This window comes from Erythrolamprus reginae, chromosome 6 (assembly GCF_031021105.1).
Source record: "Erythrolamprus reginae isolate rEryReg1 chromosome 6, rEryReg1.hap1, whole genome shotgun sequence".
NCBI lineage: Eukaryota > Metazoa > Chordata > Lepidosauria > Squamata > Dipsadidae > Erythrolamprus > Erythrolamprus reginae.
This window is the reverse complement of record NC_091955.1, coordinates 40,898,453-42,051,885: the sequence shown is the minus strand read 5'-3', so window position 1 is coordinate 42,051,885 and position 1,153,433 is coordinate 40,898,453. Positions and strand designations below refer to the sequence as shown.

At 42.9% G+C, this 1,153,433-nt stretch overlaps 4 protein-coding genes and 3 long non-coding RNA genes across 32 annotated transcripts; 3 read left to right on the top strand and 4 right to left on the bottom strand.

Annotated features, from left to right (window-relative positions):
* The first annotated feature begins 141,415 nt into the window (after window positions 1-141,415).
* Window positions 141,416-150,169, top strand: AVPR1A (arginine vasopressin receptor 1A). The gene is made up of 2 exons (XM_070755618.1): window positions 141,416-142,523; window positions 149,893-150,169. The coding sequence occupies exons 1-2, from the start codon at window positions 141,533-141,535 to the stop codon at window positions 150,144-150,146; spliced, it is 1,245 nt and encodes a 414-aa protein (XP_070611719.1). The 5' UTR covers window positions 141,416-141,532; the 3' UTR covers window positions 150,147-150,169.
* Window positions 150,170-212,879: 62,710 nt separating this feature from the next.
* On the bottom strand, window positions 212,880-226,698 carry LOC139169450 (uncharacterized). The gene is made up of 3 exons (XR_011559480.1): window positions 226,497-226,698; window positions 222,535-222,727; window positions 212,880-213,387 (listed from the first exon to the last, which is right to left on the bottom strand). It is a non-coding gene; the product is annotated as an uncharacterized lncRNA (long non-coding RNA).
* Window positions 226,699-253,253: 26,555 nt separating this feature from the next.
* PPM1H (protein phosphatase, Mg2+/Mn2+ dependent 1H) lies at window positions 253,254-459,726 on the top strand. 2 transcript variants are annotated; one of them, XM_070755616.1, is made up of 10 exons: window positions 253,254-253,948; window positions 293,771-293,939; window positions 298,306-298,650; window positions 316,051-316,163; window positions 337,874-337,958; window positions 344,909-345,027; window positions 362,260-362,323; window positions 364,080-364,187; window positions 376,432-376,583; window positions 457,179-459,726. In XM_070755616.1, the coding sequence occupies exons 1-10, from the start codon at window positions 253,713-253,715 to the stop codon at window positions 457,324-457,326; spliced, it is 1,539 nt and encodes a 512-aa protein (XP_070611717.1). In that variant the 5' UTR covers window positions 253,254-253,712; the 3' UTR covers window positions 457,327-459,726. The 2 variants fall into 2 exon arrangements, with proteins under 2 accessions (XP_070611717.1, XP_070611718.1); XM_070755617.1 differs by lacking the exon at window positions 298,306-298,650 and having other exon boundaries at window positions 253,256-253,948.
* Window positions 417,506-471,299, bottom strand: LOC139169451 (uncharacterized). Its single transcript, XR_011559481.1, has 3 exons — window positions 471,124-471,299; window positions 470,181-470,233; window positions 417,506-417,879 (listed from the first exon to the last, which is right to left on the bottom strand). It is a non-coding gene; the product is annotated as an uncharacterized lncRNA (long non-coding RNA).
* Window positions 471,300-550,093: 78,794 nt separating this feature from the next.
* Window positions 550,094-881,495, bottom strand: MON2 (MON2 homolog, regulator of endosome-to-Golgi trafficking). Of its 6 annotated transcripts, XM_070755592.1 has the most exons (37): window positions 869,782-869,807; window positions 869,473-869,587; window positions 865,028-865,091; window positions 844,851-844,978; window positions 831,663-831,794; window positions 821,042-821,171; window positions 819,729-819,826; window positions 809,079-809,204; window positions 808,146-808,340; window positions 803,039-803,163; window positions 802,610-802,749; window positions 800,527-800,677; window positions 764,191-764,426; window positions 756,502-756,583; window positions 748,413-748,594; window positions 747,460-747,572; window positions 714,839-714,943; window positions 714,211-714,291; window positions 714,041-714,114; window positions 713,764-713,854; window positions 680,828-680,998; window positions 679,478-679,579; window positions 660,520-660,630; window positions 643,516-643,691; window positions 641,296-641,458; window positions 634,861-635,154; window positions 626,862-627,060; window positions 614,987-615,615; window positions 593,198-593,341; window positions 592,758-592,775; window positions 587,397-587,525; window positions 579,811-580,001; window positions 575,700-575,760; window positions 575,140-575,263; window positions 573,103-573,310; window positions 553,095-553,177; window positions 550,094-550,736 (listed from the first exon to the last, which is right to left on the bottom strand). In XM_070755592.1, the coding sequence occupies exons 2-37, from the start codon at window positions 869,581-869,583 to the stop codon at window positions 550,573-550,575; spliced, it is 5,331 nt and encodes a 1,776-aa protein (XP_070611693.1). In that variant the 5' UTR covers window positions 869,584-869,587; window positions 869,782-869,807; the 3' UTR covers window positions 550,094-550,572. The 6 variants fall into 6 exon arrangements, with proteins under 6 accessions (XP_070611693.1, XP_070611697.1, XP_070611694.1 ...); XM_070755596.1 differs by lacking the exons at window positions 869,473-869,587; window positions 869,782-869,807 and adding an exon at window positions 881,447-881,495; XM_070755593.1 differs by lacking the exon at window positions 592,758-592,775 and having other exon boundaries at window positions 869,473-869,901.
* LOC139169446 (uncharacterized) lies at window positions 869,913-881,006 on the top strand. Its single transcript, XR_011559479.1, has 3 exons — window positions 869,913-870,089; window positions 874,412-874,677; window positions 879,492-881,006. It is a non-coding gene; the product is annotated as an uncharacterized lncRNA (long non-coding RNA).
* Window positions 880,443-1,111,041, bottom strand: USP15 (ubiquitin specific peptidase 15). 20 transcript variants are annotated; one of them, XM_070755598.1, is made up of 22 exons: window positions 1,110,774-1,111,041; window positions 1,100,051-1,100,178; window positions 1,099,328-1,099,458; window positions 1,095,472-1,095,598; window positions 1,074,609-1,074,754; window positions 1,070,878-1,070,939; window positions 1,022,430-1,022,513; window positions 1,010,560-1,010,704; window positions 1,007,593-1,007,766; window positions 1,006,596-1,006,754; window positions 967,380-967,604; window positions 965,975-966,058; window positions 965,792-965,886; window positions 965,466-965,657; window positions 941,578-941,693; window positions 932,065-932,337; window positions 903,007-903,077; window positions 902,211-902,326; window positions 889,016-889,165; window positions 884,904-885,007; window positions 884,730-884,818; window positions 880,443-882,277 (listed from the first exon to the last, which is right to left on the bottom strand). In XM_070755598.1, the coding sequence occupies exons 1-22, from the start codon at window positions 1,110,860-1,110,862 to the stop codon at window positions 882,092-882,094; spliced, it is 2,946 nt and encodes a 981-aa protein (XP_070611699.1). In that variant the 5' UTR covers window positions 1,110,863-1,111,041; the 3' UTR covers window positions 880,443-882,091. The 20 variants fall into 20 exon arrangements, 16 of the variants coding, with proteins under 16 accessions (XP_070611699.1, XP_070611702.1, XP_070611701.1 ...); XM_070755601.1 differs by lacking the exon at window positions 1,110,774-1,111,041 and adding an exon at window positions 1,110,482-1,110,605; XM_070755600.1 differs by lacking the exon at window positions 1,022,430-1,022,513 and having other exon boundaries at window positions 1,110,774-1,110,959.
* Between the last annotated feature and the right edge of the window lie 42,392 nt (window positions 1,111,042-1,153,433).

The window sequence follows — 1,153,433 nt, the reverse complement described above, 5'->3', positions numbered from 1 at the left end:
TAGATCTATAGTAATCTCCCTTTTTGTTTTCGGCAAAATATGTTACCCTTATAGATTATAGTTGTCGGCTATAAAAAGCTTATCTGCCTTGGAATATGGCCCCTGGTGGGGCTGTGAGGCAAAAAGGAAGCTGTGATGCTCATTCAATATACACTAGGGTGACTCAACAAAAAAATCACACACACACACACACACACACACACATATGTGGAAGGTTGCAATAGAAGACCTCCAAGGTCCCTTCCAACTTCCAATATTATTCTGTATTCTATTACTATTGTTATCATATAATTGCAGAAAATCAGGAATTAAATCTCCACAGAGAATACTTGCTACACAGGAAGTAACAAAGCAAGTGCATATTTCCAAGTTCTGGCCTGATCCCATCCTAGAGATTTCAGGAATTTTAATTCCCAAGTGGGCTCTCCTTAAAAATATAGCAGAATGCAAAATATTTCTGAGATTATCTGTATCTAGGCATAACATTTCCTGAATAGTAGTGAAATAGCAGTTTGGTGAAGTTTGATTAATGTTATCTTTTTTCATTGAATAAAGTTTTCACTAGCTGGCTTGAAAAGAAAGCCTATTCCTTCTCTTAGCTGTATTCAGAAACAGGTTACACACTCTATTTTTTGCTCATAGCCATTTCATAAACTGGGTAAACTGAATCCAAATAACACTTATTATTGAGGAATTGGGTATTTCATCTATTTTTATAATAGAAAGATTAAATAAACCGTTGTCAAATTTGATTTAATTTGCTTAAGCTGGTCCCCAAGGTCCAAAAGATATAAGCCAATTTCTTGTTTTAAAAATTAATTAATGATCTCATGGAGGCATTTATGAACTTCTACAGAAACATGATTATAATATGCCTTGGAGTTGTGGCTCAGTCAAGGTTAAGGTTGTATAAAACAGTGATGTGATAGGGTGTTTATTTTTATGTGACCGTCACTGTACATAAAAAGTGGCCAAGTATTTAAAAAGTTGCTGGATTTATGCAACTTCTGAAACAGGACACAATCATGCCTAAAAGTACATATTATTGACCATTTGGATTACTTATGGATCAACTTGGGCCTAGCACAGAAAAGTAGGAAAAAGTATTTTTTTTTCTATATGGGATACTCTATATATGAAGAAAATAAAATATATTACCTGTTTTCCCTCACTTTTTTTCTTCCAGGGAAATTGTATTTCCCTTTGTTTGCTGATGAAAATAACTGAACCAGTTTGGTCTAGTGCAGGGACCTGCAACCTTAAACATTCAAAGAGCCATTTGGACGCATTTCCCACAGAAAAGAAAAACCCAGGTGCCACAACACTTGGGTGGGCATGGCCAACTTGACATCACTCACTTCCGCCAGTCACATGACACACACCCCAACCATGCCTACCCAGGTTTTGTGGCTCCCGGTGTTTTCTGGGGGGGAATAGAGGTCTCTCTCTATCTCCATCTTACTTTTTTTAAAGTTTATTAAATTTAAATCAAAAAGGGGTGGGGAAGGGTCATTGGAAAAAGGGAAGGGGGAAGAAAAGCATTAGTAATAAAACAGATCTTAAACTATACATAAGGTAATCTATATCACTATATTATAACCAGAATTACATTACATAACAAGAGATATAAAATGTGTGTACGTAATATAAAATAAAGTAGTGAATCTATGAGGTACAAAAAGAAATAGAGTAGAAGGGAAAATAAGAGAAGAAAAAAGAAAAGAGATGTTGGTGGAGGGAGATAGGGGATAGAGCGAAGGGTGGGGGGAGTCTGCAAGGTAGCAGACGTTTTCAGGATATGTGACATTGTAATATGATAAGATAGTGGGTGTATGTTAGATTTTCATTTTGGCTATTGAAACGCTACTGATAACATAAGAAACAATAATCAAATTCAAGGGTTAAAATCAAAAGAGAACAATTTAAACTACAAGAGTTTGCAGAGGACATTGTTTTTATTGTACAGGATTTTAGTGATATACACCTTTTGTTATTTGTATTTTCTCAGTACTATCATTGTTAAAAAGAATTTTAGCAGATTGTTGGGAGTAGATAGCTTTGATTAAATTGAGAAAATTATCCCCAAACTTCATATGATCAATTTGACTTATAAAGTATTGCCAGTGCAAACTATTGAAGGCTTTCCTTAAATCCCTAAATATTACGGTTACTGGTTTATCGCTATGTTTATCATAGTATTCAAGAGTGTTTAGTATTATTCTTGTGTTAGTGGCTAAATTTCTTGAAGGTAAAAATCCATTTTGGTCTGGGACTCTGCGGTGATTATGTGTGTGATTAAATGTAATGTATGTCTTGGGTATTTTTTGTTCCAAATTCCAAGTAGGAAGACTTCAGGGATGAATTCTATTTCTGTTTCTGTGATTTCTGTCAACCACCTGTGTACAGTCTTCCACATCAGTTTGGAACACGTCCATCACATGTGGTAATAAGATACGATCTCTTTATTACATTTCCAGCATAATGGTGTGGATCGTGGGAAATTTTTTGCAATTCTTGATGGAGAGAGATGCCATCTATAAAATAGTTTATAAAATTTTTCCTTATAGACTGCAGATACTGTAATTTAACTGATTATATTCCATTTTTTTCTCCCATTCTATTAAATGAATGTTACGACCTACATTTTTAGCCCATGCAAGCATGGGTCCTTTTACTACTTCTTCTGGGTAATCATTTTCCAGGAGATAATATATCATCGTTATATTTTTCCTGTCTGGTCCTATAAAAATTTTATCTAGTCAATGAAAGAATTTTTCTATGCCTACCCCACTTATATGCTTGTTGTATCTGGATCGAATTTGGGTATAGGTCCACCAGTCCATTTTATTACATTGAATTTCTAGTTCTTCTCTGGATTTTAAACGTCCATCTGGGTGTAGTATATTCCGATATGTCAACGATTTTGTCAGGTCAATTAAGTTGGGGTAGATAATGGCCTCCATTGTAGAAAGCCAGAGGGGAATTTTGATATAGTATTTCCTTTTAATTTCTTGCCATATTCTTAATAGGGATTCTCCGTACTGAAGGAGCGGGTCCAGCAGTCACATGGGTTGCTCATGTCCAATCCGGTGGAACTGAGCCTAGTGTTAAAAAAGCTTGCTGGATCCGCCCCTTCCCCAGAATTCGCTCAGTTCGCATATCCTGCGGTTGTATTGTGATAGCTCGTTCAACATTCTAACACCTTCCCTTCGATCTTTCCTTCAAAAGTAGTAAGAATTGTTTATCCTTATTTGTTTACTTGCACTAATAGCGCCAGCCGTTTGTGGCTCGGCTTTTTTCCTTTGGGAGAAGTTGCGGTTTCGTTTTCCCCCGGCTGTTTTGCCGTTTACGATCCCCGCTGCCGCTTGTGGATTCCTTTAATCCTTTGGCCTGGAGGTCTTGGTGCAAGTATTGCTTCATTGATTTATTATAGTATTATTGTTAAAGGGCTTAAGAAATACCTCCTGCGGAGTGAGACGCTTGTTTTAGTCTCCTGGACTTAGTCGATCGCTTCCCCTTTAAGAATTCTATTACGGAGCGATTTTTCGGCGCGAAGGCCTTCGCGCCCTTTTTAAATTTAGGCCTCTCGTGTTGGCCTTCTGCCAGCCGCGTAGGCCTCAGTCCACCGCTTGGATCCCGGAGTGGGCTTTGGGACGCTCAGGCTTAATTCTCCACCGGCTAAGCCTCCAACCAGAGTGCCTTGGTTACTTTAATTAAAGTTTAGGGAGGCTGGCCACGCTGTATTTGGGGACACGAACTCTGGGTTTGCCCAGATTGCCCTCAAGTCTCAGCAGCTCCGAGGCCTCGGAGCAGGATCCATTCCTCTTGGGAAGTCTTTGAAACTCTTCTCCCTAATTATTCAGTTATTGGCTCAGCCTTGTCTTCTGTTAATTGTCAGACTATGGCTACTTTTCCCAAGAGAGGCACCACTCAAGGTCCCAGAGAGGCCAGGCCTACAGGCGATGAGATTACCAGTATCCCCCAGGCCTCAACCTCCTCTTCTTCAGGGGCCCGCCCCTCGACCAAAGTCACCAGGGCCGAGAAGAGAAGGGACCTAGCCCTACAAAAAATCCATGACAAATCAGCAAAGCATTTGAAAGTACAGGCCCAAGTACTCAGTAGTCATGACCCCCCAGAGGCTTCTAATCTGCCTTCTTCTGGGGTCACTGTGTTATCTCTGGATGAGCCAAACCTAGACAGACCCCAACCTAACCTATGGGGAGTAGGTCCAGAGGAACCAGATATTATTGAAGATTCCTCCCAGCCAGGATCCTCCCAGGCCTTCAGGGATTCTTCTGCCATTCCTGCTGATATTTCCAGTTTACCTCCTGAATTCCAATCTATTTTTTCTGTGTTATCCAAGGCCATTGATGCTAAACTCTCTACCATCAATGCGCTTCCCTTACCTCCTCCTCCTCCTCGTCCCTCCCGCCCCTTGGGTTCTTCCCCAACGGTTAGAGCTCCTATTCAGGATGAATCAGATTCCTCTCAGGACGAATATGAGGATATGGAGGAGGATGAGGATCCCTTTCAAGGCCTCTCAGATGATGAGGAATCCCAAATAAAGGTTCCTTCTCCAATTACTATTTTTCCCTCTCAATTGTTCAAATCTCTCCTCCTCAAAGCTAGAATTTCTACGCGATTGGCGGCCCAGGAGAAACAGGCCTCCACATCCACTGATCCCCCGGAGGAGAATTTACCTTACTTCACAGAGGAACAGGAGGATAATGAGGTAATTCCTATGCCTAAATTGTTTAAAGATGCCTTACTTAAGCAGTGGGATTTCCCAGCCTCTGGGCTCAATCCCACATCCAAGGACAAAAAGTTGTACAAACTCTCCTCTTCCTATGAGGAGCTCCTTTCCTTTCCTAAACCGGATGAACCTGTCAAGATCCTTCACTCGGCGGCTGCTGTGCCAGGCGAAGCAGAGGAAGTCCTCCGCCCAGAGGACAAGCGGATTGAACAGATGCTCAAAAGAGGATTCACCGCAGATTCCTGGGCCATTAAAAGTTCTGCAGCGGCTTCCTTTTTCTCCAGAGCCATGCTTCTGTGGCTTCGCCAACTTCAACAGCATATTCCTCCCGATGACTTGAGAGGTCAACAAGACTTCAACAAGGTCTTTGCAGCTGCTCAGTACGTGGCTGATGCCACTTTACAATCTACTAGATTTTCTGCTAAGTCTATTGCAGCTTCTACAACGGCAAGAAGACTCCTATGGCTTCGCCCTTGGCAAGCAGGAGTACGTCAGAAGTGGCAGTTATCTCTGGGACCCTTAAAGCGCGACCTTCTTTTCGGGGATCTTCTGGATCCACTCCTCACGGAAACCACGGACAAGAAGAAAGTATTGGGTCCAACCACCAAAAAGGCTACCAAAATGCAGTCCTTTCGTCGCCCAGGGCGTCAGCAAGATCAAGCGGCTTCCTATCAGAGATCTCCAGGTCAGTATTCCCCCCGCTTTCGTTCCCAAGGTAGGAACTCCAGGGGCAGAGGTTTTCGCTTCCAAAGGGGAGCGTCCTCTAACAGGGCTTCAAAAAAACCTAGATGGTAGTTTTTCCTCGATTCCCATAGGTGGCCGTCTAGCCCATTTCGCCTCTAATTGGCGTCTCACCTCCAAGGACCCCTGGGTCATTGACACTGTTCAAACAGGCCTTCTTTTAGAATTTACTTCTTCCCCCCCGAAACGTTTTATTTCCTGCCCTTCTCCCAGGTCCTCCTCAGATTGTAACCGTATGGAGGAGGCCATTTCCCACTTATTGTCCATCAGAGCCATTCAACCGGTTCCCCCCGGTCAGAAGGGTCTAGGTTTTTATTCCATCCTATTTATGGTTCCAAAATCCTCCGGAGGTTGGAGAGCTATTTTGGATTTAAAGAAGCTGAACCTATTCATCAAATATAGGAAGTTTAAGATGCACTCCTTATCATCCATTTTGGCCGCCATCCACCCGGGAGATTTCATGGTCTCTTTAGACCTCACTGAGGCCTACCTCCATATTCCTATAGCCAAATGCCACAGAAAATTTCTACGTTTCTCCTTTCAGGGCAGGCATTTCCAGTATAGGGCGATGCCATTTGGCCTTTCCTCGGCCCCTCGGGTCTTTACAAAGCTCTTGGGGTCTCTGGCGGCCTATATCCGGGCGTCTCCCATCCACATTTTATGTTACCTTGATGATATTTTGATTCATGGGAACTCCCTAGAGAAAGTGAAAACAGACCTTTCTGTCACCATGTCAGTTCTACAGGACCATGGATTTTCCATCAACTTTGACAAAAGTCATCTCCAACCTTCCACATCCATTTTACACCTGGGATCCGTTATTAATTCAGAATCCTCCCAGGTCTTTCTCTCTCCTGAGAGAAAAATCAGTATAGGGGAGTTAATTTCATGCATTTTATCTCAACCTTCAGTTTCCATAGTATCCCTGTCTTCCCTTTTGGGGAAGATGGTGTCATGCATAGGCATCATTCCCTGGGCTCGTCTTCATGCTAGGGAACTACAGTGGCTCCTATTACCCTTTCAGAGATCGGGGCACAGCAACTCAAGTCGTCGCATTGTCATCCCACCAATTGTTCGCAGATCCTTCAGGTGGTGGAAGTCTCCGGCCATGGACAAAGGATCCCCGTTCAGGTGCCCGGATCAATTTGTCATCACCACAGATGCCAGTCTATCGGGATGGGGCGCCCACGCCCAGGGGATGATAGCCCAGGGCACGTGGTCCCCGGAGGAAGCTTCCAAGCCAATCAATTGGCTAGAGTTAAGAGCCGTATCCCTGGCTCTGAAGCATTTCTCTCCTCGCATTCCCAACCGGCACGTTCTCATTCTCACCGACAACATTGCCACAAAAAGCCATATCTGCAGACAGGGGGGCACGAGATCCAAGGCCCTCATGAGGGAGGCCCTCAAGTTAGGCCTTTGGGCGGAAAAACATCTTCGGTCGCTCCTAGCCGATCACATCTCGGGGAGCCTCAACGTCCAGGCGGATTGGCTATCTCGAGCAACGATAGACCCAGGAGAGTGGAATCTCCATCAAGACCTGTTCCATCAAATCAGCCTCAGATTCGGCCTACCAGTTCTGGATCTCTTCGCGACCAATGCGAACGCCCAACTCCCTCGCTTCTTTTCCAGATTTCCATCCCCGGGAGCGGAAGCAATCAATGCCCTCCGGAGCCCATGGCCTCCAGGCCTACTTTACGCATTCCCTCCAATTCCAATTCTCCCAGACGTGATTCACAAGGTCCTCACCGAGAGGGCCCGAGTAATCCTAATCGCCCCTCATTGGCCCCGCCGGCCCTGGTTCGCGGATCTCCAACAGTTGTCCGTCCAGGACCCCTGGCGACTCCCCGTTTCGGGGGATATGCTGCGGCAGGGGGCCTCATTCCATCCAGACCCGGAGTGGTTCCACCTCACCGCCTGGCTGTTATCAGGAGAGACTTAGAACTGCGTGGCCACGACCCCGATACAGTGGAGGTCATTTTAAAGGCCAGAAGGGGTTCGACCAATCGAATCTACGACCATACGTGGTCCAAGTTTCACCAGTGGTGTCTACAGGAAGGCCTTTCTCCCCTGTGCATCCCCATACACAGGATCATTTCCTTCCTTATGCAAGGTTTCCATCAAGGACTTTCCACCAGCACCCTCCGGCGTCATCTGGCGGCCATTTCCTCTGTCCTAGCGGGGCCCCGCAGACAGCCTCTCCGTTCCTTTCCAGAAGTTCAGGAATTCCTCAAGGGTATAGCCAACCTCAGACCTTCCAAGGTCCACAGGTATCCATCCTGGGATTTGCCACGGGTTCTCCATTCCCTCACGCAGGCACCATACGAACCCCTAAAATCGGCGTCCCTCAGGTACCTATCCTTTAAAGTAGCATTCCTGGTGGCTATTACCTCTGCCCGACGCATTTCGGAGCTGGCTGCCCTCTCAATCAGACAGGACCTCTGCCAATTCCATCAGGACAAGGTAGTCTTGCGACTGGACCCCACCTTCTTACCCAAGGTCAGTTCCATGTTCCACAGAACACAGGATATTGTCTTGCCTTCCTTCTGTCTCCAACGGGACCATCCCTTGGCAATTAGATGGCACACCCTGGATCTCATCAGAGCGCTGAGGATCTATATCCAACGCACAGGACCCTTTCGGAGGTCAGAAGCACTTTTTATAGCCTATCACCCCAGAGTCATGGGTACCAAAGTGTCTTCAACAGTGATTGGCCGTTGGATCAGAGGGACTATATCTAAGGCCTACGAGTCGGCCTCCCTTTCAGTTCCAAAGAACATTACAGCGCATTCCACCAGGAGCGCAGCCACCTCGGCCGCTTGGGCGACTCAAGCCCCGTTGGAGGAGGTCTGCAAAGCAGCCACTTGGGCCTCGCCAAATTCCTTCATCAGGCACTACAAAATTGACTCTTACGCTTCAGCGGACGCTGCCTTCGGCAGAAGGGTACTCCAATCCGTTATCTCTCACGATAGCAATCTAATCCCACCCTAGGGACCATCTATTGGGTATGTCCCATGTGACTGCTGGACCCGCTCCTTCAGTACGGAGAATAGGCGTTGATTGCTTACCTGAACGCCTCTTCTCGTACGGTGAGCGGGTACAGCAGTCACTTCCCGCCCTTGTATGTGTCTTCTTTACTTTCCTATAACCTTTCTTCCTCTAACAATGAGAGTTGAACACTACAGAGCTTCACAGCTGAGCCTAGTCTATGGATTCGCGAATTCTGGGGAAGGGGCGGATCCAGCAAGCTTTTTTAACACTAGGCTCAGTTCCACCGGATTGGACATGAGCAACCCATGTGACTGCTGTACCCGCTCACCGTACGAGAAGAGGCGTTCAGGTAAGCAATCAACGCCTATTTCCTAATTAAATGTTTGTTGAATATATTTTGTGTTTTATTTTCATCCTTCCACAAGTGGGCATGCCATCCTGTTTGCAAGTTGTGGCCTTCAAGTGTTAATAATCTTTTGTTCCGAAGTTTGATCCAATCTTTCATCCATATAAAAGAGGCGGCAACATAGTAACATTTGAAATCAGGAAGACCTAGTCCCCCCTTTCATTTGCTATCTTCAACATATTTAGTTTAATTCTCAGTTTGGTCTTTTGCCATACAAATTTTGAGATGATATTATTCAATTCATTAAAATATTTTGAGTCTAAATATATGGGGGCTATTTGAAACAGGTACAAATATTTTGGGAGAATATTCATTTTTATTGTGGCAATTCTTCCAAGAAAGGATAATTGTAAATTCCCCCATTTCTCTAAGTTTTTCTTTCTTTCTTGAGCTAATTTATCATAGTTATCTCTTTTAATAGATGACACCTTATTGCCAAATATTTTATCTTTTTTTGTTATTTGCAAATCCAAAATATTTTCCAATTGTTTTTCATTTTTTGAATCATATTTTTGGTCATAATTTTAGTTTTTTGTTTATTAATTTTTAGCCCAGAAAACTCCCTAAATTTCTCTATTTCCCTAAGTAACTTTGCATCTGTTTCTAATGGATCTTCAAAAAAATAAACCATGTCATGCGCATATGCCTGAACTTTATATTCTAGATCTTTGATTTTGATTTTGAGTTTGAGTTTAATCAGATTTGTATGCCGCCCCTCTCCGCAGACTCGGGGCGGCTCACAGCAATAGCAATACAATGTAAGACAAATCCAATATTTAAATTAATTTAAAAACACCACAAATTAAAACCAATCATACACACTAGCGTACCATGCATAAATTTTATAAGCCTAGGGGGAGGGAACATGTCAATTCCCCCATGCCTGACGACAGAGGTGGGTTTTAAGGAGCTTACGAAAGGCTAGGAGGGTGGGGGCAACTCTGATATCTGGGGGAGTTGGTTCCAAAGGGTTGGGGCCGCCACAGAGAAGGCTCTTCCCCTGGGTCCTGCCAAATGACATTGTTTAGTTGCCGGGATCTGGAGAAGGCCCACTCTGTGGGACCTAATCGGTCGCTGGGATTCGTGCGGCAGAAGGCGGTCCCGGAGATATTCTGGTCCAGTGCCATGAAGGGCTTTATAGGTCATAACCAACACTTTGAATTGTGACCGGAAACTGATCGGCAACCAATGCAGACTGCGGAGTGTTGGTGTGACATGGGCATATTTAGGAAAGCCCATGATAGCTCTCGCAGCTGCATTCTGCATGATCTGAAGTTTCCGAACACTTTTCAAAGATAGCCCCATGTAGAGAGCATTAGAGTAGTCGAGCCTCGAGGTGATGAGGGCATGAGTGACTGTGAGCAGTGACTCCCGGTCCAAATAGGGCCGCAACTGGTGCACCAGGCGAACCTGGGCAAACACCCCCCTCACCACAGCTGAAAGATGTTTTTCTAATGTGAGCTGTGGATCGAGGAGGATGCCCAAGTTGCGAACCCTCTCTGAGGGGGTTAGTGACTCCCCCCCCCATGGTGATGGACGGACAGATGGAATTGTCCTGGGGAGGCAAAACCCACAGCCACTCCGTCTTATCCGGGTTGAGCTTGAGTCTGTTGACACCCATCCAGACCCCAACAGCCTCCAGGCACCGGCACATCACTTCCACTGCTTCGCCGACTGGACAAGGGGTGGAGATGTAAAGCTGGGTATCATCTGCATACTGATGATACCTCACCCCATGCCCTTGGATGATCTCACCCAGTGGTTTCATGTAGATATTAAATAGTAAGGACCGCTGGAGCTGGAGCGCCACCACCTTCTCAACAACCTTCCCCATAAAAGGAAGGTTGGAGACTGGTCGATAGTTATTGAGAATGGCTGGGTCCAGGGAAGGCTTCTTGAGGAGGGGGCGCACAAGTGCCTCCTTGTAGGGATCCGGGAAGGACCCCCTCCCCAAAGAAGCGTTGACAATCTCCTGGACCCAGCTCCGTGTCACCTCCCTGCTGGCCGAAACCAGCCAGGAGGGACACGGATCCAGTAAACAGGTGGCGGAACTCACAGGTCCAATGGCCTTGTCCACTTCATCAGATGTCACCAGATCAAACTCTTCCCAGACAGGTGGACAAGTACGTGCCCCAGTCACCTCAACTGACTCGTTGTCAGTCGACTCTGTATTCCAATTAGAGTCGAGGTCCGCTCGGATCCGAGTGATTTTAATACCCTTTATCTCATCGTTATTCCTTATTTTATTGAACGGTATTTCTTGCGCTGTTATAAAGAGTAGGGGGGATTACCCGCATCCTTGGCGGACCCCTTTGTTAATAGAAAATTTGTCTGTCAAATCGCTGTTTATCATCACCCTGGCTGTTTGCAATGAGTATATATTTTGCATGATGTTTTTAAAGCTGTTCCCAAAATCTAATTTTTGAATCAGTTCTAGAAGATATTGCCAGTTGACGTTATTGAAAGTCTTTTGTGTGTCCAAAAAGGCCAATACTACTTGTCTTCCAGGATGTGTGTCGCAATATTCAAGGATGTCTAAAACAGTTCTGGTCCAATTTTTAATTTGGTGATATCGGAGAAAGCCATTTTGATCTTGATTTATAATTTTGTTCAAAACTTTCTTTAATCTATCCACAAAAATTGTCATTAGAATTTTATAATCTGCTTTTAATAATGATATGGGCCTATAATTTTGAATTTTATCTCTTTCTGTCTCATTCTTTGGAATAATTGTGTTATAAGATTCTCTCCAGGTGTCAGATATTTTTGCTTTTGGGTCTGTAGTTTTCAAGGTATTCTCTATTTTGGTTATTTTTTGGAATTAATGTTATATAAGGTTCCGACCAGGAGTTAGGAAGTTTACCATGTAATAGAGCATCATTGCTGATATCAAGCATTATAGGTTCCAGTATGTCTTGGTGGTGTTTATAGAATTCAATGAGAATTCCATCCGGGGCGGGGGTTTTATTGTTTTTTTGCTTTGCAATTGCAGTTTTCAATTCTGTTGTAGTAATTGTATTAATTAACTTGTATCTCTCTTCATCATTTATTAATGTTTTTTCATTTTGATCTAAGTATGTTAGTATCAATTCCTCATTCATTGTTTCTATATTGTATAATTCTTGATAAAAATCTTGAATTATTTGTTTCTTGTCATTGGTATTTGATTTTAAATGTCCAAAGTTATCATATAAGACCTCAATATTTTTATCTAATTTTTGATGAGCCAATTTAAGGGCCAGCCATCGACCCGGTTTATTGGCGGATTCAAAGTGTGATTGTTTTGCCATTTTCAATTTGTGTAAAAGTTGTTGTTGGGTTAATAAAATTTATTTCATGGTTAATGGATTTTATTTCAGCTAAAGTCGAAGTATTATTAGGGTCGGTCTGTAGAGGTTTTTTTTGCATCCTATAGGGATGTATTTAATTTATGTAATTTCTCTTGTTTTTCTTTTCTATTTTTGGCAGAGTAGGATATGTAAATTCCTCGGATGTAGGCTTTAGTGGTATCCCAAACAATTTGTTGGGATATACTACCATTACAATGAAGTTCAAGAAAGATAGATAAATAACGTTGTATTACATCCTGAAATTGTTGTTCGTTGATAATATGCCTTCTAGTAAGATCCAATTCAGGGGGAGATGCCAAGCTCAGACTACAAATGGGATACTTTCTGTTGCTTTCTATACCAAATACCAAAATCACTCACAATCTTTCAAAGTGCTCCATCACTACTGCAGCTTCCATGAATGAATCAGGAACGCCGCGCTTCCGGGTCTGTCTGAAGACAGTGCTCTTTGAGTGATGGTCAAGAGGATGTCCCCACTTCCTGAGGGGCCTGCCGGTCACTCTCTGGTGCGCTGGAGTTTCCTCTTCAAAACTGTGGGCTCTATGGGTCCGCGGTCACCCAATGCAGCAATCGAAACACTCAAAAGGCCGAAACAATCCCAGAGCAACCGGGAAACGCCCGACAACAGCGCGACGTCACAACCGGAAGTCCTCTCCATCTTATTTTTATTTATTTATTTATCAAGTATGTATTGGTAGTTTACATAGATATAACATTGTTTATATACAAAATATGGGTACTGATAAGAGGGAGCATTAAGACAGGAATGGTAGGCATGCTGGTGTGCTTATACACGCTCCTTACTAACGTCTTAGGAATTGGGAGAGGTCAGTCGTAGACAGTCTAAGGGTAAAGTTTTGGGGTTAGGTGATGAAACCACAGAGTCAGGTAGTGTGTTCCAGGCATTAACCACTCTTGCTAAAGTCATGTTTCCTATAGTATATAGACCTTTATTACAGTAAAAGACCATCAATATAATATGAATAATAATTTAAAAAAAACCAGAAAAAACCAGAAAAACAGAACATCCAAGAACCGTTTCAGATTCTTAGAATCTAGACATTTTAGTATCTCTTTGATCATAGTAGCAGATTCTTGGGTGATAAATGTAGTCCTTGACTTACAACAGTTCGTTGACCATCCAAAGTTGATCGTCACCCAAGTCAACATAGACATGCTAAGTGTTGAGGTTCTTGGACATCTGGAGACAAATGACTTACACAATTCATGACTTTTGACTGAGCAACCAAATTGACCCATTGTAAATATACAACAGATGTACATATCTCGCTATGAAGGCACACATTTGCGACGAATCCCCACTGCTGCTGCACAGAATCTGGCCACCTGTGCTGTAATTATGGCCTGTTCATCTTTAAGCAGCCACTGGAGATAGGTAATGTCTGAGTGGCCAGGATACCTTGCAATTAGTGGTAAAATATGTTTTTTCCTAATGTCTGTATAAAAGGAGCATCTCAGGAGCATGTGTCCCTCAGTCTCCACCTCTCCTGAGCCACAAGGGCAAAATCTTTCAGTGGATGATATTCTTTTGTACTTGCCGTACAAAATGACGGATGGAAGCGCACGGCCTTTCGGTGGCTTGCTGATTCCAGCTGTCTAACGTATCTGGCAGGAGCCACAACATATCTAGTGGCATCTGGGGCCAGAAACAGCGGGGCTTTATTTAAGTCCTCCTGCCTCTCAATGTCCTCCACCCTTTGTCGCAAGGTTTGTCTTGCTAGATCATAGTTCATCTCGAGTATTGAAGCTGGGGAGAAGCCTAATTTGTGAAGATTGAACTCGATGGCCTTAATCCATGAGGAGGAAAATTTGTCATGAAGGTTTAAGGGTGGAAGACCTTGCGGAAAATATTAAGGTTTAACCACATATTTAGAGACGCTATACAGATTCTTGCTTCAACTTTTATCAGTCCAGTCTCCAGGCGCAGAAGTGCGTTTGAAACGCAACGTGGTATCTGGAGAATTGCTCTAATAAATTTGGATTGAACTAATTCTAGTGGTGTAAAGTGTAAAGCTGAAACTGGCGGTCCAAGCAAGGATCCGTAAAGAAGATGAGCTAGCAACTTGGCCTTAAAAAGCTTAATAGCAGCAATAATAACCTCCATTGATGCAGAAAAAATTGAGAATGGAGCTCACTGATCTTTGACCCAAGGCAGCTGCATATTCTCCATGTGCTTTCCTTGAGCCATTGGCCTGAAAGACCACCCCCCAGGTATTTAAAGGTGGTTACCTGCTCTATTTTGTGCCCATCAAGATACCATGAGTAAGTTTTTGGCCTTTTTGCAAAGGCCATGATTTTTGTTTTTTCATAATTTATACTCAGGTTATTGTTATTACAGTACTGAAGAAGGGGTTGCAAGGCTCTTTTAAGGCCTACTGGCATCCTGGAGAGGATCACGGTGTCATCTGCATAGAGCAAAAGGGCGATGTTTTGGTCGCCTATTTTGGGGTGTGTGTGATTTGGTTTGATATCATTTATATAAAAGTTGAAAAGTAGGGGGGGCAAGATGTACCGCTGATTAACCCCTCTTTCAGTTTTAACTGGCTTTGAGAGGGACCCTTCCGTATTACACCTCACCTTGAGGGACATTTTGGTATGTAGGGCACGTAGTAAATGAAGAAGCCTTTGGTCAATGGAGGCAGCTTCCAGCTTCCTCCATAATTTAGTCCTAGTAACTGAATGAAAGGCTGCCTTGAGATCTTATATCGTGATATAGGACTATTTGAGATGTATTTTTCAATAAGGTGGCGGAGAACTAAGCACTGATCAATAGTGCCCCTTCCCTCCCTAAGGCTGGCTTGTTCTTCAGTGATCAGATTCTCAGAATCCAGCCACTCCTTTAGCTTGCCTTGTAGGTGTTTGGCGTAAAGTTTACTAATTATATTTAATAGACTTATTGGTCTATAATTGGCAGGGTCACCTCTTTTCCCCCTCTTAAAAATTGGGATCACAATTGCCAAGCCCCAATCCTCTGGGACATTGTCAGTGGAATCAATATACGTGAATAGCACTGCCAAAACTGGTGCCAACCACTCCAAGTTATTCTTCAATATTTCTGAGGTAACCGAGTCAGCTCCTGGGGCTTTGCCAGACCTGAGTTGGCCGATGAGCAATTTGATTTCAGACTCTGAGACTGGGGGCCAATTTGGCAAGTTCTTCATTGTAGATCTTGCACTCTCATTAGATGGGTCTTCGTACATGCTCTGAAAGTGAAGTTCCCAGGTGTTAGGAGGTATAGGAACGTCTAATGGAGTATGTATTTTATCTGACTGTCTGGCTATTAAATGCCAGAATAGAGAGGAGTTCTTTTGCTTTGCGGCCCCAATAAGCTGTTTGCAGGAGGACCTTTCATCTTGTCTTTTCTTAAGGGCAATTAGTTGCTTATACTGTTTTTTGAGGGTGACAAGATGGTTTAGGCTTGTTTTGTTGCCATTCCCAGTCTCACCTTTGTACAGCTTATAAGACAAGGTGAGAGCTTTCTTGGCTTCCACACAGTCCTTGTCAAACCATTGTTTCGAGGTAGTATAGGACCTCTTTGCTGAAAAGTTTCAATCATATACTTTAATTGGTTGAAGCTTATGGATTATACTTGTATATGATTCTAGTAAGTTTTGAGAAGGGTTGGCTGTGATAAAGGCTGAGTGAAGTTTTTGAAGATTATTCTCTGATAGAGCTTTTTTCACCTTTTGGTCAAGTTGTTGGGACCATTTGACTCTACATCTTGTTGGGCCTGCTGGAGAAATTGCAGGGATAAATTGTTCTGCGAAGGGCATCTGCCTGATGAGAGACTTCATGTATATACATAAAGGTAGATGATCACTTTCCAAGTAAGGAACGACTTCAAAATTTTTTGCATAATGTAATAAATCCATAGAGATTAGAATATAATCAATGGTGCTGGTTTTGGACCCTGCCATAAAAGTGATCTCGCCAGGATAATCTCCAGCCCAGGATCCATTGGCTATATAAAGATTAAGTTTATTCGCCATCTTTGCAAGACAGAGGCCAGCAAAATTTGCTTTCTTGTCTTTGGAGAGTCGTGTGAGGGAGGAGTTTGTCCTTATGGGAGCTTCCGCTGCTGGATAATGATGATATTTTGTATATAATGTGTAATCATCTGGTCCCAACCTAGCATTGAAATCTCCCCCCAGTAAGACTGTAGCTTTTGGATGGTCCATGTGTATTTATTAATATAATGTTCCAACTCCATCCATACTGCAGTGATTTCAGCTTTTCTTACCAATGGCAAAAGATAAACGTTAATTATTAAAAGCAGGACTGAGTCTATCCTGAGGAGAAGGGCCATGGCCATGTGTTTTAGTGGGGCAATAAGAGTAGGCTCTGCTCTCAAATTGGTAGAAATGAAAATACCCAGCCCTCCCTTCAGTCTTCCTGGGCCTCTACCTGCCCTTGCTTCTAGCTTATACGAGTGATATCCATTTAACAGAAGGTCATCCCTGGTCCAGGTCTCTTGCACCAAAATGATACCCTTATCTATCAAAAGATCAGGGTGATTTAAACTTCTAAAATGATACCACCCAACTACATTCCATGACATAGTACTTAAGGTGATTTTCTTACATTGGGTCTCTTCTTTTATGGCTCATCAGGATATTTGATTTATATAGAGGGAATTTGTGGGGCTGTTGCAATGGATTGAGGTGTCATCACACTCAAAGTTGGCCTTCTCTAAAAGAGGGGCGGTCCCATCTAACTCCTGTATAGACTCTTGGGGAAATTGTCCAGGGTAAGAGTTTTTAACACCAGCTAACAGGGCTTGCCATTCAGTAAAGTTTGGAGTGGTCCACTTTGAGTTTATATCTGTTGTGTGCTAGTGTATTGACATTGAAAAAGACATTGACAGGAAGGACTTAGTAGCAGATAATTTTTTGAGCTATACTTAGGTCATGCCAAAGGCGAGGTAGTTCTAAGCTTTCTAAGCCCAGGCTTTCAAATCTGGTTGCATAAGGTATACTGTTGCGGGTAGAGGAGTGGAGGGCTCTTCCCATAAAGTATTTCTGGACACTTTCTAATGTATTTATGTCCAATATGTGGTGTGGGTTTCAGACAAATTAGTTGTATTTAAGAATTGATCTGGCGAATGTTTTGTATGCTCTGGTTAGTAGCGTGATATTATTGGAGAAGAAGCTATATAAGATTAGGTTAACAACTCTTGAAGCCTTTTTGGCAAAGTTGTTGCAGTGGGCTTTGGCATAAATAGGGAGGGAAGGAAGGAGAAATGAGGAAGGAAGGAAGGAAGGAAGGAAGGAAGGAAGGAAGGACTTTTTCCCCCTCTCAACATACATTCAAACAATACAGTGTGCCATCTAATTTTCCATGAATAAAATGCAGTATTTTGTTAGTAACTAATATCAATCATCAAAAAAGTTGCAAAAGATTTTTTTCTAATTTTCTCATTAAGTCATTTTCTAATTACTTTACTCCTCCAGACTTCAATTACTATGTTTAGAAAATTTACAGCTACGCCGCCTCCGAACTGATTTAACTGTTGTTCATAAAAGCATATATCACAATGTACTCCCGGTTAGCGATTACTTCACCTTTAACAACAACAACACAAGAGCATGCAATAGATACAAACTAAATGTAAATCACTCCAAACTAGACTGCAGGAAATACGATTTCAGCAATAGAGTGGTCAATGCCTGAAATTCACTACTGGACTCTGTTGTTTCTTCCCCAATCCCAAAATCTTCAACCTTACATTATCCACAATAGACCTCTCCCTTTTTCTAAGAGGTCTGTAAGGGGTGTACATAAGTGCACCTTTGTGCCTACCGTTCCTGTCCTAATATCTTTTTATCTTTTCTATCTCTATTTTATACTTATATTATGTTAAACATACTACAATACAATACTATATTTGTATGACAAATAAAATAAATAAATAAATAAATATTCTCTATTTTCAATCAATTAAAAATCATTAACATCATTAATCTCCCCAACAATTCTAAATTCAATTCCATTTATGCATTAATCCAAATCAGTATCACCTACTACATATCTTATTATAATCAATACTTCTAACTTTATTAAAACAGATCAGCAATTCCTAAATTCATATATCTAAATAGAAAAAATAATTAAAGTTAAAAAAGAGCAAACAAAACAATACTCCAGGCTTAATCAATCCTTCTCAAACTCCAATTTCTTTAATCTGAGCAGAATTTTGAACCAAACCATAAAACTTAGAGGACAAAAGGACAATGCCGCCGGCGACTTACCAGCCGGCGCGGGGTTGCGGCGTGGGTCGGGGAAGGAGGCCGCCATTGTGGGAGGCGGAGCCTGCGGCCCCTCGTCATGCCCAGGGGCCGCAGTGACGTGTATGGTGGCGCTGGCCACCCATTGGCTGGGCGAGGGTGAGGCAGCCCTATAAAAGGGGCTGCCTCGTGGCGCAGTTTCCCTCGCCCGGCAGTTGGAGACACGGCCCTGCTGCAGTCTGGAAAGCGCGGCTAGGCCCGAAGGCCGAAGAGGACGCGTGGGCGGCGCTTTGAGCATCGGGCCGGCGGCGCGCGCTGTGGGAGAGCGCGACTAGGCCCGGAGGCCGAAGAGGACGCGTCGACGGCAGCGGGAGGCCCCGGGCCGGCGGCACACGCGGCGCTGAAGGCGCGGCCAGGCCCGGAGGCCGACAAGGAAGCGTGGGCGTTTAGAGGCTCAGGCCGGCAGCGCCGGCGGCACCGGCGGTCTTTCGGGCCGTCTTCGGGTTGTTAGGAGGGGGTATCAATGGCTAGAGGCAGCAGGGCTAAGCCGGGGACCCGGCGGAGGGCAGCGGGGGGGGCAGGCCGGCGATCAGGGCACCCCCCCCCCATTGAGCCCCGCCGTACGGGTAGGAGGAGGGCCCCCAAGCGGACATGGGGGGAGGCCCCTGGAGCTGGACAGGCCGGTAGGCCTGGCAGGGAGGGCAGCTCCAGGGGGGAGGTAAGCCACAGGGGGCGGGCCGCAAGGCGCCGGGGGCTGACCCCCAGGGCAGCAGGCCGCCGCCAGGGGAGGGCCCCATCCCGGGGGCCACGTTGCAGAAGGAGGGAGGCCTCTGATCCCGGGGAGGGGGACCCCAGCCCAGGGGAAATGAGTGGGTTTGATGAGGGGTCCCCCACGGCACGGGCAGTTGGGGATGTGGATGCTGGGGAGGAGTCAGTGTCTGTATCCTCACACCTTCTTTCTGCCTTGCTCGAGAAATTGGATGAGGGGCCAAGGAAGAGGGGCAGGTCCCGGCACGAGGACGCCAGGGGTGCCACGAGTGCAGAGGGGACCCGGAGCTCCTCGGAATCGGAGGAAAGGTCCCAGAGGGTGAGATCCGACCAGCGCGCTAAGAAGAGGCGCAGGAGGAGACGGGGAAGCAGGGCTGCTTCCGGCTCAGAGGAGGCTGATGATGACTCTTCACATTGGGGTGAGTGCCCTGTGCCTGGGCATCGCTGGTCCCGGCCACGGGGGCCACGAGGCAGGCTACAGGCGGTTAAACGCAAGTCACATAGGTCACATAAAACATGGCGTTCGCGCACGGCAACCCAGGTGTGGGGGAGGGGCCGAAAACGTGGGGTGACAAAGCGGGGCAGGAAGAAGAGGGACTCCTCGAGGGATAGCTCAGAGTCCACAACCACGGAGTCCACTGATACTTCCACGGTCGATAGTGACAACCCCTTTGCCCCGGGCCTCCCTGACACTCCTTTGAGCATGCATATGTCACAGGCCCTTAAGCGTAAAATTTGGCGCGGGGCCTATGTGGATATATTCAAGATTTTATTGCCGGAGAAATCCAAGAAGGACAAGGACAAGGACGGTAAGAAGGGATCTGAGGAGTCGAAGGACACCAAGATGGATAAGGGGATATTATCTTGGGCATACGCCTTTCTGGCGTATCACTCAGTGGTGGTTGAGGATGACGTACACAAGACTCACGAGCTCATCCTGTATATGAATATGATACTACGGGCGTATCAGGAGTTTGGAGGGGAGGCTTGGAAGCAATACGATGAAAACTTTAGGAGGTTTGCCGCACACAATAGGCACTGGCCGTGGGACATGCAGCACAACGATCTGTGGCTTCAAGCCACGCAGCAACCAGCCACCCCGGCTAGCGGGCGGACGCCTACTGGCCACCTGCTGCTGACCCAGGGAAAGGAGGCTACCCTCCCCCGCCCAGGGGCGGGCTCGGGGACCCAGGGCTCTGCGCAGCGTAGTGCGACGAGTTCGCCCTTTCGGATCCCGCCGTACTGTTACGAGTACGGCGCCAGGGGAGCCTGTTCCAGGCCAGTTTGCCGCTTTCGCCATGCCTGCGCGTTGTGCAATGGCAGGCACCCCACCTCAGCCTGTTATAGGGGCAGGGGGGGAGGCGGTAACAAGTCAGCTTTGGGCTCTGCCAAGCCCCAGGCGGCTGGAGCTCAGAACAAGGGGACCAACCCCCATTAAAGTGGACAGGTTGAGGGACTGGCTCACGGGCTATCGCCCTAGGAAAGGTGCCGAGTTCTTGGTTTCAGGTTTTTCGGAGGGCTTTAGAATTCCATACAGGGGGCCTAGGATTGCTTGCTTGGCAAGCAACCTGAGGTCAGTGTCCGGGAGGGAACATGTAGTACGGGAGAAACTTATGAAGGAGGTGCGGGAGGGCCGGGTGCTGGGCCCCTTTAGGGAGCCGCCCCTGCCCTCTCTGCAAGTATCCCCCCTGGGAGTGGTGCCCAAGCGAGCGGCCGGGGAGTTCAGGCTCTTTTCCTCCGGGTGACTCGGTAAATGATCACATCCCTGACGACCTGTGCTCAGTGCGCTACACCCCTTTTGAGACGGCTGTCTCGGTGGTACGAGAGTGCGGACCGGGGGCCCTGATGGGCAAATGTGATATCAAGTCGGCCTTCCGGCTTTTGCCGATTCACCCCGAGGATTTCGACCTTTTGGGTTTTCAGTTCGAGGGGGGGTTCTTTGTTGATCGGGCCCTGCCGATGGGTTGTTCAGTTTCATGTTCATTGTTCGAGAAGTTTAGTTCCTTCTTAGAATGGGCCCACGTGAAGAGCTCAGGGATTCGGTCAGTTGTCCATTATTTAGATGACTTTCTTTTCGCAGGGCCGGCGGGCTCTGACGAATGCCAACGGGGAATGGCTGGGTTTCAGGGGTTGTGCGGGGACCTCGGCGTGCCTCTGGCACATGAAAAGACCAAGGGGCCCACCACTAGGCTTACATTCCTGGGCATTGAAGTGGACTCGGTTGCCCAGACCTGTAGGCTTCTGGAGGACAAACTAACTAGGCTGCGGGACACGGTGAGGGTCGTTAGGGCCACCAGAAGGGTGACTCTTCGGCAGGTGCAGGAGCTGGCGGGTTTGTTGAACTTTGCTTGTAGAGTGATAGCGCCGGGGAGGGCGTTCATGTTTAGGCTCTACCAGGCGACGGTCGGTCTCAGCAAGCCACACCACAGAATTCGCTTGACGGCTAGTGTTAGGAAGGACCTGGGGGTGTGGCAGGAATTTTTGGACGCGTACAACGGAGTCTCCTTTTGGAGACAAGACATGCTGTTGAAGGGCGACTTCCAGGTGAAATCTGACGCAGCCGGGACGGCTGGTTTTGGTGTGGTCTGGAAGGATAGTTGGTTTAGGGCGGACTGGCCTCAGGAGTGGCAGGGTACCGCAGTGTGCAGGGACTTGACATTCTTGGAACTGTTCCCAATTGTCGTGGCCAACGAGCTGTGGTTCCCTAGCTTCACCGGGAAGACGGTACATTTCTGGTGCGACAACATGGCGGTGGTACATGTGGTCAACACGCTTTCTTCCAAGAACGAGAGGGTGATGGGTTTGGTGCGTCACATGGTGGTTAGGTGCCTGGCCAGGAACATGCTTTTTCGGGCACACCATGTCCCGGGGATTAGGAATGGGGTAGCTGACGCGTTATCAAGGGGGCAGTTGGCTAGGTTCTGGCTGCTTGCCCCACAGGCCGCGGAACACCCGGAGGCACCCCCCCCCCCGCACCTGTGGCAGATTGGAGGGTCGACGTGAACAGGGCAATGGACCTGTCCATAGCAGCAAGCACCAGGAGGTCATACCAGCGGGCAGGTAGGGAATTTTGGGCTTTTCGTCAACTTAGGAGATACGATCAGCTTTGGCCCGCCCCGGTGGAGCACCTGCTTGAGTTTTGTTCTCTTAGTAAACGCCGGGGGTTGTCAGCCCGCACAATTCGGGGCAAGCTGGCTGGCCTGGCTTTTATAGCCAAGTCCAGGGGTTTCTCGGACAACACGGGGGACTTTAGGGTTAGAAAAACACTGGAGGGGTGGATTAGGGAGAAGGGCCCGCCCCGGGGAGATTGGAGGCGCCCCCTTAAGTTAGCTCACCTACGGGGTTTGGGCGACTTGTGGAACAGGTTGTGCCGCTCTCAGTACGAGGCGGCCCTTTATCGCGCGGTTGCGGTTACGTTGTTTTTTGGTGCGTTCCGTATAAGCGAGGTTTTGGCGGCATCCAAGTTCGATAACTCTGGCCGCGCCTTTACGGCTAGGGACATTCGATTCCGGCGGGGCTCAGTTTTCCTCCGGCTGCGCTGCTCCAAAACGGACCAGAGGGGCCGGGGCATGACAGTCCAACTTTCCAGGACCAGCCATAAGAAGGTGTGCCCTGTTAGGGCAATCTCAGCGTATTGGAGCATTCGGGGAGGTTACCCCGGCCCGCTTTTCTGTCACGCCTCGGGGGAACCTCTCACCAGGTACCAGTTTTGGGCTGTGACGACTAAGGCCCTGGCCCGGATGGGCCTGGACCCCAAGCGTTACGGGACTCACTCTTTCAGGATTGGTGCAGCTTCCTTTGCAGCCGAAGTGGGTTTCAGCACTCCAGACATACGTGCGGTGGGCCGTTGGCGATCTAAGGCCTTTCGGGCCTACATCCGTCCTTAGGTGAGTGGGGCGGGACCGGGCGCGGCCCAGGTGGCCGATTCTGATGCTGCTTTGTTTCTTCCCTTCCTTTTAGATGATGTGCAGGGGGCTCGGAGAATCCTGATCTGTGGCCACAGCATGGTGTACTGGGCCGAGGGGCGGGCCCAGGAGACAACGCCAGGCACGCAGTTGCAGCTGGACCGGCATGTTAGGGTGCAATGGCTGGCTCGTAGAGGCCTACGTTGGTTAGAGTTGCTTCCCTTGCTGTTCAACAGCGGGAAGGTGCAGGGGGTGCCGGGATGGTTGGTCTTACACGTGGGTGGTAACGACCTGGGAGCAATAACGGGCGTTGACTTGCTGTGGCACATTTGGGATGGCTTGCAGGTGATTTGGAAGCGGTGGCCGGACACCTGCATCTTGTGGTCCAACATCTTGCCACGTAGGGTTTGGAGGCATGCTAGAAACCCCAGGGCGGTTGATGGGGCCAGAAAGAGGGTCAACAGAGCAGTTCGGAAATGGTTACTCCAGGTGGGGGGTGGAGTGATAGACCACCCTGACATCAGGGCATCCCTTATAGAATTATATAGGCAGGACGGCGTACATTTGTCAGATAAAGGGAATGACAAATTTTTAGCGGACCTGCAGAGGTGCCTGCACATTCATGTGCGGGGGGGGGGAGCAGGGGGAATAAATTAAAATTTCACCCCCTGCTGTGGCCGATAGGGGGCGGAATTGGGCGTAAGCAGCAACGTGTGATCTCCTTTAGGGGCACCTCTACTGAGGTGAGGGGTGATCTCCCTCTCGGATTACAGGGCTCGACCGGCCTGGGTTCGGTGAGGGGGGTTGCTCCTGTGGCTCGCTGCATGGAGATTATCAGAGACCAGTGGCGAGCCATCCCACACGCCGTGGGGGCGTGGCATGGGGCAGGGCGCAGGTGTAATTTTACCATGACCCTGCACCCAGGCAAGGAGCTTTCGCCCAGAAGTTGCTCAGTTGAGTTTGGTTGGAAAGTTAACTCCGCCCCCATTTTATTTATGCACCACTGCAGGTCACGTGGGCTTATTTGGTTAAATAGTTAATCCAAGTTGAGTTAATAAAAGTGACCCTATTTATACCCATACCTTGTGTCCGACTGTTACTCCGCCTGCGCCGCAACAGAGTGATCAATGTCTGGAATGCACTATCTGTGATTTCCTCTCCAAAGCCCTAAAACTTCAACCTTAGACTGTCTACTGTTGACCTCACTCCTTTCCTAAGTGTCTGTAAGGGGCGTACTAGCATGCCTACTGTCTGTAATAAGTGTACTAGCATGCCTACTGCCCCTGTCCTACTGTCCTATTGTCCTCATTTATCTGTATTTACTTTGTTTATATTTATGTTTATACCTTTACCTGCTATCTTGCATGTTTGACAAAAAAACAAAATAAAATAAAATAAAATGGTATCTCTAGAAGAATTGTTCCTGCTATGGAAGAACTGTTTGTTTTGTAATAGCATTCAAAGCCTCTCAAAGACCCTTTCTCTGCTGTTCCTTGTCTAGACAAGCATGCTGATGAATAATATATCGTTAGGTCAAAGGGCAGCCCTATCAAATTGACCAAAAAAGGATCTCTGAAACTCTGTGTGGCAGTGTAATACAGTACTATGAGTCAGTTTTCCCTTACCTAATACTTTGAAAGGACTTCGATTCCCATCATACTTCACAGTTAAGTGTTGAACTCCAGTACATATGGAAAGTAGCAGATTGGAAAACCTGAATGCCTCCTCTATTTTGGTTTTTATTTTTAAACTTACCATTTAAGTTTTTACACGTATGCTTATGTCTTCACTTATGAAAACTCTAAAATATAAATCATTTGGCAGAAACTATAAAAGAGCTATGTAACTATAGCAGGCTCTTTAAATGTTTAAAGAGCCATTTGGCTGATAGCTATGGTTTACAATTAAAATAACATAGTCACTTACTACAGCACTGATTTTTATATCCTTTAAAAGGGTGTTGTGTTAAAAGGGTGGTTGTGTTTTAAATTGTGCACTTTAATTTTTTAAGGAGTATTGTCCTGAAAGAAACCAGGATGTTCAAGTTGTCTGCAATTAATATAAAGCATGGAATGCATGAGAGAGAGGAGACACTAAACAGAGGAAGTTTTCTTTTCCAGACCAAGGCAAAATAACCATTAATCTTTCATTTGCTATCCTTGCCTAGTTTCAAGCCGAGACCATATTGTTCAAAAAGAATATAATATACTGAAGTGAAGACTAGTCTGTGTTGTCTGTATTATATCTGTGGATACTTGAAAACAATTTGGAAGACATACTTCAAACATGTACAGGATCTTTGGAAGCAACCAGATTCTGAAAGAAGATATAGGTAATCTTTAAATTATGATGGCTTATTCAGAGACTATTCAAAGTTATGACAATATTGAACAAGAAGTCTTTGGACTGCTGACCATCTTGACATCCCTGTGGTCATGTGATTATGATCTGGGTCTCAGTGCCGTGCTCACAGTTAAAATGTTACAGTGAGCAATGTTCCCTGCTGGCTTCTCACAAGCAAAATCAACAGGGAAACTGGTAGGAGTTCAAAAGTAGCTACTGCCACATATTTGCCACTTCAGCACTAACATCTACTTGTGAAACCGGTCCATCTGCCTGCAGCACCTGTTTCTTTGCTTGCACTCCTTAGCACCTGCCTGTGGCTCCTGTCCACTACCCAACAGCCCCTATCCAGAATCCCTGCCTACAGCGTCCTCCCATCCCCTGCAGCATCTCCTTACCATTCTGTCAATAGTTCTCATCTGCAGCGATAAGCTTATCTACTTACTTCCCGGGAACTCTCACCTCTTCCTACTTAATGACCATACAGTTATGAAGTTAAGACTAGAAATATGAAAGTGCCATCACTAAGTAATGCAGTTATATGATGTTGTCCTTTATGACTGTGTCACTTATTGATGGAAATTTTGATCCCAATTTCCATTGTAACCTGTGGACTATTTGTATGGCTTCTCTAAAAAGGTTCCTACATATTCTGAAACATCTACTTGAAACAATGTTTGAAATATTCATATGTAAACTTGCTATAAGAAACTAGAGCTGTCGAGCAAAAAAAAAAATTACTGTCCACTGTTCTTCTTAGGTGAATCAGCATAAGAAATCTCCAAGCAACAACTTACGTAATGTGCTTTTCCCTTTTCTTATTTCACATTGGGAGTAAGGACAGGGGAATTCTGAAGTAAGTTAACTCCTTTGCAGGTGGAATGCCAAAATCAAATTCAGAAAAAGGAAGGAAGGAAGGAAGGAAGGAAGGAAGGAAGGAAGGCACTGATAGCACTAGTACTAAAAGAGTTCATCATTTTATAAAACACATAAAATCAGACCAGGAGAATGTGCATACCATGAATCCATGTTGAAATAGATAATAGTAGTTAACATCTCATTCTGGGCCCTTGTCCAGGTCTTCTATGCAGTATGAATTATGATCAGGCCCAAACACTTATCAGTAGGTATCAGATATAGAGCACTGAGCTAGCCAGGGCCACATACTTTCTTGAATCATCAGATAATCTGTCTCCCCCATGACATATCTAACTATACTGGAAATCCCGAAACATTATGTCATGTTCTGTCTTCAGTTGTCGCTGGAGGCTGATGCAGGAAGATTCCCTACTTGGAATCTACTGTAAAATGCCTTCCCTCCTGCATCTTCATAATTTAATTTAATTTAATTTATTTGATTTCTATGCTGCCCAATCCCGTGGGATTCAGGGCAGTTTACAACAATAAAAAACAGTACAATACAATAACACAATAATAAAAGAAGTCAAATATAACAATAGTTTATAGTTTACCCAATTATAATCCAACTGGATGCTTTAAGGCAGTGATTCTCAACCTTTCTAATGCCGCGACCCCTTAATACAGTTCCTCATGTTGTGGTGACCACTGTTCCCTCTAAGGCCTGCCATGCAGCATTTTCCAACGCTGCGCAGGAGCTGGGCACTATTTCTCCCTGCCCAACAGCTGCTTCCTCTCCTTGACTAGTTAGCAAGGATGCCACACCTTCTGGAGCTGCAGCCCCCACATGACCCAGGAAGGAAAAGGGAGCCCCTGCCCACCATCCCTGCAGTCTCCCTGGGAGAAAGCTGAGACAGAGAGAGGTATAGGAGGAGATGAGGAAGGCAGGGAGGAAGGAAGTCAGGCACAGGGCTGCGGGGACCTGTCGGTCATCCGATCCCAGCCCAAATCCATGTCCAGCAGGATCTGAGAGAGGGAGGAAGGGAGGAAGGTCAAGAGCCTTCCACCACCACCTGCCACCTGCAGGTGACCTGCCCATTGTCAACCAGGGCTTTAAGGGTGGGGGAAATCTCCGACCATCCGAAGCATGATGCTGGTTCTCAGCACTCCCATGCTTTAGTTCGCTCTAGGAGCTGCTCAGTGAGAGCTGGAGCAGCGGAAGCACTGGGGCCCGTAAGAGAGAGAAAGAAAGAAAGAGGGAGAGAAAGAGAGAAAGGGAGGAGGAGAGGGAAAGAAAGAAAGCAAGAGGGAGGGAAGGAGGGAGAGAAAGAAAGAGGGAGAAAGGAAGGGAGAGAGAAAGAAAGAAAGAGAGAGAAAAAGAGAGAGGAAGGAAGAGGGAGAGAAAGAGGGGGAGAGAGAGAGAGAGGAAGAGAGAGAGAGCAAAATCTAGTTTGAAATAGCTCAACTATTTAAGTGACATTTTGATACTTAGCAGAGTTGTCTTCTGATTATTTGCTATGCAGGCTTTTTGTGGAGGATTTATAAGGCCATGTATGTAACCAAAAGCAAATTGGTCATGTTTAATCTTGCTATGAGGATAATGACAAATTCCCTTCCAATTTTGTTGTAAATACATTTTATTGTAAATAATTTTATTGTACATCACTCTACTAAACAAATATTTCCCTCAACACTGTCAAACTTTTTACTAAGTCTGCATTTTTATTTCTACTAGTTTTTTCTCATCATTCCTATCACCCATTTCCTCCCACTTAGGACTGTATGACTGTAACTTGTTGCTTGTATCCTAAGATTTTTATTAATATTGATTGTTTCTTCATTGCTTATTTGACCCCTATGACAATCATTAAGTTTTGTACCTAATTGATTCTTCACAAATCTATATTTTCTTTTATGTACACTGAGGGCATATGCACCAAGACAAATTCCTTAGGTGTCCAATCACACTTGTTGTCGGTGAACCAAATAGCATCTGAGAAATAAATCACATTCCACTCCAGTGCTCTAATACAAAGTTTGATTTATTAGCAGAGCCATGTTGTATTCGTAATGGCCATACCAACACTAAATTCTACCGAGTTCCCCACCCAGGGGAACTCACATCTCACATCCCCACACCCACAAGTGTAATCACGTGGACCAATTCAGTGCAGGGATTCATTGATTTCCTCATTTATTCAGTAAATCTTGGACTCTGTGTAAAGGAATTTGTTGTGGTTATTAGCTTCTCTCGCTCTCTCTCTCACCCCTCCTGTTTCCCTATTGCTGTGCTACTGTGGCAGGACAAAGCCTCTAACTCCACATGATGGCTTTCAGCCTGATACTTGACCAATAAAGAATCCAATCCAATCCAATAAAGGTATTGTACAGATCAGGGCCACCATCAGGAATTTTGGGGCCCCATACAGCCTAAGTGTCTGCCCCCCCCCCCCACCATTTTAAAACTATTTTAAGTCGCCAAGCCACTCCATCCCCCGGGGATCATTTCCCGCTTCACGCCAAGCGAGGCGGTCCCATAGGCCAGTGTTTCCCAACCTTGGCAACTTGAAGATATCTGGACTTCAACTCCCAGAATTCCCCAGCCAGCAAACGCTGGCTGGGGAATTCTGGGAGTTGAAGTCCAGATATCTTCAAGTTGTCAAGGTTGGGAAGCACTGCCATAGGCTATTTCAGGAACTGGGTTAAGCCGATTGTGTGGACTCGTCCAGGAGAGAGAAAGAAGCGGGAGCGACGAGGGAAAGAAAGATCCTCCTGGCATCGGTCAGGCGGAGCGAGGCTTATTTATGGCTCCTTGGCACTTCTCCCTTATTGGAAGAGGCCTTGTTGACAAAACCATGTGCTTTCTAGCGAGGGGAGGGGGGAGGGGGATCCCACACCCGGCAGCCACCGGCGAGGAGCTGGAAAGGACGAGGGGAGAGAAAAAGCAGGGTACCAGCAGTCAGGCGGGTGTCTTGAGGGGTCACTCCCATCTGGAAGGAAGGGAAGAAAGGCGAGGGCGAGCTATGAAGGAAGGAGGGAGGGAGGAAGGAAAGAAGGAATGGTAAAAGGGGCGATCAAGAGAGGAATGGGTGAATGAATGGATGGAGGGTGGGAAGGAAGGAAAGAGGGAAGGGACAGGAACAGAGGAAGGGTGCAAAGGAAGCAAGGAAAGGTGTGAAAGGGGAGAGTAAGAGAGGAAGGAGTGAAAGAAGGGAATGAGGGAGGAAGGAGAAGGAAAGCAAGAAATGGAGGGAGGGAGGGAAGGAAAGAAAGAAAGAAAGGGGGAAGGGACAGGAACAGAGGAAGGAAGCAAGGAAACTTATGAAAGGGGAGAGTAAGAGAGTAAGGACTGAAGGGAGGGAGGGAAGAAGGTAGGAAGGAGAAAGAAAAGAAATAGAGGAATGGAAGGTAAAAGAGAGAAAGAAAAAGAGCAAGAAAGAAAGCAAGAAAGAGAGAGAGAGAGAAAGAAAGAAAGAAAGAGAATGAAAGAGAAATAAAAATAGAGAGGGGGAATGAAAGAAATGGAAGGAGGGAAGGAAGGAGAGAAAGAAAGAGAAAGAAAGAAAGAGAAAGAAAGAAAGAAAGAAAAAAGAATGAAAGAGAAAGAGAGAAAGAGAGAAAGAAAGAAAGGCAACTTCAAAGAAAGGCTCACTGAGCATCTCTCACTCTCTCTCTCTTTCTATCCCTCTTTCTTTCTCTCTCTTCCTTTCTATCTCTCCTCTTCCTTTCTCTCCTCTCTCTCTCTCCCTGTCTTTCTACCCTCCTTTCTCTTCCTTCCTTCTCTCCCTCCCTCCCCTCCCTCCTTCCTTCCTCTCCATTTCTCTTTCCCTTCTTCTTTTTCCCCTTTCTTTCTTTTGGTCCACTTCTCTCTCTCTCTGCTTCTCCACTTGCCTCCCCCTCGCGCCTCGCCCTTCCCACCCGGCCACCTGTGCGCGCTTACCTGCTCCCAGCGCCAGCAGCAGGAATTCGAGTTAGCCCAAAAGAAGCCATTGGCTCCGGGCGGCGGGCGGTGTTCATGGCCCCCCCAAGCCCCCGGCCCAGCACTTCCGGAGGCCAAAAGGCGCGGCTCTCTTGCCCTTGCAATCCTTGGGGGGACACAAGGCCGGCGGAGAAGCCGGCCGGGCTCAGCCCTCTCCCGGCTTCCCCAATTCCGCTTCCCCAGCAGTGCGGCTTGGCTTCCGGAGGGCCGAGCCAACCCCGCGGTCATTCCTCCTTCCGCGGCTGCCATCGGGGCTCCCTGCCTGTCTGCCGGCCTCCCTGCCTTCTTTCCTCACGGGGGTGGGAAGAAGGTGCGGGCCGCGGTCGGAGAAGCTCCGCAGAGGCAGAGTTTGTCTCAATCGGGGTTGGAGAGTTTTTGGCGGGCGCCGCCCTCCCCCATTTTCAAATTTGGCCGGGCCCGTGACGCCACTCCCAGTAATACCGGTCTATCGGCGGCCCTGGTACAGATGTCATATTTTCATTTTAAAAAAAAAATTCAGGAACTTATTTCTGTACAAATGTTTAAAAGTATGGCCTTTTCAAATTGGATATTGTATTTTTTTTTAAGTCTCATTGAAGGCGCTTTTAATTGCTGCTAAATGATGTTGCTTTTGGTTTTGCAAAAAACAAAAACAAAATCAAAACAACCTCCTTAAGGTGCAAGTCAGCTGAATGTCCTAGAGAGACTGAAAGTAGATAATTCATTAACAATTAAGGCATGTCAAACCACTGGCAAAATGATTTACAAATAGATGAAAGGGAAATGAAAGAAATAGTAGAAAATATACATAAGATTAAGAACACAAGAGTTAAAGAGATGAGAAGAAAATTTTCATGCATATGTTCTGGGAGTGTGTAGAAATTCAGAAATTTTGGAAGGAAGTGCAGAACGAAATAAATAAAAGGTTAAATATTAATTGGACAATTATAAAAGAAGTAGTGATATTAATTAAACAAAGAGAACTAAGAGATTTTAAAGAAATTAAAACTGCAGCACTGGAAAGTGCTCAAGCGGTAGTGGTATTGGGTTGGAAAGAGTCTATAAAATGGACACTACAGAACTAGTACTGGTACATGGTAGATCACATACATTTTGAAATCATGGAAATAAGATTAAACGACTTTGATGAAAATAAACTGGAGGAGCTGATGGCACGATGGAATAAGGTGAAAGGTTATATGCTGAGTAAAATCTGTGACGCAAATGTGAAAAATAAACTCTAATCACTCTTTCAATAATAACAAATGCAAAGTAGAGCCAAGGAAATATATATATATAAATTAGCAAATATTTGAACCCCCCGCAATTGGTGGTGGTGGTGATGGTTATTGTCGGTCGGGTGATGGGCACACGCACTGTGCACTGTTTTATGTTTGTTTTATGTAACCATATTTACAAAATCAATAAAAATATATTTTTTTTAAAAAAAAGCATGTCAAAACGATCTGTGTTGGAACTATACAGTATAGTTGTTTAGGTTTATTCTTGGTTTCTGGAAGTACTGTCTACAAGGTGGGAAGATGTTCCTCTAAAGAGATGTCTCTTGTGGCTTGTACAGATATTTTAAAATGTGAAACATTTTCTAACTGCCTTGTATAATAATAACAGAGTTGGAAGGGACCTTGGAGGTCTTCTAGTCCAACCCCCTGCTTGGGCAGGAAACCCTACACTACTTCAGACAAATGGGTATCCAACATCTTTAAAACTTCCAGTGTTGGAGCATTCACAACTTCTGGTGGCAGGTTGTTCCATTGATTCATTCATTGTTCTAACTGTCAGGAATGTTCTCCTTAGTTCTAAGTTGCTTCTCTCCTTGTTTAGTTTCTACACATTGTTTCTTGTCCTACCTTCAGGTGCTATGGAGAATAGGTCAACTCCTTTTTCTTTGTGGCAACCCCTGAGATATTGGAACACTGCTATCATGTCTCCTCTGGTCCTTCTTTTCATTAAACTAGCCATGCCCAGTTCCTGCAACCATTCTTCATATGTTTTAGCTTCTAGTCCCCTAATAATCTTTGTTGCTCTTCTCTGCACTTTTTCTACAGTCTCAACATCCTTTTTGCATCATGGCAATCAAAACTGAATGCAGTATTCCAAGTGTGGCCTTACACTTGAAATATTGCATTGTATCATAGTGAGATGCCACAGATTTCACTTCCAGGCTGAAAACAGTAGGAAATTCCCCCCCCCCCCCATCAACTATGGTTGCAAAATGATGGAAACTGTCACAAAAAGATATATCGAGATACCTGCTTTTGTAACAAATGTTGGGCTTAGTCAGATTTACTGATATTGCTTTTGGGCAGTAAAGATAGTTTCCTGAACAAAATTGTAGATAAGCTGTCTCAGATAGTTCTCTTAAAACAGAGCTCTTGTAAAATTGAACATTAGGTAATATGGTAATTTACATTTCCAAACTTTGAACTGGAGGAATCAGCAGATGTATGATACTTTAGTGACTAGACCGATATTTAGCAAGATATTTAGTATATTCCACTGCTAGTTGGCATTTTTGTGCGTATAAATTTTTTTATTGTTTTTCACACCTTACAGAGATTCCAATTTACATACCTCATATTAAAATATAATACAATACACTATCAAATGCCAATTTCTTAGTCAAATTAATCAAATTTTTCTAATTATTTATCCAATTATTTCTGTTATATATCATTTATCCTGTGCTACCTCCTTTCCAAATGCTATCATCTGGATTTTAGATAATGTTCTTCGCTTTCATTTATATTTAAAGTGATATAGCTATCTAGATTTCTCTTGGCTATTTGCTGTTTTTCCTAACTATGCCATCATGCTTCAGTCCCTTTCTAGCATTCTTAGAAAACACATTCCTATTTTCATTTAAAAAGAAACCCCCTCATTTTATCATAACTGCCCTTAACAATAGAAAATATCCAAATTTACATCTCTTTAAAAGCCCAGGAAGGAAAGGAAACAAAAATAAAGAAAGAATAAAAGAGAAAAGAAAAGAAAAAAAGAGTGGAAAAGAATAAGAAAAGAAAAAACACGATTCATATCGTATCTTAATCTATACATAGGAGGAAGGGTTGTTATTAGAAATTTTAAAATACGGACTTCCGGATGGCAGCTGCGCCGCGCCGGGAGGCTGGGGACAGAGCTCCATCCCCAGACCTTCGTTTTGCCCTGGCGGTCGCACCCACAGCGATTCGATCGGACCCAAAGAGTCCGATCCAGAAAAGGGGTCTCCGAGCATCCGGGGGTACCCGCCGATACCCTGAAGGTGTAGGATTGCCCCGCAGCGCCAGGGACAAAGATCCAGGCCCCGAATGTCCAGCACCCCGCCATAGCGGCAACTCCACCAAAGAGGAAGGAAAGAAAAGACAAAGAAGTCTGACAGAGCATTTAGACCAACGGAGAAGAAAGAAGGTAACGAGATTGTTATATGTACAAAACTAATTAAAATAGAACATTTTCAATCATCTATAATTAATTAAGGCGAAGAAGAAAGTTAAAACAACTTGCCGGTTTGAGTTGATTAAAAAAAAAACCCCAGAACAGCATTTGCTCATATAATTACTGTGATTACATCAGAGCCTAAGATCAAATGGATTTTAAACTTTTCCTGTGATTTTATTCCTGTAAAGTTCAATCAAAGTTATTAGAACTGACGGAATAAGGATTGGATAGAACTCTATTTTGGAAATTAAGGATTAAAACTACTGGTTTCCTCCCTCTTGTGTGGATCTATGTATCGACAATAACAACAGTAACAACAGGAAAATTACTATACAAGATGGAGACTTAACATTCTATGAAGACAAAGGATTAAGGGAAGACAAAGGATTAGACACATTTCAGCATACAGTACTTGGATTTATACCTTGAATTACTAAGGATTTCTTTGGATTTATCTGGATTTAATATAAGACTTTTCTCTCTTTTTTCTTTTTCTATTTTTGGATTTATTAAACTACAGGGAATAAAATATCTTAAGTTATTTTAAGCCATTTGCAGTTTGAATTGAAGAAACTTCTTCTTTTTTTTTCTTTTTACCTTTTACTAGCTTGAACTTGATTAGAATTTAACCTGGACACTACTTAACCTACATTTTTGGTTTACAATTTGGATTACATTTTACAATTTGACTATAATTGGATTATAAAGGGATAAATAAGGACTGCCTAATACTTTAAAATCAGCTTTCTACAAATCATATAGACTTTAGATATTGACATATTTTTACATAACAGCAAGATCAAGTTGCCTTATTTTAACGAACAGAAGAAGAAGCTTGGATTATTAGAATATAATTGAAGATTGGTACTAAGTATTTCTTTTCTCTTTTTTTACAACTACAGTGGTGAAAAATTTTCCTATATAAACATATTCAAAGTAGAAATGAACTGCTAATTTGTTTGCTCCTCCCATTTCCTTGGCAAACCCCTGTCCCCCCCCCCCCCAGATATAGGTTGATATTATTTTTTTATACTTTTTTACAGTATAATAAGTGATTGGCTAAAACAGACCTATAAATAACTGTATGAATTTAATCAGTTTCTTAAATGAATTGAATTAGTGTTTAAATGTTGATTTCTTTTATTTCTATATTGTCTAACCAACTGATATATTTGGAAATTTTCTGGGGTTTTTTTTCTTATTAATAATAATTGTATTAACTGATTTAATGTTCAGACATTATGTTTTTGCATTTTTATATTGAAAAATAAATTGCATATATTTGGGAAATATCTTTTTACTTATATAAGTTACTTTAAGGACTATTGATATACTTTTCTAATCTTTCTTAATTCCTTTGTTTCTTTTTTTCTTTTAGATATATAATATAACATCTTTTTATATTTTCTCTTAATTTTGAGTAATTGAATAATTGATACTTTTTAACTTAATTTTTCTTCTTCTAATTTTGAATTATATTTTGACATTTAAATATATTAAGTACTTTTGCTCTATTTACTAATACATATATTAAGTTAAACAGTTAAGATTATAATAATTGACTATATAATATTATAAAATATTAAGTAATTTAGAAATAGAGTTTTTTCTTCTTTCTTTTTGACTTTGTAAGTTTGTTAAGTTGATGCCATTTTGGAAGCAGATAAATTTTATAGGTTTTAGAAGATCCAGAAAATTACCCAAGATGTCTACTACATCCACTATCATAAAAACTTCTAAAAAACAGACTACAACTCCATCCGTTACTCCACAAGGGTCCCCTTCTCCATCGCCATCTCCATTACCACAAAGAACAATAACAAGTATGTTGGGCAAGGAGAAAGAAAAGGTAAAGGAAAAGATCCAGACGCAGCCAACTCTACAGATCATTCAGGATTCTTTGACTCTCCTTCAAATCTCAATTGATGCTAACAGAGATGATGCCCGTGAAGAAGCCAAAAAACATTATGAAGACATAAAAGCAGAAATGGGTGATCTGAAGGTTGAACTAGAAGATCTGAAATTTGAACTAGGGAATATGAAGGGAAGTGTGCAAGCAATGGATGGGAAAATTGAAGTGATACAACAAACTTTAAAAGAAAATGAACAAAGGATGAAAATGGTCAAAGATAAAATGGAGAAAGCAGAACAGAGAATGGACAAATTTGAGGATCATAGTAATGTGATAAATCGAGGCTTCAATGAAGCCATTACTCATTTAGAATTACGACAAGCCTCACACGGGTTGAGGTTCCAAAATGTAATTGAAGAAAAAGATGAACATCTGGGTTCAAAAATGGCGGAGATAATAGGTGAGATTTTACAGATGGACCCACAAGAAGTAATAAAAGAAATTGATGAAATTTACAGAGTCCAAACTAGTTACGCCAGAAAACATAACCTATCGAGAGAGGTGCATTTCAAATTCATCAGGAAGACCATAAGAGACGATATTTTAAAATGGTCAAGAAATGAAAATTTAAATTACAAAGAAAAAGACATAATATTAAAACAAGTGCCAAGAAGAGTACAGGAAAGCCAGAGGGAATTTTACTTTCTAACAAGAATTTTAATTAAAGAAAATATAACCTTCTGTTGGCTTATTCCAGAAGGTGTTTCTTTTTATTGGCAAGGATCCAGAATAAAATTAGAGACTGTCGATGAAGCTAGAGCTTTTTATGAACAATCTGGCCTGTTTAGGCATGATCAACCTTATAAAGAAATTAGAGAAAGAGAAGAGGAGCAGGGGGCAACCTCCAAGAATAGGGAGGAGGATCAAAGTGCAAAGAAAAAACAACCACAAATACAACAAGAATTGGTGTTAAGTAACAGACTTCGAGAATCCAAGGAAACAAAAAAATACTACAAATAGATATGTACTCGGATGTCAAAAATTTTTGTGTAAACGTAAATGGATTAAATAATCCAAGAAAAAGGAAAGAGATATTTTCTAAACTGAAAAAGCAAAGAGCGCAAATTATAATCCTACAAGAAGTCCATATTAAAAACTCAAATAGAACTTTACTATACAACTCAAAACTAGGTAATATGTTTACTAGTTTAGCCAGGGGGGGGGGGGAAAGAGGCATAGCAGTCTATATTGATGAAATGATTGAGGTTAAACAACTTTATAGCGAGCAAGAGGGTAGAATTCTAATTTTGCAAGTAAACTTAGAAACAGGACCTCTCGTTATTATATCGATCTATGCGCCAAATGAAAACCAAAAAATATTTTACAAAAAAATACATGAAAAAATAATAGAGTTATCTATTGAAAATATGATTATAGTTGGAGATTTTAATGCAGTAGCTAATAGTCAAATGGATTATTCAGGTAAAAAGAAAGATAAGAAAAAGAAAACAATTTTATCAACAACATTTTGGAAAATGACTTCAGAATTATTATTGCAAGATACCTGGCGTGATCGCCACACAACAAATAAACAATACACTTTTTATTCAAATCCTCACAAAATTTGGACTAGAATAGATATCGCATGGATTTCAACTCATATTTCTGAATATATTTCTTGTATTGAAATTGAAACAAATAATTGAGCAGACCACAATCCATTAACATTTATTTATTTGTTTGTTTGTTTGTTTGTTTGTTTATAGATTTGTATGCTGCCCCTCTCTGCCTCTCCGCAGACTCGGGATGGCTTACAACAGTGATAAAACAGTATACAACGGCAAATCTAATATTAAGTCTAAAATGACAATGTCACATTAAAACCTAAAAAACCCCTTATATAAAAACATACACACAAACATTCCATACATAAAACTACATAGGCAAGGGGAGATGTCTCAGTTCCCCCATGCCTGATGGCAGAGGTGGGTTTTAAGAAGTTTACGAAAGGCAAGGAGGGTGGGGGCAGTCCTAATCTCCGGGGGGAGCTGGTTCGGGGCCGCCACAGAGAAGGCTCTTCCCCTGGGTCCCACCAGCCGACATTGTTTAGTCAATGGGACCCAGAAAAAGCCAACTCTGTGGGACCTAACCGGCCGCTGAGATTCGTGTGGCAGAAGGCGGTCTCACAGGTATTCTGGTCCGGTGCCATGAAGGGCTTTATAGATCATAACCAACACTTTGAATTGTGACTGGAAACCAATCGGCAACCAATGCAGACTGCGGAGTGTTGGTGTAACATGGGTATATTTAGGGAAGCCCATGATTGCTCTCGCAGTTGCATTCTGCACGATCTGAAGTTTCCGAACACTCTTCAAAGGTAGCCCCATGTAGACAGCATTACAGTAGTCGAGCCTCGAGGTAATGAGGGTATGAGTGACTGTGAGCAGTGACTCCCGATCCAAGTAGGGCCGCAACTGGTGCACCAGACGAACCTGGGCAAACGCCCCCCTCGCCATAGCTGAAATATGTTTCTCTAATGTGAGCTGTGGATCGAGGAGGACACCCAAGTTGCGGATCCTTTCTGAGGGCGTCAGTAATTCCCCCCCCCCGGATGATGGACGGACAGATAGAATTGTCCTTGGGAGGCAAAACCCACAGCCACTCCGTCTTATCAGGGTTGAGTTTGAGTCTGTTGACACCCATCCAGACACCAACAGCCTCCAGGCACCGGCACATTACTTCCACTGCTTCGTTGACTGGACATGGGGTGGAGATGTACAGCTGGGTATCATCAGCATACTGATACCCCATGCCCTTGGATGATCTCACCCAGCGGTTTCATGTAGATGTTAAATAGCGGGGGGGAGAGGACCTACCCCTGAGGCACCCCACAAGGGAGAGACCTAGAGGTTGACCTCTGACCCCCCACTAACACCAACTGTGACCGACCAGAGAGGTTGGAGGAGAACCACTGAAGAACAGTGCCTCTCACTCCCAAGCCCTCCAGCCGGCACAGAAGGATACCATGGTTGATGGTATCGAAAGCCGCTGAGAGGTCAAGAAGCACCAGGACAGAGGATAAACCCCTGTCCTGGGGCGCCAGAGATCATCCATCAACGCGACCAAAGCAGTTACCATGTTGTAACCGGGCCTGAAACCTGACTGTTGAGGGCCTAGATAATCGGGTTCTTCCAAGGACCTTTGGAGCTGGAGCACCACCACCTTCTCAACAACCTTCCCCATAAAGGGAAGGTTGGAGACTGGACAATAGTTATTAAGTATGGCTGGGTCCAGGGAAGGCTTCTTGAGGAGTGGGTGCACAAGTGCCTCCCTGTACAGAGCCGGAAAGGACCGCCTCCCCAAAGAAGCATTGAAAATCTCCTGGACCCAGCTCTGTGTCACCTCCCTGCTGGCCGAAACCAGCCACGAGGGACACGGATCCAGTAAGCAGGAGGCGGAACTCACAGCTCCAATGGCCTTGTCCACTTCGTCAGGTGTCACCAGATCAAACTCTTCCCAGACAGGTGGACAAGTACGTGCCCCAGTCACCTTGACTGACTCATTGTCAGTCGATTCTGATATCCAATCGGAGATGAGATCCACCTGGATCCGAGCGACTTTATCAGCGAAAAATGTGTTAAAATCCTCGGCACTACTCTGCAAGGGCTCCCCAACTCCCCCCTGGTTGAGAAGGGACCGGGTCACCCTAATCAGAGCGGCCAGGCGAGATTCCGCTGATGTAATCAAGGCGGCATGATATGCGCATCTTGCCGCATTGAGCACCACTTTGTAAGTCTTAATATGAGCACTTACAAATGTTCGATCGGATTCGGACTTACTCTTCCTCCATCGCTTCTCTAGACGTGTCTTCTGGCATTTCAACTCTCGGAGCTCCTCATTGAACCATGGAGCTCTACGGGGTCTAGTGCCGCGGAGAGGTCGCAACGGCACAATCCAGTCAAGAGCCTCCGCTGCAGTCTTGTTCCAGGCCTCAGCAAGAGACTCTGCCGAGCTGTGGACGAGTGTACCTGGAATAACCCCAAGCACCCTCTGAAAGCCCTCTGGGTCCATCAGGCATCTGGGGCGGAACCTCCTAGTTGGTTCCGCCTCCCTGCGGGGAAGGATTGGAGCCAGGAAGTTGAGCCGCAGTAGAAAATGATCTGATCATGACAAAGGCAAGCCCCTTAGTCTCAGACCATTACTCAGTTGCTCAAAGAGGAATACCATGTTTGGGTGCGTGCCCCCCCTCATGAGTTGGACCCTGTACTATTTGAGTCAGGTCCATGGCTGTCATGGTGGCCATGAACTCCTGCGCTAGCCCAGAGGTTTCACCGAGCGACGGTAGGTTAAAGTCCCCCAAGACAATGAGTCTGGGAAACCCCACCGCCAGACTGGCTACCTCCTCAAGCAGCACAGGCAGGGCTGGTGACACGCAGCTGGGAGGCAGGTACGTGAGTAACAAGCCCACCTGAACCCCTAAGTCCAAGTTCACCAGGAGGGACTCGCAACCCGCAATCTCTGGAGCAACGAGTCTACGCAGGTAAAGGCTCTCCCTGGCTATAATAGCCACTCCTCCCCCCTTCCCTGGGGTCGGGACTGATGCCATATCTGAAACCCGGCTGGGCAAATTTCAGAGAGATGAACTCCTCCCTCTGGGCCCAGCCAGGTTTCGGTCACACATGCCAGGTCGGCCTCCTCATCCAGGATCAAATCCAAGATGAGGAGAGCTTTATTTACCACCGACCTGGCATTGAGTAAGAGCAGCCTGAGCCCAGGGCCAGAGTTACACTCGTCACCAGTGCCTTGAGTTGAGCTCATGGAGCCAGAAGAAGGAATCGCTACTAAGCAGCGATCCCTCCTTTCCTTGGAATGGCTAGCTCCATGGCTCCCGCCATATCTGCCTCTCCCCAGCAAGACCGGAATATTCTGACCATCTGTCATCCCAGAGATAGGTTCCCCCTCCTCTCCTGCCTCTTCAGCGTCAGGTGTGTCAAAAATTTCATCCATGCCATATCCATTCACTTCATACATACTATAATCCCACCCACCCACTCCATCCCATCCACCCCCATTCACTCCACTACATTCATTCCAGTGGTTATAAACATCCATCACTAAAAAACCCAATAATTAATTTAAAAATATTACACCTGCCCAGATATCCATCAATTAAATCCCCCCCAATAATTTAATTAAGATATAGAATTAAAATATGGCATTAAAATACAAATTAATACTAATTAATTATCAATTACTCTAAAACTAGTACTAGATGCCAAATTATTAAATATTAAAAAAACAAAATACAGGGAGAAAATCAGTTAAAAATCAATTAGTTAGCAGTTCTTAGGTCATCAACAGCTAAGTGGCGCCAGACTCTGAATCAATTAAGTTCTGGAAAAGTCCAGCATAAATGTCCAAGTCTTTAAATAATGAGTCCCTGGGAAAAAAGATCTCTTTAGTGCTGGCCGCTGCCACTGCCTGGCACTCCCAGTTCGTAAATTGTGTCTCGAATTATTATTAACTCGGACTCCTGTGTCTCTACAGCTCCCCTGGCTCTCGTCGTTCACTCCAGTCGCCTTGTGATAGTTACCGTTCTTACTGGGCGACATCTCCAATTCTCCACACTCCCCTCTCACCGCGATCCCGCACAGTCTCTCAGGAATGCCGAACAGCCTCAGAACAGCTCTTCGCCCCCTCCTCAGCGTCGGCCTTCCCTCTCTCTCTGCCGTAACCTCCTTTCCCTCGATAATGACAGCCCCTTTGGTAATGACAGCACCAGCATGGTCCTTCGCTCCAATGGCTCCAACGGTCCCTCTGATGCCGGGCACCCCCACCATTTGGCGCCACAGCCTCCCAGGTCCGTCTGTCTATCTGCCTGTCTTGGTCTTAAAACCCAGCTCTCGCTCTCTGCTCCTCGCTTGCTTGAGACGGCTGCACGATTAAATGGCGGCCGCCATTTTCCGAATCCCAGCGAAAAGATTATCAAGAATGCCACAGGGAGATAAAGCACACAGCATACAGCTCTTCCAAGGCATACAGGTCTTCTCTCTGGCTTGATCTTGCAGCCCAGCTCTCAGTCTCTGTCCCTTGATCGCTAGTGGCAGCTTGTGGCAGCTGCAGAATTAGATGGCAGCCACCATTTTCCGAGTTACAGCTGATCGAGTTCCGATGGTAAAAAATGATTGAAAACGCTACAGAGAGATACGGGATACAGCTCTTCTGAAGCAGAAGCTTCTCACCTCACTGTAGTTGCAACAGGCTGCTAACCTAAACAGATTTTTTTCATGTATTTAATGGTGTTTTGCCATAGTCCGGCGGGGCAGCAGTCTCCCACTCCTTCCTGCTACCCCACCGGAACGTGAAAATTACTTGGAAAGGAAATAAAAAACAGAGTTATTGGCGAATGAATAGAAATATTTTACGAGATCCTCAATATAAAGATTCGATAGAAAAAGAATTGGAATTTTTTTTAACCTAAATAAAAATACAGATACCTCACCACAAAATTTATGGGATACAACGAAAGCCTATATACGCGGCCTGACAATATCTCTCATACCGTAAAAATGAATAAAGAGAAAAAATACCAACTTCAACAATTAGAAACAGAATTAAAAATCTTAGAAATAGCATCACAAAATAATCAGGGAGACAATATGAACAAAAAGAAAAGGGAGTTAGTTAAACATAAAATAAACTTAATAGAACAAGAACAGCTAGCAGAAAAAATTAAATGGGCCAAACAGGAATATTTTGAACATGCTAATAAACTGGGCCGCTGTTTAGCATTTAAATTAAGGAATCAAAGAGAGGCTAGAATAATTAAAAAAAATAGAAGACAGTAAAGGTACACTTAAATATAGAACTGATTAAAAGAAAGAAATAGTGTTAGAATTTAATAAAAAAACTATATCAAAAAGAAGATATAAATGAAGAGAAGACCTTTGAATTTTTAAGCTCAATAGACTTACCTTCTTTAACAGAAACTCAATGCTCCTTTTACAATGGTTGAATTACAACAAGTACTTAAGAGTCAAAAAAATAATAAGGCTACTGACTCTGATGCCTTACCTGTGGAATTCTATAAGTTAAATAGTTAAATAGTTAAAGTTAAATAGTTCTGTTCCATGTTTGGCCCGTGTCTGGCTCATGTCGGAGTTCGCAAATACTTATAACAAATATGATAGAGATCTTTAATATATGACGCCGACACCTGACACTAACACCTCATCGCCCGGAGGCTGATAAGAGGGACCATTGCCAATGCCTGGCTTTCTGGACGCAGAGGTAGACAAGAGGGATTGACATCAATGCACACTACCTAACCCGAATTGGGGAGGGAGAATGCATCTAAGTATTGAATAAGCCGAGGCAGGTTGGGACTGGCAGTCTGGCAGAGAAAATGAACCAACAGATGGATTGAGGAAGAAATTGGGTGTTTTGGGGCCAGAATTATGTCATTGATATTTCTCTTTCTTATATTTCTTCCCTTAACTTTAAGAGGAGGAGGAGACAAGGCTCCAACGATGAATATTTATGGACATATTAAGATATGCGACTTTTACCCCACTAAGACTGAGACACCCCCCCCCGCCTAAAACTAAGACTGAGGTTCTGTTTAGCTTTCAAATATATTTTTTATATATTTATACATATTAGTACATTTCGATACAGTTATAATATTTTAGTAGCACTTATGAAATTTTTAATATCTTTATATCTTTTATTTTTTTATTTATTTTATATCGACAAACATACAAACAACATTAAACATTTATACTTATCTATATACATAATAATTAATATTTTACAATTCTGTTTTTTTACATTATATTTCCTTAATACTAATTCCTTTTCTTATTTTTTTTTCTATCCAGTTATACAGTTTCTCCCACACTCTGTAGTAGTTCTTATTTTGTTTATCCTGTAATTAATACGTTAATTTACTTAATTTAGCGCAGTCTAACATTTTCTTGATCACCATCTCTTCATTTGGTGTCTTTTCTTGTTTCCAATTTTGTGCGAATGCCAATCTTGCTGATGTTAGTATGTGCGTTATTAAATAATAGTCTTCTTTGCTGTGTTGACCTCTGATTATTCCTAATAAATACATTTCTGGTTTTGTTTCTAATTTATATTCCAATATTTCTTCCAGCCAGCTCTGAGCAATGTTCCCTCTAATTTTTTTCCGGTGTGGGCGGAAAGGTATAGTGTCTGAGTGGCAGTCCCCTTGGGACTGAGCGGCATAGAAATAAATAAATAAATAAATAAATAAATAAATAAATAAATAAATAAATAAATAAATAAGAAAAATAATCCCTTCTTTTTTATTAAAAGAAATTAATAATTTAAAAAAACCAAAATCCATTACTATTAAAACTAAAACAACCAGCAAAACCAAAAACATAACTATTAATAAAAACAGGTGAGGGCTGGGGTTTTTTTCTCTGTTATTATTTAAGTGCTTTTACCATATGCTTTAAATCAAGAGTCACTTCTCTCTCTGTTTCTCTCTCTTTCCTGTCATTTTCTGCCTCAACCATTTTCTCATTTCTCTTTTTTTCTCCCCTTTTTTCTATCATTTCTCTCTTCCTTCCACTCTTCTCTCTCTCTCTTGCTTTCTTCCTCTCTCTCACTCTTCCTTCCCCTCTCATCTCTCTCTCTCTTGCTTTCTCTCTCTCTCCCCCTCTGGCTCTCTCTCTTTTTTTCTCACTTCCTCTCTCGTTTTCTTTCTCTCTCTCTCTTGCTTTCTCTCTCACTCTTTCTATCTCTCATTCTCTCTCTCTTGCTATCTCTTTCTCTCCCCCCTCTTTCTCTCTCTCTCTCTTTCTCACTTTCTCTCTATCTTGCTCTGTCGCTCTCACTCTCTTTCGTTCTCCGGAGGCCAGCGAAGGTTTTTCTTACTTTGAATGTTCCGGGCGGGCTGGCAGGGGGATGGGGAGAGCACGCACCGGCCCGCGTGCCCAACATTGAAAATCATCTTCACCGGCCCCCGCTGTGAGAATGCCTGCCCCGCCCCTCCGGCACCCCCTTACTGAGAGCCCGGGATGAAAGCGCTCTCGGTGAAGGAACTGTGAGAGCGGCGGGGCGGGCGTTCCTGCTGCAGGAGGAGCTGCGCCCCAAGGCGGGAAGCAGAGGAGGAGAAAGAGAGGCAGATCGGGCGGGCGGGGGCAGCGGTGAGTAGCCAGGGGCGCGAGGGGGCTAGAGGCGCGGGGGGCAGCCGCGGCTCTGTGCGCGCCCTTGGAAAAGGGTGCATGGGGGGCATTTTGGGGTGCGCTGGTGCAGGCGTGCGCAGCCTACAGGGAACGGTGGCTCTGAGTTCTAGTCCAAAATTTTCTTGCTTCCGGGCATAACCACCAGATGTGATAATATGTTCCTATGGCTTTTTTGCACTTCCAGCATTTATTACTTATACTCGGGTGTATTTTAGCTAAGCGTGATGGGGCATAATGCCATCGGTAAAACATTTTGTATAGGTTTTCTTTATATGGTATAGATAATGTCATCTTATAATTTACTTTCCATAATTTTTCCCAATCATCTAATTGAATTGAGTAACCAAAATTTGTCATCCATGCTATCATATTATGTTTGACTATTTCTTCTATATTTTCATAATTTAATAAATAATTATACATTTTAATAATAAAGTTTTTATCTGGACCTGTTAGAATTTTACCTATTTCATTAGGTTTTTTGCATATTCCATATTCTATTAAAAAAAAATTGTATCTACTTTGTATTTGATAGTATGGTAACCAATCTATTTCTATACCTCCATTTTTTAGTTTTTCTCTTGTTTTTATGCTTCCCTTGGAATCTAAAAGATCTTCATATGTTATTATTTGATTTTGGGTTATTATGTTCGGATGTATTTGGGCTTCCAGTGTAGATAGCCATCTAGGCACTTCTGTATAATGTGTTTTCCTTACTTTCCGCCAGTGTTCCAGTAAGGTGTTCCGAATCTGGTGCTGTCTGAAATGTGAATGTTTTATGTGTTCCCTTTCCCACAAATGTGCATGCCTACCTTCGTTGATATTGTAACCTTCTATTGTTAGAATTCTAGTATTTTCTAAATTGATCCATTCTTTGATCCATAATAATTTGGCTGCCTGATAGTATAATTCTAAGTTTGGGAAGCCAAAACCTCCTCTCACTCTTAAGTCCTGCAATGCTTTAATGTTTATCCTTGGTTTTTTGTTATGCCAAATGAATTTTGAAATTATTCTGTTTATATTTGAAAAAAAATTCTTATCTAATTGTATTGGTGCTGTTTGAAAAAGATAAAGCCATCTTGGAAGTATATTGGATTTTATGGTGTTGATCCTTCCCATTAAAGATAAATTCAAATTGGACCATTTTTCTAAGTCTTCTTTAGTTTTATTTAATAGTTTCGTGTAATTTAATTCTTTTAAAGATGAATATATCGATGTGAACCAAATTCCTAAGTACTTAATTTTTTTTTCTATTTGAAATCCAGTTTTACTATTAATATCGTAGTTTGATCTTGTTTGCAGTTTTTAATTAGTATTTTGGTTTTATTCCTATTTATTTTAAGACCAGCTACATTACCGTATGTTTCCAATTCTTTTAATAGATGTAACATTGAATTGTTTGGCTCTTCTAGAAAATAAACTAAGTCATCTGCGAATGCCTGCATTTTGTAAATTTGTTGTTTAATCTTGGTGCCTTGTATTTGTGGATTCGCTCTAATTTGATTCAATAAAATTTCAATCGACATTATAAAAATTAAAGGGGATAGTGGACACCCTTGTCTCACTCCCTTCATGATGTCGAATGTGTCTGTCAAATCTCCATTAATTTAGATCCTTGCCTTTTGTTTGGAGTATATTTTATTTATCATATTTTCAAAATTTGGTCAAATTCCACAATTTTTATCAATTTTTTTAAAAGTCCCAATTTAAATTATCGAAAGCTTTTTCGGCATCCAAAAATAGCATTGCAAATTCTTTGTCACTATGGGTTTCATTGTATTCTAACATATTTAAGGTTATTCTGGTATCGTTTCTTATTTGTCTATTCAGCAGAAAACCATTCTGGTCTGGATCTATTGTTTTGTTTAATATTTTTTTTCAGTCTTTCTGCTATAATTGACATGTACAATTTGTAGTCTACATTCAGCAAAGATATTGGTCTGTAATTTTTAATATGATCTGCATCTGTTCCTTCTTTGGGTATCAATGTTATATTGGCTTCTTGCCATGATGGAGGGTATGTAGCATTTTTTAACATATTATTGTAAATTTCTAATAATAGTTCTCCTGTTATATGTAGTGTTGCTTTGTAGAATTCAATTGGGAGCCCATCTGGTTCAGGGGTTTTGTTATTGTTCTGTTTCATTATTGCCTTTTCTAACTCTTCTTTGGTTATTTCTTTATTTAGCATTTCTTTATCTTCTTTGCTTATAGGTTTGAATTTCTCTAAGTACTTTAGTATATCTTCTTCGCTAATGTTGTCATTGTAATATAGTTCTTTATAGTATTCTAATGCTATTTCTTTCTTTTTTTCTAACTGATAGTGTGTTATTTTATTCTTATCTTTTAACTGTTGGATTTTTTTTTCTTTTTCTTTCCTCAATTTATAAGATAACCATCTACCTGGTTTGTTCGCATCTTTGAATTGATTTTGTTTTACTGCTCTTAATTTCCTTAATACCTCTTCTTGATCTAGTAATTCAAATTTGTGTTTAGTTAACGCAACTTGTTGTCTTATATTTTGGGATTCCTTTTCTAGGTACCCCAATTTACATATCCATTCGTTTTTACTTTGTCTTTTTTCTTTGTTTTTTCTGGATGCATAGGCTATTGTTAATCCTCTCTGGTAAGCTTTAGCTGTGTCCCATAAATTCTGCAAAGAAGTATCTGAATTATTATTTTCTTTAAGAAGTAACTCCATTTCTTTTTTGATCCAGTCTATATATTCTTGATCCTTTAGTAATTGCAAGTTTAACATCCATCTCTTATTTTTCCTACCTTCACCTTTCCATAGAATTTTTATTGGATTGTGGTCTGCCCAATCATTCCTGTCAATTTGAATCTGGTTAATTAGATTTCCTATTTTATTGTTGGCCCAGGCCATTTCTATTCTGGACCAGCTTTGATGGGCATTAGAATAGAATGTATATTCTTTTTTATTTTAGAAACATAGAAGACTGACAGCAGAAAAAGACCTCATGGTCCATCTAGCTTGCCCTTATACTATTTCCTGTATTTTATTTTGCAATGGATATATGTTTATCCCAGGCATGCTTAAATTCAGTTACTGTGGATTTACCAACCACGTCTGCTGGAAGTTTGTTCCAAGGATCTACTACTCTTTCAGTAAAATAATATTTTCTCATGTTGCTTTTGATCTTTCCCCCAACTAACTTCAGATTGTGTCCCCTTGTTCCTATGTTCACTTTCCTATTAAAAACACTTCCCTCCTGAACCTTATTTAACCCTTTAACATATTTAAACGTTTCGATCATGTCCCCCCTTTTCCTTCTGTCCTTCAGACTATACAGATTGAGTTCATTAAGCCTTTCCTGATATGTTTTATGCTTAAGACCTTCCACCATTCTTGTAGCCCGTCTTTGGACCCGTTCAATTTTGTCAATATCTTTTTGTAGGTGAGGTCTCCAGAACTGAACACAGTATTCCAAATGTGGTCTCACCAGCGCTCTATATAAGGGGATCACAATCTCCCTCTTCCTGCTTGTTATACCTCTAGCTATGCAGCCAAGCATCCTACTTGCTTTCCCTACCGCCCGACCACACTGCTCACCCATTTTGAGACTGTCAGAAATCACTACCCCTAAATCCTTTTCTACTGAAGTTTTTGCTAACACAGAACTGCCAATGCAATACTCAGATTGAGGATTCCTTTTCCCCAAGCGCATTATTTTACATTTGGAAACATTAAACTGCAGTTTCCATTGCTTTGACCATTTATCTAGTAAAGCTAACCCATTTACCATATTACAGACCCCTCCAGGAATATCAACCCTATTGCATACTTTAGAGTCATCGGCAAATAGACTTCCGGTCTGGTCCGGGACCGCTGCAGAGGCTCCGGGGCAGGACTCTGTCCCCGAGACTCCTTTCACCCCTCCAGAGGTCGCGGTTTGCTGTTGGATCAGGTCCGGATGGCCCGATCCTAGAACAGGGGGCTCCCCTCTGTCCGAGGAGCTATCGCCAAAGCTCCAGAGGCAAGGGTCTGCCCCGCAGCTCTGGATGAGGGAGAACCGATCCTCGGCATTCCAGAGGATTCGGCCATTGCGATCCGTCCACACCAGTGGGAAGCAGAAAAGCGAGGAGAAGAAATTTGAGATTTTGAAGTTTAATAGAGTAGAAAGAGAATACAAAGGAAAAGAAGAATCAAGGTAAAATTTTGTTGTTTCCTAAGAAATTCAGAAGATCGGAGTAAAGTGAAAGTTTTGTTAACAAGGCAAAAGAGAAAGTTTGTAGAAAAATTCATATCCTGGGGCCAAAGAACAGACGGCCGGATCTATTTTCTTTTTTTTCCTCTTTCGTTTCCTATATTGAAATTGAACTTTTAGACTTGTGAACTTTGATTAAAGTTGGATATAAAATTCAAATACACATGAGAATATTAAGAGATATGATTTGGTAAAGCTGCAATAAGGATTGGAATTTCGAAATCTACAGAACAACATCGAATCCCAGGCACTACTTTTGTTTGCGGAGGGATTACCTTTGCTTTGTTTCAAGCCTTAACTTTTAAATGGAATAAACCTGCAAGTTAATTAACAATTTAATAACCGACTGAATTTGTGACTGATGGATTAAACAAGAGGATTTTTACTGTCGGTGTGATTGTGATTGGAGTTGCTATTGTTGGATTATCGACCTGTTCCCTTGGATTTGTTGCAAAGAAGAAACTTTCTTTTTTCCTGTTTCCCTTTGGTTGCTTTTGAGGAATTATTTCAAGAACAAAAGTCTGGAACTGAATTAAATTTAATATTTCGGATTTGGACAAAAATACTGGACATTGGATTTTGGCACAGTGATTGAATAAGACTCAAATAAGACTTGGACTCACAATTGGAATACTAAACTGTACGAATTTGGCTTAATTTCTTAGTCTGGCATTAATTGGCTTTTTGGGACTTGGAGAACATTCACAAAAAGATTGGAAAAATTAAATAGAACTTCAATCAACAAGGATTTTTACATTTGAAAGAAGATCATAAGTATATTATTGGTGTATTTTTAATATCTTGTCTTTCCTTTTTTTTCTTTTTTCTTCTCTTTTATTATTCCTTTTTTTGTTTTGTTTTAGGCATTAAGTGTATTAATAGATATCAATATAAATTTTAAAATAGAATTATTTGAGATAATGAATTGTTAAATTTTCCCCGATTCCCCTCTCTCCCCCTGTGGTGGTGGTGTTTGTTTTTTCTCCTTTTGGTGTTCTTCTTTTTTTTTTTCTTCTCTTCCTTCTTATACTTTTTAAGAGGTCATTATAGATAATTAAGACTAATAAATTAGTTAATTGAAATAGATTTGCATTTATATATTATATATTGTTTTTTTTTAATATAGAAAGAAAATTTTAAAAGTTTTAAAAATAAAAATAAGGATTATTAAGAACTCCTTTTTAAAGTATTGACAAAGTATATACAAAGTATTGACATCTATAAATTTTAAAGTAATAAGATAATTGATATTTTTGCTGTATTATTGTATTGTGGTATTTAGAAATTTTCAAATATCAATAGAAAAAATAATTAGTAAAGCTTGATAGGATTGGAGTTTGTTGGAGTTTTCTTCTCCTTCTTTAATAAAATATACACAGATTCAAAAATATAAATTAATATAAACTCAATAATAAGAAACAAGAAGAAAGCCATAAAAGATTAGGATGTCGAGCACATCTACGTATACCAAGACTATTAAAAAACAAACATTAACATCTGCTTCATCCCCTCAAGTATCACCTCAGCCATCTCCAGTACATCAAAGTGCTACTGCAACCATGCTTGCCAAAGAGAAGGAGAAGGAGAAAATACAATTGCAGCCTACCCTTGTAACGATACAAGAGACTTTAAATGCAATAAAAGACTTTATGTTAAAATCTCAAGAAGATGCAAACCAACAACGTGAAGGTTTAAAAGCAGAAATAGGTGAATTGAAAGCAGATACAGGAGAGATGAAGGTGCAAATGAAAGAAATACAACAGACCTTGAAAGAAAAGGAAGAAAGAGTGAAGGCAGTAGAGGAAAGAAACGCAAAAATAGAAAAAATAATGGACTACTTTGGAGACAGATCTGACTCTGTCAACAAAAAATACGATGAATCAATTACGCATCCTGAAATACAACGAGCATCATACGGTTTAAGATTCCAGAACATAATAGAAGAAAAAGATGAAGATCTACAAGCAAAAATGGCAGAAATAATTGGAGGAATCTTCCAGATGGATCCTACAGAACTAACAAAAGAAATCGATGAAGTTTTCCGAGTACAAACTAGCTATGTGCGTAGGCATAACCTACCAAGAGAAGTCCACATCAAATTTGTTAGGAGAACTTTAAGAGATGACATTTTGAAATGGACAAGGAATGAAAAATTACAAGATAAAGGAAAAGAAATTACAATATTGAAACAAGTTCCAAGAAGAGTAAGAGAAAGTAGAAGAGATTACTACTTTCTAACTAAAATTCTGATTAAAGAAAACATCACTTTTCGTTGGCTTATTCCAGAAGGGCTTTCACTCTATTGGCAAACAAAAAGATATAAAATAGAAAATCTGGAAGAAGCAAGATATTTCTATGAAACTAGTGGAATACGCTAATTTGAACAACCAATGAAAGAACTACCAGAAAGAAGGGAGGAGGAAACGGTCAGTGCCGCTCAGGGGGGAGAGGAGGATCTAGGAGTGAGAAGAAAACAACCTCAGCGCGAATCTAAAGACACCAAGAAATACTACAAATAATCATGTCAAAAGATTTGAAAATCTTTTCAGTAAATGTAAGTGGTTTAAATGAACCAAGAAAAAGGAAACAAATATTTACTAAGATTAAACATCAAAAAGCACAGATAGTAATATTACAAGAAGTTCATATCAAAAAGACAAATCGAAAATTATTATTAAATTGAAAAATTGGAAATATGTATGCTGCATTGGCGGATCAAAGAAAAAGAGGGATAGCTGTATATGTCGAAAACTCCATAAACTCCAAACAATTGTATGCTGATCAAGAGGGTAGTTCAGATAAATATAGAACCCAAACCTCTTGTCATCGTTTCTATTTATGCCCCTAATGGAAATCAAATAACATTCTATAACCAATTGCATCAGAAAATAAATGAATTAAACATTGAAAATATGATTATAATTGCTGATTTTAATGCAATTTCAAATAGATTATTAGACCATTCAGGGGGGAGGAAAAATAATAAGAAAAAGAAAAATATATTACCAACTACTTTCCTAAAAATGAAATCTGAGTTATTATTAAATGATATTTGGAGGGAAAGACATCCTCAAACTAGACAGTATACTTTTTATTCAAACCCCCACAAAATATGGACAAGAATAGACATGGTATGGGCTTCAAAAATAACCTCAGAACAAATAAAAGAGGTAGAAACATTCCGGTTTTGGCGTCAAGGCTGACACCAGGCAGCCTTCCATTTCTCCGGGGTTGTCCTGGCATTTCGTGTGTTTTTTGGTGGCTTAACGGCGATCACTGACCTGGAGAGATGGTGATTTAATAGAGGAACTCCTTGTGTACCTGAGGGGGGTCGGCGGACCCACCGGGAAGCAGGGAAACCCTTTTTGCCAGCGCACGAAGAACCGATCTGCAGATCGGCCTGAAGCTGTGACGCTCCGACTCCATTAAGGAAGCTGTGAGAGGACGGCGGTGAAAGCTTTTGGAGTGAAATAAGTGAAGAGATTCCATTTGATCGATCATTGTTTGTGGATAATAGCAGATGAAGTCTTTAATCTTCACACCCTGTTGTGTGCTTTGTATTGTTAAGGAAGAGTGCCAAAACCCTTGAGAAAAGCGGCGACTGCAATTCTGTTTAATTGGCTGATGGCGGCAGAGAACAAACAAGATTAGGCAGACCGAGCAGATGTGTGAGTGAAAACCATATACCAACTGAACCCTTCTGCTGGATTCTGTTTGTGATTTTGCAGTGACAGATTGGAAACAATGTGTGATACACAACAGTTGGGGGAGAGAAAGTTTTTGGATGTCTTGATGGTAAGAGGAAATTTTGGACAGATTTAAGTGGATTAGAACGAACTGAGTCGGTGACAAGCTACAAAATCGGAGGTTTTTATATACTTAATCTTTTTTTCCTTTTTACCTTCCCTCTCATCTCCTCCCCTTTGTTTAATCCCTTTATTCCACCTCACTTTTGATTGCGTATTGACTTTGCATTGTTGTTCCAGTTGTTAGAAAACAAACAAAAAACTACAAACTTTGAACTTTGATTTCCTATTAAACCTACAACGCAGTTCCCTTATTGAATAGAGACTGTCAGAGATTGTCAGAGACTTCTGTACTGATAGAGACTGCCAGAGACTGAACTGTGAACCGTGACTCAGCACTATTGTATCAGCCCAAGGAGAGAGAAAAAGAAAAGGGAAGAAAACTTTCCTCGAAATTATCTGCTCCTTATTGTTTTCCTTCCCACTCCTGAATATTCCTGTCTCTTGTTGCTCTCCCTTTTCTAATTTCAATTATCTTTCTTTTTTTGAATACTGTATATGTGATTTGTTGCAATGTTGAGAATAACCCTTTGATTGATTGATTTTTGATAATATTCTATACTGATATATTGCCATTACATTGTCATACTGCCATTGATAATACTTTATACTGTTATATTATCACCACTATTAGAGACCTATTGAACCTATGAATTAATTGAATTACTGAGCTAGATTTACTTACTGATTTATATCTAAACTAATAATTTATTTATTGACCTATATACATATATGCTTGATGTGTTAATTTATCTATCTATTATCTACCTATTTACCTATCTATTAATACAAATACTATAACTTGCTAAACAACTGTATTTAACTATTATAACTATTAACTATTATATATTAATTGAAAGTTATTTTCCATTACTTATTACTTACTCAATTATTCTAACTTATTCTAACTTATTTGAATACCCATATCTAGAACATTAATAATACTTATGAGATATTAATATAGAACTGTATATTGACATTTTTGAGTCTTAAGAATTGGATTATAGAGCCTATTATAAGTTTATTATAAATTATCTCTATAAGTTTATTATAAGTTATCTTACTAAGATTAATATAAATTAACAATATCAAACATTTTGAGTACAAGCTAAAACTAATATTTCTGTATCCTTTATTATACTCTATTTGACTTTCCCATAAAATATTCAAAATGTCATCTACTAATACAAACACAATTACTAAAGCTTGGAAGATGGCAACACCTCAATCCTCAACCCCGACCAACCAGCGTAACTTAGAAAACTCTTCTACTGACAAAACATCAGCTGTACAATCAGACCAAGCTGCACCCATCACCTTAGCCTCCCTACAAGAGATAATGATTAATATGCAGAAATCAATGGATCGGAATTATGAATTAATAATGGGAAATATGGGTGCAATGAAAGAAGATATCAAGGAAGATATTAAGAAAATTGACGATCGTGTTGGACAGCTTGATGAGAAGATAGCGATGATGCATGGAACCCTCACACAGAATGATGAAAAAATTAAAAAAATTGAGGAACTAAATGATAGAATGGAAACCAGACTACAATACGCAGAAAGTAGAACAGAATATATTAATAAAAATCTGGAAGAGGCCATTTTAAATCTTGAGCTTAAAAAATCAGCATTCTTCTTGAGGTTTCAGAATATTAGCGAATCAAGTGAAGAGAACCTGCCTCAGATCATGTCAGAAATTCTTGCATCCATCACAAACAAAACTCCACAGGAAATGTATCAACAAATGGATGAAATTTACAGACTATCCACAAGCTATGCAAAAAGAAATCGCCTACCCAGGGAAGTACATATTAGACTCACAAAGCGTACTACAAGAGATGAAATCTACAATATGTCAAAGGAAAATCCTCCATCTTATAAAGGAAAAGAGATCATAGTCCTTCGTCAAGTTCCCAGACGAGTACGCGAAAAGCGGAAACCCTATCAAACACTAGCTAATAAACTTAACAGAAACAAGATACCGTTTAGATGGCTGACACCTGAGGGCATGCATATCTCCTTAATTGATAAAAAATACAAAATAACTTCTATAGAAGATGCAAGGGACTTTTACGATCAAGTTATCAAAAAGGTGGATGAGGAATGTATTAGGGAACATGAATCAAAAGATAAACCTAGCATGGATGAAATTAGCTCTGAAGACATTCTCGCAGATAAGGAAACTGGACTCAAATTAATGGAAGAATATGGCAGAGACAGCCTAACAACAAGATCTCAAGCGGAGGTGAGAAAGGAGAAAAGAAGAGAACCAGCAAACTAACCTACATCTCAAAAAAACCTTATCAAACAATGGAATAAGACTATTCTCTATTAATATCAATGGCCTCAATTCTCCTAGTAAAAGGAAAAAAACATTCCACAAAATTGAACAACAAAAAGCAGATATAATCTATCTCCAAGAAACACATGTAAGAAAACAAGACCAATTAATTTTAAACCATCCCAAGCTTGGAGAAATCTTCTCATCCCTTGCCCAAGTTAAGAAAAGAGGAGTAGTACTATATATTAAACCTAAACTCAACCCCCAACTAATTTATACAGATGACAACGGACAGATATTAATAGTACAAATTACATCAGGAACAAAGAAAGTACATATAATCGCAATCTATGCTCCCAAAATAAATCAATCCACTTTTTATGCAAAACTACATCAAAAAATTACGGAATTAAACTTGACAAATATAATAATAGTAGGCCACTTCAATGCAATATTAGATAGGAAAAAGGACCATAAAAGCACTAAACAAATGAAAAAGAGAAAACAACTACCAACAACTTTTGAACAACTTACAACTGAATTAGCTCTAAAAGACATATGGTGTCACTTTAATCCAAACAATAGACAATATACTTTTTTCTCTTTTCCTCACAAGTCATGGTCCTGCATTGATATGGCCTGGGCTGATTTAGAATTTATCAATGAAGTAACAGACATACAAATACTTCCAAACTCCTGGGCAGATCATAACCCCATATTGTTGAAATGGAGAGATTCAACTAATAACTATTCAAGACGATGGACTATGAACCAAACAATATTTAAAGAAGAAAACTTTCAAAAAATGTTAAAACAAGAATTATTTGAATTTCTCCAAATTAACAATGATGGTAACACTTCCACACAAAACCTATGGGACACAATGAAAGCCTATGTGCGAGGAATCTATATTGCATACCAAAGTAAAAAGAAAAAACAGAAACAAAACAGCCTATCCACACTAAAAATAAAACTTCAGAACCTTGAAAAAACCCTACAAACGAAACCAGATAACACCAAAATTTTAGGAGAACTGAATATTACAAAACACTACATAACCCTACAAACTCAAGAAGAACTCTCACATAAATTAAGGATTGCCAAACAAAAGCACTTTGAATTTGCAAACAAACCCGGGCGACGGTTAGCCTCAAAACTCGCTCATCAAAAAGCAGATAAAATTATAGAGGCATTATATGATCATACAGGTGTTTTAAAAACAACACTTAGCAATAAAAAACAAATAATTAAATCCTTCTTTGAGGAATTGTATAAAAAAGATGACGTAAATGAACAACTAATAAATAAACTATTCGAGAGCTTAGAAAACACAGAAAAAATAAATAAGGAAGATCAGGATATGCTAAATGACAAAATAACATCAATAGAACTAATCAATGCAATTATGAAACAAAATAATAATAAAACCCCGGGCACAGACGGTATACATGCTGAATTCTACAAACAATTTCAAGAAATCCTGGAGCCTATAATGTTACCTCTTTTTAGTGAAATCCTCGAAGGTTCAAAACTTTTGGAATGAGGCTTATATAACTTTAATACCTAAAGATACACAAAATAGAGCTTACATTCAAAATTATCACCCAATATCCGTGCTTAATTCAGACTATAAAATCTTTGCATCCATCATAGCTGAAAGATTTAAACGAATACTAACTGTTAGAATACATACAGACCAAAATGGCTTCCTTCCAGCAAGAAATATAGCAACAAACACAAGGATTATTTTGGACTCTTTAGAGTATTACGATAAAAACATAGATAAACCAGTAGCATTCCTATTCGTAGATTTACAGAAAGCCTTTGATAGTTTATACTGGAAATTCTTCACAACACAAATGGCGTCAATGCAACTTGGTAATAAATTTACAGAACTCATTAAAACTATATACTCAATACAAACAGCCAAAATACTGATAAACAATGATATGACAGAAACAATAAACATAAAAAAGGAGTGAGGCAGGGCTGTCCCTTAGCCCCCCTGATCTTTATCTTCGCACTAGAAGTTCTACTAAATAAAATAAGACACAACAAGGAAATCCAAGGACTAAAAATTAAAAGTGAACACTATAAACTTCAAGCATTTGCTGATGACATGGTGTTCATTGTACAAGACCCCTTAAAATCTGCACCTATTCTAATTAATGAAATAAATAATTTGGAGAGATTGCTGGACTAAAAATCAATAGGGAAAAAACAAAAATGATAACAAAAAATATGACAAAACAGCAGATATTGAAACTAGAGGAATCTACCAAAATCAAAACCGCCAAAAAAGTTAAATACCTAGGACTATGGATTACCGCTAATTACAGCACTATCAAGAAAGACAATTACGATAAACTAATCAATGAAATGGACAAAGATTTTTGCAGATGGTCGAAGCTCCCACTTTCTATAATGGGGAAAATTGCTGTAATTAAAAGCAATATACTCCCTAGATTTTTATACCTTTTTCAAACTGCACCCATTAAATTAAACAGGACCTTTTTCAAAAACTTACACAAAAAAATTTGCAAATTTATATGAACAAAAAAAAGGCCAGAATAAAACTTAAAGACCTACAAGACCATAGGTCAAGAGGTGGATTCCGGTTACCAAACATGGAACTATATTACCATGCCTCAATTGCAAATTTACTGAAAGAATGGATAACACTTAAAAATTCTAGAATATTAACACTTGAAGGCTATGACCTTCAATCCAGGTGGCACAAGTTTCTGATGGAAGACATAGGTAAAATACCAACATACTTCAGATCACACTACATACGAAAAACCTTAATTAACACCTGGCACTTCATTAAAAAATCCCACTACCTCTGTATCCCAAAATGGATATCCCCAACGGAAGCAATTATATACCCAAATGCATTAACCCCTGACAAAATTATAACATACGACCAACTGTTAAACAAAAATAATGATCTAATCCCTAAACAAAAACTCATGGAAAAAGGTATTAAAGTGGATTGGTTACACTACCTACAAATTAAATCAAAATATAATGAAGATAAGAACAAATTAGGCTTTCAAAAAAACAATCTCCTTGATAAGATAATTTTTGGTCCACAAAAAAAACAAATATCAAACATATACAATATCCTCCTTCAACATGATACAGTAGAAGAAATAGTTAAAGGAACTATGATAGCGTGGTCGCAAAATTTTGGGTACACAATTTATTTAAACAAATGGGGAAAAATTTGGACTGTTAACTACAAACTAACGATGGCAACTTCATATAAGGAATATCATTACAAAATGTTCTACAGATGGCACTTGCCACCTGCTAGACTTGCAAAAATGTATCCAAACCTATCACCACTATGTTGGAAGTGCAGGGAAAAACCAGGTACATACTACCACATCTGGTGGACATGTGAAACCTCCCAAAAATATTGGTATAAAATCAAAACTATGCTAGAACAAATTACTTCCCAGATCATCCATGCAAAACCTGAACTATTTTTATTAGGAATCATAAGACAAAACTTTAGTAAAGAAAACAGATATATTATAATTCACATTATTACAGCCGCAAGGATTCTATATGCACAATATTGGAAGCAGGGAAAAAACCCAACCGTTTTATCCCTTTTGATTAAAATAATGGAATGTGCAGAAATGTCCAAACTAACAATGGAATTGCAAAACAAGGATGAGACAGATTTCTATAAAGCATGGGACAAATGGTACCATTGGTTAAAAAAAAGAAATTATTTTAAAAAATTTCATCAAGAAAAATATCCAACAAAAACAACTTGTAAAACTAGCAATCTACGTCACAAATCATAATATCAAACTGAAATGACAAATTGTAAACATCGATTGACACGAACTTTAAATTACAAAGAAACTGAATGAACAAACCCTTAAACTACTGATACGTGTTGGCACTAACAATTACATCAAAAACATATAGATAAAAACTTTAGGGAAATCTACACCACCTATGTGCTTAAAACAAAGGCCGCAAAGCATGAAAGCCCCAGCTCTAACGCTGGCCCTATACACCCTTCTTACTACTACTCTTCTGTTCCAATTTCCTATCCCCCTTCCCTTTACATCTTTTTCCCTTCTTCCCCAACCCCTCCCTTTTCTTTTTTCTCCTTCCCCACCTACGTATACTATATAAGAAAATTATAAAAGTTCGAATGTACATTATATATATTCCCTTTGCCTTTCTGTATCCTGTTTTTAATGTATATATTCAATAAAAACATTTTTTTAAAAAAGAGGTAGAAATAGATATAAATAATTGGGCTGACCATAATCCTTTAGTAGTATATTTGAAAAGTAGTAAGAAACATTCAAATTGGCAGATGAATAGGAATATGTCACACCAACACTCCGCAATCTGCATTGGTTGCCGATCAGTTTCCGGTCACAATTCAAAGTGTTGGTTATGATCTATAAAGCCCTTCATGGCACCGGACCAGAATATCTCCGGGACCGCCTTCTGCCGCACGAATCCCAGTGACCAGTTAGGTCCCACAGAGTTGGCCTTCTCCGGGTCCCGTCAACTAAACAATGTCGTTTGGCGGGACCCAGGCGAAGAGCCTTCTCTGTGGCGGCACCGACCCTTTGGAACCAACTCCCCCCAGATATCAGAGTTGCCCCCACCCTCCTAGCCTTTCGTAAGCTCCTTAAAACCCACCTCTGTCGTCAGGCATGGGGGAATTGACACTTTCCCTCCCCTCTAGGCTTATAAAATTTATGCATGGTATGCTAGTATGTATGATTGGTTTCTAAATTGGGGTTTTAAATTAATTTAAATATTAGATTTGTTTACATTGTATTATTATTGCTGTGAGCCGCCCCGAGTCTGTGGAGAGGGGCGGCATAAAAATCTGATTAATAAATAAAATAAATAAATAAATAAATATTATAAGAGATTTAAAATACAAGGAATGGATAGAAAACGAATTGAAGATATTTTTTGAAATAAATAAAAACTCAGAAACTTCCCCTCAAAATTTATGGGATACCGCCAAGGCATACATTAGGGCAGTGTTTCCCAACCTTTTTTGAGTCGCGGCACATTATTCACATTTACAAAACCATGGGGCACATTGAGTGGGGAGGGGGGGCGGCTAAAAAAAGTTTGGACAAAAAGAATTCTCTCTCTTTTCTCTCTCCCTCCCTCTTTCTCTCCCTTCCTCTTTTTTCTCTCTCTCCATCCCTTTCTTTCTCTTTCTTCCTTCCTCTTTTTTGCTCTCTTTCTCTCTCCCTCCCTACCTCTGTCTTTCTCTCTCCCACCTTCCCTCCCTCTTTCTCTCTTTCTTTCTCTCTCTTGCTCTCTCTCTTGCTTGCTTTCTCTCTTGTTCCCTTTCTCTCTCTTTCTTTCTCTCTCTCTCTTGCTTTCTTTCTCTCTCTTACTTGCTTGCTTTCTCTCTTGTTCCCTTTCTCTCTCTCTCTCTCTTTCTCTCTCTCTCGTTCTCTTTCTTTTTCTCTCCCTTTCTTTCTCTCTCTCTCTCTCTTGCTTTCTTTCTCTCTCTTACTTGCTTGCTTTCTCTCTTGTTCCCTCTCTCTCTCTTTCTTTCTCTCTCTCTCATTCTCTTTCTTTTTCTCTCCCTTTCTTTCTCTCTCTCTTGCTTTCTTTCTCTCTCTTACTTGCTTGCTTTCTCTCTCTCTTGCTTTCTTTCTCTTTTTTCTCTCTTTCTTTCTTTCTCTCTCATTTTTCTCTCTCTCTCTGAGCTTTGCGGCACACCTGACCATGTCTCACAGCACACTAGTGTGCCCCGGCACACTGGTTGAAAAACAGTGCATTAGAGGATTACCGATCTCTTATACAGCAAAGATAAATAAGGAAAAAAAAGATACAATATAGAGTCATCGGCAAATAGGCAAACCTTCCCTACCAAACTCTCTGATGTCTACGCTTCAGCCAGCTTGAAATCCACTGAACTATCCAGGGATTAAGTCCAATCTTCACTAATTTATCTATCAGCTCTTTATGTGGAACGGTATCAAAGGCTTTGCTGAAGTCCAGATAGGCAATATCCACGGCACCACCTTGATCCAACACCTTTGTGACATAGTCAAAGAAATCAATGAGATTAGTCTGACATGATTTGCCTTCAGTAAAGCCATGCTGATTTGGGTCCAATAAGTTTTTTAGGTGCTGATTTATCTTCTTTTTGAGTAGAGTCTCCATCATTTTAACTATAACTGATGTCAAGCTAACTGATGTCAAGCTACCAGCTTCTTCTCTACTGCCCTTCTTGTGGATAGGCACAGCACTGGCCATTCTCCAATCCTCAGGAACATCTCCTGTTAACAGTGATTGGTTAAACAAATCAGTCAGGGGAGTAGAAACATAGAAACATAGAAGTCTGACGGCAGAAAAAGACCTCATGGTCCATCTAGTCTGCCCTTATACTATTTTCTGTATTTTATCTTAGGATGGATATATGTTTATCCCAGGCATGTTTAAATTCAGTTACTGTGGATTTATCTACCACATCTGCTGGAAGTTTGTTCCAAGGATCTACTACTCTTTCAGTAAAATAATATTTTCTCATGTTGCTTTTGATCTTTCCCCCAACTAACTTCAGATTGTGTCCCCATGTTCTTGTGTTCACTTTCCTATTAAAAACACTTCCCTCCTGGACCTTATTTAACCCTTTAATATATTTAAATGTTTCGATCATGTCCCCCCTTTTCCTTCTGTCCTCTGTAGCAATGACAGATCTGAATTCTTTAAGAACTCTGGGGTGGGTGCCATCTGGACCCATTGCCTTATTTATCTTTATTTGTTCAAGTTCTTCTAAGACATCGGCTTCTAAGATCACTGGAGCTGAATCCGTACAGCTGGAAGCAATGCTATATCCATCTATAGTATTATTTTGTAAGGTGTCTTTTGAGAAAACTGAACAGAAGTAGCTATTGAAATGGTCAGTGATCTCCTTATTCCCATCAATGCATGTATTATTCCCAGTACTAAGCTTCGTGATGCTGCAGTTTTTCTTCTTCCTATCACTAATATATCTGAAGAAGGTTTTATCCCCCTTCTTTACAGATTTGGCAATTTCTTCCTGTTTTGAGGCTTTAGCAGCATATATTATCTGTTTCGCCTCCTTCTGTCTCATTTTATACACCTCTCTATCAGCTATACTTCCAGACTCTTTATACCTCCTATAGGCAGCCTTTTTTTAATTGACTATAGCCCTTACATCATTGCTAAACCATAGCGGTTTCTTCTTCCTTTTACCTTTAGTTATTTGCCTTACATACAGTCCTGTGGCTTTTAAGATGGCCTTTTTAAATACAATCCACTGGGTGCTCGCTCCTGCCATTTTATCCCTCCCCTTTAATTCATTATTTAAATATTCCCCCATTGCATTAAAATTTGTTTTTCTGAAAACCAAAACTTTGGTTGCAGTATAGGATTGCTCACAATCAGTTTTTACATCAAACCACAAACATAGATGGTCACTGCAACCTAAATTTTCTCCTACCTTGACCTCTGAAACCCAATTCCCATTAGTAAAGACTAAATCTAGAATATTCTCCCCTCTAGTTGGTGTCTTAACCAGCTGTGCCAGAGCTGCTCCTGTAAAGGCCTCTACTATATTCTTACTTTTGCATGTAAGGGCACTGGGGATATTCCAGTCAACATCAGGCATGTTGAAATCACCCATAACCACAATATCTCCCTTTACTGCCATTTGGGTAATTTCATCCACCATCTTGTTGTCATATTCCTCAGATTGCCCTGGAGGCCTATAGATCACCCCAATTCTAATGACAGAACCGTCTTTATTTTGCATGCAAATCCAGAGAGTCTCCAGATCTTTACATGTATTTTGAATTAGTGTTGTTTTTAGACTTTCTTTAACATAAATGGCTACTCCGCCTCCCCTTCTCTCTATTCTATCCTTCCTATACAGTGTATATCCTGGTATGGATATTTCCCATTCATTAGAATCCTTAAACCATGTCTCAGTTATGGCAATCAGATCCAAATTATCTCTAGATATTATGGCCATTAACTCACAGAGCTTGTTGCTCAAGCTTCGAGCATTCTTGCACATTACCCGAAGAACATTATTTTCATTATTAGTTTGCCCCTTATCATCAACAACTTTTTGTTTCTTATTCTCCAACAGTCTCTCAAATTTAATTCTTCACACATTTGGTGGAATGTTTTCGGAAGCACTTTCCTTTTCTTATATAAATTTTTATTTGCACTTTTATAATCTTTAGTAGCATCAATTATACCATTAAAATCCCCAATCACACAAATATCTTCAACTTCCAATTCTGCTAATTTCTGATGTAAATTATAAAAAAAGGTTTTAAGATTTTTATTTGGTGCATATATAACCACTAGAGTTACTTGTACATTGAAAATTGAAATTAAAATTATTAAGATTCTTCCTTTTTTATCAGCATATATTTTTTGGGGGGTCTAATTCTTTTTTATATATATACCGCAATCCCTCTTTTTTTATTGTGGGATAGTGCTGTAAATACTCTTCCTGATTTCTCATTTTCTAATTGTTTTTCATTTTCTTGTGGAATGTGCACTTCTTGTAAACAAATTATATTCAAATTTTGTTCTTGTAATTTACTAAATATATGTTTTCTTTTAACATATTAATTTAAACCATTTACATTGATTGAGAGTAGCTTAACCTCTGTTTCCATACCACTTAGTTTCATATTTGCCTTCTATTTTCTTTCTGTGCTCTTGTGAGCATTCTTTCTTCTTCCTGTTCTTTACTTTTGGATGTTCCTTCTTTCCCACTATCTAGGTCTATTAAGGGTTGTTCTTCCTGGCTTTGACTTTCTATTTCTGATTTTTCTTCTATTATAAATTCCTCAAAAAATTCCTGTGCCATTAATTCATTATCTATTTTAATTTTTCTCCCTTTCCATGTAATAAGCATTCCTTCTGGAACTAACCATCTGAAGAGGATTTTCCTTTTATTTAATTGTTCTGCCAATGGGCGATATCCTCTTTGGTTGTCTCTTAACTTTTTTGGTATTTGCTTAAGGATTCTAATTTCTTTCCCTTTATGTACTACTGTTTCATCTCTTGTAATTCTGAATATTTTCTTTCTAATTTCTTTTTTGGCACACCTCACATGGACTTCTCCAGGAAGCTTATGTTTCCGGGCATAGTTGGTATGCACCCCGTAAATTTCGTCTATTCCATTTGCAGTTTCTTGCTTATCTTTTTGTAGGATATTGGCTATCATTTCTGTCATTGTCTCTACTAAGTTTTCGTTTTTATCTTCTATATTTTGAAATCTAATATAAAATTCTGCTCTATCCATCTCTAAATTAATTATTGATTCTTCTAACTCTTTGTTCATCAGCATAAGCTTTTGATCTATTGTCTCTACTTTTTTCCATTTTGTTCCGCTCTTTTTTCAATTTGTTCTATCCTTTTTTTGTTTTTCTCTAAGATTTGATGAATTATTTAAATTTTGTTATCCATTCTTTGCATATCTTCCCTCATTGTCTCATGATTTCTATCTATTTTTTCCTGAAGTTTTAACATTGTTTCTTGAATTGCCAATAATGTTTCCTGTGTTGATTTGTGAGGTATTGCTTGTTTTTTCTGTTACTAACATGCTAGTTATTGATTTTTGAGTTGAGGGTGAGCCTGTTGTTAGTGTTGGGTTAGATGGAGTCTTTTTAACATATTTCTGAAATGTTGACATCTTAATTGCATTAACTACTTCACCTCACTGTACCATACAATTACCCTCAGAAATCCCTTTCAATAGACAAAAATAAATAATAATTCTATATAATATATAATAGTATTGTTGATTATTGTTAATTATTGATTTTAAAGTTAATTGTTGAACCTAATATTTATTGTACTATAAATAATAAATAAATTTAATTCTAATTCAATCTAAATCAATCTTGAATCTTGAATCTTGAATCTTAATTCTAAATCAATTTAAATCAATCTTAAACTTAAACTTAATCTATATCTTAATGTATATTAATTAATCTATATTGTTGATAATATTTAAATCTTTTGTAAATAGTTCACAAAGAGAGAAAAGAAAGAAACGAACTAACAAATGAATAGCTAATTATAGAGATAACTAATAACTAATTATAGAAACAACTTTCTTAAATACTTCATTAAGTCTTAAGCTCTTAATAGTACTTATAGTATAGTAAATAAATTATATAGTATATAAGATTCTTTTCCCCCTTTCAATCAGTAGTAATAACAATAGTAGCGATAACAATAGTAGTAACAATAATTAATAGTTAATCGTGTTCAGTCAATAGAGTTCAATTCATCAAAGTACAATTCATCAAAGATTTAAACTAATTTAGATTACTTTTAATTAATTTAATTAATAGAAGCTTTTGGATGAATCTGTATGAATGGGATAGATTGACTGGATAGGTTTTTAGTGATGAAATGTGTATTTTAATACATTTGAATATATATTTTATTACTGTATTTAAGTATTAACTCTTTTTAAGGAAGGCTGTTTGTTATATTGTTTGAATGGATATGATTGAAAGACTAAACTGTAAATGAACGGGTTGAATGGAAGGGTCAGTTTGCCTGGCGGCCTGGAGGCAGGAGGAGTGGGGGAGCCTATCTCTGGGGTGGAAGAGGGCCAAAATATTCCGGTTGTGCTGGGGAGAGGCAGATATGGCGGAAGACATGGGGTAGGCCGCTCGTGGGGAAGAAGGGACTACTGCTTGAAAGTAGTTCCTTGTTCCGACCCCATGGACTCAACCCGGAGAACTGGTGACAAGTGAAATCCGGACCCTGGGCTCAGGCTGTTGCTGCTCAATGCCAGGTCTGCTTTAAATAAAGCTCCCCTCATCCAGGATTTACTCCTGGATGAGGAGGCAGACCTGGTTGGGCCCAGAGGGAGGAGTTCAGCTGCATTTCAGGTGTGGCACCAGCCGAGACCCCAGGGAAGTGGGGGGGAAAGTGGCAATTATAGCCAAGAAGACCATCAAACTGCATAGGCTTGCTGCCCCTGAGATTGCGGGTTGTGAATCCCTTCTTATGAGGTTGGACCTAGGGGTAGAGGTGGACTTGTTACTCACATACCTGCCTCCCAACTGCGTGTCAACAGCCCTACCTGCACTACTCAAGGGGATGGCCGGGTTGGTGGTGGAGTCCCCCAGACTTATTGTCTTGGGGGATTTTAATCTTCCATTGCTTGGCGGATCCTCTGGGTTGGCGCAAGAATTCATGGCCACCATGGCAACCATGTATCTGACCCAAGTAGTTCAGGGCCCGACCCCTGAGAGGGGGCACACTCTCGACATGGTTTTCCTCTCGGGACAGTTGAGTAATGATCTGATATTAAGTGGCTTAGAGACATTGCCTTTGTCATGGTCAGATCATTTTTTATTGCGGCTTGATTTTAAGGCTCCAATCCTCCCCCGCAGGGAAGTAGAACCAATTAGGAGGTTCCGCCCCAGATGCCTGATGGATCCAGAAGGCTTTCAAAGGGTGCTTGGGGTTTTGCCAGATTCACTTGTCCACAGCTCAGTGGAGTTCCTTGCTGCAGCCTGGAATAGGGCTGCGACAGAAGCTCTTGACCGAATTGCACCTTTGCGACCTCTCTCTGGCAACAGACCCTGGAGGTCTCCTTGGTTCACCGAGGAGCTCCGGGGAATGAAATGCCAGAAAAGAACTCTAAAGAAGCGTTGGAGAAAGACCAGATCCGAATCTGACCGAACACTTGTAAAAGCTCATATTGAGATTTACAAAGTGGCGATCAGGTCGACAAGGCATGCATACAATGTCGGCCTGATTGCGTCTGCGGAATCCCACCTGGACGCCCTGTTCAGAGTGACTCACTCCCTTCTTAACCAGGAGGGAGATGGGGAGCCCTTGCAGGGTAGTGCCGAGGCTTTTAATTAGTTTTTCGCAGACAAAATCGCTCAGATCTGGATAGATCTTGACTCCAATTGGAGTGCAGAGTCATCTGACAACGAGTCAGTTGATGTGACAGGGGCCTGTCTTAGTCCATCTGAAGTGGACAAGTCCATTGGAGCTGTGAGTTCCGCCACCTGTTTGCTGAACCCGTGTCCCTCCTGGCTGGTTTTGGCCAGCAGGGAGGTGACCCAGAGCTGGGTCCAGGTGATTACCAATGCTTCTCTGAGGGAGGGGTCCTTTCCAGCTCCATACAAAGAGGCACTTGTGCACCTCGTCCTCAAGAAACCTTCCCTGGACCCAGCCATATTCAACAACTACTGTCCTGTCTCCAATCTTTCCTTTATGGGGAAGGTTGTTGAGAGGGTGGTGGCGCTCCAACTCCAGTGGTCCTTGGAAGAAGCCGATTATCTAGGCCCTCGGCAGTCAGGATTCAGACCCGACTACAGTATGGAAACTGCTTTGGTTGCGCTGATGGATGATCTCTGGTGGGCCCTGGACAGGGGTTTATCCTCTGTCCTGGTGCTTCTTGACCTCTCAGCAACTTTCGATACCCTTCTGCACCGACTGGAGGCGTTGGGAGTGGGAGGCACCATTTTATGGTGGTTCGCCTCCTACCTCTCTGGTTGGTTGCAGTCGGTGTTAGCAGGGGGTCAGAGGTCGACTCCTAGGTCCCTACCTTGTGGGGTTCCTCAGGGGTCGGTCCTCTCTCCTCTGCTGTTCAATATCTACATGAAACCGTTGGGTGAGATCATCCAAGGGCATGATGTGAGTTACCATCAGTACGCTGATGATACTCAGCTGTACATCTCCACCCCATGTCCACTCAGCGAAGCTGTGGAAGTGATGTGCCAGTGACTGGAGGCTGTCAGGGTCTGGATGGGTGCTAACAGGCTCAGACTCAATCCAGACAAGATGGAGTGGCTGTGGGTACTGCCTCCCAAAGACACTTCCATCTGTCCATCCATCACCCTTGGGGGGGAAATTGACCCCCTCAGAGAGAGTCTGCAACTTGGGCGTCCTCCTCAATCCACAGCTGACATTAGAACATCATCTTTCGGCTGTGGCGAGGGGGACGTTTGCCCGGGTCCGCCTGGTGCACCAGTTGCGACCCTATCTGGACCGGGAGTCACTGCTCACAGCCACTCATGCCCTTATCACCTTGAAGTTTGACTACTGCAATGCTCTCTACTTGGGGCTACCCTTGAAGAGTGTTCGGAAACTTCAGCTAATCCAAAATGCAGCTGCGCGAGCAGTCTTGGGCCTTCCAAGAAATACCCATATCTCACCATCACTCCGCGGACTGCATTGGCTACCAATTTGTTTCTGGACACAATACAAAGTGTTGGTTATGACCTTTAAAACCCTACATGGCATAGGACCAGATTATCTCCGAGACCGCCTCCTGCCACACGAATCCCAGCAACCGGTGAGGTCCCACAGAGTTGGTCTCCTTAGGGTCCCGTCGAGCAAACAATGTCGGCTGACGGGACCTAGGGGAAGAGCCTTCTCTGTGGGGGCTCTGGCCCTCTGGAATCAGCCTCCCCCCAGAGATTCATACTGCCCCCACCCTCCTTGCCTTCCAAAAAAGTTTAAAAACTCATCTTTGCCGCCAGGCCTGGGGTTCCTTAGACCTTCCCCCTTGACCGATGAATGCTTAGTTTGACTGCTGAATGAATGATTTTGATAGTATTATAATTTTAAGATTGTTTTTTAAGGTATAATTGGATTATTATTGTTTCCTATTTTTCTGTACATGCTGTGAGCCGCCCCGAGTCCTCGGAGAGGGGCGGCATATAAATCCAAACAAACAAACAAATAAATAAAAAAAAAAAATTAAAAATAGATGATAAAATCCCTAAAACTTGGTCAGAAGCTTTAATATCTTTAATACATAAACCAGATACTGAGAAAGAAAAAATTCAAAACTATAGACCAATTTCATTATTAAATGTAGACTACAAAATTTTCGTCTCAATATATGCTTACAGACTAAAAAACATTATGACTGGAATAATACATGAAGATCAAAATGGTTTTTTACCAGACAGGCAGATTAAAAATAACTTGAGGACAATTATAAATACATTAGAATTGTTCTGCCGGGCTCTATGGTATGAGTCTCCCGAAAATTCAAGGGTAAAAATTTCAGACACACACACACTTGAAAGTTCAAACACAATGTTCTTTATCACAAAATTCAAAAGAAACAAAGACCCCTTTTTGTATTGCAAAGAGCACTCGTTCCAAAACAACCTTGTAGGCTGTACAATCCCCTTAATCAGTCCTTAAGCAATTAGCTAGCAGCTGTGAAAAAACGTCACAGTCCTCCTTCTTCCATGAAGTGAGACACATACACTTTGCTCTGCTTTGGTTTCAAAGTCGTGAAAAATCAAAAAACCAAGTCCGGGAACAGCGAGGCATGATCCTGAAGAACTGCGATCAGATAATCTTCCCCAACGGCCAAACTAGCACGCTGCTATTTATAGCAGCTGCTCTAATTACTGGAGCCCCACCCAAACACAGGTGGCCTCTTTTATCTCCTGTAATATTTCCTCAGTTGGTCTCTTCAATGCATAATTCTGCGCATGTGTGGGTCTAACACTTCCTCATCCGAATCGACTGAAGATAATGGAGATTGGCTTCCTGGGCTGTGTGCCAAGCCCCCCTCTTCCAAGTCATCCTCACCTTTTTCTTTGTCCAAGGAAACTGCACTACCTGCCTCTATCGGCAGCAAACAAGGCCTATGACATGTTGATGTTTTCCCTGCATTCACCTCCACATTCCCTGGGGCAGGAGCTGGGCCAGAGCCAACCACAACACCATCCTCCCCGGGCTCCAACGCAAGGGACGAGGCTTCTGTGGAAAGTGTTCATGGAATGCCCGGACAAGGACGGGAGTATCAACCAGGACAGCCTCCACCCACAAACCATAGTCAGGCTCACCCTCCACCCATTGCACAAGATATTGAAAACAATGATCCACCCAATGAGAGTCTTGGATGACATGGATCATGACCTCAGGCAGATGATCCCGAACACAGGGGCAGGTAACAAAGGGACACTGGGACGAAGTGGGCACTCGGGAGAAACAGGTTTTTGGTACGGTGGGAACGGTGGAAAACAGGGTGAACATGCAGGTTGGCAGGCAACGTAAGCCGATAGGTCACCCGATTGATGACCTTCTCAATCGGGAAAGGGCCCATGAAGCAGGGATCCAGTTTATGTTGAGGTAATTCTGAAGCGATGTGTTTGGTGGATAACCACACCTGGTCACCAACAGCCAACGGGGGGGCGTCTCACCAGGACCAGCCCGCCACCCATTTGTAGTCCTCTTTGGCCTTAATCAAATACTGCTTCACCATCTCATGAACTGCTTGCAGTTCCGATAAGAAGTCCTCTGCTGCGGGGACCATGGAATCTAACAGGGTTAATGGGGAAAACCAGGAATGGAAGCCATAGTTCGCATAAAATGGCGTGAGTCTTATGGATTTATGCCAGGAGTTATTAAACGCAAACTCCGCTACCGGGAGAAAATGTGACCAATCAGCCTGCCGGTCTACACAAAGCATTGCAGGTATTGTTCCAAAATTCCAATGGTATTTTCTGTTCCCCTATCAGTCTGAGGGTGCTGGGTCAAAGCAAGACAAACTTGGACCTGTAAAGCAGACATAAGCTCTTTTCAGAACCGTGCCATGAACTGAGTTCCTCGGTACGACACAACTCGATCTGGAAGTCCATGGATCCGGAATACATGTTACAAAAATAATTTAGCGGAGTCATGGGATGTGGGTACCTGGTGACAGGGAATGAAATGGACCATTTTTGTCAACATGTCCATCACCACCATGACTGTGGTGAACCGCGACAAGGGGGGCAAGTGTGTGACAAAGTCCATGGACACAGATCCCCATGGCCTCGTGGGTGTGTGCAATGGCTGTAATAATCCTGGCGGGGCCCCTGTGGCCGACTTGACTGCACGACACCGTTCACATGTGGCAACATACGAGTGAACGTCATCTTGGATTTGCGGCCACCAAAATGTTCGAGTCACTAAGTCCAAGGTTTTAAACAAGCCAAAATGACCTGCCGCAGGATTGTCATGGCACTGGGACAAAATCAATCCACGAAGCGGCCCTGCTGGGATGTACAATTGCCCCCGATACTGGAGCAGTCCCTCAGCAAATGTCCAGGGAGAATTGGGCACCATCTCCCTCACCCACTGTGCCACAAACCCATCCCTCCGCTGCATCTCACGGATATGCCTCCACAAGTTGATGGGGTCCTAGGTAGCAGCCAGTGCTTCTTCAGGCAAGATTGTCTGTAACAGGGCCAACTCTTTCGGATGCAGAAACTCTGGTTTCTGAGACAATGCATCCGCTCTGGGATTCTGGAAGCTGGGTGTTTACCGGATCCAAAAGTTGAACCTTGCGGAAAAGAATGACCAATGTATCTGTCATTGGTTCAACGTTTGGGCCGTTTGCAGATACTCCAAATTTTTATGGTCAGTCCTGACCTCTACCTGATGCCGGGTGCCCTCGAGATGATGTCTCCACGTCTCGAACGCCAACTTGACTGCCAAATGTCCCTTTTCCCAGATCGTGTAGTTTCTTTCCGAGGGGGTGAATTTTCTGGAGTGGTAAGCTCATGGAAACAAGGTGCCACCTTCAGGACGGGCATGTAGAAGGACAGCTCTGACGGCAACATCAGAGGCGTTGGTTTCAATGACAAACGGCCGACACGGATCTGGATGCTGCAACAAGGGCTCTTTCATGAAAGCGTCCTTAGGAGCTACAAAAGCCTGCTGCTCCTCCTCACCCCAATGGAACGAGACCTGTTTTTGCAACAACCGGGTGAGAGGCACGGTCAACTGGGCAAACTCTGGTATGAATGTGCAATAGTAGTTTGCAAACCCCAACAACCTCTGCACATCTTTGACTCTCTTTGGGGGTTGCCAGGCTTTTAATGCTGACACCTTGCCCGGGTCCATGGCTATGCCCCCAGGAGAAATGACATGACCTAAAAATTCTATGTTGGTCTGCAGAAACTGACACTTCTCCAGCTTAGCATATAAACGATGCTCTCTCAACAGGAGTAGAACCCGGCACAAATGTCCCAAAACACTAGACTTGGAGGGGGAGTACACTAACATGTCATCCAGATATATGACCACAAAATGGTCTAACATGTCCCTGAATACATCGTTCATCAAATGCTGGAAAATAGCCGGGGCATTTGTGAGGCCGAAAGGCATCACTGTGTACTCAAAATGCCCGTATCGGGTGCCAAACGTTGTTTTCCACTCATCCCCTGGCCTTATACGAACCAAATTGTAAGCACTGCATAGGTCTATGTTGGAAAAAACAGTGGCAGCTTGTAAACGTTCCATTAATTCCGGAATCAGGGGCAAGGGATAGCGATTGCACACCGTAATGGCATTCAGGCGCTGGTAATCACAATACAGACGTAAGTCCCCAGTCTTTTTTTTAACAAACAAGACGGGCACTGACAATGGAGAGGTCGATGGCCTGATGAACCCTTTGTTCAGATTTTTATCTATGAACTCCTTGAGGGCCACTAATTCAGGTTCCGACATAAAATACAAACGACCAGCCGGCAACTTGGCATCAGGTAACAGTTCAATGGCACGATCATAAGGGCGATGGGGCAGCATGTGGTCCGCCTCTTTTTCATTAAAGACATCTGCAAACTCAGCAAGGCCCTCTGGTAACACTGCTGCGGGGATAACAGGCCCTTGCGAGGCACAAACATGACGATGGTGGTCTACACATTGTAAACTGGGAAACGTGACTATGTTCCGCGACCACACCACTTGAGGATCATGCGCCCTCAACCATTACAACCCCAAGACAAGAGGGAAATGGAGGCCCCACGTGACATAAAATTGTAAAACCTCCTCATGAGTCCAGATGCTGATCCGCATCGGCAAGGTCTGAAAACGGGTGGGCTCAGACAACAACACCCGCCCATCAATGGTTTCTACAGTCAACGGAGGGTTCACAGGACACAAGGGCAACGAATGTCTCTGTGCAAACTCCTCATCCAGGAAATTCGTGGTGGCTCCCGAATCCACGAGGGCAAGAGCAGAAATTGATTGAGTACACCGATCCACCAGGAGCTTGATATTAATCATGAGGTGACGGTACATTCCAGGGTCATTATCCCAAGAATCCTTAGCTGATGAAATGCCAGCCCGACCTAGCGCTCCCATCAAGCCAGGCCGCCCTCGTTTCTCGACTGCACATCCAGCAGGGAAACCAGGGGCATGGGGACAGCCATCAAGGAATATAATTAATAATAATAATTTATTAGATTTGTATGCCGCCCCTCTCCGAAGACTCGGGGCGGCTCACAACAACAACAAATACAGTAATGATGATACAAATCCAATTAATAAAAAGTAGAATTAAAATTCCTTAATATTAAAAACAATCAATACAACACAATCATACCATTCTCAAGTGCTATAGTCAGAAGAGAGGGAGGCATTGATGTCATTTGATATCTTGAGATTCAGCTGTTTTGGTTGCTTCCTTGCCTTCCTGTTTCCTAACCCTCATGTTTCCTCCAGAGAGGAAAATTGACAGCAGTGGGAGCACAATAGGGGTGGGTTTATTTATTTATTTATTTATTATTTAGATTTGTATGCCGCCCCTCTCCGCAGACTCAGGACGGTTCACAGCAAAATAAAACAATTCATGACAAATCTGAATTTTAATTTAAAATATTTTTAAAAACCCCATTTACTAAAACAAACATACATACAAACATACCATGCATAAATTGTATATGCCCGGGGGAGATGTCTCAGTTTCCCCATGCCTGACGACAAAGATGGGTTTTAAGGAGCTTACGAAAGGCAAGGAGAGTAGGGGCAGTTCTAATCTCTGGGGGGAGCTGATTCCAGAGAGTCGGGGCCGCCACAGAGAAGGCTCTTCCCCTGGGGCCCGCCAACCGACATTGTTTAGTTGACGGGATCCGGAGAACGCCCACTCTGTGGGACCTAATCGGTCGCTGGGATTCGTGCGGCAGAAGGCGGTCTCGGAGATATTCTGGGATATGGTGGGAACAGGAGTTGACAACTCTGACAGCTGTCCTGCAAGAGTCAGCGTCGCAACAGGAGGACTGGGTGGATTTGAAACCGCGGCAGCAACCATGCTCCTTCGTTTGCAGGGACAGGCATTCCGAAATGACCTGCTCCCCTACAATAGAAGCACCGGCTTGTCGTACGTCCCTGCGCTCTTTCCTCCGGGGACAAATGGGGTCGCATGAAGTTCACCTCCATGGGCATGATCCTCTAGATGAGGAGGCAGGGCAGGCAGGAAAATGGGGCAGTTGTGCATTAATAAACAACTGCATTTGACTGAGGAAAGCTGCAAACATGCGTCTGTCACCCCAGAAGTTTTCAGGCAGAGCCACAAAGCATTTCCTCCTTGGTGGTGTTGTGGGGCAGGAGCTGCTGGCTGCATCTGTGGAATGACAGGCTGCTGAGATAATCTATCCACCTGGCTTTGTAATTACAGCACTATCTGCGTTAACCCTTGGATGTCCAAACTCAAAGCATCGAAGAATGCATGCATTTCTGCCATACCAGTAGCCATTATCAGATAAATGCCAGAAAAAAGAGAAGCAAACAAGCCAAAACACTTCATTCTGGAGTGGTGTATGTCTGGGGGGGGCGGGGGGTGGAAGATTATTCTGTTCTGCCGGGCTCTATGGTATGAGTCTCCCAAAAATTCAAGGGTAAAAATTTCAGACATACACACACTTGAAAGTTCAAACACAATGTTCTTTATCACAAAATCCAAAAGAAACAAAGCACCCTTTTTGTATTGCAAAGAGCACTCATCCCAAAACAACCTTATAGGCTGTACAATACCCTTAATCAGTCCTTAAGCACTTAGCTAGCAGCTGTGAAGAAACATCCCAGCCCTCCTTCTTCCACGAAGTGAGACACACACACTTTGCTCTGCTTTGGTTTCAAAGTCGTGAAAAATCAACAAACAAAGTCCGGAAGCAGCAAGGCACAGTCCTGAAGAAACAACGATCAGATAATCTTTCACAATGGCCAAGCCAGCACACTGCTATTTATATCAGCAGCTCTAATTGCTGGAGCCCCACCCAAACTCAGGTGGCCTCTCTTATGTCCTGTAATATTTCTTCAATTGGTCTCTTCAATACATAATTCTGCGCATGCGTGGGTCTAACATTTCCTCATCCGAATTGACCGAAGATAATGGAGATTGGCTCCCTGGGCTGTGTGCCAAGCCCCCCTCTTCCAAGTCACCCTCACCTTCTTCTTCGTCCAAGGAAACTGCACTACCTGACTCTGTTGGCAATAAAACAGGCCTATGACATGTTGATGTTTCCCCTGCATCCACCTCCATGTTCCTTGGGGCAGGAGCTGGGCCAGAGCCAACCACAATAGACTGAAATGATTAAAAGTTATAAAGATATAGGTTCTCCTAGTTATCAAGCTGCAGCCATGGGACAAAGTAATAAACCCCAAGAAAATTGTTGCAACACTGGTAGACAGGAACATTGTAAGGAAGAATTCAGAGCTCTTGGCAGAGATAATAATTCTCAGCAAAGATTATTTTATTTATTTGTTAGATTTGTATGCCGCCCCTCTCCGAAGACTTGGAGTGGCTCACAACAGCAAAACAGTACAAATCGAATGATTAAAACAATTTAAAACAAAGTTGCATGTCTGGAGTCATCTAAATTTGATTCCAAATGATTAACAATTAATGCTAGATGATTTGAAAGATTGACTTTTTACCATACCTTTATGTGTCAAAGATAAAGAGAAATGTGCTTTTCCAGTACCAGTAGTTTTAAATAATTCTCACACAGATATCAATGGAAAGTTTTGCCACAAGGCATGCTTATTAAGTCTTACTCTGTGTAAATTCTATGTAGCTCAAGCTCTAACTGATTTTTACATTTCTCATCCTCAAGAGCTTGTATGTAATTATATGAATGATATCCTAATAGCTGCTTCTAGTATTTTACCTAATTGGAAGTTTTATTTGATATAGTCTTCTCCCCTATGGATTAAATGTCACACCCAAGGAAAAAAAATCAGCCCAAGCTAAATTTACTTGTACCTAGGACATAAAATGCACCAGTTATCCCACAATTACAAATCAAATCTCCCATTGCTTTAGTTCAGTTAAAACAATTGCTAGGAACTATTAATTGAGTATGTTCTCCACTGCATCTGGAAGGAGAGTCCAACATGGGTAATTCTCTAGTCCTATCAGTAGAGACTGAGTTTAAATTAATATATTTAGTAGGCACCGCCCTTTGCCTGCCCCCATGAGCTCAGTTTTAAAAAACTCAGTCCAAAACATAGAGACTCATGAGTTTACTCTAAGAAAATAAATTGTCTAAAATAATGTCTAACCTTTTTCTTTCTTCTTTTCTATGTTTTTCAGATGCTGTGGAAGACCAGGATGGGGTCTCTGCCTCCGTGGGCAGTACCCCCCTCGTTACCCCCCTATAGGGCCTTTTCCCTCAGAGAGTACTGCCCTGGCAGGGGTGGAAGTCAGCCTGAGGTCACTTGCCTTTGTGGCCAAACCCAGCTGGGAGCCGAAGGTGGGTGGGGGTCTGCCCCCCCCCCACTGGGAGGCTTGGAGATTCCCTTGAATCTCCCAAAGATCAAAATGGCGCCGTTCGAATGGTATGGAGGTTGGGGGAAGCAGGAAGCATGAATGCGGCTGTCAGCACGTCACAGCTGATGAGCCACCACCGCCGATCTCAAAGAGCCGATAAAGGCTCCGAACACTGGGAAACGTCTCTAGAGGATCAGGGAAGCGGTGGATACTGCTCCCCATAGGCTGGCAGTATTATTCTCCTCAACAGCATCAGGCGGCCGCTTCAAAGATGGCTGCCATTTTAAAGGGCCCCGAGTACCACGACTGACATTTTAGAGTGGTTAGGAATGCGGTTGGTGGGAAACCCTCCCCCCCCTCGCCCAGCTGACTGGCGCGAGATAAGGGGCTGGAAGTGACAGCGTGCATGTGCTGTCTGCAGAGAGGCCCGGGCGCCATTTTGTGGAGAATTGTGAGAGAGTGTCAAAACAAGAATAACAGCGTGGTGTGTCCGGCTGCTATTACAAATAATAATAGCTTCTTTGAACCTGTACAGTAACAGTGAGTATGATGGAACAGCCTACTGCTGTTGGGGAGCAGGCAGCTCCATCTGCATCAGGCTCTAAGCCCAAAGATAAAGGGAAATCAAAGGCCAAAACCCAGCCCTCATCTTCCTCAGCCCTCAAAGAATCAGAGAGACGCATAAAGGCGCTTGAACAGAAGCTGGATGCAGCCATTCATGCTACCCCCTTGGGTACATTACCACCCCTTCATCCAGTTCAAGCTTCGGGGTCAACAACCCCATAGCCAATGGGGCCAGTTGGTATGGCAGAACGACATTGGTACCCAGAATGCCAGGTCCTATCTCAGCCTCCAGCATTGAGCAGGCCAAGTTCAGCAGGCCATGCCAGACCTTCCTTGGGATTTTCCCCCCAGGCCAATGTGACTCCTTCAGCTTCTTTCACCCCCACGGCTGCTGGATTTAGGGCCCATCCTGACACTTGGCAAAGTATGTCACCGGCCCTACAGGACATTATCACCAATGCCTACTCACAGGGCATGGCAGCAGGGGTGCAACAGTATGCACAGCAACCACGCCAAACCCAAGCCCGGGATCTCTGGTCTGCACCGTCCCTTTCAGGTCTGGGGTCTTTGGCAGAGGAACCAGGCTTCTTGAGGATAGTGATAAAGAGTATGACCTGTCAGATGATGAGACATCTCCGGAACAGTCTTTGGCTGCAGGGCTATTCAAGCTTTCCTTATTTAGGATCCTGCTTCATAAGGCGAAGCAGGCAGTGGATTTGTCAGGTCCCACTAAATCCTCGCAGACCACTGAGGCACCTAGATCCACCACTCTATTTAAGGAACCTCAGCCTGAAACAGACCACATCCCGGCATTAGAGATTTTCGTGGAGAGCGTCAAAAGACCATGGCAACATCCAGCGGTGGACCAAGGCCCATCGGCCATAAATTCTACACCTTCGACAATGAAGTCAAGGCATTGCTTCAATTCCCCCCGATCAACCAGCCAGTGGTGACTCTGGTGTCTAACGCCCTAGTTCCCGTCGAGTCGGGTGACAATCTGAAGCCAGAGGACCAAAAAGCAGAAGTCCTCCTGCGAAAGACACACCTAATGTCCAGCTGGGGGTTCTGAGCAGTGGCCGCTGCCTCCTTCTTTAACAGAGCTTCCATAGTGTGGATTGAAGACAGGATGGGAGGCTGAGACAAGATCTGAGCAAGTTGTTAGCTGCAGCAGAGTTCTCAGCTGATGCCACTTTACAATCCTGCCTCTTGTAGGACTTGGGGAGTATTTTGCGCTTGTCCTTATCCCCTATGAGGACTGGGTCCAGTGCCTCTCCAAAGAGCTTGGCGCCTTGGAAGGGTGATGAGGCCAGGTGCCACTTCGATTTTGTGTCCACCTGCCAATTTCTCAGCCACAACAGATGGCGCGATGAAAGGGTCCGTCTGTTGGTATCGACCCTGGTATCCTTCTGCGCCGACTGGAGGGGTTGGGAGTGAGAGGCACTGTTCTTCAGTGGTTCTCCTCCTACCTCTCTGGTCGGTCGCAGTCTGTGTTAGTGGGGGTCAGAGGTCGACCTCTAGGTCTCTCCCTTGCGGGGTGCCTCAGGGGTCGGTCCTCTCCCTCCTGCTATTTAATATCTACATGAAACCACTGGGTGAGATCATCCAAGGGCATGGGGTGAGGTATCATCAGTATGCGGATGATACCCAGTTGTACATCTCCACCCCATGTCCAGTCAACGAAGCAGTGGAAGTGATGTGCCAGTGCCTGGAGGCTGTTGGGGCTTGGATGGGTGCCAACAAACTCAAACTCAACCCAGACAAGACGGAGTGGCTGTGGGTCTTGCCTCCCAAGGACAATTCCATCCGTCCGTCCATCACCCTGAGGGGGGAATTATTGACCCCCTCAGAGAGGGTGCGCAACTTGGGCATCCTCCTCGATCCACAGCTGACATTGGAACATCATCTTTCGGCTGTGGCGAGGAGGGCATTTACCCAGGTGCGCCTGGTGCACCAGTTGCGGCCCTATTTGGACAGGGAGTCATTGCTCACAGTCACTCATGCCCTCATCACCTCGAGGTTCGATTACTGTAACGCTCTCTACATTGGGCTACCTTTGAAAAGTGTTCGGAAACTCCAGATCATGCAGAACGCGGCCGCAAGAGCCATTGTGGGGCTTCCCAGATTCGCCCACGTATCTTCAATAATCCGTGGCCTGCATTGGCTGCCGATCAGTTTCTGGTCACAATTCAAAGTGTTGGTCATGACCTTTAAAGCCCTACATGGCATTGGACCAGAGTACCTACGGAACCGCCTGCTACCGCATGAATCCCAGCGCCCGATAAGGTCCCACAGAGTTGGCCTTCTCCGGGTCCCGTCGACTAAACAATGTCGTCTGGTGGGCCCCAGGGGAAGAGCCTTCTCTGTGGCGGCCCCAGCCCTCTGGAACCAACTTCCCCCGGAGATTAGAATTGCCCCCACCCTCCTTGCCTTTCGTAAACTACTTAAGACCCATCTATACCACCAGGCATGGGAGATTTGAAACATCTTCCCCCAAGCTCATTATAATTTGTTTGGTATGTATGTGCTGTTTGGTTTTTTAATTATGATAGGGTTTTTAGTTATTTTTAATATTAGATTTGTGCCATTATAATATTGTTTTTAGCGTTGTTGTGAGCCGCCCCGAGTCTCACAACCACATAAACAACCAAAATAAATATTTGGATCTAAAAGAAAAGAGGATTGGTTAAAAGTCTAACAAGAGAGATACAGAAGTAAGACCTATGTACAATGTAATGTATAAAATAATAGCAACAATGGTAATATAGATAGATCAGAAACAGACTGCCATACATTGTCCAATGTTTTTAAATGTTTGTTTGTCTATGTCAAAATAAAAAAAAAAGTTAATTAAAAAAATATTATGCTTGTGATAGATAAATACCACCAGGTTGAGCCAGATGCTTAGTATTTTGGAAAAAAATGATGGCTTTAGTAATCAGGATCAGCATACCGTGACTACAAGATAAAGCAAAATCAATATAATAAATACCTTCTGATAGAATTCTTAGTAAGGTAGAATGACTTCCTGAGAAATTGTTTAAGAGTGAGGAAAAGAGTGATAAGATTAACATCAATCCTACATGTTAAGTAAACTCCAGGGAGATTATTAACTAGTTTACAGACATAATGAGAATGAGAAATAATGTTAACATCACTAAAAGTAAATTGCTGAAAAGCTAATAAAACTTCATTTAGTTTTTGTCACCATGATGTAAAAAAATATTGAGACTCTAGAAAGAGTGCAGAGAAGAGCAACAAAGATAATTAGACTAGAGGCTAAAACATACAAAGAATGGTTGCAGGAACTGGGTATATCTAGTTTAATGAAAAGAAGGACTAGGGGAGATATGATAGTGTTGCAATATATCAGGGGTTGCCACAAAGAAGAAAGAGTCAAACTATTCTCCAAAGCACATGAAAGTAGAACAAGAGGCAATGGGTGGAAACTAATCAAGGACAGAAGCAACTTAGAACTAAGGAGAAATTTCCTGACAGAACAAGTAGAACAGCTTGCTTCCAGAAGTTGTGAGTACCCTAATACTGGAAGTTTTTTTAAAAGATGTTGGATAACCATTTGTCTGAAGAAGTGTAGGGTTTGCTACCTAAGCAGAGGGTTGGACTAAATGACCACCAAGACTCCTTCCAACTCTATTATTACTATTATTATTATTATTATTATTATTATTATTATTATTATTATTATTATTATTATTATTATTATTATTGTATGACAGCTGCTAAGTTCTCCATTCCAAAGAAGAATCATCCTGAAAAATCTTTCCCGAAAGCAACTTTCCTCCATCTGTGAAAATGGTGGGAGTATTTTTCAAAGTTATAAATGATTTAATCAATTCTGAAGGTGCAGAAATAGTTCTTTGGGAAGTTGAAAAGTAATCTATCCTACAAAATCTTCCAAGGCTATTTGAAAAAGAGAAAACTGTCTGAAATTCAAGTTCAAATTTGTATTTAAAAATAGGAAAAATTTTTTTTAAAGAAAACCAACCAAGAGGGACACGGATCCAGTAAACAGGTGGCCAAACTCACAGCTCCAATGGCCTTGTCCACTCAATCTCAAATGTAAACTAATCAATGCAAGAAGTATAATTAACAAGTTGTCTGAATTCCTCCTCCTTCTCGACACCAACTTATTTGATTTGATCTTTGTCTGTGAAACATGGCTAAATATATTGTATCCTGACTCTATCATCACATCAAGTAAATACCTTGTCCTTCGGTCTGACCGAGAATCCCGCAGAGGAGGCGGTGTAGCTATATTCTATAAAAAATCACTCAATCTAAAAAACATCCAAGTTGCACATGATCTTATCCTCCCGGAAACCATCATATGTGATCTTTCCCTCAATATCACACTTCGCTTCCTACTATGCTACAGAGCTCCTGACTCCGACATCACTCATGCAACCAAATTAACCTCACTGCTAACATGGGCAACCTCCTGCCCTTACCCCATTATCTTCCTGGGTGATCTCAACCTACCTTACACCAACTGGACCTTAAATGAATGCAGCACAGAAACAATCCACACTACCTTATACAATGCCGTTATCAGCCTGGGACTTAACCAATTAGTATCAAATAATACTAGACTCAACAGCTGTCTTGACCTCATATTCTGTAATAGCAAATGCGCAATCTATGGTCTGCATATAAAAGAACCCTTTTCCATCAGTGAACATAGTATGTGTTGTGATTCAGCCTGAGGCTCCTCAGGGAACGGCTGGAACTCTGCCGGCTCCATGCTCAGAGGGGGAGGACGAGGAACAGGAGGAGGAGGAGGACCAGGCAGACGGGGAAGAGGAATGTCAGGATGAGGAGGAGGGAGAACAGCCTGAGACCCCCGGGGGGGAGCTCTCCCCAGCGAGTAGCCTGGAGTCATTAGATGAGAACGCACAAGCCATCATAGATATGAGGCAGAGAAGGGCAACACAACGAAGGGGACAATTAGCCAGGTATTTCCATCCCTAATAGGCAACAGCTGGGTTTGGGTGTGGTTCTCCTCAGAAAGGTTGAAAAGGCAGGCCCGCCCTTCCTGTATTGTGGAGAGTTATCTTTTGGGAGTCCTGTGACCTTGCTTCGATCCTTGGCGTCTCTGATTCTGGCTTTTGGCCTCGAAGGCTGAAAACTTGGGGGAGGCGTGGGTTTTATTATCTACAGTGGTGTGTGTGCCAGCAAGAAGCCTGTTGTATTGTCTGGCCGTCGTGACTCTTCTGTGAAGCTTCATAGCACTCCAGTTTGTAAGAACAGTTTTTGTTATCTGTGTTTGTTTTCAAAGATATAAAATGACTTTGCTTTTTACCAGCGTGTCTGGATACTCTTTTTAGTTGGTGTTGACGTCTGGGGGAACCCAGACAGAACAGTATGATTAACTTCAATCTCAATCTACACCAGGATAACATTCTCCTGTATAACGTGTCACCTAAGTACAATTTTAGGAAAGCCAATTATAAACTCATAGATGCCAATCTCTCAATTCTTCTTTTTTTTAAAAAATATATTTTTATTGGTTTTGCACATAAGAATTACATAAACAAACATAAAGCAGTGCACAGTGCATGTGCCCATCACCCGACTGACAATACCACCACCACCACCAATAGCGGGGGGTTCAAATATTTACTAATTTATATTCTTTTAATTCCTTAGCTCTACTTTGCATTTGTGATTATTAAAAGAGTGATTGGGGTTTATTTTTCACCTTTTTGTCACAAATTCTACTCAACATATAATATTTCACCTTATTCCATCGTACCATCAGCTTCTCCAATTTATTTTCGTCAAAGTTGTTTAATCTTATTTCCATAATTTCAAAATGAATGTGATACACCATGTACCAGTACCAATTATGTAATGTCCATTTTATAGACTGTTTCCAACCCTATACCACTACCGCTTGAGCCCTTTCCAATGCTGCAATTTTTATTTCTTTGAAGTCTCTTAATTATCTTTGTTTAATTAATATCGCTATTTCTTTTGTAATTATCCATTTAATGTTTAACATTTTATTTATTTCATTCTGCACTTCCTTCCAAAATTTCTGAACTTCAATATACTCCCAGAACATATATGTATAGAATGAATGATTGTTATGGATGGGATGGGTGGGATTTTGGTACGGATGAAATAAATGAAACTGGTATGAATGATCTAATTAGCCTACCTGACACTGGAGAGGCAGGAGGGGAGGGGGCACCGATGTTTGGGGTGGCAGAGGGTCAGAATATTCCGGTCTTGCTGGGGAGAGGGAGATATGGTGGGGGCCACAGAGCTAACCGTTCCAGGGGAACGAGGGATCGCTGCTTAATAACGATCCCTTGTTCTGGCTCTGTGAACCCAAACCTGGGCACTGGTGATGAGTGTAATTCTGGCCCTGGGCTCAAGCTGCTGCTACTCAATGCCAGGTCAGTGGTAAATAAAGCTCTCCTCATCTGGGATCTGATCCTGGATGAGGAGGCCGACCTGGCATGTGTGACTGAAACCTGGCTGACCCCGGAGGGAGGAGTTCCTCTCTCTGAAATTTGCCCAGATGGATTTCAGATATGGCATCAACCTCGACCCCAGGGAAGGGGGGAGGAGTGGCTATTATAGCCAGGGAGAGCCTTGGCCTACGTAGACTCATTGCTCCAGAGATTGCGGGTTGCGAGTCCCTCCTGGTGAACTTGGACTTAGGGGTTCAGGTGGGCTTGTTTCTCACGTACCTGCCTCCCGGCTGCGTGTCACAAGCCCTGCCTGTGCTACTCAAAGAGGTAGCCGGGTTGGCGGTGGGATTCCCCAAACTTATCATCTTGGGGGACTTCAACCTGCCATCACTCGGTGAAGCCTCTGGACTGGCACAGGAGTTCATGGCCACCATGACAGCCATGGACCTGACCCAAGTAGTACAGGGTCCAACTCACGAGGGAGGGCATGCACCCGACATGGCATTCCTCTCTGAGCAGCTGAGTAATGGTCTGAGACTAAGGGGCTTAGAAGTGTTGTTTTTGTCATGGTTGGACCATTTTCTACTGCGGCTTGACTTCCTGGCGCCAATCCTTCCCCGCAGGGAGGCGAAACCGATTAGGTTGTTCCGCCCCAGATGCCTGATGGATCCAGAAGGTTTTCAGAAGGCGCTTGGAGTTATTCCAGATACACTTGTCCACAGCTCGGTGGAGTCTCTGGCTGAGGCCTGGAACAAGGCTGCAGCAGAGGCTCTGGACCGAATTGTGCCATTTCGACCACTCCATGGCACTAGACCCTGTAGAGCTCCATGGTTCAATGAGGAGCTCCAAGAGATGAAACTCCAGACGAGACGTCTAGAGAAGCGATGGAGGAAGAGTAAATCTGAATCCGATCGAACATTTGTAAGAGCTTTTATTAAGACTTACAAAGTGGCGCTCAAGGCGGCAAGATGAGCGTATCATGCCGCCTTGATTGCATCAGTGGAATCCCGCCCGGCTGCTCTGTTTAGGGTGATCCACTCCCTTCTTAACCAGGGGGGAGTTGGGGAGCCCTTGCAGAGTAGTGTCGAGGATTTTAACACATTTTTCGCGAACCTTGACTCCAATTGGATAACAGAGTCGACTGACGAGTCAGTCAAGGTGACTGGAGCACGTACTTGTCCACCTGTCTGGGAAGAGTTTGATCTGGTGACACCTGATGAAGTGGACAAGGCCATTGGAGCTGTGAGTTCCGCCACCTGCTTACTGGATCCGTGTCTCCCCTGGCTGGTTTTGGCCAGCAGGGAGGCTATGCGGAGCTGGGTCCAGGAGATTGTCAACGCCTCCTTGGGGAGGGGGTCCTTTCCAGCTCCTTATAAGGAGGCACTTGTGTGCCCCCTCCTCAAGAAGCCTTCCCTGGACCCAGCCGTGCTCAATAACTACCGTCCAGTCTCCAACCTTCCCTTTATGGGGAAGGTTGTCGAGAAGGTGGTGGTGCTCCAACTCCAATGGTCCTTGGAAGAAGCTGATTATCTAGGTCCCCAGCAGTCTGGATTCAGGTCCAGCTACAGCACGGAAACTGCTCTGGTCGCGTTGATAGATGATCTCTGGCGGGCCCGGGACAGGTGCTTGTCCTCTGTCCTGGTGCTTCTTGACCTCTCAGCAGCTTTCGGTACCATCGACCATGGTATCCTCCTGCGCCGGCTGGAGGGGTTGGTAGTGTGAGGCACTGTTCTCCAGTGGTTCTCCTCCTACCTCTCTGGTCAGTCGCAGTCGGTGTTAGTGGGGGGGGTCAGAGGTCGACCTCGAGGTTACTCCCTTGTGGGGTGCGTCAGATCTCGGTGCTCTCCCCCCTGCTGTTCAATATCTACATGAAACCGCTGGGTGAGATCATCTAGTGGCATGGGGTGAGGTATCATCAGTATGCAGATGATACCCAGTTATACATCTCCACCCCATGTCCAGTCAACGAAGCAGTGGAAGTGATGTGCCAGTGCCTGGAGGCTGTTGGGGTCTGGATGGGTGTCAACAGATTCAAACTCAACCCGGATAAGACGGAGTGGCTGTGGGTTCTGCCTCCTAAGGACAGTTCCATCTGTCCGTCCATAACCCTGGGGAGGGAATTATTGACCCCCTCAGAGAGGGTCCGCAACTTGGGCGTCCTTGATCCACAGCTCACATTAGAGAAACATCTTTCAGCTTTGGCGAGGGGGGCGTTTGCCCAGGTTCGCCTGGTGCACCAGTTGTGGCCCTATCTGGACTTTGATTCACTGCTCACAGTCACTCATGCCCTCATCACCTCGTGGTTCGACTACTGTAATGCTCTCTACATGGGGCTGCCTTTGAAAAGTGTTCGGAAACTTCAGATCGTGTAGAATGCAGCTGCGAGAGCAATCATGGGCTTCCCAAGGTATGCCCATGTTACACCTACACTCCGCAGTCTGCATTGGTTGCCGATCAATTTCTGGTCACAATTCAAAGTGTTGGTTATGACCTATAAAGCCCTTCATGGCATCGGACCAGAATATCTCTGGGACCGCCTTCTGCCGCATGAATCCCAGCAACCGGATAGGTCCCACAGAGTTGGCCTTCTCTGGGTCCCGTCGACTAAGCAATGTCGTTTGGTGGGACCCAGGAGAAGAGCCTTCTCTGTGGCGGCCCCGACCCTCTGGAACCAGCTCCCCCCAGATATCAGAGATGCCCCCACCCTCCTTGCCTTTCGCAAGCTCCTTAAAATCCACCTCTGTCGTCAGGCATGGGGGAATTGAAATTTCTCTTCCCCCTAGGCTTATAGAATTTATACATGGTATGCTTGTATGTATGAGTGGTTTTTTAAATTGGGGTTTTTTAGATTGTTTTTAATATTAGATTTGTTTACATTGTCTTTTTATATTGTTGTTAGCCACCCCGAGTCTTCGGAGACGGGCGGCATACAAATCTAATAAATAAACAAACAAACAAATAAATATGCATGAAGATTCCTTTCTTTTGGCAACCATGCCAACAATTACCTTTCCCTTTCCTCTGGAAGTGTGAAAGTTGTGCTGGTGTATAATACCATTTATGTAAAATTTTCCTTCTCATCTCTTTAACTTTTGTATTCTTAGTCTTATATATATTTTCTACTATTTCTTTCATTTCTTTTTCATCTATTTGTAAATCATTTTGCCAGCATCTTGTCAAGCCTTTTATTACTCCCTCTTCCACTTGTGATAACATTCTGTATATATTACTTGCCTGTGCTTTGGTATCACTAATCTTTTCTTTTAATATTTTCTCTAAGCAATTTTCTTCTCTCAAGAAAGCTTCTTTATTCTCTTTTATTTAAATATTTACATATTGCATTAATCCGCAGCCATTTCTGTTGACCCAGCTACCATTCCAGCCGAGTTCTGCTAACTCTTCCATCCTTCTCATATAATTGTTCAATTCTCATTATCCCTTTACTATATAATTCTTTTATAATTCTGCTTAAGTTAACGTCATTACTTGTATTCAGTACATGTAACGTTGATAATTTTGAGTTTCTAATTCCCAATTTCCCCTGCCATTTTAACCATATTTCTAAAATTGCTTTCAAAGGGTCTGTTAAATTATTAATTTCTATTTTACTCCATTTTTTAAAATAATAACTCCTTATTATTTATATTATTGATTTCCTTTTCCAATTTCACCCATTTCTTCCCCCCCAATAACTGTAGTTCCATTAATCTTTCTATTTGAAATGCTTCCCTATATAGCTCTAAGCTCGGGCTCCCCCCTCTCTTTCTCATGGGCAAACAGCGATCTTTTCCTTATTCTAGGTCTTTTGTTTCCTTTGATCCAAAAATTTAGTTTACTATCCCATTCCCTCAATTTTTCCCCTGGAAAGGTACCTGGTAAAACGTGAAATAAATACATCATTTTTGGAATAATCATCATTTTAAGGGCTCTAATCTTTGCCATTCTTCTCAACGTTTTTCTTCCAGTTTTTTATCTGCTTTTGAATTCTCTTCCATATTGAGTTATAGTTAACCATCGTAATTTTATTAGGATTTTTTAATAGCCAAACTCCTAAATATTTCATTTTTTTACATCCTAATTTCAATCCTGAAGCTTTTCGTATCTCAATTTGCTCTTTAGGACCTGTATTTAAACAAATTATCTTTGATTTCTCTATATTAACTGAAAGACCCGATTGATCTTTAAATTCCTGAAGTAAAATCATTATTCTTTTAATCATTTCAATTGGGGTTTCAGTCAATACTATAGCATCATCTGCAAAAAGATTTAGTTTTAATTCAAGTTTTCCTATTTGGTAGCCTCTGCACTCCTTATCATTTCTAATTTTATTTGCTAAGACCTCAATTGCCAATGCAAATAGCATTGGGGATAGTGGACAGCCCTGCTTAGTTCCATTTTGAATTTTAACCTTCTCTGTTCTATTTCCGTTTACCCTTATATAAGCTGTATTATCCTTATAAATTGCTCTTATAATTTGACAAAAATTATCTCCCATATTTAAATCCTTACACAACTGAAACAAGTAATCATGGTTAACTTTATCAAAAGCTTTGTACACGTCTAACTTTAAAATACCTAATTTCCTTTTGGTAGTGGTAGCATGGTGCAACATTAACAAGTTTCTAATTGGTTCATAAATCTTTCTTCCTTTAACAAATCCATATTGATCTTGTCCAAATATCTTTGGTAAGATATTCTCTATTCTGTTTGCCAATATTTTCATAAATATTTTATAATCCTGATTAAGTAAACTGATAGGACGATAGGAACCTGGGTCCATTAAATCACGATCCGGCTTTGGGATAGTTATAATCTCTGAGGTCTTCCATGACTGTGGAATATCAAAAGTTTGGAAAACATTATTAAACAATTTCTCCAAATGCGGTAATAATTCATTCATATAAGTCTTGTAGTATTCACCAGTGAAACCATCTGGGCCTGGAGCCTTAGCAGGTTTTAGCCCTTTGATAACTCTAGATATTTCATCATTTGTTATTTTTGCATTTAAGATTTGTCTATCTTCTTCCGTTAATTTCTCCTTAATTTCTATAGTTTGCATTGTAATTTGTTCTTTTTAAAATAAATTTTCATAAAAGTCTTTCATTATTTCTTCCAGTTCAATATTACTGCGTTTTATTACACCATCTTTATCTTTTAAAGCAGGGATACATGATTTCTCCTTTCTTTCTTTCAAATAATGTACTATTTGTTTCATTGATTTGTTCCCCCATCCCATAATTCTCTGTTTTACAATCATCTTCATTTTATTCCATTTTTCCTCCTCAAGAGAGTGTAATTTCTTTTTCTTAAGTTGTAATAATTTATTCCAGTCCCTATTTCTTGTAATTCTCAGACTCTCTTGGATTAAGTCTATTTCTTTAATTATTCTTTCTCTTTCTACTTCCCATATTTTTTAAATATAAGTTTCAATACTAATACAATTGCCTCTCATAAAAGCCTTGTGTGTATCTCAAATTATTGTTTGCTTAATTTCTCCTGTTTCGTTTATATTAAAAAATTCACACAATTCCTTTTGTAATTTGAGTCTATTTGTTTCACTAACCAAAACGATAGGGTTATATCTCCAAATCCTTTGTTGTCTGTTTGAGTCCATTTCTATCACTGCTAACAATGGAGCGTGATCTGATAACCAGATTCTTTTAACTTCAGCTCTCTTGAGATGTATATTCCCAGTTTTATTCATTAATTAATATATAATCAATACAACTAAATTTATTATGTCTTGCTGAATAAAGCGTATCCCTATTTGCCATGTTTGCATGGAGGTCCAACATATTAATTTTATTTAAGTGTAACTTTTTCTTTTCCCCCTTTCCTGCTGTTAATTCCAAATTAAAATCTCCTGCAAGGATCACTATGCCTTCTGCAAAGTTATCTAACTTACGTTTTACATTTATTATGAATTGCTTTGTATTTACATTTGGAGCATAAATTACTGCTAAGGTTATTACCTTATTATTTATTTTCCCCTTAATGAATAACATTCTACCATCTTTATCACTTTTAATATGGGTTAATTCAAAAGGAACTCTTTGATGAATGAGAATTGCAACTCCTCTACTTTTTGTACTCCCTTTAGATTCATAAATCCATTTCCACTCACTATTATTAACTAATTCATCTGATCTTTTCCTTCCTTTATGAGTTTCTGATAAAAACAAAAAATCAACTCTACTATCCCTGGCTAATTTCATAATTCTATAACATTTTTTCTGTGATGCCATTTCATAATGGCATTAATGACATTAAAATCCTTTCACCCATTATACATACTTTTAACTGTATTTCCCCCTCCTGCAAAACAGAGCCTAATGGAAAAGTCTGTGTTAATTATCTTGAACCCCCACCCTAGTGCCCCTTCCCCTGCACACACACCCCCGAGGCGGGACAACGAAAAAGGATCTGTTGATCCAAAGAGGCACCATTGGATTTGCTGTTCCACTGAGGAAGTTTCCAACCCTTCCCCTTTAAGAACAGTAAAGAACCCCCCCCCCCCTCCTTCCCTCTTTATCCCTTATTAATTAGAAGAGAATACACAACGAAGCAAATTAACTGAGAACAATAATACCATTTTAACAATTCAGTTCTTATTTCTTCTTTTGACGTGTGGTTCTGGGTTCTTCTTTCTTCTCTTTCTCCTGGAGTAATGCCAACTCCTTTTGTAAAGCCTCAATCTTTTCACCTTTTTCTCGGTCTACGGTGCGAATTGGCTCAGCTGTAAACAGGTCCCGAATCGAATCTTCAGTTTCTCTCCCTCCTTCCACTGCAATTATCTCCTTCGCTGATGATGCCTGCTGGTTTAAATCCAAATCAAACCCCAGTTGCTGAAGCATTTTCTTCCCCTCCTCTAAAGATCTTGCTTGAAGGACTTTTGAATCTTTAAAAAGCATTATTGTTGCTGGGTATTTCCAAGTAAAGCGAACTGCATTTTGAAATAAATGATTCGCAATAGGTCTCATTTGGTTTCTTGCCTGCAGTGTCTCAGCAGATAGATCTTTTAAAATGCATATTGGAGTACCTTTATAATGTAAATTTAAAGCTTGCTTTAATTCTCTGTAGATCTCAGCAGCCTTCCTCTCCGAGATAAATCTCACAATGATATCTCTCTGGTTGCCTGGATTCCGAGGGCCAAAATCCCAATGAGCTCTCTCAAATTCATTTAAGTCAGTTTTGATCTTATTTTCGTGGAGTCACTGATGGATCGCTTGGATAAGGCGTTTACTCTCAGCAAAATCTTGTTTGAAACCTCTTAATCGCAAGTTGGATCTTCTTTGTCTGTCTTCTAGATTATTTATGCATGACTCATGGCGGGTTTTCCCCTCCTCCAGTTTCAATTCTTGACTGGCAAACTTTATTTTCTAACTGCAACACTATTGATGATTTCTACAACACATTCTTACTCCAAGTTAAAAGACTTATCAGACTACATGTACCACTAACTTCAACCAGAAGTAAAACAAAAAATAAATTACCTGTCTCAATAAGGAAACTACAAACCAAAACAAAATCTCTCTGGTGTAAAAATAAAAAAGGCCAAGTAACCAACTTCAAAAGCTGCTACAAAAGCATATGCCAGCAAATAAAAGCAGAATGTCTCAACTTTCACAGCAAACAAGAGGAAAATCTCCTTCACACCAAATCTAACCAAGCCTTCTACAACTTTGTCAACAACAAACTCAAAGACTCTAGACCTATTCCACCTCTCATTGGACCCAACAACAAAAAATACCATGATGATCCATCCAAAGCTAACTCTTCAACTCTTCCTTTGGCTCTGTCTTCGTTAACAGTAATGGCTCATCCCCCATCTTCACAAATCGCACCTCAAACTCTCTCAATGACCTAACCCAAGTAGACTTCACTGTAGACCATGTTGAAAAAGTAATCCGAGACCTCAAACCTTCTCTATCATTCAGACCAGATGGTCTTTGTGCATACTTCTTAAAAAAACTTTCTTCTGCTATAGCCGAACCACTAAGCATTATCTTTCAAAATTCCTTCAGAACCAGCACACTCCGCAAGCTATGGTCAAAAGAACAGTAGTCATCCCCATCTTCAAAAAATAAGACCCTTCTCTCGTTGACAACTACAGACCAATTTTGCTATGCTGCGTCTCATGTAAAGTCATGGAATCAATTATAAATCAATCAATCACCCTTAACTTAGAATCTAATAACCTACTCTCTAACAAACAATTTGGATTCAGAAAGAAATTATCCTGCAACCTACAACTACTTCACTGCAAAAAGATATGGACTACCCACCTAGATCAAGGAAAATCCATTGATGCAATTTATATTGACTTTTGCAAAGCCTTCGATTCAGTGGTCCACGACAAACTACTCCTAAAACTCAAATCCTATGGAATCTCAGGATTCCTCCACAGCTGGATTACTGCATTCCTGTGAAACAAGCAACAAGTTGTCAAAATTGGAAGCTCCATTTCCACCCCCGTCCCTGTTAAAAGTGGCGTTCCCCAAGGCAGCGTACTAGGACCTACTCTATTCATTCTCTACATCAATGACCTCTGTGATCATATCACAAGCAACTGTGTTCTTTTTGCCGATGATGTAAAACTTTTCAACACCACGAACAACACATCTACTCTCTAAAAAGACTTCGATTGTGTCTCAGATTGGTCTAACACCTGGCAACTTCAAATATCAACCAGCAAATGCTCTACCCTCCACATCAGCAAAAAGAATCTGAACCTCATATATAAATTGAATAAACAAAATCTCACAGCCAACCCCCACTCAGTTAAAGACCTTGGAATACTAATATCAAATGACCTAAGTACCAAAGCTCACTGTAACAATATCGCCAAAAAGGCTTCTAGAGTTGTTAACCTGATCCTATGCAGCTTCTGCTCCGGCAATCTCACACTACTCACCAGAGCCTACAAAATTTTTGCCAGACCCATCCTTGAATACAGTTCATCTGTCTGGAACCCATACCACATCTCGGACATCAGCACCCTCGAAAATGTCCAAAGATACTTTACCAGAAGAGCCCTTCACTCCTCCACTCGAAACAGAATACCCTACGAAACTAGACTCACTATCCTGGGTCTAGAAAGCTTAGAACTTTGATGCCTAAAACACGATCTAAGTATTGCCCACAAGATCATATGCTGCAACGTTCTACCTGTCAATGACTACTTCAGCTTCAATCGCAACAACACAAGAGCACGCAACAGATTCAAACTTAATATTAACTGCTCCAAACTTGACTGTAAAAAATATGACTTCAGCAATCGAGTTGTCGAAGTGTGGAACTCATTACCTCACTCAGTAGTGTCAACCCCTAACCCCCAACATTTTTCCCTTAGACTATCCACGATTGACCTCTCCAGGTTCCTAAGAGGTTAGTAAGAGGTGTGCATAAGTGCACTAGTGTGCCTTCCGTCCCCGGTCCAATTGTCTGTCCTTTATCTCCTTTATCTTTTCTTCCTTTCATATATCTTCTCCTTGTTTTTATATCTTTTCTCCTATCCTTTTCTTTATATATATTACTACTTGTCTATTCTCTTCAATGTGTATTGTGTATTGGACAAAATAAATAAATAAAAATGAATAAAAATATATAAGCTCGGATCTTATTTTCAGGGAAACATGGTAGTAGCTGTGAATTGAACATATATCCTTGTTCCTTATAATGTGAATGTCAGCATTCCAAGTAATGAGCCCATAGAAAGAAGAACTCTGTGGCAGGCAAGTTCCTCAAAGAACAGTTTATTGGAAACATCATATTGGTGAAATATGATGAAACTGGTGAAAACTGTCTCTAAAGTTCCCACAGCTTTCACCTAATTAAAAAGTAAAAAAATTCCCCTTTCCCCAAGTAGCTGGTCATGCTGACCAATCCAGTTGCTGGCCAGTTGCTTGGTTACTTCACTCCTCCTCTGGCCAGCCACCTATGAGAACATTCTTGGTTCCCACATGAAAACTTTATTGTTTTGGCTATAAAACCCAGTCTAACTATTTCCCTGCTCCCTTTGTTGTGTGGCAATCTTAAAGTCTCCAAGATGGCCTCAGCAGGTTCATTTCAGGGATGATAGTGAGATTACCAATGAGTTGGGATCTTGTCTGGCCATTTGTGTTCTTGCAATATAGTGGTTAACTTCCACCATGTCTGTCTTACATAGTCACAGAGGCAATTATATTAGAAGTAACTCCCGTGTCTAAGTAATCTACAGTATGCAATGCATGATTTGTCCTTATATGATAAACTCTGGGCAGTGTGCAATGTCCATTTGCAGATCTTGGAAACTGTTCTATTGCCTCCGAAATGTTTTGGATGTTTGGCAGGGTGTGTCATATAGTGGGTCTTGTGCCTTCTTCCTTCTTTCCTTCCTTTCTTCTGTATGTTGTGGAGGCATCTTGTAATAAATAAGTGTGGGTACCTATTCTGCCTGATTGTTCACATAGGTATCTGCTCTCCAGTTATATAGATTGCTGGATGCTGCAGTGGTTCCTCACCCTGCCACATAATGTTCTGATGCAACTTTTTGTGTGGCAGTGGTTGATTGCTGTTGAAACTCGAAATGTGTGGAGTATTGGTGGCCTTACAATAAACCATGATTTGTAAGCTTCTTTCTTCCTGTCTGTTGAGAAACATACAAACAAATGGTAATGGTTGGGCCATTTATTCCTTCACTGTGAATTGTATGTCTGGGGAGATGGAGTTCACAAGAGTATAAAAGTCTTTCAGTGCATTTCTTTTGATGACAACAAATGTCTCATCCATTTAGCAACACCAAAATGTAGGTGTGGTTTTGAAATGCATGGTGCTCTAATATGTCCAGGACTGTTTCTGCAATGACTCCTGATATTGGGGATTCCCTGGACATCCTTTTTATTTCCTCATACTTTTACCTTTTGAATGTGAAGAATATTAATATCAATATCAATATTAATATTGAAGTAGCTTCATGATTTGTATCTGCTTTGTTTGTTCTGATCTGCACTCTTCTTCCTAGTTTTCTATCAATTACTTTTTATGCTAAGTGAAGAGAGATGGATGCAGGGGTGGGTTCCATATTGTGTTACTGCTGGTTTGCTCAGAGATGCGCTGCGTGTGTGCATGCACATGTTGCATTGTGTGCATGCATGCATGCACGGGTTGTGCATCACATATGCACACATGTGCAGTACTAAAACAGGCTTCTGCGCATGCACAGAAGCAAAAAACAAGTTGTTGGTGCCTATGGCACTGTCAAGATAAAGGCTTGGACATATGGTAGACCTGGGTCATTGCTGATTCCAGTTATCCAGGCCGCCAAGTTACTACCTATTCTATAGAACTGGTCTGAACCCACCTCTAGGTGTATGTAAACACATTACCTCAATGGACACCATTTTCTTTTCAGGAGCCACATTTAAACCTTCTAATTGTGTCAAAAATTGTTGTGACTGTACTGATGTGATGATGTGACTGTTGTGAGGATAGGGCCAGGAAGCTTAAGCATTGTACTAGCCATTTAGTGAAGTTGTAGATTGGGGTATTCCATAGCAGTACAATAATTCTAAGTGGGGCTTCTATTTTGTGTATCTTGGGGAATCCATAAAATTTTGCTGGGGTGGCATCTGGTTCTCTCATTTTCCACAATTCCTTTTCTGTTAAACAGTTATTGTCAAAGTTCCAGATAACATCAGAACTAAATCAGAATCAGAATCAAAGCATTCTTCAAAGTTCCAATTCATTTCCATAACCATGCTGCCACCTATACAGGGAAACCTGGTTCTGAGTTTCTCACTCAGTTGAAATTTCACATCCCTTGTCCCCCATTCACAAACTTGTCACGTTGTCCATTCAGATAGAATAGAATAGAATAGAATAGAATAGAATAGAATTTTATTGGCCAAGTGTGATTGGACACACAAGGAATTTGTCTTGGTGCATATGCTCTCAACGTACATAAAATAAAATATACATTTGTCAAGAATCATGTGGTACAACACTTAATGATTGTCATAGGGGTCAAATAAGCAATGAAGAAGCAATATTAATAAAAATCTTAGGATATACGCAACAAGTTATAGTCATACAGTCAACATGGGAGGAAATGGGTGATAGGAATGATGAGAAAAACTAGTAGAATAGAAGTGCAGATTTAGTAGAAAGTCTGACAGTGTTGAGGGAATTATTTGTTTAGTAGAGTAATGGCGTTCGGGGAAAAACTGTTCTTGTGTCTAGTTGTCTTGGTGTGCAGTGCTCTGTAGCGACGTTTTGAGGGTAGGAGTTGAAACAATTTGTGTCCAGGATGTGAGGGGTCAGTAAATATTTTACCCGCCCTCTTTTTGACTCGTGCAGTATACAGGTCCTCAATGGAGGGCAGATTGGCAGCAATTGTTTTTTCTGCAATTCTGATTATCCTCTGAAGTCTGTGTCGGTCCTGTTGGGTTGCAGCACCAAACCAGACAGTTATAGAGGTGCAGATGACAGACTCAATGATTCCTCTATAGAACTGAATCAGCAGCTCCTTGGGCAGTTTGAGCTTCCTGAGCTGGCGCAGAAAGAACATTCTTTGTTGTGCTTTTTTGATGATGTTTTTGATGTTAGGTGACCATTTTAGGTCTTGAGATATGATAGAACCTAGAAATTTGAAGGTCTCTACTGTTGATACTGTGTTGTCTAGTATTGTGAGAGGTGGAAGGGTGGAAGGGTTTCTCTTAAAGTCTACCACCATTTCTACGGTTTTGAGTGTGTTCAGTTCTAGATTGTTCTGGTCACACCACAAGGATAGTTGTTCAACTTCCCGTCTGTATGCAGATTCATCATTGTCTCGAATGAGTCCGATCACTGTTGTATCATCTGCAAACTTCAGTAGTTTAACAGATGGATCGTATGAGATGCAGTCATTAGTGCAACATGTGCCAACATGGCCAGTCTTTTCTTCACTTCTGCCCTGTGGGCAGGCATGCCCTTGAACCACTCAAAATAATGTTTTGTAGTTGCATCTGTTCCTTCCTAACATTCACCCCTCCCAAGTTTCCACAAAGATCAGGTCTTCTATAGATAGTGTGGCAAGCTGTTAATTTATCACCAACTTCTGCAGTGGCTTGGCGGTTATTTTGTTTGAGTTGCCTGAGGTAAGCATTCAACTGTGTGACTGTCATTCTCTGATATATTTGCTGATCTGTACACCCTAATCAACAATTAAAAAGCCACACACAACCAGGCACCACACAAATGCTACACATAAAATACCTCAAAGCACACATTCTGGTTAGAGAAAAGTTCCTGAGAATGAGCTCTAGCATGAGTTGCAAATCTTGGATGACTAAACTTCTGGTCCCAATGACTGACCTAAATTGCATCCTGCAACATTATCCTGGGATTTGTATATTTGCCTTCATTCATAATTTAAAACTTATTTAATGGAGAATAGGGAACAAATATTACAGAGATTAGTCAGACAATATTCCTATGTACTATACTACTCTTACCTCAAAATGAATATGGCCAGTGCACATGATTAACAATCACATAATCTCGATTCTTTTCTTGGAACTTCAGTTTACATTACTTATTTTATTTGTTTTATTTACATAGCAGAGATAACTTATTTATCTGTTATTTCTCATTTAAATGATGGACCTATGGCATCTTGTACATTTTTCCAAGCTCCTAATTCAATAAACACACAATTTTCCTTTTTTATTTCAGTAAGTACAAAGGTAGAAAATGTAACTAAGAAGAAATACAGCAGAAAACAAATTACCATGTTGTTTTTTTCTGTTACAGAAAGATACAATCTCTAGGTTGTGTCTTAACAACCTTATCCACATGTCTAATGTATTATTTATATCATATGACACAGTTTTTAAGATACACATCTCTGAATACTAAGCAATCCAAGTTTGATAAATTAAAGTCAAGAATTAAGCCGGCCAAAAAATTTACATTACCCTTTATTTTCAGAACTGTTTCTTATTTCATCTTTAAGGGATGTCTGGAAAATGGAGACCTTTTTAAAATGTCTAGTTTGACTTTTATTGAAGAATGGCAATTTTTTTACAAAACATTGCTTTCATTGCCTAATGCCTAAAGGGTTTCAAAAATCAACTGATGCTTAAATGTGATGTTTTTATTAGACTTATGTCAAGCTTCTGAAAAATCAGTGATTGTGTGAAATATTTATCCAAAATACTAAATGTGTTTAATGTTCCACCTGTATATTCTCCGATCTGAGCTTTTCATCAGTTTATTTATCCCGCTGAGAATTTATTGAAAAAATCTGTATGCAGTGTCTTGAGTTCACTTTAGATTCTTAAAAATGTAACTGGATATTGGGTATACAGTGGTACCTCTACTTAAGAACTTAATTCGTTCTGTGACCAGGTAGAAGCGATTTTTCCCATAGGAATCAATGTAAAAGCAAATAATGCATGCAAACCCATTAGGAAAGAAATAAAAGCTTGGAATTTGGGTGGGAGGAGGAGGAAGAAGAGGAGGATGGCAGTCACTGTCGAAGAAAGAAGGTGAGGTGTGGGGAATCCAAAAAATCCAAAACTTTAAGGCTTTAAAAAAAAAAGGAACTCTGAGGCGGCAAGGAGAAGCATGCACCTCTCATACACCCAGCACAAAGCTGCCTCCCATACACTGCGCCAGAAAGAGAAACCCAGCCAGACGAGAGGGCGAATAAATTAAAATAAACAAAAATATAGGCTAAATAGTTCCTTTGACTGAAAGGCGGCTGCTGCTGCTGCTGCTACCTGCTTCCTCTTCCTTCCTATGCTGAAGGGCTCTCCTCTCCGCTTGCTTGCTCCCTTTGTAGCCAGCGCCTTTCCTTCACTGTGGTGACTCCTTGGTTTGGCTGAAGTCAAGTTGATCTGGCCAGGGTGAAGCGCCCTCTTTTGCCTTTCTGTGCCCAGATGCTCTGGGAGGCAACCTTGCGCCGGGTGTATGGGAGGCAGCGCGAGGGAGTCACCAGAGCAAGTGGTTTATTCCCTCTCCAAAACCCAGAGAAAAGAAAATGCTTCCTTGACTCTGGACTGCCAAAGCGTCCTTAAGCGCCACCGAAAGGCTCCTCTGGCAGCCCAGAAAAGCCCGAGATGGCTGGGATTCAAGGGGGAATGGCAGGAAACTGGCCGGGTCTTCATGCCACTTCAAATTTCCTACGAAATTTTTTTAGGCTCGAGTTTCTAAGTAGAAAATGGTTCTTAAGAAGAGGCAAAAAAATCTTTTTTTTTTTTGTAAATATTTTTTATTGATTTTTAACAATTTTTACATCACACAACATAAAACAGTGCGTAGTGAATTGTGCCCACCACCCCGACACACACACATTCCCCACCACCAAATTGGGGGTGTTTCTTGTATAGTCCACTTAACCCAAGAGCAATATATCAATTTATTTCTTGTAGCTTGGTCTCAGATTCTGCTCGTCATATATCATCTTACCTTGTCCCACCGTCCCATCAGCTGTCCCAACTCAGTTTCATTATCCAAATTTATCCTTTTTTCCATAATTTCAAATTGAATATGGTCCACCATGTACCTATACCAATTTTGCATTGTCCATTTTGTCGCATCCTTCCAACCCAGAACTATTACTGCCTGAGCGCTTTCTATTGCTGCTTTTTTTATTTCTCTAAATTCTCCCATCGCATTACTTTTTACTAGTACTGCCATTTCCTTAGTGATTGTCCATTGTATATTTAGCATTCTATTGATATCCTCTTTCACTTTTTGCCAAAATTCCTGCACTATCGGGCATTACCAAAACATATGCATAAACACTCCTTTGTCTTGACATCCATGCCAACAATTCCCCCTGACATTCTGCTGAAAATGTGTGAATTGAACGGGAGTAAAATACCACTTATGTAATATTTTCCTTCTCATTTCCCTGATTCTTGTATTTTTAATTTTCCTTATATCTTCTACTATATTTTCCATTTCTTGTACCTCTACTGATATCTCATTTTGCCACCATTTAGTCAATCCATCAATCGTATCCCCTTCTGACTGCACTAGCAATTTGTATATATTACTTGCTTGCGCCTTTATCCCCTCACTTTTTTCTCTTATTATTTTCTCTAACCCTGTCTCCTCCCTCCATAATACTTCTTTATTCTCCCTTTCATTAAGATATTTACATATTGCATTTATTTGTAGCCACCTTCCCTTACCTAACCACCATTCTATACGATTTCTACTTGGCCTGCCATCCTTCTCATATAACTGTTCTATCTTAGTTATCCCTCTTCCCTTCAACTCTCCTATAACCCTATTGAAGTTAGTTTCATTTTCTCTATTTATTACATAAAGCGATGACAGTTTAGATTTATATAATCCTATTTTCCCCTGCCATTTTTTCCAAATTTCCATAATCCCTTTCATTGGGCCTATTAATTTACCTATGTCACTCCTATTCCACGTTCTAAACATTAATTCTCTATTCTTCATCCCATTTATCTGTTTTTCCAATTTCACCCATTTATTTTCACCTAATTGCAACTCCATTAACCTTTCCATTTGAAAAGCTTCCCTATACAGCTCCAAGCATGGAACTCCCCATCCCCCCTCTTTTTCATTCGCAATTAACCACTTTTTTCTTATTCTTGGTCTCTTGTCTTCTTCCATAGTTCCCTCTAAGCTGAGCAGTGAGCAATCGCTCACTTATAAATCATCATCAACTCAGAGTTTTCCAAACCTGCCCAGAAGCCGAGAGGGAAAGAGTGAGAGGGAAGGGGAGAGAGTGGAAGAGAGAGAAACAGATAGAAAAAATAGAGGAAGGAAAAGAGAAAGAAAAAGAATGGGAGTAAGAAAGAGAGAAAGAAAATCAAAATCTAGTTTGAAACTAGCTCAACTATTTAAGTGGCATTTTGATATTGATAGAGTTGCCCTATTATGAGCTCACTGTTATAGACACACAGTACAGTATTTTATTTTGAAATTCTCTGAGGCAAAACAGGGTGGGTTTTTTGTTTGTTTGTTTGTTTGTTTGTTTGTTTATTTATTTATTATATCTGTGCCACCCAGTCCCGAAGGGACTGCCGCTCAGACACTATACTTTTTCGCCCCCCCCCAAAAAAAAAATTAGAGGGAACACTGTCTTCTTCAATCTAATAATTTAGTTTTTTGTCCCACTCTTTAACCTTACATACCGATACCCCCCCCCCCCCCGACAGCACCTGAAATAGGTACATCATCTTGGGTACAAAAAAATCTTGAACACCCGGTTCTTATCTAGAAAAGTTCTTAAGTATAGGTGTTCTTAGGTAGAGGTACCACTGATTATACCATATCTGTTCTTGTTTTTGACAGAAAATGGAATCTTGCCAAACTGAATTGAGTTCTGTTACAAAATAAATATTGTTGGGCAGTTGGAAGTTGCTGTCAGAATTGAAACAATTGTCTGAATTTGTAGCCTATCAAACTGTTGTGGAGCAACACTAATCAATTTCTTTATTATTTATATATTCACTTTTTATATATTGCTTTCCTCTTCCTACTGTGACTCTCAGTGGAATACAATCTCTTTGTTTTTTTCTGTGTGGTTTTAGCTCTGCAATAATGTCACGTTCCTTGCATTATATTATTAAGTTAAAATATTTTTGTATAACAGTGAAGGAACTTACAGTACTCCTATGATTTCCCCATTCCTCTCTGAGTTAATAAGGATAGTAATTTATCTTATGTTCTGTCTGGGTGCCCCCAGACTTCAACACCAACTGGAAAAAGCAGCCAGACACACTGGTAAAATCAAAAGCACTTTATAGTTTGAAAAATAAACACAGAGAAAAACCTGTTCTTCCCAACAGGCAGGCTATGAGACTTCACAGCAGAGTCCTGATGGCCAGACAATACAGCAGACTTCTTGCTGGCATACCCACCACTGTAGAGAATAAGACCCACACCTTTTCCCCCCAAGGTTTCAGTATTCAAAGTCACAAACCAGAATTCCAAGACGCCAAAGATCACAGCCAGGTCCCAGGACTCCCAAAGATAATACTCCACAAGCCAGGAAGGGTGGGTCTGCCTTTTCAGCCTTTCCAGAGAGCACCACACCCAAACCCAGCTGTTGCCTCTTTAGTGCTGAAAGTACCTGGCTAATTGTCCCCTTCGTTGTGTTGCTCTTCTCTGCCGGAGATCGATTATTGCTTGTGCATTTTCATCTAAGGAATCCAGGCTGCTTGCTGGGGAGAGCTCCCTCTCGGGGGACTCTGGCTGTCCTCCCTCTCCCTCAGCCTGAGATTCTTCCTCCCCATCTGCCTGAACCTCCTGTTCCTCATCCTCCCCCTCTGAGCAGGAAGCCGGCAGAGGATCAGCCATTCCCTGAGGGGCCTCAGATGGAATCACAACATCTTAGCTTATGAAAATCATAAGCCATGAGCCACTTGCGAGTATATGATGTTGAATAACATGAAACCAATTTCTGGCTAGCAACACATATGAAAGGGTTGCAGATTATTCACTATTTTACTTTCTAAATTCATGTCTTTTCTGAAATAATTGCTATTACCAACTAATTTGCTTAATGTATTGGGTATATCATGGGTGTCAAGCTCATGGCCTAGGGGGCCAGATGTGTGATGCACTGGTCATGTCCATCCCATTTTAGCAAAGGGGGGAAAAGTCAACATACATCACGTGACAACGTGATGATACAAAATTGACACCCATAGACTACATAATTCAAAGCAAATTAAAATAGTTTTCTCAATACATGCTTCCAAGAAAAATGAAAATGATAAAGCAGCATTTAAATTGATGTACTCAAATGTCATATTGAATATGATAGGACATCATTAAAAAAAATGTAATTTAATGAAATGTCAGGTGTGTGTATGTGTGTGTGAGAGAGGAGAGAGTGAGAGAGAAATATTCCAAACTTGTAAAGAACTGATAAAAAATAAAAGGAGACTAGTATAGATCTATTTATAGCTGATCTATCTATAGATCAGGATTCGAATCTGGGCTGCACTTCCTTGCTAGGCAGTGCTTTTACCCTCTAAACCACAGGTTTTTGTCCTGGTTTGGAGGTTAGGCTGTTTCCGGGTTTCACTTACCTAAAACATGAGTAAAGGCTTATACTAATAATGATCATTATTAAGTCAAAATATTACAGGAATTGATGGAATATTTAAATAAATATGGCAAAAAGGAGAGTCTAGAAAATTTAACAATTTATAGAAACTAACACAATACCCTTAATTTTACATATTAGGAAAATAATGATTAAAATAATCCAATATAGATTATAATTGATTTTTGATAGTACCAAAAACAAAAAACATGGTTGGTGCATGCTGAACTGATAAATCTGAAGAATATCAGAAGGAAGTTAGTATGTAATTTATAGATTATATACTTTGTTAACCCTGTCAAGAATTGAAAAGTTCTTGGGAAAACTGAAATTTTAGAACACTTAATTTTCTTCATATGAAAACTGTGCATAAAGTACAATCTAGAACAGAGGTAGGGAACTACAGACCTTTTATGACTTGTGGACTTCAACTCCCAGAATTCATGAGCCAGGATCCCAGAATTCTGGGAGCTGAAGTCCACAAATCATAAAGTTCCCCACCCCTGATCTAGCAACAAGAATCTAGGTAGCAAAACAGACTGCCTTCAAATCAACAATGAAGAGCTAATGTGTATATTCTCCTCTTATTTGTCCATTCATCATTAATGTATTTTTCATTCATTCATTTATTCAATTTCTATGCCGCCCAACTTCCTAGGGACTCTAGGAGGCTCACAACAGGAATATAAAACAATGGTAATACAAAACGTCTAAAAACTGTTTAAAAACAATTTACAGTTAAAACAAACCCCTGCATACTATTCATGTTCAGATCTCACTGGTTACTCCCTTAAAATTAACAGCTGCAGTCGGAAAACCCAGGTCTTTACACCTGCCCAGAAGGCCAATAGAGTGGGTATGGTCTGAATTTCAGGAGATAGCTGGTTCCAGAGAGCTGGGGCAGCCACAGAGAAGGCCCTCCCCCCACCCACCCACCCGCCAACACTGTATAGTTGATGGGACCCAGATAAGACAACTCTGTGGGCCCTTACTGGTCGCTGGGAACTATGTGGTAGAAGGCAGCCTTGAAGATTGTCTGGCCCGAAGCCATGTAGGGTTTTAAAGATAATGACCAACACCTTGAATTGTGTCCAGAGACCAATCGGGAGTCAGTGCAGTTCGTGGAGGATTGGTGTAATGTGGGTGCACCTAGGCCCACCCACAATCCACCAATCCACAACAACTCATGCAGCTGCATTCTGGACCAACTGTAGTCTCCGAATACTCTTCAGGGGTGGCCCTGTATGGAGTGCATTGCAATAATGAGGTGACAAGGACATGAGTGACTGTGAGAAGTTTTAAGTCATGAGAGAACACGCAGGGGTCTGGCCAGATTCATTTATTAGGAATCTGCAGCTTGCAACAAAGTAAACATTTTATAACAACATGTAACAACCACGCAGCTTGGGTTTCCCATTTTTAAAGGGCTCCGGTCTAGGAGGCACAGCTTTGACAGCCGTTTGTACTTTCCCGCGTGTGGCGTAACCAATCACTTTAAACTATGTACAGTAGGTAATTTGAATAATGATTGACACAACTATATACATGGATACAGAACAAGAGCTTCCTGATCCAAATAGCATCGTAATTGGTGCACTAGGCAAACTTGTGCAAAGGTCCCCCTAGCTACAGCTGTCAGTTATTGGTCTAATCTTAGCTGTGACTCTAGGAGGACACCCAAATTGTAAACCCATTCAGAAGGTGGTAATTTCTCCCACTCCAAGAATGAAGGATGGACAGTCAATATAGTCTTTTGGGGGGAATTCCCACAGCCACTTCGTCTTGTCAGGGTTAAGTCTAAGCTTGTTAACTCCCATCCAGACCCTCACAGCCTCCAGGCACTGGCACATCATATCCCCTGCTTCACTGAACTGACATGGGGTGGTGATATATAACTGGGAATCAACAGCATATTGCTTATAGTTCACCTGGGTTGCTGAATGATCTCACCCACTGGTTTCATGTAGATATTAAATAGGAGAGTACTGAACTCTAAGGTATACAGCAAACAATTTGTATGCCGCCCTGAGTCTACGGAGAGGGTTGGCATACAAATCAAATCAAATCAAACAAACAAACAAACAAAGGGTGTGGGGGTCAGCCTCTGTTCTCCTACCAACACCGACTGTGACCGTCCAGAGAGATAGGAGAACCACCGTAACATAGTGGCTCCTACTCCCAACTCCCTTAGTTCTCACAGAAGGTACCATGGTCAATTGTATTGAAAGCAGCTGAGAGGTCAAGTAGCACCAAGATAGAGGAATAACCCCCATCTTGGGCTCATCAGAGATCATCCATCAGAGTGACCAAAGCTTCCTTTAATGGTTGTGGGAAAAATCCTCAAGGAGCCATTAACCAAAGCCTGGAGCCAACTTTGTGTCATCTCTCTGCTGGCCAAAATTAACCAAGATGGACACGGGTCCAACAAACAAGTGAACACTAGATCAAGTTGTATCCCCCACACACACAAGTTGGACCCTGAACACATTGGGACAGATCAATGGTTGTCATGGAAGCCATGAAATCCTGAGCCACATCCAAGGATTCGTCAAGCGATGGTAAGTTGAAGTCTCCCAATACCATAAGCCTGGGGAACTCCACCACCAATCCGGCTACTGCCTCTAGCAGCACAGGCAGGGTTGTTGTAACGCAGCTGGGAGACAGGTACATCAACAACCTCTCAGAGCCCGTTTGGAGTGAGCCGCATATGCAATAAATAAATAAACAACGAATCCAACTGAACCCCTGAGTCCAACCTCGAGATGAGAGATTCACACCCAACAAACTCTGGGGCAGGGATTGCACAAGGACAAAGACTCTCCCGGACAGTAATTGCCATTCCTCCACCCTTTTCCCAGAGTTGTGGCTGATGCAATATCTGAAAACTGTCTGAGCACATCTCCAAGAGGGGAATACTCCTTCCTCCTATCCCAGCCAGGTCTCAGTTATATATGCCAAGTCAGCCCCCTCCTCCAGGAGTAAATTTTGAACAAGGGGGGACTTGTTGACAACAGACCTGCAATTAAACAGCAGAGCCTGAGGCCAGGGTCCTGACATTCCATGTTATCAGATATACAAGACAAGCCCAATGAACCAGAATCAGAGGAGGCGAAACATGTAATTGCTCTAAGACAGCGAGTCCTGATTCCCTGAAAGCAGCCTACCTCCCAGCTCCTCTCTACCTTTCCCAGTCATAACCGTAATACTCCGGCTCTTCAACATCCTAGAGATCCCCTCCCACACCCCAATGACCTCCCTCCTCTTCTGCATGCAAAAACCTCCTACTCATTTCAAGCCAGGGAGCATAACTGAACCCCTATCTGCTTCTGTTTACACACTCAGCAGAGGAGGCTCCATTTCTTGTCCCCGGCTCTCTCATTCCCCCAAATTCAGTCACTCCAACCAATTCACTATTTTCCATCCATCCAACCACATCCCGCATATACACCTACACATAAACACCCCCAAGATAAAATTTATATATTTATATATTTTTATTTAATATATTTACTTATCTATTATTTCTTTATATTTAAAATGCTTAAAGTCCTGATAGTTGGCTGTTTAGCATACACTAATAACAACTATGTCAATTAAAGCTCATACAATAGTATCAAATAAAGTACAAAAGGAAAACGCCAAATAAATTAAGAAAAATAAGCAGATTATTCAAAACATATGATGACTATATATTGAGAGAAATTGTATTGTAGAAAGAAATATCCATAATCTTCTCTATGCCAATGCTGCCACTCTGATATCTAAAAATAAAAATGATCTGTAAAGGAGCACAGTAGAAAAATGATATCTATAAATATCCATTTATGAATATTATTTTATCAATATACTTTTGTTTTACATTTAAAAAAATAATTAAAAAGAGAGAATGCCATGAATAATGAAAAAACCAAATGCATTATTAGAATAAAGGAATCCAGATTTTCACTCAAGTCACTAATGATCAGGTTCAAATTATCATATTATGGAGACATCATACAAACATTCAGCTTAAGAACTTCATATTGCTGGAAAAGATGGAAGGAAAGTGAAGACAAAGGTAACTGGCACAAGGTGAATGGATTGATTCACGGGTGAAATTCAAAAATTTTCCCTACCGGTTCTGTGGACATGGCTTGGTAAGTATGATTTGGTATGATTTGGGATGGATGGGTCGTCATGTGGTTGGGTGGGCATGGATAGGTGGTCATGTGACTGGGTGGCCGTGTCCAAATCAATGTCACTCATGTCGCTGGGCCCTTCCATTTCAGCCAATCCTTGTCACACCCAGCCTCAATGTATCTACAGTTTTATAAAACTCAACTTCTAGCCTCAACATATTTATAGTTCAATTTTATTATCTACATACTATAGATGTACTTTCATGGACCACTGAAAGGAAGAAATGGCTGACATGCTTTGCTCAAGAGTATGATAGCCAACAGGCTTTAAGGAGCTGCCACAAAGAAGGGAGGGCAATGTATTTTCCAAAGAAACAGAAGGCAAAACAAGGCAAAACAAGAAGAAATGGATGGAAACTGAACAAAGAGAGAAGCAACCTAAAACTGAGGAGAAACTTCCTGACAGTGAGAACAATTAGCCAGTGGAACTGCTTACCTCCGAAGTTCATAGTGCTGGATCAGTGCCCCTTACAGACCTCTTAGGAATGGGGTGAGGTTTACTGTAGATAAGTCTAAGGTTAAAGTTTTGGGGGTTTGGGGAGGAAACCACAGAGTCAGGTACTGCATTCCAGGCATTGATCACTCTGTTGCTGAAGTCGTATTTTCTTTAGTCAAGTTTGGAGCAGTTTACATTAATTTTCAATTGCGTGCTTGTGTATTGTTGCAGTTGAAGCTGAAGAAATCATTGACAGGTAGGACATTGTAGTAGATGATTTTATGAACTACATTTAGGTCAGATTCTGAGGCCTTTCCCAGGCCCTCCACTCAGATTAAAAATGTGGCTGTGATAGTTGATCAGAGCTCCTCTATTTTTTATGTGCAACAGCTTTAATATTTAGGATCAGAACTAATTTAGTTGCTTTTCTATCAATACATAATCCTTAAAAGGGATCTCCTGTAGGGACCATGCATGATGTAATTCAGAGGTCCCCAATCTTCCCCTGTCCCACCAGGAACTGGTTTCATGGAAGACAATTTTACCATGGACGTACTTGTATGTGTGTGTGCGAGAGAGAGATAGAGAGAGGGGGGAGGGGGAGACAAATATACAATTTAGGAAAGAGGCACAGACAGAAGTGGTAAATTAAATTGTGGGGAGTCCATGCATAGAGTAAAGTACGTGTGGGATTGTTACTTAAGATCTGCTACCAAATTATTTTGCTCCTGTCCAGAGAAAAATCAGAACAAACACACAGGGAAGACTTCACTATAAAAGGCTTTATTTTGCTCCAGGGGAAAAACAGAATAAAGAACTGGAAAAGCCTTCCCAGGAAGAAGCTTTTTTAATTCTGCTCTGGAAGAAAATTAGAAGACACAGAGAAATCTTCATAGAAAAGGCTCTCTGCTTTTCCCCCAGAGGAAACCCCCAATCAAAGACCTGGAGAAGCAGAAAGAATTTTACAGGAGATACAGTTTTTTTTAAGGGTCATGTGAACATTTTGATTTAAAGTACACCAATGGAGATGCTGATGAATGTCTAAGCCTTTTTCTGAACCATTTCTTTTTTCTTTCTTTTTTCAGGAAATTTTTGTTTATTTTTCTCCATACCAATGACATGTGCAATATAATCAATCTTAAATCTTAAAATACAATACAATAATACAGTTTTTAAATTTGGTATTCATAATCCGTCCAGTGCTACCTCCTGTACTTTTAACATCTGGATAAAAGATAATTATTCAAATTTCTTATATGCATTTAAAAAGCTATTAACTAATACAGTTTCTTTTAGCTGCTTCTTGCTACATCTGATCATTTAGGCCAGGGGTAGGCAATTAATTTTGCCATGCGGCCGCATGAGAAATTGGGATGGTTTTAGAGGGCTGGACTAACTCTTTATCAGGGAGGGGGCCCACGGTGCGCCTGCGCAGAGGAGGCCTCCCAGGTGGCCGCTCCCTTCAGAAGCTGGCTCTTCCTGGCCTGCGGCTACTGCTACCCCCCCTCTGCTGCAGCCGCTGCTGCTTCTCCTGCTTTCTCTTCTTCCTACGCCGCCGCCGCTTCCTCCGCCCACCTGCACCCCAATCGTCACCGCTGCTGCTTCTCTCTTTTGGTTGCTTGCTCAGCTCTGCCAAAGCATCTCTCTCGGGCTCCTGACGTCACCCACAGTGACCTCATCGCCTAGCAGTCACCTTATTGTCAATGTCCTGAGCCTCCCTCAGGCAGAGGGGCTGCGCGGCTGCCTCCGGGCCGCCGTTTCCAGGCTCCCGGTGCAGCCTGGGCGAGCAGAACTTTTTTAAAAAGCAGGACATTTTTCATAGATAGCGGAAGGGCCAGTCACAGGCAGCAGGCAGGCCGGATGCAGCCCGCAGGCCACCCCTTGCCCAGGTCTGATTTAGGCCATCATGCTTTAATCTCCTCAATATATCCTTAATATCAATTTCATATATATTTCTTACCATTACTTTTATTGTAATCACCTTTTTAAAAAGACAAGAAAGAAACCAGAATTCCCAATCATAACAATTAAGTCTTAAATTTTATCTAACTGTTACATGGATCTAACATATATCAATTCAAAAGGGGAGAAAAATACAAATAATTTATCCTAAATGTCCCAATTAGCCCAATTCATAATAATTCATTTTAGTAAGTAAATAAAAAATAAAAATTATTAACAATAACAATAGCAATAGCAATAGCAATAACAATAACAATTAGACTTGTATACCGCCCCTCTCCAAAGGCTCAGGGCAGCTCACAATGAGAAGAAGAGAAGAAGAAAAGAAAAGGGAAATAAAAAAGAGGAAAATGAAAGATAAACAAACCCCCTTTTTCCCTCTTCTTCCATGTATCTCTTTTACTCTGAAATCAATTAAATTATCACACCCCATTTATCACTGTACGCCCAGTGGAATCCTCATGCCCTACTCTAAAAAAAATCACTGTAAACCCAGTGGAATCATCTTGCCCTACTCTATTATGTCACTGTAAACCCAGTGGAATCATTGTGTCCTATTCTAATAAATCACTGTAAACCCAGTGGAATCTTCTTGCCCTACTCTAATTTATATCACTGTATACCCAGTGGAATCATCATGCCCTATTCTAAATAAAACAAAACACTATGAGCCCAATAAGATCCTCATACACTACACTAATTTTATCACTGTAAACCCAGTGGAATCATTGTGCCCTAATCTATGAAATTATCTGAAAACTTATTGGAATCATCAGTAAAACCTACTCGATTTTACAGGACTATAAATCAAATAAAAATCTCATAGCCTATTATAATATAAATCACTGTAGCCCCAGTAGAGACAGCATGTCCTCCTTATTTTTATCAATTTAGTTTATAACTTTCCATAAACTCATAAAAAGTTAAAAAGTATAAATTATAATCCACCTATCATACTTAAATTTTATAGTTCAATAACTTCAATAATCAATATTTCCCACTATCATTAATAACTTTCCTTAAAATTGAAAATCATCTAATATGTCATTATTATTTTCTATCTTCTTAATTCTATATTTCAGTAAAACATAATTCATCCACATATAAAATTCTCCTAATCTTTGCTTATCTTATAATTAAACCTTCATACCTTTTCCCCTCAGCTCTCTCCCATTAATATCAGAAGTAATAAAAATATTAATATCCTAAATAATCATAACCATTTTCAATTTTCATTGTTCTATTTTAATTGTTCTATTATTATTCTATTGTTCTATTATTCATTTTTTATTATTTATCCCAAAAATATATCATAACATATCTTAGATATAAAGTTCAATTAATACTCCTGTATCTTACTCATTAATTCCCCTTCTAAATTTCATTCATACCCCCCAGTCTATGTTCAATATCTTCTCAGTATAATTTCCCTATATTAAATTCCAAATAACTTTATAATTCATCATTTAATTCCCATACATCCCACTTATCATTTTACAAAAATTAATTCTTCTAATTTATAATTTTAGAATAATCTCAATCTTCTTCCTCTTCAGTAATTTGGCTGCCATCCATATTTTCTTATTTGCAGATTTATTCCAAATTACAAAGACTCTTTCTGGTAATAATATCCATTGTATGATTGTCCTCAAATTCTTCTTTTTATGTTTAATTTATTCTAATATTTTTTGCCAACTCTGGCCATATCTCTATCAGCCAGTTCAAATACTTCCTCCATTCTCAAAGGAAAACAGAAAACAAATACATTCCAATCTCATGATCAAGACAGATAAAATCCACGACCAAGGCTAGCATCTGCTGAGCATATGAAATGAAATTCTCCTTGCAATGACTCCCCAAGCCAGTAGATGGCAGTAGATGGCAAGCTCTCATCTCTCCATGGCAAGCTCTCATCTCTCCGTGGTTCTAGCATTTTTAGTTCCAGATTTAATTTCATATTTTATTCTCTTCATTGCCAATTTGATGCTCTTCATCAAACCAACTTCTTAAACAGGAGTGGGAGAGAGAGAAAGGTATAATGCTTAAATAGTCCAAATTCAGAATCTTTGAATCTGCTTTCTTTTAAATAGTCCAAACTTGGGCAATATGCAAAAACATACAGAATATGCAAAAGCAGAAGCCTTTGCTATTCACCGCAGCGCTAAATAGCCACTTCCTCTCCCGTTTCTGGCAGTTAGCTCCGTTGTGAAAATTTTAAAAAAAACATTCCCAATCCTTTTTTGGCCGAAATCACCAGCACACCGCTTAATTTTTCCTTCACTTCGCCATCGCTTAAAAAGTACTCTTCCTAGGTGTTATCGCTCAGCTCCAATCCCTGTGCGTTGTCTCTGCGGCTGGTGCCGACTTAGGCATGGTTGCCTGGCCGGCTTCGCACCACCACTGGCACAAGACTAGGCCTGTACATCTGGTGGGATATGCTGACCCCTAACCAGACCCGTGGTAGCATTCCCTGCGTCACCTCCCCTTCAGGGAGGATCGGGTCTTGTTCAAAAGAACCAGAACCCCCAGATGGTGGGGATTCCAGCACCCCCAAAGAGAGAGGGGGGCCTCCGTGCTGCCACTTCTGAAGCAAATAAATATATATATATATATATATATATATATATATATATATATATATATGTATATATATTTCAAATTCAGCAAAAAAACATGTGACATATATGTGGTCCCACTCATCATCTTCAGGCTGGTGTTTCTGTCCTTGTTCTAGGGCGAACACAGTGAGACCTGAGCTGCCTTCCTTCTATAAATACTGGTGGCTGGGTGTGGTTTGATGGCTCAGCAATTGCCTGCTTTGTAGAAACTTCCTGGTGAGTCGACTTCCGGTCTGGCTCGGGACCGCAGCGGAGTCTCTCGGGCAGGGCTCTGCCCCGAGACTCCTTTCACCCCCCCAGAGGTCACTGATTGCGATCGGATCGAGTCCGGATGGCTCGATCCTAGAACAGGGGGCTTCCCTCCATCCGAGGAGCCGCCGCCGAAGCTCTGGAGATGGCGGTCTGCTTTCCAGCTCTGGATCAGGGAGAACCGTTCCTCTGTTTCCAAGAGGATACGGCCATTGCGATCCCCCAAACCAACGGGAAGCAAGAAAAGCACAACGAAAGTAAAGATTTTTAAACTGCTCCAAAGTGAAAAAAGAATACAAAGCAGAAGAAGAAACCAAGGTAAAAAATTTTCTTTTTTGTTCCATGTTAAAATAAGAAGATCGGAATACAAAGAAAGTTGAAAGTAAAAGTATTTTCAAATAAGGCGAAGGAGAAAGTTATTTTTTTTTTAATTGTATCCAAGCGCGAATCAACAGCCGGATCTTTTTTTCTTCACTTTCACTTCCTGTATTGAATTTGAACTTGAACTTTTGAACACTTAAAATTAGAGAAAATTAATTACGAAATACTCGAAATGAGACTATGAAAGACTTAATATATACAAAGTGAAATAAAATTTGATAAATTCTGGAATTCCTTAACCCTTGGTAAACATCGAATATTGAATCCTGGGCTCTAATTTTGACAGCGGAGGGATCAAGACTGCCTTCGATTTAACTCTTAACTTTCAAGAATAGAATGAAATAAACCAGCAATTTTAAATAAAATGGAAAGTAAAATGAAATGACAGATTAAAGCGAGGAAGACCTTCTTTCTTTCTGGACTGTTTGTGTTTGGATCGCTACGTTTGGATTATTTGCTGTTTCGTTGGATTTATAGCGGAGAGACTGTTTGCATTGTCTTGGGCTGTGAAATATAAACTGACTCCATTTTAAAAAAAATAACTCAAATTGGATCGTACAAACTACAATAAAATCTGAACTCTTTTGACATTATTGGATTAACGAGACTTTGTTAAATCTTCACTAAAATTCTTTGAAACCGATTAGATCTTCAATCAACAAGGATTGTTTTTACTTAAAGAATAATATAAGTATATAATACTGTATTTGTATTTTGTTCTCTATTCTCCACAGCGTTAAATTCTTTTTATCTTTTTTTTTCCTTTTTGTAAAAGAAAAACAGTTTAAACATATGCATTGCTAACAACCTTTGGTTTCCTGCTCTTTCCTAGTGATATTAAAAATCCCCCTTTCCTCCTGAGATTGTTTTCCCTTCTTTACTTCCTTTTTCTCCTTTTCTCTCTTTTTTATTTTTTTATTCACAAAACCATTTCAATGTCTCCTTTTCCTTTTTATTTCATATCTCTTTTTTTCCCTAAACTCCCCTTTTCAAATTGTTTTATTTCTTCTTTCCTCTCTTTTCACTCTGAAAAATATTTGAAATAATAATTTTCCTGAACTAGCATCAAAATAGTATATTACATATTAAATTTAGGGTATTAAGATAAAGATATTCTGATATTTCTGATATTTCCTAACAATTTTATTGATAATTTTGTTATAATAACAGTGATATTTTATTGTGGTATTTTAAGGAAAACTTGGTGAAAATTAATTGAACAGGTTTGGAATTTATAGTTATTCTCTCCCTTTCACTGACATAAAACATAAGTAAATAATAATAATTGTGAAGCCAAAAATGTCGAGTACTTCAACTCATACCAAAACAATCAAAAAACAAACGGCAACCTCTGCTTCATCACCACAAGGATCACCCCACCCTTCCCCTGCACAACAAACTCTTACTGTAACTATGTTCACCAAGGAGAAGGAGAAAGAGAAACCACAACAGCCTACTCTTACAACAATACAAGAGACTTTGAATAAAATGAAAGACTTTATGCTTAAATCACAAGAAGATGCAAATCAACAAAGAGAAGCCATAAAATCATAAATGGCTGAATTAAAAGCAGACACAGGAGAGATGAAGGAGCAGATGAAAGAAATCCAGCAAACCTTGAAAGAAAATGAAGACAGAGTGAAAGCAGTAGAGGAAAAGACTGATAAAATGGAGAAGAGAATGGACTATTTTGAAAATAGATCTGACACACGATACAGAAGATATGATGAATCAATCACACATCTCGAAATGCAACGTGCTTCGTATGGGCTACGATTTCAAAATGTAATAGAAGAAAAAGATGAAGATTTACAGACAACTATGGCTGAAACCATTGGAGGAATTCTCCAGGTGGATCCCACAGAAATAAAGAAAGAAATCGATGAAGTTTTCAGAATTTCGACTAGCTACATACGTCGCCACAACCTTCCAAGAGAAATCCACATCAAATTTGTAAGAAGAGCCTTGAGAGATGACATACTACATTGGGCAAGAACCGGAAAATTACAACACAAAGGAAAAGAAGTGAAAATACTAAAACAAGTTCCAAGAAGTGTCAGAGAAAACAGAAGAGACTACCACTTTCTGACTAGAATTCTGATTAAAGAAAATATAACTTTCCGTTGGCTTATCCCACAAGGACTATCATTAACTTGGCAATCTAAGAGATACAAACTAGAAAACTTGGATGACGCAAGAGACTTTTTTTTAAACAGTGGAATACGCCAACTGGAACAACCAACAAAGGAACTGACAGAAAGGCAGGAGGAAACCACTGGGGCAGCTGCTCAAGAAGAGGAGCAGGACCAAGGTGCCAGAAGAAAGCAACCTCAGCGCGAAACTAAAGAAACCAAAAAATACTACAAATGACTACATTGAAAGATTTGAAAATCTTTTCAGTAAATGTAAATGGCTTAAATGAACCGAGGAAAAGAAAACAAATGTTCTCAAAAATTAAAAACCAAAAAGCTCAAATTGTAATACTACAAGAAGTACACATAAAAAAGAATAATTGGAAATTATTATTAAATTCCAAAATTGGAAATATGTATGCTGCATTAGCAGACCAAAAAAAAAGAGGAGTAGTGATGTATGTTGAGAATTCTATAAATTCCAAACAGTTATTTGCAGATGGGGAAGGTAGACTTTTGATAGTACAGGTTAATATTGACTTCAAACCTATTACTATTGTTTCCATCTATGCCCCCAATGAAAACCAAATGATATTTTATAAAGAAACTTCCTGGTGAGTCAGTGGGGTATCACCTGGGGTCGTTGATGTGACTGAGGTATGCTGATTAGTTAATGGTTGTGGATTAGGCGTGATATCCTGAGTAGTTGGAGCTTGCAGGCTACTTAATTGTTTTGCAATGTGTGTTCTGAGTCTGGTTTCAGTTTCTATGGCTGGGATACGTTTGAGGGCTGGTTTCCAGATGTCTGGTAGGCGGGAGGTATCATCCCGCTTGTTCATATTTTGGGGATGTTTTTCTATCTCGATGACTTCCATGATTATTCTTTTGCTATAGTGTTCTGTTTTGGAAATTAATTTAGTACTGTCAAAACTAATTTCATGTCCTGTAGTTTTGAAGTGTTGGAAAAGGGAGAAGGTTTTTTCTTTTTTCCTTAATGCATTCTTATGTTCTGCAACACGTGCATTTACTCTCCTGTTAGTTTGTCCAATATATGTGGCTGGGCAGATTTTACACAGTATTTGATAAACTCCCTGGTTTTCTAGCTGGATATTGTCTTTCGGGTTTCTTAGGATGTTGGCTATTTTTTTATCTGTACCAAAGGCTCTCTTGATGTTGTGTTTGCGGAGAATTTTACTGATTTTATCTGTGGTGCCTTTGATGTAAGGGAGGAGGGCGATGCCATTGTCCTGTTCTGTGTCTTGGTTCTTGGGGAGTGTCTCTTTTTGGATTAAGTTGTTGATTGCCTCTCTTTGGAATCCATTGGAAATTAATACATTTGTGAGACTGTGTAATTCAGGTTCCAGGTGGTCTTTGTCGGCTAGGCGTTTGGTTCTGGAAATGAGGGTCTTGGCTACGGAATTGATCTGTGCAGGGTGGTGGTGGGATTTTGCGTTCAAGTAGCGGTTGGTGTGTGTCTTCTTCTGGTAGACGGTATGTCCTAGGGAGCCATTGGTTTTTTTGTAGATTAGGACATCCAGGAAGGGAAGTTTGTTGTTGGTTTCTATTTCCATGGTGAATTGTATTTTGGGGTGTAGGCTGTTGAGATGTGTGAGAAAGCTGTCCAGTTTTTCTTTCCCATGTGGCCAAATTACGAAGGCATTATCTACATATCTAAGCCAGAGTTTGGGATTGTGTTCAGATTTGTCCAAGGTGTTGGTTTCAAAATATTCCATGTATCAGTTTGTGATGATGGGTGACAGGGGTGATCCCATGGGGGCTCCTTCTATCTGTTTGTATCTTTGTCCATTGTGGATGAAGTATGTATTCATCAGGCAGTGGTTGGTCAGATCTAAAATGTGCTTCGGGGGGTTGTATTTGTTTTGGATGGCTGCCAGGGCTTCTTTGATAGGCATTTGGAAAGGCACACCTAATCCACAACCTTTAACTAATTAGCATACCTCAGTCATATCAACGACCCCAGGTGTTACCCCACTGACTCACCAGGAAGTTTCTACACAGCAGGCAATTGCTGAGCCATCAAACCACACCCAGCCACCAGTATTTATAGAAGGAAGGCAGCTCAGGTCTCACTGTGTTCCCCCCTAGAACAAGGACAGAAAGACCAGCCTGAAGATGATGAGTGGAACCTCGTCAAAACGTCGCCAGAAATTTCCAAATCCTACACGGGAAGAAACCCGAATATACCAAGACCGTCATATACAGTAATACCTCATGATATGAACTTAATTGGTGCAAGGAGGTTCGTAAGACGAAAGGTTCGTAAGACGAAACATTGTTTCCCATAGGAAACAATGTAAAGTCAATTAATCCGTGCAACCAAAAAACCCCCGCAAAAAAACGGCTTTCGGCGACTGCTGGGAAGCCGCGCGGCTGTTTTAAAAGGTGACAGCCGGCCTGGGGGGCTTCCCAGCACCCCCCCGAACCCCGAACCCGGGTTCGGGGGGTGCTGGGAAGCCCCCCAGGCCGGCTGTCACCTTTTAAAACAGCCGCGCGGCTTCCCAGCTGTCTCCCGAACCCGAACGCCAAAGCTGAACTTCCGTGTTCGGCTTCGGGAGACAGCTGGGAAGCCGCGCAGCTGTTTTAAAAGGTCACAGCTGGGCTGGGGGGCTTCCCAGCAACCTCCCGAACCGAACCCGGGGTTCAGCAAAATTTTGCCTCTTCTTACGAACTTTGTTCGAGTTACGAACTGGCGTTCGGGAGGCTTCTGGGAAGCCCCGCCGCCCGGCTGTCACCTTTTAAAACAGCCGCGCGGCTTCCCAGCGGTCTCCGAACGCTGGTTCGTAACTTGAAAAAAGTTCGTAAGAAGAGGCAAAATTTTGCTGAACCCCGGGTTCGTATCACGAGTTGTTCGTAAGACGAGGGGTTCGTATCTTGAGGTACCACTGTATATATATATATATATATATATATGTAGATTGTTCTGAGTTCGGGTTTTGCCCCGTGTAATATTTTGAGTGTCTATGTGACGTTTCGGTGAAATCACATTCACCATCATCAGGCTGAAGTTTTAAGCAGCACGAATTACCATGGAAGCTATAGAGATAGAGAAACACCCCTTCAGCATGAACAAACGGGATGACACATCCCGCCTACCAGAGATTTGGAAACCAGCCTTAAACAAAAAAACATATCATAATCATCACCATGTCAATCCTTCAAGTAATTGTGATTCCACCAACCAATCAAATCACTAAAACATAGTCACCCAATCTATTTGCTACATTCAAACCAAATCTCCACCCCCAACACTATATATAAGGAACAAATGGCAGTTGCAAACATTCCATATTTACAGCAGCACGAAGCTTAAAACTTCAGTCTGATGATGGTGAATGTGATTTCACCGAAACGTCGCATAGACACTCAAAATATTACACGGGGCAAAACCCAAACTCAGAACCATCTACATACATATACCCGTGAAAATCTACGAAAACACACACAGACAGACAGATAGACAGACAGACAGACAGACAGACAGACAGACAGACAGACAGATAGATATAGATATAGATATAGATATAGATATAGATATAGATATAGATATAGATATAGATATAGATATAGATATAGATATAGATATAGATATGTAGATATATATGATTCGACACAAAAATATGTAACCCTTCCCTGGTGCAGAGCTGAAGGGATTGGATACTGTAGACTAGAGGGTAATTCTCTGCCTTACAAGGCAAAGGTTGCAGGTTCAAGTCCCAGTGGGTATGGCTAGCTGATGAGTCCAAAATAAGGCCGAAATAGATCTATCTAGTCTTCCTTAATTTTCAAATTCAGCAAAAAAACATGTGACATATATATATATATATATATATATATATATATATATATATATATATATACACACACACACACACACACACACACACACATTGTTCTGAGTTCGGGTTTTGCCCCGTGTAATATTTTGAGTGTCTATGCGATGTTTCGGTGAAATCACATTCACCATCGTTTCACCGAAACGTCGCATAGACACTCAAAATATTACACGGGGCAAAACCCGAACTCAGAACAATCTACATACATATACCCGTGAAAATCTACGAAAACAAATATATATATATTTGTTTTCATAGATTTTCACGGGTACAGGTATGATGGTCTTGGCATATTACGGTTTCCTACACGGGAAGTAACCCGAATATGCCAAGACCATCATATATATGTGTGTGTGTGTGTGTGTGTGTGTGAATTAACACTTGAAAAAAAAGAACATTGTTAATCACCTTAGATTAGTCACAGTTCTGATAATAATGATAAAACTGAGAAAGTAGAATAGGAAGATCCTACACTTCCATTCAAAATACTTTTCCATCAGTGAAAAATAAGAAACTGCAGCTTTGAAGTTTCAATCACACTACTGTTGTTGTTGTTATTATGAGAGGAAAATAAAATTTTCAAGTAACCCAAGGTTTATGGAAGAACAAAAATAAAAATTGAAACAACCAATTTTTCAAATCATCAGTTTTAAATTTGCCTAAGAAAGAGGATTACTTGCAAAACTTTATTCAACTTAAGTATAGATGATTTTTAAAAAAACCATTAGATGGGGCATTGATGTCTGAATGAGAGCATGTTGAATGCATATAAGTGGCTATGATGTAACCCTACAGATATGCACATATTGCTGTATTGTAAATCAAATGGAAACTAGGAATATAATATGGAATAACAAAATGAAACATCACACAAGGCACAAGAAAGCTGTTAGGTGCTGCAAACATGGCAATAGAAGGGATACCTATTCTGTTTACTAACTACAGAAAACATGTTAGCTATTCCATTAAACTGTCATTACATAAGTCCTTCACGTAAGTGCAACCATATGATTTACCTGACTGTTTGCTTTTTTCTTACAGCAAACATTCTTGGCAATATTGCAAAGATGCATTAGCATAAAGCACCACTGCCATTTTTGGTGATTTTAACAGCCATAATATTTTCAAAGCTTGAATAAACAAAGAGTTTTCAAAGAAATAATGGAAAGACCAGCAGCTAAAACCATTAGAATGATAGTTCTTTGAATAACAGAGATAAGAAAACATATTATTGAAAGTTAAGCTAAAACTGCAAAATTGTATTAAATTAAAAAAATAAAGGAGGAGCTACCAATAATCTTTTGGGAATGTTTTTTTAATTGACATTTCTTACTTTGATGATGCTAATCATTATTATTAAGTATTATTATTTTATGCAGAAAAAGCAGTAACTGAGGAAATGCTACAAAAACAATCAAAGAAGTTCAAAAATTGGAATGCTCCTAAGGTTAGAGTTAGGTTTAGGCAAGAGAGGAGCTCTATTGAGCCTTGCTAAAATCACTGATAAATATACACTTGAGACTGGCAGACTAGAGGAATAGGGCTTTGGAAGCATCAGAAAACAAAAGATGGCTAAAAGTTGGAAGAATATTTCTAATTCAGAGGATATAAACAAGTGAAAACTTCAGACCTATAATCTATATGCTAAAATATATAGATGTACGGACATAATTACAAATTAAATTTACAGCTACTTGGAAATAAACTATTTACTCCTTATAGAACTAAAAGTGGACTGCAAAAGTTTGAAAGGAATGAAGGACCAGTTATTGACTGGCAAATCTATTTTAAATATATATAATTTTTAAAAGAACAAATTTGTTTATGGTTTGGATATATTAAAATATATATTTGATTCTGTTTCACATAGCTGAAGTGAGAAATGTCTTGATGCTGTTGGAATCAGAGAAATTTTAAGCAATTTCTGAATACTTCAAGGAAGATGGCTAATAAGGAAAAATTAGAAGTGAAAACCAAAATGGAATTTTCCAAGGTGATTCATTATTACCTTTACTCTTCATGCAATTAAGGGCGCCACTGACAACAATTTTTAACAAGACAAACTGTGAATATGAAATTGCCAAAAAGAAGTAAATTTTTCACATTTACTTTATATGGATTATTTAAAATTACTTGGAAAAACAAAGGCTGAATTAGATTATTTATTAAAAAGGACAAAATAATTCAGTAAAGATATTGGAATGTGATTTGACATTGACAAATGGGCAACCATAGCCATATAGGCAGGCAAAATTGCTGAAGACAATGGAATATAGGTTAACAATGAAGATTTAATGATTTGAATTGAATTGAGTATTTTATTTGGCCAAGTGTGATTAGATCTACAAGGAATTTGTCACCAGAAGTTCTTGGTGTACATGCAAAGCAACAGAATAATGATACGTGTAATAATAATAATACCAATAAGAAGGAAAGAGTAAGAAAGATAATACAGGTAGCCCCTGAGTTATGAATGTAATGAAGCCTGCCATTTGTAACCCAAGGATTTGTGGGAGTGAATCTTGTACCATAAACGGTATCACAACCTGCCATGCCCAGTTACTTACCTTGTGAAGATCTAGCAAGTTGTCCCCTCTCCAGTCTCTCAGCTGCTTACTGAAAAGTCAGGACTCCGGTGGTTTAAACAGAACTGGTTTATTCATTACGAGATAGAATACAAGCACTGGAAAAGCAGTTTTCCGAATGAGGGCAACGGCTAATCCGTTGCCCTATTTATACTCTCTTAAAACGGCGGGCTTTCTTTAACTGACAACGATTTAACCTTCGCGGCTATTTTCTAAATAGCCGCGTCTTAACCAATCACAGAATTTCTGTGAATATTTTTAAACGAACACAACACCCCTCCCTCTTTAGACGAGACCATGATTACATGTTAATCCACGTCACATAGTCCTGTAAGCGGATTGGCGGCTTTACAGATCTCTGGGACCTGCGCAGTTCATTTTGCTGGGAGCTGCTTGCCTGGACGGACGGCTCCGTTGCTCCGCTAAGGCTAGTCTCTGACGGGCCTGGTTGCGATGATGCATTTTGATCTCCGCCGGCCGCCAGGGGCAACAGGCAGCCATCGCTGGAGTCTCGAAGTGGTTCTGGTTTTTCTATAGTAGGCAAAATGTCTGAGTTAGTTTTAATTCTTTTGCGTAGTTGATCGACATGCCGATGCCAACTACGCCCATCTGTTAATATTATGATATATGTTTTTAACCCCGTTTTTTCTAGTACCGTTCCTTCTTTCCATTTATCATTTGAATCATAGTCTTTAGCGTAAATTAAATCCCCAATGTTAAACTGTCTCTCGCTTTGTAATTTAACTTCTTTTTGGTCATTTTGGTAATTTGGGTGAATTCTGTCTAATTTAGAGCGGAGATTTCTGCCCATTAAAAGTTCTGCCGGGCTTTTGTTCGTGGACGCTGATGGCGTTATGTGCTGAATGGTTAGTAATTCATCGATTTGTTGTTGCCAATCTCCTAATGGTGCTTTGTTTAATGCTTCCTTTGTGGTTCTAACCATTCGTTCTGCTTGCCCATTCGCTTGGGGAAAATGAGGTGGAGTGAGCACATGTTTTATGCCCTGATCTGCCAGAAATAGTTCCATTTGACGGGCTGTTAACTGGGGCCCGTTGTCAGAGACCAAAATGTCTGGGATGCCATGTGTGGCAAACATTTTCCTTAGTGCCTTTATGGTTGCGCTAGTAGTTGTAGATGCCATGAGTTCAATTTCCAGCCATTTGGAGTATGCATCTACAACTAGTAAAAAGGATTGGCCCCTGATTGGTTCCGCAAAGTCAATATGTATTCTGGACCAGGGCCGTCTTGGTGTTGGCCACTCTGATGGTGTGGCTTTTGGTGGGTTGGGTCTTGTTCTCTGGCAGGGTGCACAACCACCAACCCATGATTCTATGTCCCTGTCCAACCCAGGCCACCATAAATGACTTCTGGCAATAGTTTTCATTTTGACTATTCCTGGGTGACCTATATGCAATAACTGCAATGCTTGCTTCTGTAAGGATTTTGGAATAACAACCCTGTCTCCCCATAATATACAATCTTTTAACACATTTAATTCAAGCTGTCTGTTCTTAAAGGGTTGAAATTGATTTGATTGCTGTTCATTTGGCCATCCTTTTAATATCCATTGTTTAATATGTTTTAAAATTGGGTCTACTTGTGTCTGATTGGCTATTTCTGTCGCTGTTAATAAATTTTGTTTACTAGTTTCAATTAATAAAATGCTTGAGGCAGGGGCAGGATCACTGACCAATTCTGTTTGGGGGCACCTGCTTAATGCATCGGCATTCCCTATATCTTTCCCCCCCCTGTGGATTAAAGTATAATTGTAAGCGGCAAGGAAAATAGCCCATCGAGTCATGCGAGGGGAGAGAAAGGCGGGAGTTTGTTTGTTTCCCGCCAAAATGCCTAAAAGAGGTTTATGGTCTGTAATTAAAGTAAAGGAGCGACCACAGAGGTAGTAATGAAATCGTTTAACTCCAGCCACAAGGGCTAACGCCTCTTTGTCGAGTTGGGAATAATTTCTTTCAGCTGAAGAGAGAGTTTTAGAGTAATAGGCTATTGGGGCTTCTGTGCCGTCTGGAAAATTATGGCTGAGGACAGCTCCTATGCCGAACGGTGAAGCATCGCAAGTTAAGGATAAAGGCATAGCTACATTATATTGTACTAAAACACTGTTGGATGAAAGTAAATTTTTTACTGCGGTAAAAGCGGCTTGTTCTTTTGGTCCCCACGTCCAGGCAGAGTCTTTCTTTAGAAGGTTATGGAGCGGTTCTGCCACCATCGCTTTCTGTTTAAGAAAGACGGAATAAAAGTTAAGGAGTCCTAGGAATGCTTGCAAATCTGTCTTATTTGATGGGGTGGGAGCATTTCTTATAGCATCAACTTTGTCATTTGTGGGGTGAATTCCAAATCTATCTATTGTAAAGCCTAAGAATTCTACATTGGGAACTGCCCAGGAACATTTGTCTGCTTTTAAATGGAGTCCTGTTTCTTTAAATTTAGTTAAAACGCGCCTGATTCTATCCCACAATTCTGATTTAGAGGTGGCTGATATCAATACGTTGTCGAAATATGGGACGACCCCTGGGATATTATTTAAAATCCGTTCCATGAGACCTTGAAAGATGCCAGGGGCGGTAGAGACTCCAAACTGGAGCCGGGTGCATTTAAAGGCACCTCTGTGCGTTACAATCGTCTGGGCCTCAGAGGTGTTTTGATCAACTGGAAGCTGATGATATGCCTGGGCCAGGTCCAACTTCGCAAAGATGGACCCATTTCCTAATGTGTGCAAGAGTTGTTGCACGACTGGGATTGGGTAGGCATTATGCTGTAAGGCTTTATTTATTGTGGCTTTATAATCTGCGCAAATTCTAATAGATCCGTCCGGTTTAACGGGGGTTACGATAGGAGTTTCCCATTTAGCATGATCAGTGGGAATCAAGATGCCCTGAGCTATTAATTTGTCCAATTGTTCATCCACTTTAGGCAAAAGTGGGATGGGAATTCTGCGGGGCTTGAGACGGATGGGAGAAATGTTTGGGTCCAAATTAAATGAAATGGGGCTGCCTGTATATTTACCCAGTGAGCTAGAGAAAACTTCGGGAAATTCTTTCAGTAAGTCATTTGAGTCAAAAGAGTCACATACATTGTTAACCCCTGAAATTTCAATGCCTAGGGGTTGCAACCATCTAAGTCCCAATAATGTGTGTTTAGGACCGTCAACCACTATGAGAGGTAGAAACCCTATAAACTTTTTAAAAGCAATTGGCACATTTAAACATCCTAATACTGGAATCTTATGTCCCTGAAAATCACTCAAACCCGGTTCCCAAGGTTCTAAGTCAGTCTCTTTTACACGAGGTAAATATAATTTAAGTTTTCCCCAAGGCATTATGGAATGTCTGGAGCCGGTGTCCAATTCCATTTCGCAGGGACGGCCGTTGAGGAAAAGAGAAACAAATAGCTTGTTTTCCGCAGTGGGGAATTTGAAGTTTACAGAAGAAGGGCAGTTACCTCGTTGGTTTGAAGAGTGAGAGTTGTCAGCCGGGCGGGAAACGTTGCGTGAAAACGGCAGTCGTCGATTCCTTGGTGAGAAGTACGGTCGTTGGTTTTGCGGATTTGCCGGAGTTGGGTTGGCGGCGCGGCAGACTTCATCGATGTGGCCGCGGCGCTGGCAATGGCGACAATAGGCGTCCTTGAAATGGCAGCGAAAACGTGGGTGATTTCCGTTGCAGCCGGCGCATCTGTCTGAACGGGGTGTCTCTTTGGCGTCGTGGTCGGAAGCTCTTCGGATTTGGAGGCAGGAGTCGTCTGGAGTGGTGGTTTCCAGGTGTTTCTCATCGGGAGAGCAGGCGTGCCAAGTCGATTCATCGGGGATGTGATGAACGGTTGATGTTGCGCGTTTAATCTCGTCAACAGATGTTTCAGATACCTCGGAGGCTTTTGCTGCCTTAAGAATGTCTTGGAGGGAGGCATCCTCATCTACTAGATATTTCTTCTGTAGCGTGATGTTGGTTAGTCCGAAAATGAGGCGGTCAATCAACTGTTCCTCCGGATCCTTGTATTTGCATTTTGGAAGGAGTGCGCGGAGGCGAGTAATGAAATCATTGGTAGATTCTCTGTCCGCTTGCCGCATTTGTGCGAATTGGTGGCGGTATACGCGGACAGGAGTTGTCGGCTGGTAATGTGCGGCGAGTTTTGCTTGTAGAGCTGACCATGCGATGGTTTCCAGAGTGTCTGGGTCAACGAGTGTAGAGGCTAAGCTGTAGACTTCTGTGCCGCAATAAGCGAGGAATATAGCTTTCTTTCTCTCATCATCGGCGTCATGTAGATTGCTCGCTTTGAGGAAAAATGTGAATTTGGACATGTACAAGGTCCAAGCTTCCGTTTCGGAGTTGAATACTGGCGGTGGTGGAGCCATGGCCGAGTTCATGGCTGCGTTCGCGGGAGTTCGACCTCCTCGTCGCCACTGAAAAGTCAGGACTCCGGTGGTTTAAACAGAACTGGTTTATTCATTACAAGATAGAATACAAGCACTGGAACAGCAGTTTTCCGAATGAGGGCAACGGCTAATCCGTTGCCCTATTTATACTCTCTTAAAACGGCGGGCTTTCTTTAACTGACAACGATTTAACCTTCGCGGCTATTTTCTAAATAGCCGCGTCTTAACCAATCACAGAATTTCTGTGAATATTTTTAAACGAACACAACACTTACGTCCATCTGCCATTCCATTCAGGCCCTCACAAGCCTCATCTAGCAGGTTGCCAGCTGAAATAGAGCTTCTGAGGGGCGACTCCAACTCTGTCCAGGCCTGTTTGCAGGCCCTTAGAAGCTCCGTTTCAGCCAGCAACATGCAGTATGAATGTTGCAGAACCTCTGCAGTTATTCATAAGGGTGAACAACTGCTGTACTGTTGCAAGATTCATAGTTTTGGGACTCGTTCACAAACGTTAGGGGGTGCTTATTGCGTAACTTCCAACATTTGCAAAGGGAACACTCGTAACGCATGGATTACTGTAAAAACATTAAATAATTGTGCTATAGCCATACTACTTGGGTAAATACATAGGGACATTAGACAGAACTGTGAGAATTAGGTGTTAAGAAGAATGAGGGCCTGAGGGGGAAAACTGTCCCTGTATCCAGTTGTTTTGACCTGTAATGTTCTGGAGCATCATCATGAAGGGAGGAATTGAAACAGTTTATGCCCAGGATATAAGGGGTCTGCAGATATCGTCTCATCCCTTGACCCATGTAATATATAGGACTTCTATGGAAGGCAGCTGTTTGCAATTGTTTATTCTGCAGTGCTAACTATTCATTGGGGTCTATAGCTGTACCAAACCAGACCATTATACAAGTACATATCACATACTCAATAATTTGTCTGTAAAACTTTATCAACAGCTCCTGGAGCAGTCTAAACTTCCTGAGTTGCTGAAGGAAGAACATTCACTGTTGTAGCTTTTTCATGATAGTTTTTATGTTAAGTGTCTACTTCGAATCCTAGGAGATGAGAGAACCTCAAAATGTGAAGGGCTCTATTGCTGATACTGTGCTGCTGAATATAGTAAGAAGCAGTGAAATAGAAAGGGTTTTCCTAAAAGTCACTGTCATTTCTACAATTTTAAGTGTATTCAGCTCCAGATTGTTCTGGCTATACCACAGGACCAATTGTTCAACCTCCCATCTAAATGCAGACTCATTACCATCTTGAATAAGGCCAATGATCATTGTATCATATGCAAATTTCAGAATTTAACAGAGGGTTCCCTTGAGGTGCAATCATTGGTATAAAAAGAAAAGAGTAATGGATAAAGCATACAGCACTGAGGAGCACTTGTGTCATTGCCCAGGTACTAGATGTAATGTTCCCTGGCTTCATCTGTTGTTTCCTATCTGTCAAAAAATTGATTATGCCCCTACAAGTATGAGCAGGTACAGTAAGATGGATCAATTTAGAGTAGGTAATTTCTGGAATGATGGATTGAATACTGTGCTGAAGTCCACAAAAAGGGCCCATGATTAACTCCCCGGAGATTCAAGAGTTTGCAGAATATAATGTAAGGACTTATTGACAGCATCATCTGCTGACCTATTTGTTCAGTATGCAAACTACAAGGAGTTTTTCAGCAGATCTGTAATGACTTTCAGATAGGCCAGCACCAAATTCTCAAAGGTCTCTATAACTACAAATGTCGGAGCAACTGGTCTGTAGCAATGTTCCCTCTAATTTTTCTTTGGTGTGGGCGGAAAAGTATAGTGTCTGAGCGACAGTCCCTTTGGGACTGGGTGGCATAGAAAAATAAATAAATAAATAAATAAGAAAAAAATTCCCTTTTTTTATTAAAAGAAATTAATAATAAAACAAAACCAAAATCTATTACTATTATTATCTTCTCTTTTTCCATCCCTGTCTCCTCCCCCCTTGTGTGTGTGTGTGTGAACTCTTGAACCATTTCCAATTAGAGATGAGCTATTGGAAATGGTTCAAGAGTTCACATACACACACACACACACAAAAACGGCTGGGTTTTTTTTTCTCTGTTATTATTTGGGTGCTTTTTACCGTATGCTTTAAATCAATGGTCATTTCTATCTCTTTCTCTCTCCCCCTCTTGCTCTCTCTCTCTCTTTCTCTCTCTCTACTGCTTTCTTTCTTTCTCTCACTCTTTCTTTCTTTCTATCTCTCTTTCTTTCTTTCTCTTCTCTCTCTTGCTAGCTCTCTCTCCCCCCTTTCATCTCTCTCTCTTTCTCTCTCTTTCTCTCTGTTTTCTTTCTCTCTCTATTGCTTTCTTTCTCTTCTCTCTCTTGCTATCGCCCTCCCCCCCTTTCTCTCTCTCTCTTAGGAGTGGCATTGGGCAGTAGCCGGCAGCAGGGTGATCAGCTGTGAGGCGGAGCTCCAGAACAGAGGCACCGACGGCGAGGGAGCTGCGAGAGCGCTTTCTCCGAGCGCTTCGGGAACGCCTGCCCTGCCTCTACTGCAGCCCCCTTGCTGGAAGTCTGGGATGAAAGTGCTCCCAGCGAAGGGGCTGCGAGAGGGGCGGGGCGGGCATTCCCGAAGCCCGCGGAGAAAGCCCTCTCTCGCAGCCCCCTGACTGGCAGCGCTTTCATCCTGCAGCCGCCACCGCCACGAGAGAAGTCGCGCCCCAAGGCAGGAGGCAGCGGAGGAGGAGAGGGGGTGGATCAGGCAGGCGGGGGGCAGGGCTGAGAAGCCAGGGGCACGTTTGGCCGGAGGCACCATGGGGAGGCAGGGGTGTCCGCGGCTCCCTTTCCTCCTACTGCCGCACCTCCTCACCCCCCCCCCCGCAAGCTGGCAGGGGGATGGGGAGCGTGCGCCCATGGAAAAGGGCGCGCTTGGGGTATTTTGGGGCGCGTGCGCGCGCGTGCATGCAGCTTACAGGAAACAGTGGTCTGTAGTCTTTCCGCTCCCTGAAATGAATCCCGGGAACCAGGATAATGGTAAAACAAGAAGGCACATATCTGCAGTAATTTATTAAAAATCTGAGTGATGATGGGGGCACAAGCTTTGGAGTAAGAAGGCATCATTTCATCAGCCTGGAGCTTTTCTGATCTTTTGCCTATGAAATAGAATTCACACATATTTTCTAGGATTACCTGAGGTGCTGCAACACGTGGTGAAATATCTGCAGGTCTCTGACATGTATGCTTTGGCCTACATGTTGGCGTACATGGCCAACTGATACATCACCATGTACCATCCACTCAAAAAGGATGAAACAACTGACCATTTGATCAGTGGCTAAAGCAACATTTCATAAACTGACTACAAGCAGCATCATGATTGAGTTGCCATAACTATTTATTGGAATCTTTGCCAGAGGTTTGGATTTGAATTCAGTAAAACTACTAGGACCACAATATTAGGGGGAGTTGGGAAAATGAGTGGATTAAGATCTTATGGAATTTTAAGATCCAACTGACAGACATCTTGTTCCTAACAAGTCTGATGTGACACTTATTAAAAAGAAAAAAGTCTGGTTCACCAATGTTGCTATTCCAGAGACTGAGGAAAAACAATTGGAAAAAAATACACAATACTTGAGGATAAAAGATGAGCAATTATGGTTAAAGAAATTCATTGTAATATCAATTGTGAGTGGAGCCATTCGATCTATATCTAAAGAACTTCCTCAATAACTAGAAATATTGAATTTATCAATCTGAACACCTGTCCTATATTTCGGAGTATAAGACACATCTTTTTACCACCAAAAAGAGGGTGAAAACTTGGGTGCGTCTTATACACCAAATGTAGCCCCACCCTCCCAGCCACACTGACCTTTTGGCCTCTTTCTCCCAGAAATTTACCTCCTTGCAGCAAGCAGCACAGAGCCTGTTATGCCAAGCAATTAATTATCAGTTTTCCGCCCCTCAGCTGATTTGAGGCTGCAGGCAAGCCACTGCTAAAATGAAAGTGAAACTAAAGCAAGGAGGTAGAGGCAGAAGCAGAATTTTATTTTCTTGTGCTAATCAGTTGCTGAATCTGGATGCAAGGAGCTAAGTCAATAACTATAAATGTCTGTAGAATGTTCAAATTGTTAGACTTATTTTTTATAGACTGCTTTATTGTTATAGACCACTTAACAAAATGAAGAACCTTTTTAAAATAAATGCTTGCTCTGAAGAGGCCCAGTGCCATTGTATTCTTTTAAAAATCAGAGAATAATGTATACTTCAAGAAAACCATATCAATTTTAACAGCTTTGTATAAGTATAATCTGAAATGTAAGTGTTCTTTATAGTATTAAGATAAAGCAGCTGAGTTAAATCCTGACTTAGTCAAGTCTGGAGTATTTAAATAATTGGGAGGAGTTATAATATTTGATAACATGTGATAACATATAAGAAAACTTTCTGGCATTAATATACTGCCATAATTAAAGTGAACATATTTTAAGATTGGGAGAGGGACACCATTGGAGGGGGGGGGGTAAAAAAAATTTGCAAATTTTTTTTTGCAAAAAAATCTTTTTCTCTCTCTCTCTCCCTCCCTCTTTCTTACTCTCTTCATCCCTTTCTCTTTTTTCTCTTTCTCTCCTTTCCTCCTTGTCTCTTTCTTTCTTTCTCTCTCCCTCCTTCCCTCCCTCTCGGTCTCTTTATCTCTCTTCCTCCCTTCCTTCCTTTCTCTCTTTCTCTCTCCACCCCTCTCTTTCTCTCTCTCTCTCTCTTGTGTTGTGGTTGGCTCTGGCCCAGCTCCTGCCCCAGCGAATGTGGAGGTGGAGGCAGGGGAAACATCAACATGTCCTACGCCTGTTTTGTTGCTGGCAGAGTCAGGGAGTGCAGTTTCCTTGGATGAAGAAGAAGGTGGGGGTGACTTGGAAGAGGGGGGCTTCGCACGCAGCCCAGGAAGCCAATCACCATTATCTTTGGTCAATTCGGATGACGAAGTGTTAGACCCATGCAGGTGCAGACTTATGCATCGAAGAGACCAATTGAGGAAATATTACAGGAAATAAGAGAGGCCACCTGTGTTTGGGTGGGGCTCCAGTAATTAGAGCTGCTGCTATAAATAGCAGCGTGCTAGCTTGGCCATTGTTGAAGATTATCTGATCGCAGTTCTTCAGGATCGTGCCTCGCTGTGTCTGAACTTTGTTTGTGGATTTTTCACACCTTTGACACCAAAGCAGAGTAAAGTGTGTGTGTGTTTCACTTTGTGGGAAGAAGGAGGGTTGTGACATTTCTTCACAGCTACTAGCTAAGTACTTAAGGACTGATTAAGGGACTTGTACAGCCGACAAGGTTGTTTTGGAGAAAAGTGCTCTTTGCAATACAAAAAGGGTGCTTTGTTTCTTTTGAATTTTGTGATAAAGGACATAGTTTTGAATTTTCAAACATGTGTGTTTCTGAAATTTGTATCCATGAATTTTCGGGAGGCTTCTATCAGAGAGCCCGGCAGAACAGTACAATCTTCCACCACCCCAGACACACACCGTTCCAGAGTGAGGTCTTTTGGATTGTTTGCTTCTTTTCTTTCTGGCATTTATCTGCTCATGGCTGTGGATATGGCAGAAATCCAAACTGACTTCGATGCTTTGAGGTTGGAAATCAAAGGGTTAAAACAGATAGTGCTGCAATTACAGAACCAGGTGGAAATTTTATCTCAGCAGCCTGTCATTCCACCAGTGCAGCCAGCAGCTCCTGCCCCACAGCCCCTACCAAGGAGGAAATGCATTGTGGCTCTGCCTGAAAAATTCTGGGGTGACAGACGCCTGTTTGCAGCTTTTCTCAGTCAAGTGCAGTTGTTTATTAATGCACAACTGCCCCATTTCCCAAGAGATGCAGAGAAGGTGGTGTTCCTCTGCAGTTTGTTGGCCAGCCCAGCAGCTTCCTGGGTGTCTCCATTTCTGGATAGAGATGATCCGATACTGCAGGATTATACCACCTTTTGCGCCCAGTTGCGACGGCAGTTTTCGGATCCGATGTGGGAGCAGACGGCCATGAGGGCATTGAAACAGCTGAAACAAGGTTCGCGCCCATTGGTGGAATATTTAAGTGACTTTCGTAGCCTCAGTGGACAGGTGCAGTGGAATGAGACCACCCTGATGGAGGCGTTTCAGGATGGCTTGTCAGAGACTATGCTTGATGAGCTGGTGCACGAGGCCCTGCCGGGCACCCTGGATGAGCTGGCGCAGCATTGTTTGGCCATTGAGGCTCGGCTGCTGGCTCGAGAGGTGCACCGGGCTGGTTGGTCTTCCCCTTGCATTGTGGGCATCACGCCAGTGCCTGCTCCACGGCAAGGGGTGTCTGCTATGCCTGTGCTGACCCCGGTTTCTGTACCCAGTCGCTTCCTGCCTGCCCTGCCTCCTCACCTAGCGGATCATGCCCCTGCCGGGGAGCCCATGGAGGTGAACTTCGTGCAACCCCATTTGTCCCCGGAGGAGAAAGCACAGCGACGTGCGACAGGCCGGTGCTTCTATTTCGGGGGGTAGGTCATTTCGCAAATGCCTTTCCCTGCAAACAAAGGAGCACGGTTGCTGCCATGGTTTCGAATCCTCCCGGTCCTCCTGTTGCCACGCCAACTCTTGCAGGACACCTCCCAGAGTCGTCAACTCCTGTTCCCACCATAGGTCCAGATTCCTCGATTGCTGTCCCCATGCCCCTGGTTTCCCCGCCGGATGTACAGGCGGGAAACGAGGGCGGACCGGCTTGGTGGCAATGGTAGATCAGGCTGGCATTTCATTGGTTAAGGATTCATTGGATAACGACCCCGGAACGTATCGTCACTTCACGATTAACATCAAGCTCCTGGTGGATCGGCCTACTCAATCGATTTCTGCTCTTGCCCTCGTGGATTCGGGGGCCACCACGAATTTCCTGGATGAGGAGTTTGCACAGAGACATTCGTTGCCCTTGTGTCCTGTGAACCCTCCGTTGACTGTAGAAACCATTGATGGGCAGGTGTTGTTGTCTGGGCCCATCCGTTTTCAGACCTTGCCAGTGTGGATCAGCATCGGGACTCATAAGGAGGCATTACAATTTTATGTCACACGGGGTCTCCATTTCCCTCTTGTCTTGGTGTTGTCATGGTCAAGGACGCATGATCCTCAGGTGGTGTGGTTGCAGAACACTGTCACATTTCCCAGTTTACAATGTGTATACCACCATTGTCATGTTTGTGCCTCGCAAGGACCCGTTATCCCCGCAGCGGTGTTACTAGAACACCTCGCTGGGTTTGCGGATGTCTTTAATGAAAAAGAGGTGGACCGCATGCCGCCGCATCACCCTTATGATTGTATCATTGAACTGTTACCCGATGCCAAGTTGCCAGCTGGTCGTTTGTACTCTATGTCGGAACCTGAATTAGCGGCCCTTAAGAAGTTCATAGATAAAAATCTGGCCAAAAGGTTCATCAGGCCATCGACCTCTCCGTTATCAGCGCCCGTCTTATTTGTTAAAAAAAAAGACAAGGGACTTACGTCTGTGTTGTGACTACCAGTTCCTGAACGCCATTATGGTGTGTAATCGCTATCCCTTGCCACTGATTTACGTACTGCCACTGTTTTTTCCAAAATAGACCTACGCAGCACTTACAATTTGGTTCATGTAAGGCCAGGGGATGAGTGGAAAACAGCGTTTGGCACCCGATACGGGCATTTTGAGTATACAGTGATGCCCTTTGGACTCACCAATGCCCCTGTTGTTTTCCAGCATTTGATGAATGATGTACAGTGATACCTCATCTTACGAAAATAATTGGTTTCAGGAGGAGGTTCGTAAGGTGAAAAGTTCGTAAGATGAAACAATGTTTTCCATAGGAATCAATGGAAAAGCGATTAATGTGTGCAAGCCCAAAATTCACCCCTTTTGCCTCATTGCTGCTGGCATTCGGATCCTTGTTGGGGGAGGCTGGTGAAGTGGGGGAGAGACAGCACAGGCTGCCTGGAGGGAGCCTTGTGGGTGCATTGACATGTGAGGGAAGCTGCCTTGCGGCTTGTCAACCGGCCGCATTGGGATAGGCAAGGCAGCCCGCCCTGGGAATCCGAAGCCTCGCTAGCCTGGGTTGAATGAGCAGAGACTCCAGTGCCTTGAGCTTGGCTGTTTTCATTAGAAGGGGAACTGTCAAAAAAAAAATCCTGCTCATTTTAGATTCAAAATAAGGAAATTAGCATTTATTTTTTTCTAAAGGGGGGATTCCGGAGTTGGAAGCTTGTAGAAGAGGAATCTGACATTGCCAAGGCACCAAAAAAAAATCTAATCAAATTGTCACCCTGAATCGTGGTGTTAATTCAAAAGCAACTCCAAATGGCTCTCCAGCTTCAGAGAAAAAAGTGGGGAGGTCTCATAATCAACCACAACTGTAAAGAACCTTTGCAAATTGGTGTTTTTGTTTTAATCACTCACGTTGGCCAGGCGCACGTAACGCCACCCAACGAGCTACTGATTCCCCCTTTCGTTTCTTCTTTTGTTGCCAGACCATAAATTGCTAGCGTTTTCACTGAGGGAAAAGGAGAAAGTGAAAGGGAGGGGGGTTAGCTTCCGTAATTGTGCTTCGCTCAACTATCCACTTACTTACGCACCCATTTAACTGCTATTCCGGACTGCTCCGGGAAAACAGAGAGGGTGGGGGCTGGGAAGGGAGTTCCCCCGAATGACAATCAAGGACATCAAATCAGTCTTTGCAACTGATAAAGTGGCTGTGTGTTTCCCCCCCCCCTCTATCTCCATGCAAAGCTCTGCAATGCAAAGTCAGTAGCCCGGGTGACCCGATTCTCTCTCCACTTTTGCCTTCTCCTTTCCCTCGTGGTCTGGCATTTTCTTTCTGTCTCTTTCCTTCCTTAATTCTTTCTTCCTGCTCTGCCCACTGTCTTTCTCTGTCTGCCTTCCTTCCTTCCTACCATCTTTCTGCCTTCCTTCCTTCCTTCCTTCCTAACTTCTTTCTTTCTTTCTTTCCTTCCTTTCCTTCTTTTATTTCCTCCTGTCTCTCTTTCTATCTTTCTTTTTCTCTCCCTCCCTCCTCTTCTCTCGACGTTTATCGATCCATTGCCTCTCTTTCCTCCCCACCCTTTTTAATTTTGTGAGGGAGCCGAGGTGACAGAGGGAGGAAGGGTAGGAGAGGGCGGTTTCTGTCTCTTTCCCCTCCCGTTCACTCGGGACTGGCGGATGAGAGTCACACACCAGCGCCTGTGTCCCTGCACTCTCCCTTCCTCCCTCTCTCCACCAGTGGAAGTCAATGGCGAAGGGTGGGGAGTGTCGAGAAGGAGGGGAGTTCTGCCTGCCCAATGTACACGTAAACCAGGCAAGAGAGAGCAAAATAGGCAGCATCGAAAGTTGGGCTCCCATTTTTTCCCCCCTCCTCAGCTCCGGAACTTTGGCTGTTTCTTTTACCCAGCTTTCCGCCTTTGCTTCGGCCTGAGTCACTTTCGCAGCTGCAGTCACCATTTGCCTCGGGCCGAGGCGGTCCACCTAAGGGGGAAAAGCTGCCTCCCGAGCCCTCTTGCCTGGTGGGAGGTGAAGTGCTGGGGTGGTGGGTGTCAGGACAACCCCCCCACCCCAGCTCTTCATCTCCCGCCGGGCAAGAGCGCTCAGGAGGAAGTTCTGCCGGCGAGGGGCGGGGAGGATCAGGAGGCTAAGTCTGCAGCGGCTGCTGCGGTGGGGACCTTTGGGTTTTTGGCTGGGGGGGAAGGTGAAGCACTGGGGTGGGGGTGTTAGGATGGACCTCCTGCCTTCCTCTCCCAGCCAAAAACCCAAATGTCTCCGCCACAGCAGCTGCTGAAGGAGGCTTCCTCGCCCCTCACCCGCAGAGCGCAGAAGAGCGCAGAGGAGTGCAGAAGAGCGCTCTTGCCCGGCGAGAGGCAAAACGCTGGGGTAGTGGGTGTCAGGACAACCCCCCCCCACCCCAGCTCTTCATCTCTTGCCAGGCAAGACTGCTCGGGAGGAAGTTCTGCCGGCGAGGGGCGGGGAGGATCGGGAGGCTAAGTCTGCAGCGGCTGCTGCGATGGGGACCTTTGGGTTTTTGGCTGGGGGGGAAGGTGAAGCACTGGGGTGGGGGTGTTAGGACGGACCTCCTGCCTTCCCCCCCCCCAGCCAAAAACCCAAATGTCTCCGCCGCAGCAGCTGCTGCAGGAGGCTTCCTCGCCCCTCGCCCGCAGAGCGCAGAAGAGCGCTCTTGCCCGGCGGGAGGCAAAGCGCTGGGGTGGTGGGTGTCAGGACAACCACCCCACCCCAGCTCTTCATCTCCCACCGGGCAAGAGCGCTCGGGAGGAAGTTCTGCCGGCCACGGGCGAGGGGCGGGGAGGATCTGGAGGCTTAAGTCTCCTGCAGCAGCTGCTGTGGTGGGGACCTTTGGGCTTTTGGCTCTGGGGGGGAGGCAGGAGGGTCGGCCTTGCACCCCCCACCCCAGCGCTTCACCTCCCACCAGGCAAGAGCACTCGGGAAGCAGTGCTGCTGGCCACGGGCAAGGCAGGGAAGATCTGGAGGCTTAAGTCTCCTGTAGCGGCGGCTGCGACAGCGAAGCTTTGGGTTTTTGGCTGGGGGGGGAGGCAGGAGGGCCAGCCTGACACACACACCCTCCAGCACTTCACCTCCTGTGTGCAGATGGATGAGGAAGGGGGGCATCTGGACTGGGTGCTTCGGCGGGGAATCCTGGCGGGTGGGGAAAGGAATGGAAAATCCCATTGGGGCAGTCACAAGGCAGGGAATCCCTCTGTCAGTAAGAGCGCACGCGCAGTAAGAGAGCCCACAAACCTGGGCTCAGGTTTGTAAGACGGAAAGTGTTTTTAAGACGAGGCAAAGAAATCTTAAACCCCGGGTTCGTATCTCAAAAAGTTTGTATCACAAGGGGTTCGTATCATGAGGTACCACTGTATTCAGGGACATGTTAGACCATTTTGTGGCCATATATCTGGATGACATTTTAGTGTACTCCCCCTCCAAGTCTAGTCATTTGGGTCATTTGCGCCAGGTTCTGCTTCAGTTGAGAAAGCATAGTTTATATGCTAAGCTGGAGAAGTGTCAGTTTCTGCAGACCACCATAGAATTTTTAGATCATGTCATTTCTCCAGGGAACATAGCCATGGACCCGGGCAAGGTGTCAGCACTAAAAACCTGGCAACCCCCAAGGAGAGTCAAGGATGTGCAGAGGTTGTTGGGGTTTGCAAACTACTATCGCACATTCATACCAGGGTTTGCCCAGTTGACCACGCCTCTCATCCGGTTATTGCAAAAACGGATCTCATTTCAGTGGGGTGAGGAGGAACAGCGGGCCTTTGTAGCTCTTTCATGAAAGAGCCCTTGTTGCAGCATCCAGATCCATGTCGGCCGTTTGTCATTGAGACCAACGCCTCTGATGTCGCCATTGGCGCTGTACTTTTACAGGCCCGTCCTGAAGGTGGCACCTTGTTTCCGTGTGCCTACCACTCCAGAAAACTCATGCCCTCGGAAAGAAACTACACGATCTGGGAAAAGGAACTTTTGGCAGTCAAGTCGGCATTCAAGACATCGAGACATCATCTCGAGGGCACCCGGCATCAGGTAGAGGTCAGGACCGACCATAAAAATTTGGAGTATCGTGTCAATTCTGGACCAAGACTTATGCGGATTGGAAAATTTCTATCATCAACACTCTTCCTTCCTCATCTCTGTATATTATTTGGGGATTTAACCAATCTTTTACAAAAACCGCAACCCCTTTCTTCTTTTTCCATTAATGAAGTGAACAATTTCCCTAAGTTTGGTTTTTCTAATATTGTTTATCTTTTCTTTTTATATGTACTTCTTGGAGACAAATAATATCAACATTTTCCTTCTTTAATTTACTATATATTTGTCCTCTCTTTTTTTGAGAATTCAACCCATTAATATTTATCGAGAACAATTTTATTTGTTTATACATTCTCTTCTGGATTATTTCATTCTTTTGCTACTTCTTAGTTCATATTTGGATTCTATTCTTTCTTCCCTTCCTTTTCCAGGTTTATCAGTTTTTTTCTTCTCCTGATTCTCTCTTTTCCTGACTTCCTGATTCTAATTCTGTGCTACTTTCCCTTCCCTTATTTAAGTGTTCAGAGATAAATTGCTCAGCCTGATCCAGTGTCTCGATTGTAATATTTTTTCCTTTCCAGGTGATCATCACCCACCTGAATTGTACTTCTTTCTTTATCAATTTTGATGTAAAATAATGTACATCCTTTCTCTTTTCTCTAACCTTCCTTGGAATTTGTTTCAACAAAGTTATATCCTTCTCTCTGTAAGACAATAATCCCCTTGTATTTCTGTAAATCTCATCCCTTAATGTTTTTTTAGTAAATATATGTACCTAGGGAGTTGGTGGCGCCTCGCGTAGTTAGTCTGTATGCGGTACACTTCATCTATATTCCTGACCAGGTCGTCTTCATCAATTTTTAATTCCTCCGCAAAAATTTCAACCACTATTCCAAAAAGATTTTCTCCCTTTCCCTCTGGTACATTTTGTAGTCTTAAATAAAAGGAGGTCTTTTCAAATTCTAACTGGGCTATTGTTACTTCTAACTCTTTATTTGCTTTTCTAAGTTCGCCTTCACTCTTTTTAGATCTATTGTCCTCTGCTGTCTCCTCAATTTTCTTTATTTTTATCTCATGCTTATCTACTGTCTTTTGTATTCCCTCAATTGTTGCATTGGATTTAATAAACATTTTCCCTAACCTCTTCAAATTTTTCTTTAGTCTCCTGATAATTCTGTAATATCGTTTCCTGTGTCTTATTTGTGGCCTCTTGTTGTATTAACATAAACTCCTGAATTTTATTTAATGAGTAATGAGTCTTGTAATGTTTGTAGGGAGGGAGTTTGCCCTTACTTCCTGTTGTGGTTAAATCCGAAGCAGGGGAAGATTTCTGTACTGTTGGAGATGCCAAGATTAGAATTCCCTTTCTGATTGACTTGGTTATTGTTTGTTGAGTTGCCATCCCTTCTCACTAACTTCAACAAACCAATTTTTATACTAAATTTATAAATTCTTCCTTCTTAACTAATTACTGATTTATAACTCTATTATTATATACAAATACCAATTAAATATCAAGATATCTTATTAACCTCCTCCAAAAAAGAATAAAAATCAGTAATCCTTGTCTTCTTCTTCAAAATAATATATCAATCTATTATTTTACTACTCCTATGTTCTTATCAGAAACACCACAATTTTTATATAACAATTTTATCAAATCTTAATTTTCTAATCAATACCAATATTTCTCAATTACCTTGTACTGCTAATCAATTTTATCAATATGTCTATAAATATCCTTTAAATCTAATAAATACATACAAAAAAGAGAATATATATAATAATCAACTAATCAACACTTCCTAATCAAACTAAAATTTATTCATTTAACAGTCTATCTAATAATCCTAATCACCTTTATGGATAATTTAATATATCACCATCTATATTAATCATAGCTTCTTTAACTTTTTATGCAAGTTCAACCAATTTCAACACCATTTGGCAATATTCAGTAAAGTCCAATATTTCCAAATTAAATTTAATTAAATTTTATCAAAAATTTAGTCCCATCGTTTTATTGTTCAGTTGCTGCAATCAAAGGAAAAATATTTTAATCCACTCCAAGTTCTAAATTTATTCATTTTAAGGTATCTTTATATCTTCGTCTCCCTCTCGCAATTTCTGTCTGTTTCCAATCGACTCAGATTTCAACCCTTTACTCTGAAGCAAGTTCCCATCTGCCAATTACATTGAATTTTAAAAACCAAATCTCAGTCACTACTCAAATCAATCACCTTTAGTCCATACTAATAAATCTTGCTCCCCGTCGGTCTCACCAATTAATCCTGAAAAAAAAGAAAATAAAACAGCCAAACTGGATAGGTTTTCTTCAGTCTTCTATTGTCTATCGCAATATACGCAAAAGAAGTAAATGCGGAAGTAAAATGGCAACGGATCTCGTTCCTGTTTCTCCTTAGCAACGAAAGACCATATATAGAAAGAAAGGTATCCTTTTTAATCCTTTTAATTCTTCTCTCGTTGATTATTTTATTTAGTTTCTCTCTGTATCATAACTTATAAGCACAGGAAGTAAAAAATATAAGCTTGTGTCTCTTAGAAGTCTAAATATTCCTGGCAGTTTTTCTCAAAATTTAACTCTTTCCAGTCCTTTTGTCTCACCCATGAAGTCTACCCGTCACTCTTCTTTTGCTGACTCACCCTCCTTGCTTTATAATGTGGCTCCATCCCTCTTAGTCGCCGCTTATGTCCTCATTGGAGCTTCTATCTTTCAAATCTCTCAACTTGCTGAAAAGGTTCCAAGAAGACTCCAAAATAGTAGAGTTATCAAGGCAACACCAATATCTGCCGGTCTTATTTCTTTTCCTCCTCTTCCGACTAACTAACACTAGCCTCTTTTCTGCCTGATTTTGGGGTTTAAATGCCTAAAACCGACAGGGGTTTGCAGTCCATCTGTCAGGTACAGCCTTACCCCACCTATAGTGCTCACCCCTCCAAGGTTTGCACTTGGTCTTACTAATTCAGAACAGAAAAACTCGTGCTGAGAGCAGCGGCTCACTCTCCAGCTCCGCTTCAACAGCGCCGCCCCGGAAATCAGAGTGGACATTTTCAATGGGAGAATAAGTGAAAGAGAAATTCAGTAAGACTGCTTTCCACCTTTTTGGGGGGGGGGGGAAGCAGTCAATCAGTTTAGTTTTTGTTCTTTCTTTAAAAAGAAATTCAATAAGACTGCTTTCCACCTTTTGGGGGGGAGGGGGGAAGCAGTCAATCAGTTTAGTCAAGAAATTAGTATATGGAGGATTACTCAGTGACAGTGATGCTGCTACCAGTAGTTCATTTGGATGGTTTTACAGCTGAGAGACTTTAGATTAGCACAACCTTTGATCACATCCAACTCTTCTATTTTGTTCTTCAGCTTGCTTGCATATTTCGATATGTCAGAAAGATCCCTCCATTCAACCTACCCGATTTTAAAAAGATGCAGCTTTACTTTTGAATGTATTTCAGTTCTAAAAATAATGATTACTGTAGAGAAGACTTTCTTTTTGTTGCCATTCACTTTCTACGTTATATGAAAAGATTATACTTATTTAATCATTTATAGAAGACAAAATGAAATTAGGATCTCATAAATTGTTTTAGAAGAAAGGACAAACCCCCACTGCAACCAGCATGATCAGGTGTCACCTCTAGAGATTTTTTTAAATTACTTGAAGGGTACCCCAAGATACTAAATTTGCTTGCAAAATGATCCCTAATTGCAAGTGTTGTATTAACTTACACATTAGTTATGAGATCTAGTTGACAAGAACATTGCCTTTTGCCATCTTTTTGGGAGAAAATTCCAGGCACAAACTGTGGAATCTCTGAATAGAAATAGTGAGGTGCATGAACCAAGGAACTATCAGTGGAAAAACTCCCGGTGTTCCTCTGTTCAGACTTCGTATACCAAACCCACCGATTAGTGGTTTTAGATGTAGGCATCCAGGTAGAGTGCTAAGCGACCAGGACGCGTAGATCGCTTTTGGTGAAGACTCCCGACGGCACAGTGAGGAGAGCTTTGTTTGAGAGAACCGGAGAGGGGGCTCCAATGTGGAAAGACTGGAACGAGAGGAAGCCACTAGGCTAAGGAGAGAAGGAGGAGGGGTTAGATCGCATTCCAAGGGAGCTTGGAAGAAAAACGGAATCAAAGAGTCGGAAAGCGGAAGAGTGCCCGGGCGCAGTTTAGGCGCAGGATTGAAGACGGGAGCGAGTGGGATTCAGGGGACAGGAAGGAAACGAGGCGTGGAGATCATTCCAGGCGTAGAAGACTCCGTCTATTATTTTCTATTCCTCCGCCTACCTTTCACTGGTTCAATAGCAGCACTATAGCCCAGCAAGGAAGAGAGGCGAATTGATTGTCGAGAGTAAAGGCGGGAAAGCGCACCGAGAAATCTGAAAAGCAAAGCGGCACCATGCCATCCAGTAACCGTCCCGGGGGCTCCGCTTGGACGACGCCCGCGTGGAACTGGAGCCGTGGCTCGCTCGGGAAGGTAGACGGCTCCGGGGCCAGTGGGGATGCGGCGTGGTCAGGGAGCAAAGCCAACGGAAGCAGAGACCCCTACGGGCGGGACGAAGAGCTGGCCAAGTTGGAGATCGCCGTGCTGGCTCTGACCTTCGCCTTAGCTGTGCTGGGCAACTTTTTCGTGCTGCTAGCGCTGCACCACACGCCGCGCAAAAAGACATCCCGCATGCATCTTTTCATCCGGCATCTGAGCCTGGCAGACCTGACGGTAGCTTTCTTCCAGATCTTGCCCCAACTTTGCTGGGAAGTCACGTACCGCTTCCATGGGCCCGACGGGCTTTGCCGCCTGGTGAAACACCTGCAGGTCTTCGGAATGTTCGCCTCGGCGTATATGTTGGTGGCGATGACGGTTGACCGGTACATCGCCGTGTGCCACCCGCTCAAGACGTTGCAGCAGCCGACCAAGCGCTCGCGCTGCATGATCGCTTCCGCCTGGGCCCTCAGCTTCTTGCTCAGCCTGCCCCAGTACTTCATCTTCTCCCTCAGCGAGGTGGAGAGCGGCTCACAGGTCTATGACTGCTGGGCGCACTTCATCAAGCCGTGGGGGGCTCGCGCCTACATCACTTGGATGACCGGCAGTATCTTCGTGGCGCCGGTCCTCATCCTGGCCACCTGCTATGGCTTCATCTGTTACCACATCTGGAGCAACGTCCGGGACAAGACACGGCGGCAGAAGCGAGCGAGAACTCCGCCACACGAGGGCGCCCTGCGCAAGGGGCTGCTCTTCGCGCCTCAGGTCAGCAGCGTCAAAAGTATCTCCCGAGCTAAGATCCGCACCGTCAAGATGACCTTTGTGATCGTTTCGGCTTATATTGTGTGTTGGGCCCCTTACTTCTCTGTACAGATGCGTTCTGTCTGGGACGACCACGCCTCCTGGCATGGTAGGTGCTGTAATCAGATCTTGCCTAGTATCTGGCTCCTTGGCATATGATTTCCAGCCGTAAGTCCTTCGCTTGGGCACCTGCAAGATGCTTAAACTTAGCTGCACTGCACTTTTAAGTTGTTCTTCACGTGTTATGATTCCAGCTGGATTTTAATCCAAATTTTTAAAAAATCTGCCGAATTCGGGACCCTTTGAAAGCAGCCAAGTACCATTCTTGCTCCCGCTTTGTCATCTGTCTCTCTCCCCTCCTAAACAGTCTCTTGGACTTCCCACTTTCTGTGCCAGGAAAGCAATCAAAGCTGCTTGCTTTTCTGTAGACATACTGTATATACTTGCATATCTATATCGTATATAAAATCATATGTAAATTAAATCCAGATATAAAATTAAAGCATCAAAAAAGGAGGCAGAACAAGCAGTTTTAAAATGAAAATTTTCTTTCTTGCACTTTTCAGTTTAGCAGTCTGTTGCAGCTATTGTTACACAACTCTCTCAGCAATATTTGTATTAAGAATATCTTGATTTTTAATATAGCAGGAAAATGTATACATACAGTATGTTATATAAGTTTATATATGTCCCTTACTATTCAAATGTTTTTTGAACCAGTTAACCTATGTACAGTTTCATGATATTTTCCCTGTTCCTTGAAGAATTTTATCCTAGGAGGATTTCATCTCTGTCCTCAGCCCAACTGAATATTATTGCAAAAAGTCACCTTGCAGTATTTATTCACTAGGTTCATTTGGGAGCTGGATAGAAAAGTAAAGAAAAATGTTTTAGCATTTAACTGGTAGGCTTCTCTTTTAAGAAAAATCTGTTCAACTAAAAAGTAAGTATCTCAGCAAAAGAGAAATAGTAATTTTAAAAGCCAGGTTTTGAGCCATTAATCTTCAGCATTTCAGGCAAATATTATAGCCCTGCATACTAGTGGGATACCAGGCAAAAGCAGTCTAGATCAGAGATCAACAGGGGAGCAAACATTTACTCAGTTGAGGGGATGTTGCTGTTTCTTTGCTCAACAGCTAATCAAGCTGCCTAGAAAAATAAAGTGAATCAGGCAAACCAGACAGCAGCAGTTAAGCCAGAAAACAAACAAAATACAGGGCTCTGGGTGAGTAGAGGATAGCATCATCTGTTGGTTGGTGACCCTTTCTAAATAGAGCTGCCCTCTAGTGTACATTCCACTTCTACCATTTTTTTAAAAAGCAAAATGCTATTGTCCTGAATGTGTGTGTAATTTTTATGCCTCTTGTTTATTACTTTCATTTCAGTGATTGGAAACAGCATTCAGTCTTACTATATTTGCATTTCAAGAGGACTTACTAAACCTATGGCTTTTTACATTGTTTGTATATTTTGAGACTTTCTTTGAAAACTTGTTCTGAAAGTCATATAAATCTAAAGAGACTCATTTAATATGTCATCTTAATGGTCATTCAGTTGTAATCCTGACTAAATGGGAATGCACTATAAATTTAAATGCACCATAACTTCCAAGTCTTACATTTATGCAGTTCACATAGAAATAAATAGATTGGCTCAAGGAACCCAATATTACCAAATTAAAACTCAGTACCAGATTAAAAGTGACAGAACTTTCAGGATTCTCTTGTACTATGATTTTGCATAAACTATTTCCCTCCTATTAAATTTAGGATAGGATTTAGCTAACTCTTTTTAATATAGATTTTATATTAATTCTATTTTATATTAATGTTATATATTATATATATATAATTTCAGGTGGTCTTTATGAATAAATGTGTGAGGGTTGCAGCCTAAAATTTAAATGCTGCGCATCAGTACATAGGGTTTTTTGAAGATACTGGAAATTACGCATGTCAACAAGCTTAAATATCAGTGTCATAGGATTTTATATTAGAGTGTTTCAAAATAAGAGAATATGTGTAGCTCAGGTTTGAACTATGTTGTTTTTGGTGCTCTCTGATCTTGGTTGTTTGCTTGCAGACATTTTAATTATCTAACTTGGTAACATTTGCATGGGAGTTATTTGCTTAAGGGTGTTTCATTACCCAGATAATAACTTCATTCAGCAAAAAATAATACCCTAATCAAGGAATTACCAAGGAGAAAAATATACATAAACTCTGGCAGAGCAAAATACTGTATATAAACAGAGAGCAACCCCCCCCCCTTACTTGCACTGAGTTTAAACTCATTTACTTTGAGTTTAAATAACAAAGTTTAAACATTCAAAATTACTGTTTTATATATTTCTTTGCTATGTACTTTTGAGGAAGACATAAGTTACTTGTGTAAATTTTAAAGCAGGAACATATATTGATATTTTTCATTGTCATATATCAATGCATAGAATTGCCATTGTATTTAAAAAAAACGTTTCTTCCTGGAAATATACATCCAATAAAATGGATGTATAAATTTTACCAGATAGTATGACACCCTGCACAAATTAATAGAGACTAAACTCTGTTGAATTCACTGGTGTCTATTTTTGGCTACATAGATTCAACTTATAAAAGGCTGAAAATTTAACAACTGATCCCAATCAGCTAACTGAATGCAACTTTTGTATTTAATAAGAAATACGTGCTGTCCTTTGAGTTGATGAGATAAAATAGTTTCTTCATCAAAATTAATGAAAAAATATCAAGTACATGTGTGATCATTTTACTCTTCATTGTTTGGTTCTAATCTCCCATAAAAAATAGCAAAACTAGAAAGTACATTATCATCTTATTGGTTTACCAGAATAAGGGGAATTCAACCAATTCAACCAGTAGACCAGCGCAACATAATGGACCTCATATACTTAGACTTCAGCAAAGCTTTCGATAAAGTTGACCACAATCTCCTAATCAACAAATTAGAAAAAAGCGGGGTAGATTACAACACATGCAGATGCATTAACAGTTGGCTGACTGACCGCACCCAACGAGTTGTCCTCAACGGTTCCAAATCCACATGGAAGAAAGTAGGCAGCGGGGTACCACAGGGTTCTGTCCTGGGCCCTGTGCTCTTCAACATTTTCATCAATGACCTGGACAAGGGAATAGAAGGGCAACTAATCAAATTCGCAGATGACACCAAGCTGGCGGGGGTAGCCAACACCCTTGAAGACAGGCTCAAATTACAGAAAGACCTGGACAGACTAACACAGTGGGCCCACACCAACAAAATGATGTTCAACATCGACAAGAGCAAAGTCCTTCACCTAGGTAAAAAAAAACCTGGACACACATACAGCCTGGGAGAAACCCCTCTCAGCAGTAGTGACGGCAAAAGAGATCTCGGAGTCTTGGTGGATAATCAACTAAACATGAGCAAACAATGTGCAGAGCAGCCAAAAAGCCAATACAATCCTAAGCTGCATCAACAGGGGAATACACTCCAAGACCAGGGAAGTCTTAATACCACTCTACTACGCCCTGGTCAAACCACACCTGGAGTACTGTGTTCAGTTCTGGTCACCATACTTCAAAAAAGACATTGAAACTCTGGAGAAGGTGCAAAAAAGAGCAACCAAAATGATCAGGGGTCTAAAAACCAAGACTTACGAAGAGAGACTGCGGGAACTGGGCATGGATAGCCTAGAGAAAAGGAGAGCCAGAGTGGACATGATAGCAGTCTACAGGTATACGAGGGGTTGCCACAGAGAGGAGGGGATCACTTTATTCTCCAAGGCACCGGAGGGCCGGACGAGGAACAACGGCTGGAAGCTGACCAAGGAGAGATTCAACCTGGAAATAAGGAAGAACTTCCTGACAGTCAGAACGATCAACCAGTGGAACAACCTATCAGCAGACGTTGTGAACTCCAATACTCTGGACATTTTTAAGAGGAAATTGGACTGCCATTTGGCTAGGATGCTATAGGGTTCCTGCCTAAGCAACTAAACATGAGCAAACAATGTGCAGAGCACATTGGACTTGATGACCCGCGTGGTCCCTTCCAACTCTAACAATCAATCAATCAATCAATCAATCAATATTCCATTCTCACAGTTTCTGCTCTGAAAAAAGATCTCAATTTCTGTATCTTATATTTCCATTTGAATTTACAGTAAAAAATGCCACAAGGAATATTTGCTTTCTAAATGACTACATACCAATACTGACTTGATTATTGTAAGCAGAATAAATAGTACACCAATTTTACAGTCTGAATTATTCTGTTCTAACAATAAATTTAAATGATTCTTTGATTTCAAGGTTATGGATAGCCATTTGTTATTTATGGTAATATACAATATCATGTCTTTTTAGCTAGTTGATCCCAAATTTGCCCATGGTTAGCTGACTTGCACATTATTTACTGAATAATGAAGAATCTTTTTTTTTTCTTATTTTAAAACAATTGCACTCTTAGAGGAAATTCCTATCTTCTAAGCAAACTTGGCAGCAGAAGCTTTAATATTAGCAATAGGACGGTTCTCTGGAGGCCATCTGAGTTGCATGGAAGATAGAAATTATGGCTGCTTCCTTCTTCTCTCTCTTTTTTTTAAAAATATATTTTATTGGTTTTGCACATAAGGTTACATAAAACAAACATAAAACAGTGCACAGTGCATGTGCCCATCACCCGACTGACAATAACCATCACTACCACCACCAATTGCGGGGGGTTCAAATATTTACTAGATTATATTATTTTTCCCCCCTTAACTCTAATTTGCATTCGTTTACTATTCAAAGAGTGATTGGAGTTTATTTTTCACATTTTCGTCACAAATTCTACTCAACATATAATCTTTCACCTTATTCCATCGTACCATCAGCTTCTCCAATTTATTTTCATCAAATTTGTTTAATCTTATTTCCATGATTTCAAAATGAGTGTGATCAACCATGTACCAATACCAGTTCTGTAATGTCCATTTTATAGACTCTTTCCAACCCAATACCACTACCGCTTGAGCGCTTTCCAATGCTGCAGTTTTTATTTCTTTAAAATCTCTTAGTTCTTTTTGTTTAATTAATATCGCTATTTCTTTTGTAATTATCCAATTAATGTTTAACATTTTATTTATTTCGTTCTGCACTTCCTTCCAAAATTTCTGAACTTCAACGCACTCCCAGAACATATGCATGAAAATTCCTTTCCTTTGGCAACCATGCCAACAATTACCTTTCCCTTTCCCCTGGAAGTGTGCAAGTTGTGCCGGTGTATAATACCATTTATGTAAAAAAATTCTTCTCATCTCTTTAACTCTTGTATTCTTAATCTTATATATATTTTCTACTATTTCTTTCATTTCACTTTCGTCTATTTGGAAATCATTTTGCCAGCATCTTGTCAAGCCTTTTATTACTCCCTCTTCCGCTGGTGATAACATTCTGTATATATTACTAGCTTGTGCTTTGGTATCGTTAATCTTTTCTTTTAATATTTTCTCTAAGCTATTTTCTTCTCTCAAGAAAGCTTCTTTATTCTCACTTTTATTTAAATATTTACATATTGCATTGATCTGCAGCCATTTCTGTTGACCCAACCACCATTCCAGCCGAGTTCTGCTAACTCTTCCGTCCTTCTCATATAATTGTTCAATTCTCATTATCCCTTTACTATCTAATTCTTTTAAGATTCTGTTAAAGTTCACATCATTACCTGTATTCAATACATGTAACGTTGATAATTTTGAGTTTCTATTTCCCAATTTCCCCTGCCATTTAAACCATATTTCTAAAACTGCTTTCAGAGGGTCAGTTAAATTCTTAATTTCAATTTTACTCCATTTTTTAAATAACAACTTATTATTTATATTATTGATTTCCTTTTTCAGTTTTACCCACTTCTTTTCCCCCCATAACTGTAATTCCATAAATCTTTCTATTTGAAATGCTTCTCTATATAACTCTAAGCTCGGGCTTCCCCACCCTCCCTCTTTCTCGTGGGCAAACAGCCATCTTTTCCTTATTCTAGGTCTTTTGTTTCCTTCGATCCAAAAGTTTAGTTTACTGTCCCATTCCCTCAATTTTGCCCCTGGAAAGATACCTGGTAAAACCTGAAATAAATACATCATTTTTTGGATAATCATCATTTTAAGGGCTCTAATCTTTGCCATTCTTTTCAACCTTTTTTTCTTCCATATTGAGTTATAATTAACCATCACAATTTTATTAGGATTTTTTAACAACCAAACTCCTAAATATTTCATTTTTTTACATCCTAATTTCAATCCTGATACTTTTCGTATCTCAATTTGCTCTTTAGGGCCTGTATTTAAACAAATTATCTCTGATTTCTTGGCTGCTTCCTTCTTCTCAGCAGTATATCATTTTGGTAGTTACTTTAGCCATCTTCATAATAGGCCTGATATTTTCTGTAAATTTGTTTTACGATGATCTGGATGTGTTATAAATGTAAAATGTACTATATCTATGAACAAGCCACAAAGAATAGAATATAATAGAATAGAATAGAATTCTTAATTAGTTTCCATCCATTGCTTTTGTCCTGCTTTCAGGTGCTTTGGAGAATAGCTTGACTCCATCTTCTTGGTGGCAGCTGCTGAGATATTGGAACACTACTATCATGTCGCCTCAAGTCATTTTCATTAAACTAGATATACACAATTCCAGCAATGGTAACCTCTGTTGCTCTTCTCTGCACTCTTTCTAGAGTCTCAACATCTTTTCTATATCATGGCGACCAAAACTGGATGCAGTATTCTAAGTGTAGCTAGATATAATAAATAACAGTTTAGAACTTTTTTCAAGTCGAGTTATAATTGCAAATCAAAGTAGCTACTCCTAAAACATAACTAGAATAAAAATATAGTGAAAGGAACAAAAACAATGCTTTTGTAAGACAAGAACAATGTGTGAATCTGTTGTGATGGACAACACGTTCAATATGGTCCAGTAGCTTGTTTTATTTATTTGTTTTGTTTATTGAATTTATATGGCCACTTATCTAAGAATTTATATGGCCACCCATCTAAGAAAGGAACACTGGGCAGGCAACAGAACAAGAGCCCTCTTTCTGGGAGGAAAAAAAGGAGAACTAACACCGATAGCCCCAGTCTGATTTTGGGTGGAATAGTGACCAAATGCTGCAACAAAGAAGCCATGCTTGATCCTTCCAAATGACTGTCTTGATTCAGCAAGACCCAGATCTGATGGGGCAAGTAGCTTCAGAGACACAGTTCCTTTAATATTCCAGTTTAATACCACAATTTGCAGCCAGAAGCCTAACATGGATATATTGTGGTATTAAGTGCAACTTTACTGAAGGAGTATTTTGAATACCTTAGAAAATGAAATGCAGAATTATAATCTTACAAAACTTAATGCAGATTTTTTTACAGCTTGCTTTTAAAGACATTTTAGTATACTAAATTGTAGGCCTTTGCTAAATAATGCTCTACTTTTTCTCAACAGATTCAGAGGATGTTGCAGTTACAGTGACTGCCCTTTTGGCCTGCTTGAACAGTTGTTGCAATCCATGGATCTATATGTTTTTCAGTGGGCACCTCCTACAATACTTCTTTCAGAGTTTCTTGTGTTGCCGAAAAATTAAACAAAGATTGAATAAAGATACTGAGAGCATTAGCAAAAGACAGACGTCTTTCACTGATAATATAAGTCCCACAAACAGTTTGGATACATGGAGAGAATCATCAAATTTATCATAATTTATTAGCCATTTCAATTTCTTTTCAGACCATTGATGAAATTCTGATATCTCTTTGAGTGCCAAAACAGTACTTTAGCTATCTTGTGATCAATAAAGGTATCATATGGCCAAAAGTTACCATTTTATGTTAATGAAAGCTACAAATTAAAATGTAAAAAGATATGTGAACATGTAGTCAATGATATTGATGGAAAATCAGATAACATGCAATATTTTTCCGGACAGACAATTATAAACCTTGGCATTAATCCTTAGTGAGGTACAGCATTCTACTAATAATGGCTACCACTCTCTAAAAATATTTGCTCAATCCCCTCAAAGTCTTAAATTTTTTTTGACTAAATACAGTAATCTCCATGATCAACCATATATAGGTAGTCCTTGACTTACGAATGCAATTGAGCCCAAAATTTCTGTTGCTATATGAGACAGTTGTTAAATGAATTTTATCCCATTTTACAACCTTTGAATCACCGCAATTGTTAAATTAGTAACAGGGTTATTAAGTGAATATGGCTTCCCCATTGACTTTACTTTCAGAAAGTTGAAAAAGGTAATCACATGGTCCTGGGACATTGTCATTACCATCATAAATATGAGTCAGTTGTCAAGCATCTGAATTTTGATCACATGACTATGGGGATGATGCAACAATTGTGTGGAAAAACAGTCATAAGTCACTTTTTTCAGTGCTATTGTAACAGTTACTAAATGAACTATTGAAAGTCCAGTACTACCTGTATCAAAATCCTATTGGAAACATAATGAATTGGCTTGATCTAGAGCTATGCAGATGACAAATAACTGTGGAACACCCAACCAATATTGATTTTTCAACTGAATGAAATATTATGGAAAGTCTTAAGCTATTCTGAGAAACAGAAAAAAACAATATAAAGTACTGGATTATTTAAGGGAACCCATTGAATGTTTATATGATTTGTAATATATTATGTAAGAAATTGCTTGCTGGTGACTATTTTTATATTTAAGTAGGTGCATGCACATTTATAATAGGACTTTATCAAAAGTGTCAGAAAAAAATCATTTTTACTCTGAAAGCAAAAGAATAACAGTTTCCTTTAGAAATCTGAATTTAGAATTCAGTGATATATTTAGAAGTTTACTTTCTCTATTACAAATGAGGTCCATACACTGATCAGCTGGTGGTAAAATTCTTTGTGCTCGAGAATGGACTGGAAGGCATGTGGCAGTTTGGAGGACCAAATGAAAAAAGAATGTGTTTGCTTAAGAGGTCTCTAAAAGCAGGAACAGTGGTACCTCTACTTACAAACTTAATTTGTTCCGTGACCAGGTTCTTAAGTAGAAAAGTTTGTAAGAAGAAGCTATTTTTCCCATAGGAATCAATGTAAAAGCAAATAATGTGCGTAATTGGGGAAACCACAGGGAGGGTGGAGGCCCTGTTTCCTCCCAGGAGATTCCTAGAGAGGCCTCACAGAGGCTTCTCGCCTTTTCCAGCCCTGTTTCCTCCTAGGAGATTACTAGAGAGACCCCACAGAGGCTTCTCCCTGCCTTTTCCGGTTACAGTTTCAGAGGCTCGGGTTTGTAAGTAGAAAATTGTTCTTGAGAAGAGGCAAAAAAGTCTTGAACACCCGGTTCTTATCTACAAAAGTTCTTAAGTAGAGGCATTCTTAGGTAAAGGTTCCACTGTATTTCTTTCATATTTCTTTGTATGTTTTTTAGAATAGAGCACACTTTTTCATTAGTGGTTCATTTGAAACTTGGATTATTAGCATTATATGATTTGAAAATAAATATACTGTATTTATTTTACCATAGGTAATCTTTAAAATCACAGGTTGTGACTTTATTTTTTAATTGGTTCTCATTATATTTCTGTGGCACATATACCGTAAGTGGAAAAGCAGCACAATTTGCTTTTGCAACAACATTGTGGTGACTTTTATTTAGATAGTAGAATGCAAACAATATTGCTAGGCCAAGTAACTAAAGTGACACAAAGGGAAGAAACAAAGAGGTCTCCCAGATAGTTTTAATGCAAAATTAAATATGTAACACTGACATTTATGACATTTTTCCTACATTACTAGTTACTTTGCAATGTATATATTTATCCCAGCTTTGTCATTTTCTAGTTAAAGGTGTTTAAAGGGCATATTAAGTTTTCTTGTACCATTATATGCCCAATAGACTTTCATATAAACTTAGATGCAACAACTGGCAATACTGGTTATCTCTTCGGCCTCTTTTAACCTGTTCTTGTTAATTTTTCTTGACCTTAATGAATTCCATTATAATTTGGACTCTTTTTTTAAAACAATGAGTTAATAAGCCTTAATCTCAAAGGTGCTTTTTCAAGAGGCAACTAGACTTTGTGTTTTTTCTTTAAAGAAGCTTCTTGGATTAGAAGCAAAACGTCTTCAAAGAAAAACCAAATAGTCCAATTGAGTCTTGAAAAAAGCAGTCTTGGGATAACCATGACCTGGATGACTGAGAATAAGTCATCAGATAAAAGACAATAAGCCTTAATGTTGTATTCATTCAACACATTCTACATTTTGTGATATCAGTTTTTCAACATAAGTTAAAGTTAAACTAAAAATGTATCCTGAAGAAAATTGTTCATATAGAACATATTTTAAAACTATAATGTATGTTTGTATGCATATACAATATGTTTTTTTTCTTCCATTCAGTTTTATTTTATTTTTGGTGTTATGTCCTGAGAGGCTGAGAAGTTTTCACTCCAGTCTGACAAGCAGGTAGAGCAGGGAAATTCTGATTGGCTCCTTCCCAAAAGGCAGGGGCTGGTGTTCGCTCATTATAACCAATGAAGAGCTCGCTGCCAATCTCCTGCCTCTTCAGTATCTGAACTTAAAATTGGTAACAAAGGTGGGATACTGAAGAGGCTTTTTTAAAAAGGCAATCCAGTCGGGCTGGGAAAAAGCATCGGACCATGAAGCACCAGATTCAAACCGATCAAAGAAAAAGCAGCCAACTAGACCACCGTGATGTCATCCTATCATCCGCTGACTCCATTTGATGGAAAAAATGAATCATGGGACAACTATATGGCAAGGAAGAGGGACATGTTCCTGAGCCATTATGGGCCCAAGGTTTTTGATAGAGCTACAGCATTAACAGCCAGAAATTATAGAAACAGTTATGTGAAAAGGCGAAAGATTTATACAAACTGAAGAGAAACCAGAGTACAGTGGTACCTCGTCTTATGAACTTAATTCGTTCCATGACGAGGTTTGTAAGTAGAAAAGTTCATAAGATGAAACAATGTTTCCCATAGGAATCAATGTAAAAGCGAATAATGCGTGCAAATCCATTAGGAAAATCCCAAACTTTAGAAGGAAGGCGAACGGAGGGCGGGGAGGAACAGCAAAAGGGGGCTGGTGGAGGAAATAATTCTAACGGGGTGTTTGGAGAGGCAATGAAAGGGTGCATGGGAAGGAAGAAAGGCGAGGGCGGCCACCCCTCCCTTTTCTTTCTTCAAACACACCCTTTCAGTGCCTCTCCAAGCACTCAGTTCACCTTGCTTCCTTTACACAAACTCTTTCGCTGTCTCTTCAAGCCGCCCATCCCTTTTCTTTCTTCAGACACACTGTTTCAGTGCCTCTCCAAGCACTCAGTTTGCCTTGTTTCCTTTACACAAACTCTTTCGCTGTCTCTCCAAGCCACTCATCCCTTTTCTTTCTTCAAACACACCCTTTCAGTGCCTCTCTAAGCACTCCATTTGCACAAACCCTGGCAACAGAATTCCTGAGGTGGGGTTTCCCAGCGAGGGGAGCCTCAAGGGAATTCCAGCAGCACAAGAAAGGGTGTTTCGGCTGGCAACGGAAGTCGGGAGGTGGGGCATCCCAGCGGCGATGGCTTGGGTTCGTAAGGTGAAAATAGTTCGGAAGAAGAGGCAAAAAAATCTTAAACATCGGGTTCATATCTCTTAAAAGTTAATTAGAAGAGGCGTTCATAAGACAAGGTACCACTGTATATGCAAATTAAAATGTTGTGAGCCACTCTGAGTCTCCGGAGAGGGGCGGCATACAAATTGAATAAATAATAATAATAATAATAATAATAATAATAATAATAATAATAATAATAATAAATCTAGGTACAACAAAGATAGAGAAGGGGCAGGCATACCTATAACTACTAACCCATTAGATAAAATCCTGATGGGAACGGATGATAAAACAATTCAAAGATATACCAACACCTCTTAGAATCTGATAAGATGGAAGAAGTAGTAAAAGGCCCTATGATCGCATGGGCCAAAAATGTCGGATCCAGCATTCACCTAGCTGATTGGGAAAAGTCCTGAAATACCAGCTGTAAAATAACAACATCTGCAGCATATAAAGAAAACTACTACAAATTATTTTACAGATGGTATCATCCCCACTCAAGATTAGCTAAAATGTACCCCAAATTAACTTCATATTGCTGGAAATGTAATAGATTGGCACATTTTTTCATATGTGGTGATCTTGCCCCAAAGTTAAAGGTTTTTGGAATATAATACATAGGTGGCTATCAGAAATTACAAACAAGGAAATCGAATTCACTCCAGCAGGCATGCTTTTAGGAATCTAGAATAAAAAATATTCTAAGCAAACCCACAATCTAATGACACATATAATAACTGCGGCCATTTCCACATATGCCCAAATGTGGAAAAGGGAAAAGATCCCATTGGAAAATAACATCATTGATAAAATAGATAAGTGTATAGAAATGGACAAAATGACCATGGAAATTAAGGGAACTAATGACAAAGAATTTGAGAAGATATAGAAAAATTGGTATAATTGGATCCAAGATAGAAATAAGATAGAATAATATAATGTATTAGTGTATATAAAAATAGATATACACATAATATTGATTTAGACAATAGTTACAGATGAAATTAATATTTATATGCGTACCTATCTTATTTACCTGCTAGGTTTATTGACATTTTCATATATTTTGTAGATTTTCACGGTTACAGGTATGAAGGTCTTGGCATATTTGGGTTTCTTCCCATGTAGGATTAAGAGATTTCTGGGGACGTTTTGTTGAGGTCCCACTCATCATCTTCAGACTGGTGCTTTAGTCCTTGTGCTAGGGTGAACACATCGAGACCTAAGCTGCCTTCCCTCTATAAATACTGTGGGTGGGTGTGGTGTGCTGGCTCAGCAGATGTCTGGTAGGCAGGAGGTATCATCACGCTTGTTCCTATTGTGGGGATGTTTTTTTATCTCAATGGCTTCCGTGATTATTCTTTTGTTGTAGTGTTCTGTTTTGGAAATTAATTTAGTTCTGTCAAAATCAATTTCATGTCCTGTAGTTTTGAAGTGTTGGAAAAGGGAGGAAGTTTTTTCTTCTTTTCTTAATGCATTCTTATGTTCTGCAACTTGTGCATTTACTCTCCTATTAGTTTGTCCAATATATGTGGCTGGGCAGATTTTACATGGTATTTGATAAGCTCCTTGGTTTTCTAGCTGGATCTTGTCTTTGGGGTTTCTTAGGATGTTGGCTATTTTTTGATCTGTGCCAAAGGCTGTCTTGATGTCACATTTGCGGAGAATTTTGCTGATTTTATCTGTGGATCCTTTGATGCTACTTCTTTTGAAGTAGGGAAAAGACATCTCCAAATGAAAAAGCAATGAAAAACAATGAAAAAATACTAAAACAACTACTGAAGAAGTGCCTATGGACTCCTACCTTGAAGGACTTCTAGCAGAAAGCCTCCACAAAGCTCAGTTGGAAGAAAACTGAAAGACTTCTAGTGGGAAGCATCCACAAAGCTCAGCTAAGAGGAAAACCTTCGGATCCTTCAGCTATCCTGATCAAAGGGTAAGCAGGGACTATTGAGATGTTCATGCAGGACGGCTAGAGACCATTTGTGCTAATAAAACAAGCTTAAACTACCTGTTACAACTTTGCCTTCAGCCTCAAGAGTGACTTTTCCAGTTACTGCCTTGTAAAAGTATTGTTCTAATCTGCTTAAAATTTCAAAATGCTAATTGTAAAGGAAGGGGGGGCACTTTACATTTGAAAGCCATTGTTCTTGCCTGTTCCAGTATTTGCCTCTCTCAAAAAAGTATCACCATGACAACCAGGTTGTAAAGAGGCCCGTAGAGCAGGAAGCCATAAACCAAGTCAGGGTATTATTTAAAAGCCAAGATTTTTCCTTCGCTAAGTGCAAGCTATGCCTAAAGTTGATGCTGCTTAGAACTTCAAATAACTTAATAACTGGGATTCCCACAGTAATCCCCAAAGCCAGCAAGCCCATTCTCAGTCAAACCCAGAAATAAGGAAATAGCCTTAATTAACCTACTCCATTCCATCGCTTCTCCCTTCATACACTGAATCTCAAAGCAGACATGCCAATAAAAAAGAATATACAGCAACAAGCAACAATTGATAACCACAACTATCAATGCTTTAAATGCAATGACATTATCAATGATCATGATGGTTTCATAAAATGCCAAACCTGCAGCCAGTCTGCGCACCACAACTGCCTCAATATTTCTAAACATATTGCCACATTTCTAAAAGCTAACTCTTCATTTCTTTATATGTGCTCATCCTGCACCCCCAAGCTAAATATACTCAGCAGTTTGTCTGATGAGATTAACACCTTAAAAGAAGCCATCAAACCCAACAAGCATTCATAGAAAGTATTGAACCAAGACTTCTCAAAACCCAATAAGCATTCTGATTAATCCAAATCCACCCAACAAAATACCACTCACCACTTCACCACTACCTGTTTACACTCCATCAGGGCCACCCCAACCTCAACCACTTCCAATACTCCAAAAACCCACTAAATCTACCACTGATATCTCTACCCTAGTCAAGGATGCCATGGAAGGTGAACAAAAATGCCAGAATGCTATCCTCTTTGGTCTTGAAGAAAGCCATGAATCAGATATAACAAAAATAAGAAACATCATCCATCTCCATCACTCACATGCACAAACAATAGCTCCAGAAGACATTTTGGAAGTTACTAGAAATGGACCTGAGTACAGGTATAATGATGGCTCAATAGCCCCCCCCGCTTCTGCAGAGTGATATGCAAAAATGAACAAATAAAACAGCAATTCATCAAGACCATTAACCACATTGCTAGAAATAACAAGTCTTTCAACAAACTCAGATCTAGACCAGATCTTTCCTTCCTCCAACGTATTCGCTCTCACGAACTATGGGCAGAACTCAAGAGGCCCTATGAACTTGGTGAAACAAACCTTTACATAGATTACCGCATGGAATGCTTCAAACCCAAAACTCATAATCCTCCCTACATCTTCCAGTCTAACTTCTTCCAACCTACCATCTCATAACATCAAACTGACACCTGACAAACCACCATCCCACAACAACAAATGGACATCCCTACCACCTCAAACAAAGAATAGGAAAGTGTGTCCCTTACTTCCTCTAACCATCCCAAAACCAATCCCCAACACAAGACCAATCACAAATGTAAACTATTAAATGCTAGAAGTTTAGTCAAGAAGATGTCTGAATTCCTTCTTCTACTCGACACCTCCAACTTCGATATAATTTTTAAATGTGAAACATGGCTAAATGCTTCCTACCCAGACTCCATTATCACATCAAAAAACTACCATGTTTTCCACTCAGACCGTGAATCCCGCAGAGGAGGTGGAGTAGCTATATTCTACAAAAAATCGCTGAACCTAAAAATCCTCAAAGTTGCACAGGATTTATTGGTACCTGAAACTATTGTCTGTGATTTATCCCTAAATACCACAATTCGCTTCTTACTCTGCTATAGAGCCCCAGACTACGACATCGAACATGCTAACAAATTATCCACATTACTAACGTGGGCAACCAACTGCCCATACCCCATTATCTTCCTCGAAGACCTCAACCTACCACACATTAACTGATCCTTAAATGAATGCAGCACAGAACCCATCCATTCTACTATATATAATACCGTCACTTATCTGGGACTTGACCAACTAGTAACTAACAATACCAGACTTGATAACTGTCTGGATCTCATCTTCTGCAACAGCAAAAGTGCAATATATGGCTTACAAATAACAGAACCATTTTCCAACAGCAACCACAGCATGATAAACTTCAGTCTCAACCTAAGCCACACTATGATCCACCAAATAATACACCAAAATTCAATTTCAAAAAAGTGAACTACGAACTCATTGAAGCTCACCTCTCAACATTAAACTGGAAAAATCTATTCTCCGAATGCTACACCACTGATGACCTCTACAACACATTCCCACTCAAAATGAAAATTATTATCAGACTTCATGTACCTCTAACATGTACCATAAACAAAAAAAATAGCCTCCCCATCTCAATAAGAAAATTACAAACAAGAAAAAAATCTCTCTGGAGCAAAAACAAAAAAGGACAAGTTTCCAACTTCACAAGCCAATATAAAAGCATTTACAATCAAATAAAAGCAGAATGTCTTAACTACTAAAGCAAACAAGAGGAAAACCTCCTATGCACCAAATCTAATAGAGCTTTCTACAACTTTGTCAACAATAAACTCAAAGACTCTAGACTTATACCACCTCTCTAAGGACCCAACAACAAATAATACCACGATGATTGATCCAAAGCCAACCTCCACAACTCTTTCTTTGGCTCTGTCTTTGTTAACAGCAATGGCTCATCCCCCAATTTCATCAATCGCACCTCAAACTCCCTCAACGACCTAACCCAAGTAGACTTCACTGAAGACCGAGTTGAAAAAGCATTATGTGACCTTAAAGCAGGGGTCCCCAAACTTTTTACACAGGGGGCCAGTTCACTGTCCCTCAGACTGTTGGAGGGCCGGACTATAAAAAAAAACTATGAACAAATCCCTATGCACACTGCACATACCTTATTTAAAGTAAAAAACAAAATGGGAACAAATACAATATTTAAAATAAAGAAGAAGTAATAAAGTAATTTATTTTATTTATTTATTCATTTAATTGGATTTGTATGCCACCCCTCTCCAAGGACTCGGGGCAGCTCACAGCATATATAAAACAGAACAATAATATGATCCAATTAATACTACAATTTAAAAACAATTAAAAGAGAAGATTAACCAAAAAAATAACTAATTAACCAAACATTCAGCAGTCATACTTAAGGCATTCAGTGGTCAGGGGAAGATCTAAAATTCCCAAGCCTGGTGGCAAAGATGAGTTTTTAAGCTCTTTCGGAAGGCAAGGAGGGAGGGGGCAGTGCGAATCTCTGGGGGGAGTTGATTCCAGAGGGCCAGGGCTCCCACAGAGAAGGCTCTACCCCTAGGTCCCGCCAACCAACATTGTTTTGTCGATGGGACCCTAAGTAGGCCAACTCTGTGGGACTTCACTGGTCGCTGGGATTCATGCGGCAGAAGGCGGTCTCGGAGATAATCTGGTCCTGTGCCATGTAGGGCTTTATAGGTCATAACCAACACTTTGAATTGTGCCCAGAAACTGATCAGTAGCCAATGCAGTCTGCGGAGTGATGGTGAGATGTGGGCATTTCTTGGAAGGCCCAAGACTGCTCGCATGGCTGCATTTTGGACAAGTTGAAATTTCCGAACACTCTTCAAAGGTAGCCCCATGTAGAGAGCATTGCAGTAGTCGAACCTCGAGGTGATAAGGGCATGAGTGACCATGAGCAAAGACTTCCTGTCCAAATAGGGCCGCAACTGGTGCATCAGGTGAACCCGGGCAAACGCCCCCCTCGCCACAGCTGAAAGATGGTGTTCGAAAGTTAGCTGTGGATCGAGGAGGATGCCCAAGTTGCGAAGTCAATAATTCCCCCCCAGGGTGATGGATGGACAGATGGATGTGTCCTTGGGAAGCAGTACCCACAGCCACTCTGTCTTGTCTGGATTGAGTCTGAGCCTGTTGGCACCCATCCAGATCCTGGCAGCCTCCAGACACCGGCACATCACTTCCAATTAAGTAATTAAGTAATAAAGTAATTTATCTTTATTAAAAAGTAAATTTAAACTTAAATCAACAAACTCCCTCCATTTCTCCTTCCTTCCTTCCCTCCTTCCTCTCCACTTCCCTCTTCCGTTTCCCTTTTTACCTTCTCTCTTATTTGTTTCATTTTCCTCTCCCTCGTTCTTTCCATCCATCATTTTCTCATTTTCCTCTTCCTCTTTTTTCTCTCTCTCTCACTCTCTTTCCATCTCTCCCCCTTTCTCTCTCCCTCTTTCTCTCTCTCTCTTTCTTTCTCTCTGTCCCTCTCTCTCTCTTTCTCTCTCTTTCTCTCTCTCTTCTCTCTCTCTTTCTTTCTCTTCCTCTTCTCTCTTTCTCTTTCTTTCTTCCTCTCACTCACTCTCTTTCCATTTCTCCCTTTGTATCTCTCCCTCTTCCTTTCTCTCTCCCTCTTTCTCTCTCTCTCCCTTTCTATCTCTCTTCCTCTCTCACTCACTTTCTCTCTCTCTTGCTTTCTTTCTCACACTCCCTTTCTCTCCCCTCCTTTCTCTCTCTCTCTCTCTTGTACACCATGCTGGCAACAGAGAGAGAAAGAGAGAAAGTGGAGGGCAGCTTGCTGGTCCACGGCCCCCTGGATTAACGGCCCTGCATGGCCCCAGTGCCAGACTCCGCTGTCGCCTCCGCCTCCGTCCGGCTCTCCAGATAAGAGGCAGCAGCCACGTCTATCCCTTCACCCTCCCCGGCATCCCCGATGCCCAGTGCCTGGCCCTGCACCACCTCTGCCTCCTGGTAGCACCCCCGACCTCTACCTGCAGAAACGGGTGGTGGGGTGCCATGAAGGGCTGCGCTTGAAGGCCGCCATGGCGCAGTTGTTGTCGTTGTTGTGTTGCAAAGCCATGCAAAGCCGGCTGTCCGGGAAAGCAGCGCACTTTTCAAATGCACACTTTTCAAATGCGCTGCTTTCCTGGACAGCCGGCTTTGCTGGCCAGAGAAGCGAGCAATTCGGGACTACGTGGCTTTGCACCACTTCAAGTTTCTCCATGGGGGGTTGCTAATGGCTGCGCGGGTGTGCCCCCGCGCAGCTTAGAGGTAACAGTGCCCGGGGACAGCAGCGGGGATCGGAGGCTGCAGCAACGCAGCGCAGAGAAGGACTGGCTGTTGGTCCCTTGAAACTGCCACCTCCATTTGGGCAAAGGGATCTCCGCGCTGGGCGGCGGCGGCGGCTTCAAGGGACCAACAGCCGGTCCTTCTCAGCGCTGTGTTGTTGCAGCCTCCGAGGCCGCCCACCAAGGAGATCCCTTCGCCTGAACAGAGGTGGTGGCGGCAGCGGCGGCAGTGGCCTCGGAGGCTGCAGCAACACAGCGCTGAGAAGGACCAGCTGTTGGTCCCTTGAAGCCGCTCCACCGCCTCCATTTGGGCAAATTTGGGGGGTTCCTGAATCTCTCATCCACTCACCGCGAAGGAGGTGGTGGGGAGGAGGTGGTGGAGAGCCAAGAAGCAGGGAGGAAAGTGGGCCTGCAATTGGCCCCTTTCTTTCTCACCTTTAGGGAGAGGAACTGTTGCTGCTCTGCCATAGGGCAGCAACAGTTTCTCTCTCTACAGGCGGCAAAGAAAGGGGCCAATTGCAGGCCCACTTTCCTCCCCGCTCCTTGCCTGTTTACCTCCTCCTCGCTCAGCAGCAAACCACGGTGAGTGGACAGGAGATTCGAGAGCTTATTATATCTATTGATAAAATTTTGTGCGCTGCCGCAGACCAGATAAATAGCCTCAGCGGGCTGCATCTGTCCCCATGGGGTGTAGTTTGGGGACCGCTGCCTTAAACCTTCTCTATCAGTCAGACCAGACGGTCTATGTGCTTACTTCCTAAAAAAGCTCTCTTCTGCCATAGCTGAACCACTAAGCATAATTTTCGAAAAATCCTTCAGAACCAGCACTTCCTAAGCTATGGTCGAAAGCAATGGTCATCCCCATCTTCAAAAAAGGAGACCCCTCTCTTGTTGATAACTACAGACCAATATCATTATGCTGCATCGCATGCAAAGTCATGGAATCAATTATAAACAAATCAATTACTCTCCATCTAAAAACTAATAATTTGCTCTCTAACAAAGAATTTGGATTCAGAAAAAACCTATCCTGCAACCTGCAGCTCCTCTACTGCAAAAATATATGGACAACTCATCTAGAGATTATTTGTCTCTAGACGGTGCCAGATCTGTTTCTTGATTATTTTTTCTAGTATTTTCCCGGGTATTGACGTAAGACTGATCAGTCTGTAATTTGTGTCTGTTTTTATATACATTGGGATTGTTTTATGAATTTATTAATTTTAAACTGTAATTAGATTGGTGGGCATTGGATTTGTTATTATGTACTGTTTTTTATTATTGTTGTGAGCCGCCCCGAGTTTGCGGAGAGGGGCGGCATATAAATCCAATAAATCTAATCTAATCTTTACTGAGTCTGCCCTTTTAATAGATGGGAACCATGTCGGCTCATTTTCAATCATCTGGTTGTTCGCCTGTGAGCAATGATTTTTGGCAGATGTGATAAAGTGGTTCGATGATGACCTCTACTAGTTTCTTTAGGACTCTGGGGAGTAGTCCATCTAGTCCTAGTGATTTGTACATGTTGAATTCTAACAGGTGGTCTCTTACTGTTTTTGGTGATGTGGAGTTGAGTTTCAATTCTATATCCTGCAGCTGTGTTATAGGTTTGTTGGTTTACAGCTTCTTTTTGAGTGAAAACAGATGTGAAGAATGTGCTGAGTAGTTATGCTTTGTCCCTATTGTCTGTTATTTCTTTGCCATCTTCTCCTTTTAGTGGACCGACTGTTTCTTTGGGTTTTTTTTTAATGTTTATGTGTTGGAAGGAACTTTTTTATTGTCTTTGACTTTTGTTGCTAGGCTTAGTTCATACTGGGCCTTTGCTGTCTTGATTTTTTGTTTGCAGTATTTGGCTTTGGTTATGTGTCTTTCTTTCCATTTTTTGTATTTGTTTTTTTTTCATTCAGTTTCTCTGTGAGGTTTTTGTGTAACCATGCTGGTTTCTTTTTGGATTTCATGTACAGTATTTTTTTTTTGTCGGGATGGTGTTGTGCTGCGTGTGAATAATCTTGGTTTTTAAAGTCTCTCAAGCTCTTTCTGTGGTTTTGCCTTTTAGGGCTTCTGTCCAAGGGACTGCTCTCAGGTTTTCTCTAAGTTTGTTAAAATACGCTTTTCTAAAATGTGGGACTTTATTGTTGTTGGGTCCTCTTATTTGTGTTAGCCTTATGTTGAACTTTATAATGGTGTGGTCGGTCTCACCCAGTGCCCCTTTGGTTTCGATTCCTATTGTTTCTTCTCTGTTTGTGAGTATTAGATCTAATGTGGCTGCCCCTCTGTTTCCTTCCTCCACTTTTGGGACAGTGAAGTTGTCCCTAAGGCTGGTTAGGAATTTGTTTGATTTTTCACTTGGTACAGAGTTGGTTTTCCAATTGATGACTGGGTAATTGAAGTCTCCCATTATTATTACTATATTATGTTTCTTACATATATGTGTTAACTGGTTATTAAAGACCACCAGCTGGTTAGCTGGTGGTCTGTAGTATACTCCTATTGTTGTGTAACTTTTTTTCCCCTTTATGCTGACCCATATGATTTCAGGATTTTTTTCATCTCTTGTTACTTGTACCTCTGTGGCATTGTAGTGGTCCTTTACATACAGTGCTACTCCACCTCCTTTTTTGCATGATCTCGGGTTTTTTTTTTAAGTGTTTGTATCCTTTTATCTGTGTGTTCCAATTGTATGTTTCATCCCACCAAGTTTCAGTTATTCCATCTATGTCATGGCTGCCTTCAAGTGTTAAGTATTTCTAGTTCTTCTTGTTTGTTCCCCAGGCTTTGTGCATTTGTGTACAGGCATTTGAGTTCTTTGTGCCTGATTCTGGGTGAGCCCTTGGTGTCTTCTGATTGGTGCTTGGGTTTGTCTCCCTTCCCTTCCCTCATTGATTCGTTGTTTGTCATGTTGGCTGGGGTTCCTTGTTTGGAGCTGTGTCCTGGAGGTCCTAGATTTTGCTCACTTGGTTTTCGTTTTATGTCCTCCTAACGAGTTGGCCCAGTTGGTTTCCAAGGACATTCTTCACAGTTTTGGTGATGAAGTGCAGCCCATCCCTTGCTAAAAGCCCGTCCTGGAGAAAGTACAGTCCATGATTGAAGAATCCAAAGTTCCTTTGGTGACACCATCTTTTTAGCCAGTGGTTCAGTTGTGGAATTTTTTGTTCTCGTGCTGGGTGCCTAACTCTAGTAGGTAGCATAGACAAAAATACTATCTGTACGCCTATGTCCTTGATTTTGTTGGCCAGTTGGTTGTAATCCCTCATTATTGATTTCAAATCATTTCTTGTATCATTTGTACCCACATGGAACACTAATAGAGGATAGTAGTCAGTTGGTTTAATTAGTTTGGTTATTTTATCTGTTAAATCAGAGATTTTGGCTCCGGGGAGGCAGCATACCTTCCTGGATTGGATGTCAAGTCTGCAGATGGCTGGTTCTGTTCCTTTGAGGATTGAGTCCCCAATTACAAGTACTCTCCTTTTTTTTTAGGCTGGGGTTGTTTGGGCAGTTCTTTTTTTGTCATGGTGTCTGGTGGTGCTATTTTTTTTAGAGTTATTGCTGGTGGTTCTTTATCAGTTGCCTATTTTTTTCCTGTTGGGAGTCCTTGGTATCTGTTGCTTGTAGCCAATGGAGTTGGATGTGGGTGAGCTGGTTTTGGCATAGGTTTTGTATTTGGTTAAGTTTTTTTCTGTGAGTGACATGCTTCCAATTGTTTCCTTCTTCTGGGGGGTTGGTTCATTTAGGGGTTGCTTGGTTGTTGTTATGTTCTATTTGTGCTTGTTCTTTTAGTGGGCTTTGGGGACTCTCATTTTCGTTGTTTAGTTTAGGGGTGTTTGGTTTTTTTTCTTCCAATAGTTTGATCAGTTTACATTTAGTACATATAAAATTTTGGAGGTCTATGGGCAGAAGAGTATACATTGAGCATAGTTTGCAAATCACAACAGTGTTTGCTACTTGTTCATCCATGTGTGTTATTGGCTTAGTGTAGTTTCTGTATTTGAAGTAAATTGTGTGTGAGGGTGTGGGGTTTAGGGTGATGTGTCCAAAGTCTGTATGTGGAAGATGGTTTGTTGCAAGTTGTGTGTGTTTGGCTCCTGGGGGTTCGCTCTACTGGTGTTTGGGGCTTAGGGATGAATCAACTGGATGTTGGGGATTATTCAGCCGGCTTTTGAAGCTCCAGGTGGGATCAGGTGATCTGCTGATGAAGTACTACTCTGGGGTGCATAATATGGGGTTACAAAAAAGACTTCTAGCAAAGGGTGATGAGATAACCCTGAAGGCAGCAATAGAGGAAGCCAGGACAGTTGAGACATCTAATAAGGCTCCTGGCAACTCTGCCGGCCAGTGACAGACATTCAAATCTGCTGCTGCTATTAGCCAATCAATGGCATCTATGCAAATTTGGTATGTACCTCCATATGTAACACTCTTCCCTCTTAGTTCTTGGCACCTCCAATCCAATGTTGATGTGGGCTAAGTAGTCATGCAAATACACAGGCTTCCTGATAGTCCTACTGGGCCTGTGCAGGTCAGTTGGTGGGTTGTCTTTGACCGGTGCATGTTGCTTCTCCAGTGCCACCTTGAGGAAAGATATGGAACTGGCCTTCAGGCTTGGGGGATGAAGATTGCTCGTCCCTGAAATCTCTGTAGAACCCCTGTGGGCCATTGGTGGATGCTGGTAGGTTGTTGTGTCTTTTTTCAGGCCTCTAATTCTGTCAGTCTGGTAGTGAGGGCCTGTTTGTCAGTGGCTACGGAGGTGCTTTCTAAACTGTAGTCCCTGTGGGGCAAAGACCTGGGCCCCAGGATTGTCTTGTCGCAGGCAGGACTCGCCAACTCTTCCTCTAAGTTGGTCAATGTGCCTTCCCCAGAATCTCCTGTTCCTCCAGCTGTACTCTGTATGACTTGGGTCCAGTAACTTTGCTTATGTGTCCGAGAAGCCATTTGGGTTCACGTGCAAAGTTTTCTGCAAATACCAAATTGCCTTCTGCTATGTTCCTCTCAATTCTTTTTGATTCCAAGGGAGTTTCTGGACTATAGTTTGGGTTCAGCTTGTCTTAATTTCCTCATTCTAAAATAGTCATATCATCCAATTAAACCATACATAAAATGAAACAGCTAAGGGTCAGTTATATCCCCCAAGCCTGGCAGCATAGGTGGGTTTTCAATCATTTGCGAAAGGCAAGTAGGGTGGGGGCAGTCCTGATCTCTGGGGAGAGTTGATTCCACAGAGAAGGCTCTTGGAGGATTATATAGTTAAAAATAATATTCAAAGTTGGAATACAAATTTTGGTTATAGTGTAAATTTAGATAAGTGGAATATGATACAGGGAAAACTTATACAAAATGTACTATAGATGGCACCTCCCCCGGCGTGATTAGCTCAGATGTATACTGGAATAAAACCACAGTGCTGGAGATGCAAGGAATACATGGGGACTTACTATCATATCTGGTGGACCTGCTCAAAGATAAAGGAATTTTGGATTAAAATACCAAAATGGATAATGGATATACTAAAAATTAAAATAAATAGAAGACCTGAAGCGTTCCTCTTAGGAATTATAGATCAGAAAATAGATAAAGATAAATATTATTTAATTATACATATATTGACGGCTACTAGAATAGTGATAGCCCAATGCTGGAAGCAACCTACCTTGCCAGACGACTCGCTGATCCTTAAAACAATTATGGATTGCGCAGAAGCAGACGCACTAACTCTTAAATTAAATAATAAAGAAGACTCCGTTTACTATAAAATTCAGAACTCTTTTTGTGATTGGTTCAAGAGAAGGAAAGAAAGTTTAAATTAAACTACAACAATAACAATTCATTTGCTTATTTTTTTATTGGTATAATAATATTGGTATGATATAGGTGTAATAGGTATATATATATATATATATATACCAGAATAGGAAATATTTAATTACATTTTCCCTCCTCACATGATGATGTAAAGTATACATTGATTGTTATTTGTTATGGTGATGTTGTTGTTTTTGTTTCATCTTTTTTCTTTTTGTATTTTGTAAATGTATTTGTTTATTTTTTGTTATGTTTTTAAAGAATTTAAATAAAAACTATTTTTTTGTAAAAAAAAAAAAGAGAGAGAGAGAGAGGGAAGGCTCTTCTCCTGGGGCCCACCAGATGACATTGTTTTGTCGACGGGATCCAGAGAAGGCCAACTCTGTGGGACCTGATTGGTTGCTGGGATTCATGTGGCAGCAGGCATTCCCGAAGTGTCTGTATGACTGTCTTCCTCAACTGGAATGGAATGACAACTTGTTCCCTCCACAGCAGACACCCTTTAAATACACTTTAAATACTGACAGTTCCATTTGCTTATTCCTGAATGTTTTGAATTCCTCCCCTTTGTCCACCTGTGACCATCCTCTCAATACCCAGTTTAAAACTTTACTCAGTACCTTGTCCTTGCTGGTCTGCTCTGCAATTTCTCTGGAGGTGATTGTGCTGGTTCACTCTATGCTGATAAGTAGAATTTCAGCCACAGGTGTGAGGTTTTCTATGAGGTCTAGTATTGGACATTTGCTTAAGGCATCTGCATGACCAATGCTTCATCCAGTTCTATTTATTATTTGATATGAGTAACTGGAGAGGAAGACAAACCATCTTGTAAGGCAGGGTGTCATGTATTGAGCAGTTTGTCTGTTTCCTGCTAGGGAAGTAAAGGCTTGTGGTCTGTTATTAGTTCAAATTTCCTGCCATTCAAGTATTCATAGAAGAGCTTGATTCCAACCATTGTTGCAAGCATAGTTCCCTCTAAGCTGAGCAGTGAGCAATCGCTCACATAAAAATCATCATCAACTCAGTTTTCCAAACCTGCCCAGAAGCCGAGAGGGAAATTTTATTATTATTTCTTTGCCGCCCAGTCCCAAAGAGACTGCCGCTCAGACACTATACTTTTCTGCCCACCCCAAAAAAAATTTAGAGAGAACACTGGTTGCAAGTGCTTCCTTATCTAGCTGCCTGTAATTCCTTTCGGCCAGGGACATTGTTTTAGAGTAGAATGCAATAGGGCAGTGATGGCGATCCTATGGCATGGGTGCCACTGGTAGCACATGGAGTCATATCTGTTGGCACACGAGCCATTGCCCTAGATCAGCTCTAATGTACATGTGTGTGCCAGCCAGCTCATTTTTGGCACACACAGAGGCTCTGGGAGTCTGTGGAGAGAGGCGGCATACAAATCCAATAAATAATAATAAATAATAATAATTTTTGGCTTCCAGATAGCCTCCAGGGGGGTGGGAAGGGTGTTTTTACCCTCCCCCAGCTCCAGGGAAGCCTTTAGAGCCTGGGGAGGGCAAAACATGAGCCTATTGGGCCCACCAGGACTTGGGAAACAGACCATTTCCGGTCTCCAGAAGGCCTCTGGAGGGGTGGGGGAAGCTGTTTTTGCCCTCCCCAGGCATTGAATTATGGGTGTGGGCACTCAAGCTTGCACGTTAGGACATGTACATGCTCTTTTGGCACCAGAGGAATAAAAGGTTCAATATCACTGCAATAGGGGCTTCTGTGCCATCAGGTAGTCGGCGACTTAGTAATGCCCCCACTCCAAAGGGGGAAGTGTCACAGATTAGCAAAAGGGGAGTGTCTCACTATATTATATTAACCCGTTTTTAGAAGACAATAGTCCTTTTAAAAAAAATATTTGTATGCATTTATACATTATATACATTTTTTAAAAAGACAAACACAACATATAAACATACATTTACGCACATATGAATTAAATATTTTTTTAAAAAAAATATTTTCAAGTTGATCAACATCCATGTTTTAATGTTCTTATCTATATATTATACGATTATATATCTGTACATACAGTCTTGTATAGGGAGCCAATTTTCATTGTGAGTTTTCTTTCCTCTTTTGAATCCATTTATACCACATTGTCCAAGTAGAATAATAGTCTGAATCTTTTTTGTCATTCAACTCCATGGTTAATTGGTCCATTTCCACACAGTCAAAAAAAATTTTATTGCCTCTTTATCTCTAGGTACTTTTGAGTCCTTTCATTTTTGTGCATAGGTGATTCTAGCCACCATCACAATATGTAACAATAAATATTTAATTTTGGAGGGTATATTTTCCTAATAATATCTAGTAAGAATACTGTAGTTCCTTTTTTTAAAAAAAACATTTTTTTATTGATTTTTAACAATTTTTACATCACACAACATAAAACAGTGCGTAGTGAATTGTGCCCACCACCCCGACAAATTGGGGGTGTTTCATTTATAGTCCACTTAACCCAAGAGCAATATATCTGTTTACATATTATAGAGTGATTCCAATTTATTTCTTGTAGCTTGGTCTCAGATTCTGCTCGTCATATATCGTCTTACCTTGTCCCACCGTCCCATCAGCTGTCCCAACTCAGTTTCATTATCCAAATTTATCCTTTTTTCCATAATTTCAAATTGAATATGGTCCACCATGTACCTATACCAATTTTGCATTGTCCATTTTGTCGCATCCTTCCAACCCAGAACTATTACTGCCTGAGCGCTTTCTATTGCTGCTTTTTTTATTTCTCTAAATTCTCCCATCGCATTACTTTGTACTAGTATTGCCATTTCTTTAGTGATTGTCCATTGTATATTTAGCATTCTATTGATATCCTCTTTCACTTTTTGCCAAAATTCCTGCACTATCGGGCATTCCCAAAACATATGCATAAACACTCCTTTGTCTTCACACCCATGCCAACAGTTCCCCCTGACATTCTGTTGAAAATGTGCGAATTGAACGGGAGTAAAATACCACTTATGTAATATTTTCCTTCTCATTTCCCTGATTCTTGTATTTTTAATTTTTCTTATATCTTCTACTATATTTTCCATTTCTTGTACCTCTACTGATATCTCATTTTGCCACCATTTAGTCAATCCATCAATCGTATCCCCTTCTGACTGCACTAGCAATTTGTATATATTAGTTGCTTGCACCTTTATCCCCTCACTTTTTTCTCTTATTATTTTCTCTAACTCTGTCTCCTCCCTCCATAACACTTCTTTATTTTCCCTTTCATTAAGATATTTACATATTGCATTTATTTGTAACCACCTTCCCTTACCTAACCACCATTCTATACGATTTCTACTTGGCCTGCCATCCTTCTCATATAACTGTTCTATCTTAGTTATCCCTCTTCCCTTCAACTCTCCTATAACCCTATTTAAGTTAGTTTCATTTTCTGTATTTATTACATAAAGCGATGACAGTTTAGATTTATATAATCCTATTTTCCCCTGCCATTTTTTCCAAATTTCCATAGTCCCTTTCATTGGGCCTATTAATTTACCTATGTCACTCCTATTCCACTTTCTAAAAATTAATTCTCTATTCTTCATCCCGTTTATCTGTTTTTCCAATTTCACCCATTTGTTTTCACCTAATTGCAACTCCATTAACCTTTCAATTTGAAAAGCTTCCCTATACAGCTCCAAACATGGAACTCCCCATCCCCCCTCTTTTTCATTCGCAATTAACCACTTTTTTCTTATTCTTGGTCTCTTGTCTTCTTCAATCCAATAATTTAGTTTTTTGTCCCACTCTTTAACCTTACATACCAATAGCCCCCCCCCCCCCCGTGACAGCACCTGAAATAGGTACATCATCTTGGGAGCCATCATCATTTTTAAAGCTCTTATTTTTGAGAGTCTCCTTAGCTTTTTATCTTTCCAGCTCCTCATCTGTTTCAACATTTTCCTCCATATTAATCTATAATTAATCTCTTCAATTTTCACTGGGTTTTTCAATAACCAAATTCCCAAATATTTTATTTTTTTGAGTCCTAATTTTAACCCTGATTCTTTCCTGATTTCTATCTGTTCTCTCGGATCTATATTTAAGCACATAATCTCTGATTTTTCCATATTAACCGACAGTCCCGATTCCTGCTTAAACTCTTGTAAAATATTTATTATACCTTTAATCATCTCCATCGGGGTCTGGGTCAATATAATTGCGTCGTCTGCAAATAAATTTATTTTCATTTCTAATTCCCCTATTCTATATCCTGCCCAAGTGTTATCTTGTCTTATCTTATTAGCTAAGATCTCTATTGCTATTACAAATAATTTTGGAGATAAAGGGCATCCCTGCTTGGTGCCGTTTAATATTTTAATACTCTGCATTCTTTGTCCATTCACTGTTATATACGCTTCATTTCCTTTATAAATCTCTTTTATAGTTTCACAAAATTTCCCCCCCATATTTAGTTCATTACATACTTTATATAAATAGCTATGGTTAACTTTATCAAATGCTTTATAAACATCTAATTTCAAAATTCCCAATTTCCTTTTAGTAGCGGTAGCATGGTGCATCACATTCATTACATTTCTAATTGGTTCACTTATTTTCCTTCCCTTCACGAATCCATATTGATCCTCTTCAATTATTTTTGGTAAAATATTTTCTAATCTATTTGCCAGTATTTTCATAAATATTTTATAATCCTGATTTGCCAAACTGATTGGACGGTAAGACCCAGGCTCTCTTAAATCTCGACCCATCTTCGGAATGGTAACAATTTCTGAAAGCTTCCATGTCTGCGGGATATCACGATTTAACAATATATTATTGAACAATTTCCCCAAATGTGGCAACAACACATTCACATAAGTTTTATAGAATTCCCCTGTAAACCCATCTGGGCCCGGTGCTTTGGCTTGTTTTAACCCTTTAATTACTCTAGCAATTTCATCTTGTGTAATTTCTGCATTCAAAATTTGTTTATCTTCTTCACTTACTATTTTCCCAACCTTGAGGACTCCTATCTTCACTTGCTCCTCTTTATACAAATCTTCATAATATTTCCTCATTATCTCCTCTAACTGGTCATTACCATATCTAACCACTCCACTAGTGTCCCTCAATGCTAAAATACATGATTTTTCTTTCCTCTTCTTCAGATATCTCGCCATTTGCTGCATTGATCTTGTCCCCCAGCTCTGTATTTTTTGTCGCATCATCATTCTCATCTTGTTCCATTTGATCTCATCATACACCATCAATTGTTTCTTTTTCAATTTCAATAAACTATTCCAATCTCTACTTTTAGTTAATCTTAACTGCTCTTGTATCAAATCTATTTCCCTTATCTTCCTTTCCCTCTCTCTACCCCACCTCTTCCTAATATCTACTTCCATACATATACATTGTCCCCTCATGAAGGCCTTACATGCATCCCACACAATTGATTGTTTAATACCACCCACATCATTAATTCTAAAATATTCAGATAACTCTGTTTGCAATTTCTCTTTATCTTGTTCCCTAGCAGTTACAACTGCATTATATCTCCAAATTCTTTGATTACGTTCCTGACCTATTTCCAATTCTGCCAATAATGGGGCATGATCTGATATCCATATACTTTTAATGTCTGCTTTTTTAACTTGTATATTGCCTCCCCTATTCATTAATATGTAATCAATGCAGCTAAATGTATGATATCTTGCTGAATAATATGTAGCTCTGTTTAAAATATCTGCATGAAGATCCACCATATTAAGTCTGTTTAAATGTAACATCCTGCTATTTGCAGTCCCATTTGTTAATTGCATATTAAAAATCTCCTGCCAAAAAAGTTGAGCCCCCCATAAAGTTGTCTAACTTCCTCTTAGTATTTATTATAAATTGTTTTGTTTTCACATTTGGGGCATAAATTGCTGCTAATGTCAGCTTCTTTTGATTTATTTTCCCTTTAACAAATATCCACCTTCCTTCTCTGTCTTTCTGAATTCCAACCTCTTCAAAATTAACCCTCTGATGAATCAGAATCGCTGTGCCTCGGCTACTCTGCGTTCCTCTAGATTCAAACACCCATTTCCAATTTCTATCATTAATCAATTTATCCCTTCCTCCCCGTCTTTTATGCGTTTCTGTCAAAATCATAATATCCACCATATATTTCTTAGCCATCCTTAATATCCTAAAACGTTTCAAATCCGATCCCAAACCATTCACATTTAAAACCATTATCTTACACTCAATCATAATATACCAAAATCACCCTTTTCCCCTCTTGTTTTGCCCTTGGTTTATTTTTTTCCCCTTTCTTTACCCCTATTACCCCCCCCCCCAACGTGCCTCCCCCCGTGCTCTCCCCACCAAGTGGGGAGAAATCAAGAAAAAAACTTGCCCATTCATGAGGCACATTATCTGGATTGCGTTCTCACTCAACTAGCTCCTCTTTCAACCCTTTTTAATTGTAATAAAGAGAAATCTTCTTCCCCCCTCCTTTCTCCTCTAAATAATTCCTTCTTTAATTTTAAATTCTTAAACCACCTTTTTCTCCCCCTTAGACTTCCCCCACTGAATGACAGAGATACAGGAATCCCAAGGCATCTCCAATAAAAAATAAATAAATAATAGTAATAGTAATAATTTTTTTTTTCCCCACAACAAGACAAGGAAGCCAAAACACCATCACTTTCTGGCTCTCTTCTCACGCAGAGCCCGTGTTTTTCTCTGCTCCTTTCTGATGGCCTCCACCTGCCCGGTTAACTCCTTCAGCTGCTCTTCCCTTCGTCTTTCCTCCTCGTCTGGGGTACTCTGACCATCAAAAGCCTGTTCTCCTTCATGTGCTACTGCTCCAGTTTCATCAAATTTAATCCCCAGTTGATCCAATAAAGCCTTTCCCTCCTCCAATGAACGTGCTCTGTACATTTTATTTTCCTGGAACACCAAGATGGCCACTGGGTAGCCCCAGCTAAATCTGGTTCCACTTTGATATAACCGGCTTGCAATTGGTTTCAAAACAGCTCTCGCTCTCAGAGTTTCCCAGGAAAGATCCCTCAGAACCCTTATCTCATTTCCGTCTTGTTTAAGGCTCATAGAAGTCTTCAAAGATTTATAAATCATCTCTGCTTTTTTTTCACTGAGGAAAGCTACGATTATGTCTCTCTGCCTCCTGTCTCTTCTGGGGGGCCCCCAGTGAACTCGCAATAAATCATCCAAGCTGACTTGTACTCCTGCCTGTTTATTTAACCAAGCGCAGACTGCTTCTGTTAACTTTGAATCAAAAGCAAAATCCATTCTGAACCCACGCAGATGCAAATTCTTTCTTCTCTGACGGTCCTCCAGATTTGCAATTCTATCATTCATTTGTTTTATTATTCCATCGTGATCCTTCACTTGTTTTTCAACTTTCTGTATCTTTCCAGCAGAGGATTCCTCCTCCTTTTTTAATTTGCTTTACTTCTGAACCCAGCTGTTCCATTGTAGTTTCTACTTTATTAAATCTCTGCTCAAATCCAGAACAAATGTCCAGCAATTTATCCAGTTTTTTTTCAATGTTCGCTAAGCTGGAAATGTCTTCTTTTTTCCCTCCCTCCGTCATTTTAAGATTTATTGTACTCATTTATCACTTCCTTGTTACAGCGAAAGCACCTCCGTCTTTGCTTGAAATCGTAAATCTTCAAATTCTCTTTGATGCCCGTAGATTCCTGTACCTCATATTTTTTTTCCTAAGAAGGATTTATAGTATTTTTAAGGGAGAGAAAACTCTTTACATTATATATTAATTCGGAGCCAGAGGTGAAATGCCTAGAAACCAATTCGGCACATGCACAATCCCCTAGTAAGAATAGTTCCGAGGTAAATTCAAGCATGGTTCCTGTTATTTCTTGTAATCATCTATGAAGGTTTTTCCAATATTTTTGAGCTTCAGATAATGTCCACCATGCATGAAAGAATGTGCCTCTTTCCTTTTTACACTTCCATCAAATCTGATTACAATTTGGATATATTTTAGCCAATCTATTTGGGGCCAGGTGTCACCGATAAAACATTTTATATTTATTTATTTGTTTGTTTGTTTGTTTATTGTTAGAGTTGAAAGGAACCTTGCAGATCATCAAGTCCAACCCCCTGCCTAGGCAGGAAATCATACAGCACCCCAGCCAAATGACAGTCCAATCTCCTCTTGAAAGTGTCCAGGTTTGGGGCATTCACAACTTCTGCTGGTAGTCCATTCCACTGGTTGATCGTTCTGATTGTCAGGAAGTTCTTCCTTATTTCCAGGTTGAATCTCTCCTTGGTTAGCTTCCAACCATTGTTTCTCATCTGGCCCACTTGTGCCCTGGAGAATAGTGTGGCCTCCTCCTCTCTGTGGCAACCCCTCAAGTACCTTTACACTGTTATCATGTCCCCCATGACCCTCCTTTTCTCAAGGCTATCCGTACCCAGTTCGAGCAGTCTCTCTTCATAAGTCTTGGTTTCTAGTCCCCTAATAATTTTCGTTGCTCTTTTTTGCACCTTCTCCAGGGTTTCAATGTCCCTTTTGAAGTGTGGTGACAAGAACTGAATGCGGTATTCCAGGTGAGGCCTGACCAGAGCGTAATAGAGTGGTATTAATACCTCCCTGGTCTTGGAGTGTATCCCCCTGTTGACGCAGATTAAAATTGTGTTGGCCTTTTTAGCCGCTGCTGCACATTGCTGGCTCATGTTTAGTTGATTATCCACCAAGACACTGAGCTCTCTTTTACAGTTGCTACTGCTAAGTGGGATTTCTCCCAGACTGTATGCCTGTCTAGGATTTTTTTTACATATGTGTAGGACCTTGCTCTTCTCAACGTTGAAAATCATTTTGTTGGTTTGGGCCCACAGCGTTAGTTTGTCAAAGTCTTTCTGTATTTTGAGCCTGTCTCCTAGGGTGTTGGCTATCCCCACCAGCTTGGTGTCGTCTGCAAATTTGATTAGTTCCCCTTCAATTCCCTCATCTAGGTCATTGATAAAAATGTTGAAGAGTACAGGGGCCAGGACAGAACCCTGTGGTATCCCACTGCCTACCTTCTTCCATGTGGATTTGGAGCCATTGAGGACAACAGGTTGGTTGCGGTTGGTCAGCTAACTGTTTATCCATCTGCATGTGTTGAAGTCTACCCCATATTTTTCTAATTTGTGGATTAGGAGATTGTGATCTACTTTATCAAAAGCTTTGCTGAAATCCAAGTATATGCTGTCTACTTCGTTGCGTTGGTCTACTGATTTGGTTATGATGTTGAAAAATGATATGAGATTGGTTTGACATGATTTGTTTCTGACAAACCCATGTTGGCTGTTGGATATTATCTTGTTTGTTTCTAGGTAGTGGCAAAGCTGTTTTTATTATTTTCTCCAGTATATTTCCAGGTATAGAAGTCAGACTGATAGGCCTGTAGTTGCCTGGGTCAGTCTTTTTACCTTTTTTCTGGATGGGGCCTACGTCAGCTCATTTCCAGTCTTCCGGTAGATCTCCAGTGGTCCAGGATTTTTGGTAGATGAGGAGAAGTGGTTCTGTGATGAGACGCGATCCCCGCTGGTCGGGGGTCTCGACAACCCTGTGGTGGTTCACTTTACAAGGCCCGATCCTGAAACCATTACTAGTGCTTACCAATGAAACACGGAGTCAATGGTCTGGGTAAAGTGACAAAGCTTTATTGCTACAGGTATGCTTCTTTTATGCCCTTCATATGCAAATGAGGGGTTTCAACTGGTAATTTTCTATTGGCTATATGCAAGTTTAATTTTTCCTAATATGTGTTTCTTATAGGCTACAAATATAAGGTTTTCAAATATATAAGTTTCTATAGGCTAAAAATAAGGCTTCTGAATACACAAGTTTTTATAGGCTATTTCTATATGCAAAAATAAGGCTTCTGAATACACAAGTTTTCATAGGCTATTTCTTTTAAGCTTCTAATTGGTTACAAAAAGTTTCCTGAGGCTGATGGGACCATTTGGCTTCTGGGGTGTCTCGGGCGTCCTTGATCCCACAGTGGCTTCTACATTCTCTAGCCCAGTGACCAATTTTCCCACAAACTGGGCACGGACTATTAGGACGTTGTCCACCTCTCACGGGACCTGCCCCTCCCCCCGGGGCCCTACATTGGCTCTTGTAATGACCAGGGCACCCGCAATTATAACAGGTGCCCATTCGTGGGCCCCTTACACGGTTATTCTGATAGTTATCCCCTGATTTTACTATTGCTATTGCCTGTGCCATTTGTTTGGCTTGATATATTACCGAGCCAACTGTAGCAGCAGCCTTCACATAATCAATCAATTTTTTAGAGGGGTCTGTATGCAGAGGACCCAATACACGTTGACAATCCGCATTGGCATTTTCAAAGGCTAGTTTAAGCGTGAGTTGTTTTCTTGCTTCCTCATTAGTAATTTCCCTGTTGATAGATTGTTGCAATCTCTCAACAAAATCCCCAAAACTTTCACCATTATTTTGCACAACTTTTAAAAATGAGGAGGAGGTTTGATCTCCAAAGTTGCCTATTTTTGAAAATGCAGTCAAGGCGGCTTGGGCAGTATAATCTAGGGTGGCTCGGGGAATAGCCATTTGTTGCTGCTGGGTTTGAAAATTCCCCCCGCCCTTCACATGGGCCTCGGGAACCCCATGTGTATTAGCTTTTTTTTCAGCTTCTTCTTTAAAAACTGCTTTCCACATCATAAATTGGGTCAGATTTAACAGTGATTTTGCCAGGATGACCCATTCCACCGGCAAGAGCGAATAACTTGTTCTTAAATTTCCCAATAAACCACATACATAGGGGGATCACAGCCCATAATTTTGTACAGCATATTTTAGGTCCTTAATTAGAGAAAATGGTAGCGGGGAATATGCCGGGGCTGCCCCAGCAAAGTCCACAGGAAACGCTGACATGGTTTCTAAATCATCAATTGAAGCTGAGGGATCTTTTCTGGCCAGTTCTATTCCCGTCATTAACGCTCCCTTCTCTGCTTTTAGTGTGGTTACAGGGTATATGGTTTCTACAACCTCATTAGATCTATTCATCTTCTTAACTTCTACTTCCTCATATTCAGGAGGTGCGCTAGCTTCTTTAACGGCTTCTTTATGGCTATCATTTGTTATAGTCTCCTCATCGTAATGAAGCCTTAGGGCTGTTAAAACAATTTTCCGTGTTAATAAAATAGGTGGAGGCGCCCTTGGTTCTTTATGTAAATATTCACCTATTTTTGTCCATGTCTCAGTTTGTAATGTTCCTTTATAAGGATAGCTTGGACATTCTTGCCAGATATATAATAATAATTTGGCCAATCCCTTCTTTGTGGGATATTGCCCTTTCTTTTTTAAATTAGTTTTATTAGCTTCAACTATCTGTCCTAATTCCCGAACATGAGCTTCCTGCTCAAAAGACAGCCTTGCCCCCATACTTACGTATTTGTGCACTGGGTAAGCGATGGGAGGTTGAGTGCGCTGAGATGCGTGATCCAAGCGTTGCTCCCTCAGCGATGTCCTTAAGGTCAATCGGTCATCGTCGGGGTTCACCACTTGATGAGACGCGATCCCCGCTGGACGGGGGTCTCGACAACCCTGTGATGGTTCACTTTACGAGGCCCGATCCTGAAACCATTACTAGTGCTTACCAATGAAACACGGAGTCAATGGTCTGGGTAAAGTGACAAAGCTTTATTGTTACAGGTATGCTTCTTTTATGCCCTTCATATGCAAATGAGGGGTTTCAACTGGTAATTTTCTATTGGCTATATGCAAGTTTAATTTTTCCTAATATGCATTTCTTATAGGCTACAAATATAAGGTTTTCAAATCTATAAGTTTCTATAGGCTAAAAATAAGGCTTCTGAATACACAAGTTTTTATAGGCTATTTCTATATGCAAAAATAAGGCTTCTCAATACACAAGTTTTCATAGGCTATTTCTTTTAAGCTTCTAATTGGTTACAAAAAGTATCATCTAAGGCTTATAATAGGTTACTAACTTTTCACTTAAAGCACCTATCGGAGGCTGAGTTGCTAGCCAATCACACTGTTTGTGTCTTATCTCTTGCCATGAGCGTGCTAAGGAATTTTCTTAGTCTGTCCAAAGTTCATGGCTATCTTATGAGTCACTGTCTCCAGGCAAATTTTCACTACGCTTGTCCAGATAACTGTTTCTGTATATCCTAAGCATAGCTAATATTTGGCTTACACAATCCCTACAGTTCCGCTGTGGTTCTGCCAGTTCTTTTAGGACTCTGGGGTGAAGTCCATCTGGTCCTGGTGATTTGTACTCGTTGAGTTCCCACAGATAGTCCCTTATTGTGTTTTTGTCTGTGTTGAGTTCGATTCCAGGGCTGTTTATTGTAGTTGAGTTGCAGGTTGGTTGGTTGGTGGTTCCTTTTTGTGTGAAGACTGATGTAAAGTAGGTGTTGAGCAGCTGTGCTTTATCTCTGTTGTCTGTGATTTCATTATCGTCTTTGTTTTTTAGTATAGTGACTGTTTCCTTGATTTTCTTCTTGTTTCTTTATGGGATGGAAGAAGCTTTGTTATTGTCATTGACTTTCATTTTCCTTGTATGTGGTTGATTTGGTTAATTTAATGTTTCTATTCTAAATTTTCTCCCAGTCTGCCAGGGGTATAGAAGACAATAGTCCTTTTACTGCTGTGAATGCATCCTCTTCCCTTTGTCCCCAAGACTACATGGCGACTTCCCCAACAGTCTATGGAGTAGTTCTGCAACCATTGCCTTCTATTGTAAAAAAAACAGCATAGAAGTTTAATAGATCCAGAAATGGTGTAAGGGCCTCTTTAATTGCTTTAACGTTTTCTTCTGTGAAATGTATGCCAGAGCCATCTATGCAAAACCCCAGGAACTCGACACTAGGTTTTTGGCATTTGTCCCTTTTCACTTTAAGCCCTTTTTCTTGAAGCCTCTGCAGAACCTTTCCAATCACTCTATGTTTTTTAAAATAATTTTATTAAATTGCTTTAAAAATAACATATAAGAAAATAAATACATAAAAAACAAAACAAAAACAATAAACAATAACAACAATAAATAAGTAATGGAAAATATAGCATCCAAAATTTCTGCTCCAGCTATAAATATTGTTCTTTACTATATACTCTTCCATTTTGTAATTTAATAAATATTTATATAGTTTCGAAATCATCTTTTTTTCTTGACCTAAAATTATTTTATCAAGTTCTACTTCTTCTTTTTGTATCTCACTTATTCTTTTATTCTCTTGATGATTTTATTTGGATATATGGCCACCAATCCATTATTATCCCATTTTTTTCTAATTGCTCTCTAATCTTCAATTCTCCTCTTCCGTCTAATAATTTATAATAATTAATCATTTTATTTAAATCTTTTCTATTGGGATGCATTATGGCCTCCATGCTGGAGAACCATTTCGGGATTTGTGAATAATGTGCTCTTTTAATTCTGGTCCATACTTCATATATTGACCTAATTGTCCTTTAAAAACGGTTTGGAATTTCTCCAGCAGCTTGCTCAGATCTTCCTCTTTCATGTAGTTGATACCATTAAAGGGGATTTCCAGGGGCTTGAGCCATTCCACACTGAGCAGGGTTGGACAGTGGCCATCTACAACCATGAAGTGTAGCTTCTTATGTATTTTGTTGAAGCTTATTGGGATCTCTGCTCTTCCTAGATGTGCACCTGGGTCCCATGGAAGTCTGTTAGGTGAGTTCTCTGCAGCTTTAGGTCCTGTCTTTGTATTTCTGGCGTGAGCTTGATGAGAGTGTTCCAGTCTATTATTGTGAATGCAGAGCCTGTGTCCATTTCCATTTTGCATGGCAGCCCATTTATTTGTACTGATATGAAGATTTGTTTGCTCTGTTCCTCATCTGAGTGGGCTACTGTGTGATACAATCCCCTGGATTCGTACTTTGGGTACTCTTTCCCCCTTCTGCCTCTTTGTACCCTGGGCTGGTTTTGACCCTGCTTGTTATAGCTCATCAGTTGTCTATAGTTCGGGGGGGGAGCTTGCAACTGGGCTGGCTTAGGAGCTCTGCGTGTCTCTGTGATATGGCCCCTTCTCTGGCAGTACCTGCAAATTGGATCCCAGATTTGCACACTAGCTTTCTGATGCTATTGCCTTGATTCTGGTTCTCTGGGACTCACCCTTCTGCCATGCTGGTCTTCCTCTTCTTCACTGCCATCTTTCTCATCCAGCCCCAGGGTCTCCATTCTTCCTGGTGTTGGTCAGATGGACTCCAGATGACTTCCAAATTGCAGCAGTGGAGTGGTCAGACGGTTCTGCAGGTTTGCCTTCATCCACCACTTCTTTAAATGTTATTCCTCTGTAAGTGAGGAGCTTCTTCTGAGTCTCTCGTGCCCAGGATTAGCTGGTCTCATCATATCTTCTTGGCTGAAGAAATTGCATTTGACTGCTAGCTCTCTCAGTTTAGCAACAAAATCATTTATTGATTTTCCTTCTTTCTGGTTGCCTGTAAAATTTGTATAGATAGACTAGTGGGGGATCGACTGGTGCATAGTCCAAGTCCTTGGAGAGAGACGGCATATAAATCCAATTAATAAAATAAATAAATAAAATAAACAGTGCTCTTTTAGTGCTGTTTGTAGAGTAGTACAGGATATGGACTCGATGTCTGCTGGGATTGTCTGAGCCATCTCATAGATCTTTGGTCCACAAAGCCCTCTTCCTGTTGTCTGACAAGTCCTGGAAGTTGTTTGCTTCCAGGAACATGCAGAATCATGACATGTAGGACTGCCATTTCTCTGGTTTTGGGTCGAAAAAGACTGGTGCTGGCAATTGCTGTTGTGCCCTCTCTGTTTGCATTTTGGAGCAACTCAGTTGCACTTGAAAAATTCTGTAGAAAATGGCCATGGATGCCACAAGGTTCTTTTGTTCTTGTCTTCTTCCCCTACCTTGTCGCCAGTGTTAGATGGGCATGTGGAGCAAGGACAGGCAAGCCTTGAGTGATTTCAGCACTGTTTCGGCCAGCCAGGAAGAACGTCTCCGTGATGTCAAAGCTCCACCCATAGAATTCCCTATTGGGCTTCCCCACCTCCATTTGAGCCTCCCGAGCGGCTGACAGCTCCACGGCTCTTCTGCAAAGGTGACAACCAGGTGGCAGTGCTTCTCGGCCTCCCGAATCTGAACGCCAAACCCGAACTTTTGCCAAACTTCCAGGTTCGGTGTTCAGGAGAATGCCGAGAAGCCCCCCAACTGTTTCAAAAGGTGACAGCCAGGCAACAGCGCTTCTCGGCTGAACCCGAACGCCAAACCCGAACTTTAGCCAAACTTCCGGGTTTGGCATTTGCAGCGGCGGGTTCATAAGGCGAAAAAAGTTTGTAAGAAGAGGCACAAAAATCCCAAACCCCAGGTTTGTATCTCGAAAAGTTCGTAAGACGAGGGGTTCGTATCACGAGGTACTACTGTACTGTGTTCAGTTTTGGAGACCTCACCTACAAAAAGATATTGACAAAATTGAACAGGTCCAAAGATGGGCTACAAGAATGGTGGTAGGTCTTAAGCATAAAACTTATCAGGAAAGACTTAATGAACTCAATTTGTATAGTCTTGGAGGACAGAAGGAAAAGGGGGGACATGATCGAAACATTTAAATATGTTAAAGGGTTAAATAAGGTTCAGGAGGGAAGTGTTTTAATAGGAAAGTGAACACAAGAACAAGGGGACACAATCTGAGGTTAGTTCTGGGAAAGATCAAAAGCAACATGAGAAAATATTATTTTACTGAAAGAGTAGTAGATCCTTGGAACAAACTTCCAGAAGACGTGGTTGGTAAATCCACAGTAATTTAAACATGCCTGGGATAAACATATATCCATCCTAAGATAAAATACAGGAAATAGTATAAGGGCAGACTAGATGGACCATGAGGTCTTTTTCTGCCGTCAATCTTCTATGTTTCTATGCTCCCTTGTAAATATGTATTAATAACTACACAAATGGTCAAGGTTCTCAGTGTGACGCTGGGTGAACCATCTTATCTATCTCAATTGTCTATCACGGATGCTGCTGGGCACTGCTGGTAGTAGATATGATTATCCACACTACACTGTTTTTATTTTTTTATTTATTTTTATTTTTTTAGTTATTCACATTTTTTATGCTACCCTTAGACTCAGAGTGGTTTACAACATGCTAGCAATAGCACTTTTAAACAGAGCCATCATATTGTCATTTTACACACCTTGGAAGGATGGAAGGCTGAGTCAACCTTGAGCCGGTGATGAGATTTGAACTGCAGATCTAGCAGTCAGCTTTTGTGGCCTGCAATACTGCACTGTACGCACTGTGCCACCTCCGCTCAGTTATCCATAGCATACAAAGATTATTTTAGAGTGACTAAAGTAAAAAAGGAAACAAAATTATTTTTTAATTCTTCCTTTTTGGCTATCATTTCTATTCCTCTTAAAAACTATTTTCCTTTCACTTAATAATGGGAAGAATATAGTATAATGCTATGCTATCGTGCTGTAGGCATAAGTTGATGCCAATTAATTAGAAAATATTTGGAGAGAAAAGAGATTTAAATGTTGTGATCCCATCATGGCAACTTTGCTTTGCTACTTTCTGTCGTACATACTCCTGATCAGTTGGAGGATGATGAAGATATTGAGGACTCGGATTCAGATAGTGTTTACGAATTAATGGGGGGCCCGGGGTTACAGGTAGTAGAACAGATGGGAGGCCAGCCACAGGATGGGGCTATGAGTTCAGGATCTTTTGAGGGAGAATCAGGTGCTCGCTGGGTTAACCCTAAATTCAGAAGGGCCCAAAAACATAGAGAGCAGAGGTCTGGAAGAAGATATTAAGGAGAGGAATGGGTTAAATATTGTAGTGATGTATTTGGCACGTCAGGGGGTCAGTGGAGAAGAAGGGTGGAGTTTGCCGAAAGGAAAAATTGATGTGTTTTTGCCACGCTAAAGTAAGCCAAAGTATTTTATATTGTTATCAGTCAGTGCTACTGTTTTTCAAAGTTATGCTGTCAGGAAAATAAATCTTGTTTAAGTGAAGCAGAAGGAGGAATGTGAGAAATGCAGCTAAGAGAGAGATAACGGACCGAGCGCTGTCTGGAATGTGTTTGAATAAAAGGAGAGCAGAGAAATAAATGGAGTTTCTTTATTCATGAAATGATGCATTTAATAAGAGTTATTTGTAATTGCTAAATTTCTACCAGAAACCAGAACACTTTCTGGCTTCAGAATTCCAACTCTGTAAAGAACCAACCTAAGAGGCCTCAGCACAACTTTGACCTGGTTTGATTACATTCTCTGCTTTGGCTATAAAGTCAAAGGGCCTATAAATTCCTTGAATGTCTGCCATTATCTCATAGGAATTCATTCTTAAAAAGATCTCCACTACAGTTGATTGCTAGATGTGTTGCGCCCAATGGTAGCAACTCCGGGAAATGGCTACTGCCTATAAAGACCATGGCTACTGCCTATAAAGAGAATATGTACAAAATGTTCTATAGGTAGCATATATTGCCAGAAAGAATAGCAAAAATGTTTTTAAAGATAAATTCATGGAATGCTGGAAATGTAAGCAAATTCCAGGTTCTTTTTAATCATATGTGGTGGACTTGTATTGAAGCTAAAAAATATTGGACAATGATTAAAACATGGTTAGAGGAAATGTTGAACCAAAATTTAGAGTTTAAGCCAGAGATATTCTTATTGGGTATATTGCCAGAGAAATTCAAGAAAGAAGACCTTTACCTGAGTGTACATGTGATGACAGCTGCCTGGTTAGCATACACTCAAGAATGGAAATTAAATGTAATTCTGACAGAAGGAGAAGTTTTTTAAAAAATACTAGACTGTGCAGAAATGTTTGTTTGTTTGTTTGTTTGTTTGTTTGTTTGTTTATTTATGTATTGGATTTGTATGCCGCCCCTCTCTGAGGAATATCTTGATAATGAAAATTAAGGACAAAGAAGACTCTGAATACAAAAAAATATGGGTGAAACTTTATGATTGGTTAGATAAGAAAGTTAGTTAGAAAAGGGAATGAGTAAGTATTAAAGAAAAAAAGGGGGGGTATTAGAAAAAACACTGACAACCCAGATGATAAAAATAGGCTAGGAGGTAGCACTAGACAAAGGATGTACACCTAAGATAAATTTAAATACAATATTGAAACATAATAATATAATGGGTTTGGCAAAATTAAAAGAAAGAAAGAAAGAAAGAAAGAAAGAAAGAAAGAAAGAAAGAAGTCTGTCTTAATAAATAGTTATTAAGAACAGAGATACTTCACTCAGGGAACGGTTAAGAAGGAGGAAGGGGAAGTAGGAAGAGGAGGAGGAGATAGATTGTGGAGAGGGGAAAGAAGGAAAGGGGAGAGAAAGTTAAAGAAAGTAGATAGAAGAGGAGACAAGGGGTGAGTGAAAAAACAATGGAAGTTCATATTGGCAGATACTGATAATAATAGTATAGATTGTATTTGTGATATTCTATTATCTAGGGTGATGTAAATATTTGATGTGTGGAGGGGGGAAAAACTTTAAAAATAATAATAGATGTGTTGCGCCCAGTGTGTGACAGTGGAATTTTTTTTTAAAGTCCATCACTAATTATTTTTATTAATTTGTTTGGGTTTTTTGTCTTTTTCCTATTTTTTTAAAATTATTTTTATTTCAAATGTATACATTTAAAAAGACATTTTTTTCAATTATAGCATCTTTACATTCATCAAAAAAAAATGTAAGTAAAAAAGAAAAACATGGACAGGACAAAAACAGACTCTACATAACCCACCCCACCCCCGCTGTCTCATTGACAGCTTAGTTTAAACTCATCATACGGTGAATACTACCACGGTTCTTATTCAGTCATAAGTATAACCAAATTCCAAGTATTTTGCATTTCTTCAATCCTTTTTTCCCTATCTACTCTCACATATAGTCAATTGTTACCAAAATCTTAAGTAAATCTAGTATTTTTTAAACCCTTTTCAACATTCATAAATCTTTTATACAGCTTCCTTTATTCCCCTTTTGTCAAGTCATACATAAAATTCTCTCCATATTTCTTGGTCCTTGAGCTTCATTGTCATCTTGTCTGTTTCTGCACAATCAAGAATTTTTGTGATCAAACTTCTTTCATTTGGTACTGTTTCCTGTTTCCAATATTGTGCTACATTTATCCTTATTGCTGTTATTATCTGCTGGATTAAATAGTAGTGTTCTTTCTTCATTGTTTTTTCCAGGATGCTGAGTAAAAATATTTCTGGTTTCAGTTCTAACTTTTTCTGTATCATTTCTTCTATCAAAATTTGTGTTTTACAGCAAATTGTTTTGATTTGGGGACACGTCCACCACATGTGGAAATAAGTTCCATCTTTATGGCCACATCTCCAACAATTTGGTATGAGGTTTGTGTACATTTTTGCTAGCCTTGCAAGTGGTAAATGCCATCTATAAAACATTTTGATTATGTTTTCTTTATATGTTGTAGCTTTAGTCATTTTGTAGTTTCCCTGCCAAATTCTTTCCCATTGATCTAATTGTATGCTGTGGCCAATATTCCGTGCCCAACTGATCATGTTTCCTTTAACTATTTCTTCTACCATTTCCTATTCTAATAATTCGTTGTATATACTGAATTCGTAATTGCTTTTTTCCCTTGAATTTTATCAAGTACAGTGGTACCTCGGTTTTCGACCGCTTCTCAGGTGAAAAAATTGGTATTTGACCAGGAAATTCAAGAAACCTTTGCCCTGAAATCTGAACATTTGGCACTCGAACACTCAAGAGATCTGAAGACAGAAGACGGCAAGCTACAGAGAGAGAGAGAGAGAGAGCCAGGGACAGAAGTGGGCAAGCGAGAGAGCTGAAGATGGAAGCCGGCAAGCTACAGAGAGAGAGAGAGAGACAGGGACAGAAGCAGGCAAGCTAGAGGGAGAGACAACTGAGGAGGGGAATTTATCTTAAATTGTTTTGGTTCTTAACCAAATTGGTTCTCGACCACACTTCCAGAACGAATTGTGGTCGAGAACATTTTGATTACCACTGTATTGAATTTTGATTTTGAATTCTATAATTCCTCTTATTGTAATATAACCTTGATTTCATTTGTGTATATGGCCACCAGTCTATTTTTATTCCTTCTTTCTCTAATTGTAATATTGTTTTCAATTTCCCTTGTTTATGTAATATCTGTGAATATGTGACCATTTTATCTAAGCCTATGGTGTTTGGATGTGTTACAGCCTCCATTCCTGAGCACCAAGCTGGGACTTTTGTGTAATGTTGTCTTTTAATTTTGTTCCAGGTTTCTAACAATTCTCTAATTTTATTTATTTGATTTTTATAGCTGTCTGTCTGAACAATTTAGTCTGGGCAGAATTCTTCCACTTCTTTTCCACCTGTTGATATTGAGTTGACATTGCCTTTTGCCATATTCTTCATTTTTAAAATATTGAACTGCAGATTAAAGTGAATTCCTTCACTTTAATTAAGCTTTTTAAAATAATTTTTATTGATTTTTATAATAATAATAAAAAATTCACACAACACATAACAATGTGCTCAATGCTCAAAGTGCCCATCACCAAATAACATTCATACCCCTCCCTCCACCAAAACGGGGGCATATTTTCTATATACCATAAAAGCAAGATTTCTATTTACATATTATAAAGTAATTCTAATTTATTCTTTATACCTTGGTCTTGAATTCTACTAACCACATATCCTCTTACCTTGTCCCATCGTCCTATCAGTTCCTGCAGATCAGTTTCATTGGCCGAATTCATCCTCTTATCCATAATTTCAAACTGAATATGATCCACCATGTACCAATACCAATTTTGTATTGTTCATTTTGTCACATCTTTCCATCCTAGGACTATTACTGCCTGAGCGCTTTCTATTGCTTCTTTTTATTTCTCTAAATTCTCCCACCTCATTCCTTTACACTAATACCACCATTTCCTTTGTAATGGTCCATCATATATTTAACATCCTATTACTGTATTTACTTGAGTATAAGTCAAGTTTTTCAGCACCAAAAATGTGCTGAAAAATACAACCTCGACTTATACTCAAGTCACTGATGGTGCTCAGGCGCTGCAATGGCCCGAATGCCGGCAGCAGGGGTAGGCTGGACCCACCGGGGCATGGAACCCTTCTGCCAATGGAAATGAAGCTATGTGCAACTTCAACTGACCGGCGGCAATTACTTCTAGGATTACCAGTTTTGGCTCTCCTTTTCCCCCCTGCTGCTGCTGTGTCTGCACTCCTCACTTTTCCCCTGTTTCCTCATTCCTGGCCTCAGGGAGCTTCCCTCTCTCCTGCCCAGCTCCCCTGCAGCCTCATGTGGCCACTTCCCAAGGCCAGGAAGGAGGAGAGGAAAAAAAGCAAGGAGCATGCAGATAGCTGCAGCAACGGCGGCAGCAGGGGGAAAAAGGAGAGCCCAGCCACGCCACGCCAAAGCGGTCTATTTCCCCCTTGCGAAGCCTTCACTCTGCCTGCAGCTCGGATGGAAAGGCTTTGGCACAATGCAACTCTCTTTTTTTGCTACGCTCCCCCATCGCCGGGGGGGCTGGGTGTGAGTGAAGCTAGGTGGTGCATGTGACCATGAAGCCCCCACCACCAGCTCCAGTAATTTTCTTTTGGAAGGATTACCGGACCTGGCAGCGATTGGGGGCTCCAAGCAGGCAGCGATCGCAAAGAAAGGTGACTGTGTCCGTGGAGGCACCTCTCCCACCCGCTCTGGGATTCCTTGCTGCAATCCCAGCTGGAGTGGGCGGTGGGGGGGTCCTCTGAAACTGCCGGAGCAAGGGGTGGATGAGAGTGCATGGTCCTCGCCAGCCACCCATCTGTCGGGACTTCTGCCGGGAGAAAGAAAGATGCTAGGATTGAAGAAAGAAGAAAGACAGACAGAAAAGAAAGAAAGAAAGACAGACAGGGAAAGAAGGAAGGAAGGAAAAGTTTCCTTCAGGTGGACCGTCTCAGCCCCGAGACAAATGGCAGCTGTGGCTGTGAAGGTGACTCAGGCAGATGCGAAGGCGGAGAGCCGGGTGAAAGAAACAGCCTAAGTCCTGGAGCCGGGGGGGGGAAATGGGAGCCCAACTCTCGACGCCACCTTTTTCGCTCTTTCACGCCAGGTTTACGCGCATGCTAGGTAAGCAGGACTCCTCTGCTTCTCGCCGCTGCTGAAGTGAGCTAATGCCCCCCGTCACCGCTAACTTCCACTGGCGGAGAGGTGGAGGGTGGGAGAGCACAGGGAGAAGTTTTTATCTCTCAAAATGAAAATCGGATGGTATAAAAGAATTTGCGGTTGTAGTCTGATTCTGAAAATAGTATTGTACATGGTTTTGAACAATTTCATGTTTTGAAGAACTTCATGTCTAAGAACTTCTAAAAATGGTATTAGCTGTTTTTAACCATTTTGGGTTTTGACAAATTTCATGTCTAAGAACGTTTTTGGTGCATGGGGGAAATACCAGAATTTTGCCCAGAATCAAAAAACCAATTTGCTTAGATTGGAAAAACTTTTTCTCTCTCAAAATGAAAATCGGATGGTATAAAAGAATTTGCGGTTGTAGTCTGATTCTGAAAATAGTATTGTACATGGTTTTGAACAATTTCATGTTTTGAAGAACTTTATGTGTAACAACTTTTTTGGTGCCCAGGGAAAGTATCAGAATTTTGTTCAGAATCGAAAACCTTTTTCTCTGTTAAAATAAAATTTGGGGTGGTAGTTTGATGTTTTGGGTTTTGACGAATTTCATATCTATGAACGTCTTTAGTGCCAAAGGAAAAAACCTTTTCAGTTCCAAAATCAAAATTGAGGCTAGAACATGATTAGAGATGGAATTGAGAGTAAGAAAATCGTATTGCTTCGTGTTTTGAACAATTCATGTTTTGACGAATTTCATGTCTATGAATGTTTTTGGTGCATGGGGGAAATACCGGAATTTTGGCCAAGAACCAAAAACCCTTTTCTCTCAAAATGAAAATCGGATGGTAGAAAAGAATTTGCAGTTGTAGTCTGATTCTGAAAATAGTATTGTACATGGTTTTGAACAATTTCATGTTTTGAAGAACTTCATGTCTAAGAACTTCTAAAAATGGTATTAGCTGTTTTTAACAATTTTGGGTTTTGACAAATTTCATGTCTAAGAACGTTTTTGGTGCATGGGGGAAATACTAGAATTTTGCCCAGAATCAAAAAAACAATTTGCCTAGATTGGAAAAACTTTTTCTCTCTCAAAATGAAAATCGGATGGTATAAAAGAATTTGCGGTTGTAGAATTTTGCCCAGAATCAAAAAACCAATTTGCCTAGATTGGAAAAACTTTTTCTCTCTCAAAATGAAAATCACGGCCTCTCAGCGGGTGGCCTTGGATAGGGGGGGTGCAGCCTAGTGGGCCCGTCACAGCCTTCGGCCTTGGGGGGAAGTTAGGCATCAGGAGGGATCCTCGTGGGCTTTAATTAGTGGATTAATTGTTTCCCATGGCCCCAAAAAGGCAGAAGGCCCCGGCACCGTAGGTGGAGCCGGTGGCCCGGCCTAGGAGGGCAGTGAGACCCTCGGCCAGGGCTCACGCTGGGCAGGAGGACCCCCAAGTGAGGGTCGGGAGGTGGGGCAGATGGTCTGGTCCCCCTACTTGTGATACTAACATGTATTCTCAATCCTGGTCTAGGATCATCGAGAGACTGGATGACCTGGATGCCAGTTGGAGGTCGGTGTATGGGCCAAGTTGAATCAGCGGCCCAGTCCGGGCAGATGGCCCAGTCTGGGCAGATGGCATCATCGCCTGGCTCAGTAGGAGCTGGGTCCTCCTGGATGGCTTCCACCCCTTTGGGGGCAGGTGAGATCGCACCACACCCTACATCTACACCGCTCCTCCCTCTGCCCGGACAGGCCATTGTTCCCCCGGGTTTTGGGAGTGGGATCAACTTTCTGGATTCACCAGCGGTCACTTGTAGCCAGGTTTGGGCCCCTCCAGCTACTGTTCCATTGGCGCAGACCCCTGCCATGGCTTTGCCGTCAGGCTCAGCAGAGACAGGGGCGGGAGTCACCACGGCCTGGGACTTTCTGGCCAGCATTAGGTCAGGGGCCATCCCGTGGGGGCTGCCATCCACGCCTCTCGGGTTTCATTTACATCCCTCAGTTAGGGAAACCATTTGGAAGGGGGAATATGTTGATCTTTTCTCCCTCCTTAACAGGGAGGTTCCCAAGAAGGACAACGAAGGGGAGGTACAGGGGGATAAGCCTAAGAAGGTGAAAGTCAGTAGATGCTTCAGCTCTTGGCTGTATGCTTATCTGACTTACGCCTCCATAGTGATTCAGAGGCAGCCCGCTAGGGCTGCTTCGATGTTCAAATACATTGATTTGATAGCCCGTGCTCATTTTGAGTACAAGGGCTCAATTTGGCGTCACTATGACAAGGCTTTCAGAATGCGCGTGGCATTCGATCCCACACTCCCTTGGGACATGGTCGTTCCCGACCTGTGGTTTGCAGCAACCCACATGTCTGGGAACGAGGGTTGTGACCGCACAGATAGCATTCACTTCATGGAGGAGGAGCCTCCAGTGTCCACCCTGGCTAAGGCAACCACGGGGGGTGTGGCGAAAGCCACCCCTCCCCCATGTCATGAATTTTCTGCTAAGGGGGCTTGTTTTCACCCCTTTTGCAAATTCAGACATGCTTGTGGGAACTGTGGGGGTTCCCATGCCACTACAGTGTGTACTAGACCCAAAAAGGGGAAGGATAAAAAGGGAGGGGGTCAGGCTAAGCAACCCCCACCCGCTGGGGGAAAAGGGTCCCAGCCCAATTAGGCTCAAAGTTTTGAGGGAATGGCTAGCGGATTATCACCCTCGTGGGAGAGCGGCTGCTCTCCTGCAGGGCTTTTCAGAGGGTTTTAGGATCCCGTATGTGGGGATACGGAAGGCTTTCATGTCTGACAACCTCAGGTCGGTTGTGGGACATGAAGACATTGTTAGGGCAAAAATAGAGAAGGAGGTGACCGAGGGCAGGGTCCTGGGGCCTTTCCCAGAGCCGCCCTCTCCAACTCTGCGGGTGTCCCCTTTAGGCGTGGTCCCCAAGAAGGCAAGTGGTGAATTTAGGTTAATCCACTCCCTGTCTTTTCCAAAAGGGGAATCAGTGAATGACTTCATTCCTGATGAACTTTGCTCGGTCCGCTACGCATCTTTTGATGTGGCTGTGGCCATGGTTAGGAAGTGTGGGGTTGGAGCCCTTATAGGTAAGTCAGCATTCCGGCTCCTCCCCATACACCCAGACAACTTTGAGCTCCTGGGCTTCCACTTCGAATGTGGTTTTTATGTGGACTGAGCATTGCCAATGGGATGCTCTGTCTCGTGCTCTCTTTTTGAGAGCTTTAGCATCTTCTTGGAGTGGGCGCTCAGGAGGCGCAGTGGTCTGCGTTCGGTCGTTCACTACCTTGACGATTTCTTGTTAGCGGGGCCTGCGCGTTCGGAGCAATGCTTTGCTCTAATGCGGGACTTCAAAGCCCTTTGTGCTCAATTGGGGGTACCTTTAGCCCCCGAGAAGACCGAGGGCCCCGCTACCAGGATTACCTTCCTGGGTATTGAATTGGACTCAGAGGAGCAATCTTCCAGATTGCCCCTAGACAAATTAGTCAAGATACGGAATAAGCTCGACTTCCTGTTAGGCAGCCGGAAGGTTACCCTTCTGCAACTACAGGAACTCGCGGGGCTCCTTAACTTTGCCTGCCGGGTAATTGTTCCCGGCTGTGCCTTTTCCCAGAGGTTATACAATGCAATGAAGGGGCTGCGGTTGCCCCATCATCATACCCGCCTATGCGCAGGGGTCAGAGACGACCTACGTGTGTGGCGGGAGTTTTTAGATCACTTTAATGGGCTGTCCTTTTGGAGGCACGAGCTTCCCGTGGGTTCAGGGTTATACTAGGCGACCAGTGGTGTCATTCCGCTTGGCCTCCAGAATGGATGGCCTCTGCCCTGGTCAAGGACTTGACCTTTTTAGAGCTCTTTCCCTTGGTAGTAGCTTTAGAGCTTTGGGGAGAGCAGTTTAGGGACAAAACTGTGCACTTTTGGTGTGACAACCTGACGGTGGTCCATGTTGTGAATGCCCTGTCCTCCAAAAGCAACAGGGTCATGCGGCTTGTCCGCCATTTCGTGCACAGATCGTTGTCCCTAAACACCCTGTTTTTGGCCCGACACGTCCCTGGTTTAGATAACGGGATCGCTGATGCCTTGTCCCGTGGTCAGTTGTCCAGGTTTCGGACCCTGGCTCTGTGGGCCCGCGCGTCACCAGAAGCCTTTCCCGACCACCTTTGGAGCCTGGGTGGGCTCCCGAGCAGTGGAGAGCAGAAACCTGCAGGGCCATGGCCCTCTCAGTGGCACCAAGCACCCTGAGGGCTTATCAACATGCAGGCAAGGAGTTTGGGGATTTCAGGCAGGATAGGGGTTACACCCATAGTTGGCCTGCCCCAGGGGAACACCTGATGGAGTTTTGTGTCCAGCTTAGGCAGCGTGGCCTTTCAGTTAGGACTATTAGGTCCAAGTTAGCAGGTCTCACCTTTTTGTCCAAGGCGGGTGGGTTTGTGCACCTTTCTGGTGACTTCTGTATTCGGAAGATGCTGGAAGGCTGGGTTAGGGAGCGATCAGGGACCCCTCCAGATAGCCGAAAGGCATTGATGGTGCAACAGCTGTCGCTTATTAACCAAGCTTTGGACAGTCTGTGTGCATCCTTGTATGAGGCCCGCCTCTTTCGGGCGACGGCATGCGTCATGTTTTTTGGGGCCCTGAGGGTCAGTGAGGCTTTGGCCTCCTCTCAGGCTGACAGGTCGCTCCGCGCCTTCCAGTTTTCTGATTTAGAGTTTAGCGTCAGGGGTGTCTCCCTTCTGGTGAGACAATCCAAGACAGATCAGTTACATAGAGGGGTTAAGATAGAACTAACGGCTGCCACCGATCAGTCTGTGTGCCCGGTGGCTGCCCTTTCTCAATTCTGTAGTGTGAAGGGAATGGGCCAGAGGTACCTTTTTAAGCATCAGGACGGTACCCCTTTGACCCGCTATCAATTCTGGGTTCTAGTGTCCAGGGCTCTGGTCAGGCTAGGCATTGATCCCGCCGGCTATGGAACACATTTGTTCCGTATCGGCGCTGCCACTAGTGCGGCAATTATGGGTTTCCCGATACAGAGGATTCGGGAGATCGGCCACTGGCGGTCAGCCGCCTATTTGGGTTATGTACGGCCTGCTGAGGGTCCAGGTCAAGGTCTTAGGATAGGTAACCTCTCTTTGCCCTCTTCCAGATAGCCCCGCCAGTACGAGACCGACAACGTTGCTTTGCGGTCACAGCATGATATTTTGGGCCGGCCGCTCAGCAGCAAGAACCGCCGTGGGGACCCAGCTCTCATTGGGCCAATGGGTCAACATCGTCTGGATGGGGAGAAGAGGCATGCGGTGGGAAGGGCTTCTACCGCTACTACTCGGAGGGCGGCATCCCATTGCTGCGCCCAGGTGGTTGGTCTTGCACTTCGGTGGCAATGACCTGTGTGTGCTTGGAGGTCTACCTTTGATCTGCCAGGCTCGCGAAGACCTGTGGAGGCTTCGCACTGTGTGGCCCACCACGTAAGTGGTGTGGTCTGAGATCTTCCCGAGGATCACCTGGAGGGACGCCATTTCCCTTAGGGCCATTCACCGGGTTAGAAGGAGAGTGAATAAGGCCCTGGGTAAGGTAGTCAGAGAGTTAGGTGGGGTTGTAGTGGCCCATCCCCACATCACCATAGATCAGCCATGGCTTTACCGGGCTGACGGTGTTCACCTGTCAGAACAAGGGAGCACCATCTTCTTACAGGACCTGCAGCGGTCACTGCGCGAGCTGGTGCAGTTAGAGGGGGGAGTCGGGGGGCCAAGATAGAGATCTGACCCCCACTGCGTGGCAGGTTAGGGGCAGAAAACTGGGTGGTGGTTTAGCAACTGCGTGTTCTCCATTGGGCATCTTTGGGGATGATTGACAGGTTCTCTCCAAAGGCTTGTGGTGCGAGCGACCTGAGCAATTGGGGGGAACCTGTCTTTGGGTCCCGCCCATTTAATTCCCCTTGTAGGGGTTAGCCGGCAGGACCTCCCACATGCAAGTGCATGACAATGTCTCAGGTGACGGAGGGGTCCCTCACCTGGATTAGCATGGAGCTACGCCCATAAGTTGCCCCGGAGGTTTTTCTGATGTCATTTTCCGTCCCAGAAGCAATTGTTTGACCCTGCGGGTCCATTTTAGGGTTATAGTTAATTATGCTAATTATGCTAATTTATTTAAATAAATTATGCAAATTTAATAAATAAAAATGACCCAGTTTTAAATCCAGCTTTTGTCTCCGTGTCGTTACTCCGCCTCTTTTTCTCTCTCAAAATGAAAATCAGATGGTATAAAAGAATTTGCGGTTGTAGTCTGATTCTGAAAATAGTATTGTACATGGTTTTGAACAATTTCATGTTTTGAAGAACTTCATGTCTTAGAACTTCTAAAACTGGTATTAGCTGTTTTTAACCATTTTGGGTTTTGACGAATTTCATGTCTAAGAACGTTTTTGGTGCATGAGAGAAATACCAGAATTTTGTCCAAAATCAAAAAACCAATTTGCCTAGATTGGAAAACCTTTTTCTCTCTCAAAATGGAAATCGGATGCTATAAAAGAATTTGTGGTTGTAGTCTGATTCTGAAAATAGTATTGTACATGGTTTTGAACAATTTCATGTTTTGAAGAAGTGAGGAAGGAAGGAAGACAGAAAGATGGTAGGAAGGCAGGCAGACAGACAGGAAAAGAAAGGGGGAGGGAAGAAGGAAAGAAAAAGGAAGGAAGGAGAGAGAAAGAAAGAAAGAAAGAAAGAAAGAAAGAAAGAAAGAAAGAAAGAAAGAAAGAAAGACCCATGACCACAATTGAGCCCAAAATTTTGGTTGTTAAGCAAAAACATTGTTAAGTGAGAATCGCCACATTTTACTCAATCCATGACATTTCCTAGCTCTAAGAGTGATGTGCAAGCTAGGGAAGTACATCTGAAGGCATGTGCAATGTTGTAGTTATGGTTAAGTATGTGGCAGAAAGTGGATTCTGGGTTTGTCTTTCCTATCACAGTAAGTGAGGTTGAATGTATATAATTTTACAAGAGCTCTCTCTCTGTCTTTGTGTGTATATACACATACAGTTTATATAGTAGATAATGTATATTTTTGTGTGCCTGTGTGTAATATGTATGCACACATATGGCATATATACATAGAATTAAATAGTATATTTTGGATGTTCAGTAATAGTAAATAGATAGGGAAATTGTATCTCTTTGAAGCAAGGAGAGGCCAGGTACCCTAACCTTAACCCAAACCAGCAGGAGCAACAGGGGATTGAGGTAAGTATTTGCATTTTTTTTTGTCTATACCTGCTTTGGGGGGACATATACCTGTTTACACTCTTTTAAACTTACAGAGCTAGTTTACTGGTTTTCTTTGAAATAAATATTCTAAAACATTTAATCTACTGATGCCTCAACTGATGTAATTTTATTGGTTTCCATTTTTATAAGTTACCAGTAGTCTGATATTTTTCCACCCTCAATTACAATTAGCACAGGTGCCCCCCAAGGCTGTGTACTCTCACCACTCTCTTCTCTCTATACACTAATGACTGCATCTCAAACGATCCTTCTGTTAAACTACTGAAGTTTGCAGATGATACTGATCGGACTCTTTCGAGACAATGATGATTCCACATACAGACAGGAAGTTGAATAACTATCCTTGTGGTGTGACCAGAACAATCTAATACTGAACACACGCAAAACCATAGAAATGCTGGTAGACTTTAGGAGAAACCCTTCCACCTCTCGCAATACTAGACAACACAGTATCAACAGTAGAGACTTTCAAATTTCTAGGTTCTATCATATCTCAAGACCTAAAATGGTCACCTAACATCAAAAACATCATCAAAAAAGAATGTTCTTTCTGCGCCAGCTCAGGAAGCTCAAACTGCCCAAGAAGCTGCTGATACAGTTCTACAGAGGAATCATTGAGTCTGTCATCTGCACCTCTATAACTGTCTGGTTTGGTGCTGCAACCCAAGAGGATTGACACAGACTTCAGAGGATAATCAGAACTGCAGAAAAAACAATTGCTGCCAACCTGCCTTCCATTGAGGACCTGTATACTGCACAAGTCAAAAAGAGGGCAGGGAAAATATTTACTGACCCCTCACAACCTGGACACAAACTGTTTCAACTCCTACCCTCAAAACATCACTACAGAGCACTGCACACGAAAACAGCTAGACACAAGAACAGTTTTTTTCGCAAACACCATCACTCTACTAAACAAATAATTCCTTCAACACTGTCAGACTTTTTACTAAATCCGCACTTCTATTTCCACTAGTTTTTCTCATCATTCCTATCATCTTTTTCCTCCCACTTAGGACTGTACGACTGTAACTTGTTACTTGTATCCTAAGATTTTTATTAATATTGATTGTTTCTTCATTGCTTATTTAACTCCTATGGCAATCATTAAGTGTTGTACCACATGATTCTTGACAAATGTATATTTTTCTTTTATGTACGCTGAGAGCATATGCACCAAGAAAAATTCCTTGTGTGTCCAATCACACTTGGCCGATAAAAATTCTATTCTATTCTATTCTATTCTAAATACTCGAGACAATAAATTTTCCCATGTTTTGTGGCAAAGGTAGGTGCCTCGGCTTATAACTGGGTCGACTTATACTCAAGTATATACGGTAATGTCCTCTTGCACTTCTTTCCAGAATTTCTGCACTACCGGGCATTCCCAAATCATATGCATGGACACCTCCTTATCTTAACATCTTTGCCAAGAAGTATTAACATTCTGCTGAAAATATGCAAGTTAAACAGGTGTGTGATATCACTTATGTAGTATTTCCTTCTTATTTCTCTAACCCTTATACAGTATTCTTGATTTTCCTTATAGTCTCCACTGTATTCTTCATCTCTTGCACATCTACTTGTAATTCACTTTGCCACCATTTAGTCAATCCTTGGATCACATACCCATCTGCCTGCAATAACATTTTATATATATTACTTGCTTGTATTTTGGTGCCATCACTTTTTTCTCTTATTATTTTCTCTAACTCTATCTCCTCCCTTACTAGTGCTTCTTTATTCTCCCTTTCATTCAAATATTTACATATTGCATTTATTTGTAGCCATCTTCCTTGGCCCAGCCACCATTCTATACAATTTCTACATCCTTCTCGTATAACTGTTCTATCCTAGTTTTCCCTTTTCCCTTCAACTCTCCTATTACCCTATCTAATTTTGTTTCATAATTTCTGTTTATTACATATAACAATGACAATTTTGATTTGTATAATCCTAGTTTCCCCTGTCATTTTTTCCAAATTTCCATCGTCCCTTTCAAGAGACCTATTAGTTTATCTAGATTGCTCTTATTCCATCTTATAAATATTATTTCTCTATTCTTTATCCTATTCATCTCTTTTTCCAACTTCACCCATTTATTTTTGAATAGTTGCAACTCCATTAATCTTTCAATTTGAAATGCATCTCTATACAGCTCCAAACTAGGTTTTCTCTATCCATCATCTTTTTCATTAGCTATTAACAACTTTTTCCTTAATCTTGGTCTTTTATCTTCTTCAACCCAACAATTAAGTCTGGGAACTTTTTCCTGGGAACTACCATCATTTTTAATGCTCTTATTTTGGCCATTCTCCTTAACCTTTTCTCTTTCCAACTCCTCATCTGTTTTAACATTTTCCTCCATATCTGTCTATAGTTCACCTCCACAATTTTCCCTGGATTGCTCAATAACCAAACTTCCAAATATGTCATTTTCTTTAGTCCCAACTTCAATCCTGATTTCTTCCTGATTTCTATCTGATCTCTTGGACCTATGTTTAAACACATAATCTCTGATTTTTCCATATTGACCGATAATTCCAATTGTTGTTTAAACTCTTGCAAAATAGTTTTTATACCTTTAATCATCTCCATCAGGGTCTGGGTCAATATGATTGCATCACTGCAAATAGGTTTAATTTCATTTCTAATTCTCCTACTTTATATCCTCCCCAAGTATTATCTTGTCTTATCTTATTAGCTAATGTCTGTATTGCCATTGCAAATAACATTGGGGATAATGGGCAGCACCGCTTAGTGCCATTTTGAATTTTAATTCTCTTTGTGCTTTGTCCATTCACTCTTACATATGCTTCATTTCTTTTATATATCACTTTTATAGTCTTGAATGCAGAAATCACACAGGATGAAATTGCTAGAGTAATTAAAGGGTTAAGACAAGCCACAGCACTAGGCCCTGATGAGTTTAGAGGAGAATTTTATAAAACGTATATGAATGAATTGTTGTTGCATTTGGGGAAATTGTTTAATGATATATTGTAAACTCATGATATTCCACAGACATGGAAGATTTCTGAAATTGTTACCATCCTGAAGATGGATCATGATCTAAGAGATCCGGGGTCCTACCATCCTATCAGTTTGGCAAATCAAGATTATAAAATATTTATGAAGATACTGGCAAATAAATTTGAAAATATCTTACGGAAAATAATTGAAGAAGATAAATATGGGTTTGTAAAGGGTAGGAAGATAAGTGAACCATTAAGAAATGTAATAAATGTGATGCACCATGCTACTGTTCCTAAAAGGAAACTGGGAATTTTGAAATTAGATCTTAGTAGCCGATGTCTTAGAAGAACTTGAACGATTAAAGATAAATAAGGCAATGGGTCCAGATGGCATCCATCCCAGAGTTCTTAAAGAACTCAGATTTGTCATTGCTACCCCCCTGACTGATTTGTTTAACCAATCACTGTTAACAGAAGATGTTCCTGAGGATTGGAGAATGGCCAGTGTTGTGCCTATCCACAAGAAGGGCAGTAGAGAAGAAGCTGGTAACTACAGGCCAGTTAGCTTGACATCAGTTGTAGTTAAAATGATGGAGACTCTACTCAAAAAGAAGATAAATCAGCACCTAAAAACAATAACTTATTGGACCCAAATCAGCATGGCTTTACTGAAGGCAAATCATGTCAAACTAATCTCATTGATTTCTTTGACTATGTCACAAAGGTGTTGGATGAAGGTGGTGCCATGGATATTGCCTATCTGGACTTCAGCAAAGCCTTTGATACGGTTCTACATAAAGAGCTGATAGATAAATTAGTGAAGATTGGACTTAATCCCTGGATAGTTCAGTGGATTTGCAGCTGGCTGAAGCATAGACATCAGAGATTTGTTGTAAATGTTGAGTATTCTGAGCAGAGACAGGTTACAAGCAGTGTGCCAGAAGGGTCTGTTCTGGGTCCTATTCTTTTTAATATGTTTGTGAGTGACATAGGGGAAGCTTTGGTAGGGAAGGTTTGCCTATTTGCCAATGACTCTAAAGTGTGCAATAGGGTTGATATTCCTGGAGGCGTCTGTAACATGGTAAATGATTTAGCTTTTCTAGATAAATGGTCAAAGCAATAGAAACTGCAGTTTAATGTTTCTAAATGTAAAATAATGCACTTGGGGAAAAGGAATCCTCAATCTGAGTATTGCATTGGCTGTTCGGTGTTAGCAAAAACTTCAGAAGAGAAGGATTTAGGGGTAGTGATTTCTGACAGTCTCAAAATGGGTGAGCAGTGTGGTCGGGTGGTAGGAAGAGCAAGTAGGATGCTTGGCTGCATAACTAGAGCTATAACAAGCAGGAAAAGGGAGATTGTGATCCCGCTATATAGAGCGCTGGTGAGACCACATTTGGAATACAATGGTCCCTCGATTTTCGCGGGTTCGAACTTCGCGAAACAGCTATACCACGGTTTTTCAAAAATCTTAATTAAAAAATACTTTGTTGTTTTTTCCCTATACCACGGTTTTTCCCGCCCGATGATGTCATACATCATCGTCAAACTTTCATCTGCCTTTAATAAATATTTTTTTAAATAAACTTTAATAAATAAACATGGTGAGTAATAATCTAAATGGTTGCTAAGGGAATGGGAAATTGCAGTTTAGGGGTTTAAAGTGTTAAGGGAAGGCTTGTGATACTGTTCATAGCCAAAAATAGTGTATTTAATTCTGCATCTCTACTTCGTGGAAATTTGACTTTCACGGGCGGTCTCGGAATGCATCCCCCGCAAAAATCGAGGGAACACTGTACTGTGTTCAGTTCTGGAGACCTCACCTACAAAAAGATATTGACAAAATTGAACAGGTCCAAAGATGGGCTACAAGAATGGTGGAAGGTCTTAAGCATAAAATGTATCAGGAAAGACTTAATGAACTCAATCTGTATAGTCTGGAGGACAGAAGGAAAAGGGGGGGACATGATTGAAACATTTAAATATGTTAAAGGCTTAAATAAGGTTCAGGAAGGAAGTGTTTTTAATACATAAGAACAAGGGGACACAATATGAAGTTAGTTGGGGGAAAGATCAAAAGCAACATGAGAAAATATTATTTTACTGAAAAAGTGGTAGATCCTTGGAACAAACCTCCAGTGGACGTGGTTAGTAAATCCACAGTAACTGAATTTAAAGATGCCTGGGATAAACATATATCCATCCTAAGATAAAAATACAGGAAATAGTATAAGGGCAGGCTAGATGGACCATGAGGTCTTTTTCTGCCATCAGTCTTCTATGTTTCTATGTTTCTAGATGTGTATAAAGCCTTTGATAAAGTTAATCATAGTTATTTATATAAATTATTCAAGGAATTAAATATGGGGGATAAATTTTGTGAGACCATTTTAATTAAGCTTTGATCAAATCACACCATCGAAACAGACTGGCAAATTGAATGACTTTGAAATATAAATCAAATGAAAACTGTAGCTGTTTGAAGTGCATCACAGGTTTAGAGTTTTTTCTATTGCTTCTGAGATTACAGATCATAAATGATTTCACAGCTTCTGTTTCTTACAGGAAGATAGCTACAGTTCAAAATAACCAGATCAGGTCCCTTTGTTTCATGGATGAGACATAATCACATGACATAATACATTCCTTATGACTACAATTTATATACAGTCCATATTTATTTTTTTACTTACTTACTTACCAGCACATCACTTCCACTGCTTCACCGACTGGACATGGGGTGGAGATGTATAACTGGGTATCATCAGCATATTGATGATACCTCACCCCATGCTCCTGAATGATCTCACCCAGCAGTTTCATGTAGATATTAAACAGCAGGGGGGAGAGGACCGACCCCTGAGCCACCCCACAAGGGAGAAACCTAGAGGTTGACTTCTGACCCCCCACTAACACTGACTGCGACCGACTGGAGAGGTAGGAGAAGAACCACTGTAAACAGGGCCCCCCACTTCCAACCCCTCCAGACGGCACAGAAGGATACCATGGTTAATGGTATTGAAAGCCGCTGAGAGGTCAAGGAGCACCAGGACAGAGGACAAGCCCCTGTCCCAGGCCCGCCAGAGATCATCCATCAACGCTACCAAAGCAGTTTCCATGCTCTATCCGGGCCTGAATCCAGACTGTTGAGGGCCTAGATAATTGGCTTCTTCCAAGGATTGCTGGAGCTGGAGCACTGCCACCTTCTCAACAACCTTCCCCATAAAGGGAAGGTTGGAGACTGGATGATAGTTGTTGAGTATAGCTGGGTCCAAGGAAGGCTTCTTGAGGAGGGGGCACACAAGTGCCTCCTAGGGAGCCGGGAAGGACCCCCTTCCCAAAGAAGTGTTCACAATCTCCTGGACCCAGCTCCGTGTTACTTCCCTGCTGGCCAAAATCAGCCAGGAGGGACACGGATCCAGCAAACAGGTGACGGAACTCACAGCTCCAATGGCCTTGTCCACTTCATCAGGTGTCACCAGGTTAAACTCCTCCTAGACAGGTGGACAAAGATGGGCCCCAATCACCTCAACTGACTCGTTGTCAGTCGGCACTGCTGTCCAATTGGCGTCAAGGTCCGTCCGAATCTGAGCAATTTTATCAGCGAAAAACCTGTTAAACTCCTCGGCACTACCCTTCAAGGGCTCCCCAACTTCCCGCTGATTAAGAAGGGAGCGGATTACCCTAAACAGGGTGGCCGGCCGGGATTCCTCTGATGCAATCAAGGCGGCATGATACGCGCATCTTGCCACCGTGAGCTTTGTAAGTCTTAATATGAATGCTTACAAGTGTTCGATCAGATTCAGATTTATTTTTCCTCCACCGCTTCTCCAGACATCTCTTCTGGCATTTCAATACCCAGAGTTCCTCGGTAAATCAAGGAGATCTCCGGGGTCTAGTGCCAGAGAGAGGTCACAATGGTGCAATCTGGTCAGGGGTATCTGCTACAGCCTTATTCCAGGCCACAGCAAGAGACTCTGACGGACTGTGGATGAGTGAATCTGGTAAAACCCCAAGTCCCCTCTGAAAGCCCTCTGGGTCCATCAGACACCTGGGGCAGAACCACCTAGTCGGTTCCGCCTCCCTGTGGGGGAGGTTTGGAGCCTTGAAGTCAATCCGCAGCAGAAAATGGTCTGACCATGACAAAGGCAGAACATCTAAGCCCCTTAGTCTCAGATCATCACTCAGCTGCTCCAAGAGAAATATCATGTCGGGCGCGTGCCCCCCTTCATGAGTCAGACCCTCAACTACTTGGGTCAGGTCCATGGTTGTCATGGCCCAGAGGATTCACCCAGAAGATTCGCCGAGTGATGGTAAGTTCAAGTCCTCCAAAAAAATGAGTCTGGGGAACTCCTCCGCCAGCCTGGCTACCTCCTCGAACAGCTCAGGCAGGGCTGTTGACATGCAGCTGGGAGGCAGGTACATGAGCAATAAGCCCACCTGGACGCCTAGGTCTAGTTTACAAACAGGGACTCACAACCTGCAATCTCAGGAGCAGCAGTCTGCATATACAGGACCGCCTCCTGTCGCATGAGTCCCAGTGACCGGGCAGGTCCCATAGAGTTGGCCTTCTCCAGGTCCTGTCAACTAGACAATGTCTCTTGGTGGGACCTAGGGGAAGAGCCATCTCTGTGGGGGGCCCAGCCCTCTGGAACCAGCTCCCCCTGGAGATTCATAATGCCCCCACCCTTCTCACCTGAAGAGTCTGAAGACTCATTTGTGCCATCAGGTTTTGGCTATTAATTACTTGCCCCCTGGCCGATGAATGAAATGTATTGTTGCTGTGTGAATGGCAGTGATTGATTGGAAACAAATTTAGGTTTTTAGACTAGTTAATTTTAAGTTGAATTGGGTTTAACATGTTTTTTCATTGTCTTTTTATAAGTTGTAAGCCACCCCAAGTCCTCGTAGAGGGATGGAATATAAATCCAATTAAATAACCGATGCATAACTGGGGTGAAGTTGGACAGGGGTTCAGGTGGGCTTGCTTCTCACGTACCTGCCTCCCAGCTGCATGGCACAAGCCCTGCCTGTGCTACTCGGAGGTAACCGGGTTGGCGGTGGAGTTCCCCGGACTTATTGTCCTGGGGGACTTCAACCTGCCGTCACTTGGCGAAACCTCTGGGTTGGCACAGGAGTTCATGGCCACCATGACAGCCATGGACCTGACTCAAGTAGTACAGGGTCCGACTCACGAGGGAGGGCACGCTCCTGACATGGTATTCCTTTCTGGGCAATTGAGTAATGGTCTGAGACTAAGGGGCTTAGAAGCTTTGCCTTTGTCATGGTCAGACCATTTCCTACTACAGTTTGACTTCCTGGCTCCAATCCTTCCCCGCAGGGAGGCGGAACCAATTAAGATGTTCTGCCCCAGACGCCTGATGGACCCAGAGGGCTTTCAGACGGCGCTTGGGGTTATTCCAGAGGCACTCGTCCACAGTTCGGCGGAGTCTCTTGCGGAGGCCTGGAACAAGGCCGCAGCGGAGGCTCTTGACCGGATTGCGCCTTTGCGACCTCTCCGTGGCGCTAGACCCCGTAGAGCTCCATGGTTCAACAAGGAGCTCCAGGAGTTGAAACGCCAGAAGAGACGTCTAGAGAAGCGATGGAGGAAGAGTAGGTCTGAATCTGATGGAACACTTGTAAGAGCTTTTATTAAGACTTACAAAGTGGCGCTCAAGGCGGCAAGATGCGCATAACATGCCGCCTTGATTACATCAGCGGAATCCCGCCCGGCCACTCTGTTTAGGGTGACCCGCTCCCTTCTTAACCAGGGGGGAGTTGGGGAGCCCTTGCAGAGCAGTGCCGAGGATTTTAACACGTTTTTTGCTGATAAAATCACTCAGATCCGGGCCGACCTCGACTCCAATTGGAAAACAGAGTCGACTGACAACGAGTCAGTCGAGGTGACTGGGGCACGTACTTGTCCACCTGTCTGGGAAGAGTTTGATCTGGTGACACCTGATGAAGTGGACAAGGCCATTGGAGCTGTGAGTTCCGCCACCTGTTTACTGGATCCGTGTCCCTCCTGGCTTGTCTCGGCCAGCAGGGAGGTGACACGGAGCTGGGTCCAGAAGATTACCAATGCTTCCTTGGGGAGGGGAGTCTTTCCAATACTCTATAAAGAGGCGCTCTTACGCCCCCTCCTCAAGAAGCCTTCCCTGGACCCAGCCGTACTTAATAACTATCGCCCAGTCTCCAACCTTCCCTTTATGGGGAAGGTTGTTCAGAAGGTGGTGGCACTCCAGCTCCAACGGTCCTTGGAAGAAGCCGATTATCTAGGTCCCCAGCAGTCGGGTTTCAGGCCCGGTTACAGCACGGAAACTGCTTTGGTCGCGTTGATGGATGATCTCTGGCGGGCCCGGGACACAGGTTTATCCTCTGTCCTGGTGCTTCTTGACCTCTCAGCGGCTTTCGATACCATCGACCATGGTATCCTTCTGCACCGGCTGGAGGGGTTGGGAGTGGGAGGCACTGTTCTCCAGTGGTTCTGCTCCTACCTCTCCGGTCGGTCGCAGTCGGTGTTAGTGGGGGGTCAGAGGTCGACTCCGAGGTCTCTCCCTTGTGGGGTGCCTCAGTCCTCTCCCCCCTGCTATTTAATATCTACATGAAACCGCTGGGTGAGATCATCCAAGGGCATGGGGTGAGGTATCATCAGTACGCTGATGATACCCAGCTTTACATCTCCACTCCATGTCCAGTCAATGAAGCAGTGGAAGTGATGTGCCGGTGTCTGGAGGCTGTTGGGGCCTGGATGGGTGTCAACAGACTCAAGCTCAACCCGGATAAGACGGAGTGGCTGTGGGTTTTGCCTCCCAAGGACAATCCCATCTGTCCGTCCATTACCCTGGGGGGGGAATCATTGACCCCCTCGGAGAGGGTCCGCAACTTGGGCGTCCTCCTCGATCCACAGCTCACATTAGAGAACCATCTTTCAGCTGTGGCGAGGGGGGCGTTTGCCCAGGTTCGCCTGGTGCACCAGTTGCGGCCCTATCTGGACCGGGACTCATTGCTCACAGTCACTCATGCCCTCATCACCTCGAGGTTCGACTACTGTAATGCTCTCTACATGGGGCTACCTTTGAAAAGTGTTCGGAAACTTCAGATCGTGCAGAATGCAGCTGCGAGAGTGGTCATGGGCTTACCTAGGTATGCCCATGTTTCACCATCACTCTGCAGTCTGCATTGGCTGCCGATCAATTTCCGGTCACAATTCAAAGTGTTGGTTATGACCTTTAAAGCCCTTCATGGCACTGGACCAGAATATCTCTGAGACCGCCTTCTGCCGCACGAATCCCAGCGACCGATTAGGTCCCACAGAGTGGGCCTTCTCCGGGTCCCGTCAACTAAACAATGTCGGTTGGCGGGCCCCAGGGGAAGAGCCTTCTCTGTGCCGGCCCCAACTCTCTGGAACCAACTCCCCCCGGAGATTAGAACTGCCCCTACTCTCCCTGCCTTCCGTAAACTCCTTAAAACCCACCTTTGCCGTCAGGCATGGGGGAACTAAAACACCTCCCCCGGGCATGTACAATTTATGCATGGTATGTTTGTGTGTGTGTGTGTTAGTATATTGGGGTTCTTTTTAAATTTTTTAAATATTTAAATTTATTTGGATTTGTTACGATTTGTTGTGTCTTGTTGTGAGCCGCCCCGAGTCTGCGGAGAGGGGCGGCATACAAATCTAAATAATTAATAAATAAATAAATAAATGAATAAATAAATAAATAAATAAATATAGTCCTATATGACTATATACGTTTCACACAATAGGCACATGTTCAGTAGTCATTCTGTGTAGTCAGCATGATTTTCCCCTTAAGTTGAATAAGGCTGTTAAGTTATGAGAGAAAAAGTACTAAAAAATAAAACATCACTACCCCCTTGTGGATATTAATTTTATTGCAAAGATATTTGCAGAAAATCAATTAATTAATGTGATTCCGCTCGAGTTGTAAAAGTGTGGGTTAGTACTATGGACTTTCCACAACCCTTCAAGTCTTTTGACTCCCAGGGCGAATCATGGGATTCTTATGTGGCACGTTTTGAAAACTTTCTTATTGCTCACAAATACACGGAGCTTTCTGGTGCCTCCAAATGAGCCCATTTTCTAGGGTTTTGTGGCCCTGAGATGTTTGAAATGGCCCACGCGCTTTTTGCCCCAAAGTCTATAAATGAGGTATCTTGGGATGAATTGTTAACTATGTCCCTCTGCCATTGTGATTTGCCCGGAGTTATGCTTTTAATCAGCGTAACCAAGCCTATGGAGAGAGTACCAATATGTCGTAGCTTTACGACGCCTTGCCCTCTATTGTGAATTTGTCAACCTAGAGGATTATTTGCTTGATAGACTGGTTTTCGGCGTTAAAGATTCCAGATTAAAGAGACGCTTACTTGCTCTCCCTGCCCTCATGTTTAAGACTGCTCTTGCGGAAACCAGGGCCTTCAAATTAGCTTCAAACCAATTGGCAGAAATGAATGCTTCAGCCCACGCTACAGTTACAATGCCTGTTTCATCCTCTACCCCTCCTCCTCCTCTCCATCCAGACATTGAATTACTTATTTCTCAGGAGGAGGAAGTGTGCCGCTTAAGTGAAGGATGAAATCGCCCCTGCCAATTGATTGGCTGGGGTTCTCCACCATCCCATTGTAGAGGGTGTGGAGGGTTGCATTTTCATGCTTCCTGCCCTTTTGTTGATGCTGACTGCCATCATTGCAGCTGTAAAGGACACAGTCCCAGAGTCTGTCAGTCTCGTAACCAGCATCCATCAGCTGCGAACTTGTTCTGGGAGACAACTTCTATTAGCCAGTATTGGTTTCAAGGGAGAGCTTATTCCAGGCAGCCTCGATGTAATTCCATCTATGGTGAGAATACGCCCTCTTCTTCTGATGTTCACAATACTTCCTTATCTCCTCCTAACAAGATAATTGTAACCATGACTCTTGGTTCCTCACTGTGCAGTATAGAAGTGGACACCGGGTCGGTGTTCTCCCTCATTTCCTTTGCCACTTTGTTGCATTTCTTTCCTCGTTTGCGGAGAAGCATTTTGCAACATCCTGCTATAACTTTAAATGATTATCAAGGCAAGATTATTCCTATGATCGGACGGGGGAGAATTTCCTGTTAGTTACAAAAAAATTGTGGAAAATTGCCCCTTATGGTGGTGGACAGTCCCTTATCTACACTTCTAGGACTTGATTGGTTCATGGCATTCGGGTTGTTAATAACCAGCATTCACTCCACACAAAAAGCCGATATAGCAACAATTTTGGCAAGGGAATTTCCTGATGTTTTTAATGGTGAACTGGGAAAATATAAGGGGTCCCCTGTGTTGTTTAACCTAAATCCTGCAGTGCAGCCTGTTCGCCTCAAATCAAGGCATGTCCCACTTCCTCTCCGCCTAAACGTTGACGCAGAAATTGATAGGCACAGGGCATATTGGAGCCAGTGGAACAATCAACATGGGAAATCCCAATTGTTACTGCCATCAAACCAGATGGCAGTGTTCAGATTTGTGCAGACTATAAAAGTTAAGTCAATTTGGCATTATCCTCACAAGCATACCCGGTGCCAGTTGTACAACACATATTGCACTTGTTGGGGGAGAGTTCTATATTTGCTAAACTTGACCTCTCCCAGGCTTATCAGCAATTGCTGGTTGATAGCCAAACCGCTGAGGCACAAACCATCATTACACATCGGGGTGCTTTTAGGTGCATTCACCTTCAATTTGGCATAAGTATAGCCCCTGCAATATTTCAAGGACTCATGGAGCACCTATTGTATGGCACTGCAGGAACAATCCCATATTTTGATGATGTAATTGTTACTACTTCATTGAAGATTGAACTACTAAACAGGGTTAGGCAAGTACTTACAAAGTTTCAGGAAGTGGGTCTTAGTTTGAAGGCACATAACTGTATTTTTGCGGTACCTTAATTAGAATTTTTACAATTTCTTATCGACACCTCAGGAATTCATCCAATCCCAGCAAAGACTAGAGCCATAACAGAAGTACCAATTCCTCAGTCTAAGGAAGAATTACAGCCCTTTTTTAGGACTTTTAAATTTTTATTCCGTGTTTATTCTACATAAAGCCTCTCTTGCTGAGCCTCTTCATTGGTTGTTGGATAGGGGGGCAGTTTGTAAGTAGGGTCCAATCCAAGCAGCAGTGTTTATGGCTGTTAAACAGGTGCTCACTTCTAATTCTGTGTTAGCACAATATTCCCCGTTTACCACTTGTTCTTACGTGTGACGCTTCTCCGTACAGTGTTGGGGCTGTTTTGAGTCATTGTTTGCCAAATGGCACTGAAGCTCCTATTTCTTTTTTCTCACGAACACTTACTAGGCAGTAAAGGAACTATAGTCAGATAGATAGGGAGGCTTTGGCGTTGGTTGCAGGAGTACAATGTTTTCACCATTATTTGTATGGCCAATCATTTCAATTGGTTACAGATCATCAGCCATTGTTAGGTCTTTTGGCTGGTGACTAGCAGAGTCCACAACTACTATCTCCTCGTATGACAAGGTGGGCAGTTTTCTTGGCCAACTATCCATATTCATTAATTTATCAGCCAGGGAAGAATATAGGCCACACCAACACCTTAAGTCATTGTCCCCTGCCCATTACTTTAGAAGACCCAGCTCCAACATCTTTGGTGTTAGCTATTCAGGATTCCCTGGTGCTTTTAACTGCTGCAGACTTTGCCAATGCTCTCTATCAAGATATTATATTGTCCACTGTATATGGCTGGGTACTCAGAGGGTGGCCAAAGAATCATGGGCAAGTGGAGTTCTCTCCCTTTCTTAATCAACTCTGAATTATCAATAATGATGGGGTGCTTATTGTGGGGAAATCGTGTAGTCATTCCACTTGCACTGAGGTGCCCTGTGCTTGACATGTGGCCATTTGGCAATTGTCAGGATGAAGGCCCTTGCGAGGGGCTGTGTGTGGTGTCCTAACATTAATTCCAATATTGAACATAGAGTTGCCAGTTGCCTTCCATGTCAACAAAATAGAGCCGCTCCACCTAAAGCTCAACCTCGGGAATGGGAAATGACGGATCGACCTTGGTCCTGCATATTGATTTGGCCGGACCTATGGACAATCAGATGTTTCTTATCATGGGCAATGCCTTTTCAAAATGGTTAGAGGTTAGCCTCTTACCATCTATGACATCTTCTGCTGTCATAACCTGCCTTGAAGCCTTATTTGCTACGCATGGACATTCTGATCTCATCATATTGGACAATGGTCCTCAATTCACCTCAGCCACTTTTGAGGTTTTTTTTGGCAGGGTTGGGAATTCGCCATGGCCTCATAGCACCTTGGCATCCATCCAGTAATGGTATGGTAGAACAAATGGTCTATTCGACCAAGGAATCATTAAGCAGGCTTACCTAGGGCACATGGAAACAAAGAGTATCAGAACTGTTGTTAGCTCAACATACAACACCCAGCACAGTAACTCATAAAACGCCAGCTGAGTTACTAATGAAGTGTAAATTACGAACAATGCTTGATCGCCTGCATCCATTTTATGTCTCATCTCCAGTGCTTCCAGGAAAACCTATTTGGGTGTTTCAAGTGCCAGGAAAGATCTCTAGCTTGAAGAGGCCTCGATCTTATATGGTAATTTTTGAGGATGGTCATGAATGGCATCACCACATTGACCAATTGCATAAAAGCGTCCCCCAGACTAGAGCAGAAGATAATTGTCCTGGCGTTTGTCCAAACGTGGAGTTATCTGATGATGATATGGACAATTTTTATTTATCTACCCCTGATGGACTTGATGGACAAGCTGCTGGGACTAAGGAGTTGCCCCCTCGATCACCACTAGTAGAAGTGAATCATGAGGTGGTTGAGCCACTCTCTCCGCACTATTCTGGGCGAACTCGGAAGTGGATGGCACATTTAGATTTTGTATGTGCCAGCTAAAAGGGGAAGGGATGTAATGTATTAAGGCTATTACTAGGACGTGTAAGGGCAGAGGTCATAATAACTTAAGTAATTAGTCATTAGTGAGGCTTTTTATATGTGCCACTGTGTGGCATCTTCTGTTCTTGTTTTAGAGTTGTTGCTTCAATAAACATTGTTTGCTTATTCCTCGGCTCATGATTTAATATATAACATTCGTCCTTTTACACAAGAACCAGATGATTATGAAAGTTTCCAATGAATAATGAATTGCTTCCATTTGTTATGCTACGGACCTCATATCTTTGACAATAGTTTTTATAAGGTTTTTAAGCTTTACTTGCTCAAAGTAAACAACTGCATATCAACAGATATAATACAAAATTGAATCTCATTATTTGTAGCACACATTTAATTTTTTAAATGCAGACCATAAATTACTTTGATGTTATTTTTGTAACATTTGCAGCATAAAGGTAGGAAAATAATGGATGCTCTGGTGAAAAGGCAAGTCACTATTTTTAACATACCCTCATCTGTATAACAAGAATAAATTGGAATTATTACATCCTATCAGCCCTTTAATTATGCCTGCTTGATTGAACACTTGAATGTTAACATTGTTACTATATAGGAAGCCATCACAAATTCCATCATGTATTTTGCTTTTGGGGCTGCATTTAATTGAATTTCATTTGGCACAGAGGTGAGAAAAATCTGTAACTATGAAGATTACAGATGTTGGGGACTCATTTTAGCAACATCTAGAGAGCTACAGAGGATACTGTCTAGATACCTCAAGTAGTTAAGCTACATTGTTAACAGAAAAATTCTTATCATTGTTCAGGTTGTTGGTTAGGAACTAGCTTTCTGTTATGTGTTAATTTAAGAAACATGGAACATTTGTTGAGTAGGCCACACTTGTTTGGTAAGATATTGGTAAATATTGCTGTACTTGCATTTCATGCCATATCATATCATACACAACAATGCTATATGAGTACTCTTTTCAGAAGCCTCCAAAATAAAAGTTTGTCATCCAATTTTTAAATTTCATTTATGACAGAGCAGGGAGTAAACAGATTTTAAGAAATTAAAACTTCTGCATGCGCAGAAGCAAAAAACCTTGCTGAAACACGCGTGCACGTGCATCCTCTTGTAGGAAACAAAATTTTGCTGAAATGCACGCTTGCATGCCAGAGCCACAAAACTGCAGCAATTAGCTGTACCAGTAGGAACCTTCTACTGATTTTAATGCATTTTATGCATTGATGAAAATAACAAAGAGCCATGATGGTGCAGTGGTTAGAGCACATAACTGCAGGTTACTTCTGCTGATCACCAGCTTGCAGCAGTTTTGCAGATCAAATCTCACCAGGCTCAAGGTTGACTCAGCCTTCCATCCTTCCAAGGTGGATAAAATGAGGACCCAGATTGTTTGGGGCAATATATGCTAAATCTGTAAACCGCTTAGAGAGGGCTGTAAAGCACTATGAATATAACTCTAAATGTTATTGCGATACCATCAAGTAGTATAATTAGTTTTACTACTTTTATGCATTATGAAATACATGATGTTAGACTTGTAAATAAGAAATGCACACCATGGTAAAGATCTGATCACGATTTATTGAGAAAAGAAGCAAACATATCCTTCATTTGTACTGTAACAATAACAATACCTTTAATTGGAAGAATATGTATGTGTATAAGTAGTTATTTGATAATGGCAATCCCATCATGTATGTTATTAGAATTTGGCACCTACTGGCCTTTCAAAATTCTCTACCTAACTAATGGCAGAGAATTTGGACAGCTTTGAATAGCTTTCCCCAAAGGTCTCTTGGGATAAGGAAAGTTCTCAAGAAAGGTTCTCAAGAAAGAGCTGGACTTCCCCTTACTGGCCACAAAACGTGGCTATTGCAAAAGCCAAGTGGATGAAGTTCCATGTAGTCTTCCCTTTGAATGAAGTTGGACTATAGGCAGCTGGTGGAGGTAAGGGGTGCAAGTAGTTGGAAGAAGAATTGCATGACAAGGGACAAGCAGTTTCATGTTCTTTTCCCAGGACTGTTCTCCATACTGTATTTTTCAGAATATAAGATGTCCCGGTATATAAGACGCACCTAGATTTTAGAGGAGGAAAACAAGGAAAAAAGTATTCTGAACCAAATGGTGTAGTATTATATTGTTTAACAAAATACAGTGATACCTTGTCTTATGAACTCCCCTTCAAATGAGCTTTTTGTGATACAAACCCAGAATTTACTATTTGTTTGCCTTGTCTTAAGAACCATTTTCGTTTTACGAACCCAAGCCCAGGTGCATGGGCTATCTTACTGTGTGTCTGCTCTCATGCTGCGTGTGTGCTCTCTGACTGCTGCAGGGATTCCCCTGCCTTGTGAGTGTCATCGCAGGGATTTCCCATTTGATTACAGCCCCTGCTGGGATTCCAAAGTTTGGGGGGAGAGCCGTGCCTGAACCTGGAGCCCACTTAGGAGCTGCCGCCTGCTCAGAGGAGGAGAAGCCGCAGCCGCTACTGCCGCTGCAGCCACCACTGCGGGAGGAGACGCACCAGGCTCCGAAGTTTGCAAAAGTTTCTGCACCACCTCTGTGGCCAGGAGGCTCGGCGGGGAAGGAGGCCATGTTCAGGCGTGGGAGTTTGGGCCCCCTCACCCGCTTCCAGCCCCCTCGCACCCCTGGCCACCCGCCACTGCCACCCACCCACCTGATCCGCCCCTCTCTTTGGCTTTCTTCTCCTCTGCCTCCTGCCTTGGAGTGCGGCTCCTCCAGCAGTGGTGGCTGCAGTGGCAGTGGCGGCTGCAGTATCTCCTCTTCCTCCGGTTGCTAGTGAGGATCCTGGCAGGCATCTTCAAGCAGCCCTCTCACAACCCCTTCACTGACAGCGTTCCCAGAGAAGAGGCTGTGAGAGGGCTGGGGCAGGCATTCCCGAAGCACTCGGATAAAGCACTCTCACAGCTGCTTTGCTGGGAGTGCTTTCACCGAGAACTTCTGAAATGCCCGCCCTTCCCCTCTCGCAGCCCCTTCGCCGGGAGCACTTTTGTCCAGGGCTGCCAGCAAAGGGGCTGCAGGAGAGGCAGGGCAGGCATTTCCGAAGTGCTCGGAGAAAACGCTCTTGCAGCCCCTTCACTGGGAGCGCTTTCACCAAGTGCTTCTGGAACACCCTCCCTGCCCCTCTCACAGCCCCTTCACTGGGAGCGGAGACAGGCAGGACAGCCAGAAGTCGCTGTATTCCCACCCAGCTGGCTTGCCCATCTCCCCCTCCCACCCTTGGCCAATGGCGCCTGCTTCGCCCGCTCCTCCTTCTTCCTCTTCCCTCTTCCTCCCTTCCCTTCTTCCTTCTCCATCTCCATGCGAGAATGTCCTCCCTCAATCCCCGCTGGCTGAGGGAGGTTCTGCTGCCAGGGTGGAAGCTGTGTGCAGAAGGGATTATTTATTTGTTTGTTGGTTGGTTGGTTGTTTTGTTTGTTTGTTTATTTGTATGCCGCCCCTCTCCGGAGACCTGGGGTGGCTAATAACAATAATTAAACAACATATAACAAAACTAATATTTAAAATAATTAAAAGACCCTTATTAAAAACCGAACATACACACAAACATACCATGCATAAATTGTATAGGCCTAGGGGGAAGGAATACCTCAATTCCCCCATGCCTGATGACAGAGGTGGGTTTTAAGGAGCTTACAAAAAGCGAGGAGGGTGGGGGCAATTCTGTTCTCTGGGGGGAGCCGGTGCCAGAGGTCCGGGGCCACCACAGAGAAGGCTCTTCCCCTGGGTCCCACCAAATGACATTGTTTAGTTAACGGGACCCAGAAAAGGCCATCTCTGTGGGACCTAACTGGTCACTGGGATTCGTGCGGCAGAAGGCAGTCCCGGAGATATTCTGGTCCGATGCCATGAAGGGCTTTATAGGTCAGAGCGAACACTTTGAATTGTGACCGGAAACTGATCGGCAACCAATGCAGACTGGGGAGTGTTGGTGTAACATAGGCATACTTAGGGAAGCCCATGATTGCTCTCGCAGCTGCATTCTTCACGATCTGAAGTTTCCGAACACTTTTCAAAGGTAGCCCGATGTAGAGAGCATTACAGTAGTCGAGCCTCGAGGTGATGAGGGCATGAGTGACTGTGAGCAGTGACTCCCTGTCGAAATAGGGTTGCAACTGGTGCACCAGGCGAACCTGGAAAAACGCCCCCCTCGCCACAGCTGAAAGATGTTTCTCTAATGTGAGCTGTGGATCGAGGAGGACGCCCAAATTGCGGACCCTCTCCGAGGGGGTCAATGATTCCCCCCTCAGGGTGATGGATGGACATATGGAATTGTCCCTGGGAGGGAAAACCCACAGCCACTCTGTCTTATCAGGGTTGAGTTTAAGTCTGTTGACCCCTATCCAGACCCCAACAGCCTCCAGGCACCAGCACATCACATCCACTGCTTCGTTGACTGGACATGGGGTGGAGATGTACAACTGAGTATCATCCGCGCACTGATGATACCTCACCCCATGCCCTTGGATTATCTCGCCCAGCGGTTTCATGTAGATATTAAATAGCAGGGGGGGAGAGGACCTACCCCTGAGGCACCCCGTAAGGGAGAAAACTAGAGGTCGACCTCTGACTCCCCACTAACACCGACTGCGACCTACTGGAGATGTAGGAGGAGAACCACTGAAGAACAGTGCCTCCCACTCCCAGCCCCTCCAACCAGCACAGAAGGATACCATGGTCGATGATATTGAAAGCCGCTGAGAGGTTGAGAAGCACCAGGACAGAGGATAAACCCCTGACCTGGGCCTGCCAGAGATCATCCATCAACGCAACCAAAGCAGTTTCCGTGCTGTAGACGGGCCTGAATCCTGACTGCTGAGGGCCTAGATAATCGGCTTCTTCCAAGGACCACTGGAGCTGGAGCGCCACCACCTTCTCAATAACCTTCCCCATAAAGGGAAGGTTGGAGACTGGATGATAGTTGTTGAGAATGGCTGGGTCCAGGAAAGGCTTCTTGAGGAGGAGGCGCACAAGTGCCTCTTTGTAGGCATCCGGAAAGGACCCCCTCTCCAAAGAAGCATTGACAATCTCCTTGTCAAGCTCCGTGTCACCTCCCTGCTGGCCGAGACAAGCCAGGAGGGACACGGATCCAGTAAACAGGTGGCGAAACTCACAGCTCTAATGGCCTTGTCCACTTCATCAGGTGTCACCAGATCAAACTCTTCCCAGACAGATGGACAAGTATGGGGCCCAGTCAAATCCAAGTGATTTTATCAGTGAAAAACGTGTTAAAGTTCTCGGCACTCCTCTGCAAGGGCTCCCCAACTTCCCCCTGGTTAAGAAGGGAGTGGGTCACCCTAAACAGAGTGGCTGGGCGGGATTCCACTGATGCAATCAAGGCAGCATGATACACGCATCTTGCCACCTTGAGCACCACTTTGTAAGTCTTAATATGAGCTCTTACATGTGTTCGATCGGATTTGGACTTACTCTTCCTCCATTGCTTCTCCAGACATCTCTTCTGGCATTTCAACTCCCGGAGCTCCTCGTTGAACCATGAAGCTCTATGGGGTCTAGTGCTGCGGAGAGATCGCAATGGCACAATCCGGTCGAGAGCCTCCGCTGCAGCCTTGTTCCAGGCCTCAGCAAGAGACTCTGCCGAACTGTGGATGAGTGTATCTGGAATAACCCCAAGCGCTTTCTGAAAGCCCTTTGGGTCCATCAGGCATCTGGGATGGAACCACCTAGTCGATTCTGCCACCCTGGGGGGAAGGAGTGGAGTCAGGAAGTCAAGCCGCAATAGAAAATGGTCCGACCATGACAAAGGCAACGCTTCTAAGCCCCTTAGTCTCAAACCATTACTCAATTGCTCAGAGAGGAATATCATGTCGGGTGCGTGCTCCCCCTTGTGAGTCGGACCCTGTACTACTTGAGTCAGGTCCATGGCTGTCATGGTGGCCATGAACTCCTATGCCAGTCCAGAGGTTTCGCCAAGTTACGGCAGGTTAAAGTCCCACAAGACAATAAGTCTGGGGAACCCCACCGCCAGCCCAGCTACCTCCTTGAGTAGCACAGGCAGGGCTTTTGACACATAGCTGGGAGGCAGGTACATGAGGAACAAGCCCACCTGAACCCCTAAGTCCAACTTCACCAAGAGGGACTCACAACCCGCAATCTCTGGAGCAACAAGTCTTCACAGGCAAATGCTCTCCCTGGCTATAATAGCCACTCCTCTCCCCCCTTCCCTGGGGTCGAGGCTGATGCCATATCTGAAACCCAGCTGGGCAGATTTCAGAGAGAGGAACTCCTCCCTCTGGGCCCAGCCCGGTTTCAGTCACACATGCCAGGTCGGCCTCCTCATCCAGGATCAAATCCTGGATGAGGAGAGCTTTATTTACCATTGACCTGGCATTGAGTAGCAGCAACCTGAGCCCAGGGCCAGAATTACACTCATCACCAGTGCCCAGGGTTAAGCTCACGGAGCCGGAAGAAGGGATCGTTATTAAGCAGCGATCTCTCATTCCCCTAGAATGGCTAGCTCTCTGGCTCCCGCCATATCTGCCTCTCCCCAGCAACACTGGAATATTCTGACCCTCTGCCACCCCAGAGATCGGTGTCCCCTCCCCTCCCGCCTCTCCAGTGTCAGGTAGGCCAATTAGATCATTCATACCATTTCCATTCATTTCATCCATACCAAAATCCCACCCAGCCCACCCATAGCAATCATTCATTTCATACATATTATCCCATCCACTCCAATTGTCCATCAAATTTCCCCCCCCCCAATTTACTCTAAAATTTACTCTAAAATTGATATTAATTAATAATCAATATTAAAATATATAAATTAATTATTAAAAAATTAAAATTAGAAATATTTTTAAAATGTTAAGAATATAGGAGATAGTCCAGTTCATTAGTCTATCAGTCAAGTAGCACCTAAGTTCTAAAAAAAAGGTCAGTTCTGGAGTTATTCAAGTTCAGTGGGAAATGTCTGAGTCCTGGGTTTACTAGTTCTATTTCCCAGGCTGTTTTGTGTCGACCGCTGCCCACCCAATCTTTTCCTCTGTCTTCAGCTCCTCCATTTCTACGGAACCCTCCAATTTCCGCTGGTCCCCTTGGTCGCCATCCAATGCCTCTGTAGTTGTAGGGGGAAACTTCCAGTACATGAGCCCCTCCATGATGTCACGCAATCTGCATACGTACTCCATGAGGCTTTAGCAGAGTCCTTCAACTTCATTGGCATTTTTCGCAATCTCCGCCTTCCTCTCTCAGCCCTCTCCCTCACAGCAGCAGCTGGTCTGGGTAGGCCCTCCACCCGATAGACTTTCCGACGCCGAGCCCTCCCACCATATAGCTCTCAGTGTCTTAGGTCTATTTGAGGGCCAGGATTGTCATGGTAGTGGTGTTAGTTTATTTCCTCTCTCACCTCTCCCTCACCCCTCTTGGTCTCTTTATTTCTCGGACTCCGCGCAGCAGACAGCATCCTGGATCTGTTCACGGGGGACAGGGCTGCTGTGGTGCAATTCCTCCGATTCCTCTCTCGCCCCTCTCTCTTGCTCTCTCACTTCTCAGGGTTGGGTTTTGGCCAGATTCTTAGTCCTTCGGTCTCTCCTCATAGTATGACTCTGCCGCAAACGTCAGTTCGCAGATGCCATTTTCGCAGCTCCGCAGCTCCACGTCTCAGCTGATCAAACCCCAATGCGTCCACGGCCAAAAATGAATCTCCCCCACTGTGGAGTATAGCTGAGACGGGGGTCTTTGGAGGCAGGGGCAATTTACCTCACTGAACAGCCAGAGCAAAATTTGAAACTTGACTGAAAAATATTCTATATTCATGATGTTCCACTTTAGTCCGGCAGAGCTGCGGCTTCCACCCATCTCCTCGCAACCCCACCAGAACCGGATCATGGGCCCTGTGGTCCCTTTCCCCCCTCCCGCCCCCTTTGATACCCAGGCAGGAGTTATGTGTATGTGCGTGAGAGAGAAAAGGTTTTTCTCATAGAAGAGAGTACAGTGGTACCTCATGATATGACCCCCTCGCCATACGAACAACCTGAGATACAAACCTGGGGTTCAGAAATTTTTTGCCTCTTCTTACAAACTTTTTCCTTCTTACAAACCCGCCACCACCGCTGCCGAGAAGCCCCGCTGCCCGGCTGTCGCTTTTTGAAACAGCTGGGGGGCTTCTCAGCATCCTCCTGAACCTGAACGCCAAACCCGAGCTTCCGGGTTCAGCGTTCCGGAGGCTGCCGAGAAGCCCCCCGGCTCTTTCAAAAGATGACAGCCGGGCGGCGGGGCTTCTCGGCGGCCTCCCAAATGCCGAACCCGGAAGTTCGGCAAAAGTTCAGGTTCGGGAGGCTGTTGAGAAGCCCCGCCGCCTGGCTGTCACCTTTTGAAACAGCCGGGGGGCTTCTCAGCGGCCTCCTGAACCCGAACGCCAACCCGAACTTCCGGGTTCGGCGTTCGGGAGGCTGCCAAGAAGCCCCCCGGCTGTTTCAAAAGGTGACAGCCCAGCAGCGGGGCTTCTCAGCGGCCACCCGAACCCGAACTTTTGCCGAACTTCTGGGTTTGGCATTGGGAGAACGCTGAGAAGCGCCCAGCTGTTTCAAAAGGTGACAGCTGGGCGGCGGCGTTTTTCTGCGGGTTTTTTTTTGGTTGCACAGATTAAATCATTATACATTTTGTAATTAAGTTCGTAAGTAAAGGTACCACTGTAGTTATATTTTCATAACCTTTAGTAGTTGTTCTTCTGTATGTGGCACTATGTTCTGAAATGTGTCTTCTTATAACATATTCTAAACATTACAATGTGAATACAGTTAATATTAACCTCTTGCTATGATATAAAATGCATTTTGTATAAATAAAATGCACCCATAATTTTGATAAAATAAGGATAGATTTTGTAATACATCTATAGTAAGACAATACATTCAAATGTCACATCAGTTAAGTTCAGCTTAAATATTTGAAAATGCTAATGAAGGTTTTATAAAGGAGCTATTTCCATTTTTAATGGCTTAAAAAACTTTTACATTTATTTAGGACTTTCTATAAATAAGCATCTGCAGCAGATAAACCATGTAAAACACAGTAAGACAATTGTCTAATGTTGCTAAGCCACATAATATGTACAAATAATAGCTTTCTTAACAGCAAAACCTGATTAGACTTTCATATTTGTCAGAGTATTCAGAAATATACTTATCCAAAAGTCAATTGTATCTATATTTAAAGCACACATTTTAATATTAAGGTGCAACTCAGCACCTACCTTACTATATCTGATTTTGCTACACCCGAACTTAATATTCTTTCCCAGACAGTTATTTCTTTTCTGCTGTCTTTGCAGAATCTGATTCAACAGTTATTCATACTTACTCTTTCTGTATATCTATTCTTACCTCAAATATGTTCCCTATTGGTAGTGAAGGATAGGCGGCCCATATGAGGATCCATGCTTTGTAGCGATACTTTTCAAATTTGCAACAGACGGGCTGGGGAATTCTTGAAGTCCACACAACTTAAAGTTGTCAAGCTTGAAAACCACTGCTCTAATTGATACATCTTTGTATTCTATATGCTATACTCTCAATTATTTGATCAGGAAAGCCACAAATAATTAATGGAGATTCAATGGCACAGTACAATAGTACAATTGATATCTTAATTGTGAGTAGACCTGTCTCTATCACTGCCCCCAAAGACAATTTTATAATTAATAAAGTAGATGTATATTATTAATCATAAATGACATGGGTTTGTTTTGCCACATACGAAAGAAGTTGGAATTAATTCATTCCAGAAAGTTGTTTCATTCTAGATAGTTAGAGCATTATCTTAACATATTGAATCAAATTCAATGCAGGTCTTTACCCCAGACTAATAAGTACAGTGGTACCTCTACTTATTGTTCTGTCGGGCTCTCTGGTAGACTCCTCCCAAAAATTCACAGGTACAAATTTCAGACACACACACGTTTGAAAATTCAAAACAATGTTCTTTATAATGAAAATTCACTTAAACTAAGCCCTCTTTTGGTATAGCAAAGAGCACTCGTCTCCAAACAAACTGGTAATTTGTGCAAGTTCCTTATCAGTTCTGTGATACTTAGCTTGCAGCTGTGAGGCAATTCACAGTCCTTCTTTCACAAAGTGAAACACCCTTTGCTCTGGTTTAGTTTCAAAGCAGGGAAAAATCAGCACACAAAAAGTCAAAGTCAGTAAAGCAGTCACAAAACACAACGATCAGATAATCCTCTACAATGGCCAAACCCACAGCCCCACCCAACCACAGGTGCCCTCATTTTCTTTGATAATAATCTTTCAGTTGTTGTTGTCTATGCATCGCTCTCCACATGTGTGGCTGTATCATTAACTCTTGTTCTGAATCCAAGGAGGAGCTAGATAATTGATCTCCTTCTGCGCTGTCTGCCACACTCTCCTCCTCCCTGTCACTTATGTCTTCTTGGTCAGAGGAGCCTTCATCAACAGATTCCACCGGGGGCAAAACAGGCCTGCAGCATGTGGATGTCTCCCCCACATCCACAGTCCTTGGGGCAGGAGCTGGGCCAGTGCTAACCACAACACTTATGAACTTAATTTGTTCCATGACTAGGTTCTTAAGTAGAAAAATTTGTAAGAAGAAGCATTTTATCCCATAGGAATCAATGTAAAAGCAAATAATGCATGAGATTGGGGAAACCACAGGGAGAGTGAAGGCCCTGTTTCCTCCCAGGAGATTCCTAGAGAGGCCTCACGTTGGTTTCTCCCTGCCTTTTCCGGTTACGGTTTCAGAGCTCGGGTGTGTTAGTGGAAAATGGTTCTTGAGAAGAGGCAAAAAAATCTCGAACACTTGGTTCTTATCTAGAAAAGTTTGTAAGTAGAGGCGTTTGTAGGTAGAGGTACCGCTGTACTGTAGATTTCAACCACAATTCAACAACTTGTAAAACAGCATAGTATTTCAAGCATAATTGCTAAAGCACACTTTATTTTAAAAAGTACAATTATCTTGTTTTTGCTTTTATACACATAAAAATATGTTTAAAGTGTTCAACTGTCAACATAGTGCATTCACATTTAAACAGAATTTCCTTTGTCATTGTTAACATCAGCAGACATATTCTATTCTTTCCCATTCTGAATGTTTTTCTATGAAGTTTTTATTGCTCCATTTTTCTCTAGGAAGGCATTGTTGTAATAAATGAACAGAAAGGGCTCTTGATGGAAAAGACGGGTTCGGGCAAAAATTGGTCTTACCTGATATGGCTCTTCTCATCGGATGGATCCAGCATTCAGGATGGGTTGTCCTCATTTATTCAGAATGAGGATCAAGTCTGTTATTTTTGCTGGATCTTCCCTCCTAGGAGGGTTTTGATGAGACCAAGGAAGCAGACTCGATGTGGCTACCAACAGGATACAGTCAAATATATGGAGGCTTCCCTTCTTGAGACTGCCAAAAGAAGGGTGGATGCCTGTAGCTGCCATAGCATGTTAGGATAGGATTACACTATACAGTGGAACCCCGACATACAAGCTGCTCTACTTACAAGCTACTCGAGATAAGAGCTGGGAGGGGAGAGACATTTTTGTTTGTCTCCTGAGCTCAAATCCGCGAACTTCCGCGTTTGGCTTCAGGACTCAGCTGGGAAGCCGCGCGGCTGTTTTAAAAGGTCGCTGCCGGCATGGGGGGCTTCCTAGCACCCCCCCAAAGCCGGGTTGGGGGTTCGGGGGGGTGCTGGCAAGCCCCCCAGGCCGGCGGCGACCTTTTAAAACAGCCGCGCGGCTTCCCAACTGAGTCCTGAAGCCAAACGCCAAAGGCGAACTTCCGCGTTTGGCTTCAGGACTCAGCTGGGAAGCCGCGCGGCTGTTTTAAAAGGTCGCCGCCGGCATGGGGGGCTTCCTAGCACCCCCCCAAACCTGGGTTGGGGGTTCGGGGGGGTGCTGGCAAGCCCCCCAGGCCGGCAGCGTCCTTTTAAAACAGCCGCACCGCTTCTGAAGCCAAACGCCAAAGGCGAACTTCCGCGCCTCAGGAGTTAGCTCGCAAACGGCACGGCTGTTTTAAAATGTCGCTGCCGGCCTGGGGGGCTTTGCAGAACCCCCCCAACCCCCAACCCGGGTTCGGTGGGGGGCTAGGAGGCCCCCCAGGCTGGCAGCGACGTTTTAAAACAGCTGCGCCGTTTGCGAGCTAACTCCTGAGGCGCGGAAGTTCGCCTTTGGCGTTTGGCTTCAGAAGCGGCGCGGCTGTTTTAAAATGTCGCTGCCGGCCTGGGGGGCCTCCTAGCCCCCCACCGAACCCGGGTTGGGGGTTGGGGGGGTTCTGCAAAGCCCCCCAGGCCGGCAGCGACGTTTTAAAACAGCCGCGCCGCTTCTGAAGCCAAACGCCAAAGGCGAACTTCCGCCCCTCAGGAGTTAGCGGCGAAGTAACGTGAAGGATTGGAAAGCTGAAACCGCCCGGTTTCAGCTCCCCAATCGTCCACGTTACTTCGCTCCTGTCCTGGCTAAATCGTGTGGCAGCAAACATGCTTTGGGAGTTTGGCTGGGGGGGAGGGAGTTAGGAAGGTGCAAAGCAAGTTTGCTCCCACGGGGAAGGGAAAAGGCGGTGGCTTAAGCCCTTCCCTGTGCTTCGGAAGCCGCTGACGCGCCCCTCTGATGGCGTTCGGCGGCTTCCGAAGCACAGGGAAGGGCAGTGAAAAGGCGCGATGCTTTTCCGGGCAGCCGGCTTGCTGGCCGGAGAAGCGAGCGATCCGGGAGTCCAGGAGGGGGAGAGAAAGAGAAAGAGAGAGGGGGAGAGAGAGAAAGAGAAAGAGAGGGATAGAAAGAGAGAGAGAGAGAGATGCTCAGTGAGCCTTTCTTTTAAGTTGCCTTTCTTTCTTGCTCTTTTTCTTTCTCTCTTTTACCTTCCCTTCCTCTATTTCTTCTTTTCTTTCTCCTTTCCACCTTCTTCCCTCCCTCCCTCCCTTCACTCATTCCTCTCTTACTCTCCCCTTTCATAAGTTTCCTTGCTTCCTTCCTCTGTTCCTGTCCCTTCCCCCTTTCTTTCTTTCTTTCTTGCTTGCTTGCTCTTTTTCTTTCTCTCTTTTACCTTCCCTTCCTCTATTTCTTCTTTTCTTTCTCCTTCCCACCTTCTTCCCTCCCTCCCTCCCTTCACTCATTCCTCTCTTACTCTCCCCTTTCATAAGTTTCCTTGCTTCCTTCCTCTGTTCCTGTCCCTTCCCCCTTTCTTTCTTTCTTTCTTTCTTTCTTGCTCTTTTTCTTTCTCTCTTTTACCTTCCCTTCCTCTATTTCTTCTTTTCTTTCTCCTTCCCACCTTCTTCCCTCCCTCCCTCCCTTCACTCATTCCTCTCTTACTCTCCCCTTTCATAAGTTTCCTTGCTTCCTTCCTCTGTTCCTGTCCCTTCCCCCTTTCTTTCTTTCTTTCTTTCTTGCTCTTTTTCTTTCTCTTTTACCTTCCCTTCCTCTATTTCTTCTTTTCTTTCTCCTTCCCACCTTCTTCCCTCCCTCCCTCCCTTCACTCATTCCTCTCTTACTCTCCCCTTTCATAAGTTTCCTTGCTTCCTTCCTCTGTTCCTGTCCCTTCCCCCTTTCTTTCTTTCTTGCTCTTTTTCTTTCTCTCTTTTACCTTCCCTTCCTCTATTTCTTCTCTTTCTCCTTCCCACCTTCTTCCCTCCCTCCCTTCACTCATTCCTCTCTTACTCTCCCCTTTCATAAGTTTCCTTGCTTCCTTCCTCTGTTCCTGTCCCTTCCCCCTTTCTTTCTTTCTTTCTTTCTTTCTTTCTTTTTTTCTTTCTTTCTTTCTTGCTCTTTTTCTTTCTCTCTTTTACCTTCCCTTCCTCTATTTCTTCTTTTCTTTCTCCTTCCCACCTTCTTCCCTCCCTCCCTCCCTCCCTTCACTCATTCCTCTCTTACTCTCCCCTTTCATAAGTTTCCTTGCTTCCTTCCTCTGTTCCTGTCCCTTCCCTCTTTCCTTCCTTCCTTCCCACCCTCCGTCCATTCATTCACCCATTCCTCTCTTGATCGCTTAAATCCGGTCCCTGGTGCAAAAAGGGTTGGGGACCTCTGTCCTACAGGATTGGGTGGCAGAGAAGTTGAACATATGTAAATTTAAAAGTTTAAGAAAGTTTTCAAGTTAAGTGAAAGAAACTTAATTATTCATTTATATGTACATGTACATTTCTTCATTAAAAACATGTCTTTCTGCATAATTTAGACTAACTTTGTGAGTTTTTTGAGGGCTGGAACCAATTAAAATTATTTACATTAATTCCTATGGGGAAAAGTCGTTCGAGATAAGAGCTGCTCGACTTAAGAGCCCAGGTCCGGAACGAATTAAACTCGTATCTCGAGGTACCACTGTATCTGGACTTCTAACAACAAATGCCTTATATACTCCGATTCCATTCGCCAGGACAGGACTGCACGTAGGTCACATAAGTGAAGTCTGCATTTCTGGTGAAATCTGCTTAAGGAAGTGACTGGCCATAAAACGGTTCAAGCAATTCTCCTCGAATAACAAGAATGTGTCAGCAGGCAAAGAACTGTGTGATCAAAGGATGTAATTTACATTGCCTGGGGTAAACAGGACGAAGGCTGTGATAAAAGACCTTGCTTTGTGATAAACAGGAGATAGCTGTTTTAAACAACAAAAGGTCCCAGGAAATTGGCCATGAGAGACATTTGCTCAGTAGAAACTAGTTACGTGCCATATGGAGATAGGAATGACTCGGAAGTTGTGTCATTTCTTTTAGAGTTATGTTATTGGATGTTTGTATATCACTTGACATGTATGTGTAATCATTCCCATTTGCATATTCCCCCAATAAAAGGAGGTGCACAGCTCAATACTGTGTCATTTCACCCAGAGAGAGATGTGTCCAAGTCTTCTTTCTAGGATTCGCGTTCGTGAGTGACCCACCATGGCTGGGGTTGCTCTAAGTCCCTCTGAAGACATCATTCCCCTCAGGGATTTTGCAGCACCCTCAGATGCCTCCAAGCAAAAAGTAAGTCCAAAGAAAATGCAAACAATCACAGGAGCAACAACACCAATAATGCCAGTCCGATAAATGAGAGTACATAGGAACGGACCCCTCAAGGGTGGGTCTAAATGCTGGCTCCACCTGATGAGAAAAGGCATATCAGGTAAGACCAATGTTCCTTCTCCATCATGAATGGAGCCAGCATACAAATCTAAATAATAAATAAATAAAATAAATTGGACCTACCAAAGCTCAAAGTCCCTCAGGTGGGCACAGTTCAAGTCCGATTAAGTGAGACTCATTGTGAACCCTTTGCAGGACCCCACAGGCTGTGTCCACTGATGTAAACTTGTCGATCTTGTAGTGGCGGATGAACTGAAAAGAAGTCCAAGTTTGAGTCCTTCAGGATTGGGCGGCATAGAAGTCAAACAAACAAACAAACAAACAAACAAACAAACAAACAAACAAACGGATGGATGAACAAATAAATAAATAAAAGAAGTCATTGCTCAACAAACCTCCAAGAGGTTGCTTGTTACTGCACTGCGCATGGAGTGGGTCATGATCCCCAGTGGCTGCGGCAGTGACTCTTGATATGGTAAAAAGCACCCAAATAATAACAGAGAAAAAACCCTAAGGCCTCACCTGTTTTGGGGAATGGTTCAAGAGTTCGCACACACACAGGGGGGCAGGAGACAGGGATGGAAAAAGAGAGAAGTGAGAGGGGGAAGGAATGAGAAAAAAAGGAAGGAAGAGGGAGAAATGAGAAACAAATGATAGAGAAAAGGGGGAGAGACAGGAGGGAGACCCAGAAATGAGACAGTGGTAGAAATTTGAGGAGGGATGATTGATTAATAAATATGGATTGACCATGGAATGATGGTAAAAGATATATTTAGGTGTTGTTTAATATTAGGATGCATTAATTCATAAAATTGGATTAGAATTTTAAAACTATGTAGAATTACAAAGGTAAAATTAATGGAAGATACATATGATAAATAAGGGATTTATGATATGTACTGTATGATTTTATAACTTTGCATTATGAATTTAAAATATACAGTACTTGGAAATGTAGAAGATTGATGAAAGTTAATGCTAACTGAGCTTGGAAATATAGAATGAATTTATAGAAAAGTATAATTTATGGAAATATATTAATTGATGCATTGGTGTTCAGGTAGATTTTCATAGTATTACTAGATTGCTATAATACTATGATAAATATTTAAGAAATGAAGGCATTTTTTTGCATCCAAAAAGATCAGTGTCATTTGCTTTTCAAGGTGGTATTCGTAGTATTCTAAAGTATTGATGATCGTCCTAAGATTGTTTTCCTCTGCCTGCCTGGGAGAAAACCATTTTGATTGTCATGAATTATATCATTTAATTTTTTAAAAAGTCTGGTTGCATATATAGACACAAATAGAGAGATACTTCGTCTTATGAACTTAATTGGTTCCGGGAGGAGGTTCGTAAGGTGAAAAGTTCATAAGATGAAACAATGTTTCCCATAGGAAACAATGTAAAACCAATTAATGTGTGCAAGCAAAAAAAAAATCACAAAAACGGCGCTCCGCTGGGTGGCGGCGCCAGGCAGCGCTGCCAGGCTGTCACGTTTTGAAACACCTGGGCGCTTCTCGGCGTTCTCCGAACCTGGAACTTTGGCAAAAGTTTGGGTTTAGGTTCGGGAGAACGCCGAGAAGCCCCGCCGACCGGCTGTCACCTTTGCAGAAGAGCCATGGAGCTGTCGGCTGGTTGGGAGGCTCAAACGGAGGTGGGGAATCCCAATAGGGAATTCCAGGGGCAGAGCTTTGACATCACGGAGACATCCTTCCTGGATTGACTTAATTAATTAAGTCAATGGGAGAGCCAGAATTACTTAATTCCCATGTTAATAACTTAATGACTGCAGTGATTCACTTAACAAGAAGAGTAGTGAATAACGTAGCAAGAAGAGTTGTAAAATGAGACAAAATTCATTTAACATCTGTCTTGCTTAGCAACAGAAAATTTGGATTCAATTGTGGTAATAGGTAGGGGAGTACCTATACTTTAGAAAGTTATTCAAACTTTCATTAAAAATGAGTTGTATAGTTTGTGATATTTTAAAATTTTAGTTCAATTCAAAATACCAGTCATAAAAAGTGGCATAATATAAAATTTCAAGACAGCAAATTAAGTTTTTAAATCTAGATAACAGCACTATGTATTTTGCCTATAGTTAATGACTCTAACCATAGAGGTTCTCAAATTCTGAAACGAATTCCTAAAAAGATAAACAAATTTATGCAACCCACTTTATGAATAAATTAATGCTTTCATTGACATAACGACTAGGCAAGGAAATACTTTTAAATTTCATGTTATAATACTGGTATATGTTAAATAAAACAATTACAGAATTGTATAATTTAATTTTCAAATATTTATTTTATTTAATATGTTTTGATGGGATGAATGAACTTGCTTACTTTTGTTGACATCTGAATTTTATTTCTTGTTCTGAACAATTTCTGATAATTGCAAAAAAAACCCAACCCTGAGTCACCGAAGTAGAAATGCCACAAACCTTTATCAGCACTGTCATTGAATTGATTATTAGGATTGGGTAAGAAGCTTTCTAAAAATACCTAAAAATGTTTCCATGCTAAAAAGCCAAAAAAGTAAAAAATGATTTGGAATAGTAAATTTCACTATTAAAAAGTCACTCAAAAGATTATGGAATTACCAGTATGCTAGTGGAGATACATGACACAAACATTTCCAGCAGAAGCAATGCACAGTAACATTTGTTATCATAATTTAAACGATTTAGTTGGCAGCTCATACACTTCTTGCTGCTACTGAAAAAAGAAGCTAAAAATGCCAAAACTTCCAAATTTGATTATCATGTCTGAAACAAATCTTTTAAAAAATTCCTACATACCACTTCCAAACCAATGTTGAACTTCTTACTTAATAGAGAAGAAAACAATTGCTAGCTTTGTTTTCCAAAACCCATAAATATTGAAAGAATTGCTCTCTCCTCTTATACATTCTGTGCAGTATTTAGGTTAACAGTATCTAACATATATGGGAACATAACATCAAAAGAATAACCCAAGATGGCGATGGAAGCAGTTGTCTTGTCCCATCGCGGAAGATCTTAGCAAACAAAGTAGGGAAAATACTTTTTAAAAGTACATAAATAACGAAAATTACTAAAATAACTACTGAAGGAGCGCCCACGGACTCCTACCCTGAAGGACTTCTAGCGAAAAGCCTCTGCAAAGCTCAGCTAAGAAGAAATCAAGAACAAAAACCTTCTGATCCTTGCAAGCACGCACGGGCTCAAAGTTCAGCTATCCTGGACAGAGGGTAAGCAGGGACTATAGAAGAGATTGTGCAGGATGGAAGAGAACTTTCAAGTTAATTAAGCCAGCCGAAACTACCGTGGGGAGGGAGAGGATTTTTGTGCTGCGAAAGGAAGCCACTAGCCGGGAAAGGAAGCAAGGAGTCACTAGCGTTGATCTCCTCCCCGACACCCAGCTGATGCCTCCTAGCAGCCACCGACAACCAGGAAATAGCCTCCACCAACCTGGGATTTCCCCCCGGTACTCCCCAAAGCCAACGCTACCAGCCTGAGCCCCTTTCGCCCATCTGATTCCCGCCCCCTCACGGAGCCTTCAAAAATAAAAACCTTTGTGAGACACGCCCAGCTGATTTCCTCCCCCAGAGCCTTCGTTAGCTTGGAATTTCCACCCCCCCTCTCCTTAAGCTGCCTGCCTGAGCCCCTGCCGCCCAGCTCTTTCCTCCCCGCTCACCTTTACAGAGCCATCAGGTAATCTTCAGGAGGATTCCACCTCTAAACTCCAGAAGCCCAGAGATCTCTCCTCAAAGCTCTGACTCCCGAAGACCCATCCTGCAAATCTAGCTTCTGTTGAAAGTTGTATCCAGCATTAAAGAAACTTTAACCTCATGGCTTCCAACAAAGCCACTCTTCTAACAAAGAATCCCATAGGTGAAAGGGACCAAATATCCAAATAATTTAAATAAATAAATCAAGTGGCTGCGAGGGGTATTGGAGCTTAGCAGAATCATCTCAGTTTCCAGAGATACCATAAACTCCAATAGCCCTGCCTAATCATCCCTGATTGCTCCTAGCTTCAGAAACACAATAGACCCATCAGAAAGCCCCAAGATACTTAACCTCACTGACCTTAACAAAGAAACAATGTTTACTACCTACTGTCTAACAGCATTCTACTTCAACCCTACCTACTGGCAAGCACTATTTTATTAACAAGAATGCCAACCAAAAAAATCAAAAAATGACACAACCCCCCAAAATGGATGGTGATTGCACCAACACTGATGATTTATGCTACAAATGCATCAAATCCACCATACATAAAGAAGAATGCACTAATCCGGTCTTGCTAGGGAGAGGCAGGTATGGCGGGAAGTCATGGAGCTAGTCGTTCCAGGGGAAGGAGGGATCGCTGCTTAGCCGCCCCGAGTCTTCGGAGAGGGGCGGCATACAAGTCCAACTAATAAATAAATAATAAATAAATAAAGTAGCAATCTCTTCTTCCGGCTCCATGAGTTTAACTCAAGGCACTGGTGATGAGTGTAATTCTGGCCCTGGGCTCAAGCTGTTGCTACTCAATGCCAGGTCGGTGATAAATAAAGCTCTCCTCATCCGGGATTTGATCCTGGATGAGGAGGCCGGCCTGGTTTGTGTGACCGAAACCTGGCTGGGCCCGGAGGGAGGAGTCCCTCTCTCTGAAATTTTCCCAGCCGGGTTTTGGATATGGCACCAGCCTCGACCCCAGGGAAGGGGGGGGGAGGAGTGGCTATTATAGCCAGGGAGAGCCTTTGCCTGCGTAGACTCATTGCTCCAGAGATTGCGGGTTGCGAGTCCCTCTTGGTGAAGTTGGACTTAGGGGTTCAGGTGGGCTTGTTACTCACGTACCTGCCTCCCAGCTGCGTGCCAACAGCCCTGCCTGTGCTGCTGGAGGAGGTAGCCGGGCTGACGGTGGGGTTCCACAGACTTATGGTCTTGGGGGACCTTAACCTGTCGTCGCTCGGCGAAACCTCGGGGCTAGCACAGGAGTTCATGGCCACCATGACAGCCATGGACCTGACTCAAGTAATGCAGGGTCCGACTCATGAGGGGGGGGAACGCACCCGACATGGTATTCCTCTCTGAGCAATTGAGTAATGATCTCAGACTAAGGGGCTTAGAAGTGCTGCCTTTGTCATGGTCAGATCATTTTCTACTGTGGCTTAACTTCCTGGCTCCAATCCTTCCCCGCAGGGAGGCGGAACCGATTAAGATGTTCTGCCCCAGACGCCTGATGGACCCAGAGGGCCTTCAGAGGGCGCTTGGGGTTATTCCAGATACACTCATCCACAGTTCGGCAGAGTCTCTTGCTCAGGCCTGGAACAAGGCTGCAGCGGAGGCTCTCGACTGGATTGCGCCGTTGCGACCTCTCCGCGGCACTAGACCCCGTAGAGCAGTGATTTTCAACCTTTTTTGAGCCGCGGCACATTTTTTACATTTACAAAATCCTGGGGCACACCACCAACCAAAATGACACAAATCTAATAAATAAATAAATAAATACATACATACATACATACATACATAAATAAATAACCCCCTCATATATACAATCCCATGTAACATCCCCTTATAAATACAGTCAATCATCAATCATCCCTCCTCAAATTTATACCGCTCTCTCATTTCTGGGTACTTCTCCTGTCTTTCCCCCTTTTCTCTCTCATGTTTCTCATTTCTCTCTCTTCCTCCCTTTTTCCCTCATTCCTTCTCCCTCTCACTTCTCCTCTTTTTCCATCCCTGTCTCTCTCCCCCCTTTATGCGTGTGTGTGTGTATACACACTCGAACCATTTCCAAAACCAGTTGAGGGCTGGGTTTTTCAAAAACAGGTGTGGGCTGGGTTTTTTTTTTTATTATTTGGGTGCTTTTTACCATATGCTTCAAGAAGCCCCCCTCTCTCTCTCGGTTGCTCTCTCTCGTTCTCTCTCTTATTTTCTTTCTCTCTCATGCTTTCTCTCTCTTGTTCTCTGGCGGGATTAGTCATCTGTTGTCCTCTTGATGCTGCTGATGTGGTGCCAGGGACAAAACGCCCACCCACTCCTGAGGGAAAAGACGGACTGTTTGGGATGGGAATTAGCATCTCTCCCGCCGCGTTAAGTAGGCAAGGCAAGGCAGAAACTCGCCGGACGCGGAGCCCAAAAAAAGCGCCTCAGGAAGGCAGAAGCGAAGCGCCCCCACCGCCCGCTCGCTTTCCAACGCTACGCTCATTGCGCCGGGCTCTTTGCCTGAATCCGCCTCCTTTCTGAGGCTCGAGCGAGCCTCCTTCGCCGGCAGCCGGGGGGTCAGCTTCACCCCCTGCCCAGCCGAAAGTGTGCGTGTGATGGGGGAGAGCTTGCTTCTGCAACCGCATGGCCAGAGAGAAGCGGGATAGCAAGGCGGCGGCATTCTTCTGCCTGGCCTGGGCGCTCTGCTTGGCTCTCCCGGGCTTCCCGCAGCATGTAGGTGGCCGAGAAGACCGAGCGGGAAGTGCTTGGAGCGGCTACCGGCCGGATCGCCAGCGCCGCTGCAGCCACAGCTGTGAGAGGAGCCGCGCCCCAAGAAAGCCGGAGAGAAGGATGGATCGGGCGGGGACAGCCACAAGTGGAAGCCTCAGCCCTGGAGCTCCCACTTGCAGAAACCGCCCCTCCCCGGCTATTGCCCGCCGCTATTAGCGAGGAGAAGCCATGCGCGCGAGGGGGCCGACTTTCAAAAGAACCTTTGCTGGCCTCCGCCTCGCGGCACACCTGACCATGTCTCGCGGCACACCAGTGTGCCGTGGCACACCGGTTGGGAAACACTGCCGTAGAGCACCATGGTTCAATGAGGAGCTCCAGGAATTGAAACGCCAGAAGAGACATCTGGAAAAGCGATGCAGGAAGAGTACATCTGAATCCAATCGAACACTTGTAAGAGCTCATATTAAGACTTACAAAGTGGCGCTCAAGGCGGCAAGATGCGCTTACCATGCTGCCTTGATTGCATCAGCGGAATCTCGCCCAGCCGCTCTGTTTAGGGTGACCCGCTCCCTTCTTAACCAGGGGGGAGTTGGGAGCCCTTGCAGAGTAGGACTTTAACACATTTTTCGCTGATAAAATTGCTTGGATCCAGGCGGACCTCGACTTCGATTGGATAGCAGAGTCGACTGACAATGAGTCAGTCGAGGTGACTGGGGCACGTACTTGTCCACCTGTCTGGGAAGAGTTTGATCTGGTGACACCTGATGAAGTGGACAAGGCCATTGGAGCTGTGAGTTCCGCCACCTGTTTACTGGACCCATGTCCCTCCCGTGTCCCTCCCCAGCAGGGAGGTGACATGGAACTGGGTCCAGGAGATTATCAACACTTCCTTGGGGAGGGGGTCCTTTCCAACACCCTATAAGGAGGCACTTGTGCGCCCCCTCCTCAAGAAGCCTTCCCTGGACCCAGCTGTACTTAATAACTATCGTCCAGTCTCCAACCTTCCCTTTATGGGGAAGGTTGTTCAGAAGGTGGTGGCGCTCCAGCTCCAGCGGTCCTTGGAAGAAGCCAATTATCTAGGTCCCCAGCAGTCGGGTTTCAGGCCCGGTTACAGCACAGGAACTGCTTTGGTTGTGTTGATCGATGATCTCTGGCGGGCCCAGGACAGGGGTTTATCCTCTGTCCTGGTGCTTCTTGACCTCTCAGCAGCTTTCGATACCATCGACCATGGTATCCTTCTGCGCCGGCTGGAGGGGTTGGGAGTGGGAGGCACTGTTCTTCAGTGGTTCTCCTCCTACCTCTCCGGTTGGTCGCAGTTGGTGTTAGTGGGGGGTCAGAGGTCGAGCCCGAAGTCTCTCCCTTGTGGGGTGCCTCAGGGATCAGTCCTCTCCCCCCTGCTTTTTAATATCTACATGAAACTGCTGGGTGAGATCATCCAAGGGCATGGGGTGAGGTATCATCAGTACGCTGATGATACCCAGCTTTACATCTCCACCCCATGTCCAGTCAACGAAGCAGTGGAAGTGATGTGCCGGTGTCTGGAGGCTGTTGGGGCCTGGATGGGTGTCAACAGACTCAAACTCAACCCTGATAAGACGGAGTGGCTGTGGGTTTTGCCTCCCAAGGATAATTTCACCTGGCCGTCCATCACCTTGGGGGGGAATTATTGACCCCCTCAGAGAGGGTTCGCAACTTGGGCATCTTCCTCGATCCACAGCTCACATTAGAGAAACATCTTTCAGCTGTGTCGAGGGGGGTGCTTGCCCAGGTTCGCCTGGTGCACCAGTTGCGGTCCTATTTGGACCGAGGGTCACTGCTCACAGTCACTCATGCCCTCATCACCTCGAGGCTCGACTACTGTAACGCTCTCTACATGGGGCTACCTTTGAAAAGTGTTCGGAAACTTCAGATCGTGCAGAATGCAGCTGCGAGAGCAATAATGGGCTTTCCCAAATATGCCCATGTTACACCAACACTCCGCAGTCTGCATTGGTTGCCGATCAGTTTCTGGTTACAATTCAAACTGTTGGTTATGACCTATAAAGCCCTTCATGGCACCAGACCAGATTATCTCAGGGACCGCTTCCTGCTGCACGAATCCCAGCGACTAGTTAGGACCCACAAAGTGGGCCTTCTCTGGGTCCCGTCAACTAAACAATGCCATTTGGTGGGACCCAGGGGAAGAGCCTTCTCTGTGGCAGCCCCGGCCCTCTGGAATCAACTCCCCCCGGAGATTAGAATTGCCCCCACCCTCCTCGCCTTTCGTAAGCTCCTTAAAACCCACCTCTGCCGTCAGGCATGGGGGAACTGAGATATTCTTTCCCCCTAGGCCTTTACAATTTATGCATGGTATGTTTGTTTGTATGTATGTTTGGTTTTACAAATAAGGGTTTTTTAATAGTTTTAGTATTAGTTTTAGTATTGGATTTACATGATGTTTTATATTATTGTTGTTAGCCGCCCCGAGTTTACGGAGAGGGGCGGCATACAAATCCAATAAATAAATAAATGAATGAATGAATGAATGAATGAATGAATAAATGAATGAATGAATAAATAAATGCCAAATGTGCCATAATTACATCCACAAAAAAACTTCCTCATTTCTACATTTCTGCCCTTCAAGTTTACCTAAAATGAATGACCTAATCACCATGTCAATAAAATTTCAAAACCTCGAAACAACCATAGCCTCACAAAAAGTCCTCATAGATTCCATCAAATCACACATTGAAGAACGCTTGCAAGCCCACATTGAAGAACGCTTGCAAGCATGCTTCACATCTTTGGATAACAAAGTCACAGCACAATCAAAAGGAAACCTAGTTCATCTTAACCATACTCCAACTCAGCAACAACAATCATCACCTCAACCATATGCCCATCAACTCCCACCTCCACCATATGTTCAGTCACAACATCCAATACCTCAACTATCCTCAAACCATCCTAATGACATTTCCCTACTCATCAGAGACACCCTGAAACATGAACAAAAACGGAATAATGCCATTGTATTTGAGCTCAAAGTCACTAACAAATCTGACATAGACCAAATTCGAAAAATCATCGCATCCAATTTTCCAGCTGATGAAATCATTGAAGTGACCAGAGATGGCCTGGAATACAAATATAGAGATGGTGCAGTAGCCCCCAAATTCTGCAGAGTGGTTCTCACAAATGAACTCAGCAAACGCAAATTCATTAAGACCATAAACTCATTAACCAGAGATGACTCAAACCCTAAAAAACTTCACTCTAGACCGGACTTATCAATTTTACAACATATCCAATCCCGTGAATTACAACCAGATCTAAAAAAACGTCAAGACCAAGGCCAAACTGATCTTTATATCGACTACTGTGCCGGCTGCATCAAAACCAAGTTAGGCAATCAACCAACCAACCAACCCCCAAACCACCATCAACCAAAACCACCCCAACCTCCAATCTACCCTCAACCAAGATCAACTCCTCATTTACCACTATCTACAAACCACCATCGCCAACAACCATCCTAACTTCCAATCCATCACTACTCAAAACCAACTCTCAATAAACCAAGACTAGGTATGCACGCCCCTTATTTCCTGAACAACAGCCACTGCTAATCTCAAATGTAAACTGATGAACTCAAGAAGCATCGTTAATAAAATACCTGAACTCCTTCTCTTACTACAAACTGCTAAATTCAACATAATATTTATCTGTGACATTGATTGATTGATTGATTGATTTGATTTGTATGCCGCCCCTCTCCGGAGACTCAGAGCGGCTAACAGCAACAATAAAACAGTGTAGAATAGTAATGTAATACTAAAAACGATTAAAAACCCATTAACATAAAAACCAGACATACATACATACATACCATGCATAGAATTATAAAGGCCTAGGGGGAAAGAGGATCTCAATTCCCCCATGCCTGACGGCAGAGGTGGGTTTTAAGTAGCTCACGAAAGGCAAGGAGGGTGGGGGCAATTCTAATCTCTGGGGGAAGATGGTTCCAGAGGGCCGGGGCCGCCACAGAGAAGGCTCTTCCTCTGGGTCCCACCAAGCGACATTGTTTAGTTGACGGGACCTGGAGAAGATCCACTCTGTGGGACCTAACTGGTCGCTGGAATTCGTGCAGCAGAAGGCGGTCCCTGAGATAATCTGGTCCGGTGCCATGAAGGGCTTTATAGGTCATAACCAACAGTTTGAATGGTGACCAGAAACTGATCGGCAACCAATGCAGACGGCGGAGTGTTGGTGTAACATGGGCATATTTGGGAAAGCCCATGATTGCTCTTGCAGCTGCTTTTTGCACGATCTGAAGTTTCCGAACATTTTTCAAAGGTAGCCCCATGCAGAGAGCATTACAGTAGTCGAGCCTCGAGGTGATGAGGACATGAGTGACTGTGAGCAGTGACTCCCGGTCCAAGTAGGGTCGCAACTGGTGCACAAGGCGAACTTGGGCGAACGCCCCCCTCACCACAGTTGAAAGATGTTTCTCTAATGTGAGCTGTGGATCGAGGAGGACGCCCAATTTGCAAACCTTCTCTGAAGGGGGCAGTGATTCTCCCCCCCAAGGTAATGGACGGACAGATGGAATTGTCCTTGGGAGGCAAGACCCACAGCCACTCCGTCTTGTCTGGGTTGAGTTTGAGTTTGCTGACACTCATGGTTAAGTGAATCCCTCCCCAACTCCGTTATCACAGTAAGTGACTATCAAGTTTACCATTCTGACTGCAAATCCCGCAGAGGAGGTGCTGTTGCAATCTTCTACAAGAAATCACTCAACCTTAAAAAAGTGCAAGTTAAACAAGAACTTTATCTTCCTGAAACCATCATCTGTGAACTGACTTTAGATACCACACTTCGCTTCTTTCTATGTTATAGAGCTCCAGATTATGATATCACACACGCGAACAAACTAACCGCACTACTAACGTGGGCAAGCTCCCACCCTCATCCTCTTATATTTTTTGGAGACTTAAACCTTCCACATATAAACTGAATCCTAAACGAATGTTCCACTGAACCCATACATTCAACCCATTACAATGCCATTACTAGCCTAGGACTAGATCAACTAGTTACTAACAACACTAGACTTAACAATTGTCTTGACCTCATCTTCTGCAACAGTCTACACTCAATTTACGGACTACAAATAAAAGAACCCTTTTCTAACAGTGACCATAGCATGATTGACTTTTACCTAGACATACACCCTCACAAAAACCATCTTAACGAAAGGACAACCAACTATAACTTCAAAAAGGACAATTACAACCTCACCGAAGCCTACCACTCACCTGGCACACAATTTTCTCTGAATTCATCACTACTGAAGACCACTACAATATGTTTTTACTTGAAATCCAAAGAGTCATCAAATTATACGTACCACTAATATTCACCAAAACTAAGAAAAACAAATTACCCATAAAAATAAGAAAGCTGCAAACCAAAAAAAGAACTCTTTGGCGCAAAAATAAAGCAGACCATGTTTCAAACTTTAAAAGCCGCTATAAAAAATTGTGTCACCAAATAAAGACTGAATTATCACATCATCCAAGAAGAAAACCTTCTACGGACAAAGTCTACAACTTTGTTAACAATAAACTCAAAAACTCTAGACCCATCCCACCCCTTAAAGGACCAAACAACATAGACCATAATGATGAATCAGTCAAAGCCAACCTCTTTAACACCTTCTTCAGCTCAGTCTTTGTTAACAACAATGGCTCATGCCCAACATTTCCTAATCGCACCACAAATAACCTCAATGATCTTACACAAATTGATTTTACAGAAGATAACGTTAGACAGGCATTACACAACCTAAAACCATCTTTATCTATTGGACCAGATGGACTATGTGCATACTTCTTAAAAAAGCTCTCCTCCACCTTGGCTGAACCTCTGAGCATAATTTTTAATAAACCTTTCAGTACTAGCTCCCTACCCACACTATGGTCACTTGCCACAGTCATCCCTATCTTCAAAAAAGGAGATCCAAGCAACGTTGAAAATTACAGACCTATCTCCTTGTGTTGTGTCACCTGCAAAGTTATGGAATCAATCATAAACCAATCCATTACACTCCACCTTGAAGCTAATAACCTATTTTCCAATAAACAATTTGGTTTCAGAAAAAAAATATCCTGTAATCTACAACTCCTACACTGTAAAAGCATTTGGACCACTCAACTTGACCAAGGTAATCCAATTGATGCGATCTATATTGACTTTTGCAAAGCCTTTGACTCAATTGTCCACGACAAACTTTTTCTGAAACTCAAATCCTATGGCATCTCTGGACTACTACACAATTGGTTAACAGCATTCCTATCTAACAGACAACAAGTGGTCAAAATAGGAAGTGCCACTTCTCTTCCTGCTCCTGTTAACTGTGGTGCCCCTCAAGGTACTGTTTTAGGACCCACACTATTCATACTATACAAAAACGATCTTTGAGATTGCATCACTAGCAATTGCGTTCTCTTTGCAGATGATGTCAAACTATTTAATACCACCGACAATGCTGCTACCCTTCAAAAAGGTCTAAAACCTGGTAACTTCATATCTCCACCACTAAATGCTCTGTCTTACACATTGGTAAAAAGAATCAGAATACTAAATATAAACTTGGAGGAATTGAACTTATTGATAACCCTCAATAGACCTTGGAGTACTCATATCCTAGAGGCCACTGCAACAACATTGCCAAAAAAGCTTTAAGAGTTATTAACCTAATCCTTGGCAGCTTCTTCTCTGATAATTTTGAACTGCTAACAAGAGCTTACAAAACATTTGTCAGACCAATCCTGGAATACAGCTTCCTGTATGGAGCCCACATTGCATATCTGACATCAACAAAATTGAGAGAGTCCAGAAATGTTTCACAAGAAGAGTCCTTCATTCCTCTTCTCACAACAAAATACCTTACTCTGCCAGACTTGAAATTCTTAGTTTAAACAACTTACAACTCTGTTGTCTCCGTTCTGACTTAATTATAGTTCATAAAATCATATACCAAAATGTCCTACCTGTTAACAACTACTTCACCTTCAACCGCAACAACACACGAGCAGGAAATCGATTTAAACTAAATGTCAACCGCTCCAAACTTGACTGCAAAAAATACAACTTCAGCAACAATCAACGCCTGGAATGCACTACCTGATTCTGTGGTTTCTACTCCTAACCCAAAACCTTTAACCTTAGACTATCTACAATTGACCTCTCCCCCTTTCTAAGAGGTCTGTAAGGGGAGTGTAAGAGGTCTGTAAGGGGCCTGTCCTATTGTCTTCTTTTGTTATTTTTTTATCATTACTTATCTAATGTTTAATTTGTACAAATTATCACCCTATAATTGTTTGACAAAATAAATACATCAAATTAAAAAAAATATTGTTAAACTTTACTGAGAAGTCAGTCCCTTGTTCAAGACAGCCTATCCATGTGAGCTGAGCATAGGTTTACAAATACTGTCTTTCTAAATAAAACCATTAATAATAATAATAATAATAATATTAATTATTATTATTATTATTATTATTATTATTATTTATTAAACTTGTATGTCGTCCCTCTCCGAAGACTCAGAGCAACTTTAACATCTTTCCATTAAGTTATACTAACTACATTCATAGTATACTACTACAAAAAGATATGTTTTGAAGAAGCTGAATATACCACTACAAATTTTCTTAAAGTAAAATACTTATAATGCTATTGGCCAGGAGTTCACTTCAATTAATTTACTGTAGAGTAAAATTTATACTGAAATGTTCCCTAACTAACAAATCCCACTATCAATTGTCACATTTATTTATGGAGAGATATGGAACAAGCACTATACAAGTACTACCTTGACAATAAATATGTACACACATTTATCACATGAATACAAATGCAAAACTTGACTACTTCCCAATTAGATCATTTTGGTTGAAAAAATAAAGCCACCAGAGTCTATATGCCTCTGTCTTCTATTTTACGCAAAGATTGCCACAAGCAAACTACAAAAAAACAGATACGAGGCAACAAAACACCCAATCAGTACTCAGAGAAACATTCTTGGAAGTATTTAAAACTGGGCCACATATGCCAGCTGTATATAATAAACGTATAAATATACCCCAGAGGGTATTTGCTTTAAATAGCTTGTTCCTTTCATCAGTTAGACCTCGCTACAATATTTCAGCAATGAAAAGTCCAGCACAATAATTTACTAGTACAGTAATATCTCATCTTACAAACTTAATTGGTTCCGGGATGAGGTTCGCAAGGTGAAAAGTTCGTAAGATGAAACAATGTTTCCCATAGGAATCAATAGAAAAGCAAATAATTGACATTCCCGGCACTGCGGCTGCTTCTCAAAGAGAAACCGCCACCACCGCCACTATCCACTTGTCCTGGCCAGAGGGATGGAATCTGCCCGGACGTGGCAGCCCCACCCTTTGAGAGGGCAGGACTGGAGCAGACGGGGGACTGCGGGAGGCCCCCTGCATCATTTGGGGGCTCAGTGCCAGGGCTGTCAGCGCAGGGGCTAACTCAGCGAAAGCGCTCACAGTGAAGGGGCTGTGGGAGGGTTTTCTCTGAGCGCTTCAGGAATGCCTGTCCCATGCCTCTCGCAGCCCCTTTGCTGGGAGCACTCTCGTCCAGGGCTTCAAGTGAAGGGGCTGCAGGAGAGGCGGGGCAGGCATTCCCCAAGTGCTCCCAGCGAAGGGGCTGTAGGGGGGGAGGTTCTCCGAGCGCTTCGGGAATGCCTGCCCCGCCCCTCTCGCGGCCCCTTCGCTGGGAGCACTTTCGTCCAGGGCTGTCAGCGAAGGGGCTGCAGGAGAGGCGGGGCAGGCATTCCCGAAGCGCTCCCAGCGAAGGGGCTGTGGGTTTTCTCCGAGCGCTTCAGGAACGCCTGCCCCGCCTCTCCTGCAGCCCCTTCGCTGACAGCCCTGGACGAAAATGCTCCCAGCAAGGGGCTGTGAGAGGAGCGGGGCAGGTGGTCCCGAAGCGCTCAGAGAAAGCACTCCCAGCAAAGCAAGAGCGATATTGTCTCCCTGACAAGGTGCTCTCTTTCCTGGAGGATATCTTCATTGACTAGGGCACCTTTGCCGCCGCTGCTAAAGAAATCCTCCAGGAAACAGCAGTTCTCCTTCCTGGCAAGCGGAGAAAGCAGGAGCGATATTGTCTCCCTGACAAGGTGCTCTTTCCTGGAGGATTTCTTTAGCAGCAATGGCAAAGGCACCCCAGTCAATGAAGAAATCCTCCAGGAAAGAGAGCAGGGAGACAATATCACTCCCGCTTTGCCTGATTGCCAGTGAGGAAAGCTGCTCTCCTTCCTGGAAGATTTCTCCCCCGCCTCCCTCCCCTCAGTTGCTTACAGGGCGGCGGCATCACGTGGGCGGTGTACGCTCATACGCACCGAACGTATGAGCGTACAGAGCCTCCCTGAGCTTCCTGAAGTCAGGGAAGCCCTGGGAAACCTCCCAATGCTCATATGATAGGCGAGGAATCCCCGCTGCCCACGCCGAAGCCTCAGCTCTTCCTTTTTTTTAATAATAAACTTTATTAATTTTTCGTAAAAAAGACAAAACTGACAAACATATATTTAACATAAAATTGGGGTTGCAATTTCCCCACTTATTCTAGAAATCAAATTTCCATACAGAAAAAAAATACCTTATTAATACTTTAAATCAACTTATTACTTTAAATGAAAAGAAGAAATTTTGTTTAACCTTATATAAAAACCCCTTCATATATAAACTAAATAGAACACAAAATTTAAGTCATAACCATACTTCTACATTTCTCACATACATTTTACTTTTACTTCTTCTTATTTATCCATATATACACTTTATTCCAAATCACATAAAATTCTGATTCTTCTTGGTCTTTTAACCGTCTTGTCATCATATCCATTTCAGCGCAATCTAATATTTTCTTAATAACCTCTTCCTCTTTGGGAATATTTTCCCCTTTCCAATTTTGCGCATATACTATCCTGGCCGCTGTCAAAATATGAATAACTAAATGTAAAATTTCTTTCTTATATTTCTGTTTAGTTATACTCAATAAGTAAAATTCCGGGGGTTTTTCTATCTCTTGCATTACTATTTCTTTTATTATTCTTTCTATCATTTTCCAATAAAGCTTAACTTTACTGCACATCCACCATTGGTGATAATAGGAACCTATTTCTTTCTTACATTTCCAACATAATGGGGATATATTAGGGAACATTTTTGCTATTCTACTCGGTGGGAGATGCCACCTGTAGAACATCTTGATTTGATTTTCTTTTAATGAAACTGACTTTGTCATTTTCCAATTTGAGATCCAGACATTTTCCCATGTATCTATATCAATTTCTCTACCTATGTTTTTACACCAGCTTATCATATTGTCCTTTATTTTTATGTCCAATCATATATTTATATGCTTTCCCTATTAATTTAGCCTGGTTTGTGATTAATAAGTTGCCTAATTTTTTTTTACTCTTATTAAAGACGTATATCTTACTATCTCTTTGGAATCTAGACTGGATCTGAATATATTGCCACCAATCAATTTTAATCCCTTCTTCCTGTAATTTATTTCTTGATTTTAATTTCATTTGATCGTCTAATAATTCTTTGTATCTTATTATTTTCATCTCCTGTATAGAATTGGGATGAGTTATTGCTTCTAAAGAGGAAATCCAATCGGAGATAGTTAAAAAATGATTTTTTTTACATCTTTCCAAACTTCCAATAAATACTTTCTTATTGTATGTCTTTTAAAATATGTATGTATTTTATCCTTATCATACCATATGAAGGCATGCCAACCAAGCATAAGGTCGGGGCCTTCCAATTTTAATGTTCTTTTGTCTTCTAGTGCTATCCAGTCTCTAATCCATGTTAGAGTGGCTGCCTGATAATATAATTTCCAATTTGGTAAAGCAAATCCTCCTCGTTCCTTAATATCTTCTAAAATATTTATCTTTATTCTTGCTTTTTTCCCTTGCCATAGAAATTTTCTAACTATCGTTGTTAAATTTTTTTAAAATTTCCCCCCTGGATTTATTGGTATAACCTGAAACAAAAATAAAATCTTTGGTAAAATATTCCTCTTAATTGTGGCGATTCTCCCCATAAAAGATATGTTTAAATTGTTCCATATTTCTAAGTCTTTTTTAATTTCTCCAATTAATTTCATATAATTATCATTTTTTAAATATATGGTTTTTGATGTTATCCATATTCCCAAATACTAAACTTTCTTTACTATTTTCATGCCTATAATGTTTTCAAGTTTTCTTTCTTAAAATTCTGTCATGTTTTTAACTATAAATTGTGTCTTACTCTTATTTATTTTTAACCCTGCGACTTTTCCATACTGTTCTATAGTCTGTATCAACTTTGGAACTGCTGTTATCGGATCCTCTGTAATAAAAGTCAAATCATCTGCAAATGCTTGAACTTTATATATTTCCTTCCCAATGGTCAAACCCTTTATTTTTTGATCTGCTCTTATTTTTATCAATAAAACTTCCAAAGATAAAATAAATAATAAAGGCGAAATTGGACAGCCTTGTCGAACTCCTTTGAATAAATAAATAAATAAAATCTCATTTTATTTAGTTGCATTTTTATAAAAATCCAATTTACATTGTCAAAGGCTTTTTTTTGGCATCGAGGAACATTAACGATACTGGCTTTCCAAAATGATGTTCATAATATTCTAATGTATTAATAGTCGTTCTAAGGTTATTTTTAATTTGTCTACCTGGTAAGAAACCGTTTTGATCTTGATGTATTTTTTCATTCAAAACCTTGTAAAGTCTATCTGCATAAATAGAAGTAAATATTTTGTAATCTACATTTAATAATGATATAGGTCTATAATTCTTTATCTTTTCCTTAGTGATTCCTAATTTATGGATTAAAGTTATAAAAGATTCTGACCACGATTTGGGAATTTTGCCATCCATTCTACTTTCATTAAAAATTTCCAGCATGCCTCAGCTCTTCCACATACCACCGACTCCCCCAGCCTCTGTGCCGCTGTCATATTGTAAAGAAGCGAGAAGAGGAGGAAAAGCCGAGTGCCAGTGGCGGCGGAGGAAGGTGAACGCCGGGGAGGTGTCGGCCAGTCGGGTGGCTATGAGGGAGGCGGGGGACAGGAGGAGCAGGAGAAGGGAGGGAGGTTGGAAAGAGGCGCGGCCGGCCCAGCCATGGGGGAAGAGAAAGGTGTGCAGGACCCAATGCCGGAGATGCACCTCCTCTTCCTCCGCTGCCTCCCAGTTGAAGAGCCTTCCCAAGCTCAGAAAGGGTACAAGGCGCAGCCTCCAGCGCCGGGCTGCCTGTCACCCTAAACCTTCGTCGCTTGCAAAGAAGCCACAGAACAGAGCAAACAATTCAACAAGGGCCGCTCCCTGCAGAGAGGGAGAGCTTTGCCCTCCGCTCTCCTGAAGGCGTTGGCTCTGTTCTGCGGCTTCTTCACAGGTGACGAAAGCTTATGCTGACAGGTAGCTGCCGGCCAACTTGGTGTCCCTTGGCAGAGCACTGGCTTCCTCCGCTGGTGCATGGAAAAGGCTTAACTGCCCTGCTCTTGGCTTTGTGCAGGCCTCTGGGAAGGGCCATTTTACCCTTCCGCTCCTGGCTTGGTTTAGCCGCAGCCGCCCTCGCCGGTGGGCTGGCAGCGTCTCCAGCAGCTTAGCTCCTCTCGATGGAGCTCAGCTGAACAAAACCTCCCAGAAGAGAATCCCGGCGGGGGCGGCAAGCAAATAGGAAATTCCTGGAGGTGACAGTCACAAGGCAGGGGAATCCCTGCGGCAATAAGCGAGCGTATGCGCAGTAAGAGAGCACACACACACGGGCTTGGGTTCGTAAGGTGAAAGTGGTTCTTAAGATGAGGCAAACAAATCTTAAACTCTGGGTTCGTATCACGAAAAGTTCGTATGAAGAGGCATTCGTAAGACGAGGTATCACTGTAATACTTTACGTTGATATATTACATGACACAATGCACTACGCACCAGAACCAACTACAGTGATACCTTGTCTTACGAACTTAATTGGTTCCAGGACAAGGTTTGTAAGGTGAAAAGTTCATAAAACAAAACAATGTTTCCCATAGGAATCAATGTAAAAGCGAATAATGCATGCAAATCCTTCAGGAAAATCCCAAACTTAAGAAGGGAGGTGAACGGAGGGCAGGGAGGAGCAACAAAAGGGGGCGGGGGGAAGAAGCAAGGCTAGGGGAAAGGGTGAGTGGGAAGGAAGAAGGGCAAGGGGGCACCCCTCCCTTTTCTTTCTTCAAAAGACACCCTTTCAGTGCCTCTGCAAGCACTCCTTCTCCTTGCTTTGTTAATGCAAACTCTTTTGCTCTCTCCAAGCTGCCCCTGCCTTTTCTTTCTTCAAAAGACACCCTTTCAGTGCCTCTGCAAGCACTCCGTTCTCCTTGCTTTATTAATACAAACTCTTTTGCTCTCTCCAAGCTGCCCCTCCCTTTTCTTTCTTCAAAAGACACCCTTTCAGTGCCTCTGCAAGCACTCCAGTTCTTGCTTTGTTAATGCAAACTCTTTTGCTGTCTCCAAGTCGCCCCTTCCTTTTCTTTCTTCAAAAAAGAAAAAAAAAGAAACCCCTTCATCCCAGCAGCAACGGCTTGTGTTCGTAAGGTGAAAATAGTTCGGAAGAAGAGGCAAAAAAATATTAAACACCGGGTTCGTATCTCGAAAAGTTCGTTAGAAGAGGCGTTCATAAGACGAGGTACCAATGTACATCTAATATTTTACATTGATTATTTATACCACTTTCAGTACTGTTAAATAACACCATAAAGCCTATGTACAGAACTCAGCTGCCCAACCAAATTCATTGTAATTACACACTAAGTGGGAAGGAGTCAGATCAGACGGGTGCGGAGGCATGACTGTGAGGTACGCAGGGGCGGAGCGGGGATGAGCCAGACTGCAGCAGACGGGAAAGTATAACTACACAACACTTGGAAAGTGGTGTGCTAAGATTTCCTGTTGCTTGTGCGGCCGCGTGCTCACAGCTTACAGTGAACAGTGATATTCACCCCTGGGAGCTGGGAGTTCTCCGGGGTCATGAACAAGTCAACCTGTGGAAGGCTGAAGCAGTTTGTGATGCTGTGGAAGAGGGACGGATGCAGGTAGCACTCTACATGGTCCACCTCTATCCAACTAAGCCAGTCCACCTGGGTATTGGAAATTCCAGAGATATGGTCTGCCGAAAGGGAGAGCAGGTGTCTCTCAGCCCACAGTCCCAGTATGAGTGCCTCTTGTGAGTCTGTGAGTGGGTGCCACCCTGCTGATTGACATGGGTTTTGGTGGTAGTATTGTCCATTTTGACTAAGACATAACAGCCAGGTAAGAAAGGTGCAAAGTATTTGAGGGCCAAAAACACTGCGTGAAGTTCCAACCACTTGATCGAGTCTATGACCCGCAGCAGCGACCACAAGTCCTGAGTTATCTCTCTTTCTGAGTGGGCCACCCAGCCGGTCAGGCTTGTGTCTGTGGTGACAACCATCCTGTTCGGCTCCTGGAAAAGGAAACGCCTGGAGAGTGCCACCAGGAGGGAGTGGTGAATGTCTGGAGGAACCAGGACTCTGGATTATGTGCTGCGACCTGCTTTCTAGAACGGTAAAAGGAACCATTGAAATCCCTAGGGTGTAGGCATGGCCAAGGGGTGATGGAAATACAGAAAATCATCTTCCTCAAGAGAGTGGACAAGAGTGCCAGGGAAGAGGGAAATCTTACACTCCAAGGTATCTATATTGGCTCCCATGTGAAGGAGGGAAGTAGATGGAGAGAGATGGTTCTTCTCACCTGGGGAACCCACATTGCCTGAGTGTTAAAATGGTTATTTATTTATTTATTTATTTATTATTTAGATTTGTATGCCGCCCCTCTCCAAAGACTCAGGGCGGTTATATGAAAATGATCCCTTGCCCGAACCAAAATGCAATCCAAATTACATTGGACATGCATGGGTAAGGACCTGAGATGTGCTGCCATCACCGCTAGGCCCTTTGTGAAAACCCTTGGGGCAGAGGTAAGGCCAAAGAGGAGAGCCCTGTACTGGAAAGGCCTACCTGCATAGCAGAACCAAGGTACTGAACCAAGCACATGGTTCTGGGCAGCTGACCACGAGTTGAGAGTGGGTGGCTTTTATAACTTGTCTTGGGTTTTGAACTTGAGCTTCCTGTTCCTGTGCAAGAACATGCTTTCTATTAGCTGTTATGACCCATGGTGCCATGTACAAATCCTAAGAGTTTGTCTGAGCCAAGCTTGGTTAAAGTTTGGCTGATGCAATGTCCTTAGGTGGTTGTGCTATGTAGTGAGCTCTATTGCTAGCGGGTTTATCCTATAATGTCCTGGAGGGTCATGTGTTAATTTTATCATCCTGGAGTTGAAGGTCATTTGTTGTGTAGATAGGAGGGCCCAATCTTTCTCAATGGGCATAAAAATCTGCTGGAGGGAGAGAGATTGAGTCTGCTTTCTGTCTTTTAAGAAAAACATATTTCTCCACTTCTCATTTAGGGAAATACAATATGCCTTTTAAATGTTCCTCAAAATATTTTATTTTTCTAGGAGCGTGTGTGTGTTAGCTTTCTACATTCTTCTGAATATAGAATGCACTGTGGAATAAAGCATTTATTTTGGTGCATAAAAGTTTTTTAAAAGATATTTGAAACAAAATTTAATTATAAGATATAGTTTTTAAAATGTAGTTCTAGCACTAAAAGATCTCCAGTTTAAACTTTCTAACTCATAATTACAATGGAATATATATGGGAGGCTATTATAAATCCATCAATTTAATGCTTTGTTGTTGCACACATAAGAATGTTAAGAAGAGTCATGCTGAATTGGGCCAAAGCCCATCAAGTCCAGCATTCTGTGTCACACAGTGGCCCACCAGTTGCACATGGGGATCTTGAGAAGAAAGAGAAGGCAAAACCCTCCCTTTCCCTTGACCCTCAACAAATGGTAGCCAAGGGAATTCTGCCTGCCTCAACCAACATTGAGGCGGCACTTGGACATCCGTTTCAATAACCACCGATACACTTGGCATCCATGAATCTGTTTAATCCTGCCTTGACAGTTGTAATGATCTCTTCACACAAGATAGTTAGATTTAGCTTGCATATTTTTCTATCTTGTTACCATTTTGAAATGCAATGGGTTCTTTTATACATCAAGGGTTCTTTTATATATACTTAACTCAGTGGACTCCAAAACCCAAGAGAACCAACATAACTAGGCATCACACATATATAAATACTCAAAGGTTAGTACAGCTCACGACTGCAGTCTTTCCCACTTCTACTATATCTCCTACTGCTCCTCCAATTACTTCTTCTGAATCCTACTGCTGGCTCCTTTACAAATACACATCACCACCACCACCAAAACCAGGCTGAGTCTGCTCAGTTTTTAAAACCAACAACTGCTGTGCTGACTAGGACAAGATCTTAGAGACAGGAAAACAGCAGCTCCTTAAACTAAATTTGCTGTCCCAGATCCAAAGCACAATTTCCCGCTTTCCTTGTACAATCCTAAAATAAACACTTGTGAGCCCAAACTTGGAGATGGAACTTTTATGGGTGAGCCGGGTGCTTTATGCATCTGTTGTACTTCATTTTGACTCTTTTTATATGCAAACTAACTTGGAATTCATATGTGATGAAAAGTCAACAACAGGTCAATAAATATAATAAAAAGGACAGCACAGGGTTTAATATCAGAGAGACGAGCAGATCAGATGTTCTGTATGCATCCCTTCCCCATCTTGAAGCACTTTGTATTAAATGGTTCAGATCCCAGTAGGTGCAACTCGGAAGATCGACACCGCCTGTAAAAAAACTGCAAAACTGAACTCTATTAATAAAGAGCTCCTTCCCTCTTCCCAAAGATTTGTCTTATGTGCAGAGACATCAAGGGGGCAGCTCCCATCCCCCGATGCCAATCAAAAGGGCATGTCAAGGTCTAACAACCAGAGTTCATACCAGTGATGGGCTCCTACAGGTGTGGCCAGGTACACAGAACCGGTAGAAAAATTATGGTCAGATCAGAATCTCCAGAAAAAACCTGGCAGTCAGGTTGAAAAGGACTGAGAAACTGTGTCCATGTCTGAGCTCCGTGGCTATGTTGAGGCTGTATTAAGGCTACCGCTGTAACATCATATTGGGATCGTAGGAGTTGAGGTGATCTGGCAGCCAAGTTGGTGGAAGTCCGGCTGAGTGGAAGCGAAGCGAGCATAGGTGTGTGTATGCGGAGCCAAGCGACAACAAAACGGATGGAAACCAAACTGAAGACCAAAGGCTGCTGGACAAGATTGAAGGCGGCTTGATGACCCAATGTCTTTGGGATCTGGCTGATGAGAGCCAGGAGACCTGGGGCATTGGCCAGTGGGAGTGACCAGCACTGGAAGATCTGCGGAATGGAGCAGCCTCTGGAAAAGGAGTTGGCGAGGACAGTGGCCGGTTACATCGCAGCCATCTTAAGACTCTATGGACCACTTAGACTCTATGGACCATCATGTGGAATAACTGCAAGCCTGAGCCAGAAACTGAGGTGAAACCCCCCTCCTCCCTGGACCCATTACTATTGGAAGACAGTCCTTTTTCCCCATTCCTGGAGAAAACTTACCGTACTCTCCCCCTCCCCAGTGGGTAGAACTGTGTCTCAGCTGTTCCTCTGAAGGATAGCCACTGATCCAAACTAATGTGTTATATTTAAATGTACTTTTTAGATTAACTTAATTAATTTTAATTAACAAATTTAATTATTTTTTAATCTAAATTCTTTTAATATATATTTTAATATATTTTATTGCTAGTATATGTGGTGGGTGGGTGTGTAAGGATGAATGACTGGGATTGGCAAGGTGATATGTATGATATGAACAAGTGGGTTTCTATGAATGAGGAGGCCAACTTGCCTGGTGACCTGGAGGTGGGAGGGCTGGGGGAACCTATCTCTGGGGTGGCAGAAGGCCAGAAAATTCCGGTACTGCTGGGGAGAGGCAGATATGGCGGGAACCTTGGGGCACACCATTCCCGGGAAGCACGAGAACGCTGCCTCAAAGTGAACCCTTGCTCCGGCCCCATGAGTTCTGCTCGGGGTCCTGGTGATGAGTGTAATCCGGACCCTGGACTCAGGCTGCTGCTGCTCAATGCCAGGTTGGTATTTAACAAGGCTCACCTCATCCGGGACCAGATTCTGGAGGAGGAGGCCGACCAGGTATGTGTGACTGAAACCTGGCTGGACCCAGAGGGGGGAGTTCTCCTCTCTGAAATATGCCCAGCCAGGTTTCAGATACAGCATCAGCCACGACTCCAGGGAAGAGGGGGAGGAGTGGCTATTATAGCCAAGGAGTCTATTAGCCTGCACAGACTCTCTGCTCCTGAGATTGCAGGTTGTGAGTGCCTCCTTGTGAAGTTGGATTGGATAGCAGTGTCGATTGATAACGAGTCAGTTGAGATGACTGAGGCCCATCCTTGTCCATATGTCTGGGTGGAGTTTGACCTGGTGACACCTGATGAAGTGGACAAGGCCATTGGAGCTGTGAGTCCCTTTATGGGGAAGGTTGTCGAGAAGGTGGTGTCACTCCAGCTCCAGCGGTCCTTGGAAGAAGCCGATTATCTAGGCAGCAATTCGGGATTCAGGCCCGGCTAAGCACGGAAACTGCTTTGGTCGCGCTGATGAATGATCTCTGGTGGACCCGGGACAGGGGTTTATCCTCTGTCCTGGTGCTTCTTGACCTCTCAGCGGCTTTCGATACCATCGACCATGGTATCCTTCTGCACCGGCTGGAGGGGTTGGGAGTGGGAGGCACTGTTCTGCAGTGGTTCTCCTCCTACCTCTCTGGTCGGTCTCAGTCGGTGTTAGTGGGGGTCAGAGGTCGACCTCTAGGTTGCTCCCTTGTGGGGTGCCTCAGGGGTCGGTTCTCTCCCCCCTGCTATTTAATATCTACATGAAACTGCTGGGTGAGATCATCCAAGGGCATGGGGTGAGGTAGCATCAGTATGCAGATGATACCCAGTTATACATCTCCACCCCATGTCCAGTCAATGAAGCAGTGGAAATGATGTGCTGGTGCCTGGAGGCTGTGAGGGTCTGGAGGGGTGTCAACAGGCTGAAACTCAACCCTGACAAGACGGAGTGGCTGTGGGTTTTGCCTCCCAAGGACAATTCCATCTGTCCGTCCATTATCCTGGGGGGAGGGATAATTGACCCCCTCGGAGAGGGTCCGCAACTTGGGCGTCCTCCTCGATCCACAGCTAACATTAGAACACCATCTTTCGGCTGTGGTGAGGAGGGTGTTTGCCCAGGTCCGCCTGGTGCACCAGTTGCGGCCCTATTTGGACCGGGAGTCACTGCTCACAGTCACTCATGCCCTCATCACCTTGAGGTTCGACTACTGCAACTCTCTCTACATGGGGCTTCCTTTGAAAAGTGTTCGGAAACTTCAGATCGTGCAGAACGCGGCCGCGAGAGCCATCGTGGGGCTTCCAAGATCTGCCCACATTTCACCAACACTCCACGGCCTGCACTGGCTGCCAATCAGTTTCTGGTCACAATTCAAAGTGTTGGTTATGATCTACATGGCATTGGACCAGAATATCTCCAAGACCGCCTTCTGCCGCATGAACCCCAGCGGCCAATTAGGTCCCACAGAGTTGGCCTTCTCCGGGTCCCGCCGACCAAACAATGTCGGCTGGCAGGACCCAGGGGAAGAGCCTTCTCTGTGGTGGCCCCAGCCCTCTGGAATCAACTCCCTCCAGAGATTCGAACAGCCCCCACCCTCCTCGCCTTCCATAAAATGCTAAAGACCCATATTTGTCGCCAGGCATGGGGATAATTATCACCTTCTCCCCCCCTTTTTATTATGCTTTTGGCCTTACTGTATGATGGATTAGGCTGAATGTGTATGATTATATAATTAGGGATTTTACTATGTTATTAATGTTTTTTAAATTGATTTAATTTCTCTACTATTGGATTTGTAATGTATTGTATTACCGTTATGGTGTGAGCAGCCCCAAGTCTTAGGAGAAGGGCGGCATACAAATCTAATAAACTATAACTAACTACAGTATAACTATAAAGCCCGTTTAACGAAACACCCTTACCGAATTCACCAAGGGACAGACGATACACAGAATAAAAAGAGCACTGGTTACAAAACAGGGTTTTAAAAAAAAATACTCCCAACTTAAAAATTGCCCTGCTTCTTAAAACATTTAAGCCTGAGGCTGCAACTCTAGGGCTAGAGATTCAATTTAAGCGGGGCTACTTCCAAGCTGAAATAGAAATGCGCGGCAACTTTCTAGTCGGTGAAGATTAACATGGAGACGCCGTTTGCCCTTAAAACTAATGCCCTTCGCGTTTTTTCCCCCCTCCCCGCCCCCTCAGCTTTCACTACTCCGCTTGCATCACCGACGCGAGGCAACGCTCGCTACCCGGAATCAGGCCAGTCACCTCCGCAAGATCTCCGGGGCTGCAGCGCACTGGCGACGAGCGCGCTGCCGCAGCCCAAGCACTAGGAAGTTCCCGTGGCCCACCGAGCACGGGCAGGCTGTCGTCACGTGACGCAGCGCGTGGAGCCGCGCAAGCCGTTTCGCTCGGGTCGACCTCGGCCATCGGCGGCCACCGCGGAAGAGGCAAGCGGGAGGGGGGGGGCGCTGGTGTTATGCCCACGCCACGGTGGATGCTCTCCTTTCCGGTTCCCGCCAGTTACTTCTTCACCATCCGTTCCATGCAGCCCTTCCACGGCGGAAGCATTTCTGCTCCAGGGACAACGGTAGCAGCGTGAGATTTGCCTTGCCGTCACCTTGCGCGACTGCCCGCTTTGGATGGTGCTTCTCTTGGCCCCGTGGGTGCCGCGGGCGGCGGGACTAATATGCTCACTCGGATGAGGTCTGCCATGGCCAATTTGGTGGGAGGCATCATGTCTGGCAGTTCGGCCTCGGAGCCCGGCGCGGGCTTGGATTTGCCTTCCCGCTTTCCCTACGGCAGACCCGAGTTCCTGGGGCTCTCTCAGGACGAAGTCGAGTGCTCTGCGGATCACATCGCCCGACCCATACTCATTCTCAACAAGGAGACCAAGCGCTTGCCCTGGACTACGGGATACGCTGAGTGAGTAGCCGCTGGGAATGGGCTGGGCCTGGTAGGGCTGTCTGAAGACAGAGACGCTCCCCTGGGCCTTCGGTGTGCCACGGTAGGACTTAAGGGAAGGGAGGATGCTGCAGCAGCAGAAGGGAGTAAAGGCGACGGCCCGGTCACCGGTTGGTAGGAAGAGAGCTGGCAGAAAGGGGCGGGGCGGAGCACTATTTTTCTGAACTAAAGGCAGTACAGTACTTAACTTTTCAAATGAGAAGCGCTCAGACCGACTTGGAAAAATAATCTTTCAAAAGATCTAGGAAAACCTGCTTCATATATCAAGCCCATTTATTAAATACTAGGTTCAGTTGAAATTTCCTCCCTCAACAAGTCATGGAGTAGCTATTGTATCTTTGTTTTTCTTTCATTTCTCCTCCACTGAGTGTTAAGCATAGCAGGTACATCAATCACTGCAGTTTTCATCCTTAGTTTGAAGCAAACCCCTTTACATAGAAACATAGAAGACTGACGGCAGAAAAAGACCCCATGGTCCATCTAGTCTGCCCTTTTACTATTTCCTGTATTTTATCTTACAATGGATATATGTTTATCCCAGGCATGTTTAAATTCGGTTACTGTGGATTTACCAACCACGTCTGCTGGAAGTTTGTTCCAAGGATCTACTACTCTTTCAGTAAAATAATACTTTCTCATGTTGCCTTTGATCTTTCCCCCAACTAACTTCAGATTGTGTCCCCTTGTTCTTGTGTTCACTTTCCTGTTAAAAACACTTCCCTCCTGAACCCTATTTAACCCTTTAACATATTTAAATGTTTCGATCATGTCCCCCCTTTTCCTTCTGTCTTCCAGACTATACAGATTGAGTTCATTAAGTCTTTCCTGATACGTTTTATACTTCAGACCTTCCACCATTCTTGTAGCCCGTCTTTGGACCCGTTCAATTTTGTCAATATCTTTTTGTAGGTGAGGTCTCCAGAACTGAACACAGTACTCCAAATGTGGTCTCACCAGCGCTCTATATAAGGGGATCACAATCTCCCTCTTCCTGCTTGTTATACCTCTAGCTATGCAGCCAAGCATCCTACTTGCCTTTCCTCCCGCCGACCACACTGCTCACCCATTTTGAGATTGTCAGGAATCACTACCCCTAAATCCTTCTCTTCTGAAGTTTTTGCTAACACAGAACTGCCAATGCAATACTCAGATTTAGGATTCCTTTTCCCCAAGTGCATTATTTTACATTTGGAAACATTAAACTGCAGTTTCCATTGCTTTGACCATTTATCTAGTAACGCTAAATCATTTACCATATTACAGACCCCTCCAGGAATATCAACCCTATTGCACACTTTAGAGTCATCGGCAAATAGGCAAACCTTCCCTACCAAACCTTCCCCTATGTCACTCACAAACATATTAAAAAGAATAGGACCCAGAACAGACCCTTGTGGCACACCGCTTGTAACCTGTCTCTGCTCAGAATACTCGCCATTAACAATAACTCTCTGATGTCTATGCTTCAGCCAGCTTGAAATCCACTGAACTATCCAGGGATTAAGTCCAATCTTCACTAATTTATCTATGAGCTCTTTATGTGGAACCGTATCAAAGGCTTTGCTGAAGTCCAGATAGGCAATATCCACGGCACCACCTTTACCTGTGTGAATAGTTTTGCAACCTTGATATCCAGTTCTGTATCTATACCTGCAGGGAAGCAAGCATCATTCTTAAATTCTTGAAACATATGCAATACATTAAAATGCTTACTTTTGGCATGGGGGTAGTTGTTTTGCACATATGTGACAATATGCCCTGAGAGTATTGTGTATTTGTAGGATGATTTAACATAGCTTTGTTTTCTTTCTGTTTTGATAATAGCAAAATGGTATTTAGCTAAAACAATCCCCTTTTCAGGCCTGTGCTGCAATGATGATGTCAAGAGTGTTTGCCATTTTTTCCAGAGTAATTTTTTTTATTTTTTCTTCCACATCATATCATACAAAAAATCATATACTTTCTCTTTTGTTATAATAAAATAGTTTTTGACTAGTACATCTTGTATAATCAATTTATACATTCTTAAATCCCATCTATTTGATTTCGGTTATCATCACACACACCTTTATACCTTTCTTTCTAATTTCATCATCCAGATAAATCTCAATTAATGTCTAATTAAGTCCATCATTAATATTCCTTAAACTATATGTAAAATCTAAATCCTTCGGATTTTATAATCTTAATGTCAAAGCGGTAGCACCTTCTTCCCTCTGGTAAAAATCTCAAAACAAACTAAAAACCCTTTTATCTAAACTTATCTATATAAAAATTATATACTTTATCAATTTAAAAAACAAATAAATACAAATATTTAAATTCATTACTTATTATTATGCCATTACTATATTTCATCAAGCCCCTCTTGATAAGCTGAAATTAAGCAATAAAAACAAATACTTTGATTTACAAATCTATAAACCCTATTTAACACACTAGTCCAAATTAAACAAACCTTAGAAGTCGAAATTAAGCCTACCAGGTCACCTTAATATATTTCAATTACTTATTTAGTTATAAATCCAAATTCATAAATTACTACTGCTAAATGGATCAAGAAGTAACTACTAAGATTTAAAAAAGGCTATTATAAAATAATATAAATTATAAAATATTCAAAATACAATCAGCCAATTATCAAAGAGCCCTTTTCCTTGTCTATATTTAATATCTTGTCTATATAGTTTCTTTTTATTTTTCATTTTCATATTACTCTTCTTCCTCACCCATCTCTCCTTTACATAAAAAGTCCCCCTTAATATCCTTTCTTTGCAAATTCCCACTCTTTAATTCACATTCCTTTTAAAAATGACAAAATCTATTAACCTTGTTTATATCTTCCCTTAGTGCTTAACTTAATATAGTAAAAACCTCAAAAACAAACTAAAAATCCTTATATTTAATTTTATCAATATGAAAATTATATACTTTATCAGTTTAAGAAACAAACAAATACAAACATTTAAATTCATTACCTATTATTATGCCATTATTGTTTTTCATCAAACCCCTCGTAATAAACTAAAATTAAGCAATAAAAACAGCTACTTTAATTTTCAAATGCATAAACCCCATTAAGCACATTTATCCAAATTAAACAATCCTTAAAAATCTAAAATAAGCCTACTTAAATCACCTTAATATATTTAATTTTATTTACTTGTAAATTTTGTCCAAATTCATACTACTGCTAAATGAATCTAAAAGTAATTACAGTACTAGAATTTTAAAAACTATTATAAACTATTATAAAATATTCTGAATACAATCAGCCATTTTCAAAGAGCCTTTTTCCTTGTCTATATTTAATATCTGTCTCTCCCATCTTTTTATATAGCTTCTTTTTATTTTTCATTTTAATTTTACTCTTCTTCTTCCTCACCTATCTCTTTTTACATAGAAAGTCCCCTTTAAAAGACCACTCTGCAGATTCCCAATCTTTAATTCCCATTCCTTTTGAAAATGACAAAATCTGATAGCCCTGCTTATAACTTCCCTTGCCAGTGCTTAACTTAATATACTCATCATTTAAGATGTGGGCATTGATATCGTTTATCCCCAGGTTTCTTTTGTTCCACCTCAGCATGTAGCCATACACCATCCAAAAGATATGTAGTATATCCCCCAATTATTCCATCCTTAATCCCAACATTGTTATTATTTTCACATTCAGTGATTGTCTCTTTAAATATTTCAAGTCCATCTTGTTCAGGTATTTCCACTTCATGTTCTTCTGTCATGTCCATTGTAACTATTATCAGTGTCCTCTTTGCCATCTCCAATTTGTAATCCTATTCCAGATCCAATTCCAATGTCAATTATTGATCTCATTTCATGGTGGAAACCTTTAATATCCTCAGAAATCTCCAAGTGAAGCTCATCCAACAGGTCTCTTAATTCTCTTAATTCCTCCAACTTCTCCTTTACGTAAGTAATGACTAATTTTGTCCAGCTGCTTAAACCAACAGCCTACAAAAAAAGCCAACCAGGTGCTTCCCCCCCCCCCCTTATGCAGAAACAACAACAGGTTTAATCAATCCAGATAGCAGGTTTCATGAAGGTGGGGTCTAAATAAACAAAAAATTCCAACTGCAAGATTTAAAAGTTGAAAAGCTAAAAAAAATAATAATAAGAGATTTAAGACGGTATGGTTGCCATCTATTGGTAGAGACTGTACTTGTGAGACAGTCTATACCAATAGATGGCAACCATACCATCTTAAATCTCTTACTATTGCTTTTTTTTCCAGCTTTTTAACTTTTAAATCCAAATAGTATATATATATATATATATATATATATATATATATATATATATATATATATATATATAAGAAAATTAGTAGTGCATTTTTACAAATTCACCACTATTCTTCCAAGATGATTTTTAGATGTTAACTTCTTTTTTTTTAAAAAAAAAAATATCTTTATTAATTATTTACATTAAAAAAAACAACACGACATTGACAGAAAAAAAAGAATAAAAATAAAAAAGAAAGGAAACATACATACATACAATCAAGACGAAATAAAGCATTATGCTTTATACATAGAGTATTTTGGTATCAGAACTTAATAAGCATACCTGCTGCATTGCAGGATAATTGGTTTCTGCAGCTTATTCATTTATAACAATTTTTGTTCTTATTTACTAATACACATAGATCTCCTTTATTTATTAATATCCATTTCTCTACCATTCCTTTAATTTCCTTTATATTTATTCTATAGTATAATGGTGCCTTAAAACAGCAATACAGTCATACCTCGTCTTACGAACCTAATTGGTTCCAGGGGGAGGTTCGTAAAACGAAAGGTTCGTAAGATGAAACATTGTTTCCCATAGGAAACAATGTAAAGTCAATTAATCCGTGCAACCAAAAAAACCCCCCCACAAAAAAACGCTGCCGCCCGGCTGTCACCTTTTAAAACAGGCTGGGGGCTTCTCAGCGACCTCCCGAACGCCTAACGCCAAACCCAAACTTCCGGGTTCAGCGTTTGGGAGGCCGCCGAGAAGCCCCCAGGCTGTTTTAAAAGGTGACAGCCGGGCGGCGGGGCTTCCCAGCAGCCTCCGAACGCGGAAGTTCGGGTTTGGCATTCGGCTTCGGGAGGCTGCTGGGAAGCCGCCCGGCTGTTTTAAAAGGTGACAGCCGGGCTGGGGGGCTTCCCAGCAGCCTCCTGAACCCCGAACTTTTGCCGAACTTCCAGGTTCGGGGTTCGGGAGGCTGCTGGGAAGCGCCCCAGCCCGGCTGTCACCTTTTAAAACAGCCGGGGGACTTCCCAGCAGCCGCCGAACGCCGAATGCGGAAGTTCGGGTTTAGCGTTCGGCTTCGGGAGGCTGCTGGGAAGCCGCCCAGCTGTTTTAAAAGGTCACAGCCGGGCTGAGGGGCTTCCCAGCAGCCTCCCAAACCCCGAACTTTTGCCAAACTTCCGGGTTCGGGGTATGTCATTGCCTCGAGTGGTGAAATCCATTTTGGAATTGCCTGGTAATGATGTTTCATAATATAAATCCAGTTTTCTATTATACACTGCTCAAAAAAATAAAGGGAACACTTAAATAACACAATATAACTCCAAGTAACTTCTGTGAAATCAAATTGTCCATTTAGGAAGCAACACTGATTAACAATCAATTTCACATGCTCTTTTGCATGTTCAACTTTGTACACAACAAAGTATTCAATGACAATATTTCATTCCTTCAGATCTAGGATGTGTTATTTGTTTGTTTGCTTTATTTTTTTGAACAGTATATTTCTTACATAGTGCTGTTTAATATAAGAATGTTTTTTATGTTTATCACTCCCCAGGAAGGCGTGCTAACCTACCTAGAAATCAAAACCCTTCAGGGTCAGTATCCTCGGATTCCCGGGGAGCACCTATTCCTTTGTCCAGTGATGGTGAACATTTTTCCCCTTGGGTGCCAAAAGAGTGTGGGCACTTGCTATTGTGCATGCCTGAATGCCCACACCTATAATTCAATGCCTGGGGAGGGCAAAAACTGCCTCCCATGCCCCTTGGAGGCTCTCTGGAGGCCGGAAAGGGTCTGTTTCCCAACTTCTGGTGGGCTCAGTAGGCTCGTGTTTCGCTCTACCTGTTCTGTGAATGGCCCTCGGAGAGAACCCCAACTCAGAAATCACTTCTTTTATGATAAAATCCAACTCTTTATTTGAACACAAGCACACATAATGAAACACAGATTTAAAAACTGCACAGAAAGGATTATATTTCTCTTTGAGCTAAATGTAATCTATGTCTGGGAAAAGCAAAGGCCTTATCTGCATTCCTTAGATAAATTCCATTCATTACTTAACCATATGCATTTGCTCACTGAAAGCTTCCCAGCACAGTATCCAGTTGAGAATGTCTTTTATTGGGACTTCCAGTTTTGGCATCATGCTGACACCAGGCAGCCTTCGGTTTCTCCGAGGCCGTTCTGGCTTTCGTGTGTTTTTATGGCTGCTTTTCAGTGATCACCAACCTGTAGAGACGGTGATTAAACAGAAGAATCCCCAGCGCACCCGAGGGAGGTTGGCAGGTCCACCGGGAAATGAGGGAACCCCTCTATCCAGTGCACGAAGAAACCAGTCCTCCGACCAGCCTGAAGCTGTGACGCTCTAACTCCATTAAGGAAGCTGCGAACAGACGACAAAGATTGCTTTTGGAATGTGAGGATCGAAGGACTCTTGTTTCTGTTTGATCGTTGTTTGTAGATGGTAACGGACGGTAAACCCCCTATTGTGTGCTTCATATTGGACAAAAGACATTGCCTAAACACTTAAAAGAAGCGGCAACTGCGATCTTTTCGAGTGGCTACTGGCGGCAGAGAACAAACGGTATTAGGCGGATCGAGTGGACCTGTGTGAGTGAATTCTTGTATCATCCTTAGTTCTCCGCTGGATTCTGTTGGTGATTAATGCAGTGATAGATTGGAAACAACGTGTAATACGCAACAGATGTGGGAGAAAGTTTTTTTCTTTTGGATGTCTTGATGGTGAGAGGAAGTATTGCAGTTTAGAGTGGACTAAAGTGGATCGAGTTGGTGACAAGTTACAAAATCGGAAGTTCTAATATTTACAATTTTTTTATTTTTCTCTTTTCTCCTTTTTTCCTATTCTCTGATTTTTTAATTGACTCTGGGTTATTATTGGCAAAAAGGATTTGAACCTTGTTCCCCTATTGAATGTGCAGCACTGACTCCTGTTGACTGAGACTGAACTGTGACTCAACATTATTGCATAAGCCAAGGGGAAAAAAGAAAAAGGAGAGAAAAGTTGCTGATTAAGTCTCTCATTGGACTAAATTTTTATTCTGACTTCCAGAAGGTTTTGCCTTTTCCTTTCTCTTTTGATGAAATGAAATGATATAAATTTAAGAATATTTATAGAATAACTGATTAATTAATAATTAATTTTTCTCTCTTTACATTAACTGCTCTTTTTATATTTCCCTTTCCTTCATCTCCTTGCCCTTCATTGTCCCTTCAAATTACTTATACGGTGCTAGATGTAACATTTAAAATAATTTTCTATTGATATTATTTTATTATATATTACTATATTGTCATTACTGTTAAAGACTTATTGAATTTACTGAATTATTGAACCAGATTTATTCTGTTGACCTATATTCAAATTTATAACATATAATAAATTGCTGGATGATAATAATGACTTAATCTTCAAACAAAAACTTTTAGATAAAGGCATTAAATTCGACTGGTTAACCTATTTACAAATTAAATCAATATAATGAAGATATGAACAAATTTGGCTTCCAAAAAATAACCCCCTCGATAAGATTATTCTTGGCCCAGAAAAACAAAATATCAAAAATATACAACTTCCTTTTGCAACATGATACAGCAGAAGAGATAGTTAAAGGGTTTATGATAGCATGGGCCAAAATTTTGGATATTCAATTAATTTAAATGAACGGGGAAAAATTTGGACTGTGAACTACAAATTAAGAATGGCGATCTCGTACAAGGAAAACCATTACGAAATATTTTATAGATAGCACTTACCAACGACTAGACTCGCTAAGATGTACCCAAATTTGTCACCCCTGTGTTGGAAGTGTGGAAAAAAACCTGGTACTTATTATCATATCTGGTGGACGTATGAGACCACAAAAAAAATAGAATAGAATAGAATAGAATTTTTATTGGCCAAGTGTGATTGGACACACAAGGAATTTGTCTTGGTGCATATGCTCTCAACGTACATAAAATAAAATATACATTTGTCAAGAATCATGTGGTACAACACTTAATGATTGTCAATAGGGGTCAAATAAGCAATGAAGAAGCAATATTAATAAAAATCTTAGGATATACGCAACAAATTACAGTCATACAGTCAACATGGGAGAAAATGGGTGATAGGAATGATGAGAAAAACTAGTAGAATAGAAGTGCAGATTTAGTAGAAAGTCTGACAGTGTTGAGGGAATTATTTGTTTAGTAGAGTGATGGCGTTTGGGAAAAAAACTGTTCTTGTGTCTAGTTGTCTTGGTGTGCAGTGCTCTGTAGCGACGTTTTGAGGGTAGGAGTTGAAACAATTTGTGTCCAGGATGTGAGGGGTCAGTAAATATTTTACCCGCCCTCTTTTTGACTCGTGCAGTATACAAGTCCTCAATGGAAGGCAGATTGGCAGCAATTGTTTTTTCTGCAATTCTGATTATCCTCTGAAGTCTGTGTCGGTCCTGTTGGGTTGCAGCACCAAACCAGACAGTTATAGAGGTGCAGATGACAGACTCAATGATTCCTCTGTAGAACTGAATCAGCAGCTCCTTGGGCAGTTTGAGCTTCTTGAGCTGGCGCAGAAAGAACATTCTTTGTTGTGCTTTTTTGATGATGTTTTTGATGTTAGGTGACCATTTTAGGTCTTGAGATATGATAGAACCTAGAAATTTGAAGGTCTCTACTGTTGATACTGTGTTGTCTAGTATTGTGAGAGGTGGAAGGGTGGAAGGGTTTCTCTTAAAGTCTACCACCATTTCTACGGTTTTGAGTATGTTCAGTTCTAGATTGTTCTGGTCACACCACAAGGATAGTTGTTCAACTTCCCGTCTGTATGCGGATTCATCATTGTCTCGAATGAGTCCGATCACTGTTGTATCATCTGCAAACTTCAGTAGTTTAACAGATGGATCGTATGAGATGCAGTCATTAGTGTATAGAGAGAAGAGAAGTGGTGAGAGTACACAGCCTTGGGGGGGCACCTGTGCTAATTGTACATATATCTGATGTGATTTTTCCTAGCTTCACTTGCTGTTTCCTGTCTGTTAGGAAGCTTGTGATCCACTTACAAGTGTGTTCAGGTACCGCTAGCTGATTTAGTTTGGTTAAGAGAATGTCCGGTACGATGGTATTGAATGCTGAACTGAAGTCCACAAAGAGGACCCTGGCGTAGGTCATTGGAGATTCAAGATGTTGAAGGATGTAGTGTAGAGCCATATTAACAGCATCATCTGTTGATCTATTTGCTCGGTATGCAAATTGCAGGGGGTCTAACAGTGGATCCGTGATGGCTTTCAAATGGAACATCACTAGCCTTTCAAAGGTTTTCATAACTACAGATGTTAGAGCAACTGGTCTGTAGTCATTCAGTTCCTTGATGGAGGGCTTCTTTGGCACTGGGATGATAGTCGAGCGTTTGAAGCAGGAAGGAACATAGCACAACTCTAGTGATTTGTTGAAGATTTGGGTGAAGATGGGGGCCAATTGGTCAGCACAGACTTTTAAGCAAGAAGGAGTTATCTTGTCTGGGCCTGGTGCTTTTCCAGGCTTCTGTCTGAGAAATAGATCTTTCACTTCCTTTTCTGTGATCACTAGGGGTTGTAAACACAATGGGAGGGGTTCAGTTGTAGAAGATTTAGCTGTTGTTGGTGTGTCTGGAATGGAGGTTGTGCACATAAGTGGTTGGGGTTTCTTTTCAAACCTGCAGTAGAACACATTCAGGTCATATTGGCACAAAATTAAAATTATATTAGATCAGATTACTACTCAGATCATTCAAATTAAACCCGAGCTATTTTTACTAGGAATCATAAGACAAAATATTAATAAAGAGAATCGATACATTATAATCCACATCATCACGGCCGTGAGAATCTTATATGCGCAATACTGGAAACAGGAAAAGAACCCAACCATCTTATGATTAAAATAACGGAATGTGCTGAAATGTCAAAATTAACAATGGAATTGCAAAATAGGGATGAGACAGATTTCTCTTTGTAGTTTTTTAATTGTTTGTTTCCTTTTGATTATAGAATTTAGTCCATTAATGTTAATCGAAAATATTTTTACCGGTTTCGCCATGCTCCTGTTTCTTCATCAGGTGACTATTTTCTTTCTTTCTTCCTTTGGGTCTTGACTATTTATTTTTTCTTCTGTTTCTTTGTCTTCCTGACTTCAGGCTTCAATTTCTGGGCTGCTCTCTCTATTTCTCTCCAAATTTTTTTCAATAAATTTATCCTCTTTTTCGTAAGAATCAAATTTGATTTTCCTATCTTTCCACGTAATTAATAATCCTTCTGGGATTAACCATCTAAATGGGATCCCTTGTCTGATTAATTTGTTAAATATTGAAAGTCTTGTCTTCTTTCTCTTATCCTTTTTGGGATCTGGTTTAGTATTATTATCTCTTTTCCTGCATACATTAAAGATTCACCCCTGGTGCTTTTATAGATTTCATCTCGCACCACTTTCTTTGTAAACCTTATGTGGACTTCTCTCGCTAATTTGAAGCGCCTAGCATAGTTAGTTTGTACCCTGTAAACTTCGTCTATGTGGTTTCTGAGTCCTTCTTCGTCAATTTCTAAAAGTGTTGTAAGTATCTCAATCATTTTTTTAAAAAGGTCTTCATCATTGGACTCTGGGATGTTCTGAAAGCGGAGGTAGAAATTGGATTTCTCCTTCTCTAGCATTGCCACTGCTCCTTCGAGCTCTCTGTTGGTTGCTCTTAAGCGCCCTTTGGTTCCTTCAATCTTTGAATCTGTCCTCACTATGGCATCTTCCATTATTTTTATTTTATGATCGTGGTTGTCTATTACCGGTACTTCCTGCATGTTTTTCATTTGTACTTTTATCTCTTCCATATTTCCATTCATCTTCTCAAAGTTCCTGTTCGTTTGGTCTTGGTTTTGCATCATAGTTTCCTGTGTTTTTGGACATCGTCTCCTGCGTCTGCAACATGAATTCCTGAATTAGGTCTAGTGAGGTTTGGATAGATTGTAGTGATGGACCTTGCCCCTGTTTTTCGGTTGATGTCATTTCTATTTATTGCTTGGGTCCTGTTGCGAGTGGCATTGTTGGCACTTGTTTTTTAAGAGTCTTTGTGTAAGTTTGTGACATGTTAACTACTCTGAAGAAATTGTTGCACACCTTCATCCAATCTCTCAGTTGTCAGGTTAGAGATTACTAATTTCTAATTATATTAATAATATTAATAATTATAAACATAACAGTATAAAGCTATTACAATGTAACTATTATAAACAATTATACAATTATTTGCGTTATACCTTGGGGTAACAGTTTAACTATTAAACCTGGTCAGATAATTTGGCAAATTCTATTCAAACCAATTCATTTACTAATAAAGAGTACAGTACTTAACACTCTGATCCTTAAAATCTTTTACTCTCTAAAACCTTATTAATCACTTTTATATTGTAGTATTATTTCATTCACTATAGAATCAATCACTATCCGTTAATCCAATATTAGCCGCCCTGAGTCTGTGGAGTGGGGCGGCATACAAATCTAATAAATAAACAAATAAATAAATTATACATAAATATTAAACTACAATTATCGATTATTATTCTTATATATTTGTCTCTATTAATTATTGTACTTATATACTTATATACTATATACTTTGTCAATTAACATCCTTAAATCAACTAATATATTAATGTACTTTATGTAGTTCAATCAGTTAATATATTTAAATCACTTCATCAATTAATTGCAAGTATTTACCCAGGGGGGTAGTTAGCAAATAAAAATGTATCTATTATAGCAAAGTGTAGTAACCAAATAGTATTCAATAATGTCCAAGTATATTCAAATGATAGACACACACACACACACACACAAAAGTTATACAATCTAAGAGTTGGTAAATAAAAGATTTAGAGTAGAGTAAGCAAGCTGGTATATTTAGTTCAAAGGGGGGGAAAAGTATCACAAACAATAGAGAGGAAAGAAAAAAAGTGTGTAAATCGAGCAACTCCAATGACAAACATAAATTGTCCCTTTGCCAGAAAATTGTTTAGTCTCTTACACCGACATTCTCAGTTACAGTCACTTAAGTTGTCGCTCCAGATCACAGTCAGTTCATAATGTCTGTTTGTAATCAGTTCCAAGTCTTGTTAAATCAAATCAAATCATAGTTATTTGGTATTATTCAAAGTTATTCAAAATTATTATTATTCTTCCCAGGTTAAACAAAGTTAATCTGTAGATTTCATCAAGGTCTGAGCTTAAAGGGAAAGTTCCATTCTAGAGAAAACCACTCACTTCGTCCACTCAGTCCCCCCTCGTCTGGTTATGGCGTAGTTAGAAAAGACAAAGTCGAGTTTGATGTTAAACAATTCCAAATCAATCAACACGGTTTCTTCAGGTTAATTCAATAGGTGTTGTAGCACAGGTTGGGGAATTACCTGTCTCCCTTTCGTTTTTCCACAAAGAATCTGGATTTGGAGGCTTAAAACAGCAGAAGAAATTCCCTGGGATTTTGGATCGCCTCTTTCTCCGACAGATGAGACAGCACTTTTCGCGTAGGTTTGCTGTTTCTGCTTTCCATGCTCCGTCTCTCCCTCTCTCCGCGCCGCCGTTTTTTCTCACTTTCGGAGCTACCCTCATTGCTGCCTGCTTGGGAGCCCTTTAAAGGATCTGTTGTTGTTAACGTCTCCGTTGTTGGCTGCTCCCTTCGATTCCACAGATATCACACCATTTCCCTCTCGCTGTCTTCCCTTGCTCATCTAATGGGCCACCATGGCTTAGGGACGTAATGTCAAACACTGGCTTCTTTTCCGTCCGGTCGTGGGGAATCTACCTAGAAACAGCAGGGTCTGCGCTTACCCACGCTGTCCTACGGTACTCCCTTTCCTATCACTCCCCCCTTCAAATAGGCACCCAAGACGAAAAACCTCGGGCTAAGTGTAGCGGTTAGCTCCACTCCGCCATGGCCCCACCCCAGATCAATGTTCCCTCTAAGGTGCATGGCCGCGTGCCCAAAAACTACCACCCGCGCGGGCTTTTCTAAGGCCGCGCAACTTGAGTTGGGGCGGAAAGCGACGAAAATGCGGAGGCCGACGAAGGTTTTTTCTTATTTTGAATGTCGGGTGTACCCGCGCGCTCCCCATCTCCCTGCCAGCCCGCCAGGGAGGGGGGGTGCGGGGAGGCCAAAACTGAGAGGCTCGGCACCGGCCCATCTGTGGGGGGCGGGGGCGGCTCCCTTTCCTTCTCCCACCACGTATGTCTACCTCCGGCAGCCGTCACCAGACATAGGCAGTGGGAGAAGGAAAGGGAGCTGCAGCCGCCCCCGGCCCCCTTACACCCCTGGCCTCTTGCTGCCGCCCCCAACCCCCGGGCGCCTCCGGCCCCCTTGCACTCCTGGCCTCTCACTGCTGCCCCCACCCGCCCAATCCGCCCCTCTTTCCGGCTTTCTCCTCCAACGCCTGGGGCGTGGTTCCTCCCACAAGGGCTGCAGTGGCGGTGGTGGCTGCAGTTTCTTCTCATCCATACGCTAGCGAAGGGGCTGCGAGAGGGGCAGGGCAGGCACTCGGCGGAAGCACTCCCAACAAGAGGGTTTTCTCCAAGCGCTTCGGGAACGCCCCACTGCCCCCGCAGCCCCTTCGCTGGGAGCGCTTTTGTCCCAGGCTGTCAGCGAAGGGGCTGCAGGAGAGGCTCTTGCAGTCGCCCGGAACATTCAAAATAAGACCTTCACTGGCCTCCGCAGAGAAGAAAGGAATACAGAGAAAGATAGAGAGAAAGAGAGAGAGAGAGCAACAGACAGAGCGAGATAGAAAGAAAGGGAGAGGGAGAGAAAGAGAGATAGCAAGAGAGAGAAAGAAAACAGACAGAGAAAGAAAGCAAGAGAAAGAAAACGAGAGAGAGAACAAGAGAGAGAGAGCAACAGACAGAGCGAGATAGAAAGAGGGAGAGAGAAAGTGAGAAAGCGAGAGAGAGCAAGAGGGGAGAGAGAAAGAGAGACAGAAAGAGAGGAAAAAAAGAAAGAGAGAGAAGAGAGGAAGGGAGAGAGAGAGAGGAAGAAAGCAAGAGAGAGAGGAGAGGAAGGAAGAGATATAAAAAAGGGGAGAAAAAAGAGAAATGAGAAAATGATTGAGGCAGAGAATGAGAGGAAAGAGAGAAACAGAGAGAGAAGAGAGAAGTGACTCTTGATTTAAAACATATGGTAAGAAGCACCCAAATAATAAGAGAAAAAAACCCAGCCCTTTCCCCCCTATTTATTTATTTATACATACATACATACATACATACATACATACATACATACATACATACTTCTATGCCGCCCAGTCCCAAAGGGACTGCCGCTCAGACACTATACTTTTCCACACACACCGAAAAAAAATTAGAGGGAACATTGCCCCAGTCATAATTTGTTTACAAGAAACACACATCAAAAAATCTGAAAATAAAATACTAGAATATCCAAAACTTGGCAAACTATTTGTAGCCTCAGCTGAAACCAAAAAAAGAAGTATTGCAGTGTAAGTAAAGAAATGGCTTGTCCCCAAACATATATATTTAGACCAGGGGTCCCCAAACTTTTTACACAGGGGGCCAGATCACTGTCCCTCAGACTGTTGGAGGTCTGGACTATAAAAAAAACCTATGAAAAAGTAAAATACAATTAGAAAAATAATGCATCAATTAATATATTTCCATAAATTATACTTTTCTATAATTTCATTCAATATTTCCAAGCTCAATTAATTTTCAGGCACTTAGCATTTACTATTATTAACTTTCATCAATCTTCTACATTTCCAAGTATATTTTAAATGCATAATGCAAACTCATAAAATCATACAGTACAAATCATAAACCTTCCATTAATTTTACCTATGTAATTCTATAGTTCTAAAATTCTAATCCAATTTTATGAATTAATACATCCTAATATTAAACAATATTAAACGTCCCCTCCCCCCGCTGGCTTGTTTTGTTTTATTTAAACAGAGGGACCAGCCTAGAAGCGGACCCAACGGAACGTGTCGCCCTACCTGGGCTTGCAAGCACCCGCCCCCACGGCACAAGGTGAGCATGGTGGTCAGGGGGTTGCTGTCGTGGCAGCAGGGGCCTGCTGATGTCAAGCCCGGCAGCACCAAGCAAAGCTGGCTGCCTGTGGAAGCAGCGCGTTTGAAAAGCGTGCGTTTGGAAAGCGCGCTGCTTCCCTGGGCTGCCGACTTTGCTGGCAGGCACAGGGCTTGATGTCAGCGGACCACTGCTGCTCCGACAGCAATCTCCCGACTGCCGTGGACCCTGCCTCCCAGCAATGGACTGTTAACGGCGTTGGAAGTCACCCGCAGGCTGGATAAATGGCCTCAATGGGCTGCATCCATCTCACGGGCTGTAGTTTTGGGACCGCTGACTTAGACGATGAAGGTAGAATTCTAATCCTAGAAATCTCAATAAACCACAAAAAAATTCTTTAATTGTAATATGTGCACCTAATATTAACCAAAAAGAATTTTATAAAAAGCTTTATGAACAAATTAATATGATACAAAACCCAAATATATGCCTTATAGGTGATTTCAATATTTATTTATTTATTTATTTATTTATTTATTTATTTATTTATTTATTATTTAGATTTGTATGCCGCCCCTCTCCACAGACTCGGGGCGGCTCACAACAAAGTGAAAAAACAATGTACAACAAATCTAAATTACTGTTTAAAAATATTTAAAAGACCCCATTTTCTAAACATACATACATACAAACATACCATTCATAAATTGTATATGCCCAGGGGAAAATGTCTCAGTTCCCCCATGCCTGACGACAGAGGTGGGTCTTAAGGAGCTTACGAAAGGCAAGGAGAGTAGGGGCAGTTCTAATCTCCGGGGGGGAGTTGATTCCAGAGGGCCGGGGCCGCCACAGAGAAGGCTCTTCCCCTGGGGCCCGCCAACCGACATTGTTTAGTTGACGGGACCCGGAGAAAGCCCACTCTGTGGGACCTAATCGGTTGCTGGGATTCATGCGGCAGCAGGCGGTCTCGGAGATATTCTGGTCCAGTGCCATGAAGGGCTTTAAAGGTCATAACCAACACTTTGAATTGTGACCGGAAGTTGATCGGCAACCAATGCAGACTGCGGAGTGTTGGTGAAACCTGGGCATACCTAGGTAAGCCCATGACTGCTCTCGCAGCTGCATTCTGCACGATCTGAAGTTTCCGAACACTTTTCAAAGGTAGCCCCATGTAGAGAGCATTACAGTAGTCGAACCTCGAGGTGATGAGGGCATGAGTGACTGTGAGTAATGAGTCCCGGTCCAGATAGGGTCGCAACTGGTGCACCAGGCGAACCTGGGCAAACGCCCCCCTCGCCACAGCTGAAAGATGGTTCTCTAATGTGAGCTGTGGATCGAGGAGGACGCCCAAGTTGCGGACCCTCTCCGAGGGGGTCAATAATTCCCCCCCCCCCAGGGTAATGGAAGGACAGATGGAATTGTCCTTGGGAGGCAAAACCCACAGCCACTCCGTCTTATCCGGGTTGAGTTTGAGTCTGTTGACACCCATCCAGGCCCCAACAGCCTCCAGACACCAGCACATCACTTCCACCGCTTTGTTGACTAGACATGGGGTGGAGACGTAAAGCTGGGTATCATCAGCGTACTGATGATACCTCACCCCATGCCCTTGGATGATCTCACCCAGCGGTTTCATGTAGATATTAAATAGCAGGGGGGAGAGGACCGACCCCTGAGGCACCCCACAAGGGAGATACCTTGGAGTCGACCTCTGGCCCCCCACTAACACCGACTGTGACCGACCGGAGAGGTAGGAGGAGAACCACTGGAGAACAGTGCCTCCCACCCCCAACCCCTCCAGCCGGTGCAGAAGGATATCATGGTCGATGGTATCGAAAGCCGCTGAGAGGTCAAGAAGCACCAGGACAGAGGATAAACCCCTGTCCCGGGCCCGCCAGAGATCATCCATCAACGCGACCAAAGCAGTTTACGTGCTGTAACCGGGCCTGAAACCCGACTGCTGGGGACTTAGATAATTGGCTTCTTCCAAGGACCGTTGGAGCTGGAGTGCCGCCACCTTCTCGACAACCTTCCCCATAAAGGGAAGGTTGGAGACTGGCCGGTAGTTATTAAGTACGGCTGGGTCCAGGGAAGGCTTCTTGAGGAGGGGGCGCACAAGCGCCTCTTTATAGGATGATGGAAAGGATCCCCTCCCCAAGGAAGCGTTGACAATCTCCTGGACCCAGCTCCGTGTCACCTCCCTGCTGGCCGAGACCAGCCAGGAGGGACACGGATCCAGTAAATAGGTGGCGGAACTCACAGCTCCAATGGCCTTGTCCACTTCATCAGGTGTCACCAGATCAAACTCTTCCCAGACAGGTGGACAAGTACGGGCCCTAGTCACCTCAACTGAGTCATTGTCAGCCAACTCTGTTTTCCAATTGGAGTCGAGGTCTGCCCGGATCCGAGCGACGAAAAACGTGTTAAAATCCTCGGCACTACTCTGTAAGGGCTCCCCAACTCCCCCCTGGTTAAGAAGGGAGCGGGTCACCCTAAACAGAGCGGCCGGGCGGGATTCCGCTGATGCAATCAAGGCGGCATATCATTGTAGATCTGAATGTTGACTATAAAATAGGAAATAAAAGAAAAAAAATGTAACAATAGAAGTCGACTACCTTCTGTATTCTTTGACATGATGGAAGAATTTAAACTCAAGGATGTATGGAGGGAAAGGAATAAACGTAAAAAACAATACACCTACTTTTCACCACGCCACAAATCATGGTCTAGATTAGACATGCTATGGACTGATAATGAGATAGAAAACAAAATAGAAAAACTTAGCATTGGAACCAACATTTGGACAGATCACCAGCCAATAATATTAACACTAAAAGGAACTGAAAAGGGAAGTAAGAAATGGACATTATGTGCTAATATAATGAAGGATAAAGAATATATTAAAATGATGGAAAAAGAGCTAACCTTTTTCTTAAAAGAAAACTGGAACAATGACACCACATTACAGAATATTTGGGACACCGCTAAAGCCTATATCAGGGGTTTATCATTCTCATACATAAGTAGGAAAAATAGAAATAAAAACCAAAAACTAGAAGAAATACAAGACCAAATTAAAAAGTTAGAAACTCAATTACAAAGTGACCCACAAAATGACACCCTTGGTGAAGAAAAAGATAAATTAAAACACAGAATTAATTTGATCGTCCAAGAGGATATAGTATCCCAAATGAAAAAAGTAAAACAAAATCATTTCGAACACGCAAATAAATCAAAAAAGGAAAAGGAAAATAAATATATTCAACAATTAGAGGACGAGAAAGAAGTAGTACAATTTACATTAACCGGGGAAAAAAAGATAGCAATGGAATTCTACCAATCATTATATCAGAAAAGAAATAAAAGAAAATGACATACAAAACTATCTAAACGAATGTAACTCAGAAGAGATATCAGACCTTAATAGAGAATTACTAGATAAAACGATAACTAAAGAAGAATTGGAAATAGCCATTCAAAGCCAAGGGAATAATAAAAACCCCGGACCAGATGGCATCCCTGCCGAGTTCTATAAAGAACTAGGAAACATATTGAACAATTTGATGTTAAAAACCTATAAGGAAGTATTAAAGCTAGGTAAAATACTAATTCTTGGATAGATTCATTAATAACTCTAATCCCCAAAGATAAAAAGGAAAAAGAAAAAATAACTACTTGCCCTGTTAAATATGGATTATAAAATTTTCACTACTATTATATTGAACAGACTCAAACCGGTTTTGAACAAATGGATACACACAGACCAGAATGGCTTCCTCCCAGATAGGCATATTCAAAATAACAGCAGAATAATTTTAGACATCCTAGAATACTATGAAGAACACCCTGAAAAAGCTATGGCACTAATATTCGTAGACGCACAAAAGGCATTTGATAACTTAAATTGGGAATTTTTACTCGAATTATTAAAGAAGATGACATTCGGACCAAATTTCACCAGGGTAATTGAAACTCTACTCTAAACAAACAGCCAAAATAATAATCAATGGGGATCAATGTTCCCTCTAATTTTTTTTCGGTGTGGGCAGAAAAGTATAGTGTCTGAGCAGCAGTCCCTTTGTGACTGGGTGGCATAGAAGTATAAATAAACAAACAAATAAATAAATAAATAAATAAATAAATTCCCTTCTTTTTTATTAAAAGAAATTAATAATAAAACAAAACCAAAATCTATTACTATTATTACTATCTTCTCTTTTTCCATCCCTGTCTCCTCTCCCCTTGTGTGTGTGTGTTTGTGTGAACTCTTGAACCATTTCCAATAACAGGTGAGCTACTGGAAATTGTTCAAGAGTTCACACACACACACACACACACAAACGGCTGTTTTTTTCCCCCTCTGTTATTATTTGGGTGCTTTTTACCATATGCTTTAAATCAAGAGTCATTTCTCTCTCTTTCTCTCTCCCCCTCTTGCTCTCTCTCTTTTTCTCACTTTCTCTCTCCCTCTCTTTCTATCTCTCCCCCCCTCTTTCTCTCTCTCTCTCTTTCTCTATTGCTTTCTTTCTCACTCTTTCTTTCTCTATCTCTTGCTTTCTTTCTCGTCTGTCTCTTGCTATCTCTCTCTCCCCTCTTTCTCTCTCTCTTTCTCACTTACTTTCTCCCTCTCTCTCTCTCTCTGTCAGCGAGGGGGCTGCGAGAGCGCTTTCTCCGAGTGCTTCGGGAATGCCTGCCCTGCCTCTACTGCAGCCCCCTTGCTGAAAGCTCTGGACGAAAGCGATCCCAGCGAGGGGGGCTGCGAGAGGGGCATGGCGGGCATTCCTGAAGTGCACGGAGAAAACCCTCTCTCACAGCTCCCTGTCTGGGAGCACGGAAGAGAAGGAGAAGAATCCGCAGCCACCGCCACACAAGAAGTTGCGCCCCAAGGCAGGAGGCGGCGGAGGAGGAGAGGGGGCGGATCGGGTGGGCGGGGGGCAGCGCCGGGAGGCCAGGGGCGCGAGGGGGCCGGAGGCACTGTGGGGAGGCAGCAGCGGCCGCAGCTCCCTTTCCTTTAACTGCCAGCGCCTCCCTGACCCCGCACCCCCCCGCCGGCTGGCAGGGGGATGGGGTGCGCACGTGCGCATGCACGCAACTTACAGGGAACGCTGATGGGGATACTACTGATAGCTTTCAAATCTTCAAAGGAGTGCATCAGGGATGTCCTTTATCACCCTTACTTTTTATCATATGCATCGAAATCTTATTAAGACAAATTCACAATAACAAAGAAATAACAGGACTTAAATCTAAGGGACAAGAATTTAAACTGCAAGCTTTTGTCGATGATATTGTCTTTATTGTTGAAAATCCTTTAGAGGTAGGAACAAAACTGATGGAGGAACTAAATAGATATGGAGTTCTAGCAGGATTCAGAATTAACAAAACCAAAACTAAAATCATCACTAAGAATATGACAATGAATTACAAAGAACAGTTAGTTAGTAAACTAGACCTGGAAATTGTAGACAGAATTAAACAGTTAGGAATAACTTTATCTGCTAAATGCATTAACATAAAAGAAGATAACTATGATACACTAATGAACAAAATAAAGCTACAATTAGAAAGCTGGACTAAACTTCCAATCTCACTATTAGGAAGAATAGCTACAGTCAAAATGTCCATATTACCAAAGCTATACTACTTTCAAACAATACCAATTAGATTAGATGAAAGCTTTTAAAAAAAAATTAGAAAAATTAATATCCAAATTTGTTTGAGAAGGTAAAAAACCAAGAATTAGATTAAAATGGATGCAAGACAGTAAAAAGCAAGGTGGACTGGGCTTACCGGATTTTAGAACATACTACCAAGCTGTAGTCCTAGTGTGGTTTAAAGAATGGGTGCAACTCAAGAATAGCCCTAGAAGGACACGACCTACAGATAGGATGGCATAGTTTTATCTGGGATAATAAGTCTTCCATACTTTAAAAACCACAAAATTAGACCATCGCTTCTAGAAACCTGGATTAAAATTAAGAAACAACACTATGCAAAAATACCGTTATGGTTTTCAAGTATGGAGGCCACAACCTACCCAAACATAATAAGTTTAGAAAAATCGGTTATACTTGCAGGTGCTAGACAAAGAAATGAACCTGAAACCATTAACCCAATTAAGAGAAGAAGGAATTAAAATAGATTGGTGGCCCTACATCCAAATAAAATCTAGATTACGGATAGATAGGAAAAGTATGGAATTCAGAAACAGGATACACCACTAGATAACATTTTATTAGGCCCGAATAAAAAAGCAGTTACAAAAATATATCAATTACTATTGGAACATAAAAATTTAGAGGAAATTGTTAAAGGAAATATGATAGCCTGGGCAAAGAATATTGGGCACACTATCCATCTGGACCAATGGGAAAAAAATTGGCTAACAAACTACAAAATGACTAGATCTACTTCCTATAAAGAAAACATAATAAAAATGTTCTACAGGTGGCACATACCTCCAGCCAGGTTAGCTAAGATGTACCCCAATCTTAAGCCAAATTGCTGGAAATGTGGAGAAAAAAACGGCTCGTACTTCCACATGTGGTGGACGTGCCCAATAATTAAGAAAATTTGGCACAAATTACAAAATTGGATAAAAGAAATAATTGAAATCAAATTGGAAATGAAACCCGAAATATTTTTACTCAGTATCATAGACAAAGCTATGAAAAAAGAACAATACTATTTGATTCAACATCTGACAACTGCAACAAGAATATGTATACCACAGTTTTGGAAAAATGAAGCACTACCAAATGATAGAAATCTGATTTTAAAAATGCTAGATTGTGCAGGAGCCAATAAATTGACATTGGAGCTGAAAGATCAGGAAGATACAAAATATCACCAGGTGTGGAAAGATTTTTATACATACAGTGGTACCTCATCATACGAACTTAATTGGTTCCAAGAGGAGGTTCGTAAGGTGAAAAGTTCGTAAGATGAAACAATGTTTCCCATAGGAATCAATGTAAAAGCAAATAATGCATGCAAATCCTTCAGGAAAATCCCAAACTTTAGAAGGGAGGCGAACAGAGGGCAGGGAGGAGCAGCTAAAGGGGGCGGGTGGAAGAAGCAAGGCTAGGCTAAAGGGTGAGTGGGAAGGAAGAAAGGCAATGGGGGCGCCCCTCCCTTTTCTTTCTTCAAAAGACACCCTTTCAGTGCCTTTGCAAGCACACGTTGTTCTCTGCAAAATCTTTCCTCCAAGCTGCCCCTCCCTTTTCTTTCTTAAAAAGACACCCTTTCAGTGCCTTTGCAAGCACGTTCTCTGCAAAATCTTTCCTACTCCAAGCAGCCCCTCCCTTTTCTTTCTTCAAAAGACAACATTTCAGTGCCTTTGCAAGCACATTGTTCTCTGCAAAATCTTTCCTCCCCCAAGCTGCCCCTCCCTTTTCTTTCTTAAAAAGACACCCTTTCAGTGCCTTTGCAAGCACGTTGTTCTCTGCAAAAGCTTTCCTACTCCAAGCAGCCCCTCCCTTTTCTTTCTTCAAAAAAGGGAAAAAAAAGAAACCCCTTCATCCCAGCAGCAGCTGCTTCGGTTCGTAAGGTGAAAATAGTTTGGAAGAAGAGGCAAAAAAATCTTAAACACCGGGTTCGTATCTTGAAAAGTTCATTAGAAGAGGCGTTCGTAAGATGAGGTTCCACTGTTGTTAAATCAAAGAATGAACACAAAGATTGCTGCATGATAAGGGAACAAACAAAGTTAAAAATTTCATTTAAGTTAAAGAATATTAGTTTAAATGTGAATTTTATTACTATTTGATTAGATACACAATCACAAATCAAAAGTCTGTAATTAAATAAATTGGTTATACTTTAAACCGAATAATATACCACAGGTACACAACCGTACAATAGAACCGAATGAGGCTGTTGGGGAGACAGCCGAGGGGGGGTATGTAAATGTGCGTTGTTTTGTGTGTTGCTGTGTATATGTCATTTACACGTAAATATATATACAGTGGTACCTCAAGATACGAACCCCTCGTCTTACGAACAACTCATGATACGAACCCGGGGTTCAGAAAAAAATTGCCTCTTCTTACGAACTTTTTTCGAGTTACGAACGGTTCAGGAGGCTGAAGTGAAGTCTGCCCGGAGACCGATGACGCTGCAGATGGGAGAATTTCCATTGGCCCATGGAAATTCTCCCATCTGCAGCGTCATCGGTCTCCGGGCAGATTTTCCTTTGACCTCAGCCTTGAAGCAACGTCAGCTTCCTGAACAGCGAACCCGGAAATTCAGCAAAAGTTCGGGGTTCAGGAGGTTGCTGGGAAGCCCCCCAGCCCGGTGGTCACCTTTTAAAACAGCCGGGCGGCTTCCCAGGAGCCTCCAAACGCCGAACTTTTGCCAAACTTCCGGGTTCTGAAGTGAATTCAAACCGAGGGAGAATCTGCCCGGAGACCGATGACGCTGCAGATGGGAGAATTTCCATTGGCCTTCCTGGATGTTGCCAATTTTTTTGCGGTTTTTTTTTTTGGTTGCACGAATTAATTGACGTTACATTGTTTCCTATGGGAAACAATGTTTCGTCTTACGAACCTTTCGTGTTACGAACCTCCTCCTTGCACCAATTAAGTTCGTATCTTGAGGTATTACTGTATATATATATTTTAAAAGGGATGAGACAGATTTCTACAAGGCCTGGGATAAATGGTATTGTTGGCTAAAACAAAGAAAATATCTAAAACTACCTATAAAGAAGACTATCCAATAAAAACATCTTGTAAAATTAACAACTCGTGAGATGAATTATATTACTACACTTGATATGACCTACAGAAGACACCGATCGCATAACCTTTAGATTTAAATAAACTGAGCGAATAAACCCTTAAACTACCAATATCTACTAAAATTAACTACTACCCTATCATGAATGACCAAAATCGTAGGGAAATTTACACTAACTACGTATTTGAATTATAGGTCGTATAATATTGAAGTTCCAGTGTAATTGCTGTTTTTTCCCTCTCCCTTCCCTCCCTTTTCCTTCCCCTTCCTTTACTATCTTCTCCTTTATTCTCTTCTATCCACTTTCTATCCATTTGCTTTTCCCCTATATTTCCTTAGATATGCTAATTACGATTGTGATAATAAGCATTATATGTACTGCTTTTTGTTCTCTTTTTTAATGTTATATACTCAATGAACATTATTTTTTTTAAAAAGAATATCTTTTATTGAAGCAGAAATCATGTTTTTTAAGCCTTGTTCAGTCATACCTCCCAGCCTCATGTCTCTTTCATTGGACAATGTTGAATCTCCACACCCAATTTCCCATAATCCTTTGCCTTTTTACTGCCTGGAAGTGACATCACACCTCAAAGAGGCTAAGGCTGTAAGCTAATACCTTTTACTATGTAACTCCTCTCGCCTTCTGAGCAATTTATAACGAGGGTCTTTCCACTCTCATGTCTTCCTCATCCTCTGACTGGGACCACTCCCCCATTGTCACATCAGCCCCCTCTAGTGGATCCTCAGGCTCACTCAAGTCACTACCTCCCTGGAGCCGGGGGAGGGTAAAAACGCCCTCCCCCATCCCCCCAGAGGCTCTCTGGAAGTCAAAAACACCCTCCCAAAGCCTCTGTGTGGGCCAAAAATCAGCTGGCCGGCATACACATGCACACTGGAACTGAGCTAAGGCAACAGCTCACATGCCAGCAGATATGGATCTGGGTGCCACCTGTAGCACCCGTGCCATCGGTTCGCCATCACTGTCTTTGTCCATTTTAAAATTGGCTTGGTAATATAGTTCAAAATTTTGGAGGCCGAATCTAAATCTCTTCCTATGAGTTTGTAAATGTTTCAGTTTAATTCTCACCTATTTTTTTTTTACCAAATAAACTTACAAATTTTCCTGTTTAGGTTTTTAAAAAACTTTTTTTGAAGCTTTATTGGTGCAATTTAAAATAGATATAGTAATCTTGGTAAGATATTACTTTTAATCAAGGCAATTTTACCTAATATTGATAATTGTAGGTTTGACCACCTGTCTTTTTTGTATATCTTCTATTAGATTATCATAATTACCTTTTTTAAGGTACTACAATTTCTGAATTATTTCTTATTTTCTTTAATAATGTTTCTAAGGCTAAAATGAATATTATAGGGGCTAAAGGGCATCCTTGACGTACTCCTTTCCTGATGTCAATTTTTGCTGTAGTGTCATTTATTATTATTCTCGCTATTTGATTGGAGAATATCACGTTTATTAATCTTGTAAATTTGTTGCCAAATTGCATCTTTTCCGATTGTCTTGTAAAAAATTGCCAATAGAGATTGTAGAATGCTTTTTGTATGTCAACAAATATTAATGCTAATTGCTTATCAATTTTTTTGTCATAAATCTCCAATGTGGAAGCCATTCTGGTCGGGGTGTATAATTAAATTCAAAATTTCCTTCAATCTGTTTGCCATAATTATTGCTAGTAGTTTGTAGTCAGTATTCAGTAGGGATATTGGCCTATAATTTTGTATGTGTTGTTTGTTGGTGTTTTCTTTTGGTATTAATATACCGTATGTACTCGAGTATAAGCTGAGTTTTTCAGCCCCAAAAATGGGCTGAAAAACCCGACCTCGGCTTATACTCGAGTCACCACAAGAGGGCGCCGAATCACCACAAGAGGGCGCCCAGCCAGCAAGCTAAACGGGGAGAAGCAGATTTGTTAAAGAGATCCACTTGCTATGGAAGGAGGAGGAGGAGGAGGGCAGCTCTTTCCTTTCCTCCTCCTCCCACGCAGCTGTGGGCTATTCTGGCTCTCCTCCGCCTCATTTCCCTGTTGCGTCCCAAGTGGATCTCTTTAGCAAATCTGCTTCCCTGCACAACACATGGGGCAATAAAGGGAGATGGAGGAGAGAGCCAGCAAGCTAAAGGGTGGGAGGGACCGGGACGGCATGAACTCTCTCCAGGCTTTAGAAGCCTCCAGCCGGAGAGAGAAGCAGATTTGTTAAAGAGATCCACTTGGTAGGGAAGGAGGAGGGCAGCTCTTTCCTTTCCTCCTCCTCCCACGCAGCTGTGGGCTATTCTGGCTCTCCACCTCCTTTCCCTGTTGCGGTCCCAAGTGGATCTCTTTAGTAAATCTGCTTCCCTGCACAACACATGGGGCAATAAAGGGAGACGAGGAGGAGGGAGGATCAGGGGTGGGAGATCAAGCCAACGAGCCAGCCAGCAAGCTAAAGAGTGGGGGGAAACAGCATGAACTCTCTCCAGGCTTCTAAAAACTCAAGAGCCCTGGGTTAGGGTTAGAAATGCAAGAGTCTTCAAACCTGGAAAAATTAGGGCTTGTGGACTTCAACTCCTACTCCTGAAGTAGCATGGCTGGTGCAGGAACTCTGGGAGTTGAAGTCCACTAGTCTTAAAACTGTCAAGTTTAAAGACCCCTGGGTTAGGGTTAGAAATGCAAGTCTTCAAACCTGGAAAGATTAAGGCTTGTGGACTTCAACTCCCACTCCTGAGGTAGCATGGCTGGTGCAGGAATTCTGGGAGTTGAAGTCCACTAGTCTTAAAACTGTCAAGTTTAAAGACCCCTGGGTTAGGTTTAGAAATAGGTTTTAGCTTGGTTGCTGATTGAGCTACTTTTTTTACTTTTTAATTTATTGTTATTACCAGATTGCTTTCATTTACCCTCTTTTAAATTTACAGAGCTAATTTTGGTTTTCTTTAAAATAAATATTCTAAAACATTTAATCTACTGATGTCTCAATTAATGTAATTTTATTGGTTTCCATTTTTATAAGTTACCAGTAGCCACTGCATTTTCTAACCTCGGCTTATACTCGGGTCAATAAGTTTTCCCAGGTTTTTGTGTCAAAAACTGGTGCCTCGGCTTATACTCGGATCGGCTTATACTCGAGTATATACGGTAGGTTTCCTTCCAGTAATTAGGTAGTATTCCTGTTTCCAAGATTTCATTAAATAAATCCAACATTGTGAGTTCAAATGTATCTTGCAATTGTTTATAAATCTCAGAGGGGATACTCTGGGTCTAGGGGATTTATTGTTTTTTTTTTAATTGGCTATGGCGTTCCTTAGTTCTGTTAAAGTTATTTTATCATTGAGCATTGTTCTATCTTCTTATGAAATAATTGGCAAGTCTAAATTTTCTTAGAATCCTGTAATTATTTTTGTATTAGTAATAAAACAAAAGATTATAAAAGTATCAATAAAAATAGGCCCAGAAAACAATTACCAACCTTATAGAATTTGAATTAAAAGATGTTTGGCGATATCACAACCCAAACAATAGGCAATACACATTTTGCTCCCTCCCACAAAAGTCATGGTCACACATAGATATGGCCCGGGCAAATGTAGGATTTGTAAATGATTTGATAGACATTGAAATACTTTCAAATGCCTGGCCAATCACAATCCTTTAAGCTTAAAATGGTGTGACCTGAGTGAAAAAACAAAACAAAGATGGACTCTAAACCCCACAATAACCAAAAAAAAAGAATATATTGAAATAATGGTGAGGGAAGTAGACTTTTCCCCCCAAAATAAATAATGAAGGAAATATACCGTATTTTTCGGAGTATAAAACGCGCTGGAAAATAAGACATATCTTAGTTTTTGAGGAGGAAAATAGGGAAAATAATCTGCTTACCAGGTATTCATCTAGCTAGCTTCCTTAGTCTGGTCAGCTTCAGCACATTATTTTATCCCCTGATTAAGGGCTTAAAAAAATTATTATGAGAGAGTAACAATGAAAGCCAGTAAGAGCTGGGAACATCATTAGCACCTGGAAAGAAACAGTCTTAGCAAGTAGAGCAATGGAAAAAACCCTGGAAAGACTAAGGGCTTAGAAAACATTCTTCTGTGCAGAGTAACAGTGAAAGAGCTTGCAAGCCGGTAAAACCTGGGAACATTGTTAGCACCTGGTTAGGGCAAATTTGAGTAGTGAAACAAACCCTGAAAAGACTTAGGGCTTTGAAAACATTCTTCACAGAGAGAAACAATGAAAGAGCTTGAGTACATTAATAGCACCTGGTGAGGGCTGGAAAGAAATATCTGGAGCAAGTAAAGCAATGAAAAACACCCCCCACAAAGATAGGGTTTGGAATACAGTGGTACCTCTACTTAAGAACGCCTCTACTTAAGAACTTTTCTAGATAAGTGTGTTCAAGATTTTTTTTGCCTCTTCTTAAGAAACATTTTCTACTTAGGAACCCGAGCCTGGAAAAATTTCCCAGGAAATTTGAGAGCAGCACCAAGGCCCGGCCAGTTTCCTGCCATTCCCCCTTTAATCCCGGCCATCTCGGGCCTTTCTGGACAGCCAGAGGAGCCTTTTGGTGGCGCTTAAGGAGGCTTTGGCAGTCCAGAGCGAACAAAGCATTTTGTTGTCTCCCGGAGCGTCTGGGCGCGGAAAAGCAAAAGGGGGTGCTTCACCCTGGCCGAATCAATTTCGGCTTCAGTCAAACCAAGGAGTCACCACAGTGAAGGAAAGGCACCGGCTACAAAGCGAGCGAGTGAGAGAAGAGGGGAGCCCTTCAGCATGGGAAGGAAGAGGAAGCAAGTAGCAGCAGCAACTGCCGCCTTTCAGTCAAAGGAGCAGGAGGTTCCCCCCTCTTGCCCGCCTGGGTTTCTCTCTCTGGCGCAGTGTATGGGAGGCAGCCTCGCACTGGGTGTATGGGAGGTACGTGCTCCTTCTCGCCATCTCAGAGACCCTCTTTTTTTTTAAGCCTTAAAGTTTTGCATTTTTTTTATTCCCCTCACCTCACCTTCTTCCTTCAGCAGTGACTGTCCTCCTCCTCTTCTTCCCTTCTCCTCCTCCCACCCAAATTCCAAGCTTTTATTTCTTTCCTAATGGGTTTGCATGCATTATTTGCCTTTACATTGATTCTTATGGGAAAAATTGCTTCTACTTACAAACTTTTCTACTTAAGAACCTGGTCATGGAACGAATTAAGTTCTTAAGTAGAGGTACCACTGTACATTCTTGGCAGAGAGTAACAATGAAAGAGCTTGCAAGGTAAGAGCTGGGAAGATCGTTAGTAGAGTATAAGATGCACCCTAATTATCAGCTTCTTTTAGGGAGGAAAAAGGTGCATCTTATACACCGAAAAGTACAGTAATACTGCAGGTCAGCGGTTCAAATCTCATTACCGGCTCAAGGTTGATTCAGCCTTCCATCCTTCCAAGGTGGGTAAAATGAGGACCTGGATTGTGGGGGCAATATGCTGGCTCCGTTAAAAAGTGTTGTTGCTAACATGTTGTAAGCTGTCCTAGGTCAAGGAGAAGGGTGGCATTTAAAAAAAGAAATCAAATCAAATCAATCAATACATACATACATACATACATACATACATACATACATACATACATACATACATACATACATACAAAATTTAAACCGTATGGGATACAATGAAAGCCTATCTAAGGGGCTTATCTATAGCTTACATAAGTAGAAAGAAAAACAAAACAAAATAAGATTAAGCTAGACTCTTTAAATGCTAAACTACAAAAACTAGAGAGAATTACAAGACAATCCAAAATACAATAGAGTATTAGGAGACTTACATTTAACTAAGCACAATATAAATTTGATAACTCAAGAAGAAACTGCACGGAAACTAAAAATTGCAAAACAAAACCAGTTTGAATTCACAAATAAACCAGGTAGATGGTTAGCCCATAGATTAGCCCATAGATTAACAATTGATGCATTATATGATGAAAATGATGAAATAAAGACTAGTAATATGGATAAAAAACTAATTGTTAAAAATTACTATGAAAAACTCTACAACCTAAGGAACCCAAATATAGAATTAATAACAGGATTCTTGGAGGGGAATACTTATGTATTGTGGTGTGAAAATGTTAATTGGGAGCTAACATTTGTCTTCAGAGCAAATGACTTCTAAATATTTTTTCATATTCACATTGTCCTGGAACCTTTGGGAAATAAATGGCTTAATTGTGACAACTGTTGTGTAGTCTGAACAATTGGTGCATAAGTATAGAAGAAATTAGTTCTAGTTGGTGCTTTTACATGAGGCATACAAAGAAATTTGTGGCTAGAAGAAAAAAAAGGAAATTACTGTATTTCTAGTTTGATATGCTAAAAATATCAAAGAAGAAATGGTTGCTGCTATTTGGAACCATTCCTATGAAGTTATATAGTAACTATTGGTTTTAAAACAACAATCAAAGTACCACATAACAGTAAACCAGAAAATGGCTGAAGTGTCTTGGGAAGCTTTGCCTATTGTTGTCTGTGGTATATGATGTGGTAAGTTAAATATGGTGACAAATGAAATAACAAGTTCTGTTAATATTTATTTTTTATTATGCTTAAGCTACTTATGAGCAATGGACAACGAGTAAAAAAAGTACTGTACAAATAGATATACTCATACCAATTAATATACAACTAACAAATTTGGATTTTTAAAGAAATGTTGCCAAAAGTGTAATCCATATTAACATAGCGAAGATAGTGAAAAGTTAATAGCACCGTGTGACATCTAATTATAATTTGAAAAGGGACCATGGATGGTTCCAGGGGTGGAGTTCTCTTACCTTCTGTTATTGGTGTGCTGCGTGCGCAGCGTGAGAATTCTCGTGTGCTGTCTCTGGCTTGATTTTGCTTCCCACATGCGCAGGAAGCAAAAATGTGCCAAAATCTTATTTATTTTTATTTATTTTATTCATTTGTCCAATACATAGGAAGAAAAATAGACATGTGATAATATATATAAGGATAAAAGTGAACTTAGAGGAGAGGATATATGAAAGGAAGAGAATATATATGATAGGTGAAAGAAAGGAAAGACAATTGGACAGGGGACAAAAGGCACACCAGTGCACTTATGTACGCCCCTTACTGGCCTCTTAGGAACCTGGAGAGGTCGATCGTGGAGAGTCTAAGGGAGAAATGTTAGGGGTTAGGGGTTGACACAATTGAGTCCGGTAATGAGTTCCACGCTTCGATAACTCGATTGTTGAAATCATATTTTTTACAGTCAAGTTTGGAGCGGTTCGCATTAAGTTTGAATCTGTTGTGTGCTCTTACGTTGTTGTGGTTGAAGCTGAAGTAGTCATTGACCGATAGGATGTTGCAGCATATGATCTTGTGGGCAATACTCAAATCGTGTTTTAGGCTTTCTAGGCCCAGGATTGTTAGTCTATTTTCATAGGATATTCTGTTTCGAGTGGAGGAGTGAAGGGCTCTTCTGGTGAAATATCTTTGGACATTTTAAAGGGTGTTGATGTCTGAGATGTGATATGGGTTCCAGACAGATGAGCAGTAGTCTAGGATGGGTCTGGCAAAAGTTTTGTAGGCTCTTGTGAGTAGTGTGAGATTGCCTGAGCAGAAGCTGTGTAGGATCAGGTTAACAACTCTAGAAGTTTTTTTGGCGATATTGTTGCAGTGGGCTTTAGCACTTAGGTCATTCGATATTAGTATTCCAAGGTCTTTTACTGAGTGTGGGTTAGCAGTGAGAGATTGTTTATTCAGTTCGTATGTGCGGTTTGGATTCTTTTTCCCGATATGGAGGGTAGAGTATTTGTTGGTTGATATTTGAAGTTGCCAGGTGTTAGACCAGTCTGAGACAAAGTCCAGGTCTTTTTGGAGAGTGAGTGTGTTATCAGTGGTGTTGAAAAGTTTCACATCGTCGGCAAAAAGAACACAGTTGCTTTTGATATGGTCACAGAGGTCATTGACGTAGAGAATGAAGAGAGTAGTACGACCTAGTACGCTTCTCTGGGGATCGCCGCTTATGGCAGGGGTGGAGATGGCGCTACCAATTTTGACAATTTGTTGCCTGTTTGACAGGAATGCAGTAATCCAGTTGTGGAGGAGTCCTGAGATGCCATAGGATTTGAGTTTTAGGAGTAGTTGGTCGTGGACTTTGCAAAAGTCTATATAAATTGCATCAATGGATTTTCCTTGGTCAAGGTGGGTAGTCCAAATGTTTTTGCAGTGAAGTAGTTATAGGTTGCAGGATAATTTCTTTCTGAATCCAAATTGTTTGTTTGAGAGTAGGTTATTAGATTCTAAGTAGAGGGTGATTGATCGATTTATAATTGATTCCATGATTTTACAAGGGACACAACAGAGAGATATTGGTCTGTAGTTGTCCACTAGTGAAGGGTCTCCTTTTTTGAAAATGGGGATGACTACTGCTTTTGACCACAGCTTGGGGAGCGTGCTGGTCCTGAAGGATTTTTGGAAGATAATACTTAGGGGTTCAGCAAGAGCAGAAGAAAGTTTCCTTAGGAAGTATTCCGGTTCCGGTGGGAGGAGGAGGGTGGAATATAGCTCCACCGGATTACGGCTAAACATCAAAGAAAAAAATATAGGAATCCCCCGTTGAGTCAGCAAACCTGCTTTGAAGTTCTGGGGAGGCGAAGTGTCCCCGTTTCCTGAAATCCTAGATTCGGCGGTGTTCGTGGTGGTGGCGAGCTGTTTGGCCACGAACACGCCTGGAGTCGGGTTGGCGGAGACACGGAGGAATGGCGGCTGCTATTTACAACTGAGCCGCGCTGCCGGGAGTGAGTCGGGTGAGTCGGAGAAGGGAAGAGTGGAGGACCGTGACGGCCAGGGAGAGGGAGAGAGAGCCAACCAAGAAACAACTGGCTTGGACGACCCAGACTCCGGGTGTAAGAAAAATTCCCCAGACCATGAGAATAAAAGCTAAAAATCTTTTATTAACCACATGATATATATATCATAGAAACATTTATCAAACATAACACATATCAAACATAACATACAGATCCCAAACATACCAGTGTGATAATATCACACTGGGACCAATTTGAAGTCACAGGTATTTTTACCCGTCTACCTCAAAAGGTAGAGTACCTAACTTCAAGTATCATCTTTTATAGTAGTTTCATGTCTAATTAACACCCCCTTCCTCCTGTCCATATATGGGGTTGTCTTGCATCCAATTTCATCATAGTTCCTTGGAACTCTTTAGATTAATCCATCAAGTTATTATCCTGTTTATGAATGTTTCTTGGCCTAAAAAATAGGATTTCTTCATCTTGATACAGGATGTAAACATGTTATTGTACTGTTTGTTTTTCTGGCAAGGACTACTGTCCAAAAGGTCGAAAGTTTAGTACTCCAATAAGAGTGTTCCGTATCTATCTAGGCCTTAGATGCCTAGATTCTATAGATAATTCTCTCACCGGGGGAAGCCTTTTTTGGAGGAGGTCTCCTGAAGCTGATGGTCCCCTGGAGGGGTCTCGAGTGTACAAGGAAGGACAGCTGACGGGAGGAGAGAGCGTGCACCGAGAGGAAAGGAGAGAGGGGAGAAAGAGGGGCGACGTCTGAAATTGCCCTCCCCCCACTGCATAGACCCGAGATGCCAAGGAGCTGTATGGTGGGAGCACCCGCCGCCGGAGGGACTATGGAGGAATGAACTAGTGGGAGGAAGGAGAGGAATGAAAGAGGAAGGAGGAAAGAGGAACTGAGACTGAGACAGTGCCTGAAGCTCGCCCTACTGGGACCACATGGAGTTTCTATTAAGACCTTATAAGACTGCAGAGGGTCTGGAGACCTGGAAGCATTGTAAGAGCAGAGGAGTGGAAGTGACTGAGAACCCAGAGAAAGACCTGAGAGTGCCAGCCAGTGGCAGTGGCTGGCACCAAAAACTTGGGACAAACCTGAAGAACAACAACATGCCAGGACTTCTCCCTCAACAACATCTTTCCCCTGATCAATTCTTTTCCCCCCAGAACTCACCTTTAAGAACTGGTGTCAGTATTGCTGACTTGATGGATAGTTGATTTTTAATTATTTCCTATATTTTTTAGCACTTTAGAACTTTGCACTTTACCAACTTCAATTAATAACTAAGCTCTGATTTTATATTATTAACTATTAATCTATGAACTTTTTTATTCTCTATTTTATATTGTGATATATATTATTAGTATTTTAATTATTATTAATTTAATTCATTTTAATATTACTAGGGGGTTTCGTAATTAATGGATGATTGGGGTAGATATGGGATGAATGATTGGTATGAATGTAATGGTTGGGGCGGGTGGGATTATGGTATGAATGAGATAAATGGAAACAGTATGAATGATAGATTTGGCCCACCTGACGCCAGAGAGGCAGGAGGGGAAGGGGCACTAATCTCTGGGGTGACAGAGGGTCAGAATATTCCGGTGTTGCTGGGGAGAGGCAGATATGGCGGGAGCCACAGAGTTAGCCGTTCCAGGGGAACGAGGGACCGTTGCTTAATAACGGTCCCTTGTTCTGGCTCTGTGAGCTCAATCTTGGGTACTGGTGATGAGTGTAATTCTGGCCCTGGGCTCAGGTTGCTGCTGCTTAATGCCAGGTCGGTGGTAAATAAATCTCTCCTCATCCGGGATCTGATCCTGGATGAGGAGGCCGACCTGGCATGTATTACTGAAACCTGGCTGGGCCCAGAGGGAGGAGTTCCTCTCTCTGAAATTTGCCCAGCTGGGTTTCAGATATGGCATCAACCTCGACCCCAGGGAAGGGGGGGAGGAGTGGCTATTATAGCCAGGGAGAGCCTTTGCCTACGTAGACTCATTGCTCCAGAGATTGCGGGTTGTGAGTCTCTCTTGATGAAGTTGGACTTAGGGGTTCAGGTGGGCTTGTTTCTCACGTACCTGCCTCCCAGCTGCGTATCAAAAGCCCTGCCTGTGCTACTCGAGGAGGTAGCCGGGTTGGCGGTGGAGTTCCCCAGACTTATTGTCTTGGGGGACTTCAATCTGCCGTCACTCGGCGAAGCCTCTGGACTGGCACAGGAGTTCATGGCCACCATGACAGCCATGGACCTGACTCAAGTAATACAGGGTCCAACTCACAAGGGAGGACACACACCCGACATTGTATTCCTCTCTGAGCAATTGAGCAATGGTCTGAGACTAAGGGGCTTAGAAGCATTGCCTTTGTCATGGTCAGACCACTTTCTACTACGGCTTGACTTCCTGGCTCCAATCCTTCCCCGCAGGGAGGCGGAACCAATTAAGATGTTCCGCCCCAGACGCCTGATGGACCCAGAGGGCTTTCAGACGGCGCTTGGGGTTATTCCAGATGCACTCGTCCACAGTTCGGCGGAGTCTCTTGCAGAAGCCTGGAACAAGGCTGCAGCGGAGGCTCTTGATCGGATTGCGCCTTTGCGACCTCTCCGTGGCGCTAGACCCCGTAGAGCTCCATGGTTCAACGAGGAGCTCCGGGAGTTGAAACGCCAGAAGAGACGTCTAGAGAAGCAATGGAGGAAGAGTAAGTCTGAATCTGATCGAACACTTGTAAGAGCTTTTATTAAGACTTACAAAGTGGTGCTCAAGGCGGCAAGATGCGCGTATCATGCCGCCTTGATTGCATCAGCGGAATCCCGGCCGGCTGCTCTGTTTAGGGTGACCCGCTCCTTAATCAGAGGGGAGTTGGGGAGCCCTTACAGAGTAGTACCGAGGATTTTAACACGTTTTTCGCTGATAAAATCGCTCAGATCCGGGCGGACCTCGACTCCAATTGGAAAACAGAGTCGGCTGACAACGAGTCAGTTGAGGTGACTGGGGCACGTACTTGTCCATCTGTCTGCGAAGAGTTTGATCTAGTGACACCTGATGAAGTGGACAAGGCCATTGGAGCTGTGAGTTCCGCCACCTGTTTACTGGATCCGTGTCCCTCCTGGCTGGTTTCGGCCAGCAGAGAGGTGACACGGAGCTGGGTCCAGGAGATTATCAACGCTTCCTTGGGGAGGGGATCCTTCCCATCATCCTATAAAGAGGCGCTCGTGCGCCCCCTCCTCAAGAAGCCTTCCCTGGACCCAGCCGTACTTAATAACTACCGGCCAGTCTCCAACCTTCCCTTTATGGGGAAGGTTGTCGAGAAGGTGGTGGCACTCCAGCTCCAGCGATCCTTGGAAGAAGCCAATTATCTAGGTCCCCAGCAGTCGGGTTTCAGGCCCGGTTACAGCATGGAAACTGCTTTGGTCGCGTTGATGGATGATCTCTGGCGGGCCTGGGACAGGGGTTTATCCTCTGTCCTGGCGCTTCTTGACCTCTCAGCGGCTTTCGATACCATCGACCATGGTATCCTTCTGCACCGGCTGGAGGGGTTGGGGGTGGGAGGCACTGTTCTCCAGTGGTTCTCCTCCTACCTCTCCGGTCGGTCACAGTCGGTGTTAGTGGGGGGTCAGAGGTCGACCTCAGGGGTCGGTCCTCTCCCCCCTGCTATTTAATATCTACATGAAACCGCTGGGTGAGATCATCCAAGGGCATGGGGTGAGGTATCATCAGTACGCTGATGATACCCAGCTTTACATCTCCACCCCATGTCCAGTCAACGAAGCAGTGGAAGTGATGTGCCAGTGTCTGGAGGCTGTTGGGGCCTGGATGGGTGTCAACAGACTCAAACTCAACCCGGATAAGAGGGAGTGGCTGTGGGTTTTGCCTCCCAAGGACAATTCCATCTGTCCTTCCATCACCCTGGGGGGGGAATTATTGACCCCCTCGGAGAGGGTGCGCAACTTGGGCGTCCTCCTCGATCCACAGCTCACATTAGAGAACCATCTTTCAACTGTGGCGAGGGGGGCGTTTGCCCAGGTTCGCCTGGTGCACCAGTTGCTCACAGTCACTCATCCCCTCATCACCTCGAGGTTCGACTACTGTAATGCTCTCTACGTGGGGCTACCTTTGAAAAGTGTTCGGAAACTTCAGATCGTGCAAAATGCAGCTGCGAGAGCAGTCATGGGCCTACCTAGGTATGCCCATGTTTTACCAACACTCCACAGTCTGCATTGGTTGCCGATCAATTTCCAGTCACAATTCAAAGTGTTGGTTATGACCTTTAAAGCCCTTCATGGCACTGGACCAGAATATCTCCGAGACCGCCTGCTGCCGCACGAATCCCAGCGACCGATTAGGTCCCACAGAGTGGGCCTTCTCCGGGTCCCGTCAACTAAACAATGTCGGTTGGCGGGCCCCAGGGGAAGAGCCTTCTCTGTGGCGGCCCCGACCCTCTGGAACCAACTCCCCCCGCAGATTAGAACTGCCCCTACTCTCCTTGCCTTTCGTAAGCTCCTTAAGACCCACCAGTGTCGTCAGGCATGGGGGAACTGAGACATCTTCCCCGGGCATATACAATTTATGAATGGTATGTGTGTATGTACGTGTGTTTAGAAAATGGGGTTTTAAAATATTTTTAGTAGAAATTTAGATTTGTTGTAAATTGTTTTTTTTTTTTTCCACTTTGTTGTGAGCCGCCCCGAGTCTGCGGAGAGGGGCGGCATACAAATCTAAATAAATACAAATACAAATACAAATACAGAGACCGTCTGGTCTGGCAGATAGGGAAGGTTTGAGGTCACGGATTGCTTTTTCTACATGGTCTACAGTGAAGATGATTTGGGTTAGGTTTTTTAGTGGGTTTGAGATGCGATTTGCGAAGATGAGGGAAGAGCCATTGCTGTTAACAAAAACAGAGCCAAAAAAAGAGTTGAAGAGGTTGGCTTTGGATGGGTCATCATGGTATTCTTTGTTATTGGGTCCTACGAGTGGTGGAATAGGTCTGGAGTCATTGATTTTGTTGTTGACGAAGTTATAGAAAGCTCGGTTAGACTTGGTGCGAAGGAGGCTTTCCTCTTGTTTGCTGTGATAGTTGAGGCATTCTGCTTTTATTCGTTGGCATATGCTTTTGTAGCGGACTTTAAAGTTGGTTACTGGGCTTTTTTTGTTTCTACGCCAGAGGGATTTTTTTTGGTTTGTAGTTTTTTTATCGAGACAGGTATGTTATTTTTTCGTTATTTTATTTTGCAAGGGGATGGACGTGTGTTTGAGATATCAGCAATTTTTTGCTTCCACACATGTGCGGAAGCAAAACATTGCTGAAATCTCATGTGTCCTCTCACGAGATTTTGCTTCTGCGCAGGTGCAGCAAGCAAAAAAGACCAAAAATTGAGGAAAAAAGATGGTAGCACACAAAGGACTGGCACTGGAGCAATTGCATGCAAATAGAACAATCTGTCAGCCCCTACCAGAATGGAGTCACCTACTTCACCGGTAGCAACCCATCACTGGATGGTACTATTGCAATATATAAAGATAGGACTCAGAATACTTCCTGGACTGTTAAGAGAGTACAGATCTAGAAAGGGTAGCAGTGGACAATATCACAAGTTTGTCTTCTAATAGAGTATTTATGAATTGTTATGACTAAATGATGAATAAAAAACAAACAAGAAAACATTTGAATGTATATCTTAAAGTAAGTAAGTTAGTTAGTTTGATTATTTATTCATTCATTCATTCATTCATTCATTCAATTTTTATGCAGCCCTTCTCCTTAGACTCAGCGCAGCTTACAACATGTTAGCAATAGCACTTTTTAAGAAAGCCAGCATATTGCCCCCACAATCTGGGTCCTCATTTTACCCACCTTGGAAGGATGGAAGGCTGAGTCAACCTTCAGCCGGTGATTAGATTTGAACCGCTGACCTACAGATCTAGTCAGCTTCAGTGGCCTGCAGTACAGCACCCTACCTGCCACACCACCCCGGCTCTAGTTAAGACATTTATTTAAGACATTAACATTTACTAAGAAAGTTTGTGGACTATCAAGCTTCATGTGTCAGGTTTTAGTAAAAAAATACCTGAGTCATAATCATTAGAAAAAGTAATTTTTTGGACTGTGAGCATATTTAATCTCACATAATACGTGAGAAAATATTATTTTACTGAAGGAGTAGTAGATCCTTGGAACAAACTTCCAGAAGACGTGGTTGGTAAATCCACATTAACTGAATTTAAACATGCCTGGGATAAACATATATCAATCCTAAGATAAAATACAGGAAATAGTATAATGGCAGACTAGATGGACCATGGGGTCTTTTTCTGCCGTCAATCTTCTATGTTTCTTAAAATGTGAAAAAATTAGTTGGGCCTAATGTGGTGGGTCTAAACATTTGTCTATGTGAGCATTATAATGCAATTAAATTAATTATCAAACATCACTAGAATTTGGCAGAAATTCTCTGCCAAAATCTTGTGAGAGAGGAATCCTAATTGTGTATAAACCTTGGCAATTTTAAGAGTTTCTAGTATTTAAATTTTTATTATAGTGTTCATATCTGCATCTACAGGTATAATTTATGGTTGTAAAACGGTATCTCAATTTTTTCATACGTTTTGGATGCATTTTCATTCCGTTCTTTAGAATTTTTGAATGGCTTGTTAATGTTTGAGGGAGTCACTAAAGTAATTTTGCATATCTGATCTCTCAAGCATTGGATGAAATTTTTGTTTTAAAAAGAGCTCCTTATGAATGCCAAACAGCATAAGGTGGATCTCTCTCAAATCTGAGTTTCCTTGTCCAGGAATTACTGTAATTCTTAAAATGTTATTTATTTCATGTGTTACAACTTCTGTAAATAGCATTTTGTTCAATGGGGCAACTCCAATGAGTTAAATTCATACAAACAACAAATTAATTTTTGAAAAATATTCTTTTGATTGTTCTTCTTTCTTCATAGAGTGATCAATGCAGGGAAAAGTACACATAATGAGGACCAAGCAAGTTGTGAAGTACTTACGGTGAAGAAGAAAATTGGGACAATTAATTCAACACCAAACAGGAATTCCTCTATTAAGCGGAGGTCGTCATTGCCCAATGGGGAAGGATTTCAGTTGAAAGAGAATTCAGTAAGTCTCTGTATCTTCTCAGTGATTCAGCAAGACAATTGGTTCACCTATAAATATTTCGGTACAAGAACATACACACAATGCACCTATCCACACACATACATTCAACTAATGTTTTCTTAACAGGTTTCCTAAAATGTGAGCAATACTGCTGTGAAACATATTTTAGAGGGCACTGTTACTCTGCAAATTGAATCAATTGGGGGTTTTTTAGTCCATACTACAAGTCTGGAAACTGAATAAAGTAATCACTGCATAATTATTATTACACTAAAAGTGTAATAATGCACAATTATTTAAGAGCCGGGGTGGCGCAGCAGGTAGAGTGCTGTACTGCAGGCCACCGAAGCTGACTGTAGATCTGAAGGTCAGCGGTTCAAATCTCATCACTGGCTCAAGGTTGACTCAGCCTTCCATCCTTCCAAGGTGGGTAAAATGAGGACCCGGATTGTGGGGGCAATATGCTGGCTCTGTTAAAAAGTGCTATTGCTAACATATTGTAAGTCGCCCTGAGTCTAAGGAGAAGGGCGGCATAAAAATTGAATGAATGAATGAATGAATAAATAAATAAATAAATAAATAAATAAATAACATGCTGCTGGAGGTGAGAGTTCCTCAATCCTAGTCCACCCAATCTTTTTGTTGCTAAGTGGCAAACATTTGTTTGTTTGTTTGTTTGTTTGTTTGTTTATTTGTTTATTTATTTATTTATTTAATTAGATTTGTATGGGCCCCCCTCTCCGAATCCTCGGAGCAGCTCACAACAGGAATACAAAATACAAATCCATTGATTAAAAAGCAAAACAGTTAAAAACGTTGATTAACAACACTCCTACAACCCAAACAAACTACTGTATACATAAAACGGAGCGGCTAAGGGGAATCAATTTCCTCATGCCTGGCGACAAAGGTGGGTTTTTAGGAGTTTGCAAAAGGCAAGGAGGGTGGGGGCAGTCTTAATCTCCGGGGGGAGTTGATTCCAGAGGGTCGGGGCCGCCACAGAGAAGGCTCTTCCCCTAGGTCTCGCCAGACAACATTGTTTTGTTGACGGGACCCAGAGAAGGCCAACTCTGTGGGACCTAATCGGTCGCTGGGATTCGTGCGGCAAAAGGCGGTCCCGATGGTATTCTGGTCCGATGCCATGAAGGGCTTTATAGGTCATAACCAACACTTTGAATTGTGACCGGAAACTAATCGGCAAGCAATGCAGACTGCGGAGTGTTGATGTGACACGGGCATATCTTGGAAAGCCCATGATTGCTATCGCAGCTCCATTATGCACGATCTGAAGTTTCCGAACACTCTTCAAAGGTAGCCCCATGTAGAGAGCATTACAGTAGTCGAACCTCGAGGTGATGAGGGCATGAGTGACTGTGAGCAGTGACTCCCGGTCCAGGTAGGGCTGCAACTGGTGCACCAGGCGAACCTGGGCAAACGCCCCCCTCGCCACATCCGAAAGATGTTTCTCTAATGTTAGCTGTAGATTGAGGAGGACGCCCAATGGCAGTCCATGCACGCTATTGCGCATGCGTGTGCCAGTACCCATAACGTAACATGCCTCCTCACATGCTCATGTAACCCTCTCACACATGCATCACACTTCACATGCACCCCATTCAGAGTTTGGTAAAAATTGTGGAGGTGCAAAGTCAACTGCAGCCAGCCCGACACTCCCACATGACCCCCACCATGCCTTTTTCCAGCTGATCCAAGCCAGGGAAGGAGCAGAGGGTAGGGCAGGTGGCTCCCAGCCAGAAAATGCTCTCTCTCCAGTCTGGCAAGAGGCCAGATTTGCTGAGTCAGAGATTCCCTGAGACTTTCCTGGAAATGGACAACCCTGCGACACTCAGGAGCCCTGTTGTGCTAGGCAGAGGGGCTGCCCTCCAACAGAGCCCTTTGGTTGGGGCTGTGCCAGCATCTTTTTTTTAGCAGTCCTGGAGGCGGCAGTCTGGAGAGTGCTGCCTCCCACGCCACAGCTATGGCTGAGGCAGCTGCTGATTCTCAGCACTTTCTGCTGGGGAGGAGCTAACCAGCTGGCCAAGCCTCTGCCCACGAGCGAGAATGGAAGGTCAGCCATCTTTTTTGTGCCTGGCTGGCTCCAGGCGCTCATTGGAGCCTTTCGGATTTTGCTCTCATCTTCCCACACTCCAGGAAGGAAGTATCAGTGGCAAGCCTCTTTACGGCTGCAGCGGCAGGCAATGGGCCCAACCACAGGCTGCATGGCGCCCCCATCCCATCCAACTCCCTGCCATGCCTACTGCCAGTTGAGCTGGGGGAGGAGCAGAGAGCGGGGCAGGTGGCCGCCCAGCCAGCAAATGCTGTCACGTGTGCCTGAGCCATTTCCCTGCATTTCTCATACACAGCCATGCCATGCCTCCTAAGAAAAGCACCAGCAACTGGAAGGGTGGAAGAGCAAGAGCTACTCACCCTCCTCCCAGGATTCCCTCATGCGCCCTATCTTCTCCTCTGTTTTTGCTGCTGCTTCCACAAGTGCACATATGACTGGCCACTGGGCGGGTCACTTGCCTGCCTGCCTGCCTGCCTGCCTGCCTGCCTGCCTGCCTGCCTGCCTGCCTGCCTGCCTGCCTGTACTGTGGTTGTCACAAGGAGAGCAAAATTCGAAAAGCTCCAGTGAACACCTGGTGGCGATGGAGGAAGAGAAGGCGACAGCCAGGCCCACCTGCTTTTTGGATCTCATTCTCCTTGCTGGGAGACTTGACTTGGGCTCCTTTTCTCCCTTTTCCTGCTTGGGTTTTGGGACACCTTCATGGAAATCCCAACCCTGGTAAGGGTGAAGTGACCAGGAAGAAGCAGGAGGCGAGAGGAAGCACAGGTGGTGCTTGGAAGCCCAGATTCCTCTCTTTGTCTTCTCATGGTTTGGAAGTCTGGAGGGGAGGGGAGGAGAGGAGAGGAGAGGGGAAGGGAGGTAGCAGCTGACGTAAAAATGGAGCCAGAGCTGTGCTGCCACTACTGCCTCCCTCCTCCCTCCAGGTCCAGCACCACTGCCACCCAGTAGGAGAGAGCTTAAAAGCTGAGTCACTAGTCAGCTCCCTCCCGAGGTGGAAAGACGCGCTGTCAAAGCCCACCATGGTCACTAAGGTGAGGAGACCATTCCAGCTGGCTTCCCATCTCTTCTCCTTCTCCAGCTTGGCTCGGCTGGCAGCAGGCCTGGCAGGGGCTCGGCGGGTGTGTCGTACGCCTGCCGTTGGGCCCATCCCCCTGCTGCTGTGGCTGCAAAGAGAGTTGCCACTGATGCTTCCTTCTTGGGGTAGCGGGGCTGTGCACAAGGAACACTGGGAGCTGACTCAGGCACGGGGGCAGCATTTGCTGGCTGGGCAGCCGCCTGCCCCATCCTCTGCTCCTTCCCCAGCTCAGCTCTTTGTACCTCCACCATTTTTATTGAGCTTCCCCCTCAAAAAACCCAGACCCAACAAACATCCATTGTTTCAGCCAAAATGGAATTTGCCTGTCACTCCTTCGCAGAACAACTCCAGCCCTGATGCATTCTAGGACCCTACCTTTGGCGTGCCTTCACAGCTGCTTTGCTGGCCCATTTTGGCTCTGGCAGCAGGAAACGGTGGGGTGGGGCAGCCCGGCTCTGGCACTCCGCAGCTCTGCATACACGAACAGGTTTTGGGAGAGCCTTTCCTGAAGTCTAGGGAGGGCACAAGTGGCCTCCCCCCTCCTGAAGGCCAAAAATCAGCAGTCCAGCTTGTGCCTGCACGCTGGAGCTGATATAGGACAATGCATCATGTGTCCTCAGCTATGGCTCCGTGTGCCACTTGTGGCATGCGTGCCATAGGTTCACCATCACAGCCCTAGAGCATTTGTTTTAACTGTATGGTGAAGATCTTCCTGTGTGCTGTATGTAGCAATACAAGTGAGACATTCTAGTTGAGGTGTTTAGACTTATTAGTGAAAGTTCCTTAAAAGCTTAATGAGTTTTTAAGGAAAAGATTGACCTGGATTCTTGACAAATCAGCACGAATTGGATGTGAGCCAAATGCAATTGCTGATTCAACTTGAACAGATGAGTTGAGCTGATTTGACAGTTTAAGATTAAATCTCCATGTTATATGTAGACATATTCATACCTACGCAAAATAAACTTCCCTAGTGGATAAGAATAATGTTTTTGTCTGAATGTTTTTCAGAGTTGGTTCACAAAACGTTCTTGCACAAGCAGAAAAAGAAGTAGGATATAGAGCTAGATCAAAAGTTACGTTATGCTTAGATTCTCCTCATATATTTTCCTCACTGAAAACTATCTCAGTCATTTGGGGAAATCTATGAACATGCATTTATTCTACTAATGGGAGAGTCATAGTGAAATATTTCCTTAAAAAATACTTTTTTCCTTAAACAGGAATTGGATAGCATCTCTTTTCATTATTGGTCATTATTTGACGGCCATGCTGGATCTGGAGCAGCTGTGGTAGCCTCCAAGTTGCTGCAGCATCATATTGTAGAACAGTTGCAGGAGATTGTGGATATCCTAAAAAACTCTGCTGTTCCACCTCCAACCTGCCTGGGGGAAGAGCCAGAAAACATGAATGCCAACAGCAGAACTCTAACTCGGGCAGCCTCACTGAGAGGAAATGTTGGAGCTCCAGGTTCACCTGGCACTCCACCTACTCGCTTCTTTACAGAAAAGAAGATCTCACAGGAATGCCTTGTCATAGGAGCTATTGAAACTGCATTCAGGGAAATGGTAAGTATAGTATAGTTTGATACTTTAGACACTTCAGGTACTTGCGCTAAAAATCCATTTTTAGTGTTTCAAATGGAAAAAGTTTCAAAACTCTTTGCACCTTCCTGTTCTGTTCCATTACTATCACTAATCTTCATCAACATCATCTTCACCCATTATGTGCACTCATGGTGAAGTCTCTGGATTGGCACTGCTATGGTTAGAATATTTCAGGAAATGGTTCAATAATTTTAAGGTTAAAATGTATCTTTTCTTTAAATTTGATATATCTGTTGCTGGTTTCCTTTCCTTCTACCCTTCATAACAAGTTCCAATAAGATATACAGTGATACCTCGTCTTACGAATGCCTCTTCATATGAACTTTTCGTGATGCGAACCCGGAGTTTAAGATTTGTTTAAGAACCATATTCACCTTACGAACCCGAGCCCAGGTGCGTGGGCTCTCTTACTGCGTGTGCGCTTTCTTACTGCCGCAGGGATTCCCCTGCCTTGTGACTCACCGCCGGGATTTCCTATTTGTTTGCCGCCCCTGCCAGGATTCCCCGCCTCCTTTTGCTTGCACTGGCAGTCCTGAGGCGGGGAATCCCTGTCACGGAATGTAAAAGTCCGTTTGAACTTTTAAACCGAGGAGGCAATGGAATTCAGAGTTCCAAGCATGTTATTCAAAAACAAGCTTTCTTTTATTATGAAAGTAAAAATAAACATTGGGTAGACAAAAGAAACAAAACTTACATCATGGAGTCTTAATGCAGATAGCAAGAACAAAAGAACAACGGAGCAAGAAGGCAGAAATGACAAGGCAGGATATTACATGAAATATGGGAGGAGATTAATGACAAGGCACACATGTTAACTCTTTAATTACTGAATGTCTCTGAGGCTGCCAATATTCAGCGTGACAATCCCGGCCGTGGCAAGGACCCACGCTTTGCCTCAGACCAAGTCCCTGGGTCACCCCATCGCCCTGTCGCCCTAAAGCAGCGAAGCCCCCCGCTGCCACTTTTGCCTGATCCTCTGCGGGGGGAGGAGCTGCGCCTGAACCTGGAGCCTGCTTAGGAGTCGCTGCCTGCTTGCTTCCTCTCGCTTGTTCTACCGCAGCTCTTTCCCCCCCCCCACGGAGGACAGGGCAAAAGCGGCAGCAGGGGGCTTTGCTGCTTTAAGGCGACGGAACGATCCAGGGAGAGCCAGGGAGCCTTGTCTTAGGCCGGAGCACGGCTCCTTGCCACAGCGGGGATTCCCCACCTTAGGACTGCCGGTGCAAGCAAAGGAGGCGGACAATCTTATTTCCCATTTGCTTGCCACCCCTGCCGGGATTCCCTTCTGGGAGGTTTTGTTCGGCTGAGCTCCATTGAGCTCATATCTCTCTCTCTCTCTCTCTCTCTCTCTCTCTCTCTCTCTCTCTCTCTCCTTCCTCCCTCCCTCTCCCTCCCTCCCTCCTCTCCCTTCCTCCCTGCCCCACCTCTTAATAGACCCTCCGTAGGGGATTTGGAGTCTCCCCGGGCTGTTTGATGCTCCTGCTCCCAGGAAAGCTGGGTTCTGTCCTGCGATGCCTTCCGGGGGCACCAGCCACTATCCTCCCCTGCCCCGGAGATGATGCTTATGGGCCCTGTGCAGGATCTGCGCATGGCGCCCTTTTTGAGCTTGGGAAGGCAGAGGAAGAGGAGGAGGAAGAAGAGGTGCGGCTCCGGCTTTGGGTCCTGCCCGCCTTTCTCCTCCCTCGTGGCTGGGCCGGCCATGCCTCTTCCCAACCTCCCTCCCTCCTCCTTTTCCTCCTCCTCCTCCCGTCTCCTGCTCCCGACCGGCTGACAGCTCCCCAGCGTTTGCTTTCCTCTGCCGCCACCAGCGCCCGGCTCCTCCTCCTCTTCTCGCTTCTTTAGAAGATGACAGTCAGGCGGAGGCTGGTGGAGTCGGGTGTGTGTTGAAGAGGTCTGCGGCAGAACCGGGGGGAGCCGTGGCCACCACCCTGTGGAAGAGACCTGGCTGGGAAGCTCCCGGAGGTGGCCTTTGCGCCCCCGGGAGAGCAAGCAGCAGACGTGGGCTAGGGTCTTTCCCCTTGGGGCAAAGGTGGTGGTCGCGGGGTGGCTTTGCTGCAGACATGTGCCTAGCCACCGCAGCTCCCCCCGGTTCTCTCGTGGACCTCTTCCACACACCCCGACTCCCCGCGGGGCCCGAGCGTGCCATCCCTGGGGCAGGGCAGGAGGGCAGCTGATGCCCCTGGAGGGCATTGCAGGACAGAACCCACCTTTTCGCTTCTGCATGACAAGGCCTTTGGGTGCCTGGAAGAGAAAGTGCGCTGCCACCACGGTGTCCTGAGCAACACAGAGCCTTCCCAGAAGCCTCAGGGACTTCGGTGGAGCCCAGGGGTTTTCCGGCAGCTACCTGTCAGCCTAAGTTTTTGTCACTTGCGAAGAAGCCGCGGAACAGAGCAAACAATTCAACAAGGGCTGCTCCCTGCAGGGAGGGAGAGCTTCACCCTCTGCTCTCCTGAAGGCGTTTGCTCTGTTCCGCGGCTTCTTCGCAGGCAATGAAAGCTTAGGCTGACAGGTAGCTGCCGGCTGACTGGGCGTCCCTGGGTGGAGCACTGGCTTCCTCCACTGGTGCTGGGGAAAGGCTGAACTGCCCCGCTCCTGGCTTTGTGCAGGTCTTCGGGGAGGGCCGTTTTACCCTTCTGCTCCTGGCTTGGTTCAGCGTCGGCCACCCTTGCCAGAGGGCTGGCAGCGTATCCAGCCACTTAGCTAATTGGGTGGCTTGCAGCCACAAATCCTGGACCTTATCGTCCCACAGAATGCTTTTTCCCATGGCTGCCCTCATTCTAAAAGCCTCATCAGATTGAAGCCATGCTGTTCACTCAAACTCAAAATATGCCCTCAAAATGATATCCATATATTTCACTAATGAGGCCCCCCTTGACAAATCCTTCTCTAGAACCACAGAATGAGAAATGAGTAAGGCCATGTGTCTAAACATTTTTCCACCCTGTGTTTTTTAGGGCGCTCCTCGTTCTTATCCTTATCTTTGTTCTTTTTAGGGAGTTCCCTATTCATAAAGGAAAAAATATCAACATACTTATCACTCCAGATTTTTTCCTTTGTTGAGGATTACAAATGAAATCCTAACGGAGTAGCTGTTCCACCCCATGGAATTGCCCCCAGCTGGACTACTTCCAAATTATCTTTTGTTCCCTGAGTGTGGGCTTGCACTTGCATTCCCACTGCTTGCCCTGAATTAGTTCCTCCTGTTAGCACTGTGACTGGGCCAGTACTACTCTCGCCCCTGCGAGCCACCTGGTTAACTGCAACCTGGCCAGATGTGTTGTTAGGTTGTGTTCCCCACACTTGTGAACAAACCGTGCCCGGCCCTAGACTCTGTCCCACCAATATGTTGTAAACTGTGGCCCTGAGCTAGCTAGCTCTGGCACGTGTATGCCCCTTGTGTTGAGCCTGCTGCTCCCTTTACTGCACCCCTATGGTACTCACCACTGTCAAGAGCTGGTCCAGCACCGTGTTGAATTGGGGGTGATGTGATTGCCTGCTGTGCTATTTCCACCATTGAAGAAGGCACTGCTTGGGAAGAGGGGCGGGGTCTGATGGCTGTGGCAGCAGGAGCCTTTCCTCTCCCTTGGACCGGATCCTTCCTGAAGGGAAGATGACACATGGGGCACTTCCATGGGTCTGGTAGGGATCTGCATGCCCCCCTAGACGAACTGGTCTGGTTTCGCACTGACTATAGTGTGAAGCCGGCCAGGCAGCCATGCCTGAGCTGACGTAGCCGCGGAAACAACGCAACGCCGGGATGGATAGATGATTGATAACATCTGGAATGAGCTGGAGGTGTTACTTACAGAGAAAAGAGGGATCTAAAGCTGTGCTGGTGAGTTAAAGCTGCCGAAAGGGATTTTGGATTTTTTTTTCTGCACGATAGAAACATAGAAACATAGAAGTCTGACGGCAGAAAAAGACCTCCTGGTCCATCTAGTCTGCCCTTATACTATTTTCTGTATTTTATCTTAGGATGGATATGTGTTTATCCCAGGCATGTTTAAATTCAGTTACTGTGGATTTATCTACCATGTCTGCTGGAAGTTTGTTCCAAGGATCTACTACTCTTTCAGTAAAATAATATTTTCTCATGTTGCTTTTGATCTTTCCCCCAACTAACTTCAGATTGTGTCCCCTTGTTCTTGTGTTCACTTTCCTATTAAAAACACTTCCCTCCTGGACCTTATTTAACCCTTTAATATATTTAAATGTTTTGATCATATCCCCCCTTTTCCTTCTGTCCTCCAGACTATACAGATTGAGTTCCTTAAGTCTTTCTTGAGACGTTCTATGCTTAAGACCTTCCACCATTCTTGTAGCCCGTCTTTGGACCCGTTCAATTTTGTCAATATCTTTTTGTAGGTGAGGTCTCCAGAACTGAACACAGTATTCCAAATGTGGTCTCACCAGCATTCTATATAGCGGGATCATAATCTCCCTCTTCCTGCTTGTTATACCTCTAGCTATGCAGCCAAGCATCCTACTTGCTTTCCCTACCGTCTGACTGCACTGTTCACCCATTTTGAGACTGTCAGAAATCACTACCCCTAAATCCTTTTCTTCTGAAGTATTTGCTAACACAGAACTGCCAATACAATACTCAGATTGAGGATTCCTTTTCCCCAAGTGCATTATTTTATATTTGGAAACATTAAACTGCAGTTTCCATTGCTTTGACCATTTATCTAGTAAAGCTAAAACATTTACCATATTATAGACGCCTCCAGGAATATCATCCCTATTGCACACTTTAGAGTCATCGGCAAATAGGCAAACCTTCCCTACCAAACCTTCCCCTATGTCACTCACAAACATATTAAAAAGAATAGGACCCAGAACAGACCCTTGTGGCACACCGCCAGCTGCAAATCCATTGAACTATCCAGGGATTAAGTCCAATCTTCACTAATTTATCTATCAGCTCTTTATGTGGAACCGTATCAAAGGCTTTGCTGAAGTCCAGGTAGGCAATATCCATGGCACCACCTTCATCCAACACCTTTGTGACATAGTCAAAGAAATCAATGAGATTAGTCTGACATGATTTGCCTTCAGTAAAGCCATGCTGATTTGGGTCCGCTCCCCAGCTCCGCTCCCCAGCTGGGAAGCGGCCCCAGCAACAGCGTGGGCGGGCGGGCGGTGCCCGCGCGCTTGGGGACATCCCAGCTCCGCTCCCCAGCTAGGAAGCGGATCTAGGGAGTCCCCACCGCGCGCGCGTTGCTGGGGAAAGCACGCGCGCTTGGGGACATCCCAGCTCCGCTCCCCAGCTGGGAAGCGGATCTAGGGAGTCCCCACCGCGCGCGCGTTGCTGGGGAAAGCGCGCGCGCTTGGGGACATCCCAGCTCCGCTCCCCAGCTGGGAAGCGGAGCTAGGGAGTCCCCAAGCGCGCGCGCACCCCAGGCGCGAGCAACGGGGTGGGCGGGCGAAGGGCGGGCGGCAGTGGAAGCAAAAACACCATCTGCGCACGCGCAGATGGTGTTTTTACTTCCGCACCGCTACTTCGCTAAAAATCAATCATCGCGTGGGGTCCTGGAACGGAACCCTCACGATGATCGAGGGTTCACTGTATATATATTGAGGATATATATATAGATATATAGAAAATAGCAACATCCTGTGACTGGCCTCCCACCTGTTCTACTACCTGTAACCCCGGGCCTACCACTAATTCATAAACACTATCTGTATCAGAGTCCTCAAGTTCTTCATCATCCTCCAACTGACCAGGAGTATGTACAACAGATTAGGGAAAAATGTTACTATTTTGGGGGGGGTTCGATGGAAGATACTTTTCTTGATAACATGATATATAATGATTATGATTTGTTAAAGTAGAAATGATATATTGGTATAGTGGAAAAAAATGAAAGGAATGAAGCGAATGGGAAATACTTTTTGAAAAATATTTAAAATAATACCCTTCTTTGTATGTATACTGATATTGTTAAAATTAGATTAAGATTAGGATATGAATCTTTTCTTTCCTTCCTGGGATATAAAGAGAAGTAAACTTGGAATTTTCCTTTTTTAAGGGCAACTTGGACAAAATGAGGGTCTTAAAAGAAAAGTAAGAATGAGCTTAAGAATATAAGAAATGGATTGTAGCATACCGGGATAGTTTTTGGTAGATAAACAGCAAATAGCCACAAGAAATTGAGATAGCTAATAGCACTTTGAGATCAGGGCAAAGGAGAATATCTGAAATCCAGATGATAAGATTTGAAAAGGAGGTAGCACAGGATGAATGATATGTACCAGAATAAAATTGGATAAATAATTAGGAAATTTGGATTAAGAATTTGGCATTTGTTATTATATTGTATTGTATTTTAATTTGAGGTATGTGAATTTGAATCTCTGTAAGGTGTGGAAAAACAATAAAAAATTTATAACACACACACACACCCAAAAAAGAAGAAGGCACTGCTTGTGCCCCAGGTGGTCCAGGCTGGCTGGATCCTATTGCCATTCCTGTAAATTGGCTAGCCTCGGAATATGATGCCTCCGTGGCTCTGGCAAGATTCTGGCCTGCTCCTAAGGCTTGCAGTTGCATTAAAATGGCTGACAAATGTTGCATGGTTAAACCCATATTGTTGTTCCCAGACCACTCACCGGCCGCTCCTGCTTGAATCCCCTCATTAGCGAGCCTAGCCCTGAGGGAAGGAACCGGAATTCTCTTAGAGCGCCTTGAAACCCCGGTCCTTTTGTTTCCCCTGGCTGTAGCCATCCGGGCATCCATATATACCTTCCCGGCCTCTTCTCTGGTACTTTTGTGTGGGGCTGCTTTTGTTTTATTATTTACTTATTTATTTATTTATTGGATTTGTATGCTGCCCCTCTCCGAGGACTCGGGGCAGCTCACAACATATCAGAACATCATAACAATACATTTAAAATCCAATTAATATAGCTAAAAAGACTTAAAAACTCTAATATAATTTTAAAATTATATTAGAGTTTTATTCACCATTCACTCAAGGAAACATACTAAACATTCGTTGATCAAGGGGCTAAGATCTAATGGCTCCTGCCTGTCCTTTTTTTAGGCACCATATTAGTAAACTAATCAAAGGCCTGTTTATGAATGTCCTATAAAACAAGAAACTTTATGCAATGCCTACGCTTTTCCCAAAATGCTTAGATCTGCTGACAAGAACCCCATAGTAGCTCTAACTATCTATCCAATGCAAGGAAAAAGTAAGAGGCCTTTTCACTAAAACCCCCAAAGGTCCGGATCAGAATACAGTATCTAACTCTAATATTCTGATTCAAAGGCTTACAGTCCTACAAAATCCTCCCACAGCCCCCAAATAAAACCAATAAAACCAAAAACTTCCCCAATTAAGAGTAAAATACAGCAATGAAACTTAAATTCTGTATAAATGCCTGTATACCTGTGAGAGGAAAGGGATTTGAAAATATCCCCTTCAAATCCCTTTAAAAGGAGAGTTCTTCCTCCACTAAATTAGACCTGGCTACCCAATATAACTACTTTTAAAAATCAGAAGGTTGTAATCCTATAAAACCCTCTCAGATTAAGCCAGGAAGAGTAGAAGGGGAAGGTAGCAGCCCCTCAAAGGAAAAGGCAAGCCCTCGTAGCTCAAATAACTCTCCCTCTTCATACTTGCTGTACTTCCTGTTTTGCACAGAACAATTAAATGTAGTGGTTTGTAGTCCCCAACAAATGGTCCCCAGCCTACAAACTCAAATCAATCCAACTTTGTAAAGCCCACAGTTCTCCAAGTAAAAGCAAAATCTCAGCAATCTTAACTCTTTTTGTTGCAAACCACAGCTATGTGGTCGTCGTTCTTGCTGGCCGCTCCTCCCACGCCCAAGAAACAATCTTTTTCCAAGGCTTCAGTGAAGGCTTTGATTAGAAGTCTCAGGCAGGCTCAGGCAGGTTGTTTTCAGCAACGATCCAAAAAGAGGCTTCCAACGAAGATCACAAGAGGAAGCTACCAGGGTCGGGGGGTGGGGGGATTTAATTGCCTTGCCATTCCACCCTGCTCCCTGGATAGGCTAGCGCATGCCTGCGTCAAGCCTATCAACTGTTTGGGGGCGAGCTCATGCTTCCGTCCGAGCTTGCCCCTACCACGTGATGGAGCCCGTGCTTTCCATCTCCTTTGGCAAACTGGGCAGTCAGGTAAGACTGCTCACCCTCAACAGTTGCCATCCAACCTGACTAAATTTGACAGGATTTGCGAGAAAGAATGATAGAAAATCCCCCAATCCATGTGTGCAAAGCATCATACCACAAAAAACTCGAGACTGTAATTGCTGTCAAAGGTGCTACAACAAAGTACTGAGCGAATGGTCTGAATACTTATCTCAATGTGATATTTCAGTTTTTTCTTTTCAATAAATTTCTAAAATTCTGTTTCACTTTGTCAATATGGAACAATATGTCTGTGAAACTTTTGGTCCTTGATATTTTGGCTTCAGCAAAAAGTACAGTTCACACATGAGTCAAAAAGTGGCCTCATTGGGTAGTGTAGCATTTGCTGTCATAAAGCTGAATTGTTGTTGTTGAAGGTGAAGTAGTCACTAATAGGAAGGGTGTTATGGTATATGATCTTATGAACAACAGTTAAATCAGTTCAGAGGTGACGTAGTTGTAGATTGTCTAACCGTAGTATTTGAAGTCTGGAGGAATAAGGAAGTTTGTTTTGAGAGGAAGAGTGAAGGTCTCTTTTTGTGAAGTATTTCTGGACTCTGTCAATTGTGTCAATGTCAATTATGTAATGTGGGTTCCATACAGGTGAGCTGTATTCGAGTATTGGACTGACAAATGTTTTGTATGCTCTGGTTAGCAGTTCAGTGTTTCTGGAGAAGAAGCTACGTAAGATTAGGTTTGAAACTCTTAGTGCTTTTTTAGCAATGTTGTTTCAGTGAGCTCTGGCATTTAGGTCGTTGGATATGAGTACTCCAAGGTCTTTGACAGAGTGAAGGTCAGCTACGAGTTCATTACTTCCAAGTATGTATTTAGTATTCTGATTCTCTTCACCAATGTGTAAGACAGAGTATTTGTTGGTTGAAATTTGAAATTGCCAGTTGTTAGACCATTCAGCTAAATGATCAAGGTCCTTTTGAAGGGTAGCAGTGTTGTTGGTAGTAGTTAAATAGTTTAATATCATCAGCAAAGAGAACATAATTGCTTGAAATGTGGTCACAAAGATAGTTTGTGTAGAGTATGAAGAAACTTCATCCTAAAACACTGCCTTGAGGGACTCAGCTGTTGACAGAAGTGGGATTAGGTATGGCACTTCCTATTTTGACCACTTGTTGTCTTTTATACAAGAATGCTGTTAATCAATCACTCAGTGGTCCAGAGATGCCATAGGATTTTAATTTATGAAGCAGTTTGTCATGAACTACAGAATCAAAGGCTTTACAAAAGTCAATGTAGATTGCGTCTATTGATTTACCCTGATCAAGTTGAGTAGTCCATATATTTTTGCAGTGTAAGAGTTGTAGATTACAGGATAGTTTTTTCCTGAAGCCAAATTGTTTGTTGGTGGGTTATTAGTTTCAAGATGAAATGTTTATGATTGATTCCATGACTTTGCAAGTGACACAACTGAATGATATTGGTCAGTAATTTTCAACGTTACTTGGATCTCCTTTTTTTGAAGATAAGAATGACTGTGGTTAGTGACCATAGTTTGGGTAAGGAGCTGGTTCTGAAGGATTTGTTAAAAATTATGCTTAGAGGTTCAGCTGAGGTAGAGGAGAGCTTTTTTAAGAAGTAAGCACATCGGGTCCAATTGATAGAGATGGTTTTAAGTTGCGTAATGACTTTTTAATGTTTTCTTCTGTAAAATCGATTTGTGTTAGATCACTGAAGTTGATTGAGGTACAACTAGGAAATGATGGACAGGATCCATTCCTTTTAACAAAGACTGAGCTAAAGAATGTGTTAAAGAGGTTTGCTTTAAAAGTTTCATCCTTTTAGTCTTTATCATTTGGTCCTTTAAGAGGAAGAATGGATCTGGAGTCTTTGAGTTTATTGTTTACAAAATTATAGAATTCATAGGTGGACTTAGTACGTAGAATGTTTTCTTTTTGAATGATATGATAATTAGTACATTCAGTTTTAATTTGGTGACATAAATTTCTATAATGGCTTTTAAAGTTTGAAATGTAGCCTGTTTTGTTTTTACATCAAAGAAGTCTTTTTTTGGATTGAAGCTTTCTTATTTTTATGGGTAGTTTATTTTTCTTGGATTTGGTGGAAATTAGAGATACATATAATTTACCGTATCTACTCGAGTATAAGCCGACCCGAGTATAAGCCGAGGCACCAGTTTTGCCACAAAAAACTGGGAAAACTTATTGACCCGAGTATAAGCCGAGGTTAGAAAATGCAGTGGCTACTGGTAACTTATAAAAATGGAAACCAATAAAATTACATTAATTGAAACATCAGAAGATTACATGTTTTAGAATATTTATTTTAAAGAAAACCAGTAAACTAGCTCTGTAAATTTAAAACAGGATTCCTTCTCATCATCTCATCATTAATTGGATTTACATTATTGTTCTGTTTTTATATATGCTGTGAGCCACCCTGAGTCCTTGGAGAGGGGCGGCATACAGATCCAATTAATTAAATAAATAAATAAATAAATAAATCTATCTATCTATATATCCAAACAGAGCTTCAGCATTAGCTGCTGTGAGGTTATCAGCATAGAAAACCAGGTAGGTAGGTAGGTAGGTAGGTAGGTAGGTAGATGATAGACAGACAGACAGACAGACAGACAGACAGACAGACAGACAGACTAGTGAGACAAGCAAAACTTGCAAAACACAGACAGCTCTTTTGGTTTTGTATCCTAAATATGCAGGTCCTATTAAGAATCAAACTCATTTTTAAAATATGTAAAATGCTTCCCCTCATACTTGTTAATTGAAACTTGCTCTCAAACCCACTTTATAAAAGGCAACTTTTAAAGATCCACAAACACACTTTAGGAATTCCTGTCTAGCTCTTGCCTTATTAGTCCCTATCCAAGCAAGGACACCAACTACCACAAAATACCATTTTTTAAACAGTTTAAATCCTTTCAAAGGAGGGGGAGGAGAATCTGACAGCAGGGGGGCTTTTTAATCCAACTAAGGGCAATGCAGAGAGAGCAAGGAATAGTTACGGTAAACCTGTTGACAAATACACACAGGGAGTAAAAAAAAAAAAGCATCCCGGTTTCAGCAAGAGAAAAAAGGAGGCACTTTGGCCACACACCCACTCCTTCAAAGAGGTAGCTGGCTTTTTTCACGGTGGGGGGGAGAGGGGGCATACACACACACACACACACACACTCTAAAATTCATCCTCCCCCTTTTTCTTTGTTGCCTTGGCTTCCCTTTCATTCACACCCCCACCCCCACGCTGCTTTAGGGCTTCCTTCCTCCTGCCGACTCAGATAGGGTTTATTTGTTGACAAATACACACAGGGAGGGAGCAAGGAGTAAAAAAAAAAAGCCTCCCAGTTTCAGCAAGGGGAAAAAAGGAGGCACTTTGGCTACACACCCACTCCTTCAAAGAGGTAGCTGGCTTTTTTCACTGTGGGGGGGAGAGGGGGCATGCACACACACACACACACGACCTCACCGGCTTCCCATTGCTTTTTTCCCCTCTTGGTTGGAGCACTTGGCTGGCTCCTTTGCTTGAGCCAGGGAGAGGAGGCACCAGCCCCACCCCTCCCACAGCTCCTACGGCGTGCGAGAGGGGGGAAAAGCTGGTGCTTCCTTGCTCTGGCTCAAGCAATGGCGCCCTCTTGTGGTGATTTTGTCAATGACCCGAGTATAAGCCGAGGTTGTGTTTTTCAGCCCATTTTTTGGGCTGAAAAACTCGGCTTATACTCGAGTATATACGGTAATGTTTTTTTGTATTTCAAGTAAAAATGTATTGTAATAGTCTTTAGTTGAGGAGAATATAGCATGCCAATCAAGAAATGAAAGGTATGGTTCAATGATATCATAGTTGGCCTTTTTAAAGTTGTAATTAGTTGCAGCTTTGTTGAGGTGGTTTCTGAAAGGACGCAAGTTGAGATAGAATTCTATTGTGTTATGGTCGCTGTTAGAAAAAGGCTCTTTTGTTTGTAGTCCATAAATTGATTGTAAACTGTTGTAGAAGATGAGGTCTAGGCAACTGTTGAGTCTTGTATTATCAGTAACAAGTTGATCTAGTCCTAGACTAGTAATAGCATTATAAAGGGTTGAATGTATGGGTTCAGCTGTACATTCGTTTAGGGTCCAATTTATATGTGGTAGGTTTAGGTTGCCAAGAAATATAAGAGGATGTGCGTAGGAGGCTGCCCAAGTTAGTAATGAGATTAGGTTGTGAGATGTCATAATCAGGGGCACTATAACATAGAAGGAAGCAAACTGCAGTTTCTAAGGTCAATTCATGGATGATAGTTTCAGGAAGTTGAAGTTCATGTTCAACTTGCACTTTTTTTAGGTTCAGTGATTTTTTATAGAAGATTGCAACTTTACCTCCTGTATGGGTAGACGTGATAGACTCTGGTTGAAATAATGGAGCCAGGAAGGGATGCGTTTAGCCATATTTCACAGACAGATATGATGTTGAGGTTAGCAGTTTTCAGTAGGAAAAGTAGTTCAGGTATTTTGTTGGTGATACTTCTTAAATTAATGAGTTTGCGTATAAGATTATTAGTGGTTGATATAGGGCCGTACATACTTAGTCATGGTTTATTGGGAGTTAGTCTAGGTTTGAGGAGGATTGAATGTTAGGATAGATTTGGGTGATGTTGGTTTGGAGGATGTGGTTTAAGGTTGGTTGATCTTGGTCGGTGGAGGGTTGGAGGTTTGAATGGATTTGGTTGGTTGGTGGAATACAGGACTTTGTTTTGATGCAACCAGCATGGTAATTGATGTAAAGGTCGGTTTGCCCTTGGTTTTAGAAACATAGAAACACAGAAGATTGACAGCAGAAAAGGACCTCCTGGTCCATCTAGTCTGCCTTTATACTATTTCCTGTATTTTATCTTAGGATGGATATATGTTTATCCCAGGCATGTTTAAATTCAGTTACTGTGGATTTACCAACCCCGTCTGCTGGAAGTTTTTTCCCAAGCATCTACTACTCTTAAAGTAAAATAATATTTTCTCATGTTGCTTCTAATCTTTCCCCCAACTAACCTCAGATTGTGTCCCCTTGTCCTTGTGTTCATTTTCCTATTAAAAACACTTCCCTCCTGGACCTTATTTAACCCTTTAACATATTTACATGTTTCGATCATGTCCCCTCTTTTCCTTCTATCCTCCAGACTATACTGTTTGAGTTCATTAAGTCTTTACTGATAAGTGTTATGCTTAAGACTTCCCACCATTTTGTAGCCCATCTTTGAACCTGTTCAATTTTATCAATATCTTTTTGTAGGTGAGATCTCCAGAACTCACCAGCGCTCTATACAGTAGGATCACAATCTCCCTCTTCTTGCTTGTTATACCTCTAGCTATGCAGCCAAGCATTCTACTTGCTTTCCCTACCACCTGACTGCACTGTTCACCCATTTTGAGACTGTCAGAAATCACTACCCCTAAATCTGTCTCTTCTGAAGTTTTTGCTAACACAGAACTGCCAATATAATAGATTGAGGATTCCTTTTCCCCAAGCTGAGGAATTCTGGGAGTTGAAATCCACAAGCCTTAAAAGTTGCCAAGGTTGGACTAAATAAATAAGGAAGTTAAGGCCACGACACCGCCTTGCTCGTCCTGCAACCCAGAGCAATACTGATTGGCTGCCAAGCAGGAAACAAAACCAAAGTCTGCACCAATCGCCTGTTGTGCCCATTGCCCAGGGCAGCCTTAGCTCATCCTGGCGCTTTTTGGAAAGGGGATGGGTTCTGTGCTGACGTAGGCCCCGCCCTCCTGCAGCCCCCGGCCGCCCATCAGACAAAACCTTCGTGCAGCGCAGGCCGGGAAGCCTCGTGCGTGCCGATCTCCTTGTATTTCTTATGGAAAAGGTTTGGATGCCGCAGTTGCGGCTCCTCCTTTAATTGCTTTTGCCACCGCGCGCACGATCATGTCAGTGAAAAAGCAGATGGAGTCGGCGTTGGAGCAGCTCAAGCAACAGACCACCAAGGTGGCCGATGACTGTAGTGGCTGAATCAGAGCCTTCCCCGCTTCCCCATCCCGCCCACCCACCGCCCGCTTGAAGCTGCCGGCTGGGATCCTGAATAGCTGGCTGGAAGAACCTGCCTCTGAAGCCCTCTTGCCCGGCGGAAGGCGAAGCGCTGGAGGGGGGGGTGTCAGGCTCCATCAAACAGGCGATGGCCGGGAACCGCCAAAATGAGAGAGTAGGGGCAGGGATTTTCGGTGGCTCCTGGCCATCGCCCGTTTGATGGAGCCTGAAACACCCCCCCTCCAGCGCTTCGCCTCCTGCCGGACGCCTCTACGGGATGGGCAAGCAAGGACCCTGCCGCCTCCACATCACTTCAGCACTGGGCCTTCGCTTCAACCACCTCCATCCCATCCTGCACCTCCGGTTCCCCAGCCCCGCAGATTGAGAGCTTCTCCCCGTGGGCCGTTCCCGCGGGGCCGACTACATGGGCGACAGCTCCTTTCTGGCAGCGGCAGATGGAAAGGTGACTGACGGGCTGGGCGTGCCCACTCTCGCCTCCCCGGCAAGCAACGCCGGCCTCAGTCCAGCCAAGCTGGCCTCTGGAGGCAGCCCACACAGCGACCTCAAGGAAGAAAAAGAGGAGCAGCCGCAGCAGCAGCTTGGTTCAAGTAACCCAGCCACGAACTGGATCCATGCTCACTCCGCCATGGAAAAGCGTTGCCCTTACACCAAATTCCAGACTCTGGAACTGGAAAAGGAATTCCTCTTTAACATGTACCTCACCTGAGAAAGGCACTGCGAAGTGGTGGGGATTTTAAACCTCATGGAGAGGCAGGTCAAGATCTGGTTTCTTGTTTTAAGAAAGCACACAAACACATGCATATGCGCAACACTGCGGCAATTTATTCATCGGTCCCCACCTCCCCCTCCTGCACACCCCTCGCTTGAAGCTGCCGGCCAGGATCCTGAAAAGCCAGCCGGCAGAACCTGCCTCCCGAGCCCTCTTGCCTGGTGGGAAGCAAAGCGCTGGAGGGGGGGTGTCAGGCTCCCGGCCATCGCCTGTTTGATGGCGCCTGACACCCCCCCTCCTGCACATACATGTGTATTTGCGTGCTTCCTTAAAACAAGAAAACAAAAGCCCCACGCTACAATATTTTCACCAAGACCTCCCCCCCCCAGAAGCCTTAAATCTCCTTTATTGTCCCTTTTCCCTTTATTCATTTTTTTCATTTTCATCCTTCAGTTCTGAAACCAGATCTTAACCTGTCTCTCCGTGAGATTTAAAATCCCCGCCACCTCGCAGAACCTTTTTCGGGTGAGGTACATGTTAAAGAGGAATTCCTTTTCCAGTTCCAGAGCCTGGAATTTGGTGTAAGGGCAATGCTTTTCCCTGGCAGAGTGAGTTTGGATCCAGTTCGTGGCTGGGTTATTTGAGCCAAGCTGCTGCTGCAACTGCTCCTCTTTTTCTTCCTTGAGGGGCTGTCTCCAGAGGCCGGCTTGGCCAGGCGGAGGACGGCGTTGCCGGCTGGGGAGGCGAGAGCGGGCGCGCCTAGCCTGTTAGGCACCTTTCCATCCACCACTGCCAGAAAAGAGCTATTGCCCGTGTAGTCGGCCCTGCAGGAATGGCCCGCGGGGGAAGAGAACTCTCAATCCATGGGGCCAGGGAACCGGAGGCGCAGGATGGGACGGAGGCTGTCGAAGCGAAGGCCAGGTGCTCAAGCGACGTGGAGGCGGCAGGCTCCAGCTTGCCCATGCCATAGAGGCGTCCGGCGGCAGGCAAAACGCTGGAGGCAGAGGGTGTCAGGCTCCATCAAACGGGTGATGGCCGGGAGCCGCCAAAAATCCCTGCCCCTAGTTCTCTCTCATTTCGGCGGCTCCCGGCCATCGCCCATTTGATGAAGCTGACACCCCCCCTCCAGCGCTTCGCCTCCCGCCGGGTAAGAGGGCTCAGGAGGCAGGTTCTGCCGCAAGAACTTATGAGCCGCAGCGGTAAGCACAATTTAGCGTTCCAGCTCGTAGCCCATCGCTGCCTCCCCCCAGCGCTTCACTTCCCGCCGGGCCAGAGGTGTTGGCGTTCGGGTTCAGCAAACCTACTCGAACTCCGATGTCAAGTTCATCCGAACCTGCCAAACCTGAACTTCAAAAGGTTTGCCCAACACTAGTGCTGATTTATCCTCTTTTTGAGTAGAGTCTCCATCGTTTTAACTATAACTGATGTCAAGCTAACTGGCCTGTAGTTACCAGCTTGTTCTCTACTGCCCTTCTTGTGGATGGCACAACACTGACCATTCTCTGATCTTGATGTTTTTTAAGATCAGCTCTGAGTTCACGGGATTTGATATGTTGTAATATTAAGAAATCACGCCTTGAGCGCATTTCTTTGGATTGGAGTCATTTCTGTTACTAGAGTTTATAGCAGTGATGGCGAACCTATTGCACGTGTGCCACAGGGGGCACACAGAGCCATATCTGCTAGCATACGAGCCGTTGACATAGCTCAGCTCCAAAGTGCATGTGTGTTCTGGCCAACTGATTTTTGGCTCACACAGAGGCTTTGGGAGCGTTTTTGGCTTCCTGAGAACCTACAGGGAGGATGTGGGAGGGCGTTTTTACCCTCCCTTAGCTCCAGAGAAACCTTTGGAGCCTGAGGAGGGCAAAACACGAGCCTACTGGGCCCACCAGAAGTTGGGAAACAGGCTATTTCTGGCCTCCAGAGGGCTTCCGGGGGGGAGGGGAAAATGTTTTTGCCCTTCCCAGGCACTGAATTATGGGTATGGGCATTCACACATGCGCAACAGTGCGTGCCCACACTCTTTCGGCACCCAAGGACAAAAAGGTTCGCCATCACTGGTTTATAATGTTGATTAATATTTGTTTTCTGAGTTCAGTTTTGAAGACGACTCTACAGAATTTAGGTGCTATCAAGTCACCTCTGTATTTAAATTCAGGGCCATCTCTAGATACTTCACTGATTTCCTCAGTTGGTAATTTTGGTGCAATAATCTTATGAATCTTGTCTATATCTGGTTCATTTGTGACATCATGATCAAATAGAATGGCATTATTGCATTTCTACTCTCATTCGAGGGTGTCTTTAATAAGTAAGGATATATTGTTTGGATTGTTTGTGTATTCATGAAGTGATTGTTGAGGTTGAGTGTATGGTGGTTGTAGAGGTGGTTATTGATGAGTTTTCAGTTCAAGCATCACTCAGATTTATTGTACACATTGAAATTACTTTCTTAATTATGATGTAATTTTCCCCCTCTCAGGATTTGCAGATAGAACGTGAAAGAACTGTCTTCAATATATCTGGTGGTTGTACAGCTCTTGTGGTGGTGTATTTACTGGGGAAACTCTATGTGGCAAATGCAGGTGATAGCAGGTGAGCTAAATTTGTCATTTGGCTGGAAAATTGTAAGTAAATTTTTTAATATTTACATTTGTGGGTGTTCAGTTAAAACAAGAAATGTATTTCTGTCCTCTTTCATGAATTTCAATTTCACAAAAATTAATTCTAAATGAAGTTATGTTCTTTGCCACTTTCTGATGTTAAATCTTTCCTTCTGCCAACGTCTTACCTGACTTGAAGTTTCTGGGACAATCTCTGAATTTTTTCTTCCCTTTCCTTTTAATTCTCTACCATTTCTTCTTGCTACAGCACAAGTTAAACATGTTTTAGTGTACATTTGGGGTTTCTTTTTGTTCAGTCAAAACAAATAGACCAGCAATCCAGAATGAATACATCAATCTGAAGTACTGAAATAACTTGTAGTGTAATTATATTTTATGTGCTTAATTTTTTTGCTTTGAAAATAAAACTTTAATACATTTGGCAAATTCATATGTTAAAGTGTCCTTAAAATGGGATCAAGTCCTTGTGTGAAGCCCAGGTCAATTCCCCCATCCCCACTTGAACAATACTTCTATACAGTGTCTACTTATGAGCGCCTCTCCTGACGAACTTTTCAAGATACGAACTGGGTGTTCAAGATTTTTTTTGCCTCTTCTCACAAACCATTTTCCACTTACGAACCATCGTAGCGGTCGAGAAGGGATTTTCAGTGAGATCGGGGGACAAAAGCAAGCGGAGTAGAGGAAGCAGCGGGCGAGGAGGGATTTTTATCCAGATTGCAGGACAAAAGCGAGCGGAACAGAGGAAGCATTGGCGAGAAGGAATTTTCAGCGAGATCAGGAGCAAAAGTGAACGGAGCGGAGGAAGCAGCGGGTGAGAGGGATTTTCAGTGATATCGGGGGACAAAAGCAAGCGGAGCAGAGGAAACAGCAGGCGAGGAGGGATTTTCATCAAGATCGGGGGCAAAAGCGAATGGAGCGGAGGAGGCAGCAGACGAGAAGGGATTTTCATCCAGATCCGGGGAGAAAAGCGAGGGGAGCAGAGAAAGCAGCGGGCGAGAAGGGATTTTCAGTAAGATCGGGGGCAAAAGAGAACAGAGTGGAGGAAGCAGCGGGTTAGATGAGATTTTCATCCAGATCAGGAGCAAAAGTGAGTGGAGCGGAGGAAGCAGAAGGCAAGAAGGGATTTTCAGCGAGATTGGCACGTCCAAGGAGCTCTCCGGAGCCGCCCCATCATGCTGCCACTTTCCTCTCTTGCCCACTGTTTCCTCTGCTCATCTTGCTTTTGCCCCCCCCCCCAGATCTCGCTGAAAATCCCTCCTCGCCCGCTGCTTCCTCCGCTCCACTTGCTTTTGTGTCCTGATCTGGATTAAAATCCCTTCTTGCCCGCTGCTTCCTTTGCTTTGCTCGCTTTTGCCCCCTGATCTTGATGAAAATCCCCTCTTGCCCGTTGCTTCCTCCACTCCGCTCGCCACTTTTTTTTTAAAGTTTTAAAGTTTTGGATTTTCCTAATGGGTTTGCATGTATTATTCGCTTTTACATTGATTCCTTTGGGAAAAATTGTTTCTACTTACGAACGTTTCTATTTCAGAACCTGGTCACGGAACGAATTAAGTTCATAAGTAGAGGTACCACTGTACTTCTCTCTCTGTTGTAGTTTGTAACTTATAATGATTCTTTTTATTCCCGTCACCCTTTTTTAAAAAAAAAAAATTAGAATTGTTTGCACAAAGTTACATTGCTGTTGTCCAATAGCATTTTTTATTAGTTCTAATATTTTAGCAGTACTGTACATTACAATATACCATAAATACAATGCATTAAATATAATGCTTGTCAAGTGAACTGGCTGCCAATCTCTAAAGCTATTCTGATAATGCAAAATTTGCAGCAAAATTCCCAGCCAAAGATTTGTATGGATGAATACATAAAATTTACTTTTTACTCCATACTCAATTGTTTCTCTTATAAGAATTACACTTCTTTCATTGATTTCTTCATCTGAGCATAATATACTAGACAAGTGATGGCTAATCCTTTTGGTGGCAAGTGCCCAAGCCCAAACCCCCAAAATGCAATGTGAGTCTCTCCCCCACATGCGCCCCACCCCCTCACCTATTTTTGGCTTCCAGATTGGTGTAGAAGGCCTTCCAGGCTCAAAATGGGGTGGGGGGGGGGCTCCATGTGCATGTGTGCAACCCTCCCAAATGCAATGTGAACGCCCTCATGTATGCATGCCCCACACATGCATGGCAGAGCCTCAGAGACCAGTTAGTGGGTGGGAGGCGCTTGCGCATGCACATGCATGGTGGAGCTGTGCGTACTCCCCCTGCTCCTAGCGGGTCGCTCGGGATTCTCCAAATCATTTCATTCAGAAGGCACAGACAAGAATTTGTTCAGGTGAGACGACCCGGACCGAGGTCAGGGGAGCTCTTTTTATTGTAAACAGACAATTAGAGGGTGGGATACATGTGACAAACCAGGTCTAATACAAAATGATTGCACAATACTGCAGCAAAGTTCATCCAATGGGAAAGGTATAACACAACAGGTAAGGGAGGTAGTAATGTGAGGAATTTCCTGAGTCATGCCTTTTGTGGAATGTGCTAGGTAAGGGATGGAAAAGCACCGTTTGCACTCAGCACAGGTTAGCCCTGTGTATGGCCCTGTGGCACGCGTTCCATACTTTGGTCATCACAATACACAGACATAAACAATATGTCTCTGTAAGAAAATTCTTTCAGTAATTGCAGTATTAGAGCAATCCAGGTGGCAATAGGGAAGTGGCGTGGCAGAGCAGCGATAGTCAGTAAATTCAAATAAAATAACTTTTTTAAAGAAATCCAGCACAGAATTTCTCTAGCTGTTGTTCTGTCTGGGTCACTCCGGAAGCTATGACCAACCCAAAAAGATAAGCCAGACACACCGGTAGAATCCAAACACAGTTTTATAATGGTAAAGAGAAAAGAAGCCAACAGAAAATGTCCTTACAAATCAGGAAAACACTGGAACTCCAAATAGATACATGAAGGCAATTGTTCATACAGAAACACAGGATCCTTAATGCCAAGACGAGGCTGTTGAGATAACAGACATACACCTCCCACGGGTCTTCAAGACTGCTGGGCCACGAGCCAGGAACAGAAACGCTGAGGCAATGCAGATAACAGCAACTCCACTCTGATAACACTCCACACTGCCGAAAGAGTTTTCCTGCCTTATAAACCCTTCCCTGCTAATGAGGAAAACACCCAACCCCCTGGTGTTCCTCATTCAACACTGATAATATTTCTTCAATTGATTCCTCCTTTGATCTATGCATCTCTGTCGCATACTAATGACAGCTTGTGCCTCGTCATCCAATGACTCCAGAGACTCTAGAGAATCCAAGCTACTGGCTTGAGAGAGCCCCTCCCCAGGGCTCCCAGGCCTTTCTTCCTCGTCACTTTCCTCTCTACTCTCATCCTCCCCCGGGCATGCAGCCAGCAGAGACGCAGCTGGTCTTTCATCTGACTCAGGCTGAACCACAACAGCTGTACATATGTCTAGTAGTAGAAATGTACATATTCTATTATCATCTTTAATCAGATATATACATATTCATTAATCTATAAACTCTTATAGTTAACAGACAAGCAATTCAAACCCCTAACTTCATACCAACATCAATGCTACTCTTACACCTATATCTTTTCCCTCGTACATATTTATATACATATATATTTATATTCTTCTAGATATATCTGCTTCTATTCTAATGCTGCCTCCTTACCTCCTATTTTTGTCGCTTGGGTCTACCACCTTTAATTTTCAGTTTTCTTCCACATCAATTGCTATAGCTTATCTTCCAGACATATTCATTATTTCTTGTACCTCTTAATTTTAGGCCATACTCCTCCCTTATCTCAATGTATATCTTTACTCATCATTTTTTTGTTGTGTCATTTCTAAATGCCCTAAATTTTTTATCTCTTTTCCCGTATCATATCTTCCTTTCAACTTTATTACTCAATTTTTTTATTTTAACTCTTCCTCCATATTTAAACAAATTCTAATCTCATCACTAAACTTCCAGTCGTTGTTTGATAACATTACTAACTTCCCAATATACAATATACAATAATAAAGAAAAAGAAAAGAACCCCTAATTATCTAAAATCTCTACAGCAAAAAATCCAATTTCTAAATTATAGAATTTAGAATATTTATAAGATATATATTATATATAAGATATATATTATCATTTAAAATAATAATTATACAGTTCTTATAACATCCCAACAAATTAAGTAATTATTTAACTCCTTTTCAACATTAAATCAATTTTATAAATTATACATATCTTATATAAAAATCAATCTTATTAAAAAATTAGTAATTATTCAAATTTTATAACCTTCCAACAATTTACCTACTACAGTTTAATTTTCCCCTACTTTTCTTTATTCTTTTTTCCTTTTCACTATCAAAATTCAATTCAAACCATCTAATTTAAAATTAACATAGCAAAAACACTTTACGTTTTAAAATTAATTATGCTAATTAATTGTACACACTTATATACAACTAACAATGTTAACACGACTAAAAGTTAAATAATTCTATTTTTTCCCCTTTCTATTCACCTTCCCCTTTTCATACATTTTCTTTTGGTCTCTCAGCATTCCATTTTTATAGGTTTTCTCCTTCCAACACCTTCTCTTAAACTTTTCTTTTTCTTTCATTTATTTTTATGCCAATGACTTCTTTTTTTCCAAATTCCTTTCCTTCCTTTTAAGTCTATTTTTTGTGTAAATCTACTGTCAATTCTTCCTAGTCTCTTCTCCCTATTACCCCCTTTATTTTTACTTGCTTCTTCTGTTACTAATTATCCCCTCTTATTCTTTCCTTATTACTGTAAATCCCAGTGTAATCATTAATCTGATTTTTATTCTCGGTCCCTTTTTCATCTGTTTAATCTCCCTTTTCTTCATTTTCCTTTTCCACCATTGTAAATTCTAAGTGTTCTTTATGATCCAGCTCCATTTCTGTTTTCTTTCCACACCTGATTTGCAAAAGGTAAGTTTTTATGTCTTCATGAATGGATTTTAATGGGAAGGGGCGTGGCCAACAGCATGGCACTATGGAGTTCTCTGCGCTCTGTTGGGGAACCCAAATATCCATGCCACCAGGAGACCTAGTTTGGCCAGAATTGGGTCAGAACCACCCGGTAGGGGTAGAGAAAAATAGAGGCATCTGTTGGTAAGCTGGGGAGGGGCAGCAAACCCCCCAGGGACCCAGTTCTGTCCTCTTGGCTTGCAGCGAACAGAAGACGATGTTAAGTGTGGTCCTAGCTGCGGCGGCCACAAATGACAGGATTAAAATGGAAAGATTGGAGTCAACTGCCACTAAACTATACCACTAAACCCTAAAGCGAAGTATTAGAGAGTGTAAAGAAAGCAGAAGCTGGTGAGTGATTTTGCCTAGAGAAAACATTAGAAAAGTATTTTAACAGTTAAAAGGGGAAAAAGAAAGAGACCGGAAATTAAGGAACAGCTACTTAGCAAATGGAGACCATGGAGTAAAAAACCTTAAAAAGAACTGTAATTATTGCCTAAGGACTGAGGGGTTTTGCTTTAAATGACCTGGTGGAGATACAAGAAATAGAGAAGATAATAAGTTGAGAATATTTTGGAAAGTAGAATTTGATTCAAACAATGGAAAAGAGTCAGACGATTGAACCCAGAATGCCATCTGTTGGGTGGAGAATCAGGAAGGCTGTGGAATACACTTGTGTTTAGCAGCTGGACGACTTTTAAAATGGACGGATTTGTGATCTTAAGAATTGGAGGTATGTGATTCTTTAGGACTGATGGTGTACACAGAAAAGCTTTTTGACTTGGCGGAGGTAGGATTTCTGTTATAACTGAAGTTTGTTGAACTTTTGGATTGGAGAATTGTGATCTCATAGACATGGAGGAAATTAATTATGCTGAACTGGTTGGATTTTTTAAAGATCTACTTGATGACTGGTGAAGAAGCTGGGGAATCAAAGCAAATCAAAGCTGGGGAGAGGTTAAGAATGAACTACAATACGGACAAAAGGTAGAGGAAGAGACAGTAGAGGAGGAGATGATTAATAAAAACACTGATGAAGCGGAAAAGAATACTGGAAATGAAGATTAATGACTATGGTGATTAATATATTGAAAATTGCCATGAATATTATTACAATTGTTACTTTTATAATTATGATTACACTGATAGCTATAACAAGAAAAGAGAAAAAGACATAAAAATGAATGGGTTGATAATTACACAGAGATTAATAATGACCAAATAACACACATAAGAAGGAGAAAAAAAGTTGGGGGAAAGAGTAGATATAGATATGAAAGTAAAAGGGGAAAAAAAGAACCTAAAGAAATGGGGATTGTGAGAAAAGAAAAATAATTCCACAGGACGCAAATGAACAGATACAACTTTCACTCGTTGATCAAGGGGGGCCAACTCAGGTCAAAAATCCAAACCTGAGGAAGGCAATTTGCAACTTCAGATATCCATTTTTATACAACACAAAATCAGGTTTCTTTCTCTGTGTTCTGGAACCATCCGCTCCATCATGACACTAGCCATGACATATATCTTTAATGTGTATTTTCCTCTTAAAGGAATTTCTGCAGGAAGAAATCCCCTAGCCCTGGTTCTATATCCTGTTTTTCCCAAAGTGTAATTAAATTAGAATGGCATATTTTGGATACAAGTTTTGCATGAATGCTTATATAATTATACTGAGAAGGTCATTTGGGTGTAAAATATATTTTTGATTATGAAACTAAATATGGTTGTACTCATGTTCCTTTTACAAAAATAAATTACCAAACTTTTCTATTTTCTCTCAGGGATGGAGAAAATACATATAGAATAGAATAGAATAGAATTTTATTGGCCAAGTGTGATTGGACACACAAGGAATTTGTCTTGGTGCATATGCTCTCAGTGTACATAAAAGAAAAAGATACATTTGTCAAGAATCGTGTGGTACAACACTTAAGCAATGAAGAAACAATTAATATTAATAAAAGTCTTAGGATACAAGCAAGAAGTTACAGTCATACAGTCCTAAGTGGGAGGAAAAGGATGATAGGAATGATGAGAAAAACTAGTAGAAATAGAAGTGCAGATTTAGTAAAAAGTCTGACAGTGTTGAAGGAATTATTTGTTTAGTAGAGTGATGGCGTTCGGGAAAAAACTGTTCTTGTGTCTAGTTGTCTTGGTGTGCAGTGCTCTGTAGTGACGTTTTGAGGGTAGGAGTTGAAACTGTGTCCAGGATGCGAGGGGTCAGTAAATATTTTCCCCGCCCTCTTTTTGACTCGTGCAGTGTACAGGTCCTTAGTGGAAGGCAGATTGGCAGCAATTGTTTTTTCTGCAGTTCTGATTATCCTCTGAAGTCTGTGTCAGTCCTGTTGGGTTGCACCACTAAACCAGACACTTATAGAGGTGCAGATGACAGACTCAATGATTCCTCTGTAGAACTGTATCAGCAGCTCCTTGGGCAGTTTCAGCTTCCTGAGCTGGCGCAGAAAGAACATTCTTTGTTGTGCTTTTTTGATGTTTTTGATATTAGGTGATCATTTTAGGTCTTGAGATATGATAGAACCTAGAAATTTGAAGGTCTCTACTGTTGATACTGTGTTGTCTCGTATTGCTTAGTTTAGTTTAGTTTTATTAGATTTGTATGCCGTCCCCCTCCGAAGACTCGGGGCGGCTCACAACAACAGCAATACAATATACAAAGTACAAATGCAATATAAGTTAAAAGCAATTTAAAACCCCTAAATATTAAAAAACGATCATTACTACACAATCATACCATTCTCATATATTACAGTCAGAAAAAGGTGGTGCTGGGGGGACAAAATAGTTATTTCCCCCATGCCTGATGACATAGATAGGTCTTCAACATCTTGCGGAAGGCGGGAAGAGTAGGGGCAGTTCGAATCTCCAGGGGGAGTTGATTCCAGAGGGCCGGGGCCACCACAGAGAAGGCTCTTCCCCTGGGTCCTGCCAAACAGCACTGTTTAGTCGACGGGACCCGGAGAAGGCCAACTCTGTGGGACCTGATTGGCTGCTGGGATTCGTGCGGCAGAAGGCGATCCCAGAGGTATTCTGGGCCGATGCCATGTAGGGCTTTATAGGTCATTACCAGCACTTTGAATTCTGACAGGAAACTGATCTGCAGCCAGTGCAGGCCGCGGAGTGTTGGCGAAACGTGGGCAGATCTTGGAAGCCCCATGATAGCTCTCGCGGCTGCATTCTGCACGATCTGAAGTTTCAGAACACTTTTCAAAGGTAGCCCCATGTAGAGAGCGTTACAGTAGTCGAGCCTTGAGGTGATGAGGGCATGATTGACTGTGAGCAGTGACTCCTGGTCGAAATAAGGCCACAACTGGTGCACCAGGCAGACCTGGGCAAATGCCCCCCTCGCCACAGCTGAAAGATGGTGCTCTAATGTTAGCTGTGGATCGAGGAGGACGCCCAAGTTGCGGACCCTCTCTGAGGGGGTTAATAATCCCCCCACGGGTAAGGGACGGACAGATGGAATTGTCCTTGGGAGGCAAGACCCACAGCCACTCCGTCTTGTCAGGTGGAAGGGTTTCTCCTGAAGTCTACCACCATTTCTACGGTTTTGAGGGTGTTCAGTTCTAGATTGTTCTGGTCACACCACAAGGATAGTTGTTCAACCTCCTGTCTGTATGCGGATTCATCATTGTCTCGAATGAGTCCAATCACTGTTGTATCGTCTGCAAACTTCAGTAGTTTAACAGATGGATCATTTAAGATGCAGTCATTAGTGTATAGAGAGAATAGAAGTGGTAAGAGTACACAGCCTTGGGGGGCACCTGTGCTAATTGTACATGTATCTGATGTGATTTTTCCTAGCTTCACCTGCTGCTTCCTGTTTGTTAGAAAGCTTGTGATCCACTTACAAGTATGTTCAGGTACCGCTAGCTGATTTAGTTTGGTTAAGAGATTGTCCGGTATGATGGTATTGAATGCTGAACGGAAGTGTACAAAGAGGACCCTAGCGTAGATCATTGGAGGTTCAAGATGTTGAAGGATGTAGTGTAGAGCCATATTAACAGCATTATCTGTCAATCTATTTGCTTGGTATTTATTTATTTATTTTATTTATTTTATTTATTTTATTTATTTTAATTTTATCTATCTATCTATCTATCTATCTATCTATCTATCTATCTATCTATCTATCTATCTATCTATTTATTAGATTTGCATGCCGCCCCTCTCCGTAGACTCGGGGCGGCTCACAACACAATAAAACAGTTCATAACAAATCTAATAATTTACAATTTAAAATATTTTTAAAAACCCATTATTAAGCAGACATACGTACAAACATACCATACATAAATTGTAAAGGCACGTGGGAGGTATGCAGGAATGAAGGACTTTTTTGGGGGGAGTAAATTTTTTTAAATTTTTCTCCTGACATACATTCAAATAATACAGTGTATCATCTAATTTTCCATGAATAAAATGCGGTATTTTGTTAGTAACTAATATCAATCATCAAAAAAGTTGCAAAAGTTTTTTTTTCTAATTTTGTCATCCAGTTACATACATTTTCTTTTAATTAAATTCCCTCCTTAATGTTCCTTCAAAAAGTACAACACCAATTATATTTCTAACTTATTAACCATTATGCTAAAGTGGTTCCTTCTTTCTTTATACATTTGTCTATAAACCAAGAAAACCTTGTATAGCCAATCAGATGTTAACAAAAGGAAAATTAAAAACGAAACATAAACATACAAATTTCAGACTTCTCCCCCCTCTAAATAGTACATTTACCTAATCCAAAATTTAAAAATTATTTCAGCCCATCTAACATTTAGCCAATTAATACTTATCTACATTTCTTACTTAATTATTAATCTTAAATTTCAATTTGAGAAAAGAAAAAAAAGGAAAAAAATTCTAAATATTCTCTATTTTCAATCAAGTAAAAATCATTAATATCATTAATCTCCCCAGCAATTCTAAATTCAATTCCATTTATGCATTAATCCAAATCAGTATCACCTACTACATATCTTATTATAATCAATACTTCTAAATTTATTAAAACAGATCAGCAATTCCTAAATTCATATATTTAAACAGAAAAAATAATTTTAAAAGAGCAAACAAAACAATACTCCAAGCTTAATCAACCCTTCTCAAACTCCAATTTCTTTAATCTGAGCAGAACTTTGAACTGAACCTTTTTCTTTTTTCTTTTTTTGTATCCCCTTTTAATCCCCTTTTCCATTTTATTCTTTCTATTCTTTCTTCTAGGAAGGAAGGACTTTGTTAGTCCTTTGTCACATGACCCCCTTTTGTTTCTAACCGATCCACGGCCAGGCGTGAAAATGTGCCACTCAGACATTATACTTTTCCGCCCACACTGAAAAAAAATGATAGAGAACATTCACTGGGATGATAGTAGAGCGTTTGAAGCAGGAAGGAACATAGCACAACTCTAGTGATTTGTTGAAGATTTGGGTGAAGATGGGGACCAATTGGTCAGCACAGACTTTTTAGCAAGCAGGAGTTATCTTGTCTGGGCCTGGTGCTTTTCCAGGCTTCTGTCTGTGAAATAGATCTTTCACTTCCTTTTCTGTGATCACTAGGTGTTGTAAACCCAATGGGATGGGTTCAGTTGTAGAAGATTTGGCTGTTGTTGGTGTGTCTGGGATGGAGGTTTTTGTAGATAAGTGGTTGTGGTTTCTTTTGAAACCTGCAGTAGAACACATTCAGGTCATCTGCTAATTGCTGATCTCCTTCAGCTTGGGAAGGTGGTTTGCTGTAGCCGGTGATGTTTTTGAGAGTTTTCCACATGTTTGCTGGTTCATTTGTTGAGAACTGATTCTTTAGCTTTTCAGAGTAGTTCCTTTTTGCTGCTCTGATCTCCCTTGTATATTTCTGGCCTGATTGTACAGCATTCTATCACCTTTTCTGTAGGCTTCCTCTTTGGAATAACGTAACTGCTTGAGTTTGGCTGTGAACCAAGGTTTATTGTTACTATATATTTGCAAGTTCCTGGTTGGTACTCATAGGTCTTCACAGAAGCTGACATATGATGTTACAGTATCTGTGAGTTCATCTAGGTCTGCAGAGGTGTCTTTAAAAATATTCCAGTCTGTGCAGTCAAAGGGTGGCTGGAGGAATAGGTTCCAGCATCCCCTGTCATAACCTCACTCCTTACGTTCCAGGATCCCCTGCTATTATTCCTCCAGCCACCCTCACTCCTTACGTTCCAGGATCCCCTGTCATTTATTCCTCCAGCCACCTCATTCCTTACGTTCCAGGATCCCCCGTCATTTATTCCTCCAGCCACCCTCACTCCTTACCTTCCAGGATCCCCTATCATTTATTCCTCCAGCCACCCTCACTCCTTACCTTCCAGGATCCCCTGCTATTTAATCCTCCAGCCACCCTCACTCCTTACCTTCCAGGATCCCCTGCATTGAAGATACTGCGCCCTTAGTGGATTACTTTATAACACAGCAGTCTTAAAGAAGGATTTACTAAAGACATTATTATCACCCTGACCTGGATTGACTGATTGACTGATGAATTTTGAACTATTTATTCATTCAAGAACTGATTTTATATTAATTGATTCTAATTTATATTATTGTCTCAGATTAATTTATAACTGACCGGTTAACCTTTTTAAAATTAATTAATTAATTAATTAATTTTTTAATTTTTATGTATCTTTTAACTAATCTATTGGGGGGTAATTTTAATGATGGATATTTGGGATCAGATGGAAGGTATATATGAAGTGAATGGAATGAATGATGGGATTAACTTGTGGGATGGGTGGGGTATGGATGGGGTAAATGGTAATTGTAATTTTTATAATATGAATGAGTGGGGTGAGTGGGATGGTATGTATGGGAATAATAGGGTCAGTATGAATGCAGAATTTAGCCTACCTGGCGGTAGAGGGACAGGAGGGGTGGGGATACCTTTCTCTGGGGTGACAGAGGGCCAGAATATTTCGGTCTTGCTGGGGAGAGGTAGATATGGCGGGAGCCACGGGGCTAGCCATTCTGGAGGAAAAAGAGATCGCTGCTTAAGAGCGATCCCTTGTTCCGGTCCCGTGAGCTCAAACCGGAGCCCTGGTGACGAGTGCAATCTGGGCCCTAGGCTCAAGCTGCTGCTGCTCAATGCCAGATTGGTAGTTAACAAAGCTCTCCTCATCCGGGATCTGATTCTGGATGAGGAGGCCGACTTGGCTTGTGTGATCGAAACCTGGCTGGGCCCGAAGGGAGGATTTCTCTCTCTGAAATTTGCCCAGCCAGGTTTCGGATATGGCATCAGCCCCGACCCCAGGGAAGGCGGGGAGGAGTGCCTACCGTGTTTCCCCAAAAGTAAGACAGTGTCTTACTTTCTTTTTACCCCCAAAAGCCCCACTACGTCTTACTTTCGGGGTATGTCTTACATTGGAAAAAAATTGAAAGGGTCGCGTTCCCGAAGGCATCTCCCCAGAGTCCAGAAGGGCAGCCGCGGGACAGGAGCCTCGTGAGCCCTTTTCCAAGTTCAACCTCAGGGCTCCAAGCGGCATGCACGCGTGGAGCCGCAGACGCGTGTCGTGGAAGCGTGTGTCTGGAGGGGAGGAGCCGCTCTGCGCAGTTGGGCAGCCCCACCTGCCTGCCGGAAAGGAGGTGGGCGAAGGAGGGCGCAGCTCCGGCCGCTCGCCTCGGAGCCGATCAGCCTCGCTGGCCGCTTGCAGCCGAGCCTCGGCAGGACTCGGTTGCTGGGACGAGCGCCTTCGCTGCAAGCCGCCGCCCGCTCGGCTCGCTTCGGACCAGCGCCGTCCTTTGCTTTGCCAAGCCGGGGAAGAGGCGGTGGCGCCGCGGCGAGGTGAAGGCGAGGGGCGCGGGGGGAGCTTGGAAGCGACATCATCGGGCTCCCCCCCGGCAATACCCCCATGTTTCCTCGAAAGTAAGACATATGTCTTACTTTCAGGGTACGGCTTATATTAGCCGACCCCCCTGAAACCCCCGATACGTCTTACAATCGGGGGTGTCTTACTATCGGGGAAACAGGGTATTATAGCCAGGGAGAGCCTTTGCCTGCGTAGACTCGTTGCTCCGGAGATTGCGGGATGCGAGTCCCTCCTCATGAAGTTGGACTTAGGGGTTTAGGTGGGCTTGTTATTCATGTACCTGCCTCCCAGCTGTGGGTCAACAGCCCTGCCTGTGCTGCTCGAGGAGGTAGCCGGGCTGGCGGTGGGGTTTCCCGGACATTGTCTTGGGGGACCTCAACCTGCCGTCGCTCGGTGAAACATCTGGAGTAGCACAGGAGTTCATGGCCACCATGGCAGCCATGGACCTGACTCAAGTAGTACAGGGTCCGACTCACGAGGGAGGGCACGCACCCGACATGGTATTCCTCTCTGGGCAATTGAGTAATGATCTGAGACTAAGGGGCTTAGAAGTGTTGCCTTTGTCATGGTCAGACCATTTTCTACTGCGGCTTAACTTCCTGGCTCCAATCCTTCCCCACAGGGAGGCGGAACCAATTAGGATGTTCTGCCCCAGACACCTGATGGACCCAGAGGGCTTTCAGAGGGCGCTTGGGGTTATTCCAGATACACTCGTCCACAGTTCGGCTGAGTCTCTTGCTGAGGCCTGGAACAAGGCTGCAGCAGAGGTTCTTGACCGGATTACGCCGTTGCAACCTCTCTGCGGCACTAGACCCGGTAGAGCTCCATGGTTCAACGAGGAGCTCCGGGACTTGAAACGCCAGAAGAGACGTCTAGAGAAGCGATGGAGGAAGAGTAAGTCTGAATCCAATCGAACACTTGTAAGAGCTTATATTAAGACTTAGAAAGTGGCGCTCAAGGCGGCAAGATGTGCGTACCATGCCGCCTTGATTGCATCAGCGGAATCTCGCCCGGCCGCTCTGTTTAGGGTGACCCGCTCCCTTCTTAATCAGGGGGGAGTTGGGGAGCTCTTACAGAGTAATGCCGAGGACTTTAACACATTTTTCGCTGATAAAATCGCTCGGATCCGGGCGGACCTCGACTCCGATTTGATTGCAGAGTCGACTGACAATGAGTCAGTTGAGGTGAGTGGGGCCCGTACTTGTCCATCTGTCTGGGAAGAGTTTGATCTGGTGACACCTGATGAAGTGGACAAGGCCATTGGAGATGTGAGTTCCGCCACCTGTTTACTGGATCCGTGTCCCTCCTGGCTGGTTTCGGCCAGCAGGGAGGTGACATGGAGCTGGATCCAGGAGATTGTCAACACCTCCTTGGGGAGGGGGTCCTTTCCGGCTCCTTATAAGGAGGCACTTGTGCGCCCCCTCCTCAAGAAGCCTTCTCTGGACCCAGCCATAATTAATAACTATTGTCCAGTCTCCAACCTTCCCTTTATGGGGAAGGTTGTCGAGAAGGTGGTGGCGCTCCAGCGGTCCTTGGAAGAAGCCGATTATCTAGGTCCTCAGCAGTCGGGTTTCAGACCTGGTTACAGCACGGAAACTGCTTTGGTCACGTTGATGGATGATCTCTGGTGGGCCCTCCAATACCTGGAGGGGTTGGAAGTGGGAGGCACTGTTCTCCAGTGGTTCTCCTCCTACCTCTCCGGTCGGTTGCAGTCGGTGTTAGTGGGGGGTCAGAGGTCGACCCTGATGTCTCTCCCTTGTGGGGTGCCTCAGGGGTCGGTCCTCTCCCCCCTGCTATTTAATATCTACATGAAACCACTGGGTGAGATCATCCAAGGGCATGGGGTGAGGTATCATCAGTACGCTGATGATACCCAGCTTTACATCTCCACCCCATGTCCAGTCAACGAAGCAGTGGAAGTGATGTGCCGGTGTCTGGAGGCTGTTGGGGCCTGGATGGGTGTCAACAGACTCAAACTCATCCCTGATAAGACGGAGTGGCTGTGGGTTTTGCCTCCCAAGTACAATTCCATCTGTCCGTCCATCACCCGGGGGGGGGATTATTGGCCCCCCCAGAGAGGGTCCGTAACTTGGGCGGCCTCCTCGATCCACAGCTCACATTAGAGAAACATCTTTCAGCTGTGGCGAGGGGGGCGTTTGCCCAGGTTCACCTGGTGCACCAGTTGTGGCCCTATCTGGACCAGGAGTCGTTGCTCACAGTCACTCATGCCCTCATCACCTCGAGGCTCGACTACTGTAACGCTCTCTACATGGGGCTACCTTTGAAGAATGTTCGGAAACTTCAGATCATGCAGGACGCAGCTGCGAGAGCAATCATGGGCTTTTCCAAATATGCCCATGTTACTCCAACACTCCGCAGTCTGCACTGGTTGCCGATCAGTTTCCGGTCACAATTCAAAGTGTTGGTTATGACCTATAAAGCCCTTCATGGCACCGTACCAGGATACCTGCGAGACCGCCTTCTACCGCACAAATCCCAGCGACCGGTCAGGTCCCACAGAGTTGGCCTTCTCCGGGTCCCGTCGACTAAACAATAACCCAAGGGAAGAGCCTTCTCTGTGGCGGCTCCGACCTTCTGGAATCAGCTCCCTCCAAAGATTAGAACTGCCCCTACCCTCCTTGCCTTTCGTAAACTCCTCAAAACCCACCTCTGTTGTCAAGCGTGGGGGAACTGAGACATCTCCCCCGCCTATGTAGTTTTAGTGCATGATATAACTATGTATGTTTTTTATATTGGGGTTCCTTGTTTTTAGATTTTTTTAAATGTACAATTGCTATTTTAGATTTTAAATTATTAGATTTGTCAATACATATTGTTCTTTATCACTGTTGTGAGCCGCCCCGAGTCTACGGAGAGGGGAGGCATACAAATCTAATAAATAAATAAAAATAATAAATAAATTAAGGAGGGGAAGGAAGCAATAGGCCTAAAATTAAGAGACACAAGAAATAATTATTATTTTGGAAAGTTAAGCCAACAATGGTTAAAAGTTGGAGTTAAAATCTAGATTCAATTGAAGGAGAACCCAAAAGACAAAATTAGGCTTTCTTTTTGGAGGTAGCTTTTTTATTTCAGAGACATATGAGTTTTTCTTTTTTATATATATATTTATTGATTTTTTTCCCTTTGGATATTTACAGTTTAATGCTTACAGGTGGGTCAACATCTATATATTTATGTCAATATTTTCTATAATTATACCTTTGTACATATGATTCTTTATAATATCCCATCTCTTATTGTGGATTTGCATTCTTTTTTGTGTCCATGTGTACCACTTTGTCCAGATTGAATAATAATCAGTCTTTTTGATCATTTAACTCCATAGTTAGTCTGTCCATTTCTGCGCATTAATATATTTTTTGATTATTTCCTTATTATCAGGTATCTGTGGGTTCTTCCATTTTTGCGTGTATGCAATTCTTGCAGATGTTACAATGTTTAGTATTAGATATTTTACATTTTTAACATAAGATCCTCTAATAATGCCTAATAAAAAAAATTCTGGCGTGTTATATACCTGTTATTTCTTGTAACCATTTTCTCAATTTCCTCCAGTACCTTTTCGCTTTGGGACATAGCCACCATAGGTGGAAGAAGGTGCCCTGCTTTTCTTTACACTTCCAACATGCCGAATTACTATTTTGATATATTTTAGGCAATCTTTTTGGTGGTAAATGCCATCGATATAGTATTTTATATGGGTTTTCTTTATAAGTTGTTAATATTCAGTTTCATATTTCTCGTCCAATTTGTTCCCACTTTGCCAGGTATATATTACAGTCAAAGTTTTTCTCCCAAGCAATCATTGAACCTTTGACTATCCATGTTTTTCATACTCTATCAAATATTTATTTATTATTTATTTATTTATTTGTTTGTTTATTTATTTATTTGATTTCTATGCCGCCTCTCCGAGGACTCGGGGCAGCTCACAACATATAAATATACAATACATAATGTAATCCAATTAACTAATTAAAAATCTAGAAACCCCCCCCCCCAAACCATTAAAAAAACCAAAAAGCAATCATTCCATTCACTCCACATTCTCTCAACACATTCATTGGGCAGGGGGCAAAAATCTAATGGCACCAGGCCTGGCGACATAAGTGAGTCCTCAAACTCTTATGAAAGGCAAGGAGGGTGGGGGCAGTATGAATCTCTGGGGGAGCTGATTTCAGAAGGCCGGGCCCCCCACAGACAAGGCTCTCCCCCTAGATGCCTCCAAATGGCATTGTCTGGTTGATGGAACCTGGAGGAGGCCAACTCTGTGGGACCTGACCAGTCACTGGGATTCATGCGGCAGAAAGCGTTCTCAGAGGTATTCTGGTCCCATGCTATGTAGGACTTTATAGGTTATAACCAACACTTTGAATTGGGTCCAGAAACCAATTGGCAACCAATGCAGACCATGGCGTGTTGGAAAAATATGCGAATATCTGGGCAAGTGACTACTCGCATGGCTGCATTTTGCACAATTTGTAGTTTCCGAATGCTTTTCAAAGGTAGCCCCATGTAGAGAGCATTGCAGTAGTCGAACCTCGAGGTGATAAGGGCATGAGTGACTGTGAGCAGAGGCTCCCTATCTAGGTAGGGCTGCAACTGGTGCACCAGGTGAACCAGGGCAAATTCCCCCCTCGCCACAGCCAAGAGATGATCTTCTAATGTCAGCTGTGGGTCGAGGAGGATGACCAAGTTGCAGACGCTCTCTGAGGGGTCAAAAATTTCCTCCCCCCCAGGGTGATGGATGGGCAGATGGACGTGTCCTTGAGAGGTACCCATCCAGACCCTGAGAGCCTCCAGACACCGGCACATTACTTCCACTGCTTCACTGAGTGGAGACGGGGTGGAGATGTATAGCTGAGTATCATCAGCATACTGGTGGTAACTCGCCCCGTGCACTTGGATGATTTCACCCAGTGGTTTCATGTAGATATTAAACAGCAGGGGGCAGAGGCCTGACCCCTTATGATATTATTTTCTCCTCTGGGCCTATTAATAATTTGTCTAACGGTTGGGTTTGGCTGTCAATATCATTCTCTTCTGAGTCCTTTTTATATCGCTTGAATATGTAAATAAATGCACCAATCTGTATTTATATTTTGTGTTGCCAATTCTTCTCTGCTTTTTCATTTACCAGATGGGTCTAGAATCTCTTTATACTTAACTGTTTTAGTTATTTCAATTGCCACGGTTTTGGCTATGTGAGTCATGATGTCAGTAGGTGGTCTAACAGGGAGTTGTTTAAGGGGGATGGTTTGCATCCATCATACAGAGGTACCCAGGTGCTCGGTGAGGAATTCAGAACTTTTTTGGACAGACATTTAAACTAGGTAAAGGGGACAGAGATGTAACTGAGGTGGATGATTTCTGTCCCGGACCAATGAGGATAAATCAGTTTCTGGAAGCTTATGAAAAGGGAGCTGCAAATAAAATAGATGTAGTTGTTGATGATAAGGGGTAAACTAATAATGAAAATAATGTTCTTTGGGTAATGTGCACGAATGCTTGAAGCTTGAGCAACAAGCTCTGTGAGTTAATGGCCATAATATCTAGAGATAATTTGGATCTGGTTGCCATAACCGAGACATGGTTTAAGGATTCTAATGAATGGGAAATATCTATACCAGGATATACACTGTATAGGAAGGATAGAATAGAGAGAAGGGGAGGTGGAATAGCCATTTATGTTAAAGAAAGTCTAAAAACAACACTAATTCAAAATACATGTAAAGATCTGGAGACTCTCTGGATTTGCATGCAAAATAAAGAATGTTTTGCCATTAGAATTGGGGTGATCTATATGCCTCCAGGGCAATCTGAGGAATATGACAACAAGATGGTGGATGAAATTACCCAAATGGCAGTGAAGGGAGATATTGTAGTTATGAGTGATTTCAACATGCCTGATGTTGACTGGAATATCCTCAGTGCTCTTACATGCAAAAGTAAGAATATAGTAGAGGCCTTTACAAGAACAGCTCTGGCACATCTGGTTAAGACACCAACTAGAGGGGAGAATATTCTAGATTTAGTTTTTACGAATGGGAATTGGGTTTCAGAGGTCATGGTGGGAGAAAATTTAGGTTGCAGTGACCATCTATGTTTGTGGTTTGATGTAAAAACTGATTGTGAGCAATCCTATACTGCAACCAAAGTATTGGATTTCAGAAAAACAAATTTTAATGCAATGGGGGAATATTTAAATAATGAATTAAAGGGGAGGGATAAAATGGCAGGAGCTAGCACCCAGTGGACTGTATTTAAAAAGGCCATCTTAAAAGCCACTGGACTATATGTAAGACAAATAACTAAAGGTAAAAGGAAGAAGAAACCGCTATGGTTTAGCAATGATGTAAGGGCTATACTATAGTCAATGAAAAAAAGGCTGCCTATAGGAGGTATAAAGAGTCTGGAAGTATAGCTGATAGAGAGGTGTATAAAATGAGACAGAAGGAGGCGAAACAGATAATATATGCTGCTAAAGCCTCAAAAGAGGAAGAAATTGCCAAATCTGTAAAGAAAGGGGATAAAACCTTCTTCAGATATATTAGTGATAGGAAGAAGAAAAACTGCGGCATCACGAAGCTTAGTACCAGGAATAATACATACATTAATGGGAATAAGGAGATCGCTGACCATTTCAATAGCTACTTCTGTTCAGTTTTCTCAAAAGACACCTTACAAAATAAGGATTGGAGGATTGGAGAATGGCCAGTGTTGTGCCCATCCACAAAAGGGCAGTAGAGAAGAAGCTGGTAACTACAGGCTAGTTAGCTTGACATCAGTTGTAGTTAAAATGATGGAGACTCTACTCAAAAAGAGGATAAATCAGCACCTAAAAAACAATAACTTATTGGACCCAAATCAGCATGGCTTTACTGAAGGCAAATCATGTCAGACTAATCTCATTGATTTATTTGACTATGTCACAAAGGTGTTGGAACAAGGTGGTGCCGTGGATATTGCCTACCTGGACTTCAGCAAAGACTTTGATACGGTTCCACATAAAGAGCTGATAGATAAATTAGTGAAGATTGGACTTAATCCCTGGATAGTTCAATGGATTTGCAGCTGGCTGAAGCGTAGACATCAGAGAGTTATTGTTAATGGCGAGTATTCTGAGCAGAGACAGGTTACAAAAGGTGTGCCACAAGGGTCTGTTCTGGGTCCTATTCTTTTTAATATGTTTGTGAGTGACATAGGGGAAGGTTTGGTAGGGAAGGTTTGCCTATTTGCCGATGACTCTAAAGTGTGCAATAGGGTTGATATTTCTGGAGGGGTCTGTAATATGGTAAATGATTTAGCTTTACTAGATAAATGGTCAAAGCAATGGAAACTGCAGTTTAATGTTTCCAAATGTAAAATAATGCACTTGGGGAAAAGGAATCCTCAATCTGAGTATTGTATTGGCAGTTCTGTGTTAGCAAAACCTTCAGAAGAAAAGGATTTAGGGGTAGTGATTTCTGACAGTCTCAAAATGGGTGAACAGTGCAGTCAGGCAGTAGGGAAAGCAAGTAGGATGCTTGGCTGCATAGCTAGAGGTATAACAAGCAGGAAGAGGGAGATTATGATCCCGCTATATAGAGTGCTGGTGAGACCACATTTGGAGTACTGTGTTCAGTTCTGGAGACCTTCACCTACAAAAAGATATTGACAAAATTGAACGGGTCCAAAGACGGGCTACAAGAATGGTGGAAGGTCTTAAGCATAAAACGTATCAAGAAAGACTTAATGAACTCAACCTGTATAGTCTGGAGGACAGAAGGAAAAGGGGGGACATGATCAAAACATTTAAATATGTTAAAGGGTTAAATAAGGTCCAGGAGGGAAGTGTTTTTAATAGGAAAGTGAACACAAGAACAAGGGGACACAATCTGAAGTTAGTTGGGGGAAAGATCAAAAGCAATGTGAGAAAATATTATTTTACTGTATGTAAGAGTAGTAGATCCTTGGAACAAACTTCCAGCAGACGTGGTAGATAAATCCACAGTAACTGAATTTAAACATGCCTGGGATAAACATATATCCATCCTAAGATAAAATACAGAAAATAGTATAAGGGCAGACTAGATGGACCATGAGGTCTTTTTCTGCCGTCAGAGTTCTATGTTTCTATGTATGTGGATAAATTAAAGACTCCATAGTTGACAGCCAATTTGGAATTTTTAAATAATGTTTTAATCTAATTTCTTTCCATGTTTTATTAAAGAGTTTCTAATTAAATGTCTGTTCAAGAATTTCTGTATTTTATTACCAATGTCCCAGAGGTAAGTGTGCCAGCCTTTCTCCAAATCATGTCCCTCCAATTGCTCTACTGATGATATTTCAATTACTGTAGTTAAAACAATTGAAGGCAGATTTAACATTACTTATTAAGTAATACACACTCATTATTTCTCTTAGCAGATACCTAGTTAGATATTTTTTTTGTCTGAAGATCATTTTGTTTCTCCTAAACCTGCATTAATTTTTGGTAAAATGTTTTTTTTTCCCTGAAATGACATGTGCTTGCTGAATAAGTAATCTTTTTGCATAAGTCATGTGGAGCCAGAAATTGAAGATCCTCAATCATCATATGAGTTCCTAGCCTGCAGAGAGCTGTTCAGCAGTGTGAGTTGTGCTATACGTTTACTGTGGCATAGGAAAATATGCATCTTTTATTTTTTGATTTGATATATAGAACAAATCGACACTTTGATTTCTTAAAGAAAGCCATCCTTTTTTAGAAACTGCTCTCCACGCTCTTACTATGTGTTTGGATTTTTCAGAGCCATAATAATTAGAAATGGAGATGTCATTCTAATGTCTTCAGAATTCACACCAGAAACAGAGCGTCAGCGGCTTCAGTATCTGGTAAGAGGCCTAAATCCTTATATAGTAGGTGGTTAAAATGGATTTTTAAAACCAAGATAAACAACTTCAAATTCCAGAACTGCAAACTCTTCAAAACCAAATTATTGCTTTTTTGTTGCCAAATTATTACTTTTTAATACAGTAGAGTCTTGATTATCTGACATAAATGGGCGGGCTGATAGTCTGATGGCCGAAAATGTCAGATAATTGAGACTCTACTATATGCGGCCTTGACCTGACTCAAAATCAAGGCAGAAGAAAAATAAAGAGGTCTTCAGAGGTCCTGGGATAAAGCAGTGCTCTTTCCCTCCCAAACATTTCACTCCTCCCATCTCACTTGCTCGCCCAACCGCCCACCTAGGCACCACAACACTAACAATATTTGAGAGGCCCTTCCTACCCACTGCAATAACACGCAGCATCCCACATATCCTCAAGCTATCCCATACAGAAGGAGAGAGAGAACAACGCAATGACAACCGGTTGAAAGATGAACATTGATCTCACAGTTTTAAGAGGAACTGGCCAATAGATCCAGCGCGATCTCCAATTCGGGAACTAGTTTTAATCCAAGTGGGGGGGAAAGGGCAAGGGCATCAAAATGAATCGGGAGGTAACTTCCAATGCTGGTGGGTAAGAGAGGAACTGTACTAGAAAAAAACGCCAATACTTTCCTATGGCAGGGAGACGATCTCCAGGAGGAGGATGGGACCTACTAGAGTAGGCGAAGCAGATCCTTGGTGATCACATTCAAAAGGGCTCGGAATGGGAGAGCTGCAGCTCCACCGCAGGGTAATATGTTAACCCCTATCCCCAGGCAAGTCAAAAAAGTGCCTGTGCTTCCACCCCTTCCCCATTCATCCGGCAACCTCACCCCTTAAACAAAGAGACACATGCTCTTAGCGCTGTTAACCCGGCCACAGGACCCTCAGCCCCTCCCCCACCCCATGTATGAGGATAAGACCACGTTTAGGAGGCGCAAGGAGACCACAGCAGCAGCAATGCCAAAATGACCCCTCCCGCCCAGGCAAAGGAGGAGCTGCTCCTTTCACACACTGCTTTATTTAAGGGCAAAGGGCGAGTTGGAGCACTAACTGGAGGAGGGGGGTGGTGCAGGTGGAGGACACTCCAGTCCAGCCCAACTCGAGGCCCTGCGGCCTTCCTTCTTTGCTGGTTAGATAATGCATTCGTCCTGGCTTGGCAGCCAGTGCCTGCAGGAGAGTTATGTATGGAGGAGAGGCTCTCCCTTCTCCCCACCATCTCCAACTCCACCCCTCTTTTCTTCCAATTGAGGCTTTGCAGAGAGAAGTCAGTCCTTGGGGACTGCTTCCCCATTGTGGCTGCCATGTTTGGGGGCGTGTCTGGGGGCACGGAAATGCCTACAGCCACACCTCCAAGCAGCCACGATATCAGATAATCCAGAATGTCAGATTATCGAAGGGCGGATAACCAAGACTCTACTGTATATCTGGAGATGATTAAATACGTGAAGACTATGCATACTAACTGCTGAAACATTACTTTAGAAAGATGTCCAGTTCCTGAACAATATAACAATCCAGTGCAGTGCATTCAGCGCGTTCAGTGCAGTGAAGAGCTATGGCACAACACTACTTGATTTTTGTGCCATCAAATTGGTGTCCTATCTTAGTGATCATATAGATAGATTTTCTCTATGACAATCTGTTCTAACCTGGTCTTTCAGGTCGTCTAACAATACCCCTCATGCAACTGTAACTAAGTCTATCCATGTTACTGTTCTTCTTCCCCTGCCTTCCATCTTTCCCAGTATTAGAAATAGTTCTTTTCCTAACATATCTGAAGTAGGATAATTTTAGCTTAATCCTTTGTGCTTTGAATGTAAACTCTGGGTTGATTTGTTTGATAATACATTTGTTTATTTTCTTGGATGTTTATGGTATTCTCAGGACTCTTCTCAAATATAGCAAAACGTACAAAGCAATCAACACCACTCATACTTATTGCAGTAAAGATCTATGGTATAACATACTGCAAAGCAATATATAATCTGTGATATAATCTGTGAGACCAGTATAATAAAGCATTCATGTACCATCCCTGCATTACAGTAAATACTACTATATTTTTATTTGTCAAATTCAGAGTGGGCAGAGTCTGATATATTATTCCCTCTGTGTCTTTGCAGTTATGAGAATATTGATGGTGATTTCTGTCCTTCCTATATCCATTTCTTAGAGCAAGAAAAGCTCTGATGTCAGGTTGTGAAATCAGCCAAGTGTGAACTTTATATAAATTTCCTGAAGAAGTAGCTAACACTTCAAGCAAATGCTACACACAGATCTGTTTTCCCTCCCTTCTGCCCCCTGCTTTCTCCTGTAGTATCTAGTGCATCATCATTTTAGTTGTCTTTCCTCCCACTGAGGCTGATTGGTGTAGTTTGAACGATCAGATGGCTTTTCCTTTTTAGGAGTGCTTGCTGTTTAGAACAGCAAAGCTAGCTGAGGAATTCTGGGAGTTGAAGTCTACAAGTCTTAAAGTGAGGATGAAGGACATATAGAGAGCAGATTGTTGTCTTTCACAAGTGTCTTAAATGTTTTGGAAGAACTACTTTAAGAGTATGCAGATTTACAACAACCAGTGCAAAGCAAATTAATAAATATTCATGCCTCTGTCATTTAAATAATTGGTGTACAGTGATACCTCAAGATACGAACCCCTCGTCTTACGAACATTTCAAGATACGAACCCGGTGTTTAAGATTTTTTTGCCTCTTCTTCCGAACTATTTTCACCTTACGAACCCAAGCCGCTGCTGCTAAGATGAAGGGGTTTCTTTTTTTCCACTTTTTTGAAGAAAGAAAAGGGAGGGGTGGCTTAGAGGGAGGAAAAGACTCGGCGTTTTTGCAAGCACTGAGGGGGGTGTCTTTTTAAGAAAGAAAAGGGAGGGGTGGCTTGAAGGGAGGAAAAGACTCGGCGTTTTTGCAAGCACTGAGGGGGGTGTCTTTTTAAGAAAGAAAAGGGAGGGGTGGCTTGAAGGGAGGAAAAGACTCGGCGTTTTTGCAAGCACTGAGGGGAGTGTCTTTTTAAGAAAGAAAAGGGAGGGGTGGCTTGAAGGGAGGAAAAGACTCGGCGTTTTTGCAAGCACTGAGGGGGGTGTCTTTTTAAGAAAGAAAAGGGAGGGGTGGCTTGAAGGGAGGAAAAGACTCGGCGTTTTTGCAAGCACTGAGGGGAGTGTCTTTTTAAGAAAGAAAAGGGAGGGGTGGCTTGAAGGGAGGAAAAGACTCGGCGTTTTTGCAAGCACTGAGGGGAGTGTCTTTTTAAGAAAGAAAAGGGAGGGGTGCCCCCCTTGCCTTTCTTCCTTCCCACTCACCCTTTAGCCTAGCCTTGCTTCTTCCACCCGCCCCCTTTAGCTGCTCCTCCCTGCCCTCTGTTCGCCTCCCTTCTAAAGTTTGGGATTTTCCTGAAGGATTTGCACGCATTATTGGCTTTTACATTGATTCCTATGGGAAACATTGTTTCATCTTACGAACTTTTCACCTTACGAACCTCCTCCTGGAACCAATTAAGTTCGTATCATGAGGTACCACTGTACCTTTAAAATCAAGGAAGTTCTTTGGCATTTTTAGAATATGATCTTATCTGTAGGAATCAGAAACAGAATATTACCTATGAGGGTCTCTTCCTTCTTTTCTGGTTGGATTTAAAAATGTTTCTATTACTGTATTTCCCTAAAACTTATGTATTTAGTTCTTTTCCATATCTAGCAAATAAAGGTGAAATTGCATTAGAGAGAGTTTCAAAAGCAATGGAAGTTATACTGTACAGTAGATAATGAAAAGAAATGTTATGTTATACAGTAATCTTTTGAGGTATTTTTGTTTCCCAGTCTTAGTGCTGCTTACCACAAGATGTTGGGATGAGACACGTGCAGTCCCCCCCCCCCAGCAGTTTTGTTTTCATTTTAGGGACTTTATCTACATGCTACTAAATTTATAATGAACATCCCCTGAAACTATGTCAGATTTCAGCATCAGTAGAACATATATATTTACAAAATACGTCTTCTACTTTGCTCTTTTGTAATAGAAACAATTTTGAAGACCAGAAAAATTGTAACTGCCCTACCAGATTTGTGAGAATAAAAACAGCAGCACTCAGAAAGCAGAGGAAGATGAAAGCTTTGATACAGCAGCTTATGAACAGCTCTCTCATTAATTTCTTTAAGAATTTGTTTTAGGTAGAAATCTCTTGTCTGTTAAGTTTATGAATTTTCCACTAATTAAGCAAATGATTTGTATGCTTTTAAAATTGTTCATTTATTTTTATTAAAGAAAGTTGGTATATTTGGGTTTGGCTGATACAGATTATTTTGGCAATGACATACTTCTGTTTGAGTAGTCAAGTGTGACTGAGTCTAGATATCACTTTTCCCAATACTGTGGTACCTCGACCTAAGAATGCCTCTACTTAAGAACTTTTCTAGATAAAAAACGGGTGTTCAAGATTTTTTTGCCTCTTCTTAATAATTATTTCCTACTTCAGAACCCAAGGCCGGAAAAATTTCCCAGGAAATTTGAGAGTAGCACGAAGACTCGGCCAGTTTCCTGCCATTCTCCCTTTAAATCCCGGCCATCTCGGGTTTTTCTGGGCTGCCAGAGGAGCCTTTCAGTGGTGCTTAAGGAGGCTTTGGCAGTCCAAAGTGAACGGAGTGGTTTCCTTTCTCTGGGTCTTTAGAGAGGGAATAAACCATTTCGCTGTGGTGACTCCCTTGCGCTGCCTCCCATACACCCGACGTGAGGTTGCCTCCCAGAGTGTCTGGGCACGGAAAGGCAAAAGGGGGCGCTTCGCCCCCCCAGATCAACTTGGCTTCAGCCAAACCAAGGAATCACCAAAGTGAAGGAAAGGCGCAGGCTACAAAGCAAGCGAGAGGAGAGGGGAGCCCTTCAGCATGGGAAGGAAGAGGAAGCAGGTAGCAGCAGCAGCAGCAGCCTCCTTTCAGTCAAAGGAGTGGGAGGTTCTCCCCTCTCGCCCGCCTGGGATTCTCTCTAGTGCGTGCTCCTCCTCACCACCTCAGAGTCCCTCTTTTTTTTTTGCTAAGCCTTAAAGTTTTGGATTTTTTTTATTCCCCTCACCTCATCTTCTTCCTTCGGCAGCGACTGTACTCCTCCTCTTCTTCCTCCTCCTCCCATCCAAATTCCGAGCTTTTATTTCTTTCCTAATGGGTTTGCACGCATTATTTGCTTTTACATTGATTCCTATGGGAAAAATTGCTTCTATTTACAAACTTTTCTATTTAAGAACCTGGTCATGGAACAAATTAAGTTCTTAGGTAGAGGTACCACTGTAGTTTCATCTTCCAAGAAAAGCTGATGGCATTGGCAATCTATTAGTTTAGCACAGTGTTTTTCAACCAGTGTGGAGACATGGTCAGGTGTGCCGCGAAGCTCAGCTTCCGAGACTGGAAGCTGAGCTTCATTCTTCACGCCTCCTTTTCCCCGCCTTCCTTCTTTGGGACCCAGCAGGAGAGTGCCGGCAACAGCGACATCGGGCAGTAGCCGGGGGGCAGCTGCGAGTGGGAGCTCCAGGTCGGAGGCACCGGCAGCGCCCCGCCCAGCTAGAGCTTCCTTGGCGTCGGCGGCAAGTGTCCTTTGGGGCCCGGTGGGAGGGCAGCGGGAGCAGGAGGGCGCCATCAGCAGCGGCACCAGGTAGTAGCCAGGGGATGGCGGCGGCGAGCAAGAGCTCCAGGGCGGAGGCACCGGCAGCGCCCCGCCCAGCTGGAGCTTCCCTGGCAGGGGCAGCAACCAGTATCCTTTGGAGCCCGGCGGGAGGGCACTGGCAGTGGGAGCGGGAGGGTGCCAGCTGCAGCGGCCCCAGGCAGTCGCCGGGTGATGGCGGCAGTGAGAGGGAGCTCAAGGGTGGAGGCACCGACAGTGGTGGTTGGACATGTTGCTGGATGCCATACATGCTGGCGCTGCGGGGATGGCACTGGCCCGCTGGCTGGGCCGGAGGTGCCAGCCTCACGCCCATGACCAGCGCAGCACCAGCATATATGGCGTCCAGCAGCATGTCCACCTGCCGTCGTCAGGGCTCCCGCTCACAGTCAACCGCTCTGCCGCCACCCCTCACTACTGGCCGATGCCGCTGTTGTCGGCGTGGTGTAACGAGAGGGAGAGAGAGAAAGAGAAAGAGAGAAAGAAAGAAAGAGAGAGAGAAAGAGATAGCAAGAGAGATAGAGAAAGAGAGATAGCAAGAGAGAAAGAGAGAGAAAGAGAGAGAGAAAGAGAGAGATAGCAAGAGAGACAGAAAGAGAGAAAGAAAGAGAAAGAGAGAGATAGCAAGAGAGGCAGAGAGAGAGAGAAAGAAAGAGAGAGAAAGAGAGACAGAAAAAGAGAGAGAGCGAAAGAAAGCAAGAGAGAGAGAGCAAGAGAGGGGGGAAGGAGGGAGAGAGAAAGACAGGGAGGGAAGGAGGGAGAGAGAAAGAGAGCAAAAAAGAGAGGAAGGAAGAGAGAAAGAAAGAGGGGAGAGAGAGAAAGAAGGGAAGGAAGGAAGAGAAAGAGGGAGGGAGAGAGAGAGAAATAGAGCGAAAGGGAGGAAGAGAGAGATTTTTTTGTCCAAACTTTTTTTAGCCCCTCCCCCCACCCCCTCGCTCAATGTTCCCCAGGATTTTGAAAATATGAATAATGTGCTGCGGCTCAAAAAAGATTGGGAAACACTGGTCTAGCAGACTGCAGCAGCTCTTATGCAAGATGAGAAAATTGTGACTGTGCTCTAGCTCAGTATAGGATCAAATGTATAAGCAGCTTCTCCCAATTATAAATGTTAGAAGAAAGTGCAGCAAATGTGCAAGCTCAGCAATGAAAAGGTGTGAACAGGGTTTTGGGATAGTTTGATGAGACAACGGAGAAGCGTCAGTTGTAATTATGGATTTCTGGGATGATTGCCCAGTCAACATCCTCTTTTAATTTACAGGCATATATGCAACCTAATTTGCTGGGAAATGAATTTACACATCTGGAGTTTCCAAGGAGAGTTCAGCGAAAGGAAGTTGGAAAAAGAATGCTTTATCGAGATTTCAGCATGATTGGCTGGTAGGTGCATACCCCTTTTTGGAAAAACAGAAAATATGCTTTAAAAACCTCCCTGAAGATGTGGTTCTACATATACAATGTTTAGAAATATATGGGTAGATAATAATGTACATTTCAATTACAAAACTAAAGAGAATATATTGGAACCCGGATGTGGAAAACTGTGTCAAAATGTGGGCTTTCATAATTCCACAGAATGTTGTGTCTGGCTCACAAAGAGATAAGAGGAATGGTAGATGAAGGCAAAGCCAATCTTGTTCTTTCCAGTCCTCTTATATAGCTTTATAGAGTCAAATATTAAAGTCCTGTTAGGCTTCATCTTCTCGAGAGTCATCTAATAAAAGTTCTGAATTCCTCACCGAGCACCTGGGTACCTCTGTATGATGGATGCAAACCATCCCTCTTAAACAACTCCCTGTTAGACCACCTACTGACATCATGACTTACATAGCCAAAACCTTCAGCTTTACACCACTGCCTTAACCACACATTAAACTCCCTGATACAAGTTGTTTTATCCTCCTGGCCACAAACCGGTAATACCTCTGAGAAAGTCACTGAATCAGTTATTTTACCCAGCTCCACACTTAGACATTGAAAATCTCTTTTTACTACATTAACATTTCTCTGGGACAAATCATTTGTGCCCAGATGCACCACCACATCAATGTTATTAACTTTACTCACAGCCTTGACAATGTTTGTAATCCGCCTCCTGTCCCTGCTGGCAGTGGCCCCTGGGAGACACCTCATCACCTTCACCACATCCTTACTCTGTCCCAAATCAACACCTCTAACAGTCGAGTCACCCACAAGAAAATGTGTCCTCTTTTTATTTCTACTAACTGCATTTGATGGTTTGGTGACACTATGCACCTCACTTACAACAACTTCCCCTTTGAACATCCCCTCATTCTCTGCCTGAGGGGCCTTGCTAATATCTACAACAAAATTGCTATGTTTTTGCTCGACTGCTCGTAATCTTCCTGAACCGACAGTTGTCCACACAGTCCTCCTCCTCGGGGGGCGCTGTGCAAGTGGAGGCTGCACACATAGCTGCATTACAGCACGTGGCTGGGACAATCTTTCCACTTCTGACTGCAAGCTACAAACTAAGGACTGCAATCTAGAGATCTCGCCATATAAACTAGATGTCCTTATGCAATGAGGGCAGCACCCCAAGTTCTACAAGGTACTATGGAACACAACAGCCAAAGAAGTGTTACTCTGCACCAAGCCAGTCATCTTAGCAATGTATTGAAATACAAGTACTTAACAAGAAAATCAACAACCTCTATTGCTACCAAACTTTGCTGATTTTGGTTTATAGTTATATGATTCGCGCGCCTTTCCTCCTTCTCTGTGATCTGAAAGTGCAATTTAAAATGGCTTTTCCCTCCTTTTTATACTTCCCAGTCTAGTTCCACTCCAGCCTAATCTGTGAGTGGTCTGTGCTTGAACACAAACTGCCAATAAAATTGTCCCTTACAGCTTGAACACAAATTGCCAATAAAATTGTCCCTTACAGCCAGTAATATCTGCCCCACCTCCTTGAATTCAAAAAATACAAAATGTAACAAGCACTACCTTCCTCTCTCCTTCTCTGTGATCTGAAAGTGCAATTTAAAATGGCTTTCCACTCGTTTTTATCCTCCCCAGTCTAGTCCTGCCCCAGCCTAATCTGTGAGTGGTCTGTGCTTGAACACAAACTGACAATAAAATTGTCCCTTACAGCCAGTAATATCTGCCTCACCTCCTTGAATTCAAAAAATACAAAATGTAACAAGCACTACCGTCCTCTCTTTTAAGTGGGAGAACTTGCACAATTGGTGTCTGACTAAATACTTTCCCCCCCACTGTAAGTAAAAGCAAATATTTTGTGTGAGAGAGAGAGGTGTGTGTGGGAGGGTTACTACTCACATGTACACATGTGCCTTTATGTGATAAACATATAATAATAAAATCTAATAAAACACATTTATGCTTACAGCCAAATTGGCAAGTCTACTGCTAAGTGAAGCAATCCTTATGGGGAAAACTATATCTGTTTCCTCCCCCCTTTTCTTGCCATTTCCTTTAGAATGTTCAAGTGCTTGTCCACTGTTTTATTTATTTATTTATTTATTTATTTATTTATTTATTCAATTTTTATGCCGCCCTTCTCCTTAGACTCAGGGCGGCTTACAACATGTTAGCAATATATACATCAAAAGCAATGAGATTGCTTAGGCAACCTGGAGTTGGTAGCAATGTTTCCTCTAATTTTTTTTTTGGTGTGGGTAGAAAAGTATAGTGTCTGAGCGGCAGTCCCTTTGGGTCTGGGCGGCATAGAAGTATAAATAAATAATAAATAAATAAATACCGTGTTTCCCCGATAGTAAGACAGTGTCTTACTTTCTTTTTACCCCCAAAAGCCCCACTAGGTCTTACTTTCGGGGTATGTCTCACATACCCCCCCCCCCGCCGTTTCCCGCCTCCACTCACCAAATTGACAGGGTGAAGTCGGGAAGACCCAGGGAAGGTTTCTTCGGCCGCCCAGCAGCTGATCTGCTCGGCAGCGCGGCAGCAGCCCTGGCGGCGGTTCCCTCCGCTTTGACGGCGCTGGTCCGCTCGCTCGTCCCCGCAACCGACCCGCTTCCCCGACACGCGTCTGGAGGGGAGGAGCCGCTCTGCGCAGTTGGGCAGCCCTGCCTGCCGAAAAGGAGGCGGGCGAAGGAGGGCGCAGCTCCGGCCGCCCGCTCGGCTCGCTTCTACAACTTCGGACCAGCACCGTCCTTCGCCTCGCATTTCTGGGTTGGCGAGCCTGGATTGTTTTTCCTGCGAGCGCTGGTCCCCGCTAAGCCTTCTGCGCCTGACTCGGCGAGGCGAGAGGGAAGAAGGAGAAGCGCAAGTGGATGCGGAGCGCCCGGGAGGCATTTATCCGTCCTTCGCTCCGCATCCACTTGCGCTTCTCCTTCTTCCCTCTCGCCTCACCGAGTCAGGCGCAGAAGGCTTAGCGGGGACCAGCGCTCGCAGGAAAAACAATCCAGGCTTTTCCTTATTAATTTTCAAACCTGCTACTTTCCCATAATCTTCTATTAAATCTATTAATTTTGAGATTGACGTCAAAGGGTCTTCTATTATGAAAACCACGTCATCGGTGAAGGCTTGAACTTTATATGTTTCTTTTTAAATCTTCAAGCCTTTTATTTCATTTTCTGTTCTTATTTTTATTAGTAAAATTTCCAATGTTAAAATAAATAGTAATGGTGATATAGGGCAGTCTTGTCTAACTCCTCTTTGTATTTCTAATCTTCCTGTTTGTTCTTTGTTTATTATGATTTTTGCTGATTGATTAGCATAAATGGCATCAATTATGTTAAAAAAATTAGTTCCCACATTCATCTTATTTAATTGTATTTTCATGAAGGTCCAATCTACATTATCAAATGCTTTTTTAGCATCAAGGAATATAAGTGACATTTGTTATTCGGGGTGTTGTTCATAATATTCTAGGGTATTTATAATTGTTCTCAAGTTATTTTTAATTTGTCTACCTGGTAGGAATCCATTCTTTTCTTCATGTATTATTTCATTTATAATGTTTTTAAACCTAAAGGCAAATATTGATATAAAAATTTAATAATCTACATTCAATAGTGAAATCGGTCTATAGTTTTCAATTTTTTCCCTTTCAGTTCTCGCTTTATGTATTAGTGTTATTAAAGTTTCTGCCCATGTTGTAGGTAATTTACCATGTGCTATTATCTTATTAAATATCTCTAACATATTTAAAAAGAATATTTCACTATCTAACTTATAAAATTCTGCTGGTATTGCTTTCTAGATCTAATTTTTTAAATTCATCTTCTAGTTTTTGATATTGCATCTTTTTCTCTTTATTCTTTTTTGCCATATAAGAAATTGTTAACCCCCATATATATGCCTTTGTTGTATCCCAAAGGTTTTGTGTGGTTGTATCGTTGTTTTTATTTATTTTTAAAAAGATTCTAATTCTTTCCCTATCCACTCTTTATATTCAGGGTCTCGTAATATATTTCTATACATGTATCAAGTTTTAAATTTTTCCTTACCTTTCCAATATATAGCTAATGGGTTATGATCTGCCCAACTATTAGTTTCTATCTCAATATCTCTAATCTTTTCCATTATGTGTGCTGGTGCCCAGGCCATATCTACCCTAGTCCAAATTTTATGGGGATTTGAGTAAAAAGTGTATTGTTTATTTTGTGGGTGGCATTCGCACCATATATCTTTTAATAATAATTCTGTACTCATTTTCCAGAATGATGTTGGTAGGATTACTTTTTTTTCCTTTTCCTTCTTCTTCCCTGTATAGTCCATTTAACTATCTGAGATTGCATTAAAATCACCTATTATTATCATATTTTCTATTGACAGTTCAATTATTTTATCGTGTAGTTTCTTATAAAATTGTTTTTGATTGTCATTTGGTGCATATATTGATATAATAATAAAGTTTCGATTCTAAATCCAATTGTATAATTAAGATTCCACCTTCGTTATCACTATATATCTGTTTTGACTCTATTGTTTCATCAATGTACATTGCAACTCCTCTTTTTTTTATTTGCTAAACTGATATAAAGTTTCCCTAATTTTGGTTTATTAAGTAATCTTCTATTTGATTTCTTAATATGAACTTCCTGTAGGATATTTATTTGTGCACTTTGTTTCTTAAGTTTGGTCAGTATTTGATTTCTTTTCCTAGGGTTGTTCAGTCCATTTACGTTAACAGAGAAGATTTTCAGGTCATGTGACATTTCTATTTATAGTATTTTTTAATTTCTTTTGGTTCTCGCAATCTGCTGTCTAACACCAGTTCTTGTTGAGTTTGTGGTTGTTTCTTTTTAACATCTTGTATTTCCTCCCTCTTTTTCAGTAGCCCCCTTTTCTTCTTCTTTATCTTTGGATTCTTTCAGTTGTTGGTCTGTTCTATTCAATCCGCTTTGTGCAAAGAAAGCTCTTGCTTCTTCCACACTCTGTATCTTGATTTTCGTTCCTTGCCAAGTCAAAGAAAGTCCTTCTGGTACCAAACATCAGAAAATTATATATTTTTTAATTAATACACTTGTAAGAAAATAATACTCTCTTCTACTTTCTCTTACCCACTTTGGAACTTGTTTCAAGATTTTGATGTCTTTCCCTTTGTACTTCCAAGTCTGATTTCTTGCCTGCTTTAAAATGTCATCTCTGATTATTTTTCTAGAAAACTTGATGTGAACTTCTCTTCCTAGGTTATGTCTCCGGGCATAACCAGTTTGGACTCTGTAAATTTCATCTATCTCTCTTACAAGTTCTTGTGGGTCCATTTGTAAAATTTCTCCTATTATCTCTGCCATCTTTGCTGTTAGGTCTTCACCTTTCTCCTCACTTATGTTTTGACATCTCAAGCCATGTGAGGCAGATTATAGTTCGAGATTGGTTATTGCTTCGTCAAAGCCTTGATTGTATGCGTAACTATGTTCTTCATATTCTTCCATCTCTTGTCCTATATCTTGAACTTTATCTTCCATTGCTTTCATTCTTTTTTCATTTTCATGTACATTCTGTTGTATAACTTTCATATTTCCATCCATCTCCTTCATGCTCCCTTTTACTTCACCAATTTCAGTTTTGAGATCTCCAATCTCCATCTTAAGATCAGCTTTCAGGTCTCCCATTTCGTTTTTCATTTCTTTCATTTCTTCTAAAAAAAAATTCACTTCTTTATTTGTATCCATTTGTGTTTGTGTTTTCTGCATGAAGTCTTGAATACTAGCTAAAGTATCTTGAATGATCTGGAAATTTGATTCTATCGGAGTTTTCTCCTTTTCTTTTTCTTTAGCAAGCATTGCTGTTATTGATCTTTGTTGTAATGGTGATGATGTAGGGGATACCTTTGGAGTAGGAGTTGAAGTTAGAGTGGATGTTTCTTTTCGGGTTGTTGTTGTAACAGAAGTAGCACTTTGAGCCTTAAAAGAACCTTTCATGTCTCAGGCTTACAATCTATTATGTAATACCTTGATTTACTTTCTTTTTCAATTGATAAAAGGATTAAAAACCTCTATAAGATTAAAATAATCAAACTATGTAATTGTACAATAAAAAGGGACAGCAATCAAAGAGGCAATACAATCAAACAAGGGATCTCAATATTATTAATGAACAATGTAACTGTGGAGGGGTAAGGGGAATAAAGTAAAAGAAGTAAAGATAAGAGCAAAAAAAAATTAGTAATGGGGGTTGTAATACTAGTTTTTTTAAAATCAAGAATCAAACAAGACACTGCAATAAGATTATGTATATTAAAGGAATATGGGAAAGAAAAAAAGAAAGAAAAGAGAGAGTGGATATAAAATATAATCTAGAGTGTATTATAAATTTGTGAGGTATACCAAATCAAGAGGGAGAAAAGTAATATTTTAGCACATTTTTAATATTAAAACTAAAAAAAGAGAAATAGAAAAGCCAAGATAGGATATGACAATAGAAGGAAAAAGAAAATTAAGAACCCTATATGAGATATAAAATATGTAAATATGTAAATATAAAGAGGGGAGTTATAGCCAAAAGAAAGAAAAATGTAAATATGCAATATAGAAATGTAAAATGTAAAAAGCGTAAAATATATAAAATTTGAAAAAAGTAGATAAAAACTTAAAAGAGAAAAAGTTCAAAGGTTTTTTTTAAAGTCTTGTATCTTTAATTACTATTTTTGAATTCTATTTTCAGAAAAAAATTATTTTAAAAATTTATTTAAACTTTTACTAAAATCTTCTGTGCAAATTCCTCAATCTTCTACAAAAACAAGAAAGCCAAACTCCACAATCCACAAGAGAATAAAGGAAAAACGTGAAAACTGCAATATTGCAGGTAAAAAAAATAAAGAACGAGCAAAAAGGAAAAATTTAGTCCATTTCGTCCTGTTTATCCTTGCGCTATTGCCGTTTGTAAAATAGTCCCTCTGTAAAAACCTCCAAGTCGTCAAAGTCCCCTTTATACAAAAAAATCAAGTACAATCAAATTAAAAATTAAACATTGGGAAGTTAAGATTCAATTCATTGATGTATAAGTTCATAAAAAAGATTTAATCCATGTACCGGAATTTCTTCTAAAATAATCCAAATGAGAATTTATCAGGATCTCAGACAAGTTTGTAAAAGCTCATTTTATAAAATCTAGGTAATTTATATTGGAAGAGTTCAGTCAATAATTATCAAAATCAGAGTCCAAAATGTAATATATAATGAATAAAATATAGGATTGTCTTTTTTCCAAAAGAAAAAACTAGGCAGTTAAACAAAGAAAGGTCGATCTGGCTGTATCTTACTTTTTGCAGAAGGATTTAACTCTGGAAAATAATTTTTTGTCTGTTCGCCTTTTCGGCTCAAGTTCTTTGCTTTTTAAATATTTGGTTCCAAAATTTTACCTCGTTTGGTGCTTAAATCTTTCTCTTCTTTCTGTTAATCTTCTTATTGTTGACTTCTGTTTTCACTTCTTTTTCTTCCTCTGTGAAACGGATCGCTATGGCCACATTCCTGCAAGTGCTGGGGTGCAGTTCTTCATGCTGCAGCAGCGGGGTTTTCCTTACCCTTCGAGGCAATGGTGTTCTGTCCCTAGGGATCCAGGAGACCCCCTGTTCAATGCTGAGCCCTCCAGGCTCGAACAAAACACAAATCGTGCCCTGCAACGATGAAAGGAGAAGAACGGAGATGGAGCGATGTCTCTGTCTACCCAGCGCGATTCAAGCCGCACCCGGAACTCTAGTAGTATTCACTCTTAACATGCCCTATTTCAAAATTGAGTCAGAGAACAAGTTTAGAGAATATGCAGAAACTGTTGGAGCAAAGAGTGAGGAAAAATTCCATTGCAAAAGTAGAAAAATTATGCAGTGGAATCCATTCTTCATTTCTGATCTTATTAATATATTTTGTTAGTTGTATTTTATGTAATATTTTTAAATATTTAATATTTTACATCAGTTTGCATAGTGTTTCCCTAAAAAAATCTAATGAGAAAAGACTAGTTTCTAGTTTATTTTTATTTATTATTTGTATTCATATGCCGCTCACTCTAAAAAGGACTCAGAGCGGCTAATCCTGTCTTAGAACATGAATTTCATAGATCTTGAATAATACCAGGCTTGAGTTCCCTATAAGTAAAAGAATTATCTTCATGCTAATGAAGAATAATAATGTATTTTTCATTAAGCTGAACACCTTGGGCTAGTTTGCCAAGTTTGCAACTTGGGTGTCTTCCTCGATCCACAGCTCACATTAGAGAAACATCTTTCGGCTGTGGCGAGGGGGGCGTTTGCCCAGGTTCGCCTGGTCCACCAGTTGCAGCCCTATTTGGACCGGGAGTCACTGCTCACAGTCACTCATGCCCTCATCACCTCGAGGCTCGATTACTGTAATGCTCTCTACATGGGTCGTGCAGAATGCAGCTACGAGAGCAATCATGGGCTTTCCCAAATATGCCCACGTTACACCAACACTCCGCAGTCTGCATTGGTTGCCGATCAGTTTCCGGTCACAATTCAAAGTGTTGGTTATGACCTATAAAGCCCTTCATGGCACCGGACCAGAATATCTCAGGGACCGCCTTCTGCTGCACGAATCCCAACGACCAGTTAGGTCCCACAGAGTGGGTCTTCTCCGGGTCCTGTCAACTAAACAATGTCACTTGGCAGGACCCAGGGGAAGAGCCTTCTCTGTGGCGGCCCCGGCCCTCTGGAACCAACTCCCCCCAGAGATTAGAATTGTTCCCACCCTCCTTGCCAATGGATTCCAAAGAGAGGCAATCAACAACTTAATCCAAAAAGAGACACCCCCCAAGAACCAAGACACAGAACAGGACAATGGCATCGCCCTCCTCCCTTACATCAAAGGCACCACAGATAAAATCAGTAAAATTCTCCGCAAACACAACATCAAGACAGCCTTTGGTACAGATAAAAAAAATAGCCAACATCCTAAGAAACCCGAAAGACAATATCCAGCTAGAAAACCAGGGAGTTTATCAAATACTGTGTCAAATCTGCCCAGCCACATATATTGGACAAACTAACAGGAGAGTAAATGCACGTGTTGCAGAACATAAGAATGCATTAAGGAAAAAAGAAAAAACCTTCTCCCTTTTCCAACACTTCAAAACTACAGGACATGACATTGATTTTGACAGTACCAAATTAATTTCCAAAACAGAACACTACAGCAAAAGAATAATCATGGAAGCCATCGAGATAGAAAAACATCCCCAAAATATGAACAAGCGGGATGATACCTCCCGCCTACCAGACATCTGGAAACCAGCCCTCAAATGTATCCCAGCCATAGAAACTGAAACCAGACTCAGAACACACATTGCAAAACAATCAAGTAGCCTGCAAGCTCCAACTACTCAGTATATCACGCCTAATCCACAACCATTAACTAATCAGCATACCTCAGTCACATCAACATCAAACCACACCCAGCCACCAGTATTTATAGAAGGAAGGCAGCTCAGATCTTGCTGTGTTCACCCTAGAACAAGGACAGAAACACCAGCCTGAAGATGACGAGTGGGACCTCGTCAAAACGTTGCCAGGAATTTCCAAATCCTACACGGGAAGAAACCCGAATATACCAAGACCATCATACGAATATACCTAGACCGTCTACGAATATATATGTGTGTGTGTGTGTGTGTGTGTGTGTGTGTGTGTGTGTGTGTGTGTGTAGATTGTTCTGAGTTCAGGTTTTGCCCCGTGTAATATTTTGAGTGTCTATGTGACGTTTCGGTGAAATCACATTAATCATCATCAGGCTGAAGTTGTAAGCTTCGTGCTGCTGTAAATATAGTTTGTTTGCAACTGCTGTTTGTTCCTTATAAATAGTGGTGGGGGTGGAGATTTAGTTTGAATGTAGCAAATAGATTGGGTGGCTATGTTTTAATGATTTGATTGGTTGGTGGAATCACATTTAGTTGAAGGATTGACATGGTGATGGTTATGATATGTTTTTTTGTTTAAGGCTGGTTTCCAAATCTCTGGTAGGTGGGATGTGTCATCTCGTTTGTTCATGCCGAGGGGGTGTTTTTCTATCTCTATGGCCTCCATGATTATTCTTTTATATACGTGTTCTATTTTGGAAAGTAATTTAGTTTTTTCAAAGTCAATTTCATGCCCTGTTTTTTTAATGTGCTGGACAAGGGAGGAAGTTTTTTCTTCTTTTTTGACTGCATTCTTATGTTCTGCAATGCGTGCGTTTATTCTTCGATTAGTTTGTCCAATGTATGTGGCTGCACATGTTTTGCAAGGGATTTCATAGATTCCTTGGTTTTCGAGTTGGATTTTATCTTTTGGGTTTCTTAGGATGTTTGATATTTTTTGGTTAGTGACAAATGAAGTTTTGATATTATGTTTGTGGAGAATTTTACTAATTTTGTCTGTGGTGCCTTTGATGTAAGGGAGGAGGGTGGTGCCATTATCCTGTTCTTGGTCTTGATTTTGGGGGGATGTCTTTTTTGATTAGGTTTGTAATTGTTTTTCTTTCGAATCCATTAGAAATTAATACATCTTTGAGTTTGTTCAATTCAGTTTTTAAGTGCTCCTGGTCAGCTAGCCGTTTGGTTCTGGTGATGAGAGTTTTGGCCAGGGCCACCATCAGGAATTTTGGGGCCCCATACAGCCTAAGTGTCTGCCCCCCTCCGGCCATTTTAAAACTACTGCCCCCCAAATCCCGTGCCATGCCCACCATGGCCACACACCCTGGGCAAGCCCTCCCCCGGCCCTCTGAGGTCAAACACAGCCCTGATGTGGCCCTCAATGAAATTGAGTTTGACACCCCTGGCCTAGAGGCTAAATCCTATGAACAAGGGCTAAGAGAATGAGTATGTTTAGCTCAATAAATAGAAAACTGAGGGGGAATATAATAGTAGTTTCCCAATCCTTAAAGGGCTGCCACAGAGCAGATGGCATCTATTTATTCTCCATGCCACCTGAAGGTAGTAAAAGAAGCAGTGGGCGGAACCTCACCAAGAAGAAATGCAATCTGGAAATAAGGGAAAACTTGGGACAGGGCGGCATAGAAATAAATTAAAAATAAATAAATAAATAAATACCTTTTTTTAATTAAAAGAAATTAATAGAAACATAGAAACATAGAAGAGTGATGGCAGAAAAAGACCTCATGGTCCATCTAGTCTGCCCTTATACTATTTCCTGTATTTTATCTTAGGATGGATATATGTTTATCCCAGGCATGTTTAAATTCAGTTACTGTGGATTTACCAACCACTTCTGCTGGAAGTTTGTTCCAAGCATCTACTACTCTTTCAGTGAAATAATGTTTTCTCACGTTGCTTTTGATCTTTCCCCCAACTAACTTCAGATTGTGTCCCCTTGTCCTTGTGTTCACTTTCCTATTAAAAACACTTCCCTCCTGGACCTTATTTAACCCTTTAACATATTTAAATGTTTCGATCATGTCCCCCCTTTTCCTTCTGTCCTCCAGACTATACAGATTGAGTTCATGAAGTCTTTCCTGATACGTTTTATGCTTAACACCTTCCACCATTCTTGTAGCCCGTCTTTGGACCCGTTCAATTTTGTCAATAATAATTTAAAAAAACCAAAATCCATTACTATTAAAACTAAAACAACCAGCAAAACTATTAATAAAAACAGGTGAGGGCTGGGTTTTTTTCTCTGTTATTATTTAAGTGCTTTTACCATATGCTTTAAATCAAGAATCACTTCTCTCTCTGTTTCTCTCTTTTCTGTCATTCTCTGCCTCAATCATTTTCTCATTTCTCTTTTTTTCTCCCCTTTTTTCTATCATTTCTCTCTCTTCCTTCCACTCTTCTCTCTCTCTTTCTTCCTCTCTTTCACTCTGTTCCTTCCTCTCTCATCTCTTTCTTTCTTTCTCTTTCTCTCTCTTGCTTTCTTTCTCTTTCTCTCACTCTCTTCCTTCCTCTCTCATCTCTTTCTTTCTTTCTTTCCTTCTCTCTTTCTCTATCTTGCTTTCTTCCTCTCTCTCACTCTCTTCCTTCCTCTCTCATCTCTCTCTCTCTCTCTCTCTTTCTTTCTTTCTCTCTTTCTCCATCTTGCTTTCTTCCTCTCTCTCACTCTCTTCTCTCTCATCTCTCTCTCTTTTCTTTCTCTCTCTTTCTCTATCTCTCCCCCTCTTTCTCTCTCTCTCTTTTTCTCACTTTCCCTCTCTTGTTTTCTCTCTCTCTTGCTTTCTCACTCACACTCTTTCTCTCTCTCGTTCTCTTTCTCTTGCTATCTCTTTCTCTCCCCCTATTTCTCTCTCTCTCTCACTTTCTTTCTTGTTCTGTCATCGCTCTCACTCTCTCTTGTTCTCCGGAGGCTGGCGAAAGTAATTTTCAATGTCGGGCGCGCGGGCTGACGCGCGCTCTCCCCATCCCCCTGCTGCCAGCCCGCCCGGGAAATTCAAAGTAAGAAAAACCTTCGCTCTTACTTTGAATGTTCCGGGCAGGCTGGCAGGGAGATGGATTTTTTTACACAGAAGGCTGCTTAGGAAAGAAACAAAATTTAACACAAGCGCAACTAACACAAGTGCAACCGCCACCCCGAAGGGGCTCCTACCTTCGCCGCATGCTTTATTTCGGGACTGGAGGACCGCGCTGCCAAAGGCTCCATCGGGGCTTCGAGTCCTGCCTTGCGAGGGCCAGAGGGCCCGCCTTTTTCGTTGGTGAGGCAGGCGGCCGGCAAGAGAGGGCCAGTACTGCGCATGTGCGAGGAGTTGCTCACCGGGCACAAATTACTGCAGGCGCCAGGAGGCCGGCGGGCAAAACCGGCCCCCCCTCATTGTTCAATTTGGCCGGGCCCGTGACGCCACTCCCAGTAGTACCGTCCTATCGGCGGCCCTGGTTTTGGCTACTGAGGTGATCTGTGCAGGGTGGTATATATACTAAATTCTGGAATTATTAGAATATTCTATGTCCCAAAGGGTGGGGGGGGGGGGAATGTTCCAGTTCTGGGTAAAGGTCTCTTCTTGATATTACCCTTTTTTCTTTTCCTGGCTCTTTGGCGCCGACCGCTGCCACCGGTCGACACTCTCAGGTCTTTTCTTTCTGTCCCAGTTTCTGTCCTGCTTCTGCTTCCAGCTCCTTGGCTCCACCCGGACCCCCGGCTCTCACTGGTCGCTCCCCAATGGTCTCCGATGGCGTCGCTGATTTCTGAGCGACAGCCCTGGATCTTTATTTGCCAAATGAAGCTGCAGAGTCTCCAGGGTCTCCAAACATTAACCGCGCAGCCTCGGGGTATCCTTCTGCGCCAGCTGGAGGGGTTGGGGGTGGAAGGCACTGTTCTTCAGTGGTTCTCCTCCTACCTCTCCGGTCGGTCGTAGTCGGTGTTAGTGGGGGGGGGTCAGAGGTCGACCTCTAGCTCTCTCCCTTGTGGGGTGCCTCAGGGGTCGGTCCTCTCCCCCCTACAATATAATATCTACATGAAACCGCTGGGTGAGATCATCCAAGGGCATGGGGTGAGGTACCATGAGTACGCTGATAATACCCATTTGTACATTTCCACCCCATGTCCACTATACGAAGCAGTGGAAGTGATGTGCCGGTGCCTTGAGGCTGTTGGGGTCTGGATGGGTGTCAACAGACACAAACTCAACCCTGATAAGATGGAGTGGCTGTGGGTTTTGCCTCCCAAGGACAATTCCATCTCTCCGTCCATTACCCTGGGGGGGGAATTACTGACCTCCTCAGAGAGGGTCTGCAACTTGGGCGTCCTCCTCGATCCACAGCTTACATTAGAGAACCATCTTAAAGCTGTGGCGAGGGAGCCGTTCGCCCAGGTTCACCTGCTGCACCAGTTGCAGCCCTACCTGGACCGGGAGTCACTGCTCACAGTCACTCATGCCCTCATCACCTCGAGGTATGACTACTGTAACGCTCTCTACATGGGGCTACCTTTGAAGAGTGTTCAGAAACTTCAGATCATGCAGAATGCAACTGCAAGAGCAATCATGGGCTTCTCTAGGTATGCCCATGTCACACCAACACTCTGCAGTCTGCATTGGCTGCCGATTAGTTTCCGGTCACAATTCAAAGTGTTGGTTATGACCTATAAAGCCCTTCATGGCATCAGACAAGAATATCTCCGGGACCACCTTCTGCCGCACAAATCCCAGCGACCAGTTAGGTCCACCGTTCCCTGTAGGCTGCGCGCATGAGCGTGCGCGCACCCCAAAATACCATCCCACGCACCATTTTCCATGGGCGCGCAGTCCCCATCCCCCTGCCAGCCCGTGGGGGGGCAGGGGCGGGGAGACGCCGGCAGTAGAAGGAGCTGCCCCCGCCCGCCCAATCCGCTCCCTCTCCTCCTCTTCCGCCGAAAGAAATGCGCAGAAGCTGCCTACTTGAACCTCGCGTTGCTCCACCCCGCTTCGTCCTGCTTGTCATCCTCCGTTGTGTTTTTGGGGGAAAGCGGCAGGAAAGCCCTGTGCCGGCAGGAAAGCCGGGTTTGCTTTCCGTGAAAGCAGCGCGCCTTTTAAACACGCTGCTTTCCTGTACCTCTTTCCTGGGGAGGGTGGCCTCCTCCCCCCCACCCAGGAAAGAGTTGCAAGAAAGCAGCGTGTTTAAAAGGCGCGCTTGCTTTCACGGAAAGCAAACCCGGCTTTCCTGCCAGCACAGGGCTTTCCTGCCGCTCTCCCCCGAAAACACAATGGAGGTCCAGGATGACAGGCGAAGCGGGGTGGAGCAACGCGAGGCTCATGCTGGTGGCAGAAGACCTCCGTTGTGTTTTCGGCTGGGGGGGGGCAGGAGGACCTTCCTGGCTTTCCCGGGCAGCTGGCTTGAGCCTTGTGCCGGTCAGCAAAGCCGGAGACGTGAAGAGAAAGGAAAGAGAGGGAGGGAAAGAGGAGAGGACAGAAGAAGGGAGGGAGGGAAGGAAGGGAGAGAAAAGTGAACGAGAGGGAGAGAGAAAGGGAGGAAGAGAGGAAGGAAGGGGGAGATAAATATAAAGGGAGAGAGGGAGAAAGAGAGGGAGGGGAAGAGGGGAAGGAAGGAAAAGAGAGAGACAAAGAAAAAAAGTGGAAGGAAGAGCGAAGAAAAGTAAGGAAGGGAGAGAGAGAAGATAGGAAGGAAGAGAGAGTGAGAGAGCAAGAAAGAAAGAGGGAAAGAGGGAGAAACGCAGCGTGTGTGGGGTGTGTGTGTGTGTGTGCCGCCGATGGTCCGGGAGCTGCAGTGTGTGCATGGAGAGATGAAGGGAAAGAGGGAGAAATGCGGGGAGAAACGCAGCGTGTGTGGGGGGTGTGCGCGTGCGTGTGTGCCACCGATGGTCCGGAAGCTGCAGCGTGTGTGTGTGTATTGGGGGGGGGCGCCGATGCTAAGGCAGTCCGTCCGTGGTGGGGCTGCAGGGCAGGCACAGCAGCACAGGGAGAAAAAGGGAATTGAGATAAATTGAGAGGGAGAGATGAAGGGAAAGAGGGAGAAAGGAAGGGACAGAAAGATAGAAAGGAAAGAGGGAGAAAGGAAAGAGGGAGAGAAAGGGAGAAGGGAAAGAGGGAGGATGAGATAGACAGGAGGGAGAGGGGGGAAATAGGATAGAGAGAGGGAAAAGGAAGGGAGAGAAAGAGGGAGAAAGGCAGGGAAAGAAAGATAGATAGAAAGTCTGGATGTACCAATAGGTATGGTTAATTTATTATATTTGATTTGTTCTAGCACCCACTTAAGCACTGCAAACTACCTAAGATTAGCCTCTTACAACAGCTATTGCAAATTATAAATCTTTCCATCTAGAAATACCAAGATGTATTTGAGAATGGACAAAGACAAAGATGGAATGGTCATCATCAATGTGAGAGACAGATGTGAGAAACTGTAATGCGAGCCAGACTTTTTTGACTTATTAAATACATTTATGAATATATTGGATATTGATAATGTTTTTAATCTGAGACTGACAGACTAAAACTAAAGTTCTCAAATACATCTTGGTATTTCTAGAGGGAAAGATTTATAATTTGCAATGGCTGTTGTGAGAGGCTAATCTTAGTTTGGAGTGTTGAATGATTACTGTGTATTTGAAAATAAACTATTAAAAATATAGAATTATGGCTGCAAGAACTCGCTCATGTGTGATAGCGCACGCCCACACTTACTTTATTTATTTATTTATTTATACTTTTATGCCGCCCAGTCCCAAAGAGACTGCCGCTCAGACACTATACTTTTCCGCCCACCCCGAAAAAAAATTAGAGGGAACACTGGTTAGGTCCCACAGCGTTGGCATTCTCCGGGTCCCGTCGACTAAACAATGTCGTCTGGTGGGACCCAGGGGAAGAGCCTTCTCTGTGGCGGCCCCGATCCTCTGGAACCAACTCCCCCCAGAGATTAGGATTACCCCCACCCTCCTTGCCTTTCGTAAACTCCTCAAAACCCACCTCTTCCGTCAGGCATAGGTGAATTGAGACATCTCCCCTTGGCCTATGTAGTTTATGCATGGTATGTTTGTGTGTATGATTTGCTTTTTAAATAAGGGTTTTTTAGAGATTTTTAAAAATTAGATTTGTTGTACATTGTTTTTATTATTGTTGTGAGCCGCCCGGAGTCTACGGAGAAGGGCGGCATACAAATCAATCAATCAAACAAACAAACAAACAAACAAACAAACAAATAGTAATTAGGAAGAAAATGTGACATCCTAAAATGGCTGCAAGGAATTTGTCAGTAATAAATCATTTCACCTATTTAGAAAGTCAGACTGCATTGGTAAAAATAGACTCTACTTGGATGAGGAAGTTGGTCAAAAAAAGGGGGTAACAGCTCTCCAAATACAAACTCCAGGATTATTTCTTGTTCTTTTTCTTAATCATATTAAGAAGGATTACTGATTGACTACATATTTGTGGCCATTTAACCAGTTTAACACTAATATATTTCTAGGCCTCTTGAACTCTCTCTTGCTTTTTCTTTACCTTCATCCTCTCCTGTTTCTGCTGTTACTTCAGTCTCCTGCTAACTTGTTTAATTGCCCTCTTTGATCTTCATCCTTTACTGATTGAGGGATGCCGGTCCTGTAGTTGGGATAATTATGCTCCTTATAATTTATATAGTAGTATGAACTGCAGGGGGAAGGGTGTCTCAAGACAGGAGAGAAAAACATGGGAATATGTTGCAAAGATGAAGCAAATAAATACGCAGAAAAAGAGAACGGATTGTTAAAGGACTGAATCTAAGTTTTATAAAGTAACTTTATTCCTTCCTCAGGGCATATAAAACCATTGAAGAGGATGACTTGAAGTTTCCCCTTATATATGGAGAAGGAAAGAAGGTGGGTGAAAGGAACTTGAGTCCTGCATCATATTTACTACTCAATTTTGCCCTAAATTGTTTGCGGTTTATTTTATTTTTCTGACAAATTAAAAGAACATTTTGTTTCTCAAAATTCAATTCCTAGGTTCCATGACAAACAAGAATCCCATTTCAGATAAAAACAGTTTTATTACTTTTATTGCTAATCTGTTTTATTTTGAGTTTTGCTTCATATTTGAATGCAGTTATTTTGTTTGCTTTATATTTGAAGGCACTTATTTTGAATTTTGTTTGCTTTATATTTGAAAGCAGTTAGACCAGAGAGATTTTGAGAATAAAAATGTTTGGATAGGTAATTCTGCAGTTTGATTGTACAGTTATACTTGACTTTTTAAACTGAGAAAAAATAAAAAGCTTTTTTTGAATTTGTGCAGTTTTGAACAGTTGTGGAGATCAAATAAGTTTAGAGCAGAGTTTCTCAACTTAAGATGCTTTAAGATGGGTGGACTTCAACTCCCAGAATTCCCCATCCAGTTTAACTGTGGTTAGGGAATGCTGGGAGTTGAAGTACACCCATTTTAAAACTGGCCAGGTTGAGAAACATTGGTTTAGAGCAATAAGGGTGTCTGCTGAATTTCTACTTACTAGAGTTGTGTTTTTTTAGCTGCTTTCACAGTTCATTTAGGGATGTGGATCAGAGATTGAGAAATAATTTTGTCAAAATAGCAACCGATTGCCAAACACAGAATTAGAAAATAAATTATTAGTATTGACCCCTACAGTACTGAAGATGAGGATCTATGAGGAGTGTGTGAGGATTCTGTGTTGTCAATATTGCTTTTGTTTGCTCATCTCATTTATAAGCCCTTCTCTAGTAGCTTGATGGCTCATTTCAATTAATCATATGGACTTGTGTATTTGTCTGGTTGTTCTGATCAGCTCTGCTGTAGCTTATCTGTATGTTTTGGTGAGAATTTTGTTTTTTCAACAGTATTTCTGCACTTTTCCCCCCTTTGTGTATGTGAATTTTTCTCTGTAATAGTTCTTCTTCCCATTTGCTACATATTTTAGAAGAATTTAATATCACTGAAAAATAACCTGAAAAACTCCACACTACTGTATATAGGGGCACTGGAGATTACAGTACCACAACAATGATGCTAAAAAAAATGTCAATTTTGGGGAAAGAAGACCCACATTTGGTTTTCTCTTTAGATTGCAAAAAAAGAATATTGGTTTATATCAGTGGTTCTCAAAATATGGTTGGAGGACCTCTGGGGAGCAGCAAAGTCAACTATTTTAAAACTCATTTTTAATTTCTAATACAGTAAATATTGATAGCTATAACCCTCATCAACCAAAGCACTTTGGGTCCTTAATCATTTTTTAAGGAGGTAAAGGAGGTAAGGAGGTAAAATGTTTGAGAACCATTGGTTTATAGTAGGAATTTCAGAGAGCTGATTTTTGTCTCCTCCTAGTGGTAGCAAACACCCTACTGCAAGGTGTGTATGAGGAAAACCACATGGCCAAAGACATGCTTATATTCTGTAAGTCAGATAGGAAGACAGCTTTTTTCAATTGTCGATATTTAAGGAATGCTACTTTAGTGTTAAATGATAGCATACAACACTTAAGACAAATAGCTCCTTTGGAATCATTTGAAGTGGTAGCCATTCAACTGTGTATTCTTAAGGGAGTTTTCCCCCCTTGCTCAGGAATCTTTCTCTAGTCTTCTCCAGTATTCCCATGCTTTTATGGTTTTTATCTCTTCCTAGGCTCGTGTCATGGCAACTATTGGGGTTACAAGAGGACTTGGAGATCATGACCTGAAAGTGCATGACTCAAACATCTACATCAAACCTTTTTTATCCTCCTCACCAGAGGTAGAACATTCATATATCTGTTATAGGAGAACATGAATTAAACCAATATTTTCTTTAAAAACCAATGAAACATATATAAGCTTCCTTTGTATATAAAAGATTTAAAGTGAGTCCACACGAAAAACACTTGAGTTAAGAAATATTATTACCGGTAGTTAAGAAACAGATGATGATTTAGTATTTAGTGGGACTCATATAGGGTAGGTTTTCTAACCTAAAACTATTAAGAGCAAGTAAGCTAATCACATCTTTTTATTGTATATCTGCAGGCATAATCTCTCTCTTTTTTAAAAAAATGAATTGTTTTCTGCCAAGAATGACCTAGAAACCATGAAATATTAAAGAAACGCATTATAGCTTTTTGCTTCTAAAATACAATACTCCCAATTGCCTACTAGGTTATCAAAAGCAGGCCATCAGTGTAAGTGGTTTCTTCTTTCTCTTCTCTACATGGAGTCAATTTAAGGCAGCTTTGTGTATGACCCTGTGATTATATGCAATATGATGTTTAGCTTTTAGTTAAGGAAGCAAGTGAAGCAAATATTGCCAGTCACTTGATTTAATAAATCTATAATTATAACTTGGTTGATGTTTTCACATGCCACAAATTTAGGAGTTTATTTAAAGGAGTTGAATATCTAATATTTTGGACCTCTTAATTCATTCATATTGACCCAAGAGATTAAATGACCAAATTTTGCCTTACAGATTAGCATTTAGATATTGCATATATACTATTTATGCCAGGGTTAATTAGAAAGCTAAAATCTATAACACAATTCTTCAAGATTACATTATTAGATGCTTTCACTTTCCTGGTTTGTGTTTGTTTTTGTTTTCCTGTGTTCAAACTTCATACATCCTTTAAATAAAAATCTTGAATTGAAATGAGGGTTCTTGACAAATTCTGAATTAGTCAGCATGTTAGCACTGACTAATGCAGAATATAGCATTAGTCTACGGAGAGGGGCAGCATACAAATCCAATAAATAAATAGCACTGTTATAAAAAGGCTAAATCAAATATGCCTTCAGTATGGTGTCTCTCGGGATTCTAGGAAGCTAAGTAGATTCTTGAAGTGGAGAAAAGATACATGTGTGTTAGTCCTGAGCTTTCCAACTTCTGGATTATAGTTCTACCATTTTGATATTTATAATGAGGATTGAATAATTATATGCACGTAGAGTAGATTAATAGGTACTACTTTGGTGGATGATAATGGTATTCCATGCACATTTTGGCATGGAGCATGTAGTCATGTTGGTCACATTATTGTTTTTTTTCCAGGTATAAATTTTTTATTTTTTCCAAAAGAAACTTTTTCAATACATTACAAGAAACCTTATTTGTGTTACAATAAAAACAGTATCTCATTAGTTAGACATGTATAATCCCCAAAATAAATTTCCAATTCCAAATTATTTACTTTTGGTACATATTAAACTCCCAAATCTCAACCTCTAGTTTTGTCATCTAGACAAAATCTGAGCTTCAGGGGGTAATTTGCATACTCCTGGTGCATGCTGGGAAGAAGCTAAAAGCTCACTGCGAGGCAAAAGAACACCGGGTTTGCTGACCAGGGAAGCAGAGGAACTCACCACCCAGGAATCTGAGCTTCAGGGGGTAATTTGCATACTCCTGGTGCATGCTGGAAAGAAGCTAAAAGCTCACCGCGAGGCAAAAGAACACCGGGTTTGCTGACCAGGGAAGCAGAGGAACTCACCACCCAGGAATCTGAGCTTCAGGGGGTAATTTGCATACTCCTGGTGCATGCTGGGAAGAAGCTAAAAGCTCACCGCGAGGCAAAAGAACACCGGGTTTGCTGACCAGGGAAGCAGAGGAAATCACCAACCCAGCAACAAGAGCAGACATGTCACCTCTGCACTCTCCCGCACCCACCCTGCAACCTACCACACACATAAAGAACAACACAGAGAGAGAGAGAGAAGATACACCAACCATGCACACAGAAGTCACTCCCCGAACAAGCATAGATGAAGACGGAACTGAATCCATGGTGTGCTGCAGTTTGTGCTCCATGTACTCACTCCTCCCCTCAAACCTCCAAAACTTTACCTGCAACAAATGCAAACTCATCCAGCTACTTGAGGGAAAAATCAAAAACCTAGAGAAAAACCTAACAACCCTGAAGCACCAACATCACAATGAGAAAATCCATCAGACTCCCAACAAAACCAACACCCCAGAGGAACTAAGCCGAATCCACGCCCCAGAAGCAGTAAATAGCTGGACACACATCACCCTAAGACGAAAAAACAAGCCTCCACCAACTCCAACCCTCCTCCTCCCAACCCCACTGCCTACAAGCAACAAATATTCAGTACTCTCGGAACAAAAAAAACTGCAAACATCTGACAAAGAACCACCAAGAACCAAGCACAACACAACTCCACCAAAAGCCTCAACAACAGAAGCTAACCTCCCTCACCCCAAGCCAGCCAAAAAGAAAAGGAGAGTACTGGTAATTGGAGACTCAATCCTCAGGGGAACTGAGCCTCCCATCTGCAGACCAGACAACCAATCTAGAGAGGTGTGCTGCCTCCCTGGAGCTAAAATCTCTGACATAACTGAAAACCTCACCAAAATACTCAAACCCACGGACTACTACCCACTATTGGTGATTCATGCGGGAATCAACGACACAGTGAAAGACATGAACCAAATTATGAAAGACTATGACCACTTGGGCAACACAATCAGAAAAACTGGTGCTCAGGTTGTTTTTTCTTCCATCCTCCCCACTAGAGGACGACACCCCGCCAGAGAACGCAAAATCCCGCAGATAAATCACTGGCTTAAAGGATGGTGTCGCCATAAGAACTTTGGCTTCCTCGACCATGGCCTGCACTATCTCCAAGAAGGGCTTCTAGCAAGCGATGGGCTACACCTCACTAGAGCAGGGAAGAACCTCCTAGGCAACCAACTAGCCCAACTCATCAGGAGGGCTTTAAACTAGCTCTGAGAGGGGAGGGTGACCAAACTATACGACAAAACACTGAACAAAACAAGGAAGGGGAACGGGACAAGCCTACAAACAAACCTGAGAATAAAAAATTTCTACCTGCAAACAAACACAAACATCTAAAATGCCTGTACACAAACGCACAAAGCTTGGGAAACAAACAGGATGAACTGGAATTATCAATACACGAGGGCCAATATGATCTAATTGGAATCACAGAAACCTGGTGGGACGAAACGCACGCCTGGAACACACAGATAATGGGTTACAACCTCTTCAAGAAGAACAGGTCAAACAAGAAAGGAGGAGGTGTTGCACTATACATCAAAGACCACTACACTGCCACAGAACTACATCCAACCAAAGATGATAACCCCCTAGAAATCATATGGGTCAACATAAAAGAAAAAAAGAGCAACACCACAATTGGCGTATACTACAGACCACCCAATCAAACAGACACAATGGACGACCTCTTCACATGCCAACTAACAGACATATGCAACAAACACAGCACGACAATAATGGGGGACTTCAACTACCCAGACATCAACTGGAAAACTAACTCAGCACCAAGCAGAAAGTCTGCCAAATTTCTTTCCAGTCTAGCTGACAACTTTCTAACCCAAAAAGTTGAAACAGGAACCAGAGGGAATGCTATATTAGACCTAATACTAACAAACAGGGAAGAAACAATAGAGGGAACAGAAGAAGAAGGGAAACTGGGAGAGAGCGACCACGTCATTCTCAAATTCAACATAGTGCAATCACTAGCTACTATACCCAACACCACCACAGTCCCAGACTTCAGAAAAGCGGACTTTAACAAGCTCAGAGCGAACCTTGAACAATGCCCCTGGAACGAACTCTTAGAAAGAAAAACCACTCAGGAAGCCTGGGCGATCCTAAAAAACAGCATCATAGACGCCCAAAACAACGCAATCCCCATGAAAAGGAAAAACAGGAAAACCAAAACTAAACCTGCATGGCTAAACAAAGCCCTCGCAGATGACATAAAAGGAAAAAAAGCTAAGTACAAACAATGGAAAGAAGGACTCATAACCAAAGCGGAATATCAGCAAACAGCCAGTTCCTGCAAACAAAAAATAAAAACAGCAAAGGCACAATATGAACAACACCTTGCAGCGGAAGTCAAAGACAACAAAAAAAGATTCTTCCAACACATCAACAATAAGAAGAAAATCAAAGAAACAATCGTCACACTAAAAAACAAAGAGGGTAGAGAAATCACAGACAGCAATGACCAAGCACAGCTACTCAACGCCTACTTTGCATCAGTCTTCACACAAAAGGGAACCTCCCTCCAACCAATCTGCAATTTAACTGCAACAAACTGCCCCAGAACCGAACTCAACATAGACAAAAGCACAGTGAGGGACTACCTGAGGGAACTCAATGAATACAAATCACCAGGGCCAGACGGACTTCACCCCAAAGTCCTAAAAGAATTGGCAGACACCATAGCGGAACCACTCCTCCTCATCTACCAAATATCCTGGATCACTGGAGACCTACCGGAGGACTGGAAGCGAGCTGACGTAGTCCCCATCCACAAAAAAGGCAAAAAGACCGACCCAGGTAACTACAGACCAATCAGTCTGACCTCTATACCTGGAAAAATACTGGAGAAAATAATCAAAAAACAACTTACCCACTTCCTAGAAACAAACAAGATCATATCCAATAGCCAGCACGGATTCATCAGAAACAAATCATGCCAAACCAATCTCATATCATTTTTCAACACCATAACCAAGTCAGTTGACCAACGCACCTCAGTGGACCTCATATACTTGGACTTCAGTAAGGCTTTCGATAAAGTCGACCACAATCTCCTAATCCACAAACTAGAAAAAAATGGAGTAGATTACTACACATGTAGATGGATAAACAGTTGGCTGACCAACTGTACCCAACGAGTTGTCCTCAACGGCACCAAATCCACATGGAAAAAAGTAGACAGTGGAGTACCACAGGGCTCTGTCCTGGGTCCTGTACTCTTTAACATCTTCATCAACGACCTGGACGAGGGAATAAAAGGGGAACTAATAAAATTTGCAGATGACACCAAGCTGGCGGGGGTAGCCAACACCCTTGAGGACAGGCTCAGAGTACAAGAAGACCTAGACAGACTATCACAGTGGGCCCATACCAACAAAATGAGGTTCAACACCGACAAATGCAGAGTCCTCCACCTCGGCAAAAAGAACCCTAGACATACATACAGCCTGGGAGATACCCCACTCAGCAGTAGTGACTGCGAAAGAGATCTTGGAGTCTTGGTGGACAATCAACTAAACATGAGTCAGCAATGTGCAGCAGCAGCCAAAAAAGCCAACTCAATCCTAAGCTGCATCAACAGAGGAATACGCTCCAAGACCAGGGAAGTACTAATACCACTCTACTATGCCCTGGTCAGACCCCACCTGGAGTACTGCATCCAATTTTGGTCACCTCACTACAAAAAAGACATCGAAACTCTGGAGAAGGTGCAAAAAAGAGCAACCAAAATGATTAGGGGACTTGAAACCAAGACTTACGAAGAGAGATTGAGAGAACTGGGCATGGACAGCCTAGAAAAAAGAAGGTCTAGAGGGGACATGATAGCAGTTTACAGATACTTGAGGGGTTGCCACGGTGAGGAGGGGGTCTCTTTATTCTCCAGGGCACCAGAGGGCCGGACGAGGAACAATGGTTGGAAGCTGACCAAGGAGAGATTCAACCTGGAAATAAGGAAGAACTTCCTGACGGTCAGAGCGATCAACCAATGGAACTGCCTGCCAGGGGAGGTGGTGAACTCCCCAACTCTGGACACCTTCAAGAGGAGATTGGACTTCCATTTGGCTGGGGTGCTGTAGGGTTTCCTGCTCAGGCAGGGGGTTGGACTCGATGACCTAACGGTCCCTTTCAACTCTATTAATAAAAAAATAAAAAAATTAAAAAATAACCAATTTTCTTCTAATTAAATTCAACATTAACTTCCTTTTGACAATGTTAACTCATTATGCTTATCATCTTGCAAATCTATATAAGCCGTCGTGCCTTCTTCCATTTTTTATACATTTTTCTTTAAAAACAAAAACCATATATAACCTCCTAATTAATAAAAATAAAGAAATATAAAAAAGACAAATCCACATACCTACCATTAAATTTTAAAAAACCCAACTGTTACTAATCCAAGTTTTCAAACCTTACTTTCATATTTACTGTATTTTTCGCTCTATAAGACGCACCTGCTGATAAGACGCACCTAGATTTTAGAGGAGGAAAATAGAAAAAAAATATTTTGAGCCAAAAAGGGGAGAGGAAGAGAGGAAGGAGTGAAAGAAGGGAGTGAGGGAGGGAAGAAGGGAGGAAGGAAAAGGAAAGCAAGAAATGGAGGGAGGAAAGGAAGGAAGGAAGGAAAGAAAGAAAGAAAGGGGGAAGGGACAGGAACAGAGGAAAGAAGCAAGGAAACTTATGAAAGGGGAGAGTAAGAGAGGAAGGACTGAAGGGAGGGAGGGAAGAAGGTAGGAAGGAGAAAGAAAAGAAGAAATAGAGGAAGGGAAGGTAAAAGAGAGAAAGAAAAAGAGCAAGAAAGAGCAAGAAAGAGAGAAAGAAAGAAAATGAAAGAGAAATAAAAATAGAGAGGGGGAATGAAAGAAATGGAATGAGGGAAGGAAGGAGAGAAAGAAAGCAAGAGAAAGAAAAAAGAATGAAAGAGCAAGAGAGCAAGAGAGAAAAAGAAAGAAAGAAAGAAAGAAAGAAAGAAAGAAAGGCAACTTCAAAGAAAGGCTCACTGAGCATCTCTCACTCACTCTCTCTCTCTTTCTATCCCTCTTTCTTTCTCTTCCTTTCTCTCTCTCCTCTTTCTTTATCTCCTCTCTCTCCCTCCCTCTCTCTTTCTCTCCCCCCTCTCTCCCCCTTTCCCTCTCTCTTTCTCTCTCTCTCTTGCTATCTCTCCCCCCTCTCCCTCTCTCTCCCCCCTCTCCCTCTCTCTTTCTCTCTCTCCCTCTCTTGCTATCTCTCCCCCCTCTCCCACTCTCTTTCTCCCTCTCTTTCTCTTTCTCCCCCTCTCTCTTTCTCTCTCTCTCCCCCTCTTTCTCTCTCTTCTTCTCACTTTCTCTCTCTTGTTTCCTTTCTGTCTGGGCAGATGGCTGCCTTCTGCCTTGGGGCGCGATTCGCCCCCTCTCCTCCTCCGCCGCCGCCTTCTGCCTTGGGGCGCGATCCGCCCCCTCTCCTCCTCCGCCGCTTCCTGCCTTGGGCGAGCAATCCCGGAGTCCGGGACTGTGTGGCTTTGCGCCATGAAGAGGAAACGGCTCCAGCAGCAGGGAAAAGTCGGCCGTTTTCTCTTCATGGCGTAAAGCCACCCTGTCCCGGACTCCTGGATTGCTCGCCCAAGGCAGGGGGCGGCGGAGGAGGAGAGGGGGCGGATCGCGCCCCAAGGCAGAAGGCGGCGACGGAGGAGAGGGGGCGGATCGCGCCCCAAGGCAGATGGCAGCAACGTTGGAGAGGGGGCAGATTGCGCCCCAAGGCAGGAGGAGGCAGCGGAGGAGAGGAGGCAGATCGCGCCCCAACGCAGGAGGTGGCAGAGGGGGAGAGGAGGCGGATCGGGCGGGCAATAGGGCAGCGTGGAGAAGCCAGGGGCGCATTTGGCCGGAGGCACCGTGGGGAGGCAGGGGCAGCCGCGGCTCCCTTTACTCCTACTGCCACACCTCCCCGCCCCCGCCCACCTCCCCGCGGGCTGGCAGGGGGATGGGGAGCGCGCGCCCGTGGAAAAGGGCGCTCGGGTGTATTTGGGGGTGCACGCCTGCTCACGGGCGCAGCTTACGGGGAACGGTGGGCCAGGCAGCAGCTAGCCAGCCAGCCGGCGGGATGGCGCTTCCGAATTCGCAGCCTCCCCCCCCCCCCTGCCTGCATCTTCGCTCCATAAGACGAGGCTGATTTTTCATCCTACTTTGGGAGGAAAAAACCTGCGTCTTATGGAGCGAAAAATACGGTATATGTTAAAAAAGAACTTATTACATTAAATCCAATTTCTATTATAAATTCATATTAACTCTTCTATATTCTCTGTTAATATTCCCCAATCAATTGATATTCAACCAATTAGCAATTACTATTAACTTTTAAGGACCTTTTACATTTTCCAAATGCGTTTCAAATTCATCTTACATAATCATTGAGTCATCACTTCCATACTTCTAATTCATATCAGGATCAGCTTATTTTTTATGTATATATTCCATTAAGTTTCTCTATATGCATATTTCTAATACAATCTTATAAGTTAATGCATCTACTACTACTTCAAAACAACCCAAATTATATTCATAAAAATAAAAGAAAAAAATCCATTTTAACTTATTTGAATGATCAATCACCCCTTTTCAAATTTGCAGCAATCTTGCCAAATCTCAGAAATTTTCTTTCTTGTCTTTTTGTACCCCTCTAACTTCTTCTTTTCTCTTTTCCTCCCAGGTTGTGCAGTCTTTCCCAATTTTTTTATTTCCATTTTAATTTATTTTTTACTCTGCCCACTAGAATGTATCAGATCATCTCTATTCTATTTTCTATTGGTGCTTATCTTAATGTAATCATCATTAAACATGTGACCATCAACTCCCTCATTAATCAAGCCATTTTCTAATTGCTTTAAACCATCTAAATTATCAATCACATGCCTTTAATCTGTCCATTTTGAAATTGTCCAATGTATATCACTTTAATATTTCCATCGCTTCCTGTGTGCTGATCAATCTGATAATCATTCTTCTTTTCATCTCCACTGTTTCTTGTATTTCGCTCTATGCTGTCATAATCATCTTGTTTTGAAATACTTTGAAGATTTTTTTAAACTTTCAATTAAAGAGTTAGCGTTGTTTCTCATTTCCTCTCTCCATTCTTTAATGCTTGTGCATATGTGACTACATAAATCTCTTATTTCTCAAAGCTCCATCTTTGTCCAGCTGCCCAGTAGCAAATCTTTATATAGCCTCAAAGCATAAAAGCTTCAGAAGAAAAAAGTCAAAAATCAAACTCTTCTTTTCTTTTCCCCCTTTCAGGTTCACATAAAGTTCAGCAGAAAAATTTTCTTTCTCAGTTCTCAGCTCGTTTTATCAGTTATTATATAAACCGTTCAGCCAGCTCCATTGAATCAAGGTCACATACATTCCAGCCAAATGTTGCCACAGCTTCATGAACAAATTTTTCACCATGCAAGCTCACAGTTGCCTTCCTTTCTTTTAAATTCCAACACAATCAGAACAATAAGTTTTAAATCAATTCTATTTCCAGCTTTCAAAGTTTATGAAATTCCTGGGTTTTGGTTTTAGCTTTGATTAGCTTTTCATTTCCATTTAAGCTTAGTTAAACAATTCTGATGCTAATTAGCCACTTTACACTTCTGCTGTAGCTTGTCTCCAGATCACAAACAAAAGCAGTCTTAGAAAGTATTTTCCCCTCCGGCAAAGTGCTCACCTTCTCTTTCAAAGCTTTCTTCTTTTCCACCTCCAGGACAAAAACTTACATTCCCTCACTTTCCAAATGACATCCTTCGCTCTTTCTCTATCCTTCTGATTGTAGTCACATCTGTTAAGAATGGCAAGCCGCTTCTACTCTGCTGCTGGAAGAGGCTCTCGGATGACACCTGTGGAGTATGCCAACCCCAAAACAGGCACGAAACCAGGTCCCCTTCTTCCCCCTCCCCTTCAGGGTGATTCTGGGCTGATTGAGCAGAATCGGCACTCCCAAACAGCAGAGGTTCAGCAATACTTCCACAGGAGCGAAAAGAAATGCAGTGGCACTGAGGTGGATAATAGTGCCCTCCCCTTGTTGGTCACATTGTTAATGTATGACCACAGTAATCCTTGTTTACCAAGGTTGTGCATACACAGAAATGTTTAGATTGAGATTAGTTGTGAATAACTTATTCAGCCATATACAGATATACTAACTTGAATTAAAGTTTACTTTGAGAAATAACATATTCAGATAAGCAGTCTAAAGTCATACACATAATAAATCAGAATAACAATCCAAATATTACAAAGTACGTAGTCTTTCTTACCAGTTGTTTTTGTCATAATCAGTAAACAAAAATATCAAGCCTAAACACATTTTAGCTATAATACATGACTACAATACAGGGCGATTACAGAGACATTGCAGAGCATACCTTACAGTATGTAGCCATTAACAGTGAGTAGCCACACAAAGAGAAACGGGATGACTCAGAGAAGTAAGCTATGAACTCTAGCTCCCTCTTGTGGCAAACTGCAACACCTCAGCTAAACAGACATAGTTCAGTTATAATACAGTGATCCCTCGATTATCGCGGGGGTTACGTTCCAAGATCTCCCGCGATAATCGATTTTCCGCGGTATAGTGGTGCGGAAGTAAAAACACCATCTGCGCATGCGCGCCCTTTTTCCATGGCGGCGCATGCGCAGCTTTGAATGTCGGCTGCCCCCAGCACCCGCCCGCCCGCCGTTCACCTGCCCGGCCGCTCGCTCGCCGCTCGCCCGTTCACCTGCCCGGTCGCTCGCTCGCCGCTTGCCCGTTCACACGCCCGGCCGCTCGCTCGCCGCTCACCCGTTCACACGCCCGGCCGCTCGCTCGCCGCTCACCCGTTCACACGCCCGCCTGGTCGCTCGCTCGCTGCTTGCCCGTTCGCCCGGCCGCTTGCTCGCCGCTCGCCCGCCGTTCGAGAGCAAAAGGGGGAGAGATAGAGAAAGAGAGAGAAGGAAAGAAAGAGATGAGAGAGGGAGGAAGAGAGTGAGAGAGGAAGAAGCAAGATAGAGAAAGAGAGAGAGAAAGAAAGATGAGAAAGGAAGGAAGAGAGTGATAGAGAGGAAGAAAGAGAGAGAGAGAAGAGTGGAAGGAAGAGAGAGAGAAATGATAGAAAAAAGGGGAGAAAAAAAGAGAAATGAGAAAATGATTGAAGCAGAGAATGACAGGAAAGAAAGAGAAAGAGACAGAGAAATGACTCTTGGTGATGACGGATGACGTCATCGGGTGGGAAAAACTGTGGTATAGCAAAAAAACCGTGGAGTATTTTTTAATTAATATTTTTTGAAAAACCGTGGTATAGCGTTTCGTGAAAATCGAGGGATCACTGTACATATTGTTGGTTTATATATTGCCAACCCAATCGTTATGGACAGAGCCCTAACACAGATGACCATGGAAATGCTGACTCCTCCAGCCAAGAATGCTGACTCCCTCAGCCAAGAAACAGAGATGAGCACTGTGCCCTAGAATTGGATACGACTGACAGGGAAATTTTTACCTTTAGTTCATCAGCATTTAAATCCTTCATTGATTTTCCCATTTCTGCAAATCAAATTAAAATTACAATTCTTTTAAACTCTACTTGGGGTTATTTAACAGGAAAACAAAAAGTAAGTATTGAAACCAAACTTCTTAAAATGTTGAAGTTCTGATTTTCGGTCCTAGATTTCAAATATGAACAAAACACAAAATATGATGAATGGCTCTTTTCTTGCATTGTCAAAATATATCTCAAGCCACCAGCTGTCAACTACAAGATTAAAATAATATTACAGACCAGGTGCATATTTTTCTGAATTCTGGTCTAAATGGTAAATTCCTATTACCTGCTTCGATAAGGTTACTTCACTTCTTTAAAAATGGTCAGTGATGAAGTTATTAAAATCCTTGATAATACAGTGATTTCTTTAAAAAAAATCAAGGAATCAGCTGGAATATGTGTACAGAATAAAAAAACCTAGTGTTTTACAAAACAGACAATTGAAAAACATAGAATATAATCTGCATGTGAAAATAATTTTAAACTAATCTATATTTTTTCAACATGTAAATATGTATAATCTAAACTTTGTACTGTTCTTCTGATAAATTTATTTTTGAGACAGAAGTTGTTTCTTTAAAAAAAACCAGATTCTGGTCCCTGAATTCTTTCAAAGAGAAGAATGCCCTTTATTTCATTTTTTCTGTAAAGAACTGTTTTTTTCTTTTTGATTTTGACTAGTCCCAGATGCACACACCTCAAATCAACTTGGTCAAAGGCTGAAATTACAAGGATTAGACTACAAAACAGCCAGAGGAAAATACATTGCAACAGACAGGGGACAGTTTAGAACTTTGGAAAAGAATTATATGCCTACATTTTCATTTATTGATAGTGGACTAAAGGACCATTTCTAGAAACAGGTAGACATAATGGTAATTCCCTAAAAGCTCTTCTCTTTTTCCTTTCCATGGGTTATTTTTCAGGTAAGAGTTTATAACCTTCTCCAGTATGAGCATGGACCGGATGATGTGCTTATCTTAGCTACTGACGGACTCTGGGATGTACTATTAAATGAAGAAGTAGCAGAAGCCATCACTAATTTCCTGCCAAACTGTGACCCTGATGATCCATACAGGCATGTAAATTTTCTTTTGTAAGCTATCTTTGAAATTGTCCTGCTTTATCTTCAGGATAACATTGAGGGTATTTTGTTATAACATTTATTGAGCCCCCCCGAGTCTACGGATCTAAATAATAATAATCAAGGCTGTGAGTAAAGGTAATAACGTTGATGTGGTGGTGCATCTTGGCACAAATGATTTGTCCCAGAGAAATGTTAATGTAGTAAAAAGAGATTTTAAATGTCTAAGTGTGGAGCTGGGTAAAATAACTGATTCAGTGACTTTCTCAGAGGTGTTACCGGTTTGTGGCCAGGAGGATAAAACAACTTGTATCAGAGAGTTTAATGTGTGGTTAAGGCAGTGGTGTAAAGCTGAAGGCTTTGGCTATGTAAGTCATAATGTCAGTAGGTGGTCTAATAGGGAGTTGTTTAAGAGGGATGGTTTGCATCCATCACACAGAGGTACCCAGGTGCTTGGTGAGGAATTCAAAACTTTTTTGGACAGGCATTTAAACTAGGTAAAGGGGACAGAGATGCACCAGATGTGGATGATTTCTGTCCCCGACCAATGAGGATGAATCAGTTTCTGGAAGCTTATGAAAAGGGAGCTGTAAATAAAATAGATGTAGTTGTTGATGATAAGGGTCAAACTAATAAGGAAAATAATGTTCTTCGGGTAATGTGCACGAATGCTCGAAGCTTGAGCAACAAGCTCTGTGAGTTAATGGCCATAATATCTAGAGATAATTTGGATCTGGTTGCCATAACTGAGACATGGTTTAAGGATTCTAATGAATGGGAAATATCCATACCAGGATATACTGTACACTGTATAGGAAGGATAGAATAGAGAGAAGGGGAGGTGGAGTAGCCATTTATGTTAAAGAAAGTCTAAAAACAATACTAATTCAAAATACATGTAAAGATCTGGAGACCCTCTGGATTTGCATGCAAAATAAAGACGGTTCTGTCATTAGAATTGGGGTGATCTATAGGCCTCCAGGGCAATCTGAGGAACATGACAACATGATGGTGGATGAAATTACCCAAATGGCAGTAAAGGGAGATATTGTAGTTATGGGTGATTTCAACATGCCTGTTGTTGACTGGAATATCCCCAGTGCCCTTACATGTAAAAGTAAGAATATAGTAGAGGCCGTTACAAGAGCAGCTCTGGCACAGCTAGTTAAGACACCAACTAGAGGGGAGAATATTCTAGATTTAGTTTTTACAAATGGGAATTGGGTTTCAGAGGTCAAGGTGGGAGAAAATTTAGGTTGCAGTGACCATCTATGTTTGTGGTTTGATGTAAAAACTGATTGTGAGCAATCCTACACTGCAACCAAAGTATTAGATTTCAGAAAAACAAATTTTAATGCAATGGGGGAATATTTAAATAATGAATTAAAGGGGAGGGATAAAATGGCAGGAGCGAGCACCCAGTGGACTGTATTAAAAAAGGCCATCTTAAAAGCCACAAGACTTTATGTAAAGCAAATAACTAAAGGTAAAAGGAAGAAGAAACCGCTATGGTTTAGCAATGATGTAAGGGCTATAGTCAATGAAAAAAAGGCTGCCTATAGGAGGTATAAAGAGTCTGGAAGTATAGCTGATAGAGAGGTGTATAAAATGAGACAGAAGGAGGCGAAACAGATAATATATGCTGCTAAAGCCTCAAAAGAGGAAGAAATTGCAAAATCTGTAAAGAAGGGGGATAAAACCTTCTTCAGATATATTAGTGATAGGAAGAAGAAAAACTGCAGCATCACGAAGCTTAGTACCGGGAATAATACATGCATTGATGGGAATAAGGAGATCGCTGACCATTTCAATAGCTACTTCTGTTCAGTTTTCTCAAAAGACACCTTACAAAATAATACTATAGGGGGATATAGCATTGCTTCCAGCTGTACTGATTCAGCTCCAGTGATCTTAGAAGCCGATGTCTTAGAAGAACTTGAACGATTAAAGATAAATAAGGCAATGGGTCCAGATGGCATCCACCCCAGAGTTCTTAAAGAACTCAGATCTGTCATTGCTACCCCCCTTACTGATTTGTTTAACCAATCCCTGTTAACAGGAGATGTTCCTGAGGATTGGAGAATGGCCAATGTTGTGCCTATCCACAAGAAGGGCAGTAGAGAAGAAGCTGGTAACTACAGACCACTTAGCTTGACATCAGTTGTAGTTAAAATGATGGAGACTCTACTCAAAAAGAGGATAAATCAGCACCTAAAAAACAATAACTTATTGGACCCAAATCAGCATGGCTTTACTGAAGGCAAATCATGTCAGACTAATCTCATTGTTTTCTTTGACTATGTCACAAAGGTGTTGGATCAAGGTGGTGCCGTGGATATTGCCTATCTGGACTTCAGCAAAGCCTTTGATACGGTTCCACATAAAGAGCTGATGGATAAATTAGTGAAGATTGGACTTAATCCCTGGATAGTTCAGTGGATTTCAAGGTGGCTGAAGCATAGACATCAGAGAGTTATTGTTAATGGCGAGTATTCTGAGCAGAGACAGGTTACAAAAGGTGTGCCACCAAGGGTCTGTTCTGGGTCCTATTCTTTTTAATATGTTTGTGAGTGACATAGGGGAAGGTCTGGTAGGGAAGGTTTGCCTATTTGCCGATGACTCTAAAGTGTGCAATAGGGTTGATATTCCTGGAGGGGTCTGTAATATGGTAAATGATTTAGCTTTACTAGATAAATGGTCAAAGCAATGGAAACTGCAGTTTAATGTTTCCAAATGTAAAATAATGCACTTGGGGGAAAGGAATCCTCAATCTGAGTATTGCATTGGCAATTCTGTGTTAGCAAAAACTTCAGAAGAGAAGGATTTAGGGGTAGTGATTTCTGACAGTCTCAAAATGGGTGAGCAGTGTGGTTAGGCGGTAGGAAAGGCAAGTAGGATGTTTGGCTGCATAGCTAGAGGTATAACAAGCAGGAAGAGGGAGATTGTGATCCCCTTATACAGAGCGCTGGTGAGACCACATTTGGAGTACTGTGTTCAGTTCTGGAGATCTCACCTACAAAAAGATATTGACAAAATTGAACGGGTCCAAAGACGGGCTACAAGAATGGTGGAAGGTCTTAAGTATAAAACGTATCAGGCAAGACTAAATGAACTCAATCTGTATAGTCTGGAAGACAGAAGGAAAAGGGGGGACATGATCGAAACATTTAAATATGTCAAAGGGTTAAATAGGGTTCAGGAGGGAAGTGTTTTTAATAGGAAAGTGAACACAAGAACAAGGGGACACAATCTGAGGTTAGTTGGGGGAAAGATCAAGGGCAACATGAGAAAATATTATTTTACTGAAAGAGTAGTAGATGCTTGGAACAAACTTCCAGCAGACGTGGTCGGTAAATCCACAGTAACCGAATTTAAACATGCCTGGGATAAACATATATCCATTGTAAGATAAAATACAGGAAATAGTATAAGGGCAGACTAGATGGACCATGAGGTCTTTTTCTGCCGTCAGTCTTCTATGTTTCTAATAATAATAATAATAATAATAATAATAATAATAATAATAATAATAATAATAATTTGCTCACCACTTAGAACAAAAAGCATTCTCCATCCTGGGTGGAGCTATCATTCAGGTTGGGATGTCCTCATCCAGTCAGAGGTAAGGGTCAAGTCTGTTCTTACTATAAAAGGTTGGATCCACCACCTGGGCTTCCAGTTTTCGTACTCTTTCGTACTCAGACAAGGACTATCGTGGCTACTTCATCCCTTCCTGAATTTTGGTTCACTCAGTAGAAGATTTTTTTCTTAGGAGTAGGGTATCTTCAGGTCCGTTTTCCTTCCAGAGTGAGTACTAAACAATATTTCCAAAGGGGAGAGGAACTGTAACTTGAGCTGTCAGTGGCAAAGCTTTGGCTCCGACCACTCAAAAAACACAGAAGTCTCCCTTGTGGGCTTGCTCCAATCTGTTCACCAACACTAGATCACAGGAGGGCAAATGTTAGAGAAAGGGAACAGCCTGGTCTGCCAGAGGAAACTTAGCCCTAGAAAGATCCCCCCATGATCTGGCATAGAACGAGTGGGCTTGCCTGATTCTGCCAGATAGAGCTTGCGTTCAGGGCTTTTGGGATGGCTAATTAACAGAAGGGGAGGCACAAAAACAGGCTGAGAGCTTTGCGCTGGCTGTGATAATCCGTGCACATGGTCCAGCCATTTCCCGCGGCAGCAACCCAGTGAAGGGGGAGGGAAGCCGCTTAGCCGCCAGAGCTCTAAGGATCATCCAAAGCTATCTTGCAGGAAGACAGGACCTCAGCAGCCCTCCTATGTGCCTAGACTCTCTGTAGCTTGCTCCTATTGGCATATAAGACACTTAAGCCATTTGGCCTCATTGCTTCTCCCCCTCCCCCCACTCTTCCAGAGGCCAGTGTTAATAGCCGAACAAAAACAACAATGCATAGATCAGAAAGAGGGAGGAACATATGGTAAGAATCAATGCAAAACTAAGCATACCGAATCAGAGGAGGAGGGGGAGGGAAGCTCCTCTCCAATGGGCCTCACACAAGGAAGCCTCCAAGAATAATAATAATAAAATAACCAGGGCACAGGATCATAACCAGGCAGTTTCACAATCAGGGATACTAATAATATATTGGTGGGGGGGAGGTGGGCTTTCCCAGGCCCAGTGCTCCTTCGAACCAGGAGGAAGACTCCAGCCAGGAAATAGATCCTCCCTCTCTCAGGGCCTCCAACCGCTCCACAGAATCCATCACCCTGGACCATGCCACATTACAGAGATTATTGCTGACTGCCGTGCAACAGGGGATCTCACCCACCAATAAAGCACGAAGTAAAGCAGCATGCAGAGAGGTGGTCAAACCTCTAGCCAGAGACAGGCCCTCACCTGAGGGGACCAGGAGCCTGATAATTCTTCAGATTCCTCAGAGGAGGAGGAGAAAGAGGAGATTGCAGAACCTATAGTGGATATGGGACAAGAGGATTATCAGCTATCCGAAGGTATATTACAGGAGGCCCAGGTCTCTAATACTCTATTCCGTCCAGGTCTTTTCAAGTCCCTCCTTTACCTGTGCTGCAGCAGGCTTGGAATCTGTCTCTGCTCCAGGTACTTCGTGCTCCCAGAACCTGGATTCCCTTCACAGAATTCAAGCCAGAGGTAGATATAGTTCCAGCTCCCCAACTGTTCCTGAATAACATCCAACGACAATAGACAACCCCAGGCTCGGGGCCTATGCTTTCATCTACAGATCGAAAACACTTTAATGTTGGACTGGAACTGGCATCCCTTCTGAAGGTTCCTCCAGTCCAGGGGTGGGCAATTAATTTTGCCATGGGGCCGTAAGAGAAATTGGGATGGTTTTAGAGGGACAGACTAATATAATTAACTCAGTTCTACCCAATACTGTATAACTGATCTCAAAAGCACTTCTGCCCTGGCCTTTTGGACGCAGGGGACACTTAGCCGCCAGATAATCAGAGGATTTGTTACTTTCCATTGCCTTCCCTGTCTGCAAGCAGCCTTTTTTGGAGAAGGAGCGGGAGTTTTATATTTTAATTTGTGCGTGCGTGTGTTTATTTATTGTCTGTCTGCCAGGAGTCTGTCTGTCTGGTGTTCCAACACTGATCGTTCCGTTGATTTTTGGGATGGTTGATGGGCAAGTTATGGGAGGAATGGTGTGCAATGTTCCCTCTAATTTTTTTTCGGTGTGGGCGGAAAAGTATAGCGTCTGAGCGGCAGTCCCTTTGGGACTGGGCGGCACAGAAGTCAAAAAAATATAAATAAATAAATATTTCTCATTTCTCTTTTTTCTCCCGTTTGCTTTCATTTCTCTCTCCCCCTTCTCTCTCTCTCTTGTTTTCGTTCTCTCTCACTCACTCTCTTTCTCTCTTTCTCTCTCTCTTGCTATCTCTCTCTCCCCCTCTTGCTCTCTTTCTTTCTCACTCTTTCTCTTTCCCTCTCTTTCTCTGTCTCTTGCTCTCTCTTGCTTTCTCTCTCTTGTTCTCTCTTTCTCTCTCCTTTCTTCTCTCTCTCTCTTCCTCTCCTTTTCTCTCTCTCTCTTGCTTTCTCTCTCACTTTCTCTCTCTTGCTTTCTTTCTCTTTCTCTGCCCTCCTTTTTCTCTCTCTTTCTCTCTCGTACACCACGCCGGCAACAGAGAGAGAAAGAGAGAGAGAGAGCAGAGGGCGGCTTGCCAGTCCACGGCCCCCTGGATGAGTGGCCCCGCATGGCCCCAGCACCAGACTCCGCCGTCACCTCTGCCCCCATTCGGCTCTCCAGCTAAGAGGCAGCAATCATGTCCACCCCTTTGCCCTCCCCGGCACCCAGCACCCGGCCCCGTGCCGCCTCCGCCTCCCGGTAGCACCCCTGACCTCTATCTGCAGGAACAGGTGGTGGGGCGCCACGAAGGGCCGCGCTTGAAGGCCGCCACAGCGCCGTTGTTGTTGTCATTGTCACGGCGCAAAGCCATGCAGTCCCGGATTGCTTGCTTCTCTGACCAGCAAAGCCGGTTGCCCGGGAAAGCGGCACGCTTTTTAAACATGCGCTTTTCAAATGCGCCACTTTCCTGGTAAGTAAGTGCTAGCTGTAGTTCAGCAGTTCAAATCTCACCACTGGCTCAAGGTTGACTCAGCCTTCCATCCTTCTGAGGTGAGTAAAATGAGGAGCCAGATTGTTGGGGACAATATGCTGATTCTGTAAACCGCTTAGGACTGTAAAAGCACTATGAAGTGGTATATAAGTCTAAATGCTATTGCTAAATGCTAGTACTGTTATTTGGACAACATCCTTGTACAGGTGTCCAACAAACAATTTGTGGGCGGAGCCTGCAGATGTCATAGACACATTGCATCAGCACCATTTCCATTAATCTAAAAAAGAGCCATCTTGCACTGCACACATCCTTGTTGCATTTGGGGACCATTATAGACACTCTAAATGGTAGAGTCTCCCTGTCCCTAGAGAGACAGGAGACTATTAGAAATCTAGTCATCCAGGTACAGCAGAATCACAAGGTCTCCCTAGCAACCCTTTCTTCCCTCTTCAGGAATATGATATCTAGTATCCCCATTACCCTTTGGGCAAGACTAGACTCTAGGGAACTACAATGGTTCCTTTTACTTTTCCATAGAATTGGGCACAGCAGTTTTAGTTCCTCCAGAGGTACGCCACTCTCTGACCTTATGGCATTTGCCAGCTATCTACAGAGGATGCCTCTTCTGAGAACCATCCAGAATAATGGTGACAATTGATGCTGATTGGATGGGGAACTCACTCACAAGGTCAGATGGCACAGGGGCAATGGTTTCTACAAAAAGCCACAACCCCGATCTACTGACTGGAGCTCCGAGCAGTGTCCTTAGCTCTCAAACAGTTCAAGGGACAGCAGGCAGGTCAATATGTCCTGATCCTCAGCAACAACATGCCAAGGCGCTTATCAAACACCAGGGTGGCACTTGCTCCAGAGCTCTCATGTGAGAGGCTCTCAAATTGGGGCTGTGTGCAGAGAGGAATTTTCTTTCCGTTACAAGGGAACACATGTCGGGTGCATCCAACACTCAGGCAGACTGGCTCAGTTGAGCAGAGGTAGATCAGACAGAATGGAGGCTGAACCCAGCCTTGTTTCATGACATAACAAGACAATTTGGCAGGCCCAAGGTTGACCTATTTGCTACCCCTCAGAACACTCAGGTTCTTCTCTTGGTTCTTCTCTCGGTTTCCATTCCAGGGGGGGGGGGCAGAGGAGTGAATGCTCTACAAGAGAGGTGGCCACCGGGTCTGCTCTATGCATTCCCACCCTTGCCAACTCTGCCTCAGATTAAAAAGAGAATCTTAGAACAACGAGCAGAGGTCATCCTAGTAGCTCCTCATTGGCCGCGGAGACCTTGGTCTGCAGATCTCAAGGCTCTGTTGGTAGACACTCTTTGCCAGATCCCAATCATGGAAGCGGCGGTCAGCCAGTGATCATTGATTCATCCGGATCCTCAGTGACTTCCACTGACCGCTTAGCGGTTGAGTGGAGCATCCTGAGACAACAGAATTATGATCCTGATGTCATTTCCACTATACAGGTGTTCAGATGCTCTTCTACCCAAAGAATATACGCAACAACCTGGAAGGCCTTCTGCTCATGTGCCTTGAAAGGCCTCTGCCCTATGCACATCCCTCTGTCCAAGGTGCTCAAGTTCCTGCAACGGGGTCTTTCCAGGGGTCTTTCACTTAACACTCTCAGTAGGCAGGTGGCCGCCCTAGCATCAGTTCTTATTAGCGATCAAGCGGAATCCCTGGTGCAATTACCAACAGTTAGACGGTTCTTATGAGGTGCTGCAAACCTATGCCTGCTGGTCATCCATTGATACCTGGGATCTCCCCAGAGTCTTAAAGTCTCTAATGCGAGTACGAACTTCTCCGGAAGGCCTGTCAGGCCGAAAGCCATCATGTGAAGTTAGAGATTTTGGCCTGCCATAGTAACACAGCAATAGGGAAACAGGAGGGGTGAGAGAGAGAAAGAAGCTAAATACCACAACAAATTCCTTTAAACAGAGTCCAAGGTCAACTGAACAAATGAAGAAGTCAATGAATCTCTGCACCAGATTGGACCACGTGATTGCACTTGTGGGTGTAGAGATGTGAGATGAACCTTAACCTGGGGGGGGACGGGACCGCATAGAATTTAGTGTTGGAATGAGAGTTACAAATCCAACATGGCTCTGCTAATAAATTGAGCCTTGTGTGAGACCACTGGAGTGGAATGTGATTTATTTCTCAGATGCTATTTGGTTCGCTGACAACAAATTCCAACACTCCTCTTTTCCTCGAAAATTTGAGCTCCCATCCATCTGCTCCAGCCATGTGCAGAGAATAAATTCAAGAGAATGGAAGAGAGGGTCAATGAAGAAACTGGAGGTGGAAGGGCTTGATGTTTTCGACCCCCCTCTCCTGGAGGTAACAAATCCAGCCAGAATTGAAGGGGGGGGGGAAGCCTCCAGTATGGGAGACAGGAGATTGGAGGGAGCACAGAGGTTAAGCAAATGCCTGAGACAATATTTTTCCTGGACATGGGATGGGTGAGGTGCCAATGGATTCCTGAATTTCCCCCTCTCAATGGGGCCCCGCAGCCGCCTCTCTACACTGCAACTATAGACAAGAATATAGCTTTTCCTTTTGGCCAAGTGCCTCACCCTCTAAGTGAACTGAGACATAGACAAAGCCCTTTTTTACAGCCAATTGTGAATGGGCCGACACCGTAAATTCCTGAGATTCATAGTTGCCCCCAAGATGTCAGAAGCAGTCATATTGGGTTTGGCTTAGTTCAACAAATGGACCCCCACCATTTGTTGGGAGGGTGGATATCGCAAGCTTATCCTCCCCCTCAGCTCTAACCCTCTTCCAGAGACTGATAGGAGGAAAACCAGGGAGTGTTCTGGATTCTGGTTAGAACTTTGGTTAAATTGGAAATAACGCTTACTGAATGCAGGGTTCTATAAACAAAAACTCCATCTTTATTTCTCCTCTCCTCCATATTCAAAATGCATTACAGGCAGTCAAATTCTTTACTCTCATATTTTAATGATGAGAGCACACAAAAGCATTCCTCCAGACCTCCTCCCTTATCTTAAGATTTATGTCTAAGCAGCGTAGTTGAAAGCAATAAAAAACAGCTGTTAAATAGCAGGTAATAAACTAGCTTACTTAGTAGCCGTATCGGCACATGTCCATGATGGATTGACAACATTGAGAACTCTGCCCTTCTTCCCCGCTGGCACCCAGATGTGACAAATAAATCACTTCAGTAATTAACCCATTCCTCCACCTTAATATCTCTTTCCTAACACTTGTTCCCTGCGTCTCTGTACCCTTCTGAAATACAGATTTAACCATCTATTATCTGTCTCTTCTTCACTGGAGTCTGGGCTCATAGCAACGTACTGTGGCTGGCCTTCCACCTGTTGTGACACCTGTAACCCAGGACCTGCCACTAATTCATAAACACTATCTGAATCAGAATCTGCAAACTCTTCAGCATTTTCCAACTGACCAGGAGTATATACAACAGGGAGGAGCCAGATGGGTTCTTAGCAGTGGCTGTGATGAGGGTCTCCAGAAGGTGCCCTTGGAATAAAGAGACTTGGAAAAAGTTTTCCAGTGAGGAAGATTGCGATGAACTGCCCCCTCACAGACTAATAGACTGCAATAGAATTTGAACCAATGTTCCCTTTAATTTTTTTTAATTTTTTTTTTGGTGTGGGTGGAAAAGTATAATGTCTGAGTGGCACATTTTCATGCCTGTGTGTGGATCGGTTAGAAACAAAAGGGAGTCCTACGTGACCTCAGGACACACAGCAATGGTCATAAATATGAAACTGCAGCAAAGTTTTGATCCTGCGATCATTGGGTTGCTGCGAAGGTCCTAAGTGTGAAAAGGGTGTATAAGTCACTTTTTTCAGGGCCGTTGTGACTTTGAACAGTCAGTAAATGAACCATTGTAAGTCAAGAACAACCTACCTTCCCCTCTAGATGTTTTCTGTGGAGCTTCAAAATGGACTCCTGATCTGCTGATCTGCTTCTAAAAGAGTGCACTGGTCAGACAGATAATCTTCGACTTCTGTTCTGACCCCAATGGAGACCAACGTTTCTATCTCCTGAGTAAAACGGTTATTGAGTTCTGCCTCACTTTACCACCTTTTTTGCCACAGTCATTAAGTGAATCCCTGCAGTTGCTTGCCAGAAGATCCCAAAAGATGTTCACATTAACCCTGGGCAATGTTCCCTCTAATTTTTTTCCCCGTGTGGGCGGAAAAGTAGTGCCTAAGCGGCAGTCCCTTTGGGACTGAGCAGCATAGAAGTATAAATAAATAAATAAATAAATAAATAGGGGGGAAAATCCCTCCTTTTTATTAAAAGAAATTAATAATAAAACAAAACCATCTCTCTCTCTTCTCTCTCTTTTTCTTTCTCTCTCTTGCTAGTGGTTGGGAGTGGGAGGCACTGTTCTTCAGTGGTTCTCCTCCTACCTCTGGTCGGTTGCAGTCAGTGTTAGTGGGGGGTCAGAGGTCAATCCTGATGTCTCTCGTGGGGTACCTCAGGGGTCGGTTCTCTCCCCCCTGCTATTTAATATCTACATGAAACCGCTGGGTGAGATCATCCAAGGGCATGGAGTGAGGTATCATCAGTATGCCGGTGATACCCAAGCTGTACATTTCCACCCCATGTCCAGTCAACGAAGCAGTGGAAGTGATGTGCTGATGTCTGGAGGCTGTTGGCGTCTGGATGGGTGTCAACAGACTCAAACTCAACCCTGATAAGATGGAGTGGCAAAACGCTCTCTACATGGGGCTACCTTTGAAAAGTGTTCGGAAACTTCAGATTGTGTAGAATGCAGCTGCGAGAACAATCATGGGCTTTCCTAAATATATGCCCATCTTAAACCAACACTCCACAGTCTGCATTGGTTGCCGATCAGTTTGCGGTCACGGTGCCCTTCATGGCACCGGACCAGGATATCTGCGAGACCGCCTTCTGCCACACAAATCCCAGCAGCCAGTTAGGTCCCACAGAGTTGGTCTTCTCCGGGTCCCGTCGACTAAACCAGTGATTTTCAACCCTTTTTGAGCCGCGGCACATTTTTTATATTTACAAAACCATGGGGCACATTGAGTGGGGGGGGGGGCGGCTAAAATAAGTTTGAACAAAAAAATTCTCTCTCTTCCTTCCTTTCGCTCTATTTCTCTCCCTCCCTCTTTCTCCCTTCCTTTTTTTCTCCATCTCTTTCTTTCTCTCTTCTTTCTTTCCTCTATTTTTCTCTCTTTCTCTCTCCCTCCCTCTATGTCTTTCTCTCTCCCACCTTCCCTCCCTCTCTTTCTCTCTCTCTCTCTTTCTTTCTCTCCCATTCTCTCTCTCTCTCTCTCTTGCTTGCTTTCTCTCTCTCTTGCTTGCTTTCTCTCCCTCCCTCTCTTTCTTTCTCTCTCGTTTTCTTTCTCTATCTCTTGCTTGCTTGCTTTCTCTCCCTCTTGCTCTTTCTTTCTCTCTCTCTTGTTTTCTTCCTCTCTCTCTTGTTTGCTTGCTTTCTCTCCCTCTTGCTCTTTCTTTCTCTCTCTCTCTTTCTCTCTCTCTCTCTCTTGTTTTCTTTCTCTCTCTGAGCTTCACGGCACACCTGACCATGTCTCACGGCACACTAGTGTGCCGTGGCACACTGGTTGAAAAACACTGGACTAAACAATGTCATCTGGCGGGACCCAGGGGAAGAGTCTTCTCTGTGGCAGCTCCGACCCTCTGGAATCAACTCCCCCCAGAGATTAGGACTGCCCCCATCCTCCTTGCCTTTAGTAAACTCCTTAACACCCACCTCTGTCATCAGGCATGGGGGAACTGAGACATCCCCCCCTTGCCTTTGTAATTTTATGCATGATATGACTGTGTGTATGTATTTTATCTATTGGTTATTTTTTTCTTTTTAGACTTTTTAATGTAAAACTGTTACTTTAGATTTTAATTATTAGATTTGTTACCATCTATTGTTTTTATCACTGTTGTGAGCCACCCCGAGTCTACGGAGAGGGGCGGCATACAAATGTAATAAATAATAATAATAATAATGAGGAGGAGGAAACTGCTGCGGGAGAAGCCGCACTGCAAGGCAGGAGGTGGAGGAGAAGAAAAGTGGAGAGAGGGGCAGAGCGGGCGGGCAGAAGCGGGAGGCCAGGGGCACAAGTGGGCCGGATGCACCTGGGGTGGGGGACGGGGTTGCTCGGCACCGGCACATCCACGGTGGGCAGGGGCAGCTGGTACTTCCCGTTGCGCAGCCTTAGAAAAGGCTGCATGGGAAGTTGTTTTGGGGCGTGCACCTTTGAGGTAACATTGACCCTGGGACATTGCCACCATCATAACTACATTGTCAAGTGTCCACAGTTGGATCCAATAACCCCTTTATTTTTCTAACAAAGTCCTTCCTTCCTAGAAAGAAGAATAGAAAGAATAAAATGGAAAAGGGGATTAAAAGGGGATACAAAAAAATTTAAAAGATAAGGGTTTGGTTCAAAGTTCTGCTCAGATTAAGGAAATTGGACTTTGAGAAGGGTAGATTAAGCTTGAGTATTGTTTTGTTTGCTCTTTTTAAATTTTAATTATTTTTTATATTTAGATATAGATATATAAATTTAGGAATTGCTGATCTGTTCTAATAAAGTTAGAAGCATTGATTATATTCAGATATGTAGTAGGTGATACTGATTTGGATTAATGCATAAATGGAATTGAATTTAGAATTGTTGGTAAGATTAATATTAATGATTTTTAATTGATTGAAAATAGAGAATATTTAGAATTTTTCCCTTTTTTTCTTTTCTCAAATTGACTGAAATTTAAGATTGATAAGTAAGAAATGTAGATAAGTATTAATTGGCTAAATGTTAGATGGGCTGAAATAATTTTTAAATTTTGGATTAGGTAAATACTATTTGGGGGGGAAGAAGTCTGAAATTCATATATATTTATGTTTTGTTTTTAATTTTCTTTTGTTAACAACTGATTGGCTATACAAGCTTTTCTTGATTTATAGAAAAATGTATAAAGAAAGGGAGGAACCGCTTTAGCATAATGGTTAATAAGTTAGAAATATAATTGGTGTACTTTTTGAAGGAATATTAAGGAGGGAATTTAATTAAAAGAAAATGTATGTAAGTAAATGACAAAATTAGAAAAAAAAACTTTTGCAACTTTTTTGATGATTGATATTAGTTACTAACAAAATACTCCATTTTATTCATGGAAAATTAGATGTTACACTGTATTGTTTGAATGTATGTTGAGAGAATTTTTTTTAAAAAATTACACCCCCCCCCAAAAAAAGTCTTTTCTTCCTCTGTCCCTCCATTCATTTCATTCTTCCTCCTTCCTTCCTTCCTTCCTTGTTCTCTCCATTTCTCCTTCCTTCCTTCCTTCCATTGAAAAATGCTGCGCCGTGTTTGGTATTTGCCTGTGTCCCAGCGGGCTGCGCACGTTAGAGGGAACAGTGATTTGAACCTCGGGCAATTCTCCCTAAGCCTAGGATGTACACAATGTCAGCAAGGGAACTGGAAGAGCTGAGAAAATAAATAGACACCAATCTGAGAAGGGGATTCATTTGCCGGCCAATTCCAGGATAGCAGCCCCAGTTCTTTTTAAGGAGAAGGATGGAGGGGTTCATTTGATGGTTGATTACTGAAATTTGAACTGTGTGTGCCTGCAGAACATGTATCCCCTCCCCCTCATGAAGGACTTACTTAATAAACTAGCCAATGGGAAAATATTTACCAAACTGGACTTAAGATAAGCTTATTACTGCATCAGAATAAAAGAAGGGGATGAGTGGAAAACCGCTTTCAACTGCCCATTGGGGGAGTTACCAATTCCGAGTTATGCCATTTGGTCTGAAGGGAGCCCCTGCTGTGTTCACGCAGTACATAAATGACGTTCTACCTGCCCACCTCTACAATAGGGTTCTCGTGAACTTAGATGACATTTTTACCTACAGCCAGAATCTCCCTGACCATGTCAAATTGGTGAGGCAAATCTTGAAAAAATTTTGGCTGCTAAGCTCTATGTAAAACATTCCAAATGCGAATTTCACAAGATGTCAGTAGACTATTTGGGATACCGCATCTCAAACGAAGGCATAGAGATGGACCCAGCCAAGGTGAAGGCTGTGTTTGATTGGCAAGCTCCCCGCACACGCAAACAATTACAGAGGTTCTTAGGATTTGCAAATTTCTACCAGTAATTCATTCCAGCTTTCCCTGAAGTTGCCTTGTCCCTAACTAAAGACCGGGTCAGCCCCTACTAAGCCCAGACCATCTCAGCCAATCAGGTGGACGATGGAATGCCAAAAAGGCTTTCAAAAGGCTCAAAAAACCTTTTGCAAAGGAGCCAATCCTGCAACATCCCAACCCCAAGTGGAAGTTTGTGATCCAGTCAGACATCAGCAATGTGGCAATAGCTGCGGTGTTGTCACAAGACAATGGAAAGGGACAGCTGTTGCTTTGTGCATACCTTTCCAAGAAGCTAACCCCCACCAAGGGCTATTTGGAAGAAGGAAGCATTTGTTGTACATGTAGTACTGGAGACCTGGTGGCATTTCCTAGAAGGCCGAGCAATTCCTTTCAAAGTGTGGACTGACCATAAAAATCTTGAAGACCCCTTGGTGGTTTTCTCCTAAGCAAGTACGATGGGCCCAATACTTCAGATGTTTCAATTTTACACTGAAACATATCCCAGCTGGGAAGAATCTCCTTGCTGATGCACTATCACGAAAACCACAGTACAATAGCAAGAGAGAGGGAAAAGTACATCTGATCACCCATGTATTTCCCCGCATCCTGAAAGTAAGGAGACAGCTGTATCTGTCCTCACCTGAGACCAGACCAGGAGACAGCTTTCACCAGGAAAGGGAGAGTGGGAAAACAAATTGAAGTCTGCTTTGCCCACTGACACGTGGTTCAACAACCATAAAGAGGTCCTAACATTGAGGGAAGGATTGGCTTGGAAGGGAACCAAAGTGTATGTGCCTTCCAGCCTGCGATTAGAGATTCTCCAACAGAGTCATGACTCCAGACTAGGGGGCTACTTTGGGGTCCTGAAAACATTGCACCTAGCGCAGAGGCAGTTCTGGTGGCCCAGAATGAGAGCGGAAGTTGAAGATTATGTGAAAAGTTGTGCCACTTGTGCCACCAGAAAGCATAGGCCCGGAACACACAAACCCTGGATTGCTGAAGCAAGCACCAGCCCTACTAGACCCTGGGAAGAAATAGCGATGGATTTCATAGTGGAACTCCCCGAGAACAAGGGCAACACTATTATTTGGACTGAAATCAGTTTATTCTCCAAAAAAGCTCATTTCATCACTTGTTCGGGACTACCCACAGCCCGACATCTGGTAAGTTATTCCTAAAACAGATTTACAGGTTGCATGGAGTCCCACGTAGAATCATATCAGATCGGGGGGTTCAATTCAACGCCAGATTCTGGAGAGAATTTGTCCGCACCATTGGTTCCACCCAAGGACTTAGTTCTGCTTTCCACCCTTCCCCAAATGGAGCAGCAAAGAAAGCTAACGCCCTAGTGGAACAATATCTCAGATGTTATGTGAGTTACCAGCAGAACGATTGGACTGAGCTACTGCCTTTCACCGAAGTAGCGTATAACAATTCCGTACACAGCAGCATGGACCTAACTCCTTTCCCATGCCGGAACTACCTACAGAACTTCCCTCATCCATCACGTTGACGGAATGTATGGAGAAGCTGAAGAAAGGATGGAAGGACACCAAGAAGGTGCTGGCAGAGGCAGCACAGGCCTACAAGAAACAAGCAGATAAACATTGATCTCCCCAACCCCCTTTTAGAGTGGGAGATAAGGTTTTCCTGTCTACCAAATACATTTGATTAAGGCTACCTAGCAAAAAGCTAGGTCCTAAATTTCTAGGGCCTTTCCCACTTGTGAAAATAATCAACCCCGTCACGGTGCAGCTTGCATTGTCCAGAATCCTAGGGAGGGTCCACCCTGCAGCCTGCTTAAGCTGGTGATCGGGTCCAACGTTAGGCCACACGCACACCGCCACCTCCCCCTGTAGTGATCCAGGGGGAACCACACTATGAAGTGAAAAAAAATTTGGACTCCTGCATTTTCTGGGGAAACTTACAGTACCTGATTCATTGGAAGGGGTACCTTCTGTCGGAGGCTACCTGGGTAAAGAGTCGGGATGTCAAGGCTGATAGGTTAATCAAGCAGTTCCATGAAAATTACCCGAACAAGCCAAAGAGGCCTGGTGGGGGAGGAAGCTTGGTGTCAAGCCCAAAGTCATTATGTGAAATCCAAGGTGGGCCTGACACAGTTTGGGAGTGAGAGAGAGAGATATGCCACCACAAATTCCTTTCTCCAGATGCCATAGTAACAAACACAGGAATGAATCAGGAATCCTGCATAGGATTGGCCCTCATGACTGCACTTGTGGGTGTGGGGGGGTGAGATGGGGTTTTTACCTGGTTGTAATCTAAGGGACTCAGAGTTGGAATGATTCCAGTCGAATCCAGACATGGCTGTTAATAAATCTTACCCAGCGAGACACACAGGCGTGGAATTGATTTATTGCTCAAGCTATTTGGTTCCCTGACATTTCAATTCCAACTCTCACCCCCAATCCGAAGAATGGAACAGAGAGAATTAACCAAGAATCTGAAGGTGGAAGGTCTTGGAATTTCCTACACCCCCTCTCTCTGCACTAGGAGCCAGACAGCGTTCAACTTTGCAAAGGTAAAGAGGGGGGGGGCAGGCTTGGGGCTGTAATGAACAAGTCAGAAACAATCTATCTTCCTGATTGGGGGTGGCTGAGATGCCCATGGGTTTCTGAAGATCCCCATGGCCTCCTGAAGTTGCCTCTCTACACGGCAAAAATGAATAATGTAGACTTCCCTCCCACCCCCATTGCTGACTCCCTAAGTGAATTGCAAGATAGAGGCCAGCCGGATGCATATCAACGGGATTCCTTTGTTGGGGAATTTCAAAACCTGCTCGGCCCCCCTTCTCCTGCTCCTCTGATTGCAAATGGCAGACTGCTTCCTAAATTGCATAATGAGAGTGCTTCTGAGCCGAATAGTGTAGCAAGACAGTTAGAAACTGAGACTAGAATTGTTCAATTGAAACAGGCAGGAAAGCCTGTGAAGAATTTTATGGAAGAATTTCAAATGCTTGCCTATAGCCTGAAAGGGTGGCCAGAGAACTGCTTGATCCATATTTTCAAAAGTTCCCTTGATCCAAAGTTGAGAGAGGTGTGTGAACTGCAGGTGGGAGACAGCTGACCATTCAAGACTGGTATGTCACAGCAGTCACTTTGATGTAATTCTTGCTGAGAAGGGACCTCCCCCGCCCCACGCAACAAAGGATTTTTCAAGAGGCTGCCTTTTCCCTTGTCAGCTGGGCTCCCCTTGTTCAGGGGTTATGAGGGGAACAAATTGCTACAGATGTGACCAGACTGGTCATAAGGGGACAGACTGTTTGACGCCCCTCTCTCCCCAAAACCTAAGCCATGCCCAGTAGCAGAAAGAGGATCTGAAGAAGCCCCTCTGCAGAGTCTCTGGGCCTTTCAAACTACAGAGCTGTGCCCTCCTGAGGATTTTGTTAAAGGTGAAAACCCTATTCCTTCAGGAATCAGGCCAATTGGAATGAGAAGCCCAGTAGAGTGAACGACCCAATTGTGAGTGAGCCCATCCATCCGTTCATCATTAAAGCAAGGATTAAAGCAATGACCACAGGGGAAGAGGAAGAAATGCGGGCTCTGATAGATACAGAGTGCTCAAGATGCCTTATTAGCAAAACCTTAGTGGAGAAGTTAAAAATCCAGACCAGGCCTTTAGCAAAACCCATCTGGTTCCAGCAGGTGGATGGCTCTCTAGTGGGTGGAGTTCCTGCTACACTCCTGACTGAGTTAGTGGAGCTGCAGATAGGCCGGCACCGTGAACTCTTGAGATTCATAGTCGCCCCCAAGATGTCGGAACCAATTATATTGGGCCTGGCCTGGATGGACGAATGAACTCCCACTTTTCATTGGGAGGGTGGGCATCGTAAGCTTTTCATCCCCTTGGGCTCTAAACCTTTTCTAGAGACTGACAGGGGAAAACCTCCTCCCCGGGAGGAGCCAGATGGGTCCTTAGCAGTGGTTGCAATGAAGGAAGGTACACTTTCAGATCTCCTGAAGGTGCCCTTGGAATACAGAAACTTGGGAAGAGTTTTCAGTGAGGAAGATTGCAATGAACTGTCCCCTCACAGACCTACTGACTGTGCGATAGAATTTGAACCGGGGCAACTCTCCCAAAACCTAGAATGTACGCAATGTCACTGAAAGAATTGGGAGAGCTGAGAAACTACGTAGGCACCAATTTAAAGAGGGGATTCATCCAGCCCGCAAATTCCAGGACAGCAGCCCCCGTTCTCTTTAAGAAGGACAGGCGTTCGCTTAGTCGTAGACTACCGGAACTTTAATGCAGTGTGTGTGCAAAACACATCCCCTCCCCCTCATGAAGGACTTACTAAATCATCTAGCCAAGGGGAAATACTTTACCAAGTTGTACTTAAGGGAGGCTTATTACCACATCAAAATAAAGGAAGGGGATGAGTGGAAAACCACTTTCAACTGCCCATTAGGGAGTTTCCAATTTTGAGTGATGTCATTTGGTCTGAAAGGGGCCGCTGCCGTGTTCATGCAGTACATAAATGAAGTTCTACACGCCCATCTCTACAATGGGGTTCTTGTGTACTTAGATGACATCCTTATCTACAACCAGAACCTCTCTGACCATGTCAAGTTGGTGAGGCAAGTCTTGAAGAAGCTTTTGTCTGCTAAGCTCTATGTGAAACTTTCCAAGTGCAAATTAAACCAGACGTCAGTAGACTATTTGGGATACCGCATATCTAGCAAAGGCATAGAGATGGACCCAACCAAGGTGAAGGCAGTGCTTGATTGGCAAGCTCCCCGCACACGCAAGCAATTACAGAGTTTCTTAGGATTTGCAAATTTATACCGGCAATTCATTCCAGCTTTCGCAGAAGTTGCCTTGCCCTTAACCGAGTTACTAAAGACTGGGTCACATTCCTTTCTCTAGATGCCATAGTAACAAACACAGGAAGGAATTAGGAATCCTACATAGGATTGGCCCTCATGACTGCACTTGTGGGTGTGGGGATGTGAGATGGGGTTTTTACCTGGATGTAATCTAAGGGACTCAGAGTTGGAATGATTCCAGTCGAATCCAGACATGGCTGTTAATAAATCTTACCCTGCGAGAAGCACAGACTTGGAATTGATTTATTGCTCAAGCTATTTGGTTCGCTGACATTTGGTTTGAAAGCGGTACTAACCCCTATGTGTTTATTCTATCATTCCAGGAAATGGGTGTTTGTGGAAGGGGGGGGTCGCCTGTCAGGCTGAAAGCCATCATTTAGAGTTGGAGGCTTTGGCCTGTCATAGTAACACAGCAATAGGGAAATGGGAGGGGCGAGAGAGAGAGAGACGCTAAATACCACAGCAAATTCCTTTACACAGAGTCCAAGGTCAACTGAACAAATGAGGACATCAGTGAATCCCTGCACCGGATTGGACCCCGTGATTGCACTTATGGGTATGGGGAGGTGAAATGAACCTTAACCTGGGGGTGGGAACCACCTAGAATTTAGTGTTGGAATGACAGTTACGAAGCCAACATGGCTCTGCTAATAAATCAAACCTTGGGTGAGAGCACTGGAGTGGAATGTGATTTATTTCTCAGATGCTATTTGGTTTGCTGACACTCACTCAGACATCTATCATACAAGGTAGCCTTCTTGTTAGGCATTACATCAGCCCACCGGCTTCCAAAACTGTATGCCCTGTCCATGCGGGATGACGTATGTGTATTTCATCCAGATCGATTTCATCCTCAGAGTCGACCCCTCTTTCATCCTAAAATCAGTTCAGCCTTCCATCCTTCTGCGCGAATCCTTCTTGTCCTACAGAACATCTCTGGCATATTTTGGACATTTACAGGGCTCTGTGAATTTACCTGAAAAGAGCAAAATGAATTCACAAAATGGAGTCTCTCCTACTGGTATTCATAGCACAGTCAATGGGTCTTCAACCATAGGATGCTGGATCCGAGGAACCATTGCAAAGGCATGTGAACTATAGGCCTTGCCAAGATCATCAGGAATCACAGCACACTCTACTCATAGTGCAGTCATCTTGGTAGCCTGGGCCGCTCAGGCCCCTTTGACATAAGTCTGTAGAGCAGCTACATGGTCGTCACCAACTCAATTTATCCACGACAAAATTGTCAAGTTTGCATTGGCTAATGCTGCATTTGGTTGCAGGGCATTGCAGCGAGTACATGAAGAACCATATTAGAACCTCCAGGACATCAGACCCACCTGAGAGACTTGGGGCTTTGGTACATCCCAACCTGAATGATGGCTCCATCCAGGATGGAGAAAGTGCGTTGGACTTACCTGATATGCCTCTTCTCATCAGGTGGAGCCATCATTGTCCCACCCTCTGGAGAGAAGGGGAGGTTTTATATCCTCAAGAAGGCTATAGAATAGTTTATTAGCATTTTTTATTGTTTTTTATTTTTTCTCCTTTTTTCTGGGAAGAGGAAATATTATTTCTTCCTTTGGCCAATAGCTGCATCAGGACGGCTTTCAGCAGGGGTCCCCAAACTTTTTACACAGGGGGCCAGTTTACTGTCTCTCAAACTGTTGGAGGGCCGGACTATTAAAAAAACCTATGAACAAATTCCTATGCACACTGCACAAACCTTATTTTAAAGTAAAAAACAAAATGGGAACAAATAAATTTAAAGTAAATTTAAATCAATAAACTTGCCAGTATTTCAATGGGAACTATGGGCCTGCTTTTGACTGATGAGATGGTCAATGTCCACTTCCATATTTGTTACTGCTAGCCGTAACAAGTGATGTAAGTGTGCATCAGTTAGTCTAGATCTTGTTGGATATTTCAGATGTTTCATTCTGGAAAGTCTGTTCACAGACGTAAGTGCTGCCAAAGATGGTTGCCATTTTGAGTGCATGGTTCCTGAGATTAGAATATGTCTCAGAGGGGAGAGATGCATAGAAATTAAGCAAGCTTAATAGAAGATACATACGGAATAACACTAGAACAATATTGAATATTTTAGAATACTACGAGGTACATTCGGAAAGACAATTAGCGTTAATATTTTTAGATGCCCAAAAAGCTTTTGATAACCTGAGATGGGAATTTATCCTGGAACTAATTAAAAAAATGGAATTTGGCTCAAAAATCATAAAAATGATACAAACTATATACCATATTCAGTCAGCCCAAATTATAATCAATGGTGAATTAACTAATTCGTTCCAAATTTTAAAAGGAGTTCGTCAAGGTTGTCTGCTATCCCTGCTTCTATATATTTTAGCCGTGGAAACATTGCTTAACCAAGTAAGAACTAATGTAAGCATTACAGGCCTGAAGGTTAGGAAACGGGAATTTAAAGTACAGGCCTATGCGGACGATTTGGTATTTAATTTGGATGACCCTATAGATGCTGGTGAATATTTAATGAAAGAATTAAAACAATATCGAGAAGTAGCAGGTTTAAAAATTAACAAACAAAAAACCAAAATCATAACCAAAAATATGGACCTTAAACAAGAGCAGGAATTAGAAAGAAACTTAGGAATTCAAATTGTTAAAAAAGTAAAATATTTGGGTATAACATTAACTAAAAGATGTAGTACGATTCAAAAAGATAACTATGACACACTCATTAAAAAAACGGAGCAACAGTTAATTAGATGGAACAAAATTCATATTTCATTATCAGGGAGGATCGCTACAATTAAAATGTCTATTTTACCTAAATTTTTATACCTATTTCAGACCATCCCAGTAAAACTGAATAAAAACTTCTTTACAAAAATAAACACAACCATTTCCAAATTTATCTGGGAGGGGGGAAAGCCAAGGGTAAGATTTAAATTCTTACAAGACAGAGTTACTCAGGGTGGATTTCGCTTACCAAATTTTGAAAGCTACTACCAATCAGGGTGGATTTGGCTTACCAAATTTTGAAAGCTACTACCAATCAGCGGTTCTGCTTTGGCTAAAAGACTGGATAAATCTTCAAAATCAAAGATTACTGGCATTAGAAGGGCACAATATTTTACAGGGATGGCACGGTTTTCTATGGAACGAAAAAGATAAGGTTCCAATATACTTCAAAAACCATATGGTTAGAGATTCCCTAATGAATACTTGGTTGAAAATTAAAAAAGAGCATTACCCTAAAATTCCAAGGTGGTACTCTACCGTGGAAGCTCTTATGCACGTTAATCTATTTCAAATCCAAAAATTGCTGACCTATAACCACATACTTGATGAGACGGGGAATATTAAAACAAGGCAACAATTAGAAAATCAAAATATTAATATTGACTGGTGGCCCTACTCTCAAATTTGGACAAAATGGAACAAAGACAAAAAGAAAGAGGGAATTCAGGAAAAAGACAGTTTAATTGATAAATTACTATCTGGACATGAAAAAAAAATTATAACTAGAATGTATAATTATATAATGGGATATAAAATGGAAACTGAGATAGTAAAAGAAAATATGATTAGTTGGGCTCAAAATATAGGATACAATATTTATCTAGATCAATGGGAGCAAATGTGGAAAAATCTTAAATTAACAAAATCAGTACCATACAAGGAAAATTTACAAAAAATGTTTTATAGATGGCACCTAGCCCCAGTTAGATTAGCTAAAATTTACCCTAATCTGAAGCCAAACTGTTGGAGGTGCAACAACAAATGCGGATCCTTTTTCCACCTATGGTGGACATGTCCACGTATAAAAAAGATCTGGGGAAAAATTCAAACTTGGATCAAGATATTACAACAATCACACTAAAATTAAAACCAGAGACGTTTCTTTTGGGCATAATAGATCTGAAATGTAAAAAGGATGATTTCTACCTGATCCACCACATAATTACAGCCACAAGAATTACAATTGCACAGAATTGGAAAAAAGAGGATACACCATCAGAAAGAGAAATTATTAAGAAAATATATGACTGTGCAGAAATGGACAGACTTACCCAAAAACTTAAAAACAAGGAGGATTATAGATACTATGAAATTTGGGGGAAATTTTATGATTGGGTAGCAAAAAGGAAAAAAAAGACAAATTTCAAATTAAAATAGGGTAGTACATAGGGAAAATATGGATAGTGACCAAACACAAAATTCTGAAAACCTTTAATCGACTGGATATCTTGTTCAATCCAAACTGACCTTAGATAAAGTGTAGATCAGGAAAAAAAATGGAAAAACCACGGCCACCATACGCCGCACAGCGTTAATTACAGGAATTTAGAACTGTTAAACAAACAGTTCAAGGGGGGGTATGGGTGAAGGAAGAGTTAGAAGGTAAAAAGCATTTAGACAGAAAGTTTAGAATTCACTTTTATAAATTGATATACAGTGATACCTTGTCTTACAAACTTAATTGGTTCTGGGACGAGGTTCTTAAGGTGAAAAGTTTGTAAGATGAAACAATGTTTCCCGTAGGAATCAATGGAACAGCAATTAATGCGTGCAAGCCCAAAATTCACCCCTTTTGCCAGCCGAAGCGCCCGTTTTTGCATTGCTGGGATTACCCTGAGGCTCCCCTCCATAGGAAACCCCACCTCCGGACTTCTGTGTTTTTGCGATGCTCCAGCAGCTTCCATTCATTACGTGACGTTCTCGGCGCTGTTGTTCCTCGAAGGGAAGCCGTTGCAGCCGACGGAAGGGAGAAAGTTTTGCAGCTGCTTACAGGTAATAAGCGGAAGCATTGAGGAAAGGAAAGGAGCAGAAAGGAGTGGGATTGCAGCAGCCCCCACCCTTCCTGCAGCTTGGAGCTCTTATAGAGCTCCTCAGCCCCTTTAAGCTGCCGGGATTGCAGCAGCCCCCACACTTCCTGCAGCTTGGAGTACCGAATTTATTTATCCCATTGGAAATAAAGAAAATAGATTTAATTGGTTCCCAGCGAATTAACAGGGGCTGGGAACCATTAAATCCATTTCCATTATTTCCTATGGGATAAATAAATTCGGTACTCGACCAAATCGGTTCTCAACCACACTTCTGGAACGAATTGTGGTCGAGTACCGAGGTACCACTGTACTTCAATATCTTTTGGTATTGTTTTTTCTTTCCATTTCTGTGCAAATACTATTCGAGCCGCAACCAATATATGTATTATTAAATAATAAGTTTCTTTTTTATACTTTGTATTTGCAATACCCAATAAAAAGAGTTCGGGAGATTTTTTGATCTTCTCCTTTGTTATTTCCTTTATCCAATTTTCTACTTTGTTCCAGAATATTTTTGTCTCAGAACATGTCCACCACGCATGATAATATGTACCAATTTGTTTTTTACATTTCCAACAAATAGGCGATACAGACGGAAACATTTTAGAAATTCTATATGGTGGAAGGTGCCATCTGTAGAACATCTTAATTTGGTTTTCTTTAAAGGAAATTGATTTTGTTATTTTCCAATTATACATCCATACTTTTTCCCATGTATCTAAATTTATCTCTTTGCCTAAATTTTTGCACCAACTGATCATATTATCTTTCAATATCCAACCTATCGTTCTATAATTTAATAAGTATTTATATACATTTCCAATTAGTTTTAGATAATTTTGGAATAATAATTTACTCAATACATTATTTTCTTTTTTAAAAATATAAATCTTTACATCTGTTTGATATCTAGAACTGATCTGCATGTATTGCCACCAGTCTAAGTCAATACCTAAGTCATGTAATTCTTGTTTAGTTCTCAATTTAAATTGATCATCTAACAAATTTAAATTGATCATCTAACAAATCCCTATGTTTCTTACCCTTTTCTTTAAAATTCGGGTGTGTAATAGCTTCAATGGGTGAAACCCATTCTGGCATTACTAAAAAATGGTTTTTCTTTATTTCATTCCATACTTCTATCAATGCTTTCCTAATAATATTATTTTTAAAATATGAATGTGTTTTTAATTTATCGTACCATATAAATGCATGCCAACCAACCATCAGATCGTGACCTTCTAGGTTGGGCATCCTTTGGTTTTCTAGGGTCAACCAATCTTTTATCCATGTCAAGGCGGTGGCATGGTAATATAATTTCCAATTTGGGAGACCTAGGCCTCCTCTTTCCTTACGATCTTCTAATGAATTTTGTTTTATTCTTGATTTTTTACCTTGCCAAATATTTTTTTTTATTATCTTATTTAATTCAGCAAAAAATTTCGGTCCTGGGTTTATTGGAATAACTTGAAAAAGAAACAAAATTTTAGGGAGAATATTCATTTTAATTGTAGAGATTCTTCCTACCAATGATAATTGTAAATTACTTCATATTTCTAAATCTTTTTTAACATGACCTAATAATTTTATTTAATTATCATTTTTCAAAAATACAGCTTTGGAGGTCATCCATATCCCTAAATATTTCACTTTTTTTGTAATTTTCATGTTTGATAAATCTCCTAAATACTTTCTTTGTGTTTCAGTCATATTTTTTGTTAATATCTGCGTCTTTTCTTTATTTATTTTCAGTCCTGCAACTTCCCCATATTCTTCAATTGAATTTATTAAGTTTAAAATAGATTCTGTTGGGTCCTCCAAAACAAAAACACCACGTCATCTGCAAATGCTTGTGTTTTATAAATTTCTTTTTTAATCTTCAATCCTTTTATTTCCTTATCTGCTCTTATTTTTATCAACAATGCCTCCAATGTTAAAATAAATAATAGTGGCGATATTGGACAACCTTGTCTTACTCCTCGTTGTATATCTACTTTTTTGGTCTGTTCACCATTTATTATAATTTTAGCTGTTTGTTCAGAATATATAGCATCTACTATATTAAAAAACTTTGTTCCTACCTCCATCTTATTTAGTTGTATTTTCATAAAGTTCCAATCTACATTGTCAAATGCCTTTTTCGCGTCCAAGAATATAAGCGCCATTTGCTTTTCTGGATGTTGCTCATAGTATTCTAATGTATTTACTATCATTCTTAAGTTATTCTTAATTTGTCTTCCTGGTAGAAAACCATTTTGATCACTGTGTATCATATTATTTATAATACTTTTAAGTCTATTAGCAAATATTGATATAAAAATTTTATAATCTACGTTTAATAATGAAATAGGTCTATAGTTTTCAATTTTTTCTTTTTCCGTATCAGCTTTATGTATTAAAGTTATTAAAGTTTCTGACCATGTTTTTTGGCAATTTACCTTCTACCAATATTTGGTTATATGTCTCAAGCATATTTGAAAAAAGTATTTCTATCTCCAATTTATAAAATTCCACTGGTATTGCGTCTGTGCCAGTTGCTTTATTATTTTTTTGATTCTTTATAGATTGTTTTAATTCCATATCTGTAATAGGTTTATTCAATCTTTGCTGTTGTGTTTCAGTTAATACTGGTAACTCTATTTTTTCTAAATATTTGAAAATTAAATCCTCACTTGTTTCTTCTTTCTTATATAATTGTTTATAAAATTCCAATGGCATTTCCTTTTTATCTTCTATTCTATGTTTTATTATACCCTTTGAATCTATCAACTGTTTTATAATTCTATTTTCTCTCTCCTTTCTTAATTTATATGCCAACCATCTTCCAGGTTTATTCGCATGTTCAAAATATTATTGTTTTGCTCTTTTTATCTTTTCTAAAATTGGTTCTTGTTCTATTAATCTCAATTTATGTCTTATTAATTCTCTCTGGTTTTTTAACTTGTCATCCTTGTCCTCTTTTTGCATTAACATTTCTAAACTTTTAAGTTCTTCTAGCAATTTTCCATAACATTTTTCCTCTCTTTTTTTTTTCCGCTACAAATGATATTGTTAACCCACGTATATAAGCTTTAGTTGTATCCCATAAGTTTTGAGGGGTAGTATCAATATTTTTATTTATTTTTAAAAAAAGACTCTAATTCTTTTTCTATCCATTTTTTATACTCTGGATCTTTTATTATTATTCTGTTCATTGACCAGTTATTTATTTTCCTTTTACCTTTCCAATATATGGATAAGGGATTATGATCTGCCCAGGTATTTGTCTCTATTTCTATTTTACTAATTTGTTCCATTATATGAGGAGGGGCCCAAGCCATATCAATTCTAGACCAAGTCTTGTGTGGGTTAGAATAAAAAGTATATTGTTTATCTTTTAAGTGTTGTTCTCACCATACATCTTTTAATGATAATTCTGTACACATTTTCCAAAACGTCCCAGGCAAGATTACCTTTTTTTCCCCCCCTTTCTTTTCCCAGTATAATCCACTTGATCATCTGAAATTGCATTGAAATCCCCTATTATTATTATCATATTTTCAATTGATAATTCATTAATTTTTTCGTGCAAGTCTTTATAAAATAGTTTTTGGTTATCATTTGGTGCATAAATTGAGACAATTACAAGAGGTTTTGTTTCTAAGTCTAATTGCACTATCAACATCCTTCCATCACTGTCGTTATATATTTCTTTAGATTCAATTAATTCGTCAATATACATTACAACACCTCTTTTCTTTTGATTGGCCAAGCTAGTATATAATTTCCCCAGTTTTGAGTTTTTAAGAAGACTTTGTTTTGATTTTTTAATATGAACTTCTTGTAAAATATTTATCTGAGCTTTTTGTTTCTTAAGTTTAGTTAATACTTGATTTCTTTTCCTCGGGTTGTTCAATCCATTTACGTTAACTGAAAATATTTTCAGATCTTGTGTCATCTTTATTTGTAGTACCTTTTAACTTCTTTTGGTTCTCGAAGCCGGGTTTCCAAAATTAATTCCGGTGAAGCCTGAGTTTGTTTCTGCTCTACTACCAGTAGTTCTCCTCCACAGCCTGTGGCCCTCATCGTATCATCACTGCTCTTTGGTTCTATCCGAATTTGTTCAATTTTATCCAATCCGCTGCATGCTAAGAAAGATCTTGCTTGTTCCACACTTTCTATTCTCACTCTCGTCGACTGCCAAGCCAAAGTCAAACCTTCTGGTACCAACCATCTAAAAACAATGTTCTTTCTGATCAAAATGCTTGTAAGAAAGTAGTATTGTCTTCTACTCTCTCGAACTCTCTTCGGTACTTGTTTCAGAATCGTGATTTCTTTCCCATTACGTTGAAAAGTCTCATTTTTTGTCAATCTCAGTATCTCGTCTTTGATAATTCTTCTTGAGAACTTGATATGAACTTTTCTAGGTAAGTTATGGTGTCTCACATATCCAGTCTGGACTCGGTAAACTTCGTCAATTTCTCTTACCAACTCTGCTGGGTCCGCTTGCATGATACCACCTATCACTTCTGCCATTTTTGCGGATAAGTCTTCATCTCTTTCTTCATCAATATTTTGGAATCTCAGACCATGTGACGCAGATTGGAGTTCTAAGTTGGTTATTGCTATATCAAAATCTCTGCGGGCTGCGTAGTTACGATCTTCGTATTCTTCCACTCTCTGTCCCATAATTTGAATTTTCCCTTCTGTCATTTTTATTCTTTTTTCACTATCTTGTAAGTTTTGTTGCATGATTTTTATGTCTCCGTCCATTTCGGCCACCTTTCCTTTCACTTCAGTTAATTCGGTTTTAAGCTCAGCAACTTCTTTTTTTATCTCATCTTTCATCTCCTTCATTTCTTGTCTCAGTTCTTGCTTCATTTCTTGTAGATACATTTTCATTTCTTCTTTGTTCGTATCAAGTTGAGTTTTTGTCTGAGTTTGTGACTCTTGTATACCAGCTAGTGCTTCTTGAATAATCTGGAAATTAGGATCCATCAGTGGCTTTTCTTTTTCTTTCTCTTTAGCTAACATTGTAGTTATAGTCCTTTGTTGTAATGGTGATGAAGTTGGGGAAACTTTTGGTGTAGAAGTTGAAGTCGAAGCAGGAGTAGTTGTTTGTTTTCGCGTTGTTATTGTAGTCACCGAAGTCACACTTTGTGCCCTATGAGAACCTTTCATATTCCAAAATTTCTACTTTGTTTAGGGGTTATTTAAAGGGTGAAGAATTTACATCCAAAATACTAGTAAACAAGAAAACAAGGAATATCAACTCGATTCAATTAATACAATAATTGGTTATTTGAGTTAATTACAAAGAAAGAAAGTAGAGAGAAAAAGGGAAGAAAAGTAATTCAGTCTTCTAAAATCCTAGAATCCTGAGGGGGGGGATCAGGTGTGGAGGGGAAGAAACAAGGCTTCTAGCTCATAATTAACTAGTTAATAATAAAGAGAAAGAAGGAATATAATTATGATTTTTAAAAAGGTTAAAGAAAATAAAGGAAAAAAGAGAAGGAGAAAGAGAAGAGAAAGAAAAAAGGGGAAGAACCTATTTAAAAATTATTTGTAAAAAATAAGAAAAATTTATTTAAAAAATAAATAATAAAGAAAAAATTATTTCTGATAGTCTAAAAATACAAAAGAGTAGAAAAAATAGATAAGATAGTAATAATCACACCATAAACTAATAAAAAGAAAAAAAAATATCAAGAAAAAAATATCAAAAATCTAAAAAAAGGAATCCAAGAAAGTTTAATAAGTCCAAATAATCCAAATATGAGTTGTACTTTGATAAAAATATCCAAAAATATTCCAGAAACAATGTCCAATATAATGTCCAAATTAAGGTGATTATAAAAATAAAGTCTATATCTTCTTGTTAAAAAAGAGAAAAGAAAAAGGTATCCTTGCGCCTCTAATGTCGTGTTAACAAAAAATAGTCCCACAAAGGTCCAAAGAGAAAAAGATAAAAAGAAAAAAGTTGTAAAAATAGAAAAATAAAATAGGCAATCCAAAATTTATTCTGAGTGATTTTAGCTTCAGTAAAATTTCATTCAAATGTTGTAATCTCAATTCAATTCATATAATCATATATTCAACTCATTAAAAATATTTCTATTTCATCCAAACGAATAAATGTCAAAACAGTCTTTAATTATTATTATTATTATTAAAAAGAAGAAAAATATAATCAGAAAAAATGAATAACAATAAGGAAAAAATAGAAACACCACACTATAATCTTAAATTTTTTTTAAAAGATTGTACTATTAGGTTTAACAAAGACAGGTAGTTCCGGCTGTTCTTCTTTCCGCGTATGGATATCACTTACAGTTTTTCCCTTGTTTATGTTCGCCTTCCGTTAAAATCTTCTTTTCACAACTTGCTCAAATACCAAAAGGTTTCCGTGTGGTGCTGTCAATCACTCTTATCTGCCGATCTGCTTCCCTGTAGACGTCTTTATCTGCTTTTTGAACTTCCGCTTTCGGAGATCGCTATGGCTGCGTCCAGGCAGCCGCCTGGTCACAGCTCTCCATCCCTGCAGCTGCGGGGCTGTCCCTAACCCCCGGGGCCGCGGCGATCCGCCCCGGGGGGTCCAGGAAACCCCCTGTCCTCGGCCGACCCCTCCGGGTGTTGGCGCAACGCGAAGGAGCGTCCTGCAGGCTGGAAAGGCAGGCTGTGGAGCGAGAGCTCGGCTTCCGCACCTCCGGCGCGATCGGGCTCCACCTGGAAGTCCGAATCCACACGTTTCTTTTGGAAATGCAATCAAGGGTTTTTCCGCTAACACATTTTGAGTTAGGGGGAAATGGCAGAAATTTTCCTCCTTCACTTGTTTGATAAGGAGGCCTAATTTTACTTCAAATGCTTTCAAATGTGATTGCATATCACAGATGAGCTTCCCTTTTCCTTGAAGTTGCACATTGAAACTGTTGAGTAGTTCTGTTACATCTGTCAGAAAGGCAAGGTGCCATTTCCATTCTGCATCATTGAGCTCTGGTACTTCTTTGTTTTTTGAAATCATAAAATCTGTAATCTGTGGAAGCAAGTCATAGAAATGTCTCAGAAATCTCCCTCGACTCAGCCAACAGACCCCTGTGTAGTACACATCATCACAGGGAACATTTAGCTCAGACAGAAATTCTTGAAATTGCCTGGTTTAGTGCATTGACTCTAATGAAGTTAACACAAGATAGCACAATTTTCATAACAGAGTCCCACTTCAGTGATTTATTACATACTAGCGCTTGTTGGTGGATGAGGCAGTGTATGGCTATTGGATGAGATTGGTTACATTTTTCCATCTGTTGGTTGATCCTAGCAATTACTCCTTTCTTAGATCCCACCATACTAGGAGCGCCATCTGTTGCTAAGCTGGCTAGTGTAACCCAGTCCAGCTCTAAATCCTTCACAGTTTGGGAAACCTTTTCATAAATATCCTCTCCTGTAGTTGTACCTTTGATGCTGCAAAGTGCAGCAAACTCTTCTGTGACTTCAAAATTGTCATTTGTCCCACAAATAAAAATAAGTAGTTGTGCAGAATCCCAAACATCATTGCTCTCATCCAGTGCCAAGGAAAAATATGACAGTTTTCTTGCAGAGTTTTGCAAATGCTGATGCAAATTGTCTCCCATTTCTTCAATCCTTTGTGAAATTGTAGATCCTGAAAGACTAACTGTACTAAATAAGTCTGCCTTTTCTGGACACATCTCTTTGGCAACAGAAAGAAGGCACTCTTTCACAAATTCTCCCTCCACAAATGGTCTGCCAGTTCGGGCTATTAGCTTAGCAACTTGAAAACCTGCTCGCAGTGATGAAATATTTAGCTGCTTTTGCTTCACAAAAGTATTTTGCTGAGTTGTCAATGTATTTTTCAATTTTATCTTTTCTCACATCTCCGACCAAACAATCATATTTATCTTTATGTTGAGTTTGATAATATCGACGCAAATTGTATTATTTGAACACAGCCACTACATTCTGGCATATCAAACACACAGCTCTTTCCTTGTACTGCATGAAAAAGTAATCATAAGTCCATTGTTCTTTGAATATCTTACACTCCAAATCAATTTTTCTCTTTCTTGACATCATTGTTTCCTAGGGAATCCAAATTGCTATCAGTAAAATACCAATAGAAAAATATATAGCCCTACAAAAACAATATATCAACAACTTCCCTTCCTTCCTTATTCCCTCTATTTCTCCTTCCCTCTTTCTTTCCTTTCTTCCTTCCTTGTTCCATCCATTTCTCCTTCCTTCCCTCCTTCCTCTCCACTTCTCTCTTCCCTCTCCCTTGTTCTTTCCCTCCATCATTTTCTCATTTTTCTCTTTCTCTTTTTCTCTCTCACATTCCCTCCCCCTCTCACTTCCCCCCTCTTCCCCTCTGTCTCTCTGCCTCCATCTCTGTCTTAGCCAATAGGGAGGGAAGGGGAGTGGTATTTCTCCCAAATTCCTGGCTTACCAAAAAAGTGGTGCTGGGGGGCGGGTCTTCCTTCCAGCGGTTTTCTTAATGCTGACCTGCGAGAGGAGGAGGAGGCGAAGTAGAGCAAGTCTCCAACTCCTTGCCAAGTTTTCCCTCTCTCTCTCTCTTCCTTCCTTTCCTTTTCTTTCTCTCTCTTGCTTTCTTTCTCTTTCTCTCTTGCTATGTCTCTCTTTCTCCCCTCTTTCACTCTCTTTCTCTCTCTTGCTTTCTTTCTCTCTCACTCTTTCTTTCTCTCTCTCTTTCTCTCTCCCTCTTTTTCTCTCCCTCCCTTTCTATCTCTCCCTCTTTCTCCCTCCCTCTCTATCTCTCCCTCTTTCTTTCTCTCTTTCTCTCCCTCCCTCTTTCTCTCTCCCTCTGTCTTTCTCTCTGTCCCTCTGTTTTTCTCTCCCTACCTTTCTATCTCTCCCTCTTTCGTTCTCTCTTCTCTCTGTTTCTCTCCCTCCTTCTTTCTCTCTCTTTCCTTTCTTTCTCTGCTGGGGCTGCCTTCCCTCCCCCCATGGACCATTAGCGGGCCCGGCCCAGCAATGGACCGTTAGCGGGCCCGGCCCAGCAATCCACGGTTCCTGCCCCTCCCAGCAACAGACCGTTAGCTCTGGAAGGCGGCGTAAAATCTCATGCGCTGTCACTCACCCGCGAGCCGGATAAATGGCCTCAGCAGGCCGCATGCGTTCTACGGGCCGTAGTTTGGGGACCGCTGGCTTTCAGGGTGGGAGAATGACATTTGATTTTTCATGACCCTTTTTCCTACGAAGTAGCCATGTTGAGTCTGTAATTTGGCCTTGCATAAAACTGGGAGCCCAAGTGGATGGATTCAGCCTTTTATAGTAAGAACAGACTCGGTCCTTACCTCTGACTGGATGAGGACATCCCAACCTGAATGATGGCTCCACCTGATGAGAAGAGTCATATCAGGTAAGTCCAATGCCACTTTTCAGCATGTTTTTCATACTATATTTTACAAGACGCTAATTTTAGTTCTAAAATTTTAAGGTGAATACAAATAAAAAATTGATTGTAAACAAAAATGTGATGAAATCAGTTCAGTTTGCTCCAAAGCAAATTTTACTAATTTCTGAATTCTGAAAAGTTAGACAACAAAATAAAATATTTATTACTGTCTACATACGTTACAATGAAGAGATGAGTCATTCCATGTCAAGTGGACCAGTGGTCCCCACCTTACCATCTCATATTTTGATGAAATTTGGCACATACCGTATTTTTCAGTGTATAAGACGCACCTTTTTACTTTAAAGAAGTGCCTCAAAAACTGGCTGCGTCTTATACATCGAATGCTGCGTGGGGGGGGGTGTTGGGCAGCGGTTGGCAGTGGCAGCGGTAGCCTTCCCATGCTTTGGCAGCTGTCCCCGAGGCTGCCCATAAGGAGACTGGCAGGCGTTGCCCAAGGAGCCCTCCCAGCAGGCAGAAAAGTGGATCGGGCGAGCAGCTGTGGCAGGAGCTGGGTAAGGGCTACCTCTCTCTGGCTGAGCCTTTTTTTGGAGCGCCCTTCGCCAACCGCTGCTGCCATCCTGCCACTGGCCACGCATACCAACCCTGGTTGCAAAGAGGGATGGCAGAACTCATTCTGTCCTTCGCTTCAGTGTCAGGGAGAAGACAAGTGGTATCTATGCTAGTTTCCAAGCTTCCTGTGTGACTGATTCTCTGTCTGGAAACTCCGTCTCCCCCTTCCCCTCCATGCACCCCTCATTTCATCCAAAAAAGATGGCTTTCAGGCATCCTCCGCCACTGCAGTGTCTTTTGCCTGGCCGAAGATTGTCGGAAGCGCCTTGCACGGAGCTTCAAGGCAGCACTTGGGGCTCCATTCTCCCCACCCCAAGAGAAGAGCGCTGCTCCTAAACAGAGAGAAAAGTGCTTTTGGAGCGCAGGATGAAACGAGGGGTGCACGGAGCGGTGGGGAAAGATGGGGCTTCCAGACAGAGAATCAGTCATGCAGGAGGCTTGGAAACTAGCACAGACGCCGCTTGTGTCTTGGTAGTTCCACCCCTCCGTCCCTCTCTCTCTCTCTTTCGCATACACACACACATGCGCACACAGGCAGACGAGGGAGCAGAGGGGAAAAGCGGGCCAAGCCAGGTGGCTATCAATCATCTTCTTTAAAGGTACTGTTGTCATCCATATTTTCTATTTCCATATTCCTTAATCCATATTTGCCAAGATGTGACTCCAATCTGTCTGTGGTAGAATTATCCAATATATCCTCAGACTTTTCAGATGGTAAATTTGTTCTTTTGCCAATTATATAATGTCTCAATCAGTCAGTTCCCATGTCTCTTCTGTCCAAAATTCCTTTGTTCCAAACCAAAGCTTGATAACATCCTTTCTTCATAAGAATAAACACATAGCAGACACATTCAATTCTTCCAGCCAAAACAAATAAGGTACCATCTGTTGCAAATATAAATCATAGGTCTCCTTGCAATGACTCCTCCAACCAAAAGATGGCAGTCAAGTAACACATTTAAAGGGAGAAGGTGTGGTCATCCACCAAGGCAACACGGTATTTTTCTGCTCCTGCAGGAAATTGCGGAACCCCCACAGTCTGGGGGGGTGCTGATTCTTTTGAATCAGCCCAGAACCTCCCTGAAGGGGAGGGGAAGAAGGGGACCTGGTCTGGTGCCTGTTTTGGGGTTTTTACACACCCCACAGGCGTCGTCCAAAAGCTTCCACCAGCAGTGGAGTGGAAGCAGTTCACTGCCTTTAGCCTTGGAAGACTGCGAACGGAAAATGGGACTGATGAATTGATGTCATCCAGAATGAAAAGGAAAGTAAATTTTGTGCTGGAGGAAGAGAAATGGAGAATTATTGACTGTGACTTGCACTTTGGCCGGAGGAGAGATTTTTTTAAAGAACTGTGTAAAGGAAATTTCTGACTAATTGGGATAAGTGGCTAAACTGAAACCAGAACTTTTAAACTTGCAAATTAAGAAGAATAAGGAAGCGATTCTAAAACCCATATGGATAAAAATTGGACTGTTTGAGGCTTTGAAATTGGATTTAAAAGATTTTTTTTTAAAAGAACTTTAAAAGAATTTTAAAAGAACTCTTAAATAGTTAACTGGAATAATTTTGGCTTAAATGATCTTTAATCGCTGTTTAACAACAAATTGGTGGAGCCATCTGTTGGTCAAAGCTTATGAGAACTTTTATTTATTTGTTAGAGAATTTGTTTTTAAGCACTGGCCTTGAGAAAGAGAATCTATCTGGATTATTGACATTTTTTCTGCAAAGGAGGGCTTGCAAAACCTTCTGACAGCCTGAAAATTGTTTGAACTGTTCTGCAAAATATAATTAGGCTGCTGAGAAGAGCTTGGAACATCTGGAGATACGAGACCTGAGAAAATGGAAATGGAAATTCAAGAGATAAGAGAATTGTGTAAACATTTCTTTGATGACCTCAAAGAATTAAGAGGAATGATGAATGGATTTTTTCAAACTATTAAGGATCTTACAATTGAAGCTAATAGAAAATTACATGATGTGGCAGAATTAAAGGAAACATTTGAAGACGGAAATATAATTATGGATTTGCAGATTGAGGAAACAACAAGCGAACTAAGCAATGATAAGAATTAAATTCTACTAGTTAGTGGACATGATATTAAATACTTTGATTATCAAATTTTGAGTGATGATATAACAAAAATTTTAAAGAATTTCCTAGATATGTAAAGGGCAGATGATCACAGATTTTACTATGAGCACATTGAGACAAGCACAAATATAAATGGGAAAAGATGTGGTCAAAAGCACTGGAATTTCCAGAATAAAAGAAGAATTAAAAATAAAATTGATTGGTTGGGATTAGTAATAAGAGAATAAAAAATGAAAGAGAAAGAAATGGGGATTTAAAATGACTAGAAATAAGTTGAAACTTGGATTTATACAAGAGATTTGGAATTATGAGAAGGGTTGCGATTATGAAATGGTTGATTAGATTTAGATTAATTTCTAATTATTAGCTTCTATTAGATGTCTTATTTAGGATTAGATGTGTGAATTTTATGGAAATTTTAGGTTTATTGACTATATTAAAATAGGTTTAACTGAATTAAATAAAATGTATTAAGTATGCTTAGAAGTTTGGGAAATATTTGATTTGTTGAATATATTAAAATAGGTTCAAACTATTTTAATGAATAGATTAAGGAAATACTGTATTAGGTTGGTTCATTATATTAAAATAAGCTTAACTAGTTTTATTGAAACATACAAATAAAGCAAATTGAATATGATGAGTAAAATTGGAATTTAAGAATAGAGATATTTTTAAAGAAGTATATTAATAAAGCAAGTTGAATTTGATAAGTAAAATTGGCATATAAGAACAGAGGTGGTTTTGAAAGAGTCATAGAAAGGCAATTAATGAACAATAGATGATTTATGGTGTATTTTTAAAAAGTATGAAATTAGTTATATTTTTTCTTTTTTTCCCTTTTTTTCCTTTTTTTAGTATTTTCAATGTTTGTGATTTGATATAGGGGTTTTTAGATTTAAGTAAAATGTGTAAAGAGAAATAGGAGGCACTGGGGCCTATCACTTAATTAGAATGTTAGAAATATAATTTGTCAGTATATATTTGAGGGAACATTAACGAAGAGAGGTAATACATGATGATTGTGATTGCTGGACGACAAGACTAGATTTTAAAAAATTTGCAATAAGGGACAAAAGATTTATAGAGAAATTAATAATTTTATATTATGATTTTAGGGGGGATTATACAAGAGTTACTAACAAAATACTGCATTTTATTGTACTGGAAACAGAAGATATTTGACATTGTACTAAAGTGTATGAAGGAAAAAATAAAAAAATTATACTGAAAAAAAAGTAACACATTTAATAATTCTCTTCATTTAATGCAAAGGAAAATAACTTCATTGAAGGGGGGAATACCTTATTAATCCAAATAAAATTCAAATTCAAAATATTTAAAGCTCTTTGAAGGAAACAAGAACCAATTTTGGACAGCTTGCTGTACTTTTGAAGCTTTCGCTATTCGCCCCATTGCTGAAAAGCTGCTTCCGTTCTGATTTCCAGCTTTTCTGCTTCCATTGGTAAAAAAAACAGAAAAAAAAAGTTTTGAATGTCTTTACAGAAATCCTCACTCACCAACACATCGCTTAATCATTCTTCACCTCGCCTACACTTAAAAACATCCTTTTCCCAGGTATTACCGCTCTTCTTCAATCCCTGCATTGCATTGTTTTCCATGGCAGCCTGCCTGACTTTGCGCCACCGCCGGCGCGAGACTAGGCTGATACATCTGGTGGGGTATGCTGACCCCTAACCAGACCTCTGGTAGCATTCGCTGGGTCCCCTTCCCTCCAGGGAGGATCAGAAGAACCAGAACCCCCAGACGGTGGAGATTCAAAGCCCCCTCATGAGAGCGAGGGAGCTTCTTTGGACTTAATTTCCATTCTTTTCCTGGCCTCATTTCGAGTCCCTGCCTTAGACTATACTCCTGTCGTGTCTTCGTGACCTCCTTATTCTCAGTGGCCTCACTACCACCAATATGGGCGGCAAGACTGATAATCCAGCAGGGAAGGAGCCATCCACATCTGCTGCCCCTAAGTAGGCCAATTCTAAGGGTCATTCTTCCTCCAAGGGGAAGGCCAAGGCGTCTGGGTTGTTCTCATCTTAAAAACTCTGAGAGGAGGCTTTGGGTCTTGGAAAAGCAATTAGAGAAGGCTCAGAAACAGGCTGCCTCCCCCATCACCACAGACTGCCAACCTGCAGGTGACTACTGGGACTGGGACTGGGATTCCCAGTCCCAGTCCCAGTAGGCAAATAAAGGCAAATAAAGGAGCAAACCACCAGTGAAGAAAATAAGAGCCTGCCTGTGGTTTATGTACCTATAGTCCTCGACTTATAACAGTTCATTTAGTGATTCTTCAATATTACAACACCAGTGGAAAAAGTGACTGTTTTTCACACAACCTTTGCAGCATCCATTCTTTTCCTGGCCTCATTTCGAGTCCCTGCTTTAGACTATACTCCTGTTGTGTCTTCGTGGCCTCCTTATTCTCAGTTGCCTCACTACCACCAATATGGGTGGCAAGACTGATCATCCAGCAGGGGAGGAGCCATCCACATCTGCTGCCCCTAAGTAGGCCAATTCTAAGAGTCATTCTTCCTCCAAGGGGAAGGCCAAGGCGTCTGGGTTGTTCTCATCTTAAAAACTGTGAGAGGAGGCTTTGGGTCTTGGAAAAGCAATTAGAGAAGGCTCAGAAACAGGCTGCCTCCCCATCACCACAGACTGCCAACCTGCAGGTGACTACAGGGACTGGGATTGAGGTGGATTGGTCTCCTGAACATCCGTAAGTGGTTCAGGTCATGGCTCTTGAGGAGTTCTCTTGCAAGGGATCCCAGCCTGTAGGGTCATTCTTCCCCAGGCTCTCATCCTATCCCCTTCAAGGGCACCTATTTTGGCAACCTTCAACCCCACAGCGGTGGGGTTCCATCCGGGGATGGATGCCTAGCAACATCTTCCGCCTGAGTTGCAGGACATGATTGCCATTGCCTTTTAACAGGGCATTGCTATCAACCTACAACAAAAGTCTCCTTGCCCAACAGTTCCTGCCTCTATGCAGGGAGATTGGTAGCAGGTTGGAGACACTTACTCCTGCCACTCTTCCAAGCTCGGTGAGGCCTCTCTACAAGTGAAGGATCAATGAAGAGTTGTGTGATGATGAAGGCCTGATTCCAGACCAGCTGGCCTTCTTCAATCCGACCTTCTTCAAGAGACTGCTGCACAAAGCCAAACTGGGCATAGCTGCCAAGTCTTCTGAACACTGTGAGTATTGTCCTTGCTGCCAGGTTGTTTTCTGAGCCAGAGAGAGAGAAAAAAACTGACTTTTACCATAATCAAAGCTCTTTATCAAGAGGAGCCATCCTTCTGCTGCTACTGGCCTGACCTCAGCAGAACGCAAGTTCTATTAGTTTGGCCCAGAGATTGAAGAACTTTTGTAGCTTCCCACAGTGAACACTCTTGTCGCCAATTTTGTGTCCTCGGCTGTTTTACCATCAAAGGTATTGGAGGGCCTTAAGCCTGATGACTGGAAGATCAAGTCTATGCTCCAAAAGTCCAAACAAGTGGCCACTTGGTCAGTGAGAGAAGCCATGGCTGCATCCTTCTTTAATTGCACTTCCTTCATGTGGATTAGAGAGATGAAGTCTAGATTGGGTACAGAGGATTGTCGACTCCACCAGGATTTAAATAGGTTGATGGCGGCGGCTGAGTTTTCCACTGATATGACACTCAATTCAGCCAAATTCACATCCCATACCACAGTAGCTCATGTCACATCTCGTTCCATGCTGTGGCTATGCAATTGGCCATGGGGGAATCACTTATTTGGCAAATCCCTTGACCCTATTCTGGTGGAGGATAGAGACAAACACAAGGTTCCTCCCAGAATACATACAGTAGATGGGCAAATAGGTGCTCAGCTCAATTTTTTAGTAGGCTGCCCTTTTAGCCCAAGTCGTCCTTTGGGGATCTCCAACTCCAGAGGCTGTACTAGCAGGGGACTGACAGACAGGAAAGATCCACTGCCAGGGACAGGGGCAGAACATTTTCCCAGACGGGTCTCAGAGGCTTAGGAGATCCAAATGACTCTGGAGAGGCACTTCCCATTGAGGGCAGGCTTCAACAATTTGTCGTCCAATGGGAGCTAATATCTTTGGACACCTCGGCCTTACAAACCATAAAATTCAGCCTCATGATAGAATTTGGTGCCCAATCCACCCAGCTGGTTTATCTGGTGTTCCATTTCGCCTGATACCTCCAAATGTGCACTGATGGAATTAGAGATCCGCCACCTTCTCAATATTGTAGCCATAGAGAGGGTGCCCCCGGGACAGGAGAGGCTAGGATTCTATTCTGTCCTCTTCCTAGTCCCCAAGAGCTCAGGGAGATGGAGGGCCATTCTCAATTTGAAACAGCTCAATATATACATCACATACAAGTGCTTCAAAATGCAATCACTCAAGTCCATCTTGGGTTGCATAGCGTCAAGGCTGCCAGTCAGAATTCAGACAAATAAAACTCAGAGTCCTTTTGTTAAGGTTCAAAGTGAATTTATCAAAACCAGAACTTGAAGCATCGAAAGCAAAGCAAAGTCTGAGGGAAAATGGTGCGTTACACACATATCAAAAAAACCCTATCCACCCCCTGTTGGGCATTTGCCCAGTCTCCAGTGTCCAGATGCATCAGGTGCCCCGACGTTGCTCCTCCTGTCACATTTCAGGAGTTCCATCTAACGGGCTCCTCCTGGCACTTGGGAAATCGAAAGTTAACTCTCTTCCTGCACACTTCCCAAACCCCCTCCTTGAAACTACCCCTCCCCGTCTCTATGATAACCAAGCGAAAGAATGCAGTAGCACAGCGAAAGTTGACATTCGGCCCCCCTGGAAAAAAGGGACTTCGGTCCTGAAAAAGAAAAGAAAACAAAGAGCACCAATATATACATTTCATCATCAAGGCTTATCAGGGTATTTCATCCTAAAATGATCAATTTCCCTCTGGGCATTCATGTTTTTTTCATCAACCCATTCAGCATGAGACACAGGGAAATGTTTCCAAGCAACCAAATATTGGGTTTTCCCTCTGGTTTTCCTAGAATCCAACACCTCTTTAATCTCAAAATGTTGCTCACCCTCAATGAGTAATGGGGCGGGGGGATCTGGTTGTGGCAGCCACAAATCACTTGTCCGTTCCAGTTTTAGTAAACTTACATGGAAAACCGGGTGTACTTTCCTTAGTTCTTTTGGCAACTCCAACTGAATTCACAACCTGTACAATTGGAAAGGTCCCACATACTTAGTTCTCAATTTCTTCGACTGTTGCGTGGTCCTCAAGAACTTAGTTGAAAGATAAACCCTATCCCCCGCCCTATAATCCACTGCGGCCATCCTTTTCTTATCAGCCTGGGCCTCATGGGTATGTTGAGCCTCATCCAGTGCCTTCCGCGCTACGGGCCAGACTGCCTTAAGTTGAATAACCCAATCCTTTAAAGATGGGTGATGAAACTCATCCTGGCGTAATTCGGGGATTGGTACAAATACCTGTCCACTTACCAATTTAAAAGGAGTGAACCCTGTACTACTATGTAGTGAATTGTTATAGGCCATCTCTGCGAACGGTAAGAGATCATTCCAGTTATCTTGTTGATAATTCAAATAACACCTAAGGTATTGCTCTAGTACGGAGTTAGCCCTCTCACACCACCCCATTGGTTTGAGGGTGATGGCTCGAACTCAGGCCCTGTTTTGTACCCAGCAATCCTAAAAACTATTTCCAAAATTTAGAGGTAAATTGTACTCCTCGGTCCGATATGATTCACTCAAGAACTCCGTGCAGACGATATACATGTATAAACAATTTTGCCAGTGACCTGGAAGTGGGGATTTTGGGGCATGCCACAAAGTGAACCTGTTTGGAAAAAATATTCCCTGGGGATTTTTCCTTCACCTGCAATTTTCTCCACTGGGGGGGGGGGGCTTCCTCCCCAGTTCTGTTAGCACAAACCCCAGTTCCTCCTTTCCTTTGTAGGTGATAATGACCACCCCGGTACGCCAGTTAATTCCGGGGTTCCATTCCTGCAACCAGGGTAGCCCCAAAATAACTGCACTATCAGGCAAAGGACCCACAATAAATTGTATAGTCTCTTGGTGGGAGCCCATTGTCATAATGAGAGCTCCTGTCTCATGGGTGGCCGGTTTACCCCCCGCCATGGATCCATCCAATTGGCCATTTTCCCTCAGACTTTGCTTAATGTGGCAATTTGTCAGCTTCCCTTTCGCTGAAAACCGTTTTCAAATCCCAATATTCCCTGGGGATTTTTCCTTCACCTGCAATTTTCTCCACAGGGGGGGGGGGCTTCCTCCCCAGTTCTGCTAGCACAAACCCCAGTTCCTCCATTCCTTTGTAGGTGATAGTGACCGCCCCAGTACGCCAGTTATCTTGTTGATAATTCAAATAACACCTAAGGTATTGCTCTAGTACGGAGTTAGCCCTCTCACACCACCCCATTGGTTTGAGGGTGATGGCTCGAACTCAGGCCCTGTTTTGTACCCAGCAATCCTAAAAACTCTTTCCAAAATTTAGAGGTAAATTGTACTCCTCGGTCCGATATGATTCACTCAGGAACTCCGTGCAGACGATATACATGTATAAACAATTTTGCCAGTGACCTGGAAGTGGGGATTTTGGGGCATGCCACAAAGTGAACCTGTTTGGAAAAAATATTCCCTGGGGATTTTTCCTTCACCTGCAATTTTCTCCACTGGGGGGGGGGGGGCTTCCTCCCCAGTTCTGTTAGCACAAACCCCAGTTCCTCCTTTCCTTTGTAGGTGATAATGACCACCCCGGTACGCCAGTTAATTCCGGGGTTCCATTCCTGCAACCAGGGTAGCCCCAAAATAACTGCACTATCAGGCAAAGGACCCACAATAAATTGTATAGTCTCTTGGTGGGATCCCATTGTCATAATGAGAGCTCCTGTCTCATGGGTGGCCGGTTTACCCCCCGCCATGGATCCATCCAATTGGCCATTTTCCCTCAGACTTTGCTTAATGTGGCAATTTGTCAGCTTCCCTTTCGCTGAAAACCGTTTTCAAATCCCAATATTCCCTGGGGATTTTTCCTTCACCTGCAATTTTCTCCACAGGGGGGGGGGGCTTCCTCCCCAGTTCTGCTAGCACAAACCCCAATTCCTCCTTTCCTTTGTAGGTGATAGTGACCGCCCCGGTACGCCAGTTCCATTCCTGCAACCAGGGTAGCCCCAAAATAACTGCACTATCAGGCAAAGGGCCCACAATAAATTATATAGTCTCTTGGTGGGAGCCCATTGTCATCATGAGAGTTCCTGTCTCATGGGTGGCCAGTTTACTCCCCGCCATGGATCCATCCAATTGGCCATTTTCCCCTCAGACTTTGCTTAATGTCAAGGCTGCCAGTCAGAATTCAGACAAATAAAACTCGGAGTCTTTTTGTCAAGGTTCAAAGTGAATTTATCAAAATCAGAACTTGAAGCATCGAAAGCAAAGCAAAGTCTGAGGGAAAATGGCGCGTTACACACATATCAACCCCCCCCCCCCTAATCCACCTCCTGTTGGGCATTTGCCCAATTTCCAGTGTCCAGATGCATCAGGTGCCCCGATGTTGCTCCTCCCATCACATTTCAGGAATTCCATCTAACGGGCTCCTCCTGGCACCTGGGAAATCGAAAGTTAACTCTCCTCCTGCACACTTCCCAAACCCCCTCCTTGAAACTACCCCTCCCCTTCTCTATGACAACCAAGCAAAAGAATGCAGTAGCACAGCGAAGGTTGACACATAGGCACTGAGATTGGCTCACTTCTCCAATGCACTTGCAAGGAGAGTCCAACGTGGGTAATACTCCAGTCTGATTGGTAGGGACTGAGTTTAATTTTAATATTAGGTAGGCACCGCCCCTAACCCTTCAGTCTTAAAAACTCAGTCGGAGTAACAGGGACTCTGAGTTTTTCTTCTCAAAAACTTCAATAGTTTAGAAGCGAATTCGTATATAATTTATTTTAACATTATCTGTTTTTTATTACAGGATGAAGATCGACCGATACAGGCCCCTCCTTAGAAGCTCAGGGTTACTACCCTCAGAGGGTACCACCCTTGGAGCTGCTGCTCCCCCCTCCACCCATCGCACAAAAAGGCCGATATTTCTCAGGCCGGAGGGAGCTACTGGGTCACTGACCTTCGCAGTCACACCCGGGAAAAAGGAGACTGTTGCCGCTGGGGGGGGGTCTGCCACCCCCAGCGAATATACCGGGCCACAGCAGGAGGATTCCTAAGACTTTAAAGTCGGTGACGAAAGGGTTGAGTTGGCTCGTGAGGGAACGTTCGGAATCCAAGCCGAGCGAGGGGGAGGTTTTTTAACTTTGGTGCCGTTACCAGGCGGGAAGCCCTCCGTTGCCTTGACAACCAGGCGGCGGCCATTTTGGAGGCTCCGAAATAGGCAGCAGCCCAGGGCTCATTTGGAAACAGCGGAGGTTGCCATAGCAACTAGAAGGCCAGCTTTGTAAAACGCACAAGCACGGAGATTAATTAGAAGGAGGCGGAGAACAGAGCCTCCTTCATATACACGTCATTTAGGCGACAGTGAAATCTGCCCTAGAGACACGCAGGCGTGAGGCACCATCCACCATTCTCCACGAGGCATGTGAATAGAGTGAGAGTTTATCGGTTCCTTTTCACACAAAAAGTCGCAGTGAGTGTTTTAAAAAGGAAAATTATGGCAGATCAAGTGGGGGAGGAAGCTGCAGTCGCAGCTAGACCTACCACCTCGAGGGAGAAGCCTAAATCAGACAAGCCCAAGGCCAAGTCTTCTCAATGCTCCTCTCTTAGAGAGGCAGAAAAAAAGAATTAAGGCACTTGAAAAGCAACTTGAGGCTACCCAAAGACAACTGCTGTCAGTAGCATCACCACCACAAGCTAGCCTCCTTTTGGGACCCATTCCACCACCGGCCTCCCCCAGGATAATTACAGGGGTCGCAGGCTCGGCAACGGATAAGGACTGGTCACCGGACCGCCCTTTCTTACCAGTACCAGAGACATAAAGTCCTCTTAGACAAACTCCCAGCTGGCCTAACATCCCGCCACCCCCACAGGCTTCCTATGTAACGCAGTATGGTCAAATGCCTGCTGCCACATTCAGTCCAACAGCGGCGGGTCTACGCACTTCGTAGGACACATGGCAGAACATTCCCCCAGCCCTGCAGGATATCATTGCCAACACTTATTTGCATGGCCTGGCAACAGGAACATAGCAACATGCAGCAGCTGCTCCACGCCCTAGAGCTAGAGACCCCTGGATTGTGCAAGCCCCTCCATCCTTACCAGAATCTATGGAGGAGGATGTGAGACCAAGACGCAGGAATAGTGATGCGGAGGAAGACCTGTCTGGTGAGGAGGATATCCCAGAACCCCCGGCCTTTACGGGACTTTTTAAACAATCACTGTTTCAGGTCTTACTGAACAAAGCCAAGCAGACCATAGACGAAGCAGGTGAGGGAAAGCAGGCCGGGGCAACACCAACAACTGCCACAACAGGTGGCCTGTTCAAGGTGCACCAGAGGGAGGCAGAACACATCCCCTCATCGGAACTGTTCATAGAGAATGTCAAAAGGCCATGGCTGTACCCAACAGCAGCCCACAGTCCTCCAATAGTGGAGAGAAAATTCTACATGTTCGACCAGGAGATGGAGGCCTTACTGGGTTCTCTGACAGTAGACAAACCGGTGGCCAGCCTCGTGTCCAATGCTTTGGTCCCCTCAGAACTGGCGGACAGCCTGAAGCCCGAGGACAGGAAGATGGAAACCTTAGTGCGGAAAACACACCAGATGGCGGCATGGGCCCTCCACGTGGCTTCCACAGTGTCATTCTTTAATCGTGCCAATACATTATGGATCCAGGAAATGCAGACTAGGGTCAACCCGGAGTATAGCCGTCTACGGCAAGATCTAAACAAAATCTTAGCAGCTGCGGAGTTTTCAGCAGACACCACACTCGATGCAGCAAAGTTCTCTTCCAGAGCCATGGCAGCAGCAGTGTCATCATGAAAAATGATATGGCTTCGAAGCTGGCAGGCAGACACAAAGTCAAAATGGCATCTAGCGGCTGCTCCCTTTCAAGGCGACAAATTATTCGGCCAGTCATTAGAGAAGGTCCTCATTGAGGATAAGGATAAGAAAAAAGTCCTTCCAAGGTCAAACAGACAACCCGACAGACGTTTCACCCCATTTGCCCGTTGACAGCCCTTTCGACCAGAGCCCACCTCGGCCTCCTCCCAGGGCCCGAGGCCCTATTTTCAGGGCTCATATAACCAGGGACAGTACCGTTCAGACAGGTATTTCACGGATTGCAGTAGGGGCTCACAACAAGGACGGCGTTCTTTTAGAGGCGCCAGCCACAGGAGATACAAACATAACAAATTACTCGGCGGACCACTATCCGCTCGGGGGCAGGCTGCAGAATTTCACAAGCTCCTGGGAAATCACATCTTCAGACGCATGGGTGATATCCACTGTCTCCCAAGGGCTGAAAATCGAATATTCTCGACTACCTCCAAACCCACTGGCTACAAACCACCTGAAAAGGGAATTATTATGTCAGGAAGTCAATCACCTACTGGAGATAGAGACAATCGAGGAGGTACCTCCACTGCAACGAGGCAAGGGATTCTATTCAATCATCTATGTGGTCCCCAAGGCTTCAGGGGGATGCAGATTAATTTTGAACCTGCGCCATCTGAACCTCTATGTTCGTTACAAGAGGTTCAAAATGCATTCCCTCCGCTTGATTCTATCCTCCATCCGTCACAGTGATTTTCTTACCTCCATCGACCTCAGGGAAGCATACCTTCATGTGCCCGTCCATCCAACACACAGACAATTCCTCAGGTTTTGCATAGAAGGGGTGCATTACCAATATAAGGCAATGCCGTTTGGCCTATCATCAGTGCCAAGGACTTTTACAAAATTGTTGGACGTTCTCACAGCCAACCTCAGACAACAGTCACTACATCTTATGGCGTAACTAGACGATATAATAGTTCTCTCAAAATCTTCAAACCAGGCCCATCGGGACCTGACTTTAACCATCCAGATGCTTCAATCCCATGGCTTCATGATAAATTTCGACAAGAGTCACTTAACTCCAACCATGCACCTAGCACACCTAGGCACGATTATAGACACAAACCTATGTACAGTTTACCTGTCTCCGGAAAGACAGAGCAATATACGAACTCTACTGGACACATTGAGAATTCACAAGAAGATTCCACTTTCCTTTCTGTCCAAGCTGTTAGGCACACTAGTGTCTTGCATAGACATAGTACCATGGGCCCGACACCATCTGCGTCCAGTTCAGTGGTTTCTTCTACCATTTCAAAAGAAAAAATCCAGTCACACTCACAAAAGGGTGACCCTCACCTCACAACTCAGACGGTCACTTCAATGGTGGACTTCGTCAGCAATTCAACAATGTCCACACTTCCGTGGACACACACCAATTACAATAACAACAGCCGCCAGCCTGACAGGCTGGGGAGCCCACTCGTCGGGACAGGTGGCCGAAGGTCTGTGGACACTTCAAGATCTGCAAGAGGTGAACATCAATTACCTAGAGCTCAAGGCAGTATCCTTAGCTCTACACAGCTTTACACATCTAGACCAAGGACGGGATGTCCTAGTGCTTACGGACAACATGGCAACACGTTCTCACATCAACCACCAGGGGGGCACGAGATCCAGAAGGTTGATGCGGGAATCGGAGGAGCTTTTCAGGTGGGCCGAGGTTCACTTAGCATCCCTCACTGCGGAACACATCTCTGGGCAAGAGAATGTACAAGCGGATTGGCTGAGCCGCTCGATCATAGATCCGGCGGAATGGCGACTAGAACCGAGAATTTTCCAGGAAATAACCCGTCGGTTCGGTCAGCCGGTGGTCGACCTATTTGCCACAACCACGAACACGCAACTTCAGCGATTCTTCTCCCGCTTCCCCTCGCTGGGTGCGAAGGGAGTAAATGCACTACGCCACCCGTGGCCCCGAGGACTGCTTTATGCCTTTCCACCAACATGCATAATTCCGAAGGTAATCAGGAAGATCCTCTCGGATCTCGCTTGAGACGTCAACGGATACCTGACACAGTCATCGCTACCATGCAGGCAGCTCGTAGGCCATCAACCAGATGCATTTATCAAACCCTCTGGTCGGCCTTTTGTAAATTTTGTCAACATCAGGGAGTTGACCCACAAACAGCTTCTCCGCTCACGGTTTTGATCTTCCTTCACACAGGCCTGGATAAAGGGCTCACCCCAAACACCCTGTGCAGACATGTAGCAGCTTTATGCACCATACTCGGTCAGGACTATTACCGCCCTCTAACGCACCATCCTTGGATTAAGGATTTTTTGAGAGGGGCCTCTAATGTTCGGCCTCCGACTATACATAGATACCCAACATGGGACCTGCCATTGGTCCTACAAGCGTTGATAGCACCTCCTTTTGAACCTATCAGGTCAATCTCTTTAAGACTTCTTTCAATAAAGACTACCTTCCTGGTAGCGATCACTTTGGCCAGGCATTTGTCGGAGATTTCGGCTTTGTCGGTAAGATCGGACATTTGCCAATTTCATCCGGACCGGGTCGTGTTATGATTAGACCTGGCCTTCGTACCGAAGGTAAACTCCTGGTTCTATAGGGCTCAGGAGGTGGTTCTTCCAGATTTTTGCTCATATGGGACTCATCCTTCTGAGCTGAGGTGGCACAAAATAGATGTGCGCCGAGCTTTGAAAATCTACATCCGAAGGACTCAATCATTTTGGATCTCAGAAGCGTTGTTTGTATCATTTTCCCAAGGTTCTAAGGGAAACAAGGTGTCCTCTCAGACGGTTAGCCGCTGGCTATGTGACTGTATTTCCGAGGCATATAGGGCAAAGGGTCACCAGATTCCCCAGGGAATAACCAGACACTCCACACGTAGCGCAGCCGCCTCGGCAGCCTGGACTGCACAGGCATCCCTCGAAGACATCTGCAGGGCAGCTACGTGGGCGGCGCCATCTACGTTTATTAAACATCGCATAGATTCCTTTGCCTCATCTGAGGCAGCCTTTGGAAGGCGTGTGTTACAAGGGGTTTGCTCTACTACGACGCCCCTGGTCCAGCCTATCCCTCCCTCTATATAAGGCTTGGGCATATCCCTCGTTGGACTCTCCTTGCAAGTGCATTGGAGAAGGACCGTTGAACTTACCTGAACGGTCTTTTCTTTTTCTTTTTTTTTTGAAAAAAAGTTTTATTAATTTTTATCAAAGTTATACAAACTGACATAATGGGAAACTTTTCAAACATTATTTCTCATATTACAAACCACGACCACTCAAGGTTATATAAGAAATATAAAATAAGTCAAAAAGATGTGTATAAAAGTTTTCCCCCATAACAATTACACTAATCTCTTTCCTCCCCCCAACCTCCCCCCCTCCTCGAACTTCCCAGAGTGAAATCAAATTATCAATTCCCTCAAAATCATACATACTTAAATTCTATATTAACTATTATCTCTCCCTAACCCTACTACTTTCACACCCAAATCCATTTAGGCTCTTTATACTAATAAAAAATCCTAAACTATTCATATATTATTTGAAGTTTTTTTGAGTGATATTTAATTTGAATATAATCAATCCATTTTTTCCAGTCCAATATATATTTTTCATTCAAGTGATCCTTCATGTAGGCCGATATCTTCGCCATCTCTGCTAGATTCATGACCTTTATTGTCCATTCTTGAATTGTGGGTAACTCTTCCTTCTTCCAATATTGGGCGATCAAGAGTCTCGCTGCTGTTATTAGATTCAATATCAATTTAGTCTCTGTACTTGTACAGTCTGTGGTAATACCTAATAAGAACAACTGTGGTATAAACTTCAATTTTTTCTTAAGAACATTTTGCATAATCCACCATATTTTTATCCAAAATGCTTTTACTTTTACACATGTCCACCACACATAAAAGTAAGTAGCGTCCATACAATCACATCGCCAGCATTTAGGCTGTATATCAGGATACATACTAGCCAACTTCTTAGGATCCAAGTGCCATCTATAAAGCATTTTATAAAAGTTTTCTCTCAAATTTTGAGCTTGTGTGAATTTAACATTTCTTACCCAAATTACTTCCCATGTATCTAATGTAATCGTTTCCTCTAAATTCTGTGACCATTTTATCATACAATCCTTAATTAATTCTGTTTCGGAGTCTTTTTCTATAAGTATATTATATATTCTTTTTATGTGCTTTGGGCCTTGGTCCTTAATTTGTTTTATTAATTGTCCTTCCTGTTGTTCCATGCCAAGTCTTTGATCCTTTTGCCATCTATCCTTCAACTGAGCATATTGAAACCATGTTTGCACTAATCCTTCTTCTTTTAAATCATTCAAAGATTTTAATTGTAATACTCCATCAGTTAATTTCAATAATTCCTTATATGTTACAACATCTTGCCTTTGTTCTATACTAGTATTCTCTATTGCGTGTCTGGGCACCACCCATATAGGTACTTTATAATCCATTATCCCTTGATATTTTCTCCAGACACGCAACAGAGCATTCCTTAGTACATGGCTCTTGAAAGTCCTGTCCTCCTTTTGATTATAAACCAAATATGCATGCCAGCCATATAACAATTCATACCCTTCTATATTCAACATCATTTCATTAGTTAAATTTACCCAGTCACTTATAGCTACCAAAACTGTTGCATCATAATACAATTTCAAATTAGGCAATTTTAGGCCACCTCTTTCTCTCATATCCTGCATTATTTTCATTTTTATTCTGGGTTTTTTTCCCTTGCCATACATATTTATTAATTCCTCTCCGCCATTCCAACAATTTTGACTCATTTTTAAGTATTGGAATCATTTGAAACAAAAACAAAAATTTAGGTAAAACATTCATTTTGATTACCGCTATCCTCCCCAACAATGATAATTGCAGTTTTTTCCATTTATCCATCTCTATCTGTATCTTGGACCATAAAGTTTCATAGTTATACTTATATAATTTTCCATTGTCTACTGAAATATAAACCCCCAGGTATTTTACTTTCTTCACAATCTCACACCCAGTTACCTTTACCAAACCTTCTTTTTGATTCCCTGTCATATTTATTGTTATCATCTTGGTTTTCCCCACTGAACGGTCTTTTCGATGCACTGCAAGGAGAGTCCAAACCCTCCCGGCTTCTGGGACCCAGGGTCTTGATATTCAGTTAAGTTATTACCGTTTGATGAGTTGACATGGTTGTTTAGTTGTACAATAAATTTCTATGGTTTACTGCTCCTTCATTTTCTTATTGACTGAAGGGTTAGGGGCGGTGCCTACCTAATATTAAAATTAAATTCAGTCCCTACCAATCAGACTGGAGTATTACCCACGTTGGACTCTCCTTGCAGTGCATCGAGAAGACCGTTCAGGTAAGTTCAACGGTCCTTCCATTGATCTAAGTGAGGCCTACCTCCATGTAAAGTATGCCTGTCACACCAGAGGTTCCTGAGGTTCTGTTTTGCTAGTGCTCATTTTCAATATTGAGCCCTACCATTTGGACTTTCATTAGCTCCCAGAACCTTCACCAAACTACTCAATGTTGCAGTGGCATATCTCAATACACATACATTATGTCTCTTGTGGCCTGTCCACATCCCACATAGCTGGTCACAGATCCCGAGGATCGAGAGGCGGTTGTGGCGCAGTACCAATCGCCCGTGCACCTGGCACCCGAGTCTGATAGCAAGGAGGTCAGAGAGGATTTGGTGTCAAAAGCTGAAAGCCAACCAGGGCTTTCTACACTTTCCAAGATGCACATGAGTGACTCAGGAGAAGAAGAGGAGCCTCTTCTTGATCCTAGGGCACTCAAAGCTGTTAGAAGGCAAGAGTGGCTATGCAAGAGGAGGTGTCTTTGTGAATAGAGTTGCAGGCTAATTGGCCACACCCTTAGACTTAGGCTTAGCCACACCACGCTTCAGTGCAGAAGACAATGCCGTTTCATTCCAGATCATTCTTGTTCAGCTTATGATTTCAAAATGGCATTCCTGTTTTGCTAATGTCCTCTGGGCTTTCTGCCAACTTTTTGTAAGTCTCAGTAAAGGAAATCTGCTTGACTAAAGTAGTTTGTTTTGTTTTGTGCTGGCACTCTAGTCAGTTGTTAAGACATTAATTAGACAGGACTAAAACCGGACCCTGTCACCTCAGTCTGTATTGTCCAATTGGAGCCCAGATCATTCTGAATCTGAGCGACTTTATCTGCAAGAAACTGAACAAATTCCTCAGCTCCACCCTGCAAAAGCTCCACCGCTCCCTCCCTGTTCAGGAGGGAATGGGTCACCCTAAACAGGACAGCTGGGAGAATCTGCAGACGCCATAAGGTCAGTAAGGTATGCAGACTTTGGTGCATCTATCACCACAAGGTAAGTCTTAATAAAAGCTCTTACTTGTGTTCAGTCTGACTCAGAATTACTGTCTATCCATAGTCCCTCCAGGGATCTCTTTTGGTGTTTCATCTCTCGCAGTTTCTCAGTAAACCAAGGAGATTTCCGAGGTCTACTGCTTTGGAGAAGCCGCAAAGATGCAATCCGGTCCAGGGCCCCAAATGCAGCCTTATTCCATAGCCCGGCCAAATCACCAGGGACTAGGCCGGGCTATGGACAAATGAGTTGCCACTTCCCCACCCCTTCTCTGGTGTCGCGGCTGATGAAGGACCAGAAACCCATCTGGGCACATTTCTGAGACAGGTACTCCTCCCTCGGATCCCAGCCATGTTTTGGTCACACAAGCCAGGTCAGCCCCCTCCTCCAAGAGTTAATCCATGCCATCCATGTCAAATTAATCCTTGACCATGAACAATTATGGATGAGAATAATATGTGTATTGGCTTTTCCCTTTATTTAATTCTCTCCAATGTCTTCCATCACTAATTGCTGAACCATTTCAGTGAATAACTCAGGCAAAATTATTATTATTATTATTATTATTATTTTGTTACATGTAATTTTTTTTTACTGTCTGGAACTACATTAAAATTTCCAATTAAACAAATATTTTCATAATCTAATTCTATTAATTTTTTGTGCATATTTGTATAGAATTCATTTAGATTATTATTTTGGGCATATATTGTGATGAGTAATAATTTTTCTCTTGGTCTTCTATCTGTTGTGGTTGGCTTCAGGCCAGCTCCTGTGGTGGCTGACTTTGATGCAGAGCAGTAGGGGCCGTCTGTTCACAGAAGACCAGTCTGGCTGCAGGACAAATCAGACAGTGAACCAGAAACAGAGACAGGGAGAGAAAGGGAGCAGGAAGTGACTGGAAAGATAGAGAAAGGAATGGATTCAGTAAGCTCTCAAGTCAAAGGTTCATCTGAATCAGAAGGGGAAGAGTATGAGTAATCCTATTCTGAATGCTTGGGTATGGAAAATGCTGGGAAGACAAAGAGCAGCTGCGCAAGCGCAGAGACAGATTCTAGCTCACAGGTGATGAGACTTAATGACGCTGCTGCAACCTTGAAAAAAGGGGAGGGTTGGAGAGATCTGTGTGGGAGGTTATCGTTCAGCTTTGGAGAGAGATGCATCATGGTTTCGTTTTGGCCTTTGAATCTTTGTGACATTCTGACATTCCAATTGTGAGTTATTGCTGGTTGCTTTAAACCTGAAAGGCTCCTGCACAGATTAGAGCAGCGTTTCCCAACCGGTGTGCCGCAGCACACTAGTGTGCCGCGAGACATGGCCAGGTGTGCTGCCAAGCTCCAGCTGGGCGGGGCGCTGCCGGTACTTCCGTCCTGGGGCTCCCGCTCGCAGCTGTCCCCCGGCTCCTGCTCGATGCCGCGGTTTTCGGCGCTCTCCTGCTGGGCCCCAAAGAAGGAAGGCAGGAAGAAGGAGAGCTCCATTCTTCGCGCCTTTTTCCTGCCTTCCTTCTTTGGGGCCCAGCAGGAGAGCGCCAAAAACCGCAGCATCGAGCAGGAGCCCGTTGACAGCTGCGAGCGGGAGCCCCAGGACGGAAGTACCGGCAGCGCCCCGCCCAGCTGGAGCTTCTCTGGCGTCGACGGCAAGTGTCCTTTGTGGCCCGGCGGGAGGGCACTGGCGATGGGAGCAGGGGGGTGGCCGCAGCGGCCGCAGGCAGTCGCGGGGAGATGGCGGCGGCGAGAGGGAGCGCTCTCTCTCTCTCTCTCAGCTGACTGCAAGCGGGAGCCCTGACGGTGGCGGTTGGACGTGCTGCTGGACGTCGTACATGCTGGCGCTGCGGGCCTGGCATATACGGTGTCCAGCAGCACGTCCAGCTGCCGCCGTCAGGGCTCCCGCTTGCAGTCAGCTGAGAGAGAGAAAGAAAGAGAAATATAAGAGAGGCAGAGAGAGAGAGAAAGAGAGACATAGCAAGAGAGGCAGAGAAAGAGAGACAGAGCAAGAAAGAGAGGCAGAGAAAGAGAGATAGAGAAAGAGAGAGAGAAAGAGAGACATAGCAAGAGAAAAAGAGAGACTTAGCAAGAGAGGCACAGAGAGAGAAAGAGAAAGAAAGAGAGACAGAGAGAGAGAAAGAGAGAGAAAGAAAGAGAGATAGCAAGAGAGGCAAAGAGAAAGAAAGAGACATATAGCAAGACAGTGAAAGAGAGAGAGAAAGCAAGAGAGAGAGAAAAAAGCAAGAAAGAGATAGCAAGAGAGACAGAGAGAGAGAGAGAGCAAGGGAGAGAGAAAGACATAGAGGAAGGGAAGGAGGGAGAGAAAAAGAGAGCAAAAAAGAGAGGAAGAAAGAAAGAAAGAGGGATGGAGAGAGAGAAAGAAGGGAAGGAAGGAAAAGAGAGAAAGAGGGAGAAATAGAGCGAAAGGGAGGAAGAGAGAGGGGTATTTTGTCCAAACTTTTCTTTCTTTCAGTGTTCCCCAGGATTTTGAAAATATGAATAATGTGCCGCCGCTCAAAAAAGGTTGGGAAACACTGGATTAGAGCAATTAACTCTGACCTATTGCCTACTTAAAGTCACATTGCTCTGAAACTTCGCGGTTTGCAGTTTCCTTAACATAAAGAACAATCCTTGTTTGATTTTTACAAATCTGAGTGGGTATGTTTGATTCATTACTTTGTTTTTGGGTGGCTTGAGGCCAGGCAGAACACTATCGCTATCATCAGAGTTCTCAGAGTTATCTTTGTATATTTGTCTTTGTTCTAATTTTAATATAAGGTACCACTCCTCTTTTTCTTTTGTTGGGATAGGGATGTAAATAGTTTGTTGAGTTTTGAGTTTATTAATAAATTTTGTTGTTGTTGTGTAATGTGTACCTCCTTATGTATATACTATATCTATTCTTAATTTTTGAAGTATTGTAAAGACCTGTCTTTGTTTGATTTGTGAATTCAGTCCATTTATATTTAGAGAACTCAGCTTAATTTCATCTTCCATTATCCTTGTAACTTATTACTCAGTCCCGGCTTCCTTGTGTTCTTCGTCTTGCTCTGTACTTTCCCTTTTGCACCTTCTCTCTTTTTTTGCTCTCTATCTTGTCTTCTTCCTTCCTCCAATAACTCTTCATTTCCCCCTATCTGTTCCTCCTCTTGACTTCTACTCTACATTTCTGCTCTTCTGTTCTCCTTCCATTGAAAAGTGGTGGTCAAAGAATTCTCCCACCTTCTCCACAGAGACGATTAAAAAAAAATCCCTGCCAGGTTATAGGTACTCCTATTGGTGCATTATTATTATTATTATTATTATTATTATTATTATTATTATTAATTAGATTTGTATGCCGCCCCTCTCCGGAGACTTGGAGTGGCTCACAACACAAAACACGGTACAAATCCAACAATAAAAAGCAATTTAAAACCCTTAGTATAAAAAAACAATCATACATCTCAGACAAACCTTGTGTAAAATGGGAAACGACCCGAGGGAATCAATTTCCCCATGCCTAACGGCAGAGGTGGCTTTTGAGGAGTTGCGAAAGGCAAGGAGGGTGGGGGCAATCCTATTCCTCAGGGGGAGCTGATTCAAGAGGGTCGGGGCCGCCACAGAGAAGGCTCTTCCCCTGGGTCCCACCAGATGACATTGTTTCGTCAACGGGACCCGGAGAAAGCCAACTTTGTGGGACCTAACCGGTCGCTGGGATTCGTGCGGCAGAAAGTGGTCTCGGAGATATTCTGGCCCGATGCCATGAAGCGCTTTATAGGTCATAACCAACACTTTGAATTGTGACCAGAAACTGATTGTCAACCAATGCAGACTGCGGAGTGTTGGTGTAACATGGGCATACCTAGGGAAGCCCATGATTGCTCTCGCAGCTGCATTCTGCACGATCTGAAGTTTCCGAACACTCTTCAAAGGTACCCCCATGTAGAGAGCATTACAGTAGTCAAACCTCGAGGTGATGAGGGCATGAGTGACTGTGAGCAGTGACTCCCGGTCCAGATAGAGCCGCAACTGGTACACTAGGTGAACCTGGGCAAACGCCCCCCTTGCCACAGCTGAAAGATGGTTCTCTAATGTCAGCTGTAGATCGAGGAGGATGCCCAAGTTGCAGACCCTCTCTGAGGGGGTCAATAATTCCCCGCCCAGGGTAATGGACGGACAGATGGAATTGTCCTTGGGAGGCAAAACCCACAGCCACTCCGTATTATCAGGGTTGAGTTTGAGTCTGTTGAAACCCATCCAGACCGCAACAGCCTCCAGGCACCAGCACATCACTTCCACTGCTTAGTTGACTGGCCATGGGGTGGAGATGTACAGCTGGGTATCATCGGCGTACTGATGATACCTCACCCCATGCCCTTAGATGATCTCATCCAGCGGTTTCATGTAGATATTAAATAGCAGGGGGGAGAGGACCGACGCATGAGGCACCCCACAAGGGAGCAACCTAGAGGTCAATCTCTGACCCCCCACTAACACCGACTGCGACCGACCGGAGAGGTAGGAGGAGAACCACTGAAGGACAGTGCCTCCCACTCCCAACCCCTCCAGTCGACGCAGGATACAATATAAACTTAACAAAGATAAAAACAAGCCAGGAATAACTAAAAATGCCCCTTTAGATAAATTATGTACAGGATCCCAGGAACAACTGATTAAAAAATTTTATTGCTATCTAACCTCTAACGAATTTGATAATACTAATACAAAAATAAACATTAAACAATGGAACCTTGTTCTTAAAACAGAAATCAAAGAAGAAGAATGGCAATTATTATGGAACAGGAATTATAAATTAATCATAGCTACATCCTACAAAGAAAATTTAATTAAAATGTTCTACAGGTGGCACATTACCCCGATAAAATTAACAAAACTAAATAACCAACTATCACCTTACTGCTGGAAATGTCATCAAGAATTAGGTACTTACTTCCACCTATGGTGGCAATGTAAAAAAGCACAGAATTACTGGAATATAATTGGACTCTGGATTGATGAAATATTAAATTTGAAAATAGAAAAAACTCCGGAATGCTTCCTTCTGGGCATCCTTAGACAAAACTTGCCTAAAATCCAAATACACCTAATCATCCATTTAACCACCGCAGCCAGATTAACATTTGGCAGTGGTGGAAAAACGAAGACATACCCCCAAAAGACGCAATAGTTAAGAAAATTAAATACTGCGCAGAGATGACTAAACTAACCATGTTAGTCAGAAATGAAACCGAGTCTTCATTTAATAACTGTTGGGATCCCTTCTACAGATGGTTAAAAAAAAAAGAGAATAATATGCTGTAATAGTGAAATGATCTGTATAAATTTGACCAGATACAAATCCGGTATATAATCTTTTTTTTTCCTTTTTAAGAGTAACAAGAGATATTAGATATATAAATATGAAATTTTTATTTTTAGTTTCAAAATCTCTATATTTCGATTAATTCAACGCTTGCTTTTACGTATCTACATGACTAATCTGACCCAAGGTAACGAGCTAATAAATTTGAAATTAGTTCATATTCTCAACACAGCTCCACCGTACACTCGCCCACCCCTTTCTTTTCCTTTTCTTTCTTCTTTCCTTTGTCTTCTTGCTTCTCCCCTCTTTCTTCCCCCTTCTCCTATCTATTTTCTATCTTCCCTCTATCCCCCTCTCTATAAGTCTATATGTTTATTAATTGTTATACTTTTATATTTAGACATATTGTATTTTACTAAGACTCAACTGTTATTTGTTTTGATTATTTTTTATGTTTTGTATATTTGTAAATAATTTTTTTTTTAAAATTATTTAAAAAAACAAAGAAGCACCAGGACAGAGGATAAACCCCTGCCCCGGGCCCACCAGAGATCATCCATCAATGCAACCAAAGTAGTTTCCGTGCTGTAACCGGGCCTGAAACCCGACTGCTGAGGGCCTAGATCAGCTTCTTCCAAGGACCGCTGAGCTGGAGTGCCACCACCTTCTCAACAACCTCCCCCCTAAAGGGAAGGTTGGAGACTGGATGATAGTTGAGTACAGCTGGGTCCAGGGAAGGCTTCTTGAGCAGGGGGCGCATAAGTGCCTCCTTGTAGGGAGCCAGGAAGGACCTCCTCCCCAAAGAAGCATTGACAATCTCTGGACCCAGCTCCGCGTCACCTCCCTGCTGGCCGAAACAAGCCAGGAGGGACATTATCATCTTGAAAGATGGCATCCCCCGCTGGAAACAGTTCTTGAACCATAGGATGAATTTGGTCGTCGAAAAGTCCTAAATAGTGATGGCTGTTAATTCTTCCATGAAGGGAAATCATTCCCTTCTCTTTCAAAAGCAGTCATTATTTTGAAACTCCAAACATTTGGGCACTTTCTGTTACACTACACCTGCCATTTGAGCACCAACAATTTGGTCTCTTTGAAAGTCTGAGAGGTCTGCCACTTCTAGAAGGATATAACCAATTTCCTTAAATTTCTGTTTTAAAAAAAGGTAGTTTAAAAAAACATATCAAATTACAGAATTTTTAAAAACCCATTAAAATATGTCAAGTTTTGATTGATTTGAACATGTTCAAGCATTATGATGCCAAAAAGTCAAGTGTTTCCATTTTTCTGTCCACCCTCTGTATATCCCTTAGTATGTCTTGTTTATCTTTTTGCATAACTTCTGCTAGGATTTCCGCCATTTTCTTTCCAAGGTCTTCATCTTTTTCGTGTTTGCTGTGGGTATCTTTGGACTTTCTGACATTTAAGCCATGGGTTTTGGATAACGTAAGCCCGATCGGCAGCCAGTGCAGGCCATCCTGGCAATGTTAGTTTAAGAGTCCAGCAGGCCTGCACTGGCTGCCGATCGGTTTCCGGTCACAATTCAAAGCGTTGGTAATGATCTTTAAAGCCCTACATGGCATTGGGCCAGAATACATCCGGAACCGCCTTCTACTGCACGAATCCCAGCGGCTGATAAGGTCCCACAGAGTTGGCCTTCTCTGGGTCCCATCGACCAAACAATGTCGTTTGGCGGGCTCAGGGGAAGAGCCCTCTCTGTGGCGGCCCCGGCCCTCTGGAATCAACTCCCCCCAGAGATTAGAACGGCCCCCACCCTCCTTGTCTTTCACAAATTACTCAAGACCCACCTTTGTCGCCAGGCATGGGGGAGTTAGGATATTCCTTCCCCATGGCCATTACAAGTTATGTATGGTATGTTTGTGTGTATGTTTGGTTTTTATAATAAGGATTTTTAGTTGTTTTATTAAATTGGATTGTTACATGTTGTTTTTTGTCATTGTTGTTGGCCTCCCCGAGTCTGCGGAGAGGGGCGGCATACAAATCCAATAAATAATATTATAATTATTATAATAATAATAATAATAATAATAATAATAATAATAACGCAGCAGGTAGAGTGCTGTACTGCAGGCCACTGAAGCTGACTGTAGATCTGTAGGTCAGCAGTTCAAATCTCATCACCGGCTCAAGGTTGATTCAGCATTCCATCCTTCCAAGTTGGATAAAATGAGGACCCAGATTGTGGGGGCAATATGCTGATCTGTTAAAAAGTGCTATTACTAACATGTTGTGTGCTGCCCTGAGTCTAAGGAGAAGGGCGGCATAAAAATCAAATAAATAAATAAATAAATAAATAGCTCTGAAACTCCATGGCTTGCAGCCTTCTGAATATAAAGAACACCTCTTTGCTTTACTTTTACAAGCCTGTGTTTGTGTGTGTGTGTGTGTGTGTGTATGTTTGATTAATTACTTCATGTCTGGGTGGCCTGGAGCCAGGCAGAACAAATTATATACCCTAAGGCAGTGGGCCCCAAACTACGGCCTGTGGGACGGATGCGGCCCGCTGAGGTCTTTTAACCGGCCTGTGGCAGCGCATGAGATTTTACCGATCGATATAATAAGCTCCTGAATCTCCTATTTTTGAATGGCAGAGCAGCAACAGTTCTTCTCCCTAAATGCGAGAAAGAAAGGGGCCAATTGCAGGCTCGCTTTCCTCCCCACCCCTTGCTGTCCCCCTTCAGGGCCTCTTTGACAGCCCTTCCCGGCAGAGGCGCCGCGTCTGCCTCCCCAACAGCTCCCGCCGCCAGTGCGCGGCTCTGCTCACCCGAAGCCTGGCGTTGACGCAACTCCAGTCTTCTCCCACCCTGGCCGGCGTGGCCACCTCTCTGCTGACACAGGTGGCGGGGACCGCCCTGTCCCCCTTCAGGGCCTCTTTGACAGCTCTCGGCATCAGCGGCTGCCACGGCGCCGTTGTTGTTGTTGCGGTGGCCATCCAGTGCTGGCCAGTAAAGCCAGCTGCCAGGGAAAGCAGTGCAGGAAAGCAGCACATTTAAAAAGTGTGGAGCAGCCGCCGCAACAACAATGGCCCCATGGTGGCCACTGATGCCGAGAGCCCGAAGCCCACTCTCCAGCGTCAACGCCAGGCTTCGCTGGCATTGTTCCTTCTAAGCTGCGTGCCGTTAAGACCACCCCGCACAGAAACTTTTGAAGTGGCACAAAGCCACGCAGTTCCAGATCGTTTGCTTCTCCAGCCAGCAAAGCCAGCTGCCCGGCTTTGCTGGCCGGTGCAGGAAAGCGTCGCGTTTGAAAAGCGCGCGTTTAAAAAGTGCACCACTTTCCCGGGCAGCCAGCTTTGCTGGCCGGAGAAACGAGCAATCTGGGACTGCAACACCGTGGTGGCCTTCAAGTGTGGCCCTTCATGGCGCCCCACCACCCGTTCCTGCAGGTAGAGGTCGGGCGCGTTACCTGGAGTTGGAGGCAGTGCGGGGCTGGACGCTGGGTGCTGGGAAGGGCGAAGGGGTGGATGTGTCTGCTGCCTCTCAGCTGCAGAGCCGGACGGGGGTGGAGGCAACGGCAGAGTCCGGCGTTGGGGCCATGTGGGGCCGCTCATCCAGGGGACTGTGGACCAGCAAGCCGCCCTCCGCTCTCTCGCTCACTCTCGCTCTCTGTTACTGGTGTGGTGTATGAGAGAGAGAGAGAGAAAAAGGGGAGAAAGAGAGAAAGAAAGCAAGAGAGAGAGAGATAAAGAGAGAGTGAGAGAAAGAAAGCAAGAGAGAGAGAGAAAAGGAGGAGAGAGAAAAGGAGGAGAGAGAGAGAAAAGGAGGAGAGAGAGAGAAGAAAGGAGGAGAGAGAAAGAGAGAACAAGAGAGAGAGAGAAAGCAAGAGAGACACAGAGCAAAAGAGAGGGAGAGAAAGAGCGAGAAAAAGAAAGAGTGAGAAAGAGAGCAAGAGGGGGGAGAGAGAGAAAGAAAGAAAGAGAGGGACAGAGAGAGAGAGAAAGAGAAAGAGGGAGAGATAGAGAGAGAAAGAAGGAAAGAGAAAAAGAGAGAAAGAAAGAGAAAAAGAGAGAGAGAAAGAGGGAGAGATAGAGAGGGATAGAGAAAGGAAGAGGAGAGATAGAAAGGGAGAGAGAAAGAGAATGAGTGAGAGAAAGAGAGAGAAGAGAGGGACAGAGAAAGAGAGAAAGGGAGAGAAAGAAAGAAAGGTATTGAGAGAAAGAGGGAGAGATAGAGAGTGAGTGAGAGAAAGAAGAGAGAAAAAGGGAGGGGGGAGAGAGAAAGGAAGAGAGGTAGGGAGAGAGAAAGAAAGGGAGAGGCAGAGAGGGAGAGAGAAAGAGGGAGAGATACAAAGAGAGTGAGTGAGAGAAAGAGAGAAGAGAGAGAAAGAAAGCAAGAGAGAGAGAGAAAGAGAGGACAGAAAGAAAGAGAGAAAGGGAGAGATAGAGGGGGAGAGAGAAAGGAAGAGGGAATGAGAAATAGAGAGAGAGAGAGAGAAATGAGAAAATGATGGAGGGAAAGAACGAGGGAGAGGAAAATGAAACAAATGAGAGAAAGAAAAAAGGGAGAGGGAAGAGAGAAGTGGAGAGGAAGGAGGGAGGGAAGGAAGGAGAAATGGAGGGAGTTTGTTGATTTAAGTTTAAATTTACTTGTTAATAAAGTATAAATTACTTAATTACTTTATTATTTCTTCTTTATTTTAAACACTGTATTTGTTCCCATTTTGTTTTTTACTTTAAATAAGGTATGTGCAGTGTGCATAGGGATTGTTCATAGGGTTTTTTTATAGTCTGGCCCTCCAACAGTCTGAGGGACAGTGAACTGGCCCCCTGTGTAAAAAGTTTGGGGACCCCTGCCCTAAGGTAAGATATTTAAGTACAGTGAACCCTCGATCATCGCGAGGGTTCCGTTCCAGGACCCCACGTGATGATCGATTTTTAGCGAAGTAGCGGTGCGGAAGTAAAAACACCATCTGCGCGTGCGCAGATGGTGTTTTTGCTTCCACTGCCGCCCGCCCTTCGCCCGCCCACCCCGTTGCTCGCGCCTGGGGTGCGCGCGCGTTTGGGGACTCCCTAGATCCGCTCCCCAGCTGGGGAGCGGATCTAGGGAGTCCCCACCGCACGCGCATTGCTGGGGAAAGCGCGCGCGTTGCTGGGGAAAGCGCACGCGTTTGGGGACTGCCTAGATCCGCTCCCCAGCTGGGGAGCGGATCTAGGGAGTCCCCACCACGCGCGCGTTGCTGGGGAAAGCACGCGCGTTTGGGGACTCCCTAGATCCGCTCCCCAGCTGGGGAAAGCGCGCGCGTTTGGGGACTCCCTAGATCCGCTCCCCAGCTGGGGAGCGGATCTAGGGAGTCCCCAAACGCGCGCGCTTTCCCCAGCTGGGGAGCGGAGCTGGGATGTCCCCAAGCGCGTGCCGCCCGCCCGCCCACGCCGTTGCTCGCGCCGCCGCTGGGGTCTTACGGGGGCAAGAGGGGGAAGACCCAGGGAAGCCTCTGCCCGGCGGGGAAACTCCACCATCTATGCATGCGTGGAAGGGCACGCATGCGCAGATGGTGGAGTTTACTTCCTGGTTGAAAACTCGCGAAATAGCCCTTTCGCGATACTTGAACACGCGAAACTCGAGGGTTCACTGTAATTCAAATAGTACTATAATAATTACACTGCATTCGTATTTCTAAATTAAATTTCTCTTTTCAAATCTCTATTTACTTGCTATTCAAAGGGAGGGAAAACTTCATTTATTGTTTAACAATTTAAATTTCTCTTTTCAAATCTCTATTTACTTGCTATTCAAAGGGAGGGAAAACTTCATTTATTGTTTAACAATTTAACATTCATAATTTTATGCTACTTATTCAGTATAAATGTTCAAATACTGTATTGTTATTTCAATTTCATCAAAATGATCTTATTTTAAGCTATTAATTACTTTAATGAAATATAAATAAATTTATTTAATACTAATTATTACTGTTCTTAATAATATATTATGATATTATAATAATGTAATCTTATATTCCACCTTTAAAGATTCAAAGTCAAGTTCTTTACTCTATTGTACAATCTCCATTTTTGGTTACCCTTGCATCATCCCCTTTAACTCAGTTTATGGTTATATCAAATTTTGACCAATAGATCTCTTCGTTTGCTATGATACTATACCCACTTCTCTTTTATTACTTTTACAATGTTTCTTTAATACCAAAGAACAGAGGAGATCGAAAGCTTCCTCTCTCTCTCTCTCTTTTTAGTATTAGGCTCTAGTACTCTTCGCCCCCTTTGTTTCAGTTCACAGAGGCTGAGCCAGGGACTCTGAGGCTGAGTGAGAGAAGGAAGGAATTGTTAAAGCCATTTTCTATTTCTGTTGCTTGAATTCAAAGGGGCTAGGAAAAAAGGGAAGTTGAAAGGACCATTTTCATTTGCAGTTTGAATTCAAACAAACTATTCACAGACCCAGGGGGAGGAACTTCTGGCTGGGAAGTAGAATAAAAGAGAGGATAGGCCATTTCCCATTCAGTTTCAGTTCACAGAGGCTGAGCCAGGGACTCTGAGGCTGAGTGAGAGAAGGAAGGTATTATTAAAGCCTGACGGTGCGCGAATCATGTAGCTGTAAAACAAAAATAGTAATAATAGATTCAGGGGCAGTGTGCTTGAGTCTGTGATTCTATTATACTTCAAAATTACTGGCTTAGTCCAGTGTTATACTTGTTTTACAGCTGTGTAAAATTTTAAAAATTTAATTACGGGGCTGTTGATTTTCTTGGTAAGTACTTGTTTTCAATAAATTGTTAAGATGTCTGGTTTGGTGCAGTGTAACACTTGTTCGGCTGATGTGTTCCGTAGTACCTTGTGGAGCTTGGGGTGCTGCCCTCTTTGCATAAGGACATCTATTTATATGGTGAGATCTCTAGATTGCAGTCCCTAGTTTGTACCCAGTAGTCAGAAGTGGAAAGATTGTCCCCGCCACGTGCTGTAATGCAGCCATGTGTACAGCCTCCACTTCCTCAGCGCCTCTCGAGGAGAAGGGCTGTGTGGACAACTGTTGGTTCAGGAAGATTGCGTGCAGTGGAGCACAGACACAGCAATTTAAATAGTGAGGTTGCTGCAGACATTAGCGAGCCCCCCCAGGTAGAGGATGAGGGTATGTTCCAAAGGGAAGTTGTAAGAAAGGTGCAGAGTGTTACCAAATAATCAGGTGGAAATAAAAAAAATATGCATTTTCTTGTGGGTGACTCGACTGTTAGAGGTGTTGATTTGGGACAAAGTAAAGATGTGGTGAGGGTAATGAAGTGTCTCCCAGGGGCCACTACCAGCAGGGACAGGAGGCGGATTACAAATATTGTGAAGGCTGTAAGTAAAGATAATAACGTTGATGTGGTGGTGCATCTTGGCACAAATGATTTGTCCCAGAGAAATGTTAATCGAGTAAAAAGAGATTTCCAATGTCTTACTGTGGAGCTGGGCAGAATAACTGATTCAGTGACGTTCCAGGGGAAGGAGGGATCGCTGCTTAGTAGCGAATTCCTTCTTCCGGCTCCATGACCCCAACTCAAGGCATTGGTGACGAGTGTAACTCTGGCCCTGGGCTCAGGCTGCTGCTACTCAATGTCAGGTCGGTGGTAAATAAAGCTCTCCTCATCCGGGATTTGATCCTGGATGAGGAGGCCAACCTGGCATGTCTGACCGAAACCTGGCTGGGCCCAGAGGGAAGAGTTCCTCTCTCTGAAATTTGCCCAGCTGGGTTTCGGATATGGCATCAGCCCCGACCCCAGGGAAGGGGGGGAGGAGTGGCTATTATAGCCAGGGAGAGCCTTTGCCTGCGTAGACTTGTTGCTCCAAAATTGCGGGTTGCAAGTCCCTCCTGGTGAAGTTGGACTTAGGGGTTCATGTGGGCTTGTTACTCACGTACCTGCCTCCCAGCTGCATGTCAACAGCCTTGCCTGTGCTGCTCAAGGAGGTAGCCGGGCTGGCGGTGGGGCTCCCCAGACTTATTGTCTTGGGGGACTTTAACCTACCGTCGCTCGGTGAAACCTTTGGGCTAGCGCAGGAGCTTATGGGCACCATGACAGCCATGGATCTGACTCAAGTAGTACAGGGTCTGACTCATGAGGGGAAGCACGCACCCGACATGGTATTCCTCTCTGAGCAACTGAGTAATGGTCTGAGACTAAGGGTCTTAGAAGTGTTGCCTTTGTCATGGTCAGATCATTTTCTACTGCGACTCAACTTCCTGACTCCAATCCTTCCCCGCAGGGAGGCGGAACCAACTAGGAGGTTCCGCCCCAGACGCCTGATGGAGCGAGAGGGCTTTCAGAGGACGTTTGGGGTTATTCCAGATACACTCACCCACAGTTCGGCAGAGTCTCTTGCTGAGGCCTGGAACAAGGCTGCAGCAGGGGCTCTTGACCGGATTGCGCCGTTGCGACCTCTGCACAGCACTAGACCCTGTAGAGCTCCATGGTTCAACAAGGAGCTCCGGAAGTTGAAATGCCAGAAGAGACGTTTAGAGAAGCGGTGGAGGAAGAGTAAGTCTGAGTCAAACACTTGTATGAGCTCATATTAAGACTTACAAAGTGGCGCTCATGGCGGCAAGATGCGTGTATCATGCCGCCTTGATTGCATCAGCGGAATCTTGGAATCTCACCCCACCGCTCTGTTTAGGGTGACCCACTTCTCAACCAGGGGGGAGTTGGGGAGCCCGTGCAGAGTAGTGCCGAAGATTTTAACACATTTTTCGCTGGTAAAGTCGCTCGGACCCAGGCGCACCTTGACTCCGATTGCATATCAGAGTCGACTGACAATGAGTCAGTCAAGGTGACTGGGGCCCGTACTTGTCCACCTGTCTGGGAAGAGTTTGATTTGGTGACACCTGATGAAGTGGACAAAGCCATTGGAGCTGTGAGTTCCGCCACCTGCTTACTGGATCCGTGTCCCTCCTGCCTGGTTTCGGCCAGCAGGGAAGTGACACGGAGCTGGGTCCAAGAGATTGTCAATGCTTCTTTGAGGAGGGGGTCCTTTCTGGCTCTGTACAAGGAGGCACTTGTGCGACCCCTCCTCAAGAAGCCTTCCCTGAACCCAGCCGTACTTAATAACTATCGTCCAGTCTCCAACCTTCCCTTTATGGGGAAGGTTGTTGAGAAGGTGGTGGCTCTCCAGCTCCGGCGGTCCTTGGAAGAAGCCGATTATCTTGGCCCTCAACAGTTGGGTTTCTGGCCCGGTTACAGCATGGAAACTGCTTTGGTCGCGTTGATGGATGATCTCTGGTGGGCCCGGGACAGGGGTTTATCCTCTGTCCTGGTGCTTCTTGACCTCTCAGCGGCTTTCGATACCATCGACCATGGTATCCTTCTGCGCCGGCTGGAGATGTTGGGAGTGGGAGGCACTGTTCCTCAGTGGTTCTCCTCCTACCTCTCCGGTCGGTCGCAGTTGGTGTTAATGGGGGGTCAGAGGTCGACCCTGAGGTTTCTCCCTTGTGGGGTGCCTCAGGGGTCGGTCCTCTCCCCCCTGCTATTTAATAACTACATGAAACTGCTGGGTGAGATCATCCAAGGGCATGGGGTGAGGTATCATCAGTATGCCGATGATACCCAAGCTGTACATTTCCACCCCATGTCCAGTCAACGAAGCAGTAGAAGTGATGTGCCGGTGTCTGGAGGTTGTTGGAGTCTGGATGGGTGTCAACAGACTCAAACACAACCCTGATAAGATGGAATGGCTGTGGGTTTTGCCTCCCAAGGACAATTCTATCAGTCCGTCCATCACCCTGGGGGGGAATTATTGACCCCCTCAGAGAGGGTCCGCAACTTGGGCGTCCTCCTCGATCCACAGCTCACATTAGAGAAACATCTTTCAACTGTGGCAAGGGGAGCGTTTGCCCAGATTCGCCTGGTGCACCAGTTGCGGCCCTACTTGGACCGAGAGTCACTGCTCACAGTTACTCATGCCCCCATCACCTTGAGGCTCGACTACTGTAACGTTCTCTACATGGGGCTACCTTTGAAGAGTGTTCAGAAACTTCAGATATGCCCATGTTACACCAACACTCCGTAGTCTGCATTGGTTGCCGATCGGTTTCCAGTTACAATTCAAAGTGTTGATTATGACCTATAAAGCCCTTCATGGCACCAGACCAAAATATCTGCGAGACCGCCTTCTGCCGCATGAATCCCAGCAGCCAGTTAGGTCCCACAGAGTTGGCCTTCTCCGGTTCCCGTCGACTAAACAATGTCGGCTGGCGGGACCCAGGGAAAGAGCCTTCTCTGTGGCGGCCCTGACCCGCTGGAACCAGCTCCCCCCGGAAATTAGGACTGCCCCCACTGTCCTTGCCTTTTGTAAACTTCTTAAAACCCACCTCTGCCATCAGGTATGGGGGAACTGAGACATCTCCCCTTGCCTATGTAGTTTTATGTATGGAATGTTTGTTGGTATGTTTTTATATAAAGGTTTTTTTAGGTTTTTAATGTAAAATTGTTATTTTAGACTTAATATTAGATTTGCCATTGTATACTGTTTTATCACTGCTGTGAGCCACCTCGAGTCTGCGGAGAGGGGTGGCATACAAATCTAATAAATAATAAGATGTTTATTATGTTTAATATGTTTGTGAGTGACATAGGGGAAGGTTTGGTAGGGATGGTTTGCCTATTTGCCGATGACTCTAAAGTGTGCAATAGGGTTGATATTCCTGGAAGCGTCCATAATATGGTAAATGATTTAGCTTTACTAGATAAATGGTCAAAGCAATGGAAACTGCAGTTTAATGTTTCCAAATGTGAAATAATGCACTTGGGGAAAAGGAATCCTCAATCTGAGTATTGTATTGGCAGTTCTGTGTTAGCAAAAACTTCAGAAGAGAAGGATTTAGGGGTAGTGATTTCTGACAGTCTCAAAATGGGGTAGTGATTTCTGACAGTCTCAAAATGGGTGAACAGTGCAGTCAGGCGGTAGGGAAAACAAGTAGAATGCTAGGCTGCATAGCTAGAGGTATAACAAGCAGGAAGAGGAAGATTATGAGACCACATTTGGAATACTGTGTTCAGTTCTGGAGACCTCATCTACAAAAAGATATTGACAAAATTGAACGGGTCCAAAGACGGGCTACAAGAATGGTGGAAGGTCTTAAGCATAAAACGTATCAGGAAAGATTTCATGAACTCAATCTGTATAGTCTAGAGGACAGAAGGAAAAGGAGGGACGTGATCGAAACATTTAAATATGTTAAAGGGTTAAATAAGGTCCAGTAGGGAAGTGTTTTTAATAGGAAAGTGAACACAAGAACAAGGAGACACAATCTGAAGTTAGTTGGGAGAAAGATCAAAAGCAACGTGAGAAAATATTATTTTACTGAAAAAGTAGTAGGTCCTTGGAACAAACTTCCAGCAGACGTGGTTGGTAAATCCACAGTAACTGAATTTAAACATGCCTGGGATAAACATATATCCATCCTAAGATAAAATACAGAAAATAGTATAAGGGCAGACTAGATGGATCATGAGGTCTTTTTCTGCCGTCAGTCTTCTATGTTTCTTTTTTTTTTTCCCCAATTTTTTATTAATTTTCATAAAACAAACAGGTACATACAAACAATAAACATAAAGTGGGGGTGTATTTCCCCCGCTTCTTTTGAAAGTATACATTCAAATATAGAAAAAGAATACATAGTTAAATATATGTTAACTATTAAAAAAAAAAATTTAGTAAATTTGAGTTAAAGTTTTACAAATCTTGAATACAATATAAATGTTAGATAAGATTAGTATAGCATAATCGTGAAAAAATACCTTTAAAGTAATCCTAATTACTATGATAAAATAATATCAAACCATCAAACCAAACATTTAAACTAATTTCAACTATTATACATCACAAATCTTAATATGTTACTTATACTTATGCATGCACTACTATGTCATAACCGTCAAAAAATACATTTGAACTAGTATTAATATTGTTATCACCTAGGTAAAAGCAAATGCAGAAAATTAACTAGAAATAAATATATATGTCTTATTTTTTCTTATCTATCCATTTATAAACATTGTTCCATGTTTCATAAAATTTAGTATCTTCTTGATCGTTTAATCTTCTTGTCATCATGTCCATTTCAGCGCAATCTAATATTTTAGCTATAACCTCTTCTTCCTTGGGGATTTCCTCCCCTTTCCAATTTTGCGCATATATTATTCTAGCCGCGGTTAATATATGTATAATTAAATAAAGAATTTCTTTCTTGTAGGTCTGATTTGTAACACCTAGTAAGTAAAATTCCGGGGTATTATCTATATCTTGCTTTATTATTTCTTTTAATATTTTCTCAATCATCTTCCAATATATTTTAGCTTTACCACATGTCCACCATTGATGGTAATAGGTTCCTATATCCTTCTTACATTTCCAGCATATTGGAGATGTTTTGGGAAACATTTTTGCTATCCTATTTGGTGGGAGGTGCCATCTATAGAACATTTTAATTTGATTTTCTTTTAATGAAACTGATTTAGTCATTTTCCAGTTATTAATCCACACTTTCTCCCATGTATCTATGTCTATTTCCTTGCCGATATTTCTACACCATCTTATCATAGTATCTTTTAAAGTCAGCTCTATATTTTTATGAGCAATGAGTAGTTTATACATTTTCCCTATCATTTTTATTGAATTGGTGGTAATTAAAGTACTTAAAGGATTCTTACTTTTATTAAAAATGTAGAGAGTTTTATCCTTCTGGTATCTAGATCGGATCTGGGCATAGTGCCACCAGTCTATTATTATCCCTTCTTCTTGTAGTTCAATTCTAGATTTAAGCCTCATCTGATCATTTAGTAATTCTTTATATCTATACGTTATTTTCTTGTCCTTTATGGACTTTGGATGCGTTATTGCTTCTAAAGGAGCTAGCCATTCTGGGATATTTAAAAAGTGATTTTTCTTTATGTCTTTCCAGACTTCTAGTAGATATTTCCTTAATGTGTGCCTTTTAAAATTTGAATGGTTTTTATCTTTATCATACCATAAAAATGCGTGCCATCCAAGCATTAAATCGTGTCCTTCTAAGTTAAGTATTCTTTTGTTATCTAGGATTATCCACTCTCTAAGCCATGTTAATGCGGCAGCCTGATAATATAGTTTCCAATTTGGAAGGCCAAATCCTCCTCTTTCTTTAATATCTTCTAAGCAATTGATTTTTATCCTTGCTTTTTTCCCTTGCCATATGAATTTTTTAACTAGGTTTGTTAAAGTTTTTAAAAAGATTCCCCCTGGATTTATTGGTATTACCTGGAAAAGAGATAAAACCTTGGGTAGAATATTCATCTTAATTGTTGCAATTCTTCCTAAAAAAGATATTTTCAGATTATTCCACATTGCTAAGTCTTTTTTAATTTCTGCTAATAATTTTATATAATTGTCATTTTTTAATGTTATTGTTTTCGCTGTTAAGTTTATTCCTAAGTATTTTACTTTTTTTACAGTCTTTATTCCAGAGATACTTTCTAATTTAGTTTCTTGTGTTTTATTCATATTTTTAGTCAAAAAATGTGTTTTACTTTTATTTATCTTTAAACCTGCTACCTTTCAATAGCTTGCAATAAAGTAGGAACTGTTGTTGTCGGTTCTTCGATTATGAACATTAAATCATCTGCAAAGGCCTGGACTTTATAAGTTTCTTCTCCTACGGTTAAACCTTTTATTTTAGGGTCAGCTCTTATTTTAATTAATAAGGTTTCAAGAGTCATGATAAATAACAATGGTGATATAGGGCAACCTTGACGAACACCCTTATTTATATCAAGTGTTGGTAATTGATTATTGTTCAATATTATGTTCGTTGTTTGTTTTGAGTATATAGTATCTATTAGGTTAACAAATTTTGGGCCAAATCTCATTTTATTTAATTGCATTTTTATGAATATCCAATTAACGTTGTCAAAGGCCTTTTGGGCATCTAGAAACATTAAAGATGCCATCTTGTCTGAGTGTTGTTCATAATACTCTAGTGTATTTATTACGGTTCTAAGATTATTTTTAATTTGTCTCCCTGGTAGAAACCCATTTTGGTCTTGGTGTATTATTCCATTTATAACTCTTTTGAGTCTCTCTGCATAAATGGCAATAAATATCTTATAGTCTACATTTAATAATGATATAGGCCTATAGTTTTTAATTTTTTCTGGATCTGTGCCCTGTTTATGTATTAAAGTTGTCAGTGATTCTGACCAAGATTTGGGAATTTTACCCTCAAGTCTACATAAATTGAAGGTTTCTAACATGTGGTTTCTTATTGTTTCATTTTCTATCTTATACCATTCTGCGGGTATGGCATCTGGGCCTGTGGCCTTGTTGCTTTTTTGTTTTTTAATTGTTGTTAGGAGTTCTTCCATTGTTATTGGTCCATCCATGGTGGCCTGTTGGTCTTCTGTTATTTGTGGTAATTTTGAAGCTTTTAAATAGTCAAAAACTTCATCTTCGGTAACATGATCTTTAGCGTATAGTTCTTTATAAAAATTATACACAATGTCTGCCTTACCTTCTGTATCATATTTTATTATACCATCCTTATCTTCTAGTTTTTGGATTAATTTTGATTGGCTCTGTTTTCTAAGTTTATATGCTAGCCATCTGCCAGGTTTATTTGCGTATTCAAAATATTGTTGCTTTGCTCTTTTGATCTTTTCAGTTAATTGGTTTTGTTCTATAACTCTAATTTTATGTTTAATTACATTTATTTCTGTCTTTAAATCTCTGTTCTTAGTGTGTTGCTGCAATAAGGATACTAATTGTTTTAATTCATTTATTAATTGTAGATATTCTAATTTCTTTTCCTTGTTATATTTTGCTGTATAAGATATTGTTAAGCCTCTTATATACGCTTTAACTGTGTCCCATAAATTCTGTGGAGTAGTGTCTGAGGTTTTATTAATTTCAAAAAATATTTTTAGTTCCTTTTCAATCCAATCCTTGTATTTCTTATCATTTAATATATATCTATTCATCCGCCAGTTGTTCTGTTTATTATTCATCGTCATAGAGACCACTATTGGGTTGTGATCAGCCCATGTATTTACATCTATCTCAATCTCTCTTATTTGTTCTGCAACCGTTTTTGGTGCCCATAACATGTCAATTCTCGTCCAAATTTTATGAGGGTTGGAGTAGAAGGTATATTGTCTTTTATAAGGGTGTCTTTCCCTCCAAATGTCACTTAGTAATAATTCCGCTTTCAGTTTTTGGAAAGTACTAGGTAGCAAATTCCTTCTTGTTTTTTTACCTTTTTCCCTTTTTTTATTACCTCCCCCTCCTGAATGGTCTAATTGTCTATTCGCAATAGCATTGAAGTCACCTATTATCAGTACATTATCAATAGCTAGATCTATTATTATTTGATGTAAATTTTTATAAAATGTCATTTGGTCTTCATTGGGGGCATAGATAGAAACAACCACTAGAGGTCTAGGTTCAATATCAACTTGTACAATCAATATCCTACCCTCTTTATCCTTATATATTTGTTTGGAATTTATAGAATTCTTAACATACATCACTACACCTCTTTTTTTTTGGTCTGCTAATGCAGCGTACATTTTTCCAATTTTGGGATTCAACAGTAATTTTTGGTTATTTTTTTTAATATGAACTTCTTGTAATATTGCAATCTGAGCATTTTGATTTCTAATTTTAGAAAAGATTTGTTTCCTTTTTCTTGGTTCATTAAGTCCATTGACATTTACGGAAAAGATTTTTAAATCTTTATTTGTTGTCATTTAGTGGGTTTTTTGGTTTCTCGCTGAGGTTGAACTCTTCTAGCACCTTGGTCCTGCTCTATTACTTGAGCAGTAGCCCCCAGATCTTCTTCTTGCTGAGTTGGTAATTCTTCCCCTGGTTGCTGTTGAGCTGGTTGTAATTGGACCACTTGTTGCTTACTTGTGTGATCAAAGTGGCTGATGCCACGCTTTTCAAAAAAGTACATAGCTTGTTCTACGTTTTCCAGTTTGTACCTTGTAGAACGCCATGTCAGAGAAAGTCCTTGTGGAATAAGCCAACGGTAAGTGATGTTTTCTTTGATCAAAATTTTAGTTAAAAAGTGATAGTCTCTTCTGCTTTCTCTGACGCTTCTTGGAACTTGTTTTAATATCTTTATGTCTACTCCGTGATGTTGAGGCTGGGAGTTTCTTGAATAGTGGAGTATCTCATCTCGCAACGCTTTTCTTGTAAACTTAATGTGTATCTCTCTTGGGAGGTTGTGTCGACGGATATAGCTATTCGAGATTCTGTATACTTCATCGATTTCTTTCAGTAAAGCTGTGGGGTCCTCTTGGAGTATACCTCCAATAGTTTCCGCCATAGTCATTTTTAAATCTTCATCTTTTTCCTCTTTTATATTCTGAAATCGAAGTCCGTACGAAGCTCGTTGCATCTCCAGCTGAATGATTGATTCATCATATCTTCTGTATCTTTCATCAGCTCTCCCTTCGAGGTAGTCCATTCTTTTCTCATTTTTGTCAGATTGCTCTTCAACTTTTTTGACTCGTTCATCACTTTCTTGAAGTGTTTGTTGAATCTGCTTTATCTGGTCTTTCATCTCACCCATGTCGGCTTTCAATTGGGCCATCTCCACTTTGAATTCTGCCAAGTCGGCTTTTATGGCTTCTCTTTGTTGTGTTGCATCCTCTTTTATGGCCTCTCTTTGTTGAGTGGCGTCTTCTTGTGATTTAAACATAAAGTCCTTCAAGGTATTTAAAGTCTCATGTAAAGTTGCAAAATTAGACTGCATTATTTTGTCTTTGTCTTTATCTTTGGTGGACATGGTTAACACCTGGTGCGAGGGAGAAGAATGCGGTGACACTTGTGGAGAAAGAGTAGTTGGTGTCGTTTGTTTTTTTCCTGTTTTAACAATGGTTGAGGTACTGGACATTGTCAAATTAGAATCCACTATTTCAAATTTAGATTAGTTTCAATTTATATGTAGTAAAAAAGAAAAGAATTGCTATAAATTCCAAATCTGTTCAATGTATTTTGTTTTAAAAAAAATTCCCTTATAATATAACTATACCAATTCAGTACCAATTCAATTAATAACAGAATTCAAAAAATATTATTATTATTATTATTATTTTTTAAATTAAAATATTCAATGCCACAGAAAGAAAAAACAAGTGTTAAGTTTTGCGAATAAGAAAGAAGTAAAAGTTAAAAATAAGTAGTGTGATGGGAAGGCCAAAAATAAAAGAAGGAAAAAAAATATCAGCTATATATAGAAAACAGAAAGAAAAACATAGGAGGGAAAAGTTTGAGAAGAGGGAAAGAGAGGGAGAGAGGAAAAAAGTAAAAGTTATTAAGAAAAGGTAAAAGGAATTATTCAAAGGGGAAAGGGAAGAAAAGGAAAAAAAAAAAAAGGAGGTACTGTTTTAATTCAACTAATTAGAATAGAGCAGGAACCCAAGGCTTGTTAACAATGCATATAGTTCAAGCTAAACTTCTTTTAATAATAACAATGCACAAGGAATAGAGAAAAAAAGAAAGTCAAAGGAAAGTCAGGAAAAGAAAAATGGTTATTCAAAAGACACAATAACAGTATTATATACTTATATTCTTCTTATAGATCCTGTAATTTTGCTAGAGAGTAAAGATGGAAATCCAAGTCTCAGAGGATAGAGTTGTATTTGATTTCAGTTCCAAGTTCAAAGGAAAAGACAAATCAAAAGCTTTCTTATATTCAAAATGAAGGCAGTTTATTTTCCAAGTTCAAGGCAGGAACAAAGAGACAAATCCCAAGATGGAGTCAAGTTAAGTTCCGTGCAGCAGGGCAGATGTTAAAGAAAAATTCTCAACAAATAATCCAAAAGGAGTCATCAGATAATCCAAAAAGGCTCAGCAAGTAATCCAAATAGGTTAATCCAATAGTAGGTAATCCAAGAAAAAAAAGATTTCAATCTCTTCTAAATTCCATTTATTTCATAGTTATTGAATTATTTCATGTTGTAAAAAAGAGCAACAAGAAAGGAAAAAAGGCAGCAAGACTGTGTTCCTCCGCTTTCAAAATTTAAACCCAGAACATTATGATTTTAACAGTCTATCAAAACCAAATTCTAATCATCACTAGTAATTTCCTTTAGGAGTTAGAATTTTCTAAATAGTCATGTCAAATTTAAGCTATTTTATTAAACCATAAAGTCAAGAAATTATTTTGTAGGTTCCAAAGTTCACGTTCAAAATGAAAAAGTAAAAGTGAAAAAATTAGATCCGGCTGTTGTTTGCGGATGAGTTCAAACAGGGAAAAGCTTTCACTTTCGCCCTGAAGAAAAAAAGACTTTTACTTAAAGCTTTCACGATCTTCTGCTTTTAAACACGAAACACAATGGAAATTTTTTACCTTAGGTCCTTTCTCTGCTGTATTCTTTTTCAATCAAAATATTTTGTACTTTCACTTCTTGGATTTTTTCTTCTTCCCGCTGGGTGAGGGGAGAAAGCGCTGGCCGGTCCTCTTAAGCAAAGAGGAGCGGTTCTCCCGTCTCCGAAGCTGCGGGGCGAACCGCTGCCTCCGGAGTCCTGGCGATGGGTCCTCGGGCAGAGGAGAGCCCCCTGTTCATGGATCGGGCCATCCGGGCCCGATCCGATCGCAAATGCGACCTTCAGAGGGGGTAGAAGGGATCGCCTGGCAGAGCCCTGCCAGAAACGTCCCGCCGCGATCTCCTCCAAACCGGAAGTCATGAGTCTTCTATGTTTCTAAGGTAATAATAATAATAATAATAATAATAATAATAATAATAACAACAACAACAACAACAACAACAACAACAACAATTCTTAGAGGTGTTACTGGTTTGTAATCAGGAGGATAAAACAACTTGTATTGCAGAGGATAAGGGGCAAACAAATAATGATAATAATGTTCTTCAAGCACAAATGCTCAAAGCTTGAGCAACAAGCTCTGTGGGTTAATGGCCATAATATCTAGAGATAATTAGGATCTGGTTGCTATAACTGAGACACGATTTAAGGCCTTCAATGAATGGGAAATATCCATACCAGGATATACATTGTATAGGAAGGAGGTGGAGTAGCTATTTATGTTAAGGAATGTCTAAAAGCAATACTAATTCAAAATATATGTAAAGAGCTAGAGACTCTCTGGGTTTGCATGCAAACTAAAGAGGGTTCTGTCATTAGATTTGGGGTGATCTATAGGCCTCCAGGGCAATCTGAGGATTATGACAACAAGATGGTGGATGAAATTACCCAAATGGCAGTAAAGGGAGATATTGTGATTATGGGTGATTTCAACATGCCTGATATTAACGGGAATGTCCCTAGTGCCCTTACATGCAAAAATAAGAATATAGTAGAGGCCCTTACAGGAGCAGCTCTGGCACCGCTGGTTAAGACACCAATTAGAGGGCAGAATATTCTAGATTTAGTTTTTATGAATGGGAACTGGGTTTCAGTGGTTAAGGTGTGAGAAAACTTAGGTTGCAGTGACCAACTATGTTTGTGGTTTCATGTAAAAACTGATTGTGAGTAATCCTACAACCAAAGTACAGTAATACCTCATCTTACGAACTTAATTGATTCCGGGACAAGGTTCGTAAGATGAAAATTCGTAAGATGAAACAATGTTTCTCATAGAAATCAATGGAAAAGCGAATAATGCGTGCAAGCCCAAAACTCATCCCTTTTCCCCATTACTCCTGGCATTCCTATCTTTGTTTGGAGGCGGCAGGGGGTGGTGGATGTGACATTCCTGGCGGTGCAGCTGCTTCTGAAAGGGAAACCGCCGCCGCCACTATCCTCTTGTCCTGGCAAGAGGGATGGAATCCGCCGGGACGTGATAGCCCCACCCTTTGGAGCAGAGGGGCAGCTGCGAAAGGGCTGGCTTGGCAAAAGCGCTCCCAACGAAGGGGCTGTGAGAGGGTTTTGTCCGAGCGCTTTGGGAACACCCGCCCCACCCCTGTCGCAGCCCCTTCACTGGGAGCGCTTTTGTCCAGGGCTGTCAGCGAAGGGGCTGCAGGAGAGGCAGGGGAGGCATTCCGAAAGTGCTCGGAGAAAGCGTTCTCACAGCCCCTTCGCTGACAGCCCAGGACAAAAACGCTCCCAGTGAAGGGGCTGCAAGAAGGGCGGGGCGGGCATTCCCAAAGCGCTCCCAGCAAAGAGGCAGGCTCTCTTCCAGTAGGGGGTCCGCCTTCCCAGCAGGCAAAGAGTCATTTTTTCGGGGAGGGGCCATGTGCCTCGAGGGGGAGGCTGAGCGTGAGCTTTAAAGAGAAAGGCGGAGGGAGGGCGAGACAAGAGCTCCAGTTTGGGCAGCGCCGTCACCCAGTTTGGGCAGCGCCATCACCCAAGCAACGGGAACGACTGCCCCTTTTTCCTCACAGGATACAACACATACACACACACACTTCTGTGGTGCTGCCCAAACCAGAGCTCTTGCCTCGCCCTCCCTCCGCCTTTCTCTTTAAAGCTCACGGCAGAGCGCTCAGTATCCCCCCCAGGCACATGGCGGTGCGCAGAAGTTCGCCCTGAGGCAGCCCTTAGGGAAGAGGTGGGGATTGCTCCTGTCTTGCTTAGGGCCACCCTTCCCCTATCTGGTGTCCACCAGGTGTGTGGGGTGGGCAGGGTGGTCCCCAGACATCCAGAGAAGTTGGACGGGGCTCAGAGCCCACAGGGGTTTCTCCCCGGCCGACAGCTTGGGAGGGGCAGACCAGCTGTTGACCAGGGAGAAAAGGTGCTGGCTCCACCACGCAGAGGTTGAAAACCCTGTGTGGCATTTGGTTTTTGCGAGCGCACCCACGTGCCTGCTAGAGGGAACAGTGACCTTGGTCTTAGCCAGCATGTGTGTGTCCCGTCTGTGGGGCTCCCCCTGTCATACCATGGGCTTGGTCCTTCCTCCAGAGAATCTGTCATGCCTGCTGCTGTGAGGTGGGTACCATGGTTCTGTTGAAGCTCCACACCTGTTCTCTATGGAGCAGAGATGTGAGATGTGTCTTTTTCTCCACTGAGATGTGTCTCTTTCTCCACTGAGTGAAGTGGCTCCTGGAGGGTCACTTTTCTGGAGGTTGTGAATGTTGGTGGATCACGTGGGGGTGCCTCATAACCCCCTACTACGGAGACCTCAGCCACCACTCACACACAGCCCCTGACCTCGGGAGCATGACCTGGTCAGTTTCCACCATAGCCTGGTCCAAACATAGTGGAAGCAGTGGGGCTCCACTCTCCTTAGGCCTAACATCCAGCCACAAACTCTGAACAGGGAAGTCCTCCGGAGTAGCCAGCTGAGCTGCTCCACTAACTCCACTAGATCCATGGTCTCCAATCTTGGCTGAATCCCCTCTACCATGCCTGTTATGTAGATATATAATGAGCGTTGATAATTTATCAGGTTCCAAAATGGCACAGAACCCTACCATGGGGGGCCTAGTGATGGAACAGGCCACTTGCCTAAGACCACCCAAGGCCTCCCTAATCTACTGAAATACCTCATGCTCCCCACAATTGTTTCCCTCCCCAGCCTGCCACTCTGGGAACCTACCTTGTGAAGATCTAGCAAGCAGTTCCCTCAGCCATGTGCATCCCTTCAACGCTCTGTTTGGGCCTCCAAGCCGAAATGGAGCTTCCAATCTGCCCCCCAGAAGCTCCATTGTGCAGGACAAATGTTGCAGAGCCTCTGTGGTTGTTCATAAGGACGAACAACTGCTGTGGTACTACAAGATTTGTAGTTTCAGTTGCATAACTTCTAACAGCCACTAAGGGAAATATTTCTCAAAATGGAAAATGTAGCATTTAACCCCTACTTTAGTTTGGAGTTTTCTAACATACCGCTAGCAGGAAACGTAATAACAGTTATCTCAGTATCTTCTCTAGTTTAATCTTGGAACTTCTGGTTTGCAGTTTTGCCTCATGTAATCATAATTAAGTTTCCTAGTGCCTAATCAGACTTATCCTACCTTGCTCAAGATCCCAAGTGTAATAGCTTTGCAATGTTTTATATGGGAACACTTTTTCCTTCCACATTGGAAATAGCATGCAAACTATGATCTGATCTGTTAAAAGTTAACTTATAACTTTTTTGAAAATAGTCAGAACATTTGGTCCTGGCTGAAGACTATGAGTAAGGTAGCGAAATCTGAATGTTGATAAAGCAAATTTATTTATTTATTTGATTTTTATGCCGCCCTTCTCAGACTCAGGGCGGCTTACAACATGTTAGCAATAGCATTTTTTAACAGAGCCAGCATATTGCCCCCACAATCCGGTTCCTCATTTTACCCACTTCAGAAGGATGGAAGTCTGAGTCAACCTTTAGCAGGTGGTGCGATTTGAACCGCTGACCTACAGATCTACAGTCAGCTTCAATGGCCTGCAGTACAGGCCACTGAAGGTCTAATTAATTAATTTATGGTGATTAATATGGTCCATCTAGCAAACAATACAGATCCCTTTTAACAGCAGCTTTCAATATTGGATTTTCCTTCTTTGCCTACAGGTACACACTAGCAGCTCAGGATTTGGTAATGCGAGCTAGGGGAGTGCTGAAGGACAGAGGCTGGAGGATATCCAATGACCGGCTGGGCTCGGGAGATGACATTTCGGTCTACATCATCCCTTTACTACATGGAAATAAACTCTTGTAAAAGCAGCATAAGTGCTAGTAGAAGGAAATGTTTGATTATTAATAAGGTCCTTTTGAAAAGACTTCTGATAAATGAAAGTAGTAGTTCAAACACTCTCTTAAGCTTGAGTAACCTGATCTCTTGGTACTTGAAAGCTGGTACTGATTTGCACATAATGTCTTAGAGGTTGCAACTTCCCTAAGCTTATGTTATTGGTACATATCAGGACCAGAACAGTGCTGCATGTATATTTCATGCTTTCTTTTTAATGTCCCTCCTGGTGAGGACACTGTTGTGATCTAATTGAATTTATTTTTTCCAGTTTAATGTAGCCTAAAATGCTAAATGAGATGTGAATTGGAAAGATCATAATTGAAACTGGATAGGCAGCCTTTATTTTCCCAATTTCTGTGCTAGCTGACTTTAATTTAGAAGACATTTATAATTACTAAAGTTAGAAAAGCTGGTATCTATTGTTTGCTAAAGGTAGTGATGTTTCAGTGGAGAGGTTCTAGAGCCGTGATGGTGAACCTATGCCACGTGTACCACAAGTGGCATTCGGAACCATATTGGTGAGCACGCAAGCTCAGGTCCAGCACGCATGCACGTGCTGATTTTTGGACCTTCTGGGTCCACTAGGAGTTATGAAACAGCCTCTGGAGGGGGCTGCTCTCCCAAAGTTTCAGAGCCTTTCTAGGAGCCCGTGGATGGTGAAAATGGCCTTCTCTCCACCAGAGGCCCTCTGGAGGCCAGAAATGGCCCATTTCTCAATTTGGCAAATGGCCCATTTCTGGCCTCTGGGGTGAGGTGGGAATGAGGAAGGCCATTTTTGCCCTCCTCAGCTCCTAGAAAGGCTCTAAAGCTTGGGGGAGCAAAAAACAGGTATAGCATCATGTGCTGGGACTGGGGGGAGGTGTCATGCACAGATGCATGTGGATCTCAGCAGGGAATGCAGCCTCCCTGTTCTGCATTTTGGTTTGGTTTGTGTGCCAAAAGGGGTGGCATGGGGGCATGCTCATGCCCCCACCCACACGTCCCCCTTTTGGCACACAAACAAAAAAAGGTTCACCATCACTTTTTTCTAGAGTTTTGCTTATGCATATTAATTCAAGATTTCCCCCCTCTTCGCTGTAATGAAAATGTATAGATTTTGTGCTTGGATGGTGAAATTAGCTTTTTTATGGTTTCAATCTAGCAGCTGTCAATAAAATTGCCTAAAAGAATAGAGAAACGTTGGGTGGTAAATCTATTTTTGTGTTACCTTTTTGTCAAGTGTATAGTTATGATGTAGCAGACTGGGAGATTATTTTAATTAATATTTATTTGTTATCAGATTTTTCATGCATTAGATTCTTTGGTTTCCTCTTTCAATAGAATATGGCATTCCTTTTGAAAGAATTTCCCTATAAATACTGTTGATGTGGATGTACTGGATAAATGTTTGTCTTGTTTTTTTCTTTAGCTATTTAATGCTAGTATTAAAACATTTATTTAGAATAATAAGCTTCTCCCATTTTCCTACTGTACTCTTTGAGCATTAATTTTTTTTACTGCTTCTATTGTATTCCACTGCCAGGATGTAGTAGGTAAAATGTTAATTTTAAATCCATGTAATATAGCAAGAATTTCTGAAGAACAGGTTTCATTATTTCGTTTGTAATTGTCAATATTAATAAAATATTGAAATAGATAGATTAAAGATTTCAGTAAGAAACTTACTCAAGCAAAGTATTCATAATTATATATACATAATGTAAGCCCCTCTTCTTGAATTAGATGCTTGAGTTAGATTCCTCAGGTATTATCTTCTCCATCAAGAAATCTTGTAGCATATTCTATGTCATTTAAAAAGTAAATGATGTTGCTTGAAAATAAGAGATAAACTTTTGAGAAATCTGAAATATTTTCCAAGAAAGAAGCTTTCAGCATAACAAGAAAATGGTTCTATTTGTTTCCATGTCTTTTTTCTTTAACATCTTCCCATCTTCATAGTATTAAGTTGATTTTTTTTTGTGGAGCAGGTATTTCATATACTGTCTTTGCATCAATACAAATGTTTCCCTCAGTAGGATAGTGCTACTGTAAATAAGTTTGAATCTATAACTGAACAATTAAAAAGATAATCTATGACATCTCCAAATATGTATGCAATAATGTATTTTATAGTAGGCTTCATGAAACTGTTATAAACGTTTCATAGTGCATGGTCTTTTCAACTGTGTAAAGAAATATGAAAGTGGATATTACACAGAATGTATTTCTGCATTCACAGTATGTACTTTCAGTTCAAGTAATTCTTAATGTGGATCACTACTGATGTTCAATTTCATTTCATTCACATGTTTGAAATCAGTGTTTTCTGGATAAAATACTGTCACTGGTTCATCAACACTTTGTAATGTAGCATGTGTATGCAAAAATGTGCTCTTGTGTGTGTCTTTATTTTGCTTTAACATATTCCTCACTTCCACCTTTAAACCCTCTTTAGATGGAAATTGTCTCACTAGGTAATTAAAAGTACAAGTTTAATTTTTATGTTCCTCTTTCACAGGGGTCCCCAATCCCCGGGCTGTAGACTAGTATTGGTCTATGGCCCATTGGGAACTGGGCTACACAAACAGTGGGCAAACATTGAAAGTTTTATATGGGCATGCACAGGAACTAGGTTATGGATGTGAAACATACCCTCTTCACCTGCCACCACTGCTACTGCTGGTCCGTGAAGCTGGAAAGGTTGGAACCACTGCTCTGCCACATGGGCATATTATATTTTATTATAGCCTTATACAGGCATAAAAGTCAGAATAATAAATAGCAGGAATTGTATATATTCACCACTAAAATATTATCTGTGCAATTGCCCTTTTTTACTCTATTTCTATAATTGCTAGTTTTATAGTAATCTAATACTAGACAACACAGATTCAATTCCAATGTTGTGTTTTTACATTAGTTCTTTGCAAATGCTACTTACCGTATTTTTGGAGTATAAGATGCTCCAGAGTATAAGACACATATTGTTCTGCCGGCGTGTCCCAACCTCCCATAATTACAGGGTAATTAGTCCAGAAAGACACACACCACATGATAGAAAGAAAACCAAAAGTCTTTATCAACAGAAAAGCAGAAAAAACTCCCTTTTTAAATGTCAAAGGAATTTTCTGGTACACACAAGGCACAGGTTAAATGCAATCCAATTTCTCACCCAGTAACTGGGAAATAGAGTCCAAATTCCAAAGTCCAGAAAGTCCATACACAGTCTTGAACAGGGAAACAGCAAAACCACGATCTTGACAAAATATGAATCAGATAAACTTCCACAAGGCTAAACCAGCACGCTGTTCTTTTTATTTGTAGCACTAATTACAGCAGCCCCACCCAACCACAGGTGGCCTCACTTATCTCCTGTAATAATCCTTCAGTTGTTCTCTGCTATGCATCATTCTACGCATGCGTGGATCTGTCATAAGTTCTTTTTCAGATTGATCTCCTCCTGGGATGTCTGCCAAACTCCCCCCTTCCCTGTTACTCATGCTTTCTTCATCAGAGGAGCCTTCGTCGGGAGATTCGGGAGCAAAACAGACCTGTGGCATGTGGATGTTTCCCCCACATCCACCTCCACATTCCTTGGGGCAGGAGCTGGGCCAGAGCCAACCACAACACACATTAGTTTTTGTGGAGGAAAACAAGAAAAAAAATCTGCCTCTGCATACCAGCATCCATCGGTATTCATCTGGCCAGCATCCTTGCAGCAAACAGCCTGGTCAGTTTCAGCATGTTATCGCAGCCTGATTCAGCATGAGCAACTGATTGGCGGTTGCATTGGCCTCTCAGAATATTGCCAATCAGCTGTTCCAGGCTTCGGGGATTGCCACAACACATCGCCGCTGATTGCCGCCTCTGCATGTCACATTTATGGCCTCCATGGGTTTCATTTTCAGCTGGTTCCAGGCGGCAAGAATCGCTACATCCCACATGTTTTGTAGTGAAGTGTCTTTTTTTCTATTCTCTTTAAAAATAAGTCTGATTCTCTTTCCATGAATTGAATACATTCTTTTTCTTTTAATATTGATTGATTCAACGTCCATCTTAATTTCCTTTTTTGTCTCTTCCCTATAACTTTTATTGATGATCTGCCCAATTGCTTATTTCTATATTTGTTTCTTGTACATTAGATTTTAGCTCTGCTGACATCCATATCATATCTATTCTTAACCAACACATATGTCTATTTGAATAAAATTAATATTGATTTTCTTTAGGATGCATCTCTCGCCATACATCTTGGATAAGTGTGTCTTATACTCCAAAAAAGTACGGTAATTTGCACGAAGAAAAACATGGGTATCTGGAGAAGCTTCCTGTTTTTCATCAGTTATAAAAGCAACAACATGCAATTGTGCCATAAAATCCACCTCTTTTGTATATAGATATGATCTTAGGCCAAATGTATAAAAGGGTAGGGTTTGCATCATGAGAATGCAATATTGCTTTTGTCAGTCTATCCTTTGACACCCTCCCCACAATAATATATCTGTTACCAATATCTTCACTACCTTTTGTTTTTCCAAGAGCAGTGACATCCTTATTTCGAAATAACACATGGAAGCCAATTATAAATATCTTTGTAATCTGTCTTAACACTGTAACGAATACCAAATACCGTATATACTCGAGTATAAGTCAACTCGATTATAAGCCGCGGCACCTACTTTTGCCACAAAAACTGGGAAAACTTATTGACTTGAGTATAAGCCTAGGGTGGAAAATGGCTACTGGCAATGTTCCCTCTAATTTTTTTTCGGTGTGGGCGGAAAAGTATAGTGTCTGAGCGACAGTCCCTTTGGGACTGGGCGGCATAGAAAAATAAATAAATAAATAAGAAAAAAATTCCCTTCTTTTTTTATTAAAACAAATTAATAATAAAACAAAACCAAAAGCTATTACTATTACTATCTTCTCTTTTTCCATCCCTGTCTCCTCCCCCCTTGTGTGTGTGTGTGTGTGAACTCTTGAACCATTTCCAATTAGAGGTGAGCTATTGGAAATGGTTCAAGAGTTCACACACATACACACACACAAACGGCTGGGGGTTTTGTTCTCTGTTATTATTTGGGTGCTTTTTACTATATGCTTTAAATCAAGAGTCATTTCTATCTCTCTCCCCCTCTTGCTCTCTCTCTCTCTCTTTCTCTCTTGCTTTCTTTCTCTCTCACTCTTTCTTGCTTTCTTTCTCTTCTCTCTCTTGCTATCTCTCTCTTTCTCTCTTGTTTTCTTTCTCTCTATTGCTTTCTTTCTCTTCTCTCTTTTGCTATCTCTCTCTCCCCCCCTTCCTCTCTTTCTCACAGCAGCGGCATTGGGCAGTAGCCGTGGGCGGCAGCAGGGTGATCAGCTGTGAGGCGGAGTTCTGGAACGGAGGCACCGACGGCGAGGGGGCTGCGAGAGCGCTTTCTCCGAGCGCTTCGGGAACGCCTGCCCTGCCTCTACTGCTGCCCCCTTGCTGGAAGTCTGGGACGAAAGCGCTCCCAGCGAAGGGGCTGCTAGAGGGGCGTGGTGGGCATTCCTGAAGCCCACGGAGAAAGCCCTCTCTCGCAGCCCCCTGGCTGGCAGTGCTTTCGTCCCGCAGCCGCCACCGCCGCGGAAGAAGTCGCACCGTAAGGCAGGAGGCAGCGGAGGAAGAGAGGGGGCGGATTGGGCAGGCGGGGGGCATGGCCGAGAAGCCAGGGGCACGTTTGGCCGGAGGCACCATGGGGAGGCAGGGGCGGCCACGGCTCCCTTTCCTCCTACTGCTGCACCTCCCCCCCGCCCCCCCCCCCGCAGGCTGGCAGGGGGATGGGGAGCGCGCACCCATGGAAAAGGGTGCGCAGGGGGGTATTTTGGGGCACACGCACAGCTTACAGGGAATGGTGGCTACTGGTAATTTATAAAAATGGAATATTCTTCTACTGTAGCTTCTTTAAATTGTATTTGTAGGAGAATTTTAAAAAAAACATAAGAATGGTTGCAGAAACTAGGTATATTTAATGAAAAAAAGGACCATGGGAGATATGATAGCATTCTTCCAATATCTCAGGGTTTGCCACAAAGAAGAGAGTCAACCTATTCTCCAAAGCACCTGAGGGCAGAACAAGAAGCAAGGGGTGGAAAATAAACAAGGAGAGAAGCAACTTAGTACTAAGGAGAAAATTCTTGACAGTTAGAACAATGAATCTGTGGAACAACCTGCCACCAGAAGTTGTGAATGCTCCAACACTGGAAATTTTTGTCTCTCCTTATCTCATTTATCTTTTCTTCCTTTCAAATTTGTTCACCTATACTTTTATATCTTTTCTTCTATTCGTTTCTTTAGTTATATTACTACATATCTATTCTCTTCAATGTGTATTATGTATTGGACTAAATAAATAAATAAATAAATAAATAAATAAATAAATAAATAGTGTAGGGTTTCTGCCTAAGCAGGGGGTTGGACTAGAAGATCTCCAAGGTCCATTCCAACTCTTGTTGTTGTTGTTGTTGTTGTTATTATTATTATTATTATTATTATTATTATTATTATTATTATGTAACTTTTCCTTCCAAAATGTTTTTTACTTCTTGCACCTTTCTTCCTCCCCTTCCTAAATCTCTCTCTTTTTTAATTCCTTCTTTTATCATAACCAAAAACCTCTTAAAATATCTTTAGGAATGTAATCAAACCTGTTATCTTAATCTTCATTACAATATCATTATGATTTTCTTAATAATTGGGATTTCATATATTATTTCAAAACAATTGCTTAAATCAAACTTCCATATGATAAATATTCAGATTTTCCATTTAAAACATATTTCATAAGTTAAAATCATTACTATCTCAGTAGATCAGTAAATAACAATTGGGGTTTACTCAATCATTAATTGTAAAATCTTTCTTCTACATGATATTTATCTTGCACAAGGAGACACCATACTCTTAAAAAAGGTAAATCTTTTCATATTAATTATGTAGAACAAATTATTAATGCCAAAATTCATACTATTATCCTAACTTTTGTATTGTTTTAAACAAGTCAGCATTAACAATCCTCTTAGGTATGATAAGTATAGTTGGAAGAAAGTTTAATTACACAGAGTTATCACCACTTGAAGCAACATTTTCTTACAAAATAACCTCTTCTGTTACTAGAAATTAATCAAATTTCAATGGGTAACTTACATTTTACTTGTAAAACATGTTGCTGGCTTGCTGACTTCTAAACAGGACTTCTATAGTCCCTTTTCATCCACCTTTCCTTTCTTCTGAAAGTCCCTTCAATCCTTTCTACATAGAGGAGCTGTGATTGGTTCAGACTGCTGCCAATCAGGCAGCTCCCTTTGTGCCTCCTTCCTGTGTAGAGGAGGAACTGTGATTAGTTCAGCCTGCTGCCAATTAGGCAGCTAAGGGGTGTTGCCGGCTGGACTGTAGCAAGAGCCGAAGCAGCGGTGCAAACAAAAAAGCCTCGTGTTGCCAGAGCCAACAGGTTTCCTTCCTCCCTGCCTTTCACATCCGAACTGTGCAGCTTTGGAAAATGCTGCACAGGAGTTTTCAGATCAGTGAAGGTCAGTGACTCGAATATAAGCCAAGGTTGGATTTTTCAGCACATTTTTTGTGCTGAAAATCTCGACTTATACTTGAGTATATACGGTACTTCCTGAAAATACTAAAAGTCCTAGTCAGGGCGATTTTAAAAAATGTCATATCAATATAATGCAAACCAAGCAACATTGACTCACTTAACTAAATTCAGAAATTTAAGCTGATACTTGTTTCCTTCTATCTCTATTGCTGCAGAGCTTCTTCAAAGTTTTGATCTCAAAGATTGCTTTAACAATGGTTCTCCCTCCCTACAAAAAAGTGTATTTTATATATGTCTTTAAGTAATATCCAGATAAACTTAAACTTTATAAACCTTTGCAAAGAATTTGGTATTTGGAACAATATATTATTGAAGGAACAGTATCAATTCCTGTAATTTCTGCATATGATAGAGTTGAAGTGGATTTCATGCCTTGTGTTATTAAATTGCAAATGAAGTCTTGCCAATCTCAACAATGTTATGCCAGGTTTCACGTTACGAGCCCCAGTGAAGTCAGGAATGTAAATTCAAACACACATACGCCAATGCATAGTAAACAGAAGCCGTTTATCCAAAAATAATACGGTGCACAGACACTTTAAACTGAGCAAATGAGTTCATACACATATAGCAGTCCTTGCAAGCTGTGGAAGCGTCACAACCAGACCTCTTCCAGTCAGTCCACAAGTTTTTACTTAGCTGTGAAATATCCCCAAGAGTCTGTGAAAAGCCAGGAACAAAATGCAAACACGACATCTCCTTCTCCAAACAGATAATCTCCCACACACGCTCTATCGTCTAGTTGTTCATTTCTTGTCATAAACCTGTGCCTATGAGTATCTATTAACCTATCTTCCTCTGAGTCTGATGACTCACTAATGGGCAATGTTCCCTCTAAGCTGCGCGGGCAAGCACCCGTGCAGTCATCAGCAGCCTCCCATGCACTAACTTTTGAAATGGTGCAAAGCCGCGCCCTCCCAGATCGCTCCTTGCTCGCCTCTAAGATCTGCCTCTAAGATCTGCCGAAGAGGAAGAAGATCCAGATTGAGCATGAGGGGGGAAGTGACGGAGGGGAGAGGGGGTGGGGATCCCAGGCTAGGGATGGTGCATGCGGGGAGGGTTGTTTGGGTTTAAAAGACTGAAAAAAAGCGGCACCCGCTTTTTTAACTGCTTGGTTAAAAACATGAGCTCCCCCCCACGTGGCTGGGAGTCCCACAGGGGCGGATCTCAGCCAGAGAGAGATTTCGCAGAAGGAAAAACCTCTCTGGCCAGGCTCCGCCCCTTTGGGACTCACAAGATGTGCTGAGGGGACGCCTTGCCCCCAGGATCCCTGGTCGCAACCCCAAGTGCCTTGGACTCCCTTTCCAAGCCAGCCCTCAGCAAAGCCCAGGCTGTGTGGGGGTGAGGTGGGGGAGGGGAGCTCATCCCCAGCCAGGCAACGGCAAGGTCCTCCCGCTGCGGGGCTCATGCGACCCAACTCTGGTTGGTCTCCTCCCCCTCCCTCCCCTGCATGGCAGTGTTATGGCCTTTTTTTTCTTAGTATTTCCTGTTTATTGGTTACAGTTAATGATTGACTTGCACTTAAAGCAGGTTTAAAAACCCCTACATTGCCTTCAAACCCCCTCCACCACTTGCCAGGCCAGGACAAAACAGTCGGGCCTCATCCTAGGGCAGCTTCCAGCTCTGCTTGGGGACGCTCTCCCCAGGGCCTGGTGAGGGCCGGGCTATTCACTCCATTCTTTGGGCTCCAAATATGGTCACTGGATGTAGTCAAAGATGTCCTTCTCGCTGTCCACAGGGAGGGGCTCTCCCGCAATGCCGGTGACACTGAGGCCGGATCGTGTACTCGTTGAAGGTGAAGCCCATCTCCGAGGCATGGGTCCGCATGTTCTTATTGAAAAGATCGCTTCCGGTGAAGTAGAAGACCCCACAATAAATTGATAGAAGAGCTTGTGTAATCTTGTCGAATCTTTTCTTTCTTGCGTAATTTTCCATTAGATAAAAATTCATTGATGTTTTCAACAATTTTAGTTCCTATGCCTTCCAATTTCTTTGCTTCAGACCCACTTTTAATCTTGCTAGGGTACTTGGATATTACAGATGCTGCTTTCCTGTAAGCATTGTATTTATGAATAGCTCTGTTCACGTTCTTTTCATAATTGGCCAATTCGCTGAGGAGGTCGGTGATGGCCTGGTTGGGGTTCTCCTGCAGCGCCTTTCACTTGCTCATCACGGTGGGCCCCTCTTGACGTTCCTAGCTCAAGGGGGAGGGGGGAGAGAGAGCGGTGTTATGGCCTCTTGGAGGTCCATTGCTTGGAGGTCAGCGCAGACAATGGGAGCAGTCATGAAACTTTGGAAGGAAGATGTCTCGGCCAAAGGGGGAAAAGGTAAAAGGGGCTGGAGCCGAGTGCCTGGCAGCACATCTCTTCCCCACCCCGTTTTCTTCCAACACGCCCAGGATCCAGACCCCTCAGCACAGCCCCTGCCCCCATTTCGGAGCCAATAGAAACTGCTACAGGATGATCCCTCCTTAATTTCTTTATTGGCCAAGTGTGATTAGACACACAAGGTAGGAGAGAGAAACAAATGAGAGAGTGAAGGGGGAGAGAGAGGGAGAGGACACATAAATGAGAGAGACCTGGAAGGAGAGAATGAAGGAAAAGTGGGAAAAGAGATAAAGAAGTGGAGAGAAAGAAAGAAAAGGGAAAGGGAGGGAAGGAGAGAAGTGGAGAGGAAGGAAGGAGAAATGGAGGGAACAAAGAAGGAAGGAAGGAGGAAGAATGAAATGAATGGAAGGAAGGGGGAAGGAATTACTTTTTGCGGGGGATAATTTTTTTTAATTTATTTTTTTCCCAACATACATTGAAACAATACAGTGTACCATCTAATTTTGCATGAATAAAATGCGGTATTTTGTTAGTAACTAATATCAATCATCAAAAAAGTTGCAAAACTTTTTTTTCTAATTTTGTCATCCAGTTACATTTTCTTTTAATTAAATTCCCTCCTTAATGTCCCTTCAAAAAGTACACCACCAATTATATTTCTAACTTATTAACCATTATGCCAAAGTGCTTCCTTCTTTCTTTATACATTTTTCTGTAAACCAAGCAAACCTTGTATAGCCAATCAGATGTTAACAAAAGAAAATTAAAAACAAAACATAAACATATACGAATTTCAGACTTCTTCCCCCCTCTAAATAGTACATTTACTTAATCCCAAATTTAAAAATTATTTCAGTCCATCTAACATGTTCTGCTGGGCTCTCTAGTAGGAGCCTCCCAAAAATTCAAGGGTACAAATTTCAGACACACACACATTTGAAAATTCAAAACAATGTTCTTTATCACAAAATTCAAAAGCACTCTAAGCACTCTTTTTGTATTGCAAAGAGCACTCGTCCCAAAACAACTGGGTAGTCTACAATTTCCCTTAAGCAGTCATTAAGTACTTAGCTAGAAGCTGTGAAGAAACTTCACACCCTTTCTTCTTTCAATGAGACACACACACACGTTGCTCTGCTTTGGTTTCAAAGACGTGAAAAATCAACATACAAAGTCCAAAAAACAGCAACACAGGATTCCTGGATAACTGCGATCAGATACTCTTCCACAATGACCAAACCCACACGCTGCTATTTATAGCAGCAGCCCTAATTACTAATTACCCAAACACAGGTGGCCTCTCTTATCTCCTGTAATATGTCCTTACTTGGTCTCTTCTACGCATAATTCTGCGCTTGCATGGGTCCAAGATGTCTTCATCCGAATCAATGGAAGATAATGCCTGGGCTGTGTGCCAAGCCCCCCTCTTCCAAGTCACTCCCACCTTCTTCGTCTGAGGAAACTAAACTCTGAACTGACTCTGTCGGCAATAACAGGCCTATGACATGTTGAAGTTTCCCCTGCATCCACCTCCCCATTCCCTGGGGCAGGAGCTAGGCCAGAGCCAACCATAACACTAACATTTAGGCAATTAATACTTATCTACATTTCTTACTTAGTTATTAATCTTAAATTTCAGTCAATTTGAGAAAAGAAAAAAAAGGTAAGAATTCTTAATATTCTCTATTTTCAATCAATTAAAAATCATTAATATTAATCTCCCCAACAATTCTAAATTCAATCCCATTTATGCATTAATCCAAATAGTATCACCTACTACATATCTTATTATAATCAATACTTCTAACTTTATTAAAACAGATCACCCGGATCACCTTCTGCCGCACTAATCCCAGTGACTGGTTAGGTCCTACAGAGTTGGCCTTCTCCGGTCCCATCGATGAAACAATGTTGTCTGGCAGGACCCAGGGGAAGAGCCTTCTCTGTGGTGGCCCCGACCCTCTGGAATCAACTCCTCCTGGAGATTGGGATTGCCCCCACCCTCCTTGCCTTTCGCAAACTTCTTAAAACCCACCTCTGCCGTCAGGTATGGGGAAATTGATTCCCCAATTATGGGCTGTTTCCATTTTATGTATGGTTTGTGTTGTGGTTGGCTCTGGCCCAGCTCCTGCCCCAGGGAATGGGGAGGTGGATACAGGGGAAAATTCAACATGTCACAGGCCTGTGTTATTGCCGATAGAATCAGTTCAGAGTTTAGTTTCCTCGGACGAAGAAGAAGGTGGGAGTGACTCGGCAGAGGAGGGCTTGGCACATAGCCAAGGCAGTCAATCTTCCTTATCTTCTATTGCTTCAGATGATGACATTTTGGACCCACGCAAGCACAGAATTATGCGTAGAAGAGACCAAGTAAGAACATATTACAAGAAATAAGGGAGGCCACCTGTGTTTGGGTGGGGCTACAGTAATTAGGACTGCTGCTATAAATAGTATCATGTGGGTTTAGCCATTGTGGAAGAATATCTGTTCACAGTTGTCAGGAATCTTGTGTTCTGGACTTTGTTGCTTTTTCACGCCTTTGAAACCAAAGCAAAGCAACGTGTGTATGTCTCATTTCATTGGAAGAAGAAGGGGTGTGAAGTTTCTCCATAGCTGCTGGCTAAGTACTTAATGACTGCTTAAGGGAAATTGTACAGACTACCTGGTTGTTTTGGGAAGAGTGCTCTTTGCAATACAAAAAGAGTGCTTAGTATATTTTTACTTTTGTGATAAAGAACATTGTTTTGAATTTTCAAACGTGTGTGTGTCTGAAATTTGTACCCTTGAATTTTCGGGAGGCTCCTATCAGCCCGGTAGAACAGGTTTGTCTGAGATGTATGACTGTTTTTTACATTAAGGGTTTTAAATTGTCTTTTAATCATTGGATTTGTACCGTTTTGTTGTTGTGAGCCACTCCGAGTCTTTGGAGAGGGGCAGCATACAAATCTAATAAATAAATAAATAAATAAATTTATATATCTAAATAGAAAAAATAATTAAAATTAAAAAAAGAGCAAAAAAACAATATTCCAAGCTTAATCAACCCTTCTCAAACTCTAATTTCTTCAATCTACGCAGAACTTTGAATCGAACCCTTTTCTTTTTTATTTTTTTGTATCCCCTTTTAATCCCCTTTTCCATTTTATTCTTTATATTGTTCCTTCTAGGAAGGAAAGACTTTGTTAGAAAAATTAAGGGGTTATTGGATCAAACTGTGGACACTTGTCAACGTTGTTATGATGGTGGCAATGTCCCAGGGTTATGTGAACATCTTTTGGGATCTTCTGACAAGCAACTGCAGGGATTCACTTAACAGCTGTGGCAAGAAAGGTGGTGAGGCAGAACTCACTTAATAACCATCTTATTTAAGAGATAGAAACGTTAGCCTCCATTGGGGTCAGAACAGAAGTCGAGGATTATCTGTCTGACCAGTGCACTCTTTTAGAAGCAGATCACAGATCAGGAGTTCATTTTGAAGCACCACAGAAAACATCTAGGGGGGAAGGCAGGTTGTCCTCGACTTACAATGGTTCGTTTACTGACCGTTCAAAGTCGCATCGGCTCTGAAAAAAGTGACTTATGCACCCTTTTCACACTTAGGACCTTCACAGCAGCCCAATGATCACAGGATCAAAACTTTGCTGCTATTTCATATTTATGACCGTTGCTGTGTGTCCTGAGGTCATGTGACTCCCTTTTGTTTCTAACCGATCCACGCCCAGGCATGAAAATGTGCCGCTCAGACATTATACTTTTCTGCCCACACCAAAAAAAAAAATTAGTGGGAACATTGCTAATGGGGTCATTAGTTAACGGGATGCCTGCATCTACCTCACCTTCCAATTCTGCTTCACTTCCATTGTCTGCCCTTGACAAAGAATCTTCACTGTCTGAAGCTGTTGGCAGTAAGACATGTCTCTGGGAACCTGAGTATTCTCCCAAACCAACGTCCACAGTCCTCGTTGCAGGAGCTGGCCCAGAGTCCTCGTTGCAGGAGCTGGCCCAGAGCCAACTACAACAAACAGAAGCATCAAATGGTATCTCTTTTTTACTTGGGAAAGTTTCACTGTGTTAGCAAAATCTATCTAAAACTTACAATAACATCCCTTCTAGATGAATGCATATATATACTCTAATGTATATATATGAATGCAATAATACTCTAATAATTAATTCAATTATAGAATTTATTATTATTTAGAGCAGTTTTCTCCATATATACTAGTCTAAATTTTCCAAATTAGTATTTGGGTTACTTTGAGCTTTGGTCATTTGGGTCATTGGAAGAATTGTCCAGCACATTTGGAACAAAACAAACTGAGGAAGACTACCTTAAAAGTAATGATGCTTATACATCTAAATGTTGAAAATTAACCAAATTGTAACTTTGTTATTATATATTAAAGATCTTCAAGGAATGTTGTTAAATAAAACTGAATATCCAACCTCACTCCTTCACTCATCCCCAACTGAGGAAACTTGTTCTTTTTTTAAAAAGACAGTTAAAATCTAACTGAAAATATTTCTAGGAAAATACGAATCCAGGTAAAACTCAGAAAAAATGTGTTGCTAATACAGCGATTTAAATTATCCATGATATTTGCCTGGTACTAAGTCAACAACGTGGATCTTTCAAAATTCCAAGCGATGTATTAATTGCATCATTAGGTTTAAGTTTAACAACTGTGTAGTTTAAAATTTCCTTTACCAAATTAAGCATTTGGGGGTGATTTTTCTAACAACTTATTTCTGATTATAGCTAACAATTATATTTTAAAAGAAATATTCCAATTCAAATTATCTAAGTTGTTGTTTCATTATTTACTAATGCCAAATGCCAAATGGAAAAGGGTTCATCTTAGTTACAATTTAAAATCAGCAGCACATGAAAAGTGATCTTGGACTCCAAGTTGTTGTGAGCCGGCCCAAATCTTCGGAAAGGGGCGGCATACAAATCTAATAAATTATTATTATTATTATTATTATTATTATTATTATTATTATTAAATAGTTTTGTAGGAAGAACTGTCAAATTGCTGAAAATAGTCATTGTATGTATTTTCTCTGAGATTTGATTTTTATTTTTGATAAATAAAAATTACAACCCTACCAAGTCCATTTTGGTACTTTTGCCAAACATTTGCATTCTCAATTTATTTATTTTCTTTTAGAAATGTTGTAGGCAATGGCCAATACCTCTACAATCATTCTGCCAAACTATAGTTGGAAAAAAACCCTTTTCGTTCCAATCTCTGCTTTAGTTTTTCCCCATTGTATTTGATTTTAATTCAACGACTGTCCATTATTTTAGTGGTATAGTGATTATATTTATGGAATATATTATTTTCTAGGCTCAGCATTCTACATGATAAAAAGAATTTGATGGATAAAAATAATTTAGATTAATGTACTTAACATTGTGACTGTGAAATGTAAAATTTTTGTAATTTAAGAACAAAAATGTTGAGCAAAGGGATATATTTTATGTGTTTTGAAAAATTTTCAGTGCAATTAAGAAGAAAACTGGAAAAAAAATGTATGCACCATAAAGTTTTAAAATGGAATTGTAAAAAAAAAAAAATAGAAAAACCTCATTTTGGCTGTTTATATTGGATGGGTGTTTCTGTGGAATTTACAGCTGATATGTAAAAGCATAGGAATTTGCCAGTGATGACATGAAATCTAGTGAAGAAAGTCTAATTAAGAATCTAAATACAGTATCAAACTTTATTGTGAAATGTTATTATTAAACTATTATTTTTCTACTTGTATATTTTAGGATATATAGTATATAAGTTCAGTGTACAAGTCTGCTTGGTGAAAAAGGTGCTAAAGGAAACCAACGGGAAGGATGCATTACTTATTGCACGCAAAATTGTATTCATTTCATTAAGCTGGCCTTCAGATTTTTATTGAGAACTATTAGAAGTCAGTGAAATCAGCTTTCTCCTTGTTAATTTATTTCAATTAATTGAATGCAAAATTTATTAATGGGTTTTGGTATAGAAAATACATGACTAATCAACAAAGAATTTGATTACAATAATGGTGGGGGGGGGGAAATTCTCCCAAAATCTTTTTTTGAACTAATTAAAGAATTTAAACTTAAAGATTGCTGGAGAGAAAGGAATCTACTAACCAAAAAATTCACCTATTATTCCAATAGACACTAATCATGGTCAAGATTAGACGTGTTCTGGTCAACAACTGAACTTAATACAGAAATAGAGACGATTGAGACCCAACCCTCTCTCTGATCATAGTTCCATAAAGGTAATTTGGAAAGGACAAAAACAGTGCTATAGATGGACACTTCAAAAATCGATTCTAAAACAAGAAGATTTTAAACAAAAACTTCAAAAATAAATTAAATTCTTTTTCTAAGAAAATGTTAAAGATCATACTAATTTACAAAACCTTTGAGATACAGCTAAAGCAGTGATAAGGGGAATCACAATTTCATGTATGGCCAAAGATCACACACACAAAAAAAGAATAAAAATTGATAATCTGGAAGAGGAATATAAAATACTAGAAGAAAGATTGCAAGAACAACCACAGAACAAAGATTTAAAACAAAAGATCTCTTGGATCAAACATCAAATAAACTTGTTAGATAAAGAGAAACTAGCTCAACAAATTAAAAGTACTAAACAATATAACTTTGAAAACGTGAACAAACCCAGCAAATGGCTAGCTAATAAACTCAAAAAACAAAAAGAAAAGAAACTAATTAATTGCCTTAAAACAGATGATGGGGAACTATGCCATGGCCTGGGAAAAAGAAACAAATAGCCAGAGACTTCTATAGTAAACTTTATGATAATCAAGGAAATATAACCAAGGAAATACAAGATCACAAAATACAAGATTTTTTAGATCAGGCCTATCTCCCCAAAATTCCAAATGAAATATTAAATAAGAAAATTTCAATCACAGAATTAAAAGAGACAATCAAAAAACAAAAAATAAATAAAGCCCCTGGACCAGATGGCCTCCCAAGTGAATTCTACAAAGATTTACCACAAAAAGCAGAAGAGATCCTTCTAGAAGCCTTCAATTAAGTTTTAGAGAAAGGCAAAATTCCTTTGTCCTAGACAGAGGCAAATCTGGCCCTGATAGCAAAAAAAGATACAGACCCAACGGAAATAGAAAATTATAGGCCCATCACCCTTCTAAATGTGGATTACAAAATTTTTAGTTCTATATTAGCAAATAAAATCAAAGGCTATTTAAACTACTTTAAAGATCCTGACCAAAATTAATTTCTCCCAGGGAGACAATTAAGAAATAATTTAAGGATGATATTAGACATCCTCGAATACTATGAAATTCATAGTGATAAACAAGTAACTCTAATTTTTTTAGATGACCAGAAGGCCTTTGACAACGTTTCTTGGAACTTCATGATTAAACAATTAGAACACATGGATTTTGGTCAAAATTTTATAAACGCGATTAAAGCTATATATATCCACCAATCCACATATATTATTCTCAATGGAGATGTAACAACTAAAATAAACATCCAAAAAGGTACAAGACAAGGTTGTCCACTTTCACCTTTTTATCTTGACATTAGAAGTTCTCACTAGAATCATTAGGAAAAATGACAAGATAAAAGGGCTAAAGTGTAAAAAAGAGTTATACAAACTACAGGCGTTTGCTGACAACCTTGTATTTATTCTAGAAGACCCACTAGACTCTGTTCCAAAACTGTTTGCTATTCTAGAGGATTATGGCAAGGCGGCAGGATTAAAAATTAATAAACTCAAAACTCAAATTTTAACCTAAAATATGAAAGAACCGCAAAAAATTAACTTAGCATCAAAACTGGATATTCAAATAACTAAAAAATTTAAATACCTAGGTATCAACTTAACAGCAAAGGTTTCAAGCTTAAAAGAAGATAACTACATCAAGTTAAGTGATAAAATTCAAAAAGAGATAGAGAAATGGAAGAAATTACAACTCTCTCTTTTCGGAAGAATAGTGGCCATTAAACAAAATGTATTACCCAAAATTATATTCCTATTACAAACAATTCCAATCCATCTTAAGCAAGACTTTTTTTATAAAATTGAATAAATTAACTAGTTATTTTAGCTGGCAAAACAAACATCCAGAATCTGGTTTCATAACTAAAATGTCCAAAATTAACTGTTGTCTCCTTACCTGAACGATAATTCTTGTAGGTGCAGAGATAGCAGCCAGCATGGATTGACCTCATCCGTCAACCAATGAGGACTGAGTATAAAAGATTCTGGAGTGTCACTTATCCCACTTTTGGTGAAACACCGGCTCACAGTGTGGTCAATAGCCATGGAGAGATTAACAAGAAAGAGAGAAGGGAAAACAGAAACAGAAGCGAAGAAGCAGGCAGGGAAGACTCACCCCTATAAGAATAGTTATGAAAGAAACAACCAGGCAGAAGAACCAGTAAATTAATAAGGAACGGGGAGGGTCTGGCTGCTATCTCCTCACCTAAGACAATTACCGTTCAGGTAAGGAGACAACAGTAAATTCTCTGTTGTAGGTGAAGATAGCAGCCAGCGTGGGACCTGCCAAAGCCTATATCCCACGGGGAGCAAACACCTAGGTAGCTGTTGCCACTGAGGGCAGCACTGAAGGCAGCACTTGCTGTAGGACTCTCCAACCGAAGGCTGCATCGGCTGAAGCAAAGGCATCGATCTTATAATGCCGTATAAAAGTGGTTGGAGAGGACCGGGTAGCGGCTTTGCATACTTCCTCCAAGGAAGCTTGAGTGGACCATGCTACCAATATCGCAGCACTCCTAGTGGAGTGGGCCATTATGCCATGTGGACGAGGGGAAGAGGACAAATCATAAACTTTGGATATTACTGCTCTGATCCACTTGCTCACAGTGGCCGAGGAGATTTTCCTACCCATTGAAGTGGGGAAATATGAAATGAACTGGGCCTCTGATTTTCTCCACCCTTCTGAATGCTTCAGATAGATGCAGAGCACACACTCACATCTAAGATGTGCCACTTTTGTTCCAGGGATGAGGCAAGCAGAGGGCATCCATCCCCTCTGCCCCCCAGCTAGGAAAGTGAGAAAAAATGTGGTAGTTGTTTGTTCTGTTTGGTAGCAAATAGGTCCACTTGGAGATAGCCAAGTTGATCACAGATCTGGTGAAAGATGTCTGGATGTAGCATCCATTCTGTCTGGTCAATGGTAGATCAACTCAGCCAGTCCGCTTTGACATTGAACTCTCCCACAATACAGAGATTGAGATTGAGAAAAGGTGATACTCTGCCCAGGTGCAGAGGGCTTTGGCTTCCTCCATGAGCACAGGGGAGTGGATGCCACCCTGCCTGTTGATATGAGCCTTGGCTGTGGTGTTGTCGGTGAGGACTAAGATGTGTTTTCCCACCATCAGCCGGCTCAGCTCTTGGTGTGCTTTGCAGACTGCACTTAGCTCCAGGCTATTTATAGGGAGGGAAGCCTCCTGTTCCGACCACAGTCTTGAGCAACCATTGAAAGAATGTGCACTCCACATCCCGAGAGGCTGGCATCCATTGTTAGGACCAGGTGGGATGGCTCAAGGAAACAGAAGCCCTGACTCAGGATCACCGGAGACCACCAGAACAGTGAGTTGCGGACCACCTGGGGAAGAAAAACCCTTCTCAATGGAGGGAGCACCTTGCACTTATCCTTGTCTTCCATAAGGAGGGAGTCCAAAGATCCCCCGAAGAGATGTTGACCATTGAACAGGGAGTGAGCTTCCATTTGTTTGGCATTTGCCCAACAGGAACGCAGCCAATGAAGCCTATGAGCTACCACTGAAGAAGTCATAGTCTGAGAAGCAAATTTGGCCACTTGCAAAGTGGCATCTGCTGTAAAGCGGGCAAAAGCAAGTATCTTGGCAATGTCCTGTTGGGACCTAGTGTCTGCAGCTGGACTCCATTCCTGCAAATCTCTAAGCCAGGTCGGGTTAGCTCTGATGAAGAAGAGGCTGCTTTTACGACCCAAGCTGTAGCCTGGTGATTTTTGAACAAGATATGCTCCATTTTCTTATCTTGATTTTGTTATTTTCCAGTTATACACCTATATCTTTTCCCATGTTTCTAAATTTATCTCTTTGCCAAAATTTTTGCACCAACTGATCATGTTATCTTTCAATATCCAACCTATTGTTCTATGATGTATTAAATATTTATATACATTTCCAATTAACTTCACTTGATTTTGGAATAATAATTTACCTAATATATTATTTTCTTTTCTGAAAATATACGTTTTTATATCCATTTGATATCTAGAACTAATCTGTGTATATTGCCACCAATCTAAGTCGATACCTAATTCTTGTAGTTCTTGTTTTGTTCTTAATTTTAATTGATTATCCAATAAGTCTCTATATCTCCAAATCTTTCCTTCTTTTTTAAAATTTGGATATGTGATAGCTTCAATAGGTGAGATCCATTCTGGCATTACTAAGAAATGGTTTTTCTTTATTTCAATCCATACATCTATCAATGCTTTTCTAATAATATTATTTTTAAAATATGAATGTGTTTTTAACTTTTCATACCATATGAAAGCATGCCAACCTGCCATTAAGTCATAACTTAAGTTAAGTAACCTTTGATTTTCTAAGGTCAACCACTCTTTTATCTATGTTAGGGTGGTGGCATGGTAATATAATTTCCCATTTGTGAGGGCGAGGCCTCCTCTTTCTTTGCTATCTTCTAATGAATTTTGTTTAATTCTTGGTTTCTTACCTTGCCATATAATTTTTTTTATTATCTTATTTAATTCTACAAAAAATTTCGATCCAGGATTTATTGGGATAACTTGAAAAAGGAACAAAATTTTGGGGAGAATATTCATTTTAATTGTAGAAATCCTTCCCACTAGTGATAATTGCAAGTTACTCCAAACTTCTAAATCTTTTTTAATCTGACCTAATAATTTTAAATAATTATCATTTTTTAAGGATATGGCTTTGGAAGTCATCCATAATACTAAATATTTCACCTTTTTTGTGATTTTCATATTTGATAAATCTTCTAAATATTTTCTCTGTGTCTCTGTCATATTTTTTGTTAGTATCTGTGTCTTTTCTTTATATATTTTCAATCCTGCGACATTCCCATATTCTTCAATTAAATTTATTAACCTTGAAATAGATTTTGTAGGGTCTTCTAAAATAAAGACCACATCGTCAGCAAATGCTTGCACTTTATAAGTCTCTTTTTTAATCTTCAGTCCTTTTATTTCCCTATCTGCTCTTATTTTTATCAACAATACTTCCAGAGTTAAAATAAATAATAATGGTGATATTGGGCAACCTTGTCTTACTCCTCATTGTATTGCTCCTTTTTCGGTCTGCTCACTGTTTATTATGATTTTGGCTGATTGTTCAGAATATGTGGCATCTATTATATTAAAAAACTTTGTTCCAACCTCCATCTTATTTAATTGTATTTTCATAAAATTCCAGTCTACATTGTCAAATGCTTTTTTCGCATCTAAAAATATAAGTGACATTTGTTTTTCTGGATACTGTTCATAATATTCTAATGTGTTTATTATTGTTCTTAAATTATTTTTAATTTGTCTTCCTGGTAAAAATCCATTTTGATCACTATGTGTCATATCGTTTATAATACTTTTAAACCTATTTGCAAAAATTGATATAAAAATTTTATAATCTACGTTTAACAATGAGATTGGTCTATAATTTTCATTTTTTTCTTTTTCTGTTCCCACTTTATGTATTAAGGTTATTAAAGTTTCTGACCATGTTTTGGGTAATTTACCTTCTGTCATTATTTGGTTATATATCTCAAACATATTTGAAGAAAGTATTTTTATATCTAACTTATAAAATTCTACTGGTATCGCATCTGGGCCCGTCACTTTGTTGTTTTCCTGGTTTTTTATAGATTGCTTTAATTCCATTTCTGTGATAGGTTTATTTAATCTTTGTTGTTGTGTTTCGGTTAATACTGGTAGATCTATATTTTTCAAATATTCAAAAATTAAGTCCTCATTTATTTCTTCTCTCTTATATAATTGTCTATAAAATTCTAGTACTATTTCCTTTTTTTCTTCTGTTCTATGTTTTATTTTACCTTTAGAATCTATCAAGTTTTTTATGATTTTATTTTCTCTCTCTTTTCTTAGTTTATATGACAACCATCTTCCTGGTTTGTTCACATGTTCAAAGTATTCTTGTTTTGCTCTCTTTATCTTTTCTACTATTGGTTCTTGTTCTATTAATCTCAATCTATGTCTTATTAGCTCTCTCTGATTTTTAACTTTGTCGTCATTATCCTCTTTTTGCATTAATAATTCTAATTTTTTGAGTTCTTCTACCAATTTTTCATAGCGTATTTTCTTTTCTTTATTTATTTTTTTGCTATGAAAGATATTGTTAGCCCACGTATATATGCCTTTGCTGTGTCCCATAAATTCTGAGGGGCAGTATCGCTATTTTTGTTTATTTTGAAAAAGATCTCTAGTTCTTTCTCTATCCATTTTTTATAATCTGGATCTTTTATTATATTTCTATTTATTGACCAATTATTTATTTTCCTTTTACCTTTCCAGTATATAGATAATAGATTATGATCTGCCCAGATGTTTGTTTCTATTTCTATTTTACTGATTTGTTCCATTATGTGGGCTGGTGCCCAAGCCATGTCAATCCTGGACCAGATCTTATGTGGGTTAGAATAAAAAGTATATTGTTTATCTTTTAAATGGCGTTCTCGCCATATATCTTCAATGATAGTTCTGTACTCATTTTCCAAAATGTCACAGGTAGTATCACCATTTTTTTTCTTTTCTTTTCCCAGTGTAGTCCATTTGATAATCTGGGATTGCATTGAAATCTCCTATTATTATCATATTTTCAATTGATAATTCGCTTATTTTTTCGTGTAAATCTTTATAAAATTGTTTTGGGTTATCATTTGGTGCATAAATTGAGACAATTACAAGAGGTTTTGTTTCTAATTCTAATTGTACCATCAAAATCCTTCCATCATAATCATTATATATTTCTTTAGATTCAATTAATTCATCTATATACATTGCCACTCCTCTTTTCTTTTGATTTGCCAGGCTAGTATATAATTTCCCCAATTTTGAATTGTTGAGAAGACTTCGTTTTGATTTTTTAATATGAACTTCTTGTAAAATATTTATCTGCGCTTTTTGTTTCTTGAGTTTGATTAATATTTGATTTCTTTTCTTTGGATTATTCAATCCGTTTACATTGATTGAAAAAATGTTCAGGTCATGTGTCATCTTTCTTTGTAGTATTTTTTAGCTTCTTTTGGTTCTCAGAGTCTCATTTCTAGAACTAATTCTTGTGAAATCTGTGATTGTTTCTTCTTCACTTCCTGTATTTCTTCCCCTCCTCCACCTGTGGCCCCCATCATGTCTTCACTACTCTTTGGTTCTATCCGGAGTTGGTCAATCCTGTCCAATCCGCTGCATGCTAGAAAAGATCTTGCTTGCTCCACACTCTCAATTTTCACTTTCATTGATTGCCAAGTTAGAGTCAGGCCTTCTGGTACCAACCATCTAAAAACAATATTCTTTTTAATTAAGATACTTGTAAGAAAATAATATTATCTTCTGCTTTCTCTCACCCTTTTCGGAACTTGTTTCAAGATCGTGATTTCTTTTCCATTGCATTTGAAAGTTTCATTTCTTGTCAGTCTCAGTATCTCATCTTTGATTATTCTTCTTGAAAACTTAATGTGTACTTCTCTTGGTAGGTTATGGTGTCTTACATATCCAGTTTGGACTCTGTAAACTTCGTCAATTTCTCTTATGAGTTCTGCTGGATCCGCTTGCATAATTCCTCCTATTACTTCCGCCATTTTTGCAGATAGATCTTCGTCTCTTTCTTCTTCAATGTTTTGAAATCTCAGACCATGTGATGCGGATTGGAGTTCAAGGTTGGTTATTGCTATGCCAAAGCCTCTACGGGCATCATAATTGTGATCTTCATATTCTTCCACTTTTTGTCCCGTAGCTTGAATCTTTTCTTCTGTTACTTTTATTCTTTTTTCACTTTCTTGTAAATTTTGTTGTATGACTTTTATGTTCCCATCCATTTCAGCCACATTTACTTTTACTTCTGTTATTTCAGTTTTGAGTTCACCGATTTCTTTTTTGATCTTGTTTTTCACCTCTTTCATCTCTTGCCTCATTTCTTGCTTCATTTCTTCCAGGTACATTTTCATTTCCTCTTTGTTGGTTTCAAGTTGAGTTTTTGTCTGAGTTTGTGTCTTCTGCATAAAATCTTGGATACCTGCTAATGCATCTTGGATGGACTGGAAATTTGAGTCTGTAGGCAACTTTTCTTTCTCTTTTTCTTTCTCCTTGGCCAACATTGTAGTTATTGTTCTTTGTTGTAATGGAGATGATGTTGGAGAAACTTTAGGTGTAGGAGTTGGAGTTGAAGTAGCTGTTTGTTTTTGAGTTGTTGTTGTCACGGAAGTCACGCTTTGTGCCCTGTATGAACCTTTCATATCTCAAAATTCTTAAAACTTGTTATTCAATTCTTAAAACAATCACTTATTGTTTATAGTTAGTAATTAAATTTTAATATAATGGCTATTACAAAATACATAAAATTGAAAAAAGAATGTAAAAAGTACCAATTTAACTTTGTTAACAATACAGGAGAGAAAGGGGAAAGATGAAGAAAGTAAGGGAAAAGCAAAAAATACAAAGAAAAAACAGAAAGAAAAAAATTATATTAATTAAGAAATAAGAGAAAGGTTAATAATACAGTGGTACCTCGAGATACGAGTTTAATTCGTTCCGGACCTGGGCTCTTAAGTCGAGCAGCTCTTATCTCGAACGACTTTTCCCCATAGGAATTAATGTAAATAATTTTAATTGGTTCCAGCCCTCAAAAAACTCACAAAGTTAGTCTAAATTATGCAGAAAGACATGTTTTCAATGAAGAAATGTACATGTACATATAAATGAATAATGAAGTTTCTTTCACTTAACTTGTAAACTTTCTTAAACTTTTAAATTTACATATGTTCAACTTCTCTGCCACCCAATCCTGTAGGACAGAGGTCCCCAACCATTTTTGCACCAGGGACCGGCTTTAAGCGATCAAGAGAGGAATGGGTGAATGAATGGACGGAGGGTGGGAAGGAAGGAAAGAGGGAAGGGACAGGAACAGAGGAAGGAAGCAAGGAAACTTATGAAAGGGGAGAGTAAGAGAGGAATGAGTGAAGGGAGGGAGGGAGGGAAGAAGGTGGGAAGGAGAAAGAAAAGAAGAAATAGAGGAAGGGAAGGTAAAAGAGAGAAAGAAAAAGAGCAAGAAAGAAAGAAAGAAAGAAAGAAAGGGGGAAGGGACAGGAACAGAGGAAGGAAGCAAGGAAACTTATGAAAGGGGAGAGTAAGAGAGGAATGAGTGAAGGGAGGGAGGGAGGGAAGAAGGTGGGAAGGAGAAAGAAAAGAAGAAATAGAGGAAGGGAAGGTAAAAGAGAGAAAGAAAAAGAGCAAGAAAGAAAGCTGCAAGCACCCCCCCGAGCCCCCCAGGCCGGCTGCAACATTTTAAAACACGCGCGCCGCTTCGCAGCTGTCTCCTGAAGCCGAACGCGGAAGTTAGCGTTTGGCTTCAGGAGACAGCTCCTTGGCGCTTGTATCTCGAATTTGGGCTTGTAAGTAGAACAAAAATATCTCTCCCCTCCCAGCTCTTATCTCGAGTTGCTCTTAAGTAGAGCAGCTCTTATGTTGGGGTTCCACTGTAGTATGATTTTATTAATACCAAAACAGAAGGAACACACACACACACACACACACACACATATATATTTGTTTTCATAGATTTTCACGAGTACAGGTATGACGGTCTTGGTATATTCGGGTTTCTTCCCGTGTAGGATTTGGACATTTCTGGCGACGTTTCGACGAGGTCTCACTCGTCATCTTCAGGCTGGTGTTTCTGCCCTTGTTCTAAGGCGAACACTGCGAGACCTGAGCTGCCTTCCTTCTATAAATACTGGTGGCTGGGTGTGGTTTGATGGCTCAGCAATAGCCTGCTGTGTAGAAACTTCCTGGTGAATCAGTGGGGTAACAATTGGGGTCGTTGATGTAGCTGAGGTATGCTGATTAGTTAATGGTTGTAGATTAGGCGTGATATCCTGAGTAGTTGGAACTTGCAGGCTACTTGATTGTTTTACAATGTGTGTTCTGAGTCTGGTTTCTATGGCTGGGATACGTTTGAGGGCTGGTTTCCAGATGTCTGGTAAGCGGGAGGTATCATCCCGCTTGTTCATATTTTGGGGATGTTTTTCTATCTCGATGGCTTCCATGATTATTCTTTTGCTGTAGTGTTCTGTTTTGGAAATTAATTTGGTACTGTCAAAATCAATTTCATGTCCTGTAGTTTTGAAGTGTTGGAAAAGGGAGGAGGTTTTTTCTTTTTTCTTTAATGCATTCTTATGTTCTGCAACACGTGCATTTACTCTCCTGTTAGTTTGTCCAATATATGTGGCTGGGCAGATTTTACACGGTATTTGATAAACTCCCTGGTTTTCTAGTTGGATATTGTCTTTCGGGTTTCTTAGGATGTTGGCTATTTTTTTATCTGTACCAAAGGCTGTCTTGATGTTGTGTTTGCGGAGAATTTTACTGATTTTATCTGTGGTGCCTTTGATGTAAGGGAGGAGGGCGATGCCATTGTCCTGTTCTGTGTCTTGGTTCTTGGGGGGTGTCTCTTTTTGGATTAAGTTGTTGATTGCCTCTCTTTGGAATCCATTGGAAATTAATACATTTGTGAGACTGTGTAATTCAGGTTCCAGGTGGTCTTTGTCGGCTAGGCGTTTGGTTCTGGAAATGAGAGTCTTGGCTACGGAATTTATCTGTGCGGGGGGGGGATTTTGCATTCAAGTAGCGGTTGGTGTGTGTCTTCTTCTGGTAGACGGTATGTCTTAGGGAGCCATTGGGTTTTTTGTAGATTAGGACATCCAGGAAGGGAAGTTTGTTGTTGGTTTCTATTTCCATGGTGAATTGTATTTTGGGGTGTAGGCTGTTGAGATGTGTGAGAAAGCTGTCCAGTTTTTCTTTCCCATGCGGCCAAATTACGAAGGTGTCATCTACATATCTAAGCCAGAGTTTGGGTTTGTATTCAGATTTGTCCAAGGCATTGGTTTCAAAATATTCCATGTATAAGTTTGCAATGACGGGTGACAGGGGTGATCCCATGGGGGCTCCTTCTATCTGTTTGTATCTTTGTCCATTGTGGATGAAGTATGTATTCATCAGGCAGTGGTTGGTCAGATCTAAGATGTGCTTCGGGGGGTTGTATTTGTTTTGGATGGCTGTCAGGGCTTCTTTGATAGGCACTTGGGTGAAGAGAGATATGACATCGAAGTTTACGAGAAGGTCACTGGGTTGTAGGTTTTGTTCCTTTATGATTTCTATGAAGTGGAATGAGTTTTGTACATGAGACATGATGGATTCTGCATAGGGCTGGAGTTGTTTGGCGAGAAATTTGGCAAGATTCTGTAGGGGTGAGCCTATGGAGCTGACTATGGGTCTGAGTGGTGTTCCTTCTTTGTCTATCTTGGGGAGGCCATAGAGCTTGGGGCATCTGGATGATTTTTCTCTGGGGATGATTCTTTGCTGGATTTCTTCACTGATGGGAGAAGCTGTTATTTTGGATTTGGTGGTTTTTTCCAGGTAGGTGGTAGGATCTGTGCTTAGAGGTTTGTAAGCGGGGTCTTGGAGTAGGTTGGATAGCTTGTCTTGGTAGTCAGATGTGTTCATCACCACAGTGGCATTGCCTTTGTCTGCTGGGAGGATGATTATGTTATTGTCTTTCCTCAAGTTGGTGAGTGCTTTTTGTTCATCTTTATGTAAGTTGCTTCTGGGTGGAATGCTGGAGCAGAGGACATTGGTGACTTCGAGTCTGATTTTGTTGGCTTCATCTTGGTTGATTTTGGTTAGGATGGCTTCAACTCCACATATGTTTTCAGTGGGGATGCGTTTGGGGGCGACTGCAAAGTTGAATCCTTTGGAGAGGACGTTGGTTTCTGCTGTGGTGAGGGTCCTGTCCGATATATTATGTACTGTATGCTTCATGAGTTGCTGTGGAAAAGGTTTGGGCTTCTGGTGTTTTTCCAAATTGTGGAGTTTCCTGGTGTGTATGTCTGTATTGAGGGAGGTTTCTGTTTCAGCTCTCCAGAGGGCTAGTTGTTTGGATTTGTCCCAGAGTATTGGGTGGATTCTGTTGCTGAGTTTGAGGTGAAGACTGAGTAGGTCTTTGTTGGTTTGTTCTAGTAGGAATCTTTTTCTGTGGAGTTCATTTCTGATTAGGGCTAATTCAGTTCTTTTCAGGATCCGTTCAGTGGATGGGGTTTTAGAATGGAATTTTAGTTGGCAGCATTTGGGGATCAAGTTTCTGTCTCGGCAGTTGCGTAGAAATTTGAGGTCACATAGGATGGTAGCTCTTTGGACCTCGAGTTTCTTGTAGGTCCTGGTCAGCAGGAAGGTATCCTCCCCGAAGAGGTAAGATATTTGTTTTTGTAGATTTTCACGGGTACAGGTATGACGGTCTTGGTATATTTGGGTTTCTTCCTGTGTAGGATTTGGAAATTTCTGGCGACGTTTCGACGAGGTCTCACTTGTCATCTTCAGGCTGGTGTTTCTGTCCTTGTTCTAATGCGAACACTGCGAGACCTGAGCTGCCTTCCTTCTATAAATACTGGTGGCTGAGTGTGGTTTGATGGCTCAGCAATTGCCTGCTGTGTAGGAAGTTTCTACAAACATCGCCAGAAATTTCCAAATCCTACACGGGAAGAAACCGTCTACCAGAAGAAGACACACACCAACCGCTACTTGAACGCAAAATCCCCCCCCCCCGCATAGATCAATTCCGTAGCCAAGACCCTCATTTCCAGAACCAAACGCCTAGCTGACAAAGACCACCTGGAACCAAAGACCACAATAGAAAATTTTTTCCGGTTCCGGTGCGAGCGGTGAGGAGATGGTGGGTCCGCTGCTCCTCTGAAACGACGGTAGAATCATCGGAGAATGAATTAGTCCAGGCTGGAAATGGTCCAGAGTCCACTTGCTGCTGTGTCCCCCTATTTTGAGAGCTTGAGGGCTGGAAATAAAATGCTTCTGCCTGTTGTAGGGGCGCCAAGAGAGAGCATGGCATTGAGAAGCGACCAGCTGAGGTGCAAAAGATGGCGGCGGTGCCTGACGGAAAGTGCAAACACCGGAGGGGAGGAGGGGAGAGGACTCGAGAGAACACCGAGCCGCTGCCAAGCCGAGCCTCCCAGCTCGGCCCCGGTGAGTGTGAGAGACTGGTGCCGAGGCAGTGGAGACCAGGGGGTGACGGAGACGACGGAGAGACAATGGAGAGGAGACCAGTGGCGGAGAATAGCTGAAGACGCCGACAGAGATGCGGCGAGTGAGGAACATCCAGGGGCAACAACTCAGTCCCCTCCACATGGCACCAGTGGATGAGAGTTGCTGGTGCCGAGGGGAGGTTAAAGTGAGATTGAGGGATTGAGGAGACAGATGGAGTTGGCAGATATTGGAGCAACCTGCCTCCTTGGAATAACAATGACTAGAATGATCAGGGGGGTGAGAATGATGGATTTTTGTTGCTCGGGAGCACTGTGGCCAATTTGGACTGGGGATATTGCCAATGTCTGTCATCGTTTGTCGTCTCTCCCACCCCCTTCCCCTCCGTCCTCCTAATTATTATGTACCATCATAGAACAACTATGCCCCTAGTGGATTGACTGTAAAAGACAGCAGATTTAAGACTTTAAGATCTTATGGAAGACCTATAGGAGACATCATACCTGGACTGATTGATTGACTGATGATTAATAATGACTAAGATCTGATTTTATATTATCAAAATTAACTTAATATAATTTCTATTTTCTATTTTCTATTTATATACTGTGATATATTTTATTAGTGCTTTTAATTGCTATTCATTTAATCTATTTTTAATATTATTGGGGGGGCTTCTTAATTAATGGATGATTGGGATGGATGTAATATTGTGCATGGGATGAATGATTGGTATGAGTGGCATGGGTGGGGTGGGAGGGGTTATGGTATGGATGAGATGAATGGAAATAGTATGAATGATAGATTTGGCCCACCTGATGCTGGAGAGGAGGGAGGGGAGGGGGCACTGATCTCTGGGGTGGCGGTGTTGCTGGGGAGAGGCAGATATGGCGGGGGCCACGGAGTTAGCCGTTCCAGGGGAATGAGGGATCGTTGCTTAATAATGATCCCTTGCTCTGGCTCTGTGAGCCCAACCTTGGGCACTGGTGATGAGTGTAATTCTGGCCCTGGGCTCAGGTTACTGCTGCTCAATGCCAGGTCGGTGGTAAATAAAGCTCTCCTCATCCGGGACTTGATCCCGGATGAGGAGGCCGACCTGGCATGTATTACTGAAACCTGGCTGGGCCCAGTGGGAGGAGTTCCTCTCTCTGAAATATGCCCAGCCGGGTTTCAGATATGGCATCAAACTCGACCCCAGGGAAGGGGGGGAGGAGTGGCTATTATAGCCAGGGAGAACCTTTGCCTACGTAGACTCATTGCTCCGGAAATTGCGGGTTGCGAGTCTCTCTTGATGAAGTTGGACTTAGGGGTTCAGGTGGGCTTATTTCTCATGTACCTGCCTCCCAGCTGCGTATCAAAAGCCCTGCCTGTGCTACTCGAGGAGGTAGCCGGGTTGGCGGTGGAGTTCCCCGGACTTATTGTCTTGGGGGACTTCAAGCTGCCATCACTCGGCGAAGCCTCTGGACTGGTACAGGAGTTCATGGCCACCATGACAGCCATGGACCTGACTCAAGTAGTACAGGGTCCAACTCACGAGGGAGGACATGCACCTGACATGGTATTCCTCTCCGAGCAATTGAGTAATGGTCTGAGACTAAGGGGCTTAGAAACGTTGCCTTTGTCATGGTCGGACCATTTTCTACTACGGCTTGACTTCCTGGCTCCAATCCTCCCCCGCAGGGAGACGGAACCGATTAAGATGTTCCGCCCCAGACGCCTGACTGACCCTGAGGGCTTTCAGACGGTGCTTGGGGTTATTCCAGATGCACTCATCCACAGTTCGGCTGAGTCTCTTGCGGAGACCTGGAACAAGGCTGCAGTGGAGGCTCTTGATCAGATTGCGCCTTTGCGACCTCTCCATGGCGCTAGACCCCGTAGAGCTCCATGGTTCAACAAGGAGCTCCGGGAGTTGAAACGCCAGAAGAGACGTCTAGAGAAGCGATAAAGGAAGAGTAAGTCTGAATCCGATCGAACACTTGTAAGAGCTTTTATTAAGACTTACAAAGCTCAAGGCAGCAAGATGCGCGTATCATGCCGCCTTGATTGCATCAGCGGAATCCCGCCTGGCCGCTCTATTTAGGGTGACCTGCTCCCTTCTTAACCAGGGGAGAGTTGGGGAGCCCTCACAGAGTAGTGCCGAGGATTTTAACACGTTTTTCGTTGATAAAATCGCTCGGATCCGGGCGGACTTCGACTCCAATTGTAAAACAGAGTCGACTGACAACGAGTCAGTCGAGGTGACTGGGGCCCGTACTTGTCCACCTGTCTGGGAAGAGTTTGATCTGGTGACACCTGATGAAGTGGACAAGGCCATTGGAGCTGTGACTTCCGCCACCTGCTTAATGGATCCGTGTCCCTCCTGCCTGGTTTCGGCCAGCAGGGAGGTGACACGGAGCTGGGTCCAGGAGATTGTCAACGCTTCCTGGGGGAGGGGATCCTTTCCAACACCCTATAAAGAGGCGCTCGTGTGCCCCCTCCTCAAGAAGCCTTCCCTGGACCCAGCTGTACTTAATAACTATCGTCCAGTCTCCAACCTTCCCTTTATGGGGAAGGTTGTTGAGAATGTGGTAGCACTCCAGCTCCAGCGGTCCTTGGAAGAAGCCGATTATCTAGGTCCCCAGCAGTCGGGTTTCAGGCCTGGTTACAGCACGGAAACTGCTTTGGTCGCGTTGATGGATGATCTCTGTCGGGCCCGGGAAAGGGGTTTATCCTCTGTCCTGGTGCTTCTTGACCTCTCCGTGGCTTTCGATACCATCGACCATGGTATCCTTCTGCGCCAGCTGGAGGGCTTGGGAGTGGGAGGCACTGTTCTTCAGTGGTTCTCCTCCTACCTCTCCGGTCGGTCGCAGTCGGTGTTAGTGGGAGGCCAGAGGTTGACCCCGAGGTTTCTCCCTTGTGGGGTGCCTCCGGGGTCAGTCCTCTCCACCCTGCTATTCAATATCTACATGAAACCACTGGGTGAGATCATCAAAGGGCATGGGGTGAGGTATCATCAGTACGCTGATGATACCCAGCTTTACATCTCCACCTCATGTCCAATCTACAAAGCAGTGGAAGTGACATGCCGGTGTCTGGAGGCTGTTGGGGCCTGGATGTGTGCCAACAGACTCAAACTCAACCCTGATAAGATGGAGTGGCTGTGGGTTTTGCCTCAATCCCACCTGTCCGTCCATTACCCTGGGGGGGGAATTATTGACCCCCTCGGAGAGGGTCCACAATTTGGGCATCCTCCTCGATCCACAGCTCACATTATAGAACCATCTTTCAGCTGTGGCAAGGGGGGTGTTTGACCAGGTTCGTCTGGTGCACCAGTTGCGGCCCTATCTGGACTGGGACTCACTGCTCACAGTCACTCATGCCCTCATCACTTCGAGGTTCAACTACTGTAATGCTCTCTACATGGGGCTACCTTTGAAAAGTGTTCGGAAACTTCATATCGTGCAGAATGCAGCTGCGAGAGCAGTCATGGGCTTCCCTAGGTATGCCCATGTTACTCCAACACAACGCAGTCTGCATTGGTTGCCGATCAATTTCCGGTCACAATTCAAAGTGTTGGTTATGACCTTTAAAGCCCTTCATGGCATTGGACCAGAATATCTCCGAGACCGCCTCCTGCCGCACGAATCCCAGCGACCGATTAGGTCCCACAGAGTGGGCCTTCTCCGGGTCCCGTCAACTAAACAATGTCGGTTGGCGGGCCCCAGGGGAAGAGCCTTCTCTGTGGCGGCCCCGACTCTCTGGAACCAGCTCCCCCCAGAGATTAGAACTGCCCCTACCCTCCTTGCCTTTCGTAAACTCCTTAAAACCCACCTTTGTCGTCAGGCATGGGGAAACTGAAATATCTCCCCTGGGCCTATACAATTTATATATGGTATGTTTGTGTGTATGTCTGTTTAATAATGGGTTTTTAAAAATATTTTAAATTGTAAATTTATTAGATTTGTTATAAACTGTTTTTTATTGTGTTGTGAGCTGCCCCGAGTCTACGGAGAGGGTGGCATACAAATCTAATAAACACAAACATAATAAACACAAAATGGTCTGACCATGACAAAGGCAATACTTCTAAGCCCTTTAGTCTCAGATCATTGCTCAGTTGCTCAGAGAGGAATACCATGTTGGGTGCGTGCCGGCCCTCGTTGAGTCGGACCCTGTACTACTTGGGTCAGGTCCATGGCTGTCATGGTGGCCATGAACTCCTGCGCTAGCATAGAGGTTTCGCCAAGCAATGGTAGGTTAAAGTCCCCCAAAACAATAAGTCTGGGGAACCCCACCGCCAGCCCAGCTACCTCCTCGAGCAGCACAGGCAGGGCTGTTGACACACAGCTGGGAGGCAGGTACGTGAGTAACAAGCCCACCTGAACCGTTAAGTCCAACTTCACCAAGAGGGACTCACAACCTGCAATCTCTTGAGCAACGAGTCTACACAGCCAAAGGCTCTCCCTGGTTATAATAGCCACTCCTCCCCCCCTTCCCTGGGGTCGAGGCTGGTGCCATATCTGAATCCCAGCTGGGCAAATTTCAGAGAGAGGAAGTCCTCCCTCCGAGTCCAGCCAGGTTTCAGTCACATATGCCAGGTCGGCCTCCTCATCCAGAATCAAATCCCGGATGAAGAGACCTTTCTTTACCACTGACCTGGCATTGAGTAGCAGCAGCCTGAGCCCAGGGCCAGAATTACACTCATCACCAGTGCCCTGGGTTGAGTTCATGGAGCTGGAACAAGGGATTGTTATTAAACAGCGATCTCTCATTCCCCTGGAATGGCTAGCTCCGTGGCTTCCGCCATATCTGCCTCTCCCCAGCAACACCGGAATATTCCGACCCTCTGCCACCCCAGAGATCGGTGCCCCCTTCCCTCCCGCTTCTCCAGTGTCAGGTAGGCCAATTAAATCATTCATACCATTTCCATTCATTTCATCCATACCAAAATCCCACGCACCCCACCCATAGCAATCACTCTTTTCATACATATTATCACACCCACCCCAATTATCCATCAATTTTTTTTAAAAAAGAGCAAACCCCAATTTACTCTAAAAATTTACTCTAAAATTAATATTAATTAATATAATCAATATTAAAATATAACTAAAATTATAAACTAAATTATATAGGAATATAGACAGAGTAGTTATGCTAAAATCCAATCCCGCTAAAATCAACTAATTAATATAGCAATAATTAATTCATGTAGCAACAAAGTGCAATAAAGAGGCAGGTGTAGTCAGTTAGCAGCACAGTGGTTCTTCACAATTAAGAAGTCCTAATAGTCTTTACAGAGGGAAATGGGGGAACATGACTGTCCTTCCGTTGGTGACAGTCCATGGGGGGGGGTATTTCCTCAGCCTCCACTCTCAGTCTCTTCTCCCCCCACACCATGCCAACTCTGTCTCCTGTTGCCAGATTTGTCCACCTTTCTGTCCACTGATGCCATGGGGAAGAAGGGGGGGTCGGTCGTCGCTGGCTGGATCTTGATTTCCCAGGGCCCTCTCCAATGCCGACCGCACATGCCAGCCGGCCTCCTGGTGCCCCTCGGGTCTGTAACAAGTCCGACCATCAGCTCCTCAATAACTCTCCTTCTGGTAGCCGGTTTGGGGCTCGTCAGCCAGCAGATCTTCCGGCTTTGGCTGCTCTTTCTCACCAACGCCCCAGGTCTGTCTTCTCTCACCGGCAGATTCCTAGGCTCACCCAATCAATTTCCACCCGCAGCTTCTGATGTCGTTCTGCTCGATTTTCACCGCCCTTGCTTCTGCTCAGTCAGCTTTCTCTCTCCTGGCTTTGCTCGGCCCAGCTTCCATGGGCTTGGCTGCCAATCGCTCTCTTCGCCTTCCTCAGGTAGATTAAAATTGCAGGACTCACAATTTCGGCTCAGTGGTCTCTGGTCACTCAGTCCAATTCCTCCACTCCCCTGTACTCAGGATTCCCAGTGCATTAGAAGCAAGTGCGGAGGCGGGGGGGGAGGGGCGCTCCAAAAGGCAGAACAGCAGGTTAGAGAAGACTCAGTAAAAGTAGAGGGAGTAGAAGCCCCTATGTTGGCTGCATTTTGTGCCTTAAATAATGAGTGAACTAGGGATGGATGGAAGAGACCTACAGTAGCTGGCGGTTCTGGGGTAATTCCTTTGTCCTCAGAGAGATCTAGATCCGGACCTCCATCCTCCTCCTCCGTAGGCCCCCTAAATTCTGGCCAATATGCAGGTTGGAGTTGATTTAGTTAAATCTGGGCTTGTAGCTGGCCCCGTAGGGTAGCTGGTGCATTTGTTTCAGGGGGAATGGCCACTGAGACTGTGGATCCTCTCATCATATGCATGCACTCTGCTACACTGTTTAATGGTGGCAGAAATTATGGCTTGCACACTGTTGGGATCCTGCAAATAGGGACTGGGCCGGAGGACTTGGGGAGCGAGCATGGCAGCTGAAGGGGTCTGAGAAGACAAGATAGGAGGAGCAAGTAGAGGAAGAGGGTGAGGGAGAGGTGGTTGGATCACCATGTTAGGAAGGGAGCCCCAGATATCAGTGTCAGATAAAATTAAGTTGCAAGCCTCCATGAGGGTATTATCCGCCTGGTCAGTGCCTGAAGAGGGGAGGACCCCTCATTATGGGCCATCTAAGACTTGGAAGCTTTGTCACACAGTTTTGATAATGGTTTGTGCCATCTTGACTCATCTTTTTTAGATGCTTTGGTTGTCTTGGGCCTGGTTTTCTTATGGCTCTGGAATATCAGATCCCTCCTGGCTGTGCCTTTACTGCCTTGCTGCGATCTGAGGCTCCCTCTATGGTTTTTTTTTTAAGTGGCCAGCCAGCCAGGGGCTGGAGCGAGCTCCAAAAAAGCCCTGCACTTCTCTCTGATGCCTTTCCCTGGCAAATGACACAAATGAGGAGAAAGAAAGTATTTTTTTAAATAAAAAAAAACTACAAGAGACAAACTTACATTCTGGGAGGAAGGAAGAAGGAAGGTGAATTAGAAGGTAAATTGTCTGAAGACAGCGAAAAAGTTGACCATACATCCTAACCATTTTGGGGACTGAGCCAAAAACAGGATGAGTGACACTCCAGAATCTTTTATATCATGGGCTCAGTCTTCATTGGTTGACAGAGAAGGTCAACCCATGCTGGTTGCTATCTCTGTCTATTACGGAGAATATGTTATACTTTAGCATTTAACTATAATTGGATATCACTTTTTAGAAAGTCTTGAGGGGAGCTGGGTGGACGGCAGGGAGCAGAGCTCCAGAGAAACGTGATGCCTGCAGTCATTCGATAAGCTTCATTGAAGACGTAGACCCTCTGGAGGGGGATCAGAAGATTGAGAGAATCCTGGCAGTTGCTTTCAGATGGCGATCCAGACGGCGAACTAGAGAAACCCTGGGGAAGATCGATTGTAATGGTGACCGGGTGAGCTCCTGGTTGGTGGAGGAAGTCTGCATTGGTTGCCGATCAGTTTCCGGTCACAATTCAAAGTGTTGGTTATGAGCTATAAAGCCCTTCTTGGCATCGGAACAGAATATCTCCGGGACCGCCTTCTGCCACACGAATCCCAGTGACCGGTTAGGTCCCACAGATTTGGCCTTGTCCAGGTCCCGTCGACTAAACAATGTCATTTTGCAGGACCCAGGGGAAGAGCCTTCTCTGTGGTGGCCCCGACCCTCTGGAACCAGCTCCCCCCAGAGATTAGAACTGTCCCCACCCTCCTTGCCTTTCGTAAGCTCCTTAAAACCCACCTCTGCTGCCAGGCATGGGGGAATTGAGACATCTCCCCCGGGCCTAAATAGTTTATGCATGGTATGTTTGTGTGTATGTTTGCTTTTAATAATGGGGTTTTTAGTGTTTTTTAAATTATTAGATTTGCTGTACATTGTTTTATTGTTGCTGTGAGCTGCCCCGAGTCTACGGAGAGGGGCAGCATACAAATCTAATAAATAAAATAAATAAATAAAATAAAAAGTAGCGATTTACTAGTGGGACTGTTTTGAGACGTGACCTGTTCAAAAGTGAGCCATTGAAGTGTGTGATTGTATAGAAGGAGGCCAGTGTGAGAAGGAGGGAGGAAGCTGTCACCCTTCCCCCTCTTAGAAGCGGCGAGTAGAAACAAAGCTGAAAAAGGGGGAAAAACTGTGCTGGCAAGAGGCTTACATTTAAAAGGAAATCAGGCAATTTCCAGAGATCTGTGAATAGAGGACTCAAAGACTAGATTTAGCAAAAACTTTCCTTTTATATTGTGATCGAAAAAACCCTCAAAAGAAGACAAGAAGGGAAAAAAAGCAGAACATTGGGCGACATTTTAAAGGGTGTCAGCAAGCAGAACTGGAAGTTAGGAGAATGTGGTTTCAGTAACTGACTAAACATAATGGAATATGAAAAAAAGAATGAATTGAAGGAGCTGATTTGATTGATTAGACATGGATTGGAATGAATTGAACTGAACTGTATCAATTTATGTTAACTAACTGGAACTGAGCTAATTTGAACTAAATGAATTGATCTCTGCCATCCTGAATGGTAAACAATTACTCTTTATTTTCCCTTTTCATACTATTATAATCTTTGCAAATAAGTTGGATTTGAATTTAGGTTTGGACCATACAATTTGGACTAAACAACTTAGATTTCTTTATGTTGGATTTGAATTTATTTTGACTGAAAAAATAAGGTTTTTGATCCTACTTATATTTATAGCTCTTTTGTGATTGATAGGATTTTTTATGATTGGTATTTTTTACAATTTGTTTGTTAGAGATATATTATATTGCTCTGTAATAACAATGATAAGGTATTATTAAGCTCTAAAAATTAATTGTGCTTCATATATATAATTTTTTTAAAATAATCATATAATTAATTATATTCTTGGTAGGCTTTGTTAGAATATTGGTGTGATTGAAGGTAAGGTAAAAAAGAACTAGTGATTCAAATATAACTAAAGATTTTATATTATATATAGAAATTGTGGAGGGCGGTGAAGATAAAGTGGCTAAGTGGGAAGAGTGGTGGAAAAAGTTTAAATGACAAGCATATCGAACTTATCTAGAATAGGGTCACAAAGAAGACCTTTCAATCAATCAACATGGTTTTTGTTGTCCTGCAGTTGCAGAAGCATGGCTTGTAAGTCTTTAAAGGAGCTACATCATTGTGTTAAAGGGCGATCTCTAGCCCTTTAACACAATGTTCCCTAGAGGAAATGATACCAAGAGAACGATCCAGCTCCTTTAAAAGAAAAAATGCATGGATGCAAAATATGAACTATTTCAACAACAAATGCTTAAGAATGAGCAAAGATTACAGGAAATAGAAGAAAAAATGGACCAGATAAATGAGAGGCTGACCCAAGCAAACAAGGAGCTGGAAAATACTGTGATCCTTTCAGCCTCACTATGCTTCATCTCTCTACACACTTCGGCTGTCATGAGTAATGGGGGAAGGGGTATAGGATATTTGGGAGGGGGAAGATTCTGGAGGGCCCTGTTAAGTTTTGCTTTCCTGGCAAAGGCCAGGATAACTTTCGATTTCCTGGAGACAAGGTGAGACGAAAGTCTGTTAGAAGATTAATTCCGTAAGTATGATGTGGGGTTGAAGATATATCCACCTGATAAAGATGGACAATGGGGATTGGCTATTTCCCAAAGGGGGGCAAGTGGGATTTTTTGATATGAGCAACTGTCGTGCCTTTTCTTCATTCTATGCTTTGCTCTTGATGTTTTATTTTTCTTAAATTCTGATTGAAGCTAACCTCAAAGATCCTTCTGGACAGAAAAAGCTAATTATTATCTAAGATTTCAAAATTTAAAAGAGGAAAAGGGCGAAGATCTTCTAGATGCAATAGCGGACATTTTAGCTAAGGCATTCAGTACTGAGAAAGAGGAAATGTTAACAGAAATTGATGAGGTCTATTGAATACACACAAACTATGCGAGGTGACATAATCTGCTCTGGTTTCTCCTTCTACAAGATAAATATCATCTTGTAGAAGAAAGATTTTATAATTAATGCTTGAATAACCCCGAATTGTTATTTAGTGATCTATTGAGATAGTAATGATTTTAACTTATGGAATATGTTTTAAATGGAAAATCTGAATATTTATCATATGGAGGTTTGAGTTAAGCAATTGTTTTGAAATAATATATGAAATCCCAATTATTAAGAAAATTATAATGATATTGTAATAAAGATGAAGATAACAGGTTTGATTACATACCTAATGATATTTTTAGAGGATTTTGGTTACAATAAAAAAAGGAATTTTAAAAAAGATACTGAGGAAGAGATTTAGGAAGGGGAGGAAGTAGTAAGCCCAAAAATGGAATGGTTCAAGAAATAAAAGCCATTCTGTGAACATAATATACTAGTTGGGAGCAAATATATCTTATAAATGTATTATTTCCACTCATAATTTAGTTTGGTTAACAAATAAGATATAAACAAGCTTAATATGGTTTCTTCCCTTGCAAATTGGCTGATCTAAGTTTGCCTATTTATTTAGGCAAGCTTCTGTGCCCTCTGTTCTTTAAATTATTGATTATGCTAATTTCGGTTGGAATCTTTGTATGCTAGTGATGTCAATAATCAGGCAACCAGAATAACAGAATAACATAGTGGGAAGGGACCTTATTCTGCCCTAACACCAAGCCACAAATAATTATGCAACAAGTTGTCTTGGGTTAAAAAAATCAGGTGCTCAGGCATGAAAATGTGCCGCTCAGACACTATATTTTTCCGCTCACACTGAAAAAAAATTAGAGGGAGCATTGGTCTTGAGACAACATTTTATGATTTAACTCTTTTAGAATAAATTTAAGATGAGAGAGGGACATGATCAGTGCCGTGGCGGTATGGCGTTGCTTTCGCTGTTGTGGGGGAATGCCGAATCCCTGCTGTTTGGGATGCCGATTTTGTTGAATCGGCACAGAACCTTCCTGGAAGGAAGGGGAAGAAGGGAACTTGGTCTTGTCCCATTTTGGTGTTGGCATACCCCACAGATGACTGGACCTGGAGCCTCCACCAACAGTGGTGTGAAGGCGGCTGGACATCATTAACTGCTGCATCTACATGTCAGAAAATGTGGACTGATCAGATGGAAGTCATCCGGAATGAAAAGGGAATGTAAATTTTGTGCTGGTGGAAGAGGAGATGGAGGATTGAATGGTATGCTGAGCACTTTTGCCAGAAGAAAAATCTGTTTGAACTGTTTAATTTTGGATTACTGGAAAATATATAGAGAAGATGGGAGGAGTAGCTAAATGGATATTGAATCTGCTTAAGTTGCAGGGAAAGGAAGTAATAAGCTTTTGATTAAAACCCTTTTTGAAAGAGGACACTGCTTGGACTATAAGGCAGTGGTAAAGAACTTTAAACCTTGAAAAAAAATTAACTTTCATCTCTTAATTTCATTTGGATTTAAAAGGAAAATACTTGGAGGAAAAAAGTAACAAGGATCTTAAGGACTCTTGGTGCTGCCATCTATTGGTAGATGCTTTGGGCATGAGAAAGTCTTCAAGCTGGAATTTTATGTTTACTTAGTGTTGTAGGCATGACTCCAGTATTTTTCAAGACTCTCAAAAATCCACTCCTTTGAATAATAGTCTCTTTTATTTAAGTTCACACCAGATTTGATACATGAAACTTTAGCAAGTTAAATTGCAAAGCATAAAGACTGAAGCATACTCTCTCGGCTTGAAATACTTTAACTGCTCTCAGCTGACTCAGAGATAAGAGCACATCAATCACTAGTTTTAGTTCATCAGCTAACCGGCTTCACAATAAACTCAGCATTGCAGTTTCTGTCTCATTTTAGAAAGCACAGCAGAGGTTTTTCACATTTTGATTTCAGGAACGCCACAAATCTTCGCCATTCTCTTTCATCAACGTTGTCAGACTCCGCCTTCATTTCCTGCTGTAACCTGGAAATGACATCTTACAATCCACAGAGCTATTCATATGGATTAATACTTTTCACCTTGGATCTCTTCTCTTCTTTTTGCCATTCTGCGATATCTAGGATCTAACCACTCATCTCCTGATAAATTTCCCTCACTCTGTTACTCCCACATCACTATCTTCCTCACTCTCAGCTTCCAATCCCTCTGACAGCCTCCCTAACACAGGATAACCCGAGGGACCTGGCTCATCGTACTCAGAATCAGGCATAGAAACATAGAAGTCTGACGGCAGAAAAAGACCTCCTGGTCCATCTAGTCTGCCCTTATACTATTTTCTGTATTTTATCTTAGGATGGATATATGTTTATCCCAGGCATGTTTAAATTCAGTTACTGTGGATTTATCTACCATGTCTGCTGGAAGTTTGTTCCAAGGATCTACTACTCTTTCAGTAAAATAATATTTTCTCATGTTGCTTTTGATCTTTCCCCCAACTAACTTCAGATTGTGTCCCCTTGTTCTTGTGTTCACTTTCCTATTAAAAACACTTCCCTCCTGGACCTTATTTAACCCTTTAATATATTTAAATGTTTCGATCATGTCCCCCCTTTTCCTTCTGTCCTCCAGACTATACAGATTGAGTTCATTAAGTCTTTCCTGATACGTTTTATGCTTAAGACCTTCCACCATTCTTGTAGCCCGTCTTTAGACCTGTTCAATTTTGTCAATATCTTTTTGTAGGTGAGGTCTCCAGAACTGAACACAGTATTCCAAATGTGGTCTCACCAGCATTCTATATAGCGGGATCATAATCTCCCTCTTCCTGCTTGTTATACCTCTAGCTATGCAGCCAAGCATCCTACTTGTTTTCCCTACCGCCTGACTGCACTGTTCACCCACTTTGAGACTGTCAGAAATCACTACCCCTAAATCCTTTTCTTCTGAAGTATTTGCTAACACAGAACTGCCAATACAATACTCAGATTGAGGATTAAGTGCATTATTTTACATTTGGAAACATTAAACTGCAGTTTCCATTGCTTTGACCATTTATCTAGTAAAGCTAAATCATTTACCATATTACAGACGCCTCCAGGAATATCAACCCTATTGCACACTTTAGAGTCATCGGCAAATAGGCAAACCTTCCCTACCAAACCTTCCCCTATGTCACTCACAAACATATTAAAAAGAATAGGACCCAGAACAGACCCTTGTGGCACACCGCTTGTAACCTGACTCTGCTCAGAATACTCGCCGTTAACAATAACCCTGAGGTTAATAACCCTCAAGGCATGCCCTGAGACTGACAAGGCTCACTTACAACACTTGGAAGTGACCTTCACACAATAATATATTTGGATTAAAGAAACTGCCTGCTGTTTTATGTATAAGAAAAGAAAAAGGAATATCTGGAAACAGATTATTTTAGGTTGTTTGTTTTAAACAGCTGGACAAGAAAAGCCTTGTCATATTTAGAAGAGATGGAGGAAATAAGAGATTTACTTAAGGAGATTTGCAAAGAAATAAGACTTTCAACTGAAATTAGAAATGGAAAAGAACTACAGGAACTTTTGGAATGTGATGTGAACATTAATAATCATGATAATAAGATTGATGAACACCAGGCTGGAGTAGAAGAGGTAGGAGAACAAGAAGATCAAGAAATACAGAAAGAGGAAAATTTTCAACTTGGAAATAAAAGAAATTCTGAGATTAAAGATGAATTAATTGATTCACAGACTGCTTGCAAGAAACTGTAAAAGCCAGTTTCTATTTCTGTTGCTTGAATTCAAAGGGGCTGGTGAGAAACTAGTGAGAAACCTGACGGTGTGCAAGTCATATAGCTGTAAAGCAAAAATAGTAATAATACATTCAGGGGTAGTGCACTTGAGACTGTGATTCTATTTTACTTCAAAATTATTGGCTTAGTTCAGTGTTATACTTGTTTTATAGCTGTGTAAAATTTTAAAGTTTTAATTACAGGGGTTGTTGATTTTCTTGGCAAGTACTTGTCTTTCAATAAATTTTTAAGATGTCTGGCTTGGTGCAGTGTTGTTTGGCTGTTGTATTCCGTAGTACCTTGTGGAACTTGGGGTGCTGCCCTCTTTGCATAAGGATGTCTAGTTTATATAGTGAGATCTCTAGGTTGCAGTCCTTAGTTTGTACCCTGCAGTCAGAAGTGGAAAGGTTGTCCCAGCCATGTGCTGTAATGCAGCCATGTGTGCAGCCTCCACTTCCTCAGTGCCCCTCGAGGAGAAGGGCTGTGTGGACAACTGTTGGTTCAGGAAGATTATGTGCAGTGGAGCATAGACACAGCAATTTTGGTCTCTCTTTATCTAATTCCTACAATGTTCTTGCAGATTTAAATAGTGAGGTTGCTGCAGACATTAGCGAGCCCCCCCCAGGTAGAGGATGAGGGAATGTTCCAAAGGGAAGTTGTTGTAAGAGAGGTGCATATTGTTACCAAACCATCAGGTGCAGTTAGTGGAAATAAAAAGAGGATGCATTTTCTTGTGGGTGACTCAACTGTTAGAGGTGTTGATTTGGGACAAAGTAAGGATGTAGTGAGGCTGATGATGTATCTCCCAGGGGCCATTGCCAGCAGAGACAGGAGGCGGATTACTAATATTGTGAAGGCTGTAAGTAAAGATAATAACGTTGATGTGATGGTGCATCTTGGCCCAAATGATTTGTCCCAGAGAAATGTTAATCAAATAAAAAGAGATTTTCAATGTCTTAGTGTGGAGCTGGGCAGAATAACTGATTCAGTGACTTTCTCAGAGGTGTTACTGCTTTGCGGTCAGGAGGATAAAACAACTTGTATTGCAGAGTTTAATGAATGGTTAAGGCAGTGGTGTAAAGCTGAAGGTTTTGGATATGTTAGTCATAATGTTAGTAGGTAGTCTAATAGGGAGTTGTTTAAGAGGGATGGTTTGCATCCATCATACAGAGGTACCCAGGTGATATGTGAGTTCAGAACTTTTTTGAACAGGCATTTAAACTAGGTAAAGGGGACAGAGATGTAACCGATTTGGATGATTTCTGTCATCTGCCAACGAGGATAAATCAGGTTGTTGAAGTTTATGAAAAGGGAGCTATAAACGAAATAGATGTAGTTGTTGAGAATAAGGGACAAACAAATAATGATAATGTTCTTCGGGTATAATGTGCACCACTGCTCGAAGTTTGAGCAACAAGCTCTGTGAGTCAATGGCGATAATATCTAGAGATAATTTGGATCTGGTTGCCATAACTGAGACATGGTTTAAGGACTTCAATGAATGGGAAATAGCCATACCAGGATATACATTGCATAGGAAGGATAGAGTAGAGAGAAGGGGAGGTGGAGTAGCCATTTATGTTAAGGAAAGTCTAAAAGCAACACTAATTCAAAATACGTGTAAAGAGCTGGAGACTCTCTGGGTTTGCATGCAAACTAAAGAGGGTTCTATCATTAGATTTAGGGTGATCTATAGGTCTCCGGGGCAATCTGAGGATTATGACAAGATGGTGGATGAAATTACCCAAATGGCAGTAAAGGAAGATATTGTGATTATGGGTGGTTTCAACATGCCTGATGTTAACTGGAATATCCCTAGTGTCCTTACATGCAAAAGTAAGAATATAGTAGAGGCCCTTACAGGAGCAGCTCTGGCACAGCTGGTTAAGACACCAACTAGAGAGGAGAATATTCTAGATTAATTTTTACGAATGGGAACTGGGTTTCATTGATTAAGGTGTGAGAAAACGTAGATTGCAGTGACCACTCATGTTTGTGGTTTGATGTAAAAACTGATTGTGAGCAATCCTCTACTACAACCAAAGTATTGGATTTCAGAAAAACAAATGTCAATAAAATGGGGGAATATTTAAATAATGAATTAAAGGGCAGCGATAAAATGGCAGGCGCAAGTGCCCAGTGGACTGTATTTTAAAAGGCCATCTTAAAAGCCACGAGACTGTATGTAAGGCAAATAACTAAAGGTAAAAGGAAGAAGAAACCACTAAGGTTTAGTAATGATGTAAGAACTGTAGTCAATGAAAAAAAGTCTGCCTATAGGAGGTATAAAGAGTCTGGAAGTAGAGCTGACAGAGAGGTGTATAAAATGAGACAGAGGGAGGCAAAACAGATAATATATGCTGCTAAAGCTTCAAAAGAGGAAGAAATTGCCAAATCTGTGTGGAAGGGGGATAAAACCATTTTCAGATATACAATGGTACCTTGTCTTACGATCTTAATTCGTTCCGTGACGAGGCTCGTATGTAGAAAAGTTCGTAAGATGAAACAATGTTTCCCATACGAATCAATGTAAAAGTGAATAATGCATACAATCCTAAAACTCACCCCTTTTATTTTTATTTTTATTTATTTTATTACTTGGATTTGTATGCCGCCCCTCTCCGAAGACTCGGGGCGGCTCACAACATGTAGAAACAAATCATAAGTAATCAAACAGTTTAAAATTTTAAAGATTTAAAAAACCCCATATACTAACAGACACACACACAAGCATACCATATATAAATTAAACGTGCCCAGGGGGAGATGTTTCAATTCCCCCATGCCTGACGGCAAAGGTGGGTTTTAAGAAGTTTACGGAAGGCAGGGAGAGTAGGGGCAGTTCTAATCTCCGGGGGGAGTTGGTTCCAGAGGGCCGGTGCCGCCACAGAGAAGGCTCTTCCCCTGGGGCCCGCCAACCGACATTGCTTAGTTGACGGGACCCGGAGAAGGCCCACTCTGTGGGACCTAATTGGTCGCTGGGATTCGTGCGGCAGGAGGCGGTCTCGGAGATATTCTGGTCCAGTGCCATGAAGGGCTTTAAAGGTCATAACCAACACTTTGAATTGTGACCGGAAACTGATCGGCAGCCAATGCAGACTGCGGAGTGATGGAGAAACATGGGCATACTTAGGTAAGCCCATGACTGCTCTCGCAGCTGCATTTTGCACGATCTGAAGTTTCCGAACACTTTTCAAAGGTAGCCCCATGTAGAGAGCATTACAGTAGTCGAACCTCGAGGTGATGAGGGCATGAGTGACTGTGAGCAATGAGTCCCGGTCCAGATAGGGCCGCAACTGGTGCACCAGGCGAACCTGGGCAAACGCCCCCCTCGCCACAGCTGAGAGATGTTGTTCTAATGTGAGCTGTGGATCGAGGAGGACGCCCAAGTTGCGGACCCTCTCTGAGGGGGTCAATAATTCCCCCCCCAGGGTAATGGACGGACAGATGGAGTTGTCCTTGGGAGGCAAAACCCACAGCCACTCCGTCTTATCCGGGTTGAGCTTGAGTCTGTTGACACCCATCCAGGCCCCAACAGCCTCCAGGCACCGGCACATCACTTCCACCGCTTCGTTGACTGGGCATGGGGTGGAGATGTAAAGCTGGGTATCATCCGCATATTGATGATACCTCACCCCATGTCCTTGGATGATCTCGCCCAGCGGTTTCATGTAGATGTTAAATAGCAGGGGGGAGAGCACCGACCCCTGAGGCACCCCACAAGGGAGAGACCTAGGAGTCGACCTCTGTCCCCCCACTAACACCGACTGCGACCGACCAGAGAGGTAGGAGGAGAACCACTGAAGAACAGTGCCTCCCACTCCCAACCCCTCCAGCCGGTGCAGAAGGATACCATGGTCGATGGTATCGAAAGCCGCTGAGAGGTCAAGGAGCACCAGGACAGAGGATAAACCCCTGTCCCGGGCCCGCCAGAGATCATCCTTCATTTTGCCTTGCGCCGCTGGGAATCCCCGCCTCTGGACTTCCATTGCCAGCCGAAGCGCCCGTTCTTGCATTGCTGGGATTCTCCTGAGGCTCCCCTCACGGGGATTCAAAGCAGTGCCGGCAAAAAATGAAGGGAATCCCAGCGAGGGGAGCCTCAGGGAAATCCCAGCAGTGCAAGAACGGGCACTTTGGCTGGCAACGGAAGTCCGGAGTTGGGGTTTCCCAGCGAGGGGAGCCTCAGGGAAATCCCAGCAGTGCAAGAATGGGCGCTTTGGCTGGCAACGGAGGTCCGGAGGTGGGGCATCCCAGCAGCAGCAGCTTGGGTTCGTAAGGTGAAAATAGTTCAAAGGAAGAGGCAAAAAAAATCTTAAACACTGGGTTTGTATCTCGAAAAGTTTGTTATATGTGGCGTTCGTAAGACGAGGTATCACTGTATTAGTGATAGGAAGAAGAAAAACTGCAGCATCATAAAGCTTAGTACTGGAGATAATACATACATTGATGGGAATAAGGAGGTTGCTGACCATTTGAATAGCTACTTCTGTTCAGTTTTCTCAGAAGGCAGCTTACAATATAATACTATGGGTGGATATAGCATTGCTTCCAGCTGTAGGGATTCAGCTCCAGTGATCTCGGAGGCCGATGTCTTAGAAGAACTTGTACGATTAAAGACAAATAAGGCAATGGGTCCAGATGGCATCCACCCCAGAATTCTTAAAGAACTCAGATTTGTCATTGCTACCCCCCTGACTGATTTGGTTAACCAATCCCTTTTAACAGGAGATGTTCCTGATGATTGGAGAATGGCCAGTGTTGTGCCTATCCACAAGAAAGGCAGTAGAGAAGAAGCTAGTAACTACAGGCCAGTTAGCTTGACATCAGTTATAGTTAAAATGATGGAGACTCTACTGAAAAAGAGAATAAATCAGCACCTAAAAAACAAAAGCCCTACAAGTTCCGGTGAAGCAACAGGGAGGAGAGTTCTGTTGCTCCGCTGGACTACGGGGAGAACATCGAAATATGGAGGCTTTCTAACAAACACAGCAACTTATCTTCTACAACATCGGAGAGGGGAGAAGTGCCCGTGCTGGAGGATCCTGACTGGGGAAATGTTGGAGGCGCTGGAGAGGCGTTCGAGAGACAACTTGCTGATCCACTGGGGACCAGCTGTGATGCCGAAAATGGCGGCCGCCATTACAATTTGAGCCGCCGCCCCCCCTGGCCGCTTGCCGTCTGAGCCATCCTCCTCTGTAACTGCTTGACATCTGTTTGCCATTTAACTGCCTGTCGTCGGTGGGAGAACTGTGAAAAGAACCGACAGAAGAAAAAACGGCAGAGACATCAAAGACACCGAGAATCAGCTGGGATCGGCTGGGACTCAGGAAATGACAGCTACGAGGAGAGATTGAGAGATTGAGAAATCAAGCTGCTCATTGCCTCCTGCCTGCCGTGCCGATCTGCAGCTGACCCGGATCGGATTAGACAGCCCTGCTAGCCCTGGCTTACCAGATAAGGCAGATCTCAGATGCCAGGATGCCAAATGGTGGGGGCGCCTGGCGTCGAAGGGGTTGCTGCCTGGCAGTGGAGCCTGAATTACCAACCAATTACCATCTCTGTCGGGGCCATGTGGAGGCTGCTCAGAAGAGGTTTGAGAGCCGTACGGAGCCGCGGAGGGTGTGGGGATTCGGAGATGTCGCCCAACAGAACTAATAACTCTTGGGGGGAGACTGGGGCGACCAGCGATTATTGGGACTGCTACAGGGAGAGAACTTGGAATAATCCCAAATAAGGCAAGAGACAGATCCTGGAGTGCCGGTTAATGGCAGTTGCCAACACTGAGAAGTCCACTCTTTTATTGCACTTTAAGACTAAGACATTGGCTTTAAGACACTTTAAGACACTTTGAGACCAAGAGATCAGCTAGCCTGGAGTTTGGTTCCCTCTTGCTGCTGTTCTTTGCCTTCATTTCTATTTAATAATTAACTTATATTCTCTATTTGATGTTATATTAATGTTTTTATATTTACTGTTTTTTAACTAATTGATTTTAAGGGTAGTGTTTTTTAAATAATTTGTTTTTTAAAAATTAATTATTAGGGTTTATAGCAATGGATTTTTATGGGAATGAAATTAATGAGGGTGGGTGGGAGGGGGATAGTGAATGGAACGGGTTTGGTGGGTGGGATTACAGTATGTATGAATTGAATGATTATTTTATTTATTTATTTATTCAATTTTTATGCCACCCTTCTCCTTAGACTCAGGGCGGCTTACAACATGGTAGCAATAGCACTTCTTAACAGAACTAGGCTATTGCCCCCACAATCTGGGTCCTCATTTTACCCACCTCGGAAGGATGGAAGGCTGAGTCAACCTTGAGCCGGTGATGAGATTTGAACCGCTGACCTTCAGATCTAGCAGTCAGCTTCAGTGGCCTGCAGTACAGCACTCTACCTGCTGCGCCACCCCGGCTCTTATGATTTAAATAATACCCTTGGCATACCTGATGCTGGAGAGGCAGGAGGGGAGGGGGCACCTATCTCTGGGGTGGCGGAGGGTCAAAATATTCCGGTCTTGCTGGGGAGAGGCAGATATAGTGGGAGCCTTGGAGCTAACCGTTCCAGGGGAAGGAGAGATCGCTGCTTAGTAGCGATCCCTTCTTCTGGCTCCTTGAGCTCAACCCAAGATACTGGTGACAAGTGTAATTCTGGCCCTGGGCTCAAGCTGCTGCTGCTCAATGCCAGGTCGGTGGTAAATAAAGCTCTCCTCATCCGGGATTTGATCCTGGATGAGGAGGCCGACCTGGCTTGTGTGACCGAAACCTGGCTGGGCCCGGAGGGAGGAGTTCCTCTCTCGGAGATCTGTCCAGCCGGGTTTCGGGTGTGGCACCAACCTCGACCCCAGGGAAGGGGAGGAGGAGTGGCTATTATAGCCAGGGAGAGTCTTTGCCTGCGTAGGCTCATTGCTCCAGAGGTTGCGGGTTGCGAGTCCCTTCTGGTGAAGTTGGACTTAGGGGTTCAGGTGGGCTTGTTACTCACGTACCTGCCTCCCAGCTGTGTGTCAACAGCCCTGCCTGTGCTGCTCGAGGAGGTGGCTGGGTTGGCGGTGGAGTTCCCCAGACTTACTGTCTTGGGGGACTTCAACCTGCCGTCACTCGGCGGTTCCTCTGGACTGGCACAGGAGTTCATGGCCACCATGACAGCCATGGACCTGACTCAAGTAGTTCAGTGTCCGACTCACGAGGGTGGGCATGCACCCGATATGATATTCCTCTCTGAGCAATTGAGTAATGGTCTGAGACTAAGGGGCTTAGAAGTGTTGCCTTTGTCATGGTCAGACCATTTCCTACTGCGGCTTAACTTCCTGGCTCCAATCCTTCCCCGCAGGGAGGCGGAACCGATTAAGTTGTTCCGCCCCAGACGCCTGATGGATCCAGAAGGTTTTCAGAGGGCGCTTGGGGTTATTCCAGATACACTCGTTCACAGTTTGGCAGAGTTTCTTGCTGAGGCCTGGAACAAGGCTGCAGTAGGGGCTCTTGACCGGATTGCGCCATTGCAACCTCTCCGCGGCACTAGACCCCGTAGAGCCCCATGGTACAACGAGGAGCTCCGGGAGTTGAAGCGCCAGAAGAGACGTCTGGAGAAGCGATGGAGGAAGAGTAAGTCTGAATCCGACCGAACACTTGTAAGAGCTCATATTAAGACTTACAAAGTGGCGCTCAAGGCGGCAAGATGCGCGTATCATGCCGCTTTGATTGCATCAGCGGAATCCCGCCCAGCCGCTCTGTTCAGGGTAACCCGCTCCCTTCTTAATCAGGGGAGAGTTGGGGAGCCCTTGCAGAGCAGTGCTGAGGATTTTAACACGTTTTTCGCTGATAAAATCGCTCGGATCCGGGCGGACCTCGACTCCAATTGTAAAACAGAGTCGACTGACAACGAGTCAGTCGAGGTGACTGGGGCTAAACGTCTTTGTCCACCTGTTTGGGCGGAGTTTGACTTGGTGTCACCTGATGAAGTGGACAAGGCCATTGGAGCTGTGAGTTCCGCCACCTGTTTACTGGATCCGTGTCCCTCTTGGCTGGTTTCGGCCAGTCGGGAGGTGACACGGAGCTGGGTCCAGGAGATTGTCAACGCCTCCTTGGGGAGGGGGTCCTTTCCGGCCCTTTATAAGGAGGCACTTTTGCGCCCCCTGCTCAAGAAGCCTTCCCTGGACCCAGCCGTGCTTAATAACTACCGTCCAGTCTCCAACCTTCCCTTTATGGGGAAGGTTGTTGAGAAGGTGGTGGCACAGTTCAACTCCAGCGTTCCTTGGAAGAAGCCGATTATCTAGGTCCTCAACAGTCTGGATTCAGGCCCGGCGACAGCACGGAAACTGCTTTGGTCACGTTGATGGATGATCTCTGGCGGGCCCAGGACAGGGGCTTGTCCTCTGTCCTGGTGCTCCTTGACCTCTCAGCGGCTTTCAATACCATCGACCATGGTATCTTTCTGCGCTGGCTGGAGGGGTTGGGAGTGGGAGGCACTGTTCTTCAGTGGTTCTCCTCCTACCTCTCCGGTCGGTCGCAGTCGGTGTTAGTGGGGGGTCAGAGGTCGACCTCTAGGTCTCTCCCTTGTGGTGTGCCTCAGGGGTCGGTCCTCTCCCCCCTGCTATTTAATATCTACATGAAACTGCTGGGCGAGATCATCCAAGGATATGGGGTGAGGAATCATCAATACGCCGATGATACCCAGTTATACATCTCCACCCCATGCCCAGTCAACGAAGCAGTGGAAGTGATGTGCCGGTGCCTGGAGGCTGTTGGGGCCTGGATGGGTGTCAACAAACTCAAACTCAATCCAGACAAGACAGAGTGGCTGTGGGTCTTGCCTCCCAAGGACAATTCGATCTGTCCGTCCATTACCCTGGGGGGGGGAATTATTGACCCCCTCAGAGAGGGTCCGCAACTTGGGCATCCTCCTCGATCCACAGCTCACATTAGAGAAACACCTTTCAGCTGTGTCGAGGGGGGTGTTTGCCCAGGTTCGCCTGGTGCGCCAGTTGCGGCCCTACTTGGACCGGGGGTCATTGCTCACAGTCACTCATGCCCTCATCACCTCGAGGCTCGACTACTGTAACGCTCTCTACATGGGGCTACCTTTGAAAAGTGTTCGGAAACTTCATATCGTGCAGAATGCAGCTGCGAGAGCAATTATAGGCTTCTCTAAGTATGCCCCTATCACACCAACACTCCGCAGTCTGCATTGGTTGCCGATCAGTTTCCGGTCACAATTCAAAGTGTTGGTTATGACCTATAAAGCCCTTCATGGCACCGGACCAGAATATCTCCGAGACCGCCTTCTGCCGCACGAATTCCAGCGACCGGTTCGGTCCCACAGAGTTGGCCTTCTCCGGGTCCCGTCGACTAAACAATGTCGTCTGGCGGAACCCAGGGGAAGAGCCTTCTCTGTGGCGGCTCCGACTCTCTGGAACCAGCTCCCCCCTGAGATTAGGATTGCCCCCACCCTCCTTGCCTTTCGCAAACTCCTTAAAACCCACCTCTGCCGTCAGGCATGGGGGAACTGAAACATCTCCCCCTTGCCTATGTTGTTTTGGTATTAGATTGATTGTATGCGTGTTTTAATATTCTGTGGTTGTTTTTATGAATTTTTAGCTTAAAATTGTAATTGGATTGGTGGGTATTGGATTTGTTATTATGTATTGTTTTTATCTTGTTGTGAGCCGCCCCGAGTTTTTGGAGAGGGGCGGCATATAAATCCAATAAATCTAATCTAATCTAATAACGTATTGGACCAAAACCAGCATGGCTTTACTAAGGCAAATCATGTCAGACTAATCTCATTGATTTCTTTGACTATGTCACAAAGGTGTTGGATGAAGGTGATGCCATGGATATTGCCTATCTGGACTTCAGCAAAGCCTTTGATACGGTTCCACATAAAGAGCTGATAGATGTTAGTGAAGATTGGACTTAATCCATGGATAGTTCAGTGGATTGCAGCTGGCTGAAGCATAGATATCAGAGGGTTGTTGTTAATGGTGAGTATTCTGAGCAGAGCCTGGTTACAAGCGGTGTAAAAAGAAAGTACAGTAAGAAATTAAAGAAAAACAAAGAAAAAAGAAAGAAAAGAAAGAAAAAGGATCTCTCTTCTTTTTCTTAAAAACATCCCATGTAAATCCAAGTAAAACTATCGTAGCTTGCAGAACTTTATGGTTCGCAAATGAACCAATGTCTTCCAACCCACTCTAGACTATATCACTATAAATCCAGTGACATAATAGACTCATCATAACCTTCTCCATTATCTATACCCCATGAAATCATTATATCCTACTCTAATTATATCGCTGTATACCCAGCGGAATGCTCATACCCTATTCTAATTATACCACTGCAAACCCAGAAGAATCATACCTTACTCTAATTGTATCACTGTAAACCCAGTAGAATCATCATGCCCTATTCTAAAAAGGAAAGAGAGGAAAAAGAAAAAAATCACAAATAACCCATTGGAATCAACTTCTAAGTATATCACTGCATGCCCAGCTGAATCTTCATACCCTACTCTAATTATATCGCTGCATACCCAGTGGAATCATCATGCCCTACTCTAAATATATTTTATTTTAATTTTTTAAAAAATTTTTATTTTATTAATAGAGTTGAAAGGGACCGTTAGGTCATCGAGTCCAACCCCCTGCCTGAGCAGGAAACCCTACAGCACCCCAGCCAAATGGAAGTCCAATCTCCTCTTGAAGGTGTCCAGAGTTGGGGAGTTCACCACCTCCCCTGGCAGGCAGTTCCATTGGTTGATCGCTCTGACCGTCAGGAAGTTCTTCCTTATTTCCAGGTTGAATCTCTCCTTGGTCAGCTTCCAACCATTGTTCCTCGTCCGGCCCTCTGGTGCCCTGGGAAATAAAGAGACCCCCTCCTCACCGTGGCAACCCCTCAAGTATCTGTAAACTGCTATCATGTCCCCTCTAGACCTTCTTTTTTCTAGGCTGTCCATGCCCAGTTCTCTCAATCTCTCTTCGCAAGTCTTGGTTTCGAGTCCCCTAATCATTTTGGTTGCTCTTTTTTGCACCTTCTCCAGAGTTTCGATGTCTTTTTTGTAGTGAGGTGACCAAAATTGGATGCAGTACTCCAGGTGGGGTCTGACCAGGGCATAGTAGAGTGGTATTAGTACTTCCCTGGTCTTGGAGCGTATTCCTCTGTTGATGCAGCTTAGGATTGAGTTGGCTTTTTTGGCTGCTGCTGCACATTGCTGACTCATGTTTAGTTGATTGTCCACCAAGACTCCAAGATCTCTTTCGCAGTCACTACTGCTGAGTGGGGTATCTCCCAGGCTGTATGTATGTCTAGGGTTCTTTATTGAATTGATCCCAATAGATTATTTTAAAAAGTTCCCTTTCTTTTGTTATGCCGGGCTTCACGTTACGAGTCCCAATTAAGTCAGGAATGTAAATTCAAACACACACGCTGTTGTAAAATAAACAGAAAAGCAGTTTATCCAAAATAAAGCTGTGCATTTTATACTGAGCAAATTAGCTCACACGCAGATAACAGTCCTTGAAAGCTGTGAGAGACAAAAATAAACAGAGCAGATAAGAGCAGCTGTGAGAGCGTCATAGCCAAACCTCTTCAAGTGTGTCCGCAAGATTTACTTAGCTGTGAAATATCCCCAAGTCTGTGAAAGTCGAGGAACAATGCAAATATGACGTATCCTTCTCCAAATGCATAAACTCCCACATGCGCTCTCTGCAACGCTGGTAATTTATCAGCAACCTCCATTAGCCTAATTGCCTCAGCCACAGGTGTTCTCCCTTATCTTTGATGATACCTGCGCAGTTGGTCCCTTCTAGCCATGAGCCTGCGCATTCTGGTATCTATCCACCGATTCTCCTCCGAATTTGATGACCCACTAATGGGGTCATTAACTAATGGGCTGGCTGCATCCATTTCTCTATCTGATTCTTCTTCTCCCCCAGTGTCTGACCTTGGCAATGAATCCTCACTGTCAGAAGCTGATGGCAGTAAGACAAGTCTCTAGGAACCTGAGGACTCTCCTAAACCAGCATCCAAATTCCCCATTGCAGGAGCTGGCCAAGAGCCAACCACAATATCTTTAAAACAAATTAAATTATAACCTTTCATAAGTTTACCAAAAAATTTTTTTTTAAAAAACATAGTCCACCTTTTAAAATTATAATCTGTGTTTCTGTAATTCCATAAATTCTATAATCAATGATTACCAGTAACATTATTTCCTTTTGTTTTAAAAATAAAAATAATCAAACATAATCCTCCTTATTTTCTATTTCCATAATTCTTATAATTCTATTTCTGTAATTTATATATCATAATTCAATTCATTAATCGGTCATCTATATAAAATTCATAATCTTTAGTTATTGCTCATAATTATTCATAATAAAATCCTGTTAACTGTAATATTCATTCTAGTCATTATTTTTCTTTTCACTATCTCTGCACCACCCCTCTCCTCCCAATAATTAAACTAGTCATTAATATTAATCATCCCTAAAAAACCATGACCATTTTCCATTTTCCATATTCCCCTATTTCCAAGTTTTACCCAGAAAGTAATTTTATAAATCCAAGAATATCTTAATTAAACGTTATCATATATGCAACTTAAATAACTTCTTTCACTTTAATTAATTTTCCCTCCATCAGACCATTCTATCTCCTAGCCAATATTCATGCCCTTTGTCATTATAATTTCCTTATAATATAAACCAATTAAAATTGATTTTTTAAATTAACTTCTTTACATCATTACATTTTTTTGCATAATTTTAATTCTTATAGATATAAAGCTGTATCATAGTTTCAGTCTTTTTTCTTAAAACTGCTGTTATTATCAATCATTGCTAATTATGTAACCATGCCTCTGCAAAGTTCCTTTGTTTCAAAACAATGCTGATATCATCCTTTCTTCATAAAAATACAGTGGTACGTCTACTTACAAACTTTTTGAGACATGAACCCGGTATTTAAGATTTGTTTGCCTCTTCTTAAGAACCATTTTCACCTTACAAACCCAAGCCTGTGTGTGTGTGCTCTTACTGTGTGTGCGCTCTCTTACTGCCGCCAGGATTCCCCTGCCTTGTGACTGCCACCGCAGGGATTTCCCATTTGCCCCCCCGCCGGGATTCCCTGCCTCCCAACTGCCAACATCAACTGTTGCCAGCCGAAGCGCCTGGGATTTTCCCTTTGTTTTCCAGTGGCTGGGCGAGATGCCCCCCTTCCTCCTCCTCCGCCTGCGGGGACAGCCATGCACTCCCCTTTGTCTCCCTGGCCAAAGAAGCAGCGGCAAGTTGAAGTTGTGGCCCAGAGTCCTATTCCGACCACCGCTTCGCCTCCTCCCGCCTGATTCTCGGCAGCCCCAACAAGCCTCCTCGCCCCTCCTGCCCATTGGCTGGTTGAATTGCAACTGCTGCCCGCCAGGACCCTCCAAAGCCGGCCTGGGCGCACTTGCCTCCCCCTTCTTGCCCGGCAGGTGACTAAGCGTTGGGGGGATGTCTGGCTCGGGATCCAGAGTCCCCTCCCCTCGGCGCCCCCAAGCCGTGTCAGTGGCTCCCTGCTTCTCTGAGCCTCCCCTCAGAAGCCCAGTATCAAAATAGGTGAACAGTGCAGTCAGGCGGTAGGGAAAGCAAGTAGAATGCTTGGCTGTATAGTGAGAGGTATAACAAGCAGGAAGAGGGAGATTGTGATCCCGTTATATAGAGCGCTGGTGAGACCACATTTGGAATACTGTGTTCAGTTCTGGAGACCTCACCTACAAAAAGATATTGATAAAATTGAACGGGTCCAAAGATGAGGAAGAAAAAGGTTAAAATTTAAAAAATGGTACAAAAACAAGAAAGATATTGAGTGTAGATAAGAAAAAGAGGGTTTTAAATAAGATTGATTGAATCTGAAATATTTTAAAATTTCTTTTTTTTAATGAATGTTGTTTATGGATTTTTATTTAGTAGTAGTAGTAGAGCTACTTTATAGGTTAAAATGAAATATATTAAGGTGATTTGAGTTGGTTTGACTAAGTAATTTGAGGGTTTAAGGTTTTACTATTCTGTTTTAGTGTGGAGTTTAATATGATTTACAGTAAGTAATGAGATCAGCTGTTCGAAAAAGGGTGATAAGTTGATTATCATTTGATAACTTTTAGACATAATTTTAAATGTGTGTTTAGTATTACTAATCTGTATGAAGCTTTTTTTTTCTTTTTTATAGACTGAGAAGTGAGCACTATAAAATGGGAATTAGCTGCTTCTGCTTGGTGGAGATGGTTGAGGCGCTGTAGGTGTTGCTGTTGCCCTCGCTGCTGCCACCTACGGAGCAATGACAGGTTCGTTTCCATACCGGTATGCTGCATGCACATCGTGACATTTTGTGCATGTGTCTTCTGACACAATTTTGCTTCCACGCATATGCAGAAGCAAAAAAACGCCAAAAATCATATGCACACAAGCATGCACAGAAACAAAAAAGCACTGAAAAACATGCATGTACAAAATCTTCCTGCACAATTTCACTTCTGTGCATGTGCGCGCAGAAGCAAAAAAAGCACCAAAAATAGTAAAAAAAGGCGTCAAACTAGGAAAGACAGCACTGGAGCTGTCACATACAAACTGTACAATCAGTGGGCTACTACCAGACAGGGGCACATCGGTAGGAACTCACCTCTGCTATGGAGGCCTCAACCAGTCCACAGCAGGGCAAGTTGGCTGTGGCCAAGCCAGCGGAGCTGGGTCTGTCAGGCCTACCAAATGTCTCACTGCTGGGCACCTGTGAAGAGTAAGCGGAGCCTGTGGGAGTGCAGGCAAGAGTCCTGCAAGGCTCACCTCCCCAAGAAGATTCCGGCTCAATCTCCGTCCCGTCTGGTGACTCCCAAGGTGGAGGGGCTTCCCGGTCATGCCAGGGGGCACTCTGGTCAATCAGTGCTCTGGTAACACTGTGGGGAGATTGGAGCAGAGAAGCAGGGGGGAAGGGCAGTCCTCCAATGACCATCACCATACAGTGGGAAGCGGACTCGCAGAGCAGACACTGCCCTGGCTGGAGTTTGGAAACTGCAGACCTGGAGTTTGGGGGAGAGAAAGGAGGCTTCTGCTGCTTTCTTTGCATACAGCCAAAAGCAGAAACAAGTGTTTTTCTTTCTCCCCCAAACTCCGGCTCTGCACCTTCCAAACCCAGCCAGGGCAGTGGACGCTCTGCGAGTCCGCTTCCCACTCTATGGTGATGGCTGGAGCTGGAATTAATTAGGCTCCAGTAAGCTCTGCTCTTGATGGCATTTTGAAACACATTCCTGCCTGTGAGGAGGCAGCAGTGAGGCAGGATCGATGCTCACCTCCTTTTCCTTGCAGGCAGGACCAAGTTTCAAATTGCCATAGGCAGAGCTCAGAGGAACCAAGCCACTTCCGCACATCCCCCTCTCGCTTGCTCTCTCCAAGGAACGCAATGGAATTACAAGTTCCAGGTAGAACACACTTCTTATGGCCCAACCCGCCTCACTGCCACCCCTAAATTGTGCACCGTGAGATGCACATTCTGACCCTTGTAGCTCTGTCACGTTCCTCAGCATTGTATTCAGCAAAGCCCATTGTAAAAGAAAACTTCTTGCAAGTTCAATCAAATTTCTCGAACTCGTGAGTTTTCTTTCACAATAGGCTTCTCTGGACACAACCCCAAGGAACATGACAGAGCTACAAGTGTCAGGTAGGACGTGCATCTTGCAGCCCAACACATCCCACCTGCCAGAAATCAATTTCTGAGACTTGTCATGCCACTGCCACTGCTTTGTAGAGCAGGACTTTGCAAGGCTTGTGCTGTTGCATGCACAAATGGCAGCAGGACCCCAACTGTGATGCATAATGAAGCTCATGGCAGTCCTGCAGTTCATGCATGAAACGACACAAGCCTTACAGAATTCTGCTCCACAAGGCACTGGCAGTGGGCCAGCTTTTTGGCTTGTGCCAAGAACAGGGAGGGGAAGTAGTGGCGATGGGACATCTAGCCCCACACCCGCTGCCTATTGCACCCCCAAAATAATAAACCCAAACCCAATAAGGCCAAGGCCATTTTGGGGGGATCAAAAATATTAGGCCTTGTCTTATTTTCGGAGAAACACAATATTTTTCATATTGCAATTAAATAACCTAGATTGGATTGTCTTTATTGCCCATTGTAGATCTGTACAATCAAATGATGAATATAACATCTAGAGAAGTCAAAGAAATATATTCAAGCCAAATATCTAAGCTGAAGAAGTAGAATTATGGGTAACAATTTGGAAAAGTTGATAATGGAAGTATTACTTTAAAACACATACCAACATATACAATTCAATTTTTCAGAATGGTGATATTAAGGTAAGTAAGTTACACCAAACCCCAAACTTTCTTATATAGGAATATACATAATCATGTACATACATATACAGAAGGTACCCTATGGATGAGGCTCCCCCCTCCATTTGAAATTTTCTCCAATGGTATCTCAAAAGACTCTGAAATGTGGCTCTTCACCCAGGTTTTTGGTGAGACTAATCAATACCCTTTTCTTCTTTTTCATTGTTTTTATCCAGGTTTCCCCCCCTTCTGCCATCTCTCTTCTGTTGGGTTGTTGTATTTTTGTACTGTTCCTTGTTTTTAAGTATTTTTCACTACTTGTAACATCCGGAGCCTCTGAGAGTCAGGTAGCATAATAATGATTATTATTAATTAATATAATTTATTCTTAAATCTATGATTTAAAAATTGTTACCTAATGAGACTTTTGCATTTAAACAGTTGAGTCTTTGTTCCTTTTGACTTTAACAATACTCCTGAATAAAAGAGGTAAGGATAATTGAAAAAAATTCTGAATACATGTTTAACAATAGATACTAAAATTGCATTGCATATTGTCTGCTTCATCCATAAAAAACTGATTACTAAGCCCAATGTCTCAATAGATATATAAGTCCTCCAAATTAATTTTAAAAACAAGTAAACATTTAAGGTAGCTATAATAAACATGTCTAAGACAATTATCTTATCAGTTTTATAAAAATCGAGCTGAGCATTTAGTGCACAACTTTTCAAAGTATTTTACTACTGTTTTTAGCAATATAGAGAAGCTAAAAGTAGTTTTTAACAGAATTTAAAGTTTTTCATAAAGCTACTTAAAGCAGGTATACAGTGATCTCTCGGTTAGCGCGGGGGTTACGTTCCAAGACCTCCCGCGCTAACCGATTTCCGCGTTATACTGGATGCGGAAGTAAAAACCACCATCTGCGCATGTGCGCCATTTTTTTCATGGCCGCACATGCGCAGATGGTGGAGTTTGCGTGTGGGCGGCGGGGAAGACCAAGGGAAGATTCCTTCAGCCGCCCAACAGCTGATCTGCTCCGCAGCGCGGAAGCAGCGAGGAGCCGAAGATGGGGTAAAGGCAAAGGGGAAACCCCATCTTCGGCTCCTCGCTGCTGCCGCGCTGCGGAGCGGATCAGGTGTTGGGCGGCTGAAGGAACCTTCCCTTGGTCTTCCCGCCGCCCAGGCAAAGGGGAAACTCCAAGATCGCTTGCCGCTTTGCAGCTTGGAGCCTTGCTTCGCCTCCTTCGCTGCAATAGGCAAGCGGCAAGCGATCTTGAGAAAGAGAGAGAAAGGAGGGCGACTTGCCAGTCCACGCCCCCCTGGATGAACAGCCTCGCATGGCCCCAGCGCCGGGCTCCGCTGTTGCCTCCGCCCCCATTCGGCTCTGCAGCTGAGAGGCCTTCCCGGCAGAGCCCTCCCCAACAGCTCCCGCCGCCAGCGCAAAAAAGAAAAGAAAAAAAAATCCCCAAAAGAGGCAGGCACAAAGCGGGGGCACAAGGGGAGCTGCCCGGCAGAGGTTGCTTTTTTTCTTCTCGTGGGCAAGTGGAGGGGGGGAGAGAGAAGGGAGGAAGAGAGTGTGAGAGAGGAAGAGAGAGAGAAATGATAGAAAAAAGGGGAGAAAAAAGAGAAATGAGAAAATGATTGAAGCATAGTGACAGGAAAGAAAGAGAAGTGACTCTTGGTGATGACGTATGACGTCATCGGGTGGGAAAAACCGTGGTATAGCAAAAAAACCGCGGACTTATTTTTTAATTAATATTTTTTGAAAAACCGCGTTGCAGCGTTTCGCGCTAATCGAGAACGCGCAAATCAAGGGATCACTGTAGTTTACTTTAAGGCAGGATTTTGTACATATACATATATACAATTTTCTTAAAACTTCACTTCAAAAACTTTGAAAAAATATTGCTATTGTTTAGATCTTTCTCTACTATTGTTTTACTGGAATCCTCATACTTCAATTACATCTTTAAACAGGCATACATTTTTAATGAACACGTGATTATATCAAAACAAATACACTATAATGCACAACGTTTCAGATTTATTTTATAATTTACATATTTTACACATTTAAAATATAAAACTAAAAAATATTATTAGCCATGACCATTATGGTTTGGATAGTGAAATCTTCACAAAGATATAACATAATGTACGAACCCTTTACAAAAGCAAGTTGTGGAATTTTTTTTAATATCATAGGTTAAGTATTTCAGTCAAATTTTCATATAGTAAATTTCAAAATGATTTAGAAAATGTTTACATAGGTTTTTTTCATTTACCAAAGGGGAAAATATAGAGATCTTCAAATATATGGACTCTGATAATATGTATGATTTATTTCACATCTTAATATAGTTTTAATTATCTTAATGCAATTGTAACTTTTCTATTATAGCCTAAATTTTAAAATATAATGCATGATTTCATGCAATTTTGATGCTTTTACACTTGAAAAAAATGCAATATAAAATAAAATCAGAATACCAGTTTATAATCTCTTATTAGGAAGGCATTCAATACTAAAATATATTAATAAAAAATAACTAGATCTGTCTAGATTAGAAGCAAAGTACATAGTTTATACAGTACACATAATATCAATCATTTAATGTCTTTTTATTAAACTACTTTCAATGTTCAGACTTCAGATGGTTTTATCATTCAACTATCTTAGTCAGAATTGCAACATTATTTGAATTCATTTGCTTTATCGTGATTAAACGTTTTAAGATGTGAGAAGCTATGATGCTATCTTGTATGTATTCCCAAAGTACAAATATATGAACTATTTTACATTGCTTCTTTCAATTTAGTCCTAATAGCAATATTTCTCAACATGTCATATTTATTTATTTATTAGATTAGTATTCCGCCCTTCTCCGAGGACTCAGGGCGGCTCACAACCATATAACAATATAGTATAACGGCAAATCTAATTAAATTTAAAATTACAATCTAAAAATCAATATTTAAAAACAATCATACCAGTTCAATCATACAACATGTCTCATTTCGTTGGCCAGGGGGCTGAGACCTAATTGCCCCAAGCCTGAGTGAGTCTTAAGACTCTTACAGAAGACAAGCGTGGGGGCAGTGAAAATCTCCAGGGGCAGCTGATTCCAGAGGGCCAAGGCCCCCAGAGAAGGCTCTACCCCTAGGCTTTGCCAAGCGACATTGTCTGGTTGATGGTACCTGGAGAAGGCCAACTCTGTGGGACATAATCCATCGCTGGAACTCATATGGCAGAAGGCAGTCCCGCAAGTAATCTGGTGTAGGGCTTTATAGGTCATTACCAATACTTTGATATCAATGCAGTCCACAGAGTGTTGGAGAAATATGGGCATGTCTAGGGAGGCCCATGACTGCTCTTGCAGCTGCATTTTGCACGATTTGAAGTTTCCAAATATATTCCATGTATCTCAAAGATAATAAAAGCAAGAAGAGACTAGAAGCACCTACTCAGATTAACAGATTTTATAAAAAGGTTATAAGCCTTTGTAACTATGAATGTGTGCTTTTTAATAGTATTTAATAATCTTAAAAGTACTACCATTTAATACTACTCGACCATTTATTTAATAAAAGGTTAACATAATTCTCCTGAATATTTCTGAAAGAAATTTCTTAAATATTTGTAATTTCATTAAAGTTCCAGCAAATCCACGCATTCATAAGATTATTAAGGAGTTAAAAGAAAGCCAAGTTCTATTTCCGTCTGTCCCGAATCCCTGGAAAAACAAAGGGGATTCCTGTCGTTATTGTCTTCATCTGCAGTTGATCGTCACCAGCACTAGCAAGGCAGTAGCTTGCGCAGTTATCTCCACAGCGGGCAGTATCACAACCCGACCAACAGCACAAACTACTACCTCAGCCAGGGTCATGGTGCACCCGACCCATCTTGAATGGGGAAGGGAAGGCGGAGGCGACGAGGGGTAAAAGAAAAAAAAAAAAAGAGAGAGAGAGAGAGAGAGATGAAAAACATGCTCAACTTTCAACGAAGCGAAATCTCCAAAGAGAGCTGCAGAAAGATTTTCGCCCTTTTATCTGCCGCAAACATCAACCAAGGTCTTGTCCTCGGCGGGCTACGAAAACCCCGCCCCGATCGCTGCTCTCTCCATCAGCGTTGCCATTTTCCTCGCCTGACCTGAAACATCTCGTTCATTAGGCACATTACGGACCTCAGTTGTGACCGACGTGGACTGCGGCCGTCGTCCGCAGCGCCAGAGAGGAAAAGTCCCTGAGATAATCCACGGCGCTGCATCCGCTTTTTCTTCCCTCAGCGGTCACTCGCCTTTGTCCGAGCAACAAAGGTACCTTCTGCAGGCATGCATCGCCTCATTTTAGGAGGAAAAAGCAGTTTACAAAGAGCCGCCCAGCGAGGCGCCATTCCGAGCGACCCACGACCGCAGATACACGACGGCGATTGCCTCCTGCCCCGGCTCAGAGAATGAAAGACAGAAATGAATGGCGGAGAGACGCCAGATACTCTGAATTCTTTTTTGTGAACAGCTACTGCCCCTCTTTTTTTCTCCCGGGCAGAGGTAAACCCTTTCGACGGCAGAGGTCCCGCCGCTTTCGGCTCCCCTTCCTCGCCTCCGCCGGTTGCCTCTCGCGCGCCCAAGTGACTCAACCATAGAGAACACAGAAGGTGAAAGGCTCGTAAATTATCACGTGATTAGATTTGTGTCGTGCAGGCTGTTCCCGCCGCCATTTTGAGCAAGGAATCGGGGTGGGGGAATAAAGTCAGGCAAATTATAGTTCTTTTTCTTCCTTATCTTGTCAGCAAGCAATGTGAAGAACGAACCTTTACAAATCGAAAGTTGGAATTTTTATGGATTTCCACTGCAATCCACTTTTCTGTCCAGTCGAAACGTTAGGGGCCGTTCAGCAGAAAACAAAAATCAGCGCGAAACCTGAAAGGCTACCCTTTTCGCGCTCTTATTGAATGCACTAATTCGAACCAGCGGCAACACTTCATGCGGAAGATTTGCTCATACAATAAACGCCTTTTGAATAGCAGTTTCTCTGTTATTTGTTGCGGCCTTTGCATTAAGAGGAAATGTATTATACTGAAAACGCATAAAGGATGTGCATTGTTTTATATGCGTGGAATGCAGAAATAATGTCTTTCACTTAATAGAACCAACCCAAGATTCTGTTCACCTATTCAGGCACTTTTGTTTCTTCTGCCCTTAAACATCCTGTTGAAAATATTATTTTACTGAAAGAGTGGTAGATCCTTGGAACAAATTTCCAGCAGACGTTGGTAAATCCACAGTAACTGAATTTAAACATGCCTAGGATAAACATCCATCCTAAGATACAATGCAAAAAATAGTATAAGGGCAGGCTAGATGGATCGTGAGGTCTTTTTCTGTCTTCAGTCTTCTATGTTTCTAAAGTACAGTACTGAAATTAGGACCAATCAAATTTTTAGTGTTGGGAAACCATCTTGGAATGGTCATTATAACCTACAAAACTTGGAACATATCAGTGCTGCTATTTTTATTGACTTAAGCTTTTTAACTCATTAGTCAGACAAGTGTACTAGATATCATATACATATAACAATAAAAAGAAAAAAGTCAAGGAGACAGTGGTCCACTAAAGAGAAGATGGTAAGGAAGTAATAGGCGGCAGAAAGAGCTGCTTAACTTATTTTTTGCATCTTTCTTCACAAAAAATGAAATGAATCCAACTTACCAAAACATAACTGTAAAAGGCAGACTAGAAATAAAAATAAAAATAAGCAAAAAAAGTAAGAGAATACTTTGATGAATATAAAATACCCAGACCAAGCTGATTACATCCCAGTGTTCTGAAGAAGCTGGCAGATGTTATCTCAGAACCACTGTGCCATATGTTTTTAAAATCCTGGAACACTGGGGAACTACCAGCAAATTTCAAAAGAGCTGATGTGGTTCCCATCTTCAAAAGGGAGAAACTAGATACAGGAAACTACAAACTAATCAGCTTAACATCAATACATGAGAAAAATAATCAGAAAACAGATCTGGGAACACATAGAAACAAAGTTGTAACTAGTAGCCAGCATAGTTTTGTTAAAAATAGATTATGCCAAACCAATCTTATTTCATTCTTTGACGTGACTAAATTAGTAACTAGCAAAATGCTGTGGACATAATATATATAGACTTCAGCAAGGCATTTGATAAAATAGACCACAACCTACTTCTTGGTAAGCTAGAAAAATGTGGGATAGAGAGCATCACCACCAGATGGATTTCTAACTGGCTGGCAAACTATTCAACAAGTAGTCCTTAATGTTACTATATCCAGCCTAAGTGTCTGCCCCCCCCCCGCCATTTTAAAACTACTGCCCCCCAAATCCCGTGCCATGGCCACACACCCTGGGCAAGCCCTCCCCCGGCCCTCTGAGGTCAAACACAGCCCTGATGTGGCCCTCAATGAAATTGAGTTTGACACCCCTGGCCTAGAGGCTAAATCCTATGAACAAGGGCTAAGAGAACAAGTATGTTTAGCTCAACAAAAGAAAACTGAGGGGGAATATAATAGTAGTTTCCCAATCCTTAAAGGGCTGCCACAGAGCAGATGGCATCTATTTATTCTCCATGCCACCTGAAGGTAGTACAAGAAGCAGTGGGCGGAACCTCACCAAGAAGAAATGCAATCTGGAAATAAGGAAAAACTTGGGACTGGGCGGCATAGAAATAAATAAATAAATAAATCCCTTCTTTTTTATTAAAAGAAATTAATAATTAAAAAAAACCCCAAAATCCATTACTATTAAAACTAAAATAACCAGCAAAACTATTAATAAAAACAGGTGGGGGCTGGGTTTTTTCCTGTTATTATTTAAGTGCTTTTACCGTATGCTTTAAATCACTTCTCTCTCTGTTTCTCTCTCTTTCCTGTCATTCTCTGCCTCAATCATTTTCTCATTTCTCTTTTTTTTCTCCCCTTTTTTCTATCATTTTTCTCTCTTCCTTACACTCTTCTCTCTCTCTTTCTTCCTCTCATTCTCTTCATTCCTCTCTCATCTTTCTCTCTCTTTCTTCCTCTCTCTCACTCTCTTCCTTCCTCTCTCATCTTTCTTTCTTTCTCTCTCTTTCTCTATCTTGCTTTCTTCCTCTCTCTCACTCTCTTCCTTCCTCTCTCATCTCTCTTTCTTTCTCTTGCTTTCTTCCTCTCACTCTCTTCCTTCCTCTCATCTTTCTCTTTCTCTATCTCTCCCCCTGTTGCTCTCTCTCTTTCCCTCTCTTGTTTTCTTTCTTTCTCTTTCTTTCTCTCTCTCACTTTCTCTCTTGTTTTCTTTCTCACTCTTTCTCTCTCTTGTTCTCTCTCTCTTGCTTATCTCTTTCTCTCCTCCCTCTTTTTCTCTCTCTCTCTTTCTCACTTTCTCTCTATCTTGCTCTGTCGCTCTCACTCTCGTTCTCCGGAGGCTGGCGAAAGTGATTTTCAATGTCGGGCGCGTGAAGGTTTTTCTTACTTTGAATATTCTGGGCAGGCTGGCAGGGGGATAGGGAGAACGCGCGCCGGCCCGCGTGCCCGAACGTCTGCCCCACCTCTCCTGCAGCCCCCTCGCTGAGAGCCCGGGGCAAAAGCACTCTCAGCGAACGGACTACGAGGTGAGCGTTCCTGCTGCAGGAGGAGCCGCACTCCAAGGTGGGAAGCGGAGGAAAAAGAGAGGCGGATTGGGCGGGGGGCAGCAGCGAGTAGCCAGGGGCGCGAGGGCTAGAGGTGCGGGGGGGCGCGGCTCCGTGCGCGCCCTTGGAAAAGGGTGCACGGGGGGCGTTTTGGGGTGCGCTGGCGCAGTCATGCGCAGCCTACAGGGAATGGTACTGGGCACAATGACTGCTGCGGGCGCCAGGGGGGGCCGGCACCCCCCATTTTTCAATTTGGCCAGGCCCCTGACGCCAGTAGCAGTAATACTGGCCTATCGGTAAGCAGTACTAGGCCAAATACTCTTCAATATCTTCATAAATGACTTAGATGAGGAAATACAAGGGGAACTCATCAAATTTACAGATGACATTAAGAGGGCAGGAATAGCCAACACCTCAGAAGACAAGCTCACGATTCCAAAAGGTCTTGATAGACTTGAACATGCCCCATCCAATAACATAAAATCTAATGTGGCAATTTTACACCTAGGTAGAAAAAATCAGAGGCACAAGTACAAAGTAGGCGAAAGCAGTCTCAAGAACAGTAACTGTGAGAGGGACCTTGGAGTCCTAGTGGATGATCACTTAAACATGAGCCAACAGTGTGCAGCAGCAGCCAAAAAAGCTAATACAATCCATGGTTGCATAAATGGAGGCATAGAATCAAATTCACATGAAGTATTAGTACAACTTTATAAATAAGACCACACATAGGGTAAGACCATACCTAGACTCCTGCATCAAGTTTTGGTTACCACATTATAAAAAAGATATTGAGAATTTGGAAAAAGTCCAAAGAGGACCAACTAAAATAGAGTCAAAAACATAAACAGTTGCAAGGATTAGGTATGACCAGTCTAGAGAAAAGAAAGATTAGGGTAACATGATAGTAGTATTCCAGTATTTGAAGGGCTGCCACAAAGAAGAGATCAACTTATTTTCCAAAGCACCAGAAGGCAAGACAAAAAACACTGGATGGAAACTAATCAAGGAGAGAAGCAATCTGGAATTTAAGGAAAACCTTCCTAATAGTGAGGACAATAAGCCAGTGGAACAGCTTGCCTTCAGAAGTTGTAGGTGCTTTATCACTGGAGGTTTTTATGAAAGACTAGACAGTCAATTTTCTGAAGTAGCATAATTAGTGTCTTCTCATTGAGCAGGGGTTTCAAGATCTCTTCCAGCTCAATTTCCAGCTCAATTTTGGTTGAAATCATAACATCTTTCAACATTCCTAAATTATGGAATGTTTCTAAAAGAAAAGTTAAATGTTGACAAGGAAATTGTTTACTGTTTTTGTGGGTATAATATTTTTTATTATTTTTCCACACCTTACAGAGATTCAAATTCACATACCTCAAATTAAAATACCATACAATATAATATCAAGCGCCAAATTCAAAGTTCCCTAATTATTTATCCATTTTATTCTTGTATACATCATTCATCCTGTGCTACCTCCTATTCAAATCCTATCATCCGGATTTCAGATATTATTTTTCGCCTTCATTTGAATTCAAAATGCTGTTAGCTATCTAAATTTCTCTTGGCTATTTGCTGTTTCTCTACCAAAACTATGACGTCGTGCTTCAGTCCATTTCTTATATTCTTACTTAACTCATTCCTGCTTTTTAAACCCTCATTTTATCTTAGCTGCCCTTAACAAAAGAAAGAACCGTTGTACCTACCTGAACGGTCTTCTCAATGCACTGGAAGGAGAGTCCAACATGGGTATTATTCCAATCTTATTGGTAGAGACTGAGTTAAATATTAACATATTAATTGAGCACCGCCCCCTCTGCTCTTCCCATGAGCCAGTTTTAAAAACGAAGACCATATAAGAGGATAACCAGATTTATTATAACAATCAACAACTGACTAACTGCCCACTCCGACGTCCCTGCACCCTTAAACATACTGGGTGGGTTTGGACTCTCCTTCCAGTGCATTGAGAAGACCGTTCAGGTAGTTACAACGGTTCTTCTCCACTGCATCTGGAAGGAGAGTCCAACATGGGATATGCCAGAGATTTACGGCCCATGGGAGGGAGAAGGTCTTGTCAGGGACGTTGGGGAAACACAAACTCGTTGTAACACACGTCTCCCAAAAGCCGCTTCAGCAGCTGCAAAGGAGTCCAACTTGTAATGCCGTATGAAGGTTGATGGAGCTGCCCACGTCGCGGCCCTGCAGATGTCATCTATGGACGCCTGTGTAACCCAGGCTGCCGAAGTGGCCGCACTCCTTGTAGAGTGAGCTGTCACTCCCTCTGGTACAGGTAGCCCTCGAGCTCTGTATGCCTCCGCGATACAGTCTCTGATCCAACGGCTAATTGAGGTAGATGAAATTCCAAGTCCCTTCTTCCCTAGTGAGAACGCGACGAACAGCCTCTCTGTTCGCCGAAAGGATTCTGTCCGCCTCACATAAATCTTGACCGCACGGCGTACGTCTATCTTGTGCCATCTTAACTCGGATGGATGGTTACCGTGGGTGCAAAAATCAGGAAGGATCAGTTCCTGTTTCCTGTGAAAGTCTGAATTTACTTTTGGTATAAAGGAAGGATCCAATCTCAGTACCACTCTGTCCGGATGGAAAATGCAGAGGTCCGGCCTTACCGACAAGGCCGATATTTCCGACACCCTTCTTGCCGACGTGATGGCAACTAGAAAGGCCGTTTTAATAGACAATAATCGTAGTGATATGGATCTCAAAGGTTCAAACGGTGGCTTAGTCAAGGCCCTAAGTACTAGTGTGAGGTCCCATGATGGGAATCTCCGAACCGGCGGGGCATGCTGGTTCGACGCTCCCCGCAGAAAGTCCTTCACCCAAGGGTGGTAAGCCAAGGACCTCACCTCCTCCACTTGTATCATGGTGGAAAGGGCCGCCACATGTCATTTCAGCGTATTAGGTGCTAGCCCACGCTCAAGGCCCGCTTGCAAAAATTCAAGCACCGTTATCACCGACGCCGTCCTAGGATTTACTTGTTGCTTTTCGCAAAATCCGCAAAAGGCTGCCCATGTCGTTTGGTAAATGCGAGACGTTGAAGGGCGCCTTGCGGCCTGCATAGTATCAATAACCTTGTCTGGTAGTTTCAATTGTCATAGTCTGAGCCGTTCAAGTGCCAGACGGTTAGTTGAAGCCACTGGGGATCTGGATGTTGCAGGCTCCCCTGGCTCAGTGATATCATCCGGTCCGGAATCCTCCATGGGGGTGACACCGACAGTGCTACCAGGTCGGAGAACCACGGTCGACGGGGCCAGTGAGGAGCTATCAGCAGCACCTCTGCTTTCTCCCTCAGGATCTTGTCCACCACTCTCTGAATCAGGTTCGTTGGTGGAAATGCGTACAGCAATCCCGGTGGCCAAGGTGTTAACAGGGCATTGACCCTCTCCGCTCCGGGCTCTGGAAACCGTGTGTAGAATCTCGGCAGTTGAGCGTTCCGAGAGCTTGCGAACAGGTCTATTGATGGGGTCCCAAACCTGGTGACCATCCGTTGAAAAATGCTCGGCTCTAGCATCCATTCCGACGGATCTAGGGTAGACCGGCTTAGCCAATCCGCCTGTGTGTTGCTGACTCCCGCAATGTGTTCTGCCGCCAGGGACCGTAGGTGACTTTCGGCCCACTTGAAGAGATTGTCCGTCTCTTCCATGAGGCGGTGCGACCATGTGCCCCCTTGGTGGTTCAGGTGGGCCCTGGTCGCGACATTGTCCGTGAGCACCAACACGTGCCTTCCCTGGACCAAAGGTGTAAAAGTCTGTAGAGCTAGGAACACTGCTCTTAGTTCTAAGAAGTTTATGTTGACGGGCGATGGATCCTCCGCCCTCCACAGGCCTTGCGCCATCTGGGTCCCGATGTGGGCGCCCCATCCTGTAAGGCTGGCATCTGTAGTCAGGATAACCTGGTTCCGCCTTTGGAAAGGGGATCCGACGGCTATGGCGGTAGATGTCCACCATCGTAAGGAATCCATGACCTGCTGAGGTAGGTGCACTAGCCTGTGGGAATGGCTCACCTTGGTTCTCTGAGCCGGGAGGAGGAACCATTGTAGTGTCCTTATGTGATATCTGGCCCAAGGCACGATGCCAATCGCTGACACCATGGTACCCAGTACTTTTGACAGGAGAGATAAGGGAACTGGTCCCCGTTGGATGCTGGACACTAAGCGTCGCATGTTGTTCTGCCGTTCTGCCGATAGTGCTACCGTGCCCGCCTGAGTGTCTATAACCGCACCAAGGTGTAACAAACTGGTGGTGGGTGTAAGTTGGCTCTTTTCCACATTGATGGTGAAGCCGTGTCGTTGCAGTGTGTGGATGGTCTCGGCTAGGTCTCTCTTGGCTGCTATCTGGGACCTGGACAATATGATAATGTCGTCCAGGTAGGCCATCAATCTGATGGATCGTGCCCGTAAGCTGGCGGTCAGCACGTCCAGAAGCTTGGTGAAGGTGCGTGGGGCCGATGAAAGGCCGAATGGCATCGCCCTGTATTGGTAATGCCTCCCTTCTGTGCAGAAACGGAGAAACCTGCAATGCTCCGGATGTATTGGAACGTGTAGGTATGCTTCCTTGAGATCGATGGATGTTAAAAGATCCAGTGCTCGTACGGAAGCCAGAATGGTGTGTAAAGAGTGCATCCTGAACCTCCGGTATCTTATGAAGAGGTTCAGTTGTTTCAGGTTTAGTATCAACCTGCAGCCCCCGGAGGCCTTGGGAACGATGAATATCATTGAATAGAACCCCTGGCCTTCCTCCTGCTGGGGGACCTGTTCTATGGCTTGGATGTCCAACAGGTGTGTGATCTCTTTGCGCAACTGTAACTTTTTTTGAGAGTCCTTTATCGTGGGACAACGTAGGAAGCGACTGGGAGGTGACTGAACGAACTCTAACTTGAGTCCGTGTGTCACGGTGGCCATAGCCCATTTGTCTGAGGAGGTCTTCTGCCAGGTGGTGCTGAATCCCTGGAGCCTGCCTCCTAAGGGCTGTGAGATGGCTGAGTCACTTCGTGTTACGTTTGAACCCTCGTTGGTTGTTGCCACGGAATGGCCTTCTGGACTGTTGGTAGCCCCTTGGCCTGTTTTGAAAGGAACCGCGGTCACTCCTGTAGGACTGCGTGTTGTATTGGCCCTGAGTAAAGGAGCGCTGGTTCTGACCAGAGTTGGCAGATGCATCCCAACGAAAGGATTGACGTCTCGAGTATGGCGTGGATCTACGGTCCTGTCGACGGTTAGACCTGGGGAGGACCTTCCTCTTGTCCTTGTCCTCCATGAGGACTTTCTCCAGCAGGTCACCGAACAGGGTTGAGCCTTGGAAGGGACCGGATGCCAGCCGCCATTTCGACTTGAGGTCCGCCTGCCAGTTTCGTAGCCACAGGAGACGGCGGGAAGACAGCGTGGCGGCCATGCTCCTAGTGGAAAACTTGGCCGCATGCAAAGTGGCGTCTGCGGAGAATTCCGTCGCCGCCCGCAGCTTACTCAGATCCTGGCGAAGACGTCCGTCCTCTGGACCAAGGCGGGACTGCATCTCCTGGATCCACCACATCGATGCCCGGTTGATGAATGATGCTGCTGCAGCCGCTCTGAAGCTCCAGCCGGACATCTGATGTGTCTTGCGCAGTAACGTTTCCGTCTTTCTCTCTTCAGGTCTCAGGCTGTCGCCTGTCTCTGAAGGTACTAAGGCGCTTGAGACCAGCGTCACCACAGGCTGGTCGATCGGAGGGAATTCCAGTAGTTTCTCCACCTCCTCATCGAAGGTGTAGAATTTCCTCTCCAGGTTGGTAGGACCCTGGGCTGCTGCAGGATACTGCCAGGGCCTCTTGATCCCTTTTACAAAAATGTCCGAGGCAGGAAAGTGGTCAGACTCGGGCTGAGGCTCTTGTAGAAGTGTGGTTGAGGTGTTGCCAGTCTCAGTGGCCTCTGTTGCCTTCTCTGAACCAGGAAGGTTCATCACGTGCTTGGCTTTATATAACAAAGTCTTAAAAAGCGTAGGTTTGAACAGACCCACCGTGGGCGTCTGTTCTGGAGCTGTCTCATCTTCTGAGAAGCCATATTCCGGTTCACTGTCTTCGAATGGAGCTGGCTCTTCCAACAAGGACCCCAAATCCGAGGGGGGCGGTGCTGACCACAATTCCCTTGCTTGATGAGGCTGCCTGCCATACTGCTGCGCTCCCATAGCCCTGTTCTGCGAATACGCACTGGCTATAATGTCCTGCAGATCTGGGGGCAAGTTCTGCCACGCACCCGGCTGTGATCTCAGTCCAGCTGCTGTGGGGGTGAAGGTGGCAGATGGCCCTTGGGAGCTCCCCTCCATGGGCCCCGCTGACCCTGGTCTGGCCCAGGAAGTGCTAGGGGATGGCATGACTTGAGGCATGGCCAGGAACTGTCTGTCTGGGGACCAATCCCCCTCAGGGTGGACCCCCATAGGCCCAAAGGTGGCTGGGGGCGACATTGGGTCTGATCCCTGTCTGTGGCCTGGAGGAAGTCCTGCTGGAGAAGAGTGTAATGCAGCTTCCAGCTTCTTTTCGAGCGCCTTTATGCGCTTTTCAGCCTCTTTGATGGAAGAGGTAGAGGCAGGGGAATGGGAGGGCTTGGCTTTCTCCTTCCCCTTTCCCTTGTCCTTGTCCTTTGGTGGCCTAGGGGAGTCAGGCTTACCACTGCTCTGACGGTCTTCCATAGTACTCACAGTAATAAATTAGCCTCCAAAAGCCTTCGGTTTGTGCTCCGGTAGCTGTAGCCTCACTGCGTCATGCAAAAATGGCGACTGTGACCCTGCCGGGCTCGCGCCTGCGCATTGGGCTTCAGGCCCCTTCGCGCTCTTTTTCCGCCTGGGGGGGGGAAAGGCTCCTTCGCGCCTAATGACGCGATGCCCCATCCGCGCGCCCCAAAATGGCGGCGCCCGCGCCTCCCGGCGTCCGGGCTAGTCCCCAGGGTCCTCCGACCTCTGGGACTCCGCTCTCCTCTCACTCTTCGCCTCCGCGGCTGCAGGAGAGGAGCAGAAGCCTTTCTAGCCGCTCCGACGGCCGTGGCTCTCGGCGGCGATTCCGGTGGCTTCGGCGGCAGCTGCAGCGTCCTCCGCGCTGATCAGCTGTGAGGCGCTTCCATGCCTGGCGATCCGGCCGCCTCCGAGCCTCCCAGTGGAGGGGCATTCCCCTCCACTTTCGGCTCGCAGCCCTGGTGTGACCTCGGAGGTCAGGGACCCCAGGCTGGCTGCTCCTCTGCGGGGTGTTCCCTCGGGGGAAATACAAGACCCCTGAGGAGGATCGATGGGGGCTCTGCCCTCGGAGGGCAGGAACCCCTTCCTCCTGTTCCACTTCTGTCTTCATATCTGAAAAAGAAAGAAACAGGTTAAAACAGGTTAAACATTTTTATTTATTTATATTCTTCATTTAATCTAATTAAAAGGTCTCAGACCAAACTCAGTATGTCTCTACTCTTAGACTGAGTTTTTAAAACTGGCTCATGGGAAGAGCAGAGGGGGCGGTGCTCAATTAATATGTTAATATTTAACTCAGTCTCTACCAATAAGGTTGGAATAATACCCATGTTGGACTCTCCTTCCAGATGCAGTGGAGAATTTCCAAATTTACTTCTCTTTATATCTCAGGAAGGAAAGAAAAAATAACCTTTCACATTATACCTTAATCTGATTATAACAATATCAATATACATAGGAGGAAGGGTTGTTATTAAAAATTTAGGATGTATTTCCTACTCGCTTCATTCCTTTCATTTCTTTCATTATACCAGTATATCATTTCTAATTTAACAAGTGAAAGTCATTATATATCATATTATTCTATTATTTTTCCAGAAAAGTATCTTCCATTAAAAATCCCAATACAGTAATATTTTCTCCTAATCTATATATCTTCCACTGCGGTTCTTAGTGTAATAGTTTTCCCTAATCTATAAATTCACTGCCAAACCCAGTGTAATAATCTTCCCTAATCTATACATCACTGTCATACCCAATGTAATAATCTTCCCTATTCTAATTGTTTTCATTGCCAATTGCAGTGTGATAATCTCCCCTAATCTATGTATTTTCCCTTTTCTATATATCTTCCACTATCAAACTCAGTGTGATAATCTTCCCTAATCTATTTATTTTAGCTTTTCTTTACTCCATCTATCTTTCACTATCATACCCAATGTAATCAATACTAGTTATCCCATATTAATCCTCCTTTAATAATCATAGTTTATATTATATTATATAGTATTATATCCCTTTTCCCTTTCCTCCTATTTTATTTATCACTATAAATCACATAAGAAATTTGTAATTCAAATAGTCAATAAAAATATCAAAAATAATAATCATCCAAAATAATCATAGCCATTTTCAATTTTCTCATCCATAATAATCATAACCACTTTCAATTTTCTCATTCATAACCATTTCAATTTTCTATCCCTATTCAATCATTCCATTTTAATATTTTTATCTCTTATTTTCTTTTCAATAATAAACTCCAATAAAATTAAATCATTAATAATTCCAATTCATTTAATTATATAGTCATTTCTTTGTATAATTTCTAGCTTTGTGGGAAAACTCAGTCCTCTTCCTCTTCTCTATTGTGCTGCTATCTTCTGCTGTCTTCTGTATTTTCCATGTCTATGTTCTTAAAGTATCTCAAGCCTCTTTTCAAATTGTATTATCCAATGTGTTTTCAGTCAGTTTAGTCAGTTCTATTGTTAAATATTTTCTTCCTTCTATGTCATAGCTGATATCCTCCTTTCTCATAGAAAACATATGTGAAGGTCAAGCAGATGAGATATGCTTCCAACAATGTCAACATTTAACAAACATCTTTACACAAACTGATTGCAATATTTCCTCCGACCACAAGATGGCGATATATGACATTTTTTCAAATCTTCCGGTATATAGTATTCCTCTGAATATAAAGGGAAAAAACATAGCCTCCACAATGAGAAGAACCGTTGTACCTACCTGAACGGTCTTCTCAGTGCACTGGAAGGAGAGTCCAATATGGGTTATTCTCAATCCTATTGGTCGAGACTGAGTTTAAAATTAACATATTAGGCACCGCCCCTTGCCTGTCCCCAGTGAGCTCAGTTTTAAAAACGAAAGGTAATATAATCCAACACAATTTTATTGAACCAATATATTTTATTTATTTATTTATTTATTTATTACTTAGATTTGTATGCCGCCCCTCTCCGAAGACTCGGGGCGGCTCACAACATGTAGAAACAAATCATAAGCAATCAGACAATTTTAAAATATTTAAATATTTAAAAACCCCATATGCTAACAGACACACACACAGACATACCATGCATAAATTAAATGTGCCCAGGGGGAGATGTTTCAGTTCCCCCATGCCTGACGGCAAAGGTGGGTTTTAAGGAGTTTACAGAAGGCAGGAAGAGTAGGGGCAGTTCTAATCTCCGGGGGGAGTTGGTTCCAGAGGGCCGGTGCCGCCACAGAGAAGGCTCTTCCCCTGGGGCTCGCCAACCGACATTGTTTAGTTGACGGGACCCGGAGAAGGCCCACTCTGTGGGACCTAATCGATCGCTGGGATTCGTGCGGCAGGAGGCGGTCTCGGAGATATTCTGGTCCGATGCCATGAAGGGCTTTAAAGGTCATAACCAACACTTTGAATTGTGACCGGAAATTGATCGGCAGCCAATGCAGACTGCGGAGTGATGGTGAAACATGGGCATACCTAGGTAGGCCCATGACTGCTCTCGCAGCTGCATTTTGCACGATCTGAAGTTTCCGAACACTTTTCAAAGGTAGCCCCATGTAGAGAGCATTACAGTAGTCGAACCTCGAGGTGATGAGGGCATGAGTGACTGTGAGCAATGAGTCCCGGTCCAGATAGGGCCGCAACTGGTGCACCAGGCGAACCTGGGCAAACGCCCCCCTCGCCACAGCTGAAATATGTTGTTCTAATGTGAGCTGTGGATCGAGGAGGACGCCCAAGCTGCGGACCCTCTCTGAGGGGGTCAATAATTCCCCCCCCAGGGTAATGGACGGACAGATGGAATTGTCCTTGGGAGGCAAAACCCACAGCCACTCCGTCTTATCCGGGTTGAGCTTGAGTCTGTTGACACCCATCCAGGCCCCAACAGCCTCCAGGCACCGGCACATCACTTCCACTGCTTCATTGACTGGGCATGGGGTGGAGATGTAAAGCTGGGTATCATCCGCATATTGATGATACCTCACCCCATGTCCTTGGATGATCTCGCCCAGCGGTTTCATGTAGATGTTAAATAGCAGGGGGGAGAGGACCGACCCCTGAGGCACCCCACAAGGGAGAGACCTAGGAGTCGACCTCTGTCCCCCCACTAACACCGACTGCGACCGGCCAGAGAGGTAGGAGGAGAACCACTGAAGAACAGTGCCTCCCACCCCCAGCCCCTCCAGCCGGTGCAGAAGGATACCATGGTCGATGGTATCGAAAGCCGCTGAGAGGTCAAGGAGCACCAGGACAGAGGATAAACCCCTGTCCCGGGCCCGCCAGAAATCATCCATCAATGCGACCAAAGCGGTTTCCGTGCTGTAACCGGGCCTGAAACCCGACTGCCGGGGACCTAGATAATCGGCTTCTTCCAAGGACCGCTGGAGCTGGAGTGCCACCACCTTCTCAACAACCTTCCCCATAAAGGGAAGGTTGGAGACTGGACGATAGTTATTAAGCACAGCTGGGTCCAGGGATGGCTTCTTGAGGAGGGGGCGCACAAGCGCTTCTTTATAGAGTGATGGAAAAACTCCCCTCCCCAAGGAAGCGTTGGTAATCTCCTGGGCCCAGCTCCGTGTCACCTCCCTGCTGGCCGAAACCAACCAGGAGGGACACGGATCCAGTAAACAGGTGGCGGAACTCACAGCTCCAATGGCCTTGTCCACTTCATCAGGTGCCACCAGATCAAACTCTTCCCAGACAGGTGGACAAGTACGTGCCCCAGTCACCTCGACTGACTCGTTGTCAGTCGACTCTGTTTTACAATTGGAGTCGAGGTCGGCCCGAATCCGAGCGACTTTATCAGCGAAAAACGTGTTAAAATCCTCGGCATTACTCTGCAAGGGCTCCCCAACTCCCCTCTGATTAAGAAGGGAGCGGGTCACCCTAAACAGAGCGGCCGGGCGGGATTCCGCTGATGCAATCAAGGTGGCATGGTACGCGCATCTTGCCGCCTTGAGCGCCACTTTGTAAGTCTTAATAAAAGCTCTTACAAGTGTTCGATCGGATTCAGACCTACTCTTCCTCCATCGCTTCTCTAGACGTCTCTTTTGGCGTTTCAACTCCCGGAGCTCCTCGTTGAACCATGGGGCTCTACGGGGTCTAACGCCTCGGAGAGGTCGCAAAGGCGCAATCCGGTCGAGAGCCTCCGCAGCAGCCGTGTTCCAGGCCTCCGCAAGAGACTCCGCCGAACTGTGGACGAGTGCCTCTGGGATAACCCCAAGCGCCGTCTGAAAGCCCTCTGGGTCCATCAGGCGTCTGGGGCGGAACATCTTCATTGGTTCTGCCTCCCTGCGGGGGAGGATTGGAGCCAGGAAGTCAAGCCGTAGTAGAAAATGGTCTGACCATGACAAAGGCAATGCTTCTAAGCCCCTTAGTCTCAGACCATTACTCAGTTGCTCGGAAAGGAATACCATGTCAGGTGCGTGCCCTCCCTCGTGAGTCGGACCCTGTACTACTTGAGTCAGGTCCACGGCTGTCATGGTGGCCATGAACTCCTGTGCCAACCCAGAGGTTTCGCCGAGTGACGGCAGGTTGAAGTCCCCCAAGACAATGAGTCCAGGGAACTCCACCGCCAACCCGGCTACCTCCTCGAGTAGCACAGGCAGGGCTTTTGACACGCAGCTGGGAGGCAGGTACGTGAGAAATAAGCCCACCTGAACCCCTAAGTTCAACTTCATCAAGAGAGATTCGCAACCCGCAATTTCCGGAGCAATGAGTCTACGCAGGCAAAGGCTCTCCCTGGCTACAATGGCCACTCCTCCCCCCCTTCCCTGGGGTCGAGGTTGATGCCATATCTGAAACCCGGCTGGGCAAATTTCAGAGAGAGGAACACCTCCCTCTGGGCCCAGCCAGGTTTCAGTAATGCATGCCAGGTCGGCCTCCTCATCCAGGATCAAATCCCGGATGAGGAGAGCTTTATTTACCACCGACCTGGCATTCAGCAGCAGCAACCTGAGCCCAGGGCCAGAGTTACACTCACCACCAGTACCCAAGATTGGGCTCACAGAGCCAGAACAAGGGACCGTTATTAAGCAACGATCCCTCGTTCCCCTGGAACGGCTAACTCTGTGGCCCCCGCCATATCTGCCTCTCCCCAGCAATACAGGGATATTCCGACCCCCTGTCCCCCCAGAGATCGGTGCCCCTTCCTCTCCCGCCTCCCGAGCGTCAGGTGGGCCAAACCTATCATTCACACTACTATCAATGAATTCATCCATACCATAACCCCCCCACCCCCACCCATCCAATCATACCAATCATTCCATTCATAACCCCAATTTTGATTATCCCAGTCATCCATTACTTTAGACCCCAATTACGTTAAAAAATCAATTAAATTAATAACAATATAAAATAGTAGTTAATAACAGTCTAAAAACACTAAAACATTAAAATATAAATATATAAAATATAGGCTAAAATTATATAGGCTAAAATTATAAATTGATATAAATTGATTTTGTTGATGGAATAGACAAAATGGAATAGATCAGATCTTAAAATATTCTTCAATCATCAGTAATCAGTCAATCCGGGAATAATGTTCTTCTGGTCTTCAGAGGTCTTAGATCTTAGTCTAATTTAAAAAGTCTTGATCTTAATTTCTGTCTTCTAAGTGTCTTTTTAAATCAGTCCACAAGGGGGCATAGCTCTTCAATTCATCGACAGCCCGCAAGGGGCACAGTCCTTCAGCGATGATACATACAGATCACAGATTAAGGTTAAGAGGGAAAGGAGGGGAAGGGAAGGAAGGGGGGGAGGGGGGAAGGGAGTTGATAATAATGCTCAGTTTTTGTTTTTTGACTCCCCTTGGCCCCCAGTAGCTCTCACCCACTGGTGCCATACGGGAGGGGGCTAAATAAATTGCCCCTACATGCACTCGTTCCTCTGTTGGTGTTACGGCTGACTTCCACCATCTCGACACCGGACCTCTCACCTCCGGAGTCGGGTTGGGGATCCATCTCAACGAGGACTCGACTCCCTGTGCTCCCCACGATTCCTCACATCACCTCATCACCTCCCCGCCGGCGCCGCGAGCCTCCGACCTCTGTTTGGTCCCGCCGCCATTCTCCGCGCCGGCCAGATGTTCCTCCGGTGCCGCACTCTCTGTCAGCTCTTCCTCGGCACCTCAACACCCCTCCAGTAGTGACTCGGTGTTCCTCCGTCCTCTCCTCTCTCGAGCATATAACATTATATATATAACATTAACCAAAGCCAACCGAACCCAGCTTCCCTGAAACAATCCAATGCTGGGTGGGTTTGGACTCTTCTTCCAGTGCACTGAGAAGACCGTTCAGGTAGGTACAACAGTTCTTCTCCATTGCATCTGGAAGGAGAGTCCAATATGGGATATACCCAACTTCCAATTAAAATGGGAGGGAGATTGTTAAGTCAGGGCAGCTGGAGAGGAGCCGCCCCGAGTTTTCGGAGAGGGGCGGCATACAAATCCAAATAATAAATAAATAAACACCCTCTGTAATACCCTTCTCCCAAAAGATGCCTCAGCTGAAACATAGGCATCCAGTCTATAATGTCTAGTGAACGTAGAAGGTGCCGTCCAAGTTGCAGCCCGGCATATGTCCTCGATCGAGGCTTGAGTTCTCCAAGCTGCTGACGTGGCTGCACTGCGAGTAGAGTGCGCCGTGACCCCTTGGGGGGGATTCTGAGCTCTAGCCTTATACGCCTCCCCAATGCAGTCCCGGATCCATCGACTGATTGAACTGGGAGAAACGCCCAGGCTCATTTTCGGCTCTGCAAAAGAGATAAACAACGACTCAGACTTCCTAAAGGACTCGGTTCTTCTAATGTAGATTTTAACCGCTCACCTAACATCTAGTTTGTGCCACCTAAGTTCTGTAGGGTGGCTTCCGTGCGAGCAAAAGTCCGGCAAGATCAGTTCTTGCTTCCTGTGGAACAACGAGTTGACCTTAGGAAGAAATGTTGGGTCCAAACGTAGGACTACCCGGTCCGGATAAAAGATGCAAAGGTCTGGTCTGGTGGATAACGCCGACAAATCCGATACACGTCTGGCTGATATGATGGCCACTAGAAAGGCCGTCTTGATCGAGAGAAATTTAAGCTGAATGGATCTCAAAGGCTCAAAGGGTGGACCAGTCAGAGCCTTCAACACTAGAGATAAATCCCACGTTGGGAATCTATGCAGTGGTGGGGGGTGAGTGTTCATAGCACCCCTAAGAAAGTCACATATCCAAGGGTGAATAGCCAAAGATCGGTATTCTGGCAACCGAATAACAGTTGCCAATGCGGCCACCTGCCTCCTAAGGGTGTTTGGAGTCAGTCCTTTTTGGAGGCCCAATTGCAAAAATTCTAGTACAGTAATTATTTGAGCCCCTTCCGGTTCTATACCCTTCTCGTTGCAGAACTTACAAAAGGCCGACCACGTTGCCTGGTAAATCCTGGACGTGGATGGCCGGCAATGATATCGTCCAGTAAGCATTGCTCCCTCAGCTTGTTCCTCTCAAATGCCACACGGCTAATTGAAACCATTGCGGGTCTGGGTGGAAGACTGACCCTTGGCTGAGTGAGATTATCTTGTCCGGAATCCTCCAAGGTGGGGAGATCGACAGAGCTACTAAGTCCGAGAACCACGGGCGCCGTGGCCAATGTGGTGCGACAAGCAACACTTCCGCTTCCTCCAGTAGAATTTTGTCTATCACTTTCTGAATCAAATTTGTTGGAGGGAAGGCGTATAAGAGGCCGCGTGGCCAGCTCGACCTCAGGGCATTGGTTTTCTCCGCCGTGGGTGAATGGAACCGAGTATAGAACCTGGGGAGCTGTGCATTGGTGTGAGAGGCGAACAAGTCCACCAGCAGTGTCCCGAATCGAAGAGTGATCTTGCGGAACAACTGCGGATCCAGTCTCCACTCTGTGGGGTCCAAGGTGGTTCGGCTTAGCCAGTCGGCCTGGACATTGTTGACACCTGCTATGTGCTCTGCATATAGAGGCCAAGTTGTATTCGGCCCAATTGAAGAGAGCCATGGTCTCCCTCATGAGGCGTGGTGATCTCGTGCCTCCTTGGTGGTTGAGGTAGGCCTTTGTTGACACATTGTCCGTTAAGACTAGCACGTGTTTCCCTTGAACCAAAGCCACAAAGTGTTGGAGCGCTAAGAACACAGCTCTGAGCTCCAGGAGGTTGATGTTCACAGGGCTGAGGTCCTCCTTGGTCCAATTGGTCTTTGGGCCTATGTGCGCGCCCCAACCCGACAAACTGGCGTCCGTGGTCATGACGACTGGATCGTGAGTCTGGAACGAACTCCCCTGAAACAGGGCCGGGGAAGTCCACCAGGCCAAGGACATCCTGACCCTCTGTGGTAGCCTGATTTGTTTGTACGACTGACCCAGTTTTGCCCTCTGGGCTGGAAGCAGAAATCCCTGTAACGGGCGGATGTGATGCCTGGCCCACGGCACAATCCCTATACACGAGGCCATAGTCCCCAGCAGCCTGGACAATAAGGCTAGGGAGACTTTCCGTTGTCTCTGGACGGAGGTTATCAAGGCTATGATGTTGTTCTGCCTCTCCGGTGAAAGTGACACCATGCTCGTGGTTGTGTCTATTACCGACCCCAGATGCAGGAGTATTGTAGTTGGTTCCAGTTGGCTCTTGGGAACATTGATTGTAAAGCCGTGTTCTTCCAGAACCTTCATAGTAAGGTGGAGGTCTTGGTGCGCCCCTGCCTGGGACTTGGACAAAATTATTATATCGTCCAAGTATGCTATCAGGCGGATGGAGTGCGCACGCAGGTGTGCTGTTAACACATCCAGTAATTTGGTGAAAGTCCGAGGGGCCGATGAGAGGCCGAATGGCATGGCCCTGTACTGATAATGTGTCCCCTCTACACAGAATCGTAGATACTTGCGATGTGGTGGAAATATCGGCACATGCAGATAAGCCTCCTTCAGGTCTAAGGAGGTAAGGAAGTCCTGAGGGTGCACTGCCGCTAGGATAGTATGCAGGGAGTGCATTCTGAATCTCCGGTAAAGAATGTATTGATTCAATTGTTTCAGATTCAGAATTAAGCGACACCCCCCTGATGCCTTGGGGATTATGAACACCATAGAGTAAAATCCCGTGCCCTCTGCGTGTTTCGGCACGGACTCTATGGCCTGGATCTCCATGAGGTGACTTACTTCTTGGAGTAGCTCCTTCCGTTTGGTAGGGTTCCGGGGTCTTGGACAGTGCAGGAATCGGTTGGGTGGGGGCTGAACGAACTCCAACCGCAGTCCCTGTGTTACTGTAGAGAGTGCCCATTTGTCTGAGGATGTGGCATGCCAAGAGGTACTGTAAAGGTGGAGTTTCCCTCCTACTGGCTGTGGCATGGTAAAGTCACTTGGAGCGTTTAAAGCCCCTCTGGCTGGAACCACGAAATGGGCGTCTAGATGGTTGATATCCTCTTGTCCTGTCTTGAAACGGCGCTCGGTCGTTCCTGTAGGTATTTTGGTTGAAATTGCCCTGAGAGAAGGGCCGAAATGATTGGCTTGACCGTGAAGTGTCCCAGCGAAAGGACTGGCGCCGGTTGTAGGGATTCTGGGGGCGATCTTGTCCCCTTTTGGACCTCGGAAGTATCTTCCGTTTGTCCTTGTCCTCTATGAGGACTTTTTCCAATATGTCTCCAAAAAGTTGAGAGCCCTGGAAAGGCGATGAGGCCAGGCGCCATTTTGATTTAGTGTCTGCTTGCCAGCTGCGCAGCCACAGCAGTCTACGCGATGCTAGGGTGGATGACATCCCTCTTCCCGCGAATTTGGCAGCATGTAAGGTGGCATCGGCTGAAAACTCTGCAGCCGCCAACAACTTACTAAGATCCTGACGCATTCTCCCATCCTCTGGCCCCAGGCGAGACAGCATATCCTCAATCCATACTATGGAGGCTCTATTAAAAAAGGATGCAGCTGCTGCTGCGCGGAATCCCCAACCGGACATCAGATGTGTCTTCCTCAGAAGAACCTCGGCCTTCTTGTCCTCTGGCTTCAAATTGTCTCCCATCTCAGCAGGAACCAGAGCGTTGGAAACCAGAGTTACTACCGGCTGGTCTATAGGAGGGAACTGAAGCAGGGCCTCTATTTCATCGTCAAAAGTGTAGAATTTCCTTTCTACCACTGATGGTCCCTGGGCCGCCGCCGGATACTGCCATGGTCTTTTTATACTTTGTACAAATATCTCCGATGCCGGGACATGGTCTGTTTCAGGCTTGGGCTCCTTCAACAGAGCAGTGGATCTTGGCAAGATTTGTGAAGGCTGAGCAGGATCCTTCAGCTCCATTGTCTGCTTAGCTTTATGCAGTAGTGTTCTGAACAAGGCCTGTTTAAATAGGCCAGCCGCTAACGGCTGTTCTGGAGGTGTCTCATCCTCTGACATGTCATAGTCCTTGTCACTATCCTCCATTAACGCTGGTTCTTCAGTCACGGATCCCAGACCTGAAAGGGGCGGTGCAGACCAAAGATCCCGGTTTGTGGCTTGTCTTGGCTGTTGAGTCCCTTGCTGTGCCCCAACTGCTATGCCCTGGGTGTAGGCATTAGTAATCAACTCCTGAAGGGCTGGTGACATATCACGCCACGCATCTGACTGAGCCCTGAGTCCCGCAGCTGTAGGGGTGAAGGTAGCAGTTGGAGCAGCCTTGGGCTGGGGGGAACATCCCCACACTGGTCTCTCTTGGGCTGCTGAACCTGGTCTACTTCTGGGAGTATGTAACAAAGGCAGCAGATGTTCAGGAGACCAAACTTTCTCAGCTCTTGTCTCCCCAGGAATCTCAAGAGCTACAGGCCCAGCAGGACGGTCTAGACCAGTTCCCAAATGGGGTGAAGGGACCGCATAAATGACTGCCTCTAGCTTTTGCTCTAGGGCTTGAATTCGCCTCTCGGCCTCCTTGAGGGCTGAGGAAGACGAGCCTTGTGATGACTTGGCTTTCGTCTTCCCCTTATCTTTGGGCTTTACAACGGGGGTAGAAGGAGCCGCCTGCTCTCCACTGACATTTGCTTCCATGCTACTCACAGTTGAGAAATCAACGAGAACAGAGAGAATCACCTACTACCGTCTCCAGCAACGCTCAGCCATGCACAAAATGGCTCCCGTGGCTGTCAAGGGCAGTGTTCGCGCTGCCCCGCCCTTCTGCTTCCCTTCGCGCCCTTTTCCAATGCCGATAAGCCATAGGGGGGGGAGGGCTTCCCGCCAACCGCCAAAATGGCGGGCGCGGGGCATAACGGTCTCTAACATGCAAGCCTCTTATTGCGAGGCGGCCGCTGCCCATATGGGAGACGCAGGCGGCGGTGATCTCCGGCGGTTTCGCAATCCTCCGCCAATCACCAAGGGGGGTTGATAACTTTCCCCTTGTTATTTCACCGCGGCGCTCCAATCCCGGCGTAGCCGACCGCTAAACATGCGAGGGGCTTCTCTTCAAAGCCAAGCGGCTGCGGCGGCTCTTAGCGGCTCGTAGCCGGCCCCGACCATATGGGAGGTTTTCTCACTCTCCCTTATTCCGCGCGGCTGCGGCGCGTCTCCCCAGCGGCTCGCAGACGGCCGCCGACCATATGGGAGGCTTCTTACTCTCCCTGCAGTCTGACGCGCCGCGGCGTCTCCCCCGCGGCTCGTAGCCGACCACCTCACATATGGGGGAGAAGGAATGCAGTCTCCGCTGCCGTTCACGCTGCCGGCTGGAAGGAAATCCGACTTCGGGGGATTCCGAATCCCCAAGCCTCCCAGTGGGGGGGGCAGACCCCCCCCACCTTCGGCTTATAGCCGGGTCTGACCGCAGAGGTCAGTGACCCCAGGCTGGCCCCCTTGAAGAGATGGTACCCTCTGAGGGAAGAGGTCCCGTGGGGGAAAACTCGTTGGGGGTGCTGCCCGCTGAGGGCAGAAACCCCTCCAGGTCTTCTATCTTCTGCAGCATCTGAAAGACAGTAAGAAGAAAGGAAAAAAACAGATTAGACAATTTATTAAAAACTAATTTATATTTCACTACTCAAACTCATACGTCTCTTTCCATTGACTAAGTTTTTAAAACTGAGCTCACTGGGGGCAGGCAAGGGGCGGTGCCTAATATTATGTTAATTTTAAACTCAGTCTCGACCAATAGGATTGAGAATAACCCATATTGGACTCTCCTTCCAGATGCAATGGATAATTTAAGGTTCTCAATTTAAAAAGACAAATTTATAAATAATTAAGTATCTTAAAAATCCAATCTTGGGCAATTTGCTACTTTCTGAAGCTTTTGCTATTTGCCCCATCGCCAAATAGTCGCTTCTGGTTCCATTTCCAGCAGTTTTAGCTTCGTTGAAGATCAAATCAAAAAATAAAAATCCAAAATCCCTTTCGACCAATCTCACTCACCAGCACCAGCTTTAAATCTTTTCTTCTCTTTGTAAGTACTCCTCCAGCTCTTTCCAAATGTTATCGCTCATCTGTCCGTCCCAGCATTGCGTTATCTCCACGGCTGTGTCAGCTCAGGCATGGCTGCTTGGCTGGCTTCACACCACCGCCGGTGCGAGACTGAGACAGTTCGTCTGGTGGGGCATGCTGGCTCCTACCAGACCAGTGGTAGTGTCCCCTGCATCACCTTCCATTCAGGAAGGATCCGGTCTGGTCCAAAAGGACCAGAACCCCCCGGCAACAGGGATTTGGAGCCTCTCCAAGACAGCGGAAAAGCTCCTTGCTGCGGTGGCCATCAGACCCCGCCTCTCTTCCCCGGAAATTGTTTACTGTTTAATACTACTGAACTATGTCTACCAAAAGCTTGCTATGGTTATGGAAATAATTCAAAAAATTGAATCTATGGGACTATATAATTTCACCAAGAAAAAAAATGAAAAGACCTATTTGGTGTAATGATGACACTTAGAAACAAGGAGACTGAGTTCTAGTTTTAGGCATGAAAAATGAGTGAGTGACCTTGACCAATCACACTAAACCCAATCCACATCACAGGATTGTTCTATGAAAAAAAGCAAACCTTTCAGTTCCTATGTTCACCTCTGTTTGACATTGGGTTGATTGGAAAATATGACTTTAGAACACCTTGATCCATTGATCATTTGATTTTAAAACAAATCTTGGCATTGTTCATTTTGCTTGTTCCCCATACCAAAGATTTTTGTTTCCCCATGCTTTGCCCGCCTCTAGCCTGCTGTTTCATCCACCATGAGCTTGCAACCAGAAGGCAGGAAAGCAGATCACAAGAGGCGAGAGAAATGTATCACAGATTAATTTTTGCCTCCCAAAAGCCATCTGACCTCCAGTTTGCTCGTGAAAGGCGGTGTCATGTTGATCTGTCCTCTTCCTCCAGATTGCCTAGAAATCTCAATCTGAAGTATGGGCCTTTTTTTTTTTTTGTGAAGGGATCTTTAGGTAAGCCGGACTCCTGTAGTTTTTTGAAAAAGATGTTTTGGCATGCTGCTTAAAGACTGTTTTGGCTTGTTTCTTCCTGTAACAGAAACTAAGCCTGGGCCACTGGCAGCAGACCTGTGGTATCAGCAGTGGAAGAAAATAGCAAAGGTGAGCTGGAATAGTAGAGTGAGGTTAGCAAGGATCCCTGTTGTAACTTTCTGGAGCATGGCAAGCAGCCAGATATTGTTATTCTGGAGCTCCTTGTCACTCTGCAAGGGGGAAGGTGGTCAAAGGGCTGAGATGGGGTGGGAGAAAGGGGGGAGTTGGAGCATACCTGTGTCCTGTAAGTAGGCTGTCAAGCACCCAAATTTTAATCACATTTAGCTAAGGGTTGTAAATCCATTTTTTCAGCGTTGTTATAACTGAATAGTTGCTGAACAAATAGTTGTAAGCTCAAGAATACCTGTAGAGACTGTCCCAATTGTGAGGTCTAGTCCAGTTTAAGATTTAATCTAATTTGATTATTTATTTATTTATTTATTTATTAGATTTGTATGCCACACCTCTCCGTAGACTCGGGGCAGCTAACAACAATAATAAAAAACAGCATATAACAAATCTAATATTTAAATAACTAAAAACCCTTATTAAAAACCAAACATACACAAAAACATACCATGCATAAATTGTTCAGGCCTAGGGGGAAGGAATATCTCAATTCCCCCATGCCTGATGACAGAGGTGGGGTTTAAGGAGCTTACAAAAGGCGAGGAGGGTGGGGGCAATTCTGATCTTTAGGGGGAGCTGGTTCCAGAGGGCCGGGGCTGCCACAGAGAAGGCTCTTCCCCTGGGTCCCGCCAAACAACATTGTTTAGTTGACGGGACCCAGAGAAGGCCCACTCTTGAGGACCTAACCGGTCGCTGGGATTCATGCGGCAGAAGGCAGCCCCGGAAATATTCTGGTCCAGTGCCACGAAGGGCTTTATAGGTCATAACCAACACTTTGAATTGTGACCGGAAACTGATCGGCAACCAATGCAGACTGCGGAGTGTTGGTGTAACATGGGCATATTTAGAGAAGTCCATGATTGCTCTCGCAGCTGCATTCTGCACGATCTGAAGTTTCCGAACACTTTTCAAAGGTAGCCACATGTAGAGAGCGTTACAGTAGTTGAATCTCGAGGTGATGAGGGCATGAGTGACTGTGAGCAGTGAGTCCCGGTCCAGATAGGGCCGCAACTGGTGCACCAGGCAAACCTGGGCAAATGCCCCCCTCGCCACAGCTGAAAGATGTTTCTCTAATGTGAGCTGTGAATCTAGGAGGATGCCCAAGTTGCGGACCCTCTCTGAGGGGGTCAATCATTCCCCCCCCCAGAATGATGGGCGGACAGATGGAATTGTCCCTGGGAGGCAAAACCCATAGCCACTCGGTCTTATCAGGGTTGAGTTTGAGTCTGTTGACACCCATACAGACCCTAAAGCCTCCAGGCACCGGCACATCACATCCATTGGGGTAGAGATGTACAACTGGGTATCATCCACGTATTGATGATACCTCACCCCATGCCCCTGGATGATCTCGCCCAGCGGTTTCATGTAGATATTAAATAGCAGGGGGGAGAGGACCAACCCCTGAGGCACTCCACAAGAGAGAAGGCTAGAGGTCGATCTCTGACCCCCCACTAACACCGACTGCGACTGACCGGAGAGGTAGGAGGAGAACCACCGAAGGACAGTGCCTCCCACTCCCAACGCCTCCAGCCAGCGCAGAAGGATACCATGGTCGATGGTATTGAAAGCCACTGAGAGGTTGAGAAGCACCAGGACAGAGGATAAGCCCTGCCCCGGGCCCGCCAGAGATCATCCATCAACGTGACCAAAGCAGTTTCCGTGATGTAGCCGGGCCTGAATCCTGACTGCTGAGTGCCTAGATAATCGGCTTCTTCCAAGGACCGCTGGAGTTGGAGCGCCACCACCTTCTCAACAACCTTCCCCATAAAGGGAAGATTGGAAACTGGCCGGTAGTTGTTAAGAATGGCTGGGTCCAGGGAAGGCTTCTTAAGGAGGGGACGCACAAGTGCCTCCTTGTAGGGATCCGGAAAGGACCCCCTCCCCAAAGAAGTGTTGACAATCTCCTGGACCCAGCTCCATGTCACCTCCCTGCTGGCCGAAACCAGCCAGGAGGGACACGGATCCAGTAAGCAGGTGGCGGAACTTACAGCTCCAGTGGGCTTGTCCACTTCATCAGGTGTCACCAGATCAAACTCTTCCCAGACAGATGGACAAGTACGGGCCCCAGTCACCTCGACTGACTGATTGTCAGTCGACTCTGTTATCCAATTGGAGTCAAGGTCCACCTGGATCCGAGTGATTTTATCAGTGAAAAACGTGTTAAAATCCTCGGCACTACTCTCTAAGGGCTCCCCAACTCCCCCCTGGTTAAGAAGGGAGCAGGTCACCCTAAACAGAGTGTCCGGGCGGGATTCCGCTGATGCAATCAAGGTGGCATGATACGCGCATCTTGCCGCCTTGAACGCCACTTTGTAAGTCTTAATATGAGCTCTTACAAGTGTTCGATCACATTTGGACTTACTCTTCCTCCATCGCTTCTCTAGAAGTCTCTTCTGGCGTTTCAACTCCCGGAGTTCCTTGTTGAACCATGGAGCTCGACGGGGTCTAGTGCCGCAGAGAGGTCGCAATGGCACAATCTGGTCAAGAGCCTCCGCTGCAGCTTTGTTCCAGGCCTCAGCAAGAGACTCTGCCGAACTGTGGACGAGTGCATCTGGAATAACCCCAAGCACCCTCTGAAAGCCCTCTGGGTCCATCAAGCATCTGGGGCGGAACCACCTAGTTGATTCCGCCTCCCTGCAGGGAAGGATTGGAGCCAGGAAGTGAAGACGCAATAGGAAATGGTGTGACCATGACAAAGGCAACACTTCTAAGCCCCTTAGTCTCAGACCATTACTCAATTGCTCAGAGAGGAAAATCATGTCGGGTGCGTGCCCCCCCTCATGAGTCGGACCCTGTACTACTTGAGTCAGGTCCATGGCTGCCATGGTGGCTATGAACTCCGGTGCTAGCCCAGAGGTTTCACCGAGCGATGGTAGGTTAAAGTCCCCCAAGACAATAAGTTTGGGGAACCCCACCGCCAACCCGGCTACCTCCTTGAACAGCACAAGCAGGGCTGTTGACACGCAGCTGGGAGGCAGGTACGTAACAAGCCCACCTGAACCCCTAAGTCCAACTTCACCAGAAGGGACTCGCAACCCGCAATCTCTGGAGCAATGAGTCTATGCAGGCAAAGGATTTCCCTGGCTATAATAACCACTCCTCCTCCCCTTCCCTGGGGTCGAGGCTGATGCCAAATCTGAAATTCGGCTGGGCAAATTTCAGAGAAAGGAACTCCTTTCTCTGGGCCCAGCCAGGTTTCAGTCACACATGCCAGGTCGGCCTCCTCATCCATGATCAAATCCCGAATGAGGAGAGCTTTATATACCACCGACCTGGCATTGAGTAGCAGCAGCCTGAGCCCAGGGCCAGAATTACACTCGTCACCAGTGCCCTGGGTTGAGTTCATGGAGCCGGAACAAGGGATCGTTATTAAGCATGCTAACAGAATATATACTAGAGTTGTCAATCCTGTAACTTCAAATCCCTTTCCTTGAAAGCACCGGTTTTATTGATGTTTTCAATTAACCAGACTGAGGGGAAGGATGGTGGCTTATTCCTCCACAAAATAATGGGCAAAATTGATTAAATCATGCCCCTGAAAGATTTCAGCCTATTTGTTCATCCAGAGACCTGGATTTTATTTTCATGGAAAGTAGTTTACTATTACATAAAAAAGAAAGCATACCAAATTTGTTACATTTGATCAAAGAATTTGCTTAGTTTTATGCTTCACTATATTAATTTATTTGAAAATGTGATTTAATCAGGACAATCTGAAGAGCTGACTAGCACAGAACTTGTTCTAGCCTTATTTTTGAATAGAAATATTGCTGATAATTCTGGAGGCTTTTTTCTATATCATATATAAGAAAGGGATCAATTAGCTGAGGGAGACTTTTATGATGGCCCTTACAGAGATTGGCACTTGAAGTAAATTGGGAGAAAACAGGCTAATTAGTTGGTTATCAGGAGATGCTGACTTCTCATGAAGCAATATAATTAGAACAGGGTGTGGAATCTGTGTCTTCAGAGTCTTCTGTCAAAGTTGTTTGACGAGCCACATGTTTGCTACCCAGCATTATTTACCATATTTTCTTGTTCTAAATTCAGGGCACTTCAACATATTGTAGGTAATTTAATTATCTTCAAAGTTATATTGCTATAAAATTATTTTTATTCATCCATCTTTGCCTACTTCACTAAAATTCTTAAGAGAAAATAGAACATAACTTAGTCTTACAAATTGTACCTACTTATGTAGTATTTGTGACAATATCCACAGTACTCTGTTACAAAAGTGAGTGACTTGAAATATCTGCCTGATTTGAAAGTTACTGTTTTACACAGGCCAAACAACTGAAGTGATATGATTAGGGTCTCAAACAATTTCAAGTAAAATATAACGGTATATACCAAACTCATATGTAAAAAATAACCCTGTGATTGTTGTTCAGTTGCCAAGCCGTGTTGCTACGTCTTTGCAACCCCATGGACAGACCCCCCCTGGACTCTAAGTAAAGGGAAACAACAATTGTATTTTGACAATTTACTGAATCTCTAAGCTATCTTCAAAAATACAGTTCTTTCTTGTATCACACACACATTATACCCCAAAAGATCAGGTTTTTTTAGTTTGAAAAGATATTACAAAACTTAAGACAGCTGAAATCATGACAATGACATACAGGAAAATATTGCTGATACTTGAAAATATCTTGCTTTAGCTATAATTAATGGTGTTCAAAGCTATTTAGGACCAAAACAAAGAAAACACATACATTTCAAAATTTTAATTATTTTTAAAAGTGTAGCATGAAAGGGCTAAACGTAAAATAATTAGACTATGAAATGAGATCTGAGTTTTGAGTTTAGCAATGTTTTGACTATGCAGATTAATTTAACATAGCAGTTCATGCGCTGTTTGCCAGTATCTTTATTCACATGACTTATTAGTAAAATTATTATTCAATGGCCATAGATAATATACATTTAAATATATTTTAAAAAGAAAGAAAAACCCCGTATGCTCAGAGATGAATGCATTTAAGTAAAAATACATATAACGTAATGTTCATAATAAATATATTTCTAACCTTTAAACATTATCAAATTTAAAAATAATTTAAATAATAAATGCAGTTTTTTTTACAGAACTGTATGATTTATTATACACAGAAATACACATTCCCTTTGTTTACAAAGGCTGGTTACAGATAATATGGAATGTTACAGTACCATCTTGCATAAAAGTTTAGTACAGTTTATACTTGAAAAAAGAGTGTAAAACTGCCTAATAAATTCAACAAATCAGTTTCTTAATTACATCATTAAGTCATCCACAACAACCTATACATAAGTCCACTTTTCAATCACCACTTCAAGTTACTGTAGCAAGTACTGTACTTTAAAATGGATTCTTCTCAGTCAAGTTTGTACTTTTTACCTTCACTCACTAGATTCAGATGTGAGCTTGATATGCATCACTGAGTTCTGGTTGTAAAATTTAGAGGCTGTCAATGCTGCTTACCAAGTACAAGCCATATGAGATTTATTAGAAATGTGTCAGGTCATAATAAACATTTTATTAGAATTTTTCTTTAAAAAGTATTAAAACTTGGTCATGACTCTCCATTCTGTACCTTAGATACTGGTGGATGCATGAAGTCCTTAAATGGCACTAATGCTTCTTTCAGAGCAGAGCAGACTTCTGAAGATGAACAGGTGATACATTCTACTAACGTTGGGTACAGAGCAATAACCTGTGCCCATGTGTTATCATCAACTGTAATAATAAGTATATTTATAACATTTTAGAACCTTTTTTTCACTGCTGCAAAAGTATTAATATTGTTTAAATTTGGAGGAACATTGGGAGATCTTTTTAAAATAGTGCTTTTTATTTCTTAACTGTAAGATTGGTCAAATTAATGAAGCAAGTAAGAACTACTGGGGATTATCTTGACAGAAGAAGCTTTTGTTGTTCAAACGACCATGCTCCCATACCTATTGGGAACCAGATAACATTTGGGTATTTGCAGCTTGAATATATGTGTGAATGCATCTTACACCATAGAACTCCTGTGATTAAAATCAACAGAAACCTGGTTTTGATGCCACTCATGGCTGTGTCTTTAGCCATGAAAGGAAATGAGTCATTCTGTCTAGATTATTATTTTCCTCTATTAAGAAATGAATAGAGGAATTACTTTCAAGGAATAACAAAGTTCAGAATGAAAAAATAGTCTTTTTCAACTAATACTCAATAGTCTTTCTCCTCGGAGAGGGATGGCATACAAATGCAATAGCCAAATAAATAAATAAGTAGACTAAGATGAGATGGATGGACAAGCTATGTAAGGCCGTGAAGGAGTCACGGGGAGTCACTCCTTAGCAGCAGATTGCTTGCTCAGGAACACAAATCTCCAAATAATGCTGATCAGTCTTCTGTTCCTAGCACTATGTCTAAGCTAAAAAGACTCAGGTACCTGATCATAATTCTGTTCAAGACACATCTCCAGTGAATTGCTTATGACCTGCCTTCATAAGTGAATGGTTGTTAATTTTTTGTTGTATGGAAAATAACTAAAATAGAATATGTACAGTTTTATGAACAGATGAAACAGTCAATCTGTTTCTAGCATTTTCGGTAAAACCGTAGTGACACTGGGAAAAAAAGTTTTTAAATTATTTGGTATTGGTTAATGCTATCAGAAATACAAGACTGTACAGAATTAGAAGTTATAAATAGATACCGTAATTAAATAAAATGGGGGACAATTTCAAAATGTGAATTGGTTTTATGGGAAAATGATTCAAAGGGCTACCAGGACTGAAATATAAAGTACTTTGTGCTAAATTTATTTCAGGACACATAAAACTGACATTTATAACATTCATACATAGAACAAGCAGTTCAAAGCACATTAAGTACAGGTACTTCTCAAGGCACAATAGTAATATTGTGAATTTCCATTGCTAAACAATGTAGCCATAAATCGAATGTCACTATTGTGGTTCAAGGGCTTTTGGGCATGCCATGGCTTTGGAGCTACAAGAAGCCCCTGAGCCACAGTGTAGTATGAAGCCTCAGCAGCTTCTGGAAGCTGCAGCTGCACTATCAACATGGCGCAAAGCTGCAGCACCTTGAGAAACCCCGGATGTCCCATTGCAATCCCTGCCACAGTTCCCAACCCGAACTCTGTCTCCTCAGTTGCCTTCATCATCTTCTTGCTCCTGCTGTGACAAGCATGTCTGTCTTGGCAGCTGCTGATTATGAAGCCATCTTCTCAAGTCTCATGAAAAAACTGCCATATGTTACTCTGGGAAGACAGTCTTGTGCGGCCAGCAGCTGCTTCATGAAGGGCCAGGCCAGGTATGCTTGGTCAGCATCAGGAGCAAAAAGATAGCAAAGGTGAGCTAGGGTGGCAGGGAACACAGCACAGAGGGTCAAAATGACATAAATGTGGGGACAGGGATGGATGGGGGGAGTTGAAGCATCCCTTCAGTGAGTGCAGGCAGCCTACCCAGTGCCCAATTTTGATCATATGTCTGCAAGGGTGCTGAAATGGCCTAATGCTTCAAAATTTGGCTGTAAGTGCCTACATTATGCAATGCTCTAACTTCGAATGCCCACTGAATGAATGATTATAACTTAAGGACTACCTGTAGAATATCTGCATTTAGTCTCATGTAATCTATTCATGTGCAAAATTTGTATGATTGATTATCCTTCCATGATAATCCAACCCATTATATATCTAAGTAATCTTAAAAAATCAAAATGTATCTCATTTGCTAAATCCAAACACTTCATTTGCTTTTAAAAAAGTTTTTAAAAAAGAATATATTTCAAAATTCCACCTTAAAAACATTTAAATAATATTCAACTCTTTCTCAAATTATTTAGAACAAATACTTTAATCTTCCAAAATTCACAGTAGATACATACAAAAAATTGCTAACTTATATAACTTTATTTTAAAGCATTTACATCTTAGTAACTGCAAATTATGACTCAACGTGAAAATCTTTAAATGTCAGATCCACACTACCAGAGTCAAATTTAACAGCCTCTTTTTATCTAACAAGACTATAATTAATAAAAGGAAAAGTTGATCCCCTATAAGAAAATATTACTTACCGTTTTCTGGCTGAGCTTTTTTAAGAGAGTCTATGAGAGTACTGACAGCTTTTAAAACAAATATTATTTCTGTAACTTGTTGCCTAGAGTAGGAATAAAAAATAATACTTGATATTAAAATTGTAGAAAGTTATAATCAAGATGTGATTACACTTATTTTGTAAAAGACACTTTTTCTCTATATCCCTTACTGTACTTTAATTGAAAGAGAAACTTTTTAAAAATCTAAACATTTCTCATATTATTACTTGAATTATTTCCAGAATATTACTTGATTTATTTCCAGAATATTGGTCATTTCCGAGAATCTAATTAAAGTATCTTCAATAAAGCATGGAAAATAAGATTAGCTAAGTATAGTTCTTCCCCTTCATGGATTACTGCGAAGAGATGTGTATAGATTAATGAAGCTATGAGCTATGCTGTGCAGGGCCACCCAAGATGGACAGGTCATAGCAGAGAGCTTTGACAAAACATGATCCACTGCAGGAGGAAATGGCAAACCATTCCAGTATCTTTGCCATGAAAACCCCATGGGCTGTATCAAAAGGCAAAAAGATATGACACTGGAAGATGAGCCCCTCAGGTTGGAAGGTGTCCAATATGCTACTGGGGAAGAACAGAGGGCTAGTATCAGTAGCACCAGAAACAGTGAAGCAACTGAATCAAAGCTGAAAGTTGTGAATGTATCTGGTGGTGAAAGGAAAGTCCGATGCTGTAAAAATCTTTTCTCCATAGGAACCTGGAATGTAAGAGTCATGAATCAAGGCAAGTTGGACATGGTCGAACAAGAGATAAGAAGACATCGACATCTTAGGAATCAGTGAACTAAAATGGACAGGAATGGGTGAATTTAAATTCACATGACCATCAGGTATACTAATTGCGGGCAAGAATCATTCAGAAGAAATGGAGTAGCCCTCATAGTCAATAAAAGTGTAGGAAAAGCAATAGTGAGATACAATCCCCAAAATGACAGAATGATCTGAGTTCAAATCCAAGGCAAACCATTCAATATCACAGTAGACCCAAGTCTATGCCCCAACCACTGGAGCTGAAGAGGATGAAATTAAGCACCTTATAGAATTAACACTAAAAATGATATCCTTATTGTCATGGGGGATTGGAATGCTAAAGTAGGAAACCAAAAGATAAGTTTGGTATTAGAGTACAAAATGAAGTAGGGCACAGGCTGATAGAATTTTGTCAAGAGAATACGATAGTCATAGCAAGCTGTCTTTTCCAACAATCCAAAACATGACTCTACACATGGACATCACCAGCCGGTCAACACAGAAATCAGAACTGAATATGTGCTCTGCAGCCAAAGATGGAGAAGCCTTATAGTACAGTCAGTAAAAATAAGACCAGGAGCCAACTGATCCATATCATGAGCTTCTTGTTGCAAAATTTAGGCTTAAATTGAAGAAAGTAGGGGAAATCACTAGGCCATTTAGGTATGAACTAAATTATATCCCTGATGAGTATACAATAGAAATAGATTTAAAGAATTAGATCTGATAGACAGAGTGCCCGAAGAACTATGGACAGATGTTTGCAACATTATACAAGAGATAACAACTAAAACCATCCCAAAGAAAAGAAAGAAAGCAAAATGGTTGTCTGAGGAAGCTTTGCAAATAGCTGAGGAAAGAAGGGACTCGAAAGGCAAGGCAGAAAGAGAAAGATAAACCCAATGCAAAATTCCAGAGAACAGCTAGAAGAGATAAGAATGCCTTCTTAAATGAACAGTGCAAAGACATAAAAGAAAAGAATAGACTAGGGAGGACCAGAGATCTCTTAAGAAAATTGGAGATACTAAAGGAATGTTTCATGCAAATATGGGCATGATAAAGGATCAAAATGGCAGGGACCTAACAGAGGCAGAAGAGATTAAGAGGTAACAAATTTACACAGAAGAACTATAAAAGAACAAACTTAACCTTCCTGATAACCACAATGGAATGGTCACTGACCTTGAAGTAGACATCCTAGAAGTAAAATGGGCCTTAGGAAATATGAGCAACAACAAAGCTAATGGAAGTGACAGTATCCCAGTTGAGCTATTCAAAATCTTAAAGGATGATGCAGTAAAAGTGCTACACTAAATTTGCCAGCAAATTTGGAAAACTCAACAGTGGTCACAGGATTGGAAAAGATCAATTTAAATTCTAATTACAAAGAAAGGTAACACCAAAGATTATTCAAACTATCGCACCACTGCACTCATTTCACATGTTAATAAAGTTATGCTTAAAGTCCTACAAGCTAGGCTCCAGCAATGTGGATCAAAAATTACCAGAAGTACAGGCGGGATTTCGAAGAGGCAGAGGAACTAGAGATCAAATTGCCAACATACGTTGGATCATCAAGAAAGCTAGGGAGTTGCAGAAAAACATCTACCGTATTTTTCAGTGTATAAGACACACCTAGGTTTTAGAGGAGGAAAACAAGGAAAAAAGTATTCTGAACCAAATGGTATTATATTGTTTAATAAAATACCAGTGTAGCAGAATACATTTTACAACCATGTATACTTTTTAAAACCATGAACACTTTTTACAAACTTCAAACTTGACAACTTTAACACTAGTGGACTTCAACTCCCAGAATTCCTCCATCAGTCATGCTAGTTCAGAAATGGGAGTTGAAGTCTACAAGCCTTAAACTTGTCAGGATTGAAGACCCTTGCACCCCTAACTCAGGGATCAGCTTCTGGGTGAGCTTGTCCGTGTCGGGTGTGCGAAGGCATTGCTCCATCTTTGCAGCACCTTTTTCCTTGTCACAGGACGCCCAGACGGTTCAACACAGGACAGGGGGTCTCCCGGATCCCTCGGGGCAGATCGCCACTGCCCCGGAGGGTAGGGATAGCCCCGCAGCTGTGACAATGAAGAACTGCGTCCCAGCGGCTGCTGGAGCGCGGCCATAGCGGTCGTCTCACGAAGGGAGTCAAAAGAAGCACTAAGAAGTCTACAAAGAGCTGGATCAACAGAGAAAAAGAAGATAAAGCACCTCAAGGTAATCTTTTGGTATTTTGGTACTCACAAGTGAAAAGAGAAGATCTTAAAGTCAAAGGCGATTTATAAGCAAGTTTACAACCTGAAGTGATATCCATCCACATGGAAAGAAAACGGCCGGATCTACTTGCCTTTGTTAAGTTGCTTGGTTTTTTTTTTTTTTTTTAAGGAACGACGATTTTACACTTGGTATTTTATTGCATATAAAACAGATATTACACAGTGTTTTTTCCATTTTTAGGACTATTCTTATTTTTATTCTCAAATTGCTAAATTATTTTTTCTTATCTTTATTCTCAAATTGCTATAAATATTTGGACTGATACATAAATAATTGGAAGAATATTTTGCTTGAACTATTTTAGAAATGAATTGAATAAATGATTTATAAATTGCTTTTAATGAATTTTTATCGTGTTGGACTAAATTTTTGAACTTTATTTTTACTCTTGTTTGAATCTGGAGTCCAAGGAATAAAGAGACAAGGACTGTAAATCTTTGGAGGCCTGTATCAGAGGACTATTTTTTTTTTATACCAGAAGTGTAGGGATTCTTAAAGAATAGACTTTTGGAATAAATTTTGGACTTTATAAACATTATATTTGATATCGACTTTAGAATTTTTATTCTTGGACTTTCATACAGTAGTCCCTCGCTATATCGCGCTTCACCTGCCGCGGCTTCACTTCATCGCGGGTTTTGAAGTCAGCTTCATTTGAATGATTTTGCCATACAAACAAGCACTAGAATCCCCCAGCGGGACTCCCAAATGATGAGCGGGGCAGGGACTGAGCTCCGGCGGAGGCCCGTCCCCTCGTTCAATCCCCCTCGCCAGTGCCGAAAGGAAAAAAAAGAAAGGAACGCGACGCGGCGGGGATTTCCAGACTGGGCTCGAGGGCGGAAGAGGAAGTGCTCGAGGGCGGAAGAGAGAGAGAGAAAAAAAGAAACAGCCGGGGCAGCTCACCAGGGACTTTACAGCCGGGGCAAGGCAAAAAACACAACATTTGGCCGAACTGCTGCAAAGAACAGAGTAAGTAGTAGTGGGGGGGAAAGGTTAGCCGGCCGTTGCTCGCCTCCAGGCATCCGGAGCTGGTGGGAAGGAGGATAAATTCCCCATCGCGGATTTCACCTATCGCGGCAAGGTCTGGAACGTAACTCCCGCGATAGGTGAGGGATTACTGTATTACAACACAATTGTTTTAAACAAATTTTATTATTTGGATTTTTAATAGTTTTTTTCCCTTTTTTTTGTAATATTACCAAGGAAATATTTCTACATTTTATACATTTTTACTCTTTTTGATATTCTTATTTTTCTCTTTTTTAATATAATCAATTTTTAAATTTTTTAAATTTTAAATTTTCCTTTATCCTGATAATTTTGTCTTTTCTTTTTTTCTTATTCCTTTTCTGGATTAAATAATTTTAATATACTTTTTATTATTTTCTTTCCCTACTTTTTCTTTTTTTATTAATTAAATTAGAAATATAAAATGTGCTAGAAACTCCCCCCCTTACTCAATATTTAAGAGACAGATCTCTCTTTTCTTTCTTTTCCCAGTATTATTAAAACTTTGCTTTTATTGACTTCTTTTTCTTCTTTTTCTTCTAATTTTCCTTTTCCTTTCCATATTGTTATTAAATTTAAAATATATTTTCCACACCTCTTCTTTCTCTTTCTTATTTTATATTTTTTCTATTGGTATTATAATTGCCAATTTTTTCTTTAACTGTGGAAAAGAAGAGATTGTTTTAAAAAAATGTATAACAAGGTTTAAACTTTTGAAATATGAAAGGTTCTTACAGGGCACAAAGTGTAACTTCGGTGACAACAACAACAACTCGAAAGCAAACATCTACTCCAACTCCAACTCCCACACCTAAGTATCTCCAACATCATCTCCACTACAACAAAGGACAATAACAACAATGTTAGCCAAGGAAAAAGAAAAAGAAAAGCCACCTGCAGAGCTAAATCTTCAATCCATCCAAGACACATTAGCAGGTATCCAAGATTTTATGCAGGAGGTATCCAAGATTTTATGCAGAAGACACAAACTCAGAAAACCCCCCAACTAGAAACAAATAAAGAGGAAGTGAAAAATATTTTGAAGAAATGAAGCAAGAGATGAAAAATGAGATGGGCACACTGAAAACAGAGATTAAAAAAGATATTGAAATACTTTTAAAAAATATCTTAGAAATATATAATCAAATAATAGCAGAAGGCAAAATACCCATTGTTAAATGTGGATTACAAAATTTTTATATCAATTTTTGCCAATAGGTTTAAAAACATTATAAATGGTATGATACATGGAGATCAAAATGGATTTTAGAAAGGGACTTCCGGGTGGAGCTCCGGCACCGCTGTCCTCCTTTCCAGCTTGTAGGACGCGGTTTCGCGAGGTGCCGACCCCGGAGGGATCGGCACAGGCAGGGGGTCTCCCGGACACCCTGGGACGGATCGCCATGGTCCCGGGGGCTAGGGACAGCCCCGCAGCTGCAAGCATGGAGAGCTGTGCCCAGGCGGCTGCCTGGACACAGCCGTAGCGGTCGCCGAAAGCGGAAGGTCAAAAAAAATAGAAGAAGTCTACAAAAAATTGATCAGCAGAAAGAGGAGACTCACAGCACCACACGGAATTCCTTTGGTATCTTCACAAGTTTGGGGAAAAGAAGATATTTAACTCTAAGGCGAATATAACAAAAGAAGAAAACTGTAAGTGATATCCATCCGCAGAAGAGAAGATTAGCCGGAACTACTTTCCTTTGTTACAATTGAGTATAACTTTCACTTTTTTCCGCCCTTTTTTACTACTTTAAGATTACAGTGTGGTGTGTCTACTTTCCCTTTTCTTCATATATTTTTTCTTGTTGCAATTTTGACATATACATTTTTCTCTTTTAAAACTAAAGTTTGATTTGGAATTATGGAGTGAATGAAGTAAAATATATTAATTAATTGAGCACTGTAGAACCAATGAACTGAACTAATCCAATTTACGTTTTTTCAATGGAATTTTACTGAAGATATAAATATTTGAAATGAATTTTGGACTATTCATCTTATTTCTCTATTTTTAAATTTTTTGATATCATTTTTATACCATTATTAATCCCTTTCTAGGACTTGCTGGGACTATTTTTTGTGTGATTTTAGAGGCGTAAGGATATTTTTTGTGTTTTTACTCTTCTACTCCTCCTTGTTCTTTCTTTTTTTAAAATATACAATATAGAAACCTGGACTATTTTATTAGTATTTGAATTCAGGAATTACTTTGGACATTGATTTTGGACCTATCTTTCTTTTTTCTCCTTTTTTTTTTTTGGGATAATTTTATTAGAGCATAAGTTAGGCCCACTGTTTTTGGACTCAGTAGAAATTTCTGGACCCCTTTTTCTTTAAGAGCTTTTGATATATCTTTCTTTTTTTAACAAAAAGTTTGTTCATTTCAACTACTCTTGGATTAATTTTTATTTTTTCATTTTATTTTATTTTTCCATTCCTACACATACAAGTATTTTTTTTTGAATATTAGAAATAATTTCAAATATTTTTTTTTGTAATTTTTTAATATATAAAAGATTTTTTTTCTGCTCTCTTTTCTGTCCTCTTAAAAGAAATTTTCTTTAGCTATTGTTTTTTTTTCTTTACATTTGCCCTTCTTAGAAGAAACTTCTCTGTATCTTTCTTTCTTTTTACTTTTCTTCCTTTTTCTTTCCCTCTTCCCTTATTACTAAATAGTTATGTGCTAGAATATTGGTTTCTTCCTTTCCCCTACCTGATCCCCATTTAAGGAACTTAGGAGCTCACCAAAATACTTTTTCTTTCTCTACTTTTACCCCATTACTCTCTTTCCTTTCTACTTTCCTTTTAATTAAACTCAACAATTAATCACAGTATTAATTGAATTAAATCAATATATTCAATTTCTTTCTTCACCTTTTGCTGCCCCATTTTTGTATAAAGATACATAAGATCCTGATTAAAATATTTTTCTGTTTTAGCATTAAATAAATAATAGTAAATTTTGGATTATGAAAGGTTCCCGCAGGGCACAGAGTGTGACTTCAGTGACTACAATAACAACGCGAAAACAACCAACTACTCCTGCCCCAACCTCTACACCTAGGACCTCCCCAACTTCATCACTGCTACAACAAAGGACTATACCCACAATGCTAGCTAAAGAGAAAGAAAAAGACAAGCCTACGATGGACCCTGGTCTTCAGGCTATCCAAGAAGCACTAGCAGACATCAAGGCATTACAAACCCAGGCAAAAACCCAAAGTAACACAGACAAAGAAGAAATGAAAATCTACCTACAAGAACTGAGGCAAGAGATGAAGGAGATGAAAGATGAAATTAAAAAAGAAATTGCAGAACTTCGAACTGAATTAACTGAAGTAAAAGGGAACGTTGCCGAAATGGACGGAAATATAAAAGTTATTCAACAAAAAATACAAGACAGCGAAAAGAGAATACAAGTGACAGAAGGGAAAATCCAAGATGTGGGACAGAGAGTAGAAGAATACGAAGATCGTAACTACGCCGCCCGCAGAGACTTTGACATAGCAATAACCAATTTAGAACTTCACTCTGCACAACATGGACTGAGGTTTCAAAACATCGAAGAAGAAAAAGACAAAGATCTTCCCGCAAAAATGGCAGAAGTTATGGGAGCCATTTTGCAGTTGGACCCAACAGACCTGGCAAAAGAGATCGACGAAGTCTACCGAGTTCAGACTGGATACGTTAGGCGCCACAATTTACCCAGAGAAGTCCACATCAAGTTCACAAGAAGAATTGTCAAAGATACGATATTGAGATACACAAAAAACGAGTCTTTCCAACGTAATGGAAAAGAAATTGCGATTCTGAAACAAATTCCGAGGAGAGTCCGAGAGGCTAGAAGACAATATTATTTTCTTACAAGTATTTTAATCAGAAAGAGCATTCCTTTCAGATGGCTGATACCAGAAGGTTTGACCCTAACATGGCAATCAACGAGAGTGAAAATAGAAAGTGTAGAACAAGCACGATCTTTCCTTGCACAAAGTGGACTGGACAGTACTGCGCAAATTCAGATTCAATCAAAGCCTGACGACGAAGTGATGGGGGCCACAGGTGGTGGAGGGGAAGAAGCGTTGGTGGTAAGGCAGGAACAACTACAGATCTCACAAGACTTAATTTTAGATACCCGACTTCGAGAACCAAAAGAACCCAAAAGGTACTATAAATAAAAATGATACATGATCTGAAAATATTTTCAGTCAATGTAAATGGATTAAATAACCCAAGGAAGAGAAACCAAGTATTAACTAAACTTATGAAACAAAAAGCCCAGATAAGCATCCTACAAGAAGTTCATATCAAAAAATCAAAAAGAAGTCTCCTTAAGAACCCCAAATTGGGAAAATTATACACAAGTTTGGCAAATCAAAAGAAAAGAGGTGTAGCAATGTATATTGATGATTTAATTGAATCCAAAGAAATATATAATGATGGTGATGGAAGGATCTTGATAGTACAATTAGATTTAGAAATAAAACCTTTAACAATTGTCTCAATTTATGCACCAAATGATAATCAAAAACAATTCTATAAAGACCTACATGAAAAAATCAATGAGTTATCAATTGAAAATATGATAATAATAGGAGACTTTAATGCAATATCAGATGACCAAATGGATTATAATGGGAAAAGAAAAGAAAAGAAAAAAAAGGTAATACTACCGGCATCATTTTGGAAAATGAGAACAGAATTGGCATTAAAAGACGTATGGCGAGAACAGCCTTTAAAAGATAAACAGTATACTTTTTATTCCAATCCACATAAGACTTGGTCTAGAATTGATATGGCATGGGCTCCTACTCACATAATGGAACAAATAAGTGAAATAGAAATAGAAACAAATACTTGGGCTGATCATAACCCTCTATCCATATATTGGAAAGGTAAAAGGATAATAAAGAATTGGTCAATGAATAGAACTACAGTGATCCCCCGGTTATTGCGTCCCCGACCATTGCGAACAGGGTAATTTGCGATTTTTGAACCCGGAAGTCAGAACACCATCTGCGCATGCGTGCCCTTTTTTTCTATGGGCACGCATGCGTAGATGCCGCCGGGCAGATCAGCTGCTGGGCGGCTTCCCTAGGTCTTCCCCCTCTTGGCCGGCATCAGCGAGGAGTTTCCCCACCACCGCCCACGCAAACTCCTCGCTGCTGCCGCTTCGCTTGGGCCGCTTCCCAGCTGAGTACTCAGCTGGGAAGCGGCCCGAGCAAATGGCTTGTCCGCAGCCTGCCTGCCCGCGCGCCCGCGGCTCGCGCGCCCTTCTCCCGCCCACGCCGTTCGCTCGGGCCGCTTCCCAACTGAGCCCTCAAGCCAAGCGCAGAAGTTCTTGGCTTGAGGGCTCAGTTGGGAAGGTGCGCGGGTGTTTTAAAACGTCCCCGCCGACATGGGGGGCTCGCTAGCACACCCCCGAACCCCCAACCCGGGTTTGGGGGTGTGCTAGCGAGCCCCCCATGTCGGCGGGGACGTTTTAAAACACCCGCACGACTTTCCAATGAGTCCCGAAGACAAACATCAAACTTCCGCGTTTGTCTTCGGGACTCATTGGAAAGTCGCACGGGTGTTTTAAAACGTCCCCGCCGACATGGGGGGCTCGCTAGCACCCCCCCGAACCCACAACCCGGGTTAGGGGGGTGCTAGCGAGCCCCCCATGTCGGCGGCGACGTTTTAAAACAGCCGCGCCGCCCCAATCTTCGGCTCCTCGCTAGCGCTGCGGAAGTAAAAACACCATCTGCACATGCGCAGATGGTGTTTTTACTTCCGCAGCGCTACTTCGCGAAAACCCGCTCGTTGCGGGGGGTCCTGGAACGGAACCCTCGCAACGAGCGGGGGATCACTGTATAATAAAAGATCCTGAATATAAGAAATGGATAGAGAAGGAGTTAAAGATTTTCTTAAAAATAAATAAAAATGCAGATACTACCCCTCAAAATTTATGGGACACAACCAAAGCATATATACGTAGATTAACAATAGCATTCACAGCAAAAAAGAATAAAGAAAAGAAAGAATACCAAGAAACATTAGTAGAAGAATTAAGAAAATTAGAAATTTTAATGCAAAAAGAGGATAAGGACGACAAATTAAAAAATCAGAGAGAATTAATAAGACATAAATTGAGATTAATAGAACAAGAATCAATTGCAGAAAAGATAAAAAGAACAAAACAAGATTATTTTGAATATGCAAATAAACCTGGAAGATGGCTGGCATACAAACTTAGAAAAGAGAGAGAAAATAAAATTATAAAAAATCTGATGGATTCAAAAGGTACTATAAAACATAGAATAGAAGACAAAAAGGAAATAGCTTCGGAATTCTATAAACAATTATATAAGAAAGAAGAGATAAGCGAGGATTTAATTTTTAAATATTTGGAACAAATAAAACTTCCAGTTTTAACGGAAGCCCAACAGCAAAGATTAAATAGACCCGTTACAGATATAGAATTAAAACAATCTATAAAGAATCAAAAAAATAATAAAGCGACCGGTCCAGACGCAATACCAGCTGAATTTTACAAACTAGATTTAGAAATATTCTTTTCCAACATGCTTGAGATATATAATCAAATATTGACAACAGGTAAACTACCAAAAACCTGGTCAGAAACTTTAATAACCTTAATACATAAGGCGGATACCAAGAAAGAAAAAATTGAAAATTATAGACCTATCTCATTGTTGAACGTAGACTATAAAATTTTTATATCAATATTTGCCAATAGACTTAAAAGTATTATAAACAACATGATACATAGTGACCAAAATGGATTTTTACCAGGAAGACAAATTAAAAATAATTTAAGAATAATTGTTAATACTTTGGAATACTACGAACAACACCCTGAAAAGCAAATGGCACTTGTATTTCTAGATGCTCAAAAAGCATTTGACAACGTGGACTGGAATTTTATGAAAATACAATTAAATAAGATGGAAGTAGGAACAAAGTTTTTTAACATAATAGACGCTATATATTCTGAACAAACAGCTAGAATCATAATAAATAGTGAGCAAACTGAAAAATTAGCAATACAAAGAGGAGCGAGAAAGGTTGTCCAATATCCCCATTATTATTTATCTTAACATTAGAAGTTTTGTTGATAAAAATAAGAGCAGAAAAGGAAATAAAAGGATTGAAGATTAAAAAAGAAATTTATAAAGTTCAAGCTTTTGCCGATGATGTAGTTTTTATTATAGAAGATGCTATAACATCAATTCTAAGGTTAATAAACTTAATAGAAGAATATGGGCACGTCGCAGGTTTGAAAATAAATAAGGAAAAGACACAGTTACTAACAAAAAATATGACAGAGACACAGAGAAAATGTTTAGAAAATTTAACAAATATGAAAGTTACAAAAAAGGTGAAATACTTAGGTATATGGATGACCTCCAAAGCCATATCTTTAAAAAATGACAATTATTTAAAACTGCTACCGTGTTTCCCCGATAGTAAGGCAGTGTCTTACTTTCTTTTTACCCCCAAAAGCCCCCCTATGTCTTTCTTTCGGGGTATGTCTTATATTAGAAAAAAATTGAAAGGGTCACGTTCCCGAAGGCTGAAAGTTGACTCAGCCTTCCATCCTTAACGAGGGTAAGTCAGAAAAGCACAGGGTCTGCAATGTTTGGGGTCCATCATCTGATGAAAGGCACCGAAAAAAAGGAGGAAAGGAGCTAAAAAGAAGCAGCAGGATTGAAAGACCCGCATAATTTCCGAGCCGAGATAAATGAATGATGAAACCTGGACTGCCGGGCGGCCCGCCTGGAACGCCAGCAATGCCGCCGGGCTGATTGCCGAGCGGGGACGGGGCGCGGGAGGAGGCAGCGCTGCACCGGACCCCTCAGGCCGCTCCGCCCGGGATGGGGCTCCGCCCGGGATGGGGCTCCTCCGGAGGGGCGCACGGGGGCTCAGGAGGAGCCCCATCCCGGGCGGAGCAGCCTGAGGGGTCCGGTGCAGCGCTGCCTCCTCCTGCGCCCCATCCCCGCTCGGCAATGGGCCCGGCGGCATTGCTGGCGTTCCAGGCAGGCCGCCCGGCATAAGCAGCGGTTTCGTGCCTCTCTTGCCGAGCGAGGACGGGGCGCGGGAGGAGGCAGCGCTGCACCGGACCCCTCAGGCTGCTCCGCCCGGGATGGGGCTCCTCCCGAGCCCTCGTGCGCCCCTCCGGAGGAGCCCCATCCCGGGCGGAGCGGCCTGAGGGGTCTGGTGCAGCGCTGCCTCCTCCCGCGCCCCGTCCCCGCTCGGCAATCGGCCCGGCGGCAATACCCCGTGTTTCCCCGAAAGTAAGACATATGTCTTACTTTCGGGGTATGGCTTATATTAGCCGACCCCCCTGAAACCCCCCATATGTCTTACAATCGGGGGGGTCTTACTATCGGGGAAACACGGTAGGACAGATTAAAAGGATTTGGAAATTTGGAATAACTTGCAATTATCACTAGTTGGAAGAATTTCTACAATTAAAATGAATATCCTTCCAAAAATTTTATTCCTTTTTCAAGTTATCCCTATTGATCCCGGACCAAAATTTTTTGCTGAGTTAAATAGTATAACAAAAAAAATTATATGGCAAGGTAAGAAACCAAGAATAAAACAAAATTCATTAGAAGACCATAAAGAAAGAGGAGGCCTAGGCCTCCCAAACTGGAAACCATATTACCAAGCCACTGCCCTAACATGGATAAAAGAATGGTTAACTTTGGAAAACCAAAGATTGCTTAATCTAGAAGGTCACAATTTAATGCTGGCCTGGCATGCCTTTATATGGTATGGAAAGTTGAAAACCCATTCATAATTTAAAAGTAATATCATTAGAAAAGCATTGATTGATGTTTGGAATGAAATAAAGAAAAAATATTTCTTTGTAATGCCAGAATGGATCTCACCAATTGAGGCCATTTCACAACCGAATTTTTTAAAAGGTGGGAAGATATGGAAATACAGTGGTACCTCAAGATACGAACCCCTCGTCTTACGAACAACTCGTGATACGAACCCGGGGTTCAGAAAAATTTTGCCTCTTCTTACGAACTTTTTTCGAGTTACGAACCGGCATTCGGAGACTGCTGGGAAGCCACGCGGCTGTTTTAAAAGGTGACAGCCGGGCGGCGGGGCTTCCCAGAAGCCTCCCGAACGCCGGTTCGTAACTCGAACAAAGTTCGTAAGAAGAGGCAAAATTTTGCTGAACCCCGGGTTCGGTTCGGGAGGTTGCTGGTAAGCCCCCCAGGCCGGCTGCGACCTTTTAAAACACCCGCGCCGCTTCGCAGCTGTCTCCCGAAGCCGAACGCGGAAGTTCGGCTTTAGCGTTCGGCTTCAGGAGAGAGCTGCGAAGCGGCACGGGTGTTTTAAAAGGTCGCAGCCGGCCTGGGGGGCTTGCCGACTGGAGAGGTAGGAGGAGAAGCACTGGAGGACAGTGCCTCCCACTCCCAACCCCTCCAGCCGGCGCAGAAAGATACCATGGTCGATGGTATCGAAAGCCACTGAGAAGTCGAGAAGCACCAGGACAGAGGACAACCCCTTGTCCCGGACCCGCCAGAGATCATCCATCAGCGCAACCAAAGCAGTTTCTGTGCTGTAGCCAGGCCTGAATCCTGACTGTTGAGGACCTAGATAATAGGCTTCTTCCAAGGACCGCTGGAGTTGGAGTGCCACCACCCTCTCAACAACGGCTGGGTCCAGGGAAGGCTTCTTGAGGAGGGGGTGCACAAGTGCCTCCTTATAACGATCCGGGAAGGACCCCGTACCCAAGGAAGCGTTGACAATCTCCTGGACCCAGCTCCGTGTCACCTCTTGGCTGGCCGAAACCAACCAAGAGGGACACGGATCCAGTAAACAGGTGGCGGAACTCACAGCTCCAATGGCCTTGTACACTTCATCAGGTGTCACCAAGTCAAACTCCTCCCAGACAGGTGGACAAAGACGAGCCCCAGTCACCTTAACTGACTCATTGTCAGCCGACACTGCTATCCAATTGGAGTCAAGGTCCGCCTGGATCCGAGTGACATTATCAGCAAAAAATGAGTTAAATTCCTTGGCACTGCCCTGCAAGGGCTCCCCAACTCCCCCCTGATTCAGAAGGAGCGGGTCACCCTAAACAGAGTGGCCGGGCGGGATCCCACTAATGCAATCAAGGCAGCATGGTACGCGCATCTTGCCGCCTTAAGCGCCACTTTGTAAGTCTTAATATGAGCTCTTACAAGTGTTTGATTGGATTCGGATTTACTCTTCGTCCATCGCTTCTCTAAACGTCTCTTCTGGCGTTTCAACTCCCGGAGTTCCTCGTTGAACCATGGAGCTCTACGGGGTCTAATGCCACAGAGAGGTCGCAACAGTGCAATTCGGTCAAGAGCCTCCACTGCAGTCCTTTTCCAGGCCTCAGCAAGAGACTCTGCCGAGCTGTGGACAAATGAATCTGTTAAAATCCCAAGCACCCTCTGAAAGCTCTCTGGGTCCATCAGACGTCTGGGGCGGAACCACCTAGTCAGTTCCGCCTCCCGACGTGCCTGTGTTGTAGATTTTGATAACACTATTATATCGTTGAGATACACCATCAGGTGCAACGACCGGTGTCTGAGGCTTGCCGTGAGAATATCCAGCAACTTTGTAAACGTTCTTGGTGCCAAAGTTAGGCCAAACGGCATTGCCCTGAATTGGAAATGTGCTCCGTCTAGGCAGAACTATAGAAACTGTCTGTGACAAGGATTGACAGGCACATGAAGATAAGCTTCTTTTAGGTCTATTGATGTAAGCAAGTCTGTAACATATGGCTGAGAGAATAGTACTAAGTGAATGCATTTTGAACCTCCTGTATAATACGTAGAGGTTCAATTGATGCAGATTCAAAATTAGGCGACATCCCCTGGAAGCCTTGGGGACCACAAATATAACAATAAAAACCCTTGCCTTATTGGTAATGAGGAACCTCCTCGATCGCTTCTATTTGTAGGAGGTGAGTAACCTCCTGGTACAGCAGTGCCTTCTTTTGCGGATCGGTCACTGCAGGGCAAGGCAGGAAACTGTTCGGGGAAGATGATCGAATTCGATGCGCAATCCCTGGGACACCATAGCATTTGCCCAGGTGTCTGAGGACGTGGTTTCCCAGACACTTGCGAAATTCCGCAGCCTGCCCCCAAGAGGGTAGAGGTGTGCTGAGTCATTTGTTACGCTTGAACCCCTTAGGATTGGATCCTCTAAAGGGCCGACATCCTTGTTGGAAAGATCTGTTGCGATCCCCGAAGTAAGCTCTGTCTGAATGGTAATTTCCATGATTGAAAGAGCCCTGGAAGTATGGCATTGAACCTTGGGTGACTGCCGAGGAGGGCTCGGACCGAAAGGGCTGCCGTCTATTAAAAGGGTTGAGACGTCTTTCAGGTCTGTTCGTTCTCGGCATTACTTTCTTTTTATCTTTATCTTCTATAAGTACTCCCTCTAAAGACTCCCCAAATAGTTTTTCACCATGGAAGGGAGAAGCTGCCAAGCGCCACTTGGATTTTACATCCGCCTGCCAGCTGCGCAGCCATATCAATCTGCGCGAAGACACTGAAGAAGCCATTGCCCTGGAAGCAAACTTTGTGGCATCTGCAGAGAATTCAGTGGCGGCCAAGAATTTGTTAAGATCCTGGAGAAGCAGACCATCCTCCGGATTCAGCCTGGATTGTATTTCTTGAATCCACAAAATAGTGGCTCAATTGAAGAATGAGGCTGTGGAGGCCACTCGCAGGGCCCAGGCTGCCATTTGATGTGTTTTAAGCACCATGTTCTCCACCCGTTTATCTTCGGCTTTGAGTTCATCCGATATGTCTGAAGGGACCAGCGCATTAGACACCAGGCTTGCCACTGGTTTGTCTATGGTTGGGGGAACTAGCAATTTCTCCATGTCCTCCTCGAATGTATAAAATTTACGCTCTACTAACAATGGGCCTTGGGCAGCTGTTGGGCTCTACTATGGCTGCTTTATGTTTTCAAGGAAGAACTGGGATGACGGGATATGCTCTGTCAGCAAAGCCAGCTGCCTGCCAGAGATGTGGAGAGAAAGAAGGGAAAGAGAGGGAGGGAAAGAGAAGTGGAGAGGAAAGAAGGAGGGATGGAGGGAAGGAAGGGAGAGAAAAGTGAACGAGAGGGAGAGAGAAAGGGAGGAAGAGAGGAAGGAAAGAAGGAAGAGATAAATATAAAGGGAGAGAGGGAGAAAGAGAGGGAGGGGAAGAGGGGAAGGAAGGAAAAGAGAAAAAAGTGGAAGGAAGAGAGAAGGAAAGAAAGGAAGGGAGAGAGAGAGAGAGAAGATAGGAAGGAAGAGAGAGTGAGAGATAGCAAGAAAGAAAGAGTGAGAGAGGAAGGAAGAGAGTGAGAGTAAGAGAGAGGAAGAAAGCAAGAGAGAGAGAGGAGTGGAAGGAAGAGAGAGAAATGATAGAATAAAGGGGAGAAAAAAAGAGAAATGAGAAAATGATTGAGGCAGAGAATGACAGGAAAGAGAGAAACAGAGAGTAGTGATTCTTGATTTAAAGCATATGGTAAAAGCACTTAAATAATAATAGAGAGAAAACCCCCCAGCCCTCACCTGTTATTATTAATAGTTATGTTTTTGGATTTGCTGGTTGTTTTAGTTTTAATAGTAATAGAGTTTTGTTTTGTTTTATTATTAATTTCTTTTAATAAAAAAGAAGGGATTTATTATTTATTCATTTATTTATTTATTTATTTATACTTCTATGCCGCCCAGTCCCAAGGGGACTGCTGCTCAGACACTATACTTTTCCACCCACCCCGAAAAAAAATTAGAGGGAACATTGGCCGTAGGTAGTAGTTGCCTTTGGATTGCCTCTAATTGTTTTTCCAGTGCCCTTATCGTCTTCTCAGCTTCTCTGAGTGAAGAAGTCTGAGACGATTTGTACCTTCCCTTATCTGACTGGGCCTTCTCCTTTGGAGTACTGGGTTTAGGAGTCGAAGACCTATCTACCACGAGAGCTGCTGGATCGATCATAATTATTTAACCTTTTTCACCACTCACGCTTGAAGAATCAAAGGTAAACTTTGCCTCACAGCTGCTCTCCTTTACCAAGTGCGGCAAAATGACAGGCAAGGCTCCTTAAGCACATGCGTGTTGCCGAGGCAGATGGTAACTCAGTGCAATTTGTTAGTTAAGTATGACGTTTCTGCTGCCACAAAATGGTGCCCGCTGTGGTCGCCACAGCAACCATTGGATCGTAGGAAAGGTCTTGGTTATACCTGCCTTATTACTCAAAATGGTGAATCCTGTTGTCATGGCAACCCTCGGGAAGCTGAGGCGCTGCTTGAGCTTTTTGCCTGATTGGAGGCACAGTGAAAAGTTACGGGAGAATGGCCCGTCCCTTAGGCAAAAAACAACGGCTCTTTCAAAGGCACCTGCCAAATGCGGTCATAACTTCCGACTCAGAATCCTCGCTCAGGAAAACGCCCCCGGTATGTTCATCGGAGGGGGCGGACCCCTCCGACGTCAACAGCTTTTAACTATCCGGGTGTGACCGCGGAGGTCAGCTACCCGGTCGCTCGCTTCCACATTCAAGCTTTTATTCCTTCAGGTGAGATTAGGGCCTAGTAGGGGAGGAGAGGCAGCCGAGAGTGATACCCGTGGAGGGTGTCAACCCTATGCTGCCCTGAGAGTATATCTTGCTGTGAAGATCTCTTACCTGTTAATAAAAAGAAGAAAAAACTTTATTTATGAAATTAAAAAACCACTTACAAGTCATTTTAAACAATAGATTAGTCTTGTAAGTGGTTTTTTAATTTCATAAGAAACTCAAAGTCCCTTTACTGCGACTGAGTTTTTTTGACTGGAGGGCCAGGAGGCGGTACATTCCTAATATTTAAATTAAACTCAGTCCCTTCCAATGAGACTAGAGAATTAGCCACATTGGACTCCCCTTGAGAGTGCATTGGAGAAGATGCCATTTGATGCAAAATACCTGGAAAGGACTTTTGTGAGTGGAATGCATCAGACAAAATTCTCACGGTTCGCTGACCTCCTCAGCATTAAAAGGAGTTTGAGGCCATACTGAAAATAGGCTCGGGGGGGTGCTTCCCCCCCATCAGGCCGCTCGCTCCCTTTGGACGCGCTCCTCCTGGGAATCCCCAAGCAGCCTCCGTCTTGCGAGGCTTCTTTGAAACTTTTTCCCCAACTCCCCCTTTGCTCCTTCTTCCTGGCACGAAGCTTCCTCTCCTCACAGCCATCTCACTCCTGTGTCGCTGCAGGGGGAGGAAAAAGTTTCACTTTGGAATTGCTTCAGCCAGGGAGAGATGGCTCCTGCTCAACCCGCCACAGCCACTTGCCCGAGCTGAGCCCACCACTTAATAACATGGTGCCGGTGCGGACAACAGCTCTGCCCATTCAGGGCCTGTTTGCAGACTTCCTCAGCCTTGTGATTTGGCCTGGGGCATGAATATGACATTCTTGGTGCTGCTGCTCCTCAAATGAAAGCCACCAGAGCCACCTCAGCAGTTCCCGCCGCTGCCTCTGCCGGGACTGCTTACTCAGGAAGGGCCCCCGCCTTGTCCGTGCCTGTTGGGGGCCCTGGGCAGCCGCCTGGAAAGAGACTTTGCTGATGATGCTATGCCCGGCATATGATGGCAGCCTGGCAATCCCTGGGCCCAAGATACCTGCCTCCTGCTTAGGGCTGCCGGGCGGCCTAGTCAGCATTCGATATATAAGACGCACCCAGTTTTTAAAGCACTTTTTTGCAGTAAATAGTTGCATCTTATACACCGAAAAATATGGTACTTCTGCTTCATTGACTACGCTAAAGCCTTTGTATGGATCACAACAAATTGTGGCAAGTTCTTAAAGAGATGGGAGTACCAGATCTTTTATTTGTCTCTTGAGAAACCTGTATGTTGGTCAAGAAGTAACAGTGAGAACTAGTCACAGAACCACTGATTGGCGCTTGTGCATGTGTGATAGAGTGCGCCCATGCTCTTTTGGCACCCAAGGAAAAAAAGGTTCACCATCACTGCTATATACTATCTCCCTTCCTATTTAATTTATAAGCAGAGCACATCATAAGAAAGGTGGAGTTATATGAATCAAAAATTGGAACTAAGATTGCCGGGAGAAATATCAACCACCTCGGATATGCATTGCATATGATGAATGCATTGCACTCGATTCGTTACTGAAGAACCCTCAAAAGAAGCTCTGCCAGATAAAACTTAATCTGGATGCTAACTTTTTGCCTTCCCACGCTCCTGTGCGTCATGTTTTTGCCACTCTGCAGGCCAAAAATGGACCCGTTTTTGGTGAAAACTGGCCTATTTTTGACAAGAACCGGATGTTTGGAGAACTGCAAAGTGCTTCTGGGGCCTGGGAGGGCAAAAATGTAACACGCGGGGAGCTTGGGAGGCCAAAAATGGGAATGTTTTTGCTGAAAACAGGTGGTGCAAAGCATTGTAGAATGCTTCTGGAAGCCTAGGAGGGTGAAAACACAATGTCCGGAGGGCTTGGGAGGCCCAAAATGCCCATATTTGGTCTATGACGCACCTACATATTCCCCATTTTTTGGGGGGGGGGGGTGTCTTATACTCTGAAAAATATGGTACATCCAGAGTGTCTGGGAAGATATCTGCAAAGCTACAGATGTTCTTTTTCAGTTAGTTTATTTTAAAAGTATGAAATTCTTTGTGGGACTATTATTGTCAAATAAATTTATTTAGCAGTGGAAACAAAGTCTGCTCTTATATTCATGATGGTATATTCTGAAAATATTTATTTCTTTAAAACCATAGTTAACAAATCATTTTGTTATTGGGTAATATATGTTTGCACAAAACAATCTTAGATGAACATTAGGTTTAGAATCTAAAATTAATTAGCTGATCACTATTGGGTGGCAGTAAGTAAATGGCCTTATTGAGAAAAGGAATATAAACAAAACAATTATCATACCTTGGAAGTGGACACTTGCCACTTAATCTTTCATCTTCTATGTAACGATAAAGCACATCTTGAGATCGTTTTAATAGAACAGAAAGTGCCATTCGTGAAATATAGCCTTCTTGAGGAGTTGTTACTTTGTTACTGAATGAAAACTGAAGCAGAGTTTCAAAACACATTTTGGAAAATTCCTCTCTCATACGAATATCGATTTCTGCCTCTGTCAAAATCAAAAACAACCTTTGTTTTAATAATTTATTTTAATGGGTGAAATTTTATGAATGTTTGAAAAAGAATAAAGATAAAGATTTTACTATTTATCTTAATATGAATGGGATGAAAAGAAATTAGAAATATGATTGGTGTAACCCAGATGACAAAAATAGACAAAGGAGGCACCATTAGACAGATAGCATGTACCCAGGCCACCATTCCGGGCGCTACCGGAATGGGCGAGGAGCGTGCATGCGTGCATGGTGCAAGATTCAGCTTTTGCAGGTGGAATAGCCCCTAAGATAGAAAGAGGTAAATGGGGAAAGTAAATATTGGGAAAGACAGAATTATAGAAAATAAAATTTGGAATGCAATTTAGATTATTTTATTATTGTTTATAAGAGATAATATATGCCTATGGATTGGGATTGAAGATATATGTATTGTTATGCATGTTTTTTTTTAATATGGAGAAAAATAAAAAACTTTAAAAAAGAATTTATTACATAATATGACATATAAAGAAAGACAAAATATCCATAGTGAAAATTAATCAGAGCAAATTATAACAGGGATAATACAAACATGCATATGAAATGATTAAAACAAAACTGATTAATCAAATTGGCCATATTTTCATTTTTAATGGTTTAAATTGTCAACTAGTCTAGAGAATCATTTTCTTGTTCTATGAACAGGTAGCATTCCAAAGAAACTAGTGGGGTATCAAGAGCTTTTGAAATCAATAGTTTAAATGAGATGTAAATAATTTATGTAATAATGCCTTAAACATGATTTATTCTATCAGTTTCCTTTCTATCTTCTCCTTTGGGAAATGAAGATTATTCAACATAGAAGTAGAAATCACATGTTTAATCAAACTTATATCACTATATATTTGTTGACTTAAGCATTTAATCAGAATACTGTATTTACTAACTGCATTGTCAAGACATGGGATCAGATTACTTAAGGGACCGTCTTCTGCCTCATATGTCTGACCGGTCAGTTAGGGCCCACAGAGTCAGCCTTCTCCAGGTCCCGTCAGCTAGACCAGTGTTTCTCAACCAGTGTTTCCCAACCTTGGCAACTTGAAGATATCTGGACCAAATATCTTCAAGTTTCCAAGGTTGGGAAACACTGAGCTAGACAATGTCGGCAGGGCCTAGAGGAAAAGCCTTCTCTGTGGCTGCCACAGCCCTTTGGAACGAGCTTCTCCAAGAGATTTCTACTGCCCCCACTCTCCCTGCCTTCCGAAAAGCTTTGAAGACCCACCAATGGCTTGGGGCCATTGAAACCTTGACATCTTGCCCTTCCCAATGAATGAATGTTGGATGTGGGATGTGTGAACCTGTTTGCTTAGTTTTAACTGTGGATTTTTAGAATATTGTTTTATGTAGATTTCTAATATGCTGTAAGCCACCCTCAGTCTTAGGAGAAGGGCGACATAGAAATAGAATGAATGAATGGATGAATGAATGAATGAATGAATGAATGAATGAATAAATGTTACTGCATGGAGAAATGATTTTTCAATTTGTTAAGTTTTACCTACAAGTAGAAATATATATTTCTAAAACTTAATTTTTAAGAACAGTCACTAAAACTATTGGGACTGTGAATATATTTTTAAAAACATGGCTGCTATGTGAGCATAGGAAAAGGCATATTTTAAAGAAGTTATGTGACTACATATGAGCTACTCTAATGCCTCCTTCATTCAAACATATTTTTTCTGGATCTGGATAGTACATACTACTGTTGAACATATTAAATCTTTTGTACTGAATTTTTATTGTGCCTGAATATCTCTTTATATTCTTTTGATTGACATACCTGTAAATGAAGAGGACTGAGAATGTATTGAACCTTTATTAAGCATAGTCATAATCTGACCAACAAATTCCTTGGGAATAAAATTAGCATATGGCAGTATCTCTGTGCTGATGAGCTGCACCACCTATAACAAATGAAAGACAAATGTTTTTGAAATGGTAATTTAGCAAACACTCATAACAAGACTGAAGCACAAACTGCAAAATTAAATGAAATTATGAGTGATGTCAGCAAACTGGAGTATGCTGGCCAATCTTTTGCAAATAGGTATCACAACTAATAGCAAAATCTATACTTTATATAAATTTAGCAACTATTATGATAAAATATTTTAGTATGTAAATATGAACTCTATTTTCGGATGTTAAGAAATATATACAAATCTATAAATATATAGAAATATATAAATGAGGACCCGGATTGTGGGGGCAATATGCTGCCTCTGTTTAAAAAAAATGTTATTGCTAACATGTTGTAAATCGCCCTGAGTCTAAGGAGAAAAGTGGCATAAAAATCGAATAAATAAATAAATAAACAAACAGACAAACAAACAAACTTACTTCAACATCAATATTTTCATTTCTTTGAAACTCTTGAATAGAAAGATTATCTGGAGGTAAACTGAAAGGCAAATAAAAATAGCCTTAATTAAGGGGTTGGAGAACCCTTTTGAAAAAATGCCAAGGAAATATTATCCTCGCTATAGTAAATATTTCTATGGGAAGATGATTTTTAATTAAAACTCAGAAGATATCAAAGATTTATAATTAGTTCATTATTTTCTTGTTTAACTAATGGAGACATTTGTTAATATATATTATAAATATATACTACTGTATATACTCGAGTATAAGCCGACCCGAGTATAAGCCGAGGCACCAGTTTTGCCACAAAAATTGGGAAAACTTATTGACCCGAGTATAAGCTGAGGTTAGAAAATGCGGTGGCTACTGGTAACTTATAAAAATGGAAACCAATAAAATTACATTAATTGAGAAATCAGTAGATTAAATGTTTTAGAATATTTATTTTAAAGAAAACCAGTAAACTAGCTCTGTAAATTTAAAAGAGGGTAAACAAAAGCAATCTGGTAATAACAATAAATTAAAAAGTAAAAAAAGTAACTCACTTAGCAACCAAGCTAAAACCTATTTCTAAACCTAACCCAGGGCTCTTTAAACTTGACAGTTTTAAGACTAGTGGATTTCAACTCCCAGAATTCCTGCACCAGCCATGCTACCACAGGAGTGGGAGTTGAAGTCCACAAGCCTTAATCTTTTCAGGTTTGAAGACTCTTGCATTTCTAACCCTAACCCAGGGCTCTTTAAACTTGATAGTTTTAAGACTAGTGGACTTCAACTCCCAGAATTCCTGCACCAGCCATGCTACTTCAGGAGTAGGAGTTGAAGTCCACAAGCCTTAATCTTTTCAGGTTTGAAGACTCTTGCATTTTTAACCCTAACCCAGGGCTCTTTAAACTTGACAGTTTTAAGACTAGTGGACTTCAACTCCCAGAATTCCTGCACCAGCCATGCTACTTCAGGAGTAGGAGTTGAAGTCCACAAGCCTTAATCTTTTCAGGTTTGAAGACTCTTGCATTTTTAACCCTAACCCAGGGCTCTTTAAACTTGACAGTTTTAAGACTAGTGGACTTCAATTCCCAGAATTCCTGCCCCAGCCATGCTACTTCAGGAGGAGGAGTTGAAGTCCACAAGCCTTAATCTTTTCAGGTTTGAAGACTCTTGCATTTTTAACTCTAATCCAGGGATCTTTAAACTTGACAAGTTTTTAGAAGCCTGGAGAGAGTTCATGCCACCACCCCCCTTTTAGCTTGCTGGCTGGCTCGCTGGATCTCCCTCCCACCTTGATCCTCCCTCCTCCTCTGTCTCCCTTTATTGCCCCATGTGTTGTTCGGGGGAAGCCGATTTGCTAAAGAGATCCACTTGGGACGGCAGCAGGGGGAGGAGGAGGAGAGCCAGAATAGCCCACAGCTCTGAGGGAGGAGGAGGAAAGAGGCTGACCTCCTCCTCCTTCTTTCCCTGCTACCGCGCTAAGTGGATATCTTTAGCAAATCTGCTTCTCTCTCCGGCTGGGGGCTTCTAAAGCCTGGAGAGAGTTCATGCTGCCCCCCCCTTAGCTTGCTAGCTGGCTCACTGGCTGGATCTCCCTCCCACCCCTGATCCTCCCTCCTCCTCCGTCTCCCTTTATTGCCCCATGTGTTGTTCGGGGAAGCAGATTTGCTAAAGAGATCCACTTGGGACGGCAGTTGCAACTGCGAAGGAAACGGAGGAAGAGGAAAGAAAAAAGTAGCCTCGCCTCTTTCCTTTCCTCCTTTTCCTCCACCACCGCAACTGACAGGAGAAAACAAAAGAGAAGAGGAAGCAGCCGACAGAATATTTATTTATCGGTATTTAAATATTTTAAAAAGAAAGAAAGAAAGTGAGGAAGTGAGAGAGACGAGCTGCAGGACCCCGCCCCGTCGCCATTTCTATCAATGTCTCACCCAGCTCCAGTTCTTCAGGCGGTTCCGTTTTTGAAGCAGCTGTGGATTCCTGCTTCTGTCTTCTCGCCCTCCCCCACCTCACCAGCTTCCCATCGCCTTCCCCCTCCTTTTCTGAACTCTTGAATTTGCCTTAAAGGTGCCTCCTCGGCGCCGGCATCATTCCTCCGCACCACCCTTCTCTCCTAATTAAAAGTTGGAGCTGCGGAGGGTGGAAAAGCGCGAACTCTGCAGCCCAGTCCCTGTGTCCGGCTGTCAGAGATGGCACTACGTATTTACACAGACAGCAATGCCCTCCCTGCCCTAGCTCCCTCACCCGCCCAAGCCACCAATGCCTGCCGGGCTCCAGCAGGGCGCCCTCTTGTGGTGACTCCTCAGTGACCCGAGTATAAGTCGAGGTCAGGTTTTTCAGCCCATTTTTTGGTCTGAAAAACTCGGCTTATACTCGAGTATATACGGTACTTTCATAAAGCAAAAAACAAAATAAAACACTGAAACTGGGCTTTCATATCAAGATTTTGAACATTTCACCTCTGTTATGGTATCAAATATTTGCAGCACCAAAAACCACAATGTAAATTACAGGAGACAGAAGAACTACAGCTCCTTCCAAACTCTCCTGCAGAAAGCATTTGGTGCTATCTTAACTGTTTTTGTGTGAAGGAAACATTGGATAACATGATATTGCATAGAAATGTGTGGGACAACTCCCCAGAGGTGTCAAACCCAATGAGGAAGAAAGAGAGGGAAAAGGAGGAGGACAAATGAAGATAGGAATGGGAGGGAGGGAGGGAGGGAGGAAGGGAGAGATTTTGAGAGTGATGGAGGGTCTGAGGAAACTCCTGCTTTAGCACTTGGCCACAGCAGCCCTGCTGCCCTATCATCATTGCTTTGCCCATTCTTCTCCTGGTGGTCTCCCATCCTATAGTTGATGTTTGCTTTGGTAACAAAACTGGGCCTCCCTCTCACCCACCCTTTGCCCTCCTGCACACACCATGAGCAACCTAGCCAAGGAGAGCAAGCACAGCAGCAGCAGCCTTGAGGAGCAGTTAAGCGCAGCTGGGCGCCCCCTCAGGAAAGCAGGACTATACTGTGGCATCCTGGAAGCTCAAGGGCTGGGCTGGATGCTTGCCCTCTATTGTCTAGGGCAGGGGTCAGCAACCTTAAACACTAAAAGAGCCACAAACGTCCTAACTGGAAGCCCTCCTGTTCAATTCTGGAGCCAACCGGATGTCTGATTACCCCACCATAATCTCCTCGTAGCACAGCATCCTTTACCCTCTGCCGACCAGAATTCTGGTTCCCCCACCACATGTGTGGTGTTCTTTTTCTTCTACCTGTCCTAACCAAAAGCCTTATCAATTGTGGAGCCGACTAGTGACAGGGAGCCGCAGGAGAGGGATGAAAAACCACATGTCGCTCCAGAGCCGTGGGTTGCTGACCCCTGATCTAGGGCTCTAGGCAGCCCATGCCACTGTTTGGTAGTCCTCCGCATGGCCTGACAGGGGCGGTGAGGGTCCTGTGATGGACAAAGTTTTGACGCTCACCCTGGTCTTGCCTTTCTCTGCTGGAAACAATAGATTCTTCCAGCCCTGTCCAGGCCACTACAGATGCCTGACATAAACGATGTTGAGCTGGCCATGCTTACTATCTGTATAATACTTAAGAGAGGGCTTAAAGCACCGCGAAGCAGTATATAAGTCTAAATGCTATTGCTATTGCTAGTGTCCCAGATCCATAATAGGTTACTGAGCAATATAGTCTCTTTTAAATTCTTTTTGTGGAGAAAGACCGTATTATAGGTCTTTATAAGTCTATATTTTGCAAATACGGGAACTCATCTAGTAACACAGTTTTCTGACAGCATTGAGATGGTAAAGGCCTTCAGATAATCAGACAGGTTTTAGCTACAGTACTGCAATAAGAAGCTTGTTATAGATTGGCAGAAATGGTGTTTACTTTCTTAGGGATTTTAATATAATACAATTGGATGGGGGGGAAAACCCAGCTACAACTGACCAAAAGCAAACTAAAAACAACTTCTCCAAATATCACTGTCATTATTTAATACAAAGGCACAATGTGGAAAAAAAAATCCAAATTATTTTATTTCAAAACACTTGAACTCCATCCTTCTTACATTGCCCCATAACTATATAATTATATTTTACCTTTTAGTAAACAAAAAGTTTTCAAAAGTAGTGGCTAACTCTGGCCACATACTGTCAAATTTTCCAGAGGAAGCATGCTGTCTAGCAACTGGTAACCCAATTGAGAGAACTTTAAGGAGTGATGAGACCGCGAGTTTCCATGTACTTTCTGAAGGGCAAGCATATTTCAGACTAAGAGGCATCCTTAATGTCTGTCAAAATAAAATATTTACATTGGTTTCAGTAAGATATATGCATATGAAACATATATGAAACTCAGTACAGCTAGTCCTTGATTTACAGTTTCTTTAGTACAGTAATTGCTCAGTTACAATGGGACCGAAAAAAGTAACTTATGACCAACCTCCACACTTATGACTGTTACAATATCCCCGTGGTAATATGATCAAAATTCAGGTGCTTGGCAATTGACTCATTTATGACCATTGCAATGTCCTCGGGTCACATGATCCCCCTTTTGTGACCTTCTGACAAGCGAAGTCAATGATGACGTCAGATTCACTTAACAACAGTTTGACTAATTTAGAAACTACAATGATTCACCTAACAACTGTGGCAAGAAAGATCGTAAAATGGGGCAAACTCACTTAAACAAATGTTTCATTTGGGAACAGAAATTTTGGCCTCAATTGTGCTTGTAAGTCGAGGAATACCTGTACTTGCATTTAAATCCCACTTACAGGCAAGGGAAAAAAACAACCTATAACTTTAGATGGACTTAAATGCATAGGAAGGGTATAAAGGAAAAGAAGTCACAACATGTAGCATTTAGGAATAAATGAAATCTGAGGAATTTTTTAAAAGGTATTTTATGTTGGTTCAGCAAATGAGCCGGGGTGGCGCAGCAGGTAGAGTGCTGTACTGCAGGCCATTGAAGGTGACTGTAGATCTATTGGATTATTGTGTATACTGTTCTATTATTGTTGTTAGCCGCCCCGAGTCTCCGGAGAGGGGCGGCATACAAATCCAATAAATCAAATCAAATCAAATCTGTAGGTCAGCAGTTCAAATCTCATCACTGGCTCAAGGTTGACTCAGCCTTCCATCCTTCCGATGTGGGTAAAATGGGGACCCGGATTGTGAGGGCAATAGGCTGGCTCTGTTAAAAAGTGCTATTGCTAACATGTTGTAAGCCGCTTGAGTCTAAGGAGAAGGGTGGCACAAAAATTGAATGAATGAATAAAAAATAAATTGATAGGAAACCATCTTATATGAATGGACACATGTGGATATTACAAATATTATTTTTCAGGTATTCTCTCTCTCTCTTTTTTTTAATAAACTTTGTTGATTTTTTTCATAAAAAACACACAGACATACAAACATTTAAACATGTAGTAGGGGTTACAATTACCCCTCTCTATTTAGAAGTTAATTTTAAATACAGAAAAAGAATATATTCTTAGTTCATTAACATATTAATCTAGATGAAAAGAAGAATTTTGTTTATATATTCTAATAAACATAAAATTGAATTAATCAAAAGAAAAAATTCTAAAGTCATTTCAATATATTCATACATTTCTCATAACATTTAATTTTAATTTTTTTCTATCCACTTATAAACTATATTACAAATAATATAAAAATCAGATTCTTCTTGGTCATTCAGCCTTCTTGTCATCATATCCATCTCTGCACAATCCAATTTTTTTTAAACTATGTCTTCTTTTTGGGGGATACTTTCCCCCTTCCAATTTTGTGCGTAGACTATCCTGGCCGCTGTTAAAATATGTACAACTAAATAAAAAATACATTTTTTATATTTCTGCTTAGTTATGCCTAACAAATAAAATTCTGGGGTACTTTTCTATCTCTTGTAATGTAATCTCTTTTAATATTTTTTCTATCATTTTCCAATATGTCTTGACTTTATTGCAGGTCCACCATTGATGATAGTAGGAACCTATTTCCTTTTTGCATTTACAGCATTTGGGGGATGTGTTTGGAAACATTTTGGCAATTCTATTTGGTGGGAGATGCCACCTATAAAACATCTTAATTTGGTTTTCTTTTAAAGATACTGATTTCGTCATTTTCCAATTTGTAATCCATACTTTCTCCCATGTCTCTACATCAAATTCTTTACCAATATTTTGGCACCATTTTATCACATTATCTTTTAGCGTCAAATCTATATTTTTATATTCAATCATATATTTATATGCTTTCCCTATTAATTTCTTTTGGTTTGTAATTAATAGACTACCTAAATTTTTTTAACTCTTATTAAATATATATGTTTTACTGTCTCTTTGAAATTTCGACTGTATCTGTATATATTGCCACTAATCTAGTTTGAGCCCTTCTTCTTGCAAATTATATCTTGTTTTAAGTTTCATTTGTTCATCTAAGAATTCTTTATACTTTGGTATCCTTCTATCCTGCATCAAATTAGGGTGGCAAATCGCCTCTAGTGGAGATATCCACTCTGGCACTGTTAAAAAGTGATCTTTCTTGATATCTTTCCAAACTTCTAATAAATACTTTCTTATTGTATACCTTTTAAAATAAGAGTGTGTTCTATCTTTATCATACCAAAGGAAGGCATGACATCCAAGCATCAAGTCGTGCCCTTCCAAATTTAATATTCTTCTATTTTCTAATGTCACCCATTCCTTTATCCAAGCTAATGCGGCTGCCTTACAATATAATTTTTTATTTTATTTATTTTATTTATAGAGTTGAAAGGGACCGTTAGGTCATCGAGTCCAACCCCCTGCCTGAGCAGGAAACCCTACAGCACCCCAGCCAAATGGAAGTCCAATCTCCTCTTGAAGGTGTCCAGAGTTGGGGAGTTCACCACCTCCCCTGGCAGGCAGTTCCATTGGTTGATCGCTCTGACCGTCAGGAAGTTCTTCCTTATTTCCAGGTTGAATCTCTCCTTGGTCAGCTTCCAACCATTGTTCCTCGTCCGGCCCTCTGGTGCCCTGGGGAATAAAGAGACCCCCTCCTCACCGTGGCAACCCCTCAAGTATCTGTAAACTGCTATCATGTCCCCTCTAGACCTTCTTTTTTCTAGGCTGTCCATGCCCAGTTCTCTCAATCTCTCTTCGTAAGTCTTGGTTTCGAGTCCCCTAATCATTTTGGTTGCTCTTTTTTGCACCTTCTCCAGAGTTTCGATGTCTTTCCTGTAGTGAGGTGACCAAAATTGGACGCAGTACTCCAGGTGGGGTCTGACCAGGGCATAGTAGAGTGGTATTAGTACTTCCCTGGTCTTGGAGCGTATTCCTCTGTTGATGCAGCTTAGGATTGAGTTGGCTTTTTTGGCTGCTGCTGCACATTGCTGACTCATGTTTAGTTGATTGTCCACCAAGACTCCAAGATCTCTTTCGCAGTCACTACTGCTGAGTGGGGTATCTCTCAGGCTATATGTATGTCTAGGGTTCTTTTTGCCGAGGTGGAGAACTCTGCATTTGTCGGTGTTGAACCTCATTTTGTTGGTATGGGCCCACTGTGATGGTCTGTCTAAGTCTTCTTGTACTCTGAGCCTGTCCTCAAGGGTGTTGGCTACCCCCGCCAGCTTGGTGTCATCTGCAAATTTTATTAGTTCCCCTTTTATTCCCTCGTCCAGGTCGTTGATGAAGATGTTAAAGAGTACAGGACCCAGGACAGAGCCCTGTGGTACTCCACTGTCTACTTTTTTCCATGTGGATTTGGTGCCGTTGAGGACAACTCGTTGGGTGCGGTTGGTCAGCCAACTGTTTATCCATCTACATGTGTAGTAATCTACTCCATTTTTTTCTAGTTTGTGGATTAGGAGATTGTGGTCGACTTTATCGAAAGCCTTACTGAAGTCCAAGTATATGAGGTCCACTGAGTTGCGTTGGTCAACTGACTTGGTTATGGTGTTGAAAAATGATATGAGATTGGTTTGGCATGATTTGTTTCTGATGAATCCATGCTGGCTATTGGATATGATCTTGTTTGTTTCTAGGAAGTGGGTAAGTTGTTTTTTGATTATTTTCTCCAGTATTTTTCCAGGTATAGAGGTCAGACTGATTGGTCTGTAGTTACCTGGGTCGGTCTTTTTGCCTTTTTTGTGGATGGGGACTACGTCAGCTCGCTTCCAGTCTTCCGGTAGGTCTCCAGTGATCCAGGATATTTGGTAGATGAGGAGGAGTGGTTCCGCTATGGTGTCCGCCAATTCTTTTAGGACTTTGGGGTGAAGTCCGTCTGGCCCTGGTGATTTGTATTCGTTGAGTTCCCTCAGGTAGTCCCTCACTGTGCTTTTGTCTATGTTGAGTTCGGTTCTGGGGCAGTTTGTTGCAGTTAAATTGCAGATTGGTTGGAGGGAGGTTCCCTTTTGTGTGAAGACTGAAGCAAAGTAGGCGTTGAGTAGCTGTGCTTGGTCATTGCTGTCTGTGATTTCTCTACCCTCTTCGTTTTTTAGTGTGACGATTGTTTCTTTGATTTTCTTCTTATTGTTGATGTGTTGGAAGAATCTTTTTTTGTTGTCTTTGACTTCCGCTGCAAGGTGTTGTTCATATTGTGCCTTTGCTGTTTTTATTTTTTGTTTGCAGGAACTGGCTGTTTGCTGATATTCCGCTTTGGTTATGAGTCCTTCTTTCCATTGTTTGTACTTAGCTTTTTTTCCTTTTATGTCATCTGCGAGGGCTTTGTTTAGCCATGCAGGTTTAGTTTTGGTTTTCCTGTTTTTCCTTTTCATGGGGATTGCGTTGTTTTGGGCGTCTATGATGCTGTTTTTTAGGATCACCCAGGCTTCCTGAGTGGTTTTTCCTTCTAAGAGTTCGTTCCAGGGGCATTGTTCAAGGTTCGTTCTGAGCTTGTTAAAGTCCGCTTTTCTGAAATCCAATTGAGCAAGGCAAAACCACCTCTTTCCTTTATACCTTCTAATATGCTTAACTTTATTCTTGCCTTCTTACTCTGCCATATAAATTTTTTAACAATTGTTGTTAAATCTTTAAAAAATTTCCCCCCTGGATTTATAGGTAATACTTGAAATAGGAACAATATCTTAGGTAATGCATTCATTTTGATGGTTGCTATTCTTCCCATGAAAGATAATTTTAAACTATTCCAAATTTCTAAGTCTTTTTTAATTTCTTCAATTATTTTTATATAATTATCATTTTTTAACTATATAGTTTTGGATGTAATCCAGATTCCCAGATATTTTACTTTCTTTACTATCTTCATATCTGTAATAATTTCTAATCTTCTTTCCTGCATATCTGTCATATTTTTAACTATAAGTTGAGTCTTATTTTTATTAATTTTTAATCCTGCTACCTGGATTTTCTATTATAAAAGTCATGTCATCAGCGTATGCTTGAATTTTATATGATTCTTTCCCAACAGTTAATCCTTGTATTTTGCGATTTGCCCTAATCTTAATTAATAATGCTTCAAGGGATAAAATAAACAGTAAAGGTGATATCGGACATCCTTGTCTCACTCCTTTAAAAATTTCAAATTTTTCCAGTTGTTCATTGTTTAATATAATTTTAGTTGTTTGTTTGGAATATATAGCATCTATTAAATTCAAAAATTTTGTACCAAATCTCATTTTATTTAATTGCATCTTAATAAATGTCCAATCTACATTGTCGAATGCTTTTTTGGCGTCTAAAAACATTAGTGACATTTGTTTTTCTGGATATTGTTCATAATATTCCAACGAATTAATAATCATTCTAAGATTGTTTTTTATTTGCCTGCCCGGTAAAAATCCATTTTGATCTTGGTGTATTATCTCTCCTAAAATCTTTTAAAGTCTTTCTGCATAGATTGAGGTAAATATTTTATAGTCAACATTTAATAATGATATAGGTCTATAATTTTGTATTTTATCTTTATCTGTCCCAGACTTGTGAATTAATGTTATTAACGATTCTGACCATGATTTTGGAATTTTACCATCCATTAAGCTTTCATTAAAAATTTCCAGCATGTTGTTTATTATTACTTCGCTTTCTATTTTGTACCATTCCACCGGTATAGCATCCAGCCCAGTTGCTTTGTTATTCTTTTGTTTTTTAATGGCTGTCTGAATTTTTGTATTGTAATTAGGCTATTTAGTCTTGCTTGTTGTTCTTCCGTTAATTGTAGTAAATCTACTGAATTCAAATATTTAAAAATCTCATCTTCTTTAATTTCCTCTTTTTTATATAATTCTTTATAAAAGTCTTGTACTATTCTTGCTTTTTCATCAGTTCTATATTTTTTCATACCTTTATTGTCTACTAATTCCTTAATTATTTTTGATTGTCTATACTTCCTTAATTTATATGCAAGCCATCTTCCTGGTTTATTAGCATGTTCAAAGTATTGCTGTTTGGCCTTTTAAATTTTTTCTGCTATTTGTTTTTGTTCAATAAGCTTAATTTTATGCTTAATTAATTCCATTTTTGTTTTAATCTCATACTCTTTAGAATTATGTTGTGATACTAGTTCTAGTTGTTTTAATTCACTGATCAATTGTTCATATTGTATCTTCTGTTCTTTATTTTTCTTTGCTGTATAGGAAATCATTAATCCTCTAATATATGCTTTAGCTGTATCCTATAAGTTTTGAAAAGAGGTCTCTGAGTTTTTATTAATTTAAAAAAATTCTAATTCTTTTTCTATCCATTCCTTATATTGCTTATCTCTTATAACGTTCCTATTCATCTGCCAATTCACCTGTCTCTTATTATTTTTCCAGTATATCACTATACGGTTATGGTCGGCCCATATATTTGTGTCAATCTCAATTTCTCTAATTTGTTCTGCAGTTATTTTAGAAGCCCAGGCCATATCTATTCTTGTCCAAATTTTATGGGGATTGGAATAAAATGTATATTGCCTAGTTAAAGGATGTCTTTCCCTCCAAATATCATTTAATAATAACTCTGATCTCATTTTCTGAAAGGTAGTTGGCAAAATGTTTTTCTTTTTTTATCTTTTTTCTTCCCGGAATTCTCTAAATATAGTAGAAAAACTGCTAGTTCTCCACTGTATAGCCCTGCAAAATTTGAAGGGAGTTTGTGAATAATTAACAGTCACATACCAAGAAATAAAGCATCTATGGCTTTTCTTTCATAAACATTAAAGAATGCTAAGATAAAGGATAAAGTTCATATTATGTGGAGGTAGGCTTTTATGGTACCTCAATTCAGGTTTACAAAGCAGTAGAAAGACTTAAAATATTTGAACATTTTGGTCGGCCTCTTTTCTTTATTATACATGGTAGGTACTACAGATGAAATAAAAACTTGAATTAATTCTGAATTGTAATGTTTTTTAGAATCTTACATGACTGCAGATTTTACTTCATACCCCATGAAAGATAATTAAATTAATTAAAGCAAGATAATGTTTTGTTTTTGATTACTATATCTTCATACCAGAAAGGGTTACAAAGAAATAATTAAATGTGATCCACACTGATAATTGACAAAATAAACAATTCTCAAAGAATAAAAATATAGGAGAGTGTAATTCTTGAAATAATAATTGCAAAAACAATAGTTATAAGCCGCTCTTAGGCCTTCATGCAAGTTCTGCAATCCAAACACAGACTTGGGAAACAACAATTCAGCTCATTTTAAAGAGTAATCTTAAAATCTATATAAAATATTTACCTTGATAATATTTTCAAGAACTCTTTCATTTACCACAGCTTTGTGACAAGCAGTCTTTTGGTACAGATCTACCACAACTTCTAAAGATCTTTCTGCAAATGGTACATAATTAAGAGCTACCCATTCTGCCTAAAACAAACAAACAAACAAACAAACAAACAACAATTGTATAAAAGAAAATAAATAGGCCTAGTTTGGTTGCATGCACATTTTTTTTGTAGATTACAAAAAGAAAAATATCTGATCCATGAATTTTTTAACCCTGCTGCTCTGTTCAAAACTTGTACTTTTTATGAGTCTGTGTAACGTGCACTAAAATTCTTTATTTTAAGTGCTTATATTTGGTCAATTTGAAAACTTCTTTCCCTTGGAAACTAGGTTGAACATTTCTGCACACAATGAAATGAAAATTGAAATTAAAAAAATGCTTATTGGTTTATTTTGCTCATAAAAGCCCGCCCACCCTTTTTGTGATTTCCCCCCCCCCCCCCCAATTTATAGATAAGTTTTGCCTGCAAACAACATACAATTTTACTAAATTTGGTGTGGAATTACTAGTTTGAACATTTCTGAACATAATAATATGAAAATTGAACTGAAAGAAATGATGCTTATTTTTTTATTTTGCTCATAAAAGCCCCCCCCCCATTTTCCAAGCATGTCAGTTTATAAATTTTTCTAGGCCCCTAATTCCAAATATTTTCAATAACTTTGGCATTGAATTACCAGTTTGAACATTTCTGAACATAATGAAAAGAAAATTGAACTGAAAACATTGATGTTTCTTGTTTATTTTGTACATAAAAGCCCCCCCGCTGTGTTCAATTATTTCAATTTATATAAAAATCATGCTATTAATTTCAAAATTACATACTTATTTTTAGTAAAATGGATTTCTTTCATAAAATTAGTTGTCTGGCTATCACGTGCTTGCTTTTCAAAAGGATTTTCCCAATATTTCTAGCCAAATCTATATAAAAAGTACAAGGCCCTGGGCTCAGGCTGCTGCTACTCAATGCCAGGTCGGTGGCAAATAAAGCTCTCCTCATCTGGGACTTAATCCTGGATGAGGAGGCCGACCTGGCATGTGTAACTGAAACCTGGCTGGGCCCGGAGGGAGGAGTTCCTCTCTCTGAAATTTGCCCAGCTGGGTTTCAGATATGGCATCAGCCTCAACCCCAAGGAAGTGGGGGGGAGGAGTGGCTATTATAGCCAGGTAGAGTCTTCGCCTGCGTAGACTCGTTGCTCCAGAGATTGCAGGTTGTGAGTCCCTCCTGGTGAAGTTGGATTTAGGGGTTCAGGTGGGCTTGTTTCTCACGTAATTGCCTCCCAGCTGCATGTCACAAGCCCTGCCTGTGCTACTCGAGGAGGTAGCCAGGTTGGCGGTGGGATTCCCCAGACTTATTGTCTTGGGGGACTTTAACCTGCCGTCGCTCGGTGAAACCTCTGGACTGGCACAGTAGTTCATGGCCACCATGGCAACCATGGACCTGACCCAAATAGTACAGGGTCCGACTCACGAGGGGGGAAACGCACCTGACATGGTATTCCTCTCTGAGCAACTGAATAATGGTCTGAGACTAAGGGGCTTAGAAGTGTTGCCTTTGTCATGGTCGGACCATTTTCTACTGCGGCTTGACTTCCTGGCTCCAATCCTCCCCCGCAGGGAGGCAGAACCGATTAAGCTGTTCCGCCCCAGACGCCTGATGGATCCAGAAGGTTTTCAGAAGGTGCTTGGGGTTATTCCAGATACACTCGTCCACAGTTCGGGCAGAGTCTCTGGCTGAGGCCTGGAATAAGGCTGCAGCAGAGGCCCTAGACCGAATTGTGCCGTTGTGACCTCTCTGCGGCACTAGACCCCGTAGAGCTCCATGGTTCAACGAAGAGCTCCGGGAGTTGAAACCCCAGAAGAGACGTCTAGAAAAGCGATGGAATAAGTCTGAATCCAATCGAACACTTGTAAGAGCTCATATTAAGACTTACAAAGTGGTGCTCAAGGCGGCAAGATGTCCGTATCATTCCACCTTGATTTCATCAGCGGAATCCCGCCCGGCTGCTCTGTTTAGGGTGACCTGCTCCCTTCTTAACCAGGGGGCAGTTGGGGAGCCCTTGCAGAGTAGTGACGAGGGTTTCAACACGTTTTTCGCTGATAAAATCGCTCGGATCCGAGCGGACCTCGACTCCAATTGGAAAACGAGTCAGTCGAGGTGACTGGGGTCCGTACTTGTCCACCTGTCTGGGAAGAGTTTGATCTGGTGACATCTGATGAAGTGGACAAGGACATTGGAAGTGTGAGTTCCGCCACCTGCTTACTGGATCCGTGTCCCTCCTGGCTGGTTTCGGCCAGCAGGGAGGTGACACGGAGCTGGTTCCAGGAGATTGTCAATGCTTCCTTGGGGAGGGGGTCCTTTCCGGCTCCCTATAAGGAGGCACTTGTACGCCCCCTCCTCAAGAAACCTTCCTTGGACCTAGCCGTACTTAATAACTGTCACGCTGAATATTGACAGCCCCAGAGACATTCAGAGACATTCAGAGTTATTAAGTAATTAAATAGTTAACAGTGTGTGTTTTTATTAACTCCTCCTATTATGATGTAAAATCCTGCCACATGATTAATGCATCATATTCGCCCTCTCCAGATTCTCCATTTTTATATTGTTAGTCCTTTGTTAGCTGCCATGATGTAAAGACGCATTTTATATGCCTCCTATGGCATACTTTATTTTTCTACTTTTATAATAAAAAGAAACCTTGTTTGAAAGCAAATTCTTTCTTAATCCATTGACCACCACAAATGATTTATTACAGTCCATGCAGGCTGTAATTTATCGCCTATTTCTGACAATAACTATCGTCCAGTCTCCAACTTTCCCTTTATGGGGAAGGTTGTTGAGGAGGTGGAGCCGATTATCTAGGTCCTCAACAGTCGGGTTTCAGGCCCGGTTACAGCACGGAAACTGCTTTGGTCGTGTTGATGGATGATCTCTGGTGGGCCTGGGACAGGGGTTTATCCTCTGTCCTGGTGCTCCTTGACCTCTCAGCGGCTTTCGATACCATCGACCATGGTATCCTTCTGCGCCAGATGGAGGGGTTGGGAGTGGGAGGCACTGATCTTCAGTGGTTCTCCTCCTACCTTCTGGTCGGTCGCAGTCGGTGTTAGCGAGGGGGCCAGAGGTCAACCCCGAGGTTTCTCCCTTGTGGGGTGCCTCAGGGGTCAGTCCTCTCCCCCCTGCTATTTAATATCTACATGAAACTGCTGGGTGAGATCATCCAAGGGCATGGGGTGAGGTATCATCAGTACGCTGATGATACCCAGCTTTACATCTCCACCCCATGTCCAGTCAACGAAGCAGTGGAAGTGATGTGCCGGTGTCTGGAGGCTGTTGGGGCCTGGATGGGTGTCAACAGACTCAAACTCAACCCTGATAAGACGGAGTGGTTGTGGGTTTTGCCTCCCAAGGACAATTCCATCCGTCCGTCCATCACCCTAGGAGGGGAATTATTGACCCCCTCAGAGAGGATCCACAACTTGGGCGTCCTCCTCTATCCACAGCTCACATTAGAGAAACATCTTTCGGCTGTGGCGAGGGGGGCGTTTGCCCAGGTTCGCCTGATGCACCAGTTGCGGCCCTATTTGGACCAGGAGTCACTGCTCACAGTCACTCATGCCCTCATCACCTTGAGGCTCGACTACTGTAATGCTCTCTACATGGGGCTACCTTTGAAAAGTGTTCGGAAACTTCAGGTCATGCAGAATGCAGCTGGGAGAGCAATCATGGGCTTTCCCAAATATGCCCATGTTACACCAACACTCCGCAGTCTGCATTGGTTGTGGATCAGTTTCCGGTCACAATTCAAAGTGTTGGTCTTCTCCGCGTCCCGTCAACTAAACAATGTCGCTTGGCGGGACCCAGGGGAAGAACCTTCTCTGTGGCAGCCCCGGCCCTCTGGAACCAACTCGCCCCAGAGATTAGAATTGCCCCCACCCTCCTTGCCTTTCGTAAGCTTCTTAAAATCCACCTCTGCCGCCAGGTATGGGGGAACTGAGATACTCTTTCCCCCTAGGCCTTTACAATTTTATGCATGGTACGTCTGTATGTATGTTTGGTTTTATAATAAGGGTTTTTAACTGTTTTAATATTGGATTGTTATATGCTGTTTTTATTACTGTTGTTAGCCGCCCCGAGTCTACAGATAGGGTCGGCATACAAATCTAATAAATAAATAAATAAATAAATAAATAAAGGCCGAGGGAGGTGGTCCTTTTGTGACCAAAATAAACAAATAAGCATCATTTTTTCAGTTCATTTCTATTTTTCTTATGATCAGGAATGTTCAATTTAGTATATCAAAACTTTTGGTGGGAAGTTCCTTAGAGATTTGTAGCCTAAAAAATATAAACTGACATAAAATGCTCAAAAAATGGGAGGGGGGGCGGCCTTTTTGGTCAAAATAAAAATATAAGCATCAATTACTTTCAGTTCAATTTTCATGTTCAGAAATGTTCAAATAAGTTTCCCAGTGAAAAACGTTTTCAAAAAGACCAAATTTAAGTACCTAAAAAAATCTTTTTGGTCCAGGTCATATGCGACCAGAGACAAACTCAACGTGAGTTTTTTTGCCCAGAAAAAAGTTATTTTTATGATGATCAGCAATGTTAAATTGAGTAAATGAATGCCTAAGATATTAAAAATATCTTAAAGATATTTTTTTAAAAATCATTTTTTTCAGTTCATTTATCTTTTTCTTATGATCAGGAATGTTCAAACTAGTAATCCCACACTTTTAGTAAAATTGTACACATTTTGCAGGCTAAACTATCTATAAATTGAAAAAAAAATTCCCACCAAAAGGGTTCGGACAGGCTTTTATGAACAAAATAAACCAATAAGCATTATTTTTTTATTTCAATTTTCATTCATAGTTTGCAGAAATGTTCAACCTAGTTTCCAAGGGAAGAAAGTTTTCAAATTGACCAAATAAAGAATTTTCGGTGCGAGTCACATACTCGTAAACAGTACAAGTGTGATTTTTTTTGCCCAGAAAAAACTAAGCCCCCCCACCCCCCAAAAAAAATTATCATAGAGAGAACTCCTGAAATTATGAAAAGTCATGAAATTTCAAGTTTCAGAAATGCAGGGGAAAATTTTTACAGGGTCTCAAACTTCGATTTCGTGTTGCACAGACTCGAACAGAACAACAGGGTTAAAAGACATTCCCAGTCTCCCCCCGCCCCCACCACATATATAGAATTTTGAACTGGCAATTACATTTTGAATCAAAGACACTTTTAAGCACATGCAATATTGCAATTTATGAAGGAAGAATGTTAAGCATGATCTTTAAAGAATTTTAACTCACCGGTGCAAACAGTTGTATCTATAGTGATTCCATTGTGTTGCATAATAAACAGAATAAGGAAAAATTAATATATTTTTATACATTTTACCTATATCATTCTTCTGGTTGTATAGTATTATTAGTGAAAATGCAGTCAAATCAGTTACATTATGTTTGAATTTCATAAAATATTAAAAGCGAAATATATGATTTAATATTCAAAGGAAAATGCAAAGTTAAAACATCTTTGCTAACTAGGACATTTATTTTGGTTTTATAATTTCTTTCAAGTAGGAAATTGACAAGAAAAAAAAAGAAATGAAGAACTTTACATATTTATTTAATTAGTTGATAACATAAATATTGACCAAACTCAGTTGATTGATAATTATAAATGCATGCAAAACTATATGTATTTTTCAATCTAAGCTTTTAAAAGTAAAACAGTTAAAACATCTCACCTGATTGAATTTTGCATTGGCAATGTGTTTTGTTTCTAGCTGTCCGTATTGTGGTGGTTTACAGGAAAATTCAACAAAAACTAACAACTGATCAAAGATAGCAGGATACATTACTTGCATGTTTTCTGAACCTATACATATAGCCTATAAAAAACAATTAAAAATTAATTTTCCAGAAAATATTTAATTCATTGCAAACATATGGCATGTGTATATAGTTTTCTGATGTATAGTTTAGGAATGTAAAATGCTGTAGGTATTAGATTTTTCTAGTATGAGAAAGCTTCATGAAATCTGTCACTGCTATAAAATACATTGAACTGATAAAGCAGTCCACTCTGCTGAACTAATACAAAGGTAATTACCGTATTTTTGAAGTATAAGACACACCATTTTCCTCCCTAAAAGAGGCTGAAAATTCAGGTGCATCTTATACTCTCAATGCAGCTTTTTTTTAAAAAAAAAAAATTCCCAGCCCTAATTAAGTGAAAAACAATCTTTCTAGCTCTTATCTTGCAGGTTCTTTTAATTGTTACTGTCTGCAAAGAATGTTTTCCAAGCTCTAAGTCTTTGCAGAATTTATTTATTTATTTATTATTAGAGTTGAAAGGGACCTTGCAGATCATCAGGTCCAACCCCCTGCTCAAGCAGGAACCCTACACCACTCCAACCAGATGGCAATCCAATTTTCTTTTGAATGTGTCAAGTGATGGGGTGTTCACAACCTCTGCTGGCAGGCTGTTCCACTGGTTGATCGCTCTCACCATCAGAAAGTTCTTCCTTATTTCCAGGTTGAATCTCTCCTTGGTCAGTTTCTATCCGTTGCTCCTGGTCTGGTTTTTTCATTACTCTAACTTGCTCAAAGTAAGTTTCTTTCCAGCCCTAACCAGGTGTTAATGATGTTCCCAGCTCTTACACTTGCAAGCTCTCATTGGTACTCTCTCCTAAGAATGTTTTTCAAGCCCTGTCTTTGCAGGGGTTTTTTCATTGCTCTAACTTACTCCAAATGTTTCTTTCCAGCCTTAAACAGGTGCTAATGATGTACCCAGCTCTTACCTGCTTGCGAGCTCTTTCACTGTTATTCTCTGTAAATTATGTTTTCCAAACCCTGTCTTTGTAGGTTTTTTTTATTGTTCTACTTGCTCCGAATGTTTCTTTCCAGTCCTAGCCAGGTGCTAACAATGTTCCCAGCTCTTACAGGCTTGCAAGATATTTCATTGTTACTCTCTGCAAAGAATGTTTTCCAAGCCTTAAGTTTTTGCAGTTTTTTTAATTGCTCTATTAGCTCAGAATTTTTTTTCCAGCCCTAACCAGGTTCTAACAATGTTCCCAGCTCTTACTGGCTTACATGCTCTTTCATTGTTACTCCCTCCAAATAAGGTTTTTTTAAAGCCCTAACCAGGGGATAAAATAATGTGCTGAAGCTGACCAGACTAAGGATGCTAGCCAGATGAGTATCTGTTAAGCAGATTCTTTTCGCTGTTTTCCTCCCCAAAAACTAAGGTGCATCTTATACTCCGAAAAATACGATACTTAACCTCTATACCAGTGGTTCTCAACCTTTTTTTGGCCATGACCCACCTAAGCATCCCTAAAATCCTGAGACCTCCCCTCCCCATGATATATAATTCTTATTAATCAAAAGTGAGCTATTCACATGGAGAAAGCCTAAAAGGGCATTAACTAGGTTTATACAAAGTTCCAATTTCTCCCATTAAAAATGAAATTGCCCCCATTAAAATTGAAATATTTATATTTTACATTAAATACATTAATTAATACATTGGTTAAAAGTGGTAACAATTCAGAAATCAATGAAACTCTCAGATTAGCTAACTTTTGGTTTACTTAGATACTGTACATACAATAGTAACAGTGGAAAATGCAGATCAGACAGAAAAATAATAGTATTTTTGTCAAATTGCAAAAAATAAAAATTGGTAATTCAGGGCAATTGATTTATGAATTATCTACAGATTATGGAAAGAATACAACCAAAATTCTATATTAATGGGGTGCATAATTCCAAAATAATTGATAAAGAAAATATTTCAAAGGAAGAGTATAGTGATGATAACGATAGTAGAAGGTCAAAACAGTCTGAATGATATGTTTGTTCAAATGATCTGTCCCATTTTATGCAATATTATGTCAGCAAAAATATTCTGACATAATGGAAAGCGTCAGATAGCTATCATTTCATTTTTATAACTATTTGAAGAAACAAATACAAATAGTTTCTGAAGAAAATGATTTTAAAAGTAATAACTAGGTTAATACTAAATAATCTATATACTACAGGTAGTCCCGAGCCCCAAATTTGTGCTGTTAAGTGAGAAATTTAAGTGAGTTTTGCCTCATTTTACAACCACATTTTTAAGTGAACCACTGCAGTTCTTAAATTAGTAACACAGTTATCAAGTGAATCTAGTTTATCCATTGACTTTGCTTGCCAGAAAGTCGCAAAAGGGAATCACATGACCCCAGGGCATTCATTTTTTATTTTTTTAAAAATAAATTTTTATTGATTTTTATAAAATAGTTACATAAAACAAACATATAACAGTGCACAGTGCGTGTGCCCATCACCTAACAAACAAGACACCCCCCTTCACCACCACCACCCATACAAGAGGATTCAAAGGTTTTGATTGGTTTATCTATAATTCCTTGGCTCTATCTTGCATTGAATATTACTAAAAGAGTGATTGCAGTTTATTTTTCACATTTACATCACAGATTCTACTCAACATATAATCTTTCACCTTATTCCATCGTACCATCAGCTTCTCCAATTTGTTCTCGTCAAAATTATTTAATCTTATTTCCATAATTTCAAAGTGTATGTGGTCCACCATGTACCAGTACCAATTTTGCAATGTCCATTTTGTGGAATCTTTCCAACCCAATACCACCACCGCTTGAGCACTTTCCAATGCTGCAGATTTTATTTCCTTGAATTCTCCTAGTTTTCTTTGTTTAATTAAAATCGCTATTTCTTTTGTAATTGTCCAGTTAATATTTAACATTTTGTTAATTTCATTCTCTACTTCATTCCAGAATGTCTGAATTTCTGCACACTCCCAGAACATATGCATAAAGATTCCCTTTTTTTGACAGCCATGCCAACAATTACCCTTCTCTTTCCCCTGGAAGTGTGCAAGTTGTGTTGGTGTATAGTACCATTTATGTAAAATTTTCCTTCTCATCTCTTTAACTCTCGTATGTTTGATCTTATATATATATTCTACTATTTCTTTCATTTCACTTTCATCTATTTGTAAATCATTGTGCCAGCATCTTGTCAAACTTTTTGTTACTTCCTCTTCCACCTGCAGTAACATTCTATATATATTACCGGCTTGTGCTTTACTCTCATTAATCTTTACTCTTATTATTTTTTCTAAACAATTTTCTTCTCGTAAAAGAGCTTCTTTATTCTCACTTTTATTTAAATATGTGCTTATTGCATTAATCTGCAGCCATTTCTGTTGACCAATCCACCATTCCAATCGAGTTCTGCTAACTCTTCCATCCTTCTCATATAATTGTTCAATTCTCGTTATCCCTTTGCTATTTAATACTGTAATAATTCTGCTTAAGTTAACATCATCCCCTGTATTCAATACATATAACGTTGATAGCTTGGAATTCCTAGTTCCACATTTTCTCTGCCATTTAGACCATATTTCTAAGCATGCTTTGAGAGGGTCGATTAAATTACTAATTTCTGTTCTACTCCAATTTTTAAATAATAACTCTTTATTATTTGTATTATTGATTTCTTTTTCTAAATTTACCCATTTCTTTTCCCCCCATAACTGTAATTCCATTAATCTTTCTATTTGAAATGCTTCTCTATATAGTACTAAGCACGGGCTCCCCCACCCCCTTTCTCTTGTGCAAACTGCCAATGTTTTCTTATTCTAGGCTTTTTGTTTCCTTCAATCCAAAAGTTTAATTTACTATCCCATTCTCTCAGTTTTGCCCCAGGGAAGATACCCGGTAGAACCTGAAATAAATACAGTGGAACCCCGACATAAGAGCTGCTCTACTTAAGAGCAACTCGAGATAAGAGCTGGGAGGGGAGAGATATTTTTGTTCTACTTACAAGCCCAAATTCGAGATACAAGCGCCAAGGAGCTGTCTCCTGAAGCCAAACGCTAACTTCCGAGTTCGGCTTCAGGAGACAGCTGCGAAGCGGCGCGCGTGTTTTAAAAGGTTGCAGCCGGCCTGGGGGGCTCGGGGGGGTGCTTGCAGCTTTCTTTCTTGCTCTTTTTCCTTCTCTCTTTTACCTTCCCTTCCTCTATTTCTTCTTTTCTTTCTCCTTCCCACCTTCTTCCCTCCCTCCCTCCCTTCACTCATTCCTCTCTTACTCTCCCCTTTCATAAGTTTCCTTGCTTCCTTCCTCTGTTCCTGTCCCTTCCCCCTTTCTTTATTTCTTGCTCTTTTTCTTTCTCTCTTTTACCTTCCCTTCCTCTATTTCTTCTTTTCTTTCTCGTTCCCACCTTCTTCCCTCCCTCCCTCCCTTCACTCATTCCTCTCTTACTCTCCCCTTTCATAAGTTTCCTTGCTTCCTTCCTCTGTTCCTGTCCCTTCCCTCTTTCCTTCCTTCCTTCCCACCCTCCGTCCATTCATTCACCCATTCCTCTCTTGATCGCTTAAAGCCGGTCCCTGGTGCAAAAAGGGTTGGGGACCTCTGTTCTATAGGATTGGGTGGCAGAGAAGTTGAACATATGTAAATTTAAAAGTTTAAGAAAGTTTACAAGTTAAGTGAAAGAAACTTCATTATTCATTTATATGTACATGTACATTTCTTCATTAAAAACATGTCTTTCTGCATAATTTAGACTAACTTTGTGAGTTTTTTGAGGGCTGGAACCAATTAAAATTATTTACATTAATTCCTATGGGGAAAAGTCGTTCGAGATAAGAGCTGCTCGACTTAAGAGCCCAGGTCCGGAACGAATTAAACTCGTATCTCGAGGTACCACTGTACATCATTTTTGGTATTATCATCATTTTAAGGGCCCTAATCTTGGCAATTCTTCCCAACTTTTTCCCCTTCCAATTTTTTATCTGCTTCTGAATTTTTTTCCATATTATAGTTGGCCGTCACAATTTTTATCGGATTCTTAAACAACCAAATTCCTAGATATTTCATTTTTTTACAACCTAATTTCAATCCTGATATTTTTTGTATCTCAATTTGCTCTTTGGGGCCAGTGTTTAAACAAATTATCTCAGATTTCTCTATATTAACCATAAGTCCCGATTGGTCTTTAAATTCCTGGAGCAATATCATTATTCTTTTCATCATTTCGATTGGGGTTTCAGACATCACTATAGCATCATCTGCAAACAAATTTAATTTCAATTCAAATTTCCCTATTTGGTAACCTCTCCATTCCTTATCATTTCTAATTTTATTTGCTAAAGTCTCAATTGCCAGTGCAAATAACATTGGGGATAGTGGACAACCCTGCTTAGTTCCATTCTGAATTTTAATCGTTTCTGTTCTGTTACCATTTACTCTGATATGAGCTATATTATGCTTATAAATTGTTTCTATAGTTCTACAGAATGAATCTCCCATATTTAAATCTTTACATAGTTGAAATAGGTAATCATGATTAACTTTATCAAAGGCTTTGTACACGTCTAACTTTAATATACTTAGTTTTCTTTTGGTATTGGTAGCATGGTGTATAACATTGACTACGTTTCTAATTGGTTCATAAATCTTTCTTCCTTTAACAAATCCATATTGGTCTTCTCCAATTACTTTTGGTAAAATATTCTCCACCCTGTTTGCCAATATTTTCATAAATATTTTATAGTCCTGATTTAATAAGCTGATAGGGCGATAAGAACTTGGATCCATTAAATCATGATCCGGCTTTGGGATAGTTATAATTTCTGAGATTTTCCACGTCTGTGGAGTTTCAGAAGTCTTAATTACATTGTTAAACAATTTTTCCATATGCGGTAATAATTCATTCATATAAGTCTTATAATATTCAGCAGTAAAACCATCTGGACCTGGGGCTTTAGCAGGTTTCAACCCTTTAATAACTCTAGATATCTCATCATTTGTAATTTTTGCATTTAGCATTTGTCTATCTTCTTCCGTTAATTTCTCATTAACCTCTATGGTTTGCAATGTAATATGTTCTTTTTTATATAAATTCCCATAAAAGTCACTCATTATTTTTTCCATTTCTGCATTACTACGTTTAATTACACCTTCCTTATCCTTTAAAGCAGAGACGTGGGATTTCTCTTTTCTTTTTTTCAAATAATGTACCATTTGTTTCATTGATTTGTTCCCCCATCCCCTAATTCTCTGTTTTATAATCATCTTCATTTTATTCCATCTTTCTTCATCAAGTGATTGTAATTTCTTTTTCTTAAATAATAATAGTGTATTCCAAGCTCTATTTCTTGTAATTTTTAAAGTTTCTTGGATTAAATCTATTTCTTTTAATAGGTTTCCTCTTTCAACTTCCCAGGATTTCCTAATAAAAGCTTCAGTACTAATACAATTACCCCTCATGACAGCCTTATGTGTATCCCAAACTACTGTTTGCTTAATTTCGCCTGTTGCGTTAATACAAAAAAATCCACTCAGTTCCTTTTGTAATTTAATTCTATTTACCTCATTAGCTGAAACCACAGGGTTATATCTCCAAATCCTTTGTTGCCTGCCAGCCTCTAACTGAATCACTGCTAATAATGGAGCATGGTCTGATAACCAAATGCTTTTCACTTCCACTTTCTTGAGCTGTGCCTCTGCTGTTTTATTAATTAACATATAATCAATGCAACTAAATTTATTGTGTCTTGCTGAATAAAATTTGTCCCTGTTTACTATATTTTCATGTAAATCCATCATATTAATTTTATTTAAATGTAATTTTTTCTTTTCACCCCTCCCTGCTGTTAATTCCAAGTTGAAATCGCCTGCTAAAATCACTGTGCCTTCCACAAAATTATCTAGTTTACACTTTACATTCATTATGAATTGTTTTGCATTTACATTGGGGGCATAAATTACTGCTAAGGTTACTAGCTTATTATTTATTTTCCCCTTAATAAATAGCATTCTACCGTCTTTGTCTCTTTTAATATTATTTAATTGAAATAAAAATCTTCGGTTAATCAAGATGGCGACTCCTCTGGATTTTGCTGTCCCTCTCGACTCATAAACCTGTTGCCACTCGCCATTTGTAACTAATTTATCTGTTTTTTCCCTTCCTTTATGAGTTTCTGATAAAAATAAGATATCCCTAGCTAGCTTTACTATCCCTAGCTTTACTATCCCTAGCTAGCTTCATGATTCTATAACGTTTTTTCTGTGATGAAAGACCATGTACATTCAACGACAATAACACTGTCTCACCCATTTACATAATTTTAAATACATTTCCCCCTCCTGCAAAACAGAGCCTGCTGGAAAAATGCTTATTAATTACCATGAATCCCCACCCTAGTGCCTCTTCCCTAGCACCCCCCCCAAGGGGAGGCAACGAAAAAACCTTTCGTTATCCAAGAGGCACTCCTGGATTTGCGTTCCAGGGCATTCAAACACCATAAATGTGAACTACTTGTCAAGCACTCAGACATAAATCATGTGACCATGGAGATGCTGCAAAAGTCATGTGTGAAAATGGCCATGGCACTTTTCTCTGTGCTGTTGTAACTTCAAATGGTCACTAAATGAACTATTGTAAGACGAGGACTACCTGTATATTGAGCATTTGTCAATACATTAATCTTCTAGTTGGCAAGAAATTAGTCCATTCAGAAATCCAAGAATGAATAAACATTATGATTGTTGAGTATCTGCTTAGAAAGAGCATCTATCCGTACTATCATGTGTTATCTGGCAGTGCATAATTTATTAGAACAATACAGTATCCCCAAGTTGTAGGGAGAAAAAATGTTCTATGAGCCAATGGCTATTCCATTTCTGTATGCAGCAGATAGGGGGTTTTAATGGGATGATGTGGAGGATATTAATGAGTTGTATTTTGAAGCATGAGATTTTATCTGCATTTCTTTTACAACCTGTTAAAGCATTCAAACTGAGGTTGTTTTTAGTATTTTACATCTTGAACCCAGAATCAAAACATTAATAAACATTCTGCATTTTTATTTGATTGCTAACTTCATGTAACTCTTGACTTTTTCTGTATGTTCTAGATCAGTGATAGTGAATCTATGGCACGGGTGCCACATGTGGCACTCGGAGCCGTATCTGTTGGCACGTGAGCCGTTGTCTAGCTCAGCTCCAATGTGCATGTGTGTGCCGGCCAGCTGATTTTTGGCTCGCACACAGACACTGGAAGGGCATTTTTGGCTTCCAGGAATCCTCCAGGGGGATGGGAGAGGGCAGCTCCAGGGAAGCCTTTAAAATCTGGGGAGGGCAAAACATAATCCTACTGGGCTCACCGGAAGTTGGGAAACAGGCCATTTCTGGCCTCCAGAAAGCTGTTTTTGCCCTCCCTTGGCATTGAATTATGGGTGTGGGCACTCACGCATGTGCAATAGTGCACACCCATTCTCTTTTGGCACCCGAGGGGAAAAAGGTTCACCATCATTATTCTAGATAATGGGAAGCTTTGAATTTTAAGTCAGATTCTTCTTTTAGTTGGGATTGTTTTCAATCAAATTAATTTAAATGAGCATTCTCCTTCTACTTCTTAAGTGATACTGCACATCTTACTGCTAAAGCAGGGATCCCCCAACATCCGTGCTAGGAACTGGGCCACATAACTGGAGGTGAGTGATGGGTAAGTGAAACTGAAACCACTCCACCCTCCTCCCAGGTCTGTGGAAAAATTGTCTTCCACAAAACCGGTCCTTGGTAATCCAAAATATTGGAGACCACTGCATTAATTTTTTTCAGTTAATTGGTGTATTTTTATACTGTTTTATATGTAGAACTTCATTTACTTACACCCTAAACCCGTTATTCATGTAGAGACCATGTCTTAAAAGTATTCCTATATCTTAAAAAGTCATAATCCATGATATTTTTGAAATTAAACATTGAAATATAAAATTATGAATTGGATATATACTGCTCAAAAAAATAAAGGGAACACTTAGACAACGGAATATAACTCCAAGTAAATCAAACTTCTGTGAAATCAAACTATCCACTTAGGAAGTGACACTGATTGACAATCAATTTCATTTTGTTGTCAGCACATTCAACTTTGTACAGAATAAAGTATTCAATGAGAATATTTCATTCATTCAGATCTAGGATGTGTTATTTGAGTGTTCCCTTTATTTTTTTGAGCAGTATATAAATAAGAAATAAAAACAAGACAAAGTGGTAAACAAAAATAAAACCCCTAGACCAGTGGTGGCGACCCTTTTTTTCCTCGGGTGCCAAAAGAGCATGTGCGTGTGCTATTGCGCATGTTCGAGTGCCCACACCTATAATTCAATGCCTAGGGAGGGCTAAAACAGCTTCTCCCGACCCCGGAGGCCAGAAAGAACTGTTGATCCTTACCTGAACAGTCTTCTCGATGCACTGCAAGGAGAGTCCAATGTGGGTGATTTTTCAGCCTCATTGGAAGGGATTGAGTTAAAAATTAACATAACTAAGCAGGCCCCACCCCTAGCTGCCCCCAGCCGGTCAGTCAATAAAAATGAAGGAATAGTGCAAATAACTCAATTTTATTAACCATATGTCAACTATAATTAAACTCAAAAAACCCCTTAACCCAAACTTTAAATGTCACCCAGGCATCCTTGGGCTCAACTTTAGGTGGTTTTGGACTCTCCTTGCAGTGCACCGAGAAGATCATTCAGGTAAGTTTCAATGGTTCTTCTCCACTGCACTGCTATGGAGAGTCCAATGTGGGATATGTCTGGGGGGGGATTGCAACCTGGCCTAGGGTCGCCGATGCTTCACATACTCTTTTTAACACTCTACGCCCAAAGGCGGCTTCTGCTGAGGCATAAGAGTCTAAGCGGTAGTGTAGGTGTGGACCAGGTTGCTGCATGGCAAGTGTCCTCTACAGATGCTTGAGTCGCCCAAGCCGCTGAGGTGGCTGCGCTCCTGGTAGAGTGGGCCATGATGCCAGCGGGGAGCAGTGTGGAACTTGAGTTGTATGCTGTTATTATACAGGCTTGTATACACCTGCTAAGTGTCTCAAGCGATACCTTTGTTCCTCTGGAAGTTGGGAAATAAAATACAAAAAGAGATTCTGTCTTTCTAAAAGCTTGCGCCGGACGTAGATTTTAAGTGCTCTGTGCATGTCTAACTTGTGCCACTGCAACTCCGATGGGTGGTTGCCGTGCGTGCAGAAGTCTGGTAGAATGAGTTCTTGTGAGCGGTGAAAGGTCGTGTTAATCTTGGTTAGGAAGGCAGGATCAAGACAGAGTATTACTCTGTCAGGATGGAAAATGCACAAGTCTGGTCTCACTGATAGTGCTGACAATTCTGATACTCGTCTGGCCGAGGTAATTGCTACCAAAAAGATGGTCTTGAGAGGCAAAAGTCTTAGTGGAACCTCACGTAGTGGTTCAAACGATGGGCTTGTAAGCGCCTGTAGTACTAGTGGTAGCTCCCAGGAAGGAAAGCGGTGTATCGTGGGAGGGTGCAGGTTAGATGCCCCTCTTAGAAAATCCCTGATCCAAGAATGGTGAGAAATGGATTGAAAACAGTCCATCTTTAGGATAGTGGCTATGGCCGCCACATGCCTGCAAAGAGTGTTTGGAGCAAGTCCTTTGTCTAAACCTGATTGTAGAAAGGATAGAACGTTAACGACCTTGGGTGACTAAGGATCTAGGTTTTGTGCCTTGCAGAAATTGCAGTAGGCCACCCAGATGGCTTGGTAGATCCTTGTTGAGGGTCTGCGAGATGCCTGAATGGTGTTGATGATTCTGTTTGGTAGCTGCGCCCTCCTCATGCGCTCCCTTTCAAGTGCCACACGGCAAGTTTCCACCACTGTGGATCTGAGTGTGACACTGACTCCCGCCACAGAGAGACTCGATGTTATTGTATGCAATAACAATCAAAGAGGACGCGTCCATAGGTCTGCTGTTAATATGTCCAGTAACTTTGTAAATGTCCTTGGTGCAGATGACAGGCCAAAGGGCATTGCTCTGTACTGGAAGTGCAGATCTTCTAGGCAAAACCTCAGAAATTGCTGGTGGGCCAGGTGGACTGGGACATGAAGGTAAGCCTCTTTCAGATCTATTGATGTCATCCAGTCTCCATGACGTATTGAGGCAAGGATGGTCCGCAGCAAGTGCATTTTGAAGTGATTCAGCTGCTTGAGATTCAGAATTAGGCGACAGCGCCTGACATCTTGGGTACGGTGAAAACAATGGAGTAGTAGCCTAGGCCCTCCTGGCCTGGTGGTATCCTCTTGATGGCTCCTATGTCTAATATATGTTGGACCTCTTGTGTCAAGAGTAGACTCTTTGGCCTGTTAGTGATGACTGGGCAGGTTATGAATCTGTTTGGAGGCAATTGGATAAAGTCTATCGTCAAACCCTGGGCTATTGTGTTTAAAACCCAGGCATCTGAAGTGGTAGCTTCCCAGGAGTCTATGAAGGTCTGTAGACGTCCTCCAATGGGAATATCCTGTTGGGCGTCACTTGTTTTTGCGGTAACTCCCGTGGCTGAAGCCTCTGAAAGATCTCCTGGCCTGTTGGAACTGTCTGTTCCTGTCTCCATATCCTCCTCTATCAGATCTATAAGAGAGTTGGATATAATTTCCCTGCATATACTGTCTTGTAGTGTGTGAGGCCGTCGCAGAGGCATCCGCTCGAAAGGGCTGCCTCCTGAAATATGGGGTTGACAATCTGTCCTGTCTTCTGTATGTCTTTGGTAAGATCTTTTTGTCTTTGTCCTCAATGAGGACCTTGTCTAGGGATTCTCCGAACAGTTTTGATCCATTAAACGGAGCTGAGGCTAAGCGCCACTTGGACTTGGCATCTGCCTGCCAAGAACGGATTCAAACTAAGTGGCGAGATGAAAGGTTCGCTGCTAGGCCTCTGGAAGAAAATCTGGCTGCAGACAAGGTAGCGTCAGCTGAGAATTCTGCTTCTGCTAGCAGTTTGTTGATGTCTTGTCTGAGAGGGCGCTCATTAGGGCCTAACTTTATGAGTATCTCCTGCATCCACAGAATCGATACTCTATCAAAGAATGATGCGGCTGAGGCGGCCCTAAGAGACCAAGCTGCCATTTGGTGAGATTTTTTAATCAACGACTCATCCCTCCTATCATCTGGCTTTAATCCATCTGCTAATTCGGCTTGCAATAAGGCGTTTGACACAAGACTTGCAACTGGTACATCAATAGCCGGGAACTGAAGTGCTGCCTCTATCTCTGGATCGAAGGTGTAAAACCTTCATTCAGATGCAGTTGGGCCCATTGCCACTGTTGGGTGTTCCCATGGGCATTTGACATTGTCCAGAAACAGTGGCGAAGACGGAATGTGGTCTGAGTCTTTTTGAGGCACAGTGAACAAGCGGGTAGCTGCTTGAATGCCAGTTGTTGGGTCTGATAGTGTATCAGCTGTCCCCAAGGCTACGGTCTGCTTAGCTTTATTAAGCAGGATGCGATAAAGTGATGGCCTAAATAGACCTGTGAAGGTTGGAGGCTCTGGAGGGGGGGTCTCATCCTCTGATAGTTCCTCCTCCGGTTCTATGGCCAGGTCATGCAGTTCAAGATCCTCATGGAATGAGTCTTGTCTTGGGGACGGTGGAGCTGGTGATGACCAAATGTCCCTGCGTGGTTGTAGAGGAGGAGGTGGTGCTGGGTTTTGCTGTGCACCAACCACTATGCCTTGAGAATATGCTGAGGCGATCATGTCCTGTATTGATGGTGACAGGCGATGCCATGTATCAGGTGATGAATGAAGACCTGCAGCCGTTGGCGTGAATGTGACCGATGGTGCTTGTGACCAGGCTTGTAAGGCTAGAAAGGTGAATTCTGGCCTTTGAGATCCCTCAGCTTGTGTGGCCACCCCAATCCTTCTGGCAGAGGTTGTGGCAAGGGGGAGGCCTTCAAGCCCAGTACCTGACTTGCTGGTATAGCTGAAGTAATCTGGAAAGAAGAGGTCTGGGTGTTCTGCCTCCAAGCTGCTTCCAACTGTCCTTCCAGAGCTTAAATTCTCTTTTCTGCCTCTTTCAGGGCATTACATGACTGTGAGCTCTTGTATTTACGTTTTGAAGACTGAGACTTTTCCTTGGTCTTAGAGTTGGAAACTGTAGAGATGGCTGACTCTGAAGGCACAGATTGAGGCAGATCAGCCATGTTGAGGAGGTATTAGTGCTGAAAAGGTAGCCCAAATTGCAATGCTAATGGGATAAAGGGATAGTCTAATTGAATACCTCCTTCTTTCCAGCAAATGCTGACTCACAGTGGGCTTGCTTAGTTTCATTTTCAGCTATTACCCACAAGACACTTGGATGGGGTTGCCCAGATTAGTAAAGTTTGTCCTCATTGGCAGGATATGTAACTGAGCAGTAGTGAGGGTTTTGATTGGCCCCAGGATGTGTGAGTCTCAAAAGAGGGGGCGGGGGCGGAGCCTTCAGCAATGGAATGGGCGGCCCTTGCGATGGCGGGAACATTCCCAAAACAAAATGACGGACGGAACTCTCGCCCGCCTGGGAAAACGCCCTCCTAGCGTTTGCCGGCTTTTGGCTCTCCCTCGCCGTTGCTGCTCTCTCAATCAGCTGAGAAGCGGCTTACCGACGTTCGCTCCGGCAGTCTTGTCCTCTGGGAGACGGCACCTTCTGACGCTGTGCCTCGCCAAGTTCCTTCGAGGCCAGCGACCTTGCGCCCGTCAGCTGGGGAGCGGAGAACTCTGGCGCTGCCTGGGGCGCGCTCCCTTGTTGCTCGTCGTTGTCAGGGCAGCATTTGGTGAGTTTTTATTTAAGAGCGTTGGTCGCAGGGTATTGGGATCTGGCCACACAGGTCAGGGATCCCACCCTTAGGTGACTCTCTGTCTTGGGGGCGAGTTTACTCTCGCAGAGTAGAGGCCCCTGACTGGGAAAACCCCGCAGGGCAGGGACCTAAATCTTTTCTGGAATAATGTATATAAGTGTGTAATTTTCTTCCTGAAAGAGGAAAAGACAAAAAAATTAGTTAGAAAAATCCAACAGAGAGGAGAATACACTTTAAGTCCCTCCACTGTGACTGAGTTTTTAAGACTGGCTCGAGGCAGCGGGGGCGGGGCCTGCTTAATTATGTTAATTTTTAACTCAGTCCCTTCCAATGAGGCTGAAGAATCACCCACATTGGACTCTCCGTAGCAGTGCAGTGGAGAATGGCCTGTTTCCCAACTTCTGGTGGGTCCAGTAGGCTCGTGTTTTGCCCTCCCCAGGCTCCAAAGGCTTCCCTGGAGCCGGGGGAGGATAAAAATGGAGGCTCTCTGGAAGCCAAAAATGCCCTCCTGGAGCGTCTGTGCGAGCCAAAAATCACCTGGCTGGCACACACATGCATGTTGGAGCTGAGCTAGGTCAACTGCTCGTGTGCCAGCAGATATGGCTCCGCGTGCCACCTGTGGCACCCGTGCCATAGGTTCACCATCACTGTCCTAGACTACTATAAAGAAATAAAGTTAAATAGCTATTAGGTAAGGTTAGTATAGTTACTTTTATCAGTGAAAGTAAAATGCCTAGTTAAATAATTTAGTTCTGGAATATGACTTAATTTTCTCATTTACTGTATATACTAAAAATAAAAAATGATAAATGCTTAAGTTCAGTTGTATACAATGTTCCCTCTAATTTTTTTTCGGTGTGGGCGGAAAAGTATAGTGTCTGAGTGGCAGTCCCCTTGGGACTGGGCGGCATAGAAAAATAAATAAATAAATAAGGAAAAAAATCCCTTCTTTTCTATTAAAAGAAATTAATAATTTAAAAAACCCAAAATCCATTACTATTAAAACTAAAATAACCAGCAAAACCAAAAACATAACTACCGTATATACTCGAGTATAAGCCGAGTTTTTCAGCCCCAAAAATGGGCTGAAAAGCCGACCTCGGCTTATATTCGAGTCACCACAAGAGGGCGCCGAATCACCACAAGAGGGCGCCCCACCAGCAAGCTAAAGGGGGGGGGGACGGCATGAACTATCTCCAGGCTTTAGAAGCCTCCAGCCGGAGAGAGAAGCAGATTTGTTACAGAGATCCACTTGGTACGGCAGCAGGGGAAGGAGGATGAGGACAGCTCTTTCCTTTCCTCCTCCTCCCCCGCGGCTGTGGGCTATTTTGGCTCTCCTCCTCCTCCTTTCCCTGCTGCCGCCCCAAGTGGATCTCTTTAGCAAAACACATGGGGCAAAAAAGGGAGACGAGGAGAGGGAGGATCAGGGTTGAGAGATCCAGTCAACGAGCCAGCCAGCAAGCTAAAGGCGGGGGGGGGGGAATGGCATGAACTCTCTCCCGGCTTCTAAAAACTCAAGTTTAAAGACCCATGGATTAGGGTTAAAAATGCAAGAGTCTTCAAACCTGGAAAGATTAAGGCTTGTGGACTTCAACTCCTACTCCTGAAGTAGCAAGGCTGGTGAAGGAATTCTGGGAGTTGAAGTCCACTAGTCTTAAAACTGTCAAGTTTAAAGAGCCCTTGGTTAGGGTTAGAAATGCAAGAGACTTTAAACCTGGAAAGATTAAGGCTTGTGGACTTCAACTCCTACTCCTGAAGTAGCATAGCTGGTGCAGGAATTCTGGGAGTTGAAGTCCACTAGTCTTAAAACTGTCAAGTTTAAAGAGCCCTGGGTTAGGGTTAGAAATGCAAGTCTTCAAACCTGGAAAGATTAAGGCTTGTAGACTTCAACTCCCACTCCTGAGGTAGCATGGCTGGTGCAGGAATTCTGTGAGATGAAGTCCACTAGTCTTAAAACTGTTAAGTTTAAAGACCCCTGGGTTAGGTTTAGAAATAGGTTTTAGCTTGGTTGGTGATTGAGCTACTTTTTTTACTTTTTAATTTATTGTTATTACCAGATTGCTTTTGTTTACCCTCTTTTAAATTTACAGAGCTAATTTACTGGTTTTCTTTAAAATAAATATTCTAAAACATTTAATCTACTGATGTCTCAATTAATGTAATTTTATTGGTTTCCATTTTTATAAGTTACCAGTAGCCACTGCATTTTCTAACCTCGGCTTATACTCGGGTCAATAAGTTTTCCCAGTTTTTCTGGCAAAAACTGGTGCCTCGGCTTATACTCGGGTCGGCTTATACTTGAGTATATACGGTATTAATAAAAACAGGTGAGGGCTGGGTTTTTTCCCCCTCTGTTATTATTTAAGTGCTTTTACCATATGCTTTAAATCAAGAGTCACTTCTCTCTCTGTTTCTCTCTCTTTCCTGTCATTCCCTGCCTCAATCATTTTCTCATTGCTCTTTTTTTCTCCCTTTTCCTATCATTTCTCTCTCTTCCTTCCACTCTTCTCTCTCTCATGCATTCTCTCTCTCTTTTGACTTCTTCCTGTCTCTCTCTCATTCTCTTCCTTCCTCTCTCATCTCTCTTTTTCTTTCTTGCTCTCTCTCACTCTCTCTCACTCTCTCATTTTCAATGTCAGGCGTGCGGGTGCACGCGCTCCCCATCCCCCTGCCAGCCCACCCAGAACATTCAAAATAAGAAAAACCTTCGCTGGCGAAGGTTTTTCTTATTTTGAATGTTCCAGGCAGGCTGGCAGGGGATGGGGAGCGCGAAGGCGAAGGTTTTTCTTATTTTGAATGTTCCGGGAGGGCTGACAGGGGGATGGGGAGTGTGCGCGCCTGCGCGCCCGACATTGAAAATCACCTTCACCGGCCTCCGCTGTGAGAATGCCTGCCCTGCCTCTCCTGCAGCCCCCTCGCAGACAGCCCGGGACGAAAGTGCTCTCGGCGAAAGGACTGCGAGAAGGGCGTTTCCAAAGCGCTCGGAGTAGCTAGCGGCCGGATAAGGAGGACGAGAAGCCGCAGCCGCCGCTGCCGCTGCGGGAGGAGCTGCGCCCCAAGGTGGGAAGCGGAGGAGAAAGAGAGGAGGATCGGGTGGGTGGGGGGTAGTGGCGAGAAGCCAGGGGTGCAAGGGAGCCGGAGGGGGGTGGGGGCAGCCGCAACTCCTTGCACACCCTTGGAAAAGGGTGCGCAAGGGGGTGTTTTGGGGTGCGCGCGCGTGCTGCACGCCACAGCTTAGAGGGTACAGTGGTTGTATACAGTATTTACATCTGTATTACAGGTGATGGCTAACCTTTCTGTCACATGGTAAAAGCACACCTGCACACAATATCACGCACCTGCCACTACCCATAATACAATGTGTGCACAACACACCTCCCTGACATGCCCTGCACATGCGCATGCAACTACTTGCTCTCCCCTCCCCCTCTGAAGCCCGGGGGAGACTGTTTTCACCCAAAGGTTCGAGGGAAACCTCCGGAGCTTGTGGAGGGCGAAAAACAGTCATCTCGGAAGTTTTGGAAATGTGGAAAGGCTGATTTTTGATCTCCAGAGGACCTCTGCAGCCCAGAGGCGGCTGTTTTCTACCTTCCAAAGGCTCAAGGAAAGCCTCCAGAGCCTGGGGATGCACCCTGCTGTCCACGCATGCATGACAGATGTTCAAAAAATCAACTGGCTGCCAAGAGGTGCATGCACATGCGTGGTGGATGTGAGCTGGATGATAGCTCACTTGCCCACAGAAAGGTCTCTGCGTGCCACCTGTGCCACAGGTTTGTCATCAAGGATATATACCTACCATGCTTTTTATTTGGGATTAAGAACTATTATGTATAATGATAAAAAGAGTAAGCAATAAGCTACAGAAATTAAGAGATAAGGATCAGAAACATAGCTCAAATAGTTTACACTAAACCCATTTATTCTACCTCTTTAAACCTTTCTGTTCTTCAAACCTTGTTTACTCCAATTATATTCATACAATACCTTTCATACAAAACATTTTTTAAATGTTCCATTTTTCTCTTTTTTAGAATTTCAATAATTCCAATTTACTCACGTTTGCCTTTTCTTTTAACACATTATTTTGTGCTTCTATAGTGATGGTGAACCTATGGCACGGGTGCCACAGGTGGCACACAGAGACATATCTGTTGATACGTGAGCTGTTGCCCAAGCTCAGCTCCGACGTGCATGTGTATGCTGGCCAGTTGATTTTTGGCTTGCACAGAGGCTCTAAGACGGCATTTTTGGCTTCCAGAGAGCCTCTGGGGGATGGGGAAGGGCGTTTTTACCCTGCACTGGCTTCAAGAAAGCCTTTGGAGCCTGGGAAGGGCAAAATACGAGCCTATTGGGCCCACCAGAAGTTAGGAAACAGTCCGTTTCTGAGCTCCAGGGAGTGGGGGAAGCTGTTTTCACCCTCCTCAGGCATTGAATTATGGGTGTGGGCCACTCGCGCATGTGCAATAGTGCACGCCCACGTTCTTTCGGCACCTAAGGGAAAAAAGGTTCTCCATCATTGTTCTATAGTAATGTATTCTTTCTATATATGTAAATTACTTAAATTTACTTTTTTATATTGTCAGTTATTTTTATATTTAATTACTTTTAACACCTCACAAATTTGTTGATAATTTCTCTTCTAGTTGTCAGTTTTATACATTTTTATTACATTCAAGTTATTTTTAATGTTTCTCTTGAGTTACCGTGTTTTTCAAAAAGGTTGGATATTATTTTCTTTTGATCCCTGAAAAAACGGCTAGACCTTCTTTTGGGAGGGTTCTAATTATTGACTCACCTTACGGCAGTGGCCCAAACAACAGGAGCCTGCTTCTGGCCCATGTATTCTGTGCCACTTGCACGTATTGCTCCGTTCTCCATTTTGACTTCAGATGCCTTTCGGAAAGCCCTCTGCAGCTGATAATAGAGCTCCAGATTGATCTGGAACTCTGTTATCGGGCACTGATACCTTTTGGCAGGCATCTGAAGGCAAAGCAGAGGCCAAGTCAATGCATGCGAATGATGGCAAGCAGCCGCAGAAAAAGCAGCCGCAGAAAGCGAAGTAGGTGCTGGGGCGTGCAAGGCCTGGTAAGTTGGACAGCCCCCCCCCATCCCTACCCTAGCTTGTTTTTTACCTGTGTGTCTCGTCCCATCCTCTGCACTCCAGGGTGGGTGAGTCTTAATTAGGGCTAATTTTATGGGTGGGGCTTAATATGATTTCATGCACCCCAAAACAAGATAGGGCTTCTTTTCAAGGTAGATCATCTTTTTGGAAAAACACAGAACTAAACTTTAGTACCTCCAATTTAGAGTTTTCCAAGCCAGTATTATTGTTATTTACAGCTGATTAATTGCCACATGTATACTTGAGAGACACTCACAATATTTAGAAGTTGGATGAACTCTGTCTATAAGAAGAAATTAGGGACAAAATATTGTGATCATGAGTCCAACTGCGTTCTGAATCAGGAATTAGCCAGACCTGTTCCTATTTTCTGTCTCATCATCCTGACTTGCATTTCTTTTTCTGATTGTTTTAGTGGACAAGTAAACACACCCTGAACAGAGCTACCCATAAATGTTAATTATGTCTGCAGACAGAAGTAGGAACAAATTGAAAAACTCTGGTGTCCTTGACATAGGAATGAAATCTCATAGGTTTATTCAGTATACAATTATAGATGTTTTCCAAACAATATTAAGTACATTCAGCGTAGGGCCTATAAGCTGTCATATTTACTCCTCAACCAAGTAAGTTTTCAATGTCCTTATAAAAACTTAAGGGAAGCATAGTTCCCGTGCTTAATGAATATACAGCATTTCACATATCATAATCACACACAAGCATATACATGAAAATATGCTAGACTCATTAGCAGTACAGTGGTACCCCTACTTAAGAACACCTCTACTTAAGAATTTTTCTAGATAAGAACCGGATGTTCAAGATTTTTTTGCCTCTTCTTAAGAACCATTTTCTACTTAACAACCTGAGCCTGGAAAAATTTCCCAGGAAATTTTGGCACAAAGGTCCGGCCAGTTTCCTGCCATTCCCCTTTTAATCCCGGCCATCTTGAGCGAACGAAGCATTAAACCTCTGCCAGCGCCCAGAGAAAAGAGACGCTCCCTTCGCTCTGGGCAGCCCAGAGCGAACAGAGCGTTTTCCTTTCTCTGGACGCTTGGAGAGGGAATAAACCACTTTGCTGTGGTGACTCCCTCATGCTGCCTCCCATACACCCGGTGCGAAGTTGCCTCCCGGAGCATCTGGGCGTGGAAGGCAAAAGGAGGTGCTTTTCCCTGGCCGGATCAACTCGGCTTCAGCCAAACTGAGGAGTCACCACAGTGAATAAAAGGCGCCGGCCACAAAGTGAGCAAGTGAGAGGAGAGGAGAGGGGAGCCCTTCAGCATGGAAAGGAAGAGGAAGCAGGTAGCAGCAGCCACCTTTCGGTCAAAAGAGCGGGAGGTTTCCCCCTCTCGCCTGCCTGGGTTTCTCTCTCTCTGGTTCAGTGTATGGGAGGCAGCCTCGCACCGGGTGTATGGGAGGTGCATGCTCCTCCTCGCTGCCTCAGAGTCTCTCTTTTTTTTTAAGCCTTAAACTTTTGGATTTTTTTTATTCCCCTCACCTCACCTTCTTCCTTTGGCAGTAACTGTCCTCCTCCTCTTCTTCCTCCTCCTTCTCCCACCCAAATTCCGAGCCTTTATTTCTTTGCTAATGGATCTACATGCATTATTTGCTTTTACATTGATTCCTATGGGAAAAATTGCTTCTACTAACAAACTTTTCTACTTTAGAACCTTGTCATGGAACAAATTATGTTCTTAAGTAGAGGTACCACTATATTGGAAAAATTATTCAGAACGTCTTCTTCCCTGGGGGAAAAAAAACCTGTTTCAGGACTAAAATCCTTTCCCCAAAATAAAAATCTCTGAGTATGAGAATTACCTTATCCAATAGAGGAATTGTTTTCTATCATCATTGAGGTTAACAGAATACTTGTTTAATACAGACAAGCTATGAGCACCCATTCTTACATATATAAATATATATATATTAGAAAACAAAAAGGAATTATGAAGGAATTATGTAAGCAACTGGTAACAATAATTGGTAGGATAAATACTTTTAAAAAAGAAATAATATGAATCCCACTGAAATCAGTAAGATTTCAGCAATGGCAATTTTCATTAATTAATCATTAATTTCACTGAAACTTTATTGGATGAGAATTATATTGATCATGATCTATTAATTTAATTTATATTTTACATGTACATTATATTTTAAATGCACCTGCAAATTAATTTCAAATTTGCATTTTTAAAAAAAGGTTTCTTGATTCTGAAAATATGTACCAAATATAAGGGTAAAGAACCCTAAACCTTCTCTGCTGTTGGAATCTTCTTCCCCCGGAAGTGAAGCAAAATTCCCACCATTCTAATTTTCTGAAAAGCAGTTAAAACATGGCACTTGGCCTTGCATAAAAAGCTCAGAGAAGCACACAGCTGTGGGGCTGGTTAGTCTCTGAATCAACTTTTAACTAATTTTAATCTGGCACCTCTTAATTTTTTAACTATTAAATATACTGTTTTATATTTTAACATTTTATTGTATATTGCCCAGAGTCCCTATCTGAGGGATAAATATGAAAAAATAAATACATAAATAATAAATTAAAATGTAACATTAATCTATGTTGTGACAGATCTTTTGAATAAAGAATACTGAGCAGACATTTGAAACAGTATTTCTTGCAAGATGTAGGAAAATTATTTTAAGTAATTAGTTAATTATGATAATTAATATATAAGGCCATGATGACAGCATAAAATAAATTGAGTGCTTTTCATAAAGTATTTAAAAATTGTGTTACCTTTTGTAAGACATCTAAAGCCGTAAGTACAGCTTCTTGCAAACTTGTTAGAACTGCCTCAGTATATGATGGTAAGATGAAAGGAGATGCATCAGAACTGATTGGAACAGAGACTGCACCATGCAGAATGACACCTAGTTTTTGGAGATCATCCATACTGAAACCTGTTTTAATGTGTTGATACAGGGCTGGAAATATCTGTATTAAAGCTGTAAGAAAAGGCTGGCTGGGAATAAAAGTCATTTTATCAAAAGAAAGTGGGGGCTTTGTACTTTCTGAACCAATTCTAAACCAACTGTTCCATGCAGCCCACCAAAGATCCAAGTCTTCAATTTCATCAGTTATCACAGGGGGCTCAGTTGCATTATATTTTCCAATCCTTTCTCCTATAGAATCAGTTCTCATAAATGATCTTTCAAGGCCAGTAGCAGTCACTGATCCTATCAGGACAGGCACAGGAACATTAATAGCAGGTGGTGTATCAGGTTTTTCAGTTTCTCTAGCAGGAGATACAATTTGTAAGATTTCCTGAAAGCTTTTCAAAGCAGCCAAAGAAACCTCATTGTTTTTGCTGAGTGCAGCTGACTGAATGTGATCAAGAAGAACATCCCAAGCTTCAGAAAAATCTCCTATTAGGGAAAAAGAAAGGTCAGTAAGATATGCTTCATTATTATTATGATATATATTAAAAATAGCTCACTGGTTAGAGAAAAATTGGTTTGTTATAAAGTATACAAAATAAGATACATTACTCTCCAAGGATGTGTGAGATTTCACTAGCTACTCTACCTCCATGGACACCATCACAAATCTACTGCCCAATCCACTATTAAACAATATTATGCATATTCAAGATAGGAAACCATTTCAGGAGAAGTCCTCGGTTAAAGAAGAATGTCATTAAAGCTTAATTTTCATTATTTGTATCATTTAACCACATTTGTATCCTTACACAACTATGTATGTGATATAAACTTACAGACATTTCTTGCTTAATGACTACTTTTCAACAACCATACATGCTGGTGCTGAATGAGTGGTTCTTTATTAATCCTCATGATTATGATCATGATCCAGAGGTGGTTTCCTCCTGGTTCGCACCAGTACTATAGAATCAGTAGCAAAACGCTACTGACATCCTAGAACTGGTTCTGTTGGTGCCGGTCTGTGGACACCACCAACATTTTTTTGATGTTTTTTTTTAATGGGGGAGGGGAATTTTTGATGCTTTTTTTTCTTCTGTGCCTGCACAGAAGCCGAGTTTCTGGCACTGCATGTGCGCTGCCATTTTGTTTTCAGGAAGGATTTTTTTGAAATGTTTGCAAATTTTTGGCACTATGCATGTGCACGCATACCCATGCAGCATGCAATGCGCGCACAGCCACAAGGTGCAGGAGGAAGTGAACCGGCGACGAGGTAAGTTAGAACCCACCCATCATGATCCAGGTGCTTGCTGACTAGCTTACAATACTGCATCATCTTGCAATCACATGATTGACATTTACTGTTGTGGCCCACCAGAGGCCTGGGCAGCTCTTAATTGATTCAGATAGCAAGGAGGCTGGTATGGTAATTCGCCATTGGCCTGTGCAGTTGGTACTAGAGTCTGACAATGAGGAGGCTAGAGAAGACTTGGTGCCAGAGGAGAGATTCATCCAGGGCCTTCAGAACCTCCAGATGCTGCCATGAGGGCAGAAGACAAAGACAAAGAAGAGGAGAAACGTGTCCTCAATGAGCATCTGTGCAGAGCTGCCAAAAGGCAGGAGTGATTCCTAAGGTCTACTTGGGAGTAAGGCTTCGGGTCAATTGGCCACTTTCTTATATTATTTAAATGAGGAAAAAGACTGACCAATTTGCAAGAAATAACTTTGTTCATTCCAGCAAAGGGCTTCCCGTCGCCGGTGGTGTACACTTTGGCTTCCTGCGCATGCACAAAAGCCGAATCTCATGCATGTGGCAATTTTCTTTTTGCTTCCGCGCATGTGCAGAAGCAAACAAATCGCCCGAAATTTCCATGAGCTACGCCAGGCTTTCAGGAGCATAGTGCTGGGAGGAGGACGTCCAGGTCCAGCAACAGCAGTGGCACCGAACTCCAGCCGCCCGGCCTGCTCTCCTGCACCACATACCATCTTTTTGGCACAGCTATGGTGCCCTGAGCGAGTCAGAAGCTGGTTCGGAGCCTTGTGGCTTTTGGGAACACAATGCTGGAAGCTTAGCTTGGCAGTGTGCTGCACTCCACTGAGCTTGAGCTATGCTGATAATGAATGGCTGCTGCAAGTGCTGCTCAGAGGGCGAGGAGAGCAGAGCCCCTCCATTGAGTGAGATCTTCCCTCCTCCTCACCTACTTTTGCACAGCTGACACCTCTGGCCACCCCACCTCCCTCGTTCTGAAAGATTCCCCCGGGTCCCTACCACTGTTCCCTCTAATCTGCACAGCGCGCTGTGGCACAGGGAAATTCCAAAGATGGCACAGTCTTTTCCAAGCCCGTGCAGAGGAGCTGGTGCCGTTTCTCACCGCCCAACAGTTGATCTGCCCCTCCCAAGCTTCTCTGGCTCTGTGTGGGGCTGCCATCGCGCATGCCCGCCTCCCCTGCAACCTCATAAGAAGGCAGAAGATTGGGGTGGGGGGCATGATGAAGGCCAGCCCCCTCACGCCGATCAAGGCAGACAAAGTGGAGGTGAACAGGCTGGACTCCATAGCCTTTCCTGGCTGCTTGAGGAGGAGCCCCGCTCCAAGGCAGGAGGCGGAGGAGGAGAAAGCTGCAGAAAGGGGTGAATCGGGCGGGCGGGGGGCAGCAGTGGGAGGCCAGGGGTGTGAGGGGGCCAGGCTGGAGGCGGGCGCAGGGAGGCGGACTCCCGCGCCCGAACATGGCCTCCTTCCCACCGAGCCTCCCAGCTGCAGAGAAGATGCAGAAACTTTTGCAAACTTTGGAACCTGGTGCGGCTCCTCCCGCGGCGGTGGCTGCAGCAGTGGCAGAGGCTGTGGCTTCTCTTCCTCCTCCTCCTCCTCCTCCTCCTCCTCCGGACGCCATCCTGCCATGCTTCTCGGACGAGCAGGTCTCGTGCGTGTGGGAGGCACTGCTATAGGTGTGCGACCCAGGCCAGCTAGGCCGCTTCCTAGGCTCGCTGCTGGCCAAGGATGCGTTAAGGCTGGTGGCGTCGGGCTTGGGTGAGAGCCTGGCCAAGGTGCGGGCGGTTGGCCTTCAAGTGCGGCAACTTCAGCGAGCTCTACCGGCTGGTGCAGAGCTGGCCCTTCGCGGCGGCCCACCACCCGTTCCTGCAGGACATCTACCTGCAGGCGTGCTACCGGGAGGCGGAGGTGGCGCGGGGCTGGGCGCTGTGGACAAGTACCACCTGCGTAAGAAGTTCCCACTTCCGGCCACCATCTGGGACAGCGAGGAGACCATCTACCGCTTCAAGCGCCACTCATGGGTTCGTCTACTAGCGGTTACTGTTAAAATTGGGACATTTTCTACTCCAGATTATTCGGTGGTATTTTAACTTGATAGGTTTAAGGGAAGGAAGGGGGGAGGAAGAGAGAGAGAAGGAGAGAAGGAGGGAGAGAGAGAAGAACCGTTGCACTTACCTGAACGGTCTTCTCGCTGCACTGCAAGGAGAGTCCAACATGGGTTAATCTTCAGCCTAGCTGGAAGGGACTGAGTTAAAAATTAGCATAATTTACTGGTCCAACCCCCATGCTGCCCTTCCCGGGTCAGTCTTACAATAAAACGAAGTCATAGTGATAGTAAACCAAAGAACTTTATTAATCAACTAACTTGAAAGTAACTCAAACTATGACAACCCTGAGACCCTGGGCCCAAACAGCCGGGTGGGTTTGGACTCTCCTTGCAGTGCAGCGAGAAGACCGTTCAGGTAAGTGCAACGGTTCTTCTCCACTTGCACTGCTTCGGAGAGTCCAACATGGGATATACCCAAGCTTAACTTATTAGGGGGGGAAAGGCTGGACCAGGGGCGCAGTATCGGTGCGAACTCTCTGCAGTACTCTGCGTCCAAAGGCTGCTTCAGCAGAAGCGAAAGTGTCTAATCTGTAATGTTTAACGAATGTATTAGGTGTGGCCCAAGTTGCCGCACGGCAAATATCGTCAATCGGGGCCTGTGTCGTCCATGCCGCTGAAGTGGCCGCACTCCTTGTTGAGTGTGCTGTGATGCCTCTTGGTATCGGTGTAGACCTTGATTTGTATGCCGTGATGATGCAGGAACGAATCCAGCAACTAATTGTCTTGGGCGAGACTTTACTCCCCATAGATGCTGGAAAGTATGAGACAAATAGGGCTTCCGTTTTTCTAAAGGTATTAGTCCGTCTAATATAAAGTTTGATGGCCCGTCGAACATCCAACTTGTGCCATCTTAGTTCCAGTGGATGAGACCCCTGGGCACAAAAGTCCGGTAGCACAATGTCCTGAGATCTGTGAAAAACCGTGTTCACCTTAGGTAGGAAGGCAGGATCTGGTCGGAGGACCACTCTGTTGGTGTGGAAGATGCATAAGTCCGGTCGTACTGATAAGGCTGAGAGCTCGGAGACCCTCCTTGCCGATGTGATTGCAGTGAGGAAGGCCGTCTTTAGTGATAACAGACGCAGCGGTATCTCCCTCAAGGGTTCAAAGGGAGGCTCCGTGAGGGCCTGTAACACTAGTGGCAGATCCCATGTGGGGAAACGGTGTATAGTAGGAGGTCTGATGTTTGCTGCTCCTTTAATGAAATCCCGAATCCATGGGTGCTGGGAGATTGGGGTAGCAAAGTCCATCTTAAGTATTGTGGCAATAGCTGCCGTTTGTCTGCGAAGTGTATTTGGAGCCAATCCTTTATCCAGACCGGCTTGTAGGAACTCCAGAATCTGGATCACTGATGGTGACTGAGGATCCTGATTACGACCTCTGCAGAAGGAGCAGTAAGCCTTCCAGGTAGCTTGGTAAATTCGTGTCGTGGAAGGACGGCGTGCTGCCTGTATGGTGGATATCATTTTATCCGGAACCCGTTCCTTCCTTAACCTCTCCCCCTCAAATGCCACACGGCAAGACTCCACCACTGGGGGTCTGGGTGGCAAATTGACCCCTGCATCAGTACCACCTTGTGATGTGGAATGCGCCAAGGGGGAGAAATTGAAAGGTCCATGAGGTCCGCAAACCAAGGGCGTCTGGGCCAGTGAGGAGCTACCAGGAGGATTTCTGCTTGTTCTTGTAATAGTTTGTGTATTACCCTCGGTATTAGGCAGACGGGAGGGAATGCATACAGCAGACCCCTCGGCCACGGGCAGGCTAAAGCATTGATCTGTTCTGCTCCTGGTGATGGGAACCTTGAGAAGAACCTCGGTAAGTGGCTGTTGTGGCAGGTGGCGAATAAGTCCACTTCCGGAGTCCCAAATCTGCGCACAATGTCCCGAAAAAGATCTGAGCTCAGGCTCCATTCTGTCGGGTCGATAGTGGTCCGACTGAGCCAATCTGCCTGTATGTTGGAGGTGCCGGATATGTGCTCTGCTCGTAGAGATGCGAGATGTTGCTCTGCCCACCTGAACAGGGACTGAGATTCCCTCATCAGGCGACCTGATTTCGTGCCGCCTTGATGGTTGATGTGTGCCCTGGTCGCCACATTGTCTGTAAGTATCAGTACATTTTGGCCCCTCACCAGGCCCGTGAAGTGTCGTAGAGCCAGGTGGACCGCTCTGAGTTCCAAGTAATTGATGTTGGGACATGCGAGGTCCTCTGGACTCCATAATCCTTGGGCCATCCCTACCTCGGAGTGAGCTCCCCAACCTGAGAGACTCGCGTCCGTAGTTATCGTCACCTCTTGTTGTAGTAGAAAAGGCGACCCCTGATGTAGGGCTGACGACTTCCACCATGGGAGCGATCGGCGCACCTCTGGTGAAATTGTCACCAATCTGGAAGAGTGACTGGTCCGGTTCTGTTGAAAAGGAATGAGAAACCACTGCAGTGGTCTGGCATGTAGCCTGGCCCAGGGAACAATGTCTATGCAGGATATGAGAACTCCCAACAGTTGGGACAGAAACGCCAGTGTTACTGTACGGCTGCGTTGCAATTCTGTGATCAACGCCCTGACCTTGACCTGGCGGTCTGACGATAGGAAGACCTTGCCCTCCATGGTGTCTATGTTGGTACCTAGGTGAGGTAAGTACCTGGTCGGTATGAGATGACTCTTTTGGTAATTGATTGAGAACCCCGCCTCTGCCAAGGTCTCTATAGTCTCTGACAGGTCTCGTCGTGCCCGACTGGAGCTGCTGGACAGTATGATGATATCGTCCAGATACGCCATCAGGCGTAGAGGACATGTCCGTAGCTCTGCGGTGAGGATGTCCAATAACTTTGTAAAAGTCCTGGGAGCTGACGATAGGCCAAAGGGCATGGCCTTGTATTGAAAATGGTGGTTTTCGAAACAAAACCGGAGGTATTTCCTGGAATCTGGATGCACTGGGACATGGAGGTATGCCTCTTTGAGGTCTATTGACGTCAGCCAGTCCTGTTGACGTATTGCAGCTAGTATAGTCCTTAGAGAGTGCATTTTGAACCTGCGGTATTTTATGTATAGGTTCAACTGTTTCAGGTTGAGGATGAGGCGGCAACCCCCTGAGGCCTTGGGTACTATAAACACTATGGAATAGTACCCCTGCTTCTCCTGGTGTGGTGGAACCTTCTCGATGGCCCTGATTTGAAATAGATGATGAATTTCTTGGTAAAGGAGGTTGCGCTTATGATTGTTGGAAAGTACCGGACACTCCAGAAATCTGTTTGGAGGATTCAGGGCAAACTCCAGGGTGAGTCCCTGAGTTATAGTATTTATGGCCCAAGTGTCGGTGGACATAGATGCCCAGGAGGCGGTGAAGTGCTGTAGCCGCCCTCCTATGGGAACTGTCGTGGTAAAGTCATTTGTTCCTTCTAAAGCCTCCCCTGTTGGAACCTCTATAGGCCTTCCTTGATTGTTGGAACTGCCTGTTCCTATCTCCAAAGCTACCCCTGTCCCCTCTGTAGGACAGTTGGGAGTAGGACCCCTGGGTATATGATCTTCCAGCCTGGGGTGCAGAGGAGGAAGATTCGGCCCGAAAGGGCTGGCGCCTAAAATATGGAGCAGTGCGTCTTTCCTGCCTTCTGTAAGATCTAGGCATGACTTTCTTCTTGTCCTTGTCCTCCACAAGGACCTTGTCAAGAGATTCCCCAAACAATCTTGACCCATCAAATGGGGCCGAGGCTAGACGCCCTTTGGACTTGGCGTCAGCTTGCCAAGTCCGGAGCCAGAGTAAGCGTCGGGATGATTGGTTTGCTGCTAGGGCTCGTGAGGAGAAACGAGATGCAGACAGAGTGGCATCCGCCGAAAATTCCGCCGCAGCTAGCAACTTGTTAAGGTCCTGCCTTAAGCGACCCTCTTCGGGTCCCAGCTTCGAGAGCATTTCCTGGAGCCAAAGGATCGAAGCTCTGTTAAAAAATGAGGCTGCCGAAGCTGCTTTGAGGGCCCATGCCGACATCTGGTGAGCTTTTTTATTTATTCCCTCTGCCCTCCGGTCTTCCGGTTTTAGGCCATCTGCCACATCGGAAGGGACTAATGCATTAGATACTAGGGCTGCAATTGGAGCATCTACTGATGGAAATTCAAGTAACTTTTCCAATTCTGGCTCAAATGCGTAAAACTTACGCTCAGAAGCTGTTGGGCCTAGAGCAGCTGCTGGATATTGCCAAGGCCTCTGTACATTGTCCAAAAAAAGTTTAGGGGCTGGTATAAGGTCAGCATCCCTTTGGAGCTCCGTGAGCACCCTCGAGGCCGGAGGAGGGGCTGATGTTGGATCTGTGGGCTTTTCAGGGGTGCCCAAAGCCACAGTTATCTTTGCCTTATTGAGCAGTACGCGAAAGATAGCGGGCCTAAAGAGGCCTGTATACACTGGCGGTTCCGGGGGTGCCCCTTCATCCTCAGACAGGCCATCATCTGGCTCTGATCCCTGTCCTCTGAACGCAGGGTCTTCAAGGAATGAATCATGCGCAGGTGACGAGGGGGCTGGAGCTGCCCAGATATTCCTTTGGGAAGGAGGAGGAAGAGGGTGTGGAGAGGCAGGGGGTGCACTTGCCGTGTATTGTTGTACCCCAGCTGCTATGCCATGCGAATATGCTGAAGCGATCATATCCTGCAAGGCTGGTGGTAGGCGTTGCCAGGTATCTGGAGATGATCTGAGCCCCGCAGCTGTTGGGGTAAATGTGGCAGTAGGCAATGGTTGAGGTGCCAAGTGCCATGCAGGAGAAACAGAGGGTGGCCTGGCAACCTCAGGTCTCATGGGTTCTGCCACCTGGGATGGGCCCCCGAACCTATCTGGAGACCAGTCCTTGTCTGTGGCCAAACCACTTCCTTCTGGGAGTCTTGGGGGGGTCCCAGTTATCATGCCCCCACTCTGACCTGGCACTGATGAGACAGCGGCAGTGCATTGCTTCTGAGCCTCTAGTTGCTCCTCCAATGCCTTAATTCGACGCTCGGCCTCTCTTAATCCAGATGATGATTGAGAGGTTTTTGACTTTGCCTTTGAGGAGTGAGTCTTCTCCTTGGCTTTTGCGGCTGAGGGCTCTGCTGTCCCCTGCTGTGGAAGATCAGCCATTGGGGAATTAATTCCAAGCCTCCGCAACGTAAGAATAGAGAAAAGAACTTTTTCTTTTGTTATAACAAGTATTACCGAGCGAAAAATGGCCACCGCTGTTCTTTTCCTGTGTAACAGGAAGTCCGGTGTCTTCCTGCCTCTCTAGGCATTAAGCCGGAAGTCGGCTGCTCCAAAATGGCGGCCTCCTGTGTGCCGCGCCATCTTCCAATGGCCGTTCCCTTATGTAGCCGTCTCAGGCGGCAAAAGGGAATCGTCGGATTAGTTCCGATCCCGGGGGGAGTTTTTGGGCGGGAAATTCAAATTCCTGCTCGCCCTGGCCCAACTTGGTAGAAAAAAACACCTTGCCCTGAGGTATGGCCGCGCAGGCCGGGGACCTCTGCCGATGGCGGTCTGTGGCGGGAGATTTGAATCTCCTCCTGCTGTGTCCAAAAAAACCGCTCCAAAGGACGGTATGGCCGCGCAGGCCAGGGACCTCCATCATCGGTAACACCTAGTCTTGGGAGCTGTACCCACGCAGGGAAGAGGCTCCGACTTGGGGAAGACGATTTAGGGGCAATACTCCACAGAGCAGGGGCCCAATCACAACGAGGTGAGCTGCTCCATGATTCTGGAATAGAAACAGAAAGGAGAAAAATCATTAAGCACATTTAGCATATTTATTAATCAAACAGTTAAATTCAGATAAATATACAATTAAAAACAATTAAAAAACAATTAAAACTACCCCTAGACTCTAAGAGTCCTAGGAGGAAAAACTCATATGTCCCTACACTATGACTGAGTTTTTTAGACTGACCCGGGAAGGGCAGCATGGGGGTTGGACCAGTAAATTTTGCTAATTTTTAACTCAGTCCCTTCCAGCTAGGCTGAAGATTAACCCATGTTGGACTCTCCGAAGCAGTGCAAGTGGAGAAAGAAAGGAGGAAGGGAGGGGAGGGAGAGAGAGAGAAAGAAAGCAAGAGAGAGAGAGAAAGGAGAGGAAGGAAAAGAGAGAGAAAAATGAGAGAGAAAAAGGGGGGGAAAGAGAAATGAGAAAATGATTGAGGCAGAGAATGAGAGGAAAGAGAGAGAAACAAAAGAGAGAGAAGTGACTCTTGATTTAAAGCATATGGTAAAAAGCACCCAAATAATAACAGAGGAAAAAACCCCCAGCCCTCATCTGTTTTTGGAAATGGTTCAAGAGTTCACACACACACACACAAGGGGGAGAAGAGACAGGGATGGAAAAAGAGAGGAGACGTGAGAGGGGGAAGGAATGAGAGAAAAAAGAAGGAAGAGGGAGAAATGAGAAACAAATGAGAGAGAAAAGGGGGAGAGACAGGAGAGGTACCCAGAAATGGTAGAAATTTGAGGAGGGATGATTATTAAATATGGATTGACTGTGGAATATTGGTAAAATATATATTTAGGTGTTCTTTAATATTAGCATGCATTAATTAATAAAATTGGATTACAATTTTAGAACTATATAGAATTACATAGGTAAAATTAATGGAAGATACATAAGGTAAATAAGGGGTTTATGATATGTACTGTATGGTTTTATGAGTTTGCATTATGAATTTAAAATATACTTGGAAATATAGAAGATTGATGAAAGTTAATAATAGTAAATGCTAAGTGCCTGAAAATTAATTGAGCTTGGAAATATTGAATGAAATTATAGAAAAGTATAATTTATGGAAATATATTAATTGATGCATTGGTGTTCAGATAGATTTTCATAGTATTACTAGATTACTACAATACTATGATAAAATATTTAAGAAATGAAGATTTTAAAGCATGGATTTATTAATAGTTGTGTTTTTGGTTTTGCTGGTTGTTTAGTTTTAATATTCTGAAAGGATCCCCCTACTACTAACTCCGTGTCGGGAAGTTTCACCAGTGCAACAATAGGCGAGGAGGAGGGAAGATCTCGCTCAACGGAGGGGCTCTGCTCCCCCTGCCCTCTGAGCAGCACTAGTAGCAGCCATTCACTGTCAATGTAGCCTAGGCAAGCTCTGTGGCGAGCAGCGCACCACCAAGCCAAAACTCCAGCGCTGTGCTCCTGAAAGCCATGAGGCTCCAAACCAGCTGCTGATTCGCTCGCAGTGGCATCGCCACATCAAAAGGATAGCATGTGGCGCGAGAGAGCATGCCAGGCGACTGGAGCTTAGCAATGTCTCTGTTGCTGGATCTGGACCTCCCAAAAATCTCATAGTTGCGTGCATCAAGCGAGATTTTGCTTCCTGCGGATGTGCAGGAAGTAAATTTTGTGCAGGGTGCATGCGCCCAACCGCTGGTCAGCTGGAGCTGCATGCTCAGCATCATTTCCACTACCAGAACGGCGTCCCCCTCCCATCCGGCCAGGAGCCCCTCACTGATTTATTCCCGTTGCGTCTTTTGACTCCTGTTTGGAAGGTGTCCAGTTTCCTGCATATTGCTCCTGGGCATTCTGCCATCAATAATAAGATAGTGTGTTGTTATCAGACAACCTCTTTGTTGGACTTTTGACTCTTCTTGCTTGGACTATTGCCAGCTGTTAAGAAGGTTAATTATTAGCTGTTGCTCCAGAAAGACTACTTTGTTATTTCATTGACTTTACAAACAACTGCCAAGACAGATAAATAGTAGTTTGTGAATATTAAAACAAGGTTTGTTTGGAAGCTGTTTGAGCTGTGTTCTTTGGTCCGGTAGCTGGGTCAAAACATTGACTACTTTTATTGCTGTCTTCCTACAAGCAATGTTAATGGGGAAACTGGCAAGAGGTCACAAATGATAATCACATGACACTGCACTTAATGCAATGGGATTGTTTGACAGGAGCCAGAACTTTCTTCATTAAGTGGTTGATTACATGAAATTGCAATTACATCACTTAGCATCAGACATTTAGTCCTAATTACCTTTGTTAAGTGAAGACTACCTGTACATAAATGATGAAAATTTAAAGGAATCATATGAACTAATTCAAAAACAGTGGATTCTGCTTTGTATTTGAAATTGCATTTGAAGTTGCACTTAAAATTCATTAAATTCCAATCTAATTAACAAAGAGGAAACAGACGTTTCTTGTCATAAAAGGAAAAAAATGCTTTTCAATTAATGCAGAATCAGCAAGAAAATCTTATGACATAATGAAGTATATAAATTAACCAAATTTGCATTAAAAATAAGAATTATAAATATAATCAAGATGGAAAATTAAATTTCTTATTCGTGCAAAATACATCTGCAGAACTAAAAAGTCTATATAAAAACCCTGTCTTAAATAAGATTCCACTGTACCTAAGGACTGCAACAAATAGCGCCTTGTGTTGAATATTCTAGCTATTCCAGCCAATGTTAGTACCCATGTCTCAGCCCACTGTTTCTCTGCTGTATCTCGCGAATGGTGAATGAGAATGTTACCACCACCAGATTCAATCTTCTCTTTATCAGCAGTTGTAGAAGATTCCCGCACTCTATCCAGCAAATGAAAGAGAACCTATAAAACATTTAAGATCTTTAAACTAATATCTAATTAATAAATAAACACATTGGCAAATATCTTTTCTTTGCTGAAGAATTTGTAACTGGTATTTTATTTCATTTTATTTCAAATCAGTTTAGACTCCTGGCAAGTACTTGGACTAGTCCCTTCAATTTTCTTGGCAAGATTTGGAGAAGTGATTTTTCATTTTTCTTCCTAGGGTTGAGAAAGAGGGACTGGCCCATGAACATCCAGTTAGCTTCATGCCTAAGACACACTCATGGTCTCATGGTTTCTAGCCTGATGTATTAACCACTATACTAAACTGATTCTCATTTCAATTTTACTAGAATATAATTGTTACAACAGAGATAGCTTCTTTAAGTGTTTTTCCTTTGAAATGAGTAGAATTTTAAAAATTAATTATAATTTTTGCTTATACTGTACTGTAATAAAGAATTAAAATCATATTAGGCCACTTTCTAATTTCACTGAAGTCTAAAAACATGTTCAAGTGAGAATATTGATTCTATTCACTCGGGATTCAAAATGCAAAATTAATTTAGATAAAAAAGAAAAAAAGAAAAAAGTGAAGAAGACATTGTATAAAAGAACATTATCTGAATGAGAGGACATAAATCAGTGATTTTGTCATTTCTCTAGCTTAGTCACATGGTTTGCTTAGTTGCTTTGTTTTTCAACAAGTTTTGCTGAAATCAAATGCAGTCACTAAATGATGTATGTTGTTGGTTTCTATAAGCAGTATTTAATTGCAATCTAATACAGTATGACAATGCGCAAGAAGCAGTCCACATAGTTTTCTTTGACTTTTTCAAGCAAAAACTTCAATTTTCAACTAAGTACAGTAATACCTCATGATACGAACTAAATTGGTGCAAGGAGGAGGTTCGTAAGACGAAAGGTTCGTAAGACGAAACATTGTTTCCCATAGGAAACAATGTAAAGTCTATTAATCCGTGCAACAACAAACCCCCCCCCCCCCGCAAAAAGCGCTGTCGCCCGGCTGTCACCTTTTAAAACAGCCGGGGGGGGGGGGCAGCAGCTGCCACAGCCGCCGGCTTCCCCGCCGCTCGCCCACCCAGGATGCTGACCTGCTGCCTCGCGGGGAAGCCGGGCAAGAGCGATCTTCTGCCAGCCATGGGCGAGCGGCGGGGAGTCGCCCATGGCCGGCAGAAGATCACTCTTGCCCGGCTTCACCGCGAGGCATCAGGTCAGCAAGAGCGATCTTCTGCCGGCCATTGGCGACTCCCTGCCGCTCGCCCATGGCCGGCAGAAAATCGCTCTTGCCCGGCTTCCCCGCGAGGCTTCCCCCCCCCACCGCCGCCACCCGCGAGCGCTCTGCCAGGCGGCCAAGAAGCATTCAGGGCGAAGTGACGTGGAGGAATGGGGAGCTGAAACCGGGTGGTTCAGCTTTCCATCCCTTCACGTCACTTCGCCGCTAAATCGTGTGGCAGCAAACATGCTTTGGGGTTTTGGCTGGGGTACAGAAGTAGGACCTTCCTAACTCACTCCCCCCCAGCCAAAACCGCAAAGCCTGTTTGCTGCCACACGATTTAGCCAGGACAGGAGCGAAGTGACGTGGAGGAATGGGGAGCTGAAACCGGGCGGTTTCAGCTTTCCATCCCTTCACGTCACTTCGCCGCTAAATCGTGTGGCAGCAAACATGCTTTGGGGTTTTGGCTGGGGGGGAGGGAGTTAGGAAGGTCCTACTTCTCCCCCCAGCCAAAACCCCAAAGCCTGTTTACTGCCACACGATTTAGCCAGGACAGGAGCAAAGTTTGGGTTTGGCATTTGGCTTCGGGAGATGGCTGAGAAGCCGCGCGGCTCTTTTAAAAGGTCACAGCCGGGCTGGGGGGCTTCCCAGCAACCCCCCCAGCCCGGCTGTGACCTTTTAAAACGGCCGCGCGGCTTCCCAGCCATCTCCCGAAGCCAAACGCCAAACCCAAACTTCCGCGTTTGGCGTTTGGAGGCTGCTGGAAAGCCCCCCAGCCCGGCTGTCACCTTTTAAAACAGCCGCGCGGCTTTCCAGCAGCCTTCAAACGCATTGCTCTCCGGACCCCGCCCGCTCAGCCCGGCTGCTGGATTCAAAGTGCTGGGGTGGGGGGGCTGTCGGGACAAGGAGCGAGGGGGCTGCGAAGGGGTGCGCGCGGCAGAGCTCCGGCGGAGGAGCCGCGCACAAAGGCCGAGGCGAGGCTGAGCAGGAGGCGAAGCCAACCAGCGAGGCGGTGGGCTGGGAGCCGCAGGCGAAAGGAGCTCGGGCATTGTTCTCCGGACCCCGCCCACAGCCTGGAGAAGGAAAGGGCCGCCGCGGGGCTGAGCGGGCGGGGTCCGGAGAACAATGCCTGGCGCCGCGCTCCGATGCCCGAGCTCCTTTCGCCTGCGGCTCCCAGCCCACCGCCTCGCTGGTTGGCTTCTCCTCCTGCTCAGCCTCGCCTCGGCCTTTGTGCGCGGCTTGTCCCGACAGCCCCCCCACCCCAGCACTTTGAATCCAGCAGCTTCTGCTGGATACGGGCGGTGGGTGGGACGAGTGGAGCGTATCCAGCAGAAGTGGCGGGATTCAAAGTGCTGGGGTGGGGGGGGTGTCCCGACAGCCCCCCCACCCCAGCACTTTGAATCCAGCAGCTTCTTCTGGATACGGGCGGTGGGTGGGACGAGCGGCGCGTATCCAGCAGAAGCGGCGGGATTCAAAGTGCTGGGGTGGGGGGTGTCCCGACAGCCCCCCCACCCCAGCACTTTGAATCCAGCAGCTTCTGCTGGATACGGGCGGTGGGTGGGACGAGCGGCACGGAAGCCAGGGGCTGTGACAGCTCGCCCCGCCCACCGCCCGTATCCAGCAGAAGCGGCGGGATTCAAAGTGCTGGGGTGGGGGTGTCCCGACAGCCCCCCCACCCCAGCACTTTGAATCCAGCAGCTTCTGCTGGATACGGGCGGTGGGTGGGACGAGCGGCGCGGAAGCCAGGGGCTGTGACAGCTCGCCCCGCCCATTGCCCGTATCCAGCAGAAGCGGCGGGATTCAAAGTGCTGGGGTGGGGGGTGTCCCAGACCTGCTGCCTTTTCCCGCGCTCACCGCCGGCCCGATCCTACGCCTCCTGCTCCCCCCCCAGCCAAAAATACAAAGGGGTCTCCAGCGGCAGACCCGTCTTTGTGTTTTTCACTGGGAGGGGGGAGCAGGAGGACCTTCCTGACTCCCTCCCCCAGCGCTGGACCTCCTGCCCTCCCTCCCAGCCAAAAACCCAAAGCGGCCTCCCGAACGTTTTCCATCTTACGAACCTGCCGCCGCGAAGCCCCGCCGCCCGGCTGTCACCTTTAAAACAGCCGGGGGGCTTCCCAGCAGCTTCCCGAAGCCGAACGCCAAACCCGAACTTCCGGCTTTGGCTTCCGGGAGGCTGCTGGGAAGCCCCCCGGCTGTTTTAAAAGGTGACAGCTGGGCTGCGGGGCTTCCCAGCAGCCTCCCGAACGTCGAACCCGGAAGTTCGGGTTTGGCATTCGTAAGACGAAAAAAGTTCGTAAGAAGAGGCAAAAATTTTCTGAACCCCGGGTTCGTATCTCGGGTTGTTCGTAAGACGAGGGGTTCGTATCTTGAGGTACCACTGTAGTTGCCTTTTCAACAGTATGACACAACCTTCTAATTCTATAAACTATATTTGATCTTTTTACTAGATAGAAATAACTAATCTCACTTTTTAGCAAATTATACCTATATCTATTTTTCATATATGTAAGAGAAACTTTCTGAAGTGTCAGAGTACTCCTCTCAGAATTTAGTTTCCAACTTAAGTGGTAAGCAAAAGAGAACATAATAAATACAGCGGGGAAAAAAGTGAAGTCATACACTCAGGATCTTTACTTATATGTAATATACAGTGCATTCAGAAAGTACAGTGATGCCTTGTCTTACGAACCCCTCGTCATACGAACTTTTCGAGATACGAACCCCGGGGGTTAAGATTTCTTTGCCTCATCTTAAAAACACTTTCCATCTTACGAACATGAGCCGAGGTCTCTGGGCTCTCTTACTGCGTGTGCGCTCATTTAGTGATGCAGGGATTCCCCTGCCTTGCCACTACCCCGATGGGATTTCTCATTTGTTTCCTGCCCCTGCCGAGATTCCCCGCCTCCCGACTGCCAGCTGAAGCGTCTGGGATTTTCCCTTGGCTTTCCAGCGGCTGGCCAAGATGCCCCCCTTCCTCCTCCTTCTGGATGGCAGAAGGCGAAGAGCTGGGGGGCGGGGTGTCAGGCCGGCCCTCCTCCCCCCCCAACCGAATACACAAAGGCGGTCCGCCTCCCATTGCTCCACGCTGCTTCGCCCTGCCTGTCATCCTGGCTCAAGTGGGCAGCGGCGGACCTCTGTTGTGTTTTCGGGATGGTGGTGGACCTCCGTTGTGTTTTCGGGTGGGGTGGCAGACCTCCGTTGTATTTTCGGCTGGGGGGGCAGGAGGACCTTCCTGACTCCCTCCCCCAGCGCTTTGCCCAGGATGACAGGCAGGGCGAAGTGGCATGGAGCAACGATTAGATTAGATTAGATTTATTGGATTTATATGCTGCCCCTCTCCACAAACTCGGGGCGGCTCACAACAATAATAAAAAACAGTACATAATAACAAATCCAATGCCCACCAATCTAATTACAATTTAAAATTAATAAATTCATTAAAAAGTCCCAATATATATAAAAAACAGGCACACAGTCAATCAAACAAATGGCAAAACAACATGGGCAAGGGGGAGATGTTTTAGTTCCCCCATGCCTGACGGCAGAGGTGGGTCTTAAGGAGTTTACGAAAGGCAGGGAGGGTGGGGACAATCCTAATCTCAGGGGGGAGCTGGTTCCAGAGGGTCGGGCCCCCCACAGAGAAGGCTCTTCCCCTGGGTCCCGCCAGACGGCATTGTTTAGTCGACGGGACCTGAAGAAGGCCGACTCTGTGGGACCTAACTGGTCGCTGGGATTCGTGCGGCAGGAGGCGGTCCCGAAGATATTCTGGTCCGGTGCCATGAAGGGCTTTATACGTCATAACCAACACTTTGAATTGTGACCGGAAACTGATCGGCAACCAATGCAGACTGCGGAGTGTTGGAGTAATATGGGCATACTTAGAGAAGCCCATAATTGCTCTCGCAGCTGCATTCTGCACGATCTGAAGTTTCCGAACACTTTTCAAAGGTAGCCCCATGTAGAGAGCGTTACAGCAGTCGAGCCTCGAGGTGATGAGGGCATGAGTGACTGGGAGACTGGGAGGCTCAGGGGTGGCGGCGCAGCGCGAATCTGGCAAGAGCTTCCCCAACCTTTCCCCAACCGCTGCCGGTCTCCCACAAGACAATCCTAGAACCTCAGTGGGGCTTCCCAGACACAAAAAATCGGAGAAGACATACGTACAAACGGCCCGTGCGTTTCCCTCCCTTCCAGCCATTGCAGCCGGACAGTAACTGTCCACCCAATCCACCCATGAGGCTCCTTCCGGGCAGCCTGCGATGTCTCCCCCCCTCCTCCACCCACCGCCGAAGGATCCGAATGCCGGTGGTAATGAGGCAAAAGGGGTGAGTTTTCGGCTTTCACACATTATTGGCTTTTCCATTGATTCCTATGGGAAGCATTGTTTCGTCTTACAAACTTTTCACCTTACGAACCTCGTCCTGGAACCAATTAAGTTCGTAAGACAAGGTATCACTGTAATTCAGACTTCCTTCATTTTTGTCAATTTTGGCATACAGTCTGATTCTACAGTTGTTGAAATTCATTTTCTTCTCATAAATCTGCACTCAGTACCCCATAATGACAAAGTGAAAGGACAGTTTTAAAAATGTCTGTACATTTATTAAAAAGAAAAAAAATGAAAAAACACATAATCATAAGTGTTCAGTTCTTTTACTCAGTACTTTGCTGAAGCATCTTTGGAAGCAGTTAGAGCCTCGAGTCTTCTTGGGTATGATGTGACAAGCTTTGCACACCTGGATTGGGGGATTTTCTGTCATTCTTCCTTGCAAATCCTCTCCAGTTTAATCTGGTTGAATGGCAATCATCGGTGGGCAACCCAGTTCAGTTCTCTCCAGAGATATTCAATATAGTTCAAATCAGAGCTCTTCCTGGGTCACTCTAGAACATTTACAGGTTGTCCCTAAATTACTCCTGTGTTATCTTGACTGTGTGCTTAGGATCGTTGTCATATTGGCAAGTGAACCTTTGGCCCAGTCTGAGGTCCTGAGTGCTATCAAATAGGTTTTCATTGAGCATATCCCTGTACTTTACTCTATTCAGTTTTCCCTCAATCCTGGTCAGTATCCCAGTCCCTGCTGCTGAAAAACATTCCCTGAGCATGATGCTGCCACCACCATGTTGGGATAGGATAGCCAGGTGATAAGCGATGCATGGTTTCATCCAGACATAACGCTTAGAATTGAGGCCAAATAATTCAGCCTTGGTTTCATCAGACCAGAGAATTTTGTTCCTCACAGTCTGTGAGTCCTTCATGAGCTTTTTTGCAAACTCCAAACAGGCTTTCATTTGTTTGGCACTGAAGAGAGGCTTCCGTCTATCCCAGAGCTGTGGAGGGCTGCAGTGATGGTTGTCCTTCTGGAACTCTGCCCCATCTCCACCCAAGATCTCTGGAACTCAGTCAGCATGACCATTAGGTTCTTGATCACTTCTCTTGCTAAGACCCTTCTCCTCCAATTGCTCAGTTTGACTAGACCAGTGTTTTTCAACCAGTGTGCCGTGGCACACTAGTGTGCCGCGAGACATGGTCAGGTGTGCCGCGAAGCTCAGAGAGAGAAAGAAAGAAAGAGAGAGAGAAAGAAAGAAAGAGAAAGAAAGAAAGCAAGAGAGAAAGAAAGCAAGAGAGAAAGAGAGAGAAAGAAAGCAAGAGAGAGAGAAAGAGAGGGAGGGAAGGAGAGAGAGAGAAAGATATAGAGGGAGGTAAGGAGGAAGAGAAAGAGAGCAAAAAAGAGAGGAGGGATGGAGAGAGAGAATTTTTTTGTCCAAACTTTTTTTAGCCCCCCCCCCGCCCCGCTCAATGTGCCCCAGGGTTTCGTAAATGTACAAAATGTGCCGCGGCTCAAAAAAGGTTGAAAATCACTGGACTAGACAATCATCTCTTGAAAGAGTCCTGATTGTGCCAAATGTCTTCCATTTGAGAATTATGGAGGTCATTGTATTCTTAGAAATCTTCAGTGCAGTAAAAACTTTACTGTATTGTTTACCAGATCTGTACCTGGCAATAATCCTGTCTCTGAGCTCTGCAGACAGTTCCTTTGACTTCATGGCTTTTGGTCTGCTACATTGCTACAATGCTCTGCATTGTCAGCTGTGAAGCCTTCTATAGAGAGATATGTGCCTTTCAAATCATTTGCCACAAGTCAACTCCAATCAAGGTGTAAAAACATGTTAGCAACGATCAAGAGAAATGGAAGGCACCAAAACTAAACCACAAGTTTAATAAATTTATAGACATTTCTATTTTTTTTTTCATTTTGACATTATGGAGTATTAACTGTAGATTAATGAGAAAAAATGAATTGAAACAACTATAGAAATCAGGCTGCCGCATACCAAAATTGACACAAGTGAGAGGGTCTGAATAGTTTATGAATGCATTTATATGATAAATCACTACAAAACACATGTTGCAAATACAAATGTAATTTACCAGCCTGGAAAGATTGGTGACAAAAAAAAGGTACATGTCCAAATTTACACTTTAAAATCTAATAAAAAGGATAATTTTGTCTTATATTTATATAGAAAAGAACTGGGATCAAACATGTTGTAAAAACGATATTATTACATATAAACATCAGTACCTTCCATATAACTGTATGCCATGTTGAATGCTGAAGTAAAGTTCCATGAGCACCAATTGTAGAGAATAGAGTTTGCCCGGCACTCTTTCTAACTGCAGGGCGTGGATCTACACAGAGTTCACCGAGCTTGGCATATAGGCAAAGCCAGAGGCAATCGAATGGTGGTGCTGGATGGAAAGGACGGTTCAATGATATCCCGTTTTCTTCTGCCTGCTTCTGTAACACTGATTCTTCCTTGTTTAATTCCTTTTCAATAATTTCACCTCTTTGAAAGAAATAGTCTGAAATATTCCACTAGAAAACAAAAAATACTTCTTTGTAAATGACTTCTGAACACAAAGAAGAATGGCAATCCTATATTGGAAATGTAAAAAAAAAAACCACAACACCGTGAAAATACATAAGATATAGTTTATTCATTATAAATGAATTATTTTAATGTTTAGCTATGCTTTAGCTTTGTATTATTTTTAGGTACCAGTTATGATGGATTGATTGATGCATGTAAGCATTTTAAGGAGCCACTGTTAGGTATCTTCCTTCTTAAATACCGTATATACTCTAGTATAAGCCGAGTTTTTCAGCCCCAAAAATGGGCTGAAAAACCCGACCTCGGCTTATACTCGGGTCACCACAAGAGGGCGCCGGGTGACCACAAGAGGGCGCACCGCGGGAGCCCGGCAGCTGCCCTACCCTTCCCACAGCCGCGTCACTCGGAGCCCCCTTTTACTTCCTGCTTGGAGCTCCTGTCGGCGCCTTGCAGCTACCTTCCCTTCTCCGGTCCAGCAAAGTTGCCAGCCAACTGCTCCGACGGCGTGCGAGAGAGGAACAGACGATGGGAAGTCAGGGGGGAGGGGATTCCTGCTTCATGAGTCCCCCCCCCACCTTCGCATCGTCTGTTCCTCTCTTGCACGCCGTCGGAGCAGTTGGCTGGCAACTTTGCTGGACCGGAGAAGGGAAGGTAGCTGCAAGGCGCCGACAGGAGCTCCAAGCAGGAAGTAAAAGGGGGCTCCGAGTGACGCGGCTGTGGGAAGGGTAGGGCAGCTGCCTTCCCTTCTCCGGTCCAGCAAAGTTGCCAGCCAACTGCTCCGACGGCGTGTGAGAGAGGAGCAGACGATACGAAGGTCGGGGGGGGACTCATGAAGCAGGAATCCCCTCCCCCCTGACTTCGCATCGTCTGTTCCTCTCTCCCACGCCGTCGGAGCAGTTGGCTGGCAACTTTGCTGGACTGGAGAAGGGAAGGCAGCTGCCCTACCCTTCCCACAGCCGCGTCACTCGGAGCCCCCTTTTACTTCCTGCTTGGAGCTCCTGTCGGCGCCTTGCAGCTACCTTCCCTTCTCCGGTCCAGCAAAGTTGCCAGCCAACTGCTCCGACGGCGTGCAAGAGAGGAACAGACGATGCGAAGTCAGGGGGGAGGGGATTCCTGCTTCATGAGTCCCCCCCCCCACCTTTGCATCGTCTGTTCCTCTCTCGCACGCCGTCGGAGCAGTTAGCTGGCAACTTTGCTGGACCGGAGAAGGGAAGGTAGCTGCAAGGCGCCGACAGGAGCTCCAAGAGAGAAGTAAAACGGGGCTCCGAGTGACGCAGCAAAGTTGCCAGCCAACTGCTCCGACGGCGTGCGAGAGAGGAACAGACGATGCGAAGTCAGGGGGGAGGGGATTCCTGCTTCATGAGTCCCCCCCCGACCTTCGCATCGTCTGTTCCTCTCTCACACGCCGTCGGAGCAGTTGGCTGGCAACTTTGCTGGACCGGAGAAGGGAAGGCAGCTGCCCTACCCTTCCCACAGCCGCGTCACTCGGAGCCCCCTTTTACTTCCCTCTTGGAGCTCCTGTCGGCATCTTGCAGCTGCCTTCCCTTCCCCGGGTCCAGCAAAGTTTCCAGCTTGTACAATTACTGCACTAATTCCCTGATTAGATTTTGAGGTAAGTTCTCTCTCTGCTTTTTTTCAAAGTCTCCTTTCTATAGAACTTTGATAAAGTTCCCCCCTCCCTCCCCCTCTCTCTCAAGAGACACAGAGAGCGAGACAGAGAGAGAGAGAGAGAGAAGGAAGAAGGGTAGAAGAAAAAGGAATTGAGTACTTTTTAAGGGCTTTGTTGGATTCATTCTGTAGATTTGTTATGGTACAAGCAATATGCAATCGTACTAATTTTAGCCTGCCAGTAGATTGTAAAAATAAGATACATTATGCTGCTTTCTTCTACCCCATAGAGATTCATGAATACTTAAGATGTTTAGCATTTCTGTACTCACTTAGCATTAAGTTTTAGTGTTAAAATAATATTAATATTTACCTCTTGGATTTAAATCTATTGTTATTTCTGTGTGGATTTACCTCAGAATAAGTCTCAGTTTTTTGGGAACTTGCTGATAGATATGCTTAAAACTGCAGTCCATCTGTGCAGTTACCTGTAAGTAAGTCCTATTGAAATCTGTAAGGCTTAACTCAGAATAAAGAGTTGATTTAATATGCAATCCTGTACATAAATTTACTCAGTAATTAACTTGGCTGCATGGCTTGGGGTAGTTTGGTAGAATGTTATGCAATTTTTATGTCTCTGAAAATCTTTTATTCTTAGATGGGAAAAAGAATTTTGTGAAATTATTGTGCAATTTGAATTTGAAAAAATATTGTTTTGTTCTTCTCTCTACTTTATCATTGGATTATAGAGAGAAAAATTAAGTCTCTAAAATACTGTTTTGAGGGATTTTGACTCATAGGTTTTAGCTTGGTTGCTGATTGAACTACTTTTTTTACTTTTTAATTTATTTAATTTTATTTAATTTATTGTAAATATCAGATTGCTTTTATTTACCCACTTTGAAATAAATAGTTTACCCTCTTTAAAATAAATATTCTAAAACATTTAATCTACTGATGTCTCATTTAATGTAATTTTATTGGTTTCCATTTTTATAAGTTACCAGTAACCACTGCATTTTCTAACCTCGGCTTATACTCGGGTCAATAAGTTTTCCCAGTTTTTGTGCCAAAAAATGGTGCCTCGGCTTATACTCGGGTCGGCTTATACTCAAGTATATACGGTATGTGATTATTAGTTTGAATACTTAAAATATTATAAAACACTTCGGCAATTCCCTTTTTAATGAAAACTAGTAAGATGAAAAAACAGATCTTTTAGCCAAATTCCCACAGAAATGGAATTTCATCAAACACATTTTTGGTTTAGAAGTGAACTATTTTCTTTTTTTAAAAATCACTGAACTATTTATATGTATGCTTTAAATAGAATAGCTCCCTTTAAATTTGGTTCCTGACATTACGCAAAGTAAGTCCTAGTTTGTATACCATTAGTAAAAAAATAACACTTAAAATGGCAATTGTGTCTGCTATTTTATACAGAACACCATATTTTCTATATCATAATATATTTTAAGACCAGTGAACTTTATTTTAATGACACAGGTATATGTACAGTACTTGGATGCCATATAATATTAATAGGTACAACCAGGATTAGCTAAACCTTGCAATAGTCCATATCATTAAGCACATGATTCTTATAAGACCATGTCACAATGTATATTAGTGCATTAATATGATAATATATTAATGATTGGTATGCTGATGATTTCCAAATTAGTGTCGCTTTAGATAGATTTTAAAATGCGGTATCTAACTCTATTGTTAGCTTTCACTATTAATATGCTATAGTAATAGTTTAAAAATGGTAGCTGGGCTATTACACTCAACTTTTTCCTTTAAACTTATGCTATGGCTCCCTGCTGGCCATAATATTAATACTTATTGTTAAGATTTATTTGCCATAACTCCATATTTATTTAGAATCAATCTCTAACATGCTTTACCGTATTTTTCGGTGTATAAGACGCACCAGTGTATTAGACGCACCTAGATTTTAGAGGAAGAAAACAAGGAAAAAGGTATTCTGAACCAAATGGAGTAGTATTATATTGTTTAATAAAATACCAGTGTAGCAGAATACTTTTTACAACCATGTATACTTTTTAAAACCATGTACACTTTTTACAAACTTCAAAGCTGACAACTTCAAGACTCCCAGAATTCCTCCACCAGTCATGCTAGCTCAGAAATGGGAATTGGAAATCCACAAGCTTTAAACTTGCCAGGTTTGAAGACCCTTGCACTCCTAACCCAAACTCAAACAAACAAACAAACAAACAAACAAACAAACAAACAAGGACAATTAATTTTGTTAGTTTTCCTTTAGTCACAGAAATGGCTAGTGATAGACTCATTTACAATTACAGTTCCCTGCTGATGTTGCCTTAATATTACTACTATACCATGAGGTTTTCAAAGACCCCTCTCATGACTACTCCAATTTTCACAATTGAAGTGCATGGAAATATATGGTGATGATGATAAACTTGAAATATTCCTTAAAAGGAATGTTTCTAGAGCAGGCTCCAACCTTGGCCACTTTTAAGACTAGTGGACTACAACTCCCAGAGTTCTTCAGCCATCTTTGCTGAGAGTTGAAGTCCACAAGTCATAAAGTGGCCAACGTTGGAGACCCCTGGACCAGATGACCTACAGTACAGTCACTTCCAACTCTTTCTCCCTCTGTGTGGGTGTGTGGGTGTACAACTGTAGAAACAAAACATCGTTTTCAAGACTTTTTTATTCCGTTTTGCCCCTCTTCCTTTGTTTCACTCTCTCTCAGAGGTCAGTCATGAGGTGCCAAAACATATAACTAAAGTGGAAAAACTTTGCTTTAAGGGATACCTAAACAGCCATCCCCCCAAAGCTCGCTCAACTATTTTTGACAGTATCCAATGCTCTCCACAGCCTGCCTCCCCTGACACCTTTTGAGACTCCCTCTTTCTCAATTATTGCTTTCCCTCAGAGATAAAAAGTTCCCGTAACGCGCATCGCGTCCCCAGCGTGTAAACTGTCCAAGCCTCTACTCCGCACTTTCTCCTTTGGGTGATCCGAGCGACTTCCCCTCCTCATGGGGCTGAATGGGAAACTTGGTTGCTAGGGTGGCTAAAGGAAAGGGCAGTCACCCAGGACCTGACAGACTTTTCCCCTCGGCTGCCTTTCCATAGAAAGCTTTTGTGAAAACGGCAGGAGGAGGAGGAGGCAGGGCAGAAAGGCGTGGGGCTGGAGACGGAGAAAGCCACGAGGCCAAGGCTGCTCTGGCACGTGAGCGAGCAAGCAAGTTGCAGAGGCAACGGTGCCTCTGGCATATGGCAGTGCGGGTGTGCGCTCAAGGAAAAGGTAGCGGCGGGAAGACCGTGCGTCCCTTTCTCCCTCCCCCAGAGGATGGTGATCCGAGGCGCCCTCTCAGCAGACCAAAAAGCAGCTTGGGTGAGCAGCTCTGCCCTGCATTCAGCAGCAAAGGTGAAAGCCTCTCTCTCTCTTCATTTATTCTACTTCCTTTCTTATTTTTCCTCAGAACCGAACGGGTTGGGAGCCAGTCTAGGCTTCTTTGCTTTGGATCCACCCCGATGCTGGGTGAAAATGACAGAGGGCAGTGAGGAAGAGGAGCCGGGGAGGAAAGGGGCCAGATGTCGAGATCTCTGGGCTACCTCCTGCTGTTGCTTCTTCCCTCCATCTCTGCCCGGCTCCTCTTTCTCGCGAATGGGGAAATTGCGGCAAACAGATCTGTAAGGGGCACCGGCTTCATGTTGTTGGGAGGCGGGCTTTTGGAGGAGAGGGTGCCAGCTTCGGAATTTGCGAGCTTCCCTCCCCACGAAGCTGAAAAGGGCAGCGATCAGCAGCGGCAGCCTTTCTCAGCTGAAAATCCCAGGCTAAATCAAACGTTGCATTGGATGGACAGCGGTCAGCAGCGGTGGCAGCCAGCAGCAGTGTTTCTTGGCTGGAGGCCGGCGACTCTCTGCTGACTGCCGCCGCTGCTGACTGCCGCCCAAGTCCCCCCATCCAAAGCAACGTTAGGTGTAGCCTGCGATTTCCACCTGAGAAAGGCTGCCGATGCTAATCGCCACCCTTTTCGGCTTCGTGGGAAAGGGAACTCGCAAATTCTGAAGCTGGCACCCTCTTCTCCAAAAGGCTGAAAAGCAGCTTGGGTGAGCGAGCTGTGGCAAGGGCTGAGAGAGGCGGCATCTTCTGACTGCCACCCTTTTCGGCTTCGCGGGGAGGGAAGCTTGTGAATTCTGATACTGGAGCCCTCTCCTCCGAACGCCACTCTCATCCCCAGGGCTGAGCCGCCGGCCTCCAGCTGAGAAAGGCTGCCACTGCCGCTGCTGATCGCCACCCAACTTGACCCACCCTATGCAACGTTCGGTATAACACGCACCCAGTTTTTGACACACTTTTTTGCGTCAAATGGGTGCATCTTATACACCAAAAATACGGTAATTTGGTTTATTTATAGGAAAGTGAAAGCAGAATAACAATTTAAACCTTTGCATAAAAATCTACAGTAAAGGGAGTATAGGGAGTTAAAATAACAATAAATTAAGCCTCACCAAAAGACCAATTGATGTTAAACTGATGTTTAATTCTTGGTTGTGAAGCCCAAAACTCCCAGCAACATCTACTACAATCTGTAGGCAAGTACATGGCATTGTTGGCAAAAAGTCAGTCACAACCAACTGGAGACACTGGAATGCAGTCCGGATTAGAGACTCTCTATTAACAAAACCAATAGTTATTTATAAATAAGAATTATGATACAGGTGTTCTCAACTCATGATCAGTTGTTTAATGACCATTTGAAGTTACGATGGATTTAAAGAAAGTTATCTGCGACCTGTCCTTGAAGTTACAACTTCTGATCCCCATAGTCACATGATCATATTTGCTTAGTTATTTGTTTATTTAAACTTATAAAGATTGAAAGGAGCATATCAGTTTGCATTATAATACACTGGCTGAAACTACTGATTTTACCTATAGATTTAAGCCATATCCTAACTATAACTATAAATCAACATGGATTAAAACTATTTCATTAAAACTCCACAATCTTGGCCTCTCCAAGAAAGAGTTCCTAATGATGGACTGTGAATGTGCATTTAACGCATCTAAACATAGTATTAAAGATCAGGAAATCCAACAGGACCAGTCTGCTTTACCCAATATTTTTTTCCTTGAGCAGATAGACCTCCCTTCATAAACCAGTGAGGTATGTATAACTGTTAACTGTTCCCAAACTGCTCCTAACTGTACCTAAATTTTGGAGGGCACTAACTCTAGATGCTCTGCCCATAGCAGTTCTGGTACAAAATAATTCTATATGACTTGAGACTGTGCCCCTGTGGATAAGGGGGTCATTGAAACCACATCCTGCTATATAATCTCATCTTCAAGGACTCATCTAAACGTCTTACTTGAAACAAAATATCCCAGTAATTCTGATCCTTTTTATGCACATGTCAAACTGAAATGCATCTTTGAGACTTCGAGGTTGCCACAAGGAAGAAGGGATAGGGAGGGGAGAAATAGATAGCTGAGGTTTAATAGTCAACACAAAACCTTTTCCTGTGGGAACCAAAGACATTCCAATAGGTGGCTGAGGAGAACAGGAGTGGAGTAACCATGGCCAGCACCTTAATTGAACAATGTGATTGATGACTTGGGAAAAGGGGAGACCTTTTTCCTTTTTCAATTAAGTGAAAACCGTGGGAACCTTCAGAGTCGGTTTTCACCAGTTGTGCCAATATGATGTATCCAATAAATCGTTCCTTGAGGAATCTATCTGCCTCTGAGTTCTGCTTTCCTTGGGTGCATTACTTGGAACGCTGACAGCATAGCTACTGTCGGATCAGCAGGGGTGGGCAGCAGGCAGGACGGAATGGAACGCAGTTCCATCGACGGAAATGAAGATGCGTGCGCAGCTCTATCTCATCGGCATCTGTCACTTCCTGGATTACTGGTCTCGGCTTGGCTCTACTTTTATTCCCTGCTGCTACTGCTGCATCTGCGCTCCTGGATTTTCCCCTCTTTTCTCCTTCCTGGCTTCGGACGAGCTTCTCTCTCTACTGCCCGGCTCCCCTCCAGCCTCACACGGCTACCTCCTGCCTGAGATGTAAGCAGAAGGTATGGGTGGAAGTGGCGCTGGCAGCATTTATGCTTCTGCAGCACCCATTCGCCTAGCTACCCAGCCTGAGGTGGGGGGGGGGGAGACCCAGGAAGCAAATTGTCACCCTAGCGAGCGACACTGGCAAGGTTGTAAGTTGAGGACTTAACAGTTCACTTGAACGATGATCGTTCAAGTCACTCCCACCTGGTCCCATGGCCGGCAAGCCACTCCTACTCAGTCGCATGACCATTAAGCCACACCCACAAAATAAGCCACACCCACAGTGTGGCAATAAAATTTTTGGCTGCCCGTTACTGCAGATCAGCATAATGTAGTTTCTTTGAATGTAGTTGGTTTTGCTATAATATCTGTAAAATTAGTCAGACAGGGTTACCCATTAATACTTTCATAATTATTAATAATTTCACCATCAATTATTAATAAGTTCACTCTCAATTGTAATATATTACTATGTCCTGTTCTATAGGGATAAGTTTAAAGCCTAAGGATTGTATTTAGTGTACTGGGCTATGTTGGTTGAAATGTCAGCCTCCAATTTTGCCATCTTTGGTTTTAGTTATTGGTGACACCCTACTAACAGTGTGCAAATATCAGCTGTGCAAATATTTTAAATAAAATAAATAAATAAATAACATTCACTTACCCTTGATCACTTCTAATTGCTCCCATAACTCCAAGCACCAAGGGCCATCCAGGCCCTAGACTGTCCCCTTGGCTTTGCAAAATTTGTAAAACGCACTCCAATTGCTTGAGTCTAATATCAGGGTGGCTGATATTTGACAGCTCTTTCAGTGGGTTTAGTAACAACAGCTGAAGTCTCTGGAAAAAAGAAATTAAAATATTATACATTCAAGGAAAGGACCGTTGAACTTACTTGAATGGTCTTCTTTATGCACTGCAAGGAGAGTCCAAGATGGGTTATTCTTCAGTCTGATTGGTAGGGACTGAGTTTAATTTGAATAATAGGCAGGCACCGCCCCCCTTAGCCCTCCAGTCTAAATGAAATCGAAGGAGCAGTAAAGCTAAACACAATTTATTGAACCATGAAATACAACAGAGCCAAAAAGGCAATATAACTCCAACCCCAACAGTGACCCTGGTCCCAGAGTCGGGAGGGTTTGGACTCTCCTTGCATGCATAGAGAAGACCGTTCAGGTAAGTTCAACGGTCCTTCTCCAATGCACTTGCAAGGAGAGTCCAAGATGGGATATACCCAAGATATAGTCAAAGGGAGGGAGAAGGCTGGACCGGGGGTGCTGAAAAGGAGCACACCCCTTGCAATACCCTCCTCCCAAACGCTGCTTCTGCCGATGCAAAGGAGTCCATCTGGTAGTGTTTGATAAAAGTGGATGGAGCTGCCCAAGTGGCTGCTCTACAAATATCCTCCAAAGATGCCTGAGTTCTCCAGGCCGTTGAGGTGGCCGCACTGCGAGTGGAATGTCCCGTTATTCCCTGTGGAATAGGGGAACCCTTGGTCCTGTATGCCTCTGCAATACATTCTCTTAACCAGCGGCTAATTGTTTGAGATGAGACCTTAGTGCCCATAGCTTTAGTTGAAAAGGACACAAACAAGGCCTCTGAAGCTCTAAATGTCTGAGTCCTGCGGATATAGATTTTTAGCGCTCGTCTTACATCCAGTTTATGCCACCTCAATTCAGAGGGGTGAGTTCCATGAACGCAGAAGTCCGGTAGCACAATGTCCTGTGCTCTGTGAAAGGTGGTGTTTACCTTAGGAATAAAAACTGGATCTAGCCTAAGGACTACTCTATCTGGATGAAACCGGCAAAGGTCCGGGCGTGTTGACAAAGCCGATTACCTCCTGGCTGAGGTAATAGCCACCAGGAAGGCTGTCTTGAGAGTCAAAATCCTCAAGGAGACCTGACGTATAGGTTCAAAAGGGGGACCTGTTAGTGCATGTAACACCAAAGATAGGTCCCAGGAAGGGAACCGATCCAAGGTCGGTGGTTTGATGTTGGCAGCCCCTTTCAGGAAGTCTCTGATCCATGGATGTCTGGAAAGGGGGTGGTAGCTGTCCTTTGCAATGATGGTGGATAGAGCTGCAACATATTATAGAGTGATTCCAGTTTATTTCTTGTAGCTTGGTCTCAGATTCTGCTCGTCATATATCGTCTTACCTTGTCCCACCGTCCCATCAGCTGTCCCAACTCAGTTTCATTATCCAAATTTATCCTTTTTTCCATAATTTCAAATTGAATATGGTCCACCATGTACCTATACCAATTTTGCATTGTCCATTTTGTCGCATCCTTCCAACCCAAAACTATTACTGCCTGAGCGCTTTCTATTGCTGCTTTTTTTATTTCTCTAAATTCTCCCATCGCATTACTTTTTACTAGTACTGCCATTTCCTTAGTGATTGTCCATTGTATTTTTAACATTCTATTGATATCCTCTTTCACTTTTTGCCAAAATTCCTGCACTATCGGGCATTCCCAAAACATATGCATAAACACTCCTTTGTCTTGACAACCATGCCAACAATTCCCCCTTACATTCTGCTGAAAATGTGCGAATTGAACGGGAGTGAAATACCACTTATGTAATATTTTCCTTCTCATTTCCCTAATTCTTGTATTTTTAATTTTCCTTATATCTTCTACTATATTTTCCATTTCTTGTACCTCTACTAATACAGTGATCCCCCGATCATTGCGAGGGTTCCGTTCCAGGACCCCTCGCAATGATCGGTTTTGCGCGAAGTAGCGCTGCGGAAGTAAAAACACCATCTGCGCATGCGCAGATGGTGTTTTTACTTCCGCAGCGCTAGCAAGGAGCCAAAGATTGGGGTTCCTGGGAAGGGGACTCAGCTGGGAAGCGGCGCTGGGGTTTCCCCACCGCCCACGCAAACTCCTCGCTCGCCCGCCCTTCGCCCGCCCACGCCGCTCGAGCCGCTTCCCAGCTGAGTCCTGAAGCCAATTCGCTTCAGGACTCAGCTGGGAAGCGGCGCGAGCGAACGGCGTGGGCGGGCGAAGGGCAGGCGAGCCGCGGGCGCGCGGGCGGGCAGGCGGCAGACAAGCCGTTCGCTCGCGCCACTCGCTCGCGCCGCTTCCCAGCTGAGTCCTGAAGCCAATTCGCTTCAGGACTCAGCTGGGAAGCGGCGCGAGCGAACGGCGTGGGCGGGCGAAGGGCGGGCGAGCGGCAGCGAGGAGTTTGCGTGGGTGGTGGGGAAACTCCTCGTTGATGCCCGCCGCTCGCCCTCCCACCAGCAAGAGGGGGAAGACCCAGGGAAGCCGCCCAGCAGCTGATCTGCCCGGCGCCATCTACGCATGCGTGGCCATAAAAAAAGGGCGCGCATGCGCAGATGGTGTTTTGACTTCCGGGTTGAAAAATCGCGATTTAGCCCGTTCGCAATGATCGGGATCGCGATACCCGGGGGATCACTGTATCTCATTTTGCCACCATTTTGTCAATCCATCAATCATGTCCCCGTCTGACTGCACTAGCAGTTTGTATATATTAGTTGCTTGCGCCTTTATCCCCTCACTTTTTTCTCTTATTATTTTCTCCTACCCTGTCTCCTCCCGCCATAATACTTCTTTATTCTCCCTTTCATTTAGATATTTACATATTGCATTTATTTGTAGCCACCTTCCCTTACCTAACCACCATTCTATACGATTTCTACTTGGCCTGCCATCCTTCTCGTATAACTGTTCTATCTTAGTTATCCCTCTTCCCTTCAACTCTCCTATAACCCTATTTAAGTTAATTTCGTTTTCTCTATTTATTACATAAAGCGATGACAGTTTAGATTTATATAATCCTATTTTCCCTTGCCATTTTTTCCAAATTTCCATAGTCCCTTTCATTGGGCCTATTAATTTACCTATATCACTCCTATTCCACTTCCTAAAAATTAATTCTCTATTGTTCATCCCGTTTATCTGTTTTTCCAATTTCGCCCATTTATTTTCACTTAATTGCAACTCCATTAACCTTTCCATTTGAAAAGCTTCCCTATACAGCTCCAAACATGGAACTCCCCATCCCCCCTCTTTTTCATTCACAATTAACCACTTTTTTCTTATTCTTGGTCTCTTATCTTCTTCAATCCAATAATTTAATTTTTTGTCCCACTCTTTAACCTTACATACCGATAACCCCCCCGATAGCACCTGAAATAGGTACATCATCTTGGGAGCTATCATCATTTTTAAAGCTCTTATTTTAGAGAGTCTCCTTAGCTTTTTATCTTTCTAGCTCCTCATCTGTTTCAACATTTTCCTCCATATTAATCTATAATTAATCTCTTCCATTTTCACTGGGTTTTTCAATAACCAAATTCCCAAATATTTTATTTTTTTAAGTCCTAATTTCAACCCTGATTCTTTCCTAATTTCTATCTGTTCTCTCGGATCTATATTTAAACACATAATCTCTGATTTTTCCATATTAACCGACAGTCCCGATTCCTGCTTAAACTCTTGTAAAATATTTATTATACCTTTAATCATCTCCATCGGGGTCTGGGTCAATATAATTGCATCATCTGCAAATAAATTTATTTTCATTTCTAATTCCCCTATTCTATATCCTGCCCAAGTGTTATCTTGTCTTATCTTATTAGCTAAGATCTTTATTGCTATTACGAATAATTTTGGAGACAAAGGGCATCCCTGCTTGGTGCCGTTTAATATTTTAATACTCTGCGTTCTTTGTCCATTCACTCTTATATATGCTTCATTTCCTTTATAAATCTCTTTTATAGTTTCACAAAATTTTTTCCCCATATTTAATTTGTTACATAATTTATATAAATAACTATGGTTAACTTTATCGAACGCTTTATAAACATCTAATTTCAAAATTCCCAATTTCCTTTTAGTAGCGGTAGCATGGTGCATCACATTCATTACATTTCTAATTGGTTCACTTATTTTCCTTCCCTTCACGAATCCATATTGATCCTCTTCAATTATTTTTGGTAAAATATTTTCTAATCTATTTGCCAGTATTTTCATAAATATTTTATAATCCTGATTTGCCAAACTGATCGGACGGTAAGACCCAGGATCTCTTAAATCTCGACCCATCTTCGGAATGGTAACAATTTCTGAAAGCTTCCATGTCTGCGGGATATCACGATTTGACAATATATTATTAAACAATTTCCCCAAATGCGGCAACAAAACATTCACATAAGTTTTATAGAATTACCCTGTAAACCCACCTGGGCCCGGTGCTTTGGCTTGTTTTAACCCTTTAATTACTCTAGCAATTTCATCTTGTGTAATTTCTGCATTCAAAATTTGTTTATCTTCTTCACTTACTATTTTCCCAACCTTGAGGACTCCTATCTTCACTTGCTCCTCTTTATACAAATCTTCATAATATTTCCTCATTATCTCCTCTAACTGGTCATTACCATATCTAACCACTCCACTGGTGTCCCTCAATGCTAAAATACATGATTTTTCTTTCCTCTTCTTCAGATATCTCGCCATTTGCTGCATTGATCTTGTCCCCCAGCTCTGTATTTTTTGTCGCATCGCCATTCTCATCTTATTCCATTTAATCTCATCATACACCATCAACTGTTTCTTTTTCAATTTCAACAACCTATTCCAATCTCTACTTTTCGTTAATCTTAACTGCTCTTGTATCAAATCTATTTCCCTTATCTTCCTTTCCCTCTCTCTACCCCACCTCTTCCTAATATCTGCTTCCATACATATACATTGTCCCCTCATGAAGGCCTTACATGCATCCCACACAATTGATTGTTTAATACCACCCACATCATTAATTCTAAAATATTCTGATAACTCTGTTTGCAATTTCTCTTTATCTTGTTCCCTAGCAGTTACAACTGCATTATATCTCCAAATTTTTTGATTTCGTTCCTGACCTATTTCCAATTCTGCCAATAGTGGGGCATGATCTGATATCCATATACTTTTAATGTCTACTTTTTTAACTTGTATATTACCTCCCCTATTCATTAATATGTAGTCTATGCAGCTAAATGTGTGATATCTTGCTGAATAATATGTAGCTTTGTTTAAAATATCTGCATGTAGATCCACCATATTAAGTCTATTTAAATGTAACATCCTGCTATTTGCAGTCCCATTTGTTAATTGCATATTAAAATCTCCTGCCAAAAAAGTTGAGCCCTCCTTAAAGTTGTCTAACTTCTTCTTAGTATTTATTATAAATTGTTTTGTTTTCACATTCGGGGCATAAATTGCTGCTAATGTCAGCTTCTTTTGATTTATTTTCCCTTTAACAAATATCCACCTTCCTTCTCTGTCTTTCTGAATTCTCACCTCTTCAAAATTAACCCTCTGATGAATCAGAATCGCTGTGCCTCGACTATTTTGTGTTCCTCTCGACTCAAACACCCATTTCCAATTTCTATCATTAATCAAGTTATCCCTTCCTCCCCTTCTTTTATGTGTTTCTGTCAAAATCATAATATCCACCTTGTATTGCTTAGCCATCCTTAATATCCTAAAACGTTTCAAATCCGATCCCAAACCATTCACATTTAAAACCATTATCTTACACTCTGTCATAATATACCAAAATCACCCTTTTCCCCTCTTGTTTTGCCCTTGGTTTATATTTTTCCCCTTTCCTTACCCCTATTACCCCCCCAACGTGCCTCCCCCTGTGCTCCCCCCACTGAGAGGGGAGAAGACAAGAAAAAACCTTGCCCATACATGAGGCACATTATCTGGATTGCGTTCCCACTCAACTAGCTCCTCTTTCAACCCTTTTTAATTTTATTAAAGAGAAAAATTTCTCCCCCCCTCCTTTCTCCTTTAAATAATTCCTACTTTAATTTCTTCTTTAATTTTAAATTCTTAAACCACCTTTTTCTCCCCTTTAGACTTCCCCCACTGAATGACAGATATACAGGAATCCCAAGGCATCTCCAAGAAAATAATAATAATAACAACAATAATAGTAATAGTAATAATTCTTTTCCTTTTCCTTTTCCTTTTTTTTATAATATGTAAACAGATATATTGCTCTTGGGTTAAGTGGATTATACAAGAAATACCCCCAATTTGGTGGTGGGGAATGTGTGTATGTCGGGGTGGTGGGCACAACTCACAATTCACTACGCACTGTTTTATGTTGTGTGATTTTAAATTGTTAAAAATCAATAAAAATATATATATATATATATATATATATATAAAAAGATAGAGCTGCAACATGGCGACGCAATGTATTGGGGGCAAGGCCCCTCTCTAGGCCCGCTTGCAAAAATGCCAGGACAATGAGAGGCGATGCCCTCTGAGGGTCTACCTGTCGTTGTTCACAGAAGCTGCAGAAAGCCGCCCAAGTGGCCTGGTAAACCCTGGTAGATGGTCTGCGGGTGGCTTGTATAGTGTCAATGACCGTGTCTGGCAGAGCCTGGCTTCTCAGATGTTCCCGCTCAAGTTCCACACGGTCAGTTGCCACCACTGTGGCTTCGGGTGTGACATTGTCCCTTGACTGAGTGAGATCTGGTGGTCCAGGATTCTCCAGTAGGGCGAAATCGAGAGCTCCATCAGATCTGCAAACCAGATGCGACGAGGCCAGTAGGGAGCCAGCAAGAGTACCTCTGCTTTCTCCTCCAGGATCTTCCGAATCACCCTGGGGATGATGGAAAGTGGTGGGAATGCATATAGGATACCCTGAGGCCACCGAAGACGTAGCGCGTTCACTCCTTCCGCTCCTGGGGAAGGAAAACGGGAGATGAATCGAGGGAGCTGAGTGTTGAGACAGGTTGCGAACAAGTCCACAACCGGGTTCCCGAACCTCCGTACAATTTCCTGGAAAATATTGGGTTCCAGACGCCGTTCCCCTGGATCGAGGGTCTCTCGGCTGAGCCAGTCCGCCCACACGTTCTCCACGCCGCAAATGTGTTCTGCTGACAAGGAGGCTAGATTGGCCTCCGCCCACCTGAGTAAGGACTCCGACTCCCTCATCAGTCTCCGTGACCTCGTTCCCCCTTGCCTGTTGATATGGGAACGTGTAGAGACGTTGTCAGTCAGGATTAAGACATGGTGACCCCTTACTAGGTGGGCAAAGCTGAGGAAGGCCAATGAAACCGCTTTGAACTCCAGGAAGTCTATATTGACATCCCGCAGGTCCTGGGGTTCCCACAGGCCCTGAGCCATCTGTGAGGAGAGATGTACGCCCCACCCCGTCAAGCTGGCATCGGTTGTAACCGTGAGAGAGTTCCTTTCCAGGAATAGAGAACCCTTTTCCAACGCCGGGGACACGCATCATTGAAGTGACTTGTGTATCCTGGTGTTGATGGATACTCTTCTGTGAGAGTGGCTGGACTTTCCCCTCTGAAAGGGCAACAGGAACCACTGCAGCGGGGGCAAGTGATATCTTGCCCATGGTAGGATGTTGATGCATGAGACCAGGGTTCCCAGAACCTTCAACAGGAAGGAGAGTCTGGGGTATTGCTGAAAACTTAGCTCTCGTACCAGTTTTCTGACTGTAGAGTGCCTCTCCTGGGACAGGAAGACCATGTCCAAGCTAGAATCTATAGTCATTCCCAGGTGTGCAAGGCGCCTCGTGGGTGTTAGGTGGCTTTTGTCCCAATTGACGGTAAAGCCATGGTTCTGAAGAGTCTGAATTGTCTGATGTAAGTCTCTGTATGCCTGGTCCCTTGTCCTTGACAGTATGACGATGTCGTCGGGTATGCCATAAGGCGTACCGACTGATGTCTGAGGCTGGCCATGAGGACATCCAGAAGCTTCGTGAATGTCCTTGGAGCCGAAGAGAGACCAAAGGGCATTGCTTTGTACTGGAAATGGGCCCCATCCAGACTGAATCTGAAGAACTGTCTGTGTGGTGGAAAAATGGGGACATGGAGATAGGCCTCCTTCAGATCTATGGAGGTCATAAAGTCTCTGTGCCTTACTGCTGCAAGAATGGATTTGAGCGAATGCATTCTGAACCTCCTGTACTTGACGTAGAGGTTCAGTTGGCGTAAGTTTAGGATCAGTCGAACTCCTCCCAAAGACTTCGGGACAAGAAAAATTACTGAATAGAAGCCTCTGCCTTGTTGTTCTAGGGGCACCTCCTCTATGGCCGCTATCTCTAGCAAGTGAGACACCTCTCGGTATAGCAGACTTCTTTTCTGAGGATCCGATGGAACATGGCATGGCAGGAAGCGTTGAGGTGGAGGGTGAAAGAACTCGATCCTCAGGCCTTGTGTCACCGTGGCAGTTGCCCAAGTGTCCGAGGACGTGGTCTCCCACATGTCCGGGAAGTGCATTAGTCTGCCTCCCAAGGGGATATTGTCCAGAGAGACACTTGGTCTTCCTGAATCCCCTGTTGGCCCCTCTGAAGGGATGGCGGCCCTGATAAGACTTATTTCGGTCGGCTTGGGAGGACCTGTCTGACCTGAAGGACCCCTGGTTGAAGGAGCCCTGGAAGTACGGCCTCGACGTCTGGGTGTTGGTCGAGGAGGGCTCCGCTCGAAAGGGCTGTCGTCTTTGATAAGGGGTAAAGCGCCTATCTTGCCTTTTGTTTGACCTGGGCATAACTTTCTTCTTGTCCTTATCCTTGATCAGGACATCATCTAGGACCTCCCCAAAGAGTTTCTTGTCTTTGAATGGGGAAGAGGCAAGGCACCATTTGGATTTGACATCCGCTTGCCAATTGCTGAGCCAAATGAGTCTGCGTGAGGCCACTGAAGAGGCCATTGCTCTTGACGCAAACTTGGCAGCATTGACCATGGCGTCAGCTGAGAACTCTGTGGCTGCCAAAAGTTTATTGAGGTCCTGGCGAAGCCGTCCATCCTCCGGATTGACTCTGGATTGGATCTCTTGAATCCAGAGGATTGTGGCCCTGTTGAAAAACGAGGCCGCTGAAGCGGCTCGTAGGGCCCAGGCCATCATCTGGTGGGTCCTGCAAACCACATTCTCCGCCCTCTTGTCCTCTGCTCTCAGTCCCTCCTGGGATTTGGAAGGAATGAGGGCACTTGAAACAAGGCTCGTCACAGGCTTGTCTACAGACGGGAATTCTAACAAGTCCTCCATCTGCTGGACAAAGGTAGAAAACCTACGGTCAAGATTGGACAGGCCCTGGGCCACTGCGGGGTTCTCCCATGGGCGCTGGATTGTCTCCAGGAAGAGTTGGGACGATGGTATGTTTACCGTCTCTTGTTTGGGAAAGACAAGCAGGCCTCCTACCTGTGTGGTTGACTCAGAGGCTGCTTGACCTCCCTCTCCCGCCTGGTCAATCGTCAGCTTCGCCTTGTTGAGTAGTACCTTAAAAAGGGAAGTCTTAAAAAGCCCAGTAAAGCTAGGCTGCTCTGGTGGCTGGTCATCACCTGACAAGTCATCCTCCGCGTCACTGAAGTTGCCTCTGGAAGAGCTTTCCTCATCCATAGAGCCTGTCAGTGAATGCGTGGCTGGAGCAGTCCAGGGATCTCTTAACCTCGCCTGAGGGAGTCCTGCTGGAGCCTGCTGCTGTTGCTGTGCCCCATTAGCCAGACCTTGGGTATAAGCGCTAGCGATCAAATCCTGTAGGGCCTGGGGTATGCTTTGCCAAGTGTCCTGAGAGCTGTGTAGGTCCGCAGCTGTTGGAGTGAAGGTGGCTGACTGTGCCTGCCCGTGAGAGGACATGGAGGTCTGAGAAGGTGGATAATTTGTAGGCCACACTGAAGTTTGCCTCCCCAGGTTGTAGGCTTCAGCCCTGGGCAAGGATATTGGATGAGCCACCCTCTCTGGAGACCAATCCCTCTCTGTGGCCAAGCCTGCTACCCCTGGGGTGAATATGGGGGAGACTAGCGGAGGGTTGGTTCCTAAGGGCTGGTTGGGAGTAGTAGCTGGTCCCGTCATCCTTTGAGAAGCCTCCAACTGTTTTTCAAGCGCTTTAATACGCCTTTCTGCCTCCCTGAGCGAAGCCCCCTGGGAAGACTTCACCTTCTGGGCCTTCTCTTTGGGGGTGCTAGGCCTGGTGACGGTGGCCTCCTCTGCTGACTGGGCTGCCTGCTCTGCCATGACAAATAGATTTAATCACTCACGATCAGGCTAACCACAAAGCGAAATAGTTCTGCTTAATTCCAATCAAACTGATCGATGTCGTAGCACACAACGGCTGAGGAAACACAGATGACAATGCAGCCAAGCCCTTTCCTGCGCCTGCGTGTCTCCAGGGCAGATTAGGGCTTCGTTGGTGATACGTGGCTTAGGGGATGGGCTTGTCTCTGTCGCCTCGGTTGGGTGACGTCACCCAAAATGGCCGCCGGCCAGTTGCCCTAGCAACCTCTCATGTTGTGAGGGTGAAGCCCTGCTCCTGGCCGATCTGAGCCTACCAAAATGGCCGCCGGTCATCACCAAGGCAACCGGCGGGAAAGCCTCACCACTTTCCCGCCCTCCGAAGCTGTCGCTTGTTTTATTTATTTATTTATTTTTAAATTTTATTTAAATAGCCGCTCCCATCCGTGCCTGTGTGGTTGACTCTGCCAGACTCTGAGGTAAATGACTTCGAAGCGGCTCCTCCGTGAGGGGGGGAGGGGGGGAGGCAGGTGCCCCCCTCTTTCCGGGCCTCCTGCAGTCTCCTGTGGCTGAGCCCTGTGGTATTTTCGCCACCGGGGGGGGGCGGACCCCCCCAAGGTGTCAACCACCTCGTCGCCTACCGGGCCCTGCCGCGGAGACAGGCAACCCAGGAGCTCTCTCCAGGACCCACCAGACAGCCCTGTGTGTGGGATCCAATTTGGAGGAGCAGCAGTCCACAGGGTTAAGCCCACTGGAGGATTGAACCCTGGGCTGCCTGAGGAAACTTGCCCCCAGCTGCACCTAGAGAGAAATAGGAGAAAAATAGATTAGTAGACATAAAAAAATTCACCATAAATTTACACTAAAAACCGAAGTTTAAATAAGAGAAATAACTCAAAGTCCCTTTACTGCGACTGAGTTTTTTAGACTGGAGGGCTAAGGGGGCGGTGCCTGCCTATTATTCAAATTAAACTCAGTCCCTACCAATCAGACTGAAGAATAACCCATCTTGGACTCTCCTTGCAAGTGCATTGGAGAAGTAATAAAAATAACTAAAAATAGTAGGATAGTTACTGTCATGAGTTGCAAACATTTTCTGTAATATAACAAAAAATTAGAAACAATTGTCATGAGCGATCAAAACCAAATTCTCTACAATCATAGTTTTGTGATTAACCTCCTACCCATACGGCCATGCTTGGAAACACCAGTAGATATAAATGAATGTGACTATAACAATTCTAAGTATAGGAAAGATGTTTTCCTCTGGGATTGAAACAAACAGGTATTTTCAACAACTCATTGATTAGCAGAACATTATAATCAAATAACATGGCTGTCAACCTTCACTCTGCGGCTGCAATCTTTCGCTTGATTGTCATAGAGTTACGGGGCGGGTTAGAGAAAGGGGGTGGGAAGAGCACAGGAGGAGAGTTAAGTTTCGTTTTCTTAGGTACCTGGAGGAGACCGTTAGAGGGATAATTCCTGAAGAGTGATGTGAGGGCTAACATGTCCCACCTGATGAATATGGATAATGAGGATTGGGCATAATCCCAAGAGGGTGTGGAAAAGGGGTTTTGATATATGCTTGTATCGCGCCATTTTCTCAGACTTTTCTTTCGATGCTTCTAGTTCTGATTTTGATAAATTCACTTTTGAACTTTTATAAAAAGGACTCTGAGTTTTATTTGTCTGAATTCTGACTGGCATCTTGACATTAAGCAAAGTCTGCCTTAACAGTCACTCCTGGAGAAGAAATTCTACCAGGGACTGGCGAATATGTCCCGACGTGAAAGTGAGGGAGATTCTTCTGGAGAGGACACTGCCCTCAAAAGCCTTGCACTTGAGAAGGAGGGAACGCTGGATCCCAGCAGAGACAAACACTTCCAAGACGAACAGGGAGAAGAGCCACGCGATGGTCAACTGGAGTGGGCGTAAGTGGTCTCCTTGGTGATGTAATGAGGGATTCTGATGCTAATGTGATCCACCGCAAGAAACAAAAGAAGAAGTGGGTGGTCAGCCAGGAAGGGAGCTTACTGGCGGAGTTGGTGTCAGGAATTAAGGAAGCCCTGTCAGTGGTGGAGAAGAAAAGTCAGGAATCCTTAGCTGGCTTCCCAAGTGAGGAAGAGGGGGAGGATGATTAGATGGCCGGGCCCTTGGGGCAGGAAGTGCAGTGGAGAGCAGCCGCCCAAAGCCCCCCTCTGACCCGAGATCTGAGTCCTCTGATCCCAAGATGTACGCAACAGAGGGGAGGGGAGCCCACAGGAACAAGGCCCTGACTGCCCCCCCTTCACCCAGTGATACAATGGAGCGCCAGGAGGGTTGAGATATTTCCTGGCCCAGGTGAATCAATACATGGAAGATTACGAGGATGAGTTTCCAAATGTCCCAGCCCGGGTGAGAGTGGTGACCCGCGCACTGGATGCGAAAGCCGCGGATTGGATGGTGTCATTACACGAACAAAGGGACCCCGTCCTTAGGAATTTTGATGAATTTATAACTGCCCTTAGAGCGCGCTTTGAGGATCTCCAGGCTGAAATGAAAGCTAGAACCAAGCTGAAAACCTTGGAGCAGGGAGGGAGATCAGTCACTGAATATACCCACGAGTTCAGGGACCTGATGGCCTATGTTAGTTCATATCCAATAAATATCCTCATGGAGTACTTCATGGATGGGTTGGATGATGAGATTTACCAGCACTGCCAAGCCAGAGCAACCCCCAGAAACCTCAGCAGATGGTGTTAGCTGGCGGCAGAGGTGGAGGTGGACCTCCTGAGAAGCCAACGGGAGAAAAGTTCCCCCCTGGTGAAGGGAAGGGCCTGAAGAAAGGGCCCTGGGTGTTTCCAGAGAAACCCAAAACTACAGCTTGTTTCCGATGTGGGAAGGTCATCAAGCTGCAGAGTGCTTGGCCAAGCCTGTGCCTAGAGTGACACCTAGTGGTGGAAAGAAGCCGGAGCAACGGATAAAAAAATCCTGATGCCGGCCGAGTGGGAAAGGAAACTGTAGAGGTCACACCCCCCCCAAAAGGGAGGAGTTGGGATCTCCGGTACGTCCAAACATCGTGGACAGCGAGCCGGAAGAAGCTATATTGGTAAGTCTCCCCCCCCCCCCGGATGTGTATATATTCCTCTCACCTTAAGGGACCCAACAGGGGGGACAAGGGGAAGCATGCTAGCCCTATTGGATTCGGGCTGTACCAGGAACCTTATGTCTCCTGAGGTGGCGGAGAGTTTGGGCCTCAAATTAAGAGGCCTGAGTGACCCCATTTCATTTACCCAGTTGGATGGATCGATGGCAGGGGGAAAGCCAGCCACTCATGAGACGGGAACTCTTATCATGACGATGGGGTCCCACCAAGCGACTATACAGTTTATTGTGGGACCTTTGCCCGATAATGTAGTCATATTGGGACTGCCATGGTTACAAAAGTGGAATCCTGAAATTAACTGGCGCACTGGTGCTGTCACCATTACCTACGAAGGAAAAGAGGAACTGGGATTTGTCTTAGCAGAACTTAGACGGAGACACACACACACACACACACCCAATTTGGAAAAAATTACAGGGGAGGAGAAAATCCCTAAAGAATATTGGGATCTGAAGGCAGTTTTCAGCAAAAGGGAAGCTGATCAGCTGCCACCCCATAGGACCACAGACTGTAGCATTGATATATCACCCGGGGCAAAACTGCCTAAATCTAGGATGTACTCTTTAACCCCTGGAGAGTTTGGTGAGCTACGCAGGTTCATTGACAAGAATTTGGCGAGGGGTTTTATACAACCAGCGAGGCCTCAAATGGTGGCTCCTATCATGTTCCGAGAGAAGAAAGATGGCTCGCTCCGCCTAGTAGTAGACTATAGGTTTTTAAATACAATTTGCATGCATAATGTGTACCCCCTGCCATTAATGAAGGACATTGCTGACCTACTTGGCTAAGGGGAAGTTTTTCACGAAATTGGACTTACGTGAGGCGTACTATCGGGTGCGCATAAAAGAGGGAGATGAGTGGAAAACTGCTTTCAACACTCCACTGGGATGCTTTCAATTTACGGTACTCCCTTTTGGCCTACAGGGGGCACCAGGAGTTTTCATGCAACTGATTAATGAAGTGCTGCATGAGCACTTCTTTAAAGGATGCTTTATCTACTTGGATGACATATTAATATATTCAGAGACCCTAGAGGAACACGTGGCTCTGGTCAGGGAGGTTCTAAAGAAACTCAAAGCTGTGGAACTGTATGCCAACTTGGCAAAGTGTGAGTTTCACCAGAGCAAAATTGACTACTTGGGTTACCGCATATCACACTGAGGTGTGGAGATGGATCAGAAAAAGTGCTGGCAGTCTTGGAGTGGGAAGTTCCACTCACTAGGAAACAATTACAAAGTTTTCTAGGGTTCGCTAACTTCTACCGACAATTTATTCCAGCATTTTCTCAGATAGCACTGCCGATCACCAGCTTACTGAAAACCAAGGGAGGGTAAACCCAAGCCCAATGGCCCAATTTGATGGTCCATGGAATGTCAAGCAGCTTTCAAGAAGATGAAAAGACTGTTTGCAAGTGAGCCAATACTCAAACACCCTGATCTAGAACGGCCTTTTGTGGTACAAGTGGATGCAGGTGATGTGGCCGTGGGAGCAGTATTGTTACAAAGGGATGAAGTGCGTACACTTCTAGAAAGCTAACTGAAACCGAACGGAGGTGGGCTGTGTGGGAATAGGAAGCGTTTGCAGTGCGCTGGGCCTTACTCTCCTGGAGACACTTTCTAGAAGGTGCCAAGCAACCTTTTGAAGTGTGGACTGATCACAAGAACTTGGAAGCTTTAAAACCCTCCAGGAAACTGTCCCCTAAACAGGCTAGGTGGGCACAGCATTTTAGTCGGTTCAATTTCTCACTGCGCTATATACCAGGAGGTAACAATTTCATGGCCGATGCGCTGTCTAGATTGCCGCAATACAACAGCGGGAGACTGGAACTAATTGCAACCTGTGGTGAGACCTGGGGCACCCTGGAAAGAAATTTCTATGGATTTTATTGTGGACCTACCTGAGAATGGGGGGAATACTGTTATTTGGGTTGTAACTGACCTTTTTTCCAAACAGGTTCATTTTGTGGCATGCTCAAAGATCCCCACTTCCAGGGCATTAGTGAAAATGTTCATACAACATGTGTATCGCCTTCACGGAGTTCCTGAGAGAGTCATATCAGACCGAGGAGTACAATTCCCCTCACTTCTGAAAGGAGTTTTAGGGTTGTTGGGTACAAAACAGAGACTCAGTTCGAGCCACCACCCTCAAACCAATGGTGTGTGTGAGAGGGCTAACTCCGTGTTGGAACAGTACCTTAGGTGTTATTTGAATTATCAGCAAGATAATTGGAACGATCTTTTACCATTCGCAGAAGTTGCCTATAACAATTCGCTACATAGTAGCACAGGGTTCACTCCATTTAAATTGGTGAGTGGACAGGATTTTGTGCTAATTCCAGAATTACCCCAGGATGAGTCTAAACATCCATCATTGAAAGATTGGGTAACACAGCTTAAGGCAACCTGGCCTATAGTGCGGAAAGCGGTGGATGAGGCTCATAATACACATAAGACCTAGGCTGACAAGAAAAGAAGAGCTGCAGTGGATTATAAGGTGGGAGATAGGGTCTACCTCTCCACAAGGTTCTTGAGGACCACTCAAAAGTCAAATAAATTAGGGGCTAAGTATGTGGGTCCTTTCCCAATTGTGCAGGTGGTGAATTCGGTGGCAATGAAATTAGAATTGCCGAAACATTAAGGAAAATTCACCCGGTGTTCCACGTATGTTTGCTTAAACCGAAACGGACTAGTGACCTACGGCTGCTGCAAGCAGATCCCCTTGCCCCTTTACTCATTGAGGTAGAGCAACATTTTGAGGTTAAAGAAGTGATGGATCCTAGGAAGCATAAAGGAAAGATTCAATATTTAGTGGCATGGAAACATTTCCCTGCATCTCATGCAGAATGGGTTGACGAGAAGCACATGAATGCTCAGAGGGAAATTGACCGGTTTATAGCAAAGTACCCTGATAAACCCTGATGTATAAATGTATATATTGGTGTTGTTTGTTCTTTTTTGTTTTCTAGGACTGAAGTCCCTATTCCAGGGGGTCCGAATGTCAACCTTCGCTCTGCAGCTGCAATCTTTCGCTTGATTGTCATAGAGTTACGGGGCGGATTAGAGAAGAAGGGGGTGGGTGGGAAGAGCACAGAAGGAGAGTTAAGTTTCATTTTCTTAGGTACCAGGAGGAGACCGTTAGAAGGAAAATTCCTGAAGAGTGACGTGAGGGCTAACATGTCCCACCTGATGAATATGGACAATGAGGATTGGGCATAATCCCAAGAGGGTGTGGAAAAGGGGTTTTGATATATGCTTGTATCACGCCATTTTCTCAGACTTTGCTTTTCTTTCGATGCTTCTAGTTCTGATTTTGATAAATTCACTTTTGAACTTTTATAAAAAGGACTCTGAGTTTTATTTGTCTGAATTCTGACTGGCAGCTTGACAATGGCATTGGAATTCTAGTTCTACTCTATTTATAGCTAAATTAGAATACAATTTGTAGAAAACTATTTATACTTTTTACTCAACATCATTATCAATTAATCCACTAATTATTTTCTAGCATGCTAATTTACCTGGTTCTGAGAGAGCGAAGGGTCATGGTTAAATGTCAATCCGGCTTTGATGAGTGAAGTTAAAGCTTCTGCTCCCCATTCCCTCATCCTTGAGTTTGAATGTTGGCAGACCTACAGTCAGAATTCAGATTAATTAATTCAGCACTCTAAATTACTTTTTAGTCTATAAAATCATTGAAAGAATAATGTCTATCCAGATAACCATAAACCACACTGTTTATACATAAGTATAGCAATTTTTGCATTATTAGTAAGCAAAATGCTTAGTGTTTCTTATTTTCAAAATCTAAATTAAATATGGTTAATGAAAAATGTATTTATCAGTGGAGTAATAATATATTTACAAGTTTCATATTTTACTATGCTCTCTACCGAATTCTGATTATTTTTGTTGTAGATATATGTAATCTTATAAATGCTCATTCTGCTTATATTAAAGTTCATCTCTTTGAAATCTCAGTTTGGTTTTATATATTATTTTCTAACACCACAATGTGATAATTCTACATTAGAAAAAGATCAGCTAATAAATAAGTAAGATATACTTGCAAGGCATGCTTACCTTCTGAATTAAAAAATTAGGAAGCAATAAAGAAAAGGAAAAATATGAAAAATATGAATCTAATGCAATTCAAGCAATAAATATTAAATAATAAAACTAAGCTTTATATTATTCTAGATCTGATGCATAACATTTCCAACGCACATCTAGAAAGATCTGAATTGAAATATTGCTTCAGTCATGTTGCAATGAATTGTCATAGTTGCCAAGTCTAACATAGTTCCCAGATTTGTTCAAAAATGAAAGTGGGGAGGAAAATATAATTTATTATCAGCATATAAATACTAAATAACAATACAAAATATTGGTGTAGCATTGTAGTTTAAAATATGGAACTGACCTATTTTTCAAACTAAATTCTACTACTCCCCCACTTCCTGAGCTTGCCAGCCTAGAAGTAAATCATTTTAATGATATATCAATGCAAAAATATAATTTTTCTATTAATTTTATGAAGAGAAAAATGCATAGTAAAAATGAAAAAAATCTACGATGAGATGTGAAACTTCTATATTTTTCTATATCTCATAACTGGCAAATGTTGGCTTGAACTGAAATTTAGCAACATTGAAGGGCTACCTGGATTTCCACATCTGCTAAGCAGAATCATTGCATTTGGGATCAATATTAACTTGTAAATGTTCAAGTATTAATATTGAATATCATGCTTGAAGAACTGCAAATTTTGATAATATTTCTAGCTATAGAGCTTTGGAGGGCCTGTAAATTCTTTGGAAGATATATATTACAACAAGCAGCAAGAACTACAAAGTAGTACTCTGTATCAATTAAGCAGCTGCACATTTTTCCAGGACAATACAGCAGTTTTTAAAATCTGGTTTGGATTGTATCGGCAGAGATATGTATGTTCATACATAAGCCCTTCTCTTTGGGAGGAAAAACAAGCTGTTTTGAAAGATTAGTACCCCTTAAGCATATTTATTAAAAACATAAAGTTTCTAATAATAACAACAACAACAATAACAATTTTTTAGATTTGTATGCCGCCCCTCTCCAAAGACTTGGAGTGGCTCACAACAGTGATAAACGACGTGACAAATCCAATACTTAAAAACATCTAAAACCCCATATAATTAAAACCATACAACTCAGTCATACCATACATAAACTATATTAGCCTGCGGATACCTCAATTACTCCATGCCTGGCAACATAGGTGGGTCTTCAAGCAAGGCGGGTGGGGGCGGTTCTAATCTCCGGGGGGAGTTGATTCCAGAGGGCTGGGGCTCTTCCCCTATGTCCCGCGAGATGACATTGTTTAGTGGACGGGACCCAGAGAAAGCCAACTCTGCGGGACCTTATCGGCTGCTGGGATTCATGCTGCAGAACATGGTTCTGAAGATATTCTGGTCCGATGCCATGTAGGGCTTTATAGGTCATTACCGACACTTTGAATTGTGACCGGAAACTAATCGGCAGCCAATGAAGGCCGTGGAGTGTTGACGAAACGTGGGCGAATCTAGGAAGCGCCACAATTGCTCTCGCGGCCGCATTCTGCACAATCTGAAGTTTCCGAACACTCTTCAGAGGTAGCCCCATGTAGAGAGTGTTGCAGTAGTTGAATCTCGAGGTGATGAGGGTGTGAGTGCTTTGAGTAATGACTCCCTATCCAAATAGGGTCGCAACTGGTGCACCAAGCGGACCTGTGCAAACACCCTCCTCGCCACAGCCAAAAGATGGTGCTCCAATGTTAGCTGTGGATCAAGGAGGAGGCCCAAATTGTGCACTCTCTCTGAGGGGGTCAGTGATTTCTCCCCCCCCAAGGATGATGGACGGACAGATGGAATTGTCTTTGGGAGGCAAAACCCACAGCCACTCCATCTTGTCAGGCTTGAGTTTGAGTCTGTTGACACCCATCCAGACCCTAACAGCCTCCAGGCACTGGCACATCACTTTTACTGCTTCACTGACTGGACACGGGCTGGAGATGCATAACTGGGTATCATCAGCATATTGATGATACCTCACCCCATGCCCTTGGATGATTTCACACAGCGTAGATGTAGATATTAAATAGCAGGGGGGAGAGGACCGACCCCTGAGGCACCCCGCAAGGGAGAAACCTAGAGGTGGTTCTCTGACCCCCATCTAACACCGACTGCGACTGACCAGAGAGGTAGGAGGAGAATCACCATAAAACAGTGCCTCTCACTCCCAACCCCTCCAGCCAGTGCAGAAGGATATCATGGTTGATGGTATCGAAAGCCGCTGAGAGGTCAAGAAGCACCAGGACAGAGGATAAACCCCTGTCCCGGGCCCGCCAGAGATCATCCATCAACACGACCAAAGCAGTTTCTGTGCTGTAGCCAGGCCTGAATCCTGACTGCTGAGGGCCTAGATAATCGGCTTCTTCCAAGGACCGCTGGAGCACACCACCTTCTTGACAACCTTCCCCATAAAGGGAAGGTTGGAGACTGGACGATAGTTGTTAAGTATGGCTGGGTCCAGGGAAGGCTTCTTGAGGAGGGGGCACACAAGTGCCTCCTTGTAGGGAGCCGGAAAGGACCCCCTCCTCAAAAAAGTGTTGACAGTCTCCTCGACCCAGCTCCATGTCACCTCTCTGCTGGCCGAAATCAGCCAAGAGGGACACGCATCCAGTAAACAGGGTTGGAATTCACAGCTCCAATGGCCTTGTCCACTTCATCAGGTACCATCAGGTCAACTCCTCCCAGACAGATGGACAAGGACGGGCCACAGTCACCTCGACTGACTCATTTCAGCCGACACTGCTATCCAATTGGAGTCAAGGTCCATCCGGATCCGAGTGATTTTATCAGCGAAAAACATATTAAAATCCTTGGCGCTGCTCTGCAAGGGCTCCCCAACTCCCCCCTGGTTAAGAAGGGAGCGGGTCATCCTAAACAGAGCGGCCAGGCGAGACTCCGCTGATGCAATGAAGACAGCATGATATGCGCATCTTGCCACCTTGAGCACCACTTTGTAAGTCTTAATATGAGCTCTTACAAGTGTCTGATTGGACTCGGATTTACTTTTCCTCCACCACTTCTCTAGACGTCTCTTCTGATGTTTCAACTTCCGGAGTTCCTTGGCAAACCAAGGAGCTCTCCGGGGTCTAGTGCCAGAGAGGTCGCAACAGTGCAATCCAGTCAAGAGCCTCTGTTGCAGCTTTGTTCCAGGCCACGGCAAGAGACTCTGCCGAACTGTGAAGAACCATTGAATTTACCTGAACGATCTTCTCGATGCACCGCAAGGAGAGTCTAATGTGGGTAATTATCTAGTCTCATTGGGAGGGACTGAGTTTAATTTAAATATTAAGAAGTCAAAAAGAAAACAAAGGAGCAGTAAATCATGAACATTTTATCGAACAACTGGAAAGCCAAAGATAATGTTAAACTCATCAACCAGATAATGCAATAGTGTTCCTGGTCCCATGCCGGGTGGATTTGGACTCTCCTTGTGGTGCATCAAAAAGACATTCAGGTAAGTTCAACGGTTCTTCTCCAATGCACTTGCAAGGAAAGTCCAATGTGGGATATACCCAAGTTCAAATTATAGGGAGGGAGAAGGCTGGACCATGGGTGCTGGAGTTGAACACACCTTTTGTAACACTCGCCTCCCAAAGGCTGCCTCCGGGGAAGCAAATGAGTCAATACGGTAATGTTTAATGAATGTCGACGTAGCCGCTTGTGTAGCCCACGCCGCTGATGTGGCAGTGCTAGAGGTAGAATGTCTGATTATTCCCTGCAGGATCTGATGAGCCTCTGCTTTGTATGCTTCTGAAATGCAGTCCCGGATCCATCGACTAATGGTTGGGAATGAAACCTTGAGTCCATAGCTTGAGATGAGAAAGACACAACGCTTTGGATGTTCTGAAGAGTTGTGTTCTGCGGATATAGATTTTCAAAGCCCGTCGCACATCCAGTTTGTGCCACCTCAGTTCTGAGGGGGGAGTCCCGTGAGTGCAAAAGTCCAGCAAAATCACCTCCTGAGCCCTGTGGAACCAGGAATTTACTTTCGGAACAAAGGCAGGGTCAAGTCGTAATACGACCCTGTCTGGGTGAAACTGACAAAGATCTGGCCGCACCGACAAGGCCGATATTTCCAACATGCGTCTGGCCAAGATAATCATGACCAAGAACGCGGTTTTGATTGACAGAAAACGTAAAGAAATTGTTTGAAGCGGCTCGAACGGGGGGCTTGTTAACGCTTGGAAAACTAAGGACAAATCCCAAGATGGATATATGTGAACTGTCAGTGGTCGGATATTGGATGCCTCTCGTAAAAAATCTTTAATCCATGGGTGACGTGTCAGGGGGCGGTAGTGATCCTGAACTAATATGGTAGACAATGCTGCTAAGTGTCTTCGTAAAGTATTGGGAGCGAGGCCTTTGTCCAGTCCTTTTCGAAGAAAGGTTAGCACTATTTCAGGTGATGCCGTCTGAGGATCCACTTCTAGAGGTCTGCAAAAGTCACAGAAGGCTGACCATGTGGCCCGATAAATGTGCTTAATAGATGGTCTGCGCGCGGCTTGCATGGTGGCAATGACTGTGTCTGGCAGGTGGTGACACCATAGGTGATCCCCCTCAAGTGCCATGTGGTCAGTTGCCACCACTGTGGGTCCAGATGAAAAATGTCCCCCTAGTTGAGGGAAACCAGGTGATCTGGAAACCTCCAGCACAGGGAGATGGAGAGCTCTTTCAGTTCCGCGAACCAAGCTCGGTGTGGCCAATATGGGGCTACCAGTAGTATTTCGGCCTGTTCCTGTAAGATCTTTTGAATCACTCTTTGGATGATAGGAGTTGGTGGAAATGCGTAAAGTAGGCCCGGTCGCCACGGCTGGCGTAGGGCATCTACCCCTTCTGCTCCCAGAGAAGGGAAGCTGGAGAAGAATCGAGGAAGTTGTGTGTTCTGGCCTGTGGCAAAAGTTCTTTCACTGGAGTACCAAACTGATTGCATACTTCCCGAAGTAATCTTGGTGCTAGGCACCATTACGCCGGATCCATAGTCTTGCGGCTTAGCCAGTCTGCCCAGACATTCTCCTGCCTAGAGATGTGTTCCACCGTGAGCAAGGCTAGGTTGGACTCTGCCCACCGGAATAGGACTCCAATTCCCGCATCAATCTCCTTGTTCTCCTCTGGTGATTGATGTGAGCACATGTAGTGACATTGTCTGTCCGTATTAAGAAGTGTTGTCTCCTTACCAGGTGAGCAAAACTGCGAAGGGCTAAAGATACTGCTTTGAGTTCCAAGAAATTAATGTTCACTTCCTACAGGTCCTGTGGTTCCCAGAGACCCTGGGCCTTATGGGATGAAAGATGGGCCCCCCACCCAGTCAGACTGGCTTCGGTTGTTATAGTCAGAGGGACTGGGTTCTGGAAGGTCGAACCTTGCTGGATCATTGGTGATGCCCACCATTGTAAGGACACCCTGAGCTCTGGGCTGAGAGTCACCTTCCTTTGTGTGTGGCTGGATTTCAATCTTTGAAAGGGTAGAAGTAACCATTGGAGAGGCCAGAGATGGTAACGAGCCCAGGGTACGATATCTATACAAGATACCAGGGTGCCTAACAGCTTCAAAAGAAAGGCTAGTGAAGGTTTCCTTTGACTTTCTAGAGTCTCCAACCATTTTTGAACGTTTGTCTGTCTTTCTGGGGAAAGAAAGGTCATACATGACTCGGTGTCGATGATTGTCCTGAGGTGTGCTATACGTGTAGTTGGGGTCAGATGACTCTTGTCCCAATTGATTGTAAATCCATGTGACTGAAAAGTCCTTATGGTTGACAACACATCTCGACGTGCCTGTGTTGTGGATTTTGATAACACAATTATATCGTTGAGATACGCCATCAGGCGTAATGACCGGTGTCTGAGGCTTGCCGTGAGAATATCCAGCAATTTGTAAATGTTCTTGGTGCCGAAGATAGGCCAAAAGGCTTTGAATTGGAAATGTGTTCCGTCTAGGTAGAATCGTAGAACCGGCCTGTGACCAGGATGGATAGGCACATGAAGATAAGCTTCTTTTAGGTCTATTGACATAAGCAAGTCCTTCTGACATATGGCTGAGTCATAGTACGAAGTGAATGCATTTTGAACCTCCTGTACAACGCGTAAAGGTTCAATTGATGCAACTTCAGAATTAGGCGACATCCCCTGGAAGTCTTGGGGACCACAAATATAACTGAATAAAAATCCTTGCCTCGTTGGTAAAGAGGAATCTCCTCGATCACTTCTATTTGTAGAAGGTGAGTAACCTCCTGGTACAACAATGCTTTCTTTTGCGGATCGTTTACTGCAGGACAAGGCAGAAAACGGTTCGAGGGAAGATGAGCGAATTCGATGCGCAAGTCCTGGGACACCGTAGCAATTGCCCAGGTGTCTGAGGATGTGGTTTCCCTGACACTTGCGAAATTCTGCAATCTGCCCCCAAGAGGGTAGAGATGTGCGGAGTCATTTGTTATGCTTGAACCCCTTGGGATTGGATCCTCTGAAGGGGCGACGTCCTTGTTGGAAAGATCTGTTGCGATCTCTGAAGTACGCTCTGTCTGAACGGTAATTTCCCTGATTGAAAGTCCTGAAAGTAAGGCCTCGAACCTTGGGTGACTGCCGAGGAGGGCTCGGACCGAAAGGGCTGCCGTCTATTGAAAGGGTTGAAACGTCTTTCAGGTCTTCTGTTTGTTCTTGGCATTACTTTCTTTTTATCTTTATCCTCTATAAGTACTCCCTCTGGGGACTCGCCAAATAATTTGTCCCCGTCGAAGGGAGAAGCTGCCAAGCGCCACTTGGATTTTACATCCGCCTGCCAACTGCGCAGCCAAAATAATCTGTGTGAAGAAACCAAAGAAGCTGTTGCCCTGGAAGCAAACTTTGCTGCATTCACTGGGGCATCTGCGGAAAATTCAGTGGCAGCCAAGAGTTTATTAAGATCCTGGTGAAACCTACTATCCTCTGGATTCAGCCTGGATTGCCTTTCCTGAATACATAACCTAGTGGCTCGATTGAAGAATAAGGCCGCTGAGGCCGCTCGTAGGGCCCAGACTGCCATTTGGTGTGTTTTACACACCACGTTCTCTGCCCATTTATCTTCGGCTTTGAGTCCATCTGATATGTCTGAAGGAACCAGCACATTAGACACCAGGCTTGCCACTGGTTTGTCTATGGTTGGGGGAACTAGCAATTTCTCCATGTCGAACATATAAAATTTGCACTCTACTAATGATGGGCCTTGGGCGGCTGTTGGGTTCTCCCATGGCCGCTTTGTTTTCAAGGAAGAGCTCAGAGGAAGGAATATGCTCTGATTCCTTCTTTTGCACTGCAAACAAGATGCCTGTTGGAACTGTGGCTGCTGAGGCCTCAGCCTGCTTCCCGTCTCCTGCCTGGTCAATCATCTGCTTAGCCTTATTAAGTAGAACTCGGAACAGGGATGGCTTGAATAGACACATAAAGGTAGGTGGTTCTAGGGAGTTTTCATCCCCTGACAGATCGTTGTCGCTGCCCTTATCCCTAGATGGTATGTCTTCTTCCATTGATCCTGGTATTGATTGAGGTGCTGGGGCAATCCAAGGATCTCTGAATCTCGGAGCTACTGGTGGGGAGTATTGTTGAACCCCTGTTGCTATACCTTGCGAGTAAGCATGGCTATGAGATCCTGTAATGCTGGGGACATGTTCTGTCATGTGTCTTGCGAATTACAAAAGCCTGCAGCTGAAGGTGTGAACGTTGCAGCTGGCATCTTCCCGTACTGTGGTGCTTGGGCCATCTGGGCATTTGGTGGATAGGTAGGCCAAGCTGGTGTCTGCTTAAGTGAGTTGTAAGTCTCAGCTTCAAAGGCCAGAGGTTGTTGTACAGACCGCTCAGGGAACCAATCCTTCTCCGTTGTCGAGCCTACTACCCCTACATTGTTTAAGGGGGAGGCTGGTGGTAGTGTAGGCCCTGAGATTGTGGCAGCCATAGGCACTGTTCACTCTAAGGTGCACGGCTGTCAGCCGTGCGCCCCAAAATAACCCCCCGTGCACCCTTTTCCAAGGCCGCGCAACGAGCTGGGCATTGGAGTTGGGGGCTGCAGTAGAGGCAGGGCAGGCGTTCCCGAAGCGCTCGGAGAAAGCGCTCTCACAGCCCCCTTGCTGACAGAGAGAGAGAGAGAGAGAGCAACAGACAGAGTGAGATAGAGAGGGAGAAAGAAAGTAACTGAGAAAAAGAGAGAAAGAAGGGGGAGAGAAAGAGAGAGAAAGAGAGATAGCAATAGAGAACAAGAGAGAAAGAAAGCAAGAGAGAAAGAGTGCGAGAGAAAGAAAGCAAGAGAGAGAAAGAAAACAAGAGAGAAAGAGTGTGAGAGAGAAAGCGAGAGAAAGAAAACAAGAGAGAGAGAGCAACAGACAGAGCAAGATAGAAAGAGAGGGAGAGAGAAAGTGAGAAAAAGAGAGAGAGCAAGAGGGGGAGAGGAAGAGAGAAAGAAAGCAAGAGAGAGAGAGAGAGAAGAGGAAGGGAGAGAGAGGAAGAAAGCAAGAGAGAGGGAGAGGGAGAGAAAGAAAGCAAGAAAGAGGGAGACAGAAGAGAGGAAGGAAAAGAGAGAAAGAGAAATGATAGAAAAAAGGGGAGAACAAAGAAAAATGAGAAAATGATTGAGGCAGAGAATGAGAGGAAAGAGAGAGAAACAGAGAAAGAAATTACTCTTGATTTAAAGCTTATGGTAAAAAGCACCCAAATAATAACAGAGAAAAAAAACCCCATCCCTCACCTGTTTTTGGAAATGGTTCCAGTGTTTACACACACACAGACACACACACGGGGGAGGGAGGAGACAGGGATGGAAAAAGAGGAGAAGTGAGAGGGGGAAGGATTGAGAGAAAAGGGGAGAAATGAGAAACAAATGAGAGAGAAAAGGGGGAGAGACAGGAGAGGTACCCAGAAATGGGAACAGTGGTAGAAATTTGAGGGATGATTGATTATTAAACATGGATTGACTATGGAATATTGGTAAAAGATATATTTAGATGTTGTTTAATATTAAGATGTATAAATTAAAAAAAATTGGATTAGAATTTTAGAACTATATAGAATTACATAGGTAAAATTAATGGAAGATACATATGATAAATAAGGGGTTTATGATATGTACTGTATACTTTTATGAGTTTGCATTATGAATTTAAAATATACTTGGAAATGTAGAAGATTGATGAAAGTTAATAACAGTAAATGCTAAGTGCCTGAAAATTAATTAATCTTGGAAGTATAATTTATGGAAATACAGTGGTACCTCAAGATACGAACCCCTCGTCTTACGAACAACTCATGATACGAACCCGAGGTTCAGAAAAATTTTGCCTCTTCTTACGAACTTTTTTCGAGTTACGAACCGGCGTTCGGAGACTGCTGGGAAGCCGCGCGGCTGTTTTAAAAGGTGACAGCCGGGCGGCGGGGCTTCCCAGAAGCCTCCGGAACGCCGGTTCGTAACTTGAACAAAGTTCGTAAGAAGAGGCAAAATTTTGCTGAACCCCGGGTTCGGTTCGGGAGGTTGCTGGGAAGCCCCCCAGGCCGGCTGCGACCTTTTAAAACACCCGCGCCGCTTCCCAGCTGTCTCCCGAAGCCGAACGCGGAAGTTTGGCTTTAGCGTTCGGCTTCAGGAGACAGCTGGGAAGCGGCGCGGATGTTTTAAAAGGTCGCAGCCGGCCTGGGGGGCTTGCCAGCACCCCCCCGAACCCGGGTTAAGTCCCACAGAGTGGATCTTCTCCGGGTCCCGTCAACTAAGCAATGTCGGCTGGCGGGACCCAGGGGAAGAGCCTTCTCTGTGGCGGCCCCAGCCCTCTGGAACCAACTCCCCCCAGAGATTAGAACTGCCCCCACCCTCCTTGCCTTTCGTAAACAACTTAAAACCCACCTCTGCCACCAGGCATGGGGGAATTGAGATCCTCTTTCCCCCTAGGCCTTTACAATTCTATGCATGGTATGTATGTATGTATGTTTGGTTTTTATATTAATTGATTTTTAATCATCAATACCAAATTACTATTGTACACTGTTTTATTGTCACTGTTAGCCGCCCCGAGTCTCTGGAGAGGGGCGGCATACAAATCCAATAAATAAATAAATAAATAAATATTAATTGATGCATTGGTGTTCAGCTAGATTTTCATAGTATTACTAGATTACTATAATACTATGATAAATATTTAAGAAATGAAGATTTTAAAGCATGGATTTATTAATAGTCGTGTTTTTGGTTTTGCTGGTTGTTTCAGTTTTAATAGTAATAGGTTTTGGTTTTGTTTTATTATTAATTTCTTTTAATAAAAAAGAAGGGAATTTTTTCTCATTCATTCATTCATTCATTCATTCATTCATTCATTCATTCATTCATTCATTCATTCATACTGCTATGCCGCCCAGTCCCGAAGGGACTGCCACTCAGTCACTATACTTTTCTGCCCACACCCAAAAAAAATTAAAGGGAACATTGGCCGTAGGTAGTAGTTGCCTTTGGGTTGCCTCTAATTGTTTTTCTAGTGCCCTTACCTTCTTCTCAGCTTCTCTGAATGAGGAAGTCTGAGAGGATTTGTATCTTCCCTTATCGGATTGGGCCTTCTCCTTTGGGGTACTGGGTTTAGGTGTAGTAGACCCATCTACCGCGAGGGCTGCTGGATCTGCCGTAATTATTCAACCTTTTTGACTCACGCTTGAAGATCAAAGGTAAAATTTCAGCCTCACAGCCGATCTCCTTTACCGAGAACAGCCAAAATGACAGGCAAGGCCCTTCTGCACATGCGTGTTGCCGAGGCAGATTCGACAATTTGTTGGTTAAATATGACGTTTCTGCTGCCCAAAATGGTGCCCGTTGCAGTTACCATGGCAACCATTAGATCATAGTGAAGGCATTTGTTATACACGCCTTGTTTCTTAATTCAAAATTTTGGATCTTGTTGTCCTGGCAACCCTTGGACAGCTGAGGCACTGCTCAGGCTTCACGCCTGATCTGAGGCCCCGCCAAACATTACGGAGGATGTCTACTCCCTCCGACAACGAATAACAGCAATTTTCTTTTGCCCGACTGAGCCGCCCATTCTTCAAACACAGCTGCCGAATGCGGCCTTGGATCCTCCTCAGGCAAACGGCCCCGGTATGTTCCTTGGAGTGGGCGGACCCCTCCGAAGTCAACCGCTTTTTTTAACCAACCGGGTGAGACCGCGGAGGTCAGCAACCCAGTGGCTCGCTCCCACATTCAAGTTCCACTCCCTCCGGTGAAATGAGGGCCTAGTGGGGGAGGAGCAGCAGCCAAGAGGGTGATACCCGCAGAGGGTGTCCACCCTATGATGCCCTGAAAGTATCTTTCTATGAAGAATTCTCTTACCTGTTAATAAAAAGAAGAAAATATTTAATTTATGACATTAAAACATCGTTTTAAACAATAGAATGCTTAAGAAGAAAAACTCAAATCCCTTTACTGCGACTGAGTTTTTTTGACTGGAGGGCCAGGGGGCGGTACCTTCCTAATATTTAAATTAAATTCAGTCTCTTCCAATGAGACTAGAGAATTACCCACATTGGACTCTCCTTGCGAGTGCATTGGAGAATGGGTGAATCTGGTAGAACCCCAAGCGCCCTCTGAAAGCCCTCTGGGTCCATCAAGCGTCTGGGGTGGAATCAACTAATCGGTCAGCCTCTCTGCGGGGGAGGATTAGAGCCTTGAAGTCAAATCGCAGTAGAAAATGGTCTGACCATGACAAAGGCAAAACATCTAAGCCCCTTAGTCTCAGACCATTAGAAACATAGAAACATAGAAGACTGACGGCAGAAAAAGACCTCATGGTCCATCTAGTCGGTTCTTATACTATTTCCTGTATTTTATCTTACAATTGATATATGTTTATCCCAGGCATGTTCAAATTCAGTTACTGTGGATTTACCAACCACGTCTGCTGGAAGTTTGTTCCAAGGATCTACTACTCTTTCAGTAAAATAATATTTTCTCATGTTGCCTTTGATCTTTCCCCCAACACTTCCCTCCTGAACCTTATTTAACCCTTTAACATATTTAAATGTTTTGATCATGTCCCCCCTTTTCCTTCTGTCCTCCAGACTATACAGATTGAGTTCATTAAGTCTTTCCTGATACGTTTTATGCTTAAGACCTTCCACCATTCTTGTAGCCCGTCTTTGGACCCGTTCAATTTTGTCAATATCTTTTTATAGGTGAGGTCTCCAGAACTGAACACAGTACTCCAAATGTGGTCTCACCAGCGCTCTATATAAGGGGATCACAATCTCCCTCTTCCTGCTTGTTATACCTCTAGCTATGCAGCTACGTGCTGGAGGGAGCCTGTTTGTGTCAGCTGCAAAGCCAAAAGACTCCTGAAACGCCTGAAAACACTGAGGCACTTGGGGCGGTGGCCAGTGGGAGTGGCTGCTGTCTTGGGGGGAGCGCCCAGCAGAAGCTTTAAGAACGTGGAGCTACGAAGGGGCGATGGAGATAGAGATGTTATCAAGTGGGACTGAGGACTACTGGAGATTGCCCAGGGCACCTGATGGAAACTGGAGCCCCCAGAGAGGAAGAATTTGGGACATTCTCAATCGAGGCAAAGAGACAGAATTTTTACAGTACTGGTCACCGATCTTGACCAGTCCTAGAAAAACCAAACTGTATTTAGACCCTGTGTCCCAGATACTGATATCCGAGGCTTTCAGAACTTTTACAACTTTGAGAACTAATCAGCCAAATCAACTTAGAGTCTGGTGCCCTCTTGCTGCTACCTTTTGCCCTTTATTTTTGCTGCTTCCCCTTTTTAAGAACTATTAGCAAATTACTTTTATACTATTCCTGTCTATGTGTTATATGTTTTTATATTTACTGTTTTTTAATTAACTGATTTTAAGGGATGAATTATTGATGCTATTAGTGTTTTTAAGTAATCTCTTTTTTAAATTAATTATTAGGATTTTTAGCAATGGATTTTTATGGGAATGAAACTAATGGGGGTGGGTGGGAGGGGGATACTGAATGGAATGGGTTTGGTGGGTGGGATTACAGTATGTATGAATTGAATGGTTATGATTTAAATGATACCCTTGGCAAACCTGATGCTGGAGAGGCAGGAGGGGAGGGGGCACCTATCTCTGGGGTGGCAGAGGGTCAAAATATTCCGGTCTTGCTGGGGAGAGGCAGATATGGTGGGAGCCTTGGAGCTAGCCATTCCAGGGGAAGGAGAGATCGCTGCTTAGTAGCGATCCCTTCTTCCGGCTCCTTGAGCTCAACCCAAGATACTGGTGACGAGTGTAATTCTGGCCCTGGGCTCAAGTTGCTGCTGCTCAATGCCAGGTCGGTGGTAAATAAAGCTCTCCTCATCCGGGATTAGATCCTGGATGAGGAGGCCGACCTGGCTTGTGTGACCGAAACCTGGCTGGGCCCGGAGGGAGGAGTTCCTCTCTCGGAAATCTGTCCAGCTGGGTTTCGGGTATGGCACCAACCTCGACCCCAGGGAAGGGGAGGAGGAGTGGCTATTATAGCCAGGGAGAGTCTTTGCCTGCGTAGGCTCATTGCTCCAGAGGTTGCGGGTTGCGAGTCCCTTCTGGTGAAGTTGGACTTAGGGGTTCAGGTGGGCTTGTTACTCACGTACCTGCCTCCCAGCTGCGTGTCAACAGCCCTGCCTGTGCTGCTCGAGGAGGTGGCCGGGTTGGCGGTGGAGTTCCCCGGACTTATTGTCCTGGGGGATTTCAATCTGCCGTCACTCGGCGGTTCATCTGGACTGGCACAGGAGTTCATGGCCACCATGACAGCCATGGACCTGACTCAAGTAGTTCAGGGTCCGACTCACGAGGGTGGGCACGCGCCCGATATGATATTCCTCTCTAAGCAATTGTGTAATGGTCTGAGACTAAGAGGCTTAGAAGTGTTGCCTTTGTCATGGTCAGATCATTTCCTACTGCGGCTTAACTTCCTGGCTCCAATCCTTCCCCGCAGGGAGGCGGAACTGATTAAGTTGTTCCGCCCCAGACGTCTGATGGATCCAGAAGGTTTTCAGAGGGTGCTTGGGGTTATTCCAGATACACTCGTTCACAGTTCGGCAGAGTCTCTTGCTGAGGCCTGGAACAAGGCTGCAGTAGGGGCTCTTGACCAGATTGCGCCGTTGCGACCTCTCCACGGCACTAGACCCCGTAGAGCCCCATGGTACAATGAGGAGCTCCGGGAGTTGAAGCGCCAGAAGAGACGTCTGGAGAAGCGATGGAGGAAGAGTAAGTCTGAATCCGATCGAACACTTGTAAGAGCTCATATTAAGACTTACAAAGTGGCGCTCAAGGCGGCAAGATGCGCGTACCATGCCGCTTTGATTCCCTCCTGGCCGCTCTGTTCAGGGTAACCCGCTCCCTTCTTAATCAGGGGGGAGTTGGGGAGCCCTTGCAGAGCGGCGCTGAGGATTTTAACACGTTTTTCGCTGATAAAATCGCTCAGATCCGGGCGGACCTCGACTCCAATTGTAAAACAGAGTCGACTGACAACGAGTCAGTCGAGGTGACTGGGGCTAAACGTCTTTGTCCACCTGTCTGGGCAGAGTTTGACTTGGTGTCACCTGATGAAGTGGACAAGGCCATTGGAGCTGTGAGTTCCGCCACCTGTTTACTGGATCCGTGTCCCTCTTGGCTGGTTTCGGCCAGTCGGGAGGTGACACGGAGCTGGGTCCAGGAGATTGTCAACGCCTCCTTGGGGAGGGGGTCCTTCCCGGCCCTTTATAAGGAGGCACTTGTGCGCCCCCTCCTCAAGAAGCCTTCCATGGACCCAGCCGAGCTTAATAACTACTGTCCAGTCTCCAACCTTCCCTTTATGGGGAAGGTTGTCGAGAAGGTGGTGGCACTTCAACTCCAGCGGTCCTTGGAAGAAGCCGATTATCTTGGTCCTCAACAGTCTGGATTCAGGCCCGGCTACAGCACGGAAACTGCTTTGGTCGCGTTGATGGATGATCTCTGGCGGGTCCGGGACAGGGGCTTGTCCTCTGTCCTGGTGATCCTTGACCTCTCAGTGGCTTTTGATACCATCGACCATGGTATCCTTCTGCGCCGGCTGGAGGGGTTGGGAGTGGGAGGCACTGTTCTCCAGTGGTTCTCCTCCTACCTCTCCGGTCGGTCGCAGTCGGTGTTAGTGGGGAGTCAGAAGTCGACCTCGAGGTCTCTCCCTTGTGGGGTGCCTCAGGGGTCGGTCCTCTCCCCCCTGCTATTTAATATCTACATGAAACCGCTGGGCGAGATCATCCAAGGACATGGGGTGAGGTATCATCAATACGCCGATGATACACAGTTATACATCTCCACCCCATGCCCAGTCAACGAAGCAGTGGAAGTGATGTGCCGGTGCCTGGAGGCTGTTGGGGCCTGGATGGGTGTCAACAAACTCAAACTCAATCCAGACAAGACGGAGTGGCTGTGGGTCTTGCCTCCCAAGGACAATTCAATCTGTCCATCCATTACCCTGGGGGGGGGGAATTATTGACCCCCTCAGAGAGGGTCCGCAACTTGGGCGTCCTCCTCGATCCACAGCTCACATTAGAGAAACATCTTTCAGCTGTGGCGAGGGGGGCGTTTGCCCAGGTTCGCCTGGTGCGCCAGTTGCGGCCCTACTTGGACCGGGAGTCATTGCTCACAGTCACTCATGCCCTCATCACCTCGAGGCTCGACTACTGTAACACTCTCTACATGGGGCTACCTTTGAAAAGTGTTCAGAAACTTCAGATCGTGCAGAATGCAGCTGCGAGAGCAATTATGGGCTTCTCTAAGTATGCCCATATCACTCCAACACTCCGCAGTCTGCATTGGTTGCCGATCAGTTTCCGGTCACAATTCAAAGTGTTGGTTATGACCTATAAAGCCCTTCATGGCACCGGACCAGAATACCTCCGAGACCGCCTTCTGCCGCACGAATCCCAGCGACCGGTTCGGTCCCACAGAGTTGGCCTTCTCGCAGTCCCGTCGACTAAACAATGTCGTCTGGCGGGACCCAGGGGAAGAGCCTTCTCTGTGGTGGCTCCGACCCTCTGGAACCAGCTCCCCCCTGAGATTAGGATTGCCCCCACCCTCCTTGCCTTTCGCAAACTCCTTAAAACTCACCTCTGCCGTCAGGCATGGGGGAACTGAAACATCTCCCCCTTGCCCATGTTGTTTTGGTATTAGATTGATTGTATTTCTTAATATTCTGGGGTTGTTTTTTATGAATTTTTAGCTTAAAATTGTAATTGGATTGGTGGGTATTGGATTTGTTATTATGTATTGTTTTTATCTTGTTGTGAGCCGCCCCGAGTTTTCGGAGAGGGGCGGCATATAAATCCAATAAATCTAATCTAATCTAATCTAATCCTACTTGCTTTTCCTACCGCCCGACCACACTGCTCACCCATTTTGAGACTGTCAGAAATCACTACCCCTAAATCCTTCTCTTCTGAAGTTTTTGCTAACACAGAACTGCCAATACAATACTCAGATTGAGGATTCATTTTCCCCAAGTGCATTATTTTACATTTGGAAACATTAAACTGCAGTTTCCATTGCTGTGACCATTTATCTAGTAAAGCTAAATCATTTACCATATTACAGACCCCATCCAGGAATATCAACCCTATTGCACACTTTAGAGTCATCGGCAAATAGGCAAACCTTCCCTACCAAACCTTCCCCTATGTCACTCACAAACATATTAAAAAGAATAGGACCCAGAACAGACCCTTGTGGCACACCTCTTGTAGCCTGTCTCTGCTCAGAATACTCGCCATTAACAATAACTCTCTGATATCTACGCTTCAGCCAGCTTGAAATCCACTGAACTATCCAGGGATTAAGTCCAATCTTCACTAATTTATCTATCAGCTCTTTATGTGGAACTGTATCAAAGGCTTTGCTGAAGTCCAGATAGGCAATATCCACGGCACGACCTTGATCCAACACCTTTGTGACATAGTCAAAGAAATCAATGAGATTAGTCTGACATGATTGCTCTGACAGAAATATCATGTCCAATGTGTGTCCCCCCTTCGTGAGTTGGACCCTGAACTACTTGAGTCAGGTCCATGGCTGTCATGGTGGCCATGAACTCCTGTGCTAACCCAGAGGATCCGCCAAGTGACGGTAGGTTAAAGTCCCCCAGGACAATAAGTCCGGGGAACTCCACCGCCAACCCGGCCACCTCCTCGAGCAGTACAGGCAGGGCTGTTGACATGCAGCTGGAAGGCAGGTACGTGAGCAACAAACCCACCTGAATCCCTAGGTCCAACTTCACCAAGAGGGACTCACAACTCGCAATCTCGGGAGCAACGAGTCTACGTAGGCAAAAAGTCTCCTTGGCTATGATAGCCACTCTCTCCCCCCCCTTCCCTGGGGTCGTAGCTGATGCCATACCTGGAACTTGGCTGGGCATATTTTGGAGAGAGGAACTCCTCCCTCCAGGCCCAGCCAGGTTTCAGTCACATACCATATTATAAAATTTATAAGTTTACGTAAAGCAAAACAATTCAGCTTTAGTAATTTTTCTGAGATAATCAGCACATGTACACAAAATATCTTTTTGTAGGTAGCTAAAACATTAGGCAGAATTGTATACAATCCAATAATATCTATTCTGCTTTTCAACTAAGGCAGAATTATAATTTTAATTTGCAATATAGTACTTAGGAAAGCATTATCCTGATTTAAATTATGTACAATAATAACAGCCCAATTGACAATCATGTTACTTTTTACCATATAGTTGTGAAATTTCTGGCATTTTAAATGTTTTATCTGGAAGGGATTTGGAATTATCAATAAAGGCACATATTAACAATCTGGAATATAAAATGCACTCTCCCCTCCTCCCAAAGAGGATGGGAATGGTGCAATTTTTTTCTTCTTACCTCTTCAAAATCTTGTTGTGTCTCATAGTACAAAAATACAGTATTTAATACACCAATATTTTTTTAAAAACCCGATTTTAAGCTGATTAGAATATTAGAAAAAAACAGTTTGTTTTGTTCCTTATTTTAAAGAAAAATGTATTGCTCCGTACTGCTGCCAAAAACCAAAATTAATATATCAATTGTTTTATCAGCTAGTACACAATTGTATGGTTTATTTTTGTATAAGTTATGAATATATAAGAAAAAGTGCATTCTCTGAAACAATTATGGTGCTCATGTGAGAAAAATGTGATTTCATTCTCTGATATTTTCCCAATTCACACAGGTATAGAATTCACACAGTACTCATTAAGTCGGGAATTGGAGGATTCAATAGTCTAATTAGCCCTTCTAATTCCATGATTCTACAGTTAACAAGGAACAAAACAGAACACAAACAGGAAACAGAAACAGCTTCTTATTCTTATGACTTTAAGTCTTAATTAAAGGGAGAAAAATACTAAGATTTTTCAAACATAAGTACTGATAGAAGATAATAAAATGATTCATTACCTCTAAAAGATGACCAGTCAGTGGTCTCCACAGAATTTCAATCCTATGCATGTTAACCAATCCTGTTTCTAACAATTTAGCAACAGCAAACAATGATGGTTCCTAAATGCAAATGGTATTTAAAATGATTTCATTCACATGCTCAAACATTAAGTTACTGTATTGAAGAACAGTGATGTAAAGTGTTCTTTTCAAAGTTTGTTGATATGGCAGTTTAATTTTTAGTTGTGAATTATAATCCTATACCTAATATGATAAAATTCATACTGTATATCAACTGTCCATATAAAGCTCAAATATATTTATATTTGTAACAGAGGCTGGATTTGTTTCACACAAACTTTTAAAGGGCCAACTTACACACATGGGAAATCAATTCATTTGCTTTTTAGTTTGATAAATCCCCTCATGATGAGGAGGTTGAAGTATTCTTATTAAAGGACCAATACCCATACAATTCAAAGGACAACCCCTAACGTACAGAATGCATTTAGTGCCTTCAATGAAATGTTAACTTTATATTCTTCTTTTTATATATCTACTGTATATATTACATGTATTTACTTATGCATTCATTAATGGTGTACTGCATTTTTAAATTCTGTGACTTGGCCAATAAGCATACAACCATACATACATGCATATTTTTTGGAATTCACTGACCAGAACTTCGTTTAATAAATTAAGTTTTGCACAAAACTTTCCCTGTGATCTTCATTTTTTTCCTTTTCTGCCACAAAGACGGTGGTTACAATTTGTGTAACAAGCTAGGATTATAAATTAATTTCAAGCTTTAATTTAAGATATTAACATTTCCCATCCTGTTTTCAATTGCTTCCAAATTTGAACCAAATTAATAATTATGAACAATTGTACTTAATTAAGGAATACCAAGGAAGGAGTTGAGTATAGGGGCAATAGACAAAAATAGATATCTAATTTCATTACTACATAATGTTACATAAAATCTGTTTTATTGTTGATGCATGCTGAATAATTGAGAGAACCAAAGAATACCAAGAAAAGTCACTATATGCTTCATTTAAAAACCACTGATCTTGTTGATCATGCCAAGATGTTGAATGTGATTAGATAATATAAATATGCCATATAAATAATATTTATGAATATTTAACACAAACATATAACCTGTACTATGCTGATGGCACTACTCTGATAGCCAAAAATGCATAGGATCAACAAGCTGCGAAAAAAGTGAAAGAGCACAGTGAAAAATGAGACTAGAATTAAATATAAAGAAGATCAAATTCATGACAACATGTACTGTTAGGAATTGCAATCCTATATTTCATTGTAGGACCATATAAGGTAAAAGTTGAAATGTATTACCATATAAGGTAAAAGTTGAATGTAAAGCATGCTCATGCTGAGGCATTGGGTCTCAACTGCAATGTGATTGGGCCAGAGCATTATAATATGCAGATCACCTTCACCATTTCCTTGTCGGTTGATCATTGTTGGTTGTTGGTCTTGTTGGTGGTCATTTGCAGTAGATGGTGGCTAGAGCAGTTAGATATTGAGTAGAACCGAGATAATGATATAAAGGATAGGTAGATTAAGATAGGTTTAGTATCTATTAGAAACCTGGATTGGTTTTGTATCTACTTGTAACCTGGATTGTTTGAATATTTACTTGTAAGTAAGCTGAATGTAACTGATGTAAAATTCCTGTACAGTGGTACCTCGTCTTACGAACTTAATTCGTTCCATGAAGAGGTTCGTAAGAAGAAAAGTTCGTAAGATGAAACAATGTTTCCCATAGAAATCAATGTTAAAGCAAATAATGTGTGCAAGCCCATTAGGAAAATCCATACCATTAAGGCTTTAAAAAAAGCGCCCAGCGGACGAAGTAGAGGGAGTGGGGACAGAGGCGAGCTGAGGAAGCGGCGGGCAAGACCATCTTACTGACAAAATGTGTCAGTGGGAGCCCCGGTCATCCATCGCCTGCTGCCCCCTCCTGCCAGAAGGCCGTGAGGGGCCAAAGCCGGGTGTGGGGAAGGGCGGAACTTTCGGCTTCTGGGTGGACAGGAGAGCCTGGAGCCACCACCTTCCCGCCCACCCACCCAACTTGCCAGTTGCCCTCCCTCACCAAAGGCACCCATCCCGTGCGCTCCAAGAGCTGCACCGAGGCCGCCTGGGAGCCGCCACTGCCAGGACGGGATCCCCTCGCTGCCCGTGTCCCCACTCCCTTAGCCTCCGCTTGATCTTTCTATCCTTGTAGCCGGCTGGAGAGCAAGTGAGTGAGCGAGAGAGACGACCCTTTTCCGTCCACGCCTTGGGAGGACAAGGACACCTGGGCTCGCACCTGGGCTTGTCTCTCTCGCTGGCTCACTTGCTTTCCTGCCGGCTACAAAGACAGGGAGGCATGGCATCAGGACTTTCTCCCCAGCGGGCAGGAAACGAGCGAGAGAAACAAGCCTAATTCATCCGCACGAAAGAAGAGGAGTTGGTCCCGAATCCTCGTGTGCACTGCAGCAGGGCAGCTCTGCCCGGCTGGGCTATTGCTCCTCCCCCTGGAGCTCCCAACGTGGCAGGAGAGCAAGTGAGCCAGCGAGAGAGACCAGCTGCGGTGTCCTTGTAGCGGGTAAGAGAGTGAGCGAGAGAGAAACGAGCCTTCTCCAGCGGGCATTGGGAGCTCCAGAGGGAGGAGCAGTAGCCTGGCCGGGCAGAGCTGCCCTGTTGCAGTACGAACGATAATTCGGGACCAACTCCTTTTCCTTCGGGCGGCCGGAGAAGGCTCCTTTCTCTCTCTCTCTCCTGCCCACTACAAGGACACCGTGGTTCATCTCAGTCACTCACTTGCTCTCCTGCCGGCTACAAACACAGGGAGGCGCGGCGTCAGGACTTTCTCCCCGCGGTGTCCTTGCAGTGGGCAGGACAGTGAAAGAGAGAAACGAGCCTTCTTCAGCCGCCTGAAAGAAGAGGAGTTGGTCCCGAATTCTTGTGTATGCTGCAGCACGGCAGCTCTGCCCAGCCTGGCTACTGATCCTCCCCCTGGAGCTCCCAACGTGGCAGGAGAGCAAGTGAGCAAGACCAGCTGTGATGTCCTTGTAGCGGGTAGGAGAGTGAGAGAGAGAGAAACGAGCCTTCTCCGGTGGGCATTGGGAGCTCCAGGGGGAGAGGCAGTAGCTACTACTGTTTTATACAAACGTGTCTTCATTCATTTATCTGATTCATTAAATTGCCACAATAGATTCTGATATCTTATCTAGTCCTCCTACATTTCTCGGCTTATATATATCTGGTCAGGTTATGGGCCCAGGGCCAAGAAAAGACTGAATAAACTAGAGCCAGGTTAGGTCTTAACTAAGCTAGGACTAAACTAGGAAAGTCAGATATGGCAGAACCAGAAGTAGCCAGCATTGGTGTATCCAGGATTGGAAGAAACAGGAATTGTTAGGAAGGAAAAAGCAGTTGCCGTGAGGGAAGAAAACTATTTTGAATTAGGCTTCTGATCAGTGTTCCCTCTAACGTGAGTTGTGCACTATAGCGCAGGAGATTTGAGATGTCTGCCCACCAATTTCCAATTCCAGTGCAGAGGTCTGACCTATGCGTTGGAATTGGCAATTAGGATAAGGTGACCAGACGTTGATCATTTGTCCCGCCTCTCACTCCATTTGAAAAATGTCCCGCTCTTTTTTTTCACCCTGGGGAGGGAGGGGGAAGAGAGAAAGAGAGAAAAGCCCAGCGGTCTCATTTCCCCCCTCCCTCGACTCCCAGGTGCGGCGTGACTTTAAAACTAACTGGATTTCCACCATGGGGAGGGAGGGGGGGAAGAGAGAAGGAGAGAAAAGCCCAGGTGACTTTAAAACTGACTGGATTTCCACCCTGGGGAGGGAGTGGAGAAGAGAGGAGAGAAAAGTATGGCTTTTTCTAATTGGATATTGTATTTTTTTAAAAATCTCATTGAAGACATTTTTAATTGCTTCTAAATGATGTTGGTTTTGCTTTTGCAACAAACAAAAACCAAAAAAAATCAAAACAACCTCCTTAGGTGCAAGTCAGTTGAAAGTCCTAGAGACACTGAAGGTAACTAATTCATTAACAATGAAGGCATGTCAAACTGATCTGTGTTTCCTGAACTAGATACTGGATATGGCAGTGTTTTTCAACCAGTGTGCCGCGGCACACTAGTGTGCCGTGGAACATGGTCAGATGTGCCGCAAGAGGGGAGAGAGAAAGAGAGAAAGAGAAAGAAAGCAAGAGAGAGAGGAAGAGTGAGAGAGAGAGAGAAAGAAACAAAAAAAGAGAAAGAGAAAGAGAAAAAGAAAGCAAGCGAGAGAGAGAGAAAGCAAGAGAGAGCGGGGGAGAGAGAAAGAGGGAGAAAGAAAGCAAGAGAGAAAGAAAGAGAGAGAGAGAGGGAGAGGGAGAGAGAAAGAAAGAGAGAGAAAGAGGGAAAATGTGAGATAAAAGGGGAGAAAAAAAGAGAAATGAGAAAATGATTGAGGCAGAGAATGAGAGGAAAGAGAGAGGAACAAAAGAGAGAAGTGACTCTTGATTTAAAGCATATGATAAAAAAGCACCCAAAGAATAAGAGAGAACACCCCCCCCAGCCCTCACCTGTTTTTGGAAATGGTTCAAGAGTGTGTATACACACACACACAAGGGGGGGGGGCAATATGTATAATATGTACTGTCTTAGAGTGTCATTTTGGTTGGTGGTGTGCCCCAGGATTTTGTAAATGTAAAAAATGTGCCGCGACTCAAAAAAGGTTGAAAATCACTAGGATATTGGATACTATAGAAGTTGTTTATGGTTATTCCCAGTTTCTGGAAGTACTGTCTACAAGGTGGGAAGATGCTCCTCTAAAGAGATGTCTCTTGTGGCTTGTACAGATATTTTAAAATGTGAAACATTTTCTAACAACCAAGATGGAAGGGACCTTGGAGGACTTCTAATCCAACCCTCTGCTTAGGCAGGAAACCCTACACTACTTCAGACATATGGGTATCCAACATCTTCTTTAAAACTTCCAGTGTTTGAGCATTCACAACCTCTAGAGGCAAGTAATTCCATGGATTAATTGTTCTCATGTTCACTCCTTGCTTCTAAGTTGCTTCTCTCCTTGATTAGTTTCCACCCATTGCTTCTTGTCCTACAGGTGCTCTGGAGAATAACTTGACTCCCCCTTCTTTGTGGCAGCCTCTTATTTACATTGTAAATAAGCTGTCTCAGACAGTTCTCTTAAAACAGAACTCTTATAAAATTGAACATTAAGTAATATCCTAATATACATTTCCAAACTTTGAACTAGAGGAATCAGCAAATGTATGATACTTTAGTGACTAGACCGATAGCGGCGGAAGTGATGTGCCGGTGCCTGGAGGCTGTTGGGGCCTGGATGGGTGTCAACAGACTCAAGCTCAACCTGGATAAGACGGAGTGGCTGTGGGTTTTGCCTCCCAAGGACAATCCCATCTGTCCGTCCATCACCCTGGGGGGGGGGAATTATTGACCCCCTTAGTCCCGGTCCTATCTGGACCGGGACTCATTACTCACAGTCACTCATGCCCTCATCATCTCGAGGTTCGACTACTGTAATGCTCTCTACATGGGGCTACCTTTGAAAAGTGTTCGGAAACTTCAGATCGTGCAGAATGCAGCTGCGAGAGCAGTCATGGGCTTACCTAGGTATGCCCATGTTTCACCATCACTCCGCAGTCTGCATTGGCTGACGATCAGTTTCCGGTCACAATTCAAAGTGTTGGTTATGACCTTTAAAGCCCTTCATGGCATTGGACCAGAATATCTCCGAGACCGCCTCCTGCCGCACGAATCCCAGCGACCGATTAGGTCTCACAGAGTGGGCCTTCTCCGGGTCCCGTCAACTAAACAATGTCGGTTGGCGGGCCCCAGGGGAAGAGCCTTCTCTGTGGCGGCACCGGCCCTCTGGAACCAACTCCCCCCGGAGATTAGAACTGCCCCTACTCTTCCTGCCTTCCGTAAACTCCTTAAAACCCACCTTTGCCGTCAGGCATGGGGGAATTGAAACATCTCCCCCTGGGCATGTTTAATTTATATATGGTATGCTTGTGTGTATGTCTGTTAGTATATGGGGTCTTTTTTAAATCTTTAAATATTTTAAATTTGTCAGATTATTTATGATTTGTTTCCACGTGTTGTGAGCCGCCCCGAGTCTTCGGAGAGGGGCGGCATACAAATCTAAGTAATAAATAAATAAATAAATAAATAAATAAATTTAATATATTCCACTGCTGGTTGGCATTTATAGCCAAAGAAACATGCAATCAATTGTAGCCTTCTGTTAAAATGAAGCCTTCTGTGAACATAATATACTAGTTGGGAGCAAATATACCTTTGTATTTTCATTCATAAATTAGTTTGATTAACAAAGAAGATAAAAACAAGCTTAACGTGGTTTCTTGATGGTAAAAGATATATTTAGGTGTTGTTTAATATTAGGATGTACTAATTCATAAAATTGGATTAGAATTTTAGAACTATATAGAATTTCATAGGTAAAATTAATGGAAGATACATAGGATAAATAAGGGGCTTATGATATGTACTGTATGATTTTACGAGTTTGAATTATGAATTTAAAATATACTTGGAAATGTAGAAGATTGATGAAAGTTAATAATAGTAAATGCTAAGTGCCTGAAAATTAATTGAGCTTGGAAATATTGAATAAAATTATAGGAAAGTAAATATGGAAATATATTAATTGATGCATTGGTGTTCAGATAGATTTTCATAGTATTATTAAATTACTATAATACAGTGATACCCCGTCTTACATACGCTTCGTCATACAAACTTTTCGAGATACAAACCCGGGGTTTAAGATTTCTTTGCCTCTTCTTACAAACTATTTTCACCTTACAAACCCACCACCGCCGCTGGGATGCCCCGCCTCCAGACTTCCGTTGCCAGCAAAGTGCCCATTTTTGCGCTGCTGGGATTCCCCTGAGGCTCCCCCCCCCATGGGAAATCCCACCTCTGGACTTCCATGTTTTTGTGATGCCGCAGGGGAATCCCAGCAGCGCAAAAACGGGCGCTTTGCTGGCAAAGGAAGTCCGGAGGTGGGGTTTCCCAGCGAGGGGAGCCTCAGTGAAATCGCAGCATCACAAAAACACAGAGGTCCGGAGTTGGGGTTTCGAGGACTTTGGTGTTTTTGCAATGCTGCGATTTCACTGATGCTCCCTTCACTGGGAAACCCCACCTCCGGACTTCCATTGCCAGCGAAGCGCTCGTTTTTGCGATGCTGGGATTCCCCTGCTGGGATACCCCTGCAGCATTGCAAAAACAAAGAAGTCCGGAGGTGGGGTTTCCCATGGAGGGGAGCCTCAGGGGAATCCCAGCAGCTCAAAAATGGGCGCTTCGGCTGGCAAAAGGGGTGAATTTTGGGCTTGCACGCATTAATCGCTTTTCCATTGATTCCTGTGGGAAACATTGTTTCATCTTACAAACCTTTCACCTTAAGAACCTTGTCCCAGAATCAATTAAGTTTGTAAGACAAGGTATCACTGTACTATGATAAATATTTAAGAAATGAAGATTTTAAAGCATGGATTTATTAAAAGTTGTGCTTTTGGTTTTGCTGGTTGTTTTAGTTTTACTAGTAATAGATTTTGGTTTTGTTTTATTATTAATTTCTTTTAATAAAAAAGGATTTTTTTTCCTAATTAGGAAAAAGTTGTTTAAGGGTTTTTTGTTTCTTTTAAGAAGAATGTATAACAAGGAGGAGTAGGCATGATGGCCTATCTGCATTTATAAGAGGATAATGATATTAATTGAAATATAAATTAACAGAATAACATAGTGGGAAGGGACCTTATTCTGCCCCAGCACTGAGCCCCAAATAATTACGCAATAAGTTGTCTTGGGTAACATCTGTGAAAAAAACCCAGGCGCTCAGACATGAATATTTATTCATTCATTCATTCATTCTTCTATGCCGCTCAGTCCCGATGGAACTGCCGCTCAAACACTATTCTTTTCCGCCCACACCGAAAAAAAATTAGAGGGAACATTGCTTCTGATAGCAAAAGAATAAAAAATAAACATGGCATTCTCCGCTGCTGGTTTATCTTTTGAGAAGCTGAATGGAAACAATTACCATGCTTGGAGCTTAAAGGTACAGAGCTGTTAATAAGAGAAGGTCTATGGGACATTGTTGTAACACCACCTGCAGATTCAAAGAATTTTGAACGATAAAGCCAAGACCATATTAATGTTAACTCTTGAGGACGCTCAGCTGGTTAATGTAAGACCGATGGAAAATGCCCATGAAACTTGACAAAGGTTAAAGGGTCTGTTTCAAAGGGAAACGGTCAAGGCAAAAGTGATATTAACAAGACAGTTGTATAACTTGAAACTGCAACCAAACGGATGTGTTAGTGAACACGTCAATAAAAGGACCGTTGAACTTACCTGAACGGTCTTCTCGATGCACTGCGAGGAGAGTCCAACATGGGTGATACTTCAGCCTGATTGGTTAGGAACTGAGTTAGATTAGCATAATAATTAGCTCCGCCCTGTAGCCACCCCCCTATAGCTCAGTCAAAAAAAACGAAGGAGTAGTGCAATCAACACAACTTTATTAACTCAACAAGATAACTAGACTGAGCCCCTGGGCCAATGGCCGGGATGGGTTTGGACTCTCCTCGCAGTGCATCGAGAAGACCGTTCAGGTAAGTTCAACGGTCCTTCTCCAATGCACTGCTGCGGAGAGTCCAACATGGGATATACCCAAGATCAAGATAACAGGGCGGGAGAAGGCTGGACCAGGGGCGCATGCGATTCACACACCCTCTGCAGCACTCTTCGGCCAAAGGCCGCATCAGAGGACCCAAATGAGTCCAGTTTGTAGTGTCTAATGAATGTGTTTGGGGTGGTCCAAGTCGCAGCTCGGCAGATGTCTTCCAAGGGAGCCTGCGTGGACCACGCCGCAGAAGTTGCCGCACTCCTGGTTGAGTGCGCCGTGATATTCTCCGGTACTGTCCGTGATTTTGACGTATATGCAGTCGCAATACAGGAAGTCACCCAGCGACTAAACGTTGTGGGAGATATTTTGGCTCCCATCGTGGATGCCGCAAAGGACACGAAAAGGGCCTCCGTCTTTCGGAATGTGGCCGTCCGGCGGATGTAGATTTTAACCGCCCTCCGCACGTCTAGCTTGTGCCAGCGTAGTTCCAGCGGATGGTTCCCCTGTGCGCAGAAGTCAGGGAGGACAATGTCGTTGGACCTGTGAAACAAGGTGTTCACCTTTGTCAGGAAGGTTGGGTCCAGGCGTAAAACCACTCTATTGGGGTGGAAGCGACATAAGTCTGGTCTGACCGAAAGGGCCGTAAGTTTGGATACTCTTCTGGCCGATGTGATGGCCACTAAGAAGGCCGTTTTGAAAGACAATAGTTGAAGTGAAACATTACGGAGCGGCTCGAAAGGAGGCGCTGTTAGAGTATCCAGGACGAAGGAAAGGTCCCATGATGGAAATCTGTGTACTGTTGGAGGCCGAAGATTGGAGGCTCCCTTGAGAAAATCTCTCACCCAGGGATGATGGGAGATGGATCTCCAGTCGTTAAGTTTGACTATGGTGGAGATAGCTGCCACCTGTCTGCGAAGGGTATTCGGGGCAAGCCCTTTATCCAGACCTACTTGTAAGAAGGACAGCACGTGGTCCACTGATGCTGCTTGTGGATCCACTCCTCTAGCCCTGCAGAATTGGTAAAAGGCTGACCAGGTAGCCTGGTATATCCTCGTGGTGGAAGGTCTCCGGGCTGCCTGAATTGTAGCTATTACGTCCTCTGGAAGTGACGCTGCCTTCATCCTGTTCCCCTCAAGTGCCACGCGGCAAGCCTCCACCACTGGGGGTCTGGATGGTAGACTGACCCCTGGCTGAGGGAGACAAGGCTGATTGGAAGCCGCCATGGTGGTGATATTGACAGGTCCATCAGATCCGCAAACCATGGACGGCGTGGCCAGTAAGGAGCAATTAATATTATCTCGGCTCTCTCTGCTATCAGCTTTGCAATTGTCCGATGGATAAGACATACTGGTGGAAAAGCGTACAATAGGCCCTCCGGCCATGGGCTCCTGAGGGCATTGACCCTCTCGGCTCCCGGTGACGGGAAGCGGGAGAAAAAGCGTTGCAGGTGAGTGTTGTGTGACGTGGCAAACAGGTCCACTAGCGGTTTTCCGTATCTCCTTGCCACGGCCTGGAACGCCTTCCTCCCCAGGTGCCACTCTCCTGGATGTAGGGTGGACCTGCTGAGCCAGTCTGCCTGCACATTGTCCACCCCCGAGATATGCTCCGCTCTGAGGGATAGCAGGTTTGACTCTGCCCAGGACATGAGGGCGTTGGCCTCCTGCATTAGCCTGCCCGACCTCGTTCCCCCCTGATGGTTGATGTGGGAACGGGTGGCCACATTGTCCGTGAGGATCAGTATATGATTGGCCTGACACTCCTTGTGGAAGGCTTGAAGAGCTAGGAAGACCGCTCTCAGCTCTAGAAGATTGATGTTGGTGTCTTCTAGATCCGCTGGAGTCCACAGCCCCTGCGCCACTTGCGTCTCCGAGTGTGCTCCCCAGCCCGTGAGGCTGGCGTCTGTGGTGATGACCAGTTCCGCTGTCCTCAGGAAGGTGGAACCTTGAAGCAGGGCCGACGAGCGCCACCATGGGAGGGAGCGTCTGACCACTCTCGGTATTGACACTAGGCGATGAGAGTGGCTGGATCGACTTCGTTGGTAGGGAAGAAGAAACCACTGTAGGGGCCTGGTGTGGAGGCGGGCCCAAGGAATAATCTCGATGCAGGAAACAAAGATCCCGAGTACTTGTGAAAGGAAGGCCAAGGATGCCTGCTTTTGTTGACAAAGAAGATTCACCATCTCCCTGATCTTCTGTCGACGTTCCTGGGACAGAAAGACCTTGCCTATTTGGGAGTCTATTACTGTTCCCAAGTGAGGGATACACGTAGTAGGAGTCAGATGGCTTTTGGGGAAGTTGATTGTGAAGCCATGGTCCCTTAGGGTTTGAATGGTCACCCGCAGGTCTGACTGTGCCCTCTCTGGATCCCTCGATAAGATGACTATATCGTCCAGATACGCCATCAGGCGCACTGAACTGGATCTGAGGGATGCCGTTAAGACGTCCAAGAGCTTCGTGAAAGCCCGCGGTGCGGATGACAGACCAAATGGCATTGCCTTGTACTGGTAGTGATTGTCGTTGATGCAGAACCTGAGGTATTGCCGGTGGTTTGCGTGCACTGGTACGTGGAGGTATGCCTCCTTTAGATCTATGGAGGTCATCCAATCGCCTCTTCTTACGCAGGCAAGAATAGTGCGGAGGGAATGCATTTTGAACCTGACATATTTGATGTACAGGTTGAGCTGTTTCAGGTTCAAGATCAGCCTGCATCCCCCCGAGGCTTTTGGTACTACAAAAACTATCGAATAATACCCCGTCCCCCGTTGATCTGGGGGGACCGGTTCTACAGCCCCAATGTCCAGTAGGTGAAGGACCTCCTGTTGCAAGAGAGCCCTCTTGTGGGGGCAGCTGGTCCAGGGACATTGGATAAAACGTTGAGGTGGTGGGTAAAGAAACTTGAGCCTGAGCCCCTGGTAGACTGTATTGAGGGCCCACGCATCCGTAGTTGTACCGCTCCATGCTGTGGCAAATGCCTGGAGACGGCCTCCAATAGGGATCTCCAAATCCCAGTCATTTCTGCCCACGGAATCCCCTCTGGTTGGTGTTTCCGAAGGGCTTCCTGGATTGCTGATACTGCCTACCCCTATTGCCGTATCCACCTCTGTTACTCCTGAACGTGTTCTGGTTGTATCCGCCAGAGTAAGGTCTTGGATTTTGTGTGCCCGCCGTGGCAGGCTCCTGGCGAAAGGGCTGGCGGCGATAGAAGGGAGTCTGACGCCTATCTGCTCGCCTGGCTGATTTTGGAAGGACCTTTTTCTTGTCCTTATCTTCGATAAGGACCTTGTCCAATGACTGGCCAAAAAGTTCTGACCCATAGAAGGGTGCTGAAGCCAGGCGCCATTTAGACTTAGTGTCGGCTTGCCAGGATCTAAGCCAAAGCAATCTCCTAGACGACAGGGTCGCTGCCATTGCTCTAGAGGCGAATTTGGCTGCGGTTAAGGTGGCATCCGCTGAGAATTCGGATGCTAAGACCAGTTTGCTTAGGTCTTGTCTAAGCCGTCCATCCTCTGGCCCCACTCTGGCTTGCATCTCCTGTAACCAGAGGATACTGGTCCTGTTGAAGAAGGAGGCGGCTGCAGTCGCCCTCAAGGCCCATGAAGCCATCTGGTGGGTCTTGCGTATGAGTGTCTCTGCCCTCTTATCCTCCGGCTTTAACCCTTCAGCCAGGTCCGACGGGACCATCGCGTTGGAGACTAAACTCGCAACTGGTTGATCAATGGTTGGGAAGGATAGCAAGTCCTCAATTTCCGGATCGAATGTGTAGAATCTACGATCCATCATGGAAGGCCCCTGTGCTGCCGCTGGATGTTCCCATGGGCGTTTGACGCTTTCCACAAAAATCTGTGAAGATGGTATGTGGTGGGATTCCTTTTGCGGTTCGTTGAATAGTCTCGCAGCTGGTTGTAAGCCTGCTGCTGCCACGGGAGGCTTGGAAGCGTCTGACACAGTGGCTACTAGTTTTGCCTTCCTTAAAAGGACATCGTAAAGGGCTGGTTTGAAAAGCATCACTGAAACAGGCTGATCTGGTGGAGGGGCTTCATCCTCCGACAGTTCGCATTCGTGATCTGTGTCCACCTCCTCCTCCTCCTCCTCCATTTCAGCCTCTTGTGGAAAAGTGGAGGCATGAGGTACAGACCAAAGGTCCCTCCTAGGTGGCCTGTTTTGCGGTCCATCCTTCTGTTGGGAACCAATGGACACGCCATGCGTATATGCAGTGGTTAACATGTCTTGCAAGGCAGGTGGCATAGACTGCCAGGTCTCATTGGCCCTAAGCCCCGCTGCTGAAGGGGTGAATGTTGCAGAAGGGGGCGCATAACGTGGTGGAGGAGGTTGGTACCATGATTGGGTCTGAGGCATCAAAAAGTCAGACCTCTGTGGTTCAGGTAGCAGTTGCGAAGCCTGTCTGTCAGGAGATAATTCTGCGCTGTGCACTGAAGCCACTGAATCTCTCTGTGCCCCTGGGGAGCAGCTAGGAAGCCATTGTGGCAAGGTTGGCTGTGTTGGGCAAGTAGTCAGTGCAGGAGGCGAAGGGATCAGCGGGGCCTGCCTTTGGGTGGCCTCCAGCTGCGCCTCTAAGGCTTTAATCTTCTTTTCTGCTTCCTTTAAGGATGAGGAAGCTTTGGTCTTGGCTCTAGAGGAATGGCCCTTGGTGCTTGACTTCGGGGCCTCCTCCCTCCCAGTTGCAGCCTCGGTAGGAGCGCTGGAAGCTTGATCAGCCATCCCCAATTTTTAATTTACTCACAGTAAGTAAGGTGAAAAAACCCGGTTTCTCGATTGCTCCTAAACTGGAGAAATGTAGACCGACTTAGCTCCGAATTCGCAACAAAATGGCGCTAAGGAGCTCGGTAATGGGCAAGGTCGCCCTCTAGGGATGCTGGGAAGTGAGGTAATTTCCGTTGCTGAAAATGGCGGGCGAAGCCAAGCGCGGGAAAATCCAGGTGGGCGTTGGTTAATTTTTAACGCCTAGCCCTCCAAAATGGCGGGCGCAACCAAGCGGGAGGAATCTGTGGCAGGCATCCTGTTTTCATGCCTAGCCTCCTCTCCGAAGACAACCCTGTCTCGGTTGGCCTCTCCCATTCCCCGCTGCGTTCTTTTGCTGCTCTTTCCCTCGGCGCCGAAGCTGCAGGCGCGCCGCTCCTAAAAAGCCGACGAACAGCTGATAGTCGGCTTTTTGAATCTGCCGCCGAAATCGGCGGTCTCTTCTGCGGCGCGCAAGAGGGAAGCCTCGGGGATTTCCCCTTTTGGCTTGGAAAACGCTAGCGGTGAGCTCCAAAGGTTGAGGGAGGGGGGTGGGGTGCCACTGGGGCAGCTGTACCTTCGCCCCTCCGAGCTCGGTGAGGTTTGGCCTCGGAGGCTAGGGACCTCAAATAACTCCAACGGCTCTGGGATTAACCACTGGGCATGATGGTGGGGTTTGGCCACGGAGGTCAGGGACCCAGCCCAGGGAGAGCCGTACCTCTGGGCTGCTCCCACGGAGGGTGCGAGCCCTGAGGAGGTAATGAGTTGCAGGTTATACCCACGGAGGGTAGACACCTGAATCCTCTTGTCCTCTTCTGTTTCTGTAAAAAAGAAAAAAAGAGGGAAAAAACAAATAGGAGAAATTAATGCATTTAATACATTTAATACATTTAAAAGATTCTCATGAAACATATATACAAATTTAACAGAGAAGTAAACTCTAGTCCCTATCACTACGACTGAGTTTTTAAGACTGAGCTATAGGGGGGTGGCTACAGGGCGGAGCTAATTATTATGCTAATCTAACTCAGTTCCTAACCAATCAGGCTGAAGTATCACCCATGTTGGACTCTCCGCAGCAGTGCATTGGAGAATACAGAGTTTGTTTGCAGAGTTGGAAAGACGTGAACTGACATTCCCAGATGAGCACAAGACATATATCCTGTAATCTTCTTTAGATAAAAGTTGGGAGCCATTTGTCTTAAGCTTGCAAAGCATGCCAGAAACATCGTTGAATTTAAACTTTGTTTTGTCAAAGTTGATGGACTGTGAAAGGCAAAGACTTTGTGATAAGGAGTCAGTTGGAAAGCGTCATTAAAGATGTAAAAGCTGAAAAGATTTTTGCTGTAAAACTGTGTTACAGGTGTGGAAAGAAATGACACCTAGTAAAGAATTGTCTAATTAAAAATAAAGCCAAGATTAAAGCCAAGAAGGGTTTTTTTAAATGAAATTAAAGGAAACAAAGATGCAACCTGTATGGTGTCAGCAAAGAAGAAACAGAACAAGGCAGTTTGGATTCTGGATTCAGCTTGTTCGGAGCACATTGTAAATTGTGAATCTTTGCTAAATAATTATTTAAAAGCATCTGAGTTAAAACATGTAACACTAGCAGATGGGAAAACTTCTAATGTAAAATTAGTTGGGTCTGCGTTTATTCCTTGTTTGAATAAGACTGTAAATAATGTACTTTGCATTCCAAAGTTAAAGTTTTGTTTAACTTTTTATTAACAGATGATGGTTACATGATTAATTTTGAGAAAAAGAAATGTAAAATAATAAAAGATGGTTTTGCGGGTGCTGAAGGAATGGTAAAGGATAGATTGTACATCATGAATGACAAGGCTAACATTGGCAATGTAACGTGTAAAAAAATGAACCTATGCATGACAAGTGTATTCACTATTTTCAGAGGATTGTGGGGCATGTTAATTTTGGGGCATTGAGGAAAATGTCAGAAATATGTGTAGTAAATGTAAAGAAATGTAATCATTATTTAGAATGTGCAGTTTGCCAGAAGGTTAAAGTGAAAAGATATCCTGTTCCTAAGTTTAGCAACAGAGTTACACAAAAACCATTTGAGTTAGTACATGGTGATCTGTCAGGACCATTCAAACAAAGTCAAGGGGGTGCAAAATATGTATTTGTGCTAGTAAGATGACTACACGAGGTATACATATTGTATCTTATTGAAATGCAAAAGTTGAGGCACTCCAGAAGTTTAAAGAATGGATAACTATGATTGAAAGGTAATTTAATTGTAAAGTAAGCAAGTTACAAACTGACAGAGGTGGTGAATTTACATCGTATAACTTCAAACGTTGGTTGAAAAGCAAGGGTACTGTTCAGAGATTAACATATCCTCATTCTCCTGCTGAGAATGGAGTGGCAGAGACACGGATTGGTATACTGAATACAATCCATGATACAATGCTTGCTGATGCAAACATAGATTTCAGTTTTTGGGGAGAAGCAATTAAGACAGCAATATATGTGTTAAACAGGACATGGAGTTCTACTGTTAAACAAACTCCATATTATCTGTTGTTTAAGAAAGCTCCTCAGTTACATCATTTAAGATTTTCAGTAGTTATGGGTATGTGTTGGTTCCTGAGGAAAAGAGATTGAAAGATCAACAGAAATGGAAACGTCTGAGATTTGTGGGATACGATGAAAATTCTAAAGGGTATATATTTTCATGTCAGTATGGTAAAGTGATAATATCCAGGAGTGCAAATTTTGAAAGACATATTGGCTGGGAAAGGATACATAGTATTACCAATGTGTTCTTTGATCAGAATAAAGTATAGGGAGATGAAAGAAGTAAGGAAAGAACCGTTGTACATACCTGAACGGTCTTCTCAGTGCTCTGGAAGGAGAGTCCATCATGGGTTGTTAACCAATCCTATTGGTAGAGACTGAGTTAATTTAAATAATTAATTAACTGGCACCGCCCCCTTAGCAGCCCCCATGAGCCAGTTTTAAAAACGAAGACAATGTAAATCAGAAAATTTTTATTAACTTCATAACCAAACAATAAACTGTAACAGTCCCAGCACTCCGGCGACCTGGCCAAACACCATGCCGGGTGGGTATGGACTCTCCTTCCAGAGCACTGAGAAGACCGTTCAGGTATGTACAACGGTTCTTCTCCATTGACTCTGGAAGGAGAGTCCATCATGGGATATACCAAAGTTCAAGTCCCCTGGGAGGGAAAAGGCTGGGCCGAGGTCGTTGGAGTGACACACACTCGCTGTAAGACACGCCTGCCAAATGAAGCCTCCGCCGAAGCCCATGAGTCCAGTTTATAATGGCGTATAAAAGTAGAAGAGGAGGCCCAAGTAGCGGCACGACAGATATCCTCCAAGGAAGCTTGCGTTGACCAAGCCGCCGAAGCAGCCGCACTTCTGGTGGAATGGGCCAGGACCCCAGCGGGGGGAGATTGAGATCTCGATGCATAAGCCTCCGCAATGCAATCTTTAATCCAGCGACTAAGGGATTGCGAAGACACTGCTAGACCCATTGAGGTCTGAGCAAAGGAAACAAAGAGTCTTTCCGTCTTTCGAAAAGGTGCTGTCCTCCTGATATAGAGCTTCAAGGCCCTTCGGACATCGATCTTGTGCCAGCGAAGTTCAGAGGGATGTTGACCATGTGTGCAGAAGTCCGGTAGAACCAGTTCCTGCCGTCTGTGAAAATCGGAATTCACCTTCGGGATAAACGAAGGGTCTAACCGGAGCACCACTCTGTCCGGATGGAACACACATAAGTCTGGCCTGACGGAAAGTGCTGACAACTCCGAGACCCTACGGGCAGATGTAATTGCCACCAAAAACAATGTCTTGATCGATAACAGTCTATAGGGAATGGACCTCATTGGCTCAAAGGGGGGTCCCGTGAGGGCCCGTAACACTAGGGTGAGATCCCATGTCGGGAATCTCCTTACCGGAGGAGCGTGTTGGTTAATAGCTCCTTTGATGAAATCTCTCACCCATGGATGTTGAGCTAAAGATCGGAATTCTGATACACGGACTATAGTGGACAGGGCCGCCACCTGCCTTTTTAAGGTGTTGGGGGCTAAACCCCGCTCAATGCCTGATTGGAGAAATTCAAGAATTGCAATGAGCGAGGCCTGCTTAGGATCACAATGACGGGCCGAACAAAATCTGCAGAAGGCTGCCCACGTTGCCTGGTATATCCGCACTGTCGATGGCCGACGAGCCGCCTGCATAGTCGCAATGACAGTGTCCGGTAGGCGTTGCTGCACTAGTCGCTCCCGCTCACACGCCAGGCGGCTAACTGGAACCATTGAGGCTCCGGGTGACAAATGGAGCCCTGAGTGAGGGAGACCAGGCGATCCGGAATCCTCCAAGGAGGGGACACTGAGAGAGCTACCAGGTCCGCGAACCAAGGCCGACGGGGCCAATATGGCGCCACTAAGATGACCTCTGCCGCTTCCTGAATTATTTTGTCCAACACCCGTTGTAGTAGACACGTTGGGGGAAAGGCATACAGTAGGCCGCTGGGCCATGGAGACAAGAGAGCGTTGACTTTCTCCGCCCTCGGTGAAGGGAACCGTGAATAAAACCTCACCAGCTGCGTGTTGGCTTGAGATGCAAAGAGGTCCACCAGAGGAGTCCCGAAACGCTGACTTATCAGGTGAAATACTCCGGGATCCAGTCTCCACTCTCCGGGGTCCAGGGTAGATCTGCTCAGCCAGTCTGCCTGAACGTTGCTGGTTCCGGCTATATGTTCGGCCGACAGAGAGGCTAAACGGGGTTCCGCCCAGTCGAAGAGAGCCGCTGACTCGACCATTAAGCGGAGCGACTTCGTTCCCCCTTGATGATTCAGGTGGGCCCTGGTAGCAACATTGTCGGTTAAGACCAACACATGCTTGCCCAGAACCCAAGGGAGGAAGGCCTGAAGAGCCAGAAAGACAGCCCTGAGCTCCAAAAAGTTGATGTTGATTGGGCTCAGATCTTCCGGAGACCAAAGGCCCTGGGCCATGTGTAGCCCCATGTGGGCCCCCCAACCGGACAGACTGGCATCCGTTGTGAGGATTAAGCGGTCCCGGTTGCAGAAGAAGGTCCCGCTGTCCAAGGCAGGGGAAGTCCACCAGCCCAACGATGCCTTGACCGAGGAAGGAAGGTGAACTGATTTTTGAGAGTGACTCAGCTTGGCCTTTTGCCAAGGTAGAAGAAACCATTGAAGGGCCCTGAGATGATGACGGGCCCAAGGTACAATGCCGATAGCCGAAACAAGGGTGCCCAGGAGCTTGGAAAGGAATGCGAGAGACACCCGTTGTTGTTGCCGAAGATGCGAAATCAATTGTCGGATGTTTGCCATCCTTTCTGGAGACAAAGTCACAGTCCCTGTGGAGGTGTCTATCATGGAACCCAGGTGCAACAGCCTGGCTGTCGGAAGAAGATGACTTTTTTCCTCGTTGATCGTGAACCCATGGGATTCCAACGTGTGTCTGGTAACTGCCAAATCTGCCCGCGCCCTCTGGGAGGATCTGGACAGGATAATGAGATCGTCCAGGTATGCCAGAACACGAATACCCTGGGATCTGATCTCCGCCGTCAGAACGTCGAGCAACTTTGTAAAGGTGCGAGGGGCCGAAGACAGGCCGAACGGCATTGCCCTGTACTGATAGTGAGAGCCTCCCAGGGCGAACCGGAGAAATCTCCGATGAGACTGTAGGATGGGCATATGCAGGTAGGCCTCTTTTAAGTCTATGGAGGTTAATAGGTCCTGCATTCGAATTGCGGCCAAGATGGTTTGAAGGGAATGCATCCGGAATCGCCGATATTTGATGTAAGTATTGAGGTGCTTTAAATTGAGGATCATGCGAACCCCTCCCGATGACTTTGGCACAAGGAAGACCTTTGAATAAAAGCCGGTACCTATCTCGTGCCTGGGCACCTCCTCTATTGCCCGGATCTCCAACAGATGGGCAACCTCTTGCAGAAGCTGAGACCTCTTCAGGGGGTCCCGCTGAACTGGGCACTGCACATAACGGTAAGGAGGGGGCTGCAGGAACTCCAAGCGCAAGCCCTGGGAGACAGTTGCTAACGCCCACCTGTCGGAGGATGTAGCCCGCCAGGCGGCTTCGAAAAACCGAAGTTTTCCTCCCAGGGGTTGTTGAAGAGAGTCACTTAGAGCGCTTGAAGCCCCTCTGGCTGCCACGAAAGGGGCGTCTCGACTGTTGATACCCTCTTTGGCGATCCTGGAAGGGCGCTCTATCTCCCCGGAACGTGTTGGAGTTATATGGGGTCTGAGAGTAGGGTCTTGCATTCTGACCCGCTGGAGCAGAAGAGTCCCACCGAAAGGACGGCCTGCGCTGGTAGGGAGTATAGCGACGCTCTTGGCGCCGGTAGGCTCTGGGGAGGGACTTTCTTTTATCCTTGTCTTCAACAAGGACTGGATCTAACGCCTCCCCAAAAAGCTTTTCCCCTTGAAAAGGAGCCGAGGCCAGGTTCCATTTGGACTTGAGGTCCGCTGGCCAGCTCCGCAGCCAGCGTAGGCGCCTTGATGATAGTGTTGCTGCCATACTCCTGGCCGAAAACTTGGCAGCATGCAGAGTGGCGTCTGCTGAAAACTCCGCTGCTGCCAACAGCTTCCCAAGATCCTGTCGCAAGCGACCCTCATCTGGTCCCAGTCTGGCCTGCATCTCCTGCAGCCAGACGATAGATGCTCGGGTGAAAAAGGAAGCAGCCGCCGCTGCTCGAAATCCCCAGCTCGCCATCTGGTGGGTTTTTCGGATCAACACCTCTGCCTTTCTGTCCTCAGGCTTTAGGCTATCGCCTGTCTCAGAGGGCACTAAAGACTTAGAAATCAGCTGCATGACAGGCTGGTCTATAGGAGGGAATTCCAATAATTTTTCTACCTCCTCATCACACGTGTAGAATCTTCTCTCTACTGCAGAGGGACCCTGAGCGGCAGCTGGATGTTGCCAGGGTCTTTTGACACTTTGCAAGATGATATCAGAGGATGGGATGTGCTCTGACTCAGGCTGGGGTTCTTTAAAGAGGACTGTAGCTGGTTTTGTCCCGTCTGTGGGGTTTGCTGCTTTTTCAGGGCCTGGCAAGTCGACAGTCTGTTTTGCTTTATGAAGCAATACCCTGAAAGTTGAGGCCTTAAAGAGCCCAGCAGCCACAGGCTGTTCTGGTGGTGTCTCATCATCAGAGAGCTCATAGTCCTTTTCAATTTCCTCTGACGGGCTGGCCTCCTCAGCCCAAGACCCCAAGCCTGAGGGGGGCGGTGCGCACCACAGGTTTTTTGATTGCACCTGGCGAGGCTGCTGCGTAACTTGTTGCACCCCCGCCGCCATCCCCTGAGTATAGGCATTATTAATTAAGTCCTGAACCGAAGGGGACATCTGAGGCCAAGTATCTGGTTGAGGCCTAATCCCTGTAGAAGCCCAAGGCTCAGGTGGACCACGAAGCCCCGCTGCTGTTGGCGTGAAGGTGGCTGAGGGTCCCTGGCCGCTCCTCAGAGACTGACTTGCTGACCCTGGCCTAGGTTGGATAGGACCAGGAGAAGGGAGCACCTGAGGCATAGTTGACATCTGCCTGTCTGGAGACCAATCGCGGTCTGACAGCACCTCTGCTGGCCTTATAGTGGGATGAGGCACTGATGTGTCCCTGGCCAGGGGCAAATATTGCGCAGACAGAGGAGAGATGGTCAAGGGGGTGTGAAGGGCCTCCAACCTCTTCTCCAAAGCTTGAATCCGCTTTTCAGCTTCCTTAAGCGAGGAAGAGGAATGCTGGGTTTTGGCTTTATCCTTAGATCTAGCCTTGGCCTTGGGAGCTGCGCTAGGAGAGGACACTTTCACTGGAAGCGATTGATCTTCCATTGTACTCACTCGTTGGAGAACGAATCTGACAGCTCTGTCCACATACACTAAGCACAAAAATGGCGATCTGACAGCCCTGGGCTTCGCGCATGCGCAGATTAGCCCAGCTTGAGTTGTTCGCGCCCAGCAACTGAGCGGAGAGCAACTTTCCCGCCCAGCAAGAAAATGGCGGGCGCGGGTAATCCTCTGAGGCAAACTGCACCTTTAGTGCTGCTGGATTCCCGCGTTTCCCCTATGGGGGGGGCAACCCCCCCAGGGCAATCAGCCTCCTCATAGCCAGCCCTGCCCGCCCGATGGCTCTGCTCTTTATTTTTCGCCGATTCGGCTTTCCAGAGAGCGGCGGCGGCGGCGGCGGCTTCGGCGGCGGCTTTTTTTCGCCCCGCCGAACAGCTGAGAGGCGCTGGCGCCCAGCCAGCTTCTTCAAATCCAAGTCTTTCGGGGAATCGGAGCGTCCTCCAAGCCTCCCAGTGGGGGGGACGGACCCCCCCACCTTCGGCTGGCAGCCGGGTCTGGCCTCGGAGGTCAGGGACCCCAGGCTGCGTCGCTCCTCGCTTGGGGTGGTACCCGCTGAGGGAAGGGGCCCCCGAGGAGAAAAACCGGTGGGGGAGTGCCCACGGAGGGCAGAGACCCCTTACAGGAAAACTGTCCTGCACCTGTAGAAACACAAGAAAAAACATTAAAACGGTAAAGAATTTAATTAATTAAATAATCAATTAATTTAATCAATTTTATTTAAACTATATGTGTCTAATTAACACAAGATAACTCATAAGGAAAAACTCAAACGTCTCTACACTTAGACTGAGTTTTTAAAACTGGCTCATGGGGGCTGCTAAGGGGGCGGTGCCAGTTAATTAATTATTTAAATTAACTCAGTCTCTACCAATAGGATTGGTTAACAACCCATGATGGACTCTCCTTCCAGAGTCAATGGAGAACTGAAAGTTCTAGACCTTTGCAGGATAGTATAAAGAAGGGGTGGGCAATTAATTTTGCCATAGGGCCACATGAGAAATTGGGATGGTTTTAGAGGGCCGGACTAATATAATTAACTCAGTTCTATCCAATACTGTATATTATTGGGTATAACTGAGTTAATTATAATTATAAATTATAAATTCTAATTATATATTATATTACATTATATATATTATATATAATTATATATTAAACACCCAGTTCTTATGTAGAAAAGTTGGACTGACCTCCGCAGGCCGGTCATAGACAGCAGGCAGGCCGCATCCGGCCCTTGGGCCGCATCTTGCCCAGGTCTGGTATAAAGGTTGAAATGAAAAGTATTCAATTCAATTTAATTTATTAGATTTGTATGCCGGCCCTCTCCAAGATGTGGTGTCGAAGCTGAACAGGTACCGGAAGATGAGAGAGTATTGCCATGAAGGTCTGAAAGAAGTACTAAGGGTATACCACTGGAAAGATATGAATTTACTCAGGGTGTGTATGCGTGCAATATCTTATGTGAGCCTCAAAGTTATGCAGAGATGCTGGCTAGACCTATGAAGGAGGTTGACAGTGGAAACGTGCAATGTTTGTCAAATTTTAAGTATTGAGGAAACAGAGTTAGATGTTGTGATTTTAACTGCAGGGCACAAAGGAGTGGAATCACCATGGGCATATAGGTTTAATGCATTGCTGGATGGCAGTGGTGAGTTGAAATGCAAGATTGGTAAGAATGGGCTGTACACGGAGCATGGTTAGTATATAATAAAGGTTAAAGAGTTGGGTAAGACATTTAATGTTAAAAATGTAATGAAATGTTTAGTTAACCGTATTGAATGTACAGGTTTCATTATATTATATGTTTTGGTAAATTGGAAGTCATGGAAGCAGACATCAATCAGCTTGTTGATGGCAGAGGATGAATATGCAGCATTGTCTGAATTTTGCTGTGAAGTGATCTGGATTGATCAACTGCTAAAGGACTTTGCATAAAGAATTACAATGCTCATACTGGTGTTTGAAGATTCACAAACATGTATTCATCTTGCAGAAATGGAATGTATGAAGGCGAGGACAAAATATATCGCTGAAAAGTTCCAAAATGTACAAGAGATGATTAGAAATGGAATGCTAAAATTGCATCACATAGAGTCAGAGTGTAACATAACTGATGGATTAACAAAACCTTTACCAGATGCAAAGCATTGTAAAATGCTGGACCAAATGAATGTTTGTTCAATGAAATATCAGAAGGGATGTTAGGAATTGCAATCCTAGGTGATATTTCAATGTAGGACCATATAAGATAAAAGTTGAAATGTATTACCATCTAAGGTAAAAGTTGAATGTAAGGCAAGCTCATGCTGAGTCATTTGGTCTCAACTGCAATGTGATTAGGCCAGAACATTATAATATGCAGATCATCTTCACCATTTCCTTGTTGGTTGGTCATTGTTGGTTGTTGGCCTTGTTGGTGGTTGTTTGCAGTGGATGGTGGCTAGAACAGTTCGAGCATGAGTTAGATATTGAGTAGAACTGAGATAGTGATACGAAGAAACCTGGATAGGTTTAGTATCTACTAGAAACCTGGTGTCAGGCCCAAAGTCATTATGTGAAGTCAAAGGTGGGCCTGACACAGCTTGGGAGTGAGTGAGAGAGAGATGCCACCACACATTCCTTTCTCCAGATGTCATAGTAACAAACACAGGAAGGAATCAGGAATCCTGCTTAGGATTGGCCCTCATGACTGCACTTGTGGATATGGGGATGTGAGATGGGGTTTTGACCCGGATGTAATCTAAGGGACTCAGAGTTGGAATGATCCCAGTAGAATCCAGACATGGCTGTTAATAAATCCTACCCGGTGAGAAGCACAAGCATGGAATTGTTTTATTTCTCGGAATGCCGCTTTGGTTCGCTAACATCTGGATTGGTTTTGTATCTACTTGTAACCTGAATTAGTTGAATATCTACTAAGTAAGCTGAATGTAGCTAATGTAAAATTCCTGTATATAGAAAACTGAAGGTATTTTTCACTGAAGAGTAAACTATTGTTTTATACAAACATATCTTCATTCATTTATCTGGTTCATTAAATTGCCATAATAGATTCTGATATCTTATCTGGGCCTCCTGCATTTCTCTGCTTATACTGTATATATCTGGACATGTACAACAAAAGCCTTAAAACTGACAATGAAGATGCTGAAGTGGTAAACAGCTCCAGCCTTTTGGTATCCACCACCAACATAAAAAACAAACAGTCAAGATATACATAATGGACTAGCACTTAGTAAAGTAGTCATGAAGACCTTGAAAAAATGTTCAGATGCTGTTATATACCTACACTTACAAAGATCAGAATAGTGTAAGCCATGGTACTGTGGAGACAGAATAGCATCTAGTCTATCATTAGCAAACCACGATAAGGCGGATGTGATATTCTGTAGGCACCAGACATGACATTCCATAAATACCACCTTTCTTAAAAAACCTACTTCCTCCTTGATCAAATCTGGAGAGAAGAGATACCCCAAAAGCTGCATGTAGGCAATGAATAACATGAATCATCCACGAGGAAAACATGAGGCCACCCATGCATCAACTGACCAATGGGATTCTGTAAAAGTGTTCTCTAATACCCAATGAGATGAAACTTGATGACTAATAGTACTGAATGATAATAAAAGGAAGGACCAGGCTTTGTCTTGTAGAAGTGCCTTCCCACATGATGCCATGATGCCTTCCTGCCCCTTAATTGACAATATCTGGTGACCGGCCCGATGTGATCCCTGAACATCCCATATCCATCTGTCTTGGAAGAAGACTTCAGGTGCACCTTTCAGCAAAAAAAAAAAAAAAAGTTTTTTGCTTCTACAATCAGGTGGGTAATGGAAAATGGACTGTCAGCTGAGCAAAAGAATTATGCAAAACAGCTGTCCAAAATATTGGGAAATGTTTCTTTCATCATGAAGGGAAATGAGACAGAAGTAAATTTCACTGAATTAGAAGATTTGGCGGCAGAAATTTCCTATCATTCTGTTTGGTATTCATAGCGGAACTATGAACCTCAAAGATTGGATTAGAATAGAAATAGACCTTTACACACATACAAGCACATCTATGCAGCATCTATTGTTATGCACGAAAGCTATAGAAAGCATGGAGAGACAAAAACTCAAGGCACCGTCTCAATTGCTCTCTTTAATTCCCGAGAGAAACGAATCCCCCCCCCCATTTCAGCTAACTTTGCCTGCTATCAATTTGTCGGTAGAATCTAGCTCCCAAAATATGCAAACCAATTTTAATTCAGAAGTGAATGCAGTTTGCACAGGATTTAAAGAGAAACAGCCAAAAGCAACTCTCACAGAAGCAAATCTCACAGGAGAAAAAACCAGCATAAACCTTCCTCTTTTTTTCATTTGCAAATACCATCACACGAATCTTCTCCAATGGTAAAAAATACTGGTCTGATTCAAAAAATGCAAGAGGAAAAATTAGAAAAAGATCAGGGTTTTGATCTTGATCAAGAAAATGCTCAAATATCCATTGATACAGTTAATGTAAATGTAAAAAATACATAAAATTTGCAAGTATCTTCTGAAAGTACCTTTAACCTTAAGGAATTTCAGAAAGACCATTGAACTTACCTGAACGGTCTTCTCGCTGCACTGTGAGGAGAGTCCAATGTGAGTTATTCTTCAGCCTCATTGGCAGGGACTGAGTTAAAAATTAACATATTTATTATGTCCCGCCCACCTCTGCCTCCCCAGGTTCAGTCAATAAAAACGAAGGAATAGTGAAAGTAACAATCTTTATTAATCTAAGAAGATAAACTGTCAAAGCATAACTGAACCCCTGGGCCAATAAGCCGGGAGGGTTTGGACACTCCTCACAGTGCAGCGAGAAGACCGTTCAGGTAAGTTCAACGGTCTTTCTCCCCTGCACTGTTCGGAGAGTCCAATGTGGGATATACCCAAGCAACCAAACTAGGGCAGGATAGGCTGGACCACAGGTGCCGGAACACAAACCCGTTGCAGCACTCTTCGACCAAAGACTGCTTCTGCTGACGTGAAGGCATCTATGCGCTAGTGTCTTATGAAAGTCGTGGGGGCCGACCAGGTTGCGGCCCGACAAATGTCCTCAATTGGAGCCTGCGTGGTCCAGGCAGCTGTGGTGGCTGCGCTTCTGGTAGAGTGTGCTGTGACCGCCTTTGGTAAGGGTGTAGCATGTGTCTTATATGCTTCTACGATGCAAGACCGAATCCATCTACTGATTGTCTTGGCGGACACCTTGTTGCCCATGGATCCTGGAAGGAAGGAGACAAATAGTGCTTCCGATTTCCTGAAGGAGCTTGTACGTCGAACGTATATTTTTAGTGCTCTGCGAACATCTACTTTATGCCAGCGTAATTCTGACGGATGAGAGCCATGGGTACAGGCAGGACTATGTCCTGGGCCCTATGGAACCTAGTGTTGATCTTAGTTAGGAAACTGGGATCCAATCAAAGAGTAACTCGATCCGGATGGAACACGCAGAGGTCCTGACGGATTGACAACACTGCCAGCTCCGATACTCTGCGTGCTGGCGTAATGGCCACTAAAAAGGCCACCTTGACTGATAAAAGGCGAAGTGTGATTTCTCTTAGTGGTTCAAATGGTGGTCCTGTAAGGGCCTGTAAGACCAATGTCAAATCCCAAGATGGGAAACGGTGGATGACTGGTGGGGAAAGATTTGAGGCTCCCCGGAGAAAGTCTTTTATCCATGGGTGATGAGAAATTGGGCAGAGGGGGTCTGGTCTTAAGACTGTGGCTATCGCTGCCACTTGCCTGCGTAGAGTGTTGGGGGTTAACCCCTCATCCAACCCCCTCTGCAGGAAGTCCAGGAGGTGAAGAACGGAGGATGAGCGAGGCGGGATACCTTGAGTTCTGCAGAACCTACAGTACGCTGCCCAGGTTGCTTGATAAATGTGAGTTGTCGATGGGTGTCGAGCCGATTGGATGGTATGAATGACTCTTTCCGACAGATGTTCCCTCCTCAAGCGGTCCCCTTCAATTGCCACACGGCAAGTCTCCACCACTGAGGATCTGGGTGCACTATCGACCCCTGCGTGAGGGAGAGCCTGCTGCATGGGATCCTCCATGGGGGGGGGAGGTTGAGAGGTCCATCAGGTCCGCGAACCATGGTCTCCTGGGCCAAAATAGAGCGACTAGGATCACCTCCGCCTGCTCTGAGAGTATCTTGGAGACTACTCTGGGTATTAGGCAAATTGGAGGGAAGGCATAGAGCAGTCCCCTCGGCCATGGTGAGAGTAGTGCATTGACTCGGTCGGCTCCCGGGGATGGAAACCGGGAATAGAACCGGGGCACCTGGTTGTTGCGGTGTGTGGCAAACAAATCCACCACTGGTTCTCCATAGCGACGTACAATGTCCTGGAAGACCTCTGGGTTCAGAGACCATTTTCCTGGGTTGATCGTTGTGCGGCTCAACCAGTCCACCTGAGTGTTGTCCGATCCCGAGATGTGTTCTGCTTGGATCGAGGTCAGATGCGTTTCTGCCCACGACATCAAGGAATGAGCTTCCTCCATCAAGCGGCCCGACCTTGTGCCTCCCTGATGATTTATATGGGCCCTTGTGGCCACGTTGTCCATCAAAATAAGGACGTGTTGTCCTTCTATCCTGTCTGCAAAGGAGTGTAGTGCTCTGAAGACTGCTCTCAACTCTAGTAGGTTTATGTTGGGGTCCCTCAGGTCGTCTGTTGACCAGAGGCCCTGGGCAACTTGGGATCCGCAATGTGCCCCCCAGCCGGAGAGACTCGTGTCCGTGGTAATAGTCACATCCCGATGATGAAGGAAGGGGGTGCCTCTGGTTAGTGCTGGAGATGTCCACCAAGGCAGAGAGCAACGAACAGGCATTGTGAGGTGCACCTTGCGTTTGGAGTGGCTCAGTCGTGCTCTCTGAAAAGGGAGAAGGAGCCACTGAAGCGGGCGGGCGTGTAGACGAGCCCAAGGGACAATGTTGATGCATGAAATGAATACTCCCAGCAGTTGGGATAGAAAGGCTAAGGGAACCTTGCTGTGGCGCTGAATGGAAGCTATCATTGTTCTCACTTTCAGTTGCCTCTCTGATGACAGGTAAACGATACCAGCTGTTGAGTCTATCATAGTGCCGAGATGTAGTAGCTGTCTGGTTGGTCGTAGGTGACTCTTGTCGTAGTTGATTGTGAAGCCGCAGTTCTCTAGAGACTGTATTGTCTGTGTTAGGTCCTGTCTGGCTTGTTGTGGACTGCTGGACAAGATGATTATGTCGTCTAGATAGGCAAGGAGGTGTATGGATTTTGTCCTGAGATTGGCTGTCAACACATCCAAGAGCTTGGTGAAAGCCCTGGGGGCCGAAGAAAGTCCGAAGGGCATGGCTCTGTATTGGAAATGTTGGTCCTGGATGCAAAAGCGCAGAAAACATCGATGCTGTGGATGGACCGGTACATGTAAATACGCCTCCTTGAGGTCGATGGAGGTTATCCAGTCCTGATGCCGAATGGATGCCAGGATTGTGTGCAGGGAATGCATTTTGAACCGTTGGTAGCGGATGTAAATGTTCAGCTGCTTGAGGTTTAGAATCAGGCGACAACCGCCGGATGTCTTGGGAATCACAAATACAATGGAGTAGAACCCCTGTCCCTGCTGTCGTATTGGCACCGGTTCTATTGCTCCGATGTCCAAAAGATGTTGGACCTCCAGGGCAAGCAAGGACCGTTTTTGTGGTTGTAACAGTATTGGGCATTGTAAAAATCTGTCCGGAGGGATCTGTAAAAAGTTTAGCCGTAGGCCGTGTGACACGGTGTCTAGTGCCCATGTGTCGGTGGAGATAGCTGCCCAGGATTCTATGAAGAACTGTAGGCGTCCACCTATGGGCGTTTCGCTGATGGAGTCATTTCTGTTTGCGATACCCTCCTCTGTTCCCACCCCGAAAGGATCTGCGGGATTGCTGGAACTGATGGTTTCTGTCCCTATAACTGGTTCTGTCTGACCTGAACGATGGCTGGGTGTAGGAGCCTTGTCCATAGGCAGCAGTGCCTGTAGCCACGGCTGCGGACCTTTCGGACCGAAAGGACTGCCTTCGGAAATAAGGCGCTGCCCGCCTGTCCTGTCTCCTCGCTGATCTTGGTAGCACCTTCTTTTTATCTTTGTCCTCGATCAGGACCAAATCTAATGATTCTCCAAAGAGCTTAGAGCCCTGATAAGGAGCGGTTGCCAGACGCCACTTTGATTTCGCGTCTGCCTGCCACGAACGGAGCCATAGTAGACGTCGAGTAGAAAGATTGGTCGCCATCGCTCGGGATGAAAACCTTGCAGCTGCTAAGGTGGCATCCGCGGAGAACTCAGTGGAGGCGATCAGTTTGTTAATGTCCTGGCGGAGGCGAGTGTCCTCAGGGCCAAGCCTAGGGAGGATGTCCTGAAGCCAAAGTATTGAGGCCCTATTGAAGAAAGATGCAGCCATTGCTGCTCTCAAGGACCAGGCGGAAAGTTGATGCATTTTCCGAATCAGATTTTCAGCCTTCCTGTCGTCAGGCCTCAAGCCATCTGCCATGTCCGATGGAACTAGGGCGTTGGATATTAATGATGTGACCGGAGTATCCACAGAGGGATACTGGAGTAAGTCCTCTACCTCTGGATCGAAAGAATAACATTTCTTGTCTAATGCTGAAGGGCCCAGAGCTGCTGCTGGTTGTTGCCAGGGTCTTTTTATATTCTCTGCAAATATAGGTGCAGAGGGGATATGTTCAGATTCCCTTTGGGGCTCATTAATGAGTCTGGCTGCGGGTAAGATCCCCACCTCCTGGCCAGCTACTTTTTGAGAACTTGTCAAAGTCAGTGTGGCCTTTGCCTTGTTCAGCAGAACTCTATAAAGAGATGCTTTAAACAGTCCTGCAAGTGCTGGCTGTTCAGGTAAATTGGTTTCATCCTCTGATAGCTCATCCTCTGGATCTGTGAGTGTCTCTCTCAACTCCTGTTCCGCATGAAGGGATTCATTCAAGGAGGGAACAGATGTAGGGGCTGCCCATAGATCCTGTCTGCTGGGACGAGGTGGCAGGGGGATTGGCGCTGTTGAGCACCAACTGCTATGCCCTGCGAGTATGCTGAAGCTATCATGTCTTGTAATGATGGTGACATGGTTTGCCAGTTATCTGCGGGCCCCCTGAGTCCTGCTGCAGTTGGAGTAAATGTGGCTGCTGCAGGTTGAGGTTGGGAAGAAGGTCTGATCCATTCTGACCTGTGTAACCCCTCAAATGGTGGGGGAGCGCTTAAAGGGCGGTCAGGTGACAGATCCCCAACACCGGTTAAAGCAGGTCCCTCAAAGGAAACTGATGGAAAGGCAGGTGGGCCCGAAGGGCTTTGCTGAGTAGGTGGAATAACCATGGCTGAAGGGTTAGGCCCTTGTCTTGGTTTGGACATTTCCAGTTGGGCCTCAAGGACTTTTATTTTCTTCTCAGCCTCCTTTAGGGCAGTGGAGGTCTGAGAGCTCTTCCCCTTGGATTTTGAGCTGGGCCCCTTATCCTTACTTTTATTCTTTGAAGAAACCGCAGCGGTGCTGGGGCTGATCTGAGGTGGTTGAGACATAATTGCAGGTAACACTCACAGTATAGCGAGAGAAGGCTGCTGCTCAATGCAATGCAAATGGCGAAATGGGGATCTCATGTCCCCTATATAACATGTCATCAAAATCCCTAGTCTGTGAGTGGTTAAGTGTTAGGCAGAGGCCCATTCAGGCTTCGGTTGCCTTGGTGACGTCCCCTTCCAAGATGGCGACCGTGAGGAGAGCTGAAAATAGCCTACTCACTCTGCCTCGTCATATCCCCCAACATGGCAGTCGTGATGTCAGGCGGGAAAAATCCCAGTTTGAAAAGCGGTCTGAGGGAGCCCAGGAGGCTATGACCCTGTCTCAAAATGGCGGGTGCAATTTCGGGCGGGCAGCGATCCTGTCCCCCCCCCCCCCCCCGTCTGCTGATTCTCTCCTTGCAGATTCCATCGGCAATTTTGCTGGCCGCTTAGAACAGGACCGCCAAACAGCTGATTTGCCGCTTGAATTCCTCCTTGACGTTTCAATCGGTAATGCTTCTGGCCGCAAAACAAATGAGACCGCCAAACAGCTGATTTTCCCCCTTTGGGAAAATGCCTAAAAGCTGCCATCCCCTTTGATCGGTAAGTACCGATACTGGGGGTATCGTTGCGCTGGATAATGGTTCGAGAAAGAAGGGGGGAGGCGGGGGGGGGGGGGGTTCTGATCGTGGATGTCAGGGACCCCAATCCAGTGATCCCTGTCCTCAAGGCAATACTCTGGAGAGCAGTGGCCTCTCAGGGATTGAAGAGTTGGAGAGCAATATACCCCGGAGGGCAGTGGCTCTCGTTGCTGGAAGTCTTCCTCCTGTGGAGAAAAGGAAAAAAAGACATTAGTTAGAAAAAACCAAGAAAAACATCCTCTCTTTCGAGAGAAGAAAACTCATAGTCCCTACACTGTGACTGAGTTTTTAAGACTGAACCTGGGGAGGCAGAGGTGGGCGGGACATAATAAATATGTTAATTTTTAACTCAGTCCCTGCCAATGAGGCTGAAGAATAACCCACATTGGACTCTCCGAACAGTGCAGGGGAGAAAGTTCTTTCTGCCAGCAAGGCAGAAGTTTTTTCAAACAAACGAGAGATGTTTAAAGAAATATCCACTCATTTCATTAATCGCTTGCAAGACGGTTTAAAGCCACAAACTGATAATCAAAAAGCACAAATTGCATTAATTCAGTTTACTAAAGAAAAAGTTACTTCTGAATGGAGAACAGCTATCATAGAGTTAGGTATGAAACCAGAATTAGCTACAATGAAGAGGCAAGATGAGAAAACCCAAGAAAAGTTTTACAGCAGTGGATGGTAAATCCTATCAACTTTTTTTCCCCTCACTTAAACAAATCTCTCCAGGAAGCCTTATCTTACCAGACTTCCATGTGGATTGTATTAATTGATGTTTTATCTTGTAGTTACTCTTTACTGAGTTAAATTTAAAGCCATCATTTTTTTATGCTAAAAGTATTATATTTCTCTACGAAAAGCATAAGAAGCATTGGACAATATGTGACATTTTTAATTTTTATAGAGATTTATCTATATTATCATTGTTGCTAAAGAATTTTACTTAAGTATCTCTCTTGTTACATTTTTAATTGATCCTCTTTTCTTTTGGATACAATTTATTTTGGTTGACTATGTATTTATGCTTTTTTTTCTCTTTCTCAACCAACAGCAAAACCTATTTTAACATTTGTAATATTCTAATTTATCTTTATGTTTTATTTTCATTGTTAATTTATCCATTTTTGGATAAGACATTATTTTTCTATCAGGTGTTCTTCAATTAGCATATTTTTACTTCTCCATGTTTTACAGAAGTAAATCTCACTGCTAATATTATATACAAGATTAAATATGTTTGACATTTTTCATATTTTTCATGTGTTACTCCTAGTAAGAAAAAAATTAGAATCTATTCAATTTTTCTTTCTAATATTTGGACTCTATTCCAATATTTCTCATTCTAGTGTTAAACCTTCAAGAATAATTTTTTTACAATTTTATGATTTATGGCAAATGGATGTCACCCAATGTTTTCCTTTGCCCCGTGGAAATATTTCCATGTTATTGTGGATAAATTTTTAAATTACACATGGGCCACACCTCAAAGAGGTGAAGCTGCTAATCGGGAATCATTATATCTGCACCTTTGCAGTTAATGAGTTTAACCTTCAACCTTAAAGACTTATAATGGCCCAAGCCTATTATATCCATTCTTTTGCTGATTTTTGTCAACCATAGCTATTGTTTTAAAAGAAATCAGACTCTAAAGCTTGCTTCAAACAAACAAAAACAAAAAGGACGAAATGCCCTCAGGCAAGCAAGAAAGCATGGTTAAATAAAGTTTTATTTACTCTTAATTAAATTAATATTTCTTTTCAAAAATTTAATTGCTTATGAGCCTAATTTTAGGCAACAAGAACTATTACTTAAACCATTGGTTTATTATCAAGTTCTACTGGATAAAAACATGGTCAGTTGTGCTTAAATTCCTTCAGGTCTGGCTGGATTCCAGTTCATTGTGTGAAATACATAATGGTGGCATAGCATCAAAGGAGGCTGCAAAACCTGATGCTGAACTTCTCCCTGACTCTTCAAAATCCTCAGAAGGACAGGAATTGGGCTCCTTTGAAAATTCACAAAATGACTTGGGGACAAAGTGCTATCTAATCAATCGAAACAGCTGATGGAGAAACAAGACCTGGAAGAAAACTCTGAATAACTTTTTATAAGTTGCTTGTTTAAATGCTAATTCCTTTACTATTATGTTTTGTATCTTAATTTCCATGCATATTTTGTCTAGTTGTTGCTATCAAGGATTGTGAAGTACAAATGCTTTTATCACAAATATTTAAAATGTATCTATGATGTTAAACTATATTGAATGTTGGATTTGTATGCATATTCCACCATATACTCAGAGAAACTTTGTGGTGCATACTATCCCTATCGTAATGTTACCTTTACTCTTACCAACCACATGACCAGAAACAACACCTTTTGAAATGTATTTTGTATGAATTTTTACATAACCTTTCTAGCTACATGTGCAATTATCTGGTTGTCCAGTGATTTTTGGATGTCCCAAAAGATTGACCCTAAACCCCTTTCCTTTATGTGATTACATTGCTTCAATGGCCAAATGAATGCAAAGCACAGATTCTCTTTTGCATTCACATTGTTGTATTTCTAATTTTTAATTTTGAAGCAAACTCAACTCATATTATTGAACTAATGGAACAAATGGTGTCTTAACCAGGGGATAAAATAATGTGCTGAAGCTGACCAGACTAAGGACGCTAATTAGATAAATATCTAGTTAGCAGTTTCTTTTCCCTATTTTCCTCCCCAAAAACTAAGGTGTGTCGTATACTTTGAAAAATACAGTAATTTGGTTGATTTATATACAAGATTTAAACATATTGTACCTTATTATTTCCATAGGCCATATCCATGGCTTCCAGAGACAATGAACAAAGTGCATTTATTAAATGATGTAATGAAACATCATCCAGATATCTGTGGGGAAGGAATGGGGGATAGAAATCAAGTATTAAAACTATTTCAAAATGAATAAGAAAAAAGAACTCCCAGGTGGAGCTGTTTGCAACAAATAAAAGTGGTTAAAATGATAAAAAGAGATAGTTAGAAACAGAGTTTTAGAACTGTATATTTCAACATTTCTTTGCAAAGACATTTTCTTACTGTGAACTTTCAAAAAGTCTGGAAAGAATGTTGGAGATAATCGGCAAATCAGTCATAACAGCTGTAGTTAGAACCTAAAAGAAATAATTGCAAAATTTGGTAAATGTATAGTAAAAACATATGATATGGTCACTGTTCTATTCAATAAAGTAATACAGTATATATCTTACTGTGCTAGGTCCTTCTACAGCCCTTCCAGGCTTTAAAGCACCTCCAATGCCTGGTTTCAAACCAAGAATCCATACAAGATGCTAAAATGCCAAAAAAACAAAAATAAAAAACCCATTTAAAGTTTGAAAATACCTTTATAAAATATTTACTTTAAGATATATTCTTCTGTTACAAAGTGTATAATGTTCTTATCACAATTGAAAAGCTTAGACAAAATTAAAAAAGATCATTGTAGCTCTTTATAAGCATTCTATCCACGTTGTTGATAGGTGATTAGAACATGTGGTTTCATGCATGGTGGGATGATCCACCTTGACTTTGGATACCCAAAGTCAAGGTGACTTGGCATCAGTGATGGGCTACCAAAATTTCTACTACCACACTGTGGCCGTGACTTATGCATTTTGTTTCAACATCTTTCAGTGCAAATAGGTGCTCTGGGGTGGAGCTCCAAATTTTGCTACCGGAACTGTGTTCCTGACCATTCCTGTAGGAACCCATCACTGCTTGGCATATAACAATAGCGGTCTGGCAAATTGAATAGATCTGATTTTTAGCATAGGAGAAATTTCATTGCTCAACCACTGAAAATGATACATCCATTTTTATGAAAAATTTAAAATTCACCTGGAGTGTAGCCAAGACAAGTTGCCATGATGTACCAAGGACGGCTCCATGACAATGAGCCAAGCTAAGTAGTGTCCTCATGCACTGTATATTCTTAGATGTAAGCTAAAATAAAAATTTGAAAGTTAGCATTTTATAAATGTAAGCAAAAAGTGAAAAACTGCTTCAACAATATTAATGAAAAATATAACCATTCCAAAAATATTCACTACATCAATTTATTCTTAGATTTTTCAATAACTGAGGCTTGTGGGTAAGGGATATTTTACACTGGATTTCAGTGACAACTGACATAGAATAGAATAGAATTTTATTGGTCAAGTGTGATTGAACACACAAGGAATTTGTCTTGGTGCATATGCTCTCAGCGTACATAAAAGAAAAAGATACATTTGTCAAGAATCATGTGGTACAACACTTAATGATTGTCATAGGGGTCAAATAAGCAATGAAGAAACAATCAATATTAATAAAAAAATCTTAGGATATAAGCAACAAGTTACAGTCATACAGTCCTAAGTGGGAGGAACAGGATGATAGGAATGATGAGAAAAACTAGTAGAATAGAAGTGCAGATTTAGTAGAAAGTCTGACAGTGTTGAGGGAATTATTTGTATAGTAGAGTGATGGCGTTCGGGGGAAAACTGTTCTTGTGTCTAGTTGTCTTGGTGTGCAGTGCTCTGTAGCGATGTTTTGAGGGTATGAGTTGAAACAGTTTGTGTCCAGGATGTGAGAGGTCAGTAAATATTTTCCCCACCCTCTTTTTGACTCGTGCAGTATACAGATCCTTAATGGAAGGCAGGTTGGCAGCAATTGTTTTTTCTGCAGTTCTGATTATCCTCTGAAGTCTATGTTGGTCCTGTTGGGTTGCAGCAACAAACCAGACAGTTATAGAGGTGCAGATGACAGACTCAATGATTCCTCTCTAGAACTGTATCAGCAGCTCCTTGGGCAGTTTGAGCTAGTGCAGAAAGAACATTCTTTGTTGTGCTTTTTTGATGATGTTTTTGATGTTAGGTGACCATTTTAGGTCTTGAGATATGATAGAACCTAGAAATTTGAAGGTCTCTACTGTTGATACTGTGTTGTCTAGTATTGTGAGAGGTGGAAGGGTAGAATGGTTTCTCCTAAACTCTACCACCATTTCTACGGTTTTGAGTGTGTTCAGTTCTAGATTGCTCTGGTCGTACCACAAGGATAGTTGTTCAACTTCCCATCTGTATGTGGATTCATCATTGTCTTGAATGAGTCTGATCACTGTTGTATCATCTGCAAACTTCAGTAGTTTAACAGATGGATCGTTTGAGATGTAGTCATTAGTGTATAGAGAGAAGAGAAGTGGTGAGACTACACAGCCTTGGGAGGCATCTGTGCTAATTGTACATGTATCTAATGTAATTTTTCCTGCTGCTTCCTGTCTTTTAGGAAGCTTGTGATCCACTTACAAGTGTGTTCAGGTACCGCTAGCTGATTGAGTTTGGTTAAGAGAATGTCCGGTACAATGGTATTGAATGCTGAACTGAAGTCTACAAAGAGGACCCTAGCGTAGGTCACTGGAGATTCAAGATGTTGAAGGATGTAGTGTAGAGCCATATTAACAGCATCATCTGTTGATCTATTTGCTTGGTATGCAAATTGCAGGGGGTCTAACAGTGGATCTGTGTGTCGCGCTGGAAATTGCCAGCCCCCAACGACATTGAGAAACATCCAGTAGTTAGAGAGTTAATTCTGTCTAGTAAGACCTGGAAGAAAACTCTGAATAACTTTTTATAAGTTGCTTGTTTAAATGCTAATTCCTTTACTATTATGTTTTGTATCTTAATTTCCATGCATATTTTGTCTAGTTGTTGCTATCAAGGATTGTGAAGTACAAATGCTTTTATCACAAATATTTAAAATGTATCTATGATGTTAAACTATATTGAATGTTGGATTTGTATGCATATTCCACCATATACTCAGAGAAACTTTGTGGTGCATACTATCCCTATCGTAATGTTACCTTTACTCTTACCAACCACATGACCAGAAACAACACCTTTTGAAATGTATTTTGTATGAATTTTTACATAACCTTTCTAGCTACATGTGCAATTATCTGGTTGTCCAGTGATTTTTGGATGTCCCAAAAGATAACCTTCCTACAATGAAAAATATAGAGCAGCAAGAAATCTATTTCAGTTATTTAAAAAAGGCTGATGAAGCCAGGACTGAATTACGATCTCTGAAGAAACTTCAGCTTAAACTTCTTACAGAAAAGATGGAGGTTATGTCCCTGAGAGGTAGTTCGCATGCTCATTCTCCAAAGGGAGAGACAGAAGGAATCCATTCCTCCCACTCACCCCAAGATACGCATGTGCACATCGTAAATCCTCCCGTGGTCACACACTTCTTCCCGCCAAGCTCTAACATAGAACACATTCCTTTCCAAGAAGGGAGGGCTACCCAGCCCGAAGAAAAAAAAATGGTCCCTTTGCAATTTGAAACTGTTGATTACAGAGGAGGGGGGAGGCTTTCCCCCACTGCTACAAGTTACGCAACAGCGGCCACTAGTGGATGGAACGTCCGAAAGGAAAAACCATTGCCAGAAGCCAGACAGGGACTTTCCCAGGCAGATATGGCTGCTGAAATGCAAAGAAAAGTTCCATTTGTTTCAGGTACTTCTGTTTCATCGCAGAGACCTCCAGTTTTTATTCCGCAGATGCCTGCACAACTTCCCCAGGTGGTACAGCCACAAGGTTTGTCAGGAGGGGTTGGGGCTCAACCCCAGCAACTCCAAGCGGTCCAGCTGACTGCATCAACAAGGCAGACCATCACCTCTTCTGTTCTGAAAGGTGAGTTTGTGCTGTTACCTAATGGACACAATTATCGGAAGTGGCTTCACAGAATAAATTTGCACCTACTGGCTCATGACATAGATGGGATCGTTCATAATCCCCCAGTAAGGCACTGGACTGCAGAAGAAAGGGAAGCTGACATAAAAGCCAAGCTACTCATTCTTATGAGCATGGACTCACAGTTGTCACAGAGATATGACACACATGACATTACTTCTGCTCAGATATTGCAGTCAATAGATGGCATGTTTAGGCCAATATCAGATGAAGGCAATTACATACTGATAGCCAAGTTTAATAACACTAAACTTCCAACAGGGGGCGAACTTGCACCTCACCTTTCTAAAATCCTTACAATGCACAAAGATTTAGAAGAAAGAGGATATCGCTATGATGATAATCAAGTAAATGCGGCTATTATAACTTCCCTTGGTCCTGAATGGAAGGAAGTTATTTACAAGTTCAGTATACTCCCAATGGCCCAGAAATCTACTCAGAGACTCTGTAACATGCTAACTGAAGAAGCAGAGTTGCTGAACACTGGCCTTAGACCTATGCCAGCAGCATTTAAATCTAACTTGGCCAAGGGCGGTCAGCAGAAAACAAGTACTCCAAAGTACTCACGCCAGAAACCTTTTAAGAAGGATGACACCCGCAAATCTCCTGATGTGCAAAGTGTGAAGTCTGGCGAGACTGATCATCCACCTTACCCAACCCAGCCTAAAGGCGCACACAAGAAAGGATCCAGAGGAAAGAGTTCTGGAGCTGCAAAGTCAACTCCCAAAGACTCAAAAGATGACAAACCTACTTATGTTGGTACCATCCACCTCAGCATTGTTCCTGACAAGAGTCCACTCTACGACATTCGTGAGTTATGGACCCTAGACAGCGGAGCAGCGGCACACATCGCGTACCGGAAGGAATCCTTCAGTGAGCTACACCCGACAGATGTCAAGGAAGTGTTTGGAGTTGGTGATCTACGTTCCAAGGTGGAAGGAAAAGGAAAAGTCTTCGTCAAAGAACTGGACTCCCTTATCTCAAATGTTTTCTACGTTCCAACTGCCAAGAACAACATCCTTAGTGGATATTGCCTGAGAGAAGAATTGAAGGTTGTAATAAACTATGAACTTGTTGACACCAACATTATCAAGGATGGCAAACTTCTTGCTACTGCCATCCCCATCAAAGGTGTCTTTTATTTGCAACCCAAACCTGCCAGCAAAGGTAGTGTAAGTATAAGCGTTCCAAAGGGCGTATGCACAGGTCCAGAGAGAAACCCTGGTGCCACCGCTAGTTCAAAGGTTCCTAAAACCAATGAAACCCCTGAGGTTCCTAATGCTGTTAAAAATGTTAAACATATGTTAACAAACAAATCTTTTCATTCCAGGTGCATTCACAGATGGCATCGTCGCTTGGGGCATGCTTCTTACCCCGTCTTAGCAAAGATGTCTGAATATGTTGATGGTTTCACAATTGATGGGGCTTGCAAGGTTTACCTAGATTGTAAAATTTGTAATTCTGCAAAATCCCGGCACTCCCCAGTCCCCAAGATTGCTGTCCGGCTGTGTACACGCATCTTTGAATTGGTCCATACCGACGTTGTCGGTCCATTTCGGCCTACTGTTGGTAAACGTAATTATTTCTTAACTGTAGTTGACAGTTACTCACGATTTGGCTATGTTTTTCTTTTAAAACAAAAATCAGAGGCGTTTGAGGCTTTTAAAGGCTTTGCTGCAGAGATACTTACCCAACACGACGTCTGGATCAAGCGGATTCAAAGTGATCGTGGAGGCGAATTTATGTCGCAACAGTTCCAAGGATGGATGGCCAGGAATGGAATCCGCCAGCAGACCTCATCACCCGGGACGCCACAACAGAATGGTGTGTGCGAACGCAGGAACGGGATTCTGCAGACAATGTTTCGTTGTCTCATTGAGGATGCAAACGTGGACTTTTCATACTGGGGCGAAGCATTAAGGTATGCTAATTACATTGTTAACAGAACATGGAGTAGCGTCATTCAAGACACTCCTTATTACTTGCTCCATGGCAAGAAACCTGACATTCAAAATATTTACATTTTTGGTTGTTATGCCACTGTTAACATTCCAGTTGAACAGAGAAGAAAAGGAGGTCCTGTGTCAGAAAGAATGAGATTCATCGGCTTTGATGAAGTCTCCAAGTACCACAAATTTGCTGACTCTCATCACAGAGTTTATATTTCTAATTCAGCCAAATTTGAGGAAGACACAAATTGGTCCAGTATACATAGTAATGATACTTCAGTTTATTTTCCTAAGGAAAGTGTCCAGAGTCCTGATGCCCAGGGATCTGTGCCAGATATTCCTGATGTTCCAGATAATGAACAGTCTTCGACAGTTGCCGAGGAAACCTCTGGTGATGAACTTGAAGGCGGAGATGATGATGAAGGATGGGCCAGCGTTCCCAGACGTTCCAAGAGAACTACCAAAGGAACTCCTCCAAAGAGATTTGCACAGCAAGTATCTGACTCTCCTTATCTTTTCATGTGTAACAATCTTACACTTCCACCTGATCATTTTCACCAGATCAAACTTTTGCCTGACTCTGAACAAGAAAAATGGCATGAGGCTATGGAACACGAACTGGACTGTTTAAAGAAACTTAATGTGTTCCAGAAGGTGGAGCCTCCTAACAAGAAGAAAGTCATTGGCACACGCTGGGTGTATAAAGTCAAACAAAAACCTAATGAGGAAAGACTTCCGGTTTCGCTGAGGATCGCAGCGGAGTCTCTTGGCAGGGCTCTGCCTCGAGACCCCTCCAACCCTCCCAGAGGTCGCCCCAGCGCGATCGGATCGAGTCCGGATGGCTCGATCCTAGAAAAGGGGATTCCCCTCTGCCCGGGGAGCCATCGCCGAGGCTCCAGGACAGAGGGTTCATCCTGCAGCTCTGGTGCAGGGAGCACCGGTCCTCTCCCAAGAGGACACGGCCATTGCGATCCCACCTAACCAGTGGGAAGCAAGAAACATCAAGAGAGTAAAAAGCAGAGAAACTGAACAACCCTAATCGAAAAAGGAATATTGTCAAAGAAGCTACAATTAAGGTAAAAGTCTTTTCTATGTTCCATGCTAAACAAGAAGTTTAAAAAACAAGAAAATTGAATCGGAGTCTAAACGAAGGCGAAAGAGAAAGTTGTTAAAACAACATTGTATCCAGGCGCGAATTAACAGCCGGAACTTATTCTAACCACTTTCACTTGTTTTGAACTGTTAAATTTTTGCAAACAAGGAGATCTAGAAGATTTTAGAATGAGACATTAAAGGATTTATTATTTACAAAATGACATTATTTGGTTGAAAATTTTTTTTTTCCTCTTTTGAAACATTTTTGAAACATTTGGTTACCGAAAGTTGAAAAATGAAGTCCGGGCTGGGATTTTTCTAGCGGAAGGACCAGACTGCTCACTATTTACCTACAAATTCTGAATAAACATTTATAAAGGGGAAAAAAACTCTTTTCCTACATTTGAAATGAAAGTGTCAAGATTGCCCTAATCACTGCCATTGCTTTGGGTTTAGAGGTTTTTCAGTTCGATGTAGAGACTGCCTATTTGAACGCTGATCTGAATGAAGAGATCTACGTCAAGGGTGCTCCTGGATTCCAGAACCGAGAAGGAGAGGTTTGGTCTCTGAGCAAGTCTTTATACGGCCTCAAGCAGAGCGCCCTCTGCTGGTACAAATTATTATCCCAAAAGCTAAATTCAATGGGCTTTATTAAGTCCGAATCTGATGGATGCGTGTTCACAAAAGGGCAAGGTAAGACTTATGAAATTGTTCTTGTTTATGTTGATGATATTGTTTATGTAGGTCTCAATGAAAGCACTAGTCAAACTTTTGCTAAGGGCCTTGAGAAACATTTCACCTTGAAAAGCCTAGGGCATATCAATGATTATCTAGGTGTTCAGTTTGAGAAAACTGAGAAGGGGTTCTCTCTTTCACAAGAAAGTAAGGTTGACCAGCTTTTACAAAATTGTAACATGTCTGATGCGCATACTTGTCGTTCTCCTAAGCAAACTGACTTTTACAGGTTAACCCGAGAAGAGTATCCTGATTTTGAGAACAAAACATTGTACCGGTCAGTGATTGGATCGCTATTGTACATCAGCAGCTGGACGAGACCTGACATTTCACTGAGTGTGAATCTACTGTCCAGATACGTTGGAAAGGCTACCACGTTTCATTGGTCTTGCATAAAGAAGCTGCTCAAATACATGAAGCTCACGAAAGGCAAAAAGCTGTACCTTGAGCCAGATCATGTTGGGTACCCTGAAGTGATTTGTTATGCTGATGCTGACTGGGCAAGTGACACAGAAACACGAAAAAGTACTTCTGGTTATATCATGTTCTTAAATGGTTGTCCTTTCTTTTGGAAAGTTAGGCAGCAGAAGTTTATTTCTTGCTCTTCAACTGAATCTGAATATGCATGTGTTTCTGATTGCTGTAATGCATTAATGTCTCTTTTTCCTCTCATTGATAGTATTTGGAAAGGTCCTATGACACCAATTGTTATTATGGAGGATAATATTTCAGTTGCATTCATTGCTGAAGCTGAATTTGTTGGAGCTCGTTCACGGCACATTCACATCCGGTATCAAAATATCCGAGAGAAGGTGAAAGATGGTTTCGTGAAATTTCAGTATGTGGCTACTACTGAGCAGATCGCTGACTTGCTGAATAAGCCATTGCCAGCTGATCAACATGAATACCTCACCAACAAAATGTGCCTTAAGTGAATTGATGTCTTGATGTCCCTCTTGTCTCTGATGACTGACAAAGAAGGGGTGTCGCGCTGGAAATTGCCAGCCCCCAACGACATTGAGAAACATCCAGTAGTTAGAGAGTTAATTCTGTCTAGTAAGATATCTCCTCCTGTGTGATGTAACCTGTTTGCTCACATCCCCTCTTTCTGAAGAAGAAGGGCGGTCTCTAATTCAGAGTCCATTGTACTTTCAAACTTTCCGGTCCATCTTTGCTTAGCTACCAGATGTACTATCTTTTGTCTCTCATGACATTATTATTTTATGCTTTTAAATAAAGTAACTTGTTCATTCGAACATGCTTTGTCTGTACTTCAATATCCCTCACCTCTGGAAGCTCCCGGCTCACTCCTCACGGGCTGAGCGCCTTGTCTAAGGTAAGGGGGTCTCTCCATCCCGACACTGTGATGGTTTTCAAGTGGAACATCACTAGCCTTTCAAAGGTTTTCATAACTACAGATGTTAGAGCAACTGGTCTGTAGTCATTCAGTTCCTTGATGGAGGGCTTCTTCGGCACTGGAATGATAGTCGAGTGTTTGAAGCAGGAAGGAACATAGCACAACTCTAGTGATTTGTTGAAGATTTGAGTGAAGATGGGGGTCAATTGGTCAGCACAGACTTTTAAGCAAGAAGGAATTATCTTGTCTGGGCCTGGTGCTTTTCCAGGCTTCTGTCTGTGAAATAGATCTTTCACTTCCTTTTCTGTGATCACTAGAGGTTATAAACCCAATGGGATGGGTTCAGTTGTAGAAGATTTAGCTGTTGTTGGTGTGTCTGGGAGGGAGGTTGTGCAGATAAGTGGTTGTGGTTTCTTTTCAAACCTGCAGTAGAACACATTCAGGTCATCTGCCAATTGCTGATCTCCTTCAGCTTGGAAAGATGGTTTGCTGTAACCAGTGATGTTTTTGAGAGTTTTCCACATGTTTGCTGGTTCACTTGTTGATAATTGATTCTTTAGCTTTTCAGAATAGTTCCTTTTTGCTGCTCTGATCTCCCTTGTTAATATATTTCTGGCCTAATTGTACAGCATTCTATCACCTTTTCTGTAGGCTTCCTCTTTGGAATGACGTAACTGCTTGAGTTTGGCTGTGAACCAAGGTTTGTTGTTATTGTATATTTACAAGTTCCTGGTTGGTACACATAGGTCTCCACAGAAGCTGACATATGATGTTACAGTATCTGTGAGTTCATCTAGGTCTGCAGAGGTGTCTTTAAAAAATATTCCAGTCTGTGCAATCAAAGCAAGCCTGTAGCTTTAACTTTGCTTCATCAGTCCAAGTCCTCACTGGTTTAATTGTTGGTTTTGTGGCTTTATTTTTATTTTATTTTTTTATTTATTATTAGAGTTGAAAGGGACCTTACAGGTCATCAAGTCCAACCCCCTGCTTGAGCAGGAAATCCTACAGCACCCCAGCCAAATGGCAGTCCAATCTCCTCTTGAAAATGTCCAAAGTTGGGGAGTTCACAACCTCCGCTAGCAGGCCGTTCCACTGGTTGATCGCTCTCACTGTCAGGAAATTCTTCCTTATCTCCAGATTGAATCTTTCCTTGGTAAGCTTCCAACCGTTGTTCCTCGTCCAGCCCTCTGGTGCCCTGGAAAATAGTGTGTCCCGCTCCCCTCCGTGGCAACCCTCAAGTACCTGTCTACAGCTATCATGTCCCCCCTAGCCCTTCTTTTTACTAGACTATCCATGCCCAGTTCCAGCAACCTTTCCTCGCATGGCCTGGTCTCTAGTCCCCTTATCATTTTAGTTGCTCTTTTCTGCACCCTTTCCAGAGTCTCTATATCTCTTTTGAAGTGTGGTGACCAGAACTGGATGCAATACTCCAGGTGCGGTCTGACTAGGGCCTTATAGAATGGTATTATTACCTCTCTGGTCTTGGAGTGCATCCCCCTGTTCATGCAGCTTAGGATTGTGTTGGCTTTTTTAGCCACTGCTGCACATTGCTGCCCCATGTTTAGCTGGTTATCCACCAAGACTCCAAGATCCCTTTCACAGTCACTTATGGTGAGTGTGGTTTCGCCTAATTTGTATGCATGTTTTGGGTTTTTTTTGCCTAGGTGCAGGATTTTACTCTTCTCTACATTGAACTTCATTTTGTTTGTTTCGGCCCACTGTACAAGTCTGTCTAGATCTTTCTGTATCCTGTGCCTATCCTCTGGGGTGTTGGCCACTCCTGCCAGCTTGGTGTCATCTGCGAATTTAATTAATTCCCCCTCTATTCCCTCATCTAGGTCATTGATAAATATGTTAAAGAGTACTGGGCCTAGGATTGATCCCTGTGGTACCCCGCTGCCTACCTCTTTCCATGTGGACTTAGTCCCATTGAGGGCTACTCGCTGGGTGCGATTAGTCAGCCAGTTTTCAATCCATCTTGTTGCGTTACTGTCGATCCCACTCTTCTTTACTTTGGAGAGTAGAAGGTTGTGGTCCACCTTGTCGAATGCTTTGCTAAAGTCTAAGTATATTATGTCCACTGCGTTTCTCTGGTCAATTGATTTGGTCACAGTGTTGAAGAATGAAATGGCTTTAAATCTTTGTTTGTAAGCAGATACAAGGTGAATCATGCAGTGATCAGAGTGGCCCACAGCTGCTCTTGTTAAGGCCCGGTAAGCATTTTTTACAGTTGTATAGCAATGGTCTAAGATATTATTGCCTCTGGTGGGACAATTTACATGCTGAAAGTGTTTTGGTAGCTCATCTCTTAAGTTTGCCTTGTTTAAATCTCCCAAAATAATGGCCAGTAAATCAGGATATTTCGCTTCAGCCTCTGTAATCTGATCAGCTAGGGTTTTTAGTGCCTTTTTTAACAGATGCTTGCGAAGGGATGTAAATTGCAGATATTAAGAAGGAATGAATCTCACGAGAAGAATAAAAGGGTTTGCAATTAATAATTAAAGACTCCATGTTTTCATCATAGAATTTTTGTATAATGGTGATGTCCTGAGACCAGCTGTTGTTGATATATATACATAAGCCTCCTCCCATTTTCTCCCTGATAATTCTGCATTCCGATCTGCACAAAAAATTTGGAAGCCCAGTAAATGCATACTATTATCATCAATTTCCTCATTTAGCCAGGTTTCAGTAAAGCATAGGGCAGATGCGTTGTGAAAATCAGAATTGCATCTATTTAAAAGCAGTATTTCATCCATCTAGCTGGCAAGTGAACGTAAATTGGTAAGGAACATGGAAGGGAGCTGTTTTTTTAAATTCCCTTGTTCCTTAGTTTATTTAAAATTCCCACCCTTTTACCTCTTTGTCTCTGCCGGCTGCGTTTGATTTGGTGATCCATTGTCAACCTTCGCTATGCTGCTGCATTCTTTTGCTTGGTTGTCATAGAGACGGGGAGGCGTAGAGATCATGGGGGGGGGAAGTGTGCAGGAGGAGAGTTAAGTTTCGATTTCCCAAGTGCCAGGAGACCGTTAGATGGAAAATTCCTGAAGAGTACGGGAGGAACAACATGTGCCACCTGATGCATCTGGACAATGGAGATTGGGCAAATGCCCAACAGGGGGTGAAAAAGGGGTTTGGATATGTGTCTAACACACCATTTTTCCTCAGACTTTGCTTTTCTTTCGATGCTTCAAGTTCTGATTTTGATAAATTCACTTTTGAATTTTTCATTTTTGAAAAAAACAGTCATTCTTGGAGAAGTACGCTACAAGGGACTGGCAAAGATGTCTCAACATGAAAGTGAGGGAGATTCTTCCGAGGAGGATATTGCCCTCAAAAACCCTGGTGAAAGAGGGAACATCGGATCTCGACGGAGATGAACGGGGCAAAGACGAACCAGCCAGACGTGCCCCACAATGGTCAGATGGTTGACCAGGGTAGGCGTAAGTGCTCTCCTTGGAGAATTAATGAGGGATTCTAATGCTAATGTGACCCATCGCAAGAAACATGGGTGGTCAGCCAGGAAGGGAGCTTGCTGGTGGAGCTGATGTCAGGAATTAAGGAAGTCCTGTCGGTGGTGGGGGGAAAAAAGCCAGGAATCCTTAACTGCCATCCTAAGTGAGGAGGAAAGGGGGGAGGACCAGATGGGTGGGCCCTTGGGGCAGGGAGAACAGCAGCAGAGTGCAGTCACCCAAAGCCCCTCTCCAGTCAGAGATCTGAGGCCTTTGATCCCAAGACATATGCCACAAAGGGGGGGAGGCCCACAGCAGTAAGGCCCCGACCGCCCCCCCTTCACCCAGTGTTACGATGGAGCACCGGGAGGGCTGAGGTATTTCCTGGCCCAGGTGAACCAATATATGGAAGATTATGAGGATGAGTTCCCAAATGACCCAGCCCGGGTGAGAGTGGTGACCCGGGCGCTGGACGCGAAAGCCACGGACTAGATAGTGTCATTGCATGAGAGGAGAGACCCTGTCCTTAGGAATTTTGATCAATTTATGACCGCCCTCAGAGCGCGCTTTGAGGATCGCCAGGCTGAGAGGAAAGCTAGAAACAAGCTGAAAACCCTGAAACAGGGAGGGAGATCAGTTACTGAATATATCCAGGAGTTCAGGGAGCTGATGGCCTATGTTAGCTCGTACCCGATGAATATCCTGATGGAATATTTCATGGATGGATTGGATGAGGAGGTTTACCAGCACTGCAGAGAGAAAGCAACCTCTAGAAACCTCAGCAGATGGTTGAGTTGGCGGCAGAGGTGGAAGTAGACCTCCTGAGAAGCCAACGGGAGATAAACTCCCCCCAAGGGGAGAGAAGGCCCTGAAGAAGGCGCCCCGGGGGTTTCCAGAGAAGCCCAAGACTACAGCCTGCTTTCGATGTGGGAAAGAGGGCCACCGAGCGGCGGAGTGTTTGGCCAAGCCTGTGCCGAGGGTGACACCTATTGGTGGGAAAAAGTCAGAGCAACGGATCAAAAAATCCCCAGATGCTGGTCGAGTGGAAAGGAAACCGTAGAGGTTGCTCCCCCAAAAAGGGAGGAGTTGGGATCTCCGGTTCGTCCAACCATCTTGGAGAGCGAGCCGGAAGAAGCCATTTATGTAAGTCCCCCCCCTGGATGTGTATACATTCCGCTAACTTTGAGGGACCCTACAGGGGAGACAAGAGGAAGCATGCTAGCCCTTTTGGATTCGGGCTGTACCAGGAACCTGATGTCTCCTGAGCAATGTTCCAATTGTTTTTCGGTGTGGGCGGAAAAGTATAGTGTGAGCGACAGTCCCTTTGGGACTGGGCGGCACAGTAGTATAAATAAATAAATAAATAAATAAATAAATAAAAAAAAATAAAAAATTCCCATTTCCAATAACAGGTGAGCTATTGGAAATGTTTCAAGAGTTCACACACACACACACACACACACACACAAACGGCTGGGGTTTTTTTCCTGTTATTATTTGGGTGCTTTTTACCATATGCTTTAAATCAAGAGTCATTTCTCTCTCTTTCTCTCTCCCCCTCTTGCTCTCTCTGTCTTTTTCTCACTTTCTCTCTCCCTCTCTTTCTATCCCTCTCCCCCTCTTGCTCACACTCTCTCTCTCTTTCTCTCTCGTTCTATTGCTTTCTCTCTCACTCACTCTTTCTTTCTATCTCTCTTTCTTTCTCTTCTCTCTCTTGCTATCTCTCTCTCCCCCTTTCTCTCTCTCTCTCTCTTTATCAGTTACTTTCTCTCTCCTCCTCTCTCTCTGTTAGCGAGGGGGTTGCGAGAGCGCTTTCTCTGAGCGCTTCGGGAACGCCTGCTCTGCCTCTACTGCAGCCCCCTTGCTGGAAGTCCAGGACGAAAGCACTCCCAGCGAAGGGGCTGCGAGAGGGGCGGGGCGGGCATTCCTGAAGCCCACGGAGAAAGCCCTCTCTCACAGCCCCCTGGCTGGGAACGCTTTCATCCCGAGGAGAAGCAGCAGCCGCCACCGCCGCAAGAGGGGGAGAGACAAAGAGAGAGAAGTCGTGCCCCAAGGCAGGAGGCGGCGGAGGAGAGGGGGCGGATCAGGTGAGCGGGGGGCAGGGCCGAGAAGCCAGGGGTGCGAGGGGGCCAGAGGCACCGTGGGGAGGCAGGGGCGGCCGCGGCTTCCTTTCCTCCTACTGCCGGCACTTCCCCGCCCCTCCCACGGGCTGGCAGGGGGATGGGGAGCGTGCGCCTGTGTAAAAGGGTGCGCGGGGGGTATTTTGGGGCACTCGTGCGCACACGCACGCAGCTTACAGGGAACAGTGCTCTTGAGGTGGTGGTGAGCTTGGGCCTCAAATTAAGAGGCCTGAGGGACCCCATTTCTTTTACCCATTTGGATGGATCGATGGCAGGGGAAAACCGGCTACCCATGAGACAGGGACTCTTATTATGACGATGGGATCCCACCAAGAGACTATACAATTTATTGTGGGACCCTTGCCTGATAATGCAGTTATACTGGGACCGCCCTGGTTACCAAAATGGAATCCTGAAATTAACTGGCGCACCGGGGCTGTCACCATCTTCTATGAAGGGAAGGAGGAATTGGGATTTGTGCTAGCAGAACCTGGAAGGAAAGCCCCTCCCCTGGTGGAGAAAATTACTGGAGAGGAGAAAATCCCCAAGGAGTATTGGGATCCAAAAGCAGTTTTCAGCAAAAGGGAAGCTGACATATTGCCACTCCATAGGGTCACGGACTGCAGCATTGACCTTGCGCCCAGGGCAAAACTACCAAAACCCAGGATGTACTCTTTAACCCCTGGGGAATTGGGTGAGCTACGCAGGTTTATTGACAAGAATTTGGCGAGGGGTTTATACAACCAACGAGGCCTCAAATGGTGGCCCCTATTATGTTCAGAGAAAAGAAAGATGGCTCTCTGAGGTTGGTCGTGGATTTTTGGGCCCTAAATACAATTTGCATGCATAATATGTACCCCCTGCCATTAATGAAGGACATGCTGACCTACTTGGCGAAGGGGAAGTTTTTCACGAAATTGGACCTACGTGAGGCGTACTATCGGGTGCGCATAAAGGAAGGAGATGAGTGGAAATCCGCTTTCAACACTCTACTGGGATGTTTTCAATTCAGGGTGCTCCCCTTTAGCCTACAGGGGGCGCCAGGAATTTTCATGCAACTAATCAATGAGGTACTGCATGAGCATTTGTTTAAAGGTTGTTTGATCTACTTGGATGACATTTTAATATACTCAGAGACACTAGAGGAGCACGTGGCTCTGGTCAGGGAGGTCCTAAAGAAACTTAAAGCAGCTGAACTATATGCTAATTTGACAAAGTGCGAATTTCACCAGAGCAAAATTGACTACTTAGATTATCGCATTTCACACCAAGGGGTGGAAATGGATCCGGAGAAAGTGCTGGCGGTTCTGGAGTGGGAAGCTCCACAAACCAGGAAGCAGTTGCAAAGCTTTCTAGGGTTCGCTAACTTCTACCATCAATTTATTCCAGCTTTTTGCCAGATAGCACTGCCGATCACCAGCCTGCTGAAAACCAAGGGAGAGGGTAAGCCCAAGCCCAACAGTCCATTATCGTGGTCCATGGAGTGTCAAGCAGCTTTTGAAAAGCTGAAAAGACTGTTTGCGAGTGAGCCAATTCTCAAACACCCTGATTTAGAGCGGCCGTTTGTGGTGCAAGTGGATGCAAGTGATGTGGCCATGGGAATGGTGTTAGTACAAAAGGATGAGGAACAGCAGTTACGCCCCTGCGCATACATGTCTAGAAAGTTAACTGAAACCAAACGGAGATGGGCTGTATGGGAAAAGGAAGTGTTTGCGGTACGTTGGGCCTTACTCTCCTGGAGGCACTTTTTAGAAGGGGCAAAGCAACCTTCTGAGGTGTAGACCGATCACAAAACCTGGAAGCTTTGAAAACCCCCTGGAAATTGTCCCCAAAACAAGCTAGGTGGGCACAGCATTTTAGTCGGTTCAATTTCTCACAGCGCTATATACCAGGGGAAACAATTTTATGGCAGATGTGCTGTCTAGAATGCCACAATATAATAGCGGGAGGCTTAAACTAATCCAACCGGTGTTTCAGCCCTCACAAACGGCATGCCTGGCATTTACCAGACAGCAGAGTTCAAAGAAGACGGAGCTTCCTGACAGTCTGGTGGCAGATCTTCAGAAAGCACTAGAAACCGACGACTGGTTTCTGTCTCATCAAGAAGACTGCACCAAGAGAAGCAGCCTAGCTTGGCTAGGGTCCTGCTTATATGTTCCCCTAGCCTTGAGGTCATTGGTACTGGAGAGGGGACACGATTCCAAAGTGGCTGGTCATTTCGCTTTCCTGAAAACATGGCATTTGCTGAGAAGGCAGTTCTAATGGCCTTCCATAAAAAAGGACATCGAGATTTATGTGGCGAGCTGCCCAGTGTGTGCGGCAGCCAAGCGGCCCCCAGGTCATCCCCAAGGACTGTTACAATCAGTGGCGAGGTCTGGGGTACCGTGGAAGGAAATTTCGATGGATTTTATTGTGGACTTACCTGAAAGTGGGGGGAATACTGCGATTTCGGTTGTTACTGACCTTTTTTCCAAACAGGTTCATTTTGTGGTATGCTCTAAAATCCCCACTTCCAGGTCACTAGCGAAAATGTTTATACAACATGTATATCATTTGCACAGAGTTCCTGAGAGGATCATACCGGACCGTGGGGTACAATTTACCTCCAACTTCTGGAAAGAGTTTTTAGGGTTGTTGGGTGCAAAACAGGGGCTTAGTTCGAGCCATCACCCTCAGACTAATGGTGGGTGTGAGAGGATTAACTCTGTACTAGAACAGTACCTTAGGTGTTACTTGAATTATCAGCAAGTTAACTGGAGTGATCTTTTGCCATTCGCAGAGGTGGCCTATAACAATTCACTACATAGTAGTACGGGGTTCACTCCATTTAAATTGGTGAGTGGACAAGATTTTGTGCCAATCCCTTAATTACCCCAAGATGAGCCTCATCACCCATCATTAAAACATTGGGTAATGCAACTCAAGGCAGCTTGGCCCATAGCACGGAAGGTGCTGGATAAGGCTCAAAATATGCATGTCCCAGGCTGATAAGAAAAGGATAGCTGCGGTGGATTACAAGGTGGGGGATAGGGTTTATCTCTCCACTAAGTTCCTAAGGACCCCGCAAAAGTCCAAGAAACTAGGAGCTAAGCATGTGGGTCCTTTCCCAATTGTACAGGTGGTAAATTCGGTGGCAATGAAATTAGAATTGCCAAAAGAACTAAGGAAGATCTACCCGGTGTTCCATGTAAGCTTACTTAAACCGGAACGGATGAGTCACTTGCGGGCGCCGCAACCAGATCCCCCTGCCCCATTACTCATTGAGGGTGAGCAACATTTTGAGGTTAAAGAAGTGCTGGACTCCAGAAAACACAGGGAGAAAACTCAATATCTGGTAGCTTGGAAACATTTTCCTGCATCTCACGCTGAATGGGTTGACGAGAAACACATGAATGCCCAGACGGAAATTGACTGTTTTAGAATGAAATACCCTGATAAGCCCTAATGTTGAACTGTATATATTGGTATTGTCTATTTTTGTTTTCTAGGATTGAAGTCCCTGTTCCAGCGGGGCCGAATGTCAACCTTCGCTATGCTGCTGCATTCTTTCGCTTGGTTGTCATAGAGACGGGGAAGCGTAGAGATCATGGGAGGGGGGGGGGGTTGAGAAGTGTGCAGGAGGAGAGTTAAGTTTCAATTTCCCAGGTGCCAGGAGGAGATCGTTAGATGGAAAATTCCTGAAGAGTACGGGAGGAGTAACAGGTGCCACCTGATGAATCTGGACAATGGAGATTAGGCGAATGCCCAACAGGGGGTGAAAAAAGAGGTTTGGATATGTGTGTAACGCGCCATTTTTCCTCAGACTTTTCTTTTCTTTCAATGCTTCAAGTTCTGATTTTGATGAATTCACTTTTGAACCTTTATAAAAGGACTCTGAGTTTTATTTGTCTGAATTCTGACTGGCAGCTTGACATTCATGGTTGCTGGGGAATGGCTCCCTCCTGTGTTAAAATCTCCTCCGTGTTTGTAAAGACAGGTGGGGGTGAAGTTGCAGATAGCTGCTCCTTAAAGAAATGTTCCTTAATTCTTAGCAGATGGTCTCTTGAGTAGGAAATCCGTTGAGAATTGCAGGAAATAGTAGAAAATGAAGAAAATGTTTGAGAACATTTCACCGAGGCAGCCTTTGTCGGCGCCATCTTGGTAATTATCATAACATAATCCTTAAATCACTATGGTAGAGGGAAACCTTTTAAATATTCAAATATTTTACTTTACGAACAAATATTAGTACATGCTGCTATAAATAAAACTGAGGGAGAAAAAAGAGAACTCAAAATAAACACTCTTCTTTTGATACAATGGTATTTAAAGTCTGTTCCACTTGGCTTTTGAGACAGACTTTTTCAGCTATCATCTCTGAGAGTGACTGGGCTGCTTGATCCTGCACAGGGCAAAATCAATTTGGCTGGTAACTCTTCCACTCTCTTTGAGAATGGGTCCCAATGGATATTTTTCAGTCAGACTCCAAAAACCAGAGGAAGTGCTGTCAGCAGGCGGCAGCAACTTGTAACCTTCTTTAATGACTTCCCTTTTGGTTCTCTGAAGAAGCTACAAGGGAAGATTTCAAATGACAATCACATTTGCATTGGCAAATCACTTACCGTATTTTTCGGTATATAAGACGCACCCTTTTACCCTCCAAAAGAGGGTCAAAAACTGATGCGTCCTATACACCGAATGCTGCACCTGGGGAGGGGGAAGAGAGTTGGCGGGACAGCAGTAATAACCGCAATTGGTGGCAACAGACAGCTGATTGGGGGTATTCCAGTCAATTGATCCAACCACCAATCAGAAAGGAAGAACGAAGGGGGCGATAGCTAAGTCAGCGATGGAAAAGGCAGCTTCACCGGAGAAAACACAAGGCTTAATTTCCAGCGCCTGGGGTGGAGGTTAGTGTGCTCTAATCAGTCTTTGAGGACAGCAACACGAGGAGCAGTGAGGGAGGAGCACCCCCAAGGTGGAGAAGGAAAGCAGGCACCCTCAAAGGGCAAACACTCAGCTGCAACAAAAGGCTTTTGGGGAATGCTCCTTGCCCACATGCCCCTGAGCAGCTGATCAGCAGAGACGCTTTCTGGGAAGGACAGGAGAAGCTGCTCTCCCTGTGCTCTCCCTGTGCTCTCCCTGCACGGTCCGAGTGCCAGACTCTGCTGTGAGTGTTGGGGTGTGTGTGTGTGTGTGTGTAAGAGAGAGAGAGAGAGAGAAGGAGAGAGAAAGAAGACAAGGGAAAGAAAGAAGACAGAAGGTTTATATCATTATGCAAAATTGCTCAATGCTTCTGAGCAGCCTCCTTATACTGTAGCTAATGCAAATTTCCAGTGTTTCCCTATTAATTTCTATCACTGATTAGCCTAGCCCCGCCCTGCCCACATCTCTGCCTGCCCAAAGCAGAATGAAAAGAGAGACACAACGTGTATGCACAGAAACTTCACCACCACTTTCCAGTTATCACACTGAAAGAAACCTGAATTCAACAATGTTTCTTTCACCAACCTCTCTAGTATTAAAGTGATCTGGACTCCAGTCTCTCTTTCCCAGGGTGAGATCGGACTAAAGCTGTCAAGTTTGAAGTTTGTAAAAATTGTCCATGGTTATAAATAGTATACATGTTTGTAAAAAGTATTCAGCTATACTGGTATTTTATTAAATAATATATTACTGCACCATTTGGTTCAGAATACTTTTTTCCTTGTTTTGCACCTCTAAAATCTAGGTGCGTTTTATATTCCACTGCGTCTTATACTCTGAAAAATACTGTAAGTAAGAACGAGTTACTAAGAACCCAGACTCACATGTGACCATGGGATCACTGCAATAGCTTTGGACATAGTCACAAATTTTTCTTTTAGCACTGTTATCATTCTGAGTGGTTGCTAAATGAACAGTCATAAAGCGAGGACTATCTGTAGTCTTCTCCTGCAATTAGCATTTGAAACATAGACAGAACCATATACCGTATTTTTTGAATATAAGACACACCTTTTTACACACAAAAGAAAGTAAAAACTTGGGTGCATCTTATATACCGAATGCAGCCCCCACCCAGCCACCACCCCCTTTGACATATGCTTCCCAGCAATTTACCTCCTTGCAACAAACAGTATGGAGCCCAATTAGCACAAGTAACTGATTATCAGCCTCCAAACCAGCAGCTGATTGAGGCTGCAGGTAGGCCCACATGCTAAAATGAAAGTGAAACTAAAACTGCAAGGAGGCAAATTGTTGGGAGGCAGAGGCAGAATTTTATTTTCTTGTGCTAATCAGACTTCTGAAATTAGATGCAAGGAGATAAGTGAATGTCTTTAGAATGTTCAAATTATTAGACTTTTTTAAAAAGACTACTTTATTAACAAAGACTGCTTTATTAAAGACTGATTCTTAACAAAATGAAGAAGCTTTTTAAAATAAATGCCTGATCTGAAGAGGCCCAGTACTATGGTATCTTCTTTTAAACAGCAGAGAATAATGTATATTTCAAGAAAGCCACATCAATTTTAAAATCATCTGTACAAGTATAATCCGAAAAGTAATTGTGCCTGTTTAGTATTAAGATAAGGCAGCTGAGTTAAACTCGACTTAATCATGTTTGGAGTAAATCTATTTAAATAATTGGGTGGTGTTAGTGTGGCTACATTTAAGAAAACTGCCATAATGTACATTTCTCCAATCGTTGGCTATTTCTATGAGTCAGGCACACATGCACAGAAATACACAGCAAACAATGTATAAAATCTATAGTGTTTGCTGTGAAGCAAATTGCTGTGAAGCAGAGGCAAATTTCCCCCCCTTGTTTTCCTCCCCCCAAATTAAGGTGTGTCTTATACTCCAAAAATCACGGGGTATATATATATGTGTGTGTGTGTGTGTGTTATTTATGTCGAATCACCCTGGTATATTGAAGGAACGTCACAGCTCCTTTTTGCCTTTAGGCCCAACCCAGGGCCATTTCAAGGCAGTTAATTTATTCATAGCCGACAACTATATTCTATATGTATCACATACTTTTTGCTGAAATTTTAAAATTAAGGGAGACTAGGATGGCACCATTTCGGCCTTGTTCCCAGTAAGGGTGTGGCTAGCTGATGAGGCCAGAACAAGGCCGAAATGGTGCCATCCTAGTCTCCCTTAATTTTAAAGTTTCAGCAAAAAATGTGATATATATACATACATACATACATACATACATACATACATACATACATACATCATCAGATTCATTCCAGGACAGAACTAATTTATATTTATAACTAACAAGTGGCAACAATAACTAGAAACAAAACTCATTGTACACTGTTCATTCAAGCTCATTAATATCATCCCTTATGTTTTCTTTAAAATAACAAAGATTAAGAAATGAATAATCAAACCCTTTTTCAATTTATTACGTGAAAAATAAATAATCTGAGAATTATTGAGAAATAATTCAATCATAATTGAGAATCTCACTAGATCAGATATTCAGACCATAAATTCACAATTGTAATTGAACTGATATTAAATGAAATATGAAAAGATGTAGTTCATGCATTATAGTAACAAAGCAAAAGCAAACAAGATAGAATAATAATGTACAATATTGCATATCTTAACTGGTTAAAGATAATATAATAGAAAGATAAAAGTAAAAGGAATTCCATATCTGGAGCAGCTAATAGGTAGCAACTGATATAAATGGAGCAGACATAGTAACCTAGTTACTGACTACTGGAAAGCTACAGTAAAACTTTTAAAAAGAATCCCTCTGCCAAGATAAGATACCTCCTAAAGGCAAGAAAAAGTAAAAGGGCAGTGATTTATCCTTAAAGAATTCTTAAAAGTATAACGAGAAACATTTTTTTCATGAAAAAGAATGTAAAATACTATGAATTTCATTTCAATTACATACAAGACTGCTCACCAAACATGAGATAGATAAGAATAACTTATCTTGTTTTATCAAGGCAGGAATGAGCCAAATCAGTCAGTCCCACTGTGACAATGGAACACCAAGATCTGCACATTGGCTCCCTATGACGCATCCAAAATGGTGGCTAGCAGGATACCTGAGTATGCACGTGAGCAGGGCCACCGATAGGCCAGTATTACTGCTGCTGGCGTCAGGGGTCCGGCCAAATTGAAAAATGGGGGGGCGGTTTTGGCCCGCCAGCGTGTGCCGGCCCCCTGGCACCCACAGCAGTCATTGTGCCCAGCACCGTTCCCTGTAGGTTGTGCACGCTCGTGCCAGCGCATCCCAAAATGCCCCCCCCCCGCACGCCCGACATTGAAAATCACTTTCGCCAGCCTCCGGAGAATGAGAGAGAGTGAGAGCGACAGAGCAAGATAAAGAGAAAGTGAGAAAGAGAGAGAGAAAGAGGGAGGAAGAGAAAGAAATAGCAAGAGAGAGAGAACGAGAGAGAAAGAGTGAGTGAAAGAAAACAAGAGAGAAAGAGTGAGAGAGAGAAAGCAAGAGAGAGAGAAAGAAAACAAGAGAGGGAAAGTGAGAAAAAGAGAGAGAGATAGAGAAAGAGAGAGAAAGAAAGAAAGAAAGAAAGAAAGAGAGAGAGAGATGAGAGAGGAGGGAAGAGAGTGAGAGAGAGGAAGAGAGAGAGAGGAGTGGAAGGAAGAGAGAGAGAGAAATGATAGAAAAAAGGGGAGAAAAAAGAGAAATGAGAAAATGATTGAGGCAGAAAATGACAGGAAAGACAGAGAAACAGAGAGAGAAGTGACTCGATTTAAAGCATATGGTAAAAGCACTTAAATAATAACACAGAAAAAACCCAGCCCTCACCTGTTTTTATTAATAGTTTTGCTGGTTGTTTTAGTTTTAATAGTAATGGATTTTGGTTTTTTTTAATTATTAATTTCTTTTAATAAAAAAGAAGGGATTTTTATATATATATATATATATATATATATATATATATATATATATATACACACACACACACACACACACACATATATACATATACATATACATATACATATACATATATATATATATATATATATATATATATATATATATATATATATGCCACCCAGTCCCAGGTTTTTCCTTATTTCCAGATTGCATTTCTTCTTGGTGAGTTTCCGCCCATTGCTTCTTGTATTACCTTCAGGTGGCATGGAGAATAAATAGATGCCATCTGCTCTGTGGCAGCCCTTTAAGGACTGGGAAACTACTATTATATTCCCCCTCAGTTTTCTATTTGTTGAGCTAAACATACTCGTTCTCTTAGCCCTTGTTCATAGGATTTAGCCTCTAGGCCAGGGGTGTCAAAACTCAATTTCATTGAGGGCCACATCAGGGCTGTGTTTCACCTCAGAGGGCTGGGGGAGGGCTTGCCCAGGGTGTGTGTGTCACACTGTGTATTGCCAGCCCCAGAGATATTCAGAGACATTCAGTAATTAAATAGTTAACACTGTGTATGTTAGTTAGCTCCACCCATTATGATGTAAAATCCTGCCTGTCATACATGTATCATTCCTTTCTTCTCCGAAGAATCCATCTTTCTTTTGTCTTCAAAGATGTAGCACGCATAGAAAGATGCCTCTGATTAGGCATTAGATATATTTTCTTATTTTCTAATAAAAGTAATTTTGTTTGAAAGCTGTTTCTCTACTTTAATCCATCGACTCTCAGATTTGATTTATTGTAGTCCACACGGGCTATAATTTATCTCCTAAATCTGTCAGTGTGACCAAGATTGATTTTAATTGCTCAACAAGTGGATCATATGGCTTTTGATCCTCCAATTAGACAATGGACTGAGGAAGAAAGGGAATCAAATATTCGTGCTACTCTACTTATTCTTATATCTTTGGACTCCGATTTGTCAGTCATATTCCCACATGATATTACTGCATATGAATTTTTAGAGTCCTTAGATGAATTGTATAGACCAGTTTCAGAAGAGGGAACATACCTGTTGTTCTCTGAACTTTTTTCTGCAAAATTAAAGCCTAGAGAGAAAATTGCTCCACATTTATCTACGATGCTAGCAATGCAAAAGGACTTAACAGAGAGAGGCTATAACATAGATCCAATGCAAGTCAATGCTGCTATAATAAATTCCCTCAATTATGAATGGAAAGAAGCTGTCTTTAAATACAAAAGCATGCCGTTAGCCCAATGAACTACCCCGAGACTCTGTAAACAGTTAACTGAAGAAGAAGGGTTCATGCACACTAGACTCAGAGCTACGTCATCTGCATACAAACCTACATTGGGTAGAAGCTATCAACAAAAGGGCTACACTTCGAGATATTCACACCAGAATCAGCCTAAGAGAGATGATTTTCAATGTTCTCAATCCAATGATCCGCAAAGCTCTCAATCTGGCGATTCTCAATCTCCTTCATATCCTACTCCACCCAGAGGAACACGTCCAAGAGGCTCCAGGAGCCGAGGCTCCAGCAACTCCAGATCAGCGCAACGAGGTTCGAAAGATGAGACACATCCTTATGTCAATTCTTTCCTCCTGAACAGTGTTCCAGAAAAGAGTCCACAGTACGACATCCGACATTTATGGACATTAGATAGCGGAGCAGCCATTCACATCGTCTACCAGAAAGAACTTTTCACAGATTTTCATAAGACTGACATCAAAGAAGTGCATGCTGTATCCGACCACTTGTGCAAAGTCGAAGGAGAAGGAACTGTCTACATAAAAGAATTGGATAAATTCATCTCATGTGTTTTATATGTTCCAAGTGCTACAAGCAACATACTTAGTGTGTACCGTCTGAATGAAGACTTAGGGTCTGAAGTGACTCATAAACTAACAGAAGCTTGCATCGTTAAGGATGGCAAAGTTCTTTCTACCGGTGTCCCTATTAGGGGTGTTTACTACTTAAAGCCAAATCCTCCTGCAAAGGTTGATGTGTGTTCATAGATGGCACCGTCGTTTGGGCCACACATCTTATCCAGTTTTAGCCAAGATGCCTGAATATGTAAATAGTTTTAAAGTTGATAGTGATTGCAAGGTTCATTTAGACTGTAAGATTTGCAACAGCTACAAGTCCAAAGCAGCTCCTATTGCCAAACATGCCACACGTTTGTCTACACGCATTTTTGATTTGGTCCACACCGACATTGTCGGTCCATTTCGGCCTACTAAAGGTAACTGTAAGTATTTCTTGACTATTGTTGATAGTTATTCTAGATATGGTTTTGTGTTTCTAATGAAACAAAAATCTGAGGTTTTTCAGATCTTTAAAGACTTTGCTGCAGAAGTACTTACGCAATATGATATCCGGATCAGAAGAATTTATATTCTGTATTTGTATTGTGATCGTGATGGATGAAAAGAAATGGAAACCGTCATCAAGCATCAGCACCTGTCCCCCCACAGCTTAATGGGATTGTTGAACGTCGCCAGGGGGTCCTACAGACTATGTTTCGTTGCCTTCTAGAGGATGCTGACATGGACAATCTATATTGGGGCGAAGCACTCAGGTATGCTAATTACATTGTTAACCGTACATGGAGCAATGTTATACAACAGACTCCTTACTACTTGCTTCATGCAAAGAAGCCTGATATTCAAAACCTCCACATTTTTGGCTCATATGCCATGGTTAACATTCCACTAGTTCAAAGAAGAAAAGGAGGTCCAGTGTCAGAGAGACTGAGATTTATAGGTTTTGATGAAAGTTCTAAGTACTGCAAATTTGCTGACACTTATCACAGAGCTGTTGTTTCTAATTCAGCTAAATTTGAGGAAGACACAAATTGGTCCAGAATACACAGTAATGATACTTCAGTTTATTTTCCTAAAGATGATGTTCAAGGTGCAGCGCAACCTGACCCTCAGGTAGCTGTTCCAGATGTTCCAGATGACTCAGTCTTCAACAGTCGCAGATGATGTTCCTAGCGATGCAATTGGAGACGGAGATGATCAAGATGAAGGATGGACCACGGTTCCAAGACGTTCGCAGAGAACCACGAAAGGAACTCCTCCAAAGAGATACCAACAGCAAGTATTACACAAACCTTTTCCTTTCTTATGTAACAATGTTACACTTCCTCCTGAGAACTTTTTTCAAATAAGACATTTGCCTGAATCTGAGCAAGAGAAATGGTATGAGGCTATGGAAAATGAACTGGACAGTTTAAAGAAACTTAATGTGTTTCAACAAGTTGAGCCTCCAACGAACAAGAAGATTATTGGCATACGATGGGTGTACAAAGTTAAACAAAAACCAAATGATGAGAAAATATACAAAGCAAGACTAGTAGCACAGGGGTACTCACAGGTGTATCCTAAAGACTACATAGATACATTTTCACCCACAGTTAAAAATGAAAGTGTCAAAATTGCCCTAACCACAGCTATTGCCTTGAATTTAGAAGTTTTCCAGTTTGATGTTGAAACCGCCTATCTGAATGCTAATCTAAATGAAGAGACCTACATGAAAGGTGCACCCGGGTTCCAGGATCGAGAAGGGGATGTCTGGTACCTGCAGCCGCCTTAACATGGATTAAAAATTGGATAACCTTAGAGGATACGAGAACATTAAAATTAGAAGGACATGATCTTATGCTTGGCTGGCATGCCTTTGTATGGTATGATAAAGACAAAAATCATTCTTATTTTAAAAGACATACACTAAGAAAATACTTATTTGATGTATGGAAAGACATAAGGAAAAACCACTTCTTAACAATTCCGGACTGGGTTGCCCCATTAGACGCAATAATACATCCAAATTCTATTAAGGATACAAGAATAATAAGATATAAAGATTTGTTAGATGATCAAATGAAATTAAAAACTAGAATTAAATTACAAGACGAAGGGATACAAATCGATTGGTGGCACTATGCACAGATTAGATCTAGATACCAGAAAGACAGTATACTTTATATATTTAATAAAAATAAAAATCTATTAAGTGATTTAATTACTAAAAATCAAAACAGGGTAATTGGGAAAATATACAAATACTTGATTGCTCACAAGAATATTGATTTAACATTAAAAGATAGTATGATACTGTGGTGTAGAAATATAGGCAAAGAAATAGATTTAGACACATGGGAGAAAGTTTGGATGCACAATTGGAAGATGACAAAATCAGTTTCTTTAAAAGAGAATCAAATTAAAATGTTCTATAGATGGCATCTCCCACCAAGTAGAATAGTAAAAATGTTTCCCAAGACATCACCTTTGTGTTGGAAATGTAAGAAAGAAATAGGATCCTACTACCACCAATGGTGGACATGTAATAAAGCTAAAATGTACTGGAGAATGATAGAGAAAATGACAAAAGAGATTACAAAGCAAAACATAGAAATTACCCCGGAGTTCTGTTTACTAGGAATTACTAACCAAAATTACAAAAAAGAAATTTTGTACTTAATCATACATATTTTTACAGCGGCAAGGATTATTTACGCGCAAAATTGGAAAGGGGAAAATATCCCCAAAGAGGAAGTTATCACAAAAATATTAGATTGCGCGGAGATGGATATGATGACAAGACGCTTAAATGATCAAGAAGAAACGAAATTTTATGAAACATGGAACAATGTTTATGTATGGATAGATAAGAAAAAAACAACAACAGAAGATTAATAATAAGTATAGATGTTTTGGTTTAAATCTTTCTTTTTCTTTTATTAAGAATAATATTAGAATTAGTTTATATACATAGAGTTGATAAGATTGTTTGGTTTTACAGTATATTAGTTATAACTATCTTTCTTTTTTATAATACAGTGGTACCTCAAGATACGAACCCCTCGTCTTACGAACAACCCGAGATACGAACCCGGGATTCAGAAAATTTTTGCCTCTTCTTACGAACTTTTTTCGTCTTACGAACGCCAAACCTGAACTTCCGGCTTCGGTGTTCGGGAGGCTGCTGGGAAGCCCCGCAGCCCACCTGTCACCTTTTAAAACAGCCGGGGGGCTTCCCGGAAGCCGAAGCCGGAAGTTCGGGTTTCGTGTTCGGCTTCGGGAAGCTGCTGGGAAGCCCCCCCGGCTGTTTTAAAGGTGACAGCCGGGCGGCGGGGCTTCTCGGTGGCGGCGGCAGGTTCGTAAGATGGAAAACGTTCGGGAGGCCGCTTTGGGTTTTTGGCTGGGAGGGAGGGCAGGAGGTCCAGCGCTGGGGGAGGGAGTCAGGAAGGTTCTCCTGCTCCCCCCTCCCAGTGAAAAACACAAAGACGGTCTGCCGCCGGAGACCCCTTTATATTTTTGGCTGGGGGGGGGAAGCAGGAGGCGCAGGATTGGGCTGGTGGCGGGCGCGAGAAAAGGCAGCAGGTCTGGGACACCCCCCACCCCAGCACTTTGAATCCCGCTGCTTCTGCTGGATACGGGCGGTGGGCGGGGCGAGCTGCCAAGCCCCTGGCTTCCGCGTCGCTCGTCCCACCCACCGCCCGTATCCAGCAGAAGCTGCTGGATTCAAAGTGCTGGGGTGGGGGGGCTGTCGGGACACCCCCCACCCCAGCACTTTGAATCCCGCCGCTTCTGCTGGATACGGGCGGTGGGCGGGGCGAGCTGCCAAGCCCCTGGCTTCCGCGTCGCTCGTCCCACCCACCGCCCGTATCCAGCAGAAGCTGCTGGATTCAAAGTGCTGGGGGGGGGCTGTCGGGACACCCCCCACCCCAGCACTTTGAATCCCGCCGCTTCTGCTGGATACGGGCGATGGGCGGGGCGAGCTGCCAAGCCCCTGGCTTCCGCGCCGCTCGTCCCACCCACCGCCCGTATCCAGCAGAAGCTGCTGGATTCAAAGTGCTGGGGTGGGGGGGCTGTCGGGACAAGCCGCGCACAAAGGCCGAGGCGAGGCTGAGCAGGAGGAGAAGCCAACCAGCGAGGCGGTAGGCTGGGAGCCGCAGGTGAAAGGAGCTCGGGCATCGGAGCGCGGCGCCAGGCATTGTTCTCCGGACCCCGCCCGCTCAGCCCCGCGGCGGCCCTTTCCCTCTCCAGGCTGCGGGCGGGGTCCGGAGAACAATGCCCGAGCTCCTTTCGCCTGCGGCTCCCAGCCCACCGCCTCGCTGGTTGGCTTCGCCTTCTGCTCAGCCTCGCCTTGGCCTTTGTGCGCGGCTCCTCCGCCGGAGCTCTGCCGCGCGCGCCCCTTCACAGCCCCCTCGCTCCTTGTCCCGACAGCCCCCCACCCCAGCACTTTGAATCCAGCAGCCGGGCTGAGCGGGCGGGGTCCGTAGAACAATGCGTTTGAAGGCTGCTGGAAAGCCGCGCGGCTGTTTTAAAAGGTGACAGCCGGGCTGGGGGGCTTTCCAGCAGCCGCCAAACACGGAAGTTTGGGTTTGGCGTTTGGCTTCGGGAGATGGCTGGGAAGCCGCGCGGCCGTTTTAAAAGGTCACAGCCGGGCTGGGGGGGGTTGCTGGGAAGCCCCCCCAGCCCGGCTGTGACCTTTTAAAAGAGCCGCGCGTCTTCCCAGCCATCTCCCGAAGCCAAACGCCAAACCCAAACTTCGCTCCTGTCCTGGCTAAATCGTGTGGCAGTAAACAGGCTTTGGGGTTTTGGCTGGGGGGAGAAGTAGGACCTTCCTAACTCCCTCCCCCCCAGCCAAAACCCCAAAGCATGTTTGCTGCCACACGATTTAGCGGCGAAGTGACGTGAAGGGATGGAAAGCTGAAACCGCCCGGTTTCAGCTCCCCATTCCTCCACGTCACTTCGCCCTGAATGCTTCTTGGCCGCCTGGCAGAGCGCTTGCAGCCAGCAGGCGGCGGCGGTGGGGGGGGGAAGCCTCGCGGGGAAGCCGGGCAAGAGCGATCTTCTGCCGGCCATGGGCGACTCCCCATCGCTCGCCCATGGCCGGCAGAAGATCGCTCTTGCCCGGCTTCCCCGCGAGGCATCAGGTCAGCATTCTGGACGGGCGGGCGGCAGGCAAGGAGGGGGGGAGCCTCGCGAGGAAGCCGGGCAAGAGCGATCTTCTGCCGGCCATGGGCGACTCCCCGCCGTTCGCCCATGGCCGGCAGAAGATCGCTCTTGCCCAGCTTCCCCGCGAGGCAGCAGGTCAGCATCCTGGGCGGGCGGGCGGCGGGGAAGCCGGCGGCCATGGCAGCTACTGCCCCCCCGTTTTAAAAGTGACAGCCGGGCGGCAGCGTTTTTTTGCGGGGGGGGGGGTTTGTTGCACGGATTAATAGACTTTACATTGTTTCCTATGAGAAACAATGTTTCATCTTACGAACCTTTCGTCTTACGAACCTCCTCCTTGCACCAATTAAGTTCGTATCATGAGGTATTACTGTATCACTTTTTCCTTATTAGATATTTTGTATGAGTAGTATTGAACTATGCATTTAACTATGTATTCCTTTTTCTGTATCTGCATTTATACTTTTGAGAGAAGCGGGGAAGATACATCCCCACATTTTATGTTGAATGTTTGTAAGTCTGTGTGTTATTTTAAGAAAATTAATAAAAAAATATTGAAAAAAAAGAAAGAAAAGCCTCTATGGTTTGAAACAGTCTGCTCTCATGTGGCACCGATGTCTCATAGAGAAACTAAATTCAATGGGCTTTATTAAGTCCGACTCTCATGAATGCATGTTTACAAAAGGGCAAGGTAATGTTTATGAAATTATTCTTGTTTATGTTGATGATATTGTTTACATTGGTCCTAACAAACGTATGAGTGAAATTGTTGCAAAAGGTTTAGAAAGACATTTTACTTTGAAAAGCTTAGGACATATTCATGATTATCTAGGAGTTCAAATTGAAAAAACTGAGAAGGGGTTTTGCGTCTACAAGAAAGGAAGGTTGACCAACTTTTGCATAATTGTAACATGTCTGATGCACATCCATGTCGTTCTCCTATGCAAACTGATTTTTACAGGTTGACTCAACAAGAGTATCCTCAATTTGAAGACCAAACGCTTTATCGGTCAGTTATCGGGTCGCTGTTATACATTAGCAGTTGGACAAGACCCGACATTTCACTGAGTATGAATCTTTTGTCAAGATATGTTGGCAAAGCAACTACGTTCCATTGGACATGCATAAAGAGACTACTGAGATACATGAAGTATACAAAAGACATGAAGTTGTTCCTAGAGCCGAAACACGATAAGTCCCCTGAATTGATTTGTTATGCAGATGCTGACTGTGCAGGTGATATAGAAACACGAAAAAGTACTTCTGGTTATATAATGTTTTTGAATGGTTCTCCAATTTATCGGAAAGTTAGAAAACAGAAGTTTATTTCTTGGTCTTCCACTGAAGCTGAATATGCGTGTGTTTCTGATTGTTGTAATGCATTAACCTCTTTTTTTGCTCTCGTTGATAGTATTTGGGGAAATCCCATGAAACCAATTGTTATTATGGAGGATAATGTTTCAGTCATGTTCATAGCTGAAACTGAATATGTTGGAGCTCGTTCACGGCACATCGACATAAGATATAAAAATGCAAGAGAATGCGTAAAACAAGGATTCGTGAAATTACAATATGTGCCTATTACTGAACAAATTGCTGACTTGCTGAATAAACCATTGCCAGCTGACCAACACGAATACCTATCCAAGAAAATGTGCCTTATGTGAACCAATGTCCCTGATGACTGCCAAAGAAGGGGTGTCACGCTGTGTATTGTCAGCCCCAGAGACATTCAGTAATTAAATAGTTAAGTGTATGTTAGTTAGCTCCACCCATTATGATGTAAAATCCTGCCTGTCATACATGTATCATTTCCTTTCTTCTCCGAAGAATCCATCTTCTTTCTTTTGTCTTCAAAGATGTAGCACGCATAGAAAGATGCCTCTGATTAGGCATTAGATATATTTTCTTATTTTCTAATAAAAGTAACTTTGTTTGAAAGCTGTTTCTCTACTTTAATCCATCGACTCTCAGATTTGATTTATTGTAGTCCACGCGAACTATAAACTATAAATCTGTCAGTGTGACCATGGTGGGCATGGTACGGGATTTGGGGGGCAGTAGTTTTAAAATGGCAGGGGGGGCAGACACTTAGGCTGTATGGGGCCCCTAAATTCCTGATGGCAGCGCTGCACGTGAGTAGGTAGCTTCCCCTTTCTTTGCATGCAGAGAAGAGGTAGAAAAGGAAGGGAGAAGAGCTGATGCAAATTTTGCTTCTGTTGGATGGTTGCTCCTGTTAGCAATTTGGTGAAAAATGAAAACTAAGAGGGAAATCACCACCCTGAGCCCTCTCAGAGGGAGATGGGTGGTTAAGAAATATGAAATATAAAATAAATAAAGCTTGCAGGAAAATGGTAAAGAGGAACACAAAGGAAGTCTAAATTTACAAGCCATCATTTAATTTTAAATCATTTCAAAATCAGATTACATTCTACAATAGCCATGCAACTGAAATTAGAATGGTGTCATGAAGACAGAAGAAACCTCAGGAAGATTTTGTTTCTAGCTGCAAAGGTGTTTCTTGACTATTTTACTTTTTCTTACATAAGTACAGTAAGGAGATGTCATTCAAGCAATTGCTGTAAATGATGAATCAGAAAATAACCGATTGATTGACAATCAATTTCATTTTGTTGTCAGCACATTCAACTTTGTACAGAACAAAGTATTCAATGAGAATATTTCATTCATTCAGATCTAGGGTTATCTGAGTGTTCCCTTTATTTTTTGGAACAGTGTATGATGGTAATTAGCATTAGCTCCCTCTCTTGGATCTCATGGGCCTTTTATGTGATTTAATTTGTACTTTTCTGCTCTGTTCTTTTCATCATGCAATAATAGAAATCCCACCCTTTAAAAAAATATTTTAACAAACTATGTCACGCCAATGGGAAAAAAAAGATTGCAATAGCCAAGTACCAAAAACATTGGGACAATCTAAAGTTGACATTGTTCAAATAATCTGCCAATCTGCATATTGTCTGTCTACTCACATACACCTGGATACAATTACATTTTGTACAAAAAAGGACTAAAATAAATAATTAGCATTCAGCTTTATCCAAACATTAGGAAGCTTTCCAGTTAATGAAAATATATGTGGGTTTTTTGAGTTTGGCATGGTTTAATAGTAATGGGGAAATAAGAAAAAATAGATAATAATGAAGAAAAAAAAATTAAAAAACTGTATTTTACCATTACTGTTCCTTGTGGTTGCAGAGCCAATGGTTGCCCTACTGCTACAACTTGCTGATGAGAATCACTTGAGGGACTGATCATTTGCACATTTTGACCTTGAATAGAATATGCTGGAAAGCAAAACAATATTTAGATATATTTCATAAATTATGTTTTTATTCAAAAACACACACACACACACACACACAGAATATAGTTTGTCGGCTATGAATAAATTAACTGCCTTGGAAATGGCCCTGGGTTGGGCCGAGAGGCAAAAAAAGGAGCTGTGATGTTCCTTCAATATACCAGGGTGATTCGACACAAAAAACATGTAGCCCTTCCCTGATACAGAGGTTAAGGGATTGGATACTGCAGCCTAGAGATTAATTCTCTGCCTTACAAGGCAAAGGTTGCAAGTTCAAGTCCCAGTGAGGGTATGGCTAGCTGATGAGGCCAAAATAAGGCCAAAATAGATCTATCCTAGAGTCTCCCTTAATTTTCAAATTCAGCAAAAACATGTGGCATACACACACACACACACGTATATATTATTAAACACAATACTAATAGTTATAACAAACAATTAGTAATACAATTTTAAAAATCCTTAAAAATCAGTTTGTTACTAACGGAGACATTTTAATGTAGCCTTTACATCTAAAATTATGCTGTGCATCCAAAACAGCAATGAAAGTCTTTATAGGCACGTGGAAGTTTGTAATTTCAATGGGCTATTAATAACATTCAACCAATGAAGAAAATACTGGTGGGCTTTCAGAATCTGGCCGTATATAACTCTTTATGTTATATTATATTATATTATCATCCACTTCTTACAGTTCTACAGATCCACATAATATTCTTATAAGTACAGTACATGTGTCTATATTAAGAAAAGTATATTCTTTCAAATTGCAGAGCATTTTTGCATTTAGGTGACATAAAATAAGACTAAATAATATCCTTACATTTATTGGAGAGGGCAGCACTAGTAGTATTCAGTACTGTCAAGGCATAGTGAGGAGGCAAAGAACCTTTGCAAATAGCAGTAATAAAGGCATCTCTAGATGTTACAAGACTTAATTTTCCACACAATGCAGCCATAGTTAGCTCTGCTTTTAGAATATTTTCTGTGGCAGCTTCATCGGTGCTGAAATAGTGCAAAAAATATTAACATAATTCATATAAATTAAAAGTAATCTCAATTAAAAATAAAACATAAATTGGAAATAAAATATATACTTTGTGCACAATTATTAGGCAAATGAGTATTTCAACCATATCATTTTAATTCATATTTTCCACTTCCAAGCTGTATAAAGTTGAATACCTAGTGGATATAAGCATATCAGGTGATGTATTTATGTAATGAGGGAGGGGATGGCCTAAGGAGATCAACACCCTATATCAAGGTGTGCATAATTAGGCAGCTTCTTTTCTTTAGACAAAATGGGCCAAAAAAGAGATTTTAACTGAGTTTGAAAAATCAAAAATTCTTTCAGAGGTATGCAGCACTCTTGAAATTGCTAAGATATTGGGACATGATCACAGAACCATCAAATGTTTTGTTGCAAATAGTCAACATGGTTGCAAGAAATATGTTGAGGAAAAAAATGCATAGTAACTGCCAAAGATTTGAGAAGAATCAAACATGAAGCTACCGGGGGCCCATTAACCTCCAGTGCTTTCATTTTCCAGAACTGCAACCTACCTGCAGTGACCAGAAGTACAAGGTGGTCAGTGCTCAGGGACATGGCCAAGGTAAGGAAGGCTGAAACTTGAGCACTATTGATCAAGATACATAAATCATACAAATATCTTAAGACAGATTTTTCAACGGTTTTATGGACTGATGAGATGAGAGTGACTCTTGACGGAGCAGATGGATGGATCAATAACAGGCACAGAACTCCACTTCAACTAAGATGCAAGAAATGTGGAGGCGGGATACCAGTATGGGGCTGGTATTATTAAAGATGAGCTAGTTGGACCTTTTTGGGTTGAAGATACACTCAAAATCAACTCCCAAACCCACTGCCAAGTTTTAGAAGACACATTCATGAAGCAATGGTACAGAAAAAAATCTTTCAAGAAGAACATGATTTTTATGCAGGATAATGCTCCATCACATGCATCGAAATGCTCCACTGCATATTCAGCCAGTAAAGGCCTTAAAGATGAAAGAATAATGACATGGCCCCTTTCCTCATCTGTCTGATCTAAACCCTATTGAGAACTTGTGGACCCTACTTAAATTTATTTATTTATTTGATTTTTTATGCCGCCCTTCTCCTGAGACTCAGGGTGGCTTACAACATGTTAGCAATAGCACTTTTAAACAGAGCTAGGCTATTGACCCCACAATCCGGGTGCTCATTTTACCCACCTCGGAAGGATGGAAGGCTGAGTCAACCTTGAGCCGGTGATGAGATTTGAACCGCTGACCTTCAGATCTAGCAGTCAGCTTCAGTGGCCTGCAATACAGCACTCTACCTGCTGCGCCACCCCAGCTCTCTAAATGGGAGATTTATGATGAAGAAAAAGAACCGTTGTACCTACCTGAACGGTCTTCTCAGTGCACTGGAAGGAGAGTCCAACATGGGTAATACTCCAATTCTATTGGTAGAGACTGAGTTAAAAATTTACATATTATTTGAGCACCGCCCCCTCTGCTCTTCCCATGAGCCAGTTTTAAAAACGAAGAACTATAGTAAGAGGATAACCAATTTTTATTGATAACCTAATAACTGATTAACTGCATACTCCGGCGTCCCTGCACCCCAACTAAACCGGGTGGGTTTGGACTCTCCTTCCAGTGCACTGAGAAGACCGTTCAGGTAGGTACAACGGTTCTTCTCCATTGCATCTGGAAGGAGAGTCCAACATGGGATATACCAGAGATTTACTGCCCATGGGAGGGAGAATGTCTTGTCAGGGACGTTGGAGATAAACAAACTCGTTGTAACACACGTCTCCCAAATGCCGCCTCTACAGAGGCGAAGGAGTCCAACTTATAATGCCGGATGAAAGTTGACGGAGCTGACCACGTTGCAGCCCTACAGATGTCGTCTATGGACGCCTGGGTGGCCCAGGCTGCTGAGGTCGCTGCACTCCTCGTCGAATGAGCAATCACTCCCGATGGAACCGGTTGCTCACGAGCTCTGTATGCATCCGCAATACAGTCCCTGATCCAACGACTAATGGAAACAGATGAAAGTCCAAGTCCCTTTTTATCTGACGAAAACGACACAAACAGTCTTTCCGTCTTCCGAAAGGTCTCTGTGCGTCGAATGTAAATCTTGACCGCCCGGCGTACATCGATCTTATGCCATCGCAATTCCGATGGGTGATTGCCATGGGTACAAAAGTCAGGCAGGATGAGCTCCTGCTTCCTGTGGAACTCAGAATTTACTTTTGGTATAAAGGAAGGGTCCAACCTCAGCACCACTCGGTCTGGGTAAAAGATACAAAGGTCAGGGCGTACTGATAACGCAGCCAACTCTGACACTCTCCGTGCCGACGTAATAGCCACTAAGAAGGCTGTTTTGATTGACAGCAGTCGTAACGATACTGATCTCAAAGGCTCAAACGGTGGTTTTGTCAAGGCCTTGAGGACCAATTGAAGGTCCCATGAGGGAAACCTCCGGATCGGTGGCGAATGTTGGTTTGTAGCTCCCCGTAGAAAATCCTTAACCCAAGGATGGTAAGCCAAGGAACGGACTCCCTCGACTTGTATCATAGTTGCGAGGGCTGCCACATGGCATTTTAGTGTATTCGGGGCTAGGCCACGATCGAGGCCAGCCTGTAGGAACTCCAGAACCGTAATCACTGAGGCCTGTCCCGTGTCAATTTGCTGTTTGTCGCAGAAACCGCAAAAGGCCGCCCACGTCGTCTGATAAATTCGGGATGTAGATGGACACCTTGCAGCCTGCATGGTGTCAATGACCTTCTCCGGTAGCTTCAATCCTCGTAGCCTGACCCGTTCAAGTGCCAAACGGTCAGTTAAAGCCACTGTGGATCTGGATGTTGTAGGTTCCCCTGGCTGAGGGAGATCATCTGGTCCGGAATCCTCCAAGGGGTTGACACCGACAATGCCACTAGGTCGGAGAACCACGGACGGCAAGGCCAGTGTGGGGCCACCAGCAATACCTCCGCTCCTTCCCTCAGGATCTTCTCCACCACTCTTGGGAGAAGAGGCGTTGGTGGGAACGCATAGAGCAGCCCTGGCGGCCAGGGTGTTAGGAGAGCGTTGACCTCCTCTGCGCCCGGCGCCGGAAACCTTGTGTAGAATCTCGGAAGTTGAGCATTCAGGGGACTGGCGAACAGGTCCACTAATGGAAGTCCAAACTGCCTCACCACCTGTTGAAACAGGACCGGATCCAGCCTCCACTCCGATGGATCCAAGGTGGAGCGGCTCAGCCAATCCGCCTGCGTATTGGATACTCCCGCAATGTGCTCCGCTGCCAGGGACCGCAGATGTTGTTCGGCCCAGCGGAATAGTGCCTCCGTCTCCTCCATGAGACGCTGCGACCGTGTGCCCCCTTGGTGGTTTACGTGAGCTCTGGTCGCCACATTGTCCATGAGCACTAACACGTGCTGTTGTTGGACCAGGGGAGCAAATGCCTTTAGTGCTAGAAACACAGCTTTTAATTCCAGAAAGTTGATGTTGACCGATGAAAGATCCTCCGCTGTCCACAGACCCTGAGCCATGTGGGCCCCAATGTGAGCTCCCCATCCGGTAAGGCTGGCGTCGGTGGTCAAAATGACCTGATCCGGTACCCGGAAGGGGGATCCCCTGCTTATAGCTGCCGATGCCCACCATCTCAGGGACTCCTTGACCTTTCATGGCAAGCAGACTCGCCTGTGGGAATGGCTCACCTTGATCCTCTGAGCAGGAAGTAGGAACCACTGCAGTTGCCTGATATGAAACCTGGCCCAGGGAACTATGCCAATGGCGGACACCAGAGTTCCCAATATTTTTGACAGCAGCGACAATGGTATTGGCCCCGTATGGAGGCCTGAAATCAACCGTCGGATGTTGTTCTGTCTTTCTGGTGACAACGACACTGTGCCCTCCAGCGTGTCTATAATGGCTCCTAAGTGTAAAAGCTTGGTGGTAGGTACTAGCTGGCTTTTCGCCACGTTGATCGTGAAACCGTGAAGTTCTAACGTGCGAACTGTCTCGCTGAGATCTTTCTCTGCCACTACCTGGGACCTGGACAATATGACTATGTCGTCCAGGTATGCCATCAGTCTGATGGATCTTGCTCTTAAGCTGGCGGTCAGTACGTCCAAGAGCTTGGTAAATGTCCTTGGGGCCGATGACAGGCCGAATGGCATGGCCCTGTATTGGTAGTGTCTGCCTTCGGTGAAGAATCTGAGAAATCTGCGATGGTCCGGATGGATAGGGACATGCAGATATGCCTCCTTGAGGTCGATGGATGTCAAAATGTCTCGGTGTCGTATGGAAGCCAGAATGGTCTGCAAGGAGTGCATCCTGAACCTTCGGTATTTTATGAATAGGTTCAGTTGCTTCAGGTTGAGGATCAACCTGCAGCCTCCTGAGGGTTTGGGGACGATGAAAATCATGGAATAAAATCCCCTGCCCTCGTCCTGTGGTGGAACCAACTCTATGGCTTGGATTTCCAACAGGTGTGAGATCTCTTGGCGTAATTGTAGTTTCTTTGCCATGTCCTTTAGTATGGGACAGCGTAGAAACCAGCTGGGAGGTGGTTGGATGAATTCTAGTCGAAGCCCATATGTGACTGTTGCTATGGCCCATTTGTCGGAGGATGTTGCCTGCCAAGCCGTGCAGAACTCCTGTAGTTTCCCTCCGATAGGCTGAGGGCTGGTCGCATCATTTGGTGCGTTTGAACCCTCTTTGGGTGTTTCCTCGAAAGGGCCTCCTAGACTGGTGATAGCTCCTTGTCCTATCCTGGAAGGAGCCGCGGTCACTCCTATAGGACTGCTGACCATATTGTCCCTGGGAAAAGGACCGTTGGTTTTGAGGAGCCCCGGTGGAGGAATCCCAACGAAAGCACTGACGCCTTGAATAAGGAGTGAACCTCCTGTCCGGCCGCCTGTTAGCCCTAGGCAGTACTTTCCTCTTATCCTTGTCCCCCACTAAGACTTTCTCCAACAGGTCTCCGAAGAGTGTGGAGCCTTGAAAGGGGCCGGAGGCTAGGTGCCATTTAGATTTAAGATCCGCCTGCCAGTTCCGTAGCCACAACAGGCGGCGCGATGACAAAGTGGTTGCCATGCTTCTGGCGGAGAACTTGGCCGCGTGAAGAGTGGCGTCCGCCGAAAATTCTGTCGCCGCCAATAGCTTACTCAAGTCCTGTTGGCCCCTGGAGGCCTCTTGTTGTCTGGGCTGCCGAGCCTGGCCTGGCCCAAGATGTGCTGGGCGAAGGCATGGCCTGGGGTAGGGGCAGAAACTGCCTATCCGGTGACCAGTCCCCTTCTGGTGTAACCCCTGTAGGCCCAAAGGTAGATGGGGGTGACATAGGGTCTGAAGGTTGCCTCTGAGTTAGAGGGAGACCCACTGGGGATGCCTGTAATGCTGCTTCCAGCTTCTTTTCCAATGCTTTAATACGTTTTTCAGCCTCTTTAATGGAGGAGGAGGAGGCAGAAGAGTGTGACTTTGATTTCTCTTTGGCCTTCCCCTTTGCCTTGTCCTTAGATGAGGCAGGGGAGCTGGGGACCTCCTTCCCTTGATGTTCCTCCATAGTACTCACGGCTGCTGTGTAATATGGCAACTTTCCTTCCAATAATAGCCCAGGATTATGGCTTTCTGACCACCGGTAGCTTGGATCTCACTATCCTCGTCAGAAGTGCTCCAAAAACGGCGTCTTTAGCCTCCTTGGGCCCGCGCCTGCGCACTAGGGCCGATTCGCCCATTTGCGCTTGTTTGCCGCCCGAAAAAAGCTTTTGCGCGCCAAAACGCGTCTTGCTGCTCCAGCCGCCTTCAAGATGGCGGCGCCCAGTTCGCGTGGCTTCTCCGGCCGCTCTCGGGCCCCTCCGCTGACCGGGGGTGTCTTCCAGCCCCGTCCCGTCCTCCGGAGGGTGCCCGCACCCGTTGTGGGTCCTTTCGGGGCGCTTGGCGGTTTCGGCTGCTGCGGCCACCGCGGCGGCTCTAACGGCCGCTCCGCTGACTTCCCAGTCAGCTGTGAGGCGCTCGGCTCCGTCCGCTTCGTGCGCTCGGATTTCAAGCCTCCCAGTGGGGGGGCCGGACCCCCCCACCTTCGGCTGACAGCCCCGGTATGGTCTCGGAGACCAGGGACCCCCAGGCTGGGTGCTTCTCTACGGGGTGCTCCCACTGGGGGAAGGCAAACAACCCCTGAGAAGGTTCGTTGGGGGTGTTTGTCCGCTGAGGACAGAGACCCCTGACCGTCTGATCCTCTTCAGTCTCCTGCATCTGAAACACAAAGAAGAGGATTAAAATGGTAACAACATGCTAAAACATTTTATTCACTATTTTTCTTATTTTAAGTACTTAAACTCTCTAAGCTACAACTCAGTATGTCTCTACACTTAGACTGAGTTTTTAAAACTGGCTCATGGGAAGAGCAGAGGGGGCGGTGCTCAAATAATATGTAAATTTTTAACTCAGTCTCTACCAATAGAATTGGAGTATTACCCATGTTGGACTCTCCTTCCAGATGCAATGGAGAACAGTGCACATCTCTGAACAGTGTCCTGAAAGCTGTGATTGTTCCTGCACAAAAAGTTGATTGTCAACAGGTGAATAAACTAACACTCATGAATAGAAGGCTTATGACTGGTACTGAAAAGAAAGATGGCTATATTGGTCAGTGATTTTTTTTTTGAAATGTCAGAAATGTTTATTTGTACATTTTAGTTGTTTATTATTCTTACTCTAACAGGTGGAAATAAAGAAGTGATATGGCAAATTTTTATTTTTCATTTATTGCATAATTCTGCACACTAATAGTTGCCCAATAATTGTGTACACATAGATATTCCCCTAAGAAAACCAAAACCTCACTTTTACTTTCTTAAATATTCAGGTTTGAGGTTTATTAACATTTTAGATTGACTGATAGCACTGTAGTTGTTCAATAATAAAAATAATCCCCAAAATAAAATTTGCCTAATGTGTATAGGGTGCAGAAGGAAAATATTTCTGTAAGAATTAAACAAGGTATCATAAGACATGCAAGATAATTGCCAGAATAATTCTGAAGACACAAAACAAATTTAAAATAGAGCCTTTTAATGGTATGAACTTATTAATGTATTTCAAATGTACATGTTTTGAAAATGTACATGTTGTAGAATCTTTTTGGAAAATCATTTTGCATATGGGGTTACACAAAAAATGTACAATAAAGCTTTGTGTTACACTAAAGTAACACAAATCTTTATATTAATTCCAATCTTGGGGCTGTACAGATAGGAAGATCAATCTCACAGAATTCTCCGAAGTAATAATTCTAGCTAAGAAAATGTGAGAATAGATTAACATTAGTGGAAGTCTCTGTCTTATGCTATAATTTATTTATCTCAATTGTTATATTATCAGCTGTGGGGGTGCAACGGTTAGAATGCAATACTGCAAACTCACTGTTTGTTCCAGGAGTTTGATTCTGAGCTGCTCCAGGTTGACTCAGAATTCCAACCTTGGAAAAATGAGCACCCAGATTGTTAGGCCAATACGCTAACTTCCTAAACTGCTTAGAGAGGACTACAAAGTACTGTGAAGTAGTATATAAGTTTAAGTGCTAATTGCTATCATGTGCTTGGTATCAAAAATTATAAATATCATGTGACCATATTTATGGATACAGTATTTTAATGTTAAATAGATATACGTTTTCTCTAGAAGAATAGAAAACTTAGTCTTGCTTAACTAATCTTTGCAATGATATCCAATTCTTTATAGCTTTTTGGCTATAAGTAGTTTTCTATAATTTTGTTTCTTTTAACTCTTCAGAAATAAGATACTTAGTTGACATGCAATTTGCTATATGAAGTCTTAGCTTGCCTGTAAGAAAACATAATTTTCAAAAATGAAACTATTTAAAAACAATTCAATACCTAGCATCCAGAAGTAAAGACAATGCAGCAAGAAGACCACACCAACATGCATTCACCATTTCTTCCCAAACAATTCTGTGATCTTAAAGAAAACAAGTTTACAATACTATTAAATAATACTTAGCAAATCAATTATAGACAATACATTTCTTGGTGCATTTTTGTTTTCACTTAACGTACACTGTCCCCACAGTTATATGATCACGATTTCCAACATCCTTTCTCAGCTATTAACAAGAAAAGACAATGGGACAGCTGGCAGGAAGTTACAAGTCATGGTCATTTAAAGTGTTTACTTAAAGAGAAACATGATCCTTGTTTAATGACCACAGCTGGGATTGTTGGAACTGCCATCATGTAGTGGTACAATCAACAGGATGTCATGCTTTATAACTGTGTTGTTTAGCAATGACAATTCCAGTTCCAATTGCCAGTGTAAACTGGGACTGCCTGCATTTTATTTATATAGTGAAGAGTAATTTGTGTGATGTAAAGATAGTTACATATAATTCCAAAACAATTTTTCAATTTTCACATTTTTAATCTACAAATCAAGTGCTTTAGGAGAAATATACTTCAACTATTGTCATTTTATGAGGTAATGCAGACAAAAAGTATACTGAGAAATACTGTTCTATCTTTATTATAAGTTGACAGTAACAGAATCTTGCAAATCTGAAAGTATATATCTCTCTGCTCACATCTACAATCAAAGAAACGAGATGCTTGCCATGTCCCTATTTCGTCTGCAGGTTAAGCTGCCTATTATCTGATTAGCCGCCCCGAGTCTTCGGAGAGGGGCGGCATACAAATCTAATAAATTATTATTATTATTATTATCACTGTCTAGACTACAGTGTTCCCTTGATTTCTGCGGGGGATGTGTTCCGAGACCGCCCGCGAAAGTCGAATTTCCGCGAAGTAGAGATGCGGAAGTAAATACACCATTTTTGGCTATGGAATCACAAGCCTTCCCTTAACACTTTAAACCCCTAAATTACCATTTCCCATTCCCTTAACGACCATTTACTCACCATTATTACTGGTACTCACCATGGAATAAGACACTTAGTGATCCTGATATTTATAAACATAATTATTTATTAACAATAATAATTTTTTTTGTTATTTATTTGCAAAAAGGACCGTTGAACTTACCTGAACGGTCTTCTCGATGCACTGCAAGGAGAGTCCAAGATGGGTAATTCTACAGTCTGATTGGTCGGGACTGAGTTTAATTTAAATATTAGGCAGGCACCGCCCCCTTAGCCCTCCAGTCTAAAGGAAACGAAGGAGCAGTAAAGCTAACAAAATTTATTGAAACATTCAAGGTAACTAGCAAAGATAAAAACACACACAACCCTCCAACAGGAGCCCCGGTCCCGAATTCGGGCAGGATTGGACTCTCCTTGCAGTGCATTGAGAAGACCGTTCAGGTAAATTCAACGGTCCTTCTCCAATGCACTTGCAAGGAGAGTCCAAGATGGGATATACCCAAGATATTAACAAAGGGAGGGAGAAGGCTGGACCGGGGGCTCTGAAAAGGAACACACCAACACACCCGCTGCAATACCCTCCTCCCAAAAGCTGCCTCCGCGGAAGCAAAGGAGTCAATCCGATAATGTCTGACGAATGTGGACGGAGCCGCCCAAGTGGCTGCCCTACAAATGTCCTCTAACGAAGCCTGAGTTCTCCAGGCTGCTGTAGTGGCCGTACTGCGTGTAGAATGTCCAGTAAGTCCTTGTGGTACATGAGAACCCTTAGTCTTGTAAGCCTCTGCAATGCACTCACGCAACCAGCGGCTAATGGTCTGAGAAGAGACTTTGGTGCCCAACGATCTAGTTGCAAAGGACACAAACAAAGCCTCTGACACTCTGAATTCCTGAGTCCTGCGGATATAAATTTTCGAGGCTCGTCTCACATCGAGTTTATGCCACCACAGCTCTGAAGGGTGAGTCCCATGGGCACAGAAATCCAGTAGGACTATTTCCTGTGCCCTGTGAAAGGTGGAGTTGATTTTTGGGAGAAATGCTGGATCAAGTCTTAAGACCACTCTATCCGGGTGAAACCTGCACAGGTCTTCCCTGGTGGAGAAAGCAGCAATCTCAGAGACCCTCCTGGCAGATGTGATCGCCACCAAGAAAGCAGTCTTGAGAGTCAACATTCGGAGTGGAATATGGCGAAACGGTTCGAATGGAGGACCAGTTAAAGCGTGTAACACCAAAGACAAATCCCAGGAAGGGAACCGATGTATCGGTGGTGGCCTGATGTTGGCGGCCCCTTTTAGAAAGTCCCTGATCCAAGGATGTCTGGTGAGGGGGCAGTAACTGTCTCCTCCTATTATCGTGGATAAAGCGGCCACATGACGGCGCAACGTGTTTGGTGTGAGTCCTTTTTCCAAGCCTGCCTGAAGAAAGCTTAAGACCATGAGAGGGGAGGCCCCTTGTGGATCCACCTCCCTTTCCTCACAGAACGTGCAAAAGGAAGCCCAGGTCGCTTGGTAGATTCTTCTTGTCGAAGGCCTGCGAGCAGCCTGAATCGTTTCGATGACTGTGTCTGGCACATTTTGGCGTTTCAGATGTTCCCGCTCAATCGCCACACGGTCAGCTGCCACCACTGAGGCTCTGGATGTGATATCGAGCCCTGGGAGAGGGAGATCCGGTGGTTCGGAATCCTCCAGTGGGGCGACACTGACAATTGCATCAAATCCACAAACCAAATGTGGCGAGGCCAGTAAGGGGCCAACAACAGCACCTCCGCCCTTTGCTCCAGAATCTTCCGCACTACCTTGGGAATGATTGAGATCGGTGGAAATGCGTACAGAAGCCCTGGTGGCCACTGAAGTCGAAGAGCGTTCACCCCTTCCGCACCCGGGGCCAGGAAGCGGGAGAAGAAACGTGGGAGCTGAGAGTTGCCCTGAGTAGAAAACAGGTCTAAGACTGGCCTCCCAAACCTCTGAACAATTTCCAGAAAAACTGCGGGATCCAACTGCCACTCCCCTGGGTCCAAGGTCTCCCGGCTCAGCCAGGCCGCGCACACATTCTCCACCCCTGAGATGTGCTCTGCCGACAGGGAAGCCAGATTGGCCTCCGCCCACCTGAGCAGGGACTCCGACTCCCTCATCAGTCTCCAAGAGCGCGTCCCCCCCTGTCTGTTGATGTGAGACCGGGTGGAGACATTGTCGGTCCGCACAAGGACATGATGGCCCCTCACTAAGGTCGCGAAACTGAGGAGGGCCAAGGAGACCGCCTTCAACTCCAGAAAATTGATGTTGACATCCCACAAGTCCGACGGTTCCCATAGGCCCTGGGCCATATGTGAGGAGAGATGAGCTCCCCACCCAGTCAAGCTGGCGCCTGGCGTCATCGTAAGAAGGTAACGTTCCAGAAATAGAGAACCCTTTCCCAGTGCTGGGGACACCCACCACTGTAAGGATCTTCGTACCTTTGCATCGAGATGCACCCGTTGGTGAGAGTGGCTGAACTTCCTCCTCTGGAATGGCAAGAGGAACCATTGGAGAGGACGTAAGTGATACCTGGCCCATGGAGTGATATCGATACATGAGACCAGCGTACCGAGCAGCTTGGATAGGAAGGAGAGTCTGGGGTATTGTTGAGATGTCAATTCCCGAACGAGCTCCCTGATGGTGGACTGCCTCTCCTGGGACAGGAAGACAAGGCCCCTCCTGGAGTCTATGATGGTCCTCAGGTGAGCAAAACGGGTCGTAGGAGTTAAGTGGCTTTTGTCGAAATTGACCGAAAAGCCATGATCTTGAAGCGCCTGGATTGTTACATGCAAGTCCTGATAGGCAAGGTCTCTTGTCCGGGACAGAATCACGATGTCGTCCAGATAGGCCATCAGGCGTACCGATTGATGCCTGAGACTGGCCGTGAGGACGTCTAGCAGCTTCGTGAATGATCTTGGGGCTGATGAAAGCCCGAATGGCATGGCCCGGTACTGGAAATGGGCCCCATCCAGATTGAAGCGCAGATACTGTCGGTGAGGTGGAAAAATGGGGACATGGAGGTAGGCCTCCTTTAGGTCTATGGATGTCATATAGTCCCCTTGCCTGATGGCTGCCAGAATAGACCTGAGAGAATGCATTTTGAACCTTCTGTACTTGACATAAAGGTTCAATCTCCGAAGGTTCAGTATGAGACGTACCCCTCCTGATGACTTCGGGACTAGGAAGATTGCTGAGTAGAACCCCATACCCTGTTGGGGTAGAGGGACCTCCTCGATGGCCCCTATCTCCAACAGGTGTGACACCTCTTGGTACAGAAGCCTCTTCCTGTGAATGTCCAAGGGAGTACGACAAGGAAGATAGCGGCAAGGTGGAGGGCGAAGAAACTCGATCCTCAGTCCTTCTGATACCGTGGCAGCCACCAAGGGGTCCGAGGAGGTGTTTGTCCAGATGTCCGAGAAATGTATTAGCTTGCCGCCCAAGGGGAAATCCACTGGAAAGTCACTTGGCCTTCCTGAAGCCCCTGTTGGAACCTCTGAAGGGGCGGCGGCCTTGAAAGGACCTGTTGCGATCAGACTGAGAGGCCCTGTCTGATCGAAAGGAACCCTGGCCAAAGGATCCTTGAAAGTAGGGCCTCGACATCTGATTATTAGTCGAGGATGAATCTGACTGAAAGGGCTGTCTCCTCTGATAAGGATTAAAGCGTTTCTCCTGTTTCCTGCTGGATCTAGGCATAACCTTTTTCTTATCCTTATCTTCCACTAGCACATCGTCCAGGACCTCCCCGAAGAGTTTCTTGCCTTTGAAAGGTGAAGAGGCAAGGGCCCATTTGGATTTTACATCGGCCTGCCAATTCCGCAACCAAATGAGCCTCTGGGAAGCCACCGACGACGCCATTGCCCTAGAGGCGAACTTAGCCGCATTAACTGTGGCATCCGCGGAGAATTCCGTGGCCGCCAACAGCTTGTTCAGGTCCTGGCGAAGTCTCCCATCTTGTGGATCGACTCTGGACTGGAGCTCTTGTATCCAGAGGATCGTAGCTATATTAAAAAATGAGGCCGCCGACGCAGCCCTTACGGCCCAAGCCACCATTTGGTGAGCCCTACGAACGACATTGTCCGCTCTCTTGTCCTCAGCCCTTAATCCCTCCTGAGACTCTGAAGGGACAAGGGCATTTGAGACCAAGCTGGTCACCGGCTTGTCCACTGTAGGAAGCTCCAGAAGATCCTCCATAGCCTGGTCAAAAGTATAAAAGCGCTTGTCCAGGTTAGATGGGCCCTGGGCCGTCGCAGGGCTCTCCCATGGGCACTGGACTGTCTCCAGGAACAGGTGGGAGGATGGCACATTAACAGTCTCCTGTTTGGGGAAGACAGACAGGCCTCCCGTGGGCTGACCCGGCGCTGAAGGTGCACCCTGACCACCTTCTCCAGCCTGGTCAATGGTCGCCTTTGCCTTGTTCAGCAAGACCCTGAAGAGGGATGACTTAAACAAACCAGTGTAGATTGGTTGTTCCGGTGGCTGGTCATCGCCGGACAGCTCATCCTCCGCCTCACTAAACTCATCTCTGGAGAAGGTATCCTCCTCTCTGGACTCCATGATCGATTGAGAAGCAGGAGCCACCCAGGGATCCCTATACCTGGGTGGCTGCGGAATTGTTGGCAGCTGCTGTTGCTGTTGCACCGCATTAGCCATCCCCTGGGTGTATGCGCTGGAGATAAGGTCCTGCAGAGCCTGTGGCATGCTCTGCCAAGCGTCCTGAGCATTGCGCAGCCCCACAGCCGTTGGGGTGAATGTAGCTGCAGGGGACTGTCCAAAATGTTGAGGAGCAGCAGCCTGAGGAGCCATCAAAGTGCTGGGCCAGGAGGCTTGTCTCCCCAAAACTAAGGCCTCTGGTCTAGCTGGAGCAGTTGACTGGATGACCCTCTCAGAAGACCAATCCCTCTCAGAGGCCGAGCCTACAACCCCTGGTGTAAACATGGGGGAGGCTGGCGGAGGGATGGCATGGATGGGCTGAGCAGAAGATGCAGGTCCCACTGACCTCTGAGAGGCCTCCAACTGCCTCTCAAGCGCCTTTATGTGCTTCTCAGCCTCCCTGAGAGAGGCCCCCTGAGAAGATTTCGGCTTCTGGGGCCTTTCCTTGAGGGTGCTGGGCCTGGTAACAATGGCCTCTTCCCCAGATTGGGCTGATTGATCTGCCATGTCAGTATTTACTCACGAAAGGAAGAGTAGAACAGCAAAAGCAGCAACGCCACACCAACGATTGACAGTTAAGAAAGCCCTCAGAAGCAAGCCTCTAACTGCGCCTGCGCGTTGTCAGGCAGGAGAAACGCTCGGTGCTCCTATCTCTTCGCCTGAGAGAGGTTGCCGAATGAGCAGTTTTGTTGGGTAGAAAAAAATGGCCGCCGGGCCGTTGCCTCGGCAACCCTGGATACATTTGGGCGCGTTCCAAGCAGCCCTGAGTATCCCCGCCTTCCAAAATGGCCACCGGATTGTCGTTATGGCAACGGGCGGGAAGCCAAGCTCTCCCGCCCTCCGACTGCCTTTTCAAAGGCCCTGACACCAGGCCTGCGCCTCAGAGTCTGGCGCCCAACCTTGCTCCGTTCCCATTCCGAATGCTGACGATGCCGATCGCGTGCTTCCGTGCCTGGGAGGCACCCAGCTGATCGTCGGCTCGCAAGGTAGTGCGGAGCGGCGGGCGGGGGGGAGCGGTTAGCGCAAATCCCCTCACGGAGGCCCCTGCCCGGAGTGGACAGGCGGCCCTGTGACCTATTCGCCACGGGAGGGGCGGACCCCCCCGAGGCGTCAGTCACCACCTCGGCTACTGGGCGCTACCACGGAAGTAGGCAACCCGGGAGCTCTCTCTGTGTCGCACAAGGGCCTCCAACAATGTGGGGACAAGAACAGAGGAGCAGCAGCTGACAGGGTTAAACTCTCTGGAGGTTTGAACCCTGGCTGCCCGAGGAAACCTTCCCCCCTGCTGCACCTGCAAGACAAAAAAAGAAAAGAAATAAAAATATTAGTACAAATTTATTAATAAACATGAACATTAATAACAAAACATGAGAAGAACAAACTCAAAGTCCCTTTACTGCGACTGAGTTTTTTAGACTCGAGGGCTAAGGGGGTGGTGCCTGCCTAATATTTAAATTAAACTCAGTCCCGACCAATCAGACTGTAGAATTACCCATCTTGGACTCTCCTTGCAAGTGCATTGGAGAATTATTAGTTTGGCGATGACGTATGACGTCATTGGGTGGGAAAAACTGTGGTATAGGAAAAAACCCGCAAAGTATTTTTTAATTAATATTTTTTGAAAAACCGTGATATAGGCTATTCGTGAAGTTCGAACCCGCAAAAATCGAGGGAACACTATATCTCCTCCTCCTATCTCCCAAGATTAGTTCCATATTCCATTAATCTTTAATCAAACTTGTAATAAACAATCTAAAATGTTATTAAATATGGCTGTCCAAAGTTTGGTAATAGAACAGGATTTTTTTTATTAAAATATTACATGCCAGTTTATAGGGCAAAACTAATGGAATATTTCAACAGCACTCATAAACACTTAATAAACAAAATCTAAAGAATTAGTTTTGTATATTTTAAAACTATCAAATAAATAAATATATTTTAAATCAACGAAGTTTGATCTGAAACACATCCTATCAGCTCCTTGATGCTGCCTTTCTGTTATCAACCCAGTTTTGGACATCATCATATACCTTTATCTTTGTCAGTTTGATCAGATACTGAATGAAAATCCTTGTGGTATGAAGATGCTGTTGGTGAGGACTGTGCATCGACTGTTGATACTTGACTGTTTGTTTCAATATGTCCCAATTCTTCTTCAATCATGTTAGTTATGCCACGGACAAGATCAAGCAAACAATGAAATGCTACTGACATAGCATAGCCTTCAGGTATTGTTGGTGGCTCAACTTTATCCAACATTTCTAGACTAAAATATGAAGAAAAATCCATCCAAAATCAATCATATGGAACTGCTGTTTTATAAATATATTTACATTACTGCAAAAGACCAACATGCAGGTCCATATTCAAAAGAGAACTAAAACATGTTAACCTGAGTCAATAAAACAGTTGAAAATAAAACTGGTTAAATTGTTACTTTTCAAGCTGGATGATGAAATGGAAATTCTCTAGATCAGCGGCCCCCAGCCTTTCAGCTTTGCAGACAGGTAGTGACTGGATGGGGACCCCTGCTCTAGACTTATTAAACCAAATAAGATAATATCAATATTTAATGCTTTGAACATCTGTATGTCAAAAGAATTAGCTCTGAAGCTTTCAAATACTAATCTGATGCAAAGGCCTGACGTCGTAAGACTAACTTGCATTATTTATTGCATTTTTGTTCTGGTCTTTCATTAGGTTATACAGAACTATAACTGTCTGGTTTGGTTCTGCAATCCAACAAGACAAACACAGACTTCAGAGGATAATCAGAACTGCAGAAAAAACCATTGCTGCCAACCTGCCTTCTATTGAGGACCTGTATACTGCATGAGTCAAAAAGAGGGCTGTGAAAATATTTACAGACCTCTCCGTCCTGGACATAAATTGTTTCATCTCCTACCATCAAAATGTCGCTATAGCGCAGTGATGGTGAACCTTTTTTTCTTTGGGTGCCAAAAGAGTGTGCACGTGTACTATCATGCACATGCGAGCGCCCACACTCATAATTTAATGCTTGGGGAGGACAAAAACAGCTTCTCCCTCCCCCGGAGGCCTTCTGGAGGCTGGAAGCGGCTTGTTTCCCAATTACGGTGGGCCCAGTAGGCTCGTGTTTCTCCCTCCCTAGGCTCCAACGGCTTCCTGGGAGCCAGGGGAGAGTAAAAATGTCCTCCTCCATCCCCCCCGAAGGCTCTCTGAAAGCCAAAAACACCCTCCTAGAGTCTCTGTGTGAGCAAATAATCAGCTGGTCTGCACATACATGCATGTTGGAGCTGAGCTAAGGCAATGGCTTGTGTAGTAGTAGCTGGATGGTGCAAACAAGGATGATACAAATAAGTTATAATGAGGCATGGATAAGGGTTCTATCCCAGTTCTTATGATACAGTCTATAAAAATTGCTCAAAACCTAGATCTTTCCTCAAATCCTCCCACACAAGTTAAAGTGCCAGCTGCAATAAATACAAACAACATCTTTCAGGCAAGGTGGTCCACCTGGAAAAATCCCTGCAGCAATCGGGATTCTGCAGCCAAAAGGAGACCAATAGTTCGAAAATAGCAGAAGGGCTCACCCACTTGGTCTCTCTCCCTGGTGGTATCTTTCCAGAGATGACAAACTGGCTTTAACCCCAGGGAGCCAAGGCACTGAAAAACCTGCTTCTTGATGTTATAGCGGTCCCAACAAGTTCTACAACCACTCTGACCACTTCTCCGATGCAAATTATGCTGATCACGACGCCCGGAAAAGTTTCCTGGCGTCCATAGCGTGTTCGGCATCTCCAGGCTTCCAGACCAATTTCTGCCAGTCGCTGCTGCTCCGATCATTCTCCGCAGCTAAAAACACCACACACGGCCACGGAATTGGCCACTTGCAGCCCTCCCCAGCTCCACTTTCACGGGCAAAGCATTGCAGAAGGCTATTGCAGCCAAAAAAGGAGCTTGGGAGCCCGTTTTCACTGGCAGGGTGCTCAGGCCACCACAGGTGATGTTAACCTGGCCACACCTAACCTGGCCATACCCACCCCAACCCACTAAGTTCAAACAAAACCCTGATGCAGCCCTCAATGAAATTGAGTTTGACACCCTAGATCAAAATCAGTTACAATTCTATATTCCTCTTCAGTTTTACTATACTTCTTATAGGTTGTCCTTTATTTACAACCATAAGTGAGCCTGGAATTATTAAGCATGTTAACATATGACAATGTTACATCTTTTGTGACAATAGTTAAGTATGGGAATAGAAAATAAGTCGGTAAGTGTTGTATTGCCTATGTTCAAATCAATGGTGAGACCACACTTGGAGTACTGTGTACAGTTCTGGTCACCACACCTCAAGAAGGAAAGGTGCAAAAAAGGGCAACAAGAATGATAATGGAAATGGAGCACCTCCTTTATGATACCAGGTTACAACGCCTTGGTCTCTTCAGCCTTGAAATATGGTGTTTAAGGGGTGACTTGATAGAAGTGTATAAAATCATACTTGGGATAGAAAAGGTGGATAGAGAAAAATTCTTTTCTCTATCACACAATACTAGGGCAAGGGGGCACTCCCTAAAGCTCATAGGCATGAAAGTGAGGACAAATCAAAGAAAATATTTCTTCACCCAGAAGGTCGTTGGTTTATGGAATTCACTTCCAGAAGAGGTCGTGACAGCCATAGTTCCCTCTAAGCTGAGCAGTGAGCAATCGCTCACTTAAAAATCATCATCAACTCAGAGTTTTCCAAACCTGCCCAGAAGCCGAGAGGGAAAGAGTGAGAGGGAAGGAGAGAGAGAGGAAGAGAGGAAGAGAGAGAAACAGATAGAAAAAAGAGAGGAAGGAAAAGAGAAAGAAAAAGAATGGGAGTAAGGAAGAGAGAAAGAAAATCAAAATCTAGTTTGATACTAGCTAAACTATTTAAGTGGCATTTTGATATTGATAGAGTTGCCCTATTATGAGCTCACTGTTATAGACACACAGTACAGTATTTTATTTTGAAATTCTCTGAGGCAAAACAGGGTGGGTTTTTTATTTGTTTGTTTGTTTATTTATTATTTCTGTGCCGCCCAGTCCCGAAGGGACTGCCGCTCAGACACTATACTTTTCCGCCCCCCCCCCCAAAAAAAAATTAGAGGGAACACTGGTGACAGCTATCAGCCTTGATAGCTTCAAGGCAGATTCATAGGTGCCAAGCATATAGATGGTTATTGAAACAGATGTCCATGTGCTGCCCCTATGTTGGTTGAGGCAGGCAGGATTCCCTTGAGTACCACTTGTTGGGGGTCAAGGGAGGGTCTTGCCTTCTCTTTCTGCTCAAGATCCCCAAGGACAATTGGTGGGCCGCTGTGTGACACAGAATGCTGGACTCAATGGGCTTTGGCCTGATTCAGCATGGCTCTTCTTATGTTCTTAAGTAAGCAAATGGAAGTAAATGCCAGCTTCTAGCAAAAAATGTAAATTGCACTCCTGTGACCATTATTAGAAGGACCATGGTATCCTTCTGTGACGACTGGAGGGATTGGGAGTGGGAGGCAGCGTTTTATGGTGGTTCTCCTCCTATCTCTCCGGTCGTTTGCAGTTGGTATTGGGGGGGGGAGGCCCACCCCTTGGCCCTTCCTCTGTGGGGTGCCGCAGGGGTCTGTCCTCTCCCCCTTACTATTTAGTATCTACATGAAGCCGCTGGGTGAGATCATCTGACGGCAAAGGGTGAGGTATCATCAGCATAGTTCCCCGTAAGCTGAGTTATGCGCCATAGTTGCAGCTGTCAGCACACGTTTTTTGAACCCTGCCCAGGAGCCAATCGCCTACCTTTTGCAAAAGCCTACCTTTGGCAATTGGCTCCTGGGCAGGGTTAAAAAACTGAAAGCCGCAGCTAAGTGCGCCATGGCTAAGTGCGCGGGGGGGAGGCTTGAGCCGTCCCCTTTATGCCGCTTTGCCTTATTCGCTGAGTATCCTTATTTTTTTAACCTTTAAGGGGTTAAAACCATTGAGTACTGCATTCCTAGAAAGGGGAGAGAATGGGAGGATCTAACGGGCCACCCACGGGAGGAAAGTGGTGCGCCGAGTATCTTCTGGGCTCTTCCGAGAGTCGCAGCAGCAGCTGGTGGGTGAGTTGAGGATGGGTCGGAGGAGAGGCTGGGAGCAAGAAAGGCTGCTTGATTTCCTCTGCAGCAAGGAAGCAGAGAAGCAACCAGAATATAGAAAAATACATTGGCGGTCCTGTAGTCCAACCCCCTCCTCGAGCATGAGAACTTAGAGCTGGTGAAGGTTTTTCTTATTTTAAATGTTCCGGGCGGGCTGGCAGGGGGATGGGGAGTGCGCACACCCAACATTGAAAATCACCTTACCCGGCCTCCGCTGTGAGAAGAACGGAGAGAGAACGAGACAGTGAGAGCAACAGACAGAGCAAGAGAGAGAGAAAGTGAGAATAAGAGAGAGAAAGAGGGGGGAGAGAAAGAGAGATAGCAAGAGAGAGAGAACAAGAGAGTGAAAGAGTGTGTGTGAGAGAGAGAGCAAGAAAGAAAGAGAGATGAGAGAGGAAGGAAGAGAGAGAGAGAACAAGAGAGGGAAAGAGTGAGAGAGTGAGAGAGAGCAAGAAAGAGAGAGAAAGAGCAAAAAAAAAGAGATGAGAGGAAGGAAGACAGTGAGAGAGGAAGAAAGAGAGAAAGAGAGATAGCAAGAGAGAAGAGAGGGAAAGAGTGAGAGAGAGCAAGAAAAAAAAGAGAGAGATGAGAGAGGAAGGGAGTGAGAGTGAGAGAGAGGAAGAAAGAGAGAGATGAGAGAGGGAGGAAGAGAGTGTGAGAGAGGAAGAATGAAAGAGAGAGAGAGAGCAAGAAAGAAAGAAAGAGAGAGATGAGAGAGGAAGGAAGAGAGTGAGAGAGAGTGAGAGAGTGGAAGAAAGAGAGAGAGAGATGAGAGAGGAAGGAAGAGGGTGAGAGAGGAAGAAAGAGAGAGAGAGAGCAAGAAAGAAAGAGAGAGGAGAGAGGAAGGAAGAGAGTGAGAGAGAGGAAGAACGAGAGATAGAGAGCAAGAAAGAAAGAGAGAGATGAGAGAGGAAGGAAGAGAGTGAGAGAGAGTGAGAGTGAGAGAGAGGAAGAAAGAGAGAGATGAGAGAGGAAGGAAGAGAGTGAGAGAGAGTCAGAGAGAGGAAGAAAGCAAGGGAGAGAGAGAGAGTTTTTTAAAAAATTTATTTATATTCTTATGCCGCCCAGTGCCAAAGGGACTGCCGCTCAGACACTATACTTTTCCGCCCACACCAAAAAAAAATTAGAGGGAACACTGATCATCAGTACGTTGATGATACCCAGTTATACATCTCCACCCCATGCCAATTTAGTGAAATGGCGGGTGTGATGTGCCAGTGCCTGGAAGCTGAAAGAATCTAGATGGGAGCCAACAGGCTCAAGCTCAACCCAGACAAGACCGAGTGGCTGTGGGCATTTCCTTCCAAAGACTCTTTGATCTGTTCATCCATTATTCGGGTGGGGGAGGAACCTTGACCCCCTCAGATAGGGTCCACAACTGGGGTGTCCTCCTGGACCTACACCTGAACTTCGACCACCATCTTTCGGTTGTGGCATACAAATCTAATAAATAAATAATGTATATTATTATTGTAAGCTGCCCTGAGTCCTTCGGGACTGGGTGGCATAGAAGTTGAATGAATGAATAAATAAATAAATAGTTGTTGAGCGCCAAAATGTAATCATGTAACTGTGGGGGGAAAGGGGATAGGCTGCAAATATTAGGATTTTAAATCAAATCTCAATCATAACTACCTTTATGGGGGTCATAACTTTAAATGGTTGCCAATCATTAAGAAAGGACTACCTTACGTTTATCAACCCAAAGTCCATCCCAAACAAGGGAACTTGTTAGTTTTCCCAAAAGTGGAAGAAGGTGCTCATTATTAAACAATCAGGTTTTTTTCTATTATATATACAGTATTTAATATTTCAACCTAAACCTAAATGTATTTATTTAAAAGTTAACTTTATTTCATTCCATTGCGTTTTAATTAATTATTTGAACCATGACAAGAATATCCATATATTAATTCAAACATTTAATTTTCTATTCTAAAAATACAGTGATACCTCGTCTTACGAATGCCTCTTCATATGAACTTTTCGTGATACGAACCCGGGTTTTAAGATTTGTCTTAAGAACCATTTTCATCTTACGAACCCGAGCCCGCGTGTGCGCTCTCTTACTGCCGCAGGGATTCCTCTGCCTTATGACAGTCACCGCTAGGATTTCCCATTTGCTTGCTGCCCCCGCTGGGATTCCCCGCCTTCTTTTGCTTACAGCGCCAGTTCCGAGTCGGGGAATTCCAGCCGTGGCATGGACCCGGGCTTCGGCCTCAGACAAGGCTTCCTGGCTCTCCCTGGGTCGCCCCGTCGCCTTAAAGCATCGAAGCCCCCCATTGTCGCTTTTAATAATAATAATTAATAATAATTTATTAGATTTGTATACCGCCCCTCTCCGAGGACTTGGAGCGGCTCACAACAATAAAACATCATATATAAATCCAATGTTAAAGCAGTTTTTAAAAAACCCTTATTAAAACAGTCAAACAGCCCAAACACACCAACCATAAAATCAAAGGTAGCTAAGGATATATTAATTCCTCCATGCCTGGCGACATAGATGAGTTTTCAAAAGTTTGCGAAAGGCAAGGAGGGTGGGGGCAGTCTTAATCTCCGGGGGGGAGCTGATTCTAGAGGGTCGGGGCTGCCAGAGAAGGCTCTTCCCCTGGGTCCCGCCAGACGGCATTGTTTCATTGACGGAACCCGGAGAAGGCCAACTCTGTGGGACCGAATCGGTCGCTGAGATTCGTGCGGCAGCAGGCGGTCCTGGAGGTATTCTGGTCTGATGCCATGTAGGGCTTTATAGGTCATAACCAACACTTTTGCCTGGTCCTCCACAGGAGAGGGAAAGAGCTGCTCCTGAACCTGGAGCCCGCTTAGGAGCCGCCGTCTGCTCGCTTCCTCTCACTTCTTCCACCACGGCTCCTGACGCCGTGCCTCTCTGAAGCACGGGTCCTTGCCACGGCCGGAATTCCCCGCCTCGGGACTGGGGGTGCAAGCAAAAGGAGGCGGGGAATCCCATTTCCCATTTGCTTGCCGGGATTTCTCACCTCCTTTTGCTTGCACCCCCAGTCCCGAGGCGGGGAATTTCGGCCGTGGCAAGGACCCGCACTTTAGAGAGACACAGCGTCAGGACATTCTCCCTGCGGAGCTTCTGGGCATCGTCCACAGCGCCAAACTCATCCAGGAGCATCCCTCGGGATTGTATAAGAAGGGGGAGAGACAGGACCGCTCCTTGCTTCGCTCCTCCGCCTTTAGGGAAAAAAACAAAACCTTCCCTCCAGGGTACCAACTTTCACCCGCTTAAGTTTGGCGCCGCCCCCGAAGGGCTTTAAATGGGCGGAGGAAATCCGGACCTTTGGAGCACAAAGAGGGAGGGGAGGCATGGATTTCTCACAGACCAGGAGTTCCAGCTGGTAGCTTTCAAAGGGGTGTGGGTGTATGAGAATATCGGTGTGTGTATGAGAGAGTGTTGTGTAAATGTGTGTGTGAGAGAGTGTGTGTGTTTGTGTGTAGGTGTGTGGTATGTGTGTGAGAGAGAGACCACACAGAGAAGGCTGGCGGGCAACGGGCATCGCCCCCCCCCTTTTTTTTCACCGGCTACACACGTTCCTCCATCGCCGTCCCCACAGCTCCCATTCTTGGTTTCCTCGCCGAGGAAAGGGGGAGGAGAAAGACGGGCCAGAGCCACGCCTCCTCTTCTTCCTCCTCCTGTTTCCCGCCTCCCGCCTGGCCAACAGCTCCCTGGCGCCTGGCTCCTCCTCTTCTCGCTTCTGAACAAGATGACAGCCAGGTAGCGGTGTGGAGGCTGGGGAGTGGAAGAGATCTGCAGGAGAACTGGGGGAGCCACGGCCACCGCCCTGTGGAAGCAACCTGGCTGGGAAGCTCCCGGACATGGCCTTTGAGCACTATGGCTATTAGTCAGTGGTGGCGGAGGGGGGGGCACAAGCCGGGCAGGCGGCAGCTTGCTTGGCGACGTGGCCGATTCCATTGGGATTGGCAGGGCACAGGGTGTAGAGGTTTAGGCCACTGCTTCCAACTCAGCTCTCTGTGCTCAAGATAGCCACTGCTGCAGCTTCAGCCCTGTGCACCGCCAGGGAGCACCCTGCCCCTGCGCCTCTTATGCCTGGCAGCCACTCTGTGCCGTGGCTGAAACTGCAGCAGCAAGTATCTTGGCATGAAAATCCGGATCGAGAGCAGTGTCTGAAACCTCTGCACCCCACATGCTGCCAATCCTGGTGGAATCGGCTACAGCACCAAGCAAGCTGCCACCCACCCAGCTTGTGTCCCCCAGCCCCCACTTGCCCATGGCAGACACAATATAGCTATGAGTCAGCGGGTGGAAGGGGGCGCAAACCAGGCTGGCGGCAGCTTGCTTGACATTGCAGCCGATTCCCCCGGGATTGGCAGGGCGCAGAAGTTTCAGCTGCAGTTCCCGATCCCGCTTTCTATGCCAAGATAGCCTTTGCTTCAGCTTCAGCTTCCCCTGTGCTTCTCCCGTTCTTAGCTCTGGGGACCTCAGCAAATGGAGAAAGCAGCTCCTTTTGGGAAAACGAAAACTGAAAATAACTTTTGCTTAGTCCCAAAAGAACTATTTCTCTCTCAAAGCGAAGCCAAGCTCAAAATTGCCCGGTGATATTTACTAGAACGAGGTTGGCGGTGGCAGAGCTGTCAAGAGAGAAGAAGTCTAATCCATATCAGTCACAGAACCCCCTAATGGAATCGAAGGGGGAGGGGTTTGCGTGCGCACACACATAAAGGGCCTACTTAGCTTTGCCTCCCTTTAAAGCCACCCCCCCCCCAACCTCGGCTTATTTTTTCCATTTGTTTGTGTTCCAGCTCGGGTCTCTGGTAGCGTCAGGGCAGCTGTGTTCATTCCCGGGTGGTGGACGTGTGAGGCTGAGCCAGGCAGCTACGCTCAAGCTTTGTGCTGGATACCCTGCTTTTTCCCGCTCCTGGGCCAGCTCCAAGTGTTGGTTTTATTCAAAGTAGATTCCTGTTACTGTGCCTTCCGAGGACCCCGATTCCATGGAAGGGTTGTGCTTTGTAGCAATGGAGTTGTGAACGTTCACCTGCCACGCAGTTCAGGAGGTGCCCCTCTGGGTTTTGAGATCAGAGGGTGGGGGGAGGTGCCTTGGTGCGCTCCTGTTGCGGTGGCCGCATTGGAGCAGGAGAAAGGGTGGGGGGAGGGAGAACTTCGGTGAGAAACTAATGAGGCAATTCTTGCAAAGAGTGGTTTTGTTTGGTTGCTGGTGTGGCAGGGGAGAGGAGAAAGGGGCAGGGGAAAACTGCAGGATTTTTTTTTGTGTGGTTGCTGTTCCCTTTTTCACCGGCTTGGAAGCGGGAAAGGGGATTGGGCTCTTCGGAAGGTGCAGTAGCAGGAATCCTCGAGCAAACCCACACTCGGAGCTGGTGCACCAGCGGGAAAAGGCTGGGCATCCAGCAGAAAGCCTGAGCTCAGCTGCCTGGCTCAGCCCCGCACATCCACTGCCCGGGAACTAAAGCAGCTGTGTTGAGACTGCCGGAGATCTGAGCCGGGAGCCAAAGCACAGTTAAATAGATGGGAAAAAATCAGCCAAGGCTGGGGGGTGGGGGTGGCTTTAAAACGAGACAAAGCTAAGCAGTCCTTATATATAACCACCCAGGACAAATGGCTCTCCCTAATTCTTTCGTGAGAATTAGGAGTGGGGTGGAGTGGGTTAGGATGGGTGAACTACAAGGGTTGGGAGATGGGAAAGTCAGGAAGAGAAGAAGAAAGGGGTAGAAGAGAGGAGAGGCAATGGGAGAACCTTGGATTTTCAAGTTGCAGCTCCGGTTCTCCCCTCCTCCTAATAGACTGTAGGGGAGGGAGGACTCCAGCCCACGCCTGCTACTTCCCCTCTTTTTAAATTTATTTTTATTGATTTTTAATTCCAAGACAAGACAAAGACACATACAAAAACACACAACAAAAAAGGAGCCCAAGCTGCTCCATACTTTTCAGAAGTCTAAGAAATTTAAATGTCTTATAGATCATATTAAGAAAAGGTAAAAAAAGAAGTAATGAAAAGAAAAAAAGTATAAACTATCAATAATTACTATTTACAAAAGTTCACATAGTTTTGTACCATTTGCAATATTTACAATAGCATTCTTTTATCCAACCATTCATAGATCTTATACCAAATTTTATAATAGTCAGATTTTTCTTGTCCTTTTAACCACCTTGTCATCATATCCATTTCAGCAGTCAGTGACTTTATTATTTCCTCTTCTCTCGGAATTTCGGTATCTTTCCATCTTTGAGCGTAGTCTATCCTGGCAGCCGCTAGAATATGTATTAATAGATATTGGGTTTCTTTTTTATATTTCTAAGTAGGAATTTCTAATAAAAAGAATTCTAGCGTCTTTTCTACTTACTCTTGTACTATTTTTTTTAACCACTTCTCAATTAAGTTCCAATAGTATTTAACTTTAGGGCAGGTCCACCATTGGTGATAATATGTACCTATCTCTTTTTTGCACTTCCAGCAATTTGGTTGAAGATTCAGATACATTTTGGCAAGTCTGTTGAGTGGCAAATACCATCTATGGAACATTTTCATCTGGTTTTTTTAAAATGCTGTGGACTTTGTTATCTGCCAATTGTATGTCCATGAATTCTCCCATTTGTCCATATCTATTGCGTGCTCAAAGTTCCTGCACCAACTAATCATAATATCTTTTACCATATTACTTTCTATTTTGGACCTTAACATATACTTATATATTTTCCCAATCATTTTTTCTTGATTTTTCATGATTATTTTATCAAAAGTTGATTTCCCTTTCTGAAAAAGGTCTTTTTGTCATCTGAAAATCTTGCTTGAATCTGAGTGTATGTCCATCAGTCTATCTCCCTACCCTCGTCGTTTAAAGCTTGTCTAGTTTTTAACTCTAAATGGGAATCTAAAAGATCTTTATATCTTAATGCTTTGGTACTTTTTAAACAATTTGGATGTCTTATTACATCCATTGGTGAGATCCAATCTGGAACGGTTGAAACATGATCTTTCTTAATTTCTAACCAAACTTGTAATAGGGAATTTCTAATTATGCGATTTTTAAAATACTTGTGCACTTTATATTTCTCATACCATGCGAAAGCATGCCAACCCAACATTAATTTGTGGCCTTCTAAACTTAAAACTCTGCTGTTTTCTAGGGTAAGCCAATCTCTTATCCATATCATAGCTGCAGCTTGATAGTACAGTTTCCAATTTGGTAATCCAAACCCCACTCTTTCTTTTAAGTCTTCTAATACTTTTAATTTAATTCTTGTTTTTTTACCTTGCCAGATCAATTTTTTGGTAATCTTTGTGAGTTCGGTAAAAAATTTCTTACTTGGGTTGACTGGGATTACCTGAAATAGAAAGAGTATCTTTGGTAGAATGTTCATCTTTACTGTTGATATTCTGCCTAGGAGGGAAAGCTGAAGATTGTTCCAAATTTCTAAGTCCTTTTGAATTTTAGCTAGAATTTTAGTATAGTTGTCATCTTTTAAAGAGGAGGCTTTAGATGTTATCCAGATCCCCAAGTATTTTCTTTTCTTTACCACCTTCATTTTAATTAAGGTTTCTAAATTATTTATCTGTTCTGTTGTCATGGTTTTTGTTATCATATGTGTTTTGGATTTGTTAATTTTGAACCCCACTACATTGTCAAATTCATGTATTACTTCCATTAGTTTAGGGATTGTGGTCAGGGGTTCTTCTGTGATACAAATGACATCATCAGCAAAGGCTTGGACTTTGTAAGTTTCCTTTCTAGTCCTTAGACCTTTAATTTCACTATTCTCTCTTATTTTAATTAGCATTGTTTCAAGTGTTAATATAAATAAAAGAAGGGAGAGGGGGCGACCCTGTCTAACTCCTTTCAATATTTTGAATTTCTGTTTTTCCCCCATTAATTATAATTTTTGCAGTTAGTTTAGTATATATGGAATCTATCAATTTACTGAATTTGGCCCCAAAATTCATCCTTGCTAATTGTGCTTTTAAAAATCTCCAGTTAACATTGTCAAAAGCTTTTTTAGCATCTAAAAAAATTAATGACATTTGTTTTTCAGGGTGTTGTTCGTAGTACTCTAATGTATTTATAATCGTCCTAATGTTATTTTTTACCTGTCTACCTGGAAGAAACCCATTTTCGTCATCGTGAATTATGACATTTAAAATTTTCTTAAGTCTGGTTGAGAATATGGAAAGAAATATTTTATAATCGATATTTAGGAGGGATATTGGTCTATAATTTTCTATTTTTTCTTTTGCTGTTCCTGTTTTTGGAATTAGAGTGATCAGGGCTTCAGACCAGGATATTGTAGTTTTTACTTCAGAGATTATTTTATTAAAAATCTCAAGCATATTCACCGTAATGGAATTGCAGTCTAATTTATAGAATTCTGCTGGAATTGCGTCCGAACCAGTTGCTTTGTTATTTTTCTGTCTATGTATTGTTTGTTGAAGTTCTGCCATTGTAATTTGGAAATTCAGTTTTTGCTATTGTTCATCTGTTAAAGTAGGTAATTTTAGAGAGTCTAGAAAATTTTAACTTATTTCATTAACTTCTTCATATTGGCATAATTGTTTATAAAATTCAAAACCTATTACCTACTTTCCCTCCACGCTATGTCTTGTCTTTCCCACTTTCTCTTCTAGTTTATTAATTATTTTTCATTATTTTTGTTTCCTTAGTTTATAAGCCAACCAGCGTCCATGTTTGTTTGCATTTTCAAAATAGTCCTATTTCACCCTTTTTAATTTTCTCGCTGTTTCTTCTTGTTCAATTAAACTAATTTTGTGTTTTAATAGATCCCTTTTCCCTTTAATTTTATCATTAATCTGATCATTTTGAAGCTCCCTTTCTGCCTCTTATAATTTTCGTTCTATTTCTAGATATTGTTCCTTTTTCTCTTTATTTCTTTTTGCCATATAGGAAATTGTTAAAACCACGAATATAAGCCTTTGCTGTGTCCTATAGGTTTCGTGGTGAAGTTTCCATGTTTTTATTTATTTTTTAAAAAATTCCATTTCCTTTTCTATCCATTCCCTATATTGGTTCTCACTCAATATGTTACGATTCATTTTCCAATCATTTTGTCGTTTGTCACCCTTACATATCATCACCAATGGATTATGATTTGCCCAGGTATTAGTTTCAATCGCAATACTTTTAATTTCATCTCGTATATGTGCTGACACCCAGGCCATGTCTACCCTGGTTCAAATCTTATGCAGATCACTTCCGGTGGTGACGTGGGGCACAGCAGCTGGAAGAGCGATCTCCGCTCCCCAAGGCTGCTTTATTTTTCTGTTTCTTGGAGACCCTTCGAGGCATGGAGACTGTAGGTTGAAGTGGGGAAAGAGGAGCAACCCGAGCCACAGCGGGGCGAAGGCATTCGCCCGTTGGAGGCACAGGATATCCTTTCTATCCAGGACGGAACATCTGCCAGACTTGTCATGGCGGCCTGAAGCCGTACTGATCCGCATAAGAAGGAAGCTTTTATAATTCAGAAGAATCGCATCAAGGAATGCCTTTAAAAACACTTTGGTCAATTGCTGAGGAGACCGATCTGCAGCAGCAAGAAAAGACTCCACACTTTGAATAAAAGCGGTGATTGTAAGGAGGAGGTGAAAAGATGCAACGAGGCATTGAAAGTCCGAGGTCGGAAGGGAAAGGAAGGCAAGTGAAAGTTGTTTTAAAGAGCCCGAGATCCCGGACAGAGAAACCACTTTGTAAATGATTTAAACGCTTTAAAGTGCTGCAGAAGGTAGCGAAGATACAGTTTTTTGTTCAGGTTTGCTTAAATTTATAAACCAAAGACTTTAACAATGTTGTATTTTGAAGAATAATTCTTATAAGAAAAGAGGAAGTGACTTGACAGAAAGAAGACAGTGGACATCTTAACAAGGGAAATGAACGCTGAACAATAATAATGAATAGCTTCCCAGACGTGAGGAACTCGATCCTTGTCTCATAAGCTCAAAATAAGACATTAAAATCTATTAATTTATTCTATTAAGAAACAGTGAAAAAAGATATCTGATACCTGTTAGATCTAAAAAAAAAAATCTTTGCAAAAACTTTCAACTTACCGTATATACTCGAGTATAAGCCGAGTTTTTTAGCCCAAAAAATGGGCTGAAAAACACAGCCTCGGCTTATACTCGGGTCATTGACAAAGTCACCACACGAGGGCGCCATTGCTTGAGCCAGAGCGAGGAGGCACCAGCTTTTGTCCCCTCTGGCACGCCGTAGTTCCTCTCCCTGCCTCAAGCAAATGAGGCAGCCATTTGCTCCAACCGAGAGAGGGAAAAAGCAATGGTGAGTAACTATTCTTTGCTCTATCTGCATTACCCTTAGTCGGATTAAAAAGGCCCCCTGCTGTCAGATTCTCCTCCCCCTCCTTTGAAAGGATTTAAACTGTTTAAAAAATGGTATTTTGTGGTAGTTGCTGTCCTTGCTTGGATAGGATCTAATAATGTGTTATGAGGCAGAGCTAGACAGGAATTCTTTTTCTATCTGTCTATTTTTCTATCTATCTATTTTTCTATCTATCTATTTTTCTATCTATCTATCTATCTATCTATCTATGTATCTATCTGTATCTATTTCTATCTATCTATCTATCTATCTATCTATCTATCTATCTATCTATCTATCTATTTTTCTATCTGTCTGTCTGTCTGTCTATCTATCTTTCTATCTATATCTATCTGTCTATCTATCTATCTATCTATCTGTATCTATTTCTATCTATCTATTTTTCTATCTTTCTATCTATCTATTTTTCTATCTATCTATTTTTCTTTCTATCTATCTATCTATCTGTATCTATTTCTATCTATCTATCTATCTATTTTTCTATCTGTCTGTGTGTCTGTCTATCTGTCTATCTATCTTTCTATCTATATCTATCTATCTATCTATCTGTATCTATTTCTATCTATCTATCTATCTATCTATCTATCTATCTATTTTTCTGTCTGTCTGTCTGTCTATCTATCTATCTATCTTTCTATCTATATCTATCTATCTATCTATCTATCTATCTATCTATCTATCTATCTATCTATCTGGTTTTCTATGCTGATAACCTCACAGCAGCTAATGCTGAAGCTCTTCTTTGGATACACTTATTTATTTGTTTGTTTGTTTGTTTATTTATTTAATTGGATTTGTATGCAATCCCTCTCCAAGGACTCAGGGTGGCTCACAGCATATATAAAAACAGAACAATAATGTAAATCCAATTAATGATGAGAAGGAATCCAGTTTTGAAGGATTTTAACTGTTAGGTTTTAGCTTTGTTCCTGATCGAGCTACTTTTTTTACTTTTTAATTTATTGTTAATATTGTTAATTTGTTTACCCTCTTTTAAATTTACAGAGCTAGTTTACTGGTTTTCTTTAAAATAAATATTCTAAAACATGTCTCAATTAATGTAATTTTATTGTTTTCCATTTTTATAAGTTACCAGTAGCAACTGCATTTTCTAACCTCGGCTTATACTCGGGTCAATACGTTTTCCCAGTTTTTGTGGCAAAAATTGGTGCCTCGGCTTATACTCGGGTCGGCTTATACTCGAGTATATACGGTATATGCTGAAGCAACTTCTATGGTATAACAAACAATCTGCTCATACAAACAAGTAGAAAATATATTTGATACTTATTTAGATATTTTGATACTGATTATCATTTATTGTATTTATTGTAACTTTAATCTTAAATGTGATTCTAAATATTACTATAACTATATCAAATAGAAAATATAATTGTTATTGATATTACCATTATAATTAATTCAATTTAGATCATTATAAGCTAAAGTTATAAGTTATTTCAATCTAATAATAATAATAATGTATACTGAGATATAGTACAAATAGAATATTGATTTTTTTTTGGTGCTTCCGGGTGGAGCCCGATCGCGCCAGAGGTGCGGAAGCCAAGCTCCAGCTCCGCAGCCTTCCTTTCCCTCCTGTAGGACGCGGATTCGCGTTGTGCCAACTCCGGAGGGGTCGGCACAGGACAGGGGGTCTCCTGGACACCCCGGGACAGATCGCCGAGGTCTCGGGGGTTAGGGATAACCCCGCAGCTGCAGGAATGGAGAGCTGTGCCCAACACAGCCATAGCGGTCGCCGAAAGCGGAAGGGGAAAAAAAAAACAGAATTGAAGTCTACAAAAAACAGATCAGCAGATAAAGGAGATCGACAGCACCACACGGAACTCTTTTGGTATTGGGACGACTTTGGAAGAAGAAGCTTTTAAACTTTAAGGCGAATACACAAAAGAAGAAAACTGAAAGTGATATCCATTCGCTGAAGAGAAAATCAGCCGGAACTACTTGTCTTTGTTACAATTAAGTATAACTTTCACTTTTGTCTAAATTTAAGATTATAGTGTGGTGTGTACGCTTCCCTTTTACTTTTTTCCCTATATTTTTGATATATAAATTTTCTTTTTCTTCTTTTTAAATAAAGTTAAAGTTTGATTTGCTAATCATTGAGTAGATGAAGTAAAATATATTAATGAACTGAATACATGAACCTATGAACTGAACTTAATTGAAACTACGTTATTTGAAGGGAATCCTATTGAAGCTATAATTATTTGAAATGAAATTTGGATTACCTATTCTATTTTTCTACTTTTAAAATTTTCGACATTATTTTTACTTCCTTTTTACCCTTGTTTTTGGACTTGATGGGACTATTTTTCTGCATTATAATAGAGGTGTAACGATATCTTTTGTATTTTTACTTTTTTCTGCCTTTTTTATAAAATAAAGAGACTTGGATTATTTTATAAGTATTTGAATTTGGAAATTACACTGGACATTGGTTTTGGATTTATTTTTATTTTTCTTGGATAATTTTATTAGAACATAATTTAGGTTCACTTTACTTGGATTTATTAGAAAATTTTGTATCCTTCTCTAAAAAAAATATTTTTCGATATCTTTCTTTTTTAATCTAAGGTGTGCTTATTATAATTACTGCTTGAATAATTTTTCCATTCTTTTATATATATATATATATATATATATATATATATATATATATATATATATATATAAAATTAGAAATAATTTTTTATTTTTATTTTTATTTTTCCATTTTCTATTTTTTTACTCTTCTATTTTTTTTCTATTTTTTAAATATTAGAAATATTTTTTCCCCACTTAATTTCTTTTAAAATAAATTTTCAATCAGGTTTCCTCCCTATTTCCCCCCTTTTTTATTCTTTCTCTCTTCCCTTTTCTTTTTATTTTACCCTTTTTAATTCTCTCTTATTACAATTATACTCTTCCCCCCCCCATTATTAACTTAATTAACATGAGCTAGAAGCTTGATTTCTTCCCCTCCACACCTGATCCCCCTTTTCTAAGATACTAGGATCCTAGAAGATTAAATTATTTTTCTTCCACCTTTTTTTCTTTTTTTTCTCTTTACTTTCTTTCTGTTTAATTAACTCAAACAACCAACTATCGTATTATTATTGTACTAATTGAATTGATATTTACTTTTTAAAATTTTGGAATATGAAAGGCTCCCACAGGGACAAAGCGCGACTTCGGTAACTACAATAACAACGCGAAAACAACCAACTACCCCGGCTTCGACTTCAACTACTACACCAAAAGTCTCCCCAACTTCATCACCATTACAACAAAGGACTATAACTACAATGTTAGCCAAAGAGAAAGAAAAAGAAAAGCCAATGATGGACACTAACTTCCAGATTATTCAAGATGCCCTAGCTGGTATACAAGAGTCACAAGCCCAGACCAAAACTCAACTTGCCGCGAATAAAGAAGAAATGAAAATGTACTTACAAGAAATGAAGCAAGAACTGAGGCAAGAAATGAAGGAGATGAAAGATGAGATAAAAAAAGAAGTTGCTGAGCTTAAAACAGAATTAACGGAAGTGAAAGGAAAGGTCGCTGAGATGGACGGAGATATAAAAACCATGCAACAAAACCTACAAGAAAGTGAAAAAAGAATACAAACGACAGAAGGGAAAATTCAAATCATGGGACAAAGAGTGGAAGAATACGATGACCGTAATTATGCAGCCTGCAGAGATTTTGATACAGCAATAACTAACTTAGAAATCCAATCCGCGTCACATGGCCTGAGATTCCAAAATATTGAAGAAGAAAGAGATGAAGATCTACCCACAAAAATGGCAGAAGTGATAGGTGCTATCATGCAAGAGGATCCAGCAGAATTGGTAAGAGAAATTGATGAAGTCTACCGAGTCCAGACTGGATATGTGAGACGCCACAACTTACCTAGAGAAGTGCATATTAAATTTTCAAGAAGAATAATCAAAGATGAGATACTGAGATTGACAAAAAATGAGACTTTTCAACGCAATGGGAAAGAAATTACGATTCTGAAACAAGTTCCGAGGAGAGTTCGAGAGAGTAGAAGACAGTACTACTTTCTTACAAGCATTTTGATCAGAAAGAGCATTGTTTTCAGATGGTTGGTACCTGAAGGTTTGACTCTGACTTGGCAATCGACGAGAGTAAGAATAGAAAGTGTGGAACAAGCAAGATCTTTCTTGGCACGTACCGGATTGGACAAATTGAACAAATCCGGATAGAATCAAAGAGTAGTGATGCCAAGATGGGGGCCACTGGAGGTGGAGGGGAAGAACTACTGGCAGTGGAGCAGGAACAAACCCAGGCTTCACAGGAATTAATTTTGGAAACCCGACTCCGTGAACCAAAAGAAGCCATAAAGTACTATAAATAAAGATGACACAAGAACTGAAAATATTTTCAGTTAACGTAAATGGATTGAACCCAAGGAAGATGAATCAAATATTAACTAAACTTACGAAACAAAAAGCCCAGATAAATATTTTACAAGAAGTTCATATTAAAAAATCAAAACGAAGTCTTCTTAAAAATTCAAAATTGGGGAAATTATATACTAGCTTGGCAAATCAAAAGAAAAGAGGTGTAGTAATGTATATCGATGAATTAATTGAATCCAAAGAAATATATAATGATAGTGATGGGAGGATGTTGATTGTGCAATTAGACTTAGAACCAAAACCTCTTGTAATTGTCTCAATTTATGCACCAAATGATAACCAAAAACAATTCTATAAAGACCTGCATGAAAAAATTAATGAATTATCAATTGAAAATATGATAATAATAGGGGATTTTAATGCAATTTCAGATGATCGAGTTGATTATACTGGGAAAAGAAAAGAAAAGAAAAAAAAGGTAATTTTGCCTGGGACGTTCTGGAAAATGTGTGCCGAATTAGCATTAAAAGATGTATGGCGAGAACAACATTTAAAAGACAAACAATATACTTTTTATTCTAACCCGCATAAGACTTGGTCTAGAATTGATATGGCATGGGCCCCTCTACATATAATGGAACAAATTAGTAAAATAGAAATAGAGACAAATAATTGGGCAGATCATAACCCTTTATCTATATATTGGAAAGGTAAAAGGAAAATAAATAATTGGTCAATGAATAGAATCATAATAAAAGATCCAGAATATAAAAAATGGATAGAAAAAGAATTAGAGCTTTTTTCAAAATAAACAAAAATATTGATACCACTCCTCAAAATTTATGGGATACAGCTAAGGCGTATATACGTGGACTAACAATATCATTTGTAGCAAAAAAAAAAACAAAGAGAGGAAAATATGTTATGAAAAATTATTAGAAGAATTTAAAAGTTTAGAAATGTTAATGCAAAAAGAGGATAAGGATGACAAGTTAAAAAACCAGAGAGAATTAATAAGACATAAATTGAGATTAATAGAACAAGAACCAATTGCAGAAAAAATAAAAAGAGCAAAACAAGAATATTTTGAATATGCAAATAAACCTGGAAGATGGTTGGCATATAAATTAAGGAAAGAGAGAGAAAATAGAATTATAAAAAAGTTGATAGATTCAAAGGGTATAATGAAACATAGAATAGAAGACAAAAAGGAAATAGCATTGGAATTTTATAAACAATTATATAAGAAGGAAGAAATAAGTGAAGATTCAATTTTTAGTTATTTGGGAAAAATAGAATTACCAGTATTAACTGAGGCGCAACAGCAAAGATTGAATAAACCTATTACAGGTATGGAATTAAAACAATCCATAAAGAATCAAAAAAATAACAAAGCAACAGGTATAGATGCAATACCAGCAGAATTTTATAAATTGGAGATAGAAATATTTTTTTCAAACATGCTTGAGATATATAATCAAATATTGGCGGAAGGTAAATTGCCAAAAACATGGTCAGAAACTTTAATAACCTTAATTCACAAAGCAGATACGGAAAAAGAAAAAATTGAAAATTATAGACCTATTTCACTATTAAATGTAGATTATAAAATTTTTATATCAATATTCGCAAGACAAATTAAAAACAACTTAAGAATAATAGTAAATACATTAGAATACTATGAGCAACATCCAGAAAAGCAAATGGCGCTTATATTTTTAGATGCGAAAAAGGCGTTTGACAATGTAGACTGGAACTTTATGAAAATACAACTAAACAAGATGGAGGTAGGAACAAAGTTTTTTAATGTAATAGATGCTATATATTCTGAACAAACAGCTAAAATTATAATAAATGGTGAACAGACTAAAAAAGTAGATATACAACGAGGAGTAAGACAAGGTTGCCCAATATCACCACTATTATTTATTTTAACATTAGCGGTACTGTTGATAAAAATAAGAGCAGATAGGAAAATAAAAGGTTTGAAGATAAAAAAAGAAATTTATAAAGCACAAGCATTCGCAGATGATGTGGTGTTTGTTTTGGAGGACCCAATAGAATCCATTTTAAACTTAATAAATTCGATTGAAGAATATGGGAAAGTTGCAGGATTGAAAATAAACAAAGAAAAGATGCAGATATTAACAAAAAATATGACTGAAACACAAAGAAAAAATTTAGGAGATTTTTCTAACATGAAAATTACAAAAAAAGTGAAGTATTTAGGGATATGGATGACCTCCAAGGCTATATCATTGAAAAATGATAACTATTTAAAACTGTTAAGCCAAGTTAAAAAAGATTTAGAATTATGGAGTAATTTACAACTATCATTAGTAGGAAGAATTTCTACAATTAAAATGAATATCCTTCCCAAAATTTTGTTTCTCTTTCAAGTTATTCCAATTAATCCAGGACCTAAATTTTTTGCTGAACTAAATAAGGTAATAAAAAAATTTATTTGGCAAGGTAAAAAAGCAAGAATAAAACAAAACTCATTAGAAGATCGTAAGGAAAGAGGAGGCCTAGGTCTCCCAAATTGGAAATTATATTACCATGCCATCGCTTTGACATGGATAAAAGAATGGTTGACCTTAGAAAATCAAAGGATACTTAACCTAGAAGGGCATGATTTGATGGTTGGTTGGCACGCATTTATATGGTATGATAAATTAAAAACACATTCATATTTTAAAAATAATATTATCAGGAAAGCATTGATAGAAGTATGGAACGAAATAAAGAAAAACCATTTTTTAGTAATGCCAGAATGGGTATCACCCATTGAAGCTATTACACACCCGAATCTTAAAGAAAAAGGTAAGAATTGGAAATATAGAGAATTGTTAGATGATAAATTTAAATTAAGAACAAAACAAGAATTATATGACTTAGGTATCGACTTGGACTGGTGGCAATATATACAGATTAGTTCGAGATATCATATAGATGTAAAGACTTAGATTTTTAAAAAAGAAAATAATGTGTTGAGTAAATTATTATTTCAAAATTATTCAAAAATAATTGGAAACATGTATAAATATCTATTAAATTATAGAACGATAGGTTGGATATTGAAAGACAATATGATCAGTTGGTGCAAAAATTTAGGCAAAGAGATAGATTTAGATACATGGGAAAGAGTATGGATGTATAATTGGAAAATAACAAAATCGATTTCCTTTAAAGAAAATCAAATTAAGATGTTTTATAGATGGCACCTTCCACCGTATAGAATTTCTAAAATGTTTTCGTCTGTATCACCTATATGTTGGAAATGTAAAAAAGAAATTGGTACATATTATCATGCGTGGTGGACATGTCCTGAGACAAAAATATTTTGGAACAAAGTAGAGAATTGGATAAACGAAATAACAAAGGAGAAGATTAATAAATCTCCTGAATTGTTTTTATTGGGTATTTCAAATACAAAGTATAAAAAAGAAATTTATTATTTAATAATACATATATTGGTTGCGGCACGAATAGTATTCGCACAGAAATGGAAAGAAAATACAATACCAAAAGATACTGAAGTATTAAAAAAAATTATAGAGTGTGCAGAACTAGATATGATGACTAAACGTTTAAATAACCAAACTGAAACAGAATATTATAAAATATGGGATAAAGTATACGATTGGTGGAATTTTAAAAATGGTATTAATAATTAACTATAATATAGAATGAAATATTAAATAGTATTACTTCAGATCACAGAGAAGGAGAAGAAGGTAGTGCTGTTTACTTTTTGCATTTGCATTTTTTGAATTCAAGGAGAAGGGGCATTTATAACTGGCTGTTACAGACAATTTTATTAGCAGTTTGTTTTCAAACACAGACCAATCAGATTAGGCTGGGGCAGGATTAGACTGGGAAGTATAAAAGGCAGGAAAAAGCCATTTTAATTTGCACTTCAGATCACAGAGAAGGAGAAGAAGGTAGTGCTGTTTACTTTTTGCATTTGCATTTTTTGAATTCAAGGAGAAGGGGCATTTATAACTGGCTGTTACAGACAATTTTATTAGCAGTTTGTTTTCAAACACAGACCAATCAGATTAGGCTGGGGCAGGATTAGACTGGGAAGTATAAAAGGCAGGAAAAAGCCATTTTAATTTGCACTTCAGATCACAGAGAAGGAGAAGAAGGTAGTGCTGTTTACTTTTTGCATTTGCATTTTTTGAATTCAAGGAGAAGGGGCATTTATAACTGGCTGTTACAGACAATTTTATTAGCAGTTTGTTTTCAAACACAGACCAATCAGATTAGGCTGGGGCAGGATTAGACTGGGAAGTATAAAAGGCAGGAAAAAGCCATTTTAATTTGCACTTCAGATCACAGAGAAGGAGAAGAAGGTAGTGCTGTTTACTTTTTGCATTTGCATTTTTTGAATTCAAGGAGAAGGGGCATTTATAACTGGCTGTTACAGACAATTTTATTAGCAGTTTGTTTTCAAACACAGACCAATCAGATTAGGCTGGGGCAGGATTAGACTGGGAAGTATAAAAGGCAGGAAAAAGCCATTTTAATTTGCACTTCAGATCACAGAGAAGGAGAAGAAGGTAGTGCTGTTTACTTTTTGCATTTGCATTTTTTGAATTCAAGGAGAAGGGGCATTTATAACTGGCTGTTACAGACAATTTTATTAGCAGTTTGTTTTCAAACACAGACCAATCAGATTAGGCTGGGGCAGGATTAGACTGGGAAGTATAAAAGGCAGGAAAAAGCCATTTTAATTTGCACTTCAGATCACAGAGAAGGAGAAGAAGGTAGTGCTGTTTACTTTTTGCATTTGCATTTTTTGAATTCAAGGAGAAGGGGCATTTATAACTGGCTGTTACAGACAATTTTATTAGCAGTTTGTTTTCAAACACAGACCAATCAGATTAGGCTGGGGCAGGATTAGACTGGGAAGTATAAAAGGCAGGAAAAAGCCATTTTAATTTGCACTTCAGATCACAGAGAAGGAGAAGAAGGTAGTGCTGTTTACTTTTTGCATTTGCATTTTTTGAATTCAAGGAGAAGGGGCATTTATAACTGGCTGTTACAGACAATTTTATTAGCAGTTTGTTTTCAAACACAGACCAATCAGATTAGGCTGGGGCAGGATTAGACTGGGAAGTATAAAAGGCAGGAAAAAGCCATTTTAATTTGCACTTCAGATCACAGAGAAGGAGAAGAAGGTAGTGCTGTTTACTTTTTGCATTTGCATTTTTTGAATTCAAGGAGAAGGGGCATTTATAACTGGCTGTTACAGACAATTTTATTAGCAGTTTGTTTTCAAACACAGACCAATCAGATTAGGCTGGGGCAGGATTAGACTGGGAAGTATAAAAGGCAGGAAAAAGCCATTTTAATTTGCACTTCAGATCACAGAGAAGGAGAAGAAGGTAGTGCTGTTTACTTTTTGCATTTGCATTTTTTGAATTCAAGGAGAAGGGGCATTTATAACTGGCTGTTACAGACAATTTTATTAGCAGTTTGTTTTCAAACACAGACCAATCAGATTAGGCTGGGGCAGGATTAGACTGGGAAGTATAAAAGGCAGGAAAAAGCCATTTTAATTTGCACTTCAGATCACAGAGAAGGAGAAGAAGGTAGTGGCCCGCGCGCCTAACGGCGCGCGAATCATATAACTATAAACCAAAATCAGCAAAGTTTGGTAGCAATAGGGATTGTTGATTTTCCTGCTAAGTACTTGTATTTCAATACATTGTTAAGATGACTGGCTTGGTGCAGTGTAACATTTGTTTGGCTGTTGTCTTCCGTAGTACCTTGTGGAACTTGGGGTACTGCCCTCTTTGCATAAGGACATCTAGGTTAGATGGCGAGATCTCTAGATTGCAGTCCTTAGTTTGTAGCTTGCAGTCAGAAGTGGAAAGATTGTCCCAGCCATGTGCTGTAATGCAGCCATGTGTCCAGCCTCCACTTCCACAGCGCCCCCCGAGGAGGAGGGCTGTGTGGACAACTGTCGGTTCAGGAAGATTGCGTGCAGTTGAGCAAAAACATAGCAATTTTGGTCTCTCTGTATCGAATTCCTATAGTGTTCTTGCGGATTTAAATAGTAAGGATGTTGGAGATATTAGCAAGGTCCCTCAGGCAGAGAATGAGGGGATGTTCAAAGGGGAAGTTGTCGTAAATGTTACCAAACCATCAAGTACAGTTAGTAGAAATAAAAAGAGGACACATTTTCTTGTGGGTGATTCGACCGTTAGAGGTGTTGATTTGGGACAGAGCAAGGATGTGGTTAAGGTGCTGAGGTGTCTCCCAGGGGCCACTGCCAGCAGGGACAGGAGGCGGATTACAAACATTGTTAAGACTGTGAGTAAAGGTAATAACGTTGATGTGGTGGTGCATCTTGGCACAAATGATTTGTCCCAGAGAAATGTTAATGTAGTAAAAAGAGATTTTCAATGTCTAAGTGTGGAGCTGGGTAAAATAACTGATTCAGTGACTTTCTCAGAGGTGTTACCGGTTTGTGGCCAAGAGGATAAAACAACGTGTATCAGAGAGTTTAATGTGTGGTTAAGGCAGTGGTGTAAAGCTGAAGGTTTTGGCTATGTAAGTCATGATGTCAGTAGGTGGTCTAATAGGGAGTTGTTTAAGAGGGATGGTTTGCATCCATCATACAGAGGTACCCAGGTGCTCGGTGAGGAATTCAGAACTTTTTTGGACAGGCATTTAAACTAGGTAAAGGGGACAGAGATGTAACTGATGTGGGTGATTTCTGTCCCCGACCAATGAGGATAAAGCAGTTTTTGGAAGCTTATGAAAAGGGAGCTGCAAATAATATAGATGTAGTTGTTGATGATAAGGGGCAAACTAATAACGAAAATAATGTTCTTCGGGTAATGTGCACAAATGCTCGAAGCTTGAGCAACAAGCTCTGTGAATTAATGGCCATAATATCTAGAGATAATTTGGACCTGGTTGCCATAACTGAGACATGGTTTAAGGATTCTAATGAATGGGAAATATCCATACCAGGATATACACTGTATAGGAAGGATAGAATAGAGAGAAGGGGAGGTGGAGTAGCCATTTATATTAAAGAAAGTCTAAAAACAACACTAATTCAAAATACGTGTCAAGATCTAGAGACTCTCTGGATTTGCATGCAAAATAAAGAAGGGTCTGTCATTAGAATTGGGGTGATCTATAGGCCTCCAGGGCAATCCGAGGAATATGACAACAAGATGGTGGATGAAATTACCCAAATGGCAGTAAAGGGAGATATTGTGGTTATGGGTGATTTCAACATGCCTGATGTTGACTGGAATATCCCCAGTGCCCTTACATGCAAAAGTAAGAATATAGTAGAGGCCTTTACAGGAGCAGCTCTGGCACAGCTGGTTAAGACACCAACTAGAGGGGAGAATATTCTAGATTTAGTTTTTACGAATGGGAATTGGGTTTCAGATGTCAAGGTGGGAGAAAATTTAGGTTGCAGTGACCATCTATGTTTGTGGTTTGATGTAAAAACTCATTGTGAGCAATCCTATAATGCAACCAAAGTATTGGATTTCAGAAAAACAAATTTTAATGCAATGGGAGAATATTTAGATAATGAATTAAAGGGGAGGGATAAAATGGCAGGAGCGAGCATCCAGTGGACTGTATTAAAAAAGGCCATCTTAAAAGCCACTGGACTGTATGTAAGACAAATAACTAAAGGTAAAAGGAAGAAGAAACCGCTATGGTTTAGCAATGATGTAAGGGCTATAGTCAATGAAAAAAAGGCTGCCTATAGGAGGTATAAAGAGTCTGGAAGTATAGCTGATAGGGAGGTATATAAAATGAGACAGAAGGAGGCGAAACAGATAATATATGCTGCTAAAGCCTCAAAAGAGGAAGAAATTGCCAAATCTGTAAAGAAGGGGGATAAAACCTTCTTCAGATATATTAATGATAAGAAGAAGAAAAACTGCGGCATCACGAAGCTTAGTACCGGGAATAATACATGCATTAATGGGAATAAGGAGATCGCTGACCATTTTAATAGCTACTTCTGTTCAGTTTTCTCAAAAGACACCTTACAAAATAATACTATAGAGGGATATAGCATTGCTTCCAGCTGTACGGATTCAGCTCCAGTGATCTTAGAAGCCGATGTCTTAGAAGAACTTGAACGATTAAAGATAAATAAGGCAATGGGTCCAGATGGCATCCACCCCAGAGTTCTTAAAGAACTCAGATCTGTCATTGCTACCCCCCTGACTGATTTGTTTAACCAATCCTTGTTAACAGGAGAAGTTCCTGAGGATTGGAGAATGGCCAGTGTTGTGCCTATTCACAAGAAGGGCAGTAGAGAAGAAGCTGGTAACTACAGGCCAGTTAGCTTGACATCAGTTGTAGTTAAAATGATGGAGACTCTACTCAAAAAGAGGATAAATCAGCACCTAAAAAACAATAACTTATTAGACCCAAATCAGCATGGCTTTACTGAAGGCAAATCATGTCAGACTAATCTCATTGATTTCTTTGACTATGTCACAAAGGTGTTGGATGAAGGTGGTGCCGTGGATATTGCCTACCTGGACTTCAGCAAAGCCTTTGATACGGTTCCACATAAAGAGCTGATAGATAAATTAGTGAAGATTGGACTTAATCCCTGGATAGTTCAATGGATTTGCAGCTGGCTGAAGCGTAGACATCAGAGAGTTATTGTTAATGGCGAGTATTCTGAGCAGAGTCAGGTTACAAGCGGTGTGCCACAAGGATCTGTTCTGGGTCCTATTCTTTTTAATATATTTGTGAGTGACATAGGGGAAGGTTTGGTAGGGAAGGTTTGCCTATTTGCCGATGACTCTAAAGTGTGCAATAGGGTTGATATTCCTGGAGGCGTCTGTAATATGGTAAATGATTTAGCTTTACTAGATAAATGGTCTAAGCAATGGAAACTGCAGTTTAATGTTTCCAAATGTAAAATAATGCACTTGGGGAAAAGGAATCCTCAATCTGAGTATTGTATTGGCAGTTCAGTGTTGGCAAATACTTCAAAAGAAAAGGATTTAGGGGTAGTGATTTCTGACAGTCTCAAAATGGGTGAACAGTGCAGTCAGGCGGTAGGAAAAGCAAGTAGGATGCTTGGCTGCATAGCTAGAGGTATAACAAGCAGGAAGAGGGAGATTATGATCCCACTATATAGAATGCTGGTGAGACCACATTTGGAATACTGTGTTCAGTTCTGGAGACCTCACCTACAAAAAGATATTGACAAAATTGAACGGGTCCAAAGACGGGCTACAAGAATGGTGGAAGGTCTTAAGCATAAAACGTATCAGGAAAGACTTAATGAACTCAATCTGTATAGTCTGGAGGACAGAAGGAAAAGGGGGGACATGATCGAAACATTTAAATATATTAAAGGGTTAAATAAGGTCCAGGAGGGAAGTGTTTTTAATAGGAAAGTGAACAAAAGAACAAGGGGACACAATCTGAAGTTAGTTGGGGGAAAGATCAAAAGCAACATGAGAAAATATTATTTTACTGAAAGAGTAGTAGATCCTTGGAACAAACTTCCAGCAGATGTGGTAGATAAATCCACAGTAACTGAATTTAAACATGCCTGGGATAAACATATATCCATCCTAAGATAAAATACAGAAAATAGTATAAGGGCAGACTAGATGGACCATGAGGTCTTTTTCTGCCGTCAGACTTCTATGTTTCTATGTTTCTATTACTAATAACTTTTTTCTCTTGTTTTTTCTGTTTGCATAAACATAGAATATTTTAAAATATAAAAAAGTTTAATTAACAAGTTTAATATTGAAAATATAGAGTTAAAAATTAACAAGAATGTAATTTACATGTATGACATTTCTGCTTTGATCTGATCATAGCTAGGATTTTTATATTTTTGTATTAGTTAGACTTCTACGATAAGAGGAGCAATGGTAGCTCCTTAAATGTTTATTGTTGTATGTCCTTGTTTGTCCTTTTAAAAAATTCAATAAATTTTTTTTTATAGAGTATTGATTTTATGAAGATATAGGTATTTTTCCTTTTGAATATTCAACTATCCTTTCTTTCTTCTCTTCTATTTAGTAGAAACCATATATACTTTATATATATTTTGCTCTGTTCTTTTCTTTCTTACTTTTTTACTTTTTTACTTTTCCTACACTTTACTTAAAGATTAAGTTAGTCACGTTAGTTAAGTTAGTTACATTGAGTATTTAAAATTGAACTATATAGCCTAAATAATTTAGATGGTTTAGATAGTTTAAATAGATTTGGATATTTGGATATATTTATAGGTTATTAGAGATTGAATAATATCTAACAATAGTTAACAAATATAATAGATTTAATAGTACTAATAGATTGTTATATATATTACTTATGGGATATTGAATATTGTTTATATTTAGTTGATATTGATATAAGAAAAAACTATATTAGAAATAATTTTAGAAATTGTTTAGGCATATTAATAGCTATAAGCTGAAAAAATAATAGAATATTGTGTAGAGGATTTGATTAATGGTGGTTTGGGATAGAATATATGATATATTAGAAAAGCAAAATAAAATATTGAAAGAAATGTCAACCACCAATACAACCACAATGGCTACAAAAGGAGGTAAAAAACAGCAAATAACAGGGGCCACTGGAGGTGCATCTCCAGCAAGTCAAAAATCTATTGAGGAGATATTTAAATCAGAGAAAGCAGGGAAAAGCGAGAATACAATAATATATAAATTTATTATTATTATTATTTATGGCTAGTCAGAGTTAGGCCAGAGTCATAAAAACTGCAATTAAAAGCACACAAGGCATAGCTTACATTCGGAGCTGCTTGAAAGAAACCTCCATATTTCTTAACGCAGATTGATGACTCAACTCTTCTCTTCCTCTGACACCCGGACGTGATGAATGAATGAATGAATTAACCCGGTCCTCTCCTTAATATTTCTTCCCTGCTCTCTTCGCCTCTGCAAGCGTCTGAAATAAGGATTTACCCATCTAGCATCTGCTTCTCCTTCACTTGAATCTGAACCCATACAAACAACCTGTGGTTGGTCTCCTACTTCTTCTGCCTCTAAATCAGGCCCTACCACTAATTCATAACCACTTTCTGAATCAGAATCTGAAAAATCCCTACACTGAACAGGAGTATACACAACAGTTTGTAAGGTTGGTTGTGACGTGCTGTTAATAAAAAAAACCTTATCTCAATATATAAAACAAAACAATTTCCCTTTGAGTATAAATTCCTTAATATTTTAAATATCCTTAAATTAATGGTATAAATTTAATTCAATGAGCAAGTCAAAAACTGATGATTATATTCTAATATTCTAACACAATAATATGCTTATTCATTAATCAAAATAAAGGAAAGGAAAAAACAATTCATTACTTTATATATATAAACATGTATATTTTTAACTATTGTGTTGATCTATTTACTGTTCTATTGACATTTATCCTATAACAGTCTATATAATTAGCAACAAATTTTAACAAAATTGCCAGGGGAGTGGGGGGAAATAGCAAATTCTAGCAATTCATCTATTTTAACTCAGAGCAACAAAGAATTAGTAAAGTAAAATAAGAAAAGGGATAGAAAGAAGAGAAAAAGAAAAAAAACAAGATAATTTCAAATAGTTCAAAAAATATTCAATCCAATTTGTGCATCTTTTCGAATTGATTGGGGAAAAAAATAAAAAGTAAAAACAAAGAAAGTTCTGGTAGTTGATTGAAGTCCGGGATCACTGTGATGGAATTTAAAAATTATCAATTATCACTCACAGGTCTGTAGAAAAAACATCAGGAATTTAGGTGTTTAATCCGAGTCAGTATATTTGCTCTAGTTGTTTCGGGAGGCAAAATGTCTCTGAAGATCCCCGATTCAGCAGCTGTTTCTGGTCGCAGAACACGGAACGTTGGCAGCCAGATCAGCTGGGAAGATGGCGACTGCTAGCTGTCACGCCACTGTGGCGGGCCTGGGACAGGAGTTTATCCTCTATCCTGATGCTTCTTGACTTCTCAGCGGCTTTCAATACCATCGACCATGGTATCCTTCTGCGCCGACTGGAGGGGTTGGGAGTGGGAGGCATCGTTCTACGGTGGTTTTCCTCCTACGATTCTGGTTGGTCGCAGCTGGTATTAGCGGGGGTCGGAGGTTGACTCCTATGTTCCTATCTTGTGGAGTTCTTGAGGGGTCGGTCCTCTCCCCCTGCTGTTTAATATCTACATGAAACCGCTGGGTGAGATCATCCAAGGGCATGGGGTGGGTTACCATCAATGGAAGTGATGTGCTAGTGTCTGGAGGCTGTTGGGGTCTGGATGGGTGCCAACAGACTCAGACTCAATCCAGACAAGACGGAGTGGTTGTGGGTACTGCCTCCCAAGGTCACATCCATCTGTCTGTCCATTACCCCAGGGGGAGAGAATTATTGACCCCCTCAGAGAGGGTTTGCAACTTGGGCGTCCTACTCGATCCACAGCTAACTTTCAGCTGTGGCGAGGGGGGTGTTTGCCCGGGTTCGCCTGGTGCACCAGTTGCGGCCCTTATCTGAACCAGAACTCATTACTCACAGTCACTCATGCCCTCATTACCTCGAGGCTCGACTACTGTAATGCTCTCTACATGGGGCTACCTTTGTAGAGTATTCAGAAACTTTAGGTCGTGCAGAATGCAGCTGCAAGAGCAATCATGGGTTTCCCAAGGTATGCTCATGTTACACCAACACTCCGTAGTCTGCATTGGTTGCCGATCAGTTTCCGGTCACAATTCAAAGTGTTGGTTATGACCTATAAAGTCCTTCATGGCATCGGACCAGAATATCTCCGGGACCTTCTTCTGCCGCACGAATCCCAAAGACCAGTTAGGTCCCACAGAGTTGGCCTTCCCTGGGTCCCATCGACGAAACAATGTTGTCTGGCGGGACCCAGGGGAAGAGCCTTCTCTGTGGCAGCTCCGACCCTCTGGAATCAACTCCCCCAGAGATTAGGATTGCCCCCACCCTCCTTGCCTTTCGTAAACTCCTCAAAACCCATCAGGCATGGGGAAATTGATCCCCCTGGGCCGTTCCCGCTTTGTGTATGGTATGTATGAGATGCATGATTGTCTTTTATATTAAGGGTTTTAAAGTGTTTTTAAGTGTTGGATTTGTATTGTTTCTGTTGTGAGCCGCTCCGAGTCTACAGAGAGGGTCGGCATACAAATCTAATAAATAAATAAATAAATCTAGTCCAAGCTTTAGTCTTTTTAATCTCTTGAACTTTTATTTTTACTTTAACTCGAGGCTGCGATTGCGTAATCACACCGGAAGTTCGTCTTCTTCTATTCAACACATCCAACTGTAATCCACACCGTCAAAAAGATCACCACGAGGAATGAAAAATTAATCCATGAGGGGGAAACAATTAGGCAGTCCAAAGAGAAAGAGAAAGTTCGATTTTAAACTCTAGTCCAAAATAATTAGTCCGTGTTTTACAAGGGTACTTCCGGGATACTTAAGTGACGTTCAGAATCTAGTAGTTAACAACCAATGGCCGATTCCACGCAAAACAATAAAATAAAATAAAGAAAGTGGTAAAAATACTTATATCCTAAAGGAGAAAGAAGAAGAAAAAGACGAGATCCTGACTTGCGATCTTTTCTTTCTTTTTCGCTTAACTTTTTTGATAGCGACTTCAGCTGAACTCACGTCTTCCTGTAGCACCCGAAACTCGGTCTCTCAGTCGCAGAAGTTTATTATTATTATTTTTTAGATTTTTAAAAATTTCTCTTATTATACGCTCAAAGTCCAATAACGTTTCCTTTTTTAAAATTTCTTTTTTTTTAGTTCTTTAGCCAAAGTGAAACAGTCCAGATAAATCAAAGCTGAGAATTGTGCTATATCCTTGTTCTTAGTACGCTGATTTTTTAAAGTCCTAAACTCTTCTGGTTGCTTAGCCTGGCACCGCTACTCTGCCGCCTTTTCAGTCCGATTTCAGCAAGCCAAGAGAGGTTACGATCTCTTTTTTATTGAGAGAAAAAAAAAACTTTACTTTTGGTGATCTGATCAAGCCAATCTACTTCTGGTGAACTTTTAACCTTCCTCCTATGATTGCTCTGTTATGGCCGGACAGCCACCATGATCGCTACCCAGTTCTTCTTCCAAGGAGCTGTGGGGCAATCCCTGCCCTACAAGACAGTGGCGATCTGTCTCTAGGGTTCCAGGAGACCCCCGATTCCGTGGTCAAATCTGCCGGGTCTGATCAGACCGCCAAAGGCAGCCTCCAAGGAAGAAAATAAAGGTCCAGGTACAGAGCTCCGTTCCCTGCCTCCCGTCATAGAGCCATCTAAACCAGAAGCCCCCCTCCCTCTCCTCTTAATAGACCTTCCATAGGGGATTTGGAGTCCCCCCAGGCCATTGACACCGTGCCTCTCTGAAGCGCAGGTCCTTGCCACGGACGGGATTCCCTGCCTCGGGACTGGGGGTGCAAGCAAAAGGAGGTGGGGAATCCCGGTGGGGTGGCAAGCAAATGGGAAACGGGATTCCCCGCCTCCTTTTGCTTGCACCCGCAGTCCCGAGGCGGGGAATCCTGTCCGTGGCAAGGACCTGCGCTTCGGCCTCAGGCAAGGCTCCCTGGCTCTCCCGGGGCGCCCCATCACCTTAAAGCAGCGAAGCCCCCCGCTGCCGCTTTTGCCCAGTCCTCCGTGGGGGGGGGGGGAGGAAGAGCCATGCCTGAACCTGGATCCTGCATAGGAGCAGCCACCTGCTCACTTTCTCTCGCTTGTTCCACCATGGCTCTTCCACACACCCCTCAGAGGACCGGGCAAAAGCGTCTGCGGGGAACTTTGCTGCTTTAAGGCCCCGCTCACTCACTTGCTCTCATGCCGGCTGTCAGGACTTTCTCTCCGCCTTTCTCCTCCCCCTCGGCCAGGCCAGCCGCGCCTCTTCCCAACCTCCCTCCCTCTTCCCTCCTCCCTCCCAGCCTCCCGACTGGGTGACAGCTCCCTGGCATTCGCCTTCCTCCGCCGCCACCAGCGTCCGGCTCCTCCTCCTCTTTTCACTTCCGTACAAGATGACAGCCGGGCGGTGGTATGGAGGCTGGGGAAGTCGGGGGCAGATTCCCCTCTGCCTGCCGCCCCCCCCCCCCGAAAACTTTCAAGGAGGGTGGAAGCCCCAGCTTTCCGCATGTGACAATTCACCCATGGAGCACCCTCCGGGGAGCCTCTGCTGTCTCTCCCCACCGCCTCCTCCATCCACCCCCAAACAAGGATCAGAATGCCGGCAGTAATAAGGCAAAAAGGGTGAGGTTTTGGATGGGCTTGCACGCATTATTTGCTTTTACATTGATTCCTATGGGAAACATTGTTTCATCTTACGAACTTTTCTTATTTTGAACCTCTTCACAGAACAAATTAAGTTTGTAAGACGAGGTACCACTGTACAATATGTTTAGCACTGCAACATTCATTTGCATCAAAAGTAAAGTTTCTTGAGATAATAGGAGGCTGAAATAAACCGGAACAAACTTTGACTTATGACCAAAATTGAAGCTAAAATTTCCACTGGAAAGCAACTGTGAGTTGTGCTTCATTTTACAATTCTTGTCACAGCTAACCAAATCACTATAGTTAAGTGAATTGACTTTGCTTGATGTAAGTCAGCTAAGAAGGTTAGAAAAGATTATTACATGACTCTGAAACAGTGCAACTCTTATAAATATATAACAGTTGTTGCTAAGTGCCTGAATTCTGATCATGTGATCATGGCGATGCTATACTAGTTGTAAGTCTGAAGAAAGGTCATAAGTCCTTTTTCAATGCTATTTTAACTTTGAATGGTCACTAAATGAATAATAATTGCCATAATTTTAAAAATTCATTTTAAATTACAGAGAGAACTAATTGTATCTAGTAGTTTAACATGATGGACTAGGACCAGGAGATCCATGTTCTAGTCCTCTTAGGGATAGAAGCCAGTTGGATTACTTTGGATCACAAGTTATTGTCAGCAACAAGTGATTTTTATCAAGTAGTCAGTCATATTGTCCATTACAATAATCTAAGGACTATTCGATCTGTCCGTCCATTGTGCTGGGGAGAGAAACATTGACTCCTCTGATAGGGTCCACAACTTGGGTGTCCTCCTGGACCCACAGTTGAACTTTGATCACCATCTCTCAGCTATGGCCAGGGGGACCTTTGCCCAGTTTCGCCTGGTGTACCAGCTGCGGCCCTATTGGGACCAAAAGGCTCTGCGCACAGTCGCTCAGGCCCTCATCACCTCCTGTATTGATTACTGCAATGCACCCTAAAGGAGCTACCCTTGAAGAGTGTTCGGAGGCTCCAAATTATCCAGAATGCAGCCGTGTGAGTTATCATGGGTGCACCTCGATACACCCATATAACACCTATACTCCGCGAGCTGTACTGGCTTCGTATTAGTCTCCGGGCACAATTTACGGTGTTGTTTATTACCTATAAAGCCCTATATGGCTCAGGGCCAGATTATCTATGGGACTGTCTCTTGCCACATACCTCCCAGAAACCAATTAGAGCACACAGAGTTGGCCTCCTCCAATCCTGTCAGCTAAGCAATGCAGGCTGGCGGGATCGCGGGGGAGGGCCTTCTTTGTTGCCGCACCTGCTCTATGGAATCAACTCCCCCCTGATGTCCGTACTGCTCCCACCCTGCTGGCTTTCCGTATGGCCATGAAGACCTGGCTATGGCGGTAGGCCTGGGGGCCCTAAATCAACAACTAGCTTGACCACCTGTATGAATGGCTAGTACGTGTGTTGTTGAGTTGTTCTACTATGAGTTTTAATTAGGGTTTTAGAATTTAGATTGTATTTTTTACTTATTTTTATTGTTGTTTGTAATTTGTATTGTTGTAAACCACCCTGAGTCCTTTAGGATTGGGCGGTATAGAAATCAAATTTTAAAAAAACACTTCAAATTATTTGCTTATTTAGCAAATTAACATAGCTGTCTCTCTCACAAATAACTGTGTGATTTACAAGTAAAATAATTAAAAACTATTAAAACAATTAATTTTTATATGCCTGATATAAAAACGTAGACACAAATAAAAACAAAAATAAAAACAGAAAGTAATAAAGCATAAAAGTACCATAAAAGACCAAGGGAAGACAACCATTTAACCTTATTCAACCATTCTGAAAGCTTGCTATAGGATTCCCAGGATTCATAAAAAAACATATTTTCAAGGCTTTCTGGAAGACTAACAGAAATGAAGCTAATCTCAGCTCAGGGAGAGTGATATTTGGGTGACGAGGAGATTACAGCCTTTTCCATTCTTTTATAAAATTTCCAAATAATTCTAACTGGCTCCTTACACAAACTTCGCGTGTTTTTTTATTAAGAGTTTTTAAAAAAAACAAATGGGATTATAACATCGTTACTACCAATTTTTGATTATTCTAAATAGCATATATATGTGTTGAGGGGAATGGAAGATATTTTACTCTGCAGGTTTGAGAAGATGAATTAAGCAAGTTTATAAAAACAGAGAAATAAATTATTTCACTTACTAGGTAGCTTTAGCACTACCCTGTGCAGATATATTGAGTATAGGTATCCAAGTACCTCTATATTCAAAAGCAGGTAATACTGTCACACCTCCACCAATACCTAACATTCCAGGATTAGATTGTGCTGAGGTTGCACTAGGAACATTGCCTCCTATAAAACAAATTAAAAAAAGTAATGTGATATATTGTGTTATGGAGTAAAACAAGAGACTGAGAAACTTTAAATACTAATGATTCAATCTTCACTTCTTGTAGTCCTGCAATATGTAGATAACACTGACATAACCCAGAATTGAATTACTGTACTTTTTAGAGTATAAAACACACCAGAGTATAAGAAGCGCTTACTTTTGGGGAGGAAAATAGGGGGGAAAATCTACCTACCAGGTATTCATCTGATTAGCATCGTTAATCTGTTCAGCTTTAACACATTATTTTATCCCCTGGTTAGGGATGAAAAAGCCTTTTTCAGAGGGAGTAGGAATGAAAACAAGCCTGCAAAGACTTAAGGCAGGAAAAAACCCTTCTTCGAAGGGAGTAAAAAACCAGGAAGATGGTTAGCATCTAGTTAGGACTGGAAAGAAAAAGCTTAGAAAAAGCTACATTCAGAGTATAAGATGCTCCTAAATTTTCAGCTTCTTTTAGGGGGAAAAAGGTACATCTTATACTCTGAAAAATATGGCAGATAATACCTTCAACAATGACATGTTTAATTTATTGATATAAGCCAGGCATGTCAAACACAAGGCCCATGTTCTGGCTAGATGGCCGCCACCTGCTTCCATGCTCCACTTGCTGGCTTGTCCTTGTAGCCCGTGAGACATCCCTTTTGCTGAGGCGGGATGGGGGGCTTGCTGGCTCCATTGTGGTTGCATAAGTCAGATCTAAAGTTGACCACATTCAGGCCTCCGTGTGAGACAGCCACAGCTGCCAGCAGCAAGGTCAACAGCGCTGTCAATTTCTCTCCTTCCTTCATCTTCCTGAGTGCAGAAGAAGGAAGGAGATGGGAGTGAAAAGCAGGGGGGAGGGGAGGGAGGGAAAAGGGTGTGCATAGGAGCAGTAAGGGGGGAGGGGGGAGGCGGGGGAAGGGGGGAATGGGGGAAGGAAGGAAGGAAGGAAGGAAGGAAGGAAGGAAGGAAGGAAGGAAGGAAGGAAGGAAGGAAGGAAGGAAGGTGGGAATGAGAAGTAGGGAAGGCAAGCAGGCGGGCAGGCAGATTATGAGAGGGAGGAATGTCTAAGGGAAGTCCTTAGAACTTGGCGGCAACCAACAGTGCTGCTGTCCTTTCGCCATCCTCTTGCCCCCTCCTTTCCTGGTGGTCTCCCATCCTACAGCTGAAGATGCTTTGGTAACAAAACTGGATCTCCATTCAAGGAGAGAGGATGGGCCTCCCTCTGACTCACACATTTTGCCCTCCTGCAACCACCATGAGCAACCTGGCCAAGGAGTCAGTATAGCAGCAGCAGCTTTGAGGAGGAAATAAGTGCAGCTAGGCACCCCTTTGGGAAGCGAGGCTGGGCTGGGTTATAAGGTCCTGGTGCCCTGGGAGCTCGAGGGCTGGGCTGCGCACTTGCCCTGCACTACCCAGGGCTCTGGCAGCCTGTGTTGCCATCTGAGATCCTCTACCTGGACTGAGAGGGATGATGAGGCTCCTCTGGTGGAAAAGGGTTTGGCACTCACCCTGCTCTTGCCTTTCTCTACTGAAGCCAATGGATTACCCCCCACCCCACCCGTCCCATCTGGGCCACCACAAACTCACTACATGAGTGATGTTGAGCTGGCCACACTCCTGGCCCACAGCCCCTCTCTCAGGTCAACCACAACTCTGATACAACCAATGATATTAAGTTTGACACTCCAGATATAAGCCATCAGAGTTCTTTCAGAGTTCTAAAAATGTAAAGCATATTCAAAAGATCATAGACTTCCCTCTGATCAAATATGATTTTTTTGTGTAAAAATTTAAATGAACAGTCACATAAGTAAAAATGTTGTAGCAGAAGAATTATAAAATAATAATAAAAATATATACAGAAATAGGATTGGTCCTTGAATAAACAATTTAAAACAATAGATTCCATTTACCAGTTTGGTTTATTGTAGCTGAGGCACTTCCTAGGTTTGGTACAAGAAACAGTGATTGAATAAATGATCCCAAAGCATTCACAATGTCACGGAATACTTTGGTAGAATGCTGCTTCATATCATAAGATTGACAAAATGACCTGGTAAAGATATGAATAAAACCATTGTTACTTTTATTTTCAAACATCCACTGAATAAACAATTTGTGACCCTATATTTTTAAATACTTGTCCTTATGTGTATTAAAATTAGGAAAAGACTTCATGTTTTACAGCAGTTTGTAAATTCAATAATTCAAAATATATTTTAATACCAGGGCTTGGTAATACTTTCTGGCATACCCAGCAAGAATTCTAGAATATCGCCAAATATATATTATTTTTTTAAAAAAACCTTAATTTAGTACATCAGTTCAGGAAAAGCCTCTACCTTAGTAGTTGTGGTTGCACGCAAAGTCTGTGTATGGATTCTGCTGCAACAGCTCTTAACCACTGAGGTTTATCTGAATCCAAAAACTTTACAAGTAATGACAGAAAGATTTCACATTCCGTTACCTAAACAACAAAAAACAGTGTTAAGAGACAAATAATTCTAATTTAGATTAATGTGTGCAATAGGGTACTGTTACTTACATTTACATTTAGCTATTTAGATGTTTTAAAGGGAAGCAGGATTAAGAAATCTCAGTACAATTTTTCAAGGCCATAAAGTTTTATTCTAATGTGAACAATGGTCTACAGCAAAAAACCCTGAAATGTACTTCTGTACTTGCATAGAACTGAATTGAAAATGACCCAGGGTAACTTAAGTACTGTTTCCTCGAAAATAAGACTGGAGGAGAGGTCTTACGTTTTTTTGAGGTACAGGAAGCAGCGAGTGTGATCACCACATGGCTGCTGGGCCCCTTAACTGTGGCCTGTGGATCAGCTGAGCTAATTGGGAGTTGCCTATCATTCTATGCCTCTGGGCGCCTGGAGGTGTTTCTTACACACTCTTGCCAACCCCAGCCCTGTCGCAGCACCAGGCCACCTTACAGCACTTCACGTCCTTGCCATACCTGTGGGGGTGGAGGCATTGAGCTGCAACCATCAGAGCTGGCAAGTCCAATGACGAGTGAGGCTGTGGCGGCGGTGGGACATGTCAGTATAGCGCCCGCCAGCCACTCATCAGAAGGCTGCTCTCCTGACCAGGTCTAGTGAGCGGCACCAGAAGGCAATGAAGTATCTAGCCGATGGTAAGAATGGGGAGGCAATGATGGCGATGGGACTTCTAGCAATATTTATTTATTTATTTGTTTGTTTGTTTGTTTGTTTATTTTATTTGTATGCCGCCCCTCTCCGTAGACTCGGGGCAGCTAACAACAATAATGAAACAACATATAACAAATCTAATACTTAAGACCCTTATTTAAAAAACTGAACATACACACAAACATACCATGCATAAATTGTACAAGCCTAGGGGGAAGGAAATATCTCAATTCCCCCATGCCTGACGACAGAGGTGGGTTTTAAGAAGCTTATGAAAGGCGAGGAGGGTGGGGGCAATTCTGGTGGGAGTTGGTTTCAGAGGGTTGGGGCTGCCAGAGAAGGCTCTTCCCCTGGGTCCCGCCAAACAACATTGTTTAGTCGATGGGACCCAGAGAATGCCAACTCTGTGGGACCTAACTGGTCGCTGGGATTCGTGCAGCAGAAGGAGGTCCCGGAGATATTCTGGTCCGATGCCATGAAGGGCTTTATAGGTCATTACCAACACTTTGAATTGTGACCGGAAACTGATCAGCAATCAATGCAGACTGTGGAGTGTTGGTGTAACATGGGCATATTTAGGGAAGCCCATGATTGCTCTCACAGCTGCATTCTGCACGATCTGGAGTTTCCGAACACTTTTCAGAGGTAGCCCCACGTAGAGAGCGTTACAGTAGTCGAGCCTCGAGGTGATGAGGGCATGAGTGACTGTGAGCAGTGACTCCCGGTCCAAATTTGGCCGCAACTGGTGCACCAGGCGAACCTGGGCAAACGCCTCCCTCGCCACAGCTGAAAGATGTTTCTCTAATGTGAGCTGTGGATCAAGGACGCCCAAGTTGCGAACCCTCTCTGAGGGGGTTAGTGATTCTCCCCCTCCCAGGGTAATGGACAGATGGAATTGTCCTTGGGAGGCAAAATCCACAGCCACTCCTTCTTATCAGGGTTAAGTTTGAGTCTGTTGACACCCATCCAGACCCCAACAGCTCCAGGCACCGGCACATCACTTCCATTGCTTCGCTGACTGGACATGGGGTGGAGATGTAAAGCTGGGTATCATCAGCGTACTAATGATACCTTACCCCATGCCCTTGGATGATCTCACCCAGCGGTTTCATGTAGATATTAAATAGCAGGGGGGAGAGGACCGACCCATGAGGTGCCCCACAAGGGAGCAACCTAGAGGTCAATCTCTGACCCCCCACTAACACTGACTGCGACCGACTGGAGAGGTAGGAGAACCACTGAAGAACAGTGTCTCCCATTCCCAACCCCTCCAGCCGGCACAGAAGGATACCATGGTCGATGGTATCGAAAGCCGCTGAGAGGTCAAGAAGCACCAGGACAGAGGATAAATCCCTGTCCCAGGCCCGCCAGACATGATCCATCGATGCGACCAAAACAGTTTCCGTGCTGTAACCGGGCCTGAATCCTGACTGTTGAGGGCCAAGATAATCGGCTTCTTCCAAGGACCGCTGGAGATGGAGCGCCACCACCTTCTCAACAACCTTCCCCATAAAGGGAAGGTTGGAGACTGGACAATAGTTGTTGAGAATGGCTGGGTCCAGCAAAGGCTTCTTGAAGAGGGGGCAAACAAGTGCCTCCTTGTAGGGATCTGGAAAGGACCCCCTCCCCAAAGAACCGTTGACAATCTTCTGGACCCAGCTCCGTGTCACCTCCCTGCTGGCCGAGACCAACCAGGAGGGACATGAATCCAGCAAACAGATGGCGGAACTCACAGCTCCAATGGCCCTGTCCACTTCATCAGGTGTCACCAGATCAAACTCTTCCCAGACAGATGGACAAGTACGGGCCCCAGTCACCTCGACTGACTCGTTGTCAGTCGACTCTGTTATCCAATTATCCAACATAGCTGCTCTTCAGCTGTTCACCCCTCTGGCCATGCACCTGCTTCTAGCCATGCTTCCCAAAACTCTGTACTATGCGGTTGGCCTGGCCATGCCACTGTGACAGGATGTCCTGTCACTGTTGCCACTTGTGGCTAGACCTGGTGAGGAGAGTGGGCTGCTGACAAGCACCTGGCTGGTGTTGTCTTGCCACAGCTGCCTCTTGGAGGATTCTGATTCTGCTTTTGGCTGCATGCAAGGAAAGCAGCAGAAGTTTTTCTTTTTCTCCCCCGAACTTAACCAGAAATTAGTCTTTGTGAGACTTGTCATTGCTTAGAGCAGGATTCTGCAAGGCTTGTTGTGCTGTTGCACACATGAACAGCAGCACCGCCATGAGCTTCATCATAACAGCACAGTTGGTGTCCTGCCCCTCGCTTAGCCACTTGCTCCCTTTATCAAGGGATGGGACAGGGAGAATTGAAAGTCATGCCATCTCTTCTGCCCCCCCCCCCACCGGGCATGGCAGGGCTTCCTGTCCCTCACTAAGCCACCCGCCCTTTATTGAGGGAGGTAGTAGGTGGAGAGGGGTAGGAGGGAAGAAAGTGTTTTCCTAATTCCCAGACTGACTGGCTTCTTCCCGGTAGCTTTTTCTCTGCCTTTCAGCGTCAGCAGTCAAAAACAAGAATTTTCTGGGCAGAAAAGCTTGTCCTACCCATCACCACCCAAGTGCTCTTGCCTCCTCCAAGCATTTCTTTGCCTGCCGGTACTTGATTTCCAGCTCCGTCGCCTTTCTTGCCATTGTGTGCAGAAAACAAGTTAGTGGGACTACAGTAAAAAAAGCTCAGTCAATTAATTCCAACTTCTCATGAGAGCTTTTTGTTTACAGTAGTCCCATAAACATGTCTGCCTGTATACAACAGTGAGAAATGTGATGGAGCAACAGAACCCAGAAGTCTTTCTTTCTCTCCCCTAAACTCCACCAGAAATGATTTTTTGTCAGGCTCATCCTGCCACAGCTGCTGCAACTTGGAGTGGTCCCAAAGGCTCTCCATTGCTTGGTTTAGGGCAGATGGTGTCTGGAAGGCTCAGCTTCAGTAGGTGGGCAAGCAGGTATAGCACAGAAGAGAAACAGTGCAGAGGAAACCCTTTCAAACTGTTAGTACAGGGTACATGGTTGTTAGGGATTGCCATTGTAAACTGCATCTTGTACACTTGTACCAAACTTGTACTTAAAGGGTTAATGTGCACTTAAAGGGTTAACTTGTACTTGAAGAGTTAATATTCAAGTCTGTTTTGTCACATCCTCATTGAAGCTATAAAAGCTCATTATTTTGCTCAGTCACTTCCTTTACTTTTGCCCAGAGAAGGGGGAGTTGTGTGTTAAGCTCCGTGCTTGTATAAGCTTTGTGCTTTTATCTATATTGTATAAGCTTCGTGCTTATTATCTTCTTGTATAAGCTTCGTGCTTATTATCTATATTTTATTTTAGCTTTGTGCTTATTATCTATATTGTGTTTTGCTTTGTGCTAATCTTGTAATTGCTCAGTGCGTATTATTCTGTATTTGCTTCGTGCTTATTCTGGATTGTTTATATTTTGTTTATATGTAAATAATACTTATTTAACTCACATTCATGATGAGAGCTCAGCTGCCAAGGGTTGGGACATTTTGCGACGGAGATATGTGCAAGACAGTATCGGAGCACATCTACAATTGTCCAAAGATTAACTTATTGTGCCTGAGGTTTCAGGGCGTTTGTTGGGAGAATCTTCATAGAGACCGTTTGCAGTTCAAAGAAGAAAAGCCTCAGCAAAAGACTTTTGTGGCTAAAAACATTTCTGTTAGGACTTGCTACATATGTAGACAAAAAGGCCATATCGCAAGGTTTTGTCAACAGAAGAAGAAACCTGGTGAGGTCTCAGTGACTACCAGAAAGGTACAAACCAGGAATGGTAAAGATGGTTTGTGGGTTGTTGACAGTGGAGCGACGCATTGTTTAGTCAATGATAAGAAATGTTTTGAGAAGCTATGGTCACCATCTGCTCCTTAGCCACAAGGTGAGCTGCGGAACAGAGGGACCTTTAGCTGCAAGGTTGCCTGGCGTCATGCGCAGGGCTGGGGCTAGCATCTCCAGGCACATGGATAGACAAAACTCTCACCCTTTGCTGGATGAGCTGGATCTGCGGGCCACAGGGGACTGAACAGCCATGAGATGACCAATGAAGGGAAGGGCTGCCTCCTGTACTGGCCATGCCCACCCCTTCACTAGGTCTTGTTTTCAGAGGTGGTCTTATTTTAGTGCATGCATGCTAGGTCTTATTTTTGGGGAGGTTTTATTTTTAGGGAAACATGTTATATAGAACAGAAATGGCATATATCTCATTTTGGTGCTCAAAATATCTAAGACACATTGTTTGAACAATAATATTAAAATTGCATTCTTACCAACAAAGTATAGAACTGTTTGATTAATACAGAAACAACTCTCAAAAGGCGCATACAAATAGGAAAATAAGGCTTTTCCATTGGTGCAGGTGAAGATGAAGTACCAGAGCCTTGTCTGAATTTGATATTTGGTGAGAAGAGCTTAATCACTAGTGGACAAACTCTTTCTTTCAGGAGGAAACTAAATTCTTGATGCTGAAAGTAAAACGAACATTAACATCGTACATTTTAGTAGGAAAAAACCGGCTAGTAATCTTTAGAATGCTATGTTGATATTAACATTCTAAAACAGCCATAAATACATATGTTTCAGATGCATAGATATAAAAAAATACATATAATCTTATCTAATCAACTTTGAGTTCATAAAAATGTTATAGAGAAAAATGGGGAAAAATGAAATCAAATAATATATTAAGTTACAACCAGGTGCCGGTTTGCTCCCTCCTGCGCTATGTGGGCACGCATGCATGCGCAATAATGAAAAATCTCCCCCAAAATAAAAATATAAAATAAAATTGAAACAAAAACTAAGGTGGTAAAAAGATGGCAACTGCATGCACAGTGCCGGAACTTAGCTTTTGTGTATGCTCAGAAGGGAATTTTTTTTTAAAAAAAGATAGCAGCGCCCATGGACCAGCACCGACCAATATGGTTCAGTGACATCATTGTGATGTCATCAGCGGGTCACTACTGGTTCGGGCAAACTGGGAGGAACCCACTCCTGGTTATAACTGTTTAATTTTGTTTGATCCTACTAGGTTATCTAAACATGATTAAGACTGCCAATACTTGAATGTTAACAGATACTTTTTAACAACTTAATATTTTTTCCAGCCTACTCCTATTTCTAAGTCTAAATATAGTTAGTTAAACTTACATGACAGAAATCCTATCAGCTTCTATCTACAATTAATAAATTAAAAAAGTCACCTGTAAAAATACTTGTGGGAAATCATTGAGAACTGATTCAAGTAGCTCCAAACCAAAGGTTCGAGTCATTTCTGTCATACCTACAAGCCAGTAAGGGGCATCAGCATTAACTAGTTGACAAAGATCCTAAAACAAATAACAAACAAACAATTATCCTGTATCCAGGGCCGCCATCAGGAATTTTGGGGCCCCATACAGCCTAAGTGTCTGCCCCCCCCGCCATTTTAAAACTACTTTATTTTGCGACATACCAATTATGTATTAAATTTACCTTTCACAAAAAAAAATTAAACCCTGCCACTACAACAAGGTACACTTGTTTGACAAATAATATGAGTCATTTTGTTAAATCTTTTGGTCAAGTATGTTTATTACTATAGTGCAAATATGACATCATAAAGGAAAGCACAGTGAACTGTAAACATATACAAATATTTCGGCTGCTATCTACTCTTTTAAGCAGGAATCCCAAGTGTAGGAAGATCTCCATATTGTCAAAAATACAATACAGTAACATTGTCAAAAATGCAATACAGTAATTCTTCCGATCTGAGAGTCCCAAAACTCAGAGACACTCATGTCTCATGTCTCATGTAGCCAGTTTCTTTCCATCCAGATCCATACTCTCATTCAGATCCATATTCTCCAGGCTCTGGGTAAACTCTTAAATTGCATCATTTGTCCAGCCTGCCCTTTCCATTAATAAAATAGAGTTCAAGAAAACCTTTGAAAAAAATTATATTTTTAACTTGCAACATCTACAGAGTATATGTGTGTTGGGGATGAGGTTAAAATCTACAAGATGATGGTGCAGGTTAACTCTTTTGCTATGTGTCAATGCTGCATACATATACAAAAGGGACAGAACTTAGATTGTGACAACCCCCACAATCCACTCAGCACCTTTTAATCCCAACTGAAGCAAATCAGATCAAAGCAGTTGCTTTTAAAGAAATCATATTAAAAGGTTCTGACATTTTAGAATGTCCAGCTTTACTTACCGTACATTCCACTAGTCCACCTGGATGGGCATAGCCAATACATCACTCACTTCCACCAGTCACATGACCCCCAAGCCACACCTACCCAGCTGGTCATTACGGCAGAGAACTGGTTGTTAAAAATCATCAGGAACCACAAAACCCTTTTGACATCTCTATCTCTGTCCCCCTCCCTCTCTGTATCTCTCTGTCCTTGCCCTGGCTGCTTCTCCATCCCCCACCGTTGACTTTATCTTCTCAGGCCAGGCGAAGAGTGACTAAGAGGGGAGGGCGAAGGGTGGGGTCAACCAGTGGTAGGATTATCCAACAGGGAGCCAGAGCAGAGGACCCAAAGAGCCCCATGCGGCTCTGGAACTGCAGATTGCTGACACCTGTCCTAGATCTAGAGTCTTAAGCAAGGGATGGAATACCTTTCTGGATGAATTCTGGATTGCTTCTTCAGATACTTCCTGCAAAGCAACATGATCTCAGTAGACAAGACTAGGACTCTTGCATTTGATAGCCTATGGTCAGATATAATCTGGCCCAGGAAAAAGAGCCTAGGTTTTAAATCAAGAAGCTCATGGCCCCTTTCTAGCCCTACTCTTATACCCTTATCTCTATGTAGACTAACAATAAATGTCTACCAAATTTTCAATAAAGATATTTAATTGCCCATAAATATTACTGTCATTTTTCCTCCTGTTTATGGATGCATGGAATTTATTTATTTATTTATTTATTTATTTATTCAATTTTTATGCCGCCCTTCTCCTTAGACTCAGGGCGGCTTACAACATGTTAGCAACAGCACTTTTTAACAGAGCCAGTGTATTGCCCCCACAATCCGGGTCCTCACTTTGCCCACCTCGGAACTATGGAAGGCTGAGTCAACCTTGAGCCGGTGATGAGATTTGAACCGCTGACCTACAGATCTACAGTCAGCTTTAGTGGCCTGAGTACAGCACTCTACCTGCTGTGCCACCCCGGCTCTACAGTATATACAGACTATATATGTTATATTGTACCAACATGCCCCATTTAAATATTTACTGAAAACACCATTAAAAATTTATATGAAACGTTCTAAAAAGCAGATATAATTGATGCCCAACCTTGAAATACAATAAAGGACTTGTTTTAAATATAAACACACACACATCCTTTACTGTTTCAAATTACAAAGTAATATTTGAAATACCTAACGTTTTAAAAAGAACCCCATGCATTTCATATCTTACACTACATAGAACCAAGCTGGCCCTGGAGAAGACTCTACAACTGGGACTTACTAGGAGCTGAAGCAAAGACGTTTTGATGCCCTGCAATTATTTCTGCCTCTGCCACATCTGTTCTGGCTATCGTTTAAGGCAGAGGTCCCCAACCGCCGGTCCGCGGACCGGGACCGGGCCGTTGGGGCTTTTCAGCCGGTCCGCGGCGCCAGGGCCCCCTCGGCCTTTCCGCACCACCAGCGGCGCTCCCCCCGCCAGCCAGCCAAGCCCCGCGCCCGCCGGAACCGGCTCCTCGCTCTCCCCCCGCCGCCCGCCGCGTTTGCAGGAGGTGGGGAGGGTTGGGCGGCCCACCAAGGCCAGGAGGGACGCCGCTGCCCCCCCTTCCCTCTCTCCGCCCGCCGCTGCGCCTCCTTGACGCCGAGAGGAAATGCCGGCAAAGGCTTTCCTCAGCGGAGGCCGGCGAAGGTGATATTGAATGTCGGGGGAGAACGGGCGGTTGCGCACGCTCCCTATCTCCCTGCTAGCCCACTCGGAATATTCAAAATAAGAAAAACCTTTGCCGGCGAAGGCTTTTCTTATTTTGAATATTCCGAGTGGGCTAGCAGGGGGATAGGGAGCGCGCGCAACCGCCCGTTCTCCCCCGACATTCAATATCACCTTCGCCGGCCCCGCCTCTCCTGCAAACCCCCTTGCTGAGAGCCCGGGGCGAAAGTGCTCTCGCAAAGGTGAGGCGGGCAGGGCGTGCGCGCGTCATCGCTGAGAAGAACGGAGAGAGAACGAGAGTGAGTGAGAGCAACAGACAGCAAGATAGAGAGAAAGTGAGAAAGAGAGAGTGAGAAAGGGGGGGGAGAGAAAGAGATAGCAAGAGAGAGAACAAGAGAGAGAAAGAGCGTGAGAAAGAAAACAAGAAAGAGTGAGAGAGAGAGAAAGCAAAAGAGACAGAAAGAAAACAAGAGAGAGAAAGTGAGAAGAAGAGAGAGAAAGAGGGGGAGAGAGAGAGAAAGAGAGAGGGGGGAGAGAGAGAAAGAGAGGGAGAGGGAGAAAGAGAGAGGGAGAGGGGGGAGAGATAGCAAGAGAGGGAGAGAGGGAAAGGGGGAGAGAGGGGGGAGAGAAAGAGAGAGGGAGAGAGAGGGGAGATAAAGGAAGAGGAGAGAGAGAAAGGAAGAGAAAGAAAGAAAGAGGGATAGAAAGAGAGAGAGAGTGAGAGATGCTCAGTGAGCCTTTCTTTGAAGTTGCCTTTCTTTCTTTCTTTCTCTTTCTTGCTTTCTTTCTTGCTCTTTTTCTTTCTCTCTTTTACCTTCCCTTCCTCTATTTCTTCTTTTCTTTCTCCTTCCTACCTTCTTCCCTTACTCTCCCCTTTCATAAGTTTCCTTGCTTCCTTCCTCTGTTCCTGTCCCTTCTCCCTTTCTTTCTTTCTTTCTTTCCTTCCTTTCCTCCCTCCATTTCTTGCTTTCCTTTTCCTTCCTCCCTTCTTTCCTCCCTCATTCCCTTCTTTCACTCCTTCCTCTCTTACTCTCCCCTTTCACACCTTTCCTTGCTTCCTTTGCACCCTTCTTTTGTTCCTGTCCCTTCCCTCTTTCCTTCCTTCCTTCCCACCCTCCGTCCATTCATTCACCCATTCCTCTCTTGATCGCCCCTTTTACGGCGCCGCTGACAGCTAACTCCCCCCCCCCCCCCACCGGGCCATGGAAAACTGGTCTAGCTTAAAGCCGGTCCCTGGTGCAAAAAAGGTTGGGGACCTCTGGTTTAAGGGACAAAAAGAATCATAAGAAAGCAAAAGTAAAAGTTTGAACTATATAAATACCAAACTATCATCCATATCAAGCACAATTTAACAATTTCCATATATTGACTTGCACAGAGCAAAACAAGAAAGGGACAACAGTATCAACCAAAGGCAGTGGCCCAGTTGTCAAGCCAAAACCCTGATCAAGTACGGTAATTTACGGCTGTAATTGCACCAATCAGCAAAGCTTTCTGGTTCTGGATGCAAATGAGGCTTTGCTAAACCCTAAAGAGAATGTTATCCTTTGCCCCCAGGTGACTCCATAAAATAAAAAAATATTGGGGGGTTTTCAAATCCAACTTTAAAGACTTCATGGAGTAAATTACATAGTTTTCTTAGTAAAATTATGGAAACAACTTGACCTCTTCCAGAATGTGTGTGGGCATGTCTTTAATTCCAGTCTAATTCTACTCTTTTATAGATTACAGTATTGACAAGATGCAGAGTAAAGTATCTCTTTCAAATAGTAAGCAACAACAAAGATCTGAAGATTCAAATCTGGTATTTTCCCTTCTTATTTTTAATTATAAATCTCCCAAAGGTATGGGGAATCAAGTGGCCTATAAATTATAATTAAATTCTAAATAACAACCTCAATCAATAGATGTCTAATCAAATGCCCCAAATTCCAAACTATTTCAAGAAACTATCATGTCTAATAAGCAGCAATATTACATTTCTATATAAACCTTAAGATTCTTATGAGTTATCCTGAGGATAATTCAGGTTATGTGATGAGGCAAACAGAAGCTTGAAATTCATGAAGTACCATCAAAATGACTCATCTTAAAACGTACAAACTTTCCTGAAGTGGATCCTACTTACTGATACACCTAATAATGATGAGATCAATTACAGGACAATTTTAAATACCCTTTTGGTTACTTTTCCATCCTGAAAGACCTAATCACTATCATCTACGGATGATAATAAGAGAGCAAAAAAGATAATAAGAGAGTAAAAACCGAAAGTAAAATAGGGATGATAATAAGAGAGTAAAATGAAATAGATTTTCTTTTGAAAGAATCAGGGTTGAAAGTTTAAAAAATTTCTTCTACAAGTAGTCCACCATCTACAACCTCAACTGAGCCCAAATTTTTTGTTGCTAAGTGAAAAAATTGTTAAATGAGTTTTGCCTCACTTTCTTGCCACAGTTGTTAAGTGAATCACTGCAGTTCTCCTCTCCCTGTACTGGTCAGCCAGTTACCCTGCCTCTTCCTACAAGACTTTGACCAGGCAACTCCTGGTGGCTCTTTTCCTCATCCAGAGGCTGCTGCCATCCCTTTTCGGGGGAGGCCGCACCTTGTGTCTCTTAAAAGGTCAGCGGACAGGGAGCTCGCTCCCTGCATTCCTTCCCTCCTCCTTACCTGTAAGCTTACCTGTGAGGTAGTCCCAAAGGTGCTTTCTTCCCCACCACAACCACCACACAAGAGGCAATTAACCGGCCTTCCTGTGGTTCCCCCCCCCTTTGAAGATGTTTTGCTTCTCCTCCAAGAAGGCTTCTTCAGCTCAAGCCCCAGCAGAAGAAGCTTCTGGGAGGAGAAGAGAAGCGTCTTGAAAGGCAAAAACCCAGTTTCCGTAGTAGGGAGAAAGCAAAAAGAGCGCCTTCAGGACACAAAAAACCCCGACCTGAATGATTCAAAGAACCTCCGTAGGTGTATATATAATATACCTTTGAGGAAATTCGTCCACTTGTACAGGACGCCTTCCATCGTTCAGAAGAGCCGCCGCGCCCGGCGCACCATCCTGCTCGGCTATCTGTTCCTTCGAGAGCGGCGGGCAAGGCCAGCCCTCCCTCGCGCCCCGCAAGCGGCTGCGGTGACAGCAGAGCAGCAGCGGGAGGAGGCGGAATCTGCGATGGGCATGGAGGGCTGAGAGGTTTAGCTCAAAAGGCAGCCGCCGCCGCCTTTGGAACCCAAGGCTGTTGTGAGAGACGCGGCTGCCCAGGCAGGATTGTAGGCAGCCGGCAAAAGAGGGAGGGTACAGTCTGCATGTGCAAGGACTTGGCGCCAGGAGGCCAGCCGGCAGGGGCGGGCTCCCCTAATTGTTCAATTTGGCCGGGCCTTAAAGGCCCGGGCAAATTGAACAATTAGGGGGCCCGGGCCCGCAGCTCCTTGCACATGCGCAGACTGTACCCTCCCTCTTTTGCGGGCTGCCTGCCTCACGGTCACCTCAGCAAAGTAAAAGCCCGGTCCTTTTACTTTGCTGAGGTGAGGCAGGCAGCCGGCAAAAGAGGGAGGGTACAGTCTGCGCATGTGCAAGGAGCTGCGGGCCCGGGCCCCCTAATTGTTCAATTTGCCCGGGCCCGTCACGGGACTCCCAGTAGTACCGGTCTATCGGCGGCCCTGCCTGTATCTTTGTTACTGCAATCAATCTGGAAAAACTATAAAGTTCTACTTTTAAAGAGGAAAGAATGACTGTGTAAGGACCTGCCCCAATTGGTCCTTTGGGACAGTAAGACTCTTGAATCTATTGAATTGAATCAAAATATTTTTTATTGACAGTGGCTGCAGTAAAGTCATGCGGAACCTGAAGATCCAACACAAACCATAAATCAATTCTTTTGTTTCCCCAAACCCAACGCCTGGACCAGACCACCACTGTAGCCAATATAATGCCCAGAGGATGTTTTTAATGAGGTGCTAGGCAGATAACAGGTCACTCTCAGTTGAAACTGGCTGAGAGGTAATCTGCCTTAACTCCAAAGACAATCTCCCTCCCTAATTCCCAAGTATCCAAGTAAAATGAAAGTATCCAAAGCATGCCATCCCCTTCCAACAGAATGGCAAGACAAGATGGTGGCTTGATAGACTAAACAAATTTACTTGCTAATAAACTTATTAAGGCATCTGTAATAATAATCCTGAGCCTGTGGATAATTCTATAACATATTTCATGCTGATTATAAAACATATAATCTGTCTTTCATATTTTATAATTACCTTGTAAATAACAACTGAAAGCCATGGGTTAATAATTGGTTGCCAATTCAAATGTCATAAATTAGCTTCCCTCAAATCAGGTAAAATAAGTGAGCAGTTATCTCAACCTAAAGATGTCAATAGCACCAAAATGACTAAAAACTATTCCATTTTAAATGCAATAAAATTGCCTTTATTCAATTGTATTTTTTTGCTGTAATGAGATAAGCTATTGATTTGTTTCTTTTGCATAGAATAGAATAGAACAGAATTTTTTATTGGCCAAGTATGATTGGACACACAAGGAATTTGTCTTGGTGCATATGCTCTCAGTGTACATAAAAGAAAAGATACATTTGTCAGGAATAAGGTACAATACTTAATGATAGTTGTAGGGCATAAATAGGAAACAGTAAATATAAGGATACAAACAACAAAATTACAGTCATAGAGTCATAAGTGAGAGGAGATGGGTGATAGGAACAATGAGAAAATTAATAGTAGTGCAGACTTAATAAATAATATGACAGTGTTGAGGGAATTATTTGTTTAGCAGAGTGATGGCATTCAGGAAAAAACTGTTCTTGTGCCTAGTTGTTCTGGTGTGCAGTGCTCTATAGTGATGTTTTGTCTTTTCTGCAAATCTAATTATCCTTTGAAGTCTGTGTCTGTCTTGTTGGGTTGCAGAACCAAACCAGACAGTTATAAACTTGCAGATGACAGACTCAACAATTTCTCTAGAGAAATGGAACTGTATCAGCAGCAACATGGGCAGTTTGAGCTTTCTGAGTTGGTGCAGAAAGAACATTCTGTCTGTTCATTAAGACTTTTTGTTTATACTGTATATCCAATTTTTAGCATGTTAAATTGCTTTTATAAAACCTTTTCAATTTGACAAGTATCTTTAAAGCTGGCGCATTTCCTGAATATAATGAATACATCCTCAAATTTAAACAAATAGCAAGTCTGTTTATCTTAACTGATACTGCAATCCTACAATCTAGGGATGATGATTTGGGGCTAAAGGGTTAATTAAATTTTCTCATCCAGTATCTTTCTTCTAGAGGAGAAAAAAAATCCCTTCCATTCTCTAGAGTTACTTCGATAAATACAGTATTATAATTATATTGGGATATGAGTAATGGACAGAGGAAATGTATGCCCCAAGAAAAGTTTGTACCAGAAAATGATAAGCATAGAGAATTTATTTTCATTGGTAAGGAAATAAAGGAATATAACAGCTATCAATATTTTCATGGAATTGAAAAATAACTTTTACCAGACCTAAGTACCTCTTCTTTCCAACATAATTCGTTCCATGACCAGGTTTGTAAGTAGAAAAGTTCGTAAGAAGAAGCAATTTTTTCCCATAGGAATCAATGTACAAGCGAATAATGTGTGCAATCCCAAAACTCACCCTTTTTGCCTTATTTATTTATTTTATTTTATTTTATTTTATTTTATTTTATTTTATTTGTATGCCGCCCCTCTCCGCAGACTCGGGGCGGCTCACAACAATAACAAGAAAAATGTAAGAACAAATCTAATAATTTAAAAAACACTAAAAACCCCATTATTAAAAGCAAACACACACACAAACATTCCATGTATAAACTGTATAGGCCCGGGGGAGATGTGTCAGTTCCCCCATGCCTGATGGCAAAGATGGGTCTTAAAAACTTTACAAAAGGCAAGGAGGGTGGGGGCAGTTCTAATCTCCGGGGGGAGCTGGTTCCAGAGGGTCGGGGCCGCCACAGAGAAGGCTCTTCTCCTGGGTCCCCCCAAACGACATTGTTTAGTCGACGGGACCCGGAGAAGGCCAACTCTGTGGGACCTAACCGGTTGCTGGGATTCGTGCGGCAGAAGGCAGTCCCGGAGGTATTCTGGTCCGATGCCATGAAGGGCTTTATAGGTCATAACCAACACTTTGAATTGTGCCCGGAAATTGATCGGAAACCAATGCAGACTGCGGAGTGTTGGTGTAACATGGGCATATCTTGGAAAGCCCATGATTGCTCTCGCAGCTACATTCTGCACGATCTGAAGTTTCCGAACACTTTTCAAAGGTAGCCCCATGTAGAGAGCATTACAGTAGTCGAACCTCGAGGTGATGAGGGCATGAGTGACTGTGAGCAGTGAGTCCCGGTCCAGATAGGGCCGCAACTGGTGCACCAGGCAAACCTGGGCAAACGCCCCCCTTGGGTGTCAACTTATTACTGCCGGCATTCAGATCCTTGTTCGGGGGCGGGTGGAGGAGGGGAGGGAGACAGTGGAGGCTGCCCAAAGGGAGCCTTGTGGGTGGATTGTCATGCGCGGGAAGCTGCCTGGCAGCTTGTCAGCTGGCGGGGTTTCCACCTTCCTTGAAAGTGATTTCAGCGGTGGCAGCAAAGGGGAATCAGGCGCTTTGGCCTCAGACAAGGCTCCCTGGCTCTCACTCCGTGCCTGGCACCCGCTTCCTCTGGAGGAGTCCCTTCAAAGTGCCCAAAACAGCTGGTTTTAATTTCTCCCACCTTCCATCTCCGCGGACTCTTCCTGATGCCTCCCTCCCAACCGCTGAGAAAGAAGAAGAGAGCGGAAAAGTTGTGAGGGATGGCAGAAGGGTCCACGTGAGGAGTTCACTCCGCAAAGGGAGGAATCCAGAACGCTCTCTACTTGGGCAGTGTGGCTGGCTCTTTTTTTGGGTAGCATGTGGGGGCTTCCTGAATGCCGTTAGGGAACCGGGGGAGGCTCCTTTCCTTCCCCTTCTCTCCTACCCTCCTCTCGGCTCTCCTCTGTACATTTTCCCCACAGTTGATCTAAGGGCTGGCATGGAAAAAACAACGACCCTTCCATGGGACCGTCCTCTCGTAATGAAAATAGCCTTCCCCACAGTTGATGCAAGCGCTGGCCGGGAAGAAATGGCGACCCCCACCTGCTTCTTAACTGACTGAATGAGGAAAAAGTGGGGCGGAAGGGATGGCATGAAGGCTGTTTTTATTGCGAGAGGACAGCCTCAGGTAGCATCGGTGGTCAAAAAAGGGATCCAACCAATCCAGCTGGTGAAACTGAGCAGATTGCAGTTTATATTTTAGTAGTCAGGTGCACCTCAATTACCTGCAGGACCCACATCTTTCTAAGTGACTCAAAAATTAAACATATTCTCCACTAAGTCCATTTATCATTGAAGAATATGAATCAGCTCACCAAAATCCCAAAAATCATCCAGTAGATAATGTCCTTCATTGAAGCAGAAATCATGGTTTTGAAGTCTATTTCAAGCACACACACACTCTAAAACCTCTTCCATTGAACAGCTTTGAAACCCCACACCCATTTACCCCAAATCCTTTGCTTTTATACTGCCTGGAAGTGACATCACACCTCAAAGAGGCTAAGGCTGTAAGCTAATACCTTTTACTATGCAACTCCTGTTGCCTCCTCAGCAATCTTCTATATTGAGGGTCTATCCACTGACTATTCACTCCAATGTCTGCTTCATCCACTGACTGGGACCACTCCCCCTCTCCCACACTCCCCCCTCTAGTGGTTCTTTGGGTTCACTCAAGTCACTTTCACTTTCCACATCAGCTAGCAACCCCCTGGCCCACGGTATCCGGAGCGGCCTGGCTCATCATCCTCAGAATCTGATATGACGTGAGGTAGACAAGAAGCACTCACAAGAGAGACCAATATACATGGACAGGCAATAGTCAAGGAAAAACATATTTTTAAAAAAAATGAAGTATCAATACCTGAAAAAGCATATATGCATCTTTAGCACATGGTTTCAAGGTGCTTACAGATCTTCTGTTACTATTTCCTTGATTTCCTACTGGTTCTTCACTAAAACCTATATTAAATATAGACCAAATTCAGAAAATATTAAGTGAATACTTGGATTATCAAAACTAAACAATACTGCATTCTTTCTCCCTACATTGATTCAATGACTTAAATGTTTTGCAACAAGATTTGTGGTCTATATTATTCTTCTTATAGTTGTTTTGTTCTCCTGCTAGTAGAAAAAAGTATACATATCTAGCAAAAATCAGTAATCAAGAAATGAATCCTCCAACTAATCACAAAATAAAGGGTATATATGAAAATTGCTAAGCAGTGAATTAACTATATAAGTGCAAATGTATGTGCAGTGTGCATGTATGCAAAAATTAAATGATCTTTATTTTTGTAAGCTAAGAAAACAGGCTGGATGCACTTCTATCTGATCTAAAGACTACTGATCCTCGTTCTATGATGGCGAACCTCTTTTCCCTCAGGTGATGAAAGTGTGTGCGCATGTGCTATCAACACATGCAAGTGCCCACACCCATAATTTATTCCCCAGGGAGGGCGAAAACCGCCTCCTCAGCCCCCGCAGAGGCCCTCTGAAGGCTGGAAATGGCCCATTTCCTGATTTTTTACCCTCCCCAGGCTCTAGAGACTTCTCCTGCCCCCCTCGCCTGACTGTCTGGAGTTTGAAACCATCCTCACAGAGCCTCCGCACGAGCTGAAAATCAACTGGCTGGCATGCACATTATTATTATTATTATTATTATTATTATTATTATTATTTAAATTTGTATGCCGCCCCCCTCCAAAGACTCGGGGCAGCTCACAACAACAACAATACAATATACAGAGTACAAATCAAATAAAAATTAAAAATGAAATTTAAAACCCATAGATATTAAAAACAATCATTACTGTACAATCACACCATTCTCATGTATTACAGTCAGGAAAAAAGGTGGTGGGGGGGAGAGACAGTTATTCCCCCCATGCCTGGCGACATAGATAATAAATAATAATAATAGATAAGTCTTCAACATCTTGCGGAGGGTGGGAAGAGTAGGGGCAATGCGTACTAGAGGTGAGCTAGGGCAATGGCTCATGTGTCGGCAGATATAGCTCCATGTACCAACTGTGGTATGCGTGCCATAGGTTCGCCATCACTGTCCTAGATAATCTTCTATATCACTACCTTTACTGGAGTTGTAATAATTTGATTTCAAAGAAAAGCATACCCTTAAGACAAAATATCTACTATATTACAAGATATACGAACCTTTATAGCGTTCATCCTCTGCAACCACTCTTTCAAAAACAACGGTAACTACCTGCCGGACTGTGGCTGCTGCAGTATTATTGGTGATATTATCTTTTGTAAAGTGTAATCGAAAACAAAGAACAATTGCCTAAACAGTAAAAATTAAAACATTCTCATTACTAAAGGGAAAGGTGGTAATTCTTGCAATTTATAATTTTAATGCTGTAAGATGATGAGTCAAATATATTTAATAAATAAAATAAAATGTTTTTCTGGAAATAATTCCAAAAACTATAGTTAAAGAAACATGGTATTATGTGTATAAAGATCTTCTTCACTTTAGGAAGGCTTCCTGCTTCTCCCTCCCTTCTAACCTACCCGCCTCACAGTGGAAGAAAGCACCTCAATGTAAACTTCAAAAGACGCCCCTCTCCTCACTCTCATAAAACTCCACGTTGAACCAGATTGCCAATAATGTCCAATGTCCCAGCAGTAAGGAAAAATAAAGATATACTGTATATGAAGTTGATGACTTCTGTGTTAAAACAAAAAAAGAAAAAGGGAGCCCCAATGTGCATTGGCAAAATTGAGGTACACAAAAAGGACAATAGGAAAAGTGTGGAGGAGGAAATGTGGGCAGCTTCTGTGTACTTTATGCATAGTCTAATTATATGCAGATTGTGGGCATACTTACATGCATCCAGTTATGCTTTTTATAAAAAAGACATAAACTGGCACTAAACACTGGCATTTATTTTATTAGAATTATACAATAGGAAAGGAAATATAGATGCTAGATGGGGAAAAAAGAGACAATAAATAGGCTTTCTATTATAGAGCTTAATCCTAGGAAAAACAGAAATAAACTGAATATGGCTTTAAGCATATCAAAAATAAAATCCAAATGCACTCTAATTATCATTTGCTGCCTGGCATATCTACCCTTTCGCAATGCAAACATGGGCATATTACAACTGGACTGCAATAATATAGGCCTCTATTAGAGGGTAGAAATTCTCTCTCTCTCTCTCTCTCTCTCCCTCTCTCTCTCTCTCTGTGTGTGTTAGTGGTCATTGGATTGTTGCAACCCAGATAGTATATATAGCAAATATTTCTCAGATATTAGATATTAAATATGCACGGCCCTGCACACAGTTCTAGAGTTACTGGGCAAAATCTCCCAAAAGCATTGAGTTCTGAAAGTCTTATAAAGCTGTTACTTTCCAAATTACACTTGAGAGGGACTCAGAATTTGTACAGATTGATAGAACTGCTTTTGTTTTACCTGATTGGTCTTCTCTGTGTGCCGCATAGAGTCCAAGCAATGGTTTAAATATCGGTCAGCTGATTGAGGATAAGTTAATTATGATAATTGAAACATGCCCTCTGTGCATCACTGGAGAAGCTCACCAGTTTCAAAATGAGGAAAACCAAGGAGGATGTGTAAATCAGATCAATGCAGCCCTGGACCGTAACAGCCCAGGTGGGTTTGGACTCTCTATGCAGCGCAGAGAAGACCATTCAGGTAAGACAACGGTAGTTCTTCTGTGCACTGCTGCGAGAGTCCAAGCAATGTGCCCAAGCCTAAGAGTCATGTGTAGGAGAAGGCCGGTCCAGGGATGACACTGTAGAGCAAACTCTTTGGAGCACTCGCCTTCCAAATACTGCTTCAGTCGATGCGTAGGAATTCTGTTTATAGTTCTTGACAAAGAACGATGGAGAGGCCCATATAGGCTGCCTTGCAGATATCCTCAATGGAGGCCTGCATGGCCCAAGCCACAGCTGTGGCTGTGCTGCGGATGGAATGCCTGTGATTCATAAGCTTGTGTAATACAAGCCTTGAGCCATCAACTAATTGTCTGGGATGACACTTTGCAACCTATGGAAGCTGATTGAAAGGCCACGAAGAATGCTTCTGATCTGCGGAAGGAAGACGTGCATTTGATATAGATCTTGAGGGTCTGTATGACATAAATTGATTGCCAGCAATGCTCTAGAGCAGGGGTAGGCAAAATTGGCTCTCCTATGACTTGTGGACTTCAACTCCCAGAATTCCTGAGCCAATCATGCTAGCTCAGGAATTCTGGGAGTCAAAGTCCACATGTCAAAATATAGCCAACTTTGCCTACCTCTGCTCTAAAGGATGATGTGGATGAGAGCAGAAGTCCAGAAGAACGATTTTTTGGGTACAGTGAAACCAAGTATTCACTTTAGGAATGAAAGACGGGCCCGTTCGAAGGACCACCCCACCCTGTCTAGGTGGAACAAACATAATAATTTAATAATAATAATAATAATAATAATAATAATAATAACATAGGTCCTTTCTCAACAAAAGTGCCACAATTTCGGAAAACCATCTGGCCAAAGTGATAGCCACCAACAAGGCTGTCTTGATGGAGAGGATTCGAAGAGGAAGCCGTATGTAGCGGTTCAAATGCCGAGGAGGTGAGGCCAAGACGAGTGACAGGTCCCAAGAAAGATACCTGTGAACAACTAGAGGTCTTAAATTGGTGGTGCTGCCTGAGTTAACTGGTCCCGGCGGAGACAGTGGTGGTGGCGGCAACTGCTGAGGGGGCTCTGGCGACTTCCCTTCGAGGAGCAACAGCTCCAGGAACATCACGTTCACGCCCCATACTTTCGCCGCCGCCACTGTCTCTGCCAGGATCAGCTAACTCAGGCGGTGTGTCCCCCTTATTCCTGCCACCTAGAGGCCCCGCCAGCCACCTGGAATGCGACGCTTTGCTGCTCAGTGCGGAGCGGCGCCTCCGGGAGCCACTCGCAAGGAAGATTCCCTGCAGATGGAGAAGCGGCCAGGGGTTCCCCTCAGCACATCCAATCAGCAGAGGAGGCCTGTGGTGCGGCCCTGATCGTCCGGCCGGAGGGGGGCTTGGCTCCATCAGCCCCCACTCCAATCTCCTGCCTTTGGGGGCATTCCTAGGGGTGAGTTGCCGGCCTCCCAACGAGGGCTGCTGGGTGGCCTTGGCAACATTCCTCAGCTGTGGAGAACCGGGCAGGACATCCACTCGGCGCATCATGGGGGGGGGGGGCGGAACCCTGCCAGAGAGAGATCGCAGCGCATAGTGCAAGGAGAGGAGGTGATCCTACTCATCTGGCTGTAAAACACAGAAATGAGGCCTGGAGGGAGAGAATGAGAGAGGGAAAAGAGAGAGAAGTGAAGAGAAGGAAAGAAAAGGGAAAGAGAGAGGGAGGGAAAGAGAGAAGTGGAGCGAAAGGAAGGATGGAGGGAGAGAAAGAAGGAAAGAAGGAAGGGAGAAATTTCCCACAGAAAACACCGGGAGCCACAAATCCACCCCCTCGTGGCTGGAGAGGTTACTATTACTATTTAATACCGTGTTTCCCCGAAAGTAAGGCAGTGTCTTACTTTCTTTTTACCCCCAAAAGCCCCACTATGTCTTACTTTCGGGGTATGTCTTACATTGGAAAGGAGGCGGGCGAAGGAGGGCGCAGCTCCGGCCGCTCGCCTCGGAGCCGGTCGGCCTCGCTGGCCACTTGCAGCCGAGCCACCGGCGCCACCGCCTCCTGCTGGCAATGCACAATGGCCCTCCTTGCTCTCCCTTCTCCCCCACCCCACCCCAAGGTTGGGCTTCTCCACGCGCTTCCGTTCAGCCCCAACTCCGAGCGAACCACCTTCCCTCTTTCCCCAACGGAGCGGCGTTGCAAAAAAAAAAAAAACCAATCACATCTTACCTCTCCCCTTCCCCCAACCCCGGCCTCTTTCACACAACCCGACCTCTTTCTTTCTCCTTCACGGCCGGTTGCAAAGAAAAGAAAAGCGCAAAAAAAAAAAAAGAGAGTCCCGAGCCGGAAGAGTCACATTACCTGTGTGGCAACCGAGGGTCTGGCAACCGAGCGCGGACGTCGGCCACCTGTCCCGCTCCCCCGAGTTCGCGCCCCGTTCTCGGCTTCGCAGCCCGCGCGACTTCCCCAACAAAGGAGAAACGTCTGTGAATCATGAGCCGGCGGCGAAGCAGCTGGCTGGGGGCCGGCCGAGCAGGCTCGCGGGCGGCCAATGGGAAAGTTGGGTTCGTGCAGGAAGTGCAGCCGCCCCCAGTGCTGCCGCCGACCTGGCCTGGTTGGAGAGGAAGCTGCTCTGACCGACCGACCACCGGCAGCAGCAGCAGCAACCCCAAAGTGTGTGACCCGGGGGCGGGCAGGGAAGGCAAGGAGTGCCTTCGTGCTGGGACGGAAGTGGAGGGCTGCTGCCGCCTCCGCCGCACCCTTGTCGGCCTTGTTGGGGAAGTCGCGCGGGCTGCCAAGCCGAGAACGGGGCGCGAACTCGGGGGAGCGGGACAGGTGGCCGACGTCCGCGCTCGGTTGCAGATCGAGCGTGCGAAGAGGCACCTCTCACCTTCCGCCGCTGCTGGCCGCCCTCTTTTGCCCAGCGTCGCTTCGGAAGCCACCGAACGCCGTCAGGGGGGCGCTTGGCGAGCGGCACTTGGCGAGCGGAGAGGCGGTCGCCAAGCGCCCCCCTGACGGCGTTTGGCGGCTTCCGAAGCGACGCTGGGCGAAAGAGAGCGGCCAGCAGCGGCGGAAGGCGAGAGGTGCCTCTTCGCGTGCTCGATCTGCCGGAGATCCGGAGAAGGAGGCACCTCTCGCCTTCTGCTGCTGGCCGCCCGCCCTCTTTTGCCCAGCGCCGCTTGAAAGGCCCCCCCCCTTGGCTTCTGCTGGGGGTGGGGAGGTCCGGACGCCCCCTTCTCCGGCTCTCCGGCATATGGAAGAGGCACCTCTCACCTTCTGCCGCTGCCCGCCCGCCCCCTTTCGCCCAGCGCCGCTTCGGAAGGCCGGAACCCTCCCTCCCTCCGCAGACCCAGAAATAAAGGAGGCACGGAGCGGGGAGAGCCGCCTGGCAGAGCGCTTGCAGGCGGCGGCGGGGGGGGACAATGGCGGGGGGGACGTATGTCGAGGTACCGTGTTTCCCCGAAAGTAAGACATATGTCTTACTTTCGGGGTATGGCTTACATTAGCCGACCCCCCTGAAACCCCCCATATGTCTTACAATCAGGGGGGTCTTACTATCGGGGAAACACGGTACTACAAAGTATTCAACACACTTTTTCCCTTTTTCGTCCTCTAAAATCTAGGTGTGTCTTATACACCAGTGCGTTTTATACACTGAAAAGTACGGTAATCAGAAAAAACAGCTCTGCCACTAGGTAGAAACAAACAAGATGATAACCAATAGCCAACATAAGTTTGTCAGGAATAAATCATGCCAAACCAATCTCATAACATTCTTCAACACCATAACCAAATCAGTAGACCAGCGTAGTGCAATAGACCTAATATATTTGGACTTTAGTAAAACTTTTGATAAAGTAGACCACAACCTACTATTCTACAATGGGAAAAAGTGGGATTAAACTGAATCAACAGAGGGATACATTCCAAGACTAAGGAGGTACTAATACCACTCTAATGCCCTAGTTAGACCATACCTAGAGTACTGCATTCAATTTTGGTCATCCCACTACAAAAAGAACATTGACACTCTAGAGAAAGTACAGAAAGGAGCAACCAGAATGACAAGGGGACTGGAAACCAAAACATACGAAGAGAGGTTATTGGAACTGGGCATGGATAGTCTAGCAAAAAGGAGGGCCAGAGGGGACATGATAGCAGTACATGAATATTTGGATGGTTGCCACTCAGAGGAGGGGGGGGTCACACTATTTTCCAGGGCACCAGACGGCCAGGCCAGGAGCAACGGATGGAAAATGACCAAAGGGAGATTCAATCTGGAGATAAGGAAGAACTTTTTGATGGTGAGAGTAATCAACCAGTGAAATGGCCTGCCAGCAGAGCTTGTGAACGCCCCATCACTTGACACATTCAAAAGGAAATTGAACTGCCATCTGGCTGGGGTGGTGTAATATTTCCTGTTTGAGCAAGGTGTTGGACTTGATGACCTGCAAGGTCCCTCTCAACTCTAATAAATAAATAAATAAAAGAAGTAAAGGGATCAAATTGAGGCTGTCTGCAGAAGGAGCAATAGGCTGACCATGTGGAATCATAGATATGTCTCGTCAACCCCCTTCAGGAGGCTTTGATAGTAACTATGACTCTTCTGGCAGTTCCCCTGCTCTCAATAGGTTCCCTTCAAGTGCCAAAGGGTCAGCTGGAGCCATTGTGGCTCCGGGTGGAGTAGAGATTCCTGGCTGAGGGAAGTCCTAGAATCTGACATTCACCAAGGCTCAGACATTGAGAGATCCACTAGATCCGCATACCAGCTTCAACGTGGCCAATGGGGTGTGACTAGAAAAATTTCTGCACCCTCCACCAGCAACTTCTGAATCACATGAGGTATGAGGGGAAGAGGGGGAAATGCGTAAAGCAGTCCTGGAGGCCAAGGATTGCATAAAGCACTGGCCCTTTCTGTTCCCTGTGCTGGGAATCTGGAGTAAAATCTCTGAAGGTGTGTGTTGCTGGGAGTGGCAATCAAGTTCACTTGAAAACATCTGAACCTCTGGCACAAATCCTGGAGCACAGCCGGGTGGAGGCGCCATTCTGCTGAGTCTACCGTGGTTCAGCTCATCCAATCTGCCTGCAGGTTGTGAACTCCAGAAATGGGTTGTGCCTGGAGTGACAGGACATGTGACTCCTCCCAGTGGCCTAAGTCCTCCCTCTCCTATATAAGGTACTGCAATCTCGTGCCTTCCTGTCAACTGATGTGCGAATGGGCCGATATGTTATATGTGAGAACTAGGATATGTTGGTTCTGTAAGGAGGATGCAAAGTGACAGAGCTAGATTCAATGCTCTCAGCTCCAGGAAATTGATGTTGGTGTCTGACAGTTCTGCCTATGATCAACATCCCTGGTTTAATAGAGATCCCAGGTGAGCTCCCCAACCAAACAGACTTACATCTGTTGTCACAGTTACTCTGGTGGGCTCCAGAAAGGAACATCCCTTTAGCAGTGCCCGGGAAGACCACCAGGTGGGGGAGTGGAGAACTTGGAATGGCACCAAGAGTGGTGCCACAACACTGGGATGGCTGGTGCCACAACACTGGGATGGCTGGTGCCACAACACTGGAATGGAAGAAGAGCCCACTGGACTGGTCGAGCATGGAGATGTGCCCAGGGAACTATTCCAATGCAGGAAATGAACTTGCCCAGGAACTGGGAAAGTAAAGAGACCGGAGCTCGTTGTCATTGGTGTACTTTTGAGATAAAGGAGAGAATACTGAGAAAGGACCCCCTCGCAATTCACTGTGTCGATGATGGCCACAAGTTGCAGCAGAGAAGTGGTCGGTGTCAGGTGGCTTTTTGCAAAGTTCATCGAAACGTTGTGGGTCTGCAAAGTTAAGATGGTATGGTGGAGGTCGCCCTGGGAGAACTTCAATTGGATTATGATGTTGTCCAAATAGCACTGGAGGCGTAGTGGATGAACTTGGAGGGATGCCGCCACCACATCCAACAATTGGGTAAATGTCCTGGGGGCTGATGACAAGCCGAATGGAAGGGCCCGGTATTGGTAACAGGCCCCCGGTACCAAAACCGGAGAAACTGCTGATGGGACTGGCAAACTGGAACAGATTGATGGAGGTTAACCAATCTCGATATCTGATTTACCCCAAGATGGAAGATAAGGAGTGCATTTTGAAGCATTTGTATATGATGTAGACATTGAGTTGTTTCAGGTTCAGGATGGCTCTCCATCCCGATGAGCTCTTGGGGACCAGGAACAGAATGGAATAAAAGCCGAATCACTCTTGACCTTGTGGCACCCTCTCTATGGCCTCTATCTGGAAAAGATGGTTGATTTCTGCCTGCATTAATGCTCATTTGGTGGCTTCAGTAGGAACTGAACATTGGATGAATTTGGTGGGAGGGTAGGCTATGAAATCTATCCTGAGCCCTGATCAGATTGTTTGCAGGGCCCAGGAATCAAAAAATGTGGCCTCCCATTGGACAATGAAGAACTGAAGCCTGCCTCCAATGGGAAGGTCTGTCATTTGAACCTTCTCAATCCTCTGGGTCCAGAGCCTCGGAAGAAACATCTGGACTGGGAAAAGGTTTGGCCTCTGTCTCTGCTATTGAACCTGTCTTGGCGTTCTGCCTCCTAGTAATACGATCTCTGGTGTTGGGGTCCCCAAAGGAAGGTTCCTGTCGAAAGGGCTGCCAATGGTAGAACGGAATAGAGTGCCCTTTGGCTCCTGGGAAGGACTTTACTTTGTCTTCCACGAGGATAGCATCCAGAGTTTCGCCAAATAATTTGGCAATAATTTTGCAAGCTGCCATTTGGAACGAGTAACCAGCCTGCTGTTGCGAAGCCATAACATACAATGAGAAGTGCCATTTGTCACCATGGCTTGGAGAGTGCACTTGGCTGCATTGAGTGTTGCATCTGCAGATGCTGCCAGCAATTTGGGATTCTGGTGCAGTTAGGTGCAGTTAGACTGCATTTCCCTGATTCATATAATGACTAGGCAGCCACTTGGCGAGACTTTCAGAGGATCAATTCAGCCTCTCTGTCATCAGGTGAGAGACATTCAGCCACTTCTGAGGGCACTACAGCTGAAAATACAAGTCTGGCTACCGGGGTACATCCTGCGTTCCGTCAAAGTGGGGTCTTGTGCAGCTGCAGGGTTTGCCACTAACAGTTTTGCTGCAAGGTGATAAGCAAAGCCAGAGAAATCTGATGCCCAGACTAGCAAGGAGAAATTGTTCAGGTAAAATTCCCAGTGGCAAATGGACTGAAACAGCATTTTTCCTCTTTCAAAATGGCCACCGGTAACGTAAGAGCAAAGTGCTTCCATTACTGGCCATTCAAAATGGTTGCTGCCTGCACATGTAGTCTGCCCAGTAACAACTTTTCAAAATGGCCGACAATGACAACTTCGTGACAAGCTGCCCAAACCAAGGCAAAGACACTCAGCAGCCTCTGATAGCTTCCAGATCTGATTGCAGGTGAAACAGGTACTCCAGTAGCAATTTTGCCCTTCCAGCAAGTTTATTATAAAAATGCTGAGAAGGGGGCAGCATGCTAAAATGCTGCTTCGGCTTACCCAATCGTCAGCTGAGAGGCAGTAAGAAACCTTTGTGTTTACAGTGGTACGTGGAGGCTGGACTTTGCTCATGAGACAGGGACTCCCAGGAAAATAAGGAAAACAGCCCAAAAAGCCTTGGAATGGTTATAGCCATTATATTGTTGTTGTTAGCCGCCCCAAGTCTACGGAGAGGGGCGGCATACAAATCTAATAAATAAATAAATAAATATAGCCACACAGGGCAGAGACCCTTAGCCACTCTGGAGTGTAGCTGCATAGATCAGGGACTCCATCCACCATTAGGAGTGGCAGGTTTTTTTAGCTCCCCAACTGACCAGCCCACTCTTCAGTTATTAAAAAAATACAAACCTGTGAAAAGAGAGTCCAAACAATAGTAAAAACATTCAATTAATAGAGCTAGTGAAAAAACATGTCCTCTTTCACCAACTAAGTTTTGAAACTGGCAGGCTTCTCCAGTGGTGCACAGAGGATGTGTTTCAATTATGATAATCAAGTCAGTGCTGAATCACCTGACCGAGATTTAACCCATTGCTTGGACCCTCACAGCAGCCCACAGGAGAAATGGAATTTTAGATTTTTAAAACTTTGCTATGGTTTTAACAACAAGAACCCAGAAACCACATCTTTTATTTAAGGAAAGAAAGTAGCTAAGGCAGAATATGCTAAACATTTACAGTTATTAGATTGCTTTCTTTTTATAATAAAAATATTCATACAATTGATTAGTAATAACTTCATATAAGATTTTTGAGAGTAGGAAAAAAAGATGTGAAACTTTTATATAAGATTGCAGTAGTATTTATTTATTTATTTATTTACTTGATTTTTATGCCGCCCCTCTCCTAGGACTCAGGGGCAGCTTACAACATATAACGGAACAATATATAACGTCCTAAATCCAATTAATTTAAATTTATAATCTAACCCCCCCCCCCCCCCAAAACATTAAAAAAACAGCCATTCCCATTCGGTCAACTTACTCTCAACACCATCATCGGCCAAGGGGCTAGTGGCATCAAGCCTGGCGGCATAATTGAGTCTTTAAGATTCTTGTCGAAGGCGAGGAGGTGGGGGGCAGTAGGAATCTCTGGGGGGGGCTGATTCCAGAGGGCCGGGACCCCACAGAGAAGGCTCTTCTCCTAGGCTGCACCAAATGACATTGTCTATTTGACAGGACGTGGAGAAGGCTGACTCTGTGGGACCTGACCGGTCACTAGGATTCATGTGGCAGAAGGTGGTCCCATAGGTATTCTGGCCTGATGTTATGTAGGGCTTTATACGTCATAACCAACACTTTGAAATGCGTCCGGAAACCAATTGGCAGCTAATGCAGTCCGCGGAGTGTTGGAGAGATATGTTCTTGCCTGGGCAAACCCATGATTGCTAGCACGGCTGCGTTCTACACAATTTGTAGTTTCCGAATGCTCTTTGAAGGTAGCCCTATGTAAATCTATAATGGTATGTAATTTTCCTGTTGATTTCCCTTGCTGTGATTGTACACAAAAACATGGCCAGAGAAATTCAGGGACTGAGTCATTCTGATACAGATAAAATTAGTTGATGTCATTTTGTCATTAATTCATTCTGAAGAGCACACAATCATTACCTTAAAAAGCACTTCATCATGGACAACAGTATTGGTTGTTAGTAATACAAGAACAGTTTGAAGCAGCTTAAGTTCCTCAAGGCTATTTTCCATAAGTTGCCAAAGCATATTAATAACATTTCCAGCAGCAACCTTGAAAGAAATTGAGACATACAATTACTATAATGTCTAGATACAGAGGGTTCACTCTTTAAATTGGTATTGGTTTTTAAATCTCTAGAACAATAGATACTGATAATATTTTGTTTCCAATTTTTATTTTTGATATTTTAATGTGCACTTAAGAATAATTTAACTATTGGACTGGAGGGTAAATAATTTGCATATTATTAATACTTGAGAGACCTCCTTGTTTGATCGCTTTCTTGACTTTTTCTTTCTTTCCTTTTTGCTTTAATGTCTTTTTTGTTGTTTTTGTCCTTTTTAATAAGCAAATATATTTTACAAATTAACCTTATAAGATAAATTCATTAAAAGTAAAGTCCTGCCTGAAAAAAGCAAGTACACTTCTGAGATTGTCTAAAAGGGTTTTTTGAACATAAGAAAATACAATGTAATGGTCAAGGTAATATGAATAATTCAAGGCTTGATGATATATTATTAATATGAAAAGACTCTTGAGAAATTGTTTTTGGGGTTTCCTTAGGGTTTTCTTTTTTGTGTATGTGCATTTTTTTCTTATATTATAGATGGGCAATTCTTGATTTGACAAATTATCAAATAAGAAATGATCCTAATTTATATGATAAAAATATATTAAAAATTATGACTTATTAGATGAAAAGTTGAATTAATCCATGATGAAGATTTTTAATTAAGAGAAAAAATCTAAATGGCATTTGTGGCTTGGCTATGTGAAAGCCTGACATTATACAAATGATTGGTCACTAAAAAAATGTTTTTAAAAATGAAAATGAATGGAATAGATTGGATTATATATATACTGTATATATATATTTTGGGAGGGGGGGTATAATTGTTTTTCTTTAATTTTCTTTTAACATACAATAAAACAACATGAGCAATAAAAAACACAGAATCAATGCTTAAAATAATAATTAATAATATTTCTTAGATATGTTAAACATTCAGAGAGAAAAAAGCCTAATAATACTTTCAATATGTACTTTTTATCCTCTTCTTTTCTAAGTTAATTAAAATTAACCACACATGAGATATATTTCATCTAAAAATAATATTATAAAATCTAGTCCCTTATATTCCCTTTTTCTATTTAAAACATAAACATCTTAACATCTTAACTCAATATCTAATTTAATCCTTTCATTTCTGTGTTAACTCCTTATCTAATGCTGCCACCCGTCCTTATTTCGTCATCTGGGTCTTTAATAGATTAAAATTAAATAATCATGTATTTCTTCAAAAGTAAGTAAAAGAAAATACTTCCCAGTTATTTTTAGTTTCCAGCCATTCATAAAACTTTCTCCAAATTTTATAGTAATCACACTCCTCTTTATCTTTTAAGTTTTAAAGAAAGCCTATTCATTTCAGCACTATCTAAAATCTTACATAATATTTCTCTTTCATCTGGAATTTTATTTAGCTTCCAATTTTGTGCATATGCTATTCTAGCTGCTGTTAAAATATGTATAATCAAATATGTTTCTTCTTTATTAAAATTTTCTGGTAAAATACCTAATAAGAATATTTCTGGTTTAAATTCAATAGTCCTTTTCAAAATCTTCTGTATCCATTGCTGAATCTCTTTCCAAAATTTCTTAACTTCTGTGCATGTCCATCACATATGATAAAAAGAGCCTGATAACTGATTACATTTCCAGCATTTCATTGATCTATTCTTAAACATTTTTGCTAATCTTTCTAGTGTCATCTATAAAATATTTTATATATATTCTCCGTATACGCTGTTCATATTGACATTTTATAATTTATCTCCCAAATTTGTTGCCACTTATCTCTATCTTTTGAATATCCTATATTCTTCATCCACTTTATCATTGTATCTTTAACTTGTTCAAATTCTAAATCAATAGATAAAAAATAATCATAATTTTTTTTTATCATATGCTCATCTGAGCCAAACAAAATTTCATCTAGTTTAGTTTTTTCAAAAGTTATACCTTCTTTATTATCTTCTTTATATCTTGCCTGTAATTGTATATACGTGTACCAATCAAGGTGTTAGCGAACCAAAATGGCATTCCAAGAAATAAAACAATTCCATGCCTGTGATTCTCACCGGGTAGGATTTATTAACCGCCATGTCTGGATTCGACTGGAATCATTCCAACTCTGATTACATCCGGGTCAAAACCTCATCTCACATCCCCACACCCACAAGTGCAGTTATGAGGGCCAATCCTATGCAGGATTCCTGATTCCTTTCTATGTTTGTTACTATGGCATCTGAAGAAAGGAATGTGTGGTGGCATCTCTCTCTCTATCTCTCTCACTCCCAAGCAGTGTCAGGCCCACCTTGGACTTCACATAATGACTTTGGGCCTGACAGGCGGCCTCCCTTCCTGCAAAACCCATCTCCTGTAATGATGAATAAGTATAGGCATTAGTACTGTTGCAAACCATCCTACCTTCCCCCTCCGGGACCCTTTGGCTAGTTCGGATAATTCTCATGGAACTGCTTGACTAACCTATCAGCATTGATATCCTGACTCTTTACCCAGGTAGCCACCGACAGAGGGTACCCCTTCCAATGAATTAGGTACTGCAAAGTTTCACATAGAGCTTAGCAGACAAAAGCTTCTTCAAGACTTGCCTCACCAACGTGACGTGATCAGGGAGGTTCTGGCTGTAGATAAGGATGTCATCTAACTAGATAAGAACCCCGTTGTAGAGATGGGCATGTAGAACTTCATTTATGTACTGCATAAACATGGCAGGGGCACCTTTCAGGCCAAATGGCATCACCCGAAATTGGAAACACCCTAATCCCTTTCCAGATCCCTACAAGGAGGCACTTGTGCGCCCCCTCTTCAAGAAGCCTTCCCTGGACCCAGCCATTCTTAACAACTACCGGCCAATCTCCAACCTTCGCTTCATGGGGAAGGTTGTTGAGAAGGTGGTGGCGCTCCAACTCCAGTGGTCCTTGGGAGAAGCCTAGGCCCTCAGCAGTCAGGATTCAGGTCCGGCTATAGCCCAGAAACTGCTTTGGTCACGTTGATGGATGATCTCTGGCGGGCCCAGGACAGGGGTTTATCCTCTGTCCTACCTCTCAGTGGCTTTCGATACCATCGACCATGGTATCCTTCTGCGCCGGCTGGAGGGGTTGGGAGTGGGAGGCACTGTCTTTCAGTGGTTCTCCTCCTACCTCTCTGGTCGGTCGCAGTCGGTGTTAGTGGAGGGTCAGAGATCGACCTCTAAGTCTTCTCCCTTGTGGGGTGCCTCAGGGGTCGGTCCTCTGCCCCCTGCTATTTAATATCTACATGAAACCGCTGGGCGAGATCATCCAAGGGCATGGGGTGAGGTATCATCAATATGCGGATGATACCCAGTTGTACATCTCTACCCCATGTCCAGTCAACGAAGCAGTGGATGTGATGTGCCGGTGCCTGGAGGCTGTTGAGGTCTGGATGGGTGTCAACAGACTCAAACTTAACCCTGATAAGAGAGAGTGGCTGTGGGTTTTGCCTCCCAAGGACAATTCCATCTGTCCGTCCATCACCCTGGGGGGCGGAATCACTGACCTCCTCAGAGAGGGTCCGCAACTTGGGCGTCCTCCTTGATCCACAGCTCACATTAGAGAAACATCTTTCAGCTGTGGCGAGGGGGGCATTTGCCCAGGTCCGCCTAGTGCACCAGTTGCGACCCTATTTGGACCAGGAGTCACTGCTCACAGTCACTCATGCCCTCATCACCTCGAGGCTCGACTACTGTAACACTCTCTACATGGGGCTACCTTTGAAGAGTGTTCGGAAACTTCAGATCGTGCAGAATGCAGCTGCGAGAGCAATCATGGGCTTCCCTAAATATGCCCATGTTATATCAACACTCCACAGTCTGCATTGGTTGCCGATCAGTTTCCAGTCACAATTCAAAGTGTTGGTTATGACCAATAAAGCCCTTCATGGCATCGGACCAGAATAGCTCCGGGACCGCCTTCTGCTGCACGAATCCCAGCGATCAGTTAGGTCCCACAGAGTTGGCCTTCTCCGGGTCCCGTCAACTAAACAATATCGTTTGGCGGGGCCCAGGGGAAGAACCTTCTCTGTGGCAGCCCCGGCCCTCTGGAACCAACTCCCCCCAGAGAGCAGGATTGCCCCCACCCTCCTCGCCTTTCGTAAGCTCCTTAAAACCCACCTCTGTCATCAGGGATGGGGGAATTGAGATATACCTTCCCCCTAGGACTAAACAATTTATGCATGGTATGTTTGTGTGCATGTTTGGTTTTTAATAAGGGTTTTTAGTAATTTAAATATTAGATTTGTTATATGCTGTTTTTATTATTATTGTTAGCCGCCCCGAGTCTACGGAGAGGAGCGGCATACAAATCTAATAAATAAATAAATAAATTTAAATAATGAATTAAAGGGGAGGGATAAAATGGCAGGAGAGAGCACCCAGTGCTGTATTTAAAAAGGCCATCTTAAAAGCCACTGGACTGTATGTAAGACAAATAAGTAAAGATAAAAGGAAGAAGAAACCGCTATGGTTTAGCAATGATGTAAGAGCTATAGTCAATGAAAAAAAGGCTGCCTATAGGAGGTATAAAAAGTCTGGAAGTATAGCTGATAGAGAGGTGTATAAAATGAGACAGAAGGAGGCGAAACAGATAATATATGATGCTAAAGCCTCAAAAGAGGAAGAAATAGCCAAATCTGTAAAGAAGAGGGATAAAACCTTCTTCAGATATATTAGTGATAGGAAGAAGAAAAACTGCAGGATCACGAAGCTTAGTACCGGGAATAATATATGCATTGATGGGAATAAGGAGGTCGGTGACCATTTCAATAGCTACTTCTGTTCAGTTTTCTCAAAAGACATCTTACAGTATAATACTATAGATGGATATAGCATTGCTTCCAGCTGTATGGATTCAGCTCCAGTGATCTTAGAAGCCGATGTCTTAGAAGAACTTGAACGATTAAAGATAAATAAGGCAATGGGTCCAGATGGCATCCACCCCAGAATTCTTAAAGAACTCAGATTTGTCATTTCTATCCCACTGACTGATTTATTTAACCAATCCCTGTTAACAGGAGATGTTCCTGAGGATTGGAGAATGGCCAGTGTTGTGCCTATCCACAAGAAGGGCAGTAGAGAAGAAGCTGGTAACTACAGGCCAGTTAGCTTGACATCAGTTGTAGTTAAAATGGAGACTCTACTCAAAAAGAGGATAAATCAGCACCTAAAAAAACAATAACTTATTGGACCCAAATCAGAATGGCTTTATTGAAGGCAAATCACGTCAGACTAATCTCATTGATTTCTTTGACTATGTCACAAAGGTGTTGGATGAAGGTGGTGCCGTGGATATTGCTTATCTGGACTTCAGCAAAGCCTTTGATACGGTTCTACATAAAGAGCTGATAGATAAATTAGTGAAGATTGGACTTAATCCCTGTATAGTTCAGTGAATTTGCAGCTGGCTGAAGCGTAGACATCAGAGAGTTGTTGTTAATGGCGAGTACTCTGAGCAGAGACAGGTTACAAGCGGTGTGCCACAAGGGTCTGTTCTGGGCCCTATTCTTTTTAATATTTATTATTTATTTATTAATCAGATTTGTATGCCACCCCCCTCCATAGACTTGGGGCGGCTAACAACAACAATAATACAATGTAAACAAATCTAATATTTAAGTTAATTTAAAAAAAACCAATTTAAGAAACCAATCATACATACTGACATACCATGCATAAATTTTATAAGCCTAGGGGGAAGGGAAAGTCTCAATTCCCCCATGCCTGACGACAGAGGTGGGTTTTAAGGAGCTTACGAAAGGCAAGGAGGGTGGAGGCAACTCTGATATCTGGGGGGAGTTGGTTCCAAAAGGTCGGGGCCGCCACAGAGATGGCTCTTCCCCTGGGTCCCGCCAAATGACATTATTTAGTTGACGGGACCCGGAGAAAGCCAACTCCGTGAGACCTAACTGGTCGCTGGGATTCGTGCGGCAGAAGGTGGTCCTGGAGATATTCTGGTCCGGTGCCATGAAGGGCTTTATAGGTCATAACCAACACTTTGAATTGTGACCAGAAACTGATCGGCAACCAATGCAGACTGCAGAGTGTTGGTGTAACATGGGCATATTTAGGAAAGCCGATGATAGCTCTCGCAGCTGCATTCTGCATGATATGAAGTTTCCGAACACTTTTCAAAGGTAGACCCATGTAGAGAGCATTACAGTAGTCGGGCCTCGAGGTGATGAGGGCATGAGTGACTGTGAGCAGTGACTCCTGGTCCAAATAGGGCCACAACTGGTGCACCAGGCGAACCTGGGCAAACGCCCCCCTCGCCACAGCTGAAAGATGTTTCTCTAATGTGAGCTGTGGGTTGAGGAGGATGCCCAAGTTGCGGACCCTCTCTGAGGGGGTTAGTGATTCTCCCCCCCCCCAGGGTAATGGACAGACAGATGGGGTTGTCCTTGGGAGGCAAAACCCACAGCCACTCCGTCTTATCAGGGTTGAGTTTGAGTCTGTTGACACCCATCGAGACCCCAACAGCCTCCAGGCACTGGCACATCACATCCACTGCTTCGCTAACTGGACAAGGAGTGGAAATGTAGAGCTGGGTATCATCTGCATACTGATGATACCTCACCCCATGCCCTTGGATGATCTCACCCAGCGGTTTCATGTAGATATTAAATAATAGGGGGGAGAGGACCGACCCCTGGGCACCCCACAAGGGAGAAGACTAGAGGTCGATCTCTGACTCTCCACTAACACCGACTGCGACCGACCAGAGAGGTAGGAGGAGAACCACTGAAGGACAGTGCCTCCCATTCCCAACCCCTCCAGCTGGCGCAGAAGGATACCATGGTTGATGGTATCGAAAGCCGCTGAAAGGTCAAGAAGCACCAGGACAGAGGATAAACCCCTGTCCCTGTCCCGCCAGAGATCATCCATCAGCGCGACCAAAGCAGTTTCTGTGCTGTAGCCGCGCCTGAATCCTGACTGCTGAGGACCTAGATAATCAGCTTCTTCCAAGGACCGCTGGAGCGCCACCACCTTCTCAACAACCTTCCCCATAAAGAGAAGGTTGGAGACTGAGCGATAGTGGTTGAGAATGGCTGGGTCCAGGGAAGGCTTCTTGAGGAGGGGCGCACAAGTGCCTCCTTGTAGGGATCCGGGAAGGACCCCCTCCCCAAAGAAGCCTTAACAATCTCCTGGACCCAGCTCAGTGTCTCCTACCTGCTGGCCGAAACCAGCTAGGAGGGCCACAGATCCAGTAAACAGGTGGCGGACCTCACAGCTCTAATGGCTTTGTCCACTTCATCAGGTGTCACCAGATCAAACTCTTCCCAGACAGGTGGACAAGTACGTGCCCCAGTCACCTCAACTGACCCGTTGTCAGTCGACTGTTTTCCAATTGGAGTCGAGGTCCGCTTGGATGCGAGCGATTTTATCAGCAAAAAACGTGTTAAAATCCTCGGAACTACTCTGCAAGGGCTCCCCAACTCCCCCCTGATTAAGAAGGGAGCGGGTCACCCTAAACAGAGCGGCCGGGCAGGATTCTGCTGATGCAATCAAGGCGGCATGATACGCGCATCTTGCCGCCTTGAGCGCCACTTTGTAAGTCTTAATGTGAGCTCTTACAAGTGTTCGATCGGATTCGGACTTACTCTTCCTCCATTGCTTCTCTAGACATCTCTTCTGGTGTTTCAACTCCCGGAGCTCCTCGTTGAATCATGGAGCTCTACGGGGTCTAATGCCGCGGAAAGTTCACAACGGCACAATTTGGTCAAGAGCCTCCGCTGCAGCCTTGTTCCAGGTCTCAGCCAGAGACTCTGCCGAACTGTGTACGAGTGTATCTGGAATAACCCCAAGCGCCTTCTGAAAGCCCTCTGGATCCATCAGGCTTCTGGGGTGGAACAACCTAGTTGGTTCCGCCTCCCTGCGGGGAAGGATTGGAGCCAGGAAGTCAAGCCGCAGTATGTTTGTGAGTGACATAGGGGAAGTTTGGTAGGGAAGGTTTGCCTATTTGCCGATGACTCTAAAATGTGCAATAGGGTTGATATTCCTGGATGCGTGTGTAATATGGTAAATGATTTAGCTTTACTAGATAAATGGTCAAAGCAATGGAAATTGCAGATTAATGTCTCCACATGTAAAATAATGCACTTGGGGAAAAGGAATCCTCAATCTGAGTATTGTATTGGCAGTTCTGTGTTAACAAAAACTTCAGAAGAGAAGGATTTAGGGGTAGCGATTTCTGACAGTCTCAAAATGGGTGAGCAGTGTGGTCGGGCAGTAAGAAAAGCAAGTAGGATGCTTGGCTGCATAGCTAGAGGTATAACAAGCAGGAAGAGGGAGATTGTGCGCTGGAATACTGTGTTCAGTTCTGGAGACCTCACCTACAAAAAGATATTGACAAAATTGAACGCGTCCAAAGAATGGTGGAAGGTCTTAAGCATAAAATGTATCAGGAAAGACTTAATGAACTCAATCTGTATAGTCTGGAGGACAGAAGGAAAAGTGGGGACAAGATCAAAATATTTAAACATGTTGAAGGGTTAAATAAGGTTCAGGAGGGAAGTGTTTTTAATAGGAAAGTGAACACAAGAACAAGGGGACACAATCTGAGCTTAGTTGGGGGAAAGATCAAAAGCAACATGAGAAAATATTATTTTACTGAAAGAGTAGTAGATCCTTGGAAGAAACTTTCCAGTAGACATCGCTGGTAAATCCACAGTAACTGAATTTAAAAATGCCTGGGATAAACATATATCCATCCTAAGATAAAATGCAGGAAATCGTATAAGGGCAGACTAGATGGACCATGAGGTCTTTTTCTGCCGTCAGTCTTCTATGTTTTTAAATAGACTGGGGGCGACAAAAGAAGAACGGAATTTTTAATTAAATGATAAGAAATGTTTTTGTATATGATTCCTGTAATACTGGATTATAGATAGATAGATAGATAGATAGATAGATAGATAGATAGATAGATAGATAGACAGACAGACAGACAGACAGACAGACAGACAGACAGACAGACAGACAGACGTGTGTGTGTGTATCACATTTCTGCTCCTGTGTATATATATATATATCTCACAAACACACACACACACACTGTATATATATAAAAACTATATTCAAAGCAGCATGAAGCTTACAACTTCAGCCTGATGATGGTGAATGTGATGTGGCATAGACACTCAAAATATTACACGGGGTAAAACCCGAACTCAGAACAATCTATATATATATGGCTAGCTACATATATATATATATATGGCTAGCTGATGAGGCCAGAACAAGGCCGAAATAGTGCTATCCTAGTCTCCCTTAATTTTAAAAATTCAGCAAAAACATGTGATACATACAGAACATAGTTTGTTGGCTATGAATAAATTAACTGCCTTGAAATGGCCCTGCGTTGGGCCTAGAGGCAAAAAGGAGCTGTGACGTTCCTTCAATATACCAGGGTGATCCAACAGAAAAAACATATGAGGTCTGGCTAGTTGATGAGGCCAGAACAAGGCCGAAATAGTGCTATCCTAGTCTCCCTTAATTTTAAAAATTCAGCAAAAACATGTGATATATATATATATATATATGTTTTTTCTGTTGGATCACCCTGGTATATTGAAGGAACGTCATGGTTCCTTTTTGCCTATAGGCCCAACCCAGGGCCATTTCAAGGCAATTAATTTGTTCGTAGCCAACAAACTATGTTCTGTATGTATCATATGTTTTTGCTGAATTTCTTCCCGTGTAGGATTCACTGATTCCTGGCAACGAAACGTTGCCAGAAATCACTGAATCCTACACAGGAAGAAACCCGAATATGCCAAGACCTTCATATATATATGTCACATGTTTTTGCTGAATTTGAAAATTAAGGGAGACATATATATATATATATATATATATATATATATATATATATATATATATATATATATATATATATTCATTCGTAGATTTTCACGGGTACAGGTATGATGGTCTTGGTATATTCGGGTTTCTTCCCGTGTAGGATTTGGAAATTTCTGGCGACGTTTCGACGAGGTCTCACTCGTCATCTTCAGGCTGGTGTTTCTGTCCTTCTTCTAGGGCGAACACTGCGAGACCTGAGCTGCCTTCCTTCTATAAATACTGGTGGCTGGGTGTGGCTTGATGGCTCAGCAATTGCCTGCTGTGTAGAAACTTCCTGGTGAGTCAGTGGGGTAATGCCTGGGGTCGTTGATGTAGCTGAGGTATGCTGATTAGTTAATGGTTGTAGATTAGGCGTGATATCCTGAGTAGTTGGAACTTGCAGGCTACTTGATTGTTTTGCAATGTGTATTCTGAGTCTGGTTTCTATGGCTGGGATACATTTGAGGGCTGGTTTCCAGATGTCTGGTAAGCGGGAGGTATCATCCCGCTTGTTCATATTTTGGGGGTGTTTTTCTATCTCGATGGCTTCCATGATTATTCTTTTGCTGTAGTGTTCTGTTTTGGAAATTAATTTGGTGCTTTCAAAATCAATTTCATGTCCTGTAGTTTTGAAGTGTTGGAAAAGGGAGGAGGTTTTTTCTTTTTTCTTTAATGCATTCTTATGTTCTGCAACAGCACCCAGCCACCAGTATTTATAGAAGGAAGGCAGCTCAGGTCTCACAGTGTTCGCCCTAAAACACCACCAGCCTGAAGATGACGAGTGGGACCTCGTCGAAACATCGCCAGAAATTTCCAAATCCTACACGGGAAGAAACCCGAATATACCAAGACCGTCATACCTGTATCCATGAAAATCTACGAAAACACACACACACACACACACACACATATATATATATGTGTGTGTGTGTGTGTGTGTCACATGTTTAAGCTGAATTTGAAAATTAAGGGAGACTAGGATAGATCTATTTCGGCCTTATTTTGGCCTCATCAGCTAGCCATACCCACTGGGACTTGAACCTGCAACCTTTGCCTTGTAAGGCAGAGAATTATCCTCTAGGCTACAGTATCCAATCCCTTCAGCTCTGTACCAGGGAAGGGTTACATTTTGTGTCGAATCACCCTGGTATATTGAAGGAACATCACAGCTCCTTTTTTTGCCTCTCGGCCCAACCCAGGGCCATTTCCAAGGCAGTTAATTTTATTGATAGCCGACAATTCTATCTGTATGTGTGTATATATATATATATATGTTCGCCTGAGAACAAGGACAGAAACACCAGCCTGAAGATGACGAGTGAGACCTCGTCGAAACGTCGCCAGAAATTTCTTACTTAATGACCACTTGTGTAGCTACCATTCAAACCTAGAAGGAAACTGAATAAGAAGAAGTTATGACTGGTTCTCACACTTACAGCCATTCCAACATCCCTATGGTCATGTGACTGTGATTTGATCTTCCTTGCTAGCTTCTGACAAGCAAACTCAATGCAGAAGCTGGAATGAAATTATAGTAACACAAGACCTTTGCTTAATGATTCACATAGACCAGTGATGGCGAACCTATGGCACGGGTGCCACGGGTGGTATGCGGAGCCATATTTGCTAGCAAGCGAGCTGTTGCCCTAGCTCAGTTCCAATGTGCATGTGTGTGCCAGCCAGCTGATTTTTGGCTTGCAAAGAGGTTGGGGTGTGTGTGTTTGGATTCCAGAGAGCTTCTGGGGGGATGGGAAAGGTGTTTTTACCCCACCCCTACTTCCAGGGAAGCCTTTGGAGCTTGAGAGGGTGAAACACAAGCCTACTGGCCCACCAGAAGTTGAGAAACAGGTCCTTTCCAGCCTCCAGAGAGCCTCCAGGGGGTGGGGGAAAGTGTTTTCACCCTCCCCAGGCATTGAATTATGAGTGTGGGCACTTGTGCATGTGTGATAGCCTGCATCCATGCTCTTTTGGCACCCAAGGGAAAAAAGGTTCACCACCACTGACCTAGACTTTACTCAATGACAGCAACTGAGACTACTGGAACTGCCATCACTAAACATCATGCCGTCACGTGGTGTTTTTTTTCCTTTTTTCTTATGAGTACATGGCTTAATGTTGGAGTTTCCAGATCTAATTAGAATCATTAAGTTAATTGCTAAAAAAAATAAAATACAGTACACTTAATCTTGAATACATATTATAATATGAGCTGGGGTGGTACAGTGGTTAGAAGGCAGTACTGCAAGCTACTTCTGCTAACTGCCAGCTGCCTGCAGTTTGATTCTTATCGGCTCAAGGTTGACCCATCCTTCCATCCTTCAGAGATTGGTAAAATGAGGACTCAGATTGTTGGGGGCAATATGCTGACTCTGTAAACTGTTTGGAGAGGATTGTACAGCATTGTGAAGTGGTATGTAAGTCTAAGTACTAGTGCTATGATAGATTTGTTCCCAAAGTATGTATATTTATAAGTTAAAGACATACATTTTCTTAAATTTAACTTTTATTTAATACTTTTCAAATATCTTATGAATAGGTTTGAGTAAATGATCTTAAAGCGATCAACCTTAGTAATATTTTTAAAAATCATAATCTTAAATATAATGCTGGGTCTCGACAGAAAATTCCTAACAGCTTTGAATACCTTTCCCTCCTTCTTAGTGTTTCAAAATTATGGCTTCTGTTATATTAGCATAAATAATAGCGTTAACCAAGTACATAGATAAAACATGCAATCTAGTACAATTTCTTATATTTCCTATCATTTAGCTCCTACCAGCAGATATAGTGCTCTCCAATTTTAATTTCAGAACAAACTCATCTACCTGATAAGAAAATAAAGCCGGCTGCTCACAACTAAATAATACATGTGTTTTAGAAGAACTTATCTACCTAAAGTAAGCTTAATTATATTAGTATACATTAATTCTCATAATGCTACCTTTAGTTCTGAAATGGAAAGGTCAAATACCTATTGAAATGTATTACTCTATATTATTTATTACATTGGTATCTCAATTATTATCCCTCATTATTATTATACTGGTCCCTCAGTTTTCTATTAAACAAATCTGAAATTTTCATCATCCCTTAATTATAATAATAATTAAGTATAATACCATGAAATATTTCTACTGTATAAAATTAGTCTGGTTACCTTAACCTTACCTCTGAAACAACTTCATGAGACATCAGCCTCTGGATAGCAGCTAGACACAGCTGAGTGATCTTTGGTTCTTTTGTTCCACAGCCCATTAGAAAGGGCTGAACCACTTCTGAGCTATTCTCTTTCAAAGCTTTGAAATTAAGAGAGAAAACACAAGCCAGCAAATTAAAAAACTACATCAGGAATACTAAAAATATCTTATTAAATGTCCAATTTTATCATAAAGATAAAAATTGACATTGGATAACATATTTAGACTAGTACCCTATTTAACTTATGCTATAATTAAGCATCCTCCAAATAAATAACTAAATTAAAGCAAATAATAGTAGAAAAACAATATGTCAATATGTTGCAAATATAACCCAGATATAAAATTATTTTAAGGTATTTTCTTGTATTTCAAATGAGAAATATCATATTTCTATACAACTGTCCCCGATACTAGATTTTCTTATCTAGTAATGAATGTTAAAAATTGTGAAAGTAGAAAAAAAATTACAACTGAAATATATTTTTATGCATGATTTTACACAATCCTTCAAAAGTTAACTAATACATACATACACGTGTATGATTGGCTGGTAGGTATGGCTCTGTGATTATGTGTCTGAGTGGGTATGCCCAACTTTACGTCATTCACATAGAGGAGCACATAACTTTGCCCAGCCTCTTGTGACCATGGGGATGCTGTAATGGTTGTAAGTGTGAAAAACAGTCATAAGTCACTTTTTTCAATGCCATTGTAACTTTGAATGGTCACTAAATGAACTGTTGTAAGTCATGGATTATCTGTACAAAAATACAAAAAGGTTCTTAGCTTGCAAAAAGCTGCCCTAAGTACCAACCATTAGATTACAAATGGGGGAATACACACTGAAGATCAATGAGTTATAGCTATTATGGAAAGCTAAACCATTCTGTCTGAATACCTTCCTTTTTCTCACCAATACCTGCAAACCAGAGTTACAAATCAGGCAGGTGCCAGAACACATTGAAGAATTAAAATAGTTAAAATACAGCCATCTCTTGCTCATAAAGTGAAATCCTTTAGGAGAGAGGTCATTCAAGCTCTCCAGAAAGTGGGTGGGCATATTTGGGCTACAAAATGCCAAGCTAAAGAAGTCAAATATCAAATAAACATCTTTTCTGGGGGGAAGGTTTTTTTTAATTTTTATTTATACCTATCATTATGTGAATAATGTGATACCTAATGTGATACTTCATACATTTTGATACAAATAGACATAGTATTATGACTATTACATTTCATTTTTATTGTTAAACTATACGTAATACTACCACCTTCTATTTCTATTTCTTTTCATATGGTGTTGGTCCATCTTTTGTGGCAAATACAGCCTCAGTTCTCCGAGGTATTGATTCATACAAATTGTGAATTGTTTCCAAAGGAATTTTAGCCCATTCTTCAGTTAAAACACCCTCCAGTCCTTTTAGAGACGATGGTGGTGGAAATCGACTTCTTACTTGAATCTCTAAAATCGACCATAAATGCTCAATTATGTTGAGGTCTGGTGACTGTGGTGGCCAGATGAGATGCTGAACTTCATTAGAATGTTCCTCGTGCCATTCTTTAACAATTATTGCTCTATGGATTGGTGCATTATCATCTTGAAAGATGGCATCCCCGTCTGGAAACAGTTCTTGAACCATAGGATGAATTTGGTCGGCCAAAAGTAGTAAATAGTGATGGCTGTTAATTCTTCCATGAAGGGAAATCATTGGCCCAGCGGATTTCCAAGAAATAGCACCCCAGATCATCACTGAACCCCCGCCATGTTTGACGGTTGGGAGAAGGCAGTCTGGATGAAATGATTCTTTTGGCTGTCTCCAAACGTAAACATGGCTGGAGGTCGGAAAAAGGGTAAACGATGATTTGTCAGAGAAAATCACATTTTGCCACTGCTCAAAGGACCATTTCTGGTGGTTCCTACACTACTCTAAACACTTTGAAACATCTGTCTTTGAAAGCAGAGGTTTTCTAATTGCAGCTCTTCCGTGGAATCCAGATTTGTGAAGCTCCCTTCGAACAGTTTTTGTGGAAACTGGGTTCTGTACTTGTCTATTGAGCTCTGCAGTGATTTTAGGAGCTGTGGTCTTGCGATCCGCTCTAACAATTCGCTTTAGAATCAGGCGGTCTCTTTCAGACAACTTCGACTTTCGACTAGAGCTATACTTGGCTGACGACATTTTCCCTTCTCTTTCAAAAGCAGTCATTACTTTTGAGATATTACCTCTTGAAACGCCAAACATTCGGGCACTTTCCGTTACACTAGCGCCTGCCATTCGAGCACCAACAATTTGGCCTTTTTGAAAGTCTGAGAGGTCTGCCATTTCTAGAAGGTTATAACCAATTTCCTCAAATTTCTGTAAAAAAAGGTAGTTTAAAAAAACATATCAAATAACAGAATTTTTAAAAATGTTAAAATATGTCAAGTTTTGATTGATTTTGAACATGTTCAAACATTATGATGCCAAAAAGTCAAATTTTTCCATTCTTTTGTCCACCCCCTGTACATTGAATGTTCCCGAGGTGGGATGGGAGGCAGCGGCAGCAGCAACTGCTGAGCTGGCTCCAGCAGCTTCCCTTTAAGGAGTAGCAGCACTGTGAATGTCATGTCCACACCCCAAGCTGCCGCCACCGCCAAATCTGAGAAGGTCAGTACAAGGGGCAGAGCCGCCATCCACACTGGCTCTATGTTGGGTGGCGAGCTCAGCTCAGGTGAGGTGGCTTTGCTCCGAGCGCCCTCGAACATGGCCGCCCCTGCCTCAGCCGAGCTGGGCAGCAAAGCACTGACTTTCTTCTGTAGTGAGAGAGCAGCACCAGCAGGCAAGGCCAGGGGCGAAAGTCCTTTGTTGGTACAGCAGAGGAGGTGGCGGTGGCCGCGCCGGTAGAACAGCCCAGGAGGCCCTTCTCCTCTGTTGCAGAGGGCCCCGCTGCAGTTTCACACACACACAAACCGTCCCTGCCTTGTCATTTTGTTCCAACATGGACGGGAGGACGCTACTTCTAATGGAGGCTGAGGCAAATGGGCAGCGCTGCGTTCTCATCAGACTCGCTTCATCCTTCCTCCTCAGCCACCCCTCTTCAGATGGAACCAAAACCCGGGTGGCTGAGGAGGAAGGAGGAAGCAGTTCTGACGAGAACACAGCGCTGTCCACTTGACTCAGCTTCCATTAGAAGCGGCGGAAAAAGCAGCACCCTCCCATCCTCCCCTTGTTGGAACGAAATGACAAGTTGGCTTATAGAGGAGGAAGCGGCAGCGGCATTTGAGCTTGCTACAAAAGTTGGTTTAGAGGAGCAAGAGCCAAGTTGGCTTACAGAGACTTCCTTTCCTGGGCTGAAGTCTCTTCGGGTCCCCACACCCCAGCGTCCCATTGCGCCATCCAAATTGGGGATGGAGGAAATGGAGGTATGTAAACAGGTAAGGCAGACCCTGAAACTGTCTGCCTTGGAGATGCGTTTTGCTTTGTCTGCTCAAAAAAGCTTCGGAGGAAGCCGGAGGGAAGGAGAAGGGAAGGGAGAATGTGTGTGTGTGTGTGTGTGTGAGAGAGAGAGAGAGAGAGATGATGGGGAAGCACCTTCCGCGAGAGACCAGCGTCTGGTCCCAAAGGACGTTTTCCCTACGTTCGCCTCTCACGAGAAAGCTTTGTCCCAACTGGGGAGGAAGACACTTGGGGAAGGGGCGGTATCTGAGCTGACATCCTAGAGGGGCGGAATGTGTGTGTGCGTGTGTGCGTGTGTGTATGGTCTTTGGGTGGATCCCCCCTTTACTTTCTCATCCCCCCCCTCCGCAAAAGTGCAAACTAGGCAAACCAAGAAAGAAATCTGAGTGGGTGGCTAGGGCAGCGTTTCCCAACCGGTGTGCCGCGGCACACTAGTGTGCCGCGAGACACAGTCAGGTGTGCCGCGAAGCCTAGGGAAGCTCCAGCTGGGCGGGGCGCTGCCAGTGCCTCGGACCTGGAGCTCCCACTCGCAGCTGTCCCTCGGCTACTGCCCGATGCAGCTGTTTCCGGCGCTCTCCTGCTGGGCCCCAAAGAAGGAAGGCGGGAAAAAGGAGAGCTTCATTATTCGCGCCTCCTTTTTCCCACCTTCCTTCTTTGGGGCCCAGCAGGAAAGCGCCAGAAACAGCTGCATCGGGCAGTAGCCGGGGGACAGCTGCGAGCACCGTTCCCCGTAAGCTGCCCCCTCTCCTCCACCGCCGCCGCCTCCTGTCTTGAGGCACGATCTGTCCCCTCTCCTCCGCCGCCGCTTCCTGCCTTGGGGCGAGCAATCCGGGAGTCCGGGACTGTGTGGCTTTGCACCATGAAGAGAAAACGGCCGACTTTTCCCTGCTGCCCGAGCCGTTTTCTCTTCATGGCGCAAAGCCACACAGTCCCGGACTCCCGGATCGCTCGCTTCTCCGGTCAGCAAAGCCATCTGCCCAGGAAAGCGCCGCGGATTGAAAAAGTGCGATGCTTTTCCGGCAGCCGGCTTGCTGGCTGGAGAAGCGAGCGATCCGGGAGTCCGGGACTGTGGCTTTGCGCCATGAAGAGAAAACGGCAGCAGGGAAAAGTCAGCCGGGCTAACGGGAGGCGGCGCGTGGCTGGGCGCTGGGGACGTCTGGGAGAGCGAGGGGGCTGATCGCTGCTGCCTCTTAGCTGCAGAGCTGGCTGGCGGAGGCGAAGACAACAGCCGCCGGCTCTCTCCCTCCACTCTCTCCGGCTCTCTCACTTTCTTTTTCTCTCTGTTGCCGGCGTGGTGAATGAGAGAGAAAGAGAGAGAGAGAAAAAGGAGGGGGGAGAGAATGAGAGAGAAAGAAAGCAAGAGAGAGAGAGAAAGAGAGGGGGGAAGGAGGGAGAGGGAAAGACATAGAGGGAGGGAAGGAGGGAGAGAGAAAGAGAGCAAAAAAGAGAGGAAGAAAGAAAGAAAGAGGGATGGAGAGAGAAAGAAGGGAAGGGAGAGAAAGAGGGAGGGAGAAATAGAGTGAAATGGAGGAAGAGATTTTTTGGTCCAAACTTTTCTTTAGCCCCCCCCCCGCCCCCCGCGGCTCAAAAAAGGTTGGGAAACACTGGGCTAGGGGATAAGTGGGTGGAGTATTATCCACCAGCCAAGACCCTTCTCCCATGACTGGTGGAGAAATTCTGGGAGTTGAAGTCCACAAGTTTGAAGTCCTTGAAGCTGTCAAGTTTGAAGTTTGTAAAAAGTGTACATGGTTTTAAAAAGTATACATGGTTGTAAAATGTGAATATATTCTGCTACACTGGTATAAAACAATATAATACTACACGATTTGGTTCAGAATACTTTTTTCCTTGTTTTCCTCCTCTAAAATCTGGGTGGGTCTTATACACTGAAAAATACAGTAGTCAGACACCAATTGTGCAAGTTCTCCCACTTAAAAAGATGAGAGGCCTATAATTGACATCATATATACACCTCAACTATGAGAGAAAACATGAGAAAATGCATCCAGAAAATCACATTGTCTGATTTTTAATGAATTTGTTTGCAAATTATGATGGTAAATAAGTATTTATTTTATAACAAAAGTTCATCTCAATACTTCGTAATAGTTTTTAGGTCTTCACAAAGTTGCTGGTGTGTTGGCCCATTCCTCCATGCAGATCTCCTCTAGAGCAGTGATATTTTGGGGCTGTCGTTGGGTAACATGGACTTTCAGCTCCCTCCAAAGGTTTTCTATAAGGTTGAGATCTGGAGACTGGGTAGGCCACTCCAGGACCTTGAAATGCTTCTTACAAAGCAATTCTTTCATTGCCATGGTGGTGTGCTTGGGATTACTGTCATGTTGAAAGACCCAGCCACGTTTCATCTTCAGTGCCCTTGCTGATGGAAGGAGGTTTGCGCTCAAAATCTCATGATATATGGCCCCATTTATTCTTTCATGTACATGGATCAGTCGTCCTGGTTCCTTTTTGCAGAGAAACAGCCCCAAAGCATGATGTTGCCACACCCATACTTCACAGTAGGTATGGATGCAACTCAGCATGCTTTCTCCTCCAAACACGATGAGTTGTGTTTCTACCAAACAGTTCTACTTTGGTTTCATCTGATCATATAACATTCTCCCAATACTCTTCTGGATCATCCAAATGCTCTCTAGCAAACTTCAGACGGCCCCGGACATGTACTGGCTTAAGCAGGGGGACATGTCTGGCACTACAGGATATGAGTCTCTGGTGGCATAGTATGTTACTGATGGTAGTCTTTGTTATGTTGGCCCCAGGTCTCTGCAGGTCATTCACTAGGCTCCCCCCTGTGGTTCTTTTTTTTTGCTCACCATACTTGCAATCATTTTGACTCCATGAGGTGAGATCTTGCATGGAGCCCCAGATTGATGGAGATTATCAGTGGTCTTGTATGTCTTCTATTTTATAATTATTGCCTCCACAGTTGATTTCTTCACACCAAGCTGCCTGCCTATTGTAGATTCCGTCTTCCCAGCCTGGTGCAGGGCTACAATTTTGTTCCTGGTGTCCTTCAACAGCTCTTTGGTCTTCACCATAGTGGAGTTTGGAGTGTGACTGTTTGAGGTTGTGGACAGGTGTCTGTTATACTGGTAACTAGTTAAAATAGGTGCCATTACTAAAGGTAATGAGTGGAAGACAAAGCATCCTCTTAAAAAAGAAGTAACAGGTCTGCGAGACCCAGAAATCTTGCTTGTTTGTAGATAGGTGACCAAATACAATGGTACCTCATCTTACGAACTTAATTTGTTCCATGACAAGGTTCGTAAGAAGAAAAGTTGGTAAGGTGAAACAATGTTTCCCATAGGAATCAATGTAAAAGCAAATAATGCGTGCAAGCCCATTAGAAAAATCCAAAACATTAAGGCTTTTTTTTTTTTTAAAGCGGCAGGCAGATGAAGCTGAGGTGAACGGAGTGGGGAGAGGTATAGAGAGAGGTGGCAAGAGCTGGTAGTCCCAATGAAGCAAGGCGAAAAGAGCCTCTTTTGAGCTCCCTGAGTCCCTGCCTCCCGTTTTTGCCCCCCCCCCATTCTGCTCATTTCCCCCATGCAGTTTGGAAGGGGGGAGTTTGTGACTGGGATTCAAAGCATCGCTGGCAAAAATGAAGGGAATCCCAGCAAGAGGAGCCTCAGGGAAATCCCAGCAATGCAAGAATGCAAGCTTTGGCTGGCAACAGAAGTCTGGAGGTGGGGATTCCCAAGGAAATCCCAGCACTTCGGGCAGTGTTCCCTCTAATTTTTTTTGGGGTGGGCGGAAAAGTATAGTGTCTGAGCGGCAGTCCCTTCGGGACTGGGCGGCACAGAAATAATAAATAAATAAACAAACAAACAAACAAAAAACCCACCCTGTTTTGCCTCAGATAATTTCAAAATAAAATACTGTACTGTGTGTCTAGAACAGTGAGCTCATAATAGGGCAACTCTATCAATATCAAAATGCCACTTAAATAGTTGAACTAGTTTCAAACTAGATTTTGATTTTCTTTCTCTCTTCCTTACTCCCATTCTTTTTCTTTATCTTTTCCTTCCTCTCTTTTTTCTATCTGTTTCTCTCTCTTCCTTTCTTCCTCTCTCTCTCCTTCCCTCTCACTCTTTCCCTCTCGGCTTCTGGGCAGGTTTGGAAAACTCTGAGTTGATGATGATTTTTAAGTGAGCGATTGCTCACTGCTCAGCTTAGAGGGAACTATGACTTCGGGGCATCCCAGCGGCGGCAGCTCGGGTTCATAAGGTGAAAATAGTTCGGAAGAAGAGGCAAAAAAATCTTAAACACCGGGTTCATATCACGAAAAGTTCGTATGAAGAGGGGTTTGTAAGACGAGATATCACTGTACTTATTTTCCACCATAATTTGCAAATAAATTAGTTAAAAATCAGACAATGTGATTTTCTGGATGTGTTTTCTCATTTTGTCTCTCATAGTTGAGGTCTACATATGATGTCAATTTCAGGCCTCTCTCATCTTTTTAAGTGGGAGAACATGCACAATTGGTGTCTGACTAAATACTCTCCCCCCACTGTATATCTTATGTTAATATATATAAAATATCAACAGCCTCAGATATGCAGATGATACCACTCTAATGGTGAAAGTGAAGAGAAACTAAAGAGCCTCTTCATGTGGGTAAAGAAGGAGAGTGCAAAAGTTGGCTTGAAACCCAACATTAAAATTAAGATTATGGCATCTGGCCCTCTCAATTCCTGACAAATAGATGGGGAAGAATTGGAGGAAATGACAGATTTTATTTTCCTGGGCTCCAAGATCACTGCAGATGGGGACTGCAGCCAAGAAATTAAAAGACACTTGATCCTGGGGAGGAATGCTATGACAAATCTAGACAGTGTACTAAAAAGCAGAGACATTACTCTGTCAACAAAAGTGTGTATAGTCAATGCTATAATTTTCCCAGTTGCAATGTTTGGCTGTAAAAGTTGGATCATAAGAAAGGCTGAGCACCAAAAAATTGAAGTCTTTGAACTATGGTGCTGGAGAAGACTCCTGTGATCAAACTGGTCAGTCCTAGAGGAGATCAACTCTGACTGCTCTTTTGAAGGCCAGATCCTGAAGATGAAACTCAAATACTTTGGCCACCTAATGAGAAGAAATAACTTGCTGGACAAGTTCTAATGCTGGGAAAGATTGAGGGCAAAAGAAGGAGATGACAGAGAATGGCTGGATGGAATCACTGAAGCATTAGGTGTGAGCTTTAATGGATTCCAGAGGTTGGGCCTGGAGGAACGTTGTCCAGAGGGTCACAATGCGTCGGACACACAAAATATATTTCTTTATATCATGTATATGTAGTCATCCATCTATCTATCCACCCTGGTTTTGCTACAAAAAGATATTCCTCATTAACTTATAGTACAATGTATAATAAATAATTTTATTGCTAGTAGCATTATTATCTTATTTTTGAAAAAAATCATCTCTAAAAAAGTTATTATTTTTAGTTTTAGGATAATAAATAAGATAAATAATCTGGTTTGTTAGATAACTATGGCAGTAGTCCACTTATGATAAAAATGGTCAAAATGTTTTTTTCCATTACTCTACTTGCTCAGATTGTTTCTTTCCAGGCGCTAATGATGTTCCCAGCTCTTACTGGCTTGGAAGCTTTTTCATTGTTACTCTCTCAGATTAAAATTTTTTTAAACCCTTAACCAGGGGATAAAATAATGTGCTGAAGCTGACCAGACTAAGGACGCTAGCCAGATGAATACCTGGTAAGCAGATTCTTTTCCCTATTTTCCTTCCCAAAAACTAAGGTGTGTGTTATATTCTGATGCGTCTTATACTCCAAAAAATATGGTAATCTTTATTGCCCTGTTTACAGAAATTGCCTCTCCTTTAGCCCTTATTACATTCTCCACAGTATGCCCAGATTTACTGTCTATGAAGTTTTTTTCTTCTTTGCTGGTACTTTCCCCCCCTTTGCTTGACTTTCTTAGAAGGGCGGGGTTGTTTTAAGCTTTTTACCCTGCTGTTGGACAAATGTACCATATTTTTCAGAGTACAGTGATCCCTCGAGTATCGCGAGGGTTACATTCCAAGACCCCTCGCGATACTCGATTTTTCGCGATATAGTGGTGCGGAAGTAAAAACACCATCTGCGCATGCGCGCCCTTTTTCCATGGCCGCGCATGCGCAGATGGTGGAGTTTGCGTGGGCAGCGGGGAAGACCCAGGGAAGGTTTCTTCGGCCGCCCAGCAGCTGATCTGCTCGGCAGCGCCGCAGCAGCGAGGAGCCGAAGATCGAGGTTTCCCCTTTGCGTGGGCGGCGGGGAAGACCCAGGGAAGGTTTCTTCGGCCGCCCAGCAGCTGATCTGCTCGGCAGCGCCGCAGCAGCGAGGAGCTGAAGATCGGGGTTTCCCCGCCGCCCACGCAAAGGGGAAACCCCGATCTTCGGCTCCTCGCTGCTGCGGCGCTGCCGAGCAGATCAGCTGCTGGGTGGCCGAAGAAACCTTCCCTGGGTCTTCCCCGCCACCCACGCAAAGGGGAAACCCCGATCTTCGGCTCCTCGCTGCTGCCCGCCCGCCGCTCGCCCGCCCGCCGCTCGAGAGCAAGAGGGGGAGAGATAGAGAAAGAGAGAGAAGGAAAGAAAGAGATGAGAGAGGGAGGAAGAGAGTGTGAGAGGAAGAAGCAAGATAGAGAAAGAGAGAGAGAAAGAAAGATGAGAAAGGAAGAGAGTGACGTCATCGGGTGGGAAAAATCGCGATATAGCGTTTCGCGAAGATCGAGATCGCGAAAATCGAGGGATCACTGTATAAGATGCACCTTAGGTTTTGAGGAGGAAAATAGGGAAAAGAATCTGCTTACCAGATATTCATCTGGCTATCATCCTTAGTCTGGTCAGTTTCAGCACATTATTTTATCCCCTGGCTAGGGCTTTAAAAAATCTTATTTGGAGAGAATAACAATGAAAGAGCTTGCAAGCCAGTAAGAGTTGGGAACATCATTAGAACCTGGAAAGAAACAGTCTGAGTAAGTAGAGCAATGGAAAAAACCCTGCAAAGACTTAGGGCTTGGAAAACATTCTTCTTTGCTGAGTAACAATGAAAGAGCTTGCAAGCCGGTAAGAGCTAGAAACATCATTAGCACCTGGTTAAGGCTGGAAAGAAACATTTGGAGCAAGTTAAACCAATGGGGAAAAAACCTGCAAAGACTTAGGGCTTGGAAAACATTTTTGGCAGAGTAACAATGAAAGAGATTGGGTACATTCATAGCACCTGGTTATAGCTGCCAGGACCACAGGGACATGCCTTCTCTGTGGCAGCTCCATTCCTCTGGAAACAACTCCCCCCAGAGATTCACACTGACCACACCCTCCTGGCCTTTTGAAAAGCCTTAAAAACATGGCTCTGCCGGCAGGCCGGCAGAATTATTTCGATTTTTCTTCTTTCTGGCTTTGTGCAGTTTTTTTTTCTCCTCTCCCCGATAATTTGCCTTCTTCCCTCTTTTGGAGAGGGGGAGGAGAGAAAGAGCACCGTGCATTGGGAACTGTGGGGTGGGGGGAGAGAAATGTTGACTTAACCCCTCCAAAAGCCCCCTCGGCTGACTGGGTTTGCTTGGAGAAAGGGAGAAGGACGAAGAAGAAGCCGGTGCCTTTTGTATGTTTTTATTTTGTCCCAGTTCAGCGAGCTGCAAAAACCGGAGCCACGCAGGAGAGGTGGGATTGGACCATTTCTGAGGATGGGAGGCAAGCGGGGGAGAGTCCGGCTGAAGCTTTTGCCGGTGGACCAGAGCTGTGCAGGAGAGACAGCTGGAGTTTTCCTGCGCGGCTCCAGTCTGCTTTTTAAAATAATTACAGAGAAAGAACAAAGCGGAGAAGGTGCTGGCTCACTCTGCTGCTGTCTCACAGTGCCCAGCTCGCCTCTTCACAGTGCTACTTGCCTCTTCTGTCAAACACCAAGCAAACTTTCTGCTTCCCTTGCCACAGTCGCTGCCTCTCTCCAAGTGCACCTTCACACACACACACACACACACACACACCCCAAAGGAATCAGGGGGCTGCCGTGCACAGGAGAGTTCAGCTCTGGGAAAGGATCACGTTCTGCACACCCCTTACACAGATCTGACGTGCTGTGTGTGTATGTATATTGTGTGTGCATACATGCGTGTCCACTCTCTTATTCACTCTCCCTGCCTGCCTGTCTACTTGCCTACTTCTTTCCCCTTCTCACCTTACACCGGAGTGAGTTGTCGCTTTGCAATTATCCTTGGCCCCTTGCCTGAAAGCAGCTGATCTTTGTCAATGCTTCCTGCTGCAGCCCTGACTGCCTGGGGGGCAAGGGAGGAAATGGGCAGAAGATATGGTAGGGTTGATTTGGATGGGGGAGGCGAGTACACAGCTCCTTTCCCCAGCTTGCCTCAGGATTCCAGCTGCTCTCCCACTGCAGAGGCAAGGGGCTGGAGGAGAGGGGCTGGAGGAGAGGGGCAGGGGATCTGTTTGTCAACAGAGGAGAAGAAGAAAAGGATGGTGCTGCCTAAAGCTGAACCGGGAGGAAGGTGATCACCTCTCCACACCCAAAGCCACTTAGAGCTACTGGTCAGCCAGCAAAGATTTGGCTTGGGCAAGAGGAGGGGAGAAGCTGGGGTTTTCAGGTGCTTGCTTTGTCTCCTTCCCCACCCCAACCCTGATCCACAAGGTTCCTCCCTCAAGCTGCCTGGCAAGAAAAGGAGAGAGGGGCTGGAATCTCTCTTTATGTCACTTTAGGTAAAAACTTTGCTGACTAAAGGATTCTGGGAGTTGAGGTCCTCCAGGCTTAAAGTTGCCAAGGTTGCAGACCCTGGGCTAGCCAGTTCCCCTTGAATTCCCCTTGAAAATACCCCCTCCTCTCTCTGTTTCTCTCTCTCTCTCTCTCCTCCCCCCTCCCCACCCTGAATTTATCCAATCCAGTATCCTAAATGCAATGAGATGCCGGTAGGCTACCCAGGTAGGCCTCTGACGTAAGGTCCTGGATCGGGTGCCCCTTGCCGGTTGATGTGGGCCTTGGTGGCCATTTTGTCTGTTCTTATCAGTACATCTTGTTCGGCTATAAGGTGACTGAAGGCTTTGAGGGCTAGGAAGACCGTATGGAATTCTAGCCAGTTGATTGAGCATGAAGCTTGGCTTGCGTTCCAAAGGCCCTGAGCCTGAAGACCGTTGCAATGAGCTCCCCAGCCCGACAGACTGGTGTCCATGGTGATTGTTATGGATGGGGAGCTTTGGTACGGAGTGCCTTCTGTGATGGCCGCGGATCTCCACCAGGAAGGGATCTTCGTACCTGTGGAGGAAGATGGATTCGTCTTGCGAGATGGCCCGACTTTTGGAAAGGTAATAGGAACCACTGGAGATCTGGGGAGTGGAGTCTGGCCTAAGGGATTATGGAGGATAGGGAAGAGAGGGGAGGAAAAAGGTTGTCCTGAATTTGGGAAACTAGCTCCCTGATGCTATTCATCCACTCTGTGGAGAGGGTGACAAGACCCTCAGATGAATTGATGATAGTCCCTAAGGTGGAGGGCATGAGCTGGCTCTTCTGAAAATTGATCGAGAAGCCATGGGAGGAAAGGACTTTGACTGTAGTTTGGAGATGCACCTGCGCTTGGGCAAGGGAGGAGGCCAAGGCGAGGATGTCATCAAGGTAGAACTGAACGCTGATTGGGATAGACCTGAGGTGGGTGGCTAAAACTGAGAGGACTTTGGTAAAAACCCGGGGGGCTGAAGAGAGGCCAAAGGGGAGAGCCCGATATTGAAAATGCTTGCCAGCATAAGCAAAACGGAGGAATCTGCGATGTTCCTTCGCTATGGGAATATGGAGGTATGCTTCTGTTAGATCGAGGGAAGACATAAAGTCACCAAGCTAAAATGGTTTTAAGGGTGTGCATCTTGAACTTATGGTATTTGAAAAAGAGGTTGAGGCGCTTTAGGTCTAGGATAGCCCGTCAACCCCCCGAGGACTTAGGTACGATGAAAAGAATGGAATAAAAACTTTGTCCTTGGAATTCAGGGGAGACAGGCTGGATGGCCCTGATTTCGAGGATATGCTGGATAGCCTGTTCTATGACGGCTCTTTTGGAAGGGTTCCTAGATATCGAACAGGAAATAAAAAAGGGGGGGCGGGGACAAAAACTCTAAGTGTAAGCCCTGGGTAATGGTATTGAGGACCCTGGGATCGGAGGTGATAGAAACCCAATGAGAGGCAAATTTTGAGAGGCGACCGCCAATAGGTACTGTGGACAGGTCAGGGGAGGAGACCCTACCACCTACCTCTTCGGCCCTGGCGATTTCCAATGGACCCCCAAAAGGGTCGTCTGGACCCTCGTCCCCTGGCACTCGTCTTGAGAGCTGCGCTGTTTGTAGGTAGACTGGTTAGGGCCCTTGTAGTAGGAAAACGGTTGGTCGGGTTGACGAAAGGGCCGCTGGAAGTACTGTGAAGGACGTTGAGTGGACTGCTTTTGGCTAGATGGCAGGATATTCTTCTTGTCCTTCGAGTCTATGAGAAAGGGCTCAAGGACATCACCAAAAAGATTCTTCCCTTTATACTCTGCTGATGCAAAGCGCCACTTATGCTTGATGTCCACTTGCCATTTTTTAAGCCAGGTCATTCTCCTGGCAACCACCAAGAAGGCCATGGTCTTGGCTGCAAACCTGGAAGTGTACAGGGTAGTGTCAGATAGCAACTGGCAGATGATGAAGAGCTTGTTGAGGGTTTGATGAACTGAAATGCTCGATGTTGGGATTTGCTCTTGAAGTTGCCTGATGCAAATCAGCATGGTCCTGGCAAAAAAGGAGGAAGTTGAGGCCCCTTTTATCGCCCATTCAGAGGCCTGATGGGTCTTTTGCAATACCTGGTCAATCTTTTGGTCCTCTGCCTTTAGGAGCTCATCTGCTTGGCCTGGCAGAGTTTCTGAGGAGTGTAGGGCTAGGACTGGTATGTCAATTTCTGGGGGTTCCAAAAAGGAGGATAGTTCCGTGCCTATGTTGAACAATTTTCTCTCCACATTGGATGGTGCAGGACCCGTTGCCAGGGTGAGGCATTGTTTTGTGATGGTCTCTACGAAGAGGGGAAGAGCTGGGACAATGTCCTGTTCCTCAGTATAGGGCTGAAAGAGGGTCTCCACTTGTGTTGCCGAAGGTTGAGCTGGAGCTGAAGGGGTGGAATGCTCAAGAAAAGGTCGATAGGAAACAAAGCCGCTAAAAGAGCTAGGTTAGGGGCGGTTCTTTCATCATCTGACAGTCCTTGCCCGAAGTGTCAGAGTCCTCATCAGAGGAACCTGACCAGGAGTCCTGGGTAAGACGAAGATTGGAAGGAGGGTGAAGGAGGGAAGCCATTGGGAGGACTCCTGTAAATTTTGGAGGTTTGACAGCTGTCAGATTGCCGAGGCTGGAAGCCACACTGTGTTGGACTGCTGACTCAATCCATTTGTGAATAGTATCAGGATCCAGAAATTGCTTAGATGATGGAGAAGAAACTGGAGGAGGAGCTGCAGTGGAAGCCAGAGGTGCGGTAAGAGCTATAACGATGGTGGGAGAAAGGGGAGGAGGAGGTCTGGAGACGCCCAAATTTAAATTTTGGTTAGGCAGTCCCGCTAAACCCCAGAGGCTGGCAGCTAGGGGAGGGTTAGCCCCTGCTGCATTGCCCGGGGATTCAGTTTGATGGGAGATTCGTGGAGGAGAAGGGGAGAGAGCTCTAGCTGCCCTCTCATGGAGACATTGTAGGGTTCTGTCCCTATGCTTTTCTATTTTGGATAGCTGTGAAGTTGAGATGGACTCAGGAATTGCAGTAATAGAGTCAGGATCCTCCTGAGTAGTTCTGTTGGTCTTTTTGGTTTTCTTTCCCCCAGTCTTGTTTGATTCATCCATAATGAGAAGGGCAGGAAGGGAAGGTTAAAAGGATGAAAAAGGGAAATCTGAATCCAGTTAAGGGAAAGGTTGACTAAGGATGAGGGCCTAAATTAGGGCTAGCTTGAATGAGTGGATATCCTAGTAGAAGAAGATCTAGGAAAGCCAATCTATTGGCTCTTAAACAGGCAAGATTGTCCTCATTCTTTAAGCCTCGTGGATCAGACGTTCCAGAAAGCTGGAGCGGCTGGATCCTGAAGGGAAGCCCAGATGGGGCGCTGCCCTTCTTGTAACTGCCAGGGAGTTTGGCTGGTACCTTGCCTTTATGAATTGTATTAAATTATTTTCAATTAATAGGTGGTTTTGAAGCCAGGAGGGGGGGGGAGGAGGGGTGACGATCGGCAGGTAAAACTTTTTAAATCGCTGCCTAAGGGTCGCTCTGAGGCGATGTTCTTCCACCCCCAGCCCAAAACAACACTGATCGGCGTGCGCGCAACTGCAAGGAGGCGGCAGAGCAGACTGGAAAATCAGCTGCGTCACCAGCGAAAAAAGAGCGCACGATCGGCCTCTTATCGGCCCGATCTGAGGCAAGCTTGGCAAGGTGCCAAAACCCGACACCAATCTGAGGCTTGCAAAAGAAAAAAAATCAAGGCTTGGCACCGGGACTGTAACCAGCCCCGGGGCCTGTAACCTGCGAGGGCTCGCACGTCCGCTAGAGACACCGGCAATGGGGACCCCCCTGTAACCAGGGAAGTTCCCTCAATTCCCTCCGCCCTGAGTCTACGGAGAGGGGCGGCATACAAATCTAATAAATAAATTAGCCTATGGCTTGCCTGCGAGAAGACTCCAAGGCAGCCCTAGCGGCTGAAGGAGGACGAGTGGAGCTTTATGATGGGGAAGGCCGAGGGCCTTACCCACCTGCAGAAGGGCTGGACCAAAGCCACTGCACCCGACTGCACCCTCAGTGAAAGGAACCAATTAAACAATTTAGAATTTAGAATTAAAAACATAGAAACATAGAAGTCTGATGGCAGAAAAAGACCTCATGGTCCATCTAGTCTACCCTTATACTATTTTCTGTATTTTGTCTTAGGATGGATATATGTTTATCCCAGGCATGTTTAAATTCAGTTACTGTGGATTTATCTACCACGTCTGCTGGAAGTTTGTTCCAAGGATCTACTACTCTTTCAGTAAAATAATATTTTCTCATGTTGCTTTTGATCTTTCCCCCGACTAACTGTAGATTGTGTCCCCTTGTTCTTGTGTTCACTTCCCTATTAAAAACACTTCCCTCCTGGACCTTATTTAACCCTTTAACATATTTAAATGTTTCAATCATGTCCCCCCTTTTCTTTCTGTCCTCCAGACTATACAGATTAAGTTCATTAAGTCTTTCCTGATACGCTTTATGCTTAAAACCTTCCACCATTCTTTTAGCCCGTCTTTGGACCCGTTCAATTTTGTCAATATCTTTTTGTAGGTGAGGTCTTTTTCCAATTTTAATTAAGAAAGAATTAATTACTAACCAATTTGAGGAGTCAACAGTAGGAAAGGTTGTGCTGCCATGAAACTGTCTCTGTTACAGGCGAGTCAGAGAAACTGGGCTTATGGCCGGTCCCAGATCTTTTATACTTTACTGACTCGGACACGCCTCTGACGAGCGAGTACAATCCACCCTGACTGGCAACTCCTCCCTCTAAGGAGAATCTCCCAAATTCTCTGTGTGCCCCATTTTTGCAAAATGGCTCTTTTTTCACCCATTTTTGCAAAAAGCAGGGAGTGCAAAAGGTTTGAGGCCTGCAAAATGCTCTGGGGGTGTGAGGGAGGACAAAAAAATTTTCTTACTTACCTCTTCACAATCTTGGTGTGTCTTATAGTCAAAAAAATATGGTAAATTGCCCTATTTGCACTCGGAGATAAATACGTGGGTGTTGGGTTGCGGTTTGGGCACTCAGTCTCAAAAAGGTTCGCCATTACTGACCTAGGCCTTGCCAGACGACATTGTCTGGCTGATGGGACTTGGAAGAGGCCGACCCTGTGGGCCCTGACTGGCCACTGGGATGTATGAGGCAGAAGACAGTCTCATAAGTAATCTGGTCTCATGCCATTTGGGCTTTATAGGTCATAACCAACACTTTGAATTGTATTCAGAGTCCAGAGTTATACTCTGCTCCGGCCAGTAGTTTGAATTATGTATGAATGTTTATTATTGGGGTTTTAAAATTGTATTTTTTACCATTGTTTTTTGTATTGTTGTACGCCACCCTGAGTTCACTAGGAGAAGGATGTCCTACAAATTTAATTAAATAAATAAACAGTAATGACCCAGAGGATACAGAGACAGTGGAGGTGCAGTACAGGCGTCCTGTGTTCTTGGCACCCAAGATTGAGAGCGAAGAGTACATGGTGTCAAAGGCTGAAGAGCAAGCAGAGCCTTCTACACCTCCTGTGATGAGTGACTCAGGAGAAGAGGAGGGGCCTCGCAAGGCCTCTAGGAGGCATGAATCGTTACTCGGGAGGAGGCTTCCTCATGAATAGCATTGCTGGCTACTGGGCCATGCCTTCAGGCTATTTAAGGGGGAGTCACGCAATGATTCGAGGCAGAGAACAACATAGTTCGTTTCAGAAATCTTGTTGCAACTTGTGTATTCAGCTTATATTTAAAAGGCCCACATTATTGGCTGCAATAATTAGCTCCAAATTTCTGGCCAACTTCTATAAGTCTACGCTACTGAATCTTGCTTCAACTTGGTAATTACTCTAATGTTTACCTCTTTTGGGGACTCTGGACATCTGATAAGACTATAATCAGTGCGGTGAAGCCTTTGCTAGATTTTACCTTCTTTTCAAAAAAAACCTTTAGCAGTTAATCCAGTGGTGTGCATCTTATTTTGGGGGGCTCGGCACTGGAACAGAACAGTTTCTCTGCTAAAGAGATTCACTTTATGAGCAAGAGTTGGCTACTGATAGTTATCATTGCATTTTAACTATTTTAATTCCTCAACGTGCTCTGGCACCCGCCTGATTTGTAACTCCATCTTGCAGGAATTCTAATCTAATGATTGGTATTTAAGAAAGCTTTTGCAAGCAAAAGGGTTTTTGTATTTTTGTATAGGTAATCCTTGACTTACCACAGTTCATTTAGTGACCATTCAAAGTTACAATGGCATTGAAAAAAGTGACTTATGACCATTTTCCACACTTATGACGGTTGCAGCATCCCCATTGTCATGAGAGGCCAGCTGAAAAGTGCTCCTCAACGAGTGACATTAAGTTGATCACACCCACCCAGTCACATGATCACCTGGACACACAGGGAGTGCTCAGAGGGATGAAAAAGTTATTTTTGATTGGTCCTCACACTTATGACTGTCCTCACACTTTATGTTTTATGCCCTATCTTGTCATCATGGTGAAGAGAAGCACCACAGTTGTGAAATGAATGACATGGTTGCTAAGAATACTGCAACGGGAATAAATATGAGGATGGCCATAAGTGCAAGGACCAGTCGTAATTCACTTTTTTCAGCCGAGTTGTCCATATGCACATAGCCACACCCACCCAGTCATATGACCACACACACCCAAATAAGCCACATTCATAGAACCAGTTGTTAACCCTGCTGTTCTGTTCGAGTCTGTGCAACACGAAATCGAAGTTTGAGATCCTGTAAAAAAATTTCCCTGCATTTCTGAAACTTGAAATTTTATGACTTTTCATCATTTCAGGGGTTCTCTCTATGAGAATTTTTTTTTGGGGGTGGGAGGCTTAGTTTTTGCTGGGCAAAAAAAGTCACACTTGTACTGTTTCTGTATGACTTGAACCGAAAATTCTTTATTTTAAGTGCTTATATTTGGTCAATTTGAAAACTTCTTTCCCTTGTAAACTAGGCTGAACATTTCTGCACACAATGAAATGAAAATTGAAATAAAAAAAATAATGCTTATTGGTTTATTTCGTTCATAAAAGCCAGCCCGCCCCCTTTTTTTGTGAATTTCTTTTTCAATTTATAGATAGTTTAGTCTGCAAAATGTGTACAATTTTACTAAATTTGGTGTGGGATTACTAGTTTGAACATTCTTGATCATAAGAAAAATATAAATGAACTGAAAAAAATGATGTACAAGTGTATAGTGGTTTTGAACAGAGCAGCAGGGTTAAAGAATTTTATGCTTATCGGCTCAAGCTATAGTAGTAGACTAGCATAGATCCATGTAATAACAACAACAAAAATATAAAATTCTACAAATAGAAATACAACGACTGTGACAAAGGCAAGCAACGGTAGTACAAGTGTAATAGATGCTGTGGGTGCAATCCCAAAACAACTAGAGCACTACTTGCACACCAAATTTGCCACCTGTCAATTGCAAAAGGCGGCTTTACTCGGAACAGTTTTCATCCTATGATGATATTTGTCACCCCAACAAACATCCAAATCTGCTTATCCCAAGTCCTTGATAAGGACTTGATAGTAGGCAAAAATGCCAAACCCAGTTTGAACATTTGGCTGATGATCAATAATAATAGTACAATAGAATTCCACTTAAGTTATGAAAAACTTATTAAAGTTACTTTATCTATTTACATAAAGCACTCATCCCATTTTTAAAAAAACTATTAAATTATGTAGCACTAAAGATAAATTTATTTATATTAGTATATGGGGTATCAATTGATAGTAAAGTTTGGCTAGAAATCACTTCAGCAAACTACATTTTAGCTTCAACTGAGTTAAAAAAATTAAAATTGTTACTTTCAAATTCTAAAAATAATGACACTTAATTTCACATCAAACATGACAGATTTGACTCATAACTTCTAATGTTACAAATGTTTTTATCTGTTTTATTTGCAAATAATTACCTGCTAGGATATCAGTGTGTCGTGCTGCTATTGTTTTTACTTTTATTATTCCTGACTCAGCAGCCTGTGGAAAAATAATTAAGAAATCACTGTTTATTTTACACTTCATATAATTAACTATTTGTTTAATAGAACCTTAAAATGTTATTTTGCTGTTTCATAAATTGCATCCATAGTGTATACATACTCCTCAAAATGGCTAAAAATGTGTCGCATCAATTTTTCCTCAACTTTGACCTCAGGTCACACAGCAACCATTAGTCTAAGATGTTTGAAACTTTTTCAGTATGTTTGGCTCTAAACATTGTCCACCAAGTTTCCCCTTTATATTACTACTAGTTTCCATTATAGAGCTCCTCAAACTTGGCAAAAAGCTTTGCAGAGCTCATGCGACATTTTGTCACCCTGTACTTAAGGGTCTCTGAAACCTTATTTAATTACACACACACCCCTGGGTGATGGACGGACAGATGGAATTGTCCTTGGGAGGCAAAACCCACAGCCACTCCGTCTTATCAGGGTTGAGTTTGAGTGTGTTGACATCAATCCAGGCCCCAACAGCCTTCAGACATCGGCACATCACTTCCACTGCTTCGTTGACTGGACATGGGGTGGAGATGTAAAGCTGGGTATCATCAACACCTTTTCTTTTGAAATTTCACTTATTTTCCCTGATTCTTGTCTTGTCTTATTTTAGTATGCTCCACTTACTCAATAGTCCAAAAACAATTATTCAAGCCTAATGTTGCTCCTCAGAAAGTACAATACTCATAGTTCTTTATATTCCAGGATTATTCAATCAGTTCCATTTAGATAGTCCAGGAAGCTTTCAAAAAATCAGAAGTCTCTTTGCTTTACTTAAGGAACTTCCTTATTCTCTAGTAATCATAAAGTAAATAATTATAGAATAGTAGGTATCACTACAGTCCTCCAGCTTTAAGGGCTGCCTTGGCTTGAGTTTGGTGGCCGTCTTAGTTTTTAAAAAGTTCATGAATGGCAGGGGATAAATTGCTGGTAAAAGTTGGCAAAACTGAGAAAACTCTTCAGATGTATCCTGGTCTGGGGTGCTTCTCAATCTAAGACTACGTGTGTCAGGATTCCAAAAGATGCCTCATAATTAACTCATGAGTCTCGAGCCAAGTTTCAAAAGAAATCCAGTTATTTATTAGGAGCAACATGTCTGCATCTGTTCAAGTGGGGTCTGCCACACGTGATTTACAGCTCATTTTATTTATTTATTTCTTTGATTTTTATGCCACCCTTACCATTAGACTCATCTTTGACCCTGTTTCCCCACTCCTCTCAGTCTGTGTCATAAATTACAATCTCCAATGAGGCACTCCCTTGGGCAGTAGAAGACATTCCTCAGAAGCCAACTTTGGAAAACTGAGATCCAGATCCTTGGAAGAAGGTATGAATGGATTGTGCTCCCCCTCGGCTGCCCATGACAATGTGAGAGCATACACAGACAAGAAATGCTTTTGTGAGTTGACACCTTTCCAGGATTCAACTTTACACTGTTCTACAAGATTTGGCATCCTAAATAGTCCAACTTTGTTCTCTGAAAGTCACATTTGGATAGTTTTAGGTAAAGCTGGGCTTTTCAGAGCTTTTCAAATGCCGTTCTGAATAACTTCACATGTTCTTCCATCTTTTGGTATAAATCAAAATGTCATCTAAATACACTAAATCTCTTTGTACAAATGCTTGTAGAGGACTTCATTTATCAACTACATAAAGATGACTGGGTCCCCTTGTAGTTCGAAAGATAATACTCAAAACTGGTAACAATCTAACAGACAATTAAATACCATTTTCCACTCACTGACTTTCTTAATCTCCCTTGATAATATGCTTCCCCAAAGTCCAATTTTCTAAAACCCCTCCCTTTTGCAAGGTGCCCTAACATATCTTTCAGGGAGTATATGTTTTTCAACAAATGGTATTTAATTGGCAATAGTCTCCCCATATCCTAAGTGACCCATCTTTTTCCTCTCTGAAGAACATTGCGGCTCCCATGTGTTACTTTGCCAGATAAATAAAACCCTGGCTAAGTTTTTGTCAATGAATGCTTAGAGTTTCTCCATTTCTCTAGGTGTCATTGAGTACTGTTTAGGTTTTGGCAGTTTGACCCTGGGGACAATTTTGATGGCACAGTCTGTAGGCCATCAGGCTGCTATATTAAAAAATGATATCTTGTTTGCATGTTTATCTTTGCAAGCAGATTATGAAAAAGTGTCAGCGTATAAACATGCTTTAAGAAAAATCTCATCAGTCAGTTAAATATATTTTTGCTATTCTTGCATTGTTCAAAGGCTCTACTATTGAAATAAATATACTGTGGTTGTTTTTTGCTGAAATGTGTCTATTTGTCTTAGCCAAGTCATATGCAAAGATACAATTCATTTGTTTACTTAATTTATATCTCTTCTCATTTCACTTTTATGTGAGTCCAGGTGAGTAGAATATAGAATACACATAGCTGCCAAATATTATCTAACCCATCATCACCAGAGTCAGGAGATGAGGGCTCTTAGGCTTAGGAACATGTTTTCAAGAAAGTTTAACAGTAACAGGACAATTTATTCTCTGGAGTGATGATGTTCCATAGGACAGTTGCAGAAAAGGTTCTTCTTCTGGGCACCACCAGCCAACAATCCCTTGCCAAAGGTACCCAAAGCCAGCTGTTCCTGTCAGATTTGGTAGGACAGGCAGAAATAATTAGTAGGGAACTGTTTATTATATAAAATACGGTAGCAATTTCCTTGGCTAATATTACTGAATGGTAAAATATCAGTCCAGATAGACTATATCTCACACATTTTCATGGTTCCAGGATGAAAATTGAGGAATCAAGGGGTTGTTTTATGTTTTACCATATTAAGTCTTGAAATGTTTAAAAGACTCTTATAAGAAATGTACATGTCTTTTGTTAGTAATGCTACAATACATGAGAGTTAATATTTGCCAAAAATGGGACTTTGTTGATGGGAATTTGATTAAAAAGAAACAGCTCTTTCGTTATCTAAAAGTTAGGCTATAAAGTTTTAACTTCAGTGTTTAGGATCTTTAAATATGGAGACAGTTAAAAGCACAATGCTACGCAATGTCCTCTGGCAATTGAAGCTTTTAGATATTCTTAAAGGGTAGACCTCAACAGGGGATATCATAATAGTTTAAGCATGATGCAATCAAGGTATAAATAATAATTGACAGATGTGGCTGATTCCAATATAGCTGCTATTCAGCTAACAATCTTTATTTATTGTACTCCAAGTAAATTTCACACAAAGCATTCATATTCTCTCTCTAGATTTAAGCTCTTTTTCTCTTTGAAGCTACAAAAAGGGAATCTGAATAATATGGCTGCTGGGATGGTATAACAAGTCTGCATACTAAATAAATTAAAATTCTGATAATGTATTAAAAAGATTTGTTAATTACATGCTAATATTATTCAATCCTTAATTGATACATGACTATTATATCTAAACATGTCAGGCATGGAAGAGAATGATATATAATGTCATATACAAACTTACCAGTAACTATTGTGGATACATTTTGCAAATCTGAAATTTCATCAAAGTTTGAAAATCTATCTGTGGTAGATTACTACAGTACTTCTAATGCCAGCAATGGTGGCTAAGTGGGACAGTTAATATTATAGCATATAGAGATGAGTACAACAGACACCTATTTATTTATACAGGTAGTCCTTGATTTACAACAGTTCATTACAACACCACTGAAAAAAGTGACTTATGACCTTTTCCCACACATAATTATTGCAACATTGTTACGAACAGGATCAAAACTCAAGATGCAATATCCCGGGTTCATGTGAACAACGTTTGCACCCTCCTGACAAGCAAAGTCAATGTGGAAGCCAGATTCACTTAACAATTATGATACTATCTTAATAACTGCAATGATTCCCTTAACAACTGAGGCAAGAAAGGTAGTAAAATGGGAAAAGTTCTCTTAACAAATTTTTAACTTAGCAACATAAATTTTGGGCTCAATTGTGGTTGTAATTTGAGGACTACACACACACATATATACATATACATACATACATACATACATACATACATACATACATACATACAGTAATAGCAGGAGTATATATAAAGCAAAAATCTCCTTTGATTATGACAACACTCCTATTATCTGGTCATCTTCAAACAAGAATTTGAACTGAAAATTACCATATAAAAAGATAGCCAAATTAGATACAATGTATTGGATGTTGAGAGACTATTTTGAGCGGAAATAGGTATCGAAAAGACAACGCGAAGAGTATCTTACATTCAGTACATAAGGGCGAGCCAATGACTTCGAGAATCTTTCCAGGACAAAAGAAAAACCAGCACAATTTCACACAAGCGCCCAAAGAAAGACTAATCCCATACAGAGACATCCCCGCGCCAAGTCACGCTTACCTCTTTGACGGGAGGGAATTTTTTGCGGCACTCCAGGCTCAAGGCCCGTAAGTCGCCCTGCATATTTTCCAGCAGTTTCTTCACGGCCTCAGGACTACTGGTGCCGGCCATGGCTCTGCCGAGGAATAAGCACAGTAGCGGGGGGGAAGAGAGAAGGCTCACAATGACCAGCCGATCGAGTCAGCCTCACCCCTTTTTCGAGGGGCGTCCCCGAGTCAATAAATCCCGGAGGAAATTATAGTTGCCTCAAGAAGACAGTCCTCTTCCTCCTCCCCCCCCCCCCACGCAGGGGCCGGCCCGACCGCGTACCAGTCCACGTCCACTTCAGCTCCCACAATGCCAAGTGTTGCATACGTCAGCCCGCTTCCGCACGCGGAGCCTTGCGGGGATTGGGGGAAGAGGCGGAGCGGGAGTGCTGGGCAACGACTGGGCGATTGGTCCTTCAAAGCGGCCCTGGGAGTCGGGTGGATTCTATGGCATGGGAGTACCGTGGCTTTTCATTCCGCCGTACGCGGAGTGCCAATATCGGGGTTTAACTGGTGACAAGACTTCTTCCCGACACAGATGCAATATCCGATATTTTTTTCAGCTACAACATCGGCTTTGGATGGATGTGTGTATGTGTATCTGTGGTTCTAAGCACATTTTTTTAGTTTGCTCTGTTAAAGATAAGGTGGAAAAATATATCTTAATTGTAGTTCAGTAGGCTTCGCTTTTAGATACAGTACAGTATATATAAGATTGCCAGCTAACGAATAGGGTCAACAAACAATTGCTATTATTTACACTTTTGAAGTAGATTTCGACTTTCATTTAGTTAGATTTGTTTCTGCTAGCATTGTGGGCTTTGATCCCTTTTCTTATATTTATTTCCACCTATTTCATGCAGTATAATAATGTACAGTACTTCCATCATAGTTCTAATATAAACTTTTCTTTTTTGCATTACCTACGGGCAAAGGTCTAGTGGTCTATGGATGCTTTTCCTTGTTTATAATGGAAACTGCTTCAGGAGATTAATGTCAGTACAGTACAGTGTACAGTACAGTGATTCCTCGATTAGCACGGTCTCGATTAGTGCGAAACGCTACAACACGGTTTTTCACAAAATATTAATTACAAAATACTCCACGGTTTTTTTGCTATACCATGGTTTTTCCCACCCGATGACGTCATACGTCATCACCAAGAGTCACTTCTCTGTCTCTTTCTCTTTCTTTCCTGTCACTATGCTTCAATCATTTTCTCATTTCTCTTTTTTTCTCCCCTTTTTTCTATCATTTCTCTCTCTCTTCCTCTCTCACACTCTCTTCCTCCCTTCTCTCTCCCCCCCTCCACTTGCCCACGAGGAGAAAAAAAGCAACCTCTGCCGGGCAGCTCCCCTTGTGCCCCCGCTTTGTGCCTGCCTCTTTTGGGGATTTTTTTTTCTTTTCTTTTTTGCGCTGGCGGCGGGAGCTGTTGGGGAGGGCTCTGCCGGGAAGGCCTCTCAGCTGCAGAGCCGAATGGGGGCGGAGGCAACAGCGGAGCCCGGCGCTGGGGCCATGCGAGGCTGTTCATCCAGGGGGGCGTGGACTGGCAAGTCGCCCTCCTTTCTCTCTCTTTCTCTCTCTTATACCACACCGGTAACAGGGAGAGAAAGAGAGAGAGCGGAGGGCACCTTGCCGGTCCACGCCCCCCTAGATGAGCGGCTCCGCATGGCCCCAGCGCCGCCCAGGCAAAGGGGAAACCCCAAGATCGCTTGCCGCTTGCCGCTTGCCGTATTGCAGCGAAGGAGGCGAAGCAAGGCTCCAAGCTGCAATACGGCAAGCGGCAAGCGGCAAGCGATCTTGGGGTTTCCCCTTTGCCTGGGCGGCGGGAAGACCAAGGGAAGGTTCCTTCAGCCGCCCAACACCTGATCCACTCCGCAGCGCGGCAGCAGCGAGGAGCCGAAGATGGGGTTTCCCCTTTGCCTTTACCCCATCTTCGGCTCCTCGCTGCTTCCGCGCTGCGGAGCAGATCAGCTGTTGGGCGGCTGAAGGAACCTTCCCTTGGTCTTCCCCGCCGCCCACACGCAAACTCCACCATCTGCGCATGTGCGGCCATGAAAAAAATGGCGCGCATGCGTAGATGGTGTTTTTTACTTCCGCACCACTATAACGCGGAAATCGATTAGCGCGGGAGGTCTTGGAACGTAACCCCCGCGCTAATCGAGAGATCACTGTATATGAAAATGCAAACGTTGTACATTTTTAAAATTTATTGATTGATTTGATTTGATTTGTATGCCACCCCTCTCCGCAGAGTCGTTATCCTACATTATCCTACAACCTGTATTTAAACACCAAAACAATGTCTTCTTGGTGATACCAAAAGCTTTTCCTTGGCTGACTGTCCTGCATTCTGTTCCAACTTGTATACCTGCTTCCCTGCAGCAGTATTTCCTGTATGAAAATGTTTATTGTACTAGAGATTGTGTTACTTGTATTTTCTTGATAAATGTACAATATGTGCTAGAATCCCCTTTCTTCCTAAATGATCAGTCATGGAAATACAGTTACATTATCTTATTCTGCCAATTCCCTATGCAAGCTGGAACTCAGTACAAAACTTTAGAGGATTTTGCTAGTCTACTGCCGTTTATTTTAGAGCAGATATGAAAAAACTATGGCTCTCCAAATGTGGATTTTTAAGTTCCATCACTTTCAGTGTTGCTAGGAGTTATGATTGGAGTACAGCCTTGAGTCTTGTTAAGATACGTCATTGAGTGGAAAAATTAGGCAATTCACCTTTCATATTCAATTCAAAGCATTGCTCCATTAAAAATATCATGACATAGAAACATAGAAACATAGAAGTTTGACGGCAGAAAAAGACCTCATGGTCCATCTAGTCTGCCCTTATACTATTTTCTGTATTTTATCTTAGGATGGATATATGTTTATCCCAGGCATGTTTAAATTCAGTTACTGTGGATTTATCTACCACATCTGCTGGAAGTTTGTTCCAAGGATCTACTACTCTTTCAGTAAAATAATATTTTCTCATGTTGCTTTTGATCTTTCCCCCAACTAACTTCAGATTGTGTCCCCTTGTTCTTGTGTTCACTTTCCTATTAAAAACACTTCCCTCCTTGACCTTATTTAACCCTTTAATATATTTAAATGTTTCGATCATGTCCCCCCTTTTCCTTCTGTCCTCCAGACTATACAGATTGAGTTCATTAAGTCTTTCCTGATACGTTTTATGCTTAAGACCTTCCACCATTCTTGTAGCCCGTCTTTGGACCCGTTCAATTTTGTCAATATCTTTTTGTAGGTGAGGTCTCCAGAACTGAACACAGTATTCCAAATGTGGTCTCACCAGCATGACTTTAATAACAAGACAGTAAACCAGTCATAATTAAGCTTAGGTTTACGCACAAGATTACATTGTCTGTTTAATACATCTATTCACATGCTTAAAAGTCTTAGCTTCATAATTATCATATTCTGTCACATGAATCTTACATTATGTTGAGGTAAGAATGCAGGAAACTAAAGATAATGCTGGTGGGAATATATTATGTAGATTAATAGCTCGATTTTATTCGTACATAAGTGCTGTTTTGAAATGAATTGTGAGACTTTGTGATATTGCTATAATTAGTTTTAGTTATTGAAGTTATTTCCATTTGGGCTAAGCACTTTCCAAGTTAGGGAATAAGAAATAAGCTAAAGAAAGGCATAATAAAACATAACTAAAACAATCTCAATATCTCAATACTCCAGTGAGCAAAGTGCATATAAGGGCATCTTAGCGACCATGACGTATGACCAAAATTCTTGTCTCAATTGTCATAAATTGAGAACTACCTGACAAAACAACATCCAATCAACACGAAGCCATATTTCTTATTCATATGTTCTTTACTGTTTAAAATAAGATTATGATTTGTATATAAGATTTTTTTCTTGTAAGATGATTCATCTGTTCATACTTCCAGATTGAAAGCATATTTCCTTGAGATATGATTAAAGATTGCAGTTCCACTTGTGCTATTTGTATTTCATTCACATAGTTACATTAATTAAATTACTGTTACATAATACTTAGCTGAATATTACCAATAGCTTCATTATGTTTTAATAACTATGGTATTTAGGACATTTAACATTTAAATTATAGCTTGTATATTGCAATATACCGTATACAGTATATGTATAATTGCTATAAGTTGAAAAATTACTCAGTGGCATGTAATCTATATTCTGAGATTTATTTTTCTGAAAATCAATTGAAACTATTTTCTTCCATTATATACTGAAGTAATTTATTCAAATTACTATTGAGTCACTAATTAAAACTCTGTTCGGTTATTACTTATTTGCCATATCTGTGTATGATAAGAATCCATTATTCCATAATATTTAATGTGTTTTGTTAGTATTAAATTTCCTGTAATAATTGATATTAATCAGTCAAGGTTGTGCTGATATAGTATTGAACTGAAGACAAATTGATTTAGCAAACAAGTTTAGTGTTCTGTCTGGGCGGGTCAACAATCGGAAATAAAAGCCACACATGCTCCAAAGATGATTAAATCAAAAGTACATTGATTAAAACACATTCAGGCAAAAAAAAAAAAGTTAAATTAGATCATTCTGGCAGTGTTCCCCGCTGAATAACTCGGAGATAAGAACAGTCCAGGCTGGAGCCAAAGAGTCATTAAGATTCTTTTTTGAAGCGATTTTGGCAGTTTAACCGGACTTACAGTTCATTGAGGCTTGTCAGACCATGAGTATTGCATAGGTAAAAGTGCTGTGGAATCAGAAAATGCTCTCAATTCCAGTTTACACACGGCCATGATTTTTACAAACATTGTTCGCCACCTCCACTTATCCCCAGACTGTCCTGTATATAGTGACAAGGCGTGGCCAAATGTTCCCTAGAGCTACTAATGCCAAGAACTTATTCTTTTCAGATACTCTTGTCTGGACATAGATCTCCTCACTCTGGCGTCTAACATGGTTGGTCCTCTAATTCATCTTCTTCCTCTGACAGTCCATACCCTAACTGGAGGTGCTACAGTCTCTAGTTGATCCTCAGACTCCGCATCACTCTCACTCTCAGACTCATGTGACAAGAACACTGGCCTAAGATACCAATATGCATCCGTCTCCTGGTCCTCAAAATCTGGGACTAGCTGAGCTGCATGCGGCCCAGTCACAACATTTAGAAAAATGAAATGTAAGCAATTCTGCACTTCAAAATTTATTTGTCACAAAATAACAATTCTTAAAAAATTAAGAGTTTGAATTTCTTAAAGTTCGGTGTAAGGCTATGATTGGCATTAGAAAGACCAGTCTTTAATTCTATCCTGTTACAAAATCTCACTGGGTGGCTTTGGGCTAGGACGATTACGGTATATATTACCTGTGTTGAAACAATCTCTCTTTGAGTAATATAAAACAGTTTATTTTCACACTCAGTGACTTCTGATCTTACAGACTGTTCTGAAGAAAGTAAAGATAGTGGTTGCAGAAAAGGGTTGAGGGAGATGCCTGAGAAAAGCCTGCAGATATGACATCATTGCTACTGTGTTTCTCCAGAAAGGCTGGGTCTTATTTTCTTTTGACCTTCGAAAAAACAGCTACACCTTCTTTTTGGAGGGTTCTAATTATTGACTCACGTCATGGTGATGGCACCGATAGCTCCACCTAGCAGCAGCCCACTGCTGGCCCGCTTCTGGAAAGCCCTTTGCAGCTAATGTAATTCTAGATTGATCTAGAGCAGCGTTTCCCAACCAGTGTGCCGCGGCACACTAGTGTGCCGCGAGACACGGTCAGGTGTGCCGCGAAGCTCCTAGGGAAGCTCCAGCTGGGCGGGGCGCTGCCGGTGCCGACCTGGGGCTCCCACTCGCAGCTGTCCCCCGGCTCCTGCCTGATGCCGTGGTTTTTGGCGCTCTCCTGCTGGGCCCCAAAGAAGGAAGGCAGAAAGAAGGAGAGCTTCATTCTTCGCGCCTTTTTCCCGCCTTCCTTCTTTGGGGCCCAGCAGGAGAGCGCCAGAAACCGCGGCATCAGGCAGAAGCCGGGGGACAGCTGCTAGTGGGAGCCCCAGGTCAGAGGCACCAGCAGCGCCCCGCCCAGCTGGAGCTTCTCTGGTGTCGGCGGCAAGTGTCCTTTGGGGCCCGGCGGGAGGGCACTGGCGGTGGGAGTGGGGGGGGTGGCTGCAGCGGCCGCAGGCAGTCGCGAGGAGATGACGGCGGCGACAGGGAGCTCCAGGCGGCGGCGACAGGGAGCTCTCTCTTTCTCTCTCTCTCTCAGCTGACTGCAAGCGGGAGCCGTGACGGTGGCGGTTGGACGTGCTGCTGGACGCCGTACATGCTGGCGCTTCGGGCCTGGCATATACGGCGTCCAGCAGCACGTCCAGCTGCCACCGTCAGGGCTCCCGCTTGCAGTCAGCTGAAAGAGAGAGAGAAAGAAAGAGAGACATATAAGAGAGGCAGAGAGAGAAAGAGAGACATAGCAAGAGAGGCAGAGAAAGAGAGACAGCGAGAAAGAGAGACAGCAAGAGAGGCAGAAAGAGAGACAGAGTGAGAAAGAGGCAGAAAGAGAGGCAGAGAAAGAGAGAGAGAAAGAGAGACAGCAAGAGACAGAAAGAGACAGCAAGAGAGGCAGAGAGAAAAAGAAAGAGAGACATAGCAAGAGAGAAAGAGAGACTTAGCAAGAGAGGCAGAGAGAGAGAGAAAGAGAAAGAAAGACATAGCAAGAGAGACAGAGAAAGAGAAAGACAGAGAAAGAAAGAGAGATAGCAAGAGAGGCAAAGATAAAGACATATAGCAAGAGACAGTGAAAGAGAGAGAGAGAGCAAGAAAGAGAGAAAAAAGCAAGAAAGAGATAGCAAGAGAGAGAGAGAGACCAAGGGAGAGAGAAAGACATAGAGGAAGGGAAGGAGGGAGAGAGAAAGAGAGCAAAAAAGAGAGGAAGAAAGAAAGAAAGAGGGATGGAGAGAGAGAAAGAAGGGAAGGAAGGAAAAGAGAGAAAGAGGGAGAAATAGAGCGAAAGGGATGAAGAGAGAGGTTTTTTTGTCCAAACTTTTCTTTAGCCTGCTCCCCCCCCCCGCTCCCCCCACCCACCCCTTTCAATGTTCCCCAGGATTTTGAAAATATGAATAATGTGCCGCGGCTCAAAAAAGGTTGGGAAACACTGATCTAGACCTTTCTGGCAGGCGTCTGAAGGCAAAACGGAGGCCAGGGCGATGTGTGCGAGTGGTGGTAAGCGGCCACAGAAGGCAAGGCAGTGGTTGGGGTGTGCGAGGCCTGGTAAGTAGGGCAGCTGCACTCCCAACCCCACCCAAGCTTATTTTTTACCTATGTGTATCGCCCCACCCCCTGCACCCCGGGGTGGACAGGGCCTTAATTAGAGTTAATTTTGTGGGTAGGATCGCACATGTTCAAAAACATGATGGTACTCAACACATTTTTACATGAAAAATTTGTCCCAATACTCATCATTTGCTTTTTACTCAATCCACAAACTAGAACTTGTTGGTGTCAGCAGCTTTGACTCACTATATTATTTATGAAAAAAATTGTTTGGTATTCATTGTGTTTAGTACTCATGTCTCTCAGAACCAATTAAGGATGAGTGCTGAGGTATCACTGTATATGTATTCCTATCAGATTTCTTTTTAAAGGACTGTTCAAAGACAAGGCAGGGGCCATGCACATATCTGGGAATGGAAGTGCTATTCCAGGTAGCAGAGACTGCAAGCAGGGGTAGGTTCTAACTTACCTTGCTGCAAGTTTGCTTCCTCCCATGCCAGGTGGCCGTGCCTTGTGTGTGTGTGTGTGTGTGTGTGTGTGTATGAAGTGCATGCATGTGCAATGCCAAAAATTCCATTTTAAAAAAGCTGAAAACAAGATGGTGGGTACATGCACAGTGCCAGAATCAGCCATTTTTAATAATAATAATTATTATTATTATTATTATTTTTATTTTTTTAAAAAGAGAGAGATGGTGGTGACCATAGACTGGCACCAACAGAACCAGTTCTGTGATATCACTGTGATGTCACCAGAAGTTTGCTACCAGTTCTATAGAACTGGTGCGAACCAGAAAGAATCCATCTGACTGCAACTGAGAAAACCTATTTCTTGCATCTTATCAGATGACTGACTGGCTGATCAATCGATTTGATATGTATAATTTTTTTCCAATTGTAAAGGTGGGCAGAAACTATGGACACCATCCTTTAGACAGTCACTCTGTCATGGATGCATTTATATCTGGCAACCAACCCTTGAATTTCAATCAGAAGCTAATTGACAGCCAGTACAAGTCATGAATCAGAAGCATTACATGAATGTAGCCAGTACTGCTCATGGTGCTGTATATGGGCACTGCAGCTTCAAAATAGTCTTTAAGGACAGCCCCATATAGACTTCACTACAGTTATCCACAAATGCAGTGATCCAGGTATGAGTGACCTCCTGGTCCTGGAATGGGTGCAACTGATGTACAAGATTTTCCTGCCCACAATTTTCACCTGCTTGTTGTAGCAGGATTGCAGGTAACAGAAAATTCACAAATTTGTATCAGTCCTAAATATTTATTTATTTTATTTAAGAATTGCAAGTTGGCTGTCCTGGAAATGTAACGAAAGTTGGGGGGGGGGACTTTCACTTGGGATAGGGACAAAGCATTGTCCGGTGCCAAAATTTAAACTGTTTCCGTTCCATTCTCAGGCAAGCCTCTAGATTGATGGATGGATGGATAGATAGATAGACAGATGATAGATAGAGGATGGATGGATGGATAAATTGCCCATTGCCAGCCCAGAGCACCCCGAAAACACGCTCGATGGGGGGGGGGCAACAGCTCCGGGAAAGACAGGGAAGCCCCCCGCCCATCCACACACATACCACTCGAGGGAAACACGAAACTGCATGAGTCAGGGACGGGAGGCAGCTTCTGAGAAGGTTGAAAAGACGGGAGGAAGAAAGAAAAAAACCCTCAGCCGTTCTCTTGTCCTTGGGCAAAGCCGCTGGGCACGTCCAAGGGGCAGCGGAGCCCAGCAGCCCTATCTCGAGGCTCTTGAGGAGAGGCACTGCCCCAGCCCGGAGAAAAAGGTGGCCGTGGCGCCTCTGGGGACAAATTTGGCGGCAGGGCGGGAGGAGAGGGGAGGGGCTGGCTTGGTTCTTGACCTCCTCCTCCGTCCCACCCAAGCCTGGGGCAGACTTATCTGCTACCCCGGAGTAAGAGGCCAAGGCGAAGCACAGGAGCCAGGTAGCTTCGTGTGTCATTGCAAAGGAGAGGCTGCCAGCCTCTCTCTCTCTCTCTGTCACACACACACACACATTCTCCCTCTCTTTCCCTTCCTCTCCTTCTCTTCATTTCTTTTTTCCCTCTCCATCTTTCTCTTGCCCTCCTCCTCTATGTGTGTATTACTCTCTCTCCCTCCTTCCTCTCCTCTCCCCGTCCCGTCCTCTCTGTCTCCCTCTCTCTTTCCCTCCCTCTTCACTTTGGCTGACAACAGTCGATGTTGGCAGTCCGGAGGCGAGGAATCACGGCGGGGGCGGCAAGCAAATGGGAAATCCCTGTGGTGGCAGTTACAAGGCAGGGGAATCCCTGTGGCAGTAAGAGCACATGTGCAGTAAGAGCCCGCGCACCTGGGCTCGGGTTTGTAAGGTGAAAATACTTCTTAAGAAGAGGCGAACAAATCTTAAACACAGGGTTCATACCTCAAAAAGTTTGTATGAAGAGGTGTTCGTAAGAAGTGGTACCACTGTACTTTGGTACCTTACATTTCAGGGACTGTGGCCACAAACACTATCTTCCTGTCAGCATTGACTGAAGCAGATTAAAAAAGAATCATAAAACACAGCATTCTCATTGCTAATCCCTCTTGAAGATACCACAATAGTATCCAAAGCTTTTGAGAGATCCAGGAAACAGCATCCCTCCCATGGTTTTGTTGGAAGTCATCAAGTGTGACCAGTATCCCAATAGTCTGACCCAATCTGAAACTTGCATGATACATTATCCATATCTTTTCTCCAGAATCCACTAAAGGTACAGCTTGATCACAACATTTCTGACGTTGGATCCAGAATTGACTTGAGAAGGGGCACACTACCACCTTCAAGGCAGGCAAACTACCATTTGGATCAACTGCCTATCATTCCCCAGGTGGTCTTCACTAATCAGGAGGACAGAGGTTAAGTAAAGTGGTTGGGCTTACAGTCCTGGGAACTCTGTCTACTTTCTTAACAGTTAAAAGAGTCCACATTATAGGTTGAATATTTTAATATCAGTTGAGTCAAGTATTTTAGCTTAGTCCACAGTTTTTATGTTTTCACTAAAAACAAGTGTTCTAAATTAATTGTGGTTTAATTTAGCATAGCAAGATTATATATTGCCTTGATTTATATATCACACTAATACATGATATGGTTTGGTTTTTGGTCTTATGCCAAACCCACTTAATATGCAAACATAGCTACAGTTTTAACAACCGTAGTTAAGCAAACCACGTCTAAGCAGGCTGTGAACCTAGTTATTACACATGAACATATACTATGTATATATAATTTTCTAAATCAGCTGCTTAGAAAGTAAAAGTGTAAATTATATAATTGTCCAACCAATTTTATAAAGCAACGGATTGTGTAAAAGATGTCAAATAAAAGAGTGGTGAGGCACTTCTGAGATGTGGACAAGTCAAATGTCAGTATTATGCATATTGTTGATAGTATTTTAATCAGTTCAGAAGAATTTAGTTCGGTGGAAGTATGAGTAGAATTGTCCCAGGTTTCACTCATTCATTCCATTGTACAGTTCAAAAAAAAGTATTTTTTTCAGAACATTGATTTTTAAGATGGATGAAAATTTGGCTGTGGCCAATATTTGTATTTGATTCAATGATGGCATATTCACTACTAAATGAAGTGTATTATTTCTACAACCACAGACCAATTATCAAAGATTTGAAAACAAATCAAGAAAACTAAATAAGGCGTTGAATAGCTTTATTGAATTTTTTTATAAATAAAACATGCGCATTTCAAATGTAAACCCAAGTGAACTCAAGTGCAGACAATTTTCAACCTCTGTCATGCAGGAGGCTAGCTTACATTGAAAAAAAGCAGCTTTAAAATACCAGGATTAAACACCAGCTTTTAATATCAAAGTATAAAGCAAAGCCATGTCCACAAACCTAATTTTATCCTGGTCAAATGCAATTTTAAACTTTTAAATGCTAACATAAATAAATAATTTACCAAAATGTGCACTCACAGAGTGAACTTTATTTACAATACACAATTTATAACCTATTGTATTTAGTTCAAGTGAAGATCATACTTTTTGCTGTAACAATGGTGGGACCTTAGGTAGTAGATATGTGAAGTGTGCCTCCACACTTAAGAGAATATCTATCAAAGACAGTATTGTATATGAATCAACAATACTTTTCTTCAACTATCAAAGGGAAAGCGGCAAACAAAAACATTTCAAACGGTCACATTTATTTTTGGCATCCCATACTCCTTCAACACAATGAAAACCCAATTCAAGGTATGTATACTTTATCTACTTATTGTACAGGTTCTGACTCTTGAACATGCAAATGCCAATTCTTCTATATTAAGTAAAGTTACCTTTTGAGATAAAATGTAAGGCTATGGTGAATCCACCAAGAACGCACATGAAAAATTAGCAGACCTACCTTTGAAACAATTGCCCATTAACAAATTTGAAGGCAAGTTATATGGAAAAGTCATCTAAGCTTGATGCACAGTCATTACTATGAATACAGTATACTACTAAAAATTGGAACCTATTACACTGTATGTAGTTTGTAACTGTCAAACTACTAAAAATTGGGAGGGAGAGGGACTTACAGCACAGTCAAAATTTTTGGACTGACACCAGATTAAAGTTACGCACATCTTATAAACAAGGTAACAGGGATTATGTTTACAAAGTAGATCCAACAAGCAATGAGGGATACTTACATTTAATTGAAAAATTCAATTCCTTAATGCAGCATGAAATCCAGAACTGTTCCACAGCAGCAGTAAAATGAACATAATATTCTGGAAGATTATTTTTATTACAAAAGGTTAAAACACCTTTTCCAAGTCATTTTATCATGATTAAATTTCTTTTTAATCAACATTTGAGAGACACACTTGAAAATCTGATATTCCAAGAATGTTGCTGCATTGAGTTGAATATACTACTCAATGATTTTGATACTGGTCTAAGGACATATCCATTGAAAAATGGAGGTTTTGCAGTAATATTCTTGGGGTATTGAAACAAAAAAAACCCCAAATCCACAAATTGTCAATATTAATTTGCATCCAAAACAAAGAAATTATAATTCATCGAGATTGCAGCAAAAATTGTAAAGGGATTTATTTTGATTTCCTATATAGCTTGTAAGTACAAGATTGCAAAGATATTAGAGACAAATTCTAAATTTTTCATTGTGTTTCACTTCAGGTACTGCACAAGTTAAAATGTAACAAGGATTTACATTCTGTCATCTGAAATTTCCCATCTCAGATTTTATTTTTAATTTTGTGGATAATTTCATTTTTTAAATCACGACTCCCATCAGGAAGTTCTTCTCTGTATGGCTTCTAGTTCTTCGATTAATTAGTGTGCATACAATTTTCATTCTCTATATCATTGTCATTCTCATTACTGTCTTCATCACTCTCTAATGGAATGCCTGTAGCAGCAGAAGCACCTTGTTTAGTTTCCCGATCAAGAGGGAAAAAACCAGTTCCACTGATTGTGTCTTGTCTCTGATAGAAGAGCACATAAGCTGCTTTGGACTGTAAAACAAGAGGAAAATGTTAATTGTCAAAGTTACTCTCCATTTTAATTACTTAATTTTCAATTTTATTATAGTAAATTATATTCAAGTTAAGGACAATACAATTCATTCTATTACTTTCATACATATGATAAATAACTAAGCCATAACTTTGGCAATAGTTGCACTGATATTGCATTTAATTCTTAGAGCTTTAGTATGGTCAGATGTTTGCACATGATAATACATGCAAAAGTAGCCCATCACAAGGCATAAATTAAAACTGACCATGACAGCGATGAATTTAAAAAAATATTAGGAAGTATATAAGGAAAACAGGATTAAAATGAAATGTAATAGTTTGTTCAGCTACTGCCAGGTTTAATATTTTCTGTTCAAACAAACAGCACTCCTTATAAAGATTATATATTTTCTATACATAAAGTATATTGGAAATTTTTATATGACTGTCAATAAAGTTTATCTATGCAAAACAGTGTTGACTCACATTCAATATGCTACCCAATCAATCAAATTTGATCACATAGAAGTGTCCAGAGGCTGCATGACAACATACCTCATTTTCATGAGGATTTCACGGCCTCCAAAAATTACACAAGAATAGGGCATGCTATCAGGAATAGTGACTATGTGTTGGTTAATATTGGTATGTCACCCAATATATTGTGGCATATCATGTTTGGCATGGAACCTGTATGCTGCATTTCTTTCTGAAATAACTCATAATAATAATATATAATATATAACATATAATACTGATTTTGGATAAAAAACATTTATCAACTACAGGTGAAACGTGAAAAATTGGAATACTGTATTGTGGAAAAGTTCATTTATTTCAGTAATGCAACTTAAAAGGTGCAACCAATATATGAGAGATTCATTACATGCAAAGCAAGATAGTTCAAGCCATGATTTGTATAATTATGATGATTTTGGGGTACAGCTCACAAAAACCCCAAATCCACAATCTCAGAAAATTAGATCATAGAACAATATTGGATCTCTGAAAAGTATAAGCATGCATATATACTCCATACTTCATTTGGGCCCCTATTGTAGCAATTACTGTCTCAATGTGGCATGACATGGAAGGTATCAGCTTGTCAGCTCTTCTGCATTGTTTGGTCTCATGCCTTTCATCTTTCTCTTGGCAATCTATGGGGTTCAGGTCAGGCAAGTTTGCTGGCCAATCAAGCACAGTAATCACATGGTCATTGAACCGGGTTTTGGTGCTTTTGGCAGTGTGGGCATATGGAAAATGAAGTCAGTATCCCCATAAAGCTTGTCTGCGGGAGGAAGCATGAAGTGCTCCAAAATCTCCTGGTAGATGGCTGCATAGATCCTGAACTTAATGAAGCACAGTGGACCAACACCAGCAGATGACATGGCTCCCCAAATCAACACAGACTGGAAACTTCACACTGGACTTCAAGCATCTTGTAGTGTGTGCCTCTTCATTCTTCCTCCATACTCTGGGTCCTTGGTTTCTAAATGAGATGCAAAAGTTGCTCTCATCAGAAAAGAATATGACCATGTCCAGGATCCGTCTGTGTGTGGTGGCTCTTGATGCAATGACTCCTTCAATCCATTTCTTGTGAAAGTCCCAAACACTTTTGAATGGCCTTTTCCTGACAATCCTCTCCAGACTGCGATCATCCCTGCTGCTTGTGCACCTTTTTCTTCCATACTTTTCCCTTTCACATAACTTTCTATTAATGTGCTTTGAAACAGCACTTTGGAAACATCCAATTTCATTTGCAATTACATTTTGAAGCTTTCCCTCCTTATAGAGGGTGTCAATGATGGTTTCCTGCACAACTGTCAGGTTGGCAGTCTTTCCCATTGTGATTCCTACTGAAACGGACCATTTAAATGCTCAGGATCCCTTTACTGTTGTATTTGTGTTTTGGTTCAATTAGCTGATTAGAATGGGACACTTTGAGCCTGGAATATTGCACCTTTTCACAATATTCTAATTTTCTGAGATTGTGGATTTGTGGTTTTCATAAACTGTACCCCATAATCATCACAATTATGAAAAATCACAACTTGAATTATCTTGTTTTGCATGTAATGACTCTACCTCATATATTAGTTTCACCTTTTAGGTTGCATTACTGAAATGAATAAACTTTTCCACAATACTCTAATTTTTCAAGTTTTACCTGTAAAGGTATAAAGTATTTTTAGTGATATGCACAAGATAAGGAGTACGGGTGCTCTCATTTTCTGGATGAATTTGACAAGATTCACTTACAGCATTTATTAATCATCCTTTGGGTTTACATTTCCAGGTTGGCTGCATAAACCATAATACAATGCATAAAGTTTTATATTATTGTAATGTGTTTTATAGCATATTACTTTTAATAGATTATATAAGCAAGTCAGTCTTGGATTTTGTTTCTGTGCAATAATGCTATCTTTTTCTGGAAACTGATACTTGCCACAATTTGTTCTTCGGATGCAGTAGACACACTGCTATCATCAAAGTAGTACCATTTCCCATCATCTTTATTTTTTGCAAAAGCAGTATCTAAAACAAGAAAAATCATTTTACTCAAAATGCTAGTAACGGTCATAATAAAGTTAAAGTCATACATATAAAATACATTACTTACAATGCCCTCCTCCCATGCCTCCATAGTGATTTGACACTGCAATCAAATTATATCGACAAGGTCCAGCATTTGGATTAATTAAGAATTCGGACATATCCAAATCACTATTTTAAAGAAAAGATCAAATGAGATTAGTTTTCAAAAATGGAATATTAGTAATTATGACTTTCTTCAATAAAGTCAGTGAAAGCCTTGTTTTAGATTCTAATGTAAAGCAATAAATGAATCACACTAAAAATCTAGAATGATTTTGTAAAAAACTACAATAATTCATCAACAGATAGGGTTTCTAAAATAATTTAGTATGTCATATTTATCTTGTAAAAGGTGATATAAAAATGTAGTTCACTTAGTGACAAACGATCTCATAACATATGTAAACATAATACTTGTACAAGAACATATACATTTGCTTTGTATTTCTTGAAGGAAACAGAATATAAATGTATTAAATAAAGTGATTATTTGGCTTTGATATGTATACAGTGGGGGGGGGAGTATTTAGTCAGACACCAATTGTGCAAGTTCTCTCACTTAAAAAGATGAGAGAGGCCTGTAATTGACACCATAGGTAGACCTCAATTGTGAGTGACAACATGAGAAAACACATCCAGAAAATCACATTGTCTCTTTTTTAATGAATTTATTTGCAAATTATGGTGGGAAATAAGTATTTGGTCAATAACAAAAGTTCATCTCCATATTTTGTTATATATCCTTTGTTGGCAATGACAGAGGTCAAATGTTTTCTGTAAGTCCTCACAAGGTTGGCACACACTGTTGCTAGTATGTTAGCCCATTCCTCCATGCAGATCTCCTCTAGAGCAGTGATGTTTTGGGGCTGTCGCTGGGCAACATGGACTTTCAACTCCCTCCAACGATTTTCTATAAGGTTGAGATCTGGAGACTGGCTAGGCCACTCCAGGAGCTTAAAATGCTTCTTAGGAAACCCTTACGAAATCACTCCTTCATTGCCCTGGCGGATCATTGTCATGCTAAAAGATCTAGACACATTTCATCTTCAGTGACCTTGCTAATGGGAGGTTTGTACTCAAAATCTCACGATACATGGCCCCACTCATTCTTTCATGTACACTGATCAGTTGTCCTGGTCCCCTTGCAGAGAAACAGCCCCAAAGCATGATGTTGCCACCCTCATGCTTCACAACAGGTATGATGTTCTTTGGATGCAACTCTGCATTCTTTCTTCTCCAAACATGATGAGTTGTGTTTCTACCAAACAGTTCTACTTTGATTCCATCTGACCACATGACATTCTCCCAATACTCTTCTGGATCATCCAAATGCTCTCTAGCAAACTTCAGACGGACCCGGATATGTACTGGCTTAAGCAGGATCTGAGTCCTTGGCGGCGTAGTGTGTTATTGATGTAGCCTTTGTTATGTTGGTTCCAGCTCTCTGCAGGTCATTTACTAGGTCCCCCTGTGTGGTTCTGGGATTTTTGCTCACCGTTCTTGTGATCTTTTTGACAACCAAGGGGTGAGATCTTACATGGAGCCACAGATCGAGGGAGATTATTAGTAGTTTTATATGTCTTCCATTTTCTAATTATTGCTCCCACAGTTGATTTCTTCACACCAAGCTGCTTGCCTATTGCAGATTTAGTCTTCCCAGCCTGGTGCAGGGCTACAATTCTGTTTCTGGTGTCCTTCTACAGCTCTTTGGTCTTCACCATAGTGGAGTTTGGAGTGTGTCTGTTTGAAGTTGTGAACAGGTGTCTTTTATACTGATAACAAGTTCAAACAGGCGCCATTACTACAGGTAATGAGCGGAGGACAGAGGAGCCTCATGTTGTCTCATAGTTGAGGTCTACCTATGATGTCAATTACAGGCCTCTCTCATCTTTTTAAGTGGGAGAACTTGCACAATTGGTATCTGACTAACTCCTCCCCCCCCCAGTGTATGTGTATGTGTGTGAATTCATCATTCATTCATTCATTCTGTCAGCTATTTCTTTTTTTAATTTTTTTTTAATTTTTAAAAAGACAAACAAAGACATACAACACTAAACATTTAAGGAGCTACCATTGCTCCACTTGTCGTAGAAGTCTATCTAATACAAAAATATAAAAAATCCTAACTGTGATCAGATCTAAGCAGAAATACCACACATGTAAGTTACATTCTTGTTAAATTCAACTCTATATTTTTAATATTAAACTTATTAATTAGATTTCTTTATATTTAAAAATATTCTATACTTATACAAAAAGAGAAGAAAAAGAGAAAAAAGAAAGTTTATTACTAATACTATTTACCAATTCATTCTATATTATAATTAATTATTAATACCATTTTTTAAATTCCACCAATCATATACTTTGTCCCATATTTTATAATATTCTGTTTCAGTTTGATTATTTAAGCGTTTAGTCATCATATCTAGTTCTGCACATTCTATAATTTTTTTAAATACTTCAGTATCTTTTGGTATTGTTTTTTCTTTCCATTTCTGTGCAAATACAATTCGGGCCGCAGCCAATATATGTATTATTAAATAATAAGTTTCTTTTTTATATTTTGTATTTGAAATATCCAATAAAAAGAGTTCAGGAGATTTTTTAATCTTCTCCTTTGTTATTTCATTTATCCAGTTCTCTACTTTGTTCCAAAATACTTTTGTCTCAGAACATGTCCACCACGCATGGTAATATGTACCAATTTCTTTTTTACATTTCCAACAAATAGGCGATACAGAGAGAAACATTTTAGAAATTCTATATGGTGGAAGGTGCCATCTGTAGAACATCTTGATTTGATTTTCTTTAAAGGAAATTGATTTTGTTATTTTCCAATTATACATCCATATTTTTTCCCATGTATCTAAATCTATCTCTTTGCCTAAATTTTTGCACCAACTGATCATATTGTCTTTCAATATCCAACCTATCGTCCTGTAATTTATTAAGTATTTATACACATTTCCAATTGTTTTTGAATGATTTTGAAATAATAATTTACTCAATACATTATTTTCTTTTTTAAAAATATAAGTCTTTACATCTGTTTGATATCTGGAACTAATCTGCATATATTGCCACCAATCTAAGTCAATACCTAAATCATATAGTTCTTGTTTTGTTCTTAATTTAAATTGATCATCTAACAAATCCCTATATTTCCACATCTTACTTTTTTCCTTAAGGTTCGGGTGTGTAATAGCTTCAATAGGTGATACCCATTCCGGCATTACTAAAAATGTTTTTTCTTTATTTCATTCCATACCTCTATCAATGCTTTCCTAATAATATTATTTCTAAAATAAGAATGTCAGCTATTTCTATGCTGTTTAAATAACTCATAATTCATAGGCATCTTCAAATTTTATTCAAAAGCATTTTTCTTTCCGGTAAGAAAGGTTTCTTACTCTGATCTACCTCATAAAGCTGACACGTAATGGGAAATAAATGAATAATTCTATACAGATTTATGGAGGATAAAAGTTTGTCTACGTATGGAATTACATGGGGTGATTACTTAATATAGAGAAATATAATCACATTTAATTAAAACAGTGGAGAGCAAGCAGTTTTTTGGATGAAAAAGGCAACATAATACTATTCAAATTAAACTGTACTAATTTTGTGTACATAATAAATGAACTTATACTACATAAACTATGTTTCAGAAAATCAAAAATACTCTCCAGGATATCAATATAACATACCCAATGGCCTATGCCTTATCTCCTTCTTATTTTAATTTTTTAAAAAATCCGATACATAGGTTCTTTTTCAGGCAACTATAATCTAAAATATTTAAATGTAACAATTAAATTTTCATAATAGTTACATCACTACATTATTTATATTCATCAGAATAATAAATATTGCATAGTATTATACAGGTGTGGGCTTTCGCAGCTGGCATCAGTGAAATAGTGATGAGCATTTGGGTTAAGTGGCCATGATCAGGACAAAAGAAAATAAAGCCATGGCCATTCAGCCTAAAAGCTCATCCCTGATTCATTATCTAATATTATAAATACCTAGTATATATTCTTGCAAAAATGTAGAATAAATGTTTGTAAATGTATACCATGGATATCAACAGTAAACACAAAAGCTATCTATTATTGATATGGTTCTCACTTTATTGGGAAGTCAACCAATGTATCCAATTTATCTCTCATGTATCTGCTATAAGAAAAACGTTTTAGATGCACCACCAGTACCGGCGGTAATGACCACAAATCTAGTTTCTTGGTAGCTTGCTGATGTTCTTTACAGTTTGGGCAATACCTAGAGAGACCAAAAAATCTTGTTAAAGACTTATTATACAATTAAGTAAAGTATGCGGCAAGAAAAATATGAAGATAAAAATTTAAAAATTATGCTTACTTTATTAAATGCCTGTTACAAATTTTTCAGTTTCCCCTGAAATCTGTGGATATACTATCAGTCCTATTATGCACTTGAACTTTTATTGTTCAAATACAGATCCCCTTTTTCCTTCTAATCTTTAAGTTTTATCTACAAAAAAGGGGGACACAGGGGCTTGGGCAAGAGATGAAGGAGGGAGGGATCTGTCCACTAGCTTAACATGAGGTGCTTTCCATCTGCAATCCAGATGTGAGTGGGATAGCTGGCGGGAATAAGAAGGGCAAAGACTAGGTTGCTTATGTGAGGAGAAATGAAGGAATTACCTAAGATACAGGTACAGAATGCTAGTCAGAAGTGCCAGATCTTGGGTTGTGTGTATCTGTCAAAGTTTGTGATTTTGCTTTCCAAAGATATATCTGGTATTATATGTTTTAAAACTTGTTTCTTTGTCATCTTTGCTGTCCAAGGAATGTGTCTCAGAGTCTTCTCCAATATCATAGCTCGTAAGTCGATTTTCCTCTTGTCTAGTTTTTTCATAGTCTTATTCTGGCAACAGTAGTAAAAGAGCAGTGTGCACTACCGATAGCCCTCAACTTATGTTCACAATTTGAACCAGAATGTTGGGGATTCATTAAGCAAGATATCACATGACCGGTTCAGTCAATGAATACTGTCCCTGCACTCTTGATTTGTTAAGCAATCTCATGGGTTGTTAAGTAAATAAAGTCCCAGTGTAGGAATGCCTCAGGAGTGTGAGGGAGACTGCCAGAGGCTGTGCGCAAGTTATGGGGAGCTGCAATTATTATTATTATTATTATTATTATTATTATTATTATTATTATTATTATTATTAATTAGATTTGTATGCCGCCCCTCTCCGTAGACTCAGGGCGGCTCACAACAGTGATAAAAACAATACATAATGACAAATCTAATAATTAGAATCTAAAATAACAATAGTACATTTTAAAAGTGTAAAAAGCAAGGAACCCCAATATAAAAAACATACATACAGTCATATCATGCATAAAAACTACATAGGCAGAGGGAAATGTCTCAGTTCCCCCACACTTGATGACAGAGGTGGGTTTTAAGGAATTTATGAAAAGCAAGGAGGGTGGGGGCAGTTCCAATCTCTGGAGGGAGCTGATTCCAGAGGGTCGGAACTGCCACAGAGAAGGCTCTTCCCCTGGGTCCCACCAGATGACATTGTTTAGTCGACAGGACCCGGAGAAGACCAACTCTGTGGGATCTAAATGGCCGCTGGGATTCGTGCGGCAGAAGGCGGTCTCGCATTTCTGGTGAAATCTGTTTAGGAAGTGACTGGCCATAAAACGATTCAGTGGCTCTCCTCGAATAACAAGAATGTGTCAACAGGAAAAGAACTGTGTGATCAAAAGACACAATTTACATTCCCATGGGTAAACAGGACGAAGACTGCGATAAAAAGACCTTGCTTTGTGGTAAAGAGGATATAGCCGTATTAACAACAAAGGGGCCCAGGAAATTGGCCATGAGAGACATTTGTTCAGTAGAAACTAGTTACGTGCCATATGTAGATAGGAAGGACTCGGAAGTTGTGTCATATCTTAGAGTTACGTTATTGGATGTTTGTATATCACTTGACATGTACGTATAATCATTCCCAATTTGCATATTCCGCCAATAAAAGGATGTGCACAGCTCAATACTGTGTCATTTCACCTGGAGAGAAATGTGTCCAAGTTTTCTTTCTAGGATTCGCGTTCGTGAGTGACCCCCCATGGCTGGGGTTGCTCTAAGTCCCTCTGAAGACTTCGTTCCCCTCAGGGACTTTGCAGCATCCTCAATAAACCTCTGTCCCGGGCCCGCCAGAGATCATCCATCAACGCGACCAAAGCAGTTTCCGTGCTGTAACCAGGCCTGAAACCTGACTGTTGAGGACCTAGATAATCGGCTTCTTCCAAGGACCACTGGAGCTGGAGCGCCACCACCTTCTCGACAACCTTCCCCATAAAGGGAAGGTTGGAGACTGGATGATAGTTATTAAGTACAGCTGGGTCCAGGGAAGGTTTCTTGAGGAGGTGACGTACAAGTGCTTCCTTATAAGGAGCCGGAAAGGACCCCCTCCCCAAGGAAGCATTGACAATCTCCTGGACCCAGCTCCGTGTCACCTCCCTGCTGGCCGAAACCAGCCAGGAGGAACACGGATCCAGTAAGCAGGTGGCGGAACTCACAGCTCCAGTGGCCTTGCAATGTTATGTTCCCCCCCCCCGCAGGAAAGCAGGGGGGGAAGCCAGTTATTCCTAGAATAGCCCTAGGCTGACCCAACAGTGCAGCAAAAGGGATATCACATGACCACAAGGTATCACATTACCTGTTCAGTCAATGAATACTGTCCCTGCATTCTTGATTACAGTTTGTTACCCCTGCGTCAGGGGTAGGCAAAGGTGGCTCTTCTATGACTTATGGACTTCAACTCCCAGGATTCCTATGCCAAATATGCTAGCTCAGGAATTCTGGGAGTTGAAGTCCACATGTCAAAGAAGAGCCAACTTTGATTACCCCTGCCCTGGTGAGTGCCAAATGCTCAAGAAACTTCCAGAGCATGGCATGAAGCAGTGCCTCTCCTATGAAGGACAAAACCCTGGACTCTGCTGTAAGAGTCATGAATCTGGAGTTGCCTAGCCAACCTGCGGGGGGGAGGGGGTCCATGGAGGCACAGCCCGAGGTCACGGGAAGAAGGCGACATTTGAACATGGTAACGGCCTATGTCAGACACTCTAGTCTTTGCACTCTTAGCACTTTATATCTCAAATATTATTACTTGAACTCCACCAGCGTTGGACTATTATGTACTTTCTACTCTAGTACTTTGTCATTCCTCCTTATTAAAGGAGGGAGGATGCCTTTGGTAGAAGGGAGAGGGGCAATATATATATAAGTTTTAAGTTAATATATTTGGGGTATAGTAATTGTATTAATTAATTCATAGTAATTTTTCAATTTAGTTTAATTAAGGAAGAAAGGTGTGTGAGTGAGATGGATGGATAGGGTGGATGCTAGTATAATATTAATATACATATTTATTACTGTATTTTTTAAGTTGATTAATTAATTCAAATTTATTAATTAATGAGACGGTTTTTAATTTAGATAAATGGATATGACTGGAAGTGTGAATGTTTGAACTGTATGGGATGAGTGAAATGTATAGGATGAATGGAAGGGCCAGCTTACCTGGTGACCTGAGGACAGGAGGAGTGGGGTAGCCAATCTCTGGAGACAGTACAGGCCACTCTCGGGGAAGAAGGGACCATTGCTTGAAAGTGGTTCATTGCTCTGGCCCCACAGACTCGACCTGGATTACTGGTGACAAATGAAACCCACACCCTGGGCTCAGGCTGTTGCTGCTTAATGCCAGGTCTGCTATAAATAAAGCTCCCCTCATCCAGGTTTTACTCCTAGAGGAGGAGGCAGACCTGGCATGTGTGACTGAGACCTGGCTAGGCCCAGAGGGAGGAGTTCCTCTCTCGGAAATGTGCCCAGACAGGTTTCAGGTGTGGCACCAGCTGCAACCCCAGGCAAGGGGGGGGGGGAGTGGCAATTATAGCCAAGAAGACCTTGAAGCTGCGTAGGCTCACTGCTGCTGAGATTGCGGGTTGTGAGTCCCTTCTTATGAGGCTGGACCTAGGGGTACAGGTGGACTTGTTGCTCATGTACCTGCCTCACAGCTGCCTGTCAACAGCACTGCCTGCGCTGCTCGAGGAGGTAGACAGGCTGGCGGTGGAGTCCCCTAGATCTATTGTCTTGAGGGATTTTAATCTGCCGTCGCTCGGTGAATCCTCTGGGTTAGTGCAGGAGTTCATGGCCACCATGGCACTGACCCAAGTAGTTCAGGGTCCGACCCATGAGAGGGGGCGCACTTTCAACATGGTTTTCCTCTCACAGTTGAGTAATGATCTGATACTAAGGGGCTTAGAAACATTGCCTTTGTCATGGTCAGATTATTTCCTATTGTGGCTTGATTTTAAGGCTCCAATCCTTCCCCGCAGGGAGGTGGAACTTATTAGGAGGTTCCGCCCCAGACGCCTGATGGATCCAGAAGGCTTTCAAAGGGCACTTGGGGTTTTGCCGGATTCACTTGTACACAGTTCAGCAGAATCTCTTGCTGCAGCCTGGAATATGGCTGTGACAGAGGCTCTAGTCTGAGTTGCGCCTTCGCGTCCTCTCTCTGGCAACAGACCCTGGAGGTCTCCTCGGTTTAGCGAGGAGCTCCGGGGAAGCGTTGGAACACTCATATTAAGATTTACAAACTGGCGATCAGGTCAACAAGACGTGCTTACAATGTAGGCCTAATTGCATCTGTGGAATCCTGCCCGGCCTCCCTGTTTAGGGTGACTCGCTCCCTTCTTAACCAGGGAGGAGGTGGGGAGCCCTTGCAAGATAGTGCGAGGCCTTTAATAAGTTTTTCACAGATAAAATCACTCAGATCTGAACTGATCTTGACTCCAATTGGAGTACAGAGTCGACTGACAATGAGTCAACCGAGGTGACAGGGGCATGTCTCGGTCCACCTGTTTGGAGCGAGTTTGACCTGGTGACACCTGATGAAATGGACAAGGCCATTGGTGCTGTGAGTTCTGCCACCTATTTGTTGGATACGTGCCCCTCCTGGTTAGTTTCAACCAGCAGGGAAGTATCACGGAGCTGGGTCCAGATTACCAACGCTTCTTTGAGGGAGGGGTCCTTTCCAGCTCCATACAAGGAGGCACTTATGTGCCCCCTCCTCAAGAAGCCTTCCTTGGACCCAGCCGTATTTAACAACTATCATCCTGTCTCCAACCTTCCCTTCATAGGGAAGGTGGTTGCGATGGTGGTGTTGCTCCAGCTCCAATGGTCCTTGGAAGAAGCCGATTATCTAGGCCCTCAGCAGTCAGAATTCAGACCCAGCTACAGTACAGAAACTCCTTTGATCGTGCTGATGGATGATCTCTGGTGGGCCTGAGACAGGGGTTTATCCTCTGTCCTGGTGCTTCTTGACCTCTCAGTGGCCTTCAATACCATCGATCATGATATCCTTCTGCGCCGGCTGGAGGGGTTGGTTTTCCTCCTACCATTCTGGTTGGTCGCAGTCGGTGTTAGCGGGAATCAGAGGTCGACTCCTATGTCCCTACCTTGTGGGGTTCCTGAGGGGTCAGTCTTCTCCCCCCGCTGTTTAATATCTACATGAAACCGCTGGGTGAGATCATCCAAGGGCATGGGGTGAGTTACAATCAGTACACTGACGACACTCAGCTGTACATCTCCACCCCATGTCCACTCAGCAAAACATTGGAAGTGACGTGCCGGTGTCTGAAGGCTGTCAGGGTCTGGATGGGTGCCAACAGACTCAGACTCAATCCAGACAAGACGGAGTGATTGTGGCTACTGCCTCCCAAGGTCACGTCCATCTGTCCATTACCCCGGGGGAGGGAATTATTGACACTCTCAGAGAGGGTTTGCAACTTGGGCGTCCAGGGCAGGAAGGAAAAGGCAGAAAGCAGGCAGGCCACAGGGATGTGGCAGTCATTAAAACCATTCCAATCTGACCTTTCCCCATGCATGGTAATGGCAACTGAAATTCTCCTGCCAGCAACATCTCTCATAGATAATGTGGCAGCACTTGCACCAGTCTTTGCAAGTCCCCTACTTTGGAGAGGTTTTTGCCCCACATGCATTAGCCCTGATGATTGGTGTCCTACTAAGTGGAGATGGGGGGCAACCTGACCTGGCAGTGGGAGGAAGTATATAGATGAGGGTAGACAGATAAGTGTGGAAGGTGATCTTTTTAACATCAATTGTTTTTTTTTTTGTTTTTTTTAATATACATTCCAAATATTTGTCTATAGGTAATTATTTTGTATTCAATATTCTTATTTGGATAATCTTATATATGTGGAATTTAGTAGTTCAGGGGTGACATAGAAAGGAAAGGTAGTTTGGAAGTGGGATAGAAAAGAAAAGAAAGAGAAAAGGAGAAAAAGAGAAAAAAGAAAAGAAAGAAAGAAAGAGGGGGGTAGTACTTGCAAACTAGCAGGAATATGCATTGTGACGACTTAGTTTGATTATGTTTGTTATTTTTATGAGTGAGAGGTATTTGTGGGTTATGATATTGGTAAGTTGTTAATAGTTATCGAGTAGATTGAACTCAGACAGGGATTGTACTGATTTTGGTCCGAATTTCTATTGTGTATATCTTTATTTTGATTTGTGTTAAGAGATTTTGATTGGTTTTTGTTTTATTGTTTTTAAAGTTAGATAACCATCTGAACCATTTGTCCCAGGCCTTGTAGAACTCTGAATCGTTTTTGTTTTGTATTTCCATTGTTATTTTTGATAGTTCAGCACATTCCATAATTTTACTAATAATGGTTAAGTTTGTTGGGGTGTCTTCTTTTTTCCAATGTTGTGCGTATGTTAGTCTGGCGGCCGTTAGTATTTGAATAATAAGGTATCTGTCTTCTTTGTTTAATTTCTATCTAAAAATGCTTAGAAGGAATAATTCTGGTTTTGTTGATATGACTTGGTCCATTATTCTTTTAATTTGTGTCCAAAATTTTTGGGCATATGTACAGGTCCACCACAGATGATAGTATGTTCCCTGGTTCTTCTTACATTTCCAACATAGGGATGATACATTTGGGTACATTTTAGAAAGCCTAGCTGGTGGAAGGTGCCATCTATATAACATTTTGTATAAATTTTCCTTGTAGGATACAGCAAGGGTCATTTTGTAGTTAATTGTAAATATTTTTTCCCACTCTGTAAGTTTTATTATATATCCAAAGTTTTGTGTCCATGCAATTGTGGATCCTTTAACTTGCTCTTCTATGGTATCCTGTTTTAATAGATAGCTGTATAATTTAGAGATCATTTTTATGTTAGATCCAGTCTTCGGAGAGGGGCGGCATACAAATCTAAGTAATAAATAAATAAATAATAAATTATTAAGTCGAGAGGATTGGGGTTTTGAAAGCCAAGTGTACTTTTGTGTTGTTTGTATTTTGTGTTTTGTATGTATGTGAACCAGTCTATAGGTATTCCGTTGTCTTCTAGTTGTTGTCTAGTGAGAATATTATCATTAGGGTCTAGTAATTTGGAGTAGGTTATTATTTTTGGTACTGAAAGAGGGGTCTGGTAAGTAAAGGATTCATTTGGGGATAGCCATTTTGGAATTGCTAGATAATATTTTTTTTAAATCTGTTGCCATGTCGATATTAATGTATTTCTAATATAATGGTTTTTAAAGTATTTTGGTATTTTGTTTGGTTCTGCCATTAGGAATGTGTGCCATCCTGACTGTAAGTTAAATCCTTCTAAGGAAAGTAATATTGTGTTTTATAGAGTTATCCAATCTTTGATTTTAGTTAAAATAGTGGCTTGATAGTAAAGATAAAAGTTGGGGAGGCCAAAGCCTCCTCTTGATCTTGCAGGTTTTTTAACTTTATTCTTGCCTTTTTTTTTGTCCAAATAATTTCCAAATTAGTTTATGTAATTGTTCAAAGAGTGACTTGTTTAGTTTGATCAAAGCTACCTGAAATAGATATAGGTATTTGGGGAGAATATTTGATTTTATTGCGGCAATTTTACCCATCAGTGATAATTTTAAATTTGTCCATCTAGTTAAATCTTTTTGTATGTCCTGTGTGAGTTTGTCGTAATTATCTTTTTTCAAAGTACTGTTGTTCGCTGACATCGTAATGCCCAGATATTTAGTTTTTTTCACTATTTTTACATTAAGAGCTTGCTCTAATATGGAGTTTTGTTCTGGTGTCATGTTTTTAGTTATAATTTGGGTCTTGTCTAGATTAATTTTGAGACCGGTTATTTCCCCAAATCTATGAAGTTCACTCATTAAAATATGGGCTGTTTTAAGTGGATCTTGAATTGTGAATACTATGTCGTCTGCAAAAGCTTGAAGTTTAAAGTGTTCCTTTTTTATTTTAAGTCCGTTTATTTGCTCATTATGTCTTATATTTTTTAGAAGTGTTTCTATAGCTAATATAAAAATTAAAGGTGCTAAGGGACATCCCTGATGTACACCTCTCATTACTGTTATTTCTTCTGTGATAGTTTTGTTAAAGAGTATTTTTGCTGTTTGTTGGGAGTAAATAGATTTTATTAGGTTGATAAAGTTGTCTCCAAATTTCATATATTCTATTTGTGTTATGAAATATTCCGAATAGAGAGAATCAAAGGCTTTTTTCAGGTCTATAAACTTGAGCACCACTGGTTTATCAGAGTTTTCGTTATAGTATTCTAAGGTGTTGAGTATGGTTCGGGTATTATTACTTATATTTCTTGTTGGGAGAAATCCGTTTTGATCAGGATGTATAATGTTGTTTAAGATATTTTTGAAGCGTTCTGCAATTATTGATGAAAAATGTTTATAATCCGTGTTTAGTAGTGAAATTGGTCGGTAATTTTCTAAGTATTTTTTGTCTTTATTTTCTTTTGGTATGATAGTAATGTAAGCTTCAGACCATGTTTTCGGAAGCTTACCTTGTTGTAATACTTGGTTATACTGTATAGTTTTAGCATTATTAGTTCTAGTATGTCCTGGTGGTGTTTATAAAATTCCGAGGGGATACCGTCGGGTCCTGGGGTTTTATTGTTATGTTGTTTTGCAATGGCCAATTTAACTAAATAGGAGTGATATTCCTATTTAGTTTTGTTCTTTCTTCCTCTGTTATCTGTAGTGTTTCGTTTAAAGCTAAGTATTTCTTAATTGCAGGGTTATCTGGTTTGTGTGAGTTATATAGGTCCTGGCAAAATTGTTGTATTATGTTTTTCTTTTCTTCTGTGTTTGTTTTCAGTAGGCCTAAGTTATCGCAAAGAGATTCTATGGCTTTGCCGGCTTTTTGTTGCACCAATTTAAAAGCCAACCATCGGCCGGGTTTATTAGTGGATTCAAAATTTAGTTGTTTTAAAGTTTTGTATTTGGCAGTAAGTTGTTGTTCAGTTTCTAGGTTTATTTCATGTTTTATAGTTTTAATTTTAATTAGTGTTGCTGTGTCATCCAGGTATTGTTGTAATGTTGTTTCTGCTTCCTGTAATTTAGTGTTGAGATTGTTAAGTTTCTCTTTTGTTTGTTTGTTAGTGTAGGCTGAGTAGGATATATATATTCCACGTATGTAGGCTTTCATTGTATCCCAAACTACCTGCAATGTCGTATCTCCTTCACAATTAATCGTTATAAAGGGTGGTAGTTCGTTTTCTATTTTAGTTTTGAAATGTTTTTCCTTTATGGTGGAATAGTTCATAGTCCATCTTTTGTGTGTTATAGAATCCTGGTTGTTGAGAGTTAAGAGTATAGGATTGTGATCAGCCCAAGTGGCAGGTAAGATCTTTATTTCTTTTGTTTGGTTTATAATATAAGAATTGGATCAAGCCATATCTATGCGCGACCAAGATTTGTATGGGTATGAGAAGAAAGTGTATTGTGTATTTTCCGGGTGATGTGTTCTCCATATATCCTTAAGTGCAAATTCGTATGTTAGATAGTCAAATGTGGCTGGGAGGGTTTTTCGTAAACAGTGTTGTTTGCTACTCTTATGGTCTTTGTTTTTATTGTGTATCGCGTTGAAGTCACCCATTATAATAAAATTTGTTAAGTTCAATTCAAGAATTTTTTTGTATAGTTGTGTGTAGAATACTGATTGATTGATAGTGGGTGCATATATTCCTATTATTATTAACTGTTTGTTTTTTATCGTTATTTGTACCATTAGAATTTGACCGTCGGGATCTTCATATATAAGTTTTGGTTTATATTGGCTTTTGACGTAAATTGCTGTCCCTCTCTTTTTAACTGATGCTGAGGAAGTGAAAAGTTCGCCAAGACCTGGGAGTAGTAGGGCCGTGGTGTCTTTTTTTACAATATGTGTTTCTTGTAAACATGTTATGTGAAAGTTGTGACTTAGAAGTTTGTGAAAAAAAATTTCTCTTTTTCTGTCTGAGTTCAATCCATTGATGTTAATTGAGAATATGGTGATGTCGTCTCTTTGTGTTGTAATATCTGGTTTTTTGTCATTTTTATTTTCTGGCTTCGGCTTTTGCCCTTGTAATCAGCCCTTGTCTTTCATGTTTGTTTTGTAGTTGCTGTGGGTCATTTTCTTCGATCTGTGTTGTTTCCGGTTCTTTTCTTGAATGATGTCTTCTAGACTTGACTCTTCTGTATTCGTTGTATCCTTAGCATCTATTTCTTTTAGGAACCTGTCTTCGAGAGGTTTTAGTAACTCTTCGTAGAATTCCTTTGCGTCTTCCCGTGTACTTATTTTATATTTCTTGTCAAGTAGAGTTATGAGTATTCCTTCTGGTATCAGCCATTTAAACATGATTTTATTTTTGTTTAATTTGGTTGTTAGGAATTGATAAGGTTTACGTCTTTCTCGTACTCATCTGAGAATCTGTCTTAATACTGTTATCTCTTTTCCTCTATGTGAAATTACGTTTTCTTTTGATGTTCTATATATTTCATCACGTGTGCTTCTCTTTATAAATCTTATATGTATTTCCCGCAGTAGTCTATGTCTACGTGCAAATGAGGTAGAGACTTGGTATATTTCGTCAATTTGTTCTAACAATTCTTGTTTTGTTTTCCTAGTCATTTTTGAAAGAATTTCGGACATAGTTTGTGGAAGGTCTTGGTCATCTGCTTCCTTCACATTTTGAAATCGAAGAAAAAAGGCAGATTTTTCCATTTCTAGATTCATCAGTGCCTCTTCTAGGTTTTTGTTTATATATTCTGCTTTGGCCTCAGTGAATTGAAGGCGCGTTTTTGTTCGTTCATTTTTCTCTTCTATTGTTTGGATTTTTTGACCGTTAATAGTTACTATTTCCTGTACCGCTCCCATTTTGTTGTCTAATTTTCCCATGCGTTCGTCTAAGTTGCCAACGTGGTCCTGCATTTTTTTGATGTTATCTCGCATTATCCCCATACTTCCATACATTGATTCATGGTTGCGATCGATGGATTCTTGCATCCTGCTCATCATTTCAAAAAGTGAGGCCATTGTAATGTTCTGGGGTGGTTGTGAGGCTTGAGGTAACATTGTTTTGTATGTAGGAGTTGTTTCTGTTGGACGTTGGGAGGATGGTGTGGCCGATTGTGTAGTGTTTTTTCCCCATGTTTTTGTTATTGTTGTTTGGTTTGTTGAAGACATCTTCAGGTTTTTTATTCGGTACTTCACGTTAGTTTTTTGAAATAGCATTTGATTTTTGGATTAGTAAGATTATTTGGATAAATGTAAAGGGTAGGATAATATTAGTATCTTTGACCTTTCCCCATGCATGGTAATGGCAACTGGAATACTCCTGCCAGCAACATCTCTCATAGATAATGTGGCAGCACTTGCACCAGCCTTTGCAAGTCCCTTACTTTGGAGAGGGTTTTGCCCCACATTCATTAGCCCTGATGATTGGTGTCCTACTAAGTGGAGATGGGGGGCAACCTGACCTGGCAGTGGGAGGAAGGATATAGATGAGGGTAGACAAATAAGTGTGGAAGGTGATCTTTTTAACATCAATTGTTAATTTGATATTTCAATTAATTAAACTGGTCATGAGCTTGATCTTTCTAATAGTTAGGAAGCAGCCAAATCTATCGCTTTCTTCTTTAATCCTTTTTGATCAGATATTTCAGATATGCCATCAAGCACATGGCATCACTATGATTCTTCAAATTCCTGCTTCCTCGTGTTCACTGTAGCATACAGGTTGAATAAAAAGGTGAAAGAATACAATGTTGCCACCCTCTTTTCTGTATCTTGAACCAAATAGGGTCTCCATATGGTGTTTGCAGAGAGGCTTCTTGATTTGTGTACAGTGTCCTTGAGCATGTGTGTTGGTACCCCCAATTTTCCAGGGTTCTTCGCAGTTTTAATTATTGATACAATTAAAGGCTTTCTTGTAGTCAATAAAACAGATATAGATGTTCTTTAAATATTGCATATTTTTCATTAACCAGCATAGATTTGCAATATTTGCAAGTGCCACAATTCCTTCTGAAGCCAACCTGAACATCTGTATTGGTTGGCACTAGATATTGCACTATCTTAGGGAGAATCTTGCTAGCATGAGAGATAAGGGCAATTGTGCAGTAATTGGAGCATTCCTTTTCCAAAATGATATACTACCATCTATGATCACATAATTGTTTAAAATTTATAATTATAATTCGATTTTATACATACTTTATTATTTTATACACACACACTTACACAGAGAGAGAGAGAGACATATTGTTTTGCATTTTATTGTGAAAAAAAAACCACCGGTAGCCCATAACCTCATAGACAAATGCATTACTCTCATTGTGGGAGGACCAGATAACCCATTTGGCGATCCCACAACAAGAAACAGCTATATGCATACACTCATGTGAATAAATATGTCATTAATTCCATTAAGTTACAGAGTAATATTTGGAGCCACTAAAGTTTACAGATAAAATTTTCTGCATTAGTGTACAGGTACATCGGCATGGGATTCATAGGATAAGCATATGTTGAAATGTTTTGCAACCTTCTCTCTACAAGTTACTGCAATAAATAGTCCTCTCTTTGACCTAATTAATTAAACAGTATGTTAATTTCTAGTTGGTAGAATTATAAAACTGAAATTTTGTTAGAATTTTTTCTACACAAGTCAAGAAAAAATAAAAAAAGGAAATGAGTTATGTACAGTACTACATAATTACTTTTTAGTAAATACACATCTAGTTAAATAGCTCTTGCAGCTTAGAAAAAATATCACTCTTTAGGAAATTATTGACATATACCCTAAACACATCCAAACCATATCTGAAACATCTCTGCTCTTTGGAACAAAACTCCACACACACTATTCTACAATATATACAAAGCTTAAACTACCAGAAAAGTAAATTCCATAATGTGAGAAATCACTTCAGTATACAAATTTCAGTAAATTTTACTCTTACCATGGATCTTCAGCACCCAACTTTTCCTTAGTTGTAAATAACTCAATGCAATCTTTTAACTTCACAAATGGTTTTTTTGGAGGTCTATATTCCACACTTTCATGTTTTTCAAAATCCTAAAGAGAAGTATTTCTTGAGTTAAAAGAACAAATGAAACAAAATTCATTTTAGTGGTTTTTGTCTTTTTATTAAAAAAGGGGTGGCTATATGTTTACTAATATGAAAAAATATGCCTAATTGGAAAGTAGAACTTTGCTAGGTTTACGTCTTTGAAAAAAAGACATTATCCATGAATATAAGTGTTATTTTGCCATGTTCTAGTTTCATCTAATTTTGTGGAGGAAAATATGGATAAGTTACAAAATGGGTTGAAAGGAGGAAAACTCCATTTATTTTATACCATTTCTTCAGGAAGGGAGTTTATCATGACTGAAAAGCATGCAGATAATTTTTTTATGGTAAACCCAAGACTGATCAAGCAGACTTTCATTTGTGTCTCAAGTGATCTCTTCTACATCTTGGCCCATGGCTACCTTGGCCCAAGGAAAATGAATCTGATTTGAAAACAGTAACTATTCTACTGATAAATTCTTTGATAAAACATTTCATTTTTAAAAATTTGGCAGTCTTTCCTGAATGTATCCAATTTTTACAATAAAGTAGTTTTCTTCCATGATAAACTGACTACACATAATCTGTAAGGATCAAATGGATTACTCTAATTTACCAATTTCAAACAAAGTGGTAAATATTTAAGTAGTGTAACAACTTTTTCTCTTTATTAAATATCATGTACCTCAGCAGCATTTTCATCAAAGTATCTCTTCTTGAATTCAGGATCCCAATCCAAAGCCAAGAAAGATCTTTCTAAAAGGAAAAAGATAATACAAGAACTTGAAATTATGCACTAATTTCAATTAAGGAAAGATTACATTTCTGATTATTACTTCTGATTATTACCGGTAATAAATTACAACTCTGAACTTTAGAAAAACATAACTGAATCTATTTAATTTCCACATTTAAATAAAAAATATATGAATTTTATTTTGCATTGCCATGGAAATAAATTATCAAAAGTTGTTATAATTTTATATTAAAAAGTGCCCAAATAAGGGGTACATGGTAAGATTTTTTTTGAACACACATATATAAAACATGTTTTAGCATCTTGCTCAGTTGAAATGAAAGACTTAGAGGACAAATAAGGCAAGACTGGTGTGCCTTCTTCCTCTTTCTCCAATCTCTAACCTGTCTGTTGATATTTTGAGTACTTTTCTTTCTCCACCTTCCCCACCAGTGTGCTTATGTTTTTCCCACTTATCACACCTCACCACAAATGATCTGCTTGGAATATATGTTTCAGTTCAGATATGGATCATCTGGAACTAGCTTTTTCTGTGCACTATTGTGAGGAACATTGCAAAGGTTGATGACAACTACAGAGAAATCAAGAAGTGGCAGCCATGGGCACAGAATATCATAGTTAACTTATGGTGGGATTTAGACAGTGGAACTGCAAGAATCCATTTATTTCTGGACCACTTAGCAACTTTTGATACTATCAACTACAATATCCTTTGGGACTGTCTTTGAGGAGTCACTGTATTATGATAATTTTCCTACTGTTTGAATAGGTGTGGTGGTTAGCTGATGGCTATCGCAGTGAAGAAATATGGATGACAAGGGCTCCATTATAGACTGCCCTATTCTATTTCATACATATATCAAGCCATTTGAAAAAAGTAATCCATAGTTCAGGGTGAGGAATCATCTATATACATCTTATAGATATCTACATATCTCTACTTTGTGCCAAATGGAGCAAAAGGCACAAATCTTGACCAATATCTGGAGGCTGTAAGTTTGGTCTAGTAGTTATGGCACCAGGCTGGAAAGCAAAGGACCTTGAGTTCAAGTCACACCTTAGTCATAAAAACCAGGCGGGTGACCTTGGGCCAGTCACTCTCAGTCTAACTCACCTTACACGGTTGTTGTAGGGAAAATAGAAGGAGGACGTTACGTTTGCGGCCTTAAGTTATTTGTAAAAATAATAAAAGGCAACATATAAACAAACAAATTAAAAAGGGACTAGATGTAGAGAAATAGGCTAACTCAACCCAGCCAAAATGGAATTGGTTATTTATTAAGACATTTTCTGAATTTTGACTCTTAATTCAGTATGTTCTTCTCTGTGGATAGCACCCTCTTAATTTGGGCTTCTTTTGGATTTACAGAAGTGACTGTAAATACCATGGTCTTTGACAAATTGCCGCTGTAATCTTATTAAGAACAGATGTGTGTGTGTGAGGGTGTACTTTAAATAGTCATTTGTGCCTGTGTCATCTTCCCCTGGGTCATTTGTTTTGCTGTGAGCTCAACTTGAACACCCAGAAACTTCAGCTGGTGCAAATGGCTCTCTCTTTATAAATCACCTTACTATCAGTATAATAATAGTATGTTGTTATAGCTGCAAAGTCTATCCAGTGTCTCAAGCAGGCAGCAGAGCCATGTTTTCACACCTTTCTGAAAGGTCAGGAGAGTGATAGGCCATCTCACTTCTGAGGAGAGTGCTCCATAGAATTGGGTCAATGGGACTGTGCTAGTTGAAATTGTTTTGGATATACTTAAAACTATTTAAATAACAGCAGAATAAAAACATTTTAAAAATATTAAATTATTGGGATGAAACTGAAGTGAAAGTGGGCTGGAAAGTGTAGTTAAGAGATTTAAAAGGGAATGACAGTGATACATTGAAGTATGGAATTTCAACGTATCTACAAATGTTGGAGTACAAGAAAATATGGGTAACAGGGAATTCATAAAACTGGGAGAAAACAATGAAAAATAATCTATAGATATATATGATGTGTATGAAAACATATTAAAGCATGGATATAGTTTGTTTATAGAGTCACTTTTAACTTGTTAAATGGGAATCTGAACAATCTATTATTTGGAAGAATGTCATTGTTCCTCTACAAAAGTGAAAAATTGTAAGAATAAATACAAAACTAAAGGGATTTGTTTGTTAAATATACTGTATCTGGCAAAAGGTGTAAGGGAAAATTCTGATTGAAAAAGTAAAAGAAGCAACAATGAGCAAACTTTGGGAAGAGCATTATGGTTTTATGGTAGGGGATATACAGTAGTGTGAAAGATAAAATTTTACATTGCAACAACATATTTACTGTATTTTTCGGAGTATAAGACACACCGGAATATAAGACACACCTTAGTTTTTGGGGAGGAAAATAGGGAAAAGAATCTGCTTACCACGTATTCATCTAGCTAGCATCCTTAGTCTGGTCAGCTTCAGCACATTATTTTATTTTAAGGGCTTAATTTTTTTTTATTCAGAGAGAGCAACAATGAAAGAGCTTGCAAGCCAGTAAGAGCTGGGAACTTCGACTTCCGGGTTGGCGACACGGAGTGAAGCAGCTGCAAGGAGGATCTCCTCCCTGGGTTTGCTTTTTTCCTCCGATCTGCGAGACCTTTCGGGGCACAGTTTGCTTGGAGGGCGACGTGGAGGATGAGGGATTATTCGAGTGCTGATTGCTAAAGGCGTTTTGCAATCGGTGCGAAGGACACCCTCTCTATCGGAGACCAGAGGCACCCGTCTCAGCTGTCACCAGTATGGCGGGTCTGAAACTCCAAGGAGCCACCGCAGAGGGAAGCAAGTGAGAAATACAGATCTTTCCAAAAAAATCCTTAAGATTATACTATGTACTGCATATTGAAGAATTTATTAGAACATCTTTTTTTTTTAGTACGAAAAGCATAAAATTACTTTAATTTTTAAAATAGACTACCCTGACAGGAGATCAAGAAAACATCATAGAAAATCAGTAAAAAGCGGCGACAGTGAAGAGGCGAAAGCCAGCAACCCATTACGATCGGGGGCTGGGTAACCAGAATGTTCTGATCTCGGAAGGGAGTTAAATTTTTTCCCCAAAGACAGTGTTTAACTCAGATTTTTGGAACCATAGAACTGCACAACATTGAAGCACATAGACATTGATTTTTTTTTTTGTATGTGGAGTCGGGAATTGGACTCAAGATCCTGATAAAATAGAGCGAGCAGAGGGAAATTCCTTTACCCTCATCACACTTTTTTCCCGTTTGCTGACAACCGTGGAATTTGAGAAAGAAGGATTTCGTGGGGATTGTTTATCACTGAACATTAGAACGTTTAAAAACTTGGAAACCGGGCGAGAGAGCTGACAGAGAGAGAGGAGTGCCAAGATTTGTGACTTCTAGAACGGAAAGCAGACGTTGAGAAGAAATAATTTGAGAGACCTTGAAACGAGGAGCAGAGGAGCCCGGGGGAGAGCCAGAACAGAGACGTCAGCACAGACTATTACGCGGCAAAGGACCTTGCACTTTCTCCGTTCCTGACAGCTAAAGTGGTGAAAGCGGCAAAGAGTGAAAGTGAAAGAAGTGAAAGAAAATACATTGTGAAAGTGAAAGAAGTGAAAGAAAATACATTGTATCCAACGAACTTGATACACAATTAACTTTCAAAACAAAACCATTCCTTAGAACATTTAAAACCCCGGAAAAGCCTTGGATTAAATAACCTCTAAGTGCCTAAACAACAAGCAATAAGAAGAAAGAAGATATAACGCTCCCTGTATTTTACACGTTTGCCTATAATTTTCCTGTCTTTTTCTCACTTTACTGATTACCTGTTATAATATATAATAATATATACAATATAGATATAGACACATAAAATAGACCAGGGGTCCCCAAACTTTTTACAGAGGGGGCCAGTTCACTGTCCCTCAGACTGTTGGAGGGCCGGACTATAAATAAAACCTATGAACAAATCCCTATGCACACTGCACATACCTTATTTTAACGTAAAAAACAAAATGGGAATGTACTATTTAGAGGGGGGGAAGAAGTCTGAAATTTATATATGTTTATGCTTTGTTTTTAATTTTCTTTTGTTAACATCTGATTGGCTACACAAGGTTTTCTTGGTTTATAGAAAAATGTATAAAAAGGTTTATAGAAAAATATATAAAGAAAGAAGGAAGCACTTTGGCATAATGGTTAATAAGTTAGGAATATAATTGGTGTTGTACTTTTTGAAGGAACATTAAGGAGGAAATTTAATTAAAAGAAAAGTATGTACCTGGATGACAACTTTAGAAAAAAAACCTTTTGCAACTTTTTTGATGATTGATATTAGTTACTGACAAAATATCGCATTTTATTCAGGGAAAATTAGATGGTACATTGTATTGTTTGAATGTATGTTGAGAGAAAATTTTAAAAAAATTTACCCCCCCCAAAAAAAGTCCTTCCTCCGCCCCTCCATTCATTTCATTCTTCCTTCCTTCCTTGTTCCCTCCATTTCTTCTTCCTTCCTTCTTCCTTTCCTTCCTTCTCCCTCAATTTCTCCTTCTTTCCCTCCCTCCTTCCCTCCTTTCCACTTCTCTCTTCCCTCTCCCTTTTTTCCTTCTTTCTCATTTGTTTTGTTTCCCTCTCCCTCGTTCTTTCCCTCCATCATTTTCTCATTTTTCTCTTTTTCTCTCTCACATTCCCTCCCCCTCTCACTTCTGTTTTCTCTCCCTCTCTCTCTTTTTAAAAAAAAATATATTTTATTGATTTTCTTAAAATAGATGGACACACATACAAACATTGAACATAAAATGGGGATACATTTTCCCCGCTTATCTTGAAAGTATAAATTCAAATACAGAAAAAGAATATATAATTAGATATATGTTGAGAATTAAAAAATTGGCTAAATTTGAGTTAAGGTTTTTCACATTGTTACTAATATATATATAAAACCAAAATTCTTACTATATTTCTTATATATAAACTAATTCTTATATATAAACTAATTCTACCTTAGTCATTAAACAATAAATTTGAACTAATGTTAGTATTATTATTACCCACATAAAAACAAATACGACAAATTAACTAAAAATAAATTGTATATCTTATTTTTTCTTATCTATCCATTTATAAACATTGTTCCATGCTTCATAAAACTTAGTATCTTCTTGATCATTTTTAAATTTTTAAATTTTTGAACTACTAAAAATATTGAAGAATTAATAAAACAATTCTAATTTGACATGACTTTAAAAAAGATTTAATATCCAAAGATGAATAGAATTTGGGATTTCTAAACCACCAGTAAACATTGTATCCCGGGCTCTAACTTCAACAGCGGAGGGATAAAGAACACTTTTCTGCTTTCTCTTACAATGACAAAATGAAATAAATTACCAATTCGAAGACAAATGGAAAATAAAATTAATTGATTTATTAAAGTTACAAGAACATATTTAGCTTTATTTGGTTTGCCTGTTTTTTGGATTACTACTACTTTTGGATTACTTGCTGATTGCCTGTGGATTATTTGCGAAGACTCTCTTTCTACCTGCCTGGCATCGAGAAGCATAAACTGACTCCATTTTAAGCCTTAAACAACGGAGACGTTGCCTGCATTTGTTCTTTGATTGTGAAATACCATCTGACTCCATTTTAACATAAAAGAAAATCATATATCTGACTTTTCTTTGCATTGGAAAATTGGAACTATATAGAAACAACTACATAGAAGTTTATTTTTGTCATCACTGAACCTACAACATCTTTTATTAACAAAGACCATCTACTTTATAAGAAGATCTTAAGTACATAATACCTATATTGTGTTCTTTAAATCAATTCCTTTTTTTTCCTTCTCTTTTTGTACTGCTGTTCTATTGTGGTTTTTAAAAGTATATTGATTTAGAATATATGCATTGTTAACAAACCTTGGTTTCCTGCTCTACCCTAACTAAACCAAATCAAAAACCCCTTTCTTTTCTCTGCTGTTCTCTCTCCCACAAGACAACCTTTCTCTGTTATCTCTTTCTCTTTCCCTTCTTCTCTCCCTACTCACATTTGCCTTCTCTTAAAGTTCTTGGTTATATTTTTACCCTTTTTTCCCTTTACTCTTTAATAGATATTCCCTTTCGTTTTATTCTGTTTTTATTCTGTTTTTATCCACCTCTTTTCTTTTTCTTCTCTTATTTCTTTTCCTTAAACAAAGTATTATACTTTTTATTCTTTCTTTCGGTTTTTTAAATTTAAAGTTAAAAGGAAATTTATAGTGAATTTTTTTAGTGAGTTGATTAACATTTTTGCGGTTTTTGCAAGGTAACAACATATTGCCATTTATTAAGGGAAATTGGTTATAAAGTTTATTGAACAATTTTGGGATTTATAGTGGTTTTCTTCTTTTCACTTAATATAAATCGATAGTAATTTTAAAATTTGAAAATGTCAAGCACTTCGACCTATGTTAAAACAGTTAAGAAACAAGCAGCAGCTGCAACTTCTTCTCCACAAGGTTCGCCTCACCCTTCCCCGATGCATCAAGTTTTATCTGTAACCATGTCTACTAAGGAGAAGGACAAAGAAAAACCTCAGCAGCCCACTCTGATAACAATACAAGAAACTTTAAAAGCAATGCAGGACTTTATGTTTAAATCTCAAGAGGATGCAGCCCAACAGCGAGAGGCTATAAAGGATGAGGCAACACAACAAAGAGAGGCCATAAAATCAGACTTGGCTGAATTTAAAACAGAGATGGCTGACCTGAAAGTAGACATGGGAGAGGTGAAGGCGCAGATGAAGGAAATGCAACAAACTTTACAGGAAAGTGAAGATCGCGTTAAAAAAGTTAAAGAAAAGACTGTTAAAATTGAAAAGAGAATGGATTACTTTGAAGGCAGAGCTGACTCACGATACAGAAGATATGATGAATCAATTACTCACCTCGAGATGCAACGTGCTTCGTATGGGCTACGATTTCAAAATATAATAGAAGAAAAAGATGAAGATTTAAAGGTGACTATGGCAGAAACCATTGGAGGAATACTCCAGGTTGACCCTACAGAGATATTAAAAGAAATCAATGAAGTTTTCAGAATTTCAAATAGCTACATCCGTCGCCACAATCTCCCGAGAGAGATTCATATCAAATTTGCAAGAAAGACTTTGCGAGATGACATACTGCATTGGGCAAGAACTTCTAAACTACAACACAAAGGAGTTGAAATAAAAATATTAAAACAAGTCCCAAGAGGTGTCAGAGAAAGTAGAAGAGATTACCATTTCCTAACCAGAATTTTGATCAAAGAAAATATAACTTTTCGTTGGCTTATTCCAGAAGGGATAGCATTGACCTGGCGTTCCAGAAGATATAAGCTGGAAAACTTGCAACAAGCAACGGATTTCTTTGAAAACAGTGGCATAAGTCACCTGGATCAATCAGCAAACCAACAAACTGCCCAACAGCAACCAGCGCAACAGCAACCTGTGAAAGAACTAGCAACCCAGCAGGTGCAGGACATGGGGGCCGCAAGAGTTCAACCTCAGCGCGAAACTAAAAAAACCAAATAAATGACAACAAGTAAAGACTTAAAGATCTTTTCTGTTAATGTGAATGGACTTAATGAACCAAGAAAAAGGAAACAATTTTTTCCCAAAATCAGAAACCAAAATGCTCAAATAGTAATACTACAAGAAGTGCATATTAAAAAAGGTAATCAGAAACTATTATTATATCCCAAAATTGGAAAAATGTATGCTGCATTAGTAGATAAAAAAAAAAGAGGAGTAGTGATGTATGTTGAAAACTCTATAAATTCCAAACAAATATATAAGGATGATGAAGGTAGAATTTTGATTGTACAAGTTGACATTTGGTAATTGTTTCGATTTATGCCCCTAATGAAGATCAAATAACATTTTATAAAAAACTGCATCAAGTAATAACAGAGTGAAATATTGAAAATATGTTAATAATTGGTGATTTTAATGCTATTACAAACAGACAATTAGATCACTCGGGGGGGGGGGACAACAAAAGTAAGAAGAGAAGTAAGAACTTATTGCCTAATACTTTCCAGAAAATGAAAATGGAATTACTATTAAATGACATTTGGAGGGAAAGACATCCCCACAAGAGACAATACACTTTTTACTCCAACCCCCATAAAATTTGGACAAGAATAGACATGGTATGGGCCTCAAAAATAATTGCTGAACAAATAAAAGAGGTCGAGATAGATGTCAGCATTTGGGCCGATCATAATCCTGTGGTAGTCTATATGAGAACTAAAAATAAACAGGTTAATTGGCAGATGAACAGAAATATCTTGAAAGATAAGAAATACAAGGATTGGATTGAAAAAGAATTAAAAATATTTTTTGAAATTAATAAAAACTTAGATACTACTCCACAAAATTTATGGGATACAGCTAAAGCATACATTAGAGGATTAACGATATCCTACACAGCAAGACATAACAAGGAAAATAAAATAAAATATGAACAATTAATAAATGAATTAAAACTATTAGAATCCTTATTACAACAACATATAAAGAATAGAGATTTGAAAACAGAAATGAGTGTAATTAAACATAAAATTAGATTGATAGAACAAAATCAAATAGCTGAAAAGATAAAAAGAGCTAAACAACATTATTTTGAACACGCGAACAAACCAGGCAGATGGTTAGCATATAAACTTAGAAAACAGAGGCAATCAAAACTTATTAAAAAACTAGAGGATGATGATGGCATAATAAAATATGACACAGAAGGAAAAGCAGATATTGTGAATAATTTTTTTAAAGAACTATACACAAAAGATATTACTAGTGAAGATGAAGTTTTTAATTACTTAGAACATTCAAAATTACCACAAATAACGGAAGATCAACAGAATATTATGGATGGACCAATAACAATGGAAGAACTTTTAATAATAATTAAAAAACAAAAAAACAATAAAGCAACTGGCCCAGATGCTATACCGGCAGAATGGTATAAAATAGAAAATGAAACAATAAGAAATAATATGTTAGAAATTTTTAATGAATGTAGATTTGAGGGTAAAATTCCTAAATCTTGGACAGAATCATTAACAACCTTAATCCATAAGCAGGGTACAGCACCAGAAAAAATTAAAAATTATAGGCCTATATCATTATTGAATGTGGATTATAAGATCTTTACTGCTATATATGCAGACAGACTTCAAAGAGTTATAAATGGAATAATACATCAAGATCAAAATGGTTTTTTGCCAGGCAGACAAATCAAAAATAATCTTAGAATTGTCATAAACACGTTAGAATATTATGAGCAACACCCAGGGAAAACATTATCTTTAATGTTCTTAGATGCTCAAAAAGCCTTTGATAATCTTAATTGGATATTTATAAAAATGAAATTAAATAAAATGAAATTTGGCTCAAAATTCGTTAACTTAATAGATGCCATTTACTTAAAACAAACAACGAATATAATATTGAATAATGAACAATTAACAACACTTGAGATAAACAAGGGAGTTCGCCAAGGTTGCCCTTTATCACCGTTGCTATTTATTATGGCTTTGGAGACTTTATTAATTAAAATAAGAAGAGACCCTAAAATAAAAGGCCTAACTGTAGGTGACGAGACGTACAAAGTTCAAGCCTTTGCAGATGATTTAACTTTTATAATTGAAGAACCGATTAAGACAGTCCCAATATTAATGCAGACAATAGAACAATATGGAAAGGTAGCAGGTTTAAAGATAAATAAAAGCAAAACACAATTTTTAACTAAAAATATGAGTAAAATCCAAGAAAACAAGTTAGAATGTATCTCTGGAATAAAGATCGCTAAAAAAGTAAAATACTTAGGAATTTGGTTAACAGCTAAAACAATAACTATAAAAAATGATAAGTATTTAAAATTATTGACAGAAATAAAAAAAGATTTAGAAATCTGGAATAATTTGAAAATATATTTTTTAGGAAGAGTAGCAACAATCAAGATGAATATCTTACCTAAAATTTTATTTTTATTCCAGGTAATCCCAATAAACCCAGGGAGTACTTTCTTCAAAAATTTAACAAATATAGTTAAAAAGTTTTTATGGCAAGGGAAAAAAGCAAGAATAAAAATAAATTGTTTAGAAGATATCAAAGAAAGGGGCTGATTTGGACTTCCAAATTGGAAATTATATTATCAGGTGGCCGCCCTAACGTGGATTAGAGATTGGATTACTCTAGAAAATAAAAGAATATTAAATTTAGAAGGGTATGATCTTATGCTTGGATGGCACGCCTCCATATGGTATGATAAGGAGAAAAATCACTCCTATTTTAAAAGACATACGTTAAGGAAATATTTACTAGAAGTTTGGAAAGACATAAGGAAAAACCACTTTTTAACTATTCCAGAATGGCTCGCCCCTCTAGAAGCAATAATACACCCAAAATCTACAAAAGACAAAAAAATTATGCGATATAAAGATTTACTAAATGACCAAATGAAATTAAAATCTAGGACTACATCACAAGATGAAGGGATAACAATAGATTGGTGGCATTATGCCCAGATTCGATCTAGATACCAGAAGGATAAAACACTTTATATTTTTAACAAAAATAAAAATTTGTTAAGCAATTACTCTTAATAAAACAAAAACAATAGGGAAAATTTATAAATTTCTTATTGCACATAAAAATATAGAATTGACCCTAAAAGATAATATGATAAGATGGTGCAAAAACATTGGTAAAGAAATAGACATAGATACATGGGAAAAAGTCTGGGTCAACAATTGGAAAATGACCAAATCAGTATCATTAAAAGAAAACTCTCCCTCTCTCTCTTGCTTTCTCTCTCTCTCCTTTTCTTCTCTCTTCCTTCCTCTCTTCTTTTTTTTCTGCCCTGCAACACGCCACGGGGCAGTCAGATGCAAGCAGGAGCTCCAAGATGGTGGCACCGACATCGGGTCGCAGTACATTGCTGGCACTGCGCTGGGCATGGACATCGGGCTGGCACTTGCCTGCTGGCTGGGCCGAGACGGAGGTGCCAGCCCCATGCCCAGCGCATGTCCTGCAACACATCCAGCCGCTGGCGCCGCCGGTGCCTTGCAGCCAACTGCCCCACTGCCTCCCCACGGCTACTGCTCAGTGCCCTCCCACTTGATCCACGTTTGGCTGCGCCACCTTTGCGGCTTGCCCTTGCTGCCCCGCGCCAGCCAGAGCTGCCCGGTGCAGCTGAAGCGCGGGGCGGAGTGGGCGGCGGCTGCTTTAGGCCCACCCCCGAGCTGAGCTTTCTTTGGCTTCCTTTGAGGCAAAACTGCAAAGCTCACCTGCCGCCTCGAAGGAAGCCAAAGGAAGCTCAGCTCAACGAGGACTGGCTGTTGGTCCCTTGAAGCTGCCACTGCCCACTGCGGAGATCCCTTCACCCGAACGGAGGCGGCAGCGGCGGGTTCTTTTTTTTAAAATAAATTTTTATTGATTTTCATAAAATAGACAAACAAACATACAAACATTAAACACAAAATGGGGATACATTTTCCCCGCTTGTCTTTCCCCGCGGGTTCAAGGGACCAAGAGCCGGTCCTTTTCGGGGCTACGTTGCTGCATCCTCCGAGGCCACCCACCAAGGAGATCCCTTCACCCGGAGGCGGAGGCGGCCTCAGAGGCTGCAACAACGCAGCCCCGAAAAGGACCGGCTCTTGGTCCCTTGAACCCACCGCCGCTGCCTCCGTTCGGGCGAAGGGATCTCTGTAGTGGGCGGCGGCGACAGCTTCAAGGGACCAACAGCCGGTCCTCATTGAGCTGAGCTTCCTTTGGCTTCCTTAGAGGCAAAGCTGCAAAGCTCATCTGCCGCCTCGAAGGAAGCCAAAGGAAGCTCAGCTCGGGGGCGGGCCTGAAGCAGCCGCCGCCGCCTACTCTGCCCCACGCTTCGGCCGCGCCGGGGCCAAGTAAGCTGAGGCTAGGCCCGTCGCCCCGGCTCCAAGCGCGGGGCCTGGGCAGCGGGCAAGCATTGGGAGGGCCTCGCCGTCGCCTGGCTGGAGAAGAGCTCCCCTCCCCGCGATCCGGGACGGCATGGCCGTCATCAAGTTAGTGCACGGGGGTCCTGATGGCTTGCTTACGGCCCCCTCCAGCCGCTCTTGCAGGGCTTCCAGGCTCCCCGCGGGGCGGCGAAGAAGCAAGAAAGCGGCACTGGAGGGACCAAGACAGTCTGCAGCTGAGCGTCTGGAGGAGGAGGAGGAAAGCCAGGGGGCGGGGAGGAAAGCGGGCCTGCAATTGGCCAATTTCTTTCTCACCTTCAGGGAGAGGAACTGTTGCTGCTCTGCCATAGGGTGCTTTCCTCCCTGCCCCCTGGCTTTCTTCCTCTTCCTTGCCGCCGCCAGACGCTCAGCAGCAGAGTGGAGGGGAGATTCGGAGCTTATGGTAAAATCTGGTACGCTACCGTGGGCCGGGTAAATGGCCTCAGTGGGCCGCATCCGGCCCTTGGGCCGTAGTTTGGGGACCGCTGAAATAGACAATAAGACTTAGAACTAGGATTGAATTTTATTCACAGTATCTCTTTAATATTTTTCTCTTTTTTTCTCTTTTCTTCTTCTTACTGTCTCCCCTTTACTCTATAGATAGATAGTTAAAATCTGGAAATCTAAAGTACATTATCCTTAAGAATATTTCAATTGTTGTTGTTTCCCCACTTCTTTTCTTCTTAGTACCCTATATAGATAAGATAGACAAATATAGAGTATAGACAAGAATTAGAATTGAATTGTGACACCAATAGTTAAAGTAAGCATTTTTCAATTGTTTCATTTATTACTTTATATTATATATAGAATATAGACTATTTATATTGCTATCTGTAAAGGAATTTAGAATATATAGAAACTAAAATCAACTGTTTAACAAACTAGATACTTAAATTAATGTTAGTTACAGTATTTCTTTAATATTCTTCCTTAACTGTGTTCCTTTTTACTCAATAGATAGATAGATAAGAACTGGAAATTGAAAATATATTAACTGTTTAATATTTTTAAGTATATCCCAATTGTTTCCTTCAGTACTTTACATTAAAATAAGATAGATAAATACAGAACATAGATAAAAATTAGAATTGAATTGTTTAAGGGAAAAAACCTATAGTACCTATTGTATTTAAACTAATATTTAAAGTAAGTATACCTCAACTGTTCCACCTACTATTTTATATTAGAATAAGATAGATAACACATAGAATATAGAATACAGATAAGAATTAGAATTGAACTGTTCAAACATAAACTATAGTAATTACTGGATTTAAAGTATTTATAGTATTTATATTGCTCCTTGTAAAGGAATTTAGAATTAAGATTAATTAATCTAATATTTATCAAATATCTAATTAATTCATGTAGATAAAATTAGAAACTTGACTTTAAAAAGTTAACTGGTGAATGAAATACAACAAGAATTATCAATCTGCATAAACATTTTATATGGTTATTTGGAATAGAATATACGCCATCTTAGAAAAGCAAAATCAGATCATAAAAGAGATGGCTAACTACAAACCTAGAGTTGGAAAAAAAACTACACCCATGACAACAACAACAAACACAGCTTCCCCTGCCTCTCAAAGGCAAATTGATGAGATGTTAAATGTAGAGAAAGAAAAAGAAAGCACATTACTGATGCAAAATATGAATAAAACCTTAACAGTAATGCAGGAGACCATGCTGAAACTACAGGAACTGATCACAAATAATCACGTAGAACTAAAAACTGACATATGGAGATTAGAAAATAGATTGGAATCTGCCCAAGCGGAAACACAAAAAAACGAAGAAAAAATAACAATAGTTGAAAAAAAGACTGAACAAAATGAAAAAAAACTGGAACAGGTTGACCAAAAACTCATAGATTCACACAGAGAGCTCGAAAATTCTTTGGTCCAATTGGAATTAGAAAGATCATCATATTTCTTAAGGTTCCAAAATGTAGTAGAAGCAGAAAATGAAAATCTGGGGGAGATTATGACAACAATAATTTCAGGGATATTACAGACCAATAGAGAGGAAGTTGTAAACGAATTGGACGAAATACACCGAATCAACACGAATTACGCCAGAAGACACCGCTTACTGAGGGAAATACATCTAAGATTTGCGAGAAGGATTATAAGAGATAGGGTATACGCAGCCTCCAGAGAAGGGAAAATGACATATAAAGGTAGAGAATTAAATATTCTGAAACAAATTCCTAGAAAGATTAGAGAACGAAGAAGAGAGTATAAAAATCTAGCCTCCCTCCTGAATAAAAAAGAAATAACATTTAGATGGATAACACCGGAGGGAATGATGATTAAAATAGAAGGAAGAAGAGTGAAAGTTGACAATGCAGAAAAGGCACAAGAGATATACGAACGTATAACTACTCTAGACTCAGAAATAGAAAGTGGAGACAGACTAGAATCAAGCAAGGAAGAAGAAATAGAAATAGACAGACAAATAGAGAGGAAACAAGACCAAACAGAACCAGAGGAAATAGGGAAGGAAAAAGGGAAAGAAGAAGGAACTAAGACCAGATCACAAACAGCAGTGGCAGCAGATAAACAAAACTAACTCCTTTCTCCTTTGGGGGAGGTCTCTAATTAAATGCTCTCAGATATTAAACTGATTTCAATAAATATAAATGGTCTCAATAACAACTGCAAGAGAAAAAAGGTCTTTTCCAAACTCCTAAGCCAGAAATTACAAATAATATGCCTACAAGAAGTTCACATTAAGTTAGCACATAAGAAATTCTTAGAATATGCCAAATTGGGAGAATTACATGCATCACTAGATGAAAATGAAAAAAAAAAGAGGAGTGGCCACAAATATGAAAAAAGAACTAAAACCAAAAGAAATAAAAACCGATCCTAAAGGAAGATACACAATGGCGGAAATTGAAATTGCAGGAGAGAAAATATTACTGGTGAATATATATGCCCCGAATCAAGAATTAAAACAATTTTATAAAAAAATACATCAAACTCTGCTTCAAATTAATTATACGAACATCTGCATGGTAGGAGATTATAATGGAATTGTGGACCCAAATATGGATCATAAAGCAGGAAATAAAAGTAAACTGAAAAGACCTATATTACCCAACACGTTTAACAAAATGACAGAAGAATTAGATCTAACAGATATGTGGAGACTGAGACATCCGAAAGATAAACAATTTACCTTTCACTCAGCTCCACACAATTCACTATCAAGGACAGATATGATCTGGTTAAGCAAGAGACTACATAAATTAATAAAATCTCTAGAAATAGAACCAAACACATGGGCTGACCATAATCCCATAACAGAGCAGCGGGAAGGAAGGAAGGGATGCCGCTGCTTCGCTGGACTACGGCGATAACATCAAAATATAGGTGGTTTTGAACTAATTTGAAGGCCAGTGTGCATGTTCGGGGAGCTGAAAGTTCCTTGTCTCGGTGTCCGGTGTCCGGTTCCTGTGCGGCGTCCTCTCCTTGGTTTGGCCGTGGGAGAGCTGAGAGCTGGGAGCCCCGATCAGCTGGGGCTCGGAAGATGGCGGCCGCTGTGGAGCGAGCGAATTCCCCCGCCTCCGAGTTCTCTTCCTGAGTTCCTCTCTCGCTCCAGGAACATTCCCACGCCGAGATTGAAGCTGGGGGGACGAGTGAAGGAGTTTGGGGTGAGTTTCGCGAATGAACAAGCCGGTGAGTTGGGTGAGCCGAACAAGTTGGACTGTGTTGGAGGAGGACGCTCTTGAGGGCAATGCGACCAGCCAGGCAGACCGGGACGCCGAGCAGCTGTGTGGTGGGTGCGCTTGGCGCTGGAGGAGACCTGGCAGACGGAGGACTGACCATTGCAATAGGAGAGAGGAGACTGAAAGGAGACCAAGGGAGGAGGACTGGTAGATCAAGGTCTGGTGGTGGGAGAGTTATACAGACATGGACGCCCCCCTCCCTATTCTGGGGGGGGAAAGAGAGAGATGCTGAATGATCCTTGACTTTTGAATAACCTCTGCCCCTGAGAACTTGGCACTTTGAGAAACTTGGCACTTTTGAGAAACTTGGCACTTTGAAAAACTTGGCACTTTGAAAAACTTGGCACTTTGGGAAACTTGGCACTTTGAGAATTCGGGATTGCGCATGTGCCGAATTGCTTTCTAGGCATTTCACCTCTGGCTCCGAATAAATATAAAATGTAAAGAGTTTTCTCCCCCTTAAAAAGACTATAAATCTTCCTTAGAAAAATATAGGAAGAAACAAGAATCTGCCGGCATCAAAGTGAATTTGAAGATTTACGATTTCAAGCAAAGACGGAGGCGCTTTCGCTGTAACAAGGAAGTGATAAGTGAGTACAATAAATCTTAAAATGGTGGAGAGAGGGAAAAAAGAAGACATCTCTAGCCTGGCTAATATTGAGAAAAAGCTGGATAAACTGCTGGATATTTGTAGTGGATTTGAACAGAGATTCAACAAAGTTGAGACTAAAATGGAACAGATGGATTTAGAAGTTAAACAAATTAAAAAGGAAGGGGATTCTTCTGCTGGAAAGATACTGAAAGTTGAGAAACAAGTGATGGATTACGATGGAAAAATAAGACAAATAAATGACAGAATCGCAAATTTGGAGGACAGACAGAGAAGGAGGAATTTGCGTTTACGAGGGTTCAGAATGGATTTGCCCTCTGATTTTAAGTTAACAGAAGCTGTCTGTGCTTGGTTAAATAAACAGACAGGCGTGCATGTCAGCGAGGAGGAGCTGTTGCGTGTTCACTGGGCAGCCCCCAGGAGAGACGGCAGACAGAGAGATGTGATCATCGCTTTCCTCAGTGAAAAAAAAGCAGAGATGATTTATAAAACTTTGAAGACTTCTACGAGCCTTAAAAAAGACGGAAATGAGATAAGGGTTCTGAGGGATCTTTCCTGGGAAACCCTGAGAGCGAGAGCTGTGTTGAAACCAATTGCAAGCCGGCTATATCAAAGTGGAACCAGATTTAGCTGGGGCTACCCAGTGGCCATCTTGGTGTTCCAGGACAATAAAATGTACAGAGCACGTTCATTGGAGGAGGGAAAGGCTTTACTGGATCAACTGGGGATTAAGTTTGATGAAACTGGAGCACTAGCATATGAAGGAGAAGAGGCTTTTGACGGTCGGAGTACCCCAGATGAGGAGGAAAGACGAAGGGAAGAGCAGCTGAAGGAGTTAAGCGGGCAGGTGGAGGCCATCAGAAAGGAGCAGAGAAGAACACGGGCTCTGCGTGAGAAGAGAGCCAGAAAGTGATGGTGCTTGGTCCCTTGTCTTGTTGTGGGGGGGGGGGGGAAGGAAAAGGAAAAGAATTATTACTATTACTATTACTATTATTGTTGTTATTATTATTATTTTTCTTGGAGATGCCTTGGGATTCCTGTATATCTGTCATTCAGTGGGGGAAGTCTAAGGGGGAGAAAAAGGTGGTTTAATAATTTAAAATTAAAGAAGAAATTAAAGAAGGAATTATTTAAAGGAGAAAGGAGGGGGGGAGAAATTTTCTCTTTTATAAAATTAAAAAGGGTTGAAAGAGGAGCTAGTTTGAGTGGGAACGCAATCCAGATAATGTGCCTCAGGTATGGGCAAGGTTTTTTCTTGTCTTCTCCCCTCTCAGTGGGGGGAGCACAGGGGGAGGCACGTTGGGGGGGGTAATAGGGGTAAAGAAAAGGGAAAAATATAAACCAAGGGCAAAACAAGAGGGGAAAAGGGTGTTTTTGGTATATTATGACGGAGTGTAAGATAATGGTTTTAAATGTGAATGGTTTGGGATCGGATTTGAAACGTTTTAGGATATTAAGGATGGCTAAGCAATATAAGGTGGATATTATGATTTTGACAGAAACACATAAAAGAAGGGGAGGAAGGGATAACTTGATTAATGATAGAAATTGGAAATGGGTGTTTGAGTCAAGAGGAACACAAAATAGTCGAGGCACAGCGATTCTGATTCATCAGAGGGTTAATTTTGAAGAGGTCGGAATTCAGAAAGACAGAGAAGGAAGGTGGATATTTGTTAAAGGGAAAATAAATCAAAAGAAGTTGACATTAGCAGCAATTTATGCCCCAAATGGGAAAACAAAACAATTTATAATAAATACTAAGAAGAAGTTAGACAATTTTAAGGAGGGCTCAACTTTTTTGGCAGGAGATTTTAATATGCAATTAACAAATAGGACTGCAAATAGCAGGATGTTACATTTAAATAGACTTAATATTCTGGATCTACATGCAGATATTTTAAACAGAGCTACATATTATTCAGCAAGATATCACACATTTAGCTGCATAGACTACATATTAATGAATAGGGGAGGTAATGTACAAGTTAAAAAAGTAGACATTAAAAGTATATGGATATCAGATCATGCCCTGGCAGAATTGGAAATAGGTCAGGAACGAAATCAAAAAATTTGGAGATATAATGCAGTTGTAACTGCTAGGGAACAAGATAAAGAGAAATTGCAAACAGAGTTATCAGAATATTTTAGAATTAATGATGTGGGTGGTATTAAACAATCAATTGTATGGGATGCATGTAAGGCCTTCATGAGGGGACAATGTATATGTATGGAAGCAGATATTAGGAAGAGGTGGGGTAGAGAGAGGGAAAGGAAGATAAGGGAAATAGATTTGATACAAGAGCAGTTAAGAATAACGAAAAGTAGAGATTGGAATAGTTTATTGAAATTGAAAAAGAAACAGTTGATGGTGTATGATGAGATTAAATGGAATAAGATGAGAATGGCGATGCGACAAAAAATACAGAGTTGGGGGACAAGATCAATGCAGCAAATGGCGAGATATCTGAAGAAGAGGAAAGAAAAATCATGTATTTTAGCATTGAGGGACACCAGTGGAGTGGTTAGATATGGTAATGACCAGTTAGAGGAGATAATGAGGAAATATTATGAAGATTTGTATAAAGAGGAGCAAGTGAAGATAGAAGTCCTCAAGGTTGGGAAAATAGTAAGTGAAGAAGACAAACAAATTTTGAATGCAGAAATTACACAAGATGAAATTGCTAGAGTAATTAAAGGGTTAAAACAAGCCAAAGCACCGGGCCCAGATGGGTTTACAGGGGAATTCTATAAAACTTATGTGAATGTTTTGCTGCCGCATTTGGGGAAATTGTTTAATAATATATTGTCAAATCGTGATATCCCGCAGACATGGAAGCTTTCAGAAATTGTTACCATTCCGAAGATGGGTCGAGATTTAAGAGAGCCTGGGTCTTACCGTCCGATCAGTTTGGCAAATCAGGATTATAAAATATTTATGAAAATACTGGCAAATAGATTAGAAAATATTTTACCAAAAATAATTGAAGAGGATCAATATGGATTCGTGAAGGGAAGGAAAATAAGTGAACCAATTAGAAATGTAATGAATGTGATGCACCATGCTACTGCTACTAAAAGGAAATTGGGAATTTTGAAATTAGATGTTTATAAAGCGTTCGATAATGTTAACCATAGTTACTTATATAAATTATGTAACAAATTAAATATGTGGGGAAAATTTTGTGAAACTATAAAAGAGATTTATAAAGGAAATGAAGCATATATAAGAGTGAATGGACAAAGAACGCAGAGTATTAAAATATTAAACGGCACCAAGCAGGGATGCCCTCTGTCTCCAAAATTATTCGTAATAGCAATAGAGATCTTAGCTAATAAGATAAGACAAGATAACACTTGGGCAGGATATAGAATAGGGGAATTAGAAATGAAAATAAATTTATTTGCAGATGATGCAATTATATTGACCCAGACCCCGATGGAGATGATTAAAGGTATAATAAATATTTTACAAGAGTTTAAGCAGGAATCGGGACTGTCGGTTAATATGGAAAAATCAGAGATTATGTGTTTAAATATAGATCCGAGAGAACAGATAGAAATTAGGAAAGAATCAGGGTTGAAATTAGGACTTAAAAAAATAAAATATTTGGGAATTTGGTTATTAAAAAACCCAGTGAAAATGGAAGAGATTAATTATAGAATAACATGGAGGAAAATGTTGAAACAGATGAGGAGCTGGAAAGATAAAAAGCTAAGGAGACTCTCTAAAATAAGAGCTTTAAAAATGATGATAGCTCCCAAGATTATGTACCTATTTCAGGTGCTGTCGGGGGGGTTATCGGTATGTAAGGTTAAAGAGTGGGACAAAAAATTAAATTATTGGATTGAAGAAGATAAGAGACCAAGAATAAGAAAAAAGTGGTTAATTGCGAATGAAAAAAAGGGGGGATGGGGAGTTCCATGTTTGGAGCTGTATAGGGAAGCTTTTCAAATGGAAAGGTTAATGGAGTTGCAATTAAGTGAAAATAAATGGGCGAAATTGGAAAAACAGATAAACGGGATGAACAATAGAGAATTAATTTTTAGGAAGTGGAATAGGAGAGATATAGGTAAATTAATAGGCCCAATGAAAGGGACTATGGAAATTTGGAAAAAATGGCAAGGGAAAATAGGATTATATAAATCTAAACTGTCATCGCTTTATGTAATAAATAGAGAAAACGAAATTAACTTAAATAGGTTTATAGGAGAGTTGAAGGGAAGAGGGATAACTAAGATAGAACAGTTATACGAGAAGGATGGCAGGCCAAGTAGAAATCGTATAGAATGGTGGTTAGGTAAGGGAAGGTGGCTACAAATAAATGCAATATGTAAATATCTAAATGAAAGGGAGAATAAAGAAGTATTATGGCGGGAGGAGACAGGGTTAGAGAAAATAATAAGAGAAAAAAGTGAGGGGATAAAGGCGCAAGCAACTAATATATACAAACTGCTAGTGCAGTCAGATGGGGACACGATTGATGGATTGACTAAATGGTGGCAAAATGAGATATTAGTAGAGGTACAAGAAATGGAAAATATAGTAGAAGATATAAGGAAAATTAAAAATACAAGAATTAGGGAAATGAGAAGGAAAATATTACATAAGTGGTATTTTACTCCCGTTCAATTCGCACATTTTCAGCAGAATGTCAGGGGGAATTGTTGGCATGGTTGTCAAGATAAAGGAGTGTTTATGCATATGTTTTGGGAATGCCCGATAGTGCAGGAATTTTGGCAAAAAGTGAAAGAGGATATCAATGGAATGTTAAATATACAATGGACAATCACTAAGGAAATGGCAGTACTAGTAAAAAGCAATGCGATGGGAGAATTTAGAGAAATAAAAAAAGCAGCAATAGAAAGTGCTCAGGCAGTAATAGTTTTGGGTTGGAAGGATGCGACAAAATGGACAATGCAAAATTGGTATAGGTACATGGTGGATCATATTCAATTTGAAATTATGGAAAAAAGGATAAATTTGGATATAATGAAACTGATTTGGGACGGCTGATGGGACGGTGGGACAAGGTAAGACGATATATGACGAGCAGAATCCGAGACCAAGCTACAAGAAATAAACTAGAATCACTCTATAATATGTAGACAGATATATTGCTCTTGGGTTAAGTGGATTATAAAAGAAATACCCCCAATTTGGTGGTGGGGAATGTGTGTATGTCGGGGTGGTGGGGACAATTCACATTTCACTACGCACTGTTTTATGTTGTGTGATTTTAAATTGTTAAAAATCAATAAAAAAATATTTTAAAAAAAAAAGCAAAAAAAAAAAAAAGAGAGAACTTTAGCACTTTTATTAGTTGCTGCTGACCGGATTTCCTAAATGAATTGAATTATTCACTATTACCTATATTTGTATTTTCTGTATTTTTATTGTTATTTTTATTCAGTTTTAATGGTGTTTTTAATATTAATATTGCTATTAATTGCTATTTTTATACTGCTACTAATTTAATTGCTTTTTAATATAATTGGGGTTCTAAGTAATGGATGACTGGGATAAATATACTTGTGGGTATGAATGGAATGATTGGTACGATTGGGTTGGTGGGGGTGGGTGGGGTTATGGTATGGATGAGTTGATTGATAGTAGTGTGAATGATAGATTTGACCCACCTGACGCTCGGGAGACAGGAGAGGAAGGGGCACCGATCTCTGGGGTGGCAGAGGGTCGGAATATCCCTGTGTTGCTGGGGAGAGGCAGATATGGCGGGGGCCACAGAGTTAGCCGTTCCAGGGGAACGAGGGATCGTTGCTTAATAACGGTCCCTTGTTCTCTGGGCTCAGGTTGCTGCTGCTTAATGTCAGGTCGGTGGTAAATAAAGCTCTCCTCATCCGGGATCTGATCCTGGATGAGGAGGCCGACCTGGCATGTATTACTGAAACCTGGCTGGGCCCAGAGGGAGGTGTTCCTCTCTCTGAAATCTGCCCAGCCGGGTTTCAGATATGGCATCAACCTCGACCCCAGGGAAGGGGGGGAGGAGTGGCTATTATAGCCAGGGAGAGCCTTTGCCTGCGTAGACTCATTGCTCCGGAAATTGCGGGTTGCGAGTCTCTCTTGTTGAAGTTGGACTTAGGGGTTCAGGTGGGCTTATTTCTCACGTACCTGCCTCCCAGCTGCGTGTCAAAAGCCCTGCCTGTGCTACTCGAGGAGGTAGCCGGGTTGGCGGTGGAGTTCCCCGGACTCATTGTCCTGGGGGACTTCAATCTGCCGTCACTCGATGAAACCTCTGGGTTGGCACAGGAGTTCATGGCCACCATGACAGCCATGGACCTGACTCAAGTAGTACAGGGTCCGACTCACGAGGGAGGGCACGCACCTGACATGGTATTCCTTTCCGAGCAATTGAGAAATGGTCTGAGACTAAGGGGCTTAGAAGCATTGCCTTTGTCATGGTCAGACCATTTTCTACTACGGCTTGACTTCCTGGCTCCAATCCTTCCCCGCAGGGAGGCGGAACCAATGAAGATGTTCCGCCCCAGACGCCTGATGGACCCAGAGGGCTTTCAGACGGCGCTTGGGGTTATTCCAGAGGCACTCATCCACAGTTCGGCGGAGTCTCTTGCGGAGGCCTGGAACAGGGCTGCTGCGGAGGCTCTTGACCGGATTGCGCCTTTGTGACCTCTCCATGGTGCTAGACCCCGTAGAGCCCCATGGTTCAACGAGGAGCTCCGGGAATTGAAACGCCAAAAGAGACGTCTAGAGAAGCAATGGAGGAAGAGTAGGTCTGAATCTGATCGAACACTTGTAAGAGCTTTTATTAAGACTTACAAAGTGGCGCTCAAGGCGGCAAGATGCGCGTACCATGCCGCCTTGATTGCATCAGCGGAATCCCGCCCAGCCGCTCTGTTTAGGGTGACCCGCTCCCTTCTTAACCAGGGGGGAGTTGGGGAGTCCTTGCAGAGTAGTGCCGAGGACTTTAACACGTTTTTCGCTGATAAAGTAGCTCAGATCCGGACCGACCTTGACTCCAATTGTAAAACAGAGTCGGCTGACAACGAGTCAGTCGAGGTGACTGGGGCACGTACTTGTCCACCTGTCTGGGAAGAGTTTGATCTGGTGACACCTGATGAAGTGGACAAGGCCATTGGAGCTGTGAGTTCCGCCACCTGTTTACTGGATCCGTGTCCCTCCTGGTTCGTTTCGGCCAGCAGGGAGGTGACACGGAGCTGGGCCCAGGAGATTACCAACGCTTCCTTGGGGAGGGGAGTTTTTCCAACACTCTATAAAGAAGCGCTCGTGCGCCCCCTCCTCAAGAAGCCTTCCCTGGACCCAGCCGTACTTAATAACTATCATCCAGTCTCCAACCTTCCCTTTATGGGGAAGGTTGTTGAGAAGGTGGTAGCACTGCAGCTCCAGCGGTCCTTGGAAGAAGCCGATTATCTAGGTCCCCAGCAGTCGGGTTTCAGGCCCGGTTACAGCACGGAAACCGCTTTGGTCGCGTTGATGGATGATCTCTGGCGGGCCCGGGACAGGGGTTTATCCTCTGTCCTGGTGCTCCTCGATCTCTTAGCGGCTTTCGATACCATCGACCATGGTATCCTTCTGCACCGGCTGGGCGGGTTGGGAGTGGGAGGCACTGTTCTCCAGTGGTTCTCCTCCTACCTCTCTGGCCGGTCGCAGTCGGTGTTAGTGGGGGGTCAGAGGTCGGCTCCGAGGTCTCTCCCTTGTGGGGTGCCTCAGGGGTTGGTCCTCTCCCCCCTGCTATTTAATATCTACATGAAACCGCTGGGTGAGATCATCCAAGGACATGGGGTGAGGTATCATCAATATGCTGATGATACCCAGCTTTACATCTCCACCCCATGCCCAGTCAACGAAGCGGTGGAAGTGATGTGCCGGTGCCTGGAGGCTGTTGGGGCCTGGATGGGTGTCAACAGACTCAAACTCAACCCGGATAAGACGGAGTGGCTGTGGGTTTTGCCTCCCAAGGACAATCCCATCTGTCCGTCCATTACCCTGGGGGGGGGGGAATTACTGACCCCCTCAGAGAGGGTTCGCAACTTGGGCGTCCTCCTCGATCCACAGCTCACATTAGAAAACCATCTCTCAGCTGTGGCGAGGGGGGCGTTTGCCCAGGTTCGCCTGGTGCGCCAGTTGCGACCCTATCTGGACCGGGACTCATTGCTCACAGTCACTCATGCCCTCATCACCTCGAGGTTCGACTACTGTAATGCTCTCTACATGGGGCTACCTTTGAAAAGTGTTCTGAAACTTCAGATCGTGCAGAACGCAGCTGCGAGAGCAGTCATGGGCTTACCTAGGTATGCCCATGTTTCACCATCACTCCGCAGTCTGCACTGGCTGCCGATCAATTTCCGGTCACAATTCAAAGTGTTGGTTATGACCTTTAAAGCCCTTCATGGCATTGGGCCAGAATATCTCTGAGACCGCCTCCTGCCGCACGAATCCCAGGGCCTTCTCCGGGTCCCGTCAACTAAACAATGTCGGTTGGCGGGCCCCAGGGGAAGAGCCTTCTCTGTGGCAGCGCCGGCTCTCTGGAACCAACTCCCCCCGGAGATTAGAACTGCCCCTACTCTTCCTGCCTTCCGTAAACTCCTCAAAACCCACCTTTGCCGTCAGGCATGGGGGAATTGAATCATCTCCCCCTGGGCATGTTTAATTTATACATGGTATGCTTGTGTGTGTGTCTGTTAGTATATGGTTTTTTTTAAAGCTTTAAATATTTTAACTGATTGGATTATTTATGATTTGTACTACTTGCTGTGAGCTGCCCTGAGTCTTCGGAGAGGGGCGGCATACAAATCCAAATAATAAATAAATAATAAATAAATTAAATAAATAAATAAAATAAATAAATAACATGGCAAGGAACAAAAAAAGAATATAGGAGATGGTCATTGAACATAAATCTACTTCAAGATGAGAAATATACAAAGATGATTAATAAAGAAATAAAATTATTCTTGGAAGAAAATAGAAAACAACCTACTACAACACAAACATTGTGGGACACACTAAAAGCATATACGAGGGGAATAACAATATCATTTGCAGCTAAAAAATTAAAAGAAGAGAAGGCAGAATATAACTATTACACAAATAGAATAGTTAATTTGGAAAAAACCCTCCAACAAGACCCTACAAATAACCAAACAATAAACTCATTAAGAGAAGCCAAATATAAAATAAACTCCATAGAACAACAAAAACTTGCCAGAAACATTAAACATCTAAAGCAAAAACATTTCGAAACGGCCAACAAACCAGGTAGATGGCTCTCGCAAAAAATTTAAAAAGCGAGAAGCGATAAATTAATCTACCAATTAGAAGATAAGAACGGAATATTACAATATGATGAACAGCAGAAAAAAGAAATTGTACAAGATTATTACCAAACTTTATATAAAGAGGAATTAGTAGAAGATATAAAAATTGTTAAACATATAAAGGAAAATAATATATTAAAAATAGAAGAGCCAGATAAACAACTATTAAATATGAAAATAACCATACAGGAAATCCAAATGGCCTTAAAAAAACAAAAAAGCAATAAAACCCCAGGTCCAGACGGACTCCCAGGAGAATTCTACAAACATAATAGAGAACTATTTGAACCCATATTGTTGGAAACATATAATGAAATCCTGGAACAAGCCAAAATTCCGAATACTTGGAGGGAGTCACAACGATACCCAAAATAAGGCTCAGATAAACAAAAAATAAGAAACTACAGACCAATATCCCTATTAAATGCGGATTATAAAATCTTCATGACAATACTATCAGAAAGATTAAAAAATATTCTAAATAAAATAATTAACCCAGACCAAAATGGCTTCTTACCAAACAGACAAATCTCAAGTTGTACAAAGACAGTCCTAGACATTATAGAATATTGTGAAGCCCATCCAGGAGAACAAGTAGCCCTAGCTTTTCTGGACGCAGAAAAAGCCTTTGATAGTGTCAACTGGCAATACTTATTGGAAGTAATCAAAGAATTAAAACTGGGCATTAAGTTTGAAAATATTATTAGAAATATATACACAACACAATCAGCCAGAGCGATAATTAATAATGATATGGCTAAGTTAATTTCGATAGAAAAAGGTGTAAGGCAGGGATGCCCAATGTCTCCTCTACTATACATATTAACTCAGGAAATACTATTAAATAAAATTCGACATAATAAAGAAATAAAAGGAATTAAGATAAAAGATGAAGAATACAAACTGCAGGCATATGCAGATGATATTGTATTTTTCTTAGAAGACCCTATAAGATCTGGCCCAGAACTAATTAAAGAAATAGAAAAATGTGGTGAACTCTCAGGATTAAAAATTAACAAACAAAAAACGATGCTCATGACAAAAAATATGACCATCAAACAAATCAAGAAACTGGAAGAAACCACAAAACTACAAACCGCAAAAAGAATTAAATATTTAGGATTAACAATATCAAATAAAATTATATCTCTCAAAAAAGATAATTATAATAAACTTTTACAAGAAACAAACAAAAATCTAGAAAAATGGAAATACTTGCAATTATCTATGTTAGGCAGAATTGCCGTGATAAAAATGGACATTTTGCCAAAATTCCTCTACCTTTTTCAAATTGCTCCAATCAATATTGAACAAAACTTTTTTAAAGAGATTAATAAAATTTTCTCAAAATTCATATGGCAAAATAAAAAACCGAGAATCAAATTTAGATACCTCCAAGACACCAAAAGTAGAGGAAGATTAGGACTTCCCGACCTAAAACAATACTATAGCGCAGCGTGCTTAACATGGATAAAAGAATGGATTAACCTGACAAATAAAAGAATACTGGTACTTGAAGGCCACGATTTACAGATGGGCTGGCATGCTTACTTATGGAAGGATGAAAAACAAAAACAGACTACATTCAATAAACACCCGATTAGAAAATCGCTCATAAAAACATGGTACGAGATTAAAAAAAATTTTACAATAAAATCCCCAGATCCACTATGGAAGCTATAGCCTATCCAAATCTGATAGATTCAACTAAAACTATTAGTTACAAAGATATCTTACACCCAAACGGAGACTTAAAAACTAAACAAGAATTGGAGTCACAAAACTATAAAATTGACTGGTGGACATATACACAAATAACATCTAGATACAATAAGGACAAACAAACAGCAGGCATAGCAATTTCTACTCAAACCCTGGATACGATTTTAACAGGATGTGAGGATAAACAGATAACCAAATTATATCAGATTCTATTAGAACAAGACAAAGAAAAAGAGGTGATTAAAAACCCTATGGTAGCCTGGGAGAAAAATATACAAAGAGAAATTCATATAGCAGAATGGGAAAAAACATGGAATGTAATAACTAAAATTACTTTATCCTCAGCATATAAATAAAATTATTATAAGCTCCTATACAGATGGTATTTACCGCCAGCAAGATTAGCCAAGATTTACCCAGCATTACAAAACATATGCTGGAAATGTAAAAAAGAAAAAGGCACTTTTTTCCACATGTGGCGGTCCTGTTCTAAAATTCAAAAAAATCTGGGAAACCATTCACAATTGGCTCAAGGAAATTACAAAGGAAGAAATAGAATATTCACCCGAGGGCATCCTTCTTGGAATTTGGAAAAAATCATACTCTAAGCAAACACTTTTCTTATTGACACATATAAACACAGCTACTAGAATTGCGATAGCGCAAACATGGAGAAATGAACAGACTCCTAATACAAACTTAATAATAGACAAGATATACTCATGTGCAGAAATGGACGAGATGACAAACTTACTTAAGGGAAATAGAATTAATGAATTTAAAAATATGTGGTGTAATTGGCACAAATGGATTCAGAAGAAATTTTTTGTATAATATGATACAAAATTGCAGTACAAATTGTAAATAACAAATGCCTTTTGTATGGTTTTATTCTGTACTTTATTGCATACTATTACTTATAAGACCTAACATAATTAAGAACGATTGTAACAGGTAAAAAAGTTGGACAAGATCTGTAAACTGAACAAACAAAATGTGGTATATGTACTTATGAAAACAATAAAAAGAAATTAAAAAAAAAAGAGCTGGGAACTTCATTAGCACCTGGAAAGAAAGTCTGAGCAAGTAGAGCAATAGAAAAAACCCTGCAAAGATTTAAGGTTTGGAAAACATTCTTCTTTGCAGAGAATAACAATGAAAGAGCTTGCAAGCCAGTAAAAGCTGGGCACATTGTTAGCACCTGTTTAGGGCTGGGAAGAAACTAACTCAGAACAAGTTAGAATAATGAAACAAATCTTGCAAAGACTTAGGGCTTGAAAACATTCTTCAGAGAGTGAAACAATGACAGAGTCTGCAAGGCAAGAGCTCGGAAGATCGTTAGCAGCTGGTTAGGGCTTAAAAAAAAGCTACATTCAGAGTATAAGACACACACTAATTATCAGCCCCTTTTAGGAAAGAAAAAGGTGCATCTTATACATCAAAAAATACAGTAAAACTTTAAAAAAATATACTGTGTATTCTATTTAGCATTTTTACTATATATCTTATTGTTAGGATTTGCCCTAAAATATGACAAATATTATTTATTCATTGACCAAATAATAATTGTAATCCAATTTATTCCATTGTCAAACGTACCATCTAGTCTAAGTTGTCTGTCATCAAATCGTATATGCCTGGTGTCATCTTTGACATAATTGATATCTGTATTGCCTAGACTGTTGAACTGGAATGTGAACAATCGTTTTTTGTGCCCTAGAAGTTGATCCTTGCAGGAATCCTCTGTGCATAATCCATTTTCAGAATCATTATCACCTCCCACAGAATCTTCCGACTGACTGTTTTCATTTTCAGATGGTAGTTCTTGATCCTGACTAGATTCATCATCTTGTTCATCAGTTTCCATTTCACCTGTGATAGAAGACATAATGATACAATGAATATCTTTGACTTTTGGATATGGAGATTATAAAATGAAGGCATAATTAAAGAGTTACAGTATGACTATCTCTTTCTAATGTAAAATTCTGAAACATAAATTTAAATTGTTCGTGTTAGAAGTTGAAAGACATGCATAAAACTAGATTAACATTATATAAACTATTCATATTGAGAAACCAGGACAGGTAAAGCCTACCTGATTTACCTTACATTTGGAAGATTTATTAAGCCAAAGGAATGTTACTAAGAATAATAAATAATATGGGTTCTAATCAATTAAGAGATTTCTTTAAATATTATAGGATTGAGGATATCACTGGCTATTGAGAGGAGGTAAATGGTCTAGGACAGTGATGGCGAACCTATGGCATGGGTGCCACAGGTGGAACGCGGAGCCATATCTGCTGGCATGCAAGCCATTGCCCTAGCTCAGCTCCAATGTGTATATGTTTGCCTGCCAGCTGATTTTTGGTTTTCAGAGGCTCTGGGAGGGCACTTTTGGCTTCCAGAGAGCCTCCGGGGAGATGGGGGAAGGCATTTTTACTGTCCCCCCAGGCTCCAGGGAAGCCTTTGGAGCCTGGGGAGGGCAAAACACGAACCTATTGGGCCCACCAGAAGTTGGGAAACAGGCTGTTTCTGGCCTCCAGAGGCTGGGGGAAGGTATTTTCGCCCTCCCCAGGCATTGAATTATGGGTGTGGGCACTCATGCATGCATAATAGCGCACGCACATGCTCTTTTGGCACACAAGGAAAAAAGGTTTGCCATCACTGGTCTAGGAACTTAAATATTTCAGAACAATAAAGGAGAAAAGAATCTGTGTATATTCTATACTAAATTATTTTAAGCAATTTCCAACTTATTCAACTATATAGGCTGTATTTTTAATAAAAAGAGTAACTCTGATTCTTTAGAATTGTATTCAATCTTTCTGCTAAGACTTTACATAAATTTTATTAAGTGTTGCCCATATTATTTTAAGCCCAATAATTATAACTGTATAGCATGAAACAAAAATACATATGAATGGCACAATTCTATTAGATGAAAGAGCAGTTTGTCAGCGTTCCAATTAGCACCTGAGAAATAAATCAAGTCCCAGTCCAATTCTCTCAATCAGAGCTCGATTTATTAACAGAACCATGTTGGCTACACCATTGTCATTTCGATTCTGAATAGTTCCCAGAATCCCACCTAGGTTAAGGTTCATTTTACATCCCCCACACCCACAAGTTCATCATGAGAGCCAGTCTGTGTGCAGGGGCTTATCGACTTCCTCTTCTCTTCAATTGAGGCAGAACAAACGGTGACCTTGGCTTGGAGAAAGGAATCTTTGGTTGTGTCTAGTAACTTTCATCTCTGATTACTCACTACCCCTCCCATCCCCCCTTGTGTTGTGTCAGGCCGAACTCTCTAAGTCCAGATGAAGGCTTCAGCCTGGCAGGCGGTCCTCGTTCGCAAAGAACCATCTCCTGGAAAATTAGAATAAACATATAGGGGTTAGTATCAGTTAAATCAGTTAAAGACATTTCGGTTTGGTTGGGTAAGTTTCACGAAACCGCTTGATTAATCTATCAGCTTTGACATCACAGCTGTTAACCCAGGTTGCTTCCGACTGGGTTTACCCTTTCCGATGAATCAGGTCCTGCAGTTTGCCTCGGAAAATACAGGAATCTAAAAAAAATTTCACTTCATAGTGAGTCTCCCCCTGAATCACTACTGGGGGAGGAGGCGACTGTGCACATGGCCTAATGTTGGACCCGATCACAGGCTTTAGCAGGCTGCAGTGAAATACGGGGTGGATCCTCCCTAGGATTCTAGGCAATGCGAGCTGCGCCGTGACCGGGTTGATTACTTTCACAATTGGGAAAAGGCCTAAAAATTTTGGACCTAGCTTTTTGCTAGGCAGCCTTAGCCGAATGTATTTGGTTGACAGGAAAACTTTATCTCCCACTTTAAAAGGGGGTTGAGATCGGTGTTTGTGTGCTTGTTTCTTGGAAGCTTTTGTGGTCTCTGTTAGCACCTTCTTGGTGTCCTCCCATCCTCTCTTCAGTTTCTCGATCCACTCCACCAACATGATGGACAAAGGAGGTTCTATAGGTAGTTCCGGCATGGGAACAAAATCTTGTCCACTGGTGACCTGGAAAGGAGTTAGTCCCGTACTGCTGTGTAGAGTTGTTGTACGCTACTTCCGCAAAAGGCAGTAGTTCAGCCCAATTGGTTTGTTGGTAACTCATGTAACATCAGAAGTATTGTTCCACTAGGGAGTTAGCTCTCTCAGTGGCTCCATTCGTAGTAGGGTGGAATGCAGAGCTAAGTCCTTGGGTGGAACCAATGGTACGGATGAATTCTCTCCAGAACTTAGTGGTGAATTGGACCCCTCGATCTGATATAATCCTATGAGGAACTCTATGCAATCTGTAAATGTGTTTTAAGAATAACTTAGCCAGATGTCTGGCTGTGGGCAGTCCTGAACAAGCGATGAAATGAGCTTGTTTGGAGAACAAATCAATAACAGTCCAAATAATGGTGTTTCCCTTGCTCTTGGGGAGTTCCACAATAAAATCCATTGCTATCTCTTCCCAGGGCCTGCTAGGATCGGCAACTTGCTGCAACAACCCTAAAGGTTTAGCAGGCCTATGTTTCCTGGTGGCGCAGGTGGTACAACTTTTCACATAATCTTCGACTTCTGCTCGCATCCTAGGCTACAAGAATTGTCTTCGCAGTAGGTGCAATGTTTTCAGGAACCCGAAGTGACCCCCTAGTCTGGAGTCATGACTCCGTTGGACAATTTCTATTCGCAGGCTGACAGGCACATATAATTTGGCTCCCTTCCAAGCTAAACTTCTCTTAGTGTCAGGATTTCCTTGTGGTTGTCGAACAACTGGTCAGTCGTTAAGGTAGACTTCAATCTGGTTTCCCACTCCTTTTTTTGGGTGATGATTGTCTCCTCATCTGGCCTCGAGTGTGGACAGGAGCAGCTTTCTCCTTAGGTTCCGAAGATGAAGGGGAACATGGGATGATCGGGTGGATTTCTTCTTCTCTTTGGCTGTTATACTGGGGTTTACGCGACAAGGCGTCCGCAAGAAGATTCTTCCCAGCCGGGATGTGCTTCAGTGTGAAGTCAAATCGTTTGAAGTATTGAGTCCATTGTACTTCTTAGGAGAAAGCTTTCAGGGATTTTTTTAATGCCTCAAGGTTCTTATGCTCAGTCCACATCTCGAAAGGAATTGGTCCACCCTCTAAGAAATGTCTCCATGCCTCCAATGCCACTCGAATAGCAAATGCTTCCTTCTCCCATATGGCCCATCTCCTTTCGATGGGGATCAGCTTTTTAGAAAGGTATGCACATGGCAACAACTGTCCTTCACCATTCTCTTGTAGCAACACAGCTGCCACTGTCACATCACTGGCATCTGACTGAATCACAAACTTTCATGTTAGGTCCGGATGTTGCAGGATTGGTTCCTTTGCAAAAAGTCTTTTTAGGCCTTCGAAAGCCTTTTGGCATTCCATTGTCCATCTAATTGGCTGAGAATGTTTGGGCTTAGTAGGAGTGGAACCGGTTTTTAGGAGTTCAGTTAAGGGCAAAGCAACTTCAGCGAAAGCTGGAATGAATTGTCGATAGAAATTTGTGAATCCTAAGAAACTCTGCAGTTGTCTGTGCGTGCGGGAAGCTTGCCAGTCAAGCACAGCCTTCACCTTGGCTGGGTCCATCTCTATGCTTTGGTTGCTATGCGGTATCGAACATAGTCTACTGAAGTTTTGTGAAATTCACATTTGGAAAGTTTCACATAGAGCTTAGCAGCCAAAAGTTTTTTCAAGACTTGCCTCACCAATTTGACGTGTTCAGGTAGGTTCTGACTATAGATAAGAATGTCATCTAAATACACAAGGACACCATCGTAAAGGTGGGTGTGTAATACTTAATTGATGTACTGCATGATTTCCGCGGGGGCTCCTTTTATGCCAAATGGCATCACACGGAATTGGAAACTCCCCAAAAACTGTCTTCCACTCATCCCGTTCCTTTATTCAGATGCAATAATAAGCCTCTCTTAAATCCAGCTTGGTGAATATTTTCCCCTTTGCTAGATGATTGAGTAGATCATAAGTGGGAGGGGATAAGTGTTTTGTATGCATAATGCATTTAGATTGTGAAAATCCGCTACCAGATGAATGCCTCTGTACTTTTTCTCCTTAAAGAGCACCGGGGCTGCTATCTTGGAATTCACAGGCTGAATGAATCCCCTTCTCAGGTTGGTGTCTATGTACTTTCTCAGCTCTTCCATCTCCCTTGGTGACATTGCATACATTCTAAGTCTTGGGAGAGCTGCCCCTGGCTCAAGTTCTATTGCACGGTCTGTGAGGTGGAAATTCATTGCAATCTTCCTCACTGAAAACTCTCTCCAAGTCTCTATATTCAAGGGGTATCTTTTGGAGACCTTTCCTTCATCGTTGCTGCTACTAAGGGCCCATCTGCTCTCACTTGGGGGAAAGGACTTTTCTTGTCATTTTTTCTGTGTGTGGGGTAGGCCCCATGTGGAGGAAAAGCTTGCGATATCCATCCTCCCACTTTATAGTGGGGGTCCATTTATCCAACCAAACCCAGTATGATGGCTTCTGACATTTTGGGGGTGACTATGAACCACAGGAGTTCACGGTATCGACCTATTTGTAACTCAACTAGTTCTGTCAGGAGCGTGGCTGGCGCTCCGCCTATGAGGGAACCATCCACTTGTTGGAACCGGATGGGTTTGGCTAAAGGTTTGGTTTGGATTTTTAATCTTTGAACTACTGCTTTGCTGATTAGACATCTGGAGCATCCTGTGTCTAGCAGGGCCTTTACTTCCCCCTCCCCCTGTGGTGATTACTTTAATCTTCGCCTTAAGGATGAATGGGGGAATGGTTTCACTCACCATTGGGTCGTCTTCTCCAGCAGGTTCCTCATTCCAGTTGGGGCTGGGTCCTGAAGGGATGGCTTATTCGGCTCCAGGAGTATCCTCAGGAGGAAACAGCTCCATTGTTTGAAAAGCCCAATGCCCTGATTCAGAGGGTCTTCCAGGTCTTCTCCTTGCTGTTGCGCAAGGTTTGGCTCTTGGGAGAGAGAAGGAGCTGGTGCCAGGCACTCAGATGCTCTGTGTCCTTGTTTAGAAAACCGGTAGCAATTTATTCCCCTCATGGCCTCTGAACAAGAAGGCCCCAGCTTGAGAAGGGAAGGGCGGCATTCTGGAGGTCTGTTGGAGGCATGGCTGGGGGGTGGGTTCTTTTCAGTACAAACCACCTCCTCCAAAGTAATCGCCGTGGCGCACCAATTCTGAATGGCCCAAGGGATTCCCCGGATTTTACATGACCTTCTTAATTCTGGGTCAAGAGCATTTTTAAAAGTATGGATTAATAATCTTTCAGGCCAGTACCTTAATTTTCCTGCAGCTTTTCTGAACTCCCACACCAATTCCATCACTGGTCAGCCTGCTTGTTTTCTGCATCTACCTAGCTTGCAACGTCTTCAAATCTCAATCTCATTATCTCAACAAACCCCACCACATCGTTTAGTTCAAGAGCGGCTTCATCAAATAGTTCAGCTATAAACTCAGTTGCTTCCCCTTCATTTAAAGCCTCAGAAATGTCCTCAGTCGGCTCACGATCTTTTGGAAACAAATGGCAGTGTTGCCTTACAAATGCTACCACTCTGTAGAGAAAGTAATTACGTTTCTTCGGATCCCCATCACATTTTGCCTGGAAGGAAGGTGGGCTGGGCAATCTGGGGGGGGGGGGACTGCAGCAGGCAAGGCGGCAGGCAAAGGGGTGTTAAACAATGCATGCATCCACCCCACTGAGGAGGGGGCTCCTGTCTCACTCTCATTCCGCTGGCAGGGGAAGGCCCAGGGGGAGGAGGCTGGGCAGGAAAAGAAACGGTAGTCGTTCTCACAGTTTCACTCAAAAGGCTTGGCTGTTGGAATTCCTGAGCAGGGGGGAAGTAAGGGCCCCACTGCCACTGGGACCATCCTATCCCCAGAATATACACTGTCCCAGGTGTCTTCATCTCAGGGTGTTCCCCAGGCTCTTGTCTCCTTTGCTTGGGGCCTCCCCAATTGGATCTGGGTACCAGCCTGGGCTCAAAAGGAAGGATCACCCAGGTAGTTTTCAATTCTGCTGGAGCACCTTTAGGAGTTTCACTCGCAGCCATGTGGAAAGAGTTTCTTCACTTCGCCGGGTCTCCTTCCCTAACCCAGCATTTCAAGACCCATCCGGGGGTCTGGGGGTTCTGTTTAGGGGTTGTTCCACTTACACTCAGATGTCCAAAATAGTCGGGGAGATCTGCGAGGGACTGGCTCCTGGACACCGATTGCAGGCTCCCAAATTCAGGCTGGTGGACAACTTGGCTTCTCAGCAATCTCCAATCTATGTGGGGCGACCAGCCGGCACTGAATTGTGTCTCAATTCTCTTGGTCAGAGGGTCCTGGCCTCCCAAGGCTCCAAGAAGACACAAATCCTGAGGGAAGGGTCATTTCATCAGCAGGTCTCTTCTGCCGTGCCCCTCCTGTGCCTTCATCTCTTTTTACTCCATCTGGAGGAGTAGTTCTGGAAATTCCAAACCCTCCTTCCTTAGGGTCTTCGGCTAACCCCTTCTTTTGCATTTATCCTGAGTTTACTCCTCCGCCAGTAGCTGGCAGCGGAGGGAGGGGCGCTCAGGCCCCCTGAAGAAGATGAGAATTGGAATTTGCTGTCAGTGTTCCAAATAGCACCTGAGAAATAAATCAAGTCCCAGTCCAATTCTCTCAATCAGAGCTCGATTTATTAACAGAACCCTGTTGGCTACACCATTGTCATTCCGATTCTTAATAGTTCCCAGAATCCCACCTAGGTTTAGGTTCATTTTACATCCCCGACACCCACAAGTTCATCACGAGAGCCAGTCCGTGTGCAGGGGCTTATCGACTTCCTCTTCTCTTCAATTGAGGCAGAACAAATGGTGACCTTGGCTTGGAGAAAGGAATCCTTGGTTGTGTCTAGTAACTTTCCCCTCTGACTACTCACTATTCCTCCCATCCCCCCTTGTGTTGTGTCAGCTGAACTCTCTAACTCCACATGAAGGCTTCGGCCTGACACAGTTATTGCAAAGCCACATTCTTTCACAATTTCTCGACATAAAATACATTTATTTTAAAAGAGAACAGATCAATCTCATGAGACATGTAAAGTATTAACCTCTTTTAATAACATACTTTTAACAGTACACACTAACTGAATTATAATATACAGCACCGGTTCCCAAACTACGACCTGTGGGCCGCATGCGGCCCACTGAGGCCATTTATCCAGCCCACGGGTGAGTGTTAGGAGCACAGGATGCGTCTGCATCCTGGGCTCCTAGCCATGTTCCCTCTAGTGCAGCGGTCCCCAAACTGCGGCCCGCAGCCTGCATGCGCCCCCGCTGAGGCCATTTATCCAGCCTGCAGGTGTGACAGGAGCACACTGTTCCCTCTAGCGGCTAAGGGAGCTGGGCATCGGAGTTGGGGCGGGAAGGGGCAAGGAAAGTACAGGGAAGTCTTGCATTAGTGAAGGTTCATGTGCGCCTGTGTGCGCGAGCTCCCCGTTCCACTGCCAGCCCACCATGTGCCTGGGGGGTGGGGAGGCTGAGCACTCCGCCGCAAACTTCCAAGAGGCTCAGCACCAGCCCATCCGTGGCAGGCGGTGCCAGGGGCGGCAGCGGCTCCCTCTCCTTCCCCACTGCCTGTGTCTATCGCTGGCGGCCTCCCACCAAGACGGGGATTGTGCCTGGAAGAGGCGGTGAGTCTTTGTGCCCGCTTGCTGAGGCACCTCCGCATCTGAAGCCGGAGCGACAGCGGCAAGAACATCCCCTTCGATCTCATTTCACCCGAGGTAAAGGAAGGCCTGCCGAAAGCCAAGCTGGGCACAACACACACACATACACGCACACACCCGCCTCTTCCTCCTCTTTGAGTTGCTGGCTCCAGTTTTCTGAATGGGGATTGAATGGGAGTCCGGAGTCGGAGGGTGGAGGCTTGTCGGGCAAGTCCTCCATGGGGAGAGAAGAGGGAAGGTGAAAGAGCGAAAAGAGAGAGAGAGAGAAGTGGAGAGAAAGAAAGAAAAGGGAAAGAGAAGGGAAAAAGAGGGAGAGAAAGAGAAGTGGAGAGGAAGAAGGAGGGAAGGAAGGAAGGGGGAGAAAGAGAGGGAGGGAGGAAGAAAGATAGCAAGAGAGAGAGAGTGAGAAAGAGAGAAAGAGAAAGAGAGCAAGAGAGAGAACAAGAGAGCAAGAGAAAGTAAGAGAAAGAATGAGTGAGAGAGAAAGAAAGCAAGAGAGAGAGAGAGAGAAAGGAGAGGAAGGCATGAGGGAGGGAGGGAACAAGGAAGGAAGGAAGGAAGGAAGGAAGAATGAAATGAATGGAGGGATGGAGGAAGAAGGAAGGACTTTTTTGGGGGAGGTGTAATTTTTTAAAAAATTTTCTCTCAACATACATTCAAACAATACAGTGTACCATCTAATTTTTCATGAATAAAATGTGGTATTTTGTTAGTAACTAATATCAATCATCAAAAAAGTTGCAATTTTTTTTCTAATGTTGTCATCCAGGTACATACTTTTCTTTTAATTAAATTCCCTCCTTAATGTTCCTTCAAAAAGTAGACCAATTATATTTCTAATTTATTAACCATTATGCCAAAGTGCTTCCTTCTTTCGTTGTACATTTTTCTATAAACCAAGAAAACTTGTATAGCCAATCAGATGTTAACAAAAGAAAATTAAAAACAAAACATAAACAAAGATGAATTTCAGACTTCTTCCCCCCCCCCCTCTAAATAGTACGTTCCCATTTCCTTTTTTAGTTTAAAATAAGGTATGTGCAGTGTGCATAGGGATTTGTTCATAGGTTTTTTTTATAGTGTGGCCCTCCAACAGTCCGAGGGACAGTGAACTGGCCCACTGTGTAAAAAGTTTGGGGACCCCTTGATATACAGTATATGAAATAAGATTTGAGCCTATGACAACAAAAAAGTTCTTATGTTTGTACTTTTTAACTTCACAAGTATTAAGGAGAGTCTTTTTTCTACATTTATTAGAATGTTAACAAGGATTATGAATTAAGGATAACAAGATGCTGAAAGGCAATTGACAAGGCAAAATAAGCTTTAAAAGAAGACAGCACAGTTTAACATTAGAGCAGATTTTGAAAATCAAGCCTTACTTGGAGATCCTTCTTCATGAATTCCATTTGGACCATTACCATTGATACTATTGTCCTTGCAGCACTGGAGTGATGCTTCAGTGTCTTCTGTTTCAGCAGACGTTTTCACATATCGACTGAAATGCACAAAGCAATTATTATACCGATCTTTTTGTTACTATACTTTTTTAAACAATGATATAATGCAATGAAATTAACCATTAAAAGTTTGGATATCGATCAAAGATGGCGCTGACAAAGGCTGCCTCGGTGAAATGCTCTCAAATGGTTTCTTTATTTTCTTTTTTAAAAAAATAATTTTTATTATTTATTTACACTAAAAAGTAGACAAGACAAATACAAACAAGAAAAAAGAAAAAAAGAAAAAAAGAAAAGAGAAAAAAAACCATAAAGCAAAGCAAACAAATTAACATATATTTGCCAACCTACAAGTTGGCCTTGTTGTTACAGCGTTCACTGTTGTTATCTATTTACATAAATCTTGGCTACATATGTTTCACATATTTAGTATTTTATAGTATAAGAATAATAAAGAGTAACAAGATTGCTTGTAATCAACACACTTGACTGTAATGTGATTATTTAAAGCTTTAAATAGTTTTTTTGGTCAACCCAATTATACCATCTTTTCCATGTCTGATAGAATTCTGTATTGTCTTTTTGTCGAATTTCCATTGTCAATTTATCCATTTCAGCAATTTCATAAATGTTGTTTATTATATTTAAGGTTGATGGAATATCACTTAATTTCCAGTTTTGCGCAAATATGATTCTTGCGGCGGTAGTTATATTATTAGGTATCTGTCTTCTTTTGCTATTTTTTGCCTGATAATTCCGAGCATATATAGCTCTGGTTTTAATGGAATTTGTAGGTTTGTTATTTGCTCTAAGAGACTTTTAATTTTGGTCCAATATTTTTTGGCTTCTGGGCAGGTCCACCATGTATGGTAGAAAGTTCCAATTTTCTTTTGGCATTTCCAACATTTTGGGGATGTTTTTGGGAACATTTTAGAGAGTCGGGCATGTGGCAAATGCCACCTGTAAAACATTTTATAGATATTTTCTTTATATGTAGAAGATGTTGTCAATTATAATTAATAGTTCATATTTTTCCCCACTCATTAATATTAATAGTGTAACCAAAATTTTGTGCCCATGCTATCATGGGGCCTTTAACCTGGTCTTCCACCAATTCTACACTGAGAAGTTGTTCATAGAATTTTGAAACAAGTTTCTCTTCTGCGCCGAATAATATTTTGTCTAACTAATTTTTCGATTGGAATCCTATTTTCTTATCTTCATTATGTTTTAACTTTATTTGTAGATAGTGGATCCAGTCAATAGTAATCCCTTTGTCTCGTAGTCCTTGAATTGTGCATAGTGAGGTATCATCATTTAATAATAGTTCATAAGTTAGTATTTTATTTGTGTCTAATGTGTTTGGATAGATTATCGCTTCTGTTGGTGATATCCAATTGGGTAGTTGTGTATAGTGTTGCCCTTTAATTTTTATCCAAATTTCTATTAAGTTTTTTCTTATGTTTTTTTATGTTTAAAAAAGGTGTATGGTTTATTTTTCGCACCGAACAGATAAGAATGCCGTCCAAATTCCAAATTAAAGCCCTCTTTTGTCAATAATCTTCTATCTCCAAGGATTATCCAGTCTTTAATCCACATCATGGCTGCAGCCTGTTGGTATAATCTCCAGTTTGGTAACCCCATCCCTCCTCTTGTCTTGTGATCCTGTAGGTATCTTAATTTAATTCTGGCTTTCTTTTTGGCCCAAATGAATCTATGAATTATTTTGTCTAGGGTATCAAAAAAAAAAATATTTAATTTAATAGGAGCTGTTTGGAACAAGTATAGTAATTTTGGGAGCACATTCATCTTTATTAAGGTGATTTGGCCAAGAAGTGATAATTGAAGTTTTGCCTATTTTTCTAAGTCTGTTTTTATTTTTTTTATTAGTATGTCATAGTTGTTGTGGTTGGCTCTGGACCATCTCCTGCCCCAGGGAATGTGGAGGTGGATGCAGGGGAAACTTCAACATGTCATAGGCCTGTGTTATTGCCGACAGAGTCAGTTCAGAGTTTAGTTTCCTCGGACGAAGAAGAAGGTGGGACTTGGAAGAGGGGAGCTTGGCACACAGCCCAGGCAGTCAATCTCCATTATCTTCCATTGATTTGGATGAAGACGTCTTGGACCCACGCAAGCGCAGAATTATGCATTGAAGAGACCAAGTAAGGACATATTACAGAAGATAAGAGAGGCCACCTGTGTTTGGGTGGGGCTCCGGTAATTAGGGCTGCTGCTATAAATAGCAGCGTGTGGGTTTCGCCATTGTGTAAGAGTATCAGATCGCAGTTTGTTGATTTTTCATGCCTTTGAAACCAAAGCAGAGCAACGTGTGTGTGTGTCTCACTTCGTTGGAAGAAAAAGGGGTATGAAGTTTCTTCACAGCTGCTAGCTAAGTACTTAATGACTACTTAAGAGAAATTGTACAGACTACCCGGTTGTTTTGGGACGAGTGCTCTTTGAAATACAAAAAGAGTGCTTAGTTTATTTTGAATTTTGTGATAAAGGACATTGTTATGAATTGTCAAACATGTGTGTGTCTGAAATTCGTACCCTTGAATTTTTGGGAGGCTCCTACTAGAGAGCCCGGCAGAACACATAGTTATCTCTTTTTATCATCGAACATTTCGGTGAGAGTGGTAGTCATAAATACCTAACCTTTTAAACTATATTTATACCTAGGGAATTCTCTAATTTTTCATTTTGCTTAAATGTCATATTTTTAGTTATTATTTTTGTTTTATTTTTGTTAATTTTTAATCCTGCAACTTTTCTGAAACTTTCAATCTCATCAAAGAGAGTAGTAGCATTCTCTAGCGGCTCTTCTAAGATGAAGACTATGTCGTCAGCATAAGCTTGTAATTTGTATTCCTCTTTTTTGATTTTCAGGCCTTTTATTTCTTTTTTATTTCTTATGTTTCTTAATAAGCTTTCTAGTGCTAATATGAAAATTAAAGGAGCAAGTGGACACCCTTGTCAGACTCCTTTTTTAATTTCTATTTTATTGGTCATGTCTCCATTTATCAAAACTCGCGCAGTTTGTTGATCATAAATTGCTTTTATCATTCTACTAAATTTGTCACCAAATTCCATTTTGTTTATTAATTTATCAAAGTAAGACCAATTTATTTTATCGAAGGCTTTTTCTGCGTCAATAAAGATGAATGCAGCTTGTTTGTCAATATGTAAATCATAATATTCTAATGCGTTCAGTATAATTCTTGTATTTTTTTAAATTTGTCTGTGTGGGAGAAAACCATTTTGATCAGGGTGAATAAGTTTATTTAAAGTTTTTTTAAAGTCTATTTGCTATTATTGGGGCCATGATTTTATAATCTGTGTTTAATAGTGATATAGGTCTGTAATTTTGAATTTTTTGTTTTATCTGTTTCATCTTTTGGTATTAGGCTGATATATGCCTCTTTCTACGACTCAGGAATTTTCTCTCTTCTCCAATATTTCATTGAATAGTTCTAGCATTGTTGTTTCTAATGAGTTTTGGGTTATTTTATATAATTCAGAGGGGATACCGTCTGGACCAGGTGTTTTGTTGTTCTTCAGGTTTTTTATCACTTCCCTTAATTCTATTAGAGTAATCTTTTTGTTTAGTATGTCCTTATCTTCCTCTGAAATTATTGGTAGGTCAATTTGTTCTATGTAATTCATAATTTGGTTATCATTTACGTCCTCTTGCTTGTATAAATCTGTATAAAAATTTGTTATTGTTTCTTTTTTATTTTTGTTGTCACTCTGCAAATTTCCTTTTAGGTCTGTTAGCGTATCTATATTCCTATCCACTTTTTCTTTAGCTATTTTATATGCCAACCACCTGCCTGGCTTATTTGCATGTTCGAAAAAATTCTATTTTGTTCTTATCAATTTCTTTGCCAGGTCCTCTTGTGTTATTATATTAATATTGTGGTCAGTTCATTTATTTTATTTTTATTATATGATACCTGAAATGCAATTGATAATCCTCTAATGTATGCTTTTGTGGTATCCCATAGGTTGAATATTGTAGTATCGTCATTTTTATTTATCGATAAAAAAGTTTTTAATTCCCAGCTGTTTTCGATCTGGTGATAGCTCCCTCTTTGTCGTTTTTGTCCTGGGCTCCCTTTTTTTCCGTGTCCAACAAACTTTCTTGTGAGCTTATTTCGTCCTTTGTCTCCCCTTCTCTTCTTCTTTCCTCTCTGGTCTCATGTTTCTCTATTTCTTTAATGTGTTGTTCATAAAACTCCCTTGCTTCTTCTGGGGAGTTTATTCTATGTTTTTTGTCAAGTAATGTAATTAACATTCCCTCTGGGATCAGCCATCTAAAGGGAACCCTATGGCGGTTTAATTTGGAAGAAAGAAATTGGTATAATCTTCTTTTTTTGCAGACTCGCTTCGGAATTTGTTTTAGTACAATCACTTCTTTCCCCTTATAGGTAAGCGTATTACCTCTGACTGCGTTGTAAACCTCATCTCTGGCTGCCTTCTTTGCGAATCTCACATGGATTTCTTTTTGCAGTTTGTTCCACCAGGCGTAGCTGGTGTAGACCCTATATATTTCATCCATTTCTTTTAAAGCCTTTTGCGGTGTTGTTTCCATAATATCCGCCACGATTTCCGCCATTATTCTGTGGAGATGTTCGTCTCTGCTTTCTTGGATATTTTGAAAGCGGAGGTGGAAAGACGATTTTTCTAGTTCGAGGGTCAGAATCGCTTCTTCCAGGTCTTTGGTGGCCAAAATTGCTTGTTTCTCTGTCTCCTGCTATTTTGCTTCAATCCTCTCATTTTTCTCTTCTAAAACTTTCATTCTTTCATTATTTTTTATTAGAGCTTCTTTGAAAAGTTCCATCCTTTCATCTAATTTACCTACCCTATCTTCAACCCTTTTGATGTCGTCTCTCATCACTTCCATGTTCCCGGACAATTTTTCATAGTTCCGATCCATAGATTGATCTATAGACTTGCATCTTTGGCATCATTTCTTGCATCGATGTAATAATTGCATCTGATGTCTGAGGGATAGTCACTTTATCGATCATTGCTGCTTCTATACGTTGATTCTGTGGTGTTTGTGGCTGTGGTGCAGATGGTTTTTCCCCCGGTTTAAATTGGGACATTTTAAGTGCCTTCAAAATATAATAGAGCATTTCCGTCATTTGTTATAAAAGACTTACCTAAAGTATTGTTCATATTACAATTATTACAATTACATTTTAATCCCAGTAATAGTACGTTTTAATTTTGTAACTAAAATCAATTCATTCAAATCAGTTAAATCAGGGTAAATCAATAGGGCAATACTTTAAGTTACTCAAGTTAATCTATACAATTTAATTAATTAAGGAAATTTAAATTTAAAATAATATAGAATCAGATTAATTAATTTTAAAAATCTATTAGTAAGCCTCTATATCTGTAAATATTATCTGAGGTTTTATAAACACAACCTGAAGTAATTATGGAAACAATCTATCAAGGCACTCAAATAATATCAATAGTTAATATCAAAAATAGTCAAAATATAGATATATTGATTTCAAATATATTAACTTCAATTACAGTGAACAATATTAATCAAATTATAATAAAAGAAAATTCAACACCACCAACTATAATTCATGAAGGGTACTTATATAAATTCAAAGATTCAATGTTATATCCGATTCAAGAACTATAATAACTATAATAATAATGTTATATTCTATTTAAAATAAGTTTCTTTATTTTCTATTATTCTCTGTTATTCTCTATGGATTTCATACTCACAAAACCATCTGCTAAGAATTAAGGAACTTTTCTTTAAGGAGCAGTTCTCTGTAACCTCACTCTTTCCTATCTTTACAAATGCAGAGCAGATTCTAACATAGGAGGAAACTAGTTCCCCAGAATTATGGATCACCAAAAGCAAACACAGACGGCAGAGACAAAGAGGTAAAGGGTGGAAATTTTAAATAGACTCAGGAATAAGGGATTTTTTTAAAAAAAACCCATTCCCTTCAATCTTTCTTATCAATTTACGTTTACTTCCTAATAAGATGGATGAAATACTCCTTTTAAACAGATGCAGTTCTGATTTTTTAGAATGCATCTGTCCTTTGCTTTATTGAATCCTGTCTAAACAAGGAAATTGATGACAACAGCATGCATATACCAAGGTTTCAGATCCTTACAGCAGACAGGATTGTAGAACTATCGAGGGGGTGGGGAGGGAGGAGGCATGTATATATATATCAACAACAGCTGGTCTCAAACCTTTTTATTCTCCACATGAGTTCACATCATTTCTACTAATTATGGTGTATATCCCGCCACAAGCCTGTGCAAACAAGGATTTATGAACTCCATACTCTAGCTAGAGTATGGAGGTTGAAGCAAAGTTTAAGGTTCACGGGCAATTATTCTAGGTCAGTGATGGTGAACCTATGGCACACATGGCACTCATTTTCAGCCTCCAGAGGACCTTCGGGGAAGTGGGGGAGGGTGTTTTTGCCCTCCCCAGGCTCCAAGGAAGTTTCTGGAGCATGGGGAGGACAAAAAACAGGCCACCTGGGCCAATGTTCCCTCTATTTTTTCCCCCGATGTGGGCGGAAAAGTGTAATGTCTGAGCGGCACATTTTCATGCCTGGGCGTGGATTGGTTAGAAACAAAAGAAGGGTCACGTGATGACATCAGGACACACAGCAATCGTCATAAATATGAAATGGCAGCAAAGTTTTGATCCTGCGATCATCGGGCTGCTGCGAAGGTCCTAAATGTGAAAAGGGCGCATAAGTCATTTTTTTCAGGGTTTGGCTAAATGTTAGATGGGATGAAATAATTTTTAAATTTTGGATTAGGTAACTGTACTATTTAGAGAGGGGAAGAAGTCTGAAATTTGTATATGTTTACGTTTTGTTTTTAATTTTCTTTTGTTAACATCTGATTGGCTATACAAGGCATTGTGGTTGACTCTGGGCCAGCTCCTGCTCCAAGGACTGTGGGGGTTGATGTGGGAGAATCCTCCCATTGTCAGAGGCCAGTTTTATTGCCAACTGCTTCCGACAGCGAAGCATCTGTAGCAGATAGTGAAAGTGAAGTGGGATCCACAGAGGAGGTAATTACAGGCAGTCCATTAGATAGTCACTCCGTGAGTGATTCATCATCGTTATCATCATTGGATTCGGAAGGGGAGACATTCATAGATGTGCTCAGACGCAGGGCAATGTCAAGGAAAGAGCAACTGCATAAATACTATAGGAAATAAGGGAGATCACCTGTGGCTGGGGGTAATTAGGCTAATGGGGCTGCTGTTAAATTGCCAGTGTTCTTGCATCTGGGTGTGGAAGTTTATCCGTTCGGTGAAAGAGAGAAGTGTGCTTTGCATCAGGTTTCTACAAGGACTCTTTGAACTGTTTCCAGGACTTTTGAACTAAATCATAGTTAAGTTTGTGACTTGAGAACTCTTGAAGGGGGGTGGCTGCGACGTCTTTACAGCTGCCGTTTATCTGCTTTGTGTTTGTGTTCTTCACAGCATTCAAGGCTGTTGCTTTGAAGGAGAGCACTTTGACTGACTAAAAGTGTGTTTGGCTCATATTGTCCTTTTGATAAAACAGTGTTATTGACTTTACAACTGTGTGTGTCTGAATTTCTACTTTTGAACTTAATTGGGGGCTCGTGTTGAGAAGCCCGACAGAATTTTGTAGATCTTATTCCAGATTACCATATAAAGTATTTAAGAAAAACTTTAAAAATAATGAATTTAAATAGTATTCACAGATCGTTAGTTGGTTATCCAGAAAATAGTGGGTAAGATATACAGTGAAACCTCGTCTTACAAACTTAATTGGTTCCAGGAGGAAGTTCGTAAGGTGAAAAGTTCGTAAGACGAAACGTTTTCCACAGGAATCAATGGAAAAGCGATTAATGCACGCAAGCCCAAAATTCACCCCTTTTGCTTCATTGCTGCCGGCATTCGGATCCTTGTTGAGGGGGGGCGGGTGGAGGGGGGGAGACAGCACAGGCTGCCTGGAGGGAGCCTCGTGGGTGCATTGACACGTAAGGGAAGCTGCCTTGCGGCTTGTCAACCGGCGGCACTCCCACTCTCCTTGAAAGTTTTCTGTGATGAAGCACTGGGGGAGGTGTCAATTCTCCAGGTCCCTCCTGCCCCCCAAATTTCGTACAAAGCCAAGCTTCCCAGCTGCTGTGGTAGCGAGGGGAGTGTCAGGAGTTTCTCCCCACTGTGTCCCTGCCCTCCAGATCGGAGGGGAGAAGCTCGGGGAGAAGCTCCTGATGCTGCGCCCCCCTCACCTCCACAGCAGCCGGCTGGGAAGCTTGGCTTGGTCAGCACCCAGCCCTCCTGGCGGCCACTTTCGATGCGGAGGCTCCCATGATTGCCGAGCCAGGCGGAATCCACTTTCTTGCTTCTTCACTGCCCACTTTCTTTCTCTGCCTGCCTTCCTTCCTTCCTACCATCTTTCTGCCTTCCTTCCTTCCTAACTTCTTTCTTTCTTTCTTTCTTTCCTTCCTTTCCTTTCCCGAGAGGCGGTCCACCTAAGGGAGAAAAGCTGGCAGAAGCTGCCTCCCGAGCTCTCTTGCCTGGCGGGAGGCGAAGTGCTGGGGTGCGGGGTGCCAGGCCGGCCCTCCTGCCTCCCCCCGCCCAGCCAAAAACACAAAGCAGGGCAGCCCCTAGATGCCAAAGGAGGCTTAAGCCTCCTATTCTCCCCGCCCCTCTGTCATGCTCATTGCCCGTGTCCGGCAGAAGCTGCTTGCTGAGTGCTCTTGGCCGGCAGGAGGCAAAGCGTTGGGGTGGGAGGTGTCCTGACACCCCTACCCCAGTGCTTCGCCTCCCGCCGGGCAAGAGCATTTGGGAGGCAGTCCAGACGGCCACAGGTGAGGGGAAGGGAAGCCTCCTGCAGCGGCTGCTGTGGCAGAGACATTTGGGGGTTTGCCTGGGGGGGGAGGCAGGAGGGCTGTCCTGACACTCCCACCCCAGCGCTTTGCCTCCCCCAGCCAAAAATGCAAAGGTCTCTGCCGCAGCAGCCACTGTAGGAGACTTAATCCACCCGATCCTCCTAGCACCTTGCCCATGTCCGGCAGAAGCTGCCGCCCAAGCACTCTTGCTCGGCGGGAGGGGAAGCACTGGGGTGGGGGGTGTCGGACACCCCCACTCCAGTGCTTTGCCTCCCGCCGGGCAAGAGCGCTTGGGTGGCAGCTTCTGCCGGATACGGGCGATGGGTGGGACAGAGGGGCAGGGTTAAGCCTCCTTTGGCAGCTGGGGAGGTGCCCGGCTTTGCCTTTTTGGCTGGGAGGGGATGTGATGCGCTGGGGTGGGGCATGTCAGGCCGGACGTCCTGCCTCCCCCCCAGCCAAAAACCCAAATGTCTCCACCGCAGGAGGCTTCCCCGCCCCTCGCCTGTGGGGGGCAGAAGAGCACTCTTGCCCGGCGGGAGGCAAAGCGTTGGGGGGGTATCAGGACCACCCCCCACCCCAGTGCTTCGCTTCCCATCGGGCAAAAGCGCTCGGGAGGCAGTTCTGCCGGCCACGGGTGAGGGGTGGGGAGGATCAGGAGGATCAGCGGCTGCTGCAGTGGGGACCTTTGGGTTTTTGGCTGGGGGGGAGGCGAAGCGCTGGGGTGGTGTCAGGTCAGACCTCCTGCCTCTGCCCCCCAGCCGAAAACCCAAATGTCTCTGCTGTAGCAGCTGCTGCAAGAGGCTGCCCCGCCCCTCACCCGTGGCTGGCAGAAGAGTGCTCTTGCCCAGCAGGAGGCAAAGCGCTGGGGGGGGCAGCAGGACACACCCACACACCCCAGTGCTTTGCTTCCCATTGGGCAAAAGCACTTGGGAGGCCACAGGTGAGGGGCGGGGAGGATCGGGAGGCTGCTGCGGTGGGGACCTTTGGGTTTTAGTCTGGGAGGGAAGGTGAAGCGCTGGGGTGGTGGGTTTCAGGCCGGACCTCCTGCCTCCCCCCCAGCCAAAAACCCAAATGTCTCCGCTGTAGCAGCTGCTGCAAGAGGCTTCCCCGCCCCTCACCCGTGACCGGCAGAAGAGCGCTCTTGCCCAGCGGGAGGCAAAGTGCTGGGGGGGCTTCAGGACACCCCCCCCACCCCAGTGCTTCGCTTCCCATCGGGCAAAAGCGCTTGGGAGGCAGTTTTGCTGGCCACAGGTGAGGGATGGGAAGGATCAGGAAGATCAGTGGCTGCTGCGGTGGGGACCTTTGGGTTTTTGGCTGGGGGGGGGAGGCGAACCACTGGGGTGGTGGGTGTCAGGCCGGACCTCCTGCCTCCGCCCCCCAGCCAAAAACCGAAATGTCTCTACTGTAGAAGCTGCTGCAAGAGGCTTCCCCACCCCTCGCCCGTGGCCGGCAGAATGGCGCTCTTGCCCGGCGGGAGGCAAAGCACTGGGGTGGGGGGTGTCAGGACACCCCCCACCCCAGGGCTTCGCTTCCCATCGGGCAAAAGCATTCGGGAGGCCACGGGTGAGGGGCGGGGAGGATTGGGAGGCTAAGTCTCCTGCAGCGCCTGCTGCAGTGGGGACCTTTGGGTTTTTGGCTGGGGGGAAAGTGAAGCGCTGGGGTGGTGGGGGGAAGGTGAAGTGCTGGGGTGGTGGGGAAGGTGAAGCGCTGGGGTGGGGTGGCCAGACCTCCTGCCTCCCCCCCAGCCAAAACCTAAATGTCTTTGCCGCAGCAGCTACTGCAGGAGGCTTCCCCGCCCCTCGCCCGTGGCCGGCAGAAGAGCGCTCTTGCCCGGCGAGAGGCAAAGCGCTGGGGGGGTGTCAGGACACCCCCCCCATCCCAGCTCTTCACCTCCCACCAGGCAAGAGCGCTCGGGAGGCAGTTCTACCAGCCACGGGCGAGGAGGATCAGGAGGCTTAAGTCTCCTGCAGCGGGTGCTATGGTGGGGACCTTTGGGCTTTTGGCTCTGGGTGGGAGGCAGGAGGGTCGGACTGACACCCCCCACCCCAGTGCTTCACCTCCCGCCAGGCAAGAGCACTCGGGAGGCAGTTTTGCCGACCACACACGAGGGGTGGGGAGGATTGGGAGGCTTAAGCCTCTGGCAGCAGCTGCGGCAGCAAGGCTTTGGTTTTTTGGCTTGGGGGGAGGCAGAAGGGCCGGCCTAACACCCCCCCTCCAGCGCTTCACCTCCCACCATGCAGATGGATGAGGAAGGGGGTCATCTGGACCAGGTGCTTCGGCTGGACTCGCGAGGCGGGGAATCCCGGCGGGCAGGGAAACGAATGGAAAATCCAATCAGGGGCAGTCACAAGGCCTGCGCAGTAAGAGAGCCCACGAACCCAGGCTCAGGTTCGTAAGACAGAAAGTGTTTTTAAGATGAGGCAAAGAAATCTTAATTCCCGGGTTCGTATCTCGAAAAGTTCATATGACGAGGGGTTCGTATCATGAGGTACCACTGTATTTGCTAAGAAATTTAAGGGTTTTTATTTCATTTCTCGTGACTTTTTTCTTTTCTTTTTTTTCTTTTGATGCCTTGATTGTGTTCTGTCGAGCTCTCTGGTAGAATCCTCCTGGAAATTCACAGATACAAATTTCAGACATACACACGTTTGAAAATTCAAAACAATGTTCTTTATACCGAAAATTCAAATAAACTAAGCACTCTTTTTGTATAGCAAAGAGCACTCGCCTCCAAACAAACTGGTAATTTGTACAAGTCCCTTATCAGTTCTGAGATACTTAGATTGCAGCTGTGAGGCAATTCACAGTCCTTCCTTCTTTCACAAAGTGAAACACACTTTGCTCTGGTTTAGTTTCAAAACAGGGAAAAATCAGCACACAAAGGTCGAAGTCAGCAAGGCAGGCACGAAACACAGCAAGCAGATAATCCTCCACAATGGCCAAATCCACAGGCTGCTATTTATAGCAGCCTCACTAATTACCACAGCCCCACCCAACCACCGGTGGCCTCATTTTCTTTGATAATAATCTCTCAATTGTTGCTGCCTATGCATCGCTCTTCACATGCGTGGCTGTATCATTAACTCTTGTTCCGAATCCAAGGAGGAGCTAGGTAATTGATCTCCTTCTGAGCTGTCTGCTACACTCTCCTCCTCCCTGTCACTCCTGTCTTCTTGGTCAGAGGAGCCTTCATCAGCAGATTCCACCGAGAGCAAAACAGGCCTGTGGCACGTGGATGTCTCCCCCACATCCACAGTCCTTGGGGCAGGAGCTGGGCCAGAGCTAACCACAACAGATTGGAAGGACTTTGACCAGAAAATAGGACTGGAGAGTAGTAATGATATAGATGTCAGAACAATAAATATTATCAGATTTAACCTTTAAACATGTCAGAAAGAGGGAAAATAAGAGGAAGAAAATTGTTGATCTTGATTGAAAATATTTAGGAAATTATTTTTAAATTAACTTAACTTGATTGTATATCACTATTATGGAAAGAAGAAGGAAGAAAAGAAAAAGAGAGGAGAAGGGGAAGGGAGAGCAAAGTGAGAGCAAAGTGTATATCTAAGCAGGGTACAATGAATACAATAAATATCTTTTCAATTTCATATGTTAATTAAATTCAGTGATAACCTAAGACACTTAACCAATCAAGACTATAATATAATAACTATAATTTTAAAAAGGTTAAAGTGAAGCTAAACTGTTATATCTAATGATAATTCTAATATACATTATCACAAAATAATATAATATAATATCATGTGAGAAAGTTAATAAGCATCTGTTAACACTTAATCAAGTATATAAAAAGAAAGAGCAGGTTATGTAATCAAATTCTTTTTCAGTTTTATGTACTTTCCCTGGGTTTTCTGTTGTGTCAGTCAGATTTCAGTTCTTTTCTTTTCTCTTCTTTAGTTGCTCTATGTTTACTTTAGTATCTCTATGTTCTGAGCCGACCAGGGGAATATATGTCACTTAGGGTTCAGCCTCTGACTCGTCCCCTTTCCCAAGCTGTTTGGGAGCAAGCTGCGTCAGCACACAAAACAAAGAGAAGGATTTCTGACTCACGGGATTGTAAATTCAGGGGTTTGCTGTAGCAGTCCTACTCAGGATCTCCAGAGCTGGTCCCAGAATCTTAAATCAAAGTTTCTTATTGCAAAACTATCAAAACAAATCTTACACACCCGGATGTCTCCTCCCTTGCTTTTCTTTCCTTCCTTCATCATCTCAGATGACGAAGCTGAGTGAGCTGAGTGAGAGGAAAAGGCATGCCTGGCTGGGCTGCCCAGAGGGAAGTGGAAGCTCCCGGCTGAGGAACCCGCGGCGATGGCCGCTGGCTTGGCAGGAGCCGCGACAGCGGTAGACACGGGCAGTGGGAGAAGGAAAGGGAGCCACAGCCGCCCCCACCCACCACGGACAGGTTGGGGCCGAGCCTCCCCGTTGCGGCCTCCCCGTCCCCCCCCCCAGCGGGCTGGCAGGAGGATGGGGAGTGTGCGCGCGCACACATGAAATTCAGAACAAGAAAAACCTACGCCAGCCTCCGCACTTTCCTTGTCGCTCCCCGCCCCCAACTCCAATGTTTGGTTCCTTTGTGCGGCCTTGGAAAAGGCTGCGCGGGGGGGCTCTTCTTGCGTGCGTGGCCGCGCATCTTACAGGGAACATTGACCTGGGCCCACTGGAAATTGGGAAGTGAAATCATGATGGTTGTTCCGAAGACTCGAGTGAATGGGCACTGACCTAATGTAAGTGGCCAAAGCCCATAACAGTTTGGTGAAAACTCTGAGAGCTGAGGACAACCCAAAGGGCATGGCCATATATTGTCATCCTCGATTGGCAAATTTAAGAAATTGTCTATGACTCTTAAGGATGGGGATATGGAGGTATGCCTCCATTAGATCCAAGGAGGCCATGAAGTCTTTTGGATGGAGAGACACCAGGATGGATACTAAGGAATGCATCTTGAATTACCTGTATTTAATGTACTGGTTTAACCTTTTGAGATCTAAAATAGCCCTCCATCCGCCAGAGGACTTGGGGATTACAAAAAGGATGGAACCCTAGTCCCCTTTGCGAAAAGGGAACAGGTTGGATGGCCCTGATTGATAATAAGTGATCAATGGCCTCCTCCATAAGGAGTCTGGAGGACTATGACTTGGAAAGAGGGCAAGAAATAAAACATTTGAGGGGAAAGGAAAGGAATTCTAACTGCAGACCCCACTGAACGGTAGATAACACCCATGGGTCCTTAGAGAATTTTTGCCAGGCTGGTAGGAACCAGGCCAAACGAACCCCAATGGGAATATCTGGTAGATTACCATCTAGACCTTTTAGTGGATCTAGCGGATGCATTACCTTTCCGCCCTCTGTTAGATTTACCTCTGGTTGACCTGTCAGATTGGTTTTGAAGTCTAGGGGTATATTGACTTGAAGTCTGCTGAAAGCCAAAATTTTGTTCTGGTTGGCAAAAGGAACACGGAAAGGAGTGTGGGAACTTGGCAGCTTTCTTGATCGTGGGACCCAGGATCTTCCTCTTATCCAAAGTCTCTGTCAGAAGAGGATCAAGGAGGTGCCAAAAAAGGTTCTTACGTTTGAGAGGGACAATGGCTAATTGCCACTTTTGGCAGACTCTTGCCTGCCATGACCTAAACCAGTGGAGCCTTTTGGCCATGATGGATGCTGCTATGGATTTGGCCGAAAACCTGGAAGCCTGGAGAGTGGCGTCCGCCACATATTGAGCTGATGCAAATATTTTGTTAAAGTCTTGCTGACCCCGGAGGTCATCAGGGGGAAATATGATATTGAATCTGTTGGAACCATAGAAGCATAGCTCTGGCGAAGAAGGACGTTGAAGCCGTGGTTCTGATGGCCCAAGTGTCCACCAAATGGCTTTTCTTCAGCGACAGTCTTCGGCCTTCATTACCTCCTTGCATTCACCTTGGAGAAAACAGTAAGTCTTCATAAAGGAACTACTTTGTAGAATTTTTTGTCCCTGGAGGAAGGAACTACTTTGTAGAATTTTTTTGTCCCTGGAGAAAGGGCTGGGCCCCACTCCTGGGAATGTCCACTGTTTCAGTAGGGCATCTTTGAAGAGTTTGGGCATGGGTATTACATCAGGGTCTTGTTCTTCCTCAGGACAAGCTTCCTGTTGTGTTGGGGCAGGAGTGGTGGAAGACAGTTCTTGGGAAGCAAGACCTGTGGCCACACGTGCCTTATGAAGGAGTGATCTGAACAGGTGAGGAGGAAAGATAGTAGAAGAGGCTGGTGGTTTGGTTGATATATCTTCATCCTTAGAGAGGCCCTGAAAAAGGTCCTCCTTAGAAATGTTTTGTTCTTCATCATCCTCGGAGGAGGATGCTTCTGGTGGGATAGGGTCCGGTCTCTGCCTAAGGGAGGTGGAGGGTTGAGGAGCCCTAGCGTGTCTGGTAGGAACAAAAGCAGAAGAGGGACCATTGAGAGCCAGGATTCTGAATCAACAGCCTGAGATAAAGCTGTTAGCTTAGCTTGAAAATCAGGAAGAACATGAGAAGAGATTGAGAGACAGGAGGCTCTGCCCTGGGTTCCTGGTCTACACCGGGATCTGGAGGGGAGTCCTGTTGAGCCTCTGTAATTTCTGCACCTGAACCCCAAAGGTCAGGTTGGGATCTGTTCAGGTTAGGTTCATCTAGAACTGAGTTATTATCACCTGAGACAGATAGCTCTGGAGCTTCTGAGGGATTAGCTGAGCTAATATGAACCTGTGCATGCATCTATACACATTTTGCAGATTTATCATGCAACTTTTGCAAGATCTTGTCCCTTCTCTTTTCTGCTCTAGTGGGTTTGGAGGCTAAACCACCCTGAGCTGGAAAAATAGAGGCTTGAGAGAGGGGAATTGATTCTATGTCATCCTCTGTGGCTTTATTGATTTTTTGGGTGCGCCTGCCACCCGTGGGACTCCTCTTGGGATTCCTGGATGCCATGGGTGCTGCCTAGGGAGTCCTAGGGAGCCACAGCCAAAGGAAATAAAATGCCCCAAGGATAAATGCCAGAATGCCCCAGCTCCTGGTCCTGGGGTCTCTACAGCCCTCTATTCCCCTGGAGAGTCTCCAGAGAGAATAGTCAGAGACTGTAAAATCTAGCCCCTCAGATGTGCTATAGCCACTTGGTTAATATGGAATCCCAAACCCATAGTTCCTACGGTGGGCATGGTGATAGATCAAATGAAATGACTCTTTCATGTAGAAGGACCGTTGAAGTTACCTGAACGGTCTTCTCGATGCACTGCAAGGAGAGTCCAAGATGGGTAATTCTACAGTCTGATTGGTCGGGACTGAGTTTAATTTAAATATTAGGCAGGTACCGCCCCCTTAGCCCTCCAGTCTAAAAGAAACGAAGGAGCAGTAAAGCTAACAAAATTTATTGAAACATTCAAGGTAACTAGTAAAGATAATAACAACCCACACAACCTTCCAACCATATCCCCGGTCCCGAATTCGGGCGGGTTTGGACTCTCCTTGCAGTGCATCGAGAAGACCGTTCAGGTAAGTTCAACGGTCCTTCTCCAATGCACTTGCAAGGAGAGTCCAAGATGGCATATACCCAAGATATAATCAAAGGGAGGGAGAAGTCTGGACCGGGGCCTCTGAAAAGGAACACACCCGCTGCAATACCCTCCTCCCAAAAGCTGCTTCCGCGGAAGCAAAGGAGTCAATCCGATGTCTGACAAATGTGGACGGAGCCGCCCAAGTGGCTGCCCTACAAATGTCCTCTAGCGAAGCCTGAGTCCTCCAAGCCGCTGTGGTGGCCGTACTGCATGTAGAATGTCCAGTTATGCCCTGTGGTACAGGGGAACCCTTAGTTTTGTAAGCCTCCGAAATGCACTCACGCAACCAGCGACTAATGGTTTGGGAAGAGACTTTGGTGCCCAAGGACCTAGTTGCAAAGGACACAAACAAAGCCTCTGATGCCCTGAACTCCTGAGTCCTGCGGATATAAATTTTCAGGGCTCTTCTCACATCAAGCTTATGCCACCTCAGCTCTGAAGGATGAGTCCCATGGGCACAGAAGTCCGGTAGCACTATTTCCTGTGCCCTGTGAAAGGTAGAGTTGATTTTTGGAAGAAAGGCCAGATCAAGTCTTAAGACCACTCTATCAGGGTGAAACCTGCACAGGTCCTCCCTGGTGGAGAAAGCTGCAATCTCAGAGACCCTCCTGGCAGATGTGATCGCCACCAAGAAGGCAGTCTTGAGAGTCAACATTCTTAGCGGTACATGGCGAAACGGTTCGAATGGAGGACCAGTTAAAGCGTGTAACACCAAAGACAAATCCCAGGAAGGGAACCGATGTATCGTTGGTGGCCTGATGTTGGCGGCCCCTTTCAGGAAGTCCCTGATCCAAGGATGTCTGGTGAGGGGGCAGTAACTGTCTCCTCCTAGTATCGTGGATAAGGCGGCCACATGACGGCGCAAGGTGTTAGGTGCTAGTCCTTTTTCTAGGCCCGCCTGCAGAAAGCTTAGAACCATGAGAGGGGAGGCCCTCCGAGGCTCCACCTCCCTTTCCTCACAGAACTTACAAAAGGAGGCCCAAGTCGCTTGATAAATCCTCCTTCTCGAAGGCCTGCGGGCAGCCTGAATCGTATCAATGACTCTGTCTGGCACACTTTGGCGTTTCAGATGTTCCCGCTCAATCGCCACACGGTCAGCTGCCACCACTGAGGCTCTGGATGTGATATCGAACCCTGGGAAAGGGAGATCCGGTGGTCCGGGATTCTCCAGTGAGGCGACACTGACAGTTGCATCAGGTCCGCAAACCAAATGCGGCGAGGCCAGTATGGGGCCAGCAACAGCACCTCCGCTCTCTGCTCCAGAATCTTTCGCATTACCTTGGGAATGATGGAGATCGATGGAAATGTGTACAGAAGCCCCTGTGGCCACTGAAGTCGAAGAGTGTTCACCCCCTCCGCTCCTGGGGCCGGGAAGCGGGAAAAGAAGCGTGGGAGCTGAGAGTTGCTCTGAGTAGCAAACAGGTCTAGGACTGGTCTCCCAAACCTCTGAACAATGTCCAGAAAAACTTTGGGATCCAGCTGCCACTCCCCTGGGTCCAAGGTCTCCCGGCTCAGCCAGTCCGCGCACACATTCTCCACTTCCGAGATGTGCTCTGCCGACAGGGAAGCCAGATTGGCGTCCGCCCACCTGAGCAGGGACTCCGACTCCCTCATCAGTCTCCGAGACCGTGTCCCCCCCTGTCTGTTGATGTGAGACCGGGTGGAGACATTGTTGGTCCGAACGAGGACATGATGACCCCTCACCAAGTCTGCGAAGCTTAGGAGGGCCAAGGAAACCGCCTTCAACTCCAGAAAATTGATGTTGACATCCCACAGGTCCGATGGTTCCCATAGGTCCTGGGCCAATTGTGAGGAAAGATGAGCTCCCCACCCAGTCAAGCTGGCGTCTGTCATCACCGTAAGAAGGTATCGTTCCAGAAAAAGGGAACCCTTTGCCAGAGCTGGGGAAACCCACCACTGTAGGGATCTTCGGACCCTCGCGTCGAGATGCACTGGTTGGTGAGAGTGGCTGGACTTCTTCCTCTGGAATGGCAAGAGGAACCACTGGAGAGGACGTAAGTGATACCCGGCCCATGGAGTGATATCGATACATGAAACCAGCATACCAAGCAGCTTGGATAGGAAGGAGAGTTTGGGGTATTGTTGAGATGCCAAGTCCCGAACGAGCCCCCTGATGGTGGACTGCCTCTCCTGGGACAGGAAAACAAGGCCCCTCCTGGAATCTATGATTGTTCCCAGGTGAGCAAGGCGTGTCGTGGGAGTTAAGTGGCTTTTGTCGAAATTGACCGAAAAGCCATGATCTTGGAGCGTCTGGATCGTTAGATGCAAGTCCTGATATGCAAGGTCTCTTGTCCTCGACAGAATCATGATGTCGTCTAGGTAGGCGATCAGGCGCACCGATTGATGCCTGAGACTGGCCGTGAGGACATCCAGCAGTTTCGTGAAAGTTCTTGGGGCTGATGAAAGCCCGAATGGCATGGCCCTGTACTGGAAATGGGCCCCATCCAGACTGAACCACAGAAACTGTCTGTGAGGGGGAAAAATGGGGACATCGAGGTAGGCCTCCTTCAGGTCTATGGATGTCATATAGTCCCCCTGCCTGATAGCTGCCAGAATAGACTTGAGAGAATGCATTTTGAACCTTCTGTACTTGACATAAAGGTTCAATCTCCGAAGGTTCAGTATGAGACGGACCCCTCCTGATGACTTCGGGACCAGGAAGATTGCTGAGTAGAACCCCATACCCTGTTGGGGCAGAGGGACCTCCTCGATGGCTCCTATCTCCAATAGGTGAGACACCTCTCGGTATAGAAGCCTCTTCCTGTGAATGTCCAAGGGAGTGCAACAAGGAAGAAACCGGCAAGGTGGAGGGCGAATGAACTCGATCCTCAGTCCTTCCGATACCGTGGCAGCCGCCCAAATGTCCGAGGATGTGTTCTTCCAGATGTCTGAAAAATGTATCAGCTTGCCGCCCAAGGGGATATCCAGTGGAAAGTCATTTGGTCTTTCTAAATCCCCTGTTGGAGCCTCTGAAGGGGCGGCGGCCTTGAAAGGACCTGTTGCGATCAGACTGCGGGGTCCTGTCTGATCGAAAAGAACCCTGGCCAAAGGATCCTGGAAAGTAGGGCCTCGACCCTTGATTATTGGTTGAGGCAGAGTCAGTTCGAAAGGGCTGTCTCCGTTGATAGGGATTAAAGCGCCTCCCCTGCTTCTTACTGGAGCTAGGCATTACCTTTTTCTTGTTCCTGTCTTCCACTAATACATCGTCTAAGACTTCCCCGAAAAGTTTCTTGCCCTTGAACGGTGAAGAGGCAAGGGCCCATTTGGATTTTACATCGGCCTGCCAATTCCGTAACCAAATGAGCCTGCGGGAAGCGACCGACGACGCCATTGCCCTAGACGCGAATTTAGCCGCATTAACTGTGGCGTCTGTGGAAAATTCTGTGGCCGCCAACAACTTGTTCAGGTCCTGGCGAAGCCTTGCATCCTGTGGATCGACTCTGGATTGGATCTCTTGTATCCGGAGGATCGTAGCTCTATTAAAGAAAGAGGCCGCAGAAGCAGCCCTTACGGCCCAAGCCGCCATTTGATGAGCCCTACGAACGACATTGTCCGCCCTTTTGTCCTCAGCCCTTAATCCCTCCTGAGACTCCGAAGGGACAAGGGCATTCGAGACCAAGCTGGTCACTGGCTTGTCCACCGTAGGTAGCTCCAAGAGATCCTCCATGGCCTGGTGAAAGGTGTAAAAGCGCTTGTCCAGGTTAGATGGGCCCTGGGCTGTCGCAGGACTCTCCCATGGGCGCTGGACTGTCTCCAGAAACAAGTGGGAAGATGGCACATTGACAGTCTCCTGCTTTGGAAACACAAACAGGCCCCCTGTAGGCTGACCCAGCGCCGAAGGAGCCCCTTGACCTCCCTCTCCAGCCTGGTCAATGGTTATTTTCGCCTTATTCAGCAAAACCCTGAAGAGGGGGGACTTGAACAGACCGGGCAACGTGGGTTGTTCTGGTGGCTGGTCATCACCGGACAACTCATCCTCAGCCTCACTAAATTAATCACTGGAAAAGACATCTTCATCCTAGAACTCCAGCATGGATTGAGTGGCCGGGGCTATCCAGGGGTCTCTGAATCTCGGTGGAGCAGGACCTGCTGGTAACTGCTGCTGCTGAGCCACACTAGCCTGCCCCTGAGTGTATGCGCTGACAATTAGGTCCTGCGGGGCCTGGGGCATACTCTGCCAGGCGTCCTGCGCAGTGCGCAAGCCAGCAGCTGTTGGGGTGAAGGTAGCTGCTTGTGTCTGTCCACATTGTGGAATGATAGGCTGTGGAGCTGTGAAGGTGGTAGGCCACGCTGCTTGTCTTCCCAATGCAAAGGCCTCTGGCCTAGAAGAGGTGGAGGATTGGAAGGGCCTCTCCGGAGACCAATCCCTCTCTGAGGCCGAGCCTACAACCCCTGGTGTGAATATGGGGGAGACTGGCGGGGGAATGGTACCGAGAGGCCAAGCAGCTAAGGCAGAAGATCTTTGAGAGGCCTCCAACTGTTTCTCAAGCACTTTTATGCGCTTCTCAGCTTCTCTGAGAGAAGCTCCCTGGGAAGCCTTGGTCTTTGGGGCCCTCTCCTTGGGAGTACTGGGCCTGTTGGCATTGGCCTCCTCCTCGGCCTGGATTGCTTGATCTGCCATGGCCCAAAAGGCGCGAAGCAGCTCCCTCGGCCGGTCTCGGTTTAAAAATGGCCGCCGGGCCGTTGCCCCGGCAACCCTGGATACATTCGGGTGCGTTACGAGCAGCCCGGTCTGTTCCAGCCTCCCAAAATGGCTGCCGGGCCGTTGCTATGGGAACGGGCGGGAAGCCAAGCTCTCCCACCCTCCGACTGCGCCTCCAGAGCCCTTGCCACCAGGCCTATCCTCGATCCCGGCGCCTCTCATCTGAGGCCTCGCCGACGCCGATCCTCTCGGAGGCTCTCAGCTGACAGTCGGGTCTCACGGCGCTCACTGAGGTAGTGCGGAGCGGGGGGGCCGCGTCCAGTGCAAAGCCCCTCACGAAGGCCCCTGTCCGAAGGGACAACCGGCCCTGTGACCTATTCGCCACGGGAGGGGCGGACCCCCCCGAGGCATCAGTCACCCCCTCGGCTACCGGGCGCTACCACGGAGGCAGACAGCCCGGGAGCTCTCTCTGTCTCCCACAGGTACTTTCAATAATGTGGGGAGAATCGCAGAGGAGCAGCAGCTGACAGGGCAAACCCTCTGGAGGTTTAAACCCCGGCTGCCCGAGGAAACCTTTCCCCCTGCTGCACCTGAAAGACAAAAGGAAAGAGAGAAAAAAATATTAGTAGTAAAATTTATTAATAACATCAATATTAACAAAAAACATAAGAAGAGAACAAACTCAAAGTCCCGACTGAGTTTTTAGACTGGAGGGCTAAGGGGGCTAAGGGGGCGGTACCTGCCTAATATTTAAATTAAACTCAGTCCCGACCAATCAGACTGTAGAATTACCCATCTTGGACTCTCCTTGCAAGTGCACTGGAGAACGCTTAGAAGCAGAAAAATCCAAAAGCAAGTTCACAGCCCCATTCTTTCGAAAATGGAGGTGCTTAGTGAGTATATACTTTACACAGAGAGAGTTGGATGTAGTGATACGTCCATTCACTCTGACAGAATGGTATTTACAAGAAAAGGTTCCTTGGGGATACTCCAAATAACTTAAAGAGCAGATGATGAAGGAAGGAAAAATAATATGTTCGCTTCAAAAGGTAGGATATGTTAAAGTATATGTTATATTTTGTATGTTTGCAGAAGTATATGAATTTTTATTTCTGATTAAAGGAATTATTCATAAGGACTTATGGAACTGTATAATTTCTTATGAATCCAATGACCTGGGAATCAAAAATGATTTATTATATACCTGTGTAATTATTGTTTTGACACTTTGTCATGTTTTATTGTTGTTTGTAACATACATTTTTTTAAAAATGGAATCCCAAAAGGAGAGCCTAGTATGGGGAGCGAGGTGTCGAGTAATTACTGCGACTTGCTCGGGGTTTGTGGCTGGGCTTTCAGCGCCAAACAGTACTGCTTGTGCTAGCCGTTTTATGGTCTGAATTTATGTGTGCTTGGACCAAAGTCGCAAAATAAAAGAGTCAATTGGAATAACAGCCCTGAGGATGGAGCAAATCGTTTGCTCCTAGGTGTCCATGCCGTGAATTGAATTAAGTTGGTGGTTGCAAAACTGTAAGCGAAAGCAGCCGGTGGTGCCGAGGTGTGGCACTGGCTTGCTGATCCGGCCACGTGAAGGCCTCGCTGCAAAAATCACTCCCCTGCCCTTCATATCAATTACGAGCTGGCTAAGAGGCTCTATGAGCCTAAATTCTCCTGGACCCTGGGAAGGGTGGGGGAAGGATTGAGGGAATGGATTGACTTATCATTATTTTCTGATGAATAGGATCATTGAGAGCCATCTGGTGAGCAGAGAAGAAAAAGGCAGTAAGGGAAAGGATTTTAGAAGATTCAGAGAGGCCAAACGAGAGGAACCACCACATGTCCTGCAATGCAGAGAACTGAGCAAAATCTGGGAAATGAGTGGATCCAGTTGTATTTTAAAAGACTGCATGCTCGGTCCTGATTGCCTAGGACACAGAGCATAACCCACGTGACTACTCACCCCATTCGCAAGTATGGAGGAAAAAATCGCTCTATTTCTATGTTATAACTTGCAATATTTTGAGAGCATCAAGGATAATTTATTTTAAATATCAAGAAGTCCTTGTATTATCTTCAAACTATCTCCTAAAATTACTAATTTAATAGCCCAATAGCCTTAAGTTAACAGTATAACTGTAACTGAACTAGTAGGGACCGGAAGATCTGCCTTCTCTTCCATAGTCCCTAAGCACTGGAATACACTCACTTTCACATATCGACTGAACCCAATCCTGCTGGCCTTTCATAAGATTATACGCTGGGCCTAGGGTCCAGAGTGTGTTAAGGGCCAAGAGAGTTAAGGGCCCCACTTCTTGGTTGTATTAACATTATTATTATCATTGTTATTTATTAGATTTATATGCCGCCCTTGCGGCTCACAGGATACAACATGCATGATAACAGTTGTACTTCGTGTCACTAGAAATTATTTTATATTGTTTAAATTGTTTTTAATTTGTTTTTATCTTCCATGATATCTTCTCAGTTATTTGTTGAGATAGAGGTAGAAATGAAATGAAATGAGTAAATAAATGCAGACATTGCTGATCCTTCCTTTTAAGATTAACCATGGAATCAGAAAAAACAGTTTAAAGTTTTTTACCTTTTGCTAGAAGATTTACATTTGCGATGTGCAAATATTTCCAATATAAATTAAATGTACTGTAGCTCTTTTACACTTACCACATTCTTAATAGCAGAAGGTTATACAGTTTATCTTCTGTGTTATTTCTAGGCACTGCTATAAGAAAAGGTTGTCCAAAATGTGTTGAACCACTATGATGGCTATAACCACTATGACGAAACTTTTCCCTTAAACAAACTGGAATTACAACTTGCTCTGTATCTTCAGTTCTGTTGATGGCAATTTCAAATCTAAAGAATCAAAAGTGAAATCAAATAAAGATAGAAAATACTCATTTTAGATGAGGCTATATTTTTTTATAATTCAATGAAATCACATACAATTTATGAGAAAAATATTATTTTGACTATACATTTGAACTTACACGTAAATGTCATCACGTTCCATAATACTGGTTAGATTTTCATCCATTGCAAATATTCTATGAAACCTATGATTATATATATCAGTAACAATCATCTAAAAAAGAAACACAATTTATTTTATATTTGTTTAGATGTATAGATAATATTTAGTTTGATGTACAATCATCTAAAAAGTATCATACCTTATCTGCAGCAACACCTGACAAAGTTGATAATGCAATGCAGAGATCCTGAATATTTCCAATTTTTGGTACTACTACTTTGTACTAGAAAATAAAATACAATATTGTCATTCTTAAAACACAACGAAGATAACTGGATATAATCCCCAACATTTAATACTGAAATAACATAAGAAAATTCTATATGAAAAAGAGCTTTTTCATATAACTTTTATAGCTAGGGAAGTTAATTTTTGAATGAGATGTAAACATATATGAATCAAAGTCATTAGTCCATTTTTAAAGGAAGGCAATTACTAGCTATGACAGTGGCTTAACAGGAAATTTTTGCTGATGGAAAGGGGATCTATTAATTAACAATTATTGTTAAGATTTGCTGTACCTTTATGATATTATCTTCCAAACAAATCAATTAATGTAATAAACAGATCTGAATAAATAAAGATAAATATATCATTGAATTTGCACTATTTTGATTGCCTACCTAATGCACAACAGGATTTTCTAACATAAATTGTAAACTGCATTTTTCAGGAACAAATGCTTTCAAAATTTGCCCCTTACAGAATCTTTATATAGCACTGAGTTCCAATGTATTACAAACTGGAAACAATAATGATGTATTTTATTTCCTTTTGAGGAATGCATAAACTCAACTGCAAGCTTATGATTTTGAGTGATATATAAACTGGGACAAAATGGTTGGTATTTTCACTTCATTGTTGTTAAAGGAAAGCTTGTAACATATTTTGCCAATTCTTTTGGGAATACAACTTCATTTTAAAATACAAAGATTCTTGAGAATGGCAGTTTGAGTATAATGCTGTTCCTTAACTTTTATCAGGTACCAGACCTAATATAATAATACAGTTGCCTAGTCAAACAGATTTTTGAACAGATAACATAATGAGAATGTTGAAGCAGATACATTTTCTTAAGATATGATAAAAAGATGCAAAGATTGGGTCTTTAACTAATAACTCTGCTTAACCCAGAAACCCAACTTTGATTCTCCCCCCCCCTATCATTAAATTGTGAGGAGAATGGAAATGAAAATTATATTTGTAAACCATATTATTTAATATCAATCATGCTGACAAATCAAAATGCTTTATATTATGCACTTTTTGCCTTATAATAGTTCTGGTATTCATAACAAATTACTTCCTTATTGTGTTATATCGCTGTAGTAATCACAACAGCGAATGTTATAATGATTGAAGAGTTGAATAGCTTCCATCTTTATGATGGTACTATAAATTTACAAGTTATATGTATAGTTAAGAGAAAGGACTACAGTATCAAATCGAAAGCATGACTTAAAATTCATAAAAATGAATAAAACTCCATTTCAATTAACACATCAAAGCAACTATTGCTGTAAAACACGGCATATATTTCTCACCTGCATAGGTTTGGAAAGTGGATCAAGTCTAACTAAATAAACTTCCAAACTGCGTTCTTTTTTCATAGGTAGAGGGAGAGTTAAATAACAAAAGGGATCAAATGTTACAGAGATCTTGGCACATTCTGGACAAACTAGGGTTGATTTAAATAGTCCATGAAATATATCTACAATGATGGAATCATTTCGTTTCAAATGGTTCTCCCAAGCTTCTTCCGCAACCACCTAAATTAAGACAAAGTTGAAATAGTACGAATGAGTTGTGAAGCATTAAATATTTAAATGATATTAACATATCATGCTTATACCTATATATACCACATACTACCTAACAACGTTATCCAGAAGATTACAGTAGGAAAATGTAACTGAGTAATTTTGAGGAAAGATAAACTTTTAGTATCTTTATATATTGGCCTCTTTATATTTTATTCATTATGAATGCCAGATTATCTCAAACAAAGTTGATGATAATTTCTAGGATCTCAAATAGGCATAAAATTCTATTCTAATATTCAGTAGTACTGAGCAAGGCCAAGAAATAGAATCAAAAGTAAGAGCATACATACTACAGTATGTATGCAATGCCAATTTGAGATAGTTAATTCCCTAAATATAGGATCTGAAAGCATTCATGGACATCTCCCCAGACATCATAAAGCATGTTCGTCATATTTGTGTTAATGTCAACCTTGCTATGGTTCTACGCTCCTACTATACTTGCCATGAGTAATGGGGTGGGTGGGTACTGGAATATTGGGAAGGGAAGAGTGCAGGAGGCCCTGTGGAGTTTTGTTTTCTAACACAGAGGGGATAGCTTTCATTTTCTTGGAAAGCAGGTGACCAGGAGGAGACCATTAGAAGTTGCATTCCATCAGTGTGACATGGATTTGGAGATGCGTCTACCTGATGCTTATGGACACTAGGGATTAGCTGTTCCCCAAAGGGGGGTATCAAATAGGGGTTTTGATATATGCTTGTATCGTGCCTTTTTCTCAGTTTCTGCTTTACTTCCGTTGCTTTCAGTTCTGAATTTTGATAAATTCACTTTTGAAGCCAAAAAATGGACTCTGAGTTTTATTTTTCTTAAATTCTGATTGAAGCAGGTGACAATAAGCAGAAACTGCTTTGACCAGTCACTCCCGGAGAATTCTTTCCTACCGGGGACTGAGCAAAAATGTCCCGGCAGGAGAGTGGAGGGGAGCAATCTGAGGAAGATACCAGTTTGCAAAGCCCTCCCCCTCCTATTCTCCAGAAAGAGGAAGACTCGGGCCAAAGTGGAGACAATCAGCTTCAACCTCAGCAGCCATGGAGACCTCCCAGATGGTCCATGGGTGTCGGAGTAAGTCGCATTTCTGAGGATGAGCCTCTTTTTTCTGATGCAAAAGTGACCCATTGTAAGAAACAAAAGAAAGAATGGGGACAGATCCGCCAAGACAGGCTCCTGTTAGCCGAGTTGGTCACAGGCATCAGAGAGGCCCTAGAATTGGTGGAGAGGAAGAGCCGTCGAGCTCTAGCAGACCCAACAAGTGAAGGGAATGGGAAAGATGAGGCCACCGCAGGGCCTCCAGGGCAAAAAATGCAGCAAAGAGCAACGACAAGGGGGACCATGTCAGCCCTTTTAGATTTGGGCTGTACCAGGAATCGTATGTCCCCAGATGTAGCGGAAAATCTGGGCCTTAAGTTGTGTCCCATGGGGGACCCCATCTCTTTTACTCAGCTGGATGGGTCAATGACTGGAGGGAAACCAGTCATGCATGAGACTGGAACTTTAATCATGACTATGGGGTCCCATCAGGAGACTATACAATTTATTGTGGGACCCTTGCCAGACAATGCAATTATTCTGGGATTACTGTGATTGCAAAAATGGAACCCCAATGTTGACTGGTGCACGGGGGCTGTGACTGTCACTTACAAAGGGAAAGATGAACTGGGTTTTGTTTTGGCAGAATTGGGCCGAAGGGATTCTCCTGGCGGGGAGAAAATTGAGGGAGACAAAAGAATCCCCATGGAATACTGGGACCTCAAGGGAGTGTTCAGCAAAAAGGAAGCAGGTAAACTGCCACCCCATCAAGCTACTGACTGCAGTATTGAGATACTGCCTGGGGTTAAACTACCAAACCCCAAAATGTACTCTTTAACCCCTGTAGAACTGGGGAAGCTGCGCAGGTTCATTGACCAAAAGCTAGCGAGGGGTTTTATTCAACCAGCTAGGCCTCAACTGGCAGCCCCCATAATTTTCCGGGAAAAGAAATATGGATCTTTAAGAATGTTGGTCGATTACCACAACCTGAACCACCGTTCCCCATAAGCTGAGCCCGTGAGCAGGCGCGCACCCCCAAATACCCCCACGCGCGCCCTTTTCCATGAGCGCGCGCTCCCCATTCCCCTGGCCAGCCCGCGGGGGGGGCGGGGAGGTGCGGCAGTAGGAGGAAAGGGAGCCGCGGCCCCCCCTGCCTCCCCACGGTGCCTCGGGCCAAACACGTCCCTGGTTTCTCGGCCTTGCGCCCCGCCCGCCCGATCTGCCCCCTCTCCTCCTCCACCACCTCCTGCCTTGGGGTACGACTTCTCTCTCTTTCTCTCTCCTCCTCTTGCGGTGGCGGCGGCTGCGGCTTCTCCTTGGGATGAAAGCGCTGCCAGCCAGGGGGCTGCGAGAGAGGGCTTTCTCCGCGGGCTTTGGGATGCCCGCCCCACCCCTCTCGCAGCCCCTTCGCTGGGAGTGCTTTCATCCTGGACTTCCAGCAAGGGGGCTGCAGTAGAGGCAGGGCAGGTGTTCCTGAAGCACTCGGAGAAAGCGCTCTCGCAGCCCCCTCGCTGTCGGTGCCTCCGTTCCGGAGCTCCGCCTCACAGCTGATCACTCTGCCGCCCCCCACGGCTACTGCCCAATGCCGCTGCTGAGAGAGAGAGAGAAAGGGGGGGAGAGATAGCAAGAGAGAGAAGATGGAAGAAAGCAATACAGAGAGAGAAAGAAAACAAGAAAGAGAGAGAGAGATGAAAGGGGGGAGAGATAGCAAGAGAGAGAGAGAAAGAAAGCAATAGAGATAGAAAGAGTGAGAGAGAAAGAAAGCAATAGAGAAAAAGAGAGAGAGAGAGAGCAAGAGAGGGAGAGAGAAATGACTCTTGATTTAAAGCATATGGTAAAAAGCACCCAAATAATAACAGAGAAAACCCCCCCCAGCTGTGTGTGTGTGTGTGTGATTGAACTCTTGAACTATTTCCAATAGCTCACCTCTAATTGGAAATGGTTCAAGAGTTCACACACACACACACACACGGGGGGAGGAGACAGGGATGGAAAAAGAAAAGATAATAATAGTAATAGATTTTGGTTTTGTTTTATTATTAATTTCTTTTAATAAAAAAAGAAGGGAATTTTTTTCTTATTTATTTATTTATTTATTTTTCTATGCCGCCCAGTCCCAAAGGGACTGTCGCTCAGACACCATACTTTTCCGCCCACACCGGAAAAAAATTAGAGGGAACATTGACCTGAACACAATTTGTATGCATAATGTGTACCCCTTACCACTTATGAAGGACATGTTGACTTACCTTGCCAAGGGGAAAATTTTCACTAAGTTGGATTAGTGACTTACTACAGAGTTCATATCAAGGAAGGGGATGAGTGGAAAATGGCTTCCAACACTCCCCTGGGTTGTTTCCAGTTTCGAGTGCTCCCATTCGGCCTACGGGGGGCGCCAGGGATGTTTATGCAGTTAATCAATGAGGTGTTGCATGAGCATTTATATAAAGGAGTTGTGATCTATTTGGATGACATCTTAATAGTCTCAGAGACACTGGAACAACATGTGGCCCTAGTCAGGAAAGTTTTAAAGAAACTCAAAGCAGCAGAGCTGTATGCAAAGCTATCTAAGTGTGAGTTTCACCAGTGCAAAATTGACTACTTGAGCTATCGCATTTCGCACCATGGGGTGGAGATGGATCCAGAGAAGGTGAGAGCAGTTCTGGAGTGGGAAGCCCCTCGCACCAGGAAGCAATTGCAGAGTTTTTTGGGGTTTGCTAACTTTTACCGCCAATTTATTCCAGCATTCTCCCAAATAGCCTTGCCTATCACAACTCTATTGAAAACCAAGGGAGAAGAGAAGCTTAAACCAAGCGGCCCGCTACAGTGGACCATGGAATGTCAAGCAACTTTTGAGAAACTAAAGAGACTGTTTGCGAATGAGCCCATCCTCAAACACCCAGACTTGGAGCGCCCATTTGTAGTCCAAGTTGACGCTAGCGACTTGAGAGCGGTCCTGCTGCAAGGAGATGAAGAACAGGGTCTTCGCCCCTGTGCATACACCTCTAGGAAACTTACTGAGACTGAACGTAGGTGGGCGGTATGGGAAAAGGAACATTTGCAGTGCGTTGTACCCTACTGTCCTGGAGACATTTCCTGGAGTGAGCTAAACAGCCATTTGAGGTGTGGACTGATCATAAAAATTTAGAGAAGTTTTTTGGATGAATGTGTATGAATGAGATAGATTGACTGGATAGGTTTTTAGTGATGGAATGTGCATTTTAATACATTAAAATATATATCTTATTATTGTATTTAAGTATTAATTCTTTTTAAGGAAGGCTGTTTGCTATATTGTTTGAATGGATATGATTGAAAGACTAAAGTGTAAATGAATGGTTTGAATGGAAGGGTCAGTTTGCCTGGCGGCCTGGAGGCGGGAGGAGTGGGGGAGCCCATCTCTGGGGTGGAAGAGGGCCGAAATATTCCGGTTGTGCTGGGGAGAGGCAGATATGGCGGGAGACATGGGGTAGGTCGCTCGCAGGGAAAAAGGGACCACTGCTTGAAAGCGGTTCCTTGTTCCAGCCCCATGGACTCCACCCGGAGAACTGGTGACAAGCGAAATCCGGACCATGGGCTCAGGCTGTTGCTGCTCAATGCCAGGTCTGCTTTAGATAAAGCTCCCCTCATCCAGGATTTACTCCTGGATGAGGAGGCAGACCTGGCGTGTGTGACTGAGACCTGGCTGGGCCCAGAGGGAGGAGTTCCTCTCTCGGAAATGTGCCCAGCCGGGTTTCTGGTGTGGCACCAGCCATGGCCCCAGGTAAGGGGGGGAGGAGTAGCAATTTTAGCCAAGAAGACCATCAAACTGCGTAGGCTTGCTGCCCCTGAGATTGCAGGCTGTGAGTCCCTTCTGATGAGGTTGGACCTAAGGGTACAGGTGGACTTGTTGCTCACGTACCTGCCTCCCAGCTGCGTGTCAAGAGCCCTGCCTGCGCTACTCGAGGGGGTGGCCGGGCTGGCAGTGGAGTCCCCCAGATTTATTGTCTTGGGGGATTTTAATCTGCCGTCGCTCGGCGGATCCTCTGGGTTGGCGCAGGAATTTATGGCCACCATGGATCTGACCCAAGTAGTTCGGGGCCCGACCCATGAGAGGGAGCACACTCTCAACATGGTTTTCCTCTCGGGACAGTTGAGTAATGATCAGATATTAAGGGGCTTGAGACATTGCCTTTGTCATGGTCAGATCATTTTCTATTGCAGCTTGATTTTAAGGCTCCAATTCTCCCCCGCACGGAGGCGGAACTGATTAGGAGGTTCCACCCAAGATGCCTGATGGATCCAGGTTTTCAAAGGGTACTTGGGATTTTGCCGGATTCACTTGTCCACAGCTCGGCGGAGTCGCTTGCTGCAACCTGGAATAGGGCTGCGACGGAGGCTCTTGACCGAATTGTGCCTTTGTGACCTCTCTCTGGCAACAGACCCGGGAGGTCTCCTTGGTTTACTGAGGAGCTCTGGGGAACGAAATGCCAGAAGATAACTCTAGAGAAGAGTTGGAGAAAGACCAGATCCGAATCTGACCGAACATTTGTAAAAGCTCATATTGAGATTTACAAAGTGGTGATCAGGTCGACAAGGCGTGCATACAATGTTGGCCTGAATTGCGTCTGCGGAATCCAGCCCGGCCGCCCTGTTCAGGGTGACTCACTCCCTTCTTAACCAGGGGGGAGTTGGGGAGCCCTTGCAGGGCAGTGCCGAGGCTTTTAATCAGTTTTTTGCAGCCAAAATCACACAGATCCAGACTGATCTTGACTCCAATTGGAGTGCAGAGTCGGCTGACAACGAGTCAGTTGAGGTGACAGGGGCCCGTTTTAGTCCATCTGTTTGGAGCGAGTTTGACCTGGTGACACCTGATGAAGTGGACAAGGGCATTGGAATTGTGAGTTCCGCCACCTGCTTACTGGACCCGTGTCCCTCCTGGCTGGTTTCGGCCAGCAGAGAGGTGACACGGAGCTGGGTCCAGGACATTACCAATGCTTCTCTGAGGGAGGGGTACTTTCCGGCTCCGTACAAGGAGGTACTTGTGCGCCCACTCCTCAAGAATCCTTCCCTGGACCCAGCCGTATTCAACAACTACCGTCCTGTCTCCAACCTTCCCTTTATGGGGAAGGTTGTTGAGAAGGTGGTGGCACTCCAGTTCCAGCAAGCCTTGGAAGAAGCCGATTTTCTAGGTCCTCAGCAGTCAGGATTCAGACCCGGCTACAGCACGGAAACTGCTTTGGTCATGCTGATGGATGATCTCTGGCGGGCCCGGGACAGGGGTTTATCCTCTGTCCTGGTGCTTCTTGACCTCTCAGCGGTTTTCGATACCATCGATCATGGTATCCTTCTGTGCCGACTGGAGGGGCTGGGAGTGGGAGGCACCGTTTTACAGTGGTTCTCCTCTACCTCTCTGGCCGGTCGCAGTTGGTGTTAGTGGGGGGGTCAGAGGTCGACTTCTAGGTCCCTACTTTGTGGGGTTCCTCATGGGTTGGTCCTCTCCCCCCTGCTGTTCAATATGTACATGAAACCGTTGGGTGAGATCATCCAAGGGCATGGGGTGAGTTACCATCAGTACGCTGATGATACTCAGCTGTACATCTCCACCCCATGTCCACTCAGCGAAGCAGTGGAAGTGATGTGCTGGTATCTGGAGGCTGTCAGGGTTTGAATGGGTGCCAACAGGCTCAGACTCAATCCAGACCAGACGGAATGGCTGTGGGTACTGCCTCCCAAGGACACTTCCATCTGTCCGTCCATCACCCTGGGGGGGGATTATTGACCCCCTCGGAGGGGGTTTGCAACTTGGGCGTCCTCCTCGATCCACAGCTGACATTAGAACATGATCTTTTGGCTGTGGCGAGGGGGACGTTTGCCCAGGTCCGCCTGGTGCACCAGTTGCGGCCCTATCTAGACTGGGAGTCACTGCTCACCTCGAGGTTCGACTATTGCAATGCTCTCTACATAGGGCTACCATTGAATAGTGTTCAGAAACTTCAGCTTGTCCAAAATGCAGCAACGCGAGCAGTCTTTGGCCTTCCAAGAAATGTCCATATCTCACCATCACTCCGCGGACTGCATTGGCTACCAATTTGTTTCTGGGCACAATTCAAAGTGTTGGTTATGACCTATAAAGCCCTACATGGCATAGGACCAGATTATCCCCAAGACCGCCTTCTGCCGCACAAATCCCAGCGACCGATGAGGTCCCACAGAGTCGGTCTCCTTAGGGTCCCATCGACCAAACAATGTTGAGCTGGCGGGACCTAGGAGAAGAGCCTTCTTTGTGGGGGGGCCGTCTCTCTGGAATCAGCTCCCCCCAGAGATTCACACTGGCCCCACCCTCCTTGCCTTCCGAAAAAGTTTAAAAACTCATCTTTGCCGCCAGGCCTGGGGTTCCTTAGACCTTCCCCCCTGACCGATGAATGCTTAGTTTGACTGCTGAATGAATGATATTGATAGTTTTTTAATTAAAATTTTAAGATTGTTTTTTTAAGGTATAATTGGATTGTTATTATTGTTTCCTGTTTTTTCTGTTCATGCTGTGAGCCGCCCCAAATCCTCAGAGAGGGGTGGCATACAAATCCAATTAAATCTAAATCTAAATCTAGAGGCTTTGAAACCCCCCCACAAACTATCCCCCAAACAAGGTAGGTAGGTGCAGCATTTTGGTCATTTCAACTTTTCGCTGCACTACATACCTGGGGGAAAGAACTTTGTGGCATATGCTCTGTCAAGGTTACCTCAATATAATAGTGGTAGGCCGGAGGTAGTTCAATCGGTTATTCTGGCACAACAGTGGGCGTGTCCGGCAGTAACCAGAGAGCAGAGCTCAAAGACAGCCAATCTTTCTGATGATTTGGCAACGGATTTACAAAGGACTTTAGCAACAGACGAGTGATTTTTGGCTCATCAGGCAGACTGCACTCAATACAATGGACTGGCTTGGATAGGGTCTAGAGTCTATGTCCCAGCCTCCATGAGGACTGTAATATTGGAAAGAGGCCATGACTCAAAAGTGGCAGGACATTTTGCCTTTCTGAAAACTTTACACTTATTGAGGAGACAACTTTGGTGGCCCACCATGAAAAAGGACATTGAGACTTACATGGCCAGCTGCCCCATCTGTGTGGCAGCAAAACGGCTTCTGGGTTGCCCACAAGGACTGTTGCAAAGTATGGCGAAGCCCAGGGCACCCTGGAAGGAGATTTCTATGGACTTTATTGTGGAATTGCCTGAGAGTGGGGAGAACACTGTTATTTGGGTTGTTACTGATTTTTTTTCCAAACAGGTTCATTTTGTGGCTTGCCCAAAAATCCCCACGTCCAGAGCCTTAGCAAGGCTTTTCATACAACATGTGTACCGTCTTCATGGAGTTCCCGACCGAATGATTTCGGACCACAGGGTTCAATTCACTTTGGATTTTTGGAAAGAGTTCTTGAATCTGTTAGGTATCAAGCAGGGCCTAAGCTCCTCCCACCACCCACAAACTAATGGTGAATGTGAACGGGCCAACTCCGTTTTGGAGCAATACCTCCGATGTTATTTAAATTATCAACAGGACAACTGGACCGAACTTCTGCTGTTCGCAGAAATTGTGTATAACAACTTGCTACATAGTAGAAGAGGATTTACTCCATTTAAACTGCTTAATGGACAGGATTTTATGCCTATCCCAGAGTTAACACAGGATGAACCTAAGCATCCTATCTTAAAGGAATGGATAACTCAGTTAAAGTCAAATTGTCCAGTGGCTCGTAAAACTCTCGATGAAGCTCATAATGCCCATAAGGTGCAGGCCGATAAAAAGAGGAGTCGGCAGGTGGATTACAAAGTGGGAGACAGAGTTTTCCTGTCCACAAGGTTTTTGAAGACCACTCAAAGTCTAAGAAATTTGCCAAATATGTAGGGCCTTTCCCTATTGTGCAAGTGGTGAATTCAGTAACTATGAAATTGGAGCTACCCAAAATGTTGCGGAAAATTCACCCAGTATTTCACATCAGTTTGCTCAAATCAGAGCCCACATCGGATTTGCACCCTGCCAAAACAGCCTCTCCCCACCTTTGCTCATTGAAGGTGAGCAACATTTTGAAACTAAGGAAGTTCTTGATTTTAGAAAACACACGGGGAAGCTTCAATATCTAGTGTCATGGAAACATTTCCCTGCTTCTCGTGCAGAGTGGATTGATGAAAAACACATGAGAGCTCAGAAGGAAATTGATCGGTTTAGAGCTAAATACCTAAATATGTAATTGCATGTTTGTTTCTTGTCTTTTTCTTTTCTTTTAGGACTAACGTCCCTGTTCTGGGGGGTCCGAATGTCAACCTTGCTATGGTTCTACACTCTTTATTTTATTTATTTATTTATTAGATTTATTAGACTCGGGGCGGCTAACAACAATAATGAAACAATATGTAACAAATCTAATATTTAAATTAATTTAAAAGACCCTTATTTAAGAAACCAACATACACACAGACATACCATGCATAAATTTTATAGGCTTAAGGGGAAGGGAATATCTCAATTCCCCCATGCCTGATGACAGAGGTGGGTTTTAAGGAGCTTACGAAAGGCGAGGAGGGTGGGGGCAACTCTGATCTCTGGGGGCAGTTGGTTCCAGAGGGTTGGGACCGCCACAGAGAAGGCTCTTCCCCTGGGTCCTGCCAAACAACATTGTTAAGTCGATGGGACCCGGAGAAGGCCCACTCTGTGGGACCTAACTGGTCGCTGGGATTTGTGCGGCAGAAGGCGGTCCCATAGATATTCTGGTCCAATGCCATGAAGGGCTTTATAGGTCATAACCAACACTTTGAATTGTGACAGGAACCCGATCGGCAACCAATGCAGACTGCGGAGTGTTGGTGTAACATGGGCATACTTAAGGAAGCCCATGATTTCTCTCGCAGCTGCATTCTGCACGATCTGAAGTTTCCAAACACTTTTCAGAGGTACTCCCATGTAGAGAGCGTTACACTCTTACTACACTTCGGTTGCCATGAGTAACGGGGTGGGTGGGTACTGGAATATTGGGAGGGGAAGACTGCAGGAGACCCTGTGGAGTTTTGTTTTCTAACAGCGAGTGGGATAGCTTTTGTTTTTCATTTTCCTGGAAAGCAGGTGACCAGGAGGAGACCGTTAGAAGTTGCATTCCATCAGTGTGACGTGGATTTGGAGATGCGTCCACCTGATGCTTATGGACACTAGGGATTGGCTGCTCTCCAAAGGGGGTGTGTCAAATAGGGGTTTTGATATATGCTTGTATCGCGCCTTTTTCTCAGTTTCTGATTTACTTCCGTTGCTTTCAGTTCTGATTTTTGATAAATTCACTTCTGAAGCCAAAAAATGGACTCTGAGTTTTATTTTTCTTAAATTCTGATTGAAGCAGCTGACAGTTTCTCTTTTTCAAATGGAAAAAAATGGTGGCTTCCATTAGTCGACTGAAAATTTCTTGGAACATAAAAATAATGAGCAAATACTGACAAGTGCTCAGTTCTGAAGCATTTCTAGCAACCCATCCAAAAAGAAAGAATTTCTTGCCTTTAAATGATGAGAAAGCAAGTCTGTGAGTAGCAGTGGGGCAAATTGAGATTATTTAATGAACAGACAGAAGAGAGAGTGAGAACTTGGGGGAGAATTAGATAGCAAGTAGATTTGATAGGAAGGAGATGGAAAAATAACAATTGAAAATGAAATACAGTGGTACCTCTACTTTCGAACGAGATACAAACTGGGTGTTCAAGGGTTTTTTGCCTCTATTCATGAACCATTTTCACCTTATGAGCAGTGGCCAAAACAAGCGCTTTTAAATTTGTAGGCTCTGATGATCACAAGGGAACTGGAGTCAGGCTTTGCCGTGCGGGGTCCCCCCCCATCCCTTCTGCTAGAAAATGCCACATCCGAGGAGCTCTCCGCAACCGCCCTGGGATGGCGGGTGGATAAAGCAAGGCTAGCGCAGTGCTTGGAGGGGCAGCGGAAGGAGACATATGGAGGAAGCAAGGCTAGCGGGGTGCTTGGAGGGGCAGCGAAAGAGGACGTATGAAGGGAGAAAGGGGAGGGGATGTTTGGACAAGCAGTAAAAGGGGACATATAGAGGGAGAAAGGGGAGGGGTGCTTGGACAAGCAGCAAAAGGGGACGTATGGAGGGAGAAAGGGAAGGGGTGCTTGGACAAGCAGCAAAAGGGGACGTATGGAGGGAGAAAGGGAAGGGGTGCTTGGACAAGCAGCAAAAGGGGACGTATGGAGAAAGCAAGGCTAGTGGGATGCTTGGAGGGGCAGGGAAAGGGGCGGGTGGATAAAGCAAGGCTAACAGGGTGTTTGGACAAGCAGCGAAAGGGGGTGGGTGGATGCCTTGCTTCTTCCATATGTCCCCCTTCGATGCTTGTCCAATCACCCCCTCCCCTTTCTCCCTTCATACGTCCCCTTTCGCTGCCTTTCCAAGCATCCTGCTAGCCTTGCTTTATCCATCTGCCCCCTTTTGCTGTCCCTCCAAACGCCCTGCTAGCCTTGCTTCCTCCATATGTCTCCTTTCGCTGCCCCTCCCCGTCCTCCGTTCATCTCACTTCTAAAGTTTTGGATTTTCCTAATGGGTATGCACGTATTATTTGCTTTGACATTGATTCCTAGTGTTCTGGATTTCAGGCTAAGGCAACTAATAGTTGAAACAAAGGAAACAGCCCATCCCTAGTGACAGAGGTGGGTTTTAAGGAATTTGCGAAAGGCAAGGAGGGTGGGGGTAATCCTAATCTCCGGAGGGGAGTTGATTCCATAGGGTCAGGGCCACCACAGAGAAGGCTCTTCCCCTGGGTCCCGCCAGATGACATTGTTTTGTTGACGAGACCCGGAGAAGGCCAACTCTGTGGGAGCTAACCAGTCGCTGGGATTTAAAGTAAAGTAACTTGAAAGTCATATAAAAACATTCCACAAGTCATTCTAAAATTTATGGGCTAATCAGCGTTAATCCAGAGTCATAAAAGCAGGTAATAAATTCACACAATGTATAACTTATGCTTGGAGCTGGTTAGAGAAGCCCCCATTTTGAAACGGCAAGAGTTGACGACTCAGTTTTCTCTTCCACTTACAACCGGACGCTTCTTCTTACAAACTTTTCTACTTATGAACCTTGTCACGGAACGAATTAAGTTTATAAGTAGAGGTACCACTGTACTGTATATAGAGCAATGCCAAAAGTGAAGGGGAAGGAATAGAGAAGAGAACTGTCTATTTTATATTGGCTGTGTGAAAAAAACCACTTAAAATGGGAGAATTGCATACAGTTACAGAAATAAAGAATCTAGTATGTCCAAAGGACTCTTTCTGTTATTTGACTACTTTTAATTACATACCCTGTCCTTCTGTCTTTCCTCAAGCTGGTAAGTTAAATGTAATACTATTTAAATAATATGAAGCCATATTTCAAAGCCAGGTTTTCTCACAGCATCTTAATAACAAAGTGCTAACAAGCACTTTAATAATTAAGATCTAGCGTTAACTTAAGCCGCCCACCTTGCAACTTTTATTTAACAATTTCAAGGATGTAATTCTGTATACAGAACAGGAATTTCTTTCCTCAAAAATATGAATGGGATCCCTTCAGATCAGAAAGCTGAAATCTTTACACACCAGGCATGACATAATGCTTTTCACCTGTACTACATGTACTAGGCAGTTCTAGTTTTTTATCATTTAGAAATCAGTGTTGACTTCTAACAACCATATAGACCAGAAATCCCCAAACTTGGCAATTTTAAGACTTGTAGACTTCAACTCACAGAATTCTACAGGTCTTAAAATTGCAAAGTTTGAAGATCTCTGATATAGACAGATTCTATCCAGGATGATCTATACTCAAAAGGTATTTTCAGATATGCATGATTCTGCAAATGTAACCTTATCATAGAATTAATTCATGCTTCCTTTCTGGACTATGTCACAAAGCTGAAAACAATTGTGCAGGTCTAAATTTCTCTCACACTGACTTTACAATCAAGAAACTAGTGAAAATCTCTTCAGATTTGTTTGCCATGTCCACGTTCCTTTCGTGGATAAGCTGCCTTTTATTTGACCATTTTCCTGGCTGTGGCTCTTACCCGTTTCCTAAGGTCGTTCTAATATACTATTACAGTGTGACAGCTGTGAATTATCTAGATCAGTGATGTTTGTTGTTGTGTGCCAAAAATGGCAAGATGTATTCTATTGCGTGTGCACATGCCACTACCTTAATGCAACACCCACACATAGCTGCACAGAACCTCCCATCTGCGCACCACACTGAGCATGCACATCATTCAGAATTTACTTGATAAAAATTTGTAGAGATGCAAAGTCAACCGTGAGTGGCGCAGAACCCCCACCATGCCTGCCACCAGTTGGGCCAGAGAAACATTAGAAGGCAGGGCAGGTGGCCAGCCAGCAAACAAGCCAAGCTAGTGCTTCCAAAATTTGGGTTGGGCAAGTGGGGAGACCAGCCAGGGTGGTCTCCTCACCTTAGTGGCCATGGTGGGCTTTGGCGGCTTGTCTCCCCACCTCTGAAGGGAGCCTGACTAGCGACTCAGCTTGTAGGCTCCCTCCAACTGGGCAGGGGGGGTGCTGGGGGGGTGGGGGAGGGGGCTGGTGGAAGCATGGCTCTGCCTTTGTTTTCAGGCCAGCCACCATCTCCTCTCCCCTTCCTGCTGGGCTTCCAAGCCATGAGAAGGCAAAGAGCTCCTGAACTGGCGGTGAAGCAGAATCCAGGCTGCTGAACACCACCTGTGCTTCCTCTTGCCTCCTGCTTCTTCCTGGTTCCACAGCCAGGGTTTCCATGAAGGTGTCCCAAAACCTAAGCAGGAAAAGGGAGAAAAGAAGCCCAAGCTGAGCCTCCAAGCCATTTCTCTAAGCTGCCTTTCTGGAGTGGCAAAGAGAGGAGTAGGGCAAAATCCGAAACACAGACGGGCCTGGCTGGATCATAGCCTTCCTGTCCTCCTTCTCCCTCTGCACACAGGAGTGGAGCAAGCTAGGCTCCTGCCTGATTGTCTGGTTGACTGGTGAGCAAGCAAAGCTGGGCGTGATGCATCTGCACCAGGTGCTCACCGGAGCCTTTTGGATCTCGCTCTCCTCTCCCCACTCCAGGAAGGAAGCAGCAGTGGGAAGCCTTTTTGCAGCCATAGTGGCAAGCAATGGGCCCAACAGCAGGTGGTGGGGTGCCCCCACCCAACCCCCGCCATGCAAATGATGCCTTGTGCACCTGAGCTGGCTCCCAGCATTCTTCATGCACAGCCCTTCTGCTCCAGAAAAGCAATGGCAGCTGTAGGAGGAAGGTCAATAGCTACCAGCCAGCTCAGGCGCACATCGCCCTCCTACTGGGCTTCCCTCACACACACCATCTTCTCCTCTGCTTTCATATACAAGCACACAGGTGCTAGGCCATTGGCTGGCTTGCATGTCTGCCTGCTTGCACAATGGTAGCTGCAAGGCGAATGAGTTCCAAAAGACAGGCAAGCCTGACTGTAGCTTTCCCTCCCTCCTTCATCTACATCAGGTGCTCACATTACTTAAAAATACTTTGTTGGATATTTTATTTTATTTATTAAATTTGTATGCCGCCCCTCTCCGTAGACTCGGGGCGGCTCACAGCAGTAATAGAAAAACAATATACAATACAAATCTAATAATTAAAACTAAAAACCCATAATTTAAAAAAACATGCACACAACATATCATACATAAACAATATAGGTCTGGGGAAGTTATCTCAGTTCCCCCATGCCTGACGACAGAGGTGGGTTTTAAGAAGCTTACCAAAGGCGAGGAGGGTGGGGGCAATTCTGATCTTTGGGGGGAGTTGGTTCTAGAGAGTCGGGGCTGCCACAGAGAAGGCTCTTCCCCTGGGTCCCACCAAACGACATTGTTTAGTCGACGGGACCCGGAGAGGGCCAACTCTGTGGGACCTAACTGGTCGCTGGGATTTGTGCGGCAGAAAGCACGACTATCCATAATAGGGACATTGATGCACCCAAGTAGAATGAATTGGGAAAATATATCGATATATTTTGAAAAAAGAAGGCAAGTTGAAGTCCCCATCAGAACTTGAGAAACAGGATTTAAAAATGGACTTGGATATGAGGATGCAATTGCAAGCAAGATATGAAAAAGACAGTAAAACAGAAGGAATTTGGAAATGATAGAGTGCTCCAATGTCTCCAACAAAACCATCTTCATGCCAAGTTAGAGAAATGCCAATTTTTCCAAACTTCCATTGACTTCTTAGGACATGTGTAGGTGGGTCTCTTTAGAAAGAGAGTAAATCAAAATGTCATTCATGAAATGTTGAAAAACCGCTGGAGCATTGGTGAGTCCAAAAGGCATTACGGTGAACTTGAAATGGCCGTAGCGGGTGCCGATTTTGCTAAAGATGGTTGCTGTGCGAAGGCGTTGCATGAGTTCGGAGATCAAAAGTACCAGTAGCGGTTATGGACAGTAAAAGAATTGAGTTTAAGATAATCACAGCACTTAGATCTCCAGTTTTCTTTTTCACAAAATGTACTGGAGCAGAGAGTGGTGAGGAGGAGGGTTAGATGAAGCCCCTGGCCAGATTTTTGTCAAGAAAGTCTTTTAAGGGAGAGAGGGGCGGGGTTAAATGGCCACAGCAGCTCGGGTCTTCGCGTTGTCTTGGGTGGGGGCTCCGAAATCCCCACTGTCCAGGGTTCTGGTCCTTTTGGACCAGACCGGATCCTCCCTGAAGGGGCGGTGATGCAAGGGACGCTATCAGGGGTCTGGTTAGGGGTCGGCATACCCCACCAGTCTCGCACCAACGGTGGTGTGAAGCCGGCCAGGCAGCCGTGCCTGAGTCGACTCAGCCGCAGAGACGATGCAACGCTGGGACGGAAAGATGAGCGGTAACATCTGGAAAGAGATGGAGGAATACTTACAGAGAGAAAAAAAAGATTAAAATTGGGTGCTGGTGAGTGAGAACGGCCGAAAGGGATTTTGGATTTTTATTTTTCGATTTTATTTTCAACAGAGCTAAAACTGCCGGAAATGGAACCGGAAGCGGCTATTTGGCGATGGGGCGAATAGTGAAGGCTTCAGAATGTAGCAAATTGCCCAAGATTGGATTTCTAAGAGATTTAATTATTTATGAATTCGGTTTTCTAAATTGGAAACTATAAATTCTCTTGAGGCTGTGTTTCTTTTCCTTATATCCATTAAATGAAGAGGAATGTTTTATATCGGAAGATTTGAATATTTGCCATCTAGTGCAATCTAGTGGTTGGAGGAAATATTGCAAGCAGTCGGTGTAAAGACGTTTTTGCTAAATGTTGGCCTTGGTGGAAGCATATTTCATTTGTTTGGCCTTCTCATTTGTTTTCTATGAAGAAAGGAGGTTATCAGCTATGGTGTGGAAGGAAGGAACATTTGAGATGAGATAATAGAACTGACTGAACTGACTGAAAACACATTGGATACTATTTCTTGAAAAGAGGCCTAAGACACTATAAGGAATATAGATATGGAAAATACAGATGATAGCAGTACTGTAAAGAAGAGGAAGAGGACTGAGTTTTACCACAAAGTTATAAATTATAAAAAGAAAAGACTGCAATTAAATGAATTGGAATTATTAATGATTTAATTTTATTGGAATTTATTATGGAAAAGGTGGTAAACAAGGCTCTCCTCATCCGGGATTTGATCCTGGAAGAGGAGGCCGACCTGGTATGTGTGACTGAAACCTGGCTGGCCCCAGAGGGAGGAGTTCCTCTCTCTGAAATTTGCCCAGACGGATTTCAGGTATGGCATCAGCCGCGATCCCAGGGAAGGGGGGGGGAGGAGTGGCTATTATAGCCAAGGAAATTTTTTGCCTGCGTAGACTCATTGGTCCTGAGATTACAGGTTGTGAGTCGCTCTTGGTGAAGCTGGACCTAGGGGTTCAGGTGGGCTTGTTTCTCATGTACCTGCCTCCCAGCTGCGTGTCAGCAGCCCTGCTTGTGCTGCTCGAGGAGATAGATGGGTTGGCGGTGATGTTCTCCAGACTTATTGTCTTGGGGGACTTTAACCTACCGTCACTCGGCGAAACCTCTGGGCTAATGCAGGAGTTCATGGCCACCATGACAGCCATGGACCTGACTCAAGTAGTTCAGAGTCCGACTCACAAGGGGGGATACGCACCTGACATATTTTTCTCGGAGCAATTGAGTGATGGTCTGAGACTAAGGAGCTTAGATGTTCTGCCTTTGTCATGGCCAGACCATTTTCTACTACGGCTTGACTTCGAGGCTCCAATCAACCCCCACAGAGAGACGGAACCGATCAGGTGGTTCCACCATAGACGCCTAATGGATCCAGAAGGTTTTCAGAGGGCGCTTGGGTCCTACCAGATTCACACGTACACAGTTCGGCAGAGTCTCTTGCCGTGGCATGGAGCAATGCTGCGACGGAGGCTCTTGACCGGATTGCGCCGTTGCAATCTCTTTGTGTCACAAGACCTCAGGGAGCTCCTTGCTTTACTGAGAAACTCTGGGTGTTGAAACGGCAGAAGAAACATCTGGAGAAAAAGTGGAGGAAAAGTAAATCTGAGTTTGATCGAACACTTGTAAGAGCTCATATTAAGGCTTACGAAGTGGCACTCAAGGCGGCAAGATGTGTGTATCATGCCGCCTTGATTGCATTAACAGAATCCCTCCAAGCCGCTCTGTTCAGGGTGACCCACTTCCTTCTTAATCAGGGGGCGTTGGGGAGCCCTTACAGAGTAGTGCCGAGGACTTTAACTCGTTTTTCACTGATAAAATCGCTCAGATTTGGACAGACCTTGAATCCGATTGGATAGCAGTGTAGGCTGACAACAAGTCAGTTAAGATGACTGGGACATGTCCTTGTCCATCTGTCTGGGAGGAGTTTGACCTGGTGATACCTGATTAAGAGGACAAGGCCATTGGAGCTGCGAGTTCCGCCACCGGTTTACTGGATCCATGTCCCTCTTGGTTGGTTTCGGCCAGCAGAGAGGTGACATGGAGCTGCGTGCAGGAGATTGTAAACACTTCTCGGGGGGGGGGGGGGGGGTCCTTCCCGGCTCCCTACAAGGAGGCACTTGTGTTCTCCCTCCTCAAGAAACCTTCCCTGGACCCAGCCATACTTAACAATTATCATCCAGTCTCCAACCTTCCCTTTATGAGGAAGGTTGTCGAGAAGGTGGTGTCACGGCAGATCCAGCGGTCCTTGGAAGCCGATTATCTAGGACCTCAGCAGTCAGGATTCAGGCCAAGTTAGAGAATGGAAACTGCTTTGGTTGCACTGATGGATGATCTCTGGTGGGCCCGGGACAGGGGTTTCTCCTCTGTCCTGGTGTTTCTTGACCTCTCAGAGGCTTTTGATACCATCGACCATGGTATCCTATTGCGCCGGCTGTAGGGTTTGGGAGGAACTGTTCTGCGGTGGTTCTCCTCTTACCTCTCCTGTTGGTTGCAGTCAGTATTAGTGGGAGTCAGATGTCGACCTCTAGGTCCGTCCCTTGTGGGGTGCCTCAATTGTCAGTCCTCTCCCCCCTGCTATTCAATATCTACATGAAACTGCTGAATGAGATCATCCAAGGGCATGGGGTAAGGTATCATCAGTACGCTTATGATACCCAGTTATACATCTCCAGGCCATGTCCAGTCGGTGAAGCAGTGGAAATGATGTGCTGGTGCCTGGAGGCTGTTAGGGTCTGGATGGGTGTCAACAGGCTCAAACTCAACCCTGACAAGACAGAGTGGCTGTGGATTTTGCCTCCCAAGGACAATTCCATCTGTCCGTCCATTACCCCGGGGGGGGGGGATTATTGACTGTATTTCGGCTGTGGTGAGGAGGGCGTTTGCCCAGGTTCACCTGGTGCATCAGTTGTGACCCTATTTTGGAGAAGAAGTCTCTGCTCACAGTCACTCGTGCCCTCATCACCTCGAGGTTCGACTACTGCAACGCTCTCTACATGGGGTTACCTTTGAAGAGTGTTTGGAAACTTCAGATCGTGCAGAATGTGGCTGCGAGAGCAATCATGGGCTTTCCTAGATATGCCCATGTCTCGTAAACACTCTGCGGCCTGCACTGGCTGCCAATCAGTTTCCAGTCACTATTCAAAGTGTTGGTAATGACCTATACAGCCGTACATGGCATCGGACCAGAATACCTTTCAGGACCATCTTCTGCTGCACAAATCCCAGTAGCTGATTAGGTCCCACAGAATTGGCCTTCTCTGGGTCCTGTTGACTAAGCAATGCCATCTGGCGGAACCCAGGAGAAGAGCCTTCTCTGTGGTGGCCCGGGCCCTCTGGCATCAACTCCCCCCAGAGATTAGAACTGCCCCCACCCTCCTTGCCTTTCGCAAGTTGTAGCCAGGCATGGGGAAATTGATATACCCCCTACCTTTTACGATTTATGTATGGTTGTGTGACTATTTAATGAAAGGGTTTTTAATTGTTTTTTCAGTATTGGATTTGTACACATTATTATTATTATTATTATTATTATTATTATTATTATTATTATTAATTAGATTTGTATGCTGCCCCTCTCTCTAGACTCGCGGCAGCTAACAACAATAATAAAACAATATATAACAAATCTAATAATTAGAAGTCACTAAAAACCCCTTATTAAAAAAGAAAACATACAGACAAACATACCATGCATAAACTATGTAGGCCCGGGAGAGATGTCTCAGTTCAACCAATTGGTGCACCAGGCGAACCTGGGCAAACGCACCCCTTGCCACAGCTGAAAGATGGTTTTCTAATGTTAGCTGTGGATCAAGGACGACGCCCAAGTTGCGAACCCTCTCTGAGGAGGTCAATAATTCCCCCCGCCAGGTTGATGGATGGACAGATGGAATTGTCCTTGGGAGGCAAAACCCACAGCCACTCCGTTTTATCAGGGTTGAGCTTGAGTCTGTTGACACCCATCCAGACCCCAACAGCCTACAGGCACTGGCACATCACTTCCACTGCTTCGTTGACTGGACATGGGGTGGAGATGTACAGCTGGGTATCATCATTTGATGACCTTACCCAGCGCTTTCATGTAGATATTAAACAGCAGGGGGGAGAGGACTGACCCCTGAGGCACCCCACAAGGGAGCAACCTAGAAGTTGACCTCTGACCCCCCACTAACACCGACTGCGATCGACCGGAGAGATAGGAGAACCACTGAAGGACAGTGCCTCCCACTCCCAACCCCTCCAGTCGGCGCAGAAGGATACCATGGTCGATGGTATCAAAAGCCACTGAGAGGTCGAGAAGCACAAGGACAGAGGATAAACCCCTGTCCCGGGCCTGCCAGAGATCATCCATCAACGCGACCAAAGCAGTTTTTGTGATGTAGCCAGGCCTGAATTCTGACTGTTGAGGACCTAGATAATCGGCTTTTTCCAAGAACCATTGTAGTTGGAGTGCCACCACCTTCCCAACATACTTCCACATAAAGGGAAGTTTGGAGACTGGGCGACAGTTGTTAAGAATGGCTGCCTCCTTGTAAGGAGCCAGAAAGGACCCCCTCCCCAAAGAAGCGTTGACAATCTCCTGGACCCAGCTCTGTGTCACCTCCCTGCTGGCCGAAACCAGCCAAGAGGGACACGGATCCAGTAAAACAGGTGGATCCAGAGCTCACAGCTCCAATGGCCTTGTCCACTTCATCAGGTGTCACCAGATCAAACTCTTCCCAGTCAGATGGACAAGTATGGGCCCCAGTCACCTCGACTGACTCGTTGCCAGTCGACTCTGTTATCCAATCGGAGTGGAAGTCTGCCCGGATCCGAGCGATTTTATCAGTGAAAAATGTGTTAAAATCCTCAGCACTACTCTGCAAAGGCTCCCCAACTCACCCCTGATTAAGAAGGGAGCGGGTCACGCTAAACAGAGTGCCCGGGCAAGATTCCGCTGATCCAATAAAGGCGGCATGATACACGCATCTTGCCGCCTTGAGCGCCACTTTGTAAGTCTTAATATGACCTCTTACAAGTGTTCCATCAGATTTAGACTTACTCTTCCACCATCGGTTCTCTAGACGTCTCTTCTGGCGTTTCTACTCCTGGAGCTCCTTGTTAAACCATGGAGCTCTACGGGGTCTAGCGCCACGTAGAGGTTGCAATGGCGCAATCCGGTGAAGAGCCTCTGCTGCAGCCTTGTTCCAGGCCATAGCAGGAGACTCTGCCGAACTGTGGACAAGTGCATCTGGCATAACCCCAAGACCCCTCTGAAAGCCCTCTGGGTCCATCAGGCGTCTGGGGCGGAACCACCTAGTCGGTTCTGCCTCCCTGCGGAGAAGGATTGGAGACAGGAAGTAAAGCCGCAATAGAAAATGGTCTGACCATGACAAAGGCAACACTTCTAGGCCCCTTAGTCTCAGACCATTGCTCAATTGCTCAGAGAGGAATACCATGTTGGGTGCGTGCCCCACCTTGTGAGTCGGACACTGTATTACTTGAGTCAGGTCCACGGCTATCATGGTGGCCATGAACTCCTGCATTTGTTCAGAGGTTTCACCGAGTGACGGTAGGTTAAAGTCCCCCAAGACAATGAGTCTGGGGAACCCCAAAGCCAACCCGGTTACCTCCTCGAGCAGCACAGGCAGGGCTGTTGACACGCAGCTGAGAGGCAGGTACGTGAGCAACAAGCCCACCTGAACCCCTAAGTCCAATTTCACCAAAAGGGACTCAAAACCTGCAATCTCTGGAGCAATGAATCTACGCAAGCAAAGGCTCTCCCTGGCTAAAATAGCCACTCCTCCCCCGACTTCCGTGGGGTCGAGGCTGATGCAATACCTGGAACACAGCTGGGCAAATTTCAGAGAGAGGAACTCCTCCCTCTGGGCCCAGCCCAGTTTCAGTAACACATGCCAGGTCGGCCTCCCCATCCAGGATCAAATCCTGGATGAGGAGAGCTTTATTTACCACCGACCTGGCATTGAGTAGCAGCAGCCTGAGCCCAGAGCCAGAATTACATTCGTTACCAGTATCCTGAGTTGAGCTCACGGAACTGGAATAAGGGATCGCTATTAAGCAGCGATTTGTTGTTGTGAGCTGCTCCGAGTCTTTGGAGAGTGATGGCATAAAAATCTAATAAATTATTATTATTATTATTATTATTATTATTATTATTATTATTATTAATTTTATTACTATTACATAATGATTATGATTTGTTAACTAGAAATGATATATCGATAAAATGAAAGGAATGATAATATGTTTAAGCAGAGAGTAGAAAATGTATTTAAAATTTTTAACAATGCCTAGTGTTGGGCGAAACGAACTTGCATAGTTCAGGCTCATACCGAACTTTGCAGTGTTCGGCATGCCGAACCTGAATCCGAACTTTTTAAAAAGTCCGTGTTCAGGTTTGGCATTCGAACGAACTCCATGATCCCCAATCAACAGCCTTGTTGTAAGCAGGAAACACAAGGACCATCTGTGATTGGCCATACGTCTGGCTGACCAGTGATAGGGCAGCCGGACGCATGGCTGAGATTAGTCCGGAGGGACACCTGACCTACCAGTATAAAAGGCAGGACCATGCGGTCCATTGCCATTAAAAGAGCTATTAGTTAGTTAGGAACAGTGCTGTTGCTGCTGCTAACCGGGAGAGATAGGTTGGGGAGATTTCTAAGATCACGTAGGCTGCATCTGGTGGCTGCTGCCACTGAAAGGGAGATTTCTCAACTGTGCAATTGTCTTCAAAAGGTCATATCCGCTAGGCATTCAAGGTAAAGAAAGAACAAAACTTGTGTGGGCAGGGGGCAGTTCTTCTGTACTGAAGGCGGAGTTCTCAAGTGTGCCAATTTGTTACTGTAGGCTTAGCTGCCAAACCATCCATCCAAGGCAAACAAAGAAAAATACTTTTTTTTGCAGTTTCCCTGACTCTTGAGGTTATAGGTCATAACCAACACTTTGAATTGTGACTGGAAATTGATCGGCAACCAATGCAGACTGAGTGTTGGTGTTACATGGGCATACCTTGGGAAGCCCATGATTGCTCTCGCAGCTGCATTCTGCACCATCTGAAGCTTCCGAATACTTTTCAAAGGTAGCCCCATGTAGAGAGCATTACAGTAGTCGAATCTCGAGGTGATGAGGGCATGAGTGACTGTGAGCAGTGACTCCCGGTCCAAATAGGGCCGCAACTGGTGCACCAGGTGAACCTGGGCAAGCGCACCCCTCGCCACAGCTGAAAGATGTTTCTCTAATGTGAGCTGTGGATCGAGGAGGACGCCCAAGTTGCGAACCCTCTCTGAGGGGGTTAGTGACTCCCCCCCCAGGGTGATGGACAGACAGATGGAATTGTCCTTGGGAGGCAAAACCCACAGCCACTCCGTCTTATCAGGGTTGAGCTTGAGTCTGTTGACACCCATCCAGACCCCAACAGCCTCCAGGCACCGGCACATCACTTCCACTGCTTCGCCGACTGGACAAGGGGTGGAGATGTAAAGCTGGGTATCATCTGCATACTGATGATACCTCACCCCATGCCCTTGGATGATCTCACCCAGCGGTTTCATGGAGATATTAAATAGTAGGGGGGAGAGGACCGACCCCTGAGACACCCCACAAGGGAGTAACCTAGAGGTCGACCTCTGACCCCCCACTAACACCGACTGCGACTGACCAGAGAGGTAGGAAGAGAACCACTGAAGGACAGTGCCTCCCGCTCCCAACCCCTCCAGCCGGCACAGAAGGATACCATGGTCGATGGTATCGAAAGCCGCTGAGAGGTCAAGAAGCACCAGGACAGAGGATAAACCCCTGTCCCGGGCCCGCCAGAGATCATCCATCAGCGCGACCAAAGCAGTTTCCGTGCTGTAGCCGGCCCTCAATCCTGACTACTGAGGACCTAGATAATCGGCTTCTTCCAAGGACCGCTGGAGCTGGAGCGCCACCACCTTCTCAACAACCTTCCCCATAAAGGGAAGGTTGGAGACTGGTTGATAGTTATTGAGAATTACAATTTTATGTCACGCGGGGCCTCCATTGCCCTCTTGTCTTGGGGTTGTCATGGTTACGGGCGCATGACCCTCAGGTGGTGTGGTCGCAAAACATTGTCAATTTTCCCAGTTTGCAATGTGTAGACCACCATCATCACGTGTGTGCCCGTTATCACGCAAGGGCCCGTTATCCCCGCAGCAGTGTTACCAAAGGGTCTCGCTGAGTTTGCGGATGTCTTTAATGAAAAAGAGGCAGACCGCATGCCACCGCATCGCCCTTATGATTGTGCCATTGACCTGTTCCCTGATGCCAAGTTGCCGGCTGGTCGTTTGTACTCTAGGTTGGAACCTGAACTAGTGGCCCTCAAGGAGTTCATAGATAAAAATCTGGCCAACGTGTTCTTCAGACCATCGACCTCCCCTTTGTCGGCGCCTGTCTTGTTTGTGAAAAAAAAGACTGGGGACTTACATCTGTGTTGTGACTACCGGCGCCTGAACGCCATTACGGTGCGCAATCGCTATCCCTTGCCACTGATTCCGGAATTAATGGAACGTTTACGAGCTGCCACTGTTTTTTCCAAGATCGACCTACACAGCGCTTATAATTTGGTTCGTATAAGGCCAGGGGATGAGTGGAAAACAGCGTTTGGCAACCGATACGGGCATTTTGAGTATACAATGATGCCTTTGGACTCACCAATGCCCCGGCTGTTTTCCAACATTTGATGAACGATGTATTCAGGGACATGTTAGACCATTTTGTGGTCATATATTTGGATGACATTTTAGTTTACTCCCCCTCCATGGCTAGTCATTTGGGACATTTGCGCTGGGTTTTGCTCCAGTTGAGAGAGCATTGTTTATATGCTAAGCTGGAGAAGTGCAGACCACCTCCGTTTCTGCAGACCACCATAGAATTTTTGGGTCATGTCATTTCTCCAGGGGGCATCGCTATGGACCTGGGAAAGGTGTCAGCACCAAAGACCTGGCAACCCCCAAAGAGAGTCAAGGATGTGCAGAGGTTGTTGGGGTTTGCAAACTACTATCGCACATTCATACCAGGGTTTGCCCAGTTGACCGCGCCTCTCACCCGGCTGTTGCAAAAACAGGTCTCGTTCCATTGGGGTGAGGAGGAGCAGCGAGCTTTTGTAGCTCTTAAGGACGCGTTCAGGAAAGAGCCCTTGTTGCAACATCCTGATCCGTGTCGGCCATTTGTCGTTGAGACAGATACCTCTGATGTTGCCGTTGGAGCTGTACTTCTCCAGACCCGTCCCGAAGGGGGTACCTTGTTTCCATGTACCTACCACTCCAGAAAACTCACGCCCTCGGAAAGGAACTACACGATCTGGGAAAAGGAACTTTTGGCAGTCAAGTCGGCATTCGAGACGTGGCGACATCATCTCGAGGGCGCCCGGCATCAGGTAGAGGTCAGGACCAATCATAAAAACTTGGAGTACCTGCAAATGGCCCAAAAGTTGAACCAATGACAGATACGTTGGTCGTTCTTTTTCGCAAGGTTCAACTTTCGGATCCGGTACACACCCAGCTTCCAGAATCCCAGAGCGGATGCTTTGTCTAGGACAGTGTTTCCCAACCTTTTTTGAGCCGCGGCACATTATTCAAATTTACAAAATCCTGGGGAACATTGAGCGGGGTGTGTGTAAAAAAGTTTGGATAAAAAACCCTCTCTTCCTCCCTTTCACCCTATTTCTCTCTCCCTCCCTCTTTCTTTCCCCCTCTCTCTCCCTCCCTCTTTCTTTCCGCCTCTCTCTCCATCCCTCTTCCTTCCTTCCTTCCTCTTTTTTGCTCTTTCTCCCTCCTTCCCTCCCTCTTTCTCTCTTTCTTGCTTTCTCTGTTTCTCTTGCATTCTCTCTCTCTTGCTCTCTCTTTTATTCTCTCTTTCTCTCTCCCTTGCTTTCTCTCTTTCTTTCTCTCTTGCTTTCCTTCCCTCTTTCTCTTTCTCTCTTGCTCTCTCTCTCTTTCTTTCTTTCTCTCTCTCTTTCTCTTTCTTGCTTTCTTTCTCTTGCTTTCTCTCTCGCACACACTCTTTCTCTTTCTCTCTCTCTTGCTTTCTTTTTCTCTCCCTCTCTTTCTTTCTTCCTCTCCTGCTTTCTCACACACACACACTCTTTCTCTCTCTCTCCCTTCCTTGCTTTCTCTCTCCCTCTTGATTTCTCTCTTGCTTTTACTTCTCTCTCTTTCTCTCTTGCTTTCTCTCCTCCTTTTTCTCTCTCTCTCTTTCTCTCTCGTGCACCACACCAGCAACAGAGAGAGAAAGAGAGAGAGAGCGGAGAGAGAGTGGAGGGCAGCTTGCTGGTCCGCGACCCCCTGGATCAGCAGCCCCGCATGGCCCCAGCACGGACTCCTCCGTCACCTTCGCCTCCGCCTAAGAGGCAGCAGCCACATTCACCCCTTTGCCCTCCCAGGTGTCCATGGCGCTCAGCGCCCGGCCACGTGCCGCCTCCCGGTACCCCGCCTGACTGCTACCTGCAGGAACGGGTGGTGGGGCGCCACGAAGGGCGGCGCTTGAAAGCCACCACGGCGCCATTGTTGTCATCACGGCGCAAAGCCACACAGTCCCAGATTGCTTGCTTCTCCGGCCAGCAAGCCAGCTGCCTTGGAAAGCGGCGCGCTTTTAAAACACGCGTTTTTCAAATGCGCTGCTTTCCTAGGCAGCAGACTTTGCTGGCCGGAGAAGGGAGCGATTCAGGACTGCGTGGCTTTGCGCCACTTCAAAAATTTCTGCGGGGGTGGTGGTTTCCTAATGGCTGTGCGGGCGCCCACCCACGCAGCTTAGAAGCAACAGTGGTCGGTGCCCTCCCACTGGGCCCCAAAAGCTCACGCCGTCACCGCTAGGGAAGCTCCAGCCAGGCCGGGCTCGCGGCACACCTGACCATGTCCCGCGGCACACTAGTGTGCCACGGCACACTGGTTGGGAAACACTGGTCTAGGAAACCCGATTTTCTGCATCCGAAAGAGCTGGCCCCATTACAGACAATCTTGCCAGTGGAAGCGCTGGCTGGTACCCAGGACCCCGTTGATTTGCAGAGGCGTATCCGTGAGATGCAGCGGGGGGATGGGTTTGTGGCACAGCGAGTGAGGGAGATGGTGCCCAATTCTCCCTGGACATTTGCTGAGGGACTGCTCCGGTACCGGGGACAGTTGTACGTCCCAGCAGGGCCGCTTTGCAGATTGATTCTGTCCCAATGCCATGACAATCCTGCGGCGGGTCATTTTGGCTTGTTTAAAACCTTGGACTTAGTGACTCAAACATTTTGGTGGCCGCGAATCCAAGATGACGTTCACTCGTATGTTGCCACATGTGAACGGTGTCGTGCAGCCATGTCAGCCACAGGGCCCCTGCCAGGATTATTACAGCCATTGCCAACGCCCACGAGGCCGTGGGGAGCTGGGTCCATGGAGTTTGTCGCACACTTGCCCCCTCATCGTGGTTCACCACAGTCATGATGGTGATGGACATGTTGACAAAAATGGTCCATTTCATCCCGTCACAAGGTAACCACATCCCATGACACCGCTAAATTGTTTTTGCAACATGTCTTCTGGATCCATAGACTTCCAGATCGAGTTGTGTCGGACCGAGGAACTCAGTTCACGGCACGGTTCTGGAAACAGCTTATGTCTGCTTTGCAGGTTCAAGTGTGTCTTGCTTTGACCCAGCACCCTCAGACTGATGGGGGAACAGAAAAAACCATTGGCATTCTGGAACAATACCTGCGGTGCTTTGTGTCCGACTGGCAGACTGAGTGGTCATGTTTCCTCCCGGTAGCGGAGTTTGCATTCAATAACTCCCAGCATATGTCCATAAGACTCACACCATTTTATGCTAACTATGGCTTCCATCCCCGGTTTTTCCCGTTAACCCTGTTAGATTCCCAGGTCCCCGCAGCAGAGGACTTCTTATCAGAACTGCACGCGGTTCATGAGATGGGAGGTGTCCCTCTCTCTGAAATTTGCCCAGCCGGGTTTCAGATATGGCATCAACCTCGACCCCAGGGAAGGGGGGGAGGAGTGGCTATTATAGCCAGGGAGAGCCTTTGCCTGTGTAGACTCATTGCTCCGGAAATTGCAGGTTGCGAGTCTCTCTTGCTGAAGTTGGACTTAGGGGTTCAAGTGGGCTTATTTCTCACGTACCTGCCTCCCAGCTGCGTGTCAAAAGCCCTGCCTGTGCTACTCGAGGAGGTAGCCGGGTTGGCGGTGGAGTTCCCCGGACTCATTGTCCTGGGGGACTTCAACCTGCCGTCACTCGGCAAAACCTCTGGGCTGGCACAGGAGTTCATGGCCACCATGACAGCCATGGACCTGACTCAAGTAGTACAGGGTCCGACTCACGAGGGAGGGCACGCACCTGACATGGTATTCCTTTCCGAGCAATTGAGCAATGGTCCGAGACTAAGGGGCTTAGAAGCGTTGCCTTTGTCATGGTCAGACCATTTTCTGCTACGGCTTGACTTCCTGGCTCCAATCCTTCCCCGCAGGGAGGCGGAACCAATGAAGATGTTCCGCCCCAGACGCCTGATGGACCCAGAGGGCTTTCAGACGGCGCTTGGGGTTATTCCAGAGGCACTCGTCCACAGTTCGGCGGAGTCCCTCGCTGAGGCGTGGAACAGGGCTGCGGCTGGCGCTCTTGACCGGATTGCGCCTTTGCGACCTCTCCGCAGCGCTAGACCCCGTAGAGCCCCATGGTTCAACGAGGAGCTCCGGGGGTTGAAACACCAAAAGAGACATCTAGAGAAGCTATGGAGGAAGAGTATGTCCGAATCTGATTGAACACTTGTAAGAGCTTTTATTAAGACTTACAAAGTGGCGCTCAAGGCGGCAAGATGCGCGTACCATGCCGCCTTGATTGCATCAGCGGAATCCTGCCCGGCTGCTCTGTTTAGGGTGACCCGCTCCCTTCTTAATCAGGGGGGAGTTGGGGAGCCCTTGCAGAGTAGTGCCGAGGAGTTTAACACGTTTTTCGCTGATAAAGTCGCTCAGATCCGGGCCGACCTTGACTCCAATTGTAAAACAGAGTCGACTGACAACGAGTCAGTCGAGGTGACTGGGGCACGTACTTGTCCACCTGTCTGGGAAGAGTTTGATCTGGTGACACCTGATGAAGTGGACAAGGCCATCGGAGCTGTGAGTTCTGCCACCTGCTTACTGGATCCGTGTCCCTCCTGGTTGGTCTCGGCCAGCAGGGAGGTGACACGGAGCTGGGCCCAGGAGATTACCAACGCTTCCTTGGGGAGGGGAGTTTTTCCATCAATCTATAAAGAAGCGCTTGTGCGCCCCCTCCTCAAGAGGCCCTTCCTGGACCCAGCCGTACTTAACAACTATCGTCCAGTCTCCAACCTTCCCTTTATGAGGAAGGTTGTCGAGAAGGTGGTGGCACTCCAGCTCCAGCGGTCCTTGGAAGAAGCTGATTATCTAGGTCCCCAGCAGTCGGGTTTCAGGCCCGGTTACAGCACGGAAACCGCTTTGGTCGCGTTGATGGATGATCTCTGGCGGGCCCGGGACAGGGGTTTATCCTCTGTCCTGGTGCTCCTCGATCTCTCAGCGGCTTTCGATACCATCGACCATGGTATCCTTCTGCGCCGGTTGGAGGGGCTGGGGGTGGGAGGCACTGTTCTTCAGTGGTTCTCCTCCTACCTCTCTGGCCGGTCGCAGTCGGTGTTAGTGGGGGGTCAGAGGTCGGCTCCGAGGTCTCTCCCTTGTGGGGTGCCTCAGGGGTCGGTCCTCTCCCCCTTGCTATTTAACATCTACATGAAACCGCTGGGTGAGATCATCCAAGGACATGGGGTGAGGTATCATCAATATGCCGATGATACCCAGCTTTACATCTCCACCCCATGCCCAGTCAACGAAGCGGTGGAAGTGATGTGCCGGTGCCTGGAGGCTGTTGGGGCCTGGATGGGTGTCAACAGACTCAAACTCAACCCGGATAAGACGGAGTGGCTGTGGGTTTTGCCTCCCAAGGACAATTCCATCTGTCCGTCCATTACCCTGGGGGGGGAATTATTGACCCCCTCAGAGAGGGTCCGCAACTTGGGCGTCCTCCTCGATCCACAGCTCACATTAGAAAACCATCTCTCAGCTGTGGCGAGGGGGGCGTTTGCCCAGGTTCGCCTGGTGCACCAGTTGCGGCCCTATCTGGACCAGGACTCATTGCTCACAGTCACTCATGCCCTCATCACCTCGAGGTTCGACTACTGTAATGCTCTCTACATGGGGCTACCTTTGAAAAGTGTTCGGAAACTTCAGATCGTGCAGAATGCAGCTGCGAGAGCAGTCATGGGCTTACCTAGGTACGCCCATGTTTCACCATCACTCCGCAGTCTGCATTGGCTGCCGATCAATTTCCGGTCACAATTCAAAGTGTTGGTTATGACCTTTAAAGCCCTTCATGGCATCGGACCAGAATATCTCCGAGACCGCCTCCTGCCGCACGAATCCCAGCGACCGATTAGGTCCCACAGAGTGGGCCTTCTCCGGGTCCCGTCAACTAAACAATGACGGTTGGCGGGTCCCAGGGGAAGAGCCTTCTCTGTGGCGGCGCCGGCTCTCTGGAACCAACTCCCCCCGGAGATTAGAACTGCCCCTACTCTTCCTGCCTTCCGAAAACTCCTTAAGACTCACGTTTGCCGTCAGGCATGGGGAAACTAAACATCTCCCCTGGGCATGTTAATTATACATGGTATGCTTGTGTGTGTGTTTGCTATTACATGGGGTTTTCTTAAATCGTTAAATATTTTAATTAATTGGATTGTTGTGACTGTTTTTACTTGTTGTGAGCCGCCCCGAGTCTCCGGAGAGGGGCGGCATACAAGTCCAACTAATAAATAAATAAAATAAAATGGTGAAGCGGCATTTAATTAAGGCCAAAGAGGATTACAAACGGGTGGCAGACCGGTCTCGGCGAGACGTCCCCCCGTTGGCTGTTGGTGACCAGGTGTGATTATCCACCAAACACATCGCTTCGGAATTACCTCAACGTAAACTGGATCCACGCTTCATGGGCCCTTTCCCAATTGAGAAGGTCATCAATCCGGTGGCCTATCGGCTTACGTTTCCTGCCAACCTGCGGGTTCACACCCTTTTCCACCGTTCCCTTTTGGTACCTGTTTCACCTGAGTGCCCCCTGCGTCCCAGTGTCCCTTTGTTGCCTGCCCCCTGTGTTCAGGATAATTTGCCCGAGGTCATGGTCCATGCCATCCGGGACTCCCGTTGGGTGGACGATTGTTTTCAATATCTTGTGCAATGGGTGGGGGGTGAGCCTGACGATTGTTCGCAGGTGGAGGCTGTCCTGGTTGATGCTCCCGTCCTTATCCGAGCATTTCATGCCCAATTTCCCCAGAAACCTCATCCCTTGCGCTGGAGCCTGGGGAGGGGCCTTCCGGGAGGGGATGGTGTTGTGATTAGCTCTGGCCCAGCTCCTGCCCCAAGGACTGTGGATGTCAGGGAGATATGCACATGCTGCAGGCCTGTTTTGCCCCCGGTGGAATCTGCTGATGAAGGCTCCTCTGATCAAGAAGACATGAGTGACAGGGAGGAGAGTGTGGCATACAGCTCAGAAGGAGATCAATTATCTAGCTCCTCCTTGGATTCAGAACAAGAGTTAATGATACAGCCACGCATGCAGAGAGCGATGCATAGGCAACAACAACTGAGAGATTATTATCAAAGAAAATGAGGCCACCTGTGGTTGGGTGGGGCTGTGGTAATTAGTGAGGCTGCTATAAATAGCAGCCTGTGGGTTTGGCCATTGTGAAGGATTATCTGATCGTTGTGTTTCGTGCCTGCTTTACTGACTTTGACCTTTTGTGTGCTGATTTTTCCCCGCTTTGAAACTAAACCAGAGCAAAGTGTGTTTCACTTTGTGAAAGAAGAAGGACTGTGAATCGCCTCACAGCTGCAAGCTAAGTATCACAGAACTGATAAGGAACTTGTACAAATTACCAGTTTATTTGGAGACGAGTGCTCTTTGCTATACCAAAAGAGGGCTTAGTTTAAGTGAATTTTCATTATAAAGAACATTGTTTTGAATTTTCAAATGTGTGTGTGTCTGAAATTTGTACCTGTGAATTTTTGGGAGGAGTCTACCAGAGAGCCCGACAGAACACTCCATGCTGCCCCACCAGAACTGTGTTTGTTTCTCTGGGCATAGCAGCCTAGCCATGTATCCAAGGCAAACAAAGAAAAAGACTTGTGTGGGCAGGGGGGAGTTCTTCTGTACCCAAGTTGCAGACCTTGGACTTCCGGATAGCCAAGAGCTTCTATTGGAGAACGAGGAGGTGTCCAGGGCATCATCAGGGAAGACCACGATGGAGGATGATGAGACCCAAATCCCAGCTCCTGCAGCTTACCGCAATGTTAAGGCTGAGAGGGAGGCTAGCGGGGAGGAGTGGGTGGAAGAAGATGCCAGGGGTGATGACGAGGTGCTAGATCCCACGTGGACCAAAGGCCAGCAGAGTTCAGAGGAAGAAGAGGCTGTGGTGGTCCCACAGTCCCAGGCAGCCAGCAAAAGAGGGAAAAGGGTGCAAACCTTCAGCGCTCAGTCTGCTGGTATTACTGCCCACTGTGGCCGGGGACCGAGCGCGCCACATGTGCCACAAAGAATTTCACCAGCGTGGCATTTTTTCAAGCAGTTTACAGATGACAAGACAAAGGTCATTTGCACACTCTGCCACCAATCCCTGAACCGAGGGAGAGGTGTTAATCATCTCAGCACCACCTGCATGACCAGGCATGTGAATAGAAAATATGAGCTTCGTTGGCAACAATACCTTCAAAGTATTCAAAGACTTGGGTCTTCCTCTTCTGCCCAGGCTGCCTCGGCCCCTGCCACCGCCTCCCCAACAACAAGGTCATCTGTCTCTCCCCAAAGGGAGAATGTAGGATCACCACCAACACTACCTCCACCACCACCACCAGCAGCACCAGCAGCAGCACCACCACCACCACCATCGCCAAGCCTGTCTATACCGTCCCAGGGAAGCTTTCAGCTGTCCATCCCTCAAACTTTGGAGAGAAAGGGGACCTTTGGCTCATCTCACCCACGAGCCCAGGCCCTGAATGCCAGCATTTCAAAGCTGCTGGCATTTGAAATGCTCCCCTACTGCCTGGTGGAGACAGAAAGCTTCAAAAAATTTATGGAAGTGGCTGTCTCACAATATGTCAATCCCAGCCGCTACTACTTTTTACGCCAGGCCATCCCTGCCCTGCACCAACATGTAGTGGAAAAGGTTAGGTATGCACTGTGCAATGCTGTCATTTCCTGCATCCACATCATCACCGATAGGTGGACCAGTAAACATGGCCAGGGCTGGTACATCTCTCTCACTGCCCACTGGGTGAATGTAGTGGCGGCTGGGAATGAGGTGGGATGCAATTTAGCGCATATCCTTCCACTACCCAGGATTGCTGGACATTAATCGGTGCTTCCTGTTGCCTCCTCCTCCTCCTCTGCTTCCTCCTCTTCACCCTCCACATCCAGTAAGCGCAGCGCAGCAACCTCCTACTTGAGCACAGCCATGGGGAAACAGCAGCAGGCGGTGATAAAACTCATTTGCTTGGGTGAGAGACCACACACTGCCCAGGAGCTGTGGACCGGCATCGAGAGGCAGACAGACAAGCGGTTGCTGCTGCTGCACCTGAAGCCTGGGAAGGTAGTGTGTGACAATGGGTGGAACCTTGTGGCAGCCTTGGGCTGAACGGGGTTGACACACATCCCTTGCCTGGAGCATGTGCTCAACTTGGTGCAGAAGTTCCTGGCCCATTATCCAGACATGTCGGCGCTGCTGAATAAAGTGTGTTCGGTGTGCGTGCACTTTCGCCGTTCCCACCCTGCTGCTGCTCGCCTATCTTCCCTGCAGAGGAACTTTGGCCTTCCCACCCACTGCCTCATCTGTGATTTGCCAACCAGGTGGAATTCCACGCTGCATATGCTTGAAAGGGTGTGTGAGCAGCAGCAGGCAATAGTGGAGTTCCAGCTTCAAAACGCCTGTCTGAGTAGAAGTACAGACCATCAGCACTTTACCACCAATGACTGGGCCTCCATGAGGGACATTTGTGCCATGCTGCAGTTCTTCCAGTATGCCACTGATAGGGTCAGCGCTGATAATGCAATCGTCAGTGCTAACATCCCCATCCTTTCCTAATGGAAAAAACCCTTCAGGCCATGACAGAGGATGTGGCAGAGGAGGAAGCAGAGGAGGAGGAGGAGGAAGAGGAGGAGGAGGAAGGCCCATTTTCCCGGGCAGCAGGGGGCGCATCCATGGCTCGCAGGGTAGGGGGCTGGGCCGACAGCAGCCAGGTACTCTGCTGTCCAGCCAGCGTAGAGTTTTGGGGGAGGAGGAGGAGGACTTGCAGCAGGGCGGCCCCCAGTGCAGCTCACGGGCATCAATGGAGCAAGGCTGGAAGGAGGAGCAGGAGGAAGAGGAGGAGGAGAGACCTGTTATTGACAACCTCTCCTTGACTTAGGGCAGCCTGGCTCACATAAGCCACTACATGTTCCAGTACCTGCGCAATGACCCCAGGGTAGCCCACATCGTCACCTCTGCCAGTTACTGGATGGCCACCCTGCTGGATCCCGTTATAAGGGCAACATCACCTCCTTGATCCCAGTACTCGAGCAGGAGCACAAAATGAGAGAATACAAGCATGCGCTCGTGGACGCACTAGTGGCAGAGTTCCCACAGGAATGGGAAGGCTCAGTGGTGGCACGCGGGGTAGGAGGAGGACGCAGTTGCCAATGCAGCAGGGGCACTGGCAGGGTGAACATGGCCACAATGTGGGAAAACCTATTCCATCATCCCACACATCTCCCACCATCGGATGTGATGGCCCACAATACCAGAAGGTAGAATGTGACACACATGGTGGACGACTACCTGTCCAAGCGTCTCATGGTACTTAGTGATGCCTCCACCCCATTCAATTTTTGGGTAGGTAAATTGGACCCGTGGCCAGAGCTTGCCCTCTATGCCCTGGAATTGCTGGCCTGCCCTGCGGCAAGTGTCCTGTCCGAGCATGTGTTCAGTACTGCAGGAGGGGTCATCACTGACAAAAGGATCTGCCTATCCACAGACAACGTGGACATACTTACATTCCTTAAAATGAACCAGGCGTGGATCCCACGGGACTTGGCTGTGCCACCACATGAGTGAGTGGTTAGAGTGTTTGCTACCAGCACCACTACCTCTCCCCCCAACAGCTATAAAATTCATGTATGTATGTATATATTCAGGTATATTTTTATGGAAATATTTGTGTATAGTTTGTGTTTGAATCCTGTCAATGGTATAACTGTGCAGCTGGCCACGAAAACAATTATTTTTGGCACAGATGGTTTCTGAGAGCCTAAATGAATATTCCTTTCCAGGAGTGTCACCTTGGGAAAAGCTGAGATATCCAGGTTTATTTTTATGGAAATATTTGTGTGTGTTCTGTGTTCGAATCCTGTCAATGGTATAACAGTGCAGCTGGCCACGAAAACAATTATTTTTGGCACAGATAGTTTCTGAGAGCCTAAATGCATTTTCCTTCCAAGGGGTGTCACTTTGGGAAAAGCTGAAATACTTTGCACCAGGCTAATTGGGTTCGGCGAACTTACCCGAACTTTGTCGCCAAGTTTGGCCGAACCCGCCGAACCCGAACTTCGTTGGGTTCGCCCAACACTAATAATAACCCTTCCTCTTATGTGTATTGATATTGTTATAATCAGATTAAGGTATGGTGTGAATGGTTTTCTCTTTGCTTCCTGTGGTATAAAGAGAAGTAAATTTGGAACTTTTTTTTTGTTAAGGGCAGCTACGATAAAATGAGGGTTTAAAAAGTAGGAATGAGTTAAGTAAGAATGTAAGAAATGGATTGGAGCATCACGGCATAGTTTTAGTAGAAAAAAAGCAAATAGCCAATAGAAATTTGGGTAGCTAATAGCATTTTGAATTCGAATGAAAGCAAAAAATATTCTCTGAAATTCGGATGATAAAATTTGAAAAGGAGGTAGCACCAGATGAATGATGTGTACCAGAATAAAATGGATAAATAATTAGGAAACTTTGATTAAGAATTTGGCAATTGGTATTATATTGTATTGTACTTTAATTTGAGGTATGTGAATTTGAATCTCTGTAAGGTATGGAAAAATAATAAAAAATTTATACCCAAGAAAGTCTTTTAAAGTGGCCAATTCGGGTTGAGACATTGAGTAGAGGTGTCCCCCTCCCCGGAGGTTTGGCATTGGGTAACAGATCAATGGCACAATCATAAGGTCGGGGGGGGGAATTGGTCTGGGTTTTTTCGTTGAAAACGTCAGCAAAGTCTAAAATATCTGGTGGGAGGGTGCTGGCTAGCTGGGCAGAAAGTTGAGTGGTGAAGGGTGGGCAGAGATGGTCTACGCATTGTAGACTAGGAAAAGAAATGTGATTTTGACACCATACAATGTGATTGTCCTGGGTTCTTAGCCATGCTAAGCTAAGGACCATAGGAAAATGGAGACCTTTGGTGACATAAAATTGGATAGGTTCTTCATGGTGTGCAATGGTTAAAGTGATTGGTTTGGTCTTAAACTTCCTGGTTTTGGACAACAAAATGCAGCCGTCGATAGTTTCAACTACAATAGGAGGTCCGACTGGGCACAACAGTATGGCGTGAAAACAAGCGAAAGTCTCATCCATGAAGTTGGTAGTAGCTCCGGAATCTACTAAAGCAGTAGCAGGGAGGGTTTTGGGTAGGTTTTTAAAGTTTACCTCAGTGGATAAGGTCAGGTGTCTTGAAGGTCTTGGGTCATGTGGCATAGTGTTGGAACTTGGTTTGGTGCCTGCCTGGCCTAACATCTCCTTTAGACCCTGGCTCTGGTCGTTTCCCGGTAAGGTAACCTGGACCTGAAACGCTGGGCTGTTGTTCGGGACTGGAGTAGGAGTGGAAGTGCCACGTCTTTTCTGAGGGCAAGCAGGCAGAAGATGTTCAGTTTCTCCACAATACAGGCAGAGGCCTTCCGCTTGGTGTCTGGCTTTCTCGGCTTCACTCAGGCAAGGTCTGGCCCTGCCTAGGTCCATCAGTTCCTCTTGAGCTACGGCCGCTGGACGGTTTCTGGGGTCTGCTGGCATCTAGAAAATGCGTCTTGGCACCGGGCTAAAGCCGTTGTTTTGAAATCTTCGGCGTGGAGCTGGCACTGGTCTGGTGTTTTCCCCAAACTGGCTTTCATATCTGGTCACACGGGTCTGGACAGATAGCATTTTAGTTTTGATGGTAAAACACAGCTGGTAGAGTTCGGGTAGTGTGTCAGAAGTTGGTTGGCGCATCAGCTCGTTCACAAACATGGGTGACAGTTCCATCAGAGCCCCCTCATCCCAGTTCAGGTGTGTGGCTAAATTCCAAAACTCGAAGATATATTCAGAGATGATCTTGGTGCCAAGTCGTGACTGGCGCAGTTGGATAATGGCGTTCTGCACGAACATGGGATCAACAAATTCTTGTTGAAGCCTCTGATGAAAATTGTTATAATTTTGTAGGATTGAATCCTGACATTCCAGTAATGGCAATGCCCATTCGAATGCAACACCTCTGAACAGGCTTATAATTTAAAAAAACTTTCAGGCCGTCTGGTGCTAAGTCCGAATTGAAAAAGTTTGTGCATTGATTTAGAAATGGTATTAACTTGGTCTCTTGCGCACATAAATACTGATGGCCTGGCTAAATAAATCTTTGGCTTCTGTTGAACTACGATCTGGAAGGGGGGGAACCAGGGCAGGTGTTGCGGCCTGATTCTGCTGCAATGTTATTACTTGGGCCTGTAAGGCCGTGACCGCATCAAGGCGATGAAGTCATTCTGGAGATTGGCCATCACGCAGGCTGTCTGGTTTGTTTTTTATTGGCTTGCATCAATACTGTTCTGGTTCAGTCTAGTCAGATAATTAAAAAATTGCTTCTCAAACACTTGATTTCAAACAGTAACACTTCTATTTATTTCTGCTATTTCTTAGTACAATCAGCTTCTGTGATGCAGTGGAAATTATTTTTGTTTTTCCCATGATAAGTTAGGCAATTTATCTCAATAACTGCTTCACTAGCTTCTAGGAGTCATTCTATAATTAATAGACTGTGCTGGGTAAACAAGTAATAAAACAGGTGATAAATCACACAGCTTACGTGTCAGAGCTTAAGTGAAAGCATCCATGTTGGCTGGTGTCAGAATTGACGCAAGCAGAAACTGCTTCCCGGATGTGAGGTAATTAATTAATTAATTACTCACGCTCTAAAATGCATCTCAAAACCTCTTCCCACTCATCTCTTCTGATCTTTTTTGCTGCCTTTTGAACTTTGGATTGATCCATCTCGAGTCCTGACAGTTACTATCTGAAGAACTATCTGTCTGCATACTTTCACATGAAACCTGTTCCCCTATTTCAAGTTCTTCCTCGCTAAAATTCTCTTCTGCTTCTAAATCAGGTAAATTGACAGGTTCCAATTCATCCTCTTCCTCTGAGCATTCCAAAGGCTGACAGGGAGTACACACAACACCTAGACCCCAACGAACACCCATTATTTCAGCCAAAATGGAGTTTGCTTGTCACTCCCTTCTAGACCAACTCCAGTCCTGTTGGCGTCCCAGCCTTACCTTTGGTGCATCTCCATTGCTGCTCTGCTGGACTTTCAACTCTGGTGCCAGGAAACAGCTGACATTGCCTCGCTTTGTCCCTCTGGCAGGGCGGCCTGGCTCTGGAACTCCGCCACTTGGCATACATGCACAGCTTTTGGAGGAGGCTTTCCTGAAGCTTGGGGAGGAGGAAAACAGCCTCCTCTCTCCGGAAGTCTGAAAATTAGTTGCAACTAACTGGGCAACACCTTGGGTGTCCTTGAATATGGCTCCGCGTGCCACCTGTGGCACACATACCATAGGTTCGCCATTACGGGTCTAGATTATATACAGTAGATACATTTTTGCATTTATAACATTTCTCCAGATCAGGTAGGCTTATTACCTAAAAGGCACATTACCTTATCTGGTCTTCCATCGGCATCTTTTAGCTGAATATAAGGCTTTTTTCTAATACGATTCAAATCCTCATGCAAACCATCTAGAAGAAATGCGAGCAATTCTTGGCAGTCTTGTTGCTGATATCCTGAAAACTGGGGTGCAAATCGTCCTACCTGTGTCTGGGAAATAAAATATTTTTATAGTGGAATCATGTGACATTGCAAAGGCATTTTTGTTAAATCAAGGAAAAATGTATCTTAATCTCATGGGTTTTAAAATGCATAATTGTAATACTATGAAATAAGATTGAGGAAAAGCAAAGGAGTTACTGCTGCAATTCCTGTCAAAACAAGAAGAAAAACAACAAAAAGAAGCAGACATAGTTTTCAAGGGCCTATTTTATTAATATATGTATATTTTTTAATTTTTAGTACTTTTCTTATTTTGAAGAATCATATAACTCAGTGGTTCTCAACCAGGGAGTCAGGACCAATGTTCCCTCTAATTTTTTTCCGGTGTGGGCGGAAAGGTATAGTGTTTGAGCGGCAGCCCCTTTGGGACTGGGCGGCATAGAAGTATAAACAAACAAACAAACAAACAAATAAATAAATGAAAACAAACAAACAACTAAATAAACAAATAAACAAATAAATAATGGTGGTCAGGACCCCTTTGGGGGTCGAATGACTGTTTTACAAGGGTCATCTAAGACCATGGAAAAAGACAAATTTTCCATGGTGTTAGGAACTAAAGCTTCTATTATGAAGCCTTGGAACATATTTTTACAATCTGACCAGTCAGGCATTTACAGTGGGGGTGTTCCTCTAATCTTCCTGCCAATCAGCTCAAAGCTCTTTTGGAAGAATTGGTGCAAGACTTATGGTTGGGGATCACCACAACACAAGGAACAGTATTAAGGGCCTGTGGCATTAGAAAGGTTGAGAACCAGTTATATAACGTTATATTTATAACTGAAAGCAAATTAAACATTCTAGGATTCAACTATGTTATACTTACTTTAAACGCTCTTGGAGTGACATAGCTGTATTTTCCTGACCACATCTGCTTGATGAGCTCTGCATAAGATTTTGCAATTTCACCTCTCATTCCTAATGGATTGTCATAGTTTAGCTCCTCTTGATATTTATCATTAAGAAAATATTCTGTGAGTGGAGGTGTATTGCTGAGACACTAAAAATGAACATGAATAAAAGTGAACACTTTTGTAATAACGCATAGTAATAGAATCTCTCAATGTCATCTTCAGTTTTCATACTTTCTTATCACGTATTTCCTTTTCTAGTACTTATATTGATTTAGTGCTACAATATTATTTTAGCAAGAGTCAGTAGACAACTAATTTTCCCAAGTCTACAATATCTTATTGGATTGAAAGTGTTATAATTAGAGTAGGAAAGATGATTTAACTGGGCTTATAGTGACTTTTCTCCCTCTCTCTCTCTCTCTCTCTCAGAATAGGGCATGATTATAGGTCGGAAAGTGTTATATTTAGATTAGGGCAGATGATTTCACTGGGTTTACAGTGACTTTTCTTTTCTTCTAGAATAGGGCATGATGATTCTATGGGATTGAAAATGTTATAATGAGAGTAGGGCAGATGACTCCACTGGGTTTACAGTGACTTGTTTCCCCTCCTAGAATAGGGTATGATGATTCTACTGAATTGAAAGTTTTATAATTAGAGTAGGGAAGATGATTTCACTGGGTTTTACAGTGACTTTTTTTTTCTAGAATAGGGTATGATGATTCTATTGGATTGAAAATGTTATGGATTGAAATTGTTATAACTAGATTAGGGTATAATGAGTATATGAAATATTCAGTATTGTTTTTGTTTCTTTCTTTTTCATTTCCCCCCCTTATTTTCTTTCCTTGTTAATTTTCTAATTTTCATTTATTTTTACTTTTTATTTTTTTTATCTTTACCTATTAAAGGGAATTATTTTTAATTTGGGATATTAATTAATTTACTAATTTGGCGATATTTGGGATATACTATTTGGTGGGTTTTTCTATTTGTCCTCCCAATATATTTTTAAACTATCTTTTAGCAAATTTTTCCTCCCTTTTTAATTTTTTTTTCCTTTTATTTTAAAGGGAATTTATTATGGAAGAAGGTTTAAAATATACATGAAAACTGACATGGAGGAGATTCTGAGAAAACTGAAGTATCATGGCCTAATTAATTAGATGTGACTAACAGCCTAAAATGTATATTGGCTAGCAGTTTTTTTGTTATTATATAAGAAATTGGAGTAATTATTTTTGTTCAGATGTCAAATGTTAAGGAGGCAGCATTAATTAAACTATGTATACCGAAATTCTAAAGTTGTAATATAACTTAAAATTAATGGTATTTTCTTTTTCTATACACGTGATTGGAGAGAAAAATAAAAAAAATCTTTACCCAACACATGAAAGTTCATCTCTTTTATGAAAAAAAGGTGGTATCTGTCTCTTCAGAGAAATTAATAACAACAGTAACAACTACCACAAAACATGGATTCAGAAGGCAATTAGAGATCTGTTATCAATATCTGATTCTAGGAAGGTACTGGTGTAAGTGATTGCTTTTCAGTTCAGCTGTTGGCTGGGTTTCAGACCGTGGGGAAATTATTTACAGATTTTCTTGAAAATTTCAGAAGTTTTAAATAAGATTAGAATTTTTTCCATAAACCTTCTGAGCAAATTACTTCTACTACTTTTGTAGTATACTCATATACAACTGAAGGCACCAGTACACCAATACTCATTCCTATTTTTCCCACAACAATCCTGTGAAGAAAGTTGGATAGTAAGAGTGTAAATGGTCCAAAATCACCCAGCTGGTTTATTGTATCCAAGGCGGGACTAGAACTCACATGCTCCTAGTTTTTATGCCAGCATATTAACCACTACACCAAATTGGCTTTTTCTATATATATTTTTAGGTTAAATGTAATCTATCACTAGATATAGGTCCAGTTTCAGAAGGCAGCACTGGTAACTTATTGCTCTGCCCTTTCCTGTTATACTATAATTTCTTACAGGTAGTCCTTGCTTAACGATCATTTGTTTATCACACGTTTGAAGTTGTGATGGTGCTGAAAAAAGTGACTTACAATGGGTCCTTGCCCTTACGTCCATCGCAGCAGTCAAATGATCATGATTCAGGTACTTAGCAACTGTTGCACATTTACGATGGTCACATCCTGTGGTTACACACCATTTATAACCTTCCCAGCCGGCTTCTCACAAGCAAAGTCATTGGGGAAGCTGGAAGGAGGTCCCAAGTTGCAGTCATGTGATGTCTCAACCGCAGCAAAACAGTCATAACATTGGGTCTAGTCAGCATGTGATACGGCACTTAATGATACCATTTAATGACAATTTGGGGGGGGGTGTCTATTGTGGTAGTAAATCAAGGACTACCTGTATAAAACTCTCTTGTATTCCTCATATTACTTATGAAACTTATGACGTAAGTTATTTGGAGTTATGGAAAAAAATACAACTAATGCATATCTGTCTCTTCATATCAATTCAAACTAAGATAAACGCTAGGGTGAAAACATTTGAACTGAGACTACAGGCACCAAATGAAATATAATAGATGCAATATAGTTTTCAGCTTTACTTTCCTTCATAAGTATTTTGTTTTTCAAGGTTCTCCATTCTGTTTATTTTCTTATGCTCCTGGTCTTTCGCTCTGTTTTTAAACAGTTTTTGATTAATGGGTATGATAGAAATGATATTAAAACAATAAATAAATATAAAAGAACCAAGCCATAGCCAAACAAGATTCTATAACTATTTGCCTCTTAATAATATTCCCTATAAAAGCAATTAAAAATTATAGAAATCAATGCAAATATGAAATTATGGTAACACTGCATGAAGAGAAGTTCTCATTCTACTAGCAGTCTCCATTTTAAAAGCTCTTTATATAATGAAGTAACATCTTATCTGACATGAAACACTTACTTGAATTGCTGAATTCATGAAACACGTATTTCCCAAATTACTTAGGCCACAAAGACCGGGCTGTTCATTGTGTCTACCTGGTTCTGAGTACTCATAATTTTTATAAGCAGTGTATGAGGGAAGGCAGTAGTTTGAATTTTTCATGCTGGAAGAAAATATATTTACTTTGTAAGTGCATGAGTTATAGCCATATAGCTTAAATGCACATGTAGCTGAAATAATGAAGACTCTGAATTTAAGCATAGTAACAATAAAAAGGTTATTCAACCCCTTTTCAACTTTCGATTTAAAAATAGTATTTTTTTAAATATTTCAGTTGTAAAGTTAAACATTTTGGCACCACCATTTATATATACTGCTAAAAAAAATAAAGGGAACACTCAAATAACACATCCTAGATCTGAATGAATGAAATATTCTCATTGAATACTTTGTTCTGTACAAAGTTGAATGTGCTGACAACAAAATCACACAAAAATCATCAATGGAAATCAAATTTACTAACCAATGGAGGTCCGGATTTGGAGTCACACATAAAATTGAAGTGGAAAAACACACTACAGGCTGATCCAACTTTGATTTAATGTCCGTAAAACAAGTCAAAATGAGCTCAGTATTGTGTATGCCCTCCACATGCCTGTATGACCTCCCTACAACGCCTGGGCATGCTCCTGATGAGGTTGTGGATGGTCTCCTGAGGGATCTCCTCCCAGACCTGGACTAAAGCATCAGCCAACTCCTGGACAGTCTGTGGTGCAATGTGACGTTGGTAGATGGAGTGAGGCATGATGTCCCAGATATGCTCAATTGGATTCAGGTCTGGGGAATGGATGGGCCAGTCCATAGCTTCAATGCCTTCATCTTGCAGGAACTACTGACACACTCCAGCCACATGAGATTTGGCATTGTCCTGCATTAGGAGGAACCCAGGGCCAACTGCACGAGCATATGGTCTCACAAGGGGTTTGAGGATCTCATCTCAGCACCTAATGGCAGTCAGTCTACCTCTGGCAAGCACATGGAGGGCTGTGCGGCCCTCCACAGAAATGCCAGCCCACACTATTACTGACCCACTGCCAAACCGGTCATGCTGAAGGATGTTGCAGGCAGCGGATCATTCTCCATGGCGTCTCCAGACTGTGTCACATCTATCACATGTGCTCAGTGTGAACCTGTTTTCATCTGTGAAGAGCACAGGGCGCCAGGGGCAAATTTGCCAATCCTGATGTTTTGTGGCAAATCCTGCATGGTATTGGGCTGTAAGCACAACCCCCATCTGTGGACGCCGGGCCCTCATACCATCTTCATTAAGTTGGTTTCTAACCGTTTGTGCAGACACATGCACATTTGTGGCCCACTGGAGGTCATTTTGAAGGCTCTGGCAGTGCTCCTCCTGTTCCGCCTTGCATAAAGGGGGAGGTAGTGGTCCTGCTGCTGGGTTGTTATTATTTATTATTATTATTTATTATTATTATTATTTATTAGATTTGTATGCCGCCCCTCTCCGCAGACTTGTTGCCCTCCCACGGCCCCCTCCACGTCTCCTGGTGTACTGGCCTGTCTCCTGGTAGTGCCTCCAGCCTCTGGACACTACGCTGACAGACACAGCAAACCTTCTTGCCACAGCTCGCATTGATATGCCATCTTGGATGAGCTGCACTACCTGAGCCACTTGTATGGATTGTAGAGTCCGTCTCATGCTACCACGAGTGTGAAAGCACAACCAACATTCAAGTGACCAAAATATCAGCCAAAAAACATTGGTACTGAGATGTGGTCTGTGGTTCCCACCTGAAGAACCACTCCTTTATTGAGTGTTTTGATAATTGCCAATAATTTCCATCTGTTGTCTATTCCATTTGCACAACAGCATGTGAAATTGATTGTTAACCAGTGTTGTTTCCTAAGTGGCAGTTTGATTTCACAGACGTTTGATTTAATTGGAGTTATATTATGTTGTTTAAGTGTTCCCTTTATTTTTTTGAGCAGTGTAGTATAGTTAAATTCTGCTACTGTTAAATGCTAAAAGCTGGAAACAGCAAAATATAAAGATTTCCAAGGATATCAGAAACTGCTAAATACATTATAATTCTATTTTTAGATTAATCACCATGGCAGCCACAAATGAGGCAATAAGCATGGAATATTAAAGGCTCTGTACAGTACCTTTAAGCATTGCATTTTAATTTGTTTTATAATTTCAAGATATACAGATATGATCTATTTCTAGTAGGAAATATTTTGAGAATTATATAGTATGTTATATTACATTAAAAGTTAAAAATACTTAAGAAAAACTGAAGTAGAAAACATAAAAAGCACCACATTCTTCAGAATCTAATATTTTTTGTTTGCAAATGGATTTATAGACATACAGTAGTACCTCTACCTACAAACGCCTCTATTTACGAACTTTTCTAGATAAGAACCGGGTATTCAATATTCTCTTCTCTTCAGTTCCATCCAAAGAGGGGTGGCTGAGGAGGAAGGATGAAGCGGATCTGACGAGAACGCAGCACTGCCCATTTGCCTCAGCCTCCATTAGAAGCAGCAGTGGTGGGGGAAGCAGCAGCCTCCTGTCCTCCCCTTGTTGGAACGAAACATTTACAGAGGAGGAAGAGCTAAGTTGGTTTACAGAGGAGGAAGTGAGCTGAACATATCAAGGGAGAGAGTCGCCCACTTGACAGAGGAGAGAAGCTTGGGTTTTCCCCCATGCCATTAAACTTGGGGCGCAGTCACGTAGTCCTGAGGGGGACGGTCAGTAGCAGTGGCAGCAGCCTTCCTATAGTCTGGCGATACCGGATTCTCATGAAGTTTGGTAGTTGCGGCTAGTGCCAGCTGCCAAACAGCGTGAAAAGCTGCCGCTGGAACTAGGGGAAGGCTGCTGCCGCCGCCACTGACCACCATCCCACAGCTTCATCCTTCCTCCTCAGCCAACCCTCTTCAGATGGAAACGGATCTGATGAGAATGCAGAGATGCCCATTTGCCTCAGCTTCCATTAGAAGCAGCGGCGATGGCGAAAGCAGTAGCCTCCCATCCTTCCCATGTTGGAAGGGCGAAGGCTGGGCCGATCCATCTGCTGTTGTGAGCCGCCCCGAGTCTGCGGAGAGGGGCGGCATACAAATCTAAATAAATAAATAAATAAATAAATAAATAAATAAATAAATAAATAAATAAATAAATAAATAGTTTGTCCCTCGGCGGCATCCTTATATCAAATCTTGCATTGGGAAGTAGTGTGCAGAGAGGAGCTGCTGTGCCAGCAGCACCGCTCCTACGGCACCAGGAGGGCAGACCCATCTCCCGTTCCCAATCATAGAGCGTTGCGAGGGAGGCGGAGGTAGTTAGAGCCGGAGACCTTCCCATACACCTGCTTCCCCCAGGTCCTCGCAGGAATGTGACCAGTTGAGCCACGGTGGAAGCGCCCGTCTCTGTGGGAAAGTAGGTCTCTCCATTAGGGGAACAGGCGAGAGGGGACTCCTTGCTCACAACTGGGACAAGCGCCATGGCCTCGGTGAAGGTTTGGAGATCTCTGAGGTAGGAGTGCAAGGGTCTTCAAATCTGGCATGTTTAAGGCTTGTGACTGAAGGAGGAAATCTGAGAGTTGAAGTCCACAAGTCTTGAAGCTGTCAAGTTTGTAGACCCCTGGGTTAGGGGTGCAAGGGTTTTCAAACCTGGCGGGTTTAAGGCTTGTGGACTTCAACTCCCATTTCTGTGCTAGCATGACTGAAGGAGGAATTCTGGCAGTTGAAGACCACAAGTCTTGAAGCTGTCAGGTTTGAAGTTTGTAAAAAGTGTACATGTTTTTAAAAAGTGTACATGGTTTAAAAAAGTATTCTGTTACACTGGTATTTTATTAAACAATATAATACTACACCATCTGGTTCAGAATGTTTTCCTCCTCTAAAATCTAGGTGCGTTTTATACATCGGTGCGTCTTATACACCAAAATATGGTACTCCCCCCCCCCCACTGTATGTGTGTGTGTGTGTACGTACACACACACACACACACACACACATACCCACAGAGGGAAAAAAGTATTTGGTCAGTCACCAATTGTGCAAGTTCTCCCATTTAAAACAATGAGAGAGGCCTGTAATTGACATCATAGGCAGATCTTAACTATGACAGACAAAATGAGAACACAAATCCATAAAATCACATTGTCTGATTTGGAAAGAATTTATTTGCAAATTATGGTGGAAAATAAGTACCATATATATGGTATATATATGAGTACAGTAGTACCTCTAGATACGAGTTTAATTCGTTCCAGAATGGAGCTTGTATGTCGAACAACTCGTATCTGGAACAAATGGCTTTAGACTTTGTTTTCCCCCTCTGAGATAACCAGAAGCAAGGATTTTTGCGCCACCTAGTGGAAGCTCGGCTTGTATCCCGAATTTGAGCTCGGGGGTCGAAAAGAAATTTCGCTCCCGTCGTGGCTGGTAACTTGGAATACTCGCATGTGGAGCAGCTCGTATCTAGAGGTACTACTGTACAAGACACACCTTTTTCCTCCCTAAAAGAGGCTGATAATTTGGATGCGTCTTATACTCTGAATGTAGCTTTATTTTCAGCACTAACTAGCTGCTAATGATCTTCCCAGATCTTACCTTGCAAGCTCTTTCATTGTTACTCTCTGCAAATAAAGTCTTTCCAGAGTTATTTTCATTGCGCTAATTTGCTCTGAATAAGTTTCTTTCCGGCCCTAACCAGGCGCTAACTATGTTCCCAACTTGCGAGCTCTTTCATTGTTACTCTCTGCTAAGAATGTTTTCCAAACTCTGTCTTTGTAGGATTTTTTTCCTTGCTTTCCTTGCTCTGAATGTTTCTTTCCAGCCCTAACCAGGTACTAACAATGTTCCCAGCTCTTATCGGCTTGCAAGCTCTTTCATTGTTACTTTCTGCAAAGAAGAATGTTTTCCAAGCCCTAACTCTTTGCAGGGTCTTTTCCATTGCTCTACTTGCTCCGAAAGGTTCTTTTCAGGTGCTAATGATGTTCCCAGTTCTTACTGGCTTTTTCATTGTTATTCTCTCTGAATAAAGTTTTTTAAAAGCCCTAACCAGGGGATAAAATAATGTGCTGAAGCTGACCAGACTAAGGATGCTAGCCAGATGAACATCTGGTAAGCAGATTCTTTTCCCTATGTCGTTTGGCGGGACCAAGGGGAGGAGCCTTCTCAGTGGCGGCCCCGACCCTCTGGAACCAGCTCCCCCCCAGAGATCAGAATTGCCCCCACCCTCCTCGCCTTTCGTAAGCTCCTTAAAACCCACCTCTGTCATCAGGCATAGGGGAATTGAGATATTCCTTTTCCCCCAGGCCTATACAATTTATGCATGGTATGTTTGGGTGTATGTTTGGGTTTTTTAATAAGGGTTTTCAGTTATTTTAAATATTAGATTTGTCAACAAACTCAAACTCAACCCTGATAAGACAGAGTGGCTGTGGGTTTTCCCTCCCAGAGACAATTCCATCTGTCCGTCCATTACCCTGAGGGGGGGGAGTCACTGACCCCTCAGAGAGGGTCCGCAACTTGGGCATCCTCCTCGATCCACAGCTCACATTAGAGAAACATCTTTCAGCTGTGGCGAGCAATGTTCCCTCTAATTTTTTTTCGGTGTGGGCGGAAAAGTATAGTGTCTGAGCGGCAGTCCCCTTGGGGCTGGGCAGCATAGAAAAATAAATAAATAAATAAATAAGAAAAAAAATCCCTTCTTTTTTAGTAAGAGAAATTAATAATTTTAAAAAATCAAAATCCATTACTATTAAAACTAAAACAACCAGGAAAACCAAAAACATAACTATTAATAAAAACAGGTAAGGGCTGGGGTTTTTTTCTCTGTTATTATTTAAGTGCTTTTACCATATGCTTTAAATCAAGAGTCACTTCTCTCTCTGTTTCCCTCTCTTTCCTGTCATTCTCTGCCTCAATCATTTTCTCATTTCTCTTTTTTCTCCCCCTTTTTCTATCATTTCTCTCTCTCTCTCTTCCACTCTTTTCTCTCTCTTGCTTTCTCTGTCTCTCTCTCTCTTGCTTTCTTCCTCTCTCTCACTCTCTCACTCTCTTCCTTCCTCTCTCATCTCTCTCTCACACACTCTCTCTCTTCCTTCCTTTCTTCTCTCTCTCTCTCTTGCTTTCTTTCTCTCTTCCTCTATCTCTCTCCCCCTCTTGCTCTCTCTCTCTTTTTCTCACTTTCTCCCTCTTGTTTTCTTTCTCTCTCTCTCTCTCACTCTTTCTCTCTCTTTCTCTCTCTCTCTTGCTATCTCTCTTTCTCCCCCCCTCTTTCTCTCTCTCTTTCTCACTTTCTATCTTGCTGTCTGTTGCTCTCACTCTCTCTCGTTCTCTCTCTGTTCTTCTCACAGCGGATACCGGTGAAGGTGATTTTGAATGTCGAGGGTGCGCACGCTCGCTATCCACCTACCAGTCCTCCCGGAACATTCAAAATAAGAAAAACCTTTGCCGGTCTCCATTGTGAGAATGCCTGCCCTGCCTCTCCTGCAGCCCCCTCGCTGACAGCACAGGACAAAAGCGCTCTCGGCGAAGGGACTGTGAGAGGGGAGGGGCAGGCTTTCCCAAAGCGCTCGGAGCGGCTAGTGGCTGGATGAGGAGGACGAGAAGCCGCAGCCGCCAGCGCGGCTGCGGGAGGAGCCACGCCCCATGGCAGTAAGCGGAAGAGGAGAAAGAGAGGTGGATCGGGCAGGCGGGCGGCAGTGGCGAGAAGCCAGGGGCGCGAGGGGGCCGGAGAGACTGGGGGGTGGGGGCGGCCGCTGCTCCCTGCGCACCCTTGGAAAAGGGTGCGCGGGGTGTGTTTTGGGGTGCGTGTTCATGCACACACGCAGCTTAGAGGGTACAGTGTTGGCGAGGGGGGGCATTTGCCCAGGTTCGCCTGGTGCACCAGTTGCAGCCCTATTTGGACCGGGAGTCAGTGCTCACAGTCACTCATGCCCTCATCACCTCGAGGCTTGACTACTGTAACACTCTCTCCACGGGGCTACCTTTGAAGAGTGTTCGGAAACTTCAGATAGTGCAGAATGCAGCTGTGAGAGCAATCATGGGCTTCCCTAGGTATGCCCATGTTACACCAACACTCCGCAGTCTGCATTGGTTGCCGATCAGTTTCCAGTCACAATTCAAAGTGTTGGTTATGACCTATAAAGCCCTTCATGGCATCGGACCAGAATATCTCCAGGACCGCATTTTGCCGCATGAATCCCAGTGACTGGTTAGGTCCCACAGAGTCAGCCTTCTCCGGGTCCTGTCGACCAAACAATGTCGTTTGGAAGGACCAAGGGGAAGAGCCTTCTCTGTGGCGGCCCTGGCCCTCTGGAACCAGCTCCCCCCAGAGATCAGAATTGCCCCCACCCTCCTCGCCTTTTGTAAGCTCCTTAAACCCCACCTTTGTCGTCAGGCATGGGGGAATTGAGATATTTCTTCCTCCCAGGGCTATACAATTTATGTATGGTATATTTGTGTGCATGTTTGGTTTTTAATAAGGGTTTTTAGTTATTTTAAATATTAGATTTGTTTTATGTTGTTTTATTATTGTTGTTAGTCGCCCCGAGTCTACCGAGACGGGTGGCATACAAATCTAATAAATAAATAAATAAATACCACTGTATAATTTGATTTTCTGTTGAAACCACCCTGGTATTCCTATATATGGGAGGAAGGAACTTGCTTTCCTTTTGCCCCCCCCCCCCCCACACAATTTCTATAAATTTGTAAAAATACAAGTTTAGTAGTAAAGCAGAAATAATGCTTAATATTTATGTTTTAACAACCTCTCCTAATTTTTTTCCAATACTTTACATACAATATTATGAAAATAAACAAATGAATAATCAAATCAATTTTGGCAAGTGTTCTTATTTTATCCTTTGGGGGAGGGCTGAGCCCCACAGCTGGAATTTTTAATCTCCTTTTAAATTAAAATTATAATTACAATATCCACACAATTGATACCATTCTTGTTAAAATAATAGTTTTATTCATGATTGATGAAATTAGTAAAAAGAAAACATTGTTTTAGTGTATCAATACTTTAAAATGAGCATTCTAGAAGTACAGAGGTTGCACTACCTATATTTTAATTATTTAAATAATTTTAATTCAGAAAGTAGTGTGAATTTTATTTACATTTTAACTGCGATAGAGAGAAACATTTAATTTGATTATTTGGAGCACACGAAAATAAGCATATTTAGGGAATTTCAGCCCATTTTACTCATTACGTAAAGTATTTAGAAATTTTCGGGGTGGGGGAGGAGAAGCATGATATCATACAGGCATGAAGAATGTAGCAACAATTTTTTTTAAAAAAAGTACAATGCTCTTCAACTTCAAGAATCAAGCAGGAAAAATAATGTGTATATAGAGCCACTGTTCAGAGTGACATGGATGCAGGGGTGAAATCCAGCAGGTTCTGACAGGTTCTGGAGAACTGCTAGCGGACATTTTGAGTATTTCGGAGAACTGGTAGTGGAAATTGAATACTTCGGAGAACCAGCAAATACCACCTCTGGCTGGTCCCAGAGTAGAGTGGGAATGGAGTTTTCGCAATATCCTTCCCCCAGGAGTGGGGAAGGAATGAGTATTTTGCAGTATCCTTCCCCTGCAATGGGTTGGGAATGGAGATTTTGCAATATCCATCCCCTGCCATGGCTACTAAGCCGTGTCCACCAAGCCATACCACGCCCACCACACCCTGCCAACAGAACTGGTAGGAAAAAAAATTGGATTTCACCACTGGATGGATGACATACTAAATAAATAGATGGGTGGGTGGGTGGATGGATAGATAGATAAAGAAGAAAGTTGTGTAAATAGAACAATCAGTGGAAAATAATAGTGTTTTAAAACAATTACTTTTTCTAGGCCGATAAATAGTAAAATACAATGACTATATGTTTTAATGCTGTATTAAAATGTATCTGTGAGTCAATATTAGGTAAAAAGGATATTCTAAAAGAGATCAGTAAGTATTTATCAATAAAATCCAATTTAAATTCCTATGAATTCAGCACAAATCAGTTCCAACTATGTTCAAGATCATAGCTTAAAAACAAAAGGCTCATCACAATATACCACAAATGGATCCCTTATATTTCTACTCAAAAGATCAGCCCAGATGAGTTCAGTGGAGTTTTTTCTGACCAAAATGACTTTATGCTATTTTTATAAAAAAAATAAAGAAATCAGGAAGAAGGAGGAAAGAATATAAACTTATTAACTGTACTATGGCCATCATTTAATAGGGCTGCATGCATAGACACTGTAACTTGCTAGAATACCCACCCTTTTTCCATCAAGAAAGCCCAAACACCTGCTTTTAAAAGTTAATACATAACAGGAACTGAAGTAAAATCAATGATTATATATGGAATCAACTTCTAGAATTGCATCTGGATTTTACCAGTGCAGCAGGAAGCATAACATTTGCCAAAATAAACTATTATTTCCAAGTTATTATTTAGCTAAACTTTAGATAGAAAGATATATTATAAAATGCATGGTAGATAAATCAAGGAAACCTTGTGTTTTAAAACTACAACATTGTATTAACCTAGTCATAAACTGCATTAACTAAAAATAAAAAATACAAGCTGCTAATCAGACAATTTCATCAAATGGAAATACAACTGCCCTTTTTATAATAAAGCCAGGAGAAATTTATAGTTTCTGAAATTTTATATTACGGTATAGAGTGGAACCTCAGCTAACGACCACAATCTGTTCTGGGATGTCGGTTGTTAGCCGAAATGTTCGGTATCGGAAACAATTTTCCCCATAAGAAATAAAGGAAATAGATTTAACTGGTTCCCAGCTCCTGTTGACTCGCTATTTCCTTTATTTCTTATGGGGAAAATTGATCCCTTGTTTATCGCGGGTGTTCTGTTCCAGGACCACCCGTGATAAAGGATTTTTTTCTCTCCCCCCACACACATTGTCCCTCACTCCCCCCCTCCTTACCTCTTGTCTCTCTACCTTCGTCTCCTCACCAGGGGAGCAGTTGGTCCTGCTGGCGGTGGCGGCTTCTCTTTGAGGGCAGCGGTGGTGGTGGCAACTGCTGAGGCAGCTCCGGCAGCTTCTCTTTGAGGACATTGGTGGGGGTGACGTTCCTGGCGCTGCTGCTCCTCGAAGGGAAGCTGCCGGAGCCGCCTCAGCAGTTGCCACCGCCACCACCAGGACCAGCTAACTCAGCGCCTGCCTTGTCATAGCCAACGCGATGATTTGCTGATCCCCTGGCGAGGAGATGAAGGCAGAGAGGCAAGAGGTAAAGAGGTAAGAGAGGGAGGGGGAGTGAGGGACAATGGGTGTAACAGTTCGAATAACAACCAAAAATTTCTGTTCGCTATCCAAATTTTTGTTTGGTATCCGGTGCAAAGTTTTAACGAAATTTTTGATTGTTATCCGAAATGTTTGCTATACAAGGTGTTCGCTAACTGAGGTGCCACTGTATTTTAAGATGAGATTTAAATAGATGATAACTATCTCATAATTTTAGACATTGTACCTTTTCATATAACACTATCATTATTCTAATAAAAGGATAACATCATTTGAGGCCTGGTTTATATACATCAAAGAAGTAATTTTTGAACTTCTAAAACACACACACACACACACACACACACACAGTACAATAGACTACAGTTAAATACATGTATTTGTCTAACAGAGAGTTGGGGCTACTCACAATTAGTAGAAGCACAAAGGCCACTTCGCCCCATACGAAAACTCCCTTCTCATAAATGCAGTATTTAACTGGAAGATATTGTATAAAATATTTAGAAATATTACTATGAAACACTAAAACATTTTAACAATTGTGTCATAGCCACAAATTTTGAGAAGCAACATTGTATTTGTAGCTACCATTTTCCTCCAATATGTCTATCAGAAAGCAATAAGCACAGCAAAAAACATATACTGTACATAAATACATGCATACACACACACACACACACACACACATTATATAATATATACATAAATACATACACATATGTGTAATGAACTGCAGAAAATGCAATGTGTTTATCATATATAACTCCAAATGTACTAAATTATTCAATAGACAATGTTTTAAACTATTGTACTGTATTATATTTCTGTTAGGGAAACAATTAGAAGTATATAATCACAACATGAAAGTGCTGGGGTGGCGCAGCAGGTAGAGTGCTGTACTGCAGGCCACTGAAGCTGACTGTAGATCTGTAGGTCAGCGGTTCAAATCTCATTACTGGCTCAAGGTTGACTCAGCTTTCCATCCTTCCAAGGTGGGTAAAATGAGGACCCAGATTGTGGGGGCAATATGCTGGCTCTGTTAAAAAGTGCTATTGCTAACATATTGTAAGGCGCCCCGAGTCTAAGGATAAGGACGGCATAAAAATTGAATGAATGAATGAATGAATGAATAAATGAATAAATATGCATAGCTTTTGTCATTATACATAATGCACATACTTTGAAAAAAAGTCAAAAAAATCTCAAACCTTCCCAAAACTAGGGAAGGAGAAATCCCTAAACTAGGAGAAGGAGAAATCCCTAAACTAGGAGAAGCTAATCAATCAGTTACACAATTGCTGCTGCATTTGATCTTTTCTTGCTAAAGAATTTTCTTAATGTAATGGTTCTAAATCAGAAAATGTTGCTGCAAAGCATGTTACGGTTCCTAGGTTCTGAGAAGCAAAGCAGAAATACTTCTCATTAGGGTTTTTGTGTTTTTAAGTCTTGGTGCCCCCTACATTTCCATAGGAATAAACTCCATCCAAGTTATTTTTCTAGACTTATAAACAATTTCTTTTTGAAACTTTAGATGGATGATTAAAATTAAAAGTTCTTTAAGATACAGTGCTTACTTTCTGTTGTTGATGTTGTTATAATTATTTGATAGAGATGGAGAGATCTTTGGTAAAGTTGGAAAATTGGATGCACTTGGGGACCTTTAAAAATATGAAAATGTTAAATTAGATAAAAATGTTGAGATTGTAAAATTAATAATGAAAAAGGAAAAATAATATGAAGCAATGTATGTGAATAATAATTTTAAAAGATTCTTATGATCAAAGAAACAAATACCCAAGAAGTCTAACTTGCCAATTTTCAAAAAGCACAAAAATACCACTCAAAAAAATCATCATGTTTAAAATCCTCAACCAAATCATAGGCATAAACGGTCAGCCAAATCCCAAATTAGGCTTTAGCAAAAAAAAGACCTTTACCAAAAACTAGCTTGGATGCTAAGGGAAGATATTGCTTCTAAAAACAAGGCTTTTTTATTTTATAAAGAAAGTTATTAATAAAGGTGCATCAATATTGTCAAAAATTGCAGCTTAAAGCACTCGTTCACTTTGTATTTTAGAAAAGTGATTCTTAATTTGTTTAGGTCACAACACCCTTTGAGAATCTGGTAATATAAGGAGAAGGGAATATCTCAGTGGGTTAGAGAGGCTCTTGGAACTATTATGTAGTCTTTGTGCAAGTATCTCTTTACGTAGGGGCTGTAAATCCTGTAAATCTTACAGCTATTGAATGTAGGGACAGCACACGCTAAGAAAAGGAGCATGGCATGCCTAAGAGGGATAAAGAGGCTCTGGGAGATCTGGTGTATACTGCATGCAAAAGTGTCTCTGCTCAGGGACTGAATATGTTGCTTGGATTTTGGCAGGAAGGACTTTCAATTCCTGAATTATAGGTAGTCCTGTGACATCTTGCTTAATGTCTTCTTCACTCAATGATTGAGTTGCTAGTCCCAATTGTAGTTGTAAGTCAAGAATTACCTGTAATATCACTTGATAAAAAAAAATAAAAATTCAACAATGTTTAAATTAGAAGAAGGAAACCAGATCGTGATTTGAGGGATCCAGGTTCCTATCGTCCCATCAGTTTGCTTAATCAGGATTATAAAATTTTTATGAAAGTATTAGCTAATAGGATTGAGAATATCTTACCAAAGATAATTGAAGAACCTCAATATGGATTTGTTAAGGGAAGGAAAATATATGAACCAATAAGGAATGTTGTTAATGTGTTACACCATGCTACCGCTACTAAAAGGAAACTGGGAATTTTAAAATTAGATGTGTATAAAGCTTTTGATAAAGTTAATCATAACTATTTATATCAGTTATGTAAGGAGTTAAATATGGGAGATAATTTTTGTGAAACTATAAAGGGAATACAGTGATCCCCCGATTATCGTGAGGGTTCCGTTCCAAGACCCCTCGCGATAATCGATTTTTCGGGATGTAGTGGTGCGGAAGTTAAAACACCATCTGCGCATGCGCGCCCCTTTTTCCATGGCCGCGCATGCGCAGATGGTGTTTTTACTTCCGCACCTGGGAAGACCCAGCAGCTGAGGAGCCGCCTGCCTGCCTGCCCGCCGCTTTTCAGCTTGTCCTCCACTTTTCCGCCCGCCGCTTGTCCGCCGCTTTTCCGCTTGTCCGGCCGCCGCTTTTCTTGTCCGGCCGCCGCTTGTCCGGCCGCCGCTTGTCCACCGCTCTGGGAGTTGAAGACCCAGGGAAGGTTCCTTCGGCCGCCCACCAGGCCGCCCACCACCGGGGTGCTTCGCTGCTTGTTCCCCGACGACGGACAACGTCCGGCCGGCTTAGCCGGGATGGGCAACATGGCATCCGCTTGAGACGCCGGCGGGAGCAGCAGGAGCAGCAGGAACAGCAACATTTGGATCAGACGGAGGCGGCGGTGACGTATGGAGGGGGGGCGGCGGGGAACAAGCAGCGAAGCAGCCCGGCGAAGGCTTCTCCTGCCGAAAGGCGCCCGCCAGAGACCAGTAAGCTTCGGAGACGCCGGGTGGGCGGACACGTGTCAAGGCCGACGTGTGCACCGGACGCGGCTGCCACGTCATGGCGGGGCCCGGACGGGGCGGGCAGGCGGGGATGCGGATGTGTCTCCGTGTGTTTGTGTGTGGGGGGGAGGGTGCTTCGGGCTCTTTGTCCCCCCCGGTGGGTAAAAATGAAGACCCAGATTTTTCAAGAAGATTTTTTAAAATACTACTTTTTACCGGACACGGGTGTTGCGGGTTCGGGTAGGTGGGTTGGCCGGGTGGGTCTTATTTTTTCCAATATAAGACATACCCCGAAAGTAAGACGTAGGGGGGCTTTTGGGGGTAAAAAGAAAGTAAGACGCTGTCTTACTTTCGGGGAAACATGGTAAATGTAAGTATTTCTTGACTATTGTTGATAGTTATTCTAGATATGGGTATGTGTACCTAATGAAACAAAAATCTGAGACCTTTCAGATCTTTAAAGACTTTGCTGCAGAAGTACTCACTCAACATGGTGTCTGCATCAGAAGAATACAAAGTGATCGTGGTGGAGAATTTATGTCACAATTCCAAGGATGGATGAAGAGAAATGGAATCCATCATCAAGCGTCAGCACCTTACACGGCCCCTCATAACGGTATTGCTGAACGTCGCCAGGGGGTCCTACAGACTATGTTTCGTTGCCTTCTAGAAGATGCTGACATGGACAATCTATATTGGGGTGAAGCACTCAGGTATGCTAATTACATTGTTAATCGTACGTGGAGCAATGTTATACAACAGACTCCTTACTACTTGCTTTGTGCGAAGAAGCCTGATATTCAAAACCTCCACATTTTTGGCTCATATGCCATGGTTAACGTTCCACTGGTTCAAAGAAGAAAAGGAGGTCCGGTGTCAGAGAGACTGAGATTTATAGGTTTTGATGAAAGTTCTAAGTACTACAAATTTGCTGACAGTTATCACAGAGCTGTTGTTTCTAATTCAGCTAAATTTGAGGAAGATACAAATTGGTCCAGAATACACAGTAATGATACTTCAGTTTATTTTCCTAAAGATGATGTTCAAGGTACAGCGCAACCTGATCCACAGGGAGCTGTTCCAGATGATGCACAGTCTTCAACAGTCGCAGATTATGTTCCTAGTGATGCAATTGGATACGGAGATAACCAAGATGAAGGATGGACCACAATTCCAAGACGTTCGCAGAGAACCACAAAAGGAATTCCTCCAAAGAGATACGAACAGTAAGTATTACACAAACCTTTTCCTTTTCTATGTAACAATGTTACACTTCCTCCTGAGAACTTTTCTCAAATAAAACATTTGCCTGAGTCTGAACAAGAAAAATGGTATGAGACTATGGAAAATGAACTGGACAGTCTAAAGAAACTTAATGTGTTTCAACAAGTTGAGCCTCCAACGAACAAGAAGATTATTGGTACACGATGGGTGTACAAGGTTAAACAAAAACCAAATGATGAGAAAATATACAAAGCAAGACTAGTAGCACAGGGGTACTCACAGGTGTATCCTGAAGACTACACAGATACATTTTCACCCACAGTTAAAAATGAAAGTGTCAGAATTGCCCTAACCACAGCTATTGCCTTAAACTTAGAAGTTTTCCAGTTTGATGTTGAAACCGCCTATTTGAATGCTGATCTAAATGAGGAGATCTACGTGAAGAGTGCATCCGGGTTCCAGGATCGAGAAGGGGATGTCTGGTACCTGCAGAAAAGCCTCTATGGTTTGAAACAGTCTGCTCTCATGTGGCACTGCTGCCTCATTGAGAAACTAAATTCAATGGGCTTTATTAATTCCGAATCTGATGAATGCATGTTTACAAAAGGGCAAGGTAATGTTTATGAAATTATTCTTGTTTATGTTGATGATATTATTTACATTGGTCCTAACAAACGTATGAGTGAAATTTTCGCAAATGGTCTAGAAAAACATTTTACTTTGAAAAGCTTAGGGCATATTCATGATTATCTAGGAGTTAAAATTGAAAAAACTGAGAAGGGGTTTTGCCTTTCACAAGAAAGCAAGGTTGACCAACTTTTGCATAATTGTAACATGTCTAACGCACATCCATGTCATTCTCCTATGCAAACTGATTTTTACAGGTTGACTCAACAAGATTATCCTCAATTTGAAGACCAAACGCTTTATCAGTCAGTAATTGGGTCAATGTTATAGATTAGCAGTTGGACAAGACCCGACATTTCACTGAGTGTGAATCTTTTGTCAAGGTATGTTGGCAAAGCAACCACGTTCCATTGGACATGCATAAAGAGACTGCTGAGATACATGAAGTACATGAAGGATATGAAGTTGTTCCTAGAGCCGAAACACGACAAGTATCCTGAATTGATTTGTTATGCAGATGCTGACTGGGCAGGTGATAAAGAAACACGTAAAAGTACTTCTGGTTATATGTTTTTAAATGGTTGTCCAATTTATTGGAAAGTTAGAAAGCAGAATGTTATTTCTTGTTCTTCCACTGAAGCTGAATATGCATGTGTTTCTGATTGTTGTAATGCATTAACCTGTGTTTCTGCTCTCATTGATAGTATTTGGGAAAGTCCCATGAAACCAATTGTTATTATGGAGGACAATGTTTCAGTCATGTTCATATCTGAAACTGAATATGTTGGAGCTCGTTCACAGCACATCGACATAAGATATAAGAATGAAAGAGAATACGTAAAACAAGGATTCGTGAAATTACAATATGTGCCCACAACTGAACAAATTGCTGACTTGCTGAATAAACCACTGCCAGCTGATCAACACGAATACCTATCCAAGAAAATGTGCCTTATGTGAACAAATGTCCCTGATGACTGCCAAAGAAGGGGTGTCACGCTGAGTATTGACAGCCCCAGAGACATTCTAAGTCATTCAGAGTTATGCAGTAATTAAATAGTTAACAGTGTGTGTATTGTATTAGCTCCATCCATTATGATGTAAAATCCTGCCATGTCATATATGCATCATTTCCTCCTTCTTGAAAATCTCCATATTGTCCCTCTCTTTCTCTTTTGTGTGCAACGATGTAGCATGCATCTAAGATGCCTCTGATAGGCATTAATTATATTTTCTTATTTTCGTAATAAAAGTAACTTTGTTTGAAAGCTGATTCTCTACTTTAATTCATCGACTCTCAGATATGATTTATTATAGTCCACGCGGGCTGTAATTTATCTCTAAATCTGTCAGGCGGCATATAAGTTTAATAAATAATTCTGAAAAAAAATCATTCTTGGAGCAGGGGGAGAGGTACACTGGCAATCAAGATGTAGAGGTGAAACATTGAACCTCACAACAACTGTGTATATATGGGAAGCATAGATGATATTGATCTGGCTGATAAAATGGTTAAATAATCAGATATTTGGGGGGGAAAGGAGAAATAAAAGAGATGTCAGAGTTAATAAAACAAGGAATTAAAATAGATTGGTGGCCCTATTACCAAATTAAATCAAAGTTAAAAGACAATAAAAAGAAATATGAAATTGCAAAAAGAAAATCAGAATTAGACAAGATCTTACTATTACAGGATGAAAAAATAATAACAAAAATGTATAAATTCCTAATCAATTATAAAATGGAAGTAGAAATCGTTACAGGAAATATGATTGGATGGGCAAAAAAATTAGTATAAAATTAGAACAATGGGATAGAATATGGAATAAACACTACAAATTAACAAAATTTATGGCCTATAAGGAAAAAGTATATAAAATGTATAAATATATATATAAATATATAAATATATATAAAGAAAAAAATAAATAAAATTTATTATAGATGGCACTTACCACCAGCGAGATTGGCCAAAATGTACCCTAATTTGACCTAAAATGTTGGAAATGTGGCTATAGAAAAGGGACTTACTATCATATGTGGTGGATTTGTCCTATGATAAAAAACCATAATATTAAAACTTGGTTAGAAGAGATAACTAAGCAAAAAATTGGAAAGAAACCAGAAACATTTCTCTTTGGGATACTAGATGGAAATATAAGAAAACAGAATCAATATACAGTGGTACCTCTACTTAAGAACTTAACTCGTTCCATGACCAGGTTCTTAAGTAGAAACGTTCTTAAGTAGAAGCAATTTTTCCCATAGGAATCAATGTAAAAGCAAATAATGCATGCAAACCCATTAGGAAAGAAATAAAAGCTAGGAATTTGGATGGGAGGTGAAGGAGGAAGAAGAGGAGGAGGACAATTGCTGCCGAAGGAAGGTGAGGTGAGTGCCCCCTTTTGCCTTTCCGCACCCAGATGCTCCGGGAGGCAACCTTGCGCCAGGTGTATGGGGGGCAGCGCAAGGGAGTCACCACAGCGAAGTGGTTTATTCCCTCTCCAAGCGCCCAGGGAAAATAAAGTGCTCCGTTCACTCTGGGCTGCCAAATCCTCCTTAAGTGCCACCGAAAGGCACCTCTGGCAGCCCAGAAAAGCCCGAGATGGCTGGGATTAAAGGGGGAATGGCAGGAAATGGCCGGGTCTACATGCCACTCTCAAAATTCCTGGGAAATTTTTCCGGGTTCGGGTTCTTAAGTAGAGGCAAAAAAATCTTGAGCACCTAGTTCTTATCTAGAAAAGTTCTTAAGTAGAGGTGTTCTTAAGTAGAGGTACCACTGTATTATTTTACATATCCTCAGTGCTGTAAGAATTGTACTGAAAACACAATTATAAAAAAAGTTTTGGATTGTGCAGAGCTAGATAAATTGACTATTGATTTAAAGCAAAAAGAAGATTCGGAATATTATAAAACATGTAACCAGTTATATGAGTAGCTTGAAAGAAGGAAATAAGATGTTAAACATCAGCACTAATATCTATGCTATGTCAGTAAGGACAAATGAATGTAATACTGTATCAGACCAAAATCTAGCAATATATGTATTAATAGATGTTATAATTAAGTTCGTTAGAGATATAAAAGTTATAATGATAGTAGAAATAGATAGAAATAGTAAATAAGCATAAAATAAAAGTTGATATATGTATCATAAAGGGCATTAATGTATGTATATATGTTTTGTTCATGGGTTTTTTTGTATCTTTTTAAAGTTTATATCAGACCTGGGCAAGGGGGGGCCCGTGGGCCGCATCCGGCCTGCCCGCTTTCTGTGACCAGCCCACCCGCAACCCCCGTACAGTCTTTTCCAAGGCTGCGCAGGGGAGCCGGGCGCCTGCTGACCCACCTGCCCTTGGGTTCCGTGGCAGCACCTTCCCAGCACCGCCCCTGCGCTGGTTTCTCATTGAAGAGTGGCCATCGTTCTGCTTTGCAATGAGGCTCCACTCTTCAATGAGGCTTCACACATACACACACACTCCTGTGTGAAGGAATGGCATCGGCGCCCTATGGGGGAAAAGCAGCTGTCAGCCTTCCCCCCACTCCAGAGGCGCATGGCGGGATGCAGAAGTTTGCCCTGAGGCAGCCCTGAAGGAGGAGGCAGGGATTGCGCACGGAGGAGGGGGTGAGTCTCCGCACCTGCTCACTGAAACACCTCCGAGGCCGAGGTAATGGAAGGCCTGCAGAAAGCCGAGCTGGGCACAACATACACACACCCGCCTCCTCCTCCTCTCTGAGTTGCCGGCTTCTGTTTTCAGAATGGGGACTGAATAGGAGTCCGGGGTCGGAGGGTGGAGGCTTGTCGGGCGAGTCCTCTGCAGGGAGAGAAGAGGGAGGGTGAAAGGGGGGAAAAGAGAGAGAGAGGTGGAGAGAAAGAAAGAAAAGGGAAAGAGAAGGGAAAGAGAGGGAGGGAAAGAGAAATTGAGAGGAAGGAAGGAGGAAGGGAAGGAAGGGAGAGAGAGATGGGGAGAAAGGGAGGGAGGGAGGAAGAGAGAAAGAGAGGGGGAAGAAAGAGGGAGAAAGGAAGGGAGGGAAGAAAGGAAGGAAGAGAAAGAAAGAGGATCCCTGGTCCCAACCTCAAGTGTTCGTCCTCTGCCTTGGATCCCTTTCCAAGCCAGCCCTCAGCAAAGCCCAGGCTGTGGGGTAGCCCAGCAGCTTCTTCCCCACCCCCAAAATGTGAAGGCGAAACCCCGAGCACAGGAGAGGAGTCGATCGTGCTCGGCTGGCTCGGCCGGCTGTAAAACAGGGAAGTTCTGTGTGAAACCGGAGGATAAGCTCAGAAGAAGTGGGATAGGCTGCTGGCTAGTTCCCAGAGAGACAGAGACGGAGGCAGAGAGGCCAGAGGGGAAAAGAGAGGGGGGAGACTGAGAAAATGATGGAAAGAATGAGGGAGGGGAAGAACAAACAAATGAGAGAGAGAAGGGGAGAGAAGGAAAAGGAGAGGGAAGAGAAAAACAGAAATGAAAAGGAGAGAGAGAAAGAGAGGCCGGAGGGCGGATGCGGCCCACGGGCCCCCCCTTGCCCAGGTCTGATATAAACTTTAAAAAGATACAAAAAAAACCATGAACAAAACATATATACATACATTAATACCCTTTATGATACATATATCAACTTTTATTTTATGCTTATTTACTATTTCTAAAAGGGGAGGAAAAAAGGGTAGAAAAAAGAGAAATGAGAAAATGATTGAGGCAGGGAATGAGAGGAAAGAGAGAGAAACAAAAGAGAGAAAGAAGTGACTTGATTTAAAGCATATGGTAAAAAGCACCCAAAGAATAAGAAAGAAAGAAAAACCCAGCCCTCATCTGTTTTGAAAATGGTTCAAGACTATATACACACACAGGGAGGGGGGGAGACAGAGATGGAAAAAGAGAGGGGAAGTGAGAGGGGGAAGGAGTGGGGGGAAAAGGGAGGAAGAGGGAGAAATAAGAAACAAATAGGAGAGAAACGGGAGAGAGAGAGAAGGAGGAGTACCCAGAAATGAGAGAGTGGTAGAAATTTTAGGAGGGATTATTAAATATGGATTGACTATGGAATGATGGTAAAATATATATTTAGGCGTTGTTCAATATTAGGATGTATTAATTCGTAAAATTGGATTAGAATTTTAAAACTATATAAAATTACATGGGTAAAATTAATGGATGATACATAGGATAAATAAGGGGTTTATGATATGTACAGTATGATTTTATGACTTTGCATTATGAATTTTTATATATTTTTATATATATACTATATACAAACTGAGTTAATTATATTAGTCCGGCCCTCTAAAACCATCCCAATTTCTCATGGGGCCCCATGGCAAAATTAATTGCCCACCCCTGGTTTATATACAGTGATCCCCCGGTTATTGCGTCCCCGACCATTGCGAACAGGGTAATTCGCGATTTTTCAACCCGGAAGTCAAAATACCATCTACGCATGCGTGCCGGGCACGCATGCGTAGATGGCAGCGGCTTCCCTGGGTCTTCCCCCTCTTGCTGGCGTCAGCGAGGAGTTTCACCACCGCCCACGCAAACTCCTCGCTGCCGCTCGCCCGCCCTTCGCCTGCCCACGCCGTTCGCTCCCCCCTCTTGCTGGCGGGAGGGCGAGAAGCCCTCCCCAGCACCCGCTCGCCCGCCCTTCGCCGCTCGCCCGCCCTTTGCCCTGGCCGCTTCTTCCCAGCGGAGAAATTCCAGCCCCCACCTGGTCCCGCCCGATCCTCCTCCCTGAGGCAGCTCGCCCTCCCATGGCCGCTTCCTCCACCCTCCATTGCAAGCCCTCGCCACCGCAGCCAACGCGCGCTGCGATCTTCAAGCCCGGCTCCTTTCGGCCCAGCATCCCGGGCCAAGCAGCTGCCTTCCGTGACTGAGCCTGGCTGGCCCGGAAGATCGTAGCGCGCGTTGGCTGCAGCGGCGAGCGATGTCGCCGCCGGTGCAGCCAACGCGCGCTACGATCTTCCGGGCGAGCCAGGCTCAGTGACGGAAGGCAGCCGCTTGGGCCGAGAGGAGCCGGCCTTGATCCGCCAACGCGCGCTACGATCTTCCGGGCCAGCCAGGCTCAGCGGATCAAGGCCGGCTCCTCTCGGCCCAAGCGGCTGCCTTCCGTCACTGAGCCTGGCTCGCCCGGAAGATCGTAGCGCGCGTTGGCTGCAGCGGCGAGCGATGTCGCCGCCGGTGCAGCTAACGCGCGCTACGATCTTCCGGGCGAGCCAGGCTCAGTGACGGAAGGCAGCCGCTTGGGCCGAGAGGAGCCGGCCTTGATCCGCCAACGCGCGCTACGATCTTCCGGGCCAGCCAGGCTCAGCGGATCAAGGCCGGCTCCTCTCGGCCCAAGCGGCTGCCTTCCGTCACTGAGCCTGGCTCGCCCGGAAGATCGTAGCGCGCGTTGGCTGCAGCGGCGAGCGATGTCGCCGCCGGTGCAGCCAACGCGCGCTACGATCTTCCGGGCGAGCCAGGCTCAGTGACGGAAGGCAGCCGCTTGGGCCGAGAGGAGCCGGCCTTGATCCGCCAACGCGCGCTACGATCTTCCGGGCCAGCCAGGCTCAGCGGATCAAGGCCGGCTCCTCTCGGCCCAAGCGGCTGCCTTCCATTACTGAGCCTGGCTGGCCCGGAAGATCGTAGTGCGCGTTGGCTGCAGTGGCGAGCGATGTCGCCGCCGGTGCAGCCAACGCGCGCTACGATCTTCCGGGCCAGCCAGGCTCAGTGACGGAAGGCAGCCGCTTGGGCCGAGAGGAGCCGGCCTTGATCCGCTGAGCCTGGCTGGCCCGGAAGATCGTAGCGCGCGTTGGCGGATCAAGGCCGGCTCCTCTCGGCCCAAGCGGCTGCCTTCCGTCACTGAGCCTGGCTCGCCCGGAAGATCGTAGCGCGCGTTGGCTGCAGCGGCGAGCGATGTTGGAGCATTCCTCCAAGTCATTTCGCCGCTCGTGTCCTGGCTAAACCGGGCAGCAGGAGACAGGCGGTGGGCTGGGAGCCGCAGGCGAAAGGAGCTCGGGCATTGTTCTCCGGACCACGCCCGCAGCCTGGAGAGGGAAAGGGCCGCCGCGGGGCTGAGCGGGCGGGGTCTGGAGAACAATGCCTGGCGCCGCGCTCCGATGCCCGAGCTCCTTTCGCCTGCGGCTCCCAGCAGCACTTTGAATCCAGCAGCTTCTGCTGGATACGGGCGGTGGGTGGGACGAGCGGCGCGGAAGCCAGGGGCTGTGGCAGCTCGCCCCCCCATCGCCCGTATCCAGCAGAAGCGGCGGGATTCAAAGGGATTCAAGGCTAACTTCTGCGCTTGGCTTGAGGACTCAGCTCGGAAGCTGCACGGGTGTTTTAAAAGGTCTCCGCTGGCATGGGGGGCTTCCTACCACCTCCCGAACCCCCAACTCGGGTTTGGGGGGGTGCTAAGAAGCCCCCCATGCCGGCGGAGACCTTTTAAAACACCCGTGCAGCTTCCGAGCTGAGTCCTCAATCTTCGGCTCCTCGCTAGCGCTGCGGAAGTAAAAACACCATCTGCACATGCGCAGATGGTGTTTGTACTTCCGCAGCGCTACTTCGCGAAAACCCGCTCGTTGCGGGGGTTCCTGGAACGGAACCCTCGCAACGAGCGGGGGATCACTGTACTAATAAAAATGTTTTTTTTAAAAAATCTATCCATCTAGCCAAGCAACCAAGCCAGACCACCTTGCCTCCAGGAGCCCCATACAAATGTAGCTGGCTGGAAAGGGATGGTGGATAGTGGATTAACGAGCTTTCTCCCTAGATTTGATGTAATAGCCTTTCAAGAAACCTGGCTAACCAAAACGGATGAACCAGTACAACTGCCAGGCTTCCAGGGATAGGCCTCCTCAGCCCAAAAAAACAAAAAACAAAGGGAGACCCTCTGGTGGACAATGCATGCTTATAAAGCAAAAGTTGCAATGGCAGGGGGGGAAACTATATAATGAAAATAAGTATTCGTACTTCCTGGCTGTCAAATTTGAAATATGAATATGAAAAGTTCGAGTTAATACTGGTAAATGTATATATCCCTCCAAGCACATCCTGGTATTATAACTCTGAATATTGGATGGGCTTGGATGTTATCCTAGAAAATATATCAGAATTGTACCCTCAGTCCATAGTTGTATTACTAGGCTATTTGAATGCTAGGTCAGGTCCCTCTTTGTATGAGCTCCCCAGGAAAACCATCCTCAGTAGCTCTCAAAAGACTGCAAAAGTAATGTTACTGACCTGCTCCTAGTCTCTTTAATTTTAAGGGTAATCTCCAAATTTTGAGAAGTAAGGATAAGAATTACACATATCTTTACACATACCACTCAGCCAATTCAAGCAGTGAAGGATGTCTTTTTGTGTGTTTAGAAATAAAGTCAACCTTTTTTTGGAGGCCACAGTGCACCTTAGCATCATTAGTGATCATCAGTGATCACATTAGTGATCATTAGTGATCACAGTGCACCTTAGCATCATTAGTGATCATCAGTCTGTAAGCGTGACATTGTGAGGCCGCTCAGATTTAAGACCATACAACATGGCTAACAGATGAATCGCCAAAAAGGTAGAGGTGGCCCAAAATAAAAGGTTAATTTGGGCCAAGTTGATACTATGGCAATATTAGATTGCCTTAAAACAGAGAATGGTACTAAATGGGCTAGAATAGGTGTTGGACACTTACCTGAACGTCTCTTTTCATACACAGAGCGTATACAGCACTCACAAAAGGTCTGCTAGCTGTCCTATCCAATCAGGAATGAGCCTTCAGTCTTAAAAAACCTTGCTGGATCTGCCCCTTCCCCAGAATTCGTGAATCCGTAGACTTGGCTCAATGGTGGTGGCTCATAAGGTACTCTAGTCTCGGTTTTAAGGTAAGAAAGGAAGGCAAGTAATAAAAGAAACATAGGGAGGGTGGTGACTGCTGTACTCACTCTGCGTATGAGAAGAGGTATTCAGGTAAGTGTCAACACCTATTCTCCATACTGGGGAACGGGCCCAGCATTTACATGGGACATACACCTTTTCCCCCTAGGGTGGGGAAAAGTCAGAGATCATGAGAGATAACGCTCTGGAGAACTCTCCGGCCAAAGGCTGTATCTGCCGAGGCATAGAAGTCTATCTTGTAATGGCAAATGAATGAATTTGGTATGGACCAAGTAGCTGCTTTACAGACTTCTTCCAGTGGAGCTTGAGTGGCCCAAGCTGCTGATGTAGCTGCACTTCTGGCTGACTGAATGGTTATACCTCTTGGAATGGGCATGGAGATTTGTACCCCTTCGCAATGGTGCTCTTTATCCATCGACTCAGGATGATTGATGAGACCTTTGAGCCTAAGGACCTAGGATGATAGGCCACGAATAAGGCTTCCGATCTGCAAAAGGCTTTGGTTCATTGGATGTAGATGCGCAGTGCTCTTGTAACATCCAGGGTGTGCCATCTGATGGTGAGATGGTGGTCTAGATTAGTACAGAAGGAAGGTAATGTGATATCTTAGGATCTGTGGAACATTGAACTAACCTTAGGAAGGAAGGTAGGGTCCAACCTGTTCTGGTTTCTGGTAGAACTTTAACTATTAAAAATAATTCTTGCTAAATGCAGTATTTCATAAACAAAGAAACTCCATCTTTATTCTTTTCACTTCCGTATTCAAAATGCGGTTTGGACTAACACATTCTTCTTCTCCCGTTATCTGTCTTAATTACATTCCCCATGCATTCCTCCCAGCCTCCTCCGTCTTCCCTGATTTATGTACTCACAGCATGATTCAAAAACAGCAGAAACGACTGTAAAATAACACAGAATGAACTTGCTCACTTGGGAGCTGAACAAAAATACATTGCATTTTAGTACTACAACATTGAAACTCCGCCCTTCTTCCCCACTGGCGCCCTGACGTACCAAATACATCACTCCAGAAATTAACCCATTCCTCCCCTTAATATCTTCTTTCAAACAGCTGTGCCTTGTGTTTTTGGACCCTTCTGAATTTAGGATTGACTCAGCGAACGTCTGCTTCTTCCTCACTAGATTCTGGACTCATAACAACATCCTGTGGCTGGCCTCCCACCTGTTGTAATACCTGTAATCCAGGGCCTACCACTAATTCATAAACACTATCTGTATCAGAGTCCTCAAGCTCTCCATCATCCTCCAACTCACCAGGAGCATGTACAACACAACCTGAGGACCACCTTGTCCAGGTGAAATTGGCATAGATCTTGCCGGATGGAAAGGGCTGCCAATTCGGATATTCATCTGGCAGAGGTAATAGCTACGAGGAATGCCACCTTGCATGACATATGATGGAGAGATGCTGATCTGAGCGGTTAATAGGGAGCGTGAGTAAGCAATCCCAGGTGGGATATTTGTAGATGGTGAGAGGTCTCAGGTTGGAGATTCCCTTTAACAGTTCTTGTATTTCAGGGCAATTACAAAGAGGCTCTCTGCGAGGCCCTACAAGGCCCAGCAAGGACCGAGGATAAGGCCGCAAGATGTTTGCGAATGGTGTGAACTGAGAGTCCTTGATGAAAACCTCTCATAAGAAAGGAGACTATTTTGTGTATGGGTTGCAGCCTGGTGAGATGTTCTCCTAGAGGCACCACTCGTGGAATTTGGACTGGTCATATATTCGGTTGGTGGAAGCTCTTTTTGATGTAAGGATGACCTCTATGGCATCTGGATCATAGCCACGTAGATCTAGGTCGTGTTGGATAAACGCTATACGGTTAGGTGGAACCATTCCAGGTCTGGATGGTGTGAGGTGTCTTATTGAAGCATATCCCCTGAAATGGGGAGTCGCCACGGGGCCACGACATATAGAGTTTGTAGATCCACGAACCAGGCGCAGCGTGGCCAATGTCGAGCCACTACGATCACCTGGGCTTCTTCGAGGACGATCTTATGGATCAGCTCCGGAATGATCGAGATCGGGGGAAAGGCATAGAGCAGATCCTAAGGCCAGGGAATTCTCAGGGCGTTGACAGACTCCACTCCCGGCGAGGGGAATCTGGAGTAAAATCGAGGAAGGTGTGTGTCACGAATAGGTCTAGCGATGGGTGACCAAACTTGAGGCAGATCTGCTGGAATAGATTTGGGTGAAGCATCCACTCCCCTGGATCCAGGACTCTGCCTGGAGATTGAGAACTCCTCAGATATGATCGGCGGTCAGAGACTGGAGGTGTCTTTCTGCCCAGAAGCCTAGTTTCAGAGCTTCCTGCATTAATGTCCTGGAAAGGGTTCCCCCGATGACAGATGTGGCTCTTTGTGGCCACGTTGCCTGTCAGAATTCAGACACGTTGATGTCTGAGGTGATGCCTGAAGTGTTTGAGGGCTAGAAAGACCACTCTCAATTACAGCCAGTTGATCGGCCAGCTGGCCTCCTCTGCTGACCACGTGCCTTGCGTGATCATAACTGTTGTGTGGGCTCCCCAGCCCATCAGGCTGGCATCCGTGGTGATAGTGAGTTGGTCTGGAATCCTGAAGAGGGACCCCTTCTCCAGTGCGGAGGAGAGCCACCATGACAGAGATTGCAAGACAGGCGGAGGAATGGTGATGATGCCGCCTGAGAAGAGCAGCGGACATTGGGGGGTGACTGGAGTGACTGATAGGAGCCAGGAGGGACGGGAAGATAGTGAAGATAGAGAAGTCCAAGGTAAAAACAGCCAAACCATATGGACATGGACTGGGGGTGCTGGCCGGTGGGAGCGGCCAACATTGCAGTGGTTATTCTTGCCTTGAGATTCAGACATTTGGTTACTTGGACTCCTATGCTGGACTCTGCTAGAACTTTTAGAACCCAGCTGGCCTGGAACTTGGCACCATCTGCAGGCCTCACCTACAAAAAGATATTGACAAAATTGAACGGGTCCAAAGATGGGCTACAAGAATGGTGGAAGATCTTAAGCATAAAACGTATCAGGAAAGAGTTAATGAACTCTATTTGTATAGTCTGGAGCAGCGTTTCCCAACCGGTGTGCCGCGGCACACTAGTGTGCCGCGAGACACAGCCAGGTGTGCCGCGGAGCTCCTAGGGAAGCTCCAGCTGGGCGGGGCGCTGCCGGTGCCAGGGCGGGCTTTCCCAAAACGGACGGAGAATGCCCTCTCTCGCAGCCCCCTGGCTGGGAGCGCTTTCGCTGCGAGAGAGGGCTTTCTCCGTCCGTTTCGGGAATGCCCGCCCCCCCTCTCTCGCACGCGCCACTCCCCTTTTCTCTCAGCCCTCCCTGGCTTCGCTTCTCAATCCCTCCTTCCTTCTATCTTTCCTTCCCCTCAGCCGTTCTGTCTGGGGGTCTCACGCTCTTCCCTTCCCCGCCTCCCAGGCTTTGCCTTCACCACCCCCACCCCCACCCCCTTTTTGGTTGGCAAGGAGTCCTTTGCCGCATCCTGCAGTTCGCACTCGGCTCGAGGCCGCTTTCCCTGGCTGCGTTCTTTCTTTCTCTCTCTCTCTCTTCCGTGAGCGCTCTTGTCCTCGGTGCCCTCTGCAGCCTGCCTTCCTTCTTCTTTGCCGCCGCTGAGGGACGGAGAGAAGGATAGAAAGGAAAGAGGGAGGGAGAGATAGAAAGGAAAGAGGGAGGGAGGAAAGAGGGAGGGAGAGATAGAAAGAAAATAGATAGAAAGGAAAGAGGGAGGGAGGAAAGAGGGAGGGAGAGATAGAAAGGAAAGAGGGAGGGAAAGATAGAAAGGAAAGAGATAGAAAGGAAAGAGGGAGGGAGAGATACAATGGAAAGAGGGAGGGAGAGATAGAAAGAAAATAGATAGAAAGGAAAGAGGGAGGGAGGAAAGAGGGAGGGAGAGATAGAAAGGAAAGAGGGAGGGAGAGATACAATGGAAAGAGGGAGGGAGGGAAGAGGGATGGAGAAATAGAGTGAAATGGAGGAAGAGATATTTTTTTGTCCAAACTTTTCTTTAGCCCCCACCCCCCGCCCGAGAGAGAGAGAAAGAGACATAGCAAGAGAGAGAGAGAAAAAGAAAGAAAGAGATAGCAAGAGAGAGAGAGAGAAAGAGATAGAAAGAGAGAGAGAGAGATAGCAAGAGAGACAGAGAGAGAGACAGAGAAAGAGAGAAAGATAGAGAGCGAGAAAGAAAGAGAGATAGCAAGATACAGAAAGAGAGAGAAAGAGAGAGAAAGAGAGAGAGAAAGAAAGAGATAGCAAGAGAGACAGAGAAAGAGAGAAAGAGATAGCAAGAGAGACAGAGAAAGAGAGAGAGAGAAAGAGATAGAGAGAGAAAGAGACATAGCAAGAGAGACAGAGAAAGAGAGAAAGAGAGAAAATGAAAGAGAGATAGCAAGAGAGGCAGAGAGAGAGCAAGGGAGAGAGAAAGACATAGAGGGAGGGAAGGAGGGAGAAAGAGAGCAAAAAAGAGAGGAAGAAAGAAAGAGGGATGGAGAGAGAAAGAAGGGAAGGAAGGGAGAGAAAGAGGGAGGGAGAAATTGAGTGAAATGGAGGAAGAGATTTTTTTTTGTCCAAACTTTTCTTTAGCCCCACGCCCCCCCGTCCCCCCGTTCAGTGTTCCCCAGGATTTTGAAAATATGAATAATGTGCCGCGGCTCAAAAAAGGTTGGGAAACACTGGTCTGGAGGATAGAAGGAAAAGGGGGGACATGATCGAAACATTTAAATATGTTAAAGGGTTAAATAAGGTTCAGGAGGGAAGTGTTTTTAATAGGAAAGTGAACACAAGAACAAGGGGACACAATCTGAAGAGTTGGGGGAAAGATCAAAAGCAACATGAGAAAATATTATTTCACTGAAAGAGTAGTACAGTGATCCCCCGGTTATTGCGTTCCCGATCATTGCGAACGGGCTAATTTGCGATTTTGCAACCCGGAAGTAAAAACACCATCTGCGCATGCGCGCCCTTTTTTCTATGGGCACGCATGCGTAGATGGCGCCGGGCAGATCAGCTGCTGGGCGGCTTCCCTAGGTCTTCCCCCTCTTGCTGGCGGGAGGGCGAGCGGCGGGCATCAGCAAGGAGTTTCCCCACTGCCCACGCAAACTCCTCGCTGCCGCCCGCCCTTCGCCCGCCCACGCCGTTCATTCTCGCTGCTTCCCAGCTGAGTCCTGAAGCGAATTCGCTTCAGGACTCAGCTGGAAAGCGGCGAGAGCGAGAGCGAGCGAACGGCTTGTCCGCTGCCCGCTTGCGCATCGCCCGCCCACACCGTTCATTCTCGCCGCTTCCCACCTGAGTCCTGAAGCGAATTCGCTTCAGGACTCAGCTGGAAAGCGGCGAGAGCGAGCGCAAGCGAACGGCTTGTCCGCCGCTCGCTCGCGCATCGCCCGCCCACGCCGTTCATTCTCGCCGCTTCCCACCTGAGTCCTGAAGCGAATTCGCTTCAGGACTCAGCTGGAAAGCAGCGAGCGCGAGCGAACGGCTTGTCCGCCGCCCGCTCGCGCGTTGCCCGCCCACGCCGTTCATTTTTGCCGCTTCCCACCTGAGTCCTGAAGCGAATTCGCTTCAGGATTCAGCTGGGAAGCGCGAGCGAGCGGCGCCAGCGAACGGCTTGTCCGCCGCCTGCCTGCCCGCTAGCGAGGAGCCAAAGATTGGGGGCGCCGCGGCTGTTTTAAAACGTCGCCGCCGGCATGGGGGGCTTGCCAGCACCTTCCGGACCCCCAACCCGGGTTTGGGGGGCTGCTAGGAAGCCCCCCATGCCGGCGGCGACGTTTTAAAACAGCCGCACGGCTTCCCAATGAGTCCCGAAGACAAACGCGGAAGTTCGCCTTTGACGTTTGTCTTCGGGACTCAGTTGGGAAGCCGCGCGGCTGTTTTAAAACGTCGCCGCTGGCATGGGGGACTTCCTAGCAGCCCCCAAACCCGGGTTGGGGGTCCGGGGGGTGCTGGCAAGCCCCCCATGCCGGCGGCGACGTTTTAAAACAGCCGCGCCGCCCCCAATCTTCGGCTCCTCGCTAGCGCTGCGGAAGTAAAAACACCATCTGCGCATGCGCAGATGGTGTTTTTACTTCCGCAGCGCTACTTCGCGAAAACCCGCTCGTTGCGGGGGGTCCTGGAACGGAACCCTCGCAATGATCGGGGGATCACTGTAGATCCTTGGAACAAACTTCCAGCAGACGTGGTTGGTAAATCCACAGTAACTGAATTTAAACATGCCTGGGATATACATACTGTATATCCATTGTAAGATAAAATACAGGAAATAGTATAAGGGCAGACTAGATGGACCATGAGGTCTTTTTCTGCCGTCAGTCTTCTATGTTTCTATGTTTCTATCTTGCTGTTGATTGTTTTTAAGAACTGCTGATTAATTGTACATTGGCATTGGACCTTGTTAGAACTAAACCAAGAACTATCAGCCAATTTTATTATTTCCTATACTATTTTTGTCTATGTTTTTATGTTTTATGTCTACTGTTTATAGCTAATTTCAGGGGGGTTAATTATATGACTGTGACTGATAGAGTGAAGGGGATTATTTTATTAGTGTTTTAATTAATTATATTTTTAATTAACCATTGGGGGTTTTTTTAGTGATGGATTTTTATGACTATTGGAATGAATGGAGTGGATTGAATGAGGGTGGATGGGATGGCTAGGGTGAGTGGGATTATGCTGTGGATGAGATGAATGCATATGGTATGAATGGAATACTTGGCACACCTGACGCTGGAGAGGCAGGAGGGGAGGGGGCAACTATCTCGGGGGTGACAGAGAGTCAGAATATTCCGGTCCTGCTGGGGAGATGCAGATATGGCGGGAGCCACAGAGCTAGCCATTCTAGGGGAAGGAGGGATCGTTGCTTAATAACGATCCCTTTTTTTGGCTCCATCAGCTCAACCCAGGGTACTAGTGACAAGTGAAACTCTGGCCCTGGGCTCAACCTGTTGCTACTCAATGCCAGGTTGGTGGTAAATAAAGCTCTCCTCATCCGGGATTTGATCCTGAATGAGGAGGCCGACCTGGCATGTGTGACTGAAAGCTGGCTGGGCCCAGAGGGAGGAGTTCCTCTGTCTGAAATTTGCCCAGATGGGTTTCAGATATGGCACCAGCCTCGACCCCAGGGAAGGGGGGGAGGAGTGGCTATTATAGCCAGGGAGAATCTTTGCCTGCGGAGACTCATTGCTCCAGAGATTGCGGGTTGTGAGTCCCTCCTGGTGAAGTTGGACTTAGGGGTTCAGGTGGGCTTGTTACTCACGTACCTGACTCCCAGCTACGTGTCAACAGCCCTGCCTGTGCTACTCGAGGAGGTAGCCGGGCTGGCAGTGGGGTTCCCCAGACTTATTGTCTTGGGGGACTTTAACCTACCATCACTCGGCGAAACCTCTGGGCTGGCACAGGAGTTCATGGCCACCATGACAACCATGGACCTGACTCAAGTGGTACAGGGTACGACTCACCAGGGAGGGCACGCACCCGACATGGCATTCCTCTCTGAGCAATTGAGTAATGGTCTGAGACTAAGGGGCTTAGAAGTGTTGCCTTTGTCATGCTCAGACCATTTTCTACTGCGGCTTGGCTTCCTGGCTCCAATCCTTCCCCGCAGGGAGGCAGAACCGACTAGGTGGTTCCGCCCCAGACGCCTGATGGACCCAGAGGGCTTTCAGAGGGTGCTTGGGGTTATTCCAGATGCACTCGTCCACAGTTCGGCAGAGTCTCTTGCTGAAGCTTGGAACAAGACTGCGGCAGAGGCCCTTGACCAGATTGCGCCGTTGCGACCTCTCCATGGCATTAGACCCCCGTAGAGCTCCATGGTTCAACGAGGAGCTCCGGGAGTTGAAACGCCAGAAGAGATGTCTAGAGAATCGATGGAGGAAGAGTAAGTATGAATCCGATCAAACACTTGTAAGAGCTCATATTAAGAGTTATAAAGTGGCGTTCAAGGCGGCAAGATGCGCGTATCATGCCGCCTTGATTGCATCAGCGGAATCTCGCCCGGCCGCTCTGTTTAGGGTGACCTGCTTCCTTCTTAACCAGGGGGGAGTTGGGGAGCCCTTGCAGAGTAGTGCCGAGGATATTAACATATATTTCACTGATAAAATCGCTCGGACCCGAGCGGACCTCGACTCTGATTGGATAACAGAGTCGACTGAGAACGAATCAGTCGAGGTTACTGTGGCCCTTACTTGTCCATCTGTCTGGGAAGAGTTTGATCTGGTGAAACCTGATGAAGTGGACAAGGCCATTGGAGCTGTGAGTTCCGCCACCTGTTTACTGGATACGTATCCCTCCTGGCTGGTCTCGGCCAGCAGGGAGGTGACACGGAGCTGGGTCCAGGAGATTGTCAACGCTTCTTTGGGGAGGGGGTCCTTTCCGGATCCCTACAAGGAGGCACTTGTGCGCCCCCTCCTCAAGAAGCCTTCCCTGGGCCCAGCCATACTTAACAATTATCGTCCAGTCACCATAAAGGGAAGGTTGATGAGAAGGTGGTGGCGCTCCAGCTCCAGCCGTCCTTGGAAGAAGCCGATTATCTAGGCCCTCAAGAGTCAGGATTCAGGCCCGGCTACAGCACGAAAACTGCTTTGGTCGCGTTGATGGATGATCTCTGGCGAACCTGGGACAGGGGTTTATCCCCTGTCCTGGTGCTTCTTGACCTCTCAGCGGCTTTCGATACCATTGACCATGGTATCTTTCTGCGCCGGCTGGAGGGGTTGGGAGTGGGAGGCATTGTCCTTCAGTCGGTGTTAGTGGGGGAATCAGAGGTCGACCTCTCGGCTTCTCCCTTGCAGGGTGCCTCAGGGGCCGGTCCTCTCCCCTCTGCTATTCAATATCTGCATGAAACCGCTGGGTGAGATCATCCAGGGGCATGGGGTGAGGTATCATCAGTACGCTGATGATACCCAGTTGTACATCTCCACCCCATGCCCAGTCAACGAAGCAGTGGAAGTGATGTGCCGGTGCCTGGAGGTTGTTAGGGTCTGGATGGGTGTCAACAGACTCAAACTCAACCCTGATAAGACGAAGTGGCTGTGGGTTTTGCCTTCCAAGGATAATTCCATCTGTCCGTCCATTACCCTGGGGGGGGAATTACTGACCCCCTCAGAGAGGATCCGCAACTTGGGCGTCCTTCTCGATCCACAGCTTACATTAGAGAACCATCTTTCAGCTGTGGCGAGGGAGGCATTTGCCCATGTTCGCCTGGTGCACCAGTTGCGGCCCTATCTGTACCGGGACACACTGCTCACAGTCACTCATGCCCTCATCACTTCGAGGTTCAACTACTGTAATGCTCTCTACATTTTTTAAAAAAAGATATTTTATTGGTTTTTGCACATACATAACACAATACAAACAACATACAACAGTGCTCTGTGCATGTGTCCCATCACCCGACTAAACATACATTCCCCACCACCAATTGGAGGGGTTCAATTATTTATGAGTATATATTCTGTTATTTCCTCAGCTCTGATTTGCATTTATTTACAATTCAAAGAGTGAATGCTCTCTACATGGGGCTACCTTTGAAGAGTGTTCGGAAACCTCAGATTGTGCAGAATGCAGCTGCGAGAGCAATCATGAGCTTCCCCAGGTATGCCCATATTTCACCAACACTCCATAGTCTGCATTGGTTGCCGATCAGTTTGCGGTCACAATTCAAAGTGTTGGTTATGACCTATAAAGCCCTTCATGGCATCGGACCAGAATATCTCCGGGACCGCCTTCTGCCGCACAAATCCCAGTGACCAGTCTTCTCCGGGTCCCATCGACTAAACAATGTCATCTGGCGGGATCCAGGGGAAGAGCCTTCTCTGTGGCAGCCCCGACCCTCTGGAACCAGCTCCCCCCAGAGATTAGGATTGCCCCCACCATCCTTGCCTTTCGTAAACTTCTTAAAATCCACCTCTGCCGTCAGGCATGGGGGAAGTGAGATATCTTCCCCAGGCCTATACAGTTTATGAATGGTATGTTGTGTGCATGTTTTTTAAATTATGGGTTTTTAACTTTGTAATGTTAGATTTGTATTGTACATTGTTTTCTATTGCTGCTGTTAGCTGCCTCAAGTCTGCGGAGAGGGGTGGCATACAAATTTAATTAATAAATAATAATAATAATAATAATAATAATAATAATAATAATAATAATAACAACAACAACAACAACAAAAGTTCATCTCAATACTTTGTTATATATCCTTTGTTGGCAATGACAGAGGTCAAACATTTTCTGTAAACACACACTGTTGCTGCTTTGTTGGCTCATTCCTCCATACAGATCTCCTCAAGAGCAGTGATGTTTTGGGGCTGTCGTTGGGCAACACGGACTTTCAAATCCCTCCACAAGTTTTTTATAAGGTTGAGATCTGGAGACTGGCTAGGTCACTCCAGGACATTAAAATGCTTCTTATGAAGCCACTCTTTCGTTGCCCTGGAGGTGTATTTGGAATCATTGTCATGCTGAAAAATCCAGCCATGTTTCATCTTCAGTGCCGTTGCTGATGGAAGGTGGTTTGCACTCAAAATCTCACAATACATGGCCCCATTTATTCTTTCATGTACACAGATCAGTCGTCCTGGTCCCTTTGCAGAGAAACCGCCCGAAAACATGATGTTACCACTCCCATGCTTCACAGTAGGTATGGTGTTCTTTGGATGCAACTCGCATTCTTCCTCCTCCAAACATGACGTGTTGTGTTTCTACAAACAGTTCTACTTTGGTTTCATCTGACATTCTCCCAATACCCTTCTGGATCATCCAAATGCTCTCTAGCAAACTTCATATGGGCCCGGACATGTACTGGCTTAAGCAGGGAGACACATCTGACACTGCAGAATCTTGAGTCCCTGGCGACGTAGTGTGTTACTGATGGTAGCCTTTGTTACGTTCGTCCCAGCTCTCTGCAGGTCATTCACTAGGTTCCCCCGTATGGGTCTGGGATTTTTGCTCACTGTTCTTGTGATCATTTTGACCCCATGGGATTAGAACAGTGGTCTTGTATGTCTTCCATTTTCTAATTATTGCTCCCAGAGTTGATTTCTTCACACCAAGCTGCTTGCCTATTGCAAATTCAGTCTTACCAGCCTGGTGCAGGGCTACAATTTTGTTTCGGGTGTTCTTCGATAGCTCTTTGGTCTTCACCATAGTGGAGTTTGGAGTGTGACCGTTTGAGGTTGTGGATAGGTATCTTTTATACTGATAACAAATTCAAACAGGTGCCATTACTACAGGTAATGAGTGGAGGACAGAGGAACCTCTTAAAGAAGAAGTTACAGGTCTGCGAGAGCCAGAAATCTTGCTTGCTTGTAAGTGACCAAATACTTATTTTCCACCATAATTTGCAAATAAATTCGTTAAAAATCAGAAAATGTGATTTTCTGGATGTGTTTTCTCATGTTGTCTCTCACGGTTGAGATCTACCTATGATGTCAAGTACAGGCCTCTCTCATCTTTTTAAGTGGGAGAATTTGCACAATTGGTGTCTGACTAAATGCTTTTTTTCTCCACTGTAGCAGAAGAGGCTGGTGATTTAGACACTTCATCCTCAGAAAGGCCCTGAAAGGGATCCTTCCTGTCTTCCTGGTCTTCTTCCTCATCATAAAAATTGAATAAATAAAATAAATAAATAAATAAAATTATCAAATACTCCACAGATTAATAAATTCTGCTTAAAGTCCTATAACAACAGTACTGAGTCTTACTTTTTAAACAACACAACAATTAAAAATAATATGTATGGGTAGTTTTCAACTTTTGACCACAACTGAGATCAAAATTTTTGTCACTAAGAAATGTGATCATAAAGTGTCACTAAGTGATAACATCACTTAGGGATGGAAATCCTGGCACTTCCTGTTGCTGTCATTAACTGAGTATTACAATTCATAGAGTACCAACTCCAACTGAAGCCATCCCAGCTCAAGCCTCGATAAAGAAACTGCTTTCTCTTCAATTCCCCCCACGATCTGCCCCACTATTCTGCCCTTTTAGCTTCTCTGCAACCTGCCTTGCAGGGTGGCAAATAGCTCCAAAACCACACAGCTCTGGGATGGCTTGCTGTATTGCAGCTCTGGGACTTCCCAGTATCCCCTACCTTTGAGATTGCAACAAGCAGCATGGTGCAAAGCCACAGTGGCCTGCAAAACCTCAGCAACATCAGTCCAGTTCCTGTTGCCTTTGCCAGCCTGTCCTCCTAGGCCCCTGCTTTCTGCGCCATGATGCCCCAGCTGACCTTCGCTCTTTTCATGCTCCTTCTGCTCATGAGGACTGCCTACTCTAGCCCTTCATGAGGCAGCTGCTGAACATGTGAGACCGTTTTCCAAAAATCTCACAAAGAAACGGCCGTGAACAATCTTGGGAAGAGAATCTTGTGCAACCAGAACTACTTCGTAAAGGGCCAAGCTAAGCAATGGGAGCATAAAAGTCATGAAGGTCAACTGGGGCAGCAGGAGTCCCCAACTGCAGTGGGCCAAAAGAGCACAGATTGGGGGAGATAGGCAGATTCTACGAGTCTACGGAGAGGGGTGGCATACAAATCTAATTAATAATAATAATAATAATAATAATAATAATAATAATAATAATAATAATAAAAACCTGGAAAACTAAAATGGAAAATCCGACTAGAACTGAAAATCAAAAGCTTGAGATCAGATGCAAGTAACTTGAAGAACATTAAGGAGCAGAAACTTAACAATCAGAAGATCAAAGACTATTTGACAAAAAAGTACTGGTTTAGTACAAGAAAGATCAAGGAAGCTCTGGAAATTGTAAAGCAGCAGATAACAGCGACAGCCAGGAAAATTGAGCGATATGAACCTAGAATCACCCAGTACAGACAGAATCAAACATTTCGATCCAACCAGAGGCAGTTCTACCAGAACCTGCATCAGCAAACAGATAAGAAAATTGAAAAGCCAGAGGTGAAAATAACAACAAAGTTCTGGAAAAATCTCTGGGAGGTCGAAAAGGACTATAACAGGACTGCTGGGTGGATAAAGGAGTTTGAAAAGGAATTCTCAGGGAGCAATAAGCAGCAGCTGGCGATAACACCTGAAATGATTGCAGAAAGAGTGAAGAGGGTAAAGAACTGGACATCCCCTGGCACTGATCAGGTGCATGGTTTTTGGCTGAAATACCTGACCAGCCTGCATGCAAAAATGGCCGAATTGTTCAACAAAATGCTGCAGACAGGAAATATTAGTGAATGGCTTACAACTGGCAGAACATATTTAATACAGAAAGACGCAGCGAAAGGAGCCATACCAGGAAACTACAGGCCAATAACATGTTTGCCGACCATGCTCAAACTGCTGACAGGTATCATAGCTGACAGAATTCAGGACTACCTAGAAGAAAATGACATCATGCCAGTGGAGCAAAAGGGCAATAAAAGACAAAGTAGAGGTACGAAAGACCAGCTCCTAATTGATAAAATGATTTCGGAGAACTGTAAGAACAGGAAAACAAACCTATACATGACCTGGATTGACTACAAAAAAGCCTTTGACTCATTGCCACACAGCTGGATCATAAAATGCCTGGAAGTCATTGGAGTCAATGAGGAAATCAGGAAATTCATAGAAAAGGCAATGAAATATTGGAAGACTGAGCTTTTTGTTGGGAATGAAAGCTATGGACTGATCAACATCAGAAGGGGCATCTTCCAGGGGGATTCTTTGTCCCCATTGCTATTCATCATCGCTATAATCCCGCTGTCACTCATCCTACAGAAAACAAACCTAGGCTACCAAACTGCTAGGAATTCACCAAGAATTTCACACCTGCTGTATATGGATGACCTGAAGTTGTATGGAAAATCAGAAACTGAGATACAGTCACTAACCAACACTGTGCGAATCTTCAGCAATGACATTAGCATGGAGTTTGGCCTGGATAAATGTGCCACAGTGGCATTGAAAAAGGGGAAAATCACTGAAAGTGAGGGCATTGAAATGCCAAATGGTCAAACCATCAAGTGCCACCAGCCAGAAGCCTACAGATATTTGGGCATCTTGCAACTGGATAATATCAAGCATGGCCATGTGAAAACTGTGATTAGCAAACAGTACATCCAGAGGACCAGAAAATTTTTAAAGAGCAAATTGAATAGTGGCAACACTATCAAGGTTATAAATACGTGGGCCATACCTGTCATTAGATACACACCTGGCATAGTGAACTGCACTCAAGTAGAGCTGGACAACCTGGACAGGAAAACCAGAAAATTAATGACGATCCATCATGCACTACACCCCCGCAGTGACGTTGTCAGGCTGTATTTACCAAGGAAAATAGGCGGTAGAGGACTTTTGCAAGTGAAGCAGACAGTAGAAGAAGAGAAGCATGCATTAGCTGACTATGTGAAGGGGAGCAAAGAGTCAGTGTTGATGGAGGTCAACAATAGGAAGCTTCTCAAGGTGAAGCAAACTAAGGACCAGTACAGAAAAAATGTAACTCAATGTCGTATGGACAGTTGGCGGAACAAAGCTTTGCATGGACAGTTTTTGGAGAAGATTGAAGGCAAAGTGGATAAAGAAAAGACCTGGTCATGGCTTACAAGTGGAACACTCAAAAAAAAGACAGAAGGACTAATACTGGAGGCAGAAGAACAGGCCATTAGAACAAATGCTGTCAAACCCAGAATTGAAAAATCAACAGACGATCCAAAGTACACTCTGTAAAGAAACAGATGAAACAATTGATCACATACTCAGCTGCTGCAAAAAGATCACACAGACTGACTACAAGCATAGACATGATGCTGTGCTACAGATGATCCACTGGAACCTGTGCCGGAACTACCATTTACCAGTGGCAAAGAACTGGTGGGATCATAAGCCCGAAAAAGTGGTTGAAAATGAGCAAGCAAAACTACTGTGGGACTTCCGACTTCCGACTGACCGAATTCTGAAGCATAACACACCAGACATTGTGATCGTGGAGAAAAAGAAAGTATGGATCATCGACATCGCAATCCCGGGAGACAGCAGAATTGAGGAGAAGCAGCTAGAGAAATTAGTGAAATACGAAGATCTAAAAATTGAGCTGCAACGACTCTGGCATAAGCCAGTGAAAGTGGTCCCAGTGGTACTTGGCACGCTGGGTGCAGTACCAAAGGATCTCAGCGGACATTTGAAAACCATCGGATCTCCATCTGTCAATTGCAAAAGGCCACTTTATTGGGATTGGCAAACATAATTCGCCGCTACATCATGCAGCCCTAGGTGCTTGGGAAGCGCCCGACTGGTGATGAAATACGAAATCCAGCATAGTGATCTCATTTGCTGTGTTGTACTGACATAATAATAATAATAATAATAATAATAATAATAATAATAATAATAATAATAATAATAATAAACGGGTAGAGTTAACAACCCCCTGCATTTGTTAAATGTGGGCAGGTCGCCAAGTGTCTGAATTTTGGTTACATGGCTGTTGGGATCCTGAGGAGCCATACTTTTGGGGATCAATCAAAAGTTCCTTTGTTCAGCACCTCTTGAACTACAGTTACTGAACAAATTGTAATAAATCAGGACTACCCATATAAAATAATTATAAATCACAACTGTAACCATCTCTCCTATTTTGATATGTTATTTAATTAATTAATTAATTAATTAATTAGACTTCTATGCCACCCAATCCCAAAGATCTCAGGGCGGCTTACAGCTGTATAAAAATTACAGTTAACAACAATAATAAAAAGAAGTCAAGGAAAAAAAACTAATTTCTAAAAATCATCATTAAAACTAAGACAATTTAATAGCATACATACTAATCATTCAAACCAATTTGAACACGTGGATAAGCTAGTGGTTGTTTTAGGGGCCCCAGGCCTGCCGGCATAGCCAGGTCTTCGTGGCCTTACAGAAAGCCAGCAGGGTGGGGACCATATGGACCTTGGGGGGGGGTTGGTTCCATAAAGTCGGGATAGCAACAGAGAAGGCCCTCCCCCACGGCCCTGCCAGCCTACATTGTTTAGCTGACGGGGAGGAGGCCGACTCTCTGTGCTCTAATTGGTCTCTGGGAGGTGTGCCCTCCTCTATGAGTTGGATCTTGGATTTATTTATTTATTTATTTATTTATTACTTAGATTTGTATGCCGCCCCTCTCCGAAGACTCATGGGTCAGGTCCATGATTGTCATGGAAGCCATGAACTCCTGCACCACCTCTGTAATGATTTATATGATCACCTATGGAAGCCATTTTATCACAACACTGAACAAATATTTAATCAAATGTGACACCTTTATGTGACAAAATACAGAAGTAATTTAGTTATTTATTTGTCTGTTTGTTTGTTTATTTATTTTATTTTATTCGACCTCTTTGCCGCCTAATCCTGAAGGACTCAGGGCAGCTTACAACAATATAAAAATACAATTTACAATAAAAAGAAGTCAAATATAAATATTAAAATGATAACTTCAGTTAAAAAACCCATGACTCAAATAATCCAATCAAAACATGCATACCATTCAATACAATTTGGCAATGAAAGATGTAAAATTCATGGCCCCCAGGCCTGCCAGCAAAACGAGGTCTTTCATTCATTCATTCATTCATTCATTCATTCATTCATTCATTCATTCATTCATTCATTCATTCATTCATTGTTAGAGTTGAAAGGGACCATGAAGGCCATCGAGTTCAACCCCCTGCCCAAGCAGGAACCCTATAGTACACCAGTCAAGTGGCAGTTCAATCTTCTCTTAAAAATGTCCAGAGTCTTTGTAACCTTTCAGAAGGCCAGCAGGGTGGGAGCAGTACAGGCATCGGGGGGGGGGGGGGGGAGTTGGTTCCATAGAGCCGGGGCGGCAACAGAAAAAGCCCTCTCCCTTGGCCCCACCAACCTGCATTGACAGGATCTGGAGAAGGCCAACCCTGTGAGATCTTATTGGTCTCTGAGAGGTATAGAGTAGGAGACGGTCCTGTAAATAGTCTGGCCCTAAGCCATGTAGGGCTTTATAGGTAATAACCAACACCTTGAATTGTAATCGGAGACTAAGTGGTAGCCAGTGCAGCTTGCAGAGCATAGATGTTATATGGGTGTACAAAGGTATACCCATAACAGCTCACACGTTTCAAATCTCAAATTTAATTGGATTTGTATGCTGCCCACTCCGAGGACTTGGGGCGGCTCACAACATGTATAAAAAGACAATAGTAGGACAATTCAATTAATATCCAGTTAAAAAAATCCTTAAAATTTAGATTTTTTTTTAAAAAAACACCTTCCATTAACATTCAGTCAACAAGCATATTAAAAACATTCGTTGGTCGGGGGGGGGGGAGATTTAGTAACCCCAGGCCTGGGGGCAAAGATGAGTTTTTAGACTCTTACAGAAGGCAAGGAGGGTGGGGGCAGTGCGAATCTCTGGAGGGAGCTGATTCTAGAGGGCCAGCCCCCCCCAAAGAGAAGGCTCTTCCTCTAGGTCCCGCCAGCCGACATTGTTTGGTTGACGGGACCCTAAGAAGATCAACTCTGTGGGACCTCACCGGTCGCTGGGATTTGTGCGGCAGGTGTTCTGGATTCTGGTTAGAACTTTAGTTAAATTGGAAATAACGCTTACTGAATGATCAAAAACTCAATCTTTATTTCTCCTCTCCTCCGTATTCAAAATGCATTACAGGCAGCCAAATTCCTCCCTCTCTTATCTTAATGATTATAGCACACCAAAGCATTCCTCTAGGCCTCCTCCCTTATCTTAAGATTTATGTCTATGCAGCGTAGTTCAAAGCACTAAGAACAGCTGTTAAATAGCACAGAATAACTAACTTACTTCGTAGCTATACCGGCACACATCCATGATGGCTTTACAACATTGAAAACTCCACCCTTCTTCCCCGCTGGCACCCGGACGTGACGAATAAATCACTTCAGTAATTAACCCGTTCCTCCCCTTAATATCTCTTACCTAACACTTGTTCCCTGCGCCTTTGGACCCTTCTGAAATGCGGATTTAACCTTCAATTATCTGTCTCTTCTTCACTGGAGTCTGGACTCATAGCAACATCCTGTGGCTGGCCTCCCACCTGTTCTGACACCTGTAACCCAGGACCTGCGACTAATTCATAAACACTATCTGTATCAGAGTCATCAAACTCTTCGCCATCCTCCAACTGACCAGGGGTATATGCAAAAGCAGGAGGCGGTCTCGGAGATAGTATGGTCCTATGTACAGCTGCATTCTGGACTATCTGCAGTCTTTGAACACTCTTCAAAGGTAGCCCTATGTAGAGTGCATTGCAATAGTCAAGATGGGAGGTGATAAGGGCCTGAGTGACTGTGTGTAAAGCCTCCTGGTCCAAATAGGGCCACAACTGGTATACCAGGCGAACCTGGGCAAAGGTCCCCATGGCCATAGCCGAGAGATGGTGATCAAGACTCAGCTGTGGATCCAGGAGGACACCAAAGTTGCAGACCTTGTCTGAGGGGGTCAAAGTTTCTCCTCCCCAGAATGATGGACGGAGAGATGGAATAGTTTTTAGGAGGAAATGCCCATAGCCACTCGTTCTTGTCTGAGTTGAGCTTGAGCCTGTTGGCTCCGATCCAAACCCTTACAGCTTCCAGGCACTGGCATATCACATCCACTGCTTCACTGAATTGGCATGGGGTAGTGATGTATAACTGGGTATCATCAGCGTACTGATGATACCCCGCCCCATGCCATCAGATGGTCTCACCCAGTAGCTTCATATAAATGTTAAATAGTAGGGGGAAGAGGACAGACCCCTGCAGCACCCCACAAAGTAGGGGCTGAGGGGTGGACCTCTGTCCCCCTAACACCGACTGCGAATGACCGGTGAGATAGGGGGAGAACCATCGTAAAACAGTGCCTCCCACTCCCAACCCCTCCAGCTGTTGCAGAAAGTTACTATGTTCAATGGTATCGAAGGCTGCTGAAGGATCAAGAAGCACCAGGATAGAGGAATGCCCCCCTGTCCTGGGCCCGCCAGTGATCATCCATTAGCATGACCAAAGCGCTGTAACAATAAGATTTCTAAAAAGTTAACGTCAGTTTGCATATTCTTAAATTTGGGGTAAATTTTTCCTTAAAAATAATCTGAAAAAATATACAAAAAATGGATTTCTTTGGAGTCCTAAATGTAAATTTTATAAAATATTTAAATCAAAAGCAATAAAGAACATCAGTAGAATCCAAGGAAAGTTTCTAATTCTGATTCTACATTAGGCTAGAAATAATTATTAAAAAAATAAAGAAACACAGTTCTAAATTCTGTGATACTCAATTAAAATACTGAAAGGTGCAATCTATATTAAATGCATAGAATCACATTATTGTGGAATTAGAGGGCATGTCCTCAAATTACTATATCATCTTTGTCACTCTTCTGTATCTATTCTAATCTGTCGATATTTCCCTGGAAATGCACAGTATTCTACATGTGGTGTCATACTTGTTAAATTTATCAACATGAACAAATGTAAGAAAACAGTATTTCAATCAGCTACAATGTCCTATCATTTTCATTGGTGCAATGACTGTAAGAACATAACCAAGAGTTCATAAAGAAAACACATAATGGTGATGATAATATGTCTATATCACTTAAACCTCAAACTCTAGACCGGTGATGGCAAACCTTTTTTTTCTCGGGTGCCGAAAGAGCATGCACGCAGGCTATCGCGCATGCGTAAGTGCCCAAACCCATAATTCAATACCTGAATTCAATGCCTGAATTATTATTATTATTACTATTACTATTACTATTACTATTACTATTATTATTATTATTATTATTAATTAGATTTGTATGATGTCCTTCTCCGAAGACTCAATTCCCACACCCATAATTGTGAGCATTGGGAATTCAATGCCAACACCTATAACTCAATGACTCCAGGGGTCAGTGGAAGTCAGCTTCCACTGACCCCCAGGGGCCCTATGAGGGCCAGAAACGGCCTGTTTCCCAATTTCTGATGGACCCAGTAGGCTTGTGTTTCACCCTCCCCGGGCTCTAAAGGCTTTCCTGGAGCCAAGGGAGGGGGAAATGCCCTCCCCCATCCCCCAGGAGGCTATCTAGAAGCCAAAAACGCCCTCCCAAAGCCTCTGCATGAGCCAAAAATCAGCTGACCGGCATGCAAATGCATGCTGGAGCTGAGCTAGGGCAATGGCTCACGTGCCAGCAGATATGGTTCCACGTGCCACCCTTGGCACCTGTGTCATAGATTTGCCATCACTGCTCTAGACTATCTAGAGATATCTAGACTCTCATTTTTCTATTAAGAGTATAAGTATCTCTGATACCGATATACTTCGATAATCACTATTAGAGTATCATATTTTCATTTCCCTCTGTTCCTGCTTTAAGCTATCAATATCATTCTGGAAATACAGTGGTCCAGGTATAGTCTCACACTTTATAAATTTATCAACATAAACAAATATAAGAAGCAATATTTCAGTTGACAACACTGTCACATCATTTTCGGTGCTGAAGTGACTACTAGCTCTTTTTTATAGTACAATTGCTCCTTCCTCCTGGTTTGTTCCTAGATGCTCTACATTCCACAGTATTTTCTTTGGCCTGAATTGGGTTACATTTAATGTAGGTATATAAGTCTCCCATATGGAAAACCAAACTACTTTCTATTCAGACTGGTAGATAGAATCAATCAGAATAGAGCTGAAAGGGACCCTAAACCATTTCACATAAATGGTTGTCCAGTCTCTTGAAAACCTCCAGTGATGGAGCAGCCACAACTTCTGGTGGCAAGCCTTTCCACTAGTCTATTGTTTTATCTTGTTCCTCCCATTCTGACAACAATCACCTGCATAATATAATCCTTGACTTAAAAACAGTTTGCTTAATGACCATTTAAAGTTACGCCAGCACTGAATAAAGTGACTTTATGACCATTTTCCACACTTAAAACCAATGTTCCCTCTAATTTTTTTCCGGTGTGGGCGGAAAAGAATAGTGTCTGAACGGCAGTCCCCTTGGGATTGGGTGGCATAGAATGAATGAATGAATGAATGAATAATAAATAAATAAATAAATAAGAAAAAATCCCTTCTTTTTTATTAAAAGAAATTAATAATTAAAAAACAAAACAAAATCCATTACTATTAAAACTAAAACAACCAGCAAAACCAAAAACATAACTATTAATAAAAACAGGCGAGGGCTGGGTTTTTCCCCCTCTGTTATTATTTAAGTGCTTTTACCATATGCTTTAAATCAAGAGTCACTTCTTTCTCTGTTGCTCTCTCTTTGCTGTCATCCTCAATCATTTTCTCATTTCTCTTTTTTCTCCCTTTTTCTATCATTTCTCTCTCTCTCTTCCTTCCACTCTCTCTCTTGCTTTCTCTGTCTCTCTCTTTCTTGTTTTCTCTCACTCTCTCTCTTCCTTCCTCTCTTCTCTCTTTCTCTCTCCCCCCTCTTGCTCTCTCTCTCTTTTTCTCACTCTTTCTCTTGTTTTCTTTCTCTCTCTCACTCTTTCTCTCATTTTCTTTCTCTCTCTCTCTTTCCCTCTCTTGTTCTCTCTCTCTTGCTATCTCTCTTTCTCTCCCCCCTTTCTCTCTGTCTCACTTTCTCTCTATCTTGCTCTGTCTGTTGCTCTCACTCTCTCTTGTTCTCTCCCCGTCCTTCTCACAGCGGAGGCCGGCGAAGGTGATTTTCAATGTCGGGCGTGCACGCTCCCCATTCCCCTGCCAGCCCATCTGGAACATTCAAAATAAGAAAAACCTTCACTGGCTCTAAGTTCTCATGCTCGAGGAGGGGGTTGGACTACAGGATCGCCAATGTATTTTTCTATATTCTGGTTGCTTCTCTGCTTCCTCACTGCGGAGGAAATCAAGCAGCCTTTCTTGCTCCCAGCCTCTCCTCCGACACATCCTCAACTCACCCAGCAGCTGCTGCTGCAACTCTCAGAAGAGAGAAACGGTTCTCTCCCCTTTCTAGGGATGCAGTACTTGATGGTTTTAACCCCTTAAAGGTTAAAAAAAGGTTGAAAAATAAGGTTTTTCTTATTTTGAATGTTCCAGGCGGGCTGGCAAGGGGATGGGGAGCACGCGCGCCTGACATTGAAAATCACCTTCACCTGCCTCCGCTGCGAGAAGAACGCCTGCCCCGCCTCTCCTGCAATCCCCCCGGGACAAAAGCGTTCTCGGCGAAGGGACTGCGAGAGGGGCGGGCGTTCCCAAAGCGCTTGGAGCGGCTAGCGGCCAGATGGGGAGGATGAGACGCCGCAGCGGCCAGCGCCGCTGCGGGAGGAGCCGCACCCCAAGGCGGGAAGCGGAGGAGAGAGGCGGATCGGGCGGGGGGGCAGCGGTGTGATGCCAGGGGTGCGAAGGGGCCAGAGGCGCTGGGGGCAGCAGCGGCTCCTTGCGTGCCCTTGGAAAAGGGTGCATGGGGGAGTGTTTTGGGGTGCACGCACGCGCGCAGCTTAGAATGAACAGTGCTTATGATCCTTGCAGCATGTCTCAAATTTGCTATTAAAATGTTCACTGTATATCCAATGGCAATCAAGTTCAACATTTCCATTTGTTAATTAACTCTAATGTTCATTGTGACCAAGAGATCCTTTTCTTGGATTATCATTTTCCAGAAACTTCAAACAAAATTGCCACATTATTTTGGGGGGGGGGGGCACATTCTTATCAGTATCTGGAGCATGTTGAAAATATTAAGCAAGTAGTATTAGGAATTAAAGTTAGCAGATGCCTTTTTTATTGATGAAATCTATTATTCTACAAGGCAATATGCATGTGCAGGAATACATAACTACAGTGATCCCTCGATTATCGCGAGGGTTCCGTTCCAAGACCCCTCGCGATAATCGATTTTTCGCGATATAGTGGTGCGGAAGTAAAAACACCATCTGCGCATGCGCGCCCTGTTTTCCATGGCCGCACATGCGCACATGGTGTTTTTACTTCCACACCTGGGAAGACCCAGGGAAAGTTCCTTCCGCCGCCCAGCAGCTGATCTGCTCGGCAGCGCTGCAGCAGCGAGGAGCCGAAGATCGGGGTTTTCCCTTTGCGTGGGCGGCGGGGAAGACCCAGGGAAGGTTCCTTCGGCCGCCCAGCAGCTGATCTGCTCGGCAGCGCCGCAGCAGCGAGGAGCCGAAGATCGGGGTTTCCCCGCCGCCCACGCAAAGGGGAAACCCTGATCTTCGGCTCCTCGCTGCTGCGGCGCTGCCGAGCAGATCAGCTGCTGGGCGGCCGAAGGAACCTTCCCTGGGTCTTCCCCGCCGCCCACGCAAAGGGGAAACCCCGATCTTCGGCTCCTCGCTGCTGCCCGCCCGCCGCTCACCCCGCCCGCCCGCCGCTCGAGAGCAAGAGGGGGAGAGATAGAGAAAGAGAGAGAAGGAAAGAAAGAGATGAGAGAGGGAGGAAGAGAGTGTGAGAGAGGAAGAAGCAAGATAGAGAAAGAGAGAGAGAAAGAAAGATGAGAAAGGAAGAGAGTGACGTCATCGGGTGGGAAAATATTTTTAATTAATATTTTTTGAAAAATCGCGATATAGCGTTTCGCGAAGATCGAGATCACGAAAATCGAGGGATCACTGTACTCTAAAATAGAATTTTGCCTGCTTAACACTCTTTCATTGGAAAAAGAGAGGATTTTCTTATTTCCAGGTATGTGTAGGAGAGGATTTTTCCTTAGGAGAAAATTTTTTACTTGGCAACCTTATGCAGTGTTTCTCAATCCTGAGAACTTTTAAGATATGTGGACTTCAACTGGAATTCTGAGTTGAAGTCCACACCTTACAGTTGCTAAAACTGACCCAATGGCTGAATTTTTTAGAGTATATAGAATGATCAATTCCCTTTGCCATGTAGAGTTGGTGTCAAAACATGAATTTGTCACCATGTCAAACTTCTAATAAACTATTTGGATTGTTGCATCTCATTCTTTTCTTTCATAAGCCAAGAAACAGAGTTTTATTAGACTTTATAATAAATGCCTAAGATTATTAATATGGCCTGATGCCAATCCGGTGATAATGGATTTCTTCTTTAACGTAGCCAGCCCACTTCATTCTCTACTGTGGCCTCCTCTGCAACCATGAAACAACTTATCTGTTAAAGTTATCTAGAACTACAATTTGCACAATGTGCTGATTTTTATAAGAGGCCCATAATTTATAAGAGGCCCATAACTGATCCATAGCCAATTTTTTTGAAAATTTCCATTTCATATACAGTAATACCTCGTCTTACAAACTTAATTGGTTCCTGGAGGAGGTTCATAAGGCGAAAAGTTTGTAAGACGAAACAATGTTTCCCATAGGAAACAATGTAAAATCAATTAATGCGTGCAAAACCCCCCCCACACACAAAATGGCGCTCTGCTGGGCGCCGCCGCCCGACTGTCACCTTTTGAAACAGCCGGGCACTTCTCAGCGTTCTCCCAAACCCGAACGCCAAACCCGAACTTTTGCTGAACTTCTGGGTTTGGCGTTCATGAGAACGCCGAGAAGCCCCCCGGCTCTTTCAAAAGGCAACAGCTGGGTGGCGGGGCTTCTCGGCGGCCACCTGAACCTGAACTTTTGCTGAACTTCCGGGTTCAGTGTTCAGGCAGCGGGTTCATAAGGCGGAAAAAGTTTGTAAGAAGAGGCAAAAAATTACTGAACCCCGGGTTCGTATCTTGGAAAGTTCATATGACAAGGGGTTCATATCACGAGGTACCACTGTATAGGATGTTAAGCTTCTTCAATCCTATACAGTGGTACCTCGACATACGAGTTTAATTCGTTCCAGACCCGAGCTCGTAAGTAGATCAATTCGTATCTCAAACGAATTTTCCCCATATGAATTAATGTAAATAATTCTAATTGGTTCCAGCCATCAAAAAAGTCCCAAAGTTAGCCTAAATTATGAAAAAAGACATGTTTTTAATTAATAAATGTACATGCAACACATATAAATAAACAATAAAGTAAATAGTGAAAAGAGAAATGTACAAAATACAATAAGAAAATGTATAAAACACGGTACAGTAACCTTACCTTGGCGACAGATGAGTGCGGCTGTGTACTGTAGGCTATGTAAACAACACTTTCTTAAACTATCATAAACGTAAACAAAACAACAATTCCATAGTTAAATGGTATAAAACTTTGTTTTGCGTGCTAACACGTGCCAATGGCCGAAATAACCGGAAGCAAGGGGATTCTGGGTCAGAGAGGTGATGCGCCAACTAGCGGTAGCATCCTGAAGCTCGGCTCATATCCCGAATTTGAGCTCAGGTGTCGAACAGAAATTTCGCTCGTGTCGCGCTCGTAACTTGGAATACTCACATGTGGAGCAGCTCTTATCTAGAGGTACCACTGTACTCATAATTCAGACTGATGATGAACCAGAGAGAAAAAAAGCCACTTTAAAGCAATACACTGCTTTGTAAACTACCAGCAAAAAGAAAATAAGCTTGACCTTTTACCTATGATTAAATTTATTTATTTCTCCACTCAGACGTAAACATTTCAGGCCAGCTACAGCTACTTACATATACTACAAAACATTTTGCTCTCCTCCTCCCATTTCATAGTTCTCCATTTATACCTCCCCTGACCAAAGCTTTACAAAATCTTTACAAACGTAATCTGCCTGGATAGCCATACAAGCAGGCTGTGCAAAAGGGGAGAGGGTATGTTGAAATAAGGAATGAAAACAATTGTAGAAATAACAAAAGACATAAGACAGTTACTCAAATATGAGCATTAGTGGGTGACTGATGCAACTGAAATACCTCCGTTGCCCAGGATCAAGAAGGAGGAGAAAAAGAAAGGCTAGAAAGGGAAAAAGCATTTAGCATTTAGATTTATACAGTGGTACCTCTACCTAAGAACGTCTATACTTTTCTAGATAACAACCAGGTGTTCAATTTTTTTTGCCTCTTCTTAAGAACCATTTTCTACTTAAGAACCCGAGCCCAGAAAAATTTCCCAGGAAATTTGAGAGTGGCACGAAGGCCTGGCCAGTTGCCTGCCATTCCCCCTTTAATCCCAGCCATCTCGGGCTATTCTAGGCTGCCAGAGGAGCCTTTCGGTGGCGCTAAAGGAGGCTTTGGCAGTCCAAAATGAATCAAGCATTTTCGTTTCTCTGGACACTTGGAGAGGGAATAAATCATTTCGCTGTGGTGACTCCCAGAGTGTCTGGGCACGGAAAGGCAAAAGGGGGCGCTTCGCTCCGGCCAGATCAACTCAGCTTCAGCCAAACCGAGGAGTCACCACAGTGAAGGAAAGGCGCCGGCTACAAAGTGAGTGAGCGAGAGGAGAGCCCTTCAGCCTGGGAAGGAAGAGGAAGCAGGTAGCAGCAGCCACTACCACCTTTCGGTCAAGGGAGCAGGAGGTTCCCCCCTCTCACAAGCCTGGATTTCTCTCTCTGGCTCAGTGTATGGGAGGCAGCCATGCGCTGGGTGTATGGGAGGTGTGTGCTCCTCCTCGCCGCCTCAGTCCCTCTTTTTTTTTTAAAGCCTTAAAGTTTTGGATTTTTTGGATTCCCCACACCTCACCTTCTTCCTTCGGCAGCGACTGTCCTCCTCCTCCTCCTCTTCTTCCTCCTCCTCCTCCCACCCAAATTCCAAGCTTTTATTTCTTTCCTCTTTTTTTGAATAATTTTTACTGATTTTTTAAAATGTAAGACAAACAAAACAAACAACATTTAACATATATAGGAGCTACCATTGCTCCTCTTATTATAGAAGTCTTCTTAATACAAAAATGAAAAAACTAATTCTATTTAGATCAATACAGAAAAGTTAACTTATCAATAAAATATCTATTTGTATTCAATACTAATATAATCTTTGTTTTTCATTTTTTGAATTCCACCATTTATACAGTTATCTCCAAGTTTTATAAAATTCAGATTCCACTTGGTTATTTAACCTTGTCGTCACCATATCCAATTCTGCACATTCCATAATCTTCCTAAAAATCTCTTCATCTTTTGGAGTTTCCTTCTTTCCATTTTTGTGCTAATGCTATTCTTGCAGCTACTAATATATGAATTATTAAATAATATACTTTTTTAAATATTGAATATCAGTGATGCCTAGTAAAAAAATTCTGGAGACTTCCTAATTTCCTTATTTGTAATTTCTTTCAACCATTTTTCTACCTTGTTCCAATATATCTTAGATTTTGGGCATGTCCACCAAGCATGGAAGTATGTGCCAATTTCCTTTTTATATTTCCAACACATATAGGAGAGGCACTAGGAAACATCTTTGAAATCCTGTTTAGTGGAAGATGCCATCTATAGAACATTTTGATTTGATTCTTTTTGAAAGAAATTGATCTAGTTATCTTCCAGTTATATAGCCAAACCTTTTCCCATGTATCTAAATTTATTTCTTTCCCAAAATTTTTACACCAACTGATCATATTATCTTTCAATATCCAACCTATCGTTCTGTAATTTATTAAATATTTATATAACTTCCCGATCAATTTTCCTTGATTTTCAGTTAGTAATTTCCCAAGTACATTATTATCCTTCTTGAATATAAATATTCTCGTGGTTTTTTGATATCTAGAGTTAATCTGGGCATACTGCCACCAGTCTATTTCTACCCGATTCTTGTAATTCTTGTTTTGTTTTCAATTTTAATTAATTATCAAGTAAATCTCTATATTTCCATATTTTACCTTCTTTTAACAAATTTGGATGAGAAATTGCTTCAATCGGTGAAATCCAATCCGGCATTACTAAAAAAATGATTTTTTTTATCTCTTTCCAAACGTCTATTAATGTCTTTCTAATTATATTCCGATTAAAATATGAATGAGTTTTGGACTTTTCATACCATACAAAGGCATGCCAGCCTAACATTAAACCATGGCCTTCTAAATTTCATAACCTTCTGTTTTTCAAGGTTAACCATTCTTTTATCCATGATGGTGCCGCGGCTTGGTAATATAACTTCCAATTTGGGAGGGCAAGTCATTTTCTGAAAAGTTATTGGTAAAATTGCTTTTTTCCTCTTTTCCTTCTTCCTCCCTGTTTGAGATTACATTAAAGTCACCTACTATTATCATGTTTTCTATTGATAACTCAATTATCTTATCGTGTAATTCCTTATAAAATAGCTTTTGATTGTCATTCAGTGTGTATATTGATATAATAACGAGAGGTTTTGGTTCCATATCTAGTTGTATAATTAAAATTCTACCTTCGAGGTCACTATAAATTTGTTTTGTCTCTATTGTTTCATCAATGTACATTACTACACCTCTTTTTTTTGATCTGCTAAACTTGTTTATTTTCCCGAGTTTGGGCTTATTAAGTAATTTTCTATTTGATTTTTTCATATGAACTTCTTGTAGAATATTTATTTGTGCTCTTTGTTTCTTGAGCTTAGTCAATATTTGATTTCTTTTCCTGGGATTATTCAATCCATTAACATTTACTGAAAATATTTTTAAATCTTGTGACATCTCTATTTATGGTATTTTTTTGGTTTCTTTGGGTTCTCTCAATCTATTACCTAACACCAGTTCTTGTTGAATTTGGGGTTGTTTCTTTCTGACATCCTGTATTTTCTCCCTCTCATTACAGGTCACCCCCTTTTCTTCTTCTTTGTCTTTTATCTCTTTGTGTAGTTGTTCTGTTCTATTCAATCCACTTTGTGCAAAGAAGGCTCTTGCTTCTTCTACATTCTCTATCTTTATTCTCCGTCCTTGCCAAGTTAGGCAAGTTAATAGGAATATAATTAGAAAGGTCTTCTAGTACCAGCCATCAGAAAACTATATTTTCTTTTATTAGTACACTTGTAAGGAAATAGTATTCTCTTCTGCTCTCTCTTACTCTTTTAGGAACTTGTTTCAATATTATGATGTCTTTCCCTTTGTGTTTCCAAGTTTGATTTCTTGCCTGTTTCAAGATGTCATCTCTAATTATTCTCCTGGAGAATATGATGTGGACCTCTCTTGCTAAGTTATGCCACCGAACATAGCCAGTCTGAACTCTATAAATTTCATCTATCTCTCTTATAAGATCTTGTGGGTCCATCTGTAAAATTTCTTCTATTATCTCTGCCATTTTTGCTGTTAAATCTTCATCTTTCTCCTCATTTATATTTTGAAATCTCAGGCCATGTGAGGCGGATCGTAATTCCAAATTGGTTATTGCTTTGTCAAAGCCTCTGTTAATTATGTAACTATGTTCTTCATATTCTTCCATTTTTTGTCCTACTTCCTCGATTTTATCCTCCATTGTTTTCATTCTTTTTTCATTCTCATGTAAAATTTGTTGTATAACTTTCATATTTCCATCCATCTCCTTCATACTTCCTTTTACTTCTCCTATTTCAGTTTTAACCTCCTCCATTTCTGTTTTGATATTACTTATTTCAGTTTTCAGATAGCCCATTTCATTTTTCATTTCTTCCAGATATTTTTTCACTTCTTCTCTGTTTGTATCCATTGCGATTTGGGTTTTCTGCATAAAATCTTGTATGATGGACAAAGTATCTTGGATAGTCTGGAAATTAGGCTCTATCAAAGTTTTCTCCTTTTCTTTTTCTTTTTCCTTGGCCAACATTGTTGTTATTGATCTTTGTTGTAGTGGAGATGATACTGGAGATAACTTTGGAGTGGAAGTTGGAATGGAAGTCTGTTTTTTAGTTGCTGTTGTTGTGATGGTGGTCGTACTTTGTGACCAAGAAGAGCCTCTCATGTCTCCAGAAATTGTCAACCAAAAGTCCAAATTTTATACAATATCTTAACTTTTTTCTATTTTAATTAATTGTAATAATTAATGAGAAGGTTATAATCAGGCTAAATAATGATGTTATACATAAGACAAAATACTATAAAAGGCAAAGCACTCAAAAGGAAAGCAGAAAAAGTTTAAACTGTCGCAGTAATTTTTATAATACACTCTAAATTAATTAATTATTTTCTCAGCTATAAATCAAATATCGGATATCAAATAATAATAATAATAATAATAATAATAATAATAATAATAATAATAATAATTTATTGAATTTGTATGCCACCCCTCTCCGCAGACTCGGGGCGGCTAACAACAATAATAAACACAACATGTACAATCCAATAATAAAAAACAACTAAAAACCCCTATTATAAAACCAAACATACACACAAACATACCATGCATAACTTTAATGGCCTAGGGGGAAGAGCTATCTCAACTCCCCCATGCCTGGTGGTATAAATGAGTCTTAAGTAGTTTATGAAAGACAGGGAGGGTGGGGGCAGTTCTAATCTCCGGGGGGAGTTGGTTCCAGAGGGCCGGGGCCGCCACAGAGAAGGCTCTTCCCCTGGGGCCCGCCAAACGACATTGTTTAGTCGACGGGACCCGGAGAAGGCCAACTCTGTGGGACCTTATCGGTCAATGGGATTCGTGCGGTAGCAGGCGGTTCCGGAGAGCTTTAAAGGTGATGACCAACACTTTGAATTGTGACCGGAAACTGATCGGCAGCCAATGCAAGCCACGGAGTATTGAAGAAACGTGGGCGAATCTTGGAAGCCCAATGATGGCTCTCGCGGCTGCGTTCTGCACGATCTGAAGTTTCCGAACACTTTTCAGAGGTAGCCCCATGTAGAGAGCGTTGCAGTAATCGAACCTCGAGCTGATGAGGGCATGAGTGACTGTGAGCAATGACTCCCTGTCCAAATAGGGCCGCAACTGGTGCACCAGGCAAACCTGGGCAAACGCCCTCCTCGCCACAGCCAAAAGATGATGTTCCAATGTCAGCTGTGGATCGAGGAGGACGCCCAAGTTGCGGACCCTCTCTGAGGGGGTCAGTAGTTCCCCCCCCAGGGTAATGGACGGACAGATGGAATTGTCCTTGGGAGGCAATACCCACAGCCACTCCGTCTTGTCTGGGTTGAGTTTGAGTTTGTTGACACCCATCCAGGCCCCAACAGCCTCCAGGCACTGGCACATCACTTCCACTGCTTCATTGACTAGACATGGGATGGAGATGTATAACTGGGTATCATCGGCGTATTGATGATACCTCACCCCATGCCCTTGGATGATCTCACCCAGTGGTTTCATGTAGATATTGAATAGCAGCGGGGAAAGGACCGACCCCTGAGGCACCCCACAAGGGAGGGACCTAGAGGTCGACCTCTGACCCCCCACTAACACCGACTGCGACCGACCGGAGAGGTAGGAGGAGAACCACTGAAGAACAGTGCCTCCCACTCCCAAACCTTCCAGCCGGCGCAGAAGGATACCATGGTCGATGGTATCGAAAGCCGCTGAGAGGTCGAGAAGCACCAGGACAGAGGACAAGCCCCTGTCCCGGGCCCGCCAGAGATCATCCATCAACGCGACCAAAGCAGTTTCCCTGCTGTAGCCGGGCCTGAATCCAGACTGCTGAGGACCTAGATAATCGGCTTCTTCCAAGGACCGCTGGAGGTGGAGCACCACCACCTTCTCAACAACCTTCCCCATAAAGGGAAGGTTGGAGACTGGACGGTAGTTATTAAACACGGCTGGGTCCAGGGAAGGCTTCTTGAGGAGGGGGCGCACAGGTGCCTCCTTATAAAGGGCCGGAAAGGACCCCCTCCCCAAGGAGGCGTTGACAATCTCCTGGACCCAGTTCCGTGTCACCTCTCGACTGGCCGAAACCAACGAAGAGGGACATGGATCCAGCAGACAGTTGGCGGAACTCACAGCTCCAATGGCCTTGTCCACTTCATCATATCAAATGTTCATTCAATATAGTAAGTAAAATTATGAAAAATTAAAATTGAATAGAATATAATTCAATTAATCTAATTTCCCCCCCAAAAAATGCATATAATTAAAAAAAGGAGAGAAATAAAAGATAAAAGGAAAAAAATGGGAAAGAGAGAAAGTAAAATAAAGAAGTTTGGGGGTATACCAGATCGAAAGGGAAGAAATTAATTATCTAACACCTCATTCTCTACCTTGAGTATCTGTAATAAAAATAAAACAAGAAAACCCTAGAATAAGATGGAAACAAAAAGAAAGAAAATATAATGTAAAGATATAAGTGAAAATATGTATATTGTGTAAAAGTGTAAATGTTAAAAATATAAGTATAAAAAAGAAAACAAAACTCCCCTAAGATAGAATGTAATCGAATAAGGGAAAACTATACTGTAAAAATGTAAATATTAATGTGCATGTGATGTAAAAGTGGAGATGTAAAAAATATAAGTATAAAAATCTAAAAGAAAAAATAAAAATCAATAAGCACTCAAGTGATTTATTTCAAAGTTTAATCCTGGAAGTCCTTAAATCCTTAAGTTCTTGTGTCCATGTTCTGCACTTATGTTCTTGTGTTCTCAGGTTCACGGTTATTTTTAATCCTTAAAAGCGAAACAAATCAAAAATACATGTCCTGAGAAAAAAAAACCTAAAATCAGTCCACAATCCTCTATCACTATCAACAAAAATTAGAAGAGGAAAAGAGAAGGAAAAAAGAAAAAATAAGTAATAAAAATAGAAAAGCCTGAAAAGTCTAATCCGTTTAGTCCGTTAAACCAGAGGTCCCCAACCTTTTTAGCACCAGGGACCGGCTTTAAGTTAGACGAGTTTTCTACGGCCCGGTGGGGGGGGGCTTTGGTCATATGGGGGTGGGGTTATGGAGGGGTGGAGCTTAGTGACGCAGCCCTCCACACTTCTCCACAGGGCAGGGAGAATGAGGAGGCTCCTTTGGCGGCTGGGGGCTGCCTGGCTTTGTGATTTTGACTGGGGGGGGAACTTAGGAAGGTCCTACTTCTCCCCCCCCAGCCAAAAACTCAAAGCCTATCTGCTCCAGAAACTTGGCGATCGCGCCCCACCGCCGCCGCCTCCTCCGTTTCCCCCAACGGCAAGCAATCTAAACGCGGGAAGGGCATTCCGGCGCTTCCCTTCAGCCTCAGAAGCCCCCTCGACGCTGGAGGGATGGTTATGAGGGGAGCGAGCGAGGAGAAGAAGACGTCCCACTCATCGCTCCTGAGGGAACGGGCGAGGGCGTCGGAGACCCAAAGCCCATCCTGTGTGGAGGGAGACGGAGCCAAGCGGGGCCACCCGGAGACCTTTTCCCGTCTTCTTCTCCTCGCTCGCTCCCCTCACAGCCAGCAGCCCCGCTCGCGGGGGGATGCCCGTTCGTAGCTACCAGCCCGCCAAGCGTCGAGGGGGCTTCCGAGGCTGAAGGGAAGAGCCGGAATGCCCTTCCCGGGTTTAGATTGCTTGCTGTTGGGGAAAACGGAGGAGGCGGCGGTTCTTTTCTCCTCGCTCCAGAAAGTAGGCGATCGCGCCCCGCCGCCGCCGCCGCCTCCTCCGTTTCCCCCAACAGCAAGCAATCTAAACCCGGGAAGGGCATTCCGGCTCTTCCCTTCAGCCTCGGAAGCCCCCTCGACGCTTGGCGGGCTGGTAGCTACGAACGGGCATCCCCCCGCGAGCGGGGCTGCTGGCTATGAGGGGAGCGAGCGAGGAGAAGAAGACGGGAAAAGGTCTCCGGGTGGCCCCGCTTGGCTCCGTCTTCCTCCACATGGGCTTTGGGTCTCCGACGCCGCGGACCGGCTGGAAAACCCCAACGGCCCGGTCCCGGTCCGCGGACCGGCGGTTGGGGACCTCTGCGTTAAACCTTCCGCTGCCGCTGTTAGAAAAATAGTCCCTCTATGAGATCTTCCGAGTTACCAAAATCCGTTTTATAATATAAAATCAGATTGGGTTATGTTAGTGTATCTAGTTAAAAAAAAAAATTAAATTTAAAAAATTGATCGGTGTTACCCACAATCAAAAATATTTTCTTGATATATTTAATTTAAAATTCCATTTCTTTAAAAACGCTCTATTCTTCTATAGCCGGAAATAGTCAGACATAATCAAATAGGATCTTTCCAATCAATTAAGCTCCCCTTTTATTAAATTTCATCCCCTATTTCAAATCGAGTTCGTATTCTTCCAGGGATGTAAAGTATTAAGGGTATACTTTTCCTTAAAGTTCAGTTATTTGTTGAAAATAGTTAATAAGTAAAAATATATTGAATATAGATCCGGTTGTAGCTTGGGGTTAAGTGCAAGGATATTACTTAAAGAAAAAAAAACTTTTCTTGTTCGCCTTTTCTTTTCTAGTTCTTTTATTTCCTTATTAATTTTGAAAACCAAAAGAATATACCTTATTCTGTGTTCACTTCTTTTCTGACGATCGTTATTCCGTTGACTTCTGTTTAATTGTAGATGCTCCCTCCTCCGTGAGCAAGCCGCTATGGCTGCGTCCCAGCCGGAGCATGATTCTTCATTGTTTGGGGCTTCGGGGTTGTTCTCTCCCTCCAGGGCAGTGGCGTTCTGGCCCTTGGGATCAGACGACCCCCTGTTCCAGATCGAACCCTCCGAGTTCTCTCAAATCGCAAATCAAGAAAAAAGAGGCGACGGGGACAGAGCTCTATCCCTGTCGACCCAGCGGGGCTCGTTCCTCACCTGGAAGTTCTCTTTTATTTCTTTCCTAATGGGTTTGCATGTATTATTTGCTTTTACATTGATTCCTATGGGAAAAATTGCTTCTACTTAAGAACCTGGTCATGGAATGAATTAGGTTCTTAAGTAGAGATACCACTGTATATCGCTTCACAGTGCTTTACAGTCTTCTCTAAGTGGTTTACAGAGAGTAAGCATAATCTGGGTCCTCATTTTACCAACCTTGGAAAGATGGAAGGCTGAGTCAACCTTGAGCCTACTGAGATTCGATCTGCCATACTATTGGCAGCCGATGATCAGCAGAAATAGCTTGCAATACTGCACTCTAACCACTGTGCCACCAAGGCGCTCTACCAACTTAGCTGAAAAGATAAAGAATGCCTTCCTTTTTATTATAGTGAGTCACAAGAACGGAGCAGCAGAGATGTTTGAAAACTTGTGAGCTCCATTTGATAAAGAAATGAAACTAGAAGTGGAGGCACAATATCTTTTAGCCACCCACAACCAGAAAACAGACAGATGGACACATCTACGGAGATGGTCTTCAGGGAAATATATAGTATATATTATTAAAATAAAGACGCATCCTTGAGCCCTGAAAAAGGTGACAGTACTATGGAAAGACTCAGTGTGGTTGCTTCCTGATTCTCCGGTGTAAAAGAGAGAGGAGAGGAAAAACACAATCAGATTTGCACAATCCCATTAATCTAGCTTCTTAATAAAACTTAAGTCTAATCATTTTGTGCAGTCTGCTTTCTGATTTCGACAACTTTGAAAACCTAATGGAATGTAGGGGGGAGGGGTAAGGAAAGAGTTGATATATTCATGTCAACACCAAGCCTTTCTATTGCAACTATGAAGAAAATAACCAAATTTTGATTGGCCTAAAAATGTAGGAAAAATATATATACACTCTGGAAAACAGACGTTTACATAGTTTTTATTTTACATTTTGCAAATCTTTGTTCATATGACTACATTTTTATTTGCAGTAACACAACTAATCTAGTTGAGCTATGTCTGTAATTTTCTACTGTAAGCAAGTTCCTCAACATAAGGCCAGATACATGGAGAGCCATATTTATTGCTTATTATTCAGTCCTAATGCCATAAGACAGGTCTAAAGACAGCCAGTAATCATAATGCAACAGATATAACTAGTAACATAAATAGTGGTGACACACTTGAAAATACAATAATATTTCAAAAGTTAATCCAAATTTCTTAGAATTTATAATCACACCAAATTTCCATCCTGAAGAATACTCATTTTTCACAGTTTTAAGCCAAATAATGTCATCAAAACATACTATCTTTTTGAATTAAAAAATGTTGCTTCGAAAATAGAGAAGGTTTAGGATAAAGGAGCATAACTCCATTAAGAGTAAGGCTTTATTTTCTTTGAATCACTTACTTTGGAGCTGAAGGACCTCTAGGCCATGTTCCATCTTCATTTTTTTGTTCTATCACTAATACCTATATGCAACAAAAGGGACAAACATGAACTTCATTCAGTTTAGAATAATGGATATTTACAGATAGTCCTTAATTTATGATAATTGGGCCCAAACGTTATGTTGCTAAGAGAAACATTTAAGTAAGTTTTTCTCCATTTTATGAGCTTTCTGGTCACAGTTTAAGTGAAGCATTGCAGTTAAGTTAGTATCATGGTTATTAAATGAATCTGGCTTTCCAATTCACTTTGCTTGTCAGAAGGTCGCAAATGGTGATCAAGTGATCAGTAGTGTTGGGCGGACAGAACTTGCATAGTTGGGGTTCGTACTGAACTTTGCGGTGTTCGGCATGCCGAACCCGAACTTTAAAAAAGTCCGTGTTCAGGTTCGACGTTCGCTCGAACACCGCGGTGGGCAGGACGGGGAGGCAGGGAGGGCACCGACTCAGCCAAGCTGGCTGAGGAACTCTGGGAGTTGAAGTCCATAAAGTCTAAAAGTGAGGTTGGCTGGCTGAGGAACTCTGGGAGTTGAAGTCCACCCCAGCGCACTTTGGAAAGGGGAGGGGGACGGCGCGGAAGCTGGGACAGTGGGGCAGGGATTCCCTTCTGCCTGCCGCGGTGCAAAGTTGGAGGAGGATCTCGGGGAGGAAGGATGACAATGGGAGAGGAAGGGAAAGAGGGGTTTTTTGGGTATGAACAAGTGTGTTTGTTTGTGTGTGTGTGTGTTTTCGCTTTGGGAAAGCCAGGACGCCGCGGAGGATTAAGGCCCATGTGGGAAACCTGGCTGGTTAACAATTTTTCACGAGCTTTTTTGCTGGACTGATGTGGGATGCTAGCAATCCGCTTGTTTAGGAAATCCTTGGAAGCAAAGTTAAACCACCTCTCGGCCTTTAGCCACTTTGTGTGTTCCCCTAATAATACACAGTATCTTCCGGGTGACCTTGGATTCCTAATTAACCAAGATTCCTAACCGGCGGTAGACATGTAATTAGGAATGGTGACATCGACTTGATGGCACATCATCATCAATTATTGTCAATACTCGCTATATGGGGTATACAGACCCGAATCTACAACGAAATACAAATATACAGGACTGTGCTGTTAGCTATACAAATCAAATCAAATAAAAAATAAATAAATAAATAAATAAATATAAGGGATAGTATGGCTGATGAGACAGAGAAGCAGAAGTTGCCTAATGGAATTGGGTTCACCACTTTTGCCCACGATTTATTGATGCCCCACCCCATTTCTCAGTAAGCTTTTCTTGTACAGTACAGGTAAGATTTTTAAGTGGGCTTTCTTTAGAGTAAAAAGGTGGCAACAAGTATTCAAAGCCTTAAATGCCTCACAGTTTTCTTGACGTGCCTTTGGGAGGGACTGAAACTTTCTTTGGATCAGAGCGCGCTTTGATGTCTTTGCTGAGACTGATAAAGTGACTGAGGGATTAGAGTCTTCGCCCAGGGAAGCTCTCGGGTAAAACCTCAGCGGACAGCCCTGTGCAGTATTAAAAGATCCGCCAGAGTAAAAACTATCAGCGTTCAGGGCACAGCAGGCAGTTGCTAGCGAAGAATCGGCTTCTCTAAGCCTTCCATATACGGCTGCCTTGGCAACACCCGCCCTGCCCCCATGTCACGTGGAGCTGAATGGAAACATCCTTTCCTCCTCCACCATTGGCCGACAGATATCGACGTAAGCTGCTATTGGGCAGCGTAAAGGGGAGAGACCTCATTTAGGAATGTAATATGGCTTATGTGGTATTTTTCTCTCTGGGGGAAGGAGGGAGGGGAAAAGAGGCAGTGTTTTTAAACTTGACGAGCTGAGGCCATGTGTGCCAAGCAAAAGAGACAACTGCAGCCCACTCGGACAGATAGAGCTGCCCCAGAGGGAAGCCCGGCCTTATGTGCATAACCCAGAGCCAGCCAGTCACGTGAAGCCTGTAGCCCGCCTCCCGCGGCCTTACCCCCGCCCTTCTTCAAATGTGCGGTATTTCCTAGCTCCCCTCCCTGCTTTTTTCGCCTCCCCTTCAATGAACACGCGCGGGTTTGTTCCTTAAAGCAACACTGCCCCGTTTCAAAGCTTTCCCAGCGTGACAATGGGAGAGGAAGGGAAAGAGGGGGAAGAGCGATCTTATACAAACACACCAGGACTCCGCTTTTGTTCCTTGGCAGGGAAAGAAGAAAGACTATTTTTGGTTCCCCTTGCTCGGCTGCCTTAATCCTCAACGTCGTCCTGGCTCTCCCAAAGCAAACACACACACACACCTAAAACAAACCCACTTGCTCATACCCCAAACCCCCCTCTTTCCCTTCCTCTCCCATTGTCATCCTTCCTCCCCGGGATCCTCCTCCAATTTTGCGCCGCGGCAGGCAGGAGGGAATCCCCACCCCACTCTCCCAGCCTCCATGCCGCCCCCTCCCCTTTCCAAAGAGTGCCGTGGTGAGCTAAGGCTGCCCTGGGCAATGGGCGCAACAGGGGTGGAGAGCTGCGCTACCTCTGAGCCCAAAATTTCCCCACCTCGGGAATGGCGCTGCAAGCAAAAGGAGGCGGGGAATCCCATTTGCTCACCACCCAGATTGAGATTCCGGAGGCAGGGCTTTGATGTCACGGAGACTCCTTCCTGGCCTGTGGCTTTTCGGCCCCGGCCAGGAAGGCGTCTCCGTGATGTCAAAGCCCCGCCCCTAGAATCCCATCGTAGGATTCCCCACCTCCCTTTGCTTGTAGTGCCATTACCGAGATGGGGAAATTTTGGGCTCGAAGGCGGCGCGGCTCTCCGCCCCTGTTGCACCCATTGTCCAGGGCAGCCCGCGGCCGCTTGTCTCCTTTTATTTATTTATTTATTTATTTATTACGGAAAAGGTGCGGCTGTGGCGTCCGAGCCTTTTCCGTAAGAAATAAAAAGAGACAGGCAGGCACGGGCTGCTTTGGCGGAAGACAGGAGGGCGGGGCCACAAGTGTTGGGGTTTGGGTTCGGCAAACTTACCCGAACTCCGCCAAGTTCTGGGGGCGGGGCTTTGCCAAGTTCATCTGAACCCACCAAACCCGAACTTCGTTGGGTTCGCCCAACACTAGTGATCAATTAGGACATTGCAACTGTCATAAATATTGCCAAGCATCTGAATTTTGATCATGTGGCCATGGTGATGCTGCAATGGTCGTAAGTGTGAAAATGTCATCATTTTTTCAATGCTGTTATAACTTTGAATATTTGCTAAATGAAGTGTTTGCCAAATGAAGTGTTGTAAGCTGAGGACTATCTATACTCACCTGTATGCTGAAGAATGTACAAATGATAGATTTTTCAATTATGCAAATATTATGAATGAATAACATTTTACCTTATCCATTAAATTCAGATCAAAAATTTTATTTAAATCATTCTAGAATGTTGGTAAAGTATCATTTTTTGGTAGTACAGGTAGACCTCACTTACAAATTTAATTACTGTTCAAAGTTACAATGGTGATGAAAAAGATACTTTGCAGCTGAAGCCCAAAAGTACGACCTTTGCAGCATCTCTCTCTGTCACATGTACATCAATAAGAGTCAGTCATTATACATTGTTCTGTGCCTGAGCTAGAGAATAAGAAATGGGAGATTCCAAATGGTAGCATACTATTATCAGTCAACATAATCAAAGTGTATAATATTCATATTTTCAAATGTAGTGCCAGAAATATATATCATACCTGTCCCTGGTATAAGCCAGCATCCTGTATAGTACTGTCTGGTTTATTCAAAGGTTCAAAGGTATTACTCATATATTTGTTCCACAATCTTGTTTCTTTTTCATCTGGAATACTGAAGGTTTTCCTTATCTCTTTTTCAATTGTATCTACATGTACAGAAAAACATTAAATTAAATTTATTTTAATAAATTTATTAAATTTAAAGTACTTTGATTCTAGGGGAATATAATAATGGAGCCGGCTGCATCGTCCAAGGCTGCTCCACCCGGACAGCTTCTGCTATGCAGCGTCTGGCTGCTTCACCTCGAAGAGAGAAGAAAAAGCTCAGCGGAAACTTTGTCCGCTCGCCGCCTTGCTTGTCCTGAGGAGCCTGTCTTAGGCTTGAATACCAGAATGGCTCGGTGGAGGTATGTGTGGGGGTAGAGCTCGGGGGTGGGGGAATGCTAAGCAGCAGAATCGGCAATAATAACTTCTCTATCTCTCTCCTCCTTTGCCCGGACCCCGGCCAGGGATTGCGGCCGCTTGCTTTTTGGCTGGGCACGATGGGGAAAAGGGGGTCTGGCCGGTCCATTTTATTTTATTTTATTTTATTTTTAGCTACAGTGATACCTTGTCTGATGAACTTAATTGATTCCGGGACGAAGTTTGTAAGGTGAAAAGTTTGTAAGACGAAACAATGTTTCCCATAGGAATCAATGGAAAAGCGATTAATGCGTGCAAGCACAAAACTCACCCCTTTTGCCAGCCAAAGCGCTCGTTTTTGCGCTGCTGGAATTCCCATCTCCAGACTTCCGTGTTTTTGGCATGCTGCAGGGGAATCCCAGCAGTGCAAATATGGGTGCTTCGCTGGCAACAGAAGTCCGGAGGTGGGGTTTCCCAGCGAGGGGAGCCTCAGCGAAATTGCAGCATCGCAAAAACACAAAAGTCCTCGAAACTCCATCTCCGGAGTTCCATGTTTTTGTGATGCTGCAATTTCGCTGAGGCTCCCCTCGCTGGGAAATCCCACCTCCGGACTTCTGTTGCCAGTGAAGCGCCCATTTTTGCACTGCTGGGATTCCCCTGCAGCATGCCAAAAACACGGAAGTCTGGAGGTGGTGTTTCCCATGGAGGTGAGCCTCAGGGGAATCCCAGCAGCGCAAAAACGGGTGCTTCGCTGGCAACAGAAGTCCGGAGGTGGGGCACCCCAGTGGCGGCGGCTTGGGTTTGTAAGGTGAAAATAGTTTAGAGGAAGAGACCAAAAAATCTTAAACCCCGGGTTTGTATCTCGACAAGTTTGTATGACAAGGGGTTTGTAAGACGAGGTATCACTGTCTGTCTGTCTGTCTGTCTGTCTGTCTGTCTGTCTGTCTGTCTGTCTGTCATCTATCTATCTATCTATCTATCTATCTATCTATCTATCTATCTATCATATCTATCTATCTATCATATCTATCTATCTATCTATCTATCTATCTATCTAATCTACTGATGCTTCAATTAATGTAATTTTATTGGTTTCCATTTTTATAAGTTACCAAATACACTGCGTTTTCCACCCTTGACTTATACTCGAGTCAATAAATTTTCCCCTTTTTGCAGCAAAAGTAGGTGCCTCAGCTTATAATCGGGTTGACTTATACTTGAGTATATATGGTAAATAAATAATAAAGCGGAGCATTATTATTGTATGCCAATAATGGTGTGTTTGTGCGTGTGTGTGTGTGTGTGTGTGTATCAAAATTACCAGTAAAAAGATTTGCAGTCAAAGGCAAAACCCCAAATAGACACTTGCCAATGTCTAAAGGCTGTAAAGTTTTGAATGAGAGAATATAAAATTAAAATTGAATCTTAGCAAGACATAATTGGTGTTTGTTCATTGGAGGATTCAAGTGGTTCCAGTGATTACTCTTAAAGGGGAAGTGCTACCTGCTGTTTGAAAAAGAAATAGAGGTTGTCCTACAAGGACTTTACCATAGGGATTCCTGTCTACTTCTCACACATATTACTGCAAAGCACTTTATGTAGAGCTACCTTTAGAAACCATTTATTATCTAGCATTTGTCAATTGGAACACGTTACAACTGTGTTCTATATGAGCTTCCTATAAGCTTTTGGTGCAATATAAACTGCTAATATTTACCTATGTGGCTTAGATATACTTTTAGAACCATGTTTATCTGCTTGATTTAATCCAAACTATTTGATCTTGTTAGGAAAAATAACTTAGGGTTACCCACTTCTGGGTTGTAAGAGGGGCCAAGGTCTAGAAGTGCTACTTTGTTGTACCAATGCTGATCCTCTAGAATGGTCTCCGCTTGAAGTCAGAACTTTATTTATGGGAAATGAGCTTTTCAGTCATTTGTTTCAGTAAAATAAATTATTTGAGCTCCAGACTTCATTTAGAATGAAAAAAGCTAGGGGATGAACTATTAACCCTGCTGTTCTGTTCGGGTCTGTGAGACCCGAAATCAAGGTTTGAGACCCTGTAAAAAATTTTCCCTGCATATCTGAAACTTGAAATTTCATGACTTTTCATCATTTCAGGGGTTCTCTCTATGAGAATTTTTTTGGGGGGGTGGGAGGTTTCTTTCTTGCTGAAAAAAAAAAACTCCCTAATGTTATGTTCCCGGGTCACCCTGACCCGGACCGAAAACTCTTCATTTGCAGTGCTTAAGTTTGGTCTTTTTGAAAGCTTTTTTCACTTGGAAAGTAGTCTGAACATTTCTTCACACAATGGAATGAAAATTGAACTGAAAAAATTAATCCTTATTGGTTTATTTTGCCCATAAATGTGCCTCCCCCCCGTTTTTGTGAAAGTTTTTTCAATTTATGGATAGTTTTGCTTGCAAAATGCAGTCTATTTTACTGGAGTTGGTGTGGGAATGGTACCTTGAACATTTCTGAATATAAGAAAAATATAAAGGAACTGAAAAAAATGATTCTTACTGTTTTTTTAACATCAGAAATAAGGCCTCCCCCCCCCCTGGCTGCTTGCAACAATTTTCACTTTTTATTTTTTTATGCTCCAAATCCGAAATATTCTTTAAAATCTTACGCATTCATTTACTCAATTTAACAATGCTGATCATCAAAAAAATATTTGTGGGGGTGGGGAAAAAATTTTTTTCTTGGCAAAAAAAAAGTCACATTTACTCTGTTCGGGTCATATAGACCCGGATCAAAATGATTTTTTTTAGGTACTTGAATTTGGTCTTTTTGAAAACTTTTTCCACTGGAAAACTAGTTTGAACATTTATGAACATAATGATATGAAAATTGAACTGGAAAAATTGAGACTTATATTTTTATTTTGATCAAAAAGCCCCTCCCCCCATCCTTTTTGAATTTCGTGTCAATTTATATTTTTTAAGGCTACAAATCCCTAAGGAATTTTCCCCCAAAAGGTTTGATATACTAAATTGAACAATCCTGAACATAAGAAAAATATAAATGAACTGAAAAAAATGACTCTTATTGGTTTATTGTTTTATACTCGAGTATAAGCCTACTCGAGTATAAGCCTATTTGAGTATAAGCATGGGGGCCCATTTATGAGCAAAATAAACCAATAAGGATCATTTTTTCAGTTTAATTTTCATATCATTATGTTCAGAAATGTTCAAGCTACCAATCCCACACCAAAATAGAATAGTAAAATAGAATGCATTTTGCAGGCAAAATTATCAATAAACTCAAAAGTTTTGATATACTAAATTGAACAATCCTAAACATAAGAAAAATAGAAATGAACTGAAAAAAAATGATTCTTATTGGTTTATTTTTGAATATAAGACCATATCATTTTATACTCGAGTATAAGCCTACTCGAGTATAAGCCTATTTGAGTATAAGCATGGGGGCCCATTTATGAGCAAAATAAACCAATAAGGATTAATTTTCTCAGTTCAATTTTCATATCATTGTGTGCAGAAATGTTCAAGCTACCAATCCCACACCAACTTTAGTAAAATAGAATGGATTTTGCAAGCAAAACTATCCATAAATTGAAAAAACTTTCACAAAAACGGGGGGGGAGGCACATTTATGTGCAAAATAAACCAATAAGGATTAATTTTTTCAGTTCAATTTTCATTCCATTGTGTGCAGAAATGTTCAAACATGTTTCCAGGTGAAAAAAGCTTTCAAAAAGACCAAACATAAGCACTGCAAATGAAGAGTTTTCGGTCCGGGTCAGGGTGACCCGGGAACATAACATTAGGAACTTTTTTCGAACAGAACAGCAGGGTTAAAGCGTAGTTATTTACATAGTAGAAATTCAGCTAATGTCTGAAAGAAATTGTTATGCATTTCAGATTAAAATTTTAATTTAATTAAATCTTTTGACTTCCGGGTTGTGGCAGCGCTGCGATGGGAGGTAGGGGATAGAGCTCCTTCCCCGAACCTCCAATTTTCTTTTCAGAGGCCGCTATCTGCGGTCCTATCAGACTCAGAAGGTTCGGTCCTGGGAAAGGGGGTCTCCTGGATCCCGAGGGACTGATTGCCACAGTCCCAATGGAGAGGGATTACCCTGCAGCTCCGGTAAAGAACAACCGAGGCCCAGCTATGGCAGGCTCTCGGCCATAGCAGCGCGCACATGCAGAAGGAAGGAGAAACGTTTTCAAAGAAGTCAACCAGAGAAGATCAACAGAGAGGAAGAAAAGGTAAAAGGAAAAGGAAAAAGCATAGAATCCAGATTGCACAAGATTAATTTTATAAGGAAAGACTTTGAAATAAGGTGAACATAGAGAAGTTTTAAAGAATTTAAAGCCAGCACGAATGAAAAATTACTAACCGGAACTTGATTACTCGTGATCACACTGTAAGAACAAAGGAACAAAGGAACTGCGTAAACTGCATTAATATTTTTTCCTTTTTCTATCTTTTTTGATAATCCTAACCCTGGAAAGAACTAAGAATTAAAAATATACTTCAGTTAAGACTCAGGGGTTTAGGATTTGTACCTGTATGACTTTTTATAAACCAAAGCAAAAGGAAACTGTATTGGCTATTCATTTGCTCTCTTGGGACATAAGCAGTTAATCCCATGATCTTAAAGAGACAGTGTGAAAGAAATTACAACGTGAAATATAAAGACAAAAGGGCTAAAATAATAAATGTGAAATAATAGATCTGAAAATTAAGAATTGACTACATGATGCTATAAAGCTGTGATTGTAATTGAATTAATGCTATTGGAATAAAAAGAGAAAACTACAAATCGGTGGATTAATTCAAGAGAGACTTAAATTGTATCCGGAATATTTTGATTTTATGATGGAATAATTTGGACATTGCAATTGGACTTTTGACTTGGAATAACCATGAAGTCAGAGGATTAATTTGAAAGTGATTGAACTAAAATTTGGACAGAACTTTTATCTCATTGGATTACAATTTACAATTGAAGATTTTTGCTTTCACCTGTGCGAGACTGTCTGATTCTTTGTTTATGTACAGAAACAAATTTGAGATTTAAAGACTAAATAAAAGAAGAAAGAAAGAAGAATCGATATTGACATATTTATAGTGAATTTTCTTTATATATTATGGGTTTTTTTTCTGTGGTAGGCTGTTAAAGTATAAAATGAAGTGCTAAGGTTTTTTTTTTCATTTTCTACCTCTTGGTCTGGTATACAGTACCCCCAACTCCTAATAACCTAATTGTATTGGATACTGTTTTGGATATTGTGATTTTATACTACTATAATGCAACATATATTCTTTTTTTATATATAGATATTAACTGATTAATAACAAATATACTGATATATATTAGATGCTTATCTAGAACTGTTTTAAAACTGCAATAATTAATTAATTATATAACTCGATATATAAATTTTATAATTAAGGTTTTTCTTTTTTATCGTATTTGTTGTTTAATTGCTTTGTACTTTTCAATTTTTGTCTTTTTCATTATTGTGATTTCATATATTTGAATACTTAATTAATTGCAAAATAGTTAGATAAATTAGGTTATATAACAAAATTTTGAATAACTACATATATATTTGAAGAACCTTTTCTTTTTCCTTTTCTCTTTTAACATTTAATATTTTACATTTTATATATCTACTTCACTTACATTGATAAACAAATTGTGGTTTTCTACCCCATTTATATTCTACCTAAATACTTGTATTAAGCTTATCATATAGCTACATTTAGTTTATTAATTGATGTTTTAATAATTAATTTAGTTTAAAATATCTGGTAAATTACCTAGAAATATTTTCAAGTTATTAAGTACATGCCATTTTGGAAGCATATCAATCTAAGAGGTTTGAGAAACTCTTTTAGGATGTCAAGCACGTCAACTATAATTAAAACTACAAAAAACAGACCTTAACTCCATCTTCAACTCCACAAGGATCTCCATCGCCATCCCCACTACAACAAAGAACGATAACAACTATGTTGGCCAAGGAAAAAGATAAGGATAAGGAGAAAAGTTCGGCCCAGCCAACTCTCCAGACTATTCAAGATTTCTTGGCAGTTATTCAAGACTTCATGCAGAAAACTCAAATTTCCATGGAAACAAATAGAGAAGAAGCAAGAAAACACCATGAAGATATAAAAACAGAAATGGGAGAGTTGAAAGTTAAAATGGGAGACATGAAAGAAAGCATGAAAGTAATGGATGGAAAAATATAAGTTATACAACAAGCTTTAAAAGATAATGATCAACAGATGAAAACTGTGAAAGAAAAGATGGAGAAAGCAGAACAGAAAATTGATGAATTTGAAGAACATAGTAGCATAATCAATAGAGGATTTGATGAAGAAATAACTCACCTAGAGCTACAATGCGCCTCACACAGACAGAGATTTCAAAATGTAACTGAAGAAAAAGATGAATGTTTAAGTTCAAAAATGGCAGAAATAATTGGAGAGATCTTACAAATAGATCCTCAAGAACTGATAAAAGAAATTGATGAAATTTACAGAGTTCAGACCAGCTATGCCAGAAAGCATAACTTACCATGGGAGGCGCATATTAAGTTCATCAGGAAGACAATCAGAGATGACATTTTAAAATGGACAAGAAATGAAAGCTTGAACTATAAAGGAAAAGATATAATACTAAAACAAGTCCCAAAAAGAGTGAGGGAAAGCAGGAGGGAATATTATTTCCTTACTAGAATATTAATCAAAGAAAACATAACTTTCCAATGGCTTATCCCTGAAGCTCTCCCTATATTGGCAAGGTGCCAGAATAAAGATGGAGAATGTAGATGAAGCTAGGGTGTTTTATGAAGAAAGTGGTTTCAACAGGTCCGAACAACCATGCAAAGAAATTAAAGACAGAGAAGAGGAGCAGGGGGCTACCTGCAAAGAGAGGGAGGAAATACAAGGTGTCAGGAGAAAACAAACACAAACACAACAAGAACTGGTACTAAGCAGCAAACTACGAGAACCTAAAGAAACCAAGAAATACTATAAATAGAGATGTTGTCAGACATAAAAATCTTTTTGGTAAATGTAAATGGATTAAATAACTCAAGAAAAAGAAAACAAATATTTGCAAAACTCAAAAAACAAAGAACGCAAATAAATATTTTACAAGAAGTGCACATTAAAAAATTGAATAGAAAATTATTATGTAATTCAAAATTACGAAATATATATACAAGCTTAGCGGATCAAAAGAAAAGAGGTATAGCAACGTGTGTTGATGATACAATAGATACAAAACAACTATATAGTGATCAAGAAGGTAGAATTTTAATTGTACAATTAAAATTAAAATTAGAACCAAAACCTCTTGTCATTATATCTATATATGCACCAAACGACAATCAAAAACAATTTTACAAGGAACTACATAATAAAATAATTGAATTATCAATTGAAAATATGATAATAGTGGGCGATTTCAACGCAATTTCAAATAGTCAAATGGACTATTCAGGTAAAAAGAAAGAAAAGAAAAAGAAAACAATTTTGCCAACAACTTTCTGGGAAATGAGTTCAGAATTATTGTTAAAAGACATCTGGCGTGAACACCACCCACGAAATAAACAATACAGTGTTCCCTCGATTTTCGCGGGTTCGAACTTCGCGGAAAGTCTATACCACGGTTTTTCAAAAATATTAATTAAAAAATACTTTGTGGGTTTTTTCCCCTATACCACGGTTTTCCCCACCCGATGACGTCATATGTCATTGCCAAACTCGTTTGCCTTTAATAATTTTTTTTAATAAACTTTAATGAATAAACATGGTGAGTAATAATCTGAATGGTTCCTAAGGGAATGGAAAATTGCAATTTAGTGGTTTAAAGTGTTAAGGGAAGGCTTGTGATACTGTCCATAGCCAAAAATAGTGTATTTACTTCCGCATCCCTACTTCGCGGAAATTCAACTTTCGCGGGCGGTCTCGGAACGCATCCCCCGTGAAAAGCGAGGGAATACTGTATACTTTTTACTCGAATCCTCATAAAATATGGACCAGGGTAGACATGGCTTGGGCCCTAGCCCATACGTCTGAATTTATTACCGATATTGAAATAGAAACAAACAGCTGGGCAGATCATAACCCATTAGCAATTTACTGGAAAGGAAAGAAAAAACTAAATAATTGGCGAATGAATAGAAACATCCTGCAAGACCCTCAATATATAGAATGGATTGAAAAAGAATTAGAAACCTTCTTTAGTATAAATAAAAATACTGAAACAACGTCACAATGTGGGATACAACAAAGGCATATATTCGGGGTTGACAATTTCTTACATAGCAAAAAAAATAAAGAAAAAAAGAAACAATATCAACAATTAGAGAAAGAATTGAAAGAATTAGAATTACAATTACAATATAATGCATATGATAATAAAGTGAAAAGGAAGATGGAATTGTTAAAACATAAAATAAATTTGATAGAACAAGAAAAAATAGCTGCAAAAATAAAAAGAGCTAAACAGGAACATTTTGAGCACGCAAATAAGCCGGGAAGATGGTTAGCTTATAAACTGAGAAAAGATAGAGAAACTAAAATAATAAAGAAATTAGCAGATAGTAAAGGTATAATAAGACATAGAACAGATGAAAAGAAGGAAATAGTGTTAGAATTTTATAAAAATTTATACCAAAAAGAAGAAATAAAAGAAGAAAATATTTCTGATTTTTTAAGTTCTATTGACTTACTAATATTAACAGAAGACAAACAACAAAAGCTCAATGCACCATTTATAATGCTTGAATTACAACAAATACTTAAAAATCAGAAAAATAACAAAGCTACAGGTCAGGACGCTATATCCGCTGAGTTTTATAAATTAAATAGTAATATACTTACTTTAAACATGTTAGAGATTTTTAACAAGATAACAGCAAACGGTAAATTGCCTAGATCCTGGTCAGAAGCTTTAATAACATTGATACACAAATCAGAAACGGAGAAGGAAAAAAATTCAAAATTATAGACCAATACAGTGATCCCTCGATTATAGCGAGGGTTCCGTTCCAAGACCCCTCGCGATAATAGATTTTTCGCGATGTAGGGTTGTGGAAGTAAAAACACCATCTGCGCATGCGCGCCCTTTTTTTCATGGCCGCGCATGCGCAGATGGTGGAGTTTGCGTGGGCGGCGGCGGAAGACCTAGGGAAGGTTCCTTCAGCCGCCCAGCAGCTGATCTGCTAGGTAGCGCAGCAGCAGCAAGCAGACGAAGATCGGGGTTTTCCCTTTGCGTGGGCGGCGGGGAAACCCCGATCTTCGTCTGCTCGCTGCTGCTGCGGCTGCCCAGCAGCTGATCTGCTCGGTAGCGCAGCAGCAGCGAGCAGACGAAGATCGGGGTTTCCCCGCCGCCCACGCAAAGGGGAAACCCCGATTCGGCTCCTCGCTGCTGCTGCTGCGCTACCGAGCAGATCAGCTGCTGGGCGGCCGCAGCAGCAGCGAGCAGACGAAGATCGGGGTTTCCCCGCCGCCCACGCAAAGGGGAAACCCCGATTCGGCTCCTCGCTGCTGCTGCGCTACCGAGCAGATCAGCTGCTGGGCGGCCGAAGGAACCTTCCCTGGGTCTTCCTTGCTGATGCCCCCGCTCGCCTGCCCGCCGCCCGCCAGCAAGAGGGGGAGAGATAGAGAAAGAGAGAGAAGGAAAGAAAGAGATGAGACAGGGAGGAGGAGAGTGTGAGAGAGGAAGAAGCAAGATAGAGAGAGAGAGAAAGAAAGATGAGAAAGGAAGAGAGTGACGTCATCGGGTAGGAAAAATCGTGATATAGCGTTTCGCGAAGAACGAGATCACGAAAATCGAGGGATCACTGTGTTGTTATTGAACGTAGATTATAAATTTTTATTTCTATATACACAATTAGATTTAAAAATATTATGAATGAAATAATTCGTGAAGACCAAAATGGATTCTTGCCAGGTAGACAAATTAAAAACAATCTAAGGTCAATTATAAATACATTGGAATTTTATGAACAGCACCCAGAAAAACAAATGGTGTTAGTATTTTTAGATGCTAAAAAAGAATTCGATAACATTAATTGGACTTTTATGAAACTGCAATTAAATAAGATGAATGTTGGTATAAAAGTTTTCAATATTATTGATGCTATATACTCAAATCAATCAGCCAAAATGATTTTAAATAATGAACAAGCAGAAAGGTTAGAAATACATAGAGGAGTTAGACAGAGCTGCCCCATCTCATCATTGTTATTTATTTTAACACTAGAAACATTGTTAATAAAAATAAGAGCTAATAACGACATTAAAGGACTAGAGATTAAAAAAGAATCTTACAAAGTTCAGGCATTTGCCGACCACGTGGTCGTTATTATAGAAGACCCTTTGACATCAACATTAAAATTAATAGACCTAATAAAAGATTATGGGAAAGTGGCAGGTTTGAAAATTAACAAGAAAAAGATGCAATTATTAACAAAAAATATGACAGAATTACAGATAAACCAATTAGAAAAATTGACAAGTATGAAAATAACAAAGAAAGTAAAATATTTGGGTATTTGGATTACAGCCAAAGCTACTCGTATATACTCGAGTATAAGTCGCTTGATTATAAGTCGAGGCACCTACTTTTGCCACAAAAACTTGGGAAATTTATTGACTCCAGTATAAGTCGAGGGTGGAAATTGCAACGGCTACTGGTAACTTATAAAAATGGAAACCAATAAAATTACATCAATTGAGGCATCAGTAGATTAAATGTTTTAGAATATTTATTTCAAAGAAAGACAGTAAACTAGCTCTGTAAGTTTAAAAGAGGGTAAACAGGTACATGTCTCCCCCAAAGCAAGTATAGGCAAAAAAAATGCAAGTACAGTAATACCTCGTCTTAAGAACCTAATTGGTTCCCGGGGCAGGTTCGTAAGATGAAAAGTTCATAAGACGAAACATTGTTTCCCATAGGAAACAATGTAAGATGAAGAAGCCCCGCTGCCCGGCTGTCGTCTTTTGAAACAGTCGGGGGGCTTCTCGGTGGCCTCCCAAACGCTGAACCTGGAAGTTCGGGTTTGGCGTTCGGGTTCAGGAGGACGTCGAGAAGCCCCCCGGTTGTTTCAAAAAGCGAAAGCCAGGCGGCGGGGCTTCTCGGCAGCGGCGGCTTCGTAAGACGGAAAACGTTTGTAAGAGGCAAAAAATTTCTGAACCCCGGGTTCCTATCTCGGGTTGTTCGTATCATGAGGTACCACTGTACCTAGGTACTTACCTCAATCCCCTGCTCTTGCTGATTTGGGTTAGGGTTAGGATATTTGGCCTCTCCTTGCCTCAAAGAGATACAATTTCCCTGTATATTTACTATTACTGAACATCCAAAATATACTATTTAATTCTATGTATATATGCCATATGTGTACATAAATATTACACACAGGCACACAAAAATATGTACCGTACATTATCTACTATATAAACTGTATGTTTATATATATATAGAGAGAGAGCTCTTGTAAAATTATATACAGTACATTCAACCTCACTTACTGTAATAGGAAAAACAAACCCAGAGTCCACTTTCTGCCACACAGTTAACCATAACTAGAACATTACACATGTCTTCAGATGTACCGGTACTTCCCTAGCTTGCACATCACTGTTAGAGCTAGGAAATGTCATGGATTGAGTAAAATCTGGTGATTCTCACTTAACAACGATTTTGCTTAACAACAAATTTTGAGCTCAATTGTGGTCATAGGTCTTTGTCTGTCTGTCTTCCTTCCTTTCCTGTCTGTCTGTCCCCCCTCCTCTCCCCTCCCCAGGTAAATTACAGAGTCAATGCTGTACTGTTTTTTTATTTAAGATTACAAAGCAAATGAAGAATCATTTTGCGTATTCTCTAAAATTTCTTCAGTGGGATCCATAGCTTATCTGGCAAAAGATTTTTCACCTGGGAAAACTTTTTAGTGTTGACATTAGGCACAGCCAGACAAATGTCTTAAAAGGCAAACAAACTGTCAAAAAAAGTATGTTTTTTAAAAATATAATATCTTGGTTGTTGAATTTAATTCTGCCTTGGTACGGGGCAGTCCCCGCAGATAGGTGGCTGGTGAGGACCACGCACTCCCATCTTCGTTTCCACTGGAGTTACAGGAAAGTTTAGGGACCCCTGCCCCTTCGAGAAACGCCTCGGCGGTGACATTCTGAGAGTTTTTGCCTCCCCACTCCGAAAACCCCGCTTCTTGGCACCTTGCCGAGGCTGAGAGGAGAGTGATTTAAAAAGGCACTCTCGGCTTGGGGTTTTCTCCCCGCTGAAATGTTTCTCTCGCCGCTGACAAGTTGCTCGCCCGCCGCCCTCAACGCCCGCTTTGTCCTCGACCGGCAGAAGAAGAAAACCATGTCCTTTCCTGTCGCTCTCTTCCCTGCAAATCGAAAAGTGAAATTAAAAGCTCTCGTTTTCTCCTGCGTCTAAACAAAATTACCGAAGCGCATGGTAATTTTGTTTAACAGCCAACCACTCCAACGACACACGAGAGGGAGAGGGGGGAAAAGCTGGTGAGGTAGGGTGGGGGGTGTTGAGAAGACAGAAGCAAGAATCCACCCCCACCCCACCTCACCGGCTTTACCCCCCTCTAGTGCGGCGTTGGGGTGGTTGGCTGGCTCCTTTTCTTATGCATGAGGGGAAAAAAACTGTAAGCAAAGGAGGCAGCCAAGCACCCCAACGCCGCGCTAGAGGGGGGAAAAGCCGGTGAGGTGGGGTGGGGGTGTATTCTTGCTTCTGTCTTCTTGACACCCCCCACCCCACCTCACCGACTTCCCCCCCCTCAAGCGCGGCGTTGGGGTGGTTGGCTGGCTCCTTTTCTTGCATGCAAGAGGGGGAAAAACTGTAAGCAAAAGAGGCAGCCAACAACTCCAACGCCACGCTAGAGGGGGGAAAAGCCAGTGAGGTGAGGTGGGGGGGTGTCGAGAAGACAGAAGCAAGAATCCAGCACCCCCACCTCACCGGCTTTTTTCCCCTCGCGTGCAAGCTACCTCAGCCAGGAAGAGGCGATAGCTCCTTCACCCGCCAAAGCCAGCAATGCCTGCCAGGCTCCCATGGGTGCCCTCTTGTGGTGACTTTTCAGTCACCCGAGTATAACCGGAGTTCGGGTTTTTCAGCCCATTTTTTGAGCTGAAAAACTCGACTTATACTCGAGTATATACGGTATATCATTAAAAAATGATAACTGTGAAACTTTTTGGTCAAATTAAAAAAGATTTAGAAATATGGAATAATTTACAATTAACATTACTTGGAAGAATTTCTACAATAAAAATGAACATTCTCCCCAAATTACTGTTTTTATTTCAGGTAATTCCAATTAATCCAGGAGTAAAATTTTTTAAAGAATTGACTAAGATTACAAAAAAATTTATATGACAAGGGAAAAAACCAAGAATAAAACAAAGTGCATTAGGAGATTTGAAGGAGAGGGGCAGGCTCGCCCTTCCAAATTGGAAGTTATATTATCAAGCAGCGGCCTTATCTTGGATAAAAGAATGGTTAACTCTGGAAAATAGAAGATTAAATCTTGAAGGACACGACTTAATGCTAGGATGGCATGCTTTTATTTGATATGATAAGTACAAACAACATTCCTACTTTAAGAGACATACAATTAGAAAGGCCTTATTGAATGAATGAAATGCGATAAGGAAAAATCATTTTTTAATAATGCCAGAATGGATCTCTCCAATAGAAGCTATATGTCTACCAAATTTATTACAAGAAGGTAAAATATGGAAGTATAGGGATGTATTAGATAATCAACTGAAATTAAAAACGAGACAAGAGTTCCAACAAGTTGCGGTGGTAATGGATTGGTGGCAGTATGCACAGATTAAATCCAGATTTCAAAAATATGTAAGAACATATATATTTAAGAAAGACAACAACATATTAGGAAAGATATTAATTTAAAATCAAGGAAAATTGATCGGAAAGGTATATAAATACTTGATTAATTATAGGACGATAGGTTGGATCTTAAAAGATAATATGATTAGTTGGTGTAAAAATTTAGGAAAGGAAATAGCTTTAGATACATGGAAAAAGGTCTGGACATACAATTGGAAAATAACCAAATCAATCTCTTTTAAAGAAAATCAAATAAAGATGTTCTATAGATGGCATTTGCCACCTAATAGAATTTCAAAGATGTTCCCAAATACATCACCCAATTGTTGGAAATGTAAAAAAGAAATCAGTACATATTTTCATTTACGGTGGACGTGTCTGAATGCAAAGACTTATTGAAATAAGGTGGAAAGATGGCTAAGAGAAATAACAGAACAAGAAATTAGGAAGACTCCAGAATTTTTTTTATTAGGTATCACAAATAATAAATATAAAAAATAAATATATTATTTAATAATTCATATTTTAGTAGCTGCAAGGATTGTTTTTGCACAAAGATGGAAAGAAATAGAAATCCCCAAGGATGAGGAGGTCTTTAGTAAGATTATGGAATGCGCAGAATTAGATATGATGATGAGGCGGTTAAATAACCAAATAGAAACACAATTTTATAAAACCTGGCAAAAGGTTTATACAGTGGTACCTCATGATACGAACCCCTCATCATACGAACTTTTCGAGATACGAACCCAGGGTTCGGAATTTTTTTGCCTCTTCTTACGAACTTTTTTCACCATACGAACCTGCCAAGCCGCCACTGAGATTCCCCACCTCCGGAGTTTCGTTGCAAGCCATGCGCAGGTTTTTGTGATCCTGGGATCCCCTGAGGCTCCCCTCCATGGGAAACCCCACCTCCTGACTTCCGCGTTTTTGCAATGTAGTGAGGAAATCCCAGGAGGGGAATCCCAAGATTACAAAAACAGGCACTCTGCTGGGCAGAGTAGGGGGGACAAAAACAGGAAGAAAAGACTCATGGAGCTCAACGGAGGAGAAAGGTGTGGGGGAGATGAGGAGAGAGAGGTGGACAAAAACGGGAAGAAAAGGCTCATGGAGCTCAAGGGAGGAGAAAGGTGTGGGGGAGATGAGGAGAAAGAGGTGGACAAAAACGGGAAGAAAAGACTCATGGAGCTCAAGGGAGGAGAAAGGTGTGGGGGAGATGAGAGAGAGGTGGACAAAAATGGGAAGAAAAGGCTCATGGAGCTCAAGGAAGGAGAAAGGTGTGGGGGAGATAAGAAGAGAGAGGTGGGCAAAAACGGGAGGGAAAGGCTCATGGAGCTCAAGGGAGAAGAAAGGTGTGGGGGAGATGAGGAGAGGGGGGCAAAAACGGGAAGAAAAGGCTCATGGGGCTCAAGGGAGGAGAAAGGTGTGGGGGAGATGAGGAGAGAGAGGTGGACAAAAACAGGAAGAAAAAGCTCATGGAGCCTCAGGGAAGGAGAAAGGTGTGGGGGAGATGAGGAGAGAGAGGTGGGCAAAAATGGGAGGGAAAGGCTCATGGAACTCAAGGGAGAAGAAAGGTGTGGGGGAGATGAGGGGAGAGAGGTGGGCAAAAACGGGAGGGAAAGGCTCATGGAGCTCAAGGGAGGAGAAAGGTGTGGGGGAGATGAGGAGAGGTGGACAAAAACGGAAGGGAAAGGCTCATGGAGCTCAAGGGAGAAGGAAGGTGTGGGGGAGATGAGGAAAGAGAGGTGGGCAAAAACGGGAAGAAAAGGCTCATGGAGCTCAAGGGAGGAGAAAGGTGTGGGGGAGATGAGGAAAGAGAGGGGTGGACAAAAACGGGAAGACAAGGCTCATGGAGCTCAAGGGAGGAGAAAGGTGTGGGGGAGATGAGGAGAGAGAGGTGGGCAAAAACGGGAAGAAAAGGCTCATGGAGCTCAAGGGAGGAGAAATGTGTGGGGGAGATGAGGAAAGAGAGGTGGACAAAAACGGGAAGAAAAGGCTCATGGAGCTCAAGGGAGGAGAAAGGTGTAGGGGAGATGAGGAGAGAGAGGTGGGCAAAAACGGGAAGAAAAGGCTCATGGAGCTCCAGGGAGAAGAAAGGTATGGGGGAGATGAGGAGAGAGAGGTGGGCAAAAATGGGAAGAAAAGGCTCATGGAGCTCAAGGGAGGAGAAAGGTGTGGGGGAGATGAGAGAGAGGTGGGCAAAAACGGGAAAGGCTCATGGAGCTCAAGGGAGGAGAAAGGTGAGGAGGAGATGAGGAGAGGTGGGCAAAAACGGGAGGGAAAGGCTCATGGAGCTCCAGGGAGGAGAAAGGTATGGGGGAGATGAGGAGAGAGAGGTGGGCAAAAACGGGAAGAAAAGGCTCATAAAGCTCAAGGGAGAAGAAAGGTGTGGGGGAGATGAGGAGAGAGAGGTGGGCAAAAACGGGAGGGAAAGGCTCATGGAGCTCAAGGGAGAAGAAAGGTATGGGGGAGATGAGGAGAGAGAGGTCGGCAAAAACGGGAGGGAAAGGCTCATGGAGCTCAAGGGAGGAGAAAGGTGTGGGGGAGATGAGGAGAGAGAGGGGTGGACAAAAACAGGAAAAAACTCTCATGGAGCTCAAGGGAGGAGAAAGGTGTGGGGGAGATGAGGACAGAGAGGTGGGGAAAAACGGGAAGAAAAGGCTCATGGAGCTCAAGGGAGGAGAAAGGTATGGGGGAGATGAGGAGAGAGAGGGGTGGACAAAAACGGGAAGAAAAGGCTCATGGAGCTCAAGGGAGGAGAAAGGTGTGGGGGAGATGAGGAGAGAGAGGTGGGCAAAAACGGGAAGAAAAGACTCATGGAGCTCAAGGGAAGAGAAAGGTGTGGGGGAGATGAGGAGAGTTGGGCAAAAACGGGAAGAAAAGGCTCATGGAGCTCAAGGGAGGAGAAAGGTGTGGGGGAGATGAGGAGAGGTGAGCAAAAACGGGAGGGAAAGGCTCATGGAGCTCAAGGGAGGAGAAAGGTGTGGGGGAGATGAGGAGAGAGAGGTGGGCAAAAACGGGAAGAAAAGGCTCATGGAGCTCAAGGGAGAAGAAAGGTGAGGAGGAGATGAGGAGAGGTGAGCAAAAACGGGAGGGAAAGGCTCATGGAGCTCAAGGGAGGAGAAAGGTGTGGGGGAGATGAGGAGAGAGAGGTGGGCAAAAACGGGAAGAAAAGGCTCATGGAGCTCAAGGGAGAAGAAAGGTGTGGGGGAGATGAGGAGAGAGAGGTGGGGGAAAACGGGAGGGAAATCCTCATGGAGCTCAAGAGAGAAGAAAGGTGTGGGGGAGATGAGGAGAGAGAGGGGTGGACAAAAACAGGAAAAAAACTCTCATGGAGCTCAAGGGAGAAGAAAGGTGTGGGGGAGATGAGGAGAGAGAGGTGGGCAAAAACGGGAGAGAAATTAGCTCATGGACCTCAAGGGAGGAGAAAGGTGTGGGGGAGATGAGGAGAGGTGGACAAAAATGGGAAGAAAAGGCTCATGGAGCTCAAGGGAGGAGAAAGGTGTGGGGAAGATGAGGAGAGAGAGGTGGGCAAAAACGGGAGGGAAAGGCTCATGGAGCTCAAGGGAGGAGAAAGGTGTGGGGGAGATGAGGAAAGAGAGATGGGCAAAAACGGGAAGAAAAGGCTCATGGAGCTCAAGGGAGAAGAAAGGTGTGGGGGAGATGAGGAGAGAGAGGTCGGCAAAAACGGGAGGGAAAGGCTCATGGAGCTCAAGGGAGGAGAAAGGTGTGGGGGAGATGAGGAGAGAGAGGGGTGGACAAAAACAGGAAAAAACTCTCATGGAGCTCAAGGGAGGAGAAAGGTGTGGGGGAGATGAGGACAGAGAGGTGGGGAAAAACGGGAAGAAAAGGCTCATGGAGCTCAAGGGAGGAGAAAGGTATGGGGGAGATGAGGAGAGAGAGGGGTGGACAAAAACGGGAAGAAAAGGCTCATGGAGCTCAAGGGAGGAGAAAGGTGTGGGGGAGATGAGGAGAGAGAGGTGGGCAAAAACGGGAAGAAAAGACTCATGGAGCTCAAGGGAAGAGAAAGGTGTGGGGGAGATGAGGAGAGTTGGGCAAAAACGGGAAGAAAAGGCTCATGGAGCTCAAGGGAGGAGAAAGGTGTGGGGGAGATGAGGAGAGGTGAGCAAAAACGGGAGGGAAAGGCTCATGGAGCTCAAGGGAGGAGAAAGGTGTGGGGGAGATGAGGAGAGAGAGGTGGGCAAAAACGGGAAGAAAAGGCTCATGGAGCTCAAGGGAGAAGAAAGGTGAGGAGGAGATGAGGAGAGGTGAGCAAAAACGGGAGGGAAAGGCTCATGGAGCTCAAGGGAGGAGAAAGGTGTGGGGGAGATGAGGAGAGAGAGGTGGGCAAAAACGGGAAGAAAAGGCTCATGGAGCTCAAGGGAGAAGAAAGGTGTGGGGGAGATGAGGAGAGAGAGGTGGGGGAAAACGGGAGGGAAATCCTCATGGAGCTCAAGAGAGAAGAAAGGTGTGGGGGAGATGAGGAGAGAGAGGGGTGGACAAAAACAGGAAAAAAACTCTCATGGAGCTCAAGGGAGAAGAAAGGTGTGGGGGAGATGAGGAGAGAGAGGTGGGCAAAAACGGGAGAGAAATTAGCTCATGGACCTCAAGGGAGGAGAAAGGTGTGGGGGAGATGAGGAGAGGTGGACAAAAATGGGAAGAAAAGGCTCATGGAGCTCAAGGGAGGAGAAAGGTGTGGGGAAGATGAGGAGAGAGAGGTGGGCAAAAACGGGAGGGAAAGGCTCATGGAGCTCAAGGGAGGAGAAAGGTGTGGGGGAGATGAGGAAAGAGAGGTGGGCAAAAACGGGAAGAAAAGGCTCATGTAGCTCAAGGGAGGAGGAAGGTGTAGGGGAGATGAGGAGAGAGAGGTGGGCAAAAACGGGAAGAAAAGGCTCATGGAGCTCAAGGGAGGAGAAAGGTATAGAGAGATGAGGAGAGAGAGGTGGGCAAAAACGGGAAGAAAAGGCTCATGGAGTTCAAGGGAGAAGAAAGGTGTTCGCCTCAGCTTTATCTCGCCGCTGCTTTTTTTTTTAAAGCCTTAATATTTTGGATTCTCCTAATGGGCTTTCACGCATTATTGGCTTTTCCATTGATTCCTATTGGAAACATTGTTTCATCTTATGAACTTTTCACCTTACGAACCTCGTCCCAGAACCAATTAAGTTCGTAAGACGAGGTATTACTGTAGTTGGTGGAATAAAAGAAATGTTTAAAGATGTTAAAACAAAGAGTTTAATAGTTAAATTTATTAGATAGAATATATTATGTAAAGATATTTTAAAGAAATGTTTACTTTTCTGAATTGATCTAAACTATAATTAGTTTTTCCTTTTTGTATTAAGAAGACTTCAATATTGAGTGGAGCAATTGTAGCTCCTTTTTATGTTATGTGTTATGTTTTGTCTATTTTATGTTTGTTTGACATGTTGTGTCTTTTATTTTGAAAATAATAAAAAAATTTTTTTTAAAAAATAAAATTTTAATTTTTATGGGCTAAGATGCTTTCATTTATGTTAGAGAAAGTTTTTCCACTTATGGTCAAATAAGAATGCAGTGATCCCCCGATCATTGCGAGGGTTCCATTCCAGGACCCTCCCGCAACGAGTGGGTTTTCGCGAAGTAGCGCTGCGGAAGTAAAAACACCATCTGCACATGCGCAGATGGTGTTTTTACTTCCCAGCAGCGAGGAGCCGAAGATTGGGGTTTCCCCGCCGCCCACGCGAACTCCTCGCTGCTGCCGCGCCCGCCGCTCGCCCGCCCTTCGCCTGGCCACCCGCCGTTCGCTCCCTGCTCGCCCGGCCACCCGGGTTCGTTTGGCTTCGGGACATGCCGGCGGCGACGTTTTAAAACAGCCGCGGGGCTTCCCAACTGAGTCCCGAAGACAAACGCGGAAGTTCGCCTTTGACGTTTGTCTTCGGGACTCAGTTGGTAAACCGCGCGGCTGTTTTAAAACGTCGCCGCCGGCATGTCCCGAAGCCAAATGAACCCGGGTGGCCGGGCGAGCAGCGGGCGAAGGGCGGGTGGCCGGGCGAAGGGCGGGCGAGCCGGGCGAAGGGCGGGTGGCTGGGTGAAGGGCGGGCGAGCGGTGAACGGCGGGTGGCCGGGCGAACGGCGGGCGAGCGGGTGCTGGGGGGGGCTTCGCCCTCCCGCCAGCAAGAGGGGGAAGACCCAGGGAAGCCGCCCAGCAGCTGATCTGCCCGGCGCCATCTACGCATGCGTGCCCATAGAAAAAAAGGGCGCGCATGCGCAGATGGTGTTTTTACTTCCGGGTTCAAAAATCGCCATATAGCCCTTTCGCAATGATCGGGAGCGCAATACCCGGGGGATCACTGTAATACATTTTGGAAAATGTCAGCAATATGCTTTCTAAAATTAAAATAATAATTAATAATAATAATTTATTAGGTTTGTATGCCGCCCCTCTCCGTAGACTCGGGATAGTTTGGGATAATTTTAATATATCAAATTTAGTAGTTAATACAGTGATAGATCATAACATTTATTTTATGAAAGCAATGCATGACAAATAACTTATTTTTAAAAGTAATTTAGATAAATAGTTATAAGAAATTTCAGTGGTCATACCTATTGTATCAGCTTTACTAAATCTTCGTGTCACTACATTGTTCATATTTCCATTTTCACATAATTTCAGTTCTGTCAAATAAACTTCCACCTTGCAGTGCTTGACAAACATACCCTGTTCAACTACCTAGAAAATAAACAAATCAAAACTGAAAGGAATATATACATTCCTAAATATGAAATACACATTTAGATGTTCAATCTTTGTTTGTAATTAGATGCTTTATAAGCTATGTAAGGTTGTGAAAATTAGATCAAAATTTTATTTCTACTTTAAACATAGGTTTATAATGAAACAAACACCCTTTTCAAAAAAATTCACACTAGCAACATAAATAGCTTATTAGCACTAGAAACCAGCAATATTTTTGAAATTGGATATATTAATTTCATTTTTATTTAGGAAAGCAATCTTTATTCAACATAAATTACTAATAGCCAACAAAATGTGGAAACTGAGGTAAGCAGAATGTTCACAATCACCTCTTGTATATTTCCATCTGATCTTCTATGCTGTTACTGCATAAATCAGCCATGTAGACTGTCCTGAAAATAGCCATCAGCTTGGTATGTGATTCATCAAATAAGGCAAAAAAGGAAGTACCAAATAACTGCTAGAAATCATATGCTATAGCAACAGAATAAATGAATTCTCACTAGAGCAGAAGGGTATATTAATAGACAAATGTCCTTAGATTTTGAAAGAAAGCTGAATTTAATATATAAAGCTTGAACACCAAATAATATTTACATGTATGGCTACTAGTCTCCCAATAAGGTTGTATTTTCATAAAAAATTCTTATTATTACTAAAGTTATAGACCCTTGTGCATGCCAGAATTTCAAAGAAACATTACATCTGTAGCATCAAATATCATTTTCCTAATGGTTTTTATTGTCTTTTTCTTTAAGAAAAAAAGGGAAAATATTTAAACATTTAAGGTTTATATTCCATTCTTAACAAGTTATAGAAAAAGTAATTTACACTACAAAACATATTAAATCAATCACTATAAATTGTGATTAAATTAAATTAAATAAATTAGTGAAAAGTATCTATGAATTCTCTGAAGCCACTACAATCATATCACACGTACCCAAATACTTAAATGGCCTGCAGTAATCTTTAACTTTAGCAGAAATACAATAAGCTATAACATTCTCAGTTATGCAGTTAAAAAACTTAGCATTATAGAATACATTACAAAACATAATCTATGTATTATATTATAAAACATAACTTATTTTATCACACTTTATTAAAGATATTAGGATTAAATTATTATTGTCCTCAATAAACTAAATTATTTCAATCATCATCAAATAATTTCTGTATTTTAGCACTGAATTAAACTTTCAGGGTTTATATTAAAATCTTATTATATTTTGATCAAAAATTTAAATATGCATATGCACTCACATTTATTTCACTACAATAAATATTCACAGACAAAAATGATAAATTAAGAGGATTGGTTTTTCATAGCTAAATAAGTACACTTTGTAACATTCATTTTAGAATTTAAATCAGTATAAAGAAATATCGATATTTTAAGCATATACATACTTTTCTTCAAAACATAAGTTTATTAAACAACTATTGATTGCTTAGGATTAAGGTAATCTTCTTGCAGTGAATTTGTATGCATATTGGCAAAGGGAAGCTACCTCAAGAAATATTTGCTAGGGGGGGAAATCCAGACATATCTACAGTGAAGAAGATTGAAGAGATATACAAAAGTGGGAGGTGTTACAACTAACAGCACAGTCAAATAATTATATTAATAAAATGCATCAGCTATAGCTACTTCAGCTATATATCTTGTTACAACAAGAAAAAATCAAATGTTAATAAGACAGAATGCTCCATAGAGTCTGAAATGCAAAAGTTAAGTGCAGACTTAGAGGACCAGATAAGAAATATAAACAATAAAGTATAAATTAAATGATTAGATTGGAACTTGCTTTGCTGTACCAAGAAAAGAACAAATTTAGACTATCTGTAGAAAACTGCCAAAGAACAGGTAATAAAATATTTTAGGATTACTCAAGGAGAAACAAATGACAATGAGCCTAGGATGTATGAGGTAACTGATATTTTAATATAAGAAATACAGTAATACCTCATGATACGAACTTAATTGGTGCAAGGAGGAGGTTCGTAAGACGAAAGGTTTGTAAGACGAAACATTGTTTCCCATAGGAAACAATGTAAAGTCAATTAATCCGTGCAACCAAAAAAACCCCCCGCAAAAAAAACGGCTTTCCGCGACTGCTGGGAAGCCGCACGGCTGTTTTAAAAGGTGACAGCCGGCCTGGGGGGCTTCCCAGCACCCCCCCCCCCGAACCTCTCCTCTTCCCAGTTTGCTCTCCATGTGTCCTCAACCTTTCACGGAGGGTTTTCCACCTCTCCTCTTCCCAGTTTGCTCTCCATGAGTCCTCAACCTTTCAAGGAGGGTTTTCCACCTCTCCTCTTCCCAGTTTGCTCTCCATGTGTCCCCAACCTTTCAAGAAGGGTTTTCCACCTCTCCTCTTCCCAGTTTGCTCTCCATGTGTCCTCAACCTTTCACGGAGGGTTTTCCACCTCTCCTCTTCCAGTTTGCTCTCCATGTGTCCTCAACCTTTCACGGAGGGTTTTCCACCTCTCCTCTTCCCAGTTTGCTCTCCATGTGTCCTCAACCTTTCACGGAGGGTTTTCCACCTCTCCTCTTCCCAGTTTGCTCTCCATGTGTCCTCAACCTTTCAGGAGGGTTTTCCACCTCTCCTCTTCCCAGTTTGCTCTCCATGTGTCCTCAACCTTTCACGGAGGGTTTTCCACCTCTCCTCTTCCCAGTTTGCTCTCCATGTGTCCTCAACCTTTCACGGAGGGTTTTCCACCTCTCCTCTTCCCAGTTTGCTCTCCATGTGTCCTCAACCTTTCACGGAGGGTTTTCCACCTCTCCTCTTCCCAGTTTGCTCTCCATGTGTCCTCAACCTTTCAGGAGGGTTTTCCACCTCTCCTCTTCCCAGTTTGCTCTCCATGTGTCCTCAACCTTTCAAGGAGGGTTTTCCACCTCTCCTCTTCCCAGTTTGCTCTCCATGTGTCCTCAACCTTTCAAGGAGGGTTTTCCACCTCTCCTCTTCCCAGTTTGCTCTCCATGTGTCCCCAACCTTTCAAGAGGTGGAAAACCCTCCGTGAAAGGTTGGGGACACATGGAGAGCAAACTGGGAAGAGGAGAGGTGGAAAACCCTCCTTGAAAGGTTGAGGACACATGGAGAGCAAACTGGGAAGAGGAGAGGTGGAAAACCCTCCTTGAAAGGTTGAGGACACATGGAGAGCAAACTGGGAAGAGGAGAGGTGGAAAACCCTCCGTGACACATGGAGAGCAAACTGGGAAGAGGAGAGGTGGAAAACCCTCCGTGAAAGGTTGAGGACACATGGAGAGCAAACCGCTTTCGGAGACTGCTGGGGAGCTGCAGGGATGTTTTAAAAGGTGACAGCTGGGCTGGGGGGCTTCCCAGCAACCTCCCGAAGCCAACCCGGAAGTTCGGGTTTGGTGTTCGTAACATGAAAAAAGTTCGTAAGAAGAGGCAAATTTTTTCTGAACCCTGGGTTCGTATCTCGAGTTGTTCGTAAGACGAGGGGTTCGTATCTTGAGGTACCACTGTACTTGGTGCATATAGTTCTGTGTTCTGATACTAACAAACAAGAGTTTTATGAACAGTGAACAAATTTAAATTTTAGTAGCAGAACTAGTTCAATGTGGGTTGGAAAAAAAACATGTTTTTTTTCCTTTTAGGAGGGTGGGGAGTTGTTATAAACAAAGAATGTACAAATACTGTTTTTAACATTTCAGTGTTTTACTATAGAAGGTACCTTGCGTGCAATAGGTTCTTGACCTTCCAGAAGAGTATACCAGCTAACTAGTTTGTTCCATCCTTCAGTTGGTAAAAGAATGTAGTCCAGCTCATCAATAAGATGCTCTTTAAGAGATTGACAATCCCCATCTATGAGGAAAAAATAATCATGTTTACTTATGGCCAATACAGTACACGTGCTAAAACATTGAGATTACAATTCAGAATCTTTAAAAAAATGAATATATGATGGAAGTAAGCCAATTTCTGAATTACACTGTTTTACTCCAAAATATTTTTTATAAGAGATTCTTAGAAATATACTATTCTACTAATCCACAATATTTGGTACACAAAAGCTAACTGTCAATTCAAGTTACTGATACTTCAATTTAATCACTACTGTACTTTTTAATCTATCTTAAACTTTTACCGTAATTTAATTTTAAAATACGTTCATCTTCTATTTTAAATAAATTTCAGAAAGTGAAGTTTATTGTGCTTTTTCAATACAATATAATTTATATTTTTCCCTTTTGGCAGCAGAAACTTGCTTTGTGAAAATTCTGGAATATTTTAAAAATTCTAGAAGTACTAGTTAATTGCAATTAAATATTTGCTTCTTGGAGTTTTTCATCAAATATTGGAATCCCATGAATTAGGACACAGGCTGTGCAGTTACTAAGAAAACTACAAAAATAAATTATCTCTAAAAATAAAAAAGCAAACACAAGTAAATTACCTTTGAGAAGTCCAGAATTATCAATAGGACCAGGATAAACATTCTGATCTCCCATTTGATACTTGTCCCAGCTGTCAAATCCAACATATTTTTTCCACTGTTTGAACCAACGACTATCCACTAAATACCTTTAAAAACATGGTATATATATTATGAAATATATTATGAAACAATTCATAATAAACAATATATTATGAAACAATTTCACAAACCTGCTTGATTGCTCACATAGTTTCCCAAATACAGTATAGATGTATATCAGGACATCTGATTTTAGTATCAAAACTTTGCACATTTTTAATAAATAATTCTGGTGCTATCTTTATAGAAATCTATTTAGACATACATTTTTACATCCATCATTGGCTCTTAAGCAAATCTACATTTTGTAAAAATTTAAAAGAAAATACTGATACAGTGATACCTCGTTTTACGAAACCCTCTTCATACGTACTTTTCATGATACAAACCCAGTGTTTAAGATTTTTTTGCCTCTTATTCCGAACTATTTTCACCTTACGAACCCGAGCAGCCACCGGGATTTCCCTGAGGCTCCTCGATTCCCTTCATTTTTGCAAGCGATGCTTTGAATCCCAGCGACAAACTCCCCCCTTCCAAACTGCATGGGGAAAAGACTCATGGAGCTCAAGAGAGGAGAAAGGTGTGGGAGAAATGAGCAGGACAGGGTGGGCAAAAACGGGAGGGACCCATGGAGTTCAAGAGGAGAAAGGTGTGGGGAAAATGAGCAGAACGGGATGGGCAAAAACTGGAGGGACCCATGGAGCTCAAGAGGAGAAAGGTATGGGGGAAATGAGCAGAACGGGGTGGGCAAAAATGGGAGGGACTCATGGAGCTCAAGAGGAGAAAGGTGTGGGGAAAATGAGCAGAACGGGGTGGCCAAAAACAGGAGGGAAAGACCCATGGAGCTCAAGAGAGGCTCTTTTCGCCTTGCTTTGTTGGGACTGCCACCTCTTGCCATCTCTCAGTGTCCCTCCCGCTTTTTTAAAAAAAAAGCTTTAATGTTTTGGATTTTCCTAATGGGCTTGCACGCATTATTGGCTTTTCCATTGATTCCTATGGGAAACATTGTTTCATCTTACGAACTTTTCACCTTACGAACCTCTTCCCGGAACCAATGAAGTTCATAAGACAAGGTATTACTGTATATACTATTGTTTCACTTCTACTTAGTTCCTGCCACAGGTAGCAGTTAAACAAATTCAGATGTTTGTGTTTCCAAGACAAGTTGCTCAAATGTTTGTAGTGCAAATCTAGGTTCTCTGAATATATTTGAAATCAAATTAAACAGGTTATCCTCACTATTACTATTTGCCCTGCCAAGTTATACATTTTTTGCTTGCATTGTATGTTACTTTAATACAATTGGGAATTTGATGAAATAATAATAATAATAATAATAACAACAACAACAGCAACAACAACTTATTAGATTTGTATGCCACCCATCTCCGAGGACTTGGAGCAGTTCACAACAACAATACCTCACATACAGTTTAAAACCCTTATTATAAAAAGAAAACAATCACACAACCTAATAGACCATACATAAACCATAATAGCTAGGGGTATGTCCGTTTCCCCATGCCTGGCGACAAAGGTGGGTCTTCAGAAGCTTTCGAAAGACAAGGAGGGTGGGGGCAATCCTAATACCTTGGGGGAGTTGATTCCAGAGGGCCGTGGCTGTCACAGAGAAGGTTCTTCCCCTGGGTCCCGCCTGAACAGCATTGTTTAGTCAACAGGACGCAGAGAAGGCCAACTCTGTGGGACCTAATCGGTTGCTGGGATTCGTGCGGCAGAAGACGGTCACGAAGATATTCTGGTCTGATGCCATGTAGGGCTTTATCGGTCATGACCAATACTTTGAATTGTGAACGAAAACTGATTGGCAGCCAGTGCAAGTCGCAGAGTGTTGATGAGACATGGGCGTATCTGGGGACGCCCATGATTGCTCTCGTGACTGCATTCTGCACGATCTGAAGTTTCTGTACACTTTTCAAAGGTAGCCCCATGTAGAGAGCATTGCAGTAGTCGAACCTAGAGGGCATGAGTGACTGTGAGCAGTGACTCCCTGTCCAAATAGGGCCGCAACTGGTGCACCCGGCAAACCTGGGCAAATGCCCTCACCACAGCTGAAAGACGGTGCTCTAATGTTAGCTGTGGATCAAGGAGGCCGCCCAAGTTGCGAACTCTCTCTGAGGGGGTCACTAATCCCCCCCAGGGTAATGGACGGACAGATGGAATTGTCCTTGGGAGGCAAAACCCACAGTCACTCCGTCTTGTCAGGGTTGAGTTTGAGCCTGTTGACACCCATCCAGACCCTAACAGCCTCCAGGCACCGGCACATCACTTCCACTGCTTCGCTGACTGGACATAGAAACATAGAAACATAGAAGTCTGACGGCAGAAAAAGACCTCATGGTCCATCTAGTCTGCCCTTATACTATTTTCTGTATTTTATCTTAGGATGGATATATGTTTATCCCAGGCATGTTTAAATTCAGTTACTGTGGATTTATCTACCACATCTGCTGGAAGTTTGTTCCAAGGATCTACTACTCTTTCAGTAAAATAATATTTTCTCATGTTGCTTTTGATCTTTCCCCCAACTAACTTCAGATTGTGTCCCCTTGTTCTTGTGTTCACTTTCCTATTAAAAACACTTCCCTCCTGGACCTTATTTAACCCTTTAATATATTTAAATGTTTCGATCATGTCCCCCCTTTTCCTTCTGTCCTCCAGACTATACAGATTGAGTTCATTAAGTCTTTCCTGATACGTTTTATGCTTAAGACCTTCCACCATTCTTGTAGCCCGTCTTTGGACCCGTTCAATTTTGTCAATATCTTTTTGTAGGTGAGGTCTCCAGAACTGAACACAGTATTCCAAATGTGGTCTCACCAGCATTCTATATAGTGGGATCATAATCTCCCTCTTCCTGCTTGTTATACCTCTAGCTATGCAGCCAAGCATCCTACTTGCTTTCTCTACCGCCTGACTGCACTGTTCACCCATTTTGAGACTGTCAGAAATCACTACCCCTAAATCCTTTTCTTTTGAAGTATTTGCCAACACTGAACTGCCAATACAATACTCAGATTGAGGATTCCTTTTCCCCAAGTGCATTATTTTACATTTGGAAACATTAAACTGCAGTTTCCATTGCTTAGACCATTTATCTAGTAAAGCTAAATCATTTACCATATTACAGACGCCTCCAGGAATATCAACCCTATTGCACACTTTAGAGTCATCGGCAAATAGGCAAACCTTCCCTACCAAACCTTCCCCTATGTCACTCACAAATATATTAAAAAGAATAGGACCCAGAACAGATCCTTGTGGCACACCGCTTGTAACCTGACTCTGCTCGGAATACTCGCCATTAACAATAACTCTCTGATGTCTACGCTTCAGCCAGGGATTAAGTCCAATCTTCACTAATTTATCTATCAGCTCTTTATGTGGAACCGTATCAAAGGCTTTGCTGAAGTCCAAGTAGGCAATATCCACGGCACCACCTTCATCCAACACCTTTGTGACATAGTCAAAGAAATCAATGAGATTAGTCTGACATGATTTGCCTTCAGTAAAGCCATGCTGATTTGGGTCTAATAAGTTATTGTTTTTTAGGTGCTGATTTATCCTCTTTTTGAGTAGAGTCTCCATCATTTTAACTACAACTGATGTCAAGCTAACTGGCCTGTAGTTACCAGCTTCTTCTCTACTGCCCTTCTTGTGAATAGGCACAACACTGGCCATTCTCCAATCCTCAGGAACTTCTCCTGTTAACAAGGATTGGTTAAACAAATCAGTCAGGGGGGTAGCAATGACAGATCTGAGTTCTTTAAGAACTCTGGGGTGGATGCCATCTGGACCCATTGCCTTATTTATCTTTAATCGTTCAAGTTCTTCTAAGACATCGACATGGAATGGAGATGTAAAGCTGGGTATCATAGCATACTGATGATACCTCACTCCATGCCCTTGGATGATCTCACCCAGCGGTTTCATGTAGATATTAAATAGCAGGGGGGAGAGAACTGACCCGAGGCTCCCCACAAGGGAGAGACCTAGAGGTCAACCTCTGAGCCCCCCACTAACACCGACTGCGACCGGCCAGAGAGGTAGGAGGAGAACCACTGAAGGACAGTGCCTCCCACTTCCAACCCCTCCAGCCGGCACAGAAGGATACCATGGTTGATGGTATCAAAAGCCGCTGAGAGTTCAAGAAGCACCAGGACAGAGGATAAACCCGTCTTGAGCCCGCCAGAGATCATCTATCAGTGCGACCAAAGCAGTTTCCGTGCTGTGGCCAGGCCTGAATCCTGATTGTTGAGGGCCTAGATAATCGGCTTCTACCAAGGACCGCTGGAACTGGAGCGACACCACCTTCTCGACAACTTTCCCATAAAGGGAAGGTTGGAGACTGGACGATAGTTATTGAGTACGGCTGAGTCTAGGGAAGACTTCTTGAGGAGGGGGCACACAAGTGCCTCCTTATAGGGAGCAAGGAAGGACACCTCCCCCTCAAAGAAGTGTTGACAATCTCCTGGACCCAGCTCCGTGTCACCTTTCTATTGGCCGAGACCAGCCAAGAGGGATGGAGGAATCCAGTAAACAGGTGGCAGAACACACAGCTCCAATGGCCTTGTTCACTTCATCAGGTATCACCAGGTCAAACTCCTCCCAGAGAGATGGACAAGGATGTGTCCCAGGCCCCTCGACTGACACATTGTCAGCCGACATTGCAATGCAATCGGAGTTAAGGTCCGTCCGGATCTGAGCGACTTTATCAGTGAAAAACGAGTTATATTCCTTGGCACTACTCTGCAAGGGCTCCCTAGCCCCCCTCTGATTAAGAGCGGAGTGGGTCACCCTGAACAGAGCGGCCGGGCGGGATTCCGCTGATGCAATCAAGGCGGCATGATACGCGCATCTTGCCGACTTGCGTGCCACTTTGTAAGTCTTAATATGAGCTCTTACAAGTGTTTGATTAGATTTGGATTTACTTTTTCTCTATCCCTTCTTTAATTCAATTCAATTCAATTTATTAGATTTGTATGCCGCCCCTCTCCGAAGGCTCGGGGCGGCTCACAACAATAATAAAAACAATATAACAGTAAACAAATCTAATATTAAAAGAAACGATATATAAAACCCCAACAATTAAACCATACAGCACATACATACCAAACATAAAATATAAAAGCCTGGGGGAGGTGTCTCAGTTCCCCCATGCCTGGCGATATAGGTGGGTCTTGAGTAATTTGCGAAAGACAAGGAGGGTGGGGGCTGTTCTAATCTCCAGGGGGAGTTGATTCCAGAGGGCTGGGGCCGCCACAGAGAAGGCTCTTCCCCCGGAGCCCGACAAACGACATTGTTTAGTCGACGGGACCCAGAGAAGGTCAACTTTGTGGGACCTTATCGGTCGCTGGGATTTGTGCGGTAGCAGGCGGTTCCGGAGGTACTCTGGTCCATTACCATGTAGGGCTTTAAAGGTCATAACCAACACTTTGAATTGTGACCGGAAACTGATCGGCAGCCAGTGCAGGCCACAGAGTGTTGTAGAAACGTGGGCGAATCTAGGAAGCCCCACAATGGCTCTCGCTGCCGCATTCTGCACAATCTGAAGTTTCCGAACACTTTTCAAAAGTAGCCCCATGTAGAGATGTCTCTTCTGGCGTCTCAACTCCAGAAGCTTATTTTATATTGTAGCTGTGGATCACATGCACTTTAAGGAGCACCAAGTGGATGCAATGAGATCATCTGGAAAGTAGAATGGCACACTGTCAATAACTCTTAACACAAACATTTCTGGGAGCCCAGAAACAAAATGCAACTTTTTAAAGTAGATATCAACAGATATGTTGTGCACACCCATTCCCAATGACCTTTTGACTCTGAATCTGAAGCACAACACATTCCAATTTTCCAAATATTTTTCCCAAAGCCTGCCATGATTATTCCTGCCTCTCCAATTACTGTAACTACAGTATCATCACTTCAATACGAGATTACTTAGAAATGCTGAGGTGGATTTATTCTGCTTTTAAACCTTTGTTATTTTATTTCAAGCTTAATAGGCATTCTGCTATAATTTTAAGACTGGGATTTATATTAATTAAATAAGTTACATTTAAATTAAGGATTAGGATTAAACAGTTTTAAGAAATAAAGCATTTAGAAGATATATTTAAGATACAAATATAAGTGTTTTACAGGAAAATTGTTAAACAGATATTACAAGCAACATGCTTTTTATTTATAATGAAAGAAAACTACATGCCAAATTTCCTAGCATGTGGAGCAATAATATAATTTAACTTTATAAAATTATAATATCATAGCTGGAATGAGAGAAAATATAGAAAACTAGTAAGGCAAGATCATATTATTTCTCTTCCTAATGATCACAATTGCTGATATTGTGGTAATTCTAAATATTGGCAATTAAGATTCAGTAAAAGTACAACAATTGAAGTTTTTAAAAAGTTGCTCCAGAGATCCAAACTTGATATAGAAACAATCCGTATATAGAAAATACTAGTTAAAATTTGTGAATCTTTTGAGTCTTTAATACAATTTGTGAATCTTTTGAGTCTTTAATACCAAGTAAATGTAGTTATAATCATAAACTGGCTTAACCATGGGGATGATTTCAGTTAGGTAGGGGATACAATATATTGTATGCTGCTGAAAACAAGATAAAATTGTTTAAAGTATATTTCAAACTACAGATGCATAGGGAGTACAAAATGTACCACAACTAAAATATTGCAGGGTGCTGAATTTAAATAATCCCCTAGGTTAAAATCTTGTATGGTTATCAGGAAATAAAACCAAATACAGTGGTACCTTTACTTAAGAATTTAATTCGTTCCGTGACCAGGTTCTTAAGTAGAAAAGTTTGTAAGTAGAAGCAATTTTTCCCATAGGAATCAATGTAAAAGCAAATAATGCATGCAAACCCATTAGGAAAGAAATAAAAGCTTGGAATTTGGGTGGGAGGAGGAAGAAAAGAAGGATAGTCGCTGCTGAAGGAAGATGGTGAGGTGCGGGGAATCAAAAAAAATCCAAGGCTTTTTGAAGGCTTAAAAAAAAAAGAGGGACTCTGAGGCAGCGAAGAGGAGCACAGCCTCCCATACACCCGGTGAGAGGCTGCCTCCCATACACTGAGCCAGAGAGAGAAACCCAGGCAGGTGAGAGGGGGGAACCTCCCACTCATTTGACTGAAAGGCGGTTGCTGCTGCTTCCTAACCATGCTGAAGGGCTCCCCTCTCCTCTCGCTTACTTTGTAGCCAGCACGTTTCCTTCACTGTGGTGACTCCTCGGTTTGGTTGAAGCCGAGTTGATCCGGATGGGGTGAAGCGCCCCCTTTTGCCTTTCCGTGCCCAGATGCTCTGGGAGGCAACCTCACGCTGGGTTTATGGGAGGCAGTGTGAGGGAGTCACCACAGCAAAGTGGTTTATTCCCTCTCCAAGCGCCCAGAGAAAGAAAAACGTTCAGTTCGCTCTGGGCTGCCCAGAACAAAGGGAGTGTTTCTTTTCCTTGGGCGCTGGCAGAGGTTTATTCCCTCTCCAAGCGCCCAGAGAAAGGAAAGGGGTCGGTCCTCTCCCCCCTGCTATTTAATATCTACATGAAACCGTTGGGTGAGATCATCCAAGGGCATGGGGTGAGGTATCATCAGTATGCAGATGATACCCAGCTCTACATCTCCACCCCTTGTCCAGTCAGCGAAGCGATGGAAGTGATGTGCTGGTGCCTGGAGGCTGTTGGGGTCTGGATGGGTGTCAACAGACTTAAGCTCAACCCTGATAAGGCGAAGTGGCTGTGGGTTTTGCCTCCCAAGGACAATTCTATCTGTCCATCCATCACCCTGGGGGGGGGAGTTATTGACCCCCTCAGATAGGGTCCGCAACTTGGGCGTCCTCCTCGATCCACAGCTCACATTAGAGAAACATCTTTCAGCTGTGGCGAGGGGGGCGTTTGCCCAGGTTCGCCTGGTGCACCAGTTGCAGCCCGATTTGGACCGGGAATCACTGCTCACAGTCACTCATGCCCTCATCACCTCGAGGTTCGACTACTGTAATGCTCTCTACATGGGGCTACCTTTGAAAACTGTTCGGAAACTTCGGATCGTGCAGAATGCAGCTGCGAGAGCAGTCATGGGCTTTCCCAAATATGCCCATGTTACACCAACACTCCGCAGTCTGCATTGGTTACCGATCAGTTTCCGGTCACAATTCAAAGTGTTGGTTATGACCTATAAAGCCCTTCATGGCAACGGACCAGGTTATCTCAGGGACTGCCTTCTGCTGCACGAATCCCAGCGACCAGTTAGGTCCCACAGAGTGGGCCTTCTCCGGGTCCTGTCAACTAAACAATGTCATTTGGCGGGACCCAGGGGAAGAGCCTTCTCTGTGGCGGCCCCGGCCCTTTGGAACCAACTCCCTCCAGAGATTAGAATTGCCCCCACCCTCTTTGCCTTTTGTAAGCTTCTTAAAACCCACCTCTGCCGTCAGGCATGGGGGAACTGAGATATTCTTTCCCCCTAGGCCTTACAATTTACACATGGTATGTTTGTATGTATGTTTGGTTTTATAATAAGGGGTTTCTTAGTTGTTTAGTATTGGATTGTTACATGCTGTTTTTAATCACTGTTGTTAGCCACCCCGAGTCTGCGGAGAGGGGTGGCATACAAATCAAATCAAATCAATCAATCAATCAATCAATAAACAAATAAATAAATAAAAAACAAACAAACAAAATGCTTTGTTCGTTCTGGATTGCCAAAGCCTCCTTAAGCGCCACCGAAAGGCTCCTCTGGCAGCCCAAAAAATCCCAAAATGGCCGAGATTAAAGGCGGAATGGCAGGAAATTGGTCAGGCCATCCTGCCGCTCCCAAATTTCCTGGGAAATTTTTCCTGGCTCGGGTTCTTAAGTAGAAAATGGTTCTTGGGAAGAGGCAAAAAAATTCTTGAACACCCGGTTCTTATCTAGAAAAGTTCTTAAGTAGAGGCATTCATAGGTAGAGGTACCACTGTACTGATGTATATCGGTCTAAACTTTTGGAGGAAATGTAACTAATAAAAATACACATAACATTCAGCTATTCATTTTTTCTCCATCAAAGAAAGAATGCTGTATTTTTCTTCCTCAGATAGAATCTGTGCAATTATCTCTGGCCAAAACTCAAATGTATAAATACTTCCTATTGCCATAATACATGTACTCATTAAGTAATTTCCAAGCCAACTTGGCCTCATTGAATACTGCAAAATCAATAACTGTATGGTGCAGGACTATACAACTTCTGTTGGTTTAAGAATTGCAGCAAGGTTTCAGTGGATATGGAGGGTTGTACTCTGAAAGTGGACAGGAGCATACAGAGCCCATTTTGGGAGAGGACTTCAGGAATGTTAAGAAGTGAAGTATTTATTTCACAGACTCAATATGCTCATTTTACAAATGTAATAACATTGGCAAACCCAAAATGTACACATTTATTGACCCAGTCTTTCAGAAAAGAATGCATTTAGAGTTGCAAAAGGAATATTGGTGAGACTTTTCCCATTCCTGGTAAAGAAGTCAATAAACGGAAGATTAGAACCAAATATGCACAATCTACTGTTTTTCTATCTCTGAGAAAATATTTATGGCAATTTAAACTGTACCTTAATCCATAAATCCTGAAATATTAATCAGTTAAGGTTTAGCATATTAATACAGCAGCTTATAAAATCCAAATTTTATGTCTTTAATAAAACATTGATATAAATTCGGGTATGAGATCCAACAGCCCTTTTCTTTTCAACCCCCTAAACTGTTCTTAATTTAGACATCTTTTCTGATTTTGGAGCCAACCTAGACATTATACATGGGTTTACAGTAATTTCCCTTTAGAGACAAAATTAATGGACATAATCAAAACCTGCAGCAATGAATTCTTTTAACAAAAAATTACATTAAATATTTTCTAGATTCTCCAGAACTCCTAACATTTTGAATTATGATATTATTTTAAGTGCTAGAATTTGGGGATAAAAAATTACTCTCCCTCTACTTTTTCAGCATCTTTCATAATTTTATAAACCTTCATCTGACCCTCCATTGCTGTTTCATTCCCTTCCTTTCTGCAATCACTGTTATGACCATGAAATTAGCAGAATTCTGAAGGGAGTGGCAGGGGAGATAGAGCCGAGTGTTGTGCAAAGAATCGGGTAAGATATAAACCAAAGAAGTGCCCACAGCCCTCCTACCGACAATCCGTCCGGAGAGACAGGCCTTACCACGGAAGCTCCTTGGGAAACTACTCTGGGAATGAGAAAACTTGCTTGAAATACTCACTCGCCCCATTCCTCCACCTAGGACAGGTTGCTAGCAACCATTTGAAACAATGGGAGAAAATACCTGGCGGAAGCGGCCACCTTTGCCTGCCCGCAGCTGAGGAGTTAGCGCCATGCCGGCAGCGCGCTGAGGCAAAGCCCGTCATAGACACCGGAGGTGGAAAGGGGCGCCCGAAAATTTGGTCCTGGGATAGGAAGGCGTCTCCCATGAACAAACAAGGGGCTAAAAGGGCAGAAGAAGGCTGCCGCCTCCCTCGCCAAAAGGCGCTTAGGCAGGCACCGCCCGCACCTGTCACCGAGGGGGGCTCTCAAACATCCCCCCCCCCACCGTTCGCCATCCCTTCCTTTTTCCTCACCAGGTGTCGCCCTTGCGGAGAGCTGTCTTGAGCAGCGCTGCGATATCCGAGCGCTGGGTCTCCAGATCCGCCGCGCCTCCCTCCGCCATGTCTTCCAGCCCCGGAGCGGCGGCGGCAACAGCTGAGAAAGTGACGGCAGCAGGCGGAGAGGCGGCGGCAGCGGCGGCTGCAGGAACAGGAGCGGCGGCAGTGGCAGGGGCGTGCCGCGCTGCATGCTGGGAGTGACGCCACGCGGCGACCGGGGAAACGCCCTCCACGACCCCCTCCCACTTCGGAAAGCCCATGGATGGCAGCGGGAAGGAGACGAAGAGAGCGCATGAGAATTCGAAATGAGAAGAGCGGTGGCTCGGCCTGAGAGCATCCCCAGGCTGCTGGGAGGACTGTGTAGCTCCAATGAGACCACGCATGCGATGTTAGGACTAATAAAAGGCAGGGCACGGATGGAAATCGAAAGAATCTAAAAGATGGGCAGGGCAAGACACCTCTGGCTGAATGTGTTGCGGATTGTTTGCTTTTTTTTATGTTTACATTTATTTATTTATTTAGTCCAATACATAATACACATTGAAGAGAATAGATATGTAGTAATATAACTAAAGAAACGAATAGAAGAAAAGATATAAAAGTATAGGTGAACAAATTTGAAAGGAAGAAAAGATAAATGAGATAAGGAGAGACAATTGGACAAGAGATGGAAGGCACACTGGTGCACTTATGCACGCCCCTTACTGACCTCTAAGGAACCTGGAGAGGTCAATCGTGGATAGTCTAAGGGAAAAATGTTGGGGGTTAGGGGTTGACACTACTGAGTCAGGTAATGAGTTCCATGCTTTGACAACAACTTGGTTGCTGAAGTCATATTTTTTACAGTCACGTTTGGAGCAGTTAATATTAAGTTTGAATCTGTTGCATGCTCTTGTGTTGTTGCAATGGAAGCTGAAGTAGTCATTGACAGGTAGGACGTTGCAGCATATGATCTCGTGGGCAATACTTAGATCGTGTTTTAGGTGTCGTAGTTCTAAGCTTTCAAGACCAAGGATTGATAGTCTGCTTTCATAGGGTATTCTGTTTCGAGTGGAGGAGTGAATGGCTCTTCTGGTGAAGTATCTGGACATTTTCAAGGGTGTTGATGTCTGAGATGTGGTATGGTTCCAGACAGATGAACTGTATTCAAGGATGGGTCTGGCAAAAGTTTTGTAGGCTCTGGTGAGCAGTATGAGATTGCCAGAGCAGAAGCTGCGTAGGATCAGGTTAACAACTCTAGAAGCTTTTTTGGCGATATTGTTGCAGTGGGCTTTGGCACTTAGATCATTTGATATTAGTATTCCAAGGTCTTTTACTGAGTGGGGGGTTGGCTGTGAGATTTTGTTTATTCAGTTTATATATGAGGTTTGGATTCTTTTTGCCGATGTGGAGGGTAGAGCATTTGTTGGTTGATATTTGAAGTTGCCAGGTGTTAGACCAATCTGAGACAAAGTCGAGGTCTTTTTGGAGAGTAGATGTGTTGTCCGTGGTATTGAAAAGTTTTACAACATTGGCGAAAAGAATACAGTTGCTTGTAATATGATCGCAGAGGTCGTTGATGTAGAGAATGAATAGAGTAGGTCCTAGTACGCTGCCTTGGGGAACGCCACTTTTAACTGGGATAGGGGTGGAAATGGCACTTCCAATTTTAACAACTTGTTGCCTGTTTGACAGGAATCCAGCTGTGGAGGAATCCTGAGATCCCATAGAATTTGAGTTTTAGGAGTAGTTTGTCATGGACCACTGAATCAAAAGCTTTGCAAAAGTCAATATAAATTGCATCAATGGATTTTCCTTGATCTAGGTGGGTAGTACATATATTTTTGCAGTGAAGCAGTTGAAGGTTGCAGGATAATTTCTTTCTGAATCCAAATTGTTTGTTAGAGAGTAGGTTATTAGATTCTAAGTAAAGGGTGATTTATTTATTTATAATTGATTCCATGACTTTACATGAGATGCAGCATAGGAAAATTGGTCTGTAGTTGTCAATGAGAGAAGGGTCTCCTTTTTTGAAGATGGGGATGACTACTGCTTTTGACCATAGCTTGGGGAGTGTGCTGGTCCTGAAGGAATTTTGAAAGATGATGCTTAGTGGTTCGGCTATAGCAGAAGAGAGTTTTTTTAGGAAGTATGCGCAAAGACCATCTGGTCCGACTGATAGAGAAGGTCTGAGGTCTCAGATTGCTTTTTCAACACGGTCTATAGTGAAGTCTACTTGGGTTAGGTCATTGAGAGAGTTTGAGGTGTGATTTGTAAAGATGGGGGATGAGCCATTACTATTAACGAAGACAGAACCAAAGAAAGAATTGAGGAGGTTTGCTTTGGATGGATCATCATGGTATTCTTTGTTGTTGAGTCCAACGAGAGGTGGAATAGGTCTAGAGCAGGGGTCCCCAAACTTTTTACACGGGGGGCCAGTTCACTATCCCTCAGACTTTTGGAGGGCCGGACTATAAAAAAAAACCTATGAACAAATCCCTATGCACACTGCACATACCTTATTTTAACGTAAAAAACAAAATGGGAATTTACTATTTAGAGGGGGGGGATAAGTCTGAAATTCATATATGCTTATGCTTTGTTTTTAATTTTCTTTTGTTAACATCTGATTGGCTATACAAGGTTTTCTTAGTTTATAGAAAAATGTATAAAATGTTTATAGAAAAATATATAAAGAAAGAAGGAAGCACTTTGGCATAATGGTTAATAAGTTAGAAATATAATTGGTGTTGTACTTTTTGAAGGAACATTAAGGAGGGAATTTAATTAAAAGAAAAGTATGTACCTGGAGGACAACATTAGGAAAAAAAACTTTTACTTTTGCAACTTTTTTGATGATTGATATTAGTTACTGACAAAATACCGCATTTTATTCAGGGAAAATTAGATGGTACATTGTATTGTTTGAATGTATGTTGAGAGAAAATTTTTAAAATTTTAAAGACTGCCAGATTGAAATTGACAGTATGAAAACCTTGTGGCTGCTGGATGCTATAACTGAAGACCAGGAGATACAGAGATACCTCTCAAATAACAGCAGAGGTACTGGTAGACCGCCTCCTGCCGCACGAATCCCAGCGACCGGTTAGGTCCCACAGAGTTGGCCTTCTCCGGGTCCCGTCGACTAAACAATGTTGTCTGGCGGGACCCAGCGGAAGAGCCTTCTCTGTGGGGGCCCCGACCCTCTGGAACCAGCTCCCCCCTGAGATTAGGATTGCCCCCACCCTCCCTGCCTTTCGTAAACTCCTTAAGACCCACCTTTGCCGTCAGGCATGGGGGAACTAAAACACCTCCCCCTTGCCCATGTTGTTTTGTTGATTGATTGACTGTGTGCCTGTTTTTTTTATATATACTGTTTTTATGAGATTATTAATTTTAAATTGTAACTAGATGGGTGAGCATTGGATTTGGTATTATGTACTGTACTGTTTTTTATTATTGTTGTGAGCCGCCCCGAGTTTGCGGAGAGGGGCGGCATATAAATAAATAAATAAATAAAAATCCCCCCCCCAAAAAAGTCCTTCCTTCCTCCGCCCCTCCATTCATTTCATTCTTCCTTCCTTCCTTGTTCCCTCCATTTCTTCTTCCTTCCTTCTTCCTTTCCTTCCTTCCTTTTGCCTCCATTTCTCCTTCTTTCCCTCCCTCCCTCCTTTCCACTTCTCTCTTCCCTCTCCCTTTTTTTCCTTCTTTCTCATTTGTTTTGTTTCCCTCTCCCTCGTTCTTTCCCTCCATTTTCTCATTTTTCTCTCTCACATTCCCTCCCCCTCTCACTTCTGTTTTCTCTCCCTCTCTCTTGCTTTCTCTCTCTCCTTTTCTTCTCTCTTCCTTCCTCTCTTCTTTTTTTTCTGCCCTGCAACACGCCGCGGGGCAGTCGGCTGCAAGCAGGAGCTCCAAGACGGTGGCACCGACGTTGGGTTGCAGTACATTGCTGGCACTGGCCCGCTGGCTGGGCTGGGACAGAGGTGCCAGTCCCATGCCCAGCGCAGCAATGTATGGCGTCCTGCAACACATACAGCCGCCGCCGGTGCCTTGCAGCCAACCGCCCCACCGCTGCTCCACAGCTACTACTCAGTGCCCTCCCGCTCGACCCATGTTTGGCTGCGCCACCTTCGTGGCTTGCCCTGCTGCCCTGCACCCGCTAGAGCTGCCCGGTGCAGCCCAAGCGCAGGGCAGAGTAGGCGGCTGCTGCTTCAGACCCGCCCCCGAGCTGAGCTTTCTTTGGCTTCCTTCGAGGCAAAACTGCAAAGCTCACCTGCTGCCTCGAAGGAAGCCAAAGGAAGCTCAGCTCAATGAGGACCGGCTGTTGGTCCCTTCAAGCTGCTGCCGCTCACTGCGGAGATCCCTTCGCCCGAACGGAGGTGGCGGGGGCGGGTTCAAGGGACCAACAGCCGGTCCTTTTCGGGGCTGCGTTGTTGCAGCCTCTGAGGCCGCCTCGCCTCCAGGCGAAGGGATCTCCTCGGTGGGTGGCCTCGGAGGCTGCAGCAATGCAGCCCCGAAAAGGACTGGCTGTTGGTCCCTTAAAGCTGCCGCTGCCGCCCACTGCAGAGATCCCTTCACCCGAACAGCGGCGGCAGCGAGTTCAAGGGACCAACAGCCAGTCCTTTTCAGGGCTGCATTGCTGCAGCCTCCGAGGCCGCCCACTGAGGAAATCCCTTTGCCTGGAGGCGGAGGCGGCCTCAGAGGCTGCAACAATGCAGCCCCGAAAAGGACCGGCTGTTGGTCCCTTGAACCCGCCGCCGCCTCCTCCGTTGGGACCAAGGGATCTCCAAAGTGGGCGGCAGCAGCTTGAAGAGACCAACAGCCGGTCCTCATTGAGCTGAGCTTCCTTTGGCTTCCTTTGAGGCAGCAGGTGAGCTTTGCAGCTTTGCCTCGAAGGAAGCCAAATGAAGCTAAGCTCGGGGGCGGGCCTGAAGCAGCCGCCGCCGCTGCCTACTCCACCCCGCGCTTCGGCCGCGCCGGGGCCAAGTAAGCTGAGGCTAGGCCCGTCGCCCCGGCTCCAAGTGTGAGGCCTGGGCGGGCAAGCATTGGGAGGGCCTCGCTGTCGCCTGGCAGGAGAAGAGCTCCCCTCCCCACGATCCAGGACAGCATGGCCATCAAGTTAGTGCTCGGGGGTCCTGATGGCTTGCTTACGGCCCCCTCCAGCCGCTCTTGCAGGGTTTCCAGGCTTCCCGTGGGGCGGTGAAGAAGCAAAAAAGCGGCACTGGAGGGACCAAGACGATCTGCAGCTGAGCGTCTGGAGGAGGAGGAGGAGGAAAGCCAGGGGGCGGGGAGGAAAGCGGGCCTGCAATTGGCCAATTTCTTTCTCACCTTCAGGGAGAGGAACTGTTGCTGCTCTGCCATAGGGTGCTTTCCTCCCCGCCCCCTGGCTTTCTTCCTCTTTCTTGCCGCCACCAGACGCTCAACAGCAGAGTGGAGGGGAGATTCGGGAGCTTATGGTAAAATCTTGTATGTTTCCGTGGGGCGGGTAAATGGCCTCAGTGGGCCGCATGCAGCCCGCGGGCCGTAGTTTGGGGACCGCTGGTCTAGAGTCTTTGAGTTTGTTGTTGACAAAGTTGTAGAAGGCTCGGTTAGATTTGGTGCGAAGGAGATTTTCCTCTTGTTTGCTGTGGTAGTTGAGACATTCTGCTTTTATTTGTTGGCAAATGCTTTTGTAGCGTCTTTTGAAGTTGGTTACTTGGCCTTTTTTATTTTTGCGCCAGAGAGATCTTTTTTTGGTTTGTAGTTTCCTTATTGAGACAGGTAAGTTATTTTTTGTTTTTCTTCTGGTTGAAGTTAGTGGTACATGTAGTCTGATAAATCTTTTAATTTGTAGTAAGAATGTGTTGTAGAAATCATCAATAGTGTTGCAGTTAGAAAATACAGTTCACCAGTCAAGAATTGAGAGATTGGCATCTATGAGTTCGTAGTTGGCTTTCCTAAAATTGTACTTAGGTGACACATTATATAGGTGAAAGTTATCCTGGTGTAGATTGAGATTGAAGTTAATCATACTATGACCACTGTTAGAAAAAGGTTCTTTTACATGCAGACGATAGATTGCGCTTTTGCTATTACAGAATATGAGGTCAAGACAGCTGTTAAGTCTAGTATTATTTAATACTAATTGGTCAAGTCCCAGGCTGGTGACGGCATTGTATAAGGTAGTGTGGCTTGGTTCCGTGCTGCATTCATTAAGGGCAGGAGGTTGCCCATGTTAGCAGTGAGGTTAATTTGGTTGCATTTAGTGGCGTGCAGGATTTCTGTAACGCCAGGCTGTTCAAACCGCTAAGACGGGTTATAGAGTATTGGCAGGTTCTTTTAAATCTCTTTGTAGTGCGACAAGCCTTATTATACTCAATTTGCAAGGAGGAGCTTTCTCAGTTCTGGCGCCTTGACAGTTCGTTGGAGCTACGGCTCCAGGGATTCACCTTACTTGAAGACATCTTCCAAGCCACTGATGAGTTGGATTGTAAAATTTGGATTGTGGCCGGTAAATATACAGGGGACCATTGGTGTTGGTGAACTAGACATCAAGATACGAGAATTCTATAAAATCAGAACGTAACAACCTTGGTAATTTAGATTGTCGTTCTAAACCTAATTTTTGTGAAGCTGCAATAGACCTAAATGCTGCTTTTAACCTGTGAGAAATTATTCCTTGACATGCTATTTATTTTCTTTAGTAAAAATGCAATCTTCAAAAACACACAACAAGAGTACACAGTAAAACCCAGTGAATGTGCTAGGCTATTTTCTATGCTTCTAAGCTGAAATAAAAATAGAAATTCTATAACATCTAAAATATAAAACAGGTTGATCAATATGCATATATATCCATTATATACTAAGCTGTGTTGTTGAGAGCACAGAAAGCAAGAAAGCCTAGTTTATTTTAATTTGATTATACAATGGTACCTCATGATACGAACCCCTCACCATACGAACAACCCAAGATACGAACCCGGAGTTCCGTAATTTTTTGCCTCTTCTTACGAACTTTTTCTGTCTTACGAACCCGCCTCCGAGAAGCCCCGCCGCCCAGCTGTCGCTTTTTGAAACAGCTGGGGGGCTTCTCGGCGTCCTCCTGAACCCGAATGCCAAACCCGAACTTCTGAGTTCGGCATTCGGGAGGCCGCCGAGAAGCCCCCCTGGCTGTTTCAAAAGATGATGGCTGGGTGGCGGGGCTTCTCGGCGGCCTCCCGAACGCTGAACCTGGAAGTTCGGCAAAAGTTTGGGTTCATGTGGCCACCGAGAAGCCCCGCCACCCGTCTGTCATCTTTTGAAACAGCCGGGGGGCTTCTCAGTGTCTTCCTGAACCCGAACACCAAACCCGAACTTCTGGGTTCGGCATTCGGGAGGCCGGGGGAGGTTCGTAAGGCGAACATTGTTTTCCATAGGAAACAATGTAAAATGAATTAATGCGTGCAACAAAAAAAAACGCCAAAAAACGCCACTGCCCGGCTGTCACCTTTTGAAACAGCCAGGCGCTTCTCAGTGTTCTCCCAATGCGGAACCCGGAAGTCCGGCAAAAGTTTGTGTTCAGGAGGACGCTGAGAAGCCCCCCGGCTGTTTCAAAAAGCGACAGCCGGGCGGCGGGGCTTCTCGGCGGCCTCCCGAACGCTGAACCCGGAAGTTCGGCAAAAGTTCGGGTTCAGGTGGCCGCAGAGAAGCCCCACCGCCCAGCTGTCGCTTTTTGAAACAGCCGGGGGGCTTCTCAGCGTCCTCCTGAACCCGAACGGCAAACCCGAACTTCCGGGTTCGGCGTTCGGGAGGCCACCGAGAAGTCCACCGGCTGTTTCAAAAGGTGACAGCCGGGCGGCGGGGCTTCTCAGCGGCCACCCGAACCCGAACTTTTGCCCGACTTCCAGGTTCCGCATTGGGAGAACACTGAGAAGCGGCTGACTGTTTCAAAAGGTGACAGCCGGGCGGTTTTGTTTTTTTGCGTTTTTTTGTTGTTGCACGCATTAATTCATTTTACATTGTTTCCTATGGGAAACAATGTTTCGTCTTACGAACTTTTCGCCTTACGAACCTCCCCCGGGAACCAATTAGGTTTGTAAGACGAGATATTACTGTATTTCTCTACTTAGCTTGTGACAGTATCAATAACTAATAATCAAAAAAACGAAATCATAAAACAATATAACTCATACAACACTTTATAGATGCTAAGGTAAAACATCTTCACTTATTTTAGTCATGCCACTCCCAACCAAGTTTTTGGGGGTGGGGAGGAAAGACCTTTAATACCTTCCAGAAGATAAGCAGGATGGATAGACTCCAAAGAGCATCTGTCTTTGAAAAGAAAGATTTCCAAAAAGTGGGAACAGCAACAGAGGAGGTACATAACTTGGACCCTGCAAAATGTCAAAACTTATTTTTTTTTTAATTTTTTTTATTATTTTTCATAAAATAGACATACAGACTTACAGACATTAAACATAGAATGGGGATGTATTTCCCCGCTACTTTTGAAAGTATACATTCAAATAGAAAAAAGAATACATAATCAAACATTTGTTAAATGTTAAAAAGTTCTGATAAAAAATTTTCAAATCTTGAATGCAATGTTAGTACGGTATAAGTAAAAATTCTTAATATATTGTTTATAGGTACTATATTCAACTAATCAAACATTTAAACAAATAAAACAAAATTCTTAATATGTTTTCAAATCTTAAATGTAATGTTAGTACGGTATAAGTAAAGATTCTTAATATATCGTTTATAGGTACTATATTCATCTAATCAAACATTTAAACAAATAAAACAAAATTCTTAATATGTTACTTATAAGTAAACTATTATAACAAAATCCTCTACAAATACATTTGAACTAATGGTAATATTGTTATTACCTAAGTAAAAACAAATCTATCTCTTATTTTTTCTTATCTAACCATCTATATACATTATTCCATGTTTCATAAAATTTAGTATCTTCTTGATCGTTTAATCGTCTTGTCATCATATCCATTTCGGCGCAATCTAATATTTTGGCTATAACTTCTTCTTTCTTGGGGATTTCCTCCCCCTTCCAGTTTTGCGCATATATTATTCTAGCCGCAGTTAATATATGTATGATTAAATAAAGAGTTTCTTTCTTATAAGTCTGATTAGTAATTCCTAATAAGTAAAATTCCGGGGTGTTATCTATATCGTGCTTTAATATTTCTTTTAATATCTTCTCAATCATCTTCCAATAAGTTTTAGCTTTACCACATGTCCACCATTGATGGTAATAAGTTCCTATATCTTTCTTACACTTCCAACATAGTGGGGATGTTTTTGGAAACATTTTTGCTATCCTGTTTGGTGGGAGGTGCCATCTATAAAACATTTTAATTTGGTTTTCTTTTAATGAAACTGACTTGGTCATTTTCCAGTTATTGGTCCAAACTTTTTCCCAGGTGTCTATATCTATTTCCTTACCTATATTTCTGCACCATCTTATCATAGTATCTTTTAAAGTCAGCTCTATATTTTTGTGAGCGATAAGAAATTTATATATTTTCCCTATCATTTTTGGTGAATTGGTAATGATTAAATTACTTAGCAAGTTCTTACTTTTATTAAAAATGTAAAGAGTTTTATCCTTCTGGTATCTGGATCGAATCTGGGCATAGTGCCACCAGTCTAATATTATTCCTTCTTCTTGTAGTTTATTCCTAGGTTTTAACTTCATCTGGTCGTTTAATAGTTCTTTATATCTATAAAATATTTTCGTATCTTTTATGGACTTTGGATGTGTTATTGCTTCTAGGGGGGCTATCCATTCTGGAACATTTAAGAAATGATTTTTCTTTATATCTTTCCAAACCTCTAATAAGTACTTCCTTAATGTGTGTCTTTTAAAGTATGAATGGTTTTTTTCCTTATCGTACCATATAAATGCATGCCAACCCAACATGAGATCATGTCCTTCTAGATTTAATATTCTTTTATTCTCTAAAGTTATCCAATCTTTGATCCATGTTAAGGCGGCGGCCTGGTAATATAATTTCCAATTTGGAAGACCAAATCCTCCTCTTTCTTTAATGTCTTCTAAACAGTTTATTTTTATCCTTGCTTTTTTCCCTTGCCACAGAGGGCCACAGAGTTAGCCGTTCCAGGGGAACGAGGGACCGTTGCTTAATAACGGTCCCCTGTTCTGGCTCTGTGAGCCCAATCTTGGGTACTGGTGATGAGTGTAACTCTGGCCCTGGGCTCAGGTTGCTGCTGTTGAATGCCAGGTCGGTGGTTAATAAAGCTCTCCTCATCCGGGATTTGATCCTGGATGAGGAGGCCGACCTGGCATGTATTACTGAAACCTGGCTGGGCCCGGAGGGAGGTGTTCCTCTCTCTGAAATTTGCCCAGCCGGGTTTCAGATATGGCATCAACCGCGACCCCAGGGGAGGGGGGGGAGGAGTGGCTATTGTAGCCAGGGAGAGCCTTTGCCTGCGTAGACTCATTGCTCCGGAAATAGCGGGTTGAGAGTCTCTCTTGATGAAGTTGGACTTAGGAGTTCAGGTGGGCTTATTTCTCACGTACCTGCCTCCCAGCTGCGTGTCAAAAGCCCTGCCTGTGCTACTCGAGGAGGTAGCCGGGTTGGCGGTAGAGTTCCCCAGACTTATTGTCTTGGGGGACTTCAATCTGCCGTCACTCGGCGAAACCTCTGGGTTGGCACAGGAGTTCATGGCCACCATGACAGCCGTGGACCTGACTCAAGTAGTTCAGGGTCCGACTCACGAGGGAGGGCACGCACCTGACATGGTATTCCTCTCCGAGCAATTGAGTAATGGTCTGAGACTAAGGGGCTTAGAAGTGTTGCCTTTGTCATGGTCAGACCATTTTCTACTACGGCTTGACTTCCTGGCTCCAATCCTCCCCCGCAGGCGCTTGGGGTTATTCCAGAGGCACTCGTCCACAGTTCGGCGGAGTCTCTCGCGGAGGCCTGGAACAGGGCTGCAGCGGGGGCTCTTGACCGGATTGCGCCTTTGCGACCTCTCCATGGCGCTAGACCCCGTAGAGCCCCATGGTTCAACGAGGAGCTCCGGGAGTTGAAACGCCAAAAGAGACGTCTAGAGAAGCGATGGAGGAAGAGTAGGTCTGAATCCGATCGAACACTTGTAAGAGCTTTTATTAAGACTTACAAAGTGGCGCTCAAGGCGGCAAGATGCGCGTACCATGCCGCCTTGATTGCATCAGCGGAATCCCGCCCGGCCGCTCTGTTTAGGGTGACCCGCTCCCTTCTCAACCAGGGGGGAGTTGGGGAGCCCTTACAGAGTAGTGCCGAGGATTTTAACACGTTTTTCGCTGATAAAGTCGCTCGGATCCGGGCCGATCTCGACTCCAATTGTGTAACAGAGTCGACTGACAACGAGTCAGTCGAGGTGACTGGGGCACGTACTTGTCCACCTGTCTGGGAAGAGTTTGATCTGGTGACACCTGATGAAGTGGACAAGGCCATCGGAGCTGTGAGTTCCGCCACCTGTTTACTGGATCCGTGTCCCTCCTGGTTGGTTTCGGCCAGCAAGGAGGTGACACGGAGCTGGGCCCAGGAGATTACCAACGCTTCCTTGGGGAGGGGAGTTTTTCCATCACTCTATAAAGAAGCGCTCGTGCGCCCCCTCCTCAAGAAGCCCTCCCTGGACCCAGCTGTGCTTAATAACTATCGTCCAGTCTCCAACCTTCCCTTTATGGGGAAGGTTGTCGAGAAGGTGGTGGCACTCCAGCTCCAGCGGTCCTTGGAAGAAGCCGATTATCTAGGTCCCCAGCAGTCGGGTTTCAGGGCCGGTTACAGCACGGAAACCGCTTTGGTCGCGTTGATGGATGATCTCTGGCGGGCCCGGGACAGGGGTTTATCCTCTGTCCTGGTGCTCCTTGACCTCTCAGCGGCTTTCGATACCATCGACCATGGTATCCTTCTGCACCGGCTGGAGGGGTTGGGAGTGGGAGGCACTGTCCTTCAGTGGTTCTCCTCCTACCTCTCTGGCCGGTCGCAGTCGGTGTTAGTGGGGGGCCAGAGGTCGACTCCTAGGTTTCTCCCTTGTGGGGTGCCTCAGGGGTCGGTCCTCTCCCCCCTGCTATTCAACATCTACATGAAACCGCTGGGCGAGATCATCCAAGGACATGGGGTGAGGTATCATCAATATGCGGATGATACCCAGCTTTACATCTCCACCCCATGCCCAGTCAACGAAGCGGTGGAAGTGATGTGCCGGTGCCTGGAGGCTGTTGGGGCCTGGATGGGTGTCAACAGACTCAAGCTCAACCCGGATAAGACGGAGTGGCTGTGGGTTCTGCCTCCCAAGGACAATCCCATCTGTCCGTCCATCACCCTGGGGGGGGAATTATTGACCCCCTCAGAGAGGGTCCGCAACTTGGGCGTCCTCCTCGATCCACAGCTCACATTAGAACAACATCTTTCAGCTGTGGCGAGGGGGGCGTTTGCCCAGGTTCGCCTGGTGCACCAGTTGCGGCCCTATCTGGACCGGGACTCATTGCTCACAGTCACTCATGCTCTCATCACCTCGAGATTCGACTACTGTAATGCTCTCTACATGGGGCTACCTTTGAAAAGTGTTCGGAAACTTCAGATCGTGCAAAATGCAGCTGCGAGAGCAGTCATGGGCCTACCTAGGTATGCCCATGTTTCACCATCACTCCGCAGTCTGCATTGGTTGCCGATCAATTTCCGGTCACAATTCAAAGTGTTGGTTATGACCTTTAAAGCCCTTCATGGCATCGGACCAGAATATCTCCGAGACCGCCTCCTGCCGCACGAATCCCAGCGACCGATTAGGTCCCACAGAGTGGGCCTTCTCTGGGTCCCGTCAACTAAACAATGTCGGTTGGCGGGCCCCAGGGGAAGAGCCTTCTCTGTGGCGGCCCCGGCCCTCTGGAACCAACTCCCCCCGGAGATTAGAACTGCCCCTACTCTTCCTGCCTTCCGTAAACTCCTTAAAACCCACCTTTGCCGCCAGGCATGGGGGAACTGAAACATCTCCCCCGGGCACGTTTAATTTATGCATGGTATGTCTGTGTGTGTGACTGTTAGCATATGGGGTTTTTTAAATATTTAAATATCTTAAATCTGTCTGATTGCTTATGATTTGTTTTTTACATGTTGTGAGCCGCCCCGAGTCTTCGGAGAGGGGCGGCATACAAATCTAAGTAATAAATAAATAATAAATAATAAATAAATATAAATTTTTTAACTAAATTTGTCATGGTTCTAAAAAAATTTCCTCCTGGATTTATTGGGATTACCTGGAAGAGAAATAAAACCTTAGGCAAAATATTCATCTTAATTGTAGCAATTCTTCCTAAAAATGATATTTTCAGGTTATTCCACGTTTCTAAATCTTTTTTAATTTCTGCTAATAATTTTATGTAATTATCATTTTTTAATGTTATCGTTTTCGCTGTTAAATTTATTCCTAAGTATTTTACTTTCTTTACAGTTTTTATTCCAGAAATATTTTCTAATTTAGTTTCTTGTATTTTATTCATATTTTTAGTTAAGAAAGAAGTTTTACTTTTATTTATCTTTAAACCTGCTACATTTCCAAATTGTTCGATAGTTTGTAATAAAGAAGGTACTGTTGTTATCGGTTCTTCAATTATAAACGTTAAGTCATCTGCAAAAGCTTGAAGTTTGTAAGTTTCGTCTCCTATTGTTAAACCTTTTATATCAGAATCCGCTCTTATTTTAATTAATAAAGTTTCAAGTGTCATAATAAATAGCAATGGTGATATAGGACATCCCTGACGAACTCCCTTGTTTATATCAAGTGTTTGTAGTTGGTTATTATTTAATATTATCTTAGTCGTTTGTTTTGAATATATAGTATCTATTAAATTAACAAATTTTGGGCCAAACCTCATTTTGTTTAATTGCATTTTTATAAATGTCCAGTTAACGTTGTCAAAGGCCTTTTGAGCATCTAAAAACATTAAAGATGCTGTCTTATCTGAATGTTGTTCATAATATTCTAATGTGTTTATTACCGTTCTCAGGTTGTTTTTAATTTGTCGCCCTGGTAGGAATCCATTTTGGTCTTGATGTATTATTCCATTTATAATTCTTTTAAGTCTATCTGCATAAATGGCAATAAATATTTTATAATCTACATTTAATAACGATATGGGTCTATAATTTTTGATTTTTACTGGGTCAGTACCGGGTTTGTGTATTAAAGTTGTCAACGATTCTGACCAAGATTTCGGAATTTTACCCTCAAGTCTACATAAATTAAAAGTTTCTAACATATGGTTTCTTACTATTTCGTTTTCTATCTTATACCATTCTGCCGGTATAGCATCCGGGCCGGTGGCCTTATTGTTCTTCTGTTTTTTAATTGTAGTTAGGAGTTCTTCCATGGTTATTGGTCCATCCAACATAGTCTGTTGGTCTTCTGTTATTTGTGGTAGTTTTGAAGCCTGTAAGTAATTAAAAACTTCATCTTCGCTAACGTTGTCTTTGGCATAGAGATCTTTATAAAAATTATAGACAATATCCGCCTTTCCTTCTGTATCGTATTTTATTGTACCATCCTTATCTTCTAATTTTTTTATCAATTTGGATTGACTCTGCTTTCTAAGTTTATATGCTAACCATCTTCCCGGTTTATTTGCATGTTCAAAATAATGCTGTTTTGCTCTTTTAATTTTTTCAGTTATTTGATTTTGTTCTATAATTCTAATTTTATGTTTAGTTACATTTATTTCTGTTTTAAAATCTCTATTCTTGGTGTGTTGCTGCGATGTGAATTCCAGTTGTTTTAATTCATTTATTAATTGTACATACTTTAGTTTATTTTCCTTATTGTATTTTGCTATATAGGATATTGTTAACCCTCTTATATAAGCTTTGAGTGTATCCCATAAATTCTGTGGAGTGGTGTCTGGGGTTTTATTAATTTCAAGAAATATTTTTAATTCCTTTTCAATCCAATCCTTATATTTCTTATCTTTTAATATATTTCTATTCATCCACCAAGTATTCTGCTTATTATTCGTTCTTATATAAACCACTATTGGGTTGTGGTCGGCCCATGTATTAACATCTATCTCTACTTCCCTTATTTGTTCTGCGGCCATTTTTGATGTCCATACCATGTCTATTCTTGTCCAAATTTTGTGGGGATTAGAATAAAACGTAAATTGTCTTTTATGGGGGTGTCTTTCCCTCCATATATCATTTAACAATAATTCTGTTTTCATTTTTTGGAAAGTACTAGGTAGTAAATTTCTTTTTGTTTTTTTCCTTTTACTATTGCTCCCCCCCCCCTGAATGATCTAGTTGCCTATTCACAATAGCATTAAAATCACCTATTATTAATACATTCTCAATAGCTAACTCTATTATTATTTGGTGTAAATTTTTATAAAATGACATTTGGTCTTCATTGGGAGCATAAATAGAGACAACCACTATAGGTCTAGGTTCAATATCAACTTGTACAATTAGTATTCTACCATCATTGTCTTTGTATATTTGTTTGGAATTTATAGAATTCTCTACATACATCACCACACCTCTTTTTTTTTGATCTGCTAATGCAGCATACATTTTTCCAATTTTAGGATTCAACAATAATTTTTGGTTATCTTTTTTAATATGTACTTCTTGTAATATTGCAATTTGAGCATTTTGACTTCTGATTTTGGAAAAGATTTGTTTCCTTTTCCTTGGTTCATTTAGTCCATTGACATTTACCGAAAAGATCTTTAGGTCTTTAGTTGTTGTCATTTAGTAGGTTTTTTGGTTTCTCGCTGGGGTTGAACTCTTCTAGCACCTTGGTCCTGCTCTATTGCCAGGGCAGTGGCCCCCAAAAGTTCTTCTTGTTGGATTGCTAGTTTCTCCACTGGTTGCTGTTGTGCTGATTGTTGTTGAGCCTCTTGTTGATTATCTGAAAAGTCCATGTGGCTGATGCCACTATTTTCGAAGAAGTACCTAGCTTGTTCTACATTTTCCAGCTTGTATCTTGTAGAGCGCCATGTCAGAGAAAGGCCTTGTGGAATTAACCAACGGTAGGTTATATTTTCTTTGATCAAAATTCTGGTAAGAAAATGGTAATCTCTTCTGCTCTATCTGACGCTTCTTGGAACTTGTTTTAATATTTTTATTTCCACTCCTTGATGTTGAAGTTTGGAGTTTCTTGCCCAGTGGAGTATGTCATCTCGCAAAGTTTTCCTGGTAAATTTGATGTGAATCTCTCTTGGGAGATTGTGGCGACGGATGTAACTATTCGAAGTTCTGAAAACTTCATCGATTTCTTTCACTAGCGCAGCAGGATCCTCCTGGAGTATTCCTCCAATAGTTTCCGCCATAGTCATTTTTAAATCTTCATCTTTTTCCTCTTTCATGTTCTGAAATCGTAGTCCATACGAAGCACGTTGCATCTCCAGCTGAATGATTGATTCATCATGTCTTCTATGTCTTGCATCAGCTCTCCCTTCAAGATAGTCTATTCTTTTTGCATTTTTGTCGGATTTCTCTTCAACTTTTTTCACGCGATCGTCGCTTTCTTGTAGTGTTTGTTGAATCACCTTTATCTGGTCTTTCACCTCGGCCATATCAACTTTCAATTGGGCCATCTCCTTTTTGAATTCTGTCAAGTCTGCCTTTATAGCTTCTCTTTGTTGTGTTGCATCCTCTTTTATAGCCTCTCTTTGTTGAGTAGCATTTTCTTGAGATTTAAACATAAAGTCCTGCATATTGTTTAAAGTTTCTTGTAGTGTTGCAAAGTTGGACTGCATTGTTTTGTCTTTTTCTTTATCCTTGGAAGACATAGCTGACGCCTGGTGCGTCGGGGAGGGACGCGGCGACACTTGTGGAGAAGAGATTGTTGCAGTAGGTTGTTTTTTGACTGTTTTAACAACGGTTGAAGAAGTTGACATTATCAATTTTGAATCCGCTGTTTAAAATTTGAATTAATTTAAATCAATCTAAATTTATATATAGTGAAAAGGAGAAAATTTCTATAAATTCCAAATCCATTCAATCTGTTTTATTAGCGGTTACGCTTAAATTATAACTATTCAATTATCAAGAAAATTCAAAATTCAAAATCCAATATATATTATTATTAATTATTTTAAAAATTTAAAAATTTAAAGATATAATAACTCAGAAAACAAATGTAAAACTTTTAGGAATAGAAAACCAGTAAAAGTTAAAAATAAATGGTCTAATAAAAAGACAAAATAAATGACAGCAAAGAAAGAATAATAACTATTTTAAAAAGGGAGATTTTAAGGAAGTACAGAGAAAAAAAGGAAGAGAAAAAAGACTTAATAAGGCAACAAGAAGAGGGAGAGAAAGAGAGAGAGAAAAAAGAAATGGGGAATATTTCAATTCAAATAATTAGAATAGAGCAGGAAACCAAGGTTTGCTAACAATGCATAGTCTTCAATTCAAACTTCTTTTAGAAATAGGAATAAAAAGAAGGAAAATCAGAAGGAGAACAAAAAAAGAGTTAATTAATCAAAAAGAAAACACAGTATATATAGTTATGTTCTTCTTATAAATCAGGAAATTATATTAGATGAATAAAGAGTGTGAATCCAAATGTCAGAAAATACAATTGTACTTAATCCCAATTGCAGGTCTCAAGAAAAGAAAAAAAAGTCAAATTAATAATTTTCTTGTAGTTAAAATGGAGTCTATGTTCTTTTCCAAATTCAAGACAAAGGCAAAAAAAATAGATCCCAAGATGGAGTCAGGTTAAAAGTCAGAAGTTCATATGACCAGGCAGATGTGAAAAGGTTCTCAGAAGAAAAAATAATCCCAAGGAAAAAAGGCAGTCAGCGAGTAATCCAAAGTAATCCAAAGTAATTCAAAGGCAATCAGCAAGTAATCCAAATAGGTTAATCCAAAGGTAAATATTCCAAAGGAAAGGTATCAGTTCCTTCTATTTCCCATTTATTTTCAAGTTGTTATATAATGTTATTATGTTGCAAAGACAACAGGATGAGAAAAAAAAAATAAGGCAACAAAGTTATATTCCTCCGCTGTTAAGATGTCAGCCCGGAACACAATGTTTTGACAGACTATAAAAAAGAAATTTTAGTCATCTTTACTAATTTCTTTTAAGCATTGAAATCTTCTAAATAGTCATTTCCAGTTCAAGTTCTTTTATTAAAGCATAGGGTAAAAAAAATGTTTTATAGATTCCAAAATTCAAATACAAGATGGAAACAATGAAAATGAGAGAATTTAGTCTCGGCTGTTATTTGCGGATGAGACTCAGAAAAAAAAAACTTTCACTTTCGCCTCGTTAAAGAAAGCTTTCCCTTGAGGCTTCCGAATGATCAAATCTTCAGATTTTAGTCTTGAAACAAAGAGGAATTTTTTTACCTTGAGTCCTTTATCGGATGTATTCTTTTTCAGTTAGTTAAATGTAGAACTTTCAATTTAGAACTTTTTCTCAGCTTCCCGCTGGGTGAGGGGAGAAAGCGCTGGCCGGTCCTCTCAGGCAAAGAGGATCGGTTCTCCCGTCTTCGAAGCTGCGGGGCGAACCGCTGCCTCTGGAGTCTCAGCGATGGCTCCTCGGGCAGAGGGGAGCCCCCTGTTCTGGGATCGGGCCATCCGAGCCCGATCCGATCGCAAATGCGACCTTCGGAGGGGGTAGAAGGGATCGCCTGGCAGAGCCCTGCCAAGGATGTCCCGCCGCGATCACCGCCAAACCGGAAGCCGCAAAATGTCAAAACTTATTAATGGACAAATTTACTTGGAGGCAGAGTGTTCATAAAATTCCTTTTCCTATGCTATGAAGGACTATGCAGACATAGGAAAAATCCAGCATATTGAATTACACTTTGAAGCTAGTGGAGGCTTTGGAATAGGAATTTACATAGAGACCTTCTTAACTATACACACATGCGGTTTTAAATACATGAACACTGTGTCTTCAGGGTATCATTCATATGGATACCAAATGATAATAAAATTGACAATTTTGATAACTTTACATTTATCATGCTTATACCATTACAATATCATTGTACATAATACACCATCTTTCAACTTCTAATCTTTCATCTATGTTAATACTATGTACTTAACCAGTTCAGTTTGTCAATATATGATCTAACCAGCAATGTATGTTTAGAGAAATTAGCACAATGTGGCTTTATGGGCTAGTGCTGCAATTAGCTATAAGAGGGAGCCAGATGGGTCTTTCTTTCCCTGATCTCTCTGCTAGTTTGTGTGACTATACTATGCTGTAGACTTGCTTTGTGCTAAGTGTTGGTGTATGCATTGTTTATGTATGATAAGTAATCCTTATGGAATTATATATGTATGGGGGAGAATTATTATAGAATTGCTATGTGTATTGCTGTGTGTATAAAACTGTGTTCTGATCTCGGTTTGTATATGATTTGGGGTAAAAGTTTTTTTTTATTTTTCTCCACTTTTAAACAGTGCAATATCATATACAGTGGTACCTCTACCTAAGAACACTTCTTCTTACAAACTTTTCTAGATTAGAACCTGGTGTTCAAGACTTTTTTGTCTCTTCTCAAGAACCATTTTTTCCTTACAAATCCGACCCTCCGAAACCATAACCGGAAAAGGCAGGGAGAAGCCTCCGTGGGGCCTCTATAGGAATCTCCTGGGAGGAAACGGGGCCTCCACCCTCCCTGTGGTTTCCCCAATCGCATGCATTATTTGCTTTTACATTGATTCCTATGGGAAAAATTGCTTCTTCTTACAAACTTTTCTACTTAAGAACCTGGTCACGGAACTAATTAAGTTCGTAAGTAGAGGTACCATTGTACCTTCAATCTTCAATACAATACAATGAATTTGCATTTATATTCAGTATTTATCATCCAACAATATGCTGCCTCCTTTACTTTTATCACCTGGAAAACTTTCATATAAACTTTTTTTGGGGGGGGTGTATACATTTTTTATTTTTCACACCCTACAGAGATTCCAATTTACATACCTCAAATCACAATATAATACAATACAATATCAAATTTAGTATTTATTTATTTATTTATTTATTTAGATTTGTATGCCGCCCCTCTCTGCAGACTCGGGGCGGCTCACAACAAAGTGAAAAACAATTTATAACAAATCTAAATTTCTACTAAAAAACATTTTAAAAACCCCATTTTCTAAACACACATACATACACACATACCATTCATAAATTGTATATGCCCGGGGGAGATGTCTCAGTTCCCCCATGCCTGACGACACAGGTGGGTCTTAAGGAGCTTATGAAAGGCAAAGAGAGTAGGGGCAGTTCTAATCTCCGGGGGGAGTTGGTTCCAGAGGGTCGGGGCCGCCACAGAGAATGCTCTTCCCCGGGGCCCGCCAACCGACATTGTTTAGTTGACGGGACCCGGAGAAGGCCCACTCTGTGGGACCTAATCGGTCGCTGGGATTCGTGCGGCAGCAGGCGGTCTCGGAGATATTCTGGTCCAGTGCCATGAAGGGCTTTAAAGGTCATAACCAACACTTTGAATTGTGACCGGAAGTTGATCGGCAACCAATGCAAATGCCAAATTCTTAATCAAATTAATCATTTTTTTCTAATTATTTATCCAATTATTTCTGGTATATATCATCCATCCTGTGCTACCTCCTTTCCAAATGCTATCATCCAGATTTTAGATAATGTTCTTCGCTTTCATTTATATTTAAAGTGCAATAGCTATCTAGATTTCTCTTGGATATTTGCTATTTTTCCTAACTGTGCCATCGTGCTTCAGTCCCTTTCTAGCGTTTTAACACATTCCTACTTTCATTTGAAAAAACCCCCTCATTTTATCGTAGCTCCCCTTAACAATAGAAAATATCCAAATTCATGTCTCTTTAAAAGCCCAGGAAGGAAGAAAAATTAAAAAATTAAAAAAGGAAAAAGGAAAGGGAAAAAAAGAGCGGAAAAAAGAAAGAAAAGAAGAAACATTATTCAAATTGTATCTTAATCTGTATACATAGGAGAAAGGGTTGTTGTTAGAAATTTTTAAATACATTTCCTACTCAATTCATTTATTTCACTCCTTTCATTATGTCAGTATATCATTTCTACTTTAACAGATCAAAATAAATATAAATCATTATTATTCCACTATTTTGTGCGAAAAATATATTAATATTCTTCCCTAATCTACATATTTTCCACTGCCATTATTACTGCGATAATCTTCCCTAATCTATAAGGCCAGCTGCCAATCCCAGCGAAATAATCTTTCCTAATCTGTGTGTCACTGTCATATCAGTGCAATAATCTTCCCTCTTCTAATTATTTTCACTGCTAAATGCAGTGCCACAATCTTCCCTAATCTATATATTATCCCTAATTCTAAATATCTTCCACTATCGAACTCAATGTGATAATCTTCCCTAATCTATTGATTTTAACTCTTCATTGTTTCATCTGTCTTTCCTTATAATGCCTAACATAATTAGTGCATATTAATCATATTCCTGTTATTGTAGTTCTCCCTTTTCTTTTCCCCCTTCCTCCCATTTTATCACCATAAATCAAATAAGTAATTTATAATTCAATCAATCAGAATAATAATTAAAAAAAGAAAGAGAGCAAAGAAGAAAAGAGAAAAAAAGGTAATCCAAAAATAATCATAATCATTGTCAAATATCTCACCTATATTATACGCAATGATCAAAGCTATTTTGAATGTTTTTCATTTATCAATTCAATTTATTAGATTTGTATGCCGCCCCTCTCCACAGACTCAGGGCAGCTCACAACAATAAAAAAAACAATATTTATTTATTTATTTATTAGATTTGTATGCCGCCCCTCTCCGTAGATTGCATAATATACAATGGCAAATCGAATAATTAAGATATCTAAAAACCCTTATTTAAAACAATACATCCACACAAACATACCATGAATAAACTATATAGGCCAGGGGAGATGGCTCATTTCCCCCATGCCTGACGGCAGAGGTGGGTTTTAAGAAGTTTTCAAAAGGCAAGGAGGGTGGGGGCAATCCTAATCCTCGGAGGGAGCTGGTTCCAGAGGGTCGGGGCTGCCACAGAGAAAGCTCTCCCCCTGGGTCCCGCCAGACGACATTGTTTAGTCGATGGGACCTGGAGAAGGCCAACTCTGTGGGACCTAACTGGTCGCTGGGATTCGTGCGGCAGAAGGTGGTCCCAGAGATATTCTGGTCCGATGGCGTGAAAGGTGGCATACAAATCTAATAAATAAACAAACAAGCAAACAAACACTTTGAATTGTGACCAGAAACTGATCGGCAACCAATGCAGACTGTAGAGTGTTGGTGTAACATGGGCATACCTAGGTAAGCCAATAAATTTTCTCCTGTTATATAATTCTTCCATTTTACACTTTATATCACTTGCTTATATATTTGCATATATAGAGAGACAGTATATATATTTTCATTGGTTAGCTCGCATAAGATTAAAATATTAATAAATCCCATTCATTATATATACTTAATTCTTTTTATAATTTATAACTTTGTGAGAGAAGAGAAAAGAGAAAAGGAACGTGCTAATATCTTTTAGTAACGTCTAAATAACTTTAGTAACTTCTAAATATTCTTGCAAGTATTTTAATTTTAATTTTCATAAAAGTATTTAATTCTTTAAAGTATTTAATTTCACTTTATATTATTCAATGTAATTTCAATCAGATCAGGCAGTCCAAATGTAATTTCAGTCAAATCAATCAGTCCAATAAGATCAAATCAATTCAAATCAGTTTAATTCAGTTCAAATAATTTCATCTTGAACATTGTCTTCCTTCCATGTATTAGCTGGACAGCAAGAATACTGTCTTTAAACCTGTAGCAAACTGCTATTTTTCCTCCAGCCACATGATGTCACTAGGTGATCAATTTTCCAAGTCTTCTCTGAATAGCTCTTTTATAGTTCCTTCCGGTTTTAGTGATTTGAAGTTCCGGTCTTACGTTGCTCTTTGTTTATAGAAGAAAAGAAAGATAAGGATTCCATGACAGAAGTTTAAAATTCCAAATTCTAAAAGGCGAATTTCGAAGAAAACCAATTAGGTAGTTAGAAAAAATCAAATGAAGTGCAATTCGCTACTTTCAAAGCTTCTGTTGAAATGCCGCACTGTACAGATAGCTGCTTTCTTCAATCTCAGGCCATTTTATGAAAAGCACCAGCCTTCCAGGAAAATTAGTTCTCTGCGTCTTTCATTTGGAGACTTAGCCCTGCTTTGTGCTCTGCACCTGAGCAGGGGTGCCCCCCCTCCTCTCTTAAAGTCCCTGTTTTATACACTTGGCATTTTAATCATTGCCAGTGTCAAGGCATTTTAAGGGTTATTTATGCATTTTATGCTATATGCTGTTGTATTGTTGTTACATTTTATATTGCTTTTTAGTTGTTGTGTTTGTCATGAGCCACCCAGAATCCTGTTGGAGTTGGGCGGCAAGGAAGGAAGGAAGGAGGGAAGGAAGGAAGGAGTTAGGAAAGAAGGAAGACAGAAAGAAAGAAAAAAAGATGGTAGGAAGGAAGAGAGACAAAGAAAGATGGTGGGTAGGAAGGAAAACAGACAAAAAAGGAAATGAGTGAGGGAAGAAGGAAAGAAAAAGGAAGGAAGATAGGCAGACAGAAAAAGAAAGGAGGAGGGAAGAAGAAAGGAAGGAAGAAGAGAGACAGACAGACAGACAGAAAGAGAAAGAAAGAAAGAAAGACCTATGACCACAATTGAGCCCAAAATTGTGGTTGTTAAGCAAAAGCGTTGTTCAGTGAGAATCGCCACATTTTACTCAATCCATGACATTTCCTAGCTCTAACAGTGATGTGCAAGCTAGGGAAGTACTGGTACATCTGAAGGCATGTGTAATGTTCTAGTTATGGTTAAATGTGTGGCAGAAAGTGGACTCTGGGTTTGTTTTTCCTATTATAGTAAGTGAGGTTGAATGTATATAATTTTACAAGAGCTCCCTCCCTCCCCCTCTCTCTCTGTAAACATACATATACAGTTTATATAGTAAATAATGTACGGTATATTTTTGTGTGCCTGTGTGTAATATGTATGTACACAAATGGCATATATACATAGAATTAAATAGTATATTTTGGATGTTCAGTAATAGTAAATAGAGAGGGAAATTGTATCTCTTTGAGGCAAGGAGAGGCCAAGTATCCCAAACCAGCAGGAGCAGCGGGGGATTGAGGTAAGTACTTGCATTTTTTTTGCCTATACCTGCCTTGTGGGGACATATACCTGTTTACCCTCTTTTAAACTTGCAGAGCTAGTTTACTGGTTTTCTTTGAAATAAATATTCTAAAACATTTAATCTACTGATGCCTCAATTGATGTAATTTTATTGGTTTCCATTTTTATAAGTTACCAGTAGCCGCTGCAATTTCCACCCTCGACTTATACTGGAGTCAATAAATTTTCCCAGTTTTTGTGGCAAAAGTAGGTGCCTCGACTTATAAACAGGGCAACTTATACTTGAGTATATAAGGTATCTATATCCATTGTAAAGCCTATATTTCTCATCCATTTTATCATGGTGTCCTTCACCTGTTCAAAACCTAATGCAATAGATAAGAAGTACTTATAATTTTTTTTTAAATCAAAGTGTCCTCTTGACCAAATATAATCTGATCTAGCTCAGTTTTTTTGTAAATTGATACCTTCTATTTTAAGATCTTTATTTACCCTTGATTGAAACTGAAGATATATAAACCAGTCTATTTTTATGCCTTGCCTTTCTATCTCTTGAAATGACTGTAGTTTCATCGACTGTGTCAATATATCTTTATATCTTAAGATATTAGACCAATCTAATCTGTTGGGGTGAAAAAAAACTTCTATTGTCGAAATCCAGAATGGAACTTTTGAATAACATTTCTCCTTTATCTTTTCCCAAATTGCCAATAACGAATTCCTTATAATATGTCCCTAAAAGTAACTATGTATTTTTTTCTTCTCATACCACATAAACGTGTGCCATCCAATCTGCAAGTCATGTCCTTCTAAAATTAAAAGTCTTTTATTTCTAAGTAAAATCCGTTCTTTTATCCATGTCATTGCTGCCGTTTGATAATAAAGCTCCCAGTTTGGGAGTTCAAATCCATCTCTTTCTCTAACATCTTGTAGATTCTTTAGATTAATACTTGGTCTCTCCCCTTGCCAAATAAATGTAGAAGTCATTTTATTTAGTTCATTGAAAAAGGATTTATCAATTTTAATAGGAATTGTAAAGAATAGGAACAATAATCTTGCAGAGATATTCATCTTAATTAAAGCAATTCTGCCCATCAAAGATAACTGAAGACTTTTCCATTTTTCCAAATCCATCTCAATCTTGTTTTTTAAGTTTTATATAATTACCTTCTTTAAGTGATAAACATCTCGCTGTTAGTTGAATCCCCAAATATTTTACTTCTTTTACAAGCTCAACATCTAACTGTCTTTTTAACTGTGTCTTCTGTTTTTCAGTCATATTCTTTGTAATCAACTTAGTTTTGTCTTTATTAATTTTAAGTCCTGCTACTTGTCCATATCTTTCAATTTGTAATAAAAGCTTCGATCCCGAAGTTAGTGGGTTCTCAAGTATAAAAGTACCAAATCATCTGCAAAGGCTTGCAATTTGTATTCTTGATTACTTATCTTTAAACCTGTAATCTCGTGATCTTGTCGAATATTTCTGTTTAAAGTTTCCAAAGTCAGAATAAATAACAATGGAGATAAAGGGCATCCTTGCCTCGTACCTTTGTAATTTCCACCTTTTGAGTCAATTCTCCATTAATCAATATCTTAGCCAATTGTTTTTTGTATATTGCTTCAATAACAGGAAGAAATCTTGTACCAAAGTTCATATATTGTAGTTGTCAGTCAAAAATTGCCAGTTTAGATTATCAAAAATTGCCAGTTTAGATTATCAAATGCCTTCTGAGCATCTAAAAACGTCAGTGCCATTTGCTTCTCAGGATGCTGTTCATAATATTCAATAGTATTTAAAATTATCCGCATATTATCTTTTATTTGTATTTTAGGAAGAAACCCATTTTGATCTATATGAATAAATTCATTGAGAAATTTTTTCAGTCTGTTTGCTATTATGGATACAAATATTTTATAGTTGACGTTTAAAAGTGAAATAGGTCTATAATTTTTCACTTTCAGAATATCTACCTCTTCTTTTGGTATCAGGGAAATAAAAGCTTCTGTCCATAAGTCTGGTATTTTAGTTTCAGTCAAAACTTCATTAAATATATCCAGCATTAAAAATCCAAATACTTCCTCGAATGTTTTATACATTTCGGCTGGGAATCCATCAGGCCCTGGGGCCTTTTCATTTTTTGTTTTTGTTTTTTAATAGCCTCTGATAATGTGTCCCAAAGTATTTGCAAGGAAGTATGTTCTCTTTTATTTTCTTGAAAGAAAAAAGTCATTTCTTTTTTTACATACATTTCAAAGTCTTTCTCTAATAATATTTCCCGTCTTAATGTCCACCTAAATTTTCTACTTTTCCCTTTCCATTGCATCCCTATAGGATTATGATCTGCCCAGACATTAGTTTCAATATCAACTTTTTGAATTTGATAAAGTAGGTCTAGGGTAGTCCAGACCATATCAATTCTAGTCCAAGAAGCATGTCTCGCTGAATAAAAAGTATACTGTTTCTCATTCAAATGTCTATCTCTCCAAATGTCCACCAAATTCCATTCATCAACCATATTAAAAAATGATTTAGGCAAAGTCTTCTTTTTTGCCTATTTCCTTTATTCGTCTTATAGTCCAAGTCAGGTTTCACTATTGCATTGAAATCCCCCAATATGCAAAAATTCTCATAGTTTAATTCATTAATTTTCTTGTGTTATTTTACATAAAAAGGTTCTTGATTATCATTTGGAGCAAAAATAGCAATCAGTAAAAATTTTTGCAAGTTTAATTTGATTTCCACCATCAATATTCTTCCTTCTTCGTCTGAATAAATATGCTTAGAGTCAATTTTCTTCTGTATATAAAGAGCGACTCCTCTTTTAGCTTGATCAATCAGTGCAATATAAAGCTCTCCAAAACACTTATTTTCTAAAAATTTCTTATGTTTGTTTTTAATATGAACTTCCTGGAGACAAATTATATCCATATTCAATTTTTTGAGTTCATTAAAAATCCTGTTTCTCTTAATCAGTGAATTAAGTCCATTAACATTTATTGAGATCCATTTAATTTCTTCATCCATTTTTGATTATATTTGTCTTCCTATATTAAGGCTTCTGCCTCTCTTTTGCCACTCTAGTCATTACTCTTTGTTCCTTGCTCTCCAATACAAAGGGTTGTTCTTCAGTTAACATTTGTTCCTGCCCTTGGAATGTAGATTCTACGCCTCCTGTTGCCACATCCAGTAAATATTCTTCCGTCAATTCTATAAGTCCCCCCTCAGCTGGATCTGGTTCTTTTAAGACATATTCTTTCGGCCTCACAATCACTTGCATCTCCTTCAAAGCTTCCTCTGTTTGTTCAAACTTCTGACGATAGAATAATTATGCTTTACTAATTGAATTAATCTATATCTTTGTCCTTGCCACACCAGAAACAAGCCTTCGCGCAACAACCATCTAAAATTGATTCATGTTTGATGTAATTTTCTTGTTAAAAATTGATATTCCTTTCGAAGATCTCTTACTTTCCTTGGCACCTGTTTTAAAACAGTAATCTCTTTTTCACGATATTTAAAAGTAGCAACTCTCAACTTCTGAAGTATTTGAGTTCTATGAGACTTTTTTTTTTTTTTTAATCTCTTTATTAATTTTTCTTATGTCATTCCCATCACATATTATTTTGAATTACAGATTATACATATTCTCAGTTAACATTCTGACAGTAAGTTTTGCCCGGTTTCCTTTCATTATATACATTGTATTTTATATTTTTAAATTCTAAAATCTATTACGTTCATTAATTATACACGGTAACTGTAGGTCGTTTCAATTGTACTGTTGTTTCATATTATGTTGCTTTTATGTTCTCTTTTGAACCCATTCGTGCCATTTTTGCCATGTTCTTTTTGATTCTATTAATTTATTTCCCTTAATTGAGTTCGTGAATTCGTCCATCTCTACACATGCATATATCTTATCTATAATTAAATCTTCCGTTGGTATCTGATCACTTTTCCAGAGTTGTGCTATCGCAATTCTCGTGGCGGTGTTTATATGCGTTGTGAGGAGCATTGTTTGTTTTGAATAATGTTTTCTCCAAACTCCTAAAAGCATAGCTTCCGGTGTGAGTTCTATTTCCTCTTTCGTAATCTCTGTGAGCCAAGTATGAGTTATTGTCCAAATTTTTTGTATCAAGGGGCAGGACCACCACATATGGAAAAACGTACCTCTTTCCTTTTTACACTTCCAACACGAGTCTGATAATGTTGGGTGGATCTTTGCTAATCTCGCCGGTGGGAGGTACCATCTGTAGAATAATTTGTAATAGTTTTCCTTATATGCTGCCGAAAGGGTTATTTTGGATATTGTGGTCCATGTTCTTTCCCAGTCGGCAATATGGATGGCGTGTTGCAGATTTTTTTCCCACGCTATCTTTGGTGTTTTGGTCGTATCTTTTATTCTTTCCTGTTCTAAAAGTATTTGGTATATTCTGCTTATTTGTTTGTTTTCATTTCCTATCAGAATCTTATCTAATGGGTTCATAGATTTTTGAATACCGGGTGTTTGATTGTCTTTTTTAAATCTGGATTCTATTTGGGCGTATGTCCACCAATCCATTTTATGATTTAATCTTTCCAGTTCTTGTCTAGATTTGAGTTCCCCGTTTGGGTGTAATATGTCTCTGTACTGGATGGTTTTGGCTATGTCGATCAAATTTGGGTAGATGATGGCTTCCATAGTGGAAAGCCATCTTGGAATTTTGTCGTAGTGTTTATTTTTAATTTCGTACCAGGTTTTTAGTAGTGATTTACGGATCAAGTGCCTGTCAAATATAGTTTGTTTTTGCAATTTATCTTTCCATAAATGCGCATGCCAGCCTGTTTGTAAGTCATGACCTTCTAATACAAGTATTCTCTTATTTTTTAAGTTAATCCACTCTTTTATCCAAATTAGGCTTGCCGCTTTGTAGTATAATTTTAGATCCGGGAGCCCCAGGCCTCCTCTAATTCTATTATCTTGGAGATACACATATTTTATTCTTGGCCTTTTGTTTTGCCAGATGAATTTGGAGATGATTTTATTGATTTCTTTAAAAAAGTTTGGTTCCAAGTTAATCGGAGCTGTCTGAAAAAGATATACAGTGATCCCCCGTTTATTGCGTCCCCAACCATTGCGAACAGGGTACTTCGCTATTTTTCAACCCGGAAGTCAAAATACCATCTACGCATGCGTGCCCGTGGGCACGCATGCGTAGATGGCAACCGGGAGATCAGCTGCTGGGCGGCTTCCCTGAGTCTTCCCCCTCTTGCTGGCGTCAGCGAGGAGTTTCCCCACCGCCCACGCAAACTCCTCGCTGCCGCCCGCCCTTCGCCCGCCCACGCCGTTCATACTCGGCGCTTTCGAGCTGAGTCCAGGAGCGAATTCGCTCCCGGATTCAGCTCGAAAGCAGCGAGAATGAACGGCGTGGAAAAGCCGTTCCTTGCCTTTCCTTCTCGGCGCTTTCCAGCTGAGTCCGGGAGCGAGTTTGCTCCCGGATTCAGCTCGAAAGCGGCGAGAATGAACGGCGTGGAAAAGCCGTTCCTTGCCTTTCGTTCTCGGCGCTTTCCAGCTGAGTCCGGGAGCGAGTTCGCTCCCGGATTCAGCTCGAAAGCGGCGAGAATGAACGGCGTGGAAAAGCCGTTCCTTGCCTTTCGTTCTCGGCGCTTTCCAGCTGAGTCCGGGAGCGAGTTCGCTCCCGGATTCAGCTCGAAAGCGGCGAGAGCCAGCGCCCCCCGGACCCCCAACCCGGGTTTGGGGGGCTGCTAGGAAGCCCTCCATGCCGGCGGCAAACAGCCGCGCCCCCCCCAATCTTCGGCTCCTCGCTAGCGCTGTGGGAGTAAAAACACCATCTGCACATGCGCAGATGGTGTTTTTACTTCCGCAGCGCTACTTCGCGAAAACCCGCTCGTTGTGGGGGGTCCTGGAACGGAACCCTCGCAACGAGCGGGGGATCACTGTAAAAATTTGGGAAGAATATCCATTTTTATTACAGATATTCTGCCTAACATTGATATTTGTAGGTCTTTCCATTTCTCTAAATTTTTTTTGGTATCTTGCAATAATTTGTCATAATTGTCTTTTTTAAGTGTAATTGTTTTGTTTGTTAATATTAATCCTAAGTACTTCATTTTTTTTGTAGTTTGGAGTTTAGTAGTTTCTTCTAATTTCCTAATTTGTCGTATACTCATGTTTTCTGTCATTGACATTGTTTTCTGTTTATTTATTTTTAGACCTGCAAATTCCCCAAAATTTTCAATTTCTTTGATTAGCTCTGGGCCAGAGCTGGTTGGTTCTTCTAAAAAGAACACCATGTCGTCCGCATATGCCTGTAATTTATATTCTTCTTTTTTAATTTTAATTCCTTGTATATTTTTATTATTTCTTATTTTATTTAGTAGTAGTTCCTGTGTCAGTATAAATAATAAGGGTGACATTGGGCAGCCTTGGCGGACTCCTTTTTCTATCAAAATTGGTTTTGTAGTGTCTCCGTTTATTATTGCTCTGGCCTTTTGGGTGGTATATATATTTTTGATAATGTTTTCAAATCTGTTACCTAATTTTAATTCTCTAATTAACTCATTTAAGTATTGCCAATTAACATTATCAAATGCCTTCTGGGCATCCAGGAAGACAAGAGCTATTTGTTTTCCTGGATGGGCTTCACCATATTCTAAGACGTCTAAAACTGTCCTGGTGCAGTTGAAAATTTGTCTGGAGGGTAGAAAACCATTTTGGTCTGTGTTGATGATTTTATTTAATATTTCTTTTATTCTGTCTGCTAAGATTACCATAAAGATCTTATAATCCGCGTTGAGCAGAGAAATTGGTCTGTAGTTTTTTATTTTCTGTTTGTCTAACCCCTCCTTTGGTATCATCGTTATGTATGATTCTCTCCAGGATTCTGGAATGTTTGCTTGTTCTAATATTTCATTGTATGTCTCCAGTAATATGGGTTCAAATAGATCTTTATTTCCTTTATAGAATTCCCCCGGGAGTCCATCCGGTCCTGGGGTTTTATTGTTTTTTTGTTTTTTTAATGCTAATTGGATTTCTTGTAAAGTAATTTTTTCATTTAAAATTTGTTTATCGAGTTCTTCAATTTGTATGGTATTATTTTCTTGTATGTATTTAGTAATTTTTACCATTTCGATTGGTTCTTCTTTATATAGGTTGTTGTAATAATCTTGTATTATTTCCTTTTTCTGTTGTTCCATGTGTTGTATTGTCCCGTCTTTATCCTCTAATTGATAAATTAATTTTTCGCTTCTCATTTTTTTGATTTTCTGTGCAAGCCATCTACCTGGTTTGTTAGCTGTTTCAAAGTATTTTTGTTTCGTTTGTTTTAGATTTCTAATAAGTTCTTGCTGTTCTAATATATTTATTTTGGATTTAGCTTCCCTTAGTGATATTTGTGTCTGTTTGTTAGTTGGGTTTTGTTGAAGAGTTTTTTCCAGGTTGGCTATTTTATTTACATAGTGATTATATTCTGCCTTCTCTTCTTTTTGTTTTTTAGCTGTATATGATATAGTAACTCCCCTAGTATATGCTTTCAGTGTGTCCCATAGTATTTGAGTTGAGGTGGGTTGTTTCTTATTTTCCTCTAGAAATAATTTTATTTCTTTGTTTAGCATTTCTGTATATTTTTCATCTCGAAGTAGGTTTGTATTTAATGACCATCTTCTAAATTCTTTCTTTTCCCCCTGCCAAGTGATTGTTATTGGGTTATGGTCAGCCCACGTATTTGGTTCTATGTCAACAGATTTTATTTTTTTGTGCATATTCTTACTTAGCCATACCATATCTATCCTAGAGAAAGAGTTGTGTGGGGCAGAGTAGAATGTAAATTGTTTTTCATTTGGATGTATTAATCTCCACATATCTACCAGATCTAGTTCATCCGTCATTTTCTCAAATGTGGTTGGTAGTGTGGCTCTTTTTATTTTACTCTTGGTTTCTATTTTGTAGTCCAGTTTTTGGTTCACTATTCCGTTATAGTCTCCTATTATACATATATTTGTTTGGTTAAATTGTAATAATATTTCATGTATTTTTTTATAAAATTGTTTCAATTCATGATTTGGTGCATATATATTTACTAATAATATTTTCTCCTTTGATTTCTACTTCTACTATAATATATCTTCCTTTTGGGTCAGTTTTTATCTCTCTTGGGTTTAATTCTTTTTTCACATATGTGGCTACCCCTCTTTTCTTTTCTTTTTCATCTAGAGAAGTGTATAGCTCTCCCAATTTGGTGTATTCTAAATATTTTTTGTGTGCAAGTTTGATATGTACTTCTTGTAGACATATTGTCTGTGCTTTCTGTTTCAGGAGTTTGGAGAAAACCTTTTTTCTTTTCTGATTGTTGTTAAGACCATTTATGTTTATTGAAATTAGTTTAGTTCCCAGTGGCATTTAGCTTTGAATGGATAGAAAGAGAATATATAAACAAGAATAAAAGAATAAAAGAAAGAGGGCTTTTCCTTCTTGGTTGTTTTTAGTTACTTTTGTTTGTTTGTTTCTATTTGTGAACTTCTCTAGGTAAATTATGTCTCATAGCAAATCTTGTGCTCACCCTGAAGGCTTCATCAATGTCAGTCAAAAGTTTCACTTTGTCTTCTTCCAACGGTTTTGCTAAAATATCTCCTATAATTTTTTGTAAGTTCTCCCCTTTCTCTTCTGGAATATTCTGAAATCGCAAATAAAATTCAGCGTGGTCCCTCTCCAAAATTATGGATATTTGTTCTTCCTCCATTATCAGTTCTTCTATCTTTACGTCATGAGACTGGATCTTTTCTTCTGTTTTTTGGATACGTTGTTCATTCTTATGTATAATTTCTTTCATTTCTTTCACCTCAGCAGTAACTTGATCTAAATTTTTAATTACCTGATTTAAGTTTCCTTTGACTACATTGAACTCTTGATTTGCGCTTTCTCTACTTAATTTAATATCCTCTCTTAAAGCCTGTATGGCATTTTTAATTTCAGCAAATTCCAATTTCTCTGAAATACTTGATGCTTGTGGCGGTGTGCTTGAAGCATAAGGAGGTTTCTTTGCAGCCATTTTGTAGTTCAGTCAGATTATAATCCAATCAGGTAATAATCAAATAAATTACACATATATATATAAAAACAGTTGTAAAAAAAAGCCAACAAAAATATTTTTTCAATAAAAGAAGAACAAAAGAAGAATAACAAGATTTTAAAAAAAACCAAAATTAAAAATCAATCCATATTATAGATCTTCAAGAAAAGGCCCCAAAAAATAAAAATTAAAAAGAAGTGCTAATCCAATTTTCCAGAAGAGGGGGAAAAATTACAAAAAAATATCTAAAAGAAAAATGGAGGAAGGAAAAAAGAAAGCCCAGGAATAACTTTAAAAATACCTTTAATAACAAAAGAATAGAAAAAAAGACTGTAAAAAAAATTGCACTTTCCAAGCTAGATATTTAAGCTTTAAGTTAAACTTAAGTTTACATTTAAAGATCTAAATGCAAATTTAAAATTTAAAAATATCCAAATATTTAAAAATAGGAAAAAATATGTCTACTCAAAAAAACCCCCAAAAGATTCAACGAAGAAGGAAAAATAATAGTTAAAGCTTCAAAAATAAAATTAAAAAAATAAGTTTAAAAATTTAAAAATCTAGAATGGTTTAAATCTAGAATTAAAAACTTGAAAAAACAAACAAGAAATAGAAAAAAAAGTCTATTATTATATATCTATATCCATGTAAATATAGCCATAACACTAAAAAAATTTAGTCACTCTCCTAATCAAACTCCAAATCTAAATAATAATTTAAAAATGACATAAACATGACATAAAAAATAGAAAGCATAAGTTTCAAGTCCAAGATCTTAAGCAGTTTTGTCTGTTTAGCCAGAAAGAGGTTTCTGTGTATCTTCAGAGTAAATTCTCCAAGATCTTAAGCAGTTTTGTCTGTTTAGCCAGAAAGAGGTTTCTGTGTATCTTCAGAGTAAATTCTCCATACAAAGGTTAAAAAAAAAAAGTATCAAATTTGTAGTCCAAACTAGGCTTTATAAATAAACCGCAGCTGGCTTTATTATCTGGTTTCAAGGTTAGAAAGCTAGATAGTAATACTTTCTCACATTGCAAAGGATCTTCTTTCCCATATACTATTTCTTTGCCCACAAGGTGGCAGCAAAGTAAATATAAAGTAAAGTATAAAGTTTATAGCTGAAATAGTCGGAAAAAAATTCTCAAAATCCAAACCACAACATAGCTTTAAAAAGGAAAAGAAAAAAAATCAAGAAAGATGAAACCTTAGTGAAGTGTATGCCTAGTTAAGCTTAGTAACAGCCGGCTGCTTAGAGCCGTGCGATAGGTGTCTCTATCCAAGGTGCTGATTGGACGCGTATACCCAGATACATTGTAAAGCGGGAAAGTTACTTGTTTGGGATTGGTTTCTGCCTCAGACTGCCTGCTGTATAAAAAGCTGTATTCTGTGTTAATTTCTCAAGTCTGTACCTGCCTCCTCTGGCATGCTAAACCGTAATAAAGAGATGTTTAACTAAGGCCTTCAGTTACTATACTGGCGACGAGGATTCGAGCCTTTTTGTCACGGAATTCAGTAGACAGTTAGTGACAGTAAGTGAAGATGTCCGTACAGCTAACTTTTCCTCCTTTTGATCCACAAGGGGAGACGTGGGACTCCTATGTCGCCCGTTTTGACTGCTTCTTGATCTCCAATGGCTACACGGAGATTTCTGGGGATAGGAAGAGATCCTATTTTCTCGGGTTTTGTGGTCCCGAGATGTTTGAGATGGCTCGGGCTTTATTTGCCCCAGTCTCAATCCACGATATTCCTTGGCAAGACTTTTTAACGACCTTGCAGGATCACTATGCCCCAGCCCCTTCCCGGTGCGCGCGGCGCTATAAATTCTATCAGAGGAACCAAGCTGAAGGGGAGTCAATTAATGACTTTGTGGCCGCTCTCCGCCGAGTGGCATTATACTATGAATTTGCTGATTTGAATGACTATTTGCTGGACAGACTGGTGTTTGGAGTGAGGGACGGTCGCCTCAAGCGTCGTCTCTTGGCCACCCGAGACTTGACATTTCAGGCAGCATTGGCGGAGGCTCGCGCTTTCGAGCTGTCAACGCAATCTTTGGCTGCAATGGACAGCACCATTAATGTCACTCAAAAAGTGCCTGTTTTACCTGACAAGCCAAAGGGTTCCCTTGCTGAGGATGACAATTTAGGGGCAGAGGAGGAAGAAGTTTGCCGGCTGGCGGCGAATCGCAGCCGGGATGTGCCTGCCGCGCCCCCCCGTCCCCCTGTGTCGCCCTGTCGGGGGTGCGGGGGGGTAACCATTTTTGGTCAAATTGCCCTTTCCGGGACGCGGCGTGCTGGCGCTGTGGTGCTAAAGGCCACATTGCCAGGGTCTGCCGATTTCGCAGATCCCCACCAGCCGCGACAAGGGATCAGAGGGATTTCCAGAATTTCACTCCCCGTTGGCAACGGAAATTTTCCTCAAACCATAGGGAGGATTGCAATGCCGTTTACAGTCATCCACGTCCTGCAACCTCGTATGTCAGGGAGACGTCTGACTCCGTGGAGAAAATTTCAGTGGAAGTTCAGCTTGGCAGATCGCGGTGCCAGATGCAAGTGGACACGGGCTCTGCTCATTCGCTGATCTCATGGGCCACCTTGAAACGCTGTTTTCCCAGCCTGAGCAAGAATCGTTTGCAGCCATGCTCTTTGAATTTGAGGGACTACCAGGGAGCGCCGATTCCGGTTCTCGGCGAGGGTCGTTTTGCAGTCCGCTTCAAGACTTTTGTGGGCAGATTGCCACTGATTGTGGTGAATGGACCATTCTCCAACTTACTGGGACTGGACTGGTTCAAATCGTTGGGACTCTCTGTTCGTGGGGTGAACACTGTTAAGGGAAATTCGGGGTTTGAGCAATTGGCTAGGGAGTTTCCTATAGTTTTTGACGGCAATTTGGGTTGTTACACGGGAACCCCAATTTCTTTTAGTTTAAATCCCCAAATACCGTCTGTGCATTTGAAAGCCCGCCGAGTTCCAATTCCCCTCAGGCCAAAGGTGGATGCGGAGCTTGACAGACTGATAGCTCAAGGGGTTTTAGAGCCGGTGGATCAGGCCGCTTGGGAAACCCCGGTTGTGATTGCCTTTAAAGGGGATGGGGGAATCAGATTGTGTGGGGACTATAAGTGCTCTGTGAACAAAGCGTTGGCCCACCATTCATACCCGTAGTGCAGCAATTACTGCATACCCTAGGAAACGGTAGGGTATTTGCTAAGCTTGATCTCTCTCAAGCTTACCAGCAGCTCCCCGTCGACCCCCAGACCGCGGAAGCCCAGTCCATTATTACCCACCGGGGGGTGTTCAAGTGTCACTGTTTGCAGTTCGGGGTTTCAATTGCCCCAGGTATTTTCCAGGGCTTGATGGAAAGATTGTTATATGGGCTGGAAGGACCGGTGCCATATTTCGACGACGTTCTAGTGTCGGGGAGTTCCGAGGAGGAATTAATGGTAAGGGTAAGAAAGGTATTGTCAAAATTCCGAGAGGCTGGGTTGAAACTGAAGTCGAAGAAATGTGTATTTGGTGTTCCAAAGGTGGAATTCCTAGGGTTTACTGTGGATGGGGAGGGAATCCATCCTACCCCTGAAAAGACACGGGCGATCAGGGATGCCCCTAGACCACAGTCGAAGGCTGAACTCCACGCCTTTTTAGGTCTTCTGAATTTTTATGCGGTTTTTATTCCGCATAAGGCATCGGTGGCTGAGCCTTTACACTGATTGCTGGACAAACATACGAATTGGCATTGGGGTGAAAGGGAGGAGGTCGCGTTTGAAGGGGTTAAAAAAATACTCACCTCCAATAGTGTTCTGGCCCAATACCCACCTGGGCTGCCATTGGTTCTCACATGTGATGCTTCCCAGTATGGGGTGGGCGCAGTTTTGAGCCATAGGTTACCTAACGGGGCAGAGGCCCCCTTGGCATTTTTTCCCCGTACTTTGGCCAAAGCAGAGAGGAACTATGGGCACATTGATAAGGAGGCACTGGCTCTTATAGCGGGAGTCCGCCGCTTTCATGATTACTTGTACGGAAGGCAGTTTGAGTTGGTGACCGATCACCAGCCATTATTGGGGTTATTATCTGGCAACCGCCAAAGTCCCATAGTTTTGTCTCCACGCATGTCGCGCTGGATTGTGTTTCTGGCAAATTATAGTTACTCTTTGTCCTACAAGCCAGGGCACCACATAGCGCATGCAGAAGCTCTTAGTAGGTGCCCTTTGGCAGATGTTTTAATAGACCCCGCACCAGCATGTTCTGTATTAGCCCTATCTGAGGGACCCCTCATTTTGTCTGCAGCCGATGTGGCAAAGGAGACAGGGCGGGATCTAGCGTTAGAACAGGTAAGGCAGTGGGTTCTCCGGGGATGGCCACTTTCTGCCCCGGCCGAAGTCTTTGTCCCTTTCTTCCGTTGTCGGAACGAATTCTCTGTTGAAAAGGGAATCCTGCTTAGGGGGAGCAGGGTGGTAATACCTGGTAGGCTTCGCAGCCAGGTGTTGGCGTTGCTGCACAAGGGTCACCCTGGCATGGTGCGCATGAAAGGGTTGGCACGGGATTATGTATGGTGGCCAGGTATAGACAGAGAAGTGGAGCAGCGGGTGTCGGCTTGTGGGGTTTGTCAGGAGAACAGACCTTTCCCCCCCCGGGCTGAGCCACTGGCATGGGAGCCTCCTGCTGGACCTTGGGCTCGCCTGCATATTGATTTAGCTGACCCCTTTATGGGGCAGACATTCTTAATAGTCGTGGATACCCATTCCAAATGGGTGGAAGTCGCCCACCTGAAATCCAGTCAGTCTCAGGCCATTATTGACACTCTGATGACCCTGTTTTCCACGCATGGTTTCCCTGACCTCTTAGTCTCGGATAACGGACCGCAGTTTACATCAGTGCTGTTCGAGTCATTCCTAGCGTCCGCTGGCATCCGACACGCGTTGACCTCGCCTTGGCATCCGGCCAGTAATGGTCAAGCAGAACGGGCAGTGCGCTCAGTTAAGGATGCCCTAAAGAAAATGCCACAAGGTTCATGGCAGCAGAAGTTGGCAGATTTGTTGATGGCACAACACTCCACCCCCTGTGTGGCCACTGGGAGGACCCCGGCCGAACTATTAATGGGTCGCAAGTTGAGGATTGTTTTGGACAGGCTGCACCCCTGGTATTCCCAAACCGTGCCATGGCCGGAACCGCCGGCAAGAGGGGTAAAAGTGGGAGATGCTGTGTTTGCACGGTCATACTCAGGGGGACAAAGTTGGGAAAAGGGAACGGCGAGCCGGGAGCTGGGGCCTCGATTGTTCGAAATTGAGTTAAGCGATGGCCGCTTATGGAAGAGACACCTGGACCAGATCCGTCTAAATAGAGGAGGTGGTCTAGACCGGAATATGGACCACGACCTCCCTGAGATTGCCCACCAGGAGCCAATCATTCTAGCCCGGAAGTCCGAGGAGCCGGCATTGGCTGAGTGCCAGGGGGCAGAGTTCGTTCCGACTCCTGATTTGGAACCGCCTCCAGACGCCAGGGTTGAGCGTTCCACAGAGCCTCGGCACTCCGGGAGAACGTGTCGCAAACCAGCTTATTTAAAGGATTATGTCTGTATTAGCGAAAGGGATAGGAGTGAAGTGTCTGCCTAGTTAAGCTTAGTAACAGCCGGCTGCTTAGAGCGGCTGTTGTAAAGCGGGAAAGTTACTTGTTTGGGATTGGTTTCTGCCTCAGACTGCCTGCTGTATAAAAGGCTGTATTCTGTGTTAATTTCTCAAGTCTGTACCTGCCTCCTCTGGCATGCTAAACCGTAATAAAGAGATGTTTAACTAAGGCCTTCAGTTACTATACTTAGTCCAAGATGTTAAGCAGTTTTTGTCTGTTTCGCCAGCCATACACAGGCACTCCAATTCACAAAAAACAGAAAGAGACACCATTCCACAATACATTCCCCCCCCGCTGCTAAACTGGAAATAACAAATTCTGGAATCTCCTCATCTCTTTCTTCTCACAAAGTCTTAAAAAAGAAACGTTTTTTAAAAAGCAACTTCAGTTTTATTTTCCTCTTCCCAAGATAAGCTTTAAATCAGTCAGAAAATGATCTCACCCAGATGGAATCTTTCATCTTCTTTAGAGCCTCTCCACTAAGGGGGGGGGGCATCCTGAGACTGATGGTGATTTATCACCTCTGGTCAGCTGCAGGTCAAGAGACTGGCTGCCAGCAGGATTTGCGATATCCTGCGGATTCACAAGAAACTCCCCTCTCTTACCTGATCCCCCTGATCAGGATCAGTTCTCAAATGGGAACATAAACAGCTGTGGTTCAACAGGCTAACCCAGGAACCCTGGAAAAGCCTCAGGCTTTTCCAGGCCCCACCTCCCATAGAGTTCCTTTATTTTCTTACTTGAAAGCTTAAATTTCTCGGTAAATGAAAAGTAAATCAATCCTCTTAGAATTGTTTAGGCTATTACTATAATCCAATTTATATATCTTAACTTGTTACATCCACTTTTGGGCTCTTGCTGTTTCAGAAGCTCTTACTGTTTCCTCACCGCAGATACAGCTGCTTCCTTCCATTTCCGGTAACTTTATTTTTTACTCTGAAACCAAAAATAAGGTAAAACAGTCTCAAATATTTATTTGGCCACTTCACTCACCAGCACCGTTTAAAATTCCTCCTTCATCTCTCCAGCACAGTTCTTAGAGTTCTCTTCCCAGGTGTTCCCTCTCTGTTTCAATCTTTGCATTGCGGTGTCAGCGCCAGGGCTTAGATTGGCTTAGGCATGGCAGCCTGGCGGATTTTGCACCGCCACCGGGGGAGGTCAAGCTGGTTCTTCTGGGGGGGTATGCCAACCCCAAACCAGGCACACAGCAGTGACCCCATCTTCACCTCCCCTCTAGGGAGGATCTGGCCCGGTTCCATGGGAACCAGGACCCCCGGGCGGTGGGGATTCGGAGCAGCCCCATGGATGAAGGGGAACTCCATACCGTCATGGTCATTGGTCCCGCCCCTCTCCGGTTTTGTATATGATTGATTGATCTATATACTGTATGTACAACTTGGAGTGTTTACTGACTACTCGATTGAATAATAATGTTTATAATCAAATTGTATTCGTTTGGGTTATTGACTGAATATCTGCCACTACCACATCTACTCTGTATAAGTTTGTTTTAAGAATATTACAAATAATTCCTTAGCATTCTAACAATCTGTATATCAATTTTGACATCTTACATAAAAATATCCATGGTAATATTGTGCTATTTCCCCCCATTCCAGTTTCTGCCTCTCTTTCATATCTTAATAACACAAATCTTATATCAATAGGTATTCTATGTCTATCTTTCATCTCTTATCTCTTTTAATATTTCAATTCTTGTAAATTTTAAAATTATATTAAAATACTCACATCATTGACATAACAATATATGTATTGCAATAAAAGTTGCTAATGTTTATTCCATATATATAATCCCTCATTTAATCATTCAATAGCTTATTATTCATGCTAATAGCCATAGTAACCTTAGTAATATTATTTAAATGTATATAACACAATAATATTGGAAGATTGGACTTAATCCCTGGATAGTTCAATGGATTTGCAGCTGGCTGAAGCATAGACATCAGAGAGTTATTGTTAATGGCGAGTATTCTGAGCAGAGTCAGGTTACAAGCGGTGTGCCACAAGGGTCTGTTCTGGGTCCTATTCTTTTTAATATGTTTGTGAGTGACAGGGGAAGGTTTGGTAGGGAAGGTTTGTCTATTTGCCGATGACTCTAAAGTGTGCAATAGGATTGATATTCCTGGAGGCGTCTGTAATATGGTAAATGATTTAGCTTTACTAGATAAATGGTCAAAGCAATGGAAACTGCAGTTTAATGTTTCCAAATGTAAAATAATGCACTTGGGGAAAAGGAATCCTCAATCTGAGTATTGTATTGGCAGTTCTGTGTTAGCAAATACTTCAAAAGAAAAGGATTTAGGGGTAGTGATTTCTGACAGTCTCAAAATGGGTGAACAGTGCAGTCAGGCAGTAGGGAAAGCAAGTAGGATGCTTGGCTGCATAGCTAGAGGTATAACAAGCAGGAAGAGGGAGATTATGATCCCGCTATATAGAATGCTGGTGAGACCACATTTGGAATACTGTGTTCAGTTCTGGAGACCTCACCTACAAAAAGACATTGACAAAATTGAACGGGTCCAAAGATGGGCTACAAGAATGGTGGAAGGTCTTAAGCATAAAACGTATCAGGAAAGACTTAATGAACTCAATCTGTATAGTCTGGAGGACAGAAGGAAAAGGGGGGACATGATCGAAACATTTAAATATATTAAAGGGTTAAATAAGGTCCAGGAGGGAAGTGTTTTTAATAGGAAAGTGAACACAAGAACAAGGGGACACAATCTGAAGTTAGTTGGGGGTAAGATCAAAAGCAACATGAGAAAATATTATTTTACTGAAAGAGTAGTAGATCCTTGGAACAAACTTCCAGCAGACGTGGTAGATAAATCCACAGTAACTGAATTTAAACATGCCTGGGATAAACATATATCCATCCTAAGATAAAATACAGAAAATAGTATAAGGGCAGACTAGATGGACCATGAGGTCTTTTTCTGCCGTCAGACTTCTATGTTTGTATTTTATCTTCTGATCCTTTCCTCTACCTACTTATTTTAAAACATTATATAAGAATACGGTATGCATAATAATATTTCTCTCCTCCTAATTCCTACCACTATTCTAAATCCAAGTAGCACACATTTTATATTGGTGGATATTCAGCTTCTACCCATCATCTCTTTTTCATTTCAATACAGTGGAACCCCGACATAAGAGCTGCTCTACTTAAGAGCAACTCGAGATAAGAGCTGGGAGGGGAGAGATATTTTTGTTCTACTTACAAGCCCAAATTCGAGATACAAGCGCCAAGGAGCTGTCTCCTGAAGCCAAACGCTAACTTCCCCGTTCGGCTTCAGGAGACAGCTGCGAAGCAGCGCGCGTGTTTTAAAAGGTTGCAGCCGGCCTGGGGGGCTCGGGGGGGGGGTGCTTGCAGCTTTCTTTCTTGCTCTTTTTCTTTCTCTCTTTTACCTTCCCTTCCTCTATTTCTTCTTTTCTTTCTCCTTCCCACCTTCTTCCCTCCCTCCCTCCCTTCACTCATTCCTCTCTTACTCTCCCCTTTCATAAGTTTCCTTGCTTCCTTCCTCTGTTCCTGTCCCTTCCCCCTTTCTTTCTTTTTTTCTTTCTTGCTCTTTTTCTTTCTCTCTTTTACCTTCCCTTCCTCTATTTCTTCTTTTCTTTCTCCTTCCCACCTTCTTCCCTCCCTCCCTCCCTTCACTCATTCCTCTCTTACTCTCCCCTTTCATAAGTTTCCTTGCTTCCTTCCTCTGTTCCTGTCCCTTCCCTCTTTCCTTCCTTCCTTCCCACCCTCCGTCCATTCATTCACCCATTCCTCTCTTGATCGCTTAAAGCCGGTCCC

Excerpts from the sequence above, each read along its gene's own strand:
- AVPR1A (XM_070755618.1), top strand. The coding sequence starts at position 141,533 with ATGCCATCCAGTAACCGTCCCGGGGGCTCCGCTTGGACGACGCCCGCG. Across the intron at positions 142,524-149,892 it reads CGACCACGCCTCCTGGCATG|ATTCAGAGGATGTTGCAGTT; the intron begins GTAGGTGCTGTA and ends TTTTCTCAACAG.
- PPM1H (XM_070755616.1), top strand. The coding sequence starts at position 253,713 with ATGCTCACTCGGATGAGGTCTGCCATGGCCAATTTGGTGGGAGGCATC. Across the intron at positions 293,940-298,305 it reads TTCAGTTGAAAGAGAATTCA|GAATTGGATAGCATCTCTTT; the intron begins GTAAGTCTCTGT and ends TTCCTTAAACAG. Across the intron at positions 376,584-457,178 it reads GACCCTGATGATCCATACAG|GTACACACTAGCAGCTCAGG; the intron begins GCATGTAAATTT and ends CTTTGCCTACAG.
- MON2 (XM_070755592.1), bottom strand. The coding sequence starts at position 869,583 with ATGGCCGGCACCAGTAGTCCTGAGGCCGTGAAGAAACTGCTGGAAAAT. Across the intron at positions 679,580-680,827 it reads TTCAACTTTTACCTTATATG|GAACCATCATTGTTTGCTGT; the intron begins GTAATACATTTC and ends ATTTGCATTTAG. Across the intron at positions 641,459-643,515 it reads GCAATTAGAAGTGATCAAGG|AGAGTCTCTAATCCGGACTG; the intron begins GTAAGTGAATGT and ends TTTTGTTAATAG.
- USP15 (XM_070755598.1), bottom strand. The coding sequence starts at position 1,110,862 with ATGGCGGAGGGAGGCGCGGCGGATCTGGAGACCCAGCGCTCGGATATC. Across the intron at positions 1,010,705-1,022,429 it reads AACAACATCAACAACAGAAA|CATGAAAAATTCAAACTACT; the intron begins GTAAGCACTGTA and ends ATTTTCTTCCAG. Across the intron at positions 884,819-884,903 it reads AGGCATGGGAGGAGGGCATT|ATACTGCTTTTGCAAAAAAT; the intron begins GTAAGTAATGTA and ends TTCTTGTTTTAG.